Source organism: Ambystoma mexicanum, chromosome 7q (genome assembly GCF_040938575.1).
Source record: "Ambystoma mexicanum isolate Mex_15411 chromosome 7q, UKY_AmexF1_1, whole genome shotgun sequence".
NCBI lineage: Eukaryota > Metazoa > Chordata > Amphibia > Caudata > Ambystomatidae > Ambystoma > Ambystoma mexicanum.
The window spans coordinates 337295137-338448569 of NC_090941.1; the positions used below are offsets into that span (position 1 = coordinate 337295137).

The 1153433-nt window shown below is 44.0% G+C and overlaps 1 protein-coding gene across 6 annotated transcripts; it reads left to right on the forward strand.

Moving 5' to 3' along the window:
* Positions 1-49086: 49086 nt before the first annotated feature.
* Positions 49087-691760, forward strand: DACH1 (dachshund family transcription factor 1). 6 transcript variants are annotated; one of them, XM_069639017.1, is made up of 13 exons: positions 49089-50393; positions 283079-283194; positions 317740-317901; positions 455647-455802; positions 459522-459694; positions 462780-462915; positions 464155-464220; positions 470804-470935; positions 583127-583278; positions 609170-609317; positions 623211-623354; positions 623871-623939; positions 687945-691760. In XM_069639017.1, exons 1-13 carry the CDS (start codon positions 49654-49656, stop codon positions 687980-687982), a joined length of 2232 nt encoding a protein of 743 aa, XP_069495118.1. In that variant the 5' UTR covers positions 49089-49653; the 3' UTR covers positions 687983-691760. The 6 variants fall into 6 exon arrangements, with proteins under 6 accessions (XP_069495122.1, XP_069495121.1, XP_069495118.1 ...); XM_069639016.1 differs by having other exon boundaries at positions 49090-50393; positions 470801-470935; XM_069639020.1 differs by lacking the exon at positions 455647-455802 and having other exon boundaries at positions 49088-50393; positions 470801-470935.
* The last annotated feature ends 461673 nt before the right edge of the window (positions 691761-1153433 follow it).

Here is a 1153433-nt window from a genome sequence, read left to right on the forward strand (position 1 = left end):
GTCAGTGGGGTTAAAGAGAGGATGTCAGACTTGCTGGTGCCACTTTGATTTGGGGCAGAGGTCAGTGTGACCGGGGGGTTCAAATGGAGGGGCGTGATATAATTGGTACATCGTTCAGACTAAAAGAACTTATAGACACAAATAAATAATTAAGGGTTTCAGTTGTGCATCCCACGGTAGGCATTGACTTAGGTGAAGTGCCAGATTTAAATCACTTACAGTATACTTGAGGGTGGTGTCTGGGTTTGGGACAGAGGTCAGTGGGGGTACTGGGTGTATGTAAGAGTGATACCTCGGGTTGTGGCAGATGTTGATTGGGGTAATTGGATTAGGGCACACTTGAAGATGCTGTTTGGGATTAGGGCAGAGGTCTGTGGGTGTAAAGGGAGGAGGGTAGATTTGAGGGTGGTTACTGGAGTTGGGGCAGAGGTCTGTTGGGGTATTGTGTGGACTTGAAGGTGCTACCTGGGATTGAGTCAGAGGTCTGTGGGGCCACTGGGAGGAGGTTTGATTTCAGGGTGGTGCCTGGGGTTGGGGCAGAGGTCAGTGAGGGTAATGGGTGGTTTTAGGGTGCTGCAGGGGGTTCAGGCAGAGGTCAGTCTTTTATTTGAGGTTTTAAGGGTGATACCTGGGGTTGGTGCAGAGGTTAGTGGGGGTACTTGGAGGAGGGCAGACTTAAGTATGCTGTCTGGGGTTGAGGCAGAGATATGTGGGGATACTTGGAGGACGTCTGATTTGAGAGTGGTGCCTGGGGTTGGGGCAGAGGTCAGTGGGGGTACTAGGAGGAGGGTAGACTTGAGGGTGGTGGCTAGGGTTGATGCAGAGGTCAGTGGGGGTACTGGGAGAAGTGCAGGTGCAGACTTGAGGATGGTGCCTAGGGTTGAGGAAGATTTCAGTGGAGTTACTGGGAGGAGGGCAGACTTGATGGTGGTGCCTGGGGTTGGAACAGAGATCAGTGGGGGTAGTGGGAGGAGTGCAAACTTGAGGATAGTACCTAGGTTTGGGGCAGATGTCAGTTGGGGTACTGAGAGGAAGGCAGTCTTCAGGATAATGCCTAGGGTTTGGGGGAGAGATCAGTGGGCATACTGGGAGGAGGGCGTGCTTGAGGGTGCTGCCTTTGGTTGGGGAAGTGGTCAGTGGGGTTAACGAGTGGATGGAAGACTTGCGGGTGCCACTATGATTTTGGGCAGGGGTCAGTAGGGGTACTGGGAGGAGGGCAGACTTAAGGATAGTGTATAGGGTTGGGGCAGAGGTCTTTGCGGATACTGGGAGGAGGTTTGATTTGAGGGTGGTGCCTGGGTTGGGTTGGGGTGAAGGTCACTGGGGCTACTGGGACAAGGGCGGGCTTGAGGGTGCTGCCTTGAGTTGGGGAAGTGGTCAGTGGGGATACTGGGAGGAGAGCAGACTTGAGAGTGGTGACTGGGGTTGGGGTAGAGGTCAGTGGGGATATTGAGTATTCTTAAGGGTGATACCTGGAGTTGGGGCAAAGGTCAGTGGCGGTACTGTGGGGAGGTAATAACTTCACGATGATGGCTAGGGTTGGGGAAGAGGTCAGTATGGTACTGAGATGAGGGTGGACTTGAGGGTGCCACCTTGATTTGAGGCAGAGCTCAGTAGGGGTGTTGGGAGGAGGGCAGACTTGAGAGTGGTGCCTGGGATTGGGCCAGAGGTCAGTTGGGGTACTGGGAGGAGGTTAGAATTTAGGGTGGTGCCCAGGGTTGGGGCAGAGTTCATTGGAGGTACTGGGTGGAGGGCAGACTTGAGGATGGTGGCTAGCATTAGGGCAGGTGTCATTGGGGTTACTTGGAGGAGAGCAGACAATGGTGGTGCCCGGTTTTGGGACAGAGATCAGGTGGGGTACTGGGGGGGCTGACTTGAGGTGGTGGTTGTGGTTGGGGCATCAGAGTGGATATTGGGTGGACTTGAGAGTGCTGCCAGGGGTTGAGGCAGAGGTGAGTGGGAATACTAGGAGGAGGGCAGACCTGAAGGTGGTGCCTGGGGCTTGGGCAAAGGTCAGTGGAGGTACTGGGAGGAGGTTTAAATTGAAGGTGGTGCCTTGGGTTGGGGCAGAGGTAAGTGGGGGCTCTGGTAGTCAGACTTCAGGGCAGTGCTTATGGTTTGTGCAGAGGTCAGTTGGGGATAATGGGCAGATTTAAGGGAGATGCCTGTGGTTGCGGCAAAGGTCAGTGGGGTATTGTGTGGAGGGTGGATGTGAGGGTGGTGCCTGGGTTTGGGGCAGAGGTCAGTGGGGATACTTGTGGTAGGCAGACTTGAGGTGGTGTCTGAGGTTGTGGCAGAGGTCAGTGGAGGCACTTTGCAGACATAAGCGTGGTGCCTGGGGTAGGGGCTGAGGTAAAAGGGGGAACTGGGGGTACATAAGGGTGATAGCTCAGGTTGGGGCAGATGTCGATGGGGGCAATTGGATTTGGGCAGACTTGAGGATGTTGTGTGTGGTTGGGGCAGAGGACCATGGTGGTAATGGGAGGAGGGTAGATTTGAGGGTGGTTGCTGGAGTTGGGGCAGAGGTCAGTTGCGGTACTGGGTGGACTTGATGGTGCTACCTAGGATTCAGTCAGAGGTCTGTGGGGGTACTGGGAGGAGGTTTGATTTGAGGGTGGTGCCTGGGGTTGGGGCAGAGGTCAGTGAGGGTACTGGGTGGACTTGAGGGTGCTGCTAGGGGTTGGTGCAGAGGTCAGTGGGGTTTTGGGAGATTTTAAGTGTGATACCTCGGGTTGGTGCAGTGGGGGTGCTTGGAGGAGGGGAGACTTAAGTATGGTGTCTGGGGTTGGGTCAGAGATCTGTGGGGATACTGGGAGGAGGTCTGATTTGAGGATGGTGCCTGGGGTTGTGTCAGAGGTCGTTGGGGGTACTGGGTGGACTTGAGGTTGCTGCCGGGGGTTCATGCAGAGGTCAGTGGGGGAATTGGGAAGAGGGCAGACTTGGTGGTAGTGCCTAGGTTGGGGCAGAGGTCAGTGGGGGTACTGGGAGGAAGGCAAACTTCAGGATAATGTCTAGGGTTTGGGAAGAGGTCATTGGGGGTAATGGGAGGAGGGTGGGCTTGAGGGTGCTGCCTTGAGTTGGGGAAGAGGTCATTGTGGTTACTGAGAGGATAGAAGAAATGCGGGTGCCACTTTGATTCTGGGGATAGGTCAGTAGGATTACAGGGAGGAGGGCAGACATGAGAGTGGTGCCTGAGGTTGGGCCAGAGGTCATTGGGGGTACAGGAGGAGTGCAGACTTGAGGGTGGTTCCTAGGGTTAAGACAGAGATCAGTGGAGTTTCTGGGAGGGGGCAGACTTGAGGGTGGTAGCTGGCGTTGGGGCAGAGGTCAGTGGGGTTACTGGGAGGAAGGCAGACTTCAGGGTGCTACTTCAGGTTGGTGCAGAGTTCAGTGGGGATATTGGGCAGACATAAGGGTGATGCCTGGGGTTGGGGCAAAGGTCAGTTGGGATACTATGTGGATGGTGGACTTGAGGGTGTTGCCTAGGTTTGGGACAGAGATTAGTGGGGGTTTTTGTGAAAGACGGACTTTAGGTGGGGCCTGAAGTTGTGACAGAGCTCAGTGGAGGCACTGTGCAGACTTAGGGGTGGTGCCTGGGTTTGGGGTAGAGTGAAGGGGGGGTACTGGTTGTATGTAAGGGTGATAGCTCGGGTTGGGGGATGTCAATGGGGTACTTGGTGTAGGGCAGACTTGAGGATGCTGTCTGGGGTTGGGGCAGAGGACTGTGGGGGTAATGGGAGGAGGTTAGATTTGAGGGTAGTTAATAGAGTTGCGGCAGACGTCACTTTGGGTACTGGGTGGACTTGATGGTGCTACCTGGGATTGAGTCTGAGGTCTGTGAGGGTACTGTGAGGAGGTTTGATTTGAGGGTGGTGCCTGGGGTTGTGGCAGAGGTCTCGGGGTTTACTGGGTGGACTTGAGGGTGCTGCCGGGCTTCAGACAGAGGTCATTAGGGATTTTGGGAGGATTTAAGGGTAATACCTGGGTTTGGTGCAGAGATCAGTGGGAGTACTTGGAGGGGGGCAGACTTAAGGATGGTATCTGGGGTTGTGGCAGAAGTCTGTGGGGATACTGGGAGGAGATTTGTTTTGAGGGTGGTGCCTGGGTTGGGTGGAGGTCAGTGGGAGTACTGGGTGGAAAGCGGACTTCAGGATAATGCCTAGGGTTGGGGAATAGGTCAGTGGGGGTACTGGGAGGAGGGTGGGCTTCAGGGTGCTAACTTAATTTGGGGAAGAGGTCAGTGGGGGTACTGAGAGGATGGCAGACTTGCGGATGCCACTTTGATATGGGCAGAGGTCAATAGGGGTACTGGGAGGATGCCGACTTGAGAGTGGTGCCTGGGGTTGGGGCAGAGGTCAGTGGGGATATTGGGCATTCTTAAGGATGATACCTCGAGTTGGGGCATAGGTCAGTGGGGGTATTTGGAGGAGGTAAAGACTTCACAATGATGCCTAGGGTCAGGGAAGAGGTCAGTGGGGTACTGAATGGAGGGTGGGCTTGAGGGTGCCACCTTGATTTGAGGCAGAGCTCAGTAGGGGTACTTGGAGGAGGGCAGACTTGAGAGTAGTGCCTGGGATTGGGGCAGAGGTCAGTGGGGATACTGGGAGGAGGGCAGAATTGAGGATGGTGCCTAAGGTTGGGGCAGAGTTCAATGGAGGTACTGGCTGGAGTGCAGACTTGTGGATGGTGTCTAGGGGCATGCGTCAGTAGGGTTTTTTGGTGGAGGTCAGACTTAATGGTGGTGCCCGGTTTTGGAACAGAGATCCGTGGGGGCACTAGGAAGGGGCAGACTTGAAGGTGGTGGTTGGAGTTGGGACATCAGTGTGGGTCCTGGGTGGACTTGAGAGTGCTGTCAGGGGTTGAGGCAGAGGTGGCTGGGGATACTAGGAGGAGGGCAGACTTGAGGGTGGTGCCTGGGGCTGGGGCAAAGGTCTGTAGTGGTAATGGATGGACTTGAGTGTAATGCCTGGGGTTAGGGCAGAGGTCAGTGGATGTACTGGGAGGAGGTTGAACTTGAAGGTGGTGCCTAGGGTTGGGGCAGAGGTCAGTGGGGGTACTGGGAGAAAGGCAGACTTCAGGGCGGTGCTTATGGTTTATGCAGAGGTCAGTGAGAATATTGGGCAGATTTAAGGGTGATGCCTGGGGTTGGGGCAAAGGTCAGTGGGGTACTGTGTGGAGGGTGGACTTGAGCGGTGGTGCCTGTGTTTGGGATAGACGTTAGTGGGGTTAATTCTGGAAGGCGGACTTGAGATGGTGCCTGAGATTGTGGCAGAGGTCAGTGGAGGCACTTTGCAGACTTATGGGTAGTGCCTGAGGTTGGGGCAGAGGTATGTGGGGGACTTGGTTGTATGTAAGTGTGATACCTCAGGTTGGGGCAGATGTTAATGGGGGTAATTGGAGTAGGGCAGACTTGAGGATGCTGTCTGGGGTTTGGGCAGAAGACCTTGGGGAAATGGGAGGAGGGTAGATTAGATGGTGGTTGCTGGATTTGGGGCAGAGGTCAGTGGGGGTAATGGGTGGACTTAGAATGCTTCAGGGGGTTCAGGCAGAGGTCAGTGGGTTTTTTTGGAGGTTTTAAGGGTGATACCTGGGGTTGGTACAGAGGTTAGTGGGGGTACGTGGAGGAGGGCAGACTTAAGTATGCTGTCTGGGGTTGGGGCAGAGATCTGTGGGGATACTGGGAGGAGGTGAAACTTGAGGATAGTACCTAGGTTTGGGGCAGAGGACAGTTGGGGTACTGGGAGGAAGGCAGTCTACTGGATAATGCATAGGGTTGGGGGAGAGATCAGTGGGCATACTGGGAGGAGGGCGTGCTTGAGGGTGCTGCAATTGGTTGGGGAAGAGGTCAGTGGGGTTAATGAGAGGATGGAAGACTTGCGGGTTCCACTATGATTTGGGGCAGAGGTCAGTAGGGGTACTGGGAGGAGGGCAGACTTAAGGATAGTGTATGGGGTTGGGGCAGAGGTCTTTGGGGATACTGGGAAGTGGTTTGATTTGAGGGTGGTGCCTGGTTTGGGGCAAAGGTCGGTGGGGGTACTGGGTGGACTTGAGGGTGCTGCTGGGGGTTCAGGCAGAGGTCAGTGGGGTATTGGGAGGAGGACAGACTTGAGGGTAGTGCTTAGGGTTGGGGCAGATGTCAGTTGGGGTACTGGGAGGAAGGCAGACTTCAGGATAATGCCTAGGGTTGGGGAAGAGGTCAGTGGGGGTACTGGGTGGAGGGTGGGCTTGAGGGTGCGGCCTTCCCTTCATTTGGGGAAGAGGTCAATGGGGGTACTGAGAGGATGGCAGACTTGCGGGTGCCACTTTCATTTGGGACAGAGGTCAGTAGGGGTACTGGGAGAAGGACAGAATTGAGAGTGGTGCCTGGGATTGGGCAGATGTCAGTGAGGGTACTGGCAGGAGGACAGAATTGAGGAAAGGGCCTAGGGTTGGGGCAGAGTTCAGTGAAGGTTCTGGGAGTGGGCAGACTTGTAGGTGGTGGTTGGCGTTGGGGCATCAGTGTGGTTCCTGGATGCACTTGAGAGTGCTGCCAGGGGTTGAGGCAGAAGTGAGTGGGGATACTAGGGGGAGGGCAGACTTGATGGTGGTGCCTGGGGTTTGGGTACAGGTCTGTAGTGGTCATGGATGGATTTGAGCATAATGCCTGGGGTTAGGGCAGAGGTCAGTGGAGGTACTGGGAGGATGTTGAACTTGACAGTGGTGCCTAGGGTTGGGGCAGAGGTCAGTGGGGGTACTGGCAGGAGGACAGAATTGAGGAAAGGGCCTAGGGTTGGGGCAGAGTTCAGTGAAGGTTCTGGGAGTGGGCAGACTTATAGGTGGTGGTTGGCGTTGGGGCATCAGTGTGGTTCCTGGATGCACTTGAGAGTGCTGCCAGGGGTTGAGGCAGAAGTGAGTGGGGATACTAGGGGGAGGGCAGACTTGATGGTGGTGCCTGGGGTTTGGGTAGAGGTCTGTAGTGGTCATGGATGGATTTGAGCATAATGCCTGGGGTTAGGGCAGAGGTCAGTGGAGGTACTGGGAGGATGTTGAACTTGAAGGTGGTGCCTAGGGTTGGGGCAGAGGTCAGTGGGGGTACTGGGAAGAGGACAGACTAGAGGGTGTTGCCGGCGGTTGGGGCAGAAGTCAGTGGGGATACTGGGAGAAGGGCAGACTTGTGGGTGATTCCTGGGGTTGGGGCAGAGGAAACTGGCAGTACTTTGAGGATGGTGGACTTGGAGGTGATACCTAGGATTAGGGGAGAGGTCAATCAGGGTACTGGGAGGAGGGCGAACTTCATTGTGGTCCTTAATGTTCGTACAGAGGTCAGTAGGGGTATTGAGCAGACTTAAGGGTGAAGCCTGGGTTTGGGCCACACGTCAGTGGGGGTACTGGGAGGAGTGCAGATTTGAGGGTGGTATCTGGGGTTGGGGCAGAGGTCACTGGGGTCCTGGGAGGACTCTGGAATTGAGGGTCATGCCTCGGTTTGAAGCAGAGGTCAGTTGGGGTACTGGGATGAGGGCAGACTTGAGAGTGGTGCCTGGGGTTGGGACAGAGGTCAGTGGGGGTACTGGGAGGAGGGCAGGCTTGAGGGTGGTGCCTAGGGTTGATGCAGAGGTCTGTGTGGGTACTAGTAGGAAGGCAGACTTAAGGATGGTGCCTAGGTTTGGGGAAGATGTCGGTGGGGTTACTGGGAGGAGGGCATACTTGATGGTGATGCCTGGCGTTGGGGAAGAGTTCAGTGGGATTACTGAGAGGATGGCAGTCTTGTGGGTGCCACTTTGATATGGTGCAGAGGTCAGTAGGGTTACTGGGAGGAGAGCAGACTTGAGAGCGGTGCCTGGGGTTTGGGCAGAGGTCAGTGGGGGTACTGTGAGAAAGGCAGACTTCAGGATAATGCCTAGGGTTCGGGAAGAGGTCAGTGGGGGTACTGGGCAGAGGGCGGGCTTGAGGGTGCTGCCTTGAGTTGGGGAAGTGGTCAGTGGGGATACTGGGAGGAGAGCAGACTTGAGAGTGGTGACTGGGGTTGGGGTAAAGGTCAGTGGGGATATTGAGCATTCTTAAGGGTGATACCTGGAGTTGGGACAAAGGTCAGTGGCGGTACTGTGGGGAGGAAAAGGCTTCACGATGATGGCTAGGGTTGGGGAAGAGGTCAGTGGGGTACTGAGATGAGGGTGGACTTGAGGGTGCCACCTTGATTTGAGGCAGAACTCAGTAGGGGTGGTGGGAGGAGGGCAGACTTGAGAGTGGTGCCTGGGATTGGGCCAGAGGTCAGTTGGGGTACTGGGAGGAGGTCAGAATTTAGGGTGGTGCCTAGGGTTGGGGCAGAGTTCATTGGAGGTACTGGGTGGAGGGCAGACTTGAGGATGGTGGCTAGCATTAGGGCAGGTATCATTGGGGTTACTTGGAGGAGAGCAGACTTAATGGTGGTGCCCGATTTTGGGACAGAGATCAGGTGGGGTACTGGCGGGGACTGACTTGAAGGTGGTGGTTGGGGCCTCAGAGTGGATACTGGGTGGACTTGAGAGTGCTGCCAGTGGTTGAGGCAGAGGTGAGTGGATATACTAGGAGGAGGGCAGACTTTAGGGTGGTGCCTGTGGCTTGGGCAGAGGTCAGTGGAGGTACTGGGAGGAGGTTGAAATTGAAGGTGGTGCCTTGGGTTGAGGCAGAGGTAAGTTGGGGCTCTGGTAGGAAGTGAGGCTTCAGGGCAGTGCTTATGGTTTGTGCAGAGGTCAGTTGGGGATAATGGGCAGATTTAAGGGAGATGCCTGTGGTTGGACCAAAGGTCAGTGAGGTATTGTGGGGAGGGTGGATGTGAGGGTGTTGCCTGGGTTTGGGGTAGAGGTCAGCGGGGGTACTTGTGGTAGGCAGACTTGAGGTGGTGTCTGAGGCTGTGGCAGAGGTCAGTGGAGGCACTTTGCAGACATAAGTGTGGTGCCTGGGGTTGGGACTGAGGTAAATGGGGCACTGGGGGTACTTGAGGGTGATAGCTCGGTTTGGGGCAGATGTCGATGGGGGTAATTGGATTTGGGCAAACTTGAGGATGCTGTGTGTGGTTGGGGCAAAAGACCATGGTGGTAATGGGAGGAGGGTAGATTTGAGGGTGGTTGCTGGAGTTGGGGCAGTGGTCAGTTGCGGTACTGGGTGGACTTGATGGTGCTACCTAGGATTCAGTCAGAGGTCTGTGGGGGTACTGGGAGGAGGTTTGATTTGAGGGTGGTGCCGGGGTTGGGGCACAGGTCAGTGAGGGTACTGGGTGGACTTGCGGGTGCTGCCAGGGATTCGTGTAGAGGTCAGTGGGGGTTTTGGGAGATTTTAAGGGTGATACCTCGGGTTAGTGCAGAGGTCAGTGGGGGTGCTTGGAGGAGGGGAGACTTAAGTATGGTGTCTGGGGTTGGGTCAGAGATCTGTGGGGATACTGGGAGGAGGTCTGATTTGAGGGTGGTGCCTGGGGTTGTGTCAGAGGTCGTTGGAGGTACTGGGTGGACTTGAGATTGCTGCTGGGGGTTAAGACAGAGGTCAGTGGGGGAATTTGGAGGAGGGCAGACTTGGTGGTAGTGCCTAGGTTTGGGGCAGAGGTCAGTGGGGGTACTGGGAGGAAGGCGAACTTCAGGATAATGCCTAGGGTTTGGGAAGAGGTCATTGGAGGTAATGGGAGGAGGGCGGGCTTGAGGGTGCTGCCTTGAGTTGGGGAAGAGGTCATTGTGGTTACTGAGAGGATAGAAGACATTCGGGTGCCACTTTGATTCTGGGCATAGGTCAGTAGGGATACAGAGAGGAGGGCAGACTTGAGAGTGGTGCCTGGGGTTGGGCCAGAGGTCATTGGGGGTACTGGGAGGAGGGCAGACTTAAGGGTGGTTCCTAGGGTTAAGACAGAGATCAGTGGGGGTACTGGGAGGGGGCAGACTTGAAGGTGGTAGCTGGGGTTGGGGCAGAGGTCAGTGGGGTTACTGGGAGGAAGGCAGACTTCATGGTGCTACTTCAGGTTGGTGCAGAGGTCAGTGGGGATATTGGGAAGACTTACGGGTGATGCCTGGGGTTGGGGCAAAGGTCAGTGGGGGTACTTGGAGGAGGTAAAGACTTGAGGATGATGCCTAGGGTCAGGGAGGAGGTCAGTGGCGTACTGAGAGGAGGGTGGGCTTGAGGGTGCCACCTTGATTTGAGGCAGAGCTCAGTAGGGGTACTTGGAGGAGGGCAGACTTGAGAGTAGTGCCTGGGATTGGGGCAGAGGTTAGTGGGGATACTGGGAGGAGGGCAGAATTGAGGATGGTGCCTAAGGTTGGGGCAGAGTTCAGTGGAGGTACTGGCTGGAGGGCAGACTTGAGGATGGTGTCTAGGGTTAGGGCATGCGTCAGTAGGGTTTTTTTTTGGAGGTCAGACTTAATGGTGGTGCCCGGTTTTGGAACAGAGATCCGTGGGGCACTAGGAGGGGGCAGACTTGAAGGTGGTGGTTGGGGTTGGGACATCAGTGTGGGTTCTGGGTGGACTTGAGAGTGCTGTCAGGGGTTGAGGCAGAGGTGGCTGGGGATACTAGGAGGAGGGCAGACTTGAAGGTGGTGCCTGGGGCTGGGGCAAAGGTCTGTAGTGGTAATGGTTGGACTTGAGTGTAATGCCTGGGGTTAGGGCAGAAGTCAGTGGATGTACTGGGAGGAGGTTGAACTTGAAGGTGGTGCCTAGGGTTGGGGCAGAGGTCGGTGGGGGTACTGGGAGAAAGGCAGACTTCAGGGCGGTGCTTATGGTTTATGCAGAGGTCAGTGAGAATATTGGGCAGATTTAAGGGTGATGCCTGGGGTTGGGGCAAAGGTCAGTGGGGTACTGTGTGGAGGGTGGACTTGAGCGGTGGTGCCTGGGTTTGGGATAGACGTCAGTGGGGGTACTTGTGGAAGGCGGACTTGAGATGGTGCCTGAGATTGTGGCAGAGGTCAGTGGAGGCCCTTTGCAGACTTAAGGGCGGTGCCTGAGGTTGGGGCATGGGTATGTGGGGATACTGGGTGTATGTAAGTGTGATACCTCGGGTTGGGGCAGATGTCAATGGGGGTATTGGAGTAGGGAAGACTTGAGGATGCTGTCTGGGGTTTGGGCAGAAGACCTTGGGGGAAATGGGAGGAGGGTAGATTAGATGGTGGTTGCTGGAGTTGGGGCAGAGGTCAGTTGGGAAACTGGGTGGACTTGATGGTGCTACCTGGGATTGAGTCAGGGGTCTTTAGGGGTACTGGGAGGAGGTTTGATTTGATTCTGGTGCCTGGGGTTGTTGCATAGGTCAGTGGGGGTAATGGGTGGACTTATAGTGCTGCAGGGGGTTCAGGCAGAGGTCAGTGGGGTTTTTGGGAGGTTTTAAGGGTGATAACTGGGGTTGGTACAGAGGTTAGTGGGGGTACGTGGAGGAGGGCTGACTTAGGTATGCTGTCTGGGGTTGGGGTAGAGATCTGTGGGGATACTGGGAGGAGGTCTGATTTGAGAGTGGTGCCTGGGGTTGGGGCAGAGGACAATGTGGGTACTAGGAGGAGGGCTGACTTGAGGGTGGTGCCTAGGGTTGATGCAGAGGTCAGTGGGGGTACTGGGAGGAGTGCAGACTTGAGGATGATGCCTAGGGTTGGGGAATATGTCAGTGGAGTTACTGGGAGGAGGGCAGACTTGATGGTGGTTCCTGGGGTTGGAACAGAGATCAGTGGGGGTACTGGGAGGTGTGCATACTTGAGGATAGTACCTAGGTTTGGGGCAGAGGTCATTTCGGGTACTGGGAGGAAGGCAGTCTTCATGGTAGGCCTAGGGTTGGGGGAGAGATCAGTGGACATACTCGGAGGTGGGCGTGCTTTAGGGTGCTGCGTTTGGTTGGGGAAGAGATCAGTGGTGTTAATGAGAGGATGGAAGACTTGCGGGTGCCACTATGATTTGGGGCAGAGGTCAGTAGGGTTACTGGGAGGAGGGCAGTCTTAAGGATAGTGTATGGGGTTGGGGCAGAGGTCTTTGGGGATACTGGGAGGAGGTTTGATTTGAGGGTGGTGCCCGGGTTGGGGCAAAGGTCGGTGGGGGTACTGGGTGGACTTGAGGGTGCTGCTGGGGGTTCAGGCAGAGGTCAGTGGGGTATTGGGAGGAGGGCAGACTTGAGGGTAGTGCCTAGGATTGGGGCAGATGTCAGTTGGGGTACTGGGAGGAAGACGGACTTCAGGATAATGCCTAGGGTTGGGGAAGAGGTCAGTGGGGGTACTGGGCAGAGGGTGGGCTTGAGGGTGTGGCCATCCCTTCAGTTGGGGAAGAGGTCAATGGGGGTACTGAGAGGATGGCAGACTTGCGGGTGCCACTTTGGTTTGGGACAGAGGTCATTAGGGGTACTGCGAGAAGTGCAGAATTGAGAGTGGTGCCTGGGATTGGGGCAGAGGTCAGTGGGGGTACTGGCAGGAGGACAGAATTGAGGATAGGGCCAAGGGTTGGGGCAGAGGTCTTTGGGGATACTGGGAGGAGGTTTGATTTGAGGGTGGTGCCCGGGTTGGGGCAAAGGTCGGTGGGGATACTGGGTGGACTTGAGGGTGCTGCTGGGGGTTCAGGCAGAGGTCAGTGGGGTATTGGGAGGAGGGCAGACTTGAGGGTAGTGCCTAGGATTGGGGCAGATGTCAGTTGGGGTACTGGGAGGAAGACGGACTTCAGGATAATGCCTAGGGTTGGGGAAGAGGTCAGTGGGGGTACTGGGCAGAGGGTGGGCTTGAGGGTGTGGCCATCCCTTCAGTTGGGGAAGAGGTCAATGGGGGTACTGAGAGGATGGCAGACTTGCGGGTGCCACTTTGATTTGGGACAGAGGTCATTAGGGGTACTGCGAGAAGTGCAGAATTGAGAGTGGTGCCTGGGATTGGGGCAGAGGTCAGTGGGGGTACTGGCAGGAGGACAGAATTGAGGATAGGGCCAAGGGTTGGGGCAGAGTTCAGTGAAGGTTCTGGGAGTGGGCAGACTTGAAGGTGGTGGTTTGGGTTGGGGCATCAGTGTGGTTCCTGGATGCACTTGAGAGTGCTGCCAGGGGTTGAGGCAGAAGTGAGTGGGGATAATAGGGGGAGGGCAGACTTGATGGTGGTGCCTGGGGTTTGGGCAGTGGTCTGTAGTGGTCATGGATGGATTTGAGTATAATGCCTGGGCTTAGGGCAGAGGTCAGTGGAGGTACTGGGAGGATGTTGAACTTGAAGGTGGTGCCTAGGGTTGGGGCAGAGGTCAGTGGGCGTACTGGGAGGAGGACAGACTAGAGGGTGTTGCCATCGTTTGGGGCAGGAGTCAGTGGGGATAATGGGAGAAGGGCAGACTTGTGGGTGATGCCTGGGGTTGGGGCAAAGGTCAGTGTGGGCACTTGGCAGACGCAAGGGTGCGGCCTGGTGTTGAGTCATGGGTCAGTGGGTATACTGGGAGGAGGGCAGACTTGTGGGTGATTCCTGGGGTTGGGGCAGAGGTCACTGGTGGTACTTTGAGCATGGTGGACTTGAATTTGATACCTAGGATTAGGGGAGAGGTCAGTCAGGGTACTGGGAGGAGGGCGGACTTCATAGTGGTCCTTATTGTTCGTGCAGAGGTCAGTAGGGGTATTGAGCAGACTTAAGGGTGAAGCCTGGGTTTGGACCACACGTCAGTGGGGGTACTGGGAGGAGGGCAGATTTGAGAGTGGTATCTGGGGTTGGGGCAGAGGTCACTGGGGGTCCTGGGAGGACTCTGGAATTGAGGGTCATGCCTCGGTTTGAAGCAGAGGTCAGTGGGGGTACTGGGAGGAGGGAAGAATACGGATGCCACCTTGATTTGAGACAGCAGTCAGTAGGTGTCCTCTGAGGAGGGCGGACTTGAGAGTGGTGCCTGGGATTGGACCAGAGGTCAGTGGGGGTACTTGGAGGAGGTCAGACTTGAGGGTGGTGCCTAGCGTTGGGGCAGTGCTCACTGGGGGTACTACGAGGAGGGCAGACTTAATGATGGTGCTTATGGTTGGGGCAGAGGTCAGTAGGGGTACTGGGAGAAAGGCGGACTTCAGGATAATGCCTAAGGTTCGGGAAGGGGTCAGTGGGAGTACTGGGAGGAGGGCAGGCTTGAGGGTGCAGTCTCGAGTTGGGGAAGAGGTCAGTGGGGTTACTGGGAGGATGGCAGTCCTGGGGGTGCCACTTTGATTTGGGGCAGAGGTCAGTTGGTGTACTGGGAGGAGGGCAGTCTTGAGAGTGGTGCCTGGGGTTGGAGCAGATGTCAGTGGGGGTACTGGGAGGAGGGCAGGCTTGAGGGTATTTCCTACGGTTGATGCAGAGGTCTGTGGGGTTACTGGGAGGAGGGCAGATTTAAGTATGGTGCCTAGGGTTGGGAAAGATGTCAGTGGGGTTACTGGGAGGAGGGCAGACTTGATGGTGATGCCTGGCGTTGGGGAAGAGGTCAGTGGGGTTACTGAGAGGATGGCAGTCTTGTGGGTGCCACTTTGATATGGGGCAGAGGTCAGTAGGGGTACTGGGAGCAGAGCAGAATTGAGAGTGTTGCCTGGGGTTGGGGCAGAGGTCAGTGGGGGTTTTTGTGGAAGAAGGACTTCAGGTGGGGCCTGAAGTTGTGACAGAGGTCAGTGGAGGCACTGTGCAGACTTAAGAGTGGTGCCTGGGTTTGGGGCAGAGGTAAGTGGGGGTACTGGTTGTATGTAAGGGTGATACCTCGGGTTGGGGCAGATGTTGATGGGGTGCTTGGTGTAGGGCAGACTTGTGGATGCTGTCTGGGGTTGGGGCAGAGGACTGTGGGGGTAATGGGAGGAGGGTATATTTGAGGGTAGTTATTGGAGTTGCGGCAGACATCACTTGGGGTACTGGGTGGACTTGATGGTGCTACCTGGGATTGAGCCAGAGGTCTGTGGGGGTACTGTGAGGAGGTTTGATTTGAGGGTGGTACCTGGGGTTGTGGCAGAGGTCTAGGGGTTTACTGGGTGGACTTGAGGGTGCTGCCGGGGGTTCAGGCAGAGGTCATTGGGGATTTTGGGAGGATTTAAGGGTAATCCCTGGGTTTGGTACAGAGGTCAGTGGGAGTGCATGGAGGAGGGCAGACTTAAGGATGGTATCTGCGGTTGGGGCAGAAGTCTGTGGGGATACTGGGAGGAGATCTGTTTTGAGGGTGGTGCCTGGGTTGGGGCGGAGGTTGGTGGGGGTACTGGGTGGACTTGAGGGTGCTGCGGGTGTTCAGGCAGAGGTCAGTGGGGTATTTGGATGAGGGCAGACTTGTGGGTAGTGCCTAGGGTTGGGGCAGAGGTGGGTGAGGGTACTGGGAGGAAGGCATGCTTCAGGATAATGCCTAGGGTTGGGGAAGAGGTCAATGGGCGTACTGGTAGGAGGGTGGGCTTTAAGGTGCTGCCTTAAATTGGGGAAGAGGTCAGTGGGGGTAGTAAGAGGATGGTAGACTTGCGGGTGCCACTTTGATTTGGAGCAGAGGTCAGTAGGGGTACTGGGAGGATGTCGATTTTTGAGTGATACCTGGAGTTGGGGCAAAGGTCAGTGGGGGTACTTGGAGGAGGTAACGACTTCAGGATGATGCCTAGGGTCAGGGAAGAGGTCAGTGGGGTACTGAGAGGAGGGTGGGCTTGAGGGTGCCACCTTGATTTGAGGCAGAGCTCAGTAGGGGTACTTGGAGGAGAGCAGACTTGAGAGTAGTGCCTGGGATTGGGGCAGAGGTCAGTGGGGGTACTGGGAGGAGGGCAGAATTGAGGATGGTGCGTAATGTTGAGGCAGAGTTCAGTGGAGGTACTGGCAGGAGGGCAGACTTGAGGATGGTGTCTAGGGTTAGGGCATGAGTCAGTAGGGTTACTTGGAGGAGGTCAGACTTAATGGTGGTGCCCGGTTTTGGAACAGAGATCAGTGAGGGCGCTGGGAGGGGGCAGACTTGAAGGTGGTGGTTGGGGTTGGGACATCAGTCTGGGTCCTGGGTGGACGTGAGAGTGCTGTCAGGGGCTGAGGCAGAGGTGGCTGGGGATACTAGGAGGAGGGCAGACTTGAGGGTGGTGCCTGGTGTTAGGGCAGAGATCAGTGGATGTACTGGGAGGAGGTTGAACTTGAAGGTGGTGCCTAGGGTTGGGGCAGAGGTTGGTGGGGGTACTCGGAGGAAGGCAGACTTCAGGGCTGGGCTTATGGTTTATGCAGATGTCAGTGAGAATATTGGTGGTGCCTGAGATTGGTGCATAGGTAAGTGGGGGCATAGGGTGTATGTAAGGATGATACCTCGGGTTGGTGCAGATGTCAATGGGGGTAATTGGAGTAGGGCAGACTTGAGGATGCTGTCTGGGGTTTGGGCAGAGGACCGTGGGGGAAATGGGAGGAGGGCAGATTAGAGGGTGGTTGCTGGAGTTGGGGCAGAGGTTAGTTGGGGATCTGGGTGGACTTGATGGTGCTACCTGGGATTGAGTCAGAAGTCTGTGGGGGTACTGGGCGGAGGTTTGATTTGATTGCGGTACCTGGGGTTGGGGCAGGGGTCAGTGGGGGTACTGGGTGGATTTAGGGTGTTGCAAGGGGTTCAGGCAGAGGCCAGTGGGGTTTTTGGAGGATTTAAGGGTGATACCTGGGGTTGGTACAGAGGTACAGGGGTTAGTAGTCTATACTGGGAGGAGATTTGATTTGAGGGTGGTGCATGGGTTGGGGCAGAGGTCGGTGGGGGTACTTGGTGGACTGGAGGGTGCTGCTGAGGGTTCAGGCAGAAGTCAATGGGGTATTGGGAGGAGGGCAGACTTGATGGTAGTGCCTAAGGTTGGGGCAGATGTCAGTTGGGGTACTGGGAGGAAGTCAGACTTCAGGATAATGCCTAGGGTTGGGGAAGAGGTCAGTGGGGTACTGGGAGGAGGGCAGGCTTGCGGGTGCTGCCTTCAGTTGGGGAAGAGGTCAGTGGGGTTACTGAGAGGATGGCAGACTTGCGGGTTCCACTTTGATTTGGGACAGAGGTCAGTAGGGGTACTGGGAGGAGGGCAGAATTGAGAATGGTGCCTGGGATTGGGGCAGAGGTCAGTGGGGGTACGTGCAGGGGGGCAGAATTGAGGATAGGGCCTAGGGTTGGGGCAGAGTTCAGTGAAGATTCTGGGAGTGAGCAGACTTGAAGGTGGTGGTTTGGGTTGGGGCATCAGTGTGGTTCCTGCGTGGACTTGAGATTGCTGCCAGGGGTTGAGGCAGAGGGGAGTGGTGATCCTAGGAGGAGGGCAGACTTGAGGGTGGTGCCTGGGGTTCGGGCAGAGGTCTGTATTGGTCATGGATGGTCTTGAGTATAATGCCTGGTGTTAGGGCAGAGGTCAGTGGAGGTACTGGGAGATGGGAAGACTTGTGGGTGATGCCTGGGGTTGGGGCAAAGGTCAATGTGGGCACTTGGCAGACATGAGCATGCAGCCTGGTATTGAGGCATGGGTCAGTGGGGATACTGGGAGGAGGGCAGACTTGTGGGTGATTCCTGAGTTTGGGGCAGGGGTCAATGGCGGTACTTTGAGGACGGTGGACTTGAAGGTGGTGCCTATGTTTAGGGCAGAGGTCAGTCAGGGTCCTGGGAGGAGGGCAGACTTCATTGTGGTCCCTAATGTTCGTGCCTAGGTCAGTAGGGGTATTGAGCAGATTTAAGGGTGAAGCCTGGGTTTGGGGCAGAGGTCAGTGGGGGTACTGGGAGGCGGGCAGATTTGAAGGTGGTAGCTTGGGTTGGGGCAGAGGTCAGTGGGGGTCCTGGGAGGACTCTGGAATTGAGGGTCATGCCTCGGTTTGAGACAGAGGTCAATGGGGGTACTGGGAGGAGGGCAGACTTTTGGGTGTCACCTTGATTTGAGACAGTGGTCAGTAGGTGTACTCTGAAGAGGGCAGACTTGGGAGTGGTGCCCGCGATTGGACCAGTGGTCAGTGGGGGTACTTGGAGGAGATCAGCCTTGAGGTTGGAGCCTAGGTTTGGGGCAGTGCTCACTGGGGGTACTATGAGGAGGGCAGGCTTAATGATGGTGCTTATGGTTGGGGCAGAGGTCAGTGGGGGTACTGGGAGGAGAGCAGACTTGAGAGTGGTGCCTGGGGTTGGATTAGAGGTCAGTAGGGGTACTGGGAGAAAGGCGGACTTCAGGATAATGCCTAGGGTTCGGGAAGAGGTCAGTGGGGGTACTGGGAGGAGGGCAGGCTTGAGGGGGCTGCCTTGAGTTGGGGAAGAGGTCAGTGGGGTTACTGGGAGGATGGCAGTCTTGAGAGTGGTACCTGGGGTTGGAGCAGAGGTCAATGGGGGTACTGATAGGAAGAAAGGCTTGAGGGTGGTGCCTAGTGTTGATGCAGAGATATGTGGGGGTACTGGTAGGAGGGCAGACTTAAGGATGGTGCCTAGGGTTGGGGAAGATGTCAGTGGGGTTACTGAGAGGAGGGCAGACTTGATGGTGATGCCTGGCGTTGGGGAAGAGTTTAGTGGGATTGCTGAGAGGATGGCAGTCTTGTGGGTGCCACATTGATATGGGGCAGAGGTCAGTAGGGGTACTGGGAGGAGAGCAGACTTGAGAGCGATGCCTGGGGTTTGGGCAGAGGTCAGTGGGGATACTGGGAGAAAGGCAGACTTCAGGATAATGCCTAGGGTTCGGCAAGAGGTCAGTGGTGGTACTGGGCGGAGGGCGGGCTTGAGGGTGCTGCCTTGAGTTGGGGAAGAGGTCAATGGGGTTACTGAGAGGATGGCAGACTTGCGGGTGACACTTTGAACAGATCAGTGGGGGTACTGGGAGGAGGGCAAACTTGAGGATAGTGCCTAGGTTTGGTTCAGAGGTCCGTGGGGGTACAGGGAGGAAGTCAGTCTTCAAGATAATGCCTAGGGTTGGGGAAGAGATCAGCGGGGTACTGGGAGGAGGGGGTGCTTGAGGGTGCTGCCTTTGGTTGGGGAAGAGGTCAGTAGGGTTAATAAGAGGATGGAAGACTTGCAGGGCCACTTTAATTTGGGACAGAGGTCAGTAGGGGTACTGGGAGTAGGGCAGACTTAAGGATGGTATCTGGGGTTCGGGCAGAGGTCTATGGGGATACCGGGAGGAGGTTTGATTTGGGGTGCTGCCTGGGTTGGGGCAGAGGTTGGAGGGGCTACTGGGTGGACTTGAGGGTGCTGCTGGGGGTTCGGGCAGAGGTCAATGGGGTATTAGGGTAGTGTCTAGGGTTGGGGCAGAGGTCAGTGCGGGTACTGGGATGAAGACGGACTTCAGGATAATGCCTAGGGTTGGGGAAGAGGTCAGTGGGGGAATTTAGAGGGGGGCAGGCTTGAGGGTGCTGCCTTGAGTTGGGAAAGAGGTCTGTGGGGGTACTGGGAGGATATCAGACTTGCGCGTTCCACTTTGATTTGGAACAGAGGTCAGTAGAGGTACTGGGAGGAGAAAAGACTTTAGCGTGGTGCCTGGGGTTGCGGCAGAGGTCATTGGTGATATTGGGTATTCTTAAGTCTGATACCTGGAGTTCAGGCAAAGGTCAATGGGGCTACTGTGAGGGAGTAAAGATTTCAGGATGATGCCTAGGGTCAGGGAAGAGGTCAGTGGGGTACTGAGAGGAGGTTGGGCTTGAGGGTGCCACCTTGACTTGAGGCAGAGCTCAGTAGGGGTACTGGGAGGAGGGCAGACTACAGAGTGGTGCCTGGGATTGGGGCAGAGGTCGGTGGGGGTACTGGGAGGAGGTTTGATTTGAGGGTAGTGTCTGGGTTGGGGCAGAGGTTGGTGGGGGTACTGGCTGGACTGGTGATTGCTACTGGAGGTTCAGGCAGAGTTCAGTCGGGTATTCGGAGGAGGGCAAACTTGAGGGTAGTGCCTAGGGTTGGGGCGGAGGTCAGTGGGGGTACTGGGAGGAAGGCGGACTTCAGGATAATGCCTAGGGTTGGGGAAAAGGTCAGTGAAGGTACTGGGAGGAGGGTATGCTTGAGGGTGCTGCCTTGAGTTTGGGAAGAGGTCAGTGGGGGTACTGAGAGGATGGCAGACTTGCGGGTGCCACTTTTATTTAAGACAGAGTTCAGTAGGGGTACAGGTAGGAGAGAAGGCTTGAGAGTGGTGCCTGGGGTTGGGGCAGACGTCAGTGGGGATATTGGGCATTCTTAAGGGTGATACCTGGAGTTGGGGCAAAGGTCAGTGGGGGTACTGGGGGAAGGTATACACTTCAGGATGAGGCCTAGGGTCGCGGAAGAGGTGAGTAGGGTACTGAGAGGAGGGTGGGCTTGAGGGTGCCATCTTGATGTGAGGCAGTGCTCAGTAGAGGTACTTGGAGGAGGCAGCCTTGAGAGTGGTGCCTGGGATTGGGGCAGAGGTCAGTGGGGGTACTGGGAGGAGGGCAGAATTGAGGATAGTGCCTAGGGTTGGGGCAGGGTTCAGTGGAGGTACTGCAATGGGGGCAGACTTGAAGGTGGTGGTTGAGGTTGGGGCATCAGTGTGGTTCCTGGGTGGACTTGAGAGTGCTGTCAGGGGTTGAGGCAGATGTGAGTGTGGATACTAGGAGGAGGGCAGACTTGAGGGTGGTGCCTGGGGTTGGGGCAGAGGTCTGTAGTGGTAATGGATGGACTTGAGTGTAATGCCTGGGGTTAGGGCAGAGGTCAGTGGAGGTACTAGGAGGATGTTGAACTTGAAGATGGTGCCTAAGGTTGAGGCAGAGGTCAGTGGGGATACTGGGAGGAGAGCAGACTTGTGAGTGATTCCTGGGGTTGGGCCAGAGGTCACCCGCGGTACTTTGAGGATGGTGGACTTGAAGGTGGTGCCTAGGTTTAGGGCAGAGGTCAGTCAGGGTACTGGGAGGAGGGCGGACTGCATCGTGGTCTATAAGGTTGGTGCAGAGGTCAGTAGGGGTATTGAGCAGACATAAGGGTGATGCCTGGGTTTGGGGCAGAGGTCAGTGGGGGTCCTGGGAGGAGGGCAGATTTGAGGGTGGTAGCTGGGGTTGGGGCAGATGTCAGTGGTGGTCCTGGGAGGACTCTGGATTTGAGGGTCATGCCTTGGTTTGAGGCAGATGTCAGTGGGGTTACTGGGAGGAGGGCAGACTTGAGGGTGCTGTCTTGATTCTGTGAAGATGTCAGTGGGGTACTGAGAGGATGGCAGATTTACGGGTGCCACCTTGATTTGAGACAGAGGTCGGTAGGTGTACTCTGTGGAGGGTGGACTTGAGAGTGGTGCCTGGGTTTGGGCCAGAGGTGAGTGGGGGTACTTGGAGGAGGTCAGACTTGAGGAAGCCTAGGGTTGCAGCAGTACTCAATGAGGGTACTACGAGGAGGGCAGACTTAATTATGGTGCCTATCGTTGGGGCAGAAGTCAGTGGGGGTACTTGGAGGAGGGCAGACACTTGAGAGTGGTGCCTGGGGTTGGGGCATTAGTGTGGGCACTTGCCGGACTTGAGGGTTCTGCCTAGGTTGAGGCAGTGGTCTGTGGGGATACTGGGAGCAAGGTGAACTTAAAGGTGTTGACTGGGTTTGGTGCAGAGGTCAGTAGGCGTATTGGGAAAACCTAAGGGTGATGCTTGGGATTGGGGCAGAGGTCAGTAGGGGTACTGGGCAGACTTGACCCTGAACCCTGCGGTTGGGGCAGAGGTCAGTGGTGGTACTGAGATGATGGCAGACTTGCAGGGGCCATGTTGATTTGAGGCCGGGGTCACTAGGGGTGCTGGGAACATTGCAGAAAAGAGAGTGGTTCCTGCAATTGGGGCGGAGGTCCGTGGGGATACTGGGAGGAGGGCAGACATGAGGGTGCTGCCTAGGGTTGGGGAAGAGGTCAGTGGGGGTGCAGGGAGGAAGGTGAGCTTGAGGGTGCAGCCTTGAGTTGGAGAAGAGGTCAGTTGGGGTACTGAGAGGATGAAAGAATTGCAGGGGCCACATTGATTTGAGGCAGAGGTCACTAGGGGTACTGGGAGGAGGGCAGAAATGAGAATGGTGCCTGGGATTGGGGCAGAGGTCAGTGGGGGTACAGGGAGGAGGGCGGACTTAAGGATGGTGCCTCGGGATGGGGCAGATGTTAGTGGTTTTACTCGGAGGAGGGCAGACTTGATGGATGGTGCAAAGGGTTGGGACAGAGATCAGTGGGGCTACTGGGAGGAGGGCAAACTTGAAGGTGATGCCTGGGGTTAGGGCAGAAGTCAGTGGAGGTCCTGGGAGGAGGGTGAACTTGAAGTTGGTGCCTAGGGTTGGGGCAGAAAGTCATTGCGGGTACTGGGAGGAAGGCAGGTGTCAAGGTGGTGCCTAGGTTTGGTGCAGTGGTCAGTAGAGATATTTGGCAGACTTGAGGGTGATGCCTGGGGTTGGGGCAAATGTCAGTGGGGGCACTGGGTGGAGGGTGGACTTGATGCCTGGGTTTGGGACAGAGGTCAGTGGGTGTAATTGGAGGAGGGTGGGCTTGAGGTGGTGCCTGGAGTTGGGGCAGAGGTCAGTGGAGGAAATCTGCTAACTTGAGGGTGATGCATGTGGTTGGGACCCAGGTAAGGGATTGTACTGGGTGGATTTAAGGGTGATACGTGGGATTGAGGCAGAGGTCAGTGGGTGTACTTTGTGGAGGACGGACTTGAGGATGGTGTCTGGGATGGGACAGACGTCTTTGGGGGTACTAGGAGGAGGGCAGATTTGAGAGTGGTTGCTGGGGTTGGGGCAGAGATCTGTGTGGGTACTGGGCAGAGTTGAGGGTGCTTCATGGGGCTGAGCCAGAGGTCAGTGGGCATACTGGGAGGAGGGCAGACTTGTGGGTGATGCCTGTGGTTGGGGCAGAGAGCAGTGGGGGTACTGGGAGGAAGGCAGACTTCAGGGTGGTGCCTAGGGTTGGTGCAGAGGTCAGTGGGGATATTGGGCAAACTTAAGTATGACGCCTGGGGTTGGGTGTTAAGTATTTAAATCAGGCGATACACCCTGGTCTCAGCCTAGTATGCAGTGCACAACCAAAATACTTATTTTATTTATTATATATATAGGTTCAATATTTTGAGTGATACACCACTCATATCACACCCCTTTTCAAATACCCCAGGTCACGATGGACCAGGAATCAGGCTGGTTGGTAAAGGTAATATGTATTTATTTATTTATTTAAAATTCAAATCAAACATGTGCTTTTTAATAGGGAGCAGCAATCACCAATGTGGTGACAATAACAGATAAGTAATGCACTTAAATTAACTCTTTAGCAACACTAAGGGAAAACACCAGAGAAAAGAACACTTTTGGCGTGTTTGGAAAGATAGCACTTAAATTAGGATTTCCCCCTGTAAAATTCCTCAAAACACAATTAAGAAATTCTAAATAGATATAAGGAAGCAGCAGGTAATCAGGAATAAGGAATAGAAAACAGAATTTGAATCCAACCTTCCCTCCCCAAACAAGAGAGAAAAAAAAGATTTGAAACCCTACTGTTCAAAATGACATTCAGAAATGGCTTAGTAAAACAATGAATGTGTGCAAAAATCCTTAAATCAGTACAAATTTCTATGGGAGCAACATTGGAAAGATACTAGCAATCATAAGCCATAGTTTGAGCAAAAGTAAAGAATTCGAATTTGAATGGAAGGTTGAAAATAATTTAGAAGAAAAATAACACATTTAAAACTTTGCAAAAAGGTAGATTCCCGCCTAAAATTAACCAAATGGTTTTTAAAACAAATGGGCGAAATTCACTGATTTTGAGTGTGGTTTTTTGGCTGGGAAAGGAAAAGGCAAGGCAAGGTATGCTATGATTTTCTGTGATTCCTATTAATACTTATAGTCCACTTTAATTTAGGATTTTGGACCGTCACAGGTTCTGGTCACCACACGGATCAGATTTAACACAGGACAGCTGGGCAAATCTGGCAGAACAGATCAGCTGGGCCGTTCAGGTCACTAGACTGCACTGGACTGGCCCTTCTGGTTGGATACTACAGATAAGCGGGATGGTGTTATGCTCACCTGGTCTCTGCGGGGACATTGGGGCACAGTTGGAGCCCTCCCAGGACTTGGCTCCCTTGAATCGACTCTCTCCCCCAGCTGCTGCGAAATTGAAGACTCGGTATGCTGGTACTGCCCCTGAGAGAAGATGAGAGGCAGTGAGAGTGGCGTGGTGGTGTCGTGATTCCCCTCAACCCTTTCGTGCCAGAATGAAGTGAGCAAGAGTTTGCCAATGCAAGCTCACCTGTTTTAATGTAAGGGTGAGCTCTCTGTCCTGCTTTCTCTCAGCAGGGGTGCAGTGGATGGACCTAGTTGCATCACTGGTCCTTAGCGTGGAGGACCAGATCGGCTGCAACCTATTCCGCCTTGAAGGTAGGTGTTTATAACAATGATTATTGTCCGTATACTTTGTGGTGATTTTCCCCAATGATTACAGTCCGTAATGTTATATTGTCCTTCCCTCGCTTTCTAGGTATCAAGATGGCACACGAGTGCGTGGTGATGGATGAGAGTTCAATCCGGAAAAGCTACACGTGGTAAGTTGGCTTTCCGGTTTATGCGCCCAGTTTCGCGAGTTGCTCTGCCCAGCGTTTAAAGTTTATGCAATTGCTAACCTTGTGCTCTTTGTCTTCTTTGCAGGTGATGGCAAGCGGTTCTCCGGACTCCTGCCAGATGAGAAGATCCGTGAGGATTCTGCGCCAGAAGATGACCCCGTGTTGATTGGGAGTTTGGGGTGGGTAAGTGCAAGGCACCGCCCGAAGTGGATTCGAGGAGACAGGTAAGAGACATGTGGCTGCTGCTGCGCTGGATGTGAGTAGAAGTGCTCCAAGCGATGGCGAGGCTGATCTCTGGTAAGATGCACGTGGTAGCTGTAGAGTCAGAAGTGGGTAGCAAAGCTTCCAGCGATGGTGTGGCTGACCTCAGGGCAAGATGCCCGCGGCAGCTGTAGAGTGGGAAGCGGACACAGGTGCTTCCAGCGATGGCGTGGCTGATTCCAGGTAAGACGCTGGATGGGTTCCGTATACTGAAGGTGCTCGTGCTGAACAGGTAAGAATCTGTAGATTGCGGTAAGTGTTAGGCTGCACACGCAGACTAATGCAAAGCACCAGCATGTGGGTGGGGCTGGATTATATAGCCTGGCCCTAGCCACTCCCTTTAGGCCCCGCCTTGTGTACCCACCTTGCCAATCCCCCTGTCTTCTGCACGTGCCTTCCATGCATGTTTATGGCCCTGCCCGGCCCAGTTGCACGTTCCCTGAGGCACCAAGACTTGGTCCATTGGGACCCTGCAGGATATGAAGTGGATGGCCCTTGACCAGTGGCCATGACAGCACTCCCCATCAAGGCCCCTCTCACGGTTGTCCTTCCCTCTGGTCCCGGTTTGGTGGGGTTGGCCCGGTGAAATTGTTTGATGAGTCGTGGAGCATGGATGAATTCAGCTGGTTCCCAAGTACGATCCTGGGGCCCGAAGCCCTCCCAATCGATTAGATAGTAAAGTTTTGAGCGCACTTTCTTGGAGTCCAGGATACTTTTCACCTCATAGTCAAGTTCACCAGCGAAGAACTCTGGTTCTGGTGGTGTTCAAATTTGAGTGTCCGGTTTCACTGGTATTAGAAGAGAGACATGAAAAACTGGGTGGATTTGCATGTTGGCTGGTAAATCCAATTTCATGGCCGTGGGGTTTACAATGGCTTTAATTGGGTATGGCCCCAGGTATCTCAGCCGGAAGGCACAAGGTCCCTTTAATGGAATGTTTTTGGATGCCAACCATACTTTATCCCCAACGTGATATTGTGGGGCTTCTCTCCTATGTCGGCCTGCAAATTTCTTTTGTTGTTCTTTAGCTCGATTTAAGTTTTCGGTAGATTCTTTAAGAGACTGAGTAATAATTTTATGCAATGACGTGATTGCTGGCATCTCCAATTTGTCAAGTGGATCAAAGGAAGATGTTCTTGGGTGCCGACCATTCATTGTGTAAAATGGGGTCTGTCCAGTGCTGGTATGAATAGAATTCTTGTACGTGAATTCACTTAACCAGAGGATGTTTTTCCAGGACCCTTCTGTTTGTTGCAACATACATCTCAGGTATTGCTCTAGCGTCTGGTTTGTCCTTTCCATTTGACCATCAGTTTGGGGATGGTGACTCGTGGATAGGCAAAGGTCGATCTGGGCTAGTTTACAACATCTTCTCCAGAAGGCTGAAATTAATTGAGTTCCCCGGTCAGAAACCAATACGGATGGCAAACCACGCAGCTGGACAATTTGTTCCAGGAATATCGTGGCCAGAGTAGCAGCGGTGGGGATCCCTTCAGTGGAAAAAAATGTGCCATTTTGCAGAATTGGTCTACCACAATCAAAATTGTATTAAACCCATCACAGGGTGGCAGATCGGTAATGAAGTCCATATATAATGTATGCCATGGTGTTGGTGGTACTCCCAACGGTTTCAACAATCATATGGGGTTTAATTTTTGGGATTTGTTTTGCGCGCAGACACCACAAGTTGTAACGTACTGGGCAACATCTTTTATCCAAGAGGGTCTCCAATAGTTTTATGGATCTTGGCTCTAGTCTTTGCGATCCCAGGATGTCCTTCCACCAATGACTCGTGACAGTTCATTATTATCTTGGTTTGCATTTCCTTATCTTGAACATATAGGACCTCATTACACGGTAGGTGGTAGGGGTTTACCGGTACCAGTAAGGGCACCGGTACCGGTAAACCCTTACCGCCTTACTACGAGTTCCCTTTGCAGGACCCGACTTTAACAGCTGGTTTTACCAGCCGTTAAAGTTGGGTGCCGCAAAGGGACCTTGGAGCTAATCACGGTACCGCAATTTGCGGTACCGTAATTAGCACCTTCCCCATTCCCAATATGCCCTATGGGGGCAAAAATGGGAATGGGGAAGAGCCTTGGTGAATGGGGAATTACCGCCCCGCTCACCTTGGAGTAGGGCGGTAATTCCGCCATCCACCAAGGCGGACACGGTGAGATACCGGCGGCAACCATGGCGCTAATAGCGCCATGGTTACCACCTACCGTGTAATAAGGCCCATACTCTTCCTTGAAAGTATGGTAGATTATCTTTGATGGAATACTGGTCCCGCTTACTCAAACATTCCTTTTGGGCTGCTTGGTCCATCTGTACTCGGGGATCAGTCTTCAAGTCTTCCCAGCAGGTAGTGAGAGCAATCTGATGTTGAATCCTGTCTTCGGGGATAATGGCTATCGGTTTGGATGGATTAAAGGTGTTTTTGTCCTCTCCCATACGTGATAGGGCATCTATCTTTCCGTTACGCGCTCCTTGTCGGTAGGTTATCACAAAATCGTACTAGGCAAAGAATAAAGCACAATGGAATTGACGTGAAGATTGAGCCTTAGATGTTTTTAAATATTGCGGGTTACAGTGATCTGTGATAACAGTGACTGTGTGGCTTGCCCCTAAAAGGTAGTGTCTCCAAGTTTTGGAAGCCCCTTTGATTGCCAGGAGCTCTTTGTCGGTGATTGCGTAATTCTTTTCAGGTGCAGAAAACTTATGGGACCAGAATGCTATGGGATGGAGCTGCCCCGTCTCTGGGTCCTTTTGCGATAATACGGCTCCCAAGGCAATACTGGAGGCGTCCATTTCAACGACATATGGTAGGTCAGGCTGAGGATGTCGAAGTAAAGGTGCTGAGGTGAAGGCTTGTTTTAATGCATGAAAGGCGTTCTCAGCCTCAGCGGACCAAAATAATTTCTTATTCTTTTTTAGAAGAGATGTGATTGGATGGACGATCTGTGAAAATCGTGGGATAAATCGTCTGTAAAAATTAGCAAATCCCAGTAAACTCTTCACCCCTTTGTCCGATGTCGGAGATGGCCACTGAAGGATAGCCTCAACTTTACATGTGTCCATATGAACTCCTTGTGGAGTAAGGATGAAACCCAAAAATTCAACCTCCGTGACGTGGAAGGAGCATTTTTCTAATTTGGCAAACAGTTGGTGCTGACGAAGCTTTTTCAACACCTCTCGTACACGGCCAACATGATATTCCTTGGACTGTGAATAGATCAAGATATCGTCAATGTAAATGAGGATGCAGTCATCCAATAGTTCATGTAGTATATCGTTCATAAAGAACTGGAATGCCGCTGGTGCATTGCATAACCCGAAGAGTATTACGTGATACTCGAAAAGTCTGCATTGGGCCTGGAATGCTGTTTTCCACTCGTTGCCACGTTTAACACGTATGAGGTGATAGGCCCCCCGAAGATCTAGTTTTGTGTAGATTCGAGCGCTCATTACCTGATTGAGTAATTTGGGGATGAGTGGAAGAGGATACCTGTTCTTAACCTTGATTTGATTTAATGCCCTGTAATCGATGCACGTTCTGAGGTCGCCTTCCTTCTTGGGTACGAAGAAGAGCACTGAAGAAGCAGGAGACTTAGATGGACGGATGAATCCATTAGCTAGGTACTGGTCTAGGTAGGTTCTTAGGTGTTGATTTTCTTGCGCCGTTAAAGCGTATATTCGACTGCACGGGTTTTGAGCCCCGGGTATCAGGCTGATCTGGCAGTTGTAAGGTCTATGTGGCGGCAGGGTGTTTGCTTGTTCTTTTTGGAATACATCTTGATAGTCCAAATACTGCGGAGGTAAGGCACCAGCAAGACCCAGAAGCGCTTTTGCCTTGATTTTGTGATTCTGCAGGTCCTTATGGTTACAAGTTTGACGCATTCTTGTGGAAAGGTCAGCACTCGTGTTTTCCAGTCTATTCTGGGATTATGGGTTTCTAGCCACAGGATTCCTAGGATCATCTGGAAATGTGGTGCCCCAATAAGATCAAAGGAGATGTCTTCCCGATGGCCGTCCTGGCCCAGATGACAATTGAGGGCCATCCAGCGCCGTTATGTTTCCGCTTGTAGTTTCTGCCGAAGAGGGAGTCCTATTCATGCGGCTAGATCCTGATCAATATAGTTACCCACAGCTCCAATGTCAATATACGCCTCCAAAGCGTGCACCCTTGATGGTTGCTGGTGGTTGACTATGAGTACCAGAATGACTAGATGTGAGGTCTGAACTACTTTATTCATTTCGCTCAACAAGTGGACCCCTACACTTGTCGGGCGCTGGAGTTTTCCGGGGTCTGGTCTTGTTCGTCATTGCTGTTATCTGTTGCACCTACAGTTTTCTTGGGAGGTTTTATTGGGCAATCACAAAGAAAATGTCCTGCCTTGCCGAAATATAGACAAAGCTGTTGTTGCCTCCTTTTTTCTCTTTCTGCCTTGGATATAGGGGCCCGTAACCCCCAATCTGCATGGGTTTGGTTGTTTCATGAGCCTTGACTTGATCGTCCCTGGGTCGTATATAAACCGACCTTCCTTCAGTTCTTGTGCAATCCATTTTTCAGTCTTGTACACTATGATCCAGTTGCAGTGTCAGATTAATATATTCTGCACAGCTTTCAGGAGGGTTGACCACTTGGGCTCGTACATCCTTTAAATCCCCACGTAGTCCTCGGTAGAATAATGTGGTGCTCTTTTCTTCAGGCCAGTTGGTTTGTGCAATGAGGCAATTAAAGGTGGCTATGTACTTTAGCAGATCATGATTTCCCTGTTTTAGGGACAATAGTTCATTTTCCAGGGCCTGTCCTTGGGTGTGTCTCGCGAACAACTTTTCCTTTTCCCGTTGAAATTCCCCAGAATTGCGGTGTACTGGGTCATCCTGGTTAACTAATGGTATGGACCAGTCTGCTGCGCTGCCTCCTAAATATGACAGTATGAAAGCAACGCTGTCACTATCATTAGGGAAATCTCCCGGACGGCACAAAAGTGAAGGCAACACTGATTCATAATATGGCATATTTGTTGGGGTTGCCAGTAAATCGTTCAGGTGGGGCCAACGGTACAGCCCCTGGGAGTACCACTTGAAATGGTGGTGATGGTGGTAAAGGGTTTGGTGTGATTCCAGGTAAAGGGACTTGCCCCGCATGAGTTTGAAGCACCTGTCTTGCCAGTTCATCAGTTCGTTCACGAGCAACAATTAGATCTCTTGTCTGGAGGCATGCACTTCAGCCAGTAATTCCCCCAGCAATTGGGCCAACTGGTCAGTATCTGAGATATTCATAATGCCCAGGCAGAGATTCAGAGAGGCTTTGCGTTCTGTTACGCTCACCTGGTCTCTGCAGGGATGTTGGGGCATGCTTGGAGCCCTCTCAGGACTTGGCTCCCTTGAATCGACCTCTCCCCCAGCTGCTGCGAAATCGAAGACTCAGGATGCTGGTACTGCCCCTGAGAGAAGATGAGAGGCAATGAGAGTGGTGTGGTGGTTTTGTGATCCCCCTCAACCCCTTCGCACCAGAATGAAGTGAGCAAGAGTTTGCCCATGCAAGCTCACCTGTTTTAATGTAAGGATGAGCTCTCTGTCCTGCTTTCTCTCAGCAGGGGCGCCGTGGATGGACCTAGTTGCATCACTGGTCTTTAGCGTGGAGGTCCAGACCGGCTGTTACCTATTCCACCTTGAAGGTAAGTGGTTATAAAAATGATTATTGTCTGTATCCTTTGTGGTGATTTTCCCCAATGATTACTGTCCTTAATGCTATATTGTCCTTTTCTCTCTCTAGGTATGAACATGACCTCAAGTGCATGGTGATGGATGAGAGTCCAATCCGGAAAACCTACACGTGGTAAATTGAGTTTCCGGATGACGTGCCAAGTTTGCGAGTTGCTCTGCCCAGCCTTTAAAGTTCATGCAATTGCTAACCTTGTGCTCTCTGTCTCCTTTGCAGGTGATGGCAAGCAGTTCTCCGGACTCCTTCCGGCTGCCAGATGAGAAGATCCGCGAGGATGCTGTGCCGGAAGATAACCCTGTGTTGATTGGGAGTTTGGGGCAGGTAAGTGCAAGACATCGCCCGAATTGGATTCGAGGAGACTGGCAAGAGGTGTGTGGCCGCTGATGGGTTGGAAGTGAGTAGAGGTGCTCCAAACGATGGTGAGGCTGATCTCAGGTAAGATGCACGTGGTAGCTGTAGAGTCAGAAGCGCGTAGCAGAGCTTCCAACGATGGCGTGGCTGACCTCAAGGGAAGATGTGTGCAGCAGCAGCTTCAGAGTGGGAAGCAGACAGTGGTGCTTCCAGCTATTGCATGACTGATTCCAGGTAAAATGCTGGATGTGTTCCGTATACTGAAGATGCTCGTGCTGAACAGGTAAGGGTCTGTAGATGGCTGTAAGTGTTATGCTGCCAAGCAGTCTAACGCGAAGCGACTGCATGCGGGTCGGGCTGGCTTATGTAGCCTGGCCCCAACCACTACCTTTAGGCCGTGCCTTGTGGCCCCACCTTCCCACTCCTCCTGTCTTCTGCACGTGCCTTGCATGCATTTGTACAGCCCCGCGTGGTCCAGGTACATATGCCCTGAGCATACTGTGTGCAGAGCACACTTTGAAATGAGCTTGGTGCCAGAGGTGCCAAGACTGGGTCCATCGGGACCCTGCAGTATATAAAGTGGATGGCCCTTGACCAGTGGCCATGACAGCTGGCGAGTTTGGAGCAGCCATGCATCTAGTAGCAGCAAACCAGGCTGGATCAGGATGCTTCCCATGGGCTTTTGGGATTTTTTTTAGAATTTGAGGCCTGGCTGAAATTGGATTCAGCAGTGCATAGACCTTGGCTTTGCAATGTAAATCTAGAATCAGGATCAATCAGGATGAAGAAATCAGGAACAGGACACCGCGCAGGAATTCAGGAAGAAAGTCAAGAATCAGTGTGTACACTGAGTATGCTGTCTGGTGCCCTTATTTATCCTGCCAGATGACATCATTACAGTATATGGTAGGGGCAGGCTTACTACCCACACCCTTAATGCTAGAATTGGGCAAGAGCATAGTTTCTGCCTTGCCCACGGCTGATTGGATCACAGAAAATGGGTGTCATGTTTATGGGATGATTTTTACAATGTCTAGAATCCTCCCCTAGCTACTGGAACCAAAATCTAATTTTGCCATCAATACATATTTATGCAGTTATAACATCTGAGAAAATCAGATTCACAGGTTACATATTTTGTGCTCATATTTCAATCCAAACCCCAAGTCTGTGGGACCAGATTTTGCCTTTCTGATACATTTTGGCAATTGTAACCATGAAAGATTTGGCCTAAAATTCCCCAGTTTTGTACACAGATTCACGTTTACCCCTGGGATGTGTGTACAAAATGTTATGTTCGCCACATCAATACTTTCCCCGCAATCTGTCATTTTTTACAACTTCTGTTCCTTATGGAGTAATGAGTTCTACCTAGTTTTCAAAGAAAGATCATAACATTAGATTAAGAACTACAAACTTTTCATTTTTTTCCTCATTCTTGCTAAAGTTCAATATCTTTTTTAAAGTTCAGTTACAAAATACCCATTAGAACCAAATGTCACTTGATCCGTTTTTTTCCCTTTTCCTTCAACTGCTGTCCATTGTCAATTCCTTTGAAGCAGAATGAGGGGCCTCTCTCTTGATGGAAGGTGTTATTTCCCCTCACACTTGACAGGTGAGAGTCTCAGCCTGCTATTGTCCCAGGCTGGAGCAAAGACAAATGTCTGATGAGCTGGGGAAGTTCCTTTGTCCCAGTGCATTCAAAGTCCTCCAAGCTATCAATCAGCGCTTTCCTGTGCCAGAGGTTTATGAGGTGTGACCCTTTCTCAGGGCTAGCAACTGGCAAAGCAGGTTTTTTTATATAGTTTGCCAACTTACATTTTGCCTCTTGACTTAAACCTATGGAATCAAAACAGTTTATAGGTGCACTTTTACCAGCAACAAATCATTTTACGTTTCTAAATAATCAGGCATTTACACAGCAATGTACTTTTAAATAGGAGATTTTCTCTCTCCAGTCAGAAAAAACACATTTTACTATTTCTTTAAATTCGGTTTTCATCTCCAGCAAATACACACTTTCTGGAGCCATAGTTATTTTCTTGAGTGCTGGAGTTGTTTTGCAGCATGGATTTGAGCAGGCATCTATTTAGAGTCTTTCTCTAAACAGCTGATTCTTGATACACTTGCAAAGTTTTAAACGTGTTTCCCATGTGAAATGAAAACAAAGCCAGTGGTTGATTCTTCAAAGATACTTTTGACAGGAGCTGTCATTGAAATGAGGCCCGGTTCCTCTGAGGCCTAATGAATGATCCTGGACATTGCAGGGACTTTTCAACCACAGTGGTTCATGATAAATTGATGGATTTAGCACTAAGTAGCTAAGGTTGAAAGATGTAATTTTATAGAGGTATTTTGGGTTTTCAGCAAAGTAATGCTGCCTCTTAACATCACTCCATGCTAAATGTTGCAGAGCACACTGGCACATTCCTGCAGTGAGTACTCTGTTCCACCCCACCTGAAATGTGTGTGGCAGGGTGGTGCAGCCATTTTTCTAGTTATTACAAAAATGCAGTTTTGAGATCTTAGCGCGCACAGGGGTCAGCACGGCCATTTTGCTGTTTCTGGCACTAGTGCAGCTAAGTGATGTAGCATAGCATAGCTGAGTGGGTCAAAATATTCCACATGGGCCAGAGGTCAATGGGGTTACTGGGAGGAGGAGAGACTCCAGTCACAGTGGCATTTTGGGTAATGAGTTGGTGGATTTGGTGATGGATGCGGGTATGAGGAGAGGAGCGGTTGATGTGAGGATACCTTTGAGTGTGGATGAGGTGAAGGCTGTGGTGGCGAAGTGGGTTATGGATGAGTGACAGGAGAGGTGGGAGAGTGGGGTGAAGGGCAGGTGGATGTTTGGTGTTCGTGAGAAAGTGTCTGTGAAGGTGGATGCAGGGAAACTGGAATGGAGGAGGAGGGAGGAGGTGATGCTGAACCGGTTGAGGATACGGCATGTGGGGCTGAATGACAGTCTGTTTCGAGTGGGGAAGCGTGAGTCGAGGGACTGTGCGGTGTGTGGGGTACCTGAGACTGTGGGACATTTTCTGCTTGCGTGTGAGAGGCATGTTGAGGAGAGAGAGTTGATGAGGGTTTGGTTGTCTGCGCTGGGAGTGGCTGAACTGAGTGGGAAGGCTTTGCTGGGAGGAGTCGGGGTGAGAGGCAGGGAGAGGAGTAGTGTGTGCTGGATTTTGTGGGGCAGACGGGGCGGTAGGAGGAGTTATGAGAATGTGAGGGCTGTGTGTAAGATTGGTGGGGTAGGTCCACATCATCCTTTTGGATGGGGAAGCGCCTGCGTGGGTCCGCCCACGCATTCGATAATTTGAAGAAGAAGAAGGGTGTTGCCTGGGGTTGGGGCAGAGGTCAGTGGGGATACTGGGAGGAGGGCAGACTTGTGGGTGATTCCTGGGGTTGGGGCAGAGGTCACTGGCGGTACTGGGAGGACGGTGGACTTGAAGGTGTTGCCTAGGTTTGGGGCAGAGGTCAGTCTGGGTACTGGGAGGAGGGCGGACTTCACGGTGGTCCCTAATGTTGGTGCAGAGGTATGTAGGGGTATTGAGCAGACTTAAGGGTGATGCCTGGGTTTGGGGCAGAGGTCAGTGGAGGTACTGGGAGGAGGGCATATTTGAGGGTAGTTGCTGGGGTTGGGGCAGAGGTCAGTGGGGTCCTGGGAGGACTCTGGATTTGGGGGTCATGCCTCGGTTTGAGGCCGAGGTCATTGGGGGTACTGGGAGGTTGGCAGACTTACGGGTGACACCTTGATTTGAGGCAGAGGTCACTAGTGTACTCGGAGGAGGGCAGACTTGAGAGTGGTGCCTGGCATTTGGCCAGAGGTCAGTGCGGGTACTGGGAGGAGGTCAGACTGGAGGGTGGTGCCTAGGGTTGGGGCAGTGCTCAGTAGGGGTACTACAAGGAGGGCAGACTTAATGATGGTGCTTAGGGTAGGGGCAGAAGTCAGTGGGTGTACTGGGAGGAGGGCAGGCACATGAGGGTGGTGCCTGGGGTTGGGGTATCCGTGTGGGCACTGGGCAGACTTAATGGTTCTGCCTGGGGGTTAAGGTAGCAGTCAGTGGGGATACTGGGAGGAGAGGAAGGTGGCCTTGAAGGTGGCGACTAGGGTTGGTGGAGAGGTTAGTAGGGGACTTGGGCAGACCTAAGGGTGATGCTTGGGGTTGAGGCAGAGGTCAGTATGGGTACTAGGCAGACTTGATTCTGAAGCCTGTGGTTGGGGCAGAGGTCAGTGGCGGTACTGGGAGGAGGGTGGAATTGAAGGTAGTGGCTAGGGTTGGTGCAGAAGTCAGTAGGGTTATTGGGCAGACCTAAGGGTGATGCCTGGGGTTGAGGCAGAGGTCAGTTGGGGTACTGGAAGGAGAGTGGTCTTGAGCGTTGTCCCTGGGTTTGGGGCAGAGGTCAATGGGGGTACTTGAAGTAGGGTGGACTTGCGGGCATTCCCTAGGGTTGGGGGAGACATCAGCGGGTGTAATGGGAGGAGTGTTAAGGATTTTACCAGAACTCCATACCAGAACTCTTTCTACTGGCCAGGGATGCAGTGCGCAATTAAAAACACTTTTAAGTGTTTTAGATTCAGAATCAATTTTTGAGAAGGCAGCCAACCCATCTCACACCCCCATAACGTACACCAGTGTCGCAATGGACCATGAACCAGGCCGGTGTGTAATAATGAAATATTTGATTTATTTTTAATTTTGAATAAAAATCAAACACATTCACTATAGGGCAGCAATCAACAGTGTGGTGATAATTACACAATACATTGATAGGATACACACAAATGAAAGAAAGGAAGATTACTTTTCGGGTAGTATTTTCAGATAGCACGACAGTTAGGCATTCCCCCTGCAACACCCCCTCAAACCCCTGTTAACAAAATTTGTGGGTGGAGTTGAGTAGCATGGAGTCAGGTATACTAGGCAAAAATCGAAATGCAAATCTGACCTGCCACCCTGAATGGGAGGCCAAAATCGGATTAAGCTCCCTTGGAAAATGAGCAAAATGACACTCGGAAAGACAAAATAGTCATTTTACATGTGTGGTTGAACGGATAAGGCAAGAATGTGTGTGGCTGCACTAACCAGGCAAGAAAACTTACAAGATACAAGGCAATGTTCTAACAACGGGCATACAGGTTAGAAAAGCGACTTTGGAAGAAAAAGACAGTGCAGCAAGAATCACATGTGGCAAAATTACAATTGCTTCATTTCACGGGTTTAAAATAGCAAAACGGCTTGGATAATGAGCTAAACAGATGTAATCGGAAATCGGTTTTAATGCTAAAGTACAAAGGAACATAACAGGTATGATATGAAAGTGAAAGGGTGACTCTGGATGGGTGACAGTATGAGATTCTTTGTAGGAAGGGAAAACTCAGATTTATAATGAATGCAGTAACACAGACATAATCGGTTTTACACGTGAAATGACAGGTTCTAGTGAGACTATTTTTTTTAGTGGCTGGATTATAAAAGAGCGACACTGCCCGTAAAAAGTTTAATTTGCAATGTTAACCCATTCACGCTGTGTGCCTCTTTATATGGGAATTAATTTATTTATTCTAAATAGTACTAGGGATTTATACAATGGACTGAAATGAATTGGAAATAATTGCGCTAACACCTGGAGATTAACACAGATTTTCCTATAGACAGGATACACAGAGGATTCTGACAATTTTAAGAAGTTACTAGGATGCTTATAGGATTTCTTATACGGTTTCTTATGGGGTTGGACAAATTGCAAAGTAACACAGAAATGGATGCAGCTTGTTGGATACTGGGGAAGGGTGATACTCACAAAAACACTTGAATGGAATAGTTTGGACAGCCAGCCGGGTATTTGTATAGCGGGACAGGGGTCTGGTCACTGCGCAGCTGTGGCTCTCCTCTAGGGACACAGCAGGGCAACCAGGGTATGGTCTCAGTGGACAGTGGGGTGCATCAGCTGGGAAAAGCAGGTAGCGGGGCAAAGCAGGTCTGGTCACTTGGATAATCCCAAAAGGGTTCAGCAGCCTTTCCCCCTTTCTTCCTGAATTATTGGGGTTTTGTAGGTTTTATTTCAGGATAGTGGTTCTGCCTGGATAGGATGTACTGCATGGATCAGGATAAGCTACCCCTGGCCTGGCACTGGAATCTTGCAGGGTGAATGTGGAATGTCTTGATCGCTGGATGCTGCGGGTTGGATATTGAATGCTGGATTTTTTTTTAATGACCGGAATTTAATTTTGAATGTCTCTTCCATATATAGGGCAGATGATATCAGAGGATTTTTACTATGTGGGCAGAACTAAGCTGGACATACCTCTAAAATGGGATAAGTCAGCCTGTGAATGTCGCCACCTGCCTTGTAAGCAGATTGGACTGGAGGTAGTGACTCAGTTTTAGTTTGTGTGTTTTTATGAGGTGCTTTGTTATACCACAGTTACTTTTTGGGAAACCAGCTAAGAAACAAAACACTCATATTTATAAACGTCACCCTTATAAAAATTAGATAGGCAAATACCAGATTTTTTATTTTTTTACATTTTATTTGTACTTAATCCAAAAAAAGATTTTTACAAAATGGTCAGTTTGTCCTGAGTTTTTCATTAAAGTTCTTGTCTCACTAAAATGTGCCCTCGTTTTTGACTATAGTCTCGGCAAATTTACAGCTTCCAGTATTTTGTATGTGGCGATTTGCCATTTCGTTTTGTCTCCTCTAATCAAATGAGACCAACATATTTGTTAATCTGAGAAAATGAAGTCCGAGAACATAGGTCTTAATTATCGATCTCTTATATGTTGGTTTGCAGCACATTTTAAATGAAGGTGCCGAATTGTTTCTTTTTCTTGCGTCTTGCAGAAGCGACAAAAATTTGTTTCAGCCTTGCCTCTGATAGCCAAGATTTCGTTTGTCGGCAGCAAGTTGAGTCGGGCACGTAGCATCATGTCTCTCCCCTTCCTGGATGGGAATTTTTTTATGTATTCTTGGAGTTTATTGATTTTTTTTAGTATTTGGGGGCAGGTGTGTGTTAATTTATTCTTTCCTGCTGTTTCCATGGTCGATATCCAATCGAGTTCATTTATTTTTGTAAGTATTTTCTTTGGGTTGTTAATTAGTGTTTCTTCGTCGACCTGTATTTGCTCCAACACTCTGATGTTCTCGTCTTTCCAATTTGTGAGCTGTTTGCTGGTATTTCATTCAATTTCTTGATTTACCAGGTTGTAGATTGAGAAAGGCTCAGCCATCCGACATTTCCTGTATAGCATTAATGTAGATTTTATCACTGTACTTTTGAGGAATGGTAAACTCAGCTCTTGGCGGATCGATGCTCCTGGGGTGGAGTTTGGTAGCATCAGCACTTTCCTCCAAACTTTTGCCTCCATTTTTGACCAGATATTAGACGGTAGATTGATCATTGCATCGCCTCCATATGTTAACGTAGGCATCACCTTTTTCTTGTAAAATTCTAGTACTGGCATTAGTGAGTATCTGCCAAACTTTTTGTCTATGGCCTTGGCTTGAGCTGCCATTTGGTTTACTTTGGCCATTAGAGCTGCTTGCATCACCTTGTCCTGTTTTGATGAATCCAGTATGACTCCCAGGCATTTGAACTCAAAAACTCTTTCGATCAATGTTCCTTCAAGATTTAGTCATGGTTTTTCTTTTTTTCTGGTAGATGCTTCAAGTGTCAGGAATTTAGTTTTTTTTACATTGATTTCCAATTTGTTTTTTTGCATATAACTTTGTAGGTTTGTTAATTGACACTGTAGTCCTATTGGCGTGTGGTCCAATAGGACCAGGTCGTCTGCGTAGAGAAGCCTCGTTATGGGAGTTCTGCAAATTTTCGGTGGGAATGATCGTATTGCTGTGTCTTCGTCGTTTATGTCACGGATAAATGCCAGGAAGAGCGCCGGCGCCAGCGGGCAACCTTGTTTCAGGCCTCGTGCTGTTGAAATTGGGGATGACAAAAGACCATTTTGATCCAGACGAATACGCATGTTGGTTTCAGTATATAAGGCCTTAATAGGGTTCAGTAGCGCAGCTGGACAATCCCAGGCATCCAATTTTGCCCAAGGCTCGACCTGTCTATACCGTCGAAGGCCTGAGTGAGATCAATGAAAGCGACGAAGATTCTTGCACCGCCTTCTAGCACTTTGTTTTTCAGCACATTAAGTATCAATATATTAGCCCCCGTGCCCATGTTTTTCTTAAATCCTGTTTGGAAGGGGTCATCGCAGGGGGCGTTCGACTCCCAGGTCTTGAAGCGGTCGAGAAGCAGTGAACCAAACACTTTCCCCATCACATCAAGCAACGCAATTGGTCTGTAGTTTGCTGGGTCGTTTTTGTCTCCTTTCTTGAAAAATGGTACCACTGTTGCTGATTTGCATGAGGGCGGTATAGTTTTTAGATCCGAGCATCTTCCAAAGATTTTACTCAAGAAGCTGGCCGACTCCTTTGGGTTTGTTTTTAGATCCACGTTTGTGACCCCGTCGGGTCCTGGCGCTCGTGAATTTTTCAAACCAATGAGCTTTAATCGGATTTCCTCTGGGTCATCCACCCTTACCCATAGGACCCATAGGACAGGTTGGTGCCCTTGTTGGAGTTGTTGGAGCAAGATACATGTTTAAGAAGTGTTTTGTCCATGTTATCTCTCCAATCTCACTTATTATGGAGTTTTCTTGTACTTTGTAGGTCGCTCTCAAGGTGTTCCAAAATTCCTTCGTGTTTCTGCCACTTATCGTTTTTAGAATGTTTTCTGAATCTTGTTGGTAAAGTTTCAGTCTGTATCCTTTCCCCCATGATTTGTAATGTTTTGTTGCCTCTTCCGCTTCTTTTACTGCCGCTGATGTTGTGATTGATTTTGCTCTAAGCTGAACTTTTCAGAGCTCAGGGCGTTTCTCAACCAATGTCTTATCAAACACGTGTCTTGGCACGTTTCCGCCACGCTATTTTTGACATTGACGTCTTTTTGTATTTCGTCAGGAGAGGAGTATAATCAGTTTTATTTCCGCCGTTTGTCTCTGACATAGAACTGAATCTGTTTTCTATGTCCGCGATAGACTCTCTTGATAGCTTTAATCTATTTCCCTGTACGTTGGTCGTTATGTTAAAGCCCATATGGTCATTCAGGAGGCATTGGGACTCCCAGGTTGTTGACAAAGGGTTATGGTCACTGGCGCTTACTTGTGTTATTTCAAAAGATTTGGTTATGGCCAGAATCGGTTCGGTCACAAAGATATAGTCTATCGTCGCTTTGGATTCTTTTCTTTCCCACAATGGAGGACGCTTTGAGTCTGGAAAAGCTTCATGCAGGTTGTGTAGGTTTCTCGAATCCATCAATTGGGACCACAGTTTGCCCCTCTGTTCACCTGTCGAGCTGTAGGCCTGGTTTTTTCACGAGTCAGCTGTGTTCACACAGGTGGCGTTCAGGTCCCCACAAATCAGGAAGTAGTTTACCAGGTTATCTGCAAGCGCCTCATCTATCACAGCCTCTATTTTTTCTAAGAAAACCGTTGTTTCCATTGCGGCTGGGTTCCAATAGGTGTTGGCTATTATTAATGTAGATTTTTCATACCCTGTCTTGTTGTTTGCTTGGCGAGTCCATGAAGCCTTGACCATCAGTATCATTAAGTTACTGATCAGGGTTTCTTCCAGTTTGATCCCGCACTCATTTTTGCATGCGATCAATAACTCAGATGAAGGTCTTCCTAAGCGCCCTTGTTTGGCCGGGGCCAGGATGAGATCAAAGCCCCTCATTGAGGGTGGTTCAGTCAGCCAAGTCTCCTGCAAGCATATTAGGTCATATGACCCCAGATCTATGTTGCTCGTGGCTAGTAGGTGAGAGTGGTCTCTCGTATTCCACGACCACATCTTTATCAACCGCTTTTGATGGTTGAAACAAGGTCTTTCCTGAGGAATGTGCTTGTCTCGAGTGCATTGCTATCTTTGCTTTTTTCCGTTAGGGCTTTTGGCAACCATGACCAAATCCCTTTCATTGGCTCGCATTTTTTTACGGGTTCGCACTCAATTTTTATGTTTCGGTCCACTTGTGGACTAGTGCTCCTGTCTCTGTTGTTCTTTCTTGTGACTTTTATTTCTGTTGGACTGTCGTAGTTGTTGTTTTCTTTAAAAGTTAACAACTTCGCCCCCGGTCTCTTTTCAGGCTCCGGTTCCTTTGCCTTTTTCGTGGTGCTTGTGTAATTTGTCTTGGATTGGGCTTTCTGTGTTTGCTGTTTGCAGAGTTTTGTATCTTGCTTTCCCTTGCGCTTGTTGTCTTTCGTTCATTCTGGTGTTTCTTTCCCCTCAGTGCAGGTTGCAGAGGATACTTTTAACTCAAAACCCATTTCTTCTAGTTAATTTTTGCTGTTTGCGATGAGGTTTTTTAGCGATGTAGATGCTGTGTACAGCATGGTTCTAGCCTTAGCATCTTTATGGCTTGGCTCTACCACTAAAAGCTCTTCTGATTTGATGTATCTCAGATTTCGAATATACTTGAAAAGTTTTAGCACCGAGCTTCTCTTCAATGTTATCTCATCTCTGTTATCTTCGACTTGTGTCAACTTTATTAGCCATTTCGCTTTATCCACTTTTCTTGGTTTTTGATTGTACATTTGCGACTTGGTTCTATAACGAGAGTCCATTTCCTCTGAGTCCCTTGATGAATGAACACGTTTCTTCTCGACATTTCCAGGTCTATTGTTTTCTGATTTACTGTACGGCCATGTTGGCGATTGCCTTCTGTAGCTTTGACTGTTTCTCACTAGCTCCTCCTGGTGATGCTTCGTTTTATCTCTCAGTCTCCTGTCCAGTTTTTCATTTACATAATCCTTCTGCTGGGAGTTGGAGCACGTTTGCACTTTCCTTGGCTGTCTAGGAGCCCTCTTGTCCAGGGATCTTGATCTGGCCCTTTCTCTTTCTTTTTTTGTTTCATTCATCATCTGTTTTAGAATTAGCCCTCTTGATATTCCTGGGGACCGGATATCTTTTTTGTTTTGACTTTTTTATTTTCCCACGGATTGTTTCACAGAATTCTCACTGCTCTCGACCTTCTTCCTCGATAAGGACTCTGTTTTACTGTTTTTCCTGCTGTTTTGTGGATTTGGTGTTTCAATGATTCTGTCCAAATTTGCGACCGTCGGCACCTCTTCTGTGAAGTGTTGACTCAAATTCATCAGTTCCTTGTTTTCGAGAAAGTCATTTGTTGTTATTGAAGATACGCTGTTATTTCTTTTTTCCAACCTTTCTTGCTTTTTCATTTCTTGTAGATTCCTTTCACTGTTTCCTGTTTGTACTGGTCCTGTTTGAGTCACTGGGCACGAAATAAGTTGGAAAATGCCTTCTGCCGTTTGAGTTCTGGCTTTGTTTAGGCTTGGTGAAATTGTCTTTTTTGGTTTTGATGTCAAATCCGTTTTCCCTACTTGCGACTCAGTATAAGCCTGCTTGTTTATGGGCTCATTTGCTTTTTTATTTGATATTAAATCAATCGTGGTGATGGTTTGTGTCCCTATTGTTTTTCCCACCACAGTTTGTTCATTTTCTTGCTGCTTCATTTGTTGGCTTGGAGTCGTTGCACCCTCGTTGGTGTTCAAAGTATTTTTTTTCCTTGCTTCTAGGGCCATTATATAGGCCTCTAAGCAAATGACTTTGCTGTACATCATCGATTGTATACTTGTATGATCTTTCAGAGAATCTGCGATGGTTTCGTAAAGCTTCATGAATGGTGATAATGCAATATTTACTGATGACATGATGGAAAGTAAATCCATCTTTTTGGTCGGTGGGTCCGCTGGGCTTGCCGATTGTGGTTGGGTGGAAGATCTCCTAGTTGGTGAGTCATTCGCAGTTATTGTTGTATTTGCCCATTGGCTTCGCATTGGCCTTGTAATATCTAGTGAATTGTGCCTTGGTTTCGTGGCTGTGCCATGATTTAGTTCATTCATGTGATGCACCGATTGAGAATTTCGATGACTGACTTTTCCGCTATCATGCTGGACTGCCTTGTGGATGTTTGCCGGTCCCTAGGCTTTGCCTCAGCCTGATAGGGTGTTTTTCCAGGTGTTGACTGTGCTCTAACTGGCGGTCCTTTTTTATCATTCTGTGCGGGTAAAGCTGGTTCTCCCATTGGTAATAATTTGTCTGATGTTGAATGGGGGAATCTTTCATTTGTTTCTGGTAACTGGCTGCTCGAAACGTCCGTTTTGTCCATAATGTGCCTCTTTTCCTGGGGGTTATCATTTTCGTTTTGGATAACTGAAGGTTCATCTCCTGTTACAGGCTCTTTATCGGGATTCACCCTGTCTTCACTTTTGCTCGAGTCGCTCTCCGGCATCGGAATAAGCTGTTATTCTGGCAATTCTTGTGGTGTTGTTGGCAAAGATGCCAAATTGGATTGCTCCCTGTTGGCCCATTCTTCTTGGTTTGGCTGCTTAGGTGGCTCCTTACTCTCCTCTGCAACAGAGTCTTTCTTGGAGGTCAGATTTCCCCTTGCGTTGTATTCCACTCTTCGCATTTTGGCAAAAGGCAGGCATTCATTTAGAGCTTCCAGTATCTCCAAGTCCGATAGTTCCATGGGGAATTTTCCATTTGAAGATCTTTGAGTGTCTTGTGCCATGAAATAGTTTCTTACAGAATTTTTAGAATTTTTAGCTGCCCCTCCCTCCCATTGTTTTCTCGGTTTTTCTTTGGCTTTATTCACAGTTGTTTGTTGTGTATGTTGTATTTGTATTGACTTTTGCCAGGACTTGGTCATTTTGCGTCCTTTCTTGCTGTTTTGAATAGTACAGCTTTTCTGATCAGTTTTAGTCATGACCGCTGTTCTCAATCTTTTCTTCAGATTGTTCATTTTGCTAGTCTGTTCAGACGTTTCAGTGAGTTCCTGAGACTCTTTGAATGCCGAGTTCTCGTCTGCTTCTGCATGGAACAAGACCTCCACCTGAACCTGCCCTAGCAGGCCAGGCGGAAGTGACTGGGGCATAGCCAAATCTTGTAGACCCTCCACGGCCCGGCTCTCACCTGGTGGCGGAGTGGTCTCCTTGCCTGTCATTGCCGCTCCTTCGTCGATCTGCTCGCTCTCGTCAACCCCCCGCCCCGCCCCTTCAATCCACACGAGCGTCCACCCTCCTCTGAGAGCTGCCGGCGTGGGGCCTGGCGCACCTACGTGCGCTATGCAGGGGGAGGCCAGGGAAAATTCAACCGCCAGAGCGAGCGGCCCGGTTCTCTCGTACTCCTCGTCCTCGCCAACCTGCCTCACCGGCTCCTCCCCGCTATCGCACGCAGACGGCGGCCCTCTGCCCGGAGCCGCCAGCGCAGGGCCCAGGGCATACACCACCACCGCGCGGGGAGAAGACGGGGTCAGTCCACACTCGACAGGAGAGTCCGGAACCGAATCAGGGGACAGAGCGCTCGCCGAGGCCGAGGCCAACATGGCAGCAGGTACAGGTTGACATTGTTGGTGATGTTGTGCGCTGACCGATGAGGAGAGCATCAGATGATTTTTATGTTTTGCTGCTTCCGTTAGAAGGGTCCGATCCTTATGCCTGGTGTGTTGGCCACTACCCTCCGTTGTAACCAGTTCATTGGAGGTTCGAGGCTCCATATTTGTATGCATATTTGTCCTGCGTGGGGTTATTAGAGATTGTTCCCTTAAAGCAGTTGCCTGGTGTATTTGGCCATGTTTCTGCACCGATTTCGTGCTTCTCAGGCGCTGACCTTCCTCTTCTTCTTTAGAGGAGTTAATTGAGGGATTGTCTCTGTTTGCTCTGGCAGCCCTGACAGCCATGACTGCAGGACTGCCACTCGTCGTCCACTCCATGTCCGCTCCGCGGGTGGATGGAGGTTTTATACAGGTCCTCCCACACAGGTAAGCACAATAGAAATGAGAGACAGACCCTCTGATAGCACTGCAGGACTGCCACTCGTCGTCCACTCCGCATCCGCTCCGTGGGTGGATGGAGGTTTTATACAGGTCCTCCCACACAGGTAAGCACAATGGAAATGAGAGACAGACTCTCTGACAGCACTGCAGGACTGCCACTCGTCGTCCACTCCGCCACTAATACCAGATTTCACATGGAGCATACCATTTCAAACCCCAAGTTTGTATGATTCTGTTTAGTCCTTCTGGCAATCTTTCGCAATTTCTATGGCAAATATTTCCCCTAAAAATCTACAAATGGGTACACTGATGCTTATCAAGGTTGGACATATTTGCAACAAGTTTCATAACTGTAACATGTATGATTTTCCCAGAAATGCCATTTTACTGTCGTTTGTATCCCCCACATGCTAGGAATAACCACATCGTCTTATTTTCATGGCGCAAAATTCCATTCAAGCTGTCAAAATTTTACGGTACTGCTTCTTTAGATTACTGACATAAATGTCTTTATATGAAATCTCTTTTCAATCATATGGGCCGGCTTTGTTCCCAAAAGTGGCCAGTCCTTTCAACCCCCCAGTCAAATGTCTTTCCTTAGTCAGCTGACACAGAGGTTGCCATGGCTTCTCCTTTGAAGTCCTTAGAGTGAATGCAGAGGATTTTCGCACTTCTGAGGGAAACACATGGGTTGGGGTCCCTCTTTGTTCTTGGGAGCATCTCTGCCGTGCAGTCTGAGGCACCATGTCATTATGACACTTGGCAGTCCAAAGAACAGGGTTCCTGCTCTGGCAGTATGAAATCACAGGGAAGTGCGACATTTGGCCTTTAAGCTAAAACTGATCTCACAGGAATGCATCTTTAGTTAGGCTGTAGAAGTTCTTTTTGTAAAGAAAAGAAAATACAGAGAGTTAAATATTTACCTATATTTGTGCAGCTTTTCTTCCTTAGAGGTACAGTTGTGTTTCTGGGCCTATTACAGTGTTATTTCCATTGTGTTTGTACAACATCAACTCACTGCTTTGCAGAGCAGTGCAACACGGGTTCATTTTACTTTCCCTGGTCATTTACAAATGCAATTTTCCTCGCATCTTTATTCTGAATATTTCCATAGCGCTGGTACATTTCTAATACATGGGAATCTGTTCAAAACAAGGGTTCTTTGAAACTGACATAAGCAAAGGGAGAGAGGGGGCTTCTTGTGAAGAGTTTTGCCTGTGTTACTTGATTGCAAGAGTAAATGCTTGCCTTACGGCTTCAAACACATTTCTCTGCTCTTTCACAGTTTTTACTTGACACACAATGCCTTTTTGGGAGGAATTACCCTCCTTTGATGGTGTTCCTCCTGAAGTTAGCTGGACATGGATATGTTTTACTGGAACCAAACTGTGTAATGTTGAAAAGATGGAAACAGCACCAGTGCAAAGCCATTTTAAAACACAGAACATTTTCTCTTTCATTTGGAAGTCTTGAGCTGGCAGCATAGCCGCGTTGAGCCAGGCTGCTTTTGAATTCTTCTTTTTGGTGCACATGTAGAAAATAACTGCAGCCCTTCTCGGAGTGTTCTATGTTCCATCTCATCCCATATGTGCTCAGCAGAGCCAATGAAGCCATTACTTTTTCAACTGCTAAAACGCAGTTTGGTGGTGCAAAGGAGCTCTGCTGAGCTGGTACATGCACCCCACAGGAAGATGACTTGATGGTTCTGCCTTGAGCAGAGGCAAAGAGGAGGGAAGAATTGAGAGTGGTGCCTGATGTGCGGTAGAAGTCAATGGGGGTACTCGGAGGAGGGCAGACTTGAGCGTGGTACCTTGGGTTGGGGCAGAGTTCAGTGGGAGTATTGGGCAGACTTAAGGGTGCTGTTTTGGGTTGGGGGATGAGGTGCAGTTTCTCTGGGGTTTGCAAGTACTTCTTTGAGTTAGAGGGGCGAGGCACAGTTTCTCTGCGGTTCACGAGTGCTGTTTTGATTTAGGTGGGACGAGGTGCAGTTTTGATGGGTTTGCCAGTGCTGCTTTGAGATGGTGGGGACGAGTTGCAGTTTCTCTGGGTTTTGCGAGTGGTGCTTTGAGTTAGGGGGGATGAGGTGCGGTTTCTCTCCGGTTGCGAGTGCGGCTTTGGTTTAGGGGGACAAAGTGCCATTTTGAGGGGATCACGGGTGCTGCTTTGAGGTGGGAGAGACAAGGAGCAATTTCTCTGGGATGTGTGGGTGCTGCTTTGAGTTAGGGGGGATATGACGCAGATTTGTCCGGCTTCGCGGGTGCTGGTTTAAGTTAGAGGGACGAGGCGCAGTTTCACCAGGTTTAGCAAGTGCTGCTTTGAGTAAAGGAGGACGAGGCGCAGTTTCACCAGGCTTTGTGGGTGCTGTTTAAGTTAGGGGGACAAGGTGCCGTTTTGCTGGGCTTCGAGGGTGCTGCTTTGATTTAGGTGATAAGAGACGCAGTTACATAGAGTTACTGGGACGAGGACTTGAGTCGTAGGAGTGACAGTAATGGTGATTTCTTGTAAGTAATCCTTGATTACTTTTTTACATGGCCTGGCACAAAGGTTCTTTGACTGTGCTCATTTTTGCTTGCCATGGGGGCATGTTGTGGGTGTTCCTGATGAAACTCGTTCTTTGCACTGCAAGTTTCTTTGTTTTTATATATGAATCGGCTCCCTCCACAAATCCTTTTAGTCGCAAAGTAGTTTGCGCCGACTTTGTGCTTTTTTGGTAAATCAGGCCCAAAGGGAATATGCATGCGGCTTCTGCATGCAGTGACACTAATTTAGTGGTTTCCATGTGACACTGTTGTTGACCCCGACTCTCCTGATCATGTACTGGTTTCTACTCCATGCTAATGCAGACCACTAATAGCGAGATTAGGGAGCTTTCTCCAAGGACTGTGGCTGTGCCTTTAGAGGCAACGTAGTGGTTTCTGTGCGTATGGGGTAGTATGAGCAGAGATCAAGTCCTAAAAATTATTAGTGTGGGTCCACAACAACAAAAGCAATGGGATGTGACGCCACCAGAAATTAGCACATCAAGATGAAATGTGCACATTTCATGAAATTGGCTTTGCATAACCACCCAAATTGCACAGGACGAATGGCATTTGCCTTTCATAAAACAAACCCAAGAGACGATATTTTCTTCTAATAATATTTTTGAATACGTTAAAAGGTGTGCATGTTTTAAACTCCAAGAACCAATGCAAATGTTTTCCCTGGGACTTGAAGTACCGAAATGGGACATTTCACTTTTAGTTGTTTGTACTTTTTGACCATGTTATATAGTGCAGTGGTCAAGTCTCTGGCCTACAAACCTGTCGGCTGTGGTTTGATCCTTGTCGTTGGCTTCAATGCATACATTCAAAGAGAGCATTCAATGTTTCTCATTTCAGCTGCGGGGGGCACTGAGTCCACCCTCTGAAGAAAGTGGGGGACTCCGTCCCCCCACTTGTACCTTCGACCTGAGCCCTGGGTGTGATGTGAGGTGTATCAGTACTTACATAGGTTTCTGCCAGCGCTGCCACTGGGGCGGCAGTGTGGAGTTGCCATAGAGCGCCTCACCTGCAATGACTTTTCTGCTGCTTGTCTGTCGCAGTAGGTTTTACAAGTGGTGGCACTAGCCAAGTGGTCTTTAAACTGTGGGGCTAGCCCTTGGGGATGGGGGGGGGTGTCCAGATGTGTGTGAAGCTGTTCCAAAACCGAATATGGTGACTGATTTGAATAGATATTCTTACACAACGGGGAGTGGGGGGGTGGCTCTCGGCACAAAAATGAAACATGATATGATATGATGGGGCATTTGTAACGTGCCTATACCAGAGGTGGGCGGGAGCGGTCGGGAGCGGTGCTCCTATACTTTTTATTTTTAAGTTTCACCATTCCTATAGTTTTATTTTAAAAAGAAACTGTTCTGGAATGGTTTAGTTTTAAAATAAAAGTATAGGAAGAAGTTGAAGCTTGCACTTCAGTGCACTAGACAGAACATTCCCACAAAGAGCAGGTTGTTTGTTTGGGGGTTGGGATTGTGTGTCAGAGGGGGTGTGGCGATGGGGTTTGTTGGGAGCAGGGTCAGGCCAGCAGGGAACATAGTTCCACTACTTCTTTTCGTACACTAAGACCACTGGCCTATACACAAGTGTTTCATGTTGAATACCACTGCACTAGCCGTTCACCGCGGTACCCTCTATTCGGACTGCACTTGTCTCCGTCGTTGTTTATAGTATTACAGCATTAATGCTTGCCAGCATATCATGCGGATGGCCTCTAGTACCCCAGATATAGTAACCATAGCATAGCCGTGATTAAAGTCCGTAGCAGTGCCGTGTCCTACGTTGGAGCGTTGTCGGTTGTACACGCAGTTGAATTGCTGTTTAGTAAGTGTCACTGGCGCTCTACCAGAGTGCCGTTTGCTCGCACTGTCCTGCTTTATGCCTGACAGTAGCACTTTGGTTGTCTCGGGTGTGGTGCCCACGTGTAGTTAGGGGCCCCTTCAGTCGCAGCATCGGCGCGTGCTGTCGTATAGCCATAATGCATTCCACTTGCGCTGAAGTTGGCCGGTCGGTGGCCACGCACCAGACACCCCTCCCCAGGCACGGGCTCGGGGCTTCGCGCGCCCCCTGCCCTTCCCGCTGCTCGTGCCACTGGAATAAAGCTGTCCGCTTTGATGCGCTCTCCAGGCTCAGCCTCTGCCTCCAGACAGGGATCTCTCTTGAAACTCGTGCGTGCGAGCTCCGCCCCTCTCTTTCTCCTCACACCGTGTGACAACAACAACTCGCCCAGAGCGCAGGCAGCGGCAGCCAGCACTCCCGGATCCCGCATCCCCCCGGTGTCAGTGCGCCCCTCGCCCCCCGGCACCCCAGAGACCCATGAACTGGCCGTGGAGAGAGCATCCCGACACCTCGCGCCGCCGCCACCCGGCACCTGCTGCAGGTTCACTCTAGCCGGGACCCGCGGACTGCCAGCGGACTCCGCGGACTCGCTCCAGGGCACTTTCTGTGCCATTCCAGGCTTCTGATCCCCCCCCAGGTGAGGGCGGGGGCTCCGGGGTCACCGAACAGCCACCAGCATCAAAGAGAGGAAACTTTTCTGCGAGAGGACCGGGGTTGGGTACCATCATGGCCGTGCAGGCTGCTCTGATCCCCCAGTCCCAGCTGGTGCCGCTGCAGCCGGCCGCAGCCGCCCTCTCGGCTTGCTCTTCCAGCTCCTCGTCCTCGTCCTCCTCCTCGACAGCCTCTTCCTCGCCCTCCCCGTGCCTGGCGTCTCCGGCCGCAGCCTCTGTCACCCCGGCAGCCACTTCCTCCGCGGGTCTGTACCGGCCCGAGTCCCTGCTGCCCCTCTCTACCAGCGCCCCCACACCAGGCAGCTGCACCGCTGGCAGCGGCATCAGCTTGAGCGGCGGGGGCAGCAGCCCGAGCCTGCTTCCGAACAGTGGCGGCGGCATTAGCAGCTGCACCGCCGGCCTGGTCTCGGCCATCAGCACCACCTCAGCCGCAGGCGGCACCGCCCCGCCCGGGAAGCCGGTGTACTCCACACCGTCCCCTGTGGAGAACACGCCGCAGAACAACGAGTGCCGCATGGTGGAGCTGCGCGGCGCCAAGGTGGCCTCGTTCACGGTGGAGGGCTGCGAGCTCATCTGCCTGCCGCAGGCCTTCGACCTCTTCCTCAAGCACCTGGTGGGCGGCCTGCACACCGTCTACACCAAGCTCAAGCGCCTGGAGATCACGCCCGTGGTGTGCAACGTGGAGCAGGTGCGCATCCTGCGCGGCCTGGGCGCCATCCAGCCCGGCGTGAACCGCTGCAAGCTCATCTCCCGCCGCGACTTCGAGACGCTCTACAACGACTGCACCAACGCCAGGTAAGAGGCTGCCCTGTGTGCGACTGTGCCTGCTAGAGGCCCCCCTCCCCCACGCCCCACCATAAAGTGGCCTCTCCACCCTGCCCTGCTCCTCGCACCTGGACCTACAACCTCAGCCTAGCAGGCCACGTATAGTGCAAACATTGGCCAGCAGTGTGTAGTGGTAAACCGAAAAGTGCTACAACTTCGCCCACCCTCCAAGCCGCTGCATTCTTCAAACTCCCCGCCCTATCCTGAAAACTATCGAAGAGTACCTGAGCACTGCACTATTTGTTTTAAAGTGTGTCAGACTTGAAAAGTAAACTCTCTACACACGTTCAGTTTTTGTTCGCTTAAACGTGCTTGCAACTTGTGTCTCGTTCTCGCAGACTGTCCCAAAGCATCCCAGGCGTCCCCTGAAAACGCAACTCCACGTCACTGCACTCGAGCTGATTAGGGAACATAAAGTGATGTACACGTGCGCTCTCCTCCCCTAACACATGCAAGCGCTGGCTTCAACATTGCCCAGCAGTTAAGCCCTCAAAGACGTGCCATGCCTTGCCCCCGAATCATGGACCTTTCGCGCAGTGCCTCGTCCCTACTCTTCAGCCATGTCCCAGACTTTCATAGCCCGCTAGTATAAACCGCCTGAACCTTATCTCACCGACCTCTCTGAATCATAATGGCCTTTCCCGCGCTCCCATCAGCTTGAGGGTCGCCTCCTCCGCACACCACTCGACACACGCAGCTCCGGGCACTGCCATCTCCGCGCCCCGCCTTTTAGGGCACAAGTAGCCCCCAAACCTCCTTTTCAGATCCCGGCAACAAGCCCTTCCCGCAGCCCGGCCGGTGCTGAAAGGGGGCGTCTAGACGCCAACTCCCTGCTCTCGATGGCCAGATCTCTCGAGGCATTCGTGGGCCAGAAGGTCGCGTTTTAATGTTTGTTTATGTTCTGAAATCAAAGAACGTCCCGCGACACCCCCTGGACTTTTCACCCCGGCAGCCTGTTGGCCGGAGCCTTCTCCACAGTAAGTTCGCTGCACTTTCCCTCAGCACCCACGCCGAGTGGTTATGGGATTACTTGTGAACTGTGCTAGTGTGTGTGTGCCTGGCCAGCACTGGCCCCACACACACATCGCCACACGCTCCTCGGAGGAGCAGCGAGCCTCCCCCGGAGCCGGGGCAGGAGCGGGCGGAAAAACCTCCACTGGCTTCCTCGGCAATCGGCGTTAAAGTGATCAGCGGCGAGGCGCGCATTACCGCGCACTGGGAATTAGGCGCAGTGTCTGCGGGGAGGCTGATTAAAAGCTGCGCTGCGCGTGCTGCTGGCAGGGTGGCATGCCCCAGGGTGCTTAGGCCCTGGAGGCAGGCACGGGAGGTCTGGCTGGTTCAAGACGGGGGCTGCGCCGTTTCCCCCCGGTCCCGAGAGTGAACTGAAGGTGCCTGGAGTCAGTGTCCCAGACGGTCCAGAGCACAGGGCGCCCCCACTCATCTGGTGCTGCTGCAGGAGGTGGTGGTAGGGCTGGTATGCGGGGAGCGTGGGCGTGGAGCCGGCTGTACACCGGTCGGCATGCTGTTTGGGGCACACTAGAACGCGGATAATCTTCACAGCCCGGGGTAGGCCTGGCTCCGCGAGTGAGGTGACGCAGTCTGCGCCTCGCTTCTCGTACAACCAGCAACTGCATGGAAGCCGGTCCTTGGAAGGGGTGTCTGGGGTGGGGCCAGGGCAAGGGAAGCTGGGGGTGGAAGAAACATCCTATCCCCACTGCACAGCTCCCGAGTGCAACCCCTCGGTATAGGGAAGGGTGTATTACAGAATGGGGGGTCCATCCCAGCGGCCATGCAAATGGGTTCAACGCGTATTCGGAAAAATGTGCGCTCTGCGCAGCCATTCCGGGGGTACGTGAAGTTTCAAGACCCCCTACTCAGGTGAAAGTAGTATAGTCCTTAAAGTTGAGCGCGTGCTGTGAAGCCGAGGGAGCCTAATAATATTAAACCTGCTTGTGCGGATTGCGCATTAACTTTCCTCGATAGCTGCCTTGCAAGGCACCGGGGTCTTTCTGTTCCCGCCTTCCTTCCCCGCCAGCTCAGGGGCGCGGAGACCTGATGGGCCAGGCTGATCCACAAAGCGCTGTATTGGGTTTCGCCCACTGATCAACGCGTTGAGAATCAGGCCCGATCTTCTCTAAGGGTGTCCGCGAACCGAGCGCTGGAGGGGCGCTTTGAAGTATTCCCGGCTGTGGCTCCCAGCTGCTAAGGGGGCGCTCACAGTGTCAGCGGGGCGTGCAGTCGCTCCGAGTAAAGTGCATTCTTTGGTGGCAGGGAGCCGGGATGTGAACGCCTCGCGCCACACGCACACTGCGCTCAGGACCGGCAGCAGGCCCGGGTATCAGGGTGTGCTGGGCATTGTGTGACCGTGTAACTTAATCGCAGATGCAAGGGAGACCTCGCATTGTAGCGTGCACTGGAAGTAACGAGAGCACACCACGAGCAGGCCTGCAGAATGCACACGGATATATCGGTGCACGCTGGGCCAATCTTGTCAGCGTCTACCAATTTAGCAGCTTTCAATTCCCGGACAAGAAATGTTACATTGAATTGACAATCACGTATGGGATGTTAGGTCGATTTTTAGAGGACGTCCACACGAAGGTGGGCGCCTTGCAATTCACGCATACGAGTGGAATGGGGAGGGTGTGCAGCTGCACCCAGGCTCCGGGGGATCACCTCGATTGGACGCCCAGTGCCGCGATGGCCGCCTGGCATCTGTGTAGTGATGGCGACTAGTGCCTTCCATCTCGTCGGCTGCTCTTCTACTCGCAAATTTGATGTCGCGAGTGGCCCGTGCAATCCGATTGGCTCGTCGCGATACCGTGAGACTCCGCGCATGCCGTGTAAAGCACGGGGCGGCCTGTTACCTCCTTGCCGGGCTCCTGCGCCTACTTTGCGCTCTTCTTGAGGTTCGCTACAGAGGAGCTCAGTTACCTATAATCAGCCCTTGGTCGGAGCCGTGCTTCTGGTTGGCAAATTACTCCATCCTTCCATTCGTGTGTCTGTCTGAACAAAAGTTAACATGTGTAAAGACTGCAAACAAAAGGCCGAACTTTCAAAGGAATGTTAGAACGCCCCCAGCCCGCCACACACCGAGTGCTAACAGCGAAGGGGTGTCGCGTTAGTGGACACCAGTGACACATGTCCCTCTGATTAGCAGCAGTCAGGCTGCTTTTAGTCTTTTGTGCAGGTGCCACAATTCCTCCTCCTATAGGCTGCAGTGATGTCATTTGAGAAGGCATTTTATTGCGATTCGCTGGGGTAGTAGAAGAAGCCTGCTGCTTGCAGGCTTCCACTGCACAGCCTTCACCGGGACATGCTAGATACACGTGTGATATTGCTAGCGCCAAGTGACCAGGAGACACCGAGCTACATTGCTGTCCACGGAAGTCTGTGGCAGTGCAAAGGTCATGCGCTTGCCTCGATGGCCCGATTCTTCCAATGTGCTTCTTTTCAACCCCATGCATGCGCAAATACAGGCGTGCATTTAAGCATGTTTTAGTGCACGAGCGCACCGATGTCCCTTTTCGGAGGAGAGTTGGCGAAACTACGTCGTAGCATCATTTCACTTTTCACGGGTTAGCAGCAGCTGTGCTTGATCAGAGAGCGAAAGTGCCCTGGGTAGACCCAGGGTTTGAGCCCCGCCTCGGCTCCGAAGGGTCATCTTGTGTATGTGTGGCTCCATCCGGGGGCCTTGCTGTTCCCTTCCACGTGGAGGGGAACGCACAACATTTTACGTTGTCACTCGGCACAAAAGGGGTTTTATCAAAAATGAGAGACGGGCATACGTTTCTAGCAAAGTGGTCCCCCAGTAAAGTCCTTCCACAAAGTACAGCATAAGTCCCATCCATGGCTAACGCCACCTGGTGGCAAAGCTCATCGTTAGCATGTTGCACGCTTCGCTGGTTGCTGGTGAAATGCACCTTGCATAATTGAACAGTGCAGGGAATGCACCTATTGTGCCCCGCCTCTCTATGCTGCTTTGTATCTGATGCAACTTGCACCCGGGCTGTGCATGAAACACGTCTTCGGTTGTGTGGCTGTAAGCACGATCCTCCGTGCACCTGTTGGGACAGCCCGTGAGAACGTTGCACTGCACTTTGACACACGGGTCTCTTGTTGTTCGTGGTCTCTGGTTCACAGCTGGCAAGCCACGCCCTTGCTGCTATCACCTGCTGTCAAGGCGCTTTTTTTTATTTAGGACTCGGTGCATGTCAAGTGGACTTGCAAGTTGCATGGGTGTCATTTTAAGGGGGGAAGGGTGTTTGTACCCCCCTAACTCTCGCGACACACCATGTTGCCCACCTCATGTAGCAGGCACCCCTTCCTGTAGATGTCATGTCCAACCTAACATTGTCAGCAAAGTTACTCCACTGTTGACTTGTGCACAATTTGGGGTTCTTCAAAGCATATGAGTGATGCACAACGTTTTGTGTATCAGCTCCTGGCTCCCACACGTATTCATATCGGATCCCAACACCAGTGGCATTCGCGTTGGAATTCCCTTTTGAAGTAGCAGGGGCTGTTTTACTACTATGTTAGAGAATTGGGGCCGATTCATGGAATTATTTTTTGCATAGTTCAGAGTGACTTTGCACTGCTGAAAAGTGACTTTGCACTGCCGACACAAGCACAGATTCATTGAATTGTGCAAAGTGTATTTTTGCAGTGCAGTCAGCACAGTCATGTGTGCAGTGCAATCAATACAAAGTCATGTGTGCAGTACAAAGTCATTTGTGCAGTACAGCAGTGCAATGTCATTTTTGCAGTACAAAGTCAGTGCACAGTCATTTTTGCAGTACAATATACTTCCACTGCAAAAATACAATTTGCACAGTCCCATGAATCAGGGATTGTGTCGGAAGTGCAAAGTCAATTTTCAGCAGTGCAAAAATTGCCATGAATCGGTCCCCAGATCTCGTGCCATTATTCTCGCGAGAAGATGGTCAACACTTTGGTGGAAGTTTGACCTTGTGTTGCAGTACGTCATTTATGTAAAACGCTCAAAGCTCATGTGCACACACTGACAATGAGGTTCCAGCCAGAGTGGCAGGCGGTGGGTGCGTTGTTCCCCACCATATGAACCTGCACCCATAGTGCTAAGCGCCCAAAGTACTTGTTGTTTTAACCAAGCACTTGGTCAGGGACAGGTGCCCACACTTAGGACCCATGCACAGCGCGGTTTATTTCATTCTATTCTTCGCTACTGTGCAGTTGTTGCCCTTGCAAACTTTTTGTTGCTAAACCAAACAGAACACAACATTAAGAAGAACCCTGCCATAGAAATCTCAGCCACACTGAGCTGTTGGCAGAAGGAGCAGCAGGACCAGATTATCGGGGGCGAGGGGCATTTAATTAAAAGTGGTGCCAAGAACCTGTCTAAATCTGCAGCGTTATGAAAGCCAAGCCGGCTTGGCGGGTGCAGGGAGGTGGAGGGTGGGACGCTTGTGTAATTCTATTTTGGTTACTACTTTCGAAGACATGTTCTTGTGGTAAGCATGTGCGGCCACCGTGCAACGAGAGGCAACGGCGCCAACTGAAGAGTCTCCGGTATCATCCCCTATAGGCATGACCCGGGGCTACCAGGGGGCAGCACACTTCCCATGCGTGTCTGGCGTGCTTCAATGGCGCTACCGCCTTCACGCCCCGCGCGGCACAGCTGCCAGTCTCACCTGCGGGCACGGGTTTTGCAGGTGGCACCCACGCTGCGCCCCCGTGGGCAGAGCGCCCGCGTTCTAGGGACGGTGGCATGACCGGACTCAGCGTCACCCATTGCAGCGGGCACCATGTTCCCTGCCCAGGGAATGGATTTGCGAGAGAATATTTCCCGGGACCTCGTGACACCGTGACCCGAGCCGTGCGTCGCGCAAGGAGCCGAGAAGCCCCGCATTGCTGCCCTCCAGTCGCGCGCTTCTTCACCCTCCTCCCCTGTCACGTGACGCAAATATGCAGGGCCTTGTTCAGTATATGACGCAGTTCGAGTTTTGACTAAAACTGCGTCATGTCATAAAAAAGTTGAACCCGTTATTGAAAAAATTAAGTTTTATTGCAAGGCCAGAAGACACCTCTCTGTCTTTCATTCAAATGATAAACACTATTCGTTTTATAATATCCATACACATTCTAGCTGGATTCAATGTCGGCAACTGTGTAATTCGCTAATTATATCCACTGTAATGTAATGTCATCATGTATAAAGTGCGTTGAAGGGAAAACTAGGGACAGGGAGACGGTGGGTTGGGGGGGGGGGTTGCTTGCAAATTAAATAAATAACATATAACACCGCACACGGCAGAACCATTCGTACACAATTTTGGAACTTTTAGTATATTCAACAGTTTAATACATTGTTAACCCCAGAGGAGCAATTAGGGAGCAAGTCGAGGGAATACGCTGGTTGCAGCCTGGATTCGAACCCAGGTCGCACACTGTGAGGGCACAACGTAAAGGCCTGATTTAGAAAAGCGTTTTCAATGGGACTTTGCCATCATGTTCAGATAATGGGGCCCAGTGTCATGCACGCGTGGCCTGGCGTTATTTAGGGAAACTCATTGAAGTAAACATCTTAGTTGTGTCCTCAGGGTGGACGAGCAGTGCACCACTTCCGGTCCAGGAGTGCTCCCAATTCTCCCAGAGGACATAAAGAGGAGAGCATCCGGTTCATTGATAGCCCCTGTGCTTTGGGATTGTCTCTGTGATCAAGGGCAGTTCCCCCGGGCTTACGTCTCCCTCTCTGGCCACTTTCCCCCAAACCCGCACCTCTAATGCACGCCGATTTGACCGTGCAACACTGACTCCAATTGCCGAAAGAGCCCCAGACACGGCAACTTGACCCGCTTTTAAGAACCCCTCGAATGATACATGTGTGCGTCAACTCCCATGGGAAAGGCATGCGCGGATCCCAGTTCAGCACTTAATAACGGAGTCCTGCAGGTTGCACGTTAGCACACACACATGTCAAGCTGAGTTCTAGCCCTGTGTGCTTTTGTGAACATGAACAGTTTTGTGGGTTTCTGCAACTTTTAAATAAAAGTAAAACATGTATTCTGTGCATTTGGATTAAGCAAACCCCTAGCACACATTTACATTTGCAATAAACACGTTTCCCAACTTCAGCTTTCTTTAAAGATTTGGAGGGAGCACAGTTAGTCCCAGGGGCTGCTCTCTTTTTTTTTGTTGGTGTTGAATTTGCCTGGGTGCGTGTTGTTTTGTTTGCCTTACGATGACAGATTGATAGCTTCTTTTCACTGTAGCACAAACAGTTTGGGGGATAGAAGTGTAAGCCACAGAGCAATTGGAGTGTGGTAAAATGACCTTCTACCCATGTCTCACTGGAGGCAGGCTGCGCGCGCATCCCGCGGTGCCAAGTGCAGACACTTCGCAAGCACTTCAATCCACAGACGCCCGCCCCCTTTCAAAGCAGCCGTTGCCTTTCAATCAAACCAGCCCTGTTTGCGGTCACACTTCGTCATCACCGCGGGCCACGTCTTTTTAGGTTCGTGCTAGCAGCGGGACGCCGCTATTTTCACTTCTATTGCGTTTCCCCCACGTGACGTCTCTGTTCATTGGGTCACGGCACATTAAACTGATAATGATTCAACTCGGAATAGGCAACTGCGCGGCAATAACATGGGTGTGTAACAATGTAATCAGTGACTTGTTATACCTGGCCTCCAGTTAGTGCGCCTGCGCACGGAATATAAATATGACACGGATTAATAAATGGTATCTTCACGCAGCATATGTATTACAATTTAAATCTAAGAAAACGCAGGGGTGGGACTAAGTGCGTTCACTTGTACAGCACAAACACCTCACCGAGGAGAATGACCAATCATGTGTGCTCATCTGCTCTTCTTGAAGCCACGTGTTGAATGCATTAAGCCACACGTGTCCACATTAGGTATATGTGTATAGATTTTAGAAATTGACGTTTCCAGTTGGTTCTAAAGATCTCAAAAACGTTCACACTCAATTACTAATGTGCTCATTATCGGAGCCGGAATGAAGGCAAGACCTACATTGTGAGAGAAGGCACAATTGAGGCACGCGACCCTCGGAAAACATGTACTGTGCGTGTGCTGTTTGACAGGAGCGTGTGTCTGTGGGGGGCGGGGGGCTTGTGCAAAAAGTGCGAGTGAAACAGTGGAAGGGGCGGGGGAGCAAGAGAGCCCTGCTGTTTGTTTTCGGCAAAACTTGTTTGTGGTTTCAGGGCCCCCTGGGAAATCTCGCGATCAGACCCGCATCTGTTCCTGTCAGAGTGGGTGCTAAGATACCGGTCACCCGGCAACCGCGTCCAGGAGGGAATTGGGCCGATAATAACTTCAAAAAGGGACGACAGATGCTAGATTAGGATGAAAGACAAAACGCATGAAAAATGAGCTTGTTAGAAGCGGGGATTTGTTCAAGCACCTTCATGCAAATTAAATGAATGCTGGAGATTTGCATAGAGCCATTCGGAGCGTTTCTGTTTGACCGAGACGGTATAAATGATACAAATTAAACCAGAAATGCGATTCTTTTTTCCGCACTAATTAACATACAAAGCAGCGTCTTTAGAAAAGAATGGGATTAGGCAAGTGGGTGTTTCGCTGATTGAAACAAGTGCCTCAAATCTACGTGACATGTATAGCTTTTTTTTAGAGGCCCATGTGACCGACCCCCTCCCCGCGGTCCCCTTGACTGAAATTGCAAACAAATCGATGCAGACATGTGGAAACATGTCAACGTGGACACACCCTCTTTAGTTGTGGGGTAACGGAATAATGATATCATTGCATTATGCTATGTGCTGCTGCATTATTGCAAGGCCAGCTCGAAGGGGGGCGTTCATGTCGGATGCCCAGTGTCCCCCCGAGTGAGGGGGTCAGATGCAGTTATATGAAAGCATGACACATGCATTGCAGAATGCCCTGCGCTCGGCGCACTAATGGCCCAAGCTGCTTGCTATCGCGCCCGTTTTCGACTCATTCCTGTCACTTTAGCGCTTCCATTATGGGGCGCTTCACACAATCAGCATTTTGAAGGCTTGATAAAAAAAAAAAAAAAAAAATCGGATTGGGCAAAGTCCCTGTCTTGGCTTAGCAGCGTCTAATGTGGTCACGTAGAGAAATTGATTTTCTTCAGAAATTAATTAATTTTTCATATCGCCCAGAGCTGCAGTTAAAAAGAGTGCATAGTTGCCTGTTTTTTTTTCTCCTCCAGAAATATTGCCTAATCATATTAATACCATTGCCCCAAGGATGAAAAGATAATTGTACAAATGCATTTGGAAATATGTATCACTGAGTATTTATGATTAAATTATGCAAATGACCCGGCTCTCATCCTTCCCAGCCCCAGATTGTCTAATTAGGATTGATATGCTGAATAGATGTTTCAGGATTTGAATACAAGCATGTCCAAAGAGCAGAAAATTGGAAATGACAAGGCTGAAACCCTAAGAAAACTGCCTTTTGCTTTTTATACGTTGCTAATTTGGTGTTGGAAATTGCAGTATTTCCTTTGGCTAAATTATGACTCCCTCCCCTGGCAGGACGAGTCTTAAAAAAAGACATACATTGTTGTTATTGTTTTCTTGCACATGCAGTCACCCACTTAGATACATCTGAATACGCCTTATCTCCTTCATGAAATGATTTCTTTTGCAGTGTTTCACAAACCAGCTCCGCATAAATAGCCTTTGATTAGGATTTCAGTGTGTTTTCCCCGCGTCTCATTGTTTTGATGATGGAACGCTAAAGCGGAACCAACTCCACAGGCAATTTTCAAAATCAGCAACCGAAGATATGTGTTTGACATGCTTTCCCGCAGATTGCATCTCCCGCAGCATCTCGTCCTTAATTTATTTTGAAAAGTGATATGCATACATTTCCGATTGCGACTTGATTGATGAGCGCGCAGCTTCGTTTATTAATATCACGGATATTAGTCTGCAAAATGTGCCGCATGGTCCATCCACTCACCTCCAGAGTGAGGCAAGCGTAGAGTCGTTGACACACTCCAAAGGTGAAGGCAAAGCCAGGAATGTTAGGACAGGCCTAGAGGGTGGCAGTGTGGCCTGGTGGCACATCCGCTTAATTTATTATTTGTAGCTATTAAAAGCCTAAATAAGTGATGCAACTCACTTCTTCGACATTTGCACCATTTAATGTACCATTTATGATTTCTATATGTTTTACATCTCCGAAAGTTGATCATCTTAGATTTTGAGGAGTCTACCTTCAGGTTATTTTCAGAGACAGAAGCCCTGAAATAATCCAGAGAATGGTGTAATCCTATTGGAGCAATGTCCAACAGGATTACATTGTCCGCATAGGCAAGTCAACCCTTTCACAATGGGCATATTTTTGGGGGAAATAATGGATCTTTCAGCAAAGTCCCCTGTACACCTGACAGATACAAACTAAACAGACATTGGGTGAGCACGCAAAGGTAGGATTGTTAGGACACGCCCAAAATGGTAGCATTGCGGCCTGGTGGTACGGCAGGCAGGTGCTGCGAGAGATGTTTTTGTAAAGAGAAAGTGTGGAATCAGGAATGGATTAGGGAATTGGTGGAAGCCTGTTTGACATGGTCATTTTAGAGGTTTACATCCCCTTGCGATATTCTCCCCTTGGACTGGAAGCCATGGATGTAGAGTGGGTAGTGTGATTGACAGGGAATGACAGATCATTTGTGTGGGCACTTGGTTAGAAACGGATAAGGCGGGAAGGACATGAGAAAGTGAAGGGGGTGGAATGAGAAGCGACCCGCGCCGAGTGGGTAGATTTGCCCTCTGTGCAAAAGGCCATTCAACAAAAGTGGGGCAATGAAATGATCTGAAAGCAAGTCAACCCTTTCCAGAATTTCAAACAGTTGGACGCTCCATTTTATGCCGTGCTTTATTAATGTTATATCGTGACTGCTCTAGCCGAAGCTGGAAGGCAGGCTCGTAGTGGGACGCGTTGCGCGGTGCTTCCTACGGAGCTGTCAGTACTTCAGCCATTGTTAGTGGTGGGAGTCACTCCCCCTGAACCCCGCTGGCTCCTGTAGGCCATCCGCGCGCGGGATGATGGATTGCTCGGTTTAATCCATCGCTGCTTTTGTCTAACTGTCGCCGTGTGGACAGACATTGCTATCGATGGATGGAACAGTGATTAGAGTACACCCTTTCAGCCCACATCTCCTGGCTTGGCAGGCCCTCTTACTGTTCTCTGCAGAGGCTGGCTGGCTTTCCCAGGTGATTTGGAAATGGGTATGTTTCTCTTTAGCACAGCGACGACCCAACAAGATGGTTAGGCATTTGGAGAAAAACTCATCATTTGGAATACATTGAAAGATAATTTCCTAATGTAATTTTTTTTTTAAATGGACACAGAAAAGGGCCCTGCATTCAAAAGCAGCAGCCCTTCAAAAATAAATGGTTATATTTTAAGGGGATCAAGGGGCACACTTCTTGTAGGAACGTTTGATGGTACCAAACGAACAGCTTTCAACCGTGTACCATTTGTGAGTGGTCCTGTTGGGACAACATTTCAGCTTCAACGGTTCACTTTGAACACATTTTGCTTTCTAGATTGGAGGCTTGCTATTGATTTTAATTTAGTTTGGGTTTCTTACACGTTTTCCGACTTGTTTTGTTTATCGTTTCCATGGAATTCATTTCGCCTGTGCTTTATCAGAAACACCAGTACAGAAGCGTTCACACACATGGAAATGCAGATTCTCCCCGCTGTGTACATGGATTAATGTCTGAGTTGCTGGCCTTCCTGGCATGCCGCCAGAAGACAGAACTCCTATGAAAGTGCCACCCCACCGCACCACACACAGTGGGCATGATCTAGTTTTGTTTGTTTGGGATGTGTCGTCCCCGGCGGCGAGACATGCTATGCATTCATGAATTTGCCCGCCATTTTGTGTGGGGTTGACTAAATGCCATTTTCATCTTATTTCATGTGTATTCCTATTTCAAAACCAGCACTACAGGATGTCCTCTGGGTTTAGCACCTGAACTGATGGCATTTGTAGAGATGTTGAAATGAATGTTTTACTGTACAGTTGCCCTAAAATGAAGACACGTTTTCTGTGAGCAACACACGTGCACATGCACTACAACAGGTTCATTGTCTGGGCTTCTGAGGAATGCTGTGAAGTACAGACATTTCACTCTGAGCTGCAACATTTCCAGGTGCTTTTACCTCTTATTTTTCATGGCCAAATGTTTTAATTTTGAATTGTCACCATTTTTAAATTGAGAGCATCAGCAAAGTGTGGGGGACCCTCCCCTCGCATCTCCCCATGGACCCCAAGCCCACCTCTAACATTATCCTCTTTCCCAAACTTAATATCTGTGCATTTTCTAAAACGCATATACTTTAGGTAAAATGTATTGGTGATGGATATTCTGCATTGATATCACTGTGCACCGGTGAAGCGCCCATAGATGTCCCATGTTAATAATAATGTTAAAGGATATTTGTTAGCGCGCACTATGACCACCGGAGTGGTCCCCTGGCGCTCTGCAGACTATGCTATTGTGCTTCTAGCTCGGCAGAAAGTGAAGAAATGAATCGACTGCACTCTCAGACAGTATATTATCATGATATCAAAGCTTCCTCTTTCTCAGTACCAGGCTTGCAGCAGATCCTAGAAGGTGTTCACAAATCCACACCAGCCCATCCTAACCATTTGTCTCCTGCTTAATTCACCATTCACACTGTCTACAATGAATAAGGCCCCTTCTCGCTTCCCAACGTGGCAGTCCCAAATTACTATTTGGGAGTTTCCCCAGTGTAGAGAAAAGTTAATGCCGGGCCAAACATCCACTACAGTTTACCTGGAGGGTTGTCATCCATCTTGAGCCCACCAGACAGCCAAACACCATAGCATACTGACGACCGATTACTCCTATAGACTGTTTCACGAAGACGAGCCTTTTGGTCCCAGGGGCATTTAGAACGTATCATCCTTTCTGAAATCATGATCGATGGTCCACCTTAATGGACCCAGAGAGACCCGAGCTATCAAAAAACACTTTCCCCTTCTACATCACTCATCCTTACTTTTGTTGTTTTTCACCCATGTTCCCATCCACTTTTCTTTTCAATCACAGGCTACGGTCGAGATACCCAAGGTGGGCGGGGGGGGGCAATGTGCCAACCTCCAGACCAGCTGGGAACTCTGAGGCCACTACAGTTGGCACAGTATAAGAACTTTTTGGCATCACGTAACATCATGTATTAGGTGGCAGTGCATTCTCGAAGCTGTGATGGCATTCATAAATCTCTTCCTGGTGCAACAATAATCTAAGGGTTCTATTTAGTAATACATCTTGTTTTGTGACTGGCCTGAGAAAGTCCTCCGTGAAGCATTTAATTCATCTGGTAATTGTAAGGCCTGTGCACATTTTTGCACAAGGCTGCAGTGTGTCATTTGCATGTGAGCCATTTACTTGCAATTCATTGGTCCACTTCTACATGCAAGTAATGTGATCTGCGACCATTTCACCAGTAAGTGAATTTTCTCAGTGTTTTCACTTTGCTCGACTCTCCAAGTGTTTCACTAGTACTCCACTGATAGTTCCAGGAAGCAAGCATGGCATATTGACCCTTGCGGAGAGAACGGTCATGGGATAATATTAGAGGAGCTTTATCACTAGCAAGTCTTGTGTGTCACACTCATGGACGAGTAGCTTGTCAACATTCTTACGATCTTCTATATTTTAGCAGGTACAAAACAAATAGCGCTACAATTCATTGCAACCACCAGAGGACCATCAATAGCAGGGATTCTGCTATCCCCAAGGGGAGACAATTACAATATGAAACTGGAGCCCACCAGGGTCACCCCGTTGTCCTCTCTTGTGCAATACTGAAAGGGATCCATAATTGATTGTTAACAGACAATTAGTGTCAAAACTTCACCAGCATAACCCCAAATACCCATGCTTGCTTCATTGTCCGGTGCAAATATTTTGCAGATTCTCAAGAGTTTAGAAATAATAGTCTAGTTTTTACTGTGAAAAGGGCAGGAAAATGAGCAAATAGAAACCCAGAATGAGATGGTATACTTTTTATTTTGCAATGCCACCAAGTGCCGTCATTTGGGCAGTGGACCCCGGTAGAGTTTCCATCAGTGGCGCGCTTAGTTTGAGACACTGCTTGTTTTCGGCGTGTATTTTATCTTTGCTATTTCTGCAAGCATGGCTCAATGAGGGGTCTGGTCTGGTCCTTGGATGGTTGGAATGTGTGTCATGTCACCCATCAAAATGGCAGTACAATCTGGGAGTTGTGACGTCAAGGCTAGGTCATTGTGATGTTATAGCATCTTAGAAATTATGCCTGCATCATACTGTATGTGGAATTGCAAACATTCTTTTGTTGTCTGGGTGTTATGGCCTGCGAGCTCAATACCGCAGGCCATAACGGGCTACTCTCTTTGAAGTAATATTGCTTCGCAGCGCTATGAGTTGAAAGAGCAAGAAAAGAAACTGTATTCCTGAAATGGATTTGGGTGGTAACAGGGGAAGCAGAATGCCACTGGTCAAGGCTATAGCGCTTCAGCTAAGAATCACTGCATCGTGGGTGCTCGGTAGAATTGAGTACTCAGGACATCGTATTGAAAAATACTGGTGCCAGCCTTGTGCTTTTTGGGTAATTATATAGTCAACAAATCATGCATGCGGTCAATGATACGCAGGCTTTTGATTAATGCTATTAAACACCTGACACTCTCTTGCCGACTGACTGCGCGTCATTTGCGGGAAATGCGTCTTGCACTGAGATTAGACTCTGGGGGTTCAAGAGCTTTTCTGGGAATGTTCCTATGTGCACGATAGCAACAGCCCTGCAGATTGTAGATTGACACAACAAGTGTGTTTTGGGCGTGAGGTTATTAGTTAAACCCAAGTTTACCCAGTCACGTCCCTTGCCATATCAAACAAATGGAACCGTGTGTGTGTGTGAGAGGCTTTGTATATGGTTGTGTGTGTGTGACAATGCTATCCAAGAAATATGTGCCTGGTGAATGAACTGACCCTCCTTGCAATCCCTGTCTTTTAAGCTTTTCCAGTAACATGTGGGTTGGTTGCACAATGCATATTTAAATATCATGAACAAACCCACACGTTTAACTCCATACTGGGAGTTAAGGGAGGGATCCAGACTGTTCTGGTTTTGGCGCTCGCACTCTTCTGGGCAGTGCTTTGCAGCTTTGGCGCAGGCTACACCCCAGCGCGCATTGTTGTGTCTTCCCTGCCGGAACCATGCCTGATGCCCGGCTTCTGGCTCCTTGGTTCCTTCTTGTTTATGTTTGTGTGAATCAAAAGCTACCGAGTGTGAACCAGGGCCAAGGTGTCCGGCCCCAGGGGAGGTGGTGTGAGGTTTCCAATTTTCAAGCATCAAAGAGAACAACGTCTACATCAACCGTTTTTTCCAGGAAGATTAACTTTCAGCAAAATCCACCCCAAGACGTGTTTGCACTGAATATATTGCTAGGCAGTTAATTTGTGCTGGGAAAGTTCCTTTGCACACATTCGAATCTTTTAATGCTGTTGGGGATGGCCACTTGTGACACGAACAATCTCTGTTGAGACAATCCTGTTTATGTTTTAGTACAAATTTACAATAACATCCAATAAAAAAGCACCTCCTTTTATTTTGAGTTGAACCCTGTGTGTCAACATTTTGTACTAAAGGCGTGCGTTTTACTCAGAACGCGGATACTATTTAATGGACATGGGATAGAGGAAAACTTTAATCTAAACTAAAAGCCTGATTCATGGAACGTTTTCCTATGGGATTGCAACATAATTAAACACTTCCATGAATCAGGCCCTAAATGTCACTGTATCCATTCGTTATTGTGACATTCCTGCATTGGGCACATTGACCTGTTAGCTTTAGTGAGATAAAGAGACATGATATGACATGATATGATGAGTCATTTATAACGCGCCTGTACACAAGAGGTTCTAGGTGTGACAAGACAAGGTAGGGAAGACAGAGGGAGGATAAAACAAACGATCTTACTAGGCCTTGTGTCATTCAGATAGTGGAAGTGCAGGGCAGAGAGGGAGATGAGAAGTGGCAGGGGGAGGGAAGGGGGAAGTGCAGCCAGGGCAGCGCGGCTCTAGTTAATTGCAAGAAAGCAGGGTGCTGTAGGATTACAGATCCCAGTGCGCTGTAGGCCCGGAGGCAGTGCAGGGACAACCAGTCGTGGAGGTGTCTGGTGCCCGTTGGATTTTGAGGGTAGCCAGGCAACCCAACAGCGTAGCAGGCGGGTTGGTCAGCAGGGGAGAGAGAGAGAGAGATAGCAGAAGCTTAAATGGAAGGCCTTGAGCTGCTTCCGGAACCTCAGGTGGTCCGGCTGAAGTTTGAGAGAGGCAGTGAGGCCATTCCATAGGGAGGCACCTGCAGAGGAGCGAGATCTACCACCCACTCTCTGCTTGGAGAAACGTCTGACCCTCAGAGAGTTGAAGGTGGGCGAGCGAAGGGCTGGAGAACGAAGGTGTTTTGGAAGAGAGAGTTGATGTATAAGACACATAGGTTGTTAGAGTGATGCATAAACAGCTTCATCCCTAGAAGTAGGGAACACAGACACACAGAAAAGTCCTCACCAATGATCTGCTTTCTTATGCCCGTCTGATGACTGCCACTAGAATGTGGGACACGAAGCAGAAAGGGAGCCAACCGTCCACAGATAGATTCCCAATGCTTGCCATTAAAGAGCCAGGGATGCTGTGGACTCAGTGTGGGTGCTAACCCATCGTATGAAGTTGGTTATTTTAAAACATGTTCTTGTATTTATTGCTTAACACACATTGGGCCTGATTTAAAAAGACGTTTTAAAAAGGAAAATACCATTGAAAAACACTTTGTAAATCAGACACATTGTGTTGCGTTTCATAAACCACGTGGACATGTAAACTAATTTAGAATTAAATGGAAGTTCACAAAATAAAAATGTATACCATAGTGTAATCAATGGCGTACTCCTAACGTTTGCAAGCAGACAACTTTTGTAAGCAATGCACACGTTTTAGATTCATTGGAAAGTTCTGACACATATCCTCGGATGACTTTCCTTTGAATGGGTTGACAATGTATGCCAAAAGGACGCAAACACATACGTTCAAGAAAATTATTGCCAATCAAGAGGGGTGTACGGTTGCATGTGACGTGGGGCCGGTTTTACAAACATGTTTTAGCATCGGAAAGTCCCATTGACAACATTGTTGTAAACCAGGCCCATTGTGTGTTGCATTGTATTTTTTGTAAATGGAATAAACATTGCTTTCACCTGTTTTCATCCTGGTCATTTGCTTAACTCTTGTGCTTCACACGGTATATTATGGAAATAGAAAGGGGTTTCTATATTTCGAGCACCTGTTTCATTTTCTAAGACTGCCATGTTGTGTAATTTGTATTTTCCTACATTTAAATGGATCTGAGGGCCAAACTACCGCCTTTGATAATTGCCATAGCAACTATGGCTTCAGTCTGTGCCATTTAGAAGCAATGCCGCATACCTTGCTTCGGTCAGGCCCGGTATCTCGGCTGAATGGCTGTTAGTAGATTGTGGCTGTGGTGGACGTTGTACACAAAGATGCATTTATGAAACTGTGTGAAATGGTATCAGACATCTCCAGAATTGATGACGTTTTTCATTGACTGATCTGAGAGACTTGCAGGATGTGGTTACCCTGAGGCTGGGGATAGGTACAGGGTTCTAACCCGTGGCACCCAATTGTTCTATTGGCAAAGATAATTATAATCTTACAGAAAATCATCAGTTTTATGTTTGCAGTAAGCCCCCTGTTGACTGTTTTCTTGGAATCAGCTGCTGGGCTCACAGGCTTAAGCACACAATGGGTTCTGGCCCAATGCTGTCATTGGACACATTCTAATGGAATAATAAACTTTGCACATTAATCCAAATATATGAAGTCTATGATTCAGCCAGATATCCAAAAATAAAAAAGTGTTATCCAGTTCACTATAAAGCACAACATCTTTTTGTACACACGTGTCAGCTACACCTATGCCTTTCCTTACTTTACTTATTCCAACTAAATCCAAACTCTTATTGGTCCTGTCTTTGATTGGAACATGGAATTGATGATCTCATGGAAGTATGGAGATGCTGACCCACCACTGATTGGTCATTTATTAAGCAGTAGTCCAATGGCCCTGCTGACTGGCCCAAAGAATAAGCAACCACAGATCTGTAGGTATAGCCGATTCAGGAACATGGATCTCTTTGCATCTCATCTGCATGCATTGTTAAATATGAACAGAGATGGCCCTGCTTCTTGCACCCTATCGTTCAGCATGCTGATCTTTTCAAAATTACATAATAAAATGTCTTGTAATTGTATGTTGCCTATATTGTGAGAAAAAGGTGTTGGGATATAGCTGTTGCAAGATCCGCCAGTGACAAGAAAAAAAAACAATTTTCCATGGCGCCTTTCCTGCCTTCTGATTTTGCCGGCAACTCAATTCTCTTTCATCTGCCTTCTGGGTCTTTTTTTCCTTGCCCTTATTTCCATTATACTCTGACCAATCGATGTGCTACGTTTTCCAAACTCCCACGAAATGCCGATTTCTCCTGCCCTTTAGGCTTATCTTTCTTAGCTCGTTCCATGGAAGGCAAGACTAGGCAGTTGCCTGGAGCACCATCAGAATTAGGGAGGCATACACTCGCCACCTGAAAACAACCATTTTGGCTCTAGTTCTAGTGTAGCTGCAAAGATGTCATTCCACTCAACAGAGGTGCCATACCTCCATGCTACGGTCTTTGCCTCGTTCAGTCCTATTTCCTCTTCCTCATGAGGGGGAATAGCTCAGCAGGGGCAACATGTTGGAAGCAAGACAACGCAGCGCAACACATGTTCGAATCCCGATCCCACGCTTAGAAACCAATCTCTGATATTAACCGCGTTATAAAAGAACAATTGTAATTATAATTTCTTCTCCTGCTCCTTCATGCAGTCGCCTTTTTTCTGCATTGTGAAGTGATGGCGCCTGAGCCATTATGTCGATGTGACATAGAATTTTAAAAAAAACCTCTGTTAAAAACTGTAAGTGCATGACAAGAACATGCGTTACTTCTGCCCTGCCCACAGGCTTTAACCTGGGCACTGTTCACTGAGATCTCCCTTTTTGGAACAACTTCATGTTGTCTAATAAGGTAAAGACCTTTACTATAAGCTGCCTTAAAGCATTCCAGTTGTTAGTGGTGTTGACAAGACTGAAGAATAACGAACCATCAGATAATCTCTTTTCATAGAAGCTGAAAGTGTCTTTATCATTCTCAGCGAAAGTTTGGTTGTTGTATAGGCAGGCCTGTGATGTTTCTATGCGTTGCAGTGTCTAGCATTCCCTTGATTCCTCACAAGGACACTGCCGGACCCAAATACGCATCTGCAACTACAGACTAAGCAGATTTCCTCCCTCGCTATAGGAACCCACATCCCCTATGGAACAACCCTATGGTTGACCATATTTTTCAGCCAAAGTGCCTTGATTGTGTCTCTTCAGTAGCTTTTGTGCTTATAAATTAAGGTGAATGCTTCAACATATTGAAACATTGGCAGTGTTATGCCCACAAAGGGGGTTCCTTCTTTCCACCCACAGTTACCTATGAATGCACTCAAGTGCCTTATTTCAGACAGAGTGAGCTCCAAGAGTGAACCACTTAAAGGGCCTAATTCACAGAAGCGTTTTATAATGGCAAAACCCCATTGGAAACCGCTCTGTGCCTCATTCATGAAGCAATGCAAAGTTTATTTCTGCAGTCCAAAGGCACCTTGCACTGCAAAAATGCACTTTGCACTGCTCCATGAATCCGGGTGTTTGTTTGCACCAGTGAACCGTCTCTTTCCACCGTGCAATAAATTCCACGAATCAGGCTCTTACTGTTCTATTCTTTTATATATGAGATGGTCTGTTTTCTAGAGGTGGCAATGCAGTGTAGGCTTTTTCTTTTCAGCTGAAGACACATCCGATCTTCCCAGTGGCAAATCCCTCTGTGACAGCCCACAGAGATGAAAACCTGAAAAGCAGAAAACAAAACATTATGGGCCTCATTATGACTTTGGAGGTAGCCATGGCGCTATTGGCTCCATGGCTGCCTCCAAAACTGTGTCCAGGTCCGGGTTCCCTGAATGGAGAATTACCGGGCCATTCCGAGTTTGGAAGGCCCGGTAATTCCCCTTCAGGGAACCCGGCCCGGTCCTTACCCATTCCCATTTGAGCCGCCCCCATAGGGTTCAATGGAAATGGGGAGGGAGCTAACAACGGGCCCACTCATAATGGGCCCATTGTTAGCTCCCTGGTTCCCTCGAGGAACCCTCTATGGACGTCTGGATAAACCAGAAGTCCACAGCGGGTCCCGCGAGGGAACCTCGTAATATTGCGGCGTGGGTTTAACGGCGCCGGCACCATTATCAGCGACGTTAAACCCATTCCGCAATCGTTATAATGAGGCTCTATATGTCCTTCTGAATATTGCATTTTTGGTTTGATTGGAACATTGTAATTTTTTTTAAAACATTTTTTTTAAATTAGCATGCGGTTTCCAAGTGAAACCTTTCAGCTACATTTATTAACAATAAATCTGAGAAGTGAAGAAAAATAAAAATGTTATTTATTTCCCCCTAAGTAAACAAAATGAAAAAAAGAGCGAAGAACAAAATAAAAATAAAAAGGAGAACAGAGAGAGAAAAGAAAAAAAAGAAAAAAGTAGGATGAAAATATTAAATAGAAAGATAATACAAGTGAAATGAACATCAATACAATTCTACTTCATCTGGGCATCCTTTACTTTCCTTGGCCATTGCAAAATCAATGTTCTTATGTGAAGAGTTTTTATGTTTTGCACTGCATCATTTGCCACCATAGTGGTCTGACAGTGCAGAGGCTTGTCCACAGAGTGGTGTGTTGTGCCCAGCCAGGTGTATCTAGACATTGGTATGCGTCATAATAGCAAAGGGCAGCACAGGAGGCGAGAGCGCAAACGAAGAGGAAGGTTACATGATTTCTACAAGTCAGAAAGGGAATGCGGGGTAGGGATAACGTTTGGATGGTCTTCTTGCCGGTAGAGACTGTGCTGAATGATGAAACCATAGTGCTGATCAGTTCACCACAAATGCTCAAGGCTCCCATGAAGGGAGCGTACACCGTGCACACTGTTTCCTCTACTTAAATAGAAATCGAGAACAGATGATAACGCACATTTTTTTACCCTCCAAATATTTTTTAGAATCCCATAAAATCTACAGCAGGACATCCAATTGTCATCCATTAATGCACATTCATTTATTTTATTTATTTATTTGAATTCTTATATATCGCGCCACATGCCCACAAGCCTCAGGACACGCACAACACAATACAAAACGAAAGCAAGGAGGGGAGAAGCATTGAAAAGAGAAAAGAGGAAATCATGAATTAAGTATTGCTTTTGTGACATACATGTTAGCCTTTGATGTTAAAGTAGAACGTTTGCGATCCTACTAAATATATATATCTATGTAAATGTGCTTAATTAGTGGTAGATTCGCTCTGAAACAGGTTTTGAGTAAATGGCATGCATCGTCTCACTCAGTTGCCTTAAAGAGTCAACACATTGACATGTATCGAACATTGTTCTCAACCAAAGTTCTCCTTACACAAAGTTCTATGTTTATACATACTAATATTAGGCATGTATATGTTGCCCTCCGTATATAGTACAGATCATATCCTCTTACGTGCATAACACGTGCCTTTTTTCCCCAGCCACAATTGCTAACCAATGACGTAAAACAATAAATAAATAAATAATGTGTTTGAATAAATCAATCAGTGTTATATCAGGGGTAACAAAATCAGGTTGCACGCTGCGAGCTTGGCATAGCATGCCACTCGCCACCTCAATTCTCCAAATGCCCATAGCACACCGTGTCCTACTCACCAGGAGTGGAAAGTGCTCATTCTGAGGCCTGGCTACATGGAATGCAGCATTTTCTGGCGTTCCCTTGAAGGACACTGTGCTGAAGTACGGTATATTGACTTCATCGTTCCAGTAAGCTTTGTTGAAAATGCACTGACGTGTCTCCGCATTTATTACATGATTCACAGCTATGAACAATTGACCTACTTTTCCAGTTCTCAACACAAATTATCTGTACATTCTACCCGTTTTCTGGGACCGGCCTCTTTGAAAATTGTCAAAGAACCCATATTTCCTCTAAATACTGACTTCATAAAAGTCTTATATATTTTATCTGTACTTCATAATGATTAGAAAGAAACGCGGCATATCACAGAAGCTGCAATTAAATCTGCAAGTCCTTCCTTCTGTTTTTATGACTGAATGAGAACTTGCAAACATTTCACATCACTTTAATTAAGTCACATCTAACGATATAAAACTCGCGTACGTGCTGCCATAGAGTGCTAGTCAAAGGGACTTTTGCCCAGGGCAAAATCCATTAGTGAATCCGGCCCATAGAAATCTAAAAGCAGACGTGGACTATGCCATATACATATGCAGATTAGATGATCAAATGTCATTTCTTGCAACCAGTGCTTTAGGGTAGTATAGACAGGACTCTCTGCCCCGCTATGTGTTTAAATGTGTCTTGCCTTTTAGTTATGCAGCCACACAATGTTCCTCACTGAAGTGTGGCTTCTGCTTAATCACAACAAATGCCTCAGGTTTGAGACATTTCAACATATATCCCTTTGGAATAGTCATGTAAGCAAAGTATCTGACAATACAATGAATGTAAAAAAGTCGCATAAATCTGAGGCAGAGAAATTGTGTTATTGTATGCACAAACAGCAGCACTAAATCTCAATTTGTGAATGGTTAAAATACACCTTTCTGCTGCAGAAGGGATACATTCAATAATTCTCTAGGAATGTCTGGGCATCCGGGAGTGGGCTTCTCTCCTTCGCCCTCCTTTTCTTAACTTCTTGCTCATCAGGCCCTTTGTCCTGCAGGAAAATAACAGGTGTTGCAACCATTTTATACTTACATCCACGCCTTACCAGCCATTCCATGTGTTCACTCCATGATATGATGTGTTGATTAAGGGATTACTTCAGTTTCTAAGAGCAGACCCGGGTCATTCCTTTTCTCTAAATGTATTGTACTGGTATGTACTAGTCAGTCTTACTTTGCTAGTTACCACTGTAGTCTGCAGCCGCTACGTTTTGTCTGGGAAATGCATTGTGTAAATTATCAAATGGTATCTACTAACAGTTATCCAAGGTATCTTCCAAAGGCCTCCCCATTCTGAACTCTGCCTCTAAAATCCCTTCTCAGTACTCTCTCTTGCAAAATGCAACACAATACCAATGTTTACAATGCACTGGATATATAAAGTATACTTTCACTCCATCACTGTCAGTATATCGGCTATAGCGATAGGTAGAAAGAACACTGGTTCGGGATTGCCAAAACATGAAAGTTGTGTATGCAATGGAGTTCAATTATAATCAATTATTTAAGGACTGAAGCACGTTGAGGCAATACTTATGGGATAAAGACACAATATAAATGACAAACTACTACTTCTACAGCTTCATAGTCTAATCACGTTTAGTTCTTCTCAACCTGGAGTCTGTTCTGGGGTGTTTGTACAACTGTACTGTAATGAGCATCCATCTTTTTACAAAATATACATGCTGTGGCAGATTGAAGATTGTGAGAGTAAACCTGTGTTATAGTTACTTCACTATATAGTGTATTAGTCATGTGAAGGTCATGATCATTCTACGTGAGCGGATTTTGCATGCTAAAATGTGTGCACCAGGGCCCCAACCGGCCCATAAAGCTGGGGGTTGCCCAATAGCACTTTAAGATGAGGTAGCAGCACCCGTGAGATGGATGGGGATGCAGATTCGTACTCTAGCATTGAATCAATAATGACAACTCAATGGTTTGGCAAAGGGAGTCCGTTTAATGACAAGTACAAAAAACGGGGAGTTCTTGAACATCAGCTGTTGCTTGATCTTCCTTCCCCCTTCAACTCCAACGAACTTCATAGAAAACACATCTTTTATACTAAAAACTCGTCATCACTGATGTGTAATGCTTAAAATGTTGCATGCATTTCTATTGGTTATTGGAAGGTGACTTTGCTATAGGTACTATATCTGTATATTTATTTATTTATTTTGCATTTTTAAAGTGCTCACACAGCCCGCGGGCATCCAGGCGCTGTTACATGAATTGTTCATTTTTTTAGTTTCGTAATTATTTTTTTTTGTCTTAGTTGCGTATTTATAACGCGCTTAAACACCCAGAGGTTTCTAAGCGCGGACCGGGGATCAAACCTGTGTTGCTTCGTGTCGTCTTGCTTCCAAGGCGTGCACGTTGCCGTTAAGCTATCCTCCCGGGACGTATATGGTAACGGGGTGACAGGATTGGGTAATCAGTGTCAGATGGGGCATCTAAGCCCTTCCTTCAGAATAGCTATTGTAGATGTCACTAAAAGTATGACGTCCCATTGGTTCTACAAACTAGAGGATCCTAGATTACTTGGTCCATTGTGATTGGGTTGGCACCAAGCTCCTTGGACTTTTCCAGTGGCTTAGCAGCGTACAGAATGGTCGGCCAGGTGCAGGGTGCTCGCTCGCTCTTCCAGCCTTCCCCCAACCATTTCCATCATCAATCACCTCTCCAATGGCCATGTGTCAATTATTTCTTGTTGGTTTGGCCTTGAGACTGTATATCTGTCGGGAAGAGTTCAGATATCTGTGCATGGCCCAAGTCCCACGTAGATGTGAAGGCCCCAACTCTTCTTAGTTGGCAGGTCACGTGATTCTGACACCGTGAAATTGTCTCCTTTTCCCTGCAATTCGTGTATTTGATTTAGCTTTCTGCCGATCACCTGCCTTCTGCTGCTTATCTTGACTTCTTTGAACAGGATACTCCGCTCTTTGCTTCATAAATCATATCTATGGTTCCTCTATGCCAGCGATGTGACCTTGGCTTCTTGGTACAGGTTGCATTCATCTGAGTTTCGTTTCTTGTCTTTTAGCTTTCGATTCTCGTGTTGAGGGGCTCCTCTCCTGTGGCCTTCTAGTTGATTCTGCTCTTGTGCACAGTGGAAGTATACTTATATAAAATGCTCCTTTTTGAGGTAGATATGTATAGGGGGCGCTTGCCACAATCTATTTTACTACTAAGTACAGCAAGCCGCATGATTTTCTCAGCTTTCTCGTGGTTCCAAGCATATGTACACATGTAAACTGGCTGCATATCTTCATCACGCTAATGGCATATGCTTCATAACTTTGACATCGTTATTTCACTTTAGATTCATGATGTCCTTTATCCATGGTGTTTAGTCTCTTTTCATCATTCGCAGGTTGTCATATCTTCTATATGTGAGTCAATCTGGGTTCTTGTGACATCACCATTCGTCTTCCTTTAGGACTTTCTTGGCTTCATCAGGCATTGTTTTTTGACAATCGTCAGCTTGTCTCACTTGTCGATATGGTTTTCTCAATGGGTACCTTCCTGTCCAAGGTTTCTTAAGTACAGGTACTTCAATAGGTGCTGTCTGTCTGATAGGTACCGGGCAGAGCCCCACTGCGGCTCTCTGCTGGTTTATTTGCTCATCATACATCACATACTTCGTTGTGAAAGTTCCTGGCACTCCAAATTGGGCGATTTGAGTGCAGGTCGGGCTTGGGACCTCCTCTACAGATGTTTGATCAGTTTGGTCTCACTACTCACAAGAATCAGTCAGTAAGGGACAGGAGTCAGGTAAGGGGCTTCTGCAGCACAGCCTTTGCAGGTGGTGATAGATTTAATTAACTATGTCTATGGAATGATTATATGCTGAGGTGTATTACTGTTTTGTCTACCTGAACCCAAATATTCCGCAATTATGTGCAATATTGGGGCAATTGTTCTGTTCAGAGAGTGGCAGAAATAAAGGAGTTTAAAAGGCTGAGTTTCCTCCGACACACATTTGTATTCTGACATGCTGTTCATGCTGTTTACCTCTGTTTGTCATGCCTTACAGGATGATTAATCTATTGGCCGAAGACATTGATCCTATCAAAGATGCATGAGGTCCTGTGAGTCATCATGATAGTGAACGATTAGCTGATTATTCAGTTCCATTTGCTTCTTCTTAAACATGCCATCAGTATTCAAAACCCATATTCTACTGAGTTAATTAGTAACGTATTCGACTCAATGAACTGAAACGTGGGTGCAAAGTTACATGCATACAGCATGTATTATCCACTTGTACAAACGGTTATTTTGAAGTGACTAGAAATGTAGGGGAGGATGTCGGGCTGCAGAATGAGATATACTCATTGGCCTCTGACATTCGACCCTGTCCCTTCTCCGATGCTTGCTTTCTACCTTTTTCGTTTTAATTTGTATTTCATTTCGTCATTTGTATAGCTCCTTTCACCATGGGTTTGGCCCCAACACGCGGTAGGTTGAACGCCCTCGGAGGGACCGAAGTCTGGGAAAGTTAGGAGGTGCTAGTATGCTTTTGTGCATAACATATGACCATGACTGCTTCCGAATGCCATTACAGCTGGATGGACTACCCAACCTGCCCTGCTTCACAACTGATTCCAGCTCCTCTGATAGCCCTGCCTCCTACCTTTCACACACTGGGCCCGCCCCCTAAGTACAGGGCGTTGTTGCTTCCCAGCTAGGGTCACACTTCGCAAATCCCATACAAACATCCAGATATCCACGCGGACGTGAGATATACTTGCTAGAGACAAGATCAAGTAAGAGTAGTTGGGAAGCAGGAGTTAAGCAAACCATTAAATCGGGCGTGGTATGTTACCCAAGGTAGGCTTGTGGGTAAATCAGATGTGCCAGTCTGCTCGTGTTCTCTGTCAATTTATATGTATCCATGTAAAATTAAAAGGCCGTATTGGGTATAATTTACACAAGCACAGGTAATGTGTAGAGCTTTGTTTTTACCCTAAGGATGCTTCCCAAACTCTCCTTTATTTGAGGACTCCAAAGAAAAATTGCTTTGACATTCTAGATTACTCTAAAGTTCTGTACATTTCATTGTCACCACAATGAGGCGAGTTCAGTGTGAGAAACCATTGGTTAATGTACAGGTGGCTTTCCTCACTTGCATGCCTCAAGTGCGCTCACGTTAGGAAAAACGTTGCATTTATCAGCTGGGGAGTCACAAAAGACAAGCATACAAACGCGCGCAAAGAGTGTCCCCGCTCACATCACTCGTGGCATGGGTATGTGCTGAGGCAGTGACTTATGCATCCGAGCGAAGTTGCCTGATGTGGGAATGGGAGCACTATTGGATGAGCCAGTCATCCTGGCTAGTTCCCTGTACCCTGGGCTTACCTCGCCGCAAGGGCACGAGGGAGCACAATGATGGCCGGGCTTTGCGCAGACCCCGGCTTGCCTCTCAAAACCGAGAAACGCTCACTTAAAACATGATAGTGCCTATAGTTTGTATTTATTTACACCACTGAACATGGGTGGGGAGGGGCGAGGTTAATGTAAAACTGACAGTGCAGGCCTTTAAAACACACCAATGCCAATGTGAAACCGGGGTCGGCCTGGGGCATACAATTGTCTTGGGCACCAATGAAAAAGTGGCCCACGGTTGCAAATGGCAATTCATTCCTTTTGTGATAGACTGTTTTGAGAAGCACCCAAGGGCGAGTTTTTAAATAAAATGTAATGCAAATTGTGCAATTTAAAGACTATGGGCCTCATTAGGACCCTGGCGGATCGGGTTTCCGCCAGCGCTAATCGCGGCGGACCCGTCCGCCGTACTACGAGGTCCCGCAGCGCCATGGCGCAGTTTTCCGCCTGGTTTTACCAGGCGGAGAAAACCATGGCGCTACGGGACCTCGTTGTTAATTACGCCACCGTATTTTACGGTGGCGTAATTAACTCCTTCCCCACTCCCATTATACCCTATGGGGCAAGAATGGGAATGGGGAAGGGCAGAATGGGGATTGGGGATTTACCGCTCCGCCAAGGTCGGAATGGGGCGGTAAATCCGCCAACCCCCATGGCGCTATCGACGGCTTTCCGCCGTGCTTCGCGGTGCATTTAGCACCGCGAAATGCGCCTGGGTCGTAATGAGGCCCTATGGGCCTCATAATGAGGTTGAAGGTTGGTTTTACCGGCAAGGCCTCCTCCAAACTCGCATCCGGGTTTGGCACCCACCAATGGGCAATTACCGAGCTATTCTGGCTCAGCCGGACCCGGTAATTGCCCTTTCGCGGGTGCCGGTACATCCCCATTCCCATACGATGCTCAATGGGAATGGGGAGGGTGTAGCACCAGTACCGTTAATAACAGTACCGGTGCTACCATCATGTGCTGCTCGCGGGTGCTGGTACGGCCACCAGGTCAGACCTGGTGGCTGCAAGGGCACCCGCGAGCAGAACTCCTAGTATGGCGGTACGGCAGCAACGGTGCCGGTAGCGATACTGGCGCCATTGTTGCCTTACCGCCATACTTGTAATGAGTCCCAATGTATTCAGCAACAAAGGTAAAAACTACTAGCCACATAGTGAAGTAACTCATGAAACGGGCCCACATTGGGCAACAAAGTGGCCCACTTTGACCCAAAAAACTGCCCCACACTAGTATTTTGCATTTTTGGTTCAAGCATTACCCTCTTGCCCTATAGGAGGTCGTGCCCCAAACTGATCTGGGGTCCTGTAGTGAGTGCTAGAACCCAATGCAAGTTGAAACAGGAGGGCCAATGCTCGTCTGAATGTTGGGTACACGTCCAATGCAACTCAGTTATACAATGGGGTCCGGGCACTCAGTTATACAATGGGGTCTGGGCTAGACTACACTTGTGAGGGGGTCCTACTGGCCTCCTACCCGTGTTGATGGCATTGCTATTTGCATTGTGCTCAGAGAGTTTACTGGCTCTGATCAGACGTAGGAGGATATTTTTCAGAGCATGTTTGAATTTGGTCGGGAGAAGAACAGTCATCAAGCCACTTCCCACCTACGCTCCCTTGCCAGTCAGGCACCCAGTGATGAGAGATTCTGGGCTTAATTCATGGAACCTTTAGCACAGTGCAAAGTGATTTTGCACTGCAAAAATACACTTTGCACCACTCTGTGAATCAGGGTGTTTGTTGGCAGTGCAAAGACACTCTGCACAGTGCAAAGTGTCTTTGCATTGCCTTAAAAAATTCATAAACCAGGCCCACAGCATTTGTTGGCAGCGCAAAATGCTTTGCACTAGTGCAAATTCACTTTTGCACTGCGCTAAAAGTCCCATGAATTAGGCCCTGTGAGAACATATTCCTTGTCAATGCACATTCAGGATCCATTCATCTGCTTTGAGGATGCAGAAGTATTGTGGTTAAATCCCAACAGTAAGGGCCCGATTCATGGCATTTTTTTTACACGGTTCAAGGTGACTTTGCAATGATGAAAAGTGACTTTGCAGGGGCAACACAAAACCTGATACATGGAACTGTGCAAGGTGTATTTTTTGCAGGGCAAAGTCATTTTTGCAGTACCAAATAAACTGTGCACTGACTTTGCGCTGCAAAAATACACTTTGAACAGTTCCATGAATCAGGGTTTGTGTCGACACTGCAAAGTCACTTTTGAGCAGTGCAAAGTCACTTTTGAGCAGTGCAAAGTCAATTTGAACCATGCAGAAAAGCATGAGTCAGGCCCTAATAGAGAGGTGAATAAACAGAGCTCTACCGCTCACTAATGCACACCCATTACCAGGCGGCGGGCCTTTGCCTTCACACATCCAAGGCCCATATATTTGGGGTGACGCACAACCAAAAGCTGACATCGTCATTGTTTCCGCCTGACCTTGTGCAGTGGCACATTCCAGTGCATGCGTACAGATGATTCCTAGCAGTGGTCTACATTTTTAAAAAGCAGATGCACACTTTTTTACAAAGCACACATCCACCAGGCAGGAAATCACCAATAAGCATTAATGGCACGATTGCCTAGTATTTTAATGCAGCGTTATAGCACGAGCAGGTGCCGTATTAGTCTTTTTCACTCGAACATACAGAACCCGGGCCAGAACTGAGGGGCTTTAGATGCACTTTCCCCGCGAGATGCTCCAAACGTGGTCTCTTCAGAGGTTCGCTTCGTCTGTCTCTTAAGGCTTCCCGAACGCCGAGTTATTCCAGCTTGAATTCGAGCGAGTGTATTCGGGCGGATGAGTGAAGGGATTCCAGTCAGGCGGTCCTAACGTGAAGTTGACAGATCCGAGCACATTCACAAAGTGATGTGAACCTTGCAAATCCGTATTCAGTTTGATTCAAATCACTCGACTGTAATCGCGCCCCAAGTTAACCGTTGTTGATGCAAAACCGTATAACAATAATTCTGATACACAGTCCCTGGCAATGGAGCGTATTAAATGAAAAGGGGGCACGAGGAGTGTGATGCGTAATGAAGGCAGACGGACAGGTTCTGATGCGCGCAGCACATTTGAGGAGAAAGCCTGCTGCTGACGTTCGACGGTTGGTAAATATGTTCTGCAGGCAATCAATAATGCCAAAAGAGTGAAAAATGGACCTTATCCACTTAGCAAAAATGTTGACTGTATTCTAGAGAACCGACAACAATGCAAGTTGCCATTAGTTTAAAGAAATGGGCGAAACACATGAATGCAACAGATTAAAAACAACATTATTTACAAGAAAGAAACTGATACTCTGATCATAAAAGCGGAAACCTCTGAGTGTCCAGCTATTCATCCGATTTGATTTCTGATAGCAACTCACATATTTCCTGTAACATAGAAAGTCTGTCACCCTATTTTAAAGGTGCAACGTTCTGCCTGTAAAACAGAGCACATGTTGGTAATAACAACCCTTGACTGCATTTGCCGTTGCATGAAGCTTGTCTCTCACAATAGGGCTCAGCAGAGCAGCCAAAGCAACTAACAAGTCCCCTTTGCTATTTTCAATAGCTACTAGTGTCCAGCGCTCCAAATGTGATTTTGAAGTGGGAGTATTTTACTCTCCATTTTTTAAAGTTGAGAGTAAAATTATTTTTTAGGGAATAAAAAGGGAAGGCCCATTCATAAAATACGTATTTTATAAGCAAATAAAAGTATGTTTTAACTGTAAAACAGGAATTTATTTATTTCTTTGTATTGCGCCGGTAGCTCTCGAGCTTCGGGGCGCAGAGACAAGAACACAAAGACAAAAAGTAAGACAATAAAACACGTAACACGAGACATTAGGGCTGCATAGGTAGGTGGGCAGGTTGTAGTATATGTATTACTTGAAGATGTGGGTTTTCAGTTGTTTGCGAAAGCGTTGGTAATTGGCTTCCATCCTTAACTGGCCAGGGAGGTTGTTCCAAAGGCCTGCTGCGGTTATAGGGCAGGATTTACCTGCCCCGTTTTTAAGTCTGAAGGGAGCTACCACTATCAGACCTTGTTCGGCTGATCTTAGCTCTCTCGTAGGTTTCTATGGAATGATTTTAGTTTTCAGGTATGCAGGGGCTTTGGCAAAAATACATCTATGCGTGAGCGTGAGGGATTTAAATTGGACTCTCTCTTCAATTTTTAGCCAGTGAAGTTCCTTCCTGGCTTCGCTGATGTGCTGATTCCTGGTTCTTTGCTTAATGAAGAATTAGGGCATTGCCATAGTCTAGGTGAGATAAAATGGTAGCTCTTGCGACCGTGGCGTTATTTTCCTCAGATAAGTAGGGTCTTATGGCTTTTAGTAGGCGCAGGTGGTATGAGCACGTTTTTTTAACGTAAAGGGTTTGGGCATCTGATCCCAGGGATGCTTCTAGCATCATCCCCAAGATTTTAACCTTGTTTAGGACCTTAATTTGGGTGTTTTTGATGGTGAAGGTGTTGTATGCAGGATGGAGCTTAGATCTGACAAGATTGGAGCCAAAGACCATAAGCTCTGTTTTGTTGCTGTTTAGGAACTTCCAATTTTGGTCCATCCATTGCTCTACCACGTTGTAAACTAGGCTTAGCTTTTTGTTGTCCTTTTGATGGTCTCCACTTAGTTCAATTACCAGCTGAGTGTCGTCAGCGTAATTGATAAATAACGTGTTGATGTTGTCGAGGACTATGCATAGAAACCTAAGGTAGAGGTTAAACAGGAGTGGGGACATGCTGGCACCTTGTGGGACTCCACAGGTGATTTCTTTTTCTATTGAGAATATATTTCCCCAATGAACTCTAGATGTTCTGTTTTGTAGGAAAGACATGATCCCGCTCATTGCTTCATCTGAGCAGTTTGCAGTTTTTTTTAGCGCTGTCTTGAGTAGGTTGTGATCTAATAGGTCAAAAGCAGTGCTCAGGTCCAAGAGAACGAGCAAGCCAGCTTTACCCTGATCAATGATGTTGAGCATCTTGGTCTGTAGATCCAGCATAGCTGTTTCTGTGCTATGCGCTGGTCGAAAGCCAGACTGTTGGTGGTGGAGGAGGTCTGAGCTTTCTACGTGTTCTTGGAGCTGTGTGGTGGCAATCTTGTCCATTATTTTAAGTATAAAGTTGCAATTGGTTATGGGCCTTAGGTTATTTAGGTCCCTTTGGTCTAGATTCAGTTTTTTAACAAGGGGGGTGACTGTTAAACTTTATATACTTTTAGGCACAATTTGATCGCGGAAAGATGAGTTTATCACGTTGGTTAAGGCTGGTGCAAAGATGTCAGGGTGGTCTAAGATGATGCTGGCCGGGAGTATGTTTTCGGCACAAGTGGTGGGTTTCATCGATGCCAGGGCTTTTATCATGTTGTTGGCAGTAATGGGCTTGAACCTAAATTGGGTCGTCTGGTGAGTAAGTTCCTCTGGTAAGTCTTGAGTGGGTGACTTGGTAGCCGCTTGGGATTTGACTATAATATTCCTGGCCTTATCAATTTTGTTAAAAAATGCTATCTGAGTTGCGTCACATTCTTCTTGGGTGGGCGAGAATGTGGGGGTGATGCCTTTTGGTTTATCAATAGATTTCAATATATTGAAGAGTTTGCTGGTGGAGTTTGCTGCCACTGAGATCTGTTTGTCATAGTAGTTTTTTTTGCCTCAATTATCATTTCTTTATAGGTTTTCTCACTGATTTTCCAAAGTGTTTTCTTGTCCGATGTGGGTTCTTTTTTCCACTCATTTTCCCTTTTTCTTTTGAGTTTTTTCTGTTCGAGGAGTTCCTCTGTGAACCACTCATGTTTTTTGTCCTTGGGCCTAGAGGTTTTGGTTAGGAGTGGAGCTTCTAGGTCCACTAGGGCCTGTAGGTGGCTAAGTAAGTTGGATAGGGTGGCCTCGCATGTGTCTTCATTATTTCCCTATGTTTCAAATGTGTCTAGACATTGCATCAGGTGCTCCTTGCTGATGTTTTTATAATTCCGCAGTGTTTTTTTAACAGGGAGGTTAGGAAGTTTGGGTTTTGAGTGGGGGGGGAGATATGGAAGGTCACACTGTAGTGGTCCGACCATTTACATGGGTCAGGTTTATATTCTTGGGATAAGAGGTTGTTGGTAACAACCCAATCTAGTAGATGACCATTGTCCATGGTGGGATCAGTGTTCATCACTTGATAGTCTATGTTATTCAAGAGTTTCTCCAGTTTAATGGCCTCTTTGTCTTTGGGGTCTCCCCGCCACCGATTGAGATCTCCTAGGAGTAGAGTGGCGGTGTTGGGTCCTTTGATCATGTTGAGTAGGTGTGTTATTTCTTCATTAAAGTTGGGCATGGAGGTAGGTGGTCTGTAAACAACAATTAAGTTGAGGCTACTATTATTGGTTTGGAGGTGTTTAAGGTGAAGGATTTCAGTACCATTGCATTGTATTTTAGTCGGGAACAGTTGAATGGTGTCTTTGGCAATAACTGCCACACCACCCCCTTGTCCTGATTCTCTGTTGGTGCAGTATATGGTGTAGCCATTGGGGACTGCTAGGTCGCAGGTGGGGCCGACGGGCTCTTTTAGCCAGGTCTCGGTGATACACATGATATCAATATTTTCCACAGATATCTTATCATGAACGCTGATGGCGTGTTTGTTGAGGGAGCGGGTATTGAGAAGACAGATCTTTAGATCTAGGGGAGGATGGGAGGGCACTTTCTTAATGATGAAGGTCTGTGATGTTCTTTTTTCACATCTCTTAATTGCCAGCGATTATGTGGCAGTAATATTTGTGTCAGGACTAATTCTTTCGAGGATTGAGTAACAGGCGGCTTTGGCAAGCTTTGTGTTTTGGTAGTTGCGCAAGATGGTAGCAGCTATATCAAAGGATAGTTGGCCCATGGTTGTTTTTAATTAGCTGTGGTTCCTGGGCAGCGTGGTGTGCACCGGATGCCGTGGACGGCGAGGACCGGCGCAAGACCGGCTTACCCAGAAGCGCCGCTGCTGAAGCGCCTGACGTTCCTTTAAGAGGGATGATGGTGCTTCTGGGAGTTGAAGTCCCAATATGTCTTTCAGCCAATGGCAGAGGTTGAAACAGCCTTATACTCACGTGAGCTGTATTAAAGAGTAGTTTGACACGCGCCGCGAATCGGCTGGCGTTTGCCTGAGCAACTGTACAACTCGGAGCCCCAGAGTCAGCAGAGCAGGGAATGTTTTTGTAATACATTCTTCTTTGCACCTAGTTAGTAATGGACATTAATAGATACATTTTACCTCTTCAGATCAGGCAGTAATAATAGTACTTTCTTCCTGTGGCTCTACGTGTATACAGATCTGAACACATCCATTGAGCTGTGTGTCGGTGCAAGCAAGGGAACAGGCACTTTTTGTGTCCATTTTCAATTTTTTTACTGGGGGCATTTTTACTCCCTATTTTTCTTTTTTGGGGGGAGTATTTGCATATTTTTAGGCAGTACAAGTGACTGATACACTCTTTATATGTAGATAGATCCCGCTCCAGGCAAACTAGATGCCCCATGATATCCTTAAGCTTTTTGAACTTTCCTGCCACAAATTTGCATAGAAACTGGTGTGAAAAATGTGGACCGTCCCAGCATCAGCAACTCAAAATCTAGTACAATATGGTGTGCTTCTTAAGCCTCATGTAAATAAACAGAGCAGAGAGTCGCATTGACAAAATTTTGCATGAGAAATGTGTAATCGGAGATGGGCTGACATCAAAGGACGTATGAAAAGGACCATATTCACAGGTCACCTCCAGCTGGGCGTGCGTGATACCCCATGGAATTCCATGTATTTTATGGGCACAATGAATCAAGCCATCTTTGGTTCTGATAATATCATGTATTAGGTTATTTCTTTTGCAATTCCCTGTCTTTTTCATGGATAATCTTTGGTATGCAACACATATTTGGTATCTATACCCAATCATTCATATTAGTTTGTATTATTGATTTTGAACTGAACTTCCCTGAGGTCATATAGAAAAAATTGAAATTCATCTGTTTTCTGCATACACAATATAATTAGAACACACATCACCATTCTGTGACCTGTAAACACCAACAAGAAATGGCTCTTCCATATGCCATCTATCATCTTCTAGCATTACTGCATTTTAACTATAACATAGGCAGCAAAACCGCAAAGTAAGGAAGCCTAAATTGTGTTATATAAATGGAATGATTCATGTGCTAAAAGAAAAACAACGTATATTCATGCATCAGAGCAAATGTTGGATCTTTAATGATCAAATTGCTGGGTAAATAGTCATAACAGTAGAATTAGATAATAAAAATGTATGCCACAGATTGTATTGGTAGTAAAGTTTGGAACCAGAACAAGTGTGTCTGTCTATTCAGTTCCCCAAAAAGAAATGAATGAGATTGTTCACCACCATGTTTTGATTTAAAAATGCAAATTCAACTGCACTAAGTGCCACACAGCACATCTGCACTGTGCTCTTGTAAATTTACCTCAACCACAAACAAGTCAATAACAAGGCATCTGTGAAGTAGTTGAACACAAAGGATTCATTCGGGTGTTCAGGGAAAACCCAACTGTGATTTTCCGAAGTTTGGAAGTGTAACTCATAATCAACTTGATCACCATGTGATTATCTGAAATACGTATATATCCTTAGATTGATTAGGTCAACTCATCTCGTGTGCAAAAAGTGACATCCTAGCTTAAAAAGAAAGTGAGACAAAGGGTCTGATTTACAAACATGTTTTCAATGGGACTTTTTGTAAATCAGGCTCTAACCCTACAATCTGTTACCCGGTCAAACATCTTATATGATGAAGAGCGCCACACTTGGGTTAGAAAAACACAGACATCAGAGAGAATTGTGTGCAAGTTCATGTGAATCCGTTACATTTGCTCACACAACTAGAATTAGATTTTTCGGGATGGATCAACAAAGGAAATTGAAAAAGAACCCCAAGCGGTCAATTGTAAAGATGTGCTTGTGAAAAATCTGCTTTTAAAAGAATTCATGAAAATCCTTGGAGTAAAAGTGGGTAAAATCCCATATTTTAGTAAACATTAAATTTAATGGTTAGATTAGTACACACATGTATACACTTCAGGGAAAATCTTCAATGTACTATAAATGGGTTGGGTCTATTTGACCTAAAACATTTGACCTAATCACATTTGATCAAATATATTTGACCTGTTTTTGGTCTAAAATGTGGGGGTAGACCCCCCAGCAACCTCCCCACTTCCCCTCAACCTAATCTATACCCTTACCCACCCCATATATATTTAATTAAATTTGACAGAAAAAAGGTCAAAAAATGTCGATCAAATGGTTTAGGTCAAATGTTTTTAGGTACATTTTGCTAATACCCTATAAACAGGGTAAATAGATTATTTCACATTTATGTTATCACAATTGAAAAAGGAATGAAAGCAACTCATTATATGCAGCCTGTCAATTTACCACCAAATTGAGTCTGGACCCCATGTGCTTAAGCAGATTTCAACCACTCCTGAATGTTGCCTCCAGGTCTGAAAAAGGGAACCAAGCTTTTATGAAAAAATAATTGTCTTTTTCGCTTTTGGTTGGACAAACTCAATTTTTAAGCCCCCCATGCTTTGCTCGGCCTGAGTGACTGCATCCTTGATCATATACCCATATGCCTTGCCGAGGAGCAGCCAGTTTGAGGTTGAGCCCTACTTCAATGCCCCCTTATTTTGTTCCTTGATATACATCTTGTATTGTACTAATGCATCTGGGGTCTGCCTTGCTGCTGCGGCCTGGCCTAAACTGGCTTTCTGTGAAACTTGAAGAATTGCCATCAACAATAAATATAATTTAAAAGGATGCTCTGTTAAATATATCGATGCTAAAGAGGGAAAATGTCAAACACAAAAAACTTTGGGTCTTAAAAAGAGAAATTCATGTTGTTTGTAATATTGTGGGTTATTAAAATATAAATTTTAGGGTGTTTGTTATTAATATAATATGGTTAGTTTACCCATGTTTCAAGTGAAATCTCTTCTTCAGGACCTCAAGTAATTAATATGCCTAATAAAAGATATATTCTTTGACCTCAAGGAACTTTTTTATGGAGATATCCTGTGCTTGTACCTACGCGACCTATTTTAGTTTGCTCCTTATGATTACTGTTCTTTCTTTGTGTATTTATACTTCTTTTGTATTAGTTGGTTATTTGTCTCATGAGTGTAGGTCACCACGGAGGCACTGAGTTCCTCTACTCCGTCTGTAAACTGTGAGAAAAATACACCTGCTGCTCTCGCTTCAAGCGTCGGGTCGACCCAACGCTTGAAGCGAGAGCATCAGAATTTGAAGGTGGGATTGAACCCAGGAATTGTAAGCAACTCGATAAAAAAAAGAAGTATACTTACCAGTGGTGGAACCGCAACTTCATAAAAAGGCCTGGATTTGAAAAAGGCGCAGTTTATACGCCGAAACACGTGTCATCCAAGAGGGGCTAAAAACAAAAAACAAACAAATAAAAGTTTCTACATCAAATACAGCGGCTGTTTCGAATTTGTCATTCATCTACCTTGGCGGAAAGAAGTGCAGGCACAGGTGTATTTTTCTAATAAACGGTATACCTTACATATGGTAACTTGCATGGTGAATAAAGCACACACTCCATCAACACACACCCCTATCAATATGCCAGGGAGATGCTCTGTGATTAAACCCGTGGCAGATGCAGGTTTTAAATTTGCTAATAAAATACCATGCAGCTGCAACACTATGTCTGGCCATTAACGGCGGAGTATGCACCACCTTAAGTGCCAGCATTACCCAGTACAGGTTTGGATAATGGTGGAAAATAACAGCACTCTTTCAAGCTATGTATGCGTTTTGCATTGCTGACACACACTACTGGCTGTGCGTGTTCACAGTAAACCTGTGTGTTCAACCTCTACCACTCTATGCCTAAACTAACCCAGCCAAAAAGAACAGCATGCAGTTTTTATATGGGCCCCACCTCAGTTGTGTAATACAAATTCTGGGCCCCCTGTGGGCCATGCAGAGGTTCTCCCCCATAAGCTCCTGAAGAAAGAACATGCTGCACCACACTCCAGTGTGGCTTGGACCACCACTCATGCACAATGTCCATGATAATTATGCTGCTGCATGGGCACACAGCACCCTTTACTTGGTGAAAGATGTAAGTATGTTTTTAATTGAACCTTAATTATTTCACATAGTGTAGAAACAAGGGGGTGGTGCCTGGCCCATGGCACCCAAATATACCGGCCACCTCTGTGCATTGCTAGTAATAGGTCAGCAAGTATACCATAGAACACTTGCTCATGCTGGCTCTGCAACTATAAGATAGTATCCGCATGTAAGAACATCTGCTTAGGGCTGGGCGATATGTCAGGTTTTGGAGATATATCAATATATTTTCAATGTCAATATAGGATCATTAACATCAAGATATATACATATATATCCAATATTACATATACCACCATTTTGTATTTACATTTTGATATTTACACAGTTGTGTGTATTCTCAAACAGGAAGAGGAACCCTGTATTTACACTTTATTTTGATCAATGTCTTATAAGTAAATGTATTTGTGACATCTCACATGTAGTTTGTGGCTTACAACTGAGCATTTAACCCACATAAACAATATTGAGCTATATATCCTATGTCAAGATACAGCCAGAAAATCTAGAGATATGACTTTTGGTGCATATCATCCCCAGCTCTAATTATGCTGTTGGCTTTGCCCTAATTGCCAGTAAAAATATCATGTCACAGGAAGAAAACGTGTTATAGCTGACTGCACAATTGCTTTCCACCCACCATTTAAGAACACTCTTCTTGTTGACTTTGCCCGTAATGTCTGTAAAAATGCAATGTCACAGTAAGGAAACATCTCCTTGCTGCCTGCATAAAGGCCTTCCCTCCATGTAACAATACTTGTGTTGACCTTTCCCTTAACTCCATAAAAAATGCCCTGCATCAGTGAGAAAACATGTCCTTGCTGGCTGCACAAATACTAAAGCACCCCTCACCCATGTTAGAACAATCACCATGCTGACTTTGTGCTGGGCCTTAATGTCAGTAAAAAAGCTCATGCCTCAGTAAGAAAACATCTCCTTTCTGGCTGCACATACTCCCCTACCACCAACCACGAAAGAACACTTATCATGTTGACTTTGCCCTTAACCCCAGTGAAAAATGCAATGCCCCAATAAGGGAACATTTTCTGGCTGGCTCCACATCATGTCGGCCAGGCCTTGCCCTTAATGCAAGTAAAATGCAATACAACAGTAACAAACTCACATCCATGTATGCACACACCACTCACAGTGAACTATCACTCAAATGCGCACTTGCATAGACTAACACACCCTTGCATTCACACATGCATACACACACATCTGACATGCATGCAAGCAAGCAAAATACACACACACACAGTCATTCAAATCACAACAAAAGGCATTCTTACCAGTTTCCCGACCCAGCTCCGGACTGGACTCGATGCTCTTTCCTCTTCACTCTAGGTCTCTTGCTTCATGCTCTATGCAGACAGGAACCAGGAAGCATGGAGCCCTTCATGGTCCCTGACATGTGCAGGGGAGCTGAACTTGAAGTGCCCTATCTCGCCCCGCCAGCAAGCCACCACTGCAGCTTAGTCCCAGCCCAGCCCTACCACTGTCTTGAGAAAGAAATGATTCCTTTCTAAAGTCAGAGTGAGGACTTAGGTGGGGGCCCTGTCGTATTCTGCCTGCTAGAATACTTGGATGCATGTATGGAATGTTCAGTGTGGAATGTTAATGGAGCTCTTGGTGAGTGTTCTTAGAGTGACAGCAGGATGGAGTGTGGATGCGCCAGTGATCTATGCATATACTTGGAACTGGAATAAAGGGACTGACTTACCTTAAGCGGATCTTGTGTAGTTCTTTACCCCAGGAACCAGGTCACTTCGGGCCCTCAACGGAAAGGATGCGGCGGGGGCTCCCACACAATGAGGCTGTGGGCCACCCACTATGCCAGGGCCCAAACTGCACTATTACTCCGCTGCCATTTTGGTAGTCGTATTTTAGCAGGATCGGCTACACAAAGTTGACATTCTCTCATGTGGTCTCCGGCCCGCTCCCCACCCCACCCCCAGGAAGACCAATGTGAGACCAATGAACTCATTTCACTGACGCCATGATCCGGTGTTTGAAAATAAGCGCGCCCGCAGCAAACAGAGACGCCGCTAAACCACCCTTGCATGCCAGCTCCTCAGCGTGGCCTGTATTCATCAGTTTCATCCACTTCACTGGAAACATACGGAAAGACCGGCTCTATGCCGCAAAGCCACACATGGCCCCAGTAATGATATGCGACCAGAACTTTCTAGCGTTCTTCCAAGTGACAGTACAGCCTGAAAAACTGCTCCGATGGGAGCCTAATTAGTTATCAGATGGTAAGTCTCAAATGAATGCATTATGTGTATAATGCCTGCTTCCTTTGTGCCATTGAAACCCACCGCACTTTACATCTTCCAATTGCCTGACCCCAGAACTTGAAACTACTTATTTCGTGTACAGCTATTTCACAGTCTCCAGGGGCAATTAAGTGCATGTAGAGCATTCGCCTTCCTTTCCGCGTTTTTCTGCGGTGGGGTTTTGCAGGGGGTGAGGTGAGGAGGAGGGGGGGGGGATTAATGCATTTGCCCGATTCCCTAAACACAATTCAAGAAAGTTTTTCGAGAGACGTTGCAGAAATGAAATCTTTCTTTCTGCCGTTACTAAGGGATGCGCTCCATCCTTCCCCCATTTGGTGGCTCGCCTTTGTCTAGCGCCAGACTAATGAGTGCTCTTCCAATGGTCTTGTTCTGAGCATGTAAATGCTTTTCAATGGCCGCGACACACGAAATGTGCGCGGAGATAATGCGCGCCCTGAGAAATTCGTGTGCGCTGACAGCTCCCCGACTGTGTTGTCACAGCAGGAAGACATCAGTTGAAGAAACAGATAGTGACCTGAAAAAAAGAGTCCGGTCAGCAGCGTGGACAGGGTTTCAAGAGATTATAAATCACCCCGGGGTCGCTCCGTTCCCACCATAAAGAGCGCACGGCCCTTTTAGTGGTGTAATCTAATAAGGGACGAGAGCAAAGGACAGCGCTGGCGCACATATGAAAACCAAATCCATGATTACAGTTTCAAAACTATTTTCTCGGGCTATTGAAGTCAAGATTAGGGGGCTCGAGATTGGATTACACTGTGATCCCTCCGTGTGTGAATCATAAAGTACTTAATTCGAGCTGAACACTTCAGGGCAAGGCTTTACAGCAGACGTTAAAGGAAGAATCTGCGATTTTGGAGCTTCCATTTGATTGCAAATAATGGGGCCGATTGACATAGACGTTCCAAGTAAACACTGGGACATGTTCTTGACTTAGACCTGGAGAGAGACTCAGTGGTTGACCAAGGGGTTACTAGGAGGAACTCATAGTATACAACGACTCATGGGACGATAACAGTCCATTTGTAGGAAGTTGAGGGTCACAACCAGTAGCCGGTTGTTGAATCTGCCCGAAACATGGTTATGAGTCTGACACATATCGAGTGTCTATTCTGAAAAGGGTGTTTGTTTGGACGCTTGTTTCCCATTGGTTGGACTGTGGTGTATGCTTAGGGATTGCTTGTACTGCTCTTTAAAATGTGTGTCAATCAAAGGGAACCCCACCTCTTGCTGGTATCTTGCACTCTTGTTTGGATGTGTCCTGCTGTGATTGCGCACTAAGTTAGTTTGTACAATTTTTTTTTTCTTAGTAGCGTATTTATTTTACTATTTCACATTTTGCACACATTGACTGGTATGCAAGAGTTGAGAACACCACGCGCGATAGGGTACACATATAGGGGTATTAAAAAAGTACTTCATAAAAGAGGGGCAGTAAATTGTCAATCAGGAGTGATGGTCTGAACCGCTGTATGGTCCATCGGCAGCAGATGGAACATCAACTACAGATACCGTGGGACGTCAATGCAGACTTCCAAAAACTAGAGGCCTGTCATGGTACCATTAATAAAAAGATAACAACAACAACAACATATTCCTAACTCTTTCAAATCTGAGAGCAGACTCTATGTAAAGACTATGTACAGGTACTTTATCGATTATTGCTTTTTCCTGTTTAGTTTTACCACTAAACAGAGAGTGGAGCACCACTGATCTCTGAAATATGAAAGTGTACTGATAAGTAAAAGAGAACACTTTTGCCATTTGCAAGAGGATAGCCAATATCAGAATATCAGAAGTTTAGACTGATAATAACACTTCCACACTGTATTAATGATACAAGTCGGCCTCCCGTATCCAGTCATCCACTTTCATTCGCTGGTGAGATATCCTTATATTGGCCGAAGCATAGCAGTTTGCAGCACAGTTAAGCAGGAATAACCATTGTTTTGTAAAAGCCTGCTATAGTGGATGGGGTTTCCCATTTGTTTACCTAGTCATGTCATTGACTTTGCATGTCATGATTTTATCACGCTTCTGTTCTAGAAAGTTCTTTTTGCATCATTGGACATATGGAAGCATGTATTCGCGTCCAGGGACTCCAGCACACAGACTGGCATCGTCTACAGTCTCTGTGTTAGACTGCAGTACATGTAACCACTTAAACAAAAAAAAGGCAACATCCATGGAGCCTTACGGACTATTACAGCCCTCAGGTCTTGACTTTAAAAAATTGGATGATCGTTTCAATAGCATATTGATAACATACATATATGTATTGCAGTGTTCAGCACACACGATGAGATTTCCCTGACTAGACGATCAGAAACAGAATGAAATGATGGGGGTTTAAATGTAATAATGGAAACATTGAAACAATAGTTGTAATGTCTCTCACCAAACAGATGAGCTTACTTGCCAGACCCTGCACACTCGAGTATGATAAAATGTCATCTGAACATAATCATTCCATTTCTCAAGCCACACTTTCTTAGAAGATGGGAACGGGAACACCCCAAAACAGGGCATCATAAGCGGGTACATTATATTTCTTTAGGAGACATGAATATCATGTATATACTGATTATTTTATGTGTCGAAGTTACTACATCATCCTTGTGGATGTCAACACAGCAAGGTACAGAGTAGGCATGATCGTGGTGCAGTTCTTGATGGATCTTATGGGGAGAAATTAAACCCTTGACTACATTTAAGGCCATGTTGGGCTTTGTGTGACAGGGAACTGTTTAACTGCATTTGAGGTCATTTGGGGGATTGTGGCAGGAGAAGTTCTGTTTTTCTTTGGGAAGAATTAACTAATCAACGTGTACATGCAGCTGAGGTTTTTATTCTGGATACCTTTTCATATTCAGGGCAATTGTATGGCTTGTGGGGCCTGTGTGGTGAAAGTAAGAGGGCAAACTGGGTGGTCCAGGCCTCCACTATAACATGCCTACACTGCTCATTCGTGCACTAACACTGTACTAAGGTTACTACATTACCCATATAGATGTTGCCAATGTAAGGTAGGTCGTGCACACATAATTCAATCAGCCAATAAAGGTGGCCATTGATATGGCAGAATAGACATGATTTACATGTTTTATTGTTTTATTTTTAAGTACAACCACTAGGCCTGAACTCCAACGCCCTTACAATCCGGAAACTAAACAACATTAAAACGTAAAGGATTCTTCATGAAGTGCACAGGCAGTTATCACTACCAACACACTCTCATCAACATAGCCTCATTAACACATGCTACATGATCATTCAACAGCACATCACTTGTAGCCAGAATCACATTTATTTCTCCTCGTTCTGAGTGTACATAGACGTGGTCTGATGTACCATCTCCCTAGACATATGTGTTTAGTACAGGGTAGAATACAATGAACCAATTTGCTCATGAGTGCCTCCAATTTCATAGTCACATAGTGTGCCTCCTTCAAACCCCTGTCGGCACCGAGGGTTTTTGTGTGTACCAATAACATTCAAAGACAGGTGATACGTCATCAGACACCTGGAGAGCACATATTTGTAAAATACTCTTCAGTACTCTAAACAGTAATTTATTGTGACCTACATTCTTAAAGAGCTCTCATTATTTGATAACACCCCGCCCACCACCGACCAGTCTGCTTCTGTCCCATGCCAACTCTCCAGTTGACGTTTTCCCCATGGCAAGCATCTGACTGGCCTGGAGGCTTTCTTAGTTGCCACCTACCACACATTGTGGAAGTGTGGTGCCGCTAGAGAGATCCTCTGTAACTGCGCCTTTCCTGGAGATGTAAACCATTGCATTTCTAACGTTTGGAATTGCGAATGTGCACAATAGCCTTTTGAGTACATACCTTACTGAAGCCATGGCATCAATAAGAAGGTGAGCAATCTCACTAGCTTCATGTTTTCAGCATTTCACAAGCTTTCTTCGTGTTACATTACCTGGTCAGGTAGCAGTGTCCGTAGAATGCTGCCTTTCAAATCTGTGCGACCCTGCTGACGCAGGTTCGAATCCCGGTAGGGCCAAACTCAGCCTTTCAACTTTCTGAGGTCAATAAATGAGCACCACGTACTGTGGGTAAGCAGCGCTTTGATGCCTGAGGGTTCATAGCACTATATAAATGCAAATTATTATTACACACGTAAAAAGCATATATGCAACACCAATAGCCCCTCTACAGTGTGCGCTCATTTGGTCGAAAAAAAAGATCGAATGACCATTTGGTCGAAACCAAATGGTTGAAAAAAAAATGGTTGAATTTTTTTTTAATTTATTTATATATTTTGTTTTGTTTTGTTTGGTTAAAAAAAAAATAATATATAAAAAGGGGGTTTGGTGGGGAACCCTCCAAAAAAATAAAAAAGGTAAAAAAAAAATTAAAAAAATTAGACCATTTGGATTTCGACCATTTGGTTGTCGACCAAATGACTGGTAGCCCCCCTCTACCATGGGCCAAACAAGCTTATGAACATTGAAAACATTGTCTTGAGTCCTGCAAACTATTTTTAAGGTAATCCCACTACGAACATGTTTTATATTTATTCTAGAATACACCCCGTATACTTCTCCCTGACATTTTATTAGTGGGCAACGGATTTAATTAAGAGATCTGTCATTCTTGGGAAGGGTCCTATTTGCCATTGTGTACCCTTCACTATAGTAACCTTCTCAATCTCTGTATGCCCCACCCACACTGGGAACCCACTCACCTCTCTCTTGCCTCCCCTTTCCCCAACACTGGAACACCCCACTTACTCCCTGATATTAGAAATACTAAAAACATCAATGCAAACAAGATGGCCCTCACGTGCCATCTCCTTGTCACTTCACAATATCCCAGTGCGCTCGTCCCTCCTTGAGCCTCCTCTCCCATAATATCACGGTAAGTACCCCGACATCCCCTTATCGTATGCCTGCCCCCTGTCCGCATTCCCACCAGTCCATCTTCTACCTCACTTACCACTAACATCAGCTGACATCATTGTCCTTATTATAAATTACATTGTTGGGCACCTGCTTGCAGGACTGTCATGGCTACTATTTTTACACGTGTATACATATGTTTCTTGTCAAAACACCTTGTCCTCCTAAATAAATAAAAATACAAATATACACTTGCTGAATGTAACTGATCAAGTGATTGATACAACATATTCTCTGGAATTGAAAGGTTAATTGTTGGCCATGTATACTTAATGAAATTTGTATGTAGCGCGACAGAAGTAACGAAACAAATATGTTACTTGTTTAAATCAAGCACGTTGAGGGTTTGGCAGAACAGAATTACTGAAGATGAGGAAAAGGGAAATGTAAAACATAGCAAATGCAAAAAGCAGGAAACCAATTCGTTGCTGTGTATTACTTTATTTTAGATCAAAAAGTAACTTCATACTTCCACTTTTCAAAAAGGCAGTTGTTTTCATACATTCACTTGTAGGTTCATTAACCTGACAAGATAACAACGTAAATAGTCTACATTTCTGAAAGAAAGAGCATTCCAAGCTTAGAGAGACATTTCACTATGGAGGTCCAGTGATAAGGGTGTAAAAAAAAAAACATCTTCAAAGGGTTTTCCAATATATGTTCACTTGACTGCATGATCATGTTCAGACATGCTGACCTCCCCCCATGCACTGAGCTCATTTGTACTTAACCCTCCCGGGGGACATTTCCCCGCAGCCATCTAATCTCTCCCTGCCAAACCCACTGACCTCAGCACTTACCGGCCATTGCTGAGGCCGGATCCCTGATGCATCCTTCTTTCTGGAGTCACCGTTGAAATTGAAGTGAGACTCACATCCGACCGAATCGCATGATTTCTTGGTGGTCATCTCACGGTGGTCAGAACTTCTCTTAGCGCACATATCTATTCATCAAGGTAGACATTTTGAACAGATCCCAAAAGCACTATCCACAGTCCTTTGACATCATGGGGTGCGTATCTGTTAGTGGTTCGTTATGGACTCAATCTGTGAGTCCCGCTAGTCTGGGCCTTTGCAGTTCAGAGTCATAGAAAGTTTAGCACCAAACCTGGGCGTTAAGGCTTTAATCACAATTGAAGTTGTGAAGAATTTTAGAGATATACCCCAGGTTTGCCGGCGGCTAGGGTCAGTACCCGCCTGACAGCACAAGATTAAGTAGGCCCCAGTGAAGCAAGGGCCTCTGTGAGGGATTAGGATCATGGCCATCGCTGCACCACAGCGTGCTAATGATATAATTCCATGGAGGGAAGTGAGGGTGATTGGGGTTTTGAGCATACCAAATCTTCTATGAAAAAATACAAAGGTGGCAGCCATGGAAATGAGCGTAGTGAGGGAGCTGTGGCCTGTCGGTATTGGGACCTGAGGCAGTAAGGAGGGCAGGGAAGGGCATGGGTGCAGGTGTTGAGCAGAACCTGGTAAATGAGGGCATACAGTGGGGACCAAGGATCAGTACCTGAAAAATGGCAGTAATCCAGGTGAGAGGCAGATATGGCCAAGGCAACATGGGCAGACTCTGGAAGTTTCCGCCCAATTTCTGAACCATCTGATTGGTTAGATCATCTCTCCAGGTTCCTAATTAGTCTTTAGCTCTGACAATACGCAGTCAGTTGTCAGTGTAGTCCCCTGTATTTCTTTTTTACTAAGTGTTGTCACCTGGGAATCAAAGGGCAAAAAGTAGATCAATAAGTTACAATGCATATTTTTCAAAAGCAATGCACATTTTGAGCGTCAATGATATCAAACAATAGTGGAGAAAGGCTCCAATGTTCGCTAATGACAAGTATGTTGATCATTGATGAAGGCAAGTTGCATGGTCTGTGAATTATCAGACACCGTGTGAATCTCCTGCCGAACCCTGTGTTTGCTCCACTGGTGATAATATTCTTCTTATTTGTTATTGATCACACTTTGAGTGTCATCACCATATGCTGGATAAAATACTGGCGGCGGGCCGAATGTTCAGTGCTGCCTTCTGCAATTTCTCGCATAGTGCCCATTCAGTGAGCGAACATAAATAACACAGAACAAACATTGGCCGTTTTCGTCAATGTTATTGGCTGAAGCACAGTGTATTTCATCCTATCAGATTGAGAGAAGTCCCACTACACGGAACTAAACACAACACAATATATCCTTTGCCTTCTTTGTACGTGAGTCTTGAGTTTCACTTCCATGCGGGAAAGGGAAGGCATGGAAGCATGTCATTGACACCATTGATCCTCTCTATGGATCAGATGGGGGGGCATTTTATCCTACCCAGACTCATTACCCATGATGACGCTCATTAACACCCACTGAAATCCAGAAGGGGCACTGTCCATTCATAAATGAAGTCCTTATACCAAAAGGCATAAGTCCTAAGAGCAGTAGGTTGGTTTTCACGCGACAAAAAGAGCACGGATTAGTCCAATATCCTCTTTCAAAGTATCACTACCAAATAGCAACAGGCCTTGCAAGAGTAGAGGCTCATCGAACCCTTAACCCTTAAAGGGAACGCCATCCTTTGTCGTGTGCTGCATCTTGGTGGCTGGTGGATCCTCTCTCGTAGCCTGGACAGTGTGGCTCATTATGACTCTGGCGGTAGCCGTGCCAGTAAATACCGGCACAGCTGCCGCCAGACTCATTTTATTTTTGCGTCGCCTGGGAATGGGGAACTACCGGGGCATTACAGCCCCTGCGGTCCCTCCGGCCAGGCACCAGAAAAAAGAAAATCCCCATTTCCATCGAGTCCCATTGGACTAGATGGGTATGGGGAGGACGGCTGCACCGGCACTGTGTGCAACAGTGCCGGTGCATCTATCAAGGTCTGCGAGCGGGTGCCGTTCCGCCCACCAGGTGAGACTTGGCGGGCTGAAAGGCACCCGCTCGCAGAACTCGTTGTTTGCTGGTCCGGAAACAACGGTACCGGCAAGCTTACCGGTACTGTTGTTTCCTGACCGGCAAACTCGTAATGAGGTCAACTAGGATACGAATAATAGATCTAACAGGTACTCTAGGCAGCCAATAGGGAGAGGTACACTTGCAAGCTTGGGCATGCACTTGTTTGCCGATGAGGGTAGCTCTTCTTCACTGCCTCCTAGTGGCACAAAACTGAATAACATGTGCGTCCCAAACACACTGCTAGCGTGGTTGTTTTCTGGCTGTTAAGTCCTCCGCTCTAAATCAGTGGCGGCATCGCTTTGATACCCTGAAAGCTGCTTAAGGATGCATTAAGAAAACTACAAGGGTGCGCACGCCTCAGTGTCTTTTCTATGCCACAAACATAAAGTAAGCTGGTTAAGCCAGAGGAACAAGCACATTTGATTTATCACCTGTGCCATTTGCATGTTCAGTACTGCTCCACTGGAAACAAAATGAAAAACTGGATGCACCTGAGGACAGTGATATAAACACTACTTTGATGATTTGAAACAAACCATTAGGCTTTAATGAAAGGACCATTACTATCGCAGACCTTGTAGCGGGAGAGAGACAGAGGTTGGAGATAATGGATGAGCAGGTTGCAAATTGCTTGCTCCGAATTTAAAGAAAGTGCACGCCTGCTTGAAATGCACGGATAGGGCTCTGGACAGAAATATCCCAAGCAAAGGAAATTCACTGCACATTAGCAAATGGAAGTGAATTAACTGTTTTCTTCTTTGCGTTGTTGTTGGTTGAGTGTAGTTTTGGCAATTAAAAAATGCATTTTGAGGTGATGACATTAAGGTGGAATTTACAGTACAAATGGATGACTAGCGGGATACCACGTTGTGAATTTTACAGACATGCACCGCGCGCGCCGTTTATTCATTCATATTATTTTTACCTGCGACATATATTACATGAAAACATTTCGGAAGGATTCATACTATACCAACCGTGTCATTTCGGCGCCCATCAACTCGACATTAATGAGTCAGTAGGGGGGTATCCGTAAAATTTGGCTTTAGCTCTGTCAGGCCAGAGTTGTTTAACAAGCCAGAAGCAAACACACACACACTACTTCTGAGGAGCTGCACGAGACTGCTAACTCTCATTGGGCAGCACATCGCTCTATTTTCAATTCACAGAGGCCTCGTGTACCAGAACTTGGTTCTACTATACACACGTGTATAGCATCATCCAATAGCGTATCAGCGCCATTTCCCCCGCTCCTGCTCTCCCATCCCTCACGCCGATGCTCTTGTCCTATCTTTTCCTGTGGGGGATGTGGGAGCAGCACAGCATGAGTGGTGTTAGGCAGCCCCAGAAGAGGTCGTAGGCCTGATTCATGGGATTTCTAGCACGGCGCAAAGTGATTTTGCACTGCCAATACACACCCTGATTCGCAGAGCGGCGCAAAGCGTATTTTTGCAGTGCAAAATCACGTTGCACTGTGAATTAGACCCTTTTAGTGCAGTGCAGAGTACTTTTGCAGTGCACTGCATACATACATTTTTCACAGCTCTGTGAATCAGGGTGTTTGTTGGCAGTGTAAAGTCACTTTGCACCAGTGCTAAGTCACTTTTTGCACTATGCTAAAAAAAATACATGAATCAGGCGCAAAGTCTTTTGTAATGATTTCTTCGATTGCACCATTCACTGGCACCTGGAAGGGTATTCCGGTCCTTCACCTTAAAAACCTTAAAAAGGGCTGCACTACACATCCAACTTGGGACGTGTTTTTGTACCTATGCTTTTCCATCTTAGACAGTGGGATCACCCTCATTGTCAGCTTTATACAGACTAGGCAGAACACTATATTAATGTTAATGTTAAAGGGTATTTATACTGCGCACTATCACCACCGGAGTGGTCCCCTGGAGCTCTGGTGCCTCTGAAAAAGGGAAGAGGGGTGAGTTAGTAGGAGTAAGCTGGAAAAGTGCAAGAGAGCAGTGATGTGCTGTTGGCAGCCTCAGCCCGGTGGTTCCGTTGGCTAGGCTTGGGTGTTTTCGGTCGGTCGATAGTCGTGTTCTGTTGTGCGAGTCCATGTGTGGTTTGTTTTGTTGTAGCAGTGTAGCGACGTTTGTGCGGATTGTTGTGTTTTAGGCTTGTGGTTGTGTTTGGTTAGAATTTGAGAGGTGTATGCAGAGGGGAGAAATTGTTAGTGGATTGGTTAATTGGCATTGCTATCCTTGCAACTATGTCTAGGCGTGATGCTCGCTATCATTCACTATTCCATCTGAGTATGGCATATCCTATCTAGATGTGAGGCAGGCTAGCGATCACAATTCTATCTAAGTGTGGCACTTGGTGACATTCCCAGTTTCATTTAAGTGTGGCGCATGCTAACATTCACATTTCTATCTAGATGCGGCACAAGCTAAAGTTCAGAACATATCATTTTGCCTTTAACCCAGAGAATTTTTGTTGCATGAGTAAAAAAAAGGTATTTGGCCTTAATTAAGTTTTTATAACACCAGAAACAAGTCTCTAAACGTGGCACCGGGATTCCTACAAGTATTGCTCTGCGTTGTCTTGCTTCGAAGACAAACGTGTTGCCCCTGAGCTATCCCCCAGCCTTGCTTCTTGTACAGTTATCTTCTGCATCAACTACCATGTGAAATGTGCAAGCAGAACCCGAATACAGAGCATCCTACACCACGTTATCAATATGCAAAGTTTGTTTAATTAAAAAAATGGAACTATTTTTAAACAATATTTACACAACGATATCAGGAAATATTAGCATGGGAGTGAACTATGAGTATGGCCAAAGCAAGATTCAATTCAACATTGCAACTCTATCTCTTGGTTTACTTTTGCATCAGTGGTCTCTGGGCACTTAAATGTTTGTACTGTTGCCTTAAATTCAGAGCTGCTATCTGATATATGCATCCATGGAGGAGGAATAGTAAAACAATTTACAGATCAAGAATAGCCCCAAATTGATCATTTCTACTTCGAACTTCATGGATACTTGCAAAACAATGGTTGTGATTCAATTTCCAAAACGAGTACAATGTTGTGCCTGCATAATATACTTTTCTGGCGTACTACAGCTTGACCCATTAAACTGAAACAACTTCAATGTCGGCACCACTCATCTGGTTTTCTCACGATGGTTTTTGGAAACTCTTCCTATTTACATCTTTCAGCCAATTTGTCATTGCAGCCTGTCCCAGAATAGTCCTGTGATTAGGAAACTAGACATCTCCTCCAGACAGACTTATGTGTTCCAAAGAAAGAAGTCACCCAAGACCAAATAAAAGAGAAGTATCTTGTTATTCAAACATCATCTTATAGCAACATTTCCCAATGCTTGACACAAAGCCTCAGTATGTTGCAACATTTTTTAAACAGTTTATCAATTTGTATGTGCTCCTCTTTTTAAAAAAAATATAAAAAGGCTTCTTATAATAGAGTCGGAACGCAGTTACTGGCATTTAGTTAACCATGTTTACCCACAATTAATTACAGGACATACTATTAGGATTTAGGACATCATTTGTGTTAGCACATTTGTAAAACAAAATGCCTCTGTGCAAGTGTCCTATTTGTAGGCAAACGATGTCTTTATGTATTATTTATTTGAAAATAGGTTTGAGAATGTACTTCATAAAATAAGCTGGAAATTACTAGAGTTTTGTGGTAATTAAAATTCAGCACATTAAAAAAAACACAAGAGTAGGGAATTGTGCGGAAATGCAAATGACACTTATCTTTTATTTGTGCCCATTGCAAACTGACAGCTTCAGCGCATCTGCATATTTCCATCCTAATCAATAAACTTGCAGGTGAACAATTTGCATCTGAAGCCGAATGCTCTCAAACTTTCCAGATTAGATTCACCTTTCGAGGTCTGTTGAAGAATAAATTATGCCGTTTCCCTTCACTGCCATCCACTGCCTTATATTTCATGCCGAGCCATTTGCTTAACCTGATCAGTCTCTCACTCTGTGCTGAGGCTGATCATTTAAAAAGAAATAAAAAATGTGGAATTTCATGGGAATTTTTAACCCATACTAGATTTAGACAATGCTTGATTCTGAGTTGCAAAACAAAATGCCAACTTCAGGAATCATTCAGATTTAAAAGATGCAATAAATACATGAGAACTATTTGATATCATAAAGCATCCGCATAGATATTTTTTTTTTTATAAATGAAGGTTTCCACAACTCCATAAATGTGGGTATTTTCTTACAACTCCATAGGTTTGAAATCAGGTTTTGATCACGAGCAATGCCATGATTCCTGTATGCCAGGTTAGTCTCTACATTGGGATCACAGATGAGTTAGCACTGAACTGTAGGACTCAAGGGCTGCTCAGGCCCCTGGACTGCTGAAACGTCCATAGTACCGGCAAGCCCTATCGGATTTGGGGTGTATAAATTCTACTCTGATTAAATCACGTACTCACTTGTTTTAGCTTCATGAATGAGCCATCATTCCCATGACTATAGTGTGACCGCAATGGGTCCATACGGGATGAACCCAGTGCTAGAAATGGAAACAAATATGCTTGGATCCATCTCCTGTGTGGTAGGGAGGAGTGGCCAAGGAGATAGGAGCAGAGCTCGTGGGAGTGTCATGGCAGGCAAGTGATATGCTTACAAAAAATGCACAAAACACAGCACCAAAAACACAGCATTTAATAGCAATGGCATAGAAAATGCACAAATCACATAATTTGCCAACCTGACAATATTTAAACTGTTATATTACATATTCAGCAAGAAGAGTATGGTTTTAATTAAATGTTTGCCCTTTGATTGGAAGACTACACCTACTCGCATACAAGGTAATTTGAGCATAAACAGAGTGCCACGGTTTTACTTTTGGACTATCAAAACTGAAAGAAAGTTTGCTAAATATAATGCTTTGTACAATCACCTACTTGTGTTTGGTGTACCCCTGGCATTACTAATCACCAGCATCCACACTGCTTAAAGGATATGACACAGGCATTAGGCATTCCCGACTACGCATGCACTGCTTTGTTTGCAGCCATCTAACTTTAAACAGGCTTGAATATGTGAAAATGCAAAAAACATACACATACAAACTAGAGCTGGTGGAAAATGGTTCACTGGGGGCAGTTGATCACTGTAGGTGCAGTGTTGCATGGCGGTGTAGGCATGGGCTTTTGGTTTCTGCTTGATGTGGGATGTGAAATCAGGGAATTCATTGTTTTATGGATTCCAGAGCCATGAACATAAATCCATATCCCCTTACTGGATGCATGGTTCTACTCCTTCTACTAGCCAGGGCTCCTTAACAATGGGTTAAGAGCTGTCAATATTCTAAAGGGGTGTATGATGGACAGTGTCTTCAAGCTGAGCAGAGAATATGGTTTCATGTCATAAACCCCTACTTTATTCAGTGTCCTGGCCTAAGCCATCAGATTGGTGTCCGGGCTAGCCCAACTGGATTCAAGTTGTAGCACCGCTTGTTGCCTTATATCCCACTTGTCAGTGTGTCCCTGCTGTATGTGCATAGATTAAAGCCCAGGTGCACTAGAGCATCGTCTTGTTTGCCCTGAGCTTCGAACACTTTTGATGCTGTGGTAGACAAATTCCTAAAATGATGTGTGCTTGGTTTACACTGGCCAGATTGCCGGTATACCACACATATTGCATTTGCTTTACTTCTTTTGGTATCAATGGGCCTCATTACAAGTTTTGCGGTAGCCTCCCCAGTAAAACCGGCAGGCTGCCGCCAAACTTACGATTTTTTCCAGCACCCGCCAATGGGCAATTACCGGGTCATTATGGCCCCGCCGGACCTGGTAATTGCCCATTCGCAGGCACCAGAAAATAATGCTCCCCATTCGCATTTGAGCCATTCCCCTGCATCCGACATGCTCTGCTCACGGGTACCGGAATGCCCGCCAGGCCACGCCAGAACTCGTAGTTTGCCGGTCTGGTAACAACAGTACCGGCTATCTTACCTGTACTGTTGTTACTGGACCGGCAAACTTATAATGAGGCCCAATAAGTGATGTTTGTGGTACTGTCTCTTACAGTGCACACCACGTTTGTTACCTGTTTTGCCCATTCGTGCTAAACTTCTAATACCTGAAGTGCATATCTTGCATTGTTAGAATAACAACATATTTCAATCACTTGACACGGCTTCCATTTTAAATACAGCGGGCCACACAATGGTCCTGTTCTACATAATATACGATACAATATCAGAAACGATCTCTGTAATGGGATGCTTCAATTGTAAGCATTTAAATGTCTCTTTCGCCCCATGTGAACAAGCACTAGATAATTTTCTCTGGGACCAAATGTGTGCATTGGCACAAACGTAATGAGAAATGTGCAAGTTAACCAGACAACTTCTTTTCTTCAATATCTGCTATTGTCAGACTATCATGTCTTAAGTGACAGGTTAATTTGAGAAGCAGCTTTGATTGAACGAGATGCCAAGTTTAAACGCTTTACATAACAAAAATAGAGCTTTCTTGCGAAATATGTATATTAAGAGGCTGATCTCTAATCAGGGACAGCTTTCTTCCGCAAGTGGGCTTATATCCGCATTCCCATTTTCTTAGGTGTTCCGTACTTAAAGTGACATTCGATGGTATGGACAATCCAAGGCACGCACACAGTAGAAATGAAAGAAGGACAGTTTGTTCTCTTTTTGCAAGCATTGCATTGTATGCTACCAAGTGCATCTCGACGGTCTCTTAATAACCTGTTCCAACGTTTAGAGGCATATTCTGTGATTATTTTAACCTCAGATTGTGTTTAACTCTTAACCCCCACATTATGGCGGTATTTACAGTAGCCATCAGGGGTCAAGCCTTAAAATAAAAATGGGGGGAATCCTTAACATACCAATTGAATGTGGCATCACCAGAAATTAGCATATCAAGGTGCCCTCTGAAAAAAATGGGGGACTCCGTCCGCCCCCATGTACCCTCGACTTGAGCCCTGGTAGCCATCCTGCTGGCATGCTGATTGCTAATAGGATGGGCCTCATTACGAGTCCGGCGGTAACCGCAGCGGTAAAACCGCCTTGTTACCGCCAGACTCGTATTACCATTACGCCTCCGTGACTCCCGGAATTACCAGGGCATTACAGCCCTGGTGTCCCGGGAATTCCGGAGGCGGAATTCGGTAAATCCCCATTGCCATTGAGTCCAGTAGGACTCAATGGGAATGGGAAAGTGGAAACACCGGCACCATCTCGTGATGGTGCTGGTGTTTCCATGTCCGCCTGCAGGCGGGAGGTGTTCAACCCGCCAGGTCAGACCTGGCGGGAAGATCACCTCCCGCCTGCAGGACTCGGGATCGGGCGGTCCGGAATTAACAGTGGCGGCGGGTTTACCGCCACTGTTAATTCCGGACCGCCCAACCTGTAATGAGGCCCGATATCTTTTAGATATATTTTCACTCATTGCATGTAGAAGTACACTTTTCTTTTAATATTCATATTTTATTTAATTCTTCAGACTTCAAGATATGCACATGTTCGTTGCAGGTATTGTACCCAAAAAATGGGCGATTCTTTCAGGGAGCTTAATTAATGGAATTGGATAACCCCTTAGTAATGTTCACAGTTTGTTTAGTCACATGGTCTTAAATAAGAACATTTGTTGTCCATAATAGGGACTGTGTCATTGTACACAAGGAAAAATAGGTGTGTAAAGATTTCAGGGACATACACAATATTAATATGGGTTGGGATGAATATCACAAACATAAATTAGTTTTTATTAAATTTGTGGGTGAAGCACAACACACAAAAAGCAATTACAAGGGAATGGATACTGTCAGAGATTGCAAAATCGAACACAAATGAATAGTGGGCCTTATTGAATGACAAAGATCTCAAAACCTCTATCTTTCTATTAAATCCGATTATGGAGGAAACATGGACAATTTATATAACTGATATTTTTGCCTGGCTTGAAAATCCACAAGTAAAAATAGAGCTTTAAGACCAGGGACTGCAACCTTTGGATCTCCAGATTCTTTGGATTAGAATTACAATCTGTCCTAACCAGCACAGTCAATGGTGAGTGATCATCGGAATCATAGTCCAAAACATCTGGAGAGCCTCATGTTGCATACCACTGTTTTAGACACACAGACTAACATTGATCAGGACCTTTACGAAAGATAACAGAAGGGAGGTCATATTAAAATAAAATAACAATTGGATGGAACCTGGTCCTGATGGCATGGTAAACCTTCTGATAAAAAGTGATACTTTATTCTGGTGTGGTATTGTATGTGTCCTATTGGGGAGGATTATTCATTCCAGTGAGTTGCCAATAACTTGGAGCAAATCAAATATAATAACTATTTATAAAAAGGATGCCTTGTAAATCCAACAATTTATATTTAGCATTGGTGGTTATTTCAGGAAAAATATTTCCATTCCTTTTATTGGATGAATTAAATGCATGGGTCTCGAAAATGAATACCATACCGATCTTTCAGACTGGCTTTCATAATAGAATGGAAATGGCTGTGTATGGATTGATACTTAATCTATTGAAGGGGGTGGAGGTTCAACCCTCAAGTGTACCACCTTACATGGCCTTTATATACTTTAAATAGCTCCTTAATACGACCAACAGAGACCCTCTTTGTACAAACTAGGTACCTGGGTAATGGGGGTAATGATGAGGGTCATTAGGAACATCTTATACTCTTCCAAACTGGAACCTATATTTGGATATGTCTTAGCAACAATGTTAATTTTCAAAGGAATTTATCAGTTGTAGGTTTTAAAAACAAGGGTGCTTGTCTGTCATCAATCTTTTTAGCCACTATATTTCCAGTTTAGGAGATGTTTCAGAAAAGATGAACAATTTTCACCAAACGCTAGGTTGTACTAAGATAAATTGGCTGGCTAATTGATTTTATACAGATAGGCGTGTAGCACAGTTTGATAGCCATTGATCTACAGCCAGAACATCATGTTCCATCCATAAATATAATTAAAGCTAAGGCCATGATGTGTACACACATGGTTAAAAGAACTGGCAGATACAATTGGTATCTAAACTCTATTAAATGGGAAGAGGTTATGGAAATTCATTGTCTGTAGTTTCTGGTAAATATGAATAGGAGCTATATTTTAGTTAACCAAAAACATCTTGAAAAAATGGTACCAAGTATATTCTAAACAGAAAGCTTTTGATGTACAATATGGTGGCTTTTCATTTAAACCACCGTATTACACAGATATAACCAGAAGATATTTCCAGTAATTTAGCATGGAGGGGGAACAGACCCACGTTAAATTATAGTTGGACAGTTAAAATAGGGTAGAACATGGTATTTTTAATATGCCTGTGTGGGTATATATTCAAGTTCTCAGAGCTAAATAATTACTCTATTCCCTTGCCATAGCCTTAATTAAAATCTTAGTAAAGTATTTAAACATTCAGTTTCCTGATGATAATCATGTATTATGCATAGTAAAACTGAAACTAAACAGAAAAGAAAATAAGTTTCTACTAAATTATAAAGATTCTTTGAAATGATAATGTATGTTTGGTCTTTCAAGTCGAATACATATGAAACGTTAGGAGCTGCGATACCGAACCATGACTATAAGCCAAAGTTGTGGGGCTGGGCAGTCTCATAGTCCCATTTAGAGGAATGATCATTACATCATTAATATATAACATTTTAAACTGAATTTCATGTTCCCCACCTTTATATTTTAAAGTTGTGAGACAGAAATCTATGAAACGGACTCCCATGACGGATACCCCAATGTTCTTTACCCACCCCTTCACGGTTTGCGCACACCTCCTGCAGCATTTATCAAAAGCGGTAGTTGATTTCAATTTGGTCATTATTCCTGCCTATCATCAACAGAGCGCCAGTACAACCAATCCAGTAACCGTGAAAAAAAAGGGACGCCCTGCAGGCGCTAATGGCTGATCTGTGCTTAAGAGATGGAGACATAAAACACAGTGATCAGAGGGATTACACTTTTTATCCCCACAGTCATGGAAGCTATTTTCTAATTGACTATTGGATACTCCCTATTATTGCTTTATATATGGCAGAAAACCGCACTAAACTCCCTACTACTTTGTCAGACCATGCTCTGGTACAGATACGTTTAGCTCTTCTGGACACAATACGCAAAACACTGACCTGGCGTCTAAATATGAGGGCACTAAATTATCCAGATTTCATAGAAAGTATAAGAGAAGACATAGATACATTCTGGCTAACTAAGCTAAACCCTTAATAAGACTCACACACATGCTGGGACGCCTCTAAAGCCTATGCAAGGGACCAATGCATTTCCAGATGGTCACACAAACTAAAGGCATGCGGGGGAGGCACAGCTGCAGAAAGATCTCTTTGTGGCTGAAAAGCAGCACAAGCAGACCCAGGAGCAGCAGACCCAGGCCCATATACGTACACTCAGTACAGAAATCAAACAACTTTCGTCAGCATGCGTCCAAAAACCCATACAAGCTGGACTCAAGCATACTATCTCGAAGGTGACAGACGACTCCACCTGATGGCTCTGTCATTGAAACAGTGACAGGCCTCACAAACGATTGCCTCAATATGCGACATTCAGGGAACCCTCCTAAATGGAGATGAATGAATTAATGCTCTTTTTGCGGAATACTACAGAGAGCTATATACAGCTTCTGAACCGGCTACAGATCAGAACAAGCATGACTTCTTGGGATCCATTGATCTACCCAAAATCTCCAGCGTTCACTGGGATGGTCTTAACACCCCCATTAAAGCAGCAGAAATCGACCGTGCAATTTAATCGCTTGCTTCAGGTAAGGCCTCAAGGCCAGATGGAATCACCATTGACTTTTACAAAGTCCTGGCGGACATCTTGGCACCTACACTAGAAACCGTGTTTACCAAAGCGACACATCGGGGATGATTACTAATTACAATGCTGACAGCAAACATAGTGGTATTTCATAAAAAAGGGAGGGATGCGGATGAATTCAGTTCCTATCGCCCGATATCGCTAATTAACTCTAACGCCAAGATTCTGGTGAAATCTTTGGCACAAAGGATGGAGGAGATATTGCCATCTTTGGTTCATAAAGATCAGACTGGCTTTATCCGAAATAAGCACTCAGGAGACAACATACGTAGGTTATTACATATTATTGCCAGTGATTCAGACCCAGGAGACGCCGTTCTGGCTGTTGACGCTGAAGAGGCCAATGGAAATGTATGTTCTTGGTACTGGCAGAATACGGTGTCCCAGCCTCATTTATAGACCTAATTCATCTGTTGTAAACAGAACCTATGGTGTCGGTGGTCACAGATGGCGTACCATGTCCCTTGTTTGATCTCCAATCAGGTACACGTCAAGGTTGCCCACTTCCACCCCACTTTTACGCTCTATCTATAGAACCATTGGCTGTCAAACTGCACACTGATCCGGATTGGTTGGGCATTAAGTGGGGAATGGAAGAACACTGGGTCTCTTTTTATGCAGTTGACTTGTTGTACGTCAGTAGATTCCCAGCCTCTCACCCAAGGGTCCGAGATATTTTACAGGAATATGGCCCAATGCCTGGGTTCAAGATTAACTGGGGCAAGTCTGAGATCCTTCTGTTATGACGTGACATCCCTTGGGACCCTGGTAGAGTTGCTCCCTTCCAGCTGCAACTATATTACATAAAATATCCAGGGGTCAATATTGTTGCCTTTATTCATGAGCTGTGGGACCTATACTACCCACTGATTCTGTATCACAGCTGACTAGAATTGTACAGATGGGAAAATATGACCCTCTCATTAATGGGTAGAAGAAAGGCCCTTAAAATTAACTAAATGCAAAAATTACTATATTTCACCATGATGTTACCATCCAGCGCCACCCCTAAAATGTTTACAGATCTGAATAATGCCATATCCAAGTTCATATGGCGAGTCATCTTGCAAGCAGCAAAATCTGATGGGGAATTGGCACTACCTTCATGGAAAAGCTATTATCAAGCAGCACAGATCTGTTGGGTGAAAAAGTGGCTGGAACTCAGCGAGGCAGCTAGCTAGAGGGACGTAGAATTGGCTATAATGACCCCCTTGATCCTAATAGAAATTATGGCTATTCCCCTATTACTACGTCGAATGAAGTTGCATCCTATAAAAGGACTGACGATCGCACAATGGCACATGTAAATACCAAATTATTGCCTACATGGATCAGCATGCGTGCATTAATATAATTTGGGATTACCTACAAACTCAACGTGGTCACAGATTTGGGTGAAAGATTTATGTGAGGGTAATGCAAAATTGCCTTTCCAAGATGTACGTCACACACTGGGCCTTAAATATGGGGTGCAATATACTGTGATCGCAAAACACACTACGGATACCAGTTGGCAAGTCAACCCAGCCCCATGAGAATTAGAGATGGAACAAAACAGACACATTTCCACGTCTCTGCACATTTTATGCCATGATCATTCCGAACAACGTAGACAGAAACCATGCTTTCGCTACCACATGGTCCAGCAATCTTTGTGTCCCAACTGACACCAGAGACAATATGATTACGTTGCAGCCATACCAGAGACCTCCCTGAATATCAAAAACAGGCAAATTCAATTTAAAATGATTCAACAAATTTACTATACCCTGGCTAGACTATTAAGGATGGGTCTCAATACAACCCTGGCATGCTTCCGTGGCTGCACCGAGATAGTGTTGTGTAGTGAATACGCGTTATATGCATGCGCTGCCCATACGAGGCTCGCGCATGCGCTTGTTTAATAAAGACGTCCCGGTCAGCAGTTGCCACCGGGGACCCGAGCGAGTAACACGTGTCCCGTGTGGGTCCTTGGTACGTGTGTGTGTGCGCACGTGTGAACGCGGGCGGGGGCCCCGCGCTCCCACAACAGATAGGCACTATAGGCCATATCCTATGGTCTTGCTCACATCTGACGACATACTGGCACATGATTCATCAACAAATATCACGCATAGGAGGGACCCACCTTGCATTGACCCCCAAAACGATGCTATTTGGGTCCGGTAACACCGACTGCCATGAAGATACGCTCATTCGTAGACTGATGGGCATTATGCTCTTAACGGCATGCAAACTCATAGTCTTTACAGTGGAAAATGAGCTCCCCACCTACTAAGGCACTCTGGAGCAGACAGCTGTCCAAGAGGTGCACATTGGACCGTACTGCTTTTAAGCGGCGCTACAAGATTAACATAACACAAGCGGACAGATTCTGGGAATTATTGGACCCATATATCTGACTGGGGAGCCAACATCACTCCCGGGAGACACACTATAATTTAGGAAGCATGGCAACAATACTACACATACCAAGGGAGCTAGGGGCTGGGTGAAGACCGTGGGAGCCCCAGGGGAGGAATGAAAAATAGCAGGGCCCCAAGGAGCAAAAGAAGACCGTCATGTAGTACAGTGTGTGTGTGGGTGGGTGAGGTCAATACGGTACTTAGATGATATCTCTATATATCGGAAAAGGGAGGTATAATGAATGGAATTTGTCCAATTCACATTACAACGTATACAGGTCATGAGAACCCAAAGATTCTAACTACAAGATACACCTAACAAGATCCCAAAATTTCCTTATGTACGGCCATTATAATATGTTATGATCTATGCTTACACTATTTGAAAGTGTATGTTCATAAGTACAAAGCATGCATCTTGGGTGGGAGGACAGAGGGAGGGGGATGGGGCCATGTTGGCCAAGTTACTAGAAGGATGTATATATGATCATGATGTCCTTTAATTTATATGTTGATTTCAAATACTGGTAGGCACTAGTCCTCCCGTCATCATGTCTTATATTGTTTGTGTTCATTTTATTCTAAAAAAATAAAATAAACAGATTTTTAAAAAAGTTACAATAATCCACCTGCATCCCCAGATGCAGTTACTGCTTACCGTTTCCCAAAACTATTCCAACAGGTCAGTTTGGCAATACTGCATACACCTTAATCCATGTTTAATCCCACTAATTAGCGTGTGTTTGTCCCATTATCTTCAGTGATAAACACTATGATCTTTCCTAAAAGAGAATGCCATTCCCATTTCACTATTCATAAAATTATACATACAATTAATGTATTCTTAAAACCTTAGAGCTAAGGTAAACTGTGTTCAGCTATTTCAGCACTACTGGGTGAGTGCATGTGACTCTGTCAATGACGTCTCTTGTTTCCTTAATTGTCCCTCAGTCAGTGAATTCCTTTATGTAATGTTTCCCACTGCCTCAGATGTGACTACATAAAAGGACCACAACTGTAAATTTTTCCTTTTTTGCATAATTTCATTCTGGAATATAAACATATCTAAACATAAGGTCCATTTTATTTGATTACCAGGGGTGGACTGTGAGCTATTTTTCAAAGTGGTCCCATATTACACATTTTCAGCAAGCCAAACCCTTTTCCCATGAGAACATTTGGAAATAAAATAGGTTACCACACAAAAAAGCCCCAGATGCAAAGGCCTACCGGGACATCTCCAGGCTTCCCTATAACCCAGTTCAACCCCTATTGATTACACCTTCGGAGAGAATTCACGTGTAGCTTTTCCCTGGTAGGCGAATGTACGCTTTGCCATTATTTAAAAATAAATGTTGGACTGGTCACGTTTGCTAGTACTTCTCTGCTGACATTTCTATTTCTGGGTACTGTGGCCGTCTATGAAGCAGAAGTACCTTCTCCTGAGAGTACGAAGGAAGGCATGTGAGGGAGTAATGCAGCAACATGTGTATACTGCCACTGACAAAAACACTCATAGAAATCTGGTGACACCCCAAGACCTCAGATATCTCAAAAGTGAAGTTGGCATCAGCGAAATGCATTCTATACATGGGCAGTGGACCTAGACTAAAAAAATGTGAACACAATAGTGGGACAGAACAAAGGTCAACATTTCACAAACTGCACATGTTGGAACCTTAATCTCTGATTATTCGACTATGCGTGAATAACTTGTTCTTTCATAATTTATAATTGTTCTTTTATAATGCGCTGAATACTGGAGACCAGTTTCTAAGCGGGAGACCGGGATCAAACCTGTGTTGCTATGCGATGTCTTGCTTCCAAGGCAAATGCGTTGCCCCTGAGCTATTCCTCCCGGCCCAATAATAATAATGATGATTATAATCACGGTAGCGTCCATGTAGTTATGGTTAAGTTGATGTTTCCATAGGAAGAGCATTTTTTGGATGGCTTATAACTTCGCTCCCTCTGGACAAATCCTCACCAAACTTTGCAAAAAAAGTATATGGCCCACTCTGCAAAGTTTGGAGAGGTTTGGTCCAGTGGGGGCAAAGTTATAGGGGGGGTCCCAAAACCTTTGTTTTTTCCCATAGACATAATGGGAAAAAACTTTGCGCACGCCTACAGCCCAAACCTCTGGACGGATTTACACCAAATTTGCGGCAGGAGCGGGGGCTTAGTCCTGAAAGCGTGCTTTTGCAAATTTGGTGTAAATCCGTCCAGTAGTTTTTTTTTAAATGACCAAAATGTAAGGCAAAAAAATTAGTGATATCTCGTTCACTCCGCGGACGGACTTCCCGGTTCACTCCGCAGACAGTGCCCTGATTGGCAGAGCGGCTTGCGCGATGTCCGCGGACATGCGACGTGTTCGTTGATTGGACGGCGTGGTGCGTGAAGCGCGTCAGATTTTCTGTGGCGCCCGCCATCTTGCATTCGCCGACGACTGCGGACAGCGCGGTGAAACTTGGATTAAAAATTGTATTTAGTGGAGTGTGTTGATGCAATTATGTAGTAAGTGGGTTTTATTACCTACTTATCACAAGTTTCACTGTACGCAAAACTCTAATATGAAAACAGTTATCATTTCCCTATTCAACATGGCAAGCTTATGGATATTGCAGCTCCATCATGTATGCTGCACACAATGCCTATGTTTCTACATAAGTACCTTAGTATACTGGACTGAAGTTAATAAAAGAATGCTATTTATATCGATGCATAGCTTAATGCACTGATTAGCACTTGATATTTATTCCAATAATCTTTGACACTTTTGTTATTAACATTACACTAAGAATCCCTTGTACAGACTTTTCATGAAAGGTAAATGCACATGTGATGTCATCAGTGATGTCATCAATGACATTTGTGATGTCATCTTTGATGTCCTGGGTGTTAGGCTTAGCAGTGCATGGTGGTGGCGCGAGTTATGGTTGCTTAACTTACCATAACTGGCGAATTTCAGGGGTTTTTTGGTTTTACTTGGAACCATAACGTCCCTTTAACAAAGTTTTTTCACTGAATTTCATAGGTTTTTAGTTGAACAACTTAACCATAACGTCCCGTTAACAAAGTTTTTTTACTGAATTTATGTATATATATATATATATATGGTGCTTTATGGAGGTATTTGTACATTTCTAAGCACTATAATATTATCTAATAGTGTTACCCGGTTTAATGGAACTCAATTCATCGACCTTGGAATGATGACGGGCTGAGTCGGCTCTTCTGGAATTAACAATTAGGAAGTGCTATTTCCCATGCGATAGGCGTCCCATGTCAGAGGCAAGCGCTAAACACATTACCTACCCACCCAGACTAATTCTATTTAACCGGTAAAAAGAAATCTCCTACATTTATTGGGAATGTTTTTATAATGATAATACCTACCATTTCTTACCATACAACGCTAAGAGAAGTTAATATATTCGGTAATATGTGATTTCAAGTGGCCCCTCTTCATACAACGAAGTTTCAGACCAGAACATTAAAATGGGTGAATTTCTGAAAAAATAGATGTTTGATTAAATACTAGTGCCTATCTTGCAACGTGAAGCGAGTGTGTAATTTTATTAATGTCAACGACAGCGCAATGCAGTTAAAGTGGGTGAGGGTGAAGAACGACTTTTTTTGGTCTGCATTATAGATTATTTGATTGTAAACTCTTCCATCGAGGGACATACAATGGTTACATTCTCTAAATAGCCAAAGGGGAATGACAAGCAGCATTCACTATGTATACAAAAAGATGTGCATGACCCAATTGGGCACTCTGACTATCACAAATAATGACTTCATTTTAAAAACGTAAATTTGTGTCTTTTGTCTGGAAAATATCTAAACCCATCCATAAATGTATACAAAAGAGAAGTCGGTATATGTGCTAAAAAGCAGAAGCTATGAAAGGATTAACATGCTTTAATCAGACAGCAAAAAAGGCTTTGGCCACTTGATTAGGGCTGATTTTCACCATCTGCTTATACTTACTAAGGATCCAGCCCTGACTGAACACTAATTTGTGCACTTCCTAGAAATTGAAATCTCTCAGCAAGCAAATTAACAAGAGCAGGGATTCAGCAATAATGGAGCGCCTCTGCTTTTGTTTCCCTCTGACAGATGGACAGGGCACGCTCAAATTGAATTCAGCTTTAATTGCATTGTGCCATTTAAAATTGTATCTGCTCCACAGATTTTGTTTACAGGTTTGGGGATTCCGAACCTCTCAAACGTTTCCTAGAGCTAGATAAAATGAGAAGCTGCACATGAGTTATTTATGTATGCATTTATTTGTTTACTTAGCCTCATATGCCTTGGAAAGTGGTACATTGGAAGATAAATTCAATGTCTTCAGAAAGCTCGAATAAAACACCTCGCTGTATATACACACATACTTGCCACCTTTCGTACATTTGCAATGACACATATATGTGTCAATGAGACCAAACACTTCTGCCTGTTCTGTGCAGCTTTGTGTATTTTATTGTTTCCCGGAAAGACAATGGTAAAGTGAATCATGTAGGTTCTACAGCACTTTATTTTGAATCATTTCAAGCACAGCTCTCTAAACCTATGGTGTTCAACTCATAAAAATACAGACTCTCAGATCAAGACTGATGAGAAAAGTGCACAATACTGATGAAAACGTGTAATGAAGGTCTTATTTAATTTAGACATATAGCCAAAGTGCTATGGAAGCATCAAAAAGAGATATCGTAGTGAGTATTTCTTAACTATCTACATTCTTATAAATCTAAGATTAACTTCCTGCTCTTTAAATAAGACACATTTCTAATATATTCTTAATAATCCGGATGGTATTTTTCAACAATTTGGATTTGATTTTAGCACCTTGTTCTGCCAGGGTCTCTGTAGGTGATTTTCAAGCTTTCCCTGTTCCACTGAAGTGTGGGGTTCCATAGGGATCCTGTCTCTCACCGACTCTTTACAACATCAATACCAGGCCCCTTTTCAATCTCTTGGATAGCCCCAGCCTTAGAGATACAAACTATGCAGATGACACCCAGATACTTTTAGAACTTTTGGGTGATTACGTACGAGACACATATGCCATCAATCAGATCTATTCATCAATTCAATCGTGAATGTCTACTAATTCCTTAGCCTTGAATAATTAAACTAAACCTTTGATTGTTAGATCAGGCCCTCAGCTAAAAAAGCTGGAGCCTCGCTGCAATCAGTTCACGATTGCTGGCTGTACTATTGTGGTGGCCCCTTTTGTCAAAACATTGGGGGTGTACATGGACTCCCAGATTTCTATGAAGAACCATACTACTCATCTGCAGTCATTCTGTTCCCATGTCATCAAATTGAGACAGATCAAATATACTTAACTGAGGAAAACAGATCCCTCCTGACTTCTGCCCTTATCAACACAAGACTAGATTACTGTAACAGCTTGTTGGGAGGTACTTCCTTGGCTAATCTACAAAAACTTCACACCATCCAGAATGGAGCAGTGCGGGCTTTCTGGTATCTGGGTAGGCAGGATCATGTCTCCACGGCCAGACGATCCATTGACTGTTTGCCAGTCAAGCATAGAATTGTACACAAAACTCTTACTCTGACTCATACATTTCAGAATGGCAATGCCCCCTGAGATCTTGCTGACAGACATAAGGCTGCTCCATACAGGAGACTGCATGGGTCAAATGATTATAAAAGGACCATACAGCTGCGTTTTAAATTGCAGAAGTTTGGAGGAATAAGGTTTGATGCCTGTGCTCCCAGGGCATTGAATGATATTCCTTTTGCGTTACGTGCTATTCCTTGCTTGAATCGATTTATGAAAGCAGTGAAGACGCACCTATTCAACAAGAGGAATTGATTATGGACGTCTTGGTTAAAGGCTCTTGGTTTTGGCTCCCCTTTGTTGCTCAGTGCTGTCTTTGTATGCATGTGTTATGTGCGCCCTGGGGCCTTTGAGCATGTGGCACAGTATAAGCATTAAATAATAAATAATAATAATTATTATTATTGCTTTCTTTGGTGTGCCTCAACAGAACATCACTTGGTTGAATAGCCCCAGAGTGCATCTTTACAATGGCTTTCTGTTTATGTTTGCTCTTTTACAATATGCTATTTTTATTGAGCTAGCTGTGTTCCTGGCCACTTCACAATACATGAGAGGTCATGTCATTATTTTTATTTATTTATAAGCAATTAAAAGTGATTGTGATTCTTCAACAAAAATAAGCAATGTTTTCTTTGTTTATATTATGTTTCTTAAAGATATTTGAATAACTTACAACTATGCTTTCTTTGTATTTACAAATATACATGCATAAGCGCCGACTGCAGTGGAGCTAGCCAATCAGATCCCTCCAATGCCAAGCATGAAGTCACAGTTAAAACCCGCATTGGGGAAGGGGGGCGGGCTAGACCCTAACTCTCTACTGCATCTATGGTGGCCCTCTTTGTTTGGGGAAAGCGTTCCTTTGATGAAGGGGCACATGAACTCTCATGCCCCTCCATCAAAAGAAAGATTAATTCTTTTTTAAAGAATTCTCCATGCTGTCCACACCCCAGACACAAGGCAGTGGTGCTAATAGAGTTAACACCTTTGTTTGCATGGTGTCAGTCATTAACAGCACACATTATAAGTGGGGCTTTTGGTCGATGTAGCAAAGATTGTCATTGACGCTAAGCCCTACATTTGCTACAACAGGCTTGCATTGTCTAGCCATACCGCCTTATCTTTACGAGCTCGCTTGAATACCTCTGGGTTATGGACTTGGCCAAGTACAATGCCCCACTTCTCGCCAGCATAACCCCATATTTGTACCATGAGTACTTCTTCTGTTCTGGGACAGGCTTATTTTGGTCACCGCATTTAACCTGTTTTGGTTTTTAACATCAAATGTGTTTGTTTAAACAAAAGACTCCAGAAACTTGCATTCTGCGAGAACTGCAATATTGTGCATCCCTCAAGCTCAATCCTTAGAGCATCTCCCGCTGTGCTTGGGCCCAGGCTGGTTACTTTTATTAAGAAATCATTTTGGGCTGCATCTGGTCTTGAACCATCAGCGTATCCTCATGTTTCGCTGCCATATAATGCGGACAAGTGGACCTTGACCGCCATCATCCTTAGGCATTTGTCCAATCTTTCCCCCCAATCTATAATAGACTCGTAGCAGCAGACCCCTACAACTTGAATGAATCCTCTTTGCTCTAATTTAAATGTGATGTAACCTGCTACCGTTACTGCGGAACAAGGTGCCTAGGATAAAGATATTTAAATAACTTAAAATGATGCTTTCCTTGTATATACAAATCGACATACATAAGCACCCAGTGCAGTGGAGCTAGCCAATCTGATCCCTCCAACACCAGGCATGAAGTCACAGTTAAAGTCTGCGATCCCAAGTCCCTGCTGCATCTGTGGTGGCCATCTTTGTTTGGGGAAAGCTTCTCTTTGATGAAGGGGTACATGAACTCACATGCCGCTCCATAAAAGGAAACATTGATTCTTTTTGTAAGAATACTCCATGCTGTCCGCATTCTGGACACACTTGTGTTTGCACGGTGTCAGTCATTAACAGCCCACAGCCCTCGCAATGCCTCACTCAGGCCTACCTTCGCTAAGGCTGGCGACCCATTGACTGCAAGTGAACATGGTTGTTAACGCTGCTGTGACATCTGTTATCTGGCACTTAACAGGCTCTATAGATTACACAGAAACTCTTATTTGCAGAAACAGAAGCATTCCAGTTTAAATAAAATGCCAGATAACGACGTGTACATGCTAGATAATCAAATGTTTCATAGGTAGAGTGCCAGTAAATAGGGCAAAGAAGCCAAGAAGCTTCGTTAACCACGATATTTTCTCTGTTAAATGGATCTCTGCCACCCGGATAACTGACATTCATTCATCCAGTCTAACATCATTGTGGGATAACAAAGCTTTTGATGTACATATATACCTTTACTTATACATATCTGACATAGTTGGTGTTGGCGATAGTGACTCTATAGTTATGGTTAAGTTTGTTTTACCACATGAAGAATCAATTTTGAGATGCTTATAACTTTGGTGCCGTGCGACGAATCTGCATGAATCTTATATAAAAACATATTAATGTCCTGCTGAATTTGTTTGGAAAGATTTGCAAAACTCTTCCCACAGGGTTCAACATTATGCAGTGGTGCCAAAAGTTTCAAACACACAGATTTAGAGCTTTTTAACGGATCTATGATTTGGCAGTTAAATCTATGGATTCACATTTGAAACTTAAACGATTCAATTTGATTAGATACATAAAAACAATTCAGATTAATTGGCTGGGTGTGGATCATAAATAATCATGGATCTGCACATTATACAATGCAACATTCTTTTTCTAATTATGCCTTGAAAGTTCACCATGTTGGATTGGCTAATCTGATCCAGGACCCGTACATCTTGTGTCGCAGAATACAGTGGAACAAATAACATAAATGGCATGTAGCAGCCCTCTGGCACATCTATTTAACCCAGTGTATGTCAGAACACGCCCAAAGGGCTGGGATATGGCCTCAATTTGCAACACAAAGTAGAGTAAGCTTTAGTCACTGGAGCTGCAGATCCAGTCCAGAACCACAGATCTGGATCCACCTAGGATCTGCAAGTCCTGCCCAACATGGAGTACCCTAAAGGTAGTTGTTGACAGAGGCATTCTTATCATACCATATTCTATGTATGTAGGTACCCACAGGGTCCCTTAGTGCTTATGCCCTCAAATGGCATTCCTTCCACCATTGGAATGATTACATAAGTGTGAGCACAAATAGAATTCAGCCTACTTCCTGCAGCACCAAAGGAAGACTCTAAAATGGTGTCCCACTGACACTGACTAATGGCATCAAATGCTCAGCAACTGACTGATAATACCTAGGGCCAGCGTACAACTCCATCCTTAGCACACATAGGGACAGGTTCTATTACGACTTCCTAACACTTTACTTTTTGCGTATCCCCGGTCTTGAACCTCAGGCACCATAAGCAAAGATGGAGAAAATTCAATTTAAATTTTGCCCGGACTGCACTTCTCAATTCCTATGTGTCAATAAGCATAACGTTCGCAGCCGCAGTTTACCAAGAGATCACACTGATAACCAGTGTGTTGCCTGTAAAAGGTTTAAGCCTATGGCCTTCAGGAGTTGTAAACAACAGCAGAGGTTGGCTTGCACCATTGAGGCCACTTAATTTTGGCTCGTCTGATATACAAGGGGTTACAATGTATGTGGAATTGCAGTTGGGTGGGTTGTCTATGGCCCTGAAGAGATAGAACCTTCCGCGGCTACAGCTAGAAAGGAACACAAGTGTATCCATTCTGTCTAGCTCCCATCTCTGCAGAGGCTGACCCATGGTAGACTGTGGAGCCACCATTCAGATAGCATTCAAAAGGCTAGTAGAGATAAAACTCTAACATCAGACCTGAAACATTCAAAAGTGACTAGCATACAATTGCCACCCATTTCGGGTGTGAATCCTACCAACAAAAACAATGGGCCACCTATAGCAATGGATGGCGCAATAGCCACCAAGCAAGCAGTTAAAGTTAAGTATATAGCTACCTTCAAGTCCGCCATCACCAAAACAGGATACCAATAAACCAAGCCACTAGCACCAAAAAGAGGATGCCAAATAAATAAAAGGGTGCTGATAAAAAACGAAGAATAAAACATACCACCAGACATCAAACAACAGAAAAGCTAGTGCAGAAATAGCAGTGGCATCAAAACATTAACATCTAGTAAAATAGCGGAAAGAAATCCTGGTAAATTCCAAGTTTGGGATCTAAGTTTGGGATCTAAGTTCAAAGACTAAAAAAATGCTCAAAACAACATGAAGGGACTTCATCAGGTCCAGTATAAAGACAATAGCATTTGGCAGTAGATACACATTAGCAGAATAAAATGTGCCAAATTCCCTCTGGCACCAACCGAAGAAGAAGAAGAAGAAGAAGAAGAAGAAGAAGAAGAAGAAGAAGAAGAAGAAGAAGAAGAAGAAGAAGAAGAAGAAGAAGAAGAAGAAGAAGAAGAAGAAGAAGGAGGAGGAGGAGGAGGAGAAGGAGAACTTCTTGGTGTAAGATAGAGTTACTCAACAACAGAATCTGTTTGGAAAGGGAATTACAAAATTACTTAAGATGTATTATTACACACATGAATTAATTAGGGTTAAGTAAATATGCTATAATACGTAATAGGTACCTTGCAATTGTGCACACAACACTCTTCAATATAAATACAGTCTCAATTTAGCAAATGCAACAGTGTTGCACAACTTAGAAAAATACCATATACCCTAACAACAGTTAGGATGCAGCCTCAGAGCCAGAACCACCTAAAGTCTTCCCTGACCTAGAGACAATGTTCAGGTGACTAAGTGTAGGCAGAGTTTACACAGTTAGGTCCACCTTCAGCAGCCCAGCACGTCCAATGTTACCCAGTGTGGCACCAGTCTGTAGGTTAGAAATCTGCTGTTTCCAAGTGAAGAAAGGCGAAGCTACCTATTCCAGTAGCGAGGGAGGGGGTCCCTCAGTTGGTCACCCAGAGCCAGGTTACACCACCTGCGCTTGGACCCAGGCTCCTGCAATTATAGCAATTCTAGCATTTTGCGCTCATAACGCAATTCCATGTTTCCTATAGTAAGGGCTGGTAGGGCCAGCTATAAAGTCTATCCACTCACTGCCCCAAGATACCAAACCAAGGGATAACTACCCTCAGGTAAGTTGAAATCCCTAGGGACAGCTACTCATGTAGGTGGGATCATCATGGAGCATTAGAAGATCACAGGCGCCAAGCAGTTTTTCAGGGTCAGATTGGGCTGCAGTGACGCATTGTTTGAAAGGTCCCACAGCAACTGGGAGAGATTGACAATGAAAACAGAACTCAGGACAGCTTCCCACTACTGAGCCAAGAACCTCATGGCCCTCCAAGTGCACAGAGACATTTGGGAAATCCGGGCGTGGGATGCAGAGGCCACCGAAGAAACATATGGTTCTCCGGTTCCAATAAAGCCCCTCTCCATTTTGAAGAGCAGCAGCAATAGAAGAAGTGACTCCCCTGGCCCTCGAGCATATTATACAGTAGTTGTCATGACTTGGTGTCCCTCATTTCCCTGGACCCACATGAGCCTGAAAAAATTCACGCTCTTAATAGGCTACTTCCTTTCCTTCATTGCGGGAAGGGGAGTCGTGGGAGCCGGCCAGCAAAGGGACAAAGAACATTGCATGCCATGACTATCTATTTTGGTCATTTTAACCACCATTTGGTGGTTGTGCAGTGAAAAAGAAATGGGGCACAGGGTGTATCACAAAAGTGGTCAAAAAAATGTACCACTCTCAAAAGCCTTGCCAATGTTTCCAAACAATTCAATGCAGAAAAAATAAATGCTAACATGAAATTTGATATAGCCGCTTATCATGTCATAAGGTATCCATGCCACTGCATTACATTTTAACATCTGAACCCAATACGTTGGGTCTCATTACAAAGTTGGATACGTGCAAGTCTACCTCCAAACTTGCAAGAAAGACCAGCACCCGCAAATGGGCAATTACTGGGGTATTTCGGCCACCGGACCCGGTAATTGCCCTTTCGCGGGTGCCGGAATCAGGTGATCCCCATTCCCATTTGAGACAATAGGGCTCAATGGGAATGGGGATGACTGTAGCACGGACACCATTCAACAGTGCCGGTGCTACAGGCATGCTGTGCTCGCGGGTGCCTTTCATTCCGCCAGGCCAGACCTGGCAGAATGAAAGGCACCCGCGAGCACAACTCAGAGTTTTCTGGTCCGGATACAACGGTACCAGAAGGCTTACCGGTACCATTGTACCCGGACCGGCAAGCTCGTAATGAGGCTTTTGTGCATGCCCAAATACTGTTTGTGCACTCCAAATTCCTGGCTGGAAATACATTGCAAGCGAATGTGCAAATGGCGCTGATACAGCTGCACACGTGCAATGCAGTAAAGCCCTGTTAAAGGCACGCGTTTCTTTCCCTTGTCTTGCCTTGCCTTGAAGGCCGAATCCTACGAGGCAGCCCGTCGTGGTGAATGAAGTGAATGAAGACGTCAGAGTCGGTAGTTGGGAATGGAGTGTCTTTCTGCAGAATGTTTTGCGAGGAGCCAACAGGAGGATAAGTCTCCGGCATTGCTTGATTGCCGGCATGCAATGTCTTGTCTGCGGTTTATAGTCTAGTACAGTAATGTCACTGCCCCATGTGGCAAATGGTGCACGCCATTGTAAAACTGTTTGTCTATGTGATTAAGACATTGCAGCAGTGCGCAACACCAGCCAATTACATTTTTTAATTCAATTATATCTGGGAGAAAAAAAAAACAGAATAGCTTAATCGGAATTCTTGTCTTAGGGAATATGTAAATTGAAGAGCCGTGAAAATTTCATGGCTTGGCAGGCTGATTTGTTCCTATTTTCAACTTGTTAAGATTGCTGATTTTTTTTTTAAGTGCAATAAAAGAAGACATGGCTGGGGTGGGTAATTACTGGTTTCTCATCAGAATAATTGTGTGGAGTTTGCCTTTGTGATCCACTCTGGTGTTTATAGATGTGAGCAGAAAGAGCACTTCAGGGCTTACTCCATTTTATTTTCCTTTTAGACTGTGTAAATAAAGCTGAATCTTCAACTTTCAAATTAAAACTGATAACCTTGGGCAATCAGGGCTCCCACAAAGAGAAGGGGAACAAACTTCAGCTTGCTTAAGAAAAAAAAGAAAGATTCTGTCTCTGGAATGCTTCTGGGACCAAAAAGATCAATTAAGTGTGTATAAACAAACAGTTGGAAAAAGCTACTAAAACAACAGAGGAGAGTGTTCTCTATTGGGCTCCAGGGGCCTGGGGGAGCGAAGTTTCATTAACTGTAGCTGAAGTCCTATGGCCTTCCATAAACAGGCATTAATTAAAGAATGTAAAAAATAAAGTTTCAAACCTTGCAATATGTTAATGATCATATGATTCAGGGCCGAGAAGGAGAGGTGCACCAGAGGTCATAAAATAAGCATGAAGCATTTAATATGAGTGCTTGGCAGGGATTTCTGCAAATTAGTTGGTTATTTGCTGGTCCAAAGCAAATTAAGGTGATTTTGCTTCACTTGCTAATTTTTTATGTGCATGCCTGGCAAAATGTTTTTCACAAATGGATGAAGGTTATTGTTAATGGCATAATGAGAAATATTAACATATTTAAATAAAAGGAAAAATGCTAACGTGCAGCTCCAGCTCTGCATGCTTTAATTGACTTTTCTTCTGACATGCGATATAAAAACAGTGAAGTGTTATGCAAAGATCATGTATATTTTGTAGGAGTGCCGTTGCAAACAGAAGGGACACTTCTTCTGTGTGTGCACTTGTGCCAAAAAGGTACATAGTACGCAGTTTACATGTTGGTATTTGGAACACTTTGAGAATGTAAACCGTGTAAGCCTTTAAAACAGGAAATCAAACATGACGTATCTCCGAATAATACATTCTTTAGGTATGTATAACTATGTACACTCCAAACCAAACCTACTCTCTCACTTTTCTGTCTGTCTAGCGCCCTCTCACTCTTTATCTCACTTTACCTCTCCCTTGCTCACCTTTTCCTCACCCACCTAATCTATCTATCTATGAAACAAAACATACCACCCAACATATCTTCAAAAAATACATTATTTTGTTTAGTGAACATATGGACACTGTAAACCAAACTTACCATGTGTCTCTTAACATCACTTATTCTATCCGTCTATTGCTATTCAAAAACAAAATACTTCTTTCTCTTGGCTTCCAATGCCACCCTTACCGACCCCCCCTCTCCTATTGCCTTCCTGCTGACCTTTTTGCTCCTTCGCCCTAGGTTTGCAATCATTGGGTCCTCTTTGATCATGACCTATGACTCAATACTACCACTGCCTCTCTGCTGCTCCTATTAACCACCTCAACATTTGGAAAAAGTGCCCTGTTCTTACTAACTACTCTACAAAACCTCTAATGTCCACTCGTGGTCAGCAAACTTGACTACTGCCCAAGCCTACTACTCAAACCTCCTATCTGCTCCTTTCTGCTGCTAAACAAATTCCTCAACTTTGCTACCTCCACTTCGACAGCCTACCCAGATCCTCCCCCACTTCTACCTACCAACGACATGCTGGTTGTCTCCACTTGCACAACCACTCTCTTCTCATGTTCCTTCACCTAGTCTACAGCACTATAAATGGTGTTGCTACTCAGTGCCTATCTGATTGTATCTCAGTTTACTCACCATCTCGTTCCCTCAGATCCTCTTCTGCACTCAACCTCACCTTCCCATAAACTCCCTGTGACGCCTCACACTTCCACTCTTTCTACCTACTCACCCGATCTACTGGAACTGTCCGTAACATTCAAAGCTAGATCAATTGTAGCTCTCTTCAAAGTTTGGCTTAAACTTCACTTATTTGCTAAAAAGGGAGCTCCCCCTGCTTTCTCCTCTATCCTCCCTATCTGACATAACCACTGCCTCCAACGGCACCTAATAGTGTAATGTGTCTATTTAAATAGTGCTCCTTTTTAGTTTGAAGCACTTGCTCCCTTAGGCTAAGGTTACCTTTGTAAGTTGTGTTTGTTTTGTGTTGTCCCTAGTATATGTCCCACCTTTTTACATCCTCATAAACTGGCTCACCACTTGTTCTCAGTTTTTTACCCTTCATGGTAATGCCTTCTCCATCTTTAAATGTGTTATTGTAAGTCATATCTGTTCGAAATTGACATCCCTGTTCTTTAAATAAATACAAATGCAAATCTATATACTGTTTGCTTGAAATCAACCTTTGTATGTGTGAGTGTTTTTCTGTCTGTGCCCACCTGGACACCCCCAAACATGTCATACACCCAAACTGCCCGCCACACACAGCAGTCCATACTATTGAAGTTATGCCAAATCAACATAAAAATATACAAAAGTGATCAATATTGAAGAACCATAACCTTAACTATGTTGGGGGAAGGGGGGACGATCATCCCAGGCTGGCCATTGCTTTCGGATGCCTCAGAGGCCCCAGAGTGTGCTGTAGGGGTGTGGGGAGGTTACAGGGGGAAAAGAGGTCTCACCAGGGGCTACGGTGCAGGGAGATTGGTGCATGCTTTAGCTTTACGGTATATAGGGAATTAAACACCACTTTAGATAGTAGCAGCCATATTGAATTTGAGGCCTGGTTCTGCACTGCAGCCAGGGGTGCGGCTCAAGCCACATGCACATGGAAATAAGTGTATGCATGCAAGAATAAGGGAAAAGGTTTTAGTATGGGCAACAGAGATTGATAGACCCTTCATCGTCTCTTACTGCCAGCATTTGTATCCCATAAGGAATGCACCCTGCAAGGCCACAAAGGGGTTGAGAGCTCTCTGCAAAAAGCCATCCCACGGAAGGATGGCACAAGCCTCCGACCTTCCACATCCCAGCTCTAAGTAACCCTACCCAGATGCCCCTTCCCAAGACCCCCAGCGCTTTACAGTACCGGTCAATCCAGTACTATGGACCAAAAAGCTGTTAAGCCCCCAATCGATCAGAAAAGATCTGAGAACAGGGATCAGTTGCCTTTAATGCAGGTCATGTGATTTGTGCTGTGAGGTGCCAGGAGATGTAAAACAACATATCTAAAATGTGGGTGGGGAGCTTTGGATGGGCATCAACGTGTCTGGAATCGAGTTAGTGCGTGTGATGCAATGATGTCGAAGTACCCGCATAGCCCCTGAATCCAGTACCAGGTGCACATCATGTTAGAGATAGAGCCTGCATTGTTTTTCTTCAAATAATCACCAATTAGTTGTAGCTTCATGCCAAATGACACTCTAGGAGGAGCCCACGTGGAAGAAGATGGACCGAAGGAGCTGGGAGCAATGGCCTAGCATCCCTTATGGGGCAGGTAGCCTATGTATAGGGTCGCATCAACCAGCCATTTGGATTTGTACATAATGTAATTTACATCACTGATGCCACTGTGTGCCTTCATAAAGTGTTCCTCATACTGATTTAGCCAGAACGTTCTGTGGCACAGAGTGCTTTGCTGGTGCATTTCTATTTTTGTGGCAATAAAAACTTTGTTCTTCTTGCAAGAGGTGTGCTGGACTTTTTTCCCTAGTGGGTACCATTTTCTTCTTTTGTGAGCGTTGAGGGGTTTCCATAGAACTGTCTGACCCATGAAAGAATTGCTCATGCCTTTGTGCGTTACAACATGGTTTGTCACCGAAATCAAATATTTAATCACCATGATATTATCGACGATATGACCTGTAAAATCACCTTTAAGAGCATAATGAGTTTTGTTTGAGTGAAATATACCAGAAAATAAAAGTACGTTATCTACAAATGGGGCCTGATTCATGGAATTATCTGCACAGAAAATAGGGTACTTTTGCACGCAACTCCACCTTCGTCAATTCATGAAATCGAATGCACAGTACTTTTCTTGGACTTGCGTGGAGTTCGCGCTGGCTGAGCACATCTGTGCGAGCCGTCGAGGGCCTTGCGTAAGACTCCACAGGGAGCCTTGGTGTGGCTTGCGGAGGAGCTGGGAAGGGGGTGGAACACCAAAAATGGGGAAGAACTTGCAAAAAAGCGGGCGTTCTGAGGGACAGCCGCAGGCAGTCCCTCGCACTCCCACAATTGCACGGCACTAGACTTATTGATGGATTCAATCGCACAACATTTCAGCTGGGAAATGGCCACGCAAGTCCTTCATACGATCCACCACACAAAATCTTCGTAAGTACACTTGCGTGTAGGATTTGCAGCACGCAGGTGGGCTAGCATGTCGGATTCGGGGTGCGTGTACTCAATCAGGGTTCCGATGTAATTTAGGGGTGTGTGTAAGCACTGTAGCGGGGTGCAGGAACATTTCACAGGGGTTCGCATGCAGATTTCCCCAGTTATTGCCCAGCTCTGATTTGGTGATACGCATGTTGTTGGGGTGCTAGATACAGTTACGGGGACCCCACGCAGGGTCCCAGAGTCACAGGCCTGCTAATGGGGGACCCCATGCACTGTTTGAAGGTTGTGTGAATTTGTGCCTGGGGGAGCGCGCAAGGGTAGCTGTTCTGGCTGTTTATGCTTTGCATGTGGGCGTGTCAGGACCATTCCGGGAAAGACTTGCGAATACGGTTACTGTGAGCTATAAATTCCATGAATACGTGGAGCACACTTTCTTTTTTCTGCACGCAGGCTCGTGCAATGTCCTTCTCAGCGTGCGGCCCTTGCGGGATTTCTGGGCACTTTTCCATGAATCGGGCCCATGGTTGCATTGTCTGGCAATATGTGGGAAGTTCAAACACAATCACGTGTAAATAAGCTAGTAACGCCATATTCATAGTTTCAACTTCCTCCCTCATTAATGGTATATGCAAGGGTTGGGGGCTAATGAAGTGTGGGCCTGTGAACCCGTTCCATCAGTAGTCTCAGCAGGGATGACTGAACCATTAGTGAGTATAATGTCAGGTCTTGTCACTTAACACATAAAACCAGAGTGCTCTGTGACTAGGTACTGAATTCGTAGGTTGCCCATCCATTAGGTGTATACATTCAAGTAGCTTTACCACTAGCTACAATTGAGATTTTATTAGAATGTGGTGCCCAAAACAGATCAGAGAGTTAGGAGGTTTAATGCATCTATTTTCAGCTGTCCAGTCTGCATGTCACAAGTGTGGGTCCTGGCATGGCCAACTCAGCCTTTCTTCCTGGCTCTGCTTATCAGTGACCGACAGATGGTCTGTCTATAAATGTGCGATATTTGGGCAGACAAACTACACCAATTAGAGTGCACATTTGCCTTGTGCCACCTATAGCGGTGTACATCATGAATATTGATACATGAATAAAATGCCTTCTTTGTAGGCCACTAGAGCTGAATAGCAATCTCAATGTTGTATTAAGAAGGTTGCAAATTATGACACTTATGAAATGATTGATTTTGTCATTCTCATGACAAATTCTCATTTTCTCAGTCATATGTGATGTCATAAATGGTGGAGTATGTGGCATAATAAGCAATACATTGTTGGGGATATATTTCCATGCTATTATTTTTCTCCCCTTTATTAAGTTCTTACGGCTGCCATCAGCCTTTTACACTAAAATCATTATAGATCATCTTTACATATCACATAAACTTGAAATCAATATTTCTTAAATAACAGCAAAAGATGTTGTTGAACATAAACATAGAGTTCAATTATAAAGTCGGTTTGATTTAAAACCTAAAAATAAATGTCAACAAATTTCATCATACCGTTCATATTACATATTTACACATAAAAACATAACATTCTAATTTAAAACCATCAATACCCAATGGGTCGTCACTTAATAGGATTACAGTGTGTGTTTGGCTTCCAAAAGTTCATTGGCCCTAAGCCATACGTGATAAGCGGCTGCGGCCTAAACATATGACTCGGCCTTATGCAACATACTCCAAAATTGATTTGTCTCTGGTATGACAGAATTCACATAATATTTAGCATAGCAGTCTCCCAACTTAGGGCAATGCAATAGAATGTGCCGTACAGTTTCAATTTGTGTACCGCATAACCGGCACAAATGCTCCTCCAAAGGGATAGACTGCCAAGCTCCCCTTAATGCGAATACTGGTAGAATATCTAAACGCAAATTTTCTTAGCAAAATGAATCAGGGCAGGGTAATGCCACTTGACTAAATATTGGCAAGGACTCATCTTAAACCCCCGTCCCTGATGGGTGTAGGCCACATATGTATGTCTTTCTGCCAATGTCACCAATGTGAGCACCTGATCATAGTCTTGGCTCTTGGCCATAAGCTTACTCAAAAACACCGGGACCTCATGTTCATTAATACAAGTCAAGGATGTTTCTGAACAGTGTAGGTAAACCATTCTCTCCAACTACTTAGACCAAACACTGCCAGAGTATCTCTTAGCATGAGCCACAGTGCCATGCAGCAATGACTCATGTGTCATCCCTGAAAATCTTACGCTTGCCCAAAGTCTACAGAGTGCAACGGTCAATATCGAAGAAAGAGATTGAAGTCCCAACTCCAAGGCCCAGTAACGACCGCAATATCCGACCCTCGATCTTAGGTAACCGGCTGACCGCCTTACTAGCCAGAACCTCTAAGGCATACATAATTCCAGGTACTATGGCTGGTTTATACGCCAGCAGTTTTGCTTACACAGAGCACCCCCCAATTATTAATCACATTTCTAATGGTTAACCATTTTGTCCAAGCTTTAGATGCTACAACCTCATATACATGAGAGGATCTAATTGGTACCTATACCTGGATTTCCAAATATTTGTACAAATCAGTTTGCATTAGCTTTGTTGTGCCTAAGTACCAGATAAACATATTTCCTCCCTATGCCTTCTTATCAACTACCATGACCTTGGTCTTCTGCATGTTTATATGCAGGCCATTCTTCTCGGCTTATGATTATCATGCATTCAGATAATGTTGTAGCCCTATCGCTGTTCAATCAATTAGGACAATATCGTCTGCATAGGTGAGAGAGCTTACCAGAGTGTTACCATATCGTGGAGGGTGATTACGCACTGATCTTAAGGCAATGTCTAGGTCTGCCAAATAAAGATGATATAAAATTGCCACCAAGACACTGCCTTGTGTTAAACCAACATTGGTTGCCATAGGAGAGATGTTCATGCTATTGTTATTATATTGTGATTCACTTCAATGTAACCTTAGTGTTTACAGCTGTGTGTTTGGGTGTGTTCAATGGGATGTGTGTTGCAAGTAGTGATATTGTAAACATCACTTTTTCGGATATGTTTCATATACTGTATGAGGAAACTGCTGGCAGAGTGAAAGCGGTAAAGAAGACTAATGTGTAGTATGCGGTACATGAGATTCTGCAGCACCACTAAGGTAGCCAGCTGCCACACAGAGGTGAACCAAGACTTAGTGAGACATCCTTGGCTTTACTGATAGGTAGCCATGCCGAGATCAAGACCCTCCCACACTCACCAAGAAGTGCTTTTATATACCTCCATGATACAAATCCATCAATGGGCAATGAAATGAAGGTGCTGCACAAGGGTGATATAAAGATTGCAAGGGATGTGTAATCAAAGGTCGCTAAGAGATCAGTTGTAGAAATAGAAGCAAGAGGAATAAAATCACACTAACAATAATATATAGTTAACTGTTGGTGGCTTAACATAGTCACTTATTTTAGCAGCCACTTAACCTATGAGAGCAGGTGCGTACATTCTTCATTTAGCTCCTGTGTGTGTGTGTGTGTGTGTGAGAGAATTTCTAAGCACTCACTCACTCACTCACTCACTCACTCACTCACTCACTCACTCACTCACTCACTCACTCACACACACACACAAACACGCTCAGAACACTGGGCCTCATTACGACCCTGCAGGAATGGGTTTAACGGGGCCAATAAAGGTGCCGGAGCCGTTAAACCCATTCCACCCTATTACGAGGTCCCCTTGCGGGGACCCGCTCTGGACGTCTGGTCAGACCAGATGTCCTTTGACGGTCCCGCGAGGGCATTGCTACCTTCAAACCCGTAATGAGGCCCACTGTATTTTTACATGTATCATACAAAGATATATATGCACACATAAGTGTACATGTGTTTGTGTGTGTGTATACATTTATATATCAATATTTACATGTATCTGCATGTGTGTATGTTTATATATATAGGCATGTATTTGTGAGGTTTACTTCTGTGAATTCACAAAGAGTTTTATTTACATGCAACTTGTGGGGGTTGTTACTGGAGTAGGAAACTAGTATGGCATTGTCCTGTTGCAGCAATTTTGGATGGAGGAATTGCAGTTCAGAAAATTTCATGACTCGGTAAAATGAGCAATGATGACATCTGTGGATGCAGGTCTGTTCATATCTTCGCAGGGCCTGTAGGGAAATAAATATCTCTGAACATTCGGTGGAGTGAAGCTCACTCAATAAATCAATCTGACACAGTAACACTTCTGGCACAGGAACCCTCCTTCTTCTCAACACCACCCACTCCACTGTGTTCCTGCGCTACCAAATGGTGCCTCCCCACAGGCTTTTAAATCAAATCAGCACGCACACGTACAGTCAGAATGTATTGGAAATTGCTTTTCTTCTTCAAAAACATGTCTTATTCGATTAAGTCAAATGATAATCAATTTTGACCCTTTAAGTACGTTTCAGGTTTAGGCATCTTGTCATTCTGTATAGCCATGTTAAAGGTGATTTCGATAAAAGTTAAATTTAAGGAGCAAAGGTGATGTTTTGAAATGTACCTTTTCTCGATTTCTTTATCTGTAAAGCAGACAAAATGTAAGTGATAACGGCACAGCCTTTTAAAAACAAAATTCCTTGTATTAGATCGATAACGTTTTAATTCTGCTTTTTGTTGATGCACCGATTGAAACACCCGATTTCAACATTTTGTTCGTTCTGTTCCTCCACTAATCTTACAAAAAAAACGTTTACAAAACTAACAAATGGTATGTTTCTCAAGGAATCTCCTGTGCTGTGCTGAACTAGGGGACACATGCAGATTTTGTTTTCTATCAGCCTTATATTTCCGCGGAAGCAAGCACCCTTATAACATAGCATGTGGGGTCCAAGCGATGCATTCCAAAACACAAAACCCCTTTCACAGTGGGCATAGGAGGAGAACTCTCACATTTGCTATACTTTAAGATCAGTCGCGGAACCCAGCAGCACTATTCCTCTGCTGTATCAAACACAATAATGTATCCAAATGACTGTGAGTGACTTCCACGTCACTTCCACATTACATACTCTGAGCAAGTGAGCTGTAAGTCAAAGTTAAGTTACTCAACTTCTTTTGTGAATAGCATAGCCCTCTCTAGGCGTAAGTCAGAGTTACTTCTTTGTAAATTTAGGCCAATCGATGCATACGAGAAGCACGTGTATTGAATACACACAATTATATGATAAATAGTGTTGCTAAGGAATACTCACATGCTGAATCATACGCCTGGAGTTATACAGAGATTTCTAAGCACTGTTTCAGAAAACATGCAGAACTACCACGCCGTAGCTCTGTTGGGCGAGGCTAGTGTGACATTTGGTACACCATGTGGATGCAGGTTCTGGCAACAGTTGCCCAGTGTAAGTACGGGCCGTTGGCATTAAAAACAAGAGTACATCACTTTATTCCGAAGTATATAGTTTACACAGCCACTTAAAGGTGTTGTTCTAAACATTGTTTTAGGTGCAGCTTAAGCACTCTGCCTCGCCCATGGTAACGAAGATGGCAGCATGCAAGTATCCTGTTATCAAATCAATATGCTGGGACTTGCTCCTAGTGATACAATAACACTAGTAGCCTAGAAGACTGTCCTGATGAAAATGGCCACTAATGTGATAGGCCACTGAAACCGGTCGACGCACACAGTCTGTGCAATCAGCTGTTAAATAATATAGACAAGACTGTTCTTTGTTGGAGAGAAAGTGATCTCTCCTCTCGTTATGTCTTCATGTGAAATTGTGCACTCGATTTAATACACATTGGGTAGCGCATGTATTTTTTTTAATCGTGTGGTTGACCCTGGGGCTTTAAAATGCTGAATGCCAGCCCTGAGACATTCACACATGTGATTATTCCATTTAAAAAATAAAATAAAAATAAAAAAACAGTTATTTGTTTGTCCTATGATCCTGACTCCAAGGCTAAGGCAATTATAGACCATAACACCTTGAATTTGATTTATGTGTGACCTTGTCCTATACAGACCAGGACATGCTAAAAGCTTTCTGTGACCTCTTTGACAACAAAGACAATTTTTTCCTCTTATTCTATCCTTTCGTAGATAAGCGCGCACCACCGGCTCCTAGGACTAGGGTCGGGGGTGTAGGGACAGATAGAGGTGTGTTCTGTCCTTTTGTATGCTCAATCCCGTTCTTCGGTATCAGCAGTCCTGGTCCAGTATAGGAGTTATGAGTATACTCTGTCTCTGCAGCCTATTGAATATTGTGTAGATTTGTCTGTCCCTGTTGGTTGTTATATGAAGTACATTTGGCAGACTCTACAGTACACACAACTAGGTCCTCCTGAGTTCTCTTTGCTCAGAAAACATGATGACAATACAATGTCATGTGCCTTTGGAAAGCTTTTCAAAATTCTGTGCCAGAAAGTAAAATGCCACCAAAACTTCTGTTATCATAAGGCAGGTGCCACTGTCATATGCTGGCATGCTGCCAACGTATGCCAAAATGCAGGGACCAAATGTTTGCACCGCTAAAATATTACAGGGTGCAACTCTGAACACAAGGGCACTGCTCCACCTTGCCAAGGGTATTCTCAATTTGCCAGTTGATGGCCAAGTATGCCCCTGGTGGAGTTGTTGGTTGCCTCTGCTGTTGCTCTATTATGCTCTGTTGTTGGATCTTAGTGATTGTCTTTGTTGTTCCAATGTGGCCTCAATGAGCATATTTGTGGCATAGGCGCTGCTCAATTATGCTTTGCAGTACAGTTAGGTCATTTTCTTTGTGCAGATCAGTTAGGCTCTTTGCTCAGTTGTGACTCGGGTGATGCTGAAATCCGCTCTAGTCATTCATCTCACTTACGTTCTATGGTTTGTGTTGATTAAAGACCTGACACCTGTCATTGATGCTGTGGATACTGCTCATTTATGATAATGGCGAGGCGTCAGTTTGTCCCTTGTGCTTCAGATAAAGCATAGCGCCCTGGCAGGGGTGTTGCTAGGTCTGGAAAAGATCTGGGGCAAAGCTAATGTCAGGATTGGCAGGATTCGGGTCTAGCTATGGCCTTTTGGTTGTATTCCCTGAGCTTCTATCCGGGGCTACAACCAAAAGACCCGGGGCTCTAGCCCCCTCACCCCCCCCCAGCTACGCCTCTGTCCCCTCGAACTGCTCAACAGAGCTCTTTTAGGACCTTGCTAACGCTGAATTATGTTCAATGGCACAGGCCAATTATGCCCTGCCATGTCCCACATATATGACTCTGTCTACACTCAGGTGGTGCTGCTCAATTATGCCCCTGACACTGCTCAATCTTGTCACTGATTTAGCACACATGTGCTCTGGGTGCTGCTCATTTGTGCTGGTTGGTGCATCGCAACTATGCTCCTGATACAGGTTAATCATGCAGCATGTCACACTCACACAACTATAGTGTTTCGAGGATATGCCCCTGATCGTGAACAGTAATGCCCTTAAATATGACATCTGGTAATGCTCTATTCCAACCTTTGGAACTCCTACTCCAAGATTTTTTTTTAAAACAACCTCAAAATGTGCCCTAGTATGTTTTATTTTAATTTTGACTTTTTGTTATCCAGCATTGTGGACTATTATGTGTACTTTCTTCCTTACACTTCACATCACTGTTCCCAATGAAAACAAGCAACCAATAGTGTGTAGGGTGGCCTTCCTGGTAAACCTATGTCTAAATATGTGGAATTGTGCTAATTGTTGTTAGCTTTGTGTATATATGTAGAATATATTTGAATCATTCACCATGTTTGTTAGTTTAGTGTATATTAGATATGTGAACTGTTTTAAATGATCATTAAATCCTTCAAAAACATACATGCAAAATGTGTATGGTTGCATGTTTGGGGCCTGATTGGAAATAAAAGCACCTTCCTTCCTTTGTGGACCCGCACAGCCACAGACGTCAAATGGTTGTCACCAACGTGGCTACAAATCAGGGAGCTGCCTGATAGGCCTGTGCACAACACCCATAGGTTGCACAACACCCATAGGTCTAATTTAAACTTTGACAGCAAGATTTCCGAGTAACCCTTTCAGGCAATACAGCACCCTGTCTGCTGGCAAAAGGTAGGGAGTTCATAGAGCATTGCCTGGATTACCCAGTGGTTTAACAGAAAAACGAATGCACACAGGTACAAGGCAGTCCTTCTGTATATAGACCATCTACCTTAAACATTATAATGGATTATGACTATTTCACAGTTTAGGCACCTAATACTATGGGCTGTGGGTGATGGGTTCCCCTTGATCCATCCCGCTTTATGGGGGTACATGTTTTCCCAATGCATTCATTTATACATATCCAAGTATTGGTGCTAACAATTCTGTCAGCTGGCTTGGCACAACTTGTTCTCTGTCTGGACACAGGGGGCCTCATTATAACCCAGGTGGGACGGGTTAACGGCGTCGGTAAAGATGCCGGCGCTGTCAACCCTGTTCCGCCTGATTACGAGGTCCCCTCGTGGGACCCGGTCTGCACGTCTGGTTTCACCAGATGTGCAGAGCGGGTCCCGCGAGGGGAGGAGGGAGCAAATAGCTGGCCGCTCGTAATTGGCCCGTTGTATGCTCCCTCGCCCATTCCCATTCAGCCCTATGGGGGCTGAAATGGGAATGGAGAATGTCCGGGTCCGGGTTCCTAGAAGGAGGAATTACCGGGCCCTCCGAACTCGGAATGGCCCAGTAATTCCTCATTCTGGGAACCCAGACACGATTTCGGCGGCAGCCATGCCGCCAATGGCGGCATGGCTACCGCCGAGGTCGTAATGAGGCTCAGGATGTTTTTCTTACAATATATTCTAGGGAAAGCCTCCACGCTATAAGGAAATGCTTGAGCACATCTCAAGTTCATCATGCAACAACACACCAACTACATCCAGTACCATGCATCACCTGTTTTAGAGCCTGCCATCAAAGTAAAGCCTTAGTTGCAAATCGAGCCTTACTGACCTGACATTTTCTCTCATGTTTTTAGTAACTAATCAGAAACACGCATCCCTATCACACGATCATATAATCTCCCCCTCATTCCACTTACCTTTTTCCTGCTCTATGTGTTTTTTCTGCTTGGTCACCCCCTTTATTACCTCCATCCCACCGCGACCTTCCTCTTTACTATCCACAGACTAAGATCTGGCGACACCCCAGTGAGGTCTCAATATGCTATCACTCGGACAAGGTTCATCACTACTGGGGTGATGGGGGTGGTACAAATATTTAACAACTGACAGCCATGTAGTAACAACTGATAATGGGGAGGAGGAGGGCATACCAAACCCAGGACTCCATGGGTAAACTCATGGCCACCTCATACACAGGCCTAGGACCCAATGGTGGCAACTGGGCTGTCAGGCCCTAACACCAGTCCATATGGTACAAAACACTGTGATCCACCTGCTGGGTGGTATATGCCATAGACAACTTGAATCAATTTCTCAATGCACTACCTGGCCATATGGCCATGTGCGAAATGTAACATGTTGGTATGGCAAAACATGATTTTGAAAGGTCACCATCCCACATTTATTATATGAACACACACAAAAACAGGCACTACAGCCCTGCATGCATTTGTCAAACCTCTTTCTCATGCCCTCCCAATCTGGGTCTGATCTATGTTCAGATGGAAAAAGCAAACATTTAATTTGTTTCAGCTGCAAGTAGAAATCTCAAGGAAGGACTTGAAGCCGCAGTAAGATGGCTATCATATACTCGTTCAGAGCAAGTAAACACTGTGCTCTGAGTCTCTTTGTATTGATACATGACATAGAAGATGCTTTCTATGAACTGTATATATAATATAAACCTGATGTGTGGTATCTCTGGGGTCAGGTCAGATAACTGGAATGTCAATATCTGGAACATAAATATGGGATGTATCCGCTCTCATGAACATGTGACTGCATAGACAATGGCCTGGAGATGTGTCTAATTTACCTGCCCTGTTTTGGGATGTGCTAGGGCTCTAAAGCATTCAGCACACGAACTGCAGTACCATTAAGCTGTTTAAAAGCATTTAAATAAATAGTGTATTCATGGGTAACAAGGAGAGGAAACAGGTTTGGAGCTATTGTGTTGCACACAGTGAAGGTGCATCTAATAGCAGTTTTCATGCCATTGCTGGAAACCCCTGGACGCGCTGGAGAGATCCCGCCACCATATTCCTTTTCATTTGTGGCAGACGTTCTGTCCAGGACAAGTGTGACTCAGGCCATCAGTTTCACTTCAGTTGAATACAGTACAACTCATACAATAGCACCCCAAAAGGAATGCAGTGTAGTCAGGAATTTGCCATATATGGTTGATGCATTTGTGGAAAATTGATATGGGGTTTGGCTGGTGGACAATGTTACAAGGCCTGAACCACTCTTGACCATCATACAACCCATCTTCATTGGCAGTATAACCAAATCCAGCAATGCTCCCTCTGGAATCAAAGAGTACCGGCTGAGCAGAAGCTAGGCTTCCACACTGCATGGCAATGGTATACAGGGAGGTTCATGTTTCTATAGGTGTAGAGCAGGAATGTCTTCTATGAATGGAGTCCTATGCAGGTGTTCTCTGCCATGGTAACCATGCTCCTGAGCAACTATCCCGGTCTTTACTCTCACGCCTTTTCCAGCCTGACCCCGTGAGCGAGGGGACCAGCTTTTCATTCCCTTTATCTGCCAGTACACAGATGAAAATAGAATGTATTTGTGCTTGTTACAGCAAGCGGCTACTGCATGCACTATGGCACAGCCCGGAAGGTTTAAACATTTTTAAATCTGGTAGGTTTTCCAGATATCACTCATATGGGAATGCTGGCCCAGCCATAGAACTATGGTAAAGCATGGTCCTCTTCGCAACGTGGGGCCATTCAAGATAACCCCGTTGTGAAAATGAGAGAGAAGAAACAACTAGATTCAGAATTCTAAAACAACAATGTGGAAGTAAAACCTCCTTGTCTGTAGATACCTGCCTAGGAACAGCCGCCCACATGCCCTTCCACAGACATTCGACCAGGATGGACATGTGAACGGAACTATTCCTCCATGCTTAAAAAGATGCAAACCTAATAGATTCAATCCGCTTGAAGAGGCCCCATGCAACATTGGGTGCTATGTTTAATCACATGTTTCACAACATGCCAACAAATCCTGCAAAAACATGTTTGGTAGGTGCGCCTCCATTGCCAGGTGGATGGCTCACATGTAACGGGATTACCCTTGACATGGGATAACCATGCTCTTCATCCCCTTCAGGACCGGGTCAGCCCACCTTCCTTCAAAGGACGGTAAACTGTGTAACATTAAAGTGGGTAATGGCAGCACCTATAACTGATGTGCTTAGAAGTGGTAGAATCCGTCACAACACATTATAGAAACACCTGATATTATTAGTGTCTATGGACGAAGACAAGGCACCCTACTTCCAATAGAACCCCCCTTTCCTTGCCGAAATATAATATTTGTATACTAGCCAATGTTAAGGGGACACTTATGGTCATCCTTTTTTGTTGAACATTTGCAAGAGCTAGGGAAGTGCCATACACAATTGTCCCTAAAAGGATAGTTATAGCTAGCAGCCTCATTTATTATCCCCTTACACTGTACAAAAGGCCGCTTCAAATCCTATTCTCCCCTTATCTCTATTTGTTCAGTTGTTTTTAATATCACAGACTGAAAGAATTTCAATAGCTGCCTCGCCATGAAGTCATTTGTTATCCTTCAGCTGGCCTTCGCTTGCTGCATTCTAAAGCAGCCTCTGCTGTTTGCATTCTCCGTCTGGAGCAGTACATAAACCATCCCAGATATTCCTGCTAAGTATGAACACATATCGTATTTATTCTCTCTGTGAGTAAATAGGGGAGCGTCACATTTTATGGACTAATAAATTTGTATGCTGGCACTGTCATTGAATGTCTCATGGCTTGCAATGTCATAGACCCTGAGAAAACAGTTTCCTTTCAGTTTTAGAGTCTATTATAGGTCGAATAAACCTTGGGTAAGCAGCCATGGAATTTGATTGCATTGTTCATGTGTGCCCAGCAATCTATTTCAGTTGCAGTTTGCAACTTGGAAATACACGTTGCATGCTTCCTAGACTGATCACAAAGTGAATCAATCACGTGTGTGTGTGTGCGTGCGTGCGTGCGTGCGTGCGTGTGTGTGTGTGTGTGTGTGTGTGTGTGTCTCAGTCAATGCAAACAAAATGCATTTAAACAGAATCAACCAAAATGATACAAAATACAGTAACAATCCACCATATTTTACCTTTACAATGCCATTTGTTGTCTGCAGCTGACTGCTATACACAGTATTACTTGCCGGGTGGGCTTTAATGAACGCATCGCATTCGCCTTATTTTCCAACCAAATAGCCTGTTTCTTCCATCAGTTCCCAGTGGGTTCATTTGGGAGAAAGAGGAGTCCATTGACTGTACATGCAAACGTAGACAAACATGACACACACACTGACACACACATCGATGTTATGGTTAATGATTAGTTGATCTGTGGACCATGACATCAAAGTGAAACATACTACTAATAGTTGTCTTCATATCTACTGACATTGCATATATTGTCTATGTGCTGCTGCATATGTGTTCCATGTACATGATCTCTCTTAACATACCATTGCATGATGGACCCTTCTGGACCGAAAGATTCAACTAGAATATATCAAAGATGCTGCAAGACAGCCCTCCTCTTACTCTCTTACTCCTCGATCTGTCTGTGGCATTTAACTTGGTGGATCACCAAATCTTGTGTCAACACCTGGCCCCAGCAGCACAATTTCCCCCTGATGCCATTGGCCGGATTTCACCCTTCCTGTCTGAGAGAACTATGAGAGTCTTTTCATCCAGTGCTGCAACCCCATTGGCCCCTGTCCTATGCAGTGTCCCGCAAAGTTTGTGTATCTCCCGACACTCCATAACATATTCACCAAGCCTTTATTTGACCCTCTGATAACAAAGGAATTACCTACATGAACTATGTGGGTGACACGCAGATCCTCCTCCCTCTCACTGGCAACGATGCCATGGACTCTGACAATCTGCTTGCCATCTACCACACCATCCAGGTGTGGATAGCCTTCGACCATCTCTGTCTTAATGACAAAAAAACAAACCTCCTCCTGGTCGGATCAGACACCACAGCAATCAAGGGTAACTGCTTTCAGGTCTCTAGCAGTGTAAAGACACTGTGCGTCTACTTAGATTCTATCCTATCCCTCACAAGAAAGGTTACCGCTATCACCTCCTCTGTAGCACACACCTCTAAAATACTCAATACATGTAGACCATTCCTGTCTGTGACAAACTGTGTCACTATTGCCAAAACGCTGATAGGTTTGAGGCTAGACTACTGCCATGCCCTTTTTGTAGGGACTTCCTCTCACATCAAAAAACTTCAAATCATTCAGGACAATTCCCTCAGAGCGGTATTTAACTTCTCCAAGCAGGAACACATTTCTTCAGTTAGAAGTGATGCCCATTGGTTGCCCATCAAGGAACCCATTATCTTCAAGATACTAGCCATCACGCGCACATATCTCTCCAACTCAGCTCCTAAGTACTTTTCAGCACAATTCTCAAAATCACAAGTGTCCACACGCACTCACTCAGCATATACCAACCTGCTGACCATCCTGAGATTCAGGAGAATCAGATCCGGAGGCTTCAGCTTCCCAGTATCCGCTGCCAAGAACTGGACCACTCTCCCTGCCCACCTCAGATCTCAACATTCTTACTGGATCTTCAGAAAACACCTCAAGACTTTGCTATTTACCACTTAAGTGAGATTGATTTTTGCATCTCATAAACTGTCATATCTGTAAATGTCGATATGTAACCTGTAACCGGTGCCGTGATGCCTCGGGGTTTAGTGCGCTTAACAAATGCAAAAAATAAATGAATATAAACATAAAAAATATCATTCTGAGACCTTCTACTGAATGAGAGATGACATTGCATTTTGTCACAGAATGTGTCTACTTTGGCAACTGGAGAGGCTTCTTTCTCATCAGATATCTTTGTAGATACGCATACACCAGGGAACACCGAGAGGACTCAGTGACAGAGCACTAATTCTCCCTTTTCTCAGTGCCCACGTCAAGGAGGAAACATCATAGGGCATGAGAAGCCCTTGGTAGATATGTAAACCCTTCTGGGGGCATTTTACCTCAACAAAAGCAATTTCACTGAGCTCCCTGAGAGCCAGCTCCAACTCCCACTGCCAGCCCCTGCCACATGCTATTGATATTCCAGGCTATGAGACCCAGAACAGCAAGCGGACTGGACGATGGAGCAAGAATTCTCCCTTACATCGTGCCCCACGATGAATAGGAGAAATCGAAGGGTGTGAGCAGCCCTTGCTAGGTATTTAAACCATTCTGGAGCCATTTTACCTTACTAAACGCATATTCACCCCGCTACCCGGCACTGAGCCAGCTCCACCTCCCATTGCCTGCCCCCACCGCATGCTATTGGTGTTCCAGGTCACAAGACCTAGAACACCAAGAGGACTCTGCAATGGAGCAAGAATTCTCCCTTTTCTCGGTCCCTGCGGTGAAGAGGAGACATTGTAGGGCGTGAGCAGTCCTTGCTAGATATTTAAACCCTTCTGGGGACATTTTACCATACCAAAAGCTCATTCACCATGCTCCCCAGACCAGAGAGCCAGTTCCACCTCCCCCTCCCACTGCCCGCCCACTCTGCATTCTATTGATGTTCCAAGTCACGAGACCTGGAACACAAAGAGTTCTCAGTAACAGAGCAAGACTTCTCCCTTTTCACAGTCCCTGTGATGAAGAGGAGTCATCTCAGGGTGTGACCAGTCACTGCTAGGTATTTAAACCCTTCTGGGAGCATTGCCAAACACACATTCACCACACTCCCTGGACCTGAAAGCCAGCTCCACCTCCCCCCTCCCACTGCCTGCCCCACCGCATCCTATTGGTGTTCTAGGTCATGAGACCTGAACACAATATTTGAATCTCTTCCCCAGCACAGCCTTGCCTGGGTAGCCAGCAGAGGGTACATGCATAGGCCACCTTCCTTAGGACACCTCCCTGTTTGCCTGTTAGCCTGGCGCCCTAGCTCTGCCAGACACCTTGCAATCCACATATAGCTACTTTCAGGTAAGGGACGCCACCTTGAATCTCAACACTGTCTGTATTTTGCCACACTACCATTTGCGTGACCAGAGTTGGTAATGTAGATTTCTGCTTTAAATATTGTCACTTTATTCTGCAACACTTGCATTTTGGATGACTAGGTTTCCTAATTCCAGATTGCTGCTTCAAAACTCACCACTGTTGGTATTGTATCACACTTGCATTTTGCCTGACTAGGTTTCCCAACTAGGATTGCTGCTTTGAATTTCACCACTGTTTGTATTTTGCAACACTTGCATTCTGCCTGAACAGGAGTCCTAATGTAGATTGCTGCATTAAATCTTGCCCTGTTTGTATTTTTCCACACTTTCACTTGCCTGATTAGGTTTTCCAATTTAGATTGTTCTTTAAATCTATCCACTGCTTGTATTTTGAAACCCTTGCATTTTGCCTGACTGGGGCTCCCAGTTTAGAACACAGCTTTGAATCTTGCCACCGTTTGTATTTTGCCGCACTTGCATTTTGCATGACAAGGTTTCCCAATTTAGATTGTTGCTTGAAGCTTGCCACTGTTTGCCTTTTGTCACACTTGCATTTTGCCTGACTAGGTTTCCCAATTTAGATTGTTGCTTGAAGCTTGCCACTGTTTGCCTTTTGTCACACTTGCATTTTGCCTGACTAGGTTTACCAATTTAGATTGCTACTCCAAAACTTGCTGTTCTTTGTGTTTTTGTTTTTCCATAATTTCATTTTCTTCCAAAAATATTCCAAAAGTAGGTATGCCTCTGTGACTCTCTCCACTGCTATTTTGCCGTAACTGCGTAGCGCTTCCCAGTGTGTTCGAATTTACGATTCTGCCACTGTGAATCTCGCTACTGTAAATAAGTTTGCCAGACCAGTATTCTGCTTCTCAGAGTGTCCCAAATGTAGGTTTGTTACATTGAATCTTGCCTCTGTTTATATCCTACCACACATTTCACATCCACACTATTTTGACTATAACGTACCCTAAACACACATCACCCGGGCCCCGAGCGCCACCATCCACAGAATACATCGGAGTCTGGCACAAAATTCAGTCCAACTGTTCACATAGCTTGACTCTTTTGAAAATTTGACACACCACCCATCCTCACACATGATAATTGTGGCTGCTGTTAGGGACGTAGCCAGTCCCTACCTACCTTCGATTAAAACTATAAATGCACACACACGTTTTACCTCTCCTCTCACTACTTCTCAACTCGGACTATGGACTTCCAAAGGGCATTCATCCTCTCAGACTTTGAGGTCTTACCTCATGTGTGCGTGTATGTGTTTAGTAGGTGTGCCAGTATTGTCTTGGGAGGATAGCTCAGGGGCAACATGCTCGCCTTGGAAGCAAGATGACATGGAGCAACACAGGTTTGATCCCTGGGCCCGCGCTTAGAAACCTGTGGGTGTTAAGCATGTTATAAATAATCTATCATATCATGTATGCACCAGTACTCACATATATCAAATTAAATTTAATATTAAAAAGGAAAAGACCCTTGACAATGTTACATGAGAAATCTCAGAAGTCCACAATATAATAGCTTAACAATGATAATGAGCTATACAGGAGTTTGCTTTTAATTTCTTCCATGTAAACATCAAAACTGATTGCACTATTTGTAATAATTTTTCTAGAAAATAAAACATTTGATCAAACACTTCAGAGCCAACTGTTATTTTTGGTTAGTTTCTTAAATCAATTAAATATATATTTCTTTTTGATCATCCTCTTACAGGTACTGAATGGCTGTGTATATGTGAGTGTGTGTGTGTGTGTGCGCACGCCCATGTGGCACTATTACCAATTTGGCAGCCTACAGGTCTCAAATAAGGTGTTCAATCCGTGCAAAAATAATAGGATGTCAACGGTTAAATGGATATACGACATCATGATAATCCCATTAGGCATACACCTTATTGCCTTATCGAATTACCCGAAGCCCCAAAACCATGTCTGGGCGTGAAAAGTTGTATTGTGCTTTGAAAATATCTCTACTAACAATGGAAGAGTTTAATTCATTATGGCCTGTTATGTGGAGAAGTTGGCTGAGAATGTTTTTCAGAATGTGCTTTACAACTCCTTCATTTCAAATGTGCATTTCATTTCTGTTTGGTCCTGCATGCTGTCCATTCACACACCTGGTTCTCCAGAATAGTGCACCTTATACAAATGTTGCTTTGCCAGTTGTTCCACCTGCATGCATGCTGCTGTTATGCTTACCTGTACCTGTACACCTGATGTAGCCCGGACCATCAGGTGAGGCTGTGCCAGATTGTGCACCTATACGAATGTTGCTCTTATGCCTACCTGTACCTTTACACCTGCTGTACCCCTCCACACTAATGAAGTGAGTCTTTACTAATTTGTGCACCTGCATGCATTCTGCTGTTATGCTTACCTGTGCCTGTACACCGGATGTAGCCACCACACCATCAGATGAGGCTTTGCCAGATTGTGCACCAGTATGAATGTTGCTCTTATGCCTACCTGTACACCTGCTGTAGCCCACCACGGCATGAGGTGAGGCTTTGCCAGTTTGTGCACCTGCATGCATGTTGATATTATACTTACCTGTACCTGTACACCTAATGTAGCCTCCCACACCACGAGGTGAGGCTTTGCCAGTTTGTGCACCTGCATGCATGTTGATATTATACTTACCTGTACCTGTACACCTGCTGTAGCCCACCACACCATGAGGTGAGGCTTTGCCAGTTTGTGAACCTGCATATATGCTGCTGTTATGCTTACCTGTACACCTGATGTAGCCCCCCGCACCATGAGGTCACGCTTTACCAGATTGTGCACCTATACAAATGTTGCTTTTATGCCTACCTGTACCTTTACACGTGCTGTGCACCTCCACACAAATGAGGTGAGGCTTCACCAGTTTGTGCACCTGCATGCATGCTGCTGTTATGCTTACCTGTGCCTGTACACCTGATGTAGCCCCCTGCACCATGAGGTGAGACTTTGCCAGATTGTGCACCTATGTGAATGTTGCTCTTATGCCTACCTGAACACCTGCTGTAGCCCACCACACCATGAGGTGAGGCTTTGCCAGTTTGTGCACCTGCATGAATGCTACTGTTATGCTTACCTGTACCTGTACACCTAATGTAGCCCCCTGCACCATGAGGTGAGTCTTTGCCAGATTGTGCACCTATGTGAATGTTGCTCTTATGCCTACCTGAACACCTGCTGTAGCCCACCACACCATGAGGTGAGGCTTTGCCAGTTTGTGCACCTGCATGAATGCTACTGTTATGCTTACCTGTACCTGTAAACCTGATGTAGACCCCTGCACCATGAGGTGAGTCTTTGCCAGATTGTGCACCTATATGAATGTTGCTCTTATGCCTACCTGAACACCTGCTGTAGCCCACCACACCATGAGGTGAGGCTTTGTCAGTTTGTGCACCTGCATGAATGCTACTGTTATGCTTACCTGTACCTGTAAACCTGATGTAGCCCCCTGCACCATGAGGTGAGTCTTTGCCAGATTGGGCACCTATATAAATGTTGCTCTTATGCCTACCTGAACACCTGCTGTAGCCCACCACACCATGAGGTGAGGCTTTGCCAGTTTGTGCACCTGCATGCATACTGCTGTTATGCTTACCTGTACCTGTACACCTGATGTAGCGCCCCGCACCACGGGGTGAGGTTTTGCCAGAGTGTTCACCCACACAATTGTCACTTTTATGCCTATCTTTACCTGTACACCTGATGTAGCCCTGTACCATGAAATGAGGCCCCGCAAGACGCTACATTCATGATCTACCCTTGTTGTAACCTTCATGTTCAGTCCTACACACTGTGAACTGTACTACTGGACTTGTACTGTAACCAATGTTGCTATAAATCTAATAATAATAATAGCACTACTACTACTACTACTACTACTACTACTACTAATAATAATAATAATAATAATTAATAATATTGCAAACCTAAATCCTACAGCAAAGTAACCTGGTTTCAATTTGGACACCGAGTTAACCATGAAACCTTGCCTCAAAGAAGGTTCAGTTGGTTAATTAAGTATCCCTTGTTCCTAGCATTAACAACTACATTACATCCACCATATTCCGTCGTTTGTGCGATCATTCGTTCTGTCCCATGTTGGTGGTGGAGCTGGTATACTGGTTGGTGTTTCAAGCATTATCCTGAGACTATAAGAAGTGGATTTGTATTTGACAAATTGAAAGTTGGAGCCACGAAATTGTATTTGGTGTCTCCAATGTTCCTTTTCTTCATAGGCTTCTTCTGGAAGCACATATTCCTTTTACATTAGGATCTATTACTTTTAAAACATTATAGAAATTGCAGATACAGAAGCAAGCTTTTAGTGTTGCAGCCCTGATCTTTGGAAATAGGTACTCCTTAACTTGGGGAATTGCTTCGCCTTTGACCATCCATCTTAATCATTTAAAACGTATCTTTTTCCTAAATTAGGCAGTAACCATGAATAGATTTCTGTTAAATATTGTTTATGAATTCTTTTGCTTGTTTTAGGTTTCACTGATTTTAGGGCATTTAGGAATCTTACTTTATAAATTATTGATTCCATACATGTATTGTATTTATAGTTTTAATCATTGTACAGAGCGCTGTTAATCATACTTTTGATAAGGTCTGTGCTTTATACATGTTTTAAATAATTAAAATACATCTATGTATCTCTCTGTCTATCTATCTAGTATACATTTTAAGCACCCCTAAGGCAGGCATAGCAGTACAATGATTAAGATGTCTTACATTGTATTAATTAACATGATACACTGAATTTTGAAAACAATATTTACAATCCATTTGGGCTTTGATTTGTTTTGTTCCTCAAATCAGGTTTTAAGGGAGTATAACCAGTTTGGAGACCTGCTGTTTTAGTCTAGAGTTTGTTGACCCTCATTGATTTGTATGTTTTTTTTAATAGTATGCTAAGCATATCCATACTTAACGAAGTTATTTTACTGATTTATTTTACAATATATGCTAACATACCTACAGTGACCAATGTGATTTGACTGAGGCTATGAGTATTGGGCATTTTAGCCACAACAATGGCCTGAAGACATGCACCGGTATCTCCAAGCTAGCCATTTCATCCACTAGGCATAGCCTTCAACCACGGCCCAAGCCCTTCTAAGTTCCTGAATGCGGTCAGTGGGCATGTCTTGTGGCCATTTGCACATGGAGTGATGTACGCCCGTGGCCCATGCACATCTTTGCCACACTTTGAGTCCACTGGACATGGCTGCAGAACATGCATAGTAGACAGTTTTGATAAATTGCTGTCCAGAATGATTATTGTCCACTTTGCCTAATTCATGTCTTTCAGGCATGCACCAGGGAGCCCTAAATTTTCCGATTTGACAACTGAGCATGGCTGTTAGCCCTGCCCAGTGGCCTCTTTGATTTGCTTAAGCCTGAAATCCATCCAACATGATAAGTTGGAACTGGGCACGGCCTGTGGGGTTGCCTATTGGCCATACTGAGTCTGGAGGCCACCACATAGCCAGATCAGAGGTACTGGTCAATGCCTGCTTAGTGGGTCACCAGTGAACTTTGGATCTGATCTAAAGTTAACCAGTATCAGACTCTGCTTTGGACCTGTGAACCAGCAGCAAGTCCATGCAGCACTGGGTGCAGAGCCCTCAAAGCATTCTTTAAATCACAATGGAGGATATGTGGATGGCTGATACCAATAACAATGGCTGTGTTACGACTACCCTTTTCTAAAATCTACTGACATAGCCAGGGTCTGCAACAATTAAATGTGCCCTTTGTTTATACAAGTAGGTAAGCAAGCTGAAAATATACACAACAGGATATTGGCCACTTTCCCCTCAAAAAACGTGTTGGATATATGTTTTTCTCTTTTGAATGTTTCAGTTCATCTCATCAAGCAGTGCCGATGTTCTGAACATCTGAAAGTGCTCTCCCTTTGCTGAGTCAAACCTAACCATAACTATACTGCTGCTATTGCTGATTCAGCATTATATCGGACAGTCCGAAATCTTACCAAATGGGGTATCAGTTTAGGGGGCTGAACTTCAAAGGACGACTTCGCTAACTACTTTTTACCACATATTTTCTACACAAAAGTAAGCATTTCTTAATGTTTTTAAACCTAAAACGGTTATAATCATACACTTTTATATACTGTAGTTAGGTTTTCTGCGCTCCTAACGTGTCTCTCCCCCATAGTGCATTTTTCAACTAAGCAAGTGAATACACAAAATGGGCACAGGACGGCGTTTTCTTACTCTCAGCAGATCTCCTCACTGTTTAAATACAGACATTTATATCTATAAACATATTTTAATAGATTGATCATTTCGTGGGACATCAGTTCACTTATATTTCTGATGGGGAAATAACTCTTGATTGGAGAACCACACTAAAATGCGATCAGATCACATTTTAATCCCATCAGCACATATCATATCCATTTAAATGCACTTCCTTTCCTGCACTTGCTTCAAACCATAAATACATATTTTAATATTTATTTATTTTCTCTCATCACTGCAATTACATTAAGAATCAGCAACGTCTAGACATATTTACAGGCACTGAATTGATTGCAAGAACATTGATTTTTCCGTGTGGTTAAGTAATACTTATTCCTAGCTGACTAAAATGAAATATTTGGGCATAAACATTTTAAATCAATAGTTGAAATGTTTTCTGCGATTGAGGTCTGTAGCAATTACAGCTCGGTAAGGAATGGACTATTTTCAAAATGAATGATGTAAAGCATAAATTATGTGAATTTCCATTATTGGTAATGGATCACTTATTCATAAGCGAATGCAATGAACATATTTGTAAACAAGTGTATATTTTGGATTAATAGCTTCAGACGTTTTTTCTTATGTGATATATAACACAGTCACCCAAGAATACCAGACTGTTTTTCCATGCGACCTCATCCACCTGGTTTCTCAGTTTCCCCAGACAGAATTATATTGTATATTGTCGAATGACAAGTTTTTAGTTTTTTTCTAATGATCAAATATATTCAAGCTTGACCACTGGGCAAAGACAGCATGATTTTAAAACGTTCTTAGCTACCACAGGCTGAAATCTCAAATAATCATTTGTAATGCTAATTCATAAAAAGAAACCACCCTGTGAAAGTTTAAATAGCCAGAACTGGTATGAATATGGACAATTTAAACGAAGATGTTATGACCAGAATCTCAATTCATATTAAGCCAGGTTGAGTATGTTATTGGCAATGGGCCTCATTACGACCCTGGCGCTAATGGGTTAACGGTGCCGTAAAAGGCTGCAGCACCTTTAACCCATTAGCGCCTGATTACGAGCTCCCTTTGCGGGACCCGACCTTAACAGCTGGTCTACACCAGCCGTTAAAGTAGGGACCCGCAAAGGGACCTTGGTGCTAAGTACGGTACCGCAATTTGCGGTACCGTACTTGGCGCCTTCCCCATTCCCATTGAGCCCTATGGGGCAAAAATGGGAATGGGGACGGGCCATGGAGGAAGGGGGAATTACTGCCCGGCAACCTTGTAATGGGGTGGTAATTCCCCCTTTCTCCATAGCGGAGTCGGTAAGTTACCGGCATGGACCATGGTGCTATTAGCACCATGGTTTTCCGCCTGGGTCGTAATGAGGCCCAATATCTTTTTCCACACCTTTGTGTCACAGAAAATATTTTAGTGCAATCCAAGATTCCTCTGCATTGTTGCTGCAGTGCCAAACATGGCGTTGTCTACTGAACTCGTTTGACTCATCTGTTCACTGATCTCATAAATGTTCACATTTACCAGAAAGTCACGCAGTATTCATTTGCAACATACAGAAAACCAAACTGTGTCATAAAGCGTTGAGTGCCGTGTGGTGGTGGTGCGCGCAAAGATGTGTGTTTATTTGGGCCCTTGCTTCACATTCCCTACACTGCGGACTCGAGTGTAGTAACATACAAAGCTACCACCATGAATGAGTGGGTACAGCAAGTAGTGATGGATAAGCCTCGGTCTCCTTTCGCACGTTGATTAATGTTATTCACTGAATGATCAGATAAGCCTATAGTAAACCAAGTGTGTATCCTTCTTAGAATACGAGCCTCAGAATAGTATAGACCACAAAACATCAAGGTAGTATGTAAAGTCTTACCTATCTTTCTGGCTCAAGTATAGGGGTGTGTAAGATGCCTGGGTGAAATGGCCCATTAAGTACTTCTGTAATCTATAGCAAATGGTACATGTTGGTGCATGCAGTACCTACAGTCATGGAAGACTTGTTGTTGACTTTTCTTTCTATGGTAATCCATCTGCCCAATTTACTTTTTTGGTGATGTAACAGATGTTGTTCATTGGTGCAAGTGCAATTAGCAATAGGTCAAAAATTGCACCAAGGCAAAGGACAAAGATTAGTGCAAACCTTTCTCTGGTGCCAAATGCATTGAAATAATGTGTTTGCTTTGCACTAGCACAACTTTTGCTTAGTTCCAATTGCACTTGCGCTGCTGCAGGTTTTCTGAAATAATGCCTAGGGTAGAGGAGCAGTTGGATTGGTTTTCACTGGCTCCTGCACCCTCACTGCCGTCATGTTGGAACGGCAGGAGAAGAGCTCTATGTGGCACCTCATGTGTTGTCCCTATACCGCATTGAGTGTAGGAGAGACGATATGCACTCAGGCATCCATACCGGATGTACCCTCATACTGAAAGAGTGGAAGGATGTCAGCATGTACCATTGGACATCATGGAGCACTGACTGAAATCTGATGAGGGCATAGTGACGTCATGAAGAAGATATAGTAAAAGGACATATCCAAACAATATCAAAATACTTAAGGGTAACAATGTAGCTGCAGTGACAAGAGAAACATATACACAATTAAAAAGTAATTATATATACAAAGAAGATAAAGTAACTTGTTGACGAATAAATGTAAATACGCATTAACGTAAGCTAGATGGTTAATATTTCTTGCCATAGAGGAAAATATACATGGCGAGGATGGCCATAATTGGAAGATGGACATCAGGCTCGCGTTAAGACTCAATCCAGCTACCTCAGAGACAGACCAGGGATGCAGAGTCAGGAGACGTTGAATAAACAGCTTGGTCTGCAAAATAAAGAGGAGTTTATGCTGGCCTGGGATCAAGGGTGCTATTTTAAGGAATAATTGGAAGGCACAGGGCGAGGCAGAGGGATAAGTCATGCACATAAAACATATTTCTCTTAGATTAAAGACGAAAACAAGAGCCAAGTATGGGACAATTGACAATGGATAATGTTGGAGTGAGGCAGTCTCTGGAGGCCAAGAGGAGCAAGAACACCCAGTCTATGGGGCAACAAACTATGCAATGGTGCATAGACCAACCCACTGCCATTTTCTCTGCTATAATTAGTACTATACATATGTAGAGGTAGTTCAAGGTGTGCCCTACAGGTAAGGAGCATCCAATAAAGTACTAGCCCCTACGCATACCATAGGTACATATGTTTCCTTAATCAATCATTCCCTTCAATAGATTTTACAGTTTGCCACATAGGATATCATCATAAATTATGCTTATTTGGGTATAAGACCTCTGTATGGTCAATTTTGTTTGTGAGTGTGCGAGGGTCAGTCCTTTGTTTGCCAGTTTGCACTGCTTTATTAAACTGAGAATAACACAGTATTTTGCGGTATTGTATGAGTTCAGTTATTTGTTCTGAGATCTTTATTGGTAATTTCATGTAGCACAAGAGCCGCTTCACAATAGTCAAAATTACTAAATTAATGGTTGCAACTGTCAACTCCTTGAATAAGACTAGGAAAAACAGTTATTTTCTTTTTTAGAAAATAAGAAATAGTGTATGGTATCACCAAACCTTCACTCGCAGCACCTTGGAGAGCATTGAATGGTGGAAATACATTAGACATTAAAGAACCATTTCTTATTCTAAAAATAAACAAAAATGGTTGGGTGAAGAAATCCCTTTCTTATGTAACGTAATTTGCAGCACAGATTATATTTGCTAATAATCTACACATTTGGTAATCGGTAGCTCAACTGTCTGTGTCAACTCAATTATCAATTTATGTGTCAACAAACATGGCCTTTCAGATTAACATATTAAAACATGTTAAATGTATTATTATGTATTTCTTTTTGATGTGCTATTTGATGCTTGTGGCTATGTATATGCCTGAGGGGGATATGTGTGTGTGTGTACTTGTGTATTCTTTGAGTAATTTCTGGGTTGCTGTGTTTTACAATCCAGTATGTGCATGCCTTGAAAATGTACATGTGTTTACAGTGAATGTAATTGTGTACTTGTGTAGAGTATGCAGCATGTGAAATGTACCTATGAGACACATGTTGTGCTATTGACCTGCCTTGTGTTATACTTGTGTAGCTGACTGCTGGAATATACAGCTGTCGTGGGTTGTTCCTGGGTAGTTTGTGAAGACATTCAGAAACAAAGCCTTGGCATCGCAGATGGTCCCCATGTGTATTGTGTGCCAAAAATGCCTGTTACCATACAGGTGTTCCATTTGGTGGGGTGGTTGTAGGGCCACATGAGTGGAGAGCAGGGCACCCAACACTCTGAGGAAACATACTATGCAATTAAAATCTCCCGCTTTGTGTTGCATTTTAGCCTGAGTGTGCGGCATGTTTATGTGCTTCCGTGCCCATGCAGTGATGCAGCGTACAGTCTGGCTTAGCCATGGTGTTTGACTTGGTTGTGAAATGCCTGTCACTAAGCCCCAGAAGTGTGGAAGTGCAGCACCGTCAGCATTCTTTAATGTTTCCCGCGATGAGAACTTTGCGTCGTGTCGAGGCCCGTAGCCCTGGACGACCCTCATCTACCATGTGCAGTATGATCTGAGGTGAGAAGAGGAATACGCGTAGTACCTCATCATCCGGCATACCAAATAGGGTAGTTCACCAGCGGTAAATGTGGGGCCACGTGTGCCTGCCATGTAGATTCCATGCATAAGGAGGCCTACTACTACATGGGCTGGCAAGGCCGTGGCTTAAGCTGCAGAAGGCCTTGCTGCAATGCATTTCTAGGGTTCGTCCTGCTCCGAGTAGACATGCTGCCTGAAGGTGTGCCTCAGAAGGCATTCAGGGGTGCTAAATTCACTGCTGGAGGTTCCTGTCTAGGTGTGTGTTAAATGTGCTTAAATTATGTGTGCCTCGCCACTCCCCACTTTCCATCGATGGTGTTTTAAGGTCTGTTCAGGATTGTTCTTCATGTTTCTCCGCCTACTTTTTTACATTGTTACTTGTGTTATTCTGAGAGAGAGAGAGAGAGAGAGAGAGAGAGTGAGAGAGAGAGAGAGAGAGAGAGAGAGAGAGAGAGTTTTCCAAAGGGCATGCCACTGGGTCTATGCTAAAGAGAGAGAGATCCAAAGGGCATGCCACTGGGTCTATGCTAACGGCTGGCCAGCAGGTTTTGGGAGGCCGACCTTAGCATTATTTCACCTGAATTCACCGGGTAGTGACTGTTCTGATGATGACGACATTTGCCTTGGTTGAATGGGGCACGCTGCAAGGGTCTATGCTGGCTGCAGTCCAAAAGAATTGTTTTTACGTTTCTAAACAAACCTTCTATTTTGTCACTCAGTTTTAACTTCACTGTAATCTCTTATTAATGTAAGCACACTGGAGTGTTCGCCTTTGTGTAACTGCCCTTGCATTATTTACTTGGAACCGCTGTGAGAAAATCTGGAAGCGTGTTGCTCTAAATGGCAGAATCTCACCAACAAGATTTGAGGCCTTGTACTTCACGTCTATGAAAAAGGCTCTTGTGAGAAGACACAGGGTTTGTTTCGTTCTTTATGTCCCTGGTGGGAGCCCTAATTGCATTTTCTCTCTCTCACAGTGTCTGGCTGAAGAGTGTCTGCCTTCCCTGCTGATGCTTGAGTTTTCAAGCTCCTCAACTCTATGACAGAGAACATTCCCTGGTCCTGGAAGAAAAGCCTTAGATAAAAAGCATTCAAATGAAGCATTCTCTGCATAGTAAACAGACCAAATAATGGAACAGACCAATCCGTTTTTTTTCACAAAGCATCCACTGCCAGCTTTCACTGACCTTAGGTCATCAAAACCACTTTGTGCAAAAAGAGGAGAGCAATATTTTCACAGACGCCCGAATCCCGCCTGCAAATAGTACATTCCAAGAGTCGATTTTTATGATTCAATACACATGGAAGTGTATTTCTTGTTTGTTGTCATTCAACTGTCTAGCATATTGGTGACACCATTCTACAACGTTCCCCTGAAATTCACTTATGTTTTGTGAATCGCATATCACTTTCGTTGTCAGTACAATTATGTTGCATGTTTCACTGCCATGCACAGACACGTTAGAGCTTATATGCAAATGAAAAAAGGCAATTTACAATACACACTGTAGTTGTAGTTATGGCATGATTTTCTCACTCTGAAAATATTTTAAATAATTGGTCATTTATTTTCATAAAGAGATCCTGACAAGTAGGTTGAAAAGTTGTTCTTGTGAGTCAGCTAATGCATGTGTTTGGGAGGTTTGTATTGTGTGTGCGGGGCGTGGCAATTGGGTTTGTGGGGGGCAGGGGCAGGCAAGCAGTGAACTTAGTTCCACTACTTCTGTTTGCACACTTCGACCAGTGGCTAATGCATATAATATTGTATGTAATGGGGTCCTCCATTTCCACTCACGTGTACCCAGGTTATTTTTATAGATTGATAAAAACTTTACAATCACTTAAACTGAAATGCTCTCTTACTTCAGCCTAATAGTTGAAAATGGGTTAATACTTGTTTTTAAGACAATTCCATCGGAACAACATGTATTCATTTTATTGGTAATTTGGACACGTCCTAATTTGCTGGACATGGCTGCTTGATGGTGTAACGGGGGAGGGGCAAGAGATGGGGAAGAATTGGGGTTAAAGAAGGGATGAAATAGGAGTGGTGACAAAGAAAACCTATCACAGAAAGTATGCATGCAAACACCCCATGTTAGCCAAGGTGCAAGGTACAACAGAGACTTGAAGGAACGTGAGTATTCTAAGGAACTCGGAGGCGTGCATGCTTGGGCAGTAGAGTGGATCTCTATGTTAGGCAGGTATACATCGTTTGATGTTGGTTGTATGGCCAGGTGGTTACATGAGAACAGCCTCATTGTGAAGCTTGGCTTTGTGAAGTTTTCTAAATCATGTGTCGTCTATTTTCTGAGGGCTGAGCTCATGTTCTTCCCAAGATTGGAGCTTTGACCTGGTAAGGATTTTCCTCAGATGTTTACGCCTCTTGCAATCAGTGGCACAGAACCTTTAATATGGCTAATATTTGGGCGATATTTCGAGATCAAAACCATGGGACTGATTTTACAAAATTGTATAGCAAATTAGGAGATGCAAATGGCAATCCCAGGGATGCAGTATGCACATAGACTAACTCTGAACACAATGTAGGGAGGCCTGATGCATCTACGAGCTTCTCATGAGCACATCTTTGTGAATCAGATTTGCAAATAAGCATCCGGGAATTGGTCTTTGCATTTTAAGCATTATGAATCCTATAAAATATATTGTATTTGATGCAAATCTGCAATGTTCTTCTGCATCGTCTAATTTGCTCTGGTGCAACTTATGTTCAATCAGGCACCATGTTTTTAATGTGAAAGTGGACGGCTAGCCTATTAAAGAACACATTATTATAGTTGGTCAAAAGATTTCATGGTACAAATACATTTGAAATTGTAATAACTTTGCATCTGCCTTCACCTTTCTGTTCAATTCATTATGTTACATCAGTTGGTGCCTGTGTAGCGCTCATGTGTCACTTGTGTGGCCTCATTGCGTTCCGGGCTTGTTCAGGAACATTATTCACCAGAAACAGGATATGTGCGTGGTTTGTTACCTAAGTGGGATGCCACCGTGAGGAAGGATAGCTCAGGGGCAACGCGTTTGTCTTGAAAACAAGACAATGCAGTGCAACTCAGATTTGAATCCTGTTCCTGTGATTAGGAACAATTCTCTGGTATCAAGTGCGTTATAAAAGAACATTCAAATTATAATGAATAAAGGCTGGATACGTAATCCAATTGTTTTGGTGCCCTCCTGTTGCAGTTTAAGTTGCGACAGTGCAGCTGAAAACGTTGTTATTTGCTCACCAGTTATTGTGTATTTGTCCTGGCAATCAGTTGTCTAGAAAATGGATGTAGTTGCAGGAAGTCCTTTGGTTGTTTTGATGGATGCAGTTCCCAACTGGTAGATTGTATCCTTAAGTATCAGTCAGAGAGGGTTAGCCAGTTCATAGGGGCTTGTTAGAAAGTGTGGTCGTTTGCAGGTTTCTACTATCTCTACTTTATCATTCTTCAACGTACCACCCAGCCTACCATCCCCAGTAGTATAACATACAACATACAGATGTATAAATGTAAATTGCACACATGATAATGATGTTCTGTTCCTCTTACAATGTCCCATGTCCCATGTCTTTGTTTGGCTGCATTTCCCTCCTCCTCGCCCACCAGGTTAACTCTCAACAACAGAACCAAAGCATTGTCTAAAGGCTCTCTATGCAGGCACTGCTCTGCTATATTTAATGTATACTCTGCACGCCATTTCAGTTAGAAATGGCATACGTACTACAAAAAAATGCAAATAAAATCAATACAAATAAATGTAGCATATTCAAATTGAAGTGGTTTCCGGAGCTGGGTATTTGGAATGAAAAGGTAGTACCAGTCAAGTGATGCGTTTAGAATGTGGGCAATTATATACAAATCCCACAGCGATTTAGAATGGTTCCCTGCATTGTAACACAGTCCCATAAAAAATCCCCCTGTACTTTGCTTTGACAGTCTACTGACATTCTCTGTGGTTGCCATGCTGTGGGAACAGGCAGAGCCAAAGGTCTCATGTGCATTCCTGAAAACAGCTACTGAAACCCAATGTTCCAACAGGCAGAGGCAGCTTTTCAGCTGTATGCCCTTTTGATTAAAATATTATAATTGTGTGCACCAGCAGCCAGTTGGTAGTTAATACAATTTAAATATAAGCCACACCAAGTGTTGACATGATGGCTACTGAGATTACACAATTATACAAACACAACCATGTGATATCAATTGTTTTCTTATTGTCAGGTTGGTAAACAGTGACTCATTCATGACAGTGTCGGCTGTATATTACAGTATCTGAGGTTTGTGTACCCACAACAGCCATGTTGGGTCCAGCCCAGGAATACCTCTCTTTGGTCTACCTGAGAAGTGTTGTCACCTTCCTCCAGTGAAAAGGAACCCTCACTGGTAAGCCCCAGAGAACTGGTGGTGCAAAGTTAGTCCTGTCATTAAAATGGCAAACTCACTAAGGGTCCAAATGTCTGGAGACCTTTTGATAAAGGCAGTCAGAGGAAAGGGGCGAAATTAAAGTGGCCGATAGGAGAGCTTCAGTTTACAGAAGAGTGTCACCATCTAGGATGTTGCTATGGCAACCAAATGTTCTGTTCCCTTTCCCTTGCAGACAAGACATTCTGGTTATTACATTAGCAGGCAAAGGACACTTGTTACAGCAGCCAGGATTGGACCCTTAAAAACACGCTTTATGCAGATCCATCCTCGGTAGCATTTTGCATATGTAGGTTGGGAGACCCTCAGCTTTTTTGATTAATCTTTGAACATTGCTTGAAGACAGATTCACCGGAACCTGATTGGGAGTGCACCGGTGACCTGACACCCCTTTCTGTTCCCAGCTTCTTTGACCAGGAAGCCATTACCACTGCCTAACAACAGTGCATTGTTGTATCCAATCAAAGCCTCTCATGACTCATCCCTGGTTCAGTGCCAAAACAACAAGACTCCATGTTTGACCCCCGAAAGCCTGGCTGAACACTGTTGAGCACTGAAGTACAGAAACTAAAGGTATCTTAAGTGGACCTGTTGCCTGGTCCGTCTTAAAAGACGCTTGTGACGTTTAATCACCCTTTTCTGCCTATTGAAAGACATATTTACTAACTTAGACATTTTGCTGCTCATATCGGTTGATTCGCTTGTCTGTCTACAAGCTCAGAGTTCCCCTTTATTTTAAAGTCTGCTTTCTCTGTCTTTTCCCTTACCAGGATGAACTAGTAGTGTTTTTTTATTTGTTGGGTGCATTTTTGTTAATTTAATCTAAGTACCTTTTTTCATAAACCCTTTTTGGACATTTCTTTAATTTGATACCTCGTATTATTGTTTGATTTGCTTTTGTGCACGCTCACACCCCTCCTGCAGAGTGTTACCTGCCCTTGGCTCTTTCACCATTATGACTGGGGTCACTGCTAGTTTAGTATTAGTGTATGACTTAGTAGGTGTTTTAGTCACTACTCCTCCCTGGACTCCTGCAAAAGAGCGGCCATTTTGTCGCAGTCGGCCAGTTGCTATTGCCTTGTGCCTCTCCCAAATGCAACAGAACTGCCAGGAAAGACGTTTTTGGTCGGTGCCTGCATTTTAGGCACGCGAGGGTGCACACAAAGGGTCAGTATAGTGACATAATAAAAATGCCCGTCTAATTCTACCTCAAACGAAGGTCAATTACAATGCTTGATATCGTGCAGCTAGTTGTAATCCCCATTTATGATTTTCTAGCTTTTCTTTAAAGCAGCAATTGCCAGTTAAATGTTAAAAAAGCATGCTTAAAGAGAGGAATGACAGTCGCCTTCAAACATTTTATAAAAACGTGAAAACAGGGAGACAGCATTATAAATGAATTGTATTATTTTCATACTGAATATGTAGGCAACAAGTTATTAAGGAACACTGACATGAGCATGCTTCTGCCGTTTTGAGGGTAAAATGGAAGGTCATTTGAAAATGCCATTTTTACTTGTGAACAATTGGACTGAGACTTCACTGCTTCAGTCGGAACACACGTAATCATTACTTTGGGACAATAAAGGTTAATCACAGTTAAATGCGTTACAAATTAAAGAATGTTGTTTTCAAGTTTAGCTTTCGTCTTTCCTCGCAATTGGCTTGATCAAACGATCTTCGACTGATCATAATAAAGTAATAAAATAATGTTTTCACAGCTGTTTCTCTATGATTATATATATCTTTGATGTATTGCAATATTGCAGACTTTGATCCCGGGAAGAGATCAAATGTTCTGCTTTGTGAAGTATAAACATAGATTGCATTGTTGTCACTAACATACGGTGCAACGTATACTTATCCTCCGACCAATTAAAAATAGCTGAAGGAACCATGGGCTCACTCCATGAGGCATAGATTACAGTACATGCAGAAAATAGGATATATTTGACTTACCAACTATAGACACATTTACGGTCCCATTCATGGAATATTTTGCACGGTTCTAAGGGGCTTTGCACTGCTGAAAAGTGACCTTGCACTGCCGACATAGACCCTGATTCAGGGAACAGAGCAAAGTGTATTTTTGCAGTGGAAAGTCCGTGCAAAGTCATTTTTGAACTATAAAAATGACTGCGCTGATTTTACACTGCAAAAATACACTTTGCACAGTTTTATGTATCAGGGTTTGGGTCGGCAGTGCAGTCACTTTTCAGCAATGAAAAGTCACTTTGAACCTTGCATAAAATTCCATGAATCGGACCCTAAAGTTTTATGAATGCCACATATTGTGCTTATCTTCAAACAACACAAGAATACAATTACAAAAGAGAGGGAATCACTTCAGACAGCTCGCATGTAGTTCTGAGTAGGTACCAAGAAGAACTCTTGAAAAACACCCGACATTAATAAAGCAAAAACCCGAATAGTATGTACCATTCCCTTAAAATAAAGACCATATAAATCAAGAGTGCCGCTTTACATCACAATATTTACTTGAAACAACTACACCTTAATGAAGTGAAAAAAAAACATTTAAAGTTCATACATCACAGTGTTTAAGGATGTAAAGTCATTAGCCTTAGACAAGAGAAAGGAAGCTTAAAAAGGTTCAACCAGCATGACCACAAGCATGGTCTTCGCCCACTGTCCATCTTAAACTGCTACCAGACCACTAGCCATGTCCTTTGGCCATGGCTCGTGGGCACGGCCGAACACTGCCAAACCACTAGCCATGGCATCCAGCCATGACCGGGGGGCACAAACACACTATATTTAAAAACACATGCAACCCATTGCTGAAAGACGTTCAATCACAAACTGATTTTGTCCTGCTTTTACAATAGTAATGTTGTGTATAAATGATTGCAAGCTCTGAGAACTGACAATGTTTTCAGGCAATGCGCAGTGAGATTCAATTATTTGCCATGGCCCACGCACTTTGGTTAAGCAGCAAGCTCCGAGGCCCTTGTTTTATGGCTGATCTCTTGGTGACTGTTCTTATACATCACACAACACCAACTAACCACATTCAAGCAGCACAGAAACAGGAGAAAAAAAGACAGCTGCAAGAATAACATAGGCTCATGTACTTTCTGCACCCATAACGAAAATCAAACGCTGGCACCCATGAATGTATGCACAGTAAGTGAACATATATCTTAAAGTGAAATATACAAATGCAGTTCATTTGACCTTCCCCTAAGAAGAAAGTGTGCTAGACAAAATAGCAATGGACTTATTAAAAAAAGTAATGGACACCAGAAAAATAACTTCAGAGAGGAAATGTTTCAATAAATATCCTGGTAAAGAATAAAAGGTGCTCCCCTTTTAACCCAGCAATCTGGGATGAAATATTCCCTGGTAAACAAAATCCCAATATGAAATAAGTGCTTGTGGACTTGTGGGCAAGCGTCTACACTGGGAAAATGACAACCTGAGTAAAATCCTGGCAGCCAAATACTTGAGCAAGCCTGCCAACCTAAAAAAGAACAATGTGTTTCATCTGCCCTCTGAAAAAAAGTTACGCTCTTCACCCACATGTGTCCTTTACTTATGCCCTGAAAAGCAGCCACATTCAGGGGCGAATAGCTGCACCAGTGTCCAGAATTACAAACTCTCTTGCCATATTGTGGGCAAATACTCAGGGTTTACTTGCCCTCTCATCATTTTCCCTCCTCCCCCTCATGTCAGGCTTTCAACAATACTCTGCTTTATAAAGATAACTTGAAAGGTAGACATTCCATAGTGTAAATCAAATATATAAATCTTTAATCAACTATGTTAGGTAAAATGTGTATAATTATGCCATTCCCTCCCACCCCCATGACTGGCAGACTACAAATACCAGAATGCATTTCAGCAAAAGGCAGAAAATAATGCTGTCTGAGTGCAGTACTTTCAAGGACTGACAGTAGCACAGTTTACAAAAAAGCAGATGCCATGTGTTTTCTTAGTGTGCTGTGAGATATTTAAAATGAAGAAAACACACAGCACCAGACTGTGGACTGTCTCCCATCCATGCAGTAACCAGAACCAACCTTGCTTAGTTTCAAAGTGAGGAAAGGGCCGGCCCCCTCAGGCCATGTTGCTCTAAAGGTTTGTCTTAGTTGTTAGGCACCACTGTCTGAGGGGGCTGCCTTTTTTTCCTTGCTTTTTTCCTTGCTTTGAAGCTAAGCAGGGTCAGTCATGGTTACTGCATGGATGGAAAACTCGGGTCACCAGTGATTTTTCACCCCCGATGCCCCTGTAGCTGTTAAAATATCTATTTATTTGTATCATGTATAAAAGATTGCAGGCTTTGAGAACTCCCAATGTTTTTAGTTAATGCATTGTGCAATCAAATTATTTGCAGAGTATCACACACTTTGGTTAAGCCACGTGCTACAAGCCCCTTGTTTTATTGCTGGTCTCTTGGTGACTGTTGTGATACATCGCACAAACCCAATTAACTGCATTTAAACAGCACATAAACGCGAAAAAATGACCAGCTGCTAGAATATCATATGCCCAAGTACTTTTGCTCCATAGCGAAAATCAAAAGCTGGCACCCATGAACAGATGCACAGTAAGTCACTATATATTTTAAAGTGAAATATACAAATGTTGTTCAAATTATCTTCTCCTTAGAAGAAAGTGTGCAACACAAAATGGTATTGGATTTTAAAAAAAGTAATGAACACCAGAAAAATAACCTGAAAGAGGAAATCTTCCAATACATATGCTGGTAAATTATAAAAGGTGCTCACCTTTTAAACCCAGCAATCTGTAGTTAAATATTTCATGGAAACAATTGCTTGTGGTCTTGTGGGTAAACGTCTGCACTGGGAACATGGCAACCTGAGTAAAATCATGGTAACCAAATACTTAGCAAGCTTGCCAACCTCAACAAAAAAAAAACAAGGTGTTGCATCCGCTCTCTGAAAAAAGTTACCCTGTCCACCCTCATGTGTCCTTTACTGGCGCCCTGAAAAGCAGTCACAATGAGGGGAAAATAATTGCACCAGTGTCCAGGATTGAAAATTCTCTTGCCACATTGTGGGCAAATACTCATGACTCACTTACCCTCTCAGCATTTCCTCTCCTCACCCCGATGTCCGGCTTTCAACAATGCTCTGCTTTATAAAGATAACTTGAAAATTATGCATACTTTAGTGTCACTGAAATATATAAATCCTTATAGAACTATGTTAGGCAAAAAGTGTACAATTGTTGTATTAGTCCCACCATCTTGACTGTGAGAGTACAAATACCTGAATGCAATTCAGCAAAAGGCAAATAAATGGTAGCTGAGTGCAAAACATTCAAAGACTGACAGTAACATGGTTTAAAAAAAAATAATGCGGAAGTTGTGTGTTATGAGATAATTAAAACTAAGAAAACACATGGCATTCGGGACTGTGGACTGTCTTCCATCCATGAAGTAACCAGGACAGACCAAAAACAAGAGTAACAGGGGATACCAGGAATATCCAATTACTGTGACCCGGCCTGGAAAGGACTAGCGAAGAATTGAAAAAAGGGGGTCAGAGTAGTAAAGTGTTCCGGTGGCCTCTGTTGGTATAGCAACAAAACCTAAAGACTCATACTAAATATTGAGTATGTACAGCAACAAAGGGGTGTATACGTCTATTAGTCAACAATTCTCATGAGGTGAAACAATTAAATTCAACCCAGTAGACGCTTGATCAATTAAATATATGTAATTTATTAACATTTATTAAATAAATCATTAGAAAAAGTCATATTTTAATAAAAACATACACCGATATTAGTATCAACAATAATTCATGTGGACCAGTCTCTACAATTCATTGATGGACTGGTCTGATACACCGTTCTGATCCATAAACCACTTCCAACTCCACTGCAACCATACCACATGCATACACTAATCATTCAAAAAGCTCACTCACAATCCTTACAATACTAAAACAATTTGTCCTCAATAAAATCTCAAATATAAGACATCATTGTACCGCATCTAGTCACTTATTAGTACGAACCATTGATATAACACCTACGAGCATATTCCATGTTATTATGGACTTCCTTGGCTCGGGTAAAATTGATTTCTTATTTTGCTACTAAATAACAATACATCCCCAACCCGACATGTTTCTTTCTGTATATCATCCAGTAGACAGAAATTCTTCAGGGGCAATATGGTCCAGCGGGGTCAGATGAATTGTACATGGGAAAGAAGGAATTTTGTAGAATACACCAACAGAGTACACCTAAATGCAAGCAAAAGAACACTCAGTCAATCAGGCTAAATTGCTCAAATTACATGATTGACCATTACTGCCATCGTATTTCAAATTAACGTGGTGTAGATGAGGTTATTAATACCTCTCAGCTCTCTTCAACACGGGAAACAGAAAGCGGACAAAATCCACAAATCAATGAGAGACACCTACATGAATTAGGGTCTCCACAATCTATCCACCATCACCAACACCACGTGGTACCCTTCAGATACTCACAATTCACCAAGCAATACCTCGCCGAAAGGAAAAACCTCGAGTTACAAAGAAGTCCATATAGTCAAAACGTCAAGAGATGAGAAAAGTTGAGAAAAAGTTGGGAAAAAGTGGAAAAAGTGGAAAAAGAGTTCCACAATGAAAGTCGTCATTATAACGACACTTACATTTTGTATTCTGTGATTTTGTAATGGGAAGACCCAAACAAAGGTGATTCACAATATCACACCGATGGTAGCACTGCGTCACCGCGGAGACACCCGGCGTCCATTCAATTGATTATTAGGAGGAGCATCCTCAACCTGTGCTCAGTACAAGGGAAATGGCAACTTGATACTTGTCTGTGAACGCAGAAGCGGAAAACACAAACGAGAACACAGTGAGAAACCATACATTATGTAGATCCGTGGAAAACTACATGAACAATACCATATGTTAGCGTAAAGTCTGGAGGGCAGCTAAGTTACAAGTAACCCCATCAGGAATGCCGGTCCCCACAATATACTTCCTTAGTACCTAAGAGTCCCGGCAGGAGACAAACTCACCTCAATAAAGTGGTCGACCTCTTTTCAATCGATGCAAGAGTCTCAATAGTATCAAGAAGGAGCTTTTCTAATACAATAGTATCAGCCGCAGTTGCCAAGTTAATCGTGACCAAGAAGGTAATTAATTCTGGGACAAAAAAGACAAAACAACAAAAAGAAGAGGAGAATCATAGAAGGAAATGGACCTGAAGATGATAATTAAACTGTCACATATTCCTTAAAGTAATGGGTACCAGGATAACATCTATGCTCGAAACATCTGATACACAAAGTGCGTTCACCGCTAAAAGTTCTACAGCAAGGGTCAACACCCACGGGTGTAAGACGTAACCAGGACAGACCCTGCTTAGTTTCAAAGCAAGGAAGTATCCAGCCACCTTGGGCCATGTTTCTCTAAATGGTCTTGTAAGAGGGGCCTCATTTATTAGGCAGCGTTGCCTTATGGTGCTGACCCTTTCCTATCTTTTAAGCTAAGCAGTGTCTCTCCTGGTTACTGCTGGGAAGAGAAACCCACTGTTGCTGTAAACATATCTATTTTTTTAATTATTGACTTGGAGACTACAGATACCAGAATGCAATTCAGCAAAAGGTGAAACATGATCTCTGAGTGCAAAACTTTCAAAGACTGACAGTAGCACAGTGTTTAATAAAAAACTAAAATTGGATGCCCATTTTGTCACCCATGCATGCAGTAACCAAGCTTGGCCCTGCTTAGCTTCAAAGCAAGGAAAAGGTCAGCCCATTTCTCTAAGTGGTCTTTTAACTGTGGCTTATTTATCAGGCAACATGTCCTGAAGAGGCTGGCTCCTTCCTCCCTTTGAAGCTAAGCAGGATTTGTTCTGGTTACTGCATGGATGCGAGACCTGGATGGCATTCATTGGCCATGGCCAGTGATTTTTCTTCACAGTCGGTGTCACTATAGCTGTAAAAATATCTTTAACAAAAAAAGGAACCGCAGGTTCTGCACTACAACTACCATCGGTTATAGCCACGAATATCGAAAAAATGGCGTTCATCTGTGCCAGCTCCCCCCACTCCCCAGATGGCCTCCCCTCCACCCGCCAGAACATACGCTGTTTCTGTGTTGCAGTTTGTTTTGAGTTTACGGTTATAGCTGAGGCTACAGAAATCTTTGTGTTGCAAACTCAGTCCCTAGACCCTGTCCAACTATTTCACTTGGTGCCCTCCAGCCAGCCATCCACCTCTATGATGATGGCATTTACATGTGTTTTTACCTGCAAATACCTTTTTTCCTGCGTTTTATTTTCCCATATCCTCAGCTGTAACCTCGAATATCTCTTGCATCTAGAGAAAAAACAAGATGACAGCTTTTTCATTTCTGAAAACCATGATCCTGCAATGCACCATGGGAGATATAACGATCAATTTTTGAGAAGCGGGCACCCCCTTCTCCCTCAAATATTTAAATAACTAGTGCACGGAATAACACCAAACCACACATGGATCGCAAATCAATGCTTTGTCGCCGAGTTGTTTCAGACCTGGTCCAAATCCATCTGTGTGTGCTTTGGCAAAAAGTGGCCTTGTTTATGTATGGGAAATTGAATGGGAAGTAGGCCGCAACTTTGGAAAAAAAAAATGTTTGTCTTCCTAATAACATTCTTATTTTTTAGCGTACCCTTATGCAACTTTGCCGTCTCTGGGGGCCGGAGGGCAGTGGGGGCACGAGGCCCTAATCAGTTTCGAAAACATTAGTCAAATCCGTTACTCAAATCAAAAGTTATTGGCAATAGCATTTTGAGAGGTTCCTATGGGATTCGGACTCACCTTAACTATAGGGTTGCAATATATATTTTTTAATTTAAGCATAAGGGATAGTTTTGATATTTTGTATTTCTTTATTTTGTCTTTCTTCATTATTACTGTTAACATTACTTTCAATGTTCGATCTTTTAACACAGGACTTCTGAGTGTACAGTCAATTAAAATTTGTTAATGTAACTAATTAAATTAGTATTAACTTTCTAAATTGAATGATTAACGTATGAAAAACTCAAACTTAACCAGCCATCCCAGCTTTTTGAACTACTAAAAATATGAATGAATATATTGCAGAAGCACTTTGTGCTTAGAAATCCTGACATTTAACATTATGCATTTTCCAGGACATCCTTGTGTATTATTTAAGTGGCTACATGGACCACTCTCCCAAAGAGCTGACCTGCAATCACAAACATTGCTAATGGTCTTTTGGAGACCAGCTACCTGAGGGTGTAGTATGATATGTACACAGGGCATACCATCAAATATCAGACCTTCTTTTCTCCTTATTCTTATTCTCTGAATATGTCTTTGTTCATCCGTAACTTGTCCATGTCTCTCTGATTCTTTACTCATTTTTCTGCAATGGTATTTACACAATGGTATTTATAACAAAACCCAACCCAACATGTGACAGGTTTACTCCTTGTAGAGCACTTAACACTTTTTGTGATGGTGGCAGGGTAGACAAAAATGTGCAAAAACTCCCTTTTAATGAAAATAGATTTGCTATGGGAATTTAAACAGGTCTTCATCCTCCCCCAGAAAAGCAAAATAGGTCTTCGGGAATTGCACAAAGCGGTGTAGACGTGGCCCAACAGGGAGAGTTTGAATGCCATCCATAAAGGCAAAGGGGGTGTTAAATAAAATCCGGCCAAAATCTGAAAAGCAAAATAAAAAATATTTGAATTCAAAAATTCTTCATTGAACCCTGTAAACTGCTTTGATATCACTCAGGATGGAGCAGCACCATAGAAAACAAATAAGGAAATATAATAACGATGCCTCTTAGATATAGGAAAGAGGGTTGGAAAAATAAATGGAAAATCACATTCTGAACTCCACCGATGCCTCTACATTTGTATTCCGGTTGCTTCATGAATGCGCATTCAACAAAGAGATTCTTTCATGCCCATGGCTGCAGGATATCTTGTGTGAGTCAATGTTTCTGCCTTTAAAAACAACCTACGCAAATGCATCTTCCTTTACTTTGTCTTTCGCCATTGTGTCACAGCACTTTTAGCAATCTTCTCTTCTCATCTGACGGTTCCCTTCCGTCGCTCCTGGATGATTTTATGTGGTGGCTTTCAAACACTCTTGATTTATGCAATAATCAGCTTTTTCACGGGGTGTAATAGGAAGTAAGAGTCCAATGCCTGAGTTTCACTCAAGTCTTTAACCTGGGTGCCCAGGCATTTCCACCCAGTACAGCCTGTGGAATGGGTGATTATTTCTGCAATCATCCTGGGGTTGCAAAATGGAATGCTGAGGGAAATATATTTTTCGAAAATATTTGGGAAATTCCGTTGATTCAGACAAACACAAATCACTCCTAAAACGGCCCTCGTGTAACTTGAAGCTTGAGAACTGTGCAGAGCCCCACAGCAGCAGTGCAACAGAAGAACTGGGGTAGTTCCACAAAAGAGGAGAGGAGGTGTCCAGCAGGCAAGGTAAAAGGAGTCAAGGTTTAACTGGGTAGGGTGAGCAGAGGTCTGAGGTCAGCTCAGCGCATACAGGTAATGAGACAAGGCGGGCTGGCAGTTGCGATCATCAGAGAGCTTGCTCTGAAGCCAGGCTTGCATCAGTGGATTCAGCCTTGGTTGTGAGCAATCTGATTGGCTTCCTCACCTGCTCGGTGTGCTAATAGCATATGTTGGGTGACATGCAAGGTTTAGACTTGCACAGTGAGTCTTGTTTGGTGTTGTGCACCCATTATTTCCATCAACTGTTGTACTGCATACTGATATCAATGCAAAGATAGATTTCTACAACATAGGGACTCTTTTTGGACATTGAAGAGATAGATATCCGTATATTTGGCCCCAATTTCCTCATGCCTTAAAATCATAATTCTGTTCCTTTTCCTGGACTTCACACCTTCTTAGTACCGCTTCTGTAAGATTATGGTCTGCATCTGTAGGCAACTAAGTGGATGTTCACTTAGAGTTCAGCCTAGAGTGAGATGTTTACTATCTTGTAGCTCATACTCAACATTTTTCTGAACTAGGAGAACTATGTCTCTCCATTATTCATATATCTGTTTCTGTCAATAAGGTGCCTTAATTATGCTTTACGACTGATATAGCAAGGTCAGGTCCTTCTCCTAAGGCAAACACTTGCACTGATTTGTATTCGGTTGTCTAGGGTATATGTCCAATGTGTTAACTCATCTTGTTTGGATCAGTTGTACTTTTCTGACCATAGATAATCTTAAAAATACTCAAGTATATCTAGAGAAGAAAGACATTTAGAAGGATAGTTTCTGTGTCTCACACGACATAATTTACAGGTATGACAAGATGCTGAAAATATGTCTTCTTTTTTTAATTTTTATTATTGTTTAATCAAAATAAGATGTTTACAATACTGTGTGAACATTCACGTTTTTTGCTGTTTCGTTATGTAGGACAATTTATCATCAGCAAACCAGTTGTTGTTGTGATCGACTTTCTTCATATGGTTCAGAATGGACATTGAGTAAGTTATTGTCGATGTATTCCAACATTTTGGCTGAGGCGATTTGGCAAGCTGTTCTATCGCCTCCGATAAGCCTGCTCCACCATGTATCTTCCTCTTGTAAGATGTTAAATCCTGCCATGAGGGGCAGATAACACTGTCTGATTGCCTCGGTGGCCGGACAAACCATTAATAAATGTCGTATTGTTTCATTTGGTGATTGTTTGGTTTTATGACAAAATCGACAGCTGTCCGTTTGTGTGAGTCCTCTAATATGTAGTATTAAATTTGTTTTTAGTAAGTTTAGACGTGCACGAAAAATTAGATTACGAGCCTGTCTGTTTGGAAATTATTTTATCAGTTGTTGCAGCTCATTTCGTTTCAGTGTGTTGCTTGGTAGATGTGCGGTGAGCTGTAATTTGGCTGCAGTGTCTATTGTCTTTGACCAGTCGGCATCTTTGATTTTTTGTAGGACTCTGCATGGGTTACAGATGAGTTCTTCTTCGTCAGATGCAATTGAGTGGAGTAAGGCTTGGTTCTCCTTTTGCCAATCTGTCAACATGATAGAATTTCTTGTGTCCATCTCAAGTTTGATCATCCTAAATATTTTGTTACTTTCATCCATTCTGCACTTCCTAAACAGCATGATAGTCTTACAGCTTACCGTGCATTCTAGGGACTGAAGACTTAGTTCACGTCTAATAGCTGCTCCTGATGTTGAGTTGGGCAGCTTGAGCACTTGTCTCGAGAACGAGGTTTTGAGTTTTGCCCATAATGGTTTGGGGATGGTAGGTATTGCTTCAGTGCCGTATGTGACAGCGGGTACGACCTTCATTTTATAGAAGTTGATTGTTGGAATAAGGGAGAATTTCCCAAATTTGCTATCTATGGCTTTTGCTTGGGCCACTAGTTTGTTTATCTTTGCATGCAACTCACCTTGCATGATAGTTTCATGCCGTGAGCTTCCCAGGTAAACTCCCAGGTGTTTGAAAGCTTTGACGATCTCAATTTTTGTTTGACCCAGGTGCCAATTGATATTGTTGGTTTTCTTATGTTTTTGACCCATATGTCTTCTATTAGTATGAGCTGATGAAATTGAGACTCTCCTTAACATGGAGTTTTCCTTTATTTTTCAGAATAAACATATTCCTATCTATATAAGTTGAATTTTTAAAACAATTGGATGATGAAGAATTATTAAAAATGGTAAGGCTCTTAGCACTGTTGCGACTTTACATAAGACTAACAATTAGCCTGCATAACACATAGACATTGGACAACTTAAATAAACTGAAATGGTGCTCTCCCTATTTTCTTTTTTTCTTTCTTCCCTCAATATTCTTGAATATTTTTAAGATTGCCAATAGTCAGAAAAGTACATCTGATCCAAACAGGATGAGTTAACACATTGGACATATGTCCTAGACAACCAACTACCGCTAGGAACTTTCGCATAATGTGTTTTTAATGTAAATGAAGAACAATGAGAACAATAGCTAAACGATGATCCAGTTAATTTGTTTATGAATATGATTCAACTTTTCATGAATATTTGCCAAATACTGATTGGATATTTGTACCTTTTCTTTGCTATCATTTTCTTTTCACAGATGCCTTTCTTCTAACAGGACCACTTGGTCTTAATATGTGTATCAGTTTTGATGTAGTCTACACAAACCCTGTATGGGTGAAACATATGCATGTGCACCAGTGGGTTCATGTTGGCTGGCATTTCTGTTTTGATTATGTGTATAAAACAAGTAAACCAACTTTTTTTTATAGAAAGTAGATGTCTTTGAAATCCTATTTTTAGTAATAACTGAAGACCACAAACAATTGACTCTTTCTGATCACAGCACACTTTAGTACATAAGAGTGTTATTTTGTGTACCTTAATGTTGTGCTGTCAGGTGTTAGCAGCAAACACTTCAATCAGGTGCAGTGTGATCTAAACCTTAACTTAATGTAATCACAAATATGTCTTTATTTTAATAGTGGGGTTGGCGCAAGTGTTCCCTTAACACATTCCTGTCAGATTATATGCAATTGACATGCACGTCTCCCCTGAGGCTTTGGACATCTTCCTGTAGAGCGGAGAATTCCAGTTCATGAAGTCATGCTGTAAACAGTACATGATCTTCACAATAAGAGAGGAACCTGCAAGAGGTCAATGGAATGAATTATTCCTCCGCTTCTTGCAGTGAAAAATAGTGCTGAGAGGAACATCCAAGCCTTAAATGGAGAATGAATGATTTTCTGTGTGTGTTCTCTGTCTGACGGAACCTCCTCACCATCAACGTGTAGACAAGTTGCAAAAATGTCTTCATGCATAATCATTACATACATTTGGTAATTTCATGCTACTTTTTTAACTGGAAAATATGTGCTTTCGTTTTTGGGCAATAAGAATCATTTGACACCAGGAAACTGTGCAATATACATTGTTTTTTTCATTGACCTTGACTAGTAATTTAATAATTGCGTGCAATTCATCTCTTTCGAATATGAAAATGCCCATTGTGGATATATTCATGGTTCTATCATGCTTTGTCTGGTGAAACTTTCTCTCTCTCTTTTATTTTTTTTATTTTTTTTACAAATGAACACATTTAACAATGAGGGTGTCAGAGATCAATGAGTCACTCCACATGCAAATATGCCAACATATGTAAGACCTGTTGTTATATATATTGCACTGATGACAATAAATAAATAAATAAATAAACACATCTAACCCCGTGGAACCTGCTCTCGTTTTGCAAACATATCCACATAAGAAGTAGAACAACCTGCAATCTTCATTCCCGGTGGATTAAATAAGTGCAGGTTGCACAATTGTGAGTTTTGATTTTTAGCTTTGGCTTCAGTTGTTGTTTAGGCATTTGTCACTTTCTCGCGGGCATACTTGTCACTGGTGTACATAAGGAAATGTCCAATTTCTTTATATTCACTTTTGCCTGCAGTCGTGCTAATTCCATTTGATCCTTGAAACATGCGCCTTTCATGGATATCGCAGAAACTACACACGACCTTGGCTTGTTTCCGCACACTCTGTAAACACTGATGTGGAGAGTAGAACTAGCATGACCTATCTTGCCCAAATATATACTTTACATATCCTCTTCTTATTATGCATAACATTTCAAAGTGAGTGTTGGTTTGAAGCTTTCCCTGACACGTTAAGAGGAATATTTGACACATTTCGACAAACGCAGGTTCTTTGTAAGTTTTTAAGAACCCTTTAAAGAAACTTTTGCCTTCCCTACTCAAATCTTTGAAAGGCTTATTTCAATGAGAGCATGAAACAAAGGAATATTGTAGCATTTTAGAATGTTATGATGAAGGTGTGTGCAAGAGATGTCATTTGATATTTTTACATTATGTCCTACATTTGTCAGCTAGAACCGGGATATTGCCTGAATGAGAAAAAGCATGTTCTGCACTTGTCAAAAGGCAGTAAGTAATGATTAAAATAGCAGTGTGAAATGCTGGGAGATTAAAGTGATGCTAATGATAAGTGAGAGAAGAAAAGGGCAAGCTATATTTTAATCCCTGAGAGAATGGTTAATGACTTCTATTGCTTGAGATTAAACTAAACCTGTCTCATCAGCTTTTTCTGCCTGGCGAAAAAAAGCTCTCTGCACTTTAATTTATTAAAGTCTTTTAAGGAAGTACATTGATCCAGGGAGGTTAAACTTTCTCAGAAATTGTGCAAAGTACACAGTAAAATGTTTTAACAAAAGTGTGACTTTGGTGCTTGAGGCATACATGTAGTTTTAGGAGCAAATGCCATCCATTGTTTAGTTGATTTACCCAGGGCACACTGGCTGCTTCCCTTTGGAAGTTTGCGTTTTCACTCCTCAAAGCATGAAGCCTTCCTAATTGCAGTTGAAGTCAAAAGCATGGGAGCGAGCACAGAAACACATTTGAATGCATCAAATGACAAAAGCAATTGATGTCGGATCAGTTGTGAAAACTCCTGCATACTGTTCATTGTCTTTGGAGTTGTTATCAGGACCTACTATTTGTACACAGTGTTATCATTTGGAAAATGGAAGCCTGAACATTAAATGACCTCCTTCTCCATACTGAAAAAACACTGCACAATATAATACACTTTAAAGTGTGTTGGCACATTATTAGTAGTGTAAGTGTACATTAGTTCTGCCTACAACACTGTTGCATAAACACAGAACAACCATGTACTACTACTGAACTAAGGGCGTTATTATCATTATCTGGGTGGCTTTGCATGTTGGTTTCCCACTGATTTCGCAATATTGTCAATCTTAGGACGTCTGCTGCACTCATATTTTAGATGAGCAAATATGACGCTGAGTTGAAAGGATGTTGATGTCAGTGATGTGCCTTTTAAAATAAGCATCCATTATCCTTAATGCATTGAGATTCATCTGTAGAGCTTAACTAATGTGCTTTGCATCAAGATGCACATGTGTGAGTGAACATGCGTACCCACCCTTTGATTAAATATTATGGGTGGTACTGCAGAAACGTTGCACCAGTGCAAGTGCCAACATTTCCCTAGCAACAAAATAAAAACATTCTTTCACTGCATTTTTGCACCTCTGCCATGTTTTCCCAAATCATATTCCTTTTGCAAAAATACATTGAAAGTATATATATATATATATATATATATATATATATCATTCCCTAGTCCTCATTGGACTCGCACAGAAGCAACGTTTCTGTAATATGGCCCAGTGATTTCAACAGCACCCCCATTTTGCAGCAGTGTAATTTTTCGACCTGAAAGTAATGAGATGGTCTTAATGAGGAATGTCTTATAGAATATGTGTCCAAAATCTCGCGATCATAAATGTTGAACAGTCTTCTCAGTGATTTGCCATGCTTAAACCTCAGAAGGAAGGGGGCACGTTTGTCATTAGAGCCGATGACTCTGGTTGACTCATACTACTTACTTCTATGTTGTTTCTATGGGGACATTGGGCCAAGCAGTGATTTAGGAATTAGTGTGGGAACATCAAAACAAATCCATGACCTTACAGGCTGCTAATTAAGCCTTTTCGGTATAAGTGACATTTGCCCTCTCATGCGAGTGTCAGTGACTGCTGTAGACGTCTTGTTTAGTAGGACTTGATGGCCCTTGTGCAACTTGGACCTGGACATGGCGTGTACAATAGATTGAACGTTTTTCAGAACTGATTTTGTCATTGATATGAATAAATTCAGAATAAGTGGACATTATTGTTGAGTTTTCACTAAAATGGAATGACAACATACGAAATGCAGTCCCCCCTAACTCAGGTGAAGTAACTGCACATAAGCGGGTAATTACAGTGTACAACAGAAGTTCCACTTTAAATCAATGTTTGAGAACCCTGAGTACCCAGAAACATATCCATACATAGCCAGAAGATCTAAAACTAGGGATTGTGAGAGAGATTCACAAATTTTGCTCGAAAATTATTATTATTAATTACAGTATAGTATACTTCTCCTTGGTGCTCAACTCTGATTCTTCCCACTGGGTTTGGCTCTCATGTGTCCCATTGTAATGTTGCCCCTCTGAGTCTTTTCCTCCCTGATGCCCCTCAGTGATCCCACACCCTGAAGCTCAGTTCAATTAGTGCTGTATCGTGTTTTGCTCTCCAATGCCCAATGCAATCTACATGACTAGCTGCTAAACATAGTACCTTGACCTCATAGCATGCGTGCCTGATAGTCCTCTTGAACCCCTCAGCTGCATTCGACACTGTGGACCATCACACGGTACCCACTTGGAACACAAGATGGACTTCTTTGGTACCATCCTGAAATGGTTCATATCCTACCTATCTGGCAATACCTGGCTCTCCAGATGGGCTCTCTCAGGTACACACACCACCCTATCACCTGTGGAGTCCCTTAGGGTTCCATTCACTCCCCAGTCTTTACCCTCTTTATTGAACCACTCGGGTAACTCCTATATGACCCTAACAGTGCAATTCACCAGCACGCGGATGATACACAGCTGTACCTAAATGTCAATGGCACAAACACACACATTTTAGCTCATCTTCACTCATTCCTTACAACCATTCAAACATGGATGACAAGTGTCTACTCTCAGCTTAATCCCACAATAATGGAATACATACTCCTGGGCCAACGCCCCAAGCAGGAACCAACTCAAAGTTAACTAGATGATATGTGCTTGGACGGATCCAACCCTCACCTCACCCTCTCAGCTAAATCCATAGGCTTCATTGAGGATAGCAATCCATCCTTCCAATAAAACATCATGAAAAAGGCTCAAACAGGGTGCTATAAAATGTCCCTACCGCAATATCAAGCTCCTCCTGCTCAAGGAGCAGTTGTGCAGGCCCTAGTCATCGTGCAAATCGGTAGGGTTATTGCTCTTCCCACAGGGCTCCCAGTTGCTCACCTGAATCCTCTCAAAGCAGTCCACCACACTGCAGCTCGCCCCCTTCACCCGCTTTAGAATGTTTGACCACATCATTTGCACCTTGCATGCTTTACACTTGTTCCTAACTGCAGCTTGCATGTGGTTCAAAAATGTAAATGTATCTCTCGGCAAGGTTGCCATGCTCATATCCCTCAACAAAACTGTGGATCTCTCCTCGCTGATGATGCATAGTGAAGATAAGCTCTCATTTTGTTTGCTACTCAAATAGATTTGTTTACATTAAATGGTAAAGAATGATCAATGATTAATTTCCTCTGATAGTGAAAAGCATTAAAGTGCAACCCTATGATCATTTCATATTGGGTAACACTACATAGTCTATTGTCGTTTTACAGCTATTTATTTATTTATTCGTCACAGATGTATCGATTTATGATTGGACACAGCGAGAACATGGTATTTTTCTTTTTTTGGAAATTGAAGTGGGCTTTATGTATTTAAATGATTTGTAGGAAGGTCTTCTACAGTATCTATGCATGCATGCACACATGTATGTTGTGTGTATGGGCCTTATAAAGCTCAACATTAGCCGGGCAGCAGCCGAAGCACGCTACATGAGTGATACCCCCAGAGGGAGCTGGAATGGGTACAGGAATGGGTACAGAGAAGGAAAGAAGTAGAGCTGAAGACAGCAACCAACATTTGGAGAGATATTGTTTGACGGCCACCACGATGTCTAGGGAGGAGGAGACTAGTCTTATCTGTGTGGGTAGCTTGTTCAAAATGCAGGGCGCATAGAGGGACAAGATATGGTTCCTGTTGTTTCCCTTTTCATGTTCTTTGTTTGTGGTGTAGTGGTGGCTTCTTGTGGTGCATTCCTCTATCACTCCCTGGATAGAGAATCTCAGCTCTTGCGGCGCTGCAACAACTCACAAGATTATAGATGGATGACACGTGCAGGGATTTGCAAATCTTTGCTTTTTTGAAAATATACCGAAACATTGATTGTGCTTTTGTGCTATTTCTAAACATAGATCCCTTGAGAAAAACGAACTATCTATAATTACAAAGTACATCATGTTTCTGCTTATTTTACATGTTCATTGCATCAATATAACACCTTGAACATTACACCTATGCAAATGAAACCACGTCATGAAGTCGATGATTCAAGTACACATGACTGTGTGGAAACAAACCATATGGAATTTGATGACCTGATAACACAATCTGTATTATAAGTTGTTGTTGTCATGAGTGTATTGATGAACTATTGGGGTGGCAATAAAGACGAAGTCTGCAGTTACATAATGCTGATGTGTTCGAGCAAAATTGGTGAAAGTAATTTTGACAGTTGGAAATGTAGTTTAGTCATAGAAGATAAAGAGAACATGCCAGGCAGATAACAATGACGTCTCTCGATAAGGCCATCATCATAACAAAGTATACACATGCATATTTCTATAAATCAGGGGTTGAACGCACGCTAAACAGATTATTATTAAGCAATACACTGCTTTCGATGTGTGATGAAGTGTGAGTTTCGCTTTGCTGATTTTGCTGGAATTGAGCGGTTGCAGGGAATCGGATCAGCACATCAGTGGGCAGGGATGCAACGTGAATTCCATTCCAGTGAGGGCACTCCATCAGAACGATCCTTGCAGCCTAGGAATGTGTTCTGCTCGACTGGAATGACGTAGCCCCTCAGACATTCCGCCGGCAGCACTCATGTTTCTTTTCTCGCAGCTGTTAGGAAGGAGTTGATTAGCTGGCTTAGCCATTTCCATTTGGGTACTTATCCATTTGATCAACTCCTTTAGCATTCAAAACCTAGTGCAGTGCACATTAATGTTTAGCACCGCGTTTATGGAAAGAGTTTGTTCTTTGAGGATTGTGACATTGTTTAAATGAGCTGCAGTGCATTTTGTGTTTGGACGAACTCTCCTATGACTTCCTAAGGGGAACTCCTGCACAAATGAATGAACTTGAGCTAGACCTCTAGTTTGCTTCAGCCTCCCTGGACCTCAGTTGCATTCTTTCAATGGGTCAGACAGGGGAGATGTGACATTTCCTTTATCTTCTCCCTCATGGTCACCATCTTGCTCATGCGTGGATTTGAGTATGATGTCCGAATTGTGATTTTGAATGAAAGTAAATATCGGGCAGTTAGCAAATACTCGAATATCTGCCATGCCAAACCTAATACTTGGTGGCAGCCAGCAACGAGAAGGAAGTATGTTCACAGTTACATGGAGCAAAAGTGTCCTCCTCCTAATACACCTCAAAGTGGCAACCCCATCCACACTTTGCACACACCTACACTAACAACACATACCTGTTGCCATAATGCAAAACTTCCCTCAAATATCTTACGGGCAAGTCACTTCAGTCATATCATTATATGCAACGTTGTTCAGCCAAATTCATATTACTCTTCCCATACCCAGATAGGAGAACACACAATGGAGATAGAAATGGAGATATGGAGAGAGAGAGAGAGAGAGAGAGAGAGAGAGAGAGAGAGAGAGAGAGAGAGAGAGAGAGAGAGAGAGAGAGAGAGAGAGAGAGAGAGAGAGAGAGAGAGAGAGAGAGAGAGAGAGAGAGAGAGAGAGAGAGAGAGAGAGAGAGAGAGAGAGAGAGAGAGAGAGAGAGAGAGAGAGAGAGAGAGAGAGAGAGAGAGAGAGAGAGAGAGAGAGAGAGAGAGAGAGAGAGAGAGAGAGAGAGAGAGAGAGAGAGAGAGAGAGAGAGAGAGAGAGAGAGAGACCCCCTCTTTTTTGTTTCCCAAGCAAAGGCCTTCGGAATAACCTGTTACCAGTTAGACTCATCGTAATTTGCATGAAAACAAACCAAAGCCCTGGCCCCTTTCTTCTCGCCCTTCTCTCCTTACAAGAGACAGAAGATGCGTGTCGTGTACCTCAAGGGGTTACCCCAACATCTCTAAAACATGTATGCACGTCCAGTCACAGTGCTGATTCCCACTGTTGACCTCCAGCTTCAACCTTTGCTGACAAGGCACAGATTCTTTAGTGACTGCATGAAGAACAACATGACCTTTTTTAGGCACTACAAAGAGCTTTGATGAATATTAGTCAACAGAACCTGAAACCTTCCCAGCACCTATGGCGCCCCATAGAGATCTTGGGGGAATCGCACGTTTCTTTATTCTTCGCTTTCTTCTCTCAGTATCTCTGGCACTGTTCGGCCTTGGTTCTCTTCGTGCCTCTCTGATAGCTCATTCACTCTATCATAAGTTGGGAACTTTTCTTCTACTCTTCACACTTCACTGTGGTGTTCTGCAAAGCTCAGTCCTCAGTCCTCTCCTTTTTCTTTGTAAACCATCCCCCTTTCTGCTACTGCTCGGCCTGGTCACATTTCCACACCAGCTGTTTATATTTAGGCATTGGGAAATGCTGAAAATTCATCTCATCAATTGGATCAATTATTACAAATGGTGGTATTTTATAATGGTGTAATTCCGTTGAAAAACATTCTGTGAATCAGGCCCTAAAACACTTTCCCTTTCCCTAAGCAGCTGCATAAAAAAATAAAACAATCTTTTAAATATATAAAACAAAATCCTTCAAAATATTTTTAAAATCCTTATAAAGTGCACTTTAAAAACTATATAAAAAACCCTTACTTTGGAGACAGCCTGGCCAGGGCTGTCTCAATGTTCTTCCAGCTGCTGGTGATGAGTTCTTGTGCTTCTGAGTGGTAACCAGTGCAGGAAGAGGTTCAGCAGTATGTGGGCAACCCACAAAGTCCCTTTCAGCCAGGATGCATTTGTCAGTGGCAGCCCGGTGCGATAGCAGCAATGTGGGGGGGGGGTATCCATTTATATAGTTGTGGCTATGCTGCGTATGCCACGGGCATCCCGGCATTGATGCAGCGTGGGACACCACAGTCACTCTTTCCACCGTGGTCCCATTTTCCAGCAGCGGCCTGGTGAGTCTTTGCACCAATTATGAGGCACTCCCCTTGCTGCTTGGGGAGCGCTGCGGACTGATGAGCAGTCCAGGAGGTGGTGGTGACATTGGGCAGTCTCCTGTAGCAGTGAACACAGCAATGCAACCCCAAAGCAACTGGGCGGCGTAGCTAGAAGAAGCCCGGGATGCCGAAGTGAAAAGGCAGGATCAACCAGGCAACCATTTTATATTTATGGGGTGGCACTGAGTGGATCGCTGACTCGGCCCTCCGTCGTGAGGATCAGGGAGCACGGGGGATCCCAGTCACTCTCTTCTCCAGGGTTGCATCTGCCAGCAGTGACCAGGGGAGGCATTTTAGGGCCGCCTGGCCAGGGGGTGGGCATAGCACCAATCACATGGTGCTCCCCTTCCTATTTGGGGAGCTCCACCCCCAAGGGAGCAGCCCTGGAGCAGGCAGTGATGTTGGGCACTCCATGTCCACATGGGGGGCTCAAGCAATGAGCCTGGGCCCATGGCAGTGAATATACCACAGACCACGGGGAGCCACAGTTACAGGAAGCCCAGGACGTGGCATTGAAAAGGCAGGATCCATCCGGTACTGCCACTATTTAATTCTGCTCTGCTGGCACCATGGCACCATGCCCAATGTTCCTTTTGGCTTTTTGTTTGAAGGTTCCCCCACATGGCACAGGCACAGGGGCATTCTTCCACTTCTGTTTCTTTCTTTTGTTTCCACCGACAAGTGGTTACACTTCAAAGACCTTTTTGCTGTCTGTACAATTGACAGCCATTAGCACTGGATAAACAGCAGTCATAGCTTGAAGATTTTTGAAACCTCCTGAACTGCAGCTGCACAAGGAGAACAGCCAAACTGCCCGCTCTGACCTCCCACCATGCCTGCTTTCATCTGTCAGCAATCAAACATAGCCGAAGGTACCCCAAAAGCCAGGTTAGAATATTTGATTGTTTTACTATTCACAACATTGGGTCCCATCTGTGACACTGTATATTTAGCACTTAGCGTCAGCAATTGTAACCTTCAAAGCCAATTAGAAGCCTGCCCATCCCATGGTTTTTTACCCTTGAGAAACGGAATCCAAGTAAAGTCTATAAAATTCCACGGCCTCCTCTGTGGTAAAAACTGTGAACCCATGTACCCTAAGGTCCTGGTGGATCTTTGGCTTCACGTTGTCCAAATGAAAAGGGTCAATAATCTTTAACTGTATCAACTTATTACTTGAACAAGATATAAGCTTCATTCTCATAAATTAGCTGTGTAAAAGTCCATTTATTGAAAGTAATAATATGTTACGTTGTAATGTTCCCCACCCAGCTGCCTTTCTAAAAGTGTATATTGACTGCTCCACAACAGTTACCAAAAGATGAGCCTTGGAATTTGACTCACACCTTGAACACAGTACTCAAAGCACCCTCCCCCACAACTGTTCAGAGGAATGCAGTTGTATAGTAATTAGTGGTGTCAATTATGTACGCCCATGCCTTAAAATACCAGAAAAAGCAGCATGTAGAAAAGTCTCTTAGTTTAGACACAATGGGCCTCATTTCAAAGTAGGCGGTAGAGTGATAACGGCACCGGTAGAGCTGCCGGCGCCGTTATCACTCTACCACTTCATTACGAGGTCTGCTCGCGGGTGCCGCAAAGGACGTCCGGTCAGACCAGACGTCCTTAGCGGCACCCGCGAGCAGACCAGGATGCTAACAACGGGCCCGTAATTAACAGGCCTGTTGTTAGCATCCTCTCCATTCCCATTAAACCCTATGGGGGCTCAAATGGGGATGGGGATATACCTGGTCTGGGTCCCGAGAATGGGAATTAATGGGCCCGCTAAAGTCGGCATTGCCCGGTAATTCCCTATTTTTGGGACGCGGTACCCGGTTTGGGGGTAGCCATGCCACTAAAAACGGCATGGCTACCATTAAACTAGTAATGAGGCCCAATGGTATTTGAGTTTCACATGGTTCAGTTGCAAGGTACCGTTTGGCAGTTGTACCCAACGAGTCACTGACATTGATAATGGCATTCATGGAATAGTGCGCAGATATCCCACAATGGTCATGCGCTGAGAACGACTATGAGTAAGCCTGCGCACAGAAGTTTTTCTGCGCTCTCTGCGTATTGATGGAATTGTTTATGCAAATTAGCTGATTATGCAATTTGGGCTGGAACGCCCCGACACGCCCTCACGCAAAGCAAAAACAGCCAGAAACAGCTACCTTTGCATGCTTCCCGAGTGCAAATACATGCTCCTGTAAAGCAGTGCCTGGGGCACCCCACAAGCTGGCCTGCAACTCGGGATCCCTGCGCGGGGTCCCCCGTAACTGTTACCGGCACCTCAACAACATGCGCATGATTTATAATAACTCAGCTAAACCTGGGTAAATCTGCATGTGAACCACCGTAAACCATTCCTGCACCCCACCACTCTGCGCATGTGCACCCGTAACTCAGATCGGAACCCAGCCTGCATACACACACCCCTAAATCCGACACCTGATCATACCTCTGTGCAGTGAATCCTACACAAAGGTGTCTGTATGCCTGCCATCCGGTTGGCGGATCGAATGAGGGCTTTGCATGGATATTTCCCTGCTGAGCGGTTGCACGGTTGGATCCATGAATACCTACCGTTCCACGTAATAGTGGGCATGCAATGGACTGCCTGTGGGCCGTCCCTCGTAACGCCCACTTTTTCCCTTGTTCTTCCTAATTTTTCTAGTTCTACAAGTTCCCTGCCCTGCACAAGTCACGCCCATGCTCTGCGTGGTGTCTCGCGCAGGCCACACGTCCATTCGCAGAGTCGTGCTGAGCCTACACAAAGTCGCCACAAGGTTCAAAAAAAGTGCTGTGCAGTCGATTCCATGGATCGACAAACGGGATTTTGCACGCACTGTGGCGCGCAAGGTCCTTATTTGCCACACAAATATTTCCATGAATTGGGCCCCATATCTTTAATTAAAATATAGTGTATCTCTCTGTAAATAAATAACTTGAAATTGAGTGCTTTTGCATTCCTAACGTTTTAATGCATATTAGTTATAGTATTATTGTAGTTGTGCCCAATTTCTAAGGCTATAAAAATATTATTGCAACACACCCACTGCAATGATGTTGATCCGTTCAGAAATAACTTGTTACACATTCAAATTAGCCTCTTTAACTAAATTAAACGTGTACTATAAGGTATTCATTTTCTTTAGAATAGGTTAGCATTACACTTAAGAACTGGGAGATTGTTTCATGTGAAACCAGTGGAGTAAGCCATTGGTTAGCCAGAAAGGTACACCAAGGTAAATGTATATTTAGGGAGATTTTATCATGTGGCTACTCAGTCCTTCCACAGATAAAGACCCCGCAATGACAAAGTCATTCATAAGAGCTACTATAATAGAGTGTTTTTTCTGAACGTTGCCATATACATGATCAAATGTGATTGATAAGTGTTGAAAAAATAATAGCTACCATTTCTAGCAGTTCAGGTGAAGACACTGAAATGCAGGTCCACGCGTTCAGTTCACAAACCTGGTTTGCTTTTCTAGACGCCACCTTGAGCCCCACCAGCAGGGTGTTACCAGGGAACACCACGTTAGCTTTATAAACATCAAGTCGAGGCTCATTGACAGAAATCCGAGGGACAACATGGCACCAGGGCGTTATTCGTGGTTGTACAGGCCCTGACAGTACACATACACGCCTGGAATATGTCCAAATGTATCACTTCTGCCGAGACATCCACAACACATCGCATGCTCATGTGACCCTTTGCTGACGTCAACCTTTCCACAATCTTTAATCTACTTGAAGCTCGAAAAATATGAATATATACCCATGTCAAGTTAAATTCAGTCTATTTCCGTTTAAAAATATGCAGTTATTAAAATCAGAGAATTCAGAAGACACCAATATATGCCATGTCGTTTCTTGTTCACCTTTTTTTCTGCTTAATGCAAACAAACAATGACAATTTCTGCTTTCAGCTAATACCCTCCACGCTCAGAATACTAAATTATGATGTATTTACAAAAGGGAAGGAACCTGTGGTCCTTTTCGTGCAGCAGGTCGTCATAGTAACTAATTAACTTTCATTTCTGTGTCAGGCTAAAGTCGCCTAATACAGATGTAAATTGCAGTTCTGGAGAGAGAGCGGCGAGGCTGTGGATGACAGTGAGGCTTCGAACCCTTCAGAAGTCTATTAGGCTTTGTAGTCTGTTACATATATGAATTAGCAGCATTCACTGGTCAACATCTCAATTGCAATTAATGATGAATAATCATTTCTTATATGATTGCAAATGGAAATGGCGAAGGGAGGACTGCTGCTTCAAATAAATGTCGTATGAAACAATGTCTGGGCTTCAATCCGCTGACGATGCCCACCATTGCCCCAAAAGCGTTTTATGTAAGTTGTCCTCTCTCAAGTTTGCATTGATTACCATGCACTTTGCTTTCTTGCAAGTGTTAAATAAAATAAGGGCCTATTGTTAAACATTGGCTTTGCAGCAGTCACTAAGCTTCTTGGAATGTATGCGACAACTGACTGTAATTGTCCATAATTTCGGGGAAACTGACGATGCTTACATGATGTATTATTCCATTTTACATTGCATTCATAAACTTAGTTGTTAGTTCCTCATTTCTGCATATTAGAAATGCTCAACCTTCTTAAATGCCTGTGTGCTGCTTCATTTCCTTTCTCCTGTGCAGCTCCTTACTCCTGAATCCAGTAGTGTGCATGAGCTGAGGGTGTGCCTTCAATAGTGCACAACCTGCATGGGTCATTTTTAGGGCGTGGTTTGGAAAATAATTCCCAAAAACCTGCATGGGTGCCACTTTCTGTGATGGTTCTTCGAGACCACATTTGGTTACAGATTGCGGCGGACAGTCTAAGATAATGTATTACTCAGAAACATGATGCCAGCCACGACGACTGGCTCCACATAGAATTATAGACCTTATTTCCTCACAATAATGTCTGCAAATCACCCTTACACCTTTTTAATGGCCTTTTCTTCAGCCAGGCACATTAGCACAGGTTGCAGGTGTCATTATATAGGCCCAGAAAAGCCAGTGACAGTGAGAACATGTGGCAGGATAGGGAAGCAGGAGATGTTTGTGAAGTGGTGCGAGATTGGGAGATGGAACACTCTTTTAATCTAAGTGATGCTGTTAACAGTGTCCCTGGAGTCCTACTTAGGATTTCATCAGATTCTACCCCCCACCCCCACCAGAATTGTAACAGGACAGAAAAGCTGCCATAATGTGGATAAAGCCATAATGACAGAGGTAGGTCTGTGGAAAATAAATGAAATAATAAAAAGATGTGTTAAGGAGAAGTGAAGGAAAGGAGAGGTTAGTTACTTTGTTTGAAAGTACAGCCATTCTGGTGCGCGCGGTGGTGTGTGATGAAGTTGCTTGCCCTAAAGGCAGCTAATGAGGACTTTTGTCCGGGATATGTAATTTTTCCCTCATCTCAACAGGAGAGGGTGTGGAGAGATTTCCCTGGTAATTGTTCCCCCTCATCCCCAGGGAAACAAAGCATCAGGACTCTTGCCACCACAGTAACCCATGCTATTGCGACAGGTCCCAGGTAAGCATATGGGAGGTGAGATGTGGAAGGGGATGCTGCTTCAGGAGTCTATTACTTCATACAGAAGTCGTGGTAGGGAGGACAACTACATCTTCTATAACCCCAGCCAGTGCCAGCTCTGAATTAGAACACTGTAGATGTCATAAGTAAAGTGAAGGATGCACATACCCCTGCACAACACCATTACATTAGAGATGCACTATTGTGTCTGTGATCCAAGTTGTATATAAATAAGTTGCCAGCATTATAATTGTTTGTGAATAACATTTGATCATGAAATAAAATACACCAAACCCAAGCTATTTGTTGTTGTTATGCAAGTTTCTGAAAGTTATTGTTTTTAATAAAGTCATTTTAGGGTCTATTTCCCATTTATCTAATAGTGGACACATTTAATATAATTATTTGAACGATCATGTAAGGGGGTGCATGACCAGCTTGGGGATGTGCCATGTACCTGGGGAAATGTATGCAAAGATAACGCTAGCTGTCACCAGGCACCAAACTAGTTGTTGGATAATTGGCAAACTAGTTGTTCGCCAATTAGCTGATGTAATTGCATTCATAGGTATGTGGTGATGGCTAAGCAAGAAATGGTATATCATGAGGTACATGTGTAGTGCTATGGAAATGTAATTCCGCCTCATTGTTGAAGAGTTTTGTCATACAAACCATTAGTGACAATGATTGTTTTACAATCACATTTTTATCAAATTGTTCTGGGGCCTATTACAGAAATTATCAATTGCCATAGAGAAAAAAACATTCTTTCAATTATTCTTTTACTATCAGGGCAAACATTGCACCAGGTCAATGCTTTCTAATTGCACTTGCATTGGTAAACAGTTTCTTTAGTACAACCCCTTATTTGTTTTTGTATTTGCGTATTTGTAACGTGCCCACACCGGACTTAACCATATAAAGGCGCAGTTGGAACCACATACTTATAGAATGTGAGTAGAGAAGGAGGAGAAGTCACCAGGTAAACTGTATTGTTGCTATTTAAACGGGCTATTTTTAGGGCCTTCCAAAACTGAGCAAGTGTCTGACAATCCCTAATCTCCCGCGGTAGACTGTTCCAGAGTCTAGGACTGAAGACTGTAATCTTCTGTCTCCTCGAGTAACAAATACTGACCGGGGGCTACTCAGCTTGGCCCCTTGACCTGAGGGCCCTCAAGGGGTTGTGAGGTATTGCTTACGTATTCTGGATCCATTCCCTTTAGGCACTTAAAAATCATGCACGCTACCTTGCATTTAATGCGGTCCTCGACTTCCAGTGCAGTGTTCTACGAAGGGGGAGACATGGTCTGCTCTCCCCAGGCTGCCAATCAGACTGACTGCTGCATTGTGGGCCTTCTGGAGCCTGTACAGTTGTTTGGCCACAATACCCATGAAAAGGCTATTACAATAGTTCAAATGGGTATTTGTCATAGCTCCCCCACTACGGCATGGTCTTCTTCTTCTTTAGGAATACATGGTATAACCCGTAGAAGCATCCGCAGAGAACAGTAAACAGACTGAACCTTTGCCCCAACGTGTGCTTCGCTGCCCAGCTTCTCCTGCCACACACACCCTAAGTACTTAATCTTAGCAGCAAATTGAAGTTCCTCCCCAAGAATACGTGGGGCAAAAGATTCCCTTGCAGCCAAAACCTGCTTCCCAGGTTCGAATAGGATCAACTCAGTTTTGGCTGCCTTCAGCTGAAGTGGATTTCTTGACATCCATCTGTTTATGTCTTCCGGACAACGATTACCCCTTGTAAAGGCCTCCTCAATATTGTTCATTTGGATATATATTTGTGTGTCATTGGCATATGAATGGTAGCTCCGGCCATGATGTCAGCAATACGAAATTGCAGGGCCGATTGTTGTAACCATTACTTTGTCAGTCTTAGCCGAGGTAGCCCAATACGTCTGGGGAAAACAATTGTGCCTCATTGTGAGTTGGGTCGTGCAGTAATACGCTGAATACCATATACTGCCGCATTACTGCACAGCCCAACTCTGAATTTGGAGACAAAGTGGAGGAAAAACCTCCTGCAAGAAACTTGAGGTAATTCCTTACTGCCCATATTTGGCAAATCGCCGTCATTACTGCTGGTAGAATTACTGCTGCCCATAATACTGCCAAAAACCCAGATGGAGTCGTATGGATTCCTATGAATGTGGACTAACACCACCTACCACCACGTTTAATCCAGCTGTAATACCACTGGACCAAGTGGCGGTAACAGTAATTCAGTTTGGTGGTATCTCAGCAGATTTACCGCCGAGATACCACCAAACGCATAATGAGGCGCGATGTATGTTGTCCTACAGCCCAGATTGTAGTTTGTTTTTACCAACTCATTTGTTACATTTAATTCCATCCAGTTTCCAAGTTTTCTGTTGCACTTTGAATGCGTGATGCTAATGACAAAAATCCAGATCTGTCTGTGAAAACAGTTTGGGGAACACGTGGAAAGAGGCATTGACAGGAGCAATACCTCTGAGAGGTTACTATTTGGCATATGCACAAGCGAGCAGCATTCCCCAGTGGCTTAAGGCACCTTTTAAGATATTTGTCTAACCACTGGACAAAGACTTGGTTCTGTCTAATTTTTCAACACCTGATAGAACGAAATAAATACACAGCATGGGAGCTTTTTATTTAAAACAAACAGTCACAGCAACCTTCCAGAAATGATAACGTATTTATAACAGTTTAATAGGAAATACATTGGTATTAATAATATGACATTTTCATACAGCACATGGCCCCAGATTGCTCCTTTTAGGCCACCTGGTGTTATGATCCCACTCACTGGTACTCAGTTTGCCAACCTCGTGAATATGAACCCCTACGTCAACCAATCTTCTTGCATAGAGGGGAGGATAGCTCAGGGGCAACGATGCAGAGCAAAACAGGTTCGATCCCCGGGTCCGCGCTTAGAACGCTCTGGGTGTTATAAATAACCAATTATAATTATAATTATAGAACGTATTGTTTAGGAAAATATACAAATCGTTTTGGTTGAAATAAGAACGATACATTATCTTAATGCACTAAACACATTTAGTTTCACTTGCATGTGACCTATTTGCTAGCATCCATAGTATTGAGGATGCGTGGAAGGCAACTCAGCAATGCACATGGAGCTCTGTGTATCCACTTTCCCTTTTACATAAGGAAATATCCCGCAATAGCCTCTGATAAATCAGTGCCGCAGTAGGCCAAGTGCTGAGGGTCTGAGACAACAATATGTTATCACTTTTGCTCTGTTAGAATTCACTGGGGTGGCTGAGAAAATGGTTTATGGATTAGAGAAGGAAGAGCAGGCTGAAGCATTTCATACTTTCATCTCTGATAAATTCCCCAAACTCCAGCTTCCTATCCCAGCCATAAATAATAGCCTTGCTTTTTTATTTTTTACTAAAAGGAGTTTTTCCCGCTCCCAACCGCTGATCTTTTGTCTTTGAGATGAATGCCATCATAAATGTTTAGGTCTTAGGGGGGGTATTGTGTTAGAGCCATCATATTATGGTTTACAACTGTTTCTTGTTTCGTGAGCTGTATCAGGACAGCCCGCCAGCGTGATCTCTTGCCTGGAAACAGGTCCATATTTCAGCCTTCATCACAGGTTAAGCGTATTGCTTCACTCAAATGTGCTCCTTTGCACAGATTCTACTCCAAATGTCTTCCCTTTGCAGCAATAAGTAAACCATCCCCACTTTAACAAAGGAATGCATTGGAAGTATGAGGTTATTACCACAGTGATTATAGAAAATGGAATCATATTTCAAAGCATGTTTTAGAGTATTGTATGCTGGCAAATATTGCTCAATTTCCTAGTTGCTCTGCCATAATGAGGATGTGTGTCATAGTGTGTAAGTATTCATTGCAGTAGCACGATGCTGGCCGAACATTCCATGAGTCTACGTTTACTGCATTCATGAACATGTCCCTTGTCCGCATGATAGTTTGCTGGGCTTGAAGGACTGCCCCAATTGTGGCAAACTTGCATTGTATCCAAATAAATAAAAACATTGTACTAGAGAACGTCATTTGTACATATCACTCTTTTTTAGACTCTCAAGCAGTCATCTCAACAACACATCTGACCGCTGTGTTGGCCCCAAGTTATCGGCGATGTACAACTGATGTGGGCATGTGAGTTGTTAACAGTCATTTTGCACTAGGTTTCTCCTCGTCATTCCGCTGGGGTCAAAGGGCCTTCAGATGCTTACCCACAAAACTTCGGACTAATAAAGAATGCATTGCCGAAAGCCATGTCCCTGCACACCCTCTACTTACAGCATGGCTATTTGTGCATTTATAATGAGCTAGGTGTGGGAGAGCGGCTGTATGTGACACAATTGTTCTACAAACATACAGCATTGGACGTGCATTCAGTGACCACCTATAGACTCCACTCAATTCCATTTAGTATCTATTATTTATCTGGAAATGCATGGCTACCTGGATACGAATTACATTTTCGGATATAGGACCACATATTGGTCATGCTCCATTATATTCAACAAATATAATACGGAAAACGTGTTAACATGCCTATTGTCCTGTGGCACGTGTCTTTTGAGAGTATTTGTCCAAAAGTGTGTGATTGTATCAAGCAGCTGTGCCTTGTGCATGGGTTCATCAATGTGCTTCAAATAGCCATTACACTCATGTCATTTCATTGAACTATAGGCTTGGTGCCCAAGGGGTAGTACCAACTCAAAGAAGGCCATGACTCTATCCACAGCTGAGGAACACGTTGGCGTGTTTTTCTTTGTTATTTTTAAGGTTTCGGTTGTCCTGGGCATAATAGTTGTTCACCTGCAGGACTAGCACTCCACAGATATTGTGTTCCATGAAGACGGCTGTGTCCATTATCCCTTCCAAGATGACTATCGGCCAAGGGCTGTGCTGGAAGATGCCCTCCTGATCCCTCAGTCGTGCACTTTGACTGGTTACTGTGACTGTTGTTTATTAGACAAGGACTCTCTCCTGTCACCCCCTGTGTGTGGTGCCTGTTGCATCAGTGAAAAGCCTGAATGTGAAGTTATTGCAAGTCTTGATTCAATGTTTTGTGTATAACCGCATCTCCTTGTTCATGCCTTTGGTCAAAGGTTGCGGGCTAAAACATAACAAAACACGCCATTACTGTACTCTACATACTTACATGCACATACTGCACACAAAGTAAGGTTGTTTTTTATCCCTCAGCAGCTCCATCACACACCACCCCCATGCAATGCAGCAGAACTCTACAGCTTCGAAAAAACACACCCTCACTGCACAGCAGATAGACACTTTGGATGAGCACAGAACAGGGCCCAAGTAAAGCCAACACCCCTTCAAGACTGTTGTAAAGTCTGACTCATGAGACAGTCACCCGATATCCAACACAGTACTCACCAAGTGTATTAAATGACTTTTACTTGCGTCCTGCAAAGAGAGGCGTGGGTTTGTGCTGGGACACAATTCTTTCATCATTTGCCTGAAATCAGTGATTTCACCCTAGCACCTAAAGGAACATCAATGGAAAGGGCATGTTATAGTAGTGTTTAAAAACATGCAAAACCCCCACAGGGAATTGGACTTCTCATACATGCATAGAGTGCACAGTACAGTTCAGTACCGCCACCTTCTACAGTGTCATGCAAAACACTCCACAGCACTTATCCAGCTGTATGCTTAATTACTCTCTTCTGAGGGTGCACTTCAACCCCTGATTCTGTAATAAATGGCCAACTGCATGAGGGAAATCCTGAGGGTATCAAGCTACTGTATGTACAGAACCAAAAAGATCCCTCAGCTGGGAACTGTTTTATCTGGCAATTATTTTAGGCATTCTTCAGTATCAGAAAAGTGTGCAAAAGGTGAAGTAGCACACAGTTTGCAATGCATAATGAATGTACAATAGTCTTTGAAAAGGGACCCAATAAAGGGTTGGGTGTAAAGGGCAATAAGGCACTCATAAAACTCGAGTTTAATTAGTTCATGGACTACTAGCTGCAGTTCAGTAATCAGCACTTGTAAGATGAATCAGGGCCAAGTGGCCTCTGCATCCTGGGTAGACAGAAATCGCCCATCTGAAAAGTGTGCAAACACCTTGCAAGAGGCCAGAAGTGCTAGCCTGTGCTCTGCAAGAACTTTAAAAGATGTCTTATTAGCAGGGTGACATAGTCAGTACTGCAATACAATTGGGGGTCAAAAGAAGGAAGAGAGAAGAAAACAAAAAAAGAGATCCAAAGTGTTCTTCCTTCGCCAAGTTGAGTAATAAAACCTTTGCACTACAAATCTGTGATCATAAAGACCATAGAAGCATACTGTACATAAGCTTAATCACAGCTATGCAATGACTGGGAGTCTTTCATCTCTGCCAAATGCATGATGGTATCTGTATTTCGTAAATGAATCAAGAGATAGACATTTTGAACATTGAAAGGAATTCCACTCGATAGAGCTACCACTTTGTACAACTGATAATTTCATCATCAGTAGTTTTGTTTTCATTATAGACCTTTGTATACCATTTTAGGCCATCAAGACCCATTGAACGGGGATATAAAAAAGCTCCCAAGCTTCTCTCTTTTCCAAGTTGATAGATTCCCAAAAAGCTCCCAAGCTTCTCTCTTTTCCAAGTTGATAGATTCCCAAACAGCTCCCAGGCTTCTCTCTTTTCCAAGTTGATAGATTCCCAAACAGCTCCCAGGCTTCTCTCTTTTCTACACTACCAAATCCATGACAATGAAGCTCATTCAAGCCCTCCTAGGCTTAATCCGAGCACGGGACATTATCATGCACTCAGCGCCATGACAGGTGTGGAATTCGGTGCCTGCTCCCTGGGAAATTATTGGTATGACCACAATTCCGCAATGTGAAATGTAATTCACAGCTACTGCTACACCATGGAGAGGGTGTAGCAGTGCAGTTGGTTTACGTTCAGGTATATCAGCAAGGGTGATCAAAGAAACACATGGTTTGGAGGCTGCTCTGTGAGAAAAAAGGCTCTCATTCAATGGCAAAGTCTGCCTTTCGTGGGGGTCAGCTGATATCACAAATGTCCTTAACTGAACTGATGCTCCCACTCCACTCAAAGATATTTGTATTGTGTTATTTTTCTTTGTTTTGTTTCATTTTTAAATTCACCATGTAAAAATGTTAATGCAATTAAAACAGTAGCCTATATCAAAAGTGTTAATATGTAATCTATAATAATGACACACTCAATAAAGACTTTAATATGTATATATGAATAAAACAATACATATAGCTATTAGAAATATCAAATTGCAAAGGTACACTATTCTGTGCTATTTCTGGAGTAACGCTTGGATGGTATAATACTGTGGTCAATTTCGCTATTTGGTGGAGCGACTCGCCTTTCTCAGCATACTCATTACACGTGACTGGCATACATTCATCAACAAGCCACAGCCCTTAACAAATGTGAAGACAGCCAACAACAATAAACACACGTTTTCATGCCTAGTGGTAGCATTATCAAAAACTTGGAAAACAACCCCACGTGAGATGGGCAACAGAGGAACTGTGGTTGAGAATAGGGTGAACATCTACTTATATGTATCTTTAAAATTAATATTTAGTACAGTGTGATACTAAAATAAATATCACCATGTATTTGCTGACTAATGCAAAAGCTCTTCCATGAATAGGTTTTATTTTACTCATGAAAGTTTAGATTACATGTAAAACCAGAGTTGGTTGGAAAATGAATGGGTTTAGATACCTCCACTGCCAGATTTCCCATTGTGCTGTAAAAACAGTCATCATTTGCAAAATGTTCCTTACAGAAGTGGTTCTTTTTTTTATTGTGTTAACTGAATTAACAGTTTTTACAAAAAGAAGAAGAAAATCCTTTTTTTCAAAGTTAGATTTCCAGTTGCTTATCAGAGGGCTAAGTCCTTTCCAGGTCTTTCTGATCTGAAGTAGTTCTTTTAGCTTTCCTTAACTATTTAAATACCTTGGGGTAATGCTCTTAGACAAGAATGTTATATGTGGGTACTGTTATTTTTCCTGAACTCTCTGGTCTGATGTGTACAGTTTTTTTTTAATGATCTGGATGCTTAAGACATGTAGAGATGACTTTGCTTTCTTCATTGCATCAAGATTACCAAAGAGTCTAACGAGATGCGAATTTCACTATTCAATCTTGAGCTATCCAAGGATAGAATCAGCTTGCTTGAATACATTTATACTGAATGTTTTACCATCATTCACTGAAGGGACCAGTCTGTGTGTTTTCTGACCTGACATATATGCATTTTTGTATGCCAGCCCTGATATAATTGCATTGATTAGCAAACGAACTACACTCAAGGATTCATCATATAATATACACAAGCTGAAAAACAAATGAAAACATGTTACGATGTCCCTATCATGTACAGTATTCACATGGCGAGTTTAGCTTTGTTTTACAGAAAGGATTGCATTGCTGATGCATGTGGTGTCTTTTGACTGGGTCCGTATGCAAGTGAAGAGAGACCTGTGTCCATCAAAGCATTTGAGATCACATATCATGCCATTGAGGCTGCACTCTCCCTAGGGCCTTACAATATTCCCAGAACCCCCTTTGTTTTGCATATTAAGTAACTTTGGGTCTCACCCTAAGTTACCAGGCGAATCCAGACGTGGACCCCTTGCTCACTGTTCTCAGAGAGGCACAGCTCCACCTCACTGATGATGCCCAACAAGGCTGAAACACGTGTATGGGTTGCTGCTGGTAGTCTTGTTCAGAGGAGAATTGCCTAGCATTTCAGTGCTGGACTGCCCCTGGGCAGGACAAAGACTAATATGCAGGGATATTTCTTCTCTGTGAAAGGGACAGAGAGCTAAAGACTTGGTTGAGACTCTCCCAGGGGCCATCCACCCAAGAACACGTCAATGGGCTGTGTTTGTGCTGGTAGAGAGACTCACAGAACTCCCTTTGTACAATATACAGTCTGCAGTAATATTATGTATTTCTAGAAGGACTTATTTAGCAAAAGGCTAATGTAGGAGTGTTCCATAAACCCTGTGACTGGTTAAACAAATGCACCATCCCAAAGGTGATCATTGGCCCCCTCCAAAGTCATGCATGTGCTCTCTTAATTTGCAGCAGTTGCATTGGAAGATGTTCTTTTGAATATACTCGTTTTACTCAGTTTGAGATCAATACAATCATAACATTCATTAATACACGAAGAATAATTCACTACCTTCTTAAAATATATATGATAACATCACGTAAACTATAAGATTCTGATGAATTGCAAATAGAATATCTGAACAATTACAGCCTTTGTTATATATGACAGAAAAACCTCCAATATACGAAATAGTATGTAAAGCTCATTTAGACCACAGTAAATTAAGTATAACCGATCCAATTGCAATAACAGAACTATCTATATAAAGCAATCATCCTAAAATGGTAAAGATATCTATAATAATAATACATTACAAAACAAACATCACATAGACAACCACAAACATGGGGAATAGGGAAGAACATTAAGGCGGGAGCGGGCAATTAGGTAAACGTCAGCCAAACAGCACTAAGCTTGAGAAAAAGAGCAACATGTCTGTGGTAAAAATCCATTGCTATGTTATCGTGTATTTCTGTTAAAGACCTCTTCATGCCCATGTGCAGTAGTATTATGATATGATAAATAATTTATAAATAGATGCTTTTTCAATTCATATTTAACACAAAGTGCAAGTGAGCTGGCTGTATATGTTCCCAACCTATGAATAGTGCATATATTGTTCCACCTTTCTTTAATGGTGATCTTTTGAAACTGTTTCCATTTAGACCTTTGTATACAAATTGCTATAACGGATCACAAATAATATAGAAATCATTAAATTTCATTACATTAAATGAGTGATTACCCAATATAATTTCAGAGAAATTGAGTGGAATATTTACTTTAAATATGCGTTCAAGAAACCCCTTGGTACCAAAACCTATTAATAAAGGTGTATTGAAAAAGCATGCCCTTGACAGAGCCCACATTAGTATGACATGACCAGTGGTGCCCATAATGTGTAATATTATCATTAAATAATTTCTAATGAGGTGATAAAGTATCTTTGAGTGAAAAAGAATAGAGTTTGAGTGATGTTCTCTGATGTTGATACCACTTTCGCATTCCTCCAAATGACAATACCTGGTTAACAAACTCCACTCCACAGTTCGCTTCCCACTGTTCTTCTGAAGACCATTGTATAGTAGGTAGTCTACTTTTTATTGTCATCTTGTAGAACTTTCAAGCCTTACAAAGATAAATGATTTGCAAACATCACAGTCTCGACTGTTAAAGAACGAAAATGTTTTCTGTAAAGGAATTCATGTTATCAATACATGCATTCAGAAAGGTACTATATTAATTAAAGACAGAGTTTGTAAAAGAGAAATTATTTTGAAATTCATCTAAGGAAGGGTTACTCATAGCAAAAGGCAATGTATACACTCAACACCCTTTGGTAGCCAGATACATCTCCCATTAACTATTATCTTATTATTGCACAATAAATATGGTGAGAAGGATCTTGATGGATTATCAATATGCAGAAATAAAAACTCTAGGGATAGATGTAGCAATGCAAATTAATTTAGGATACATAGATTTGGACTGATTGCAAATATAAAACATTTGCTTAATAGAGGAATGACAAACCAGCCCATCTCCATTATTAACCAAGCAGACAGTCTATCATAGTCATCTGGAAGGAACCAATGCTGCACTTGTTTCAAAATAAAATCTTTCTGCTAACACCAAAAGTCAAGCAATCAAATATGCACAGTTTTGCATGGGTTTGCCAATTTACTATGGGAAGTTTCTTTTTTCTTTTTATTACCCGATAAGAAAATCAAAAGAATAATATTAATTGATTTAAAACGGAGATGATGGGATTGGGACACACGTCATCAGTAAATAATATGATATTACAAGGGATAACATCATTTTAAGGATTCAAGGCACCTCCCCAATGTCTGGTATAACTGACCAAAATGTCACCAAATCTCAGAGTCCGGTTTGTAGGGTTTCTATGTAAAGTTTAACTGTTTCTGAATGTAAAGTTGATATGGAGATCTCTAAATATTTAATTCGATTTTGGAACCCTTTCAGTCCAAAGTATTCTAATTCATGTTTAAGTCAATATAAGTTAATAGGTACAATTTCCAATGTATCTTTATTTCATTTGTGGCCACAAAGATTCCATTTCGGGTATTAAAAAAAATAAATCATCTGCATAGGTGCAATTTGATTTCTTGTTTCCCACATATAATACCAGGAATGATAATATGACCTTTAATATGCTAAAACTGTTCAAGTGATAGTACAAAAAGAATAGTTTTTAGAGGACACCCCTCTCCCAGTCCCATACATGCCAATGTAAGGGTTGAAATAAATAGTTGAACTTGACCTTATCAAATGCTTTTACCGCATCTAATTCTATCGTTGCATAACTATATTTATGAGTATTATATATTTCATATCAAATAAAAGCATAGTTTTTGATGACATGATTCTACCTTTTACACAACCAACTTGTTGGAATAAATGAACCTGGGTAGAAAAGGGTATATTCTATTTACTATGTTTGCAAACATTTTACAATGCACATTAATAAGGGGTATCAGCCTTCAATTTTTAGGATGTGATATGATGTGTCACTATATGGTAAGGATAATCACTATCCTTACCAGATATGGGAAAAAGAATCAATAGCACCTCGTAAAAAGATCTATATGCTTTGTCCACCCTGGAAAAGTATGAAAATAATTCACTTAATAGAGGTACTAGATTAGGGGCAAAATGAGCAAAGAAATTCATAGAAAAATGACCTGGGCCTGGTGTGTTACCTTTACTTAAATCCTTTATTGCTTTATAAATGTCATCAATATGTATAGGACGTTCTGAGGAGTTTAAATCTGTGTGAGAATATGATTTCCTACCAACGTTATTTAAAGTAAATGTGTGAGCTATCATGTTCAGAGAAAGGGTGTTGTGAGGTATTGAATAAAAAGTAAACTTCAAATCAGTAGAACAAGCAAGCCACCATGAGTCAACTATACTAGTTTCTAAAATTAAAACAGAGACATTCTTGAAGGTCTTGAATAAACGCTTGGACCTTCTGTCCAAAAAAGGATCAATTATATTATTAAGATTACCACAAATTATTTGATTTGTAAGTTTGATTGCACAATCATGCGGTTATTATTAGACCATAATTCAGGGTCAGGGCTTTTTGGGCCATAGATAGTCAGCATAAAAAGAACTTGAGAGTTTATTTGTGCTTTAGCCATAACACATCTTCCTTTATCATCAGATTCCTTATGTCAAATTCTGTAATGCAGGCCTTTATTTATTAATACAGCTGCACCATTTTGTTTACTATTCGCTTGACTTGATATCTCTTCACCAATCCAATATTTTTTCCAATGTCATCGATTCCTGTAAAGACAAATTGGTTTTCTTTATGCAGGCGATGGGAGGCTTGAATGTATTTGAGTAAGTCAGAATTATTTGCCTTTTGATATGATTGTTGAGCCCTTTAACATTCCAAGTTATGCTTTAATGTCATTAAATAGCATTCATAGCAATTAAACCAATTGCTAATGTTCTATGGCATTCTGAGATTCAATCTGGTATCTCTCAAATGAATATGAGCATCGGAATTGATATAATGACAATAAAATTCCCTGTTACCACATATAAAAACAAATAAAGGGTAACAATCCGCTTACTGTGTTTTCATCATGGCAATGTCCGCTGCAGCAGTTTTAGCCATGGTGTTTTCACCCCAGCTGTTTTTTTATATGATTTTATTTTTCAATATATGTCACATGTTTTTTTGTATGGGATTTGGTATGGTTGAGTTATAGTTGGGGCCAGGCGTACGCCCCATTCCAACCCCCCATTCCAAAAAGACAATCACCAACAAGGGCCAGGGTGATAATACCACAGTGAAAATAGTTGCATAGAAAATTGCGATGAGGAAAACATGTGAAACCTTAAGAAGCATAAGGAGCAAAGCCGGGAACATACAACTGCAAAGCTTAATATAGTAATTCTAAAAAGATTAAGTAATAACAATAAAATGTCAAAACTGAGGAGATCATTAATATGAAAAGATCCTCGAAAGAGAGCTTCACAGCAACACCTGTTATCAAGTTTGCAGGAACATTCTTCTGGGAGATGGGATGCCAAGAAAAAATGAGAAACACATTCCATTCTCTCTCCTTATTGTGTTAGCAATATTTGATAAGCACTTAACCACTGATGCCAAAAATGGTTGCCATGAAACATCAAGCGTTATATAACATCTTTAGAAGTTGAAGATCACTGACTAGCTGAAGGTCTTCTATATTTCTTCTATATTAATAGACCTAATGAAGATTTGGAGATCTGACAGATCATCAAAAACAGAGGCTCTCCCCTTAATAGTAACTTTGAAAGTACATGGGTGGACAAATCCAAACCAAGCATTGACTTCTCTAAGAGCAGAGCGATAGGTTAAGAATTAATTTCTACGCTGAGCCGTTATTTTAGAAATATCCCGGGTAATGTAGATTCTATGGCCATTCCACATAAATTTAGTTTATCAACAATAATTTTGCAATTGAGTATATTCAAGACAAAGGAACACCATTGTATGCGGATTAGATTTCTTTTGGTTTGTATGATTTTTCAAACCTATTTGGTATGTCCTTTTTTATGTTGAATACTATTTTTAGAAGACTAGGCAGCATTTTCTTTAGGAATAGAGCAGGATAATCCCCTTCAATACTTTCTGGAAGACCAAAAATGCACACATTATTTCTGCGTCCTCTGTTTTCCAATTCTTCACTCTGTTTCTGAAGATCTGTTACTGATCTCTTCCAAAGAGTTATTCGCTGTGCCCCATCTCCTGTGCCGCTAACTCTTCTATCCAGCTCCCCAATTCTGCCCTCAAAAGTGGACCATCTATCATCTAATTGCTGAGGTTGGTTATTAGTGCTTTCCATATATGATTTTAGAGCCCTCAATTCCATCATATTTGGCTTTCATGCCTGGATCCAACGATGATTAAGACAGGGAGGAGAGTCACTTTTGTCCCTTTTTAAATGAGAAGATCCTGATGCTTTTATTGAAGTTTTTTTTGGATGCCATTAGGGTAATAGATCATACAAAGCCCCAGGATTTTTAAATTACTGTAGATCCATGTATTTCTCCAACAGCATAATAAATTATACCTTATTAATCTCAAAATAGAGGTTTCATATATTCATTATTGGGGACAACAGCTCAGTCCATACTCAGCTCACCGTTAGAAAGGGATATTAAAATAGATAATGTGCATATACTTAACTGGAGCCCATATGCAATGTGAATAAATACAGTTGTGCACTGTTAACTAGATAATCTCTCCACATAAATTAATGACAAATCTTCCATTAGTGGGGGTCTCCAGATAGTTACATTCACTGTGCGGCAACTGCCAAGCACCGTGTCGCATCTGGCTGCAACTTTACCTCAATGTGGAGCAGGAAGAAATGAAGCTCCAAGCCCCGAGCCACTCATTAAAGTCCAGACTTCCAGAAGAGCAAGCACTACCAAAACCTCACCAATGGGTTCCCTGCAAGTGCTCCTTCGTTCACCCATTCAGTTCACCTTCAGCCTTGACAAGAATCGGCACCAGTGAGAGGAAATCACATCTTCTAGGTGGGAGAATAAAGGCTAGCTGGCCATTTCTCAGGGCACCAAGACACACCCCTGGAAGATGTTCTTGATTCTCTGCTGGGGGACCCGACTAAACCCATAATGGTTAATCTTGGACACCCATCAAAGGGAAGTCAGTTCCAGAGAAATGATGTCTCCCCTCAAAGGCCAGGTAGTTGGGAAGTTAATGTGACCAATATCGTCAGACATTTTGTGATGGAACAGGAAACGTGAGATGTGCGCATTAATGTATATTGCACTGTCAGTAAAATAGCTCAGTGAGTAGATGGGTTACTGCGCAGATATTTGTGCAACCTACAATTAAGGTTTCTTTCTTGGAAGTGCTGCCTCATCCTTTCTTACTTCTGAAGTTGGTAAATTGAGTACCATTAAATTGGGTAATGAGAACAGTTACGCATTCAGTCCTTAGAAGAATCTTGAATCTGCATGAATGGATATATAAAACCATGATCTAATCATTATAGTTTTCTTTGTAAAATAACTAAAGCTTTGTTCCTGTGCCCTAGTATTTAATTTAGCTATTCTTATGTCAATATATGTGGTGTGGCAAGAGATGTCTGAAATATTTTTCAGCAAACAGTGCAGTAATCATCCTTGCTTGACCTAGCTACATGCCATGTCCCTGATTTATTTACATGGCATGTGTCATGATGAAATAGATTCTTTACACGGGTGAAACATTTGTGACATGGCTCGATAGTCACTGAATTTCCTATCCCAAAATCAAAACAATATCCTAATAATCACAATGAGGTTGGAGAAATCCGACATAATGCACCACAAAATATACTTCAGATACTACTACTGCTATTATTATTATTATTATTATTATTGGTCACAATGTCAATACAAATAAAAATTGACAAATAAGCAAAGGTTCACCTCACCTCGTGGCATGTAGACATGTAAATGCACATTTTAAAATACACATGTTAACCAGGCTGTCCATAGTTGCTATGCTAGAAGCTGCTAATTGTTGTGCTGTGCAGCTTAACAAGCCTGTGCCCTTCCGTGCCATGATGCTAACGCGTCGTTGCATTGCCACTTTACGTCCTTGCTTCATTAGATAGGGTGACTGTTTATTTGGAATTCTAATGAAATATTTACTTTATGGAGCTATAAGGATTAGCTGTGATAATTGGGAGAGGCAGATCTACAGCTTTCAGTGGGATGCCCCCCCCCCGCATCACCTCGCCCCCCCCCCCCCCCCCCCCCCCGTCCCCTGATCCCCCTCCCCCTTGTTTGACTACAGTGCTCAGTGAGAAAGCACGGGTAAGTGAGCACACTGCTGCCTGTCACTTCTCGCTCCATGTTGCTTTTTCTTCAGGAGATAAGTGGACCTAATGCTGAACAAATACGGGAAATCAGAAGCTACTGAGAATCAGTCCCCTCTCGCTTTCCCATGGAATCGCGATCGGCGCTCAGTCAAAGAGCTGCCCCCGTCTTCCCAGCAAAGCAACAGTTTTGTCACCGCGAGCAAATCCAATTGAAATGTCCCCCGGACTGAGCAGCAGATCGCCAGTTGTCAGAATCAGCAAACAGACTGAAAGGCAATGAAGGGAGTAAATTGGCGTCTGCGGCCACCACGCCGGCCTGTGATAGGCTGCGGCATTGTGCCGGGAAGACACTTTCGCGTATCGCGATACAATGGCAGAAATTAATGCAAATGAGTGAAAGGACCGGGGTGCATTTTGATGCAGATTTGAGTGTCCATAGCAGACGGACTGCTTGATAACAGGCTGCTGTCTGCAAAAGCCCGCATTGTCTCGACTCATTTTCCCCCACTAGTGTGGCTCGTAAGAGCTCTTTGTCACTAAGTACATTCTTTCCAAACTGCTTGACACCGCTTGTTTGCGCGGATTTCAGTTTTCGCTCTCATACAAAGTAGCCCGGGGGTGAGCTGGGAAAACGTTAATTGTGAGAGGACAAGGAAAGTGGCTGAAACAGGGAACGCAATCATTAACTGCAGTGTTGCAGTCGTCCACGCCTCATTATAATATGCGCACAGGGCAATAAAGCCCGTGTTTCACAAACAGAAACTTTGACAGGCGCACTTCAGGCCCCCAGCTATCCCACTGTACAACACTTCCTTTGACGTTTTTGAACCGCTATTATGACTGCAAGCACTCGTTTGATCCGGCAGGAGTCCGCGCGTGTCCATGTGTGTGCCCAGTAGACTATGGCCTGTGTAGTCATGCTTTCCGAAGAGCCACAACGAACATGCATGTGAACAAGCACATGTGTGGAGTTTATTTCAGTGGGCACTGTGCGTAAAGGCATTGCCCCTTCTGAAACCCCAGCTGAATTATACAATTCGGTGGGCCCACCTCAACACCTCCACCACTACAAACAGGACAACGTCCGCCAGTTGCCAAGGGTGCTGCTATACGCAAGAGCGCCACACAAATGACCTCACAAGCAACACATTTAGCAACATTTCCTCGAGTGTTGTAACTGTCCGTGGATATAAACTTTCGGCGATTAGGTAGAAGGCGAAGAAGCATTTCACTGTTGCTCTTTGATATTTGGGGAAAGCACCATATGACCTAACAATTTAGAGTATGAACATATTCATAGACTATGACCATACAGATGAAAATGACTAACAGGCTTATGTTTATTTATTTTTTTTACAATGTTTTTATTCTCATACATGGATGCCATCTTTTATTGGGTAATGTTTACAACATTTTAACATGCTGGTGGAAGAAGGCATTCTTAATTCAATATGCATCTTTGTTCAAATCCATCCTGAGACTGTCAAGTATGTCAATAAGGCAAAGTGCCAAGGGCCAGCCCAACAGGCCAGAGTGGGATGCTTTTCTGGGCCAATGTGGGACAATTCGATGATGCAGCTTTCCATGCAATTGATAGTTTTAATCAATGTTACTAAACCATTGTGATTCAAAAAGTACAATTTGGCACACTTTTTATCCCTCCAAGTAAGATTATTGAAACACCACTCAAATAGTTTGCAACAGGACGTCATCGTTGAGTGGCGGCCTTTTGATTTCAATGCAGGGGCTTAGTTTTAGCCTAGGCCCTGCCCTGCTCAAATCACATTTAACAAGATGAAGCGACATCTGTCTTTGCCACTTTTGATGCTAACAGTGGAGTCCGCGAATAAAGAGCGAACCTACAACGCCAAACTCTTTCATCTAACACTGTGCGCGTTCACAGCCGGTTTGTGGCGTTGTGTAATGAATTCGCCGCCTTTAAATAGAGAATGGCAGGCCCGAGATTGAAATAATCATATGGAAAGGTCATCAGGTGGACGCGGGCCTGGGGACCGGTGAACTGTTAAACCCGGGAGTGCAGCAGTCAGAAATAATAATAGCAGAGAAGGTAACAGAATCAGCATTGTCCAAAAGTTCCAGACCAGTGATTAATGTGCGAGATAATGGACTTGGGAAATGAGTAAACACTCCCGTGCTCCATGCTTTGTGCTCGAATGGTTTGATGGCAAGGGCAGAGCAAGGTGAGAACATAAACAGGACTGAGGGAAGGCGACATTTTTCTGGCAGCAGCAGCACCAGGCGGGGGCAAAATGGCAGGATTGTAAGGATAGGCACCGGATGACTCTAAAGTTCACACACTATTTATTAACATTACGTGAAATCCCCAATACAGTCTACAATCTTTTTTATGCTCTGAAATATTGCTTTTCTTTCTCATGAGAATATTAGACATAAAAGAAAAACACTCTTGTGCTTTCTATGTGCTTACGTAGTACCAGGCTTGAGCATAATGACACTGTGAATCGCAAAGAATCCCTCATACACAATGTATCATCAGTTTTATTGGAATTTGCTGTTACAAAACTTCAAAACAAAATAAATCGATATCTTCCGTTCGATCATTTTATTTCAAACGTGAACCTATTTGAGGGTTCCAGGGCACACTGAATGCAGGGCCTCTGGTGACGCAGAGAGTGCGCGTTTTGTTTATTGACCTACCTATATAGAAGGAGCACAGCATACAGAACATGCACTGTTTCAGTAGCATGTTGCACATGATGTGCTGGACGTTGAGGAGCATACTGTGTCCGGAGATGAACTGCACCACAAGGCTAATCATGGGAACCTTCTTAAAGCCTTCTCGGAAGGCACACCTCGGAGGAAGATGACTGGTGCGCAGACGATTAGGAAGGTTGTCCCGACCTCAGGCAAGAAACAGCGTCAGGCTGTGGTGGCCCCTGGAGACCCTTTAAGGGTTTACAGAGTACTGCGGCTGGAGAGGGTCCAGATACAGCGAGGGGTGGACTTGTGGGAGGGTGGGGCTCAGCAAGATAAGGAATTATCAATGACAGGGGGGAAGGGGTGAGGGGGACTATCGAAAGGTGTTGTAAGGGCTTGCCAAGGGAGGGGAGTGTCTGGTTGTGGGAGGCGGTCCTTCTCTTACCTGGTGGTCTAGGTAATGCCAGGTGTCCCTACTGGTTACAGGGAGCAGGGAGTGTTTGTTGGGAAGTGTCTTGTTTTCTTCTTATTTTTGGATGGAGTAGTTCTGAGAAAGTTGGAAGGGGCTGGAAGGGTTACACGTTAAGCATCATTAAGGAGACAATGAGGGGAGCTAACTTGAGACGGGGCTTAGTTTGATGGGGCTACACACCACTAAAAGGGTGATTGGTGATCATAGTAATCGAGTGCTAATGTTGGCACCCCTAAATGTGAAGGGACTGAATGCGCCCACAAAGAGGGTGCTGCTAATGAGAGAGATTGCAACAAACGAGATATCGGTCCTACTCCTCCAGGAAACACACATGAGTGGGGGAGGGAACCTAAGAGTTGAGGTAAAGGTATTTCACAAACATATTGGTCATCAGTGTTCCAGAAGAAAGGAAGTGTGGGAATAATGGTAAGGAGACACGTGTTGTTTGATGAGGGAGGTTACTAAGATGGACCAGGAGCGAAGATATCTCTTGGTCAAGGGGAAACTATATGTTCAGAAGCTGATTCTCATGTTGCTTTAAGCTCTTAATACGCAACAGATAGACTTTATTAGAAGAGCACTGCAGCATATAGAACAGTGTGCAGAGGATACCACAGTAATAGGGGGAGATTTTAATGTTATTAAACAACCCAGAGTGGACAGGTTGGTGATGGACACACACCGGGAAGCCACAGAGGTACAGGGGGATCCTGATTTAAAGAACACCTGCAGCATTATTTTTGTTGTGATGCCTGGAGGGGACTCTACCATGCTGAAAAGGGATATGCTTTCTTTTCTCAAGTGCATAAAACTTACACATGAATTGATTATCTTCTAGTGGAGAAGGGAAGGAATCCCCGAGGGAAGCTGACATAGTTCTGATATCATGGATGGTCCCCACACAGAGTAAAATGGGGTGTCAGTGTAATGATATGCTGTTTCAGGACAAGTTATTTAAGGAGGGCATGAAAACAGAGATACAACAATTCTTTAAAGAGAAAGATACCAATGAGGTGAGGACTGAGACAGTATTGGAGGCTTCTAAACCTATGATGAGGGTCTTGGTACCTTTCCTGGTCAAAATATATAACAGTGTGATAGCCAGTAATGACCAACCACTTCCTTTCTGAAAACGATTATATCATTGACTCCAAAGGAAGGGAAAGATGGGATGCTGCGTTCCTCCTATAGAACAATCTCTTTACTGAATGTAGACGTGAAGATCCTCACAAGAGTCCCAGCATCCAGATTGGAAGAATACCTCCCAGATCAGATCCACAGGGACTATGTGGGTTTTTCTAGAGGTAGCCAGGGGGCAGACAACTTTAGAAAGACCTTGAATCTTCTCACACTTCCAGAGGAGGCTCCGGCAGACTCTGTGCCATTGGTGCTGGGCACTGCGAAAGCGTTTGACATGGGTCAACCAGACCTTCCTGAAGCACACTTTGCTGTGGTTCAGTTTCTGGACACACTAGATCACATGGGTGCTCCACCCCTACAGCAAAGCTGGTTGTTAGCAGAGTTAGCTCTCCAGAAATGCTGCTAGAGATAGGTACACAGCAGGGATGCCCCTTGTCACCTCTTCTCTATGCCTTTGTGATGGAGATATTGGCAGCAAGGCTTTGAGGAAATGCTGCATTTCAAGAGATATGTGTGCAGGGTCAAGAATATAAAACTGAATTATTCGCCATACATGCTGCTGTACATAATGAATCTGGTGCAGTCTGTGCCTCACATGCTCACAGAAATGTATGGAAAGCATTCTGGTTTTAAGGTGAATAGGTTGAAGTCCATCTTTCTCCCCAAGGGGAACATTTCTTCAGGCACATAGTCATTTCTCTGTAAAACAGGCTTTGACAGGACTGGTAAGGTTCTTCAGTATTTGGGGCTAAATATCCAAGGAACCTTGATCTTCTCTGAGAATTATGAACTGCTTTGCCTCAAAGTTTAAAAGAATATTGAGTTGTGGGGTTGCAGGACAATATCCAGAATTGCACTCTTGAACACCATTGCAATGTATATACTCCTGCAGTTCCTTTACCTCTTTCAGATGTTGCCGGTAAGTGTGGGGGGGTAACTTTTTGGCAGATATAAAAAGGGATCTAATATGATTCCTGTGGGGGAGGCGAAACATAGGATCGGTTATGCAACCTTTCTCCTGTCTAGAGATACATGGGGGGGGGGGGTGAATTACCCAGACCTAGACATTTATTACAAAACTGCACAACTACGTGTTATTTCTGATAATCTGGATCCATCATCCAAGACACAGTGGGTAGAGCTAGAAAATGCGGCACTGCACCCAGTCACAGTGACATAATGGTTGTGGGTCCCTTGTGGGTCCCTTGTGGGTCCCATGAAATAGGATCTCGCTGAGAATTCATGGTCACCCTGCACTTGCAGTATTGTGCCATTTATGCTGGAAAAGGACTGATACCAGGTGGTTGTCCGCATGGCCTTTACCTTTGAGTTGCATATGGTCACTGCCAATTAGAGATAACATTATCGACTCCAATAGGTTTCAGTGGTGGTGTGATGGGGGACTCGAGAAAGTGGGACGATTGTGGGCACAGGGGAAATTTGTCTACATCGCTCCTTTACGGGAGTTATTAAATATATGCCCATTGTCAATTTTTCAATATTTTCAACTTAAAGGGGTACTTCAACGCAGTAAAAGCAGGGAACATTTGTGGAGAGACTTGATGCCCCTCAAACAGGGTCTGATGACTGCCAGGGGGATAAGGGAAGATTCTCGAGGTTGTATAATCTGTTGGTGAACGCAGTCCCCCGGGAGCACTTGAAGGTCTGGGAGCAGTGGCAGAAAGACATACTCCGGGGAAAGGTATGCCAGGGGTAACAAAGACATCCATAGCTTCCCAATACCTATTGAACGCATTTAAAGTTTTGCACCATTGGTGATAAACACCTAGTTAGGCTTTCCGGCAAGCACCTATATATTAGTCCTCTCTGATAACGAGAATGGTTACATATTTGCACATGTGGTGGGCATGTGGGGAGATGCAGACATACTAGAGTGAGGTTTTGTCCTGCATATGGAACCAGGACCACATAGAACTTTGGCTAGACCTATGGTTGGTTCTGTTTGGGTTAGACAGAAATGAAGGGCAGCTTGAACTCTTCGATCATATGGCACATAACTTGCTTCTAGCATCAAGAGTAGCACTTGAGTGCACTGGAAGGGGGCAGGCTGCCCTCCAAAGGGGAGTGGTTCCAAGTTGCCCGTGATTTCTTTACAATGGAGAAATTGACCCACTTACTCAGGGTGTTGTCACATAACATCAAATTGAATGCTTTCCGTTCATAATGAAATATGTGAGCCAGGAAAAGGCTATTGTTCATGGGGAATGAAGGAGGTAGAGATGGAGGTGTAACCCAGGAGATGACAGTCTGAAGGATTGAAGAAGCACTAGATTGTAACTGCTGGTTAGGCTGCTTAAGGGGAAGTGTGAGGGAGGGAGCACGTGGGTATTCATTGTGTGTTATACTCTTAGCGACAGTCGGGCACAGGGTTACATTTTGTTTAAAGGTAACATGCCTGGGGTGTGATTGCACTGACAAGGATTGTCATCCCAGGGCAATGCTAGCAGGGGATAGTACTGTATTGCTATGTGCTTTGGTGGAATTATAGACGAGAAATGTATGGCCCTGTGTGTGTGTGTGTGCTGTCCTGGACTGTATTGTCATTTCTGATTTGAAAACAATTCAAATTTGGAGAAATAAAAACAACGCAGAGTCCCTGAAGGCAATTCTCTGGCTTAAGAGGAGCCAGTGGAGCTGGGTGACAGCTGAGGTGATATGTGAGTGTTTGGGTAGGCGGAGGATGAGTCTGGATGCTGCATTTTCCATGGCTTGCAGAAGAGCAGGCCAGTGAGGAGAGCACTGCCGTAGTCCAGCTTGGAGAGAGGCTATCATAAGAAGCATGCTTGTCAATGTCATTGGCTGGAGGTCTCTCTCTGGATGTTTTTGCATGGATTTGTTTGTTTATGGCCAACTATAGGACACTCGTCTTTGAGTCTGCAGCATTTACATGTCACATTAGTAGTCTATTGTCCTGATGCTTGTGTTTTGATCTCCACCTCAGCAGGCACGAGTCCCTAGTCATCTACTAAAGCAGCATAATTAGACATCTCGTTACTGTCAGCTCAATGCATGGGGATTTGCTAAACAAAAGAAAGCCAAGGGTTCTGGACTGCAATCTCATTGAATGCACATGACAGTGAATGTATGACATTTTATGTTTATCAATTGTTTTCAAAAATGTCATTTGTATGTCACATGTGATGCATCATCCTTCCAGTAGCATTTAATAAATCCATGGGCATTAATCATGAGCTGGCCTTACTGCCAATTGCATCTGAGGGCCTTCAAAGGATACACGTGCCTCTTAGAGGGTTTCTTTGAATCTTTTAGAATCAATATAGGTTTTTAGGAAATTGAGCGTGTGCTTTTTCCGAGCAGGGCTTTATACTCTGCTTGTACTGCTAGCATCGATGTTCAAGTACAAGTTCACAATGTGGACATTGTGAACACTTGCAACAAGAGAAAAGACCACTTGAATTTGATTACTTACTTACAATGTTTGCCACAAATGTGCATTCCAGCCCCATTTCATAATGCATCTTTGGGAAATGATATCCAGAATGTCATGTCCATGGGAATACATCCTTAGAAAACGTTTATTTAATCTCATTGCAGTAACTATTTTGAGATAATGCAATTTTACTCTAGAACCTTATATTAGTCTAGGCCACGGGTGCCTCAATTCTTTGACATTTTAAGCATTCTTGTTAGAGTTTCGCACTCTTAGTTACATGCATTCTTTAAATTCCACACGAGCCTGTATTGTAGCCTTAATTTGTCATCCATGAAACTTCTTAAAGTGTTTTAAATTGTAATACCAAGTATAACATAAGTGACACAATTTACAGTTCAGAATATTTTTATATTTTCAGTTATGTCAACACAACTAAGTGATTTTCGAAAGGCACTGTGTCACTGCTGTCCTCAGCCATAGTCAAACTTATCAAATTAACCAACTAAGCTCCTTGACTGAGGTTCACCCTTATAACAGATTACAATCTGCAAGTGTGTGAAAGCACTGGCTTTTTTTATTTGTATGATACAGGTTATTCTGTTTCCAAAATGGAGCCATGTTAATCAGAGCCTCCATTTCAAAATGATCCTTGCCAAAATTATAATACATGTATGTGCTTGGCTGTCACCAGTCTACTGACATCTACAACATCAGTCATTTAGTGCAACAGAGCAGGTTGAAAGGTCACCTGGGCATCCGTGACAGCTGCTGGCATGCAAAGTCCCTCTAGGTGGCGGTGGAATTTTAAATGGCTGCATCTTGGATATAAATTGAAATGATTATGGAATCCAGACATTATAGTGGCACGTACAACTGTAAATATAAGCCAGCCCTGGTTTGGCATGGTGACTGATAGAATCACACAATTATAAAGCCAGACTGATTTATGTTAGTAGACAAGGCTTGCTTCGGACCAATCCCTGAAGCAATTTGCCTTTAAGAAGAGAGGTGCACCCCCGCATTCTTTGATTCATCTTTGGACTTTTGAAGAACATAAACAATTCACTGGACTACTCTTAAGGAGTGCAGTACATTTGAAAGTTCTCCACCATTGATGTGAAGACAGAAGGCATTGGTGGCATAGGGGAGCTCTGTCTCCTAACCATCCCAAGGGAACAGGGGTGAACTGATGGAGACCAATGCCTGTCATTCTTCTAGCTGCACTGGAACCAGGCTCCTCTTCACGTGAGGAGAATGACCCTTGGAAGTTGCCATCCAGATTTGTAACTTGCTTTCTCCCAGGAGACACCGGATTGGGCCTCCCCAGCAATCAAAAAGTCAATGACCATCTCTGGGTCCCGATTCCCACATCAAACTGCTTGTGAGCTACACTGGCTCCTGCATCACCTTCCTCTCTCATTCTATTGGGTGCCACATGCTGTATTGCTTCTGAACTGCGCTGTGTGTTGGAACCAGTTGCCCAGTTCCCCAACCTGGCACCAAATCACTGTTTCGGAAATGTGTGTTGTAGCCTGGCTTGATGATGTTGAGACACAAGAACAAGACAAAAATGTATTTGAAAAGGCCCTGTCCCGCTTTCCAATTTGAAGGAACAGTGGGACTTTTAAGTCTCCCTTTGCTACCTTGTTTTTCAAAAGCATAGCCTTGAACAGTGGTGACGTTTTTGCCAGTCTTTTGGCTGAACACCCCATCTCATCTACCCAGGGAACCTTTACACAAACATTTGTACTCTCTATATTTCTTTTACCAGTGTAGGTTCTTCTGTAGTTATCTAATTAGTTGATTGCATTTTATTGTTTGAGTAAAAACTATATTTATATAGAACGTGTACTGGATATTCTTTTATTTTGCAACCATTGAACTAAAGCTGTTGCTACCACATAAATCAAAGGAGGTCTACCCTCCTGGATGTGCCTCTTTAATTTGTATGATTGGGATCACTGCTGGTTTAGTGGTAGTGTGGGGGTGAGTAGGTGGTTTAGCCACTACTCATCCGTGATCTCCTGCAGAACAGTAGTCATTTTGTCGCAGCCCTTTCTCAAGGCCCATCTCCACCATGGCAACCATCTCCATTCAAAACCCATCCCATCGGTGGTTCATCCAAACCCTGAGAGCCAATCTTATCTTGATGTCCATCCCTGCGCTGGGGCCCTTCCCTGCCTGAGGCCAATCCCTGTGTCATTATCTATACTACCTTCAGTGTCTTGTCTGAAACACTTGTGTATGAGCACGATAGAAATAAAATATCAATATCAATATCAATATCTCTGCTACTCGGCCCAGGTCTACCCCATGGCCCATACTGTTTTAAGGCCTATCCCTGTTACTCTGGCCATCCCTAACACAAGCCCCATGCCTGGAAATCATTATGGTCACACTACAGAAAGATGGAAAATGATGGTTCATCTAAAACGTTCCAATTTATGTCATCACTACTTCATTGCTATGTTGGAAAATCAGAACACAAAACATACAGGGTCTGAATTAAGAAAGCATGTCTGAATGGAGTTTTCCCATTGAAAAACGCTTTGTACATCAGTCCCATAGTGTTTTCAATTGTGTTGTTTTTGGTATTGCAAATAATAATTAAAAAAAATATATCCCCACAATCTACATTATAACATTATTACAAGTAACCTCAGCTTGTTGTGTTTGTATAAATCTCTCAGCCTGCAACTTATTCTTTAAATGGCACGTAACCTGTCTATTCTGTTATTCTGTGACCTTTAATATCCTCATAACTTATAATTTCTGTTCATGGTTGTATATATGTATATATATATATATATATATATATATATATATATTCATTCTAATGTTCTGTAGTAGAAACGAAGTGATGCAACCTTTTCCAGGATATCTTGATTTAATTGATTGCAGAATAGCTGCTTTAATTTTTGCTTTGCTTCCAACACGCATTCTCTTCATTGTTAATGAAAGAGACATTGGAATGTCGTTGCAAATGCCCTCCTGCCAGAGAGCTGGACACGTGACTTTTGTTTATTTCAGCTTGAGTACAATGTACATCTGAAGTGCCCTAAAGTTTCCATTCATAATAAAGCTACATTTTGCACTATGGTCTACTTCTAAGAACTGTTTCGAGAACATTCCAATAGGCGACTCCCTAATTCAGTCAGACCATAGCTTTAAACAGAATAAAACCCAGGCATAGAAATGTGTGTTGAGTGATGACGCTATCATAAATCCATTTCCAGGAGTCATTAGCGACCACTCCGCGCGACCCATGCGTAATCAGATAGGCCTGTGTTTTATTGAACTGTTTGATACTGGGTTTCCTGTTCAAGGCACATTTTATTGCTCTATTGCTTAACTCAAGACCCCAAACATTACATCCTTTCTGGAGCCGCTCCAAGCTCACCCGAGCAATAAACCAGCGGAATGTTCCAAGAGAAGACTTCAGAGACTTGACACTGTTTATCGTGGATCCTGTGAGGGTGGTCCACATTATTGCTTTCCGTAAGACAGCTGTGGGTCAAAAGCATGTTATGTCCCTTTCCCTCCTCTGCTGGCCAAAATAACATGCGTCAGACGACATCTGAAACGACGTGTCCTAATAGATTCTTTGCAAAATACCCAGACATGTATTATGGATAAAACCCATCTAAGAGCAAACGTAAGCAATTGTTCCCCCGGACCGCAACGCTATAGACTGCTTTGGAGATTCATCCTATGTGACCACCAAGCTTCCAGAAGCAAGTTCATCTTTAGATCTTGCTGGCTAGAGTTGAATGTTACACAGGGTGTTTTGTCTCAGGAGGATAGCTCAGGGGCAACGCGCTCGCCTTGAAAGGAAGACATTGCGCAGTAACACAGGTTCGATACCCTGGTCCGTGCTTAGAAACCTGTGGGCATGAAGTGCATTATAAATAACCAATCGTAATCATTAAACTGGTGCAGCCTACAGTATTCAATAAGGATTGCTGAACACAAAAGAAGGTCCAGCAGAAGGATCAGCAGACATTTGGTGACCCTCCCTGGGATATCATTTGGGTTCATAAGGCTGTTTGATGTCACATATGCTACACCTGCGGACTCCAATGTGCATCATTGACTTGGTAAAAACAAGATAAAACAAGAAATGGGAGGACCCATTCTGGCTTCAACTGCATATTTAATGGCAGGGACTCTGATAAAGTCCATGAACTAATGTTTGCAACAGGTTCTGAAAAATTGAAACTTTTGCCTTTACAATGTTTATGACTAGTTAGCACTTCACACCCTAGCTGTCAGCTTTGAGCAATTAAAACTAAGCAAAACTGTTGGTCTGATAGACGTTCTCAGCAGGTGGTGGCAGCTACTGTAGGCACCAAATTGGGGCCTCACTTTTGACAATCACTATAATGCAAAGTACCTTGGCAAGGGGTGAACATGGTCGTAAAGACGAACTCCCAGTCCAAGCCTTAGGGCTGTTATCAGCTGTGGTAATCTGCTAGGGCTGTTATCGGCTGTGGTAATCCTCTAGGGCTGTTATCAGATCTGTTAATCCACACCAAGGTATTTAACACCACAGAGCTCAGTGTGGTGATGCTAACTCTTACTCTTTTAAAGGAAATTGGGTCCACACATACAGTGCATGCCCAATTTCGCTTATAAAATACTACAACGTTGGCCCCTGAGTAAAGGGAGTCCATTCATTTACTATTTCCATAGCAACTACCTCAGGGGCATATGGTGGCAGTCGGGGAGTAACGGACACCAGTGCAAAGGTGGGGGTTAGGGAAACCATTGTGAGTGCATGGGGCCTTATGACCGATGCACTGTGGCAATGGCTGAGGAAAACCTGACAGGCTGGGCGGGGGGGGGTGACCAGGATGGAATGCTGTCTGTTACATGACAGATTCCACTTGGTTCTTGGCCTCCTGATTGGTTGGCGTTTCTCCCTGGGTTCTAATATACTAGTTCAGACTTTGCGATTCACTTAATCTTGGCCTCCAAGCCCCAGCAGAAGAAGATTGATTCATTGTCAACGGAATACATTCAAGAGAAAGCAGGGAAAAGATAGAAGACTCATACAGTCCCAGTGCTGGCCATATTACAAGTGCAAGTGTCAATTTGTACGCGATTTCTATCAGGGAAAGAAAAGAACTGAGTGTGCATTTGTATTATTTAATTGCATCATTTTCACTCTGTAAGTGCTGACTGCTGCAAATGCTGTGCAAAACTCACCAAAAACATTGAACCCAAACAATTTTTGAAAATGAAATTACGGTGGATCAGCTTTTTTTCTAAAGTCACAACGAAACTCTGGAACTCTCTCCCCAAGGGAACTCTCACAATAGAGGAACACCATACGTTTGTGAAAGTAGTAAAACATGGCTCTTTAACGTGCTGATCTAACTCGCCAAGCTGTAGGCCATTGTCAAACCAATCATGGATCTCACTTACTCGACAAGTTACCGTTGCAACTGTGAATTAAGCATATGTCATGAGGATCACCCAGTTTCTGCCACTAACCCATACTAAAACTTTCAACATTCCTTAACACATATCAAACAGAAATGAACTTCACACGCATAACATCTATAACACAGCCGAGCCCTCACACTGACACCAAACAGCAAAGCTCCACACCTCTTCCGACAAATTGCCCAACCTAAACCTGGCCAATGCATCCCCATGCCACAACCTGCAAGGCCTACCATATGAACGCAAGTGCCTCGACGCCCACCAACCCACACGACTTAGTAACAAACATGCACACAGTGATCGGTCTTTCCAAACTGAAACTGTCAACACCAACGCAAAAGCGCATGTGCGCTCTCCCTCACGAACAAACCCACCCCTTCTCTTATTTTCAGATTCGCCAGAGCACCTGGAGAGCATGCAAAGGTCAGCGTGCATGGTATAAATGCCACTTACATAACATAACATAAGAAACTGGTGCGAAGTTTCTATAGTGCACACCCTGGTATTTTCATGTCATGTCGGTTGAATTTGAATGATTTAATGGTGAACTTCCTGTGCCAGTCAACACTATCGTCAGAACGTTGGCAAGGCTAAGCTGGCAAAAAGCAGACAAAGCACACAAGGCAAATTCACGGCACCTTACTGAGGCAGTGTAAGTGTTATGTCATATGTGTTAATTTCCCCAACTGCATTTCCATCGCCTGCAGATAATACTAGTAACGGTGCCATTGGATGACAGATGTCTTTGTGATGCCTTTCTTCTGAGCAATGTTTTTGCTGAATCATTGTATCAGCTTTCCCATCTCTACCGTCCCTTGTGTGTACTGTTCGTTCTTCAGAACATAACTTCATACAGACGCAATCATGAACACACTCATGCATAAGCGATCCACACACATATGCAAACATTATGCCGCCAGCTCAATCTGCTAACTTGTGTTCTTCCTGTCTCAGACCCACAGATGATAAAAGCATCTATTGCTCATCTGGACTTTGAATTGGTGTGGCTTATTATCTGTCATTTTATACCTGGGTAGCCCTTGATCTTTTGCGCTGAGAGTAATTTGAATAATGCCTATTTCCGTTTGCCTCTTGCACGAAAGGGTTTTATGTGGAAAATCCAAAACGTGTCCAGTTCTTTGAAGTTGATCTGTTATAAATGGAGTGGTAGTGGCAGTTCAATTCATACCAACAGATTAGAAAGTACAATTAAATTATTCAAAGAAATAGATTCATGTGTGCACCACATTTATCATCCCATCCTCCTGTTTTCCACTCCTGTAGATCTAATGCTTTACCCATCGTGCATGATGTGTGCTATTTGAGGGATCACATTGCCTTGACACCATTTTGAATGGTTCTTAAATATGGATTTTTGGTCATGATATAACATTATATTCAGTTCAAAAAGATAGTTTTCCTTGAAATAAAAATACAGTACTCAGTACTTAGCATCTGTAGACGTCGGCTTTGCCGATCTTGTGAGTTCACCTGAATCCCATATTGGTATTGGGTGGGGCCAATATTTTGCCAGTAACACATTACACATCTGAATCGCACCCAAGCGCACACAAACTCTCTCCATCTAGTCGCAGCTATATTGTTTGGTCTGCTGCAAACCCAGTTACAGCCACTGAAGTTAATCTACGGCTTCCAATCAGCACAAGTTTTTTCTGCTGACAACCAATGTCACATGCGTGTTTATCATTCAAGGTCATGGGTCTTTGATATTCTCTGCTCCCTACTTGTCACAAACATTTGGTACACTCGGTTAAAGCCGCTGAAAGGTGGTATTCCTATAAAATTCATAAAACATTTAAATGTAATTATCTCATTAAATCCAGTAGTGCAGGTCTTTAAATCGTGAAATACGTTGAAGTGCATAGAACAAAACACATTTCATCAATATCATAAATGCGTTAATAAAAATGATCAAATTATCAAGTTCCTAAAATACTGTTAAGACTCATGAATTTCATATACAATTTTTAAGAATCTACTTAAAGCTAATAACAGGGAGACGTTTTCTCCATCTATGAACAGTGAACACAAACGTTCCCCAGCATGCATACATTTGAAATTTGAAAATCTTTTAAAAGAGATTAATCTAAGATTAAGTGTTCTTGGGCAATATATAAAAAGATGCTTCAAAGTGTCCTGTTCATTATTGACAAAATCTGCAAATTCTCTCTTCCTTTGCTAACCCTCTTCTAGGATCCATACATTCTAACGTGGGGACTTTGTTTAACTTAAACCTCATATAGATCCTTCCGCTAAATTTCAAGGCAAGTGTTTTATGTATTTCAGAATAACTTCATGATTTCTATGAAAGAGAGCATACTCAGAATACAAGAAGTAGGATTGTAATTGTTCTATAGATACCCTCCAACCATTTTGATATAGCTTTCTATTGGTCTGAGCTGGGTTACATGTTAGTTCCCAGATATCTGACACAATTCCAACAATAGATTTTCCTGAGCATTTGTATTTTCCACCAATGACAGGACCATTTTAACAGTAAACAGTTGGTTGACATCACAGAAGAGATGAAGGGCTGAGAAATATGGCATACGATGATAACATCTTCCATTGAACCAGGGTCTGTAAAGAAATCAAGACCAGTTTGTGACTTAAGAAACAGCTCGGCATAGAAGGCACATAGCCCAAAACATGTGTCGATAATGTGCTTTTAAGGGAGATAAGAAGAGGGCATAAATCGAAGAGAATAATGTGAAGGCCATGAGATAAAACAGGGACAGGTTTTGTGGAGTGGTATTTTACCCACAGTAATTTGGAGTATTTATAAAGTCTCACATAAATACGATTAAGTTGTGCTAATAAAGGTTTCATCTTGGCTCAAAGTAATTGTGTTAGGAACTTGTGGGAAATACGGTTAGAGATATTGAATCCTGAGTAGCACAGGCTATCGACTCTTTCCAATTTCATGTTGCCAACTGAACAATATACTGTTTTTGGGGCTCACTTCTTAGAGAAGATAACTATCTTTGATTTGTTTCTGTTTACTCACAAGTTGTTAAGGTCCACATAAAGTGAAAATGCTTTTAATTTTCTTTGCAGTCCAATCGCAGTAATGTAGAAAAAGCAAATTATCTGCAAAAAGTAACCAGTGACATAGGGTTGAGCCTCTTCCTACAATGTATCTAAATCTGCAGTATACATGTTAAAAAGCTTTGTAGCAAAGATACATCCTTGCCTGAGACCAATATGTGTATCTATTCCTCGAGACAGTGACCCTTCATTATTTAATCTGACCTTAATCAAAGCATTTTCATATAAAAGCACAATTAACTTTAATAAACCTTCTGGAATCCCCCTATTTTTCAATTCAAACCAAAGAATCTCCCTGTTTACTGTGTCAAATGCATTGGATATATCCATACCTGCTATGTTTGTATTAATTTTGCTGTGTTTACTTGTGTCAATGCATCAAGATAGATCAATATGGCCTCCATTTAATGATGTGCTGTGTCTCCTGCAGAATCCTATTTGAAATTTAGGAATAAGATTCAATTTGTCAACCCAGAAATCCAGTTGCTTTAAAAGGAGGGCAGCAAAAACCTTGCTTTAAGCATTTAATATCGCTATTGGCCGATAATTGGCCAGATTACTTCTGTCAACGTTTTTAAATAAAGGACGTACCGAAGAGAAATGCCATGTGGGGGATGCAATCTCTCGCAATGATATCCTCAAATAGATTTTCAAGATGGAAGACTACAGCATGGGATTACATTTGATAGTTAAAGGAGCTAAATGGTTGGGCTTAGGGCATTTGATGCTTTAAGATCACAGTTACACTGTCTTCTTTGGCAGAAACACCATGACATCTTTTAAGTTTTGTCTGAAGACATGAGCCTCAGATGTTCACTTCTCGATGGCGGCATACATCTTAAATGGGATACCCATACAGCTTCCTCAATGGTGTTGTATTGTATGAAATCGTTTACATGTGTGATACGATTACTAATCTCCCAAAAGGAGGTCATTGTTTTCCCATTTAGATAATAAAGAATCTTTTTGGATATCTTTGTTAAGTGAGTATTTCAGCCCTTTAGAATGATTACCATAATGCAACACATTATTTTCTTTGCAAGTTTATACACGTCAGTGTCAGTTATGAATTCTGTTATTCTATTTTAATGCTTCTAAACTTCACCCTTTTTTCCCCTTTTATCCTTGACAATATAAGCATTATAAGCATGGACAATCGGTTTAGAAACCAAACATACTGCTTTACCGGTAATTTTCGACAATCAAGTGCACATAGTCTTATTAAAAACAGGATTTCACAAGTATCTGAAGTGGCTGATGCCACAAAGTCTAGAAAAAGAGACATACATATTTTCTAAAACAAGAAGTTCCAATGTACACCAAGTGGCGTTCTACTTGTTACCATAGCTGACAGAGATGGTTCCCACGAAAGCCCTTGAAATTTATTCTCCATCTCAAAAGTAATGACAACATGATCGCCAAACTCATTAAAATTAATATTAACGGGGGAGCTCTTGTTATGAAGGGATGTAGAAAGAAATACATGGTCAATCCAAGAGGAGGACATGTCTCTTTGCCAATTTATGATTTTACCCTGGCCAGAATAAAGATCCGGCAGGAGGAGCTCGAAACCCCAGGTAGACATTACATTTACCAATTGTTCTCCTCTTCTCTTAATGAGAGCCCTAGGGTTATACTTAGAACCATACATAGTCTCCTTGTATGCAACATAGTCAAAAGCACAAGGTAAATTATAATCCCCTGCTGTGACAATTTTATTTCTTGATAGCCCTTTCCAAACCAATACTCTTAAATCCCACACAGATTATTCAACATAGATTCAGTATTTGATGAAGCAGGGTTTCAGTAAATGTTAATAATAAACATTTCATTCCCTATCTGCATTTTTATGGCCACATGGCCAGCAGTTCATATCTGGGGGTATCATTGATAGAATGGGAGGACCCTGGCTTTAAATAAATGGCAGTTAGATGGATCCCACTGGGAGACCCTCTAAAAAACGTTTTTGCCTTCGTAATAAAAAGTTATAACTGTCATGTTGCTAATATGATATCTGCAATCCTTCTGTGCGCTAGACTTTTAAATAATACTGCTTCAGAATGTCTTCACTCTGAATGTCTGTGTTTTCCTGGTCTGTAAAATGCTGTCTATTCAACCACTCCGGTGTTTCTAGCATATCATGCCTCAGTGTCTCACCTTATTGAAAAGTCTTGGTATTTTCATCTAAAAATACAATACATTCTTGGGCCTTATGTGATTGACAACTACCAGTTGAATGACTGATATCTGTAGAGCACTCTTTTAGTCCCCTGTTTTTTCAGAGTGGACTCTGTCTACAGCTTGTCTAAGTTGCGAGTCATGATCAAGTCACAACCTAGTATTGTAATCTGGCTGTCATCGCAACAAGTCTTTTTTCTTCAAATTCATCAGATTCTAAAAAGATTGTGTCTATATCAATGCCATAATATTTTACATAGGTGAGGGACTGAACAAATTCAATTAGATGTGGCAGTCATGGCATTCGCCTTGTTTAAAAATGCTCTGTGTAATGCAGACAAACCTATTTTGGCTTCTCAAACCTTTACAAAATATTGCATGTATTCCCTAGCACAGGTGTTTGGACTGAATGGCTTGTGCAATGTTGCCTCCTCCCTACCCAGACTTTTGTGGAATTGGACCAAATGCACCCTGCTCCAGTTCTCTGAAATATTTCTTGTTGTTGTAAGGTTGCTAGAAATGCTGTCACTGTTCATATTTTAAGACCAATGCTTGGAATATATCATAACCAGTGCCATTTCCGAATGCATTTGCATTTTCAAGCCTAACTCGATTCTGCTGCATTTAATATTCTGAAGCTCATCTGTGATGCATCATTGCCTGTTTCCACAGTGAATGCAGAAATAAAGTATTGTTTTAAAACTAAGAACTGATGTGTTTCTTAAAAAAAAACAGTGCTGGCGACAATATTAGTCATGTCTATGGGGCTGCCCCGGCCATCATTTGCAAAGGGCCACAAGGGGTGCCAGCCCCATTGTAAGGTTAGGTTACCTACATAGCACTTCATCTGGGGTGTCATACATACTTAAACCAGCCTTGAACATCATTCTTGTAGCACCACTCTTATTTGATAGAAGGATAATGAAAATTGCTAGTTGCACCTGTCTGCAGCTCTTTGAGGAATTCTCCATGTAGACAGTCTAGCATAACCATGCTTCTAACTCAAGAAGCAACTCGAATGCTCTATCACTGTCTGCGAAATTGAAGACGCACAAAATGTATCTCCCCTTTAATATGTATATTATAAATGTCTTCTAGTAAATCTGAATCCAGATGATCGCTCTGTGAAGCAGACCTATATATTCCATCAGTGGGACAAATGTTTGTTCTCACAAAAAAGAGGCTATTTAATACTCCTTTTTATCTATTTATGATAGTGTAACATCGTGAGCAACTCAATTAATTAAGTAATTGCATACCCAACCAAAGAGGTCATATTTTTGAATGGTTCTAAGGATTATTACGTTACTTGGTTAGCACTAGGCCAATGGTCTGCAACCTCCAGATGTTTTGGACTACAACTTGACATCATGTTAAAGGAAAGACACGTGACAAGTCACGAGTCATAGAGCACAGTCCTGAAAATTGACTTGTTCAACAATTATCAAAATTGTACAAAAACACTTTAATGTGTCTGTTACCGACTGGGATCGGCCAAGAGAAAGACGGACACAGAGAACTTCCATACTCAAGTTTATTTAAGCAATATGCCCCGAGCGGCGGGGGCATTACTGACTCAGGTAATGCCCTGGGGCCCATAGTTATAGGCCCCGGGGCATTACCAGACTCGGTAATGCCCCCGCCGCGAGGGGCATATAGCTATTAGTAACCCGGCCCGCAAAAACTGCGTGACCGGGGCACTAAAAGCTTTATTTTTTTCCCGAAACGCTGCAGCATTTCGGGAAAAAAAAAGACATCAAAGAAAATGGCCACCATGGAAAGGGAAAATGGAGTCCGTTTTCCCTTTGCATGGCGGCCATCGGGAGCGGACGCGCTGGAAACAGAAGCGTTTCCAGCGTGTCCGCTCCCGAAAAAAAAGAAGGTAAGTGGGGTTGGGAGGGTGGAAGGGAGGGGAAAGGAAAAAAAAACATACCTGGGTCCCCGGCGGGGACGATGGAGGTCTCCAGCCATGTGGAGGCTCGGAGGAGGGATGGCCCCGCTCCGAGTCTTCACACGGCTGGAGGCCTTTCATTGTCCCCCACCGGGGACCAAGGCATAGAAGTAAGTGGGGTGGGGAGGGCAGGGAGGTGGGAGGAGGGAGGGAAGGAAAACAAAAAAAAGCCTTAACTCTGTCCCCGGCGGGGGGCCAAGATAGCCTCTCAGACTTGGGGAGGCTCGGAGCGGGGGTAGCCCTGCTTCGAGCCTCATCATTGGCTGAGGGGCTGCTACGCCCCCCGCTGGTGACAAAGGCGGTGGAATCCCAACGGAGGGATTCCCGACCTGGTAACGACTCGGTGAGGGCCAATCAGAATGGCTCTTTCATCTGATTGCGCCCTCGCCGGATACTAATTTGATTTACAACCCACACAAAAGCAGTTAATTAAGTATCAGTCCGGGATGTTTTAGTGGCTATCTCACTGGGACACGCCCCCCCTCTCCAAACAAATTAATTCTGTTCTGTCTTATTGTGACTCCCGCCTACATGGCATTCCGGTGTTTAGTAAGACAGTCCACTAGGTTAGTCTTCAACTCTTCGGGTCTGGGCAGACCTCTCTCGGTGGTGGCGTTCTACGGCCTTAGTTCCTCTGCATTCTCTCGAATCACTGGTATGTGAAGTTGAGCACACACCACTCCACTCCTTCCTGTTCGGCACAGATGACACACAAAATTAAGCAATATAAAGAAAACTGTGTCAGCCCTCGGTGGCGGCATTCCCAGTAAGCTCCCACTCATCTGTCTTGGATTCCTGCTTCGGTTGAACTTCCTGTCTGGTTGTTCCTGGTCCGGTGATGCCTTCTCAACTCAGGCCTCGCTTCCTTTAATACACCCAGGCGAACGCCTCCTCACTGGGTCCTTCTCCGGTTCTTTCTCACAGTTCTCCAGCTTCCTCGACCCATCTTCCTGAACAAAAAAGAAATTAGTACTTTCATTAGGCTCCCGCCTCACACCTGTCCCGCCACCTGTTCCTTCTATCTCGCTTCTCCGGCCACCGGCATGCCCCTCATTACCCTTTATCATCTTCACCTGCTGTCTCATTACCGCCATGCTCTCTGGCGCTCCTGGAACTTCCCTGCAAGTCCCTTTTCCTTCACAGTGTCAAATATGCAAAATTTAAATCTAGTGCATGATAAAAACATTCAGAATGTCAAAAAATCACATGCACTTTCATGTGAAAACAATAATCCTACGTAGCGCAAGAAAATAACAAGTTCAGACATTCTGGGGACAGGAAACACAGTTAAATGCTAATACACCAATATGTGTTCAAACATTAGCCAACATGTTTCTGTTCCTTTGTTTTAACCAAATACAAGACATTCCTTAGAGACTGGTATGTAAAGAAGGTGTATGCGCATTAAGAATCAATAGAAGTACCACAAACTTCCTTAGCTGGTAAGTAATCCATGGTACATTAGGCGATGAGGATTCACCGAAATCTTCACTTCAAATGACAAATTGGCTGTTGAATTAAGGACAATCACCAAGATGTGTGAGCTGGTACACAAAGTTTATTCAGGGACTTCGAACTCTTAGTAACATTGCCAGCAAAATAAATCTGCTCTTAGGCATCAAGAGACACGATTATCCCCAAAGGGTAATTCTGCCAAATGTTTGTGCCAGACTACATCTCCCATGATCCCTCACCATTGACTGTGCTGGCTAGGGCAGATGGGAGTTATAGTCCAACACATCTTGGACAGCCATATTTTGCTGACCGCTGTACAAGAGGATCACCAAAATGGTTTGTCTGCCTCATTAAAGTGTGCCACGTAGGCATATTGTGACATTCCAGGTGGAACATCCTGCCTATTTTTAAAGGGGGCGGTCAGTGCATGATAAAAACATTCAGAATGTCAAAAAATCACATGCACTTTCATGTGAAAACAATAATCCTACGTAGCGCAAGAAAATAACAAGTTCAGACATTCTGGGGACAGGAAACACAGTTAAATGCTAATACACCAATATGTGTTCAAACATTAGCCAACATGTTTCTGTTCCTTTGTTTTAACCAAATACAAGACATTCCTTAGAGACTGGTATGTAAAGAAGGTGTATGCGCATTAAGAATCAATAGAAGTACCACAAACTTCCTTAGCTGGTAAGTAATCCATGGTACATTAGGCGATGAGGATTCACCAAAATCTTCACTTCAAATGACAAATTGGCTGTTGAATTAAGGACAATCACGTGTGAGCTGGTACACAAAGTTTATTCAGGGACTTCGAACTCTTAGTAACATTGCCAGCAAAATAAATCTGCTCTTAGGCATCAAGAGACACGATTATCCCCAAAGGGTAATTCTGCCAAATGTTTGTGCCGGACTACATCTCCCATGATCCCTCACCATTGACTGTGCTGGCTAGGGCAGATGGGAGTTATAGTCCAACACATCTTGGACAGCCATATTTTGCTGACCGCTGTACAAGAGGATCACCACAATGGTTTGTCTGCCTCATTAAAGTGTGCCACGTAGGCATATTGTGACATTCCAGGTGGAACATCCTGCCTATTTTTAAAGGGGGCGGTCAGTGCATGTGTGTTTGTGTACCTACAGACATTTTGTTCTTATTAGTTACTTTAATAAGTTATTTTGTGGCATGAAACTGTTGTGCCATTAGCAACTTCTGGCAAACCTTGTATCGATGCATGTATTTTCATTCAAACAAAGAGAGAAGCCAACCAGCAGCACTAATGATATTTCTATCAAGGCAGAGTGGCAATGGTTGTGGATTTACAATAGTTTTAGCAGTATGACTTCTTGAATGGTGTGCTATAAAATTCCAAATTAACATTAGACAAATAGTATGTTATTTCTTTGGGTGGTTCTTTTTGACATTAAATGGAGGTGTAAAACCAAGAGGTAATGCTTTTATGCTTCCTGCTAATGGCATGCCCCAGTATGCAGCCTCTTTAAGGTGCAGGAGAGCAGCAAAGAGGGGTGTTCATCTCCGCTTTGCTTTCCTCCTTCGTCTTGAAGAGTGAATATCAAAGGCAAACTCTTACAAACCATGAAACAAACATAAGATAACGTTAATAGGTCTACAAAAAGATTCAAATGTGAAGAGGCATATTTTAATTGTATTGTATCCCTTGAAACATTCATGCAATTGTGTTAATGGACAATCCGCTGCCTATACACGTTTTGACAGCTCCCAGACTTGTATAGCCGACTGATAACCCATCATGCAATGTTCCAAATCTACTGGTGGTAATGCAGAACATAGCCACAGCCAATTGCTAGTGACTGCCTAGCCAGTGTCATACATAACCATGTACATTTAATACCAAAGTAAATAATAATTGCTTTATAGATGTGGGTAACATGCCGTATCAGGTGATTTGGCCCATAACCCTTGGTAAAAGAGCTTGCTTCACAGAGGCCTTTAACTCAGAATAGAGGGTCCCAATGCCTGGTATAGTCTTCATCTGGGTCTATAAATCTGGATTTCATTATAGACCTCCTTACAGCCACTGAGAATTCTCATGAGCAGTCTGTTGTCTCTGACTTACACCTCTTTCCAAACAGCCGGAGAAGCAGAACAAAAATAATTGTCTGCAGTTGCATAAAGACAGGGAGGAGGCTGTGTCGGTCAGTTCCTCAAAGAAAGAGAAACAAGTACACAGGTCTTTAATGTTTACTGTTATTAGTCCCAGTACAAGTAATGTGTGCTAATTATTTCAGCCAATAACAAAAATGCTGTGCTGTTGCACCTAGGGAAGGGTCATTATTGGTGGCATAAGGCCCGTCACCAACTCATAGACCCCAGCTTTGCTGCAGTCAATATCTTGAGGGTGGGTCCTTATCTGGAGATAATGATCCCCCCCAAACAGACTGTAAAGCTTATTGCTAAAAACGAATTTCTATACAACCGTGCTAATGTTATGTAGCTGTTGATTGCAAAGGTTTCCCCAAGACTGCCAAGAGACAAATTAATTTGTAAATATTTATTTATTTATTTTGACGCTTATATAGTGCGCCAAGCCCAAAGGCATCTGGGCGCTTTCTTACAGAATGCAGAGGTTACAGTTCTATCACAAGCAGGTACAAGACAAACGCAGCATTGTTAATGGCATTGCACAGTGCAAAGTTTCTGTAATAATGATTCTGAACCAAAAACCAAGTGACTCTCCTGCTTCCACTACTGTTATTCACAAGTTAAAAAGTCACAGGTTTGACTCAGACTATAATCTTTCTTTGTGAGTCTGTTTAAAATGTTATGTTGGTCTATTTTGAATTTCCAAACACCATTGTGACAAAATAAGGAAGCATAGAGTCACATGGCTAATTGCGCACATGGGGACTGGATAACAGAAACGTTTTTCAATGGAAACGCTTTGCAAATAAAGCCCTATTTATCAAAAGGTGTTTTCTTTAGTTTTGTCTCCTTGCCCATTACATATTAGTAATTTAGTTATCAATTTAACAATTTCCATTTGCCCTACACAACTGAAAACCGCGTGCCACAGTGATCTGCGTGAGAGGATTATAGTGCCTTAGGTGAACCACTTGACCTTTTGATATTACATGTTTATAATCAGCAATACTCCTATTTCTCGTTGCAGCCTTTCTCCGGGCTGCTAGATGTGTCTAATCCATTATTTTATCATGGAAAGAAATCCAATTCTACATCCGGGCTTACCTGAGCATTTCCTGTCATACTCACAACTGACTGTGAAAGGAAGAACACACGTCAAAGCAGATCAAGAATGCATTGCATGATACATGCTGAATGTTCATAAACACCCTGAGTAACACTCAATTATCTTTGTATGGTGCGGCGGCCTTGTGCTCCTGCTTGCAGGATGCGCTGTTTGACAAGCACGGATTGTAATGCTATACGCGCCGTGATACGCGCTACCTAGCGGATGTGAGTGGATTTCCTTGCATTATGTCTTTTGCTAGCCTGGCAAATGAAACTATACTTATGGGTTCAAAGACAAAGTGACATACACAGAAAAATATATCCTACATACATATTGCTGTAAGTGATTACATCGCCCAACAGATGGTAGAGCAAAGATTAGCCTCCTTTGCATGTCCTGGTCGGGCCAAGCTTTTAAGGCATCTGTGAGTTATTGCCTCGGTTCAGCTTGAGTGCAGTTAGAAGAAAAGTACCTCATCTGTAATACACTGTGTAGACAAATATCAGCTCCCTTTCTCTCATATTGCAGTGAGATATTGATCTGTTCAAATGGTACCATATTGAAGCTGTCTGTTGGCGTATTCATCATGCTGTCACATCCCCAGTGCCCTGGAGTTATTGGAAAGTGAAATCGAGAGTCTTCTGACATTGTATGTTGCAAAGAATTTAGAAGGAGTTTAGTGAAGTCAATTACAGGAGGTGGCATTTTCACTTTTTTACCTAGGACTGATTCATCTTTTTTTGGGACAGAATACTTTTTCTTTTAAGCTTGCTTGGTTAAACGCTACCATGTGAACTCTTGTGCTGACATCTTCTGGAAATGTGCATACTGGTGTTGCTCATGGGCTGGTTGGTTTATGCATAACTTTTAAGGGAATACTATTTCACTAAACAGAGTCTCCAGTACCCTCTTATTTTTACCTGATGGCTGTGAGAGTGGACTGGATAATCAACTGAATGTCATTTTTAATTCTCCATAATGACAAAATTTGGTGTTGAAACATACTGGCAATCTTCAATGGGCAGGATTGTTATTTTGGATGGCAACGCCAGGGCAAAACAATCAACAAAATATGAAGACTGCCATACTGTGAGGGGAAAGGGCAAATATCAGTGCAGAAATGCATTGTGACTCAGTCGAAGGGTCCCAGCCCCTCCCAATGAATCTAGATGAGATGTTTTGGGGTAATGTATGGTTGGTGGCCTCCGTCCATGCTGGTGGTGGCATAGGCAGCACTTAGAATTGCCTTATAATAATAGCCTTGGTCTGGTATATGGAGAATATTATGATTGTGTGCATATAAAGACGACACTTAACTTGAGTGCTTCTCCTTAGACAAGTTCTTGAAAAAAAGTGTGACATCCAATATTGCAAAAGCTTGACTCATTCATTGGCTGCTGTGATGTCTGCTATCTATCTCTGAATGCTTTCTTTATTTTCAATAAGTGATCCGTCATTGTTCAATCTACCGATAACTATTTCTCCAAATTTTAGCTTTGATCAAAAATGTCTGCACATTTTTCAAACACGTACATCAACCAAGCCTTCCCTATATGGTACTGTGTATCCCTCTGTGTCTTCTCATTGCAAGTCATTCCACTCTTTTGCGATTCCTGATTGATGTTATTATTGGATATACAGATTTTCATCTGCAATTCTCCTTGCATTACATGGAGAAATCACCTGTGATGCAACCACTATACTCTTCTTATATGAAGCATGATATTACATTTAGATCAGAACGATATTTTCCCCGCACAGTCTGCTTAGCAGGGCTGTTGTGGAGTTGGTATTTACAGGAACAGAGAGAAACAAAATGATACTGTTCTCCGTAAACACATCCAATTTGAGGCGTGTACACGATACACCCTGCATTGTGCTTTTAGGTTCTGTCATGGTTCTTGTTGCCAAATAAGAATGTCGCGCGATGCTGTTATGGTAAACAGCGCTCATGCACAGCTGGTAGAATTGATCAGGGCCACATTAGTGTGAACTCCAGCAGATGACTGAAGCGGCAGCCACGAAGACTGAATATGCTAACATTTCTTTCAGCCAAAGCTCTGGGGATCAGACACAATTATTCCTTACTTTGTGCAGGAAAGGGGCAGGTTAATAACCTCCTTCCGTGCAGAAGGGTTCTGGGTATTATGGAAACATCTGCCTGCTGCTTATTTGGACATGGTTAGCCAGAAAGCACTGTCGAAGATCCACATTTTTATTTATGAAAATATCGACAACATTCCAGATTTCCTTACCATTGTTATATTATACTTTTAAAAATTGTGTTCCCATGTAATAGCTCTTGCTAAGGACTTCCTGTTTACATTGGCAGTGAGCCATTTGGCAGGGCCCAGCAGTCCTGCCGTAGTCACCTATTTAGCCACACATGTCGGCCATTTTGATAGAATTATTTGAATCACTGGAATAATCAGTGTTTAGAAACTGTGAAACTGAAGCCTCTGTTGATCCTTTTCAGGAAAGCAGCGCATGCGCAAATACATTATTCAAAGGTGAATGCACACCAGACACAACATAAGTGGCATTTTTTCAATATTAATCCACAGAAGTTAGTGAATTTGAAGCATCTGAAATAGCAGAAGTTATACTTTTTAGCAAACTGCATTATCGGAATACAGGTAGCATATGGCAGGCGGCAGATACATTTTCAATTATTCTGAATGCTATTATTAGCAGAGATTTGTTTCAGTAGAGTATCTTGCTTTTTCAATGCAAGTCCATAGGTCATTAGGGGCTTTATTATAAGTTTGCCGGTTCGGTAACAACAGTACCGGTAAGCTTGCCGGTACCGTTGATACCAGACCGGCAAACTACGAGTTCTGCTTGCGGGTGCCTTCCTGCCCACCAGTACTGGCCTGGCGGGCATACCGGCACCCGCGAGCAGAGCATGTCAGATGCACCGGCACCATTTTGAATGGTGCCGGTGCATCCGACCTCCCCATTTCCATTGAGCCCTATGGGGCTCAAAGGAAATGAGGAGCATTTCATTCCGGTGCCCGCGAATGGGTAATTACCGGGTCCGGCAGGGCTGTAATGACCCGGTAATTGCCCATTCGCAGGCGCCGGAAACATTTGCAAGTTTGGCGGCAGCCTGCCGGTTTTACCCGCAAAGCTGCCACCAAACTTGTAATGAGGCCCTAGGTCTTCAATCCAGGTGTCTAGGTATCTGTCTTTTGCGAGGACAGCTCAGGGGCAACATTTTTGTCTTGGAAGCAAGACAATACGGAGCAACACAGGTTTGAATCCTGCTCCCGTGATTAGAGACCAAGATTCACTTGCATGGAAAACAAGAATGACTATTGTAATGTAACAGGTAATATTATCCTCACCAATAATATCGCCATATATATAAGGTCGTGGGGTAAGGCCATAGGTGATATTATTAGTGGGGATAATATATGAGGTAATTGGGACCGGGGGTTGCTGGGTTGTCCTGCACTCCATTAAAAATATGATGAGGATTGCGGGGGTGTGCCCCGCAGGATCCATGGCTTAATATTGCAGCAAAAATAAGGCAATATTTTTGTATAGCAATATTTTTGCAGGGATATTAACACATGGAACCTATTGTAAGAGGACAAATGAACAGATTCATACTTAAAGTTATGAACCTGTTCAGTATTGAATAATTTGGTTCCTACTTCTAAACTGTACTTTACAAGAATATTTTCTAGCTTAAGTAGTGCTACGTCCAGAAAATGAGAGGTAGTTTTTGTATGACGTTTTACAGTGACAGTAGAGATAGGGTAAATAGTGCTACATCCTGTTGCATGATTGAGAACAGAAGGAGGAAGCAAAGCAAATGCCTCACAGTGGGTGCAAAGGGATGGCCAGGTCTAAATTGTGGGAGCGGTCTTCCCAGCACAAAAGGCATGGGGCATACAATCAAGTTTGATGTAAGCCCAACATATGCATGGTTCGATGAATTAACCTCTGGCCTGCAGGAGTACAAGGATGAGTAGAGGCTAAAGTGCCCACTGAGCCCTCACACCTCTACAAGCCAAGAGTCAACACAACCATAAAGGTAACACAAGCACAATTAAGAGTCTTGGCTGTCTCGCGGCAGCTGTCAAATGGGCACCTGTGACCTCTGAACCTGCTCTGTGCCAATGGTAGTGCAGGCACTGTAGATCAGGATACTGATGCAGCTTGACACAAGTACACAATATGCTATTGGCATGGAGCATATTAAAGGGGAATCTGATCAGCAGATTACACTTTCAGAGATGTACTTATTAGCATCATTTTATTAATTAATGAATACAAACCAAGGTGTTTACGCCCTTCCCAAATGGCAATGCATCACTTGCAATTTAGCGGACAATACCATTTGAAAGCTGTTATTGCAAGACAAATAGTTATTCAACAGTGCCTGACCCACCAAAATATTTGTATTTGTTCTGAGGGTAATAAAAATGTAGTGCACAATTTTGATAAAGTGCAGGTCTCTGCACCATTTCAATTACTGTGTAGAATGTGAACAATCAAGCAATATATTTTGAGATCTATATGACAAATCTAACTAACGCAACACGTGCACACATGGTGACCTAAGCAATTCAGTGTACAGTCGAAAATGTCCTTTAATTTTGCAGATCACAATTGTTTTTGTTTTAAGTTTTGAATGACACTCTATTGTAAACTTGAGCAATTACTAATCTCTCACACTGATTCTCATTGTAAAATATAGTAAATCAGTGTAGTCCTTCTTTATGAGAAAATTGAAAGAAAGCAATGCAGGTTGAATAACCCTTTAAACTTGGGGAAATATATCATGCAGACACCCTGATTGCATTTATAATTGTGACAATAAGTGATTTATTAAGTTATTAATGGCTGCATGAAGTACCCTACCCCAAAAAACGCTCAAGTTCGCTTTGTACATTCTTGCAGACATTGTGCCATTACTCTAAGTGGAAACCCAAGCATCCGTTCCACGTCCATATTTGGATGTATGTAAATGATGGCTTACAATACATTTTGTCACATGTTCATTTTCTTTAACCCTGATACCCATCAAACTTCTACTGGTTTTTGTATCTTTCAATCATTATAGAGATCCCAACTTCACTTAGTGGACTCATAGTCTCTGCAAGGCCACACCTCTTTATCTGAGACAATATCAGGGACAACTTTGTTCACCTCTCTGCATACCTGAGTGTGGATTTCCCATTGGGTGACTTGATTAAAACTTCTGAACATCAACTCCTGTTGTAGAATATTGACATTAATGCGTTGGTGCATCCTTGTGTTCTGCCCCTCTATCGATACTGATTCATCACCACCCCGATGGCACATTTGTAAAGGCTAAACAAAAGTATTTATGTGAGGATTTTGCTTTGGTGATGCACTTTTGTGTTTCCTTGTTTATGTGTTGTTGAATTTATGAATATTCTGCATTACGCTTTACCTCCATAATACTGTATACCAGACACTACAGAAAGGACAATCCAGTCTTTTCAAATGTGCTTGGTTTTGGTTTTGGTCATAGCATGGTATGATGTGATCTTTTTGACCTGGCTAAGGTGCAACAAAAACACTGAGCCATCCACCTACAAGAGAATAGGGGGTCTAATTGCTCATACACAACCTAAAGAGCTCTAATGTGGCATTTATATTGGTCAGGTCAATTTGACACTGCTAAATTCATCAAGGGACTACTTCACCTTGTATTATTATTATTATTGTTATTATTATTATTGTTATTATTATTATTATTATTATTATATTTATTTATCGCTGACTTATACAACAGTACATATGCATAACTGATTCTTTTTTTGGAAGGAACAATAACAGAACAGATATGCAGTGGGATGTACGATACAGAGGGACACAGAGGAGGGGTACAGCTGTATAGGTAGGCAGGGAGGGGAAGACAGTGGCCCTCATTACGACCCTGGCGGAAATCGCGGTGCTAAAAGCACCGCGGAGCACGGCGGAAAGCTGCCGATAGCGCCATGGAGGTTGGCGGATTTTCCGCCCCATGCCGACCTTGGCGGGGCGGTAAATCCCCAATCCCCATTTTACCCTTCCCCATTCCCATTTTTGCCCCATAGGGTATAATGGGAGTGGGGAAGGCGTTAATTGCGCCACCGCAAAATACGGTGGCGTAATTAACATCAAGGTCCCGTAGCGCCATGGATTTCTCCGCCCGGAAAAACCAGGCGGAAAACGTTCCATGGCGCTACGGGAACTCGTAGTAGGGCGGACGGGTCCGCCGCGATTAACGCTGGCGTAAACCCACTCCGCCAGGGTCGTAATGAGGGCCAGTGTCTAGAAAGTCAGGTCGCGCAGGGGGCTGACATGATGGCTTAGGTGTTGAGTAGGAGAGACTCCTTAAAGAGGTGTGTCTTGAGTTTTTCTGAATTGTAAGGAACAATGATTTCAAAGAGAGTGAATATGTACACAATTCTACAAACATAATTGTGTACAACAATGTAAGGAAAACAAAATGTTCTATCATCTTTGTACATACCTATGCTATTTCAAATACCTTTTTTCAATTCTTTACTCATCCCGAAATTAGAAGCAGAATAAAACAATGATCGACATTTCCAAAAGCTCACTGTATTCGGCGCACGGATGAGCCAAGAAATTTAAACAAACAGAAAATGATATTCAAACTAATGTGCATCAATATTTGAAACTGTCAATATTATATATACATGGTATTTCAGGTTGGTGAAACACATTTCTCTTTTTTGTAATTAAAAAAGATACTTATTTTGCAATACACAATGGGTAACTTGAGTATTATTTGCAGTGGCTGCCGGGGAATGTTTAATTGGAGGCACATACATGTTTCCCACGAAAGAAAAACTGTAAGTGACTGAGCATAGCTAGGCAGTCCAAACTAACCAACGGTTCTTGGGGGTATTTTTCCACAGAGATATTTTTAATTTAAAACATTGAATGAAATGATGCATTTTACAACATACTTTCTGTAAATAATTGGGTACAAAGACGGACAGTTCACAGTCAGTTTTTTAGGGAAAACATCCAATGGATGTAACTCAACAACAGTGCAGTTTCGTGATGCCTTTTTTCCACAATATATGCAAGTATAAAACCTTTTCACGTTTGCTGTGCCCATACATTCCCAGGCCGCTGCACCAATATCTGGCGACATTCCCATGTAAGAACATACTTATGTTCGCTCAAAATATCAGTAATGATACTATCACTAAACGTGTTAATGCTGGCTCTGTAAATATATGGCAATGGTGAATAAGAATATACTCCTGTTGGTTTTGCCAGTAAAAAATAGTCCATGCTACAATACAAAAACAATCCCAGACTGACTGCACAAATGTAGGCCATTATGGCCAGGCAAGAACACTCATCATGTTGGCTTAACCCTTAATTGCAGTAAATCATGCAGTACCACAGTAAGAAAATGTGTCCAGAAGGGCCTAATCAGTGTAGCCCAGCACGGCCAAATAAAATCACTCATCATGCTGCCTTTACCCTTGATGCAAATAGAACATCCCATGCCACATTAAGCAAATATAGCCCCATTGGTTCGACCAATGTAGGCCCGTATGGCAATGAAAGAACACACATCATGTTGGCTTTAACCTTGATGTCAAGAACAAATGCCATGCCACAGTATGAAAATATGTCCAGACTGCCTGCACCAATGTTGCCAAGTACAGCCACATAGGACCACTCACCATGATGGCTTTACACTTGATGGTAAATAAAGATATGCAGGCAGTAAAACCATGTACGAACACTCATCAAGCTGTCTTTTTTCTTGATGGCCCGTAAAAAAATGCCATGTCACAGAGAAAATATGTTTAGACTGTCTGCATCAATGTAGGCCAGTAGGGCCATGTTAGAACAGTAATCATGCTTGCTTTCCCCCAGTGCCAGTATGAGATGCTATTCTGCAGCAGACACGCATATGTCTAGACCGTTTCCACTAATGTAGGTGAGTACTTGTACATAACAACACTCATCATGCTGGCTTTACCCTTGATACCATTTAAAAATATCATGCTCCAGTAAGAAAATATGGCCAGACTGCCTCTGTCAATGCAGATCAGTCCGCTCATGTAAGACCACTCAGCATGTTGGCATTACCCTTAATAAAAAATGCCATGCCACAGTGAGAAAACATTTCCTTACCGGCTGCATCAATGTATGGTAGTATGGCTGCATAGGAGCACTTATCCTTCTGGCTTTACCCTTGATGGCAATAAAAAAATCTTGTTGGATTTATACTTGATGCCCAATAAAAAATACAATCATGCTGACACAGTAAGATAATATGTCCAGACCAGCTGCATTGCACAAATTGACTTCCCTTAGATCACAGGCCAATTCCCCAGTCTGGCACGCATACATTCATAAAGCATTCATACGCTCTCTCATTTATCTGCGCACTGATACAACATATACTCTCTCATTCACCCACACACCCATACAGCATACACTCTCATTTACACTCACACCCACACAAACATACATTCTCTTGTTCACATGTCCACTTACATTTATATTCACAACCCCTTACATGCACAAATAAATGCATACACACATAAATGTGTACATACATATATACAATTTCTTTCTTATTGGAAGTCCTGGCCTGGACTTCAAACACTGCCTGCCATGATGGCCCCACGGCTCCTTTGCAGCACACAACAGGAACCAGGAAGTATGGAGATCTTTTTGGTTCCTCCACATGCGTGGTAAATCCGGAGTGCCTCCTTTTTACCTGCCCTGGGCTTTTGAATATGCAGGATGTGAAGGACCACACATATACGGCACATCAGTGCCCCGTTATGCATCCCCAATGGGTCATGCAAGGCTGCTAGAGCACACCCCCGCCTCCCTGCATGGCCCATTGGACATGTGTGCTTTCACTGAGCTAGCTGGGCTTGGCTCTAATGGGTGGCAGGTTGGCACCGCATCACCCATTATGAATGAGCCACCGATGTTGATCCATGTTGGGTTTCTAATAATATTTGAAAAAAAAACATTGTATTACTGCACTGATATCTATGTCATCAGAATGCCTCCTGGTCATTATCTAAAAATAATTCATGGTTACTAATTACTTATCTTATATGTATTGAACTCAGTAGCACAGTTATGTTTGGTTGTTCTGTGGTTGTCTGGAGTGAGTAATTGTGCCTTATTTTACATTATTTTCGATGTCCTTTCTGCATAAAAAGAGATAATTGAGGCCTGTGTTAATGCTTCTGTGACCTATCCAGATGTAGGGTGTCTGTGATTTCGATTGTTGTAAGCTGTAGATATTTAGCCTAATCACAAATGGGAGGCTTGTGGTGATATGGTTGCAGGCTGTCCAAAAGTGTGAAGGCCTGGTAGATGTATGTACTGGTGTGGCATACCGACAGTCCTTCGATAGGACTCCTGGCTTTGCACCTTTGTGATCTTTTTGAGGAATACAAAAAAGAAAACACACTTTCCTTCCTCTCTAGTAGCAGAAGAAGGCAAGTGAGGTAAACACTGATTCACACCCAGGAACTCAAAAGTGCAGTGGGGAAGGTCGGATAGTGATAACATCACAGGCATATAATTTGTTTCTTTCTTTCTTTTGCATTTTTAAAGCACTCACACAGCCCGGGGAGGGGGGGGCAGGGGAGGGGCGCTGTTACAGGAATATGACTTAGTGTCGTATTTATAGTGTGCAAGCGCGGGCCCGGGGATCGAACCTGTGTTGCTTCGTGGGGATCGAACCTGTGTTGCTTCGTGTCATCCTGTTTCCAAGGCGAGCACGTTGCCGCTGAACTATCCTCCCGAGACAAACGGGGATGGCTGTGATTACATCAAAAAGATGATCAGGATCGGGCGTGGCTTTCCCTCTCAAACGTGTTCCCAAAGCTTGTAAATCCTGCAACCACTCTCCATATTCCTAAAACGGGACCCTTCGCAGGCTAGTCTGCTTAACTGCATCCTTATTATTACTGCATGTCCTTGTTGCACAGTACTCTGTTGCTCATAGATTGGTTCCAGCTATATATATCCTAGCAAAAACATAGATACATCCGTTAATGTGAGAATCATCATAATGTTTACTCTCCATATTATGTCACACGCTCATTTATATGAGCATGCACCATGGAACGCACGTGCATATTATCTAAAACCACTAGTCATATGTGAACAGCATCACTTTCAAGTCCAACTCCAGACAGGTGTTTTGTCTGGAAGCTGGTCACGAAAGGACAAACATTAAGGACTCATGTACAGTTACTGAAAGCCTTCTGCAAAGTCAGCAGTGCATGTAACATCTGAAGTCTCTATTATTGTCAATTAGATTTGATTCCAAATAAATAGGGTAATTATGGCGGCCAGCTAGCTCAATAGCTATTATATAATAGGTCGTGAGTTTTTGTTTTCATGCATTAGTTGTACGCTATATTGCTTGATTATTGTATAAAAGTGTAAAAGGTAATGGAAATGCTATGTTAATGTAGCACACACCAAAAATGAAGTGTTTCTTAGAAGAATATTGAGAATTATTTCTAAACTCTTTGATACTCATTTATGGCATTTTTATGTTTGCAATATATCGGTTGCAGCATATGCCTGCTGCTCGTCTGTTAATGGACTGATTAATTTTACCAAAGAGCATTAGGAAGGAAACCTATATATATTGATATAGGATAAACCACAAATGAAGTTGTTTATTTGCACAGCCAACGTTATTTGCTCTTCTGATGGCCTCCCTCTAATGTGCATGGGATTGGATTAATTCATGGAAAGGCCGCTAGTGTGACCACTCACTCCAGCTCTTTTCTCCAATTCTGATCCATCTCTGTACTTGGCAGAGACATATCAGAGTTTACCCACGTGTGTGCAGGTGAAGGCATCAAAGCTTGAGACCCACTGAGGTTTTGGGTTTTCCCTGTACACATGTGGTGAATCCTTGGTGATCTTGGCCATACCCACAAGGATAAAGTGGACATCTGCAATGGCTATAGCAAATGACAGCAAACATGGAAGCCTCTATTGCAACATTCATTTCAAAGGATTGTGCCTGGCTCCAGACAGAGCATACTATCCATGCATTACTTCTTCAAGTTACCCAATTGTATCGGAAATGCTAATAGGCATCATGGTATGCCAAAGCAGTTGTCAGCGACATGTTCACCAATTTCATTCAGGAGCCCCACAATAATATAGACTTTGTTCTTACCGTGATGCATCAGAAAGCATGGATTGGGTGAATACTCAGCAAACACGTATTTTGCACAGGTTACATCTGGGTCAACAACCATGACAATGAGGCCCACAACCATTGTGCTATGAAGCTTGCAAGGCAATATGAGCACACTACAAAACCCCCAAACATAATATCATAATGTGAGGATATCAGTGGTACATATTTCATTGACCTCAGAAGGGTGAAAGGTTGAATAGTCATTAAATGTTTGACCAATGGTTCCACACAGAGATCTCTAGTAGGAACCCCATCGAGCTGTCTTTGTGTCGTGGTATTTGGACCTGTGAAATGCATTGAACTTCTTTTTTTATTTTTTTATTTGATTTGTATTCATATAGAAATGAGTTTTATCAAAGTTTTGAAGTCTCTTTTCAGGCGTGCCTTTTTCTCTTCTCATATATCCACCACCCTGTAGTGCTGACAATCTGTCTTGGGGAACAGATGTGTAATATTACTTCTTTGCCCTGCTCACTGGGGTGGTTCGACGATTGACTGCGGATTACTAGATGCTGCTTGTAGGTTTATCTTTTTCAAGGCTAATTCTGTTAGTTTCGCCAAGGCCACCGACCATCTAGTTGTTTCGCCTGAAATCAATCTGTTCCACAATTCATCTGGTTGTATCATCCATGCGTTTGAAATCAAAGGGTGGAGATAGATCCTTCTGTTTTCTTTGGTTTTCGAACACTCTATCACTAGGTGTTTTAGTGTTTCTGCTGTTGATTCCTTTTCACACAGCCGACAGGTCATGTCGCTCTCGGGTCCTCGAATGGCTATTATCTCCCATGTTAGTAGGAGGTTTAATCTGGCTTTCAAAAAAACACTTCTCAATCTTTTGTCTGGGAATTTTAGACAGTAATTTTGCATTTTTTTCAACTTATTGAAGGTCGGTGGTAAGTGAGCTAGGAGTTTATTTTCTACTGCCTTTTCAATTGTCATGATCCAATCCCACTCTTCCATTTTTCGTTTAATGCGCCTTTAGATCTTTTTCTGTACCGGCTATTTGTATTAGATCGTCTTTTCTGGCCTTTACCCATTTTTTTAGCGCTTCGCACTTTCCTGAATCAATTTCTTCCTTCATGATGTCGTATATGCGTAGTGTGTCAGACATGATTATTTCCCTATACAATCTCATAGCGCTTTGATCAACCATAGACGCTAGTGACACCAGGCCGAGTTCTCTCCTGACGGCGTGCATGGAGGTCGATTTCGGTAGGCCTAACAAAGATTTCCAGACGTGACCCTCCAGTTTAGTCCAAAGCAGGCGTGAAATATATAGGGAGGAGTCTGTTCCGTATAGGAGAGAAGGGACTACCTTTGTTTTATAAAAGGTTATCGCCGGAGTTAAAGAAAATTTCCCGAACTTGTTGTCAACTGCTCGGGTTTGTGAAGTTAGATGTTTGGTTTTCTCCCACAGTTGGTTTTGCAAGGTGTTGTCCGTTCCCGAACTGTCCATCTGTATTCCCAGATATTTAAAACTCTTGACGGTTTCAATTTTGGTGTTTTCAAGAAACCAGGTCTGATTTTTCTTCGTTTTACTAGGTCCTTTCTCTATAACCAGAATTTTGGTTTTTGCTTTGTTTATCTCCAGGTTATTTTCACTGATGTACTTTACCAGGTTTGTTAGTTTTCTTTGTAGCCCAACTTTGGTCAGGTCTATCAGGATGACGTCATCAGTGTACAGTAGTCGTGGAATCTCTGTTTTACCAATTTTTGGAGGAAATGCTCTTATCTTGCTCTCTGACTGCTGGTAGTCCCCTAGATATACAATGAATAGGGCCGGAGCCAAAGGGCATCCCTGCTTAACGCCTCTGTTCACCTTAATCTCCTCTGATAGTGTGCCCTGATGGTTTAGTTTGACTCTGATTTTCGCCTGGGAGTGCAGAGCTTTAATTGGATCGAGGACCTCTTTAGGGCATTTCCAACTTTGTAGTTTTAGCCACAATTTGTTCCGATCTATCCTGTCGAAAGCTTTTGATAAGTCCACGAAAGCCAAAAACACCTTGGGCGCTCCTTCCCTAACTTTGGCTCGCAGGATGTTTATTAGGAAGATGTTAATCACTGTGCTGCCATTTGTTTGAAAGCCTGTTTGAAGAAAGTCTTTTGAAGGGCCATTTTTTTCCAAGATTCGAAAATGTTCGAGCATGTGAGTAGCGTAGATTTTCCCTATTATATCCAGTAAGGCGATAGGCCTGTAACTTTTAGGTTCTTTTCGGTCCCCTTTTTTATAGATCGGCACTATGACCGCGTTCAGCCAAGTTTCCGGAATCATGTTTTTCCTGCCACATTCCGCAAAGATCCTACTGATCACTTCCGACCATTCATTCGGGAACATTTTGAGATCCACGTTCGATAAGCCTTCCGGGCCAGGGGCTCTGGATGTTTTCAGCTTTTTAATTGTCCTCTCAATGTCTGCTGGATCGGATATGTCCACCCAGGCTATGTTTGACCTTTGTGACACCACAGGCAAGTCTGCTTCCGGGCACAAAAATTCCGTTGTTAAATAGCTGATCCACCTTTCTTCCGCCACTGCATTGGACTGCATAACACTCAGAGCGGTATTCATTGTTTTTAACAGTCCCCAAAACTCACTGGATTTTTCTGTTTGCATTTTGGCCATCATCTCCTCTACATCCTTTTGGTATTGGGCCGCTCTGTGATGTTTACGCCAGCTGTTATAGCTCTTTATTTCCAACTTCCATAACTCCCAATCTTCCTTTGCATTAGTTTTTTTGGCTATTCTTTTCAGTCTTCACACTTCTTTTCTTTTGTCAACCAATGCTTTGTCAAAAGCATGTATAGCGGGATCTGATTTCCTAATTTTTTTAGACCCCTGCGATCGGTATACCAATAGTAGAGGTAAATAGTTCGGCCTTTCATCAATCTTATTTGCGGAGTTGGTGGTGACATTTTGGTGCCAAGCCCTTTTGATTTTCTTGCCTTGAACTTACATTTTCCTTTCTAGATGCACCACTATTGACTTCATTTGCATCAATGGGAACTTTTAGGATCAAAGCTTGCATGGTAATTCTGGGAGATTAGGGAATAATCAGAATGGGGTTTGAACCCACTGATACATCCTCATATCTCAGTAAGAAAATACCATGGGCCAGTGATCCTCAGATTGAAGTTGTGTCATACATTTCCCATAGCTAACATGAAAGTGTGCAGATTTGATGATTGTTCTGCATTAATTCCAGAAGATTTGAAATGCAGTCATTTTTTTCTAATCATGTTTTACATTTTCTTTATCGCTTTTAGAGGCGGGACACGCTAATAAATGTTGAAATGAAAATGCATTTCATTTGAACTATTATTTGTTGTTGTTCCTGCAAGGGAATTGTGCAATTTGTTGTGTAATGGTATTGCTGAGATTTTAGTACAATGTGTGCAATGTGAAATAGGCCAATTTTGCAATGCCAATAGGAAAGACATTGGGCAGGATGTTTGTGTTGTTAAGCATTGTGCAAGTTTTTGAAACATTTAGCGTGTTGAAATCAAAATGTTGCATATTTTGCTTTTATCTGAACTTCAGTGGTTTTATGTGAACATACTTTTTAAGATACACATATTGAGCAGTTGGAAGTGGCAGCATTTACAAACCTGTTTTTTCTAAAGTTTGCATAACAATGCATTGCACATTTTTACTTAAACTATACAAAACGTTTGTGTTGTTGTTAGGTAAGCAACGTCTGTACATTATTTCTTCAAACTCTTGTTTACAGTCAATAATGTATGTCAGGATTTCCTGTAATTCAAATTTAAATACCTGCAACATTGCATATAAAGTAAGCACTTATTTCTGGACACACAATTAAAGTTGAACTGTGCTACCTATTTGTAACATTCACACTATAAACAGTTTTCAAGACTCCAAGCACCATATTTGGTGTGAAGTTTGGTGCTGTGGTAAGCAAGCGACAACGGTGCGATGATCATATATATAGTGGCTGGATTGCTGATTTTTATGAGTCCATGCACAAAATGCCATATGTGGTTACCTTACAATATGTGCAAAGACCGAGTGTTCTTTAAAAAAATAGTTACAGTTGGTTGAGCTCTTTGAAATATTTGGTCAAAATTGGGTATTTATTGTATTTAAATTGCCAGAGACAGGATGTAGCAGGAAAAAGCCTATTTCCTAGTTATTTGCAGCTAATAGGAGACACACTCATATGTACACTTTTTTAGGGTGCATTCTTTTGGGCTCTAATTTGCTTCTATTATCCATGTCTGATGAGACAGTTCTGACAACTTTCTGAAAACTCATATACTTTTCCCGATATCACAGCACCCCACAGTTTAGATCATGTACTGATCATAGACAATCCAACCATTACATCTTCCAAGGATTCTAATGCTGGGGCGAAACAAGGGCCTTTATATGAGGACACTGCCTCGTCCCCTCAACTTTAACTGACCAATGATATGATATGATAGGTTATTTATAATGTGCTTAATACCCAGAGGTTTCTACCCGGGGATCGATCCTGTGGTGCTCCGTGTTGTCTTGCTTCCAAGGAGAGCACATTGCCCCTGAGCTATCCTTCCAAGACCTGAGTAGAACATACCGAAGCAAAGCTTTGTCCCGCAGTTGGTGCAGAACAGTACCACCTGCCACTAAAGGTAATATGGTCCTCATTCGTCACATCTAGTATCAACCATTGAGGTGAATTACTTATGTCTAATATCCAGAGGCAAATATACAACATTGCACCTGATTATAGGGCCAAACTCTATCTCTCCTCAGTGTCGTTTCACACGTTGTGTAAGGTAGTGGCTGTGAGACAATATGTTTGAACCTCACGTAGCAAAAATACAAATAAAAGGATACATTTTATGACATCTATACCACTGATTGAATTATGGGTCCGGTCTACCTAGCTCATTTCTGAGTGTGTTATTTTGCCAGAACAGACAATAACATGGACAATGCTGCTAGATATGTTTTTTGACGACCAGAATCTGTGAAAACAAATTCTCAAATTCTCTATTGGTTGAACCATTTTTGCAAGCATCAGCAACTGAAAACTCTGGGACCATAATAACTGTCAATCATTTGCAGTTCTTTTGAAAATTAGACATTTGCCAATAATAGTTCACCGCAGGTCACAGTTTTAACATGTATGTCTCCTCTTGAATGTGTTGTTACTGACTAGGAGCATGTGGAATTTTGTGGCAGAATTGGTGGATTCCAGACAGTATACTTCCCCCCTGCTAAGCCATATTACTTGAAGAGGCTGAAATGTCCTGCTGTAAATCCCTGCACTGTTGCTGAATGATTTAATGTGATCTGTCCAGAGGCCATTTGCCATCCATTGTTTTTCATGGAAAATGAATGTCAATATCACAGGGAAAAGATGGTCATACCTGGCTTTAGTCTCTGGAAAAAAGTAATGACTAAGCAAGGTTTGTGAATGAACTCAAACCAATTATTTCACCTTTACTTAGGATGTCGTTCTTGATTAACATCATGAAACTGGCTCACAGTGAAAGGCATTTTAAAAGTAATTAGATGATGAAATAATTAATTTGAGAAGCTCTTCTTTATCTTTGAATTGCTCTACCTTTTCGAAAATATAAGTTTGAATATTTGCTACTCAGTGGATTTCATTTGTTAATATTCAGTTTAAAGAGGTTCACCCTCTGCCATCTTCCCAAGTCCCAACACACTGTAATACCCTCTCTGTGGCCCTCTTATATATTTTTCTACTCACTGCACTAAATCATATATTTACTCACTTCAAAATTAGGGGACAACCTCTGATTCCCTGCTTCTTCCCTACTGATCTGCTTTTCCTGTTCCCAATATCATGTGCCCAGTTGAGATATTTGTTTATATATTGGTCTTCTCATCCATGGGCAAACCCTAATCTAATGCTCCCATCTATACAATCCCACACCACAATTCTGGGACAAGAAACAGGCTGTATTTAATAGTTAAAACTCAAATGTATTTAAGTAAAATAAACTCAAATGCAGTCCCCTGACTTTATGCAGGGGATGTAATCACAATAAGAAGCATGAATGTCAATACATTATTTACACAATTGAGGTTGGCCTGCCTGTGACAGTCCCACTCAAAGTAATACACACATTCCGTTACACAGCGAAACTATTTATAATATTTCTGATTCTAATTCTAGTAACACTATCTAAGTTCAAAACACAATCCCTGTCCCAAATTCCATTGTTGCCTACTGGCAGGTATACTCAAACCCTCTTCAGTTAACATTTACATAAAATTAGTTTCTGTAAAATAAGCAAGTTTAGAGCATTTTATTTTCTCCTGTATCAAAAACAAGCATTGGTACCAGAGAAAGGTTGCATGCCTATCAATGCTATTCTGATTCCATAGGAATTAATTACCACATGCAAAAACAGTGCTGGCGGTTACTAGTATGTGCATGCAATTTGAATGCAGGCTATAATGAGATTGACTCATTTTGCATTTTTGGATTTGGAAAACATTGTTATCAATTTAGAACACATAGGATATTGGTTCACCCACCCAATATAGGCAAATGGTTTTATGATTTTTTTAAAGCAATGATGATTATCTCTCCTGCTTCACTTTGCAAATTGGGTCCCCAAAGTGCAGAACCCTTCCCCTACCGTGCAATGCCAAGAGAAAGGATAGGATGTAATTATATTGGTATCATTTTTGCTGGGGATGATAGAAGGATGGGTAAACTCTCATTCACTCCCCCCCAATCACTTTTTCAATGTCTATGGCTTTTTACAGCTTGCAAATTATCAAGCAAGTTTTCATTTGGGCTATGAAGCACTGATTCATATCCTGGAGTGTTTCACTATACCTGTAAATACCATAGGTTTCCTTGTATGTTAGCTATCATTTAGAGGATGCTGCATCATCAGCACTAGAAAGCGGTACCTACTTTAAACAGTGCATACAGCAGAGAAAAGGCTATTGGCTTTCATTGAAATTCGATTTTGGCATCAAATACAGTGAGAAAGCACAATGCATGTATCCATTATAATAGTAATGTGTTCTATGGGAAATGGGCACCCTCATGTTGCATCACCTCACCAGCTCCCTCCCCCTCCAGAGACATAGCCGGGACATTACTCTACGGGACTTATTAAATTACATTGGGAGATTGTTTAAGCTCACTTCAAAATAATTATTTAAGGCACTGAGTCTGAATGGACCCTTATGAGTTTTTAAGAAACTCCCAGTCAGTCAAGTAATATCCAGACTCAGCTCTCATCCATTTGATATAGGTGTTATCCCTTCTGTGCAGCCTTTGCTTCCAGTGAGAGCTCTTCATTCCATATGTTTTCCCTTTTTATTATTGTCATTGATAACATTACACTTTTTGATTGGTCAAATATTTCCATTGACTTGCTTAATAGTCAGATGCCCCCAGAGAATGCACACCCCTAATATTCTATACATGTGAAAAGGTGTGGGTGTCATTTGCTCTTGATTGTTTTCATTTAACAAATCATTTCTCATTCCATATTTCATCAGATCAGCATTACACATTGATTACATATGTATTTATGAGGTCCCCCAGCACTCACAGGCGTTGAGACATGTGGGATGAGTATGTACGATTATTTTTTATGGAGTTACAAATATTCATAGTTTTAAAAATTATTTTAAAAACACGGCCAATTCAAGTAATATGGCTCAGCATTTATAAGCAAATACAATTTTTAAATGCATAAATAGTGTTGATGCAAGTAGTCAATTACAATGTTCCATCCTTAAGTTCCATTTCTTAGAATGGTAGATCATGCATGCTAGCATAATGAGTCATGCAAACAAATCTGGGAGGCCTCATTCTGCATTTTTCATTACTGGACATCTGGTAGGCCTTATTGCCTTAACTGATGGCAAAGGTTACACTGTAAGTACAATACAATTTCTTTGAATCCCAACATTAGGACAACAAGCTAGATTGTTATGTGAGGAATTCTGATTCTTATCACCTTAAGATCCTTTACATTTAGTCTTAGTGGGATATTAAGCTGCATTTATTAGAATATTCACTTAAAATGAGCAAAAAAGAGTGGGGACACCTCATTAACTGGATCATTTTGGTGCAGATGACTCCTTGTTCTGTAAACCCAATGTGTTTTCAAGATTCAGCAGACCTTATTGGCCCAGCCAAATCTCCTGGAACATTTAATCCTCCCCTATTTGAACATGTAAGCCAGGCCACATAAAACATTAATTTGTTGGGGATAATGTGCATTGTCTTAGTGCAACAGTGGCACCATTTTCATGACTGCAGAAAGTTCCATATTTAACTGGGGCTTCCAGCATTTCCTGTTGTCACATTTAAGTTGATTAGCAACCAGTCCCAGGGCCTTGAAGACCTTTTCACTTTACAGTTTGTTAATGTTCCTGATATGTGGCAAGCTCTATGCTGTTTGTAGAGTACTGTCTCTCGGTTATGCAGGAAACTATCTACCTCCCTTAGGCGCACCCTTTTTGTTGTAGCTGGAGAGGGCACAAATAATACATTGATGCCTTATTCCAGTGCATCTCGCTTTAAATTGAGGCAGTCTCCATGTCTGTTAGCATGTTTTCTTTCAGACCTTCAGCCCATTTTGAACATGTTTCTTTCAATAGTGAAATAAGGGAACACATCCCATTCTCCCCTGACATCAATTGACCTTGTCTTCCTGCACTTATTGTATTAATTAAAATATTTTATTAATTAGCTCTTTTCAAACTTATAGTCCAAGTCTGTTTTTTACAAATATGTTCAAGTGCGAAATTTGATTGAAAAATCTTATTTCATTATCCTTTGATTGCATTTTGTCAATCGCTGCTTGTCAATCAACAGTGTTTAGTAATTGACATAAAATGCTGAGAAGTTGATTCAGACAGTATGAGGCAGCAGGTTTTTGACTGTTTCATTGTGCCCCTTTATCCTAACTTTAACACTACATGTTGTACCATTGCATTCATGATGAGTCATTTATCATGTGCTCTGCATCATGCCAAAACTCTCAGAACTATGAATTCAGGGCAAATTGTGTGCACAATAGAATGCACTGTGCATGGCATGGATACAAATCTGGATCCTTGAGGAAGGTTCAGTAGACATTTTCATTGATTTGAGTCTGCACCTAAATGATCCGTATGCTAAAACAGGCATGTCAAGCACACATTGACCCTTGAATATTAAATGGTAAAACAAATGTTTGCAACAGCAAATTGTCCATGTTCTCTTCAGAAGCGTGTGACTGTGACCTTCTGTTGTGTAAGTTTCATTTCATCCATGGTTTCTGTAATACATGTATGTGCGATAGGGAAATCATTCTGTTGTGTCTACTATTTATTTCATCAAGGTAAGCCACATGTTGCTCTTTAACTTTAGGACAAGGTAACACTGTAAGATTGGCTGAAACAAGAAAACATGAGCCTAATGGAGCCAAGATGGATGTCCTATGTCCAGAGGCTTTGTCACATGAAATGATTTCAGATTTCCAACCAACCGTGCTAAGGGAGGAATCTGGACAGCAACAAGGGTATTGCTTCCCCCAAAGTGTACAGTGTCCGGCAAAGTGCCCTATCAGCTATGCAGCTGTTCCCTAGGTAGCCACTGAAGTGCATGATGGAACAATGGGTCCCATGTTTAAAGGTGACTCTCATTTCACATACACTTTCAATGCTGACCTTCTGCAGTACCACTTTGAAAGTCTTCAGGGGACAGAAATGTCATTGCAAGAATGAGTTGTCTTGAAATGTGAAACCAGCAGAGCCTATGGTTTCAAAGCAGCACCATCTTTAACCACTCTATGATTGACTTAGAGGTGTGTGTCAGTCAGTCTCTTCTCAACATTGCTTTGACATCCTCCCTTTAGCTCACTCAGACTTCCTACCCTTTGGCAAACCCACAACAAACTAATAGGAAAGGTTGACAGGTGACTGACTTCCTGTGCAGGCATTGGGCAACCAGCCATTTCTGCATGGTGTCCAAGAACATCTCAGTTTCTCCTCGAAATTCATAGCTTCAAAGCACTGCTAACTCTATGCCTTCCCATGCACAATTCCACTTTGTTGCAGCATAGTGTGGGAACATTGCGTAATGGAATAAAAATAATAATACAAAATGGATTGCTCCTTAAACTACATGCATTAGAAATTGCTTGAATCTCTAGGTTTGGCCTTTTGGGTTAAACAAAAAATGTGTAGTGTGCAGTCCAAAAATTGTAAAATGTTAACAGTGTAACTAGGCCTTAAGATTATTCAGTTGGTGTAACTATACAAATATCATGATCTAAGGAAAATTTTGACGCAAAATGTTTTGATAAGATTGGCTTAACTCTAAATGCCCTGCTGAAAACAGGTGTGATGATATTGCAGAAATGCAAGAAAGGTCTTAAATGTACATCACTTATGATATGGTATAATAGGATAACTCATTTATAACGCTCCTGTACACAAATGTTTCTGGTTGATGGGGTAGCCTGTTTACAATGCAAAAGTACAAACTGTGGGAGTCAATGCAGTTAGACTTTGTTAATGGCCCAAGTACACTGCTCCCAACTTCACATATGACACTGCTGATGACACTGTTATCTTTAGGGTGTCCTGGATGTAGAGAAAGAAAGAGTAGCCCTAGAATTGGTTGTATGGACTCCGTCTGTGTTGAGTCAGCTCCAGTGGCATAACACAAATGTGGGGAAGCCCTGATGAGGGCCACCAACGCTGCCACTGCCCCCCGCACCCTGCTGGGCATAGGCAGCATGGGGCCCCCATGCCGCAGGGGCTGCAGAGGCCCCCGTTACGCCAGTGATCTGCTCCTTTCATACTATATGAAGCATCAGATCAGGAACAACAGACAACTTTTGCTGGAACTCAATTGGTTCCCTGAAACAGCGCCGAAATAACCACTGCGATCCAAGCACATACTGATGAACTTGCAGTAACGGCTATGGGGATAAGGTTGCTTAAGATTTCAGCCAATCAGCATGGAGCTCTCCGTGTTTGGAATGCCTGGATCTTTTAAAGGATTTCCAGGAATTGTCCTTGCTGCCTTTCCAACCGTATTTCAACTGTGGTAAGGCTTCCGGTCTTTTAAAAAAGACTTTGCAAAGACTCCCCGAAGGATATTCATCCCCATTAAATACGTCTTTCTGGAGGGTGTTATTATGCCACATGCTGGTCGAAATGATCTTGCTGAAATTGATTGTTCATGGTAGTACAGCCTGTTAAAAGCAGCCACGACACATGGCAGCGTGGAGTATTACAATGTTGGCCAACTAACACTGCAGACATAGATTCCCCACAATCTAGTAAATGTGGCCATTTTTCAAGTTGATGAATACCAATGGGAGTTTGGCCACTTTGGTCAATGTAAGAAATTGGCTTGTCGTTTGCGATCGATATATGAGCCATAAACGAAGTGCCCTAAATAGGCTTTCGCAATAATAGAATTGGAACATGTCTAAAAGCAGCAGCACGCCCGATGGTGGCAAAAGGGTATCTCCTGCATTGCCGCATTCTTTTAGAAATGGGTTTGTTCCTGAATAATTTGATCCCTTCAATGGATCCATTCTGCCACCATTGGTCTTTCTTATGATTCAACTTATGCATCGCTGTTTCCGATCGGATTCTACAATGCGTGTGGATTTGAACTAAAATCTGTCAAGAAATTGGCTCAGCCACATCAGCTAATGTGTGTTTTGCAACTAACAAGACTAAGGGCATGATTTACGAAAACGTTTTTGAATGTGCATCCATATTGGACTTTAAAAATGTTTCAGTTATCACGTCGGACAATTCGTGTCTGAAACTCATATTCTCTGTGCAAAGCAAACTCCATATTTTTGTACCGGAGCAGAGAAGTAACATACAAAAGGACAAGTTGCATTGAAAATCCCAGATAATGACAACCTTAAGATCAGACTGGCCATTGGACACATATTTCTAGTGCACACTTAAGGCCCTTTGACATAAGTGCATACCAGGCGCTTGCGCATGAGATAAGATACGCAATAGCGCACATTGCCTGTTTCAGTGCAATATGCGAGTAGATAGAAGGCCTGATTGTGGCAGTTTACTGCGCGTGGCCTGGAGTTCAATGGTATTAGGATAGAGTCATTGGAATAACATTGCATCATGGAATGTCGTCCGGTGTCTGTCATTTGTTTGAATTATTTGGCTGCAAGAAGGAAATCCGTATTAATCCGATTGTAAACCCACCTGTGGTCTGATCGGTTTGACATAGGTTTAGGAATCCGAGCCCAGCTTAGGCCTGGAGCAGAGTTTAGTGGTTTCATGTGCCTGCAGCAGGTTTACACAGACATAGGAAAATCAGGGTTTATGAAAAGTTATTTTTTAGCTAGGGTATCTTGCTGAAGTGTAAGAAAATGTGTGCCTTTGTGTTCCAGTATAATGCATGTATTTTAAACAACCTGCACTAAAGGGAAAAAAAAGAACTATGAAGGCAGTGGCCTAAGAATACTCGCTTAGCGTTATGAGTACTAATGCGGGTAGTGATTGAGATGAAATATAAAAATAGGGCTCCTCTATGTGTGCATTAATGAAAGATGTATGTCGGTGTGTAGATGAATGAATAGATGAATTAAACTGGCCTTATTCATAAAGCGAAAATCCCAATAAAACCACATAGTGAATCAGCCTAGTGCCTTTTACATATACTAGATAAATAAACATATGACTGGGCATGGAAGCTGTTTTATATGAGTGTTGAATGAAAGAATGGATAATTGGATGTTGTAGGTGATCTTCAAACTTTTTTATATTGAGCCTCCTCAACCCTTGTGCAAAATGATTGTTTCTGGGCCTCCACTCCCCAAAAGCTACCACTGCATGTTTTCTAGTAATACCCTGCGAGGGGGGTGTGACTGCCTCCCAGGCAATCAGGTGGCTCAGAATAGGGGCTTTACCACACAGTAAAACCCCTGCTCTGAGTCTCCTCTAAGCTGAGGCCACCATCTTCCCTCCCCCGGTATCAGGTAAGTGTGCTCCCCCACGTCCCCTTACCCTTACCCCCACCCCCCTTTGCACATCTCCTATCTGCATGGGAAGGGGCTACATGTAGTTCCATTCTCCCCTTAGCCATGGCAGCCATTTTGACTTGTAGTTTTTTCTCAAGTTGAGAAACAGCAAACACGCCTTTTCTCAACTTGAAAAAACCCTGGTACAATGTGCCGGGTACTAATAGCAATATAAGCCTTGTAGGGGGGCATTCCCACTCAGGTAATGCCACAGGGCTAATGCTAAAGCCCTTTCTTCACCACTTGGGCTTCTAACCGATCGCCCGGGGCATTACCTGACCAGTAATGCCCCCCGCTCAGGTTATATTGCTTAATTAAATGCTTATATTTTCTATTGAAAACAGGCCCCATAATCCTTTATCAAGAGGCGTGTGCCCCCTCATTGGACATCCTTTGGGCTGCCTGGGGGAAAGGAGGGGGCAACACTACAGTTCTGTTTGAAGACTACTGTTTAGAGCTTCTGGGTAGTCACTGCTAATCACTGATCATGGCCTTTGACAATACCCAGGGGGCTTACTGTGGGATACGTAACAAATGACGTGGACCTTCAGGCTTTGTTCCTGCTTCTTCATATGTTTATTTGTCGTCCATATACTTAGAATCATTTAATGGATTTCAATATGACAAAATATTATTGCAATTTTGATGTAATAACCATGGTCCATTAAAAAAAGGCATATTCCTTGCCTAGAGACTACACAGTGATGATTGCGACTCATTAAATCACAGCAATATTGGCAATGGGATCGCACAACCTTCAAATCCATTCTGATAAAATTACAAGTAGTGATTTTTCCTGAACATTTGCCCTGAAGACATCACTTGCAGATCTTGGGGTGCCATGGCTATTCGTGGTTGTGACAAATGTTAGGATGGTAGGGGCTTGGGGTTGGCTTTCCTTTTAGAGGTTTAGGTAGAAAATCTAAACTCGACTTCAAATCTTAACAGGATCACAAGTTATCCTTGAAAAATAAATCACCCTACCCCTCGTTTAAAAATATCCATGAAACTAAAGCTGAGAAAAAGTGCCTATGGATAATGGACAAGCCAAGGGCATATCCCGAACAGGACCAGTATCGATTTCTTTGTTGCTTTGCAATTTCATTTGATAGTGCCAGACTAGTCTTTGCATGCATTTTTGGGTGAGGCTAGTTCTAGGCTGAAATTGTTTTAGTGTCTGGACCTGTACTGTTCCCGCCACTGGGACTTGGGGCTGCTCAATTTGTGGCCCATTGCTCTAACTTTCATCAACCATTAAGATTAAGATTTTCGTCTAGGAATTCCACTATAATACATTTTCCAAAGTTGCAGGTACATGATGAGAAATGTGCTTTCAGGTGACGAGTGTTTTACTTGTCTGACAAGTCACTTGTCACATGCATGTAAACCCATGTTGTAGATGTGGGCCCTGTGTATCCCTGAAGCAGAGCGCATAAGAAAAGCTCTGAAGTTCATTTCCCAGAGCTGTATTGAACTCTTTCGAGGTTCCATGCTTGTGTTCAATGACACCTCAATCTGAACGGATGAGAGTGAAGTGAGAGAATGGTTCTAGGGGTGAGGAGCACTATGCAGCCGCCTGCTGGACCATGCAGATACCAGCGAGAAGCTGCCCATAAGGCACGGGCATTCGTTTCCTGAACCGCCGCTCATATGGCACTTGCTTTTTCCCCCAATTGCTATTTATTTATTTATTTGCATTTTTAAAGCGCTCACACAGCTCGGGGGCATTGAGGCGCTGTTACAGGAATATGTCTTAATTGCGTATTTATAACGTGCTTAATACCCAGAGGTTTCTAAGCACGGACACGGGGTCATGTCGTCTTGTTTCCAAGGCGAGCACGTTGCCACTTGAGCTATCCTCCCGGGACAGTATGTGTCCTTCCTGTAGACATGTCTATAGCTAGTTATGGGAGGCATGAATGAATCATAGTGCCTGCGTTACTGGAGGGTTGTTTCTGACGCGGAATCCCTGTGATCCCAATGACATTCACAGAGGATTGGCATGTGGGGGCGGGAGCGTGGGGACCTTTCTTTACTGGTAAAACTCACAAATATTTGCTATATTTATGTTCAGTCTTGCGGGAGATGCTGTCTCGGTATGAGAACATGGAAAGAGTGCACATCCGTGACGCAAGGCAAACAAAATGTGAAGCGTGCCTTTGCTACCATCAGATGCAATCACATGTGGGCCATGTTGCATCACCCTGGGCTCTTAACCACTCTCGCCGGCCTGCGCTTGATTGGAAAAGACCTCCAAACAGGTTGCTATTGCTTAAATAATCACCCAGACATGAAGTGGGATTAGAAGACATGAACAGTTTGTGATGAAGACAGGAGAAATAATTGAAACTTGCAGAAAGGCTGTTGTTGAACCTTGTAAGGAATGGCTAGAAAATTAGATTAATCAAGGAACAGACATTCAGAAGAAAGTTTGTGTGAATGCCTGACAGTCTTGCTCTTTCCTCATTTCAAATGTTGGCAGAGTAGCAGGCAGCTCCAAGGGAAATGTGCTCCTTTCATACTTGAGTAATTGATGAATTGTATGCAATATGCAAATGAGAATCCATAAATCTTATGAATGACAGCTTAATTTATGTGAGCCTTAATGAATGCAGGATTAGATTTTAATTAAATATCCTCAAAGGCACCCTGAGTAGTAGTTTTTTTAGGCCTTGTTTTCAGGAGACTTGTTTGACATGCAGTACATTTTATGAAAGCAGAAACTCGGGCAAAGATGTAAGTGAGCACAGTTTTATGTTTCACTGGCTGCCCTTGCCTTTGTTTTTCTATTGCATCGAGCCCATTTCAAGGCAACACTTTGTATTTTAATATGTTGCGGGTCAAGGATTTCTGCAAACATTTAACCAAACGTGCAGGATTCCGTTATTTTGCCAAATACTATTGACTGTTCTGAAATGTATGAAGGAGCAAAACAAAATCCTGGACTAGTTTAAAATAATCTCTCCGTGTACACTGTTCACGTGCTTTTTGCGTTTGCAACTAATATTCTGCATTGCAAACAACACAAATAAACGGCACTGTTTGTTATCAACGTTTCCCAATGCAGTTGCGTGGAACCGCATGTTGTGCGTTTGAAGTGATGCTGAGGTATTCGAGAATCTGTATGTGAACCGGTCATTTTTATAAACTAATAGCAGAAAGAAGCTTACTACCTTGCTTGGTTGCAAGGTATGTACAAGCGAGTGTCTCACACCGAAAGGGCCATGGAATGGTCATTTTAAAGCCCGGGACCTTTCATTTGCGACATATGTGTGGTACGGTGATCAAACTAGGGAGATCGTGAGATAGATACAGCAGGTGAAATGGGGGGAACTCCCTGAACTACTCTAGTTATCCATCAGTATATGCATACATGTCCATGGTAGGTAGGTAGCTCACGGAGCACCTGAAATGGCTGTGCGTGGTATGTGATTACAGCACTGGGGTTTATACAGGCCAAAAGAGAATATGCACGTTTTGGGCACGTGCAGCATTAAATGCATTTCCATCAAGTGGGATTGCAAATGACGCTATAGCCAGGATCTCGCTCAGTCTCCACCAGCCTCCTTTCAGTCGATGCATTAAGCCTCGAGAGCTGCCCTTTCAAAGCTCCACTGTGCGCAGTAACAGTGCATTAACAGACGCAAGCATGCAAGGAATCGTAAAAGTAATCTTCAATTCACAATATGTATGCGGCTTCATGAAGGGGGAGCCTTCGGATGTCTTCGTAATTGCCGACGTGTCGCAACATGCAACGGAAAGAGAGCGTTAGAGTTGCAACAGTAATTACATCAAATGCAGATGGCACCATGAGAGCAAAGGCACACAGCATGCCGTTTGACAGAGTTTTGTCGGATGCTTTGACCCTGGCACGTGACCTGTTCTGATCTTGATAAATTGGAAATTAAAAGTAACAGGATGCCTCCGTAATTCACTTTCTTTTGCTTTGGATATAAATATTGCTTTGACAGTCATGGCCTTGTTTGGTAGTTGCTTAAACCGCTATTCATTTAACGTGTATACGATATGACTGATACGCATTTGAGTGTCACACTAATATACATTTGGGGTAACTTATAATCAGTAAACGTGAAAGGAAGTGCGTAATGGTGAGAGGAGACACACCCGTTTAATGTGTCTGCTGTAGTAGAGGTGAGCATTATAACAGTGTGCCTCTAATGTATGCGTGTGTTTGTTTTATAATATTGTACAGAGGAAACTGCTAATTTATTCACAACCATGAGAACGAATTTTAATAAAACATCTGTTCAAACTGAACATATGAATTAGTACATTTCTACATTGATGGGATAGAAATGCAGCACACTTTTTGTGCGGTTCTATGTTTTTTAATGTTTATTTCGAATATGTTATATACTCATTAAATACTGATTCTAGCCAGTACTGAAACATTGACACGTATACGTATAGAAATACAGTAGCGCATTGCATATCTATGTGAATGAAAGTGAACTAGTTATAGTAAGAGCCAGCTGAAAATTGTTCGTTGCGGTCAGACGTGCATTGCACAGTGGAGTTGCACAAGTGGCCAAAAGTTGTAGAGCGTGTACAGTTCATCCAATTATTCACGGTTACATAGACGTATCTCTACTATTTCCCTATAGAAAGGATTTCTGGTGATTGCGTCAGGAAACTACTTTGGCATTCGTTTTCCTTTTAGATTATGGTCCATGACCCTGAAGCAAAGTATTGTACCCATTGGGCCTGATTGACAGAGCGTTCTTCAATGGGAACACGCTTTGTAAAACAGGGCCTTTGTGTTTGACTTTGAAGCTACAGATAGATGTGTATGGCACATTGACATATAATTCCCAAATTATGAGGAGAGTAACAGGAGTTCAAACACTCTAAACACACACAGACGAGTTGTGTGATGGACCACGCATCCCAGTCCCATGCTTTGCGCCACCTTTCATCTGCGCATAAGCATCCTTGTGTGTACAGGTCTGGGAAGGTGCCCCAGGGATCTTGGATGTTCTCCCATTCCTTCTTGCACATACTTTTCTCAGCATATGAGGTAAGAGCGAACTGAAAGATGATGCAGGCAGTCACAGAATGACAGCATGCAGCACACAACACTACCATGGACACCAGAACTTCCTGAGATAACCCCGCAAACATGCTACTTATTTGCGTATGGTGAGAGAAGTGATAGCCTAAAAATGAACCGTGAGTCTTCCCTTTTATATACACACACATGTTTGTACAAACGCGATTCATATAAACATGTGTTTTTAATTTAGGATTCTTGAGTGCCTGCCTACCTGATGCTAAGCACATCCCCCAAAGGATCATTCTCCAAACCGACAGCTATGTGAACATTTCACAGTTCTAACCAAGTCACCTTAATAGGTGCTCTTCTCGCTGCGTCTGTGTGCAGTGGGCCTTTATAGAAAGATGTTCCTGGTTGAAAATGTGAATGGCTCTAAGCATGAACGATTGTGGGAGGCACTGCATAGTTTCACTTAATCATTCTATTCAGTAATGTTTATTTTTAGACTTGCATAATAGCCTGGCACTTAAGGGGTTAAAAAGCAAAATATTGTTAACAAACAGAACAACTACCAGCCTCATCTTGCCAATTTGTCTGTTGGATGTTTGAAGAGTCATTTTGCACGAATGACACTGTCTCCCTATCCCAGTTAATATCTGGTTCAAAACCACACGCCTAACCTACAAAGTAAACAATGCTGTTATGCCGGACTCCCTTAGAGCCAAAGTATAAATATTGGCCGGCACACAGTCATCTATCAGTAAGACCATCTTCAGAATGGATACGAGACTGACTTGCCAGGCGCAAACTAGGACACAGTCCATCTCATGAGATGGTCCGATCCTCCGGAACTCCAACCCAGTGGATGGTCCTGACTGCTCAAAGTCTCCTTCAGTTTAGGAAAGAACAGAAGACCTGGCTATTTCAACAACACCTTGGTGTAAAATTGTTTCTGGGTAGTTTGTGCACTACTCCTTCATTACATTATACTGTGATAATGATTATTAATGTTTATTTGATGGATTGTTACATTCACGCTACAAATATTTTGCACTCTGACCTGTACAGTTCTCTGTTGTTCCCAAGTTAGTTTGTGCTATAAAATTAATTATAATAATTACAAGAATAATAATAATAATAATAACAATAATTAAACAAATAATAATAATAGAATGAAGCTGTTGCTGCTCCGCCGTAGTATGGAACAAACCTGTGACACCTATTGAAAAACTTGATTGGACTCGGATCGAGGACCTATAAGCAATAAAACCAGTAAAATACTGTCTAAGGGTCTGGAATGCTCCACTACTGAGTGGATATAAAGGTGCCTTGCTAGATGTCTTCACCCACGAATGCAATGGCAAATGGCCTTAGTTTGCTTATGTGCAGCCGGCGCTCCGAAGTGTTGGACATGCTGATCTGTGGAGCAAGCAGAAGTTCATTGATAAAGATGTGTTTTCATTGGTGAAGCAAGGCTACGATATTAGGATGTGAGAACATCTTTGCAGCATATCTTTGCAGCATATACATTAAGAAGCTCACTTGTGAGATCTTGTTTTATCTTATTCATAGATGATATAAAAAATGACTTAATGAAGGAATCCCATGACTGATGCAGACCTACGTACAAGACAATTTGTCTGAATTACGAACACGTTTAAGTTGGGAAAGTCCCATTGGCATCTTTTTTTGTATGTCAGGCCCAATATCTCACCACACGTTTCCAGCATTTCTATTCACTCAGCAAAGGATACATGTGCTAAGCCCAGAAAACAGCATGCAAGGCCCAATCAGGTAAACTCTTCAGTTCATCCTCCCAGAAGATGTAAGAGATGCCTCCAACCTATTTGTTCCAACAAGACACCCAGAATGAACGACAGCTGGCATTAAGTTGCAGCTTTGGCATATTGCAAGTGAATAAACAAACTCCTGAGCATGATATGTGGCAACCAATGAACTAACTCATCAATGGCACTCGTGCAGACACGCCCCTGGGGTAGATGCAATGCGCATATCTGACAACTGAAGCACAATACCTTTAAACACTTTATTCTCAGGGCCTGGAATTTGGCCAGTGGCTTTGGGGAAAGCACCCAGCACGTTATCCCTGTCACCAGCACCCAGAGGACATCATTTGTGGTCATGCAATATAGGTCATGCTCACATGGTATGTACTACAGACCCCTCCTCCCCCCATGTCTATGACAGTTCCTCCCTTTGGGGTACTGTACTTGGGGCGTATTATTACCTTTTTGAACTGCTTGTCTGACAAACAGCAGATGCAAAATCATCAAAATAATTAATTCTCCTCCTTTCTCTGACAATAGAGCAGTGCCCGATTAAATATGCATTATTCTTCCTCACAATTTTGCTCTATCATTTAAAAATGGTGTGGATGTGTTATACACGTTGCCCTCTAAAGTGCAATAAAAGAATTACTGAAAAGTGAGCAATTACATAGCCACCATCTGAATTATGTAGCACATCATGTGCATAGCCCAAAAATAAGTGATTGTTAATGGAATTTAATTCATAGACATTGTAGCATATTATTATTAATTATTATTATTATCACTGTTAGGGTATTTATTGACCGGGACCTAACTTCAGGAAGCAACAGAACTCCTTACAAGTGTTGGAGAGGTGGGGTGATCATCCCAGCCCCCCCCCAGTGCTTTCGGATGATGCAGAGGCCTGGAAGTGTGAGTAGGGACTCAGGGAGGGTACAGGGGGTGGGGGGAGTGCTAACAGTGGCTATAGTATGGTGAGAGTGGTGTATGTTTTGTTTTAGTGATACAGGGAATCAATCACCATTTTAGATAGTAGCAGCCATATTGTAATCGAGACCTGTTTCTGCGCTGCAACCAGGGTCGCGGCTCAAGCCACACGCACATGGAAATACGTGTATGCATGCAAGAATAGGGAATAGATTTCAGCGTGGGCACCGGTGAGAAAGACCAGGGCTACAGAGATTCATAGAGCCATCCTTGTCTCATGTTGCCAGCATTGGTATCCCAGAAGGATATGCACCCTGCAAGGCCACGAGGGCGTTGAGAGATCTTTGTGAAAAGCGATCCCACGAGAACGAGGGAATGAGACTCCAACCTTCTGCGTCCCAACTCTAAATAATGGCACTCAGATGCCCCCATCCCAAGATCCCCAGCATTCCAAGGTATCAGTCAGTCCCAGACCACCAACCATAAAACTGTTAAACCCCCAATCGATCAGCACAGATCTGAAACCAGGGATCAGTTGCCTTCACCATAGGTCATATGATTTGCTTTTATATTCCAGTTACTTTTACCCTTTTTTAGCTGCTACCATTTATGGCCAGGTAAAATAATGCTGGCTTGTGTATAGTTATTAGATGGCATTTGCCAGGCACTGCTATTCTATGACCAGGTAGTTGCACACTTTTGCAGTGGCGACCCTTACTGGCCAGTTAGTACCATTATGGCAGTGCTTGGCAAATGTGTGCCACAAGCCTACACAGAAGCCAAAACTGTTGGCATTGTCAGTGCTTGTTAATCAAATACAGGGATGCTCCAAACGGAAAAATAAAGATCATGTTTAAAGCATTCTGCAGACTGCATTCTCGCTTAGCTCACTCATGGAATCATCACTTGCATTATGGGAACATTGGAGGACCGTCATGTTTGAAACCAGATGGGTGACCTTTTCTTTTTAAAAACCTAGAACCAGTGATACAGTACAATTAGGAAAGACACTTATGATTCAGTATGTCAATGAACAACAGAGATGCACAAACATTCTACCAATAATGCACACTAAACAGTACACTCACGCAAGTTAATTCTGACATTGTTTGTGTGACTGTTTATATGAGCCGGTCAAGTGGCACAGCGAGTAGAGCGCTCGCTTTGACATTTGTGCAGAGCTTGCTAACGCAGGTTCAAAACATAGCAGGGCCAAACTCAGCCTTTCATCCTTCCGAGGTCGATAAATGAGCACCACACACCATGGGTAATAATAAGCAGCGCTCAGATACCTGAGGGTTTGTAGTGCTATAAATGCCAAATTATTATGAGCAACATCACACGCCAGGTAGAGAGAGAGGGCCCGATTCGTGGAATTTGGGCTGCTGAAAAAAATCTGTGCACTGCCGACACAAACCCCGATTCTTGGACCTGTGCAAAGTGTATTTTTGCAGTGCAACGTCCAGGCAAAATCAGCGTATAGTTATTTTTGCAGAACAACATGACTTTGCCCGGCAGAAAATACACTTTGCACGGTTCCATGAATCAGGGTTCGTGTCGGCAGTGCACTGTCACTTTTCAGCAGTGCAAAGTCACTTTGAACCAGGCAAATATTCCATGCATCAGGCCCAGAGAGAAGTCAGAGGGAGAATGAGCCAACTGTGGGGGGCAAATGGAACAGCAGAAACAATAGCAGAGAATTGAGGCATTTTCCTGTCCAAGGCCAAAACGAGTCTGAGAAGCAACTTTCCATGGCCAACGTCGCATAGTGTTGTTGAGACACAACGCATGCTCTGAAGCCAGTGTGGGAACCTGCAGGACCATGGGCCTGAATTACAAACGCGTTTTTCAATTGGAAAACCCTATTGAAAAACGTGTTGTAAATCAGGCACCATGGGGGTCATTACGACCCTGGCGTTAAGGGTTTAACGGCGCCGTAAAAAGGTGTTGGCGCCGTTAAACCCTTAACGCCTGATTACAAGGTCCCTTTGCGGGACCCGACCTTAATGGCTGTTTTTACCAGCCGTTAAAGTAGGGTGCCGCAAAGGGACCTCGGTGCTAATTACGGTACCGCAATTTGCGGTACCGAACTTAGCGGCTTCCCCAGTCCCATTGAGCCCTATGGGGCGAAAATGGGAATGGGGAAGGACCATGGTGAAATGGGGAAATACCGCCCCGCCAACCTTGGAATGGGGCGGTATTTCCCATTTCACCATGGCGGACTCGTTACAACACCGGCACCAACCATGCTGTAATAGCGCCATGGTTTAGCGCCGGTGTTGTAATGAGGGCCCATATGTTTGTAATTAAAAGTAACTTAATTTTCTGTGAACAGTGTAGATTCCTGTACAAGCGGTGTGCTTTAGAGAAACAAAACCAGCAGGACACTGTAGAAACTAGCACGGCATTGACATCATGTGCATAGCTCTCAACTCACACGCTTTTGGCGGGTGTCACCCGCCTTCTAAACAGCTGACTCACCCGCCAAGCCTCCTGCATGCCCATTCATTTCAATGGGCCTCTCACACGCCAAAAATAAAATCGGGTGTTTTCAACCGCCTTTGTGACACAAATGGTTGAGAGCTATGCATGTGATTAACTGGGGTCGAGTGCCCAAAAAACTCTAAATACATATACAGATGTTAACCTTTGCTTTAAAATAAGGTGGTTGAAAGGAGAGCAACATTCTGGGATGGATCTGCAAATGTACACGATTTCTCTTTTTTTATTTTTTTATTGGGTAAATATGAAATACGTAATGGAGAATCGCACGCCATGTATTTCTTTGTTGCTCATATTAAACAGCAAAGGAACGGAACGAGTGACCCCATTGAAGGATGCCATGGAATTGCTTCCTGCCTCGAATGCGTGACCCTTGCCTGACCCTTGCGTGGTGTAACTTGGGAACCGGCTTCTGGAAGCTTCGCGTGCGTGTAACTGCTTTGCTGCGTTTCTTTTTACGGGCTCGAGCAATATCTGCGAGACCTTGTTTTCATTTCTGTTCACCTCCTCAGCAAACTAATCAATGAGGCATGAACTGCTATCTTCGGTGAGAGAAATGAAAAATAAACCAGCGATAATCCCTCAGTTAAAAGGTTATGCGCTGCGATAAAAAGCTATTTTGTTAATGTATTTACTTACTGGTACAGGGAGATAAAGCGAGGGAACAATTAGAGGATTCCAACCGAAAGGGCAATGAGGACTTCATATTTTATGCTGTTTGATCGACAGTAGACTTTCATATGTAGGCGTTCTTTTCCCTTCTGAAATGGGAAGTGTTCCCTTCCGTCAAGAGTTGCCATTTAAAAGTGAGGGGTTCAAAAGCGTACACTCCTAAAATGAGTTTTTTTCTTTTTCGAATGTCCTAATTTTTTCCGTTTTTTTAACACTTTATGAACATGCTAATATATAAGTTGGCTACTAATTTAATGCAAATACATTCTAATGAGGATCTCCTCCTGGAAGCTACCATTATGTAGAGTGCATGTTCATACTCTATTTTCCTGTACATTCTCTCAATAGACGCTGTTGTGGGGCTATGGGACCAGCTCCAAGAATACATCGAACACACGTCTTATCGTTATGGGCTCCGCTCGTGCACTGACATGCCTTGTGTGACACCCTCTTTATTAGCGTAACGTGGTGACGTGCACCGAACAGGAACCCTTAAAGCGGGACCACACACACCAGAAGGGAGAGTGGGGTGAAGGGCAGGTGGATGTTCAGTGTTCGTGGGAAAGTGTCGGTGAAGGTGGAAGCGGGGAGCCTGGAATGGAGGAGGGGGGAGGAGGTGATGCTGAATCGGTTGAGGATAGGACATGTGGGGCTGAATGACTGTCTGTTTCGAGTAGGGAAGCGTGAGTCGAGGGATTGTGCGGTGTGTGGGGTGCCTGAGACTGTGGGACATTTTCTGCTTAGGTGTGAGAGACATGTTGAGGAGAGAGAATTGATGAGGGTTCGGTTGTCTGCGCTGGGTGTGGCTGAGCTGAGTGGGAAGGCTTTGCTGGGAGGTGACGGGGTGAGAGCCTGGAGAAGGAACAGTGTGATGTTGGATTTTGTGAGGCAGACTGGGAGGTGGGAGGAGTTGTGAGTTCATGTGAGCTATAAGTACTGATTGGTGGATCTGGTGCACATCATCCTTTAGGATGGGGAAGCGCCTGCGTGGGTCCGCCCATGCATCTGATAATTAAGAAGAAGAAGAAGAACACACACCAGAAGCAGCAGTGGCGGAAGCTTGTTTTGGTGTGAGGGGGCAATGTGCTCCTCAAGGGGTACCAGTCACGAACATTTCAATATTTTCCATGTGGCCTGTGCGGGCAGGGGGTGTGCATCAGGGTCTGAAAGAGTCTGGGGGGTTACCATCCCCATCCCTCCCTTAGTTCTGCCTCTAGGGAGTATTTAACCCTCCCCCTGTCTTTTACCATGTTAATATAATGCCCTGTTCTTCTTTATTAGAAGATGTGATATGATAGGTTATTTATAACACGCTTAATAGCCAGAGGTTTCTAAGCTCGGACCCGGGGATCGTCCCTGTGTTGCTCGGTGTCACCTTGCTTCCAAGGCGAGCAAGTTCCCCCTGAGCTATCCTCCCGAGACTGAACTGAAGATGGCTGGTTATTCTGGGCTTGCTGAGTATACATGTGCTTACTGTATCCTCTCTGCCTCACTATCATTCGGAGAACAGTCTTGATAATTTAATGACATGACTCATTCATACAAGAAAACTCCAGATCCCAGAAACAGCAACCCAGCGCATAGCAATGATGAGCTCGTCTATGCAATGACGTGGTAGAGGCTAGCTAAAGAACTTTTCCTTGATGCTACATTATATGCAATCCAATCATGAAAAAATATTTTAATTCATTAAAAAGCACGCCTGGAACGTCCTCTGTATCTGGCGTATTTGAGTGACGGAGTCAAAGCCCACGTCTCGCAAGGTAAGCACATACTTAGCAAAGATATGATATGATATGATATGGCATTTGTAACGCGCCTATACAATATACACTATACACTATACACTACGCGCCTATAACGCGCCTATATGCGTTTCGTTTGCTTGAAGCTTGGCGCTCATCTTACTCCGGCAGAGGAGCTCGCTGTCTGTATACAGTGGCCGAGGTAGGTCTAATAACACGAGCCAGAGTTAGTGCAATAAGATCAGGTTTCAGCATGCAATGCTAGGTCAACATGGGCCGGGGAAAAAAAAACAGGTTCAGGGAAAGTTCAGTCCCATTGTTGTTCCATGGTTACAAAACAGTAACATAAGAGAGAAATCCCGTATTTATAACATATTGCTGGTCCGGGCTCTGCGGATCTAAGTTTTGTTCTAAAATGTAAAACATAAGCGCATGTAAACCGTGTGCTTATCTGCAGTGTAAACACAAACTAATATCCTCGCTTCACTTTTAAAGGCGAGCCACAGATGTTCCCGGTTGACTGCTGATGTCATTAAGCTAAATGTTTATCTTCAGTCTATTTGATCTGGTGAGCTCTCTGGGTTTACATTCTCTACCAAGTTGACAGAACAATTACAACTTCATAAACACTGTTTGTTAGGCGACTGCTATGTGCTCCCAGTATGTTAAGATTAAGGAACGTACAGAAAGCAGCGTGTGCTAACAGCGTGACTTCCTCCAATCACAACAGGTTTACAAACGTGCTGGGTCGGTCTTACTTCTGATAGGTAGTAAATGTAACCGGATTTTTTAATGCATCATCCTAAAATTAATTTTTAAATGTTACTAGTCAACTTCTAAAATGGAGGGTTTCTGTTTTCAGAGCTTCAACCTGATTAAATATAGATTTATGGCCGGGTAGCAGGAGGCTTTCTGAATGCCATATGATAGGCCGTAAGCTCTAAACTTGGGTTGTCCATGATGTCGCTAGGAATCCTCCAATGAAGTGCACCCTGTGCCTGTAATTCAGCATTACTCGTTATGTGACTGACCCTCCAGATGTTTTGCATTACAGTTTGCATGATACTTCACTGTTGACAGTGCTGGGAGGGCTGATGGGAGTTGTAGTCTAAAACATATGGAGGACAACTTAATGAGTAATCATGCATGTAGCTAAAAGCTACACTCTATGATATTTTGTTGTGCGTGGCCCCAGGCACACCTTTCCAACCACTGTGCTGTCCCTCGTGGATCAGCATGGCTGGGTGTGTAGAGTGGAGCCATGTGAGATTCCATATAGTATAAACAAACACAAAGGACCTCAATATGAGTTTGATGGTGTGGGAAAAACTGTGAAAAAGTTCTGGTAAATGACTCCATCACTTCCAGAATCATCTAAGTCTGTGCTCAGTAACTACCCTAATGATAATAATGATAATAATAATGATAATTTGTTTAAACAAAATTCAACTTTCAAATTTGATTGTACAGTGGAGGAAATACCTCCAACACTGGCTTGGGTATTTTCCTCTACTGTGCCTAGCATGCAAATGGCAGATTTACCACCGGTGGAATGAAAGCTGGTGGTATATTTTCCAAATCCCCAGTACCATTCGATGGATTCCAGGAATCGGAATCAACACACATAACGCCCACCTTTTCGCATGTTCTTCCCCATTTTTCGTATTCTGCCCTACTCCGCCCTCTGCGCAGGTTACGCCCCCGCTCTGTGTGGTGTCTCGTACAAGGCGCTCAACGGCAAGGGGATGGGAGTGATGGACCATGATCTAACTTCACAAAAGGCTGGAATATGACAGGATGCATGGATATCTATCAGAATTAGTACACTGCTTCCAGCTGTTCATTGTACCAGTAGATGTGTCCTATGATAAGCACATCAGGCACATAGTTGCGCTTGATGGAAATACCAAAAATTATCTCAGACTCAAATAATATGGCAAAGTAATTTTTTATTATCTGCTCAATAAAGTAGGGCAATATGGCAAACAACAAATTGTAGACCATGCACTCACAATAACAATCAAATTATACCAAGGTTTTATACTTCAATATGCATGATCTATGATGTCATCCTATGTGGCAAACTGTAAAACCTATTGAAGGGAGGGATTGGTTAAGGGAACATATATTGGCCTCTGCAACATTGTATAGCATATTGCTACATAGACCCCTATAATTGGTTGGCATTCTCTCCCAACCTTGGACTAAACTCAGGTGCAGAGAACAAAGCCAGACTACTAACCACTTGCCCAATTAGTCCATCATCTCTCATTGGTCAGGCCCCAAGCCAAGGCCTCTTCTTTGTAGCTGACCTTGCAGCCTGTTTTCTGCTCTGGGACTTTCAATGGAGTGTAGGTACACCATTATCTTCATCTGGAGTTTAATGAAAACACCTTGTTTTCGACTTCTCAGTCAGCTGTGAGGAGACCAAGATTTTGCCCATTTTTTCAAATTCAGCTGGTGAACATTTTCAGTGTAGTACAATTAAATTACCCTCAAATTATGTGGTATACTGAGCATAGCAAGGGATCATGTAAATAATGTAGGAGCTTTGGATGTTTCCACTGATAAATATTTTTCAATAATTTTACAACACATTTTTTTTTAAATAATTAAATCGAAAGCCATACATAGTATAATCAATTAATTAGTGGAAGGCTAAAAAAAATGCAATGCATGTCAGGTCACCCATAATAGACTAGGAACAGTAAGAAAATGTTTATGATGCCTCTTCCCACAGTACATGGCAGTACTTCCACAGTAAAAATAAAATCTCATGATGTTGTGTCCACAATATATATATATACCAACATTCCCAAGGTAAAACCTTCAAAAGAGGAACCCACAATATATTCTAGCATTCTCACTGTAAAGCACTTTCATGATGGCTGTGCTCACAATATATATAAGCATTCTCACTGTAAAACACATTCCTGATACTGCTTATAATGTACATCATTACTACTGTTAGGGCCTGATTCACAAAAATGTTTTCAACAGGACTTTCCCATGTTAACATATTTTAGTAAATTAGGGCCTTCTGATGCTGCAGCTCTGTGTTCAATCTATGCCAACATTGTGAAATGCCCTGAAAATTGTTAAAAAAGTTATTTCTGCATAAATAGTGCAAAATATATGGTTTTTGGACATTGGAAAGATTTTTAAAAGTGGGCAATACTGATGCACACCATTTTACACGTTTCACATTTCATGAATAAAAGTTAACTTTGTGCCTTTGTTTTACTTATCGTAATGTTATGATCCTTTGCAATACACTATCCCTTAAAACAATCATTATGAGGGTAGAAATGGATAGAAATGAAAATATACAGCAAGTAGTATTTCTGGGAAAGTGCAGTATTCCAGAAACAGCACTATTGTTATTACTGTTCTGGTAGCCTTTCTGTAACTGATTGGATTTTTAGTTTATACAATTAGGTGGCACTTGTTAATCCCTATGGCCTTTCCCACCCCTCCCAGGCCAAATCACCTCCACATGGGAACTCTTTGAACTTGCTTTATTCGAGCCTTACCATCAAACATTGCGCTCAAAGTGCCTACCAGTGTTTTTTCAGCACAGTCATTTGAGAGTTAATGACATAGTTGGAGCTAAAAAACATCTACTGGTGTAATAGAAATGCCTTAACCAGTACTGCCTTCAGCCACTCGATTTATAAGCACTATGCATGTTCTTTACTGAAGTCCTGTTAAAAACAAGCATTGGCAATGTGTATATGTATTAGGCATTTGCCAGCCATTGCTATTAGATGCTCAGGTACTCGCAGCATTTTGCATCTTATACCATTAATGACCAGTTAATAGCACTACCACAGTGCATGGCAAGTGCCTTTTCCATGCCTAGACAAAACTGTTGGCATTGCCACTGCTTGTTTTCGATCCCCCCGGTGTTGATGGTAAGTGCTACTGGTGCTATTCAGGGGTCAAAATTGGGATTTGTAGACACAGAGGAAAAAGCAGCTCCTGGGTATCGAGCATCACCTGTTAGGCAGGAGCTACCTCTGGGGAACATGGATAACAATCAGAAAATGTACATGTGTTGACCATTTGCATATTAGACAATATACTATGAAAGTCCCTTAGGCATATCCTTTATTGTCCTGTAAATGCATTCCCAAAATGAAATAATTAATATCCCATAGCTATGTTTATTTGGCACCACTTGCCCAAGGAGTCAAGTGTAGGTCCTGCTAGCTGTTGGTGTCAAGCTTACCAGGCTTCCTTTGGCTGCATCCAGGAGCTAAATAGCCCACAGCTTCTGGCAATTCCGAACCCGAGGATTTCACCCAAAAAGTATTCCCAGAGTGTAATGAGGCTCCATGGAAATGTTTCAAAGGTATGTTTCTCTGAAGCCAAAATAATTACGCAACATATTTATTTTAGTAAAAAGGTAGTTGCTCAATGTTCAGAGCAATCGCATGAGAGCTGTCAATGTGCCCCTTAGATGCGACAGATAACCCATCCATCCAATGATTTGAAAAGCACTACAGGCACTACAATGCATAGCAATGGCCAGGACTGAAGGAGTACCTCCATCTGCCATGGAACAATTTGGGAATTAGACACCTGATCAATAATCCCTGAAATAAACATGTACGGCTATTTGTGGATGCATGCTTACAATACCTTATTCCCACTCTGTGAAAAGGGCACATTCAAGTCCCTTCCACACACATCACTGTGAATACAGGGCAGTCTGCTCTGTTTAATGGCCAATATGCCTACTCCAGCCCTTTCAACTGACCCTCCCCCAAACATATACCTCCACCGCAAGCCTTTACCCTTCACCTACATCCCCTGCAAGTGTAATGAGGGAGCTGTGCTAAGAAAATGGATTCCAAGTAAAAAGAAGCTGAAAGGTTCATGAAATCCCACACAAACCCGCACAAAATCAATTTCTCTTGTAGAATAGGGTTTTTCTGAAGCCTACATGTGCACCGAAAATTGGCAACTCGTTCAACCTGGAGGATAGCTCAGCGGCAACATGCTCACCTTGGAAGCAAGACGACATGGATCAACTCAGGTTCGACCCCCGGGTCCACGCTTAGAAACCTCTGGGTATTAAGCGCGCTATAAATAACCTATTATATCATATCATAACCCTAATTACTTAGCATAAATGAACAACTTTATGGGGCCAGAAGTAGGGTTATGAATGAAATGCCTGACTGTTCATCCAATCAGTTTCTGCCTGAAGACGTGATTTAAGAATCATTCACAAATCGAATTGGATGGATGCTCTGCAGGAGGGAAATGGCAAACTGAGGAAATGTGCTTCCTTACACGAATCTGAAATCTCACACTACACATTAGTGTATTTGGGTTCACCAACCTTCTGCCAAAAGTAATCAACAAGAAGGATAAGCAACATGTACGTTTAGGCGAGAAAGGAAAACTTTGAAAAATAAAATATTCTAAGGATTCCAGTTGTGGGTGTCCCTGATGAATGGCTGGAGAAGTGGGGTTGGGGTTTTGAAGTGTGTTTCCTTATTACATGTGTGACAGATTCTGAGAGCCCTGCAATCTTCAGAAACCCTAAATGTTGTGAGCAGGAGAGACTGGTGCATGAAGATAAGCTGTATTATTGATCAATATGATATAAATCATGCATGCACCAACAGGAGGCTCATTCTCTCTGGTATTGCAATTTTTCCGCTCACTTAGCAATGACAATAAATTGCATATTACACGGCTCACTTGGACAAATTTGATAAATATTTAATGTAATGTGTTTCATAAATGTACACTTTCATATTTACAATTGTCTTGCTAGAATATAGATTTCGTGTCAGCATTATTTCTGTCTATTAACAAGTACAGGACCATCAGAACCTAAAACAATGCAATAATCATAAAATAAAAATACAATAATTAGAAGATGCATTTTCAAACCAAGAAGCAGCAAATATACTCACTGTTACTCAAGTGGCATCCTCGTTTAAACAGTAAGGCATGTGCATTCTGGATATCACAACCAGAGCCAATCTACTTTGCTATATTTCCAAAAGGAAATATATTTAAAAATGATGCTTGATTTAAATGGGTCACCCTGCAGAATTATTGGGGTTTAGACTTCGTATCATGGCCATCCTAAAAGGCTCAGTTCGTGATTAGTGTACCAATGAACCTTTAAGCTCCAAACCCAAGATCCACTTCAGGATACCTCCCATCTATCAGTCCTCAGCAAAGGCCTCACCGGGGAGCTGAACACATAACTTGACATCCTGGGCATTAGACCACCACTCAAGACGCTTCTCTTTCCCCAATACACAAACATGTAAACAGAGACCTAGACCATCTACTTTGTAATGAGGTTGAAATGCAACTGACGAGAGAAGGTATGCAAGCTCCGCGGTGCCAACTCGTTCGCGAAGACTCTCATACGCTCTGACGTGCAAAGTGAGCCTCACAGCTTCTGAACTGCTACCGCAATTTATAGTACCCCTGATTTACAAGCGATTCATACCTTAGCATCTGTGCATATGTAAGACTTTGCTGATAACCGATGCCCGGGGACCGCTGGAAAATGCTGATGTCAGCAATACTCTGCGCTTTGTTTGCATTACAGTGGGGACACAATAAAGGGCTGGCTTGTGAAAAGCATGTTTTATTTATACATTTATGAAGGGAAGGAGATATAAAACTGCACAGAATCAGTGTTATGATATGATATTTTATTTATAGCACGCCTACACACAAGTGTTTCAAGGTGCAACGAGGCAAGAGAGGGGAACAAGGGAGGACAAGACACCGATCTTACTAGGCCAAGTGACATTGAGATCGCGCAAGTGCAGGGAAGAGGGAAGGGGAAAAAGTGTTGCTGTATATGTTTTTATTTGAGCTTGATTATGCGGCACAGGAGTGGTCTCTGTCTCCACTGACCCATGTCTACTCATTGAACAGCGACGCGTTTGGCAAGGCTTATGCTATTGGTGGGCACCATGCGACCTGTGAAATCAACTGCCTTCAATCCTAGCTAATATATGCAATTGATGGAGGTTAGGGGTGCAAAAAGCTTAAACAACTGGATGACAGGTTTTGGTTAGTACCCACCACAATTGCTAGGATCTCTTGAGCACACGTCAAGCCCATCACACATCCACAATATGACTTAACTTAATAGCAATGCCACACTAGTAATGGACTTCATGAAATTCCTGCATCCAATAAGGGAAGCTCTTCTCCCTTCTTTCGATATTTTCTTCTGTTGAACTTGGATGGAAGACGGTACCAACACGATCATCCCACCCACCCACTTACTAACAGTTCTATGATGTTTGCTCGAGAAAATACAGCTGAAGCCGATTTGTTTGCATTTTTTTTAACACAGTTCCACACAAAACAAAATGCCACCACAATTAAACACTGAAATCCAACCGCCATCTATATGTGTGAGGAAATGTGCTAAAAACAGGAGAACAAAGTGGCCTGGAGCAAATGGGCTAGACCGCCTACTAACAACTCAATATTAATGGTATTCCATTTCTAACCTTGGGATTATGTAAAGACGAGTCAACCCTACCAGATTTAGTGATCCTGGGCAATACAATGAGCATGGATATTAAAGCATGTGCGGACGGTGAGCCAACCAAGCAGCTATAGTAAGCCTAGCCGCAGTGTTTGCCAGCTCACTTTATTGTGAGCCCATTTAGTGCTTAACTGTGGGAAGAAAACAGATTTAGAGTACTGGCACTGTACGTTTTATTGTTTTGCTGATCCACCGTGAATAGTATATAGTGTGAACTGCACTGTTTGTTGAGCTATTGAAACTAGAAATCGGTATGCTCTCAATATCCCATCTCTGCTTGGGTCATTAGGTAGCTAATACAATTGAACACTTTGCTCCTCTGAAAACCGAATTATGTCCAATTTTTTAAAATGTACCATATAGTAGAATATTCAGGGACAAACACAGTAATTCATGTATGATTACATTTTTAAAAAGTAATCCTCACTTATATTCAAAATTTTTTAACATGCCAATATAATTGCACCCCCCCCATATCTGTTTATTTGTCCGGCTATTTGTTCACGCCATATATATAAACCCACTGACGGCCAGCATAGATGTGACAGCGCTCAAAGGCTCACTTCAAAATGCCCACCCTTTATGTACTCAAGCAATGGCCCTGTACATACATCACATTACGAAATGGTGGAATCACTATATACAGAAATAGGTTTTCAATACATAAAAACATGGTAAAGTGCATATATATTCTTACCCAGTTCCTCCATGCTCAATTTGCTGTATGTATGTATAGACTGTCGTCAATAGTCACGTTACAAAACTACCAGACAGTGCACTGGGCAAGGCAAAACAAAAAGGGAGCAGGTTTTCTGAATGGGTTCAAATATTTGCTTGAATGGTAGTTCATCACCTCCAGTGTGCCATAAAATGTCGGATTACGGTGCATACATTGGAAATGTGCTGTTGCAAACATTCTATGGGAGCTTCTAAACAAGTGTTTGCATGTATGTAAGTTGGGGGTATGGAAAGCATTCATGACCGGTTCTCCAAGCAGAGATTTGGTGTGGGAGATCCTTATCCTCAGCAGGTACCTCCCTCTGGAATAGCCTCCCTCCGACCCTATGTCTTGAACCAGATCTCCTGAAATTCTGCAAACTCCTCAAGACCTTCCTCTTCTCCCCTTCCTTCTCTCTCCCTCTACCCTGCTAACCTAGTTTCTGTCCTTTCCATCTCTCCCTCCTATTCCATACAGCATGCTGGCAATCCACCTGGTGTACCTCAGAGTCTCACTGGTCCCCAGCACCCCCGCCAGTCCTCTCTCACACTGGCCGCAGGGTCCTACACCCCACTCACACTCAACGAGAAATGTATCCAAGAGCGTGGCTCTCTCTGCACTTACCCCAGTCCTCCCCTCCCTGTGACCCTCCGTACCCTTGCTCGATCCGTACGCACCATGCCTGAAGATCGTCTGTCTATTTCTCCTCTGTCTTCATCCCTAATTTTACTGTTAAAATTGCAAAATCGCCGTCAGCCCTATTGGCTAAAGCCCACACTGTTAAATGTATTTTATGCACTTACTCTGCCTGTGCAGACTATTATCATCTCAGATTTATTTTCAAGGGCTCTGAGCGACTGTTGTTTTTTCCCCCTTTGTTTCCACCCTCCTTGAGCACTTTGAAACACTTGCCTATGTATAGGCGCTATATAAACAATACCATACCATGTTGAGCCGCCGGCAGCCTGCAATCAAGTCTTTCGCATCTTCTGCAACAGTCGAAAGCTTTGCTCCGAGTGAGTGATATTGGAGATGTTAGCCACACCCCAACTCTTCTTTCCATGCCTGGACATATTTTCAAGTGATGTGCTGGGAACAATACAATCATGATAATACCATAGCTCATCCTCCCATGGTTCACACCAAAACATGTGACTTCACAGATGACTGCAAATGGCATCATTGCTCCTCGCCAGTGGCTAAATTTCCCAGGGTATGGACTTCGACCATATTCCATGCACCGCCAAGTCACCCGAAGTGGTATACAGGGTTTATAACAAAATCACGACGAGCTTTTTCAGTGAAACCTAAATAACAAAATAAAATTCGAATTTTTTAGTAAAAGTATTTCTGATGTTTGTTAATCTGCTTAGAACACATGCTGTGCATAGGTCCGACATCCAGTGGTCACTGCGGAGTATTGCATTTTGTTTTTCGTAGTTGAAAAGGGGACGTCGACAAGGCGTGTCTGTAACACTATCCCTATAGTGACGTGCGTTGTACCCACAATCCCTCACGCGTCGAGGTCCCTCAGATTGTTTTTTTCCGCCCAGCTTCTGGTCGCCTTACGCGGAGCTCCTAGAGAGACATTGCAAATACTTACTACGGACCTCGGTCCTTAATTATATTTATTATATTGTTAAAGATCCCTCCCCTCGACGTTAGCTGGGAAGCTGTTTCTCCGCCGAGCAAGTTTTTGACGGAGGGGAAGAGACGGAGGAGATCCTTCGGCGCTGCCGAACACGTGGCCTGGGCTCGCCGGCCAACATACAGTAGGGAGAGTGGGGGTTCGAACTTTTATCTTCTCTTTGAGAATGTCTTTCTTTCTCCCCTATCTTTCCCTTGGGGTTGTTATCACCAGTTATTATTGCCTCAGCTATGGAGAGGACACCTTTTAAGTTTTGCCCACGCTGTAGGGGCAAATACACTTGGAAGGATAAACACAAGCTCTGTAATCGTTGCTTGCCCCTCGATCATAAGGAGGACAGCTGCGCGGCCTGTAAGCTCTTGAAACCAAGAACTCTTAAAGAACGAAAAGTTAAGAGGTGGGCGGACTACGCTATGTCGAAGTCAATTTCCTCACCCGCCGCCGCTGTTACAGGAAGTGACGAGGAGGGTGATAACTCGACGTCCGTTTCGGAAGTCATTAACCCCCAGAAGGAGCGCTTGCGCTCCTCGACGTCCGTCCCCGGCCCCGACGGGCTCGGCTCACGCCCTGCTTATGGGGATGAACACCCCGGCGACAAGGACGCACATAAACCCCATAGGCCTAAGCAAACAACCCACGGCTCTTCTTCGTCGAAGACGAAGGGTCCATCAGCGCCGAAGGGGACGCAGGGCACTCCGGCGTCTACCTCAGACCGTCAGGGTCCCAAGCCCCACCCGCAAACGCAGCCGCGACCAGCGATTGGGCTTTCATCAAACACGGGCGCTACCTCAAAATCATCCGACGTAACGCTCCATAGAGCGGCCGTCGAGGAACAACGCGTAACACAGGCAACGTCGACACCAGAGCCCTCTACTGACAATCTCGTTGTCGAGAGCCTGGCGAGAATTGTTTCTGAAGACAAACGTAAGCGGACGACGAATACCGCACAAAAAGCTATAGAAACGCCGAAAAAGCACAAGAGTAGCCAGGAACTGCCCCCTTCATCTAAGGGCAGTTCTGAACTACCGGAGGGCTTTTCAGAGGGCGACGGAAACCTTTCGTTGACGTTGTGGGAGCGGTCTAAGCATTTTGAAGGTGAAAACACTGATTTCCCCCCTCTAGACTATTCAGGGGTCCCCCATGAGACCCTTGAAAGACTCCATTCTTGTATGGAGAAAATGGAAAGCTTTTTGGGAAGCCAAAACCTACCCACACACAAAAGACCAAGAGAATGGCCCCAGGATGACCCTTGGGTCAAGATCCTAGGCTGTTTCCCCCTTCTACAGATGTATATGACCTCACTGAAGAGGAGCAATACCTCCAGGAAGATGAGTGTTTGGGTGGAGAGGAAGAACAGGAGGAAGAGGGGTTTGAAGAAGATCCTTACACTACTGCAGGAGCTTTTGAAGAAGATACAGCTACCTCGCAGCCCTGGCAATCCCCATCAGTGCAGCCTTGGCAATCCCCATCAGTGCACTCAGACCCTGATGTCTTTCACCCTTCTCCTCCCAAGGATTCACCTATTGGAAACACCTCTCCCATAGATGACCAACCTTCACTTAATGCACTATTGCGTAAGGCAGCAGCGCATTTTGAAATAGACACAGGGGAGACTCTTCCTGAATAGACTTTGTAGAGAAAGTTATTAAAGAAAAAGCCCCTGTTAGTTAGTCTATTCGGCTCCTGGCTTCTATAAAGAGAAGAATAACTCCTTCCCTTTCCAATCCTGCCTTAGTCAGAGGGGTCAACCCTCGGATAGAAAAGCTCTTCAGCCCTTCGTCCTCTGACCCTTTGTACATCAGAGGACATTCTATTCCGGACTCCCTCGTAGTTACTAATACAAGAAAAAGAGCGGGGGTACCACTATCCACTAGTGAGGCACCACCTGACAAAGAGGGCAAGAAGCTCTATGCACTTGGGAAGAGAATCACGACCTCCGCCGCCTTCTCAACTAGGATTGCAAATAACAATTCCCTACTAGCTAGCTACGCAGATGCACAGTGGAGCAAGCTGCACAGCGAAGCAGAGGACGCACCAGAACCCCTGCGTTCACGCCTGTTAGCTATAATCGCAGAGGGAACTCTTGTAAACCAGGGCATCGTAAAGAACTCCTTAGATGCCGCAGAGACGGCTGGCCGTTCCCTGGTTCAGGGAATACTTCTCAAACGCCATGTCTGGCTGCGCAATTCGGGATTTAAGCCGGAAACCCAGGCTTCCCTGATAAATAAGCCCATAGAACAAACACATCTGTTTGGGAAAGCAGTTGATGAGGCCCTGGAACATGCGAAGAAAGAGTTTGATACCATCAAGACTCTTGACCAAATTTCTAGGCCCCCTAACAGACGCGGCTATGGCAATAGACGCTCCTTTCGTGGCCAACGCCAGCAGCAAAACCAACAGCAATTTTACTCTGCTACCAACTGGCCCTCTAACCAGGGTAACAACACCCAGTTCAGTCAAAGAGGCCAACGCCGTGGCAAAGGAAGAGGTCGCGGCTCCAGCCCCAAAGGTTCCACGCCCAATACCAACAAATGACCCGAAGATTCGGGTCCCCTCCCATGCATCACCGGTCGGGGGCCGGCTAACATCGTTCCTATCAGCATGGGAGGGAATATCGTCAGACCGCTGGGTATTATCCACCATAGCCCACGGATACTGCATCGAATTCAACGGTTCCCCGAAGTACAGACCCCCACGGAACCGACGCATGACACCGGAACACCTCACCATTCTTCTTCAAGAAGTAGAAGAGCTACTGAAAAAAGAAGCTATAGAGGCTGCCCCCCTATCTCAGGTAACAGAAGGTATTTATTCAGTGTACTTCCTTGTACCCAAAAAGGACTTAAGGTTTCGTATGGTGACCTTGTAGGAAGTAATCCCACTGTTATCACAAGGGGATTAACACTAGACATGCAAGATGCATACTTTCATATTTTAATGTTGCCAGCGCACAGAAAATACCTCAGGTTCAAGATAGAGAACAAACACTACCAGTTCAGAGTACTAACCTTCGGGATAGCATCTGCACCAAGGGTATTCACGAAAGTACTGGCAGTGGCAGCGGCCCACCTGCGCAGGTTATCCATCCCGGTCTACCCTTACCTCGACGACTGGCTCATAACAGGGGATTCTTACGAAACATGCTTCTCCAATACCCAAAAGACCGTAGACCTTTTGTCCCATCTGGGCTTCTCCATCAACGAAAAGAAGTCCAGCTTAGACCCCGGCCAAATCAAACAATTCCTAGGGGCTCTAATTCGAACAAAGGATGGCCTCGTCTTCCCCTCCAACGAGAGGGTCCAAAACATGCTGTTTCAGATCCCCCATTATGTGGCAGGTCGAGAGGTGACGGTACGCAAAGCAATGCGCTTGCTAGGGATGATGGCGTCATGTATTTATTTGGTACCTCACGCGCGCCTGCGCATGCGCCCAATGCAAGAGTGGCTCTACAGCCAGTTGTGTCAGGCCAGCGGACAATGGGACGATCTAGTGGTGGTCTCGCAGGCCTTGGTTCTCTCGCTACGGTGGTGGACAAAAGAAAACCTGTTATTAGGGAAAACTTTTGCCACACCCGCAGTGGAAGCCACTCTAACCACAGACGCATCCCTCACAGGATGGGGGGCTCACCTATCCCATCAGACTGCTCACGGAGCGTGGACTCCGAGCTTAGCATCCAAGCATATAAACCTGCTGGAACTACTAGCGGTGTTCAAAGCACAGAAAGCCTTTCAGAAACACCTACAAGGAAAGACAGTGATGGTCCTCACAGACAGCACCACAGCCATGTACTACCTCAACAAGCAAGGGGGCACTCACTCTCCAGGACTGTCCAAGCTGTCCCAGAATATATGGAAGTGGGCTCTCAAACACAACATGTTCCTACTATCACAACTTGTACCAGGGGAACTCAATCTGCTAGCAGACAAACTCAGCAGAGACTTCCCCCTGCCCGAAGAGTACGAATGGCAATTGCACGAAGACATCGTCTTAGACGTCTTCACGCAATGGGGATTCCCGGAAATAGACCTGTTCGCAACTATGGAGAACTCACAATGCCAAAGTTACGCCTCCAGGTACCCCCAGAACCAGTCCAAGGGGAATGGTCTGTCGATTCAATGGTCAGGGAAATTTGTTTATGCCTGTCCCCCGACTCCCCTTCTCAACAAAGTGGTGCACAAGATGCACCAGGAGCAGGTTACCATGATACTAGTGGCCCCAATGTGGGCCCGGCAGCCATGGTTCGCTCACTTGATGGAGATGTCCCTATCTCCCCCAGTGAAACTTCCCTGCCCGTACAACATGCTGTCACAGGACAAGGGCAGGACACTGCATCCATGCCCTCAGACCATGAACTTAGCAGCCTGGCTCCTGGGATCATAGAATTTGGACATTTACAACTCCCGCAGAGATGTATGGACATCCTCAGGGAAGCCAGAAAACCTAATACTCGCCACTGCTATTCTAGCAAGTGAAAAAGATTTGTCATCTGGTGTAGAGGTAAGAGCATCAACCCGGTTGACTGCTCTCCCACTAACATTGTTCTGTACTTGACCCATTTACTGGATTCAGGTCTAGTGTTCAATTCAATCAAAGTCCACCTAGCGGCCCTTTCTGCATACACCACTTCCCAACTTAAAGTGTCGTGGTGGAAGATACCAGTTATCAAGGCCTTCATGGAGGGGGTAAAGAGAATACACCCTCCGATAGCTAACCCAGCTCCCGGGTGGGACTTAAATGTGGTACTTTCTAGACTCATGGGCCCTCCTTTCGAACCCATGCACAAGGCAACTCTTAAAGACCTCACTCTTAAGACTGCTTTCCTAATAGCTATCACCTCCATTAGGAGAGTAAGTGAACTACAAGCTCTTTCTGTACTAGACCCCTTTGTAACAGTTCACAAAGATAAGGTGGTTCTACGCACACACCCAAGGTTTGCACCAAAATTCATCTCGAAATTTCATGTAAACCAGTCAATAGAACTACCAACGTTCTTTCAAAACCCTTCCAGCTTGGGAGAAAAAAGTCTGCATACACTAGATGTACGCAGAGCTGTCATGTTCTACATGGAAAGAACCAGACCACTGAGAAAGACTAATCAGTTCTTTGTCTCTGTGGCAGCAGGAAGAGAAGGAGATGCAGTTTCAAAGTCCACTATATCTAGATGGATTGTTCAATGCATCACTCTCTGTTACACTCTTGCTAAGAGAGATCTACCCTTCAAGCCAAGAGCACATTCCACTCGAGGCACTGGGGCTTCCATAGCGTTCATTGCAAATGTTCCCCTTGAGTCCATCTGCAAAGCGGCTACCTGGAGTTGTGTGCACACCTTTACAAAACACTACTGTCTAGATGCACACTCTAGATCTGACTCCCAGGTGGGACAGGCAGTATTAAGACATCTTTTCTCTACTGTTCCTTCTCATAACCCACCGCCAACTCCGGGTACTGCTCGCTAGTCTATGCACAGCATGTGATTCTAAGCAGATTAACAAACATCAGAAGACAATGCATTACTTACCGTAAAAGCATTTCTGATGGTTGTATCTGCTTAGATTCACATGCGCTCACCCTTCCTCCCCGCTCGGATGGAAGGAACATAGACATCCTTTTCTATATTTCTCTCTTTTCTGTACTCACTCACGTCTAGAAGGCTCCCTCAGGGCAGAAAAATACAAACAGAGGGACCTCGACGCGTGAGGGATTGTGTGTACAACGCACGTCACTATAGGGATAGTGTTACAGACACGCCTTGTCGACGTCCCCTTTTCGACTACGAAAAACAAAATGCAATACTCCGCAGTGACCACTGGATGTCGGACCTATGCACAGCATGTGAATCTAAGCAGATACAACCATCAGAAATGCTTTTACGGTAAGTAATGCATTGTCATATGGGGGGTGGGATATGGGAATAAAAAGGGTGGAGGAAGCTAGGGGGGTAAAAAAGCTGTGGAAACAGGGGGTTTGGAGGGGAGGGCCCAAATTAAAAAAGAAACACATTCAAAATGTTTTCGTTATTTTTATTTCACTGAAAACGTTTTCGTTATTTGTGTAGTCGTTATAAAGACATGGAACCACCCAAAGTAGCCATTGGCCTGGCTGCAGTGCATGACGCGCAATCTATACTTCCTCCAAATAACATAATGTGATAAGCCTGCTGTGGCACAAATAATACATGGTTAGAACAATATCATACTGTCATATCAGCTGTGGTTAAAACTAGGTGGCACTGCGGCCCTGCATTTAAAGCAGGCATCACTAGCATGTGGCTACCCATTTCCTCTGCCATCGTAGGTCTTGCACAGGACGTTGAATGCAGGTAAGCGCTTAAAGCACAATTCTCCAAAGGTAGGTATAATGAGTGTGGTCACTACGTGCAGCTGCTTTGCATCTGGACCACTTGAAATGTAGTAAATAGGATTGAGCCCAGGCATCATAAATCATAGCCATATTACTCATGCAGCATTACCCATAATACATATTCGAGGGCATGCAAATTTAACGAATCTTGCAAATTCGTTTGTGAAGCACCATATTAATTAATATGACGATGCATGCCAGGGCCAGTATATACTTCCTCAGTGAGGCAGATCTCTGATTGACCTGCTGAAACCGACAGAGATGCATTCTTGCCTGCACCGCGTTGATCATGTACCTTGATTTTATAGGCGGGGATGCCGAGGCCACCAGAAGCGTAGAGCAGTCCAAATTGAGGCAGGAGGGGACATCAGGCCCTCCCACACATGTGAAGGCTGCTTTCCCTGAAGAACAAAGCTTTGGTCGAATTCTTGTCTGATCTGCTGCTTAATATTTGTCTGCCGGGACAGTGCGAGCCTACCTTTGTTGTAGGGTAGGCAGCCTAAGGTCTTTAGTCCAAAGGACACACCTGAGATCCTGACTTGGCCACTCCTCTCAAATACATGCTTTCGAGAACACAAAAAGGTGCATTACATCCAGGGCGTGTGTTGTCCTGATGTGACATCTCTAACGAGCCATGCCTCCAGAAATGCAGGCCATTCCTCAAGTATGTGGTCACTGCTAGCATGTTGGTGAGCAACCACCCTCCACATATATTGGCATGCCAAATCTACCATCACATTCCTTCCAGAACGTTTAACTCTTTGCCACTCATTTTAGACAGCTGCAGGGTGTTAGGGGGGCCTTACATTTCAAAGACAAGGCAGAGTTAGACATCTCAAGATATTAGTGGATAGCAAACTGCAACTTATGAGTGGCAGCCTCCTGTGACTTCATACTTGTGACAGGTATCTTTTGTCAGCCAAATACTCTTTATTTATGTATTTATTTATAACACACCAACAGCCTGCAGGCATCGGGGCGTGACACAAACACACAAGGACAGCAAATTAGATGGGACATTGGGCAGCAGGTTCACCAGCTCAGCAACCTAAATGAGAGTGGGGGGGGGAAGAAAAGGAAGTTCTACAAATTACCTGAAAATATGGGTTTTCAGGGTTTTTTCAAATCTTTTTTTAAACATTTTGCATCACCCTTTCCTATGCAGTATATCATAAGATAAGCTCCCAACAGGAGAGCAGCAAGATGTTTTATTTCAGTCAAAAAGGGGTTAAATGATAACTTGACTTATCTCTTAAATGGCGAAAAGTAAAGAAATTCCAAGACCTTTTCACACATTAGATATGTATTGCCATTTATCATGGAGGTATCAAGCTAGCAGTGCGAAGTAATAAAACATATCATCGGCAAATGTGCTGTGGGTCTGAAGCGCTCTTTCATTCCACCTCCCAGCTAACTGTAGTATTAAATCAAACAAGCAGAACATTCCCTTAGGCAGCCATTGCCTTTTAATTTCCTGAAGAACCTTAAAATATCATTCATTACAAGTACTACACATATTTGGTTTTTAAAAGTCTCATAAATCAATAGCTGGCTGACTGTAATAATTATTACAAGTTAGTGCATAATTTTCATGCTGAAGGCTGCATGCAGAACTTTAGCATATGCAAACGAGGCAATTCAAACTGTGTATAGATATTAATGTGAAGAAGCAGGTAACGAGGTGCAGGCTATGAATTATGCATCAAGAGCAGTTGATCTTCAATGAGGAAAATGAATTCAGCATGTAATCTAATTAGTGATGGAAGTCTATTACATCTAACTGCAAACGCATCCGTCCTTGAAACAAATTTATTTACAGTCCATGTTCTCACTTGAAACAACTTTGAAATGATGCACAAGACAACAGTTTAGTTGTTGAGAAAAAGCTTCAAATGATTTGTTTGTTTCAGTTCCAGACCCGGAAGGCCTCCGAAAAGAACACAAAGCGTCACCTCGCCGGAGAACTCGCACATCATGCCGCACACTGTCCCTGGATTAATGTCCCCAGGGATGATCCCGCCAACAGGTAAGAGATATTCTGCGATTTCCTTTTGAAGGTTGTGCCTTGTCTTTATGTCCATTTTTGTGTGTCACCTTGATACGCTAAATTCCTTAACTTAGGCGAAGCCATCATTTCGGCATGACAGGGCTTTCAAATTCGCTATACAGTACAATCAACCAATAGAGAGCTGCCTGAATACCAATCAGTACGCTTACTTCAGATATAGTCTACCCCACAGTGAACTCGGCGTCACCAATAAACTCTTCCCTTTCTTCCCATTGTTGTATATCCCCCTAACTACTCCCTCTCTCCCTCCCTACTTCCCCAATCTTGATGCCCGTATAAAACATGTCCTTCCTCTTACCTATATGGTGCTCTACCTTAGCTATACCTGAACTTTGTATCCACCAGACGAATTTTGTGAGGTCTTTCGAAACAGAATGCTGAGATCTACTGAATGAGATAACAGCTGCAGAGTAGGTCAGCAGCATTCATAGAGACCGTGACATTTCACCCCCCATGAGCAAGATCTAACCATGATTATGGTGAATTAAGTAACCGCAAATGAGGTGATTATTAGCTTCATCCAAAGGAAATAGCACCAGTCAATTGGTACACCACAAGGGTGAAGGTGCGGGATATTAGCTCTATGATGCCTGCAAGTGGCTCTTTGCATAAGAATTAGAATTGTGTACTGGGTCCTGAAGAAAGTGGGAGAAACAATATGAGAAAACCCACTGAAACCGGTCGACCACAGACATATGGAATAGCTAACTAATTAGTAGACATCTTGGTGAAATAGCTGGTTTTAGTTTTTAGTGAGCCAATGAGTAGGGAGAAATACAAATGGTTTGACTGCCTTCTGTGCTCCAAATCCTGATGAATCATTTTGATATATATTATCAGCATGGCCAATGAACTAATTACAGATATGGGCATATGAAAAGCTTTGGGCTAGTCTCTTTATCTATCCCCTAGCCCTAGATAGGTGGTGCACCAGCACATTCTAGGGGGAGTCATCCCCTGAGGGATATCATAGTTAGTGGATGTTGGAGGGCAAGAATAGCTATGTTTCTAGCTTGTAACTGTATGTACGAGTAAGGTTGATATGCCTGGACTTCGTTGTGTGTTCGCTCTACCTTAGCTTCCTGTCTGCAGCACTGAAAGCTAAACGTAGAACCACACAGTGGTTCTGTGAATATTAGCCCAATAAGTAACAGTTCATATATAACGCAATAGAGTGCAGCATGGGGATGGTGTGTTGTTACGGTAGGTCTACATTGTTTCATCTACAACATCTTGATGGTGGACTGTTTCATTGTGATATTTTGATTGTGACCTTTCAAAGGGGATCATCTTTGTATTAATGAGGATCTTCCCCACTCACCTTACCCTCACCATACCCACCCCTCCCCCTTCTCTCATTCCTCTACCCCACCAACCCATCATCTATGTACATATGTTTGGTACTGTGGATAAAAATGTCACTTCCAAACAGTCCACCTTCAAAATGCAGGTAAAACGCTACAGACCTGTTAGAATAGCGGGTTGCTGGCCTGTTTATTGATATGTGAATACAGAAGTCAGATGCTTAAATTGCACTTTGGCACCCTCTCTCAAACTCACAATCATATTTGTTGATGATTTCGGCATCACTACATATTACTGGAATTGTTTCTTCTCTCCAGATATTCATGTTAATACAGAAGTGACACACATACTCCCCCTTTCGTCTGAATGTAAGCAAACAACATCCTAAGACTGGGGAGAAAAACAGGTATCATGTATGTGACAGACACCGGCAGAGAATTGGATCACCATTTTCGTTGCACTCTGTTCATTCTACTTTAATTCTAACAGGAGGCATCTTGTCAAATGTATGAAACTGTCTGTTCCATATCAGAATGGCAATCGCCTTGTCATTCTTATTACGAGTCCTTGCAGCATGAATCCAGACCTTCAAGTTTGCGCATCTGCATTTATGCATGCAACCCAATCTTTCACTTTCAAAATCAGTATTATTTATTTCACTTCTCAAAGAAGTTGCAACACATCTTCGACTTCTATTGTCACTATTACACTTGAATCAGTCATGCCATAGGCAAGCACCTCATTCCCGAGAATTCAATTACATAGGATAAAGTATGTTGATTTTCTTAATATTGTTCTTTATTATTGTGATGCATTACACAGCAGCCAGGGAGAGAAAGAGCTAGAAGGGGAGACGGAAAGACAGATAGCAATACAACGTTAAAGTGCTATCGTTATGTCTTTTTTTTAATAAAAATCCTGGGATTAGGGCGCACAAGACTTTAGGCCCTGCAAAAAGTTGTTCCTCTATATCTTGTCTGTTGTATGAAACGTTATAACATCACACAGTTCCTTATCTGGCACAAAGATATTGTACGATTGTTAAAGGTTAACCTCCCTACATATATATACATACAAAATAAGTACCTAGTTATCAGCTACCTGTCTGTGCTACGTCCTTCAGAGACAATGGGCCTCATTACCAGTTGTACGGAATGCGTTTAACGGTGCTGGTAATGGTGCCTGCGCCGTTAAACACATTCTGCACTATTACGAGATCCCCTCGCGAGACCCGCTCTGGACGTCTGGTTTATCCAGACGTCCAGAGCGGGTCCCGCAAGGGGACCAGGGAGCTAACAACGGGCCGTCTTGTAATGGGCCCATTGTTAGCTCCCTCCCCATTCCCATTGAGCCCTATGGGGGCTCGAATGGGAATGGGGAAGGTCCGGGTTCCCTGAATGGGGACATACCGGGCCCTCCATACTCAGAATGGCCCAGTATTTCCCCATTCAGGGAACCCGGACCCGGTTTTGGAGGCAGCCATGGCGCCAATAGCGCCATGGCTACCTCCAAAGTCGTAATGAGGCCCAATGTTGCCTGCTTCCTGCAGGCTGAGTTCCTAGAAAGGGAGCCATCCATATCATGCTTGCATTTCCAAGTCACAAAAGCCAACACGCTAAATTTGGAAGGTACGTTTTCAAGTCCTAAATAATTTAAGGGGGATATCCGATAGACCTTCCTAAAACTATGCCCATTTTTCAATTGTATACATTTCCACTTGCAACATACCATGTAAAATTCTAGGTTTCGAGTGCCAAAAAAAGTTCTTCACACTTGTCAGATTTCTTATTAAGAGTTTGTCTTTTTATTCCATATATGAACTTTTTCTCTCTTTCATACATTAATTCTTTCTCTCACGTAAATTCTTTCTCTCTACACGTGCATCACCCCTGTTTTTGTCACAAAGGATCATCAGGAGAGATTTATAGCTGTTTTTTTGGAAGAAAACAAAATACATTTGTTTTAGATACTCAAAAAGAAAAAAGAGATAGTGAAAAGGAAAATCATTTTTTGACTGAAAATGTTATTTCAATAATATATTCTTTTTGACATCCTTTTTTGGTTTTATAATTTTTCCATCATGTTAGTATTCGACAGCCTTCATAATTGCTTTCATTTTTCTTGTGTCAGCATTGTAACATTACAATTAGAGGATTCAATAAAGATGGCACTAACCAATAGTGTATTCTTTGGGCCTTTTTTGCCTAATTTGAATCATTCAACTTTGTTTCTATGCACTCTCTTTGGGCACAACTCTAACATTCCTTTAGGTAGTTAACCAATTAGAACAAGAAAGCACATATTTTTAGTTAAAGGTCAAATCTAGTCAGGGTTCCTTTAGATAGCGGTCAAGGTACTTTTAAACCTTGGGGGAATAAAGGGTTAAAAATTCTTACCTTCTGCTCAGTAGAGATCCGATTGTCTCTCCCTGGCTCCTTGTTTTGGCACGCTTTTTTTGTGCATTGCGCGTTTTTATATACGTTTCCCGTATATGACGTCATCACGCACGCGTTCCCATGTGCGCGATGACGTCATCCCGTACTCGCGTACTGCGTGTCAGCCATTTTGAATTGCGGAACTAAATTTTCTAATATTTCGTTTTATGTGGTTTTTTGTGTTACATGAATGGCCATATTTTCTACCCAATGTGTGAGTGTATTGGAGGTTTATAAGTTATCACTTTATCTTCAATTTGTATTTTTAGATATTTTGAAGTTTGACTTTGACAACATTTTATGCACAAAAAATGAAGGTTTTTATATTTATATTCAAATTTCATTTTTCAAATTTTTATAGTTATCTAATTTACTGGGATAATTGCAGGCAAAGTATTTTTACTATAACGATATTTGCTTCTTGGGTCTTTCTAGAAAAATGTATTACATTTAAAGATAAAGGTGTTCTATTTCTAATTTTTAAAGAATAGGAGAGATAAGAAAAAAAGATTGATGTAAAATAATAAAGAGAGAATGAAGAGGAAAAATGAAAAATAAAAGTTGTAAAAAGAAAGTTAAGGGAAGAGAGAGTTTAATATTAATAGACAACCAAAACCTACATTCTTAATGCCAATTACAAAATTCATTTTCGGAGTTCAGTCCAGTATCACATGTGCCCATTAAACAGATCCATTTTGATTCCCGTTGTCTTAAGATCTGTTCCTTGTTCCCTTCTCTGGGTAGATCTTCAATTTTATCCAGACCATAGATTTTCAATTTGTCCACTTTTAGCTCCTGATGATTAGCTCCTGATGTTCCATCATGCAATGAAGTGATAATGGATATTTCATGTCTTGATTTCTTATGGCACATAAATGTTCAAATACCCTTGTTTTTAGACTTCTTATTGTACTTCCTATGTATGTTTTTAAGCAGATACATTTGATTGCATATACCACATATTTACTATTGCAATTGATAACGTGTTTCATCTTTTATTCTCTTCCATTCAGTAATTTAATTTCTTTCTTTCCATTTACCATTTGTGTGCACAATTTGCAATTACCACATTTGTATGATCCATAGATTGGTTCCTGACAAAACATACTTCTGATCTCTGTCTTTTCAGTGGATTTAAGGTAACTGGGGCTTAATTTGTTCCGAAGTGTTGGGGCTTTTCTATAGCATATGCCTGGCTTTTCATCAATATCTTTTGGTAGCGTATCGTCTAATTTTAACATGTGCCAATGTTTTTTAAGGATTTTTCTTAATGTTGATGTAACTGATCCATAAGTGGTGATAATTTTTTTTTTTGTCGGTAACTTTCCCATTCTCGGTTTATCTTGTAACAAGTATTCTCTTGAGATTTCTTCAGCTTTTTTGATTGATTTCTTTACTTTCTTTGCTTTGTATCCTCTGTGTGTGAACTTAGTAATTGTTCCTTCTATGTTTGATTCAAATGCTCCTACTGTAGTGCAGTTCCTTTTTATCCTTAGTATTTCCCCATACGGGATATTCGATATGATGTGCTTTGGATGGTTGCTTTGAGCAGGTTAGAGACTGTTGCCTGCAGTTGGTTTCACATACAAGTTTGTGAGGATTTTTTCTTCTGCTGCGTCAATTTTAAAATCTAAGAATTGGATCTTGTCTTTGCTGAAGCTTGTGGTAAATTTCAAATTGTATTCATTTTTGTTTAGATAGTCTACGTATTGGTTGAAGTCCATTTGGTCTCCTTCCCAGATCAAAAAAATATCGTCAATGAACCGACCCCCAAAAAATAATATTTTTGGACACATGTAATACTGTCCAAAACTATGCGCATGCCTGGATCTGTGGCCCCATTAATATGTATGCAATGTCCCTGCATATTCAATCACGTCTAAGGCCCTGGTGCCCGTCCAGGGTCATGGTCAGCACTTTCTTACATTACTTTTTGAATTGACTCCTGAGATTAACCAACAAGACCGTGTCTAATCAAATGTGGCCTCTTGAGTTGTGATTTTGTTTTGTTATGCAGCAGTTTCTAGAGAGTGGTTCTCAAAGAAATTAGTGGCCTAACACTGTGCCTCCCAATACACTAGCTTTAGATTTTCCAAATGACTTCTGTTAATGTATTCAGATCATCATTACACCAATATAAATATCTATCATGAAAACAATTTCAATACACATTCCTCATTCTAGATCACCTTCATTTTTCAACATGTTTGCATTTTTTTTCTCACACAGTATCTAGAAATCATGAAGATTGATTGGGATTTTAAAAAAAGGATTTGGCATTCCTCTGAGGGTTACATTTAGAAATGTGCATACATCACTGAGAGTTAATGTGTATACCTTGATGTGGAAAGTGATTAATGGAAGGCAATTTTATAACTGCTGGCCTTTGTATAGTGCATGTTGATAAACACGGACAGTTAGTCTTCATAGGTCTCGCAGATGTACATACATAGAAGCCGCCCTAAATGCTCTCACTCCCAACTCAGGCACTGTATTAGGCTAATGATTTTTTTTTAGGGTGCATTCATGTACTAGGAAGCATATATTATTACTGTTGCTTAACGTTTTGTGGAACACAACCATCTGAACTATTCTCAGTTTGGTGAATCTTCCAAGGAGCTTGAGAACTAGAGAGTAGGTCAGATATGATATTAGTAAACGTCAGCGGGGGTGTGGCAGTCTCTCAGCCAAAAAGGAGGCTCCGAATCGGGGAATTACCAGCAGTAATCACCCCGCTCTGAGCCGCCTCATAGCTGGAGGCCACCATCTTGCACCACCGGTGAATAAGGTAAGTGCTCCTGTGCTCCCGTGCTCCCCACCCCACCTTCACAGATTTCCCTTACCTCCCTACTTCCCTCCACTTACCTTCTTTTTGGCTCCTCATTAGGAGCAGACGGGCTGGAAACACTTCTGTCTCCAGCACGTCTGCTCCTGTTCTGCGACAGGCCACCATGGAAAAGTAGAAGTGACTAGACATAGTCTCTCCTTTCATGGCGGGCATTTATTTTGTTTACTTTTTTCCTATTTTTTTGAATGGCTGCCATGGGAAGGGAGAAGGGACTACATTGAGTCCCTTCTCCCTTTCCACGGTGGCCATTTTCTTTGTTTACTTGTTTATTGTTTTCAAAGGCTGCCATGGACAGGGAAAACAGACTTGGTTTTCGATTTTCCAGCAGGCATTTTTTAATTTTTTTTTTCTCCTGTTCCAAAACGCCAGAGCATTTCCAAACAGAAAAACAAAACCTTTTGGTACCCTGGTTTTTACGGGCCGGGGTAGTAATAGCAATGAGCCCCTCACAGGGGCAGCATTACCACTTCAGGTAATGCCCTGGGGCCTTCGATAAGGCCTTTGCTTCGCTCGGGCCTGTAATTATGGGCCCCAGGAATTAACAGAAGTAGTAATGGCCCCCTTGCTTAAATAGTAATTCTGATGACAATGCAGCCACAGACTTAAAGTAACATGTCTTCATTAGCTGCTGGACACATGTACCAGAAGACAACAATACATCAAACCTCAAAGGCTGTAAAGGTACAGGACAATGATCAAGTAACCTTGTCATTTCCTTCCTAGGAGCAAGAACACAACTCGAGAAATGGCTGTGCGTTTCAGTTCACATCAGCCATGGCATACAATCTCTTCATTAATCACATACTGCTTTTAGCAAAGGCAAAATGAAAGCTAACATTTCATATAATTACACTACGAGTAAAAGATATCTCACTGATATCTCATTCTCATTGGAAATCCATTATACAAATGGATCTAAAAACTGTGCATGCATTCATGTATTTACTTTATTTGTTTTGTAAAGGGGCGTAACCATGTAAACGTCTTTCACATTTAGAGAACATTTGATAAAGGCACTTCTTCGAGTTCTGCTTCTCAGCATTTCTTCAGCTATTTACTATACACAAGTGTGTATTTCAATTAGAAAAATGTTCACGATCAATAACAGCTATTTTATGGTAATGTTTTATTTGTAATTGTTTCCCCTGTTTTAAATGAGAATATTAATGTTGCTTATGAAAAGACACACGCACAAATGAACATACAATCAGGGTTGCTGAAAGATGAAACCCAGGGATGACTGAGAAGAAAAATAAGATAAGAAAATGGACGTGTTGTTTGTGTCGGATGCCAACACGATGGGTTAGATGTGTAAAGGAGATTTTGCAAACGAACTGAATAAGTGTTGGTGCAACAGACATACAACTTGATATGATGGGAATGAAACATGAGAGTGAGGTATATGGAAAATGAGATATAAAACATGCAGCGTTAGGAGAAAGCTAACACATGAGTTGTTGGGTGAAAACACAAACAAAAGGGAGCCAGATCTATATTCAAACGCTGATTGCCCTGGCATATTTACGCACCGGAGTTGAGCATATACACATAACAGTGCCATTTTGCGAATGCATATGCAATGTGCTAATTGAACACACTTCTGCTAAGCAGCAGTGCCACATCATGTTTGAGAAGCATATGACTGTGAGTGATGCTACATTTATTCAGGCATCACTTATCTGCTTCAAAGAGCTGACTATGACGAGGAGGGAGCAAGAACATATGACTGGTAGAAAGTCCTGTAAAATGAGGGAAATATTGGCTCATCGGGGATGCACTATGTGTTGGGAGACTGAAACCTTGATTGGTGCAATGATACTAGGGAGAGAACACGGTGAAGTAGACCGCAGATACAGGGCAGGAAACAAAGTGCGGGTATAAGTTGAGAAAGTACATTTTAATTATACCATGCTCCTGCCCATAGTGGTTTCTGCACAATCATTAAAAAACACGAAAACAGGGAAACAAGGCACTAGATTGCGTGGACACTCCTCACAACCGTATCTCTGCTGAGTATAATCACTCAATCAGAAATGGGTGCATTGCTAGCCTTTCTGATATCAACATTTTTGAGAAAAAGGATATATTCAAAACGCAAGATGGGCAGGAAACTCACAAGAACAATAAAGAAACACCCAATAAGAACCCTGGGATCAATGGGTGATGGAGTCAATACAATACAAAAACAGCAGAACTCATTAATTCATTACATAATTTTAAGTGGAGTTTGTTAAACATCCGACCATACATTTGTGTACACAAACATCGTGATTAATACAAATGCAAACAAAATGCATAGAGAAATCAAGGCTAACATTGAAAAATGGGGGAGAGTTGGATCCTGGCTGGTTCTAATCTACAGATACCAAAATTCCCTGCTGCAACATCCTGGTACTTACCAGAGGGATTGAACCTGGCACACCTGAATCCATTCAGTCTTCCTGAAGATTGATGAGGCATGAAAGCATGCTAGGAGGAGAACTGTTGAGCTGATTGCAGCTGGTACCCAGAGCTGTGCTCCTCCCTCTTTTCTTTGCATATATATATATATATATATATATATATATATATATATATATATATATATATATATATATATATATATATATACACACTATGGTCAACAACCAGGTCATCCCAATACATATCGAAAATGTTTGTATATCTATAAGCAGTAAAAGGGATAATTAAATGCAGAATCCAGCATGTATACCTAAACACAAAAATAATGGAGTTGCACAGTTAATTTCCATACCTTTGATTTGTCTCCTGGTACAAATAAACTATTGAACTCCGGCCTCTCCACTCACAACAAGTGCACTCTTCCTTATCTACATTAGTGGGCATTCTTTTCAGTTCATAGATTCCTTGCTTGGGATCTCATCCAGACTATGGGCCTCATTCCGAGAAGGGCATAAGGGATATCGGGCACCGGTAAGGAGACCGGTGCTGGTAATCCCTTACCGCCCTACTACAAGGTCCCTTAGCTGGTCCCTCCAGTAACTCCTGGTCTGACCAGGCGTTATGGACGGGACCCGCAAAGGGACCAGAGCGCAAATAACGAGCCTGTTATTTGTGCCCTCCCCATTCCCATTGAGCCCTATGGGGGCTCAAATGGGAATGAGGAATGGTATTTTCAATGGGGACTTACCGGTCCCGCAAAGGTCGGACTACACAACGGTAAGTCCCCATTGAACTAGACCGGTGCCGGACCCTTTATTGGTGGCAATCCTGGCACAAATAGCGCCATGACTACCACCAATCTCGGAATGAGGCCCTATATGTTTCTTCATTTGTTTGAGGCTACTAAACTGGCTAACAATGTCATGAAAGCCCATCACATATGAACACCATTATTGAGCCAAAAGTTACCAACAATTGATTAGGAGTTTGGTGGTAATTCAATGTGAAATCTGCCAAATTGCTGCCAGACTCGATTACCATTACCACCACTTGATCCTGTGGTTTTACTGTGTGATTAGGAGTAGGGTGGTGTTAATCCCCATTTTTGGAGTCCAAAGGTAATTCCACCAGCAGTAATTCCGCGGATTTTGCTGATTTTTGATGGTAAGGTGTAGGATTTACATTCAGCTTTTTACTGAAGGTAAATACTCAACATTACCATCAAACTTGTAGTACAGCGATGCTATAATGTGGTGGTAACAGAATTAGCACTGCATTGCTGCTGTTTTTACCCACACTGCCACACTCATAATGATGCCCATTGTGTATTAAAAGATACATTAATATGCCCTACTGCAGAAAAACTCATTAACAATTGCCAAACATTCCCTTAAGGTACTTGATATAGAAATTGTTTATTTATAGTGATAACCCCTGGGACAGGACCCGCCAGCACAAGACTCAGCGAAGACAGAGGGCAGTTACCTGCTCAGTTTGCTCTTAAACACAGCAGTTATCACTAGTAGCATCACAGGACCTTTGTTCTGGGTGATCATTTTCTTATTTTAAGAGCGACTCCCGGTTGCACAATTACCATTAAAAAAGCGGTAAAAAACAAAAGATTGGCAGGGCAGAAATAGTAAAGGTAGATAATCCATTAAAACACATTCGTGGGGGAATAAATTCAACTGGCAAATTGCCTTCCACAGGTGTAAAAGTGGATTGATAATAAATGGTTCTGCTTCAAAAGACAGAAAATAGAGACATTACTAGTAAGCAATTTGGCCTTCTTATGTGTGTGTATTATTAGGGCTAATTAGCAAGACTCAATCTTTCCTCAATATTCGGATCTAGTTTCTGCACAATATAAGCATTGTTCAGCCATAGTCTGTCATTGTCACTGTACTTGGGTTTCTAGACAATACATTTTTCATGATCTCTGGCTGCTAGAGGTTGGCATTTAATCCCTGCTTGTTTTTATCGTTTAATATTGTGCTGGTACTTGGAGTGTGGACGTTGGACCTTTACTTAGTCTACAATACAAAGAACCCCTCAAACAGGCTAAATACAATCCATAGAGCCCAGGACAATATTGCTAGCCTACCATTGGACTATGCAAGCAGGACCACATCACTGAGCCCGACACCAATTTATAGGTAAACTAACATGCTATACAAAAAATTGAATGTATGGAGATAATGTTTTAGCATGGGAACAGAACCAACATGTCTCTTATTGCCTGGACATTGAATTGCAATGTCAGTTAGAGAGTTCTGTGAGCATCTGCCAGCAAGCAAAGTATGCTAGTTACAAGTAGTACTAATGGGTGATTATGACTTGGGCTAATGCCGCTTTCCCAATGAGTAGGTCTCCGCATTGGATAAACAAATAAGGGTGGATCATTATTCCAGGATAATGACCCCTCACCTAGTATGTAAGTCTTAATTATATGTTTTCAAATTCATCACAAAAATGTATTTGTTTTAATGTGAAAGGTACTGGCATGCATCTAAGTATGTATGATTCCATGAATGACTGTTTATTAATATAATGGCTAATTTTAGGTACACTTTATTGAAGAAAAATAATCAACATCATAATGTCAAAGGGAATATATGGTGTTGATGACAGGGCCCTCTGGGTGTGGTTTACATCGTTGTTGTACTCCCCAGCAAGCAATATTCAGTGCTCCATTGCTCCTAAGCTAAGTGCATGATATATAAGCCCAAATGTAAATACAAATGGCAGGATAACAGAACCAAGCAGTGTTTGAATCTCTGACAATGTGTTCTGTGAGCAGTTAGCAGTTAAAACAAAACATTAGTAACAGGTAGTTACTAATTAAACAATAATGACCCGTTGCATACACTGGGCAGTGGAATAGGTTGATCTTTGATTAGTGGATTTTATTCCCAAACCAAATTCAAAGTCAGCAGAAGCCTCTGCAGGTAAGTTTATCCATTAATAAAGGTGGTGGAATATTAAAAACAGGTCCACTTTAATAGGGCATTTTGATTCTTCCCGTCATGCGGCAATGTCTAGTTGCATGGCTATAAGAAAACTCATGATCAAAGGATGGTATGGTATGCTATTTTTGTTTGTAAATCACCGATTCACAAAGCTAGTGTTTCAAAGTGCTCAAGGAGGGCGGGAACAAGGGCAAAAAACAACTGTCATTCAGAGCCCTTGAATTTCTGAACTATACAAGTCTGCAGGGGCAGAGTGGGTGCATGGAACAAGTGCATGTAATACAATTAACGGTGTACATAACAGCAAATAGGTCTGACGACGATACTGCAGTTTTTCAAAGTGCATTGAGGCGCCACCAATCAAGGAGGGGAGACAAGGGAGGACAGATATACGATCTTCAAGGCATGGCAAACTCATCAGGTGCTACAGGAGTGAGAGAAGAATAGCGACGTGGTGGAGAAGCCAAGGGAGGCTCTAGAGGTGTTGGTGAATTAGGTGGTGTGAAGGAGAGAGAGGGAAGGATGTCTTGGGTTTTTGCAGTGAAGTGTGCAGCCAGGGGCAAGCACATTTCTTGGCTGGGTGTGACACCAGCGGATGCTGCTGCAGGATTGTCCAGTTCCTTAAAGACTTTGAATAGTTTGGCCATGTTGTTTGATGCCGCGGAGATGCAAGCTTGAACAAAGACTGTTTTCTTGGTGTGGATGCAGAGTCAATATTACCTATGAAGGAGGTGGCAGGCCAGTTTGTCAGAGGGTTCGCCTGATGAATTGCATCAATGTGTCAATGCTCAAATATTCAAAATGGGATTGCAAAAGGAAGGCTTGAACTCAAGATTGGCAGCACTTTCTAAGACATCGTTTTCGATCTGATGTTGAATATTGTTCCGTTCTCACTAACATATCTGACCAATAGTTTGGGTAGGAGAGGTTTGGGGCACATAATACAGTGTTGCTCTTGGATCTCACACTTTCTATGAAGTACTTTAAATGTGTATTCTCCATATTCCAGCTAGATATAGGGATGGGCTTCTTTTCAGTCTTACAATCCAGCATACAATAGGGATTTATTCAATAAACAGTGTGTGGTGTTTTATAACACTGCAAGCAATACTGAAGTGTTTTTGGGAAATGTTCTTGTATCAATTTATTGCAATCTCATTATTTTCAGTGCAAATTTCTGTTAAAAGCTATTTTTTTCTTTTTTTATTAACGTGCATTATGGTTAAAATACATATAAACCTATAGCATTATATTATACATACTAAAATGGAGTATTAATACAACATTTCATCATTCCATAGAATAATATATTCTCATAAAATTCATACATTTATCACACTTAATATCTATTTCCGTATAATCTTAAAAATAAAATTCACTTTGTGCATACAATACGTTTAGTTTATATCTTACATATAAATTTAATTTCACCTCCTACAGCCATCATTTTAACCAAAAGTTGACTGATTTTCCTAATTACCAGTTAATGATTTTCCTCGCAGGCTTATATAGATGCTATAGTAATTACTAGTTATCCCCTCCATACATGGTACTCCAAAACTGTTCTGATTCATAACCTCTATCTGTATGTATAAATCTTCCATAGCTAAGTTTATTTTTCTGTTAATGTGTCATACATAGTGAGGAAATGTCTACTAGTCTCATACATCCGTCCACAATCTAATGTTGGCAGGATGTTTAGGTGCAAGTAACTGATAAGGCTATTCGCTGCCTGTGTACAGCTTTTAATTTAGCAATAACCCCTGAGCGGCTCGGGCATTACCAAGTCAGGTAATGCCCCAGGGCCCATAGTTACAGGCCCGAGCAAAGCGAGGGCCTTAAGAAAGGCACAGGGGCATTACCTGACTCGATAATGCCCCTGTGGCAAATGGCTTATTGCTATTAGTACCCCCGGCCCGCAATAACAGGGTACTAATAGAATTCTTTTTCAGTTCTGAAATGCTGCAGCGTTTTGGAACAGAAAAAAAAATCTAAACAAAAATGGCCGCCTGGGAAGGGAAAATGGAGTCTGTGGTCCCTTTCCTTGATGGCCATCGGAAGCAGACACGCTGGGGACAGAAGTGTTCCCAGCGCGTTTGCTCTCGAAAATGGAGCAAAAAGAAGGTAAGTGGGGTTGGAAGGGTGGAGAGGGGATTGTTTGGAAGGGGGGAGAAAACACTTACCTGAATCACCTGTGAGGGAGGAATGGCAGCCTCCAGCCGTGTGGTGGTTCGTAACAGGGCTTACCCCATTCCGAGGGGCTGCCACACCGCCCTGCCAGGGATATGATGGCGAGGGATTCTGCGTTGGGTAATGCCCCAGCGAGGGCCAATCAGATTGTTTGTTACATTCTGATTGACCCTCGCCGGGTTCTAAAGAGATATGATCTCAGTTTCCCCGGTTGAAAGCCTTGTTTAATGTGTCTTCATACCTTTTCTTTTTGACTAATTTACCTAGTTTAAGAGCTCTATCCTATGTCAGGGTTTTCTTTTCAAGTACCTTAGAAAATGTAGTAAGACAAATTTGATCAGGCACATTAACGTCTATGTTTCCTAGGTGGGCCAACGTCAATTTTTCCAAGTTTCTAAACATATTAAAAGTCCTCTTAAACATAATTCTCTCAGGACCACCCAAGTATCTACAATAGGGGAAACATGTTAAATTAAACGCTATGAGCCAGCCATAAAAAGTTGCTCACTGATCAATTCTACACATACACACAACATGCCTTTGAGTAGAACAAAAATCCTCACCCCCATTATGCTGACTAAAAGGAGCAGGGTTGTCCCCCTCTGCCCTAAGTCATTGTAATGGAGGTTGGGGGTTGTGGGCGTGTCCCCCGCTTCCATTAGATGGTAGTGAGGGACAATAAAGAAAAATAGTAGTTGGCAAATAGTAGTTGGCATTTTGGAAGTCAACACTATGGTTTCTGCAGTGATCACATAGGTCCATTTATTCTAGACCCCAACCCCCACAGGTAGGGAGGGACCTTAATTGGTGTCTTTGGCATTAAAACCAAAGAAGCCACACTCACGAGAAGAAAGAAGAAGGCAAAATGAAGTCAGAGTCATATAAAATCAATGTTTAAATGCAATCTATGCTTACAAATAAATTCAAAGTGCAAAATATACCTAATAAATTAGAAGTATCACTACCCTGTACTAGCTGTGATTGGAGCATCACTTTTGCAAAATTTGACAGGGTTTCCCTCCTGCTGCTCATCCCCTAAGCACATGGGTCTGCAGATGTTTTGAATTACAACTCGCATTAGCCTTGGCCAGCCTACTCAATGGCGAGGGATCATGGGAGGTGTAGTCCAAAACATCTGCAGATCTGCAGGTTGGAGACCCCTAACCGAAGGTCTCGATGAGGTTAAGTTAGGTTTGATTCTGTATCTTCTTATTTGTCTTATATGTTGAGCTATGTCAAAAGCAGTGTTTCTAATTTCTTTTTTTGTTTTGCTTCTGGTGAGGGTGCAGTCAACTTTATAGTCTATCAGTGGCTTGAACTGGATGCATTTTCTCTATGTTCAACGTTCGTATTTCTTCATATCATCACATCGAGCTTCTTAACACCCTGCACCTCATGATTGGTATTCATATTTCATTTTTCAGCTCTATACACATTTAAACTGTGGCCTTGCCCATAACTTCCTTTTTTTGCATTACCTGTACAAATAACACGAGAAGACCTCTCTGTGTTAATGTAGCAACATCCATACAAGCGCGACACCGCTCAAGAATGTAACGGCCAGATACATATTGTCCCTCATGGAGGAACATCAGTGTGGTGTAGTTGATATCCCTGTGGAGTGTTGGGACATGTCCACTAAACAACATCAACCTGAAGCAATGAGATGTATCTCATATGGAGCAACAATGCAGGGTTGTCACTTGATAGCAGCAGACCTACAGTGCGTGACAATTTGGCTCTGTACTGGAGGTGAACATCCAAGAATGAATATTAGATGGTGCCTTGATGTGTGGTTTAGGGCCATTTCTACTCCATACCGGGTAAGAGGACTGCAATGCTTGTGTTGAATGTGGCTCAAATGGGAGTCTTCACAGAGATCCTACTGTTTTGTTGAGAGCATTATATTAAGTAACTGCATATGCCAATTTAATAGCTTTTGTGTTTCTTTATACAAAATATGTACCTGAAATTGAATTTGTAGCCAAGTCGTATGGACTGACTGACTGCAATTGTGCATGAATTGCTGATGTATTGTTTATTTGATAAAGTAGCCAGGCATAAAACATCACTGATGGCCTGAATTTGCCACATGCACACAGCATAACACGTCTTATTTGCCAGGAGTCAATTATCACTCATCTTGGCTTCAGCAAATCATGAATAGCAATATGACTACAACAATTGGCTGGAATTTGTAATGCGGCAAATCCTTTGCTAAACTAGGAAATAATGTACTGGTAAAAGCACATGTGCCATGCTTGTTCACTCGGTGCTCCCATCCTTTACATGCAAAGGCAATCTGTAGCAGGAGAGTTTGAAAGGAATCTCAGCTGTGTGGATCTCTAAACTGAAGTTAATGATTTATGGTGCATTGAGCAATATTATGAATCAAAAGGTAGTCAACGGCAGCTGGCTTGGATCTCTTTTATTGTGGCCTTCTTTGATAGATCCATAACTTTGTGGGCCTGATTTACAAACATGTTTTATCATAGGAATGTCTCATTGATTTTTTTTGTTGTAATTCAAGCCTTCAGATTTTCATTGCATGATCTTTTCACCAATCCCATAGAAATGCCACATATATTCTTCTCAAATAGCGCCACCATTTACTCATCAAGGAATGGGACTGATGCAGCCACTTGATAGAAATCATCATCTTCTTTTTTTCTTCTTCTTCTTCTTCTTCTTCTTCTTCTTCTTCTTCTTCTTCTTCTTCTTCTTCTTCTTCTTCTTCTTCTTCTTCTTCTTCCTCTTCTTCCTTTTATTATTATTTTGCTACCTGCAGTTGTTTAGAATGCACGTACAGCAGTATACATGTGACATTGCTGCTCACAGGTGATAAGAACATTGCATTACTCGTGTATCTGTAATAACATACTGCATTGGATTTGTGACATCACAATGCCTGCAAATTGAGCCAACACAGAGAGGAATTCCAGCTGCCTCTGGAGCACTTAATGAAAGCTTTGACGAGCTTTTCAGATTCCTTTCTCTAACTCTTTACAGCCTTCAGTTGCTAATGAACAGGTTACAGTAGCATGTGCATATTGTGCTCTGCTGGAGTTTAACAGCGGAGAGCAAGGCCCTATCTGCATGTCATTAATTCATTTAAACCACAACACAGATTTTAAAACGCATTGCAATAAACTACTTAAAATAATTCTTAAACACATTATAAGGTATTGCTTTTTTTCTCTCTGAACAGATTTACATTGCTTAAATGTATCAACAAATGGAAGCTCTCATACATTAGAGTAAGCATGACACCAGGTATTAAAAGATGACAGAGTGACCATGTATTTATTATATGCAATGCAATACCCCTTACATTATATATAAAAAGGATATTTCAAGTCACCTCAGCATTCTGTGACCTTATAAAAAGAACTGCACATTAAACTTCGTACATTTATGTGGTCATGAGCATCCTCCCCTCACTGTCTCCTATTATCCTTATAACATATGATAATGGAAACTATATCCCATCTACTATTGCAACTATTATAATGTCTTTGTATAGAGCTGACCTATTTCTGACATTCGATACTGATGTAAATCCAATTGATGGTGATTCATATGGTCGACTTTGCAATTATGCAAGACAGACTTGGCCCTTCCATTTTTTAATAATAATATAATAATAATAATAATAGTAATAATAATAATAATAATAATAATAATAATAATAATAATAATAATAATAATAATAATAATAATAATAATAATTGAAGTTTTATGTTGGTCTAGAAACTCCAGTTTCATAGTGACTAGTAGCAGGTTTTGAAAATGACCACTATCATTACTACCTACATTTTCGCTCTGCTCCTTTACCTACGAGTTCTCAGCTGTGAACACTTCACTCCTACAGTGTATCACACAGTGCAAACACTCTCCTCTTTTCTTTTTTAACATTTCAACATTAGAAATATGTATTAAATGCAGGATCTGATGAGAATTAATATTGGCGCGGGCAACGTTGCCTTTGGCGTACGCGCTGTATAGACGGCACAAATTAACCTTCACGGCATGGCCCTGAATGAATCTTTTATATTGAGACTGCTTGATTGCTTCACGTGTACAGGATCATACATTGCTTTGTGTCCAAGTACAAAGTAAGCTGAGTATATCCATTATCTTCAAACGCAATGAATATTACATTGGAACTGGATACTATCAAATGTTTCCATTGCCGGCAATGAGATTTCAAGGGCCACCTTTGTTTCCAGCTGAAAACAGCTGAAGTTGGGCCGGAATCGGAAGACTCTTCCCATACAATGACTTCTTTGGATACAAAACGCGCAGCCCGGCATCTGGACAGAAATAGCCCTCAACTTATTTCCCATTTGTTCAATTGTGATATGTGTTTTGTTCTGCGTGTGCACATGTCATCACATTAATAGTACAGTGCATGCTCACTTGTGTTCAAGGATAGAGTAATTTATCATGCACTCTTTTTGCAATACCTACTTAATGTAAAATATTGATTATTGGCTTTTACAATCACTCCAATCACTCCGAGCAGTTCTTAACCATGAAACCATGAAATGGAGCAGTTCCTGACTTAAAAGTGACCTACTCGTCATGAATAAGGGTTGGCGGGGAAGGTCTAAGTTTACAGGAAGATGAAGTGACGGAACGGAGAGGGCAAATCGAAGCCAAAGGAAGGTGTTACTTTCAAGGCAGCCTTCAAAGAGGTGTCTTTTAGGGGTTCCTCAGGCAAAGAAGAGACTCGACCACTGACACATTGTGCTGTGGGAAATAGGGATAATTCTACCATGTTGAACAAACCAAGTGCAAACATGGTTTTGGGTTCCAACAATTCCTTTCCCAGGCTTCTAGAGACAAAGATGTTTCATGGCATCTTCTGTTCAACCTTTCTCATTCTCTCTGTTTCTCTCTCTCTTTCTTTTACTTTCTTTCTATCTTGCTTGGTTTCTGCATCATACCTTCTCCACTCGCCCTCTTTCTCACTCTACCTCTTCTCTCTCTCTCTTTCACTCTCACATTCCTTCATGTTCGCTTCCTCCCCTTTGCTCTCTCCCCTTTGTTCTCATCTCTTCTCTCTCTCTCACACACACTCCCTCGTATGCCCTTGTCTCTATATCCCTTTCTTCTCTTACATGATGGCACACATACCCTTTTGTCACTCTTGCTCTCTCCTTATGTTACCCTTTGTACCTTGTCTTAGACTCGCACTGCACTATGTATGTACCCATCTTCTGCACTCAGTCCAAAAGAAACTGAGACATCAAAAACATGTGTTAGAAAAATCCTACGTCCTGAAGTTCAACATTGATTTGAAAAATACCAAACAGTGCACCTCAAAGGTCCCCAGGCACAAATTCATTCATCTCAAAATTGACAACCTTTCAAAAAAACGCAATTATCTCAAAGTCTCCACTAACGGTGATAACAGCCAACCTTCCATTGGTCCTAATAAGGTGCATGAAGTGCTATGCATACCATGCAACAATAACACATCATCCCCTTCTATACGTAAATTCCACACCCAAACACGTCCACATGGTGCCAATCGTGGAAATCATTACCTTGACCCCAGCAATTTATCCGATTACCCTCCCACCAGATCACCCATCTATCTTTTCTTGGAAAAATATCATGCAGAACTATAATACTTTAACATAAGGCCCACACTGACAGAAGAAAACCCCAGCTGCACCCCAACCTGTAATCATTTTACCCCAGATAGAGTCTGAAGAAATCCTCCATGTAGGTAATGAATAACACCAAATCCACTACCGATAGAATACATCTATGTTGTGTGTTCTGCTGGACCTATAAGAGGCCTGCCTTTGACACCACTCAGCTGCATGTCTGCCACTAAACGTATCACACATGGCCTGCATATTTTTTTTGATGAGTACGGCTGTTGTTCAAATAGCAGTGTAAACATACTGCCCCTAACGGTGACCTGCATGGGGTCCTCTTTTGGCCTTATTCTATATTGAATGATTTTGCTATATTTTAAATTAAAATCTTAGTAAGTGTGAACTGAGCCACCAACACTGCAGATCCCCTACACATCAAATACAGCATTGACTATCCACGAAGAACAGAGACAGATTTATCCCTCTAACGCCAAATCCGGCCAACTGTTGAGGTTGACTTAAAGAAATAATGTAAAAATGTAGAACATGTAAACCACTGACTTCCTTTCAACCAGTCCAGGTTTAGAGCTCTCCTGCATTGAAGGGTGGAATGTATTGTTTTGTGCCCTCGCAGACTGCGCCCCAAAACCTTCCAAACATATATCCCATGGCAGAGGCGTTGCTAGGGGGATGCTGAGGGGGCTATAGCCCCGGGTCTTTTGGTTGTAGCCCATGATCGAAGCTCAGGAGCTACAACCAAAAGGCTAGGTAGTCCTGAGTCCCGACAGTCCTGACATTAGCGTAGTCTCGCATCTTTTCCAGACCTAACAACATCCCTGTCCCATGCACTGAAGGCTGTATGATTTGTTTGAGGAAAATTGAGGATATCAGCGTCATCCTATGAAAGGAACTATGACTCCCCTTCGCAACAAACGTAATTCTTTCAGTGCTTTTTTGCACAAGGACAATGTTTGCCCTAGTGCTAACACAAAATGGTATTTGCACCAGGGCAAACTTTGACATGGTGAGAACATGCATTGAAAGAATATGTGTTCCCTAGTTTGACTACTGTACACAATGGTGCTTGCACTAATGAAATGCTCTGTAATGTGGCTCCCGTTGGTTCAAGACGTATGGCAGCAACCAGATAATACTACACGTAAGCAAGCGAGTCTGCCTCACCGTCGATCCTGCCATGGCTTTTTATACCATTTCTTTTTCTATACAGCGGCACCCCTTTGTGGTTGTATTTTAACTTGGTTCAGATATCGTTATGCAAGGGCTGTATAAACATATGCAGTTATTTTCACATTCATTCCACCACCCGAATGTAAATCCAGAAAGCCCCACAAGAAAGACCTCAGAAGCTAGCATGCTCTGGTTATGTTCTAGAACATAGGAACAGCCTTCCATTGCATTTCTAACTTGCCCCTCCCTTTATGAACTTAGGAAAATCATCCCCACATTCTCTCAAATCTTGCTTCTCTCTCAGGAACCCAGCCCATTATCCCACCCTCTCAATATCCCTGCCCTACAGCTCACCATAAACAGCTGCCCCCTCTTCCAGGAGATGCACCAATCAACACCCAGAAAATATGAGGTGCGCTATAAATGATGGCTATGTCAACTGCATTATAATGTTACTAATACTGTAATACTCAATCCATAATGTATAACCTGTGCTTCTATTTGCCGTTGTTACTGTGTACACACATTTTTTGCCTCTGTGCTAACCAAAAACCATAAGTAAATAAAAAATGAATATGCTAACATCCATGTTGTGCTGTGGTCAAAATCTCCAAAACAGACATTTACCTTTATTCCCCTACTTTACAGCCTTATAAGTACAAACATATATGTGACACATCATTATTTAAAAAATCATATGTTTAGGGCCTGATTCATGGACTCATTTGAGTCGAAAATCAGGGATTTGCGTGCCATTCTGTGTACAAAACCCTGTTCATCGATTCATGGAATCGACTGCGTGGCACTTATTCGTAAATTGCGTGGACTTCGCGCAGGCTCGGCACATTGCTGTGTGCAGTCGAGTGCCTTTCTCGAGATACCACGCAGAACCTGGGCAATGCCTGCGCAGACGTGGAGTAGGGGACAGAACTCGGAAAATGAGGAAGAACAGGGGAAAAAGTGGGCATCATGAGGGACGAGCCTCGGGCATTCTGTAGCATGCCCACAAAAGCTCACGATAAAGCATATTCATGGATGTGACCACGCAACCTCTCGCCTTCAAAATTCCCACGCAAAGCTCTCCATCTCTCCACCACCCGCAGGCAGGCGTAAGTACACTTGTGCATAGGAATTGCAGCGCAAGGGTGGGTTTGCAAGTTGGATTTAGGGGTGCGTGTACACAGACGGGGATCTGATTGACTTAGGGGTGCGCGTATGCAGTGCAGTGTGGTGCAGGAATGGTTTGCATGGGTTTGCACGCAGATTTGCAGAGTTTTACCTGAGTTACGATACATTGTATGCATGTTGTCGGCTAATGGTAGCAGTTACGGGGGACCCCAAGCAAGGTCCCCTAAATGCAGGTTCGCTTGCAGGGGACCCCATGCACTGTTTGAAGGGTGTGTGTAATCGCACCCAGGGGTGCACGCGGAGGTAGCTGTTCTGGTTGTTTTTGCTTTGCATGGGGGTGTGCTGGGGGCGTTCTGGCCATGACTTACATATACAGTTTCTTTGTGCAGCAAATTCCAAGAATACGCGTGGCGCACATTTTTTATTCTACACGCAGTCTTAGGCAGTGTCGTTCTCGGCATGCATCTTTTTCAGGGAAAATTGGCACTTTTCCATGAATCGGCTCCTTAGTGTCCACACTTGGATTCCTAACTAGATAGGAGGAGAAGCACGTTTTACATAGAAGGGGAATCCATACTCGAAGGGTTTACTGTAAACGATCTAAGAACCGAGCGAAAACATGTAAAAAGTAAGTTTCTATTACTGATTAATGGCCTAATGGACAGAGCGGATCAACGTGACTTTGCACTGCAAAAGTACTCTTTGCACCACGCTTAATGGGCCTAATTCACAAAAAAAGCATGTAGAGCCCGATTCATGGAATTATTTGCACAGTTCAACGTGACTTTGCACTGCCGAAAAGTGACTTTGCAATGCTGACACAAACCCTGATTCATGGAACTGTGAAAAGTGTATTTTTACCATGCAAAGTCAGTGCAAAGTTCATTTTGTACTGCAAAAATGACTTTTCACTGACTTTGCACTTCAAAAATACAATTTGCACAGACCCATGAATCAGGTTTTGTGTTGGCAGTGTAAAGTCACTTTTCAGCAGTGCAAAGTCACTTTGAAACGGGGCCCTAAGGCTCATTTAGCACGGTGCAAAGAGTACTTTTGCAGTGCAAAGTCACTTTGCTCCGCTCTGTGAATTAGGCCGCTGCAAAGTGTATTTAGCTCCGCGCTAAACGTGCTGTGACTTAGGCCCTAAAAGTGATTAGCTGAACGTGCTCGGACACACGCTTCAGGATTTTCTTTGCATTACCTTTCAGACAGATTTGATTAATGTTAAACTGCTCGCGCCAATCTGGTAAAATATGTTGGCTAGACCAGTTAGATAAAATGGGAACGTAAAAAGGGAGGTATGCAGTTACCATTAAAATCCAGATATTTGTAGCAAGAATGGCTAAACGTGTGCCGAATGAAGCAGACATGTATGTGTATCTCATTCCCGGCCAGAAAGTAACATACTGTGATGTGCGTTAGTTGTGAGAAAATAATCACACCTTCCGTTTTGCAAGTTTCAAGCGCAATCGTTTACATTGATCTATAAGTAAATAAAGTCAAAGCAACACCAATGTGTATAGAGCGATCGGCAAGGGTGTAGTTGGGTGCAGATTTAGACAGAAGCTGCTTCGCATCATCGAGTACAGTTTATTATATCGCTTCAAAGCCTTATTTCTTTTTTTTTAAAAAAAAAACATACCATTGCAACCTCTATTGAACAATCAACTATCAAAGGCATGCCTCCTCTGCTTTTTTTCTAAGTTTGGGAGGCTGAGATAAAAAGAACGACTACTCGAAATGTCACACATGGCTGTAATTTAAGATTTGGTTTTACCTCATTGTCCTGGAACAGTTGAAAGAAACCTTCAATGAAAGTTTATTAAATAGGCCACTGCCGGGGGCAATAAAGCTCCATTTATTACCGGTTCTTTGACTGTTTTTCTTCTTCGTTTTTTTCTTCTCTTTTTTGACTAAACTCTCGGAGTAAGATAATACTTCACAAAATGAGACCTTTGACCTGCTCTGGAGTTAAGTCGCCTTTGATTAGATGAAGTAACAATTTATGGTGGGGCATGAGGTTGCAGGGGAGATGAATAATGCAGCAGATGGGAAGCCGGCCGAGAATCGGCTGCTTTTACAGCCGGCGCTTTTCTAGGAACGCGCTCAAAGTTGGAATGTTTTGTTGGCGTTGTGTTGTCTGATCAAGTTAGATATGTTTCAAGATGTTCTATATGCAAATATATATACAATATTTCCCTTAAACAAAGCAAATTCAACACACTGCAACTTTCTCCTAAACTCAAGTTTGCGTGGCTGTAAACTACCTAACTAATATCATGTGTAGAGTGATGGACTTTGTATTAGGTACATACCAATCTACCTGCATTTCAGATGTGTGCAGAATTAACACATTCGGTCTGGCTCTTAATATATACCTAAATTATTGCATTCTCACATTTTGGAGACTTCAACTTTATATAGGAAGTAATTTGAAATGAGTCTTAAAAAAAATATTTACACTGCTCTCCTTGTTCTTTTCCTGTATTTTTGTATTTGAGTGTTTATATGTGCGTGTGTTCCAGTGCGTGTGTGTATCTGATTCTGCATGCCTAGTCAGGTTGTAATGACCATGTGCACATACATTCTGAGCAACTCATCCATGATTCCGAGTACTCCTCGCATAAGTGTGCATTGCAAGCTGTCTGTGCATATGTTTATTATGTCTAATGGTTTGCATGTCCCCTGTGACTGTCCCAATCGTGTATGTGCATATACATGTTTCGAGTGTGTGTGTGTGTTCCATATGCATTGTCATTCCACATACAGTCCTTCTGTGTGTACTGTCCATATGTGTTGTCTGTGCACATTAACATGCATTTTAAGTGTTCCCAAAGGTTGTACGTATTGTGGTCATTTGTATTCTCTGCATAATGTTGCTACATACAGTTATCCTGTTATCCACAAATATGTATATTGGTTGTTAATCTGTACCTACTGGTCAAGTGTGAATTACCAATGTTGCGGAGTGCCGCGAGTGCAGTTGCACTTTAAACGTCTCAGAAGCTAGCTGTGGTGCCCACATGCAGTGTTTTGGCTGCGACACATGTTACTGCTGTATTTGAACCCTCCCAGAGCACAGTACCCAACGAGGAGTGCGATGCGTGGAGTTGCCCTTCAAACCTCTGACGAGCCTCGGTTTCCACATGGGTGCTTTGACTGCAACACCAGTTACTGCCAGACCGAAACCCTCTTAGAGCGCTGAGCGCCACACAGAGTGCGACAAGTGCAGTTGAACGCAGCAGGAGGCATACAAAAGCAGATTCGTGGCTTGGCCCTGTATTATTATCCTGCCTTGAAGGCCACCATTTGCTTCTAACTATTGGCCCTGCGTAATGGACATACATGTATAACCTATGCAGCAAAGCTACTGTATTCGTGTAGCCTAAATAAGTCTGCTATGTTGGATATGAACACAGATTCCATGGAACATACTGAAGTGAGCGCAAAAATCTACTAACATTAGTGTTCCCGCACCGCCTCCACCCATGTAGAGCAGTAAAATAACAGATATTTTCTGTGCCAAGAGTGAGAGTTTGGGCAACACTACAGAATTGTCCCCTAATTTGATAGTGCATGATTCTGCTCAGCGTGAGTCTTGTCTAGTAAATGAAGTAACTATGGTCGATCTTGATCGACAATCAATTTCACCCACTCTGATGCAGGCGGTTTCATTGAATACACTTCATGACAAAAGAAACATTGTACCTATAATACCCCACACTATACTGGAGTCAATTTCAGATACACCCTCTATATTGTCGGAATATTTATCTTACTCCCCAGATGCCACCTCTCTCTCGACATTTCTATTAGATTCCCTGCCAGTTCATCATATACTGGAGGACTGATGAATTTTGCAGGTTTACATTTGTGTAAGATTTATTTGAAACTAAACAAACAATACTGAAAAAAGATCTGATTTTTGGGATTTTAAAAAGTTTACTTACCCTTATCTTATCCTTGGAAAGGTCTATGGTGTTCAGAAAATAAGTAATATTGAGTACCCCTGACCTAAATCTTACTTACTGGGAATACGTGATGCTTAAGTCAGATTTAAATAATTGTTACCGAGTGTAACTTTTTTGTGGGTTGACCCCTAGGTTGGTGCCAGATATCGCTAAAATCAAAGCAGACATTTTAAAGATACCCATCCTGAAACACTTTCTTTTTTTTAGGGGGAAGGAATTTGGCGGGATGGAATTCACACTGCAAAACAACTCTTTTTCCTCATGCCTCTTGCACATGAAAACATCTGTGAACTTCACCGAATTTGTCATAAGAGTTTGACTCTGATTAGTTCTGTTTTTTGTTAACGTTTCACCTCCAGAAATCATACAATGCGCAACAATGCCAAGGCAATGTCACAAATTCCTCACTTGCCTGGCTGCGTTGTTTTCATCGTTTTATTGAGGAGTTGTTGTATTACAGTAAGCTATTTTGCCACAACAGCTAAGATGCTCACTCAAACTCCAGGAATGCAGAATTGTATTTCATCTGGGAGAGCAGCATTGTCTTTAGGAGCACTACAAAGAGAAAAAGAACACAGCTTGCATGTTGGGGTTTCGCCGCATGCTCAATGCTTCACATACAAACCTAATATCTGGATTTCCACTTCATATAAATCATTTCATAAAATAATGTATTTCGGTATTTAGAAGCAATTATTTTCTACATGCATTGGACACTTTAAGGGCCACTGGTGCATTTCAAGTTTAAGTAGTAGCATGGTCTTGAAGTTGTTCATTTGATTGTTTTAGATCTAGCAACCTTCAGCTCTCCAGGTGTTTTGGACTAAAACCTCTCATGATCCCTCCACATTGGCTATACTGCCTAAGGCTGATGGGATGTGTAGTTCAAAACATGAAAGGTTGCAGGCCTTTGTTCTAGATCAAGGATTTCAGAGTATGGTCTTGCAAGATATGGTCTTATTCAGTAAACTATGCCATTAAAAGAACAGGTGATTGTTGCATTGGGTAGTGTTCTGACATTCATCTTGTCAACCATGTTCTTTGAGGTTTCAAATCTGTGGGTGGGTTGGAGACAGAATTAGCTAGGGTTAGGAAAGGAAGGGTTGAGTGGATATTCGTGAAACCCTTCACTGCCAGGTTGAATATTTCCACAATTAATATATGAGGTGGACTTAGAGACACCAGTTCAAATAATGGATGTGTGCAATGGACTCCTCTGAGCCACCTTTCGGTGGAAGTCCATACATGGGATTCACTATGTATTATTTGACAAGGACTGGCTTCACCCATGACATCCATCAGTGGGGACGTGCGGGGAAGGCATTGCAAAAAGTGTCAAACCTCCTCGTTCGTCCTATCTTTGTACCGTCTTGGCATTCATGCAAAACAAAGGAATCTACTCTTGCATGCACTGGTGGAAAAGTAAACCAGTACAGTGGGTATAACTGAAGAGGCAGCATGGCTACTGCAGTTACCTAAACATGATGTGTGGTAGTAAATGTAGTCCATGCCTTGCATCCTAGAGCAAGGGCAATGCTTTTAAATAGACCTACATTTATTGAATGTTAGGTATGCATGACCATCTCTACCTCCTTGTAACTGCAACAACACAAAGGCCTTGCATAGTAGGTAGACCAATTTACATCACCTATTTTTTCAATTACCCCCTTTAGAGACCTTATCCCTCTTGTTGCATTGCGAACAAGCCGTTTCACCATTCCAGCTATTTTACATTACCTTGTGAATTTTCAATCGCAGTGTTAATTCTGCAGTTTCTGGGCCCTCTGAACAAGGATACGTGATACAAAGATATTTTGGTATTTAGCAGAATGACATTTTAGCCTTGTCTCCCTTTACTGGTATTTCTAAAGAATATGACATTTCGTGAACTCAGAGAGTGTTGTTTGGGTGTTGGCATTTGATAATAATTCTAATAACAATAACAATACTTTTGAAATGATTGACATTATTGATTATTATGGAGCTTAGAAGATGGAGTTATCTGGCAAATTGTCAAACACTTACAATATTAATGATGATGATAATGATAATTATAATAATAATACATGTTTTTATGATTACTTATATAAGAATGATTGTTAATTATAATAATCATAATCATCAAATGTGTTATTATTTGATGATGTGTTGGATTCCTCCATCTTCTTAACTCTTTAGACAAACATCATTGTCACTATTATCACCCAACTGTGGTGATCAGTGTATTGACCATGGGAAGAGCTGGGTTTGCCTGCCTATATCGACCCCTTGTCAAACAGCATTGTCCTGTTCTAAAGGTGAGCTGATTAAATTATGCAGGACATTGGTAAGAAGGCTTTTCCCGGGTTATGCTTGTGCTCCATCTTGAGTTGGACTTCAAATGGACACTTATCTTGAAAAGGCGTTAAGCAGGTTCATGGTGCTTGCAGGGCTCGATGCTAGTGAATTGAGCAACAAAAGGCCTAGTGGCGAAAAAAGCCGGTTTTCATAGGCAGAGGCTCATGCTGTATTAGTTAATATCTTAATAGATCATTGTCGTTTAGCAGCGCTATCCAGGTCACAATAACACATGCATTGTCTTCAAAATGCCACTGAAATAATGCCATGTTTTGAGGAACAGGATTTACATTATTTTGACATTAAATAAAAGGTGACTGCCACAAGGTACAAAGGCCATTTCTATTTCATTCCACACAATGAATATGTCTTTTTCCACAAACAAAGTGAGCGAAATATAATACAACCCATTGACATTGTTGTTGGCCTTGCAACTGTTCTTTGATGCCAAAGGCATGTAGTGGGCTGAAAACCCAATAAACACAAGGAGGAAACTGGCTGCACAACAATACCCTGCTCTCGATTGATTGGAATAAAGTTATGAAGGGAGTTCGTTTTGCAATCTTCCCAGAATTGTGTAAATACAAAGATGCGCTCAAGATGTTTCCTTTAGGCCATCACCATAGTGTGTATTTCTGGCCTCATTGTTAGCTGGGCATGTCTGCAGGTAATGGTGTAACCGAGGCAGGAGCTGTATGGTGCTTAGACTGGTGTGTGGCTTGCTTTAATGTTTTCAAACTAAATTTGTAAAATAACTGAGTTCATTACAGGAATAAGTGCCGGTTCTGAGGGTATAAGGTACAACTCTGTGGGTCTCTCTTGACAATACCAAAACAGAAGCGATTGAGCCCGACGTCCTTCTGAGGTTTACAAAATGAGTTTGAATTTTGATGTGGCAGTTTGTGTATATCTTCAATATTATGGTTTTCAAGCTGTTTTGTATGTGAAGAAACGAGGAGGGTATGCTGAAAGGAGAAATCATTTTATTCAAGTGTTAGCCATTTGTTGCAATGTGGTCTTCCAAATGCCTTCCAAATGTTGTTATACAGAGTGCTGTGTTCAATCATTTCAGTGTGAGATATGATTATAACTCTGGAAGGAAAGACACACCCAGCTCTTAACATTTCCAACACTTACACCTACCGCAAAGTCAAGGGTGAAGAAACATGGAATCGGGTAGTATTCACGTGCATGTCAGACCTTCTAGCCGATGACAGAGTTTGCTGATAGTCAGGATATATGTTGAGGAATGGGTTAACCGTCAGCAGCTACGGACATCTCTTGGGGTTATGAGAGAGATATGATATGATAATTTATTTATATAGCGCCTATACACCACGTGTTTCAAAGCACTTCACGGCAAGGGAGGGAACAAGGGAAAATGCAATTACATTCTTACAGGCCATGAACAGTAAGGATGTGAAGGTTACTATCCTACACGGCCTGGCGAGATTTCAGATAGTGCAAGAGCTAAGACATAGATAAGGAAGGGACAGGGACAGTGGGTAGGAAATGGAAACACACAGCGCCCCTGAGTGGCATTTACAGATGTTGTGTAGACCTTGCCCGCTCAAGCCCCACCCTGTCTCCGCCTCTGAGTCCAGGACCAAATGACCCTGGTCAAAGTGACCAACATGATGGCTATGTAAGTTTGTGGATCTCACACTCCTTGTGGCAAACCTCCGGGGAGGGCGTGTTTTTCACAGCTGCACATTCGCAGGTTCCAACAGGGCTGGCCTTTGTATGTGTGCACCTGAGATATAAAATATAGAATGAGTAGTTTATGGTTTGCATCCGAATTTGGAATTCACCACTTGATGTTGTGAGCCATTGCAGTATGTTTGTTATTAAGGACTTCATCCCCGTGCTACTATATATATATATTCTATATACTATATACATATGTACTATATGTGCCAGGCTATTATGCAAGTCTATGCAAAAAGGACGAGCATACTCTTCCTTTCCACTTAAGGGGTTAAAAATGAACATGTGTTTATTCACATGAGTGGATTTTGTTGCACTGGCTTTAGGTACACGTTGTCCATTCTTCTGAGTCCCCCATGTTGTGATAGGTGCAGGCATCTGATTTCAATTTCAATTTACCAAGAGACAAACAAAGCCATAAACATTTATGATTAAAGCATGCTAGATTGTTTAAACAGCGCCATGATGTATCGTGTGCATCAATATGGCCCCGATAACAGTTTGGATGCAAACAAGGTTTTATATCGTGTGTCCCTTCCTTTCAGCTGGAGAATCAGATTTTTGCCATCTGCTTTTCAGATGGCTAGGAGGCAGGATTGCGTATTAATGCCACATGCTTGATTTTCTTCTCCATGCAATGATTAGCTTTCAATTGCTAATAGCTGCGCATGTTTTCTGTCGAAGGCCCTTCTGCGGTCTGCGAGTGATGGGAACTCTGTAAGAAGGATGCCGCCAATAAACAGCTTACCATTTTGCAGTACAAGCACTGACTGCCATTGGCAAGACTCTGCCAGTGGTTGAAGTGTACGAAAAGAAGTACTGGAACTATGTTCCCTACTGACCTGCGAAGCTCCCCACAGACACCATCGCCGCGCCCCCTGCCATGCACAATAAACCCCTCAAAACACATGTGCCTGCTCTTTAAGGAAACGTCCTGTGCAGTGCACTGAAAGTGCAGGTTGCAACTTCTTCCTATACTTTTATTTCAAAACGAAACTGTTCCGGAACGGTTTCTTTTTAAAATAAATGTATAGGAACGGTAAAAGTTAATTAAAAGAAGTAGAGGAGCACCGTCCCCGGCCGCTCCCGCCCACTTCGACACTCACTCTGCTGATTATTTGTCACACTTCCTTAACTGATTTCAACAGACTTGGCATACCTTTGTGCGCATGAGCCCAATCAGTTCTCCCAAGACACTCTGCAAACAGACTAGGCTGTGCCATGTGGCTGCACAGATAGGGGAGCGAGGAATCAGGAGAATGTTATATGTCTTCCAAAATCAGCGGTGCAAGTAGAGAAAAGCAACTACTCGTACTCTGGCTGCATCCAAAAAAAGAGGGTATTGGAAGGTGGGAAGGGTAGGAGAGGGGGGTTTATTGGGGGTAGAACGGGGCAAGATCGGGCAAGACGGAGCTTCACCTTTGCTTTGTAATCTTCATTGGCTTTTGTTGATTTGTGGCTATTCTAGTCAATACCTGGAATAATACAAAACAATGGCACTAGATTTTTCCCCAACAGAAATATCAAAACAATATATTAATACATAGAAATATTTGATCCAACTGTGCATGTCAATTAAGCAGGATGCTATTTGACACACATATATCTTTAGGACATATTTATTAGTGTTACCTGTTGTTCATTATTTTCACAAAAACACACAATCACAAACATAACAAACATATGGTTATTTGAATTAAATCAGAACTGCATAATGCTCTAAACAATATCAGTAGGTAGACATGTCACTTTCCTACAAGATTAAGTCCGTCTTGCAGTGGCAGGTGAGGCTTCATTGTCCATTTTGAATTGTTACTGTATCCATTTCTCTTAACAAATAATTGTGTTTATAAATAAGACTTTTTGTGCAAACCAAAAATGTAGCCCTTAATCAACTATGACCTGGCTGCAGTCACATCAACTGAATATCTGTGATGTCAACATTGTGGTCATACACTATACAACAGGAGGCATATAGTTAAGGTGGACTTGCTCGAAATGCGATTGCTCAATTTGAGAGGTTTTGTTGCATTAAATCTGATCACCTTAACTCTCTCTTAAGCAGTATTTTTTCATTGAATATCTATATTTACATTTTTACAGTTTATTATTTGTATAGTGCTACATCAAAATCCTGGAGGCATGGGCGCGCTAACAGAACACACATAACACCTAAGAGGAAACCAGCCAGATGAACAACTAGCAAGCAAAGAGCAAGACAGAACTTTTAAGAAAAAGCACCGTTTTTAAGCCATATTTGGAGCAAGCAGGGGGGGAACAGGCCCCCAGATCAGGGGGCAGGACATTCCAGCATTTAGGAGCAATGTACTGAAATGCTCCCTGATTGACCATAGTCAGCTTAGCTCTGGGTATGCACAGCAGATGAGTATTATTAGACCATAGTATTCTACGCAAAGGCAACCAAGAGAATCTGTTTGAGAGATAGACCACACTGAAGCCATAAAGGCACTTATGGTGTAAGGAAAACAGGCGAAAGGTGATCCTGGTATCAACTGGACAGGGTGTCACCAGACCTTGACTATGTAAAAGGAAGAGGAGGTTTGGAGGAGGAGGACATAGCAAAGAGGGTTTAGACAATGACACAAATCCAGAAGGTAAAACCAATTGGCTTGAGTGAGAGGTGATATATTGCCATTTAACATTGTACGTTTTTGGTGAACCTGAGAGAAGGACTCAGGAAGGTTGTAGCATCCTATATGTGCTCTAGGATGTCTGTGTGAGTGCAGGTGACTTGCAGAATGCTATAGTGGAGCTTGGAGTGTTGGGGGCACCTGGAAGTTCCACAACTGACGGTTGGCGACTTGGAGCTGGGCATGGAACCAGGGTAGAAGCTACTGATGATCTCTCTCTCCTATATTCTATACTGAACCTGTAACCAAGACAATAAAGTGTGTTTCCTTTTGTACATACCTGGGTCAGCCTGGTTCCTGCTCCTTGTGATTACTGGCCCAGGGCACATCCTGCAGGAGGCAGGATACTTCATTTTGGCGACGAGGATGTTTGGACCCAAAACAAACTGGGCGTAGGAGAGAAGGAGAAGACATGGAGAGGAAGTACCAGCATGGAGAAGAGTTTTCCTTTAGTGCTGGCAGTGGAGACATGCAGCTGATGCCAAGGAGGGAGATTGTTGCAGCACCTGCAACAAGCATCTGATAATTTGGACCTTGGAGGATGTATGGGGCCGTGTGGCAGGGTGACATTTCCATTTTAAGCAGACTGGTTTGGTCCACTGTGGGCCGAGCGCCGTTGCGCTCACAATATGGGAAGGCTCATGGGACTTGTAGTCCGGAACTATGGACTTTCAGTTGGAGACACTGAAATGGGCTAGGATACGAAATTACCATGGTAAACAGGTGTTTTGGAGAGTGCAAGGGGGCCATGGGTGGCGCGCGCCCATGTTTGCCCCCTGCATTCCAGCCGTGGCCGTTAAGCCCTGTGTCATCTGTTTTCCTTGATCCAGAGCCTGCTGTGCAGTAAAAGCTGCATCTGAGGAAGGGCCCTAATAAGAGTGTCGTACTTGATGACGTGTCCAGGAAGTGAATTATGTTCACGCTCATCGGAGTTGAGGATTGTGTTTGTCCCATCCGGAACAGTTAATATTTAACTCATAGGGCTTGGTTTTGTTTGTCCTTTGAGGCAAGGTTTGTGCTTGGTGGTGGCAGCACCAAGACCCTGGTGTGGCGGGCCAGGGTGGAAGGAGTACTAGTAATTTTGTGGTTGTTGGTCCTAGCATGGTTGTGAGGTTGTTGCGTTTTGTGATTGTTAAAGGGGGAGGATGTGTAGTACCCTTTATGTGATCTAGGATGTCTGTGTGAGTGCAGGTGCCTTGCGGAATGCTATAGTGGAGCTTGGAGTGTTGGGGGCACCTGGAAGTTCCACAACTGACGGTTGGGGACTTGGAGCTGGGCAGGGAACCAGGGTAGAAGCTACTGATGAGCTCTCTCTCCTATATTCTATGCTGAACCTGTAACCAAGACAATAAAGCGTGTTTCCTTTTGTACATACCTGGGTCAGCCTGGTTCCTGCTCCTTGTGATTACTGGCCCAGGGCACATCCTGCAGGAGGCAGGATACTTCAAAGGTGCAGCTCGATTTACAGAAGAGCATTAAAGTAATGCCAATAGCTAGAGACGAACATGCATGATCAAATATGGAACTCGGTGAGTTGGCGCATAATGAACTTGAGAAGTGTTCAGTGAGCACGATATGATTGGCTCCCTGCTTGTGTGTGGGTCCATTCCTCTGAAAATGTTTGATAACTTTTAAATGGCCAACATGAGAGTAATTAATGGAAATTAAAATATGATATGCATGAATTAAGGGGGTGATGATGACAATGCTTTTACTTTACAGTTTACTGAATACTCTCTTTTACTTTTGTCTCGTACAGGCTTGACAGCCGCAGCCGCGGCAGCAGCAGCTGCCACTAATGCAGCCATAGCTGAAGCGATGAAGGTGAAAAAAATCAAGTTAGAAGCTATGAGCAACTACCACGCTAGCAATAACCAGCATGGCACCGACTCAGAGAACGGGGACTTGAATTCAAGCGTTGGTAAGTACTACAAGCAAAGCCTTTTAAAAATGGCTGAAATGCAGTGCTCATTTGTGCCCTCTCGTTTCAAGCTTCTTATGTACAAATGTGAACCATTACTTTGACAGAATGTGGGTGCAGCCTTTCAGGATGAGGCTTTATAAGACCGGAAGGAGTATTCAATTCAGAAGCCATGTGAAATGAGTCACGGCTTCTGTGCAGATGTATACTCTTTCAAGCTATAAATCATATTTTCTCATAGAGGAAGCGGTTCATTCTTATGAATGTATGTTGTAAGCATGGCAGGTGTGGTGACAGATAAGAGTCCCAGGAACACATTATCGTAAGGTGCCCTTGGCATTGCTGCATTGTAAAAATCTCCATCACAAACACAGGAATGTCACTCTTTCCTTCGCATTGTGTTATTCACCACCTTAATGTAATTCATGCTGGCCCCTTGTTGGCTTATGTTGTGAATTTTTGGAAGGCACAGTGATATGTGCATATTCCCAGCTGTTTTTTTACTTACAGTTTAATTTTGTAATCAGTGGACATATTAGCAATTTCATAGAGTGAATGCTTGGGTATACATATTTCTTGTAGCATCACATGTCTAGAATGTATCCAGTAGCAGAAGTGAGAGCCGTAACATTACCAATCAATATATAGATAGTCTTCTACAAATTAACCCTCACATGCCTAGTCACGTATGTCCTGCTGTAGATATGAAACAACGGGTATTCAGGAATTTCGGGTTGAACGATTGGTCACCTGTGGTCCATTAGATGAAGTAATATGTTTCCATGCTCCAGCGGCTGTCTTTGAGAAAACCATGCCTTCTTGCCATTTTCAATGATCCTCGGCTGCAGTACTTACCTATATCCTTTGTATGCTACTTCTTTGTCCTAAAATGTCAGAGAGACAAACAGATGGAATAAAAAAGCATCCACGGAAGACCATCAGTGGTCTAATAGGGTGTCTTCTGGATGCCACCTTTTTGATCCAGAATCAGAGACACGACAGAGGCAACCGTCACCTGACTTGGCCACTGCCCAGCTCTTTGGTTCCATTGACATACTGGTTGACCGAACACGAAGGCATGTTTCGCATCAATAACAGAAGGAATTCAGAAGAGAGCCATCATCAAAGCCCAAGTGAATCCTCTGTAACCTACCCACCTCATATTAAAGAAACCAAACTCAATCCAAGACTTGATTGCGAAATGGCCCCAGCTGATGATGGCGTCCATAGGGCTTAGAAGGTGGTTGATGCATTGTTGGCAGAGTAAAATATTTCCACCTGAGTTATGTCTGGCAAACATGAATGTGACAAGCCCCTCAATGGACCACACACGTCTGCCACTGATCACAGACATTCCAGGAAGATGTTAGGACCCATACTACTAAATGAGAGTGAAAATAGTGTCTGATACTGTGTAGGCCTGCTCTATTGCCAATAGCTCATGCAGGATACGTAAGGTGCTTTTGACACATTATTTAAGTTAGTATGGTAACTTGGTAGAGATATGTTGGTATTTACGGAATGAAAATAGGCAAAGCAGCTCCATTGTTTTATGAACAAAGGGCATTACAATTCTTGTATTTTGTAATTGTGATTATAATGCGCTTAATACACAGAGGTTTATAAGCACGGACCTGGTGGATCGAACCTGTGTTGCTCCGCATTGTCTTGCTTACAAGACGATCTCATTGCCCCAGAGCTATCCCCCCAAGACAATCGGAGTCTTCCATTTTTAGCTCATGTATTCCCTTTGGAGCTGGGTTTTCCCTTTGGAGCTGGGTTCCTTAAAGATGCTTCTTCCTACGTCTGATATCAGCAATAGTAAAGCATCTTGTCCATTTTCCGCTCAGTTAATGAAAGTTGCACAGTCTACAGCCCCCTATAGTAAGGGCCAGCCGGCTTTCAATCAATCTGTGGAACTTTCAATGTTAGCTAATGCACACAACAGCCATTATTCCTTACGTATTCCCTGCTGTTAAATTACGTTTGTACATTTCTGTCCATGGTTGCTTACGGTATAACAGCCTCAATATTTTGACGTACCACAAGAAAAACAGAGGGATAGAAGCATCAAACAAGAGCAGTACATAAATTGTCATCTCGTGTATTATATCCCCTATCTGTGTTGTAATTTGTAATTTTGTAATTTGCTGTGTAAGCAAGCTGTGAATTATCTCATGCTATGCGTCCTGATACCTATGGGTCCGGTGCACAATACAAATAATAAACAAAACAAAACAAACAAAACCCATTGAAATATGTGACACTGATTAATGCCCTTAGAGCGGCACTAAGCATTCCTAGAAAATAGCACATCTCACAGGCCAGACGGGGCGTCCACCGGCTCCCAGTTCAAGAGCGTATGCTCTTCAAGACCTTTGCTATCACACACAGGTGCCTCTCCCTCACTGCACCTCTGTACCTTTCAGAAAGAATTCACTGTGCAATGTCAAAAACACCCAAGCAGATCCAGCACTCCAACCAGCTCATTGTCCTTACCTTTAAAAGAGCCAAAGCTGGAGGAGCAAGCTTTCCTGTGCTAGCATCCAAATATTGAAACGCTCCCTGCCCCACTCTCAGGGAAGAGTGTTCAGAAGAACGCTGAAAACCAAGCTCTTCAACTAGACCTCCCCTCTATTAACAATCACAGGCAGTTCCCATGTAACGTTGGAACATTCCCACTCACAGCTTGTAAATATTAAATATCTTCACAACTGTTGTTCTGTATCTGTTATTCGGTACCATTGTATCCAAGTGAATCCTCTGTAACAGCACCATGATGCCCCAGGGCCGTTTGCGCATTTTATACATTCAAATAAATAAAATAAGTAAATACTGATTAGCACCTGCAAAAACTCTGACGCCCCATCTACGATAGTGTAACATTTGATGAAGAACACAGCAAAGCATACCTAGGGGTAGGCCTCTCTACTGTGAGGCAGCTTCAGCCTGCGCTCTTGATGATTGAGGTTTGATGAGATTGAGGCCTTTTACCGGAGACTGCAGTAAATTAGACTAGATGGGCCTAATTCGCAGCACTTTCAGCACGGAGCAAGGTGACTGTGTGCTGCAATAATGTACTTTGCACTGGGCCTAATTCACAGAGCGATGCAAAGTGACTTTGCACTGGAAAAGTACTCTTTGCACGACGCTAAATGGGCTTTTCTTTGTGAAGTAGGCCAATTAAGCACAGTGCAAAGAGTACTTTTGGAGTGCAGTCACTTTGCTCCGCTCTGTGAATTAGCCCCAGTGCAAAGTGTATTTTTGAAGTGTAAAGACACTTTACTCTGTACTAAACGTTCTGTGAATTAGGCCCGATATCTCACAAGATTGTGTTCTTTCACCCCACCAGTTGATCTTATAACCTTACACCGCAGAGCCATACTCAAATGAATTTTAGAGAACTGTGCTTCCACTTTCCTGCCTAATGCTTGAGGGTGAAAGAATGGCATTGGACAATCTGGCCATTTGCAAGATTGATTGAGGGGAACTTTACGTTTTAAGGACTAACTTCACGGCATGGAAGAAGAAGGGCTGTGACAAATGTGAAAACATGTATTTATTTTATATTTACATCAAAATGAAACATGTGAGGCTCAACACTCTGGCTAGCACCACTATGATTCCAGCCAAACAATATTACTTCCGCCAATTTCACTAAATTCCTAATACATTGGTGAGGGTCATACAGAATATTGCATGTAAAGCAGAGCCTGGAGCATCGCTCAGGGGCAACGTGTTTGTTTTGGAAGCTAGACAATGTGCGGAGCCAACACAGGTTCGAAACCCGGTCCTATGCTAAATGTGTTATAAAACATTAATTAATTAATTAATTAATTAATTATTTAGCAAGCACATTTGTACGCCTTCTAAGTATACTGAGCACCCTATGTGAAAAGTGCTTGGTTTGGTGATTTCAAACGTAAATTCACCGGATGTAATACTTAGGCCCCTACTTTTATATGCTGACCTCATTTGTTTGAAAACTATTCAGTGTGAATATTTCGGGCCTGATTTACAAAGTGTTTTTCAACTGGGTTTTCCCATTGAAAAGGGACTTTGTAAATCAGACTCTTAGTACTTTAGCTATGTGGTCACTGCTGTATTGATTTATGAATGAGAGTCAGAGAGAAATGGGGAGATGAATGAAGAGATTCAGAGTGTGAGAGAGAAAAGCAAAAGTGGAGGAGAGAGCAAGGAAAAGTGAAGGACATAGAAGGGGAAGGAGGGACAGACAGCGTGATAGGCAAAAAGAGACAGCGTGAGACAGAGAGAAAAAGCGAAAGCAAATGAGACAGATAAAATTGAAAGAGTGCACAAAGTTAGGATATATAGAGAGACTGAGGGCCTCATTAACAAACACGTTTTATAATGGTGCAACCCAATTTGGGCAGTTCTTCTGGTCTCCTCCTCGACCTCCAGGCTCATTATTAAAGTCTATCAAAATGGTACCGTCTTGGTACAAGGGCCTCAACCCAACCTCATTCTTTTTGATAGGCTTCTCCCTCGCCTTATCAACTTTCCACCTTCCTCAACATAGGCTGCCTTGCCAACTGCACCTACCCATGGCTCCCTTGCCTGCGGGGCACACTTTGGCTTCCTTGCCTCCACCTGGCCACACCGCCTCTCTTACTTTGGCTCTGTTAATGTCTTCTACTATCCTGGCTCCCTTGCCCACACACTCATCACTGACCTTGTCAGCCTCTCCCATGCTGGTGCCCTTGCCACCCACTGCTGATGCATCTGGGGTGATCTAATACTGTCCCGGCTTCCTTGCCTGCACTCCCTTCGGCCCTTCTGCCTTTTCTTCCCTCTATCTCTTTGGCAGACGCGCCGCTTGCAGTGGGGACCTTTGTCCCCTGCACCCCCCCGTAAGTCCTTCAAAAATGGCAATCTGCTCCACATTGATACACTTAACTCTCACTCTGCAGTCAAGCACTCCTCTGACAATCTGCCATCTCCTTGAACTCCTGGACCTTGATGTTCTTGCTCTCACTGAGACCTGGTTTAAGGACAGCTCTGTCACAAGTTTTGACACACTTCTCCCTGAAGGCTAAAAGATCCTCTCTTAGCTCAGGCTCAACAGGCCATGAGCGGGAGTTGCTCTGATCTTTCCAAAGTGGATCCCTGTTTCTACCATTCCCATTCAGGCCTAATCCTCTTTCTAATGCCTGGTCTGCCGGCTCTCTCTCTGCCCGGTCTCTTCTCTTACTCTGGCCACCTTCTATTGGCACTGGGCCACTTCACCCTCATCCTCTCGGAATCGGCTGACCTGGCATCCTCTCTCCTGTCCTCCTTCTCTCCACCCCTCTTGCTGGGGGATTTCAACAACCATCTTGATTCTCCTGACTTTTCAGGAGCTTTCCATGACCTATGCGACTAGCTCTCTCTCTCCATTTTACCCTCTAGTCTGATACACACTGGTGGCAACACCTTGGATGCTCTCATATCCACAAACATCCCGCTCTCAATCCCTCTCACTACTCCACTCTCATGGACTGATCACTCTCTTCTCCTTTAGCACTGTCACACCCTGCACTGCCTCCCACCTACAAGGTCTTCCGACCCATGATAAAAGTGTCAGTGGCTGCCTTTGCCTCTACCTACTCCCCTCCTCCTACTCTTGTGGCTGACTCCCACCCTAACATGGTCCTCTCTAAATTTCACCTTTCCATCTCCAATACTCTCGACAACCTTGCCCCTATCATGAGGGTTCGGCTGAAGCCTCCCAAAAAGTGCAACTCTTGGTACAACTCTGATGTAGCTGACCTTAAACGCAAGTGCAGGGCAGCAGAGCAGAAATTTGGATCTTCAGGTGCACCCTCTGATAAGCGGGCATGCCGCCTTCTGCAAAGGTAGTATAGACTCTGCATCCAGCGCAAGAAAAGAATCCATAGTCAAGCCTGCATCTCTGGGGCTTCCAACAATTCCGCCAAACTTTTCAATGTCTGTAAGGAGCAGGTCAGTCCTACTGCAGCCTCATTCTCAATTGCACCCAGCCAGTCTCTTTGCGGGTCCCTTGCTGCACCATCATCTCCTGTGCCCCCCTTGGCTGCCCCCACCATTCCCCCTTCTCTCCTCCCTCTCCCCTGTCACACCTAAGGAGGTTTCTAGACAAGTCCGGGCTATGAAAGCCTCCTACAAACAGGTGGACCCTTGTCCCTCCAAAACTATCAAGAACAAAATTGACTTTCTAGCTCCAGCCTTATCAGACCTCTGCAACTTCTCCTTGCCACTGGAGGTTTCCCAACTTCTCTCAAGCACTCTCTTGTGCACTCTCTGCTAAAAAAAAAAACCTCTGCCGTCCCTTCTTTTCCAGCTAACTATCGCCCAATCTCCATTACTCCTTTCCTCTGCAAACTCCTGGAGAAGTTGGCTTTCTCCTGGAGAAGTTGGCTATCTCTCAGCTTACCCACCACACTGATTCTGTTGGTTGTCTCCATGACCATAAGTCTGGCTTTAGAGCATCCAGAGGCACAGAAAGTGCACTTCTGAACACTCGTAAAGACCTGCTCTCAAACCTTGACTCCAGCTCTCCCTCTGTCCTCATTCTCCTTGACTTCTCCTCTGCTTTTGATACAGTAAACCACAAACATCCTGATCTCCCTTCTCTGTGATACCCTGGGCATCACAGATCAGGCCCTTGCGTGGCTTGCGTTGTTTCTCTCTGACCGTCCTTCCCAGATGGAACTTGAGTCCTTACTCTCTCTACTTGTGGTGTCCCCAGGGATCTAATCTATCCCTTGGTTTTTCAATGTGTACATGGCCCCGTTAGCTCACAAAATCTCTGCCTTTACCTCCAACTTTCAGTGATCTGCGAATGACACACAGTTCTCTTTCAGGCTACCCTCGGCCTCTTCCTCTCCTCGCTCTGTCCTGACTGTATGTCCCCAATTCAGTCCTGTGTGCTACTAACGACCTCTGCCTTAATGTCAGCAAGACACAGATCATCCTCATCGGGACCCCTGCTCCCACTTTCCCATGCTCACTCTGGCTGGCCCCCCTTGGTCTTGCTCTCCCACCCACCAGTGACGCAAGAAATCTGGAAGTCATCTTCGACTCTACTCTCTCCATCTCTTCTCAGATCTCGGACATGTCCAATAAGTCCCACTACCAGCTCTACCTCCTCAGAGGTATTCTACCTTTTCCACACTCCCCCAGAGGCTCGTTGTCTCCAGAGCCCTGGTTCTCTCCAGACTTCACTATTGCAACAGTCTCTTTCTCAATCTTCCTATTTCTACCCTCCGACCTCTTCAACTCATGCAAAACAGAACCACAAAACGTATCCTTAGCTTCAAGCCCAGGGACTGCATCTCTCCAGTACTGAAATCTCTCCACTGCACCCCATGGCTACAAGGATCAAGTTCAAGACCCTCTGTATCGTCCATACGGCTTTCTGGGGCAGGGCCCTCACTATCTACTATGCTCTCTTCCCAAATACTCTCCTTCTGGAGCCCTCGGCTTGGCCTCCTGCAACACTCTGCAGTGAGACGTTTCTCCAAACAGAGATTTGGGTGTAGGTCTCTATCCTCTGCAGGTGTCTCCCTCTGGAACAGCTTTCCTACCTCTCTATGTCTTGAGCCAGACCTCTTAAAGTTCCTGAACCTTCCTCTTCTCTTCCTCTTTCTCTCTCCCTCTCCCCTGCTAACCTCCTTCTCTTTGGTTTTTTTCCTCCCTCCTTCTCTTCCTCAACCTGCTCAGTTAGCTGACTGGTCACCTGGTGCACCTCCAGAGCCTCACAGGTCCCAGGCTCCCCGGCACCCCTGCACTTTCCTCCGGGCCTCTGCACTCTGCCTGGCACTACTGCAATATGCTCCATGATAGGGTCAACCACTCTGCACTTAATCCTGGCCCCTGCTGGACTGGGCACACTTGTCCCTCGCACTTCCTGTTCTGTTCTGCACACTTATACGACCTTGAATGTTCTAGGCCTAGCAAGTCTGTCTGTCCAGTCCTCCCTCTGTCTCCCCTCCATAGCCTGGTTGTGCTTGAAATACTCATGGATGACCGACCACCAAGAAATCTGAAATGTTTCCCAGACCAGTATTGTAGTTTATTGATCTGTATGTGCCTCCCCCACCACTTCTTTATCCCCTAACCCTACGCCAAGCACTTCACTAGTAGATATGCCTCTGGCCTAGTATGCTAGTTATTGTTGTTAGATCATTCGGAATCTTCAAGGCCTAAGAATGACAACTGTATTCCCTTGTTCCCTTCCCTCCTTGAAGCCCTTTGAAGCACTTCATTTGTGTATAAGCGCTCTACAAATAAACAATTAAAATTACAATTGGAAAATGTTCTGTTTATCAAGCCCCGAGAGAGAGAGTGAGAGGGGAAGAGATGAAGTCTCAGAGAGAGAGAGGGAAAAAGTGAAAACGATTGAGAGAAAGAGTGAGCAAAGCAGGCCTTGTGAGAGAGGTGGAGAGCGAGAGAGGTAGCAAATACATATGAGATATCTTACTTGTGTGCTGATGATAGGGGGAACTTAACCAATTCAACAAGCACTTGCTGCTGCTTCTTAAAACAAGCTCTGTTCTCAGGAACCCCACACACCCAGAGTCCTCTATATGGTTCTTGGTACATTGTGACTTCAGCTATAGCACACCTGTATCTAACGAAAAGCACTGACATGATCACATGCAGGGGGGAATGCATAAAAGAAAAACTTTTATACTGCTTTTAGTGTCCCTATTTGCTATGGTCATGGGGTAAGTTTACCACAATTAAATGACGTGTTTGTTGACTGAGCCAGCGGCAAAACCGTTATAAGCAGACATACAAAAACGTTGACCTTGATGTCAGGTAAAGCCACTTAGCCCGCACAATTCTGATTTATGTGCAACATAGAATCCACAGCACTGAGAAGAGTGCATCCCTGGCCAATCCCATGTGCACTCCTGGTTCACCGGAAGTCACAGTAAACAGTTTGCATGCGTTTTTGTGGCTCGAGCACAAAAAATAAAACATTTTAGCAGTGTGCCAGCCACAAAACCCGATGAAGTTTTGCCATACGGGTGTAATTTACCAATCAAATAAAAAGTGGCTAGATCACAAAAAGAACACAGGAGTGGCGTTTACTCAAATTTCATGGCAGCTTTGTAGCTCGACTCAATTGAGCCCAGAGCACTGAATCCTATAGATTCAGAGAAATTCAAATGTATTCCACTTTTATTCCTTGGTGTGAATCACGGGCATCTTTGCCATATGCAAGTTATACTTTTAAAGAGGGTGTACCTTTTTTTGGTAGAAAGATATGTTTGTGTGGACTAGCAGCCATGGCCAGTTGAAGATGCATAGCGGCTCGTGGGGACCCATTTCAAAAGAATGGGTGGGGGGCCTTGCCTTCAGCTGGGCAAACCCACCTGAGGCAGCTCGTGGTTCATAGATTGTAATCAGGAAGAGTCTTAATGCACCTTTCAATTAGTGATGTCCCTCATTGTATCACTGAGGCTGGATAACATTATCACCCCCTTGAATTTCACTAATCTTCAAGCATATTCACTTTGCCACACCAAATATCTGAAAGCAGGTGAAACATGTCTGTGATAAATTAGCACCTCTTCAAGGGGCCTGTGTTTGGCATGCATTTCCGGATTGACAGTGACGCAGCCTATAGTTTGTGAAGACGGGTGCTTCCTGAGGGAATATGTGCATATCACCTGACCAAGCTCTAATTCCAATGGATGCACATGCCGGCGCACAGACCTCAACTCACCGCACTGCGCGACTGTTAAAGGATGCCATCCCCATATGCTGGCGGCCCACACTCTGTACAGCGCTCCGCTGTGCTTTAGCTAGATCTGCGCTTTAAACAATAAAATAAAAAAAATATATATCATCAGCTCCACTATGCAACTTCATTTTGTGGTGAAATTCTAGGTAAAGCGATGGCGGCGTGGGGTGAGAAGCTGCGGATGATCACAGACATGCTTAGTGGCCACTTCACAGCAGGAAAACGAAAGGCAGCCAGGTTGGTGCTGAAAGACTAAATGACGACTTAAAAGGTGTCTGAGCTTTATCTTTCAGAGTCACATGGGGCCCCCAAACGGTGATGGCCCACTTAACTTGAGGAAACTGAAAGGCCCTGATGCCGGCCCTGCTTGCACATAGGAGTGCAATTAAGATAATATTCCCTTACGCTGACTAGGCAGATACATGCTTGGCACTTATGAAACTGTGATTCATATTTTAACACAATGCATCATTTTGAAATCAATCTAAATATAGTACGTGCTGCACACGCATCAACCTGCAACACTGATAATCCATAAACACACTGTACAGCATATAAGAGAAACATTGATGTTATTTGATAACCAAATACTTAAAATGTGTGCCCTAATTTACCATGATGACCTTGACATTTTTTTTCTTTTCAGTGAAAAGTAATGCAAGGGAAAAGCCGTCTGCACAGGGATCTCACATTCCATCGCAGTCTATGATGCTTGGGACGGCCCACAATCAATCCTGTTTCTTAGTTTAATATACACTTGCTGAGATGAGATGACCATCTGCATGGTGATAAACAGGCTGCTTCTGGCATCTGAAGGTGACCTGTCACTTCACATGGACAAATCTGCTGCTTATTGAAATGGGCACAATAAATCACGCACGCAGGCAGGTGTTCGTTCCTAGATTTAAATCACCCTGGATTTATGATTTGAATTAATGCTTCATTTGGTCATAGAACTCGACGCCAGGACAAATGCTGCGCGCCGCTCGCGGCTCCCGCGCTGTAGCCGGCCTTGTATTGATTGCTGGGATGTCTTTGCAATCTCTTGTTTATATCAAGTATTGTCTAGTGACAGGCTGGCTGATAAGAACTCCACTGCAGATTAGCGGGTAAAAAATGATCCGGCTCGGCTTCTCTGGCAACAGCGGTCTGAGGAGCACCCGTTTATATGGAGTGCGCACACAGGCACCCGCAGGCGTATTCCACGACAATACAAGAGTAGAGGCGGGCACGTGCACACCGGTCTTGTAACGCGCCTACCGGTTTTATATTATTAGCATTCATGTTTTGTATTTCATTGAATGTCTTCAGTTCAAACGAACACCGCGTGCAGCGTCAGTGAAACGTGCTGCGCTTAGTGTTTGGCTCAATTAGCCAATCAGAGGCGGAAACAGAACGCGTCGGATGTAAAGGCTGGGAATTAATCCCATGTGCTTCCTTGTCGGAACCATAATGTTCCAAAGAGCCAGGGAAAATTTCAGAGACCTGTGCTTCGCCTGAAAGGTTATTTAATGAAAACAGCTTGGAAAGAATTTAAGGAAGACTTCAGGGTTTTGCGAGGACCTTTGCCACCAGACGCCACCAGCTGATAGCTGACTCATGGCACTTGTAAACAGCCATCAACAATAGCAAACTGCCCGCCTGGTAGGAAATGAGTTCATATCTATTCAAAATGGCGCCTCGGGACAGATGTTCCAAGAAAATCTCATTGTTTAAGTGGCATCCATACACAGAAATGTTATAATTTCTTTAAGGAAGTGAAGCAATTAAAGGCGACTTTGATGTTCTGCGTTTTCTAAACACAGTCAGGAAACGCGGGGTTGCATGTTACCCTCTGCTGTAACACACTCTTCTTAAAGCAGCACACAGCTATGTTGAAAGTCATAGCGCACGCTTCCTTTTGTTCCCACAGGGACAAAGCACGATTTATATCAATTTAAAAAGAAAAGAAAAAATGTAGGAGAGGGGGTTAGAAACTGTTGCTTAATAGTTACGTTTTATGAAATACACCAAAGCGAGATCTTGCACGGTTGACTCTTCTACCAGTTCCTCCCAGCTATGTGGCTCGTTTAGGCGTCTCTTTACTTTACTGTACTTTAATGGTTATGTATTATGCGCCTATACACGTGTGTCTGAAAGCGCAAAGTCTCTGATGTGGATTCACCGGTATTATGTCATGCATTATGATAGGGCAGGACACCTGTGTTGCTATTAGACGCAAGGGGACCCGATTACAGAAATATTGCATCAGTAGAAATGCAATTTTGCATGGGATTAGCACCTGTGCAAAGACCTAAGGCCTGATTCACAAAACCGTTTTATAATGGGGTAATCCCATTGAAAAACACTCTATGAACCTGGGCCATATTGTTTCAGTGTATTTTTGTACCAGGAAAATCTTTGACCTAATGCCATATTGTAATGGTATTAATACTGGGGCAATGCTTGCCCTACCACTAATACTATGCAAAATGTCACTTGTACCCGTGCAAATATTCTCTGATACCGCACCCTAGGTCTCGAAAGCTAACAACCAAAAACGTGTTTATTTACTACAAATGATACATCAGCCGGATCAAATGCTGTCATTCTTTTTTTGTCTGAATTTATGTGTGTTTTCCTGAAACATGCATGTAACCATTTACCCCTACTTGAAAATGTTAAACATTGCTTTTCAAACTGGCCAACCCGGTGTCCCCAGTGTTCAAAGTGGCACGCCTTGCACTTCCTTCCTTTCCCCGCACACACAAAGACGTTTTCTGAGAGACAGAATTATGTTTAAGACGTCTTGGAAAAGAATTCTCTCTGAGACCTTGAGAAAACCATGGAAAGCAAAGAGAGCGCAGTCCACTTCACAGAGCACAGCAGCTTCGTCGCTCATTCTAAGCCTTGGCGCTCTTAATGAAGCTACAATCCTCCCTATAATTAGATGAGGGAATTGCTCATATTTTCAAACAGATGATGCTGCTATAATGAAACGATTGACAGGGAATTTAAGAGCGTCTACAGCAGTCGTTTGATTTTTGTTAAAAAAAAAGTTTAAAAAGGAAAGATTGGCTTTAGGCATGGGTCCTGCGAGAGGTGGCAATTTAGCTCGCCGTGACAGGTGTCTTTGCATTGAAAGGCGAGAGAATGGAGGCAGTGGCACGTGATGGGCGGCCATTTCAATTCTTTCTCTTTTCGATGGCTGGGAGAGGTCGGTGAGGGAAGCGGGCTGGTAGGTTCCTGCGCTTATTCTGTTTGGGTTCTTTAAATGGAACTGAGACTCCAGAGATGGATCCGAATTGAGTGCACAGCTGTAACTTCTGATGGGCTAATTGCTCCTTATCTCTCAGCCCCATTCATCTTCATTTTTTACCAATTACTGAGAATTATCTGTGTTCTCAGTTGGATATGAGAGTTAATCCTTTTTGGTTAAGCTGGCAGTGCTGTGAGCGGATTCCGAAGGGTCGGGTGAAAAAGCCAGAGCGGGCACGCTCAGAAACAGTCTCCAGTTCAACGATGCCATCGCGGCTTCATTATAAAAGTGATATTGTTTAACTTACTGAATACTTGTGGATATGGGTCTTTTACTATTCGGTAAAAGAGTTGTTATTGCCTCTGTAGCTGCAAGAGGAGCATGTTTCAAATAACCACAAACATCACTATAAAATCCAATGAAATCACAGAATGATCTGCATCAGGAATCGTTTGTTCGGCTTCTCGGCACAAAAAACTATTTTCTATTAGGTGGACCTTGCTGCCATAAATTATTTTTATGTAGAGCAGATCAATGTTATGCCCAGTGACTTTCTACCAAGCATTCAGTTAAACCATCTTTGCAAACTATTTGGGGTTCATGAATGTATCAGATTAATGATTTTAGATAAGGGCTAGCCAACCTGTTTCACTCCAGGCCAATTGGCCTACAACTACTAGCAATTATACATAGCATAATCAAGAGGGAGTGCTCATGGGAGTAGTAGGCCAAAACAACTAGAAGGTGCCCAAGTTGGCTAAACCTTATGTTATATTATGTTACTTGATATTTGGATAGTGCCTCCGGCCATTTGTTATGACATTGAGGCACTATCGGTTGAGTGGCCCTACTGCAGACTGTATAGTCTGAACAGACCTGAGAAAAGGAGCAACACATTGCATGCAAATAGTATAACTATTGTATGCAACTGTACAATTATTAGCAGAAATAACTAGTGCAGTGACATTATAAAGCTGTGGTGTGAAGAGTAACAGAACGCAGCGTGGATGGTTATGTCAGAGACTGTGACAGCTGGATAGAAATAGTAATGGGACTGAGCCACGTTCTATGGAGCACAGCTCTAAAAGGTGGACCGGAGTATACATCAGTATATCAACCCCACGGCAGCTGTGTACAGTTGAGGGCTTTGTTATACTTTCCATGCAGGATACATGTGCAATCAATGTAATGCAAGTGCGTACAAATTGCTATATAAGTCCCTGAATATAAGTCCCCCATGAGTGCCCTTTATCTTCCATTGTAAGTTACAGCCATGAAATAAATAACATTTCAACTTTACATTTGTGCTTGATTTGAAGAGTCATGGATCAACTTAACCACATATTTTTTTATGTATGCATATTTGTTACTATGGCATTGACTAATTGTTTTCCAACATAAAATATCAGTTGCTGTGCTTAGAGAAGGAAGCACTGAATCTTAATTTAATATGGAAATACAATTATAATCACTTTCAACAGTACAATTCAAAAGTATTAGGGACATTTATAATTGGAGACAACGTGGCAGGATGTTTAAGGCACTAATCATTGACATCATTTCAGATACAATGCTCCCTTTCCCAGGCTCTAAGTACAATAATCCCATGATGCCTTAAATGTCCTTGATAATTACATCCCTTTTCAAATCTATCCATCTTTTGGAGTATGGCATAATGGTTTATTGAGAAGCCACCCTCAACACTGGGAGTTCCTTCCCTCCCCACTCAAGATGTCACACAACAAACTGTTTAATGGATTATTTTATTCAGCCCTACTTCACATGCATTTCATACCCCTTGGATGCCTCCCTCTGAGCTACCAATGAGCCAAGAACCAGGCCAGCGTACAAGAAATATATTTATATTTATTTGAATTAGATATTCTGAAACTCACACTAAAACGCAATTAACTTCTCTCAAAATAAATACATCACACCAGTGAGTTGAAAAGAATACAAATCACAATTCTTTACTTTCTACAAATTTCACTTTAAGAAATAATTAAACTGATCAATAACCAAGCATAGTTTAAATGTAGTGCTATGCAATTTCAATGTTTCTGCATGATTTAAAGGCAAGAACCAGGGTTTCTTGATTGGTACAAATGCATATGGAAATTCGGATTTCACCCACACTTTTGGTTTAAAATAAACACTGGGTGATTTAGTGGTTTGTTTTTCAGACTCCCACCCCCCCCCCCGACTTTTTGGTCGGTGTTTGGGAAGTTGGACAGAAAAAAAAATTGGAATGATTTGAGAATTTTGGATTTCAGACCCCCCACCCCTTTAAGGACCTTGTTGGGGAATCTGGATGGTTCAGAGATTTTCTTTAGTTTAGGGACCAATACACCCTTCTTCCTAAAGAAGTCAGGGTCACCAGGACAAAATGGATCACCCAATTAAATTACCGTCTATAGTTTTCACCGTACACCGGGAATTAGCTTTTTTAATTAAATTGATATTTTTAGTGAATTAGGCTAAGGATCTACACAATTTTGCCCCCAGCCCACTATAAAGGGAAATAATTTAAGGCAAACAGACACCCCCATCTTTTGGTTTCCCAAGGGCTCAGTTTTACTTAAATAGAAATTCAGGACAACAGCTGCATGACAAGGCACTCCGGAAGGATAGGGCAGGGATCTGCCCGCTCATCTCCCCAGGATGGTCACCAGCTTTCAACCATAGTGTTTAGTCAGATTGTTAGGCCTCCCCAGCAACAGACAGCTCCAATAGACAACTCCACCCAATTGCAATTTTAGTACCTCTCTTGATGGTAATTTTAGCAGTTCGCCCTGATGGTACATTTCAGCAGCTTTGTTCCTTCCTCATAGTTCATTCCCCCTTACATAGCAGCTATGACACCACAACGTTTGCAATCTTGGGGGAGTACCCTGCAAGAGTTCTCGTAAATAGGATTGGACAGTTAACCTTCTCTTGCCTCCCAACTCCAGCCCATCTTAATAGATTGGTTTAAGAGTCTGGAGCAGATATGTGGTAGCCTTGTTTGCAATCAATCCCCATTTGCTCTCATGTCAATTGTTTGGATAAAACTAGTTATGTGGCAAAACTTCATAATTTTACTAGCAACTGCTATACTATATATATATATATATATATATTTATGTATATATTTCTTTTCAGCTAATCATGGGGAATTGAATAAAATGACATCCAGGTGTGCACCATTAAGCATGACTGTTTGGCAACTATCCACTGTTTTCACAGAAAGCACAACAGTTATGAACATGTAATTTACTCTCCACATTCATAATTTCACCCTTCACCAGTTTGCCAACTCTTAAATTCTGGACATTTTCAGATCAGCCAGGAACCTAGTTTAACTGGCCATTACAGTTCACTAAGTCACAGGTGGAGGAAGTGTATATCGCCAAAATTGTCTGGAAATTATCTAAAGAATGACACATAAAGTAAATCTAACGAATGGTGACTGAGAAAAATGTCGACATGATAATGGTCCTTTTAAATTAATAAAACATCTTAGTGATATGCAAATTGGAGTCCTTCTGTCTTCAGTGCCATTTGTCTCTCTGGGCCAGTGTTTTTATTAGTCTCTTTGAAGTTGGGCATTTGAAGTTGGTTACAGCTCGTAAATAGGGGATGCATTTGCTATACAGAGATCCCCCACTGTAGGTAATGAGCCAGGCTGGCCCTGTGATGTCACAAGGCATGTCCTCTTATCTGGAGGCAACAACTATTATTCTTTATTTTGTCCTTCTCTTAAAAACTACCTTCTCCAGTCTTAAGAACATTTTGTGTAGCTTGTGATTTTAAGCTAAACACTCTGGAGGAAAAGGATTCCTGCAGGTATTAGCCAGGTATTAGCCAGCCTCCCTGGGATTTGGAGAAGGGAACAAGGAAAAATATTGCTTCTGAGTTTAGGGACTCAGAAGACAGATAGATTGTTCCTTGCTTTCTGTCTCCCAATCCCGTGCAGGTTGGCTAATACCTGGCTACTAGAATATCCCTTTATATTGAAGGGGAAAGACAACTAGTCACAGGGGATTGGTCCATTCCTTGTTAAGATAACATGCGTTATAAATAACCAATTACACTGCGCTTAGAAACCTCTGAGTATTATGCACCTTATAAATAACTAGTTACAATTATAACTTGAATTGTGCCTTTTTGCATCATACAGGCAATTATTGCTGTGCAGGATGTCTAGGAGAGAGAAAGGAAAGATACACCCACAGACAACTAAGATGGATGCATCCTTTCTCCCTTGTGCTCTGCTTTTCCTGACTGCCTAAACCTGCCCGCTCGCTAGCCCTACACTTCAAAGGCCCTTTTGTGTGCAAACCCTCATTTTCTAGGAAGGCCTTTATCATAGAACTGCCTCTGGGCCGCCAGACTCCCAGGTGATCTCCTGTTGTGAATCGCCAGGCTCCTGGCAGGGAGGAGTTACCTGAACTCCCAGAGTGTCAACAGAATGCCCTCTGTCCCATTCAATGGAATGCAGACTGCAGGTGCCTGGAATCCACTTTACCTCTCATAGCTCGTCTAAGTTCACAGAGTTGACACTGGTATGCTACAAATCAGATGTGGCTTTTAATAATTATGCAAACCCTCTTCTACATACCAAAACATAGGTATGGCTTCTATTATCAAATTATTCTGCCACTAGGTGTTGGTTTATCATAATTATGTTGGTTTTGGAATGGAGGAGTTAAATGCAACCTCTTTTCTGCATTGACCTGGCAGTCACAGCAGCTACCGCACAACGTACATGCAACCTCTGAACCTTGTCTGTGACATGAGATTACAAGAGCAGCAGATCTGGGAGACTAATACAGCTGGGAAGGGGTGTATACTTGGCTTTTGGCATGGAGCTTGATGAAAAGGGAGTCTATTTAACAGACCACTCTTTCTGGGTGGATTTGCCTCATCGTTTCATAGTTAAACAGCATACACAAAGTCAGGGCTTCCCTACACTAGATAGATGGCAACCCTTGGCATATCCACACTTGTGACTGTTTATATTCTGCCATCGATAGTGTGATCTAAATCCTAGAAGCCCGGGGTTGGATTGCATGCATCTCTTTGACCACTGTAAAATATCTGGTTGGCTGTCATTTGTTTTATTACATTTTGTATGACTAGCTAAGACTGTTCATATGCTGTGGTGTCTACATTGGTGCAGGGCTCTTTTCTGAGGTTGTATTTCGTCTTCATGTCATAATAAAGAACATACAATTGGCAACATGCAAAGTGAAATGCCAGAACTTCCCACATAAAAATGCTGAATAAGATAACTACATATACTTTATAAGAACTAAAGAGAAACTAATGGACTTTGGGAGCAATATTAAGAACTGTATTAAAAATAAGGATTCACCCATGCCAGCAGCCGCCTCAAGGAGAGGGCAGGAGCCCCTCCTCACACACCTCGTACCTGATCCACACTCTGTGGAGATCCAGCAGCAGCTCGTGCTACGAGTATTGCCGTCCACGTGGTCCAGATGATTTTTGATGAGCCTTCCACGCGGTAAGGCTCCACTACCTGGCCCACACGCTGCCCAACCTGCTGATTGTGCATTTCTGGGGCCAAATCCCAGCAAGCGATGCATGCTCGCATTGCCTGACTTGCAGTGCCTGACCCTATGATACTGGGCGCAGCGCGACGCCAAAGCGAGGCTGCTACTTCGTTGCTCGGCAACTAGCCGAAATATCTACTGCCCACATCTGCCGCAGGCAGAAGCGCCGGCGGCCACACGAAGGCCATACAAAGGCCCTGTTCAGCCCCTGTCCACCACTGAGTGTCACCAGCCACGGACTGGCTAACATGCGCAGACCCATACAAGTGAGTACATCACATCGCTCGTTGCTACGCAAATGTCTCTATGACTAAGAAGGGCAGTTTTCAGATGAGCATTTAGCCTGATGAAAACCCACTGCACTTTTCCACACCATGACACTAGAACGTCGTCACTGCTCGACTGATCGCGCATTACATACTGAAACAGCCAAGAATTCCTGCTTGTATGTCATTGGCTTCTCGGATGCCTAAACTATTGAACTACACACCCAACCTCTTAGTTAAATGCATTTTTGCCTAGACTTTTGAATGTGACATGCTGCCTGTTGTGAACTATTGCTAGCCACTGCTTTTTACACTTGCATTCAGGTATTAGCCATTGCATTACTAGCCCAGCTACTAGCTATTGTGTCCCATCGTTAGCTATTGTATGTTACACTTGTACTCTGGTATTAGCCATTGCATTACTAGCCTAGCTACTAGCTATTGTGGCCCATTGTTAGCTATTGCATTTTACACTTGCATTCTGGTATTAGCCATTACATTACAAGACCATTGCTACAACCCATTGTGCCCACACCATTGTTTGCTTCACACTGCCTATTGAGCCCTGACACCTGCCACTGCCGACCACAACACACCATAGCTCTTAGCCTTCCTACCTAAACCCATCACACCAGCAGCATATCCAGCTGATCAATACTATGGCCACCTTAAGAAGAGCAACACTTACCATGGCCACAATCCGTCCACTACTTCACAACATTTCATCTCTGAACTGTCCACCCTCCTCAGGTCCTAACATCCCATCTAATACACATACTATTGACTCTTTCCTTAAAGAACCATGCTTATAACCGACAGAATGGATCACTAGATTTGCCACCACCCCCACACCTCTTATCCCATGCCCTACGTTCTTAAGAAACATTAGACTAGGATCTTGCTTTAACTTAGTCAATGACACTATTCACACTCTTGCTTGTCCCACTCGCCTGAGAAACAATAGATTAAGCTCCCGCACTCGCCCTAATCCAAAACATCATAAGGTGCCTACCCAACAAACTAGAAGCAACAAAGTACTACTGACACCCGCAACTGCTCCCATTAGCCACAACCCCGCCACACCTGTAGATGACCTCATGACACCTACCACTATTGCAATCAAAGGTGCACTCATTAACGCTTGCTCCCTGATAGCTCATTCTCATGACATTGCTGACCTGATCATTGCCAATCACTTAGACTTCCTTGCAGTCACAGAAACTTGGCTCCATCCTGCAGCTGCCCTGGCACTCTCAATCGCTATCCCAGAGAAATACAATATTATCTGAGCTGACAGAAAATCGGGGGTGGGGTTGGAGTGGCCATTATCACCAAAACCAACTTGAACTTCAGAGAAGTCATCAACACTGGTTTACCTTCCGCTGAACTCCTCTCTATCAAAATACCATTATCGCACACCCGTACTATATTTCTTCACCTCATCTATAGACCACCTGGCACCATCTCTTCCTTTGAAGAGGATATTACACACCTACCGACCGCCAACAGTAAACCACGTTCACAAATCATCCCTATCGGTGACTTTAACCCAGGCCTCAATGACCCTAACGATATCAACGCTACCCTACTCAACAACACTATCATTCATCTAGGCCTCACACAACATATATCCAAACCCACACATGCAAAAGGGAGATCCCTGGATTGGTTGACTGACGCCAACTGCAACCTCTCTTTGACAGACATCACCCCCTGCGCCTGGACAGACCACCATCTTATCACCTTACCCAAAGACATGCCCAAATGTGCATCTACCTGCACAATACCACAAACAGCATCTAGAAACAGATCTACTAAACCCAATCACTAATGCCAACCTTCCTATCTTGAACTCTAATCCAGTTGCCCTCGTTAAACTTTATAACGACACGCTGGAACAGGCCCTTGATCAAATAGCCCCGCTTAAATTAAGAAAGCCCAAATCAGCTGCTCACATAAATAAATGGTTTTCTGCAGAACTAAAAGATCTCTGCAACATTAAAAGAACAGCGGAATCCAATTGGCGAAAAGTCCCATCGCTCGCTTCCGAAGAAAAGTATTCTTCAGTAGGAGCCACCTACAAAACTGCCATCACGAATGCCAAAAAAGAGATCTTGACTTTGAGAATACATAATGCCAAATCCGACACAAAATAATTATTCTCCATCCTAAGAGAATTAGAATCACCTGTGCCCCCTTCAGACGACTGTATCAAAGACAAAGCTTGGTGCAATAATATTCAACAAGCTCTCTAAAATAAAATAGCCCTCTTACAAGCTAAAATTGACTCCAAAAAAGCTAGCCTCGCTCCCAAAGATCACTTGAACACCAAAAAGAGCGTCATTAGTCCTGATTGCCCGCTATTTCACTTCATCCCAGTAACTGAGGATGAAGTCATTAACATAATTGCCAGCCTCAAACCTTCAAACTACCAAGGTGACATATGTCCTGCCTCAGTCATCAAGGAAGGAGCTAAAGACCTAGCCCCCTTCATCACCATCCTGATCAACTCCTCATTTAAAAACTCATCTGTACCCAACAACCTCAAAGAGATGTGGGTCTTACCTGTCCTCAAAAAACCCAACCTAGACCCGAATATACCTACTAATTACAGGCCCATTACTACCGCCCCCTTTCTCCTTAAAATACTAGACAGAGTGGCATACCTCCAAATACAACAACATTTGGAAAACAATAATCTACTAGGCCTGCGATAATCCGGCTTTAGACCTAGGCACGGGACTGAAACAGCCCTCTTGGATCTAAAAATCCAAATGGATGAAGCCAAAGACAAGATCAACCTGGCCATCTTGCTCCTGTTGGATCTATCCGCAGCCTTTGACATAGTTGACCATCAAATTCTCACCCAACACCTCTCTTCGACTGCTGCATTCTCACAGAATGCCACCAATTGGATTCGGTCCTTCCTTTCCCATAGGTCGACTAGGGTCCTCCCGCCAGCGGCTGCAGCTGACCCTGTCCCAATCCAATGTGGAGTACCGCAAGGTCCCTGTATTTCCTCCACACTTTACAACATCTTCACCAAGTTCCTCTTTGACCGACTTGACGAACTGGGCGTCACATATACCAATTATGCGGACGACACCCAGGACTTCATTTCACTCACTGGGAACTCTGAGAAAGATGTTGTAAAACTGAACGAAATCTACCTTGAAATTCAAGCATGGATGGTCACCCATAGCCTCTGCTTGAATGACGACAAGACAGAACTACTTATAGTAGGCTCTCAGGCTCTTCTCAACAAATTGGACCCCAGGTACCAATCAGTCATTATTAACTCAAAACTCATTAAAGTATCAAAGGAAGTCAAAACGCTAGGTGTGTATCTTGACTCGACATTATCTCTCAAAAAACAAATTAACGCAACCATCTCATCCATGGCCTACACCAACAAATTAATCAATGCCAGCAAGCCATTTCTCTCAACCACCAGCTGCCTTACACTATCCAGAGAAATTATACTGTCCAGACTTGACTACAGTAACACTCTCTTCCTGGGTTCCACCAATCACAATCTGAACAGACTGCAGGTCCTTCAAAATAATGCCCTCAGATGTGCCCTCAACCTTCCTCGCAAGGCCCACATCTCCTCCATTAGCAAGGAATTCCACTGGCTACCCATTCGAGACAGAATCAAACTAAGATTGCTTGTCATTACACATAAATGCCTATCACTGACTGCACCATGCTACTTATCTGACAAATTCTCCAGACATAGCTCGTCCAGACCCACTAGAACACCTTAAATGCATCAACTGAACATTCCCAAATTCAACCTGAAAACAGCAGGGGGATCCAGTTTCCCTGTACTTGCAGCAAAATGCTGGAATGCACTCCCCATGACAATCAGGGCGAAAGAATCATTCTGGACCTTCAGAGCTAAAGTAAATCACAGTAAAAAGATAAGCCCTACTCACCCACATGTAATGCATTTTGTATTGTTTACGTTTACTCTGTAATCTTGTCATGAACCACTATGCAACCTGGTTCTCTTGCCACCTACTTGTCGCGTATGTGCAACATATATGTAACCATGCTGTTCATCATGTCTACGCGCCCAGTTACCCTTGGGTTTGGCTGCACCCTATACATAAACTAACTAAACTAAACTAAAACATATATGACCATATATGACGCACTAATACCTAATGAATGTTTATCATATTTCATTATGTTTTGGATTATATCATAACATTCTGATAAGATCATTATTAGAAAATAAATAAGTCATGTATGTCTGGGTGGTTAAAGCTGTAACACGACATGTGCCCATTTTGTAAAATTGTAAATTAAGTTGCATACTAAAGGCCATGAGTAGTATTGAAGGAAATGTGATGGGTGCAAGTACACTTAGCACTCGGGCACAAGTCCTTTAGAACACAACACATATGGTTTGCCCTTGTGTAGTCTTTTGCTCTGGTAAAGTCATGCATTGAAACAATGTTTTTTTTTGCACAAACGCAATTTATGTCCTACTGCTAATTACACTTTCACTTGTGCCACGTTTCTCTAACACCGCCCTACATTCACAAACTCAAAACTAAGAATTTGAGCAGCAGACAAAAACACAGAAAGAAATACTGCACACAATAAACAAACTGAATCCAACTTTAATACGTTTGGATACGAACAGCAAAAGATATTTATGCTAAAGTTGTCCTGCGTGAGAAAAGAGAGGACACACATAACACCATGGGCCTCATTACAACCCTGGCGTTAAGGGGTTAATGGCGCCGTAAAAGGCTGCGGTGCCGTTAAACCCTTAACGCCCGATTCACACTTTAACGCCTGATTTTTGCAGCCGTTAAAGTCCAACCCGCTAAGGGACCTTCGTGCTAATTACGGCAGCATAATTTACGGTGCCGTAATTAGCGTTTTCCCCATTCCCATTGAGTACTATGGGCCAAAAATGGGAATGGGGAAGGGGCCATGGTGAATGGGGATTTACCGCCCCGCCAACCTTGGAATGGGGCGGTAAATCCGCCATCCACCATGGCGGAATCCGGCATGGATCATGGTGCTAATAGCACCATGCTCCAACGCCAGGGTTGTAATGAGGCCCAATGTCAATGTCATGTTTGCGCCAACAATTATTGTAATCTTAATAGAGAAACAATGGCACAAAACATAAGGCTCACATACATCCAGTTCCTATGATATGCATGTACAAACTGAAACATGCACACTGTTTCCACAAAAGGCAACTGCATCATCACGATTTGTATTACTCAACTACACATGGAATTGGCCCATACGTAAATAGTGCGCTTAGCGATGGGGCAATCGGGTAACCTCGCATATGGAAGTGGATGCCTGATTTGGGAAGCGAGGTTCTTGCATTTGGGTCCCACTCAGAACTTATGTGTGAACCGTCTGAGGTGCCAAATGGCGCAGTGTGTGTTTTTTTAATGTCATCAACAATCACAGGCAGGGGGCTCCTTTGCCCATGCGTGCCAGATCATTATGTAGGCAAGGCAGGTGTACAGCACTGTCTGACCACCACCGCCTCAACAAAGACACAAGTCCCAGATTTGATTTCTGAGCCTGTAACATTGTTTACATCCATCGGTTTGTAATTAGAATATTGCAAATTACCCATTTGCACCCAGCAAATCATAAATTGTCAATTATTATGGCCATAAGAAAGATGAATATTATTGTGTAACTCAATCAGATGCAAACACACAGCTTGACACGTAAAGCTGACCTGCATTTTTCAAATACCTGAAAACTGTCCTATTTCATATGCCTATTTCACGCAATTCTTACCAGCTGTACCCCTAGATATCCCCAAGGCACAATGGGCCTCTTTTACAAAAACATTTTACAACGGCACAATCCCATTGAAAAACGAGTGGCAAATGTGGCCCAATGTGAACTTTTTGAATGGGCAATTTGCCAACCACTTGAATTGGAGGCAAAGGCGATTCCACTCTGCACCGCAAGATGCCCCCCTTTAAAGAACCACACTGCCCAATCCATAGATCCAGAAGGGGCAAAGGGGGGTCCCGGTTGCATTTTCCCTTTCATAGAGATGGCCATATTATTAGAAGGGACATAAACAGACTCATTAAATCACAGCAGTATGGCTGAGATGACAGCTGGCACAGCGTGTGACTGAGCCGATCCATATCTGTGGGCAGGAGGACCTTCCCATCCAATCCGCTCGCTGTTAGCTGCTCTCGGGCTGCCTTTGCAGACATTAGATAGCCACATGGCGTTTCCAAGGCTAACGTGATTACTAGAAACAAAAGCACTGTTTTTGGCAAAACATGTCTATGTGCCGTAAAAAAATACAAATCAATTAGTACAGCTTGTTTTTTTTGTTTTTTGTTGAGAGGAGGAATATAATACATCCATTATGCCGCTCAAATAGGGTTCTTGACCATTAGCACTCTTTCTGTAACATGCTGAGGAAAATAAGGAGAGCTAAAGGCATGTTCTACGAGGCACTGCTTCAGCCATGCACACTAAGAGATCTGCCTTTGTGATAACACTAAGGGTATCATTACGAGTCCGGTGGTAACCGTGCCGGAAATTCCGGCAGGTTACCGCCGGACTCGTATTACCATTCTGCCTCCATGATTGCCGGAATCACCAGGGCATTACAATTCCGGAGGCGGAAATCGGATATCCCCATTCCCAGGATGGGGACCATGGAAACAACGGCTCCGTCTATGACAGAGCCGGTGTTTCCATGTCCGCCTGCAGGCGGGTGGTGTTAAACCCACCAGGTTAGACCTGGTTGGAGTGACACCTCCCACCTGCATGACCCTTAATCAGCCGGTCCGGAAAGAACGGTGGTGGCGGATTTACCACCACCGTTCTTTCCGGACTGGCAGGGTTGCAATGGGGCCCAATATCACTTGCACTAATGCAAAGTCTGATTGTGAACTGCTGAAAATTAAATGGTGAAGCTGAATTAATAATATTTCTCTTAGTCATGATCACACTGGTAATGCTCCTACGGATGAACACAAGGAAGGTTCTCCGCTTCTCTTATCGGCAGCTGTTAAGGAAACATATGGCTAAATCAAGCATCCTTTTTCTCAGTATTTTTTTTTAATAAGATTCACATTCTAACAACTGTCGTCTTCCTGCATTGAACTACACTACTCTGCCCTATGAATTCTTTCTGAAGTATATGATACACAGTGGTAGAAGTATACCGAAAAAAGTAGTGGAACAGTGGTCGCGGCAAGGGAGAGGGTAGACGAACCATAGGGCAACATGTAACAAGATGTTGCAACTGTGCCATTCAATAGTCTAAGTAACTAAGGCTCCTATTACAACTTTATAATTGCACAGGGACATTAATGGACACATTATCTATATAGAATGGGGAATTTGGTCATATTAAATAGAGGAATGGTAAACACAAAAATATAAAAGTAGTGGAATACCGCTCCTGACTGCTCCCACTCACTTCGATCACTGATGATACACTATTCAATGATACAATCAGTTCTGTGCTGCAATACTACAGCACATATAAAGCACACGTTGTATGAGGCTGCTGGGAAATATTTTAAGAAGTGGGGCATACATATTGACACTCACCTGGCCAAAGAGATTAAGCGAGGAAGCTGCCCCCGGCCTCCTGTGGGGCTTTGGGGAATTCTCCCACCAGGAATGTGTTTTTGTTAGATGAAATAGTGTATTTTTTGCAAAGTCTTCTAAAGAATTTGAAGAAAATGCACAGGATGTAGAGGTAGTTCTGGAGGGATACGTTAGATTTTGGAATATTATAGTTGCAAGGTCTAATAGTGTACAAAGGATACCTTTGCTGCAACCATGTACAATCAGGAAATTCCTTAGTTCCATTGTGGTAGCCATCTTGAATAAAATGAGTATTTTCTTAAATATAAACTATTCTCTATATTATCTTTGAACACAATGATTATAAATCAGAGATTAGGCAATACAGACTCTGGGTATGTGCACAACTAAGTGAAACTCGTTTTACTAGGTTAATCTAAGTGACTGAGAGAATGAGATGTTAAGTCAAGACGGTATATCATCGAAGATACAACATAACCCAGATTTACATCCAAGGATCTGCAAGCCATTTTAACATGGGTATTGTAAGAAAGCACTGGACATGAATGGAGCACATGGAAGGGTTGTCAGGAGAACATTTCAAAAATAAAATAAAACACTGGCGCCTGTCTGAAAACTCACAAAGAACACCTACAATAGATGGCACATGCAACATCTTGATCAATGTTCTCTGGCAAGACAAGAGAAATGTAGAATATTAAGGACTCTGTCGGGGGGAAATTCTGCCGGGGTCGGCCGGGCCGTCCGCAGACCTCCGGGCAGGGAGGCTCCAACTCCTCCCGTATATCCCAGACGAGATAGAGTATGAGACACACACAAGGAGCAAGGTGACTCTGCTGTTTATTTAGACAAAACGGCAGGGATGGGTCAAGGAGCGTACGCGTTCGTCCTGACACACACACAATCGTGGGGCTCGCAGGCCCTTTTTACTGCATTATGACGCGCTACTTGCGTCACTTCAGAAAGTTAACAAAAAACCTATCGCCACTCTTAATTGGTTGCTCGAGTGGTAGGGTTAGTATAGTACACATATAGAGAATGATATTAGTGGACAAGGTTTAGTCAGGTGGTATATCTGGGTTGTCCCTACAATTAGATACATAAGAATTGTTACATGAAGACTCCTGAGGATTGGCTAGTATTACTGACGTCTGAGATAAGAGCCCCATGTTCTGATTGGTGCATCCGTGAGCTTCCCAGCCTGGGACCACCGTTGTTCCCAGCTCTCGGTGTACCTGTGTTTGCAACAATGTTTCAATATGGGTACATGCAGACAATGTGAGGATTTATTCATAGGTGGAAGGCTGACCGCTCCCACTGTAGCAGATGTCCATTGAGCCTTTCAAGTGTATCGGCCTGTGTCTCGTAGTGAGGGACCCAGACGCCTTTTCTCTCCTGGGTTTTGGCATCTCGTCAGGTTCAGCTTGGTCACGTGGGGAGGGACCGTGAAAGAGGCAGAATTCTGCACAATTAATATTGTTTTTTCTACTGCGCGTCTGGTTTAATTTGTCGGCGTGCCTTTATCGTTGAGGCGCGGAGTGCGAGGTTGCAACATCGTGCCTTTGATGATTTGTTCTTGGATGTGGGTTTGCAACATTGCGACCTTGGCTGGTTGCTCCACCGGGTTCTTTCTGCAGGATCAGCAACCTGACTCTTGCTTTGTTAATGTCCACGGGAGCTCTTGTTTGAGGCCTACTCGGGCCTGGTGCTTAAGTAGTCTGTTTGGTGCATAGGTGCTTTTGGGTTATACTGGCATATATTTCCATGACCAGTATCGTGTTTCCATTATACCTCTCATGGTGGTAACGGGTTTCAAGAGAAGCGTGAGCAAGCGTTATAGATGAGTTCATGATGCGTCTTGCGTTTCTGCATTCTGAAAGCCTATGTAAAAATAATAAAGATGCACGTCCGTGAATATGCCTGTCGCCTACGTCAGAGCACTGAGTATGTTCTTCGTGTAGATTGGTGTGGAAATGTTAAGTGTGTATATTTGTACAGATGTGCTTCCCGTTGTCTAGGTCGTCATGGCATCTCTAACGACGTGTGGTTTTTAGTCTAGCTGATCCGAGCCGCAGGTGTCGGCATGGCCAGTGCGGGCTGCTGGGCAGGCAGGTGGACACATCCGTATGTTCCTGTACCAGGGTACCTGGTCGTCTGGTAAATGGACAAACTCTTCTCGCGGCGGGTGTCTGGGCCGTGACCCTCTAGGCCAAGCGCGAGAGGTGAAGGACGGGAGCCTGGTCTTCCATTCTCCCACTTCAGTCCCCCCTCTGGTCGACTTGTCGACCACAAACATATCCTTCTCGTTATCTCCTCTTACCCTCCATATCTTAGTTATCCCTCCGAGATGTCCATAATGGTTTACATGATCTTCAAATGACCAATACATATATTCACATGTTCCTCCAGGAGTACAGTATACCCATCTTCCTATGTAGCTCCTGGGGTTCCTTGGGTTCTCGATCTTCACTGATGGTGGGTCTAGATGATTGGTGATGATTTGGGTGCGCAACTTCTCCCTTTCTTGTATTATCACACCTGTATGCTGGCCGTCATCTGCTGGCATTAAGGGGTGCATTCCCACCATTTCCAGCAACTCGTCAGTCGTGCGTACCTTCCGGCCCTTCCAAAATCTAATTATGATCAGAGTAGCTCCAGCCAAAATAGTACACCCCACTATTATTTTCAGTCCATCTGACAGCCAAGATGGCATCCATGACCATAATAGTGAAAACCAGCTCTTATCCTTGTCTACACCGTTACTTTCATCCATCATTTTGGAGTGCATCTGGGCCAATTGTGAAACTGCTTCTGTCAGTGTACCATTGTCAGCATCGTTGGCAGGTATGAACGTGCAGCAAGATTGTCCTATCTTTGCACGAACTCCTCCTTCCATTGCTGTGAGAAGGTCCAATACATATCTGTTCTGGAGTGCTACCATCCTTACAGCTCGCAGCTCCTCTTTAATTGCGTTGAACCCATTTACTGTTGAATTGATGGTCATCATTAGTTCCCATCTGGTTATTTGGAGCCATTTTGCGTTTGCGTATGCCTGCAGTCCCGGATGTATTATTGAGGAGAAGAACATTGCTGCTCTGCTGAATAGTCTGTGTTCTGGCGGTATTGATGTTAGTTCCGTTTCCGACCTTCCCCACAGGTAATTTCCTGTCAGTGGCTCTCCTTGTCTTTTTCTCCTATTTAGGACAGTATCATTGCTGTTGGTCCTGTTCTCTTGCTCCTTCTGAAGTGGTGCAGATCTCTTTCTTCTCCTATCCCCTTCATCCATTTTAGGAAATTTCGCCACATCGACATTCTTCTTAGGTACCACTAGTGATGGTACATTGACGTGTACCATTGTGCACACACCATTCCACAGGGGAGGCAGTGTATGATATGCCTTTTCTCCGCAGGCCCAATAATGGTCCATTATTACTGCTGTTCCCGCTCCCCCCTCAGGTAACTCCATCACGCTTGCACAATTGGTGTTATATCCTACGTCCACCTCTCCTTTATGCTGGTAGCATACTTTGGGCGCAGTCAATGGTAGTATAGTTATTGGGTCTTCATCTTCTTCTACCCACGTGAGCATTGGTACATACTTGATCCACGTCGTCCAACATCGATGATTGTGTGTCTCGATAGTTGAGATAGTTTCTTTTGTTACCATGTTGCTGCCAATCACTCCTATCTCCCAGCTGTTGCCCAGATACACCTTTCCTGTTATCGTCAGTAGCGGCCTCTCCCAGCATCCTTGTTTACCCGGAACTTCAGTGGCGTACCAATCACATGGTAGATACTGCAGTGTTACCTTCTTTGTTTCTCCTTTTGCAGGGCCACTTGTTATGTACCTGAATGCTTCAGCATGTAAACTGGTCTTGTGATAACTCAGATAGGTCTTGAGGAAGTTGTTTTCATATGGGTATGAGTCTCGTGTTTTCCATGTCATGTGCACTACTGTTCCTTGAAATCTTCCTTTCGTTTGGAACAGGGCCAAATATATTATGCACTGTGCTGTTTTTTCATCTATTTCTGTGGCAACAAATGTTCGTGAAGCGCTCATGGCGTATGGTATTAATGAGCAAACGTAACAGCTATCCTCGGTTGTCTGCTTACCAATGCGGGTCATGTGCTGGTACCATATGTTTTTTGCGACGTGTGCTGAATCTTGTACATAATTATCAATACCTTTATTGTCTGAGTATGTGCTGCGTTTAACTCTATTTTGCTTGGGTGCAATGTTACTATTACCACCTGACGTAACACCTGTTGCAGCAGGGAACGGGGGTATATTAGGTTTGGGTGCAGCAATAAAATCGATAGCATAGCTGTACTGCCAGACAGAGGCAGCCAAGAACCCGGTGATCATAAAAATCCCTATTATTTTTATTACATATGCTAATCTCACCGGCATTTTGCTCTTACCTTGCTGCAGTCCTGGCAGCGTATTCTTGCGACGTTAAAGTTGCCCGCCTAAAAATTCTCAAAAGTGCTCGTTATTAAATGTTAGTTTTGTTTCCTTTAAGCTCTCCCTATCAAGTAGTCATTCAGTGCCCAGGCGAAGAGCTGCTCCCACGCTACTCTAAGTGATCGGTCTCTTAGGACCGGCAAGTATGGGCGGAGGTGGGGCATGTAATATTCTATGGCCAGGAGGAAGGCTGTGTAGTAGACACGTACCCTTCTCCTTTTTAGGTATGTTGGCCTTTTTATTTCGTATACAAATTGGTGTGACAATTCTTCTGGGTAGTTATCGTCTGGCAGCACCATCTACGCCTGTACACTGAACTTGTTAATTAGCTTTTTCTTAACAATACAATATTACGCAGTTCCTGTATGTGCGAGAGAAAAAAGGAGAACATTCACGTGTTTACATGTGTATTGGTGCAAGCAATGTCCTTCAGTTTTAGTTACAACTGTACTTAGCAGTCAATGAGGGGGGGGTTTGCGCTCAGATGGCGGAAGTATTTTTACTCTTTGAGCGTGTGACCATGGGGTGGGCAGTATGGGGATCACCCCCTTCTTCGTCAGTTATTGTCTCCGAGGGAACAATTGGGTCGTTGTCTGTGGTGGAACTTTCTTCCGCTGTCGGGGATGTTGTTGCTGTTCTTCCAATGGACCTGTCGTTGGCGCTGGGGCGGGTCTGCAGTTTGTAGATCTTTACGTCATGTAGGTGGTTCCAGGCACGCTTATCCTTTAGTTTTACTGCTCTTGTTGATACGTCCTCTACCAGATGGGGGCCAGTGAACCTCTTCTCGTTCCACTTTCTATTGAAATTGCGAAGTAGCACGTGGTCACCTTTGGCAAGTTTGCACAAGTTCTCCTTTCCCAATTCTGTACTTGCGCCTTTTTCTTGATTGCTGGTAGACCCGCCCCGTGTGCGCTCGAGCTGTTGAGACACAAACACGACACTAGTAATCAAAGAAGACACATATTGATACATTTCATCACCTAACACACTCGCTGAACTTTCGTGGTCGGTGAATGCCCTTGACGTTGGGGTTAGGGGAAGGCGCATTTGACGTCCAGTAACCACTTCGTGAGGGGTGAGGTGGTGGTCGGACCCTGGCCTATTTCTAAGTTCAAATAAAGCTAACGGAAGGCAATACAACCAACTTTTCTTTGTTGTTTGTTGTATTTTTGCAATTGCCTCCTTCAATAAGCCATTCAGGCGTTCACATACGCCATTAGCCTGTGGGTGGTATGCACATGCAAATTTGTGTTTAACGTTCAGCAGGGATGTGATATGTTGGAACATTTCGTTTGCGAAATGTGGGCCGTTGTCTGATCTTAACACCTCGCACACTCCCCACCTGGGGAAGACCTCCCTTACTATGAATTTGGCTGCTCTAAACGCATCAGGGTGTGAACAGGGCCCTGCTTCAATCCACCTAGAAAATGGGCATACTACTACAATCATATACCTATTACCTTGACATATGTTGATCATATCAACATAGTCAATGTGAAGGTGCCGAAAAGGTCCTTCTGGCCGGGGTATGGTACCTCTTATCACTTTTAGAGTATGACCGGCCGTAAACTGTTGACATGTGAGGCAATTGCTGATAAAATTTGACACATGAGAGTTTAACTCAGGACAAAACCAATCTTCTCTAATTCGTGCTGCGATTATTTCCTTGCCTGTATGGGCAGGGTGATGTAATTGGCTCAGGGCGGTATTTAACAGTGCCAACGGTATTACAACTTTCCCCGTGCCACCCTGGCGCCATAGTGCGTCGGTTGGGGACATTGTACATCCTCTTTTTACCCATACTTCTTTTTCGGCCATTGGTGCAGCCGCTTGTAGTTCCATAATCTGTGTGGCTGGGAGATGGGTGTACCCTTCTTTTATTAACATCTCCCTAGCTATTCCCCTCCCTCTCCCTCTCTGTGAGTCTGTGGGGTTCCATATCTCACCAAAGTATGCAGCATATTTCGCATGTGCGTCTGCTGCTGCATTCCCTTTTGATACGTAGTCTTCTCCATTGGTGTGTGCGGTGCACTTGACTAGGGCTAGTTCTTGGGGGTCGTTTATTACTTCAATTAGTTCAGCCAACAATAGGGCATGTTGTACTGGAGTGCCATCAGCTCTCCTGAACCCTCTTCTTCTCCATTTTGATAACCCTGAGTGGACAGTGGATGTAACATATGCACTGTCGGAATATATGGTTACTCTTTTATTAAAACTTTCCTTTAATGCCAATATTAGTGCAACCAGTTCCGCGGCTTGAGCAGAGTAGTGCTGTGGTAATTGTACACACTTCATAGCCACACACACCGGCGCCTCCATCATTTTTACTACTGCTGCCCCAGTCCTTCGTATCCCATCTCCTTGATCAATAGTTGATGACCCATCAATAAACAAAAGCTCACCTCCCTCTAGTGCGTTTTCTTCAACTTTTCTAGTACATGAGTACATTTTAGTTATTTGGGTGCAGTCGTGGGCGTAATCTCCCTCTTCAATTACTTCTGCTAGGAACCTTGCAGGGTTAACCGTGCTACATCTAACAATTGCTAGTTCAGCTTTAGACAAAATAATCTCATAACCTGATGCCCTCTGTGTCGTTAGTGTGGACTTAGGTTTGTTCAATATCGCAAATAGTGCATGTTCCACAAACAGTGTAGTTGGACACCCCATAGTTATTGCTGATGCTTTTTCTACTGCAAAGGCAGCTGCAGCGAGACCTTGTTCACAAGGAAAGTGGCCTAACATCACAGGGTCTAAGTGTCCGCTGTAAAATGCTACTGGTTTATATCCCATGCTCGTTTTTTGTGCCAATACTGCCTTCATCACTGCTGAGTCGCAATGTGAAAATATAAAAAAGCGTCGCTCATAGTCTGGGGATGCCAGTACTGGAGCAGTTGATATCGCGTCTTTCAATTCGTCAAATGCCTCCCTCATTTCCATAGTCCATCCCAACTTTTTCTCCCCTTTATTTGCTTCCTTCAAACCCTCAAGCAGGGGTCCTATGTATGAGCTGTAATCAAATACCCATGCTCTACAGTAGTTGCACAGCCCCAGAAATTGCTGCAGTTCTCTCACAGTCTGTGGCACGGGAGTGCTTGAAATGGCCTGTGCTCTTTGTGGTGCGATCCTTCTTCCATGTTGGGATATCAGTTGGCCAATGTAAAGTACCTGTTCCTGACAGTATTGTATCTTTTCCATGTCTACCTTGTACCCCTTTTCAGCCAATATTGTCAACATCTTTAAGGAGTCCTCTCTACATTTACTTTCGTTTGTACTGCAAATTATTATGTCATCCACATACTGTAACACTGTGCTTTCCACCTCAACGTTACCCAAATCCATCTGTATTACTCTATTGAAAATTGAGGGTGATTCACAATACCCCTGTGGTAATCTGGTATGTTTCCACTTTGTATTTCGGTAAGTGAAGCTTGTCAAATCTTGTGAGTCTGGGTGTAATGGTATTAAGAAAAAAGCATTTTTAAGGTCAATCACTGTAAATCGTGATGCTTCTGCTGGAATGCCACACAATATTGTGGCCGGGTTTGCTGTTACTGGATACTCTGCTTCTACTATGTTGTTCAAGGGTCTGAGGTCCTGTATGAAGCGCCAAGACCCCCCTTTAGCCTTGCGCACCGGGTACACAGCTGTGTTACATGGTGATTCTGAGGGGACCAATATGCCATTGTTTATAAGGGCCGTTATGGTTTCATATATGCCTTCATCTGCCTCTTTTGACAATGGGTACTGTTTCACTCTTGGTAGTATGGCACCTTTTTTCAATTTTATCCTTACACCCCCTATGCTTTTTATGCATCCCACGTCATAAGGGCTAATAGTCCATAATGATTTGGGCACCTTTGACATATCCTCCTTAAAAAATGGGACTGGGGTGCCTGCGGGTGCCTCAAGTGCCATTGCAATTTTCTGTGCTACTTGTTTGTGAGCCACTCTTAGCCATATTTCTACACTCATCATGAACACCATTTCATCTTCTTCCTTTTCTTCTGAGAACAGCTCTTCATCTGACACCTGGGTCAGCCTACATCCTTCTGCTAGTGCTATCACCGCCCTCCATGCTCTCCCTTCTTTATCTTGGGCGTGCACAGCAACATAATCAGCTGTTGCAATAATGCTCTCAATGTCCATTACAAACACCTTCCCTTCCAGTTCATTAACTGGTGTTTCTGGTCGGAACAGATAGGCTGCTGGCCTCCTCCATATTTTCCCTTCTATCCCTGGCATCCATGCAAATGCCATGTCTGTGCCATACTGGAATAGCTCGCCATCTACTGGCTCCGCCCTAATCGCTGTCTGTCCACAGTATGCTTGCAAAATCTGTCGTGCTGCGAGCATGTTAATCCCTGGAGTAGAGCAAATTATGCCATCCTCTGTAAAGGAGATCGTCATATTCAACCTGTTCATTATGTCTCTCCCCAGTATATTTACTGGTGAGGCACTATAATACAAAAGTGGAACTGACAGATCATAATCTCCAATAGATAAGGGAACGTTATCAGTAAATGGAACCAACCCTTTAGCCCCAGAAAATCCTTGGGTGTTCATGGCTTCGCCTGACATCTTAAATTTACCTTCCCTTATGCAAGACCGGGTTGCCCCGGTGTCAACAAGAAATGATAATTTTTTGTCACCTATCGTTACCTCTATGCGTGGTTCCTCCGCACTATTAGGTGTTACTGACAGGATGGGACACACCAAGGCCGTCTGTGGGCTGACCTATTGGGGGTACAATGATTGGCCATTCCCTGTGTAAGGGTTGTGTCCCAACACCGTTACCCTACCCAATTGCGTTTGTTGAGTTTGGGGTGGTGGTTGTATTAACGCTACTTGTTGTTGTGGCGGTGGCAGTTGCTGTGTTATTTGTTGTTGTGGCAGTGAATAGGTTTGTGGCTGTTGTGTTGTTTGTTGTTGTGGGTCACTCCCTTTTTGTGACATCTGCTGTTGTTGTATGCCCTGCTGTTCTTGTGAGGTCCTAGGTTGTGCTTGTTCATTCCATGCTGGTGTTCCTGGCCTGACCCTACATGTACGTGACATGTGTCCTAATAGTCCGCAGCTCCAACACACGGGTGGTTCCCTGCTTTGCCATGGGAAGCTCCCTGTGTTGTCCTGGTATACGGGTTGCCCTGTGGGGTAGTAATTTCTAAGTCCCCCAGCCTGTTGTTGGGTATTATATCCGTATCCTCTCCCCCTCATAAACCCTCCTCTCCCTCTGTTATAACTATAATACCCAGTTCCTTGCATTGGGTACCCTCCTCCCATGTTTGGTGCGTGTAATTGCAGAGGCGGCACTTGCTGTATTACACCTTGTGGAGGCGCTATTTGGGCGGGATCTTGTGCAGCCACTACTTGCGTTGGGCTTTGGGCCATTGGTGTGGGCGTAGTTATTAGTGCCCCTTCCATTGTGTATTTAGTAAGTTTTTTCTGTACTAGTTTGGCCTCTTCTGTTTTCCTATCCTCTTCCTTTTGTTTCATTTTTCCTTGCCATGTCCTGCAGTGATGTACTATAGTCAGTTGTATTTCTGGCCATGGTTTTGCTTCCATCCCCACTACTTTCTTTAGTTGTTTCTGAACCCCTTCTGGGAGCCCTTGTACTAGTATATGATAAAATATGGCTGGTGTTTTGTCCCATTGTTCTCTAGTTTCCATGCGCCACTTCTCTTGAATATCCTGGATATAATCAACAGGGTCCTCATTTTCACCCATCTTACGGGAAGTAATGGCTCCTATGTCTGATGTGTCTGGGTACTGCACTCTCAGTGCCTGCCATAGCGCATGTCTACAGTTTGCAAATGGTGCCCCATCATGCGATGTGTTCGTTATTGTTACCCCATGGAATCCCGCTCTTTTCCAAATGTCATCCGCTCTATCCCCTAATATTGATATTAACAGGCCCTTCACATCTCCTACTGCTAGTTTCTGTCCTGCGGTGTGTTTTTCCATTTCATATATCCACTTACCCGCACCTCCACTTAGTGATGGGAGCCTACATTTTATATTTTCTTTATCCGTATGTTTCCAAGGTACATACTGTGGTCTAACCCCTCCTCTCTCCAACAGTGGCATTAAATTCTGTCTTGTGTCACCCTTTACGCTCCATAATATTGAGTCTTCACACCCCTCCTCTTCCCCCGTTTCCTTTACTACTTCAAATTCTTCCTTACTACCTCTGCTCCTACCTCCCTCTTCTTCCTTTCCCCTTTTTCCGTCATTTCCTGTGTTCAATATGGGTATGTCTATTTGTCTGTCTTGCCTGCGACTAGGGAGGTCCCTAAGCCGACATGCATAAGGTGTAATTTCGTTCATGAAGGGCGCGAGCTTTATTCTGTGCAGTGAGCGTGCGGTGGTTGAACATGTATGGTGTGACGTGGGAGGGCGTGATGGAGATGTGGGTGGCGTGGTTTCATGGGTTTGTGTTTCCCCTATTCTTTTCACTCCCTCCTTACTTCTCTCCAGATCCTCCCATCTTCTACTCATCCAGGGCGAATCTATGTTTGTTCTAGTGAGGTATAGCTTATCTAAGCTTTCCCTTTCACTCTTTCTTCCATCCTTCTCCACTCCTTCTTCCTCCTCACTGCAAAAGTCATTCATAAATGGCACCCCCCACTCTGCCTATTTTCCTTTTATTGTTACTGTTTTTAAGTCTATTAAGTCTCTTTCTCCCCTTTCGTTGTTACCAACTGTTCCCCCTAGTGCTAATGTTGTTGCTACCTCTCTACTTTTATATACATCTCCCCATCTTTCACTCTCCCTACTCCTCCCTTCTCTTCCCCCTTCACTTCTCTCCTCCATTTCCCTACTATTTACCTCCCTTTTTCTTTTCAATTCCTCCATTACTTCGTTGCTCATCTGTTCCAATATTCTTTCATCCTCTTTCTTCCTTTCCCATTTCACCCTTTCTCTTTCTACTATACTCTCTATTACCTTCCCCTCTTCATATTTCTTAGCTGTCTCTGATAGTACCCTCCTCCTCCATATTTCCATTTCCTTTTCCTTTTCTTCTTCTTCCTTCTTCTTCTCCCTCAGCACTACTCTTGATACCCTATCTGCTGCTGCTTTTACCCTTTCAGCTTCTCTCTTTTGCTCCTCATTTCGTTCCCTTAATTTTTCCAATTCGTTCTAACCTTCTTTCCTTTTCCTCACTCTCTCTCTTTCCTCCCTCTCAAGTTGTTTGATCAATTCATTCTGCTCATCCCTTAGTTTTGCTAATTTTTCCTCCAAAATCTCTTCCTTCTGCCATAGTAGCTCCTCTCCCCTCATTTCACTCTCTCTGGCACTATCCTCGTCTGTTCTCCTTACCGCCTCCCTTTCTTCTCCAGTTAGTGAGCCTCGTAATTTCAATAATATCTGTGCAGCTACCCACTCATCGTTTCCTATCTCTACAGTCTGCTCTTCTCCAATCCTTTCTTCCCCCATTGGTATCTTCCTATGAGCCACATATGGTGGAGGGCTGTATGCCGGGTTCGAGTATCCTTCAGCCGCCCTGAACTGTCCTTCTATTTCTCCTAATTCTCTTAAAGGGTACAACCCTCCTCCCTCTGTTTTCACTCCCGGTGTTATGGGTGTCTCATTGTTCCGTTCCTTTTTTATGTCGTTTGATTTATCAATCTTTTCTCCTCCCTGTCCTCCGTTCCCCGTATTCTTTGTGCTTTCGCACCCCTTTTCCCCATCCGTTCCTTCTTTCTTAATCTCCTTTTCTTCCGGTGTTTCCCCCATAGTGAACATTCCATTTGGTCCTGGTCGGGACCCCTGGAACATCCTCCACAAGTTAAACACCTCCACATGGTTTGCCAACTTCTTCCCCTTGTATGTATTGTGCAGATGGTTTAGTAGTGAATGTTGGGCATATGGATCGAAACTACCATTGGGCGGCCATGGTGTTAACATTTTGTTGTCCGTCCCCTGGGTCCACTCTATGCTGTACTTAATTAATTTCTCCCTATGTGGTGGCAGTGTGGTGCATATGTGTTGTAATGGGGTAGTGAGGGTGTTCCCCCACCCTCCCGACCCTCTCCCGTATGACATAGTGGCCCTCCCCTTGTTACCCTTCTCTTTACCAGCAGTTTACAATATACAACCTCGTATTGCTTACCTTGCCCCGCAAGTGTGGGGACTTACGACAATCCCTTGACAGATTATGCAATAATAATAAATATGATGTTATATTATATTCCTTCCCCTACGGCCCCCTGCGGCCGAAGCGCACGCAGCCCCCTGCGGCTGCGTACCCCTTACGACGATTTTATACAGTCGTCCTGTTTCTCCGTTCTCCTCCCCCTTTTACACTTGCCGTGGCCGGCGTTCTCCGTGCGCAGCCACGCCCCTTTCCCCTTCTCCTTTTCCGATCCTCTAGTCTATCCGTTATCTCCGTGTCTGCTCCCTTATCATCTTTCTCTTCCTCCCCACTCTCAACCCAAAGTTCCTTATGCACGCGATATCCTATTAAAACCCTATTGGTGACGTCACCGATTTCTTCGAGCTACTGGTATATTCTTGTTATGTTCTTTAAGTTCAAAATACACTTGCAATCTACCCCGCTAACCCTACAGCTGTCTTCCTGTCTCTCCTGGAACAAGGTAATCTCATCAATAATATAACCGGACTGCGCACGCTGCGTCGCCTCGCGTGTGATACGCCCCTCAACAGGAGGGCTTAACCAGCCAATTATCTTCCGTTTTGGGCAACTATGTAACTAGCTACCGCCCACAGGGAAACGTCATCTACCTATCGAGTTTCTTGCTCGAACAATAGGAAACCTCATCTACTCATTGATCAATAAATGTCAAGTCGTAGGAAACCACACACACCCACCCTCACACGTAGTCGCAATTTAGGCCATCAGTGTCTTACGAGCGGCTGCACGTGATGTTTTCGTGCCCCACCCCCCTCTTTCGCGTAACGTTAGCCGACTGTTCTCGCACTCGTTTCGCTACCATTCATTCCATTGGCAACACTCAGTTAAACCTTCGCCGCACATCTGTACAATACCTCCCTCCTCCCTTATTTACTTCCTCCCCCTCCCTCACAATTTCGCATTGCTTGTTGTGCGTGTCATGCTCACCAAGTTCTCTCGATGCAGGGCCGCTCGACTGCGTGCACCCCTCCAAGCGGCTCGCCACCTCCCCTCGTCTGGACCACGTCTGGACACTCGCCGACCGCGGGCGGGATACTTCTCAACCGGCTCCCGAGGGCCAATATCCGGATTGCGCTGTCCGGTCTTCTCGCAGCTCCGCGATGGTCCTGTAGTCCTCAGAAGGGGGCAACGGCAGAGGGGGCCGCGCCGCCGGGCCTCCTCGCAACGGGAGTGCCTGGAAAAACTAAAAATAAAAGTCGATCTTAAACAGATCTCAGCAGTGCCTCCAACTTGTCGGGGGGAAATTCTGCCGGGGTCGGCCGGGCCGTCCGCAGACCTCCGGGCAGGGAGGCCCCAACTCCTCCCGTATATCCCAGACGAGATAGAGTATGAGACACACACAAGGAGCAAGGTGACTCTGCTGTTTATTTAGACAAAACGGCAGGGATGGGTCAAGGAGCGTACGCGTTCGTCCTGACACACACACAATCGTGGGGCTCGCAGGCCCTTTTTACTGCATTATGACGCGCTACTTGCGTCACTTCAGAAAGTTAACAAAAAACCTATCGCCACTCTTAATTGGTTGCTCGAGTGGTAGGGTTAGTATAGTACACATATAGAGAATGATATTAGTGGACAAGGTGTAGTCAGGTGGTATATCTGGGTTGTCCCTACAATTAGATACATAAGAATTGTTACATGAAGACTCCTGAGGATTGGCTAGTATTACTGACGTCTGGGATAAGAGCCCCATGTTCTGATTGGTGCATCCGTGAGCTTCCCAGCCTGGGACCACCGTTGTTCCCAGCTCTCGGTGTACCTGTGTTTGCAACAATGTTTCAATATGGGTACGTGCAGACAATGTGAGGATTTATTCATAGGTGGAAGGCTGACCGCTCCCACTGTAGCAGATGTCCATTGAGCCTTTCAAGTGTATCGGCCTGTGTCTCGTAGTGAGGGACCCAGACGCCTTTTCTCTCCTGGGTTTTGGCATCTCGTCAGGTTCGGCTTGGTCACGTGGGGAGGGACCGTGAAAGAGGCAGAATTCTGCACAATTAATATTGTTTTTTCTACTGCGCGTCTGGTTTAATTTGTCGGCGTGCCTTTATCGTTGAGGCGCGGAGTGCGAGGTTGCAACATCGTGCCTTTGATGATTTGTTCTTGGATGTGGGTTTGCAACATTGCGACCTTGGCTGGTTGCTCCACCGGGTTCTTTCTGCAGGATCAGCAACCTGACTCTTGCTTTGTTAATGTCCACGGGAGCTCTTGTTTGAGGCCTACTCGGGCCTGGTGCTTAAGTAGTCTGTTTGGTGCATAGGTGCTTTTGGGTTATACTGGCATATATTTCCATGACCAGTATCGTGTTTCCATTATACCTCTCATGGTGGTAACGGGTTTCAAGAGAAGCGTGAGCAAGCGTTATAGATGAGTTCATGATGCGTCTTGCGTTTCTGCATTCTGAAAGCCTATGTAAAAATAATAAAGATGCACGTCCGTGAATATGCCTGTCGCCTACGTCAGAGCACTGAGTATGTTCTTCGTGTAGATTGGTGTGGAAATGTTAAGTGTGTATATTTGTACAGATGTGCTTCCCGTTGTCTAGGTCGTCATGGCATCTCTAACGACGTGTGGTTTTTAGTCTAGCTGATCCGAGCCGCAGGTGTCGGCATGGCCAGTGCGGGCTGCTGGGCAGGCAGGTGGACACATCCGTATGTTCCTGTACCAGGGTACCTGGTCGTCTGGTAAATGGACAAACTCTTCTCGCGGCGGGTGTCTGGGCCGTGACCCTCTAGGCCAAGCGCGAGAGGTGAAGGACGGGAGCCTGGTCTTCCATTCTCCCACTTCAACTCAATGATAAACTATGGTGAAATTAAAACACTGCGCTTGAGCAGAAAACCTGTTGATTGTGATCATTAGGGGCTGCTTTGCTGTCTCAGGGTCGGCGTAGTTTGCCATCATGACCTCAACCATGACTTCTGCATTGAAGGCAGAGATTCTAGAGAAGAATGTCAGGCACTCCACCTGTGAGCTAAAGGTAACTCTGGACTAAAACCTGGTCATGCATCACGACAGTAATACTAACTACACAAGCGGATAAACAAAACAATAACTGAAGAAAAAGTAATTCAGTGTTTTAGAATGGCCTAATCAAAGTCCATACCTAGCCACAATCAAAATGTTCTTGCAGGGCATGAAGCAAGCTGTCCATAGAAGGAAGTCCTTAAATGCCACAGGGCTGAAGTAGTTATGCAAAAAAGAATCGACAAATGTTGTTCAAAAGCAAAAATGTGTAGTAAAAGTAATTGTAGGGTAAGGGAATGCAACCAAGTTCTCTAACAGATGCTTCACATACCTTTTCACAAATGAATAATGACTGTTAAATCATTGGTGGATAAATAAATATGAATTTCCTTATGTCAGGCTACCTTTATCATTATGACTTAACTCAAAACTCAAGACCTATGAGTTCTAATAACATATATGGATGGGGCACCACTGGAATATGTTAAGATCACAAACAAGCAATTAAGTGATGCAGTGAGAGCTCTTGAAATTAACAATGTGCATTACATATAACATTCTATGTTTGCGATATGTCTGAAATTACACTTCAATTTCATTCTTCCTGTTCAGGCTAATACAATACAAATCAGAATTGTCTGAATGTAATGTGCATTTAGAATTATGATTAAATGCCAGGACATTTAGAAAAATGTCCTGTTGGAAATGAAGACTTTATAGCAACTTCCTTTATGTTTTTCCCCCAGTTGGAGGCTTGAAGTATGGCGTGCTTAGAAACCTTCTTGGTTGTAGTGCCTTTTATCACCAAATTAAAATTTAAATTGTTCTAATATAACATAAAGATTCTTGAAGTGATTCAAATGTAAAATGTTTGACACTTTTGATGACACACTATGGGTTCCTAGCTTGGGGATGGATCCAATGTGTTATCTTTTGTGATATTGAAGTGGTTGGAAATCATTTTACATGCTCGGGTTTGAGAATGATAGTTCTTTTTGAAACGCAGGGACTGCAGCACCTAACTCTGTCATTATTCTCTAGGAATCAGGTCCACCCTCATTAAGGAATTGTTTTCAACTGTATTATTTATGTTTGCAGGCATCAATCAAAGAATTTGTCATACCACATTTTTATTCTGGATGAATAAGGCGTCCAGCGATCCCAAATTGCAGGAGAAAAACCTTATAATGATGAGGCTGCCTAGGATTTCTATTGTAAACACGGGCATATGCCTTGTACTATATTCCCCCTTATGGTGACATCATTTTTAAACAGCCTTCCACCCAAAATACTTTTAATTGCTATCTGCAATTTAATTAATTCTTGGGACATTTGTCAAAATGCTCTGGGATCATGGTACTCACTTTTGCTTTGTCTTTCAAAGGTCCAGGACAGTTAGGGATCTCAACAGGCTTCAGGAAGTACCGGCTGTTTAGGTCTTCCTTTTAATATGTATGTTCAGCTGCTCCAAAATCCCCCTCAGGAAATCTGGTTCTGTCTTGAGAAAGGGCTCTTCTTTCAGACCCATCATCCTAAACAGTTATTCCATCAGCTACTTGCAGTTGGAATCTCAACTGCTATTCTCCTGTTGGGTGAGCTCTATTGCTTTAATGCTTTCCCAAAATTCTTTCTTCTTCCTAATTGTTTGAGTTTAAATACCCAGCAAACATATTGATGTGCAGTCATGTTTTACTAAATACCTGGCTTGTAGACGCTTCAATGTAATTGTTATAATTTTGCCAGAGTTGTGGCATGCCTCACTTAGATTCAAGCACTGTCATGAAGTTCCTGCGTCATTGATTGGGATGAGCCAGGCCTCATGATCATTATAATGTACATATTATTTCATATAAATTCAACTCTTAAGCTTTCATATTCATTGCTTTATTATTTCCCTTCTGTTTCTGTCATATTGAGTGAAGAACAGTTTTAATATAATGTAATGTATTGCATCATTTGTATAGCACTTTTCACCATTAGTATGGTTACAACGTGATGTAGGTTGAACGCCCTCATGGGGACCAGAGTTTAGGTATGGGAAGAATTTGATGTGATGCTAGTATGCATGTGTGCATATTGGCTTACATGAAGATATGAGGAGTGGCCAGGTCCCTGCAAGCCACCCATGACATGCTGGCATGTGTATGGGTGTTGATAAGTGGTCTAGAGATGGAATGTGAGAGCGGGAGAGACATTATGTGTGCAGCTACTTATTGAATGTTTGTCATGAACGGTAGCTGGGTTCTCATGGCAGAGGTGTTGTGTGAGGCGTCTGAATCGGCTATGATGGCATATATGTTCAGATCTCCAGCCGTGCCTTTGGCTAGATTCTCTATGCAAGGAGTGTGATTTGTTCAATGCATTGTCTTCATTCTACCAGTGACCTAGAGTTACAAATATGGCTAAACCTGACGTCATCTAGCTTTAATTCAGAGGCTAAATTCGACATGCTCCTGGATTCAGTGTAAAGGTTGCCATCGACATTCTTCCAGATTAAACATCTGGCTGCATTCTACATTCTTCTAGATGCAAACGTTGGGTACAATTCTGCATTCTCCTGGATTCAGTACCCATGAATGTAAGCAAAGGTTAATTTCATGACAGTGCCTGATTCTAAGTGAGGCATACCACAACTCTGGCAAAATTAGAACAATTACATTGAAGAGTTTATCTTTTTGTCTGCATGCTTGGTATAATCCACATGTCGTGCAACTGTATTGTGACATCTTGTGACCTGTCTATATGATTTAGCATTTCTTTGTCCTTAGTAGGAGTAATGGACAGGCCTGCTATACCAACTTATGAACCAACAATATGCTTTAATTTGCCTCTACAATAGTCTTTATCATGACTGTCAATTTTATCTATATATTTCAATGTCACTATCATGTTGAAATTAGCAGCATTCACAGTTTACAGCACGTCACACTGCAACTAATATTTCACTTAGGTTGTATGTGATAATGACAAAATGACAGAATTGCTCATATGACTGATGATTATTTTTTTATCCCTTTTTATGGGTGGGTATTAACTTGCCCCTCGCACCCTTATATCTGCTGCTTTTCATCCCCTCAAACCCGAGGCTTAACGGCAACCTTACAATTCCTTTAACCCTAAGGGCACTATCAATAGAAAATGTGCATAGACTCCTCAAAGTCCTCCGCGCATAACACCACTTTGCACGTACCTGCACCCAAAAGCATGTTATGTGCAATCCCCATATTCATGGAATTTGAACCACAAAGTAACCCTATGCACAGTTAGCGACGGAACACCCACGACAATCCCCCATACAAAGCAAATCTAACCACATATAGCAAACTATGCGCCCTCCTTGTCTGCAAAGTCAAGCACCCCGGCAATACTGTGTACCATCTCCCGATAACAAAGGCAAACACTGCATAGGGTCTCCCGTAACCAATAACTGCACCCTGACAATATGCATTGGATGACTCATAACTGAAGTCGGCCCCTGGCAAATCTACGTGCGAACCCCCATAAACTATTGCTGCACACCCCCTAATCTGCATACACGCACCCCTAACTGTAATCGGCACCCCAACTGCATAGCCACCCCCCTATATTCCTGATCAGACCATGCCTTTGCGCATTGATTCCTACATGATTGCTACTTTGCGCATGCCTTCATGTGGCACCTGAGATTGCAAGCTTTTCATGCTGATTTCCCCGACGTGACGTTGCGTGATCAGATCCATGAAAACACTTGGTTTTGCCAGTGCTGGGCATGCGATTTCAATGCACAGTCCGTCCCTTGAAATGCCCACTTAATGCCTTGTTCTTCCTCATTCTGCATGGGGAATGGGGAATATGCATGTTCCGGCCCCTGTTTACGTCATTGTCTAGGCTCCTACCACACTTTGCATGGGGTCTCGCGCAAATCGCTCGACTGCATGCAGAGACGGGACAGACCTGCAAAAAGTACCCACAAGGACCCGGAAATGCTCATAATATGAGTTCCATGAATCAGTAAATGGACCTTTGCACGATGATTAGTACGGAAGGTCACTTTTCAGCATGCAAAAAATTCCATAAATCAGGCCCTAAATCTAAAAATAACCCTTTACCATGCTTATTACCATTTCCTTCTCCATTCCACTGGTGATAACAACATTATGTGTAAAGATAACATCAAAGAGGGTAATTTGGCTTAAAAATAATAATTAAACTTTCAGAATACTTCCAATTCTTTCTCAATGTCTGTGTGGTCTCCTTGGGTAGCTAAGTTTCCATTCTTAAAAATGATGTTGAGATCTTAAAGTGCACAGACATTCTGAACAGTAATTCATTAAAGGCTCTTAGCCACACTATGGGCCTGATTTACAAAAGCATTTTTCAATTTATCTTACGTTCGGAGGTCACTCACTTTGACATTCTTCCCTGTTGGTAGATGTTGTGGTGCTTTGAAACCACAGTGGTAGTAGCGTCATGGCTCCGGTAAATAGAAACGGGAACATTCCATTGAAAAGCACTTTGCAAATCAGCTCATATATGTTTGAAGTAAAATCCATACATTATAAGAAATATAATGATTGTTCTCTGTAGGACTCATTTTCAAACCACTACACAAATCATGGTGCAATGAACGTCTAACAAAAAGCTGAGGTTTTACCTAAATTTGATCGAACCTTTACAACAGTGGCATAAGTGAACCATTTTTCTGATTAAGTTGACTTTTTTTTCGGTTTAAACAAATTAAAATGTTTTACATTGTCCATCTGAAAAAAAGTGTCTTCTTGATAGTGAATTTTACAAAACTTGTGCTGGAACATTGCTCTATGAGTTTAAGTTCTGGGCCTGATTCTGCTGTCCCTGGAGGCCAGAATCTTACCACTGTAGCAACTATGGAAAAGAACAAAATCATCCCCTACATCTTGACTGGCTTACTTTTTTTCAGAACATTTGTAAAGGTGCACATATTTCTCGAGCACACTATGCTATCATACATATTCACAATTCATACCTAAGCCCTGTTTGCACTGGTTTTGAGGATTTAGCAAAGCTCTGTTTCCACAAATCCCAAACACAGAACACAACATGCACATTTTGTCTTGCAGACCAACATGGGTTACCTGGGTTAAAAATAAAACTAAACATGGTATCATGCTTCATGCAAGACTCCAGCCTCTGAGCATGGGAACGGGTATCAAACACATGCTGCTCACTGTTGTCTTGGTTGCCAAGACGAACGATTTGCCCCTGAGGTGACCTCCAGTTATGGTCTTGTCCCCCTAAAAATGTCTTGGGGAGAACTAAATGTAAAACTATGTATTCATGTCACATTAAAAGCCTAAATAGGCATATGCACTTTCTACTGCTCCCCCTTATTTCCTAACGTTATTACATTAATAGCACTGATTAAGTCCTCTTGACAGAAATATTTTGATGGCTACAAACAAATTTACCAGTCAGCGTTTGACAGGATTCTTTCATTAATTGGATAAATGAATTGTGAGATGTCTGATTGCATGATGATACACTCATTTAGCTGTCATTTCTTTGCCTTTTACTAATCTCTGTCACGTTGAATTTATAAATGGGACTGAGTGACCTTTGAGTCTGTGATGGAAATGAAGAGATAAACAGAACTTGAAAGGACAAACCAATTAATATAAATGTGTTGCACATGCAGAAGTGATGCCTACCCTTTCCTATCTCAATTAACACTGCAGATACCTTTCTAAGCAAAATGGGAGCAACTTCAGCAGGCCCTACAGATGAAAACATACACACACACACACACAGGCCCACGCAGAAACACAGACCGACAGACAGACAGATGGACAGACACACGCATGTAATAACAATCCTTCAGTTACAGTGATGTTCAGTTGAGGGGTTATTCCAAGGAACACAATTCAACATTTACTGATTTACATAAGGGGTATAGCAGGGTCTCATTGATGACATTTTATGTAACAATCTAAATGCTCAACCTCACTTCTTGAAGTACATTTTGCTATGCAAGCTAAATCATTGCAATATATTGGAATGTTCCATTTTCTTTAATGCAGTGCTATTGTGAATGGCAGAACAGAAAATATTCACTGACATTTTCACGGTGATGTCATATGGCATGAGAGAAGTCATTGATGATGTCATTTGTGATGTCTTCGGTGATGCAATCAATAAGCTAATTTGTAATGTCCCATGAGACATCATGAATGATAACATGAGCTGTACAGTGGGAAGACTGGGCTTAATGTTGCTGTGCTACTCCCGCTCGAAAATGTCTTGTCTTTTGTTTCTGTAACTTGTAGCCTTAACATTTCGCCAACTGACATTTTTCCATTACATTACTTTTTTAAAGACGTATCTTTCCAACTAGTTATTTCATTATGGTTCCTATTGTCAATAATTCTCCCTTCTTCTATCCTCAAATGTTTGGCTTGGCGCTCTCCTATACACACCACACATTTCAGTAGCACTGGGTCTCCCTTACACCTCTCCCAAAATCAGTCAGGGTCTGGCTTAAATGTCTTGAGCTGCAACAAGGTGTTTCCATTGTTTTTTACGGAACATGTGGATGCTAGGGTCATATGAACCTGCAGGATATTCTGATCGAAAATGGCTCCTGTAAATACATTTCTCATCAAAACATCTTTTAAGTTACAAAAACATTCCTCAAATAGTCTGTTGATGCTTTGTAAAGCCCTCTCAACTACATTGTATGGTCTAGCTGTGACCCCTCATACTTCAACAGGTATTTCCATTTTCATGTTTGTTCCCTCAGACCCTAGGATTTTCCCTGATGGATCCTAGCATCTGCCATAGATGAGGCATCAAGAGATTCAAGATGGTGGAAGGAAATTCAACCCTCTGATGGCTCAATTCTCTTTTGTACATTAACATACTTGGTAACAGCCATGAAAACCTCCTACATTTACAGATATGTCACTGACAAGATTTTAGAAGGACAGGGTAACACAAACAGTGAGTTAAGTAAAAAATGCCTAGAATTACATGATATACACATAGGGCACAATTCATCAAAAAGGGTGCATCAATCCCACAGATCCTGCGCATCGAGAACGACTCTGTGCAAGCCTGCGTGCAGATGTTTTTCTACATGCTCCACATATTCATGAAATTGTTCACGCAAAGTAACGGTATGTGCAAGTCATGGCTGGAACGCCCACAACATGCCCCCACACAAACCACAAAACAACTTATGCACTTTCCCCTGAGAACAGCATGCGATCACCCATTAATTTTGTGCACCCAAGGTACGATCAGCATCACTCAACTTGCTTCCCCTCTGTTAGTTATGATCAGCATTACTTAACTTGCATGCCCTCTGTAGGTTACGATCAGCGTCACTCAACTTGTGTGAATCCAAGTTACGAGGTGTTGATCATAACTTACAAAGGACATGCAAGTTGAGTGATGCTGATCGCAAGTTGAGTGGTGCTGATCGTAAGTTGAGTGATGCTGATCATAAATTGAGTGATGCAGATCATAAATTGAGTAATGCTGATCAAATATTTAGTGGTTCTGATTGTAATTTACAGAGGGCATGCAAGTTACAAGTGCTCGTATCTTGCGTGCACCCCTGCAATTGTACGTACCATTACCTTTATGAACAGCATTTTGCACACTCCTTGTTTCCCATTGGCCTTTGGACTTAATGCCTGCTATCATGGGTCGTGGGGTTTGCGTGTCATTTTTTGCGATGTGACGTTCCAAGTTCAAATCCATGAATAGGGCTGCATTTGCGTTGGTAGGGCATGCGATTAATTGGCCATGAACTGTCCCTCAACACGCCCACATTTATGCGTGTTCTTCCTCATTCTGCATGTTCCGCCCCCTATTTGGGTAGCAGCGTAGGCCCGGGCCACATTCTGCTTGGAGTCTCGCACAATGCGCTCGTCCACTTGCTGGGCCTGCAAGGAATCCACGCAAATCCTGCACATTCGGTTCCATGAATCACAGAACAGGGATTTGCGTGCAGATTGACATGCAAATCCCTAAATTTCCACACAAATATTTAAATTAATCAGAGCCCTACTGTTCTAGTGTCACTACCAGGATAATCCCTTCAAACGCAAGTGGTTTTGAGTAAATCCCTTCCTGATTTTGTTCAGAAGTTTAACACCAATTAAAAACTTGCCAATTGGAAAAATGAATGGGAAAAAACATGATGTAATTTTTCCATGCATAGTACATTTTTAACCCTGTGTGGATCTGGCCAACATTTTGCACAGACGATAGCTGCCCAAACAATGTTTCGAAAAGTTTCTAAAAGAACTGTGATCCAAGGCTAAAAGATAAGCAAAATACTGTTGTCAATGCAAATGGGAAACTGATGTAATCCTAACTTTGGTTTACATTCCTTGCTCATTACCTCTTTATTATTATTATTATTATGGTTATTATTGAGCACAGACCTAGCTTCAAGAAGCAATGGAGTGCTTTACAGAGGTATGCAATACAGATACATCACAGAGCACTTTACAGTGGTATACAACAATACAGATGCATAACGGAGCGCTTTTCAGAGGTAACAACAGAACAGATATACAGTGGGGGTAGGATATAGAGGGGCCTGGACCTGGGCTACAACTGTACCGGGTGGCGGGAGGAGAGGGGTGGGCTGCATCTAGCGAGTCATGTGGTACGAGGGCTAAGTGATGGCCTAGGTGTTGTCTTTTTCCGCGGCCATTATTAATTAATATATAATGTCACACTTTGCTACTTTCTTAAAGGTGCTTTGTTCTTTTTGTGAAATTACCAAGGCTAGGGAGAAAAAAAACATTTTGAAAAGCATCAAATCCATGCCGTTTTTGTCCTATTCCATAGATAAAGAATTATAATGTACCACTTATTTTTCACTTCTGTGTATTTAGAAGGGTGAGGTTATTATTAGAACATCCAAAGCTTTTTTTCTGCATGTGCATTACTACACAGTTCTATTGCAGAATCAGTACATGTGTCTGGTTGGCAAAATAGAAGTACTATAAAAAGATTCACAATTATAGTTGACAAATGCACCGGGGCGGAAAAAAATCGCAGGAGCTCAGTTGTCTCTCTCATGCATTCTCTGCTCCCAAAAGCATAATTTGTGAATTTCAGATGTCTCCAAATATGGAAATGGCCATTTGACGTTCCTTCAGCAACTGTCCTCCTGCAAGTGTCCAATTCACTATCTTTAAATAGGTCTTTAATTGGAAATGTACATATTAAATTGAATTAATCATTCACTCTTATGGTTACATTTTTGATCAAAAACATTAGTTATTAGATTAGTTTGAAAATGCGTTTTACAGAACATTTCTGGAATAGTTTTGTAAAGATGAGTTTTTAGGGCTCTAATTGGAGTATTTTGCAATGTTTTCCGATTGAATGAGGCATGCTTCATCCATCCGTTTACTGCATTTTCATCCTCTACTTCCCCTTCCTCTTTTTAATTCACACTGAGGGCCTGATTTAATGCACGCTTTTCAATGGGATTGTGCTATTATAAAACACTTTTGTAATCTAGGCCCTCAATGATTTGAAGAAACCAAGGATGGGCGAAAGCCCTGACAAGAAAACTTTATCAGCCTGCCAATGGATCACTGTGATCATAACAAAAAATGAAATAATGAAAACATTGCTAAAGAACCTAAAAGACAGAAAAAATACAGAATTATATATATTTTTTTAATTTGGGGGCTCCCCTGGAAGCCCCTGATTTCCCTAGGCTTATTACCCCACTCCAACCCCCTTCCCACCCGTTGTAATCCCTTACCCCAACCGCCATTTATATTTTTAATAACACATTTGGTGTTTTTCGGTATTGTAGGTTCGTTAAAAAAAAGTTATTCGTTAACATCACTGGATACCCCTGCCAATCATTTATTATTGGATCAGCGGGCAAAGGTTGCATCAGGGACTAATTTGAAATTATGAACTCATAGTGGTGGACAGAGGCGTTGCTTGGGGGGGGCTGAAGGGGCTGTAGCCAATGGTCTTTTGGTTGTAACCTCGGATAGAAGCTCAGGGGTTACAACCAAAAAGGCTAGCTAGCCCCCAGTCCTGACACTCCCAAAATTAGCATAGTCCCAGATCATTTACAGACCTAGCACACCCCTGGTGGTGGAGCACCTTAGATTGACATACGTGGTGAACATGACATATATTTCACAACTTTTGCCCTTCTATGTACCAAACGTTGGCTATCTTAGTTTGCACGTTATTTCTAACTAATATAAATAGAACTACAACATCTCTTCCCGCGATGAATACGTAGGTGCCTTTTTCTGCTTTGCTCTACGAAACACTTTATCTTTTCTCTTTCCACCAGCTTTCACTACATCAATGTGTAAACTAAGAAACGCTACGAATTTTTAAAAGGATTGATTCTTTGCCTCAGCTCTTTGATGACAAATGCATTTATCACCGTGAGATCAATGCAAACATCTGAGGCCTTCCCATTGGAGATCCTGCAGCGCCTTTTGTTTATGCTGCTGCTTCAGCCTAGACCTTTTTGCTCCTCTTACACAATGCAAGTCTTCCGGCTCTCCTTGAGGGTTTAATTATACAAGATAATCAATGCCATAGACAGCATTCCAGATATTGCTGCCAGTGCATGGAAAGCAACGCACACTCCGCAGCTGAAAAAGCTTCCGAAGCTAATTGACTTTTTAAAGAGCTCCATTGACAAGTTAACTACAAAACCGCCCTAACAGCATCAGAGCTAAAACCCAAAATGCTAGCAAGGAGCCACATGTGTGTTATCAGAGCAACTAATGGAAAGTGCCATAATGAAATAGTAATCCACATAGACATGCCTGCTGAACAGTTACCGATAGCATGATGCTAAACTATTTGTTGGATATTACTGGCAAAGATTATCTCATGTGTATGGGCAGTGCTTGCCCTCTTTCCTAGGCAAGGTGAACGCTTTAAATAAGTATCCATGTTTAGAAACAATTTACAACAGGAAGCTCATCCCTTAGCACAGTATCACATACTTTGTCATAGTTCTAGTACTTTGGGCTGGTGCGCAAAAGCCCATAAATAATGTTTTTTTTCTTCCAACTAGGGTAATGTTTGCCCTTGTGCTAATTACACTTGCAACGTTTCTGCATCACCACCCTTTATTCCTTATAGTGTTGAATGGATCATTTAACCACACAGAGCCTTATTACAGAAACTTTGCACATGTATTGAAATTATTGAAATTATGGTATTATTGGAAAAAAAGCATATTCTTTCAATACATTTTACCGTGAAGTAAGTGTTTGCTTGAGTGATAATACCATTCCCTATTAGCACGGAGGCCAATATTGCCCCGGTGCAAAGATTCCTTAAAATTATATTTTTTGTGCTACCGCAAATTTTAACTTGCACATGTACAAAGTTTCTATCATACGGCCACAGCATCGTACGTCTATTATCGATGATGAAAAGGTTGACCTAGCAGTGACGTGAACGGAAACCGGAGCACTCCATCCATCTGAATGGCTTTTGACGTTCTTGGGTATTAGTTCTGTGAAGGTATAATATTCTATAGAGCTTGACGCACGTAGAAGGCCAAGGTCAGTATTTCAGAGGTACAGTTTTGGGCAATGCTGCAGGGGCATCCCACAAGCGAGGCAGGGTAACTGCTGTTACCATCTGCAGCTGGGAGAGGGGCAGCCCCAACCCCCCGCGCCTTCTCCTCTCCTCTCCCCCCAGCTACGGAGACACGCAGTCTCGGCAGCACAAAAGCCACGGAAGGGTAAGGTGCGAACAGTCATCGCACCCTTCCTCCAAACAGCAAGGTGCTAAAGCGCCACAAGGAAACAACCATCAGGCAGGGCCCAATTTCAAATATCTGCCCCCACCAGGGGGTCAGACAGTCGGCTATCCGGCCGGGGGCTGCGACAACAGCGGCCCCCACCACATACACAACAAAGACCCAGGGCCTCCCTGGGTCCTATAAATGCAAGCAGCATGCTCAGAGTAAACACAATCTGTTTGTGGACCTTGAACGGGGACCCAAGCAAACAGGCGGTTCACGGTTTACTCAGTGTCTTCCAAATCTTCTTGCTTCTTTAGCAATTCTTGAAGTTCACTGTACATCGCAGTGTCTTTTTCCTTCCCGAACATTGTACTGTTCAAAGCATTTGCAATACAGCTTTAACGAAGGAAGAAGCGGCAACCGAACGGCCAGCGCGGACGCTGTCAACTTCAACATTTTTCGGCATAGAATGAAAAGCGAGCAGCGAGCATGTCCAAAACAAAACAAACAAAGTGGGAACGAGGGAGAAGCTGCACACGAACAAGCACGGCGCGGACGGCTTCCGATTCAACACTTTTAAGGTGAGCCACTGCGTTGGGGCTACGAGGGAGGATAAATAGACATTCATTATCTGGAAGTTTTGATTGCAGTAGACCGGAACCCCCGCGTTATAAGGCAGACGGGGCAAGATAACACAAGGCAGTTTTAAACTCGGGCCGAGTCAAGAGCCAGCTTGGGAGCTCGTCTTTGTTTTACAACCACGCAGAGCTAGCGAACGCAGTTCCAAGCGCGGCAGGCCCAAAGACTGCAGATTTAAAATAATTTCTGTAACATTGCAGGGCGACCTCACAGCGAAACCAATTTAAATCCAGTAAATCAAACCTGGGGCCTGCCCAATTTTCTGAACCTGGGCAAAAAGGCACCAGTCAACAGTTACCCAGCACGGGCAACAAATAGAACAGGCGCAAAGAACTCACCGATAACAACGGTTTAACTCCTTGATAAAACCCCTTTTTCTTTTTCCTATAGCAGGCATAGAAAAACATGAGGCCCAAACGGAAAACACAGGCACCCCCAACACCGCCGCAGAAGCCCAAATCACCACAATTGCTAGCAGCCATTGAAGCGGCAGAGCACTACGGATGGGCATGGGTTAGAGAAAACATGTACGGCCTACCCAGGGAAGGAATTACCAGCCCACCCAGCCAGGAGGAGGTTTCTGCACCATTAAAAAGGAGAAAAATATCCGAAGGCGCCAGAAAAGGTACCAAAAAATTGTCAGAACTATGCGAGAATGTAGCGGAATTACAGCATCTAATGGTAGAAATAAGAGGGAACCTGGGGCCTCAAACCCCACCATCGCAATAGAACCTACAATAACGGTTGTCAACCCACCCGTAATACCACCTATAGCAATCCCGCCACAACAAGCACAGCAGTTGCCAATAGCCCCCACAGCTATAAATACAACAGCCTCCACAACTCCAGCAACTGATCCAACAGGTGCCCTAAAAGCATGGACAACCCCAGGCACAGACAACACGGGCGCGACAGGGACACCCGGCAGCAATACTACTGACATTGTATCAATTTGTAATGCACAATTAGACCAGAAAATGAAATCCTTCCAAGCAGAGATATTAAATAGATACAAAAGATGCCTGGCATGGAACATTGATACCACAATCAAAGAAGCCATATGGGCCAAAGAATTTATAGAAATCGTTTCCCGAATAGAAGCCCAGCGCAAAGGGAAAGACGCTTTCAGAGACCCCAAAAAAATAGAAGAAAAAGCTATTGCCAGAAACGCCCAGGTCGAACAAAGCTGGGACAACTGGTTACAGGCCTTTGCCATCTTAGCCACAATATATAAAGAAAAATTCCCTTTGGATGGCAGGAAGATCTGGGCCTACGTTGATAAAATAAGGGAAGTAAAAGTAACACAGAGGGGGAAGACATGGCTTGCAAACAACATTAGATTTAGGAGGAGCATGTCAGAAAGGCCGGCCATTGAGTGGGATGAAGTCCAGAATGATTTATACACCCTCAACGCCAAACCTCCCCAGGAAGAAGATACCATGCAGTCTTCTTCCAAAAATAGCAAATCCCATGACATTGATAAATCCAAAAAAGGGGAGAAGCCCTTTTGAAGGAACCAGCCTTGGGCGGCTAAAAATAATGCCCACAGAAAGAACAAACAGTAGGCTGTCAAATCCAACATCCCATGCAGAAATTTTGGGAAAAACCAATGCACATGGGGCGAAGAATGCTGGTACAAACACGCCGGCACAAACTGCAACGGCGACCATGCAGCAAGCAACTGCACCAGACTACCAGCCAAGAAAGAATGATATCCCAGCTTTAGAACCAGGACTAACCCCCATCAAAACGGGCAATTTTAGGGACGCCCTAAACAGCTACCCTGACAAGGAAACCAGCAGGATAATATTGCAAGGTTTCACCAAAGGGTTTTTCATCCCATTTAAGGGCACCGGGTCACAACACATCCCGATGAACCTAAAGTCAGCCAGGGACAACCCCCAGATAGTAGAAACCAAAATCAAGAAAGAACTGCAACTGGGAAGGGTAGCAGGTCCCTGGGACTTTATGCCTTTAAAAGACTATTTAATATCTCCACTAGGCCTGGTCCCCAAAAAAGAACCCGAAAAAATGAGACCAATTAATCACCTCTCCTACCCTAAAGGCCAGTCTTTAACAACGGCAACGCCCAGGTCGAACAAAGCTGGGACAACTGGTTACAGGCCTTTGCCATCTTAGCCACAATATATAAAGAAAAATTCCCTTTGGATGGCAGGAAGATCTGGGCCTACGTTGATAAAATAAGGGAAGTAAAAGTAACACAGAGGGGGAAGACATGGCTTGCAAACGACATTAGATTTAGGAGGAGCATGTCAGAAAGGCCGGCCATTGAGTGGGATGAAGTCCAGAATGATTTATACACCCTCAACGCCAAACCTCCCCAGGAAGAAGATACCATGCAGTCTTCTTCCAAAAATAGCAAATCCCATGACATTGATAAATCCAAAAAAGGGGAGAAGCCCTTTTGAAGGAACCAGCCTTGGGCGGCTAAAAATAATGCCCACAGAAAGAACAAACAGTAGGCTGTCAAATCCAACATCCCATGCAGAAATTTTGGGAAAAACCAATGCACATGGGGCGAAGAATGCTGGTACAAACACGCCGGCACAAACTGCAACGGCGACCATGCAGCAAGCAACTGCACCAGACTACCAGCCAAGAAAGAATGATATCCCAGCTTTAGAACCAGGACTAACCCCCATCAAAACGGGCAATTTTAGGGACGCCCTAAACAGCTACCCTGACAAGGAAACCAGCAGGATAATATTGCAAGGTTTCACCAAAGGGTTTTTCATCCCATTTAAGGGCACCGGGTCACAACACATCCCGATGAACCTAAAGTCAGCCAGGGACAACCCCCAGATAGTAGAAACCAAAATCAAGAAAGAACTGCAACTGGGAAGGGTAGCAGGTCCCTGGGACTTTATGCCTTTAAAAGACTATTTAATATCTCCACTAGGCCTGGTCCCCAAAAAAGAACCCGAAAAAATGAGACCAATTAATCACCTCTCCTACCCTAAAGGCCAGTCTTTAAACAACGGCATCCCACACACAGAAGACGCGGTATCTTACACGCATTTTCAAGAAGCGTTAAGGCTCATACAAGAGTGCAGCAGAAATGCTTTGATGATGGCCAAACTGGACATCAAATCTGCTTTCAGACTCTTGCCAGTCCACCCAGAGTCACAGCAGTGGCTAGGTTTCACTTTTAACAACAAATTCTACGTAGATAGATGCCTCCCCATGGGGTGCGCAGTATCCTGTGCACTATTTGAACAATTCAGTTCCTTTTTCCAATGGGCTTTCCTAAAACAGAGACCAGGGACAAAAATAGTGCACTACCTAGACGATTTCATGGTCATAGGGCCACCAAACTCCGAGGAAGGCGGCCGGGTTTTAGCAAATTTCGAGCACATGGCACCACAGTGGGGAGTTCCCCTAGCGAAGGGAAAAACCACCAAACCAGACACAAACTTAATTTTTCTGGGCATCGAAATAGACTCAGCAAAGGGACTCTGCAGAATCCCCAAAACGAAAATATCAGAACTCCTGGCAAAAATACAAAACCTGATAATGAGAGAAAAGGGGACCGTAAAGGAAATACAATCGTTGGCAGGCAGCCTCAATTTCACATCCAAAATAATACCTCAAGGAAGGATATTTGCCAGAAGCCTGGAGTTCAAAATCAAATCACTCACCAAACCACACTTGCATATCCGGCTAGGCAGAGAGGTGAAACAAGACCTGGAAACATGGGGAAAATTCCTCAGAGATTTCAACAGGGTTTTACTTTGGCGAACGCCTTTAAATACCCGGTCAAACAGGGTCCTATACACCGGTGCAGCTGGGAGCATGGGGTTTGGAGCCATACTAGACTCCGAATGGGTGGCAGGACACTGGCCCAATTCATGGCAAACAGCAGGGTGGACAAGAAACATCACCCTACTAGAAATATTCCCCATCTGGCTAACATTACACATCTGGGGCAGGCGACTAGCGAATACGGAACGTTTGATCTGGTGCGATAACATGGCTGTAGTGGGCTCCATAAACAGAAGGTCTACGAAATGTCTTCTAGTACTAAATGTATTACGAGCCATTACAACAGTCACACTACAAGTAAACGTTGTACTCAAAGTGAAGCACATTTCAGGGGCAGACAATAACATTGCTGATGCCTTACCTCGTTTCCAGTGGACAAGATTCCAAGAGCTAGTGCCGCACGCCCAAGACCAGATGACGCCAATACCAGCAGAATGCTGGACAATAATGGGAAGACAAGAATAACGGCATCAATGCCAATGCCAGAGAGCACAGGCCGGGATGCCCAACGAAAATCAGGCACCGCTAAAACGGGTGCCAACAACACATTGGCATCAACGCCAGCACCAGAGAGTGCAGGCCGGGATGACCAATACAAAGCAGGCACCTCTAAAACGGGTGCCAACAACACATTGGCATCAACGCCAGCACCAGAGAGTGCAGGCCGGGAGGACCAATACAAAGCAGGCACCTCTAAAAGGGGTTCCAGCAACACATTGGCATCAACGCCAGCGCCAGAGAGCCCAGGCCGGGATGCCCAACAAGAATTAGGCACATCAACAACGGGTGCCAACAACCTCACAGGTTTCCTAACAGAGATGGCAGAGAGGGCGGTGACAAGCACCACTGCAACGCAGTACAGTAAGTGTTTGCAAACAGTATTTAAGGCCACAGGTGTAAACCACATAGAACTTATAACTATTAAAGATATAGAGGTATTTTTAAAATGGGCCCGGGAACAAGGTTTCAAAAGGGATTGGGCAAAAAGACACCTTGTCCCAATTTCATACTTTACAAAAATTCGGGGCGATTCAGACCCCACCCAGAATGCCCTTATCTCTTACGCAATGAAGGGATGGGGCAGAATAGAGGGTCCACAAGTGGACAACCGCCGACCCCTTGATTTCAGCAAACTGGTGCAAATAGCAAGCCATTTGGAAGCCATATGCTGGCACCCATACGAGATAACGTTATTTAAAACAGCTTTTTTCCTAACCTACTTCTGGGCTTTCTGGGTGGGAGAACTGATCGCTTCCAGCACCAAGGCCACAAACGGCCTGGGCGTCATGGAAATCAGGGTGAGGCAAGAGAATGTTAACATAGAAATCCAACAGTCGAAAACGGGTGCAAAAAGAACCATCAATATTTGTTGCATCGATGAGGCAACAAACTGCCCAGTTTGCATCACCAACCTGCATTACGCACAACAACCCAAAGTAGGGGGGCGTTTTTTAATCCACAAGGATACATCGGCCCTAAGCCGCTACCAATTTAAAGGAGTGCTGATAAAAGCAATCAGCAGAGCAAGGTGGGATCCCAAACAATTCGGCACTCACTCCTTCAGGATAGGTGCCGCCACCGCAGCATGGCAAGGAGGTTTAGCACTGCAACTACTAAAAAACATAGGGGGATGGAAGTCAGACTGTTATAAAAGATATATCAGACCAAAATTGATATAGCCTCCGCCCTAAAATTTTCTTTTTTTTCCCCACCTCCCACCACCACAGAAACAACAGGTGAATCGAGGGCCACACTACGATCAGCATGGATAGTTGGCCACTCAATCGTTTTCAGGACAGGCAGATGGGCTGAAGAGACCAAAGAAGGGCCACCATTCAGAAACACCATTACTTCATGGTGGGGATACAGAGGCCTACGCTGGGCTGACGTCCACGAAACACTAGCAGAACTGGTGGCATACAGGGACCCCCAGAATTCCTGATCATCCATCTAGGGGGCAACGATCTAGTTAACACAGCTAGACGCATCCTATGCGAAGAAATCTGCTCCTCCCTAGCAGGCATTTCACACAACTGGAGCGGGACGGAAATATACTTCTCAGCCATTTTACCAAGAAAGAAATGGCTAGGGGCCAACTGCTACAAATCTATAGACATATCTAGAAGAAAACTGAACAGGACGATAGAGAGATCCTGTATGACAAGAGGACTGGGTTTCATAAAACACCCAGCCATTACACTAGGCAACCCAGACCTTTTCCTCCATGACGGCACCCATCTGTCTAGCCAGGGCATGGAGCATTTCTTAACGGGAAATCAATACAACTCTTGCTCAAAGGGGCTGTCTCTAGGGCATACTCTTGGGGGAACACGGTCAGCCGGGAACCTGCCCATGTGTGGCGACACGGGTCCGAGGGGGTAACCTCAGGACCCGGTGCCCAAAAGTATGATACCATCATGATATGTGATATTGTTATTGCCATAACCCATATCTGTACAATAAAATCCTATGGCCTTTTTATTGCCAACACTTGAAACAAGTTGTGAGCCTATCATTATGGGTGAGGGTTCGGGGTTCGGCCATTACTAATGTATGCATATGGGTTCAGCAGTTATGGAATGGACACTGAACTTTTCGCTCCATGCGCTTTTAGCCGAGGGAAGTTAACGCTAGGATATGCTATTGTTTTGTGGACTTCCATATTTCGAAAGAGGATCATTGTCAGACAGCTAGTGCCCAGACTGGCAAAATAGACAAGCAACAAAAAGATGTGATAGTTGAGCTATGAACAAGGTATAAAACCACGAATTTTGGGGATCCCATCATCCTTCTCCTTCCTTCTTTAGTCCCCAAAGCAAATGTTCAGGGTTCATGCGACATTTGTTCACTTGCTGAATAGCTGTGAGGCATTAGTGCAGCAACCGCCCGTCCCACTCATTATGCAATGTATTTAATACATGTGTCCATATTCCAATTTAATAAATCAATGCCTGCTCTGGAATGAGGAGTCATTTGATTGTTACATTTTTTTTTAGTTAATATTACAACATTACATTTTGCTTAATTTGCAGGAAATGTGTTTAAGCTGAAGCAGGTTTGTATGGGCTCCATTTGAGGAACCCAAACGAGTTCCACCTGAAGGCATATTGGGCCTGGTCTACAACGCGTTTTCAATGGGATTGCACTATTGTACCAACCTGCTGTAAATCAGGCCTGTTGCCTCTTCCTCTGTTACATGCTTCTTTCGTCTCTCCCCCTCTTTTTCTCTTTCCCCTTTCTTGTTCACCCTAAGCAATTTGAGGTAACTAAGAACTAAAATAAACAACTGTATGAGCCCCTTCGTCTTTCTCAGTCCACCATTTGCATAAACGTTTATGGAAAATGGCATTGGCTGTATTATAGCGCAGGTACAGACCAAGCGGCAGCGGTGGGGGGGTGGGACTCTGACCAAAAGCAATTACTTTAAAAGGATACTTCTAAGTATCTGGGAAAACGAGATCCCTTTCACCAGTTGTTTGTCAAGTCCTGTGTGGGTTTCATTGATTGCTCGTGAATATATCACCTCTTTGATTGGAAATGCCGCTGGTAATGCCCTTCTCTTTACAGCAGCGGTTGTAGTTTATTCTGAATGATAGCCGGGGAGATTTATGCTTGAAAGATATACACGTTAAATCCTTAAATTAGCTGATGCAGTCTGTGTACTTTTGGACTGCTACTGACAATACTGCTTTACTGCTTCGTCCCTGTTACACTGATTGGACGGGTCCAATAACACCACATCATTCTCCCAGGACTATTTAGGTTTCACTGTCAGCATAATTATTATTAGCTGTTTATTCACAGGTCATTTCTAGATTGTGTCGGTAAAAGAGATCAGTGAGTTAAACGATTGCTGCTAAGATGTGTGTATTATCTACATGTTCAAATCCTAGCAGCAAGGCCAAATTAACCTTTAATGCCGTCAAGGACAATACAATTAGAACCAGTTAAGGGTGGGTAATAATAAGTGTACATAAAACCTTGGCAAAATATGCCCAGCAGATTGCCGGATTTTGAATCTTGAGGATTAAAAAATGCGTTATATATATATATTTCTGTGGCTTGTGGAATCTGCTTAGATCACATGCTGTGCATAGGCCAACATCTAGTGGGAGCTGCAGAGTATTACAGTTTGTTTTTTGAAACTCGAAAATGGACGTCGACCTAGGGTGTGCCATTAATACTATCCCTAGTCTGACGTCCACTGTACCCAGGATCCCTCACGCGTGTAGGACCCTCAGATTGTTTTTTACCACCATACTTGTCGGAAGCATAGTTGCGGAGTTCCCTGGCTTTCAGCCATTTGTGATTAATTATTCATAAATTCCCTGTTCCTCTTATCCCACGTCAAGACTCCGAAGATCGACGCCGGAACTGAAGAACAAACAGCGGTCGAGACTGCACAACGGACTTTGGGCCTCGGAAGGCTTCTGGCCTTGGCCCGGGCCTCGGAAGGACTCTGGCCTCGGCCTTGCAAGTAGGGAGAGTGGGGGGTGGACATACTCACATTCGTTTATTTCCAACATACACTCGCCCGCTGCCATATAATAACATATGGAGAGTACTCCATTTAAATTCTGCCCCAAGTGCAACCGTAAGTTCCCTTGGGTAGATAAGCATAAAACCTGTAACCTCTGTTTGCCTAGGGACCACCCCGAAGCCAATTGCAGAGCGTGTAAGCTCTTTAAAGCTAAAACAGTTAAGGACCGCTCCACCAAACTTTGGGCCCATTATGCCAGGCAACCCGAGGCCATGGAGGCTGTGGGTTCCTTCAGTGATGGCAGCAACACTGACGTTTCGGACAGCGAGGGCACTGGAGTGTCGTTAGACACCCAAGCGCGAGCCCCCGATCCCGGAGGACTGTCCGGCAGGGCAGTTATAGGGACCACACCCAGCGGCATGAGCGCAACCCATACACCTACATCTAAACACACTAACCCTTCCCGAGACTCGACACACGTGTCGAGCGATCGGCAGAAAAAGGCACAAAGAGAGCGGTGTGCAGAATCGGTGTCCTCTGGGCGTTCCAGGTCTCGATCGCCTCACGAAACACAGCAACCGTCTACGATTGCTAAGGGTGCCACGCTTCCTAAAGTCATAGAGGTTTGGTCATCAGAAGATGAAACCGACCTCCACCCCCAAGCTGCACATTTAAAGTCGGCGCCGGCAGTTCTTTCTACGGCTACCTCCGAGTCTCGACATCTCCCCTCTAAATCTCTAGACCCTATGGAACCCACCTCCGAATCTCGACGCCAGGCGTCGAAAGATTCAGAGAAGTCCAAGGAGTCGGGGAAACACTCCTCCACACATGGAAAAGGGGACAAACATCAGAAAAAAATGTCTGAACACCAGGGTCAGAAAGACAAACATAGATCTTCTGAAAGAACCAAAACCCCTGACCCTGTCACTAGGCCTAAGGTTGTCCCTCCCACTCCAGAGGATATGGGAATGGAAAATGAACCTCAACAAGAGGTGATCTTTCCCAGTTATAAGGAATGGAGCGCTGAAGACATTGACAGGGTGATGAGGCGCGTGTCTTTTATGGCAAATTTTTACGCGAAAAATCCTGATTACTTTCTGAGCTATCAGAATACCCCTGCTACCTCTACTCCCTCCGGATCCAAAGACCCTCAGCCTCCTAGTAAGAGACCTCGTACTGAGACTCCAGTTCAGGGCTACTCACTATTGAACCTTACCATCAGTATGCTGAAGATCCAGACATACAAATACTGGACGAACAGGCAGGGGTCGAATATTATGGGGACGATGAGGACCAGGAGGAGGAGGAGGAAGACGAGGCAGAGGCCTATAGTCTCGACTCCCCTATTCCCAAGGACCCACCAGTGAATGACTCACCTGTGGATAATCAGCCATTACTAAATGAGGTTTTAGCTAAAGCTGCAGAGCACTTTCAGATAGACACTCAAGGGGCTCAAGAAGAGAGGGACTTTGCAGAGGAAATTATGGGGGATAGGAAATCCGTTGCCCAAGCCATACCAATTCTGAAATCCATTCAACGCAGAATTGATCCCTCCCTCCTCACCCCTAACCTTACCCGGGCAGTCAACCCAAGAATAGAGAAATTATTCAGGGCCACACCCTCCGACCCACTTTATATAAGGGGTCAGCTTAAACCTGACTCATTGGTGGTCACAACCACCAGGAAAAGGGCAGGTACACCTCCAGCATCCTCGGAAGCTCCCCCAGGGAGAGCAAAAGGATATATGGGCTAGGAAGGAAAGTGACTTCCACCTCCACTTGCCAGGCAAGAATTGCAAATACCACCACTCTGCTGGCAAGTTACAATTGTCACCAATGGAAGCAGGAAGCTGGGCTCATTGCGTCCGCACCTGAACCTCTAAAGGACCAGTTGGCCCAGATTGCGTCATAAGGGAGATTGGTGTCCGGATTCATTCTCAAGTCGACTTTTGATGCAGCAGACAATGCAGGCCGGCTCATCACAGAGAGCACAGTCATCAAGAGACACGCCTGGCTAAGGCAGTTGGGTTCAAACCCGAGACACAAGCCACTCTGATCGACATGCTGGTGGAACCAAATGTCTTGCTTGGGAAAGCGGTGGAAGAGGCACTGAAAACAGCAAAAGATGAATATGACACCCTTAAGTCCCTTGGGTAGCTAACCAAAAAACCCACAAACCAACGAGGGAAAAATAATTTTCGTCGCTCTCGCGGCCAATTACTCCCAAGGGCAAGGTACATCGTGGGGAAACAACCAACAGGTTACCCAGAATTTCACCAGAGGTAATAAAAAGGGGCCATGGTAGAGGGAGAGGCAGCCCAGGTAGAGACGGTACGCCGCCCAAAAAACAGCGACGTTCCACTCAGGGTCCCTTCCCATGCATCCCCAGAAGGGGGGCGCATTTCTAACTTCACCCACGCATGGGAAGGGATCACATCGGACAGATGGGTGGTGTCCACAGTGTCCGCGGGATACTGCATCGAACTGTTGGAGCGCCCCACGACCATCCTCCAAGACAGAAAATGCACTCCTTGAAGCACCGAAGAATACTCCTCAAGGCGATCGTCATTCTTCTTTCTTCTTGCAAAGGACGCAAGGACGCAATAGAACACGTCGCGGGCAACCAGGTAAACAAGGATATTTATTCAACTTACTTCCTTGTGCCAAAAAAATATCTAGCAATGTGCCCAGTATTAGACTTGCGCCCTGCAAACAAGTATGTCAAGCCTCAAAAATTCCACATGACTACCCTCCAAGAAGTAATCCCCCCACTAAAAAAAAAGGGAGATTACATGGAAAGATTTGACATGAAAGATGCCTATTTTCATATTTCCATGTTCCCAGCACACAGAAGATTCTTGTGCTTCAAGAAGGACAGTCAGCACTACCAGTTCAAGGTGGCGCCCTTCGGTATAGTGGTTGTTTCGCCAACACTAGTACAGAGTCTTCACTGGTGGACGAGGGAGAATCTTTCAAAGGGGAAACCCCTTTACAATCCAGAAATACTGTCTGTAGTCACTACAGAAGCATTCCTCTCAGGATGGGGAGCATACCTCCTTCACCACACAGTGCAGGGCCTCTGGTCTCACACAGTGGCCAAGAATCACATCAACCTGCTAGAGCTTCTGGCAGTCTTCAGAGCGCTTCAAGCGTTCAAACCCCACCTATCGAACCTGTCAGTGCAGATCCTAACGGACAGCACGACAGCAATGTTTCACATAAACAAACCGGGGGGAACCTGTTCGCCAAATCTGTGCAAGCTTGCCCAGAAAATTTGGATATGGGCACTCAGACGGAACATTTACCTGTCATCTCAACATGTTCCAGGGGATCTCAATTCACTAGCAGACGCTTTGAGCATAGACCCCCTCCCGGAAGAACATGAATGGTGTCTACACGAGGAAGTCATAGGAGACATCTTCTCACAGTGGGGTTTCCCCACTATAGACCTATTCGCCACAAGCGAAAACAGACAATGCCCAGGATTCGCATCCAGGTTCCCCCAGCCAGGCTCCATGGGGAACGCTCTATGAACTGGTCGGGATGTTTGCCTACGCTTTTCCACCAACCCCTCTGATGAGGAAGGTGGTCACCAAGATGCACAGGGAATCGATGACGCTCATCCTAGTTGCTCCCATGTGGGCGAGACAACAGTGGTTCCCGCACCTGCGCAAACTGGCAGTGTGCGAACCCATCAGACTCCCGTGCTGGCACATATTTTAAAAAAGGTAGCAGGCGCTCCTCTCCAGAAAGAACATGGCATGATAACCTGTTCTGAGATGAGAGTTTGCAGCACACGCTTTTTGCTCACTGTACCTTTCACAGATGGGAAATATCCATTTACATATCAGTCTTTGTCCCGCCCACATGGGCAGTCCAGCACCGAAATGCTATGACAATTCCTCTCTGAACAAGAGTACCACCAGCAACCCCATACACGTGTTTCAGCCTTGTTGGGCCTCATCAGTGAGGTGAAGCTGTGCCTCTCTGAGCACAGTGAGCAGGGAGTCCACGTCTGGTTGCCCCCAGGTAACTCAGGGCAACCAACCCCAAGTTCCTTGCAAATATTTTAAAAAAGGTAGCAGGCACTCCTCTCCAGAAAGAACATGGCATGATAACCTGTTCTGAGATGAGAGTTTGCAGCACACGCTTTCCCGTGCTGGCACAACCTACTATCCCAGCTTGAAGGACAAACAGTGCATCCTCAACCCAGCTCGATGAACTTGGCAGCATGGCTCCTGAAGTCATAGAGTTTGGCCATCTCAATCTACCACAGAGATACATGTATATCCTAAAAGATTCAAGGAAACCAACCACAAGACACTGTTACTTTGATAAGTGGAAGAGATTCATTATTTGGTGCCAGAATGAACAGATCAACCCGGTTGATTGCACTCCTTCCAATATTTTCACCTACATGCTCCACCTGCTGGATGCAGGGTTGGTATTTAATTCACTCAAGGTACATCTGGCGGTGCTGTCAGCCTACACCACCTCCCATAACAAGGTGTTGTGGAGGAAGGTACCAGTGGTTAAGGCCTTTATGGAAGGGGTAAGGAGACTCCACCCTCCAATTTCGAACCCACCACCAGGATGGGACCTTAATGTGGAGCTTGCTAAACTCATGGGCCCCCCCTTTGAACCCATGCATAAAGCTAGTCTCAAACACCTGACCTACAAAACTGCCTTCTTAGTAGCCATTCCAAGACAGATACTCAAGTGGGATAAGCGGTTCTAAGACATTTATTTGCTCATGACCCTTCACACATCCCACCTCCTTCTTCTAACACCGCTCGCTAATCTATGCACAACATGTGATCTAAGCAGATTCCACAAGCCTCAGAAGGGATACATTACTCACCGTAATCGTATTTCTGATGCTTATGTCTGCTTAGATTCACATACGCCCGCCCTTCCTCCCCTCTGAGAGAAGGCACATGGATGCCTGTAGTCTTATCTTTATATCTTCTTGGATACTCTGTACTCACGCTACTCCTCATGCTACCTCATGTCAGAAAAAATACAATCTGAGAGTCCTACATGTGTGAAGGATCATGGGTGCAGTGGACGTCACACTAGGGATAGTATTACTGGCACGCCCTAGGTCGGCGCCCATGTTCGAGTTTCGAAAAACAAACTGCAATACTCTGCAGCTTCCACTAGATGTCGGCCTATGCACAGCATGTGAATCTAAGCAGATACAAGCATCAGAAATACGATTACGGTGAGTAATGTATCCCATATATATGCACTCCATACCACACGCCAACTACTAGTGTTATTTGAGATATAGATAATAGATGGACATAGATATAGATTATAGGGTGGCTTTCACAGCTCTATTGTTAAGGAGAAACAGTTTGCATAGACTTTCCCCAAAATGATCTACTGATAACCTTTAACTCGCTGGGAGGATTTGGAGGATATTTTGTTGGAATGTCCCCCCGCTGCCCAAACTGGACATTATGGGAAAAATTTGTTTAAGTGTGGAAAGGTTATTAAGAAAACAACAAATGCTGTTTTCAGCCTATTCCCATTCGTTTTCCCATAATTGCTTCAATTGAATACATATAGCATGAAAACCACTGGATGGATTTGAACCAAATACAATGCATATTTAGGCATAAAGTGCCACAGATGTGCCTTTTTATGGCTTGGAGTAGATCCGTCGAATAGTTTTTCAAATATACAATGATGAACTACGTGTCACATCCTCCCAAAAAACGTGCATATATCTCCATGGTGCTGACAGACGTTTCAGAAGTAAAAAAACACAATTTTACTTGTTTGGCTTAATTTGAGCAATTCCAACAGTAATACCAAGGGAAGGTGAAAATGAAATGCAATCAAAACTATATTTGGAGGAGGGAAAAAGATGTATCAATATCAGGCTACAGCTTTGCGGGAGAAAAGAGGAGCACATGTGCATTGGGGGATATTGGGATGGTCTGGGTAGCCACTTTGGGATCACATTTTGGGATATTGTGAGGAATCTCATGGGAATCTCATGAAAGGAATGCATTAATCCTCTTAATTTTTTTTTTTTTAAATTGTCCATATTACCTGGCGAGTGAAAGGGAGTTATATCAGAGGGTTGTAATGGAAGAAGAGTGGGGGGAATCTAGAAAAGAGGAGGGGATTCACATGTTGAGTGCCAGTGAGGACGATTTACTTAATTTTGAAGCGATTTCCCATTACTGTCGTAATGACAAACATTAGCCTCACCCAAGGAATGTGACTGTACTGTTGTGAGACCATTACAAGGAATTATTTCTGGGTGAAGAAAGGATGCAATCAAGAATATATAAAACATTTTTTAGCATGTCAAATTATCCTGGGATTAAAACATGGGGGAAATATAACCGATAGCCTATGGACCAGTGGGGCTTGGCCATAGTCTTTTAAATTTGCAAAGAGGTGAGATCTACTATATTGGCAGGGGATACTGTCAGCGGCCGAAGGCTAGTGGAGCCCAAGTTAACTGGCCTTAAATGTAGGGCATGGCCAGTGTTCGTAGCAATATGGCCATTGGCCACATCCAAATGCCAAGGCTAGGGGACTGAAGAAAATATAGCATAACAGAAATAAAACCTTGGAATTGACTGTAACAACTTTAGTCACAAGATAGTTAAGATGAGCTCATGTGTCACAACACACCTCTTGAATTTCAGTGGATGTGGCAAGTGATGACCATCGTAACCTGGTAGCACTTCCTCTTTTAATTGTCTAACGTTTTGCAACTGATGCTACTTTCTAATTTCTTTACTTTGTGCAAAATCCATATAAAGATACCTTCCATCGCAAATCGAGGCATGTAGTTGGGGAGACTAATGCCACGTTAGATAGTGGCAAAAATTCAGGTTATTCCACCCCAATATCTTGATAGAGCGCTTACATTCACTCTTCTTCTTTCCACTTGGTCAGCACCACAACTAATAAATCCTAAAAGCGAAATTGTTGTCGACTGATCTATATGCTGCTACTAACTACTGTACTAGCACTTTTTCTTTCCTGTTATATGGCAGGTATTTATATCACCAACAGAGGATGTAGTTGAGCTGATGTTACGGCTACCAGTGGAATAGAGAGAGCAGCCAAAAAGAAGCATAGCATACCACCATTCCTTCTTTCGTCACAAGATCTTGTGCCATGGGTTGAAGTGAATGGCTGCCAATTTCCCACTGCATGCCCCTTCAGCAGTCCCATACTGTTTTTTTTTTTTAAGACACCTCTTATGTAAATGCCTTGTCACATGACGGAAGCATTCAAAGTTCCAAATTCTTCCTTTGTATTTGTTAATTTGCATTCACACCTGGGGAAGGGTGCTCAGCCAATCAGGTGGCTGGAACAGTGGGCTAGAATACCCAATCTGCACGCACTGTCCCAGCCATCCGAGGGCCTTCCCTGGGTGGTGCTTCTTGCGTTGTCGCTTTTTTGATTGTGGGGAGGCAACCGGGAGCCTGTCCCGGTTGCCTCACCGCCTTTTGGGACCCAGAGCATTGTGCTCCAGTCCCGGAGCTCCTCCCGTCTGGCTGACACCATAGACATGGAAAAGGGGCTTAGTCCATTTTTCCATAGGTTGACGGGTATTTTTTTTTTCTTTTATCTTTTTCTATTTTTCATAGGGAGATCGGCTGCACTGCCCTATGAAAAATTAAGAAAGCCATTCGCACCCTGGGCAAACCCTTGTGTGCGAATGACTTTCATGCCCTGCCAGGAGGGCGGGCATGGCCTTTAACGAGCCACAGCCCAGACTGAGGCCCTCGCTTCGCTCGGACCTGCCTTTGCTCGGGCTGGCAGGCCGCTAAAGGCCATTTCCGCCCTCCTGGCAGGGCATGAAAGTCATATTGTATTTGTTAAGTTACTTGTTTTGCCATCATAACCTCCTTTTTGTTTCTTTCCTATTGCATTTCCAGTTCACCTTGTAGTTCTATATAGTGTATTGTTCATGTTAATTTGTATTGCTGTTTAAGTTTTTCTTCCAAATGCGAATCACAATTTGACTGCCTTAAGCATTAAATGGACCACCGTGGAAAGGCAACAGACAAAAAATAATTATGTCTGATGAAAAGCTTAGTTTGTTAATTCTTCTGTTTGATAACCAGTATGTTTAAATACAAAGTGACATTTAATCTCAGAAAGCACACATTACTTTGTGAAGGCATACAGAAACTGATGAGTTTGACATCTTTTTTTACCTCCCCTTAACCACAAAGTCATAAGACAAATTATACTCATGTAACGTGACCAAGGATCGACTTCGATCACTTAAGGCTGCAGTTAATTGCACCTTAATAAGCTTGGTTTAACTGGGATTTCGAGAAGGAACAGCGCCCATTAACATTAGCCAGATTAAGACTGTTAATTAACAGAAAAAGATAAAGCAAACGAAGTTACTGAAATAGCTTCTAGCTAAGACATAGAATCATTCTCAGAATATTCTTGCTGTCTAAACCAGAATATCCTTGTTATCTAATATGCTAGTGTTTATGTTAAATTTGGGAGATTGGAACATTATGAAATCCTATTGTGGCCAATATTATACACGTCATTGCTGTCTATGGCAGAGCCACACACTATACCCCTTTAAAGTAATGAATATATCTTAAAACTGCCTTCACATTCATACTACTGGCTCCTACAGTCGCATTTGACCCTGCTCTCTAAAGACTCTGCATTCCAGAGCCATGAGCCACGTTGGCTGGTGCAACATGCACCCATGCTATAAACAACATCACTTCTCTCCCTTTAACCTGCCTCACCTTTGCTTGAATCACTGTTTGATATTTACCCTCAATGTATATCAATATGAAACAAAGGGCATGATTGGCCAACTTCCAAACATGCCTCACCGCTCTGATACCACTACTGTGGTGATTTGGTATAGTATCAAAGCTTTGTGACGTAACATAACATCAACAGGAGTATGAAAGCCTTATGTGATGACAGCCATGTTAGCCCCCTGAAGAGGAACCTTGAGCTGTGCAGCAACTTTGCTCTTAGGCAGGATGCAGCACTGTCACGTTATAGCAATGACAGCTTGTGTTATCTGCAGTCAGTATCTTTGTTAAAGTCCTGACTCAGAACAGTAAAAGGCAGAACTCTCAACCCACCAAAAACAAAGTGCTAACGATTATTTGACAGTATTAGTCCTCTGTCAAATACATTTTTATTTTCCTGCAATATAACACAAAGTCTGATCATACAATGTTCAGACTATGAAAGACCCAATTTTCAGACCGCCTATAGTTCTTCAAGTCAAGGCCATAACAATGTCAGTTTAGCTCTATATAAATGTCACATACCATAACATACAGAACACCTTGGACATTGACTCTTTTCTGTTCACTTATTCAAACCGCCTTTACCTTTAGCAGTTTTAGAGTGTTCAAGTGTCTAGCAGGTGCTTTATGAGGAACCAACATAGCAGCATGTACCGCCATGTCCTGTTTCCTTTCCTGCTTCACTACGCCTGTCCCTGTTGAGGGCAACTTGACAGTTTGAAATCTTCACATCAGGGATGCAAATTACCTCCCAATTGTTCTTCTTAAAGAAAGGACGCAGTACATTAAATTGAAAAGCAGGTGAGCATGTAATGCCTGAATGGAGGCAAGGGATTTGGGTGTGTGTTTGGATGTGTGTGTATCTGGGTGTGGACAGATGTATGCACGTTCCATGTGTCTCTGGTTGGATACCCTGCAAAGGAGAAAGGTATTTGGATTTTATTTAAAAGTAAACAAAAAGATATATCCCAATCAGCAACATTTGGAATGGACTGGCCATGCATGCATTATACGGCATCACTAGATTGATTCACGGGGTCATGGTCATTTGCAGCTTATCCATATTATGCAACGTGTTGCGTGATTGTTTAATGCAATGTTGGTACAGAGAAATTGCATCAGCAATTTGAGGTCATAACAATTGCAGTCAAGTGCTTTAAAAATGCAACATAACATAGTACCTCTCCTTCTGCTGTCTAGGACATCTTCTTCAGGAGTCCATGTTGGAGAAAATTAATTTGCGTTTTCACAGGTTTTAGAGAAATGCCACCTCTGTTTGTGAAGTGGTTCCAAGTATATCAGCTGTACAGACCACAATTTGTCTTGTCCTCAGTAAAAGTGCCTTGTCTGTGAGTAAACATTAGAGCAAATTTATTTGTGATTCTATCCCTTTAACTCCACTTTGGGCTTGAAGGTTGGCCTGCCTCTCGAGCCATTTTCAGCATACTTGCAAATCTCCCCACACACAGAGGTCCAGGTCAGTCCTATACAAAGATCAGGTTGTCCAGTAAACTGAGCTGTTTTACCAATATAAAACCACCATTAAAAACACTATAAATTAGATTCTGAGCCTGTCTTCAAAGTTACTTAAATATGCATTTTTAACTTGTAAAGATATTGTGATCCTACAGGATAGCTTTGGCCCAGGTAGATAACGCTTCTAATGCATGTTAGTTTAGTTAACCAGGAAGGATATTTTCAGCTTTACATAACTCTTCCACATTTGTCCCTGAGGCTGCAGTCCACAATCAAGATTTAACTAAACAGCTACATTGATACAAAGTTTCATATCCCAGTGTCTCGTTGATAGAAATTCAGTATTGTTTGAACATTATTGGTATAGTGTTGGAATTTCCATAATGATACAATGTTTTCAATGCCATACGAAGCAATGAATATACATGATAGAAGCCACATTACATGCAGGTCCGAGGGGCACTGGTATGTATTGTTTTATCTTGGTTCAATGAAAGTATGTCAAGTTTGTCTTATACACCCACATGCATTAATTGGTACATTGGCTTTTGGGGAGGGAGTGTGGTAAACGCAGCTGTTTTCTTTCCACAATAAGTCACACTTTTATAGATTATTTTCCCTTATGGGCAAATATTTGAGTGCATCAGGTTGCAACACTACATCACAGAACACAATCAGGGTCTAGTATGGTGGTTCTTAAAGAAAACCTTTCTACATTGACCAGTGAATTTCCAATTAAATCAGATCATATGAAGACAACTTATAACGTGAGATAACTGGACAGATTCTAAGCCTAGTGAAATACTAATTTTCTGAACAGTAGTGATACATGAACTGAATGATTGTGATTAAACTAACAACAGTAATGCACACAACCTTCTACAGTAGTGTTTCCTTCAGCAGTGTCCACACATATCTGTGAATAAGACTAAAAAGGATATTTGCATGTTTAAAGAATCCATGGAAATTAATTTGGTTTTCTTAATGGCAATGACCAATACTCTCTTTCAAAATTGATTTAAAACATATATTTACATGTCATTAATAATATGAGCATTGTCTCTTTGTGTAACCACTTTATCAGCATTGGGACAACCCTATTTTGATTTAGAAAACTAGCAACAACTGTGAGAAAAGTTAACGATGAACATATCAGGATCATTGCTTGTGTCACTGCAAATATATCGCTACTAAAAGCTTTCATGAAAATAATCATTGCAAGGAGCGGTCGAAACAATGTGTGCCATGTTTTTAGATTCATGGCCACTCATGCTCTTTTTTATTATATAAATAAAAACACTTGACAAGGACAGCATAATATTTGACACTGTAAGCAAGGTTTCTACGCCAAATTGTATATCATAACAAAAGAAAACTGATGCATATTATTTTAAGATAACCGCATGATCATGCAATATGTACACTCAGTTTCCATAAGTGGTATCACGTGTTAACTTTCTAGAATGAAGTCCATTTTTAAAGACTCCCCCACCTGTAATTATATAATCCTATATATATTACTCTCTTAGGATGATTGTGCATTGGCAACTGAGCATGTGCGCAGTCATCCTAACCGTGAGGTGTGGCTAAAAAACAGCATAGCAGCCCTTGGACACTCCTGTATGGTGGTTTCCCAGCCCTTTTAAGCTCACATCACAGTACAGACAGTATATATAGTTGTTTCAGGACATATCAAACTCGCACTTATTTGTGACTTTATAATAAAGGACCAGATTCAGAAACAGGTCCGGTTGTATGATACCTTGCATTTTGTGCTAACGCAAACACACCATGATGTCCTCATTCACAGAGAGGGCTTGTGAATTGTGGGAGGCTTTGGCAGCGAGCATATGCTGTTCGGCATGGCCATTTCTGCATGGATAGGTACTGTGCAGCTCTCAAATGTTGGATATGCAGTGGCTCCCCCAGCACACGTGTGGCTAGATGTGCGTGGCCTGTCAGCAGACCCCTCCCCTCCATCCCCCTGGCTCCTGGAAGCATTTTCTATTGGAGAACACGGTTTAGTTTTGTCCTCTGGAACCCTTGTTTATATTCCCATCAACAATACAGAGAGGTCAAATTAAACTGCAAACATGTGCTCAACATGTACATGAGCATGTCTGTCCTTTTCGTGGGTCTTGGAAGGGCCTAGTAACAAAAGACAAAGTGAAAGTCCCTTTCCGGAAGCATTTCCTCTTCAGGATAAGGCATGCCCCAAGATATGTGCCTGTCCCCCACCCGCAGCCCCTCATCTCGGTATTCCTGATTCTGAGTGTGTACTTTGCACACACAGAAATCCTGTGGCAGGTGCAAATGGTGCCTATTTTCCAACTTGCTTGTGTATTGTGAACGTGCAAGATTTGGCACGCGAGGTGTCGTGATCTCTGTGCCATGAATGTACCTACCCTGGCGTCATTGGCCTACATGGAGGAAGCTGAACGACTGCGTCACTGATGAGAGATCTGCTATGAAGACCACCATGTTCATAGTTTAAGCCACGTGTTCGAGTAGACATTTCTCCTAGGTGATAAGGGAATACGCTCTTCAGGCAATTTTCTACACTACTGTTTCACTGTTAATTGTGCTGTGCTACACACATAACGTTAACACAAATGTCGAGGAATAACGTTGTGGGTTTCAGTTTCACAAAACACTGCCACTGTTTTCTCTCTCTCGCGTGGTATACAATGTCCTCAAACTCAGTCCCATGTTGTCTACCATGTGGCTTTCATAAGACTTTAATCAATGGAAAACCGGTGTCTGATTCAGTCTTTCTTGAAGTGCTGTGTCGCTCTCTCTCTTTATTATTGTATCCAGTTTATGCATTCGATAAAATGTGCTAATGGCACTGTGCATACAGTTGCAGTCAGCTTGCGTTCGTTTATCGTCTTTGCGGATCCACCCACTCGCATCTGCGACCTAACACACAGCACACATTCTTTGCATTTGGTCTGTTTTGCAGACAGAACACACGTGCAATGCAGAGTCCCTGCACGGCAACCCCCCCACAGCCTTCGTCTGGCCTTGATCTGAAGCCAGCGTTTATTGCTGCCCAAGTTAATAACACTGGTTCAGTCATTGCCACCTTTAGATAAATGGAATGTGCATGTGTAAGCAGTGGAACTTAAAGACTGAGCACACAATGTGTAAACAATGTTTAACTGCACGTCTTGCAAGCACGGGGACAGTTAACTCATCTAAAGTAACATCTGCTCTGCCTTTTTGTTGCTGAGTTCACAGTATAATTAGCTCTATATTTCACCAGATACAATTTTACTCCCAAGGCAGGCCGAGCAGCATGAAGAAATCATAAATAATTGCAGATTAGAGAAACAGAAGGCAGAGTGGGTGTACATGGATCTGATGAAAAATAGTTAAGTATAAACAAAGTCACCCTGTTGCAAGCAAGGACTTTGATTACAATGTGTGTGAGTCGCAGGCTCGTTGCTAAAGTCTAAGGGCCCGATTCATGGAATATGTGCACGGATCAAAGTGACTTTGCACTGCTGAAAAGAGACTTTGCACTGCCGACGCAAACCCTGATTCAAGTGTATTTTTGCAGTGCAAAGTCAGTGCAAGTGGTCAGGTTTTGAGTCGGCAGTGCAAAGTCCCTTTTCAGCAGTGCAACGTCACTTTGAACCGTGCAAAAATTCCATGAATCGGGCCCTTTAACACACTACCAGTAAGACAGTTCTACAACTAACCCTTTATCTGAAAATTATTGATCTGCTATCAATGTAATCGTTGATATGCTATACCCCGCCCGAGTACCTGCTGAACTGAAGAAAGAACAGATCGGGGAAAGAGCAGTTTACTCCCTGATACTTGGACTTGCTGGAGTAGATGTTGTCTAGCGTTTCATTTGCTGGCTGTGGAGCAGCAAAGCTTTTATCCTCATTTCTACTATAAACACAATGGCCCAGACCATATAAAGGGCAACAGTGATGCACAAATGTGCCCAGTTAATGGATAATTGTGCCCAGCTGATGAGCAATGTTGAACTGACGCTTACACTGCCCAATTCATGGAATTGTTTGCACAGTTCAAAGTGACTTTGCACTGCTGAAAAGTGACTGTACACTGTCGACACATTCATGGAACTGTGCAAATTGTATATTTGCTGTGCAAAATCAGTACACAGTCCTTTTTGCAAAACAAAATGACTTTGCACTGACTTTGCACAGCACAAATACACTTTGCCCAGTCCCATGAATCAGAGTTGTGTCGGCAGTGAAAAGTCACTTTCTCGCAGTGCAAAGTCACTTTGAAGTGTGCAAGAAATTCCATGAATCAATTACAAAGAACAACATAATCAAGCTTATTTTTGTTCAACAGAAGCAGGGCCATACTAGTGAAAGAACCTATCATCTAATCATTCAGTGACTGAGTGCCATGATGCACATCAATTATTTGCACTTGTGTTCTGCCCCACTGGAGAGGAGGGATGATGCTTTTTCTTCCTTTTGGACATTTCAAATGTCTATGGTGGTAGTTTTTACCACATTAATCATTTACCATAAAAAATGCCCCTTTGAAACCGATGTGCTGCACAGAATGTGTAGTGAATATATATCTGTATGGGGCATATCCCTGCTGCATTCACAGCCCTCTTGCATGCAACATACTATTTTGTCACTTGCTAGCCTCAGATGAGTAACTTAAATATGTGTTCACGGATGTGGACTCCCAGGCATTTACGTAGCACAATCTGCATGAGAAATAACACCACCAGCCATAATTGTGGTCAAAGATTCATTTAAATGCGATCAGATATTTTATATCATGCACAATCATTTGTATATACTTTGACAGATGAGGATAGGAACTTGTGAAAGGTAGACTGTGTTGAGAGAGAGAATGAATATGTTCTACATGTAAACTATGGTCCCATCATTTCACAGTTTAATCTGGAAGAGAGACATTAAACCATATTCCTACCCTAGAAAAGAGGAGCTTTAATTGGGATGTGTGCATTGAGTCTATTTCTTTCTGTCTCATGCCTTTACCCATCCAGCTCTTTAAACAATCGTGGTTAAAACTTTGTTGACGTACAGCTATACATACATGTAGGAGTTGTGCAAACATACACACATTAGCTATGCTTTCTTATACCTGGTATACACATTGTAAAACTATGGTTCCATGTATGTTGGTGATGCGATCACATTGCACAGCGTACACCATACAATGTGAAAGACATCACATAATATCTACTTTGCAGATGGAACACTGTTTGGAAGCTGCCACAACACTATTGTAGAGTGAACCCTAAGGGTAACTGCGTGCCATTTTGGGTTGTAAGAGGATTCAATTCAACACTACAGCTAAGTCAATGCCTAGTCTGGGATAATGAATGGAAACCCTTATTGATATATCTTTAGGACCAGTTCATGAGTTCTGGATGACTACCCCTATATAACACCCCTCTCTTGGAATCCCCCTGACCCCACTGAGCCAAGAAGTAGTTCTGTTTTGCAAGTTTAAAAGGTTTATTTGAGAATGTAAACAATATATATATATCCCACTTTATAATAAATTAATAATTGAATATCACACTTAATCTGAGCAGTAATCAATAATGGATAGACTGGCACTAGCACACTTCTTTATAATCAATGATGAGTGGGTATAGGATGGATAAGATAGCAACAATACTTTTATGGTTTCAAATGGATGCAATGTGGCATGAAAATGCAGTACAGAAAATAACTTGATAGGATTTCAGCAAAAGACAATGTAATCACTTTCTTGGACAATTCACCCCCCCCCCTTTATGCAATGTAAGGAGATGAAGATGAGAGCACACAGTTCTTAGGAATGTAATCAAATAGAATTCAGTTCAATTCCCCCCCAGTAGCTTATACAACAGATAGAGTTTTGAAACACAGGCAAAATGCTTTGAATATGGTGATAATGCAGTGAGAAATATGCTGAAAATGCTTTTAATTCCCTTTAGGAGGTTCAGGGTGAGTGAGAGATACTAGGGATGAGTGCAGGCTCACTTTAGCAATGATTCAGAGATGGTGATTAAGAGGCAAACACATTTATAGCAAGGAAGTTCTAGGTTTGTTGAAAAGCTAAGATTCTAAGCTTTCAGAGGAAAGTTAAACCAAGTTTCTAGCCCAAACGGTTCCAGAGATACGGACGATTAAATAAAGGTAGTTTTTCGGATTTAAAGTAACTCAAATTGACAGGTGACAGCTTTTAAAAATGACAGGTGACAGCTATGCGGCTGCAGAATTGACAGTTAGGAGGCAGTTCTACTTAGATTAAATAGATTGAATTATATCACTGGAAACTAAGAGATTTGGTTTCACACCGTCCTAGCTGTACTCACAATGTATTTGGAAGGTCTAGGTCTCACGGATCGGGTCAAGATGGCTTCGGTTCTGGTTTCGCCCCGGACGGTCTCTGCGCACAGCGTCTGGTCTCTGCTCTGCTGGTCTGGTCTGACACTGCTCCTGGCCCGGCTCCTGGATCTCTGGGTACAGCGCCTGTGCACAGCTCCTGGATCTTTCTGCACAGCTTTCTCTGGACACAGCGCTGATCTGCACGGCTCCTGGATGCTGCTACCGCTGTTAGGTTTGCTGGATGCTGAGGCCTGCTGAGAAGAGTTCTCAGTTTGTGGGTTTAGGCCCTTGCTTTGAGTTCTGAATTAAGTTCTTTGGAGTTTTAAAGTCTAAGTGTTGGATCTGGTATCTTCTGGATGTTGTGTGGTCCGGCAGAGCGCGTTGCAGCAACTGGATTTGAATCTCCTCTCTAGCTTCCAGTGGCTCTTTTTATGTCTTTTGAAAGTGGGTGTGTGTGCAGCATCACTAGCCAGCCCCTCTCTCAACTGCCCATTGGTCAAGCTTTCCGCACTGCTTTGATTGGGGGAAGGGAATGTGTGTCATGGTGATGCTGTTTTATGGTCTGCAGAAAGGATACTCCCCTGTCAAATTGCACACAAATCTACATTTGACCCAAATACATATTTGCACAGGTACACATTTGTTTAAAATTACATGCACCCATCACATATCACATGAGGTATACTCTGATCAAACTCTGCTCTTCCTGGAGGCTTGCATTCAAAAATGGCAACATATTTTCGATTTTAGTGGGCTATGCAACATTGGTTTGTCATTAAAACTTATACAAATGTGCGCAAGGCATGTATGCATTTATATAAGGAAGTGTCAGATTTTTAATATGCATACATTTGGAGTGAAACCCTATTTTCCGCTAGCAACCCCCCAGATCATACCATCAGGTCCTAAAACCTCTTAAAATGTGGGCAGAAAAATCACAAGAATTATGGTATCATTTAGATAATTTTGACAAGTCCGCACCATGAGTTATTCATCTTTCTTAAAATCATATTCTGGCCAACAGGGGTGTGTCTTCCCAGGTCACATGGTGTAGAAACCAGTTTATCCAGTTTCTGCCAAGCTCAGAGACCCTGCCCCTCCCAGCTTCTGCCAAGAGGAAGCTATTTTACGGCCCCCCCAATAAACCATCTGCCTGGGCCCTGAAAGGCCCATTGTTCAATAGGAAGCCATTTATGACCTCCCCCCAATAAACGCTCTGCCTGGGTCCTTTGTTTAGTCTCTAGCAGTCCCTTGGTAATTCAATCAGAGAGGGGTAACCTCCCCTCAGAATGCAGCCAGGCCTGGGAACTGCTGTGGATCTAGTTTCACTCCAATTGGGGGGAAGTTGTCAGGCAGAATCCAGTTCCTTAAGCCAGGCCCCAGCTAATGTCACTTTTAGTTACCCAGTTCAAATAAAACTAACAATTTTTACACATGCAGCTAGAATGCTGATTCTAAGTTCAAAACTATGACATTTTAACAGTGACAAACTATGTGGCAGTCACAAGTCTGTCCCTCAGTTTATTTACACATTTCGATTTTTGGTAATTTTAAATCCAGTTTCAGTTTAAGCCGCTGCAGACCTGCAGAGCTCAGCCAGTCTTGTTATAAACCTTCAAGTCACTTCAGAATATAACTTCACATTGTATCCACCTCTCAGTAAGTCTTTCTTTGGCCTGCTTTGTGTTCATTTATTCAGTTTTACACAAATGTCTGGTGTTGTTTTAAAACGCCGGCTTTCTGATAGTGGTGAGCACCAATATTGCAGCCATTTTTGGGATCTGCCTTGGATTCAAGCATTTCAAACAAGAGATATTACATGGAAGTATATTCTCCAGGTTCAACACATGGCACTGGTGTTTTTCCTTTGGCACCCATTCCACTCATGCTCACACTGGTGGGTGGCAGGTTAGGCAACCATTTTGGTGTGCGCAAACTGCGTGGTTCTCCTGGATTCGGGCGCACATGTGGGCTTTTTGGCCATCTTGGATTTTCGAAGCCCACAGCACCAAATGTTGCAGCATGATAGCTAAAACGTGGGTCAGGACACCCAACAAAGCCCCCCCACGCGACTGCACTTTGAATTTGAGTCGATGGGGAGTCGGGTGCACAGAAGGTGATGACCCACGCACTGGTATATCCGCATAATCTCCTTCCAATTCTGCAAATGGCACAGTTCAGCATCTTTTCCTCCATCCGGTACTGATCGATCGGTTCTCCTCACCGGTCCTGATGGGAATATTGGGCGGTACCCCGGGCCCCTTGGGTCTCTGCTCCCGGTCTCCGGATCGTCCTCCCTGGCCAATCTCCAGGTTTTCTTTCTCCTAGGACGACAAAGGAAAAGCGGCAATACCTATTCATGGACATTTCTCCCCCACCATTGATATAGTGGGGTGGCATATATATTTTAGAACTCAACATATATGAACATGCACATTTTTTTTAAATTAAGAGACAGGAACACATAAACTTGAGAAACACAGAATTTGTTAGGCTATATGTAGGATCTTTTAGGGTTGGAATTGAATCACTCTGGAGCGGTACCCTCTTGGATTACCGAGGACTCCTCCAGTTGCTGCAAAGTATGCCTGGGATGGCAACACTTCAACTGGTTTATGTGGACCCACTTGTCTTCCCCCTCTGCCAAACCGCCTTTGGGGATGCGGATCTTGTAGGCCACAGGGGAGATCTTGTCTATAATCTCAAAAGGTCCCTTCTATGTAGGCAAGAATTTTCACTGTTTTGCCTGGTTTCTTTGGAAGTTGTATAAATAGACCCGATCCCCCACCTGACATTCCTTCCGGGAAGTTTTCAGGTCATAGTGGGTCTTCATACTCTCGGCTGATCTTTCTAGATTCCGCTGAGCATAGGCAAAAGCATGCTGAAGGTGTTTCCTTAAATTCTCCACATACTCATGAGTTGTGGAGGCATTTATCAACGTTTGCTCTTGCGTTCTGTAGAGCAAATGCTGGGGAAGCACCATCTTGCGTCCAGTCATCAACTCAAATGGTGACATTTTGGTTGCAGATGAAGGGGTAGATCTGATGGCCATCAGGACCAGAGGTAATCGGATATCCCAACTTGGCCCAGAATCTGCCACAAACTTCTTTAATATGCTCACAATGGTTCTCTCTACTGCTCCAGAAGAAGCTGGCCTGTAAGCAATGTGTAGCTTCCTTTTAACCCCCAGTATCTCCCACATCTTTGTCATTACTTCACTGGTGAAGTGGCTACCCCTGTCTGACTCAATCCTTTGAGGTAGACCAAAACAGGAAAAGATGTGGTTAATCATCAGGGCAGCTGCTGTTTCTGCCTTGCAGTTTGGGGCTGGGAGACATTCCACCCACTTGGTAAACAAGCATGTAACTGTCAACATGTACTTGTTTCCTCTGGATGAGCGGATTACAGGGCCTACAAAGTCGATTTGCAAATCTGACCATGGCAGTGTCATCCCCCTCTTTTGGAGGGGTGCACGGTGCGTGAGGGATGATGGCTGAAATTGTGCACACACAAGATACCCCTTCAAGTATTGGTCGAGGTCCTGCCCCATGTGTGGCCAGTATGCAACCTCTCTTAAGATTTCCGATGTTGTGTGAAACCCCTTATGACCGGCGGTGGCCGCATCATGGGCGTGACTTAACATCAGGCTTCGGAATGAGGTAGGAACCACTCACTGATCGTGGCCAGCTTTGGATTTCCTTACCAACAAACCATCTTGGTTTCGGAACATTTTTGGACATTTCATCAACACTCTTAGGTCCTCTTTCCCAATGTAATCGGTATCCGTCAGGGGAAAGTTCTCAGGGTCCTCAAGGTGTTGGTAAAACTTACCAATAATTGGATCCCCCTTCTGAGCTGTAATTAAATCAGCATCAGGGGTCTCCTTACTCCATTGTGCAGTTGAAAGATCATTGTGAGCACTTGTCTGGGACCTAGTGATAGCGGTGACCTGGATTTCCCCCAACAGGGACTCTATTTCGATTAGATCCCCTTGGATGGCCCCGGTTTTGGCCAGCTGATCAGGTAAGTCATTTCCAGTTTTGTCTGGTCCCTCTACTTTGGAATGACCCTTGATCTTTTTCCAGTAGATGGTCATCCCATTCGATGTGACCAGATCATCAATGTTTTGGATTAACTTCCCATGTTTCAAGGGTTTCTTATTAGCACATAACATGCCTTTGGTTTTCCAATTAACCAGGTGCTCCACGAACCCGTTCCGTACATAATCCGAATCTGTGATTATGACCAGTTCGTGGAGTTGATGCTGGACAGCAGTGAGGATGGCCTGATGCACAGCCATCAATTCTGCCACCTGACTACTTCGGGGACCAATTTTGTATCCAGCGGAGGGTTCTGGGAACTCCTTCACCCATGCATTCCCTACGCCAGCCACCAGTTCTTTCTCCCCGTCGTTGTCAACATGGTAAGAGCATCCATCCACATAGACAGTGGGCATTCCCTCACACTTGTCTTCTTCAAAGACTTTGTGTGGGGAATTAAGGTATGCCTCCATGTTGTTCTTGATTTTTAGACTTTCGTCCTCGAGACAGTTTTCTCGGGCACACTCATGCAAGTCAGCCAGACCTTGCGCGAGGGGACTCTTCTTGTTTTGGCCATATCTGACCTCCACAGGAAAGCCTTGCATTGACAGAATCCAGGAAGTAATTTGGGAATTACTCACATTTCCGGCCCGGATTCTGTCACTTTGAAGATATTGCAGAGGCTGGTGTGGAGTCTCCACTATGATGTGTTCCCCCTGGATAAACGGGCGGTAATTCTTCAATGCCCACACCGTTGCCAGGAGTGCCTTCTCACAATCGTTGAATTGTTCCTCCACAGGGGATAAAGTTTTGCTCGCATTGGAGATTACTTTATTGACCTTGTCATGCTTTTGGTATAATACTGCCGTCAAGCACGTATTAGAGAACCCCGTCTCCAGGAAGAACTCCTTGTTTCTGACAGGGTAAGCTAGGCAAGGCGCTTGTGAGAGGCTTCTTTTGAGTTGTCTTACCGCCTCGGATTGTTTTGGACCCCATTCCCACTTGACCCCCCCCTTCAAGAGATGAATCAGGGGTCTAGTGATCTCTGCATAGCCCTCAATGAACTTTCTGCTGTAATTAGTCAGTCCAAGGAGGCTCCTTAGTTCCTGCAGAGTTGTGGGGTCTTTCAGTTTCTGGAGTGCTTCCACTTTCTTTTCTTGGGGACAGAGACCCTGAGGAGTAATTTCATGCCCCAAGAAATTAACACGGGTTCTACACCACTGTGCTTTCTGAAAGGAAAGTTTTGCTCCGGCGGCCCTCAACTGTGTCAGAACATAACGGATCTCCACTATGTGTTCCTCCACTGATGAACTTTTGATGAGGACATCATCTACATAAGCCAGGTTACCCCTTGCACCCAGGTCGGGCATGGCCTTGTGTAGGAAAATGTTGAATTCATTGCCGGAGTTGAGGTATCCGAAGGGAGTCCGTGTCCATGTGTACTGCTGGCCCCCAAAGGTAAAAGCCAGCTTGTATTGGTCCTCCCTACTGACAGGCACAGTCCAGTATCCATTGGTCAGGTCTATTGCAGTAAATACCTGTGACCCCTGAATCTGGGCCAGCCCTTGGTCAATGCAGGGCAAAGGCCATCGGGAAGTATGGACCTGTTTGTTGAGCTCCCTGAGGTCGGCGCAGAGTCTCCACTGGCCGTTTGGCTTCAATATTCCCAGCACCGGATTATTGAAGGTGCTGTGTATTGGACAAATTATCCCCCGGGACTCAAGGTTCTTAATTATTTCAGTAAGGGACTCCATGGATGCGAGAGGCAAACGATATTGCTTCACAAACACTGGAGTCATTCCAGGGTCCGTGGGAATTGTTGTTGTATGGATGTCGGTGCGACCACAGTCATATGAGTCTACCGCAAAGAGATCTTGGAAATCCAAGAAAACTTGTTTCAACTTTTGCTTCTGTTCCAGAGTCACACAGGCATCAGCTAGGTTGACTCTCTCTTCCACCATCTGCCTGAAGCCTGGAAAGACTTCTGGTTTGGCTATTTCCGCGGCCTCCTCCAGCTGGGTGGAGAAGTCCCTGGTCAGAGTGCTGATTTGGACTGGAGGCTTCAGGTGGGAAAGGCAGCCCTCATGGACCTGGAAAATCACCTCATCCCTCCTGAAGTCACAAGTCACATCTTCCTTACCATAAGGGCAGGAAGTGTACACCAGGAAGTTCCCCCGGGTAAAAATCCTGTCTGGTGTTGTATTGTCATCACTGTCACCGTCAAAACAGTCCTTGGGGATTGGTCCTAACAGTTCATTTCCTAGATCAATGGAAAAATGTCGGTCATCAACCGCCATTCCAATAATGGTGCCTGCGGCTAGTGTAATACTCTTTAAGTCGCTGTTATCTACCTCTATTGGAATGGTGTCATGTTCTATGTTGACTAATGGTGTTGGGTTTACCCCTAACCCTTGCTGTTGGAGAGAAGCATTTAGATGAATATAAGCATCAGGGTTTTGCAATTTTTGTCCTCTTTTAACTTTCACTTCCAGGGAGAATTGTCGGGTCCTTTCTGGAATTGAGCTGACCTAAATGCTTTTTCTGGATCATCAAAGCCCATGGGATTATCCGCTAATCGGGACCAAGCTTTGAAGTTTATTAGGTCCAAACTAATGGCAAAGCGATTGAGAATGTCACTGCCTGAGTAAAAGGCGGCAGTGACGTCTCGCACGACCCAACAATTATGGACTATGCTCTTGTTGACAATGGAGATTTTGAGCATACACCTGCTTGGCAGGAGATGTTTGGAATTGGGTGCTTCCAGGTCCATTTCCCATTTGTCTATCAGTTTGAATGTGGGAATGGCTGGATCTTTTGGGAGTTGGCGGAACATGGCTTCGCTGATGAAGCTCTTCCCATTGTTCACGCACACTCGAGCGAGAACAGAGTCCTTCTCATCATTTAACTGAACAGGGATGAACAACTGCTCTCCAATTTGCTGAATATCAGCCAGGCTCTGAGCTGATTTCACATCTTTCTGGACTATAGGAGTGGGAGTTTCTGATTGTGGATTAGTAAAGAATTTCAGGGTGTTTCCTTCCAGTGTGGAATACCACCTTAAACTGGAAGGAAGGTTGATTTTCAGAAATAGAGAGGACCCCCCATCACCAGTCTGTTGTCCTACTGCTATTACTGTCACGTCTGGAGTTTGGTTGTTCTGGAAGTTAAATTCTACTTGGTCAGATTTTTATTCAACCATGTGGCAGGTGCCGTTGACACTCTGTTTTAATTTTATTGGTCGGCTAGTCTGGGTCCAGAGGACCTTGTTTACGCAATCTATTAGGGGTGACAACCTTCTCGGGAGGTCATTCCCTAGTAAACAAGGGGTGCCCTCTGGAGTCACTACTATGACCGGGTGTTTCACCTTGTGTCACCCAATTTTAATGTCCAAGTCTGCAGTCCCCTCAACGGGAATTTCCTTCCCGTCAAAGTTCTGGAGTTGTCCAGGAAGAGAGGTGAGAGGAATTCGGTAATTCTCCCCCCTTTCTGCATTTAGTTCCTCAAAGGCCCTTTTGGACAGAAGGGTAGCTTGGGATCCAGTGTCCACCAGTGCCAAAATTGTACCCTGCCCCTGTACTTGTACCGGGGCATAGTATCTTCCCTCCTTCTCCTCAAGGGGGCACAGATAATGCACATTTTTGGACAACTGGTGGGCTAACTTTCTGGTTTTGGACATTGCTAGCAAAGAGATTTGGGAAGAATTCTGTGGAGAGCCTTGGGAATCTGAAAGAAAAAGTTGGCAACTGGAGATCGGAGCCATTGTGGGTTCCCCTGGTTCCGGTTCTGGGCCGCCCCCCCCTTCTTGGAGGCAGTCACCAGGATGGGTTTGAACCAGGGGATTTCGGTATTGTGGGTTCTGGGATGAGATGATGGGCGGCGGTAGCTCAGTCTCCATATCTCCCCAGTCTGAATTGACATCCCTTGGGACCAATTTTTCCTTGGGAGGAGTTCCCCCATCTCTGAAGGAGAAGATCCTTTTCCCAGGATCTTCTGAGGATCCCTCTCCCTCAAATTGGAAGACCTGTACCTCCTCCACAAAGTGGGTCTGTTTGGGTCCTTTGTTTCTCCTACCCCCCCTCTGCTCCTTGGGAGGCAGGCTTTCAGGGGCAGGAGATTTTGTTTCCGGTTCCTGGTTTTCCAGGGGCTGTTTACAAGTTTGGAAGGAAGCTTCCTCCAAGGCTTTACACCCCCCTTCCCCTTGTGCCTCCTCCCTGGGAACCGGTGTGTTATCGGGGTGCTGCCCCCGTCATTGTTCTGGAGCACCAGGTCCAGAGTTTGGGGCATTCGGCGGTGGCATGCTCATCTGAGGGTTCTGTTGAGCCCTCAGTATGTGACCCAGATCCCGTGCCATATTTTGGACCTGGCGCTCTAACTGGGAAACGCGCTCAGGCTGATACGGGGCTCTATTTTCTCCCCTGGGCTGATCCCGGGAAGAGTAGCTATCACTTCTCTGGTAGTACCCCTGGTTGGGAAGATTTTGGTACCCCTCCACCCTTGGCCTCCCCTCTCCCGGATTAGGTTGTCTGCACTCAGGGAATTGGGGAAAGAAGGATGGATGATTTTGGGGCTGGAAATTGGGTGGATACCTGGGGAACAAGTTCTGCCCAGGATTTGGAGAATGTCTGCCCTTCTGGGGGAAGTTGGGAGGGAAGTTCCCTGGGTTAGGTGCTTGGCTGGATCCCCCCCCTTGGGCTGGAGGAGTCCACACATAACCCGGGATTGGTCGGTTTCCCTTGTAGCAGGGACTTACATAGTCAGGGGAGCAGGGGACCCCATTTGTGGGACTACCTCCTCGACTCCCTGTCTGTGACTGGCCCGAGGGCCTTCTGGGCTGCGAGTTATTTGGTGCAGGCAGGTTTTTAGGCCCCCCCATCTCCAAATCTAAAACGGGGGCAACCTTCACCTATGCCACCTTGGCAGCAGCAGGGGTGCTGTTGATTTTGGGGTTTTTTAGCGTGTTATTTTTATTTTCGATAGGCTTCTGCACCTCATAGGTCCGGGTAGCCTGTTCAATGACCCAGTCTAAAGATCTTTTCTCATGAAAATCTCTCCCGAGCTGGGTTATTATATATTTAGGGAGAGCATGGAAAAATGTATTGACAAACTCTTTGCTGTCTGTGCACACCCTTCTGGTGGTCTGCGCAAAATCACGCTTTAATTCTTGCACAAACTCTTGTGGGGCCTGATCCTCCCCACATTGAAAATTGTAGGCTGCCTTGCGAGCCTCTTGAGGATTTCTGTGAACAGAAAAATGTTTCAAGATGGCCGTCCTTATAGGTGGACCATCTAAAATGATTTTGGTCCTCCAGCCCCGCAAAGAAACTGGAGTATTCTGGGGAGAATGTCCATTTGACGTACTGGATGCAGCTACTGCTGTCCTTCAAATGGAAAGTCTCCATCATTTGCTCATAGAGCTCCAAGTGTTCCCAAACAGAGTACTTGGCGTTCTTATGATAAGGCGTGATGACACTCCTGATTGCCTTAATCTGTTTCAATGGGTCCTTAAGCAAGGCCCTTTTTGCCTTATTGGCCTTTTTGGTTCGGGTAACCCTGGTCCATTCATCCTCTGACTCAGAGGCACTGCTCCCAGAGGTTCCTGTCTGATCTTCCAGGTTTTCCCGGATTCTGCGAGCCTGGGAATGGCTGGCAGAATGTGGGGACCTGGTCTCCTGTGTCCTTCGCCGTTCAGAGGAGTCTTCAGATTCCTCCTTGCTGCAAGGATTTGATGGGTACCCCCCCCACTGACCTAACTGGGCAGAAGTTTTCAGGATGCCCTTAATGGGCCTATTCTCCTGGGGTTCCCCACTAAATTGCACTGTGCTTGGGTGCCCATACCCGGATGCCCGCCCATCCATTCCTGGGAGGTACTGGCCTATGAGCCCCATGCTTCTGGCTGGATAGTAATCTGCCATCCCTGTGGCCCGGTGCTCATGTGCGCCAGGGGACATGGGGGTGGCAGAGTCCAGGGACTGAGAGAGATAAAGGCCTCAGGTACTAGGGCTCCTGAGGTTATGCTAAGGAGTTTCCCTTTCCCAGCGAACCTGGTCTCTATCCGCCCCTGCTCCCTGTTGCAATGCAAGAGCCCGCGCCTTCAGTTCCTCAGTTAAGGCCTTACTAGACTCTATCAGTCTCTCCTGCATCGCTACCTGTTGTTGGAGCCTATCATTGTGCTGGCAGAGAGCCTCATTCTCTCTCTGCGTTTCCTGATTGGTCCTGGAGCACTGGGCCAGTCTTTGCTGCAGGAGGGTTACCTCCTGAGTCCCATCCCTACTGGCCTGCTCCTGTCTTGCCAGAGCCTCCTCCACCCTCCTGGTGTGCTCTAGCAAGTCCTGGTGTTCTTTTTGGAGGTCACCCAGTCCCTGGTGGGCCAGGTGATTTTCTTCCATTTTTCTTTTTAAGTGGCAGACTTCCTGGCCTAAGGTGTCCCTTTCCTGACTAAGAGTCTGCATCTGTGCCGTCAGGTCGTCCCTTTGCCTTTGGAAGGCACCAGCTTTCTGGCGCTCCTGATCAAACTCTGCCTGGGTATCCAGGTCTTTCAGGATCAGTTTATTGCTCTCCTCTTTCTCTCTGTCTAGTTGGATTTGCAGGGTGGCTACCTGCTCTGTGCATGCCCTGTTGAAATTGATCTGTTGCTCCAGCTTTTTCCTGCTCTGCAGCAAGGAGTCCAAACTGTCTTGGTGCTCCTTCTGCAAAGCCAGAATTCTGGTATCCTGGTCTGTCTTTTCCTGTTGCAGTATATCCATGTCCTCTTTTATTTTAATGATATACTGCCTACTATCATTTTCTGACTCCTGGCTCCTCTGCAGCCTCTGCTCAGAAGAGTCCAGATCAGATTGGGCCTTCTGTAATGCCAGCAGTTGCCTACTCGCCAGATCTTGGCCTTCAGCACATTTGTCCTGCATGGCTCCCATATGTAAATATAAATATGCCACTACCCTGGCAATCTTGTTGTGCTCATCCTTGGCCTTAGGGGCCATATATAGTTCACTCAGGGCCACATGTAAGGGACCCTGGTCTCTCCATATATCTGACCCTGTTTCAGTGATCTGGGGTGCGATTGCCTGCAACCAGACCGTCTGGTCCTGATGAGTCCACTCACCTCTCACAAATAGCTTATGTAAGAAGTGCTCTCTGGCTGTTTTCATATCTACCAAGGTCGTCATTCTGGAATTTGAGTTCCTTCCTGACTTACAGAAGTTTGTATTTTATTTTTGCAAAACAGACCTTTTCCTTAGAGCGTTGCTTTTGAGGAGTGCTTTACAGCGCAATGCAGCGTGGTGATCCGACTGGATGTATGTATCCCGTCAGTTAGCACACTGTATTAAGCTGCACAAGTGATAGATCTAACCCAGACGTCCGGCTCGAGCCCCCAATTTGTAAGAGGATTCAATTCAACACTACAGCTAAGTCAATGCCTAGTCTGGGATACTGAATGGAAACCCTTATTGATATATCTTTATGTCCAGTTCATGAGTTCTGGATGACTACCCCTATATAACACCCCTCTCTTGGAATCCCCCTGACCCCACTGAGCCAAGAAGTAGTTCTGTTTTGCAAGTTTAAAAGGTTTATTTGAGAATGTAAACAATATATATCCCACTTTATAATAAATTAATAATTGAATATCACACTTAATCTGAGCAGTAATCAATAATGGATAGTCTGGCACTAGCACACTTCTTTATAATCAATGATGAGTGGGTATAGGATGGATAAGATAGCAACAATACTTTTATGGTTTCAAATAGATGCAATGTGGCATGAAAATGCAGTACAGAAAATAACTTGATAGGATTTCAGCAAAAGACAATGTAATCACTTTCTTGGACAATTCACCTCCCCCCCCCTTTATGCAATGTAAGGAGATGAAGATGAGAGCACACAGTTCTTAGGAATGTAATCAAATAGAATTCAGTTCAATTCCCCCCCAGTAGCTTATACAACAGATAGGAGTTTTGAAACACAGGCAAAATGCTTTGAATATGGTGACAATGCAGTGAGAAATATGCTGAAAATGCTTTTAATTCCCTTTAGGAGGTTCAGGGTGAGTGAGAGATACTAGGGATGAGTGCAGGCTCACTTTAACAATGATTCAGAGATGGTGATTAAGAGGCAAACGAATTTTTAGCAAGGAAAGAAATGACTGCTGATGGTTACACGTGGCTGGATTTTTAACCAAATCGCAAATCGCTGTAAAATTCGTGAATGCGTGAATCACGATTACGGCAAAAGTATAAGGAGTAGCAAGTCGGATCTAGGTTCGTTGAAAAGCTAAGATTCTAAGCTTCTAAGTTTCTAGCCCAAACGGTTCCAGAGATACGGACGATTAAATAAAGGTAGTTTTTCGGATTTAAAGTAACTCAAATTGACAGGTGACAGCTTTTAAAAATGACAGGTGACAGCTATGCGGCTGCAGAATTGATAAGTGACAGTTAGGAGGCAGTTCTACTTAGATTAAATAGATTGAATTATATCACTGGAAACTAAGAGATTTGGTTTCACACCGTCCTAGCTGTACTCACAATGTATTTGGAAGGTCTAGGTCTCACGGATCGGGTCAAGATGGCTTTGGTTCTGATTTCGCCCCGGACGGTCTCTGTGCACAGCGTCTGGTCTCTGCTCTGCTGGTCTGGTCTGACACTGCTCCTGGCCCGGCTCCTGGATCTCTGGGTACAGCGTCTGTGCACAGCTCCTGGATCTTTCTGCACAGCTTTCTCTGGACACAGCGCTGATCTGCACGGCTCCTGGATGCTGCTACCGCTGTTAGGTTTGCTGGATGCTGAGGCCTGCTGAGAAGAGTTCTCAGTTTATGGGTTTAGGCCCTTGCTTTGAGTTCTGAATCAAGTTCTTTGGAGTTTTAAAGTCTAAGTGTTGGATCTGGTATCTTCTGGATGTTGTGTGGTCCGGCAGAGCGCGTTGCAGCAACTGGATTTGAATCTCCTCTCTAGCTTCCAGTGGCTCTTTTTATGTCTTTTGAAAGTGGGTGTGTGTGTAGCATCACTAGCCAGCCCCTCTCTCAACTGCCCATTGGTCAAGCTTTCCGCACTGCTTTGATTGGGGGAAGGAAATGTGTGTCATTGTGATGCTGTTTTATGGTCTGCAGAAAGGATACTCCCCTGTCAAATTGCACACAAATCTACATTTGACCCAAATACATATTTGCACAGGCACACATTTGTTTAAAATTACATGCACCCATCACATATCACATGAGGTATACTCTGATCAAACTCTGCTCTTCCTGGAGGCTTGCATTCAAAAATGGCAACATATTTTCGATTTTAGTGGGCTATGCAACATTGGTTTGTCATTCAAACGTATACAAATGTGCGCAAGGCATGTATGCATTTATATAAGGAAGTGTTAGATTTTTAACATGCATACATTTGGAATGAAACCCTATTTTCCGCTAGCAACCCCCCAGATCATACCACCAGGTCCTAAAACCTCTTAAAATGTGGGCAGAAAAATCACAAGAATTATGGTATCATTTAGATAATTTTGACAAGTCCGCACCATGAGTTATACATCTTTCTTAAAATCATATTCTGGCCAACAGGGGTGTGTCTTCCCAGGTCACATGGTGTAGAAACCAGTTTATCCAGTTTCTGCCAAGCTCAGAGACCCTGCCCCTCCCAGCTTCTGCCAAGAGGAAGCTATTTTACGGCCCCCCCAATAAACCATCTGCCTGGGTCCTGGAAGGCCCATTGTTCAATAGGAAGCCATTTATGACCTCCCCCCAATAAACCCTCTGCCTGGGTCCTTTGTTTAGTCTCTAGCAGTCCCTTGGTAATTCAATCAGAGAGGGGTAACCTCCCCTCAGAATGCGGCCAGGCCTGAGAACTGCTGTGGATCCAGTTTCACTTCAATTGGGGGGAAGTTGTCAGGCAGAATCCAGTTCCTTAAGCCAGGCCCCAGCTAATGTCACTTTTAGTTACCCAGTTTTCTGCATTCAAATAAAACTAACAATTTTTACACATGCAGCTAGAATGCTGATTCTAAGTTCAAAACTATGACATTTTAACAGTGACAAACTATGTGGCAGTCACAAGTCTGTCCCTCAGTTTATTTACACATTTCGATTTTTGGTAATTTTAAATCCAGTTTCAGTTTAAGCCGCTGCAGACCTGCAGAGTTCAGCCAGTCTTGTTATAAACCTTCAAGTCACTTCAGAATATAACTTTACATTGTATCCACCTCTCAGTAAGTCTTTCTTTGGCCTGCTTTGGGTTCATTTATTCAGTTTTACACAAATGTCTGGTGTTGTTTTAAAACGCCGGCTTTCTGATAGTGGTGAGCACCAGTATTGCAGCCATTTTTGGGATCTGCCTTGGATTCAAGCATTTCAAACAAGAGATATTACATGGAAGTATATTCTCCAGGTTCAACACATGGCACTGGTGTTTTTCCTTTGGCACCCATTCCACTCATGCTCGCACTGGTGGGTGGCAGGTTAGGCAACCATTTTGGTGTGCACAAACTGCGTGGTTCTCCTGGATTCGGGCGCTCATGTGGGCTTTTTGGCCATCTTGGATTTTCTAAGCCCACAGCACCAAATGTTGCAGCATGATAGCTCAAACGTGGGTCAGGACACCCAACAGGGTGAAGCAATAACACTTCACACGAGGAGACAAGGGCAATGCAAACGTATCAGGCAAGGTCTGCGATTGTGTTTATGTACACCCCTGTCCATCAAGCTGGCTGAAAATGCAATGGAAGCATTTTAAGATGCCATTCAAAATCGCTTCTATTGTTAGGGAGCTTCAATTTGCCATACAACGAGGGAACTTCTCAGCTCCGCCTTAAAAATAGAAACAATTGCATTCTAAACTCCCCAGAGGTAGTGCCAGAATCAGGTTTTAGAATAATCTATCTATGAGGAGAGCTTGAAAGTTACTAATAGTATTGGCGGGGAGTAGTGAGTATCTAGTGACAACCACGCTCAGTTTCATCCTAAAAACTTAAAGAGAGACAGCAAACATGGGTTTTCAATGTTTTGCAAGAGTTTCAGTTGAACAAAAATATATCCATTGTCAATGCTTCCTTCTTCGGGGTGCATGAAATAAAATAAAATCAAGTATGTGATTGACTGATATCATAATAAAAAGTGATGCATGTATAGGAAGAGAAACACCCTCAACACATCTGCGATGGAAATCTGGCATAAAGATACAGTTGAACGTGTCCGAAATCCACGAGGGAACGGGAGTATTCCTATGGTTTGTTGTAAGTGGAAGTAGAAAATGGTGAAATTATGCGGGCAGGACACTTCGCCTGCCACTGCTAGAATGTACTCCGGGCATTCCTTCTATGCTTATTGCGTGGCTGGCCAGCAGTACAGCTAAGCTGAAGAGAGAAGGGGAAATATTTAGCAGGGGCATTTCTTAGCATTCAGAAGGAAACCAACCATAGCTCTCCACTGATGACTTACAAGCGGATAACTGAAGGAGTGCGGCATCATATCAAAGGAACAGAAGCAGTATATAGGCTAGAGTTTGCCATCAAACAGGTAAAAGGGGAAGTGGGGCCAGCAGTGGCCCATCCCATTACAAATGGATCCTTTTTGGGTGAAGCCAGCTCAAGCAAGAATCCTTTAATGTTGTTGTTGGTCATTGACATAATGGTTTTCTGAAAACTCCAAATGAGGTCCACGTGTGTATGGTCAGAGCTTACATACTCACAGTGTCCTAACTCTCTCCCATACTTCCCCTGCAGATTCTAGCTCCTCTGCTACCCTGAACCCTGTTTTAACTCCCTTGGTGTAGCACATTTTAATAATGTGTTGTTGCTTCACAGCTAATTTTGTGGTTTATAAATTCCATAAAAACAATTGTCTAAATAATTGAGGCACTGTTGCACAAAAAATGCATCCATGCAAACGAGTCAATGGGAGAGAACATGAAATCATATGACTTTTAGGCTCTGATTCATGGATTATTTGCGCCGAAAAAAATGGGATTTGTGCGCCATTCTGACCGTAAATCCCCATTTGTTAAACAGGGATTTGCGGGCACAATGGTGCACAAATCCCATTTTTTTCAGCGCAAATAATCCATGAACCAGGGCCTTATTATTGCCCTTTTTCTTGCTGGTGCCATAGCACTTTCTAAATGTGTCATCATTCATGGATCTGTGACAGCCACAGCTACAGAGAACCATTACACCAGTGAACAGATTAGGAATATCTTTGAGATATCGGTGTCTCCTTATAGAGGTTGTACTGAAAGCATACATTTAGGGGTGATCAACCAAGACGTTACTGGTAGTAAGTCAGGAGTAATTCAAGGTTTCTACTGGTAATCTTTGTGTGAATTGATCCCTTAATGGACACTTTTCATGTCCTTCCTTTCAGTGTTTAGTGAATACTAAAAGTATTTTTATCTTTATATCAATATTATGCTTATTGAGATACTTGTATTATAATGTGCCTGAGAAGTTACAGAATAGCACATCTCCTTATTTTGCACAGGTGCAGTCCAGATGGGTTCTAGCAATAGTTTCTCCTTGCAAAAAAAAAATAATGAATTTCTGCAAAAGTTGATGTTAATGGGATTTGTCAATATTCAGATACATAAATATTGTACAGCTTTTTAGACATTGCTGGAAAACCGTTTAGCAAGATGATGGGCCTGATTTACAAAAGAATTTTTCAATGCATAAGTCCCACTGAAATATACCCTGTAAATCAGGCCTGATGTCTGTTAAAACTTTGTTTTTTCCAATTAGCACTTTTTGAAGATATGTTTTATTTGTATTATTTTGCCTCCATCTCCCCCTCACCTTCTCAATATAATGCAAAACAAACATTCTATTGGCATGACAAATATGTACGTGATCGTTGAAATGCCCAGGTTACACACTAGGGACCTCATTCACAAAAGGTTTTCAATGGGAAACCCCCCATTTAAAATGCTTTATGAATCAGGCTTAAGGTCATGTTAAACCATGTTTAACACAACTCTTACTCGTGGAGATGCTCTGGATTCCTATTCAGATTCTGCCAGCTTTTAGCAGGTGCTAAAAAATGCCAGATTCCATAGGAATCCATATGAAGGTCTCCCGCCAGTCACGCAGATGGCTGGAGGGATTTACAATTCTTTGCGCTAGGCACTGCAAACAATAGATGGAAACCCAGGTTTGCCCTCATTTCCCAACATTGCTTGTACTCCATAGTGTAAAGTAGGAAATTAATACGAGGGAACTGCATGCACATATGTGCAAACACGTGTGGCCCCCTACATGCTAGCTATGGGCAACTCAAAATTGATATCTATAAGGCGTGTCCCATCTAATGACATGCATTGGAATATTTTGTGACTGTCTCGCAGCAGCAACTCCACATACAACCTTCTTCTCTTCACCCAGAACTCCATCTCCTATGTATCCAGGTTTTGATGATGAGTTTCTCAATGATATTGGGCCTGATTTACAGAAGCCTTTCTCAATGCGAACACTCCCTTGAAAAACACTTTGTAAATCAGGCACAAGGAGTCACAGTCCCTTTAGAGAACTAAAATGTGGGGCACAAACTTCACCAGTCAAGAAATGTGTAAATATTTGCAAGCAGAACAAAATTCAGATGGGGAGTTTGCATCTAGAGGGATGACAAATAAGGTCATATTTAATGAAGGTAGGGGAGTTTTGCGTGAAGTGGCAAACTAGCTCTAATATAGCCATTGCAAACGTGGGCATATGGACCTGGAGCAGTGCAGAAATTAAGGGGAATCCAAATATACAGCTACATTGAAAAAGCCTCCTTGGGTTATTTTATCAGATGATCTCAAAATGTCTAACACATATTGCCATGAGGTATGATGTAAAATATATTCAGGCACTTAACCATGTTTGTACTCAATATGTGTTGTCCTTATGAAAATGGGCAAAAACTCCCTTGGTAGAAAAATAGATTCATAATGGGATTTGTGGATAGGGGTTGCAAGGTGAGCAGAGTGGTTCTAAGGACAACCCAATATAAAAAAGAAATGTGAAAGCCATACCATCTTATTGAAAACAGAGGAATCCAAACATTTTTCATAAAAGCTATTTAGATTCTGAAAACTGTGTTACGCCAAGCAAACAGAGGGGTTTGTGTTACTCATCTGTACATGTCTAATGGGACCTTGCCAGAAGTATAATATCCATGTACGGATGTTGTATATCAGTATGTATAATGACATATAGATGGGCCACCAAAATCAATTGTACCATGAAAAGAGAATAAAATATGTGAGCATGGATACACTGGAGGAGTAAAGGAAGGGAGGTGTGATTTGATAAAGCCATTCGAAAATGCAAGCAAGGAATTGAGCCAATGAATAGGCATGTGGAGAGTACTGTGAGAGCTAGAGGTTACAAAATGGGACTAGAAAGGAAAGGAACCTGGTTCAACAATAAAACACATTGGGCCTGATTTACAAAATGTTTTTCAATGGGATTGTCAGATTGAAAATGTTTTTTGCAACTAAAGCCCATTATCACAGTGATAGTGGGTGCACCAGTCAATTCACCTAAAGAAATGGCAGACACAAGAAGTAAAGCTAATATAAAATATGCCTATATCAGATGAGGCACTACAGTACCTAAATACAGGGGGTAAAGTAATAAGTTTAGAGTTTGAATGACAACTGAAGGGAAAGCAATTTGCAGACTGGATGGGTACGGCATTCCATATGTTTAACTGGCTAATTATATGTAACTACTACAGCAAAATATTGACAATTGAATCCAGTCTCTACCTTTTTACTTGCATCCACCACTTAAGTGTTTTAAATTGTGCTATTAGGCACAGAGCATGACGTGTTAGGTGAACTGGGCAAGCTAACCAATAACGTGCTTTTCCTGCTCCATCAGTGTCCCACATCCACACAAAATAGCAGTCACATCAACTCACAAAGGTTTAGGTGATCAAAGAAATGGGGTAAGCAGACATCACCAGACAAAATGTATGTTTTCTGCTAGGAAAGAAAATGTTTTCTGTCATGTAGCAAGACTATATTTTAATATCTAATACAAGAATGTATGGGACAGATGTTACACAAATTCAAATCCCATAGAGCGTAATGAGAAAGAGAATGTGATCATGTTTGCAGGTAAAGAGGCAAAGTGATAGTATGGAACCCGTTTCTCTATGGGACTTGCCAAAAGCTTTAAATTGTGTAAGATTTAATGTTGATCGTTTCTCATTCAGTGACAAAAAAGTAAAGAGCAACTGGATATGCATACTAGGACTTCTAGTGCAATCCAGCTGCAACCATTAAAGGAATCTTGCACGTGTATATTCTAAATACCCTTATTTATTTGAGTAGAAATGTAAACTCACAACTATCATGTGAGAGCACAGACAGCTGCCCGATCATATACATTCCAAAATATAGCCGAGGAGCTTAACTAGCCTTCCAGAAACACAGTCTGAACATATTACTTTGGGTTGTACGATATTACTTATCACATTATATGCCACTCCTATGCTCTTCCCCTCGCTCCATGCACGTCTCCCCACTGCACTTGCACACCCAAATGTCACAAGCCTAATAGGACTCATTACACGGACGGCGGTAAGGGTTAACGGTCACCGTTAATGGCAACGGTGACCGTTAACCCTTACCGCCGTACTACGAGGTCCCTTTGCGGGTTGGAGGATTTAACGCCTGATTCTTGCAGGCGTTAAAATCCAACCCGCTAAGGGACCTCGGAGCTAATTACGGCACCGCAAAATTGCGGTGCCGTAATTAGCGCCTTCCCCATTTCCATAGAGCCCTATGGGGCAGAAATGGGAATGGGGAAGGGCAACGGCGGAAAGGGGATTTACCGCCCCTCCAACCTTGGAATGGGGCGGTAAATCCCCTTTCCACCAAGGCGGTGCCGGTATTTTACCGGCATGAGCCATGGCGCTAATAGCGCCATGGCTCACCGCCTACTGTGTAATGAGGCCCTATGACTGTATTTGTTTTTGCATTGTTATTTTTGCCCTATTCCCTTCCCATTTAGCCTTGTGACGCTTTGAAACACTATTCAGTTCTCTAAGTTGTATAAGAAACCTTTTGGTATTGAGCACATTATAAATAACCAATTTAATTATTTAAAAAAATGGTAAACTCTTTGGTGAGAACTATGCCTTATTGAACCATTATGGAACATTTGACTCATATCTCCAAGGAAGGTATACTATAGTAACATATCAATTTGAAGAGGTTACCTAAATCAACAACACTAGTATGCACTTTAATATATCATGAGCATCTATAGCCTCTGTTTTGTGTGAATGTCTTAATCGTGATTTGCTTATTTAATACAACATTGTATTAATTGTTTAAACATCAGCGCCTGGAAAGTATATTTGTATTGCTTTTTTGACATTACATTTTGTGGACTTTCATCTTCTGCACAAACCACGACATTTTCCATTCTTTCATACAAAGCTGCACTCCCATGTGCTACAAATGTCCTAGCCATATGTACAGCTTGAAAGGGGGAAATGCATCAAGCATCCAAGCTGAATACATAACAGAAATAATCCTACAGGGCAGACATCTTGTAACAGGATTCATTTCAAGACTCCTTGTATGCCTGCACGAGGCCACACATTCCAATCCAATTCAGCAGTGGGGAAGAATGTTTAAGTAGATGCCACTGCTCCCAAAACACCACGCTTCTTCAGGCAAGTGTATTCGTTCACTGCACAGGGGCATACATTTTGCCAACACTGGCAGTGAACGAGACACTAAAAGTACATTAAAAAAAGTAACATCCACAAATTATTTAAAAAAGCATGAACATCACACAACTAATCTCCATCTGTCAACCCCTCTATCTCTCTCTCTCTCTCTCTCTCTCTCTCTCTCTCTCTCTCTCTCTCTCTCTCTCTCTCTCTCTCTTTCCCCTCTCTCCCTCTTTCTGTCCTGTCTTACCCTACTACAATTGCACATTCTCAATATCTAACTTTGTCTCATCCTCTCTATGTAATTTCATCAAAATCATAAGAGCAGGTTATGTAATACGGTTCAATAATGAACATCTATTGTTTGTACAGAAATACTGATTTTGCCCAGTTACTCAAGAAATCTGGATATGGTAGGCAACTGCAGACTGCCGTATGTTTCTACCCGTACTTGTTCTAACAAACAGACTGTTGGGGTTGCGTTCAGGCGGTTGGGTCATTGGAACACATGTTGTGGAGCTGTGGGAGGGTCAAAGATTTTTGGAGTGAGGCCTGTGATGTGTGTGTCAGGATTGCTGGAGGAGGGCCTGTCCTTGATTTTAGGACGGTAGTCCTGGGTGATGATTCTGGGTTGGTTGATGTCAACTCCGCCCACAAGAAGTGGATTTTTCACGCATTCATTGTGGCCAAGAGGCTGATTCTCCGTGGGTGGAAAGGGCGGGTTCCTCCTTCATTCGAGGAGTGGATCCAGGAAATGCATTGCCTGTCAAGGAAAGAAAAATTGATTTACAAATTGAAATGTAAATTGTCTTCATTTGAGAAGATCTGGAACGTGTTTAATGACTTCTTTTAATTTTTGTTTTTGTATATTATGTTTCTGTAATATTGCTTGTTGATGATGTGTTGTATATATTGTATATATTATAAATAAATAAATAATAATAAAAAAAAACATCGTTGGAATACTGCATACCATACCGCTGTGCCAGCAAAACTGCCTTGGGCAGTAGCCTGTGGCATAAAGTTAGCATAGCTGTTCTATGTGTACTACCTGGCCACCCAATGACTGACTTTGGTAAGAAGCCAGAAAGGAGCATGTGGGGTGTGGTCAATGACGGACTGTTGCACATTTGTTCTTCCAGTGGTTTGTATTTTGAGGCCCTCCACAGAACAGCCTAAATAATGTTGCCTCTTGGGGAGGAGCAAGACCTGTGGGACACAAATAGCAACTGTGAGCCGGTCAGTGGACTTATTTGCATGGGGTATCCCACATATTCGGTACAGGAAATGTCTTGCAGTAATTTGCCAAACCGTAAAGTCAATGTCATGCAGCACGTATTGTGCTACAGAAGAGCATCACTTTTTATGTGCTGAAAGACAGCAAATGACTAAAGGAAAATATGGGATAACGGTATTGCAAATTACAGTTTATTATTAATCACTTTGCACGGCAAAAAGACACTTTGGACTGTTCCATCAATCAGGGTGTTTGTTGGCAGTGCACAGTCATTTTGCACCAGTGAAAAGTACTTTGCACCGTGCACAATAGTCCATGAATCAGGTTTTAAATGTACATTTCTGCAGCAAAGCCATTACCCCAGGACTGTCTCCTTACAGTGCACTTTGCAGCATCAATACTCATTATGTTCAGATCAATTTGAATTCATTGCAGTGCAGTCCTACACAGATTAAAACAGAGAGGACTAGGCTAAGTTAAGTTAGTGGAATGTATAGCGCCCACCATGGCCATTTTTACTCTGTGCTCTGGAGGTTCTGAAAATGAGAGATGGGTGGGTTTGTTAGTGGGAGCTGGGGAGAGGACAGGACTGCTTTTGCTGTGGTGTTGGTAGTTTCAGTTGAGAAAATCCGATCACGGTGCATGGCTTTGCTTCCAATTTGTTTGAATTGATGGGCATTCAGGTGCTTGACTCTGTAGGGGAGCCCTTGCATGCCCATGGCATAAGGATGTATTGGCTGTGTTGAAATGTGTGAGTTATTGTCAATTTTGCTGTTTGGTTTCAGTCTGGGTTTTTTAGATGTTGTGTTTGCGTGGCAAAGTAGGTTTGCGTGTGGTAATTTTGAAGGAGTATGAAGACCCTTAGTATTGTTTAGTGAGGGTGCAGTATGCAATCCTCATTGCATTAGGTTGTGTCACAGTCACGCTGGTAGTTTGTTGGGGAACTGAAGCCCACTATGCCATGGTTAGCTATGTTATGTCTCTCTTCCCCAGTGGTTCATGGCTTGCAAGTTAGATTGGCATACCAAACAACCATGTTTCTACTGCTTTCCTAGCGGCGGGGTGTTCCTCTATTTTGTCTATTCCATTGCAGAGGTGGTTCCAAAGTTTTGTTGTGTTGTTGACCATGCTGATCCCCATATTTCATTTTCAAATAATGTCTTGGTTAAATGCTGAAATCATTTCTACTGCTCATGGTTCTGTTTGGTTTGTTGATGGCAATTGTTTCTTTCAGGAAATATGATCCTTGGCCATGGAAGGCTCCGTGGAAATTGCAGAGTGTTTTGTAGAGGATTCCTTTGTTCACTGGTAGCCAGTGTAGTGATCTTAGCACTGCCATAATGTGTTTGTTCAGTCTTGGTAGGAGTCTTGCTGCTGCGATCTGCATATGTGTAGTTTGTTGGTGAGGTTGTCAGGTAAGCCAATCTAGATGATATTGGCATAGTCTATTCTTGACATTAAAAGTGAGATCATGGCTAGTGTTCTGTGTGGTAAGTGAGAAAAGGTGGTATCCATTTGATTGATTGATTGCAGATGGTAAAAGCATTTCTCTACCACTAGGTTAACTTGAGTGTCAATTGTTAGCTCATTGTCCATCAGGATTCCTACATTTGTAAGCACTTAGGAGACTTTTTGTCTGGTTGCTATTTCTGTAAACTAAGGTATGGGCAGTTGGATAGATGGGCTAATGTGTGTGCTCCTGATTTTAGCTTTATCCAGGTTGAGTTTAAGGTTGTTGTTGCTTATCCATGCATTGATTTGTGAGAGAGTTTAGTCTGAGTCTTTGCTCTAGTTGATTTTGTAGATGGTTTTGAATGTATAGTTGTATCATGCAAGCCTGTGTTATCTTATGAGTGTCATGAGTGGTGCCATGTAGATGTTCAAAGGGTTGAGGTGAGAGGGATGAGCCTTGTCGCAACACCCATGTGCCTGTGTATGAGATTGAGCTACAGTGAGGTCACCATGTGGTTACCATTCTGTCTGTAAGGGAGGATTTCGTCCATTGTAGTGCAATGTTGTTTAGGCTTTTTTTCTGTTCTTTTGATGAGGGTTGCATAGTTAACTCTGTCAAAAGCTGCTGAAAGATCTAATAGAATCAGTGTAATTGTGATGTTGGAAGCTTTCATTTCTAGGTCTTCTGCGATGGAGCGTAGTGCTGATTCAGTTCATTGCATAGATCTGTAACTTACTTGTGCCTGGTGCAGGATATGATTGGATTCCACATGTGCTAATCTGTGTCCTTATACAAATGTCTCTAGTAGTTATATCAAATTGTTCCTTGCAAATTAATTGTGGTGGATGATATGCTTTTGAGGGTTGTGCCTTCTCCCTCTTTTTTCTGGTGGTTTAAGTAAGCAACTGCCCCCAAAATTGCAATGGCACTCATGTCCCTTTAAATGCCAGAAGTAGGAGTCCCACCTCTGATCTTTAAAGGAGCATCCACCACACAATAACTTGTTTGTTTTAAATAGAACAAGATTATCTGACTTTGGAAGTTGGCTAAGACACAGGGTATTTTAACATATAATTTGATTAATATGTTAGTATTTCGGTTGTTCTGTAAGTGGTTCACCCCAATCTCATGCCCCATAAAATACAGTCCAACCTCACAATTCTGGGCAAGAAGAAGTTTGCTCACAACTCGAAATTATTTAAATAGAGGAATGAAATGTGGTCCCAGGCTTTTTGCCGGAGAAGTAACCATAATGTTTTACAATACCAGGCTGCTTGTTTACAGAAAACAAAATTAAACTGTCTGCATAGATCTCGCTATTTCTCACCTACATGCATTCATTTCCATGACCAATTCTGTGTATATTGTACTCTCTGACTTTCACTAGAAATTCTACTGCTTCTTGGTGAAAATATAGAAATCCTTGACTTCACAAAAATGTCCCCAAATGTCCCCAAGTTACATGTAATGTTCAATTTTGCTTTAGCCAGCATGTCTCACATTTACCATGTAGCTTTGGTGCTGCAGGCTGCTAACATGTGTGCAGTTTAAAACATACTTTCAATAACCTGCATTAGAATTTTGCAGGTTTTGGATAAGCAAAGCTGTGCTATTGATTCAGAATGCACAAAATTTCAGCTCCACCACTGAACCTACTAGAATGGTTTTAGAATTACATTTCATTGGTAAAGTTGCCCCTTCCCTCAAACCTCACTAATATAGTCCCACTCATCAGTTATACGAATGAGGGGTATATGGGTTTTCCATTAACATCATCTGTATGGGAGCAAATATTAGTAAATTAAATGTGCACTCCTTTCCCATTCCTCATTAAATAACTATATCCTTCACAGAACACACATTATCAAGAAACACCATCATTAGGCTATGCTATGGACATATACATATCACAACCCAATGTTAACTATTTATTTGAAAAAACATTGAGTATAATGTAATGAACTTATGATTCTTAAAGTGTGACCGACCAAATGCACACAATTGCTAGCTATATTGAAAGGGCACACAACTCAGACATGTGTTTTAAGTGGTACTTAATTGACATCTCATTTGATGAAGTGAGATTTCACATATGTGTCCAATTTAAATCAACACTTTCCTAAATCATCCCCATTCTGGAACTTAGAAGCACAATAGTTATAGAAAGAATGTATAATTTCTTTTGGGGAAATCTCTTGCTTATTTTTGAGACATGGAGCCAGGAGAAACTGTCATGTGTTCCCAGGGGAATTTCAGTTATCTTCAAGTTCTTTTCTGCAGGTTCCCTTGTGGGCAGTAATAATACCCTGCAACTGGAACCTTCCCTTCTGCAGTCTTTACGTTGCTCTCTCTCATTAATATGTCCATCCAATAGGAACCGGTGGTGTTCGTTCCTAGAGCTCTTCCCAGTGTCAAAATCCCTACCTCTGTTCTCACACTATCTTAAAAAGTCTAGGAAATTCCCATGCTATGCCATAATTATGTTCCACTATGTGACTGTCCAATTCCTTTGTTGGCCTACCTCATTGTTAGACTCTCCTATTGAATACACACCCCCAATCTTCATTGGATGGTTATCATTTCTATAATTGTGATCAGAACACTTTTGTCCATTATAATTCAGAGTAGCAACATGCAAACTCAATGATACCAACATGATTGGCATCTATGCTTGCAGACACATGCTTCAATAGGCAGCATACCTATTTGGCATATTGCTTCATCAAGTTATGATTTTTCTTATTTTATTAATTTAAAAAATCATAGCCAATGTGAATTTCGTGTTAAAACAAAGAGGGCTTCTCAGCTTAATAACACACTCCGGGCCTGATTCATGAAACGTTTTCCTATGGGATTGCACCATTATAGAACACTTGCATGAATCAGGCCCTCCAAATGTGGGATGGCTAGCTGGCTCCAAGGTGAAACCCAGGTCAGCTTGAAGTCTACACAATATCAGGCTGAATTCAACACCAGTGTTATTCTAACCAACACAAAAGTATCACTTAATTTCAGCATATTTACTCTGCAGGCAATTATTCAAGTCCACTATATTATTATACACTTTTTAGAATAATCTGACAGTTATAGGGGAAATAAAACATGACATTGCAATACTCTGTGACTGAATGATAATACATTTCCTTCTCTTAATAAACAGTTGGAAAGCTGTTTGAGCAAGCCATTCAGAACACTTGATAATATTTCACTACTGGACTTTATCGTTATACATCTTCTGTCACACAGTCTATATTCTCTGGTTAATAGGAGTGTATATTCTAACATATGTGGGCCTCTTTAAACTTTTTCGAAATTAAGTTCCATTTTGAACTGATGCATTCAATATTTGCTGTTTTCCCTTGGAATTGGTAACAACCTTTGATGTCAAATTATGTATGAAACACCTGTAGGCATGCACAAGCGGACGTTTGCAGGTTTCTCTTTTGACTTGCATAAATATTCTAATTTTACTTACAGTTGTGACCACACATGGCTCATCTATTTTTGGCTAAGTAGACTGCAGACTGATTGGTTGTGCCATATGAAAACTGACATGTTTGAGAACAAACTCTTCATTGCATAACCTGATTTTATGTTGGATACATTACTGAGAGGTTTACAAATTCCCCTGGGCACATACTACCAGGAACAAAGTGCACCTCACATTCCCACCCTACAATATGGGCAATTGTGTGCACTGGGCAAGATAGGCCTTAAAGAAACTGTTAATTGAAATTACATTTTTTGAAATGTTCCCTCAATTTAGGAGGAGGAAATGTGAAAAAATAAATACAAAAGCCCATGCTAAGCGTGAGCATTTTCATACAAGTAAGGAAAATATCAGAACTTTGAACAGACCCATGGCAGTACAGCATACTGTTTCCAACACATGCAGGGTATGGGTGCAGGGACTGAAGCAGTTGACAGTGCATCCATCTGTGAGTCAGGGATGGGGTTCAACTCGAATTATGGCTGGCCTTTTTTAAACATAGCCTGTACCGATATTCTACTGCCGCAATTCAGCACAGAAGCAGATGTGTGCGTACACAGCTATGTTTGTGCACTGCTTAACTTTGGCAGTTCACGTGCAGAATTTGGGTGCTTTCTGCACTTGTGAATGTCTGAGTGCAAGGCACACACAAGTGGAGAACTTACTTTCGCAGCAGTGCTAAATATTGATGAAATACTTAGATGAGATGATACAGAACGGAACAAATGGGTTTTGTCACAATACGTGTTATCTAAACACCCTTTCACAAGGGTAAAAAAGAAGTAGGCTTTGCGGCATAACATAAAAATAAAGGTGTATATTACATATATTTGCTTGTTATGCAAGAAACATAGTAAATACAATAGCCAGCCACATTTTTGCCACTGTGATTTATTTAGGTAATATGGATGGGTGCTAAACCCATTGCTCCATTCAATATTATCTAAGCTGCAAAATTGGTGATACATTAACGTGCTCCATTTTTTGCATTTGCTGTCCAGTGTTTAGTAAATTAAAACATTTAAATAGTGTAGGATGTTAACAGCTATTCCTTTATATGATGTACTTGTACCTACATGTACCTACAAGAACACATCTACAAGGAAAGCATTATATTAGAAAACCAGTGGTTGTTTTAATAAAAGGTGGCGCACTTGAACAATATAAATGATCGTACATATGATAGAATACCCTTTTTATATCATTGATTGATACCATACTCACAGTACTTGAAATCAAAAGTTAAGATATTTAAATGGAGCTATTTTCAGTGATATTTAATATTCCTTACGGCTTGAAATTGTCAAGAATAGGATAATTCACAGGTATTTTCTTGTTTATAATGTACCCAATAGATCCATTCATTAGTATGTGCTAAAATGTACTTGTTATATTTTTGTAAATGTCCAATGATCGAAAGAACGCTTCTTTAACTATGCAATCCCACCTTGATATAGTAAGCCTAAAGAATTAATTTTCCAAAAGTTTTTATTCACCTGTATTTGGATTGAGGACTTTTGTGAAACTTGCTTCTCTCAGCGGGCATTGGGTTGTAAATGAGGAGACCCTCTTGTTTAACCGCTTTCATGATGCACCCTCATGGATTTCCGAAGTAGATTTGATTTGTAATTGTATTAATTCACAGCTTTTCAGATTTTCACATCCATCCGTTTTGTGTACGATGCACACCTTTCATGTGGCTTATCATTGAGGTTCAGCACTGAATCCACTAGCAGAGCTATGAGTTTGAGAGTTTGTTGACTCTGCACCCAGTCTGTCTTCCTCTGCTCTAAGTGAAGTTGGAGAGAGGTAAAAAAGCATATTTTGAGAGATTTAAAGCATTGGATATAATCAGACCATTGATAACCCTGCTCTGATAAGGGCCAGCAGTGGGTGCCAGCCACTAAAGCAGAAACATTTTTGGACCCTGTTTAGTTTGAATCCTTCTTGCAAACTTTCTTTGGTTGATAACTTCAGAATGACCTTTTGTATTAGAAACATTGGGCCTCATTATAACCCTGGCGATCCCGTAATGAAGATAGCCGGTTCGGGACCGGCCCCCTTCATTATGGGAGCGCCGATTAAGAGGTTCCCTTTGCGGGATCCGGATCAGACGTCTGCTGAAACCAGACCTCTTTTCCGGGTTCCGCGAAAGGAAGAGGGAGGTAATAACGAGCCACTTGTAATGTGCCTGTTATTACCTCCCTCCACATTCCCATTGAGCCCTATGGGGGCTCAAATGGGATTGGGGAATGGATCCTGCAAGGAGGAATTACTGGGTCCTCTTATGTCGGAATGACCCGGTAAGTCCGCATTGCAGGAACCCGATAATGGAGACCGGTTCGGAGGCAGCCATGGTGCTAATAGCACCATGGCTGCCTCCAAACTCGTAATGAGGCCCATTGTCTTTGTTTTGATTATGTTAACTAACCTTCTTATAGTTGCACTTAAAATAGTTTCAACAAAAAGATGAGCGATTTCATCTAAAGAAGCAACCTAAATCAATTTCACAAACCTTGCCCTATTGAAAAATTCCCAAATCATGTACCGCGAGCAGGCAGCCATGTTCAGCTCTGATTGGCCACAATGACACTGCTCCTAGTCAGACAATTATCCTTGCACCAGTCATTGCTACAATATACCTGTATGTGTTGCGCAAGTTGATTTTTATGTTTGAGCTGTCTATGTCTCCTAAGATTGATTTTTGACCACTTCATTTTATTCTAATTTTATGTTAGTGTTTTGTAAGGTGCGAACTTGCAGGAGTCCAGCTTCAAACACCCAGGATGCATGCATTACACAGTACAAAACAATATGGGGAGGGAATATACCTAGAACCCTAAACTGCCAAGAATGTATAAACGGGCATGTTGGGGGCATGTTGGGGGTAACTTAACTGATGAAACTTAAATCAAGAACTCATATATGCAGTTTTATTTTTACTAATATATGCCTTAAAATCATACTATCACCTTTGGATTTAAAACACAAGAGTAAATTGTGTTATTACAACTTAAAGTTTCTCAGTTTCTCGACCTTGTGATTCGAACCTGTGACACCCCGAAGCACAAGTTCAACTCGATGAGTCATTTTACCCTCTTGCAGCAGCCTCTATGCGCTTTTGTATTTCACATCATATAATGTCCTACACTACTTCTTACAACACACTGGGCCTCATTACGACCCTGGCGGAACGGGTTAAATGGCGCCGTAAAAGGTGACGGCGCCGTTCAACCCGTTCCGCCACATTACGAGGTCCCCTCGCGGGACACATTAAGCACGCCTGGGAAAACCAGGCGTACTTACTGGGTCCCGCGAGGGGAAGAGGGAGCAAACAACGGGCCATCTCGTTATGGCCCGTTGGTTGCTCCTTCTCCCATTCCCATTCAGCCCTAGGGGGGCTGAAATGGCAATGGGGAAGGACCCTGTCCGGGTCCTTGAGGGAGGAATTACCGGGCCATCCGAATTCAGAATGGCCCGGTAAATCCTCATTCCGAGGACCTGGACACGGATGCGATTTCGGCGGCAGCCATGCCACCAATAGCGGAATGGCTACCGGCCGAACTCGTAATGAGGGCCGCGTGTTCCTTAAAACACGATTTACGGTTCTGAGCTTGCAGAAGCTAGCATTATTTCCCTTTAATTAAAGCCACCTCTGCGCATTTCATGGGTGCATAGCAGTATGCGACGTGCCCCGGCACATGCTCCTCTCGCCGCGCACTTAAAGCATGGAGAAACCAAAGCAAAATGTTCTAATTAATATTTGATCTTTTCTTTGAGCTGCTCGGAGGATACTTAATACACAGTGTAAAATTAGAGTTGACAATTGCAGGCACAAACCAACCAACGTAGCAATAAAATCAATGCTTACATTTCCCTCGAGGCCACTATTTACTGTTTGCAGTGCCATTGCCTTAATGGAATGGCAGTTATGTTTGCAGAAACCTTGTAACTACCAGTTTTATGTTTTAACTAAAAGCAGCCCTGTTGAAAATGCAAGGCACACATGCCTTTTGCTCAGTGCTGCGGAAAGGAATGCCCATTGCTTTTCAGGAGCACGCCAAATAGAAGGGGGGCGATGGGCAGGGGGAGGGTGACTTCTATAACCCAAACCTGAACACGTTTGTGATTATTCGGCAATGCAACGGTAGCTATAATTTCATTGGTATATGAACACTGGCAAGAATATGTCAAAATCGAAACTGGTAAAATGCACGTTTTGAGTTCCGATTATGCTGGAAATTGTACTTGTTGTCAACATACAACCAACATTACAGGTGCGTGTGCCTTGTTTGCCACCAACAAGGCACGGTCAGAAAGGAAAGAGGTGGATTGCACAAGAAGAGCAGGAGGAGGACACAGTTGTGGCAGCGCGGGCCTGGTTAGTAAAATGAACCTATCACAGTACCAGGAGTGCACATTCCACACTACTCAAGAGCACACAGCATTGCATATATATTATACGTAAGGACAGCCAGCTAAGGTGGTGGGAAATGATATTCAATGTTAGCCTATTATTGAGATATTTACTCTAAATGGCATTCTCTGATCTAACATTCCCTGCTATACAATACCAGTCCATAATTCGGGGACAATAAACAGGACGTGTTTATATTTATAACACACATTTATTGAAATTAAAAAAGACAAAAATCAAAGGTGGCCCACTTACTTTAGGAAGGGTAAGTCACCTTAATCAGACACATGAATGTTGAAAACATTGCACACATTCAAAGAGCAGGACTATTAATGACATTACTGATTCTAATTCTAATAAGAGAATATAACTTCTAACACAATCTTAGGCCATCATTACATCGCCACTTCCCAACCAGTATTTTCCAACTCTCTTCAATTAACATTTACACAAAATGAATAATAAATAGCAGATTCAAACTTTTATTTTCTTCAATATCAAAAACACGTCTTGGTATCAGAGAAAGGTTGCGTGGAAAAATGACATTTATATAAGTTAATTTACAAGAATTTTGCCCCTCTATTCCCCTGTGATTGAGTGGGGTAAGTGCAATACAAATTATGATAAGTTACATTACAATCCAGATGCACGTGTTTAGGAAAACTGTGCTGTAAACTTAAAATGCACAGCCCTGATTCATCTACTCTGTGTGCCCACCCCAGATTGTGGCTTTTCCGACAGGACCACAACTATGCCCCCCCAGTCTACATGGATTATTTAGGTATATTTAGTCAGGGTCCTCTCACAGCAACACCAATTAATTGGCACAATCATAGTGTTTATTTAGAAATACATCTTTTCTGTGGGAATAAAAAAGGTAAACTCTCATGCATTCTAATCCTGTTGTAATATCGATGGCTTCCACAGGTGTTGATTTTTCAATTCTACATTTAGATTATGACCATTGATTCACAGCCTAAGGTTCTTGACCGTGTCTTTGAACACTGCAGGATTCAGTTTATTTTAGCTAGCTTTTTCAAAATGCTGCACTTTCAGAACTGGGAAGTGCTCTCTGTTGTACTCCGAACATACAGCACAGAGATCAGGTTTGTTCTAATGTAATAGCAATCTCACTCAGCTTTAAGTGCAGGGAAGTCAGGATATAACTCACTGTAACAAACGACATTATCTATTCGTATTCTGTTAGTAATCATGTTGCAGTCCCAGAGCTGTTCGCTCAGAATATTTTTATGTGAGTCAAGTCTCACTTTCCTTAAATATAGAGAGAAATCAAAGTGCATGACCAACTAAAAGTATTTAATTGTAAAGTGTCCCCTGGTGGCATCACCTTCCAAGTTCCCTCCCAAACCATTTGGGAAGTTGTCATACTCGCTTTCAAACATTATTTTTAAGGCCCAGAACCTCCAGAGACCCTGAATTGTTTCTAGGGAATTCCCAATCTGATGACCTCTCCTGGTCCCTTCCACCCTTTGGCAGGAAAGGGGGTCTTCTCAGTTGTATCTGGTATAGTCTCTCTCATGGACAAGGCACAATCCTCTGGTGATATCCAGGTTAATCTTTCATCCATTTCAAACAGGTGTAATCCTCCAATATATCTTATAATTCAGTTGAGAGATGCCTGTTCCATGTGTATTTCCCTTTTCAGTATAGGTGATATTTCCATGCTTTGTCATTGTTGGCATTTCAAACCTTTCCTTTGACTCACTTTATAGTTAGACTCCTAGAGAATGAGCACCTCAATCCTCATAGGTTGACCATAATTTCGACATGCAAAGGTATGCTTTTAACACATTTGACTGCAAAATCATTTTTATTCCATATTTCACTGTAGCAACATGCCACATCATTGAAATATGGATTTCTGAAAACCACCAGCACTCAGAAACATTGGCACACGTTAAATGAGTTCATACAGACATTTTTCAGGAAGTTACTAATATTCATAATTGTATTACTTATTGAAAAATGTAGGGAATTTACATTTCGACCCATTGATAGAGGAGAATATCACTGTTGTTTCAGTTTCTCTGTTGATCATATGATTGTGGTCTTTTGAGCAAGATGATGTATTTTCAATTCAAAATGTAAACCTGTAAAATATGTGGTTTTTAAATTAAGGAAAGGATGATATGACCAGGCTTGCTCTCAGCTAATGGTAGGCCTTCATCCACTGACAAGGGCCTCTTTTGATTGAGCTTCTATTAGCATGCCCATCTGGTGGACTTTATTGGGCGCCACAGCTCAATGTGCCATAATGTTGCTTTGAAGCCCGATATTAGGAGAACGGGCTGGGTTGTAATCTGAGCTACTTATTGTTATCAGTTTAGGACCTCATAGAATCAGCCATGGTAAAATCTCAAAAGCATTAATAAAAAGTATTCACTTGAAATGGGCTCTCTTCATTAACTCAAGCATCTTGGTGTAGATTGGGTTTTCATGATTAAGGGAAAACAAACCTTATTCAATACAGATGGCACAGCCAAATCTTCTGGGGCCCCCTACATCTCCCCCATTTGAACATGTAAGCAGGGATGAAGTGAAGCTTAACTGGTGGTCAAGTCAGCAAGGAAACAACATTGGCCAAGCCAATATCGAAAATTATATACTTTGTTATGTCTAAAATAGATTATTCATATCACGTATTGTGTTGATGTGGTGTAAGTCATTCTTTATGAATACCTTACAACGATGTCACTCTTTTATGTTAAAACTATGTTGTGTAACAATCATATTATGAATTAAATGCTGTAAATAAGATTAAAATAATGTGCACTGTGATACTGCCTTTGGAAACACATATATTTTAAAATGACAACAGGATTTGCTTTTACAAATGCAATTACATTTGCAGTAACATTTGTAATCCATTTCAATAAAGCGCACAAAGTTGTTTTCTGTGCTTATCAACATTTCTCACATATCCATTTTCACAATGAAGTATTAATGTTCTGATCTGCATTTTATTTTCTGCATGTGTAGCATGAAGCAGAAACCTAAGGTTACTCAAAACGCAGTCTTTGGGCCTTGAGGACATTTTGCACCGTACAATTTGGTGTGTTGCTGATTTGGGTCAAACTCTGTACCATTGCCAGGTGCCGTCTATTAGAGTATTAGGTAACTATCTGCATCCTGCAGGTGCACCCTTTTCATTGTAGCTGATGAAAAACATTAATTAATTAAGCTATGCATTATTTAAGGCCTCTTTACTTTAAATTGAGGCAGTCTCCTAATTTGTTTCCATAATATGCACTGTAATACCATGGGTATGAAGAGGTTTACCTGAATAGTTAGGTCTTCAGGATGTTTGTAAATGATTAGAAAATCTTTTCTGACCTGAGGTGTTTACAAAGATTGTTCCTTGTGTTTGGGTTTTTCCTTTGTAGTGTATTCATTTCCATTGTGCAGGCCCAGTGTTGTTTTCTCTCACTGTTCTCATTGTTCTGCATGATCGGCTTGACTGGTATTGAATGATGCTGTTGGGTAGTTATTTGGGACCTATATTGTGAGGTTTTACCATGCATTGAGTTTTAAAATGGATTCCCTCTTCTCCCGGGAGTCAATGTAATACACTCTGGACAGGGACGATGTAGTCACGAAATGTAAGGGCTAAGATCATTCTTGGCGTTCTGTTCTGTGTATGTTGGAGCTGTTGGATCAAATATAGGTTGTTGCAGTAATGGGCATTTTACACTAGCAATGTCCTTGTTAACTCAACCATCTAATGCATTTCTACATATGACGCACTCTTTTTAAGTACAAAGTACATGGATTTGAAAATGTGCTTTGCAAGAGAATGTTAGATCTTTGCCAAACAGTACTCCAAAGTTTGTAACATTTCCAAAGAAGTGGATGATGAGCCAATAGTGACTGACCAATTAAAGGTAAGGGTTTGTTAGTGTACAAGTTACTGAGAAGATGTTAAAAAACTTTTGTAAAATTAAACATATGCTACTATCGATCACCCGGCCTTGAATTTACTAAAGACTGTACATAATGAATTGATTGATAGGAATTTGGTACAAGGCTATTTGGGAATCTTCTACATATAGTTGCAATGCAATGGGGGACCTTTTGTGATCAGCGTTGTGAGAGGCTTCATATACACATTGAACAGCCAAGGCAATAGGCTGGAGCCATTGTGTTCTCGCAATCTGATTGTGTATAAATGACATCTAATGTCTTCAATTCTGACCGGGCTGGGCATTCATGTAAGAATGATAAAGACACTCCCTCTATTTCCCTTGGGTGTTGCAAGGATTCATTGTATAAGAACTGATGTCAGGGGGAGTTAGGAGATGTTTGAATCTGACCTCTCATTTATAGATGGATTGATTCTCTATTTCTAAAATGTCGAAAACATGACGTATGGTCATGTAGAAGACTCTCTTAGTTACTGTAGGACAAGAGTTTAAAGATGGCTATTTTCTCCTTAAACCCAATACCGAATGGCATGTTAGAAATAGGTCAACAATTTAGATATACAGTATTGTACGCATTATGATTTTTGTAGTAGCTTTAAGAGATCTTGGTTAGTCATTTCAAAGTATTGCAGGTGCCTTTCAAAGGCCAGGCCAACTTGAGGGTTCATCGCTTGATTGGAGAAGTCGTATTTTGAGTTCAGTAGTAGGTACTCCTGTAAAGGAGTGGACGGAAAATAGTTCTATGGGTGCTTGTGGGGTTGGAGAAGATCTGCTTTTGTTGCAGTATTACAAATTGTTTGCTGCTGAAAACACATTCTTAGCACGTTCCATGAAGATGCAAATGTTTGCCATGGTGTCATCAAACGTATGTGCAAAGTTGGCATTGCACATGCACATGATCTGTGTTTAAATGATGTCATGTTCAATACCTCCTTGCACCAGTGTGTAAATTAAGGAGAGGTTTACAGCTAACATATTGGAATGAGCTGGCTAGAAGGACAACCTGTGATCTTTGACAAAGGCATCTTGGTATGACCACCACTCTAGTAGTGTCATTGAGCAAATCCGAGAAGGTGCCAATTCTATCTAGTAATAAAAGTTGCTCTGGATAATTATTCAGGGTGTCCCCAGTTTATGCTTTATAAGGGTGTTATTTACAGCTGAAAACATGAGGAACTTGGAGTTAAAAGCATAATAACCAGCTGCCACCATCTGAAGCAGAGATTCAGTGCAGTCACTAAAAGGTATGTTAATGACATAGAAGTGCTTTGTGCTGCAAGACCCTAGTCTTGCCTCCAAAATAGAAATCTGTTTAAGACACAGCAATGTTTTACCACTAGTAATACTTTTTAACTGACAGCATTCTTTTGATTAACCTCTAGACACGTTGCAATTCATGCCTTCTACTTGGACATTTCCTGCCACCAGTTGTACCTACCACCAGTAGTAATGCCATACCAATGCATGCTCCCAGTAATGCAATATCACAGCTTCGAAGGGGCAGCATTTATTGGAGTCAAAGAAAGGTCAATATTTCAAAATGCAACTTAAAAGGCTGCATATATTGGGTCTGAAGGCTCCCGGGTTTGAGGGTACCCTATATTATATACCTTGCAAATTTCCAACTCGACTTTTCAGTGTTTCATTTCCAATGCAAGACAGGGTTTTTAAGTCTATTGCAAGGAAGGAACCAGTATAGTATTCCTTTCACTAACACATAAGATGATTTTAGAGTGGCATTGCATGTAATGATCAAAGGTTCACTTTAGACGTCATTTAGTAGGATTAAAATTACTATGACACAAACTCTCCAATACCTACTAATTATGTTTTTAACCAAAGAATCAAAGCACACTTAGAATATCTCAGTAGAGAATTATGTTCCCATGTGTTAATGGCTAAGAAATTGAAATGTTTTGGTATCTGAGTTTTCAGGATTGTTTCTTTCTGTTTACTTCATTTTAAATAGGCCCTCAAAGTCCTTTAAAGTAGCCAAGATAAACTCTATGCCATTGAATACATATAAAGCGTCTATCAGAGACAATACAGCCAAAGTTACTGTGCTATCTTGAGCTACTGTTTCCCAATGGCGTACCACCGAAACCCCATAAAACCTAAATGACTACAAAGCTTCAGATAGAGGAAAACATCAAATAATGTGTATATGGTTGATAGGATGCATACTGCCACTAGAAAGCGCTGCATAGGTCAATGGAATGTTTGCACTTTCCCACTCTTCTCTGGCAGTGAACGGCTCAGGATGGGGTAAATGGTTGGCACATAGCAGACACTGCGGTGATGGTTTATTTAATGTGTTAGCCACTAACCCTTTTCTCAATGAAAGTAACGCATGGGCAGTGGACATGTCATGGGAAGATACTGACGAGGCGTCCCTTATTGGTAACTCCATATGTATGGGAACGTGACTGGAATTGGAGTAGGACATGGTTCACTATTACAAAGTGCTATCCTCCAATGTCCCTCAAATCAAGAGGAAAATCACACTTTTAATTATTAGAAATACTCCTTTTTTCGTGTGCATTCCTGGTTAGTGGACTCTAATTTGATGACAATTAATAGGGTGGCACGCGTAACTGTAAACCTTCTTGCTGTGTTCAGGCTCTGATTTGCATAAGCATAATTTCTGGGACCAATATTTTGCAAACATGAACGGTTGTTAAAGGAACAATTTAGCCTGTCCACATAAGAGTAGTCACCTGCAGCCCATGGTGTAATTTACCAAATATTTTACACTGTCCTAATCTTGCACCTGTTGATGCCTGCCAGCTGGCATGAATACTGGTATGGCACAAAGGAAAAAACTGTTATAGTCAAATATATGTATTGATAGAAGTTGGCAAAATCAAGAACATGTTTGTTCATTGGCTTTGTGGTTGCCATGTGTTCTTTCCTGCTCTGTCTGGCTGTTCATTGTGCCATTTAAATGCTATGGCCCACATAAATAAGTGATTGAAGCTTTTGCATTCATGAATCGTGTTCAATGTTCAATAGGAGGGATCATAGTGCAGGCATATCTAATATGATTGTCATTCCCTTGAAACTAGAATGTCCATCAGTTTGCTACTCGCCTCCTTCTGCTCTGTTTTACCAAAGCTAGATAAAATGTAAATGTACCATATGTCTATGATATCACTGTTAATGTTGTGTGTCCACAATAAGAAAACATGACGCGGGAGTAAATGCCGCCCTTTATTGTTTTCTACACAGTAACAACATACGAGTCTGCTTCATTTCCTCACTCCTTATGTTTTTTCAAGTTCCCTTCTGGCATGTCCCAATTCATTCCTGGCATTTTGAAGTGGAGTAGCTCAGAGCACACCATATCCTCTGGACTTAACAGAGGACAAAGGAACTCACTCCACTTCCTCAATCTATCTTTTTGGTTTTCTCATTTCTCTCTGGGAGCACTCAATCTGGGATTAGTCACTATCCCACGGATGTATATGGGACTTTCTGAAGTGTAATAATCTTCTGAGAGTTTGATGTCTTCAGAGAGCTTTCAGCTGTGACATTGTTTTTTTTTAAATTTAATTTAAGTGTTTTTTGGTTAATTAAAACCTTATACACTACAAAAATATTATATCAACCAAACACAGTTACATATTAAAAAAAGCATACATCATATTACTCGCTTCCAAATATAAAAGGCTGCCCCAATAAAAACCTTAATCCCTCCATCATAAATAACTGACCAAAATTGGTCAGATTCAATCCTTCGCATATCCTCTACAAAATTTGCATACCCTTTAAAATAACATTCCCTTAATTTGGTGCATGAAGTTAGAATATGTCTTGCTGTCTCCACCTCTATATTACAGTGCCTACACAATCTTTCTGCACGGGCAGTTTTTGTTCTTGCCCCAATAATATCATTACACGGGAGGATGTTCAAACGTAGTTGCAAGATAAATCTTCTTAAAGCTCTGCTTCCCGTGTTTAGCAGATATTGTCTTGGGGTGGCAGGTTTGAGGCCTTGGAGAGCATAAACAGAGTATCTGGACTTATTATAAAGATAAGATTGATTTTCGCACAGATCCCAAATAAAAGCTTTATCTTTAAGACTTTTCTTAATACACATTCTGTTATCCTTTCCCATGAATTCATTATAGCCAAGGGCTTCCAGAAAGGATAATGCTATTTTTTGAAGATTTAGCATGTAGGAATTCTTAAATCTGCCTTCTCTTTTATTTTGTCTTATAAGGTTAAGCAGACTTCCTTCATCCCCATCCCCTGAGATGATTTTTAAGCGATGTTGTTGTTATCTCTTTTTGATATAATCACTGATCTTTTCATGTTTGTACTGTTCTATAGTCAAGGATCAAAGGGAGAAATGGTTTTATGTTGCATAGATGCCTTAGCATTAGCCTTCAACACTCATTGCTATGCATGTTCAGGAAGTGCTTCCATGCTGTATCTTTTTACTGGAGAGCTTGCATTTCATTGGACATCATGGAATGATATTTGATGTGTTATATTTGTGTTCTCACAATTTCTCATTTGTCAGTTCAGAAAGACATGTCTCTATTGCACTGTGAGGGGTAATTTGATAGTCTCTCAACAGTTGACAAAAGGAGTGTGCTATTCATTCTCTGGTGATGCAATGGATCTGAATGTTTATCCTCAAGTTAGCCATGAAGCTTTCTACAGACCCATTTGCTACCATGACCTTCACATAGTCATCTTTGTGAAAGAGTGTACAAATGTCATTAGCTACTTCATCCCATATGGCAAACGGATGCAGTGTCATTTGTAATGTTTCAGCAAATGTCCAAGGTGCAAATTCCTTGCATCTCTATGGCCTCTAATAACACGGCCAAACTCTTTAAAGTCTGCAAGGAGCTGGCCAATCCTTCTGTTGTCTCCACCTCTCCTGTTCCCTCCCAGTCTCTCTGTATGGCTCTGGCTTCTCACTTCACCTCTAAAACTCAGGACATCCTGTCCTCTCTCTCCTCTTCCTCTCCTTCTACCTCTCTCGGCCCCCCTCTTGCCACCTCTTCCTCTCATCCTCCTTTTTCCTCTTCTTATCTGACTACACCTGACAATGTTTCTAGACGAGTCCGATCTATGAAAGTGTCATCCAAACAGGTGATCTCATTCTCGTCCAGAAAATAAAGGACCATATTGACACCCTCGCTCCAGCCTTGGCCAATTTCTGCAATCACTATTTTGCCACTGGGACTGTCCCCTCTCTCCTCAAGCATTCCCTTGTGCACCCCCCTAAAAAGCCTTATGCCGATCCTACCTGTCCTGCAAACTATCGCCTGATTTCTATCACTCCTTTTCTAGGCAAACTCCTGGAAAATCTGGCCATCTCCCAGCTTACTCTCCACACTGAATCTGTTGGTTTTCACCATGAACATCTGTCTGGCTTCAGAGCAGCCAGAGGCACAGAAACTGCTCTCCTGAACACCTGTGAAGATCTGCTCACTAATCTCATTTCAAGCCTTCCTTCTGTCCTCATCCTCCTTGACCTTTCCTCTGCGTTTGACGTGGTCAATAATGCCATCCTGATCACTCGACTCCGTGAGAACCTGGTCATCACAGATCATGCCCTAGAGTGATTGACCTTCTTCCTCCTGGACCAACCCTCCCAGGTCCAACTTGGGTCCTTTCTCTCCACCACCTCTCTCTTCACATGTGGTCTTCCCCAGGGCTCTAACCTCACACCCTGGCTCTTCAATGTCTACTTGGCCCCTTTGGCTCACCTGATCTAAACCTTCTCCTCTAACTTTCAGTGTTATGCACATGACACTCAGCTCTCTTTCAGGCTCCCCTCAGCATCCTCTCCTCTCCCGTTCATTCCTGACTGTCTATCCGTGATTTAAGATTGGTGCACCTCCAACAATCTCTACCTTAATGTAATTAAGACTGACATCCTTCTCACTGGGATCCCTGCTCCAATTTTCCCTCTCTCACTCTGGTCACCCTCATTGGGCACTCTTTCTTCGCCTGTGAGGCAAAAACCTTGCTGTCATCTTCGACTCCACTCTCTCCTTCTCTCCTCAAATCATATACCTGTCCAAGAAGGCCCACTACCAGCTGCACCTCCTCAGAGGTATTCTTCCTTTTCTCACTTTCCCCCAGAGGCTCACTGTCTCCAGAGCCCTGGTTCTCTCGAGGCTGGACTACTGCAAGAGCCTCTTTCTCAATCTGCCGTCCTCTACTCTGTGCCCTCGGCAACTAATCCAGAACAGCACTGCAAGACTTGTCCATGGCCTCAAGCCCAGGGACGGTATCTCTTCAGCCCTGAAATCTCTCCACTAGCTCACGGTGGCTGCAAGGATCAAGTTCAAGACCCTCTGCATCATCCTCAAGGCTTTCTGGGGCCAGGGCCCTCAGTACATCCAACTCTCTCTTCCAAAACACCTTCCTTCTTGATCCATTCTTTCAGCCACCTCAAATTCTCTGAGGGTCAGACGCTTCTCCAGGCAGAGAGTGGGGTAGATCTCTCTCCTCTGCAGGTCCCTCTCTCTGGAAGGGCCTCCCTGCCTCTCTTAAATGGGAGCTGGACCACTTGAAGTTCCAGAAGTAGGCCAAGACCTTCTTTTTCGCCTCTGTTTTCTCTCTCTCCCCTGCTGATCTACCTGTAAGCTGCGCTGAGTGGTTGCCTGGCTCCCCTCTTAGTCTCACTGGGTACCAGGCTCCTCCATGACCAGCTGCTCCTGCACTGCCTCTGGGCCTACTGCGTAAATAGGCACTGTAACTGTAATCCTAGAGTCCCAGCCTCCTTGCACTTACCCAGAGCCATGCTGCCCTGGCTGCACATACTCAAAGCAATACTGCCCTGATTCCCTTCCGCCTTCCCTCTCCCTGGTGCTTTCCCCCTTCTACCTGCCCCCCAGCACATTGTGTTATCGCACTTTCACAAATGACACAAAGCCTAGTAAGATTGCTTCTTTTGTCCTCCCTCTGTCTTCCCTCCATTGTCTTACGACACCTAGAAACACTTCTGTACAGGTGCATTATAAATGACTCATCATATCATATCATATTTGATATTTCTGTAAGGCTGCTTTTACCATCTTGCCCACTCTGGGAAACCATATTTTTGTCGCAGCAGCCATTTTGTACACCCCACAAGCAAGTGTCTTTCATGAACCAGTGATTAAACCTTCCCGTGGAACAACCCGAGGGCTACAGTTCTCTTGCTTGTAAGATGTGTGTCCTTTTTTCCCATGATTGGTCTTTTTCTATCGGTATATCAGTAGGAACGATATAAATGCACCCAGATCAATATGTGTAGATGATTGGGACACCTGCTTGACTTGATGTCATTTTATTGATTAGATATGTTAGGTAACAGTGCCTGTGTCAGTCCTGATATGTCTTGTCACTTAAGTCTGTCTGTCAATACCACTGTTTCTGGCCATGCAATCTCTAGTATACACGCAGTGTATTCTTCTGCTGGCTGTGTTTTGGTGTCAGATGTTTGTAAAAGATGTCTGGAAAGTGAATCCTCTTTTTCTATTTTGTGTACAATGTCTAATTTGTATTCCACTAGTTACAAGCCTGTGTGCATTTTGGATTTCCATATATTCTTGTAAGGGCGTAATTGTTCATAATAATGGCAAATGATAATGGTAAATGTGTTGCTGTATTAGAACAGGTGTCAATGTTGACAAGCCCAATCGGCTACTAGTGTTCCATTCCCACTTGAGAGTATGTCTTTTCAGTATCACTGAGACTTCTTCTGCCATAAGACACTGTCTTGCAGAGAAACATGGAAACTGGCCTATACTGAGCTAGGGTGATATTGAGACCCAACGGGCTGGCGTCCAAGGTAAATTCAGTGCATAGGTTAGGATGGAAATATGCCATGCAGACTACATATTTGATGCAGTGTTTGGATTGATTGGCCACATCTTCACATTCTTTTGTCCAAATGAACTCCTGATCCTGCTTGACAAGGACATTGAGAGGTGTGCTAACTGAAGTGAATCATTGAATATATCTTTTACAATAGCTACATGTGCATAGAAATTGGAAATGCCCAATAGATTGTGAGGACTTAGTGCAGATGAGAAGTGTTTCACCTTCTCTGGATTTGGGTCCATCAGGTCTTTATAAAAGACGTTACCACAGATTTCCGCAATGTATTCAGCATTAGACTTGCCTCTTCCAATGCTATGCCACATCCTTTGATTACTGTGCTGTATGATTTGTGAGTTGCACCAAACACTAAAATGTTGTGACTGTAATTTCACAATCAGGGATGTGATATATGACTTTAGGTATGCTTTCCTTAAAAAAAGTCAGTTGTTGATGAGCTTTTGAAACATAAGCGTTTGCAGCAAAATAGGTCTAGATGTGTAGCAACAGTAGTTATCTACAAATTCCAGCTGATGATATCCGTGTTCAACTCAAGCTTTGAAAATATTGTTGCACTGATGAACAGGTGCATCATGTCAGTAGTTCAGGGATTTTGTAAGTGTTTTTCTCTTTATAGATTAATTAGGTAGAAACATATCTGCATGTACTTTGGATTGGAGACTATGGGCAAAATCCATGGCAAAGGCACATTTATAGGTGTAGGTGCTTGAGAACATTCCCAGATATGGCAGTGCTTTGTTTGAACCATAGGATAGATGTCAATGGAGGTCAGAGCAAAGCGAGGGCTTCAGCGAGGGCTGGAGGCTGTTACCGGCATGTCTGCCCGCCGTTGCAAGGGGGAAAGCTATTCGCACCTGGGGTCTACCCCATCTGAAAATGATTTATTTACATTTTTGGGTGAGATTGTGCTTATTGTGTGACTCCAATCGCCCGCAGGAAAAAGAAAACAAGATGGCCGAGGCCTTAGGGAAAAGGGACTAAGTCCATTTTCCATTTCAATGGTGGTGGACGGCAGTGAGAGGAGTGCTGGTACCAGAACACAAAGATCTGGTACAGCAGGTAAGTGGGGATGGAATGAGGAGGTGGGGAAGGAGTATGGGTTCTGTTTGTGGATGGGGAGGTGTGGAGGCAACAGGGACAGGCTTCCTGTTGCCTCCCCACATAAACAAAGATGGCGCCACCCAGGGAAGGGCCTACCTTGGCTAGAAACAGCAGACAGAGAATATGTATTCTCGCCCGCTGTACCAGCCACCTGATTGACTGATTGGCTGAGCGCCCTTCCCCGGGTGGGAATAGATATTAATCATGTGGTTAATTAAGTGAGAACAGTGACAACATTGATGATGGCCCCAGTATCTATAAGGAATTCTAACAGATCACCATTCATTTTTAATAGTAAGAATGGGCTTTGGTCTGTTTCTGTGGCTTTGCCCAAAGAGGAAATGTGTCCCTTTGTCCTCTCCTAGCTGGCTGAGGAGCGTGAATCACTGTGATGGAACAATCTGGAGTCACGACAGCCATACTCCCTGATGTGACTTTTGTAATTTAGTATGTTCTGGCAAGCATTCAAATGGGTGACAGCACTCGCACATTGAACAAAGCAGGTGTGCCACAATAACCCTACATATAATATATATACATATATATATATATATATATATATGGATTGATATCCGCCTTACCAGGGTGGACTGGCCTATAGGGAAATCTGGAGTTTTCCCGCTAGGCCTCTGCACCCTGGTCCTCTTGTGTGAGAACACTTTTTACTTCCACTTCTTCTCATGGGAAAGGGTTGGTCTTGTTGAAAATGTGTAATATGGGGCCACCTTGAACATTATTTCCAGGGCCTATTTTGGTTTCCAGTGCGCACTGCGCCTTGCTTCCCGATGTTGGGTCGCATTGAGCGGTTCTTTTGGCCCTTTGTAGACCTACATTTTGTTTCTGGCCACTTGCTCTTTTTGGTCCCCTTATTGGATCCAGTATGCATTTCTACACTGTGTGAGTACATGAGGGCATTGGGCTGTATGTTTATTACATTGACTTGGTATCTTAATTGGCTCAGTGTTAATTTATTTGAATGCACCTTGTTTTTTGATTACATATTGTTATTCCAGTAATGCACTATCACCAAATTGATTGGTTTTTGCTATGATTATTCATATTAACATTTGGTCTAACATGCTTAACATGTGTATGTTTGGTGTGGTCTATGTTATGGTACTGCCGGTTAATTTGGCATGTGCACTTTAGTTCATAGGCAGCTGTAGCACTTGTGCTTTATGCAGTGCCTTTAAAGTATCAATAGTTCTTACTATCCTATTCTTGTTGCCACTTGGTCCTATAATTGAGGAGTTGCGAATTTTTTATGCATTTGCACTTTAAACATTGGCTGCTATTAGTACTTGCACTTTATGATGCATATTTAGGCTTTATATTATAGTGCATCTGTCAGCCATTCAGGCATTTGCATCTTGTATATTGCCAGCTGTAGGCACTCGCACTTTATTCCTTGTATTCTTGAATTTATATTTTTGTTGCTGTTTGCTTATGTGCTTCTACCCTTGAGTTGCAGTGTATGTGCTTGTCATTTCTATTGGCGGCTTTGGTATTTGCACTAGCATCTGTACAATGGTGTCCGTATAATTATTTATTTCTTTTTTTAGGATTCTATGCGGGCATACCTATTTTCTGCAAATCATTAGGACGACGCAACTCACTGTAACGGTCAAGGTTGATTGTTATTGTTGGGCATATTTACCTTCTTATTAGTGTTTGGATCACTGCCTTGTGCAGTTCTCCATTCCAACATGTCTGTCTGCATTGCCTGTTTGTAAGGGCCCATTACCAATGCTGCCACAAGGCAAAGGGGACTACTCTGCATTATAACACTCTGGGCCTCATCACGAGTTGGGCGGTAACGCTGGCGCTATTTGCCCTACCGCCAAACCCACCGGCGCTATTAGCGCCGGATCCCGGGTTTGGTGGTTTTGGAAATCCCCATTCCCCATTGAGCCCATTCAGGAATGCCCCATTCCCCATTGGGAAATATTGCACTCAGAACGCCGGCGGATATCCCGCCGGCGGTATGATCGCAAATTTTCAGCGGATTTCCCCCCAGCTCAGAGCTGGGGAGAAATCCGCCATGGCCCTGATTTGGCGGAACCTTAAATCCAGCGGTAACAGCGCTACCACCAGATTTAAGGGTTACCGCCAAACTCGTGATGAGGCCCTCTGTGTCCACTTGAAACATTGTGTGAACAAGCACTTTTTTGTGCGAAGCACGTCACTCAGACATTTTGTCCCGTTGTACCCTTATTTTGGATGCATTTTATATAATAAAGTCTCTGGGCCTCATTACATGGTAGGCGGTAAACCATGGCGCTATTAGTGCCATGGTTCATGCCGGTAATTTACTGGTACCGCCTTGGTGGAAAGGGGAATTACCGCCCCATTCCAAGGTTGGCGGGGCAGTAATTCCCCCTTCCACCATTGCCCTTCCCCATTCCCATTTTTGCCCCAAAGGGCATAATGGGAATGGGGAAGGCGCTAATTACGGTACCGCAAATTGCGGTACCGTAATTAGCTCCCTGGGTCCCTTTTTGCGGGTTGGTTTTTAACACCTGCAAAAAGCAGGCGTTAAATTCCCCAACCCGCAAAGGGACCTCGTAGTAAGGCGGTAAGGATTTACCAGTACCGGTAAAATACTGGTACCGGTAAACCCTTACCGCCTACCGTGTAATGAGGCCCTCTGTGTCAATTATTCACAGACTCTGGTGAAAGATGTCCAATTTATAGTCCCGATAGGATGGTTACAAAAATAACTCAACACATCTTGCAATTCATTTATACAGTAGCCCAAAATTCTATCCTACCACCTAGTATCACGATTCAAAAAGTGTTTTTGATTAATTTATTATATTAATTTAAAAAGTATATCATGTGCTAGATTTATTGAAAAAGGATTACATGACAGGAGTTTAGGAAACACAAAATAACAGGATGAATTACAACACACACACACACACCCACACACACACCCACATGCATATTTATATATTAGGGAAATAATGCACAAAAACAAAATTTGACATGAATTGTATACCAACAACAAACATTAGTCAATTAGATATGACAACACACACACACACGCACGCGCACATACACACGAGAAATAATGAAAATCAAAATATAACATGAATTATATATCAAAGACAACAAACATAATTTGTTTTTTGTATTTTTCCTCAAAACTCAGTTGACACATTCTAACCTGTGACATTTCATAGATCACACACTCCTGGGTTTGTTGATATCTCAATTATGGTAGGAGAATCTATCAACATAATTGTGAATATATTTTGCTGTTAATTAGTACAAACAACATTTAAGAACAGGAATATATCAGCCACATGGGTAAAACTGCTATAATTAAGAGGAATTATTTCCTCCAGTAGATGTTGAGGCCATGACTATCATTTGTATAAACTAAACATCAATCACTTACTTCATGGCTTAGTAAATACATTGTTTGCAAGAAATGTTGGACAAACCATCACAGATAAGTACAGTGGGTATTTGTATTTTATTAAATGAATAGAGCACCTTTCAACAAAGTTGCAGTACAGTAAAAGAATCAAAGAAACAGTACAATCATAAATGAAACAGGTGAATACAGATTTACATCAACAGAGAATTGGAAATCAGTGTGTTTATACTTTTAAGAAACTAAAGACGCAAGAAGATAAAGTAAGATTAGTTTGGTAAATAGAAAGAGATGAAGAAGACCAAAGCCAAAGGGGGGAGGCATTCCAATGTCTAGGAGCTAAAAGAGAAAAGGAATGAAAACGAGAGGAGGCACAAGGTAGTTTGGGAACAGTCAAAAGAAATAGGTTCTGAGATTGCAAGGAGTGTGAGGGAACATAGAACAAAAGTAAAGAAGGAAGACAGAGGGGGCCAGGCTTTTATTTATTTATTTATATGCTTCTATAGCGCCGTAAGCCCGCAGGCATCAAGAGGCTGTAAGTAGACTTAAAAACAATCAAGAGAAAATGATACAAAAGACGAGATACAAAGGGAAGTAATGAGAATGAGAGTAAAGAAGAATTAAAGGTAAAATATGGTAATGTAGAACGACAAAGAGATGTTGCTAACCTCATTGGATTTACTCGAATATCACAGGATAACCTGATGTATGAGCAGAGAGTAGATCCTTATTTATTAATTCTGAAACGGGGCCACTAGATTGAGTATCTAATAAAACAATATAAGTCGCTGATCATATATAGGTTTGATCTTGTGTCATGAGGTCAATTCCGATATTCTGTAAGTGATCCAGCCACTGTTTCCTTTTAATTATGGAACAGATGGCAGTGATCACTCAACCTGCTCTAGGGAAACCAGCCTGTCAATTCTTTGTATGGTCATTCTAAGTTCAATACATGGTATGGGGATAGAGTGCTCGCATAGACTGACTATTAATCAGTGCCCATGCGTATTCTGCCTTATGTATATTCACTTTTTAATGTTGTTACATGACTAGCATAAAGATGTGGTAGAATTGACAGATGTGATGATATTATCCCATGCACGTCATGCTGTCACCATAGCACAAATAGAGTGTGCCCTGTGTTTGTTTGTATTTATAGCGCTAACCTCTTATAATGTTGTTTGAATCCAAATCAAAATCTTGTTTTTCTACCAATTCGGGCAAGGACTGCATCAAACTAATATTTTAAGGTGGTCAGTGTGCAGTACAGGTATGCATAAAGGACACTATGCTGCAAGTGTAATCCTTCCCCAACGTGTGGGTTAACATACTCTGCAGAGTGAAAGTGCTCGCGCTCAGGATTATACCGTAGAAGGCGCATAATAGTCTTGCCACTGCTGGCGTGCGCTTGCTTTTGAAGGCATCTCACACTGCTCTCAAGTAATTTCCGAGACACAGTAATTGGACGATTGACCTACCTTCTGGACGATCAGCTTCTTATGGGTACTTAGCCAAATTGGAGTAAGATTTTTCATTTGCTTTAGTAGATTGTGGGGTGTTGGCTGGTTGACGCCTGTACCAGGTGAGTTGGTTTTGACGTTTCCATGGCTTCTGCTTGTAGAACAATTGCAATTAGAGTCCTGAGCTTGGGCCAAATCTCTTCCAAGGTGTTTATTTTTTGTCAACATTTTCTTGGAAATTATGAGAACCCAAATACAGCAGTGACGTGCGGCTGGTGTGCTTCTTCAATTGAGTCCAAGTGTTTGATGCTTGCTCTCAGGCACATGACGCAAGTGTTCAAAGTTTAACCTTTTGCTGAAGTCATGGTGTTCAAATATGAGGCTCAAAATCCACATTCATGTGCAGCACAAAAGAATTATCCAGCCGTACAATGCGTTAGCAGTTCTCTCGTGCGCTTGCCACCTTGTAGATCCATGGTGGACAGAAGTTCATCAGAGGCCCCTCATCCCAGTTACACTTTGGGGAGCGAGGTTACTAGAGTCAGTAATGTCAACAGGAAGAGGCATCTTTAGGGACAAAGCATTCATGAACAAATTAAGAGAGGCTGGTTGTCTGCACTCAAGGACGAGACTTCTTCTTCAGTCATGATGAGGGCAAGAGTGGGAAAAGGCAGACACAAACCTGAGCTCACCTCAGCAAATAGAGTACATGTAATCAGCAGAGGGGGGCATTCGTCGACAAGCACCAGCATCCTCTGCCAAGCCACTCTCATCCACTGCATTTCAATGGGGGGGGGGGGCGGTGCAAGAAAAAGTGCAGTAGCTGATGACAGAGAAAGTAACTGCAGCAGAATTGCGGTGCAGTCAGGTTGCACCTTGAAGGCACTAGAGCGGTGACAGGGCACCTTGTGAATTGGGATGATAACAATATCACCATAGGACATTTTGCAGGATCCTTGTTGTTGGGCATGAGCAAGGCTTTCAGAACACCACAGTGACACTGGCAACTTGGGGAATGATGTGCAGTGTGGTGGCATTACGTATGATAGGGTGACAGAGTCCTTAGGCACAGTAGCAGTCTCCAAATAACAGCAGCTGATTTGGCAACTGACAGCATCACCCACTGAAACTTTCCACTCATCACCAAGTTGCGTCCCTGAGAAGGAAAACACACTCGGAGGAGTCAATGGGAAGAGCAACCGGTTTATTCCACCTAGAAACCTAGTAGAATAAACCTAGAAACCTACCTAGAAACCTAAGCCTTTTCTGCATGTCGTCACCAGCAGTCCACCAGTGGACCACAGGGGCCTACTCAAACAGTCCTGTATGCGTTTTTTGTTGCGTGTGTGTTCGAATAATCAGAGATACAAGACATCACTCGAAATCCACGGCATGCGTTCACACTTGGCCTTTGTTATTTAATACAACGCTTACGTATGCACAGCACATTAACACGTAAGCAGTTGAATTTTGTGATGAAAAATGAGGGTAAAATGCTGGAGCAACACAAAAGAACTACATATAAACCTGTGCTTTATGTTTCTTTGTGTGCTTGTTCCACGTGGTCTTTAGCTCAGTCTTAGCTGTACATTTTGTTCACATGGCCTGTCTCTCTCCTGTCATACCCTATGCACAAAGTACTGCATCCTGCTCCCGTGCATTGGCACATGCTACTTACTGGCAGTGTGTGTTTTGGTGCCAGGTAGAGCTGGAAGAGGCTGGTTCCAATGCTGACAGACACGCTCCCTTTATTCCTATCCTTGTGTCTTCTCGTACAACTGAGCCACCTCCTCAAAAACCTTCGAGCTGAGTCCGAATAAACAGGATGCATTGGATATCTTTAGCACATATCCAAGGATGTTCAAGACCAGGAAAGCAGTACTGAATATAATTGGGAATACGAAATGCACTTCTGGAAACTTGGTGCAGATATTTGATAAATGCTGAACATTCTGCTCAATGGCTTTTCCTAATGGTACAGTGATCATGTTTTCACATCAGCTAATAACATGCAGCCGCAAAACGCACACACATGTTCCTTCTGTTTAGGTGTTCACACTACAGCATTTCAGGCCTACAACAACAGCTTCCCCTCTCCATTCTCCTGAGGTGTTACTAAGTACCTTTCCTTGGGTCCTGGTCAAACTCAGGTCCACACAATCAAGTGGAATGATGCAGGAGATGAACAAATGCATTCCTTTTCTGTGTGTAGCACAACCACAACATTCGAGATCTGCTGCAAGAACTTAAAATCAAAGATGGTTTCGTTTGCCAGTGAAAATATTCCTGGTATGACTTGCTAACGAAGCACACGATCCCTAGATGGGCCATGTTCACTTATGTGTTTAAGAACAGGAATTTCCATGTAGTACATGTGCTTTTTGACTGATTTGCAATGTCCATAAATTGACTCACTTCTCCTGGATGGGCCATGCATACACTCAACAAAACATTACATATTATGGTGCTTCAAATGAGTGACTGGGAGTCTAATGGATAACGATCACGTGAGTACTGAAATCGACCATACAATGGTGTTTAGGTTGTGGGTTTTGGAGTTAGCAACATATTGAAACAAGGCTGTTACTCTCTGCTCCCTCACTTAACGTCTAGATTTCCCTTTAACATCCTATTTCAGCAGCAAGTGGATCCAGAAACAGTGTGCCTGCTAGGGCGCTGAGATGGACATGCTCAACACAGAAAAGGCAGAATTATGCATTCTATTCTATCTTTACGCAGAGGAGTACATTTGCAGATTGCCCAATTGTAAAACGAGGGCTGAAATCCTCAACCTAGCCTGCCATTTTGGTAAAATCCAGATCAGTTTTCTGAATAACCAACACATATGCAAATAATCTGAACTGGAATTCATCATATGTACCAACTAGATCTTCATTGTCGATTTATAAAAAATGTATTCTTCCGGACTACTGGCACAGATCTAACATGGTTCCCGAGCCTTCCCAACCTAGAGACCCAATCTGCACCTCACTGATGATGCTCATGAGGCCAACATATGTATGGGGTTGCCTGTGGTCTCATGCAGAAGAGATGTGACCGAGCAGTTGAACCTGGACTGCCCCCTTTAGGGTGGGACCATGCTTGATTTGCAAATGGTTCATCCCTTTCCTTTAAGGGCTTGGCAGGCTAAAGAACCATGGCCTGGGTGGTTGCCCAGCCAAAGGTTAAGATTAATTCTAAACATCCCAGCCATCACGTCTCTTGTTTTGCCCAGCCCCAACATTTCACATACTGCTTTCCATTTTGAAATGTCATTATGGAAGAGAATTGACCTTTTTGTGATCTGTCCGCATGAAACACCTAGTCAATAAAACATATCTGATTCCCCAACTGTCTTTCAAAACATCCATTTATACACACAACTAAATGAAAGGATTGTTCATTTCATCTAAAACCATTGCCTCTAATGCCATTCCATCGAAATTGTTCCATCTAAAAAATGTCCAACTAATGCTTTTTTTTCTTTTTGGGGGGGGAGGTCCCCACAAACCTCAGTTTTTTACCCTTTAAAATACACCTGAACACACATTAACCCTTTACCCCCCAAACCATGCATTAGATGGACATTTTTTAGATGGAAATATTTCGATGGAATGGGTTTAGATGAATTGACTAGATACCGAAAGGATGCGTCAGACTGTGTATTGTGCCTCCACATATGTGTATATTGCCATTGAGGAATATCATAACCAAATATCCCTTTGAAGGTCTGCGCCACAGAGGCATCGGAGAGCAACGGCATAAAAGTTAAAAATGTCTACCCTGAGTATCTGGAACTGGGGTGGGTGGTTTAATAGAATCACCCTCAACAAAGTAGTTTGTGATTGTTGATCCTAGGGCTAAAGCACAACAACTTTAGTCGGATTTGAAAAGTCCTAAGAACACTCTTGGGTTGAAGTCTGCAAATATTCTTCACAACTATATGCAAATTGATGAAACCTATTGTGTCCATAGAAAACCATATTAGACCTATCCCCTGCCTTGATGTAACGATGATTTTAACAGTTTGATGCATAGAAACATTTCAGGTATTTTTCAATTAAATATAAACACTAAAGGAATACAATAAATTAGCCTCATACTAAACATGTTGTCTTGAACTCCTAGGTTAAGCCCTATTGCAAAAGTATACATACCGCCATAAGTCCCAATGTTAAGTCGAACTTCCATCTCAAAGTCTGTAAATGCGAAGCCCAGGGTGGTGACCTCCTCACACTTGTGAATGTTCCTACACCCACAATTCAGATTCAATCTGTTCTAGAATTTGCTGCGCTGCTGCAAACACAGTATTATTATTGGCTATTACAGAGTTCTTCATGCTAGACTTCTCCAGCTTCTACATGCTCGCCCTGGGAACCAAACCTATGTTACCCGGCATCATCCCCTTGGCAAGGTGAGCACATTGCCCCGGAGTTATCCTCCTGGGTAAAGCTGATCTTGTTTTAGCTCGTAAAGCTCCATCACTACGCATATTCATTGTCACAGAAGGAGGCTAATCTATCCCTCTAAGAACCCATCCCTCAGTTTTCTCTTGTTTCTTTGTGGAGACTTTGGCACTGTCCTTCTAATGGCAATGCATATTTTTGCAGAATAATTTGCTCAATTGTTTTCAAACATGAATCCATTCATTCAAGTATACCCTTATTCCGAGCAAGCTTTTTTTATCTACTGATATTTACTTAAAAAAATCCAAGTTGAATGGTCTGATAGATTAATTCTCAGTGCACAGGAAGCCTTTCTATTTAAGAAAAAAGGGCTCAGTAATTACTTTGATTGCAGCAATAAAAATTCATCTCACATGTCTGAAACATGTTATGCAATCTTTCATGATAAGAAACTTAAAATGCAGCTGATTTAAACAGCCCCCCCATCCTCCCCCGCCACTCTGCACCCCTGCATTGGTCTCTTCAATCACAGGTAATGTCGTAATGCCGTTTGTTATCATTTTTAATAACTATTCCATGCATTTTATGGCGAACATTTCTTTGCTCTCAGGAAGTAGTGAAACTTCAAAGAGGACATTATAGTCGGCAATTTCTTACATAAATCAAACTGGAAATAAGACACATTTTCAAATTCAATTTAAGATCCCACCGAGACGATAATGTTGCAAGCTGTGCATTTCACTAAGTAACATAGTAATGTCTACTTTGCATTTTTAAAAAAACAAATTAATCACTCTTTATTGAATACGTTAGACTAAACCTAGAATGCTTATGTTATATTAAAAAAAAAAATAAACGTGTGCAGCAGCCACGAACAATATTTATAAATGCGAAAGACAAACATATATTGGTTGGAGTAAAATACTTCCGAGTTTGCATTTTATAAATATGTGTGGAATGACCTTTGCTTTCAGTACAGTTGTGAATATTTGAAGCACATTTACTGCCTTGAAACTCTGCAATAGGCTGGTAATCTTGTCTGATGTCACCATCCTTGAAATGTGGTGACTGCATAGCCCGCCAGGAGGCATGAACCTTATAACTATGGACTTGAGGTGTATGCAAGAAGTCAGAGTTTGCTTCCCGCTATCTCTGGTACATAATTGATGGTGAAGAATGTTTTGTTCTTGTTTTGCCTCTGATGGGTTTTGTTTAGAGCAACACTTTATTTCAGTCATGCACCACTTTGGGCTAAAGACTCAGGCGATTCATGGAAATGAGTGCAGAAATCCTGCAAGCATCATGTTGCGCGCCAAAAAAGACACTGCGCGAGCCTGCACGCACACAGAAAAATGCACGGCACGCATGTTCATGGAATTGACAGTGCAAAAAGTAACCGTTTTCGCAAGTCGCGCCCGGAACGCCCCTGACACACCCACACACAAAGCATGAACCCTCTTTTCCGCGCAGATAATTCCATGAATCGGCTCCTCAGTATGATGTCGGCCTCTTTTTGAATACGAGAGGCTTAAAGCGAGATTAAATACGGAATGATGTTGGAATGCCATTATAAACATACTGCAAGTCACCGAGGAGCTTCATCACCTGCTAGGGACAGGAGGCTGCAGGTTGTGCCTCTTTATAAAGTAATAGAACTTGCACAGATGCCTATTTTTGTTTATAATGTATCTGCCAACTCACCCCAAGGAACACCCTGCTCTCATTACATTTCTTTTAACCATATTGCTTTTTTTCTGCATTGTTTCTCACGTTGGGCGGAATACACAGACGCGTTTTCTATCGACAAAACCCCATTGGAAAATGCTCTGTGAATAAGGACCTGTGTCAGCAGTGCAAGGTCACTTTTCACCAGTGCAAAGTCACTTTGAACCGTGCAAGAAATTCCATGAATCAGGCCCTTTGTCTTGAGTTTACTAGCAATATGTCCTTTTTGCATTTTTATTTTTCATTTAATCTGATTCTCATCCCCTTTTTCATATCTGTGCAGTTTCCTTTCCCATCCAATCATTCAACTTTTATTTTCAGCCATGCTTTTGGCTATTTCATCACCTTTTCCATAATCTGCCATTTTCTGTATTGATTCACCTTCTTGTATATGCTTCGCCAGGGCCAGCGTTTGGTATGGGCAGTCTGTGCAGTCATGCAGGCCCTCATAACGACCAGGCTCCCACAGGCGCATCTGCAGCTGGTTATGAGCTGTTCAGGAGGGCAGCTTCCACCGTGGGGCCCGCCTTCAGTCCCTATGCCCTCCTGAGATCCTGCAGTCGCCTGCCAACCTCCCACGCCCCTGTGAGGAACATTGGTATAAACAAAAAGCAAATGCTTGCAGTTATTCTAAATACAGTTTACCAACTGGTCCAGATTATTGTGATGTAGTGATGGTATAAAGAATAAACTCCAATAAAACTAGGATTAAACATCTTTTGCGTCATTCTATCCAGGAAGAATTCTGATAAATGTATCCAAGCTACATGCACAATTCTCTTTTGGTAGTGTTGGATGGCTCAATGACTTGGCCTTTGAAAGAGGAAGCTGCTTTCAGGGCTGGACCAATTATAGGGGCCCAGCAACTTCGCCACCAGAGCTGTGATGGGGGAGGGTGGAATTATTAGGCCAGAGTCCAAACTGGGCTCCCTCTGCAATTCTGTAGGGCCTCCCAATGGGGCCTTATACAAGCGTAACCGCCTCTTTGCTATCAGCAGGGAATTTGAATGGCAAGCTGTTTATTAATGGTGGCTTAATGGAGTAACTATTGTCTTAGACAAAGCTTGAACAAGTGTTAATGTTTAGGTGATAGGAACTGTGAAGGTGCATGTTTGCCTGAAAGCCAACATAGAGCTCAAATTAACAAACCAAATATGATACTTTACGGTAAGGATACCGAGTAACAGAAAACCAAACCTTTTTTAAATGGCATGGCTTATTTTCATAGTGTGTGCTTAGTTCACATACACAGACAGCAGGTTTTCTTTCTAGAAATTCGCATGTTCATGACATCATATAGAAATAGCTGCTTGCCTATGTGAATATGTCAAAAAATCAATGCAAACGTGCAGACTTGTCACACTGTATTTTTTGTTGTTTTTCATTAACTGTTGAATGTATCTTCTCAAAGCCCAGACGACTTATTGTGCATTCTATTATTTGTAGGTTTCTGTTAGAGAAAGGGAATACAGAGCCACAATCATATTATTTCTCTATAATAGGCTGGTATACTAAGATTGGTGTCCTTTTCAGGTTACTGGTATAAACAGAGTGATCTTGAAAACAAAACTCTTTTTTTCTACCAAATAGAGCTGGGATGATATGTGAATAAGTGCCTTAGTTGCAGATTGGTCTAAAATGCAGATTTCACTTTTTAACTAAAGGGTGTGATCCTGGGCAAATAATTGTATCTCTCGCTCTGCATGATCTGCTATAATAACAAGACAATAGAAATGAGTCAATTCACATTGTAGGCCATTATAAAATCATGTTCCTGGTAAACTATTCCCTATATAATGACAGGGTTTGAAATTGCTGGGAGCTATTTAACTTCTGCTTTTACACTAGGAGATCCTGGCTACATTATAACTAACAGTTACCAGGAGCTATTTCTGGCTCCTAGGCCAGCTGGTCCCTTACAAACATGCATAGGTGACATTACGTTAGAGTGTTTAAGAATGTACATAAAGAAGAATTCAGACACATCTAAGACCTATTTAAATATAATGGATCAGACAAAATGGGTGGAAAGTTAGTGTGCACCTCATGTGAAAGTTGTATTTGCAGAGCCTTGTGTACTCGCTCCTAGTTCCCCAGCCAAAGCTCCTGCCTACTGAGTGATGCCTGACACCCAGGAGCTGGTTTTAGCTCCTGCTCCTCGAATCTGAACTTCAAACACTGTAATGATAATAAATAAGATACAGTTTACTCATGAACAAATTCAACTTCTAAAAGGTGTGTGGGGGTGCTTCGTTCGTTCTGTGAAGAGGGCCAAATATATTTGATCAGGAAGGTACACAAGTGCCCTCTTAGTCAGGATACCAAGCAATAATGATGTTGAATTTGTCATCTGTGCATATGGTACCGGATTGTCTAATGGCTGTGACAGAAGACGATGGGCATGAGCAACTGAAGTTTGTAAAGCTATGCCACTTGTAATAAACATGAATGAAACTCAAACGATTGTGTGGCCTCATTTGTTTTACTTAACTGGAACTCCAACTACTGCATTCTGACATAATGATTAATTCTCAAAAAATATTCTAGTGCCATGTTTTATTTTATAGAACATTCATCGTTTTGAATAGTTATTCAACCTATTTGTTAAATCAAGTCCGTTTTGGATTGAAAACCGATTAACCCTAATATATGAACTTTTGAAACATTATTTTAAAAAGGTCCATGCTCAGAACATGTTTAGGGTGTGAGTTGAATGTATTATGCCATCTATGCTGATGCTCTGTTGTTGAGTGGGCCTCGAGTTTGACTCTGCTTTTGTCATCCATATGCCAGAAGAGGGGGTTGCCCCCATAGGTGGGCATTATACATGTATCAGCTGTGCTGTAAGAGCAACTAACCTGCATTTGTAAAGACAATTAACTATGGAAAGGATGTATGGTCTGAAAGCGGGTTTTGACTGTATGCAAGCAGTGTTGCAAGTGTTTATCTAATTATGCCTGCACACCCTTTCTATTTATGGGACCCTGGAAACAATGTCAGGTCCTTATGCATTCCCACAACAGTTTCACTTCCAGTCTCGTGCTTGATTTGTGGCTGTTGATCCTTGTGTTTCAATATTCGTTATTATAAATACTGCCATTGCTGTCAATAATAATTGTGTTGATCACAATTATTATTGTGTTTGCTTTTCTCATTCTAACATGGGCGAGAGAATTGAAAGGGTGTCAAGTCCAGCTGTTCGCCATTGAGTTCCTTTTCAGAACCACGTCATTGAAAGTCAAATGTCACTAGCCTGTTGAAATTGAGAGGCCTTGTCATTCAGAGATAATGTGCGTTTACTCTGCTAATATTTCAAGCAGGGGCCGAGCTTATAAATGCTGCCATTTTAGATGTGAAACTGTTCAGCATCCAAATAATGTATATTCATTCCTACAGGCAGCAGTGATGGTTCTTGGGATAAAGAAAGACTCCAGTCTCCCCCTGCCCAAGGATCACAGGCCTCTGGGAGCCATCCCAACCTGCCTGGACAGCATAATCTTTCAGTTAGTCATCCTCTCAATCCTCTGCAGCAGAGCCGCCTACTGTCAAATGGTACGGGTCGCCATCCTTCATCACTAACATTTCCGTGTTTATATTCATGTTTTTTATCATCACCCACATTCGTACATTATTTCAGCCATCTTGACAGAGTCACTGGTAATCATGTTATATGTTGACTGGGGCAAGTACATTCGTGAATAAGGTACAGATACTCATACTGATGTATTTAATGCATGCTGCTTTGTTTATCACTAGAAATGAACCATGTTGCAGAATTGTAAGACTCAGTGTATTTAAATGTACAGGACAGATGTGAATTAGTTGAATAATGATGGCAAGTTAACTCAAATATAGGTAGCCCCTACAGCTCCTTGAAGACATAGCCCAGGCCTATATACATATACACACACACACACACACAATGAAATGCATCCATCATCCAACCCTTTTGTTCATGAGTCAGAGTTCTTGGAAACAAATGACTATGAAGTATTATCATTTCAAGGTTGTTACTGACAGCTCACTATATTACCTCATTGCCAGTCACACCCTCCACTGTTTTAATAACAAAAAGGAATTTTGATAAACTTAAAATAATTATTTATGTATGTATAAAACTATTCAGGACACTTACATAGGGCACTGACTCCCGTTACAATACAATACCAAAGACTTCATACCCTATTATATTCTATCAGCATGTTTTAACCCTGGTGAGAATGTTGGAAGCCTGACAGCCAATCAGTCTACATGTCTTCTGGGAATAATTCTCCTTTTGCTGCCATTGAACCTGTTGGTTCTCAGGATTCCTTGTGCCACTGCGGTGCCTACTGGATCCGTCCCCGTCCTCACCTGACAGCCCAGCCTTCCCCACATTGGCAGGTAGAAACAACTTCCTTTGTGCGGCGGATAAGTATTAGATGCTCTTCCAACATAATGGAAGGGTTTATCTTCTATATTTTTAAAACGGGGGTCATCGGCTAAAACCCAGCCCCAGGGCGAGGTACTAATTGCATTACTGCCTCCGCCCACTATTTCCAATCATGTGGCCTGAGCCCTCTGCAAGGGACCTTGTTTCACATGAGCCTCTAAGTAGAACATCTGGCCACATAACTGTTCCTACTGCTAGCTCTAGCAGGAAACTGTGCTTAATTATACGATTCAGGATTCTAATGCATGTTGCAAGTTCTGAAATATCTAAAATCCTATTCTCAATTGGCTATCGATCATCGATTGCATAGCAAGTGGTCAGTCCTGTTGTTCAACTGTACATTGGTATTAACACTGAAGAAAAATCTTGTTATGGTATTAAAGCACAAGCATGATGATAAAAAAGTTGTACATGTACCTATAATATCATTGCATTATTCTTCTGTGTAAATCTGCTTGTCATACTAAGACATGATGTATGGCAAAACTGGAATGTGTACAAGTCCAACTCTGTTCACGGGTGGAGAGATCAATCCCAGCAAATGGTCCAGGAAATAGAAATACTAGGGATGGGTGAGACTTAAAGTGCTCAACTCAAATGCTGATTTGAAAAAATTGTTCAAATTTGCCATGCCATGTGAGCCTCCATAGGGATTGCTCACAATTCAAATTAAGTCGAGTCGGTAAATATGCAAGTTTCCATGAATAGGCTTGACCCAATGTAAGCCATAGGTCACTATGGGCCTCATTACGACCCTGGCGCTAATGGGTTAATGGCGCCGTAAATGGATGCGGCACCGTTAACCCATTAGCGCCTGATTAAAAGGTCCCTTTGCGGGACCCAACCTTAACGGCTGGTCTACACCAGCCGTTAAAGTAGGGACCCGCAAAGGGACCTTGGTGCTAAGTACGGTACCGCAATTTGCGGTACCGTACTTAGCGCCTTCCCCATTCCCATAGAGCCCTTTGGGGCGAAAATGGGAATGGGGAGGGGCCATGGAGGAAGGGGGAATTACCGCCCCGCCAACCTTGTAATGGGGTGATAATTCCCCCTTTCTCCATGGCGGAGTCGGTAAGTTACCGGCATGGATCATGGTGCTATTAGCACCATGGTTTTCCGCCTGGGTCGTAATGAGGCCCTATGTGTTGAATTGTGTTAGAAAACCTTTGAAATCCATTTGAGAAAGGATGGAACAGAATCTCAAATCAACTTTGGCATAAGTGATGAGATGTGTTTGGATATCTGATTACTTGTGCCAAATAACCTTGCAACCTATTCTCAAAGGGCACCTGAATGTGCCCCTGTGTACTCCCTTTGCACATTTGTGCTAAAACAGGGGATATTTTCAAGCATTTCAAAGCGCATACAGAGTCCACAAATGGAATGCTGTTTGAAATATGCTGAAAAAGTCACATTCCCCGAAACCTATTTCGAATAGACACAAGGGGATGTGCAACAAATTATAGGGTAATTGCTGAACTTGGCGTGCATATTCATTTAAATGAAACTGCAGCAGTATGAACCACTGCTGCCCCACTTGCATTTCTATCCCTGAAACAGGAATAGAAATGCCATCACTGTGAAATGAGCTTCCGGCACACAAGTGGATACTGGAAGCATGTCATACATTAGTGTCAGGAGCATGCTCCTAACACTAATGTATGCAAGGGAGATGGCCAGCACATCATTTGCTCTGCTACACAGCCCCCTGGAAATGCGCAAATCAGCTTTTTTTTTTATAAAGTAATCTGCGAATTTCTAAAATAAACGTCCTCTGGCTTTTTTTTATTTATTTGTATGTCTCTATTTTATAATTTCCTTAGCCACGAGTTATACTGAATTCTAGGATAGTGCTGCAGTACCCTAGAATTCAATATTACCAAGTTGAACCATCAAATACTCATATCAGTATGAGCGGCTCAAATTTTTCTGAGTCGAACCACCATTGTTTACATAGGCTCAAATGTGAAGCAATGCTTGTTCCCCTTTTCCAGCCCTAGGTATTATGATGACCATTTTCTGCTTTGCCTGAATCCCTTCTGCCAGGTAGCATTCAATGCAATGCCTATGCAAAGGGGTGTATTCACCATGATGACAGTAACCACAAGTGGATATTTTCAGTAACTCACCTGTATGTGAGGCACATTTGTTTTTTGTCCAGATGCATCAGCCAATCAGAAAGGACAAAACGCAGTCTTTATCTGCCGTTAAAACCCACGTTCTGAGCTTTCTGTCAGCTGGTCTCGCCCAATCATCTTACAATACAGGCTTTCTGGCCGTTGATTCTTTCCCCTGCCTCCATCTTGCTGGCCCACTCCGCCAGGCCTGGGTCATGATGGAAATAGAAAGAGCACTTTTTTCCATTTAGAACAGGGGCGTTTTTTTCCTTTTTGCTGAACTGTTTGCAGTCGTTTTCCTTGGTGAAAAGTATTTAAAAAATGAAACACTCCACCACGATTAGCACTCAGCCTGTATACGGTGGGTGCTAATGATGATAATACTGGCATGAGGGACCCATACAAAACAGCACTGAGGTTAAATTAAAGAACCTGATTGTAAACTCAATCTCGGTGGCCATTACTGACTGGTTTGGCCACCGACATTGGTATTAGCTCTTAAATAATGCTCCCAGAATTCCGTTCCTAAGATACATCCTAGTATTTAAAATCAACCATTCGTAATGCTTCAGTAAACTTGTCAAATGTTGTCACCTGTGTAAATAGAAGACAATGTCCATGCTGTACAATACTTATGTTGAAATGTTAAAATGTCAATATGTACAAACATGCTTTTCCAGTATTGTTTAAAATAGTTCTTTAAGTACTTTATATTTTTACAGGACTGGAACTTCCTTTCATGATGATGCCCCACCCACTGATACCTGTCAGTCTACCTCCAGCTTCTGTTACTATGGCAATGAGCCAGATGAACCACCTCAGCACCATTGCTAACATGGCTGCCGCAGCACACGTACAGAGCCCTCCGTCCAGAGTCGAGACATCAGTAATTAAGGTAAAGTTAAAGGTTTTGTTGTGGAAAGTATACTATGGGCCTCATTAGGACCCTGGCGGAGAGGGTATTACGCCAGCGTAGTGCATGGCGTACCTCTCCGCCATACTACGAGTTCCCGTAGCGCCATGGAGGTTTTCTCCGCCTGGTTTTACCAGCCGGAGAAAACCATGGCGCTACGGGACCTCGTTGTTAATTACGCCACCGTATTTTACGGTGGCGTAATTAACTCCTTCCCCACTCCCATTATACCCTATGGGGCGAAAATGGGAATGGGGAAGGGCAGAATGGGGATTGGGGATTTACCGCTCCGCCGAGGTCGGAATGGGGCGGTAAATCCGCCAACCCCCATGGCGCTATCGGCGGCTTTCCGCCATGCTTCGCGGTGCATTTAGCACCGCGAAGTCCGCCTGGGTCGTAATGAGGCCCTATGTGTATTACACTGATCATTTTGGAAATATGTAAAGTATATATGATTTTTTAAAAAAACACTTTGGAGCAAATATGTTATACCAATGTGATTATAGTACATCTTCAACGTTTCTCATAATTTGTTTACAAATTGTGTTTTACCATACAGTGATTACATTATTCCATACAATTTAAAAATGTATATGAGCCTCATTGAATGCACTTCTTGGTTCTTCTCCTTTGTTGTAATTGGATATCGTTTCTTGTACAGGGAATGGTCACAGGCCATGCCGTGTCCGCAGTACACTGTGTGTACTATTGACAAGGCAATGGGCTTAGAACATGGCCATAAGACATTTCTTGTATATATAACCGACTGGCCGTGGATTCCGTATGTGACTGCTATGGGTACCTGTTTTGTAAGTGGGTAATAATTAATATTTTTTATTTTGGATAATTGCCATAACAATGTTACATGTTTGAAGAGGTGTGTGTGTGTGTGTGTGTGTGTGTGTGTGTGTGTGTGTTTGCGCGTGTGCGATATTTATCACACAAAACTTGATGTGCCTCCATTCTTGGCTTAACATCAAGAAACATTGCAGTATTGCAGGAATATGGGCACGTTTAATGTGAGAACAACTGGTCTGGTAAATGGCATTAGAATGAGATTTCACAAGTTATGTGAGAGCGCCTTCTGTGGCTTGTCGTTACATATTGAGAGACCGTTTGAAGCTGCCCTTTCAGAAATTAAATGGACATTAGATGTCTTTTTTTAATAGAATGTTTAGATATATGAGATGAATGAAAAGTAAAGTGCGAGCAAGAAGCTGGGAACGCAGATTGTTTCAGCCATGAATCACGGAGGAATGTGACAGCCATGACCTGGGGATGCTTTCAACATGAGGTGGCTTTCCTCACCTGCTCATGGCTTTAAAGGGCTCCGCTTCTTAGAAATGTCATTATATTAGAAGACTGTCGAGCCTCCCATCACAAAGATTAATGGAAAAAGGTGAACATACACAGAATACCTTGTGTAACACTGACTCCCACACTCCTGGATGTAGGATGCACACATCTAGATGTGTGCCTTTGTTTACTGCACAGAGAGCAGTGCACCGTGATTCACAGGAGTGCTGTATTTCATTCGATGGCAGTTTCTCGGCTCCATGTTTAAGGAATGGCTGAGAGTTAGACTTAATGTTCTTGTGCCCGGCACTAACGGTATACATAGTGTTTAGGATTGCGCTATGTGGTCATACTTCCACTTCAGAGATCTGCCCACAACCTGATGTTCCTACTCCCAGTGGAACCGACTCCCAGTGGATCCAGGGAGCCCCTCATGCACTGAGGTTGATAAAAAAGAGCATCACTGTGCTAGTAGGTTATATATAGTTAGCTACTAGTAGTTCACTTTATCAGTCCCTTTATAGACATGCAGTCATTACAATTTATACTTATTTGCAGAACTATCAATCTTACCCAAATACTTAAAATATCATATGATGTCAGAGACTTTCAAAGTCATAATATTTCATAAATATTATTAATTCTTGTCCGTAGGTGGTCGGGTCACAAATTGATACAGGGTGTGCAGATATCCTTGCTTAGAGCAACATTCGAATGGGTATTTTCATTTTCTTAATGTATTCATGTTAACGTGTTCATCGTCTGACAATCTTGTAGCTATTCGGCCTGATCTAGATATCGTTTTTCAATGGGATTGCGCCATTGTAAAATGCTTGTATAAATCAGGCCCATTGTCTATTGATCAAACATTAGTGTTCAAAAATACAGAAAGAGTTTGTAGGCCTGGGGTGACACAGTGGTTCACTTTAGCTAACTCTGGGGTTTAAGAGATCATTATGTACTAATTCAGGAAGAGTGGGCTGAATGAGTAAGATGTGAGTTCAACAGCATTGAGGTACAGTTGATACTGTATAATAAAAATTATTTATGTGGAAACAATGGGGAGTCGGAGGATGCTTTCCAACTAGGGGGAGATGTGGTTTAATAATGGCCCTGTGGATGGCATAAAAAGCATTTAATGTGTATCCCATGGATTGTAAGAGCCATAGGTTCCTCTACAGTAGCATGAACGGTGCCAGGAATTGACCTGGTGTCCTACTTCAGACATAGGTGAAAATGCATTTCTTTTATCAACCACCCCCTCCAGAAAGAGCTAAGATTGTGACACAATCTAAAATATAACTACTCGTTTCCTCGGCCCAAATCATAACTAGTAATTTGCACTCTCAGCCACGAATTCTTAAACGTAATACAATATATTGCAAAAGCATGCATTTTTCTTTTGTTCCTTCTACTGCCTTCTTTTCAAATGCCCTGCAGTGTCCGGGCCAAATAGGAACAAATAGGGGCCTGATCTTAGGACTCCATTGTTACTACTGAACATTATCACTAGTGTTGTTACTACTGAACATTATCACTAGTGTGCATGATGTTATCTATTGCATGTGAACATCAAGTGTTTTGAGTTAATGTATGACATTATTATACACTGTGATGATATGTGTGTAAATACACTGCACTTTTGTAATATATGTAGCTCTGAATACAGTAAGATACTACTTGTGACTCAATACTGCTGTCTTATAATGTACACACTAGGATATGTGTTTTATTCTTTCTCTTTTTGTACTATTTGTGTGTTTATGTGCAGGAACGTGTTCCAGACAGTCCATCTCCTGCTCCCTCCCTGGAAGAAGGCCGGCGGCCTGGCAGTCACCCATCATCTCATCGAAGCAGCAGTGTGTCCAGTTCCCCAGCAAGGACTGAGAGCTCTTCGGATCGAATCCGTAGGTCCCATCATAGCTTTGACACATGCTTCTTGTAAATACTGTAGAGCAGGCTATCTATTTTGACCCAGACTAACCTTATATTGTGCACATCTTAGATAAAGTGTACATTTTATTAATGATAGTGTGATAAACAATATCATAAAGAACTTCAATATTATGTCATCAAAGGAAGTGATGATGACCCATAGGTGATTGCGTACCCATTTTAAAGTTTGCTAGATGGGGTATTCTTCTTTCAAACACTTGCTCCATAGAGCACTTTGAATCGATGGATAGCTTTGCAGTTATACCACTTGATTAGTTATTAACCACTGTTGTCCTTAAGGGATTCAGTCACAAAACAGCTATGAAACAGACGTGTATTTTTGTTAATTGCCTCCCAAGTCTTGCAAGCACTTTATATTGCTTTGTGGGCTCCCGAGATTATGTCTGTTTAGGTGTTAACATATCCAATGGTGAAAAAGATTAAAAACTCTTGCTGCTTGATCTTCTGAGGCCCTCCTTCGCAAGACGTTGGTTTTGGAAATAAGCTAGTCAACGTGGTTCATAGTACGAACTATGTTAATATGTAAAAACCTTAAATTTCACATCTTGATTATTTCGGAACCTTTAAAAAATAATCTCCCAACATAACTTATTCTCAATGGGAGCCAACACATATATGTTTGTAATGACTTTTAGGGCCTAATTCACAGAGCATTTTCCAACGGGGGGGTCCGGAGGGTTGGGAGGGGGTTGCCATTATAAAACACTTCTGTGAATTAGCCCCTTAACTATTTTTGTTAAGTTCCGGACTGTGAGACAGAAAAAAAAATTGTGTTTTGTGACTGCAATGAAATAGAAGAATAGTCAGACATACACAAACATTTCTCCTGCAATATCTATTTTGTGAAAGGCCAAATTATTCTTCTAAATGACACACAGAGTATTGTTTTGAACTAGTGCTGTGCTTGCCAACCCATCAAAATGATCACAATTCACTATTCACCCTTCACTCTCATGATATGAGTTTTTCTACATGCATATTAATTTAGGATTTCCTGAAAACCTGACTGTATTTTATTTTTTGGTGGGTCCAAAAGTACAGCCCTACCTCAAACATTAGTTGTCACATTAATCTGTTTATTTATGTTACTCCTATATGTATCCCTACTAATTCTGTCGACATGTAAAATGTGAAAATAAAGTGACCAAGCACCAGAAAATCGTGAGGGTTCAACAACTTTTTCTTTCCAGCTACTCTGCCTCATTGCTTCTCCTGGGATTCACTGCAATTCTACCATGGGACTCTTTTAAAACCAGGTGAAAATACCTATATTTCAAAATTATGTCTTTTGAGTAACATATTCTCCTCTATATTATGTGTTTCTTTGACAGGTGTGAAATATCCTAGGATTAATGCATATTTCGAAGATCCAATGCTCCACAAGTCGTTTTCTATGTTTGAATTTGTCAGCATATGTATTTTTGCATTTCCAAACTAATGACATTTGCTTTGGTTTTAGTACTATTTTTGATTATTTCAGTCATGCCATTATCCTTTTAATCTCAGCTGTCTTCTCTGTTGTCTTTGGTCTATTCCTGTAATACCTAAGAAGTAGAGACATATTGACAGGCTTTGGATAATGAACAATGTCACGAGTTTAACAATTAAACATACATGACATTTTAGGGTGAAATGACTGCAATGTAGCTTGAACAGCTGGTCCCTGTCAATATTAAAGTGTAACAAAAGTAAAAATGTGCAAAGTGTTTTAATGGTCAGGTAATACATGTGCAGTGTGATACTAGGGCATAACATATATGTTCACAAATAATCATATTTTACCACTTTAGAAGTCTCAGGGCAGAAATGAAAATATTCTTTAAACAGTGAGAACATTTTAAGACCCAGCTGAATGCAATACTTCTCTGTGGTTAAACAGAGCCTCTGAAGCAAAGAAATCACAATTTTAAGTCAGTTGCAATGTCAATGGTATCTCTCTGCACTTAACCCATGTTCTGACGGGACTGTGCGCACTTGGTCCCTATTGCCCCCCTCTCACTTTCTGTTCTCTGCACCTGCACAATCTGAATGCACCACGCCTAATAAGATTGTTTTTCTTGTCCTTTTTTGTCTTCCTCTCCCATACATGGTTGCATTTTGAAACACTTTAAACGTTTACAAGCGCATAATAAATAAGCAATCAATCAATTAATGTATCTGTGCTTCAATACTGCTGTGTGCATAATGGCATACTCAAAGAATTTGTAGATAAGATATCAGAAATCAGGCTGCAATCAACAAGTGAATTCGACCCTGGTGTGATGGTGGAATTGCTACCACGTTATGAGGTCTAAAATTCTCTTTTGCTTAAGATACGGAGCCAAAGGGAAAGGGCACTTATGCCAGATTTCTGCCTGAGTAAATGACACAAAGCTGTATTGTTTTTATTTCATTTAACTATATATGATTCCCAACATTTACTCATCAATAATTGAATTTAGATACATTATTTGTCAGGAAAAATAACGTCTAAACCCAGATAAACAAGCTGGCACATGTGTCAATCTGACTGGCTTTATTGGGAGTGTTTAATTTTTTTCAGTTATCAGTATGATAGCTGAAGAGAAATAGGAAGAGGTAAAGCTAACTATAAACTTAACTTCATGCCAAATTAGACATAAAAACAATTACACAGGAAGCTCATTTAGATGTAAATCATTTCATGGCATTTTCATTCTTGCTACCTGCTATGGCTTATAAAACCTTAAGAGCAACTCTATTTACAGTAGTGCTTCCTGGATTGTTTCAAGAAATGACATTGAGGAGTTATCTAAGCATCAGTATTTATGACGATACATAATTTAAATAAAGCACATCATTTCTGGTTATACCTCATTGAAATTTAAAAATACACTGTATATGTATAACTCCTCTACATCTCAATTAGTAATATCAGGTCGAGGGTGTTACTTCATTTGTGCAAGTACTAAAAGGTCCAAACTCTTAGAAATATTGAATGACACCCTTTGTTGACTATTCTACTTTTATTACATATGATCTAATATCTTCTTCCAATGCAATGTATAAAGTTGTATAAAGACAGTACAGTGAGACGGTATTTTGAGACCTCTTAAAGAATGCATAGAGGAGCCATAAGGAATCAAAATGAAACATATCAAATAGCCATAAACTGGCATATACAGCATCCAGGTGGAGAAAATGCACTTAATGGGAATTGACCGAATGGGCTTCTGTCCATTTGATGGCAACAGTGAAAATGAATTACACAGACCCTACAGTCAGTGGAACTTTAAGCTTAAAATTGTCATCAATTGTTTGAATATTCCCACTGATAAAAACAAATGTATTGTAACTGTAACTTACAAAATAATATTTTTAAAGATTCAAACCATATGTTTAATATTTCTAATAACAAAGTATGACATTTTCCAAATTTTTAAACATTTTTAAAAGATGCAGAATATGAAGGGAATGAGCCTGACCAATTTACTGTTGTTAATTTATGAACCCGTGAAAACCATAGTCACCTCATGGATGCCACTGACCAAGGAGTAACAGCGAGCAGCAGGTGCTATATTCATTTCAATACAACTATTGCAGTTTCTATTACAGCAATCTCTCAAACTCACCTCTTTCATGCTGCCTCCCAACAAACACATGGATGCATGATTTAATTCCTTCTCACGTTATCAATCAATGAGATGCACAGGGTGACCTTTAATAACCTCCTTGATGTCTTTTTTTGAAACAATCATGCATGGACTACTATAAATATATTCTATCGAGTCATTTCAGGGAGCATCCATTCTCGGTGATGTCCAATTTCGGCAAAGTGGGTTGTAACCTTTGGAAAGAAAAAGTCATTCCTGCAACAAAAAACACATTCTAGATTGTTTGTCTAAATTCCTTTTGTGCTACAAATATAGATGCAATTCTGTTGATGTCAATTACCTGAAGTGGAGAAACAATTTTGGTCATTACAGAGAATAACATTAACAATATCAAATACAGCTCTGTGTAAATCAGGTGATCTGTGAAGGTATTCCTGTTATACAATAATACTTTCATAACAGGAATCCATTTGTTTTTGCCAAAGCCTAACACCTTGATTTGTGAGATGTCGACAAGTGACTCCCCAAATCCTGCCGATTGGCATTCAATCTTACCAAATTGCTTTAATAGATTTGACTCCTTCCCCCAACCCTGCTTCTTTCAGCCTACCTGTGGAGTTCTGATCCCTCATACCCTTCTCTCTCTCCCTTGGAACCCCTCAATGGGGCCTCCATAACCACTCTCTGCCTCTGCCTACCATAGTCCTACTCCTACAGTACCCCAGCCCATGACCTCCTACCAATGTTGACCTCAGACCCCTAACCCATCTCCCCATTCGCCCGATGTGTCAACGGGCCTGTGCCACTCATCCTATCCTTACTGATTCCTCCTCAGCAGGTTATTCCTCTTCCTACCTCTGCGCATTTTACACACAGTCATAGAATTGCAGATGCATTGGCAGGCCATTGTTCCAGTCACTCATATTCGTTGAGGATGGATTCAGTTAATGTTCGGTTAGGGATTCAGTTAATGTTCGGTTAGTGTTTCAGTTCATACCCACCACACTTCTGCACATCAGCGGCACCAATAAACCATTTTAGTTTTGGAGAACTAGAGATGTGTGCTTAATCAATCAATTCATCAATCAATTATGACAGTGTCACAAGCTCTAGTCCTCATATTTGTGAATTCTCCATTACACACATTAGTGAATGAGAGGTGTGTATAGTACACTTGATGTTATAGCGACACTGGTGTTGGAAGTAGGGCTTCATTTGAATCTGTTTCTCTTTTAGACTCAGGCATTCAGTACCATTTGCCGCTTTCCCAACCAGATGTACAAAATATTTAACAAAATATTAATTCTGAAAAGAAGTATTACATTGTTCACGAGATCTTTAATATTTACCGAAATGTGTACAATTCAGAATAGTTCACACGCATTATTATGCAATACATGTGTGGCTATTGATAGATTCCATGCCGAAAAAGCCGTATGCAGTATTTGAAAGCTGTTCTGCCATTGGTTACTGCAAAGCAAAGATAATTAGGTAGTTAAATGCATAGGCACTTACTTCCAGCAATGTATGTCCGAACACTAAAAGAATAGTTGATGAGATTAGTTTAATGGAAATTGGCAAGGGCCGCTTCTTGCTATTATATTCATATGCACAAACCAATGGGTGTCCTCTGCCTCTTAAAAGCATCGGTACTGCACACAAAGTATGTGGCAGCATATAGACGTGGAATCACTTTCACCACATGTGTGAATAACATGTAAAGGTAATATAGAACAGGAAACTATGTTGTATTACAGTTAGAGTATGCTGAGCCAGTGGTCTTCAAACTCTGGGCCTTCGCAACTCCCCTACCGGGGCCCATAGGTAGTCAGGGATGGGAAGGGCAAGGACGTTCCAAAAGGAAGAACAATGACTGCTTTTAATAGGAAATATAAGCAGATATAGCATTTGTGGGGGCTCAGCATAACATATTTTGAATCAAAGTGGACTGAGCATAAAAAGGTTTGCCATAGTGGTAAGGGAACCTGTTTTGCATTTCAAGTTCTTCAGATTATTTTTTTCGCCTACTGTTAGTCTTTTGGCATTAAGGAATCCACACTTTGGTTACCAAAGTCACCGTCATCTCACAAAATAGGACGCATAGGATTCTTAAACGTATTTACATGTATGAATCAGCTGTGTTTATATTTCACTCCGACCCATGTTTGTGTCGTTTGGCTCATAATCCAAAGTGAGTTTCAAACACACCCACTTTAATGCATTTCGTGACCTAAACATTCTGTTTTTATGCATTGAAAAAATGCATTTGAGCAATACGAGACTTATCAGTGCCAAGATCAGAGAACACTTAAACAATAGGAGCACATGGGGTTTTTTATCCAAGCAAGCTAAACTCAAATACATGAGAATATTGTCCAATGTAATCAGATCATAATCCGCTCGATTAAAATTTCTAATTAAAATGCGACTGTGGGTTTTCCAAAAAAAAGAATGCTCATATCCAGCAATTTACCATAAACCAAGAAAAAAACATTTCATAAAAAGGAATACATAAACAGGCAGCTAGCAATGTGCAGCCCTTAGATACTACCCACTCTGTATTACTTCTGCTTTAATCTCTCAATATAGCCAGAGCATATTTATACATTCCTACCCCTAAATGTCTATTCATTATAATTTTGTTAACTTTAAAATAAACCTTTTAAACACATTTTTGCATGAGAAATGTATGATATTTTGGGTGTTTGACTATGTATTACTAGCATGAATTGTATTCATTGACTAGTCACAAAAACGTAAATATGGCACTGGACACAATGGCCATCTTTCCCAGGGCCACCTTGATTTGTACGCCCCACTTAACCTACGACTTGGCAATCTGCTCTCTCATGTTTCCTCTTCTGGTTGCTTGTGGATCCCTTGATGCCCAATTGCATTCCTTTCCTCTCCCATGTTGTTAGCTTCCCCACCCCCTTGTATCTCTGCTTCCCTCACTGTGTGCTTACTCTTGTAACATGAGCACTCCGTTGCTTCCCAAATCTAGGTCTGCACTCAATACATTATTAGCCTAATAATTATAATGACAATCATAATAACAACAATAATAACAATTGGAGCACAGCTTATCCTATCTCTGTGATGCCCACACGGCTCACTCTCATTTATGCCTCTGCTTGTTTCAGAAACAAGCCTCATTGGTTTATAATCACTGAGGCACACACTTTCAGATTGAAGTCAGTTGAGCCTTAAAAAACATTTTAGATTGGGTAAATCCAAGCATAAATGGAAACTCCTGTATATGAACAGTTATAGTGGAAATGATTATGTTTAAGGTGGCTCCTAGAATAAGTTTAAGGAATTATGTAGAAACTCCCCCTCAAGTGCCAGAAATGCAATTAATACTCTAGCAGCCATCACAACAAATTAGTACTATACAGTAGGGCTTAATTCCTCACATGTGGTGTAAGTGCTACAATTCATTGGAAAGTTTGAAATTTAAAGCACACCAGCAATAGGTTATTCGTGAAATTGATTTGTGACCACTTCTCTAACAGCTTTAAGTGGGTCTTGCCTATCATGTGCCAGTGAATTCCTTGAAGATCAATCTCTCATTTAGATGAGTGCATTGCCCATACAAGTGGGGACGTCCTTGGTTGGCTGCCTGTGAATTTGTACCGTGGCACAATCCACTTGTGCTTTGAGGGGGTGACACAAGGGTCAGGGTCATCAAGTGTTGCACACACATTAATGCATCTATCATGCACACTCGCACAGTAGCGGGTGACTCCATCAGTGGAGAGTATGTATATGAGCTTGGGGTGTACGCCTATGTTCAAACTATATGTAGTATTTTGTGTTGCTGGCCTCTGCAGTAAATTCAAGTTGTATTTTACCTACACAACAATGGATTGTTTACTATGCTATGCCTACAAACTCAATGCCAAAAGGATTATTTCTATAGATCATTGTCATACTTGATGCAGAGAGGCAGACATTCATATTTCTTAGAGTACCTAAGATATTGTTTATATCTTCTTTATGACACCTTAATGGTGTGATTGTCATAGAGCAGGTACGACTGGTCTTCCACAAACCTCATGTATAACTGGCTACTGCTTGACATACAGTATTAGGGTAATTTGACTGGGTGGTATTATAGTTGCAAACCTCCAGTAAAGTAACCTGCTGAATTGGTAGACTCTGCAAAGTTGTGTACAATATTTTAAGTTTGGCATCAGAATGAAGAGAAATATGTAATCTGTCACTATTAATTTGTCACTATTTGATTATTTTTGACTCTCAGCAGTGCATCAGAATGGCCTGTCTATGAACCAGATGCTTATGAGTTTATCACCTAATGTCCTGCCTGGGCCTAAAGAGGGGGATCTCGCAGGCCATGATGTTGGACATGAGACAAAAAGAATGCACATTGAAAAAGGTAATATCAACTATATACCTGTGTCCAATTTTAAAATCTCAAATGCACCAGTTTTTTTTGTCGATTTAACCTAACGTGTACAGTATTAAATAATTTATCGACAGCAAAACTGAGCAAAAAACAACACAACTTCAAACTAAGTTATCAGTGTATTATGCACTTGTATATGCATTAGCTTGAAGAAATATGTATTGAAAGTGGTGTTAGTTTGCCTTATACCAATGAATGATTCCTCCCTGTGTGATCATATGTTGTGGGCTACATAAAGCCAGATAATTGAGAAAGAATTACATTTCAAATAAAATGTCTGTTGCCGCAACTATTTCATGTGTATTATAGTGGTGGCAGATGTAGAGCGGGCAATAATCATTTTAAATATACATCTCTTGAAACTAGAACCACTAATTTTTTCTGTGCTCTGCTTCATGCCTGATGTGTACAGGCCACTACAAATTCAGTTAATGTGCCCAGTTATTGTATGTGGAAGAATGTGGCATACTTTACACTGTGGGGACGGTCCTCCAAAATGTTCTTATGGTTTGCAAGATAGCCCCAACTCCTAAACACATAGACAGGGGTAGGGCTAATCTGAGGTATTTGTACAACTTTCCATCTGCAAAGCAAGGCACACAGCTCTTACCTTATAATCCACAACCACACCTTTAAGGTCAGAGAAATATATACTTTTGTTTCATTTAGGAGTTTAAAGTTGTCTGGTTATTTAAATAATGTCTTTCAAACAGTGCCACAAACACATCCACCTCCTGAGATGATGTTGCTTGGTATTCTAAGCATAGCAAGTGCATCAGAAACAGATGACTTCTTCAGCAGTCAATTGTGACTTACCAGTAACAATCTTTTTGCAGCTTAACTCTGATCGGCATTCAACAATGGTGTGTTGAATCATTTGAAAGGCGGTCTGTTATGAATGATGTTTTCAAGGGTATACCATATTTTCTATGGTGAATAGATGTGAAGAAAACATGTTGTTTTTGTCTTCATTTTTTAAAGTGGATTCAAATCTCATTCTACTTAGTGTTTTTAAATATGATAATAACATGCATACTACTACTACTTATAATAATAATAATAATAATAATAATAATAATAATAATAATAATAATGATAATAATAATAATAATCATTATAATGAAGATATGCCAAGAACTAGCAGAAATACATTATTATGTGGGCATATTCAATAGGGAAACCAGAGGTATGGATATCAACAGCAGTGCATACAAGATTTACAGACAGAAGATGCTCCCTCACCCATGTGCTGAATAAAATGAATGAAACAAATGGCAAACTCAGTAGCACATTGCACTATTATTTGTATGTATTTACATTTGTACTGATTTGAAGAACAGGGTGGCAATTTTGGTCAGAAATTACTTACAATATCACATTAACAAATAGCAGAAGCATTGCTCAGAAGGACACCTGGAAATGGGAATAGGTGTTAGGCCAGTTTATGAGGATATGAACAAAGTGGGATGAAACAAAAACAGGTGACTTTCAACGGTACATGTAACCTAGGGGGCAATTTCTGAAAATTAAAGGGGACTATTGTGCACATATACAGCATTACATTGTTATGCAGTTCCACAAATGCTTTGATATTGCAAGGAGAGCTCCACAGCAGCAGTACACATGTCTGAGTCACTGCTCTCTTTAAGAAATCCATCGTCAACTCCAATGAAAATCTGTCACAAAATGTTTCTTCAAGACAGTTCACAACAAACTTCTCAAGCAACAACCTCTTTGAGGTTTACCAGTTACTATAACTGCCAGGCAGCAGCACAAACAGCCACACAACTGCTAATATCTAAAGCTCTCTACATCCTTGACAACACTTCTATTTTACTGTTGTACCAGCAATATATTCTCCCACAATACACAACAAAACAAACAGTAAGAAAAGCATATGCCACAATGCAAGGATATTTTGAACCGTTGCATAGCACTTGGGTTAATGCCTCAGTCAATCAGGCACTTCAGATCTTCAATTCCGGGGAGGATGTGAGCTCATCGGGTCACCTACTGGGGCCAGCCACCATATGATTGTTGGCTACTGTACATGTTCGAAATCATTCCACATCCTTTTCTTCTTACACATCTTCACAAACATATTGCTCATTATTCTGGTTTTGTATATTCCTCTAGTAGCTATAGTGTTCCTGACACTTTCCATGATACCCCCTTCCATGTTTTCCTCTTTTGTTACTGCCTCCTAATTATTGGAATCACATTATCATCTCTGTTTGCACCTACCTCTGCTTCTTTCACCCTGTCTCTCCCTCTGCCCAGCTACCTTAAATTTCCATTTAGTGCATTCATTTAAACAGACAAATCTTCAGATGTTTTCTTTAGAACAAGCTTTGAATAGTGGTTTCTATGTTTCAATTAGCTGCAGCATAGTTTATAATGTTCAGTGTTTAAGTGTAGTAGTTTAAATGAAAGTAAAAAGATGAATGCCTTAACGAAAACTATACACCAGGGTTGCACACACTCTTAACATACCATACTATTAGGTGGTTTACATGGCCATCACCTAGAACTCACTAACCCGTGCCTGAAAATATTTGAGACCACTGTAGTTATTTGTTCATTAAGAACTGAGCAGGAAGAGCTCTCAGCCAGCCGTGTTTAAATACACACATATAAATTGTTAATAACCAACAATTGAGGTTGCACAGTACATGGTCTCACAGCCAGAAATGATAGCAGCATATGTTCTCCATGTTTAAATGCACACATTTCTTGCAATTACATTTAATATACAGAAAATGTACTCATAGTTTTGTAACCATATGAAAAACCAAAGATTGTGTTGTTAGCGTGAGGATCCCTTCTATTTAGTCAATGCAAATACAAATATTTTACATTGAGTACAATTATTTTTTAAAATATGAACACATATAACTATGTATATGACAAATATGACAAAATATGCTACACATCCATAAGGTATGTGGACCTGGGAATTATAGAGACCCATGTCTTATTAACACAGACTTGTGCTACCATGAATTATGAAAAAGCAATGTTGTATTTAAAAGTGTGGGACTGAAACAACCACCACCTCTGCTTATGCTAAAAAATATAGGAATGTGAACATCCAATGGATGTTATAGCAGTGTCTGACAATGAGGAAAATAATGTTAAAGTAAATCCCATATAACCCTCATTCTTGAAGCTGCATAGTGGAATTCCATTTGTGAGCTGAAACAATAGGGGCACTTATACCCATTTAATAACATCATAAAACCAATCTCCCAGGTTGGCTGGGTGAACCAAAATGATGTGCCTTCTAATTCGATAACACTGCATAGCCTGCACAATTGTAATGTATTCAATGAAAACAAACTTTAAAATTGCATACACTTACTAGCAACTCATGGCCCTATATTTATATGGGACACGGGTTGCATGCAACAGTTCTCTGATTTTAGCATTGGTTGGTGATATTAGGGAAAACAAAGTTATTTGAATCATTTGCCATGTAATTTTAAATGTAATTTTAAAAGGTTTTGAAGTATAGAGAGTTTTGATATAGTCACTGCTACACAGCAGAATTATGACTAAAATGCGTATTGCTAATCAGAATTTAACATATTGTGATATGATTATGTGGATGAATGCATTTGTGTGAGAAATAATTAGATTCATGAAAGCAGGTTATTTCCATTTTGTAGACAAGCTTCCTGTGATTGTGTGGATATATGTGAAAAAAGCTAAAATAAAAAACGTTTTTTCCAAAAATAGTTTTTTTGGCCAAATTGCAAAAATGTCTTTGGGGTTTTTGCACTTTCTTTTTAATAATGAAGGGGGAGACCCCGGCACCCTCTGACTCCCCCTGCCTTCATGTATACCCTTACCCCACCTACATCTATGTTCAAATAAAAACTTGCAAAAATCCTGCAAAAATTCAACAAAAAACTCAAATCTGTTCAGCCTCGTTGTTTTCTCATTTGTTATTTGGAGCATTACCATTATATTATGGTGTGTGCCCCTGCGTTAGGGACCACTTTTGCATTGTGTTTATTTTAATTAAAACAAAATATTGATTCTAAAATTAGCCTGTTTCTTGTCCTCAGAATTGTGTGGTGGGATTAGGATGTCCTCTTAATGAAATAGACAAATATATAGTAGCTAATTTCTACCACAATATGTATGTATGTATGTATGTATGTATGTATGTATGTATGTATGAGGATATGCATGTGTGAGAGGGTTTTCATCTGTAGGTATGCATGTGAATTAAAGAGTGAATGCCTGTGTGCTTGTGAATGAGAACTTGTATGTTGTATGGGTGTGCAAATGAATGATTGATTTATGGGTGATGTGTGAATGGGAGAGCAGTGTGTATGAATGCTTTGTGAATGTCTGTATACATGATTATGTGTTGGGGAGCAGACCTCTGATTGCAATGTGGGGGGTTATGAGGGGGTGGGGTCCATTTGTGCAGCAGCAGCCAATGTGATGTTTTCTTATGGAGGGGTGACATTTATTATCTGGGCTACAAGCAAAAACCCAGCATATTCAGTGTTCTTAAGTGGCCATATTGGCCTACAGTGGTGGCGCCAGTCTGGATATATGTTCTTATTGTGACATGGTATTTCTTACTCTGCTTTAAGTGTAAATCCTGCATTATGAGTGTTCTTACATGGACATACTGGCCAACAGTGGACACATTATCAAACTGTGGCTTGATATGTGTTACTTGGCACCACAGGAAAGGCCATCATGATAAGATTTCTTACATGGCCATACTGGCCTAGATTGAAAGGTCAGTCTGGTCATGTTTTCCTACTGCAGCATGGCATATTTTACTTGCCTCAAGGCTGAAACTAACATGAAAAGGGTATTCCTATGTGGCCTTACTGACCTGCATTAATGCAGCCAGACAGAACATATTTTCTTACTGTGGAATGGCATTTTTCCTGTAAAAACCAACAAGAGTACGTTCTTAGATGGGGAGAATGTGATATATTAGCAAATCCAACAGGGGCATGTTTTCTTATGGTATACAGTATCATTACTGGACAAGTGGACAAAGCAAACATGTGCATGTTCTTATATGGAATATTGGCAAATACAGCCAGCAGGAAAACGTGTTTAACACTGTGATATATTTTTGGACAAAACGTCATACACATGTGTTAGAAAAACACCTTGTGCACTGTTGGTGACTGGCATCCATTGGATATTTTCATGTGTTATCCTACAAAACCAATTGCAAACTGATTGTTTTTTTCTCAATTTTTGTGTGGGGTAGAATGCACCATTTTAATCCATTGTTTTCAAAATGTTCACAAGGGGAACACTTGCCAACCAACTCCCCTTCCTTGGTGTTGCAAATCACATATGATTATCAGTCACTCCAGGATATTTGTGGGAAATATGTTCACCCCTCCAATTAAAGAATTCCCCAGCCACCACTGATGATTAACCTGTTCTGATACACAAAGGCAGCATAGATAAGAACAGTGTGTCTGATTGCTCAAAAGCCCAATGCAAGACATACTAGTGTTTACTATAATTTCTCCAGGCCATCTCTATGTCTGATACTACATAAGCATGGTCCTCATTACCCCTGTTGGTTGTTCATACTGCTGGGAGGTAGGCAGGTTACCACGATGCAGTCTCTACCCCCCATTGGGCCTGATTCAAAGACGTGTTTTATAATGGCGCAGTGCCATTGGAAAACAGGCTGTGAATCAGGCCAATTATGTATTATGGACATCGTCCCTTAGAGAGTCTAACTGGTGAAAGCAACCTTGGTGGCAGAATGCTGCTGTTTCACTGGTAGTGAGTCATTTATGCCCTTAATTGACACTGCATCTCTTCACTTAAGAGTGAAATAATGCACCCCTTGAAAATGATTACCACTAGCTAGAGGGTAGTCGAACTATTTGTTATAGTAACACTCAACACAGTATATTCCACTCAGCAGGAACATTGAAGTTGACAGTAAATGTTCTATAATTAGTTTCCATATGGATAATGCGTTTGATGCTTGACCCAGAATTCTTCTCTTATGTTATATAATTGATAATGTTCCATGTTATACATGTGGCTTCTAAAAGCAATGCTGAGAAGGGTGTTTCTTGGGCTATTTGAGACCATAGTGTTGGAACCTTTTATTCTCTGATGCTGAGTACTTTTCTTTGTTTGCATCTTTCTTTTCAAAGGACATGCTCGTCTCAATTATATTCTTCCCCTCTCTCTCTCTCTCTCTCTCTCTCTCTATATATATATATATATATATTTTTTTTAAACATGTTCATTGAAATGATTGTAAATGGTGCTCCTTTGGAATATCAAACAGGTGCAATTTTTCAAGTACTGCGATGGCAGCAGATGAGGAAGAAACCCAAAATCACCTTTCATGGGGTTTTAAATCCTGCTATCCTCCATATGCCGTCCCAATTATTATTTAGATATTACATTTCTAATGTACTGCTAAGGTTGATTAGAATGCGAGCCTCTCATAAAAAAGCATGCACCAAAGGTCTTGGGCTGTGGAAAACATTTTTATAAAATAATCCATTAATGCAGAGGAGTGCAAGTAAATTAGTTAGCAATTTGCTGAGCATGAATTAATGAACAGAGCTTCTCCCAGCTCCCAGAGTTGTAATTTTCATAATAACCTCAGACCTTTTTTTGGCAGGTTGTTTAGTTTTTTCGTTTGAAGGTTTTCATTAGTCTAATGAGGACTGTGCAAGGGCGAGCAGTCAGCACAATTTACATGGGGAAGCTATCATAATAAATGAAGCAATTTGAATAACACGCAAGGGTTTATGCAACAAGATAAGAGGAGATTGTGGCGCAAGATTTAGAGGTAACTAATACATTAGACCAACTAATAACTGGAGTAATCTCAATAAAAGGCTTAAGTGAAAGGAATAAAATTAATGATATATACAAACTTTAATGATATTATAGATGATGCATTCGATTAATAAAATGAAAATCTTCAATTGTTTTTAGTGCCTTTGGTCCGAGCTGTTGTTTGTACTGGGCATTTTAATTAGGACTGTTTACCTGATCACTTTGCTTAGTTAAGTCTTTGACTGTTGCTGAGGTTTTTTTTAATGATATTTCCCTTCACTTATTTAATCTTTACAGCCTGGATAGTTCACATAATTCATTATGTGCAATGCATTGTGCTCAGAGATACCTTGTTCCTGTAATTGCTTCCAGCTCCACCTAAGAGGTGATTAAACTTTCAAAACGCGGGGAAAATATCTGTTGGTTAACTCTTTTAAAAAATGACTGCTGCTCTAAATTAACAAAAATAAGTAGACTCGCTGCCATAAAGTTGTCATGTCTTGATAAACACTCCATGTAATGGGCATACTAATTAGTTCTTTGTGAGAAAAAAAAAAGTCCATGTGGCATTAGATTTTTCAATACATGTCATTATGATCAGCTGCAAGAGCAGAAAGTAAAGAGGTCTGCAGATAGGCCCAATATTGATGGTTCTGGCAGGAGGAGAACCTGATCTGGGCTCTAGTACAGACATATGGTGGATGGAAGCTTCTGTCTACATTAGATCTATAGACGTTACGGGCAGGCAGGGAATGCTGAGCTTTAGTCCAGCGCCTCTACAGAGATGCTGGTTTACTAAAGTAGAAGAAGCAAAGGAGACAGAACTAAGAGGAAGGCCATCTAAAGACTGCCACATACAATGATCAAAAGTAATAGTAACAACACACGCCATTCAGAGTAGCAGCTACACGCGCTGCCTATTTTCGTTCAGCAGGTTCACCTGCCCTTACTTAGGTATGCCACAACAGCGTCTTCGTTCTTTACTGCACTTTCCTTGGCCTCTGAATACCAGCCTGGGAACACTTCCAAATTGATGACAGCTTTTGTATTGTTTTTGTGATGTTGTGCAATGTGCTTGACTTGCTTTTACGTGATTTTCTTCATGGCTGTGTCAATGGAGATGTAACTATCCACGTGGCCACATGGCAAGACGCACCCGGTAACTTTTATAATGTTCATGTAAAGTGTGAAACTCGCTCTAACATACTTGGGGTACCAAAAAGGAGAAAATAATTGAAATGATTTCTGTCCATCCACATTTCAATACATACCCGTTGAGTAACAATAATCATTGCTAAAGTCTTTGCTGAATGCTGATAAAGGTATCTGTAGTGGTAAAAAAAGGTTTTTGCCAAGGTTCAAAGAGGGTTAAAAAGAGTACAGAAGTGTGCCCGATATGTTGTTCCTTAACGGTTTTACGGTCTAGTAGATAATATTTGGAAAGTCTTTCGCACATCTCCTTTGAGAAAAATATGACACCTTGCCTGCGCTGCCATCTTGACATTGACTAAAGGCTGGAAATGAAATAGAGGGGACCCATTAGCAATAGAGATTATCACTATGAATTAGTAGAGGGTCAACACTTATGAAACCGGACACCCTGTCATTTATTCCGGTTCTGAAAGTCAACAGAAACAATGTCATCTTTATTGTTAATTTAATTGAAAATAATTTCCATTCAAGTTTTGGCTCAGTCTTTTGACAATGTTTTAATTGTAACTAAGTATTTTCATCCAATACAAGTGCAAGAATTAGAAGAAAGAAAAAGAGAGAGTGGGCAAGATAGGGAGAGCGAGACAGAGAGAGAGAGAGAGAGAGAGAGCGAGAGAGAGAGAGAGAGAGAGAGAGAGAGATTTATATTTGCAGGACATTGGTGCGGATTGAGTAAATGAAGAAGTGAGAATGGAAGGGAGGCATACACAGAGACAATGTGAATAAGGAAGGGAGATGGAATGAGAGAGAGTGAGATAGAGAAGGAGAGAGAGAGACAGAGAAAATAAATAGAGACAGAGGTAGGGAGAAGGCTGAACAGAAGATATGAAATGAGTGAGAGAAAGTGCTAGGGAGGAAAGAAAGATTGAAAGGAGACAGAAAAAGTGAGAGAGAGAGTTTGCGAGAGAGCAACAGGAAGAGTGAGGGAGAGATGCAGCAAAGTGAGCGCAGAGTAGAGGCAGACGAGTTAGGGAGGTTGGGCGACTGAGAGAGATACAGGATAAGAGAGGGTGCAGGAAAGTGAGGATGAGAGGCGAGAGTTAAAAAGAGAGTGGGAGGGAGCAGGGAGAGAGACTAACTCTGAGGGGCATAGAATTAATTTTATGGCGCCTAAATAACTCATTAATGGTAATTATTGCTTGTCGTTTTTTTATTTTTAAATGCTGTGGGGAGAACAGCATGGAGGGGAGTTTGAATTGATTTTGGGCAGGAAAAACATAAGGATTGTCAAATTCATTTACTTAAAAAAACAATGTTATAAAAAAAGTTATTTTTTCTAAATAATTATTATGGTTTCTAAAATCTAGAGATCGCATTCCCATCGTCTTATAGTATTTAAAAAGTAGCAGCACATTTTTTTCCCACATAAATTAGACTTGTCATTTGCCATGTTTTTAAAATAGAAATTAATTGAGTGCGTTCTTCCTTTCTGGTGTATCGAGATCAACATCCGCCATAATTGGAGATTTTAATTCTAGACATGAATGCGTTGCAGATGATGAGGGGAATGATTAGAAACTCAAGATTCAGCGATCACACATGTTTTATTGCAGTCTTAATAGGGAGTACATTTATGCCGGGGACATATTTGTTTTCTGTGGCATACTGTTAACTAAACACATATGTTCATATATTTTAAACTTGCCAACAAACCTACCATGGAATGGGTGCTGATGTCAAGATTAGCAGAATATGTGTGTGTTTGTGCTGAAGCATTTCACTACGTGTCCGCCATGAAGGAAGCTGGAGTTGAAATATGCACGTGTTTACATTTGAAAATATTCGCTATGAATAGGCTGACATTCAATACATGTTTGCCATGAGCTCAAGTCATCAGACAGGCATGTTTTCCACTCTTCTCACTAAAGTCAATCATTGAGAAGAAAAAGAAAACTGCGTGTACTGTTTCATTTGAACACATGAATTAGAAAATAGTACATTTAGAGTTAAAACATTGTTTTCATGGTAACAATAGTGCATTTGCAAAGCATATTTTGAGCATGTCTCATCCCATGTACTTTGGAAAATGTGTGTATCTACTGTAGCTTCATAAACACCGTGTGAATCCCCGCATGTATTTTGTGAGGGGCGACAAATAAGACAAAGACGTATATTCACAAAGGGTTATATTAATTAAATGTTGTGCACCCTATTACAAAGTAGATCCATCATGCCAAGCCATCTCGGTTTTGGATTCATAAAGGGTTGTATAAAGGGTTATATTATTTGAATGTTGTGCACCTTATCCCAAAGTAGATCCATTAATTCTAGCCATCTCGGTTTTGCATGGCGACCACTCATTCGATGGTATTTTCCAGCCACCACAAGTCAGGTGCGCACAATTTTTATTTATTGAATAAAGTTCTGTTTAGGAACCTTGGAACCCCAATTTAGCAATACTGTTTCCCTACAGCCTCCCTCCCCTTATGGTACAAGAAAAATACAGGATTGCACAGACGTTGTTTTTATCAATAAAAGATAAATCAGTGAATCAGTTTAAATATAAACAAATATATTCCAATGTCAAGAGTGACTTCAATGTAGAATAATCAATGCACTGGTTGCATCCCTTTTCTGTGCTACGTGCACATGAATGGGAACTTTTATAACACACACACACACACACACAAACATCAGCATATAAACATTTTGTTTTTCCTGTGTGCACATACACCAGGGATTGAAAAATTCATGTTGGTCCAGGATGAAGCTTTCATTAGGTAAAAACCAAATTATATTAGAACATATTCTCCTGTCTAAATCTCCCTACTTACCTTTTAATACAAAATAAATACCTCATTGGACATGCCATATTGTCACACAACATTGTGGAAAACTGAATTGAAATAAGCTATTTAACATTCCTGCATGTGAATCATAAAAACGTATGTCCGCTAGATTCCCTTCAATGGAGCTTCAATTGCATTACCTTGTAAAAGTGTACATTTCTCATTAATAATTACAATTTTTCATTTTTATAATTGTTAATTTTTTACACAACTAATACCAACGAGTGGTTGCTAAGAGTGAGATCGGGATACAAACCTGTGCTGTGCTGCGTTGTCTTGCTTACAAGACAAACAACGTTGCCCCTGAGCTATCCTGGGCAATTTAAAAGTGGGAAAACAACCATATCCCTTTTGTTTTGAGTGGTTCAGCACTAATAACAGAATTCTGCTAGGTGATGTAACCAGAAATGACTTCAATTAGCTTATTTTTCTCATTATGAACACAGTGAGGTCCCCTTTAACTCCCAGAATACTTCTTCTCTGCTTGATCATTATGCAGAGAAGTGGGTAGGCGGTCTCCCAGTATACACACCATAGGACCTACTCTAGCGAATCTATCATTCCACAAGCACGCACACTTTGGAAATAATCCCTAACTTCTCAGGATGTGCATTTTGTGGAACATTCTTGCTCTCCCACGCTGCACCTTTAACATCCCATGAATCCCAAAGTACCGGTGATGTCAGGAACTGATTAATGTGCCCCTCTCACAGTCGCCTGTTATACGCAAATTGAACACAAATACTTATACCTTTCTAGTGTGAATATAAGCAATAGATCACCATTTCTTATGTTAGTAGGTATTCGTGTAGCACACATCTCCCAATAGTGTGGTGTTAGTGCTGTTGGTTTGTCCAGAGTTGGTAGGCTGGAACATGAGTATGTTGCTGGGATAGCACACGTCATAATGCGTCCTATGCATAGCATTTTGGATGTCATGTGAGGCCTCCCATTATAGCATTGGGTCTAGTACATGCCTGTATAGTTGAGAAAAATGTGAGACACGTGAAAGAACCATGCTGCTTCAGTCCAGCCTAATGGACCCTGCAGGTAGATGTCTTGGTGCAAGTTAGTTGTGCTTTCTATGTGGCATGAGCGGGTGTCATGAATGATGACCAGGGTTTTGGCTCCACTCATGGCTTTTGCAGACATGTCACTGTGGCTGCGCATGAGACCAACAGGATGGTTGGAGGCTGGCTCTGACTGTAGGGCATACAGCATTTGTTCAAACTTGCCTTCCTTCTTGCGACCTTCTAATCACCTAGTCAGATGATGAATGTTCTGATTTGCAATATTGTGTGTCATTATATAGTCACTGGATTATTTGTGTGTACATTCATTTGTGTGTTCATATCCTAAAATTCGGAAGGTTGTAACTTGATGTTCGCCTACAGGAATGTATTTTACAATTCAAACCTCAATGTGACTAAATGTATATCTCTGCTAACATAGGTCACTCAATTGTTTCTTGGAAAGAGTGGCAGGGCAAGTGTTCTAAATAATAAACACATTTGCACACAAGACATAAGGGTGAGATTATGTATCAGAAGTGTCATTTTCACAAAAATAGAGATCAAAGGATGGTATTGTTTTATTGTAATTTTTATATTGGTTGCATTCTCAAATTATGTTAGACTTAGAGCAGGTGTGTGGGAAAATATAACAATGAAGAATCAGAAATGCTTAGAGCGCGATGGATTGCCACTGTCTGTCACATTAGGCCTGGAACAAGGCGTACTGTAATATATGTCTCTCTCACACACACACAAGCACACACGCACGCACACACACACACATATACCCAGCTGTTTTGTATGTGTTGTTACATACAGTTTTAGAAATAACCACTGCACAATCTCTGCATAGTTTTTTTTTTTTGGGAGAATATTAGATTTTAATGATGCCAATACATTTACATCCTTCAATCCCATAGTTTGACCTAAACATTACATTTAGCTAACAGTGAACTATTTTAAAAAAAGAACAGCAACAAGTCTAAAGAGAAGACGATTGAGTAGAGGATGGATACGATTTCACCTTTGACCCACTCTGGGTAGTGCTGTTGCTTTAATAAATCACTCAGGCATGGGTATGAATGTCCTCTGCAAGGGCCAGGGCAGTTCGACATCAATCAGCGTCTGGGAGCATTTATTTGTGTTGCTTAATGGTAAGTGGGGCCTTCCTCGTTTATTTAGGGAGATCGCTTGTGCAGCCCATTCATCACTTTGCTCGCAGGATTACCTTTGTGTGCAGTAGTTTAAACACCCTGGATAATCTGTGCTTCTCTCAAGGGAATGGCACATTATTCTCTGGATATGTTCATGGGCTTGCAATGAATCCCTATCAGTGTTTGTGTGCTACTGATTCTGGCTATGATGTGCACCAGCATGATTATGCAGGGAACGCGTCATGATGATGTTGGATCACCCCTCTATGAGAAGACTAGTATTCGATGGCATATTATTTTTAATATACCTTTATGTGCAAGGTTAGGGCCAGCAGAGAGATGTTTACAGTATCAGAGATGCACCCTTACAATGAAGGGGGCAGAGAGGGTGGAGATCCCGATGAGACAGGCATGGTACTGACAAGAAAGTATATGTTCATGTATGTTCTTTGATCCAGATTCATAAAGTGTTGTACCAGAAGTAAGAGGTGGGTATACCAGGAGTATGTCTGACTTTCATTTCAATTGCACCTTGAGGGGGCTGCTAGATTCACAATACATTACCGCACTTATGCCTTATGTCTTTCTTAGTCCCAGACTAATCCAAGTGTACATCAGAGTTACTCAGGTTAACGTCACCTGTGGCTGAACTACTCAAGGTATCTTCGCCTGTGAATCAACTAGCCCTTGGCAGGTGAATGTCAGTCACGGGTACGTCAGACTTACTCCTGGCTACATCTTTGTGAATGCGGCCCTTTGTGTACATAGCTCCGGGGCAGTATAGGGTAGTGGGGTATAGAGCTGATGCATTACCAGGGCAAGTTTACTTTTAGTGCATGACACAGCGATACCACCTAAACCTGCTATTAAGGGGCCATTGGCACTTGGCAATGTTTGAACCACTAAGCCCTTCACTCTTCTGAGATTAATGAATGAAGTAGCATCAGTGGACCAATAATAACAACTATTATTACAGTGTTCAGAAGAGGAAGGACTCTGGAATGAATCGCTACGTGTAAAGACGTTGATATAGCATCAATGTGTGTACATGCAGGCAAACAGATTTGACATGCAAGTAAAACACATCTTACATTAGTTAGGTACCTATGCATGAAAATAGTCACATAGCTGCTTACAAGTGTTAATGTATCATCATACCTTTTTATGTCCTCTTATGCTTTAAGAAAGTTAATGATGTGTTATGTATATAGTACTTTACATAGAACATATATACATACAATATTGCCCAAACTGAGTTGGTACTCATGTATTGACCTTCGGAGAATGAAAGGCTGAGTTGGCCTTGTTGGGATTCGAACCTGCGACTTGCCGGTCACACACAGATCTCAACAGTAACCGCTTAACCTGCTTAGCTATCTTACCGGCTATCTAAATAAGTTAATCTGGATAGGGCAATGAGCAGTATCGCAATATATCTGGAATGTTTGGCTCAGCAAGAAATACATCAGCATTAAATAGAAACGAAAACAAGGGGGAGCTTCAAAGTTTGCTGAGGAAACGCAGCAATTTGCACGGTGCATAAGCCTATGCCATCGGATATTGCTGGTTGTGCTCATTCCTGCTCCTTCTTTCCCACTCCCACCTTTCACTGTAAAGCCCCACACATAACTACTTTCCAGAGAACTACGTGACAATAGGCATTTGTAATTCTATTCACTTCTGAAAGATTATGGCTCACAGCTGAACCAGGAGAGACACCCTGTCATTTCCACAACCCCTTAAATGTGACAAGATCTTTTTTTTCCCTGCCAACTTGAGAAGACCAAGGCAGAGGAAATTTGCTGTGGTCAGCTAAGTGTAACCACTGAGCAGGAAAGTGAATTTAATAATGCATTATTGTTCTCCTCTGAAGGTGAACTGTTGCGGGGCCTTAGCGATAGCAGACTTCTCCTCTGGCTGGGCCTCCAGATGCTGGGCTGCTTACTTGATTACAACGTCTAATGAATGGTGACGCGCACTGTGCGCGCTTTCATAACGACTTGCTACATTTCTATCAGAACTGCCAAAGGGTGTATAATCAGAAATATCAACGTGTAATCACGAGGTGTATACACACAAAATGAACACTATGATCACTGTGTGCTCTTGTCATGTACATGAAAGTGACACAATAATACAATTGTTATTATTATTATTTACATTTTTGTTATTCCTAATTGCAATGATAATACTATGAGCACATGATTGCCAAAGTAGGTTAAGGGTTGTTGTGTGGCATAGGGCCAACACTACAACGAGTACTTATTCCCAGCAGGGATTACAAAGCCCTTCCTTCATCTATGATCGAGAAAGTGAGTACCATGACACTGAGTAATGTAAAGGCTATCCTTACAGAGCTTAGAAGTAGGAGGAATCCAGCCAGAGGTGCTATATAAAGTCTGATAAAATGATACATTCAGTAGGCGCTCATGTTGGATGTACCGGTTTGATATTGATTCCGAAGCAGTGTATATAATTGCTTATTTCATTGACAATGTGCATGTTTAATGTGATGGGGTCTATTTAGCATGCTGGTACTTGCAACAGTGCACCACCAGGGTTGGACTGGGAACCAAAAAAGGCCCTGGAAATAATGTTCAAAATGGCCCTATAATACACATGTTCAGCAAGCCCAACCCTTTTCCTAAGAGAACATTTGGAAATAAAAAAGGTTAGCACACAAAAGAAGTCCAGGTTGCACAGGCCTAGCAGGAAATCTCCAGAGTTCACTATAGGGCAGTCCACTCCTGTGTACCACGTTGCCACAGTGTACCATTCAAATGAGTAACACAAAAGCTATTATTACAGAGCTTAGAAGTGGGTTGAATCAAGCCTGAAGAGGTATATTAAAACCTGATATTACTTTGGCACGTTCAGTAGGTGCTCATGTCCGATGTACTGGTTCGACCCAGGGTATGAAGCGGCATATGTAATTGCTTGTGTCATTGAGAATGTGCACTTTTAATCTGATGGGGTCTACGTAGTATGCTGGTATTTCCAAAGGGTGTGCAAAGGTCCCTTTCAAACCACTGAATCACGGACCCAGGTCCCTGCCCTCCCAGTTGTATACTTGCACTGCCTCCTGGCAACCCTGAACTTGGGGGCTGTATCTGCATCCCTGCAGTCCCCCTACTTGCACTTATCCAACACTTGTTCTCTGCACTTAACCCCCGCACCACCACCTGTTGGCTGCCATCTTTTCCCATGTCTTGATCCTATGTCTCGCACTTCTCATCCTCCCCTTCCCCTTGCACTTTTGCTTTCCCCTTCCCCTGCCCTTGCGTGAACCCAATGTCACTTGGCCCAGTAAAATCGTTGTCTTGTCCTCCCTTGTTCCTCCCCCTTGAAACACTTGTGTATAGGCGCGCTATAAATTAAATATCATACCATATCGTACAAAATGTTGAAAGGGTGTAAAGATGTAATTTCTAATCCTAAATGTATTCTTTTCTAGTTAGCAGCTGCCACCACGCTCCAGCATCATTGTTATGCCCCTTGGTCTCGCTATATTGAGAATGGCCTCTTGGCACGGTGCTGGGTGTAACTGCTTGATTTCCAGCCCAACACTCGTGGGTACTGGACGAAAGGCTCGGTTAGCTTTGCCAATCCCACACACACGAGCAGATGCATTGATGATTCGAACATAAAGAAAAATACAACAAACATACATTTTTTCAAATTATAGTTGTGCTGCAAAAAAATAAATAAACATGCAGTGTTATATGGTCGATTTATGGAAGAACGGAAAGGTCAAAAAGAAGGGTGGACGCAAACCAGACATGCGTTTGGAAGCACTCTACACCGCAGTAACTTTACTGTGGTTGACTGCAGGTTTTTAATGTGTTGAAGATTTAGGTTCAACGTATGTTTACAGTCTCTGTGAAATAATTCTTTGTCAGCGCAATGCATATCTCTGATAAGGGCGGGGCGGGAGGGAAAGGAAAGGCGCTCTACATTACCTGGAGGAGCCGGGCGATCCTGTTACCTTCACGGTTAATGAGAACGCGCTATCTTCCCTCGTGGGTGACAATGATCCTTTCTCTTCAAATGAAAGACTAAAGGTTAAACAAAGCGACAATCCAGCAAACGGCCTCGCCGCCGTGTGTGTAATCTGACCTCGGGATCTTGTGTTTACTCTACGGAAATGACCGAGCAGCGGTGTGAAACAGGTGCACAGCACTTGGTACAGTTGCACAGCGTTGCAGCCATGCCTTGCCTTCGGCCAACCACACTGTACAGCGGCTCATGTGTTCCAGAGAGATTCCAGGGAGCGTAGCTCAGCACACGAGAAAGCCCAGGCCTGCTGGAGGCAAAGGTATCACACGTGTGCACGCAGAAAGGAGCGCAGCTGGAAGAGGAGGGTGTTGGCAGAAAAGGGCAGCAATCTTGGAAAAAACCCACAATGGGGGATTTTCCCCTCGCCAAGCATGACCTGTTTTCGGGGACTTGTGTGGCACACAGCAGGAAACCCAATGTATTTGCAGTGCTACACTGCCAATTTTTCTCCAGCTGCAGTAAAGAGGTTCACTATTTAACATGCATAGCATTTTGCTTTAAATTGCACTGACTGCACCTGACATGGCGAGGCTTTAGACAGCAGAGCTTTCCTCTAAATTGCACATCCTGGACTGTGCATGGTCGGGCATTAGACAGGAAGAATGCCCACTGCAATCCACATACTGCACCTTCCATGGTCAGACTTTAAACAGCAGAGATGTATTTATTAATTTTAATTTTAAACCGTGCTGCATGCCCACTGGCCTAAGGGCACGCAGATTAGTCCCCTATATTGCACATACTGCACTTTACATGGTCATGCTATAGAAAGAATGGCTTTCCCGTAAATGGCACATACTGCATCTTATGGGGTAAGGCTAGCTGCTGAGATGTCCCGTACATGCACACATTTCAACTTATGTGGTAATTTGTCAGACTGCCGAGTGAAGCCCAAAATTCAACTTATTGCCTTTATATGGTAAAGAACAAGATAGGATCCCAGCCTTTAAAACATACATACTCCTTACTTGCCCAGGTTCCAGACAGCAGAGATTTTCCCTAAATTCCACAAACTGCATTTTACATGGTCAGGCTTCAGGCCGCAAAACGATCCCAAAAAATTATAATAATTAAAAAAAAAACTTCACCCCTCATTGTCAGGTTATAGATAGCACAGCAGTATCCTAAATGGCACATGCAGGGCCTTAGGTAGCCAGGCTATAGACAGCAGGTTGGTCCCTAAATTGCATATACTGAAACTTGCAGCAGAGCTATCCCCGAAACTGAGCATACTGCACTTTATCTGGTCATGCTATAGATAGCAGAGCAATCCCATACATTGAACATGTTGCATGTTACATGATCAGGCTTTAGACAACATAGCAATGTCCCCAAATGCACCTATTGCTCTTACATGGCGAGGGTTTAGACAGCAGGACCGTCCTCTAAATAATGTGGCACATTGTGTGGAATTTGTCAAGTCAAGAAGAGTGCAATGTAGTATGGGCCACCTTTATTCAGACTTTCTAGAAAATGCAACCATTTTACAGCCATTTTTGAATTATTTAAAAATGACCAGGCAAACAAAATGAACCCACATGTTCAAATATAATGTTGTAGTATTTCGAAATAGTTTCATAATTATGTAAACACAATTCTAACATCATCTTAGAAATCACATACAATATATATTTTTCTGTAAAAATCCAATCAGAACATCACATATTTCAGAAAAGCAGCCCCCTCGTCCTTTTGTGAAGTGCATCCAGCTGTTGATGGGTAAGGCATTTCCTTCTGGACTCCTGGACACCCTCTATGAGACAGTTCACAACATATGCAGATAAAAAGCGCTGCCACCCTCTCCCTGTTTCTGTAAGGAGAGCCCTCTCAGATAAGATAATCTGCTTTGGAATGCATGATTCTTTGGAGAACTAGGGAACCCTAAACCAGGTTACAGCGCTCTCCGCTTCTAGTGATAACATAAAGACCCTCCTATGCAAATGTCTGATACTTGATGAGAAATAAATCACGATCAGCATGCACAGTAACTGCTCACTATAAACATGTTGTATCTGTAAACATTTTAAGTATGGCAGATTGTACATTCACAGGGTTGCCACAAATTTATCTTCATACAGAAGAAATTGTCCTGTCCTGATGAAGGCTGATGGAAATACCGTCCAAAGAAAAATATTGGCGGTATGAGGGACGGCCTGCAGGCAGTCCACAGCACACCCACAAATGCGCTCAACAAAGCATATTCATGCATGACACTGTGCAACCTCTCGCCTCTGAAATGCCCACGCAAATCCCTCGATCTCTCCACCACCAAAGTGCATAGGAATCACAGAGCAGAGGTGGGTCTGCATATCTGATTTAGGGGTGTGTGTATGCTGATGGGGATCCGATCGAACTTAGGGATACACGTACGCAACAAGGTGGGGTTCTGGGCCGGTTGACAGGGTTTGCCAGCAGATTGACTGAAATATGACAACAGTCACGGAAAATGGTACGCATGTTCTCAGGGTGCTAGTTACAGTTACGGGGGACCCTGTGCAGTGTGGTGCTGGCTTGATTGTGGGGGACCACATGCAGTTTTCACGGGACTCCTGTGTTCGCGCTCGGTGAGTCCACAATGTGTCTGTTTTGGATGTGCATGGGGGTATGTCGGGGGCAATCCGGCCGTGACTTGTGGATAGCCCTCCTTTGCGGAAACAATTCCATGAATACGCAGAGCGTGCAGATTTCCTTCTGCACGGAGGCTCACGCAGAGTCGTTCTCGGCAGGCAGGATTTACGGGATCTCTGTGCACTTTTCCATGAATCGGGCCCTAAGTGTTCAAGTTCATCAAATTGTCTGCGCAGTCACATTTCACTGGAAGGCATCTCAATTTTCTTAAACTGTGGAGAATGCTTCTGAAATGGTCCGTGATAGTGGTTAGCAGTGTTATGTTGAATGTATTGTGCTTCATTTTCCAACTATTGATGTCAAGAAACCCACCTGATGTGTTCTAATTGCATTGCGAGGCATTGCGCAAATCAGCGTCATTATGTCTTTGCTGGACTCTGTTGCCACACATGATTTGTGAGCTCTTATAAATCTGAGAGTGAAAAACTCATAACTCAAAAAATGCAGACATTTACTTAGGACGTTTTTCAACAGTAATTTGGCCTTGTAAAGCTTTGTGTTTCTTTTTGATCCTTAGAGAAAGGATGTTTCTATAATATCATTTTAACGAGAGCAGTAGAAGTCAACAGAAGATCCAAAAGGCAAATACAAATCAATGAGTTAAATCCTTGATGTACAAACAATATGAAGCATCAATTGGCATCAAAAAGACATCCATATGTCTTTTTTGATAGCAACCAATGTGTCTGTATAGAATATTGTAATTTTAATATAAGAATTTATAATACGTGTGTATACCTTACACGCATCTGTTTGTTCACGGTGTTCTCAAACTTAGGTGGCCTCTCCACCGGTACCTTACACGGAATACTGTGTTCTGAAATTTTGGTAAACTAGGGTTTTTCTCCCCTTGCAGGATTCTCAAACTTAGGTGGCCTCTCCACCGGTACCTTACACGGAATACTGTGTTCTGAAATTTTGGTAAACTAGGGTTTTTCTCCCCTTGCAGGATTCTCAAACTTAGGTGGCCTCTCCACCGGTACCTTACAAGCATCAGTGTGTTCACAGTGTTCTGAAATTGTGGTTAACTAAGGCTACCGCTCTCTTCCTGTCCGCTTGCGCTCAACATGTCTCCCCCCCACTCCCTCCTATTCCATGGTGCTCTCTGTTTCTCCTATCTTTTCTAACAGCTTCTCCATTGACTATCCTGCTCTCCTCACTAAATCTGGTAGGAAAAAGTTTAAAAAGGACATCCTGGTCTCCAACCCAGGCCTCCCTATCGCTGACACCTACACTAATGCCTCCTCCAAGGAAACTCTCACCGACATCCTCTTTTTCGTGCCTTCACCTGACCTATGGACTCTTCATATGGTCTCTGTGCTCTCTCCTTTTTCCTCTTCTCCCATTAATGGTGGCACCCATTGGGACGTCCTCTTGGCCTCCTTCCACTCCACTAAGACCATCATTAATGTATACGCTAATGGGACTGTCTTGGTCCAAGGCCCTCAGGCCAACCTTCACCTCTTTGATAGACGCTTCCCACACCTCATCAACTTCCTTTCCTCTCCTGCTGTCCCCCCTCCTCTGTCCTCTACTACCTTGCCTCTACCCTCCCTTCCTGCCCGCTCACGTGCTCCTTCTTCACCTCCGCATGGCGTACCTCTGATCTGTACCCCTCCCCGGAAGGCCGTCAAAGATGGCAATCTTCTCCACATTGCTACTCTTAACTCTCGCTCTGCAGTCAAACATTCCTCTGATATCTGCCACCTTCTTGAGGAACTGGACCTTGACGTACTCGGTCTCACCGAGACATGGTTCACGGCCAGCTCTGTCAACAGCTTTGACACACTCCTACCTGACGGTTACAAGATCCTCTCCGTGCCCAGGCCCAACCGTGCTGGGGGGTGTGTGGCCCTTATCTTTCCTGAGTGGATTCCTGCCACTGTTACTCCCACGCAGACCTACTCCTCTTTTGAATGTCTTGTCTGCCGACTCTCTCTATCTCCTAGCCATTCCCTTACCGTGACCACTATCTATCGGCCACCTGGTCAAATTTTCTCCTTCCTCTCCGAGTCGGCGGACCTCTCCTCCTTACTCCTGTCCTCAACCACTCAACTCCTCTTTCTTGGAAACTTCAACATCCACCTGGATGCCTCCTGTCCCCCCTCTGGACTCTTTCGCGACCTCTGCGACTCTCTCTCACTCTCTATTCTCTCGTCTGGGCCGACTCATTCTGCAGGGCACACTCTCGATGCTCTGATCTCTTCTGACCTTCCCCTCTCTGTCCCTCTCTCCACTCCTCTCTCCTGGAGTGACCACTTTCTCCTCTCCTCCCACCTCACCCTCCCTACCCCACAGGCAAAGCCATCCTCATCACTGCCACCTTTCTTCTCGGTAATCCGACCCATGAAGCGCGTGTCAGTTGAGGGGTTCGCTGCCACCTTCTCACCCCCTCCTCCCCCTTCGGCTGACTCCCACCCTGACATAGCCCTCTCCACTCTCCACTCTGCTATATCTGATACTCTTGATATCATTGCCCCTGTCATGAGAATCCGCCTGAAGCCCAAAGCCAAATGTAACTCCTGGTATGACTCAGATCTCGTCACCCTTAAACGCAAGTGCAGGGTGGCAGAGAGGAAATGGCGTGCTTCATGTTCATCCTCTGACAAACTGGCCTGTCGCCTGCTCCAAAGGCAATACCGGCTCTCCTTTCTCACCAAGAAGAGAACCCTTATCCAATCCTGCATCTCTCCGGCATCTAATAATTTGGCCGAACTCTTTAAAATCTGCAAGGAGCTGGCAAACCCTGCTGCAGTCTCTACCTCTCCTGTCCCCTCCCAGGCCCTCTGCACGGCACTGGCCGCTCACTTCATCTCTAATACTCAGGACATCCTGTCCTCACTCTCCTCCTCTCACCTCCCCCCCTCTATTCCCTGCTCTACCTCTGGCCCCTCTGCAGCCACCCCTCCTCTCTCCTTCTCTGCCTTTGCCTTGTTTTCTGCTGACGAGGTTTCGAGACAAGTCCGATCTATGAAAGTCTCGTCAAAACAGGTCCACCCCTGTTCCTCCAAAACTATCAAGGACCACATCGACTCCTTGGCTCCTGCCCTTGCTGACTTCTGCAACCACTCCTTCGCCTCTGGAGTCTTCCCATCCCCTCTCAAGCACTCCCTTGTGCACCCCCTTCTTAATAAACCCTCCTCTGACCCCTCTTGCCCTGCTAACTATCGCCCAATCTCTATCACTCCCTTCCTGGGCAAGCTCCTGGAGAAACTGGCCATCTCCCAGCTTAATCTCCATGCTGAATCTGTTGGTAGTCTTCATGACCATCAGTCTGGCTTCAGAGCCGCCAGAAGCATGGAAACTGCTCTCCTGAACATCCGTGAGGTCCTGCTCTCGAATCTTGACTCTAACACTCCATGTGTTCTCATTTTGCTTGATCTCTCTTCTGCCTTTGACACCATCAACCATACCATCCTGCTCAATCGTCTCTGTGATAACCTGGGTATCACTGGTCAGGCTCTGGCATGGCTGTCCTCTTTCCTCTCCAATCGACCCTCCCAGGTCCAACTGGGGTCTTTCCTCTCTGACATCTTTTTCTCTACCTGTGGTGTCCCCCAGGGATCTAACCTCTCTCCTTGGCTGTTTAACCAGTATCTGGCACTCCTCGCCCACCGCATCGCCGCTCTCTGCCCCTACTTTCAGTGCTATGCAGATGACACCCAGCTCGTTTTCAGGCTACCCTCAGCCTCCTCTTCTGCTTCCCTCATCTCTGACTGTCTTTCCGCTATCCAGGAATGGTGTGCCGCCAACGACCTCTGCCTTAATGCCAGTAAGACTGAGATTCTACTCATCGGCACACCCACTCCCTCCTTCCCTGCAGCTCTCTGGCCGCCCTCTTTTGGCCCTCTTCCTGCTCCTACCTGCAAGGCAAAAAACTTCGGGTCATCTTCGACTCCACACTCTCTTTCTCTCCTCACATATCCGACGTCTCTAAGAAGTCACACTACCAGCTCCACCTCCTCTGAGGTATCCTTCCTTTCCTCTCCTTCCCCCAGAAGCTCACTGTCTCTAGAGCCGTGGTTTTCTCTAAGCTGGACTACTGTAACAGCCTCTATCTAAATATGCCCGCCTCTACTCTCCGCCCTTTGCAACTCATCCAGAACAGGATTGCGAGACTTGTCCTTGGCCTCAAGCCCAGGGACCGTATCTCTCCAGGACTGAAATCACTACACTGGCTCCCACTGACTGCGAGGATCAAGTTCAAAACCCTCTGCATTGTCCACAAGACCTTCTGGGGCCTTGGGCCAAAATACCTTCAACTCTCTCTTCCTAAATATCTTCCTTCTCGAGCTCTTCGCTCATCCGCCTCCAACTCCCTCAGGGTCAGCCGATTCTCCAAAGAACGAGTTGGGGGCAGATCTCTCTCCGTTACAGGGGCCTCCCTCTGAAACAGCCTTCCTGCCTCCCTGAAACTCGAGGAGAACCATCTCCGGTTCCGGAAGCACCTCAAAACCTTCCTCTTTGCCTCCGCCTTCTCTCCCCCTCTCCCCTGCTAAACTTACTGAAACTGCACTGAATCTGCAACTGGGCCTCTCACCGCTCTCGGTCCTTGGCCCAGCCACTCTCCTCTGCACTGCCTCCCTAGCAACCCCCTGCACCGCGGGACTGTGTATATATCCCTACAGCCCCCCTTCCCAGCACTTTTCTGCACTTATCTCGCACCGCGGGACTGTGTCTGTATCCCTACAGCCCCCCTTCCCAGCACTTTTCTGTACTTATCTTGCACTTGCCACTAGCTGGCCCTTGTTATTTATCATGTATGCTCTTAACCCTGTACTGCACTCTCCCCTTTCCACCTCCCCTTTGCACTTTTCCCCTCCCCTCTACACTTGCACTTGCGCGATCTGAATGACCCCTGGCCTAGTAGGATCGTTGTCTGTCTCCCCTTGTTCCCGCCCGCCTCGTCGTGCCTTGAAACACTCGTTTATAGGCGCGTTACAAATGCCATATCATATATCAATACGCAGAGCGTGCAGATTTCCTTCTGCACGGAGGCTCACGCAGAGTCGTTCTCGGCAGGCAGGATTTACGGGATCTCTGTGCACTTTTCCATTAATCGGGCCCTAATTGTTCAAGTTCATCAAATTGTCTGCCCAGTCACATTTCACTGGAAGGCATCTCAACTTTCTTAAACTGTGGAGAATGCTTCTGAAATGGTCCGTGATAGAGGTTAGCAGTGTTATGTTGAATGTATTGTGCTTCATTTTCCAACTATTGATGTCAAAAAACCTACCTGATGTGTTGTAATTGCATTGTGAGGCATTGCGCAAATCAGCGTCATGATGTCTTTGCTGGAGATTGTTGACACACATGATTTGTCAGCTCTTATAAATCTGAGAGTGAAAAACGCATAACTCAAAAAATGCAGAAATTTACTTAGGACGTTTTTCAACAGTAATTTGGCCTTGTAAAGCTTTGTGCTTCTTTTTGATCCTTAGAGAAAGGATGTTTCTATAATATCATTTTAACGAGAGCAGTAGAAGTCAACAGAAGATCCAAAAAGCAAATACAAATCAATGAGTTAAATCCTTGATGTACAAACAATATGAAGCATCAATTGGCATCAAAAAGACATCCATATGTCTTTTTAATAGCAACCAATGTGTCTGTTTAGAATATTGTAATTTTAATATAAGAATTTACAATAAGTGTGGCTCAGTAATGTGCTTCTCTTGGATGCGGGCGCATGCATGAAAGCAAAGCAGTGCTAACATCTGGACCAGAGAAGAGCAACTCAAAGATCCTTTATCAGCTGTTCATTTTCTATGACAAATGTCGAGATCATCCGCTCAGCCTCATATTGCGGGGAGGCTCAGTTCTGTTGATAGTGTCCCCGTGCAGCACAGCTGTGAATAAGTCAAAATTTCATTTTGTAAAAGCAGTTATCAGAACGAGTGCTGCAGGCCTGGGTTATTGGTCCTCATTTAGCAGTGACACAGATAAGAGGTCTCATTTCCTGTCCAAATGCTGCTTTCCCAGTCATGTGCAATCTCGTGGCAGAGAAAATACACTGAATCATGTTGAATGGTGACACTACTAGATACGCAAACTTCTTGCGCCATTCATTGGAAAACAAATAATATGAAAGTTATTGTACTAAAACATAGCGTTGAAACATTCCTTAATAAAATGTACATGACATTAAATGCATTCCTTACTCCAACACGTTGCTGTATATTTCCCTAAATAATTGTTTAACCTCCAAAAGTATATTTTGCAGGGAAGTCGTAGGTGGTGTGACACCCTGCTGTGGTAAGTTATGTGCAACATCTTCCATGCGTGGATGTGCATCACCAACCAGCCATCTTTTTGAGCCCAACGTTTTCACTTTTCTCTAAACCGCTTCTACGCCTTAAAATGAACTATGCCTCTATATAATCGAGCCAGAATGCTAAGTGCTTTATTTACTGGTTGAAACACAACATTATTACCTACACACTGAAGTTTGAGAGTTGTTAATGCCGGTGGGAGCTGATGCATGGAAATAGTGAAAGGTTTCGTTGCAAGAAAGGAAAGGTTTGCTGTACCAACACATGAGTCAGGTGTTGTGATCTGGTGCCATCAGGTTTAGCTCTAAATCACATCACTGCAATGAACGTTTCTAGAGGTACTTATGATGGCAGCTATTATGGTTACAGATGCCAGCATAAGTGCAGGTTTGGACTATAATAAACCTCATATAATTAGTCTTGGGACTTTCACAACTTTTGAAATTTAATTGTGTTGTTTTAAACAATACATAGCTGCTTTGTCAGCGTTGTTTTTCTTGCATTTATCCTCTATCGTTTACTCCATTTGCAAATATCAGATCCCTCCCCAAGATTCCCTGGAAGTGGCATGAAAAAAGATCCTCGGTGTGAAATAACAGAAGCCTCACCAGAGAGGAGAGTACCCCACCACATCACTTAATTCCTGCAACCCAAATTCTGGATGTGCTCTGACTCAGTTGTTCACAAACACAGGATGATTTTGATCTCTACTAAGTTTTCTACAAACCATATGATATGGAGGAGATATCAAAGTTCTCTAGTCAGGGTGATGTTCCTAAATTCTTTAGTTCTGCTAAGCTCTCCATGCCACAATATGTTTGCACAATCCGGATACCCCTATGGTTAGGTTACCATAGAGGCATCAACCAATAATACAGCAACATTTCTCATAAAACTAAAACATATGGACCAGAATCCTTGAAAGTCTTTGTCGGAACCAAGTCTCCTTTATCACTGGGCTCTGCTCAGGCATGAAAATAACTTCCAGTGTTGGTCTGCCTATTCCCCGACCAAGCAACAGGAACAATGTTCAAATTGTGCCCTGTTCTTGGAAACATGAGTTTGAATGGTATGCTGGATGCAATGTAATTGTAAATTGTGTGAAGCATTGCCTAGTGGGTGTTGAAGACAGCACCCACGGTAAAGAAGGTGAGAACATTTGCCAGCTCCACTTCAATGGTCTCCAGGGATGACATGCAGCAGCACTGCAAGAAGCCATGAGTCATGTGGATATGTTCATGAACCTCAAAGGTTTTACCAGGTTGTGTAAGATATGTATTGATTGATATGTTAATATTTGGTTGCTAATTAAATGGGGCACCCTTATCTCATTCCCTCTAATATGCAGCTCTTCCCCACAATTCTGGGCAAGCAACATAATGTTTGCTCAAAACTTGCCATTATTTAAAGAAAGGAATTAAAGGTGGTCCCCAGTCTTTATGCAGAGGAAGTCACCACAATGTTAAATAATAACAGGCAGTTTGTCTACAGAAAACAAAACTGCTCTGCATGCACAAAACTCACTATTTCTCACATACATGCTTTCATTTCCATGATCAATTATATATATATATATATATATATCTTAAGTACATCATACCACTAGACATTCTAGTTGTACTTCTGCCACCTTTTGGTCAATCCTTGAAATCACAAAAACGACTTCAAAGGACACATGCAGGCCCTGGTGCATGGAATTCTTTGAGTGTAAAATAGAGATTTGCTTGCCATTCTTTCCTCAAATCCCTGTTTGACGAATGGGGATGTGCGGGTTAAAGGACATGCAAATCCCTGTTTTACGCGCAAATAATTCCATGAATCAGGGCCACATTGACATTTACAAATGAATCAAAGAATTCTGCTTTTTCCAATAACACCAGCAGTTTATAGAATCGGAGAACTATTTCATGTCTCACATTTCCCATGTAGATTCAGTGTCATGGACTGAGAACATGTGTGTGTAGTTTAAAATAGCCTTATAATACCTTAAATTTGACAGGTTTTTTAGGGAAGTTGTTTTATTGATTCAGAAGGCATAACATTTCAGTTTTTGTATCCAACCTGAAAGTATGGTTTTTATAATTGTATTGCATATTTATAGGTGTCCCTTCCCTCTCACCTCACTAATTGAGTCCAACTGTGCGGTTTTCGGAATGAGGGCTACATGCGATTTAGATTGTCATCATTTATATGGCAGCAGAAATGACTCAATTAAACACACTCTCATTTCTCATTTGGTATTAAATAGTGTTGACCTTATCAGAACACACATTATCAAGAAACATCCTCATTAGCCTGTGCTGTGGACATCAGCAGTTCACAGCCCAATGTAACCTATTTCTATAAAAATACTTTTGATTTCATTTATTGAACTTATGATTCTTCAAGAGTGGCATGACAAATGCGAAAAAGGTGCAATCTATATCATTGTGCCAACAACTCCAAAAAGTATATTATTTTCAATAGAATTAACACTCCAATTAATGTTACATGCTGTGAGATTGCACTGTTTATTTCCCATTTAAATCAATGCATTTTGATAACACTCTCCCAAACCTCCCTGTTCACAGGACTTAGCAGGAAAATAGTTATGGAAACCATATATCATTTCGTATGGGGTTTGACACTTATGTGTTCCCATCGGAGTGCCAGTCATCATTGGGTTCACGTCTGCAATTTTCCTTGTGGACAGGAATCCTCCACTGGCACAGGAAGCTTCCCTTTTTCAGCCCTTAGGTTGCATGTTTCTTTAAACCTTTCAATAGGAATAGGTTGTGTTTTATACTGCAGCTCTTGCCAGTGTCAGAAGGCTCTCCTTTGTGCTCACACTGTTTTGAAAGCTCCCATAAATTCACATCTTATGGCACTATTTGATTGCCCTGATCCTTTCAGTGGTTTACCCAAACTTCTGTTACTCCCATTAAATACACACCTTCACTCTGCATTGGATGTACATATTTCTCTATTTGCCATCAGATGTCAGCAGCCAAAACCTACTCCTGATACTTTTGACAGCAATTTTGTTTTTCTTCCATAATTTATGACAGCAATATTCTAATGTAATGAAATCAAGGTTATTGGATTTTGTGCTTGCAGATGGATGTGCGTATATTCAACATTACTATTGGGCATATTGTTAATAGAATTATGATATCTTCAAATGTTATTATTTATTAGAAATGACATCCAATGCAGATTTAGTGTTAACATGAAGAGGAGACTCATTAATTTGCAACATTCACTTTTTTTCTCAAGAATTATGTTGCTACACAATTATGAGAATAATTAAGTTTTTCTTTGTTGAAGATAATGTTTTACTCATGCCTTGCATTTGAACTGTGGATTAAGGTTCCAAATCTCTGCACATGACTCATATCAATAACACTATCTAATCGAGTTAGGGAGTGATTGATTCTAAATAGAATGACAGGTACATTTGTTCTCACTGCATTAACTTCCAAATTGGCAGTTTTATTGTTAGCCAGAGCTCAAAAGTGTCCCTTTTAAATGGCAAATTTACCTTAGAGACTGTGCTATAAATCCAACCATCTGTTTACTCCCAATGTCATTCTCTCTGAAGACCATAAATTAAATGTTCCTGCTGTGTTAGAGAAGTTTTCTGACATTCTCCCCTGAAAGACTGCCAACGGTGGGAGGGCTGGCTGGTTCCAAATTGAAATCCAGGTAATCTTGAAGTCAGTACAATATCAAGTTGAATCACAGACTGATGTTATTAAAACCACAAAAAAGAGTCACATCTTTTTGACATATTTACACAGTATTATTTAACTCTAATATATTTGTGTAAGCTTTGTACAATAATCTGACAGTTGTGAAAGAAACAAAACATTACATTAAAATACTCTGAATAACTGATGAATAATTTCCTTCATTTGTTCTACAGTACTAAATTAAATACACAAGTGTGCCACTCAGATCACTTGACAACATGCTACCACTGGATGTTTATCATTTTACAATTTAAGAAATATAGTCCCTGTTCTTCAGTTAACAAGATTATATTTTTTACAGATGCAGGCTGCCTCACACTGTTAGAACTTAAGTTCCATATTAAACTGTTGCATTCTGCATCTCCTGTTTTCACTTGACATTGGTAAAAAAAAACTGTTTTTTGGTTTGATGTGCTCAAACGCCCTATCTATCTCTTAGTTGAGCAGATGATTACCTGCATCCTGTAGGTGCATCCCTGCCGTGGTAGTGAGTGAGGGGTGGAAATCATAACTAAAATGTTTCTGGCACCCCTCTCACTTAAACCTAAACAGTATCCATTGGTCTTTGATTCACTCAACACTGACACTCACACTTTAAGCAGAAGTGGAGTTAAATGTTTTTCAACATCAGTTAGCTTTAGGAAAACAGTCTTGGATTCCATTCATGTTGACAGCAGTCACAAACTGTTTTCATGCTAGGACCAACACTAATCCATACATTGTTATTTTACAGCATTTTATTTCGAAATTCTTGATTGCATTTGGAGCATCTGTCTCGCTACCTCCAAGTCAATAAGTTGCATTCAGGCACTGTCTGGAATAAGCTCCCACTCAAAAAGTAAATGTAACTTGAACAATGTACCAAGGCTTTTAGCTGTCCTGCACCATGAATGTCCACTGTCTGGTGTAAGAGCTCTTTTCTTCAAAATCCTTTTCAATAAGAACTGAATGGAAGAGATTTTTGACTCAATCAAATCCTGCTTTTAACTTTGTGAGTTCCTGCTCACACTCAGTGATTTATTGCACTTGTTGCCTTCTTCACTGCAAACATCGGTTTTATTAGCCTCAGAAACATCAAGCAGGGTCAATATCAATTGGAATAATGACCCTTTCACCTCAGGTCACAACTTGGTGGTGTGTCATTATCCCTCAATTTATACCCCTCCCTCAATCGATAAGGCTCTAGTTTTGAATTCCTATTGGAGAGTTGTGTTTACTTTTATCTAGAGTTCTCCTGTGTTCACAGCCAAACATGTAAAAGTATTTGGTTGATAAAGTTGTGATATGTTTATCTCCACCATTCCCTGGACAATACAAAATTTACCTCCTAATTGCTTGAAATTTGGCTTGTTGTCACCGATATCACCCACCAAATAACTGATTTTAAGCTGCCTTAAATATTCTCGACTCTAAGTTAAATGAAGAGTACCATAGGAAGACGTATCTCACCACCACCTATAATTTGCTGAGTTTGAGTGTTCAAAGAGCTTGGGACAAACACATTAAGAATGTCATTGTATTCTTCCACTCCTATATGATCAGTGATTTCCCCAAACCAAGCCTTAATTAAGTGTTGGTTTCAGCTACTTTTTGAATTAATAATAATTAGCTTCAAAGACCATCTGGTTCACATCCGTCATGGAAGACTGTCCTTTATTGAGGTGTTGTGTGGCAGATCCATGTGATTACCACACGATCACTGCAAGCCCATTCTATGCTTTTTAAACGTATACACTTACAAACCCGTTATGGATTTGTATGAAGCTCTGTGTTTTGAGCCTATTTCTTCAAACGTTTCCCTTTGCTTATGTGTGCCCATATATAAACAGGGCACTTCTTACTGAAGCTTACCTTACATATACACCTTGCACCATAAAGCAAATGAGCATTTGCAGTTTAGGAGAGCCTTGCATGAATTTTGGCCCGAATGCCATGGAAGTTACCAGTAGTAAGTCTGACTTACCGTTGAATAAGAAGGGTAAGTCAGACTCTTTGATTCACAAAGGAAGGTGCACTGACTAACTCTGAATTACTTCAGGAATACGCCTGATTGGTGTGCCAGTCAAGAGTTATGTAGAATATGTTATTTTGAGACTCAAATAGCCTATTAAGGCAACACTAAGTCATACTTATGCCAGGTAATTTCTTCATAAATAAGGCACATTTCTGTGTTAAACATCCTTTCAATTACCATAGCTCTTAGTTGATGAATATGCAAACGTTTGCCCTTGATTCACCAAACGTTTGCCAATGGATGCCTCCCATTGAAAGACTCTTTGAGAATCAGTCCCTATGTGCTTTTTTCATAGCCAGAAGATGTGGCCTTCCACCATCATTTAGCTCATCCCTTTGTAGCCTCATGCGTGCCCTGTAAGTAAGTATTATACAAATAGAAAATGAGGTGTCCAGACATAGTACATGATGTGTTCTCTTTAGAAATACCACTTGCAGTCTAGTCAGGTTTCCTTTTCAATTCAATATCCGTGTATCACTACACGACGCATTGTGTGAATGGAGGGGCTGTGTGGTTTCCAGGGTGCGGCATTTGTTTCATTGGACATGTGTGACAGCTCCTTGCAGCCTCTGCTGTATCCTCTACCATCTGCCTCTTCTGGCAGCATCCCAAATGTGTCACAGCCAGTATTAATGTCGAGGTTCATCGCCACTGGTTCGCATTTGTTTTGGTGGGCATTGCTCTTTCAACCCATGAGCTCGGCCTTCCCTGACATTGTCTACCTAAGTCTGCCCCGAAATGAAAAATCACACTGCTGCTTAAAACGTGTTTGAGACCTTCCTCATAATCACATTAATGCTTCCAATATACAGTTTCAAAAGCAAGAGCCCTCTATACGTGTCTTCCTATTAGAAGCACTTTTTAATTATTAATTGTTCCCTTTCTCGTCTCTGTACTCATTTTTAAAGGAAGTGTCATTAATATCGCATTGTCAATGAAAGATATCTTGTCAGCCCTATTAAACAGAGAACTTTTTTATTTATCCCAAACGTGAGATTAGAGCTGCACAGCTCAATCGGCAGCCCGCTAGCCTTCTGTGAGTTATGGCTACGGTGTCTCTAAAGGGATAAACCATTATGTAACCATACCCTTTTTATCTGGCTGTTCCCATCAATTCGCTGTGCAATGTACTAATAAATCACATTTAAGGAACAGTAGCGATAAAGAATTGAGAGCAGGCATGCCTCTTCTTTTGCTGCTTGTTGAGGTTCAATATATCACAGTGCGGATCATGCTGGGTTTTGTAAGGGCAGGGGAATAATGCGTCACCTTGATCCACAGTAATGTGCTTTAAACGAAGGGTCATCATATGGTATTACAATTTAATTTGAACACACTCAATGGTAAGAATTTTGGTCTCAGTTTGTAGAACGGGAACCAATGAATGCTATTGTTTAAAAATGTAAAGTACCACCAAAATCGAGTGGCATATTGAATTAGTAATGGGGTGAAAACAGTATTTACTGTTGTGGGTAGCACTGGGATGTATTTCCGATATATGCCTCGCCAAGATCTACTATGTCTGGGATAAGTTATAGATAAAAGGCAGGCACTGTTCTCTACAAATACCTCTCAATATAATGTAACTATAATTGTTGTGCTGGGACAAAGGAAATATGCACATTTGAATAATAATTAAATTTAAATATGAGCAGCTTTACATCTTTCATTGTATCGTGTTGTACATGTTACATGCTTAAAAGATCAAGGAAGTCAATCACCGAGCCAACATGTCCCTAAACACAGCCCACCAGTTTCTGGTTCCCCTGTCAAATGCTGCCAATCAGGGCAAATGCAATTGTTTGCATGTCCTCTTCATTACTTCATATATAGTCTGAACCACTACTTTTTTACTTATGATATGTCTTCAGAAGGAAGCTATTTATTTTGCTTTAACTATATGTATTTATTTATTTTTACATGTATTAAGCCCACATAACCCTCGGGCATCAAGGCACTGTTACAATCAGGTACACTTAACTTGTGGAGTGGAGGGAGGAGAGGAAAAACGGAGGAGGGAAGGGGGACAAACAGAGTAGCAGAGCGATTATGCAGTTTCAAAAGGCTGTAGGTAAAGAGCCAAGTTTTCAGTGCCTTTCTGAAGGCCCAGTAAGATTGGTCCCCTCTTAGGTGTGGTGGGAGAGCTTTCCATTAATGAGCAGCCGCAGAAGGGAAACTGGCACATTCACTTTCACTTTTGGCTTGCTTGGATTTGGGCAGGACATGTAAGCCCTCCTGACAGGTCTTTCTGACTGGGCTTTCATAAAGCTTTGAGTCAGATAAGGTGGGGCAGAGTTGGACAGGCATCGCTGCATGATCATTAAGGTTTTAAAGATGATCCTTTCCTTGATCGGCAGCCAGTGGGCGTTTCTTCTTGCCTCAGATATGTACTCTGTTTTAGGGATGTTGAGTGCCAATCGGATAGCATTGTTCTGGATCACTTGTCGCCTATGGATGTTGTGTGAAGATATACTGGCAAAGAGGACATTGCAATAGTGTAGCTCAATGGTGAGGCAATTGACTGGGGCTAGGAATGGTCTGGCAGCATTGATGAGCTATGTTGTGTATGTGGTTGAAATAGCAATGTCGTTGGCGTGGCATGTCTGGGAGAGTGCAGAATCCAGGCAAATGCCTAGGGTCTTCACTGATGTTGAGACAAGTATCAAAGGCCCATCTATACTGAAGTTGGCATATTGGGGGCAGAGGTTGCAGATGTTTTTGATGATCGATGGAGACCTGACCATGAGGATCTCTGTCTTTTCCTTGTTCAAGCAGAGGCCGTTGGCTGTCATCTATGATTGGATAGATAAGTAGATTGTATTTACGGTGAGAGAGTCTTCCATGTGGTTGCCAGTGAGAGGTAACAGATTTTGCGTATCATCAGCATAGTTTGTGTAATAGATGCTGATGGAGTCCAGGAGGTCGAAGAGGGGTTTAGTAAAAATATTGTAAAGGCTGGAGGAAACACATGAGCCTTGAGGCACTCCACATGAGATGGGGGAGGGAGGGGCACAATCAACATCAGAGAAGATCTATCAGCCAGGATTAAGGTTACCCAGCCCGTGGCTTCAGGAGAGAAATTGTTCGCTGAGGTAAGGTGTTGGCAGAGGATTTGGTAGTCAACCAAGTCGAAGGAGGCAGTGATATCTATTAGGAGAAGGAAGGCAGGCTTGATTTCATATGTTCAATATAATATAGTTGGAACATTCAGGACTGGCTGTCCTTCCAAGCCCTGAAGTTAGTTAGGATCCTGACTAAGCTAATTGCATATAAAGATACGGAATACTTAAGCAGATTATCTGTGAGCTGCTATGGTGTTTGATTTACCACACTCACAATTGTTAAAGCAAGGCTCCCAAATTTCATGTCATTCATTTTTAAGAATCCTGACGTGGAAGATGTCTTTGAGCTGAGGATCTCTGCACAAAGCATAATAACACATTACCTTATGCTTCCAAACATATATATTTTAAGTTTCACAGGGAATGTCAGCCTTTTCTGCAGTTTGTTTCTTTTAAAAGCATTGCAAATTATGCACAGTGCTCTTTCAGTTACGAACACCATTAAGCAGAGCTCAGTGGACCTGGTCAGTGGTAAGATTCAGGTTTTCTCTTTACCAGGAAATGCTTCTCTGGTTGTTTAAAACAATCCAGCACAAACACTTTTTGAGTGATTTCTTTAAATGCATGCTAAGTCTAGGACACAGGACCCTTGTAGCAATTTAACATAAGGTGGTAAATATCTTATAAATTACTTGATTAGTAATGGTGTTGTTCTTGCCAGTATGGAAACTGAAAGTACAAATACATTTGTTAAGTTGATAATGATTATGGTTTTAAATATTTGCAAAGTTGGACTATGATTAATAATAATCAGTCTGTAGCTGATTGAATCATTCATTGAAAAAGGCAGTCAGTCAATCAAGTTTAGTTTAATCAGATACAGTAATCCCTTAATTCTATTTATTTAAAAGAACAGCTATGTACACAATCTAGTAAGATACATTGGCTTGTAAAATCTCTCAAAACACTTACAGACATACAAAACGTTGACATCAAAAGAAAACATATTTTTACTTAAGTGATGTAATATATATATATATATATATATATATATATATATATATATATATATATATATATATATATATATATATTCAATGAAAAAACTTTGTTAAAGGGACATTATGGTTAAGTTGCGCTACTAAAAACCTATCAACTTCAGTGAATAAAACGTTAAAGGGGCATTATGGTTACAAGTAAAACGGAAAAACCCCTGAAATTCACCAGTTATGGTAAACTAGCAACCATAACTCGTGCCACCACCCTGCACTGCTAAGAATAACACCCATGACATCAAAGATGACATCATAAATATGATTAATGACATCAGTTATGGCCCACCCTGAGTGGGCCATATACTTTTTTTGCAAAGTTTGGTGAGGATTCATCCAGGGGGAGCCAAGTTATAAGCCGCCCAAAAAGTGCTCTTCCTATGGGATTAGCAACTTAACCATAACTACACGGCCACTACCGTGGCCGTCTAATATGAAATCTACAAGCCAAAAGGGCCACTATTTCGCATGCATCTAAAAGTCATCCTTATTACATCTAAGCAAATTTAGTTTAGAGTAAGACAGCCTAAGTATGATAGCCTACGTTGCAGGATACTCAGCTAAATCAGAACGTGTTTTCTAACTACCAAGATTCTATTAAGAAATTCCTTAATTGCCCAAGTGGCATTTGGAGTGCTTACCCAGAGCAGATAGAAGAACGCTGGATGGCATTGCCCTAAGTTTTGCTCATTTTAGATATTTGTTGATATGTCACTCTTTTCACTTTTCACTAAGTGGAAACCGCTAACTAACCTGCCATCCCATCCCACCCAACTATTCTGGGTAAAAAGAAAAGCTGTAGGATCAAAACTCCCATTTTTGATTATTTATTTACAGATTTATAATTGGTCTGCCTGTAACAATCTCGCTATGAGGTCACACAAACAGGCATTCACACCATATCTATGAACTACCATGCTAACATTTCTAATCCTAAACAACACAAGCCCACCTCTAAGCAGCATTCTAAATTCTATGTAAACCATGCCGCTTATCAGAAAGTATATTAAAGTTCTCTTCATTTATCATTTATGAAAAAATACTTCTTGTTGTTAAATAGATTTAAACTTTTTTCAGATAAAAAAAGCAAAAATTGTTATTAGATAAAAGTTACGTAGAAAAATTGCATTTGTGTATTTGTATCAACATCCGTTTTCCCCCCTCTGTGAACGTGGGGCTGTGAATTCCGAGCATCTGCATGAAATTTGAAAGCACACCAAACTGGGTTGTATCTAATCTGCAAGTTTGGGTTAGGAAAGCAATGTTATCAGAACAGCACCCAGATGCCTTCGGGTTAGGTGCGCTATACAAATTGTAAAACAAATAGATAATTATGAGAGAGAGAACGGCGTATTTTATATTAGTATGATTACTTTTAGGAATGGAATTACGATGTGTAAACTCCCTTTAATTTCCCCATTCACTATGTACATGTCTATCGCTTTAACCAGTCACATATTTTCAAGCCATTTTCTATTTAGACTATGAAGCGTGGCCACTGATTCAAAGTTGAAAGTGTTAGACTTTACCTGTGAAAGCTGCAGAATACAATTTAACTATCACTAACAAAATGCTACGTTATTGGTGCTTGAAGGTGCTCCCTGTTTTATACCACAATCACAGCATAGAAAAAGCATTCGTTGTAATTTTAATGTAATTCCCCTCAGCTTTAGTACAGTGAAAAAAAGGATACAATGCATACAAGTAAACTACAATATTTTCATTCTATTTTATCAATTTCTCAGCCCTTGCTTCTCTGGGTGCAGAAATGTTATGTTTTCCACAAGCACTCAATTAACTTGGCTTCAAATATAGTGAGAACACACTTTTGCATTTCACACAAATATACCAATACATTATATTTGGAATGATGAACCCCGAACCACCCACCCACCATAGTAGAAATCACCCACCCAATTCCCTCCCACTCCAGGACTTAGCAGGGCAATGATTCTAGGGACTTATTTGATTACATTTGGGGATTTTATATTCACTTTGAAATTATTCCTTAAGATGCTAACTGAGAAGGGACCCTCAGGAGTCTAAAGAAATTACCAGTCAGTCTCTCTTTGCGCTTGGAAAGTAGTTCTGTTCAGGTAATATTCTCATCATGAAGAGTGTCCAATTCTCCCAAAAATGTCCAGGTTCAGCACTCATCCATTTGCAACAGGTGGTATCCTTTCTGTGTATCTTTTGATTAAAGAGTCACTCCCTAGTCCCTGTGTGTTATTGCTTTTTATGATGACTCATATTCCCAGGCTTTGTCATTGATTATGTCACACTTTTGGATTGGCCATATCTTTCCATTGTTTTGATCAATAGCAAGACACTCCCAGAGACTGTACACCCCTAATCTTCAAAGTCCAATCAAAAAATCTATACATCTGAATAGAAAAATAATGTGGGGACAAATCTGCTGTTCATACATTTGAATGCAAAATCATTTGCATTCCATATTTAATAATAGCAACATGCCACCTCAATGAAATGTGGATTTTGGGGATCCCCAACCTAGACAGATGGCAAGGCACGCAGCACAAATTTGGAGGATCTTTTTTCATAAAGTTATAAATCTGTGACTGCAGCTTCACAGATTGTACCACATTCATCTCCCTCAACCGCAGTGGAAACATGTTTAACTAGAAACACAGATGGTTGGACCCATTGCTCCACCATCCCTTTCTCTAGTGACATCACCTGTCAAGAGGCTTGCCAGGGATACAGAGACATTGGGGGAAATGTGGTCTGTTACTATACCTTCTATATGACTCTGTTGGGCTAATGGGTTTGCGTAAATACCAGCATGTTTTTGGATCAGGGTTTTTTTTCTTTCTGATACATTTCAAATAGAAAGTTTCATTTAGTTTTAGGAGATGTTGTCAGCATTTCACTGCCCAGATCTCGATGGAGGTCTTCTGTCCTTGTCCAGGGTGGAGCGTCTGCTGCATATCTTCTGCTGCATATCTTGGTGAGGCCCTTTTGGGGGTAGTTGGCACAAGTGGAGGTGGAGCGATACATCATCTATTGAGTAGTGTACCAACAAATCTGGATTCCTCCAGGTATACATGCTTGCCCCCAATTCATATTTTGTAATAGGACATGCAAGGGGCAAAAGGGTGGTTCCCTAATGTTCATGGAAAAGAGTTGATGCGTCATAATGAAAACTCCTTTTTGTCCCTGTTATACTCCCCTCAGTGTGGCTTGTGTTGAAAAGTAAAACACAGGAAAAAGCACATGGGAGAAAAAATCTCCATGCACTGGTAGCCTTAACGATTGACCGGTGCCACCAAAAGAAGTATGTTAAACAGGTGATTGAGACTACGAGGATCTCACTGACGTCAAAAGCAACCAATATACCAAGTCATAAACATAAATATTGGGATTCCGTTGAAATTAACGGAGGGAACGTTGCAAAAAGGAAGCACATCCACAAAAGTAATTACACGTTATTCCATTCTATCACCCTTAGAAAATAATGCAATTGTTATGGAAAAACATCAAACATAGTGGCCTTCATGATGAGAAAATAACATCAAGCAAGAAGCACATCCATGTAAAAGATGCAATATATGTAAACGGAATTAGTAGTGATTGTAGTAGAGCATTAGCATGATATATGGATCCTGTTAAACCTCTCATTTAGTACCTGATCCTTTGTTCATGAAATGAGGAGTGTGCCTCACATAAGTCCAACATTTACCCTACTACCTCCCTAAATAATTGGTTTCAAAATGGCTGCGAGGCAAATCGCCCCATCAAGATGCTCCTGGGAGAAGTTAAGAGAATACATTTGTTAGCTAGGTTTAACTTTTGTCATCCAGCCTCAATCATTCGATTTTTGTTTGGGGGTGACTCTTAGGACCATGCTGACAGTTTGTCATATTTTGTCATGCTATATTTTAATGCTCTTTGACACAATTCAGTCCTCATGCTATCTCCCTTGTATATTTACACCCGCTTCTGTTTTTGATCGTGCAGATGCAGGCACATATCGGAGGGGGTTACAAGGTAGGGAAAGGGAAGACTCTTGGTGCCGGGCAATGCTGATTTTGACCTTGCGCACTGATTTTGGGAATGACGGTAGAGCGATAGTCTTGAGAGGAACACTTTAAGTGGGTGCAGATTTTCGAGGATACCCCTAAGAGAGGCGGCTTCTCGGTAGGCAGCCGCAGTGGGAACAAAGGATCGTCTGATCAGTAGGGAGCTGAGATGTATGGTAGTTATGTAGAACAAAGTCTTGCATATGTAACTATTCCCCAATGTGAATTTCTGATTATTTTACAATTCTCCTTTTTCCCGTGGGGTCACTACAACATGGCACAGTGTTGATTTGTGCTCTGTGTGCTTTCAAATGCCTTTTAAACACTCTCTGCACTTACAGGTAGACATTTGTTTATTCAGAAGAACACATCCTGATCATAAAAGTGTTTGCTTCTCATTTTCTTTCTTTTTAGGTCCGTACTCTACTTCCCTTTATCCAGGCACCGTATTTAAACTTTGCTGTATTCACATGGGTTGGTTTGTTCGGCGCTTTGACTGAACTTGTGTTTACATGGGCGCATTTTTTTCATGGATTTTTTCATGGTCCCAGCTCTGTTACTCGTTTTTAGCACTGCAGCAACATTGTTAGGCATTTTGGCGGTGCTTTGCCATATGGGTTGGCCCTTTCATCGTTCTCATTCAGATTGCCTTGTTCAGTATGGGATATATGTTACTGGCTCGCTGATGGAGGTTGTTTTGAGAAAAAAGGGAAGCCAGCTAGGAAACTTTGCGGCAAGCACAAGTGATTTGTGCCCGCTTCATAACTCTATAAGCTTTTGGTCTCAGTTGCTATTGGATTACACCAGGGGTTTTGCTATGTCTGGAAAAGATCCAGGGCTACAGTAATGTCGGGACTGTTGGAACTCAGGGCTAGCTAGCCTTTTGGTTGTAGCCCTTGAGCTTCTATCCGGGGATAACAGCAAAAGACCTGGGACTATAGCTCTTCAGCCCTGTCCCCCCTAGCAACGCCTCTGGATCAAACTCTATCAAATTACTAACGGTTAAAAGTGGAAACCATTCTAGTGGGGATTGCATGCAGTTTTTTGGGCTGTGATTGCACAACTCTGGCAGAGGGGGGCAAAGGAGGTGATTGGACGGCCATCTGTTGCATGTCTCAACTTCGTCTGAGGGGTATATGTACCACTTGGGGGTCTCTTCACCAAACAACCTTGACGGGAGGGAAAGAGAGATGTAACAATTCCTTCACCTTGCTTGTTTCCCACTGAGAGACCCTGGTCAGGAAGAGGCACAGTTACGTGGTGAGTGAACTGGTTTGGTGGAGCCGGGGTTTCTGTTTCTGGGGGAGATGGTGGAATCATGCTTTGACTTTCAGCTCACATACAGAGAGATTCGAAGTCTATTGTTTCTTTAAAATGATAATTATTTATTTGTATAGTGCTTTCTCCAGGGCATTGTGCAGGGAACATATTTAATACAATTGTGCCCAACCAAGGTTGGTGCTTATTTGTTGACCTCAGAGGGATGAAGGGCTGAGTTGGCCTTGCTGGGGTTCAAGCCTGCGATCAGACATGGATTGCAGCAGCGAGTGCACAACCTGCTAAGTTGTCTTACCTGCATATGTCTTTCGACTTTCTTGATTGGGAGTGCACAGAAAAGGACTAGGTGCATGCCTATTAAAAGTGACACTGCTTGGTGGAGGGGGCTGGGAAGTACTTGAGGCTGCACACAGTGGGCTGTCTTGTGGTACGGGAGGAATTGGTGGGGGGCAGAGGTGGGAAATGAATGCAGCACTACTATTGTGTTTCTTTTTGTGGGTAGGCTTCAGGATGCTGGGAGTCACCTATGACCACCCTTGGGGATGGTGAACACAACTAACACTTTTGTGTGATTGGTTACATCCAAATTAAATGGTGGTGAAATTCCTATAGCCTCAGAGTTTTTGATCTTTTTAAACAGGGAGAAGCCCTTCGGTGGAAGGCCTTGAAAACAGACAAAAGCCTATTTGCATGGATACATCTCTGCGGTCACTGTGTTTGACCAAAAACTCCTTAAACCCCTCGCTCTTTCAAGTATTCTTTTAGATTTATTCTGCCGAATCATAGCCCTTAGATAGGAAAATTGTTCTCCAACATCATCCTTCTTTAACTCCATCCCAGGATCTGACCCTGTCAGAGCAGGTGGATGCTAATTATCAAACTTAGAACACCTCCTTCCACCAAGCCCATCTCGTTCTCTTTGCCCCATTCACTTGGCACATTCCCGCCCTTCTCTACACAGGATATTGCATCAACGGCCCATTACTGCATGCTGTTATAAATTCCACAGTCACACCACACACCCACGGCTCGGTAGACCCACTTTATTACGTGAATTCATACAATTTGTTCTTTAGAAACTGCTCCCATTTTAGGACAAGCTAAATTAACAGGAGTCTCTCCTTTATAACTCATTGTTTTGAATAGTAATTCACCATTACAGAGGCTTACACACTATTAAGTTCATTTAGTAACTCTCTATTGATGACGGTACATTGAGTTTTGATCTGGACACTTCTATCATGAACCTGATAACTCTTGACTCATGCACTTGAGTCTCGTGGCCTATTGGAAACATCCATGCATGTTCTTCAAATACAGTTCTGTGCACAGTTGTACTGACTTTATTTCACACCCGATCCATTAGCTCTACCTAGATGCACAATGGTGGACCATACACTTCAGTGCATTTAATGTGAAATCTGCTTATCATTTCATCTATGTCTTACTGTTTGAACACAGCACTGTTCTAGTTTGATTAATGTTTAATGCTTATCAATGAGGACCTAAGTCAGTAATTCTTACTGAATTATGTATTGCATACGACAGTGCTAATAGCTGCATCTTGCATAATATGCTATCCTATGTTCCACATGTATTTTCTGCGCGAGGAGCCCTCTCTCAACTCTGCTCATGGGGTATGTATTCTCACACATCAGCTGAACACTGAGCTATCCCGCTATCTGTCTAAATACAGCCTGTGTTGAAACGTCAGCATAGATTAATCCAGTCCGCTGCATCGGCATACATTAACATTTAGCCTTTTTTATGACCTTCGACGATACAGAAACAACTAAGGACTCAGTTGATTTGCTCTTTCCTTATTTTGTTATTAGTCTGTTCATACATAATTGCCATATGAAGGTCCTGATTAACTGCTCGCTACATTTAAACTTACGACACAAAGTTGACGTTTCCAGAAATGCATCTTAATAAGATCTCATTTTAAACTTGCAATTACAATGATTTTACTACAATCGGTTGGCAATTGGTGAAATAACGGCGGACTGGAGGATTTGTGTGTTCACCTAGTGTCTGCTAGATTCACATGCAAACAAGGTATGCTTTGTATTGCTGGTCGAATGTGGCAGTGAGCTGGATGTTTCTGACAAGGAATCTCTGTGGCTAACTGTGTTTCCTACACTGCTTCTTCTGGTGTGTACCTGTGAGTGGTGAAGATGCTGCTCTGTTAAGATGTGTCAGTCTTGCATTGTTTTGCAGACTGGCATTTATGGCTCTCCTTTTGGAATGTGAAATGAAGCAATAGCGGTGTTCTTTTGTCTTAGGGGGTTTGCGTGTTGTCAGGTTTCTTCCATTTGTGAGTTTGGAAGCGTTCTCTTTTGAACAATGTTCTCGGCCTTGAGGTTCAGACCATGGAGGTTTGTGCCAGGTGGGTTTGGAAGGTGTGTGGTCGAGTGCTTGGGTTGTGGAGTAGGTTGGATCCCCTGCATCAGTGTCTGGCCGTGGTGTGTGATTCTCGGCAGATGGTTTGATCTCACTCTGACTTGGCCATGCAAATTGAAGCCCTTTTGAGTGATTAATTGCACAATATATGTAGGAGGGCATCCTAAAAATGGGGCAGATTTGTGGATAAAATGGGTTACCCTCCAGGGTTCAACATTAAGATTTATTTAGCAGGAGCTAAATGCAGCTCCTGGGTTTCCTGCATTATTTGTATTTGTATTTGTTTTATTTATATAGCGCAGACCAGGCCCTAGGGCAACCAGGCGCATATCTTAGAAGAACATTACAGGCATGACATATAGTTGCAGTGGTTACAATAAATTGTGAACAAAATATACAATTGGCCTTACAATTCAGAGCAACACAGCACACAAAGCAGTAGTGAAGGAGCAGAGCATAACAGGGACCCACTGGGCCAGCCATGATCAGGGGAACGATTGTTAGTGAGATGTGGCTAGCCAAAGCTTGGCTTTGTGTTTGAATAGGTTGAATGAAGGTAGGGTACTGATAGAAAGAGGAACAGTGTTCCAAAGCTTGGCCGCCAGGACTGGGAAGCTGGTGATCCCCGCAGATTGTAGCTTGAATCTAGGGATCGCAAGACCTTGGGATTGTGCCGATCTAAGTGCACGCGATGGAATATGCTGTGTAAATCGTGAGGCAAGGTACGTTGGGGCTTGATGGTTTACACATTTGTATGTGAGGGACAATGCTTTAAGTGAGATTCTTTGGGCGACTGACAGCCAATTGAGGTTCTTCCTGGTTTCTGAGATGTGAGCAGAACGAGGGATATTGAGGGCCGCTCTGATGGCATTACTTTGGGTAATCTGAAGTTTATTAAGGTTACCCTGGTTAGTGCCTTGGTACAGAACATTGCAATAGTCCAGTTTGGACATAACCAAGGTCCTGGCCAAGGTGATGCAGTTCTGGGTGGTAAGGAATGGGCGACAGGCTGAGATCAATTTGCAGGTGTAAGCAGATGCGGTAGCTACTGCATTGGTTTGTCTAGTGAGAGTCAGGGAGGGGTCCAGATAAATGCCCAAAGTTTTAGTATCTTTGGATACTTTGATTAGGTTACCATCAATGTTAAAGGAACCGAATAGAGTACTCAGTTTGTTGAGTCTCTGTTGCGTACCTAAAATGAGAAGCTCAGTCTTGTCATCGTTGAGGCACAACTCGTGTTGGGCCATCCATGCTTGGATGACAAGGTAAATGTCATTGAGGGCGTTAGAGTCGGCAATGTAGTCACCAGTGATGGGTATGAGTATCTGGGTGTCATCGGCATAATCCATGTAGGTGACGCCCAGATAGTCAAGCACATCAAATAGTGGTTTGGTGAAGACATTGTAGAGAGTTGGGGAGACACAAGACCCTTGAGAGACTCCACAAGGGGCTGGTGTGGGATCTGCCGATGAGGACGGAGAGAAAACTCTCATGTGCCTATTGTCAAGGAATCACCTGATCCAATTGGATGCATTGTCTGAAAAGTGGGCGGCGCACTTCAGATGTCAACATAATATTTAGTGATTGACCAAATCGAAGGCCGCGGATAGGTCCAGTAGAAGTAGAAGGGCCAGTTTACTGTTGTCTTTAATGTCCTCAATTTGGGTTTTGAGGTCTAAAAGAGCCGTTTCAGTCCCGTGCTTAGGTCTGAAGCCCGATTGTCTTGAGCCGAGGAGGTTGTTAGTTTCCAAGTAGTTCTGAATCTGCAGGTTTGCTGCTCTGTCAAGTATTTTGATTAAGAATGGTACGGTAGTGATAGGTGTGTAGTTGGTGTTTCAGGGTCTAGGGTCGTTTTTTTTAGGAGAGGGATAACCCATGCGTCCTTTAAATTATTGGGTACCGTTTCAGTTAAGAATGAGGAGTTAATGAAGGTTGTTGTAAAAGGAGCAAGGTCATGTGCCGCTTCCTTAATAATAGGTGATGGGCAAGAGTCGCCTTGGCAGTTAGATCGTTTTAAGTTGCGAATGATGTTTTTGACCTCGAGGATGGTGAGTGGGGTAAAGCTAAAAGGAGTGTGAGAAAAGGAGGTCAAGGGGGTTATGGGAGGTTTGGTAGGGGGGTTGATGAGTAAGGTGGTTTGTTTGGCATTAATTTTTGCTTGCAAGGTGATGATATTGTTGAGGAGGGCGTTTTGGATGTTGTTGCACCACTTGCTGTCTTTAATGCAAGTATCAGGAGCAGGGGAGGGGGATTTCAATTCTTTAAGGATTTTAAATAGCTCCTTAGTGTTGGATTCCGCTTGGGAGATATGTAAATTGTAAGCCTCCTTTTTGGATTGAAGGATTGCAGCCTTGTAGTTGTGGGTGGTGATAATGAGGCGATCTTTGTTCGAGTCACATGGGTGGCTCTTCCAGAGTGATTCAGCTTTACGCTTTTCTTTACGTAAGGTTCGTAACTGCGGGGTGAACCAGGAGTTCAGGTGGGCTTGTTGTTTAGCTTTCCGTAGTTTGAGTGGTGCTATATTGTCAATGGCTTTAAGCAGTGTTTGATTGAAGATATCTACTAGGACTGTGGGGACGTTATAATGGGACACGCAGTCATTTAGGATGGGAAGGATGAGAGGGAGTAGTTTATCCCTGGTAATGTCTTTTTTGTTCCTTGTGGGGACAGCAGGCGCTATCGTAGGAATGGTGTGTGGGTTGGTCGCTGGTATATGGAAGATGATGATGTGATGGTCAGACCAGGCACAGGCATAATTGGCACTTATGGTGGTGTTACAATTAAGATCGGTGATCCAGTCGAGCGTTCTGCCCTTGAAGTGGGTGGGTTTGTCTATACGTTGCTGGAAGCCTTATTTAGCTAGTATGGTAGCGACCTCAGAAGCCAGGTGGTCCTTAGTGTTGGATAGGCCAAGGTTAAGGTCACCTAGAAGCAGTACCTGAGAGTTGGGTTTGGTATTGACAGTCAGAATGGCCGTGATCACATCTGTGAAGGAGCCAAGAGGTCCTGGTGGTCTATAGATGAGGTGGAGAGTAGCAGTGTTGGTCGGGGAAAGGGTAAGTTTCACGGAGAGGGATTCTGCCGAGCTAAGCTCAGTGTTAGGGATAGTTCTGAGTGTAATGTTATTTCTATGTATGAATGCGACTTCACCTCCTTTGGAGGTTGGCTGTCGGTCCACTCTAATAATCGAGTATCCGCTGGTGATGGCGAGGGCAAGAAGTGGGCCCGAGGCTGTGTGTAACCAAGTTTCAGTGATGGCCACAAAATCGAGGTTTTGAGCAGTGATAAGGTCAGGGATATCCAGCGCGTGGGCCGTGATAGATCTGGCATTAATGAGGGTGCCCTTGAGTTTAAGATTAACCAGGGACTGGGAGCTACCACTCTGGAACAAGGAGCTAGTACACACCGGTCCGCAAATATAACTTCCATGTAAGATGTAAATGTATCATTGTGTCCATTATTTATTACCTTTTAAGGTGAGCATGTTGTATAGCTGTACCCTAGTGTTTATAAATTGTCCCAAGCGCACACAGCTAAATTTATCTAGGTGTGTTTGTTCGCATCAGTTGGCCTGCAGAGCTGAGGTTGGTTGCTGTTATCATCAGGCTAACTAGGGTCATCTGGGCTTCAAACAGGATCTAAATAGCTCCCTGCTCCCCTCAATTTCAATCTCGGGCCTCATGCGCTGCTGTTGGCATCCCTCACTGCATTGATCCTCCCATGGTCCCGTGCCATTTGTTTTGAGAGGGAAATATATGGTCACAAGGTTTTCTCAGATAATCAACCTCTGCATCCAGCCAGAACACTGTACAGTAAACCACAATGTCCCCACAATGTCGATTGTAATATTCTAAAGCCCGCTATAGCTTAGGAAAAGGTCAATCCATTCTATTATATAATTGTCACTCTCACCCTCTCCCCTTCACTGGACGCTATCCTAGTATGGCGCGGTGTGGGGAGATTCTTTTGTTTTATTGCCCTTTTGTTTCCCCTAGATATCTGCCAACTCTTGGCTCTGACACCTCTGTCAGTGGGCTTAGCTGTACCTGGTCTTTTGAATACTCCTCATAAGGGAACTCATAATGAATACCAGTTTTTTTTTATGTCCCCACAACCTCACAGGAACTCTTGAGCACATCTCAAGGCCATCACACATTCAATACTCGATTTTAAATGATACCGACAACATATTATCTTTCCCTTTTGTTGTGACATATGTCTGTCTGGTTTGTTCTCCAACTTTCTCCATCTTTGCCATTTCCCTCTTATCTTTTCCTTTTTTCTTTTTCCCTGGCAGACCACGTTCTGGTTTGCACCCTTGGTTAGGGTCACAGATCACCCATCCAGACAAGATTATAGCACTATAATGCCACTACAGTGGTGATATGTTCTGTATAAAAGCCAATTTACTAACATAATTAAGCAACATGGAGGAAAAAATACAACAAATATGTCTTCATCTGAGTAAATGTTATAGATCTGAAATCTAGCATTACGACTGTTGATGGTGCAAGTCTAAGGGTATCTCGGAGAGAGATATCATTATCTTTCTTCTTCTTCTCTCCTCCTTATCCTTCTACTTCTCCATCTTCTTCTTCATGTTCTCCTTATACTCCTCCACTTCCTTCTTCTCCTCCTCCTTCTTCATAATAATAATTTTGCACTTATATAGTGCTACCAACCCTCAGGCATCTGTGCACTGCTTTTTATTACCCACGGTGTGTGGTGCTCATTTATCGATATTGGAAGGATGAAAGGCTGAGTTTGGCCTTGCCGGGATTCGAATCTGCGTCAGCAGTCTCTGCAATGATGCCAAAGCGAGCGCTGTACTCACTCTGATATCTGACCGGCTACTTCTTCCGCTTCTGCTTTTTCTTTCTCTTTTCATTATTTAAACAACAATCATGATCTTATTAATAATCTTGTTAAAAGTGATAATCATAATAGTGATAATAATAATGATAACGGTGAACCATTTATTAAGCACATGCTACCATCTGCACTTTATGTAAATGGTTCAATAATTACATTTTGTAGATCAAGGAAGAGGTCATTATCGCAGTTTGACACACACCCATGTTATTCCCTGAAACAAAGCCGAGGGATGTAAATTGGAGAAGTGTCATAATGCCAATCAATAGTGACTGCTACAGCGGTCTACAAGTCTTTTGTTGCACGCAGTTGTGTAGCAAAAAAAAAAGGAGATTTTATTGTGGGGTGAAAAATAAACACTTGTGATGTCAATGTAATGAATAGGGAACTAGTAGCAATTTAATGAATACCGAACTTGTAGCAATGCACTTGAGACAATGGGCCTCATTACGAGTCCGGGGGTATCCGTGCCGTAAATTCCGGCAGGTTACCGCCGGATTCGTATTACCATTCCACCTCTGTGATTGCCAGAATCACCGGAGCATTACAACCCTGGTGACCGGGTAATTCTGGAGGCGGAATTCTGTTAATCCCCATTCCCATAGGACTCCATGGGAATGGGAAAGTGGAAACACCGGCACCCTGCTGTAATGGTGCTGGGGTTTCCATGTCCGCCTGCAGGCGGGTGGTGTTAAACCTGCCAGGTCAGACCTGGCGGGAGTAACACCTCCCGCCTGCAGGACTCTTAATCAGCCGGTCCGGAAAGAACGGTGGTGGCGGATTTACCACCACCGTTCTTTCCGGACCTGCAGGGTCGTAATGAGGCCCAATGTGTGTTTCATTCTTGTTCGCTAGTTTGGGGAATTGAGCCACACATGCTCCTCTCTGCCTTCATATAGCTGAAGACAATTGTGTATGTGCTGCTTGTCTGGCTACTGCTCACATCAGAATGTTTGAAGTGATGTCTTTACCAGAGATTAAAAAAAAGCATTAAGCACACCTTGGCTTTGAGCAGGCCATAATAACTTCCATGTTCTAATAGGGGTTATCATTACTCCACTGTATGCGCCATGCCCTGACTGTCCTATTGGGTAAAAGGGTAATGCCTTCAGGGCAAGTACAACGTGCCCGTCTGGTGCCAGTTTTTTGTCCCAATGTAGGTCAGATATCTGGGAAAAATTGTGCCAGTTTGATGATTTGCACTGTACAGGTGGACGTGTTTGCCAATGTTACTGTCCCAAAAGATCAGGAGCAGTAGGGAGTGGGAGGACAATTAACTTGGAGCATATTACAAAAACGTTGCACCGGTATTGTGCAAATGCTCACAGTTCTAGCACCAGGGCAAAAACTGCTCTACTTCAAAAATGAACCAAACAACTTTATGTTAATGCATTTTTACAACAGGGAAAAGTATGCCCTGCTGCTAATACAAAATCATGGAATAAGACAATTCGGGATGCCTTTGGATTGTTATATGCAGCGCCTGCTAACTACATATATGTTAAGCTATGTAAATGTATTAAAGAGCTTAATATTTTCACAAGAAAACTATGTGACAATTGGGATATAAAGATCTTTTCTATATAATAGTTTCATATAAATTAATGCAAAGTTCATTTGTATGTGATATGTGTTGTATAGTTTCAATTGAAACTTATTTCTACAAACAATAACAATTTGATTTGAATGCTATTACATATTATGAATATTCCAAACTGTGCCTGGGTAAAATAAAAATAAATTGAAAGAATGTTTTTTGTAACAGGGCACTATTTGCCATAGTGCTAATATTGCCCAAAAGTGCACTTGCATCAGGGCCACGTTTCTGTGATACAGCCCCAGGCCTGTTTAGGGATTGATTGTCTGTGGGAATTGATTGCATATGCATGATTCTGTATTGAGATAGATTACACTATCATTTGAAGCTCTTTTTGGTGTACCAGTTTGCTGATTCAGACTTTTTTCTAAAGGATATTTTACTCATTTATTGTATTTAGCAAGAAGACATTTCACAAGCTTAAAGTCATACCTGGCATTCTCTGATTTATTCTTAAGAGAGACAAACTGGATGCACAGGCTTTGACTGCCAGATATAAATATGCTGTCAATATGCACCAGTACAACAAAATGTAATTTTCTGTCAGTATAACTTTACTCTATTAAGCACGTGATGACATACCTTGTCCTTTTTTGCTTTTGTTGGGTCACTGTTTTTCTAATATAAAGCTGCATTCACCTGTTGGAACATGTTAGTGCATTCATTCATAAAGAAGTGTAGTTTCGGGGCATTGGCATTGCCTAAATTACTGTTAAATGCAGTATTTGCCAAAATATTCTTTTTTTTTATTCCACTTGTGGGTTTCACCGCACATTCCTTTACCCCCTTTAATACTCTTTCTTCATTATCTCACAATGTCACTCTGGCCCATGACTATCTTTGTTAATCACTGGCCCATGTCTATCACTGGCCCATGCCTGCCTGGTCAAACACGGTTTGCCCTTCACTTCAGCTACTATACCAGGCCCTAGGACTCAGGAGAAACAGCTCAGGGGAGCTGCTTCTCTTGAGGACTGTAACAATAAGAGAGATCCAAATACATATTTTGACATTAATCCAGTTAGCAATGCAGATAGGACTAGCCGCACCCATCCTACAATTCTGACCTGAAGACCCTCGGCTTTAAAGACCTTCTTGCCAGTCGCTCCACTCAACCTTTCCCTTTCCCCTCCAGAGATACTCTCGCCCCTGCCCAACTACCTATAGCAGGAACTCTGGCACCCTGGCACCTTACTTGTTACCCCCTGAGTGCAACCCCTATCTGCCGCAGTCTGGTGCTTCACAGATAAGTTTACACTTCATTCATATCATGCATACATACACACACTATACATGCGTTTAGTTGTGTGTCAACTCCGCTGTCTGACTTCTTCTGGGGTTATGTGAAGTGCTGGAAGTAACATGAACACACTGATACATTTACATGTAACATTGTGTCATAGTGGTTGCCATCCAGAGACAGCAATAGAGAAAGGGCATCACTTTTTAGCAGTAAAATCATAGGCGTATACAAAATGGATACTCCAAAAGCCACCCCACGCTCTTCTTTTTCGAGTGTTAGTTTTTAATATGTAGTTAAGGGCTTCTTTTGGGATTAACTATTAAAGGATTGTTGTAACCTGCAAACATTTTGTAATTATTTTCATGGGGGCAGAAGGACATCTTCTACTTTCATTTCTTGCATGTTATCTAACATCTGATCCTAGAGACATTACATTTTCTTAGAAAATTGCCAATGCGGTGAAGCAATTCTCAACATTGAGACCGATTTAAGTAAGAAGCTTAAATCCGAAAGAAAACTGGCGTCTGCTCCAGTAACAAGAACAAAACCTCTACCAGGTGAGTGTGCAGTATACGTTCTCCTGCTTATACAGACTCTTTCTCTCCAGAGTCAGCACAAGTCGCGCACTTGGAGCTGTGATTGCCGAGCCTTTACTCCGTCTTCTCAATTGGATAACAGGCAGAGGCTTCATAGTGATGAAAAATCAAATCAAGTGTTTCTTTTTGTGATGTATTAGATAAGAAAGCAAAAAAGCAATATGTATTTCCTTGAAACATTCATAAGTATTGGCATTCTGTCATTTGACTTGTCAGCATGACTTCAAAGTGTAAGCATCTAAGTCCTTAGCGTTTAACACACTGGCCCTGTAAGAACCCACGGGTGATCTTTGGCCAGTGCTTCTGCTTAAAATCATGGTTCAATTTGAGCCCAGGTATTGCTACCTACCAGAAAATACCCAAAGAGAATGGGCCTCATTACGAAATTGCCAGTGCTGGAAGAAAGTGGCAGTGATTCCGTTAGTGCCACTTTTCCCGCACTGCCAAATTACAACTTCATGGGAATTACCAAAGATGGAATTACTGAGTGTTAATGCTGCATTTTTGGGAGGAAAAGTGGAGGATTTACTTCCAGCATCAATCTAGTGCTAAATCCTGCTCTTTTCCTCTGCGGAAATACTACTCCATAATTCTGCCAATGCTAATTATGCCAAAAATCCCCCAAAGGTGGACTAACACCATTTTTCCATTGCTTGTATTACCGTGGTAAACCCACAAGACCAAGTGGCAGTAACAGTAATTCTGTTTGGCGGTATTCCGGAAGATTTACCACTGGAATACTGCCCAAGTCGTGATGAGGCCCAATGTGATATTATGAACAAAGACTTCTATAAACATCATCAGAAAGATGGATTTGTTTTCCTGGAAGTGAGCATGAACATAGGAATGGACCAGTAATTGCTGAATAAGCAGTAAGAAGCAGCGTGACATGCAGAAACACATTGGGGGTAATTCATGGATTATTTGCGGCAAAAAAAACGGGATTTGTGCGCCATTCTGCCCGCAAATCCCCATTTGTTGAACAGGGATTTGCGGGCAGAATGGCACACAAATCCCATTTTTTTGGCGCAAATAATCCATGAATTACCCCCATTAAGAGGTAGTCTGTTGCAGCTAAAGGGCAATTTGCGCAAAAATCCAGCAAGAGAGTGTATACATTTCATTTGCATATATCAACCTCACTTTTGATGACACGCATTTTCTGATTATATTATTGAAGTCTTACCATACATATGCATAACCAAGATGTAGAGCGATGTTAAAAGGGGGAGACCGAACCTGTCATAATTTGTGAACATATTAGCAGATGATTTATCACAGTAGAACGGGGATACAATGTGTGCCGTGTTTACTAAACATGTTTGGAGCAAACGGGAAAGAATTGAAGGTCGCCCTCTTTCCCAATAAAAAAATAAGGCCATTTTGAGATTTGCCTTCATTTGCCCGCCCGTTACGACCCTGAAAAAGAGGTGTGCGTTGTTATCCCACTGCTTTAAAAAGTGAGCGCGGAGTGGGCGGGACTTTATCTGTGCTGGCAGCACATAGTCCATTTCTGTTAATGAAGCGTCAGTCATACAGCTGGGATTGTTTAATATTTTACGAGAGTTACTTTGTTTTGCTCTCCACGATTTCAGGCAGTTAAGGATTTATGAATCGTGTTTTTCTCAGCCCATCTGCGGTTTCCCATCTTCCCTGGCCTTGAGAATATGTTTAAATTTATTAAAGCGGAGCAAAGCCTCATTATTTCAAAGGGGAGCCAAAGTGACACAGCGAATTGGTTATTAATGGAGAGGCACTGCCATAGGGCGATTGGAATTTAATGATATCCTGCGAGAGAAACAAAATGAGGGTGTCACTTTCCCAAAAGTCATGCGAAATGCCAGCCTTTTTAAGGGCCTGCTGCTAATTTTATGCCTACACACAGTAATGTTTTGAAAAGCGTTTAGGAAACACGGACCAGTGGCTGTGCTGATTATCCTTTTCACCTTCTCGCCTCTTACAAATGGGTTTGTGCAGTGAGCGATTTAATCTGTAAGTATAGAGACTGTTAAAAAAAATAGCCGCGCTGTTTTTCTCAAGCTTAGAGCCTTCTACGAGCCCCTAGAGTCTGGCGGGTAAATAGGTTACCCCCATGTGCCAGCTAAATGTCTGCAAACGGGTTCATCATTGGAATTAAGATGGAAAATATGCCATTATTATTAATATTATTATTATTATTATTAGTAGTAGTAGTAGTAGCATAAGTAGATTAGTAGTAGTTGTAGGAGGAGGAAGCATAGTAGTAGTGGTAGCAGTGGTAGTAGGAGTCATAGTAGTAGTGGTAGTGGTGGTAGTAGTAGTAGTGGTAGTAGTCGTAATAGTAGTAGTGGTATTGGAAGTAGTAGTGGGAGTAGTGGTGGTGGTAGTGGTACGTATAGTGGTAGTGTTAGTTGTATTAGTAGTAGTGGTATTAGTAGTGGTAATAGTGGTAGTGGAAGTAGTAGTGGTGGTAGTAGTAGTGGCAGTAGTAGTAGTGGTATTGGAAGTGGTAGTGAGAGTAGTGGTAGTGGAGGTAATAGTGGTAGTGGTAGTAGTAGTAGTGGTAAAAGTAGTAGTGGTAGTGGAAGTAGTAGTGATTTTAGTAGTAGTGGCAGTAGTAGTAGTAGTAGTGGTAACAGTAGTGGTGGTAGTGGTAGTATTAGTGGTGGTAGTAGCAGCGGCAGTACTAGTGGTAGTATTAGTAGTAGTTATAACAGAAGTGATGGTGTTACTAGTAGTGGTGTTGGCAGTACCAGAAGTTGCAGTATCCCAAGAATGAGTAGTGGTAGTGTCAATATTTACAGCAATTGCTATTTTTTAACAACATTGACAATGGGACATATATGGAAATATGAACAGTCACATTGTGTCAAACACATTGCTTATTGCTGTGTTTATTGCTGGCCGCATTATTGCACGTTTGCTGTCAGGACTTTTTGTGGAGTCCACCAAGTGAGATAGATGCTGTACGGCACCACAGTCGTGAAAAGATTTCACCAAGCACGTTCTGACAACCCCCTGCTTAACTTCCAGCCCAGGTAGGCCGTATCCCAAAGCGGGTGAAACAGAATATAACCTTGTTTTCTTTCATTTGAAAACTGGGCTGGGCGCAGAGAAAGCACTTCTCTCTTACCCTCTGGAAGCCTTCAGGTGTGACACCTGAGCACACATTGAATTTGGAAGCCTGCGGGGGCCAGCCTCTGCCTTGTACACATCATCGGTATTTTTTCAGATCTTTGTGGCACTTCCTACCAAGGCAAATCATTTCAAAAGATTTCCAATACATATGCCTAAAAGCATATATCGACACATGTTGGGAATGCTACAGTTAAGGTAGAAGCACGCTGTAGAGAGCTAACACAACATAAACACTGCAAACCCTTGGAATGCCTCTGTGAAGGTTTCAATGACTTGAACCAAATCCCCATTGTGCGCAGAGGTTCACATTGCTTGGGATGTAGCTGCATGCGTTGTCTGTGGTTCTCTTGCCTCATGTGTCTTCTATTCACGTTGACGGTTGTCTACTGTACACTTATGTCTATTGGCTGCGTCTGCTCTCATTGATTTCAACTGTACAAACGCTGTGATACCTCTGTGTTTGGGTGTTACACAAATGTGATAAATAAGTAAAGATGATTGCACTGGTCCTATAGTGCTTACAGCAGCTGGGGGGAGCGGGGGGGGGGGGGGGGGCGGTGGATCATGTGTAACCCCACTCCTTTGCAGTGACGGTCCCATCCAGTTGCCATTGCCTCACCCAACTTCTGTTGCGCCTTTGCTCACCTATCCATTTCCACAAGATACTCCTCGGTGTTGTGCTCGTGCTGCGTATGCGCATTCAGGTCCTTCTGCAGCACTGTGTCACTTGTGCCATGGTTCTCTATGGATCAATGCATGATGTTGATTCAGCCACGGCCACAATGCCAAGGGCATGTGTGAAATGTGGGCAGAGTGCTCCTCATCGCCCACTTTTATCATGGGTTATAGTGGAGTGTGTGCAGTTGACCAAGTAGCAGAGGTGTTACAGCCTCCATTGCTTTCTGCGTTCTTGCCGCTTGCATTCTGAGATCATGCCACAGTTTTCTGACCCCATGTACAGTGTCTGAACAATATTAGCATTCGCCTGTGCAAGGATAGACCATGACAGGGTGAACTTCTCTGATGATGGTACATTGTGGCCATACAGCCACTGTCGTGCATCATGCTTCTTTATGGCATACATGTTGATGGTGTTTGCACCCACATCTGGGTAATTGCTCTCTCTCTGCCTTTGACAAGCATGCGCCCAATGAACGTCAGCTCTGTTATCGCTTGATTTGTCAGTGTTTCCTGTCCACTTTGAGTTGTGCGTTTTATAGGTGTGTGGTGTGGTAGATGGCCTGCACCTGTGTACTACATATCCTGTTCGCCTGTAAGGGCTCAGTGTTGGTCCTCCTTTAGCATGATGCTGTGGCTTACCGATTTTATGATAGGGCTGATAGCTTTAGTATATCAGTCCGGCAGGGTACAAATACACACATGTACTATGCATGCCTTGTTGAATAAGTGGTGCCATTCACCGATGGGTGTCCGAGCCACCTTCTGTCATTGGTTGGATGCAACAAAACACATAATACAAAGAGTTGTTTCAACACCTTTATGTATTCTCAGCAGGGACGTGTTGAGGTCATAACTACGGGCGTATCTAAGACAACAGCAACAGGTTGGTGGGATAACGCACTCCAGGAAGGGACTCTGCTAAAGGTGCCTTGGGTACTGATTCCAAGGTCTGGCCCCTATGCTACTTCCTACAGTTTCTGGGATGTCCACACCCGGGAAGGTATCCTTCAAATCACTCAAAATATCAGGGATGTAAGGGCCTCAGCACACGTCTTTGGCAATGTTGATTCGTCATTCAGAACTGTGTAGCCTTGATCTATTCCTGAAGGGGCGCGGCCTGTTCCAGTACCACTTTTGCGACTGGGGCCGTTTGATGCTCTACAGGGACAAGACCTGTAGCTTCTACTTTTTCCCTAGTGATCTCTTGATGCTTTACTGACGCAAGACCTTGTTGTTTTCCCTTTTTGCCCTGGGAGTGGTTCTGGATTCTTTTCTTATCGACCTTGGTGCAACCCTCAGCTCTCCAGATGTGTAAGAATACAATTGCTATGGCTCTAGCCAGCAAAGTCAATGATGAGGGATCGTAATAGTCCCAGTGAAAAGCATCTGGGGAGGTGAAGGTTGCAGACAATTTTGACCCCCCGCCCACATTTTTTAAATTAAATAAAGGTCTTTGGTTGCCTCTTGTGGCGTTGCAGCTATCAACAGTATCTGGAATAGATCCCCTGGCAGGCTAATCTCGAGCTTCTCCTTCTACTGATCAAGGCCTAGCCTGTTTCTTTTCAACTTCCACTGACTGCATTTCTCACGGAGCTTTGCTCCTTGGTCAACGTTGGGTCAATGTAGGCCTACTCCATTAGTGGATCTGCAGTAGGCTACTTGTGTTCGGTGTATTTGTTCTGCATGTTTTACGTGCACAGTGAACGTTTGCCTGGGGGAATACGCTTAGCTTTCTCCCCCATTCTCATCTCTTTCGCCGGACCCCCGATGAAATAGGTTTCCAGGCTTCCGCTTCCAGCATGATGCAACAGGGCACCTGAGGGGGGACCTGTGGAACGCTCCTATAGCACCTCCTGCCCTCCTGAGTTCCCCAGTTCCCGTCAACGGGCAATTCAAAGGTTCCTTTGTCACTTCGCACCTATCTCGGGTTTAACAGCCTGTACGCATAATATGACGATGATGTGTCTGCTGGTTTTGAAAATATCATTGTAGGCATGCAGTACATTCAGAAATGCATCTCCTGGATGCTTTTTCTTTTACCATATATGCATGTATTCTGCACTTTACAAAATCAGTGAGTGTCTGTGTGTGTGTGTGTGTGTGCGCTTGTGTTCTTTTTTATTGATTTCGAATTGGTGTGCTTTGCCTTCTAGAGGGATATGATGTGTGCTACTTTCCATCAGCAGTTTTTAAGGCAAAGTATTTTGCCATGTAAATTAGGTGGGGAAGGCAAGTTGGGAAAGCTCACCCAGGACATTGATTTGAATGCACCGTTGTTGAATTTCTGTTGCATTTGCTTACATTCTCATCAAACTTTCCCTTGAAATGTTATCTTTGTTGAGACTATGAATCCGGAGTTTCGGTTCTCCTGTCAACCACTTGCGAACCTCGGTCTGGAAGCAACTTCATTCTGCCATGATTAGCCATAACTAAATCAAGGACACGCACATGAGTGGGTCCTGGATTAGACATGCCATTCTTTTTCCTTTTAAAAAATATATTCTTTATTAATTTCATCATAGAAAGGATAACAGGACATTGTTTACTAAAGGCAGCCATATAAGAGCATCGTAGGGACATAAAGGCATCAAACCCACCACCACGCATGCCGTGCTTGTAGTGACTAAATGGATGAAGGACAGCAGTGCCGCTTGTGCCAAAAGTGATGGAAAAGTTGTCTTTTACAAAGTGTTACTGTTTTGAATTTGGACACAGGCACTGTGGAACACGTTGAGCCAAAGTAGTCAGTTGCTATGGGAATGGGAAGTCCCCTACGATATCGCACATTGCCAATGGCATGGAAAAACCTCTGCCACCCAAGCACAATGACCAATAGACTGAAGTGAAGCTGTCTGCTTGTGAGATGCAGACTTCTCCCTAATATGAATGGCTTTCTTGCATATTGAAGGCTCTTCCTTAGTCTCCATGTGCAGCTAAAATCGAACCTTTACAGTTCGGAGCAGATCTATACTCCCTCCCAAAGGACTCTGATAAACTTGCATCTACATCTTGTGTAGGCGGCAGAAGCTCTTGCTAGGGGCAAACCACTCTCCAATATAGCGCGTGTTCATCTCGATTCGATCCGCTCTCGTCATTCCCATAGAGACATGAAATGAGAGTACTGGAACCTTCCACCGCTGGGGCGAGAGGGACACCTCCAGGGAGGACACTAGGTGTTCACCAAGTTCAGTTTACCACTGAATCTGGAATAAGTAGATTTGTCAAGATGGGAAGGAAGAGGGAAGCCTTCATAATGTGTTGGTCAAGGTGGGACACACTGGGACATGGCCCTGCAAGCTTGTCTTGCCTTACCCAAATCCGATGAAACTAAGTGGGAAAAGATCTGTCTTTAAGAATGGTGTTCATTAAGGGCGGAGGCAAACACCTAAGGCATATATTTACAAAGACACGCAGACACGCGCACACACTCCATGTCTCTCTCTCTCTGAAAATTCTAAACGAAACAAAAAATGATGGCTTCTCCAACTCATGACTAATGAGGAGGTTGATCGCGTGTTGGATAATCAGCGCAACACTATTACTATCCGACTGATGTGTATGTACAACTAGCTAACTATTATGCAAATCTTCGGGGCACCCTAACTCTGAGCCCAATGATGGAGCACCTTCTTTTACATCCCTTTTATCTGTCTGCCCATCGATCAGTCTCTCGTCCCATCCGTACGTACGTCTATCGTAGGAATTCATCAAACTAAGGGCCTGATTATGGAATTTTTTGCACAGCGCAAAGTGACTTTTCACTGGTGCAAAGGGACTTTGCAGTGCCACCAAACACCTGAATCATGGAGCAGTGCAAGGTGTATTTTTGCAGTGCAAAATACACTTTTCACTGCTCCACCCTGATCCATGGACAAGTGCAAGGTGTATTTTTGCAGTGCAAAATACACATTTACAGTGCTCCACCCTGATTGATGGACAAGTGCAAGGTGTATTTTTGTTACATGAATTAGGGTATTAGCAGTGCAAAGTCACTTTGCATCACTGGAAAGTCACTTTGCACCATGCTAAAAATGCCATGAATCAGGTGCCTATCGCTGATATTGAGGTAAATGCTTCCAAGGGAAACACTAAGAGCCCGATTTATGAAATATTTGCACTGCTGAAAAGTGACTTTGCACTGCTGAAAACTGACTTTGCACTGCCGACACAAACCCTGATTCATGGAACTGTGCAAAGTGTTTTTTTGCAGTGCAAAGTAGTTTGTACTGCAAAAATGACCACTTGCACTGACTGCACTGCAAAAATACACTTTGCATAGTTCCATGAATCAGGGTTTGTGTCGGAAGTGCAAAGTCACTTTTCAGCAGTGCAAAGTCTCTTTGAACCGTGCAAATATTCCATGAATCGGGCCCTAATGATTTTCATACCTTTTTTTGTTTTTGTTTACTTCTAGCGTGTTATTTACTTATAAGCAGTAAAACCAGCTTCGCTTAGGTTTAGTCCACTGCGCCGTTTGGTCTTATATAATTCATATGAGCTGTTAGCGGGTTTGATGAGCATTGAGATGCTTGGCTTAACAGAATAGCAAACGTCTAAGCCTGAAAAAAATTGCAAATGCCACATTGTCAAGACAAAGGCAAGCGGGACACATCTGAGCACACCTGGGTTCTAGGTAGTCTCTGTAAATGAATCATTCGCTAACCTTTCTAGCAAAGACATAACTGCTTCTGCTACACATACAGTGATAGTGCTTTGACACTTAACTGGGAGCCGGGCCACAGCATGACAGATTTCTTCATTGTCTTTTTTTGCCAAAATGTGTCCTTTAAGTCATTTTTGTTGACTGCCCCTTTTAGTAGCACATCTCGCAAGGAGAGAGGAGACAATTAATGGGAGGGCGATTTATCACTGCCAGAAACTGTCAAGGACTTCTGTTGTAGCCGAAGAAAAAGCAATTTCGCATGATGGCATTTCATTCGGCATACATCGTATTTACAGCTCGCGGTTTTATTTTCAGAGCCCATTATCGGGCGGAGCAGTTGCATCTAAAATGTTGTTTGTGACATAGGTGACCCGTTAGGATTTGATAAGTATTTACGCCAGAGCGCAAGGAGCGCGCACATCTGCCGCTGGAAGAGCCAATGGAAACAAAATAACCTGGAAATGAGGCGTTTGAGTTTTCTGGTGCCTACTCGCCAGCATCTGTTGCTATAATTAAGTGGCGTTCGGTAATTGCAGAGCAGCGGTGAAATAAACATATGCATCCTTGCCAGCTCGTGGGATCCGGCGTCCTTACAGCGGGAGACGCAGGCAAAGTGACATCCACACAACACAAATCCAGCGGACTCAATGCAATTTCAGGGGAACACAATTATTTATTTGGCGATATTTTGTGGATGTACAGATTTAAAATGGTGTATTTATTGCATGTGTATTGATGTGTATGCATTGTACTTTTATGGAAATGATCCCGAAATAATATACAGATTATTTGGAGTTGTACTGGCATAAAGTGGATCGTATCCAATGCTTCTGTTTTGTACGGTTCATGCTACCATATTACCCATGTGTCATACAAATATCGGTATCAGCTGTCTAAGCAGATTTGTTTTATAGAAAGTTGCCATGCCCAAATAAAGTGGTTAATTAACTGATTAATTACATAATTAATTAAATAATAAACTGAAATTAACAAAATCGTATTGAAAAAGTTTGATAAAGGTGCACCAATCGGAGGTCAACCATTTGTATAGGTTGAGCTCCTCCAACGTGTGTGACTGTGCCACATTCATTGTTAAATTTTTGTATTTATTTTTTACATTTGTAAAGCACACTGCATCCCTAAGGCATAGAGGCGCTGATAAGTGGTGCGTAAGAAGGCTTGATTAAGTGTTACAAAAAAGCCGCCCCAGAAGAGTTCTTAGAATATACATACAGTGTTACAGATACATAGGTCCAGGGTAGCGAAGCAAAAAACAGGCACATTATTTGAAGGCACATCTCCCTGTGGGTCCGGTATGCACGTACACACGTGGCATGCGCATTGTGGATGCATTCGGACAGACTTGTGATTGACAACGAGACCAAGATCAGACTGGGAGCCCCTGATTGATAGTTACCAGGTTACAATGTTATGTGGTATGTTGTGTGCAGCCTCTTTAAATCCCTTCCCCACTCACATGACCCAGTATTGTAGAGGGGGAGGGGTGAGGTAAGCCTATGCAGTCTGGAAGGGGAGCAACTCCTCTCTTCACGGGCCCCAGAAGAATGCATGGTCTCCGGCCTTCCTGACTCGCCTTTTAATTTCCTAGTCTAATTGAATGTATTTTGTGTTTTATAAAGTGCTGTATGTTTACAGGATATTTCTGAATATATTCGGGAGGAAATAACCAGGGACACAGCGGTTTTGAATACCAGGGAGAACCAGTGACACATCAGTTTTTAACACCAGGGAGAACCAGGGACACATCAGTTTTGAATACCAGGGAGAACCAGGGACACAGCGGTTTTGAATACAAGTGAGACCCAGGGACACAGCGGTTTTGAATAGCAGGTAGAACCAGTGACACATCGGTTTTGAATACCAGGGAGAACCAGGGACACAGCAGTTTTGAATAGCCGGGAGAACCAGGGACACATCAGTTTTGAATACTAGGGAGAACCAGGGACACAGCGGTTTTGAATACCAGGGAGAACCAGGGACACAGCAGTTTTGAATACAAGGGAGAACCAGCGGCACAGCGGTTTTGAATAGCATGGAGAACCAGGGACACATCGGTTTTGAATACCAGGGAGAACCAGGGATGCAGCGGTTTTGAATACCAGATAGAACCATGGACACCGCAGTTTTGAATACCAGGGAGAACCAGCGACACAGCGGTTTTGAATAGCAGGGAGAACCAGGGACACATCGGTTTTGAATACCAGGGAGAACCAGGGACACCGCAGTTTTGAATACCAGGGAGAACCAGGGACACAGTGGTTTTGAATACCAGGGAGAACCAGGGACACAGAAGTTTTGAATGGTGAAGGAGTATAAGAGTTCAAGTCATTAAAAATACTACGAGTATACAGAATATTCCAGGCTTCATCAAACATCACTCAGTTATTCATTACAGCGCTGATATGTTATGTGAAGGGGCAGAGATTGCAGATAAGTCTACTATTAAGGTATACATGCCCTCCTGTGATCATACTCATCAACACTGTACACGTCACCATGACATCACAAAGTCAAAACCGGGCACACCAACATACAAGGGCTGAATGAGCAGAAGGTTTGCAAATCTGCAGCGCCACAGCCTAGCACTGTCCAAGGGCACCACCTGTGTCACCTTTTTGATGGACAGCTCACAGAACTCTTTTGTTCCCGCATTCCAGGAACAGTACGCTCACACGTGCACACAGACCTAGGATGGCATGAGTTACATGCACTGGCTCATTGCATTCATTGAATCCATTGACTCTATCTCTTGCTGCAGAATTTCAAGCTGCATTCTACTTGTTGATGTCTCGGGCCTGATTCACAGAAGCGTATTATAATCGCACAATCCCTGTGCTCTGTAAAGAGTTTTGGATTAAGGCGCTATATAAATAACACATCATTATCATTATCCCATAGCAAAACGTTCTCAGAGTAACATTTCTTTGATTGCAAAGAAAACACGAATTTGCAGCTTGTGATGTGTTGCAGGGAAATGTTTCCAACAGTTTCCTATAATTTAGTAGAATAATTTAGTAGACAATTAGATGTATGTTCCCATGTTCTAACCCTCAGCAGTGCACTATGTATACATACCAAAATAGCCAATATATGACTGTGCATTGTCCCAAAACAATTAGTTCATAAGAACAGCATCTGAGAAGCTGCTTTGGGGCTTTAATGAAGAGACTCATTATGAGTTGGGTGGTAAGAGCAATTGTGGTAGTAACTGGCTGCTGGCAATTAATGTACACGCAATTACAGGTCAGATACTGCCAGGAGACATGTGCTGGAAGGTAATGCAGGAGAACCTGTCAGTGGTGTCCCAGGAGTGCCAACAAAGTGTCCGTTTCACTGAAATACCACCAGCAGTAAATAACACTGTATTATGGAAATCCAGCTAGAATGCAACCAAAAGTCCTCCAAAACTGCTTCAGCCAAAGGTTTATATATGTTGGTGACATGCAAGCTTAAATCCCCCTATCTCAATACCACCCCAGATACTTCACTATCACAGATACCCATAGTGGAGGTCTGATGAGGCTATCAGGATAACTCATCCATCCCCGAGGACAAGGACAAGAGTGTACAAAGAAAGTGGGGAAGAAAGGTGTTATTTGCAAGAGTTGGCATAGTTTTATGGACCACAGGGGCCTGGGATGACATTTGTTGAATTTTTGCATGATGACTAGCTCTGCATATATTATCTAGCTTCGCTGTTTCTGTGCAACACCCATCTTTTCAGAAACAGGTTTACAGTTGTGGAATTGTGCAAAGAAGCTTGTTGGAACCATGTGGTAACTGTTTTAGGTGGGGTTCTAATGATATTCTTCTAGTAAACTAAACACAATATTATAAGGATGTTGTAGCAATACAAATAATACTGTGGTGTATTTTTGTAGGTGTAATAAAAAAGCATTGCTAAGCCGTTCCGTTGAACCTTCATGACGTAGACAGAGATTGGTAATCGGTAGAAAGGCACAATGGAGAGTATTCTTCCTTCGGTTGTGGACTCTCAGTGCCTTCATTTCCAGGTCCATTGGAGTCAATATTGATGGGATCTATTTCACATTGTTTGTGGAGGCAGATAACGTGTGTGCTTTGGCACATTCCGCAATGTGTTCCAAATCAGATTTGGCATCCGCTGCTTGCCCTCCCTTTTGGCTGAAGGAAGCGCAACAATGTTACTGCGTGCCTGTGTGCATTTGTGTCAGTGTGTGAAAACATCTATGCCTGGACTAGGTAGAATTCTTTTGTATATTGGCAGACACATATTAATGTATTAAGCAATTCAAGAAATTGAATTTTCCTTTCAATTCACTTTATTTTGCACTGGTGCTATTTTCCATGCATTTACGTTATTTGCAGTAATTCTGCAGGTCACATGATGCACTCATATGTTTCAAACTGTCTTACAGCTTCGGAGTTCTTTCTGCACCATTAAGTTAGGTTTTGAAATCCCTATATTTCTTGAATTTGAATTTGCCCAATCGTCAACTGTATGCAGGACATTGCTCCTCTGGTACTGGATCCTCAAAAACCTTTGAATGCAGTTAAGGGACGTTTTTCTAACCATCTAAACACATTATTGTTAGCATGACTGATTACCCCTGAGCTAACATGCACTTTCAAAATGGAGGGCACAACATATGGTCAATCGAGGAGAAAATGTGAGAGCTGAAAAAACAGGGTATCCATCATATATATTTTGTCTTGCAATCGTTTCTGAATCGTGTCAGTGTTCTCGCCACATGCTAGAAAAAAACATGCACACTTATCTTACGGCTATTACCGTGGGCAATACCTAACTTCTATTAGCACCTGGAAGTCATTATTTACCTCCTCTCGGCCAATCAGAGCGTTCAGAGTGAATACAGTACCTACCGGTATTGACTGCATCCTGAAAAGTCTGACTTTAGAAACAGACAGGGCAACAGTAATGCAACTTCCTGGCATTCATTCCTTTAATTTTCTCTCTGGGGGGATCTTTCGATTTGTTTCCACTCCATCATCCAAGTTACCACACAGAAAAGGAATCTAAAACATGTGAAAAAGCTTTCACTTTCTTCTAGAGAAACCATTTATGTTTACATTACACCCAACGCATGCTCATGTTAAAACATTTCCTGTTCAACCAAGTTCACCATTCAAATGCTTTACCTATGGATACAGCTTTGTTGTTTTTTTTTAAACAATTACAAAATAAATGGGGAGGTCTTCAATGAATCTGCAAGATCTCGCCAAAAGTATTGTGTCAGAGTTTTGAATATGTAAAAGGAGTGGGGAATTGCAAATCCTAGGGAGCAACATCTGTAAAAGCTGCTTAAGTGAAGGCTATGTAGGAAAAGGTCCTAATTAGCATATTTTCCAATTGCAACCGGGGACAGGGGGGATTTAAAGGGGTGGTCACTGATTAAACATTTGACCATCTCTCTGACTTTCCTGGGTAGTTTACACTTTAAGAGTATAAGATGTATGAAGCCTGGTGCTTTCCTAGAAGGAATGGTCTTAAAGGTAAGACAATTGGATCCCAGATGTATGATTTTGCTATAGATTATAACAAGAAATGCTTTTAGGAAAGAGAGAAACATTGCTGGTAAATTAACAATGTTTGGGGTAGCAAATCTAGTAATTGTCTCAAGGCATCCCAATGAGGTCAAGAATAGAGGGGAGGGACTTAGGGGAAATGCTTCTAGGACCTGACTGAAGACAACAGCTTATCCGAATTTAAACAGGGGAGAAAATAGGATATATGGGAGGACCTCCGGCTTGTTCCAGTTCACTTCATAATCAAATAAAGAGAGACATTTCATAATGATGAATCGCCGGTGAAATAGGGAGGCTTCATGGTTTGATGAAGAAATACGTATATGTTCCGGCATTGGGAAAAAGAGTGACTTGACATGGACCTCCCTGCAGTAGAGAAATATATGCTGAAGTCCACATTTCCATGAGGAGGGGTTCTAGTGCACTGGTGAATAAAAGTGGGGATTGGAGGAAGCTTTGCTCAGCGCCTCGTCCGAGTGCCTCATCTCGGGAGATATGTTCATGTACTGATAAGCCGGATTTCAGACTTCAGAGATCATTGTGAGCCAAAGGGCATTCATTCAAAGACTCAGAGTGGTGCCAACACATGACAAGAGCTAATGCCTCCTCATCATCAAGGGAGATTACAGCTATGGCCTCAGGGGATGTCTCTGGGTAATCCCAGACATCACCAAGTATTCTAGCCTTGTCGGAGTACAGTTAGACAGCCACAAATCACACCTGGTCAAGAGTTCAGTCTGCATTTTAAAAATAGTCTTATTAACAGAGCTGGCAGAGATTATGCATTCTTAATTGAAAAGGGATATTTATATGAAAGAGTTTTGACAATCAATGTGTCCTGCCATGGCATTAGAAATATGATCATCATTGCCTCCTAATATATACCGAATTATGTTGATGAAGCATATAGGGGTGGCCTTAGATGTGCAGCAAGGTTGCCATAAAACTAAATGGAAAGCCCATCAGGACCAGATGTCCTGCCCTTTACACGTGACTCGGTGGTGGAAATGATTTTAGCATTTCAGGGGATTGCAAATCTAGGAAATCATAATTGTGGATGTCAGGAGTCAACATGTTTTTGAAGAGGTAGGACAGCTATGTGCTGGATGTGTGAGACTCGGAGATGTACTGCTCTTGGTAGAATTCAGATACAACTCTGGAAACATCTGCATATTTAGTCAAAGGTCCCCAGCAGAGTTGTGTATATGCATTTGTTATTGTTGTCTGATCTCACTTTGAAATATCCTCCTAGAAATAACCCCCTCTAATGTTGGTCATGGTGGCATTTGCTTTGAAAGGGATGAACACACATTTTGGTGTGTTCAGTGACATTACATTTCAGCTCATGTGTGGCCTACTTTACTATGTGTAGAATAAGTAAATCGCCTATTGCAGCGTATAAGCTTCAAAGGAACTTGAGTAGGGGCTCCACAAACTCAGCATTTATCGGGAAGTCTCGGAACTACTAAACCCAAGGGTGGTCTTTTATGCATCCCATGTGACATGATGGCGCATGGCTTATTAAATAAATATAATTTTCTAAAGTGTGTTATGATCTTTTCACTGAATTCTTGGTCCTAGAATAGGAAGGAAGGCATTTACCGGCCATGTAGACTGCCTATGTTTGTGGAAGTCCCATGCAACGATTGTGCTGAGGTATGGTGAACAAGTGCAACAGCGCCTCTGTCTGCTTGGACAAGAAGAGCTTTTTTCTGTGCAGGGCTGTAAGTCATGCAGGGGGAGTGTGCAGAGAATGACGGATATCCCTTTTCTCCGGAGAAGTGAGCGTTTTTAATGCGGCTCCGGCAGTTTGTGATCTGGGAAACGAATTGTGGAGATCCCTTATAGGTGATGGTCTATTGACTTGCACCAGTCTCTACCCACTATTAGATGTGTGTCGGCATGCTCAATCATCACATTCTTTGTAATTTATTCCCAAATTACAGGGTCTTGTTTTTTAGGGCCATACACATTAATGACTGTGAACATGTTAACATTTTGCCTTGGGTTAGCCAAGCCCCAGCTTCCGTTTGCAACATGCGTGGCATGTTCAATTTGTAGATTGCAAGTTTTGCACACTCGAAATTGTAAGCCTGGTCCTTCAATCGCAGGCTGGGTGTGCTCAATTGAAGTCACCCAGTTCCTTCACAGATTTTGGGACCCAAAATCTTTAAGGCAGGAGGGGTTCATAATCTTTTTGCAAAATCACACTGACTTCACAGAGTTACAACAAAATGCATGTGTTTTTAACACTGTAATTCACATCTTTCATTTTTCAAAAAGCATCCTTACTCACCCCCATGGACCAACAGCTGTCTACACAGAAGAAAGAAATTCCCATCTGAACTTTATTTGAGAAAATGAATTTGACTGCATGCAATACTCAAGCGAGTTGTTATTGTGAGGACAAAGACAAGAGAACAGGGTGCACCATTTTGTTTCTGGTACTTCATTAATGAAGGGCAACAGAGTGGGGAAATGCCATCACGAGGATTGGGAAGGCAGATCGGAAAGGAAGGAGGTGATGACTCCTTTGTGTAGAGAAGTCAAGAGCACTGGGCCTCGTTTCGAGGCAGTCAGTGTCATGTCCTTACAACTGAGCCGCTATTCGAAGGCAAACATAGCAATACATGTGTGTGTGAACACACATGTATCATAAACAAGCTCTCTTATGGCTACATTTGTATGACATACTATGACTTGCATGGAATTGATCCTACCTCTATGTCCAGGCCTTTCCCATTTTATGCAACTTGAAAAACTCTGCCCATACCACCTTCAAATGGCTGTACCCCATGTGCTGTCCTGGTCCAATTTCTCTTCACTCTAGAAATGCTCATCTCATCCATAGGCTTCTTGCATCAACTGTTTACTAGTGGCACCCAGATCCTTCCCACTTTTGGCTGTACATCTCCTTTGTTATTGCCTGCTGCCTCTCTGCCATATGCAGCTGGAGGACACTTCATTGCCTCATGCTGAAGTCCTCCTAGAACAGAGTAATCTTCCTCACTGCATATATTTTTCCTCTCCTTCCTTTTCCCATATGTTTTCCCCCTTGTCCTTCTCATTCCTTCTCTTAAAGCCTGAAACCTTGGTGTCCTCTTTGATCTCTGACATCAACATGGCATCACCCTGTGAACCTGGCATGGCTCAATGGCAAAAATATTAGGTAAATAAATATACCACCTACTTACATTCCGTTTTATTAAACCTCATATCCACTCTAAAACCCCTTCATTTCCATTAGTTTTCCAGCCTATGTACAGGCCTCTCTATTCAATTACCCTTTTACACAAAAAGTGTGATGTATCTAATCACACTCTCTTCAATCCCTAATGCATATCTCCTACCACTGCCCACAGACTCAACACTGGCTGGCTCTTGAGGGATAACTGGGAACCTTTCATATTTTTCCATTCACCCTGAATCCCCTATCCATAGCATTCAACCCCCCCTTAATTAGCCAGCACCATCACCAACTATTCTCCTCTTTCACTGTTTTGTTCCAGTGCCCTACGCAATTGCTCTCCCCTCTCCCCTTCATTCCTTTACAGATCGTAGACAACTCCTGCTGATAATCTCTTCCCACTGCAAACAAACACAATGTCCATGCACTCAAATCAGCACTGGACCTCCATATCTGCTCCCTTACGGGGACTCCTCAATTACTCTGCCATTATGACCACTCATCAGATCACCTCCCCCTAACCCTGGATACGGTAGAATAATTCTTGCAAATATCTATGTACCTGTGGGTTACTGTCCATACCACAACACCAGAACAGCAATTTACCTGGCGCAGAAACTCGCCATCTCTGGAGGCCAGAGCACCATCAGAAACCACAATATTGTCATGCTGAAAACAAAGGACTCTTGGGAGAGGGGGTGACACGTATTTTGCCTTTTTCCACTACGCACACCGTCCTGGAACAATTTACCAATGCAGGTAAGACTTTCCCCTCCATCCTACTCTTCAGGGAGGCCCTGAAGAAGCTACTCTCTAATGAACATCTCATCACTCATTGATTGATTCACTCATTCCTAGTAGTAACCATCTGGATCTCCCCTCTCCTCATCATTCCCACCCATCCCAGTTCTTCTGCTACCCACACACACTCACTTGTATGTAACCCGCTTGGTATGCCCCCTATAAACAGTGCTGCGGTTTGCCCAGATCTCTGTCTCCAGTCAATGTTACCACTAATTATAACCACTACAACTGGATCTCAATCTAATTGTCAGCCACCAACACCCCCTTGTATCCATCCTCATCAGGGAATGCTCTGACCATTATTATCCTGGGTGTACATCTTCTGTTTGACTTTCTTTCCCTGTTATATGAATGCACTACAATACTTTGAAACTTAGATGTAGGAGATAACACTTGTTCGCTCCTCCACTTTAAAATAAGTCTTTCATTTTAAAGTCCAAGTGGGCAAAGCTTTGGATTGACTGCTGATCAGCCTACAGGATGGTGCTGCCTCGCTTTGATTCGGGTCTTAATGTAAACAACTTCAATTCCAGTAGACAGCTTGGTCACGCATTTTCAGATGCCTTCCTTTTTTTCTTGACTGACGGATTCTGTGTGTTTAATTATGCGGCATGTGTCAGGTTAGGAGGTAGAGGTACAAATAAAGCCTGGGTAATGTATAAATCAGGTCCAGATTCACAAAATATTTGTCCACTTGGGCGGGCCAAATATATGGACATAAAGACAACATTCTGCAGGGAAAGGATTTACAAAGAAGAAAACAAAACGTCCTGAGAACATGCTATTAATTTGGTAATTTCTTCATGGCCTTCAGGATCTGTTCCTTGGGGCCTGAAGAGTGAGTTTTGTAAGTGATTTCAACCTGGCACTCGGCCTAAGTCAATGCCTAGTGTGTGATGCACAGCTGGAACCCTTAATTATATATATTTTTGTGTCTATAAATTCTTTTATTTCTGAATGATGTACCCTTATATCACACCCCTCTCTTTGTATCCCCCCGGTGTCACTGAACCAGGAAGCAGGCTGTTTTGCAAAGTTAAAAGATTTATTTTATGAAATTGAACAATATATATATGTCACACTATTTAATATTTATACAAGGATCACCATTGGGGTGATGTTACAATCAACAATCTCTTTAATCAGAAGGAGTATGGATAGGAAAAATAATGCAGCATAGAATAATACTTGGTGTGGGTTCATTCAAATGCAATGTCACTCTTTCCCCCTGCACACTACTCAATTCCCCCAATATGGCAGGAGAGAACACAGGTTTCAGGAATAAACACTCAACAAATATAGTTTCAATCCCAATTCCCCCCAGCAAGCATAGAGAGAGAAACAGGAATGATTGCAAACAGGTCAAATGCTTTTGAATGTGGCTTTGAATTAATGGTTAAAAACACTGAAAAATGGATTTAATGGGAGCCACTTTGTATAGTTTCAGGTAAACCCTAGCAATGATGATTGAATAACTAGCAGATTGAAAACTGAATTCTGAGGTCGGATGCAAAGAATAGCTGTTTTACATGTGATGAAATGTAACCAAACGAAAAATTTGCGGCAAACCCTCGCGAGCGAGAAACACGATTGCGGGAAACTATAAGAAGTTGGAATGCGGTTTTGGATTTGTTGGAAAGCTGAGGATGTTAGCTTCAATTTGACACTTACATTTGTAGCATGCACGGTAGGGAAGTTATGAAGGAGGTCGGTTTTTCTCAGAAAGAGTCAACATTTTCAAATGAAAGATGCGCTTTTGAAATTACAAACAAGGATTTTCTTTACAAAGGTAGCGGGCGCCCCTCTCTCGCAAGAACAGACATGATAACCTGTTCAGTGGTTAATAACCACTTGAGAGTTCGCAGCCACTGCTTTTACTCACTGTGCCTTTCACAGATGGGAAATATCCATTTGCATATCAGTCTTTGTCCTGCCCAGGGGCAGTCCAGCACCGAAATACAATGGCAATTCCAATCTGAACGAGAGTACCACCAGCAACCCCATACACGTGTTTCACCCTTGTTGGGGATCATCAGTGAGGTGAAGCTGATGCCTCTCTAAGCACAGTGAGAGGGAGACCACGTCTGGTTGCCCCCAGGAGACCTAGGGTTACCAATCCCAGGTTCCTTAACAAATAGTTTTACAAAGGTAGCGGGCGCCCCTCTCTCGCAAGAACAGACATGATAACCTGTTCAGTGGTTATTAACCACTTGAGAGTTCGCAGCCACTGCTTTTACTCACTGTGCCTTTCACAGATGGCAAATATCCATTTGCATATCAGTCTTTGTCCTGCCCAGGGGCAGTCCAGCACCGAAATACAATGGCAATTCCAATCTGAACGAGAGTACCACCAGCAACCCCATACACGTGTTTCACCCTTGTTGGGGATCATCAGTGAGGTGAAGCTGATGCCTCTCTAAGCACAGTGAGAGGGAGACCATGTCTGGTTGCCCCCAGGAGACCTAGGGTTACCAATCCCAGGTTCCTTAACAAATAGTTTTACAAAGGTAGCGGGCGCCCCTCTCTCGCAAGAACAGACATGATAACCTGTTCAGTGGTTATTAACCACTTGAGAGTTCGCAGCCACTGCTTTTACTCACTGTGCCTTTCACAGATGGGAAATATCCATTTGCATATCAGTCTTTGTCCTGCCCAGGGGCAGTCCAGCACCGAAATACAATGGCAATTCCAAACTGAACGAGAGTACCACCAGCAACCCCATACACGTGTTTCACCCTTGTTGGGCATCATCAGTGAGGTGAAGCTGATGCCTCTCTAAGCACAGTGAGAGGGAGACCACGTCTGGTTGCCCCCAGGAGACCTAGGGTTACCAATCCCAGGTTCCTTAACAAATAGTTTTACAAAGGTAGCGGGCGCCCCTCTCTCGCAAGAACAGACATGATAACCTGTTCAGTGGTTATTAACCACTTGAGAGTTCGCAGCCACTGCTTTTACTCACTGTGCCTTTCACAGATGGGAAATATCCATTTGCATATCAGTCTTTGTCCTGCCCAGGGGCAGTCCAGCATGGAAATACAATGGCAATTCCAATCTGAACGAGAGTACCACCAGCAACCCCATACACGTGTTTCACCCTTGTTGGGGATCATCAGTAAGGTGAAGCTGATGCCTCTCTAAGCACAGTGAGAGGGAGACCACGTCTGGTTGCCCCCAGGAGACCTAGGGTTACCAATCCCAGGTTCCTTAACAAATAGTTTTACAAAGGTAGCGGGCGCCCCTCTCTCGCAAGAACAGGCATGATAACCTGTTCAGTGGTTATTAACCACTTGAGAGTTCGCAGCCACTGCTTTTACTCACTGTGCCTTTCACAGATGGGAAATATCCATTTGCATATCAGTCTTTGTCCTGCGAGAGTACCACCAGCAACCCCATACACGTGTTTCACCCTTGTTGGGGATCATCAGTAAAAGCAGTGGCTGCGAACTCTCAAGTGGTTAATAACCACTGAACAGGTTATCATGTCTGTTCTTGCGAGAGAGGGGCGCCCGCTACCTTTGTAAAACTATTTGTTAAGCAACCTGGGATTGGTAACCCTAGGTCTCCTGGTGGCAACCAGACGTGGTCTCCCTCTCACTGTGCTTAGAGAGGCATCAGCTTCACCTCACTGATGATCCCCAACAAGGGTGAAACACGTGTATGGGGTTGCTGGTGGTACTCTCGTTCAGATTGGAATTGCCAGTGTATTTCGGTGCTGGACTGCCCCCGGGCAGGACAAAGACTGATATGCAAATGGATATTTCCCATCTGTGAAAGGCACAGTGAGTAAAAGCAGTGGCTGCAAACTCTCAAGTGGTTAATAACCACTGAACAGGTTATCATGTCTGTTCTTGCGAGAGAGGGGCGCCCGCTACCTTTGTAAAACTATTTGTTAAGGAACCTGGGATTGGTAACCCTAGGTCTCCTGGGGGCAACCAGACGTGGTCTCCCTCTCACTGTGCTTAGATAGGCATCAGCTTCACCTCACTGATGATCCCCAACAAGGGTGAAACACGTGTATGGGGTTGCTGGTGGTACTCTCGTTCAGATTGGAATTGCCATTGTATTTCGGTGCTGGACTGCTCCTAGGCAGGACAAAGACTGATATGCAAATGGATATTTCCCATCTGTGAAAGGCACAGTGAGTAAAAGCAGTGGCTGCGAACTCTCAAGTGGTTAATAACCACTGAACAGGTTACCATGTCTGTTCTTGCGAGAGAGGGGCGCCCGCTACCTTTGTAAAACTATTTGTTAAGGAACCTGGGATTGGTAACCCTAGGTCTCCTGGGGGCAACCAGACGTGGTCTCCCTCTCACTGTGCTTAGAGAGGCATCAGCTTCACCTCACTGATGATCCCCAACAAGGGTGAAACACGTGTATGGGGTTGCTGGTGGTACTCTCGTTCAGTTTGGAATTGCCATTGTATTTCGGTGCTGGACTGCCCCTGGGCAGGACAAAGACTGATATGCAAATGGATATTTCCCATCTGTGAAAGGCACAGTGAGTAAAAGCAGTGGCTGCGAACTCTCAAGTGGTTAATAATCACTGAACAGGTTATCATCTCTGTTCTTGCGAGAGAGGGGCGCCCGCTACCTTTGTAAAACTATTTGTTAAGGAACCTGGGATTGGTAACCCTAGGTCTCCTGGGGGCAACCAGACGTGGTCTCCCTCTCACTGTGCTTAGAGAGGCATCAGCTTCACCTCACTGATGATCCCCAATAAGGGTGAAACACGTGTATGGGGTTGCTGGTGGTACTCTCGTTCAGATTGGAATTGCCATTGTATTTCGGTGCTGGACTGCCCCTGGGCAGGACAAAGACTGATATGCAAATGGATATTTCCCATCTGTGAAAGGCACAGTGAGTAAAAGCAGTGGCTGCGAACTCTCAAGTGGTTAATAACCACTGAACAGGTTATCATGTTTGTTCTTGCGAGAGAGGGGCGCCCGCTACCTTTGTAAAACTATTTGTTAAGGAACCTGGGATTGGTAACCCTAGGTCTCCTGGGGGCAACCAGACGTGGTCTCCCTCTCACTGTGCTTAGAGAGGCATCAGCTTCACCTCACTGATGATCCCCAACAAGGGTGAAACACGTGTATGGGGTTGCTGGTGGTACTCTCGTTCAGATTGGAATTGCCATTGTATTTCGGTGCTGGACTGCCCCTGGGCAGGACAAAGACTGATATGCAAATGGATATTTCCCATCTGTGAAAGGCACAGTGAGTAAAAGCAGTGGCTGCGAACTCTCAAGTGGTTAATAACAACTGAACAGGTTATCATGTCTGTTCTTGCGAGAGAGGGGCGCCCGCTACCTTTGTAAAACTATTTGTTAAGGAACCTGGGATTGGTAACCCTAGGTCTCCTGGGGGCAACCAGACGTGGTCTCCCTCTCACTGTGCTTAGAGAGGCATCAGCTTCACCTCACTGATGATCCCCAACAAGGGTGAAACACGTGTATGGGGTTGCTGGTGGTACTCTCGTTCAGATTGGAATTGCCATTGTATTTCGGTGCTGGACTGCCCCTGGGCAGGACAAAGACTGATATGCAAATGGATATTTCCCATCTGTGAAAGGCACAGTGAGTAAAAGCAGTGGCTGCGAACTCTCAAGTGGTTAATAACCACTGAACAGGTTATCATGTCTGTTCTTGCGAGAGAGGGGCGCCCGCTACCTTTGTAAAACTATTTGTTAAGGAACCTGGGATTGGTAACCCTAGGTCTCCTGGGGGCAACCAGACGTGGTCTCCCTCTCACTGTGCTTAGAGAGGCATCAGCTTCACCTCACTGATGATCCCCAACAAGGGTGAAACACGTATATGGGGTTGCTGGTGGTACTCTCGTTCAGATTGGAATTGCCATTGTATTTCGGTGCTGGACTGCCCCTGGGCAGGACAAAGACTGATATGCAAATGGATATTTCCCATCTGTGAAAGGCACAGTGAGTAAAAGCAGTGGCTGCGAACTCTCAAGTGGTTAATAACCACTGAACAGGTTATCATGTCTGTTCTTGCGAGAGAGGGGCGCCCGCTACCTTTGTAAAACTAAGGATTTTCTTTACACTAGGAATCTATGAAGCCACAAGCTACACGACAGCACAGCCACCAATCCAGCAACGTCTCCAGAGGGTTTCTACCTGCCGAGACGCTTGTCTTTCTTCAGCAAATATATTAGCGCAAAGATGATGTTATCACTACCATTACCAAAGGACTATATGGGTGAGAGAAATATTCAGGAAAGACAAAAGATTTCTACAATGCATTTCTGGATATGATAGATTGGGTTTGGTAGGATTACTTAAGGATAAGATACTGTCTAGGGACAGTTTTATGCTATAGATACTCACAACTACTGTTTGGAATGGGCCCGTCAAGGATCTGGTCAAAGGTTTTCTGGACTGGAATTTTGCGAGCCCACCGGACAGGATTCAAGGCACTCGGTTTTGCACTCAGCACAGCACTCTGGACACTGCACAGCCTCTGGACTGGATCTGATGGATTGGTTCTGGGTTGCAGCTATCTGGTTACAGCTCTGCTCTACTGGTTTGGATCTCTGGATTCTAGCAAGAGTTCTTGGTGAGAAAGCAGAAACAGCACAGCCCGGCTGTTCTTTTTGTTGTGCCCCTTGGAAGTCTGGGGGTAAAATCAGGCCAATCTGAGAAGGGTTCAGCTTTTAAATTGGGCCTCTCTGCTTTCAAAGTTCTGGAGTCTTGGATATGGGTTTCTCCTGCAAAGTGCTTCGCCCGTAATCAGTTGATGGGTGAATCTGTGTGTGTCTAGGTCCTAAGCTGTCACAATTTATGTATTTCCCTAAGGGCTGGGTAGGCTGAATTATACTAGGCACTCCCTCTAGGAATCCAATTGGTTAGGGCCTGTCCTCTCTCCTGATTTGAGAAGAACACATGGTGTCATGCTGATGCAGTATTTTACAATCTAGCGAGTACCTCCCCTTTTTTTCCGCACAGTAAATCTATTTTTCATATAAATCATATTTACAATACAACCAACTTGCTAACAATACATATTTACATCACAGATTTAGTAGAGCAAGTATCCGTCCGAGTCCCATCTCAGTGAGAGCTTTAGTTCAAATTTGACAGTTTTTCGTGCTTTTGGTTGGGTAGCCAATGTCAGATTTGTCCACATCTACATATATGCGCATGACATCTGGGCATAATCCTTTGAAGTTTCATATTTCTAGCATCATCACAATTGCTACAAAATCAAAATTTCTGTAGTCCTGTCTCTGAACATAGCACAGAGTTCAGAGCAGTTTCAAACTGTGAGCAGAATTTGCATGTTAACATCCTATATTTAACAGATTTTTACACATTTTGCACAGTTCTCTGTGAGTCTTTTTCAAAAGATACGTTTTTGTGGTTTACAGATACACATATCTGTCTGGTCCCGCCCACAAGGTTTTGCTGGGCCAAGAGCAATCCAGGCCTCTCTTCCTGCTGTCAGTAGTTTCTGTTGACACTTGAATTTGCATTCCCTTTCAGTCCAGGAAGCCTATTGTCTCTCCCCAAAGAAGCAGAGCAACATCTCCTCCTCCTTTCATTAGCATCTAACTGAGAGTTCATGGGCAGAGAGCAAAAGGAAGGCACCTGTGTTTGGGGCACACTGTGGAATTTGCCTTTGAAGTTCTGTGGCTGGCATCAGTTCACTTTAAAACACTTGGTTTAAAATTGTCTTTGCTAAAATAGACTTTACATTTTCAAAAGTAGACACACAGATCTCTAATTCTAGTCTTTTTAAAACATAGAAATTGAATAGTAGCAACCTATATTGCTTTTGATGGCAAGTCTCTTCTTTTCAACAATTTGGTTTTAATGTACAAGTTTAAACTCCCAGTGTAAGTAAATGACAGCTTTGACACAGGCGGCCAGCGGTACTGCGCCCATATCTGACAGGTTTTCCCAGGCAAGCCTTTTTTTAATGTGGCTATTCTTGTGATGAAATGTGCTTCTCCTGACATTGTGCTTATGGGGATTCTTTCAATAAGGTGATGGTTAACACCCAACAAGGATGTTGGATCTTTTCTGATGTTTGGGAACCATTATTTTACAATTTCAACAGCCAAGGAAAAACAGATTTTAGAGCACTTCTGGGTTTTCCTGGCAATGAACCACTGCCTTTTCAGGTAGTTCCATTTCACTCTGTGGGCAGCCCAATGACAGGTTTTGGCAGTGTGGTCTCCTGTTCTACCACTGACACAGGCAAAGTAGATTTGGCAGCCTATTTATCCGGTTTCCCTGCGCACTGCTCAGAGGTTTTTAGCACACATCGGGCTTTTTGGTGGCCATTCTGTTGTTTCTGGTGAAAGCAGCACACAGTGATGTGGCAGGGCAGAGCCTAGTAGGTCCATGCATCCCACAGTTTCAGATGCATCCAGGGCGAATGCCTGATCTTTAAAGGGATGCAGTCTAGGATGTCCTTGTCCCTGCAACCCTTTTCTCTGCATCTGGCCTCCTCTTTCACAGGCTCATTGCAAGGAAAAGCATAATGTGGACAGTGCCTTCTCTGTATTTCTTTGCACCTGTTGGACATGCTTATGAAATGTATGAGCATTTCTTTCTCTGCCATTAAGGCTCATCAATGTCAAGGCACACCCAGCATCCAAAATGTAGTTTGCTGATTGCAGTCCTTCGTGCATACAGCTGCTGGGATCCGAGGCGTATGCAAATACGCGGCATAGACATCACTTACATGTGGATACAGGGGCTGGCGACAAGCTCCCAAACTGCTACTCCTCCTGCACACAGCCTCGCCCCCCTTAAATTAGGGGTCATTCATATGGGGAGATGCATAGATACGAATTCAAGCAACACTTTGTCTTCATAAATGGTTAAGAATAGAACGATCCTCTATGGGATTCTTATTGGTCAGGATGGGGAGTATTTCTGTGCATATATATTTATGGTTGAAGTGTTAGATTGGATTTGTGGGATTGGATGGGTCTTTTATTTTCACTTCAAATAACCTTTGCACATAGATCAATTATAAGTATATCCAGGAAAGGAGCACAGGGATGACAAGCAAAGGAAGGCGGGGATGTGATTTGTCTGTACCAGAAAAAGAGTGGGATTAGAGAGAGGAGAGAGAGTAGCAGAGAATGTTTCAGTTGAAATATAAGGAGGGAGAGGGGCCACCAAGGGAGTGGAAGAGAAGTTATATAATATTAAAGAGGTGATGGGTTGAGGGGTGCCAATAGCTTGCTGGTGATGATTGGAGACTGGCAAAGATGGCTTTAATAATTCACTGAGTCAGACCTTGTATGGTGCCCCATCAATCAAATGCTTCCTTGAAAGGTTCTTTTCTGAGAATACCTCTGAAGTGTGTTCAATATTTGATGTCTGTGTAATAAAAATAATAATAATAATAATAATAATAATAATAATAATAATAATAATAATAATAATAATAATAATTATTATTATTATTATTATTATTATTATTATTATTATTATTATTATATCAGCCCTGTTTGGAGTCAGCATTGCTGACTGCATGCTTGCTGCATGCCTTAGGTTAGCTCTTAACGCCAGTGTTATCCTCCTGCATGACACATAATCACTATATTTAGCTACAGAGTTTGGCAGAGTGGGGGTTTCTGGTTGTTATGTATTTGAAGAGAGAGAGAGAGAGAGAGAGAGAGAGAGAGAGAGAGAGAGAGAGAGAGAGAGAGAGAGAGAGAGAGAGAGAGAGAGAGAGAGAGAGAGATATTGTATCTGTCCATAATGCCATACTATTGCAAAGGTTCTTCTCTATCGACCTGCACAACATTTACAGGTAGTCATTGACTGCTTTAGCTATACATGGTCTTACCATGACGCACGGAAGTATGCAATTATTGTATTCAAGCCTGTGCATACTATTCCTATTACAAGGATTGTCCTGTAATAAGCACGACATCAGTGCTGAGATTACATTCGGGCTCTGACGTCACAATGGTAGCAGCCAGAGCCAGCACACTGTGTGAAAAGCCGCGTTCAGCAGAATTAGAGCTGCTAATAAAACACCTAATACAAGCAATGACTCGCTTTCAAGATGTCTTTCTTTTCATTGTATTCAATTGATAAACATGTAGACAATAATGGTAGCATATTTATTTAGTGTACTGCTGGTTGTACCACAGTATAACATGAATCTACTTGCAATGTACACTTATTCTAAACCCCAAGCATTTGCATGTAACTCATTGCAAGTCTCATGTAAATATTCTTTCCCCGCTCATCAGACTCTAACATCACCAACTGCAATATGTCATGCATCAGACTGACCGAGAGACCAGATATTAAAGTAGATTCTGGTGTGACCACCTTTAATAAGGAACATGATTTCCCATGCTAAATATTAAAAGGAGATTACAGGTCGCCCTCAGAGTTCTGCGATATTATAACGCATAAAAGAACTCGTCATTTGACCTCGTTCTGCCATTTGGTCCTAGACCTCCTCAGTGACCTACAGCATCCTTCTAATGTGCAGTAGGGGTACATTATCCCATATAATATATCTAGAATATGACTGTCCTTTCATGAATAGCAAAGTTCTACATCCTAATGTACTTGGTCTTCTCATTTCTGCAGAGGAACATGGAATGGAATTCATCCACAAAGGATATACCTGAATCCACAGCGGAAATATCCATTTGCATGTTTATTGCTCTTTGTAGCTCTGTTTTGATCTCTGTCGTTAGCGCGTGATTCAGATCAGGCCATAACACCTATGACTAATGTATTGACTTACATAGAGACTGTCAAATACATAGATGCCTACGGGCCCCACGCGCACTATAAACAAATAAACAATACAATACAACAATATACTGCTTAATGATCCTCAATGACAGGAATTATTATAGCTTGTTGTACTTGTTTTTTAAAAACACTTCCTTGAGTTTAATATGAGACAAAACCAAAGACTCGGAAGTGTCTTTATAATAGTGGAATGTGCCATGCGTTTGATTGGCCCATTAATCTCCTTTCCGCATATTTGCAGCAAACGTCTGGAGTCTTAAATCGCGTGTAGTATTAGCGTACGACTAATATTCCAACTTTGGTTGCTGAACGTTTGCAGGGTACTTACAGATGCGAGAATAATCTCTAATGTTTTTGCTCAATCTGCTCTGGAGATGGATGAAATAAATAGTTTAAACTAATTAATGTAACACCAGCTGTTACAAGTGCTTGGCAGACGTCTCTGAGTTTTGATGGGCAGAGAGCGGCTGTTGTACTTGACTTTATTTTAGTACAATGTTGATCACAGTGTAAGCTGGAATAAATGATGTGCCAAAGATAAATTGTAGAACGGATGCTGCATAAAACAGGACATGCATTACTCTGCTTGCAGAGACATAGGTAGACAGTACATTGGCACAGAGACGCTGGTAGGTACATAGCTTGGTAGGAAGAAGGAGTAATAGCTAGTTAGATATACTAAATATAAACAAAGAGAGAGACAAATTGCTATAAGGATATGCAGATATGCTTAGATTGATAAGTAGGTAGGTACATTGACCCAACATTAATAGCTATGGAGGGATGTGCAAATACAGGTATTTAGATCAGTAAATGAACATATAGGCAGATAATAACATGGGCATAATTTTAAGGGGGCAGGGGTGTTTGTCCCCCACAACTTTCATGGCACACCATTTTGTCCCCATTCATTTGGTTGAGGAACCTTTTCTTCGGATGTCATGTCCCCCCTCCCCCCAACTTTTTCAGCACAGTTACTCCTCTGGATAGTAACTTAGACGGATGTCAAGATAGCTACATAGTCATATATGTATACATGTATCTACATTCACAAAGGTGCATAAAATTCGTCAGTGGTTCAATGGTGATTAACCAATGAAAAGGGGTTATTTTGAATAGGCTAAATTGTGCATTAATTGAACAGACAACCAGCCTGTTTAAATAATGCAAACTGCTGAAAGATCTGTGCCAAATTCGAAATAAGGTTGGCACAAAGAGGTTCAGATTTGGATTTTGGTGGTCTGGTATATGGTGTACAGAGGTGTCCAGTAGTATTTTTTTTTTTTTACAATTCAAGGGCTAATGGGGTGCCCCGAGCCAAAAACTTGTATTTATCTCACCATTGTGAATTGCAGCACTGGGGCATTTCAAAAATGAAAAGCCACTTTTTTTGCTTTTGCCCAATGGGAGTGGTTTCAGAGATATTCCCGTTGGAACGGACAAAAGAAAAGTGCTCAAAAGGATATCTGGAGAAGAGAAAGTGGACGTTTCAGATCAGGGTGACAATCTGGAGGCAGAGCGAGGACCCATTGGTGAGGTTTCTCACTTTGTGCACTGCTATCAATGCCATGGTACGTGGACCGTGGTTATTTTCTACAAAAGTTGCTGGTGGCCATTGACAGATGTCATGGCCGGTGGTGCGGTTTTTTACACTCATTGGTGTAAAGTGGGGGTGAAAGAGGACCAAATGGTTAGTTGTACATTTTATGTTGCCAGAAAGTGTATCAAGGACAAGAACAGGAGAAAGAAGGTAGTAGTGAAGGGGCAGGAAGGATTTAAACAGTGGGTAGGTGATTGGGGGACCTGAAAACGAGTATTGGTACACATGGAGAGTGGCCGTGCAGATGCAAATGACGTTATTCATTTTTGAGTGTGTTTCCATTACCATGATAATAGGCAAATGCAGCATCAGAGTGGGAAAGATTATCAAGGAAATACAAGGGGCACCACAGCAATCATGGTTATGTTTGTTCAGGAACATTTCAGGGAAGACTATACCAAAATAAAAGAAGGGGTAGAAGGGAGGGTGGGCCACTGGCCATTGCAAGTGATCCAGGGTCTTTTAGGTGAATTGTTGCAACATGGACTTTAGCCATACACGGCTGGATCTGTTTATTTATTAGTGAGGGGGAGATGAGCCATGGCTGGTGGGCACAACCAAACACTACCAAACCACTAGCCATGACCTTCGGCCATGGCCGGTGGGCCCGACCACTCTATATTTTGATACACTTGCAACCCATCACTCAAAGACATTCATCAATCACAAACTAATGTCCTGTTTTACAGTGGTATTGTTATGTATAAAAGATTTCAGCCTTTGAGAACTGACAATGTTTTTAGGCAATGTGCAGTGAGGTTACGTTATTTGCCATGGACGACACACTTTGGTTAAGCTGCATGCTCCAAGCTCCTTGTTTTATTGCGTGTCCCTTGGTGATTGTTGTGATACATCACACAATCCCAAATAACCACATTTAAGCAGCACAAAAACGGAAAAGAAAATGACAGGCTGCAAGAATAACATTTACCCAGCTACTTTCTGCACCCAATAGCGAAAATCAAAAGCTGGCACCCATGAATGTATGCACAGTAAGTGTACATAAATCCTAAAGTGAAAGAGAAATATACAATTGTAGTTCATTTGACCTTCCCATTAGAAGAAAGTGCGCAAGACAAAATAGCATTGAACTTTTAAAAATAGTAATGAACACCAGAGAAATAACCTGAGAGAGGAAATGTTCCAATAAATATGCTGGCAAAGTATACATGTTGCTCACCTTTTAAACCCAGCCATCTATAGGGAAATATTCCATGGAAAACAAAATTCCAATACGAAACATGTGCTTGTGGTCTTGTGGATAAGCATCTGCATTGGGAACATGACAACCTGAGCAAATACATAAGCAAGCTTGCCAATGTAAAAGGGGTTGCGTCTGCCCTCTGAAAAAAAGTTGCGCTGTTCACCGCCATGTGTCCTTTACTGGTGCCCTGAAAAGCAGCCACAATCAGGGGGAAATAACTGCTCCAGTGTCCCAGATTGCAACCTCCCTTGCCACATTGTGGGCAAATACTCATGACTTACTTGCCCTCTCATCATTTCCCCTCCTCACCCCCATGTCTGTCTTTCAACAATACTCTGCTTTATAAAGTTAACTTGAAAAGTACATACCATATTGTCACTCAAATATATAAATATTTATAGAAATATGTTAAGCACAAAGTGTGCAAAGGTGGCATTACTCCCCCCATCTTGACTGTGAGACTACAAATACCAGAATGCAATTCAGCAAAAGGCAAATAAATGATCCCTGAGTGCTAAACGTTCAAGGACTGACAGTAGCATGGTTTAAAAAATAATAATGCAGATGCATTGTGTTATGAGATATTAAAAAATAAAAAAACAAGGCTTTCAGGACTGTGGACTGTCTCCCATCCATGCAGTAACCAGGGCCAGCCCTGCTTAGTTTTAAAGCGAGGAAGGATCCAGCCCCCTTAGGCCATGGTTCTCTAAATGGTCTTGTAGGGTGGGCTCATTTATTAGTCAACATGGCCTTACAGGACTGACCACTTCCTCACTTTGAAGCTAAGCCGGGTTTGTCGCAGTTACTGCAGGGATGGGAAACTCACTGTTGCTGTAAAAATATATATTTTTTGTATTATTGACTGGGAGACTTCAAATAACAGAATGCAATATAGCAAAAGGCAAAACATGGTCTCTGAGTGCAAAACCTTCCAGGACTGACAGTAGCACGATTTAAAAAATAAAAAATGTGGATTACCATTCGATCACCCTTCCATGCGGTAGCCACCACTGACCCTGCTTATCTTCAAATCGGAACTGACCCTGCTTAGCTTCAAAGCAAGCAAAGAGCCGGTCATTTCTCTAAGTGGTCTTCTAATTTTGGCTCATTTGTCAGGCAACATGGCCTGAGGATGCTGGCCCCTTCCTCACTTTGAAGCGCAAAAAGAGTCTGTTCTGGTTATTACATGGATGGGAGACCTGGATGGCAACCATGTCACTGGCCGTGGGCAATTATTCACCCCGGCATCACTATAGCTGTAAAATTATATTTGACATTTTTTTTTAAAAAACAAACTATAACCATGGGTACTGAACTCCACTCTCAGCTATATAACCTCGTATAGAATACTGGAAAAACGGCTGAAAAATAAAAATGCTTTCTCGCACCCCCAGGCCCTTACCAAGTGCCACCCTCATCTGTGCAGCTCCCCCCATTTCCCAGATGCCCTCCTCACCTCCTCTGCACTCTCCCTTTCCCAACAACACACGCTGTTTCTGTGACACAGTTTGATTTGAGATGTAGGCTATTTTGGCTATAGCCGAGGCTATAGAAAGCTTTCAGTTTTAAACTCAGTCCCTAGACCCCTTCAACTCCCAAAGTTTACATGGTGACCTCTAGCTACCCATGCCCCCCCTCTAGCTTGATGGCATGTGCATGTTTTTGACCTGCAAATAGCTTTTCTCCTATTTTCATTTTTCCATATCCTCTGCTATAGCCGCGGTTATCTCTTGCATCGATAGAAAAAGAAGATTGCAGCTTTTTCATTTCTGAAAACCATGATCCTGCAATGCACCATGGGAGATATAACTATCATTTTTTGAGAAGGGGACACCCCCTCCTCCGAGAAATATTTATAAAACTACTTCACAGAATAACTCCAAACCACACATGGATTGCCTCGTACCCAAGTTGTTTTCAGACCTGGTCCAAACCCGTCCAGTCGTTTTGGCTGTGCGCTTTGACAAAAAATGTACCCTGTTTGTCTATGGCAAAATGAATGGGAAGTAGGCTGCAACTTTTGATTTTTTTTTTATTGTCTTCTTAATAGCGTTCTTATTTTTTAACTAATCTTTACGAGACATTGTAGTCTTGGGGACGGGGGGTGAGTTTTTAATCACTTTTGAAATTTCAGTCAAATCCATTACTCGAATCAAAAGTTGTTAGCAATAGAATTTTAAGTAGTTGCTAGGGGAGTCCGACTCACCTTAACGATAAATATATATATATATATATATGTATATAAAATCATTCTATGTCTATTTCCTGATGGATTCTTCCGCTTATTTAATAAAATTTCCACTTATGCAAGAAAAAATATGCTCCCTATCAAGGAGTAGTCACTGAAACTCAGCAGCTGTGTAAAACATTCATCGCCTTGTGACACTGCTTAGCGTTATGCGCAAGGTCTTTTAAACACACTTTACTGTATCTGGAGGTTCTCATCAAGCATAATGTACGTTATGTCGGATGGATATTTTGATATCCGTTTTTCCCTAATTAAATACCATCAGCAAGATGCGAGGCCCTTATCTAAGAAGAGTAAAAGTAGAGCTAATGGGATACAGTCCTGGTTATATTGGGAAGGCAAACCGTTGTAATTATGCAGATTGCAGGCCCTCGCTTTAATTCATTCATGTTTTTTTTGTTGAGCTGTCGGCATAACATAGTGGTATTTTATGAGCAAATGGAATGTGACGGCACAATGGAAAACGTTTGCATTGATGAGTTTGAGTTACTCTTCAATGTCTCAAATTTCTTTTTTCTCAATTTTTTACAAGATTAAAAACACAACAATTTGACATCTATTGCTGGGATTTTCCTGTTTAGAAAGGATCATCTGGTGTTTATCGGATAAGGAAATGCCTGCTTATCATCCAGTGTTTCCAGAATAACATGAAGGGGCAGACTGCAGCCTTGTGAATCCTGGAATATGCTAGGGAGCGTGCTGAGCAGATGGCAAGTGGGCTTCTGGGAGAATTGACAAATGGGATGTGGTGTCATTGGTGAGATGATAAGGGTCAGAAGGCACTTGACCTCAGTGAATAAGTCCTAACTGGTTAGAATTCTAAATGGTGAACTGCACTGACACCGGCTAAATGGAAATATGTGCAATTTGTATTTCTTCATGGGGCTGTTTACCCCTCCACTGAACTCCACATAATGGGATTTGGTCCCTGAAGGCTGAGAGGTATTGTTAGGAGGATTTTCACCTTGCAAACTTCAGTGGGACTCAAATACAAATCTACACGTCTAACATGTCGGCGGGCGTCCACTCTGCGAGCAGAGGGTAACAGTACAGACACGTGCGGGAAATACGTGAGCGCTGCGTACATGCTTGGCACCTGAGGAAAGGCGCATGGAATCTCATTCCAATTGCACTTTAATTAGATTCAGGCAATCCAAGCAGACCCAGTTTAAGGGTTTCCAATGCCCTGTTTAGGTGCAAGTCTGATGTTGTTACCCACGTAAAAAAAATGTTTATAAAGAAAATCAAGTTTGCAGTCTTAATAATATTAGGTTTGTATGTAGTGCTCCATAGCAGAATACTCCCGCTCCTTTGCGGTGTAATAACAGCTTCTATTATTACTCAAATTAATCCTACCCAATTTTCCGAACTTGGAAGGATGAGGGGCCGAGGGGCCCTGCCGCAATTGCAGCTTGTGACGTCTGGGCTGGTTCCATGTCAGCGGTGAGTGGTTAGCTCGCGACCTATATCCCCAGGACCGCCTTCAACCCACTTCTTCCTCCCTCTCAGAGAAGCTGCCTTTAACACCGCCTTCAACCCACTTCTTCCTCCCTCTCAGAGAAGCTGCCTTTAACAAATGGACGGACTATTTGTGTTTGAAAGGCAGGCATGATTTCCAATCCCAAACTTTCCATGTAGTTTAATATTAATATGAATTGTATGTATTTTTGGGATGCCTAACAAGTCAGATAATCACTTTAGAATAAGGCCCATGGTCTGTATATAGGAAGTCGTCATTTCTTCTCACGGATCGCACTCTCTACTTTGCCCTTATATATATGTCTACAATATTGCAATTTGTTTTGACATCCTTTTCTGTAGTCTCTTAAGTTTCTCATTATCAGTGGTAGTGAACCCAACTAAACAAACGGTCTCTACCGTATGTATTTTCCCGGGAGAACTATGACTCAATACAGTTAATAAACACAGTGACATTTGATACATGTAAACGCAGTATATTTTCTACAAACACCCATGAGCGCAAATCTGTGAATTGCTGAGATAGTTGTATCCATGCTTGTAGCACTGACTATAAATGGGGTGTACGCCCCGGCACCCAGGAAGGATTGTGTCTATTGCTTTCCGTTTTCATCTGAGAAACTGTTTTCAACGTTAGCATTGTTTTCATTTTTGGGTTGAATGAATTTCAAATACTGTAAACTGGATAAAGCATCTTTCCTTTATGTCTGTTAAAGACAAAAGCGCCCGATGTTCAATGCGATTTTCCATTTGTACATCAGGCCTAAAAGAGTCTTTTCAATCCGTGAAAAAGATTGTGCTGATCTTAGTCAACACACATACAGACAACTTCAATAACACAGTTGGCCCGAAAGTAAAGATTAACAGAAGGAAGCTACCACCCCTGGTTGATGCTCACCACAGGAAGCAGTCGATGGGAATTGTGGGAAAATCTGTGCCACTGCCAGCAGGCCACCTGCATGTCTCAGGTTGCACATATGTTACTATAGTAGACAGGGCAGGTGGGTGGGGGCGTGTTGGTTGGAGCAAATCCCTGGTATTTTGATAGACATAGTCGATCGGTGGTACATGGGTGTGTGACACATGAGGTTGACATTTGAACTCAAGTGATTTCCATCAATGAAGCACTACTTTCTAGAGATATCCTGGTCTTCCGCAGACATGGTTGCAATTCCTTCAGTGTTAGATGGCATGGTCAACTTACATAGAATCTCCATGCATGCTGGCCTGAAAAATACCTGAAATACCAAGGCTTCTCCCCAATCCCCATGCTGTTGCACATAGCATGGGACTAAAGCCATGGTAATATCTATCCTAGCTTCACTGCTTGTGGCAGGGGTGGCACTGGTGATAAAACGTTGGTGGTGGTGGTGGTGGTGGTGGAGGCTTCACCGAAGTCTAAATCAGAAATCAGACATGATGTATGATGTATGTTCAATGGGTTCTCTTCGATGTTCCAGCGTCCCTGGCATGTCACATTTTCCTACCAGCCAGGTTAAATTGATACTGTTCATGTTCTCGTTAATTTGTGAATGCCCGCCTGCATGCAAACATAATTAGCATCTATTATTGCGTGCATAGAATCTACTTATTTCAGTCCCAGTGCCATGTAATAATGCGCTGCAGGTTCCCTGAATGATTGGTGTGATGCTGACCAAATCAACCTTGTAGACATGTCATGATGACGGCTGAAATCAGAAAGGAGTTCATGGATCATATGACATAGTATAGGTTTCATATAGAAAATAACATGAGCAAAGAAAATCATTGATTACATAATATATGAAAGCTGCTCCATTTCACAATAATTAGGGCATGGATTCCATTATTGAGAAACGGCTCATCAGAATATTTGACATGCAGGCTATAATCTCTGTTAAAGTCTTCATTCCAAGTATTCTTATTTGAGTCACAGCCATATAAGAGGTCCAGAAACAAATGTTTTCAGCTGTGTAAAGGCAGAGAGGGGGTGATTCAGTTAAACTCCCCAGACTAACAAACAATGAAGCATGACAGTTGTAAAGTGTATTATTAACATTTCAAGTTACTTGTGAGTAATCATTTTTCCACAAAATAAAAACACCTACCTTTTTAGTTACACGACTCCTTGTGCTAATAGTCGTGTATACCTCAGTAATGGTCATGATCGCTTGGGATACCCTCTTTCAATTTATAGCCCCCAGATTTACCATCGGCAATAACTTGCTGGTCGGTCATTATTCCACAATAGTGATCCCTCTCTCAGTCATAAAGGCTTAATTATTGCTACATTAAGCAATGGTTCTTGGTCCTTTACCAGTGATCACGTGGATCAGAAAAGTTATTTTTTCTCTCAGCTTTTACTTTTTGAGTAGAATGCCCATTTCTTCTTTGAGCGAGGATTACTCTCCAATCACAGATCCTGAGCCCCAAATGTAAATGGTCCCATACCTCTGTGGGTGACTGTTTTCTGTATAGCTTTGCTACACATAGACCCAACAATGTGACACATCTCTCCATAACATAAGGAATAGCAGCATTGACACAAATATGAAAAAATCAATCTCTGCTTTTTGGTAAGTTTGAAGTAAGGTCCTACCAGAAGACACTAATCACAGAGTACAGTTCTATGGTGGATGAATTTAGAGTGGTAATTTCAATGTGAGCAATTATGATGAGAGGAAATGAGCTTTGGTCGCAAACAGAGGAGACTGCTACTTCTGCTAACCAGTTGTTCCATCCAGAGCAGCAGAATGGCTTAGTGAGTTAGCATTAGGTTGCAGACATGTTCATCTCAAGTTCCAAACTGTACTAATCTGATAGGGAAAAGAAGCTGCTTGCTTTAAAACGCCATGTGTGAAGTGTGTGAATAGTCCTGCTTCAGATATTGTATTAAGCATGCCAGCTTGTAAAGCATAGTGGCGAGTGGCGAAGAAACCACACAGCCGGTGTAAGGGGGCAATGGCCCTGCGATTTCAATCTTACCCAACTCTGGGATGTTGTATGGCACCTTTCAACCCGCACATTTTCGAATGGGATTCTCCTCATTTTCATGTGGTGCCTCCCATTTAAATAACAGCTTCTCCTATGCATGGCACCATTACTCAAGAATGAAGACATGGACAGAGCCACCCCCCGACCCTCTTTAGACGCACTTAACATCTGACTCCCATGCCATGCCATGGAAATCATGGCACTTAGGGGGTCTTTGGACAAAGGAATGATGATTTATCCACCCCATGAGTGGGTATGGCAACAGATCACCTCTAAAATGAAGCCAGATGTGTAGCAGAAATCTTCTTGTAGTAGTCAGGGTCTCACAGGCAGGTGTTGACATATTCCCACTCTTGTGGTGACCTTTCAGTTCGTCTACAAAGGGTGAACAGTTTTCTTGCACACCTTCATGGAGGGGCAGGCAAAGCCACCTTTTCCATCCTGCACCTTTTTCTCTCTGTTCCAAACAGTACTCCTCCATAGTATGTTGCCTTTTTCGCAGGTGACAGGAGAAATCTATTGTTGTAAGAAGTTCCATAGACTGTCCTGGGCAGGGGAGCCCAAACATAGGACCAACACTCAGTGGCGGGTCCAGACTCTTTTGACTTGGGTGGGCCAAATGGGGCTCCGATTTATGCAGGGGTAGCATCAAGTACAAGCGCACACATACATAATGATCATAGTTTAGGATAATGAGTTGGCACCTGGGGTGGCCGATCAGATTTCAGGGTTAGCACGTGCCAGCCCAGGCCAATCGCTGGACATGCCAATGCCTACACTCTGACACCAATTTGGCAGAAGTATGATTGATAGTCATTGTAGATCCTCTCAAGGAGCTTTTGATTGACCCGATATTCCGAAATATGGTAGACATATTGGGCCCGATTCATGGAATTATCAGTGCAGAAACTAGGGTACTTGCGTGCGAAACTGCGTGCAAATACACCTTCGTCATTTCATGGAATCAAATGGGGGGTACTTTTCCGGACTTGCGTGGAGTTTGCGCTGGCTCTGCATGCAAGCCTTCGAGGCCCTTGTGTGAGACTCCAAGCAGAGTTTAGGCGTGGCTTGCACAGAGGGCTGGGAAGGGGGCAGAAAACACAATAAATGCAAAGAAGTGGGCGTTCCGAGGAATGGCCTGTAGATTGTCCCTCGCATGCCCACAATTGCCCGGCACGAGACGACGTATTAATGGATTCGATCACGCAATGTCTCGGCTAGGCAATGGCCACGCAAGTCCTTCATACGATCTGCTAATCGAAGGTAGGCGTAAGTACGCTTGGTTGTAGGATTTGCAGCGCGCAGGTGGGCTTGCATGTCAGATTTCATGGTGCATGTGCTTAATCAGGGTTCTGATGTAACGTAGGGGTGCACGTAAGCAGTGTAGCAGGGTGCAGGACTGTTTTATGGGGTCCACATGCAGATTTCCTGAGTTATTTGTGAGTTACGATTTTTTATACGCATGTTGTTGGGGTGCCAGATACGGTTACGGGGGACCCCACGCAGGGTCCCTGAGTCTCAGGCCTGCTTATGGGTGACCCCACGCACTGTTTGAAGGGTGCACGTATTTGTGCCCGGGGGAGTGCGCAAAGGCAGCTGTTCTGGCTGTTTATGCTTTGCTTGTGGGCGTGTCGGGGGCGTTCCTAGCGCGACTTGCGAATACGGTTACTTTGCGCTGTAAAACCCATGAATACGCAGGGCGTGCATTTTTCTTTCTGTGCGCAGGCTTGCACCGCGTACTTCTCGGCACGTCAGATTTCTGCACCAATTTCCATGAATCGGGCCCATTGTCACAGCGCCCTCCACTTAGCACCACTCTCAGTAGTATGTTCAAAGTCAGTACAAACTCCTTTGTGCAGTACAAAATAACTTTGCACAGTTCCATGAATCAGGGTTTGTGTCGGCAGTGCAAAGTCACTTTTCAACAGTGCAAAGTCACTTTGAACCGTGCAACAAATTCCACGAATCGCGTCCAAGCAACATGCCGCCTTCCTTTAAACAGAAAGCTTAAAAACTGTTTCCATGTTTGTAACCGGAGTGCCAGTTTACTTCAAGTGGTCAATGACTATCAGCTGTTCTGATCAATTATTCAGGATAGCTTCATATTTTAAATACACAATCAAAAAACGCATCCACCTTACATGACACACCGTCACACAACTTTTGATTATTTGGCGAAGCAGTTTTCACTTTTCAGTGGCCGATTTCCTTAAATCCGATGCAACCTCTTCTGTCTGATAAAAATAAAAGATGTATGCAAAATAAAGGAGTTCTCTCCGAGCTCTCCGTGCCATATGGCCTCTGTGGGGGATGAAGGGCCCGGCCAGCCGCAGATCGCCATATGGCCCAGTCCGGGGGGAGGGGGGGGGCGGGGGAGGGTGTAGGGGTCTGGGGGCGGGGGGGGGGTGATAGAAAGGCGTGCACACAGAGCGGGGCTGCCATATGGAAAGGGTGGGGTGCTGAAAACTCGAAAGACTTCTCTCAGAAGCAGGCATGCATATAAATACACTAACCACACAACATAATAATAATGCAACATGCTGGACAGGAAAAGATGACTTCTGCTGGTTCACAGGGTGCTCTCAAGAAGTGAGCAACACCGAAAAGAATAATCAGATTGTATTTTAAGATGGATAAGCAAGCCATCAATCACGTGACCCTGACATTGTGCAGAGCATTTGACATCTGTTGCATGATTCGAGACCACGTTATTATTTGTTAAAGGGAGTCTCTGCGCGCTCAAACATGCAGGTCGTCAAGGATTGTGTTGCACTGTTTTTCTTGGTTAATGTTAACTGAAAACAGTTCGGATTGTGTACTGTAGAACATCGCGAGGGATACGCGTGCTGCTGTATTTCTCTTAGAGCAGATAGGCACACGAGGATGGGGGCAATGTATCACTCTGCAAAATATGGCGATGATTCTGAAAGAACAAATTAGAAACTTTTAAAACATGGAAATGCAATTAATGCTTTGCAGTATGGATATCTGGTTGCTTGATTATATTGGCGTCAATGTGAGGGATTTAAATGCATCGTGAAAAATAAAAACGGGACAGAACTTGTACAGCAGAGCACGTTTGTTAATCAAACATTCTTATGTATATGCCAGGTTTTCTCTCTGCATCAACAGTTGTGCACAAATAAATCTATATATCCCAGCAGACTCAAGTATGATTTCCACATCTATCTAAACTTCCCTTCGTTGTCTCAGACTTGCAAGGGTCTGCAACCTTCGGCTCTCCAGATGTTTTTGACTACAACTCCCACTGGCCCGATCCAGCATAGTCAATGATGAGGGATCATGGGAGTCGTAGTCCAAAGCATCTGGCGAGCCACACGTGGCAGGCCCCTGAGTATGGGATCTCTTGAAGAAGGCAAGCACTTTTAGGCCAATGATGGCTTGTGCAAGATCAGATGTACTTTCTCTTTGGAATATACTTATCGGCGCTGTTCCTGGCATGGGTGGGGACGCCTTGAACGCCATTAAAGCGAATGATCCAACACGGTCTTATTTAAGACTTTTACATCTAGGGAACTGGAGACTCATAAGCAACGTTGCAGCCGTTTGTTTAATTGTTATTACCAGAATTAAAATATTCCAGCAAGCACTATTAACATGTAGCAGATGCTTGTACTTGCATAAGAAAGGTATGCAGTAGCTCGATTTTTGACACAACCTGCAGACCTAGCTACTAGTAGAACATTGTTTTGAGGGCTCTGTTATTACAATGACTGTGTTTTTTTTCAATGGGTTTTTTACCGAAACATTTTTCTTAAAACTAACCGAAAACATTTTTGTTTTATTTTGGGGGTCCCCCCTTAACCCACCCTCCCCTGTTAATTTAACATTATTCCCTACTTCCACCCCCTTACCCACTAGCCCATATATTTTCTGAGTTTTTTCGAGAAAGAATTCGGTTACAAAACCATCTGAAAAAAGACTCGATGTAACAACGTTGTACTATACTGAGAGCATGTAGACCCTAATCATCCAGAGGGTGCCAAATGCTGTGTGCAAGGGAAATCCTCTGTAAACCATTTTTGGGGGTTTCTGTGTGGTTTTGGTTCAGATTCCCCGCAGAATTCTGTGAATCCAAATGCATCTCTGCAAGCCTGGGTATGTTTCAGTCAGCAGTCTGATGCTAAGAGCAGGTGTGTTCCATAGGATTTCACTGTAATGAAGGCCGCACAGCTTTTTAGTGGCAGCCACCATTATGGCACAGATGGAATTGGATTCACTGCATCAGGCTGTGTTAGGGATGACAACCCAGGGTATGCACAGGTTTCCAGCCACAAAGCCATATCGTGCCGTGCATGCTTGGAATCCTTTTGAAGGAGCCACTGTAGACAAGTACCAGTGGCTGGTCTCTTTTTGATCGAGTCCACACCTAAAAGAAATGTGCTTTACCTGTAGCACAGGCGCCTGCTACGTGTAGCTCTCCAGATGTTTTGGACTACAGCTGCCAATCAGCCCTTGACAACTTAGTTAATTGTGAATGATCATTGGAGTCATAGTCAAAAACAGCAAGGCAGGCCAAGGTGGCAGACACCATGTTTAACAGGATTACAGAAAAATGGGGTGCTGTATGTAGAATAGTATGGTGTGTGGGCTCCATGTGAGAAAAGATTTTAAAAACCACCAAGTGATGGGAGAAGAGAACGTGTATTCAGGAGAGTAGTGAAAGTTACAGTGTACGGCTATGTATTTATTTATTTATTTATTAGCATTTATAGAGTGCACATCAGCCCTTAAGCACCGTGGTGTTAGTGTTAGTGTTTACATATCCCAAAAGTACTGGCATGTGCAATTTTAGACTCATAGCAGTAAAGTGATTTGTCCAGAATAGCACACTCGTCCGGTGCCACTGTTTGTTCTCACTTCAATTGGGCTCAGGATTAGCAATGTAGTCACTGAACCGGATTTCTTTCTTTTATAAGGGGTCTTTGGTACTAATAATAATAGCCAAACTCTACATTGGTGTTGTGATGAACACGGAAAGAGCTGATGACAGAATGCTCATCAGTGCAATGATATCCCTGCTCGACCTGAGACTTCATCCCAATATACTTAGGTTCTCTTCTCAAAGCTCACATCTTAAGCCATTAGTTCGACCCCTGTACCTTGTTGGCCAGCACCAAATGGAGGTTTTTTCCAATGATATGTGCTATATAAATGATCTCAATCAATCAATCGGCCAATCAAGTACTGTAGGAAGCCAGCAGGATGAGTCCACTGCAGAGAGAAGCAAGGCCTGGGAGCAACATAAGTAGTGCATAGTCACAAGAGTCTGTGGACATCACTAACTCAGATATCCCTCTTCATCTTTTACATGACACGGCTTGTATATTCTCTATGACGGGAGGGGGAGGGGTATATCAGAAGAGCCCTATCCATCCAGACCTGTCTTCACATAAGAACCACATCTCATGTATATAATAGGAAAGAATTGTAGTTGTTACTCCTGTATGTTTAGATACAGTCAGGCTTCATACCTGCCATGCTTAACCGTAATTCCCTCAAAGCACTTTCCATATTGGCTCAGCTATGCCTTGTGTGCTTGAATTGAGACATGATTGAACACATGTGTCACTCCCCTCAAGTAGAAACATGTGAATATATTCAGACACGTGATCAAAACATAAGAATGACTATTATTGCCAACATGCGTAAGCATAGGAACGTCAATGTTCTTCCCACAGCAATTGCTTTATTGCAGAATTTTGCAATTCTTCGGAACATTCCCGCTGTAGGATCAAAAGTCTGCACTTCCCATGCTTTTTCCCTACTAGATAGTTCAATTGAAAGTACATATTGATGCACAAACATCATTTTGTGTCTTTGAATTAAAAAATACAGCTGTTTAACTTGGCTTTTAAAATGCAACCATGTTTTTTAAAATCGTAAATACAAGCTTTTTTGTCTCAAAGACACACCTTTTTGATATTTTCCCTTTTTGATTTTAGAAATTACAGCTATGGTTTTCCCAGGTCAAATGTAGGCGAAAATGCATACTGCAGGTAAACATGGAACATCAGAAAGTCATGGTCACTTGAGGTCAAAATATCACTAAAGGCATACCACTACAAAGAAGAAGATTCAGGACTGCAGAATGATGAAATTTATATGGGATTTGACAACACGTAATATAGCAAGAGGCAGAATTTTACTGTTAACACTTGGCAATTTGATAAGGGAGGGCACGGGATGATATGCCTTACAGAGGGAGATATCGGTTGGTCAGTGATCCCATTGCAGAAATGGAATGTAGTGTAAGGAATACATAACACAGGGGCCCAGTAGAGTTGTCCCTATGACAATGAGACAATGCGGACCTTGAAATCTGAACCAATTGAGAAACTATGGCCCTCGCTGTCGAAGAAATTATGCTGCATCAGGCATCTCATCAGGAATGAACAGCCAGAGTCTAGGATAGATTGGTCCTTGGAATGATGTGGATTGATCGCATGAGCTGAGAGTATGGGAGAGAAAGAATATTCATGGACGTTAAATCAACCATTGTCGGAAATAGCTGTGTGTAGCAGGAATGTGGGGGTTTTAAGCTATGTTAGACCTGGGTCAGGAATGGCACGGTCATGAATAAATGATGTGGGAGTCAGAATGTGGTTGGTGAATGTAGGGGGAGGGGGAGCTGGTCTATCAATTGCATCCTTGCTTTGTCCATGCAGTGGTGTACTGTGACTCCACAAAGGGTTTATAGCCTATAGAATGTCTATCTGAATGCAGAAACAGGTACCGTTCAGTTATGTTATGTTATGATACTGTACCCTGGTGCTAACCATTAGGATTTTCCACCATGTGTTGTTGCTTGGCCAGCCCTTTGTACCACAAATAAGGCCACCTCATAGGACAGATGAACAAGGGGGAGGGGGACTGTTCACGCTGCAAGCAAAACACTTCAAAACCAGTGGCCCAAAGATCAATTCTGATGGTCCCAATGGCCGACCATCCAAACAAAGTGGAGTTCAGTAGTGTGCAACACAAGTTAAAGTGGGAGGAGGGGAGTGGGGGAGAGCAGGATTTTTAAAATAGTGGGTGAGGTACATGGTTTGGGAAAGATCAATAAACGCACAGCAAGAAATGCGACCATACAGTGGAATGAAGGCCATCAACATGTAGAATAGTAAATTCAGTCTGTTGGTCAGAGTGACCAAACATTTTCCAAAAACCCTCTTACATTCACTGCATGAGGGTTAAATGGTACATATTAATTTAGGATATCCTCAAAGGCTACCTGGAATTTGATATTCATTGAGCTAGTAACTTTCACATTAACACGTTTGGAAAGTGGCAATATTTATTTAAAATGTAAATAAAATGTTGATCCTGAAATTATTCAGGGATTGCTGATTAAACAACTGATTTAATTAAAAAAGGTACACCAGCTTTGAAGTGAACTTTAATGGAGTTAAGTCGAAATCTTACTTCATGTATTCACTTACATGGTAAACATTACATGTGTTATGTACATCATTCTGGATATGCTTCCCTGAGGAATAATTTCAATTTACATTGAAGATGCCTACAGGATATCACTGACAATTGTAAAAAATCGTTACTTGTCTGTGTTGCCATTTACTTGTTTGAATCTAGCCATAGTGTGTTCTGCAGCTAAGCCATATCCTTTATACAAATGTGCCACTTTCTTCACTACACAAGTGTATCGCCCTCTAAGCTCCCTTTTCTCTCCCTGGTGTTATCTAGCATAATACTCGCTCCGTCTATTTTTTGGTTGATGTTCTTCTAAATATTAAAACTCAGGGTGCAGAAAGCAGCAGATAAAGTATTTCTTTTTATTTAAAAAAAAAAAGCTATTCAAGCACTTGTAAGAGGATTTCTATGTTGTCTCTCCTGTGCAAATATGTGACATGCACAGCAGGCTCGTAGACTGGGTCACCCAAACGTTAACATTGTCTATGTTGCAAGTATGTATGAGTTATGTAAAAATAGAAAATTCAAGGTTTGTAGCTCTCAATCATATCACCGATCTTTCAAGTCCCTTTCTTTTTGTTGTTAATTGTACAGCACAACCCCAAAGAATGGTCAAACCTTTGATGCTACAATATTTGTAGCCAGCAACATCCAGAAAACATGACATTTCAGAAGAACGTGGTCATGTAGAACTTTGCAACCTCTGTAGCAGACTTTCTTGTCAAACACTTTGGGATGTTTCTGCACTTTGTACACTTGAATCTTAGTTTCATATTGCCAGAGCATGTCACACTTCCTGAAAAATCGCATGTGGATAGTTTTGAGAAAAATAAATGTTATATTTTACCGAGGTTATTGGAAAGTGTGCATTAAAACCCTAGTGTTTTATGTTGCATGCGTGTCTCAAACCTCGACTTCTTGGCTTTGGATATCAGGAAACCTTTACTTGAATTGATGCAAGAGCGCATAAGTCTTAAGTTGTGGTAAAAGCGGTACGCAGTCAGGGAAACACATACGGAAGGCTAAGGCCATTTACTTGATATGTGAGCAACTAGTTTTGCCTCTTGTTAGTACCAGCCCTTCCTAATGAAGTGGAACATGCAGCCAATGTAATTATGCTCTAAAATATGTGCAATAGCGATGTACTCACACTTAACCAAACTAAAAAGGCATGGTTTTATTGACAAAACATGTTTTCCATGTTTGAGTAAGATGATATAACTGCTAAATTCATAAAGTCCAGGAACTTTATTTTTCCGGATAGGGCAGCAAACACGTTCTTCTGATACCAAGCTGGCCAACAAGCATTCTGCCTGTCAATTTTCTAGAAGAATAACCGACACTGTCAACTTGACATTGTTTCTAAGAAGGACAGACTGTTTAGAAATTAGGAATTAATTACCTACACAGTTGAATTCTGCAGGTTTCATACATTAGCATTACGTCTTCATCATCTGAGGGATGTAGACTGCCAGCTGTGCTAGTTAAGAATTCCTTAGTAGACAAGGCTGTTCTAGGAAAAACACAAAACACTTCATGCATACTATCAGTGAGAAAGACTTGCAAGTTCTTTATGTTCCCACTTGACATGTCTTCTTCGCTAGAGGAAAAAAGGAGAAATAAAATGCTATGTTCAGGGAACCAAACATTCAGTATATATCACACTAATAAGGAAGTTGCGGTGCATTTTAGGCACTAGACATGAATCAAATCAGTCACTTTCCATCAGGAATTCTAACATGCGCACTGTATTTTGGCAGACAACTTTTTTAAGGGGTGTTATAGCGTACGTATTTGAAATAGTAGTGACGTACTAACCATCTCCATAATCATCAGTTTACTCTGATTCTCCTTTTTGGGCTCACTCTTTTCCCCAACTTTTAACAGCAAAAAAAATAAAACAATCGTCTGAAATTGCAAGATGGTAATATATAATGGAACATAGGTTAGCACATGCAGTAATAATTCCAGAATGAGGAGGCACTTAACAACCGACACCGTTTCCTAAATCAAGTGCATAATTTATTTGCAAGCAACAATCTGCGTAGAATAATTATTCAACCTAACGTACTGGTGTGTATGGAATCAATCACCAGATTAGAGTCCCCAGTTGCAGGGGAGAGGAAAGGAGGAGCCCATCCACACCACCATGGATTACAGACTTGATCGGTTGTCCATTTGGCTTCCCTGCATGTGTTATGCTGGCGATTTTATTAGCAAGGATCTCTTTGAAAGAATGGACTGGACATAGAGTTGTATTAGAGACACTAGCACCACTCTGTCGTGTCTGTTGAAAAACAAGACATGTGTGGCCTATTGCTCTGCCCACTTGACCATTTCCACCTAGCAGATCTCTGCACTACCCTTAGTAAGGAGTGCTCCCCCGCATTTCTATGACAGCTGAAGGTTTCTAAAGCCCTTATAAATAAAACAAATCATAGACTCCATAATGCAGTCTTGGGAGGATAGCTCAGGGGCAACGCACTCGCCTTGGAAGCAAGATGATGCAGAGCAGTACAGGTTCGATCCCGGATCTGCACTTAAGCGCGTTAGAAATAACCAATTATAATAATATAACAATGTAGCTGGCAACACACTGGCTGCCCACGCTGCCCAATGCTTGACTCGGGCATCTAAGAGAATGGCCCGAGTTCGTTCTTGGACTGCAAATTGTATCGTGTGTAAGGAATCTGAGCTATATATTGGTGTACAAGTGACATTGAAAGCTTCATGCATTTTGGCTGGTATTGCTCAATATCTAGCACAGTTACTCACACCCAATGGGGTGCCAGAGGTTCTCTAATGTGCTACTCGATTTCATCGTCGGACCCAACTCACAACTTGACCCCTCTTGAGACGCTGGATAATGAAGGAAACAACATGCACAGCACAAACAGTTCAAGCCAAGGTCATAACTCAAACACTATAATACTGGTAGTGGAAAAATATGAGCAGTAGAGTACAGTGCAGTACAGATGAATGTAAGGGAAACAAGTTGGGTCTAGAGTGCAATAGGATTAATATTTATTGTACATTTGAACAGAACATAGAGGAATACATTATTTAAAGATGGGTAAGAGTACACTGGAATATCAACAAAACAGATTGTCCTTGCTCCCCGATATTTTTGTATTTCTGCTAGCTGTTATTGCCTCACAGAATTATGTATTTTTCACCATTGAACAGTGTTGGGTAGGACCGTTGAGGGTGAGGGAAAATGCAAGATAGCTTGTCTATTGTACCGATGTGTGCAGAGGGCAAGTACCCTGATTTCTGTTTGCAGGTTTGTTTCTAGGTGTTCCTTGTCGACTGCATAAAGGTTGGCAGATTTAGTAGTCAGCGCCTGCATCAGTGAGCTATCTAACCGGATAATGTGTATTTGTCTAATAAGATTAATCTGTGCTCACAATGTGCATATTAGCCCATTGCAATCATGGCTCCATATGCACCTATTCAAAGCGAATGCATTTCACAAGTCGCATACTTAGTACAAGCACAAAAATACACATTGGAGGATATTTTTGTGTCTTGAGAACCTTGAGCAATGGGACCTTGCTTGTTGACAATTGTTCATTTAGCTCTTGAAAAGCTCAACCTTCCAGGGAATACCTCCAAACCAGGGTGGAGGAACATCTGTGATCTACCATGTACACTCAAAGAGACAGGGGGTTTGTTCAACAATAGACATTGGGCCTCTATTTACAAAAGTGTTTTTGAATGGAAAATTCCCATTTAAAAACGCTTTGTAAATAAGGCTCAATGTGTTCACAATATGTGTATTTATTTTATTTGTTGTACATTTGTATGGCGCCTATACAGCAGGAAGTGTTTCCAGGTGCCACAAGACTAGGGGGAAGAGAACAGAGGAGGAAAAAAACACAATGAACTGTCCTACTAGGCCCTGTGACACTTGGTTTGTGCAAGTGCAGCAACAGGAAGTGCAGGTGGTGTTGGAGGGGTAGGGTGGGGGTAAGGTAGGGGAGATGAGCAGGGAAGGAATAGAGGAGATGGGTAAGTGCTTGGGGGGGTCGTCTGGGCAAGTGATAGGTGAGGCCAGGAGGGCAAGTGCTATGGAGATGACGTGAGGGTAAGGTAGTGCGAGGACGGGAGGTGGACCAGACTCAGTAGTCTGATCAGGGAAGGGTGTCTGAAGGCTAGGGCAGGGTGCTGAGGAAGACTGGTTGAGGAGGCAAGGGGGGGCTGGCCCCTGTATGACTCAGAAGGGACCAGGCAGCCAGTCATATCAGTGGGGTGGGGGGTTAGCAAGGAAGGAGGAGAGGGAAGGAGGAGGAGAAGAGGAAGGTCTTGAGAAGCTTCCGGAACTTAAGGAGAAGAGGGCCGATAGTGACACTGAGCCTTTGAACCCAACAGGCTCGGGCTGGTGGACCATTACTGGTGCTATCCGTCATGCATAACACGGGTGAATCGTCATAATCTTCCCATGTCTAAGCACTGTCGGGAACAGGTGTTATTCTCACTACTTTAATAGTCCTCAATTTATCGACTGCACATGGATAAAGGCTCGAGTTGTCCCTGACACTGGGTTTGAACTTGAGAAGTGCAGACTGGCTGCATCCCTGAAGCAAACATTGACCTTATGAGCTGTTAATGTGAGGGATGGCAAATAAAGCCTCGGCTCTATTTTATGGGTCCTAGGTCTGAAGGCGTGCGCAAAAGGTTGCAGCATGGATTGCTGCACAAAAGCTTGCAATCCTACACGGCGCAGCCTTCTCCGCTTCCTTGTCAGGGGGTGCCATGCCCCCGCACACTAGGCAGCATCCTATGCATCTCTTAACCCGCTTCTACACCCTCCCCCCACCTGCCTGCTGCGGGCTCCGGCCTCCAGTGCCCTGCTTCTTGGGCTCTGCATCGCGCATACTTGGGGCACAGCACAGCGCGCTTGTGTTCAGAATGTTTTATGATCCAAGCTTCCGGGTTATGTTATGAAGATCTGAAGCCCGCTTCCTGTTTCCCATAACATAGAGCACGCAATGAGTCAGGAGCAGCACCAACATGTTATTTGTACAAACTCTTTGTAGGTTGATTTTTATAGAGCAATGTGTGGCTCTTTGATGTGAAGAATGATCTCTTCTCAGTCAACCCATCGAACAGAGACAGCAGCCGGAGAATCTCGCGTGACTTCACGCCATAGACTGCTGAGATCATACTGGCTGCCGCGTTGCCTGTCAGCATGCGCCGAGCGCGACCGAATATGATGGAATTAGATCGCGTTCACATCTTCTCCGAGCAGCTGACCTTGTCCATTCACTATTTTGAAACATGTTGTTGCCACCGGGCTGCAGATGCCGGCAACAGCCGCGCGGCGCAAAGAAGTGCAACCATTACAGAGCGCCGCGTCAGGGAGCCATTCACCCCGGCAGAGCACCGTGGACACAAGCTCCCGATTACTAGCGTCTAGAAATAGCAGCTGTCAGCGGCAACGCGTACGTCTATTTTAGGAGAAGCGGTGCACTGGTAGCGGTCGGGTCGCTGATAGAAGCGCCATGAATAGGGTTTCAAGTTACCCGAAAAACCTCTCCACCAAGGCTGTGCTCGCGACGGCGGACCGTTTATTTTAATTGTTTTAATGTCAGTGTGTTGAAATATATTTTCAATTTGCTGCCGCAACCCTGTTTTATCTCCCATCTAATAAACATCTTCCAGTGCTGAGAATGGAAGTGCGCGGAATTTCTGCTATGTAATCTCCTGCTCCCAAACGTGGGGTTCACATGGGACAGCCTGAAAGAAATTAGATCTGTCTTTGGCTATTTATTGCGAGGGTAAAGGTTGTATAATAATATTTAAGTTCGCCGCGGGTTCAGAGTGTGGACCGAGTAATAAGGGGGCTTACTGGACTCCCATTAGTTGTGGATGTTGCAAGGCTGCTTTCCGAAGCAAAAGAGCAGGCATTGTTTCCGCATTCCTTCAGCATCCCCGGCGTGCCCTCTGGATGTCGGAGATTTCCGGAGGTTTTTTCGCAGCGTTTGTCGAAAGGTATATAAATCTGTATTGAGCGTCACTTCATGCTGCCAGTGCCAGCATAGGAGCGCGATCTCATTACACGCCATTGACGAGGAGAACAACGCACTTGCCCACGATCACAACAGATGTCAGTTAAAGGGGAACAGTCTGCCTCTGGTATTTCTTTCTTCAATTGCTTTAAATCAAGCACCTTATCACCGAAAGCGAGCAACCTTGCTTTGGCAACTGCTAATTGCATTTTCAAGATCATCCTTCCTGGGAAATGGCAAGAAATAAAAGACCAGCACAAAGCCCGAGGCATCTAATTTTTTTCTTTAAACATGTGTTAATGTGCAAAGAAGCTTCCTAACACAATGGCATCTTAACTCATGGCTTTCTGTGCCTTTCCATGACAGTGTTCTTTACCATCACTGCTAATACATGTTAACTGGTTGGGTGACTGGCGTGGCGATGATGGTGGCTAGGCATGGGAAATAGTTTTGGAGAGCCCCTTTTAAGCATGTTCAACCTTTTCACTCCAGCTGGGATCGAGAAGAAACTTTGGGCTCTTTGGTCACAGCGGCTACATTATACATGTGTTCCCATTACAGAGTGTTACATTCTCAAGTAGTCTCATGGTCATAACTTACGTAACTGACATTGTTAGGTTGCTGTGTTTAGTCTTGTACATGAATTGCATTGTTAGGTGTAGGCCTCTCTCCCACGATACAGGATACTCAAATATAGCTGTGAATAGTCCGTACACAACTTGCATTGTTAGGTCTCTGTATTTAAACTAGTCGATGGACTCTCAACTCTAGACCCGGGCAAACAAGCAAATCTTGCAGCCTACGGTTGCTCACACCAGTAATGTGGACATGGGCCACAGGCACGGCCAAACATCCATGCACGATAAAACACGTCAACGGTTACGCATATTCAGCCTAGTTCACATGTAGCCGTCCAGGCTGAAACACCTGACGTACATCAACATCTCTGACACTAGCATACAGCGACCACCGCCCGGTATAGCTGGCCACACATAGACTCTCCCAACAACAGCAACTAATCTCAAGAGCACCCACCCACGTGCCTGACCACTACTGGCTGCTTAGTCGAGCCTTGCCAGCCACCCAAGTCTTAGAATGGCAAACATGGACACACGCATCTAAGCTAATCCCCTAGAATCTCTAACCACATCGACTACGGTCACCAAGGGCGTTCAACCAAGGAAAAAGCGCATTGAGGCCACACAAGTGGGGAAAGAGCACTATATAAATAACAAATGCAATACAATTTAACCAGTCACCGGTGCCTGTGTGTTTACTTGAGGTATGCTGATCAGCACTGCCACAAGGGCATGGTTGTGTGTTGCAGTCTTGTGTCTGCTGATAATCTCCCATGTCTATATCTTGTCATATTTGCATAGCAGCAATTAGCAACAGTGTGTGTTAGATTTGTGTATTTATCTGATAGATGGAAATCTAATTGCATACCAGAGTGATGTTTAAATGAAGCAAATAATAATACGTTTATTGTGAATTAGTTCAAATGGAACTTTACACAATCAATATAAAATACAGAATATATCTAATAAATTAAATTAAGTTAATACCAACATCCAATCTACACATTACACTTTAAATAAATATAAAATGTAAACATATAACATATAAATCCGAGTGCAATGCAATACAAGACTGCCTAAATAAGTGATACAGGTCCCACTTGTTATATATCCTGTGCAACCCATGCCTACATGGTGGTACATGTGGCAGGATAATCACAAGGGACACTAGGCACTAGGCACCACACTAGCCTCATACATCAGGCAAGTAAGGCAAAATAAGCAAATGATGTAAAGTCACAGCAGAACTTATGTTGCTTAAAATACAAATGAGCAAATGTTGATCAATATTGACATCCTCTCAGCCAATCAGATTGATCAGATTGCAGCCAAGAACTACAGGTAATGACTACATTCCACACATTCTGACTTCCAAAGCAGACAGGGAATCAACAGGAAGCCTTTCAAGGCACAGAAATGCCATTTCCCCGCAAGACTCCTTCTCTGGAAGATTTTTCTTTTTCCACGGCTCCTTCAATGATGTGACTGCAACATCAAACTGAAAGATAACAAATGTAACAGTAGGTACACTTATATATAGAGAAACCATTTCCTTTTACATTAAATGCTGATTGTAAAATGGTCCCCTTTCATCCGAGTTTACAGTTAAAATGTCTCTCTTATAAATACGGTATTCTGTTTTTTAAACATTAAATAATAAAGCCACATCTCAGCTGCTAACACGTTTTGTGAATTGAAGTTTCTCACTATTAAACCAACGTGTTGTACTTCACCATCACAATTCCAATACCTATACTGCTATTACCACTGGGTGCTGATAGCCTTACTGACTTGGGAGGGCTATAATGAAACAAACACAAAGTGATGAATCAATAGTGATTTGTCAAACAAGTTTGAACACAAGAAATATGGATATCCTTATTCAAACGAAAGAGCATAGTATATTCACCTCTGCCACCAACATCATCATTTTCATATTTTTACTGAAATATTGTTTGTGGACAGGGTATTTTCAAACAGAAATACCTGTGTATCAGCTTCCTTTTTGGCTGATAAATCTAGACAACGAAGGGGACATATTTCACCTACGATGCCTATACAACAATGATGCTTTTTGGACTTTCATTTGTTTGATTTTGATAATGATGTACAACTGTTACAAATATTAGCATAAGAATCACAGGATGTCCAGATATAATTGAACCGCTAACCCAGGACTTATGACTGATGCACATTAATGTCAAGTGTGGTTATGATAACATTGGGATCTGCCCTATGGCTTGATTTATGATCAAATGAAGTATTAAAACTTGTTGAACAATAATGTATGTATTTATTTATTGGGAATTTGTATGGCACTTATACACAAGTGTTTCCAGGTGCCACAATACAAGAGGAGTGTGGGGGAGGAGGGGGGGATATTATAAGAAAACAGCAACAAGAACAAAGCAACCGTTATTTTGGCCTTGTGACAACCCTACCGTGCAACTGCTTGGCAGGGTGATAAGTGCATGGGGGTAAGGTGGAAGAGGGAGAAGTGCAATAGTGGGGTGACCCCAATGGGGGGTGGTCAAGCAAGTGCTTTTCAGACCAGGGAGGCTAGTGCTATGGGAGAGAGGGGGAGGGGAGGAAAAGTGCAGTGGAAAGGAGGATTGGGTTGGGATAGTCCGGGGAAAGGGAGACTGAGGGTAAGTGCTGGTGAAGGATGCTGAGAAGGACTTGTAGTGGGGTGGTCTGGTCCCTGTATGACTCTGAAGGGACTAGGTCCCAGTCACAGCAGGAGGTGGAGAGCTTAGCACAGAAGGTATAGATGGAAGGACGAGGAGAAAAGGAAGGTCTTGAGGAGTTTCCAGAACTTACGAAGATCCGGCTCCAGTCTGATGGGGAGAGGGAGGCTGTTCCAGAGGGAGGCACTAGCCGAGGAGAGGGATCTACCGCCCACTCTCTGCTTGGATAAATGTTTGACCTGGAGATAGTTGGAGCCAGAAGACTGAAGGATTATGCCTGGGATGTATTTAGGGAGGGAAAGCTGGATATAGAGAGGTCCCAGGACCCAGGCAGCCTTGTGAATGATGCAAAGGGGTTTGAATCGGTGAATGGCACCACATATTCAACAAGTCATGCATGGTGCATGTTTGTATTTGTATCTGCCTGACTGATATAGTAAAGCTATGAGTCCCCTATAAAATAGGCAAGCCGCAGCATCATGCTAAATGCATGCCCTGGAACCAGCCCTGGTCCCTTACAGGCGAACAGGATGTGCAGTACATAAGTGGAGGGCATCAACCACACCACACAACTATACAACGCACAACTCAAAGTGGACAGGTAGCACTGACAAATCAAGCAATAATGGAGTTGACGTTCATTGGGAGCATTCTTGTCAAAGGTAGAGAGAGGGAGCAATTACCCAGATATGGAAGCAAGCACCATCAACATGTATGCTATAAAGATCTCCAAGCGTTAGCGCCATTCTTCCATTCATCTCTATCTCGCATAGATCCTTAGTGATATTTTGAATAATTTAAGTAATTCCCACATAGAGTTGAACACGGCGTGAAAAGGCTGATGTTGCAAATTAACCTTGGAGCGTACCACGTCTTTCTTTACCAATCAGACAAACCCAGAATCACACACTCACCAGTGTTAACATAGATAAGGCACCTCTTTTGTGCTCCAGCACTTTCATTTAATATAACAAAATGGTGATCATTGTACAAAATACAATTTATTGGGTCCAATTGGCCAGATCTAATGTTTGTTGTCATGCTTTCATGCACTGATCAAATTAGGAAGTGTTTATAATAACAACAATTTCATTTAGTGTTAATGATTCGTTATTTATATACAGCACCTAAGCACTTCACATTGAACATATTTACATAAATTACATACATTAATTATCTCCACTGAAGTTGGTACTCATTTATCGACCTCAGGTTTTGCCGGGATTTGAACCTGTGAATCACACATAGATCACAGCAGCAAGCGCTCAACCCGCTATCTTTCATTGTCTGCTCCACTTCTTTTAAAAATGAGCCATAGGTGATCTCAGATCAGTTTGCCAGCGAAGCACTCTCACTGAGTCGTAGGTGCTTGTAAACAAGTGTAATGCCGTACAGTCACAGCAGAAGAAAGGGCCCAAACAATGCACAGGCCCTTTAACATTTCATACTATTAATAAAAAATGCCTTTACAATTTTTTCTTTTCATGCTGTTTAAGCTTGTGATGTTTGAATGAAAAACATGGAACGATAACTTGGCTAAGGCAAAATGTAAGCTTTTGACCTTTGTTAGTCAAATTGCCACAGTATGATTTTGTTTTGCATGACTAGCCTGTAATGACCAAAAGCCTATAACAATAGCGCTGCACAAAAAATATGATTTTCGAGCCATCACATGTTATATAATAAATGCATATTTTGTGATAGAGAGATTGTATAACCGGAAGCAGGCATGTGAGAGAAACTTTGGAAATTAAAAAGTGAGAAAAAAAACAAGTGAACAGTACAGTAGATCATCTAGTTTTTCAAGAGCCACGTCTACCTCGGGCACTCTCCTGCAAGTCGATTACTTTCATGTGAAAGCATACTTTATTGTTTGAACTTGTATTACTCTGCCAAGTGTCATTTTTACCAAGAGACTGAGTGTCTGTTTTAAACTTTCTCTATAAAGTTAGAGCAAATATTATTAGCACTTTTAGTACTATATGCACTGTCAAACTTCCACTAATGTGATAAAAAAAAGTGCAGCACAGATCATGGGTCTGTAGACTTTGGCTCTCAAGATGGCTTGGACAAGAGCCCCCATCAGTGCCAGCCAGCATAGTCAGCGTTGGGGAATAATTGGAGTCAGTGTGGCAAACATCTGAAAAGTTGGGGCACAGGGGGAGTGGCAGAGATGCTTTAAAACTCCCTCGCTTTGGATGTCACAAATCTAGCCCTTGCCTTGACTGATGCGCATCAATGAGTTGCTCCTTCTTGGTTTCTTGTAGAGGCAGCATCCATAGATGGGAGCTTGTCTTAGATAGCCCCTGCCTTGGCTGGTGCGCATCAATGAGTTGCTCCTTCTTGGTTTCTTGTAGAGGCAGCATCCATAGATGGGAGCGTGGCTTAGATAGCCCCTGTCTTGGCTGGTGCGCATCAAGGAGTTGCTCCTTCTTGGTTTCTTGTAGAGGCAGCATCCATAGATGGGACCTTGTCTTAGATAGCCCCTGCCTTGGCTGGTGCGCATCAATGAGTTGCTCCTTCTTGGTTTCTTGTAGAGGCAGCATCCATAGATGGGAGCTTGTCTTAGATAGCCCCTGCCTTGGCTGGTGCGCATCAATGAGTTGCTCCTTCTTGGTTTCTTGTAGAGGCAGCATCCATAGATGGTAGCTTGTCTTAGATAGCCCCTGCCTTGGCTGTTGCGCATCAATGAGTTGCTCCTTCTTGGTTTCTTGTAGAGGCAGCATCCATAGATGGGAGCTTGTCTTAGATAGCCCCTGCCTTGGCTGGTGCGCATCAATGAGTTGCTCCTTCTTGGTTTCTTGTAGAGGCAGCATCCATAGATGGGAGCTTGTCTTAGATAGCCCCTGCCTTGGCTGGTGCGCATCAATGAGTTGCTCCTTCTTGGTTTCTTGTAGAGGCAGCATCCATAGATGGGAGCTTGTCTTAGATAGCCCCTGCCTTGGCTGGTGCGCATCAATGAGTTGCTCCTTCTTGGTTTCTTGTAGAGGCAGCACCCATAGATGGAAGCTTGTCTTAGATAGCCCCTGCCTTGGCTAGTGCGCATCAATGAGTTGCTCCTTCTTGGTTTCTTGTAGAGGCAGCATCCATAGATGGGAGCTTGTCTTAGATAGCCCCTGCCTTGGCTGGTGCGCATCAATGAGTTGCTCCTTCTTGGTTTCTTGTAGAGGCAGCATCCATAGATGGGAGCTTGTCTTAGATAGCCCCTCCCTTGGCTGGTGCGCATTAATGAGTTTCTCCTTCTTGGTTTCTTGTAGAGGCAACATCCATAGATAGGAGCTTGTTTTAGATAGCAGTTGATGGTTCATACGCCTACAGTCTTAGCATTGGCAGTGGAACAAAGAGGTTATGCCCTATCAACAGTTAGCTTTAAGGGGAGGAATCCAAGTCTGGCAGTGGTGGAAAACATATATCTGAATACATATGTGTTACTGCTCTGCCAAACTGTGTTTCATTACCAAAACCCTTCCTTTATACCAATTTTGAGGAGGAAAATTCATCCGCCCAGAATCAGTACTGCATGTGACATTACTACATGTGATAATATGGCATTTCCCCATGGAATTATATGGCATTGCAAAATGCGGAATAACTGACTCTGGAACATGTGGACCCTTCAAGTTGCAGCATGCTTGTTGCATGTAATAATAGTACGTCTGTAGGTCTGTTTTACAGCAGGAAATACTACCGAATGTGCAATTCCCTTAGTGGGCGAGGCTTGACAATCCACAGAATAGTGAAATCAACTTCGGTTTAGAATTGGCAAAACATGGCAATAACCTCCACTGGTTTTTACATTGAAATAGTGGTCATAGAAAATATTTTTGAATATCATCCTGAGATTCTCAGAGCATACAGACCACGAAAAGTGTTGATCAATCAGTCGCATGGTCTGTATAATACTACTCCACCCTTGACCCAAGATCAAGCTGAGGTTCTGAGGAGGGGGAAATGCCAGGGTAAAACTGGTTTGCCCAGATAATTCTCCCCTTCAAGTGAATTCAGAACATTTCAGTAGGTAATGCAGCCACAAGTATGTGATCACACCATACAAGTGCAAATGCATTGAGGCATGAGTCATGCCTACTTTGATGTCTACAGCCGGTTCACCTCATGGAATTGCAGTGGGAAAGGTGAGTGCGTGCAATGGATGATGCCACCCCTTACCTCGACCATGCTTGTGAGCAATGGAAAGGCGGGGCTGAATGAGAATGGAGTTCCGGCATGCATGCTATCTCGCCTCAAAACATCTTGCCATGTATGTACACAGCGCTATTGGAATGGCTCTCAATAGCAGTCTCTTCTCTTGTATTTTCAACCAGGCTATATGTGCTGCGAAAATCCTGAAAACCAGAATCACTCTCTTTATATATAAGCATGTATGTCCTCCTTGACTAATCCTGTGAAGTGTATGCAATTTACACAAATGGGACGAAGCAACTTGTAGAGGATGTCTGTGAGTGAAAACTGTTTTCTCCGCTTCTTGCTTCCTATAACATAGGCAAACATTGCCAACTCCTCAGGCCAACCCGTTTTAACTGCAAACATCTTATGAGATTGAGGTTGCATGGTCTCTGGACAAGGTGTCACTGTTGTATGATTTCAGTTTCCCACTCCCACAAACATCACACATCTATCATAATGAGAGTACGCAGCAGTCTAGCGTGTGGCTCTTCCTATAGCGTTGGTAGGAGATCACAAGACTTCTTAAGGTGGTATTGGCAATCTCTTCCAGGTGGTTTGTAGTATTCAGCCTCGGTGCACTGAATGCTTGAAGTGTGGTATAAGAGTGAGAACGTAACGCAATCATGATAGAGCATAGTGGATCTGGGGTGCATAACAACATGGTTTTTGAAGTGCAAAAAAGTGTTGATTTCCAATCCTTTAATCACATTACCCAAAGAACTGGATTGTGTGAGTTCTGTATAAGCATACTGTGAACAGCCAACCATATATTGAAATCATTGTTTGGAGTGTAAAGTATCGTGATGCCAATTTTAAACCAGAAGGCGGCTAACACAAATAAGATAATTGACAAGACGCCTGTAAAGGCGCTTTGAATATTTGTTCACATATATAATATATGTTAGATAATATTTGTTTTCCAAAAGAGTCTTCAGCACTGTAAACTCAGTCTCATTAGAGGCTGCTTTTAACAGGCTTATAAAGTTACTCATTAATGTTATCTTGTATCTCCGCAGCATTTTCATTAAAGAAAATTCAGCAGAAAGCATTTTCTCTTGATAGCAGGAACCAATTTGCAATAAATGTTCTGGAAACCACTAGGGAAGCCATTACTGTGGTCTAATAAAAACAGACAAGCGTAACTTGTTCTATATTTTTGTTTCAATCACATACAGATGAGACCCCACTCTCCACGCCAACCGCACGAGACTGCTTTGACAAACTTTCCATGTCCGGGCATGGGCAGCAGCTTCCGCCAGGCTTTCCATCTCCTTTCCTCTTCCCCGACGGACTGTCTTCCATAGAGACGCTGCTGACTAACATCCAGGTAGGCTGTCGCGGCGATTGGCTCGCGCAGGTGTACGGTTGCCAGTCGCTGGGTTCTTGAAATGACTAGACGCTATTATTTCAGCAGCTGTACGAGCAATTTGGATTGCACAGGAACCACATCAACACAACACGCTCATTCGATTCCAGAGGAGAAATCTTTGCTCAATAGATGCCAAAAGTCATTTGTAATGTTCTCTTTCTTTTAAAAAGAATGGTCGTAGAGATTTCACTGAACCTTTATGTTCTAACTTGAAACGATGGTATGCAACATTTCACACATTCTGTGTTGAAAAGGATGTATCTAAACATACAAGTTCCTCTCATTCGATATATATCTAAAATCACGTATGTAAAATCGATAGTTTTCTAGTGGACAAAAGGTGCATTGGTAGGTATTGGCAAGGTACAGACATTCTACTAAAGCAAATTCATGCACAGTTTGCAATGCTGCCCATTCCAACCAAAATAGTGTCTGTAAAAACAAGGTTAATTAATTACATCACCATTAAATGTATTTCTTTGTAAAATTATAAATGACATAAATGTATATTGACAAACAAAGACAAAAAAGTAATTGACCAAACAATTCCAAACATTGCAGCTAGAATCCACAAACTCTGCAGCACAGAATGCCCCCAACAGGAAGATGCACGGCCATGGTACAATGACACCGGCACTTAGCTACATGTGGCCAAAGCTTAGCATAGCATGTGCAATACATTTAGGTAATGAGGAAAGAACTTTTGCCTGCTCACAGATGGAAGATAATGGCAGTATCAGCGGGTCCTTGGTTAATTGTGAGCTCTAGCATCTATTTATTTTATAGATGCTTGCGGTGTCCAGTTATTAATGGGATAAGGGTACATTTGTTTGAATAAAAATAGAAGCATAATAACAGTTGCAAGTTAATTGTAAAAGTTGTTTTTCAGAATAGTTAGCAGGGAAAGAGAAGCATGCGTGGCTTTTCACAGTTCATGTACATTTGATATTTGCAATTCTGAACATCATGACTTTTACGCTTGTCGACATTCTCTATCGAGTTGTAGTCTTAGAGTTGCATTTTAATATGTAATGTCAGTGGTCCTCAATACGACTCTGGAATTTGCAATTAACGGGGCATTACAGCCCCGGTGGACCTAGTAATTGCCCATTCCCGGGCACCAGAACAAATTTGCCCACATGGGAATGGGGAGGTCGGATGCACCCTCACCATTCGTGAATGGTGCCGGTGCATCCGACATGCTCTGCTTGCAGGTCAGACCTGGCGGGCGAAAAGGTACCCGCGAGCAGAACTCGTAGTTTGCCGGTCCAGTAACAACAGTGGCGGTAGCTTACAGGCATTGTTGTTACCGGACCGGCAAACTTGTAATGAGGCCCAGTATATTGTACACATGTGGTTGCTGTTATAATTGCCACACCCCTATTTCACTGTGAACGTTGGCAAAACATTTTAATTTTAAAAATCAATTCTAAGAAATATTTGATACAAAGTACATGTTGCTGTATCACGTGTTAGCTTTTGCCAACAAGGGTACATTCAAAGAGACCATGCTAATGTCCTTTGTCGTCTATTTGTTGCATAGTATTCTTCATTTAAATCCTTTGCACTTAATGATTGGCCTGAAAATATAACCAGGGATCCAGATTATATGTTGACTTGGGAGTATTTTACTTCTTGTTCTTTTTAAAATTGGGAGTATTTTTTTTTAGGGCATTAACAGTGTATTTCCCATTCCCAGTGGTGAGTTTTTTAGACAACAAAAAATGTATTCTCAAACTCATATCTTTTTGAGATCATACTTTTTTTGCACCTAGATTTTCAGCCACTTAAAAAGATACATGTTCACCTTTCCATTCCCTGATTCCTCACAAACGATTCTTGGAATGAAAGTCGAAGGAAGCTTGAGGTTTGGAGATGTTTCAATTGTGCTGAGTGGATCAGCAATGCCTTTACCATAATTCTAACAATCGCATATCCTTGAATCGCAGTTCCCCTGTCTTTGCAGGGAGGACCTGCTTTTTTTCTACATACCACAAAAGCAATGAATCCAATATTGCTACCTCGTCTTTTGTTCAGGCATGCATTACGATGTTCCAGTAAGATCTGAATGATCCGAAACAAGTGCAAGTATTGCATCTTAAATAAAGTTTCAGGTAACTATATTTAGTGAAGGCCTAAACATTATGTGCTTATTATCTAGCGCTTTAAATGCTTTTTATTACCACCCAATGAAGTATCCTGCATATGACAAAGGTTTTCTTGGGATAGGTAAGTAGAGCAGATAATACATATAAAATTCACATTGGAAGAACATTTGAGAAAGTTAAAAATATAACTTAATTCACTCAAAGCTTTGTAAAAAGATTAAGGGCCTGATTCATGGATTTTTTTGCACGGTTCAAAGTGACTTTGCACTGCCGACACACACCCTGATTCATGGAACAGTGCAAAGTGAGTGCAGACTGAAGAGATGCAGTATTCCGATGGGATGATAGGTCATGCGATCCCAGAAGCCTTTATGGGTTATGGAGATCCCATTACCCCTAACCCAAGAGAGAGACAAACCGATTACCCCAGTTAAAGCTTGTGGAAGGGAACCCGAAGGAACTCAAAGACACTGAAGGTATTTGAAGTCACTGCAAGGACCCTGTGGCCAAGGTCTTCAAGCAAACCTGTTTGATTGAACTCATTCTTGTGAGCTTATAACCATGCCTGGCAAGAAGACCACCAGAAACCAACCCAGGTTTCCTATTCTTCTGTTGAACCACTATGTTTTTTACAAAATACCCCCTAACACATGTTTGTATAGAGTGAGGCCAAGCATAGGTTTAGACACAGATAGACTATTATCTTGGATTTTCAGACATCAACGGCCCTTAGAAACATCATTTGAGGGAACCATCCCTTTAGAGTTAGGGCCAAGTAGGTATTACTCCACCACGAAACTTTAAGAAATAAAGGTTTTGAAAACAAATTTTTGAGTCTGTGCCTCTATTGATACCATGCCTTTCTCACAAAGGCAAGAGATACAGGATACATTTGTATTAGCAATGCCCCCAAGGAACTTCTGGAGGTGTCCGCCTCTGCCGTGAAGGTGCCTCTGAGTTCGTTGAGGCATACTATCAGTGACATTGTGAACATTTCCTTGAGAGCTTGGAATGATTCCTTGGTTTCCATCTCTCATTGGAAGGGTGTCCCTTTTTTTAAGGATTTAAGGTACGAGAACCTAGATCTCTAGAGTATTGTGGACAAACCTCATGTAAAATTTGGAACGCCGTAGAAAGCATTGTAACTCTTTGACATTTCATGGACTAGTCCAATGCACTACCACGGACATTTTCTGTGGATCCATCTTTATAACCATAGTAAGTTATGTGTTGGTGGTGGAATGAGAAGTTCGATTATTTGGCATAAAATAATTCTCATGGGCCCTTCACAACACTCCTCAAACATTAAGTACATGAGTGGTTTAGGACATGGACAAGGCCAGGATTTCATTCAAATAAATGATGACACATATACCAAAGATTTACCAAAAGATGGTCATCATAAAATGCTTGAAGGCTGCTAGCACATTGTGCAATTCGAAGGGCATCATAAGATATCCATATTGCCATCATCAGTTGAGAAATGCTGTTTTCCTCTCAGACCCTGGATGTAGCCTAGCCAGATTTTAAGATCATTTTAGGACTACATTGAGAGATATTGCATTTGCTTGTTTTAAAAGGAGCAGTTACCAGTTTCCCATCATGATATTCTGCTGTCTATAATCCGCAAAAGAGTTCAGTTTAATCTGTTTTAGGTATAGAAATTAACAGAGGCCTTGTGGGGAGGTGTAAGGCTGAATGAAACCTTGATGTAGACTTTGAGAATCACATGTTCTTATTTAGACATCATGCAAATATCTATGAACTGTATAGTAATAGCACACCGGTCCAGGATTTTCCTTGGAATAGGAAACATAGCGGATTGGGAACATGACGGGGCACTGCTTGCCCTAGAATATATCTTACCATTTTACCAATCGATTATGGGGTTATGGAAATCTCACCAAGGAATATCTAGGGGCACCTCGAAATTTGAGGTTGCAATGCAGTTCAAGGTGAACAATTCCTGCTGCCGTTAGGAACAATTCACGTGAACTTGGCAGGCTTGCACTGTTTAGGGTTGGAGATCAGGGCAGAACCAGCTACAGAGGTGCTAGGCTGCATTTTGAATTTGGTACATAATAGTATCACTTGTTTTTTGACAAATGCTAAAGCATTAATGTTCCCTGTGTCCCATTGTCAAGGAGGGCTTGTAAGCGATATTCAATCAACACTACAGCTAAGTCAATGCCTAGTCTGGGATGCTGAGGAAAACCCTTATTGATGTATTTTATATTCAGTTCAGTACTCTGGATGACCACCCTTGTATAACACCCCCCTCTTAGAATCCCCCTGACCCCACTGAGCCAAGAAGTAGGTTTGTTTTGCAAATTAAAAGGTTTATTTGAAATTTTAAACCATATATATATCACACTTTATAATAAATTAATATCTGATAGTACACTTAGACATATGATGTTGATCAACAATGGGTAATCTGGCACTAGCACACTTCTTTACAATCAATGAGGAGTTGGTATAGGATGGATAAAGTAGCAAAACTACTTTTATGATTTCAAGGGAAAAGCAATGAGGAATAAAATGCAGTACAGAAATACTTGATATGACTTCAACAAAACAAGCAATCACTTTTCTTTGACAATTCACCCCCCCTTTATGCAATGTAAGGAGAAGAAGAGTAGAGCACACAGTTCTTAGAAATGCAATCAAATATAATTCAGTTCAATTCCCCCCCCAGCAACTTAGAGAAATCAGGTATGAGTTTTAAAACACAGGCCCAAGTGCTTTGAATGTGGTGACAATGAAGTGAGAAATATGCTGAAAATGCTTTTAATTCCCTTTAGGAGGTTCAGGGTGAGTGAGAGATACTTGGGATGAGTTCAGGCTCACTTTAGCAATGATTCAGGGATGGTGATTAAGAGGCAAACGAATTTTTAGCAAGGAAAGAAATGACTGCTGATGGTTACACGTGGCTGGACTTTTAACCAAATCGCAAATCACGGTAAAATTTGTGAGTGCGTGAATCGTGATTACGGCAAAAGTATAAGGATTAGCTTCAGAGGAAAGTTAAACCAAGTTCCTAGCCCAAACGGTTCCAGAGATACGGACGATTAAATAAAGGTAGTTTTTCGGATTTAAAGTAAACTCAAAATGACAGGTGCAAGCTTGCAGCTTCAGAATTGACAAGTGACAGTGGTGCAGCTTTACAAAATGACAAGTGACAACTTCTAGGAGGCAGTTCTGGTTAGATTAAAATAGTTTGGACTAGATTATTTTAAACTAAGAGCTTATTTCTGTCACAATCTGACCTAAGTACTCACAATATATTTTGGAAGGACTGGACCTCGTCACGGATCTGATCAATCAGGCTAGCGGCACTTCACAGCGATCTGGTCTCTGGGTCTGCGGTTCTGCACGGTCTGGTCTGGTCTGGCACTGGTCTGGTCTGTCCGGATACAGTGGTCTCTGCACGGCTCCTGGATCTCTGCACTGGTCCTGGCAAAAGTTCTTGGCAAGGGATTCAAGCAGCTCGCCCGGCTGTGAGTAGCTTGCAATGATTTGAGGCCTGCTGCAGAGAACTCAGCTTGTGGTTTTAGGCCTCTGATTTAGGTTCTAAAGTATAAGTCCTAGGTTCTGGAGTATGTAGCTGGAGTCAGTCTGGAACTGGTATCTTCTGGATGTTGTGTGGTCCGGCAAAACGCTCCGCAGCAACTGGATTTGATTGTCCCCTCTAGCTTCCAGTGGCTCTTTTTATGTCTTTTGAAAGTGGTGTGTGCGCAGCATCACTAAGCCAGCCCCTCTCTCAACTGATCATTGGTCAAGCTTTTCTCTCTTCCTTGATTGGGGGAAGGAAATGTGAGTCAGGGGGATGCTGTAGGTTTTATGGGTCAGAGGATCCTCCCCTGGTCAATTTGCCCACAAATCTATATTTGACCCAAATACATATTGCACAGATACACAGTTGTTTAAAATTACATGCACCCATCACATATCACATGAGGTATACTCTGTTCAAACTCTGCTCTTCCTGGGGGCTTGCATTCAGAAATGGCAACATTTTGCGCTTTTTAGTGGGTTATGCAACATTGGTTTTTCATTAAAATGTATACAAATGTACACCCTCCTACTACCCATATCTCAGTAACTTTCCAGGTCGCTAGCTTAAATACAGTGTCTACAATATCAATAAATAGTGGGGTCTTGCCCCAGAACATCACACAAATTGGAGTTTGGGCTTGAATTGTAGGCAAAGTTTCCATTTTAAGGTTCCCCACATTTCACATTTCTGTCATCCGGTTACCAAGAGTTATCAGTGTTTCTGTAAAATATATAGTTTGCTTTCAATTCAGTTCTCAGAGTGTTGGAGTCCGCCTCCAAGACTTGGGTGGGTCAGTGATCACATGTGTCTCCTGGCCGGCAGGTCTTTGTTGACGGGAAACAGTCAAAATCAACATATTCTATTCAAGTGCAAGAGCCTATTGTGTGGTCTCCAGGAGGCTGCCAGCCAGTCTGCCTTCTATCAATCAAGAGGTCATGTGAGATTCTAACTCCTGGTGTGAATCTCTGGAGGTAAGAGGTTTCCCAGCCTTTTGGCCTGTTAATCAAATCAGATTGTCTCTGGGAACAGCAAGTGGTTAAGTTTTTAATTAAATGCAGTCTTTTGATGTCTCAGTTGTCACAAGAGGCGGATTGGCTTCTGAAGTATCAGTTCTCCTGTCAGAGTTTAGACCGCTAGCGCCCCCTTGAGGTATTTATCGGTACTGCGTCCATTTTTTGGATCAGTCTTGAATGAATGCATTCCAAACAAGAGATTTTACATGGAAGTATATTATCCAGGTTCAGCACATGACACTGGTGTGGTTCTGCAGTAAAATAATTTTGTGCCCATAATTTAGCCATGTTTGACCTGAAGAAAATGAATTCCCAATAGTTATGGGTTGCTTTTGGCAATCAGCATTGCCCTTTTGCAATGGTTTTCAGGCTACTGTGTGTAGCTCAATGGTGGTTTTAGGCAGTGCCCTCCTGTGCTCACAACATAGGCAAAAATGGGTGGCACCTATTCTTCATGGATTTTCCTGTGCATTTTCTGGGAAGCTCTGGCCATCATGATGTTTTCAATGCCAGTAATGCACAGTTTTTGTGGTAGGGCTCGGATGCATGGTAAAAACATCCCACACAGAATAAATTGAACCCTAAAAGTAGCCTATGCACCTTAACAACAGTCCAACCTTTGAGGTCCGCATCATTCTTGAATAGGAAGATCTTGACCCTATTGACTTCCATTTGGAGGGCATCAGCCAAGGTACCTTAAAGGGATTCTACTACCCCATTAATACAAATGATGAAACATTTGGGTGTAAGAATGCACCCATGCCTAACATGGCCTGTCTGAGGTTTCCTGCAACACCGATGTCATGCAACTGCCTTGATGTACAACTTGAATTGCTGTCAGCATGGGTGCCCTCTCCCATATTCCTAGGGAGGCTTTCATAACAAGGGCCTACACACTGTTTAAAAGGCCTTTAATAAGAGCAATACATTCAAGGGGAAAAGAAGCTCTCTTTGCTACTGCATACTTGTATACATTATTGCGTGCAACAGTCACATGACCAAAAATATCTCTAAAGCCTGCTTGCAAAAATGAATGTATTGAGATTTCCTCTGCCCGTCGCAATAATATTTAATGAATCATGTTTCAGATAGCTGTATACGAAGCACAGTACAGCCTAGTTCTATTTTTGAAAATTGCTGCTGTTAGAGACATCATACAGGTCTCTGGGGTAATACCACAATGATTACATGATATGGGAACCAACTGCTAAACATTGAATTTATCGAGGTTGGACAAAATTGCATCACGGACCAGCCCTTGTTATGGGATTCCAGATTATCTGGGGCAAGGAACGTCTACCCCTCAGCTCAAAGGATGAATTAGAAGTATTCCTATTCTATTAATTGCCCATGTACACTGAATAGAAGGAGAAATAAAAACGTTATCCAGCACAGGTGGCCCTTCGGGTAGTGATGCAAAAAGTCAACATTATTAACAATATGCCAACTTATCTGTTTACAGCTGCCAATTTCAGTCTGTGTCAAGCCTGTTTGCAAGCTTCCTCAGCCCTTTTAGAAGTACATGTATGTGGAGTGTGGATCTCAGAAGACTTTCTTTAAGAAATGTGAAAAGCATCCCTTGGGTCCTCAGCTAGCAGTGGAGGCTCAACCAATATGGGCAATGGGATGCTGACCCATCAACAATAATGGAATAATGGATGTACCAAAGCCAAGCCAATGAACACTTGAACAGTCCCTCAGCTGCATGCCCTGACTCCACTCTCTGTTAATACAATTGCATAGATCCCTTATTGCAGAGCATCAGACCATCCATGTAAACATGTTCTACCAGAGGAATATCCCTTTGATTCATGAACTTCATTGCTGCAGAAAGTAGACTTTTCATTTTGCAATGTCCCGTTTCTTTGTGGATTTCTTTTGTATCCATCTCAGCACAGTCACTTCACGATAGGTTGACCTCATTAATTGTGATGTCGCGATACAGACATTATTTTTGAAATAAGGAAGGGGTATGCCACTTGAAGTCAAAAATGGTTCCACAGCCTGCTAATCTCTATTATGGACTAAATGAGTAGGAACGTTTGGAAAAACTCACCAATGACCACTTACCACACTACAGTTAAAAAGTAACAGGTGTTGCAGAGTGGCAGATGAAGACACATACATGTGGGCATGGCCCCCGTGCTGGGTGTGTGCTAAGTCGTGTGGCCTGCTACAATGCAGCAGATCCCCATTTTCCATGTCATCCCCAGAACAGCTTCCCACAGTGACTTTATAACATACAGCCCAAGGACAGAGTAACAAGCTAGGATTCGAAACTGCCTCTAATAGCTGGCAGGGAATGGCGTGGTGGTGCAGAGCAGTCACAGGTGAAAATAGCGGCAACTACAAGAAGCCCGCTGAAATGATGGATCCAGCAGGTGAAAGTGTTGCAGTGCTGCCATTTATTCCTAGGAAACTGAGTTCTAACTTCATTCACTTTGACTTGAACGGACTTGACTCTGAGGGTAAGCACCGACACTATTGCCTGGCTTCGTTTGGGCAAAGACACTTTGTGAGCAGAGGAGGGGAGGTACTCCTAGCTGAAAGTGTGTAACACGGATACGTTGTCTAAACATAGAGAGATTGATATGCGTGGGCTAGAGGCTGGCTGAAGCTAACTGTTTTAGAGCATTCTCTCTCAGTCAGGCCATCTGCCAAAAGGTTGACCCCGTCCTGAATGCAGTTACCCCATTGTTCTTTCTTGCCCTAACATTCACATGACATCTAAGTCGTGGTTTTACTGTGACGTGTAAGGTTTGCAAACATTCCACAACTCCCCACCATCCATATTGGTCATACCTGTAGGTCGAACTGTAGCGGGTCACCTGCGAAGGCGAAGATAAGGGTAAGCAATGCAATTTCATTATTCAAAAGAGGTGCCTGAAACACACCGGGCAAACGGAGAGGAAAGAGTGAATTCACTTGAAGCTCATCATGCTACCCAGAACCCCTCACTAATGGTCTAGCTCCCAGGACTCGTGGTCTGGGGAAAAAGCTCTAAAATTTGGAGCCAGACAGAAGCCTGAAGGAGCTGAGCAAAGCAGTAAACACTGGCCATGGAAACAAGACTTTAGCAATCGAGAAACCCTTGTGGGAATAACCTTGTCCCCAGTAAACTCACAGTCCGTCATGTTCACTTTAAGTACTCACTGGAGCCTGTAAACTAAGCTAGAGGATTTGGAGGATGGGGGCATGGGAATACATCCAGGATGGTGTAACCAAGAAGAATAACGAAGGCGAAACACATTACAAGCCCCTCATTATTTCTGGGGAAAGCTTTCAATCCCTGCTAGACAGTAGCCGGAAAGATGGTCCTAATCAGAAGTCATAATAAGAATGTTATACTTGTCTTAATGAGCAAAGCATATCATCCAAATCTAGAGAAACGAAATACATTATTTTCTGCTAGAAGGTAATAATTTTGAAGATGTACAACTGGCCCTCCTTTTGTACTCTTATGAGAACGGGGAAGAGGGCAGATAAGACCAGTGAGTGTTTCTGATTCCTTTGCATAAAATCAAAGAGCATTTTGGGAACATAAGAATGAACTCAGATCATCATATCTGACACATATTTCTGTGAAGATAGGGTTGCATGCATGACTCACTAATAACATAATGCACACTGGGTCTGGTGCTCACTTCATGGTTCAAAATACTCACCCCAACATCCAAGAGCCTTCCAGAGATAACTTTGTCTTTTGCTGGGTCTCAAGATAAGGATGGCAGTGCACATACTCAGTTTTCAATGTACAGACATCCTAAGAGAATAATATACATAAGTAGGATATGATAGGATTCCTTGAAGTGTAACCTGTCAAATGATATTGGATGACTGGCAAAATGATGCAAAGAGGATGTGCTTATGAAATTATGCCTTGAGTGCTCCAGCAGCCTTTTCCCTACTGACAAATCCACATCTCACAATTGAATGAAAAATAACCATTGAATCAGATACCTTAAAGATGCTAGGTGTGTCAACACCTGTTTGGGCTCACCTTCCTGCATTCACTGCGCAAAACTAGTAACTTTCCTGGAGATTAAAAATGAAAATATTTCAGGCAAAATTAAGTAAGAAGACTAACACAACAAGCATACACCGAAATAAATATTCACAATGAGTCACTCCACCCTGACACTGTGGACACATTCTACATCAAATGAAAGACAGAAACCCAATGCAGTGACATTTCTATTGATGTCCACAATCCCAAGCTCAATAAGGCTATTGGAGAATTCATAGCCTCAGTAATGCATTAATAAGAATGTGCAGCTAAAACATTTAACTGTAAAAACAATGATGTCATTTCTCCAAAATGACATGGGTAGCGGAAGTGACATCACACGACCCTTGACCCCCTGATGACATCACAGGAAGTTATGTCATTTGACCCCACCCCGAAGTGATATCGCAGGAAGCAATGGAACACAACCTTTCACCCGTTGACAAAACAGGAAGTGGATTCACATAGCATTGTATGCTACGAAAAATATGGTTACGATATCACTATAATGTGATGTACATTTCATACAAGAATGGATCGCCATATATATTGTTAAGATCAGTGTGTATAGGCCCATATTACCATATTACTGTAAATGCAAGCAGACGTCCATGACCAAATGATAATGATGTGTTATTATATAGCAGTTACGCTTAAGCGCTTTATATAGAAAAAATATACACCCAATATCACCCAACCTGTGTTGGTATTCATCTATCGACCTCAGAAGGATGAAAGGCTGAGTTGAGGCGTTTAAGAACAGAACACTTTCAGTGACTCACCCCCTGAAGTGTGCCTGAAATAAACCTTTAATGAGTCCAGCAATCATTGTATAGAATTACAGAAAGACACATTATTTGGTTTTCCTCTTCTTTTTTATATAGGGTCAGTGGAAAAAAAAATAATTTATATATATATATATATATATATATATATATATATATATATATATATATATATATATATATATATATATATATATATATATATATATCTTCAAAGCACTGATGACATCAGGCAGGGTGAGTAGCACTCTTCACATCACAAAAATGTGCGGAGTCCGGACACCAACGTGCAAAATGGCACAAAAAATTAAAAGGCCATCAAAATTTGGCTTTCCCAAAGTGTCCGTGCGCGTTGGGAATGTTAACGCGTTTCGCGGCTTGCCTCACCGCTTGATCACAACAATGCGTCCCCATCAAACCACAGAGTTTTAAACAACATGGTGTGGAGCAAACGGCCACTGTTTTAGCCGAAATAAAAGAGGGACTCCATTGGAAACCACAGCCTCCTTAACGCAGACCCATGGCGGACATCTTTGACTATTTCAAACCGCAATTGTAGCATGGATTCAAATGCATGACACTACCAATTGATGTATCTGTTAGGTCCCTGTGGGTTATCCTTAATAGGAATCTAATGCGGAGTTACTATGTGTATTAATAACCCTGTTTGCCCGCCATGGACTACCACAGGTAAAGCACGTGTCCATGAAGCCCCTCGTAGCCAACCACCAATTTTTCAACACTTTGCATGCATTTGGACATCTAGTTTAGCTCGAATAACAGACCCATTAGCAAAAATGGGACATTAGCATAATTCGTAAATCATAAAATTGCAATCAGTTTATATGCTTTTCCCAGTTCCAGATGTAATGGCATAAGTGCTAAAACAGTCCTTAAGGTGCACAATGCAAAAACACGATAAAGTGCAACAATCTCTCTAAAGTGCAAAAGTCACAATAAAGTGCATAGTGCAGGGAATTGTGCTAAAGTGCATTGGTTGTTTTTGGAGTGCAAAGTGCACAATTCAACAGTCTGAGATTTTTTTCTTATTATATCCAGGTGCCTGCCATCTCGTCTCCTTTAGTTCTGGCTCGGCAGTTATTTCCACAGGCTCTACACTACATGTTCATAATCAAACTCTGGTTAAAAAAAGGCAAAATCTATTGTCACACAAATATAAAAATATTACTAAAAAGGCAACCACCTAGTGAATTAAAAATAAACTTCCAACAAGTTTAAAACCAATATTAAAATTAGTGTTTCCAAGGATGGAGGGGCAAAAGATAATTGTAATCCTCCTCTTGATACTCTTTCATCATTGGAAACTCAGCATCCAACAATATTAGTGGACTCAACATTTTCAGAATTACTCGGATTTCCATATCGTGTTATATATAATGTCTGTGACTTACAGGAAGAGGAGAAACAGTTGAACAGAGAAAAGGAACAAAAGAAGAAGAATAAGAAGAAGAAAAATACAAGCAAAAAAAGCATAAAACATGAATGGAGGAAAACAGAAGCAGAGAGAATCACTCAATTGTCAATTACTGACCTAAAAATGTATAAAGTTCCTCGTCTATGTTGTGTCCATTAGGGAATTTGCTTTCAAAGTACAATATATAGTTAGTCTCTTTCTGTCTCAGGATTTTTTCTTTGTCGCCTCCTCTTGGTCCTGTCTCAATTTTGTGAACACCAAAAAACCCAAAACTGCTCATATTCTTGTCATGGAACTCAGCAAAATGTTTGACCATCGGGTAATTGGCATCATTGTTAACAATTGCCCGTACATGTTGTTGGATGTGTGTCTTTAATTTGCATTTGGTGCTTCCTAAGCACCACTTGTTGCATGCACAGGTCAGCACATGGACAACGTATTCCGTCTCGCAGGTAATTTTGCCAGCTATGAAAAACTGTTTGGCCAGTAATAGGATGTTTAAAAGATGTTTAAAAGAGTTTCGAGTTTTGGCGTATGTACAGATGTTGCAACGAGTACATTTGAAGAAGCCCTCTTTTTTATTATTAGATAACCAACTCGTCTTGTTGCTCTCTTCTTCGTGAGTCATATAGCTCTGCACTAAGACATCCCTTAAGGATCGATTTCTTCTGAAAGTTATCTGTGGGCTGTTTCGAAGGTTTCTACTGAGATCCTGGTCCATCATAAGGATTCTCCAATGGTTTGTTAAAATGCGCCTGATCTTTGGTGCCTGAATATCAAAAGTTAAAATTAGACGAGTACTGTCTTTCTCCATGTTCTTTTTTCCAACGTGTTCGGTTCCTGCTAGGAAACTAGAATGTTCCTTAGCTCTAGCTTTGAGATATGCTCTTTCGACCACTCTCGGATATTTTTGTCTAGCGAACCCTTGAGGGTGATTCTGCTCTCCATATCATAGGATTCCAGGGTACTGTTGTTTCTTCGTAACCAGATAAACTCTCCGTAAGGGACGCTCCATATCAAGTTTTTAGGGTGTCCACTGTGTGCATGGAGTGGAGTATTTGTCCCTGTGATTTTTCTATGTAGTTCGCTAGTTAACTTATTGTCTACTATTCTCACGTTCACGTTGAGAAAAGTGATCAATGTGCGACTGTGTGTTTCTGTAAACCGGAGATTATTGTCCTTGTGATTGAGACAGTTGACAAACTCCATCCATCCTTGTTCGGTTCCCTTCCATACTATGAAGAGATCGTCAATGTATCTCAGCCAGAGAATAATGTTATCTGTGTATTCATGATTCATGTCCGTCCAGACCTCCCTTTCTTCCGATGCGCCCATAGTGAGATTTGCAAAGAACGGCGCAAAGGTGGTACCCATAGCAGTTCCTTGCAATTGTTTAAAATACTCATTGTTAAAGAGGAAAGTGTTGTTAGTCAGGCATAAGTCTATCATTGACAATACCATTTGGGTGTGTTCCAGGTAATTGAGGGATCGAGTCTGTAAAAAGTGTTGACACGCTCGTTTCCCATATTCGTGACCAATAGACATGTACAGCGAAACCACATCCATACAGGCTAGTAGACATTCTTTCTCCCAGGGAGTGTCTTCAATTCTTGATAGGAAGTCAGTTGTGTCTCTCAGGTAAGATGGTAGTACCGAGACAAATGGAAACAAAACTTCATCTATGTATTTAGACATATTTTCCAATGCGGAACAAGCAAACAATGGGTCTTCCTGGGGGTTTCTTCATGTTTTTATGTACCTTGGGAAGAAAGTAAATAGTGGGTGTAATAGAGTTAGTGATTGTAAGGAATTTGCGACTCTCTTCAGACAGAAGGCCTTTTGCTTCCCATCCTGTTAGTAACGTATTAATTTTGCTTTCAAGTTCTTTGATTGGATTTTGAGCAATTTTCATATAACATTTGTTGTCAATGAGCTGTTTGTAAGATTCTCTTATATAGTCCTTTCTGTTCTGTAGGACTATATTCTGCCCCTTATTCGACGGTTTAATGATACAATTTTTAAGTTCATGCAACTCTTGTAATGCCTATCTGTCTGCAAAAGATAAATTGTCGTTCCAAATTTTTTTCTGATCCTTTCTTCTAAGTTTTTTCAAATCTTCGATCACTAGACTTTGAAATGCCTCTATGTTGTTCCAAAGGTTTGCCACTGGATTGAACTTTGACTTTGGTTTCAATAGGCTTTTGCTTATCTAGTCTGTTCTGATGTCCAGCTCTTTAAGGTCTATGGGTTCACCTTGAACTCCTGCAGCTATGCCTTTTTCCAGGTCAACCAAATCTGTTAGTGTGGTTAACTCCTTAATTTGAACCTCAGTATGGCCCGTCTCTTTGTCTCTTGGGCGCCTTTTATACTCATTCGTTGCAAAGAATTTCTTAAGGCCTATTTTGCGTATATATTGGTCAAGATCAATGCTTGTCTGCACATAATCGTTGTTTGTTTTAGGGCAGAAAATTAAACCCAAATTGAGTACTTTTGTCTGGTTGAGGGTGAGGACATGGTCTGATAGATTAATTATTCTCAGCTTTGTGTTGTCCTCAGCATTTTGTTCTGCTACTTTCCAGAGCGCAGCCATTTGGCCGGGGTACTGTTCGTTGCATCGCCTACTCCTCTTCCCCCTCCTCGTGGTTTTCGGCCTCCTCTGCCTTTCCCCCGCCTTTGATTTCCACCTCTTTTCAGCTTGCTTTTTCTGCCGTCTAGGTGTAATAAACGCATTTCGTCTAAAAAATTCATGCAAACGTTGGGTTCATCAGTTTCACAGCTTGTGAGATCTGATTCTGAGGTTGATGCATTGTCACTCAATTGTTCTTCATTTTCTTCAGTTGATCTGGCTGGCCTGCATAGGGATGCTTGCCTCATCTGGTCAAATCTTTTGGCAAACATATAGACTCTTCCTCGTTCATAGTCCTCTTTGTCTCTTAAGAACTTTCTCTGTTTCCTTTGCTTTATTTCTTCCTCATATTCAGCCAAGTTCTTCTCCATGTTACCCCTTAGCTTCTTACCCTCTTCGGTTTCAGGTATCTTTTTGAGTTGCTTTTCTGTTTTATTGATCTTTTCCAATGTCTTTGTGCGGTCCACACCAGCATACTTCAGCTGCAGGAAGGTTCTCGAACATCAAATATATTTGAAAAAGGAGAAAGTAATTCCATTTCTCCCGAAGGGTATAGCACTCAAAGCAGTGTGGAGAACGCCGGTTACAAACACTTCCCTTCAATGGAAAAATGCCCAGGATCAATGCAACATCAAGTCCATATAATTTCCAGTTTTATTAGGCATCAGCCAACAATTAAAAAAGCACAGTACAACGCGTTTCACTGCTGTCTCACAGCTTGTTCACGTACAAACGGATGCTTGAGAATTTGTGTATATACACACACAGACATTTCACCAGTCTCTATGGTTCATGATAAAAATTGTCCTTTTTCGCTTGCTTGTGTTCCCATGTAGAATACATTGGTTGGCATTAGGTAAAACACGGCAGTCATTTTGGAGATAGCCTAGGTTCCATTATTGCGATGTTAATATTAACCTTTAACACTATAAAATTCTATAGAGTTCATACCGATTGGAGGAGAAAACAGTTATTTTTGGATTCTCAGTATATTACTAGTCCTCAATTGTGCAATAATTAATTATGAATTGTACCCGACTAAACCCAGAAAAGGATTCTGCAAACCACAAAATATAATGGCTTGTTTTAGGACAAAAGGTTGCATTCTCCAAGCTGAATTAGTCCTTACTCTAGATACCGAATGCAAGAGTGTTAACGTAAACTGGCAATGTGAACCCAGAAACAGCCTAAGTAAGAATACTGTAAGAATTCTGTACAGATAGATTTAAGAACGGACCTCAATAATGCACGGCCCATTGCCGTAAAGTTATCTATCAGCCATGTTCTAGAATGCATATTTATAGCTTATGCCACGTAGGCAGAGCAATTAAAGTGCATAGTGTTCTAAAGTGCTTAGTGCCTAAAGTGCACCTTTTGCTATATAGAGCAAAGTAGTTAAAATGCATCTTACATTGTCAAGTCTAAAATATATATATATCTTTTTTTTAGCGGTCGCAAGGGAGACCACAGAGGTCGCAAAGGAGACCTCAGAGGTCGCAGTTGCGACCTCTGGCGACCCCTAAATGACATCCCTGTGTAAAAATCAACACGCCTCCATAGGCCTTCTCAGAAAGAGTTGATGCTGAGAATAAATCTTTGCAACAATAGGTCCCTGCCTTTTATCCAACCCCGACTTCAAAAATTGGCAGCATTGTAAAATGCAAATGCTTATTGTGTCGCTTAAAAAAGTTAAGGCCTAAGTGTGGGACATCTAAATAATCCTGATCACTTATTGAGACACAAACCACAGAAGATCCTCAGAACAGTAGCGTGGAAAAATGCAATCTATGATGTTTTCACACAGGCCATTTCCGTGGAAGCCTGATTTCCCGAGCCCAGCTTCAGCACTGCAGAAAAACATAATTTCTGTATGTGCCCCCTCTAGACCCTCCTCCGATGCAAGAGACACCCCTATAAAACTCATTCTCTACTCCACAATCCTCCACCAACCCCTTGCCCTGGGTTCTTCAGGGGACATCGCTGCAACCCCAAGTCTCCTAATCCACTCCCCTTCCTGTTTCATTTCCCCCTCTCTCACCCCACATTCCACACACACACACATGCCCACGTTCTTCACCCTAGTCACCCTCCTTACCTGAAACACTGAAAGCCAGGGGTGGTCAGCGCAGATGCTCATTCCCCACAGGTCACTGTTCAGCAAAGTTGGCCTGCTAGGAAGATATTTACAATGAAAGCGGATAGATTTCCCCGGGACTGGTCACGTGATGCAATGCCAGCAAGCTGAAAGGGGTTCACATGGCAGTTTGGTAGCCACTAAATATGTGTATCTTCATTAACTGCGTACAAGGACATTGAGACAGTACGGTTTTGGAAAGGCAAGAGTACAACTCGAAAAGAGTTTGTCTTAGAACATGTTAAGTAAGCATTTTCGTCAGACGTCCCACTGAAAATAATTGTACAATTACATCAACGTGTTGCTAGCCGGTGAATTTAAGACAGGCAGATACCTCGACATCTCAGTCCTGTGTCTTACTCCTTGCTTGAGCGTGATGGCACGCCCAGCCCCCACAGTGATAGTTTCATACTCTCGTTTCCAAATGCTTTCCCAATATTTTGAAATGTTTTAACTTTCCTTCCTCTCCTCCGCCAGGGGACAAGTCCTAAAATAAAAGTGGGGGGACCCATTAACATACCAATTGAACGTGGCATCACCAGAAATTAGCATATCAAGGTGCACTCTGAAAAAAGTGGGGGGACTCCTGAAAAAAGTGGGGGAACTCCGTCCACCTGCGTCTACCCTTGCCTTCAGCCCTGCTCCTCTCCCTTTTTTGTCTTTCCTGAGCATACATGTCTTGAGTACATGTTTCTGACTCACCAAAGGTTAAAGTGCCAAAGTGTGTAGATGAACATGAGACTTGAAATCTCTCTTAGACAGACGTCTGGTAGGTGTACTGTGCTTATACAGTATGTGTATATCAAATGCAATATTTATTAAGAGAACATTAGAAGACAGCCAGATTACTACCATTCTATGTGTCACTGAGAATAGCTAAACACAAAGCAGATCAAAATCATAGTTTTAAATATTTGTATATTCAATTTTGTTCTATGAATAGTTTGAGATCCAAGCAGCAGTGTAAGTGTCAGGCATAATCACAGTGCTTTGAATTCATGACACTTTTAGCATGATGTAGCTGTTATTTTTTTATACAGTAATTAGTCAACTATTTTTCAAATGGCATTGAAAAATAAAATCAATATATCATGTCACAAATATAAACTATTTGGCGCAGGTGTTTTGGTAATTATGATACATTGAGAGCATACAGTGTTCAAAGTAACGGGTGACACGTTCATATATTTCATAGCCACTCAAATATATTGGGCCTCATTATAAGCCTGGCAGTCCGGAAATAAGACTGCAAGTAGCAGCGTACCGGCACCATTTCCAGAACACCAAACTACAAGTATGCCTACAGGGGCTGGTTCTCCCAGCAGGTCTGAGGTGCTGGGGGAACCGGCCCCTGCAGGCATGGTTGTGACGGAAGCACCGGCACTGCTAGCAACAGTGCCAATACTTCAGTGTCCCCATTCCCGTGGAGTTCTAAAGGACTGGGGCCGGAAGCACCGGCACTGCTAGCAACAGTGCCAATACTTTGGTGTCCCCATGGGGACTTACACTTTCCGCCGCCTGATATCCAGGGACACCGGGACTTGTAATGTCCCAGTGGCACTGGGATATGAGGCTGCAGAATGGTGTTACGCGTTTGGTGGCAACCCGCCGGTAGCACCGGCAAGTTAAACGCTGAACTCGTAATAAGGTCCATCGTGTTTTCTCTTCGGTTTCTTTTCTCCATTTACAGCTATGGTTGTCGCAGTAATCCCCTTATGTTGCTGTGACTTAGTAGACTATGACCTGATTATAAGTTTGGCAGTTAATTGATGGTAAATCCACTGAATTACTGACAAACCTGTTTACCATTACCGCCATATATATATATATATATATATATATATATATATATATATATATATATATATATATATATATATATATAGACATAGCACACACCCATGGGACACACACACACCCATGGGAATAGGAGCTGTGCTATGAACTGTAAATCCCCATTTTTGGAGCAGTCCATTGTACTCCACTGGAATTTTTTAGAATGACCACCAGCCGTAATTCTGCCAATTGTTTGCGTAAATGTGGAGGATTTACCTTCAGCATCAACTGGAGATACATCCTTCACTTCCAGGTTAGAACTCACCAGTGGGGTCAAATTGACAGTAATTCCAATGCTGTGAAAAAAAATCAGCATTAAACGAATTACAACCTTCTTTTTACCACATCACCGTACTCATGTTGTGTCTACATTACAGCCATGCATCACACCTTTTCGTGTATGCTACCTTTAATTCTGATAATAGACAATAGGAATCAAAGTAGAAACGCAGTTATCGAAAGGCATTTCCATTGTTTTTTATTTTCAAAAGCAAATCCAACAGGACAAAAGGGTGCCTCAGTATAGGTGCTATGGACATACGGTAATCATTCAGACATGTAGGACCATGTGTTCTCATATTCATATCACATGAAGAACGTGCCATTGTTAAATAAACCCACAATTCAATTGCAAAGAATTAAAGGTGGACAGAGCTGAATTCCTGGTTTGGATGAGTATGTGTGCTCTCTTTCCATCTTTGCATGCCAGAGTTAAAAATAAAAATGCACATTCGAGTTTGCTTAGATATTTATTACTTTCCTATCTCTCCACGAAGAAAAGTTTTTCGTAACTCAATTCCTCCAATTTCGATTTGGTTCTGGAGAGTGTTCTTCTTTTATACTTAAACATGGGAACCCTCTTAAGTTCCTTCTTTCTCCATTTTGTCTGTATATTTCCTGGCTCTTGGACTTCCCAAAGTCCTCTGGCCCTCTGACAGGCTCACTTTATCTGGCTCTCGGTAGGACGTCTGCCTGTTTGGGTTTTTTCTGTTAGCATAACTCTTGTGGCTTTCCCAGCCTTGACTCTTGAGGTCTCTTGGTTTCTCTGGGCTCTCCAATGCCCTCTGACCCTCTGATAGGCCTGATTTTAGGTAGAGCCTTTGCCCGCTCAGTTGTATTAGGCTCCTGTAACCCTTATAGCTTTCCCAGCATCCAATGTTAACGTCTCTCATTTCCTTTGGGCACTCCAAAGCCCTTAGACCCTCTACTAGTCTTGATTCAATTTGACTTAGGTAGGGCATCTTCCCACTACGTTTTATCAGGCTCCCCTAACGTTTGTGAATTTCCCACCCACATATTTCTCTTTTCGCTCTTCTAAACAACATTACCTCCTTGGGAGCTTTCTCTTCCTTTCCTTTGCTTGATGTGGCAGCTAATATGCTTCTCGTGTGGAGTTCGGGTTTTCAGGCTCTCAACTGAAGTCTGATCTCGGCATCAGTTAATGGGCCCCATGCCCACCATAGCTTCAGTTTGATTGCACCACTAGGTGAGACAGGTTTGTAGGGATGCCAGCCTTCCAGCATCTTGTGAGTGTTTTGATTGCTTTCCATGCTACCACTGGCTCTGCATTCTAGTGTGTATCCACCCCAGCAGGATGTCTCTCTGTCAGAGGCTCGCTGGTGCATAGGATTCTTCCCCTCTGATTTAAAGTTCTTTGTGGTTTTATGTACGTCATCAGAAAGAGAGGGGGAGTTGTCATTCCTCTTTGATTGTGGAGTTAACAGGAGATGCAACATCACCTGAAGCCAAAAAAGTTTGAGGAAATGTCACTGCTTGGTACATTCAAACCAGAAGTAACAGTAGCATTTTCACTTCCCATGTGGACTGGGAGTTCCGCACATCAATGGGAGTCCTTGTCGCCAGAAGGGCAGTCACTCCCAGTGAGGTCACACTTGCCCAGACCTCTACTGAGGGTCTTGCTGAGCGGGCTCACCTTCCTAGCGTCAAAGGGGGTGCCTCCCCTCTGGGAAGAAGGCACACATTGTCCAGATTCATCACAAAGGCAATGTATATAAGCACTGGCAATGCCAACAGTTTGGGCTTTTGTGTAGGCATTGGAAATACACTTGCCAGGCAAGCGTAATGGTATTAACTAGCCATTGATGCTAGCAGGTGCAAAATGTTTCGAGTAACTCGGAATCTAATAGCATTGCCTGGCAAATGCCCAATACTTATACACAGGCCAAAATTGTTGGCTTTGCCTTTTTAACAGGATTTCAGTGAATGACACACAGAGTGCTTACAGATCGAGGGACTGAAGACTGACACTAGTGCAGCTCAAATTAAGTCATTAACTCTCAGCAGACTGATTTGAAAAAATACACTAGCAGGCACGTTGAGTGCAAAGTCGGATGCTAAGGTTTGATTAAAATGAGCTCAAAGAGCTCCCACGAAGAGGTGTTTTGTGTGCGGGCAGGCAGGTACTGGGCGGGAATGGCCATAGGGATTAGCATGCCCATGTACAGTTAATGGGTGGGTAAATAGCTAAATTACACCTACAGGCTGTGTGTCCCTCCTCATATGTCTGTTCTCCATATTTGTACTCCAATGCAATAGTTTTGGCTTATAGCAAGGGACACCTAATAACCCAAACTAAAAATTATGCAATCATGGCTGAGAACATGAACTTTGACTGACAAGTATTTGGGACCTATAGCATTGATTCATGGATTAAATGACTGATTGCTCAACTTGAAACAGACCAATTGTTTATGCTGGTTTAGTAATAATGCATGGGTAGATTTATGCAGCACTGCTTACCTAGGAATTCTACAGTTGTTAATATAACAGGTACCAAACATTGGGAACTAAGCTCTGCATTGCACGTATAGTTTGGCCTGATTTGACTATAGAGTCTCATGTGCGACAAACAAATGCTTCTTTGGTTCAAATGCTGGCCAATTTGGGGAAAAGGCAATTTGTTCTTCTGCTGTTTAAGAACCCTCCTTCCCTATGTACCTGAGAGACACTTGATCACAAAGCATAAACAAAGTGATCCATTAATTTTCAGTGGAGAATTTATATGCTTTTTTATCTGGAATTGATTGAAAGTGAGGACACACCTTCCTGGACAGTACATCCAACAAGTGATTCTGAGTCAGTTTGATGTAGCATTTACAGTTGACTTTATATTGCATTTGTGTTTTTTGAGTTCTAGTGATACATGATATCTATTGTGTAATTTCAGCCCTCTTCCCTTCGCATGATCTCGTTTTCAGGGTTCACTGCACAAGTTTACTCCCTTACACAATCAATCAAAAATGTTTTTTTGGATATTTAACATACTGCACAAAAATGGGTATACCTTACATATAAAGAAACAGATCTTGTTGAAGTGTTACTTTGTTGGCTGCGGACCAATTAAGATGTGGTTCTTGTCCCACCTTCCTCACCTGACTATGTTGTGTGCTACTGAGCAAATCGTTATCAAATATTTAGCAATTTGACACTTTGGTCATATTAGGGTTCGCCTCTAGCCATTATGTGAACAGAGGAACATGGCTTTGGAAAGCACTAAATCACCAACATTGAATGCAGGCCTCACCTCCTCCAAGTAATGTCAGTAGGAGGGACTTGGGTCCCATGTCACCTGCCTATGGCCCCAATGGTACCACGCATATGGGTGCATGGGTAGCCACAAGGAATGTATTTCTGTGTTCATCTGATTCTTAGGCATAAAGTGTCCAACCAAGATGTACTCCCACATATCATGATCCTGTTGTACTGGCAAAACAGAGAAGAGTATGTAATCCTTGGAGCTCAAGCAACATGTGATACACAGATCTGTGCCTTCTTACAACGTGTTCTAATGGAAACTATGACTCTTGATGGATACCAGCAGTAGAATGTGCCAATTGAGAAATAGAGGGGAATGACAACCCCCACTTGGTACCTCAAATGTAGGCTTCACCTCCGTTGGAAATCCCTCACCAACCTTTATCTCAACACTGCAGGAAGTGAGACTCCCTGCAAATAACGAGCAGGGTTTTTAAATAGAACTTGATATCTCAAAGTATTTCCCTTTCAAATCACTGCTCATCGTTACCTATACTGAAGGTCCTCATTTCATCAACCTCAGATGGATGAACGGCTGGGGCCATCCTTCCAGATATGGATCTTTTGCTGGTCATGTTTGAAAAGAGTTCCAAAGAAGTGTTTCTTTCTGTTTGGTTACAGACGGCGATAACATACCTTTTCTCTAGACGTTGCATAGGTGTGCTCTGTTATACCTGAGAAATATCAAATGGCCATCTCACATTGAACACACTATTAGGAGAACCGGCCCCTTTATGCAACATGTACTTCCTTCATTATTTATATAGTGTTATGTATAGGATGTGCAATCACCTTTCCTAAAACACTAGTTCCTACTGCAATGCGTATGATTATTAAATAAAACAATAAATAGTGATGGATGCCCTCATAGTGTATCAATCCAAATGTAACTGCATCTCACTCTGTACTGTACAACGTGCCAATGTACGAATCAAATTGTACATCCAAGTATGCTTTGTAACAACATTCTCAAGTTTGCACGACCTGTAACCATACTCCTAAGCCTGCACGGTCTGTACCTTACTTCATAAGCCTATATGCTCTGCAACCATACGCATTAAATCTGCATAACCTGTAACCAACATACAGAGCCTGTACAATTTGTAACCCTATTCTTAAGCCATGTAACCAATTGCCTGAGGGTTAGGCGCGCAATACAAATGTAAAAATAAATAAATAAATAACCCCCATAAATATAACAAACGCAATGAAAACTGACCACAGAGCACACAAGTAGACAATCATCATGCAATAACACTTGTCTTAAAAGTATGATCATGTGCCGAGGCAATCAGAATACATACACAGAAATCACTGTGACGCTGATCATTATTCACACTATTTGATTTGTTTCATACGCAAAGAACACTAAATATTGTGTTCCCTCATGCAAACACAACACGAGTTCAATAGTAATGTATTTTTAAACAGCCACTGGTATTACAACTAATCAACACATTAAGTGCTGCCAACGCTGGCATCTTGCTAAATAATCTCTAGACATCGCACCGCGACTACATCTTTCAAAGACAAGTCAACAAGAGTAATCAGAGCAGAAAATTAGAATTTCGTATCTCAGAATTAAAATACAGCTGAACTAAAGTTTTAATTGGGGTGATCTAAAAGGGCACTTGATGTAATGATATCTTTCATTTGTTACTAATTGCTTGTGCCTGATGAAGAAGGGGCATGCCCATGATCATTGCAGAACTCAGAAAGATGGTTCTTGGCACCAGAGCAATGTTTAGTGTTTGCCGCCAGGGAGCACGTAAATTACATACTTTGGGTCACCCAGACATTTTGGGCATCACAGGCTTGGCGAAGGTTACTTAGGTATAACATTCCTAACAAAGAATTGAATCTTTATAGTGAGATGGTGGCATCAGTGAGCATGATTCAGAAGAGGGCATGGACTGTCTAAGCTGTCACATCCTCACCGACCAAGAGAAAACTTTAAGATTGAAAGTAATGGTTTTACCAAGTGTGAACAAATGTGCTTTTAAGGGGTGGGGGCATGTAATATAGCGATATGAAAGAAATAGAATGCTTAGCAAACAATTTGCAAACATGATTGACATGCAGACCGCTGTCTCCAGAAATCGTCATCATCTATGATTATGAGAAAGAAACTAGGGTAAGAAAGGCTACAGGTGTACACTACTAGGAAAGGTTAAAGGTGGCAACCATGTTTCGAATGTAATGTGGAAGAAGTAGTGTTTCAGTTCCCCGTGTTCCTTGATGGAGTCTCTTTAGGGAACACCTTTAGACATATCTATTCAATCCACCCTCTGACAGTTCATGACTTCACTCTGACTCTTCATGTTTACTTTTATCCTTACTGCAAAGTGCTCTCAAATGATTAAACAAAGCATGCAGTGTTTATTTAAACATCTAGTTAAATATATAGATAAATATATAAATATGCAGAATTATATATATTTTTTTCAGAGCATATTTGGACACATAGACATGCAATGTGTGATTAACCCAACACCACATCCAATACACTGGAAGGCAATTGTATGAGGTTTTTAAAAATGTTTTATTTGCATCCAGGTCTCTTGAGTTTATGTACAACAATAGGTATATCTTAACATATTCTTGCATGTCAGAGTGCTTATTTCAAGGTCACTTTTGGCTCCAGTTCAAAACTGTTTAATATTCTGTTGATGGCAGTTCAGCTTGCTGCAGTTATTTTACGGCTGCAGGTTTTAAAATAAATAAATAATGACTCATAGATCCGCATGTTGAGAACATTATTTTCTGAAGTGTTGCCTAATATTTATTTTCAGGGCCTTCTTAAGGTCGCCATAGACAATGCTCGAGCTCAAGAAAAGCAGGTCCAGATGGAGAAAACAGAGCTGAAGATGGAGCTGTTTAGAGAGCGAGAACTGAGGGAAAGCATTGAGAAGCAGCTGGCGGTGGAACAGAAAAACAGAGGTATGTGCCCAGGTGCCTGTGTCATGGCTGTGGACACACCCATGGCTTCACACGTTCAGAGTGAATCTATTGCAGCACGCTGCTACACATTTCAAGCAAGGCATAACACTTGCTCCTTAAATAAAAGATACCCCTCAAATTGCTTTGAATAGTGGACAGTGGTTTTGATTTGAAATGCAAACATAATTCTGCAAAAATGCTCATATTCTTAAAAGTTTGTAAAGCAGTAGAACGTGTCTGTTGATTTGCAAGAGACATTTATTTTGCTGCCAACTGCAGTGTGCCCATAAGATGATAACAATGGCATGGAACACTCATTTGTATGTGTGTGTGTGTGTTTGTGTGTGTATTTGCCTGTGTGTGTGTTGTACATCTCGCTGCATGACCTTCTGTTCTGAAGGATGCTGCAATGAATCTGGTACTTCCAATCTGTTCCCTTAGAACAAGTTGTGTACCATAATGTGAACAACATGAAGGAAATTTGAGATAGTATATGGCTTGGATGAATAGGGGTATGATCCATTCAAAATTACCTGAATTACATTATTTGTTCACTATGTATTTCCACAAAATGTTTACCTAATGGATACACCAAGTCTATTCTAAATCACACTGCATACATTTCATGTCTTTTCATCACCGGATGTTTTTTGCGGGGTTTTTTACCGCAGATTTATTTTCCCAAAAACTCATCGAATTTGTTTTGTTTTGTTGGGGGGGGGGTTACCCTCAAACTCCATCCCCTTTAATCTTTTTTTATATTCCCCTACACCCACACCCAATTTACATAATTTTTTTAACCCCCCCCCCCAAAAATCGATGAGTTTTTTCGAAAAAAATCCATGGTAAAAAACCCCGCGAAAAAAACATCCCACGATGAAATGACGTCGTACCATTTAATTTGTCAAATACACGTGCCAAAACATACATCAACAATGTACTATAACCATTGATTCTATGTTCTGTCAGAGTCATTAAACCAGTTATGGGTTTTGGTATTCGGTAATGTTATTACCAAATTTACATTGATTGAAAATAACTAGGTACTAACAGGGACCTGTGTCATGGAACTTTATGGCTTCATAAAATGTTCAGGCATTTATTAAGGCTGTTTTGTATCTGTTTTGATTGATTTCTATATGTTGTCACAAATCATATTTTTTCATCACTCCCCTGACGTTGTAATTGTATTGTATGCTGCTGATGGAAATGTACCTCAGTGGTGGCCATGACTTCTTCCTCTTTTTAGTCAGGGACATCATCAATGATTTGCAATATCCTTATGATAAACAATAGCAAGTAATTTAACTCAGATGTTCACAATTCAACTAAGTGTATGCATGCCTTTGACCAAACTCACTTTCAAAACATTCTATGATAGTATCATTCATGGAAACAATACAAATAAATCCAATAGGCTCTCTGTCTTTTTGGAATACCCCATGAAGAACAGGCTGTTTTTGGCAGTGTCCATCCTTCCCAAGAATAGCTATCTCCTTGTATCCACCCTTCCAGCTGTATGGCTGTTGGGGGTAGGAACAAAATACCCTTATTACCAAAATCAAGAAAAAAAAGAAAGTATTGTGCATGGCAACGTCCTCTGCCTGCCTTTCCCACACTTTGAGAACTTGCGATAATCACAATTAGACACTTAGACCGGTGTACTGTTTGCAGTTACAAAACAATATGAATGAGTGAATACAAATATTCATTTTCACATTTACGTAATCATCAATTATACAATATGAATCAACTCATTGGAATTCATCATACGAGAGAAAAAAACATTGTGTACGTATTTAACATATTTATTCATCAATCTCTAAAGTGCATACCATCAGTGCATACCGTCCAAACAATAAAGTTAATATGCTTATTCAATCAGACATATTGCCTTGCCTAAGCTGCAGTTATTCCTTCTCAGCACTGAATATTCTACTGCATTTCTTCCAATGTTACTCTTGAATGCATTTTTGCTTTTACCATAAACTTATAACACTACTGTCTTCCAATGGTGTCTCAGATAGTACTGTTTAAAGAACCTGCTTAAACGGTCTCAGAAAGATGTCAAGATAGCATTTTTAGTTTATTCCTGTCTCTGAGACATGACTAACCCCATGATAAGTGCCAGCACATGTGACCTGGTTACTTCCCTTGTATTTAGCTAACCATAGCAGAATAGACAATTTGTGTACCTACCGGTCAAAACTTCATAACTTACTAAAACATGCCATGATATATATATATATATATATATATATATATATATATATATATATATATATATATATATATATATATATATATATCGTGAAGACATGGAGGAAAGGAAAACCGCACTCCAAGCATGAGGTCAGCAGGCCCCAATAAAAAAATTACAAACTCAAATCCAATATACAGAACGAGTTTAATTCATGGTAAAAGAAGTATTAGGCAAAAAAAAGACACGGCAAAACAAAACAGGACGCCAGGGCAGTGTCCTGAACGACGCGTTTCGCGCTCCTCCGAGCGCTTGATCACGTATTTATATATATATAGAAGAACAGCAGAGGAGAAAAAACCGCACTCCAAACAAGAGGTACTGCAATCCCAACAAAAAGTAAAAAATAAACCAACTCGAATCTAAATAAAGAAAACGAGTTTAATGATGGTAAAAAATGGCAAAGCACACACAACAAACAAAGCAGGACACCAAGGCAGTGTCCTGAACGACGCGTTTTGCACTTCCCTGAGCACTTGATCACGTTAGGGGACCGGAAAAACAATCACCATACATATTACAGTGTAGTCCTTCTCCCATTTTGCCTATCTCCATAAGTAAGCACCTATTCCTGCGAATCCAGGGCGGCATATTGGACTAGAGTAAAGTCCCACATATACCCATAGAGAAAAAGGTAGGTAATAACAGTATAATACATTGCACATTGAAATAATTCAGGAAGCATGTTTAAAATGTCACAAAAATGTGAGGTAAGCATAATTGAGATGATATGAATGGCGCACTGTCAAAGGAAATTGGCAGTACATAGCTGCAACATAAAGTGCAAGTGCATTTCCATGTAAACATATCGACATAACAGCATAATATATATACACACATATAATCCACTTCAGCTAATCATGGGAGATTTAATAAAACAACAGCCGTGTTTGCACCATGTTGCACAGGCGTGTGGCAATTTTCCATTGTTTATACAAAAAGTACAATAGTTATAAACATGCAATTTACTCTCCAGTCACTTAATTTTACAATCCATCATCTCACTAATTCTTAAATTCAGGGCATTTTCAGGGCATCCAGAAACACTTTTTAGCTTGATATTGCAATTACATAAGTCACACATAGATCATTTTTATTTCAAAGAAATTGCTGAAATTCTGTCTAAAATTACATATTGCACAAGTCTGTAACTATAATCGTTCATCACTTGCTGAATAAAATCACCTATCCAATGTAAGTCTATGGCCACATCATTGACATTTATAATATTTAGTTTCACATCACAGCCTCTCATTTCTCTGTAAGCATGTGATTAGAGCCTCCTAGGCTGAATGTTTTCTAATGTCAGAGCAAAAGCCATTAGTCTCTTCGTACTTAAATGTAAAAAATGTTGATGGGTTGAGAGGTGTCTTCATCAGCCAGCAGACTTTTCACCTCTGCCCTGTAATGCCATTAGGCCATCCTGACATCTGGCATGTTGTCCTGTTATCTGAAGTTGACCACCATTTGGATCTTAAAACCTTCTATTTTCTTGTATTTTCCCCATTCAGGGCTGCTAGTCACTTTATTGCCGTTGTAAATAGCTGGTATGCAAGAGCTTCAAAGGAATTCCCTTTCCAGATCCAGAGGTCAACATGCTTGCTTTAGGGGAAGTCATTTGCAAATTCTGCTTAGTGACGCACGTATTGTCCTTGGCTGAAATAATCTCACATATTGCATTTTCTAACATCAGCCTTTATTCTTTGAAATACTGTGTATTTTGCTGACCATGGCTCACTTTGCTTTTGGATAAGTATATTTCTTCTGTGTTTTCACACAGCATTGGTTTTTAAATGACAGCTGAAAGTACATGGCTGTTTATTTCAGTCATTCATAAAATATATTTTTAATTATCTGCTTTTCATTTTTATACTGAAATGTGAGTCTGAGTTGTCATAGTGCACCGCATTTCAATGTGTGGCAGTTTCAGTGAAAATGCTTCATTTATCTCTCAGCCAGTAATGTGATGTGCCTTCCAATCTGCACTCTGATTACATTTTTTGCAGCTTTCTCTGGATTTCAACTGCAGAAAGACACACACTTTCCTTAATCTACTGTTCATTGTGTCATCTTCAGCATGACACATATGTTCATTCACCAGGCTCTTTCACTGTACTACGGTTTCTTTTAAGCTTGTCATTTTCTTTAGTGTGCCTGACCATTAGATGCAATGTCTCTCACAGCAGAGGCCTACTTGGCCTTTCAGTTCATGTCATGTGAGGCTGTCATTTAACACCTCATGCCCCCTTGGCTCTTTTCCCTTATGAGTCATGGAAAAGAACAGATTAGAGTGGGGTTTTCATCTGATATCTTTTTTCTGTGGGTGGGGGGTTGGAGCCTGTCCAGCTCATTTCCTTTCCTTAGGAAGTGGGTGCTCCGGCCTCGATTTCTGTTTTTCCTTAGATTTCAGGGTATGGTCATTGAACCCCTCCCTCTCCTTTCCTTCTCTGGGTCCTCCTCAGACTCCACTCTTGCCCCCAGGCTGGAAGTGAAAGAAGTTAGTCATTCTGGAGAAAGGTAGAAAGAGAGTTTAAGTATTTCATACACAACATATTTCTGCTGAATATTTACAAAGAATTAGCAAGAACTACAACAGCATACAATTATAACACCAGACAGTTATACCATTTTACAAAATCTTATTTATTTTCTGTCTCTTTACAATGAGCATTCATTAAATTACTCTTGGTATTTATATATATATATATCTCAGATTCCATCCAAGGTTTTTATTCTTCCTTTTCATTATTTATGTTTCCTCTGCTAGACCGTCATTTGACTCCTCAAATCAGTCGTAAAGCTTGTCTGGGATGACAGCTTTTCAACTGACTGATGTGGACCCATTTCTCCTCCATCTGTTTTCCTTCTAGGATGTGGATCTTGTATGCAACAGGTGATATTTTATCTACAAGCTCCCACGCCATGACGGAAGAAACTTCTGTTCCTTGGTCTGGTTCCTCTGAACATTGTATATGTAAACCCTGTCATCTACTTCATACTCTTTCTTGGTGGTCTTTAGATCAAAAAAGGCCTTCAATCCTTCAGCGGACTTTTCTAAATTTTGCCGAGCATAAGCAAAAGCGTGCTTGAGGTGCTTACTTAAATTTTCAATGTACTCATGAGTAGTAGATGCATTTATCAGGGTCTGCTCCTGAGTTCAATAGAGCAGATGCATTTTTGCGTCTGGTCATAAGCTCAAAAGGAGACATCTTTGTTCCAGAAGATAGTGTAGACCTAATAGCCATCAGGACAAGCGGTAATCGGATGTCCCAACTGGGTCCAGAGTCTGCCACAGACTTCTTTAAGATACCCACAATTGTCTTGTTGTATCTCTCAACTGCCCCACTTGAGGCCAGGTGGTGGGCAATATGGAGTTTTCTTTTTACCCCTAGAATCTTCCACATATTCGCCATTACCTCACTGGTAAAATGATTTCCTCAATCCTTTGTAGGAGGTCAAAACAAGAAAAGATGTGGTTGATCATTAGTGCAGCAGCTGTCTCTGCCTTACAATCGTGACTGGAAGACACTCTACCCACTTAGTGAAAAAGCATGTCACAGTCAACATGTACTTGTTTCCTCTAGAGGAGCAAGTCACTGGCCCAATGAAATTGACTTGCAAATGTGACCAAGACAGTGTCATTCCCCTTTTCTGCAGGGGAGCTCTGTGTGTGAGTGAACTGGGTTGGAATTGAGCACACACAAGAGACCCCTTTAGGTAAATGTCAAGGTCCTGCCCCATGTGTGGCCAGTAGGCAACCCAGCGCAATATTTCTAATGTTGTGTGAAACCCTCTATGACTGGCAGTGGCCACGTCATGGGCGTGGTTCAACATCAGGCTTCAGAATAAGGTATGTACCACCACTGGTCACAGCCAGGTAGGGCCCTCCGTATGAACAAACCATCTTGGATCTGGAACATCTTGGAAAACTTCATCGGCACCGGAGATCCTCTTTACTGGCATAATCCGATTCAGTTAGAGGGAAACTAATGGGGTCTTCAATGTGTTGATAACATTTCCCAATTATCAGGTCCTCTTTATGTGCAGTGATCAAACCTGCATCTGGGTAATCTTTACTCCACTGGACAGTTGAGAGTTCACTGTCAGCATGAGTTTGTGTCCTGGTGACAGCAGCAAATTTAATTTCCCTCAGCAGGGATTCTGTTTCCATGAAATACCACTACATAGCTCCAGTTTTAGCCAGGCCATTCACAGTCTTATATGGCCCCTCTATTTTGGAATTACCTCTTATTTTCTTCCAATAGATGGTCATCTCATTGAAGGTCACCAGATTATCAATTGACTGGGCAGTTTGGCATGCTTTTATGACTTATTGTTGGCACAAAGCATGCCTTGATTCTTCTAGTAAATCAGGTTCTCCACAAACCCGTTCCAGACATAATCTGCAGTGAGGATGGCTTGATACACGGCCATCAACTCTGCAACCTGACTACTTCGGGATCCTATTTTGTAACCAACACAGGGTTCCGGGGTATCATTCACCCAGGCATTCCCAATCCCAACCACTAGTTCTTTTTCCCTGCTTTTATCGTCATGGTAGGAGCACCCATCCACATAAAATGTGGGTATCCCCCGGCGTGTGTCTTTGTAGACCTTGTTTGGGAAAGTTAAGTACGCCTCCATGTTTTTGTTGTCATTAGGCCTTCATCCTCGAGACAGTTTTCTTGAACACAATCATGCATGTCCGCCAACCCTTGAGCTAGGGTACTCTTCTTGTTTTTGCCATATCTGACCTCCACAGGAAAGCCTTGCATTGACAGAATCCAGGAAGTAATTCTGGAATTACTTATGTTCTTATGTTCCCCGCGAGAATTCTGTCACTTTGTAAATATTGCAAGGGATGGCGAGGCATTGTGACAGCGATATGCTCCCCTGGATGATCATCACATTTTTCCTCCACAGAGGACAAAGTCTTTCTTGCATACAAGATGACTTTGTTGACCTTGACATGCTTTTGGTACAACACTGCTGTTAGGCAAGTTTCTGAGAACCCTGTCTCCAAGAAGAACTCCTTGTTCTTCATGGGGTAAGCCACACATGGAGCCTGGGAAAGGCTTCTTTTCAGTTGTTTAACTGCCTTGGCGTGTTGCTGACCTCACTCCCACTTGACTCAAGCCTTTAATAGAAGGACCAATGGTCAAGCAACCACTGCATAGTCTTCAATTAACTTTCGGCTATAATTAGCGAGTCTGAGGAGGCTTCTTAATTCTCACGGAGTATTAGGGTTTTTTTGATTTCAATAAGGCTTCCACCTTCTTTGCCTGGAGTAAGACCCTCAGGAGTAAGACCCTCAGGAGTGATCTCGTGCCCTAAGAACTCAGGTCTTATACCACTGTGCTTTCTGAAAGGACAGTTTTGCTCCGGCTTTCTGCAATTGGGTTAGAACATAAAGATCTTTGCTATATGTTACTCCACAGTTGCAGAAGTGTAGACAGGGTAGGGCCTGAGGGGGCAAGGCCCACCCAAAATATGTAAATGCCCACCAAGCAGCGCACTGTCACTGCAGTGGGCCCAACTACATTAGCTTCAGGCCCCACTTAATAGACAATCCTGGCTACCCCTCTGCACAGTTGTGCCCTTCATGAGAACATCATCTACAAGGCCAGATTTCACCTTTCACCCAAGTTGGGCATGGCCTTATGTAGAAAGATATTGAACTCCTTGCCGGAGTTGATGTATCCAAAGGGGTTTCGGGTCCACGTATATTGCTGACCAATGAAAGTAAAGGCAAGCTTGCACTGGTTTTACCTACTCACGGTTACTGTCCAGTAGCCATTGGTCAGTTCAATGGCGGTGACCATTGGAATTCTGCCAGCCCTTCATCGATGTAGGAATGTGGCCATCTTGACGTGTGGACCCGTTTGTTTAACTCCCTCTGGTCTGCACATAGTCTCCATTGGCCATTTGGTTTGCGTATCCCCTTACCAGGTTGTTGAAGGTACTGTGGAACAGACAGGTTATCCTACAGGATTTTAAAGTCTTAATAATCTCTGTCATTGATTCCATGGATGTGAGAGTTAACCAGTATCATTTAACAAATACAGGAGCCATCTCATGGTCTGTGGGTATGGTGGTTGGATGAATGGATGTGCATCCACATTCATATGAGTCCACTTAAAAGATATCTTGGAATTCCAGGAATACTTGTTTCAGCCTTTGATTTAGCTCCTCGGTCTCACTGACATCAGCAAGATTGAGCCTTTCCTCAACCATCTGCTTGAAACCTGGAAAGACCCTGGGCTTGACAATTTCAATGGTATCTTCTAGTTGGATGGAGAGATCTCTTTTGATGGTGTTGACCTGAGCAGGAGGTTCCAGGGATTCGAGGTAGTGGTGCTTCACTCTGAACACTACCTCCTCCATCCTGATGTCATAAATCACCTCTTCCACCTCGTAGGGGCCGGAATAGTACATGAAGCAATACCCCCCATGCCTAGTAAAAGTCTTTTCTGGAGGAATCCCATTACTGATGTCCAAACAATCGTTTGTGATTGGTCCCATGATTTAATGCCCACTCTTTATTTCCAGATGCGCAGTCCCTTCGACAGAAATATTATTCCCGTAAATGTTTTGGCGATGTCTTGGAAGTGTTGTGAGGGGAATTTGGTGTCCTTTGCCCCGTCCTTGGTTTAGTTGGTTAGAGGCCTTTTTGGACAGGAGGGTGGCTGAGGATCCAGTGGCCACCAGAGCTGATCATTCACACTGACCCTGCACCTTGACCGGCAAATAGAATCAGCCTTGTTTCTCTGCCAGGGTACAAAGAAAGTGTGAGTTATTTGCCAGTCAGTGGTCATTTTCTTAAGAATGAACTCTGACAATGTGTGATCTTGGGTGATTTTCTGTGTTGGAGATCAGGAATTTGTGAAGATAATGTTGCAACTAACAATGGTGGATTTGGGAAATCCTCTTTCTCCCACAATTCTTTTCTGTCCCCCTTTACCCAGAGGCAAGTCTTAGAACCTGTTTGGGGCAGGACACCTCAGTTTCTATTCCGTCTGGCTGATATTTTTGGGGTAGAAGAGTTTCTTGTTCTGGGTCGGTCTCTATACTTACTCTGTCCCACTAGGTGTCTTTTGAAATTCATTCTTCTTTGGAAGTGATCCCCCCATTTATGAAAGAGAAGGTTTGTTGACCTGAATCCTCTCTTCTCTTTCAAAGGGGATGGTCCTGAGTTCCTCTACAAAGTTCTCTTTGGGTTCTAACTTTTCTGGGATAGAAGATTCTCTTTCAAGCTGAGAGGTTTCTAGGGAATCTGTCTGGTGATAATGCAAGCTTCCTCTAGGGCTTGGCCTCTCCCCTTCCTCTGGAACATGTTGTTTGTCGGAAGTTTCCCACATCACCCCCCCAGACTTCAGCCCCGGTGTTGGGTAATTCTGCAAAGCAGCGTTAGGTTTAGGGTTGGACTGAGCCCTCAGCATGTGCCCCAAGTCATCGTCATTTGCTGGACCTATTGCTCCAGCTGTGAGACCTGTGAGACCTTTTTCTGGGTTGTAGGGAGGTCTTGAGTCATAGCTCTGCTGCTCCCGAAAAGGGTAACTGTCCCTTCTCCCAGAGTACATTGCGCACTGGAAATTTCCCCCATAATTTTCCATCCAGAATCTCCCTAATCATGGGTTCAGGGATCATTTGTGCTGGAATCAGGGAAAGTGTATATATACGTCAGGATTGGCTTGGTACCCTTGAATCTGGGGCTTACATAGGTGGCAGGGTCAGAGGGACCATTGTTCTGGGGACCTGCCTGACTACCATTCAATTGGGCCATGCTGGGAGGGCCCTTCTTCCTTACAGTTTGCTTGTTGACAGGAGAGTTACTTTTAGGGCCCCTATTTACAGGTCCAAGGGAGGGGTAGTTCTCACATGAGCCACCTCCGCAGCAGCAAGTGTGTTAGACGGTTTAGGGGTTCTGGGCTGTTTTTATTCTCATTGGGCTTCTGGACCTCATATATCCTAGTGTCTTGTTCAATTGCCCAATCCAGGGTCCTGTGTGCATGGAAATCACGCACCAGCTGAGTAATTTTGGATTTGGGGAGCACATGGAAATAGGTGGTTTTGAACTCCCTACTATGGGTGTTCACTCATCGGGAAGTCTGATGAAATACAACCTTTAGCTCCTGCTCAAACTCCCTAGGTGCCTGATCCTCCCCACATTTGCAAATTATATGCAGCCTTACGGGCCTCCTCTGGATTTTTGTGTGAGGAAAAATATTTTAAAATGGCTGCCTTATAGGTGGACCATTAATAATGATCCTGGTCCTCCAGGGCTGCAAAGAAACTGGAGCACTCAGGTGAGAATGTCCATTTCACAAATGCAATGCAATGCACATCATTTCTGATCTGAAATGATGCCATCATCTGCTCATAAAGTTCTAGGTGCTGCCATACTCAATACTTACCATTCTTATGGTATGGGATCAGGAAGCTCTTTATGGTCTTGATGATTTGTCTTATTGGGTCTTTAACAAAACCTTTGCTCTGTTTCCCTTTCTTTTTCTTCCTCTGCACCTGAGTTCATTCACCTTCTGGTTCTGAGCGGCTACTGGTACTACATTCCCTGTCTTCTAGGCATTTCATATCTCTATAAGACTGAGGATGTCTCCCAGAACCATTGGGTCTGGACTCCTCTTGCCTGTGCTGCAGTGAATTGTCATGGTAATTTCCCATGTAGTCACCTTTTGGCACAGAAAACAATACAGTTTCATCATCCCTATTTCCAGGGAGTCTGGCGAATTCCCCCTTCCCCTGAATGTACAATGTTTTTTAGAATGCCCTTCCTAGGCTGAGGGTCTGGATTTTCTCCTTCAGCCAAGCGGTTGAGGTGGTTTCTTTGTAGTCTCTTCTTCAGCCAATCTAACTCACTATTTCTCATCATAGGAGTTTTCATGGTCTGAAGTCCTTACAGTATTGCTTTTAGTCTCCCATGACACACTGGTCCAGCCCCCTTCCCTTCTGTATGGTAGAGGTGAATACTCATCAGGATCAGACAAGGACTGCCTTTCTGGATCAGTTGGGCTAAACTTGAGTAAGTATAACTGCCTCATGTTCTACTGTTCTTTATTGGTGGAATGCATGAGGTCAGTTCCCATTTGTACCTCGGAGGTTGCAAATTCCCCTGAAGGGAGAGGCGCTTCACCTTGATCAGTGGGCCTTTTCCCATATCCTGATTGGTCAGGGTGCCTCAGAGCCTGTTTGTATTTCCTAATTTGCTCATTTAATTTTTCATGCTTTACTTTCTTTGTCCAAATTTCCTTCTGGTACCCCAAGAGCTGAACTTTTAGCTATTGACACTGATGCTTGGCTGGCCTCAAGTGCGCTGCTTTTCCCCACCAATCTATTTCACACTGCCGGAACCTCTTCCTGGAGGGCTTCATTTTGCCTCTGAGCTTCTTCTAAAATGTGTACTTGCTCCCGGCGCTTCTCTGTGAGACTGTCTAAATCTTTCGCCTGAGAATCTCTATCACAGGCTGCCTGAAATAAGTCAGCTTCTGTGCACCTCAAACGCTGTAGAAGTTCTGTATTTTCTTGCCTCACTTTGGTGAGTTCCTGGTACCCAGGCTCCCCCTTTTCTATATCTGTCTTAAATTTGCTTGGAAGCCACTATTTAATCCAACAATGCACTAATATCAACAGTCTGATCATTCAATTTATCTTGAATGTGGTTTACAGTTTCTGCACACTCGTTATATGTGTCTTGGAATGCAGCAAACTCTGTTTCTCGGTCTGCACTGGCTTGCAAATAGGCATTGAACCCATTTTGCAGTTGTTCTATGACATTTTCATGTTTCACCTCCACAATTTGGCTCTGTTGCTCTCTCTCCTTCATTTGTTCACATGAGTGCTGAGCCTTTTTTAGGACCTCAGGTTGACTCAAGACACTGGTCTATTTTATTTGCAACCTCCCTTCAGCTAATTGCAAATAGAAATATAAATGATCCATTTCAGTCTGTTCCCCATGTGTAGTTTGGGTCATGTAAAATGCCTCTAAAGTGTTGTGTACCTTCCGCCCTTCAAGCCAAATGTCAGTTTCTACTGATGTAATCTCTTGAATAATTTTGGATTGCCACCTCCCTTCATCCACCTCTGTTCACTCTCCACAAATGAACAGCTTGGTGAGGAGATGTTTCCTGGCATCACCTTTTTCAGTGGCACTCATTTTAAAACTGGGCTTTTTGCAACCCTGTACCTTTCTACACAATAACAAAACCACCTCACGCTCTATTTCTGCGAGCTTCCCAGGATCAATGCCACATCAAATGGCAATACTACTCAATCTTAATTGTTCACCTGTACACCTCCCTGGAACTCAGGGTCAAGTCCTCACGGCACTTTAACAAAGCAAAAATGACTTTCCATCCACCTCAATGCAATTGCATGAGAAAGTACAGTCTGTCAGAATGCACTTGTCATGAGTTTAAAATAACCAGCCAAATCCTGGATGAGCCCCCAATTTATAACTGTTTATTGAGAAGTCACCCTCATCAAGGGAAGCACCCCACCAATCAAGGTGCCACACATCAAACTGTTTAATGGATTCTTGGTTCAGCCCTATTTCTGATGCATATCATGCCACTTGGATTCTTCTCCCTGTGCCACCAATGAGCCGAGAACTAGGCCGGTGTACAGAAAATGTATTTACATTCATTTGAATTATAGGTTATGGAGATCACACTAAAACTACACATGCCACCATCTCTGTGGCTCACAACTTCTTTTTACATAAATAAATCACACAAGTTGGTTTGCAAAACACAAATCATAAACATCACATAAATCAATGTACATATGCAGTGCTGTGCAATTTCAATTTCCCGGCATGCTTAAAATGGTTAGCAGTATGGTTTAGAGATGTGTACATATGCATAATGCAATAGTTTTTTCACCCAAAATGTTGCCTAGAAATAAACACTGGATTAAAATAATCAATCCTAAAAAGCAACTCTAAGACCACAAAAATAATCCTTTGCCTTGTATATGTCAGACCCTCAAATTCCTTATCCATTTAAACCTCTAGATCACTGTGAAACAAAATTTGTCGTTTGTCCAATGTAGTCCTCGGTTAGAACTCTTCAGAATAATCGATCCATTTTTATGAACATTAAATGACTGGGTCCCCAATTGTGACACAGGGATTTATAGATTATGCAGACAACAGGTTTTTGCTCAAATAAACCTTTTTGGCAAGAGCAAATGTTTATTTAACTTTTCATTTTTTGCCCAAATGATATTATTTGCAGATATTATTTCTTTTCTGGGAAATAATACTTCGAATAAGGAAACTTGATTTCCAATGAAGCAAAATTGGCAAAATATTGCCCTGTAAAAGTAATAGTGATAAAGTAACAGTGATACAACATAGCTCTGGGGTGAAAATGATGACAGGCACATTTCACCCAGGGAAAAATATAGGTGCATGATATGACCTCAGTATCACAACAGTGTGTGTTGGACAGTTAGGACTGCATGATCACCACAGTGCCGTATGTTTGCACTAGTTAATCAAGTTTGCACTAATTCTCACAACAACTTGGCAGAGTTCAAAGGAGGACACACTTTAACACTCTTTGGAATGTAACACTCAAATCGTGACGACTGAAAATGCATGTATATTGTTTCAGCAATTATCCAGAAACGGTTAAAGAAAGAGAAGAAAGCCAAGAGGAAATTGCAAGAAGCGCTGGAGTTTGAGACCAAGCGACGGGAGCAAGCAGAACAGGCACTGAATCAGGCAGCATCGACAGAAAGTCTCAGGGTCCTCAACGGTAAGACATTGTGGTGCCATTGTTTATTTCTCCATTAAGAATTACCATTCAATTATACAGCAGCCAAGCAAATATGGTGCTGCATAAAAAAAGCGTTTGCTAATTTGCGGAAGCGTGGGGTTATGGCACATTGTGGTTTCTTCAAGCGATTACAGTGAACACACATTAGAGGCAAAAAGTCTGTGCAGTTTACCTCAGTTATACGTTCATATATTCTACACATTGAGCCTTGAATCTGCAGTAAAGATTATGAAAAAGAAAGCAGTGCTTAAATTAAAGCATTAATCCTGTCACCTTGTCCCCCAAATAATCGAAATACGGCCTCTATGGTTCATGGATTTTCTATTCCAAATGGCGTTTTTCTCCCATGGCAATAGCGCACTGCTGGCCTCATAGACGCTGCTCCACATAAAAAAAAATATGATTATATTGTAATTCAGCGTGAGGGTAACAGGTTGTAAACCAGGATCTAGGACTCAAATCAATGCTGTCACTTTTCCCTCTCCTTCCCTTCAGATTCTCTGACCCCAGAGATAGAAACTGACCGCAACGGGGGCAGAACAGATGCTGAAAGGACAATACAAGGTAGGAGTCTGCGGCGGCCATAAATCTCGCTTTTGCTCTATGAGTTTTCCTCGCTTTTCGCCCTCTATTCAAGCATGGAACCTACCATCTGGGCTGCATCAAAACAAGTTCAGACAAGGTCGGGCTCATCAGGCTTGAATCTAGGGGGTGGAATTTGTTGGGCCCTGGTAGATTTTTGGCTAATTAACCGTGCCGTCGTTTTATTCATTGGACGCTCTGAAATTGGAATAATGACCTTTAAAAAAAAAAGTTGAGTTCAGGCTCGATCAGAGTATACGTGTGGTTTGTAATCACACACAAGAACAAATGTAAGGAGGGAAAACATAAACCCTGGATGGAAAACTACCGTATACAAAGTATACTTTGGGCCTGATTTATGAAGGCGTTTTTTCAATGAGAAACGCTTTCTAAATCAGGCCCTTTGTGTATGAACGCAATGCAGCATCTTATCATGAGTTGATAGGACGCACGTTTAATTTTGGCAGCACATGTTTCAAAAGTGTAGAGCGGTATCAGACCGTGCAGGTTAATAGAATGTATTGCATAACTCTGATGCATTGAAAAGATCTGGTTTAAAAAAACTTAGTTTAAAAAGTGCTGCGAAAGACTGCAGTGTACTCAATATAGCACACCGATCGGATTCCTGACGAGTCTGCATACACTGAAGACCACCCTCGGCCCTTAAGCACTCTTTCGATCCGGTCTCCGTTCCAGTTTTAGCCTTGCTATGAAAAGTAAAATAGAGTCATTGCAGCAGAAGCTTGCAGTTTGGCATGACAAATGATAGCATGGATCACAGTTAGATTATAACAAGGTCCAAGAAAATACCAGAGTGGTGGCCTCATATAAAACTAGAGGATGATAATGCAGGGACGGGATGCAGGTGCTCTCAGCACTACCGTATGAGCAGTGCTTTAAGTGGGGTAAGAAATTGAGGGGGTGCCCTCGTTTGGGGGCGTGGCATCCGCTGTGGGCGTGGCCTAAAAGTGCACAAATCATATTAGGGTGCGCAAACAAATATATAAATTTAGTAGAGCATTTATATATTTGTATGCGTACTAGTATGGTTTGTGTATTTTTCAAGCCTTCTTTTATAAACATAGCAATGTTACATATTTCTATGTTTATAAAAGGTGGCTTGAAAGTGTACAAACCATAGTAAGTTCCGCACACTTGTATGCTTACCTTACTATGGTTTGTGTACTTTTCAAGCCACCTTTTATAAACATAGACATGTGTAACATATTTCTATGTTCATAAAAGACGGCTTGAAACGTACAAGCCATCTTTTATAAATTTGTCCGTCGACAAAGCTTTATAAAAGATGCCTTGAATTGTGTACGTTTCAAGCCGTCTGTTATACACGTAGAAATATTTCTACGTTTATAAAACATGGCTTGAAACGTACACATTTCAAGGCATCTTTTATAAAGATTTGCCAAAGGAGACGGGCACCTCGGGCTCAGTGATCGCTGCTCTCAGCAGAGATCACAGAGCCCAAGGCGTCTTTCGGGTCATCAGGGAAGTTACAGTGACTGACAGAAGTGCCAGCCAGCCTCAGAGACGCTGTGGCTGGCTGGCACTTCTGTCCACTTGCCTAACGTTACACTGGCGGGCGCATCTCCCGTCGCGGCTGCGGCCGTGGCGGGATAATGCGTGCTGCAATGGCGTGGTGGGACGGGGGCCCCGGCAGGGCCCCGGCTCAGCCCCACTTTTTGGAGACTGGCGGGGCCCGGCCCCGGCAGGCCCCGGCCCACGTAAAGCACTGCGTATGAGGTATAACGTGTGTGGTATAAGTGCCCTTTGGATGTAAATATATGCCCTGAAAAGAAGTCTAGTTTCAGTATGTAAGCACCCATATGTGTCTGTATGTGGGTGGGGGGTGGGGGGGCTGTGGGGGTAGTAAGTCATGCGCCTACCCCAAGTTCCAGGGACAAACACTTTTTTGTGGCATACATCGGGGGACTCGTTTCGGGTGTGGGATGGACACTGAACAAGTTAATACAGTATAAAAAACGACTTCCTCGTTTATGCTTCAGTTAGCTCCATCCAACTGAGAGTCTAGAGCCCTACTGAGTTTAATATATACATTTCAGACAACAAATTGTAATCAGTACTTTGAACGGGTCGGTCTCAACCGGCCCTCAGTACCTGCACTTCTCGTTTTTGACACTACTGCGTACCTTGGGCCAGATTACAGAAACTTTGCACCAGTGCAAGTGCAAAGTTGAACAGTATTAGCACTAGGGCAAAGACTACCCTATTTTTTAAAACAATGGAACATATTTGAAATCCATTGCACCATGTCAAGTGCTGTGTGGCATGGTATGGGCAACAGGGTACAAATTGACAGTGAAAAAAGATACATTTTCAATGCGTTTTTCCATTCTGTATTAGCAGTAGGGCAAACTTTGTCTTGTTGAAATAATGCAGTGAAAAAGTATCTTTTTTGCACGAGGTCAATTTTTGCCCTGGTGCTTACTCTGCCAAACTGCACTCGTCATGGTGCTATAGTTTTCTAATGTGTCCCAGTGTTTTTAAAAATAGCGTAAACCAAACTTTGCCCTAGTGTTAATACCGTGTAACTTTGCACTTGCAATGGTGCAACGTTTCTGTAATTTGGCCCCTAGAATTCTCCAAGCAGAAGGACAGTAGCAGCCCCTCAACTATAGGGGAGATGAAAATGAACACATTTCATTTAACTGCAACATGATGAATTAAAAGTTCTGCCCACTTCCTCGTCTCCTCACCGCTCCCGCCACCCTCAGTAACCTTTGAACACCTCAATACTAGTGCCACAACAGGGCAAAAGAAGTCTTTGATTGTTGACTGTATTTCACAGAAGGCCACGTTAGGCTGGCAGAATCAAATGTAAAGTTAATGCCTATGTGTAAACCATTATACTGAGACTTTTGGAATCACTGAGATTTTTTAGCGTGTCATGCTGCCAAAGTCAAGGCTCACAAAAACTAACACAAAACAGAACCGGTTTTGTGTACTTTGCAAATCAACTCTATACGATTATGTTCTTAAAGGCCAAAACCTACATATGTGTATGAGCTAGAGTGCATTAGATATGTACTCAAGTGCCTAAACTTCCCGGTGGATTTAAATCCCAGCTTCATTGCTTAACCAAAGTGTGTGATACTGAGCACATGTGTCACCTCACTGTGCCTTATCTGCAAACATTGGGAGTTGGCGAAGCTCAGCAATCTTTGAACTTCGCAATACTGCTGCCACAACAGGGCAAAAGAAGTCTGTGATTGTTGAGCGTATTTCACAGACGTCCACGTTAGGCTGGCAGAATCAAATGTAAAGTTAATGCCTATGTGTAAACCATTATACTGAGACTATTATTACAATCACTGAGATGTTTTAGTGTGTCATGCTGCCACGGTCAAGGCTCAGAAAAACGAACACAAAACAGAACCTGTGGATGAAGGAACCACTCCAAAGGCAGTTAATTATGCTTTGGGGTATTAAGCTACTGCCCACAACATCACATCTCCCCATCACCAGGCCTCTGACCCAGCAAGCTCGCATCATGTGCACGTTCACCTTTCCAAAATAATGGGAGCATTGCCCCTATTCAGTTGCACACTTCCCCTCTTGCAGGTATATGTTGCTGTTCTCCTTTCTTGGCAAAAAGGCACACCCTAGTTACAACAAACTGACACTTGCGTGTCAATTACACTGTATATGATGAGGGTCCTACGTTACTTGGGAATATACATACATATATGATTTTCTGAGACTACACGAACCAACACAGGTTCGATCCCCGGGTCTGCGCTTAGAAACCTCTGGGTATTTAAGCGCTTTATAAATACTCAACTAAGACAGAAAAAACAATTACGCACCTAAAAAAAACTAAAAAAAAACTGTAACAGCGCCTTGATGCCCGCAGGCTGTGTGAGCACTTTAAAAAAAATGCTAAATAAAAAAACTGCATAGTCATACAAGTGATGTAAAACAAATACAATGAAACACCAGAGCAAGGACGTTTTAATGTTACAAAGGGCGGAACAGGGTGGTTGAATGTAGTTGGGCTAAACGTAAGGAAACGGCCATCTCATGAATGCTGAAGGTTTGCATGCGGATATAACAGTTTATTTTCCCTAAACTGTGGCCTGCAGTCCGATGACTGGACCTTTCCTAATGGGCCGTCTTTCCCTTAGGCCAATGCTTGGTTTTCGGCTGACCTCGATGCCTTGTTGGCTTTGAAGCTTTTTTTTTTTTTTTTGGGCCCACATAGCTTCAGTGCCCTTCGATTTCACCTTTCGAAAAATGTGTACAAATGTAGTTGAACATCTGAAGATAGCTTTTGGAACTGGAGAGGCGGCGTGGAAATGTGAGCAAGACATTTCCAATGCTGTAGCATTTCAATAGAAAATAAATTATCGGGGATGTCAGGCACAGGCGGAGCGGGACACGCGGAATCCATAACATTTTCCCCAAGTTCAAAGGGCGAGCCCATAACTCCTGCAATTGATTGTCTCTGTGCTGTTCTTTATGGCGCGGGGACGGGTCTTTTACCTCGCGACTGTAATAGATCCGCGGATAGAGGGGGAGCCTGCGGCCGCCATAGTGCTCACATGGCGGATAGTCCGTAATGGCTGCCTGCATAGATTTGAATGAATTACACCGCTGTTGGCCTGTTCCCAACTCTAATTCAGATGGCGCTGCGCCTCACTATTCTACACCACCCATTCAGACACACGGATTCATTAATGGGATGCTATTGTAACTCTTTTATTTTCAGCAGCCTCGTAAATTAAAATCTCGAGCTTCCCGGAGTTGATAAATGGCCGCCCTTGCGCATGCGCTTGCTTCGCCATCTCGAAAACCGTAGCCACCAACGTGACTGGGGCAACGAAATGGAAGGTGCGTTGCTCGAGGAACGTGTTTTTCCGTTTTGGGTATGTGTTTCTTTATGGGCGGTAGATAACATAAAATGCCCTTGCAGCCTATGCCTTTACCGAGAATACGCTGACCTTCTCTCACAGAAACCGAACAATAATACACGCATTTTCTAATCCTTGGCACATTATCCTACCTTTGGCAGCCTATTAAGTCTAACTTAATCAATTAAAGCTAGCATTGATTAAGAAAAACAAAGGCCACATTGATTGCGGATGCAGAGTTTAACATAGTTTGTTTCTTGATGTGTGAAGACGTAGATTAGCTACACCTTTCCATTTGTGGGTAAAAAGATAAATTACCCTCGGAAATTACCCTAAGAATCGTGAGTTTCATCCCTTTACTATTTCCTGTGTCTGGTGCATATGTTCTGACCTTTATGGCCTACTTCGTTTTTCATAATCTGCCCCTCCCCACATCTCCCTTTCAGCTACTCTATGGGCCAAATTCATAGAAAAAGCGCTAAGTTCCCGCAAACTACCTAGCGCCAAAACAACATTGCACCGACGAGCGCATTTGAAAAGTTTTGCGCTCCCCTCAGATTCATGGATTCTGAAGCACAAAGTAACAGAGCAAACAACGAGTAGCACACAAATACCCACAACACGCCCCCATGCAAACAAAAACTAGCACCAACAAACAACCTCTGCGCCTGCCTTTGCACCACCATCCAGCACTCTGGCGAAACAGCGAAACGTCCCCTGTAACTCAAGGCAGCACCCAGAGGAAACTGCAGACCATCCCGCAAAACTCAATGCAGCACCCAAACTATGTACCATAACCCCAAACTTCAAGCAGTACCCAAACTATGTACCATAACCCCTAACTTCAAGCAGTACCCAAACTATTTACCGTCACCCCTAAATTCAAGCGGCACCCAAACTACATACTGTTACCCCTAAATTCAAGCAGCACCCAAACTACATACTGTCACCTCTAAGTTTAAGAGGTATCCCACGGAAACTGCAGCTCGTCACCCCTAAGGCATAGCAGACTCCACAAGTCCTGACACCTTCCACTACCCCCACTCACCTTGGCCCACTATCCCAGGTTGCCTCCTCAAGTGCTCACACCTCCTGCCACCCCAACTCACTGTCACCACCCACGGCAGACTCTGCCCCCTCAAGTGATCACAACACACACACCTCTACCACCAACCCCAGGCAGCTCCTTCAAGTTCACACACCACCCACCACTCCTACACCCATTACCCCAGACTGCCCCTGCGAGTTTGCACCCCTACCAGTCCAATGTCGAAGAAAAACATACCTCAAGTCCTCTGGCCTGCCTCCAACATGAAGTACACCTTCCACATGTTCTACTCCAACATGAACATCTGGGAGCACTGCTGTTGAATCCATGTCCGTGGCTCCTTACAGGACTCCCTGGTACATCACACTCAATTGCACATCAACATGACAGCATAATGTAGCACTAGCTACACTTTGACCCCTCCATTTACTTGTGACATAGTAATGCAATGGAATGCAATTTTGCATATAATTTTGCACATGTGCCATTGCAATAGCCTAAAAGCGCTGCAGGTTAATGCCCTTGGGGGACCTAAAAAGCAGTGTACGAGGACAGAACGTCGTGTCCCTCAATATCCTCCTCCTCCTTCCATGTACTGCAGCTGCATTCATTGTGGAACTACAACTGTGAAATGGTTTGCATTGCGCGCTTATAAATGTATCCTTTGTGCTTTTTACGTGTGTCACGTATCATGTGACAGTGAGATCACAAGGTTTGAATGTGCCTTTTCACTCTGGAATGTTGTGGTTAGTAATCCATGAATTGGGTTATATTTGCGCTTGACTGTGCACGTTATTTTTTAGCGTGGCGCGTCCCGCAACATGTCCACGTTATTCCTTTTTATCTTCCTCATTTTGCACAAGCAATGGGGAATAAGCACGTTCTGCCCACTATTTGTTTCTTTGCGCTGGCTCTTCCCACACTTTGCGTAGTATGTCTCGCAAAGCTCTCATCACCACTCAAAGTAGGAAAGGACCAGTGCAAAGTGAGTGCAGACCCACGCAAAGTCGATCCATGAATCAGCAAAATTATATTTGTACACCGCAAAGCACACTTTCTTGGCACAAAGTGCATTTGCAGCGTGATACAAATTCAGGCCCTATGTTAATCTCTCACCACATATTTAATTTCTTGGTTTAAACTTCTCAGTCTTTGCTTCTCCACAAATCAATTCAGTTTAATCGCTCCTGCCAATCTGCATGCTTTCTTCCGAAGTGTATATGCGTGTGCGTGCTTGTTTGTGTGTGCATGGGTGTGTGTGCAGAATCCATAGAAATGACCAGGAAAAATAACCAAATGGGATATTTATTCCAATTTCAGCTGAATGAAAATTACGAACAGCTGAAAATTTCGAATAAATATCCCATTCGGTTTGATTATAGTGAACCAGGGTTGTGGGGTTGTCCCCCCCGACCCAAACAATAAATGTTAAAAAAAGGATCCTGCGGCGCCAGTTCCCATGCACGTAAGTGAAGGGAACCAGCTTCGCAGAGGGACTGAATCAGCGACACACAGCGAAATGTGCAGCCAAAAGGTAAGTAAGGAGGTGAGGGGAGGGTTGCGGGTACCAGAAATGCCTGGGGGAGAGAAAAACGAAAGTCATTTTCGTTCAAATGACTTCCGATTTTTTTTTCTCCCTCACACATTTCTTATTCGATTGATTCATGGACAACCTTTGTGTGTGTGGGGGAGGGGTTTCAGTTCTGCACATTTGACAGTGTTTGACCTGCCCCCCACTGGTGACCCCACTCTTTATTTGCCAAACCAAAGGAGACATAATTCCCATGCATGGGTCTGCACGATTAGGATTGCTAACAAGCACTAGTGGAGGCATCTCTAAGCCCCTGAGCCATGCATAGGCAAACCATCATCACCTGAATCTTGCATAATAGCCTAGCATGTGAGCACATTATGACTGGTAAATAAGCCAGGGGATAGAAAAAGTATGATTGCTAAGTAAAACAGTAGTCACAATCAAAATAAGGAGGTTTCGATTACGTTCTCCTTTGCATGAGAGCTACTGGTATTAGTTTGCAGCCAAAGCTCTGTTCTACACTATGGGGAATCATATGGGATGACTCTGAGACAACGCTTTATAGACATAGCTCATTATATAAGTGCATACCTCCCACATGGTGTTAGTACGCAAGTCCCAAGTTAAGACTGTTCGATAAATTGAGTAGAATTGGATTGGGGAATGATAACAGTTATAATGAACTTCTTAGAAGTGCAAGGAATCCAGAGTGAAATGCTATATGACGCCCCTGCCCCGCTTTCTGATTATTACACAAGTGGTCTATTGCAAAATAAATGCTTCCTTTGTTAAATTAGGACTCTGTCAAGATTACTGATCCGCCCGGTGGTAATCCCAGCATTTCTACAATTACAGATTGCATCGGCAGCATGACAGTAATGATCTTGGTCAATACTGCAATTGTAAAGACTGGTACTGGTGAAAAATAACATCAGCTAAAGAAATACATGAAGATACAAATGTACCACTAACAGTAAACGCATACTGCGATCCATAGCATCTGCCATTTTAAATAAAAGACAATGGGATGGTTCCAGACGCACTCACCATTCCGCCATCATGACCTGGCTGTTTAGGGATCTGCCACCTGAGCCTTACTCCTTGGAGTGGGCTATTTTTTCATCCCTTTTTAGATCATCTCTCTGGACAGAACTTATATCTGATGCCATTTTCCAGCGTTTTCTGGATGGAGTTTATTGTGTATTCTGCATTGGTAATTATGCATTAACTACTGGTGGCAATTGTACATCGAGTAATAGCATGATAGAGGTAACTTTAGCACCCTGCTTTATTTTCTCTTTCTGTTTAAGGCAGTTTTTCAGCCTCATTGATAATTACCACTTACGGCCAAAAGTAGTCTTTCAAAAATTGGGCCTTGTGGGTTTCACAAAAATGGAGTGCATATAGAACTATACACGGGTAGCTATCAACTAAGAGGACAAGTTCCACCAAAGGGTTCTGTATGACATCTGATAGACAACAAGAGTGAAGCTTGACTTATCTATATTGTCATGAGGAACCCTAATGTAGAAAATACTCTGCAGTTGAATGCTAAAAATGTGTAAATGTTATGTTGCCTATGCCCTGCGACACCCATTTTAATGCTGTCTGCTTTCCTTATGGGAAAGCTTTGCAGGGGTCGGAGAGAGGAGGCGTGAGTACACTTTGTATATATATTAAAATTGAAACTCCCCCATGCAATGAAAGAAAAAGTGAATGACATTCTGTCACCCACTTCCTTTTTTTGTCCCCCAAAACAATGAATACATAGCATCCTATCACCCACCTCCACCATACTTTCAAAAGCCACCCCTTCACCCCTGGCTTGGCTTCCTGCTAGTGTTCGAGCCACGGGTCTGACAGTTTTTGAGAGCCATGGCTCTTGAGCCGTCATAGGCACTGAATGTGACTGTATCACAGCCACTGATGCAGATTGATGTGCTGAGGCAGTGGGCTTTTTCTTATTCCCTTGGATCTAAGAAGACAGAGGGGAGACACAGAATGTTTTGTATCCCTTGTTGCGATATCCTGGCAGCTGATTATGAATTCCATAATCCTCTTCTGTGACATCACAGTAGGACATTTATTTAATCAATAAGCCCCAAGCCGGGCGGCCTTACTGCGTCAGGTAATGCCACGGTGCCCGTAGTTACAGGCCTGAGTGAGGCAAGGGCCTTAACTAAGCTTCCCCTCTACCCCCGGCTCGGGGCTTATTGCTATTAGTATTACGGGTGCACTACCCGATATACTAATAGTGCAGGCAAAGGCGGCGGGACGGTAACAAAGGAGCATATCTTCATTTACGAAGCAGCGCTGCGGTAGCCGGAAGTTACAGTTTACTTGTATAGGCTGGATTGTTGCCTTTGTTAGAGGTCCAGCTAGTCAACGGCGGCCATGTTGGTTGAGTGGCCACTTTATGTATGTAGCATAGAATTATATGGAAGTAGTAATTAAACACATGCTTAGGAACAATAAAGTTGCAGCAGAAATAAAAAAAATAAAGTATTCAATAGATTGTTAACATTGTGCATTTATATCAGAAGGAATAAAAGGGTAGCTTTACAAAATTGGGGAAGTTAGAGTAATACAATAAAGAGCAAATGATCCACCTTTTTTAAAAAAAATGGGATCATTGGTGCATCACACATTTAAAAAAAGCAACTTTAAATGATCTGGGATTGGCCTGGTGATCACTACGGAGAAGCCAATACATGGCGTAAAATACTGCTCTGTGGATTAGCACTCGGCGTGTGAGGCGGCGATCCGATCAAGAAGCGATTAAACACTGCGTGGCGAAAATGGAGTCAGCTGGAGCAGCGAGAGAATCTCCAAAAGCGGAAGAGGAAAGAACGTTGTGACATGCTGCGCATAAACTCGCCATGGTAAGGGATTCACAGGCTCGTAATGCCCGCATTTTAGCCATTCAGCGCATTTTTACAAACTGAAAATAGCTTGCAGCGTATTAATTAAACAAATAGTTGATGATGGCTTTCAATGAAAACCATGCACATCAATTGCTTCTTCTAAAGAAGGCTGTGTTAGTTGTGTTTTAGACATATTTATTCAGAGTAGCAAGACATTTATTATCAGTATCATTTCATTACAGTTGAAGCACGTGTAGAGGAGCAGGTGGACACATCATCCCTAGCTCCTGCCCCCTCACCTCTCTCATATTGGAACAGTAGGAGAAGAGCCCTATGTGGAACACCAGGTATTGTCTCACTACCCCTTCGAGTGTATGAGAGATGATATGCACTGAGACAACTGTATGAAATGTGCCCTCGCACTGAAAGAGTAGAGGGATGTCTGCACACATTTTGGACATCGAAGAGCTATAAGTGAAATTAGACACAGGCAGAGTGACGTCATGAAAGAAAGACACAAAGACACGCTGAAACGATATGCAAGTACTTAAAGGATAAAAATGTAAATGGAGTGCTAAGAGAAACATGTAATGATATACAAATAATTCATTTGCACCAACAAAATAAGTCAGAAGAGATTAAGTGAATGTATGTACGCAGGAACGCAAGGTAGCTGAGACATATAGAAGCTTTCTGCAGAAGAAAACAACGTAGTTAAGGCGGCTATTAGAAAAAGATGGCCCTCACACTCGTGTTGAAATTAATGAAGCTCCCTAAAGACAGACAAAGGCTGCAGAATCAGAAGATGCAGGAAAAAAAGCTTTGTGTGAGGAACACAGAGGAGTTTATTGGCCTGGGATCAAGGATGGCACTTCAAGGAATAACTGAAAGACACAAAGGGAGTCAAGAGGATAGCCCACGTACGTAAGACATATTTCTCTTACATTAAGCAAAGAAGAAAACATCTACAAGTGCCAAATATTGAACAAAGATGCAAAAAGCATATGCCAGGTGGAGTGAGCAAGTCTCCAGAAGCCAAGCAGAGTAATGACACTCAGCTTAAGTAAATCAAATAGCACTAAATAAAAGAACAAAATGGACTCCTCACACATGACCCTGAAGTCGAAAATAAGGGCTATTCATAAAGTTCCAGAGGAAGATAATGGTGTACCTTCACTCCCTTGAATGTCGCAGAACTAAGATCAGTCTGCAAGGTCAACTATAGAGAAGAAGCCTTGTTTGCGGTGTGACCGATGAGAGATGATGGACTAATTGGGCAAGTGGGTAGTAGTCTGACATTGCTCTCTGCACCTAACAAGCCTAAAGTCCAAGGTTGAGAGAGAATGCCAACCAATCAGAGGGTCTATGTAGCAACATGCTATACAGTGTTGCAGAGGCCAACCCACTGCTGTTTTTCTGCTATAATCCGTATTATACTTATTTAGAGGTGGTTCAAGGCTTCCCTATTAGATAGGGGGCCTCCAGTGATATTAATAATACCAATTTGACATATAAGTATATATGTTCCCTTAACCAATCCCTCCCTTCAATAGATTTTACAATTTGCCACGTGGGATGATGTCATCAATGAAGCCTTTGTGTAATCAAAATAAGTGTGAGTGTGTGGACTACACTTTGTTGTGTGCCAGATTGCCCTACTTTATTCGAGCTGACAATAAAGTAGTACTTTTTCATATTCTTTGAGTCTTTCTGGTTATTTGGGTGCAAGATTTTTATTGGTAATTCCATCTAGGATATGAGATGCTTCAAGGTGCTAGAGCACACACAAATAATTATTTGACCAATACCTGTGTAATAGAAGACATTTTAAAACAGTGTCTATTGGATAGAAGTGAAAAAAAAAACATTGAATGTGCTGCAATCCTGTGAACCTGCTTATGATACCAATGTTTTTTCCGCAGAAAGTTACATGTTAACCTAATGTTGCATGGTACCATAAATAAAACAATCTATTACATTTTATTTTGGTAAATGACCAACAAAATGCTCCACATTGAATTCTTCATTAACTGTGCTTAGCGATGGCAACCTAAGTAATTTAACATGTTTCTAGATTGAGTCGAGTCTCTCACATTTCTCTCAGTTTTGCGGTGGGATTGGAAAAAATATATTTGCCCTCATGCATAAAATGGTACATAAGATAACTGATGGGGTTAATGTATTTGCTGCCCACACTATTGTGTACTGCACTGGCATATTCATAATACATACATTATTATATATGAAAATATATTGTTCCTTTGTCTAGAGCAACTCATTAGTGTTTATTTGACCACATTTGGTGTTAGGCAGAGTGCAGTAAAATAGGCAGACTTGGTATTGGTGCAAATTCGAATCAACTAAAAAAGGACCTGGGGATTTTTATATAACAGAGGACAGGACTGTGCCCCTTAAAAAACAACAATATTTTCAAAAGACCTGTCACCTCTTTAAACTATCATCCATAGTATCGAGGGCCCCTATTTCAGAGACCAACCCACTGCAAGGACTGCCACTATCACGCAAACAGAAAGACACTTTACTCATATGTATGAAAATTACCACACTAAAAGTCCGTTTTATAGATATAGACTCTAAAATACTTTTATTAATACATTTTTAATATAAAATACATTTATAAAACCAACAAAAAGAGCAACAAGTTCATTTAATCATTATTAAACACATAGTGATTTTTTTTTGTGAAACACCTACTCTTCATACATATTTAGAAAGGTGACTCAACACCACTTTAAACTTAACAATCCCAAACATAAAATCAACTGTGTTGGAGCCCTCCCCATAGGCCTAAAAAATAAATGACATACATGAAAAAGCCTAACAAAAACATTCACTTTAAAAAAACAAATGAAATAATGCCCATCAGAGGGATGACCATCTAAAAAATGACGCGTAACACTTCAAACTAGCACTTAGTCTTATTCAATCAATACGTGTGTCTAGTGTACTCGATTTTCATAAGCTCGATTGAACATTTCTTAACACCAAGTACAAAGTTATCAGTAGATAAATACTACTGTCATAATTAATATCACAGTGACAATAATCCGTGCAAATGGTGCAAATTCGACCATATTTTCTGAAATATTAATTGACATGTAAATTCAGTGAACATTCTGGTAACTCATTGTGTGTATATGTTACCACATTCAACCATACTCTAAATGAGGCCTTTTAAACACAACAAACACCTCCCATGATATAGAGGTTGAACTACCCTCCTCGTCTGGCATCTGGACAAAACAGGAATAACAATTGACACAGCATTTTCTCTATAGTTATGAGTCCCATTAGAAAATATTCTGCAACACACATATATATATAGACATGTCCAGATCATTGACTGACAAGTCTTAGCACCAATTCACTATGTTGCTGGATTGGAGTAAAAGTTATCACTCAACCCAACACATATTTTGAGGCTTACCAGTGCCCTTCTACACTCTCAGCTTTGGAGCATTTGACATACTCCACCAATGGGCTTCAACTAATTGACCATATGGGATTCTGTTATGTCCTAATAGAGCCCTGCCTTTTACTTGGCCGAGGAATCGAAGATAGCTGAACTATATCTTGCCTAATTTTAATCTGTGGCACATGAGCCGACAAATATATATTTCAGCCTCTCATCTACCCAATATATGTTAAATATCATAATAATCACACAATTTCATATAGCACTTGGTGCACCATTCATCCCTTCTCTAGGTTTTGTAATAGTATTGATCACCGGTATTCAAGTTATTGACCCCAGAAGAATGAAGAATGGAGGGATGAGTCTGCCGCATTCAAACTTGTTAAGTGCAGGCTGGCCCCATGTCTGAGGTGAGATGGACATGCATTTGACCATAAAGGTATCACCACACTCTCAAGACTGGGCAGCCCTGTGCTAACATTTTAGCATTGATATGTAATTTAAACCAATATTTGAAAATGAATGAACATACATTTTATTGCAAACTTCCAGTCAAACGTTTGCATCACAAATTTACATATTAGATAATGTCAGAAATGTGGATTCTGAATTGCAAACCCTAAAGACATCACCTCTCTTTCTGACTGCAGCTGATTATGTGATGCTTAACTCTGTGTGGCATTTCTGTGTGTGCCTTTATTAACAGTGAGTTTTGCCTTCCTGTTTGATCTGCTCCAGTCATTTTCCTTTAAACACTGAATAATGTTTTTGCATCATACGAATGTAAATCCATAGAGTTGAACAATCCAGGCAATGTGTGGTCTATTAGGTCAAAATCAAGGTATTTATCCACTTTGGTAGTCACTGGTATTTTGTAGAGGGCTATGATTCTGTTATCTTTAAAGTTAGAAATTTGCATTCACAGAATTGTTTGATAGCTCACAATGAACAGCATATTATGTAAGGTCTAAAATATCGATTCTGCCATTTGGCATTTGTTCAGTTTCCCTGCTCTCCCCTTGGCCCTCCCATTTTTTGCACATTTGCAATGCAATCATTTCAGTGAGGCACAAAGCACTGCTTCCAGACATGGAAGAGATACTGTGAGGAAAGGACTTCTACTCTGCAGGAGTACAAGGATGAGTAGTGGCTACAACTCGTACTCACTCCTCACACTTCTACAAACCAACAGTGATCCCAATCATAAAAGTAAAACAGGCACATCTAAGAGATATGCCTCCTTTGCCTTTTGTGGCAATGTGGACTGAAAGAAGGCTATACTTTCAGAAGGAATGAGAGTGTGAGACAATAGGAACCCAAACAGCAATTATACAACAGTTGTAAAATGCAATAATGTCCAGTTAAGGTCCTATAAAAATACAAACTTTAAACAAATCAGTCATAAGATTGAGTTTGAGTGCAGTGTGTAGTGTTGATAACAGGTGGCAAGTTGGCATTGAGATGGTTTTAACGATTGTTCCATGCATTTCAAGATCATCATCTAGCAATGCAAGTTGATGGGCCACCAGGAATGGTTAGATAGTCTGGTGTGGTTTGAGACAATGAGTACTGCTGGTTTGGGTTGATAAGTGATGCAGTGACCCAGAAGTTCGAGTTGCACTGCAATGTGATTTTAGTTTAGTGCTTTGTTCGATGGTGCAGTGGTTTGAAGTCATCTGCATGGTGGGCATATGCTCGAGCCGGACAGTTGACAGGACTCTTCTGGTGCGATGCGGTTTTCAGTTAGTTTGATGGTGCAGCAACAGTGGTTCAAAGGTTGAAGGTGAGTGGTAAAGGCAGCACCACAGGTCCTGGATTTTCAAAAGCATTGAACACAGTTCAAATGCAGTTCGGATTGGTTTGAGTGATGAAAAATGGGAGACTTGGCCCATTTATCCATCTGGATGTTGTGAGTCTACTGCAGGGGGCTTTAGGGCAAGGTGAGTCCTTTCAGTCTCTGCTCTAGGGAGGTTTCTTAGCAGACTGGTAGGGTTTGGTCCTCAGGAAGTGGTAGGGATCAAAGCTTGCCTCATCCTTGAAACACTCCTCCTTCACTTCAATGGCTGAGTGCTTTGGAAGTATCACTTAACCTGTCCTTAGGGACCCAAAAATTTGACCAGGAGGATAGGGTCACGTTAAAGTACATGCATCCAATGTTTGGTCGTTTGATGTGTCGAATTAGGTTTCAACGTGCTTTAGACACAGGTATGACTGAATCTGAGTGCCACGTAGCATTGATCGCAGGTAGAAAGTTTGCATTGAGTCAGCTCAAGTGGGTGCTCTGTGTTGTTCAAAGGCATCATCTAACAATGCAAGTAGATGGGTCACCAGGTGTGTGCAGCGAGCACAGCTTTTCTCTACCTTGTAACACCCCTCCTTCATCTCAATGACTGAGGGCTTTGTAAAGAACAATTCTCCCAAAAGCGGTTTGAATGAAATCTGTCTTAAGTCCTTGAAGGTCCAAAAGTGAATCAAATTAGTAGGAGTCACCCTCTTTTGAAGGCAAAATGCTGCATGGGATTGCAATAAAGCAAGCCTGCTTTAAGGGGTCAAACCCCTGTGGATGTGCCAAGTGCCCCTTGCCTTCTGAGGTCATAACAAGAGTGCCCTGTTCTTTGACAGGGATGGAAGGGACAGGAACGAGAGAAAAGCCCTCAGAAAAGTAATATGGAGGAATTGTTCCTCTAATCCAATGGGATGCTTTAGCTGTCTTAACTCTGCCCCTTTTTCAGCCTGCAGCTTCAACGTATCTTTGTTGTGCAGCCACCTAGTGTGAGACAAGTCTTTGTTATGGAATTGGCTCTTTGAAGACAGACTCACATGGCATATCTAGCTGGGAGATCCCAGGTCTGGCAAGGGAGGCCTTATCATTCCTCCCAGAGAGTCAATAGATACATGCATGCATCTCTTTTGTCTCTATCAATGGAATGCAGACGGGCAGAGGCCTAAAATCCATATAGCTTCCCATAGCTGTCTGAGCTCACACGGATGATACTGGTATGCTACAAATCTTACAGATGTGTCTCTTAATAATTATGTGAAAAAGGAATCACCATACCAAATTTGGGTTTGTCATATATGTTAAGGTTTTCCTACCGCCAGGTGGGTAGTTATTCATAATTATGACGATTATGGAACAGTGATGTAAACTTAAATTCAACATCTGCACTGCAGTGACTTGGCTATCAGAGCAGCTGTTAAACAGGGCACCTGTGAACCCTGAATTTGCTCTGTGCCACTGGAGAGCAGTGGCTGCCTATCCGGATACTTATATAGAAGGGCACAGGTGTACACTATGCATTTACCATGGAGTTTAATGAAATGGGGGTCTGTTTAGCACATTCTTTTATTGTTAAGAAAAATTAAAAAGCTAGTGCTTTTACCTGCTTGCCAAATGATAATCCTTCCATATATCTGTCACATGGATGTCACTTTCAGGAAAGCAAGTCCTTATTCTGAAAAATTTGAGTATCATTGAACATACGAGAGTTGCCATTGTGTGGCATCCACAACTGATGTCCAAGACTCTGGCTTGAGGTACCCTTGGTTATTCCTCATCTGGACACACATGCCAGTTAAGTTAAAGATATTTTAAGTAATGTGAACTAGTTTGTCCTCTCCGGGCAGGCATTAGGAAGGCTAAAAAAAAAGTTGATGCACCTGATTATCACGAGGTATTACGTCATCCTGTTTACATTTGTTGATGGTGCACAAGGTCATACGATTTTCGCGTGGGGCACTGATGCATGTAAATATGCCTTTTGCTACTGGGTTGATGCGGAACCGTTTGTGATTCATAAAGACTGAACAAATTAGCCCCATACCTGTGGTAGTATCTAGGCTTCCAAAGGTTCACACTCTTTTCAGGCACTTGTGAGTACATTAAGTAACATTAAGTGATTAATATTATCAAAAGTTAAGTATTAGAAAGAAACTGAAATTAAAGCAGTAGCAGCAACAACGAAAACTGCAGTATCATGGTTGATGAATTGTAGCTGAAACCACAGTGAGTGTGGATTGCCACATTTCACTGATGTCTCTATTAATGCTCACTTACCTGAAGGCTGATCCAACCTTGCCATCTTCCCCCATCCTACACTTCGGTCCCTTCCCACCCACCTTACCTGAAGGTGCCACCACTGTGCAACCCTACCAGCCACCATGGAAATGGAAGATGGGCTCAACATGAAGCACCACCTTCCATTTCCATGATGACCAACTTTGGTGAGTATTGCGTTGAAAAGGATGCTGCGAGCACGTCCTATCTATTCAAACAAAATTACTTTGATGCTTGCATCCTGAGTGCTTCCAATAAATCCTGACCCAGGTGGGCCGGATCAGGTTGTAACGGTTCCAGGGCACATTGTTAAGGTCCTCGCTGTGCTCAGGCCTATAACTTGGCCCATGGGCTGTTACCATCAGATCAGGTTTTATTGCTTAAGTATAGTACTGCAGATGTGGAAGCAAGACATCTCACATCAACCTGCTCAGACACATTATAAAATGAAATGATAACACATAATTTGTTTATTTGTTCAGTGTTTTATAATGTGCCCACTTGTACACAGAATAATTCCTAGCAGAAAGGAATAGGTAGGGGGGAAGGAGGCAAGAAGCAATTGGGTACGGAAGGTGAGAGTAGGGTTAGGACAATACACAGGAGTAGAACAAGAGCAGATAGTCAAGACTTTCAGATTTCATTTCTGCCCCAGCTTGATGCCATTGCATAATGTAATATGTTTTTAAACATTAAGAGCATTAATAGGGAGGAGGGTATACAGAACAGCTTAATCACAACAGGTAGATTCAGGATATTTCATAATGAACTGTAAGGATATGTTATGATAGGTTATTTATAACGTCCTTAATACCCAGAGGTTTCTAAGCGCGGAGCTGGGGATCGAACCTGTGGTGCTCTGTGTCATCTTGCTTCCAAGGCCAGCATATTGCCCCTGAGCTATCCTCCCGAGTAGCCTTTTCAATTTTTCCATGAACGGCTGATGATTTGGTTTAGTCTTAAAACCTTTCACTCTGTAGGAGTGGTGAGTCGTTGGTGGCATTGAACCCTAGGTATCTCATGGGCATATATGTGGTTGAGGGGTGTGGGGTGAATTAGCCCCTGGATGCAAGAAATAAAGAGCAAAGAGTCAGTTATGAGGACTCACCAGAATGCAAGGCCTGCACAGAAATGAGGGCCGACATGAGGCCTTGTACATTCAAATCAAAAGGAATGAAAAGGTGCCTAAATTGCAAAATATGAAGAGGTGTGCAATGCCTTTCATGAAGGAGGCGAAAGACACGTGAAAAGAACATTTTGACACATCCATGGAATGCTGCACTGTTATCTCAAGAAACCCGCAGTGCACAGTATTTGAAATGAAACATCAGAGTGTGTTCAAGCAGCTGCAGTGAAATGGTGCATTTCTACATGGACATTAAATACAATGATGTAATTTCGTTTTTCCCTCTAAACTAATAATATGCTCAGAAAAATGTTTGCCAGACTGTCAAAATGTGAACATGGATTCTGCCTATCATAAGCTCATCCCCATGGACAATGTTAGAGAAACTCACATGCATACTTTGTAACTTGTGTGCCATAGATAGATGTCATTTAAAATTGCAATTAGGTGCGAGTTTAAAGGCTATTACCTGCAGGATACAGGGACTGTGATATCTCCTAACATGAAACCAATCCCCAGGACCTCCCCTTTGCTGTCCCAGAGACAGACCTGAGTTGTCATCATCAATCAGAACCATTTCTTAAAAATACAAGCCCAAATACAAGAAATAATATACTCTTAGATGGGAAATGCGGTGCAAACCAGATAATGTCGGGTCTGTTCTGCAGCCCTTGTGACCTGCAGGTCACAAGTCTCATAAAAAGTGCATTAGCTTAGTCATTAGCCCTTGAAGGGGGAGGAAAAATTTAAACGCAGATCCCTCTCTTGACGTCATATGCCTGAACAGGAGAGTGAAACTTAAAAAAAGGTGGCCGTCTAAGCAAATGAATAGTGGAGCTGCATATTGATTTTCAATGGGAGAAATGCATTTTGTCGTGTAAATTGGACAGTGTACATCACACAACAGTCATTCTAGGATTTTATTAAAGGTGAAAGTTAACCCCTTATAACCATGCTAAAATGATTTCTGTGGGATAACCACAACTAAAGTTATTAATGTAAATGTGATTTGGGCCTTGTTGTGTTTTCCAGAGATGCAAAAGTTCATAAAGCATGCCAATTATGATAAGTATGATTCCCATATAGTGGCATATTTTTCACCGATAGAGTTCCGGAATAAATGAAGAAAAACTACATCTCTGCAGACGAATGGCATACAGACTTCTGACTAGGATCATCTGATTTGTGTTAAAATTTAGTGCTAAAATGTATTCATAAATGTAAAGATGTGAAGATAAGGGTATTTGCCATGTGGTTAGATTTTTAAATCTTAATGCAGACCGAGCCCACCAGTCGAAGTGAGATGATGAAGCACTCTACTCCCCTAGTTGTCCCAAAGCACTCCTGCATGCCCTTGTCCTATCAGCACACAGGTGGGAGTAGGTTAATGACACTCCACCCATCCCTTTCGCAAGAATTATGACAAGTTAGTAATGTCATTTGCATTATAACTAAGCCATCTTGTCTCAGATCTGGACTTTCACACTAATTCCAAGAGGTGACCTGCTGCCGAAATCTGGCAAGGACTTCTAAGCAGAGAGAGACCTAATCTTACAGTGGAGCCAGGAGATATAGTAGCTGATTTGGGCCTATTGAGAAAAGACAAGAGACCCATGACTGATCCCCTTTGGCTGTCCCAGCGGTGTGCCCTGATGCTCCCTGATGCTCAGTCCAGACCGCTCCTGTAACTAGAAATACCCCAAGCCATAGATTGTGTATGCCCTATGTTTTCAGCATTGTTTTAGTTATTTCCACTTTGAAAAATCCCATTTGCCTTTGTAGATCCATGACATATTTAACAAAGTAAATCAATGTATTCCCCCATTTAACTCAAAGGATCTGTATTGTTGGCATTTCGAAACCAACAATCTTTTCCCAGTGTGTTGTGAGCCGGTATAACAATAAAGATTTGCCAAAAGATCTAACCCCAAAAAGCCCTGTTTCCATCTGTGTTCCCATTGTAAGGTGCAAAACAAAATTATCCCTGTGTTCCCATTGTGATCTAAAAATGAAATTGTCCCTGCGTTCCCAGTGTGCTCTGAAAAACGAATTACCATTTGCATTTCCTTTCTCACATTGCATCTGTCACCCCAACCCAAAAACCTGCCCATACTTTATGGGGTAACAAAAACAAATTTCCCATTTCTCTCTATGCTTTCCCATTGCAACTGTGCTAGGTAATTTAAAACTGATTTTGCTGTTCTGTTCTGACCATAATCCTAAACCCCTATGTGTTATTGTCGGGTGCAGCAAAACAAATTTTCCCCTTACCTTTCTTCCTGTCATATTGTTTCTGTGAATCCTACCCCAAATCCGATTTCCATTGTGTTCCACTCCCTGCCACTGCCTTCCATTCAAAAGGGTCAAGCCCAGTGGATGTTTGGGGGACGGGGTTGAGGGTTGCTGGGACAAATATATAACCCTGTTTGCAGTCATTTTCATTGTGAGCTTTGAACTGTTCTTTGCTTGTATGGGGGGTGATGTAAAAGGAAGCTATTGCACATGCATATTCTAGTGTCATCTCTGTGTTGGTACTACCCAAAAGGATATTTTGTTTTTGTGTTGCCACAACATTGGTGGTTGATGTAACCTAAGTGTGATATTTGCACAAATAAATTAAATAAATATCGTGTTAATACACACCGGCCTGGTTCCTAGTCCATTGGGGCACTGGGTATTTGTTGAGGTTGTGTGCGAGACGGGTGGAGGCCTTACCACGGTAAACCAAATAAAAACTCATAGTGAGTTATTGTGCGCCACATTCACTGTAAGGGAAGGAGCTCCCTGACTTGTGTGTGAACGTATAATAAACCGCGACAGGGGTTTGTGATGTATTTGCAGCCAGGTTTCCATACTGCCTGTCTTGGGATCCACATTCAATGTGAATGTAGGAGTGGAGGATTGGCAGCTATTATAATTTTGTAAGTCTCAGGTGACACCATCTAGCTGCTTGAAAAGGCATGTTTGCACATAAAATACAGTCATATTGCTACGGGGGAGGGGGGTAAAATGGATGGAGTGGGGTCAGGTTTAAAATCAGATCTCATATTATTTATTATTTTGATAACACCCACCCAGAGGACTATTCTATATTTCAGAGAAATCTTCACTTGAATCCCCAACATGCTTAACTAATTGTTCATGGCCATCAGGAAAAAAAAAGATAAATGATAACAGCCCATGAACTGTAAATATGAAAAAAAAAATGCTGTGTCTTGCATTATTCCACCTCCTGTGGCTAGGGACAGACTGAGACATGCCGCAATAATGTTTTCTATTTCAACTGTTCGAACCATATTAATGAGAACATCATTTTGGAGAACTAATTATTTCTATTTGTCTTGTGTCACACTTTCTAATTCCCATATATTAGCACAGCCAAAGCAAATTAATTGCTTTTCCAGCAGTTGAACCTTGTCCAAGTATGAGCTCACGCTGCCTTCCAGTGTGCCGCTTTCCGGGGCCGCACTCTGTCAGAAATTCCTCCGGATACTAGACATAGCCCTGAGAAGGCTCTTACCGATTTCTGCTGCCGCGCTCTTGATGAGATTGGGAAGTTTAAGTGACCCACCAGGAAAGATAAAGTTCGCAGCGGCGAGATTGTACATCAGAACGGTTAAAGCGAAATTAAAATTAAATGAACGAATCTCAGTGAAGCAAAAAAAGCAGTAATTAATGGTTCCCTTAATTGTCTTCATAAAATATTTGCATGGGTCTAATTTGCATAATTTACATGTATTAATTAATCTTTCAAAGGAATTTTGTGCTGAGAGCAGCCAAAAAATCTCTTTGTTTTATTTAACATCTAATGAAATATTTATCTTCGTTAATGAACTTCTCATCTTCATTAAAATAAAAACTGCACAAGTTTGTATGTTTTAAATGCTTCTATAATTGAAGTGTTCAGAAAAAAGGCATCTCTTTAGACCAGCCATGTGCTGAAAAACAAACACATAATTTGTGCATCATGTGTCTTAGTTCTTTTTTTTAAATATAATAGCAGACGCAGTTTCATCTGTGAACATGGCCCAGCAGCATGTTTGCAGAGTATGTGCGGCACGCAGCGCTCTTTCTAAATTATTTTCCCGTTATATGACTCAGATTGTGCTCCGAGGCGCACACGCCATGCATACAAAGGTCTCTATTTCTTATTAATAGGAAACTTTATCTACTGTATGTGAAGGTCGCAAGTTCCATCTTTAGCAGAGATTTACTGTGGGCATGTGACTAACATTACCATTCTATGATGATCCAGCCACCTGGCCAGTAGACAGGAAAATGCTTTATAGAATCAGGCGGAAGATTAAACGCTTGCTGTTTGACCCCTTGTAAAGGGCGCAGTGATCGCTTCGCTCTGCTATTTGTCCTTGAATGCTCGGTTTACTGCCAGGCTCCAAAAGGCGATGCTTCAGGATCGAGAGTAGGCAAATGTAATAGGAATGCCGCATGGATTAGTAGTGTTTGATGAACTGACACGTGTAAGCGTAGGGCCTTGCTTCGTCTGTCACCCGTCATGTGTAGGTACCCCACCTGGCATTGTTAATCCCTGATAATTAGACCACACCTTGATGCAGTGGCTGTCTCTAGCATTCGAATGCAAGTGTTAACGTCAATAGGAGATTTTAAAACGTGATAATAATGACCTGAAGGGAATATTAGCTACACTCAATGTCCCTGTGCAGCTACCCCTCTCATTTGTATCAAGACTTTATCAGCCTAGAATCTAAGACAGACAGGAGGACAAGTGTTATCCTATACTTTACCAATTCCAGGCAAACTATAACAACAATGCCAATTTTCACATTTCTCAGTCACTATAAGATTGCTATTTTCTGGCCTCCTTACTATTAAGTCAAACAGCAACGATGGATTTCTTAAAGGTCGATGGATTTCTTAAAGTTTGAAATATGTCTGTGATTGTTGAACATCACTGTGCTCTGAGCTTATTTGGTAGGCTCAGTCACATATATTGTGTCACTTACTAAAAGATTGATGCGTAATTCTGATTTTCAATAGTTGTTTCTTTTTTTTTAATTCAATCTCCGAGATATTTACAATGGTGGCTCGTTCTGTGTAAATGTGCGTGTACCCACAGAGTATTAATATGCTTTGATTCTGGCGTGTGTTGAGAACTCTTGATAAAGGGGCGGGGGGTGCAGGTTGTGATCAGCTTTGTTTATATGTTGAGGGTGAATGTAGAAATCACCCTTGCTTAGGGGGCTACACAGGGCTGGTAACGGCTCGCCGGTCCGCTCAGGCCTCGGCAAGGGCTCCGGGCCATTAGCTGCCCTGTACGCCACCCTAAGCGGGGTTGATTGCTATTCACACCCTGGGGTTCTTTTTGGGGTGAAAATATATATATTTTTTTTTCTAACTGGAGGCAGGCTCTGCCCACATAGCGTGAGCCCAATCTCCAGAGAAAGGACACAGCAGTAACTGCAAATGCAGAGTTTCCACACAAATGGGCAGGGCACTCAGCCAAACCTCACACTGTTATAGATGTGAGTATCAGATGCCCCTGCGAGTGTCACGTGTACGCCCAACACACTTACACATGCAACCATTGGCTGGCTAGTGGCCATCCCTTCCCTCATACAGCTAGTCCCTTCTCGTGCTAGTCTGTGAATCAGGTGTATTATGAGGGTGCATTATAGAAGAAAGCCCCTGAGCCTAACTTTCCATGCCATTCCTCCTCCCAATCTCATAGTCCTAAATCTCCACCTAGCCATAAACTCTAACCTAATTCAACCCCTATCTCTACCCCCATGGAATTTCCGAATGAAGGAAAAACACTTGAGTAATCGAGTTATCCCGCACATGCTGCACTGTCATAACTAGTGCATCTTTCCGAGGTATACTTGAATATGGCAACTGTAATTACAAATCATTGTACATCAAGTAAATAGATGTCAGTTCACTGAAATATTTGAGTTTGCTGAATTCAAGCACATTCACACCCCACCACTTGCCCCATCTGCGTTGTCACAAAAAAGGCAATGTGAGTAGCAACGCAACTGCACAATGACATCTTGAGTATGAAAAGCTTGTGAGGCACCCAGGCATGCAAACATGTTAACTATGTTTATGCAAGTAATTGTGTGACCCCTGGAAGGTGATGTGGGTTGGAATATCTGTAGATAATCGCATACTGTACATGTAATGGTCTGCCTCATATGCCATTGGAATGACTGGTACTAGGATTGCTAGGATGTACTCTCTTCCCCGGGTGTTCCAGGGTCCCAGATCTACAGCTAGGCTTCAAGGTTACCTGCAAGCGTTCTCTGACACATCTAGTGGGAGTGTTGGAAGAGCAGTCAATGTTAGTAGAGGAGAAGGGTGGTTTCAATATCCAGTTTAATGCATGGAAGTTTAAATAAAAGTAGGGCCGAAAAGTGGTGATAATAACATTATATTTCATCTTTTGTAAAAGTAAGTCGATGATGTGTGAGTTGCAAGCAAGTAGACCATGCTTAAAAAGCGTCTTATCAAAGTTCAGGTTCATAACCCCTCAGGTTGGGATCACGGTTAATACCCAAAGTCATTTAGATTATCTTGATACCAGGTTGTACTGGTAGGACCCCTGTGGCACCAGGGGACCCGTATGCACTCAACCAGGAGTTCATCTCTCATTGGAATCAACAGGAGGAATAGACCAGTATTGTATTGGTAGACAGTACACTGCCATTGATCAATGTTGCTGCTCTATCCACGATGTTGAGTGATGCAGCAACAATTCCGGTGGACCCGAAGGATATCGGCAAGAAAGCTGGTCTGTGGCTAAGCCACTGGGAAAGGTGATGAGTAGGATTAAAAGTGAACTGCAGATGATGGGGGAGCGGTGCAAGATGTCTGGAGGGAAAGGGCCAAATTCTGATGGGGAGACTGTGCAGTCAAACTGCAGTGCTTAGTTGCTGGGGTTACCTGATGCCCATGCTGATGCTCCTGCCTCTTTGTGTCGGGTGTCTAGTGGGATGATCAGCAAGGAGTGTATAGGGAGCTGGTGGCCTAAATGTCTTGTGATTGAATTGTGCTCTCTGGGTCAAACATAGGGAGCACATGTTTATTGGCTCACGAGTTGTTTGTTTGAGAATTTCAGTGTATGCAGTCACCTTCAGGATCTCTTTTTCATATTTGTCTTCAAAAAGAGCATTCAAGTAGAATGTATGTATTGGCCACTTCAGTTCAGCTTCTCGCTGGCACCTGTCCCAAGCTCAACCTCTTTTTTAGACAAAATGTGGGTGCAGGATCTCCAGTAAATTAGAATTTGGGATCTGAGTGCAAACTCACCTCTCAATCAATTGGCTTTATGAATTTAAACCGTTAGAAGATACCCAGTCACTGGCAGTCACCACATTCAAGCTTTCCAAGGTATCTCTCCAGGTTTCCACTCAGATGTGGATTCTTTTCAGGAATATAGAAACCATTCTAGTGCCCGGACACATCTGGCCCAACTCTGCAGCCTTCAATCTATTGGATGCAAGAAGATGGATCATTATTGTTCTTCTCTTCGACAACTTATTTACTGCAGATCGAATTTATAATTCATTCAATATGCCATCAAGGAGATGTTTTATTTTTCAAATGGGAATATTATTCTAAAAGTGTTCTTACTCTATTGACCTGTTTCATTGTTGGTGCTAGGTAGGCATCTTGTACAGCAAGTGCATGGTAAGAAGTTTCCAATCTGTTTGAGGTCTTCGGGGGTGGGGGGTTCTATATTTTTAGTGACATTTCTAAATCGTTTTTTTGTGCTAGGGCGCTTGTCCAATGTCAGTGGTTTTCCCTGGTTTGTTCTTAGTAATCCATAGGCATCCTCTACAGCACACACCTGGTAAGAAGTTTCCAGCCTGTTTGAGCTCTTTTTTGGGTGGTGCGAGGGGGGGTTGTCTGTGTTTTTGGTGAGATTATCAAATTGTTTTTTGTGCTGGTTCAACTTCTAGGGAGGACTTCCTTGGAGGGTGTATACCTTTGTTTGTTTCTGTTCATTTTTCCTCTCTCCTCCCATTTTGATAGGATTTGGCTGAGGTAGTCAGGGGTGCCTTTCCAATGTCAGTGGTTTTCCTGGTTTGTTGTTAGTAATCCATAGGTCTCCTTTACAGCAAGCACCTAGTTAGAAGTTTCCAGCCTGTTTGAGGTTGTTTGGGGGAGCTTTGTCTGTGTTTTTAGTGAGATTTCCAAATCAATTTCTGTGCTGGCTCAACTTATAGAGAGGACTGCATTGAGGGTGTGGCTCTTTTGTTTGTTTATGATCCTTTTTCCTCTCTATTCACATCTTGATAGCAATTGGCTGAGGTTTCAGGGTTACGTGTCTTTTACCAGTAGTTTTTCCTGACTTGCTGTTAGTAATTCATGGGCATCCCGTACAGCAATCATCCATAAGAAGTTTCCTGTCTGTTTGAGGTCTTTTGGGGGAGTTGTGTCTGTGTTTTTAGTGAGATTTCCAAATCTCTGGTGCTTGTTCAACTTCTAGAGAGGACTGCCTTGGGGCTGTAGTCCTTTGTTTGTTTATGTTCCCCTTTCCTCTCTCCTCCCATATTCATAGCAATTTGGCTGAGGGAGTCAGGGGTGCCTGTCCTTTTTCAATGGTTTTCCCAGGCTTGCAGTTAGTAATCCATAGGCATCCTGTACACCAAGCAACAGGTACAAATGTTCCAGCCTGGTTAGGGTCTTTTGTTGTTTTTCTCTGTGTTTTCAGTGGAATTTCCAAATATTTCTTTTTGCGCTGGTGTGCCTTTCCTTTGTCAGTGGCTTTCTCTGGCTTGCTGTTAGTAATCCACAGGCATCCTGTACAGCAAGCACATGGTAAGAGGTTTCCAGCCCGTTTGGCATTTTTTTTGGGGGGGGCAGGGTGGTGTTGTCTGTGTTTTTAGTGATATTTCCAAGTAGTTTCTTTTGCTGGTACAATTTCAAGAAAGGACTGCCTTTGGGGTGTAGTCCTTTGTCTCTGTTCCATTTTACTCTCTCCTCCAATCTTGATAGCAATTGGCTGAGGTAGTCAGGGGTGCCTGTCCTTTGTCAGGGGTTTTCCCAGGCTTGCAGTTAGTAATCTATAGGCTCCTGCCTGCTTTTCACTTCCTCCAATTGGCCTCCAATTGGCCTATGTCCTTGGTCACATGACCAGGAAACAGCCTTCTTCAACGGCCCACTCAGGACAGCCTTTGTCTAATGGCCGGAGGAAAAGGGCAGCTCCCTACTGAGCAGCTCCACTCCATGTTTGGCCGTGTTCACCTGGGACCCCTGACACAGACTATCTACAGGAAAAGATAAGATAAGCGTGGTGTGGGCGGGAAGTACAGCCCTTCTGTACTCCATTAAAACCTTACCACTCTTATTACCTGTTTATGAATTAATGATTACCCATTATAATATAGCCTACTCATTTAATATAGCCTTACTGTGTTATAGCCCATTTGGGTTAGCCAGCCATATCCTGCAATTAGCCTAACTGTGTAAGATAGCTTTATCTTGCTTTTAGCCTATTTATGTTAGTCAGCCATAACCTGCATTTATCCTAATTGTGTAAGGTGGACTCACCTTGTTTTTATCCCATTTGGGCTTGTCAGCCATACCCCTCATTTAGCCTAATTGTGTAAGGTAGCCTACCTTGTGTTTAGCCCATTTGTGTTAGTCAGCCATATCCTGCATTTACCCTAACTGTGTAAGGTAGCCTACCTTTCTTTTAGCCCATTTGTATTAATCAGCCATATCCTGCATTTAGCCTAACTGTGTAAAGTAGCCTTATCTTGTGTTTAGCCCATTTGTGTTAGTTAGCCATATGCTGCATTTATCCTAATTGTGTAAGGTTATCTTGCTTTTAGACCAGTTGTGTTAGTCAGCCATATGCTGCATTTTTCCTAATTGTGTAAGATGACCTTACCTTGTTGTTAGCCCATTTGTGTTAGTCTGGCATATCCCACATTTAGCCTAATTGTGCAAGGTAGCCTTACCTTTCTTTTAGCCCACTTGTGTTAGTCAGCCATAGCCTACATTTAGCCTAATTGTGTAAGGTAGCCTATCTGGCTTTTAGCCCATTTGTGTTGGTCAGTCATAGCCTGCTTTTAGCCTAACTGTGTAAGGTAGCCTTATATTGTTTTTAGCCCATTTGTGTTAGTCAGCAATATGTTGCGTTTAGCCTTATTGTGTAAGGTAGCCTTACCTTGCTTTTATAACCCATTTGTGTTAGTCTGCCATATTTCACATTTAGCCTAATTGTCTAAGGAGGCCTTACCTTGCGTTTAGCCCAACTGTGTTAGTCAGCCATATCCTGCATTTAGCCTAATTGTGTAAGGTAGCCTACCTTGTTTTTAGCCCATTTGTATTAGTCACCCATATCCTGCATTTAGCGTAATTGTGCAAGGTAGCCTAACCTTGTTTTAGCCCATTTGTTTTAGTCAGCCATATTGTGTATATAGCCTATTTGTGTAAGGTGGTCTTACCGTGCCTTTAGCCCATGTGTATTAATCAGACAGGTTTTGCATTTAGCCTTCTTTTCTGAAGTAGCCTTTCCTTGGTTTTAGCCCATTTTTGTTAGAATCCGTACAAAAACATGAAAGAAAAACAAATGGGAGACTTGACCGAATTTCGGCCGTACGAAAAAATTATGTATGGCCACAAATGTCAAACAAGTCCCCCATATGGTGGCATTACAGTGAACAAGGGAAGTGGGCGCTGCAGGGGTGCCCTCTGCACCCTTGTTCACTGCTATGTCAGTGGGAGTTGCAGGGTTGTCCCCTGCACCGATTGGAATAAAGTTTTGAGGAAAAAAAAGAAAAGAGGACTCTGCAATGCCGGTTCGACAAGGAGGCGTGCCGCCCACAGGTAAGTAAGGGGGTCTAGGAGCAGTTGTCCGAAATGTCCGGGGGAGAGAAAAACAAAAGTTACTGCACAAAAACCCAGACTTGCTTAAAGTGGAAAAGGTTGCTTTAATGTTACAGGCCAAAGCTCACAAATAAACGCTAACTTGGCCCCTGGCCTTACAGACTAAAATTAACCCCTTTAACAATTTGCCAAAACATTAAATAAATAAATAACTCATCATGCCCCTCCAACAAATAAATAACTAACCCCAACTTCCTCCCTACCTATCCCCCAAGTCCTTACCATCCCCTTACCGTCTTCTCGAGCCTTTGTTCCCACTTTCTGCCATCATCTTCCGGGGACATACCCCTCCATCTTCAAGACCTGCTCCCCTCTCTGCACCCCCGGGGTAGCCCATTCGTGCAAACAGCACAACCCCCATCCTTACCCGTGCTATTCCCCCATTGCTTGCCTCCCCCCTCATCCAAAGGGGCTATGCCCCCGGCGCCAGAAAAAACCCTCCCCTGAGGTGTTCTTTTCTGCCCCACCAATAGACTCCTTACTACTTCCAACTCTTCACCATGTCCTCAACTAACAGTGTCAAATCCAAAATGTAGTATCTATTTCCATAAACCGACAAATGAACCCCATCTTCCCTGAAAACCTCAACATTTTCATATACAATCTCCTTATGCTCCAGAACTCGCACTGCTGCCAAACCACAAAACTTCATCATCTCCCTATTTATTTTCTTTCTTTTTCGCTCTACCGCGCCCTCGCCTACTGCACCCCTCCACACTCTCCTCGGTAACAACTTGGTCCATATCAAACTTACCTTACGCCATATTTCCCTAAGCCATGCCAGGTCCCTCTTCATTTTTTTAACAAAGCTACTCCCGTATCCCGTACCAGGTCATTCTGCGCAGCATGTATGATCAATCCATCCGGAACCCCAAACCGCTCCTTCATCCCCGCCAGCATGGGCAGCAGTTGATCCCAGCGCAGCCCCCCAAGACCCGACCATTTCACAATCCCCACGTCATAGCTGCAGCCCAATTGCGTGGCAAAATCCTCTTCTCTGCCTCTCTACCTGCCCACTTCACAATAGAATGCCCGATAATCCAGATTTGCAGTATCTGCCCCGGCCTCCTCGCCGTCTCTGACAAAGAAATCACATTATCACATCACCATCCTTCAACCCATCAACCCCCCACCACAAACCCGTTTTCCCTTCTCAACCAGACCCTTTCCCCAGCTCCCTAATATATCTCTTATACTTCCCAGACCTCCATCTGCCCAAACTCTTAACCTTATCCTCTGGTAACCCCAAACAGTTACCCTCAGATGCCGCACCCATCCGGAATGAATGCGTACTAAACTCCTCCGGCTTCTCCCCCACTACCGCCAATGCCTTCCTCAGTACCCCCATCACCTGCGCTGCCGACACTCCTGACCCATCTTCTTGCCAGAAAACCATCCCCGACCTGCCCCAGATCGATCCTTCCAAGACAAACCTACCCTGACCGGGCACAGCTCCTTACTTCCCCACCCCAGCGACACCCAGCAGCCCCTCCCCTTCTGGTCCGTCTTTGACCTCCCAATCCTAATATTCACTCCCAAATCCGAGAAATGGACATCACCCCACTGTAACACACCTGCTCCCCCCTTTACCCCGACCAGCTCCGGCACCCTGCATGCCCCAAAAACAACCACGTAAAACAAACTTGAAACATAACCCCCTCCCAAGCCGACCAGCAAACTTCTTCCAAAGCCTGGCATAAACTGACCAACAGGGTCGCCGATAACAGTCTTCTGCTATCCTTCTCCCTACCCTTTTCCCTCGCCCAGCCCTCTAACATCCTACTCGCCATCTCTCTGCCATAAGGCTGAAAGCCCCAAAACCATTTGCAATAGAAGGCTATTCCCGCCAACTTCCCAGCTATGGCTGCCTTCGACCAACCCTTATCCATACAACACAGGAGAAAATTGACCACATCATCCCTTCTATGTTCCTCAGCATCCTCCCTACCCCTCCAGCTACGTGCTCCCCCTTTTATGAATTCTTCCCATGCCCTCCTGTAAGCCGCCATAGATGCCGGGGCCAGGGAGCCCTCCACTAGCGACAGAGCTCTCAATTTCCTAGCTTCCACAGCTCCTTCGGGATCCGCTGCCCAATCCGGCCTGCTCCAGGTGCCAATCCATGGAATCTCTGCCATTGAAAACGAGATAATGCATCAGCGATACCATTATCCTTACCAGGCATGTGCGTTGCCCTGAACAGCACATTCTATTCCATGCATCGCAACACAAACTCCCTCATTAGCCTCGCCAACCTTTGGTCCCTCGCTGACTGCCTGTTGACGACATTGACCACGCACTCATTGTCCACTTTGAAATTCACCTTTCTGTTTGAAAACTCCCTGCCCCACAGTTCCAATGCCACCAGCAAAGGAAAGAACTCAAGAAATGCTTTACTTCTCCCCTCCTCCAGCCACCGCGGCGGCCACCTCTCTGTGCACCATCTACCTTCCCAGAAGACTCTGAAACCCCCCGCACCTGCTGCATCCGAAAATATCTGCACCTCCCAAGTTATCGGATCCCCTTGTAGCCACATGGACACCATGTTGAAACCTTCCAAGAAACGCAGCTAAATCCTACAATCCTCCCGCACCGCCCCTGAAACCCTCACCCGATGATGTGGGCACTTAGCTCCCGCCATGGCCATGCGACATGCTCCTACAAAAAGTATGTCTCGGAGCCACCACTCTACACGCAAAATTCAAATGCTCTACCATCTACTGTATCTCCAGCAATGTCATCTTCCGCGCCACCACCGCCTTCTCCAGCAAACCCACCAAACGACTCACCTTGTCGTGCAGCAAGCGTGATGTCATGGTCCTGGTGTCCAATTCAATCCCCAAAAAGGTCAAAACCACTGCCAGCCCTTCCGTTTTGCCTTCCGCCAAAGGCACCCCCAACTCCTGCATCAATGCCTGGAAATTCTTCAGCATGTCCCTGCACTCTAACTCATCCTCTGCCCCGCCGATGAACAAAAAATCGTCCAGGTCGTGCAATACCCCTTCTGTACCCGAACTATATGTAAAAACCCACTGCAAGAAAGAATTTAAACATTCAAACAACGCACAAGAAATCGCACATCCCATCGGTAGAGCCCTGTCCACGTAAATGCGGTCTTCGAATTGCATCCCCAGCAACCAAAAATCCTCCGGGTGCACCGGCAGCAACCTGAACGCTGCCTTGATATCACACTTGGCCAAAAATGCTCCACGACCCACCTTCCTTATCAACTCCATGCTCACATATGACACCCCACAATCCTCCAGCGTAATGAAATGATTGACCAACAATCACTCTGGCCAAGATAAATGATGTATCAGCCTGAAATCCCCCGGCACCTTCTTGGGCACTACCCCCAACGGGGATATCACCAAATCGACCGGCAAATCTACAAATGGACCTACCACCCTCCCTGCCGCCACTTCTTTGAGCTCCCTAACCCCATCCCCATTTTCCTTGGCTGATTTCAAATTCTCCACCCATCTATGCACTCTCGGACCCTGGTACCCAAGCCTAAATCTCTCCCGAAAACTGTCTCCCAGGATCTTCGCCCCTTCCTTGTCTGGATAAAAACTGAGCCATCTCTCCAGAACCTCAACCTTAACTGGAGTAAAAGCCTTTTCCCACAACCCCTCTGCCTGCTTCCCGCCCCCGTCCTCGGTCCCCCTGTTGAAAGCACTGTGTGACCGGGTGCCGCCCTGCACATCTGGTACACTCATGTCTGAACGTGCACGCTGTTAGCGCGCAGCCATCCTTATTGAAGGCCCAGCACGCTGCTGACTGCTGACCCCTGCCTCCTCCTCCTGCCCCCTCGGGGGCGGGCGACCAAGAAAGGGCTGGTAAGGCACGGGTAAGCCACTCGCCGTGTGTACAGACGGCGGAGACCTTGTCGGCGCATTCATTGCAGGCAGAGGTCCATGTCTATCTCCCCCCAGACCGCCTGGCTGTCATCCACCAATCTTGCCCTAAATTCCTCATCGTAGCGCACCCACTCGAAACCTCCAAAACTCGTGAAAGCCTTCCTAATCACATCCATATACTTCCACAGTGCTACACACCTCTCCGGAAATTTCTCGCAATAAACACTAATGTCCAATTCTCTATTGTCACTGGTACTTTCGGACGCAAAGCTAACTCCCTCTCCTCTTCCTTAGAACCTTCCTTGGCTCTGACCTCCCTGTGTAATAGCTTGAAAGCATCCACAAATTCACCAGCTCAAATCCTATCCTTTGTAGATGCCATCAAGTGTGCTCCCAATGGTTTAGTGATGCCCATATATGGCAACTTCTTTTCTCTTCCTCCTATGCATCCTTTTCTTTTGGTGCCTGCACCTCAGCCGCCCCAGGCTCAATCGCCCTGTCGGTCTGAACCTCCACTGAGGACACCTTCCTCCCCCCCACGGTCCCCACAGCCTGCAGGCCTACCTCCCTCCTTGCCCCTTTCACCCTCAACCCCTCCCCACTTGCCCCCAACCTCGTGTCTCCCCTTTGCCACGCAACTGACCACTCCCTTCCCTGCTCACCTCATTCTGCCCTGCTGTCGCCCTTCTGCAACCTTGCCTCAACTCCAATGCTCTGCATCTCCCTCCTCAATGGGCTCCTTCTGCGAGAAGAAAACATGTAAACCATCTCTCAGTTATTGCCCCGACCCTTCTTTTGCTGAACTCCTAGCCCTTCATCATCTTCGTCACACCTGAACCCCCCAAACCCTCTTTCCCTCCTCTTAGCCCCCCTGAACCTCTCATCCACCCATTGCCCCACATACTCTTCCACCTCTTCATCATCCCCCATGCCATACCAGGGCCGTTGCGAGCACATGCTCGGGCCGGGCAGCTCCTCCTCTTCTGAACTCAGGGCGTCCGCCCCACCGCTCCTTCTCCTTCTTCTCGGCTGGGCCGTGGAAACCCCTGCCTGTTCTTCTCTTCTTGAGCACAGAGTCTTCACCTCCACCGGTTACTCATCCTAGCTAGGGGCCATGCTGCGCCCTCTAGGCTGCTCCCTAATATCCTGTAGAGGGGTTGTTCTTAAGCCCTCCCCTGGCTGTTCCTGCAGAACCGTGGGGGCCGCCCCAATCCCTCCAACCGATGCCCTCCTAAACGAGGAGGTCGTTCTGCACCTCTCCCTCTCCTCACTGCTCTCCGGCGACCGCTCCCTCCTTCTACCCCTGACACTCTTCTGCAAATACTTACCTCCCCTACCTCTCCGCCCTAGCGTCCCCCCCTGGACCCCAGCACCGCTACTTTCCTCTTTCACCCCACCAGCACCCCTGTGCACATTCCCCCCTCTTCCTTCCTCGCCTGCGACCTCCTCTCCCGAAACCCTACTTGATCTATTCCCTTCTTCCCTGGACCTTTTTGATGCTCTCCTGGGGGTCTCCCTCCTGCTCTGCCTATCCCCTACCCTCAAGCCCCCTTTCCCCCAGTCCCCTGACCCACAGCCTACTGCACAAAGTCTATACCACGTCCCCCAGCCAAGAAAACACCACGGTTGCCCCAAATCTTACACCCCACTTCCTCAACCAGCTTACTGCTGTCCTCCTACATCGTTTATTAAAACTACAGGCTATCTCTTATTGTACAGCTACTATTCTTATCTTACCTTTCCTTACCCCCCTTAGCCCCTTTTTTGTTTTTTTGTTTTATACCTATCCCCCAAAATGCTCCCTCTCACTCATGTCTGCCCTTTGGGCCCAAAGAGGCAGCTATGCCCCTCCAAACCCAGAGGCAGTCCCCATATCCTCTCTGTTCCCCGCCTGCCTAATCCTACCACCCCCTGGCAGTGCTCTGCCCACACCGCACTCGCGTACCCTTTAAAAAGGGATATGCAGCCGCACGGCCCGCTCCTCCCCAACTAACGTGGCCCCTTTAAGGCACATGCCTTCCTACACCCGGCACCTCTCCCGCTGCAGCTAACCTGGCGAGCGCCGGCCGCTCAAGCTCATGCGCCCGCCGGCCTGTGGTAACCCTCCCAGCTGGCCTGACCCGCTCGCAGGCCGGTCACTCACGCCCCCGCAATGCAGATGCTGCCCACCAAACCCCTAGCGCCGTGCATACACAGCCCCACGGCCGCGGCTCTCTTCTCCAACCTAGACCCCACTGCCAGATAAGGAGGGGTTACCTTTCTACGGTACCCCCACTATTTTCCTACTCCCTTTTTTTTTTATAAACTCCGCCTATCACTAAACCTGCCTAACCCCACTATCTCCAACTCCACTAGCCCCCACTGCTCACCTCCGCTACCCTAGCAGGCCCCGAGGCAAGGAAAGCTAAAGAGCAGGCGACCCTGACAAAAGCTCGCCCTCAAAGGTCACCTGCTCCCGAACCTTCCTTGCCCTTTAAATACCCCCCCCAGCGACGCGCTGTGCGCAGGCCAGCGAGTGTGCAGTGCCCAAAACCACCCCGAGGGGAAACGCTACGCGTTCCCCCCCGGCGCCCCTCTTTCGGTAATATAATTCTCGTTTTTTTCACTTTGAACCATGCAATAAATTCATGAATCGGGCCCATAATTAATGCTGTGTATTGCTTGATGGTGCTTGAGAGCCTTTTATCATACTATTTTTTCGGGAGAACAATTAATCATGTAAATAACTCCCATTTCCATTTCCTGTGTTCTAAAGCAGTCTGTGTGAATATCCCGAAAACATGGAGTCAACAGTTCTGATTCACAAAGCGATTTTCGACTGAAAAAAAGCCATGTGAATCAAGCCCAATGTGTCATTTCATGACCAGACTTTAATATTCATGCTTTAATGGCTCCAAAATGTAATGAGCAATTTGCAACTTTGCAGAATATTTCTTTTTTTTTTGTGATATGCACAGTCAATTTTTCATATAACTTTGTTTCAAGCTTACTTTCAAATGTTGGAAGCAGGATTTAATCTGTCATTTCCTGCTTGCAATGTTAACAGTTTTCTTGCTCTGAAACTGGTCTTCAGGCCCCCTGAGGCCTACGCATTTTATGCATTACGCGAGAAATAAAATTCAGACATTTATTCAAAAGTGATGTCTTCAGCAGTGAAGCGAGATGGTATCTTTCATGAAATATGCCATGGCATTTTGCAAGCAGAAATGGAAACATCATAATAAATGTGACATCAAAAATGTATAAACTGCACATTTATGTACAGTTTGTGCAATGGAGGTACAAACTGTCGAAAGCATTCAAAGCCACATTAAATAATTCAAACGTTGACTTGTTTAATTAGCATCTTTGTTGAATCTGCGTTTTTTTTTCGCCCGTGATAAACCATCAATGTAGTTCTGGCATTGTGATGCATGCATTTTTTATGACATAGTCTACTGCAAAATGATTTGGCTTTTCGAGCAATAAAACATACTCATTACATGAGGGAGCTACAACGCGGCAGTAATGCATTTAAGGCAAGGCCAGCAGCCTTTGATGGAAAAGCAGCCGGCTGCCATTTTGAGACCTGCAAAGATGTCACAAGATGATCATTTCACACTCCCCGAAGGTCAAGGTTTCTTCTGGGATTGCACATTCTGAAATGTTTCCTCTGTAAAGGTACAGATCCTCCTTGGTAGTCAGAGTTTGCACACTTTTAGAACATTATTTTCTGAAGATGTTACGTTGGGGTGTAAATTATGGATAATCAGAATAATGCAACGCTCATTCAAATTTGGGACTAGTCAGGTTTGCAACCCTAGCTTAAGTGATCGGTTTGTTACATGTCCAATCCATTTGTAATATCCTCCCCCCCCACCTCCCATGTGTTGTGAAGACACCTTGGCACCCCCTGATGATGGGACCACAGACAGCTGTCCATTTTGTCTTAGCCTGGAATTGGCATGGCCAAACACAACAGATGCCTCTTGCAAGGCATGACATGAGCCGTACCCATGGACGTTGTGATCATTGGCATTTGCAAGCTCCAAATATTGATGGCTTAAATATAATCTATTCATCTACCCCCCTCAATTGCTTCACTGTGACTATTAGCAGTGTGATCCCGCGCTCTCACAAAAGCATCATTCCCAGCCCTGACGCACCTGAGATGCTAAATCAGCATTTGCTTGACATTCAATGGAGACATGGGTTTTGATATGCCAAGTTGCCTCTGCTTCACTCTAAAACATTAGGAGCTATTAGACCAGCACGCGGGCACATAATTATTCCAAATGTCACAAAACATATATATATATATATATATATATATATATATATATATATATATATATATATCATATGAGACTGGTGCATGTGCACGATGTGGCAATTTACAGAAGCAATAATAAAATAATAAATAAAGACAACATACATATTGTTGTTACTAATTATGAACATGCAACCCAATAACAGCACAAGGCTTAAGTGACAAAATATTCTGGTTTATAAAACAACGGAATGCAATAGTTATTAGTTTCAATAGCTAAACAGTCCAGAACCTCAGCCTGTTTTTGAGGCAAATGCCGACAGGGTGGAACAAGGAAGTTTTTAATTAAAGCTTAATTTTGTTTTGACTTGTTTTTGTCGGTTTGCTTAGAATTTTGCTAAGAATGGAATTCATTGCTAATAGTGACACACACACCCACTCACAGACACAACCACACACACAAACACACACAGCCACACACAGAGGAGTGTTTCTAGGTCTGGAAAAGATGTGGGGCTATGCTGTCGGGACTGTTGCGACTCTGGGCTAGCTATAGCCTTTTGTTTGTAGCCCCTGAGCTTCTATCTGGGCTGCAACCAAAAGATCCAGGGCCACATCCCCCGCCAGCCCCCTACCAATACCTCTGTGCACGCACACCACACACACATATGCGCAGACACATACACACATGGTCAATAGTGAAAGTTTCTTTGACTAATGGCACCATCTACATTTATACAACTAGCTAATACCAGTGGTCGAAGTGTACGAAAAGAAGTAGTGGAACTATGTTCCCTGCTTGCAAGCCCCTGCTCCCCACAAATCCCATAACCTCCCCCCATTCACAATACAAATCCCCAAACACATGTGCCTGCTGTTTAAGGGAACGTTAAATACAGTGCACTGAAAGTGCAAGTTTCAACTTCTTCCTACACATTTATTTCAAAACGAAACCATTCTGGAACAGTTTCTTTTTTAAATAACAGTATAGGAACAGTAAAACGTAATAGAAAAAAGTAGAGGAGCACCGCTCCCAACCACTCGCACCCACTTCGATCACTGGCTAATACACGTGAAAATAAGTTGGAGCCAGTCAAATCTAAGGTTGTATAGCTGCAAACTGAAATGTCCATTAAGTTTAGTGGTGTTTGTTAGAGCGTTCCAACCCTGTCTTTTAACAGTACGCTGTGTTAGGGCACAGCACTTTTTGCACCAGCTGTTTGGGCACGGCTCTTTGGGCGCAGTTACCTTTTAGATGGCAGGAGTAGCAGGGTGTAGGGACCCGCACACCTGGATAGTGCTGTTTGTTTACATATATTGTCAACCGAAGCACCAAAAAATGCAGTCTTTCAGATGACGTTATATTTAAGCAAACAGTAGCCTCTCAGTACATTGCGCAGTACTTTAACTGCATGCTCCATGCACAAAAAGGTTGTTTTCCACCACAAACATGACATGCAGGGCACAGTAAACCTATTTGTGCATGGAGTGTTCACTCGCAGTACAGCTCCATCAGTCTCGGGAGGATAGTTCAGCAGCAATGTGCTCGCCTTGAAAGCAAGACAGGTTCGATCCCCGGGTCCGCGCTTAGAAACCTCTGGGTATGAAGTGCATTATAAATAGCCTATCATATCATATCATCAGTGAATGTGCAGCTAGTGTGCGCTTAAATATATTGTCCCCCAATGCACTGCATTTTTTGGTGCTTTGGATGGCAACATATTTATGCAAATATCAATATCACGGCATATAGATCCCTGTGCCATGCCGGCTGTGGCCAACATGGCGTGCCTAAAAGGGTCCTGCACCCAAGATGCAATGCCGAATCAGGTAGTACTGAAAGAGTTGAGCCGTAATGTCTGATTTACGTCTTTTAATGCTGTAAGTGTTGCTGATCTAACGGTTGAAAGTTTATTCCTCTGAATTTCAGTTATATTTATGCAGTATTTGTCTTTCTGGGGCATTAGTAACACAAGAGTGGCCACTGTGCAAATGCAAGTTTGGCCATTTGTGCTGCAGGGTATTCTCTTTGGTATTGCCAAAGGGGCTGTGTAACACTTGTTCTGTACCACAGAAAGCACTCGAGCTACCCTTGTGAGTGCACATTTTCACACAGGCAATGTGTATTGATCTGTGTATGTGTGTGTGTAAGAACCACCAAGGAGATGGAGCACACACTGCACACCCTGATAGTGCACTTGTCTTATTTCAAACGATTCTATATTTGATTCCTCAAAACAGTAGTTTCATCTGAGTACTCTGGATTGTCTAGATAGTTGGGCTCGTGTGCACAAGATGGTGGCCTGTGAGGAAAACAAAGAAGTGAAAGAAGCAAGAGATAAGAGAAGCAGGGGTGGGATACTATAAACTACATAAACAATTGGAAAGGATAACAGTGTTGAGGAGAAAACTGCATGATTGTGATAATAGGGAATTGTGTGTAATGGAAGTTGACATAACCAAAGTTGATTGTGAAAAATAGGAAATAAAATCCACCTTAGATTCCAAGTAGTTTTCTGTGAGGGCAGTTTATGAGTACAAGGCCTGCATGTAACAATAATTATGCAGCACATGGCTGTGTGATGGACTCAAGGTGTGGCCAAGCATGCCCTGGCAGTGTGAAGAATTCTTTACCATGTATTGTTTTTAAGTATAGGAGTTGGTAGTGTTAAGAGGAATTAATGGAACACCAAAGTTGAAAGAGGGAAGGGGAAAAGGGCAATCTTGATTCTCCAAAGCCATACCTGATGGGCGACTTGATGAGGGATGAGTACTAGTGATCAGTTTTTGGTGTTATGTGGAAATGTGTGGCATTATTTGTCTCACCAATTACTTGTCTACCAGATAATATTAATATGTACACATCTATAGAAGGCACATACACGCTTGTGTGAAATGTGCTGATCCCATGAATCCTGATAAGAATTGTTCACATTTATTGCTATCCCCATAAGATCTACACATATAATACATACAGGGCTAGCTAACTATGAATATAACAAGTCTATTGGGGAGGAGGCTAAATAACTTTATTTTATATGTATTTATTGTGTGACATAGTTGCATTTAAACTTTTCACACAAACACAACAACCCACAGTAAAATCACAATCCAATCTTAATTGATCATCATCAAATCAATCAATAAAAACATCATTAAAAACAATCATTAAAAATCTCAGAACGGCAATACACATTGATGAATCTAAAACACAAATCATTTTGATGCCAAAACCCTATTGTGACAAAATATCCAAATTCAATACACATTTCCCAAATATGTGCATGCAGTAGTCTGACAAAATGTAACAGTCTACAAATGAATGCTGCGGCAATTCAACTATGATTATGATTGGTTATTTACAACACGCTTAATACCCTGAGGTTTCTAAGTGCAGAAACCGGGGATCGAACCTGTGTCGCTCCTCATCGTCTTGCTTCCAAGGCGATCGCATTGCCCCTCAGCTATCCTACCACATTACAGTACTAATAAACGCTCTCCTTTTTTGGGACATTATTTCTAACACCCAAAGCATCTTTTGCAGGCAGCAGATTCAATGTCATTCTTACCATAATATTCCTACAAAGACGTGAAGTGTGATTTGACATATATAAAGGAATTTTATTCACAGATTTAATATATTTAAAATGATCAAACACCCGATAATTAGACAACAGCTGTCTATTTTTAATCCAATCCCTTTCCAAAAGCTTATTTTTAGCTTTTATATGGCAAGAAGGGCAATTCCTCTTCTGACGAGTTAATAGCCATTAAAAGAGAGGTAAATTCCCATTGGTTTAAAATATTACAGGAGTGATGCAGCATCATTTCCCTAAGATTTACTAAGAAACTTCTTAACGGGGTCCAAAGAAAACCTCTGCCTAACTGCAAAAGCCTCCAGTCAATATGTGCCCATAAAGAGATAAGTCCTAATTAATGTCTAATGGCAGGAAACTGGGCCCCTTGAGGTAGGACCAAAACTCTCCCCCATAATTTAGCGCCCAATTTTGACCTTTCCAAATGATCATCAACTGTCTCCGAACCATAAAATAATTTTGCCACAATTATTGGATGGTAATAACCCATGGCGGAAATAATTGAGAAACAACCATATGTGTTATTCAGCTGGTGAAATTGAACTGCTGCGGCTAACATGAAAGCTTTTTCAGACATATTCAAGGTTTGTTTACTTTGTTTGAGTTAATAGAAACTCCCAAATATTTAAATTCACTGACAATCTCCAATTTATTTTACCATCAATGAAACATTCAGCACAATTGCTCAAAGTAGCTTTCCTCAGAGGGTTAAAGACCTTTCAACCCGTGTACCCCAACGAGGGATGCAGTCTTCATAGATGTACTCCAACTTGACTCTTGCAGAGCCATCTACTATGAGTAGTAAAGAAATATTTGCGAGGGTCAAAGCAGCCTTAGGCACAAGTATCAAATGTGTGCCATTGTTGATTGCTGTGTGTTGTTCAGAAGCAGCAAGCCCAATAGGTCAAAAGGCACAGAACACCACACTTCACCTGTCACAGCCTGTGATTCATGACCCAGTAAGAAAGGTCATGAAACACTGAAGTGCCAGGTGCAGCCCGAAATGTGGTTATTCAACAATGTGATGGAACTGTTTCAAGAGGCTATTACTGTACGGCCCTTTCGATAACCATTCCGTCATTTGTTAGCTCATGTGTGCCATTAAGAAAGAGGACCCCCATATGCCAGTATTGCCACGATATTAACAGAGATAGGTTGCTGTACCCAATACAGCTGTGTTGTCAGTGCAAGAAGACATTGTCATGCTGGCTCTGTAGATATTTGTTGTATTGCCATTGAAAGGTCATGCTCACATTTCCTGTGCCATTATAATGGCAGTATTGTACCTCAAGAACACACTCATGTTGTTTACCCCAATAAAGCTGTAGTCCTACTGCAAGAGGTTATGTCCATGCTGGCTGTGTTATTACATGTCAGCATTGCCAGTAACACATTGTCTTGCGGCCAGGGTCTAGAATATATCAACATTGCCATACGTTGTTTATGCTGGCACCTCCAAACACGTAAGCCTAGTCCCCCTACAATCACTTTCCCACATTCGCAATCCTGCAGAAACATTCACACTCCACTCACATGCATTCATACACACACACACATACACAGGCTGTCATTCGTACAAATGCACAAAAACACACTGGATAGCCCATCCTGTACACTTACATGCAGGAAGCAGGGGTAGGTGCCAAACAACACCTCTCCCTCAGGCCTAGTTCCAGCACATGCAAAAGCTTCAAAATGTCAGTGCTCCTCACAGGCCTTCAGCACGGGGATGCATAGGAGTCCCGCCCTACACCAAAATGGCCCTGGCATACCCAAGCCATCATGCTCAAAGCGCCATGTAACCGTGGGGAAGCAAAACACTCCTGACCTTCCTTGGACAATTGGTAGACTATCCCATGTCATCACTGACATCTTCAATTTCACTTCCTCAGCTGCACGCTGCAGCTGAGGCTGAACTAAGCGTCTTCTATGCCTCCTCTCTATGCCTCCTTTATAATGGGTGGTAGAGCACCACCTGTGGGCCTTTATAGGTAGCTACCACTGCTTGTTATACTAGCTTAACTGCAGAGTGTATTACTTCTCTGCAGAAGTTACGCTCTCCAAGACCCAGTTATATTACATTTCACGTGATGCACAAAAACTCATGTGTGTGCGTAGACCCCTTTTTAAGTCCATTGCCTTGGTTTCCCCTTTATACAATGCCAAGAACCTACGATGCGTCTCTAGTATTTATCTGCATGTGATGCCATCATATACATTATGGGTCAAGTAGTTAGGGAATATTAATGAAATGGAACTTTTTCTGCTAGGTACCAATGCATCTGATGGTATCAATAGGGCACGTCTAGCACATATTACGGCACAGTGCATGCATAGCAGTGCATTGCAGGGGATCAATGCTAGTGATAGGCAGCGGTGTAAGGTAATAATGTTGCATAAGTAAGGCTTTGTAAATCACCTTCATTGACACGGAAAGCTTTATATGAATCTGTTGCTTTTCACCTTTAATGAGTTATGTCTTGAGATGTATAAGGTGCCAAAATGTAAAGCCTTGAAATTCCTCTGTGCTATTTTACCCCAAGGTGTCTTATCTCATAACTAATGTGTCTGTTTGATGCACACATTGATGGATTCCAACGTACACCATTTTTTTTATCAGATCCTAAAGCAGTGTGCTTAAATGCTTCGCTATGCTAAGTTTCTGCAATACTAAAATGCCAACCACTCCATATGCCTTACATTGCAATTGGACCATGTGGTTTGATGGGCTGTCACATGATATATCAGGTGTAAAACAAAAGAAAATATGTTTATTTGTATTGAAAGATCACGCAATCAAGGATCTGTGGCATTATACAATTTAAGCGACAAAATGAAGATGCATTAGTGGTTTGCAATATAATCTTCTAAAACTCCAAAGTTGGTTGAAATCAAGTTGACACTTGTTAAAATAATAGTGTGTCAATGTCTCTTCATGGAACTGCTCTTTCCTAAAAAGGTTTCTCTTGAAAGTATGCTATCATCTATCAATGTCCCTAAACGCAATCCTCACTGGACTCACCGACAGCACTCTCACCCCCTAGCACGCACTACAGAACACAGCCACAAGATTCCTTCTACGCCTACCCAACCACTCATACTCAACCCCAACCACTGGGCCCACCTACTCTGAGAGAATTGCTTTCAAACGACTAGGCATCCTATACAAGACCATCCACCGCAAACATCAATCTTACCTGCACAACAAACATAAACCCATCACCACACAAACACCACACAAGCCAGCCAAAATCTCCAACACAATCAACACTGCGAGATAACCTGCACTCAAAAACACACCTTCACTCAATGGGCACACGCAGCCTGGAATGCCCTCCCACACCGCATTGATACTGCGCCTTTCCTTATCACCTCCTGCAAACTCCTGAATCCTTCCATCTTTCCTCACAGCCAGCCCCACCTCACTATCCTTATCTATCCTGATCTTTCCTGTCCAGCTCTGAAACTTCTTCTTTGCCTCCTCCCTTTCAATGTTGGAAACAGTCCAAGATACGCTGGTAAGTGCCAATAGCATACACAAGTGTACATGCATAAATAAATAAATACATAAATACATACATACGCCTATGGCAGGGTTAACCGTTAAATTCATAAATACTGTTAACTTTAGTTTACAGAAAGTACTTCATACTGGTGCGCAGAAAGATCGGAGGAACAATGCAAAGACAATGAGCAGCAAGAGCTTAACTCCTCAACAGCATTAGTACACCAGAGGTTTAGGTAGATGAAGGGTAATTGATTAATATAGTAACTTTTTTTTTTTTTTTCTTTTTTTTTTTTTTATTTGTATATAATCAAAATTAGATTTTTACAAAAGTCGAGATTAAATCTTTCTTACTTCAAGGGAGAGGTCAGACGAACAGACTCCTATGTTTTAAAGAAGTGTTCAAACCACCGCAGGTTGGTGCTCATCAATTTCAGGTTTTTGTTTTGATTTAACCGAGATTTTTTCCAACGCAATGTTCATTAGCATGGAGGCTGCTATTAACCAACTGGTTTTAGCCCCCGTGATCAGTCGGTTCCACCATGCATTATAGTCGACAGCATAAGAAGATGGATTAACCAAATGTCCATAGTAACTTATTCGACTGCTGTTCTCAAGGAAAAGTGAATGCTGAAAGCCTATTAGATATTAAAAAATAATAATAATCAGCTCTCATTCACAAGGTGAGAAAATTAGATCAATTTACAGTTAGATCAGAACGTGCATTTTGTTAATAATGTAAACGTTTGTTTTTAAGCCAGGTTAGATAAACAATTGGCCCCACCACTGCTCTTGATAAAATAAAGGAGTTTAGAGCACATTTGACCCTGATGTAGGTCTCTCTCCTAGAAGAACACTGCGGTATACATCTGTATTTCATGGTCCTGTATGATTTCTTTATTCAATACAGGATGGTTAAAGTAATTGATCGAATCTAGCGTACACGATTCCCCTGTAATACACCTCAAACAATGGATTTTATGCTGTATATCACTCTGCAAGACATCTGCCAGAATGTTCTTGGTAGAAATAGTGGAAGTGCTAAACCAGGCCAACACCAAAGGAGCAGTTGCATTTTCAAGTAGTCACCCTCATAACTCAAACACACTTCTTAATGCAGCATAAAAAAAGAGTTGACCTGGAGAGTCTGAAAAGATGTTTAAGAAAGGCATTCTCAAAGGTAGGCAGTGGCTTTGTATTCGTGAGGTCACAAAACAGCCCCACATGCCACTGACTCACTGGCAAAAGGTCAGAGAGGAATGGGCCCAATGTAACCTGTTGGGTTCAGTCCATCAAAAACGATGAGAACCATCCCAGAGCCTCCTCAGGTACACGGGCCTCCGTGGGTAGTCTTGAGAGAAGGATCTTGAAGTCAACAGTGTCAAAGGCTGTATGGCAGACGCAGTGCCATATTGGCAAGGTGCAGTGCCATACTGGCAAGCTGTGTCAAGTCCAGCTGCTGGTATGTGTTGGTATCCAACCTGACTGCCCAACCTTTATGGATCGTCCTATTGGGCCAATCAAGTTAACAGCAGGAATCATACGTTCAACGGAAGTCTGTGTGACCCACTGCACCTGAGATCAAAATAGGGCACACCCTATCACGCTTATGGAGGGTATACAGTGTGTGTGATGGCACACTTCCTCATAAATAGTGCCAGAAGACACCATGTGGCCCTACTTGTCCCCGCCAAACATTCACCAGAGGGGCACATTAGGGGTCTGATTCATGGAATATTTTGCATGGTGCAAAGTGACTTTTCACTGGTGCAAAGTGACTTTGCACTGCCAACAAACACACGGATTCATGAACAGTGCAAAGTGTCTTTTTGCCATGCAAAGTCACTTTGCCCAGAAAAAATACACTTTGCACTGCTCCATGTATGAAGGTGGATCAGTGCAATGTGTATTTTTGCAGTGCAAGGTGACTGCAGGGCAAGAAGACACTTTCCACTGTTACATGAATCAAGGCGTTCTTGGCAGTGTAAAGTCACTTTGCACCGTGCTAAAAATTCCACGAATCAGGCCCTCGATATCCACCGGCCCATGGTGGCCTATTTGCGCATCTCCAGTTTTCCATAGTGGGAGAAAACGGAGGACCAGTGAGGTTTCCCTCTTTTCGGTGGGCAAGGTCCAATGCAAAAATGGAATACCCCCTTCGCAAGGCACACGCTGCAGTGCACACACGCCGTGCAAACATCTGTAACTCTTTCTGCATAACAGCATTTCCGCTCGAACCCCCTATGCTGACACCCCATTGGGCAGCGGTGACATATAAAATTCACTCCACGCACTCACTCCCAATTTATGCGCGCAAAGATATCTTAATTTCAGCTAGCACACTCCAGATTGGACAAGACATTTAAAGTGCTGAAATAGCCTAATTGAAATGCCTGCTAGTGCGTGCATGCTCACACACATTACGAGCTCTTTCGAGGCGCCTGCAATCTAACGGGGTGTTGGTCAGTGACAAGGACCGGAGCGGCACGCGCATGCTCCGGAGGAGGACCGCTGGCCTCACTTAATGACTGCATTTGCAGGCCGGAGCCAAAGCATTTTTATTACTGGCGTATTTATGTGTTTAAATAGAATGGGGACAAATGCGAAACACCGTGTACTTCTTAGGAAGCATTCATTGTGATATTCTAATCATTGGAAGAAAGGGAACCAGAACCTGATGACAAACACATGGCAGTGAATCATTCGATGCTTGATAAAACAGCAAAGGGAAGTCAAAACAAAAGGCCACGTATGGGAACCGATGGACGAGGCCCCGTACAGCAGGACAAGCCCTCCACTGCAGACATGAAAGGAAAGGGCTAATTAACGATTACAGCTTTGTCCCCCCCCCCTTTTTATATTAGTGTTTTCATTTTTCTATGAAGACAGACAAGCAAAGGATGCACGTTTCCAATTTGGAACCCAAGCAGGAAGATACTAAATTTAGGAAACCTCCTTTTGAGCATGGGAAAAACATTCATGCACGCGGATGAACTCATTTCAGGGCCCTTGGAGCGCACAGTACGGTTTACATTAGCAAAATGTTTCTGGGGTGCAAAACAAGGTCAGCGTGTCTGCTTCACTGCCAGGGTCTCACAGGATCACGAAAAGGGTAGTCGGTGCACACAATAGCACGCATTGCACTCACGTTTTCCTTTGAAGATACTGCCCGAAGCTGCAACCGAAGGTATCTGCGGTGTGCAGGGGCTGCTGCCATGAATCTGCTCAGCCCAGTTTAGTTCCCCGACAGGGTGGGGTGCATATAGTGGTTTTCTCAGACAATATTACTCAGAAGCATTGCTAAGGGGCTGGGGAGGGGGGCTCAGGGGGCTATAGTCCCAGGTCTTTTGGTTGTAGCCCTGGATAGAAGCTCAAGGGTACAGCTAAAAGAAAAGGCTAGCTATCCCTGGGTCCTGACAGTCCCCACCTTAGCTTAGCCCTGGATCTTTTCCAGACCTAGCAACACCCCTGATGCGCCTAGATGCCCATGTGCTTTGCACGCTCCCAACAGATGTACTAAGAAAGAAATATCTAACACTCAGTTGTGTAATCTTCAAGAGTCATTCCAGAAATCTGTACTCATCTTTGTCAACCTGCGATTAGTCGTCATTCATCCTTGTATGAAGACATTACCTTGCAACTGTTTTTTTTACCACTGTATTGTATAACAACCTAATTGACCTTTATAACTAAGTATGATCTGTAACCACATTCTTAAGCCAAGCACCCAGATGCCTGAGGGTTAGGTGCGCAATACAAATGTAATAAATAAATAGGCCACAGCCTTTGATATCGGCAGGACGAAAGATTGCACTCAGTGATGTCCCAGCCAGTCCCAATGTGAAGCTAGCGTATTCATCAGCTGTCATTTAGAATGTTAAAATGCACCTCTTGCTGCTGCCTTGGCCTTTGTCGTGACTAGCTAAATTCAAGGTGCAGCGGTGTATGACATCACAAGAAGTCACAGTATTGAACGGTCACATATAGAGTGCCAAAAAACAGGAAGCATCGGTGGCACGTTTCAACCACAGATAACCACTGGAAAACCACCAATCTGAACAGCACGTTAATATTTATAAGGACTGAGTCACGAAACCTATTCAGGGGTAAGTCTGTCTGTTGCGTTGAAAAAGTGCAATTTGTGCCAGATCAAGGCATCATGGGTGATTTACAAAAGGATATGTCATATGCCTGATTCATGAAATGATTTTTTGAATATTCCGAGGTTGCGCTACTTGGTGCAAGCTGCACTAAAGTAACAGATACAGGCAATGCAGTCGATCATGTTGAATAAGCTTGAATAGGTGTATCAAGTGATTTGTCACTCAATGTGTGGGTGTATCAAGGGCTGTGTCACTTGAAAAAAGTAAACACACACACACTCGGGGCCCGATTCATGGAATATTTGCCCGGTTCAAAGTGACTTTGCACTGCCGAAAAGTGACTTTGCACTGCTAACACAAACCCTAATTTATGGAACCGTGCAAAGTGTATTTTTGCTGTGCAAAGTCCAGGCAAAGTCAGCGCATAGTCATTTTTGCAGTAAAAATGGCTTTGCCTGGCCAAACTAAACTTTGCACAGTTCCATGAATCAGGGTTTGTGTTGGCAGTGCAAAGTCACTTTTCAGCAGTGCAAAGTCACTTTGAACCGGGCAAATATTCCACGAATCGGGCCCTTGTACTATCCGCAGGATCTCCTCATGCTTAAATAGTACTTAGTGTTCTTCTTGTAACGGTGTTAGAAATGTGAAAGTGAAAATGTTGCCTTACACATTAGTGCAATGTGTGGAGGAAGTGGAAGAATGTTATGAAAACATATTTGTAATGTGACAAAAAAAACATTTGAATTTGCAAATAAACTATTTTGTTTCATTTGACAGCCCTCAGCGCAATCTTTCGACTGTTGCTCCACTATGTTAATATGGTCCTGTTGTGTCTTATACCGCCATGGCTTAGTAATACAAACCCTTGCAACCTTTGTGAACCTGGATTCCAGGTGGAAGTTATGTCCAGATATTTGATGGTGTATCTTAATACCCAAAATGGATTCTTTGTGCATCGCCCCCATAATATGTCTGGGGAAACAAGTCAGTATAGTATTGTTCTTCATAAGCCTTACTCCTCAATTGCACTTTTGGATTCTATATGTAAAAAAATCTTCCCTTTTAGAAAAATGCAAAGAAATATTTGCTTTCAAGCATATTGGGTGTTCGAATTTTCCCATTAGAAATGCTTTGTAAATCTGACCCATTGAGTAACATATGGTTAAACGTACTTAAGAATTGGATAGTTTTACCACTCAGATTTCGGTATAGAAATCACTGGTGCTTAGTTGTAGTGCCACCGGTAACTTAGATAACCTCTTCTAAATGTCAGCAGCCTTTTTGATCTGCATTAAATGTATTCAGAGTGCAAGCTGTAAGGGATATGGCGCTAAATTGTTTACCACAACAAGCTGTCTCTGAAATGAATGTCACAGGTAAACGTGATGGCAATCAATGGCTGCCGCATGCATTAAGTATCAAAGTCAAGTAGAGGGGCTTAATCAGCAGGGAAAACAATTTAATGATAGCGCTCTTATGATGAAGATTCATCAGTCCTAATGTATGCCAAGATTCATGCATTTCCATCAAAATATATTTATTCATGTAACAGGTCATTGAGTTCTTACAAGGAGAAGGTTGCGGCAACCGGAAAACAGCAGAGCTGAGTCTGCGGGAACAGGCCAGCTGAGAATACATTATGAGTTGTTTTAGTGGACCAAAATGATGGTCTGTCATCCATTTTAAAACTTGCTGGTCAAATGCAGCATTAAAGAACATGTATAAAGGGGTGATGTGTTAGATGGAAACGTATGGTGGTGAAAAAAGGTCGGATTCCTTCCGCAGTGTGTGAAAGTGGTCTGAAGGAACAGTGGAAGGTGATAGCCAACGACACCAAGTCAATGGCGCTTGCCTCAGTGAAACCTTCCAGTAATATGGCCCTCGTCGTTACGTTGATTCTGTGATTCAAAGTGTAGCAGGGATTATTTTAATGAGGCATGCATACATTTTACGATACATTATTTGCAGTTAATGTTCAGAATGTCACTGACACCTTCTCCAATAGTTAGTAAAGCAGAGTCTTTACTGTTGAGCCCCCTTAGCTCAATCAGTGATGAAACAATAACAGGATGGGCATGTCCTTTGAACACCTTGGGTTTGCCTGAAAATCTGTAGTTTAAATGAATTAATGATTAATTCAACAACTGATTGATTTAGAAGACTTTGATAGCAAACATATATATCTAGGGTCCCTTGGCGCTGGACACTGAATAACCATTGATACAGGAGTAGATTTACTGTGGACCCAAAGCACACGAGGAATGGGAAACAGCATATCACAGCTGTATGGTTATCTCATGCTTTGGGTGTCTACACCACGCCCCCTCCCGCCCTTAAAGAACCTCAAAGGAGGATGGAGGGAATAGCATGTTACTCCTTATCAGCTTCGAGGGGACCTAGAGTGACCATTTTGCCATATGGTGGGGCGCAAGGCAGCATACAGATCATTGTAAGGAAGACACGTTTGGTTGAATTGTGTAATGACTGCCATACTGAACTAATGCCAACATCTCGTAGCAACTGAGACATGGGGCCTGATTTTCAAAACGTTTTTGAATGAGAGTGCGCCATTGTAAAACGTGTTTGTAAATCAGGCCCGTGGTTTCTTTTTACAAGCTTCACACAGTCCAAACTCAACCGATCTCTGCCCTCTGAAGTTGTCCACTTGATCCTGAAGGGAGTCTAGCTTACATTGTCTTGTCAAAGAATGAAACCATATTATTAGTCCAAAACTGTTCTTGGAAACACTTAATGGTGGGACAGTGGTTGTCGTGCATAGCTGTCCATATGTGCTTTTACTCAAGGGTGAAACAGCTTGATAGAGGGCTCAGGGAGGGCTCTCTTCTCTTGGTGGCCAAATAGGACAAGTCATCTCTCTTCTGCACAACACAAGAAACCCTTGGAAATGAGGACACTAATGAAACCTTCTGGGAAGCTAGTGTCATGAATAAGGTCAATGTAGAGGCATGGCAATATTGCTACATACATTATTAATACACTTTGTTTAAACATTTAAGGGGTCACGTTTGTTAGGGAACACAGTAAAAAGCTTACATGAAAGGCATGCTTAGAGCTTGTATGCATGTATTTTACTCTGCACCATATGTTCCCCCATCCGGTCCGCCATGCAAATCTACATTCATTTATGTCAGCATGATATTTTCTATGGAATATGCTTGCTTTTTACACCAGCTAAAAGCAGTCTGATTATGTAAGAATCCAATGTAAATGCTGCTTAAGTCGCCGGCGCCATTGACACAGTTTGCCGCAAAAAGTGCAAAATAAAGGCACACACTATTCTGACCCTGCTGCTGAAAAAACAGGCAGTATGATTCTGAGCTTCAGAGAAAATAAGAAAAGTGTCTTTCCATGATGGAAGAACACTTTTCTTATTTGCACCATATTCTGCATCCATATAAATGCAGATATAATATGGAGCAAATGAGACGAGTGTCTTTCCATCACTGAATGACACTTTCCTTATTTTACCTGAAGCTCAAACTCAGGCTATCTGCCTGTTTTTCACTCCTTCCTTTTTGCACTTCATAGTGTAAAGGACAAAAGTTGCATGGACGGAACCTGGGTTTAAAAGGTACCCTGTGTCCAATGTACCACTTTAGGACAATGTCTACCCTAAACGTCTAATCACCAAAGCCCACAAACGATGGACAGTGTTCTCCTTGTAATTAAGATGGCGGGACACTCACCTACCTGTCCGCAAGTCACTGTATGGGGATAGAGGGAGGTCAATGATTAAAATGATGGATCTGCCATGTGCTGCAGAATCGCCTCTGATTGTCTGCAGTAGATCTCTGCTCCCGGCTGTCATTTTGAGCAACCAGTGTATTCTCAAAGTCAAGGTTGTGTCAAGGAAAATATGCTGACACTGGTGCCAGAAATGAGCGTGGGCTGATTACACAAAGCAACAACGCCAGTACTTCTGCAGCCCTGAATTGCTGTGCAGCAGAAATATTAATGCCACTAACATAATAATGAAAACTGTGTGTCTTGCGGTGCATCCCTGTTAAACTCCCACACATCTCTTCAAATGAGCTTCTTCGCCCGATGTAAATTAGTATAGCTAATAAAGCGGCTGCCATACGCCTAATGGGGTCAGGTGTGTGCTAAATTGTCAGGATTCTGCATTAGACCACACTTTGATCTTTGTCCTGAATTATGTTATTTTGCCTAAAATGAAAACCCTGGAATCCATTACTGGAAAACCCAGTTGAATCAAAAACCTAGAAAATAATATTGGAATATGTAATGCCCCTCCTGGGGTGCACGGTCTCTTAGGCGATTGAGGTTCTTGGCTTTTATTTGACAGCAGCTAAGCATCAGAAGCCCACTCTCGAGGTCACTTTACAGAATGCATTTCTGTTATTTGCTTCCACTATAAAAAATACACAAAAGGCAAATGTGTTCGTACAGGTTAATACCATTTAAAAAATCCTATTTATTGTTTAATATTTTATTTATTTTTTATACAATTGCGTTTCAATGCTTACACCGCTAACCGCTTATTCTTCCCATTATCTGACATATGCTTATGAAACCTCTCCACTGTACACTTTATCGAGCAGATTTTCTGGGTAGGGATGAACGCACGGGTGTTCAATGTATCCCCCACATGCAGAGCATGAAGAATGCACCTAAAAGTGCCACACCTGGGCTCATCTCAGTGAACACGCCCACATTGAGTCTTGTGCCAGGTACACCGACTAGGTACACACTAGGCACGTGGTGCTTGATTCTGGCGTGCGTCGAACATGAGTTGTGTAGGTTTCGTGTTAGTTATTGTGTGCTGTTGCTACTCCAGCTGTTCTCCGGATGTCTTTAGGAGAGCGATGGGCGTCTTTTATCGCTCGGCCTCCCTTCAATGCCAGAGGCTCACAATGATCAACAGGGAACGGTGAATGCCTCCAAGCGCAAGGGCTGGCCCGGCGACCAATCAAATGGAAAGCTTATTAGATCACAGGTCAGCGCAAAGGGAGAGAGAAGAAAGACCAAGGATGATCCAATCAGTAGAACGTCGCGAGAGAAGAAAAGAGAAAGAATGGAGTGGTTGCGCATGTGCTCCACTGACATTCGGTGCCACACGAGCCTCGGGAAGCCCTTGAAATACTGCCCAATGCCTTCTGCTTCCGAACATGGCCGGTGTTTAGTCCCTGCATTTAAATGAATGCCACATATCTGTACACAGTACACACAAACGAACACTATAATGATTCCAGTGATGCTAATGCTTTAAATTATCTTGATTTTGTCTTTTTTGTTTTGTTTTATTGCAATGAGATCAGTGTCAGGGCTGCTGCATTCCAAGCACAGTGGACACTTTAGCGTCTCTGTGCTCCATGTAATATTGGCGCATCGTGGGCCGATGCAAGAATTTACCAGGTCAGCCAGTACTCGCACTCACAAGCCCTTTTTAAGATAAAATGTACTATAGGTGTGTAAGAGAACAGAACTACACAGAAAACCATGAAACACAAAAAGCAAGAACATTCATTAACACAATCCGTTCTATTATAAATGTTTGACATTGTAGTAGTTTACAGTGTCCAGTTATCTGACAAAAAAGTCAACTTGGAGCAACTGCAACCACTGGACACGAATTCAAACCATGACTGCAGGCATAAAGGCATTCTTAGTGATTAATAGAGAGAGAACACCTGTTTTCTAATACTAGCAGCCCGATTCATGGAATTGATTCCACGCTTCAACACGTGACTTTGCACTGTTGAAAAGTGGCTTTGCACTGCCGACACAAACCCTGATTCATGGAACTGTGCAAAGTGTATTTTTGCAGTGCAAAGTCAATGCAACGTCAATTTTTGCAGAACAAAATTAACTTTGCACTGACTTTGCACTGCAGAAATAGCGCATCCGTAGTGGTATTGTTCTGTAACCAAACGTTTCCTACGAACCGTAACTAAAAACCGTTAAATGTACAATGCCAAATATAATAACATCAAAATCCAATCTGGGGAGGTAGAGCTCCCTGGAGCCTAGCATTAGCCTCCCTGTGCTCACTGCTAACCTAAAAGCTGTTCAACGCATTTGCAAAGCATCTGTGCAATACGGTAGCAAAGGGTTCCCCGAACTCCAATTAGATTTTTATTTTTAATTTTGGGTGTTTATTGAGGATGAACCTAACGTCTGAGAGCAACGGAGAGCTGTTTACTGGCAGGAATTAGTCATCTATGTGTTGCTTACTGGGGGAATCATCCCAGAAATGGCCTTTAATACCTGCCTACCTCTTAGTGTAAGTGAGCATGTGTACCAGTTAGTGGGCAGCCTGCACAGAGTGTGGAGACGTAACAAGGCAGTGGGCTGTGAAGGTTAGCAATCAGGATGATTGCATTGACTGCATGCATTGACTTCTGTATTCCAAAGAATGGCGACCATCGCAAATATCGCATGTGTGGCTATGTAATTATTTAAAATCAGTGTGTGCTAATACTAGGACAGTTGTGTCGTTATTTTTTTATTAATGGAACTGAACCACCTGGGGAAAGTGAAATCTTCATTTTTTTTAAACAGACAGAAATGCAATAATAGATGTGTTTCATATGTATTTACACATTAAATGTGTTGCAAATGGTCATTTTATAGGTTGCATAATGTAAATTCGGGCCCTGGCAAGGGTGCTGAGCCTATCAAATGGCTCGAAACGCAAGGGGGAACTGACAGTTCCCATCCACATTCCTCCAGCCACCCACACACTTTCGCAGGTGCTATGTCATAATCTGTGCTGGGGCCTGATTATGGCTATGTGTGTTATGATGGTGTGGTGATGTCACTGACATTCTATGTGGAGTGCTGGTGTGATGATGTCACTGACACATATTTTTGGGGTGCTGTCTGATGCTTTTAAGGGGGAGGGAGTTGCAGTCTGGTCATTTTAAGGGGCAGTGAGGTGTTGTCTGGTCATTTTAAGGGGCAGTGAGGTGCTGTCTGGTTATTTTAAGGGGCAGTGAGGTGTTGTCTGGTGGGCAGTTAGGTGCTGTCTGGTCATTTTAAGGGGCAGTGAGGTGCTGTCTGGTGGGCAGTGAGGTGCTGTCTAGTCATGTTAAGGGGCAGTGAAGTGCTGTCCGATGGCTGTAAGTGGCAGTGAGGTGCTGCTTGGGTGTTTTAAGGGGCAGTGAGGTGCTGTCTGATCATTTTAAGGGGCAGTGAGATGCTGTCTGGTCATTTTAGGGGGCAGTGAGGTGCTGTCTGGTTATTTTAAGGGGTGGTTGGGGGCTGTCTGGTGGGCAGTGAGGTGCTGTCTAGTCATGTTAAGGGGCAGTGAGGTGCTGTCAGAGGGGTGTAATGGGAAGTGAGGTGCTGCTTGGGTATTATAAGGGGCAGTGAGGTGCTGTCTGGTCATTTTAAGGGGCAGTGAGGTGCTCTCTGAGTAAGTTATGGGGATAGTGTGTTGATATGAGGTTGGGTGGTGGGATCAAAGTTTTGGTTGGAGTTTTTGGAATTAGACACAAACATGGCGGCCACATGTTTGTGTGGGGCTTAGAAGTTGAGTGGGTTAGTTTTGGTTGTGGTGTGCAGGGTCTCCACCGGGGAAGAATTGGTTATTTGGGTTCCTTCCATTGTTGTTTTAGGCTGGTTTTTTAGCTGTGGACTTCAGGCTTTGGGGGAGGGCCTGTGGTTCGAGTTTAGTTTTGTGTTTTCCATTTAAGATCTTGGTTAGATGTTGTGTTGTAGCGGTTTGGCTCAGTTGGGAGTTGAGAACGGTTTCTGAGCTGGTATGAGTTATGTATTTGTAACTTTTCTGGTAATATTGCATTTGTGATGGGTCTCTATTACAGGTGTAGTGGTGTGTCAGTAGAAGGGAGAGGGATGTGTCATAATCTGTGCTGGGGCCTGATTATGGCTATGTTTGTTATGATGGTGTGGTGATGTCACTGACATTCTATGTGGAGTGCTGGTGTGATGATGTCACTGACATTCTATGTGGAGTGTTGGTGGATGTTTGGAGTGCTGGGTTCTACTGGTGTCAGTTGGACCTAATGTGCTGGGCTGGATGGATGCTCCAGTGCTTTCTCTACCTTACAACTACAGAGAATAAACCTACATGTAAACTACTTACCTTCTGGTGTTCCTGTTCTGTGAAGGAGGCTTAGTTTACCACATGCTGCTATTTTTCCCCTTACCATGGCACCCCTGCTTGTTCCCATTCCTTCCCCACCACCAACTCCCATGACATACCAAACCCCTTCCCCCACCTCTGCACCTACTTGCTTGCCCACAGCTTTGCTCGCCACCTGCCCTGCTCCCCGCCCTACACACCGGCCAACCATGGACATAAAAAAGGGACCATGCCCCTTCACTATAGCCGATGGCATCAGACATCTTTGTTTTCGTTTTAATGGGAGATTGGGCCCAACAATACTGAGACAGCCCATCTTGGGTACAAATTAAGTACTCAAGACTATTCACACCCTGGAAGGGAGCCCTAAGGTGCGGATAGCCTCTAACGCAACGTTCTGAGGGGTGCAATGATGGTAACGTCCTTGAGCCCTCACCCTAAAAAGTCACAGTCTGGTGGGCCCTTACCAGCCCTGTACACCCCCAAACAAGGGGGTGATTCCTATAAAGATACACATACCTTAAAGAGAGGAAACTAATATTTAATAACATATTTTTGATTCTGCTGAAATGCGCTCATTGTCTGTCGTTACAGTATGCTAAATGTAAATGGACAATGGAAACAGGAAATGTTTATAACTATACCATAACATCAATGTTCGTTCTCTATTAACATGTCAGGAAATGCAGCATGAATATGAACACCATGGCATAATAAGTAAAATAGGCAATTTCAGCTAAAAAGCCACACATGCACACCACCACCTAATAGCCATCACTGGAAGTTTGCCTCCAGATTAGAGCCCACGCAGCAAATTCACTATTGATATACACATTAGCTGCCAAGCTTGATTGCTGCTTCATATGAGGAAAATGCCTTTCAGTGCAGTGCTACTTTAAATGGTTCCATGTCATTTCATTGCGGGATGTTATTTTACTGCAATATTTTTAACGGAAAACCCATCTAATTTTTTTAAATTATTTTTGGGGGATTCCGCCTCCAGCCCCCCATTCCCTTTCATTTTTTGATGTATTTCTAAACACCACCACCCCAGCTTTATCATTTTCTAACCCCCCTAAAAATTCGATGGGTTTTTTCATTAAAGAATTCACAGTAAAAAACACCCTGCGATGAAAGGACATCGTAACCTTTAAATGTAGCTTTATCAACCCAATATTGATAGTTCCCAAGCAAGCTATCAGACGTGGTTGATAAAACTATCTAACAGGAATTGTCCATAGACAATTCATATTATGGTTGGTTATTTTATACATAGCTTTATCAACCCAAGACTGACAGCTCTTCTGAGAGCTATCAGTTTGGGGTTGATAAAGCTACCTATAAAATAGTGCTGCCCTATAAGTCAATGATAATGTTCTCATATGAAGCAAAAAGCAAAATGTTCAGCTATTTTGTATACCCATAGTGCATTGCTGTGTGCCTCTAATCTGTAGGTGAAATTCCAGTGATGAGTACTAAGAGGCACCATGCTGGTGTAGATTTTTTTAGCTCAACTTACCTATTGTACGTTTGCTTTGCAGGTAGAAGGGGATTTTCTTGCTTCTATCAAACCCACCATAATATTGATGGTCCAGGTATTGACTGATATAGAAGAACTATATTCCTAACTGCACATTCACCAAAGGCCCCAAATCTGTTTACCCTCTATGCTCTACAGCATAATAATCATGGTGGCATTGGAACATCCCTACCTCTATACTCCAAACCTGAAAGAAGCGTTCCCCACCTAAATAGATTATGTTGCAGGGAATTTTAGTTAATGCTAGCACACCCCTCCACACTGCAGTTTAACACTTTCCAAGTAATGTCTTGGTTTGGTTTGGTTTGTTTATTTATAAAGCGCGTCCGAACCCTCAGGTAGCTGGGCGCATAATCATGTGCACAGCAGAGTTACATATCGTTACACAAGCATCATAATACAACAGACAGAGCATACATTAGTCCAGGCTCTGAATGTTTACATACAAGAGTAGAATATACGGAGAATAGAATATACAGAAAATAGGCACAAAGTAGTTACAGTGGCGAATGAGGACCGGGTTACAGGTTGGTCCTGAGTAGGCTGTAGATAGAGTAAACATTACTGCAGGTAAAGAGAGGCGGCTAGCCGGTCGTGTCGGTGGGAGTCTAGTTGTTTAGGCTAGTAGCCATGATTTTACCATGGCTCTGAATGGCCAGAATGCAGTTTCCGATCTAATTGTAGGAGGGAGGGTGTTCCAACATTGTGCTGCGAGCACTGGGAAACTGGAGCCTCCTGCTGTTTTTAGGATATAGTTGGGTATCTTTAGTTGGTGCAGGTAAGGAGTTCTTGTAGGTCTAATGGGGCAGTGTCTAGAGAATGTGTCTGAAAGGTAGCGTGGTGCAGTACGTGACAGGCACTTGTGGACGATGACCAGGGTTCTTAGCTTAATTCTGTCGCGGATTGGGAGCCAGTGGACTTCTTTGCTAACCGTGGATATGTGTGCCTTGCGCAGGAGGTTGAGGGCACATTTTAGTGCATTATTTTGCAGGATCTGGAGTATGTTCAAGTTTTTTGTGGTAGTACCTAAGTAGAGTGTGTTGCAATAGTCTAATTTAGACAAAATCAGCGCTCTAGATAGGGTGAGGCAACAAGAGGTGGAGAGAAAAGGCCTACAGGCATTGATCAATTTATTGGTGTATGTGGTAGCTGAGATGGAGGAGTTTATTTGTTTCTTTAGTGACAAGGTAGAGTCGAGGTATACACCTAGTGTTTTGACCTCTTTGGATACTTTTATGATGTTGCCATTGATGGTAAAGGATTAGTATCTTTGGTCCAATTTGTTGAGGCGAGCCTGGGAGCCTACGATAAGCAGTTATGTCTTATCGTTGTTTAGGCAAAGACTGTGTGTGGCCATCCAGGCTTGGATTTCTAGGTAGATATCATTAAGCTTTGCAACATCTTCTACGTAGCTACCAGTGAGCGTGATGAGGACCTGGGTGTCGTCGGCATAATTAGTGTAGCTGACACCCAGATCGTCAAGACGGTCAAACAGGAGCTTCGTGAAGATGTTGTAAAGTGTGGGGAAGATGCAAGAGCCTTGGGTCACTCCACATGTGATTGGGATAGGGTCCGCAGCCGCAGTGGGGGCGAAGACTCTAGTCGACCTGTCGGACAGAAATGACTGGATCCACTTAGTGGCATTCTGAGAGAATGCAGCAGCCGAGGAGAGGTGTTGGGTGAGGATCTGGTGGTCAACCAGGTCAAAGGCGGCGGAGAGATCCAACAAGAGCAAGATGGCCAGTTTGCCCTTGTCTTTGGCATCATCCATTTGGATTTTTAGATCTAAGAGGGCAGTTTCTGTCCTGTGCCTTGGTCTAAAGCCGTATTGTCGCAGGACTAGGAGGTTGTTGTCTTCCAAATGTTGCTGTATTTGGAGATAGGCTACCCTGTCCAAGATTGTGAGAAGAAATGGGACTGTGGTGATGGGCCTGTAGTTTGTGGGGATGTTGGGATCTAGGTTAGGTTTTTTGAGCAGGGGTAGGACCCACGCTTCTTTAAGGTTGTTGTGGACCACTGAGTTTTTGAAGGAGGAGTTGATCAGAGAGGTGATAAGAGGTGCTAGCTCATTAGCACCGTCTTTGATGACAGATGCGAGACAAATGTCGCCTTGCCAGTTGGATGGTTTGAGACTGGCGATTATCTTGATTACTTCCTCTTCTGTGACTGGTGAGAAGTGGAAGGAGGGGCAATTAGGGGTGGTGTGGTTTATTTTGCTGCTGGGGTTCTGCTTGGAGGCAAGGCTAGCTTTTTTTGCTTCAATCTTAGTTTGTAGGAGGGCAATTTTGTTAGCGAGGGCGAGCTGGATATTGTTACACCAGGCCTTGTCTTTGATGCAGTCCTCTGTAGGAGGCAATGGTGATTCAAGTTCTCTTAGTATAGAGAAAAGTTCTTTAGTGCCAGATTTGGCGTTTTGTATTCTCACGTTATAGATCTCTTTTTTAGCATTTAAGATGGCGGACTTGTAGGTGGAGGCAGCTGAAGCGAATTTGTCTTTAGTGGAGAGAGAAGGGGCTTTTCTCCAGCTAGTTTCTGCAGTTCTTTTAATATTGCAGAGAGCGTTTAATTCTGCTGAGAACCATTTGTTGGAGTGGGCAATAGGTTTGGCTTTACGTTGTTTCTGAGAAGCTATCTGGTTGAGGGCTAGTTCTAACGTGTTATTATATAAGTCTACTATGGCTGCTGGGTTGTCATTTTGCATCGGTAGATTAGCTTTGCTGATAGGCGCGAGGAGAGGTTTGAGGTTCTCTATAGTGATGTTGCGGTTATTTCTGGATATTATTTGCGGTAACTTTGTGGGTCGTGTGGTAGACGGTAGGGATCTAGGTAAAAGAGAAGGTAATAAGGTGATGGTCAGTCCAAGCACAGGAAGTGATGTCAGTCAGTAAGAGCTTACAATTGGCATCTGCAAGCCAATCCAAGGATCTTCCTATTGTATGTGTAGGTTGATTAATGTATTGGGTGAAGCCTAGATGAGTAATCGTGTCATTGAGGGAAGTGGCCTGGTTGTCATTGGGGTCATTGAGTCCCAAATTCAAATCTCCCAGAATGATGATTTGGGATTTCGGTTTCAAAGTGGTAGTAATTAAGAGAGAGATATCCTCTTCAAAGGCAGAGGGGGTCCTGGTGGTCTGTATATGATATGGATCAGGATGGTTTGTGTGTCAGATAATGGGAGTTTGACAGATAAAAGTTCGGCTGTGGGTAGGGTTGTGCTGGTTACCTCTCTGATGTTTAGGGTGGATTTCGCAATAATTGCTATTCCTCCTCCTATTCCATTTTTTCTGTCAGCTCGGATGATGTTGTAGTTGTCCGGAGTGGCTAGAGCTAATGTGGGACCGGTTGCTATTGTGGGACCGGTTGGGCCTTATATGTCTTTTCACAATGACCATTGTATCCTAAATCCTATGTAGTGAGCACTAACTCAACATGTTTTGTGAGCACTAACAACAGGATGAATTTCTGCAGTGCTCACTTCCGTTTCTGAACTTCATGCTACTCCCTCTTTTTGTAACTCAAAAAAGTCCCATTGATGGTACCATAGGTAAATGTCATAATGAAATGGATCTGATAGCAGGGACCAAGGAACTATCGGAAGAATTAGGTGTTTATGTGAAAATATTTTCAGTGTTATGTTGCATAAGCTTGTTTCTGGAGCTTGTGAATCTGCTTAAATTCACATGATTTGCATAGGCCACCATGTTTTCCGGCATTGAAAAAAGGGGCGTTTACAGGGTCATGCTGTAACACTATCACTGCACTATGTATACGAGTACCCATGATGCCTCACATTTCGGCATCCTCAGATTATTTTTCTTACATGTATAGAGTGATGTTTCCCTTGACTTATGTGTGAAAAACAGACTTTTTCTCCCACGTGGGGAGGATGGGCGGGTGCATGTGACTCGAAGCAGATACAAACTCCAGAAAGACAATTACTGGTCAGTAATATTTGTCTTCTGGAGCTTGTGAATCTGCTTGGATTCACATGCTTTGCATAGATTTGCAAGTAGTATTCATAGAAGGAGGAGGGGGTGCTGAAGGACTATTATTACATGTCTTATTATTGTAATTAAGCTTTATAAACCAAGACTGAGGGTTGTAGGGAGTTATGGGCCCTGAAGACCATGTTAATGTTCTAGGTGCAGGGAGGGTGTTTCACAAGGCTAGTCAGGGCCCATAATTCCTGGTATAGCTTGAGATCTGGTCTATAAAGCTTTTATGTCCCAAAAAACTATCTAGGTCCCAGTAACCACGTCAAAAAGTGATGATGAGGGTTGGGAAAGGCTTATTAAGGAGCGGGCCATGTCTGCCTGGTACGGCATGGCAAAGACTGCAGGCAGCTTGTGGGGGTGGTGGTGAACAGCCACCCCCTCACACCCTAACAAGGTAAGGAGTGGGGGAGGGTGATTTCCATGCAGGAGCACACCTGTGAGGTGCAGTACGGGCAGAAGGAGAGCAGGGCTGGCAGGGTGGTCACTGCCCGCTACTCTTTGAAATACGAGCAGGGTGGGACTAGTGCTTACGTTAAGTGTTAAGTGTGACCAGATATGGTGTCAAGCTGCCCTACAGCATGACTGTCAGCATGATGATCCCCTTAAGTGGCCTCATGGCTGTCAGCTCTACGCTCCAGAGATGAGAGAAAGCCCCACACCGAGAGTCGCGCCACACTGGCAGCATGGCTGCCATTGCGACACTCCCTCTCAGCATAGGAGCACAGCACTGAGAGCTATGCAGCACTGGTAGCATGACTGTGGCACTCCCAGGATGCGAGGGAGCGGCACACGGACAGCCATGCCGTCAGTGTACCTGAGGACATGGCGTGGCTTCACATTGGCCAGTGGATGAGTGCCACTTCACTCTCTAAGGACATAAAGATATTTAAGTATTATGTGGTTCAAGCTCATCTATATATTGTACAATAGTCAACAATGTATTATGAAGCTAAATGATCTTTCTATGGAATAATTTCAAGTCTTAATTTCCTAAATTGTATTCTACTTCAAAGCTGAATTCTTTTTGCATTGTAACCATTGCCAGTCTTTCATTATTTAGTCAAATCCCTTCCTACCATCCAATCCTTCTTGTTCTTCATTCCGACTATTCAATGAGCAGTGTTGGCTTTACTGAATTCACCCAATTCTTGCTGTCATACCTACTGAGCTAAATACGTTTACTGATTGCAAGATTGTCAACTGTTTGTTTTTCCTTTCTTTCAGATGGAAGGCTGTATTTGAAAACTGCTGTAATGTACTGAACTCTTCCCATCTGCTGAATAAACATTGCAGCATGATCATTCTTGATTTGAAAGCGCAGGGGAAAGCATGTTGTTCGAGGGCAACTGCCTAACTCTACATCTCAATATTCTTGAAAACTGTACAGCTTTCTACTGGAACTCACAAATGTAGCTTTCAAAGGCAACACGACACAGAGACTTGGAATGATTGTAAATGTTAAGAGTAAATGTTTGGGCTGTCGTTCAGCCTCAGCGCCAGCCACTGGAATCTTGTGCGTCGACATACAGACTGGTCCGATGAAGGCTTGAAGAACTTTTTATTTTTTTGTGGAATACAAACGTTTGTCCTCCTCAGATGTTTCTGTATTAGAGCACATTAACACAAACTCTGACAGTGACCACTAAACCCTACAGACTGTTATTCCATGTTGAAACCAGCAAGAACATTTCAAAATTTAAGGCCCAAAAGACTCAGAACAATGCCAATGAGAAGCAGGCTCTTAAATTAAAGAAAATAATCAAACACGGAGAAAGAAATCTGTTACGTTCAGTTTTCAGACTATAGAACCATCATTGGATTTTTTTCCTGGAGTGAAAAAAGAACAATTTAGTCCTTCTTCCCTAAGATCAACACAGAAGCCGGGCAACTTAATGGTCATTTGGAAGATCAACAAAATGAAAAAAAATGCTGAATGTAAACCTACCTGTTTTACTGCTCAAAATGCCTCCTTACCAACAAGAAAGATTAACCGGTTGGTTTTACAATTTGCAGCGCGTGTGAACCCGCGAGACTTTGCTCAATATGTAGAATGTTGGTCACATGTAAATAGACACAAACCACATGAGGAAGGTATTATGTATGCAGTAGTGAACTAGCCTTTTAGGAAAAATGAAACTTTTAGATAATATGTTTTGTCACTCTGTTGGTCCTGAGCGCTGCCATTCTAGTTTTACCGCATGCAAGAATGTACATATTTGTCCTGAAGTCACAGTATTAATGAATGAAAATTTAAGCATTTGGTGATGATTCGCAGAAACTGTGCTGGCCAACTGTATGTGTATATTGAGCCCTGTTCTGTGCCCTGACGCAATGTCATTCCGAAAGTCCTGTGGCTGAGCCGCACGCTGGAGCATTAGAATTATTTTTGTATGTTATTTTCATTGAAAAGTCCATGATCCAGATATAAGGAAAATCAATTGAGTCGAAAATACAGAAAATATCAGCCCAACTCCCCGTAGAGAGGAATGATGTAGTGTTTGACAACTTACAAATTATACAAATTCCCTACCCGTCTCTCTGACAGTGTTTCTTTCCTCACTTCCTCTCCCTTTCTTTCACACACACACAATACACACACATATAAACACCCGCACATTTCAGTACTCAAGGAACATTTAACATAGTAACCTGCACCCTATCAATGCTCTTTCACATGCACGGGTGGTTTCTTTCATCTACAAAATGAATATGTTCAATTACATTTTTCTACAAACAATGGGAGTTTTCTCTAGAAACAGCTTTTGTTGCACTGGTGACCATGTAGCTGTGCTTTTCATTGTTTGTAGTTGTCCATTCAACAGAAGAAAGTGTAATTATTTCGTTTCCATGGATGTTGCTTTCTTTTATTGTTCAGCAATGTGCAAATACAACTGAATGAATTGTGTTGAATACAGTGCGTTAAATGTATCACAGCAATGACTGTCTCCGAATATTACATTGAAAGCAAAATCTGTTCAATGTGAAAAAGTGCATGGTGAGCTATCAATGATTTTTAAAGTGCCAGTTTAGTTACAAAGTTCTTTTTTAATATAATTGTTTTGCTTGTGTGTCGACACATTCTCATTACATTTTGGGCTTCCTTTTATTTTGGTCTATGTACACCTTAGGCTTTTTATTTGGATGATTAAGTCATATTTCCCTAGGTTTAACTAGACAGAGTTTTGCGCTATCACTCATTGATGCTAACATTTCAGACAATCGACGTCAAGATCTATTTATTCCAGACTTGGACATCAATATAGGCCATTTATGTGGAAGTGCATGCCGAACATAACATTAACAGGAACAACAAACATTAAAAATTGAAATGCCACTAAAAGAACAGTCCATGAATAAAAAGGTGTTGGCTAACTACTTCTTGCCAATGTCAAACCACATGGGTGGTTCATGTTCTGGAAACTTGCTCAAAGTATCCAGAGATTCATCGGGAAAAGTTAGAGGTCACCAAAGAATAAAAACAAGGGTCCTGCGAGAGAGAGCAGGCTATTGCATCACCCACAGAGCCATATTAGAATGCCCTCTGTTTTACTGGGGCCTGCCAGGCTTTGCATGCCATAGGGGCATGTTAAACTATTTGTTTTATTTTTTTTATCTCCGGCATTCTGGAAATAGGACAGACAAGTTACATCATCCTTTGGGTGCTGTGGGGGAAGGTCATCACGGGGAGCAGTAGGAGGAGGTGGACATGCATACTGGTGCGTTTAGGACATGAAGGAGAGCTGGTTTTTGACATCAAATGTGTCCTGAGAAAAATTCAAGGGAAATATAACTTTTGACTATCGAAACTTTGTGGGAATCCTGGTGTACTTTGCATATGCTTACTAAAAAGATCTAGGGAAATGTACATGCTAAATTTGGAAAAAACATATTCGCTCAGCCCTCTGAAGACTTATTTGAACATTTAGCACGTGTTTTCCCTCAAAAATCATGATCAACGTGTTTGACCCACCATCCTGTATAAAATAACTTTGTTTTTGTTTAGCAGAGATGGCTTTTTAGTGAAAAAGAAGAAAAAAATGGTATATGCAGCATCACAATTTTTACATTATCCAGCAATTTTTTTGTTCATTAAGATATTGGTTATACATAGGAATTCTTTATAGTAAAGATTTTGAACTGTGACATTCCCCGAACCTTCAGTTGTCTGTTGGACCATTTTAAATATCCTCTTATACATATTTTCCTTTCCATATTGTGTTCACACTTCACATGGAGAACAAAAGCAAAATCAGATGTTTCACAGCAAGTCTCTAAACATGCATTATGTGAAAATGAACTTTAACATAACAACAGAAATGTCTAGAAGCATTTGCATTGCCCCGCTTTCTGCATAGAGCCATCTTTACTGTATGTAGCCCTAACAGAGTTATAATAAATACTTTGCAAACTTTCTTTTTTTTTTTAAACCAAACAATGTTTGTCTTGATAAATTAAGTTATGTCAGTTAGGATCTTTGGGTTTAAATCCAAAATGCCTGATGTTGGAAAGTATACTACTAAACCGGTGTGTGTGTGTGTGTGTGTGTGTGTGAGTGTGTGTGTATATATTACAATTCATGACAAAACAAGCATTACTGTGAGTGAATATGTTTTTGCCCCAGCTTAGTTATACATTTTTATTTTCGTAAATCACAAATACAGGTTACACCGATGTTTTTTTTTTTCTGCTTTTGTAATATTAATGATACTAATGTGTAGTTGTTCTATGTTATAACCACATTTGCGCTCTATGCAAGCCCTTGGAGCAGAACATATTCATCTTCATGTAGGACCTATGAAAATTGTCTATTTTTATCTATATATTTAAAGTTTTCTAAAAATAATAAAAGATTATTACAAATTTTGTTGTACAAAATGTGTACAAAAATCTGTTTTTACATCATAATGCAAGACTTGGAATTTTTCTATGGTAGAAATAGATAATTGAGCCTGGTTTCAATGTGAGAACCAAGTTTACTGTCACTGTATTTAATTTTCCTTTTCCTTTCAACAATCTGCTAATAAAAATGTCTGAAATCTCTCCCCATGACTTTATTTATGGCTCCTCTTTATTAAATTGTCTTTAAATGCGGAACAGCACAGGAATATTTACTTTCTAATGGGAGGCATCTAAAAACAACACAAGTCAGCTCTTTGCAATGCCGGGAGAACAATGCTGAATGATTCTGTTTAACATGCAACTGCTTTCTAGCTCTAATGTGAATTACTGTGGCACAAAAATATCATAAAAGCACACTCTGTGGTTATTGTTTAACAAGCACATTTTCCATATTTTGTTTCCTGCCAGCTAAGCAAACTCCCCCATCTACATGATTTATTTATGTACATTTCTCAGTTCATGAAGCTGTTATTTTTACTTTTTCCCTTTTATATTGTGATAGTCCCAGGATTCTTATTTCAAAAAGCTTCATGCTGAATAATGCAAAGAGGACAGGCTGATAGAACAAAGCACATTATTCTCATTACTACAACTGTAGATATTCTTTCCCTACGCAGTTTTTGTTTTCAATCTCCATTAGTTGCCTAATATATGTTAAAAAAGTCCTTGAAGCAGAATGCTTTTCTATGAAGTGCAGAGAAAAAAAACCTTTGTATGAGACATGTTATTTATTTATTTTTTGGTTATTTATAATGTGCCTATACACCAAAATGTGTGTTCAGGACGCAACAAGACTGGAGTGGGGGAGAAAGCAAAACAAAATCTGTCCTAATAGGCCTTGTGTCATTCGGACCGTGCAAGTGCAGTAACAAGAAGTGATGCGGGTGAGGGAGAGGGGCTGCCGAGCAGGGTGGAAGGGCCCATGGGTTATTCAAGTGCGAAGGGGAGGCCAGGTGGACAGTGTCTGGGGAATGCAGAGAATGCAGCGCAAGAAAATCTGCATGCTAAGTGTGAGGGACAGGGTTTGAAGGGCTCAAAGGGGTGCAGGCATAGCCAGGCTAGTGCAGGGCAAGGAAGCTCGGCAGGGCAAGTGCAGGTTAGGGGGGTTACGGGGAGACCAGGTGCAGGGGTAGACTGGTTGAGGAGGGCCTGGTGCCCTGTAAGAATCTGAATGAACCATGCAGCCAGCCAAAAGAGGCAGAGGGGGCATTAGCAGGGCAGGGGGGAGAGGGAGGGAGGAAGAGAAAAGAAGGGTATTGTGAAGCTTCTGCAACTTAGAGAGATCCAGCTGAAGTCTGAGAGGGGCTGGGAGGCAATTCCAGGAGTAGGCATCTGCGGAGGAGATAGATCTACCCCTCACTCTCTGCTTGGAAAAGCTTCTGATCTGCAGAGAGTTGGAGCTAGACGACTGAAGGGCTCTAGCTGGTAGGTATTTAGCATGAGAGAGTTGGATGTAGCAAGGTTCCAGGCCCCATAAAGCCACGTGGAAGATGCAGTGGTTCCTGAACTTGTTCCTCACAGCAACAGGGAGCCAGTGGAAAGATTTTACGGTTGGAGAGATGCAGTCCCTGGCCAGTTCTGTTCTGGATTAGATGAAGGGGGTGAAGGGAGGAGTTAGGCAGATTGCTGAAGAGGCTGTTGCAGGAGCCCAGCCTGGAGAAGACCAGCGCTCTAGAGACATTGAGTTTCTGAGGAAAGAGAGAATACCTCTGAGGAGGTTCAGCCTTCTTAGCAAGGTCCGTGATGTGAGGAGAGAAAGAGAGACAGGAGTCAAAGATGACACCAAGGTTTTCTGTCTCACAGGAGGGTGAGGGGAGGGGGCCCATGGAGGGTGGCCAGAGTGTAGGAGGGAAGGACGGAGCTGGGTTCCCAATGAGAAGTATCTCAATCTTTCTCACATTAAGACAGAGATTGTTAGCAGTGCACCATGCCTGAATAGCAGACAGTCAGGAATGAGAGAGGAAGAAGAGGAGGCAGTGGAGGGAAGCTTGAAGGAGAACTGTGTGTCGTCCACATAACACTGGAGGTTAGGAGAGAAGGCAGAGATTAAATGGGCTAGAGGGGCAAGGTAGATGTTGAAAAGCCATTTAAACAATGCAAACCTGTAATGTTATGTTGAGGTTCTGCAAATACATCTGGTCCTCCACATAACATATAATATGTCAGACTACTGCTCTGTGGTCCATTATGGGCTCTGTGGTCCTTTATGCTGAGCGTTGACAAGCTTTTGCCATATTTTTTAAATGAATTATTTTCCATTTTATGAGTATTGTCACACATTTGCGCATGTGGGAACGCGACATTGAACTTGGGAACTTCACTAATCCATTTTATTACCTAAATAGGTATGGATTATTACAATACTCCTGCACAATAATAATATAAATGAATCTCCTTCATGGATAACAACAATTAATTAAAAGATAAAACAGGTTAAGGGATGTGGATTTCTCTATTCACAAGGCAAAGGAAGTTAGGAAATGTTCTAGTGATTCCAAACAAATACGTTGGCATTGTTGGTACTTTATGAAGCTTGAGGTGAGCAGTCAAGTAACACAATTTATTCTAAGATGTCAATCACCATCATTTGGACTAACTTGCATTCATTTGCATTGTCAAGTGAACAGAATATCTCTTATTCCTTTCCGAAAAACACTTTAGAAAGACCGCTCTGAAACTGCATCGAGCGGACTTTCTAATACGACCAGTCACGCCCCTGCTGCACACAAGTGCATGGAGGGGCTGACTTGCACGGTTGGGCCTGGCAGAAGATGTAAGCTGAAGCTGCAGCTGCACCAGGTAAGTAATTATGCCCGTGTGTTTTGAGGGAGGAATAGTTGTAGTGGCTAGGCAGTGGGGAGAAGGTAGGTGTATGCAGTTTGGTTTAGGTGTGGCAGGGATGAGCAGGCTTTGGGGGATGAAACCCCCCCTGATTTGAAGAATGGTGGTGGGTGGGACACAGTAGTAATGGGGTTTTAACGGTGTAAAGTCCCCAAGACAAAGTGACATTTTTGTATAGTGAGGGCCAGGATCAGACTGGGACAAGAAATAGGCCCGGACACCCAAAAAAAAGTGGCTCAGCCCTCGCCTCAAAAAAGTGGCCCACACTTCGCCTCAAAAAAAGTGTCCCTCAAACCATAATCCAAGAATCGCGTCAATTCTCGACTTTACATAAATGCTACTTATGGTGGGTTCATGTGTCTGTTACATTACAACACAACTCATAAAATAACATCACTTTGCATACAGTTCTGTGACAGGTTCGACAGCTCCGAGGCACAGGAGTGGCATGACCCAACCACCTCCACCACGTTTTTGGAACCTGCTGCAAGTCGATGCTTATACAGGTCTCCGCAACCCCAGCAGGGAAGGAGGGTTAGGATTATAAGCCAACCTTGAGCACAGTAAAAAGATATAGAGTCCCATTATGATTTGGGTGGATTTTAATGGTGAAACGCTGCCAGAGGAAATTCCCGCCTTTGCTGGTGGTATTTCTGAAAATCTATCTAATTCAGAATGTAGTGTACCATTGGCGGAAATGGTATTTCTGGCATATACCTCTAGTAGTATATTCCAGAAATACAACCCTGCCAGCAGGAATTTTCAGATCCTTTTTGGCATTGTATTGGTAAGGTGGGAAGAAAGGGCATTAGAGATGCCCACTTCCTCACCCCCTTCCAATGTCCCCATTTAAAGGTTCAAAACCTTTTATAGCATAATGCTTTCCGGTGTTTCCTCCACCTGTGGGATGGAGATAGAAATGGGCGGACTTCACCTTAAAATCTGCAATGCAAGACTACTGGTGGTATTCCCTGAGAATACCACCAGAGATATTTCACCCAACCCTGAATAGAGCAGATGTTATGGTAAATCCAGTGGTATTTGGCAACCACTGCTGGTTTAACCATTACCACCCGACTCATTATGACTGACACCTTCGCATCTGAAAATGCTAGAGTGCATGCAAACACAATTCAAACAGTGGTCACAGTGTGATTTCTAATCATTCAATTACATTGTGGCTAGAATCACTCCCATTTAAACGCCCCACCACTGTTAGTACCTTTCAGGATTCAAACTCGTAATGTTTACGATGTGTACTTCCTTATTGCAATCATCAAAATTATGTGTTTGCGCTTTTACATATCTTGGCAATCATCATTATTCATATGTAACTCTGACATTTCTTCAGTACATTCCCACTGGACCATTGCTCCAGTTTCTAACTACTAGCAGAGTATCACAATACAACATTCATCTTTCTAAAAGTAACATGGGTGTGTGGGTGTGTTGTGCAGAGGAGTCTGGGGAGAATGGGTGGATTAGACTGTGAAGGAGCCGCAGGAGCGTTGGCAAACATGCGTGTGCGTGTGCAGAGCAGGTCAGAGAGTATGGGGTTCTGGTCTTGCCGCACGGGCCCTGGCCCATGGTGCGACTCCCAACCCTGGTGTTCAAAGGACGGACACAGTTAGATAGAGTTGTTGCTGGATTCTGGGAATCGCCCGTATAGCTCCTTCAGGTAGCCAAACCATGATGCGTCTGCCCCCCACCCCCGGCCCCCTATTGCTCTTTACCTCTGAACATTGTTCACTGTCTGAATAACACCGCACGAGCATCTGTTGTGGTGCTCTGTTGCCAGGGTGGCTGATTCCGCCTTTGCTTCATACTCTGTGTGATTCTCAGAAATGGCATCTTCCAGTGGTCAGTAAGAACCATGATGCGAAGGTGAAGCCTTTCCATGAGAAGGGTGTCTCCACGATAAAGAAGCACCCTGCCAGCAGTTAATTTCCAAGTCTGTGTAATTGCATTACAAGGCATTACAAGGCACTGATTGTATAGCCAGTGAAATGCCACTGGGTGTGCCTCTTTGCACGATAATATCACCTTGCTGTAGTGTTTGCATTGCTTTACAATGTCTCAGCACTGGGATGGAATTCTTCACACCTTCTTCCATTTCTAAAAGGCCCCTGTTGTTAAACATTTGAGGTGAAACCTAGCCCCTGTTTGGGCAGGAGGGAGAGTTGTAGGAAGATCCAGTGGTAGTATATGAATACTCTACGTTTCCTTGGAGTTCCTGCCAGCTGTTGCATGCAGCCCCTTGAAGGATTGTGTGCTCTAGTGTTTCATGCCCTTCATTTATTTATTTGTAATGCGTCGGTAGCCCGCAGGCATCAGGGCGCAGAGAGACAAATTAGTTAGGCAGAACGCTATGTGGAAGCTGGGGTGACACATTATTTGAAGAGATGCGTCTTCAGGTTTTTCCTAAAGACTATCAGGTTAGGCTCTGCTCTCAAAATACCAGGAAGATTGTTCCACTGCTGAGCTGCTCGGACCAGGAAAGATTTCCCGGCACCCGTAGTCCGGGATGCCTGGGGTATCTGTAGCTTTCCAGATGTTTGAGATCTTAGAGCCCTATTAGGGATGTATCGTGTGAATTTGGTTCTAAGGTAGGATGGAGCCACTCCGTACAGACATCTGTGCACTAGAGTCATGGACTTAAAGAGGATTCTCTCCTCAACTCTAAGCCAGTGGAGGGATCTTCTAGCCTCCATCACATGACTTCTTCCATTGATCCCTTTTACGACTCGGACTGCATTGTTCTCCATTATCTGGCATTTACTGATGGAGGCTCCCAACAGCAATGAATTACCATAGTCCAAACGTGCCAGTATAATGGCCCTGACTATTGTAGCCGCATTATTTTCTGTCAGAAAAGGGTGTATAGCTCTCAATAGCCTAATATAGTATGCGTTGTTTTTATGAAGGTAGTTTGCCTGGGATTCTGATCCCAAGGATACCTCCAGCATCATCCCAAGTGTTTTGACATGGGGGACCACCTTAATGCAACAGTCTTTAATGGTAAACTCTTCATATTCTTTGCCGAGCTTAGCCCTTACTTGACCAGAGCCGAAAATTATAAACTCATTTTTTTTACTGTTCAAGCACATCCAATTATCTTCCATCCATTTGTCTATCAGATTGTAGATGGTTATAATCTTTTCCTTATCTAGTTGGTATTCTCCCTCAAGCTCAAACACTGACTGTATCATTGGCGTAATTAGTAAAATGAACGCAGATGGATTCTAAGAGTACACATAGATATTTCATGAAAAGGTTGAAGAGCAGAGGGGAGATACTAGCGCCTTGTGGTACACCTGCACTTATAGGGGTGGGTGATGAGAACTTCTCTTCCCAGTGTATTCTGGCTACACGGTCTGTAAGGAAGGATGCTAACCATGCCAAGGCTGCCTTGGAACATCCCGCTGTTTTTTCCAGGACTTGTTGTAACAAGGAGTAATCAACAGGGTCAAAGGTAGCACTTAGATCCAAGAGCATTAGGATCCCTGTTTTGCCCTTGTCTACTATAGAAAGCATGCGTGTTTGGAGATCCAACATTGCAGTTTCAGTGCTGTAGGCAGCACGGAAACCCGACTGTTGCTCATGCAGGATATTGTTGCCTTCCACGTGTGCCTGCAATTGTCCTGTGGCGATTTTGTCCATGATTTTTAGTACAAAATTGGTGTTAGTGATGGGGCACATGTTATTGGGGTCTTTGGGATCCGAGCCTGGTTTCTTTAACAGTGGTGTGATGGTCACCTTTTTTATGGCGGTGGGAATCTTACCATCATGGAAGGATGCGTTGATTATCTTGGATAGCAATGGGGCAAACAGTTCTTTGTTTTCCACAATAATTTTGTGGGGCATTAGGTTTTCGGCGCAAGATGATGGTTTCATTTTGGCTAGCACCTTCACCATCTCAGCCTCAGAAATTGGTTGAAAGTTAAAGTTCTCCAGTTCATAGGGCTGTAACTTGGCCTCTTTGGGAAGATGAAAATCCTTAACGGTTTTTCTGGCCAGAATGATGGCTTCTCTGGCTTTTTGAGTTTTATTTTCAAAGGCTTTTTTTACGATTTCACAGTCCTCCTCCGTTGGAATATATGGGGGGGACATGGATTTCGGTTTCTCATAAGATTTAAGGTTATCAAAAAGCTTACTGGCAGCATTAGGTGCAGCCTCAATCAGCTTATTGTAGTGTTCAGCTTTGGCATTTTTAATGCAGTTTCTATACTTCACATTTGCTTGATTCCATTGCTCCTTGGATTCCGGTGAGAGATTTCTTTGCCAGATTCTTTCTAGTCGTTTCTCTATCTTAAGGTCCTGAAGTGTGCTGTTAAACCAGCTTTGATGGTTGCTAGTTTTTCTGACTATTTTGGATTTAAGAGGGGCAAATAGATTGACCATCTCTGATATGTGATTCGTATAGTGTTGTAGCAGTTGCTCGCATGAGTCCCCGGTTTGAAAGCATTCGCCTATTTGGCGAAGTCAGGGTTCTAGCTGTTCTGAGACTATATATATATATATGTTTCTGCTCTTAGTTCTAATATGAGGGCTATGTTTGTGGCTGGGTACGTCTGGTAGACAGATCTCAAACATAACTTTAAAGTGATCTGACCAAATGCATGGCTGGGTTACTATGTTCTGAATAGTAAGGTTGTGTGTTACAACCCAGGCTAACTGATTTCCCTTCATGGTGGTAGTTTCATTATTCTTTACCAGGAAGTCAATGTTTTTTAGAGACTTCAAAGGCTAATGGCCTCTTTATCCAAGGTATTTTGATACCATCTGTTTAGATCGCCTACCAAGATTGAGGACGAGTTAATGGATTTCAGTGCATTAAGTTGCTGGGTTATCTCACAACTAAAGTCTGAAACAAGAGATGGGGGTCTATAAAGTACAATAAAATTGATGCACACTCCATGGGTTGGGGAGTATTTAAGGTGGAGGGTTTCACAGCCAGTGCAGGACATTGGGGCTTGTAGGGTATTTTGTGGAGATTTGGGGCCTGAAGGTATTTTCTTACCGCCGAAAAATAACTTAGCAACAATCACTCCTTGTATTCAGATTGGGCCATGTACAAAAATACTATAGTGGACATGCATTATTTCAGCACACAGACATGCGTATTTGGTATGCGTGGTTGGTATGCGTGGTTGGTGGTATTTTGGTGAGCATAATTCCCTTGTTTTATTTGTGGCCCCAATATCCAGAACCCCTTATTTTTGTTTAGATTTTTCGTGTAATCACTAGCGAGACCTCAGGCTTGCATTTCAGGAACACCACATTTTCATTTTTAGTGTGCCACCATGGGCAATTTCTCTCTGTCTTATCTACGGCAGCGAGCTATCATGTGGTATTTTCACTATCTTATATACGGTAGTGAACTATGTCCCGGGCCTCCCTTTTTGCCGACTCAACGACCTTCGACAAACTACAACACACACAGTTAGTTACAATTGCTCATACTGAACTACATTGTGCACACGGCTGCAGCCAAATTTGATGTTTAGCTACCTTGAAAATGACAATTGCACTGTCTAAACATCTCCCCACATCATCAGCACTGTATTGGTAAATATAAAACACACCACCCGTCTGCTTTCAAATATTTTTGTGTATTATAAAAGTTGCATTTAAACACGATCTCACTCTTTACAGAAATAAATGAAATAGCACAGTAACAGCATTGTCTGTGATACACTGAAAAGAGAGTGGCGGAGACAAGAACTCAATTTGCAACATTAAACATGTGAGTAAAGCACAGGAATCTCCTTTCCTACACTGACTGAATATTCTCGTACACACTCAGCCCCCACACTTCTGTAATTACCTTATCTGTTCAGCATGAGTTTTCTCCAGCTGTTCTCTTTCTGAATTTGGCTCCCTTGAAGATTAACCCCAGTGAAAACAAGCGTCTTTCGTTCTCAAACCGGGGTTATTGCCTGGAATTCTCAGCTTTTGCAGCAGAAATGCTTCAGCCAGGAAAACGGTCCTACTCCCAGCTCTGCCAAATCTCGATTGTTCTCCCCCTCTCCTCAAGCTCCCCCAGCAAAACTCTAATCACTGCCTCTAGCATGATACTTGCTATGATGCTGCTCCAATCAGAATCAATCATGCCATCTCCTCCCTCACTACACAATGGCTCATTTCTACAGTAACCATTTGTAACCAACTGATTTCCTGTTCCTTCGAGCCCTTTGCTTCCTGTAGTTATGTGGACAGAGCAGCAGAGAAAAAGAAAAAAAATGAATGTGCGTTTAAAAGTTCACTTTCAGAGTAGGCCTAATTCTGCAGTGGAGACACATTTTTGTTAGTGGGTTATGTTAAATGCAGTTTTATTAGTCAGGTTAGTTATTAATAAGGTTAGTTATTAATTTTCAAATGTGTCTCTTGCACCATAGGCATTTCAGGTGAAAAATAGTGTGCATTTTTGAATGTGCACGTGTGCTTTTAACTGTAAAAATAGATTTGCATCTTATATGTTAAAATCATTTTTGACTGAATAGCCTGTCTTTACTTATATGTCCATGTTAATCTGGCAACACATATAGCAATGCACCACACCCATGTGGTGGTGCTGCATCAAAAAAAATTGCTACCTGTGCAGTAGTGCTGTACTCTGTGCTGTAACACGCCAAATATCCTTACATACCCTCCTTTTGTTTTTAGAACTTGGCTACGCTCCAAGCCAATTCCTAAAAACAACTTGTTCTTTTTTTTCTTTTAAAATGCATGTGTATTGGGATATCTTTCTCTTCCTGACGTAGCTAGTAAAATCAGTAACATTTTCATTTTTACTGATAGCACAATCAGCCATCCACCCATGATTAGCACCAGGACAGCCAAACCCACTATTGAGCGTTCCCCCCAGGTTCCTTAATTAAATCTTTCCACTTCTATTATCCCCAGATTACTAATTGTAATATTGTTTTTTCTCAAATTCATTTTTATAACATTTCTTTGTGATTCAATAAATATTCCACATCCGGATCTATTGGAAAAGTATCCCTTTGAAAAAAATTGATATTTTCCACTTGGCTTTCCCAAACATCATTTGTTACATGAAACAATGTTAACCCCCCAATTGACACAATTGTATCCTTTGGAACCTGTAAATAAAAAACATTGTATTTCACCTGTTTAACCACGTATGTTCCATGGTTTAAATGTACTACCGTCATGTTCTTTAAACACGTGCTGACCAACCATTTACCTCTGACCATCTTAGCCTGTGCCATTTCTTCACTCCCCATATTGCTAATAATTACTTCACATCCTTCTGATATACTTGGGTCAGATTTCAAACCACAAATAGCATCTGTGGCATCAGGAACAAATGGTTTACCTGGACACATATAATTTTGTTCTTTAAATTTTACACATGTTTCCAGGTTTGGTATTAAATAAACTTCAGGCTCCCATGACTGAAATGCCACCACTTCTGGAGTCTTAATCTTAATAAATTTGTCCTCTTGCCAAAATCCCACGTTGTGTACCCACTTCGTTTGATAAATAAGTTCAGGGGCTACATATGGGATGCATAGCAAAAATCCGATCTCTAGTCTTTCCAAGTCCACATATAACGGCATTGCATTACCCATTTCGAATGCAATTTTTACCTGTATTATATCAATTTCCCTCCTGGTCAATCTTTCTATCATTTGACGAATAATATCCTGCGAAACAAAATACAAGGGGATATGTCCTTGAATCAATTGTGAAACTGCAGTTTGAACTTCTCTCATATAATTCGTTAATAGTCTATCAACAGGACTCATTATGTTCAATATTTCATTTAAAGTTCTATCATGCTTAAGTATTATTTTAGTCGCCCGTTGCATTACATCCGCTTGTTCATTTAGAATGATTGCAGTTTCATTTATGAATCTTACTTGTTCATCCAGTCCCCCTCTAATTCCATCTAATGTTTTTTGTATTATTTCTAGGTCAATACTCAGTTGTTGCGCATTAGTACTCAGTGTTCCTACTGAAATAGAATTGGCTGTTGATATTGTGGTACCTATTATGGCTCCAACTATAGACATTACCAATTATATCGCGAGCATCACCACACCTCTCTTTCCTCTCTTCTTCTTAATGTCTGCTGAATTCACAAATGTTTTTTCCAATTGCATTAATATATCTCTTATTGACTGCTTAGTGTCCTCTTTTCTTATTTCCAGCCACTCTTTAGTCTGTTCAATCTTAATTCCGGTATTGTTCAAGTGTTTTTCAATCAAAATCTCAGGATTCAATGGTATGTATATATTTTGGAAAATCATCCTTCTATCACTCATGATGAATCCTGGTGCCTCTTCCACCGCGATACCAGATGCTGGTCCAGGTTCAATGACAACCTGTGCTTCTGAATTCTTGAAGATCCCTCCAAATATCATCATCATTAACCATATCATCGGTATCATCTTCAATGCTGATCGCTTTGCAGCCTTGGTCTTCACCCCTCTTTGGGGCTTTCCCGGAATCCGTCCATGTGGGCTCCAGGACTCCATCGTCTCCCGTGGGCTCTGATCCCGGAACCTCCGACCAAATAATGTTAATTTTCTAAATCAAATAGAAAATAAACAAATTAAGTACATAGCACAATACTAACTTCACCCTTTTGCCAAAAATAAAACATGCTTGGTAAAAATATTTCGTTTTTTTTTTTTTTTTTTTTTCCCGAGCAAAATTCTTTAACAGAAAATGATTGTATGGGAAAAGAAGAGTTGAGGGTGCTATTAAAGAACAACACACGAATTAGATTACAGGATGGACTCATGATTAGAGAGTCCATAACAGGACAAATACAGTGGGTAGTACCCCTTTCATTCAGAGGGCTAATGCTACACCATGCACATGATGCCATAACTGCAGGCCATAGAGGTTCACAAAAAACATTAGAAATACTAAAGGATTATGCTTACTGGCCACATATGTCCCAAGATGTGGAATTATATACTAGAGGATGTCTAGTATGCGCCCAATTTAAACCTGCTTCACCAATGCATAGAGCACCATTGATGAAAAGAGGCCTAACTCTCCCATGGTCAGATTTGCAAATAGACTATGTAGGTCCTTTAAAAAGGCCGAGCAGGGGAAACCGTTATATTTTGAGTGTGGTATGTTTGATGTCGAAGTGGATTGAATGCATTCCTGCACCAGATTGTAGTGCACAACTGCACAGGTAGCAATTTTTTTTGATGCAGCACAACCACATGGGTGTGGTGCATTGCTATATGTGTTGCAGTGCTGTACTCTGTGCTGTAACACGCCAAATATCCTTACAGGCTTTATAAAGGCTAAATGATTCTCTTGCAATAAGAGCTACCCCACCTCCTGCCCCTTTATCCCTGTTCTGATGGTATAAAGTGTATCCTCCAGGGACCACTTTATTGCATACCGGTCCAATAGGCTCTTTAAGCCATGTTTCTGTAAGGAATAATATATCTAGCTTCTTTTACATAATGAGGTTGTGTATGTTTTCTGAGTGTCTGCTGAGGGACCAGGGATTCAGCAGGCAGACTTTGAGAGTCCCCAGGACCTGCTGTTGGAAGTTGGTCTGCTCTATATTGTTGTTATTTTCATGTCCACCCTTTGTGGAAAAAAGGACACCGCCTGTGTGAGTGCCATTTGCATTGAGGCGTCAGTCTATGTTGGCTCAGACAGTGCCTCAGTGGTTGTGTTTTGCGTAGGATGTCATTTAAGAATCAGAGGCAGAGCAGATACCAGACCTGAACATAGCACCTCGAAGCACGCGTGCACAGGCTCGTTATAAATGCAATATTATCATTACATCTATGAGCATACTGTTAAAGAATGGTTGAAATATGACTGGCATTATTGAGACAAAAAGAAGTGGAGATGAGGAAAGGAGAAGAGGAGGGGAAGGAGAAGAGGAGAGGACAGACAATAGTAGGGGATAACGGTGATGGGAGGAGGTAGAATGTCAAACAGTATAGGAACAAGAGAGAAGGGGAGGTCGGCTGGCTTATATTTGGTCTGGCTCTTGCCTCCTCAGCTCAGGGCCGTCTCGGTCTCCGACCGTCTCCGTTGCCAGCAGGCAGCAGCCAGGCAGCCTATGGCGCATGCCGTGGGTGGTGGCTGTGTGGGGCCGGGAGTAGGTAGAGGGTCACCAATGCCGGCCGGCTGGGCTGGCCTGGCTGCCTGTGTGCACTGCCCTCCTGGACTGGCTGGGGCCCCCTGGCCTCAGCCTACTGCTGCTGCACTGCTGGAGAGTGGCTGCGGTGCTGCCTGTGGACCGGTCCTCTCAGTGGACTCCTGTAGACAGCAGCTTCCTCGACTCGCCGGTAGCCCTGGTCCTCCTAGTGTCTGTCTGTGCCCGGCTCAGAGTCTGCGGGCTGCAGCACCAGTCCTCTCCGTGACCTGTCAGACTGTGTCAGCTCAGCATGGTCAGAGAGAGGCAGTGGGCTGGCCCAAGCAAAATATAGTCAGTGAGGGGCGGGCGGCTGGCGGCACAGAGTCTAGGCGCTGCTGCAGTCGCATTTTCATTGGCCAATAATGGTAATGGCCAAGTTCCGTCAGCCCCCAGGCAGGCAGAACACGTTGATTTCAACTTTGCAAAGTGGTGTGCAACAAATGTGTTGCTTGCTTCCTGCAAAGTTGAAAGAAACTTTAATGTGCACCACACTGCTAGGCCAGCCAGGCCCTGCCCAGCCCAGCCCTGCAGCAGCCTGCCCTGCTGGCAGGTGCGAGTTCTCACACGTCTTTGCATTTGCAAATTTCACATTGTCTCTGTGACTGAGGAAGCGCCCCGGGCCCGAGCACTGTCCATCGGCCCCCGCCCCTGTACTTAGTTTGTATTGCATTTGTATGCTACCTGATGCATGCATCATTATTTATGATGCACACATCATGCATGCATGCAAATCAATCATCAAAGCAAGGTAACAATGATGTGTTACCTAGCTTCGCTGCCCCGGCCGCCCTGCCGCAGGCACACACTGACAGTGACACTGTCTGCGCACTGCGGCCTGTGGGCGGCGGAAAACTTGTGACTGACAGTGACTCTATAATTAATAAAACATTTTTTTAATTAATAATTTTAAAAAACAATTCTAAAACCGGGCCAGACCAGAAAACCGGCCCCAAGTCCTCAAGGCTGTCCGGCCAGTGGCCAAACGACCGATAGGGCCAATGCAACCATGGTGAGGGCCTCCCCAAATTGGCCAAAAAAAAAATCATTCTTTTTGGAGTGCAAACTTCAATATTTGGACATTTCACATAGTACCTCATTTGCTTCTGCTTCCCTAGTGGATATTGTTTGACTTCCAGTCCCCTCTTCCTCCACGGTGTTGGCTTAGGTACATTGTGGCTGCACTTGGTTTGTTCATCGTGCTCATTCAAAATCTGTTGTGTGTACAAGAGGATTCACTGCAACCATACAGAAGAAAAGACATGCATACACACTGTTTGTTATCCTGATTGCAGAAGGGTTTCTGGGACTGTCAAATATTGCCTCGATATGTGCACAATGTGTCTTGTAGGAGTGAATGTTGATTTTGTTTGTTTATGACACTTTCCCACCGTTCATTGTTTGTAGAGTGTTTGTTTCCATCCTTTAACTTTCTCACATACACCTCAGTGTGAAAGGATGGTGCAGTGCTCTGTGTTTTTGGTGTAATTGTATTGGCAGTGGAAGAATTGTTGGTGGCTTTGCTGGTATTATGTGAAGTTATTGGGTTTATAATGTGAGTGACACGTGTGTGTGTGTATGTCTGTGTGTCTGTGTGTGTCTGTGTGTGTGTGTCTGAGTCTCATTGTGTGTCTGTGTGTATATAGCTATACATTCAACCACATAAGTGTTTTTGTACCATACAAATGTCTATGTTCTGTCACTGCTTGGGATGACAATATGCATACATCATTGCTATCATTGGCGACACACGTTAGTACTTGTTCTCTTTTTCTAAAACATGTCTCTTAGGTGCTTGCTGCTAAGAGACATGCTGCTTACCTGAACTGGAAATGTATTTCTGTCTCCTTGCTCTACTCAATTCCCTGGTTTGAGTGTTGGAGTTCTGGCTAGTATGGTGGGATGCTTTCTCCTAGAGCTGCTCTCCAGGTGACTCTTTTGGCTAACATTGTCTGTGTCTTCCTTCCTCAGTCACATGGATTCTGTTGATTCAGTTTTTCCACTGGCTATGCTTGTTTCATCACTTATGTTTTTGTTGGCTGACTTGACGGTGCCGTCAGCATTAGGCAGATGGGTGTATCCATTGCAGAAATGAATTCTACTGCAGCAGGAAAGAGGTGTTGAATGAATGGATGTGTGCATTACGCTGAATGGTATTTTAAAGTTCAAATAGAAAGGTGTCACTACTGCACTGACCCTGAGTATATTGCTTTGCACCTCTTCCGTTCATTACAAGTATCCACCAGGAATTGGCTATGTTTGGCCCCGCTGGGCAGTGGAGCATCAATAGCAGTGAATTTGATTGCTAACATTTTCCTCATATATCACTTTTGGGTGGACAGTTCATCCCAGTGTTCACATGTCATCTAGTCAATGTGAATGTTCCAATGCTAATGACCAATGTCTGTGGTGAAGAACCTATTTAGGGCTCCTAGACACTCAAAGTGCTGCAAGATGTCTCCTGTGTTAGTTAAAAGATGAAAAGTGAGACAGTAGTTCATAGTGTATTTTCTGGGGTACACTGGATTATAAATATTCCTTTGATTCTTGGACTTTAGCTCTATTATACTGTGGATGGACACCTCTGGGTGAGTACACAGGAGTTTGTTTCATTATTTTGAATGCTCTGTGGTAAATTGAGTGTGTTCCTAGTTTCCTTGTTTCCTATGTTTGAGCCGATCAGTGCGCCCACACATCTCCCCCATAGCCTACCCTTTTAATCATTGTACTGCATCTGTGAAAAGGGCCTGACTGCGTGGTCCTGGATGGGTCCTGGGTGAATGGCACTCCCATGAAGGCCGTGCGCCATGACAATTAAGATAGTGCAAAGGAATCTCCACCTGGGTAACGTGGAATCAGAAACGTTCTGAAGGGCGTAATTATCTCGGACATTCTGGAAAATAAATGATTAGGGGGCCAACACAGACATTGAGCATATACAACTGAGGTGTTCCGTATAAGAGAGCTAGAAATTCCTAACTCCAACAAGAATGGAGGTCAAATCACTAGTGCAACAAACGTTTCCTAGGGAAATCAACTCATATACGTGTTCATATTCCTTATTCAATTGAGGTCACACTTCTAAACAAAAAGAAAGGCATTTTAGTCCAATCACAGAGTAGGGAAAACAAACAAATATCCAAATGTCATCATCGGGGATGCACCTATATCTTCCCATCTTTAATATGAGTTCATATACTTTGCAGAGCTACTGAATAAAAAATGAACTTCTCAAGCGGGGATCATTCAATCTCATGCTTCAGCTAGCAGCTGGTGGATCTGCCCCTCATTGTCATCCTTCATCTAGTGGCCAGGCGGGTTTGGCTTGTGATTTCCCCATCTTCCACTTCCCTCCATCCATGTGTATGTCCCCAAAGTTCCCCTGTACACTGCCAAATGTTGGCACTGCAATTCTTCGGTCAGTTTGTTTTGCACCACAGATTAGAGGGGAAATGGTATGACCTTGTTCTCAGAAGAAACCTCCACACTTCAAGGGCACACTTGATCACATCTAATGCCATCACGCAACTAGACTCTGATTGACTCTAGTACCAAAGGTGCATTGTACTAGAAACAACCTTCATGAACATGTGCCTGCCATCAATGGTGTCTGGTTCTACTCTTTTCTTGATCAAAATGTATGTCATCTCATTACCTTTCATTACACATGCACCCATTTGAACTCTAGCCACTTGGGATAATCCCACTGAAAGCACACTTTGTGAACAGGGTCCAAATGTGTTTACAACATTTCTTTTTTAAAAAGAGGTATTGTATATAATATTTGGTTTGCTTGGAGATTAAGGTCCAGATTTACAAAGATGTTTTACAAAGGCACAATGCCATTGCAACCGCTGTATAAATTAGGCCATTTATCTCGAACCTTATAGAAGGTGAAGTTGCCCTTATAGCAAATCCTCTACATAAAGGCAGAAGCCCCACATTCATTAATAGCACAGCTGACATAACTTTGCAACCACTCAAGCTCTTTGCTCCTCCACCTCCAACTCCTTTTAGCAACGAGTTGGGGGTAGATCTCTTTCCTAGGCTGGGGCCTCCTTCTGGAACAGCCTCCCTGCCACTCTGAAACTTGAGAAGAACCATCTCCGGTTCTGGTTGCACCTCAAAACCTTTCTCTTTGCTTTTGCTTTTTCTTCGCCTCTCCTCTGCTGACCTTCTGGCTGTAACCGGTACTGCACTGGCTACCTGGACACCTTCTGTTTTCGGGCCCAGGTCTTTGCCCACCCAGCCACACACCCGCACTGCCTCCTGGCAACCCCTGCACTTGGGCCTGTAATTGTAACCCTACAGTCCCCATACCAGCACTTATCAGACACCCCTTGTCTGTGCCATAAACCTTGCACTTGCCACCTTGCTGGCTGCACTACCACTTGGTGTTTTTATCCCATGCTCAGCACTTTCCACTTGTCCCCTCTCTCTTTCACTTACCCCCCCTCCCTCTCCCCTGCACTTGCGCGTTCTCAATGTCACAGGGCCTAGTAAGATCGTTGTTTTTGTCTTCCCTTGTTCCCCTCCCTTGCCTCGTTGTGCTCTGAAACACCTGTGTATGTGCGCAATACAAATAAAATATCATATCATACCTTAACAGAGTGCCTGAACGAATTTCTGGAACATTTCTTTGCATGTTATGCAGCATAAATAAATAGTAAAACAAAAACAGCCTGCTTGATTTTTCCCCTAATGAAAACCTTTTTTTTACAGTAGGGCCTGATTTACAAAGCACTTTTGAATGGTATTGCGCCATTGTAAAACACGTATGTAAATCAGACCATATGAATTTAAGGAAATCCTGTTTCCTCCATTAACTTTTACGTAAGAAGCAACATTTTTACAAAATTAATTTGCTCCATCGCTTTTGCAGAAGGGCGCGTTTAGATTTTCTGGCCACAGTTTTGCAGCTCAGGTGATATGTAATTGAGCCGTATTGTCTAAAACGTTTGCAGTATGGCAAACATGAATGAAGCTCTCTTTTTGTACTATGTTGCTCCGCAACATGAACAGAATTGTGTTTTGTATGTTTCCTTTATTTGTTACGCAGAAACATAGTAATAAAGAAAACAGCTTGCTTCTTTTTTTCCTTGAAGAACACCTTTTTAGATAATATGGATTATGCCAAAACCTGTTTGCTCTTATGGGTCTGATTCATGGAATTTTTAGTACAGTGCAAAGTCACTTTGAACTGCCAAAAAACACCCGGATTCACAGAGTGCTGCAAAAATACTCTTTGCACTGTGAATTAGGCCCATTTACCATGGTGCAAAAAGTACTTTTGCAGTGCAAATTGACTTTGCACTGCAAAAATACACTTTGCCTCACTTTGTGAATAATGGTGTTTGTTGGCAATGCAAGGTGACTTTGCACCAGTGCAAAGACACTTTGCAACGTGCTAAAAATTCCATGAATCAGGCCCCTCCTCTTTTATTTAAGAAGCAGAATTGGTGTGAAATGCATTGCCTCTTTTTTTTCGTAAAGGCAAAGTTTAGCTATTCTTGCCCCAGTCTGACTGCTTAGGTAAGACTGAATGGAGCAAACAGCTTTTGACCCAATCCATCCTATCTAAAACGTTTGCAAAAAGGCATACATGAACCAAACTCTCATTTTGTACTATGTTTGTAGCATTGCCTAAAAATACATGTTTTTACATTTCTATTTATGTTATCCAGCAGATTTATCAAAACGCAAACAGCCTGCTTCAATTTTGCTCTCAAGAAATCCTTTTCGGATATTAAGGATTGGGGGAAATCCTGTTTTCTCCATTCCCTTTACGCCAGAAGCAACTTCCATTGTCTCCCTTTGTTTTGCACAAGGACAAGTATATATACTCTGGCCCCAGTTTTGCTGCGTTGATAATATGTAATGGAGCATACAGGTTGTGTCCCGATTCGTATTATCTAAAAGTTTGCAGTAGGGGAAAAAGTATCAAACTCCCTGTTTGTACTGTATTTGCTGCATAAAATAAACAGACATGCGCTGACTCCATTTCTGTTTTTTACATAGCAATAGTAAAAAAACAAAAAAAAACGTCTGCTTCATTTTTTTTAATGAAAACATTTTTAGATAATATGGTGTAAAAACGTGTTGGGTCCATTTCTTTCATGCAAGAAGCAACATTGGTGCACCATTGATTTATTGGCACGCAGTTTCGTTACTCTGTTCCCAGTTTTGCGGTTCACATAATATGGAATGGGGAAACAAGTTTTGTCCCAATGTGTATTATCTGAAACCTTTGCAGTAAAGTAAAAATGACCTCTTTTGTACTATGTGTGATGTTTTACATAAACCGACATGCGTTTGCTGCATTTCTTTTTATGTTACTGAGCAACAAACATATCAAACAAGAGTCTGCTTTATTTTAGCTCTTGTGGACATATTTGTAGATAATACAGGCTAGGGAAAACCTGTGTGCCCTAATCCCTATCAGTCAAGCAGAACATCATTGACACATTGATGTGCTCTTTTCTTGCACAAGGGCAAGTTTAGATCATGTGGATACTAGCTTCTTTTTATCTGAAGAAATGTTTCACTGTTGCCCCATGCGTTTTGCCATGACACTGACCTTTCTCCTTTGGTAGAAGTTGATTGAGTCTACACAGTGTTAGGTATAATACTAATACAATTCAGAGGAATAAATACCAAATTCAACTGGTCTATTATTTCTCCAGAATACTGTCAGTGCAGAAGCCCATTGCACCAACTGAGACAGAAGAGTTGCTTGTGGTTAAGGCAGCTTTCCAGGAGTTTCATGTTTGCTTGGTGGTAGCTCAGACAACTTTGACAGTACACGCCAACCACAAAAATATTAAATTGCTAAAGTCTTCAAACATTCGTACCACTCAACAACAGTGGTTGCTTTCCTTACATATATTGGGCATCATTATAAGTTTGCCGGTCTGGAATTAACGTGCCAGTAATAACATTTACCGGCACTATTCCAGACTGGCAAACTACAGGTTTTCCAGTGGGGTGCCTGATTTATGAAATCAAGCACCCTACCGGCAAAAAACAGCTGTATTATCTGCACAGGAATGACTAGTGCCAGAAATACAGGCATTTCCCCATGGAGTCCTATGGCTCCATGGAATGGGGAATTATTTACCGTTGCTGGCAACGGGAAACTTCCAAGAATACCGGCAGATCAGACACTGGTAACGGTAATACTGTGTGCCGGTATCCTGGTGGTAATACTGCCAGGATACAGGCAAACATGCAATGAGGGCCATTGTCCTTCAGGTTACAACTGCCTAACACCAATTCTTCCTACGTTAATGGTGTACAATATATTCAGCAAGTGCTTTCAAGCTAAATTTATGGGTAGTGATAAAAAGGCCTAAACCTTAACACTTGGGTTCAATTCTGCATCTATAGCTTCTCTGTGTCCCACAGGCCCTGGATTCTTCAGAATAGGAACATGGATACAGTCAAATTCCCTCAGGAATGAACATGGGGATATTGCTGTTGCCAGAAGAAGAATAGACCAAGGAATTATGCAGAAGCAAAGGACATTTCATAGAAATCAAACCCAATATGGATGCTCCAGGAAACATGGGTCATTTAGTCCCTAGAATAGTGAGAACCACAGCTGAGATTTGCAGAACTCTTGTAGTTTGTTTGTTTGATTTATTTATTTCTATAGCGCACCTTGACCCGGAGGTGTCTGGGTGCATTGGAAATGTTACAAGTGTTACAGGTATGCAGTTGTCATAGAATACAGGATTCCAGTGTATACAATCAGATGGTAATAACGACAAATTAAATTAAAGCAATGTGCAGTCCTAAGTTAACAATAGGCGGTACACGGCAGGAATCATATACAGAAAGGAGCTGGAAGGTGGTAAAATACAGTTATTTGTCTTTTAGCAGTTAGTACTACTCAGTTAACCATTTGATGGAGTTACTTCTGAAGTTAGAGAATGATTTGGTCATTTTCAGGGCAAGAGGGAGCGAGTTCCATAGCTGTGCAGCCATGACTGGGAAGCTAGTCCCCCCTGACTTTTGAAGTTTATATCTAGGGACTATCAAACCAATGGTGTTAGAAAGCCTAGTTACTCTGGTAGATGAACTGAGGTTGACCTTTTCTGTTAAGTACAGCTGGCAGCAAGGTTCAAGGATTTATGCGTAAGGGACATAGTTTTGAGTTGGTCTCGGAGGAACTGTCCATATCGTGTCTCCAATAACCTGCATCGGCTCCCTCCGAAGCCAGCGCCGATACCACCATAGCTCAAGTGCCTGTATTACCTGCTGGGTTCTCCCCTTACAGCCCATTTCAGCAGTGGCACACTCCACTCTGCATAAAAATTACTTAACCTATCATGCACTGTTGCCGTCAGCTTTAGTATTACCATCATGCTATGTACCTTCCCATCCCAGACTTCTCTCGATGGGAGTGTTTCACTTTTCCAGCTCTGCGATATGGCCAGTATCCCCGCTCTCAGAATTGCTTCCCATATCCTGGGGATCCTATATTCATCTGTGGGATGTATTGACCCACTCCCCGTTCCTATGTGGCATCACTCTGATAGTTATAGTGCAAGAAACAGCAACAATGGCGGCAAAACTCTTGTGTGCACCAAAAACCTCCAAAAAAGTGTGTTTAAATGGACAAAAAGATGGATGCATAACCTGCCACTATGGTGCATGCCTGATGGGATAGAGCACACACTGCAGAAAATGTGCCAGTGGGCACCATGACCAGCAAACAGAGTGCAGGGAAAGAAGCTGTGCTTGGCAAATGAAACTCCAAAATGTGCCTATAAATGACATTTGCTTTGTTGCTAAAAGCTCCAAAATGCCTATACACAACACTTCTCAACATTCAAAATCTTGCTTGGTGCTAAAATTCATGTAATCTAATGAAGCATGGCGAATATACAACGTCTTAAAGTGTAAAAAGCAAAACAGTTCCTCAGACAAACTGGACTGTCTGTAAACTGACAGCTCATGTCAAAATCGGTGTGCAGTACACTGGGCTACCTGTGAATGACAGCTGTTAGATGTGCTCCCGGTGAAACTTCAAAGTATCTAAACTAAAAGTCTGCCGGGTTAGCAAACATAAAAGGATTGTTGCTAAAAGGAATACAGATCTCAGTTGTGTTTTTGATCCCACAGATTTAAAGCTAAGGAAGTAATGTATTTTTGTTTGATGCAACACGTTTGGTTTCTGCTGGGTTTAAGAAATTAAGAGTAAATCAGCCTGGCTGAGCTGCAAGGAGTGGAAACAGGTTTCTCCCAAGGCGAGGGAAATCCCCTCAGCAGAAACTCCCTCGTAGATGATAATTGTGGGTTAGGCCAGACTTTTGTCTACGAAAAGAAAATGAACAATGGCAGATCCTCCAGCCCAGGAAAAGGACGTGTGAAAGGGTCGTAAAATGCTCCTGAAAGGAATTCTCAAAGAAGGGGGCCACTCCTGGACTCCAGGGAGAGACAAAGGGGCGGACCATTTGCTGTTAAGAACATTTTTTAGAGACTCATAACTTGTGATTCAAAGTGGTGAAAAATATAAAAAGGACAGAGTTGTTAGTCTAATTTTTGGCTGCACGTTTTAAGAGGCGGTAGCACTGTGTAACATATTCTGGACAGGAATGGTAATATATGTGGTTTTATGTGAACTGTATTAATACTAGAATTGTGAAAATGTACACACACATCCCTATGTTAAACACACACATTTGTGAAAATGTGCAGACAATTTGGAAAATGTGTTCATGATGAAAATGACAAAATTCTGTAGAAAGGTGAAACAAGATCTCACAGCTGTGGGATTTTGAAGAACAGATGCTAGATAAAATATGGAATCTTTGTGTGTGATTTGTGTAGAGGTGACCAATGTAGAAATATGTATTTAGGATAAAATCCAATTTTGACACTAGTGGCTGAGGGGAGGTTTCTAAGGACTGTAAAGCTAAACCATGAATGTGACATCATCCTTCCTTGATCCAATCACTCAGATGTAAGGCAGAGATGAGGTCCTGATCCAATCCCAGTTCACAGGGGCAGGCTTAATTAAGCCAGCCCATACACCCATCACTTTCCTGATTCTGGCGAAGCATTTTGTTCCAGCATTCTACATCCAGCTTTAACATCCTTCCAGATCCAGATGCCAAGACTCTTGCCAAGCAGTAGAGAACTATTGACATTCCGCAAGGCCTAAATCCTCAAACTTATTCTCACAACCCAGTGGAGCGCTGTGCTGTGGGAAAGCCTTCTGAACTAGTATCCTGAAGCTATCTGGCTTGCCACCACAAGGCTTGCCCGAGGAACTCGCTATCCAGCTGATTTGAAATACCCAGAAACAAGAAGGGCAGATCCTGTGCAAATCCTCGACCGACCTAGCTGATCCAGTCCTGCGCCTGATATGCTGTCCTTCCTTGACAGACCCAATCCATGACCAGAACTGACCGTCCAAATGAATAACTTATTCTGTAAGTATTAATAGGAAGAACAGTGACCTATAATATATTTGCATTGTATGATCCCAATCTCAAAACCATCCCATCTTTAATTCAGAACCATAGTATTGCTAGAACTATCTTTGCGCTGATTTTTCTCTCATCTGTGTTACTAAATCCTAACTTTCTTATTGATTTGATTAAGAAAAGTAATTCCCAAACCAAACGGAAACTAGAGTATCACACATGAATGGTTATGAGCGGCCGTGAATGACTGATTCCTGTGTGGCATTCTCCTTTTTGTAGTCCTTAACATAGTATAAGAAAAACTATCTCAGTTTTAAACACGACTCTTACTAAAACCTTTATAACTCCCTCAGTTTTTATGATAGAATTGAAACTCCTACTTGTACCTAACATCCTTAGCTATCCATAGAACCCTAAACCGCAGTGCGAAACAGTGCGATTGACCCGTAATAGCAAAAATTGCACAGGAAAAGTGGCACAATTTGACATTCTGAAAAATTTTACACGTGTGAATTAGCATTCATGTATTTCCTACTTTGACTTTGAGACTTCAAATGTTTTCTTTTGACTAAATCATTGCTTGTGATTGTCTGCATCTGTGCAAAGCGGCTCCCATAGGAATTTATAATAATTTAAGTATTTTGACCACATTTGGTGTTTTTGCTCAGCCAATTCCATAGACAAATTCAAAACCATTCTGACAGTTGAAAAGTCAATTCCGTTTTTCTCTTGTGTTTGAAGGGGGAAGGTGGGGGTGATATTTTGTCTGATTTGTGTTATTCCTGAGTACCTGCTCTCTCCTCACATCCATTTAATTGCCTATTGGTGGGTTGAGGGGTGTTGCAGGGGGAACCTATAACCATAGTGCTATCTCTTCCAAACCAACACAAAAGTATTCTCTTCTGTGCTGCATTTATTTTTGTGCTCATTATTTGACTCCTTGTTCATTAAAGACATTATTTAGTGTTCCGTCACCCCATTGGTGATTGTTATTACCTATTAAAATATATTTTGATTTAAATTCTAAATACATAAATAAATATTTACCTTTGCACACTAGCCTGATTCCTGGTTCAGTGTGACCGGGGGGGGGTGTCTCAGGAGAAGGGTGTTATATGAGTGGTATATTGTTCAGAATATTGAACTTATAGATACAAATAAATAAGAGCTCCATTTTTGCACTACATGCTGGGTGTAACTTGGGTGTCTGCCAGATTGAAATAACTTACACATCCCTGTCCCTTGCTGGGACCCCTAGGAGCATATGGGGCCCAGGCCCAACCGGTTTACCATGGCTTCTTCCATCCAGCTAAGCACTTCCTTCCAGAACTCCTGCACCTTGGGGCACCGCCACCACATATGGCTCAGAGATCCCTGCAGCCCACATCACCTGGGACACATGGGGGAGGCTCCCCCAAACATTTGTACCCATCGATCCTCTGAGATCTCATCTCCCACCAAGTCCACCCAATACCTCTGGAATGTTTGCCTCCCCTCCAAGCAAGGCTTTATATTGTCTAAACAAGATTCCCTTCTTGTGGTAGAGACATCAATGACCTTCTCAACAGTGGTAAGCCCGCTTACCATTGAGCCACCAATTGGGTCCATCAATAAGCCCTTGATGTGAAGATGCTCAAACACTGAAACCACATCCTTTCCCAATCCCGCTCGGATAGTTTCCAGGTCCTGAAAAACCTTGTTGTTAAACATTTGTCTCACCTGTTCCAGGCCCCTGTCTGACCATTTCTGTGAATAAGCAAGCCCCTCACACCTGAAGTTAAATGGGCGTCCCCAAACCGAGGACAGGGTGAGACCAGAGACGTTCCGGGATGGCACGAGGTGGAGACCAAAAATAATCCCTCACCTTCAACAGGTGAGCTACCAAATCTTCCAAGTAGGTCCCCAAATCGTCCCTCATGTGCTTGAGCATCATCCTCAGCTGTGCCGCCTTGTAGTACAGTCGCATGTCGGGGAACCCAAAACCCCTCTTATCCATCGAGAGTGTCAGAGTTACCATTTTCACCCTCAGTGTTTTATTATCCCAGATGAATCTACAGAGTTCTCCTGTCACAAACCTCTCTGGGAGCTGTCTCGGGATGGATGTAAACAAATATAACATTCGGGGGAGTACATTCATCTTAATAGATGTCATCCATCCATACTAAGTTAGTACAAGGGGGTCCCACCTTTTATGATCCACTGTCAGCTGTGTACAAAAGGGATCAAAATTAGATGACACTTAGCCCACAACAATAATAGTACCTAGATGCTGAAAGCACGGGGACTCTTAGAAACGGAACACGCTCTTTGGGATCAGGTAAGCGTGCTGAAGGAGCTCTAACATGGGGGTCTTGTTTATACGGTTCAACTTGATACTTTGTGGACATAGGTATAATCGTGAGATATGCTAAGAGGCAATGCGAAGATTAACAAAGCTTGACACGGATAATGGCACGGATATTCACGTTCTCCACCTATAAACTAACGGAAGGGACAGTTCCATATATTACCTGCAGTGATTTGACATATCGCGGGGTAGATAAACTTACTAATGAGTCTTATGATGTTTATATTTTAGGGATTTAACCCATGATTATTGAAGTTAAGCATTCAACTTATGAATTTTGAAAGAAACAGATTAGGTAAGAAATAAAAGTGAGCGATACATTTAATGATGTACATATAAAACAATCACGAAGCTATCTTTTACTAATCAATATCTAACAAAAATATTTTCTCTCATTGTGTTTTGTCATATTTTTCTGTTTTTTTTTAAAAACCTTTTTTCTCATTCCTAACAATCCCACCCTACCCCCTCCCTCAAAATGGCCATTCATCAATGTTGTTTATTTTTGATTGGGTGCATTTTTGAATTTTTTTAAAAAATGTTATTCTTGTTATGTATTGTGTGACTAGCCCTGATTTGAAAAAGACATAGAATGTCGAAACACGTGTAATCATATAGGGCATTTTTCTAAGAACTAATGTAGAAATAAAAGATCAATAACTTGACTTGGAGTATAAGAAGCATTGATTGATCTTTTCTTATAACGTTACGACAAGGGCGCATGATATTAGTAAGAGTAACACAACTCCCTTAACAGTGAAACTTGCCAGTAACTTTCAGTCACTTGCATACATCAAAGAAACAGCGTTGTAAAAAGATCTGTAACCTTTCAATGGACTGTTAGTGATAAAAATGTTTTGCCATGGAGATGATGAGTAGCGCAGGAGTGTCCAATACAGACATTAACAGTAGCACCCACTTAAAGAAAAAATGGTCTTTTGTTAATTCAGATCAGTTTTGTACAACATTGGGGCGTTCTTTTTCGGTTACAATTCAGTCAGAAGAGAGATGGGAGGCAAACTCCTAAGCTTGGGCACTTCACTAAGAGTGGCCTTCTTTTCCTCACGTCGCCACCTTCCTCCCCATGGAGTCTGTTTTTCAGTGCTGTCGGGTTACTGCTCCCGCTCCTACCTCCACTCCTGCTGTAGCCTCGTCCTCTGGGCGGGATGTGCTGCCTTCTCCTCCTCGTCTCTGCAGTGTACCCTCCTGTGTATCACTGTACTTCAGTGGGGGCCCTCCCCCCTCCACCACCTTCTCAGGGGTACTACGCTATGCCATCTTGCACCTGCCGTGGTCAGCCACTGCGTCAAGACCCTCCTCAGCAGGAGGCCAGGCCAGGTCTTCCGCATCTCTCACTCGTGGGTCTGCTCCTCCACTTTCTCTGGTCCAGTTCCCGGCATGGCTATCTCGGCCTTCCCGCCGCTAATCCTTCTGAAAGTTGGAGCGGGGGTGCCCCAGGTTTACCTCTTCTGGGAGCACTCTTCCTTGTGGCTGGGCGAGGGGCAAAAAGGGGGGGCTCAGTACCCCTTTTTGAGCCCAGGCACGGGAGCTGACAAAACAGTTAGCTGCTCGCCATGCGCCCCCTGGTGGGCATCGCAATCGTATTGTGCATAATGAGCATGACATTGTAAATTTGACAAAAAAGTTTGAAACATTTTTGTGCATCAAACAAAAACATATACACTGCAATGAAGTGCCAGGAAATGCTTTAAACATTTGAGCTTTGGCCACAGTAGCAGTTTTATTCCTGAGTCAGTGAAGGTGGGCCTAGGTGCTCATTCTGCACTGTGTCTACAATAAGGGATACAGCTGAGTAGCAGAGCATGAAGCAATGATTAGAAGGACAGCCCTATTGATCAGATGAAGAAGAAGAAGACATGGGAGACATGTACAAATGAATAAGAATAGGATGAAAGGGAGACCCCTGTTCTGTAAAAGCAAGTGAGAACTGCCTAGAAGAGCTGAGGCGACAAGCCCAGTGGAATGATATTAACTGAACAGTCACCTACTGGATTAAGCCAAATTATCCAGACATGTTTTGTTATTTATTTATTTAATTATTGGTGGTTTGTATGACATTTGGCCTCATTACGACCCTGGCGGTCCGGAAATAACGGTGGCGGTAAACCCGCCGCCACCGTTGTTTCCGGACCGCCTGATCCCGACCCCTGCAGGCGGGAGGTGATGTTCCCGCCAGGTCTGACCTGGCGGGTTTAACACCTCCCTCATGCAGGCGGACGAGGAAACACCGGCAGCATTACAAGATGCTGCCGGTGTTTCCATGATCCCGATTCCCATTGAGTCCCATAGGACTCAATGGGAATGGGGATTTACACCATTCCGCCTCCGTGATTCCCGGAAAACCGGGGTTGTAATGTCCCGGTAATTCGGGGAATCACGGAGGCGGAATGGTAATACGAGTCCGGCGGTAACCAGGCAGTTTTACCGCCGCGGTTACCGCCGGACTCGTAATGAGGCCCATTGTCTCTGAAAGTAGCCACTTTTCAGCATGGAAGAAGTAGATCCTAAAAGCTTTGAAGGCAAGTACTACGCCACTTGGTGCTGAATGTACATATGACTAGTTTCCCAGTAGGCCAAGTGAATAATGCACAGTAATCTAGGCTGACATGGCTTTGTATGTCCTTTATCTGGTGGAAAGTGTACTAAAAGGCTGGGATAGCAACTATTTGCATTATGGGGGTCAAGGGAAATGGTATCAGCAATGGCTGTTTTGCAAGTTATGATTTGGGCCAGAAATGTATGACAAGTCCCTCACCCACTTTGGTAGCTATATTTGTAGAGTGCGAAGATCATCTCTCTCTGTCTCATCTATAACTACATAATAGTAGAGTTTTTAAAGATGAGGTAATAAATATTAAGAGGGGACAGGTCAGCCTGGTGCATATGCTACCTTGTCTTTTTTTAAACAAATCTCAGCTTTAAGACGTGAATTTCAAATACATTTAAGAACACTAGGGGAAAGGCAAAGATAGGGGGTTTATGGGAGGGTAAAAAGAGGTTAGAGGGTAAAAATAGTCTAGACTGTAACTAATAAGTGAGGACAAAAGAGGAAAGTAAATAAGGTGAAGTTGAAAAAAGTATGAAAATTAAGAAAGAAATATGAATTGAGGAGTCAAAAACTGGAAGATCAATCCTATTAAATGTTTTGGAAGTAGTAAAGAGGAAGGGGCAGACTAAATTAAGAAGGATACAGAAGGAATAGCATATTCAACCATATGAATATGTAGGGATAAGATAAAGGAATCAGGGAGGACAGAAAATAAAAGTAAGATGGGAGAAAGATACATGAGCAGGTGATGTGCCAAACTAAGCTTTATAAAATGACAGAGTAATAGCAAAGAAAGGATAGGTAGAGCAGGGAGAAGAGAGATGCAGATTCAATTCCCCAATTAGGGTAAATGGGAGGTCAAAGGGGAACAGAGAGGCAAGAGGTGAATCAAATTCATTGTATGCGAACCACTGATGATCAGTTTGTCCATAAACCTTTAGGAAAACAAAAAAAATATGATTTAAAGGAATCAATGCAGTGATATACAAATGATGAAAAGAGGGGAGAATAGGGGAATGGATGGTCGGATGTCCAGGAGGTGTAATATATCATAGCAGTAAAAAAAACATGGGCAGTGAGACGGAGTAGTGGAGCAGGAGCAGGGAGTGGCAGGCACATGTGTTATATCAACACACTGTACGTTTGTCAGGCGTTAGCATGTAATATTAAGACAAAGAAAAACATCCAAGAACAAACACGTCTTCTTGAAGAGGGAACATGAGTTTCAATGAGTAATGGAGAGTGAGACACTTGAAAATATAGCATAGGAAAGAAATGTGGTATTGTGTGTGCAAGATGACTTCTAAATCGCATAGGTAGAAGAATGGGAAATTGGGATTGACCCTGTCATAAAAGAAACAAAGGTAAATAGATTAGGGAAAGGCAAATCGAGTGCAAGTAAACCAACAAGGAGAAAAGGATGGTCAAACAGCTTTATACAGGCTGAGTTGGCTGGTGATGTGGACAAGTCTAAGCAAGTGAAGACGTTAACTTGATTTGCTTTACATGTACACCACGTGGAGGTGAGTACTGGAAAAGACAAATATTATAGCCCTCACTGTGCTGTGTGCTTTGTAAGGAAGTCATGGTTAGCAAACAGTAAGACAGACACAAATGATCACAGTTCAAATGTAATATGTAATCCTAAATCTAAAGATGGGAGCAAGCTAAGACCATCAAATATTAATAACGCTGTCCTAGTCGAGACTGTCAAAATAAAAGGGGCTATACGAATAAATCTATTTCCAATCCTTACTTCTAAATACAAATATTGTGGGAAACAATGTTTTGCAAAAGAAAAGTGTTCAAGAAATTATATGTCAGGATACGCAATCCGTTGGCTTCCTTTCCCCACGTTTTCAGCACGGGACAAGATGGCGCGCTAAAGCTTAGCACGCTCTCTGGCTTCTTCAAAGACCCTTATTCCAGCGTGCCTGATGCAACTCAACAAACATTAAAGTTCCTTTATTCTTAGGATTTCACAAATGCAACTTCTCGGGTGATTTACTGTTCACCCCGGGTCCCCCTCTGACGGGCTCAGACCCACTTTAACACAAAACCTTCAATTGGCCTCCCTCCCTGGATTCAGACCAAATGTATCTACTTTTCCAAACTTGCTCTACATCATCAAAGACTTTTGATTGTGCGCAGGAATGTGCTTGACCCGTCGCAGGACCACTTCGATTCACAATTACTAGGCTCTTCTTGATATAACCTTTTTCTAACTTTCGCTTTCGCCACTTCTCAGCTGGCTAGCTTACAGAGACCATCCTTTGAGGACCCATATAGTGTCAGACCACTCTCTCAAAGGTATTATATGTTGCTTTTAAAGTTCAATCACTCATCAGCAGTTCAACTTCACTTGTGTCTCTTATCACAGGCATTTTAACAATGTTCATTCCAGCGCTCGCCATACAATGTTGCTGCTTGCAACCTTCAATTCAACACCGACCGGTCTTGTATTGGTCTCCCCAACTCACGGCTGTGTTGATTTCACTAACGCTGCTTTGTCCTTGGAGACACGGATGGTACCAGAGCGGCTGGTGCTTCTCCCCACTTTGGTTATTGACGCGGGAGGGTCCCGGGTATTTCTGATACATAATGCAGGATTCTTCAGCCTGGTTTCCTGCTCTTACGTTTCTATTCTCGAGGTTTCTGGAAAGTAACGGTTCCTTGTAAAAAAAGTCAAGGGAACTTCCTTCCTTCCGATCCCCTTCTGTTTTGCCGTCTTTCTTTTCTCGTTCAGCTGCCATCTCCAAACATCTGTTTCCTAGTGTGCTTTGCCTCGCTCCAAGTGTACTCTTGTGCTCTGCCTTTTATCCTGGTTGGGAAGCTTAATGAAAGACAGGTGTGTATGATGGTCAGTAATTGCCTGACCTCTTCTGGCCAATGTATTGGGACGCGTGAGGTATACTGCTCAGGTGTTAGTCTGTTTTCTCTCATAGCGGGCTGTCCGTGTGAAAGTGTTCATGTTGTAAAAGGATGGGGTAAAGGTGTTGCAGGGAAGAGGATACTGCATCTCACTATCCGGTGTGCCACTCCCACTTCCTGAAGACCCCTCAACCAGGTGATCCTCCTGCACTGGTCCACCCTCCGAAACCGGATCCAAAATTGATGGCTGTGTCCTGGCCACCTGGATGACAGATCCCATGGACTAGTGGGTGAGACACCTTCTAGTTTCTCACAGCTGGTGCTGATGGTAAAAAGGTGTGGGAGTCCACTGGAAAAATACATAGTGAAGGCAGGCACCTTATTATGCAAGCGTCCCAATAGACAGAATAAAGTACACATCTCACTAGGGAATGAAACGAGGAGAGTAATGGTAAGGGGACCAAAATTTATATAAGTAAATACATCTAAGCAAAGAACTCTGCTGCCTGAGCACGCTCTCCCAACAGATACACGGGCAGCACATTAAAAAGGCACTAAGTGCTTATCTTTGCACACCCGCCCCCCTCTATGGCAGCGAGGAGGTCAAGGACATACCTGTTCTGGAGAGTCTCCTATCTGATAGCTCTCAATTCCTCCTTAATTGCGTTAAGTCCCTTTGCAGTGGCATTGATTGTTAGCAGTAACTTCCATCTGGTTATATGAAACCATTGGCATTGGCAACTGTTTGTAAGCCAGGCACAAGGATGAGTGCAAAGAACATTGATGCTTTGCTGAACAACCGGTATTCAGGAAATATCTCATCCAGTGACTCTACACATTTCTTTGAGAAATAATTGTCTCTTTTTGTGTGCTGTATTGTCAAAGATCATTTATTCCTGTGTTTCGTTTGTTTATTATCTATCAGGGGTAATCACCAATCTGCACTACATTACTCCGTGGCACTACCAGTGCCGGTGCATGCAGCACTGCCAGTGAACATATAGTCCCGAACTCTGGCGGGAGCTGCATATAAGCTTTGTTCCCAGAGGCCCAATGGTGGCCCATCAGCACTGCTGAGCCTACTTTCATACCTGGCAAATCCAGGATGTGAACACACTCTTTGGTCTCTCGTACCTTAATAGTGTAATTGTTTCTGAAGCACACATAGGAGTTTAAAGGCATGGTCTAGTAAAACATTTTATTTAAAAAATAGATAGGCAACATAAAAAAAAATACTAGCATTCTCTTTTTTAAAACTTCCTATGTAAAATTTTGAGCTATTCAAGCTCAAAATTCGCAAAAGCAAGCACATGGGAGCATCCATTTTGTGAAATGGATGCCCTCCTGTGCTGGCTTTTGCTTTTGCGGCACTAATGAAGGAAAAACCAGCCAGCTGTAGTAAACAAAAGCTACCGCTGGGTGGCTTTCCCTTCATTAGTGCTGTACGCAGAGGACGGGGACTGGAGACCAGAGCAGGAAAGCTGCAGCTGAATCTTGGTAAGTGCTATTTATTAAAAAAAAAAAATAAGCACTAACTGCGTTTTTTTTACTAAGTTTTCCGGGCTGGAGGAGCCCGGAAAACTTAGAAATAAAACCGCAGCTTTAAAAACGTTGTATTTATGTTTGCGGTCGCTTTTGAAGCGACCACAAACATAAATACAACGTTATTGTGTTGGAAAACGCTGCGGTTTTTCTTTCCAAGTTTCTCAGGCTGCTCCGGCTCAGAGGAGCCTGAGAAACTCAGAAAGAAAAACCGCAGCGTTTTCCAACACAACCGTGTTGTGTTTCTACCTGCTGTGGCTATCACTTTGGGTCTCCGGTGCTCCCTAGGGAGCACCGGAGACCCAAAGTGAAAGCTAAGGCAGGCAGAAACACAACACGGTTGTGTTTACATGCCGCGTAGTATTTCTGCCTACAGCTGATTTCCCATTTGGGGCTCTCGGGCTCCCCACGGGGGGCCCGAGAGCCCCAAATGGGAAATGCTAAATGCTGCGTTGTGTCTGCCTAAATCTGCTTTCCCATTTGGGGCTCTCGGGCTCCCCGTGGGGAGCCCGAGAGCCCCAAATGGTTAAGCAGATTCAGGCAGAAACAACGCGGTTGTTTTCCGCAATGCCGCGTTGTTTCTGCCTGAATCTGCTTTCCCATTTGGGGCTCTCGGGCTCCCTGTGGAGAGCCCGAGAGCCCCAAATGGGAAAGCAGTTTTTGGCAGAAACAACGCGGTTGTTTTCCGCAATGCTGCGTTGTTTCTGCCTGAATCTGCTTTCCCATTTGGGGCTCTCGGGCTCCCTGTGGAGAGCCCGAGAGCCCCAAATGGGAAAGCAGATTCAGGCAGAAACAACGCGGTTGTGTTGGAAAACGCTGCGGTTTTTCTTTCCGAGTTTCTCAGGCTCCTCTGAGCCGTAGCAGCCTGAGAAACCTGGAAAGAAAAACCGCAGCGTTTTCCAACACAATAACGTTGTATTTATGTTTGCGGTCGCTTCAAAAGCGACCGCAAACATAAATACAACGTTTTTAAAGCTGCAGTTTTATTTCTACGTTTTCCGGGCTCCTCCAGCCCGGAAAACTTAGAAAAAAAAACGCAGCTGGTGCTTATTTTTAAAAAAAAATAAATAGCACTTACCGAGATTCAGCTGCAGCTTTCCTGCTCTGGTCTCCGGTCCCCGTCCTCCGCGTACAGCACTAATGAAGGGAAAGCCACCCAGCGGTAGCTTTTGTTTACTACAGCTGGCTGGCTTTTCCTTCATTAGTGCCGCAAAAGCAAAAGCCAGCACAGGCGGGCATCCATTTCACAAAATGGATGCGCCCATGTGCTTGCTTTTGCGAATTTTGAGCTTGAATAGCTCAAAATTTTACATAGGAAGTTTTAAAAAAGAGAATGCTAGCATTTTTTTTCATGTTGCCTATCTATTTTTTAAATAACATTTTTTACTAGACCATGCCTTTAACATCTTTAGCATGTCCTTCAGCCCTCTTTCATACTCTAGCCAAGTTAACAAATTGGTCGTTTTTGGCCATTCATCAAGACATTCACTGTTCGCACATAGCCTAATTCTATCCGATAGTCCTACCAGTGCTTCTGCTATACATACCATTATTCCTTCTAGCCATCCTTCAGAAATATGCGCTTCCCCTGTTATATGCAATGGTGTTCTACTCCAAAAGAAGGGTATTGCTATCCCTTTTCAATCTGTAGACTTCAACAATGGATATTCAAACGTTGCTACCTCACCTCTACATGGCCCTGATAATATGTATTTCATGACCATTTCTTTCATTACTCTCACTCTCATTTGTTTAATATAATTGTCTTCATAAGGTGAGCCTGCTTTTGTCAACCATTTCATATAATTTTATTTGCCCTGATACTGCCCTCTTGTTTCACTCATTGCTAGATGTGCTAGGCAGTGTGCTCTTTTTTCTGCTACCTCTTTGGTCACAAATTCTTTGAAGGTACTCAAAGGGTGTGAAATGAGGGAGCATACACATCCATTCTCATCCGATTTCTCTCTCCCCACTTTGGTCATGTGGCAGTACCACAAATTATTTATTCTTCCATTATAGCTTCTGAAGTAGTATTTTAAAATGTTTTCATCAGACAGACCTCTCCTAACTCTCTTTATTTCTCCACTCATGTTAGCAGTTATGCCTATGCTGTCATGCCCATGCTGTCATTGTAAACACATTTAATTGCCATTGAATAAATGAACAAAAGGCAGCAAAGGGAAAATAAAAAAGCAACATTCATGATACTGATTGTGTTCATCTTCTCCAAAAGTCTCTTTCTGGACACACTGTGGCATTATGGGAACAATGGCCCTCATTACGACCCTGGCGGAAAGCGACTGACCGGAGCGCCACAGCGTAAATAGCGTTTCCGCCATTGCACGAAGGAGCAAAGTGCGGCCCATTCCGACCCATCGGGCACGAGCACCACGCCACGGCGGAAGTGCAAAGTCCGCGATGGCGGAAATGACCCCAAAACGGCCCACACCGCCGCCGTACGGCGCCCTAGGTGCAATACCGCCACCCCTCTCAGCGGTCACCGCAGTGTGCGCCTACCGGAAAGTACGGTGACCGGAAATATACGGAAACGGAAGTTAAAACATGGGCCCGGAACGGGAAACATCCCGGCGTACACCTATAAAAACACTAAAACCACACAACCACTAAAATCACTACCCTGAAACACACCCCAACCCGTCAACCACCCTAGCGAAACCAAGAAAAATGGGAAAAGTAGCGAAGAAAGCGTGCGACCGCAAGCGGCAGGTCCACTTCTCCCGTGAGGAACTCACCGTGCTAACAGAGACCCTCCAGGAGAATGCTGCCGTCGTCTTCTGCACGCAAATGACCAGGACGGCACTTGCAAACAAGAAGGCCATATGGGCTCTGGTGGCACAGCGGGTAAGTGCGGTGGGGACCGCACCCCGCACCCCACAGCAATGCCGCAAGCGATGGGACGACCTGCGGATACGCGTCCGCAGCATACTCTCTGCCAACCGCAACATTGCCACAGCCACCGGGGGAGGTCATGAATCACCCATCAAGTTGACCCCCTGGGAAGAAATCTGTGCCTCCACCATCGGAATGGAGAGCATAGAGGGAGTCGGAGGGATGGAGAAAGGAGTGCAGACATCCGAAGATTCAGGTAGGTGGGCCAGATAAAACAATGCCAAATCCACACAGTCCATCCATGTGAAGTACCATGCGTCCACATAGTGCAACAGAAACACATGTCCAGGAGAACGTCCACACACATCGGCCTGATAGCGCACGTTAAAACCCACAATAAATACATAAATAATTAAAAACCCCTAATACACGCACTACACGTGCAGCAGGCACACCCTAACTGCAGGCTGCCAAACAACTGCACCCTCACTCCACACACAAATCAAAGCACCTCCAAGGCCCCGACCCAAATCACCCTCAGGTACCACCCCAAAGCATGTGATACAATGCCATTCCAATTCCCACAGACCCATCAATAACCCTCGCCCTCCTTTACTCCACCACAGGGTCCGATCCAAACGACGAGCTACAGGACACCCCTACCAGCACACCTGCAAAGAGGGCCAAGACCAACGGCCAGAGACCCTCCACCTCAGCTGCACGCATCAAGACACGGCAGCAGCACAAATCAGGTGGCAGCACAGAGGAGGGAACATCAACCCGCACCCCAGCAGCCAGCATGCCCACAACACCACCACCACAGGTCCCCCCAATGGATGCCACAGAAGGCACTGCCTCTGGTGGCAGCAGCACCATAGGTGACACCCCATTGATGGCAGCATGCTCCGACACAGAAAACGGGGATGCCGAAGTCAGATCCATCCATGACCTGTCCCAATCCCCCTGTCTGTCCCATCCCGTACAACATGAGGATACCACGCAGGGGCACCCACAAGACGACGACTGGCCATCCCCCACAAGCCCTGTGGCAAGGCAACATGAGGACAACAGCCCCTCTGTGACACCCCCGCAAATGGCCATGGCCCAGCAGAGGCAACAGTCCCTCGACCAGTTGATCGAACAACAGCAGCAACTGGCCACACTCCTCAAGGACCATGCCGATGAATGTGGGGGCACTAAGGCAGACATAGAAACATCAACTGAGACACTTAGGGCAGAAATGGAGAGAGGTACAGAGACGCTAAGGGCACAAATTGAGAGAAGCACCGAGAGCCTGAGGGGGGAACTGCATGCGACGTCCAAAGACGTATGTGCCGAACTTGCCGCAGTGCGCCGTGTGCTCACTGAGCTCTCGCAAACCCTTAGGGACATGCATGGACGTGAGCAGGCAGACACATCATCCGTTGCAAGTTCCGTCCAGGGCAGCCCCCAACGTAGATCTGGAAGGAACCTGCGCTCCACAGGCAGGGGTGCCCCTGATACCCGCAGAGGGGGCTTGCAATAGCGACAGCCCACTGACAATGAGCATCTTTGGACACTGGTGTTCGGGGGGGAGGTAGGAGGGTGGAGGGGGTGTGTTGGGCTCACTTGGGTGGCGGGTCGATAGGGTGTTCAACATGACATCACATATGCCATAAAAAGTGCACGATAAACCAATGAGATGTGTGGACATTGATCTTTGTGTACTAGGCCATCATAGGCGTAGAGTCCATATTGTGCATGTCCCAGACACACGCAGTGCCACGAGTCCCATGTCCATGTATCAGCCACCAGGCGTGAGTGCTAGAAGCATACATCAATGAGATGCTGACGAATGTCACGGGCCTCCGGTGCCTCGCAGACTCCATGAGGTGCTGCCACATCCCCACCCTCATCATGACCATCATCAGGTGCTTGCAGTTCTGCGTCAGGGGGCATGGGCACATTTCTACGTACGCACATGTTGTGGAGCATGACACATGCCATGACCATCTTTGCAACCTTCTCATGGCGGTACAGGAGTGCCCCGCCAGACCTGCTGAGGCAGCGGAAACGGCCCTTCAGTAGGCCGAATGCCTGTTCTATGACTACACGGGTACGTGAGTGGGCATGGTTGTAGTCCTCCTCATGCTGGTCCCGTGGGTTCCGGACTGGTGTGAGGAGCCATCTCTTCAGTGGATATCCAGCATCACCTGTATGTGGACGAGAAACGTATGATGTGGAATGCCATTGATACGTACGCACACCCCCCCCCCCTTCCTGCCAGGTCATTGCCAATTCACATACCCCACATCATCATGCATGTAATGAGACTCACCGAGTAGCCAGGATCTGTTCCCTGCGTGTCGCTCCATGTAGCGTGGTATTGTAGAGTTCCTCAAGACCATAGAATCATGGGTTGATCCAGGGAATCGGGCACAACAATGTGTAATGATCCTGTTGGAGTCACACACCATTTGTACATTCAGGGAATGAAATTGTTTTCGGTTGCGGTACTGGGCCTCCATGGCATGTGGGACGACCAATTCAACATGGGTGCAGTCGATGGCACCAATGCAACCCGGTATGCCGGCAAGTGCATGGAATCCCACTTTTGTGTTGGTAATTTCCTGCTCCGAGCGTGGTAGAGAGATGTAGTCGTCTGCGTGCTGCAGGAGGGCATCGAGCACTTGCAATAGTGTCCGTGAGAACAGTGGCTGAGAAATGCCATGCAACTGTCCGACTGTGTGCTGGTAGGTGCCTGTGGCCAGGAAGTGTAGTACAGACACCACCTTCAGTAGGGGTGGGATGGCGGTTGGGCTATCTATCATGCTGACAAGGTCAGCCTGTGTCATGTCCACAATGGCGGCTATGGTGTCCCGGTCCAGACGGTAGAGGGTGTGGATCTGCTCATCAGTGAGGTTGAACGGATGTGCTCGGAGGCGTGGTATTGCGGGCTGCCTGCGTGGTGGTAGTGGCTGTGCTGGTGGGCCTTGCTGGCCCTGCCTTGTTCTCCTCCTCCTCCTGCGTCTCCTCCGTGCGGCTGGTTGTAGTTGGTGTTCGTCTTCTTCTTGGAGTCGGAGCACTTGCAGTGCTATCAGGTCCCCCAGGGCCAACATCGCGAGTCCTGCCGGTAGCATTTCGGTGTGGTTGTGGGAGGAGACTGGCTGTGCAATTTATGTGTTTCCAGGCTGTATGGCCTCCACCTGTGGTGATTAATTCCACCTGTGCAAACTGCTCTCCCCTTTGGCCGAGCACGTCCCGCGCACAACACTGCAATTCGGGGAATGGTATCTTGCTATTGCAATCATGTATTTGTACCCGATGGCCGTGTAAGATTGGTTGATATGTTCATTCTGCTGTGGTCCATTGTTTCCCATACTATCTGTGCAGTCGCGAACAGACTTGTGAAGGGTCAGTGGAACGTAGTACTCGAGTAACGGTGGGCCCTCATGCATCACTGTACCGAGTTGCAACGACGGGCGGGGCGTCCCATTTGTGGGTGAAGGCAGTTGCCATTTTCACACACAGCCGCACTCGATGGAATAATTAGTGATTTCAAACGGCCACAGATGCCTTTTCGACGTGATGTTGCAAATGAGGAATTCGAAGGGCGGCGCTTTCGGTTTCCAGCTAGCGGCGAGGAGATGCCCACAGGTCTGACTGCAAATGTAACGTTCTATTGTTCAATGTCCTTGAGACAGGGCCCATGGCGAGGGAGCAATGATTGATATGAATAGTTTGGGATGCGCAATAGCTACGTGGGCGATGAGGCCGGCCGTTCCCAAATACATGTTACTTCACAACACTGGAATTACGGGCTGGGGCACTGTGGATTTAGCAGGCTGCATAACGCACAGACTCAATGGATGTTTCTAATGTTATGTGAGTAATTATTCAGGCGTTTTGATCCCGGGATGAGGGAATGATGAATGGATGCATGGGCAGGTGATTTGATACAGAGTTTGCCATGTACAGGGCTTCTTGGGATCTATCCGCCTCCCCTACGCTATGTGATGCAGGGCTGCCATAGTGGGACCATCGTCTATCTGGCCTTGTTGAGCCCTCCCTGTCTCGACGCGCCCTCAGACACTTGTGTCCATGCACGTTAACATTCCCATCTGATGGATTCTGTTTTGACAGACGCATGCACAGGTACACTCGTTTGTGATGGTGTTTGCACCTCGATATAGATGGTTATGAGTCGCAAGTGGTTTTGGGGTGGTGATGATCCTTTGGAGTGGGCTAGCATGCATATGGCTGTGGATTTAGTGTGATCATTGAAGTGAGTTGTTCGAATGTAGTTCTGATGGCCATTCTGTTCTTGTTCTTTTCTTTTGGTTGACAGGTATCTCCTCCCCTTTTGCCACTGCCATCTGTATGCCACTCCTGCAGATGGATTTTACTCCCGACACCTGCTGCTTCGTGTTAATCAGTGGAGCAGCATTACGATCTTATGGGACGATCGCCAATGGCCCACATGCCCTTACGCAGTACTGGTGGCTCGGAGCAACATTTCGGCCTTTCAGCTGGACTAGTGCCTCCCCATTGGGTCGGCCCTGCGGTTCTGTGCGCTTCCATGTTGCCTTTTCGTACGTGAATGTGGCTCTGTGTACCATGGGGGAACAGGGCGACACACAGGTAGTGGCTGGTCATTTCTTGCGGATGCAGCCCACAATGGTGATTAGTGTTTTGGAGTTCATGGCCTGATGGCTGTATGGGCTTGGTGACTTTGATGTGCATAAAATTTCTATTCTGATTTGGCCCGTGTAGCGTTTTTCTTTGCAAGTGATGTGGCATATGCCTATTTGGGGGGCGATGCATTGTGAGGAGATCTGCATTGGGTTCCAGCTTCGGGGTTTAGTTGCGTGGTACTGTGCTGGGCGCGTTTGCCTACGAAGCCCAGTGAGGTCAGGGATGGGGGCTGCCAATATGACTGTTTGAATGTTGTCATGCTCAGGGGCGGGGGATTGGGTTTTGTGTAACAGATGCCGGTCAGCCAGGTGGACTGGTGGAATGATGTGATTTTCGGAATATTGCTGGTCACAGGTGCCTGTGTTTGCGTGCGTTTCTTGGTGGGGGACTGTGGTCATGTCCATTGGGATGGCTTCTGTATTCGTGCCATCTGTGCCCTGCAGCTCCCATTGGCCCCTCTTGTGTTTCTTTTGTTCGTTGGCATGCATGGGTGACTTGTACATTTCAATGGTTGCATTGTGACTTCATTGCACCTACGGGGAGTTGTACTTTGTGGGCAGGGAGCGGTGTACAGGCACTCAGTGGGGCCGTTTACGGTTGATTCGCGATGCCGTACTTCTCGCCATGGCGGAATGGTACATTACGCCATGCCTGATGGCGTTAGGTACATGTCCGCTAGGGTCGGAATTGGCGTACCCTTGCGCCATGGTGGTGTTTGCGGTTTGGCATGGCGCGCGCGCGCGTGCTTGGTGCAGTTAGCGTTGGCGTTCACTACGGTGTCGCTAATGGCTTCGTACTTTGCGGTGACGGGTCATAGTCGCACCGAGCGCTATTCGATGGCGGTATTGCATTTCCGCCATCGTTTTCCCCTTTCCGCCAGGGTCGTAATGAGGGCCAATGTCTGTTTTTCTGGAAGTGTCCATTGTTTAAGTGTGTGATGTCATGTCGCGTTGCTGGTCATCTCTCACTTTCGCCCTCATATGTTGTCTGGTCACCTCGTGTTCTTCTGCTGGTCTCTCTTCATCTAATAGGGGCTGTGCCTTTACAGAGTTTTACATCACCTATATGCACCCAGACCTTTTTCCATTGCACTTGTACCGAGGAAGGGGTTGCATACAGCAAAGAATATGGGCCATCAAATCGTAGCATTACCACTTGCGGCCAAAATTTTTAATATAAACAAGGTCCCTAGGGATGAGTTGGGGTGTCAGTATCACAACATTTACATCTAAAAACTCCTCTCTGTGGTTGTTGCTTACTTCTTGTCGCCTGTGGCACCTTGATCTGTCGAGAAATACATTTCAGACATATAGTCATAACAGTTAAATAATCATGCATTTAATTTCCCAGAACAGTTACTGAGCTTTATGCATCCAGCCAAGCCCAAGTGGGAAGAGCAATGGCAACATGCATTCTTCTGCCCATTATGATCTCATGGGGCGTGAAGTGGTGATCTTAACCTGGCTGATTGTGTAAGGCAAAGAGAGCCAGTGAAAGGCAGCGCAGCCAACTTTTATTTAAAGTGCCTCGTAATTTTGCAATGTGTTCCCTCAATAGGCTATTGAGATGTTCTACAATACTGTTGGACTGGAGGTGATAAGCAGAACAATGCTTGTGCATAATGCCAAGCAGAGATCTAATTTCAGGAAACAATTAATTTGTAAAGTGTGCTCCAGTATCTGACCTTAAGACATTGCACACTCACCATCAAGGAAACACATCATGACCAACAAACTTAGAAGCCGACTTGGCATCTGCATGGATACATGGTCCTTCTTCTATGCAACATGAAAATGGTTATGCAACCAGGGTCATGTATCGCTATCCATTACAACTTTAGAGCATATCAACATAGACTATATGCAGGTGCAGAAAAAAGTGTGTTTAGGGCAGGGTATTGCTCCTCTCACCATTCTCAAGGTATGTCCCGCTGTACATTTAAAAATATATATATATTTAATTTACTCACTCATAATCACAAGTTCCAATCATATTGAGCAATTGATAATTAAATTCAAACACATTTTCATGCAGGCTAGGAATGAACCATTCTTCAGAAAAGCAATTCGAGGGGCATCACAGGGATTTCCTGTACTGTTTTGCCGCCACATTAAATCAGTGGGGGACAATGAGAAACCTCTCTTTATCCACATATTTTGCTCATCTAGTGGTGCCGTCCTTGCAGCTCAATCAGTTGTGACAATTAAAATGCATTATTTCTCTTTTACCATCATGTTATGCTCTATTTTAGGCGCTGTGTACATTATTTCTTGATTTTGTGTACAATATGCTGCCCTTTTTGCTTCTGCATCTGCTGCTTTACTACCACAAGAAACAAAATCTGTTCCATTGTTATGGGCTGCGTTTTTCACCACAGCAACCGCCATCGGGTATGCCAGCACTTCGATCAACCTTTCTAGTAATGCGGCATGCTGTACTGGAATGCCGCCTGCATGCTGAAAGCCCCTTCTTTTGAATGTACTGTGAACGTCACATAAGCTGAATCAGAATACATCGTCACTGCCTGTTCCTCATGCAGTTCAAATGCAACTTGAAACACTTCTGCTGTATAGGCACCATACAAATGAACAATAAAACAAACCACACCTTTCTTTCTTACCACCGATCCACCTGAATGCCCCAATCCCATACTCTGATCAACCGTCGATGACCCATCAACGAAGACCACATCTCCCCTCTCTAGTGCAATCTCTCTAACCTGTGGCATGTCATCCTATAGGTCAAAATATGGAGTACCATGAAGGACCCAATCTCTCGCCTCCGCTGGTTTAGCAATAAATGTCGCCGGGTTCACTGTGTGGTACCAAACAATTTGAATCAATTAGTTGGACAATATCACCTCAAATCCAGATTCCTGCTGTGTGATGAGCCTGGATTTTGGTTTATCAAGAATGGCGAAAATATCATGTTCCAGATACGATGTGACGGCATAGCCTATTGTCTTCATGGAGCTCTTTTCTATTGCAAATGCTGCTGCTAGCACTTGCTCACATGGGTAGTGTCCTCTCATCACTGGATCTAGAATCCCAAATCAATATACCAATGGTTTGTGTCCAATTGAAGTATTTTGAGTGAGGACAGACGGCATCAAATATCCATTTGAATGGGAAAACAGATACAAACGTTTCCTTATATTCTGGTATCCACGTAACAGGAACTGTACATTTTGCATTTTTCAGTTCTTTAAATGCATCTGTCCTCTCTCCTGTCCAGACTATGGTACTGTTTTCTTACTGTGCTTCCTTGAGACCTTCTAACAGGGGCAGGAAATACATACTATAATAAAAAAAACAAATGAGGCAATAGTTGCATAGCCCCAAAAACTGCGGCAATCCTTCCACTGTCTCTGGTCAGGGTGTATTACTTATCGCTTCTGCTCTTTCAGGTGTCACCTTAACTGGCTCAAATGAAGTACCTCTTCCTGGCAGTTCTGCAATTTCGCCTTGAACACTTTGAATCCCTTCTCAGCCAACCGTGTCAACATCACTGGGTCTGTCCTATACTCGTTTTTTTGTGGAGCTACACACTAACAAGTCATCTACATATTGAATAATAGTGCTTGGAGTCTGTAAGTTACCCAGGTCCATTTGCAGCACCCTTTTGAACACACTAGGGGTTTCACAGTGCCACTGGGGCAGTCTCATGTGTAGTAGTCTGATCGATCTATAGTTGAACACTGTCAAATACTGTGATTCTTTATGCAAGGTAATGAAAAAGAAAGCATTTTTTAAATCATTCACTGTAAAATGTGTGGCAGCGTCAAACCGGATATTAAATTATGCCTCCTATTATAACGATTTGTATGTATATTGGCCTACACCAAGTTGCTTAAAATTGTACGTGAATAACTCTCTACGGCAAGATCTTGACCTTAGAAATTCATGTAAGCCGCCATCTTGAATCAAGCCTCCATTTTATGTTAGAACCGCCATTTTGGGGGTTTTGTACAAAGTCACCCTGTAATCTAAAATGGCCGTCTCGTGTGCCCTTGTTCTTGCCTTAACCTCTCCAACCTCTGTAGGAGAGTTAATGTCCAACCTGCCTTCAGGCTACATGTTAGGGTCATGTAGACCTTGTCCTTTGTTGACCTCGGGAGCAGGGGATTACTTGAATTAGCAATGTTAAACTACAAGTATACAAGAACAGTAATGCTATCCAAATATAATATGTGAAACATTTGTTTGGTCCGTATTAAAACAGCATGTAAAGAGTGTAAATGTTAAATTAAAGAATAATGGAGTGTGTTAGTAAATATATTCAAAAGTAAACCGCATGCACGAGATATGTAAATTAGGAAAGTGAACCTGGCGCGACCCTATCCCAGTGTATAATTAACCGGTAAGAGGGCTGGACATCATTTTACAAATTGTATAAATGCGTCGATGTCCAGCTAGGAAATTCTGTTCACTGCTCACATTGAACCCTGCTGGTGGTCTCTGTGACGTACTGACGGCCAAATAGCTATTTGTGTACTTTGTTGAATACTGTTAAGTTTTGTAATAAAGATTCTTGGAATCTTTACAAGCCCGTGTCGGTGTATTTTCCTTTTCTTGGTGTAACATCCGTAATATTGTATTTTTTTCTGATTCCACAGCAGTAGGCGGAATATTACACAAAATTATAGTTGGATTGGACACACTTGCAAATTCTGCTACCACAATATTATTTAAAGGGTGTAAGTCTTGTATGAATCTCCAGGAACCCCCCCTTTTCTTTTTGCAGAGGGTACACAGTTGTGTTACATGGGAATTCTGATGGCACTATTATCCCCTTGCTTCATCAGGGTACCAATAATTTCACAAATGGCTCTGTCTGCCTCTCTGGACATTGGGTACTGTTTTACGCAGGGCAAAACTGTTCCTTTCCTCAATTTTATTTTCACTGTCCCAACTCCTTTCAACAATCCTACATCGTAGGGACTTTTGTTCCATAACTCCTTGGGTACTCCTGCCAAGTCTACTTGTAAAAAGGATTTTTTGACCAATTATATTATCGTGGGTGTTTCTCTGTATTGCATCAACAACTGACATGGAATACAAATGTCAAAATAACTTCATCATCTGTGCCATCATTGTCAAATAGGTCATCATCTGTCACACCACTTAGTCACTGTGCTGCATCAAGTTCTAGCACTGTGCGCCAACTGACACCTTTGTTATCCATCCCATGCAATGCTACCCTGTCCTCTCACACCAGAGCTGCTTCTAGCTGTATCATAATTATCTGACCTTCTATTACATCTGTTGGCACCTCTGCCCTAAATAAAAAACTCTGCAGGAAAGCACAACAATGTGTCTTTTCTCCCCAGGAGCCATTCTAACAGCACCTCCGCTGTGTAAACAAATACTTTTGCAGTCAATGGTGCTCCTCTCCGTTGTGTTTCGCCATAAAATGCTTGTGTGAATTCCTTTGCATTTACGTTCTGAATACCTGGTATCAAACCTATTTTTACTTCCTCAGTAAATGAAATCATCATGTTCAGCTTACTCATCAATATTTACACTGGTGTCCTACCTGAATGTAACAATGGCACAGCCAATATATGCCCTCCTACTGTTATGGGCAATCTTTCTGTAAATGGAACCTTTGTCATGACCCCAGAGAATCCTTGCTTGTCCATAACATTGTCTGTAGACCCCCTTTCTTGACACAAAATCTCATTGCCCCAGAGTCTACTAAAAGGAAAATATTCTGTCTCCTATTTTCACTCCCACCTGAGATTCCTCATCTGGGTCAACAGTTACCGAAAATATTGGACATATCAAGCTATTCTGTGGGCTGCACTATTGTGGATACATGCTCATCCTTGTCCCCATAAAACAGTTCCTACCCACAACTGTTACTCCCTCTACTCTGGGTACTGGTGTTTGCGGCAATAAGTTCCTGTCCCACTGCCCAAACTGCTGTGCTTGCATCTGTAATGCGCTCAATGGCTGTTGTTGTGTTTTCAGTTCCTGTATTTGGGATATTGTTACTTGTGGCTGTTGCTGTAATATATGTTGTTGTGGCTGTAGTGTATTTTTCATTCTGGCTGTTGTGTGTAATCAAATGTGCTGTGTTCTTGCTGTGATTGTAGTGGATCATAAGTGCTATTTTCTTGAAGATATACAGGCCCCCTCTCAGGCTATTCTATTGCCATCCATGTTGCACTGCCCCTCCTCTACTCCTGCATGTTCGCAAATAATGCCCCATTCTTCCACATGTCCAACATGGCCCCACAGATCTGCCGGGACCCCCAAATCATGGACTTTTGCCATCAAATCCTCTTCCAAATCCAGCTCCAAACCCATACCCTCTTCTTCTCTATGTATATCCCCTCCCCCTGGGATAATAATTGGCTTCTCCTCTTCCTGAAAAATATACGTTGGTAATTGGCTGTTCTCCCCTGTCATTCGTAATCATAGCCCCTTCTAGTGATATTTTTGACAATTTATTTCTGCACCAATTTCACTTTGTCCCTCTGCTTCTCTTCAATTTTATTTCTTCCCTTCTCCTGTTTTATTCAGCAAAAATGCACTATGCTCAATTGTATCTCAGGCCATGGTTTTGCCTAAATCCCTACTACTTTCTTTAATTGTTTTTTTACATCATCAGGGAGACACTGACTTAAAATTTTATAGAATATGCTTCCATTTGTGTCCCAATTCTCTCTAGTTTCCAATCGCCACTTCTCCTGAATTTCCATTATGTATGCAGCGGAATCTTCATTAACCCCCATTTTGCGTGACATGATCAAGTTCATGTGTGTTGTGTCCCGAAATTGTACCCTTGCCCTCCAAATATCTACTTGGGAATTATTAAAGGGTGACCCATCATGTGTACTGCTCTGCACTGTTATCCCGGGATAGTCTGCTCGTTTCCATATGTCGTGTGACTGTTCCTTCAATATGGAAGCAAATAAACTGCTTATCTCATACTGTCAATGTCATTTCCGACATTTGCCTTTCCAGCTCATAAATCCACATCCCTGCTCCTGCAGTGAGTGATGGCAACTTGGTGATTTAATTGTCCTGGTCTGTCTGTGGCCTTGGTATGTACTGAGCAAGCCCCCTTGTTTTTGGAGCAACAGTAATTGTGTCATCCCTGTCTTCTTTACGGGTACAGCTGCTTCCTTCCTTCCTTTCACTTTTACCACTACACTATTTGCTTGGCGGTTTGGCAGATTCCTTAACCTATTTACATATGGCAGTTTCCTGCTTGAATTTACTGGCAGTAGCCCTGGGAGTGAGGGAAATCTGTATTTGTTCATCATCCACCAGATCTATTAATACACCCTCTGGCATTGCGGGCACTCATGCTTGAGGAGATTGTGCTGCCTCTTCATCCCCCTCTTCTTCCTCTTCCCAATAATCTTTTTCTCCCACACTTTCTTGAATCTCCCTAGTAGAATCACTTCCAATACCTTCCCTTACATACACACCTCTTTCTATCTCCCCTATTATGTCTCTGTTAATGCTGTCAAAATCCTTGTTCATGTTATCCTCTCTTTCCCTGTCCTCTGTCACTCTTCTGCTAAAACTAACATTAACCTCCCTCCTATACTTGTCGCTCCTTTTCTCCTGCTCGTTCCTTCTTCCCAATGCCTTCACATTGTCATTCTTGATATTTGCCCCATCAATTTGAAATACTACTAGCAGAAGTACCCCTTCTCCGAACGGTTTCTGTAGACAGACATGATGACACTGATCCTGTAGGTCGTTGTTCCGATTTGCTTATCGCTTGATGTGATTTTGCACCCTGAAGTAAACAGCCCTGAGAATGGGCGTGTGTGGCTGGCTGTCATACCCATGAGCAGACATTGTGGGGAGGCGAGAGCAGACATTTTTCATTTCGGTTTATGGCTTCATGGCAGGCCACAAACCCACAAACAAATGTTAACTTTTGGTGAAATCCGGGGAAAGGGTGGGGTGTCCAAATGTCAGGTAGCCAGTAATGTCCAGATGATCCTAACAGGTAAGTATGCAAAATATGGTGCTGATTGGTGAAACGGTGTGGAATTGTATATGGAAACATGCTTCGCTAAGCCACAAACCCACAAATCACGCTACAAACCCACAGACACATTTTGACTTTTATATATAGATATGTTTTTCCTCCTGCCCATTTGTCTGGGAACATTGCTGGCTCTTTTCCCTTTTTTCTCATGACATGCACCCTTTTTAATTCTTCTTTTGCCCATGCCAATTGCACTTCTACACTGTGCAGCACATCATTTTTTGCTTGCAATGCTAACACACTTCTTGTCTTACCTTTCGTTCCTTGTACGCTAATAACATCTTGAACCTCTACGGGTAAAAATATAGGATTTACCTGGCATCGTCGAAAACAAAATGCTGTGTGGATTAAAGGGAGGCGCTGTTGGTTGTACACACCATTCTTCATGTGGATTATTGATATTGCAAAAAAATTTCATAGCTCGAGAATGCTTAACCTGTTTTGCAATGTTTTACCTTTGCATGTGAAATGTATATACTTATGCATGTGTTTCAGCAAGCTATTCAAATGTGTCCCTTCTTGAGGCTGAACTCATATATCTAGGGCCCTTTAAGACAAGATAGCAATACTTATAGATAGATGGGGATGCAGAAGTTACTCAAACATCAATAATCAAACCGATTTAGGAAGTTGGCAAAACTTGGCCTGTTTTATTTGCAATTGCCTAAAACATGGAGTTACAACAGGCATCAACAGATGTTCTCTCGATTTCTCTCAGCACATATCATAAAAAACACATTTATAGTATAAACTCGTCATAAGTTACGTGGCAAACTAGAAAACCTATTTGGGCATGTGATAGGGTTACAGGGAACATCTAAGCATATGTTCCATACTGACAGGGGAAGTGATTGGGTCTCTACTGTCAGGTGGGCATCTAAGCCCATCACAAGTGCACTTCTACTTTCGTTTCACACTAATACTCGACACTCTATTGGTTACACAAACTATATAGCTCTTTGATTCATGACCCTATACCATTGGTTTGGCACTCTTGTACCCTTCTGGAATATTCTGCATGCTAGCAGCATGCAGGCTACCATACCAGGTGCAGGGAAGGTCGGCGTGATCATGCCTCCCCACCTAATTAGCCCAACATCTATCATCACTCTTGCAGTCTGCCAGTCAATTAAGGCTTTGAACTTGGACTTTCAGAAGCTCTCTGTGCCTGGGAATAACATGAGTATCTTCTTGGTTTGGGTGTAGCTCGACCCAGTGTCTATTCAGATCTAACTATGTGACTTAGAGACTTTTAATTCTATTCAATGATGAACTTTTGATGCCTTCAGTGTTTTTCCATTCCACCTCAAACAAAAGTTTGTTTCTTTCTCACGTTCATGTAAATACTGGATTGACAACCAGGCTCACGGTGGCCTCGACTTCTTGGTGCTGGGCCAGCCAAGCCTTTCTTGTATTTCTCCAGCGCCTTTAGTTATTTTCCAACTCTGCCACACAAAAAAAACATTTCCAATCACAGGGTTTCAAGCCTTGCTTAAAGTAAACTGTGAAATATCCAGGTTCTATACATTCCTGTGTATTATACATTGGTGCATTGCCACAACTATTCACTTCATGGCCAGCCTTAAGATCACGTAGGGCCTCATTACGAATCAGGCATTAAGGGGTTAACGGCGCCGTAAACGGCGCCGACCCTTAACGCCTGATTACAAGGTCCCTTAGCGCCATGGTGATATTAACGCCTGCTTTTTGCAGGCGTTAAAATCCATGGCGCTAAGGGACCATGGTGCTAATTATGCCACCGTAATTTATGGTGGCGTAATTAGCGCCTTCCCCACTCCCATTATGCCCTATGGGGCAAAAATGGGAATGGGGAAGGGTAAAATGGGAAATGGGGATTTACCGCCCCACTCACCTTGGAATGGGGCGGTAAATCCGCCATCCACCATGGTGTAAACATAGTTTACACCATGGTGGTAAGGGTACGACCCAGGCGGTAATTTACCGCCTGGGTCGTAATGAGGCCCAAAGTCTACTTGCGTTACTGCATCTGAACAAGTGTAAACTGATCTACATTTTCTTCAGCATTTCTGTAGCATGAGCATCTTCATCTCGAGCCCAAAATGTTGCACAGCTGTACGACCTCATCTACAGATCTTATAGAACGTTAATGTTCTTTTAGCTGTATCTTTTCTAGGTGTGTCACCTCTGCTCCGCATGCCATCACCAGTCTTCTCTTTCACTCATTTTCACACTTCCTCTGGAACTTTGTCCAAAAGGCCATTACTTCTTGTGAATGCATACATGGTTTTCTCAATGGATACCTTGATTCCAGGATTTTTTGCAGTACAGGCATCCTCACTGGTACTGCACATGTCGGAATTTCCGGTTACAAACATATAGGCAACATGGTGGCAGAGCTTTTGGCGGGGGTACTTGACTCCACCTCTACACTCTCCCTCTGGGCTATTCATCGACCACTCTCTCATCAGTCTTCACATCAAGACATACTCATCTGAAGAAGTGCTTCTTTGGGACCCATATCTTTAAAACTCCTTTCAGGCATACTGCTCATTTCACATGCTCATCAACACTCCAGGTCATAAGCATGCATTGTCCATTGGGACTGCAGTAGGTCCATCTCCCCACATACTTCTTGTGGTTCTTGGGATACATGAACTTTGTTCCCTCAGGTGCATGGATGCTGGCTTTTACACAGTCTCTGATTTCTTCATTTGTCAGCTCCTTAGGTTTGAATCCTGATTCAACATCAATCACAATCTTCATTCCTACTGATTTCTTCTCAGTATTCTTGCATTGTGCGATTATTATCCTGATCAGACAGAATCCAAACATGATCATCACCAACAGGGCTCCAAGTAACTTGAAAATGTTCGCCATCCATTGTGAAACCCACAAGAAAATTGACCCAAACCAGATGTCATCACCAATGTCCACCACTTCATTCTCCATCTTGATGTGTAGGTTTGTCAGCAACGTTATGGCCTCTGTCAAGGTGCAATTCTCGTCATCATGAGAAGGTATGAATGTGCAATATGATTGTCTGATTTTGGCACAAACACCTCCATCGATAGCTGTGATCATGTCCAGGACATATCTATTCTGAAGAGTCATCAGTCTTATGGCTCTCAACTCCTCCTTGATAGCATTGACACCCTCTATGGTGGTGTTGATCTTCTGCAGAAGCTCCCATCTGGTTATTTGTAACTACTTAGTATTTGCTGACATCTGGATCCTGGGCATAAAGATTGTCGTGAATATTGATGATGTCTGACTGAACAATCTGTGCTCATATGGGATGGCATCAAAAGCTTCTATCGACTTGGCTGAGAAATAGTTCTCCCTCTGCATTCGATTCAGGAGCTCAGTGGATCTCTTCTTCCTCAGGTGAGCATCTGCTTTTGGAAATTCACCAATATTCAGGTCACTCTTCGGGATTACCAATGCTGGAACACCGACAATCACTATAGAATATAGTCCTCCCCAATCTCTGGGCAGCCTCATGTAAGCTCTGGATCCACAGGCCCAGTAGTGATCCATTATCACTGTTGTCACATCGTTCATTCCTGGCACATCAAAGATACATCCACATTGCTGATTTTCTCCAACTTTTCTTGTGCCCTAGTTTCTGAAGTACAGTTTGGCAATAGCCAAAGGCACAATCATCTGCAATGGACCTCCTTTGTCTTTGAGCCATGTCAGCAACTTTGCAAGCCTCTGCCAGAGAGGGTGCCTCCATTTTCCACTTGCTCAATAACTGTTTTATGATGACCAGTTACTGCAACAGCTCTGCCTATAACTACACCTTCTTCCCACCCATCTGGCGAAAGCACTGTTACCCAGATCTGCATCTGACCTCTTTCCTTGCAGCTTCAAACCTCTTCATCAGTGTTCCCTTTACAATTGAGTCTTCTGTTGACTTATCATCTGATTCCTCCTCCCTTTATACAGGCTGTTTGTATCTTATCACATGATTCTTGGTGTGTGGTCTCGCTCTTGTCTTCAAATCTTGAACATAATCATTTTCATCTGGCGCTGACCATTCTGTCACCCATACCAAAGACGCTGTTCGGGACTTGAAAATAACCTTTTGTAAGGCAGAGTGTAAGGTGAGTAAGGCAATGAGCCATTTCAACATCTATTTCACCAGCTATGTATATTTTAGACTTCCCCATAGCATAAGGCAGGAGTGCACATACATAACAATCCTCCTCAGACACTCTTTCCCACCTTTCATGTGCTGATACCACATGTTGTTCCCCAAATGTGCTGTACTGTCCAAATAATTATTTAATTCATAATCATCCTCCTTTTCACTTCTCTTAGGTCTCCGTTTTATTTTTGCCAAATGATTCTCCCTATAATGACCATAAAGTAACTCAAAAACAGATCTCCCTCCAAAGGGAAGATTGGATTTAGTTGTCTCTACATGAGCTACTGAAGTGGGGATAGTTACATAAGGCCTTGGCTGTCTCACAATGTCTAGTTTACCAAAGTAACTGGAGTGGGAAGAATCAAAGGGACCACTGCTTTCTTGGGACCAATGAAATACACAGTGTGAATTAGCAGAATCAGAAAAACAATAATAAATGTAGAACAGGCATACATCATGCACCAATACATGAGGCTCCACCATCAACGCCTCTCCGCTCGTCGTTGACTTTGCTCACTTTCTGGACCTGCAATATGATCTATGGATCACATGTGTATTTGCATGTGATTACTTTTTAAGGAAGGAAAAACTCTTTTTATTCAGGCAAACTCATCAGATGCTCCGGTATTTGTTGAATCTGTTCAAAGATTTCCACAAGTAACTGGATGATTGCTGGGTGGTTTATAGGATCTCGCATGAACACACAAGTGTTGTTGTCTCGCCAAACAAGGTAGGTATGAACTTGAAGCAAATAGCAAAAGATCATAGCAAGTAGTTTGTGGGTATCGTCACTAGACAGGACCAGCTGTACTTCCAGTAAGATGCTCAGGTAATAGTCTGATCTGTGCCATTATTGCTGCCAGTAGCCGTCTAATAGTCGGGTCATTCTTAGGATCCTAGAGAAAAGTATGTACGTCAGTGCTCCTCCCAACAAGAGCAGGGTAAGCTCTGAGTATAAACATGAAGACAGCAAGAAGTAGTTTGTGTACATCAGCATCGGTAAGTACCATAGGCACCTTCATAAAGAAATGCAGTGAGAAATGAGTCAGGGAACTGCTCCCTCTTCCAGTTGTCGAACACAAGATCCAAGTCGGACATATTTTGCTTACTTCCGCACTCTACAGTCCAATGTCAGCGAAGCGCCTGTGACTCAAGAACAATAGCTTTTTTTCACTCCTTGCTTAGCAGCTACAAAGTGCGTCTCAGGGGAGCCACAGTGCAAATGTCCACTTTTATCTGCCTACTGGACAGTCCCTGGGTCCTTCTTCCTCATCATCAATCGAGCATGCACGTGCAGAACTTATTCTTCTTGACTTGCTCGCGAATGGGTTGGGGTTCTCCGGTCTCTCCAATGTAGACTTTCACATCTCCTTGGTGAATCCAAGATCGTCTTCCTAGGACTTTAACTGCTGACGGAGTAATGTCCTCCACTACGAAAGGGCCACTAAAACAGGGCTTGTGCCACTTTCATGTAAAATTTCTGATTAAAACCTTATCTCCAGCAAAGATTTTAGGTAAACATTATTCTATATCTGCGGTTGCTGTATGGTCTTCATCTGTGTTCTGAGACCTACACCCCGTCCGCGTTAAGTATCATCACCTGACAATTCTGCAGTTGCCTGGGCATCACTTCTAATCCTCGATGGAGGATGTAGAGACATTATCATTTGCCTCCCTGTGACTAACTCGTGGGGTGTGAGCTGGTGGTCAGAGCCGGGCTGATTTCTCAATGCATATAATGCAAGGGCCAAGCAGTACAGCAACCCCTTTTTCAGTGTCAGTTTCAACTTAGCTATTCTCTCTTTGAGCAGACCATTGAGTCTCTCACATTTTCCGTGTTCTTGCGGGTGATAAGCAGGAGATAACTTGTGTTTTATACCAAGCAATAAGCTAATTTGCTCAAACAACTCATTCACAAAATGGGGGCCATTATCTGAGCTCAGCACCTCACACACTCCCCATCTGGGAAATACTTCTTGGACTAAAAATGTTGCACCACAAGCAGCATCAGGGTGTGTGCATGGACTTGCCTCGATCCACCTGGAGAATGGGCACACTACGTCTATCATATACCTATATCTATTACAAATCTGCAGCATGTCAACATAATCAATATGTAAATGCTGAAAAGGACCATTTGGTTGAGGAATCACTCCTCTGACTCTTTGCAACGTGTTCCCAGCAGTAAACTTCTGACATACAATGCAATTTACTACATAAAAAGCAACGTGTTCATGCAGGTTCGGTACAAACCAGTCCTCCACAATGGTTGCTGCAAGGCTCTCCCCAGTGACATGCGCAGGGTAGTGTAGCTGTTCTAACACCACCCTTAATAAGGCTACAGGCATCAGCAGTTTACAAGTGCTGTCTTGTCGCCACAGTGCCTCAGAAGGGGATAAAGAACACCCCCTCTCTGTTCACAGGTCTTTCTCTTTTTGTGGGGCTTCACCCTGAATTTCCATTAATTCTGTTTGCGATAAATGATTAAAACTTCCATTCACAATCATCATCACAACCATTTTCTCTTTCACATCAGGCGTATCAAAACTCATTATGCAAGATGAATATGCAACCCTTTTTTCCTCTCCGTCCACGGCTTGGTTTCTGCGTGAAATAAAGTCTTTGCTCTTAGTGTGCGCTGCACACTTAACTATTGCAATGGCTACTGGGAGTTGTAGTGCCTTAATAACCCTATTCAGTAAAGCAGTATGTTGCACCAGAGTGCTGTCCGCTCAGAGGTAGTCCCTCTTTTTCCAACGTGCTAACCCTGCGTGCACATTTGATGTCATGTAGGCGGAGTCACTGTACACTGTTACTTCCTGGTCTGCGTATTTCTCAAGCGCGACAATCAGCGCCACTAATTCTGCAGCCTGTGCTAAAAAAAGAATTGACTGTAGTCTTGCTGTGGGATGTTTTTATCCACGCATCCAAGCCCTACCTCAAAACTGTGCAGTACTGACATGGAAAACATCATGATGGCCAGAGCTTCCCAGAAAATGCACAGGGAAATGCATGAAGAATAGGCTGCCGCTCATTTTTGCCGATGTTATGGGCACAGAAGGACACTGCCTAAAACCACCATTGGACTACCCACACAGTAGCCTGAAACCATTGGGAATGGCAATGCTGATTGCCAAAAGCAACCTAGAATTGTGGGGAATTCATTTTCTTAAATCCCAAAAATGGTTGCATTACCAGTACTCACCACTATCAGAAAGCCGGCGTTTTAAAACAACACCAGACTTTTTTCTTTTTTTGTGTAAAACCGAATAAATGAACCCAAAGCATGCCAAAGAAAGACTTACTGAGGGGTGGATACAATGTAAAGTTATATTCTGAAGTGACTTGAAGGTTTATAACAAGACTGGCTGAGCTGTGGATTTCAGCAGTTTAAGTAAATTTGGACTGAAAGACACTAAAAATCTAAATGTTTAAAAGAAATGAGTGACCTACTTTTGAGTGTCACATAGTTTGCAATTGTTTAAATGTCATAGTTTTAAACTTAGAATCAGCATTCTAGCTGCATATGTAAAAATGGTTCATTTTATTTGAATGCAGAAAACTGGGTAACTAAAAGTGACATTAGCTGGGGCCTGGCTTAAGGAACTGAATTCTGCCCACCAGCTACCCCCGACAGGAGATGAGACTTGCACAACAGCTGTGTTCCCAGGCCTAGCTGCCCTTTTGCTGCTCCCACCAAAAGGGATATGACACTTCCCTGATTGAATTACCTGGGCTCTGCAGGAAATTGAACAAAGCCCTGTCCTGACTCAGGCAAATGTTTTATTATGGGGGCCGTAAAAAGTGGCTTCCTCCTGGAAGGAAAGGGGAGGAGCACTGCCTGTGAGAGCAAGCTGGCTTGGCAGAACTGGAAAAACCAGAAATTCAACCTTGTGCTGGGGGGAAACCACACCCCTGTAGCCAAAATATGGTTTTAGAAAAAGATGAATAACTCATAGTACGGACTTGTCATAATTATTTAAATGATACCATAATTCTTGTGATTTTTCTGCCCACATTTTAAGAGGTTTTTAGAACCGGTGGCATGATCTGGGGGCAAACTAGCAGTTAAGAGGGTATTACTTAAAATGTATGCATGTTAAAAGTCTGATACTTCATCAATTAATGCCTGCATGCCTTGCACACATTTGGGTAAATTTGAGTAAGAATCTGATATTGGTAACCTGACCAAAAAGTGAAATATGTTGCCATTTCTGAATGCAAGCTCCCAGGAAGAGCAGATTTGGACAGGGTATACCTCCTGTGATATGTGATGGGTGCATGTAATTTTAAACAAATGTGTACCTGTGCAAATATGTTTTTTGAGCAAATATAGATTGTGTGTAAAGTTGACAGGGGTGGGTTCTCTGTATCATAAACAGACCTCATCATGATGACACTTCATTTCATTCCCCCAATCAAGGGGAAGAGGAGGAAGTGGCCAATGACAAGTGGAGAGGGGTAGGGCCTGGTGATGCTGCACACACACCCATTTTCAAAACACATAAAAGCAGACAGTCAGGACAGATAGGGACAGTCAATTCCATTTGCTGCAACGCGCTCTGCCGGACCACACAACATCCAGAAGATACTAGATTCAACACTTAGACTTTAAAACTCCAAAGAACTTGATTCAGAACTCAAAGCAAGGGCCTAAACCCACAAACTGAGAACTCTTCTCAGTGGGCCTCAGCATCCAGCAAACCTAACAGCGTGCAGATCAGCGCTGGGTCCAGAGAAAGCTGTGCAGAAAGATCCAGAAGCAGAGCAGTTCGCAGAACCAGAGGCAGAGCAGAGCTGACCCAGACCACTGTTAGCAGAACCAGAGAGCTGACCCAGATCACTGTGAAGTGCCGAGACCAGACCAGAGTCCAGTCTAAAACCTGACCAGATCCGTGGCGAGGCCCATTTATTTCAAAAATATATTGTGAGTACCCAGCAGAACTGTGCCGAACCAATCTCTTAGTTAAAATAATATAATTCAATCTATTTTAATCTGAGTAGAACTGCCTCCTAACTGTCACCTGTCATTTCTAGCTGCTAGCTGTCACTTGTCTTTTTGAACTTTAAAATTTCAAATCTGAAAAACGACCTTTACCATATCGCTCATATCTCCGTGACCGTTTGTCTTAGAGACTTGCAGTAACTTTCCTCTGAAAGCTTAGAATCTTAGCTTTCCTACGAACCTAGAACCGCATTCCTACCCCCGATACTTTTGCTGCAATCGCGAAAAACACACTCGTGAATTTGCCGCGATTTGCACATTTCTCCACGTGTGAAAACAGCAGTTCTTGCTTTCCTTGCTAAAATTTCGTTTGCCTCTTAAGAACCATCCCTGAATCATTGCTAGAGTGAGCCTGGACTAATATTAACTTGATACCACTCACCCTGAACCTCTAGAGGGAATTAAAAGCATTTTAGCATATTTTTTTTTTTTTTTTTTTTTTTTATTGGTTTATTCAAACCTTTAAAAAGAAGAAGGAGATAAGGAGACACATCATCCATTTCCACCTTCGGAAACATACATGAAATCATATTTCAGGATACAATCATGAGAGGTCTGTCATCCGCAACTAGGGCCAAAAAGGTCTTCGTATGTGACGTCGGATGAGCTGATAAGGATCCATACGGGCCTATACCATCAGCCTTCCTCTTCGATGTCCCTCAACTCTAGGCTTCGTTCAATTTCCTGCAGAAACACGGTTAGCAACCTTGTCAGCTGTGTGTTAGAGCCAGAGAACATCAACTGCCACCATTCTTCTGCATTCCTTATTGAGTGCTCAGATACTAGTTGTCCCAGGTGTTTAGTTCTTTGTAGTTTAAAGAATGGGCAGAATAAGACAAGGTGCTTAAGTGATTCATCACAGGTTTTGCAGTATCTACAAACAGTGTTTGCGACGACGTTTCCTGTCCAGTTCTTTGTCCGATCTTTAGTTCTGAAAAGGTTTAGGCCAAATCTCATGTATGTTGCCCTTTTAACGTTATCCGGAAACAAAACTACGTAGTTTTGTAGTGTGTTGAATGCTCGTGCCTCAGCTGGAGCGTCCTTCATTGATTTGGTCATTCTTCTGTCTTCACTAGTTTGAATCCAGTCAGCTTCCCATATCTTTTTCTTCACCAAATCTGGGTTGTCCTGAAGAGTTTTAATATTCGTTCCGTGAGTGGTTAGCAGGACTTGACATCTTTTGTACCACAACGCTAGGATACTGTCTGGGCTAGCATTATCAGGATTGCGTAGTATTTTGAATTGAGGTGCTGTTACAGACAACACAGTTTTCCTGAAAAGGGCCAAGGTGTTCCACATGATCCGAGCTTCAAGCGAGATCATGCCTAGCTCATAACGTATGCAGGATGTGGGGGTGCTGTTTGGTAGGTGTAAAATTTTTACCCAAAAAATATGCTCCAGGGTTGACCAAAAGTCCGCCGGGCATCCAAAGGCATTCTCTGCACCGTATATCAAGGCTGGTACAGCCTTCTGCTGATAAAACGCTATCACAGGCTTGAGTGAGAACTTTCCATATTTTTTGTTTAAGATTGAGGCTTGGGAGGCTAAGTGTCGACATTTCATCTTTGTGAGCTCCATCCAGGGGCTATCGTTTATATTTGTATTAATTTGCATCCCAAGATATCTGGTGCTTTCCACCGTAATTAGTGTTTCCTTTCCCAGGTGCCATCTGAATTTGTTGTTTTTCTGGTGGCATCCAGTTTGCAAATTCTGTAGTGTTAGTATTTCACTTTTTGAGTTGTTAATGATCAAACCGTTGTTTTCCACGTAGCGTTCGACTGCATTTATTTTACGCTGGAGGCCGATTGGGGTAGAATCCAACAAGATCAGATCGTCAGCATACAACATCCATCCTAATGCAGAACCGTGTATCATGGGAGAAAACGATCGTGGCTCGTTTATTGCGAAACCAATGTCTGAGAGAAAAAGGTTGAAGATGATTGCCGCCAGGGGGCAGCCTTGTTTGACACCACAAGAAGTGTTAATTTCTTCTGTAAGCAAACCTCCTTGGTCAAGGCGCACTCTAATGGTGGTAGCAGAGTGGATTTCTCTGATGGCAGCTAGCAGACTCTCGGGACACCCCCAGTTAGACATTTTCGTCCAAAGTAGCTCTCGATCGATGGTGTCGAAAGCATGGGAAAAGTCTATCAAAGCGAGATAGACCTTTCTCCCAGCTCTAATCGCTTCCATTTTCAGCAAGTTTATCAACAGGAGGTTAAGGCCACAGCCGACCCCTCTTACAAAACCTGTTTGTCTTTCATCCAGGTGGCCACTTTCGACAATCCATTGTGAAAGTTTCTGTTGCAGCATTGTTGCATACACTTTGCCCAGTACGTCTAAAAGAGCAATAGGTCGATAGTTTTTTGGTTCAAGCCGGTTTCCTTTTTTAAAAATAGGCACAATTATTGCTTGCTTCCAAGACTTTGGAGATTCTTGTCTTCTGCAGATACGAATGAAGAGTTCCTCACAAAAGTCCGCCCATAGCTCCATATTTTGTTTTAAGGTTACATTGGTCAAACCATCAGGGCCAGGGGCCCTTGAGTCACTGGCGTTCTTGATTATCTGAAGAATGTCTTCTTTGAGGAATGTCAGGTCCCATTTAGTTAGAATTGGTGTTATAGGGGCCTGACAGGTCCCTTGTTTACTGTACAAATTTTTGAAATGTAATGTCCAACTCGCTGCTGGTACCATGTTTGACATCAGTGCAGATTGAGGGGCACCTTCGTTGTTTAAAAGTCTCCAAAACTCTGCCGAGTTTTTGTTGTTCATTTTTTGCATCATTAGTTCGGCGTCGTTTTGGAACATGAGAGCTTTGTGAGATTTTATCCAATTTTTATATTTCTGTTTTGCAACACGTTTTCCTTGCTCTGCTTCTGTAGGATCTCTGAGTCTCAGGAGTCTGATGGAGGCGCGTAGTTCTCTCTTTCTTCTCATGATCTCGACGTCAAACTTATGTTTGTTAGCAAAGCCAAGTTTTCTCAGGCCCTGCTTTTTTTCCACAAACAGGTGTAATAAGTGTGCGTATTCGACTCCACAATCTAATTTGATGAAGGATTCTGAGAATGTGGAGACTTAGCCGGGAGCAGTGTTAGCCTAACTCTGTTTGGCTCAGCTAGTATCCGATGTTTCCATCTTTCTTGGGATGTTTGCTTTGCGGCTGACAAGGTGAGGATTACCATGTCATGGTCGCTTTGCATCATAGGTATTACCTCAAGTGTCTTGGTGGTTTGTTGGATCTTTTCTGAGGCGAAGAAGTAGTCTAAGGTAGATTTCTGGTCTGCTCGTCGCCATGTAGGTTTTGCTGGTATGTCGCCGACAGAATTTCCATTGAGCATTGCTAAATTTCTGGCTTCCATTTCCCCCATCCATTTTGAGGCCACGTTATTAGGTGCGTGCACGACTTCGTTGTTTTTCATTCTTGTTGCCAGGCAGTTGATGTTTAAGTCTCCACATATTATTATATTTATTGACTCGTTATCGAGAATGAGGTCGTCGATTTTCGATGAGACTGTATCAATGAAGGAGCTTGACCCGGCTTGAGTGTGATTCCAATATATATTGAATATATGGAAAAGAGTCGAGTTGTCAGTTTGACACCCATCCAGGGCTATGGTTGACAATAGTATGAAAGGTGATAGAATTAAAGAGCTTGTAATACGGCAGCCTGAACTCTTTTTTACAATAGTCAACAAGCCTGCCATTGGTCTTCCTCTACTTTTTTTAAAGGCTGGGTTGAAGGCTATTTCGTAGGCATCCGCAGTTGGGCAACTCGTCATCCACGTCTCTTGAAGGCAGACCACATCTAGAGCGTCCGGCCAGGGTTCTTCTAGTAGGTGGGAGAAACCCCTGGTGTTCCAGGATCCGATCTTAAGGTCCCGTGGCTCCTCTACCATTTGGCGTTACCGCTTTGAAGGTCTGCCCAAAGCTTCAGCCAGCCAGGACCAATCCTTTTGTGTTCCACTTAGTTCTTGTGGACTTAGTGCATCAACAAGAGTCGGGTCAGTCAGTTCAGCTCCTTTAATAGTAATTTTGATGGAATCCTCTATGTGAAATTTCCCTGATATGGTTTCAGGGGGGCTCCTGTCCGTTGTCTTTTTCAGGCTTCCAGCGCTGGGATACAGATCACATTCTGCCAATGCTTCCACATTTCGGGGAGCCTCATTATCCATGGTTTTGATTGCAATCGGCGGTTCTTGACAGAACGAGTCACGTTTGATTTTGTGAGTGTTGGCTCTGTGATCAGGTTTAGCTTGCTCTAACACTTCTAAGATATCGAAGCCCATAGACATAAGAGCGGGTCCTGCAGCCAGAACAATATTCAAAACAATTCTGGATCTGAAATGGAGGATGATTTTATCATTTTGGTCCTCGTTTTTGAATTCCACCGTCTTGATGTCCTCAGAGCGTATCGTTCTGAGAGATGGCACGTGTTGAAAGAGACATAGAACATTTGTGCGATTTAGAATAAGATTCTCTCCATTTTCAATGCGTTCAAGCCTCAGCTTATGAGATGTTTGACTATTGTCGCCAGCGCTGTTGGCATCCCTGTTCGCTCTGCGCCATTCATTTCTTTCACAGCCAGACCGTATGTCAAGGGTCTCGGTTCTGGCCAGTCCTGCTCTGTTTACGTTGTCTTTGTTGTAGGCAGAATCATCCGAAAGTGTGACTTTTGATTTATTACGAAGCCACGGACCCACTTCCAGGTCATTCTTCCTTTCTGGAAGTGGATTAGACAGCGTCTGAGATTGGGCAAGGACTTTTCGCCTTTCTTCCAAAGTTTTGAATATAGGGCTTGAAGTAGTTTTGAGAGGCACGTCTTGTTTAGGCTTCTTTTCGATAAGTGTACATATTCTTGCCGCACCCGCTAGAATTCGGATAGGCACTGCGTTGATTCCGTCGCTTGGAGCTTCCGGTTGTGCATCCACAAGTACCGCATCCTCATCACCCGTTTCAGGACCCTTATCCGCTGAATCTGCGTCTTCATACACAGACAAGTTGATTAAGTCTATAGAATCGACCTCCGTAGGTTCCAGGGGGAGGCCAGAGTCTATATGTTTTGCAGAAGTATTTGCGATGGGGAGGTCTTTTTTCTTTGTTGGAACTCTGTCTTGTGTCCGAGTGTTGTTAACAGTTACGTTGACAGTTTTTAGATTTCGAAGAAATTTTCTTGAGTTGTTGCCAATTCTTTGATTTTTACTTCTTTGATTTTTAGTTTTTTTCAGCGGTCCTAGTGGGAGTGCCTTATGGTCAGGTTTCTGGGGTACAGACCCCTTGAATATGTCGAATATTTGAATTTTGGGCTCCGTGGTGTCCGGAATTAAAATCACCTCAGGTGTGCGAGAGACACACGTGTCAGTCAGAGAGACCGACGAGGAGGGTTTTTGCGGATCCAAGGTCGCCAAATTGTTAGAGGCCTTACTGCTTTGCAGGACGCTGGCAAAGCTCATTTGGGTAGATGCTTTGGTGTTTATGCTTCCAAGGGTAGGGCCCAAGCCCTCATTCGTAGATTTCTCAAGCTCAAGTTGTGAGCCTTGGATGCTCCGAGAATAGGGAACTAAAGGATCCGGCGAACTTTTTTCGCTTCTCAGAATGGTGGCCTCCCGACAGGTCTGCGTTATTGGGGCATTTTTCTCTTGTATTTCCGTGGTTTCTTCAGAGTTATTAGTTGTATCCGTGACGCCCATGTTGGGATGGAGCACCAGCGCGCCAGGGTCTATGTAGCGATTATTCATTATAATGTGAGCGGAATTTTCCGTGGACAAATGAACCTTAGTGATTTGTTGAGCAGCTAAGTGGTCCCTGCTAGGTTGTTGATTTGAGTCCTGTGTCATCGAGTGTCGATGCCTTAGCACGCTAAGGGCTTCTTTCGCGACCTCTGCTAGAAGCTTTTTATCCAATTTATTGCTTTCTTTCTGTTCTGTTAAGGTTTGCCGGGCGGAGGTCAAGTTTGTTTTTATTGCTCCATTGTCCTTTCTTTCGGTGCGCAAATCTTTCTCCATGTTGATTATTTTTGAATTCATGAGCGCCACTAATGTTGTTAGATCCTTCACATTGTCATTTAATTGCTCGTACAGTTTTAGAAATGGAGCAAGCGAAATTCCAGTTGCTGACATTAAGACCGACTGTAGGTCTTTTGTGATGTCCGCATCGAGCCTGACCTTTGAGTTGCAATCTTTTTTGAGTAAATGAGATTTAGATCTCCTGACTTTTGGAAAGTCACGTTCTATGATTGAGGAGGCAGTTGAACAGGACTCAGAGGAAGATGAGTTAGAGACATGAGTGTCACGTACACGAGTGTTGTATGCCAGATTTTGTTTGACACTTCTAGAATTAGTTGAATGTGTTATTGCAGTTCTCTGTCTTTGTGAAGCACGAGCCTGAGAGCATGCTATACGGGGTGAGTCCGGGCAGGCAGCATTTTCTTCATTTTGGAGAGCAATTTTCCAGTTATGCAGAGCATCGAGCTTTGTGGTAGACCAGACGTCTCCTGGCTGCGTCTCATGGCTATGTGCCAAGGGCGTCCGCTGAGTCTGCTGATCAATTAGACTCCGGTCTCCTCTCGGTGTGAAGATGCAGGCTTTGTTTGTTTGAGAGAAGTCTTGCGGAGTTTTGTTTGCGACTTCTATCGAGACTCTTCTATTTTTATAGGATGTTGGCGACCCGCATCCGTTGTCGGAGTCAGCTAAGTGCTTGTCGAGGGGGCAGAATACTTCATCTTCCAGCACGGTGTTCGTCTTCGCAGAGTCTAGTTCATCCGTTCCATATGAGGAGGGACCATGTGCTTTCTTAGTGGACGGGAGTGCTGAAGAGCATAGCTCTGACGGAAAGGCCTCTTTCCAGGTTATGGCCGAGCTGTCAACACCGCTACCGTTTTTTGGGCATCCTCTCTTATTGTGGACACGCCACGCTAAAACCATCAGTTTGGGTGGTTTGTTTGAGGGAGAATTTAGGAAGTGGGCATCAGTGGGAATTACAGCATTCAGAGAGCTTGGGCTCAGCCTTGCCGCGACCTCAGTCTCTGCAATCTCAGTATTGCGGATATCGGCCTCAGGTGAATCTACAGGCATGACGACAGGCGCAGGCGAGGGAGCGGCCACAGGTGAGGGCACTCCGTGTCTGTGTTTTGCGTCACTCTCAGTGTTCACGGAGCTCACGGAGCTGCTCGTGTGGTCGAGCACCGTCCAGCTGACTAGAGCGGCAGTCAGGGACTTGGGGGGAGAGGGGCTATCCCTAGAATAACCCGGAACAGAAGCGACTCCGACACCACCCAGGGGTGACTCACCCTTTCTTAGGTGGGACGGGATCCCCAATCTCACGCGGTCATCCATGAGGCCGCTATGCCGATGGCCGCTAGGCGCTGGCTCACTCTCCTCTAGCTCGGCCCTCCCATCGCTCGCCATGCATTGTGACGTCGCACTCAGTGTCTGCTTGCTCACATCAGAGGCCAGATTGTGTGACAAGTGCTCATTATATCTAGACAGTTTAGTACTTACACGTGGGCAAGTGCTCGCGTCAGTCAGGTTAGATGTGGAGGCAGAGACGGAGGCAGAATTCCAGCGTCGCAGTTGCAGTCTTGTGTGTGGAGGGGAGGGCAAGCGGTCTCCGCAGGTACCTATTTTCCCGCGTTTGTGCAAAGATCCATCCATTATGGCAGGCACACGGGCCCTCAGGCCCTCGCCCTCGCCCGAAACCAGAACACCAAAACACACTGCGCACACCGCGCGCTCCGCGTGTGCTGGGGATTATGTACTGCTTCCTCCTGGAAGTAGTAGTAGAGCTGGAGAACAGACTTCCCAAAGTCACAAAGGCAGTAGCAGCAGAAAAGAGCCTGGGCAGGCTCAGGCTCACCAAAACACACTGCGCACACCGCGCGCTCCGCGTGTGCTGGGGATTATGTACTGCTTCCTCCTGGAAGTAGTAGTAGAGCTGGAGAACAGACTTCCCAAAGTCACAAAGGCAGTAGCAGCAGAAAAGAGCCTGGGCAGGCTCAGGCTCACCAAAACACACTGCGCACACCGCGCGCTCCGCGTGTGCTGGGGATTATGTACTGCTTCCTCCTGGAAGTAGTAGTAGAGCTGGAGAACAGACTTCCCAAAGTCACAAAGGCAGTAGCAGCAGAAAAGAGCCTGGGCAGGCTCAGGCTCACCAAAACACACTGCGCACACCGCGCGCTCCGCGTGTGCTGGGGATTATGTACTGCTTCCTCCTGGAAGTAGTAGTAGAGCTGGAGAACAGACTTCCCAAAGTCACAAAGGCAGTAGCAGCAGAAAAGAGCCTGGGCAGGCTCAGGCTCACCAAAACACACTGCGCACACCGCGCGCTCCGCGTGTGCTGGGGATTATGTACTGCTTCCTCCTGGAAGTAGTAGTAGAGCTGGAGAACAGACTTCCCAAAGTCACAAAGGCAGTAGCAGCAGAAAAGAGCCTGGGCAGGCTCAGGCTCACCAAAACACACTGCGCACACCGCGCGCTCCGCGTGTGCTGGGGATTATGTACTGCTTCCTCCTGGAAGTAGTAGTAGAGCTGGAGAACAGACTTCCCAAAGTCACAAAGGCAGTAGCAGCAGAAAAGAGCCTGGGCAGGCTCAGGCTCACCAAAACACACTGCGCACACCGCGCGCTCCGCGTGTGCTGGGGATTATGTACTGCTTCCTCCTGGAAGTAGTAGTAGAGCTGGAGAACAGACTTCCCAAAGTCACAAAGGCAGTAGCAGCAGAAAAGAGCCTGGGCAGGCTCAGGCTCACCAAAACACACTGCGCACACCGCGCGCTCCGCGTGTGCTGGGGATTATGTACTGCTTCCTCCTGGAAGTAGTAGTAGAGCTGGAGAACAGACTTCCCAAAGTCACAAAGGCAGTAGCAGCAGAAAAGAGCCTGGGCAGGCTCAGGCTCACCAAAACACACTGCGCACACCGCGCGCTCCGCGTGTGCTGGGGATTATGTACTGCTTCCTCCTGGAAGTAGTAGTAGAGCTGGAGAACAGACTTCCCAAAGTCACAAAGGCAGTAGCAGCAGAAAAGAGCCTGGGCAGGCTCAGGCTCACCAAAACACACTGCGCACACCGCGCGCTCCGCGTGTGCTGGGGATTATGTACTGCTTCCTCCTGGAAGTAGTAGTAGAGCTGGAGAACAGACTTCCCAAAGTCACAAAGGCAGTAGCAGCAGAAAAGAGCCTGGGCAGGCTCAGGCTCACCAAAACACACTGCGCACACCGCGCGCTCCGCGTGTGCTGGGGATTATGTACTGCTTCCTCCTGGAGGTAGTAGTAGAGCTGGAGAACAGACTTCCCAAAGTCACAAAGGCAGTAGCAGCAGAAAAGAGCCTGGGCAGGCTCAGGCTCACCAAAACACACTGCGCACACCGCGCGCTCCGCGTGTGCTGGGGATTATGTACTGCTTCCTCCTGGAAGTAGTAGTAGAGCTGGAGAACAGACTTCCCAAAGTCACAAAGGCAGTAGCAGCAGAAAAGAGCCTGGGCAGGCTCAGGCTCACCAAAACACACTGCGCATATTTTTCACTTCATTGCCAGCACATATAAAAGCATTTTGGGCCTGTGTTTCAAACTTCTGTAGTCTAAGCTTGCTGGGGTGAACTGAATTACATTTGATTGCATTTCTGAGAACTGTGTCCTTTCCTTCCATTTCCTTGCATTGCATAAAAGGGGGGGTGAATTGTCCAAGAAAGTGATTACATTGTCTTTTGCTGAAATCCTATCAAGTTATTTTCTGTACTGCATTTCATTCCACATTGCATCCATTTGAAACCATCAAAGTATTGTTGCTATCTTATCCATCCTATAACCACTCATCATTGATTATAAAGAAGTGTGCTAGTGCCAGACTATCCATTATTGATTACTGCTCAGATTAAGTGTGATATTCAATTATTAAATTATTATAAAGTGTGATATATATATCTATTGTTTAAATTATCAAATAAACCTTTTAACTTGCAAAACAGAACTACTTCTTGGCTCAGTGGGGTCAGGGGGATTCCAAGAGAGGGGTGTTATATAGGGGTAGTCATCCAGAACGCATGAACTGGACATAAAGATATATCAATAAGGGTTTCCATTCAGTATCCCAGACTAGGCATTGACTTAGCTGTAGTGTTGAATTGAATCCTCTTACAAATTGGGGGCTCGTGCCGGACGTTTGGGTTAGATCTATCACTTGTGCAGATTAATACAGCGTGCCAGCTGACCAGATACACATATCCGGTCGGATCACCACGCTGTGTTACGCTGTAAAGCACTCCTCAAAGGAACGCTCTAAGGAAAAGGTCTGTTTTGCAAAAATAAAATACAAACTTCTGTAAGTCAGGAAGGAACTCAAATTCCAGAATGACGACCTTAGTAGACATGAAAATAGCCAGAGAGCACTTCTTACATAAGTTATTTGTGAGAGGTGAGTGGACTCACCAGGACCGCATGGTCTGGTTGCAGGCCATCACGCAACAGGTCACGGAAACAGGGTCAGATAGATGGAGAGATCAGGGTCCCTTACATGTGGCCCTGAGTGAACTATACATGGCTCCTAAAGCTAAGGATGAACAAGACAAGATGGTTAGGATAGCGGCATACCTGTACCTATATATGGGAGACATGCAGGATAAATGTACTGAAAGCCAAGATCTGGCGAATAAGCGACAGATGGCGTTAGAGAAGGTCCAATCTGACCTGGTCTCTTCTGAGCAGAGGCTGCAGGGGAGCCAGGAGTCAGAAAATGAGAGTAGACAGCACATCATTAAAATAAAGAGGGATATGGACATCCTGCAACAGGAAAAGGCTGACCAGGATACCAGATTTGTGGCCTTGCAGAAGGAGTACCAAGAAGGTTTGGACTCCCTACTGCAGAGCCAGAAAAAGCTGGAGCAACAGTTAGACTTCAATAGGGTATGTGCTGAGCAGGTAGTCACCCTGCAAAGCCACCTAGATAGGGAGAAGGCAGAGAGCAATAAACTGATTCTGAAAGACCTGGATACCCAGGCAGAGTTTGATCAGGAGCGCCAGAAAGCTGGTGCCTTCCAAAGGCAAAGGGACGACCTGGCGGCACAGATGCAGGCTCTTTGTCAGGAAAGGGATACCTTAGGCCAGGAAGTCTGCCACTTAAAAAGGAAAATGGAAGAAAATCACCTGGCCCTCCAGGGACTGGGTGACCTCCAAAAAGAACACCATAACTTGTTAGAGCACACCAGGAAGGTGGAGGATGCTCTGGCAAGAAAGGAGCAGGCCGATAGGGACACAGCTCAGGAGGTAACCCTCCTGCAGCAAAGACTGGCCCAGTGCTCCAGAACAATGATGGGGGCAGCACCCCGATAACTCACCGGTTCCCAGGGAGGAGGCACAAGGGGAAGGGGGGTGTAAAGCCTTGGAGGAAGCTTCCTTCCTCACTTGTAAACAGCCCCTGGAAACCCAGGAACCGGAAACAAAATCTCTTGCCCCTGAAAGTCTGCCTCCAAAGGAGCAGAGGGGGGGTAGGAGAAACAAAAGACCCAAACAGACTCAGTTTGAGGAGGAGGTACAGATCTTCCAATTTGAGGGAGAGGGATCCTCAGAAGATCCTGGGAAAAGGATCTTCTCCTTCAGAGAGGGGGGAACTCCTCCCAAAGAAAAATGGGCCCCAAGGGATTCCAATCCAGACTGGGGAGATGTGGAGACTGAGCTACCGCCGCCCACCATCTCATCCCAGAACCAACAGCAAGAAAATCCCCTGGTTCAAACCCATCCTGATGACTGCCTCCAAAAAGGGCGGGGCGTCCCAGAACCGGAACCAGGGGAACCCACAATGGCTCTGATCTCCAGTTGCCAACTTTTTCTTTCAGATTCCCAAGGCGCTCCACAGAATTCTGCCCAGATTTCTTCTCTTGCAATGTCCAAAACCAGAAAGTTAGCCCACCAGTTGTCCAAAAATGGGCATTATCTGTGCCCCCTTGAGGAGAAGGAGGGAAGATACTATGCCCCGGTACAAGTACAGGGACAGGGTACAATTTTGGCACTGGTGGACACGGGATCTCAAGCTACCCTTCTGTCCAGAAGGGCCTTTGATGAACTGAATGCAGGAAGGGGAGGGAATTACCAAATTCCTCTCACCTCACTTCCTGGACAACTCCAGAACTTTGACGGGAAGGAAATTTCTGTCGAGGGGACAGCAGACTTTGACATTAAAATTGGGTGACACAAGTTGAAACACCCGGTCATAGTTGTGACTCCAGAGGGCACCCCTTGTTTACTAGGGAATGACCTCCTGAGAAGGTTGTCACCCCTAATAGATTGCGTAAACAAGGTCCTCTGGACCCAGACTAGCCGACCCATAAAATTAAAACAGAGTGTCAACCATGTTAGTTTAAACGGCACATGCCACATGGTTGAACAAAAATCTGACCAAGTAGAATTCCACTTCTAGAATAACCAAATTCCAGACGTGACAGTAATAGCAGTAGGACAACAGACTGGTGATGGAGGGTCCTCTCTATTTCTGAAAATCAACCTTCCTTCCAGTCTAAAGTGGTACTCCACGCTGGAAGGAAACACTCTGAGATTCTATACTAATCCACAATCAGAAACTCCCACTCCTATAGTCCAGAAAGATGCGAAATCAGCTCAGAGCCTGGCTGATATTCAGCAAATTGGAGAGCGGTTGTTCATCCCTGTTCAGTTAAATGATGGGAAGGACTCTGTTCTCGCTCGAGTGTGTGTGAACAACGGTAAGAGCTTCATCAGCGAAGCCATGTTCCGCCAACTCCCAAAAGATCCAGCCATTCCCACATTCAAACTGATAGACAAATGGGAAATGGACCTGGAAGCACCTAATTCCAAACAGCTCCTGCCAAGCAGGTGTATGCTCAAAATCTCCATTGGCAACAAGAGCATAGTCCACAATTGTTGGGTCGAGCGAGACGTCACTGCCGCTTTTTACTTAGGCAGTGACATTCTCAATCGCTTTGCCATTAGTTTGGACCTAATAAACTTCAAAGCTTCGTCCCGATTAGCGGATAATCCCATGGGCTTTGATGATCCAGAAAAAGCATTTAGGTCAGCTCAATTGCTACCTTATGCAGTTGAAATTCAGATCAAAGAGGAAGTCACCATCCCAGAAAGGACCCGACAATTCTCCCTGGAAGTGAAAGCTAAAAGAGGACAACATTTGAAAAACCTTGATGCTTACATACATCTAAACGCTTCTCTCCAACAGCAAGGGTTGGGGGTAAACCCAACTCCATTAGTCAACATAGAACATGACACCATTCCAATAGAGGTGGATAACAGCGACTTAAAGAGTATTACTCCAGCCGCAGGCACCATTATTGGAATGGCGGTTGATGACCGACATTTTTCCATAGATTTAGGTAATGAACTGTTAGGGCCAATCCCCAAGGACTGCTTTGACAGTGACAGTGATGACAATACAACACCAGACAGGATTTTTACCCGGCATGGGGGGAACTTCCTGGTGTACACTTCTTGCCCTTATGGTAAGGAAGATGTGACTTGTGACTTCAGGAGGGATGAGGTGATTTTCCAGGTCCATGAGGGCTGCCTTTCCCACCTGAAGCCTCCAGTCCAAATCAGCACTCTGACCAGGGACTTCTCCACCCAGCTGGAGGAGGCCGCTGAGATAGCCAAACCAGAAGTCTTTCCAGGCTTCAGGCAGATGGTGGAAGGGAGAGTCAACCTAGCTGATGCCTGTGTGACTCTGGAACAAAAGCAAAAGTTGAAACAAGTTTTCTTGGATTTCCAAGATCTCTTTGCGGTAGACTCATATGACTGTGGCCGCACCGACATCCACACAACAACAATCCCCACGGACCCTGGCATGACTCCAGTGTTTGTGAAGCAATATCGTTTGCCTCTCGCATCCATGGAGTCCCTTACTGAAATAATTAAGAACCTTGAGTCCCGGGGAATAATCCGTCCAGTCCACAGCACCTTCAATAATCCGGTGCTGGGAATATTGAAGCCAAACGGCCAGTGGAGACTCTGCGCCGACCTCAGGGAGCTCAACAAACGGGTCCATACTTCCCGATGGCCTCTTCCCTACATTGACCAAGGGCTGGCCCAGATCCAGGGGTCACAGGTATTCACGGCAATAGACCTGACCAATGGATACTGGACTGTGCCTGTCAGTAGGGAGGACCAATACAAGCTGGCTTTTACCTTTGGGGGCCAGCAGTACACATGGACCCGGACTCCCTTCGGATACCTCAACTCCGGCAATGAATTCAACATTTTTCTACACAAGGCCATGCCCGACCTGGGTGCAAGGGGTAACCTGGCTTATGTAGATGATGTCCTCATCAAAAGTTCATCTGTGGAGGAACACATAGCGGAGATCCGTTATGTTCTGACCCAGTTGAGGGCCGCCGGAGCAAAACTTTCCTTTCAGAAAGCACAGTGGTGTAGAACCCGTGTTAATTTCTTGGGGCATGAGATTACTCCTCAGGGCCTCTGTCCCCAGGAAAAGAAAGTGGAAGCACTTCAGAAACTGAAAGACCCCACAACTCTGCGGGAACTAAGGAGCCTCCTTGGACTGACTAATTACAGCAGAAAGTTCATTGAGGGCTACGCAGAGATCACCAGACCCCTGATTCATCTCTTGAAGGGGGGGTTAAGTGGGAATGGGGCCCAGAACAAGCCGAGGCAGTAAAACAACTCAAAAGAAGCCTCTCACAAGCGCCTTGCCTAGCTTACCCTGTCAGAAACAAGGAGTTCTTCCTGGAGACGGGGTTCTCTAATACGTGCTTCACAGCAGTATTATACCAAAAGCATGACAAGGTCAATAAAGTAATCTCCTATGCGAGCAAAACTTTATCCTCTGTGGAGGAAAAATTCAACGATTGTGAGAAGGCACTCCTGGCAACGGTGTGGGCATTGAAGAATTACCGCCCGTTTATCCAGGGGGAACACATCATAGTGGAGACTCCACACCAGCCTCTGCAATATCTCCAAAGTGATAGAATCCGGGCCGGAAATGTGAGTAATTCCCGAATTACTTCCTGGATTCTGTCAATGCAAGGCTTTCCTGTGGAGGTCAGATATGGCCAAACCAAGAAGAGTCCCCTCGCGCAAGGTCTGGCTGACTTGCATGATTGTGCCAGAGAAAACTGTCTCGAGGACGAAAGTCTAAAAATAAAGGACAACACGGAGGCATACCTTAATTCCCCACACAAAGTCTTTGAAGAAGACAAGTGTGAGGGAATGCCCACTGTATATGTGGATGGATGCTCTTACCATGTTGACAACGACGGGGAGAAAGAACTGGTGGCCAGCGTAGGGAATGCATGGGTGAATGAGTCCCCAGAACCCTCCGCTGGATACAAAATTGGTCCCCGAAGTAGTCAGGTGGCAGAATTGATGGCTGTGCATCAGGCCATCCTCACTGCTGTCCAGCATCAACTGCACAAACTGGTCATAATCACAGATTCGGATTATGTACGGAACGGGTTCGTGGAGCACCTGGTTAATTGGAAAACCAGAGGCATGTTATGTGCTAACAACAAACCCTTGAAACATGGGAAGTTGATCCAAAACATTGATGATCTGGTCCCCTCGAATGAGATGACCATCCATTGGAAAAAGATCAAGGGTCATTCCAAAGTAGAGGGACCAGACAAAACTGGAAATGACTTAGCTGATCAGCTGGCCAAAACCGGGGCCATCCAATGGGATCTAATTGAGATTGAGTCCCTGTTGAGGGAAATCCAGGTCACTGCTATCACTAGGTCCCAGACAAATGCTCACAATGATCTTTCAATTGCACAATGGAGCAAGGAGACCCCTGATGCTGATTTGATTACAGCTCAGAAGGGGGATCCAATTATTGGTAAGTTTTACCAACACCTTGAGGACCCTGAGAACTTTCCCCTGACGGATACCGATTACATTGGGAAAGAGGACCTAAGAGTGTTGATGAAATGTCCAAAAATGTTCTGAATCCATGACGGTTTGCTGGTAAGGAAATCCAAAGCTGGCCACGATCAGTGGGTGGTTGCTACCTCATTTCGAAGCCTGATGTTAAGTCACGCCCATGATGCGGCCACCGCCGGTCATAGGGGGTTTCACACAACACTGGAAATCTTAAGAGAGGTTGCATACTGGCCACACATGGGGCAGGACCTCGACCAATACTTGAAGGGGTGCCTTGTGTGTGCACAATTTCAGCCATCATCCCTCACGCACCGTGCGCCTCTCCAAAAGAGGGGGATGACACTGCCATGGTCAGATTTACAAATCGACTTTGTAGGCCCCGTGATTCGCTCTGCTAGGGGGAATAAGTACATGTTGACTGTGACATGCTTGTTTACCAAGTGGGTGGAATGTCTCCCAGCCCCAAATTGCAAGGCAGAAACCGCAGCTGCCCTGATGATTAACCACATCTTTTCCCGTTTTGGTCTACCTCAAAGGATTGAGTCAGACAGGGGTAGCCACTTCACCAGTGAAGTAATGACAAAGATGTGGGAGATACTGGGGGTCAAAAGGAAGTTGCATATTGCTTACAGGCCAGCTTCTTCTGGGGCAGTAGAGAGATATAACCGAACCATTGTGAGCATATTAAAAAAGTTTGTGGCGGATTCTGGGCCAAGTTGGGATATCCGATTACCTCTGGTCCTAATGGCCATCAGATCTACCCCTTCCTCTGCAACCAAAATGTCACCATTTGAGTTGATGACTGGGCGCAAGATGGTGCTTCCTCAGCATTTGCTCTACAGGACCCAAGAGCAGACACTGATAAATGCCTCCACAACTCATGAGTATATGGAGAATTTAAGGAAACACCTTCAACATGCTTTTGCTTATGCTCAGCGGAATCTAGGAAGATCAGCTGATAGCATGAAGACCCACTATGACCTGAAAACCTCCAGGAAGGAATATCAGGTGGGGGACCGGGTCTATCTATACAATTTCCAAAGGAACCAGGCCAAACAGCGAAAATTTTTGCCTACATGGAAGGGACCCTTTGAGATTATAGACAAAATCTCCCCTGTGGCCTACAAGATCCGCATCCCCAAAGGCGGTTTGGCAGAGGGGGAAGACAAGAGGGTCCACATAAACCAGTTGAAGTGTTGCCATCCCAGGCACACTCTGCAACAACTGGAGGAATCCTCTGGAATCCTAGAGGGTACTGTCTCAGATTAATTCAGTTCTAACTTAAAAGATCCTACATATAGCCTATCAAATTCTGTGTTTCTCAAGTTTATGTGTTCCTGTCTCTTAATTTAAGAAAATGTGCATGTGCATATCTGTTGAGTTCTAAAATTCATATGCCACCCCACTATATCAATGGTGGGGGAAAAATGTCTATGAATAGGTATTGCCGCTCTTCCTTTGTCGTCCTAGGAGAAAGAAAACCTCGAGACTGGCCAAGGAGGACGATCCGGAGACCGGGAGCAGAGACGCAAGGGGCCCAGTGTACCGCCCAATACTCCCATCAGGACCGGCGAGGAGAACCGATCGATCCGACCGGATGGAGGAAAAGATGCTGAACTGTGCCATCTATTGGAAGAAGATGAGGAAACATCCCAGGTCTTGCGAGTCCCATCAGTGAAACAGAATGGCCATCGCAAGAGGGGGGCTTGTGGGATGTTTTTATCCACGCATCCAAGCCCTACCTCAAAACTGTGCAGTACTGACATGGAAAACATCATGATGGCCAGAGCTTCCCAGAAAATGCACAGGGAAATGCATGAAGAATAGGCTGCCGCTCATTTTTGCCAATGTTATGGGCACAGAAGGGCACTGCCTAAAACCACCATTGGACTACCCACACAGTAGCCTGAAACCATTGGGAATGGCAATGCTGATTGCCAAAGGCAACCTAGAATTGTGGGGAATTCATTTTCTTAAATCCCAAAAATGGTTGCATTACCAGTACTCACCACTATCAGAAAGCCGGCGTTTTAAAACAACACCAGACTTTTTTTCTTTTTTTGTGTAAAACCGAATAAATGAACCCAAAGCATGCCAAAGAAAGACTTACTGAGGGGTGGATACAATGTAAAGTTATATTCTGAAGTGACTTGAAGGTTTATAACAAGACTGGCTGAGCTGTGGATTTCAGCAGTTTAAGTAAATTTGGACTGAAAGACACTAAAAATCTAAATGTTTAAAAGAAATAAGTGACCTACTTTTGAGTGTCACATAGGTTGCAATTGTTTAAATGTCATAGTTTTAAACTTAGAATCAGCATTCTAGCTGCATATGTAAAAATGGTTCATTTTATTTGAATGCAGAAAACTGGGTAACTAAAAGTGACATTAGCTGGGGCCTGGCTTAAGGAACTGAATTCTGCCCACCAGCTACCCCCGACAGGAGATGAGACTTGCACAACAGCTGTGTTCCCAGGCATAGCTGCCCTTTTGCTGCTCCCACCAAAAGGGATATGACACTTCCCTGATTGAATTACCTGGGCTCTGCAGGAAATTGAACAAAGCCCTGTCCTGACTCAGGCAAATGTTTTATTATGGGGGCCGTAAAAAGTGGCTTCCTCCTGGAAGGAAAGGGGAGGAGCACTGCCTGTGAGAGCAAGCTGGCTTGGCAGAACTGGAAAAACCAGAAATTCAACCTTGTGCTGGGGGGAAACCACACCCCTGTAGCCAGAATATGGTTTTAGAAAAAGATGAATAACTCATAGTACGGACTTGTCATAATTATTTAAATGATACCATAATTCTTGTGATTTTTCTGCCCACATTTTAAGAGGTTTTTAGGACCGGTGGCATGATCTGGGGGCAAACTAGCAGTTAAGAGGGTATTACTTAAAATGTATGCATGTTAAAAGTCTGATACTTCATCAATTAATGCCTGCATGCCTTGCACACATTTGGGTAAATTTGAGTAAGAATCTGATATTGGTAACCTGACCAAAAAGTGAAATATGTTGCCATTTCTGAATGCAAGCTCCCAGGAAGAGCAGATTTGGACAGGGTATACCTCCTGTGATATGTGATGGGTGCATGTAATTTTAAACAAATGTGTACCTGTGCAAATATGTTTTTTGAGCAAATATAGATTGTGTGTAAAGTTGACAGGGGTGGGTTCTCTGTATCATAAACAGACCTCATCATGATGACACTTCATTTCATTCGCCCAATCAAGGGGAAGAGGAGGAAGTGGCCAATGACAAGTGGAGAGGGGTAGGGCCTAGTGATGCTGCACACACACCCATTTTCAAAACACATAAAAGCAGACAGTCAGGACAGATAGGGACAGTCAATTCCATTTGCTGCAACGCGCTCTGTCGGACCACACAACATCCAGAAGATACTAGATTCAACACTTAGACTTTAAAACTCCAAAGAACTTGATTCAGAACTCAAAGCAAGGGCCTAAACCCACAAACTGAGAACTCTTCTCAGTGGGCCTCAGCATCCAGCAAACCTAACAGCGTGCAGATCAGCGCTGGGTCCAGAGAAAGCTGTGCAGAAAGATCCAGAAGCAGAGCAGTTCGCAGAACCAGAGGCAGAGCAGAGCTGACCCAGACCACTGTTAGCAGAACCAGAGAGCTGACCCAGTTCACTGTGAAGTGCCGAGACCAGACCAGAGTCCAGTCTAAAACCTGACCAGATCCGTGGCGAGGCCCATTTATTTCAAAAATATATTGTGAGTACCCAGCAGAACTGTGCAGAACCAATCTCTTAGTTAAAATAATATAATTCAATCTATTTTAATCTAAGTAGAACTGCCTCCTAACTGTCACCTGTCATTTCTAGCTGCTAGCTGTCACTTGTCTTTTTGAACTTTAAAATTTCAAATCTGAAAAACGACCTTTACCATATCGCTCATATCTCCGTGACCGTTTGTCTTAGAGACTTGCAGTAACTTTCCGCATTCCTACCCCCGATACTTTTGCCGCAATTGCGAAAAACGCACTCGCGAATTTGCCGCGATTTGCAAATTTCTCCACGCGTGAAAACAGCAGTTCTTGCTTTCCTTGCTAAAATTTCGTTTGCCTCTTAAGAACCATCCCTGAATCATTGCTAGAGTGAGCCTGGACTAATATTAACTTGATACCACTCACCCTGAACCTCTAGAGGGAATTAAAAGCATTTTAGCATATTTTTCACTTCATTGCCAGCACATATAAAAGCATTTTGGGCCTGTGTTTCAAACTTCTGTAGTCTAAGCTTGCTGGGGTGAACTGAATTACATTTGATTGCATTTCTGAGAACTGTGTGCTTTCCTTCCATTTCCTTGCATTGCATAAAAGGGGGGGTGAATTGTCCAAGAAAGTGATTACATTGTCTTTTGCTGAAATCCTATCAAGTTATTTTCTGTACTGCATTTCATTCCACATTGCATCCATTTGAAACCATCAAAGTATTGTTGCTATCTTATCCATCCTATAACCACTCATCATTGATTATAAAGAAGTGTGCTAGTGCCAGACTATCCATTATTGATTACTGCTCAGATTAAGTGTGATATTCAATTATTAAATTATTATAAAGTGTGATATATATATCTATTGTTTAAATTATCAAATAAACCTTTTAACTTGCAAAACAGAACTACTTCTTGGCTCAGTGGGGTCAGGGGGATTCCAAGAGAGGGGTGTTATATAGGGGTAGTCATCCAGAACGCATGAACTGGACATAAAGATATATCAACAAGGGTTTCCATTCAGTATCCCAGACTAGGCATTGACTTAGCTGTAGTGTTGAATTGAATCCTCTTACATTGCACTCGTTATTACTTCAAATTCCCAATTATCCTTGTGCTTCACTACATCAGCACCTGAATGCCTTTCTCCATAAGTTTGATCGATCCTTGAAGAACCATCAGTAAAAAGAATCTCCCTTGCTGCTAAAGCATTTTCCCTTACTCTAGGGATCTTGTCACAGAACTCCTCATAATTTGAGCAATCATGCACTTGTTCATCCTCTGCCAATTGTTCAGCTCCAAATGTGACAGGGTGCATCATTTTACACCTGACTATTTTGATTGCTGGATTCAATATAACCACCTCATAAGCAGAAGCTCTTTGAGACTTCAGTCTACCCTTACGTTTCTCCAAAACAGTAAACAAAGCAGGCTCAACAAATAAAGTAATGGAACACTACATTACTATGCGGGCGGTTTTCTCAATAGCGAATGCAGTGCAGCCAACGATTGTTCGCAAGTGAAGTTACCCCTCATTACTGGGTCTAAATTCCCACTGTAATATGCTAAAGGTTTGTAACCAAAGGTAGTTCTCTGCATGAGCACTACTGTCATTATTGTTCCTTTTGTATGCGAGAATAAAAAGAACTCCTCAGAATAATTGGGAATTCCTAAAATTGGAGCTGTGCATATTGCCTTTTTTTAATACATCAAACCCCTCCTCCATTTCCTCAGTCCATTCAATTTTTTCCTGATTCACCTGTGCCTTTTTCAGGGCCTGCAACCAGGTCCTTGTGTATGAACTATGATCAAATACCCATGGTCTAACATAATTACATAGTCCTAAAAACTGTTGCATTTACTTTATCGTGTGCAGTTTTGATGTTGTCAAGACCTCGGCTCTTTCAGGAGTAACTTTCTTTCCTTCATGTGAGATTAACTGACCTATGTACAACACCTCTTCTTGGCAATACTGCAATTTCACTTTGTATCCTTTCTTTGCTAGAATAATCATTAGCTGATCGAGTCTCGTCTACATTCTTCTTCTGATGTGCTACATACCAAAATATCATCTACGTATTGCAGTCCGACACTTGGCAAATCAATATTGCTTAGGTCCATCTGCAGGACCCTATTGAAAATCAATGGAGACTCACAATACCCCTGGGGCAAACGTGTACTTTTCATCTTAGTCTGACGAAACGTAAATGACGTAAGATATTGGGAATCTTTATGCAGCAGGATTGAGAAAAACACATTTTTCAAATCAATCACCGTGAAATATCGTGCCTCAACCGGGATACTACATAGGATCTTAACCAGATTTGGAACTTGAGGAAACTCTGCCTCTACAATCTGGTTAATAGGCCTCAGGTCCTGAATTAAATGCCACAACCTCCCTTTCGATTTCTTGATAGAAAACACTGCAGAATTGCATGGTGACTCTGACGTCACTAATATGCCTTGATCAGTCATGGCTTATATAGTCTTAAATATTCCCTCATCTGCCTCTCGAGACATAGGATACTGCCTTGCTCGATGTAAAATTGCTCCTGGTTTCAACTTAATTTAATTTCTCCCACCCCCTTCAACAGGTCTATGTCATAGGGGTCCGTAGTCCATAAAGAAGTTGGCACTTTCTCCATATCCTCATCAAAAAATGCGGGACGCTGCCGCACTATCAAGATTTTCTGTGAGACTTCTCGTCTTTCTGTTCTTATCCAATAAGTAATGCTCATCTCGAACACTACTTCGTCATCTGACAGGTCTTCTCCAAACATATCCTCGTTAGTGACGTCAGTCAATCTCCATCCTTCCCCAATGACAATCACTGTTCTCCATGGCCTGCCTCGATCCCAACCTTCAAGCATGGCTAATTCTCCATGCACTATGGCTGCTTGCAATTCCAAGGGAAAAACCCTTCCCACCTCTTCATCCATGGGTATCTGTGGCCTGAACAGAACTTCATTAGGGATTCTCATAATCTTGCCCACTATACCGGGTAGCCATGTTAACAAAATGCGTACCCCATAGTGAAAAACTTCTGGCTCTAACAATGCTCCTCACAAAACTATTTGTCCTGTAAATGCCATGATAAATTCACCTACGTTTAAATAGAGCATTCCTGTTGTTGAACACACTATACATTCATTAGTGAAATAAATCATCACATTTAACTTCCTCATTAAATCTCTGCCCAGTATATTAACTGGTTTCTGTCTTGAAAACAACAAAGGGACAGATATGTCACATTCTCCTATAGAGACTGGCAATTTCTCAGTAATGGGAACTTTACTTGTAGCTCCAGAGAACCCTTGAGCATTCATGGAATTACCTGATAATGAAAACGTTCCCAAATGTTTGCCTCCTATGGTAACGTCAACCCTTGGTTCCTCTTGAGGATTGGGCATCACTGATAGTACTGAACACATCAAGTCACCCTGTGAGCTGTCCTATTGTGGGTACATACTTATTCCTGTACCTGTAAAAGGATTCCCTCACATGACAGTGACACCTCCTACTCTAGGAGTCAATAACTGTCCTGTCTTTGCGCTCTGCTTTATCTGCAGGGGTGTGCTATGATTGCCCTTGTGGTGGATTCAATGGTGCCTGCTGTGGTTGCAAAGCCTGCTGTGTTTGCAGTATCTGTGCTTGATATACTGTCTGATCTAGGGTGAGCCCGTCCCTACTTTGTGGGCTATATGCTGGAGGATAAACTGTTCCCCACCCTCTTGAGAGCTGCCCATTCTGCAGATATCATTGGCTCCCACATGTTCACACAATGTGCCCTGTCATTCCACATGTCCAACATACAGGAGGGAATCTCCTACCTTTCCCTCGCTGCATGCCTTAATTGTCATTCTGCAAATTCTGAAACCCACCTTGGTTATTCTGAAACTTTCCCTGATTATTCAGAAAGCCTCCACTTCCGTGCAAGCCTCCCCTGCCTCTCGGCATAAACCCATTCCCTCCTTGATCCGACTGTCATTGGTTATTCACCTGCAGCATACCTGATACTTGCTGTAATCCTGGCACTTCTACACTAGTCTGCATCGCCCCTTCTATGGCATATTTCGACAGCTTCTTCTTCACTAACTTAGTTTCTTTGATCTTCCTAGCATCCTCTCTCTTTCAATTTTTCTCTTGCAACAATCGGCCATGGTGAGCAATGGTCAGCTGTATTTCTGGCCATGGTTTTGCCTCCATACCAACCAGCTTCTTGAGCTGTCTCTGTACCTGGTCTGGCAACCCCCGATATAATATATGATAAAATATAAGTATAGATTTCCCACACAGCTCTCGAGTTTCCAAAGACCACTGCTCTTGAAAATTCTGAATGTATGCAAGCAGATCCTCGCCTTCCCTCATCTTACATGCCATTACAGCTCCCATATCCAACGTATCAGGATATTGCACTGTCAGCGCTTTCCAGACTGCCGCTCTACAATGATTAAACAGCATTGTGCACTGTGCTTTGTGCTGTGATAATTGCGTATCCTGCTCGCGTCCAAATGTCATCCGCCCTCTCACCTAAGATAGCTGCTAGAGGAACCTTAAAGTCCCCTATAGCTAACTTGTTTCCTCCTGTCATTTTTCTAATTTATAAATCCATTTTCCGGTGCCCAAAGTCAAACTCGGTAGCTTACACCTTAGTGTATCCTAGTCCATCTGGGGCCATGGGATATACTGCGGTCTGGCCCCTCCTTTTTATAACAAGGAAAACTGTCAAATCCCAAAATCACAATCGGTTTCCAATCGTCTGCCTATCTATAGTAGGGACAATGGTTCCTGATTGCCTTCTTCCTGGCAATGACCTTAATCTGCTCACGTATGGTGGTTATTGCCCCCTTATACTACCGGATCACCCTTTGGATGGTTTTGTGCATGTCATAAGCTCTGGCGTTCTTTGTTTTGGTAGGCCCAGATTCGAGCATCTAACCTCTTTGTCTGAAAACATCCCTCGGAACTGCATGCACCAGCTCCCTCCTCCCCACGGAAGGCTTCCCTGTCTTCGTCTGACATGTCTTGTCCCTAACTCGTGTGGCTATCCTCTTTCTCGTCTCTGTTTAAAGTCAGCCTGTCCAAAGACAAAGCTCTCTGCTCGAAACTAAACGAGCCACTCTCCTTACCTCATGAGTAGCAAATCTCAAATCGATCATCTTTCCCTTTATTTTTCAATTCACTTTTTGTCCTCATCTCTCTATAAACTTTGTCCATTTTATCTCCTATGTCTCCTATCTCAAACTCCTCCACTACGTTTACCCCGGAGGGTACTCGCATTGGTTCTTCTGATGGGAAGAACTCCTCTATGTCCTCCCATGCTACTACTGGATTTGGTTCCATTAGCTCCTTCTCAATGCGATCAATGTTGCATGCTCTCTGTCTTCTCATTCGTTCCATCTCCTCATAAAATGCCTTTAGGTTCTTTGCTTCATCTCTAACCCTCTTTTCCTCCTGTCTTTTCGCTTCTCTCCTCTCATTTGCCTTATGCACCTCTTCGTCCCTTCGTCTTTGCATTCTTTTCTCTCAATTTCTGTGCTTCCTCTTCTTTTCTCTTCTTTTCTAGCCTGTCTCTTTCTTTGATTGCTCTCTGCCTTTTGTCATATTTTCGTTTCTCTTACGCTCTTTTTCCTTTCTTAACTGCTCTTCCTGATACATTTGCACTCATTCTAGTCTACTCTTCTTTTTAGCCTCGTCTTCTCTCAATCGTTTCTGTCATTCGCTGTCTCTTTTATCCTGTTCATCTTGATCTTCCCCTTGCCGTACTTTCTCAATGCTCCTCCCATCAAGTTTGAGCAATAACTGACCGCCCATCCATTTGTTCTGTATGAGCGCTATCTCGTCAGCTTTATCCTTTTCTCCTTCCCATCTTTTAATTTCTTGTTCTAAATCTAGAGAAATACTTGGTCATTCACTTCTCTCTTTGTCCTTTGAGACTGTAGAGATCACATCTGTTTCTGGATTTTTTTCTGGACTCTTGCCACTACTATACGCAGTGGCTCATGCGTCGGATTACCATATCCTGCTGCTGCTTTAAGCTCCCTTAATGGACACACCCCTTCTTTCAACTTTTTGTCATTTACTTCAAGCATGGTGGGGGGAGCAGAAGGTTCGCCATCTCCCTCTTTAGACTGGTTAAGCATCCAGTCTTCAGGAGGCGGGTCTTCCCGTTCTTCCAGGTACATTTCCCAAAGCTCTTAGCTAGCTAAGCTTTTTTCAAACTTCTTTCCCGTGAACGCTGCTTTCAGGTATGTAGTCATGTGTTGTAAAACTGCCTTTGCCAGTTATTCTCCCTTGTTGCCATGGCATGAACATTTTATCTGCCGTGCCCTTAACCCCTTCTGCACTATATTGTTTAAGCTTGGATACGTGGTTTGACAGCTGTTTGCACAGGTGCATGAGCAGAGTATCATTCTCCATCATGACTAGTCACACTCGACTCTCAATACTTATTGTCATTTTACACAGAAAATACTTTTCAGAAAAATAACACAATATGAGCGTACACCAATCGTCACAGCTCCAATCCTCTATGTCTGACTTTACTTCAGTCTACCTGCTCAATCAATACTTTTAACAACTAAATAAATAGATAATCTACTCTCAGCCTTTTACCACAATCTATTAGTTGTCACTCTTTGACATTTTCATCATATCCTTTACACATATAGTACCTACAATATACAGACAGACAGACAGACTGGCCTGCCCACATATACTTCTGCCAACGTTCCTCGTTGCTACTCTCTCCCCTAATAATGACTCAGATCGGAGTGTAAGTTGTTCTCTTTAACAGATCTATCTGTTCGTAGCCTAGATAGCCACTTGGATTTTAAAACAACTTCTTCTAGACGTCCCTGAATGTAGGATTCTGTGCTTATCTTATGGATCACTCCTCATCCATCTTCCCTTGATGGTCCTTGTCAGTAACTCAAATACCCTACCAACCCTCCGTTACTTTTTCCACATTATAACTCTCCCCATTTAATACACAGTTATTCTTTGCTACCTCTCTCAATCTACTCACCATTCGCTTTTCAGCTCCTGACCCTCAGGATTGTCTCCTCCTCAACCGGCCACATTAGCCTTTGGTCCGCTCAGCTGCCTGTAGAACTTGAGAGGGGAATTCCATGAAAGAGGGACACGTCCCACCTGCTGCATTTGTCTTGCAAGATATTATTGTGGCTGCTATCCACAGGGTGCCTTTGTGTTCCTCCAGCTAAATGGCAGAGACATCCGATATTTCCAAGACCCTTAAATGTCTATTGGGTCGACAGACTTTGAACCATCCTCTCTCTGCTACCACGTGAACCCATAGACATGGGGCCCTTTAAGACAAGGTAGCAATATTTAGAGAAAAATGGGGATGAAGAAGTTACTCAAACATCAATAATCAAACCGACTCAGGAAGTTGACAAAACTTGGTCTGTTTTATTTGTAATTGTCTAAAACAGGGAGTTACAATGGACGTTCGCTCGATTTCTCTCAGCGCATATCATAAAAAACACAACTTTTATAGTAGAAGCACTCCATAAGTGATGTTTCACTACGTGGCAAACTACAAAAACCTACTTGGGGATGTGATAGGGTTATAGGGAACATCTATGTATACGTTCCATATTGACGGGGGAAGTGATTGGGTCTCTGCTGTCAGGTGGCCAACTAAGCCCATCCCAAGTGCACGTCATCTTTCATGTCACACTAATACTCAAAACTCTATTGGTTACACAAACTATAGAGCTCTTTGATACATGGCCCTCTACCATTGGTTTGGCTCACTTGTACCCTTCAGGAATATTCTGCACGCTAGCAGCATGCAGGCTACCATACCAGGTGCAGAGAGGGTTGGCGTGATCATGCCTCCCCACCTAATTAGCCCAACATCTAGCATCACTCTTGCCAGTCAATTAAGGCTTTGAACTTGGACTTTCAGAAGCTCTTTGTGCCTGGGAATAACGGGAGTATCTTCTTGGTTTCGGTGTAGCTCGAAGCAGTGTCTATTCGAAACTAACTATGTGACTTGGAGACTTTTAATTCTATTCAATGATGAACTTTTGATGCCTTCAGTGTTTTTCCATTCCACCTCAAAAAGAAGTTTGTTTCTTTCTCACGTTCATGTAAATACTGGATTGACAACCAGGCTCACGGTGGCCTCAACTTCTTGGTGCTCGGCCAGCCAAGCCTTTCTTGTATTTCTCCATTGCTTTTTCCAACTGTGCCACACTGAAAAACCATTTCCAATCATAGGGTTTCAAGCCTTGCTTAAAGTGCATTGTGTAATATCCAGGTTCTATACATTCCTATGTATTATTCATTTGCGCATCACCACAACTATTCCCTATGTAGCCAGCCTTAAGATCACTTAGTCTACTTGCGTTACTGCGTCTGTACAAGTGCAAAGTGATCTGCATTTACTTCAGCATTTCTGTAGCATGTGCATCTTCATCTCGAGCTCGAAATGTTGCTCACCTTTACCATCTCATCTTCAGATCTTGTAGAACTTTCAAGTTCTTTTATCTCGTGTATCTTTTCTAGGTGTGTCAGCTCTGCTCCGCATGACGTCACCAGTCTTCTCTTTCACTCATTTTCACACTTCCTCTGGGACTTTTTCCAACAGGCCATTACTTCTTTGTGAATGTTAATAAGGTTTTCTCAATGGATACCTTGTTTCTAGGATTTTTTGCAGTACAGGCATCCTCACTGGTACTGCATGTGTCGCACTTTCCAGTTCCCATCATATAGACAAGGGAGCGGAGCTTTTGGTGGGGATACTTGACTCCACCTCTACAAAGCCATGGCTGAAACATTTTGCTAGCCTTCTCTTTGATCCATTGCACATGGTACTTAACAATGTTCTCCTTATATTGGGGGAGTAACTTACACAAATGCGTGATGTGGGTGCCTGGCATTATGATAAGTCAAAACAATTCAGCTCAACATTAAAAACAGCACTAACCACTTCAATGTGTTATCGCCCCCATCCCTTGTTCTTACCCCTCCCTTTCAGTTCCTTACAATGTTAACACAGTTGCGTGTGCCCTTCTGAATCACGTCACAACACAATAAATTCCTCCTGCACCACACCAACAATACACAATCGCAATCTATTTCACACTTACCGCCAAACAAACCTTAGTACTATACTGTCATTACACAGAAAACACATCTAATGCCTTATTTATATACAAAACAATGTTGGCATAAAACAAAAACTCTATTAATACAGCTGTCTCCCATTTATATGGGGTATCTCCAATGTATTTATTTTCATCGCTCTCAATGGGGGCAGGGCTTTATGTCGTACTGTGTGATCTTCCCCAAGTACTGTCCGAATGATCTCCTCTTTTATTCTCCAGTACTCTATTTTCAACTTAAAACACCACCAACTTCCCCTCCCTACAGGTTCCTTTGTGCACAGGTATACTCACAATCTTAGGATCCCTGAAGTCTGCTGGAGCTGAGTGCCCTCTATCTGCCTGGTCCACCCGCTGTGCCCAGCATGTCACCTAAGAGACTGGGCAGGAAGTTTATGGGAAAACTGGCTCCTACCAACCTCTTCTTAAGTGCACACTGGAACATCTCCCGGCAGGTGGGCTCCACTGTCCTAGGGATGTGCAGCAAGGAGCCCTAAACCCTGTGCCAGACTCTTAGTATCTTGGCAGTGCCTCCAGGTGTTAAAGACGACCCGATCAATTATCAATAAAGAAATAAACTCAAGAAAATTGAGTAAATACAAGTCTACAAGAACACCCAGCTTTATCCAAACATGAATCGGCTGGGAAAACACAAAAAAGCATTCTCAAAGTTGCATTGTTAAACATAAAAATATATCACACATGATGTCATACTCAGTGATAAAACATCTTCTAACATTGGTTAAGGGAATATCGTATCTGTACATTCTATACATGATGACTATCACTATTGAGTATTCTTTAACCAATGGCTCCTTCTATGGTCAGCCTACTGAAAGTGTTTACGCTATGCTCTACTAGCTTACTGGTTGGCACCATGCTTCAGTGACCAACCTGGCGGACAGAATCCTAAGTGGCCAGTGCTCATCTGAACTTGGACACTTTAATGCAATGCCATGATGCGTTGTGGGGAAGGTGGGCGGACTGCTGTGACTCAGATTGAAAAAGTAAATTCCCTTCCTATTCTGAGTCCTGGGACCTTGATCTGACAATTTGCTTGTGGCATTGATGCTACCCCTGTCTGGCTGTAGCGGGAAATAGCAGATTATTCCAATCACGTGGTAGGAGACCACTACTTCAGGCCTCATTTCCATCTATTTATTGAGTTGTCTGCCATTCTAACCCATATTTGCTGCTCGGTGTGTTTATTTATTAGGAGGACTTTAGCCACAGTAGTCTCTTGCACCTGGAGATCAAAAGATATCTGAATGTTCTCACTACTATTGACAGAAACTAACTGTGGCCCCCTCTCTCATATCCTTGACCCCCAAGCATCTGTCTGAATATTGCGAGGCTTGGGACTGTGTGTGAAAAACAGTTTTGCTGTCAGGATTTAGTATTTCAGAAGGAAAGCCCTTCACAGTTCTTTCTAAAATGGTGGTACATTGGTTCACTCTCTGCCATGTTAATGTTCTTCGTATGTGGTGTATGTTCTTCGTGTCACAGACGTTGCATACCACCATACGTTTAGTCGCTGCCCATTTGCGCTGCCATCTATTTGTACCTATATTTGCGTCTATGCTACTTTGTGAAACCCTATCTGGGTATGCGCCATCCTTTTTAAGCTTGTATCTGCTCTTTACTTAGTCCCTATATTGTGTGGTGTAACCTATTCTACACTTTATGGCAGCTGCATTGTCCCTAATGTTTAAACTAATTGTTAACAGGTCACTTGTCAGATTTGTCAACTTATACGTTTGTTCACCTCTGCCAACATCTGGGGGCGGAGCCACCCCTGGTGTTGATTTTATCTGCATAATAACATGTTTCGACCTTCCCCTCCAACTTCTGGTCTTCAAGTCAAATTCGCTTACCCCATTGTAAAAGACCCATGTCCTCAACTCTGTTATCAATGGTAAATTCTGCAAGCATTTTTGTAACAAAAATGCATTGCATTCTCTGTAAATTGTATTAATAAATACATTTAAAAAAACCTTTTAGCCATGAACAGGATGGAACACTGTACTCTGGTACGACTGATCGTTATTTGGGGGATTAGACAGAACACTCCCATGTGCTTTTCATGGAAGATGATGAACCATATTGCCAGTGCCTGAGGAGAGGAGAGACAGGATAGAAGGCACTAATATTGTAATCAGGATACTGAGGATGAATAAGGCTTGTTGCAAGAACTTGACCAGATGCAGAATTCGTTGGACCACCAACAGGCTCACGTGGAGGAGAGTTTCAAATCTCTGTTGCCATGGATGATCAGTTTTTAACTGTTGATTGCATTGTTGCTGTTGATGAAAAATGGCCCTTTGAGCTGACTCCCTAATCAAACAATTCCCAATAATTCCAATCTGATCACCTGTGTTTAAAGCGACAAATGGATATACCAGAAAACTCATGCTACTCTGTATGCAGAGGGACTTCCTGAATGGATAATCCTAGGAACCAACCTGCCACAATAGTTCCACTGAATTGATCAAATTCTGCATAAGCGGGACAAATCCCCAACGAAAACTGGAAGATCTTAGAGATGGGTGGCTGATGGAGTTGTGGGTAAAGGCAAGCATTGAGACCTAGGAGTGGGAGTTCATTAAAATGCATGTGGCCAGCGTAGGACTGTCTTGAGGACCAACACATGTACATGTAGTAAATAATAAAATGATCTTAATTGAAGAACTGCTTCTTTTAATAATGATAACTATGGAAATCAAACAAAGAGTGAAGTGGCCATCACTATTCATTCAAAACACCATATTGTATACTAGATGGTATAGATGGTATAGGCTTCTGAACATTTATTTTCGTATGGGACATTGATCCATGGCCAGGATCCATATATGAGATGGGAAAATAAACACAAATAAATTGAGAGTTCTCGGGGCAATGTGCTTGCCTTGGAAGCAAGATGACACGGAGCAACACAGGTTCGATCCCCGGGTCCAAACTTAGAAACCTCTGGGTATTAAACGTATGATAAATAACCTATCATATCATATCATAATTCCTGTGAGTTTCTAGACCTAAGAATGGATCTGAGATGTTGATAGTACCTCCCAGTTCCTCTACAAGCGAGAAACAAAAGTGAGAATTGCTGACAAGGCGGAGAGAGGACCGTGTGAACAGGAGAAAGAGAGATGAGAAAACACCTGGAAAAAAGATGGAGGTTAAGTAGTGGAAAGGAACGAGTGGCTTTGGGGACAGAACAGTGTGAAGGAGGACACATGAAAGACAGAGGAGGAGATGTGAAAGTGACTTTGCTCTTGGAAGAAGGATCGTGTCTAAGAAAGAGAAGGAATGAAGTGGCAAGAGGAGAAGAACAGACTGAAGTAAGAAGGAGGCATGCAAAAGAAGGAGAGGCAGAGAACAGTGACAACATGAATGAAAGAAGGAGGTCAGAAGACAGAAGGAAAGACGGGGAAGACAACGTGGAGGGAAGAGATCCCTGAAGAACAGATATATATGGAAGATAAGTGAAAGGGCAGCGTTCTGGAAGGGTAACATTAGCGAATAGACAACTTAGAGGAGTAAAATGACAGGAAGAAGCCGTCCTTGATACCTCCAGTAGTAGATTGCTAAGGGGAAGCTTCTTACAAAACGGGTTCCAGAATTTGTGGAGCCATCTTCAGACATGGAGGAAGTACAGACCCAATCCCAGTGGATGAGGGAGAGAGTCCAGAGACCAGGACTACTAAGAATAGTGGGAGCTGACAAACCTGTGTTGGAGAAGAATGCCAGAGTACTTTTATGTCCATCCAACTTGAATAGTCTGATGATGGATCCTCATAAGACAAGAAAGCTGCACCACGGGTTGTGGTGCCTGGTAGTGGCACATCCAGAAATACCAATGTAACACTGTGATCTACTTGACACCTGCCAAAAAAGACAACCAAGAAAAATGAGTTCTAGAGCAGCATAAAACACATCAGCCTGTGAATAAATGTCTGATGTACACAATACGAAGGGGCCCCAATCTAAGAATAGGGCCCATAATTGTGCCCACCATCAGCACCTTCAGGGATAGGCCCATAACAGCAGAGCACGGATATAACTCATTCTTTTTGAGTGTAATTAAACTCATTGGTCTTTCATTGCTCAGAAATGATTTTCCCAGCCACGACTAGAGAACAATGGATAAACAATAGACTGTGTCTCATCACACGGTGCATGTAGAACATATGTACAGAAAGAATGCTAGAATGACCTAATTGTTCCTAATCAATAGTTGAAGGTGAAACCGAATGAATCAGCAATGCTAAAATCGGGTATATGGATCCAGGTCAAACTGCTCAATTCATAATGAATATGTAGAAGGGACTAGGATAGAACTGAGTCTTTGAGAAGATAAAGAACAATACAGATTCATTCAATTCAATAAAATGTTCTGTCTTCTCGGGATGAGGTCACCATTGTGACTGTCAGAGCAATGCATGGGTAAATACAGGTTGCACATTTGCTAAAGATCATTTTATGGGTTACCTTCTAGAGCAACCGAACAACACGTAATCAGTCGGACATATTATACACCTGCACATTAATTTGTCTTTCCTTCATCTTTTCAAAGAATCATACTTTTATCTGAACCTTCTTTGTGCTTGTAAGTTAGCGTGTATTGACTCTAAGCATGGCTTTGTTGCTGTTCAAATACTCATGTTTCAGAGACAAGTTCAGAAGGCTATTTCACAGTTCATACTTAAAAAACAAAAACAAAACGAAGGCATGATGGCGGATAAGGGAACTAGCATCAACATTCAAGAAGACATTAGGAAAGGTGACGTGATGACATTTTCTGTTGAATTTCCCCTGATAAAAAAAAATAAAAAAATCTAAGCTGCAAATCGAGTGAATGCACACTAAACACTGGCTAATCACGAATAGGGCAACGTGACAGTGAACAGAGAAAAACTACGACGATACTTATAAGCATAGGCACTGGTGCCTTAAACATTACATACAATGAGTGCTTAACAATTCACAGCGCAGGAAGTACTAGCAGCTTTAGCTATAGAACATATATACGAAATATGCTACTTGAACATCTTCATTAAAATATGCAAAGTGCACATCATCAAGGTAAAGAAAGTAAATAGGGGAAACGGTGACAATGAGTGTAAAACAAGTGATGAAATTAGGTAGAACACTGCAAGCGATGACATGCTACAAAGGTGACTCGAATCCCAACTCCACCATATCCTAATAAGTGTGCACAGCAGAGTCTGAACGTCAAAAGAAATATTCATCTTAATTTATGGTTATGATCAGTAAAAAGATTTAATTATCATTTTCTTGCAATACAAATGAACAGCTTTCTAAGTAAACCCATTCCCAACCAACTAACCCGCCCGCTCTCCATACCTGCTCCTTTCATGGGCTGTATTTTCCAGTAACCCCACTGGGGCCTTCCACCATGGTATTACAGCCTCCTGTTCAAACAATGCTTTCATTTGTTCAGAGGGGCTAGCCCATCCTCAATGTTCATGTCCAAAGGCTATCACGTGGTAGTGCTCTTTCAGGTGAAAATGGCAGCGCCTCATACTTCTCGTCACATCCTCCTCAGGCAAGGGAAGTAAGGTCTCCACCTTTAATGTTATTCCAGTGCAGACGTGAGCTCCATTGTTGGAATTGTTTTAGACCAGCATGATCAACTGGATCATGTCTGGTGACTTGCCCAAGTCACCTAAGGCAGGACGAAGTTCTATGATCAGCACTTTGGTCACACACGTGCAGTCCAAATTATAGTACCTAGCATTGCCTGGTGCCAATAGGAGAAGCGGGGTGCCCTAACCAGATTCTGCTAAGATTAAAAAAATAAATAATAAACAGTAGGGTTGGGGTACAGGGGTGAGGTCATGATGGGGCAGACATTTTTTTCTTTTTAAGAACCCCTGATCCTCCCGGATCATTTTATAATCTTTCCTGTCCCACGATTGATATATTGAATTATCCTCATACTTGTCATTGAACCCCTTTTGCGCTTCTAGTCCAACGTATCATAGCAACTTTAATACGGTTTTGTCCTATATGATCCATGAGTTGAATATCGCAAGCACAGCTGGCCGTACCACCTACCTGCACTTACAAATGTCCAATGTTTGCTATCCTTAAACTATGTACGTCTACGTATTTATTGTCCCCGGTGACTGTTCCATGTATTCCCCCCCCCCCACAACCTGCTCAGAATGTCCCTCAAACTCAGCCTATTGTAAGAAGCTCACTGCATCCCGTCAAATCTGATTTCTTATCTGTTGTACTTTCTTTTGTGATCAAAAGAGCATTGTTCATCCTGTAGAAAATAATTGTAGGAGAAGGGTCATCAACTTCTGGTCTTTAACATTACTCTATATGCATGAGTCAACTTTATGGAAGAAAAAGACACATTTTCAAACTTTTTAAATTATATGATTCTTCTTGTATTTTTGCGAGGGTGCAATGTTAAATATCACAGTTCTCTTCTTACTACAATATATGCGGCAGCCGGAGATAATACCTGCCAGTGAGAAGAAAAACACAGTAATATATGCAGTTGTGGCAATAAAGGATGTTCAGAGACTTCATCACTAATATCATACATTATGTCATTAGGAGTACAGAGAGTGGCTGTGCGGGGAGCAAGCACAAAGGCCTTCTGCTGCTGATTAAACCTAACTTCCAATATGCACTTGCACGATTTACTCCCATGCACTTGCACGATCTGAATGACACCTGGCCTAGTAGGATCGTTGTCTGTCTTCCTTCTGTTCCCCCTCACCTGTCTCATCGCACCTTGAAACACTTGTGTATAGGCGCGTTATAAATGCCATATCATATATGCAAGCTTTTCTGAATATCTGTGATGTTTACCTCTGGTAAGAAGCTTTCTAGCTTTTCAAAACACCTAAGCACTACCTTGGAATATCCCGTTAAAAACTCTATGTGAACACTTACAGATTTCCCCTCTACTGCTGACCAATAAACATTGAAGTGTATAGCGACTGTGTGCAAGACAAAATGCATATCTGTCGTAAGATCTGAAACCAATTCTGCACGCTTAACCTCTCCATGAAATAATAACCTCCCTCTCAGCTATATCCCGGTTGTCTTTCCATCCCAACAAATCCTGTCACCCACTTTCAGCACCTGGCCATTTCCTAGCGTATTAAGAAATTGCAGCAAGGGTGGTTGGAAGGACCAACATTTCCAAATCAAGACAATTCCCAAACACAAGAGAGCGGTAACCCCTGTGACAGATATGAGTTTCCTGGCCGGACTGCCATGTATACATGTGTGACCCAGTAGTAGTTACTTCCAGCACACCGACCAGGCATGATTCTGCTGCCACGGGCCCAAATGCATCTACAGGTCCATCCAATGTACTGCCAGAAGTCTCTCCAGGTTCACTGATCTTCTGGGATTGAGAAGTCATTTCCTAGGGCACACAGCCATGTATTATGATGCACATCTTCAAGGATGCTAGTGAGCTCAGAGTTCAGGTAGTCTTCCACCTCTTCACAGCTGATGTCCCACTGCATCCTTTGTTCCGATGTCATTACTCCATTGATCAGTTGGATAATGGCATCTCCTGTGAGCTTGCTGAGATTGTCTGTGATGAGGGCCTCACCAACACTTGTATTGGTGAGCCCCAGATACAAGACATGTTGCTCATTCCAGTCAGTCTAAAGGGCCATATAGCTTTGCCCCTTACATACACCCCAAGTTGCAAGGGCTGTATCGGACCCAACCCAAATTCGGTCCGCTACTTTTCTTTTCTGTCTTCCTCTGTGCAATTCTTCTTTCTGTTGCAGAGGGCAGATTGCAGCCCCCTCTGAGTATTTAGGAAATTGAGTCATGACCTGAAATACAGAGAGGGGAATGGTAAAAATCTAAACAGCTAACAATATGTTCAAAATAGCATTTCAAAATCCAGACCTATCTATCTTACTGTTTCGTGCCTGGGTAAGGGGTATGCATTTGTGTATTTTTCATGAACTCAGTAACCTCTAATGTTGGCGACAGTAGATAATGTATTAGAGTACATGTTCTATTTTCTATGGTATTTGAGCACAGCTTTGTCACTTCAGTGCTGTTTATAGGATTAAAGTGCTTAGTAAATAGCAGTACAACTCCATGGAATTATTATAATTCGTTCCTAACACTACATTCTGATCTTCTATAGTACACCTTCCTGGTACAACCACATGGTGGCATCCTCACGGCAGGGACACTGCACCAGTAGCCATGTAAGTCTGGTATCTGCAGCAGTAGATCATCTGTACCAGTAGACCATCTTCGAGACTTCTTTTCTTCCCAGTCCAAAGTGTAAAGCAGAGTGACAGTAGTAAGTTACATTTGAGATATGGGATGGCTCATGGTACATATCAGGTGCTGGGATTGGTTTAGTAATAGTAGTTCCACTCTTTGGTAATACCTGTGGAGTGGGGCTAGTTTTGAGGACTGTGTTTAAAGCTCAGAGATAATCATCAGCAGAGAACCAGTTTGGGAGTGCCATGGATAGCAGCTCACATCTTGGGGGCTCATAGAAAGTGTCAGGAGGAATCCTAACCACGTCTCTACCCCACATTCCCAACTACCATTCATTTCACAGGTTCCTCCCTGCAAGTGTACAGCACATCTCATTTTATGCCAAGTCCGGGTCTGATGTCAGAGGTGATTAACACATTTTAAAGGTTATATATCTGTTTCAGTTCAGTGGAAAAACCAAGGCATTTTAAAACTGGAGGGAGATAGGAACTGCGGAAATGCGTAAAACAGACAATTTTACTTTTAGTTTAAAGGTTGTTTAACCCTCTTGCAGTGGGTCATGTGGACCCACGTCAGTGCCTTTGCCATTTGAAAGATGAATTAAATGTAACAAGAACTAACAGCAGCCTATTGTATTGGCCACCTCAGGGCCAAATTTGACTTTCTCTGAGGTATCTTCAAAAGCACACACTCCTTTGGTTGCAGAGAGTGACTGCGCCAGTGACTCCTTAGGCAGAGATGCTTTAACCTGATTATGGACAAAACTTTTAGAAGAGATTAAGGACTTCACATATTCCAATAATTTATCATCTGTTAAATACTGATTATCATCTTCTCCCTGCCGAGATAACGGACATTACATACATTTACCATCTCAAAGTGGCTGAGCCCTGTTTTCCTGCTAAGGGTACTTTGCATACTGAAGAGCACAAGAGGACGATCCTCCAGCCATTTCAGCCCGGGTTTCTTGGCAGAGTTTGGCCAACATGTTCTTAATCCCCTCTTTATGTCTCTCAACTGCTCCTGCTGATTGGAGAGGGTGTGGGCAATTTAAATCGTGCTGGGAATTTAAAGAAGACAGAAGCGTCTTTACCCCGCTATTCACAAAATGGAAACCCTGGTCACTATTGATGCTCATGGGCACTCGACATAATCACTGACAATAAGCTTAATGACTGTTACTGCATCTATGCCTTTAACCACCCAGAGAACACATTCAGGATAACAAAGAGATTGTTCCAGTTATTGCAATGGGGAAGTGAAAGGAAATCAATGTGGAAGCCTAAAAAGGAGAAGGATGTGCTTCTTTTGTGGCAGCACAGTTTCCGCCAGTTTTGGATGCAGATAGTGCTACGTCTACAGTACTCTTGGGCCATTTTAGAGAACTCTGGGGAAAACCATGAGTTATTCAGAAACATGATCATTCCCTTTCTCCCCAAATGTGGCTGGTTGTGTTACATCCTAAAATGATGTGACAATAATATCTTTGGTGCCAATATAAGAACAAATAAATGAATGATAAACACAAGAGTTTGCACATAAATGTAAAGACTTAGTCAAAGAGTTTCAATAAATGGAAGGAAGAGTGTAGAAAAAAAAGAACAGGAGATGTAAAACCAAGGTTGCAGATAATTGTCAGCGTACTGTAAAAAATACCTGTTAGTCAATGTAGCTGTCTCATTGGGAGCTCACATTCTGATGAAGCACTAATTGGAGGAAACAGATAACCTTAGTAACATATTTAAAAAAGGATGATTGAACCTCAAAGACTGGCCTAAACAACAGTTTTGTTTACAGGTTTTTTTTTACACTCTTCCTTTCATTTATTGAAAATCTCTGACTAAGTCTTTACATTTATGTGCAAACTCTTGTGTTTATCATTCATTTATTTGTTCTTATATTGAGTGTTTTTATGATCCCTAACATAACGGAACCATTTACTCTCTTATTATGATTCATTTACACTTATGAGGTATGATCTATTTCTATCCTTTTACCTTATAATCCTTTTTTACCAGAATTCTTTTATCTTTTTATCTTGTCAACATCTTTTCAATTGCTGGTTTTATCTATTTATTTATCTACTATATCTTTAAGCACTTGTACGTCCTCTAGTCTTCGAGTGGGCACACTATGTTTCCTTGGTTGCACCGCAGTTTCCAAGACCAATATATGCGCTATATTCATAGTGCTAAGTAAAGGCACGTTATCTTTAACCTTTCTCCAAACTACAACTCACACACGTGGGTCTAATCTTATAGCATTTATTGCTACATCCTTCACAACCCAATCGGGATTCTATTTTTTCATATATTTGGATGAAATATCACAATGCGCATGCGCGTGATGACGTCACAATGTTTACATCGTGAAGTCACACATTTCTAACACACAATGTGACGTCACACGTTCCTGATGTCTGATTTGAGGCCATCAGGTGCAGGTATTTAAGGACTGCATTAGCCACCATTGGTATCGAGTCCTGGAGAGGGTTAGCATCTTCTTCCCTGTACTGCCATTATCTACTTACCTGTAAGTATACTCGGTCTTCCTGACTGACACCGGTCATACCGGCCCTACTTTTTCTGCTCTGTAGTTAGCTGAAACCAGTCTCTGGACTTTTTCATAGGTATACCCGGGATTCTTCCACTTCGCTTACCAGTCGCTTCTCTTGGACACTATGACATCCCTCATAGAAGTGTTCTACAGGTGGAGATGATACTTTATTGACTATCGTCAACCATTTACGAATTAGTAGATGGTAAGTAATCACCTTACTTAGCTTTAATCTATCTATTTTACATTTAAGATCCCTTTTTCCTGATTATTTTGTATCTTTACTTTCTTTCTGAACAGCCTTCATTCTATAAGGGCTACACCACACATCTCGTTTTGACGAGGAGACTGGCAGCTTTTCTCTTTGTGATGAAAAGCCAGCCACTCATGACTAATGGAAATATTTCCATAGGTAATTTATTTTGCAATACAGAAATGGCATTATGCAGATCAATGAAGAGCACAGATGAGATTTAAATGTTTTTGTACGATATATTTGATTTATGTCCATTTAAAAGGTTGTTGACCATTCTTTTTGAAAATTATGTATATGTGGTTCTTCCATACTATATTATGTCACTCTTTGAATATAAAACTTATTTAGGCAATTGGGACTAATATGTACTTGCTTTAATATTATGTTTTCCCAATTTCTTTTTGAAAAATGTAAGCAAATTGCCCCTGAAGAAGTGAATTCTTTCACGAAACGTGTTCGGCTTCTAATAAATCATTGGATTTGTTTTCAAAATACTTAACTGTGTCAATGTGTATTGATATGTATTATTAAGTAAATTACCCACATTTTGCACATGTTTATTCAAAACATATGTAATGAGCAAAAAGATAGAGTTAATCTACTCTATCAAAAACTGGTGCTCTCAGTTGGCCCTAAGGAGGGCTGCACTTTTAGAGAATCCAATACGTGACCTTTTGTAAAAGTATTTGCAATCAATTATCACCATCAACGGTAATTCGTAAAAGGAAATCTTTATTCACATCCCTTTGCAAAGCTTTTTATAGGAATATTATTGTTGTATCATATTTACTGAGGCTGCGCCAAAATTAGTTTAGATTGCATGTACAGATGCCAATGCATTTCGGTTACAAAAACCTTCATCAGGGCGGTACATTCATTCTGTTATCAATTAGCATTTACACGTTTTTCATAATTATAAACCATTAAGTGACCACATTGTTACAATTGAAAAATGTTTTTACACATACCATATCCCAGTGTCCAACATGATGATAACATAAAAAAGGAAAGAGAAATGAGAAACAAACTAATTGTCAATGTGTACATTAGTTCTGGCTGATAAGCAAAAAAAAAAAAAAAAGTGGGAATAGATCTCATACCTTAAGTATCTAACGTTTCTCCACCTTGTGTGAGAAGCAACAGTTTGCAATGCGAGCTCAGAGACAGAGTTGATGATGCTCATTCCAGGGGAAAACCAATTTACAGACAACAGCCTTTGACAGTTTCCTGCTTTTAGAGAGGGTTAGAGAGTGCCCAGCGGGTTGATTTTACTATTTCAGTTATGACTCGACCATATGGAAAATCTGGACCCAAAGAGGGTGGCAGCAGGATGGCCATGGGCACTCTCCAAATGAACTCTAAAATTGGCAGTTTATAATACTCAGGGGTTCAGACACCTCCTGATAAAATCCCATAATCCTCTTATTGGGCAGGATATCTTAATGTTTCAAGAAAATTGGATGAGGGAAGTCCCAGTTTGGGAGGGTTACACTCTGTTGTTAATCCCGGCAACGAAACAAAAGAATGGGAGACCCGTGGCGGGCCTCTTGACTGCATGTAAATGGAGCTCCAGCTGCTCCTTGGCCACGTGGGCCTCTGCAAACCATCTATTTTTCAAAAGGGTAATTGAAATGCTGGATTTGGTTATAGCTGGTAGGGACATAACCTCAATTGTTATAGGTGGTGATCTGAACATTCTATCTATTCCTACTGCCCTGTCTCCTATTTCGTGTCTTGCCAAAAGATGGCTTACTTTAATGGGTGACAAGGTTTTATCATGCTTAATGGTGCGCTTCACAGTGACATCCCACCAAGGTCTACTTGAGGGAGAGGAAGGCAGTCCTCGATCATTGAGTATGTATTTATTCATCGCACGTCCTTGGACTCAATGAAGCACTTTGAAATCCTCCCACAGAAGAACAGTGACCATGATTTGTTGGCCTAGCTTTGGCATTTCCCCTGCTCTCCTACTAAACCTGACCACTATGGGATTGATCTGAAGCTCTCAGGTGAGAGGAATACGTTTAAATGGACCCCTGATATGCTTATACAACTAAGACATATCATAGCTGATGAGAACTATCTGCTTAGCCTTGACATGGCTAAGTCAGATGGTCACTATGTGGCAGCTCTAGGCTTATTTGAACAACATGGTAGAGTAACTAATAGACCATTGTATAAACATAAGCATGCATTTGACCTGGTGGTGCCAAAACTAAAAACTAAACTCAGGAGGGAAATCAGAGTTACCTTTCTATTAGATCCGATGGCTGGTGCTATTCGTACTAAGAAACTAAAGTTGGGCTATAAGAATTGGCTAAAGGATCATCACATAAAAATGTATCAGCATGATGGGGGGCTGATGTTACAAACATTGACCTCTAAAAATTCTGCCCAAATTTGGGATCTCCTTAATAAAGTTATGTTGGATACTCATCTATTGCTCCAGATCAATCCTATTCCGGAAAGTCTATGGGTTCATTATTTCAAGAGTTTTTATGAGTCTCTGAGCTCATATCCTGATAATGACTCCATTTCAGATTTTACCCCTAACTCAGCTTTGATATTTCATCAAGATGATATTATTTATCAAATTTTAAAGTTGACAACCTCTGGGGCACTGGGGCCAGATGGCCTAACTAATTACATGATGAAGGAAAATCCTGACGAATGGTCGATAATACTTTCTCACATATTTGACCAGGTGATAAAGGACAGTCTAATTCCAAGCTCTTGAAAGAGGTCCTTTATTGTCCCGATTTTTAAGAAAGGAGATCGGGAGTTGCTGAGCAATTATTGCCCCTATAGCCCTGATGGACGCTCTTGGGAAGATTTTTGCGCGGCTGCTCCTTCGAGACTTTACTTGGTGGATCAATCAACAAAGAGGCTTTTGATTCAGTCACGCTTAAGCTGCTCTGGAGGAAGATGAAGGCAGCCTTGTGTCCCTCCCAAGTTCTGTCATTCATCGTCCAGTTGTATACTGGCACTTCCTTGCAAGTCCGCTTAAATACTGAAGGTTTGCATTCCAGTCTCATACCCACAGCGCAAGGTCTAAAGCAGGGGTGCATTTTGGCCCTGGCTCTTTTTAATTATTTTATTGCAGATATTGTTTCACATTTATCTACTGGTTCCTCATTCCCCCCAAAGTTGGGGTGTGTTCCCCTTCCTTGGCTCTTGTATGTAGACAGTCTTGTGATACTTGACAAGACTCCGAGAGGCCTCTAAAACTCGTTATTGGCTCTTGAAAAATATGTTGTTGAGAACCATCTAACTATTAACGTTGAGAAGTCTAAGATTCTCGTTTTTAGAGGCAAAGGAGTAACTTAGATCGGCTCTTTTAGATGGTTCTTAAATGGTTGTCCCTTGGAGCGGTTAAACAAGTATCGATACCTGGGCATAAACATGAATAACCAAACAGATGATGAGCCGCATGTACAGGTTTTGCGACACAAGGCAACCTCAGCTGCCTCCCAGACCTTAATAATTCATAGAAAATATGGGAAATTCTCTTATGGTCCAGACTTCAACTTCTATAAGCAAAAGGTTGTTCCCATGTTGATGTATGGAGCTAAATGTAATCTATTGAACTTGGGCCGTCTTGGAACAGGTTGGGGGTCATTTTTTGGAAGAAGGTAGAGAGTCTACCATCTAGTGTTCCCATACAAGTCATGCAAATTGATTGAATTAGCTCTCCTATCTTTGAATAAAATGTGTATATGGTGTATCATGGCCTTTTATAGAAAATGTATGCTATCAGAAGGCTCATGCAATTTGGTACTGGCTGCAATGTTCTCGCTACTCGGCTCTGACCAGGATATACTTCTACGCGAGTGGAAACACAGATTTCTCTCGACTATGGTTGAGGTTGATATCTTGCTAGACCTTCTTCTGACTAATCCTAAGAGAGCCAAGCCTAAATTGTGGCAGTATGATTGGAGACTGACGTGGGAGCAATCTATTGAGTATGACTCTTTTAAAGAGGGGAATTTTAAGTTAAAATCTTTTAATCAACCTGAACCTTATCTGATTAAGTTTCCCTCAGCCAAACACTGGGCCTTGTTTTTGAGATTTCTCCTAAATTGTTGGCCAACCAGGGAGGTTTTGGATACAAGGTTGAGAACTCCCTGAAAAAGAGGATATGCCGGTTTTGTAAAGACATGAACAATGTAGAGAGTTTGAAGCACTTGCTGGTAAGCTGTGAAAACCTGCTGGTCCAGCAAAGGTTGTACCTACAGCATTTGTTTAAAGATGTTCTTAATTTATCCCCAGACCGATTATGGGAAATGTGTTTTTCAGGGGATAGTGTTTCGGTCTCCCTTGCAACGGAGGAGTATTTTATTGATCTCTATTTCATCTCAACTGGTTTTATACTCTAATGCTAAATGTAAATCTATTTTTATCAATTTTATTGACTATGAATTATAATTGTTTATGATTGAGTATTGAATAATGTATTCATTGAAAGGTTGATTCATTTGCTAAAACAAAAAAATAAAAGAACATTTATTTAAAAAGAAATAAGCTATAGATTTATGATCAATGCCATGCTAATGAATGAAAACTGCTAAGGCATCTTATGACAGTATGTGTTTCTTATAACTGTGAAGTCCTAATGCAGGTTCACTGGCTCGACGGCTCCTGATTTTAATACATGCTTCTTAAGCTACTGGGACCATTGTAGGGGTTCAATGGTGTTAAATCTGGTGAACTGCTGTAGACGTTTAACAATCTCGGCATATCATAGAATCCATTATCCACAATACCTGACAATATCTAAACATGCTTGAATCTGTGTGATAGTTTAGGGCGTTGGGGGTTTATGAACTGCTTCCATTCACGAGGGGTCTATTAATCAGAGAGCCATGGTGGTAGGGCCTAAATAATGTACTCTCAGACAACATAATTGTAATTTTCGCTTGAAAACCTTATGTCCTTTCTCTGCAAGAGCTGTCAGTAAAACCTGTTGGTCCTGCTTGCAAGCCTTATAAGATGGTGAAGCTATCAACAAGTCAGCCACATACTGAACTAACACCAACTTTCCAGGGAACTTTATATTGTCAAGATTTTTATTCTGTTGTTGAGAAGCAAGGATAGGGGGTCTCAGAATACCTCTGTGTGAGAATTCAAACAGGAACTGGCTATCGTTATGTATAGGGACAGAGAAGAATACAACTGTAAAATGGGTAGCCCTGGGACGGATACAGGATGGTTTTGTTGCTGGTTTATGCATCACTTGTAGCAAAGGTACCACCACAGCATTCACAGCTCTCAAGTCTTCAACAAAATGATGTGTGGTCTTCCCAGGCTTTTTGACAGGTAATACTGCACAGACTCGTAGTTGGGGCAATTATGACATGGCTCAGAAATTATTCAATAACAGAAGTGATTCTTCACTCCACTTCATGTTTTAGTGGGTACCGGGCGATGCACAGCAATTTCTTTAAAGGGTATGCTTTATCCTAACAGGTTCAGCAGTGTGGATACATCCCACCTCATGATCGTGGGTTGACCACAAAAAAGCAGGTATAGAATTGATGATGCTTTTAAGTCATCTGACCATGCTCCCTCACCTTGCGGTTCCTCCTTTGGATCTCTTTTGGAGTCTCACGAGGACTGCTTCAGTGTTTTTATGGGGAACATATAGAAATACAACATACAGGCTACAGTGTATTATGCACCTGAGCTTGCATAGTAAGTCTCTGCCTAACAGATTGACTGGTGCTGAATGGCTTAATAGAATTGCATCAGTGATAGGTCGTAGTGTGATTGTAATGGGTTCTGTACCAAGTGTAAGAATGGGATATTAGATAGGCCTAGTGCTTTAACAGTTTCTGTGGAAGTGGGCACATCAGGGAAGCTGTCTATGCAAAGAGCTGACTTGACCAGCCCTGTGTCCTCTAAACAAGTTACAGATATTCCCTATACATTACATTGTAGATACGGTCCAACCTGATCTGTCAGAATTAGAGGATCCATCAGAATCTCACCCTTCTTCTTTAGTTTGAAAGGGTCTTGTTCACATTGAGATATGAGTGGAAGGCCAGGGACAAAGATTGGAGCATTTAGATTTGTGAAAGGGTTTGGTGCTCTCTGATTCACATTTACAAAGGGGCAGGATTGTCTGCAGGGGGACTTTGAGAGCTATTCTGGAAATGATTGTCCTGGAAGTACAGTTTTAGTGTTCCCTTTATTCCATGATCTGCTTCCTCTCGACAGGAGTCTTTGCATTCCTTATCTGTCCCTGCACATGTCCCCACAGGTTTTATATTTGCAGGGTCATTAAGTTCTTCTCAAAGGTCACTTTCTTTTTTTTCTGACATGATAAACATTGATTCACAACCATCCCTATCTCCACCAGTGGTTTGGTCTGTCGCCCAATGCACATGTTCTTTAACTGTGCCTGTGCATTGGGCAGCAATCCGGATCCAGAGTTCACTCTAGCCTCCTATGCAGTCTCATCTGGCAATGCCCCTCCAGCTACCCCAATCCCACTTGTCTATCCTAATCTCCCTATTTTATCATGAAAATATTTTGGGACTTAAGTTTCACTTCCCACCTTTTCAACCTTTGAACCTTGTAATGCACTCCATGACCCTATGGTTAGGCCTAGTGCTGAACAAATATTTCAATAAAATAAAATAAAAGATGAGTAGGTAATATGCAGGTTATTTACCCTTATTTGGCTTACAATTGCCTATCTTGGTCCAGTTGGTCTTCCAGGAGCCAACTTTGGGGATAAAATTAAATATTCTCTCCCTACCCTGGGCAAGGTCGTCTCCCATTCTCAGATCTTGGTCTGACAAAGTAACAGGTTCATTCAGTCTCTGTCTCACCTTAGGGGTCATTACCACCCTTGTGAGGGCCCCCTATGGACCTAGATTACTCAGACTGGGCAGTACTGTGCAGGTGGCTCAGATTGCTTGGGTAGTATCTCCAGCTCGACAGCTCACAGTGCCTGCACCCCCTGCTCTGCCTGTCGCTGGCCTGCCCTCAATGCATTGCACACACCAGGTAACTAGTTCTATGATGTCTTGGGCAATCTCACTGTTCTGATCATCCTGCTCTGTGTCTGGTTTCCATCAACAATCTGAGGGCAAAGGCGCATTGAATTCTTTGACAATCAAATGGTCCTTAGGGATTGTATCTGTCACTGCAACCTGTCATTGAGCTTTTTAGCTAACAAATCTTGCAGTCATTGTGCTTTGCTGTTGCTACTTCTAATAAAGCCGCAAATGGAGGCCATCTTGCCCTTTTGCTCTTCTAAAGACCATCTGAACACTCCCAATTTGTTCAAGTTAAATGTCCCTCCACTGGTGTTTTACGTGCGTTTTTAAGTTGTGTCAAGTGATGCTCAGAGTCTAAGAAGTCACAAGCAGCACACTTAAGTAAGTGAACACATAATGTGCTGGTGATCTCTTTGGAGGGGCTTCTGCCTGCAACGACTGTCCTTTGCCCATGTTCTGTCCCTAGTTTTGTTATCAGGTTCCCCATGCTCTCTTGCCCCTGTACGACTCTCTCTAAGACTCCATTTTTTTGCGGACCGGTAAAGAGAGGGGGCATTTTACCAGGGACTACACAGAGTGGCCCACTATGCACCATAGTGCACTTATTCTGCATGCATTTGTCTTTCTCTATTTAGATGGGCCGAGGTATCCCACCAGATCCAGATATTCCCAGTTGCTGTTTAATTCCCCTAATTAGAACTGAAAAAAACAAAGGAGGGGCCTACTATTGATGCCTACTTTGTCCAGGATCTAACTGCATTCAGATTGATATTCTGATACATATATCTAGAAACCTGCAGGGTGTGTTAACCATCCAGCCTAGTTAAATTACCATTTCCAGTATTTTGGCAGATACATTTCCGCGTAGAAGACATGGGCCCTCATTACGACCCTGGCGTTGGACCATGGTGCTAATAGCACCATGGTCCATGCCGGTAACTTATCGACTCCGCCATGGCGGAATGGGGAATTACCGCCCCATTCCTAGGTTGGCGGGGCGGTAATTCCCCATGCCGCCATGGCCCTTCCCCATTCCCATTTTTGCCCCATAGGGCTCAATGGGAATGGGGAAGGCGCTAAGTACGGTGCCGCAAATTGCGGTACCGTACTTAGCACCAAGGTCCCTTTGCGGGTTGGTTTTTAACACCTGCAAAAAGCAGGCGTTAAAATCTCCAACCCGCAAAGGGACCTCGTAATCAGGCGTTAAGGGGTTAACGGCGCCGCCACCTTTTACGGCACTGTTAACCCCTTAACGCCAGGGTTGTAATAAGGGCCATGATTGCTAAAAACACCACAATAATATAGGCACAAATCATTATTAGAATACTGCATTCAACCCATAAACAAGTCACCACGTAGCCCAATCATTATTAATAACACTGATGGCTCCCCTGAGTGGCTACACATTAATGCCCCAACATACCTAGACATCCCCCTCCTGATAAATCCCCTGGTGTTCATAATAAGGACTCCTACCTTTACTTGGTGTGCATGTGGGCAGCCCAATGATGGTGTCCAGTCATATTTTCGAATACAATATTTTCGAAAGTCAAAATGTCGAAAATATTTATTCGAAAATAAAAATGTCGAATTACAAAAATGTCGATTTTTTTTCGATTTTTTTTCGAATTAATGTTTAAATAAATAATTAATTAATAATAGTTTATTAAACATAATTTTTTAAAATAATTAAAGCTATATCCATGGTGGGTGGGGGGGATGGGGAGGAGGGGGGGGTTGGGGTAGGGGTTTGGGATGGGTTTTTTAATAATTAATTTTTTAATTAATGTTTTATTAAATATTTTTTTTAAAAAAATTAAAGGTATATCCATGGGGGGTGTTGGGGGGGATGGGGAGGAGGGGGGGTTGGGGTAGGGGTTTGGGATGAGGGGTTTGGGGGGACCCCCCCATAAAAAACGTTAGTATTTGTGACATTTTACATAGTTATTTTAACATTGGTTTTTCGATTTTTTTTTCGACATTTTATTTTCGAATTAATGACTTTTTCTATGATATGTATGTGTTTTCGACATTTTTGAATTCGACATTTTTGAATTCGACATTTTTGTAATTCGAAATTATGTTTTCGATATTATGACTATAAACCCCCAATGATACAATGCCAAACCATTTTGCCTAACAGATTTGAGCCACGCCACCAATCTGTGAGCTTAGAAAAACGGATTTATCTCAATTTCTGGTTATAATTAGGCAAAGGTTTTTAATCACATTTGCTTTCAAGACAAATGGACAGCATCTTAATGTTAACCAATTCCCAACCAACTAACCTTGTCCACCGTTCAGGCGCGCTCCATTTATCAGTTGTCGGATGCTAAACCCCGAATTTTCCAGAAGCCCTAAGGGAGCCTTCCAGCAAACTATTCCCTCCTTCCGCTCAGATAAAGGTCTCTATTGCCTCGAGGGACTAATCTGCCTTCATGTTAACTAGATATGACGTGCGGGAGCTTTTCTGGATAAAAATGGCTGCCCACACATACTTCAATCACATCTTCCTCAGGTAAGAGGCGTAGGGTCTCCACTCCCTGAGATTAAGACCTGCATGATCCTCTGGCTCTGTCCGGTGATCTTGTCCCAGTCACCGGAGGCATGACAAAAGTATATGCTGAGCACTTTGGGCACACACGTGCAATGCAAATTATAATATTCAGCAATGCCTGGTGCCAAGAAGGGCAGAGTGGAGACTGAACCATAGTCCGCTAACATTTAAAAAGAAAATAATAAACATTAGGGTTCGGGGTACAGGGATGATGTCATGAGGGGTAGCAAAACATGTTTTCTTTTAGTTTGCATCTTTGTAATGTCCCTCGATCCCACCCCCTTCAATTCATAATCTTCCCAATTCTCATTATTCTCATGCTTTTCATTGACTGAGGCTATGAAAGCCACAAGAGTGTGGACCAACTGTTGTTAATGGCTATCCTGGCATTGTAGGACTTATGATGTGAATATAAGCTTTAAACAGGAAGATGAATTACTTCTTCAAGAAAACCACATCCTAGGTCCTGCGACAAGACCATCTCTAGATTCAGAAAAAGAACAAAATCAACAGCTGTTGTAAATGATCCAGCATGGCAAAAGTCACATAGAAAGGAAACTCAAGATCTTAATGCAGATGACACTAATATTCACATTGCCTTGTTTCACCTCTGTCACACTGAAAACAAAATAATGGGTGGCAGGCTTGCCGTCCATCAAGCTTTAGTCTCAATGGGGGTCATTACAAGTTGGGTGGTAAGGGATACCGGGCACCGGTAAGGAGACCGGTGCCGGTAATCCCTTACCACCCAATTCCGAGGTCCCTTTGCGGGAACCGCAAGGGACGTGTGGTCGGACCACACGTCCTTTATGGGTCCCGTTATGTGACCAGGGTGCTAATTACGGGCCTGCTATTAGGAAGCCCATAATTAGCTCCTTCTCCATTCCCATTGAGCTCTATGGGGGCTCAAATGGGAATGGGGAATGGCATTTGGAATGGGGACTTACCGGCTCCGCCTAGGCCGGAATGTCCCGGTAAGTCCCCACTCCACCAGACCGGACCCGGACATGATTTTGGAGGCAGCCTAGCGCCATGGCTGCCTCCAAAGTCGTAATGAGGCCCAATGTCTTTCTGAGACGTGCACTATAGACACATTCAATCCTCATGCATACCTCCCATGTACTCACACAGGAATTGTGGTAATCAAGGATGATTTCAACAGCAAAGCAAATCCGCCTGATTACATCATATCAATCATTTTTGTTTCTCTAATTCAGAAAATTATTCTTACTGTATTATGAAAGCCTCAGTTATGTGCAAAAACTGAGTGCTTGTCAACAGTTAAATGTGCTTCTTATTTTATTAGAGTCCGGCAGTACAGCAAGGTGTCATTGAAGATACGCAATAATTCTACTTGGTGATAATGTGTAAGCCATAAAAACATGGCTAATGATTACTTACCATAATCATATAGAGAACGTCACATGGACATATAAAGTCACAGGGGCACAAGTGAGAGCACCACAGGAGTTAGACACATTTGCATCCAGCTGGGTATAAGCACCAGTCTGGTTTCTCCAAGTGCAGGCTATGACTGACAGTAGAAGCACTGTTTTTCTTGCTTCAGCCTACACCCTCCAACTACACTTGTCTCATGTTGCACTCAAACCATACATTTCTCCCCTGCACAACAATCAATCCTGAACCCTAAAAATATAGTACACTTCCATTTGAAGATTGCTTGGAAGCCAACTTCTCCTCATTCCCACTCTGAGTTTCGCAGATCACAACACTCCCTGTGACCACTATGGAAATGGAAGAGGGGCCTTACCCATGGCGGCCATCTTAGATTTGCTATTTAAGCAAGCACACCCTGTTTGTGTGCTTTCTGGACTGCTAATGACTTCCAGTGATTCATTTGAAGTAGATGGCAGTAAGTCAAAAATGACAATGATGCCACATAGATTTTCCATACAAGCATGATCAGGACCAAACAAAACCAGGATAGGCTCCATGGGTAATCACTGAGGGATCATGTACAAGGACAATCCCCAGAGTCATCGGAGTTAGGCAGGGGTGCATTCTTGCCCCCGGCCTATTTAACCTAGACAGAGGAGAGTCATTAGAAAAGGAAGCGATTGCCTTGCCTAGATTCAACAAACAAAAGCTTACATGGTTTTCCTATGCAAATTACTTTTTAATGTTTGCTTTAACTGCTAGAGGTCTGCAAAAGTTGATTAACACTTTCATACTGTATGCAGAGAGAAATAATCTAAGCACAAACTTTAAAAAAAAACTAAAGTGATGGATTGTACAATAAAAAAGAAAAGGAAATCACTCTATTTGGCTAGGGGGAAGAACAATTAGAGACAGCCAATCACTATTTTTATCTCGGGTTTCCAGTTTTCGACAGACCAAGTAAGGGCCATATTACAGGCTAGTTAACTATAAAAGTAGTTGGTTTGGCCAGTCAAACTTGTAAGATAGATCCTAAATATGGTAAATGTTCGATCCATCCTGTACTGAAATTCGACAAAGCGAATATAATACCCAAATTAATATATATGGCACTGAATTATTTGATGGGTGGATACTGGACTTTGTTGAATTACTAGATGCTTTGATATGGAGGAGAATTTTTAGAACACCCAACTCATTGCCAGTACCAGCAATTTGTTATGAATTGGGGTTACGTTCACTTAGATGCAGGTTGACATGGAATGATTTAAACCTGTATGGGAAGATTGTGCATTCCACTAATAACACTCTCTATAGGTTCCATGTGTTAAAACCATTGCAAAAAGGCTTTGGTTTTTCCGCCGCAATTCGTGTAATGGATACAGTAGACACCCCTGCATCCTCTGGACCCATTATACCATTTAAGGGGAGCTGGGGACACGCCAGCAACCCTGACCCCCTTAAATGCTATAATAAGTACAACTTTACTGGGTCAAACCACTGCATTTTTGCAGTGATTCTTTTAACAGATGACTTTTCTGCTGCGATTTTATTACAGCACATCTCTGTATAATGATCTAAAAGAAATTATGAAGGCTGAACATCAATATGGAATGGCAAGGTGGATTGATTCATTTAGATTCTTGTGTGACTTCTTAGAAGAGATTGGGTCTAATAAAGAGGAATCAGTAAATCGACCAGGACATCCAAAAAATCTTTTAACAGAATGTGACTCGATCAGAACAGTTGGAGCGTTTCATGGGTATTCTTCATTGAACCATCTATGTTATGACCATAAAAAACCTGGGAAGGTTGTCCCCATATCCAGCTATATATCCCAGTAGATGGGTGAGGAGATGGGTGAGGAACAAATTCCTGCGTTTTTGAAGGAACTTAAAAAAGACAAAGGAAATCATGGTAAGATATAAAAGGCTTGAAAAAGAAAAAGCTTATTTTAGGTTCTGCTGAACTTCACAGGAAGTTGAAACTCTGAAGCATCTGTTTTTAAGCTGCCCTAGTCTTCTATCAAAAAGATTTAGATATTTTAACAAATGGTTTTATTCAATAGCATCTATTGGTTTGAACTCCTTTTGGCAAAGATGCTTAAGTGGTTTTATTACATCAGATGTGATTGCTGTGGTTGGCTTCCTTATTTATGTATTTATTTTGACATTTATAAAGTGCGCTGAACCCAGGGGCATCTGGGTGCTGGTTTACATGAAAGGAGAGGTTACAAAAGTTAACAAACAGAGGTGGTACATACAAGGTGCATAGATGTGAGTTTCTGGTCTAGGTGGAAGAAGCAATTGTTACACGCTTATAGAGCGGTGTGACCTCAATTACTTCCTTAAATCTCAGGAAATTGAGGATGATTGTCAATTAAACCCATCAGTTCCAAGTATTAATAATTTTGATGAAATTTATGAAAATTGGTTAAACATTCTTTTTTATTATCTGTGTATTTTCCGAACAATTGGTTTTTGCTTTTTTAACATTTTATGCATTACGTGGAGTTATTTTAATTATTGTAATAATGTTCTGTTTTTTTAAAAATGAAAAGCAATTTAAAGGATCTCTTTTTTATGTGTGTTTTGTTAAAGGTTATATTCTTAACCGAAAACAATAAATGAAGGCTGACTGTAGCAAAGCAGAGACAGACAGCTATAGCAGTATGATTTTCTCCATCTTGGATATCATTTTTAAATTAAATATGCAAGTAAGATCTGTCGTTCGAATTATAGCAACCACAGCTTCTTGTGTTCTTTCGATTAACGAGTAGTTCACTACATGTCTGGATGGTCCCGCAATGTTTTACAGCCATGTGCCCTTCTTCTTTTTTCACAGTTCTTCTCATGCATGCTGTCTTGAACCAGTCCCTTGCTAAAACCAAAAGAGACTAACAATTACAAAACCACACTGTGCATGTACTGTTGCTATGAGATGAATCAATATTTAATAGGAATAACACAGCCGACACATGTTTCGACCACAGGTCTTTTTCCAGGCTGGTATCCACATACCAAGAAACACAGTAATGTGATAGTCATGACACATACATGGAATCAATATACAATTGGTTGAACACACCAGAAAAACAAATCAGGGCATAAGAGCGAAAGAAGCAAAGCAAGCTGGTCCAATATATGTGTTAAGAAAGTTGCAGTAAAACAAATTAAACATTGATGGATAAAAGCTAGAAAGATAACAAAAGATACCAATGTTGCATGTAACAATCCAGGAAGAGAAAACAGAAAGAACATAGACACATAATGAGATAAACATATGGTTAGCCAGACGTTAAGCAAAAGCATTTATAAATTGAACTGCAACATTATAGAGTACATGCGAGTGATAAACAATGATATTCTGCCCAAATGGGTGCACCATAAACCATATATTTGACTAATGTGTGCTTTGATTATACAAGTGAGTACCACTGTTACCTGATATTTGCCACGGTTAGGCATCAAGGAGTGTCCCATTAGCCCATATATAACTTAGGAACATGGAGTTAACAATTAAGTAATAGCCGCCTACCTGTACTGTGTTTGTAACCTCCACTTTTGGGAGGTTATAGGGAACTGTAAATCCAAAGACATAAGCAATCGCTTAATACGATAACTCTAACTGAACCGTTTTACCGGTGAATACGAAAAAAGGCAGCCAAGGCCACTGAACATACCTGAATTTATGTAGATAATTACTACGCCAGTGCACAAGACCAAACATCTGGCCATTATATGTAAGGGAAGAGGGGAAAGGAGAAGAAATTCAGCATTAACATTGCCACTCACTCATAGAAGTGAAACATTAATTAAACTGATCCTTGTAACATCAGACACTCACCTCTCTTCACTCGCAGCTCGCCAAACAACAACTCTCTAAGGTGTCTGCCCTCACGCTGCCTTTCATATGGCAACAGCTAGAAAAAAGCCGGAAGTACTTTGTTTGGCCACACAAGTCCGCCATCTTGGAATGGGGTGACCTGATTCAGAACAATGAGACAAACCACTGCCTCAGCTTTGATGTTTCCCAAGTAAAATTAGGAGATGCAAAAAATTGTTTCTGGAAAGCCGGAAGTACTTTGGCCACACAGGTCCGCTATCTTGGAATGGGGTGACCTGATTCAGAACAATGAGACAAACCACTGCCTCGGCTCTGATGTTTCCTAAGTAAAATTAGGAGATGCAAGAAATTGTTTCTGAGCCCATTATATACATAAATCCAATAAAGAAGTCAATTGAACACAGTACACAGAGCAAATTGATATGCACTGAGATCTTAATGTGATACTTAATGCTAAAAATCTATTCTAATCACATTATATGTATAGATCCGATAGATAATGCAACTTGGAACAGAACACAGAGCGAACAGATATGCATAAAGATCTGAATGTAATACTTAAATACCTGTGTTGCAGACATTGCTCATTGCAAAATTCAATTACGCACATTGCTGATTGCCAAATTCAATTGCGGGCAGCCAAAGCAACACTTGTGCAGCAACCATGATGTGACACTAAGCATCAATTAAAGTAAAACAATTCTTCTATCTCATAATATAGTAAATTAGATTGCATGTTTACAAAAACACAGAGAACTCAGTCTTGGTTAAGACCACGGTGTACAGTCCTGTATTTGCAAATAAGGCAAGATTCCAATTGCCTCAGCTTAAGTTCTCGATTCCCACCTCTCGGCGGTGAGGTTACTTTTATCATGCCTACAAACCACACATCTTAGGTATTGTCCATTTGGTGGTAACGTTGCCAATGTATGGCTAATGAGTATTTGGTATCTTGACTAAAAATGGTACTAACATGTTCACGAGTTCTAACTTTTAGAGCACAAATTGTGCTGCCTATATTGTGTGAATCACAAATGCATTTGATGCAATAAATTACAAATTTGGATTTACAATTGATAAATGTGTCCACTTTCTGAATACCTAAATTACCAAAATGAATCTCATGGATTTCAAAAGCAAATGGACACATCGAGCAACCTCATTTCTGCATTTTCTGCAACCAATCTCCAGTCTGGGGTGTGTCTCTCGTGAATGAGGGACATAGTAAATTCCACATTGTAGGAGCCTTACCATATGTAATATGTGGTATGATGTAAAGATACTCCACCAAATCTTTGTCAAGTCTTAAAAGGTGCCAGTTTTTTTGTAAAATGTGAAAGAGATGCTGGCTTTCCGAATTGTACCTTGTGATAAAACTGAGTGTTTTAGAAAACAAAGCAGGATCTTTTGACTTAGGTGTCAACAATGAAACTCTCTCCATCTGATTAACTTCATGCTCTACTGCATCAAGTACTACGGTTGAATAGCCTCTGGACAAACATCTTTTTCTGATATTTCCACATTCTACCTGATAATCACATTCCCGGCTACAATTCCGTTTGGCTCTTATATATATTCACCTGTTGGTATATTTGCAATAACGGTTTTCCTATGACAGCTTGTAGCATGAAAGACTGAATTAACAGATGTAGTTTTTCTAAAGGTATGAGTCATGTATCCAGTTCAAGTCATTGAAATTTGTAAGTCCAAAAGGTCTATACTAGATGTACTGGATATGTAACTAAAAGCCAGCCACCAATTATTTGAATTGAGGTATGTAACAAAATTGGATCATTACTTGCTTTGCCTGTCCAAACCATGATAACATCATCAATACAGTGCGGCCATAGGTGTATATATGGCTGGAATATTGGGTTACCCAGTGCATATAGTTGTAACATCAACTTCTTCCCTGGATTCGTTGTGAATAGGACAATGGTCACTGTGGAGCACCGTTGAGCAATATATCAGCTGGGATTAAAAATAGGGCCTGCAGTGGCAGCGGATGTCAGTAGGACATGAAACAGTAACAACGGTTCTCATATGATATAAAGGTCAACTGCTGAAGCGTAGAGTTCTCTCAGCTTTGTTTGACACATGAGCTGATGCGTTCCTTTGCTATGATTTCTGAATATTTCGCTTTGATGGCACTATACCCTTCCTGGCACTATACCAGTGTTGGCACTGCATGAGCAGGATTAGCTCATTTAATCAATTTCAACTAAAATGGACATCCACACCTTGACTCTGACACAAAAGGCCTAACAGATTTACTTAAGCAGTCATTTCGGATTGCAGCACCCCTGCTGGCTGCCCCATTATGATGCGGGTGCCACACACCACTGATGTCTATATTTAGGATGTTGCCACATAATCAAGAAACAAATAGTGGTTGCTGGAATTCCCAAATTCCTTAAGGAGGCCACACTCATAACCTAAAGGCCGTGCCACTTTAAATGCGTGTTGGTGGCCAAAGATAGAACTGTGTAGTGTCTGGACCAAGGAAAAAGTAAGCAGGAACCAGAGAGCACACAGGAGTCAGCAAGTACAAAAGGTAAGTAGGTTTAATTGTAGTTACAGGTTCCAAGTTAGAAGTGAAGGGAGATTTTAAAGATGCTTCAGGCAGCTCCCGATATACTTTAGTTTTGTGAAGTGATCTCTGAGGTCATGTGGGGCTGCATTAGCAGTGCATGGTCAAGTGGCACAGCGAGTAGAGCGCTCGCTTTGACATCCGTGCAGAGCCTGCTAACGCAGTTTTGAATCCCAGCGGGGAAAAACTCAGCCTTTTATCCTTCCGAGGTCGATAAATGAGCACCACACACCGTGGGTAATAATAAGCAGCACTCAGATACCTGAGGGTTCGTAGCGCTATATAAATGCCAAATTATTATTATTATTATGGTGTGGGGGTGAGATATGGTTGCACATGTTACCATAACTGGCAAACCGCTTTTTGTAAGTATTTTTCACTGAATTTGAATTTAAAACCATGAATTTAACCATAACACCCCCTTATCTAACGGTTTTAATGTATTTGAAATGTTTTTAGAAATGATGTTTCAAAATGTTACTGCGCTGAATGCCACATATTACAAAACCCTCTATCTACAACCAGTTATCAACAATAACATCCATTTCACAAAGTTTCTTTATTGAAAATGTATGCACATATACACATATGAATATATACACCTCTGCTTGAAGAAGTGATTATAACATCACAAGAGGTCACAAATACAGGACTGTGTTAGCCTAATTAAGGTATCATCTTGTTTTCCCTTGGATCAACACTTTTTAAGTTGCCCTTGGTTAACATGGTACATGGTTACGAGCGAACAGAGCCTACAGATAGATTCCATGGCCATAACAATATACATGTATACTCATTTCAATATGTTTAGAATGTTCTAGCACATCACCTTTGATGCTGCCCAAACTTAAGGCAAATCTGCCCTTATCTTGAAATGGCAATAAGAATAGGCCTTGCAAGCACGCTAGTGGAATACATACTAGACTACTGTAAGAGTATTTACACCTATCTGAATAACCTTTGGGGAAACCAGTTACATTGGTCCTCAACAGAGCAGCTCAAGACTCAATCATTTTAGTCTCCTGGCCATTAGATAGCTCTCTGTTGACCCTGACAGACCATTGCCAGAACAAGATTGGTCCTACATACATTTTAGTCCTCCTCTCTCCTTGCCATTCCAATAGAACTGATATCAGGTGACGGGAATTAACTCCCCCCACTTACATTCAAAATAATCCATCAAGGGGGTAGGACCTTTCAGGTAAATGCTCCAACATGTTGAAACAACGTACCCAATACCCTGAGAAGGGAAAACAATTATTACAGGTTCAAACACATGCTACACAATTATTTTAAAAAAGTCCTCTCGACTGTGTTTTAGTGTCCTAGCATATTTTCGTGTTCATTATCTACACTTTTTTACCTTATCTGGTTTACATGAAGGTGCTGGATCTTCTACGTTGAAATCTCCTGTTAACCTCACCAAGTGTTTTCCCCACCTAACTTCCCACTAAAAGTACTCGCAAACTGCTTCTTTTATTTGAGTGTTTTGAAAAAACTCAACACCAAAAAAAAATTATATAAATGTGTGGACAAACAATCGACTTGGCACTCTTCAGAAATGACGATTTTGGCTGCGATTCATAATCTGTTTCCGCTGATCGAAATGCAAACATTGTTTCTGTCCAGACCTTTTGTCTGGGTTCTCAAACCTATGAGTGGAATGACCTTGAGATTTCTCCAGGTAACAGAGAAGGTGATGGCACAAAAACATCATTTTTTTAAATGACAGCCCGGGTGGTGTGATGCCACTTTCAGACACACATGTTTAACAGTTTACATTTTGCAAAAGAGACAAACTGCTCAGCTGACGTTCGCATTACTCCAGACCTTATGTAATGTGTTCATAATGGGAGAACTGCCCCCCAAAACACCTACAATCACCATAGAACTTATTATCTATCTTCAGATTTTGGTATAGGTCAATACATTTGATAATTTGTATGAATGTTATAATTCATGAAAAATACAATAGTAATACAAAATAACTATTTATTTAACACAACGGTCCTCCAGCATTGCAATGCATGAATGTCTTCCATCATTTCCTTAAGAGTTCACTTCCTTGAGGCTATCACTGTTCTCCTGGACTCACACCTGTTGTGGGGATGAATATGACACCTCTTTCAACCGAATCCTCACCTCCTGCCAGGGGTCACTGCTCCATTCCCGGCAGTCCATCTAGCGGGCCACATTGCAGCCCACATCCTCGCTCATCTACTCCTTCAGGTCCTGGGTGTACAGAGCTCCTGAAGGGTGTCCGTGAACATTGCTTGGAAGGGCACAGGCTCCACAGATATCCAGGGAGGCAAGTGGTGGCTATGTGGAGTCTGGGGGGCATGGGGAATCCATGTTCTGCTCCTTGGTGGGCGTTGGACAGGAGGGGTATTCAATGACTATGCTAGGGTGTGCAAGGCTAGGAAAGACACTTGCACATTGGTTTGATGGAGAAAGGTGAAAGGCTCTGTGAGTCCTCCATCAGGTATTTAGTTCAGACCACAGTGCAATACTGGAGAAGGTTATACACTTGCAGTTGTAGCACTATGGAATAGGGTGGCGTAGCTAATATAGTGCATCAGTTGAAGGGATGGATGAAAGGATGGATGATGGCTCTGAGGGACTGTCACTAGACTACCTTATCAACACTGGCGTTTACGGACAACCTTGTAAACTTGCACCACCCACAGGGTAAAGAAACCCAGCATCAGTTTTCTGAAAAGGCCAAAACCAGAACCACTGAATAGAGGAGCAGAGCTAGACCAGAAAGGTGCAATTGTGGTCATCTTGCAAAAGCAAGGGGCCTTCAGAGAACTGCAGACTGAGTGCTCTGTGCTACCAATGCTCCTGTAGGGACCCAGTCTCCATGATAATGATTTACAGTGGAAATACTGGCATGAATGTGGGGAAACATGTGTTTACCAGGCAATGCTAGCTTTTAATTTTGAGACAGTCCTTTGTTTTTCCTTATACACATCCACTTTACTGTGTGCTGCAAAATGCCCCTGCATTCTGTTGGTGGCATGGCGTTATTACCATTGCTGGCATTCTATTCTCTCTTTCCTCGTCACACACTAACTCTCTCTCCTTGCACTTTTTCTTTCTGCACACCCTTGCACCCTGACTCCCTCCTTACACAATCAATTTCTCTCTTCCCTCAATGTCTCTCTCACCTTTCATCCCTGGTCGCTCCCCTCATACCATCACTTTCATTCTCTTCTATCCCCCAATCTCCCTCTTTCTCTTTCCCTGCACACTGTCTCTCTCCTCACACCCACAGACTCTCTTTTCACACCCAGTCGTACTCTCTCGTCTCACACCCTCACACTTTCTCTCTCCTTGACCCATAATACCCTCTCTCCTTCCAACCTTATACTCTCGTTCCTTACACCTTCTAACTATCTTTCCGTGCACTCTCACTCTCTCTCTACTCATGCCGACTCTCTCCCTGACTTACATCCTCAGATTCTCTCTCCCTCGCTCACTGTTCATCCACTCCTGAAACCTCCTCACATCCTCCATTGCTCTCACCTTGCCATACCCTTATTTTGTCTCTCATTCTTCCTCCCCAACATCCACACTCTCTCTGACCATCCTGGCACAGCTGGCCGCACCTCTTATTATTGTTATTTTTTATTGTTTTTATTTATTTACTGTTATCCTATGTGCTGCACTTCCCCTCCCCCTCGCACTTTTCCCATGCCCCCCTTCACCTGCACTTGTGTGATCTCAATGTCACCTGGCCTAGTAAAATCGTTGTCTCTGTCTTCCCTCTGTTCCCCTCCCATGCCTCACACGCCTTGAAACGCTTGTGTTTAGGCGCGTTATAAATGCCATATCATATTACATCCTGCTATCAGTTTCTCTTGCTCACACCTTTTCTTCCTTACCTTGGTTGGAATACTCGCTCACAGACATCCTCCCATGCTTAGATCATCATGGCCTACCTCACTCTTTGTTCTCATCCTCTCACGCTCCTCTCTCCCTTACTGCAGCCACTTGCATCCTGGTGCTCGCCCCCTTGCTATCGGATGCCTATACATAAAAACTGCAAAGAATAACATCAAACACAACAAAGAAAACAAAAAAAATGCTTCTTCAGGAAGTTAAATCTGGGCTGTAAAAAGAGCCCAAACGGAGAAAGACTTTTTTCTTTTGTAACATATTGCTAAAAAAAGTCAAACATTGTAAACAAGTATTTGATTTTAGAATCTGGTAGCTGATTTGTCCGCTTGAAATGCACACAATGGAAAGCGCAAGCCTGGGATGCTGCATTTGATCACGTGGTACAATTTAGGGTGATTGTTTTTTCCTGCATATAGTTATGTAAGTGGAATGTGACCACATCAGCTGGCAGCGGGATGCTGAAATACTCAACAATTGAGGTATGGATATGAGGTTTGTATAGTGTGAGAGCCCTGCACCTACATTCACATATTGCTTTGTGTTTCCTTTCTGGGAAGAAATGTGCTTTCAGATGGTAAACAAGTCTACAAGAAATAGATCAATTTATGTCTAAAGTGGAATCAATCCAAGAGATGAAATCTCCCACCAAAGAAAAAAGAAAACACATTCAGGGACAGGAGTAATAAAGGGAAATCTAATTTAACCATCTCATCTGGAAATTTAGCATGAACGCCGGGAGGATGACAAATAACTGGAAGCTGAAATGCATAATTAGAAAACAGTTTACGAGTAATGAAGATGTACTCTGATGAGTTGAAACAAACTGGCGGGTTTATAAACAGGCAATATTCCTCCAAATAGCTAAAGATGAAGCACCCCAGTGCCATATCACCCTCGCTGCTTCAGTCGAATAATTGTTCTTTCACTGTGCATGGTGCTGACGTATGCCTTGTTATTACATGGCCACGGTAGTGGCCATGTAGTTATGGTTAAGTTGCTGTTTCCATAGGAAGAGCACTTTTTGGTTGGCTTATAACTTCGCTCTCCCTGGACGGATCGTCACCAAACTTTGCAAAAAAAAAGTATTTGGGTCACTCTGAATTTTTTTGCAAAGTTTGGTGAGGAGTCGTCCGGGGGGGCAAAGTTATAGGGGGGTCCCAAAACTTTTTTTTTTCCCATAGACTGAATGGGAAAAAAATGTTGCTCGCGCCTAAGCCCAAACCGCTGAATGGATTTCCACCAAATTTGGACCAGGAGCAGCGGCTTGGTCCCGAAAGCGTGCTTTTGCAAATTTGGTGAAACTCCGTCCATTAGTTTTTTTTAAAATGACCAAAAAGTAGGTCCAAAAAAAATTTGTGATATCTGTGTTCGGTTCGCGGACACACTTCCCTGTTCGCTCCGCGGACAGTGTCCTGATTGGCCAATCGTCTTGCCTGATGTTCGCGGACATGCAACGTGTTCGCTGATTGGACGGCGTGGAGCGTGAAGCGCGTCAGATTTTTCGGTAGCACCCGCCATCTTGGATTCGCGGACGTCCGCGGACAGCGCGGTGAAACTTTGTTCAAAATGTGTATTTTGTAGAGTGTGTTGGTGTGTAGGAGTGTTTGGGGAGGGTGGGAGTGTATGAGATAGGATGAAAGTTGTGTTTTTTATGTGTTAGACTTTTTTTGTGTTCGATTTGTTTGCGGACATCACGGGTGTTCTGAAATGTTCTAAATAAACTGACTGGGGAGTGTTCTAAGGACTCAATATGTGTCTGTTTTGTTCGCAAGCAAAGTGAAACTGTTCTAAGAACACTCGCGGTGTCCGGGGTGTGTTCGTAGGGGGTGTCCTAAGGACGCTGTCCGTATTGTTCTCTGTCAAGTTGAATGTGTTCTAAGAACACCCGCGGTGTCCTGAAATGTTCGCAAATAAACAAAATGGGGGTGTTCTGAAGACATTTTTGAGAACACTCCTGGTGTCCTGAAATGTTCGTAGGGGGTGTCCTGAGGAAGCTGTCCGTATTGTTCTCTGTCAAGTTGAATGTGTCCTAAGAACACTCGCGGTGTCCTGAAATGTTCGCAAATAAACAAGATGGTGGTGTTCTGAAGACGCTTCTAAGAACACTCCCGGTGTCCTGAAATGTTCATAGGGGGTGTCCTGAGGATGCTGTCCGTATTGTTCTCTGTCAAGTTGAATGTGTTCTAAGAACACCTGCGGTGTCCTGAAATGTTCGCAAATAAACAAAATGGGGGTGTTCTGAAGACGCTTCTAAGAACACTCGCGGTGTCCGGGGAGTGTTCGTAGGGGGTGTCCTGAGGACGCTGTCCGTATTGTTCTCTGTCAAGATAAATGTGTCCTAAGAACACTCACGATGTCCTGAAATGTTCGCAAATAAACAAAATGGGGGTGTTCTGAAGACGCTTCTAAGAACACTCGCGGTGTCCGGGGAGTGTTCGTAGGGGGTGTCCTGAGGACGCTGTCCGTATTGTTCTCTGTCAAGTTGAATGTGTCCTAAGAACACTCGCGGTGTCCTGAAATGTTCGCAAATAAACAAGATGGTGGTGTTCTGAAGACGCTTCTAAGAACACTTGCGGTGTCCGGGGAGTGTTCATAGGGGGTGTCCTGAGGACGCTGTCCGTATTGTTCTCTGTCAAGTTGAATGTGTCCTAAGAACACTTGCGGTGTCCTGAAATGTTCGCAAATAAACAAGATGGTGGTGTTCTGAAGAAGCTTCTAAGAACACTCCCGGTGTCCTAGAATGTTCTTAGGGGCTGTCCTGAGGACACTGTCCGTATTGTTCTCTGTCAAGTTGTATGTGTCCTAAGAAGACTCGCGGTGTCCTGAAATGTTCGCAAATAAACAAAATGGGGGTGTTCTGAAGACATTTTTGAGAACACTCCTGGTGTCCTGAAATGTTCGTAGGGGGTGTCCTGAGGACGCTGTCCGTATTGTTCTCTGTCAAGTTGAATGTGTCCTAAGAACACTCGCGGTGTCCTGAAATGTTCGCAAATAAACAAGATGGTGGTGTTCTGAAGACGCTTCTAAGAACACTCCCGGTGTCCTGAAATGTTCATAGGGGGTGTCCTGAGGATGCTGTCCGTATTGTTCTCTGTCAAGTTGAATGTGTTCTAAGAACACCCGCGGTGTCCTGAAATGTTCGCAAATAAACAAAATGGGGGTGTTCTGAAGACGCTTCTAAGAACACTCGCGGTGTCCGGGGAGTGTTCGTAGGGGGTGTCCTGAGGACGCTGTCCGTATTGTTCTCTGTCAAGATAAATGTGTCCTAAGAACACTCACGATGTCCTGAAATGTTCGCAAATAAACAAAATGGGGGTGTTCTGAAGACGCTGCTAAGAACACTCGCGGTGTCCGGGGAGTGTTCGTAGGGGGTGTCCTGAGGACGCTGTCCGTATTGTTCTCTGTCAAGTTGAATGTGTCCTAAGAACACTCGCGGTGTCCTGAAATGTTCGCAAATAAACAAGATGGTGGTGTTCTGAAGACGCTTCTAAGAACACTTGCGGTGTCCGGGGAGTGTTCATAGGGGGTGTCCTGAGGACGCTGTCCGTATTGTTCTCTGTCAAGTTGAATGTGTCCTAAGAACACTTGCGGTGTCCTGAAATGTTCGCAAATAAACAAGATGGTGGTGTTCTGAAGAAGCTTCTAAGAACACTCCCGGTGTCCTAGAATGTTCTTAGGGGCTGTCCTGAGGACACTGTCCGTATTGTTCTCTGTCAAGTTGTATGTGTCCTAAGAAGACTCGCGGTGTCCTGAAATGTTCGCAAATAAACAAGATGGTGGTGTTCTGAAGACGCTTCTAAGAACACTCCCGGTGTCCGGGGAGTGTTCGTAGGGGGTGTCCTGAGGACGCTGTCCGTATTGTTCTCTGTCAAGTTGAATGTGTTCTAAGAACACCCGCGGTGTCCTGAAATGTTCGCAAATAAACAAAATGGGGGTGTTCTGAAGACGTTTTTGAGAACACTCCCGGTGTCCTGAAATGTTCGTAGGGGGTGTCCTTAGGACGCTGTCCGTATTGTTCGTTGTTAAGTTGAAAGTGTTCTAAGAACTATCGCGTTGTTCTGAAATGTTCGTAGGGGGTGTCCTGAAAACAGTGTCCGTATTGTTCGCTGGCAAGTTCAAAGTGTTCTAAGAACACTCACATTGTTCGCGGACATTAAAAGTTTCCCATAGATCATAGTTGAAATGTTTGACTCTATGGATGTGATATGCTGCGGTGGTTGTTGCCAGGGCATAGAGTCTTGGGTGCATGGCCATTTGGCCATGCACCCAAGACTCTATGCCCTGGCAACAACCACCGCAGCATATCACATTCATATTTGCTTATAACTTTGGGTGAAAAACAAATTTATAAGGAAAAAAGGTATTAGATACTATGGATGTGATATGCTGCTATGGTTGTCCTTATTATTGTATACTTACTGTTTGGTCTGGTAATGGGAGTCCATGTTTTTCTTCTTCATTTCTGTGATAAAAGAAAATAGCATGTTAGTATTAGTATTTTGTAATGACTTATTACATTGTATAAGCAATATACTTTTATTTTTTTTCGACCCTCATATTTAGTACAGTACAAATCAGAGTACTGTGCAATTTGCTCAGTTTCTGTATTTGTTGCTAAAATCATTGGGTCTGTGGGAGAAAAAAAAAATCCATGTTGGATTAAAAAAAAAAACTTTTTCTGTTATGCTACAGTTTATTTGTTTGTTTGTTTTCAGTGTTCACTTGTTGTTTCTGGCTAATGCTTTATACTTTGCTTTGTTGTATTTTTTTTGGAGCAGTGACAGATTCTTCATTTGTTTTGATATTATAAAATTTTGGAGCAGTTAGATACCAATTGGCGTATTCTAACTGTCTATTTTTTTAATATATTTTAGTGGTTTTGATTTATCTATTTGGATATTGTTAAATTTTGGGACAGTTAGATACCAATTGGCGTATTCTAACTGTGTATTTTTTGGCCTAATTTAGTGGTATTCATTTATCTGATTAGTTGTTGTAGAATCTTTGAGCTGTTAGATAGCTTTTGGAGTATTCTAACAGTTTATATTATTTTAACACAAATTTATAATTTTGGGACAGTTAGATACCAATTGGCGTATTCTAACTGTGTATTTTTTGGTCTAATTTAGTGGTATTCATTTATCTGATTAGTTGTTGTAGAATCTTTGAGCAGTTAGATAGCTTTTGGAGTATTCTAACAGTTTATATTTTTTTAACACAAATTTACTTAAAGGTTTAAATACAGTTTATTTATCAAATTTTGGTTTTAACAACATCAAATAAGCGTTTGTAAGATTTGCTGGTAATCTCTGCTTTAGAGTAATGGTACTATCATTACATTCAAACCATCCACATTTCTTTTTTATATATGCCGTGTAGTGCCCTGAATTGATTGTGGTTCCTGCGTGGTAGATTATACCTATTGTTGTGAAGGTTTTCTTACCAAGTGATATTTGACCATGTGTGAATCCAGTCAGCTTGCAGTTGTTTTTGGTACCATCTGCATTGTAACGTAGAAGCATTAGTATTACGTATTTACTATGTGTTTGTATTACTAATGTGGAGCGATTATCTGAATTGCAGGTAGAGCATAATCTACCATGGTTTGCATTTTGTACAAGTTGCTGAAATGGAATGGATTCACAATTTGGTATTGATATATATATGAAGCGTTCATTGGGGATTTCTTCTTGTGTCACATTGTTGCAGAGAGTGCATGTATGTTTCCACATGTATGAAATCTGAAAGATTTCATTTATAGGTATGTTTTTGTTTTCCAGTACTTGTAGTAAGTACATTAGAAATTCTTGTCGATCTTCCTGTGAGTTTATAGTGAATTTCACCATTCCAGCACAGTAGTCCAATTGTCGTCTTATTCCAAAAACACTATATGTGTTGTCAGGATTGTTTGCTGCATTTCTGTGAAGTACTAACATTTGCAAACACAATGGGTCTGTACTGTGTAAGTAAATGTTGTCAACAATTGGTGGTAATTGAAATAGAATATTCATTGCTACATTTGCATAGCAAATTACAGCAACTATATTTGAGAATTTAAATGGTCCAGGTAGTTCTGTATCTAACTGCTTTTTTTGGAGTTTGTCTTCCTTCTTTAAAGAAGTACCTGGTTTACTTTCTCTAATTGATTCCTTTTTGTTTGTCGTACTTGATGAAGTATCAGTTTCTTTTACTCTCTTTGGAGGATTTGCAGTGACGTCCTGTTGCATTTCTGTTTGATTTAGTTTTCTTTTACAACATTTTAGTTTTTGTGGAACAGAATATGTGTTTAGATGGGGAGTGTATAGTGAGCGAAGTCTATTATATTCTAAAATGCAAGGAATATCAGCGTTTACTTTACTTGCATCAAAGTTGATTAGAAATAGACCGTCAAGTGTACGTAAGCGTGATAGTGCTACGTAGCTCATGCCTTCGTTAAAGACTGTGTTACCAATATCTATAATTGCTTTGTCTAGGGTAAGACCTTGTGATTTATGAATCGTGACTGCGTATGCAAGAGTTAGAGAAAATTGTTCTCTGCGTACATACATATCTTTGAAGAGAAGGAATCTAGCTGTTGAGCGTCCTATCCGTTTTACTTCTGAAAGTTTGTCAAAGAGTATATTGACAAACTGAATGTTGTTGTCACGTGGGTATGTTTGAAAGCCAACAACTGTACCCAGTGCTCCATTAACTAGTCCTTGGTCCACGTCAAGGTTACGTTTAAGCATTACTCTGAAATTTAAGGATAATTTTAACATTTTTTCTAAGCCTGCTGTGTTTGAGATTGATTTTTCTAAATTATTTAGTCTTGTTGTGGCTTGGTCACACATGGGTAGTGTCATACCATGTACATCTAGTTTGTCTGTGGTGCTAATTTCCATTAGTGGTTGCATTTCTTTACTTAACATTATTTCATTGAATTTGAGACAGCTTGCAAGAGTTGGCATTAAGGCCATACAATTGACATTTTTGTGGGCTAATTGTTCCATAACATCTGTAGCACATGCATTATCGCCATAAAGTGCATTAATGTGCCGGGTTTTCAATGTTGCTTCTGCTTCTTTAGAAAGTATACCAACTCTCAAACTTTTTAAAATGTTGGCATAAATTAGATCTGCAGATTGGCGCATGTTTTCTGTTAATTCTCTGTATTGGAAATGTTGCCAAAGGTTGACATTTCCAATGCTGCCAACAGTTTTACGGCAGAGTTTGTGCCCTAATGTTTTAAAAATAGGTTCACCTTTAACTGGTGTTAATTGAAGCAGATCTCCAAAAACAGTAATGTGTTTTCCTGCAAAGAGCTCTTCATAGTCTGTTTTGAGTACTTCTTGTAATCTGAGGTGAATCAAAGATAACATCAGGTTGGAGACCATGCTCACTTCATCTATTAGTAGCATTTTCATTTGTTTCAATACTCTGCGTAATTCCATTGCAGCTTCTGCAGAAAGTTTGTAATAGTCTAATTTGTTCTTATGTTCTACTGGTAATAGTAGTAATCGGTGTAATGTAACACCACCTATGTTGTAGGCAGCTAAACCTGTGGGGGCAGTGACAACAGCTGACAGTTTGTTGTTTGTCAATTGTTGAAGGAACTTACTAATGATTTTGATTAGGAATGTTTTGCCAGAACCAGCTTCACCACTGACGTACAGCAGTATAGGTTTATAATTATGGCAGGAACATTCTTTATTTTCATGTTTTACACCATGTGCAATTTGTTTTGTTACTTCTTGAAAAATGCTACTTTGCTCATTGTTTAGTTTTGATTGTAGTATAGTTAAGTCTTCCTTATCTTCATACTGACACATGGTGTTTTCTACTTCTATCATAGCTAATTCTGCCTCATTTGTTATTAGTGGTTCTCCCAGTGGTTCTTGGCTTCCTGTTACAGAAGGTTGACTACTGTCAGGAGAATCCTTATCTAGTTGGGCTTGGAGTTCTTCTTCATGTTGCTTTTCATTGTGCAACATTGTTTTGTACTGTGTAAAGTTTACATCATTTATAGTGCTTTCATTTGCTTTGAAAGCATCCTCATAAGAGTCATAGTTATCTAGTAATTGTTCTTCTTTTCTCCATGGTTTGAAGAGTTCTAGCAGGGACATGTAATATACTTCTTTATGTTGAGGAGTCTTCGATGACAATTTGATATGATTAATTAAATTTGGATTAGTGAGTTTAACTAAGCTGCCTTCACAGTCTGTCACTCTATATTTACCTTTTTTTTCATCAGGTTTCATATTATTTTTGTATGTGTAGTTTTGGGCTATTTGGTATAGACACATGTTTTCCAAAGTATTACTTCTGTTTGGGTAGTATGTGTCCAATAAATTGTTTTTTAAAATGTCTTGGCTGTTGGGATCATGTTTGGCTATTGTTTCTATATCTTCATATGATTTTAGAACTCTTTTTCTAGATTTAGCTGGACCAAGACTTAGCCATACTATATTTTCAGATTTACCATACAATGAAGTACCAGTTAAACGATCAGCTGCTTCATAAGATCCACATTCTCTATGGGTGAGCATTTTTATGCCCAAGCTGTATAATTTCTGAGATACTGTTTTATCTGATGACAGGTCATTCCAGAGGTCTTGGAGCTCTGTCTTTTCTGCTTTAGTTAAGTATGCTGTGACATATCGTGCAACTGCAGTAGAATTGTCTGCAATGTACTGCACATCTATGTTTGCATTCCATAAGTGGGCAATGATTGCATTATAATCATTGATATATTTTTCTTCTTCTTTTCTTTTTATGTAATATGCATTTTTAGGTGACTTACCTTTAACACTATGTCTAACTGAAGACATGAGGTTGTTTACTTGACCTGTATTTGTAACTGGTCTAGGGAAACCAAATCGGCATTTGGTGTAGTATTTGCCTTTGTTTTTGTATTTGCGACGACAATATTTTCCACATTTGTGTCTTTGAAATTGTAAAATTTGTGCATGAAGATCACTATTTGTGGCTTCTTATGGAATTTCACAAGTGAAATATTTTTCAATAAACTGTAAAACAGTGGCATCACTGTCTTGACCAAATTTAGGAGCATCTTTAATCCATAAAAGCATGTAGATATGTAGTGCTCCTTTGGCTTGGTATTCTTTTCTCCAAAAGAAGTGTTGCACTTCTCCAAGGGGAGGAACAGTTTTATTACAAATAAAATGTAGCATAGCAATTAAGCGATGGTGAAAATATCTTGAAACATTAACAGGATCCAAAGAACAAAGTTCGCCAGGTGTTAGAATATCTATGTTTGTTTTGTTTTTATTTGATATGCGTAGGAAATCATGTAAATCTTCCCATGCATATTCTGCACAACTTAATGTAACAAACCAAGTGGGTGGGCCAAGGTTTCTGATCATACAACGTACATCTCCATGACGTCGAAAACCAGTACTCTTTAGTACCACGCATATTTGCAAAAAGATTTGTAATATTTGATTGTAAAACCTCATCCTTTTGTTGCACTTTCTCTAATAATTGTGTAGCTGTCATATTTTGAATGTGTGATCCTGATTTTAATATGTGTGCAACTCCGTTACATAAAGTTGCTAGTTCACTTTCAAAGAGTAGGTGGAATATGTATTCCACATTTTGTCTAACTCTATGATCTTCCGAATACATCCGTAATGAGCGGTATTCTGAAGCTGATATTTGAATAGGTCTATCATCATACCTTCCTCCTTTGCCAGTAGGAAAGAGTAGAGGAAAAGCACGTGCTTCTATACTTTTTTCCCATATACTGATTGGCGATCCTTTTGTTTGACGCATTTGGTAAGTTGGTAAGTTTCCAGTACATCTTGTACGGTGTCATTACAGTGCAAAGGATGAATTGTATAATGGTCTAAAGTATTTGATATTGTAGCAGGATCTAGTAGCTCAAATTGACCAGCTTCTTGTGTTTCTTGAATTATTTCAGTTGTATCTTTCAAGTTTTCTTCAATATTAATTTCTTTGTAATATTCATTATTCTCTTTAAGATATTGGAAGGATTGTCTAACTTTATATAAATCTACCAGCTGTTGCCATATTTTTTTGTCTTTTGTAGGTACTCCATTTACTAATATAATTAAAGATTGCTGCATTGGACTTTGCACTCCTAGAGTATGCACATTTTCTTTTAGATTTAATGGTAAATAAACTACTTTTCCACGAATGCCTTTTACCAATTCAGATGGAGGTAATTTTGCTGTTTTTGGTTGAAGGCGTATTATTGCTTGAAATGGGTGTACTGTTTGAATTATGATGCTCTCATATAAATTAAGTTGTTGTAGAGGTTTTGGTACTGGGTATAATTCCAAATTATTTGTGATAGAACGTGAAGGAGTTTGGTTGTTGTCAAGTTTTGTAGTGCAATAACTGCAAAGTATTAAGGGCTCAGTTATTTCATATTTGTTTTCTGCTACAAGGTAGAGAGCTAATTCAAACCATTTAGAATCTTCATTGTCTTCTATTTTGTATGATAGGTCCACAGTTTTTGTGTTACTTTTATAAAAAATTCTACGGCAACATACACATACATGGTTTGGTACTTCAGCTGTTGTACTTTTAAATTTTAGTATTTCTTTTTTGTATGTGTTTAGCAAAAGGTTGCCTTGTGTAGAACTGTTGCTTAATTGGTTTAAAGCTATTTCATTATGTAAATGGCTTTCACTTCCAAAATATTTTTTCTAGATATAGTGAATTTCTTCAAGTAGGTCTTTTGCTGTACCATGTAGAAGGATGTTATTTAACTTTGCTAGTGCTAAAGCAGGACTTTTAGCATAGTACAGTTTATAGACTAGATTTCTTATAGTTGAATGATGTGTTGATATCCTTTTGATATCATGGAAAGTGGTTTTACAAGTAGGTCCTGTAATGCAGGCCAATGAATGTCCTTGTAGTCCTGTGTACTTGCGCACTGGACAGGTATCTATATTTTGCAGAAATTTAATTTTGATTTTGTCTTTGCTTTTGACATATTTATTGAGGAATTGGCGTAAAGATTTGAAACATTGTTTGGGAATGTTACACATTGACGTGCATGGCCATTTGTACACTAGACGTTCTGATTCAGTTGAATGGAGGGATAATTCTAAGTTTTCAGGGCATATTTTTGTAAGAAGTACTTCTTGTTCCATTATGGTATTATTCACTTTTTCATAACCTCGACCACTGCTATGTATGGCAATTGTATTTGTTTGCTTTTGTTTGTACGCTTCTTCATTAAAATATGGTTCTGTGCTTGTAGTGTGATTCCATTCTCCTCCGCTGATACTTAAGAAGTTCTTTCTGTTGATATTTCGCTTATTGAGAAGTCTTTTTTGTAATTTAGTTATTAGTTTTGTTAGTGGTTTCATTTTGTTTAACAGTAAAATAAATAAATTTCTTTTGAGAAGAATTGCACTGTCCATCAATGCTTCTAAGATTAATTTCCTACGATATGTTTTAAGCTTTGAACCTGATTTCTCTCCTGTTTTTATAAGATTTTGAAGGACTTTGTGACGGTATATTTTGGCTAAAATACTTTTCTTGGTATGCTTACTTTGCACTATATTAAAATTTGAAGAAGTAGTTTTATCTGTACTGATAGCTGATTTCCTGTTAATTGTTTTTTGGTTTGTTTTACATTTTGATAGAGGAAGCGAAGTTGTTGTACTTGAAACTTCTTGTGTTTCACTAAATGATTGTATTAGCTGTTTTGTTTCAACTTTTTTTTTACAAATTCTGCTAGAGATGGATGCTTATGTTGGACACCTTTATTTTCCTTTGCTCTACTTTTGCTTTCCTTTCTACGGACTTGACCTTTGGTAGGCATTCTTTAGGGTCTGTTGAAAAAAATAAAGAAGATATGGGTTGGGGTGTTGTGAAATGTATGTGTGCTGTGTGCATGAGTGTTTGAGTAAGATGATAAAGATGTATGTAATGGTGTGTGATTGTGCATTGGGAACTAAAACTAGTAGGGATAGGTATTCTTGAATTTATGTGTTACTAAACTGGGGTTCAGATGACAAAAAAAAAGTAAGCTAGTGGTGTGGAAAAGTACAAATAGTAAATCTAATGTATACAATTAAAACAGTTGTTTGTTCTATAATATGAAAATTGTAGTGGTTCAGTTGGGTAATTTGTGTGTCCAAAAATAGAAATTTGTGGGCCATTCTGGCTGTAAATCGCTGTTTAAGACATGGACATTTTTAGACAAAATCTCTATTTTTAGAAACCGAAATAGCTCGTATTAATGTTATAGTATATTTGATTAATAATACAAATATTATGGTGATATTTTACTTACTTTTTTTTTAAATTAACAGGTAACGTCTTAGTTTTTCTTTCTTCTTCGAATTCGGCTGCTTCTTTTCAGGAAACTGGTCTTTACTGCAATTGTAAAAGCTTCAAATTAGTAACTTTGTTTGTATATAGCACTGTTTTTAATTTAGATATTGATTTTTTTAATTGAAATCCTCAGTGCCTTCTGTAAAACCATTAAACTAATTTATTTACATAAGATACATTGCATCAGTTCAGTACATATGATATGTTCTTAATGAACAAATTGTATTGAATGACTAACTGTAGCAAAAATAAAATATCTTTACTATGTCTTGTGAAATTTATAATATATTAGTGAATACCACTATTTCTGTAAGTAAACTGTTCTAGGTAATAGCGCCTCAATGTCATGTCTAATTTAAAGTAATTAAGTAAATAAATAAATAAAAACAAAAAATATGAAATTGTATAAGTATTTTTATAAAGGTTTAAACATAGATTGTGTTTGCATGCAATTTTGTTTGAATATATGTAGTCTATATATGTCATTTAAAAAATGTTAGTTTAATATGATTTGAGTGTGTGTGTGTAAAGAAAGTAAATAGTATAAAGGTTTATAAGTGATAGTTGATTTTAGGAAATTGAAAAAAGTACAGTAAATTCATTTTACAGATTTTACAAGGTAAAAGTCTGTTTGAAAATGTGTTCATCTACTATACAGAAAATATTCATACCTGAAGTTTGTGTTCATGCATATGGATATGCATGGAGCTGCAAGTAGAAATGTTGAAGACTTGTACAGTATTTCTGGTAGATGCTGCTTGCCAATGATATGACACTTGTACTCAGAGAGATTCAGAGTACATTTGCAGTGCTGATCTATGATGATGCAGTTAGATGTAGAGGTCTTGAATGTGATTGGTGCATGGTCATGTGATTTTTGAGGTACATCCAATGAGGGAATGGCAGAGACAGTGTAGTGGAAATGGTAGAAGGGCTGTTCATGTTACGATATGTCCGCGGACATGGCGGTAGTTCGCGGACATCGGGAGTTACATCCGGGGATTTTTGGGTTCAGAAGTCATGCAAATGAGAATAAGCACTGAAAGGGATTGGTCAGGAAAGTTTGGTGGGTGTGTTGTGCCAGGAGAGATTTTCTCAGATACTCTTTTTGCTGAGAGAACAAAAGATAGCTATGGCTGTGTGTTTCAGAAAACAGATTGTTTGGATTTTAGGAGATTCGTGGATACATTGGTTGAAGGTGCATGCACAAAGCTGTGGAATAGCTGTAGATCTTGGATTCCCACATGTGGAAGTACACTGGCATGGAGTACGTGGAATGAAGTGGTTGGACTTGCTACCTCTCTGTGCTACTTTGGAGACAGAGCAACATCCAGACATAATTGTAATTCATTGTGGAGGGAACAGTTTAGGACATGTGACTGGAATTTATTTGCAATTTGCTATGAAAGAAGGATTTAGGAAGGTTATGGACATGTTTCCTAATTCTCAAGTGATATTTTCACGGATTGCGCAGAGACAAATGTGGCTTCGTTCTTCTTCATTTGGTCCACAAATGGAAAAAGCAAGGCGCAATGTTAATAAGGCTGTTTGTGCCTTTCTAAGAGATTTTGGCATGTCTTCTTTTCACATCACAATGAAAATATTATGTTTTGTAGTACATACATTTTTCGCAGAGATGGAGTCCATCTTACTTATGCTGGCAATCAGATTTTTCTGAGAAATGTACAAAATGCATTGCGACCTTTTTTGGAATTACAACAACGATTTTGAAGTAGATGTTAAGCATTTACAATGTTTGACTTACTAACACCACCCAAAGGCTCTTTTCAGAGCCACCACTTCTTTCCAGAGAAAATTACAATGTTTGTGATGGAGTAGCAACCCAATTTTTTTAATGTTCGCGAACTGTCCGCGGACTTCTAAAAAATACAAAGAGCCCTGCTTCATTTATTTTCACTTCTATTTTTTAACTGGGAAAGGCGGCTCTGAAAAGAGCCTTATTTATTTGGGATTTTTGTAATTTTGTATTTTTTTTGGTTTTTCAGACACGACACACTAGGAGAGGAGGGTAAAGGAGGGGGACACCAACCACAGGGATAAGAAAGGGCGAGCTGAGAGAGGAATATGTAGAGTGGGTTTTATTTGGGTAGTGAGCAGGTCTTCTCGTGCTCTGAGACGATAGTCTCAAAAGCACTCCGAAGTCGCTCCCCCCTGCAGAGTACTGTGTCACAGTACATACATACAACTGTGACCCTCGAGAGGTAAGGGTCATCAGCATTATGTATGGCCTGTGAGGCAGCTTGAGGAAGACGCTGTCCCACAGAGGTGGTCCTTGTGGTGACAGGATTAGAAACAGAGGATGAAGTAGAGGAAATCAACCTGCTACGTTCTTCGCAAGGTACAACCCTGCGAATAGCCCCAGAGTGAAATGACCGCAGGTGTCGCTTCATAGTAGTGGTCCCAAAGCTGTACTTACCGTGCTTCCCGCGACTGAGTATCATTTTGCACTAATTGCAGGTAACACGGTTCGCACGAGCCTTAGGAACATTACCAATAACCGCCACACCCAAGACTCACGCCTAGTGCGGGTAGTAGGGTTTTCCTCTACCTCATTCTCATCATCCTCTTCTTCCTCCTCCGCATCCTCACTCCTGTTCCCCTCTTCAGGCCCTTGGGGAGGTGGTGGTGGTGGAGGAGGTGGGATGGTGCTGAAGCAGGTGCAGCACCAAGTGGCAGTTCAGCAGCCAAGGATGCCATCTCGATGATGGTGTAGTCTGCAGGTGGCAGCAAAAATCACTGTGTTCTGAAGAATAGCCAGAAACACAATGGGAATAAGCTCTTGGGCGTGGTCTTTTATAGGGGTGCTTGTGCGCGGTTCGCGGACATGCGCACTGTCCGCGGACAGATCGAACACAAAAAAAGGATCGGAAAGTTTCAAAAGGTATATAGAAACTCAAGATTGCTATGTGGGAATTGTGCCATGGTGAGATTTTATTGAAAAATATTATGGATTAACTGAAAATGTACTGTTAAATTGTTCGGGGACACGAACAGTGTCCGCATTTCAGGACACACGATGAGCGTGGGCGCGGTCATATGATCCGTTTGCGAACTTGGTTAGCGCATGGGCATTGATGTCCTACGGACACTGTTCGGGTTCTGAAGTAATTAAAAGTGCGTCACACGTGAAACGAACATTTCAGGACACCGCATGTGTTCTTAGAACAGTTTAAACTTGGTAGCGAACAGTAAGGACAGATATAGTGTTCTTCAGGACACGTGTAATTTTGTTTATGTACGAACATTTCAGGACACCAATTGTGTTCTTAGAACAGTTTCTTTTGGGTAGCGAACACTACGAACAGGTATAGTGTTCTTCAGGACACCTCCATTTTCGTTTACGTACGAACATTTCAGGACACCAATAGCGTTCTTAGAACAGTTTGAAGTTGCTAGCGAACAGTACCGGACAGGTATAGTGTTCTTTAGGACACTTTAATTTTTGTTTGTTTACGAACAATTCAGGACACCGCGTGTGTTCTTAGTACAGTTTCATGTTGCTAGCGAACACTACGAACAGTTGTACTGTTGTTCAGGACACATCATTTTCGTTTATTTATGAACACCAATTGTGTTCTTAGGACAGTTTTAAGTTGATAGCGAACATTACGGACAGATATAGTGTTCTTTAGAACACTTTAATTTTTGTTTCTTTACGAACATTTCAGGACACCACATGTGTTCTTAGAACAGTTTCAACTTGCTAGCGAACAGTACGAACAGGTGTGGTGTTCTTCAGGACACCTCCATTTTCGTTTATGTACGAACATTTCAGAACACTCGCACTGTCCGCGGACACTTTTATTGTTTTTAGAAAAAAAAACGGAAACTATTCACAATATAATATAAAAATTAAACTTTATTTAACATATAGTAATAATTTATGACAGAGAAGGTGAGGCAGAAACAGAAACAAAAACAGGAGAATTTGGGGTTTCAACATGATTGGTATTAGGTGAAGAAGGGATGGAAGTCTCATCAAAACGTTTTGGATTATGGAGAGGGTTTGGGGATAATTGACTGGGATATGGTGAGGGGGGACAAGAACATGTGGGGCAATGGTACGAGGTTTTTGGTTTGAAATGATTTTCTACAAAAGTTTTTAAATTATTAAAATTAGCCAACAATACATCCATTTTTTCTTCTATATTGTGAAGACTGTTATCCATAACAGGGTTTTCTGAAGTTTTTTCTATTTTGGTATGCTCTGTACAAAAAAATAATATATATGTTAAATGTATATAAAAAAATAATAAATAAATGGTTTATATTATAAAGTGTTTACCATTAGTTTCACTATCTTGTGACATTTCTTCATGTGGGAAATTGTCCTCTAGCCATTCCAGAGTACTAGACATTTCTGTGAGAAAAAAAAAAAGATAATATATTTTTTAATCTAATACAGAAAGTTTATAAATATATGAGTAAAATGAAGTACACTTACTATTTCTGGTAAGATAAGTCCTATGTATTCAGTGGGTCTGGTCTTGTTCTCAGTTCTGTTGTGTCTGTGAGGTAATTATGTTGGAAGCCAATTTATCTTCTTGTGGTATATTCCATTTCAGAACATATTGGGCCTCATTACACGGAAGGCGGTAATCCAGGGTGCTATTAGCACCCTGGACCATGCCGGTAAATTACCGGCACCGCCTTGGCGGAAAGGGGATTTACCGCCCCATTCCAAGGTTGGAGGGGCGGTAAATCCCCCTTCCGCCATTGCCCTTCCCCATTCCCATTTCTGCCCCATAGGGCTCTATGGGAATGGGGAAGGCGCTAATTACGGCACCGCAATATTGCGGTGCCGTAATTAGCTCCGAGGTCCCTTAGCGGGTTGGTACTTAACGCCTGCAAGAAGCAGGCGTTGATTCCTCCAACCCGCAAAGGGACCTCGTAGTACGGCGGTAAGGGTTAACGGTCACCGTTGCCATTAACGGTGACCGTTAACCCTTACCGCCGTCCGTGTAATGAGGCCCATTGTATTTAAATGAATGGTTAGGTTAGTGTGTTACATATATGGGTTACATTTCTTATGTATTACTATATATAATGTGTTTGTGTGCTGCTTTTTGAATTTGTTAAATGTTCCTATATTATGATATAACAATCAAATATACCCCCCCCCCCCCCCCCACAGTTTTTAGGTAGTGGTACTGTTCTCCGAACATGTTTGCGAACATTAAATAAGTTCGCGGACATCAAGTTCATAAGAAGAGATCTAGTCAGTTCCATATGACATGTATATAAAGTCAAAGTCATTATTGTTAAGTTGTGCTACTAAAAAACTATGAAATTCAATGAAAAAACTTTGTTAAAGGGACGTTATGGTTAAGTTGCGCTACTAAAAACCTATGGAATTCAGTGAAAAAACTTTGTTAAAGGGACGTTATGGTTCCAAGTAAAACCGAAAAACCCTTGAAATTCGCCAGTTATGGTAAGCTAAGCAACCATAACTCGCGCCACCACCGTGCACTGCTAAGACTAACACCCAGGACATCAAAGATGACATCACAAATGTCATTGATGACATCACTGATGACATCACATGTGTATGTACTTCTCATGAAATATGTGTAGAAGGGATTCTTATTATGTTGCGAAAAAAGTGTCAAGAATCATTGCAAGAAATATACCCTAATAAGTGCATTGAACGATGCATTGATATAAATAGCATCCTATTATGGGGTTCTATCTAGTATACTAAGCTACTCATACAGAAACATAACATTGTGTGCAGCGTACAAGATGAAGGTATGATATTCGTAATGTTAATATGTTGAATAATGAAATGATAATTGATTTCTTAATAGATTTTTGTGTACTGTGAAATATGTAATAAGTAGCTAATAAAACCCATGTATTACATAATTGCATTACTATAGACAAAACACAAAGACACAAGAACACATACCAATATGGGTATATACAGGGAAAGTGAAGTTAGCAAAAAAGCACAAGTAGTAGCAGAAACAATTCAAAACTTAACTGATTAGTTTCATGCAAATAAATGATTGCTCTGTTTCAAAGCTGCTATTTACCCTATGTATATGTATCACTTGATGTGATTGGACCCTAAGGAAAGTAGTGTGAGTACAATGTATACAAATATGACCATATACAGGGAAAGTACAGCCATAAAAAAAAACAACAGAACTATCAGAAAGTGCTCATAAGTCTAGTGATTATCTTTATGCACAAAAAGGATTGCTGTCTTTCAAGCTTGTGTTTTCCCATATGTATATGTTTCATATGATGTGACTGTACTCTAAGGGAATTACTGTAAGAACCTACTAGAAGGATACGTCTACAAATAAAATAAAATTCTTACAGGCCGATTCACGGAATAATTAGCGCGGCGCAAGTGGCCAAAAACGTGCGATTCGCAGTGGAATAGCGAAAATCGCAGTGCAAGTGCGAAATTTGCACGAAAAGCAGCGCACATCGATTCATGGAAGGCCGTGCGCGAGAAAACCATCGGATGTGCGTTAAAAAAGTGCGCGGCGCACGTTGGCGCACAGGCCATCTAAAGGCGTGCGCCAGGTCACAGCGAAAATCGCACAGGCCACAGCGAAAATCGCACATAGCGCGGCGCACACAACAAAAGTAGGCAGAACATGGGGCGTAACACTCGGAATGGGGAACAACTTGCCAAAATGTGGGCGTCACGGGGGAAGTACAGGGTGCAAGTGCGCGGAACGCCCACACGCTCGCCTACAACACGTATTCATGGAATCGAATCGGGCAAAACAGAGCACGGTCAAACCAGCGCACAGGCACAAACACGACCGCCACAAGAAAGCAGGCGGTAGCGTCTCTGCGCCTGTAATAAATGTGCGCCAAAAGGTGCGCCAACAAATAGCACCTATATACAGCTATGATGAATGTCCTATACTGTGGCCCTCCAGGACAAATGACGTGCAAAGGGTTACCCACAAACACGGACACCCGCTGACTGAAAAATAACGTGTGCGTGTATTTCGTGGTGCGCGGGAAGTTTCACACGCGATTTGGCTCGGTACGTGGATTCCAGGGGTGCGCGGGAAGTTTCACACGCGATTTGGCTGGGTACGTGGATTTCAGGGGTGCGCAAAAAGTTCCACATGCGATTTGGCCGGGTACGTGGATTTCAGGGGGGCGCGGGAAGTTTGACACGCGATTTGGCTGGGTACGTGGATTTCAGGGGTGCGCGGGAAGTTCCACACGCAATTTGGCCGGGTACGTGCGTGGGAATTTCCACACGCGATTTGGCTGGGTACGTGGATTTCAGGGGTGCGCGGGAAGTTTCACACGCGATTTGGCAGGGTACGTGGATTACAGGGGTGCGCGGGAAGTTCCACACGCGATTTGGCCGGGTACGTGCGCGGGAATTTCCACACGCGATTTTGCTGGGTACGTGTATTTCAGGGGTACACGGGAAGTTTCACACGCGATTTGGCAGGGTACGTGGATTACAGGGGTGCGCGGGAAGTTCCACACGCGATTTGGCCGGGTACGTGCTGCGGGAATTTCCACACGCAATTTGGCTGGGTACGTGTATTTCAGGGGTATGCGGGAAATTCTACACGCGATTTGGCTGGGTGCTCCCAGGTATTCCCTGTACACCCTCCACGGCCCCTGTAGGCAGCCGACACCACAGGGGACTACCCTGCACACCTGCTCATGTCACCCAGCACCCCCACCCCCTAGCACTGTGGGGCACCATCCACCAGGCCCCCACTCATGTCACCCACCCACCCCCACCCCCCAGCACTGAGGGGCACCCTCCACCAGGCCCCCACTCATGTCTAACACCCACCCCACCCCCCAGCACTGTGGGGCACCTGCCAGCAGGCCCCCACTCATGTCTCCCTGCACCCCCACCCCCCAGCACTGTGGGGAACCCTCCACCAGGCCCCCACTCATGTCTCCCACCTCCCCCACCCCCCAGCACTGTGGGGCACCCTCCACCAGGCCCCCGATCATGTCCCCTATCACCCCCACCCCCAGCAGTGCAGGGGCACCCTCCACCAGGCCCCCACTCATGTCCCCTATCACCCCCACCCCCCAGCCACCATGGGCAGCCTCCACCAGGCCCCCACTCATGTCTCCCACCACCCCCACCCATCAGCAGTGCAGGGGCAGCCTCCACCAGGCCCCCACTCATGTCCCCTATCACCCCCACCCCCCAGCCACCATGGGCAGCCTCCACCAGGCCCCCACTCATGTCTCCCACCACCCCCACCCCCCAGCAGTGCAGGGGCAGCCTCCACCAGGCCCCCACTCATGTCCCCCACCCCCCACCCCCCCAGCACTGAGGGGTACCCTCCACCAGGCCCCCACTCATGTCTCCCACCCACCCCACCCCCCAGCAGTGCAGGGGCAGCCTCCTCCAGGCCCCCACTCATGTCCCCCAGCACCCCCACCCCCCAGCACTGAGGGGCACCCTCCACCAGGCCCCCACTCATGTCAGCCCACCCCCCACCGTCCCCAGCACTGTGGGGTACCCTCCACCAGGCCCCCACTCATGTCTCCCAGCACCCCCACCCCCCAGCACTGAGGGGCACCCTCCACCAGGCCCCCACTCATGTCTCCCACCCCCCACCCTCCCCAGCACTGTGGGGCACCCTCCACCAGGCCCCCACTCATGTCTCCCACCCCCCCACCCCCCAGCACTGTGGGGCACCCTCCACCAGGCCCCCACTCATGTCCCCTATCACCCCCACCCCCAGCAGTGCAGGGGCAGCCTCCACCAGGCCCCCACCCATGTCTACCACCACCCCCACCCCCCAGCCACCATGGGCAGCCTTCACCAGGGCCCCACCCATGTCTACCACCACCCCCACCCCCCAGCAGTGCAGGGGCAGCCTCCACCAGGCCCCCACTCATGTCTCCCACCACCCCCACCCCCAGCACTGTGGGGCACCCTCCACCAGGCCCCCACTCATGTCCCCCAGCACCCCCACCCCCCAGCACTGTGGGGCACCTGCCACCAGGCCCCCACTCATGTCCCCCAGCACCCCTACCCCCAGCACTGAGGGGCACCCTCCACCAGGCCCCCACACATGTCTCCCTGCACCCCCACCCCCCAGCACTGAGGGGCACCCTCCACCAGGCCCCCACTCATGTCCCCTATCACCCCCACCCCCCAGCCACCATGGGCAGCCTCCACCAGGCCCCCACTCATGTCTCCCACCACCCCCCCCCCAGCAGTGCAGGGGCAGCCTCCACCAGGCCCCCACTCATGTCCCCTATCACCCAAACCCCCCAGCCACCATGGCCAGCCTCCACCAGGCCCCCACTCATGTCTCCCACCAAACCGCCCCCCAGCAGTGCAGGGGCAGCCTCCACCAGGCCCCCACTCATGTCTCCCACCCCCACCCCCCCAGAACTGAGGGGCACCCTCCACCAGGCCCCCACTCATGTCTCCCACCCACCCCACCCCCCAGCAGTGCAGGGGCAGCCTCCACCAGGCCCCCACTCATGTTCCCTATCACCCCCACCCCCCAGCCACCAGGGGCAGCCTCCACCAGGCCCCCACTCATGTCTCCCTGCACCCCCACCCCCAGCACTGAGAGGCACCCTCCACCAGGCCCCCACTCATGTCCCCTATCACCCCCACCCCCCAGCCGTGCAGGGGCAGCCTCCACCAGGCCCCCACTCATGCCTACCACCACCCCCAGCCACCATGGGCAGCCTCCACCAGGGCCCCACACATGTCTACCACCACCCCCACCCCCCAGCAGTGCAGGGGCAGCCTCCACCAGGCCCACACTCATGTCTCCCACCACCCCCACCCCCAGCACTGTGGGGCACCCTCCACCAGGCCCCCACTCATGTCCCCCAGCACCCCCACCCCCAGCACTGTGGGGCACCTGCCATCAGGCCCCCACTCATGTCCCCCAGCACCCCCACCCCCCAGCACTGAGGGGCACCCTCCACCAGGCCCCCACTCATGTCTCCCTGCACCCCCACCCCCCAGCACTGAGGGGCACCCTCCACCAGGCCCCCACTCATGTCCCCTATCACCCCCACCCCCCAGCCACCATGGGCAGCCTCCACCAGGCCCCCACTCATGTCTCCCACCACCCCCACCCCCCAGCAGTGCAGGGGCAGCCTCCACCAGGCCCCCACTCATGTCTCCTACCCCCCACCCCCACCAGCACTGAGGGGCACCCTCCACCAGGCCCCCACCCATGTCTCCCACCCCCCACCCCCCCAGCACTGAGGGGCACCCTCCACCAGGCTCCCACTCATGTCTGCCACCCACCCCACCCCCCAGCACTGTGGGGCACCCTCCACCAGGCCCCCACCCATGTCTACCACCACCCCCACCCCCCAGCAGTGCAGGGGCAGCCTCCACCAGGCCCCCACTCATGTCCCCTATCACCCCCACCCCCCAGCCACCAGGGGCAGCCTCCACCAGGCATCCACTCATGTCCCCTATCACCCCCACCCCCCAGCAGTGCAGGGGCAGCCTCCACCAGGCCCCCACACATGTCTCCCACCACCCCCACCCCCCAGCCACCATGGGCAGCCTCCACCAGGCCCCCACCCATGTCTACCATCACCCCCACCCCCCAGCAGTGCAGGGGCAGCCTCCACCAGGCCCCCACTCATGTCTCCCACCACCCCCACCCCCCAGCACTGTGGGGCACCCTCCACCAGGCCCCCACTCATGTCCCCCAGCACCCCCACCCCCCAGCACTGAGGGGCACCCTCCACCAGGCCCCCACTCATGTCTCCCACCCCCCCAGCACTGTGGGGCACCCTCCACCAGGCCCCCACTCATGTCTCCCAACCCCCCACCCCCCAGCACTGTGGGGCACCCTCCACCAGGCCCCCACCCATGTCTACCACCACCCCCACCCCCCAGCAGTGCAGGGGCAGCCTCCACCAGGCCCCCACTCATGTCCCCTATCACCCCCACCCCCCAGCCACCAGGGGCAGCCTCCACCAGGCATCCACTCATGTCCCCTATCACCCCCACCCCCCAGCAGTGCAGGGGCAGCCTCCACCAGGCCCCCACCCATGTCTACCACCACCCCACCCCCCAGCCACCATGGGCAGCCTCCACCAGGGCCCCACCCATGTCTACCACCACCCCCACCCCCCAGCACTGTGGGGCACCTGCCACCAGGCCCCCACTCATGTCTCCCACCACCCCCAACCTCCAGCACTGTGGGGCACCCTCCACCAGGCCCCCACTCATGTCCCCCAGCACCCCCACCCCCAGCACTGTGGGTCACCCTCCACCAGGCCCCCACTCATGTTCCCTATCACCCCCACCCCCCAGCCACCAGGGGCAGCCTCCACCAGGCCCCCACTCATGCCTCCCTGCACCCCCACCCCCCAGCACTGTGGGGCACCTGCCAGCAGGCCCCCACTCATGTCCCCCTGCACCCAGGTCCTCACAATCCCCAATCATGTGCGTTATGGTCAGCCTCCACAGCCAAAAGGCCCTACCAAGTAACCCATTCACCCACATGGAAAAGGAAATTACATGTTACACCCCCAATGTTCATAAAGCCATGTACGTCACGCACAATGGTTGCAATTGAATGGGAAAACACCCAACATGACATGCATGAAACCAATGAGATGATACCACACAGTGAAGTATGAAAACAAAATTGTATTAAAAAAAATTGAATGTAAATGAAATGAAACAAACTACAATGGCAATAAAAAAAAATAAGCTGCATGTCCTTAAAAAAAATTAAAACTACAAATCCCAATTCAAAAAAATGTTGTCCAAAGTCACATTAAAAATAAAATCAATCCAAGAGAGAAAAATAAATGCAAAGACCATTGCTCCATGGTGAATAAATAATTAAAAAAATAAAACAATCCAATGAAGAACTATGTACAAAACATCCAAGGGTCCATGAGCCCAACTGAACAAAGGAAACCTAGAAAAAACCCTAACTAATATGCAACTATATACAAAAAGTGGAGCAGTGTCCGTCGACTCCAAATCATAAGAAGAAACAAAGTTAACCTAAAACTAAAGAACTATATACAAAGGCAGCGGGCAAGTCCAGCGGCTCACTCCGTGGTGTTCCGGGCCAGGGCATCATCAAACTCCTCTTCGATGTCCCGGAGGCGGTCCTGTTCCATGGCCTGGAGTTGTCCGCAGGGACGACACCATCTCCTCCTCCAACCCCCTGCGGATTGCCTCGAGGCACTCTGGCAGCCTCAGGGCCCTCCGCATGGAGTTCTCTGTCCTGACCATCGTGAGCCGCGCCTCTTCCGCCCGCCGCCGCTCCGCACCTATCTGCTGGCCCAACCGCAGCCACACGGAAGACACTTCCCGTCCTGGGTCCTCCTGCCCTTCGGCCGATGCCTGCCCCTCCGATGTTGATGGCCCCGAGCCATGATGCCTCCCACGTTGACTCTGCTGCTGCCTCCGACGCAACCGCCTCTGCCAGCACGACGGCATCCAGGCTGATGGAATCCACCGACGCCGTCGTGCACGTACCCTGCCTGATGATGCCGGCACATCCTCCATATGCTGGGGTACAGTTGCTGTGGTGTCCACCCCTGCTGGACCTCCGATCCCGACTGTGGCAGGGATGGGATCCCCACCGAGCTGGCTGCATTGGTCAGGGCAGGTCCACAGCGGGCCCTGGTGGCATCTGGGCCGGAAGACGGCAAGGAGAACGACCGGCGTATAGCCTCCACAGAGGAGCAGAGGGCCGCCAGATTGGCCGACACATGCAGGAAACCCCCGAACATGGAAGATCCCAATTGGGCCACGTCGGCACGGTGCTCTTCGTGATGACGTGCGTGCTCCTCCCGGGAAGCATGCACGTCATCACGAATTGCACCCGCGCGCATCGCGACCCCAATCAGGACCTTCTTCATACGGCCACGGGTCCCCTCGTCCGCAGGTGGAGGGGAGTCAGGTGACATGGACATCCCCTCTACCTGCGGACGGGCCTGGGATGGGGCATCCCTGCTGGTGCATGGTGGTGCACTCACATGGTCAGGGACAGCGACATGAACAGGCCCCTCCACGGTGACCTGTGCTGCCTCCTGCCCCTGCCCCTGGACTGCACCACTTGCACCAGCAGGGATGCCCCCCCCAGGCCCCATGTGCGCCTCAGTGGCGGCTACTCCTCCTCTGTGGAAACCACCAACCTGGATGGCTCCTCACTGTCTTCCGCCGTAGCAGGCCCCTGTTGGGGCTCACCCACCCCTTCCGCTGCAGCCGTGGGGGCATCCCCGCCGCCTTGCTCCACAGCGCCGTCTCCGCCCTCTTCTTTACTATCCGCTGCATAGAGGGAGACATAGAACACAAGCATCAGGGTACTGTACAATGGTCCTCTAGACAGGAAGCAATAGCAGATGAGTACCACTGTCAAAGTACACTTCCATCATGTCCCTCCACAACACATGGGTCAGTCCAGGCAAAACACACACAGTAACAGGCATGGTGCATGCCATGGACATTTCCATACATGTCCAATGGACTCTTGAAACATACAATGATATGGAACTCACATGCATCATGGGACATGCCTATCACATGCACACACTTCACCTCAGTCACATCCATCTGGCCTCATACACCCCAAACACAGCGGATACAAGGATAACTAGGCTGCATCAGTGAATCTGTACATTGTCACAGACATGTGTCATGCATCCATGGCATTCACAAGTCACAGACACGCAGGTCAGGCACACCGACATGGCTACCATTTATGTACCTGGCATCAGCACCCATCCCTCACCCCCAACCATGTCCAGGAACAGAGACTGGCATGCTCTCATGTGTAAAATCTGCATAGGGCTCTCCATGTCGCATTTAAACACATGCAACGACCATGTGGTTCACACATCACTGGTCGCACATGCATTACCATGATGTCCCTGCACACATACATGCGTGCATGGCCTATGTCACACATACAGGCAACCAGCACACTGCAACATGCCCTGTCTCACACAGAAATGCTTGGCCACTTACCGCTCAACTCCAGACGGGTCTCCCTCTCAAGGATCTGGGCGTGGAGCGCTGGGCATACGTGTTCCAGGACCCTCATCTGGATGGAACTCATGCGGCCCCGGCCCCCCTCCACGAGGCGCCGGGCCTTCACGAGGGTCCTGGACCTCAAGTCCTCCCAGCGCTTCTTGAACTTCTGGATGTGGCGGGTTGCCACCCCCTCCGCGTTGATGGCAACCACACAGTCGGCCCAGATCCTCTCTAGTCCTTCCTTGCTGGCGTGGGACGATCCGAAGAGGGCATCATACTGCCCCAGGACATGCTCCACCAGGACACCAACTTCGGTGGCAGTGAAGCTGGTGCCCCTCTGCCCCTCTGGCCTGGGGTTGCCACTGGTGCCAGATGTCGAAGTGCCCGACATGGCAACCCCAGAGGCAGGAGTGGGTGGGCAACTGGGTCCTGGGGCTGGGCTGTGGAGCAGATGTAATCCCAGTCGGGAGTCTTCTGTTCCAGCAGGGGTGGACACAGCAACTGGACCCCTGCAGATGGCTGATGTGCAGGCACCAAATGGCAGGACACGGTGGCAGCAGGCAGGCAGGCAGGCAGGCAGCAGCAGATGGCATGTGGGAGGCTGCTCGGGGCACTGGGGGGCAGTAATTCGGCCTTCTGGGCAGGAGCGTGGTCTTCCATGTGTTTTCGCGTGGCCAGCTTGATACGGAGTGATTTGGCATGTGAAAATCCTGCACGTCAGCGTGAAACTCGAGGAAAGGCCCTTAGCGCGTAAGCGCGTCAGCACGCATACGCGATTCTATTGGACCAAAGGCCCTCAGCGCGTAAGCGCGTCTGTGACGTGACCCGCACGGGTGTTTCCCTCATAGCACATGATGACGGAGCACACGTGGAAAGACTGCACATCAGAGTGTCATCGCGTGTAATTGGACAAAAGTGCACGTACACGCGATTGGCCTATGTATGTGTATTTCAGGGGTGCGCGGGCACTTACACATGCGAGTACATCAGCGCACGTATATTCCGGGGTGCACGGGAATTTCCACACGCTATTGGCCTGGGTACGTGGATTTCAGGGGTGCGCGGGAAGTTTCACACGTTCGCCTACAACATGCGCAAAGAAACACGTACGCCAGCAGGAAGCAGGCATACGTCGACCCGCGACGCATAAAATTGCGTGCAAAAAACTAACAGGCTCAGACGTCAGGATGAATATACCGTTCCTAGCAGCAGTGGCCGTGGGCTACCAAAGGAGGAGGAGGAGGATAGTCAGGGCCCGAATTTTCACACCCAGAACCAGCCTTTTTGGGATGCCTGATGACCAGGTGTATGGGAGGTACAGGTTTCCACCACACATAATACTGGACCTGGTGAGTGAGTGGGAGGATGACCTCACATCACCCACCCTGTGCTCCCAAGCACTGAGCCCCCTGGAGAAGGTCCTCAATATACTGCACTTCTTAGCCACTGGATCATTTCAGCGGACAAGTGCCATAGTGGGTGGGGTGTCACAGGCCACGCAGTCACGCTGCCTACACCAGGTCTTGAACATCATCACTGCACGCCCATCAGGCCGCAGGCACATATACCTTCCCAGAACACCTGCAGAAAGGCATGCTTCCGCCCTGGATTTTTACGGTGTGGCACGATTCCCCAAAGTGCTAGGTGCCATCGACTGCACCCATGTGGCTCTTCGTCCCCCCAGGGCATCTGAGCACATCTATAGGAACCGCAAGCACTGGCATTCCATCAACGTGCAGGTAGTATGTAATGCCAAGGGAATCATCACCTCAGTATATGCCAACTATCCCGGGTCCACCCACGACAGCTTCATTTACCGAATGTCCACTCTAAGCCGGGACCTAGAAGCTGGGCGGCATGGCGATACATGGCTGCTTGGTGAGTATGAATGCCACTGCACATGCATGCATGTCAGATACTGAGCAAGGTCACAACCCCACCAATGATACCCATCACCACCTCCACAGGGGACAGTGCCTACCCTCTCAGCCCCCACATGATGACGCCAATTCGGAACCCCACCACGCCACCCGAGGTAAGATATAACACAGCCCACATTGCAACCCGGGGCATAGTGGAGCACACATTCGGAGTGCTTAAGTCACGCTTTCGCTCCCTTGACCGTTCTGGCGGGCAGCTGTTATACGCTCCCCCAGTAGTGTGCAGGATCATAGTGGCAGCATGTGTCCTGCACAACGTTGCAACACGCCGGGGCCTGGCCTTGGACATGGTGGTACCCCCACATCCCCAACCACATGCACGCCCACTGCGCATGGGAGGGGAAAGGGCACGGGGGGAGGCAGCCCGTACACAGCTAGTGGCTAATTACTTCACATAGAAATCACACCCCTGTGGAGTGCACACTGCCCTGGCACATACCATCTGACAATCAATGATGACTCAACCTGACAATGATCCTGAATGTCTGGAGAATCAACCGTCAAAACCATATCAGCCTGAGATTGTTCACCTGGAAGTGTTACAATGTGTGCATCCCTACCTACACAGACACCACCAATGCAGTTTCGTGAAAAAACACATTCATGCAGCTAAAATGAATACCCACTTGCAAAATGCAACATGAGGACAGTGCCATGTCACCCAAACCATCCCCAGCACCGCCACACGACACACCATGCCATGTCATGCTATGTGAGGGCAAACAAAGTAATCCCCACAACATGACATGAGTGTCACAAAGTACAGTGTCCCTAATTGAAACTCGCGACACCTGAAATGCTCACAGTAATGCAGTACCAACAGCACACTTGAGCAGGTATTTAGCAATAACACTTATCAGCTACTGACCCTCAAAACTACCCTCAACATGACATTATGAATGTAAGAAATTAGTAGTCTCACCACCTGGAAATGCCTGCACTCCCACCACTTCCAACTGTACAGTGTTGGCGCCATGTAGAGTTGTAGGTGCACTGCTGCCAACATGGACTCCATCTCCAAAGTAGAGGGTCTTGTGTAGACATGAGGAAAGGACCTGCAAATTAGGAGGTAGACATGGATGATGAGTTACACATCTATGCAACATGCAGTGTACAACACAACAGCAATATACACTAGGAATGTATACACAGTATTGACTAGACTACCCACACATGTAGTGGGAGTCCAACGTCACCGTGTAAGTCAATGTCACTTGGGGACACCCTTTGCAAGCCCATGGAAACGGGAAGCAGGAGGGGTGTGTGTCTCACAAACCCAAGCATCTAACCGAAAATCAGCACAAGCCTGCATGTGCCTAGCCACAATACAGCGGATGCCCACGGGAGCCACACAAGGCAACACACTGTAATAAAAATATATGGAAAAAAAAAAGAAAAAAAATCAAAAATTGCCATGAATGGGCCAGGGGGGTGGGGGAGGCCACCCAGGAGGTCCGAGGTCAGGATGCACACCAGAACCCACCTGTGTGGATTCTGGGAAAAAAAACACCTCCAAGGGCTCGTGGCCAACTCGGCTACCCTATTGTGAGAGAATCACTGTGGTCGCTCTCCTCAGACTCTGCAGCTGCATCAGGAGGTGGTGGCACTATGGGTGGCAACCGACGCAAAGCCCTAGTCTGCTCCTCCATGGCAGCAAGCATGCGAGTGTGGAAGGTCTGCTTCTGGAGGATAATCGTGCGGAGGTCCCCATGCAACAACTCACGGGATGACCGGACCTCCGCTCGAGTTGCCTGCATCTCAGCTGAGAGCGTACGTGTGAGACACTCCAGCTGCTCTTCTGTCCTTCTGTGTGTTGAAGCCTCAAGCTCAACAAGGGTCGTCCTGATCTGACTGAGTTCCACCCTCAGGGCTTCCCTGTGGCCCTGGGACTCTATGAAAAGGGCATCCTGCAGAGTCGCCAGTGCCGCCCGCCTGTCCCTGTTGGACGCCAACATGTCCTCCCTGTGTGATTGGCAGATGGAGTCTGTTGCCTGCTGCAGTCGCTCCATCAGCCTTTCTGGGGGGACAATGGAAGTGGCCTCCCTATCCATGGCCTGAGCCATCATCTCTGATGATGCTGCATGTTGGGTAGCCATACCGTATATGGATTGCTCCCAAGCGGTATTGCCAGGTGGCGTACGGCCACCACGTCGGCGGGCACCACACCTGTCTGGGGCAAGGCGAACTGCGCCTTGCTGTGCCGGCACTGCCTGAGGCTGCAGGACTGCATTCCCCCTCTGATCTGCTGGCCCAGGAACAGGATCAGATGTTGCGGAGTGTGACCCTGCATCCGTAACCACCAAAGGCGGACCTGCCAACACTGACATCCCCATTGAGGGTACTACCCCTGGTGCAGGTGGGTCGGACAGAAGAGAATCCCTCCCAGGAACACTCACCTGCGATGCTACATAGGTCTCATCATCCGAATCGACACCTGAATACAGCTCGGGGGAGGTGCACCCAGAGACACCCCTTGAGAGCACGACCTGCAGCAGTTGTGGGTTTTCACCCACCACCACACCACGTCCCTCACTGGTGGTCGGTCGGGCCTGAGACCCCTCCTGGGTCTGCACCATCTCCACAACCCCAGCTGTATCAAGTGCGTCATCCCCTGCAAAGACATGAAAGAAAAGAAATGGAAACAGGCATTAGCACTATGGCACACAATTAGGGCTGAGAAGCAACAGAACCAGTACTTGATTGACACATGTCCCACATGACTAAAACCCTCCCATGCATGCACCCTCACTGCGTATGAAGGGGAGGCAAATGGCACACATTGATGACACCAAGATGGAAGATCAACACATTTGCTGCATGCTGCCTAGCAGTGGCATCACACATTGGCCTGTGATTGCCAGGTGAAATACACATGCCATCACACAGATGGCATGTACCATTGCTATTGAGTGAAGATGGAGAGGAGGGCAGCACTTATACATTCAGTCCAGTTCCCTCATGTAATAGCTTTTCTAATTCAAACAGGTCTGATTTTTCACCTGGAGCTGCCAGTCCAAAATGGTCCGATTGCACAGGGACATGTCTGAACAAATGATATCCAGGTAACAAAGTCACTCCACTTTACCATAGCCATGTCAGACATGTGACTACAGGACTGAGAAATGCCTAGTAAAAGTGGTGGAATGCAAACAATCTGCCTGAATGAACAGAGAAAAATAAGCAACAATGTTGTGGCAAGGTGACACTTCAAGGGCAACTGGCGTGCTGTTGGGCTAGATGTCTACTGTTGGCAGAAGGGATATTGCTATGGCCAAATGCTGCTTCGCAGAATGTATTGGATGAAGCACATGGGTGACCCAAACAATTCAGGTGCACACGCCCTCACCTGGCACACAAACAGAAGCCCTCACACACACACCATGCACATGGATGTCACACACATGCATGTGCACTCACCGGACAATGCCTCATAATCTGGCAGATCTCCCACGCCTTGGATCTGTTCCTCCGTGATGTAGGTCCCAGCGACTGACTCATGTGGAGTGAGTTCCATGTCTTCTACTGGATACCCACCTCCAGTCACTAGAGTTGCGGCATGACTTGAGGCCAGCTTATTCTTTGCCCTGCGCTTCAGGTCATTCCAGCGCTTATAGCAATCATTGGCTGTGCGCCTCACGATTCCAAGGGCACTTACGATGTCCGCAACAGTCTGCCAGTGTGTCTGGCGTTGTGCAAGTGTGGTCTTGGATCCTGCAACAATGACCATTTCGTTATCATGTGCGGACACATACTCGACAAGTGCATTCAGTTCGGCATCCGTGAAGCTGGGCTTCCTCGACGAGCCGGACTGTGTAGCCGTGTCTGGGGCATCAGCATGTGCCGGACGAGCACTCTTCCTCTTCCGCTTGGAAGGTGGTGGGGATCCTGAGTGTCCTACGCCGCTCTGGACACTAGGGGCAGGAGCCCTGGTGGACTCTGTATCAGGAGTGTGGGATTGCACACTCAGCATGGGAGTTGGTGCAGGCATTGGCTCAAGTGTAATGGTGTCAGGGGGAATGTCAGCAGGATGGACTAGGACCGACACTGTCCTGGCTGGGTGTGTGAGAGCTGGGGTGGATGGAGCCGCAGCTGCCCCTGCAGCCTCTCCACCCTGCCTACTTGGGGCAGCAGATGACCTTGCTGCCCCTGATCCACGTGGCCTGATGACATCAACGTGCACCAGCGCACGTGTCATAGGCCTGCTGACCTGGAAGTCAGCCATGGAGTCAGCCAGGTCTGGTGCCACAATGGGCTGGTCCAACACAGGCTGAGCATGGATGGTGTCAGCCACATCACCCTCAACCAGGGGGGGCGGGGGGGGATTATGGGTGCCCTTGACTGGTCCTCCACACATGGGGGGACAGGGTCACCCTGAAAGTAACGGCCACGTCCCCTACCGGATCCACCACGGCCACCACTTGTGGCTCGTCCACCTTTGCCACCCTTAAGGATTCCTCACCTCCCAACCATGGCACTGATGTTAATGTGCGTATGGGAGTGGCTGTAAACTATTGTCCTGGGCAATTGGGGGTCAAAGGGGTTGGGTACCAGATGGTAATCGTTCCCTAGTGCTCTAGCAAGGCTGAATGTGACCCCTCGGGAAAGATGACGGGTCACGCAACGCACAGGAAGCCCAAAAAAGGGAGATAACGTGCACGCAACCCCTCCTAGACCACGTGTGCAGAAAAATAAACCTGCACTACGCTGTGGTACCCAGTAACACAAGAATGAACGTATGCGTGTCACACGCAGCCTAGAATGACCTCTGAAGGGGTAGGCTACACACGGGGCAAGCACAGATGTTAGATACATGCGTGACTCACCGTCTGCAAGGAAAAAGAGCGTGAAAAAGAAGCGCGTGTGCGCGTTGGCAACACCCCCGCCAAAAGAAGAATTGTACGCTGTCTGAGGAGACAGGACAACAGTAGAAGGGAACGCTGTTTGACGGAACAGGCCCAGGAAAACCAGAAAAAGAGAAAAAAGAGAAAAAGCTGTCAGAGGTAACAGGGAGTACGAACTTGAAACGCTGTGAAGTAAATCGCATGTGAAACGACAAGAAGTACAGATTTCACCCACTCGGTCTCCACGAAAAGCACGTACAAGGAAATGGTGTTCTACACGTACCTTTTATGCAGGCCCACACGTCCAGCGTCACTTCCGCGTGTACGCACTAGGGCCATTTCCACCAATTACACGCTTTGTCACTTCCGCGTGTACGCGCTAAGGCCATTTCCACCAATTACACGCTTTGTCACTTCCGCGTGTACGCGCTAAGGCCATTTCCACCAATTACACGCTTTGACACTCGGACGTGTCTTTCATGTTTTTAACATGCAACATTTCAAACGTGTGCCATATTCAACGTGCACGTGACTTCATAGACGCGCATACGCTAGTGGCCTTTGGGCCAATGAATGTACAGACGTGTGCTGACGCGCTTACGCGCTAAGGGCCTTTCCTCGAATTACACGCAGACGTGCTGGATTTTCACGTGCAAAATCACTCCGTATCAAGCTGGCCACGCGTTCACACACGGAAGACCACGCTCCTGCCCAGAAGGCCGAATTACTGCCCCCCAGAGCCCTGAGCACGCTCCCACCTGCCATCTGCTGCTGCCTGACTGCCTACTGCCCACGTGCCCTGTCATTTGCTGCCTGCACATCAGCCAGGGGTGCTGTTGCTGTGACCACCCCTGCTGGAACCGAAGACTCCCGACTGCTTTTCCATCGCCCCACAGCCCAGCCCCAGGACCCAGTTGCCCACCCACTCCTGCCTCTGGGGTTGCCATGTCGGGCACTGCAACATCTGGCACCAGTGGCAACCCCCGGCCAAGGAGGCAGAGGGGCACCAGCTTCACTGCCACTGAAGTTGGTGTCCTGGTGGAGCATGTCCTGGGGCAGTATGATGCCCTCTTCGGAAGGTTGCATGCCGACAAGGAAGGACGGACTCGGATCTGGATGGACATCGTGACTGCCATCAACGCGGAGGAGGTGGCAGTCCGCGACTACGAACGTGTCAGGAAGCGCTGGGAGGACTTCAGGTCCAGGACCCTCAACAAGGCCCGGCGCCTCATGAAGGCAGCGGATGCTAAGGGGCGCCGGGGCCACTTGTCCGAAGATCAGATGAGGGTCCTGGAACGCATATCCCCAGCGCTCCACGTCCAGGTCCTTGAGAGGCAGACCCTATTGGAGTCGAGCGGTAAGTGTACATGCATACTGATTGTAAGCTGTGCGTGTGGTGGTGTGCCAGGAGTGTGCAGGTTGAACATGTATTTTTATGTGGGCAAGTAGGGGGGGAGGGTGTACAGGGCCGTGAGGGTTGTTAGGGAGAATTCTCGGTGTAGGCTGAATTTCCTAACCTAGTGAGTCCCCCAGCAGCTTTTCTGGATTTCGGGAGTTTGTTTTTTTCCATCATGCCAAGAGTGAGACTCTTTTCTCCCACTCTTGGACATGTATGTGTGTGAAATTCCTTTGAGATGGCAATGTGTTCGATGGGCTATGGGGTCTTTTACTCCATAGGGTCTCATATGTTTTTCTATGTGTGTTACACCGCACCCTACGTGCCGTAACACTGGGGCGTCCGAGCGGACCTCCACCATAGACTCCATACCCGGGGACTGACTACTGTCTCCCCGGGCATGTAAAGTCACCATTGGCTTTACTAGACCTAAATTTACTAACAGAACTAGTACAAACCATCTTATTGTGGACGTACTAGTAGGGGTAATTCGATTACTCCTGGATCTGTTACTCGAGGGGGCACTGTCCCGTCCCCCCTCGTCGAGTTTTGGCTGGTGGCAGTGGAAACTACTTGTTATGTTCGACCCCGAGCATAACCCTATGGGATTCGTCCCATTGTTGGAGATTGATACTTTTTCTCGTTAACCTCCAACATACCACCGGTCTACTTATCCTAAATAAGTTTATCGGATGGTATTTTCTGCCAGAACTCGGTTTGTAAAATGGCGTCTGTGTTCGTCTCTGTGACTCCTAAACCAAAGGTTGAGCCCAAAGTGGTGCCATTCTGTCTGGGTTACCTCAGGGGTGTGGGAGGGGGTTTAGGCACCCTGGACCGAGTTGCCTTGCCAACTCAGGTCGCACTCTGGAGTGATTGGCCCAAGTGGTGAGCGTTGTTGATTGACAGCTAGGTGGAATGAATGGGGGTTTTCTGCATAAAGCAGGGCTTTTGGGACTGGATCTTCAGAAGTCGCCACAGGACCTAAGAATCCGACGAGGGTAACACTGATCTGACCTGCAACGACGACACCTCCGGTGGAGCCCTGCTGAGCCGACTCACCACTTCCCGACGACAGAGGAGATCTCCCTGCCGGAGAGTCTCTTCCCCTGACTGGTGGGAACAACCAGTCCCCTTTGCTTTTTATTCGCCTCAGGACGCAGTGGTCGAATTGCCCGTGCAGAGCACCTCGGCAACCGGATAGCCACTACCCCTGTACCGCGACCAAAAGGTGGTGCCTTGTGACGGAGCACTCCGTGGCTGGTCTCTTCCCTGGTGGTGCACCGGACTTCACTTTCCTTCGACAACGAGATCCTCTCTACTCTTGGCAAAGACCCGACGTGCATCCACCACCAGGAACAACTGCCCCCGCCGGAGCTGCCCTCCACAACAAGGTACCATGTCCGCCTGGCTTCCCTTTCGTTCGGTCCGAGTGAGGTGTCTTAATCCTCTCCGTTCCGCTGGGTCGCCTCCAAGCTTTGCTCATTTTCTGTTCTGAACTGGTTCAATCTGCCGATAACAATTTGCTATAAAGACTTGAATGCATCTCCACTAGAGACTTTTTGGGACATCGCGCCTTGCCTCTCTCCGAGTGGGCCTGGCCTCTGAACTTTATGATCTATTGTGATTCTTGCCTTCCCGCCTTGCATTTATATCCGCGTAGGATTGAACTGTGTTCATTTCATGATCTGCCTATCTTTTTCTCTCCCTTCCTAACTAATATTCGAGTGTCATCTAGGTTGAGGTATACACCTCTGTCTGAAAATAAGTGGTACCAGTAGAACCTAGAGTTGTCAATATTTTGCTAGGGGGATTGATCATTTTCTACTACGTAGAGTAACTGTGTTTGATTTGTTTGCCGTGATTTGCCTTAGTGTTTTTCATAGATGTTCTGTTATAAATAAATGCCTTAATATCTTTACACTAAGCCTCGTTGCGTGTTTGCTTGCCTTGCTGTGAAGAATTGCCCTATTTTGTATACTCCACATACTGCTCAACTTTTCTTGAGAGAAGTCTGACTGCTCAGCCACAGCTACCAAGTGAATCTGTGTGGTGCAGACTGCTACCAAGTGGGTTCACCGCCAACGCCTGTAGTCCTAAATCTTTTGCAGTGGTCCCAGAGGGAACTGCACAGGTTTCCGCCTAAAACTGGTGTACAGCGGTGGGATTTGTATCGAGTATACAGTTTACAGTGCTTTTCGACACTGTAGGATAACTAACCACAAAACTTGGCACAAAAAGCAACTTTCAAAAAACATGTCTACGATGGAAACTTACAGTCAAGAGTCTTTGTCAGGTGAAAATACTGGGAGTTTGCAAGCTCTCTGTAGGCAAGAGAATCTTTCTGTAAGAGGCAAGAAGTTAGAACTGATAGAGAGATTGCTGGCGAACCAAAGTCTGGGAACTGGTTCAGAGGAACCAATCTCTCCAGCAACTGTAGAAAACAGTAATGGTGTTGATCTGAATCGTAATTCTGATGATAGCGATGAAGAAGCTGACGAGGACGGAGAGGCTAACGGAACTGTCTCCCCCGCTCCTCTACCTGCCTTACCAGCTGTTCCTACGGGGCCCATACCAGGTCCCACAAGTAACCCTGCTTATTTTGAACTTGAAAAAATGAAGCTCGAACTAGAATACAAACGGTTCTTGGCTCAATCTGAACGAAACCAAGAACTCGAGTTCAGACGGATGAATGCCCAGGCTGAGCAGAAGCAAGCTGAGTTAAGACTCAGAGAAATAGAACTTAATCACGAATTAGAGATGAAAAAGTTGTCTATAGAAAATGCTTCTCTCTCCTCTGGTTCCTCTAGGAGCTCCAGTCCCAAAAGACCCCGGATGCCGAAGGAATTAGTGGGTATGTATGAACCGAGATTGGATGTGTTGGATTGGCTGAAACTGTTTGAATACAATCAAGGGCTCCAGGACATCACCGGCAATGCTTTGCTTCCCTGGTTGTTCTCTAGGCTCCCTCCTGTTGCGACTGATGTGGTAATGGAGTTGGGGGAGGCGGATAAGACGGATTACGAAAGTGTGAAACTAGCTTTGATAGCTAGATTCAGGAAGACCCCTTCCCAGTATCTTAAGAGGTTTAGAACCATCAAAAAGCATGATGGTACCCCTTGGGCTACCTGGGTGAGTGAAGGGTTGAAAAACTTAGAGGGATGGATTAAGGGTTACAAAGTGAACAGTTATGAGGGTATGAGAAATCTTGTTATGATGGAGTCTATTTATGATGCCTGTTCTCCTGAGCTCAGACAGCACTTGGCTGATTCGAAGGAATTGGATTCCAGGGCACTAGCTAAGGCTGCTGACTTGTGGGTTGCCAACAGGGCTACTCATAAGGATTCTGGGGCAACTCAGAAAAAGGATAAGGGAAAACAGCCTAAAAAAGACTCAAAAGAGAATTCTAATAACTCACATTCCAAAGAGGGCCCTAAACAAAACCAGAAGGGTAAGCCACCGGGAAAACCACAGTAGAATAGTGTATCTTCTGGTGCGAAACCGGAAGGAGGTCAGAACAAGCCACCATTCCAGAAAGCATTCAGTAAATGCTTTGTTTGTGGCTCGACTGACCACGTGAAAGGAGATCCCAGATGTAAGGGTAAAACTTCAGGGGTCCAGCTTGTCTCCTTAGCCTTCGCTCCAGAGGAGGAAGTCCAAATGGCAAGTGGAAACTTTCTACTGCTAGCTGACGAACCCATTGGAGTCTCAGCCAGCGTTTCTTTAGTATCTCTGGGGTTGTGGGAACAACAGAATTTAGATGTCTATAATTCTATCCCTGATAATACTAAAGAGTATTATAAGGACAGTGTCCAGGTGAATGGTCAGGAGACTGCTGCCATTAGGGACACTGGGGCTAGCATAACTGTGGTGGATAAATCGTTTTTTCAGGCTGAGGATGTTGCTAAGGCACCCAAACGCCTCACCAAGTTAGCTGGAGGGCCTGTGCAGATGCTTCCCCAATTACCAGTTCTCATCCAGTGTAACAACATGACTGTGAAGATACCTGTCAGCATACAGAGTGAGGTACCAGGACGCGTACTGTTGGGTAACGATTTGAAAACTCTCGGAGTTGTATTGCATACTCCCAGACCTCCTAGTAAACGGTTACAGGAGCTAACCAGACCCGCAAGAGAGAGGACCATGCGCGGTACTCTCCCGGAGATGATGAAGAAAGAAATCACTCCTGCTCCACTGGAATTGTCGGCCGCTGTCTCCAAGAAATCAGAAGCAAAGGGGAAACCTAAGGCTTCTATCCAGAAACCAGCCGCCAGCATTTCAGTACAGCCGACACAGACTTCCCTGCGGTTGTCCAACGTCACACCCGTAACTTCACCTCCAGCCGAGGCTGAGAGGGAGGTACAACCCTGCGTGGTAGAATTAGACTCTGAGGAAGAGCTAATGGAAGGCCAGGAACTCATTGGAGATCTGGATCCTGTTGACCATCCTGAGCTGCAGTCTTTACTGGCAGAAGGTGGACCCAGCAGGGCAGACTTCAGTAAGGGACAGAGAGAATGTCCAACTTTGGAAGGTCTTCGCCATCAGGCAGAAGCTCAGGCTGAAGGGCAAGAGCCTGGGAAATACAGGTTGCACTGGGAAGATGGCCTCTTCTACAGTGAACCGACCAAGTCTGCACCTGGAGACTACAAACGACTTGTAGTACCCCAAGAGAACAGACCACAGTTCTTGCAGTTAGCCCACGAGATTCCTTTGGCTGGTCACTTGAGTTTCAAGAAGACTAAGGAAAGGCTCTCTCTCTATTTCTATTGGCCAAAGATGGGGGCCGAAGTAGAAAAACACTGCAGAAGCTGCCACACCTGCCACACCTCTGGTAAGGTTGGCTCCAAGAATGTGGCACCTTTAGAGCCTCTCCCAGTCGTGGGAGTCCCATTTGAGAGAGTAGGGATTGACATCGTTGGTCCCCTTGATCCTCCAACCTCCTCAGGCAACAGGTTTATACTTGTTGTAGTAGACCATGCTACTAGGTATCCTGAGGCAATTCCTATGAGGACTGTTACAGCTCCGGCTGTAGCTAAGGCCCTCCTTGGTATTTCTACCAGGGTCGGGTTTCCTAAGGAAGTAATCTCTGACAGGGGGTCAAACTTTATGTCCCACTACATGAAAGCCATGTGGAAAACCTGCGGAGTAACTTACAAGTTCTCAACGGCCTACCACCCACAAACCAATGGGTTGGTAGAACGGTTCAACCGAACCATGAAGAGCATGATAGGTGCTTTAGAGGAACCCCTTAAGCGTAAGTGGGACCTTCTACTGCCATGCCTTCTCTTTGCTTATAGAGAAGTCCCTCAGGAGGGAGTAGGTTACTCTCCCTTCGAACTACTCTATGGTCATCCCGTCAGAGGTCCATTGGCCCTGATTAAGGAGGGGTTGGAGAGTGCTCCTTCCCCCAAGCCAGTCCGAGTGACTGACTACGTGATAGGTCTCCGGAGGAGAATGTCGCACATGATGACGGAAGCAAACGATAACTTGAAAGCTGGACAAGCATTGGTCAAGCACTGGCACGATCAAAAAGCTAACATGGTTGAGTTCACTCAAGACCAGCTCATTCTCGTTATGATCCCAACAAGGCAGAGGGCCTTGCAAGATAAGTGGATGGGACCCTACCGAGTAGTGGGTAAACTCCGGGAGGTTAACTATCTGGTGGACTTGGGCAATCCCAACGAGGCTCCGACAGTCTTTCACACCAACCGACTTAAAGCGTATGTCTCGCGACCTGATGTAGGAGCGTTGCTTCTAGCGTCATCCGAGGAAGAAGAAGAGAGTGAAGCTCTTCCGGATCTCCTCAGAGGCTTACCTTTAGATGAAAAAATTGAAGGAGTGAATCTCTCCTCCAATCTGACACCCGAGCAACAAGAAGAGTGCAAATCTATGTTGAATCAGTTTGCCTCTCTGTTCTCGCTTTCACCAGGCTTGACCCCTTGGGGCCAGCACGACATACTCACTGGTGACTGTCTGCCGGTCAAAAGCAGAGGATACCGCATGTCAGAAAACGTACAAACCCACATCAAAGGTGAGGTCAGCAAGATGCTCGATCTCGGGGTAATAGAGCCCTCTACTAGTCCATGGTCTAGCCCAGTTGTGTTAGTACCAAAGGCCGGATCTAAAGAACTTAGATTCTGCGTGGATTATAGAGCTCTTAATGCAGTCACCAAGACTGATGCCCACCCTTTGCCAAGAACAGATGAGTTGGTGGATAAACTTGGCGCCGCCAAGTTCCTCAGCACATTTGACTTGACGTCAGGCTATTGGAAAATAGCCCTGACAGACCATGCCAAGGAGAAAACTGCATTTTTCTACCCCCGTTGGCTTATACCAGTTTAAGGTAATGCCTTTCGGATTGAAGAATGCACCTGCTACGTTTCAACGGATGGTAAACCAGGTTCTGAATGGGATGGAGGACTTCTGCATGGCATACTTGGATGATATCGCAGTGTTCAGCAATTCCTGGGAAGAACATGTAACCCACCTGAGAGATGTTTTGCAGGCTCTTGGACGATCCAATCTGACCATAAAGGCGAGTAAATGCCAAATTGGACAGAGTAAGGTAGTCTATCTTGGGCATGAGGTAGGCGGTGGAGAAATAAGGCCTTTGCTCAGTAAAATTGAAGCTGTGCAAAATTGGACAACACCGACTACTCAAACCCAGGTGAGAGCCTTCCTAGGCCTCACTGGGTATTACAGGAATTTCATAGAGAACTATGGGACCATAGCTTCTCCACTGAATGTCATCTCCTCGCCCAAATTCCCTAAAAAGGTTAAATGGAACGAGGAGTGCAATCAGGCTTTTGAAAACCTGAAACAGGCTCTTTGCCAAGCCCCAGTACTCAGAGCTCCTGATTACCGCCAACACTTCACTGTGCAGACAGATGCTTCAAATGTAGGAATAGGTGGCGTACTCAGTCAACTGGATGGGAAAGGTAGGGAGCACCCCGTTTGCTTCATCAGCCGCAAGCTGAAGGATCCTGAAACAAGGTGGGCAACAATCGAAAGAGAGTGCTTTGCTATCGTGTGGGCTCTGAAGAAGTTTAGGTCGTACTTGTATGGTTCTACTTTTGTTATTCAGACTGACCACCAACCCTTGAGATGGTTAATGCAAATGAAAGGGGAAAACCCAAAACTATTGAGATGGTCGATCTGCCTGCAAGGGTTTGATTTCACCATTGAGCACAGGTCAGGGTGTCACCACCAAAATGCTGATGGTCTCTCTAGGATGTATGTCATCGACTAGAGGTATGAGATTCATCCAGGAGTAAATTAAATCCTCCTGTCCCTTAGTCTGTGGGGGGGGGCGAGTGTTAGGGAGAATTCTCTGTGTAGGCTGAATTTCCTAACCTAGTGAGTCCCCCAGCAGCTTTGCTGGATTTCGGGAGTTTGTTTTTTTCCATCCTGCCAAGAGTGAGACTCTTTTCTCCCACTCTTGGACATGTATGTGTGTGAAATTCCTTTGAGATGGCAATGTGTTCGATGGGCTATGGCGTCTTTTACTCCATAGGGTCTCATATGTTTTTCTATGTGTGTTACACCGCACCCTACGTACCGTAACACTGGGGCGTCCTAGCGGACCTCCACCATAGACTCCATACCCGGGGACTGACTACTGTCTACCCGGGCATGTAAAGTCACCATTGGCTTTACTAGACCTAAATTTACTAACATAACTAGTACAAACCATCTTATTGTGGACGTACTAGTAGGGGTAATTCGATTACTCCTGGATCTGTTACTCGAGGGGGCACTGTCCCGTCCCCCCTCGTCGAGTTTTGGCTGGTGGCAGTGGAAACTACTTGTTATGTTCGACCCCGAGCATAACCCTATGGGATTCGTCCCATTGTTGGAGATTGATACTTTTTCTCGTTAACCTCCCACATACCACTGGTCTACTTATCCTAAATAAGTTTATCGGATGGTATTTTCTGCCAGAACTCGGTTTGTAAAATGGCGTCTGTGTTCGTCTCTGTGACTCCTAAACCAAAGGTTGAGCCCTTTGTTCCACTTTTGGCGGGCCTCTGTACAGAGACCCTCCAAAGTGGTGCCATTCTGTCTGGGTTACCTCAGGGGTGTGGGAGGGGGTTTAGGCACCCTGGACCGAGTTGCCTTGCCAACTCAGGTCGCATTCTGGAGTGATTGGCCCAAGTGGCGAGCGTTCCCGCTCACCACTTAGCATGTGTTGATTGACAGCTAGACTGAATGAATGGGAGTTTTCTGCATAAAAGCAGGGCTTTTGGGACTGGATCTTCAGAAGTCGCCACAGGACCTAAGAATCCGACGAGGGTAACGCTGATCCGACCTGCAACGACGACACCTCCGGTGGAGCCCTGCTGAGCCTACTCACCACTTCCCGACGACAGAGGAGATCTCCCTGCCGGAGAGTCTCTTCCCTTGACTGGTGGGAACAACCAGTCCCCTTTGCTTTTTATTCGCCTCAGGACGCAGTGGTCGAATTGCCCGTGCAGAGCACCTCGGCAACCGGATAGCCACTACCCCTGTACCGCGACCAAAAGGTGGTGCCTTGTGACGGAGCACTCCGCGGCTGGTCTCTTCCCTGGTGGTGCACCGGACTTCACTTTCCTTCGACGACGAGATCCTCTCTACTCTTGGCAAAGACCCGACGTGCATCCACCACCAGGAACAACTGCCCCCGCCGGAGCTGCCCTCCACAACAAGGTACCATGTCCGCCTGGCTTCCCTTTCGTTCGGTCCGAGTGAGGTGTCTTAATCCTCTCCGTTCCGCTGGGTCGCCTCCAAGCTTTGCTCATTTTCTGTTCTGAACTGGTTCAATCTGCCGATAACAATTTGCTATAAAGACTTGAATGCATCTCCACTAGAGACTTTTTGGGACATCGCGCCTTGCCTGTCTCCGAGTGGGCCTGGCCTCTGAACTTTATGATCTATTGTGATTCTTGCCTTCCCGCCTTGCATTTTAACCGCGTAGGATTGAACTGTGTTGATTTCATGATCTGCCTATCTTTTTCTCTCCCTTCCTAACTAATATTCGAGTGTCATCTAGGTTGAGGTATACACCTCTGTCTGAAAATAAGTGGTACCAGTAGAACCTAGAGTTGTCGATATTTTGCTAGGGGGACTGATCATTTTCTACTACGTAGAGTAACTGTGTTTGATTTGTTTGCCGTGATTTGCCTTGGTGTTTTTCATAGATGTTCTGTTATAAATAAATGCCTTAATATCTTTACACTAAGCCTCATTGCGTGTTTGCTTGCCTTGCTGTGAAGAATTGCCCTATTTTGTATACTCCACATACTGCTCAACTTTTCTTGAGAGAAGTCTGACTGCTCAGCCACAGCTACCAAGTGAATCTGTGTGGTGCAGACTGCTACCAAGTGGGTTCACCGCCAACGCCTGTAGTCCTAAATCTTTTGCAGTGGTCCCAGAGGGAACTGCACAGGTTTCCGCCTAACAAGGGTGACACATGCGAGGGGTCTTATGTGTGACACATGGATGGTGCTTGTGTGTGTGGGCTTGCATGGCACAGGATGTGGAGGAATGATTGTCAGGTGTTACATGGATGTCGATCGGAACACTGTGACAGTTGGCGGAGGTGTACACATGCATGCAAGTTTGGTGGTGTGTGTGCATGTGTAGTGTACTCCCTATGTTGCATGTGATGTGTGGATGACCTTTGGCTGCTCATGCTGTTGTATGTGAATGGATGGTGCTGGCTGTTGCAATATGGCTGTGGTATGGCTCATGTGTGCAAGTTGAAATGACATGTGTGTTGGTGATTGTGATGCCATGTCTGAGGTTTACCAATGCCACTCATGTATAAATGTCATGTGTGTATGAGTCCATTGTACAGTGCCCTGATTCCTGTGTTTTCTTTCTCCCTGTCTGCAGCGTCAACTGATGAAGAGGGCGGAGAAGGTGCTGTGGAGCACAGCGGTAGGGGTCGCACCACCAGCCGGAGACGCAAGGCCAAGATCCCCTCCCAGGTTCTGATCTCGTCGGGGAGTGAGGAGTCCGGTGCCGTGTCCCAGGCCGCAGCTGCCGAGGGGAGGTCCAAGAGGAGGAGGTTGGAGTTGGACTCCTCGGCAGCAGAAGGGGCAGCTGGGACCCCACAGGGCCCAACGGAGGAAGATGGCACGGAGTCATCCAGGTTGGTGGGGGGTTTGGAGGAGGAGGAGGCCGTGCAAGCGACAGAGGCGTGGTCTGGAGGTGGGGATTCCACTGGTGCTAGTGGTGCAGTGCAGGATCAGGGACAGGGGCAGCACAGGCCGCCGCGGAGGCGCCTGTGTGCAATCCTGTCCTTGCTCCTGTCATTGCATCATCTTGCACCAGCGGGGATGCCTACCTCCAGACCCGTTCTCAGGGAGGGGATTGGCTTACAACACCTGGCCTTCCTCTCCCTGCGGATGTGGCTATCCTGCACCAGGTTGAGCCTGTCCAGGGTGGGGTGGCGTTGCGTCAACGGGCCATGCGAGCTGACTTGCAGTCTTTTCATGATGAGTCTGCACGTCTTCTTGCATGGTTCGTTGACCGCGTTGACCCACTGGGACAGCTCACCAGGGCTGGATTCCTCTGTTTCCTGGACCTTGTTCCGACCCCCTCCTCCACAGAACCCCCTATGCCCCAGTCATCCTCCATGCCATCTTCCCACCCATGTGTCACCTGGGTGCCCTGTGGAGCTGCCTCTGACCGTGCGGCCAGGCTGGTGGACAACAGATCCCTGCCACAGTCGGGAGTCGGACATCCAGCAGGGGTGGCCACATCAACGACTGCACCCCAGCTGGAGGAGGATGTGCAGGCACCATCGGACAGGGCACATGGACAGCAGCAGCTGCAGCAGAAGGAGGCTGTAGGTGGGAGCCACGATAGCTCGGGGCCTTCAACATCGGAGGGGCAGGCATCGGCCGGAGGGCAGGTGGACCCTGGACGGGAAGTGTCTTCCGTGTGGCAGCGGTTGGGCCACGCCATAGATGTGGAGAGGCAGCGGGCGGAAGAGGCGCGGCTCACGATGGTCAGGGCGGAGAACTCCATGCGGAGGGCCCTGAGGCGGGCCGAGTGCCTCGAGGCAATCCGCAGGGAGTTGGAGGTGAGCATGTCGGCGTCCCTGCGGACCCTCGGGGCCATGGAACAGGACCGCCTCCGGGACATAGACGAGGAGTTCGATGATGCCCTGGCCCGGAACACCACTGAGTGAGCCGCTGGACTGGCCCGCCGCCTTTGTATATAGTTATTTAGTGATAGGTTTCCTTTATTGTTTATTTTTATTTGGAGTCGACGGACACTGCTCCACCTTTTGTATATAGTTCCATTTTTTTTTGTAGGTTTCATTTCGTCTGTTGGGATGATGGACCCTGAATACTTTGTACATAGTTGGACTTTGCATTTGGATATTTTTTTTACTATGAATATTTTTTTCCATGGAGCAATGGTTTTCTATTTCTTTTTTCCCTTCATTTACTTTTTATGGACTGGAAATTTGGAAGACATTTTTTTGGATTATCATTTATTGATTTTAATTTGAAAAGGGACAGCCAGCTTAATTTTCTTTTTTTTTACTTGTGTATTTTGTTTAATTTTGATTGCTATTACTGTTGTTTTTAATACATTATTTTGATTTTTTCACTCTTCAATGTGTGGTTTCATCTCATTGTTTTCATGCATGTCATGATATGGGTTTTCAGGTTCACTTGCAACCATTGTGTGTGTGTGAGACACATGTGTTCATTTACATTGTTTCCATTGGAGTAGTATGATGGGCGCATGATGGGCGCATGTAATAGGGGACATGAGTGGGGGCCTGGTGGAGGCTGCCCCTGCACTGCTGGGGGGTGGTGGTGATAGGGGACATGAGTGGGGGCCTGGTGGAGGGTGCCCCACAGTGCTGGGCGGTGGGGGGGTGGGAGACATGAGTGGGGGCCTGGTGGAGGGTGCCCCACAGTGCTGGGGGGTTGGGGGGTGGGAGACATGAGTGAGGGCCTGGTGGAGGGTGTCCCTCAGTGCTGGGGGGTGGGGGTGCTGGGGAACATGAGTGGGGGCCTGGTGGAGGCTGCCCCTGCACTGCTGGGGGGTGGGGGTGATAGGGGACATGAGTGGGGGCCTGGTGGAGGCTGCCCCTGCACTGCTGGGGGGTGGGAGTGGTGGTAGAAATGGGTGGGGGCCTGGTGGAGGGTGCCCCACAGTGCTGGGGGGTGGGGTGGGTGGGAGACATGGGTGGGGGCCTGGTGGAGGGTGCCCCACAGTGCTGGGGGGTGGGGGTAGTTGGAGACATGAGTGGGGGCCTGGTGGAGGCTGCCCCTGCACTGCTGGGGGGTGGGGGTGGTGGTAGACATGGGTGGGGCCCTGGTGGAGGCTGCCCATGGTGGCTGGGGGGTGGGGGTGGTGGTAGACATGGGTGGGGGCCTGGTGGAGGCTGCCCCTGCACTGCTGGGGGGTGGGGGTGATAGGGGACATGAGTGGGGGCCTGGTGGAGGGTGCCCCACAGTGCTGGGGGGTGGGGGGGTTGGAGACATGAGTGGGGGCCTGGTGGAGGGTGCCCCACATTGCTGGGGGGGTGGGGGCTGGGAGTCATGAGTGGGGGCCTGGTGGAGGCTGCCCCTGCACTGCTGGGGGGTGGAGGTGGTGGGAGACATGAGTGGGGGCCTGGTGGAGGCTGCCCATGGTGGCTGGGGGGTGGGGGTGATAGGGGACATGAGTGGGGGCCTAGTGGAGGCTGCCCCTACACTGCTGGGGGGTGGGGGTGGTGGTAGACATGGGTGGGGCCCTGGTGGAGGCTGCCCATGGTGGCTGGGGGGTGGGGGTGGTGGGAGACATGAGTGGGGGCCTGGTGGAGGCTGCCCCTGCACTGCTGGGGGGTGGGGGTGGTGGTAGACATGGGTGGGAGCCTGGTGGAGGCTGCCCATGGTGGCTGGGGGGTGGGGGTGGTGGCAGACATGAGTGGGGGCCTGGTGGAGGCTGCCCCTGCACTGCTGGGGGTGATACGGGACATGAGTGGGGGCCTGGTGGAGGCTGCCCCTGGTGGCTGGGGGGTGGGGGTGATAGGGGACATGAGTGGGGGCCTGGTGGAGGCTGCCCCTGCACTGCTGGGGGGTGGGGGTGATAGGGGACATGAGTGGGTGCCTGGTGGAGGCTGCCCCTGCACTGCTAGGGGGTGGGGGTGATAGGGGACATGAGTGGGTGCCTGGTGGAGGCTGCCTCTGGTGGCTGGGGGGTGGGGGTGATAGGGGACATGAGTGGGGGCCTGGTGGAGGGTGCCCCATGACTGCTGGGGGGTGGGGCTGCAAGGGGACATGAGCGGGGGCCTGGTGGAGGGTGGCCCACAGTGCTGGGGGTTGGGGGTGCAAGGGGACATGAGTGGGGGCCTGGTGGAGGGTGGCCCACAGTGCTGGGGGGTGGGGGTGCTGGGGGACATGAGCAGGTGTGCAGGGTAGTCCCCTGTTTTGTGGGCTGCCTGCAGGGGCCGTGGAGGGTGTACAGGGAACACCTGTGAGGACCCACCCAGCCTAATCACGTGTGTAACTTCCCGCGCACCCCTGTAATACACATACCCAGCCAAATCGCGTGTGATAATTCCCGCGAACCCCTGTAATACACGTACCCGGCCAAATCGCGTGTGATAATTCCCGCGCACCTCTGTAATACACGTACCCAGCCAAATCGCGTGTGATAATTCCCACGTACCCCTGTAATACACGTACCCTGGCTAATCGCGTGTAAAACTTCCTGCGTACCCCTGTCATACACGTACCCAGCCAAATCGCGTGTGATCATTCCCGCGTACCCCTGTAATACACGTACCCTGGCTAATCGCGTGTAAAACTTCACGCGTACCCCTGTAATACACGTACCCTGGCTAATCGTGTGTAAAACTTCCCGCGTACCCCTGTAATACACGTACCCTGGCTAATCGCATGTAAAACTTCCCGCGTACCCCTGATATAAACGTTACCCGCTTTGCGTTCCTTGTTTGGCAGCCCTGTAAACTGGTCCAGGGTTAGCGCAGCCCTTTGCGATGATTTAGTGATTTTGATGGCTTTTCCTTGCGCTAGGGCGTTCTTGGGGGCGTTACAGGCGCTGCTGCAGGGTCGCTGCGATACTCTGCGCCACGGCTGGTTTGGGAGCCTAAAATCCATGAATACGCTGTGCGTGGAAATCGGTTTTGCCGCACGCGCCTGGCGCAGACAATCGCACGCGGACACTCTGCGCCAGCCGCTTGCGACACTTTTCTGCGAAATTCTATGAATTACCCTGTTAGTTTCTGACTGTTACTGAAGAAAACCATGTGGCCTAGATATGTCAGCAAAAGAAAAAATAGTGAGCCAGACATGTGATGTCATCAGTGATGTCATCAATGACATTTGTGATGTCATCTTTGATGTCCTGGGTGTTAGTCTTAGCAGTGCACGGTGGTGGCGCGAGTTATGATTGCTTAGCTTACCATAACTGGCGAATTTCAAGGGTTTTTCGGTTTTACTTGGAACCATAACGTCCCTTTAACAACGTTTTTTCACTGAATTTCATAGGTTTTTAGTAGCGCAACTTAACCATAACCTCCCTTTAACAAAGTTTTTTTCACTGAATTTCATAGGTTTTTAGTAGCGCAACTTAACCATAACGTCCCTTTAACAACGTTTTTTCACTGAATATTTCATATATTTAAATTTCGTTTTTTAGGCAAACAATTAAAACCTGTTGTCAGTCCAAACATTTGTTTCAATTGTTATTGCAATGTTTTCATCTCTTTGAAATAAGATGGTTCACAAAAGTATTCACATACCGTATCAATTTAAAATAGAAGTACACCACTTTCTGAAGGACATCTTTTGAATTTATTGTATTTTAATTTCTTTGTGTTTTTGTTCAGCACTGGCCCTACCCAAAGGATTTTGGAGCACCTTGCATGATTCAAAGTTTGAAAAGGTGAGAGTTGAAAAAAGAAGTTACACAATGTTTTCAGAAAAGGATAGGAAGATTAGCATAGACAAGTGATAGCATAGGAGGAGGGCAGGGTTATGTGTGGAGAAACAGGTATGTTTTGAGACTCTTACTAAAAGTGGTGATGGACGTTGCAGTGCATGCGCGAAGAGGTAGCGTGTTCCATGCACTGGGTGCCCAGTGGGTAAATATATGTGTTTTTGTGTGCATGTGAGTTTGCAGAGTGGAATGTGTAGAAGATATTGTCTGCCTTTTTCTTGTGTTTGTGTGGGTGATGGGTTTGAGTTTGTCATGAAAGTAAGATGGAGGTTTGAGGTGGATGCCTTTGAATACAATGCAGATCCATTTGAAGGCAATTATCGGGGTATGAGGAGCTAGTAGAGCGGGGGTGATGTGTAAACATTTGGGTAGGTGGGGGATGATTCTGGCTGCTGTTTTTTGTATGGCTTGGAGGCGGGCAAGCGTGGTGTTGCAGAGTCTAGTGAGGAGAGCATTTCCATAGTCCAGTTTTGAGATAACCAGAGTTTGGACTGTAGTGCAGAAGTCATAGCGAGGAAGGATATGTTTGTGTAAGCGGTGCAGTTGTAGATTGTAGGTTTTGGACATACTGGTTATGTGGTGTGTGAAGGAGAGGTGAGCGTCAATGGTCAAGCCAAGGGATTTTACAGGTGAGAAGAGGGATATGTGTGGGGTGTCTGTGGTGAATTCTTGGATCCAGGGGGTGAGTTTGGGTTTGTGCTGGGATGGACAGATGAGAAGGCATTCTGTTTTGGAAGGGTTGAGTTTGAGGAAGTGGGATATGGTGGAGGGACAGGTTTTGAGGAGTTTTGAAGGGAATGACATTTTGAAGTATATCTGTGTGTCATTTGCTTATTGGTGGAATTGGATGTTATGTCTGCAAAGGGTCTGTCCAAGTGATTCAACATATAGGTTGAAGAAGAGTAGAGATTAGGGGGGTGACGTGTGGGACTCCATTCTTGACATGGGTGGGGTCTGATCAATAAGGCGGCATGGAGACAAAGGATGTGCTGTCAATGAGAAAGGAGATGAACCAGTCAAGTATGGTGCCAGGGCAATTCATCCTATGGGATAGGATGTATAGTAGAATGGTGTTGTTGATGGTGTCAAAGGCTGCACACAGGTCGAGGAGTATGAGTTGTGCTGTGCATCCTTTTTCTGTGATGCTGTGGGGGTAATTGAGGATGTAAAGAGTTGCAGTCTCAGTGCTGTGTCCAGGTCGAAAGTCAGATTGGAAGGGGTTAAGTGGTTGTTTATGGTGATGTGTTGTTGCTGTTGGGTAGTGACAAAGCGTTCCATAATATTGGCAAAGTATAGTAGGATAGTAATGTGGCAGTTGTTTTTAGGGAGCGTGGGGTTGAGAGATATTTTTTTGAGTGGTGAGATGGGTCCAGTTTTGAGAGCAGCAGGGACTGTACCATCTGAGAGACAGGAGTTGATGATTTTGAGCCAGAGTGGAGATAGGGTGGTGGTAGTGCAATTTGATGCCACTTGAGGTGGGCATGCATCATCAAGAAAGCTTGCAGATTTTGCTTCGGCAGTGAGCGTGATGAAGGTGTCAGTGCCAATGGGCTGGAAGGTGTTCCCATGTGTTGGAATGTTTGGGAGTGGTAGGTCGGCTTAGGGCAGGTCTTTCCTGAGGTTGTGTATTTTTGAGTCAAAGTAGTTCATGAGGAAGTAGAATAATGCTGTGGATGGGGGTGCAGAATGTGTGGATGATGGTTTAGAGAGGGACATGATGATGTTGCCTTGTTTCAGGGCATGCTTGCTGGTGGATTGGAGATTCTGGAGGTAATGGGTGCCTTTGCCTATGGCTGTTTTGCATTTGTTGCCACAGTGTCTGGGCAGTGTCCTGGTTCCGCAGCATGGGTTCTTTTGCCAGGCACTTTCTAGGCATCTGGTCACCTGCTTGATAGAGAGGAGGGAAATGTTAAACCATTTTTTGTGGTGGTTGTTGTGGGGGTTTTCTAATTTTCTGGGGTGCAATCTTGTTGAGTGCCTGTGTAAAGATGGTGTTGCATTGGTTGGGTAGGATGGAGGGATGTGCATGTGAGAAGTGGTGGAATTTTTTTTTTAATGTTGTTTCCTATTTGTTCCTTACATAGTTCATAAACTAACAAGAATTGGGTGCATTTTTTTAAGTTTATGCTATTGACGGGTGTCATCTTTAAGACAGATGAGGCATGGAAGTGAGTTGCAAAGGGATGAGCCTCGAGTATGTAAGCTTTCTAACCTAACCGCTAGACTTAGCCAGTTCAGTGGCCAGTAGTAGGTGCCAACTTTAGACATTTCAGTATATATTTTAAAGGCAGAATATCTCGGTGATTCTAATGTTGTGATGATATGCCTACTGCTCAGCAGGAGTACAGGCATGAGTAGTGAATTCAACCTACTCAACCCCACATTACTACTAAACCAGACATTATTGGAATTATAGATGTGAATCAGGCACAGCTTGTCAGGTATACCTCCATCACCTATTAGTTTAGTGCGGGCCAAGGCCAAGTTATACTCTTCAAGGGTTATATTAGCTGGTACAGAAGTACGCAAATAGTCAAGTGTTACCAAAATAAAATGATGTCCAACCAACGTTCTTCAAAAAAGATCTTTAAGTACACGAACAAAAATGTGCACAACTAATAACAACACTACTGTCCACCCTCTAAGTGAAAACAGAGAGAAAGCAGACTCTCAGAATTAAGGTGCACTCTTGGATTTCAGACAGGAGTGCACTAACAAGATTTCAAAAAATTAGGCGTCACTAGGTTTCTTTAAGGCAGACCAGGTGGATCAGACCACTTAACATTATTTGTGTCTTTTCTTTCAGGGACCAGCAGCATCAAGCCAGGCTTCTAGTTGCTTTTCTGCATTCAAGCCGGTGTCAGGGAGATCTAGTCATGCTGTCCCAATGGTGAGTCAGCATTGACATGATTTTGAGAAGGTGCTCTCGAGTAGATAGAGTCAGCATTCGAGACTGGTCAAGTTTATATCGTTCAATGGGTCTAATCAGTGGTGAAGTCAGTTCAACATGATTCTTCCGCCGGGTTGAGTTGGCATTCAAGATGAGCGACTTGATGGATTCTAGCAGGTTGAGATGGCTTTTGTGTCAGGTCGAGTCAATCTTTCTGTTGTATTGGGTTTATGGTTAAGATGCAGTGAGTTGCATGCTCATGCCCATTGAGCCTGCAGTAAAGTTGAGATTGGACGCTGTACATTAATGAGTTGAGTCAGCATTGGGAAGGCTTGCAATGCAGGTAGGTGGATGAAAGTACTTGCAGTGACAAAGGGAACACAACACTGCAGGTCTTGTTTCAGCTCAATGTGAGTTGAGCACAAATTAGCCAGTCCACCAATGTCTACAGATGATGGACATGATTTGGACTGCTTTCAGGGCTTTGCAGTCACTGAGAGACTCAGTCCGGGACAAAAGGAATCCTTTCTTCTGCCCTTCCTAGCAATGTTGGTTGTTCAGAGTTATGTCATGTACAGTGAGCAGTCCCTGCGTTTAGGTTTCTCACCTACATTAGATCTTGGCAGGGATGGTTAGAGAGAGGAGCTTTCCTTTCCCCATCAAAACCTCGGCTTTATTTCTCTGGTAGAGGTATTTGGAGTAGACTATACTCCCAATCAGGGTCAAGTGAATGGTCCAAAGATAATAAACTAAGGGCTGGGCACTCTCGCTATGTTGGAAACATTGCTTAGTGGGTTGTTCCAAAGCAAGCCTGGTTTTAAAGTTTCCAGGCTTCTGTAAAAAAGTGTGATTTGCTTTTTGATGTCATACCCTTAGTGCTTTATCTGTAGGAATTGGGGAGGGGAATAGAATATTTGCAAGCCCTACCAAAATCCAAGATGGAGGGACCCCTCTATAGACTTAAACTTTCTTCTGGGCTACTATAAATCCACACTTCCTCTGTATCACTCCAACAATACAACAGTAACCATCTTACTCTAAATGAGCCAGTCCTGTTAAAGGACTTACATACTCAGCAGATATAAATGGAGTGTCACATTCTGACAATCATCATCCTGAACCATTTGGAGTTTGTTCATGAAATGTATCAGGAGTCCTGGTTTTCATACTTGGCAGTTATCTAGAAGGAACGTAGATATATTGAATAAAAAGGTAATCCGATGCAACATGTATAGTCAAGAGAGAATTGCTTTGAAGAGGAAAATGTTTTAGTGAAGAAATGTACCTGAGGGATGAGGCAGACAAAGGTTTGGAATATTCTTGACAGGTTTGACTTGATTTTGATTCAATTATTTATTTGTATAGCGCCTATACACAATGTGTTCCAAAGCGTTTCAAGGAGGGAGGGAACATGGGAAAATACAGTAACATTCTTACAGGCCCTTGAAACAAATCAGAATGTGAGAATAACTATCATATCATAACAGATAGTACAAGTGCATGGAACAATAAGGGGGGAGGGGAAGGGAAAAGGAGACAATACTAGCAGTAGCATTTCTATGCCTGATGACAATTGTTGCAGTGCAAGAGTGACAAGAGGAGGGGGAGGAGGGGATGAGGGGAGGTGGAGGAGAGAGGAAAAGTGGAGAGGAACAAAACAAGTCACTATCTTAAAGGGTCAACGACTGATAAGGTAGTGCTGGGAGGGAGAGGGAGGAGAAGACAAGGAGCAAAAGGGGGGACAGACACGCTATTATCAAAGGTCAAGGGACAATGATAAGAGTATGTGCTAAGATAATTGAAAGGTGAAGGGGGAAGGGGAGGGCAAGAAGGCTGAAAGATGGACTCAGGGGCCGGTGGGGGCACACAAATGGACAAAGGGGCCAGTGGGGGCACACAAATGGACACAGGGGCCAGTGGGGGCACACAGGAGTACACAGGAGTCAGTGGGGGCACACAGGAGGACATATGGGCCAGAGGGGGCACACAGATGGACACAGTGGCCAGTGGGGCATACAGGAGGACACAGGGGCAAGTGGGGGCACACAGATTGACACAGTGCCAGTGGGGGCACACAAATGGACATGGGGGCCATTGAGGGCACACAGGAGGACACTGGGACCAGTGGGGGGACACAGGAGAACACAGATGTCAGTGAGGGCACATAGATGGACACAGGGGCCAGTGGGGGCACACAGATGGACACAGGGGCCTGTGGGGGCACACAGGAGGACACAGGGCCAGTGGGGGTCACACACAAGGACACAGGGCCATTGGGGAGCACACAGATGGACACGGGGGCCAGTGGGGGCACACAGATGACACAGGGCCAGTGGGGACACACAGAAGGACACAGGGCCAGTGGGGGGCACACAGGAGAACACAGGGGCCAGTGGGGGGCACACAGATGGACAAAAGGGCCAGTGGGGGCACACAGATGGACATGGGGGCCAGTGGGGACACACACATGGACACAGGGCGAGTGGGAGGCTCAGAGGAGGACACGGGGGCCAGTCGGGGGACATGGATGGACATGGGGGCCAATGGGGGCACACAGGAGGGCACAGGGCCAGTGGGGGTCCCACGGGTGGACACGGGAGGCAGTGGGGGCACACAGATGGACATGGGAGTCAGTGGGGGAACACAGGAGGACACAGGGACATGGGGTCACACAAATGGACGCAGGAGCCATTGAGGGCACACAGGAGGACACGGGGGCCAGTGGGGGCACACAGATGGACACAGGGGTGGCTTGCAATGTACCGTGGTAGACAGGGCCTTTTTTGTGGGCCTTAGGTGGATGGTCATCTCCCGGTTGCCCTCATTGATATGATATATGATATGATATGGCATTTATAATGCACCTATACACAAGTGTTTCAAGGCTCGACGAGGCAAGGGAGGGGAACAAGGGAGGACGGACAACGATCCTACTAGGCCAGGTGTCATTCAGATCGCGCAAGTGCATCGGAAGGGGGCAGGGACTGTGCAGTACTTGAGAAAAGATGATAACAATTATAAGTAACGGTCAACAAGTGGCAAGTTCAATGGTAAGTGTATATTGTTTTGATCTTCTTTCATTAATATATATCAGAGACAGGCACTGTGTGAACCATATTCTTTAATCTTCCAAACATAACTGAACTCCCAAACCACCCCAACATTCCACATTCTCAAGTCAATGACATATTAACATTCCATTCTAACTCCCTGTAACTATCAACATTATTAACACTACAACAATCCCCCTTACTTATTATTTAACTTACTACTAATGCATAATAACTCTTAATTTCAATGCCTGCATGTATTATATTGTTAGCTTTGTACTTACAGTTTGTTGATGTGACATAACAACTACATTTGCTCAATGAGTCGGTCTGGCTTATGAACCAATCGATAAAGATGACTCCTCGCCATTGTGGATCTAGAATCAGAATCAACTTCTCCACCACCAGACTCCACTTCTTCACCACATCCTAACTCACCAGTATGTGAAAGATCATCTCCAAAAGCCAAACCACCATAATCTTGACTACCTCCCACTTGTTCAGTCACTTCTTCACCATCCCGCAAATCTCCTGAGCTCACAGAAACATCATCCCAAGCTCAATTATCAATCCTTTCAACACAGCTATGGTCCACTTGAAACAATCTCCTGAAGAACGATGCAGTCCATGTGATTTCATGTTTGTCCTCATCAACTACAGTGATCATGGGTCCCTTTATTCTTTTCACCTTCCAAATCACTGGCTTAAACCTCGAATCCAATTTAGAACACAATGTGCACTGCGTTTAGCGTGCGACGTTTAGTGTGCGACGTCACTCCGTAAACCTGAGGTCTGAGCTGGAGCTCGCGCTTTGTCCCTTGCCTCGCTCTGCGTACATTTGTTTAAATTATTTAAATTGCGCATCGCCGTTTCTCATAATGCCCACATGTTGTCTATTTTGGACTTATGTCCTAGCCGCATTCTATGTAACACAATGCTGTGCCATCTCGTGTTATTTGTTATTTTTCTCTTTTCTCCTCGTCGCCCAAACCGCCCCAACATTCCACATTCTCAAGTCAATGACATATTAACATTCCATTCTCACAGTCCTGTTCTGGATAAATTGCAGAAGGCGGAGAGTAGAAGCAGGCAGATTTAGGAAGAGGCTGTTGCAATAGTCCAGCCTACTGAGAACCAGAGCTCTGGAGACAGTGAGCTTCTGGGGGAAGGAGAGGAAAGGAAGAATACCTCTGAGGAGGTGCAGTTGGTAGTGTGACTTCTGAGAAATGTCAGAGATGTGAGGAGAGAAGGAGAGTGTGGAGTCGAAGATGACCTCAAGGTTTTTAGCCTTGCAGGTGGGAGCAGGAAGAGGGCCAAGAGAGGCCGGCCAGACAGCTATAGGGAAGGAGGGGGCGGGTGAGGTTATGAGGAGATTCTCAGTCTTGCTGGCATTAAGGCAGAAGTCATTGGCAGCACACCACTCCTGGATAGCAGACAGACAGTCAAAGATGAGGGAAGGAGAGGAGGAGGCTGAGGGTAGCCTGAAAATGAGCTGGGTGTCTTCCGCATAGCACTGAAAGTTGGGGCAGACAGTGGTGATTCAGTGGGCAAGGAGTGCCAGGTATTGGTTGAAAAGCCAGGGAGAGAGGTTAGACCCCTGGGGGACACCACAGGTAGACTAAAAGACAACACAGAGGAAGGTCCCAAGTTGGACCTGGGAGGGTGAGTCAGAGATGAAAGAGGTCAGCCATGCCAGAGTTTGACCAGTGATACCCAGGTTATCATGGAGACGGTTGAGCAGGGTGGCATGGTTGACAGTGTCGAAGGCAGAGGAGAGATCAAGCAGGATGAGGACACAGGGGGTGTTAGAGTCAAGGTTGGATAGCAGGTCTTCATGGATGTTCAGGAGAGCAGTTTCCATGCTCCTAGCAACTCTGAAGCCAGACTGTTGGTCATGAACACATCCAACCGATTCCATGTGGAGATTAAGCTGGGAGATGGCCAGTTTCTCCAGGAGCTTGCCCAGGAAGGGAGTGTTAGAGATTGAGTGATAGTTAGCCGGGCATAGTCAGCATAGATTTTCTTAAGAAGAGGGTGCACAAGGGAGTGCTTCAGGGGGGATGGGCAGACTCCAGCGGCGAAGGAGTGATTGCAGAAATCAGCCAGGGCAGGAGCCAGGGAGTCGATGTGGTCCTTGATAGTTTTGGAGGAACAGGGGTGAACCTGCTTCGACAAGACTTTCATAGATCGGACTTGTCTAGGAACATCGTCTGCAGAGAACAGGGGAAAGGCAGAGAAGGAGGGAGGAGAGGTGGCTGCAGAAGGGCCAGAGGAGGAGCAGGTAATAGAGGAGTGGAGGCGAGAGGAGGAGAGTGAGGACAGTATGTCCTGAGTTTCAGAAAGATGAAGTGAGAAGCCAGTGCCATGCAGAAGGCCTGGCAAGGGACATGAGAGGTAGAGACTGCGGCAGGATTGGCCAGTTTCTTGCAGATTTTAAAGAGTTCAGCTGAGTTGTTAGATGCCACAGAGACGTGGGCTTGGATATGAGCTGTATTCTTGGTTCGGACAGAGAGCCGGTATTGCCTTTGGAGCATGCGGCAGGCCGGTTTGTCAGCGGATGTACATGAAACTCGCCATTTCCTCTCAGCCACCCTGCACTTGCGTTTCAGGGTGATGCGGTCTGAGTCGTACCAGGAGTTACACTTGGCTTTGAGCTTCAGGTGGATTCTTATGACAGGGGCTCGGATATCAAGAGTATCAGATAAAGCAGAGTGGAGAGAGAAGAGGGCTGTGGCAGGGTGAGAGTCAGCCAAAGCGGAAGGGGGTGAGAAGGTGGCAGCAAAAGCCTCAGCTAGTCAGCCAAAGGGGGATGGGGAGCTTATCAAAGCCAAGTGCAACCAATGGGAGGGGGAGCACGGACAACCCACAAGGCTGCAGTTACAAGTGGTGAAGAAGCAAGCAGCCATGTTGGAAGCCAGTAACACAATGAGGCAAAGTTCAGAAAGTACATTCAAGTCACCAAATGCAGAAAAAATGAGAAGTGCTGCTCCTCCAAAGTCAGTCCTCAGCATGTGCGATGGTAAGTTTGCATTTAAATGCATTTTTTCTGAAAAAATGCTGTGCCACATGCGCTCAGAACAAAAGACTAAGCTTACCCCAGCAGTTCTGTGGGTGATGTAGGCAGCCCCATGAGGCAGGTGGAGAACCCCAGCAACAGGTGATCTTCTGGAGGCAGAAGTGGCAGAGGGAGAGTGGAGGGGCCTCGTTTGTGGGCCTTAAGTGGATGGCCAGCTGCCACCTCCCGCTTGCTCTCATTGGCTTATCAAAGCCAAGTGCAACCAATGGGAGGGGGAGCAGAGCCAACCCACAAGGCTGCAGGTTGAGGGCCCACACAGTCTTGACATCTAAATGCAAAATAAGTAGTGTTTGTTGTTTTTACTAGAAGGATCTCTGGTTTGAATGGATTAAGGGAGAGCCTGTTTTTGAGAATCAATTATTTAATGGGAGGTCAGAAAAACTTCTATTTGTCTACTGTCTCTCGATGCTATATGCACTTTTATGAATTCTTGTGTCTCATTGGTGAACATTTCATTCTCACTATTGTTGGGTTGGATGATCTGTGTGAATAGGATTATGCAGATAATGAAAGAGCTGGGATAATGTCGACCCATGTGGCAGTCATATATAATAATTACAGATTGTGATAAAAGGTATGCTACTAAAATCATGTGCATGGAACATGGATGTTTTGAAGCTTTCTGAGCTGCATGAAGGAAGGTAGTCCTGAGAGAGAAAATTGCCTTTGGTCTCTATTTCTTTGTGTAGTGCTCTGTGGGGCATTTATAGCACCAGGATACAGGTGAACTGCATTAAGCTAAGATGCTGTCAAAAAAGCAGACAAATGGCCCATCTCTTTCTATTCTACCAGGTGTCGAGGGAGGTACAGCAACTCTGGTGAGGCTCCTCGCCACAAGGCCTCTTCCAAGAAGTCTTATAGCAGCGGAAATAGACTAATTTGCAGGTAAGCATGTTGAGCTTGGGGTGCCTGCAAATTGTGGGTTGCTTCTGCTGCTTTTCCATCTTGGTACGAATTTTCACCCAAACTATCCCAGGTGCCTGTTACTATAAATAAGTGCCATTTACACTTTTTGCGTAAGAGTGCAACTGGGCAATCGATCGATGTTTGTAGCCCCGCTGGGCTGTTTGAACTCAATTGTGTATGTGTGTCTCCTACTGAAAAATGGCCAATACCATTGTTTCTTCAGGCGTGCCTCCCCAGCCAGCCCTACAGTGACTGCCATTGGCTGGCCAGGGTCAAAGAAGACCAATCAGGGAGCCATCAGGCTTGGATGGCCCCTTACCCAAGGCCCACCACCAGATCCCCCTTGGGCCACCTCCTCCTATTCCACCAGCTGTCCAGGGACCTCCAGCAACATTGGCAAGCCTTTTTGCCACAAGCCTCTTCCAAGTCTTTTAGCATCAGAAACTGACTAATCTGCAGGTAAGCCCATTGGGTTTGGGGTGCCTGAAAATTGTGGGTCGCATGTGCCGCTTTTTCATATTGGTACAAATTTTCACCCAAACTACCCCAGGTGTCCACTACTATAAATAAGTTACATTTGAACATTTTGCGTAAGAGTACAACTGGGGAATCAATTGATATTTGTATCCAAGCTGGGATGTTTCAACTCAATTATGTATGTGTGTCTCATACTTAAAGATGGCTGACACCATCTTTTCTTCAGGAGTGCCCCCCAGCCAGCCCTACAGTGACTGTAAAATGGCTGGCCAGGGCCAAAAGGAATCCAATCAGGGAGCTGACAGGATTAGTGGGCCCTCTATCCACGGCCCGTCACTAAGGCCCCTGTCTGAGCCTGTCGGAGCATGAAGAAGCTCCTCTTTGAACCTTTCACCCTAAAGGGTTCAAGGATTGCCAGTTGCCCTGGTAAGAAGCCATGTGACACTTTGCTGCCTCCTCTTTCATTTGAATTTCCACTGAGACTTATGACAGCCCCCCTTCCCTATTGCCTTTTCTGTATCACCTGCTCAAGCATCAATCAACAATACCTGCAATTTTGCACTGTAAGTCTGCTCCCATATTGCTCTCCTAACCTGGTTTCTTTCCAAAAAAAGGTCAGCAAAACCCTCCATCTGTGCAGCCATTTTTGTTTTCTATTTGTGGAGTGCTTTATTTAAAAATCGATTTAGGTACACCTTCCATCTGTGCAGCAATTTTCATTTTTGTATGTATGGAGTGCTTTGTTTGAAAATCGACTTTAGGTACACCTTGCATCTGTGCAGCCATTTTTGTTTTGTATTTATTGAATGCTTTGTTTTGAAAATCGATTTTAGGTACTTTTACAAATCCGTCTATGATTCCACACACCTTAGGACCTACAGCATATATATTGTTTTCTGTCTGCTTGGCCACCTGGTGCAATTCTATCAGTGCATAGTGACTTTGACCCTCTCCCTGCTTCCTCTGACCTGCCCCCTCCAGCTCCCAGGCCCCATGGTGCTCTCCATCTCCCCTATTTTCTCAAACTGTTGCTCCATCTCCTACCCTCCCACTCTCATAAAGTCTGGAAGGAAGAAACTCAAAAAGGCACTCCTGAAAACCAACCTGGTGTGCCCATAGCAGGCACACCAATGCGTCCTCCAGACCAACTATCACTGATTTTCTCTTTGCTGATCCTTCAACTAACCTATGGATCCCTCATATCGTCTCTGTCCTCCCCCTTTCTCCTCCTCACTCATTACTGGCGGCACTAAATGGGAAGTGCTCTTGGCTCAGGGGGTGCACCTGACGCCCTCCACTTCCTCTCTGCCGCCCTACACTTTTGTTTAAGGGTGGACAGTTCGGAATCGTACCAAGAGTTGCACTTGGATTTGGGCTTCATGTGGATCCTCATGACAGGGGCAAGGACATCCAGAGTGTTAGAGATAGAGAGATGTAGGTAAGAGGGGGCTGGTCAGGGTGTGAGTCAGCCAAAGGTGGAAGAGGAGGAGAGAAAGTAGCAGTGAAAGCCTCAACTGACACACGCTTTATGGGTCAGATGACCGAGAAGGAAGGAGTGGTGAGAGAGAGAAGGGAAATTCTGAGGAGATCTGAACAGCCAGGGTGGGCACTGCAGAGTGAGTCGAGCCAGAGGGAAGAATAGAGAGAGAGAGAGAGAGAGAGAGAGAGAGAGAGAGAGAGAGAGAGAGAGAGAGAGAGAGAGAATCACAGAGGTTGTAAAGAGTCCTTAAGAAGGGCTGGTAGCATCCAGGTGGATGGTCAAGTCTTCGAGGAGGAGAAGTTGAGAGATAAAGGCAAGGAGTAAGGAGGAGAGGTCAGCCCACTCACAGAGGAAGAGGGCGACATGACTAGGTGACTTGTAGATTGTGGCCACGGTGAGGGAGGGGCCAAGAGAGATAGCATGCCTGCAAACAGGCATTCAAAGGAGGAGTAGTGCTGCATTGGAATGATAGAAGTAGGGATCCACTCTGGGAAAATAAAGGCTACACCCCCACCGGGGTGGTTGGTTCTGGGTTCGGAGAGGATCTTGTAGCCATCTGGAAGGAGAGTGTTGAAACTTGTGACAGATCAGGCCGTGAACCAAGTCTCGTTGAGACTGAGTACTTCCAAATCAAGCTCTTCCAGGAGACGGCAGATGTCAAAGGAGTGTTTGACAGCTGAAAGAGAGTTGAGGGTAGCGATGTGGAGCAGGTTGCCACATTTGAATGACTTCCGTGGAGGGGTACAGGCCAGAGGTACACCCTGCGGAATTGTTGGAGATGCCCGAGAAGGAAGGCAACAAGTGGGCCAGAGAAGCAGCAGGGGGTGCTAAAGAGGTGGCAGAGGAAGGAGGCAGCGGATAGCAGAAGCGGAAAGGAATTTGATAAGGTGCGGGAAGCATCTATCAAAGAGGAGGAGATTGGCTTTAAGTGCCCTGGATCAAGACGGTGCCATTCAAGTAGACAATAATGATGGTCTTGGAGGAGTGGAAGGGGGCCAGGAGGGCCTCCCGCCAGGTACCACCATTAATGGTAGATGAGGAAAAAGGTGAGGGAACAGAGACCATAAAGGGGGCCCATAGGCCAGGATAGGGAACGACAAAGAGTATGTCTGTAAGGGCCTGTCTGCCTGGAAGAAGCAGTAGTATAGGTATCAGCGATAGGGAGGCCTAGGTTGCAGAGCAGGATGTCCCTTTTGAGCTTCTTCCTGCCAGACCTAGTGAGAGGGATAGGATAGTCATTAGAAAAGCAGTTAGGAAAAGATAGGTGAGACAGAGAAAACCATAGGTGCTGTGCGGTGAAAAGGGGGGCTAGAGAGAGGGGAGCCCAGTCAGGGCAGGGGGCAGGGGAGGTTGCGCAGGTGGGGGCAGACAGGAGGGAGGAACAGGGGATACGAAATGGAAGTGGGCACAACAAAGCACAAGAACAACCGACCTACAAAGCAGATGCAGTACAGAACCATAAGAAAGAAAAAAGCACAACAGGGGACCTAGAATAGAGAATGCTAATGTAGTAAGAACCAAGGCAAAGCACAAACCACAACAGGGAACCTGGAAGTAAAGAATGCAGATACAATACAGGACCAAAAGCAGAGCACAGAGTTCTGCAGCGATCCTAACAGTGAAGAATCCAGGCGATTGCAATGTGATGCCACAAACCGTGGATAGCAACACAATATCAAGAACCATGGAGAGCAAACACAAAGTCAATACAGTCATCAAGGCACAGAACATGACAGGAACCTAGAAGAAGAATGCAGGCAATGAAAAGTAATGGCAGAAAAAAACTGGAGCACGAGACAGTGTCAGAATAGTACACAAAAGATCGAAGGGGGAAGGGCTAGGATCAGAGAGGAAGGAAGGGAAACACAGGAGAGGGGGTGGAACAGGTTTCAGAGACCTATGATGCGAGGGAGCGCACACAGCTATAGTAGCAAGGGAGCGCACATGGCCAAGTTGTGCGTGCCAAGTTGTGGGCTAAGTATTTCAGCACAGAACAATACAACACACTCAGATTCGACTTTCCTAGAAGGGGAAAAGGACTACATTTTTTAGCAAAGCATAATACAACACACCCAGATTCGACTTTCCTACAAGGGGAAAAGGCTACTTTTTTGAGCACAACACAATACAACACACACAGAATCAACTTTCATAGAAGGGAAAAAAGCCTAGGTTTTCAAGCACAGCACAATACAACACAACCAGATTCGACGTTCCCAAAAGGGGGGGAAAAGGGTATGTTTTTGAGCACAGCACAATACACACACCGACTTCTAACTTACCTGATCAGTCGCAGCAGGTCAATGGCTGCAGGCTAGGTGCTACCACGGCGGACACCACCAGACAACACTGGAGCTTAGACTCTGGTCCCTGGCCGAGGGGCTGCCATGGCAGGGGGTGTCTTCGGTGGCTGATTTAAGGGGCCCGGCAACCAATGGCAACCAATGGGAGTGTGGTGGGAGGCAGCGAGGGGGGAGAGCCAACAAACAAGGAAGCAACCGGGACAAAGGGAGAGTGGAGCAGACACACACACGCTGAGGCAGGAGAATACAACTTTTACAAATGCACAACTTACTGTGCCACGGAGCACCTGTCCTCACCCCAGCACCGGAGAAGTTGATGTTCATGTTTCCTGATGATGATGGGGATGGCCTTTGGGGACAGAGGGAGAAAACAAATGTTGGTACATACTTACCTGCTGTTTGAGCAGGAGTTCGGGCCCTTGGTCCTCCTGGTCCGAGCAGGTCCACACAGGAATTTCCCTTTTCTTCATCTGCCCTTCACTTTTGACGGCATGGCGAGAGACGCTCTTGATCTGAGAGTTAAGAGCAGAAAGGAAAGGGCAAGGCTAAGAAGGTGGGTGGTGATTATGCCACGTGACTTAGATCCACTTGCACCTTTTCCCCAAGTGCAAAGGAAAAGAGGCTGAAGGGCTGCATAAGTAGGGAAAAGGAGCGTCAACCAGGAAGGTGCCAACAGTTTAAAGTGTTTGACAGGTGGGCGGGGCTTAAGTCCGGTGATCTAGATCCACTTGCACCTGCTCACCAACTGTAAAGGAAAAGAGGCTGTAGGGCTGCTTAAGTAAGGAAAAGGAGCGGCAACCAAGAAGGCACCAACAGTTTAAAGTGGTTGACAGGTGGTCGGGGCTTAGGACAGGTGACCTAGATCCACTTGCACCTGCTCACCAACTGCAAAGGAAAAGAGGCTGGAGGGTTGCATGAGTAAGAAAAAAGTGCAGCAAACAGGAAGGCGCCAACAGTTTAAAGGGATTGACAGCTGGGCCATGCTTAGGCCAGGTGGCCTAGATCCACCTCCACCTGCACACCAACTGCAAAGGAAAAGAGGCTGGAGGGCTGCTTAAATAGGGGGAAAGAGTGGCAACCAGGAAGGCACTAACCGTTTAAAGTGATTGGCAGGTGGCCGGCTTAGGCCGGGTGACCTAGGTCCACTTGCACCTGATCACCAACTGCCTTCTGATTACTGCACCTGTGCAGAACCCACAGAGATTCAAAGTAAGTACTTATTCTAACATTACAAACCATTGGTGGGGATCTATTAGAACTAATATCTTTCTTCTATATAGAAATTAATGGGGTGGGTAGTGAGAAGCATTTCCTTATTAATTAATAATTTGATTAATTACCACATATCTAAAGGACACCGAGGTGAGTTTGGTGAAATTTTAAATCTCTGACATCTCTCCAAGTGTGAATGATCATATAGGCCATCATTTTGAGCATGCCGGTCCAGGAAAAATGCTGGTAAAATGGCTAGTACTACCAGCTGCAGCATTTTTCCCAGACCGGCATACTCTGAGTCTGCAGTAGGAGCAGTGAACTACTGGCAGGCCTGACCTGTCGGGAGTTCATGCCCCTCCCAGCAGAGAGTTCACTAAATTGCCAGCACCGGTGAAAACGGAGCGGGTGTTTTCAGAAATTCCCATTCCATTGTGTCCTATCAAACTCCATGGAATAGGAACTTACTGCCGTTGCTGGTGCCCGTAATATCCTGGTAACACCGGGTTATCGGGTGCTGGTAACAGTAGGGCGAGTCTGCTGGAAACACGCCGGTCATAATGAGGGCCATAGTCTTTTAAAGTAATTTTGCTTCTCCTCTTATTGTCAACCCCAAAAATCCCATAAATTGGAAGGGTGCATTCATAAACTAAATTGCAACTGTTCAACACTCCTTGGACCCTGCATTATAGAAAAGGGGGTCCTAATTGCAATCTGAATCTCTGGGTCTGTCTTGTTCAGAAAAGAGCATTAATTGTAAGCAAAGGGAAGTCAGATGATTCAAAGCACCCTTCCCTATAGAGAGTGAGCCAGGAATTCCAAAGTGTATTGGGAAATATTCACTGGGGAGTGGCAAAGGAAATGTTTTAATTATCCGTTGAGAGATTATTTCATTAAATGTTTGTAGTGTTATTACATCATTAGAATTGGAAAGTGTCTAGGGATAACTGGGGAAATGGTGCTGCAAATACCAATGGTGTTCAACCAAAACCAGCTATATGTCATTTAAGTTAAGCCACAAACAAAGTCTCGGGAGGATAGTTCAGGGGCAATGTACTCGCCTTGGAAGCAAGACGACGCGGAGCAACACATGTTCGATGCCCGGGTCTGCGCTTAGAAACCTTTGGGTATTAAGCATGTTATAAAAAACGTATCATATCATATCAAGCCCACTGCTTAGCCAAATCGTCGCGTCAGGTTATGGGGTGCTGCATTAATTCACTTCACATGAACGATATTCTTGTTCATGACCCATTTCTCTGAGTATTCATTAGACCTTTGTTCACTTTTACATGTTACCAGGGGACAACATGGTCAAAATTGCAACACGAAATTCACCCTGTGTGTACACTCTAAAATGGTACACACAGACTGAAATACTGCACTCTTTCTCTCCCCTATTGATTATTTAAAGGCAGTAGGAGGTAGTGGAAACCAGAAATGTAAAATTGTACATGTTATTGTGTCCTATATTTTATGTGAAGTTTTGTTGTAAAAACAAACTTGTGGCTTCAACTTGTTTGTAGTGAGAAGCATTGTCAGGAAGTGAAATGGTGTGTATCTTGACAATCATGGTGTGAGTAAGGATTTGTTTACTATTTAAAAAGAATAAACTTATATTCTTTCTGTCCATCAGCCTGGTTCTTGTGTTACGTGTTGTAGAAGGTGGTTTGATTTGATTTTGATTATTTATAATGCGCTCAGAACTGACTGAACCATATAAAGGCAGAGCTGGAAAAATAATTAAGTCACCAAAGACCCGTAGAAACGGAAATTCTCCTGACAGAACGAGGTGGAACCTCCCTCTTCATGGCCCCTTCTTTGAAAAGGAAGGTCTTGAGAGCTCTACGAAATTAAAATAGAGACTCAAGAGCTTTGATGTATCGAGAATACTATTCCATAGCCTCGGGCCAAAAATGGCAAACCTTCTACCTGTAAGTGGTTTCAACCCAGCAGTCCAACTAAGTCAATGCCTAGTATGGGATGCCCAATGGAAACCCTTATTTATATATTTTTATGTCAAATGTTCTTTTATTTCTGGATGAAGTACCCTTATACAACGCCCCTCTCTTTGAATCCCCCTGATCTCACTGAACCAAGAAATAGGTTTGTTTTGCAAATTAAAAGATTTATTTGATGAATTGAACAATATATATATATATATTCAGTGAAAAAACTTTGTTAAAGGGACGTTATGGTTAAGTTGTGCTACTAAAAACCTATGAAATTCAGTGAAAAAAACTTTGTTAAAGGGACATTATGGTTAAGTTGCGCTACTAAAAACCTATGAAATTCAGTGAAAAAACTTTGTTAAAGGGACGTTATGGTTCCAAGTAAAACCAAAACACCCTTGAAATTCGCCAGTTATGGTAAGCTAAGCAACCATAACTTGCGCCACCACCGCGCACTGCTAAGACTAACACCCAGGACATCAAAGATGACATCACAAATGTCATTGATGACATCACTGATGACATCACATGTCTGGCTCCCCCTTTTTTCCTTTACTGACATATCTAGGCCACATGGTTTTCTTCAGTAACAGTCAGTAATTAAAATTGGAAAAGGTAGTATATTTGTAGACTTATCCTTCAAGTATGTTCTTACAATAATTCCCTTAGGGTCCAGTCATATCATATGAAACATATACATAGGAGAAGACACAAGCTTGAAAGACAGCAATCCTTTCTGTGCATTAAAATAATCAGTAGAGTTGTCAGCACTTTCTGATAGTTCTGTAGTTTTTTATTACTGTACTTTCCCTGTATATGTTCCTATTTTTGTATCTTGTATTCACACTACTTTCCTGAGAGCTCAGGCACATCATGTGATATATATATATATATATATACATAGGGTAAGTAGCACGTTTGAAACAGAGCAATCATTTCTCTGCATAAAGGTAATCTGTTAGGTTATGAACACTTTTTGCTACTACTGCTGTTTTTTTTCTTTCTTCAATTTCCTTGTATATACTCATATTTGTATGTGGTGTTGTCTCTTTGTGTTTTGTCTATAATAATGCAATTATGTAGTAAGAGGGTTTTATTATCTACTTATCACATGTTTCACAGTATGCAAAAGTCTAATAAGAAAACAGTTATCATTTCACTATTCAACATGGCAAGTTTATGAATATTGCACCTACATCATGTATGCTGCACACAATGCCTATGTTTCTACATGAGCACCTTAGTATACTGGATGGACGAATTAGCACTTGATATTTATTCCAATAATCCTTGACACTTTTTTTTAAATTAACATTACAATAAGAAACCCTTGTACAGACTTTTCACGAAAGATAAATGCACATGTGATGTCATCAGTGATGTGAGCAATGACATTTGTGATGTCATCTTTGATGTCCTGGGTGTTAGTCTTAGCAGTGCACGGTGGTGGCGCGAGTTATGGTTGCTTAGCTTACCATAACTGGCGAATCTCAAGGGTTTTTTGGTTTTACTTGGAACCATAATGTCCCTTTGACAAAGTTTTTTCACTGAATTTCATAGGTTTTTAGTAGCGCAACTTAACCATAACGTCCCTTTAACAACGTTTCTTTCACTGAATTTCATAGGTTTTTAGTAGCACAACTTAACCATAACGTCCCTTTAACAAAGTTTTTTCAGTGAATTTCATAGGTTTTTTGTAGCGCAACTTAACCATAACGTCCCATTAAAAACGTTTTTTTCACTGAATTTCATAGGTTTTTAGTAGCACAACTTAAGCATAATGTCCCTTTAACAACGTTTTTTTCACTGAATTTCATAGGTTTTTAGTAGCACAACTTAACCATAACGCCCCTTTAACAAAGTTTTTTCAATGAATTTCATAGGTTTTTAGTAGCACAACTTAACCATAACGTCCCTTTAACAAAGTTTTTTCACTGAATTTCATAGGTTTTTTAGTAGCACAACTTAACCATAGTAACTTTGACTTTATGTACATGTAATAATGAACATACTGAACCACTTCTACTGAATGTAATGTCCGCGAACATTTTTGATGTCCGCGGACATATTCGGACAACAGTACCACTACCTAAAAAGTCTGGGGGGGCATGTTTCATTGTTATATTACAACATGATAACATTTAAAAAATTCACAAAGTAGTACACATACATATTATATGTAGTAATACATAAGAAATGTAACCCATGTATGTACCACACTAACCATTCATTTAAATACAATATATTCTAAAATGGAATATACCAAGAGAAGATAAATAGGCTTCCAACATAATTACTTGACAGACACTCCACAACTAAAACCAAGACCAGGACCAGACCTACAGACTACTCAGAACATATCTTACCTGAAATAGTAAGTGTACATCATTTTACTCATATCTTTATAAACTTTCTTTATTAGATTAAAAAATATATATATATATATATTTTTTTTCTCACAGAAATGTCTAGTACTCTGGAATGGCTAGAGGAGCACTTCCCACATGACGAAATGTCAGAAAATAGTGAAGCTAATGGTACACACTTTACAATATAAACCATTTAAGTGTTATTATTTTATATATATTTAACATATATATTTCTTTTTGTACAGAGCATACCAAAATAGAAAATATGTCTGAAGAAACTGTTATGGAAAACACGCTTGACAGCTTAAAAGAAAAAATGGATTTATTGTTGAGCAATTTTAATAATTTGAAAACTTTTGTTGAGGATCATTTTAAAACAAAAACCTCATACCATTGTCCCACATGTACTTGTCCCGCCTCACCATATCCCAGTCAATTATCCCCAAACCCTCTCCATAATCCAAAACGTTTTGATGAGACTTCCATCCCTTCTTCACCTCACATCAATCATGTTGAAACCCCTAATTCTCCTGTTTTTGTTTCTGTTTCTGCCTCACCTTCTCTGTCATAAATTAATATATGTGAAATAAAGTTACATTTTTATATTGTGTTGTAATTACTTGCCATTTTTATTTTTTTTAAAACAATGTAGATGTCCACGGACAGCGCGGGTGTTCTGAAATGTTCGTAAATAAACGAAAATGGAGGTGTCCTGAAGAACACTATACCTGTCCATATAGTTCGCTAGCAATTGAAACTGTTCTAAGAACCCAATTGGTGTCCTGAAATGTTCGTAATTAAACGAAAATGGAGGTGTCCTAATAAAGAACACTATACCTGTCCGTACTGTTCGCTACTAAGTTGAAACTGTTCTAAGAACACAAACGGTGTCCTGAAATGTTCGTAAATAAACGAAAATGGAGGTGTCCTGAAGAACACTATACCTGTCTGTATTGTTCGCTGGAAAGTTGAAACTGTTCTAAGAACCCAATTGGTGTCCTGAAATGTTCGTAATTAAACGAAAATGGAGGTGTCCTAATAAAGAACACTATACCTGTCTGTACTGTTCGCTACCAAGTTGAAACTTTTCTAAGAACACAAGCGGTGCCCTGAAATGTTCGTAAATAAACGAAAATGGACGTGTCCTAAAGAACACTATACCTGTCCGTACTGTTCGCTAGCAAGTTGAAACTGTTCAAAGAACACAAGCGGTGTCCTGAAATGTTCGTTATTAAACGGAAATGGAGGTGTCCTAAAGAACACTATACCTGTCCGTACTGTTCGCTAGCAAGTTGAAACTGTTCTAAGAACACAAGCGGTGTCCTGAAATGTTCGTAATTAAACGAAAATGGAGGTGTCCTAAAGAACACTATACCTGTCCGTACTGTTCGCTAGCAAGTTCAAACTGTTCTAAGAACCCAATTGGTGTCCTGAAATGTTCGTAATTAAACGAAAATTGAGGTGTCCTAAAGAACACTATACCTGTCTGTAATGTTCGCTGGCAAGTTAAATGTTCTAAGAACACAATTGATGTCCTGAAAAGTTCGTAATCAAACGAAAATGGAAGTGTCCTAAAGAACACTATATCTGTCCGTAGTGTTCGCTAGCAGGTTTAAACTGTTCTAGAACATACGCGATGTCCAGAAATGTTTGTTTGATGTGTGACGCACTTTTAATTAATTCAGGACCCGAACACTGTACGTAGAACATCAACCCGCATGCGCAAACCAATGTCTGTGCATTTGGTGTCCTGCAGACAGGAGCTTCCTTCGCGGACCTGTTCGCGAAGGGATCATGTGACCGCACCCATGCTGATCGCGTGTTCTGAATGCGGACACTGTTCATGTCCCCGAACAATTTAAAAGTACATTTTCGAGTAATCCACAATCTTTTTCCATAAAAACTCATCATGCCACAAGTCCCACAGAGTAATCCTGAGTTTCTACATATCTTTTGAAACTTTTTGAACCCTTTTTTGTGTTCGATCTGTTTGCAGACAGCGTGAATGTCCGCGAACCGCGAACAAGCACCCCTATAAAAGACCACGCCCTAGAGCTTATTCTCATTGTGTTTCTAGCTATTCTTCAGAGCACAGCTATTTCTCCAACAACTTGCTGATTCCACCATCGAGATGGCATCCCTGGCTGCAGAACTGCCACCTGATGCTGCACCTGCTTCAGCACCACTCCCACCCCCTCCACCACCACCACCTTCCCAAGGGCCTGAAGAGGGGAACAGGAGTGAGGATGCAGAGGAGGAAGAAGAGGATGATGAGAATGAGGTAGAGGAAATCCCTACTACCCACACTAGACGTGAGTCTTGGGTGTGGCGGTTATTTTCCATTTATGGGAATGGTCCTAAGGCTTGTGCGAACCATGTTATCTGCAATGAGTGCAAAATGATACTCAGTCGCGGGAAGCACGGTTCGTACATCTTTGGGACCACGACCATGAAGCGACACCTGAGGTCATTTCACTCTGGGGCTATTCGCAAGGTTGTACCTTGAGAAGAACGTAGTAGGTTGATTTCCTCTACTTCATCCTCTGTTTCTGATCCTGTCACCACAAGGACCACCTCTGTGGGACAGCGTCTTCCTCAAGCTGTCTCACAGGCCATACAGAATTCTGATGACCCTTACCTTTCGAGGGTCACAGTTGTATGTATGTACTGTGACACAGTACTCTGCAGAGGGGAGCGACTTCGGAGTGCTTTTGAGACTATCGTCTCAGAGCACGAGAAGACCTGCTCCCTACCCAAATAAAACCCACTCTACATCTTCCTCTCTCAGCTCGCCCTTTCTTATCCCTGTGGTTGGTGTCCCCCCCGTTGCCCTCCTTTCCCCTCCTCTCCTAGTGTGTTGTGTCTAAAAAACCAAAAAAAAATATAAAATTACACAAATTAAAAAAAATAAGGCTCTTTTCAGAGCCGCCTTTCACAGTTAAAAAATAGTGAAGATAAATAAAGCAGGGCACTTTGTATTTCTTAAAAGTCCGCGGACAGTACGCGAACATTAAAAAATGTGGGGTGCTACCCTATTGTTACCATTGCATATTTCTCTGGGAGGAAGTGGTGGCTCTGAAAAGAGCCTTTGTGAGGTGTTTGAATGTCAAAAAATATAAATACTTAACACCTACTTCAAAATGGATGCTGTATTTCTAAAAAAGGTCGCAGTGCATTTTGTACATTTCTCAGAAAAATCTGATTGCCAGCATACGTAAGATGGACTCCATCTCTGCGAAAAATGTATGTACTACGAAACATAATATTTTCATTGTGAAAAGAGGTCATGCCAAAATCTCTTAGAAATGCACAAACAGCCTTATTAACATTGCACCTTGCTTTTTCCATTTGTGGACCAAATGACGAAGAACGAAGCCACATTTGTCTCTGCGCAATCCGTGAAAATATTACTTGAGAATTAGGAAGCATGTCCATGACTTTCCCAAGTCCTTCTTTCATAGCAAATTGCAAAGAAATTCCAGACACATGTCCTAAACTGTTCCCTCCACAATGAATTACAATTATGTCTGGATGTTGCTTTGTTTCCAAAGTAGCACAGAGAGGTAGCAAGTCCAACCACTTCATTCCAGGTACTCCATGCCAGTGTACTTCCACATGTGGAAATCCAAGATCTACAGCTACTCCACAGCTTTGTTCATGCACCTTCAACCAATGTATCCACGAAATCTCCCAAAATCCAAACAATCTGTTTTCTGAAACACACAACCATAGCTATCTGTTGTTCTCTCAGCAAAAAGAGTATCTGAGAAACTCTCTCCTGGCACAACACACCCACTAAACTTTCCTGACCAATCCCTTTCACTGCTCATTCTCATTTGCATGACTTCTGAACCCAAAAATCCCTGTATGTAACTCCCGATGTCCGCGAACTACCGCCATGTCCGTGAACATATCGTAACATGAACAGCCCTTCTACCATTTCCACTTCACTCTCTGTGCCATTACCTCATTGGATGTAGCTAAGAAATCACATGACCATGCACCAATCACATTCAAGACCTCTACCTCTAACTGCATCATCATAGATCAGCACTGCAAATGTACTGTGAATCTCTCTGAGTACAAGTGTCATATCATTGGCAAGCACCATCTACAAGAAATACTGTACAAGTCTCCAAGATTTCTACTTGCAGCTGCATGCATATCCATATGCATGAACACAAACTACAGGTATGCATATTTTCTGTACAGTACATGAACACATTTTCAAAATGACTTTTAGCTTGTGTAATCTGTAAAATGAATCTACTGTTTTTTTTCCAATTTCCTAAAATCAACTATCACTTATAAACCGTTATACTATTTACTTTCTTAATACACACACTATCAAATCATGTTAAACTAACATTTTTTAAATGAAATTTATAGACTACATATATTGAAAAAAATTGCATGCATGCACACTCTATGTTCCAATCTCAAAAAATAATACTTATACAATTAGATTTTTTTATTTATTTATTTGATTACTTTAATTTAAGCATGACATTAAGGTACTATTACCTAAAACAGCTTAGTTACAGAAATGGTGGTATTCAGTGGTACATTATGAATTTCACAAGACATACTAAAGATATGTTGTTTGTTACAGTTACTCATTGCAATACAACTTGTTCATTAAGAACATATCATATGTATTGAATTGGTGCGACGTATGTTATATGATTAAGATAGTTTTAATGGTTTTAAGGAAGGCGCTAAGGATTTCAATTAAAAAAATCAATATCTAGATGAAAAACAATGCTATATACAAACAAACTTACTAATTTGTTTCTTTTACAATTGCAGTGAAGACCATTCTCCTGAAAAGAAGCAGCCGAATTTCAAGAACAAAGAAGAACTAAGAATTAAACTGCTCATTTTAGAAAAAAAGTAAGTAGAATTTCACCACAATATTTGTATTATTACTCAAACATACTGTAAAGTTAATTCATGCTATTTCTGTGCCTAAAAATAGAGATTGTGCACCATTCTGTCCAAAAATCCCCATGTCTTAAACAGCGATTTACAGCCAGAATGGCGCACAAATTCCTACTTTTGGACACACAAATTACCCAACTCAACCGCTAGAATTTTCATATTATAGAACAAACAACTGTTTTTATTGTATACATTAGAATAACTATTTGTACTTCTCCACACCACTAGCTTATTTTTTTATGTCATCTGAACCTGAGTTTAGTAACATATTAATTGAAGAATACGCATCCCTACTAGTTGTAGTTCCCAATGCACAATCAGACACCATTACATACACCCTCTTACTCAAACACTCATGCACACAGCACACATACATTGCAGAACACCCCAACCCATACCTTCTTTATTTTTTTCAACAGACCCTAAAGAATGCCTACCAAAAGTCAAGTCCGTAGAAAGCAACGCAGAAGTAGAGCAAATGAAAATAAAAGTGTCCAACATAAGCATCCATCTCTAGCAGAATTTGTAAAAAAAAGTTCAAACAAAACAGCTAATACAGTCATTTAGTGAAACACAAGAAGTTTCAAGTACAAAAACTTTGCCTTCTCTATCAAAATGTAAAACAAACCAAAAAACAATTAACAGAAAATCAGCTATCACTACAGATGAAACTACTTCTTTAAATTTTAATATAGTGCAAAGTAAGCATACCAAGAAAAGTATTTTAGCCAAAATGTTCCGTCACAAAGTCCTTCAAAATCTTATAAAAACAGGAGATAAATCAGGTACAATGCTTAAAACCTATTGTAGGAAATTAATTTTAGAAGCGTTGATAGATAGTGCAATTCTTCTCAAAAGAAAGTTATTTATTTTAGAGTTAAACAAAATGAAACCGGTAACAAAACTAATAACTAAATTACAAAAAAGACTTCTCAATAAACGAAATGTCAACAGAAATAACTTCTTAAGTATCTGCGGAGGTCACACTACCAGCACAGAACCATACTTTAATGAAGAAGCATACAAACAAAAACAAACAAATATAATTGCCATACATAGCAGTGGTCGAGGTTATGAAAAAGTTAATAACACCATAATGGAACAAGAAGTACTCCTTACAAAAATATGCCCTGAAAATTTAGAATTACCCCTCCCTTCAACTGAAACAGAACGTCTAGTGTACAAATGGCCATGCATGTCAATATGTAACATTCCTAAACAATTTTTCAAGTCTTTACGCCAATTCCTCAATCAATATGGAAAAAGCAAAGACAAAATCAAAATTAAACTACTGCAAAATATGGATACCTGTCCAGTGCGCAAATACACCGGACTACAAGGACATTCATTGGCCTGCATTACAGGACCTACTTGTAAAACCACCTTCCATGATATCAAAAGAATATCAACACATCATTCAACTATGAGAAATCTAGTCTATAAACTGTACTATGCTAAAAGTCCTTCTTTAGCACTAGCAAATTTAAATAACATTCTTCTACATGGTACAGCAAAAGACCTACTTCAAGAAATTGACTACATCCCAAAAAAATATTTTGGAAGTGAAAGGCATTTACAGAATGAAATAGCTTTAAACCAAATTAGCAACAATTATACACATGGCAACCTTTTGCTAAACACATACAAAAAAGAAATACTAAAATTTAAAAGTACATCAGCTGAAGTACCAAACCATGTATGTGTATGTTGCCGCAGAACTTTTTATAAATGTAACACGAAAACTGAAGACCTATCATATAAAACAGAAGACAATGAAGATTCTAAATGGTTTGAATTAGCTCTCTACCTTGTAGCAGAAAACAAATACGAAATAAGTGACCCCTTAATACTTTGCAGTTACTGCACTACAAAACTTGACAACAACCAAACTCCTTCACGTGCTATCACAAATAATTTGGAATTATACCCACTACCAAAACCCCTACAACAACTTAATTTATATGAGAGCATCATAATTCAAACAGTACACCCATTTCAACCAAAAACAGTAAAATTACCTCCCTCTGAATTGTTAAAAGGCATTCGTGGAAAAGTAGTTTATTTACCATTAGATCTAAAAGAAAATGTGCATACTCTAGGAGTGCAACGTCCAATGCAGCAATCTTTAATTATCTTAGTAAATGGAGTACCTACAAAAGACAAAAAAATATGGCAACATCTGGTAGATTTACATAAAGTTAGACAAGCCTTACAATATCTTAAAGAGAATAATTAATATTACAAAGAAATTAATATTGAAGAAAAGTTGAAAGATACAACTGAAATAATTCAAGAAACACAAGAAGCTGGTCAATTTGAGCTACTAGATCCTGCTGCAATATCAAATACTTTAGACCATTATACAACTCATCCTTTGCACTCTAATGACATCATAGAAGATGCACTGGAAACATACCAAATGCGTCAAACAAAAGGATCACCAATCAGCATATGGGAAAAAAGTATAGAAGCACGTGCTTTTCCTCTACTCTTTCCTTCTGGCAAAGGAGGAAGGTATGATGATAGACCTATTCAAATATCAGCTTCAGAATATCGCTCATTATGGATGTATTCTGAATATCCCAGATTTAGACAAAATGTGGAATACATATTCCACCTACTCTTTGAAAGTGAACTAGCAACTTTATGTTACGGATTTGCACACATATTAAAATCAGGATCTCACTTTCAAAATATGACAGCTACACAATTATTACAAAAAGTGCAACAAAAGGATGAGGTTTTATAATAAAATATTACAAATCTATTAGCAAATATCCATGGTACTAAAGAGTACTGGTTTCAACGTCACGGAGATGTACGTTGTATGATCAGAAACCTTGGCCCACCCACTTAGTTTGTTACATCAAGTTGTGCAGGATATGCATGGGAAGATTTACATGATTTCCTACGCATATCAAATAAAAACAAAACAAACATAGATATACTAACACCAGGAGAACTTTGTTCTTTGGATCCTGTTAATGTTTCAAGATATTTTCACCATTGCTTCATTGCTATGCTACATTTTATTTGTAATAAAACTGTTCCTCCCCTTGGAGAAGTGCAACACTTCTTTTGGAGAAAAGAATACCAAGCCAGAGGAGCACCACATATCCACATGCTTTTATGAATTAAAGATGCTTCCTAAATTTGGTCAAGACAGTGATGCCACTATTTTACAGTTTATTGAAAAATATGTCACTTGTCAAATTCCATCAGAATCCACAAATAGTGATCTTCATGCACAAATTTTACAATTTCAAAGACATAAATGTGGCAAATATTGTCGTTGCAAATACAAAAACAAAGGGAAATACTACACCAAATGCTGAATTGTTTTCCCTAGACTAGACCAGTTACAAATACAGGTCAAGTGAACAACCTCATGTCTTCAGTTAGACATAGTGTTAAAGGTAAGTCACCTAAAAATACATACTACATAAAAAGAAAAGAAGAAGGAAAAATATATCAATGATTATAATGCAATCATTGCCCACTTATGGAATGCAAATATAGATGTGCAGTACATTGCAGACAATTCTACTGCAGTTGCACGATATGTCACAGCATACTTAACAAAAGCAGAAAAGACAGAGCTCAAAGACCTCTGGAATGACCTGTCATCAGATAAAACAGTGTCTCAGAAATTATACAGCTTGGGCATAAAAATGCTCTCCCATAGAGAATGTGGATCATATGAAGCAGCTGATCCTTTAACTGGTACTACGTTGTATGGTAAATCTGAAAATATAGTATGGCTAAGTCTTGGTCCAGCTAAATCTAGAAAAAGAGTTCTAAAACATATGAAGATATAGAAGCAATAGCCAAACATGATCCCAACAGCCAAGACATTTTAAAAAACAATGTATTGGACACATACTACCCAAACAGAAGTAATACTTTGGAAACCATGTGTCTATACCACATAGCCCAAAACTACACACACAAAAATAATATAAAACCTGATGAAAAAAAAAGGGTAAATACAGAGTGACAAACTGTGAAGGCAGCTTAGTTAAACTCACTAAACCAAATTGAATTAATCATATCAAATTGTCATTGAAGACTCCTCAACATAAAGAAATATATTACATGTCCCTGCTACAACTATTTAAACCATGGAGAAAAGAAGAAGAAATACTAGAAAACTATGACTCATATGAAGATGCTTTCAAAGCAAATGAAAGCACTATAACTGATGTAAACTTTACACAATACAAAACAATGTTGCAAAATGAACAGCAACACGAAGAAGAACTCCAGGCCCAATTAGATAAAGGCACTCCTGACAGTATTCACCCTTCTGCAACAGGAAGCCAAGAACCACTGGGAGAACCACTAATAATAAATGAGGCAGAATTAGCTATGATAGAAGTAGAAAACACCATGTGTCAGTATGAAGATAAAGAAGACTTAACTATACTACAATCAAAACTAAACAACGAACAACGTAGCATTTTTGAAGAAGTAACAAAACAAATTTCACATGGTGTACAACATGAAAATAAAGAATGTTCCTGCCATAATTATAAACCTATACTACTGTACGTCAGTGGTGAAGCTGGTTCTGGCAAAACATTCCTAATCAAAATCATTAGTAAATTCCTTCAACAATTTGACAAACAACAAACTGTCAGCTGTTGTCACTGCCCCCACAGGTTTAGCTGCCTACAACATAGGTGGTGTCACTTTACACCGATTACAAACTTTCTGCAGAAGCTGCAATGGAGCTACGCAGAGTATTGAAACAAATGAAAATGCTACTAATAGATGAAGTAAGCATGGTCTCCAACCTAATGTTGGTTTTGATTCACCTCAGATTAAAAGAAGTACTGAAAACAAACTATGAAGAGCTCTTTGCAGGAAAACACATTATTGTTTTCGGAGATCTTCTTCAATTGACACCAGTAAAAGGTGAGCCTATTTTTAAAACATTAGGACACAAACTCTGCCGTAGAGCTGTTGGCAGCATTGGAGATGTCAACCTTTGGCAACATTTCCAATGCAGAGAATTAACAGAAAACATGCGGCAATCTGCAGATCTCACTTATGCCAACATCTTAAAAAGTATCAGAGTTGGTATACTCCCTAAAGAAGCAGAAACAATATTGAAAACCCGGCAAATTAATGCACTTTATGGCGATAATGCATGTGCTACAGATGTTATGGAACAATTAGCCCACAAAAATGTCAATTGTATGGCCTTAATGCCAACTCTTGCAAGCTGTTTCAAATTCAATGAAATAATGTTAAGTAAAGAAATGCAACCAATAATGGAAATTAGCGCCACAGACAAACTAGATGTACATGGTATGACACTACCTATGTGTGACCAAGCCACAAGACTAAATAGTTTAGAAAAATCAATCTCAAACACAGCAGGCTTAGAAAAGATATTAAAATTATCCTTAAATTGCAGAGTAATGCTTAAACGTAACCTTGACATGGACCAAGGACTAGTTAATGGAGCACTGGGTACAGTTGTTGGCTTTCAAACATACCCACGTGACAACAAAATTCAGTTTGTCAATATACTATTTGACAAACTTTCAGAAGTTAAAAGGATAGGACGCTCAACAGCTCGATTCCTTCTCTTCAAAGACATGTATGTACGCAGAGAACAATTTTCTCTAACTCTTGCATACGCAGTCACGATTCATAAATCACAAGGTTTTACCCTAGACAAAGCAATGATAGATATTGGTAACACAGTCTTTAAAGAAGGCATGAGCTACGTAGCACTATCACGCTTACGTACACTTGACGGTCTATTTCTAATCAACTTTGATGCAAGTAAAATAAACGCTGATATTCCTTGCATTTTAGAATACAATAGACTTCGCTCACTATACACTCCCCATCTAAACACATATTCTGTTCCACAAAAAGTAAAACATTATAAAAGAAAAATAAATCAAACAGAAAAGCATCAGGATGTCACTGCAAATCCTACAAAGAGAGTAAAAGAAATTAATACTTCATCAAGTGCCACAAGCAAAAAAGAATCAATTAGGGAAAGTAAACCAGGTACTTCTTCAAAGAAGGAAGACAAACTCCAAAAAAAGCAGTCAGATACAGAACTACCTGGTCCATTTAAACTCTCAAATATAGTTGGTGTAAGTTGCTATGCAAATGTAGCAATGAATATTCTATTTCAATTACCACCAATTGTTGAGAACATTTACTTACACAGTACAGACCCATTGTGTTTGCAAATGTTAGTACTTCACAGAAATGCAGCAAACAATCCTGACAACACGTATAGTGTTTATGGAATAAGACAACAATTAGACTACTGTGCTGGAATGGTGAAATTCACTATAAACTCACAGGAAGATCCACAAGAATTTCTAATGTACTTACTACAAGTACTGGAAAACAAAAACATACCTATAAATGAAATCTTCCAGATTTCATACATGTGGAAACATACATGCACTTTCTGCAACAATGTGACACAAGAAGAAATCCCCAATGAATGGTTCGTATATATATCAATACCTAATTGTGAATCCATTCCATTTCAGCAACTTGTACAAAATGCAAACCATGCTAGATTATGTTCTACCTGCAATTCAGATAATCGCTCCACGTTAGTAATACAAACACATAGTAAATACGTAATACTAATGCTTCTACGTTACAATGCAGATGGTACCAAAAACAACTGCAAGCTGACTGGATTCACACATGGTCAAATATCACTTGGTAAGAAAACTTTCACAACAATAGGTATAATCTACCACGCAGGAGCCACAACCAATTCAGGGCACTACACTGCATATATAAAAAAGAGATGTGGATGGTTTCAATGTAATGATAGTGCCATTACTCTAAAGCAGAGATTACTAGCAAATCTTACAAACGCTTATTTGATGTTCTTAAAACCAAAATTTGATAACTAAACTGTACTTAAACCTCAAGTAAACTTGTAGTAAAAAATATAAACTTTTAGAATATTCCAAAAGCTATCTAACTGCCCAAAGATTCTACAACAATTAATCACATAAATGAATACCACTAAATTAGAGCAGAAAACAGACAATTAGAATACACCAATTGGTATCTAACTGTCCCAAAATTTAACAATATCCAAACAGATAAATCAATACCACTAAAATATATCAATAAATAGACAGTTAGAATATGCCAATTGGTATCTAACTGTCCCAAAATTTAACAATATCCAAACAGATATATCAATACCACTAAAATATATCAAAAAATAGACAGTTAGAATACGCCTACTGGTATCTAACTGCTCCAAAATTTCATAATATCCAAACAAATAAATAATATGTTACTGCTCCAAAAAAAATGCAACAACCCAATGTATAAAGCATTAGCCAAAAACAACAAATGCACACTGAAAACAAACCAACAAATAAACTGTAGCATAACAGAAAAAGGGTTTTTTTTTATCCGACATGGATTTTTTTTTCTCCCACAGACCCAATGATTTTAGCAATGAACACAGAAACTGAGCAAATTGCACAGTACTCTGGTTTTTAATCTACTAAATATGAGGGTCCAAAAATAAACTGTTGATTATACAATGTAAAAAGTCATTACAAAATACTAATACTAACATGCTATTTTCTTTTATCACAGAAATTAACAAGAAATACATGTATTCCAGTTACTAAACCAAACAGTAAGTATATTATACACTCTATGCCCTGGCCACAACCATCACAGCATATCACACCCATAGTATCTTATAACTTTGTTCCTTATAAATTTGTTTTTGACCCAAAGTTATAAACAACTATAAATGTGATATGCTGTGGTGGTTGTGGCCAGGGCATAGAGTGTTGGGTGCATGGGCAAATGGCCATGCACCCAACACTCTATGCCCTGGCCACAACCACCGCAGCATATCACACCCATAGAGTAAAACATTTCAACCATGGCCTATGGAAACTTTTAATGTCCGCGGACATTACCAGTGTTCCTAGAACACTTTCAATTTGCCAGCGAACAATACGCACAGCATCTTCAGAACACCCCCTACGAACATTTCAGGACAACGCGAAAGTTCTTAGAACACTTTCAACTCGACAACGAACAATACGGACAGCGTCCTCAGGACACCCCCTATGAACATTTCAGGACAACGCGTGTGTTCTTAGAACACACCCCTCTTTTGTTTATGTACGAACATTTCAGGACAACGCAAGAGTTCTTAGAACACTTTCAACTTGCCATCGAACAATACGGACAGCGTCTTCAGGACACCCCCTGCGAACATTTCAGGACAGTGAGACAGTTCTTAGAACACTTTCAACTTGCCATCGAACAACACGGAAAGCGTCTTCAGGACACCCCCTACGAACATTTCAGGACAACGCGAGAGTTCTTAGAACACTTTCAACTTGACAACGAACAATACGGACAGCGTCATCAGAACACCGCCATTTTGTTTATTTATGAACATTTCAGGACACCGAGACAGTTCTTAGAACACTTTCAACTTGCCATTGAACAATACGGACAGCGTCCTCAGGACACCCCCTACGAACATTTCAGGACACCGTGAGAGTTCGTAGAACACTTCAGGACAACGCGTGTGTTCTTAGAGCACACCCCCATTTTGTTTATGTATGAACATTTCAGGACAACTCGAGAGTTCCTAGAACACTTTCAACTTAACAACGAACAATACGGACAGCATCCTCAGAACACCCCCATTTTGCTTATTTGCGAACATTTCAGGACACCCTGAGTGTTCTTAGAACACATTCAACTTGCCACACAACAATAAAGACAGTGTCCCCAAACTACTGTGGCCATGTAATCACACTTTTATAGATATGAACAATATCTAAATATCACACTATCATGAATATGAACAATGATCAGCAATGGGTAATAACACAATATCAACAATCCCTTTAATCAATTAGGAGTAGGAATACGAAGAATAATGTAGCAGAGAATACTTTGTATGGTTCAAGGAAATGCAATGATAGGAAAGAATGCAACACAGAAATGAACTTGATATGAGTTCAACCAAAGACAATGTGATCACTCTTTCCCCCTGTCACTACTGACTCCCCCCAATATGCGATATAAAGAGATAGAATGAGGGCACACAGGTTTCAGGAATAACAATTTCAGTTTCAATCTTGATTCCCCCATCAAGCTTAGAGAGAACAGTAATGATTTTAAAACAGATCAATTGCTTTTAATGTGGTTTGAATTGAATGGGAAAAATGCTAAAAATTATTCTTAATTCGCTAAATGGGATTCAGAAATAGTGAGAATTGCTTTGGAATGGTTCAGGGAAACACTAGCAATGATTGTTGAATGGTTAGCAGATGGAAAACGAAATTCAGAAGTTGAAAGCAAGAAATAGCTGTTTTTACATGTGGTGAAATTGAGCCAAATACAAATTTGCAGCAAATTTTTCGCATACTAGAAACGCGATTACAGAAAAACTATAAGGAATAGGAATGTCGTTTTGGGTTTGTTTGAAAGCTGAGGATGTTAGCTTCAAGATTTCGTTTCTAGCACGTACGGTTCAGAAGTTACATAGGTTTTAGTGAAGGTCGATTTTTCTCAAAAAGGGTAAAGATTTTACAAATGGGATTGCGCTGTTGAAGATTTACAAACAAGAATGGGCTTATACTAAGGGGCTATGAAGATGCAAGATACCCAACAGCCAGCCACCAGAGCAGCGGCGCCTCCACTCCGACTTCTGTCCGCCAGGAGACTTGACTTTCTTCAGAAAATATATTTAGCGCAAGCATGTTTTATCGCTACAGTTATCACAAGACTATATAATGAAAAGGATTCAGGATGGACACAAGATTCTATAATGCAGTTCTGGATAGGTTGAAATGGATTGAATAGGAATACTTTAAACTAAGAGATGACTATGGACAGTTCTATACTAAATACTCACTACTATGGCTTTGGAATGGAATGGGCCCGTCAAAGATCTGGTCAAGGGTTTGGCTGGGATTTGCTCGTCACCGGACAGGTCTCAGGCGCTTGGTTCTCCTCTCAGCAAGGCACTCTGGTCTGCACGGCCTCTTGGGCTGGATCTGACGGGTTCTGGGTTATAGCACTGCTCTACCTGTTTGGATCTCTGGGTTCTAGCATGGGTTCTTGGCCAGAAGCAGCAAAACAGCTCAGCTAGGCTTTTGGATTTTGTGGTGCCCCTTGAAAGTATGGGGTTAGAATCAGGTTGCAAAAGATTCTAAAGGACAGCTGAGAAGGGTTCAGCTTTTTTTGGATTGGCCTTTCTGCTTCAGAATTCTGGAGTCTGGATTCTGGTTCTGGAGTCTGGATCTTGGTTCTGGAGTCTGGATCTCTCTGCAGGGTGCTTCGCCAGGGGATCAGTTGATGAGTGAATGTGTGTATGTGTCTGGGTCCTCAACAGTCCCTTTTTATCCATCTTCCAAAGGGGTGGTGAGGCTGATTATAAAATGCCCAACCCTCTAAGGATCTGATAGGTCAGAGAATTCACCCTCTCCTGATTTGAGAAGGGAACAGTGTGTCATGATGTGTCATCATGTGTCAGAGTGACACAGTGTTTATGGTCCAAAGAAAAAATAACTACCCTTTGTGTCTAACCAGAAAATCAATTTTTCATAAAAACATATTTCCAATATCACAAACTTGTCGATAATGTATATTTACATTACAGATTACTTAAGGTACGCTTCTGTCAAAGTCTCATATTCCTACGAGTTTGGGTTCACAAATGACAATTTTTCGCACTTTTGGTTGGTTACACATTTTCGGATCTATACAATTTTTTAAACATACATGCACATACCATCTGGGCATACTTCTGTAAATGTTCATCTTCATAGCATAATCACAATAGCTACAATATTAAAAATTTCGTGATTCAGTCTCAGAACATCGCACAGATTCCAGATTAGTTTTAAACTGTTAGCAATCTTTTCATTTTAATAACCTCTAAATTCCATATTTTTACCAGTTCAGTACACTTTGTTATAAGTCTTTTTCTTAAACACATATTTACTCCAGTTTCAAATCCACATTTTCAGTCTGGCCCACATCCAAGGCTTGGCTGGGCTAGAGAGTCACATGGGCTTGTCTTCCTGCCTGGGCTTGGTTTCTGTCACACCCGAATTAGCATTTTCTTTTCAGTTCAAGAAACCCATTATCTTCACTCAGAGCAGCATGCCAGAGTGCTCCTCCCATTTCCTTTCACACTTGCCTGTCAGATACTCAGCAGAGCACAGGGGAAAAGTTTACTTTGTTTAGGGAGAATCTGTGGAATGTGTTTCAAGCTCAGTGTGGGAAACCTCTTGGAGTTCAGCGGAATGAGGTTACCTTATGGTCAATTGTGACATTGTTCCTTGTGAAAAATGTAAGTTACAAATTTAAAAATAAGGAAACATATCTTCAATTCCAGTCTTTTTCAACATGAAAATCAATGTGTGGCACCCTATATTGCATTTGATGGAAGTCCCTTCTTCGCATATTTAGCTTTTGAGACACAAGTTTCACCTGACAGATTTAGAGATCGCCAGTGTCTGACAGAGGCGAGTAACGGTATTGCACCCATTTTTGACATATTTCTTTCCAGCAAGTGTCTTAAAAAGTGGATTTTGTTCTGATAAAATATACTTCTGCTGATATTGTATTTATGTGGATTCTTGAAGTAGATTGATGTTTAACACCCAACAAGAAGGTTGGATCTTTTGGGTGGTTTGTGGACCATGATTTTTGCAAATTTTGCCAACCAAGAGAAACGGATTTCCACACAGCTCTGTGTTTCTTTTGCAGTCATTTTGTTCTGTGGGCAGCCAAAGATGGGTTCTGGCAGTGGTCTCCTGTGTTACCACTGACATAGGCAAAAGTGGATGGTGGCCTATTTTTCTGATTTTTCCTGCGCACTTCTGAGTGATTTTTAGCGAGCAGCATGCTTTCGGTCAGCCATTTCTGATGTTTCTGATGCAAGCAATGCACAGGAATGTTGCAGGGCCTGGACCAGTGGGTTGAAATACCCCACATACCTCCACTTGAGACAACTGCTGATGGAGGAACGGTCAGCAGCAATTGGTCTTCTGATCGTAACTGCCTAGAGGCTGATAACAAATAACGTTGTCCCTCAAATAATCAGGTGCAGGTCCATTTAAGCATTTGCAAATCAGGCATGCCACTTTGAATTTAACTCTATGCTCTATGGCCACCAATGAAGTATTTGCGTGCTGGTGATACATGAGCAGATTTCCCCAAGCGGCAGACCATTATGACAGCCACATTTTGGGCTTTTTGGAGCATTTGCATCTGTTTGGCTGAGATGCCTGCCAAAAGACTGTTACAGTAGTCAAAATGAGCATTTACCATCGCCCCCACTATGATAGCATAGTCGTCACATGGAATAAAAGGCAGTACTTTATGCAACAGACATAGGGAATAAAAAATAACCTACACCTGGGTGCTTACCTGGCCCTCACTTCCAAGGTTGTCCTGCCAGATACAGCCCATGTTTTTGATCTTGGGAGCAAACATGAGCTCAGCTTCAAGGAGACTGGGAGAGAAGGAGCTTTTTGCTGCCTGGAGGAGATAATTGGGTCCAAACAGAACCAGTTCAGTTTTAGCTGTATTAAGCTAAAACCGATTTTCCGATATCCACCTGTTTAAATCGTCAAGACACTGTTTTACCATAAGGAAATATTCCTCAATATTCCCAATTTTGGCGAAAATCGGGGTGTCACATGAGAATTAGTGAAACTTCACTCCATGACTCCCCAGGATGTCCATCAATGGCTACAGAATCAGATTAAAAAGTAAATGTGACAATGATGACCCTGTGGCACTCCAAAACCCATTAATATAGGGTCTGAGATATGTCCCCCAGGTTTTACCTGTTGATGATGATCAGATAGGAAGGAACCAAACCATTTAATTGTATGTTCCGACACATTGCCTACTACTCTCAGGCGATTAAGCAAGGTCTGATGGTCAACAGTGTCATAGGCCGCTGAGAGGTCCAGCATCACCAAAAGTGACAGCTCTCCCTCCTAGGAGATCATCCTGCACAGCCAGCAATGCTGTCTCCATTTCAAATTTGGGACAGTAACTGGATTGAAGGGGGACCAGAAATTATTATTGTTCTACATAGTCCTGCAACTGGTCGGTAACAACCTTTTCCAGAACTTTTCCCGGCCATAGGAGTCTAGTAACAGGCCGAATATTCTTGAGACAGGCTGTATTTAGAGGTGTTTTTTTTTATAATGGCATGATAATTGCCTTTTTCAACTGCTGATGCACTATTCCCTGATCCAGTGATTTAGGGATACGGATTACAGTGTTGTTATATGAGTTAAAGGCAGGGTTACTAAAGAATACGAAAAAATTATCAATTGGTGTGGTGCTCTTGATCGAGGGGGATGAAATTCCCTGTATTAATTATCACCCATAAATATATCCTCTGAAAATGGGGGATTGCTCTAGTTCCAATTGATGCCAATCTGCAATGTTAACAGGGTATTCATTTCAGTGCAATGTCAGGAAAAAACATTCCACATTGTAAATGCAGTTCTTAAAGCACTGCTGTTTTCTGGACCCCTGAGATATCAGGGTGGTGACTAGAAGAATACAATTGTGCAGAGCTAATGCAAAGATAATATGATTAAGTATTGATTGTTGGGAAATATAGCATGAATAAAGAAGATGTTTTTTATTCCTGTGTAGCAAGAATTTCTAGGGATATTTTGTAAAAGTCACACTCAAAATGTGTGACAGAGAAATGGAAGATGCCAGAAAAAAACCTCCTAGGCAAGCTCTTCATTCATGGAGAGTAGCCCGAGCAAGAGGAAGCGTGTTGGCAAGCCAGAATGGTGCAAGAAGTCAACATAGCAGGCACTGACATTTGGCAGGAATGTGGAATTTCACACAAAGCCCAAGAGCAATTTCATATAAAAGAAAATTCCTGTGAGGATGACATGAAAATGACCCACCTCACAGCTCAGTTGCATTTCCATTTGCAGATGATAGAAGAGGGATTGCAAAATAAAGGTGCCAGCATGTGGAAACAAGCTGGAGAACTGAAACAGGCAGATCAGTTGACTGAACAGGCCAAGCAATCTCTCATGCAGTTAGAGAACAAGTGACAGCAAAGCAAAATCTTTGAACTCAAATATGAAAAATATGAAAATCTCATTGATCAACTTAAAAGTGAGATACAAACGCACCAACAAGCCAGTGCAGAGCAAGAAATGCAGTTCTCTAACTCCAGGACACACACAAACAGAGTATAGAACCTTTTAGCAAACTTCAACACACATTGAATGACCAGGACGCACACAACAGTGTATTGCTGGATGAAATTGTAGCCTTCAAAAAATCAATTAATGAAATAAATTGAGAAAGAAATTGGCTCACAAAATTATTCTGATCAAATGCATCAGGATTTAAATATTCCAAAACAACAGAAAATGCAGCTGATCAAAGAAAAAGCCAACTTAAATCAAGATCGGTGTGACCTGCAGCAAAATAGTGCATTAATTAATTGAAAGGGGATTTAGATAAGGACCAGGCTGTTTTTCAGGAACTGGCCAGAATCAGAGAGGAAAATATGAATGTCATGGACCACGTCAGACAAGCACAGGTCAACCTGTTGGAGGCAGTGCACAATGGAGATGCTCAGGAGAGAGCTTGCAGTTGTAAATGAAAAATGCTGTGAAACGGCACACGTAATACAAGAATCTCCCAGGGAATATGAAATCCTCCAAGAAGAAATACAGAAAGTGAAAGACTGATTGCCTACTCACAGTAGAGTGCTTGAAGCCAGCAAGTCCTCTGAGTCAGATTTAAAAGCCCAACTTTTTGAATGTAAGCAGGAAACAATGGCAGAGAGAAACCAGTGTTTGGAATTAAATAATGAACCGAAAGACTGCACAGTGGTGCTGAGGAGGTCTGACCAGCCAGTGCCTAGGACAGGGTCTTATGATGGAGGGGAGCAGCCTCTCCCAGCAAAGCCCTCACATCATTTGCCTACAACTCCCCATGTATAGTCTGGGATGACCTCATGCATGCCTTCTATAGAGTCCAGGGAGACATGAGGCAGGTGGACTTGCCTATCCATAGCCAGTCTGATCAGGAAGGCCATTCCTTATCTGATATTGATGGATGTTCCCCAGTACCAAAGGAAAGGGAATGTGGCTGGGCCAGTGTGTCATGGGAGTAGTTCTGACCCTGAAACTACATTTCATGGTAGGATTGGAGTAATGGATCTACATAGGATGAATTTACAAAGAGATCATCTGACCCACTTAGCTGAAAGTGAAAAGCAAAAGCTTCAGCCCAGGAAGGGCATTTTAAAAACCTCCACACATTACGGTGAATGGGTGGATTCACCTGGGCCACCTGGAAGGAGGGATAGTACACATTTTCATCACATGAAGAAGAGACTGGGTATTTATTTTTTGGACATTGGTATGGCACCTATACACTGGTGTTTCCAGGTGCCAAAAGACAAGAAGGGGGGAAGTCAACAAGGGGAGTCATAAGAGTACACCAACAAAGAAACAGTTACTACCCTGTGCCAAAAAGTAACCACAGGGAAAGTGACCGTGAGAGCTCACGTGTGCATAGTCAAATAGAGGAGTAGAGATCCCATGCATTTAGAAGGCATTGTCAATATCACACAGATACGGAGCACCTAGAAGACAGGAACTGGAGTTCCAACAGCAGCACTGATTCGAAAGGAGCGTGGACTCAGGTTCAGAGCTGCAGAAGGAATACAAAAATGATAAAGGGTTTTATTCAAGACCCAATTAATCAGATTAAAGCCATAAAGAGCTCCCTACCCTACCACAATAAAGGCTAGATATTTGGAGTGGGCATATTTGTAATTATATTTCCAAATGATGTCAGCATTTGAAAGAAAAAATGATGTCAATTGTATGGATTTTGTAAAATGGACGTTTTCTCCGGGAAACTCCAGTTGCAGGACTGGAAGACCAGGATCATTACAAATGGTCAACCTGTAAAGCAGCAATTTTGAAACATTTTTCATCACACAGAAATCCCCAAGAGGCCTGCAAGGCTGTCTATAATTTACAATGTCCAGGAACCTAGGAAGTTTTCACAAGAATTGAAACGTGCATTTGCACAGACTTCATAGTGGATGAACACCAATAGCAGAGAATTTGTTACCACATACTTCCACACCTTACCCAAATATATTATTACTCAGTTAGTTTGAGATTTCGAAGAACATAGGACTCTAAATTGGGTAATAGAGCAAGATACTATGATTTATGAGGTGAAGAAACCTTTTGGACACTAAAGGTAATCCCAAACCCTCAAAAACAAATACTGCACCTACTGCTGTGAAAGTGTCAAAGGTGAAAACTACCCCTCCTTTGGACCTAGAGACCCGGGGCCCCAAAAACGATCCTCCAACTGACAAGAAGAGAGAGACAGAGGAAACCCTCCTCCAAGGCCCAATCGAGTGGTAATCAATCAGGTTATCAAAGCACTGACCCCTCTGACAGTACCACCTACATAAATCCTAGGTATGAAGGTACTAATCCCATTCCAGGTTTTACACTCCACCAGCACAAAAGGGGAATCTGAACCAGACAAATAATTTCCGGGGAATTTCCCCACCAAATCTCCCTCAGGAAAGAAGCATCACACAACCCCCAAACATGAATATTTTCAACAGGTACCCTCCAAATCCTAATTTACAAACAATCCTTCTCCTTCTCCCTGGTTCCAGAACAAAAGAGCCCAGAACTAAGGAGAAGGGAGAGCGAGGACTGAAATTATGGTGGAAATGTTCAGCAATACCCGAGTTACTTCACTAGAAGGGATAATTACCCATCTAGGGATGAGCAAGTAACTCCCTACAACCCCAAAGGAAGAGGGAAAGTTACCTTATTCCAGCATCATGTCCATCAACTGGCGTAGACAATTGGCATAGACATGGGGAGCATGTCGAGGGCTCAGTCAAACCATCAGACAGACAATGTTTCTCAGACTGTTCTAATGTCCGGGTCTGATGCTTGGTATGGGGGTGACTGGAGGTAAATCCAGACAACCAACAGGTTCCTGGGGCTGGGGACTTGGCGAAGACAGATGCCAACCCTTGGAGGAAGCTTCCTTTCTTACTCAGAAAAAAACCTGGAATCCTCCTTACCTAATAATGACTGTTCCACCCCCTGGAAGCTGGAACCCAAAGAACAGAGAGTAGGTAGAAAAGGCCAAAGAAAAATTCACTTCGAAGTGATAGAAAACATAATCATCCCCATTGTGAGAGACAAATCCCCAGAAGATTCAGGTAAGGAAATCTTCTTTTACAGGAATGAGGGAATACCTCGCAAAGAAAAATGGGTCAAAAGACACACTGAGTCTGACAGTGTAGATACAGAAAATGACATACGTAGAGAAACCCCCTAGACCCAAACCATGTAAACCAGATAATCCCAAAACCGTAGAGGTATACTCCACGCAAACAGGTTCTGAGGACGGTCTTCAGATACAAAGTGACAGCAAAGAATTGGGGGACAAAGAGGATTCCCCAAATACAAATATAATTTCCAAATACAGGTTTTTCCCCACAAATTTACGATCTCAAACACTGGAACTGGAGCTTGAATAGGGTGAGGTTTCCATGAAAACCACCCAAGATCACACAGTGACTAATTTCAACATTAAGAAGATGACAGCCGAACTGACAACTAACTCACACTTTCTCTGTAGACTTCAGGCAAAAGAGGACAGATTAAAATACAGGGTCATTGTGAATTATCAGCTCTGGTGGATACCCTCTTTTCTAAAGAAGCTTTGAATCAACAGAATCTAGGAAGGGGGAGGCTCACCAGATTCCCCTATAACCCCTTTCTGAAATACCCAGTGATAGTTGTGACTCCAGAGGGCACTCCCTGTTTACTGGCAAATAATTTTCTTCAGAGATTATCACCTCTGATTGAATAAACCTGGTCCTCTGGACCAGACTAACACGCATATAAAACTCTTCCCAACTAGTGAGGATCAACCTTCCTCCCAGCTACACATGGTACTCCACACTGAAAGTGAACACTTTAAGGTTTTAAACTAAACAAAATTTAGAAGAAACACCAAGTCCTTTGAAAGAGAATGATGGAAAACCAGCTCGAAGTATGACTGATATTAATAAAACGGGCAACACAGTGATTGTCAAAGTATGTCTGATTAATGGAAAAAGATTAATCAGCGAAAGATTATTCAGGCAACTCCAAATAGATCAGAGGATTCACATATTTAGATTGATTAATAAATGGCAAGTGGGTTTGGAAACACCAGATTCTGAGCATTTCCTGCCTAGCACGTGGATGCAAAAATTGTCCTTTGGCAACAAAAGTATAGAACATAATTGCTGGGTCCTTTGAGATGTCCCTTCTGACTTCTATTTGGGTAGTGGCATTCTTCATTGATTTGTAATCAATCTAAATGTTATTAATAATAATAATAATTTTGCATTTATATAGCGCTACAAACCTTCAGGCATCTGAGCACTGCTTATTGTTATCCACAGTGTGTGGTGCCCATTTATCGACCTTGGAAGGATGAAAGGCTGAGTTTGGCCCTGCCGGGATTCGAACCTGCATTAACAGGATCTGCACAGATGTCAAAGTGAGCACCCTAGTCACTGTGCTATCGGACCGGCTATTAACAACAAAGTACGATCACGGCTGGGGGGTAATCCCATGGGCTTTGACAACATTGAGAGGGTGTTTCGGCCAGCAAAATTGCTGCCTTCTGCAGTTGAAGTCTGAGTGGGAGAAGAGCTTAACATCTCACAACTAGTACGATAATTCACAATCCCCGTTAAAATTAAATGAGGACAAAACCTTGTAAATAAGGACAATTGCATATATGTGAACCTGCACCTCCAACAAAAGGGTTTGCAATTATATACAACACCACTAGTGGCCCTAGAAGATGACATTATTTGAATATTGGTGGATAACAGCGACCCTCAAAGTATTACTTTTGGCACAGACACCTCTGTTGGAATGGCAGTCGATGCCCAATACTATTCTGTTGATTTAGGGAATTAAATTTAAATCATAAGACCAATTCCTAACAACTGTTATGACACCACTGACAATATCCCTGCAGAAAAGATTTGTACCTGTCCTGGGGGGAATTTCTTGGTGTACTCGTATTGTCCCCATGGGGTGGAAAATGTAAACTGTGACATCATGAAGGATGTGGTGCTATTTAGAGTCCACAACAACAACCTGGAATCCATGGAACCTCATGCCCAGGTAAACACCATTAAAAGAGATCTCTCCACCCCTTTGGAGGATAGTGATGAGATTTCCAAACCTGAGGTTTTTGCAGGTTTCATGCAGATGATCGAGGAATGGATCCATCTAGCTGATTCCTGTGAGACTGAGGAACAAAGACAGTGGGCCTCATTACGAGTTTCGCGGTAGCCGTGCCCTTAATAAGGGCACGGCTACCGCCAATCTCGCTACTGGCACCTGCGGATGAGCCATTACTGGCCCATTACCAGTTGAATGGGCCGGTAATTGCCCATTCACGGGTGCCGGTATGGCCAGTCTTTGATCCCCATTCTGCCCCATTGGGCAGAATGGGGTTGGGCAGCATGGTTGCATAGGCACCGTTTATAACGGTGCCTGTGCCATCACGAGTTCTGCTTGTGGGTGCCGCTCTGCATGCCTGGTCTGACTAGGGGTGCAGAGCGGCACCTGCAAGCAGAACTCTTAATGTGGCAGTATGGTAACAACGGCACTGGTAGAACTACCAGCGCCGTTGTTGCCTTATTGCCACATTCGTAATGAGGCCCAGTGACTGAAACAGGTATTCCTGGACTTCCAGGATATCTTTCAGTAGATTTGTGTGATTTTGGACATACTTCGATTCATTCAACTATGATAACCACAGACCCAGAGATGGTTCCAGTATTCATTAAACAATACTGGTTCCTTCTCATATCCATGGAGTCACTCACAGAGATTATCAAGAACTTGGAATCCCGTGGGATAATTTGTATGATCCACAGTACCTTTAACAACCTGGTACTGGGGATACTGAAAACCAATGGCCAATGGAGATTATGGGGGTTATCCCGAGTTTGCCGGTATCCTTCCAGTAAATCCGTCAGGATACCGGCAAACAGACCTACCATTACGGGCATCTGATATCCTGGTTTTACTGGAATATTCCAGGTACCGGCAATGGGGTTCTTTCCCCATTCCATGGAATCCCACAGGACTCCATGGAGAGGATCACTGGTATTACTGGTACAGGCAGTACCAGTGCCAGTAATATCAGCGCTTTGAGGGGGCCCGATTTACCACCAGCTCTTGGCTAGAGGTAAATCAGTAAACCACCACCAGCAAACTTGTACTCTGCCAGTCTGGAAAAGTGCCAATGTATGGAAATACCAGCACTTTTTTCCCGGACCATCAGGGTCAGAATGAGGCCCTATCTGCTGACCTGAGGGAGTTGAACAAACATGTCCACATGTCAAGATGGCCACTTCCCTATATCGAACAAGAGCTGGTGCAGATCCAGGGGTCAAAATTGTACTCAGTCAGACTCTGGACTGAGTTGGGACATTCGATTATCGCTTGTCCTGATGTCTTTTAGGTCTTCACCTTCCTCTGCAACCAAAATGTCTCCATTCAAACTGATGATGAGCAGATGAAAATCAGTGTTAACTCTGCATTTGCTCTATAGAACTCAGGAGAAGACTCTGATTAATGCATCCACCACTCATGAGTATATTGAGAAGCTAAGGAAGCACCTTCCGCACACTTTTGCTTATGCCCAGTGCAACTCAGAGAAGTCGAATGAGGGGAAGAAGTCATACTATGACTTGAAAACCATGAAAAAGGAGTATGAGGTAGGTGAAAAGGTTTATCTCTATAATTTCCAGAGGGCCCAAACCAAGGAACAGAACTTCCTTCCATCTTGGCACAGAGGTTTTGAGATTGTGGATACAATTTCACTGGTTTCCTATAAGATCCACATCCCAAATGGGGAAAAAAACTAAGTGAAATGGGTTCATGTCAATCAGTTAAAAAGCTGTCATCCCAGACTAGCTTTAGGAGTGATTGAGGAGCTCATGGAATTTAGAGCTGAGGAACTATTGGCGAATGAAAAGTAGAATAAAACCCCAATATGGAAACTAAAATACATTACCAGTGAGAAATTAAATAAAACATTGTAGCCCATGATTGATGGTGGAAAATGATGATGAAAAATGAATATTCTCTTTGTTTGCAATTTTCTAATTAATGAAATGTTTATCCATGGAAAGGATTCTCAACAACTCTTTTTACTCCTCTCTTCAGAAAACGAATTAAAATTCCTTCCAGCTTGGGGACCAGATGAGGAGGAGTGCAGAGAGGATTGAAGGAACCTGGAAAGAAATTAAAAGAAAAGCAATTGAAATCCAGGAAGGAGGCCTCTTCCATACCCTGGGAACCTAGAAAAGGAGAGGGAAACCAGATCATCCACTCCCAGATGCAAAATAGAGAACAGACATTCTCCATCGAACGGAAAGATCTTGTGACTCTTAGCGAAAAATGACCACCCACTCTCCTGCCTTTTCACTTTAGTTCCAATGTAAGAAGAAGAGCAGGGGATATTATTTTGTGGGGTATTTTCAGCTTCAGAATACAGGTGAACTGGATTAGACTAAAATGGTGTTAAAAAGGCAGAAGAAATATGGAAAATTTACTGTTGGCTGTGAGACAAAAGGTCAGAATTTAACACTCAACTGCTTAACATTCAAACATTGCTTTTAGAAAAAGAAAAAAAAAGGAAATCACTGAATGTGCCTGTGTTTATATGACAGGGCCAGAAGGAACATGCCTCATCCAAACAACAGGTGACTAGTGCACTGAAGTTCAGCTTTGCCAAACTAATGAACTGCTATGGAGAACTCTGTGCATTCTGCAACTCTGATTGAACAAGGCAAATCTTACAAATGAAACTCCATTGGCACAGCAATACAAAAGCACACTGTAATGAAGGATTTAGCACTGTTTGCTTGTTGAAAACAAATAGAGATAAGGAGCAAGAATTAAGATGGAGCAAAATGTGTTGTATTTAATGTGAGATGTAAAGCAGGTCTAATGTAAAAAGTTCAGCATTACAATCCCTGGTTTTCTGTTTATAAGATCCGACTTAAAGCTGGGCCTAAACAAGGGGAACCGTCCCCCATTAAAACACATAGGTCAAGTACTCTCTGCCTCCCCATTACACTTTCCAAACACATTTTGTCAATCCATTTGTAATTTAGTAGAAATGGAAGGAGTCAGAGTCTGGGCCTGGGAGAGGGGGCTATGGGGTTAGAGGGTACAGCCCAAGTAACCTGACCTTTTTAAAATCCCCAAAATATCGTCCAGTTTGGTGGTGGGTTCTCAGACCTCATGCCATTTTTACATGTAACAGGAGGCAACATGACTCCCCAAGAGGTGGTGGTGTCCTCTCTCATCAAAGAGATATGGGAACACATGGTGTGCCATTAGCCCAGCAAGAAGGAAATAATGTTTTATTGCAGGCTATGACAACAGAAAAGAGATAACCAGACATGGCTACAAATCTTGAGAACAGAAATATGCTATGTAATTGAGCTAAATCTATACATATAATTAGAGACTACAACAGACATCATTGGGAAATCATATTTTGTCCATAAACTTGGGAACTGTGACAGATACATAGAGGGTTCATACATTTCCAAAAAGCACCTAAAGAGCACCATCTGCTGACAGAACTCCCATCAAAATGCAACCCTGAGAATCAAAGTTCCAAGACAGAATATGATTTCAGCCTCACTGAATAAGTTACAGATTGGAAAGCCAGGCATCTGGTAGCTTATTCAATCAAATACTTGTCCATAAAATATCATGATCCTGTCTATAGAAATCACAAAAATCTGTCATTCGCACAGGCAATCACCTACCAACACAAGACACATTTCATTGTAATCAGTATGATCAGACCAATTTAGAAATATATGGATTGTGACCCTTATTTAAGAAATTGGACACAAGTACCATGTTGAAGATTTTTAACTTCGTATTCGAGCTGTTCAGAAATGTGATTTTAGATGGGTAGAGTAAGAACTCCCAGAAATGGGGCCTAGGCACCGGATGGCCAATAACTGGGAAGAGGCTAGGCCCTGATTAGCGGTAAGATCAATAGATGTCCAATCCAAATAATTAGCCAATTAGCCAGTACATCCTAATTTAGATGTTTTAGGGTGTGGCTAAGATGTTTTCAAATTGGATGCACAACGGAAAAAGTGAAAGACTTACATTTCAAGAGAGTAAGAAAGGACTACAAATTCAAGACAGAAAGAAGGAACTATATTCTGAAGAGAAAAACAGAAGGGCTGAGGATGTAGACACACCTATAACCGAGACCAGGAGAGGCAGACAGAAGGGCTGAGACTAGAGTGCCATCAATTACACATACAAGGAGCGGTAGACAGAAGGGCTGAGTCTGGAGTAATATCCATAACAGAGGCCAGACAGGGAAGGCATTTCATCCAGGGCCTATTTCTTCAAGTGAGGTGAAGCAGTATGACCCCTGATTACTGACCCTATATAGAAATGAATGGGCTAGGTCACGAGAAGTAGATCCCTAGCATTTCCTTATTAATGAATCATTTGTTTAATTCCCACATAGCTAAAGGATACTAGGCCGATCTTGGGGAAATTCAAAATCTCTGACATGTCTCCAAGTGTGAATGATAATATAGTTTTTTAAAGTAATTGTGGATCACCTACATCTCTTTTTGTCAACACCAAATATCCCATAAAGTGGAGGAGTGCATTAATAAACTAAATTGCAACTTTTTAACACTTCCCACACCCTCTATTAAGGAAAATGGGGGTTTTAATAGCAATCAGAATCTCTGGGTTTGTAGTGTGCAGATATTGCATTCATTGTAACTAAAGGGAAGTCAGCTGATTCAAAACACCCTTCTCTATATAGAGTGAGCCAGGAACTCCAAAGTGAATGGGGAAATCCTCACTGGATAGTGGCAAAGGAAATTATTTCATTATTTGTTGAGATTGCATTTCGTTAAGTGTTTGTAGTATTAGAACATTATTAGAAATCATAATGTGCAGGGATATCTGGGATAAACGGCGCTGTGCACGCTAATTTGTTTGTCCAACGGAAAGAGTTATTATTTTAGGCCACATATAAAGCCCTCTGCATAACAAATTTGTCCTGTCAAGTTTCGTGTGCTGCATCAATTCTCTTCACTTGAGGGATATTCTTGTTTGTAACCCATTTCACTGAGTATTCATTAGACCTGTGTTCTCTCTTTTATGTAACCAACGGGTAACAGGGAAATATTGCAACACGAAATTCACCTTAAGTGTGCCATCTTAAATGGTACTCTCATACTGAAATACTGGGCTATTTCTCTCCCCTATTGATAATTTAAAGTCAGTAGGGTGGAACAGAGAACCGAAATGTAAAATTGTACATGTTATTGTGTCCTACATGTTATGTGACCTGTTGTTGTAAAAACAAACTTGTGGTTTCAACTAACTTGTTTGTATTGAGAAGTATTGTCAGGAAGGAAAAGCGTTCAGCCACGCAGTGAAGTGGTGTGCATCTTGATAATCAAGGTGTGACTAAGAATTTGTCTATTATTTTAAAAGAATAAACTTGTTTCTTTCTGTCCATCGGACTAGTTCTTGGCTTACATATTGCAGAAGGGCATACGGTTTACAGTGGTGTTATATGAGTCACAGGCAGAGTTAGTCAAGAATCCGATTAAACTATCAATTTCTGTGGCGCTCTTGATTGGGCAACAAATCTCCCTGCATTAATTGTCACACCATAAAATATATCCTACGGCTATTATATTATAGGCTCTGCACTGTAACAACGCTTCAGGAGTAAGTTAACTTCTTAGGAGTCAGTCTCTCAGTGGCACCCGGTTCTTGAAGGTTTGGATTTGCAGAGCTTGGATAGGCTTTATCATAATTGTAATGGCATTATCTCCTGTTATATGAAAATTATTCATAGTGCCAATATAACATGCAAAACCAGGCCTCCCTCGTTTTGGCCTTAACTTAGATCCCCTATGTAGGCTTCACTTTGGAAACGGGGTGTGTTATTATGCATGGGACACCAAGAATTCATTCTAACCATCTGGAATATATGTACACAATCCAAACCACAAAAGCATAAGCAAACCTTCTTTATAAGAGGAGTGTGTGTGTGCGTGAATGTGGGCATGTGTGTGTGTGTGTGTGTGTGTGATAGAGAGTTTGGCTGAAACTCTCTGCAGACCTATCAACCACTCACTGAAAGTGACCTACTAGTCGCTGCTATAGGTAAACTCCACTTTAAACCGTGTTGTTAGTGTACTTGTGTGTATACTCTTACTTTGGGACAACCAATCTACCACTAGAGGTTGAGGTGTACAAAGCTCAATGTTTAGTTTGTGAGACAACAGGCCTGCAGAAAACAGAAAGGTCTTTGTTTGACCATTTAGCTCCATTCAGCTTAACTTGTGGCAAGTTCATCTCACAATCTTCCTAAGTGGGAATCTCACGTGCAAATATATCAGTGTACTGATTTCATTTTGCAATTAACATATATTTGTGTTATGGATTTGATTACAACATTGAACCTAATTGTATAACAAAATTCACTTAGTGGTTTCTGCAGCTGGACCCTTATTATAAGGGTGTAATTTTGATATTTGTGATTTATTTCTAATCTGTTTCTATGCATACTGGAAATGGCAAGCAGGGTCTGGTGTCCATGCTAGAGGGGGTGGTATTTAGAGGGAAAGAAACCACTCCCATTGAACAGCATCACTGTCTCTTTTTGAAGCTCTGTGGAGAACAAAGAGAGCTGATTGATATATTGTAGAGGCAGTGTAGGAAAAGAGAAGGGTTGAACTGACCCCCATGAATACTATTCAGAGCTGGGAGAAGGACCTGTTTCCTGGCTGAAGCATTCCTGCTGCAAAAGCTGAGAATTCCAGGCAATAACCCCGGTTTGAGAACGAAAGACGCTTGTTTTCACTGGGGTTAATCTTCAAGGGAGCCAAATTCAGAAAGAGAACAGCTGGAGAAAACTCATGCTGAACAGATAAGGTAATTACAGAAGTGTGGGGCTGAGTGTGTACGAGAATATTCAGTCAGTGTAGGAAAGGAGATTCCTGTGCTTTACTCACATGTTTAATTTTGCAAATTGAGTTCTTGTCTCCGCCACTCTCTTTTCAGTGTATCACAGACAATGCTGTTACTGTGCTATTTTATTTATTTCTGTAAAGAGTGAGATCGTGTTTAAATGCAACTTTTATAATACACAAAAATATTTGAAAGCAGACGGGTGGTGTGTTTTATATTTACCAATACAGTGCTGATGATGTGGGGAGATGTTTAGACAGTGCAATTGTCATTTTCAAGGTAGCTAAACATCAAATTTGGCTGCAGCCGTGTGCACAATGTAGTTCAGTATGAGCAATTGTAACTAACTGTGTGTGTTGTAGTTTGTCGGAGGTCTATGAGTCGGCAAAAAGGGAGGCCCGGGACATAGTTCACTACCGTATATAAGATAGTGAAAATACCACATGATAGCTCACTGCCGTAGATAAGACAGAGAGAAATTGCCCATGGTGGCACACTAAAAATGAAAATGTGGTGTTCCTGAAATGCAAGCCTGAGGTCTCTCTAGTGATTACACGAACAATCTAAACAAAAATAAGGGGTTCTGGATATTGGGGCCACAAATAAAACATGGGAATTATGCTCACCAAAATACCACCAACCACGCATAGCAACCACGCATACCAAATACGCATGTCTGTGTGCTGAAATAATGCATGTCCACTATAGTATTGTTGTACATGGCCCAATCTGAATACAAGGAGTGATTGTTGCTAAGTTATTTTTCGGTGGTAAGAAAATACCGTCAGGCCCCAAATCTCCACAAAATACCCTACAGGCAGAGGTCCTTAAATTATATCATGTAATGGAAATTAATGCTTATGGAGACTCGAAACAAACAGCTGCACCCTCATATGGAACCCTCAGACTCATCTATTACATAATACACTCCACATGGTGACAGTGTGACCATGGACAATGTCATTTATTACATCTTTGGAGTAGGCGAAATACAACAGTCTCTCAAAAATCAGGTGTTCGATTTGAATTTTTTTATTATTTCTTTGTTTTTATAATTAAAATGCTTTGTTTGAATTAACAAACTTTTCATTTATATTTACATACATTTTTACAGAATATTCAGACAATTCTATTCTTATTATTCCTCTAAAAGTCTTTAGTAATCTCGCTCCAGGCGTTGATTCTTGCCTTCAAGGAGTTCTGCCCATCTTTCCTCAGTTGTCAGCTGTTTTTCAGCGATTTAAAAAAAGTCTCTATATAAGTCTCTTTTTGCTTTCAAAGCTGGACAAACCATGAACACATGAAATAGAGTTTCTATTCCCGTTTCATCTTTGCAAAATCGACAAGCCGCTGATTTGGTGGCTGTTTTATCTATCAAAGCATGGTATTCTCTGGTGGGCAATATGTTAAGACGAAAGCGCAAGAACAGATCACGGGTATTACAACACGGAAACTGTGTCAGGTATGCTGGTAGTTCATTGAGTGCTCTAACTTCAGTTTCCACATTAAGATGACGCTTGTACTTTTTCTGTACTTCTATCGTTCTTATCCAGTCATTCGTTTGAACCTTCCTTTTTGCATACTGCGGTCTGTTAAGCAACATTTCCCTTTGTGATATCTTCCGCTCTCATTTTCAATTTAATTTCAGTGGACCATTTCAAGAGAGCTGATGTTTGAAATGTTACCTTTTTTTCCTTTAGGATTTCTAATGCTGGTATTTTTTCCTCAGAAATGATTTTTCTTAACAAATCCATTTGTTTCCAAAGTATTATGGATTGTACCGATTGTAAAGCTGGTTCAAATCTTATTCTATTGATGGGAAATGTTTTGGGTAATGCAAGTGTTTTCCTCCAAAATAATGCTTCGTAATATGGCCATCTCAATAGTTGTTGATTAATATGTCAAGATTGGAATTACTTTTTGTTTATAGAGCAGAATTGTGGCTTTTGCTGAATATGTCCCATATTTTAAGTGGAAGAAGCGTCCTTGTTTTGACAAAGATCTCGCCTTTTCATCAATATGTTCTTTCCATTCTGCTTCATTCGCTGATGGATTAATTAGAGCTCCTAGATATTTAATTGTTTTAGTAGGAATGATCACTTTATTTTCTAGTTGAATCTTCATATTATTTTGAATCTTAGTTTTTTGAGTGGTGAGTTTAATTATTCTGGTTTTATTGATGTTAATTTGTAGATTATTCTCAATCATATACATTTGAGCTTTGTTCACTGATTGTTGAAGTCCTTTCAATGTTTTATCTATAATAATAATGTCATCGGCATAAATTAGCGTTTGAATGGTTTCACTATTGAGTTTTGGTGGATTTGCCATGTTATTTTGAATTTTCTCTCCGAAGTCATAAGTAAAGAGATTATAGAGGCACACGGCTAATGGACAACCTTGTTTTAGCCCATTCCCAGTTGGTATAGATTCTGTCACTCTTCCATCTTTCGTGAGCCTGACACATATAGAGGTGTTAGAATATAGTTGTTTTATTGGATTCAGAATGTTCAAGGGGCATCCCCAGGCTCTTAACGTAGACCATAATAGTTGTCTGAATCAAAAGCAGTTCTAAGGTCTATAAATGTAGCATATACTTGATGTGATTTTGCTATTGCTTCGTATTTCAGCATATTCAGCAACAAAAGGTTGACATTAGTGCCTATTCGATTCACAAAGCCTGTTTGTCTTTCAGCTTTTTTGTCATTATCTATTGCCCATCTGTTTGTCTTTAACTTTTTTGTCATGATCTATTGCCCTTCGATTCAATTTATTTTGGAGGTAACCCGCAAATAATTTTCCTAGAGGATCTAATAAGGCTATCGGCCTATAATTAGCTGGATCTTTTCTATCTCCTGCCTTGTAAATAGGAATCAGAACTGCAGTTGTCCAAGTTAGGGGAATCTCTTTCGTCTTTTCAATTAGTCTTAAAAGGGAAAGAAAGAATTTAGCCCAATCTTCTGGCACCGCTTTTAAATTACTGTTTGCTAAGCCATCTGGGCCTGGCGCTCTTGAGGATTTGAGCGACTTGATGGTCCTGATGACATCTTCTAGGTCCCAATTAAGGTCCCAAGGATCATCGTCTTTCTCTATATCCTTTGTGTCTGATTGTACAGTGTTTTTATTTAATGTTGAATAATGATTCACCCATCTGTCTGCATCAACTTCTTGAATCATATTCTTTGATGTAGATGTGACATTTAGCAAAGACCATAGTTGGTGCATATTTTTCTGATTCAATGCTTTCAAAATCACTTCTTCATCATTCTGTTTTATAGAGGCTTTGATAGATTTTATTGTGTTGGAATACTTAAGTTTTTCTTTTTTTATTTCAATATCAAAATTGAGTTCCCTCTTTTTTCTCAATTTTCGCAAGCGTTTGTAATGTTGTTTTTTTAACGATTGGATTTCCACGTTGAAGTAATGTGCATGGGTTTGTTTTTGTTTCTGCTTTGATCCCGCATGTTGATATTTTTCTAAGATCCAACCATAATTCATTTTTTGTTTATCTTCAATTGGCGTATCTTCAAAAGTTGAGACTATTATTGATATTTGGTGTTGTTTTATTCTGAGTCTATTCAGCCCATTTGTGAGCTCAAGTTCAGGCAGCATTAGTCATTGATCGTTTATTGCATGGCTAGCCCATTCAATCTGTATCAGATGTTGGTCACTATCTGGCTGTATCGAATTTCCAGTCGAAGTTGTTAAATTTCAGATCCCTTCTGATATAAAAATATAGTCGATAGTTGAATTGGACGTTTCTCGTGACCATGTTGGTAATGGCTTACCTTTGCTATTAGTAGGTTGCTCACTTAGAAAGATGTTTCTCAGATTTACCTCTTTTGTTAATTTTTTTGCTCTGCTTGACATGGCACTGGGGTCTAAATTATCACCTTCTTTATTAAATAGGTGGAAATTAAAGTCTCCTGCTATAATAAATTCAGTTCCGCTGTTCAAGATGGCCAAGTTGTCAATTTCATCACATATTGTCTCTGACATTGCATTTGGGTTCCAATAGACGTTAAAGATAGATATCAGATTAGTAGCCGTGGACACGTCTGTTTCATTATTATTATCTGATCGAATTCTGATAGTTAGGTATTGTGCCCACGGATGTATGTTCTTACTTGCTATTATTGTCCAAGTTGGGAGTAATTTTGTTAATATCATCATTCCTGTTGCTGGTCTTCCCTGTTGCGCTGATATAGCAGGGTTCATTAGGATACTATACCCATCGCATATTACCTCTTCGGTCAACCACGTTTCCTGCAAGCAAATCATATCTAGGTTATCCAAAAATGTTGACTGTTTTTCTAGGAGGTGTTTGTTTCCTCTTGTATTCCACGAGCCTAGAGCTCTTCTACACTTTTGAAAATGATTATCTCTTCGTTGTTATAAGTAAGTTTTCCTTCCACTTTGCTCGGCCTTCAAGTTTGGTTTTGTTTGTGTTGTCTCATGATAGTCACGCCATAAAATGTGGGTATTTCTATGGTCTTGCACCTGGAACTTTGTTCTTGAGTCATTGACATTTTGCGCAGAATTTATCACTTTACTCTGTTCAGGATTATTGTTAGATGAGTGTTCCCTAAACAATGCCAGATTTTTTTCTTTTTTTTCAGCCATCGACCGTGAAACAAAGATTTCTTCTATTTCAAACCCTAATGTTTCAAAGTGATGTTTGGTTGCCAAGACTCTTTGCATTTTGTCTTGTTTGTAAAAGTCAATATGTACCTCTTCCGTACATCATTTATTCGGAAACAATACCAGTTCTAGATCAACAGATTTCATTTTAGTCAATTGAGGAATTGCTTTGAACAATCGCAAATTGTTAGATCTGTTCATTATTACCGGGTCTTCTGTGTTTACTGTCTTTAGAAATAGGGCTATTCTATAGGCACAAGAAACCTTCAACGGGTTTTGGAAGATTGGTCTAACTAGTCTGGGACTTGATTGAACGATAAGATTTTTATTATTAGTACATTCCACTTGCGTGTCTACTGATTTCCAAGATGCATCATTGGATACTGTTGAATATTCTAAGGAAAGGGTGGTTGAAGCATCTTCTTTGTCATATTCGCTTTGAGATTGATCTATAACCGTATCTTGACATTCATCAACGATGATCAAGGTTGCATCTTGTGAGTTTAGTGACATTGAGTTACAGTCACTAAGATCATCGGCGGATGATAGATCTATCATTGGAATGGGATTTGCCGGTTCACAAGGCATTTCTTGGTTTATTACCCCCAACAGTGCATCCAGTGGTTCAGGCAATACTTGCATAGCAAATTTGGAGGCATCTTTTTGTCTTATTACCGGTAACATTTTCTGCACTGCCTTCATTTTTCCGAGGAATGCACGAGAGCCATTTTGTGGGGTTTTTGTTGCTTTCTTATTCTTTGGTTTGCTTGATATGTCTTGACCCACTATCCCCTGTTTGGAAAGATCAAATATGTCAAATGGAGTACAAGAAGGAGGTTCTGCATTCACCTCCAGTGTTGGCATTATCAAGTTACTTGGTATAACCTCACGTAATTGAGTTTCATATTGTGTCATTTGATCTGATTTATCCTCTCTTTTATTTGAGTATTCAGTTTGAGTATGATTTGTTACATATTGCTTTTGTTCCATCGTCTGCGATTGTTTTTTTGCTTTGTCATCAATTAGTTTTTTGGTAATTGTTGAAACAGTTTCCAAAAGATTCTGCTTGTCTACCCGGTCCACTCTTGCTAATTCTACTAGTCGCATTTGCCACGTTCTAGTTGTTTCTGCTTCATATTTAAGTTGATCTTGAATTGTCTTCACAAAAGTTTCTAAATAAGTTTGTTTAGTCATTATCATCGCTAGCAGCGTCGCTTGATCTTTTATAGAATCGACCATATAATCCTGGATCTTTAGAAACGGAATTATTGCGGTAGATAATACCGCCACCAGTGTGTTTTGTAAATCCAGCATTGTCGTTGGCAGTCTTTTTTGGGTTTCCGGGGTTGACTTTGATGTTCAGTTGTTACACTTGAGATAAAAGAATCCAATTCTTCCGTTTTAAGTTTGGGTGACAATTTATTCGAATGCATTGTATTTTTTTTCTCCAGTGAAACCTGTTCTTGGTTGTCCAATTGGCGTGGATGTCTCAATATTTCTTGATGGATTTGACGTAAAAGCTCCACTGAAGACTTTGTTTCTTTTTTCCTGAGAATCCATAATGGCGTCTATCTCAGTGATATCAAGCAATAGACGAGCGATGCGTACTGCTATGGGTTTATTGTGGTCAGTGACTCTTGCCGCTGTTGGTAGATATGTTGATTGCCACAGTAATTTTGCTGCTTTAGCTCGATCTTGTAAAGATGGCGTAGAGCAACTGTCTTCTTCTATTGATTTCCTTGAATTTTTAGCTGTAGATTGTACTGAGTGTAAAGTACCATCAGAGGGAAGAATATGCACCGGAATCGTGTTGATTTCCGTGTTATTCATTATATCTCTTTGGTGTGGATTCAATAAGCAGCTGTTTTGGAGAAGAGAAGCGTCTTTTCCATCTGGAATCGGGTCAATCGATTTTGGAATATTATGTTGACCATTCTTGTTCCATTCTGTTAAATGGTTTGATGTCAAAATATCATGTTTCGGAGAGTGACATTTCCGAGGTGGCAGTATCGTGGAATCAAACTTTTTGGATAAAATTTCTACTTTTGGTGTCTCTTTGCATCCTTCAGTTGTTAAAGGTTCTTTACTTTGATCATCTATTAGGATGATTTCCCCAGGTGACATGTGCAAAATAGGGGTTTTGGTTATTTGGGCTGAAGATTCCTCTAGCTTCCCTTGCAGCCTAGTTCTGGGTTTAGACGGTTCTATAGATGGAATTGGGATGTGATACAGCAGGCAAGTCTTTGCTATATATACGTTATGAAAATCAACTTAAACCTCAGTGATGCAAGCACTTACCCGCCGAAACCAGCTGCAAACAGCAGACAACAGCGCACCCTTTACTCCTCGTGGGCTTCACGCCGCAAGGGTCGCGCCGCTCTGCTTTTGACGCTCCCAGCTGGGGGCGTGGCTTCCGAGTGTCACGTGATACAGGTCACGTGCCGATGCAGGAGCCTGGTACCACTCTCTTCAACTGCTATCAGCTGGAGCTGATAGTCTCACGCGAATCGGAGCGGGAGCAGATTTTCCCTTTCCTCCAGGTAACTGCAAAGCGTTCCACAAGTATTTTCACAAGATTTTTCAGGTTGCACAGCCGCACAGCAGACAACAGTGCGCCCTTTACTCCTCGCGGGCTATTATTTGTTTGTGTCATTAACTTAGAAAAACTTGATAACATTGGGCCTCATTACGACTCAGGTGGAATGGGTTTAACGGCACCGGTAAAAGGTGCTGGCGCCGTTAAACCCATTCCGCTCTATTATGAGGTTCCCCTGTAGGACCCGCTCTGGATGTCTGGTCAGACCAGACGTCCTTTGCAGGGCCTACGAGGGGACCAGGGAGCAAACAAGGGGCCCGTTATTAACAGGCCCGTTGTTAGCTCCCTCCCCATTCCCATTGAGCCCTGTGAGGGCTCGAATGGGAATGGGGATGGGTACATTGAATGTCCTCCAAGGTTGGAATGGCCCGGTAATTCCTCATTCAAGGAACCCGGACCCGAGTTTGGAGGCAGCCATGCCCTTATTAAGGGCATGGCTGCCTCCAAACTCGTAATGAAGCCCATTGCATACTAAACAATCTCTCCATTTACATAATAGAAACAAGATTAAATTGATCACAAACCCAAGATATATTCATTCACCTAATGTTCTATTATATATCAGACTAACAGACTATATCCCAGGCAACTTCCAATCAAGATAAAATACAACCACACAGTTACATATATGTAGCTTCACCCAACAAGCAGTGAATATGGGTTAAAAAACCTATTAGAGCAAGTATCAGCGACGTATCCTGCCCTCCCATCAACCTGCTCCAAAACCAATTGCAATCCAAACTTGATTCACCATTCCAAAATCTTACAAAATACAACCCCCTCTTGGAACGTATACCAGGAGAGCACAATATCCAGTGCTTAAAGGTCTAAACTGGCTCTTTCCACACCCTATCGGATACCCATTCCGTTTCCCATAGCCCTCTAATTCAGCCCTATCTATCCAAAGTTCCTAATAGATTGAAGCGAAAACACATGAAGACTGCTCAGTGTTTAAAGCTAGGACATTTTACAATGTAATCTGTCAGAATCACGCATTGTCTATGCTGGTTAGCCAGCTACCTATGTAACTTGTAACAACAAATTAGGTATTGGTCTAACTTCACTTTCTGGAATACTTTTCCAGGATTAGTGATGAGGCAGTCTTTGTTCAAACCATGTACCTCCAAAATTGTCTCACAAACCACACAGAACTCAAATAGAGGGACACAAGACTGTGAGTCCAGTATTTCCTTACTCTTAAAACAGGGACCTTTTAGGTGGAGCAAGAGTTTTACCATAGTTCCTCAACTTTGCAATTTCCAATGAGTGGCACCATGAAACAAGACCCAACTCATGCTGAATCAGAGCATATGATGTTGCCATCGGTAACCGTAACCGCTTGTTCAAAAATGTACTCTGCTTCCTATCTAGGTATTTCTGATCTAAATTACTTAATTTTTATTCTTTTGTGGTTTCGATTTGGTGATTATCCAAAAACCAGGCCTCACCGCAAATTGAGTTCTTAGCTGAAACTCTCATATTAGCCATTTTTCTAATGTTGATAATCAAGAGATTTTCTTTAAATACTGGTCTAATCAATTTATCCTGCACTGTAATTCTACCAAGATGTTGTTAAAAAGAGAATGTTGTCTGGAAAAAGGAGGGAAGGAATCTTGAGCTTCCCCAATCTTGGCAGAAAGCTATGGCAACCTTTCAAGCATTCCAATATATATGCAAGATATAGTTTAAATAGACAGGGGGTGAGTACACAACCCTGTCTGAGCCCCATGTTCGACAGCACCGTCCAGATGCCCATCTTTTTTCCAGGCAATGATACAAGAGCAAAAAGAGGATTCCACTTCTTCCAAAGGGCAGTACTTTATAGGGTCTTCCCACCCACCTCCAGGATGCATCGTTGAGGCTTTAGTCTTACAGTGGGTACATGAATTGTCCGTTCCCCCTCTACTCCTACTCCAGAAAACACGCATTGGTTATACCGATTAGCATCCAGTACCAATGCATCTGTTAGTGTGGGGCTCAGTATGCATTGAATATTCCCCATAGTCAAATCCGAGGTCATGTTGACTGCCAATAACCTGCCGTTGGGAGCAATGCAAAGAAAATAACAGGAAGGGTGTGTGGGTGCAGTCATAGCGGAAGGTTTGCTAAGCGCCGTTTTTTAGCTCTTACCTTTTTCTGCTTGTTGAAAGATTTTCGTCCCGTCCGATCCACGGAGTAACAATACTCTGCTTCTGCCCAACTGCCATAACTGCACTCGGCAGTTGACACTCCACTTTGTTTGCGCTCTGCACCTGTGCTGGGAACTTCATCTGCAGGAAGTTGTAACACCAAGGTATGTCCCGTTTGCAACTCAAACATTCCAAAAATATGTGCTGCTCTTTCCACAACTGTACTTGGCATTCGGCACTCCGATTTGTCGCCTCTCCGGGCATGTGCTGGAAACTTCACTGCGGACAAGTGTAACACCAAAGTATGTCCCTCTGCAACACAAATACTCCAAAATGACATGCTGCTCTCTCCACAACTGTACTCTGCATTTGGCACTCCGATTTGTCGGCTCTCTGCATCTGTGCTGAGAACTTCACTGCAGACATGCGTAATACCAAAGTATGTCCCCCCTGCAACAGAAGCACTTCAAAACGATGTGCTGCTCTCTCTACAACTGCACTTGGCAGTCAGCACTCCGCTTTGTCGGCTCTCGTTGCCTGTGCTGGGAACTTCACTGCAGGCAAGTGTAACATCAAAGTATGTCTCCTCTGCAGCACAAACACGCCAAAATGATATGCTGCTCTCTCCACAGCGGCACTCTGCAGTCAACATTCCAATTTATCAGCGCTGCACGCCTATGCTGGGAACTTCACTGTAGGAAGGTGTAACACCAACGTATGTCCCCTCTGCAATACAAACACTCCAAAATGATGTGCTGCTTTCTTTGCAACTGCACTAAGCAGTTGGCACTTTGCTTTGTTGGGACTCCACGCCTGTGCTGGGAACTGCACTGCAGGCAGGTGTAACACCAGATTATGTCCCCCTCTGCAATACAAACACTAGAAGAATGATACACTGCTCTCTCCACAACTGCTCTCTGCAGGCAGCACTCCACTTTATCAATACATTCCATGCATTGTAGTGAGTACATATTAGCGAAAAGAAGTTTCATGTTTTATGTATCTATCTGGCAACCCTTGGTGCCATGGTTTGTATGGAGTTACCGTTGATGTTGTTTTCAATCAATATCATCAACATGAATTACTTCCGTGGTATTATCAATCTTTATCCCACCCCATTGTACTGGGAAAAGTTATGCATTGCCTGATGTCAAAATCTGTATAGCAATCACAACTCAAGTTATGTCCCAGGCAGAGGTCCTTTACATCACACTCATATTTCTATAAAGCTGACTGTATGTATTTGTGTGTGTATGTTTGTCTATACAAATCCACACTGTTGAACCCATGTCTACCTGATTTTGTATGGATTCCTCATGTGTCTGGGGTAAGATTGTAGTCTATGTTTGGATGCAAACAATTCACACCCTAGACACCCTCATTTACGGATGCTCACCCCGATTTACTACAGTAGGTACTAGAAGAAGGCAACATTTTGAAAAGTGTCTGAAGCAAAATGTTCATTGAGTTGGCTATTCCTTTGAAATGTATTACTACTGTATACAGTTCAAAAGTTTTTATTAAAGCATTTTGAAAGGGAATAAATGCAAGGTTACAGTTTACTTAAGTTCATTCACAAGAAGAAAGCACAATCAATCTGTCTTTTACATTTTCTCATTGAGTGATTGAAACATGCCGCACAAAAAACGGACATCACATGGAAAACCCCCATCTGATGCAAAGCGACAAACCAATATCAAGAGCTTCTGAAACATAACAACAAAGAGCAGCACAACCTGCGGACCAGAGGACAAGAGCAACTTTCTCCAGGGCAAATGAGATGCCAAAGCATACTGGAACAAGACTTGCCGACAAGAGCAACATCCTCCAGGGCACATGAGACACCACTCGATCAGGACATGGACAACGCCGGGTATCCCAACTAGTTTAAATTATTTGTAAGAAGTAGGTAGAAGGTAAACACAGCTAGATTTAGAAGCAGCTCTCCAGATTCATTGAATTTCTTGAATCTCAAGGCTAGGCATTATCTGTGATTGCTGAATAATTGAGGAGTGGCTATAACATGTCTATGTTATATTCAAAGTCAAGCTTTTTTGCCTATTGCCGAAAATTGGCATATCCTCCTCAAGTAAAGGCTGTGGGAGACAAGGACACAGTGGCAATGGCTAATCACTTCTGACAGAAAATGTGCCTGCTAAGATTCCCTCACCGCTGCCTGTGACTGTGTCTTCTAGGAGTCTGAGATTACACAACACACATGTGGCTGGTAGTTCGATGAATGAGTGCAGTGTGGACAATGACTGTATCCTCAAAACCACCAGAGACCCCCCACTATCCCTAAAATAAAACCAAAGAATCAACAATACACTATTATCAAAACCATATAGAGTTCTATGCAAAGACAACAACACATAAAGGGATTACAGAAACATCATTCATAGTCATCAACATCACAGGCACTTGAAGTGCATTGTTATGTTGTGTCATATCAAGGAAACGCTGTTAGTCAATTTCCCAGAATGGTACGAATAGAAGACAAATCGTACATAGGCTTCTTGCCTTCCGCAGGGATTTTTTTTGCGGGTGGAAATTCAGTGAATCATCAGAGCTTTCAGTATTACCATAATTCCCATATGTGGATTTATCAGCAGACTTTCACTTTGACAAACTGTGTGCTTGTAAATATTTCACTGAAGAAAATTCCAGTCCATCTGCGTGTGTTTACAAATCTGTCAGCAGTTTACACCACGCAGCATATTTCGCTAGTATCAAAACAGCAATGCAGTCTGGTTATTTGTGAATGTATACAGAAAGTAGAACCAGAGGTCTTGAAAACCTACCATATCTTTCCAATTTGAATGCAAAAAACATATGGGGGCAATTCTCAAAAAAATGAGTGGTGCAAGGAACTGCATCGCTTCACTTGCGCCTCAAAAGTGGCCCATTCACAAACAACATTTAAGTGTTATCAGTCACCATAGGCCCACCAGCTCAAAAGCCCCTTTTTGACCGCCTCTGCAGCTTAGTGGACAATAGAGGCCATTTCTGCTCATTTTAATGCACATCCCATACTCACAAATGGGATGAGCTTTAAAATGTGCAGAAAACTAAGACATACCCTGCACCATTTTGGCGAAGTACAGGAGGATGCACCGTGAATGATCTGGTTATTCCTGACCCTGTCATACGTTTTTATTTTAAATGAAACAGCAGCCGCATGAACCACTGATGGACGAATTGCAATTGTAGGCCTTAAACAGGGAAATAAATGTTTTCTTTTTCTTTTCCAAAGACTTTTAATGGCGCCCCAGCGCCAATGTGGGTTATACATCGGTTTTAGGAACGGGCTTCTGGCAGGCACTCATGTATTTAAGGGTCTGGCCAGGGCACCATTTCTGCTGGAACGACTCAAGCAATGTAAAGGTCACTTTTATTGGTAAGGTGACATTCCTTAAAGTGCCCCAAATAAACAAAGTGCATCCTTTGTACTTTTTCACTAGGGCCCATTCTGAGAATCTATTGAAGGATTTCTTCCACTGGCAACATTATATTGCTTTATTAGTATTTGAAGAGTTGATACTGCATTGGCTGAAATTTGAAATGCATACTTGAAACATATTTTTACTACGCACGAGTTAAGAATATTAAAATAAGGTGAAATGGCATTTGCTCTGTGAGAATACAATGCTGCCTTCAAAAGATGTTTTGGATTTCGCGCCTTGAAACACTTGTGTATAGGCGCGTAATAAATGCCATTGCATATAATATCAAATCCTTTAAGGTTTATTATGGATGCCAATGGAATCCACCTGCTATTTACCAGGTGTAAATGCGAGGCACTGTCCAGTGGAATCAATTGCTTTTAGATCTGGATGAGATCATCCAGGCGTAAAACAGGGGGCTCTTCCAAGACTAAGGAGGAAAGCAAGGCAGAGATGATAACTCAGCTTTGCTGACCTCCTGCACAGTGGGACAGCTAGAAAATGGGGCAGATGGCCAAATGAAGGTGTCAAAGCATTACAGCTTGCTTTACACTTCCATTTATTGACGAAAATGACCCCCCATTGTGTATGGTTGAGAGCAATCTAGATACCCAAGTGTTTTTATTCAGATTTGTATTCTTTGCTATTTTCCTTTGCATATTAATTATTGTGCAGACAGAAAACCCACACATGTTTTTATGAAACTGAGACAATTTTCCATAATGCACATTATTTTTAAATCAAGGTAAAGGTGCAGCAGCCCCTTTATCGCTGCTGTGCAACTGCCCACCATCTTGCTGTTATGCTTAATTGCGAGTACCGCAGGGGGAAATGGAAGCCATGGGATTTAGCCTTTATTGTATTGGCTGTAATCCTCACCAGGACACAATGGAGCCAGTGGCCCTGTGGGTAGCACCGATGCTCACGAATCCCAAAGATGGCACGAAGAGATGCTTTGTTTCTTGGTGGGAGGCGTTGACACTAAGTGAGGTGGTGTGTCCCTGTCCTACTGAGAAGGCATCAGGAGTAGTTGACAGCTCCCCCTCGCAACCGTGGTGCACACACTGACAAGTAAGAGGCCTAACTTAATTCTCTACAAGGGGGTTGTGCCCGTGAACAATGGCTATTCTTCTTGGGGTGCCCAAAAGCCTCATGCAAATTATTTAAAGGAGCAGCATTGGTAGTAGTGCTATTGAGTTCTGTGGAAGCCATTATACGGGGCCCCTGGGAATGGAATTATTAGCACAGGGAATATTAGTTTCAATTAGGAAGACAGAACAAAAGAAAATAGGTATGGTAAACGTAGAGGGGCTCTCAGGACAGAGCCACATGGTGAAAGGGAGCTGAGAGCCAGGCCCATTACTAAGATCTTAATTTGAAGTAGAACACTGCTTAAATAAAATAGATAAAATGTCATTTTGGAAACGGAACCATTATGCTCAAGAAAGGAGCAAGTCTGAAAGACAGGATGGCAAAGTGTCACTCAAAGGAGCTAAATGCCCAAGTGGGGGTTGCACCAGCATATATATGTATATAAAATTACAGACAAATACTTTTAATGTTCGAGAAAAATGAAGCTTTATGACACAGGAAGATAAGCTCAGACAGTTCCCTACGGCGGGTGCCTTTGGCTTTGTAACGGTTTATTGAGAAGCCACCCTCAACACAGGGATTTCCTTCCTTCCCCACTTAAGGTGTGACACAAACAACCAACTGTTTAACGGATTCTTTTCTTTAGCACTACTTCAGACACATATCATACCCCTTGCATCCCTCCCCCGAGCTAACAATGAGCCAAGAGCCAGGGTGGTGTATGGGAAATATATTTGTATTTATTTAAATTAAAAAATAATAGAAATTAGCACGAAAATGTCCAGCACCATTTTATCCGTGGCACAACATAATCAACTTTTCTCAGCATAAATAAATCACAAAGGTGAGTTAAAAATAACACAATCACAATTATGCATTTTCTGCAAATTTCACTTCAAGAAATATTTACAGTAATCAATAACGAAAGCAATTGTCATGTAGTGTGGTGCGATTTTGATTTTCCTGCATGCAGTAGGATTTCAAGATTGGTACAAAGACATATGGCAATTATGATTTCACCCACACCTTTCCTTTAAAATAAAGACAGGTTGATTTAGCAGTGTGTTTTTCAGACCCCCCCCCTATTCTGGTCTGTGTTGGGAAAGTCAGACAGAAAAATTGTAATGATTTGGGGGATTTTGGATTTCAGACCCCCCTCCACTGAAAAGCCTGCATTGGGGTATCTGGTTAACAAGGTTGGACAGCTTTAAGAACAAAGACACCCCTCTTCCTTAAAGAAGTCGGGGTCAGCAGGACAATAAGGATTACCCAATTAAATTATAGGCTATAGTTTTCAGTGTACACTGGGTAGTGAGCTTTGTTAATTTTGAATTTTAACAAAATTCACCCCAGAGTGTTCTGCCAAATGGGGAATTCATTAATTCAATATTTTAGTTAAATGGGCTAAAGATCTACACAGTTTTTCTCACCCCACACTATAAAGGGTAAGGTTTCAAGGCAAGCAGACTCCCCCATCTTTTGCTTTCCCAGGGATATTGATATTGATATTTTATTTGTATTGCGCTCATACACAAATGTTTCAGAGCACGGCGAGGCAAGGGAGGGGGACAAGGGAGAACAAAAACAACGATCATATTAGGCCCAGGGACATTGAGAGAATGCAAATGCAGGGGAGAGGGAAGGGGAAAGTGTAGGGGGAGGGGAAGAATTCGAAAGTGCTGAGCAAAGCAATAGAACAGCAACAGTGGTAGTGCAACCAGCAAGTGGCAAGTGCTAGGTTTAAGGCCCAGACAGGGGATGTCTGATAGGTGCAGACAAAGGGGGAGACTGTAGGGTTACAGATACAGACCAAGTTCATGGGTTGCCAGGAGGCAGTGCGGTTGAGTGGCAGGGTGAACAAGTACCTGGACCAGAAATCAGAGGGTAAAGAGGTGTAGGATGCCGGAGCAGAGCAGATCAGTAGGGGAGAGGAGGAGTGAAGGCAGAAGGAAAGAGGAAGGTCTTGAGGTGCTTCTGGAACCAGATATGGATCTCCTCAAGTTTCTGAGTGGCAGGGAGACTGTTCCAGAGGGAGGCCCCAGCCGAAGACAGAGATCTAACCCCAGCTTTTTTCTTTGTGAAATGACTGACCCTGAGGGAGTTGGAGGTGTAGGAGCGAAGAGCTTGAGAGGGAAGGTATTTACGGATGGACAGTTGAATGTATTTTAGACCCAGACCCCAGAAAGCCTGCTGGACAATGCAAAAGGTCTTGAATGTAATCCCTGCAGCCACTGAGAGCCAGTGAAGAGATTTCAGGGCTGGAGACATACCATCCCAGAGCTTGAGGCAAAGGACAAGTCTAGAAGTCCTGTTCTGGATGAATTGCAAAGGGTGGAGAGTAGAAGCAGGGAGATTTAGAAAGAGGCTGTTGTAATAACCCAACCTAGAGTGAACCAGGGCTCGAGAGACAGTGTGCTTCTAGGGGAAGGAGAGGAAAGGCAGAATGCCTCTAAGGAGGTGCAGTTGGAAGTTTGACTTTTTAGAGACATCAGAGAGGTGGGCAGAAAAGGATCAGTTATACTTACCTATAAAGCCTCTGTTTAAAGTTCAAGAAAGACAGTTGCATTTCAGGACACTCTGGAAAGATAGGGCAGGGGTCTGGTCACTCCACTCTCAAAGACGGCCTCCTGCTCTCCACCGTAGGACCCAGTAAGCCTTGAGCCCTTCCTAGAAATAGACAGCTCCACCCAGATGCACTCTCAGCAATCTCCTCTGGTGTTTCCTTATAGCTGTCAGATTGTAAGTTTCAGCAGCTCTCTCTGTCTCTCAGTCTGTCTGGCTGTCTGCCTGTGTTCCCTCCTCCTAGTGCAGTCCCCTTTATATAGCAGCAAGGACACCACCAATTGTACAATTATGGGGCAGTACTCTGAAATAATTCCCGTAACTAGAATTGGACAGTTACCCTTTGCTCTCCTCCCAAGCCCAGCCTCGAAGTAAGGATTGGCTTAGTAGTCTTGAGCAACATATGGCAATTGCCACCTTTCTGCCAATTCCATAAAAAACATAACAGTTATGAATAGTTACATTATTACCCATATCCCTAATTTTATTCCCCACATGCTAACCAACTCTCACATTTGGAACATGTTCAGATCAGCCAGAGACCTAGTTTAACTTGGCCATTACAGTTCCCTGAGTCGCAGGTGGAGGAATCACTAAAATCACTACAATCGCCTGGAAATTACATACAACGTGGTATGAAAATGAAGTCAGTACGGCTTATGGTTGCTGAGAAAAAGGGCTAAATGATAATAGTCCTTTTCAATTAATTGTGAATCTTCATGTGGGACAAATTGCCATTCTCCTGCCTGCCGGCCATTTGTTTTCAATGGGTCAGCCTGTACCCCCTGAAAACAGTCCATCACCCCAGAACATGGCCTGCAGGTAGCCCATCACCCCAGACCGTGCCCCACAGGCAGGCCACATGGCACCATGCACTCTGGAGCACCGACACATGTCCCCCCTACCCCCATTGACAGGCACCTGCCAGCAGGCCCTGACTCCTGTCCCCCCACCCCTAAACCCCTCCATTGATGGGCACCTGCCAGCATGCCCTGACTCATGTCCCCCAACCTCCCCCACCCACACCCATTGACGGCCACCTGCCAGCAGGCCCCAACTCATGTCCCCCACTCCCCCATTGATGGGCACCTGCCAGCAGGCCCCGACTCATGTCCCCTCACCCCCAACCACACCCATTGATGGGCACCTGCCAGCAGGCCCCGTCTCATGTCCCCCCACCCCCATTGATGGGCACCTGCCAGCAGGCTCCGACTCATGTCCCCACACGCCCCCTACCCCACCATTGACAGGCACCTGCCAGCAGGCCCTGACTCATGTCCCCCCACCCCCCCAACCACCCCCATTGATGGGCACCTGCCAGCAGACCCTGACTCATGTCCTCCCACCCCCCCAACCACACCCATTGACGGCCACCTGCCAGCAGGCCCCAACTCATGTCCCCCATTCCCCCATTGATGGGCACCTGCCAGCAGGCCCCGACTCATGTCCCCCCACCCCCCAACCACACCCATTGAAGGGCACTTGCCAGCAGGCCCTGACACATGTCCCCCCACTCCCCCAGTCCCCCATTGTGGGCACCTGCCAGCAGGCTCCGACTCATATCCCCACACGCCCCCTACCCCACCATTGACGGGCACCTGCCAGCAGGCCCCAAATCATGTCCTCCCACCCCCCCAACCACCCCTATTGATGGGCACCTGCCAGCAGGCCCTGACTCATGTCCCCCCACCCCGCCAACCACCCCCATTGACGGGCACCTGCCAGCAGGACCCGACTCATGACCACCCATCCCCCCAACCACCCCCATTCATGGACAACCTGCCAGCAGGCCCCAACTCATGTCCCCCCACCCCCCCAACCACCCGCATTGACGGGCACCTGGCAGCATGCCCTGATACATGGCCACCAAACATCATGTTCTAAAAAAAAAGACCCATGGCCCTAATGCCAACCCAAATCCCCCTTGCCCCCCAGTACAAGCATGCAACCATCCACTGCACCCACTCTCAAATCACCCATGCCATGACAGTCTTAAAAGAACCACCATGCCCATGCATAAATGCACAACAGAGCCACACAGTGGCAACACATGACTGAGGCAATGTACATTGAGACATGCACAAAACCAAGGATAGTACACAACACCAATCATGAAGTTAAACTAAATGTATTGAAAACATAATGAAATAGCATAATGAAAATCAAACTTGCAAATTAATAAATAATGAAAGCTATTACCAAAAAAAAAGAAAATCCGATGAAAAACAAAAAATCACTGTCATGAAAAAAGAAAAGTGGTCTATCGCCAATGTCAATATGAATGAAATAATCAAATAAATATAAAACCATTGATCCAGGGGAATTGTAAAAAAAGAAAGTATGTACAAGTCTTCAACTATATACAATCCAAGTCCAAAGGGTCCATGATCCCAAAACAAAAGGAAACATCATACAAAAAAGTCCTATGAATTAAAAACTATATACATAAGGTGGAGCAAAGTCCATGAACTCCAAAAAAAAGAAAAAACAAAGCAAACCTAACCCTAAAGAACTATGTACAAAGGCGGCGGGCAAGTCAAACCACTCACTTGTTGATGTTCTGGGCCAGGGCATCCTCGAACTCCACGTCGATGTTCCGGAGGCAGGCCTCTCCCTGGCCTCAAGGTCTTGCAGGGATGCAGCCATGGCCTCCTCCAATTCCCTGCGAGTTGCCTTGAGGCACTCAGCCCACCTCAATGCCCTGCACATGGAGTTCTCTGCCCTGACCATAGTGAGCCGTGCCTCCTCTGCCCGCCGCCGCTCCACATCTATCTGCTGGCCCAACCACTGCCACACGGAAGACACTCCCAATCCAGGGACCTCCTGCCCTCCGGCCGATGCCTGCCCCTGTAATGTTGTTGGCCCTGAGCCATCATCGCTCCCACCATGAGCCTGCTGCTGCCGTGCATGTGCCCTGCTTGTCGATGCCTGCATGTCCTCCTCTTGCTGGGGTTCAGTTGGTGGGGTGGCCCCCCCCTGCTGGACATCCAACTCCTGACTGTGTCTGGGATGTGTCCTCCACCAGCCTGGCTGCTGGGTATGGGGCAGCTCCACAGGGTGCCCAAGTGATACTTGGGCAGGAAGATGACACGGAGGACAACTGGCGCATAGGGGGTTCAGTTGAGGAGGGGGTCACTAGAAGATCCAGCACACGGAGGAACCCAGGGCCGGTGACCTGTCCCAGTAGGCTGACACAGTCAATGAAGTATTCGAAATGATATGCATTGTCCACATGAGAACTCTGCACGTCATCCCGAATACCACGTTGACACATCGCCACCCCAGCTAGGACAGGCTCAATCTGGCCACGGATTGCCACGTCCACAGGGAGAGGAATGCCAGTGGTTGTTCGCACATCCCCTACCTGAAAACATGTCTGGACGAAGGCATCCCTGCTGGTGCGGGATGATGCAATCACAGGATCGGGGACAGGATTACACACTGGCACCTCCGCGGAGGCCTGTGCTGCCTCCTGTGCTGCCTCCTGTCCCTGCCCCTGGACTGCACACCACTAGCACCAGTGGAATCCCCTCTCCAGGTCCCATGCGTGGGCCTTCCATGGAATACTCCTCCACCAAACCCCCCACCAACCTGGATGACTCTATGCCATCTACCTCCATAGGTCCCTGTGGGGGCTCAGCTGCCCCTACTGCTGCCGATTAGTCCACCTCCAACTTCCCTCGGCAGCTACAGCCATGGAGGCGGCACCAGACTCCTAACTCCCGGAAGAGATGACTATGTGGGAGGAGAGCTGGGCCTTGCATCTCCGGCTGGCGTAGGCATCCCTGCCTCTGTACTCCTGTCACACTCACCTGTGTCTCTGCAGGAGTGATGGACGAGCCTCCCTTGACTCAGAGTCTTCACTTCCCCTGTTTCACCTGGAGGAATACCTTGACCTTTAGTAGGGTGTGCACTCCAACTGCATTTGCAAGGGCGCGATTCACTCATGTGATTGGTGCCAATGTCTGTTTTATGCCTTCACATCGAGGCCGAGAGTTCAAGGCGCCAGTTTCTTCACTGTCTAGAAAGTCCTTCCCATTAGTGAACCTTGCCCAGAGAATGTTAAGTGTCCAAAATTGTCCGTATTGTCTTTGTTTGCTGGTATTTTTGTGGGTGAGTAGCGCTGCACGTAGAAGCTAGCTGCTGGTAGGTTTGCGCAGAGCCTTCAATTCAAACACGCCTGTTAATGTCTCTCCCGTTCCCTTGCAGAAGAAATTATGTGGTATTAGCGCCTCGAGTCCGGGTTCAGCGCTACTGGAGACTGGGTGGTTAGGTAAGTTTGCACAAAGGCTTTTGGTAAGTATGCACCGCGTAGAGAGAGAGAGCGCAGCGAAATAAGTGTCCGCGTTATTGGAGCGAGCGCAATGAATAATGTCTCTTCTTTCTTGCAGGGGTTTGTGCACTCGTGCAACTAACCTGGATTCCAGCGTTGCGGGAAGATTCGGTGAGTATGCGCAGTGTTACTGATGTGCGCGTGTTAATGCTGTTCTTATTTGTTCTTACAGGTGCCGGTGTAGAAGTCCCCTCTTGACTGGAGATAGCTGAGGCGCAGAGTAAGAACCAGGTAAGCAGAAGCTGAATGATCCAGAGCAGGTAAGCAGAAGCAGGATGATCCGGAGCAGGAAAGCAGAAACAGGATGATCCGGAGCAGGTAAGCAGATGCTGGCTGATCCAGAGCACGGCAAGTGTGTTGCTGATACAGCTCACAGTAAGCAACACGAAGCACTGGAAGAATCTTGGGTGTGGCTTGTATAGCCAGCCACACCCAAACACTAGAGAGCTCATGAGTTATCATGCACTTCCTGTTTGGCAACAGGAAGTGGTAACCAGGAAGTTACTACAAACACTAGGAAGGAATGAAAGGAGGGATTTGTTATGGGTTCTTTGTGTGCCTGTGCCAGGCCTGCCAAGCCTCCACTCAGCTTGCCCCAACTACCTGCCTGATACCCATGACAGTCTTCCCCCTCAAGAGCCCTCCCAATGGTGTGTATGAGGGCTTTGGTTTCTCAGGATGGTCCCGATGGAATTTCTGCACCAATTGGGGGGCATGCACGTGCGTGCTGGGTTCCCATTATCTTTCCTGGGGTCCGTACCCCTTCCGGTCAATCAAATAATACAGGGTCTTTCGTACTTGTTTCGAATCTAATATGTTCTTACTTCATATTCTGGTGCTTCTTCACCCACTTGTATGGGTGCAGGAGGTGTGGAAGTCTGGGTTCCTGGGTGTGCTGGTTTTAATAGTGACACGTGAAATACGGGATGTATACGCATATATTGAGGTAACACCAGTCTCATGGCTGCTGGATTAATTACTTTTTCTATTGTATACAGGCTGATTTATCTAGGCTGAAATTTCTTGGGACCTTTTAAAGCAATGTGTCTAGTTGCCAGCCAGACCGAGTCTCCCACTTGATAATCTGGGTCTTTTCGTCGATGGCGATCAGCATTTCTATTCTGTGTTTCTTTGGCTTGCTGTAGGTTCCTGCTGGCTTCTCTGGCTGCTTTCATGATGCTGGCATGTAGATTCTTTACTGCAGGCATTTCAATTTTTTGTGGTGGATCGTAGACCGACCTTCTGGGGTTTCAACCATATACAGTAAAGAAGAGTGTTGCTTGGGTTGATGAATGCGTTGAGTTGTTGTAGGCATACTCTGCCATCCATAGAATTTCTGTCCAGCTTTGGCTTGTTTGGTGTAATAAACAGCGCACATACTGTTCCATGGTCTGGTGCGTGCGCTCGGTTTGCCCGTCTGTTTGAGGGTGGTGACTAGAAGACAGATGGACTTCTACTCTTGCCAGGGCACAACATTTTTTCCAAAAACGAGATACAAATTGGCCGTCTCTTTCAGAAATTATTATGGTAGGGAATCCATGTAACTTGACGATTCGGTCTACAAAAACCTGCACCATGGTCTGAGCTGAGGGAATACCCTTTAAAGCTGGGAAATGGGCCATTTTGGAGAAGAGGTCCACTACTACGAGGATGGTATTATAACCTGAGTTAGGCGGTAGATCAGTGACGAAGTCCATTGATACTCTGTGCCAGGGCACTTGCCGGAATGGTGATTGGCTGAAGGAGGCCAGCTGGTTTTTGCTTGGATATTTTGTATTGTGCACACAATTCACAGGTGCCTATGTAGGTGGCAATATCTTCTCGCCAAGTTTGCCACCAATAAGATTTGCTTACTTTCTTCATGGTTTTGGCTATACCCGGATGGGCTTCTAACAGCGAGTCATGGTAGTCTGATATGATTGCTTGCTGCAGATCCTTAGTTGGAACATAGAGGCGTTTTGATTATGGTAGGGAATCCATGGATGGTATTATAACCTGAGTTAGGAGGTAGATCAGTGACGAAGTCCATTGATACTCTGTGCCAGGGCACTGGCAGAATGGTGATTGGCTGAAGGAGGCCATCTGGTTTTTGTTTAGATATTTTGTATTGTGCACACACCTCACAGGTGCCTATGTAGCTGGCAATATCTTCTCGCCAAGTTTGCCACCAATAAGATTTGCTTACTTTCTTCATGGTTTTGGCTATACCCGGATGGGCTTCTTACAGAGAGTCATGGTAGTCTAATATGATTGCTTGTTGCAGATCCCTAGTTGGAACATAGAGGCATTTTGATTATGGTAGGGAATCCATGTAACTTGACGATTCGGTCTAGAAAAACCTGCACCCGGTCTGAGCTGAGGGAATACCCTTTAGAGCTGTGAAATGGGCCATTTTGGAGAAGAGGTCCACTACTACGAGGATGGTATTATAATCTGAGTTAGGAGGTAGATCAGTGATGAAGTCCATTGATACTCTGTGCCAGGGCACTGGCGGAATGGTTATTGGCTGAAGGAGGCCAGCTGGTTTTTGCTTGGATATTTTGTATTGTACACACACCTCACAGGTGCCCATGTAGGTGGCAATATCTTCTCGCCAAGTTTGCCACCAATAAGATTTGCTTACTTTCTTCATGGTTTTGGCTATACCCGGATGGGCTTCTAACAGCGAGTCATGGTAGTCTGATATGATTGCTTGTTGCAGATCCTTAGTTGGAACATAGAGGCGTTTTTGGTAGTATGGTAGTTTGTCTTGAATGGTGAACTGATCTCCCTTTGTGTCCCAATTCAGTAGGTCTTTTTCAGGCATATTTTCCTTCATTGTTTCCTTCAGAGTATTTAACGGAGATGGGCCAATGCAGAGGCTGAGAATTTTATGGCTGGGTAGGATCTCCACCGGGTTAAGGGCATTGTAGACTTCCTCTCCTGTGCCATGCGGGATAACGCACCCGCTTTCCACTTTCTTAACCCCGGGGCGGTAGGTGATTACAAAATCGTATTCCATTAAGTATAGGGCCCAACAGAGCTGCCTCGAAGACTGAGCTTTTGCAAGTTCCGATGATCTGACATTATTGTGATGGTGTGTTTTGCTCCTAGTAAGTAATGTCGCCATTCACACAGTGCGCTTTTGATTGCTAGGAGTTCTTCCTCAGAAATTGCATAGTTTAATTCTGCTGGGGAAAATTTCCTTGACCAAAAGGCAATGGGGTGAAGGCCTCCGGTTTCAGGATTATGTTGAGACAATACGGCCTCCATGGCAATGCTTGAAGCGTCCGTTTACATGATGTACGGTAAATCGGGCTGTGGGTGTTGCAGAATTAGGGCTGAGGTGAATTTTTCCTTGAGAACTCGGAAAGCTTCTTCCGCCGCTGGTGTCCATTCAAACCTTCAGTGTTTGTGCAGCAAGGACGTTATTGGGTGTACAATATGTGAGAATCCTGGTATGAAGCATCAATAAAAGTTTGCAAACCCTAGGAAACTCTGTACTCCATTTACAGACATGGGTAAGGACCAAGTGAGGATTGCCTCCACTTTTCTATTGTCCATCTTGATCCCCTTCGGTGTCAGTACATATCCCAGAAACTCCACCTCAGTGAAGTGGAAGGAGCATTTTTCTAGCTTTGCGTACAGTTGTTTTTCACAGAGTTTGCGGAGTACAACTCGCACATGGGTTAAATGCTCTTGGGGAGTGGTGGAGTAGATCAGAATGTCATCGATGTAGATGACTGCGCAGACATCGAGGAGTTCCCGTAACATATCATTCATAAAATGCTGGAACGCAGCCGGGGCATTGCAAAGCCCAAAGGGCATGACCTGGGATTCGCACAAGCCATAGCGGGTACAGAACGCGGTCTTCCACTCGTCCCCTTTCTTCATGCGTACCAGGTGATATGCACCGCGTAAGTCTAGCTTGGTGAAAATCTTCGCTTGTCTCACCTGGTCTATGAGAACTGGTATCAGAGGTAACGGGTACTTATTTTTTATGGTGACGTGATTTAGGGCCCGGTAATCAATACATGTTCTTAAATCCCCCTCTTTCTTCGGTACGAAGAAGATTGGGGAAACAGCTGCTGACTTAAATGGTCTAATGAAGCCATTGACCAGGTATTGATCCAAGTAGGTCCGTAGATGAGTGTTTTCTTCCTCGGTTAATGCATAAATGCGGCTGCATGGTACTTGTGCCCCTGGTTGCAGGTCGATCTGGCAATCATAAACTGGCTGTGGTGGTAGTGTATTAGCTTGCTCCTTCGCGAACACATCCTGGAACTCCTGGTATTCCTCTGGTAAAGTGCCCACCAAGCCTAAACCTGCTATCTTTTCCGGTGAAGCTAACAATGGGCCTCCTTTGATCCCTTTGATGTTGTAACAAGAAGCGCATCCCGTTGAAAAGAATAAGGTTCTCGCTTGCCAATGCATCTTTGGGTTGTGCGTTTCTAGCCATGGTATCCCAAGAATCAGCTGGAATTGGGGTGCAGCGATAAGGTCGAATCTCATACTTTCTCTGTGGCCATCTTGGCAGATTAAGGTGATGGTGGAAGTACACTGTGTTACTGGTCCCGGAAGGAGTTGTGTGCCATCCACAGCTGTCACGCTTTCTGCGGTGTCCTTACGGTGGAATGGTAATCCCAAGGTCTTTGCAGTGTGTATGTCCAGGTAGTTCCCAATAGCCCCACTGTCTATGAAAGCCTTGAGGGTGGGCTGTGAAGGGTCTACCAAAACCACAGGAATACTGAATTGTGAGATCTGAGTGCTCTGCTCCTGGCTCGACAGACCAACCTCTACATCTGCCGGGCGTTGGAGTTTTCCGCTACCGCACCTGTGTCATCCCCTATGTTATCTAGTACCCCCATTGTCTTCCATGGGGGTTTAATCATGCAGTTCCGGAGGAAGTGACCAGATTGGCTGTAATATGAGCAAAATATTTCCTGTCGCCTCCGTTCTCTTTTCCGCTTTGGTGAGTGGTCCCTGAGAACACCCACTTGCATGGGCTCTGAGTGTATTTCTGAGGCCTGTCGATGGGACGCTTCATTTGGTCGGACATACACTGGTCTATTCTCTGATCTGGCTCGGTTGGCCTTGCGATCCTGTAACCAGTAGTCTAGTTGCATAGTTAGGTCGATGTATTCACTGCACTCTTCGGGAGGATTAACTACTTGCGCCAAGACATCTTTTTTTATTCTCCTCTCAGTCCTCAATAAAATAACGTTATTCGTTTCTCCTCTGGCCAAACTGATTCAGCTATTAAGCGATTAAATGTGGTGACATATGAGATTAGCTCTTGACCACCCTGTCACAGAGAGAGTAGCTCATCATCCAGGGCCTGACCTCAAGTCCGATCGGCAACTAGTTTTCCAGTTCACACTGAAAACCTGGCTATTTTCTCAGTAAAGGGTCATCCCTAAGCACTAACGGGACAGACCAGTCCAGCGCGTGCCCTTGTAAATAGGAGAGGACAAAAGCTACTTTAGCTTGGTCGTTCAGAAAGGTGTCTGGTTTGCATATGAAATGTAGCCGGCATTGATTCATGAACGCCCCAAATTTCTTGAGATCCCCAGAGAAGCGTTCTGGGGGTGCTAAAGGGATGTTGCCTGGAAGCAATACCTGAAAGGGTGTGGCTACAGGTGCCACGGTAGGCTGCCCCTGTGGAACTGCACCTGGTAGGAGTGCTAGACCAGCTTGGGTCTGTAGGAGCTGTCTTGCTAAATCATCTGTTTTGTCCCTGTTGACTACCAGTTCGTGCCTTAAGGCATTTGTCTCTGAGTGGGCTGCATGCACCTCAGCCCGTAGTTCACCAACAATAGGGAAAGCTGGTCTACCTCGGAGGTTTCCATCGCTCGGGCAGAGGTATTGAGGATGGCTTTGTGTTTTGTCACACTCACCTGTGTCTCTGCAGGAGCGATGGACGAGCCTCCCTTGACCCCGAGTCTTCACTTCCCCTGTTTCACCCGGAGGAATACCTTGATCTTTAGCAGGGTGTGCACTCCATCCTGCATTTGCAGGGGCGCGATTCACTCATGTGAATGGTGCCAATGTCTGTAGGCTGAGTTCAGATGCCAAACGCTCTTTTATGCCTTCACAGCGAGGCCAAGAATTCAAGGCACCAGTTTCTTTACTGGCTAGAAAGTCCTTCCCACAAGTGAACTTTGCACGGAGAATGTTAAGTGTCCAAAATTGTCTGTATTGTCTTTGTTTGCTGATATTTTTGTGGGTGAGTAGCGCTCGTGTAGAGGCTAGCTGCTGGTAGGTTTGCGCAGCGCCTTCAATTCGAGCGCGCCTGGTAATGTCTCTCCCTTTCCCTTGCAGGAGAAATTATGTGGTATTAGTGTCCGGGTTCAGCGTTACTGGAGACTTGGTGGTTAGGTAAGTTTGCACGGAGGCTTTTGGTAAGTATTCACCGTGTAGAGAGAGAGAGCGCAGTGAAATAAGTGTCCCCGTTATTGGAGCGAGCGCAATGAATAATGTCTCTTCTTTCTTACAGGGGTTTGGCCACTCGTGCAACTAACCTGGATTCCAGTTTTGCGGGAAGATTTGGTGAGTATGCGCAGTGTTACTGATGTGTGCGTGTTAACGCTATTCTTCTTTGTTCTTACAGGAGCCGGTGTAGAAGTCCCCTCTTGACTGGAGATAGCTGCGGCGTGGAGTAAGAACCAGGTAAACTGAAGCTGAATCATCCAGAGCGGGTAAGCAGAAGTAGGATGATCTGGAGCAGGTAAGCAGAAGCAGCATGATCCGGAGCATGTAAGCAGAAGCAGGATGATCCGGAGCAGGAAAGCAGAAACAGGATGATCCGGAGCAGGTAAGCAGATGCTGGCTGATCCAGAGCACAGCAAGGGTGTTGCTGATACAGCTCACAGTAAGCAACACAAAGCACTGGAAGAATCTTGGGTGTGGCTTATATAGCCAGCCACACCCAAACACTAGAGAGCTCATGAGTTATCATGCACTTCCTGTTTGCAACAGGAAGTGGTAACCAGGAAGTTACTACAAACACTAGGAATGAATGAAAGGAGGAATTTGTTATGGGTTCTTTGTGTGCCTATGCCAGGCCTGCCAAGCCTCCACTCAGCTTGCCCCAATTACCTCCCTGATGCCCATGACAGCTCCACAGCACCGACTCCGCCCTCTACATCAGTCAACGCTGCAGACAGGGAGAGACAGAACACCGGCATCAGGGCACTGTACAATGGTCAGATACACACGTGACAGTGCACTTGAGTGGCAGTGTCAAACATCACAGATGGCATCACACTCCACAACACTCATATCATTTGAACACACACACATGCACAAAAGGACAGGAATTGTGCAGCAGGCAGCAGCATCCATACACACACACCAGCATGAACATCCGAAGGTGTGCATGACGTCACAAGCAACATGGGGAGTGCCGAACACATGCACACACGCCAACAGACAGACATGCATCTGTACATCTCCACCACCTGTCACAGTGCAATCATTAGCAACTATGTCACATCTGCCAATCGGGTTCCTACATGTCTGCGTCACATGAATCCATGGCGTATCACTGTTGCACACATGTCAAACACACACACGCACATGTATGTCATGCACATACATGAAGGTGGAACCAGCATCCATGTTTCACACCCCACCAATGCCATAGTACATACACAATAATACTGACATGTGCGCATCTCCACATGCAGCTGTGCATCATGCTTTGGAACACATACCTCATTGATGTGTATCACACATGACAGGACTCACATGCAGCACAGTCATGTTCCTGCACATACACATCCATACATGGCCCTTTTCAGACATATGTCCAAGCTGCACACTCCTGGAACACCTCTATGTGCACTGCGTCCAGTAAGTTTGCATGGACACTTACCGCTCGACTCCGGACCGGTCTCCCTCTGGAGGACCTGGCGGTGAAGAGCTGGTTTGATGCGTTCCAGGACCCTCATGTTGTTGGTAGTAAGGTAGACCCGGCGCCTCATTGCATCTGCTGCTTCCAAAAGGCACTGGGCCTTCCTGAGGGTCCTGGACCTGAAGTCCTCCCAGAGCTTACGGTCGTGTTGTATGTCACGGGTTGCCACCCCCTCCACATTGATGGCAACCACGATGTCTAGCCAGATCCTCTCCCATCCATCCTTGTCGGCGCGTCTTCTTCTTTAGAGGGCATCATAATGCACCAGGACTTGCTCCACCAGGATGCCAACCTCTCCTGCTGAGAAGCTGGCAGCCCTTTGCCTCTCTGGCTGGGGGTTGCCAGTGGTGTCTGATGGTGTTTCCCCCGACATGGCAACCCCTGAGGCAGCTGTGGATGGGCAACTGGGTCCTGGTGCTGGGCTGAGGAGCGATGGAACTTCAGTCGGGAGTCTTCTGTTCCAGCAGGGGTGGTCACAGCAACTGGACCCCTGCAGATGGTAGACGTGCAGGCACCAAATAGCAGGACATGTGGCCAGCAGGCAGGAAGCAGCAGATGGCTGGTGGGAGTCTGCTCAGGGATCTGGGGGGCAGGAAAATGGCCTTCTGGGCAGGAGTGTGGTCTTGCGAGTGTTGTTCCGTGGCCAGCTAGATACGGAGTGATTTGGCATGTGAAAAAACAGCATGTCAGCGTGTAATTCGAGGAAAGTCCCTTAGCGCATAAGTGTGCATGTGACGTAACATGCGTGGGCGTTTCACTCAGCACAGGTGCATCCACACGTGCAAAGAAATCACGTGTGAATGCGTGTAATTTGAGGAAAGGGCCTTAGCACGTAAATGATGTTACACGCGTGGGTGTTGCCTTCAGTACGGGTTAAAGGTCAGCACGGGCCAGCAGACCACTGTATGTGCTGTTTGTGGAGACCGACACATGTGTTTACTCTGTTGGAATCACACGCGATTACTTCACAGCGTCTGAAGTCCATACCTCTTCTTTTGGCGGGTTGTTGCCTATGCGCACAAGCGCGTGTGTTTTTTCTTTTTTTTCACTCTAGGCAGGCGGTGAGTCGCATACGCTATTTTTCCCACTCTGGTTCCCCCGGTGAATGCGTACCATTTTCGAGGTCATAGTAGCCCGCATGTTCCACGCGTATGTGTTTTTTGTGTCCCTGGGTGCCACACCGTACTGATGGAGGTAAAATCCACGCCCGTGGGCTACCGGCGTCGCGTTCACAATTTTTTTTTATTTTCAATTTCCTTTTCTTATATTTTGTCAATTTCTGAATTTTTTTAATAATTTTTTTGGAGGTGCCTTAGCATTGCGTGACCTGTCATTTTTCCCCAGGGGTCACTGACAGCCTTGCAGGAGCACTGAGGTACCTATTCCATAAAGTACCCTGCCCCCTTCTAGTCAATTGCCCAGGACAATTGTTGAGCGAACCTCCCATAGCCTATTTTCCATCTGTGCCATGGTTGGGAGACCACCAAAGGCTAAGGGCGGCAAAGCTGGGCATCCTCCCAGGGCTCGGCATGGTCGGGCAAGTGGGTGCGGAGACCAGTGAGGACGGGGGAGTCCAGGGTTGCCAGGATGAGTACAGGGGGGAAGAGGCAGGGGTGCCCCTATGGTGCAGGATGCCCAGCCACGTGCTGGTGCAGGCATGCCACCATACCCTGTGGCTCCTGGTGATGCAGCTGTTGCATCACAACCTGGCGCCCAAATCACCCAACAGTAATATAAATCTGCTGTCATGGAACCACCGGTGGTGGTAGCTGCAGGTGCAGCTGTGGGCACCTCCACCCAGGCTCTGGGTCAGGCAGCGCATGTTGCGTTGTGTGATGAGCACTCCCAGGATGATTTCCATCTTGTCCGGAGGTTGGGGTCATGTGCGTCCACTGTAATTATGACTGTGCCACAAGTATCTGGGGCAGTTATGACATCTTCTGCCCCAAGCAGCCAGGTGGTGGTAACTGCATGTGCAGATGCAGCCAACACCACCCTGGCAGCGAGTCAGACCCAAGCCAGACCTTCCGTCCTCATACCAACACCCACTGCCCTGGTCCAGTCGACCAGCACCACTGCCCCCACTGATCAGGGCCACATTGCCCACTCAGGGTCAGTACCACTGGTCAAAAGGAGGAAGCGTGCTCCTGCACAAGAGGCTGGGACCCCAGACATGGCTCTGGCCTCTAGCATGTCAAGGAAGAAGCCTTTCTGCAAGCAGGAACTGGACTTCCTTGTGGACTACCTTTCGGAACACCAACGCGATATGCTTGTGGGCCCACAGTTCCATACAACGCATCACCAGCTTTGGGTCCACTGCCAGCATGTTGCAGATGTGTGACAGCCATGGGATTCCAGGTGCGCATGGCTCAGGACTACTACAAGCATTGGAATGACCTCGGATGCAGTGCAAAACAAAAGCGTGCCCCCAATTATTCCGTGTCTCTGGTGACTGGTGGTGGGCCACCACCAGAGGAGGATGAACTCACTCAGCATGAGGCGATCGCTTCAGAGTTCATCCCGGAAGAACAAATCCATGGAGTGGTCGAGAGGATGGATTATGATGCGTCATCTGGTGAGTATTGATGCGTGTGACTCAATGACATATGTGTTTGGCATGTGTGTCCCTCCCAGCTACAACATGGCTCCTCCCTTTCTTCAATCTACCTCTCTACCTGTGGTGTGCACCAGGGGTCTAACCTCTCTGCCTGACTATACAAACAGCACCTGGCAGCTCTCGCCTACTGCATTTTCATTTTCTGCTACCACTTCCAGTGCTATGCTTATGACAACCAACTCATTTCTAGGCTGCCCTTGGGCAACTCTTCTCCCTCCCTTCTTTCTGATAGCCTCGTTGCCATTTGCAATTGGTGTACTGCAAAAAATCACTGTCTAAATGCCAGCAAGACTGACATCCTCCTCATCGGTACACCTTCACCATCCTTTCCCCTCACTCTCTGGTCAGCCCCACTTGGCCCTCCTCTTACCTCCACCTGCAAGGCCAACAACCTCAGGTCAGCTTTGACTCAACACTTCCCTTTTCCACACACATTTCTGAAGTATCTTGGGATAGATTAACTTCTTCACATCCTCAGGGGTACTGTGCTTTCCCAATTGTCCAACTACATGCTCACAGTCTCTCAGGCTAGGTTTTACTCAAGGTTGGAGTACTGTGACAGGCTCTTCAAATATTCCACCTGCCTCCACAATCCACCCTCTACCACTAATCCAGTACAGGACTGCAAGACTTGTCCTTGGCCTCATGGCCTTGGATCCTACCTTTCCAGCTCTGTAATCCCTTCATGGCCTACCAGTTGATGCAAGGATGATACTTCAGACCCTCTGCATTGTGCACAATGATTTTTATGGGACTGGATGCGAAATAGCTGCAACATTCCATCTGCAAAAACCTCCCCTCTTGAGTCCTTTGCTCCTCCACCTCACACTCCATCCAGGTCAGTTCTTAATTGAATAGATGAGCTAGGGGCAGATCTGTGTGTACGGCTGGGTACTCTCTTTGGAACAGCCAACTGGGCATGTTAAAACTTGAGGAGAACCATCTCTGCTTCCGGTAGAAACTCAAGACCTTTCTATTTGCTCCTGCATTAGCACGTGTGACACGTGAGGTAATGCATGCTACCTCAGTCTCATTGCCAGACAGGCTCAAGCTTATCAGGCCTGCATGCTTGCTGCCATTGAGGGGCAAGGTGCGGCTAGGCGTGGTGAGTCAACTGAGCCACGTCCACCTTCTGATTTCCATCCAGAGGGTGACGATGACAACCTATCTCTCACATAAGTCGGGCCATGCAGGCGCTGAGCCCAGTGAGGTTTTTTTTTTATCTCAACATTTACACATGTGGGTGTTGAGGTGCACCCTGTACCTCCCCCCTCCTGGGTGCCCCCCCACCCCCTGGATCATATATGGCCATTTTTGATTTTTATTATTTTTTTCCTGCACATTTTTTTTCCAGCAGTTTTTTTTGTCCTGCAATTATTTATTTATTACTTTATTTATTACTTTTTTAACAAGAATTTATATATATTTTTTTTTAATTAATCATTTTATTTTTTTATTTAAAATCATTTTTCATTTTGATTTTTATTTTATTCAAATGTTTTATTTATTGCATTTCCTTTTGTCTGTTGTGCATACATGTGACAGTGTGGTGCTTTGTGGCATTAGAAGGCATCCACTGTGTGTTCCAGCTGGGCCCATTCAGGCTTGTCTTGTGTATGTGTTTTGCTTGGGGTCCTGACACATATGCTAATCCTGCTTCCCCTTTCCATGGGCTCCCAAGGATGGCTTGGTGTAACAGCATATCACACATGGGCATTTGGCTTCCGTCATATCTGTGGCCAGCCTGCAGTCCTAATTGTATGTACACCCCTAGTGGGTATTCCAGATGGTTTCTCCAATGCATGCCTGCACTTCACTTTGGTGAGTATTATGTTGACTGTGCATTTCATCATGTTGCTTATGATAGTTATTATGTATTGACTGTCTATGTTCATGCACTTCCTGCTGTAGGTGGTACCATGCACCCTTTGGCTGTGCATGACACATTGATGGTGGGAGGGGTTCATGTGCTGACAATGTTGAATTGGGACACTTTCCCCACAGTGATTTTGATATGCCACCTGAAGGCTGTACGCTGAGTTACCCATGTCACCACACATTTCAGTGACCACCCATTCCTTGCTTGCAACACTTTGGCCATCTTGCAGCCCTGGCTGGTGTTTTGATGTGCCATTTGAGGTATGACCGCATTGCTCTTGACTTGATTGTCAGGGTTGTGCCCTCCACCTGCTCCCCCCTCCCATTGGTTGCACTTTGCCCTTGTGACAATCCGGCCAACCAGGATGCTGGAGCCTGCCACCACTACCATAAGCCCACAATGGAGGATCTGTTTAGCCCTGTTCACCAGCCTTATGGGTCACTTGATTGCCCCCTGTCTCCCCTGCCCCTGCCAGTCTCCATCTGTCTCCCCCCCTTAATCATCACATCCGCCACACTTATGCACCGTCTGGTTTCCCTCTGCCCCATTGTGTGTGCTTTCTTTCCCCATCTCCCACGTTATGCATTTGACCTTGGCCCCCTCCTCCCTTCTCTCGTCCCTCCCCCTCCCCACCACCCTTTACCCTCCTCCTTGTCCTCTGTCTGTCATTTTCCACCACTACCCCAATTGCCATCAGCCATGGTAATACGTAGCCGTTGTTCTTTGCAGACATTTGCCCTTCTGCCTCCGTCCATCCGCCCCCACCTTCACCTTTTTTAGTATAATTTTGCCACTTGCTTTTATCATTAGTCCCTCCACCACTGATTACAGGTCAGCTGTTCCCCCATTCCCTTCTGTGTTTCTTCTCCCCCTCCCCAGAACTATCTTGATTCTTTGTCAACCGACCACAGTTTTGTCACTTGTTTTGTGACTCTCCTCACTGCTTCCATCCTCTTCCCTCACTCCCCTCCTTATGTGACTCCTGCACTGCAACTATTGCCGTCAGGCATAGCAATGTTGATGCTAGTTTTGTTTTCCAACATTCCCTCCCTAGACTCTCCCTTAATGTTCCAGGCACTTGTAATATCTACTTCGATTTGATAGTTAATTTTCACATTGTGGACTGTTTGAAGGACATGCAGGAATGTACTGTTCTTCTCCCTTGTTACCTCCCTCAATGATGAGCTTTGATGAACTTTGTGTGTAGGTCGTATTATGATTTTCTATGATTCAGTGATGGGTCACTGTCTGCCATTGTCGATGTGGGGTACTCTGTACATGATATGTTCTGCTGGTCAATGGCTGATGCAATGTGGTTCTTTGTTTTGAGGTGTCTGGTGATGGGTGTGGTTTAACACACAGGTGGGTCCTTGAGTGCAATGTTCATATGTGCTGTGTACAGGACACTGGCACTCACTTCATTTCACATGCATATATTCAATGCATGTCCGTACTGACAAATACACTTAGGCAACACCCCCCCCCCCCAAACTCTATTGGAACCATGCACACATGTGCACCCAGATTGCCTTCTCAGGCATGCTGTGTCTGACAATGCATGTTCACTTCCAAGTCATTGATCGTGTACATGCATGACAGGGTACTATTTGGTTGAATGCCCTTTTTTCAAATGATGATCAAGGGGATTCCCCAATGCAATGCACACTCTCTGTGCTGTCCAGTGAGCGGTGTTTGAAATGCCAATTTTCAATTGTCCAATGTGCATGGCAACAGGTATTCTGACTTTTGTTGCTTGCACCACTGGTGGCATGCATTTGTGCCACCATTTTCATGGTGTGAGGTTTTGGTCAGTCATTTCTTCAGATTCCATGTCAGGTGTAATTGTCTGGTGCCTATTTACATTTCTCACATGGCACTTGATGACTATTGTGTCATGTGTTGTGCATATGGTTTGATGTTTTACTGTTACATACCATGGTATGGTGTGGCAGATGGGGTTCAGGGGTGTTGGGAGGGTTTGAGTGACATAACAGTACTTTCATGCCCTGTTTAGCAAGGAGGGGAGAAAGCACCTTGCATGTGTTCTCTTTGGTCACATGGGATTGGTTGTGTTTAATTAGCTAGGGATGCACACAATGTGGAACTTCTGTGGACACATTCTCAGGGTGGTAAGGTAGTGACAGTTAACTGTCCCTTTCTCCTCAACGATTGTGACCTGGTATGTGCCAGGCCTGCGTGCACTTTGCTGGGGTTGGAGTTAGGTGAAAAATGTGGCCACAAGCTGGGTACGGGCTGCCTCGCCACATGCCCTTTCCCCTCCCATGCACAGCGGCCGTGCATGTGGTTGGGGATGTGGGGGCACAACCATGTCCACCGGTGCACCATGCCGTGTTGCAATGTTGGGCAGGACACATGCTGCCACAATGATCCTGAACACTACTGGGGGTGCATATAGTAGCTGCCCGCCAGAGAGGTCAAGGGAGCAGAAGTGTGACTTGAGCACTCCGAATGTGCGCTCCACTATAGCCCTGGTTGCAATATGGGCTGCGTTGTATCTTACCTGGGGTGGTGTGGTGGGGTTCCGTATTGGCGTCATCATGTAGGTTCTCAGAGGGTAGGCACTGTCCCTTGGTAAGGTGATAATGGTCATTAGTTGGGCTTGTGTATTTGTCTGTGTGTGACATGCATGGATGTGCACTGCCATTTGTACTCACCTAGAAGCCATGTGTCACCATGCTTCCCAGCTTCCAGGGCCCGGCTCAGGGTGGACATTCTGAATATGAAATGATCATGGGTGGACCCTGGATAGTTTGCATAGACAGAGGTGATGATTCCCTTGGCATTGCATACCACCTGCATGTTGATGGAATGCAGTGCTTGCAGTTTCGATAGATGTGCTCAGTGGCCCTAGGTGGACGTAGGGCCACATGGGTGCAATCTATGGCACTGAGCACTTTTGGGAAATGTGCCACCCTGAAAAGGTCCAGGACCACGGCCTGCCTTTCTGCAGGTGTTCTGGGCATGTATATGTGTCTGCGGACTGAGGGGCGCTCAGTGATGATTGCCAACACCTGGTGTAGGCAGCGTGACTGCGTGGGCTGTGAGACGCCCCTCACTATGGCAGTTGTCTGCTGAAATGACCCAGTGGCCAAAAAATGCAGTACATTGAGCACCTACTCCAAGGGGCTCAATGCTTGGGAGCACAGGGTGGCTGATGTGAGTTCATCCTCCCACTCCCTGACCAGCTCTAGGATGATATGAGGTGGAAACCTATACCTGCCATAGGCCTGGTCATCAGGCATCACAAAAAGGCTGGTCCTGGGCAAAAAATGCGGGGCCTGGCTATTCTCCTCCTCCTGCGGTATCCCACGATCACTGCTGCGAGGAACGGGATATTCATCGTAGCTGTATACGCGTGTTTGTTGTTTGCATGCAATTTTATGCTGCGCGGGGGCGCTTCTGCCTGCTTTCGTGTGGCGGACTTAATTGTGCGTGTGTGTGTGTTTTGACGTGTGTGGGTTTTCCCTATTCCATTCCATGAATACATGTAGTTTGCGTGCGTGTGGGCGTACCATGTACTTCCCAGCAGTACTTCCCTGTTATACCCTTTTTTCATGCGTTGTTCCCCATTCCGCATGTTCCGCCCCGTGTCCCGCCCCTTTTTGATGTGTGCACTAACGTTGTGCACTTTCGCTGTGCACGTCGCGCACGGCATTCGGGATGTGGAAGTGACGTGTGCACCCGTGTGTGCCACGCGCGGATTTGGCACACATTCCGGGAAAAACATGCGCAGGACCTTCCATGAATCGCACGCGTGTGATTTGCACACGTGCGCCGGCTTTTTCACACTTGTGCCAGCTTGCGCCACTAATTTCGGCGCACATTTATTCCATGAATTACCTCCCATGTCTTTTCCCTGACATTTTTCTGTTAGCAGTGATACATTTTCACATTTACACAGCTTTTATTTGCACACACCTGTGCAAGCAGTTTTTGTGTCACTGTTTTAAAATCCTGTTTTCCATCTGAAAGGGATGTTTGATTCCTCCTTCTTGTGCGGGTAAAAATGCTGCTTTTCCTTTAGTAATCACAGGTAGACCCCTTTTCCACATGGCTCTTCAATTTCACTTTAAAAAGAAACACAGGGCAAGCCTGTTTAGGTGCAGTGTTTAAAATCCTGCTGTTCATGTGAAAGGGACTTCTGTTTGGGGCCTTTGAATGCACCCCACATGCCCCCCTCATTCTTACATTGCCCTTTGTTGGGGAAGAGCTGGGCAGACTGGGGTTTCAATAGTCCCAATTTCCTTCTTTTGGGAGTGGGCACTCCGGCCTCTGCTTCCATCTTTTGGTTGGAGGGTATAGCACAGAACCCCTTTCTTCCTTCCTTTCCAGGTCCCTGGGGTTCTCACCGGACTCCTCTCTCATCTCTAGGCTGGAAAGTTAAGGAGGTTAGATCTCTCATAAAAGATAGAAAAAGAGTTTCAGTACTTTTTACACACATATTTCCCTGGAAGATTTACATAGAATTTACAACAACAACATACAATTATAAAATGACATTTTCACCATTTCACAAAATATATTTTCTTTATTTTCTTTATTTGTACAATAAGACCAAGTAAATTACTTCCTGTTTTTATATATATATATATATATATATATATATATATATTTTTTTTTTTTTTGTCTTAGATTCCATCTAATTTTTCTTCCTTTCTTTTCATTCTTCAGCTGGTTCCTCTGCTCGACTTTCATTTGGGTCTTCATTCAGTCGTAAAGGATGTCTGGGGTGACAGCTTTTCAACTGATTGATGTGGACCCATTTTTCTTCTGTCTGTTGTCCTTTTGGGATGAGGATCTTGTAAGCAACAGGTGATATTTTATCTACAATTTCAAAGACGCTGCACCAAGATGGGAGGAATTTCCGTCCTTGGCCTGATTCCTTTGAAAATTGTACAGTTAAACCTTGTCATCTGCTTCATACTCTTTCTTAGTGGTCTTTATATCATAATAGGCCTTCATTCCTTTAGCTGACCTTTCTAAATTGTGGTGAGCAAAAGCAAAATCATGCTGGAGGTGCTTCCTCACATTTTCTATGTACTCATGAGTAGTGGACATATTTATCAGTGTCTGCTCCCGAGTCCTATAGAGCAGATGCTGTGGTAACACCATTTCCGTCTGGTCATGTGCTCAAATGGAGGTATATTTGTAACAGAAGATGGTGTAGACCTAATAGCCATCAGGACAAGCAGTGATCTGATGTTCCAACTGGGTCTAGAGTCCGCCATGAACTTCTTTAAGATACTCACAATTGTTTTGTTGTATCCCTCCACTCCCCACTTGAGGCAGGCGGTAGGCAATGTGGAGTTTTGATTTTTACCCCTAGAATCTCCAACATCTTCGCCATCACCTCACTGGGAAAATGGCTTACTCAAGGCCTAAACAAGAGAAGATGTGTTTGATCATTAGTGCAGCAGGAGTCTCGGCCTTGCAGTTCAGGGCTGAAAGACATTCTACCCACTTTGTGAACTAGCGTGTCACTGTCAACATGTACTTGTTTCCTCTACAGTAGCGAATCACTGGCCCAATGAAATCGACTTGCAAATCTGATCAAGGCAGTGCCATTCCCTTTTTTTTGTAAGGGAGCTCTGTGTGTCAGTGAACTGGATTGCAATTGAGCACACACAAGACACCCCTTTTGGTAAATGTTGATGTCCTGGTACATGCATGGCCAGTAGGCAACCATGCGCAATATTTCCAATGTGCTATGAAACCACCTATGACAGACAGTGGCTGCATCATGGGTGTGGTTCAACATTAGGCTTCGGAATTAGGCAGTTACCACCCACTGGTCACAGCTAGCTAGGGTTCTCCTTACCAACAAACCGTCTTGGATCTGGAATATCTTGGAAAACTTCATCAACACCCAGAGATACTCTTTAGCGGTATAATCCGTCTCTGTTAGAGGAAAGCTTGCGGGGTCTTCAATGTGTCGATAACATTTCCCAATGATCAGGTCTTTCTCCTTTGCAGTGATCAAGTCTGCATCTGGGATATCTTAACTCCACTGGGCTCTCAAGAGTTCACTGTTATTCCTGTTTGTGACCTGGTGACAGCAGCAACTTGGATTTCACACAGCAATGATTCTGTTTCTATGAAATCCCGCTCCAGTTTTAGCCAGTTAGTCAGCCAGGTCATTCCCAGTCTTATCTGGCCCCTCTATCTTGGAATGACCCCTTATTTTCTTCCAATAGATGGTCACCTCATTGGAGGTCATCAGATCTTCGACTGACTGGATTAGTTTGACGTGCTTTAGGGGTTTGTTGTTGGCACAAAGCATGCCTTGATTCTTCTAGTTAATCTAGTGCTCCACAAACCCATTTCATTTTATTTTTTTATTAACATTTTCATAAAGCACTGCATGGGCCTCAGAGTGCACATAGAAGACAGACAAGGGGCAGGCATCAGGAGATCAGGGTTCAGAGAGAGCAAGGGAGTGTCGGGTTCAGCCTGGGTTATGGTTGAACGTATTTGCTTTTTAAATAACGTCAGATTGTTAGCCACAAATATATTCCCGGGAAGATGATTTCCATTGCAGTGGGACTGGATGTCAAATGATATCCCCCTAAAACACACAGCTTGTATCTGGGCTGTGCGAGGGTGGGGTAGTTGGAGGACCGGAGCTGTCTCTGTACTGTGTTGGACTTAACTCGACCAATTAGATATTTTGGACAGGTATTAGTACAACATTTAAATGACACCATTAGGATATTGTGAGTGATCCTGTGTTGAACTGGCAGCCAATGCAGTTTCCTCCTAGCCTCAGATACAGGGGCACATTTGGACATACCATGGAATGCCCAGACACAGTTATTCTGGGCAACCTGTAGTGCTTGTTTATTAGAGCATGTTGTACCTGCTAGAAGGCTATTGCAGAAGTCAAGTCTGGAATTTATCAATGAAGAGGCCAATAACACGCAGTTCTTGGCAGTAAGAAATGGGCAGATGTGGTTTAGTAACTTGGCAACACAGCCACAGGAGGATCAAATATAGGTGACATACAGTCTCATAGATAGTTCATCGTCCAAGACAACTCTCAGAGTATTGACTTTCTTAGAGACAGTGATGATATTACCCGCGATGAAGAAGTTGGAATATGCCAGGGCCAATTTCATAAGTCGGGCTCTGGATCCCATGATCAAGAGCACTGGTTTGATGCAGTTCAAGGCGAGTGAGTTGCTTGCCATCTGTAGAGGAGGAGCCAAATGCCTCTACCGGAAGTCCCACCCCAATCTTGCATATATGTTGGGAAATAGTGACAAGCACGACACCTGTAATAATGCCCATAACAAGAAAAGCCTCTGAGACAAGGTATCCATTGAGAAAACTATTCTTTATGTATCCACGAAAAGCTGACAGCCTCTTGGGAGAGATACCTAAAGAACATGTAAAGACGGAGGCAGAAGGTACTGGTGACATCAAATGAAGGAAGGTAACACATCAAGAAGAAATGTCAAGAGAGTAGGTGAATAGACCATATAGAATCTGATGACAAAGTAAATAGAATCTGATGACAAAGTAAAGAATCGAGTGACCCTTTACAAACGGATAAAAAAATGCAGGTGGAAAAAGCACTGAAGAAAATGCAAGCTGTTTTATAATTGTACAGATGCAGTAATGCAAGTAGACTAAGTATTCATGAAGGCTGGCTATACGTAGTGAATAGACTGCAGGTGGTGCTGCCAATGTATACATATGTGTATAGAATGTGGATGTTCCACATCGTATTTTAACAAACTGGGATCGCATGAGCAGAAGGGCTGAAAGTGTGGCACAGTAGAATAAGAATGGCTGATGATGGAGCAGAGGTGTTGCATGGGAGGGCTTAGGGGGCTATAGCCCTGGGTCTTTTGGTTGTAGCCCCCTATAGAATCTCAGGGTCTACAACCTGTAGGCTAGGTAGCCCAGAGTCCTGACAATCCCGACATTAGTGTAGATCCAGATCTTTTCCAGACCTAGCGACACCCCTGCGATGGAGGAATAATCGTGAAGGCTTGTCTGGCCCAGTGTCAAGGGTTGAGGCAGTCAAGAATCTGGTTGTCTTTCATGGAAAAATGCAATGAACGTGACAGCTGAGGCAAGCTCCTGTTAAGGTGCGATGAAAAGACAATGAGTGCCAAATTGCATTCATTTTAATAGTATTAAATGCGAAGGAGCTCAAAACACAGTCTCCTGTTGTAAAAGCAAGAGAAAATATCGAGGCTGAGTACCACAAAAGGAAATACACCAAAAACGGGCTTATAAAGATTCACAGATCTTTATTCTACTGCACAGTTGCAAATAAACAAATTCAGATAGCTATCTGCCCCTCAGTACATCACAGTGAGTACCAGCCCTTCAATGCGAGGAGTGAGAGGTACTGGACATCTAGACATTCGGAAAGAAAATAAAGGGCCCCTGGCGGGGTCCTGATATGCCCAGATGGGTACATATATTGATAACGCAAATAATCAGGATGCGAGATCCTCACAAAAATCCACAGTTTTAGGACATATTTATTTCAATCTCAAAAACCAGTGTCTTAAATTATTACAAACTTTTGCTAAGCACGAAAGCGATACCGGACAGATTTCAATAAAAACATAGAGAAGTGCAGTTGTGCACTCTCATCGGGATGTAGAGGATGAGTACCCTAGTGACAAGCACATATGAGTATACGAAGTAGGTGACACAAGTGACTCAGATCAGTGCTGCCCGAGGCTGTTCTTCAACCCGGGTGTGGTTTTTAAACAAAAACAGTGTACACAACACGATATTAGAAACATACAACAAAGGGTATTTTCACAGTTGTGCCACAAGTAATCGACACAGTTGTGTTTCGGCCACAATGGCTTAGTAGAAGCTTGTAGTTGTGGTGGCCTTCATCAGGAGAGACTAGTTGAGGAGTCTGTCCGTGGGTAAGATCTGTGGGAGGGAGGAGAACTATGAGGATCTCAAAACGTACATAATGAATGAGGGGTTAATAAATAACAGCTCATTGGTGCTGGAGAAATACACCAGTGGTGTATTGGAGAGCGCAGTTTACCATACGACCGGAGTAAGGTGGTATGCTGTCAAAAGACCTGGGTGAAATCCTAGGTCTGGTGGTGTGAAAAGATACACAAACGGGTGTAGATCGGCCGTGCCGGGGAAACCGGATTCAAACGGCGCTGGGCTTATGATTAGCCATTGATCTAGAGAGAGGGAGACACAAAAGTATGCCCCTGTCAGAGCACTATGGTGGCGAGAAGTACAGTTGGTGAAACAAGACGTGTCAAAAGTGCAACAGTCTTTTAATGTACAGGAGTGATGGGGCTCTGGGGCCAGCCGGGGCCTGGCTTACCTCATTCACATTCTTTTGGTTCTTGCTGGGTTACGGCGGCGATGGAAATGGCTGCCTGCCATGAATCAGCAGATATGACTGGGGGGGTGGGCACGCCCCCCATGTGCTGGTCCAATCCCAGTAAGGGTGTGTGAAGGACTCGTGAAGGTGTTGTGTGCACCCTATGGTAGGCTTCTTGGTACTGTCACTCAACAGGAGCCATCCCGTGTCTTGGGTGTATGCATCCAGTGTGGAATGGAGTGAAGGAACTACACTGGGATGTATTATGGGAAAGGTAGTCTCTGGGAGTGCATAGGTGATAGGTAAGATGGGCGAGGGAGCCCGCTGATATGGGGCTCGTGTGAATAAACATGATCCTGTGGTCACGTGTAGTAGGAGGAGAGTGATGCCACAAGCAATAACTACAAGTTTTCTCTATACATATCCATATATATGTCATTCTGAGAGAAAAACCAGAGCAAACTAAACATGCACGTGTATGGTTTTACCACATGTTTATTCACGCCCATATTTTGCAGAGAAAATAAAACAGTGCAACACCACAGATTCTTGCTGGCAACGTGTATGAACCATTCGGGCGCATAAAACCAATTTTGTTTGTTGCATATTTTTGCATTTGTGACAACAACTCTTGTTGGCACGCGACCAATGTGATGTGGTTGGTAAAGGGTCCCACACAAGGGGTACTAGTCATGATTTTAGGGGACTAGTCCCAGAAGTGTTTCCATTCTACTGTGATATTGAGTCCATTCTTTACAGTGTCAAGTCTGTGGACCCATTTCTGCTCCAATCTGGTGAGAGCGAGATTAATATCTCCTCCTCGTTTCTGCGGGGTTAGTTGCTGGAGGACGGTCCATGTAAACTGTTCATGTGTGTGTCCTTTTTTGGAAAAATGCTCAACCAGAGGCTTGTCTTGAACAGAGTTTCTGAGGCAGGATCTGTGCTCGTTGATCCTTTGTTTCACGGGTCTTATTGTTTTGCCAATGTATATAAGATCACATAGGCATCTGATGACATAAATGACGTACTTGCTCTCGCAGTTCGTGTGACTCCTCATTGTCCATTCGAAGTCTTTGTGGCTGAAGGTTTTGCTGGTCTTGGTGTATCTACAGGCTACGCAGTGGCCGCAGCTAGAATGTCCAATGACCGGTGGTAGGTTCCAAAGGGTGGGTTCTGTTTTAGCTGGTTCAAGGAAGGTGTGCACCAAGGTGTCCCTGAGGTTTTTATTTTTCTTGAAGACGAACAGAGGTTTTTTGGAGAGGTTCCCTTCATTCTTGATGAGATGCCAGTGTTGATGGTGGTCTTGATAAGATTGCTTGCAGGGCTAAATGTGGTCACACAGACTGTTCTGTCTGTCGGATCTTTGATCTTGGTGGTGAGGCAGACGGTGCGGTCCGTGTTGGCGGCTCTTTTTTTTAGCGGATTTTATGGACTTCTTGGGGTATCCTCTCTCAGTAAGCCGTGTTTGTAGCTGTGAGGCATGTTGTTCGAACTTGTCTCTCTCGGTGCAGTTCCTGCGTATCCAAAGAAATTGTCAGCAGGGTAGGTTGTATTTAAGACCCTGAGGATGGTAACTCGTGAAATGCAGTAGGCTGTTCCTGTCCGTGGGTTTGCGGACAAGTTTGGTTTTGAGTTGATTTCCAGAGCGGTAGATATGTAGGTCCAGGAAATTAATGGCCTGGAAATCCCATTCAATGGTGAAATTGATGTGGCCGTTCCGTTGGTTAAGCCGCATGTGAAATGCTGTCAAGGCTTCTTTGCTTCCTTCCCAAATCATAAGGACATCGTCAATGTACCGCCGCCAGATTTTGATGTGATCTTTATACGGGTTGTTTTCATGGTATATGTGGTCTTCTTCATATTGGGCCATATATAGATTGGCCACATCTGGTGCGAACATTGCGCCCATACTCACGCCTTTGACTTGCTGATATATTTGGTATTCAAACAGGAAGAAGTTTTCTGACATAGCCAGGCGGATACATTCAAGGATGAAGCTGGTGGGAGTAGAAGTAACGTCTGTTCTTTTGTTTAGGCATTTTACGAGTGCTGTTAATCCTATCCTTCACTTTGTGGAATAGAGGTGTATAAGGCCTCGACATCCATAGTGACCATGATGGTGTTAGGTGTTAAATCCACTGTTTGAAGAATTTTGATAGTTTCCGTGCTGTCCTTAATGCAAGATTTCATTTGGCCCACAAATGGTTTTAGGAAATGGTCCGTGTAGAGGGACAGAGGTTCCAGTAGGGAGTCACAAGCGGAAACGATAGGCCACCCTGGTGGTTTAGTGGCATGCTTGTGGATCTTGGGAAGGATATAGAGTGCCGGTATCCTTGGGTGCGTTTTCTTAAGGAACCTGTGCTCGTCCTCGCATATCCATCCTTGGTCTTCTGCGTGCCTGGTTAAACTGCTAATCTCGTCTTGTAGCCTTTTGGTAGGATCTCCATGAAGTTTTTTGTAGGAGTTGGTGTCTGCTAGCAATCGCAAGCATTCGTCGTTATATTCTGTAGTATTCATGATGACAATCCCGCCGCCTTTGTCAGCTGGCTTGATGGTGATAGATAACTGGCAGAAGAAAAGGAAATAAAGAAGAGGTTGGTGGAAGTTAGTAGAGTGAAAAGAGGGAACTATTTCTCATCAGAGTCAGAAGCATCACTGGATGACATATCACTTGAACATAGGTAATTTAGTAGTAGTAATCGCGTCAATGGTTCCAGCTGTACAGACATATACAAATGTGAAATGGCTTCAAATAGCCAGGTGGGTGCTGATGCTAACAATAAACTCTACAGTAAATGGCTTCAATGCAATAAAAGAAGAACAGAGCAGAGCAGTAAGGTTGATGGTGCTCCAGAATAGATATGTTCTGGGTCACCTTACAGCAATGGAAGGAGGAGTTTGCACATAAATTGTGAGTTCTAGTTGCATATTCGTACCTGCCAATGATGGAGAGTATGGCACACTGACAGAGGCAGTGACACGCCTATCAAAGATGCATGTGAATATGGAGGAAGGGGCCAAAGGGACCAGAAAAGACCAGAGCTGGACATCATACCTGTGGCCATGGATGCCGTAATGGCTATCGGGCAGACTGGAGGTACTACTGGAAGCTCTATTACTAGTTCTAGTGGGTCTGTGTGTGGTGAAGATCTGCAACACTCAATGCCAAAAGACAACTGAGAAAACGATAGGGATGAAGGTGATGAAAGATGTGAATATAGGAGATGCAAAGGACAAAATAGTGGAAGAAAGAGATAATCTAAGAGCAAGAATAAAGTGTCCATTATTCCCACATGAGACAATGAAGTTATACAATCCACATGCCAACACGAATTATGGAGAAAAATGGGTATGGTGCAACCCAGAAGGAGAATGTAAATACTTGACCTGGAATTTTGATGCGAACTACTACGGACACCTCGGAGGACTGATCAATATATGGCTACCAAGGATCAAGGTAGTAACATAAAGTGGAGTGGTCGACAAGTTGACCAGAGGGGGAAATGAAGAGAGGGTCCCAGGGATGCTTCTCCTCACCCCCAGGAATATGACAGGCCGATGGGCTAGGAATGGTCGAAGCTACCAATCCTTTCTCAGGAAAACCCCATGTGCACCATTTGCTGACATGTATACTGAAAGATATCTCCTTACTCAGCCATACAGACCTAATCCCATACATATCCTCTCAGGGATAGGATAGAAAACAGAGATCGTGGATGGAAATGCCCTAATGGACAGTATTGAATAAACACCAAGATGCCACAATTCGGACGTCGTTAGTGACACCAGAATTAGAATGCAGAATTTAGCAGCGTTAGTCATGAAACACACTCGTAGTCCTGCACTGCAGTACACAAACACACATTTGCGTAAACAAAGAACATACTTACCCAGTTCTGTAGATAGAGGACAGATACATACTGTCAAAGCTTGTATTGTTCTTCTCACTAGCCAAATGCAGTAAAGCAGAAACACAAGGCAACAAGAGATCCTGAGCAAGGTTGCAGATGCTCATGACAAATAACTCTATGAATCGTCATTCTGTAACAACCTGAACCCGTAGGCCCTTTTTAAGTGAGGTAGCGCTCTATGGGATGGATGGGGATGCAGAAGTTACTCATACATCAATGATAAGACCGACTCAGGAAGTTGGCAAATAGTTAGCTGTTTTATTAACTGTTATGTAAAACAGGGAGAAGAACGGCCATCAACCGACGTCTCACAGCATATCTCTCAGCGAGTTACATAAATAAATCACTTTTATACTAAAAACTCATCATACTATGTGGCAAAATAAGAAAACCTAAATAGGATTGTGGTAGGACAACGGGTAACATCTAGGAAAACTTTCTATGGAGGATGGAATTGTAATTGGGTCTCTACAGTCACGTGGACAACTATGCCCACCCCTCAGTGTCATGAAATACACAATGTTTAATTGGGTCTCAAACTATAGAGCTCTTTGATACATGGCCCTGTACAACTGGTTGCCACTCTTGAACCCTTCGGGAATATTCCTCTTTCTAGCAGCCCGCAAGCTGGTACCCCAGGTGCTGGAGAGTTGGACTTTTACCATGCAACCCACCCAATTAGCCCATCATCCATCATCACTCAAGCTGTCTGCCATTAGAATAGTCTTTGAACTTGGCCTTACAAATACCACTGCTCCTGGGAATGGAAGGAAGTGTAAGCGTACCCTTATCTTCAAGTCTCGGCGTAGTTTGCCCAAGTCATTTTCCATCTAGACCATGTGACAATGTTAAACGGGAAATCATATTGTGCCTCCTTTCTAATATAAATTGGCCTAAGCCCAGTCGCTCTGAGAAGAAAACTGCGTTTCAAAAAGTTCCGATTTTGGATCGACTTCGCCGCCATTTTAGGATCATCCGCCATTTTTATTTCTGTTCATATGTAATTCTGGTTCTAAAATGGTGGACTATGTTTCCAACTTGTAACCAAGCCTTCCTGATCTTTACACTAAGTTAATGGTTAGACTGTCCGCTGGCCGAATGTTTAGACTGGGTAAAGAGACCTTGTCCCATACATGACTTGTGGTTTTAGGATCGTCTGCACCAATAAGCCTCATCCACGAACATACATCGAAGACAATATAAAGCAAATATCGAGCTTGACACTGGCTTTACTGCATTGTGAAGGGATATGTGCTAAGGCTTACTGCTAAATCTGGGAATACACTTTGTCATTGTAACTTGTTTGAATGTAAACCAAATGTAATCCGTGTGCATATTGTCGTATAAGCCATAAGTGAACTCGGCACGAACTGTAGACCACTGATTATTAACCTGCGGAGGGGCTGGACATTATTACTGAAATTGTATAAATGTACGAATGTCTAGATGTTGATAACACAAATAATCAGGATGCTAGATCCTCACAAAAATCCACAGTTTTTGGACATATTTATTTCAATCTCAAAAAGCAGTGTCTTAAATTATTACAAACTTTCGCTAAGCACGAAAGCGATACTGGACAGATTTCAATAAAAACATAGGGAAGTGCAGTTGTGCACCCTCACCGGGATGCAGAGGATGAGTTCCCTAGTGACAAGCACATATGAGTATACGAAGTAGGTGACACAAGTGACTCAGATCAGTGCTGCCCGAGGCTGTTCTTCAACCCGGGTGTGGTTTTTAAACAAAAACAGTGTACACAACACGAAATTAGAAACATACAACAAAGGGTATTTTCACAGTTGTGCCACAAGTAATCGACACAGTTGTGTTTCAGCCACAATGGCTTAGTAGAAGCTTGTAGTTGTGGTGACCTTCATCAGGAGAGACTAGTTGAGGAGTCTGTCCGTGGGTAAGATCTGTGGGAGGGAGGAGAACTATGAGGATCTCAAAACGTACATAATGAATTAGGGGTTAATAAATAACAGCTCATTGGTGCTGGAGAAATACACCAGTGGTGTATTGGAGAGCGCAGCTTACCGTCCGACCGGAGTAAGGCAGTATGCTGCCAAAAGACCTGGGTGAAATCCTAGGTCTGGTGGTGTGAAAAGATACACAAAAGGGTGTAGATCGGCCGTGACGGGGAAACCGGATTCAAACGGCGCTGGGCTTATGATTAGCCATTGATCTAGAGAGAGGGAGACACAAAAGTATGCCCCTGTCAGAGCACTATGGTGGCAAGAAGTACAGTTGGTGAAACAAGACGTGTCAAAAGTGCAACAGTCTTGTAATGTACAGGAGTGATGGGGCTCTGGGGCCAGCCGGGGCCTGGCTTACCTGATTCACATTCTTTTGGTTCTTGCTGGGTTCACGGCGGCGATGGAAATGGCTGCCTGCCCTGAATCAGCAGATATGACTCGGGGGGTGGACACTCCCCCCATGTGCTGGGCCAATCCCAGTAAGGGTGTGTGGAGGACTCGTGAAGGTGTTGTGTGCACCCTATGATCGGTTTCTTAGTACTGTCACTCAATGGGAGCCATCCCGTGTCTGGGGTGTATGCATCCAGTGTGGAATGGAGTGAAGGAACTACACTGGGATGTATTATGGGAAAGGTAGTCTCTGGGAGTGCATAGACGATAGGTAAGATGGACGAGTGAGCCCGCTTGTAAGGGGCTTGTGTGAATAAACATGATCCTCTGGTCACGTGTAGTAGGAGGACAGTGATGCCACAAGCAATAACTACAGGTTTTCTCTATACATATCCATATATATGTCATTCTGAGAGAAAAACCAGAGCAAACTATACATGCACGTGTATAATTTTACCACATGTGTATTCACGTCCATATTTTGCAGAGTAAATAAAACAGTGCAACACCACAGATTCTTGCTGGCAACATGTATGAACCATTCGGGCGCATAAAACCATTTTTGTTTGTTGCATATTTTTGCATTTGTGACCAACAACTCTTGTTGGCACGCGACCAAAATGGTGTGGTTGGTAAAGGGTCCCACACAAGGGGTTCTAGTCATGATTTTAGGGGACTAGTCCCAGAAGTGTTTCCATTCTACTGTGATATTGAGTCCATTCTTTACAGTGTCGAGTCTGGGGACCCATTTCTGCTCCAATCTGGTGAGAGCGAGATTAATATCTCCTCCTTGTTTTTGTGGGGTTAGTTGCTGGAGGACGGTTCATGTAAACTGTTCATGTGTGTGTCCTTTTTTGGAAAAATGCTCAACCCGAGGCTTGTCTTGAACAGAGTTTTTGAGGCAGGATCTGTGCTCGTTGATCCTTTGTTTCACGGGCCTTATTGTTTTGCCAATGTATATGAGATCACATAGGCATCTGATGACATAAATGACGTACTTGCTCTCGCAGTTCGTGTGACTCCTCATTGTCCATTCGAAGTCTTTGTGGCTGAAGGTTTTGCTGGTCTTGGTGTATCTACAGGCTACGCAGTGGCCGCAGCTATAATGTCCAATGACCAGTGGTAGGTTCCAAAGGGTGGGTTCTGTTTTAGCTGGTTCAAGGAAGGTGTGCATCAAGGTGTCCCTGAGGTTTTTATTTTTCTTGAAGGCGAACAGAGGTTTTTTGGAGAGGCTCCCTTCATTCTTGATGAGATGCCAGTGTTTGTTGATGGTGGTCTTGATAAGATTGCTTGCAGGGCTTTTCTGGACTGCCAGTTATGCATATTGATGTGTACCAACGAGCACATTTCTGCCCAGTTGTCTGGCAGCTTTTCGTATGCCTTGGAACCACACGCCCAGTAGTGGTCCATCAGTACTGCTGTGCCAACCTTCATGGCTAGCTGTTTTTCTGTGCTCCAACATTCTGTTTTATCTCCAACTTGTACTTCACTGTCCTTTTTGTAACACAATGCTGGTTTCTTCAGGGGTATTATGGGTATCGACTCAGCTTCATTGTCTACCCAAGTGAGTTATTTCGCACTCGCGCCCCATTCCTTCAGGCGCTTGTCAGTTTCTTCTTGTACTGTATTCACTGGTGACTGTACTACGGTGTGTGCTTTGGTTCCCACTACTCCTTCTTTCCATCCATCCTCTGTGTATACTTGGCCATACACAAGCATCTGTGGTCTCTCCCAACATCCTGTTTCTCCTCCTATTTCTCTCACCCCCCTTCCTCGGGCAGGGCATTTGCTTCAGGGTTATTGTTTTTGTTTCTCCTTTCTGTGGGCCATCAGTTAAATGCTGGATGGCTTGATCTAACTGCCAATTATTATACATCATGTCAAGAGTCTTTATGTAACTGTCTTCATAGGGGAACGTTGCTTGCGAAATTCACCTCAATGTTGCTGTCTTCCCTTGGAATCTTCCTCAGTTTGTGACCATGGATAGATACATGAGACATTGCGCTCTTTCTGCTGGTATTTCAGTTGGTATGAAGGTTCTGGAGGCACTCATGGCATATGGGATTAGTGAGCAGACATAACAGCTCTCCCAGTGGTTTCCTTAGCAACTTTGGTCTTGTGCTTACCTAATACCACATGTTCTTAGACACTTGAGCAGTGTCAGTGAGATATAGTTCAACCCCTCCCATGTCTGCATCAGCACTGTGCTTACCTCTCCTTACCATGCTTATAGTGCACCCTTGTCCACCTGACATGGTCGTTCCACCTGCTGAAGTGGGGTAATGTTAGTACAGGACATAGCCACTTCACTAGACACAAGCAATATTCGCTAGAAATGAAATGCGAAAAACCCACTTGGAAATAAGACACACGATAAAATAAGTACATTCTTTATTATTTCCCCCACTTTTACCTGTGCTGTTGGATCCTTGTGCAGCATGGTGATACCAGTTTCCTGCCTAAAATGTACAAAAGTGAGAATGTTTTGGTTAGTGTCACATTAGTTTTAAGCCATGTAGACCATATAATCACTTATGGCAAAGACAAATTGCTGTTCCTACACAGTTCTAATTTCAGGGTTTCTTAGAATGGTAAGAACTGAAGGGTTTCATTGTTCAAGTTGTGGGTAAGCTTGAGCTAAATATGCTATGAAAACAAGATAATATACCCTAGGTGGACGTGCTTGAAATTGGTGGGGTCTTCTAATGGAATGGACACATTGGTCAGAAAAAATATCTGGTTGTAGACCATTGGACAACATGAAAAATCATCAAATATCACAGTCGCACTTTTGTGAACAATGTATGTAGAGAAGAAAACAACAAACAGACAGTGTAATTTCACTCTGGATGTGTAGGCTGTCCTTACCCTAACTCTGCTGCCCATGAGTGAGTGTCCTCCACTCAGCAGTGCTAGTTTTGCATTGTTTCTGTGTTCCTCCTGCTGCTGATCATTGGTCATGTTGATCTCGTTGCCAGGTGAGGCCACAGCTCTGTAGGGCTTGATGTCTTTCATGTGGTTCCAGACAATTCTTCCCTGGAGCTTCATGGCTCTTTCAGTTACGGCCTCAACTGTGTGAGGGACGGTGAATTTGAGTGCATCCCACCTTCTCACAAAATTCCGTAACAGACTGTGTCCCCTTGAAAAACAGGTGGCTGCTTGAGCAAGTCTGCAGGATCATTGAAACCGCTATTTTCTTCGTTGCCTTCAGGGCTTCCCTGGTGTTGTTATATCTGGCGAGAGATAAAAGAGGCTCTAGCAATCAAGGAAGTAGCATATTCATACATTTCTTGACTCAGAACAGTCACCCTACTCAGTGCATCCTTGATAGCCCTAGTGGGATGAGGCAGGGGGAGTTGCATGCGCCATCCTGTCACCACCACATGTGGGGTTAAATGGTGGTCGGACCCGGGCTCATTGCACAATGCAAACAGGGCCAATGGTAAGCAGTGTAGCCCATTTCTTTTTGGTGAACATCTTTGTTTTGGCTATTGCCTCCTTCAAGAGACCATTGAGTCGTTCACACATTCCAGTCGCTTGTGGGTGGTAAGCACAGGAAAACTTATGTTGGATGCCGAGCAACTTTGTAATGTGCTTGAACATCTCGTTGGCAAAGTGAGAGCTTTTGTCAGACTGCAGGACGTCACACACACCCCATCTTGAAATCACTTCCCAGACCAGGAATTATGCTGCTCTGAGCACGTCAGGATGAGAACAGGGGCCCACCTCTATCCATCGAGAAAATGGGCAGACAACCACTATCATGTAGCAGTAGCCTTGACAGACTTGGATCATGTGAACATATTCGACTTGGAGGTGTTAGAATGGACCTAATGGTCGAGGTATGGCTCCTCTCACAACTATCAATGCATGTCCTGCTGTGAACTGCTTGCATGACAGGCAGCTATTCATAAATGCCAAGTTGGGAAGGAACCATGTTTCTCCAATAAGAGCGGCAATCACCTCCTTCCCTGTATGCGTTGGATAGTGTAGCTGTGTCAGTCCTTTGTGCTACAGTGTGAGTGGCATAACCTCTTTCCCTGTGTTATCTTGTCACCATACGGCATCTGTTGGAGACACTGTACATCCCCTACTAGTCCACAAGTTGTTTCCCTCCTTGGGCGCAGCTGCCTGCAGTTCCATAATCTGGGCTGCTGGTAAAACATTGTACCCTTCCTTGAGTATCATTGTCCTTGCATAATCACAGGCATGTGAGGAGGCCTCCATTTCTAGGAGTTCTCCAAAGTATGCAGCAGATGTCGCTTCTGCAACTGATGCTTTGTTTCCTCTTGAGATAGGGTCTTCCCCCAGATGTGTGCTTGGCACCTCACTATGGGTAGTTGCTCAGGGTAGTTTATAATGTCTATTAGTCTCCCCAGTAAAAGTGCATGCTGTACTGGTGACCCATCAGCCCTCCTGAACCCTCTCCTAATCCATCATGACAATCCTGAATGTCCTGTTGATGTCCCATAGGATGAATCTGAATAAATTGTCACCTCCTTTTCTCTGCTGTGCTCAAATGCCAATATAAAGGCCACTCATTCAGCACACTGTGCTGAATAATGTGGTGATGCTGGTACACTGGCCACTACCTCACTTGTTTAATCTTTTGTTGAGACTTACCACTGCCGTTCCTGTATGTCTGATCCCATCTGCCTGATCAATTATCAAAGAACTGTCAATGTAGAGCATGTCTCCCCCCTTAAGTGCGTCCTCCTGTACCTGATGAGTGTCACTGAATTCTTGCAAGTTGTCTGTACTGTCGTATGCATAATCACCTTATTGTAGCATGTCGGTGAGGAAGGTAGCCTGGTTAACAAATTTGCATCTCACTACCTTGATAGCTGGATTGGATAGTAACACCTCGTACCCTGATGCTCTTTGTGTTGTCAGTGTGCTCTTTGGTCTTTCCAGTATCATGAAGAGGGCATGCTCCATGTACAATGTGATGCTGCACCCCATGTTAATGCTTGCTGATTTGTCTACTGCAAATGCGGCATCAGCCAAAGCTTGCTCGCATAGGTAGTGTACTCTCATGACTGGGTCTAGTTTCCCACTGTAGTATGCTAGTGGCTTGTGTCTTCTGTGTCAGTATCGCTGTCATCACCACTCTATCGGAGTGAGAGAACAGGAAACATTCCTTCTTGTAGTCTGGGATCCCAAACACATGAGTTGTGCACATTGCTTCCTTCAGCTCATTGAATTCCTCAGTATTTTTTATTGTCCATTTTATTGTCTTATCCCTTTTTGTGCATCCTTCAGTGCACTCAGTAGAGGCCTGGTGTAGGTGCTGTAATCGAAAACCCATGCTCTGCAGTAATTGCATAACCCCAGAAACTGCTGCATTTCTCTCACTGTCGTGGGTTTTGCTGTCCTGCGTAAGGCCTCCGCCCTCTCTGGCATCAACTGTCGACCATTTTGAGAGATCATCTGTCCAATGTATAACACTTCCTGCTGACAGTACTATAATTTGACTTTGTCCACTGTGTAATCCTTGTCAGTTAACACTGTCAGCGTGTGCACTGAGTCGATTCTACACTGTTCTTAAGTCATGCTGCAGATCAAAATGTAATCTACGTACTGTATAACCATGATTTCCATCTGTACATTGCCAAGGTCTATCTGGAGGATCCTATTGAATTTGGAGGGTGACTCACAGTACCCTTGGGGCAGTCTTGTATGTTTCCACTTATGGTTTCTATACAGAAAGGTAGTCAAATCTTGTGAGTCTGGGTGTAATGGTATAGAGAAGAAAGCATTATTCAAGTCTATAAGCGTGAAACAGGCAGCTTCTGCCAGAATGCTGCACAAAACAATTGTTGCTGGATTCAGAACCAAAGGATATTCTGCTTCTACAATGTGGTTGAGAGGTCTTAAGTCATGCATTAAATGCCATGACCCACCTGTTGCGTTCTTAACAGGGTACACAGCTGTGTTGCATGGTGACTCTGATGGTATCATGATTCCTGGCTTCACTAAGGCTGCAATGGTTTCATAAATTCCCTTGTCTGCCTCTCTTGAAAGTGGATCCTGTTTGACTTATGATAACATTGCTCCTGGATTCGGCTTAATCTTAATGCTTTCTACCCCCTTCAGAAGCCCCACATCAAAGGGACTGGTGGTCCACAGGATGCTGGGTACTATTGGGGAGGAGCTGGCGCTTTCCTGTACCCCTCCAGTGCTTTACAATTAGGCAACACTTCTATAAGCACTATAGCACTGAGAAAGATTTGTTCATACACATATAATCACATACAGGCATGGCCAGCCACTAAATGAAAATAGTGTTAAATATTACGTGCAAATAATCATTAGATGAAAACACGTGTAAATGTTATTCTGTGTAGCTTTAAAATCAAATCTCAAAGCAGGCTCTCTGCCAGAAGGAATGCAGCCTGTATTAAATGTAGGCTACAGACATTGTGTGGGGCCTGTCTAGCTCTAGCAGAGAGCAAGAGGTAACTGAGCAGCTGCTCCCTGTCTATCAAAACACACATGCAGGCACAGGCTCATACATACAATGCTGAATTATGTGAAAACAGAGTTTTAAGGAGAATAACTAGTCCAGAATAAATATAATTATATTGAGTGAAGTGTTGAGAGTATGGCGGGAAGGTGTGTTTATGTATGAATGTTTATAATATAGAAAATGATGCTGAATAGGAGCTACAGTGTATTCCTGCAGAAGCAGCAGTATGTTAAAGTAGGTTGGTCTAAATGTAAACCTGGCCATGAAAGAAGGAAGATAGCAGAATCTCTTGTATGGCAAGAAGAACAGTTTTGAATGAGCCATGAGGAGCTGGATATACATGTGGGGGAGGGGAGGTAGTACAAGCCCCCTTGTTATATTCAGAGAGTTCCACTATGAACTTGTTGGGTAGGGATCAGCTCAGCACAATAAATATAACTTTATCACAGATCAAGGGGTAGTGTGTTCCACTCGAGGGATGTATGTAACTCAAACAATGGTAATAATCTATGCAGTAGCATGGGAGTCAGTAGTACATGGGGTTCCTGTTGTCCCAGATATATATTTTTTACGGTATTAAGGTATTAATAAATGCAGTGCCTCAAATTGTGACTAAGTGTTGGTAAGTACCTACAAATATTATTTTCCGACCCATGGTGCCACCTGCGAGGGTGGCAGGGACAATATTGTCATTAGATTTATAAGGACTAGTAATATCAGACAAAAGAGCAGTCCTAATTGGAACAGACCAGGACTGATGCGAGCGATGCACAATATGATGTACAGACCCGGCAGTACAATTAAAGGAATGACGGATAAGTTATTTGAGGACAGTGAACACAATGGGGAGATTATTTTGGAAATCTGCATCCCCTGTGATATCATGGTGCAGTATAGGGAGGTACATTGCCCCCTGATGGCAGTGGTGACCCAGTCGTTTTTATTTTTTGAGAAGGACATACGATATGTGCCAGTACAATTATGGACTGTTAATCTACATGAGGTTGGGCTACTGAGAGCTGTGACCCTGTACAGATTACATTGAAGTAAGGTGCTTAGCACAAATCATCCAGTATTTGGATGATCGGTTGGTATGTGGTGAAAATAAACATCAGTACAGGAGGGATTCTGTTGCATTATTGCAATTGCTGGCTCACAAAGGGTACAAGGCAGATACAAAGAAGCTACAATACTGCCAACAGGAGGTACTATACTTGGGACAACTTATTTTTTGCAATGGGGAAAAATGTTTACCGGATAGGGTGGCGGCAGTACACGCCACCCCCAACCGCAGTACTGTGAAGGAAATGCAGCAGTTTTTTGGGCTTATCTAAATATTGTAGGGCATGGATCCTAGATGACACAGTCTACACAAGGCCACTGTTACAAATTGTCAGGGAAGGACAGAGGACTTAAAAGCACATTTGAATGAACTGACAAAATGACTAGACAATATGAGGACTTAAGCTATTTGCACAGCCCCTGTTTTATCAACTCTGGATTATATAAGGAGTTTTATTTATTTTCCCACTCTGATGGATGGCTTATGCATAGACAGAAGGAGACATATTATATGTTGATGGGTCATAAATAATGACCAGGGAACGGGACGGAAGCAAACAGGGGGGTTGTGGCATGCAGTAAAGGGGGGGGGGGGAGAAATAGTGACCACCCCTGTAGAAAGCGAAACCATGGTTCCATACATAGCATTGCCCATATTACAACTAGACGATTATTATCTGGGGAACTGATCAGCCTCAGGTTTAACGGCCCATATGAGGTGATGTTCTGTACTCCTCTCGCTGTCTTTATGAAGGAGTTAGATAGTGGGTGCATCTTTCCGATGTCTGACGAGCACCTGAGACGAGGAAAAGTCTAGTGAGGGCATAGACAAAGAAGAGACATTTTTGAGGATCCATGCCACGGTAGTGTGCAGTGGCACACGGCTGATTTTTTCTTTTTTCTTTTTTCTTTCTTTTTTCATGTTTTCATTTTTATCTTTTGTACATTTTTTGGTTGTTTTTCGATAATTTTTTTGTAGGTCTAGAACCCGGTTGGCCCTGTCGGTCCTTCAGTCTCTCTCGCTCTCTATTTCTTTCCCTCTCTCTCTTTCTTTCTCTCTCTCTCTCCCTCTCCTTCATTCTCTCTCTCTTTCTTTCCCTCTCTCCTTCTATCTCATTCTCTTTCTTTCTTTCTCTCTTTCTTGATAACCTTTTTATTTCTCCTCTCCAGGAATAAGCAAAGATCACTGACCAACCTTTCTGTTATGTAGGGATAATGATAATACAGATGTTATTTAGACTAGAGATGTAGTAGTATTATGATGTTTTGTATGACACTGGTTATGGTTGTTGGGGTGGATGAAGGTATGTTTTTTATATGGGTGGCCATATAAAGGGGGGGTGGACAGTTGGAAAAAAATGCTAAAATATCTACAAAAAAGGAATACAAAATGGCTCACTTTTTGCCAACCACCCCTACAAGTCTTCTTAGACGAATAAAATGGGAAGTATGAATGACGTATGATTTATATAAAGGGTTGAACTTTGACACTATTTCTGACATCCATAATGTAGAAAGATTGGATAGCTGGTACTCTAATATGCGCATTACAGGAAGGAATATAATCAATGAAAGTTGTTACGTGTGTGCACTTATCCTGCAAACATCAGCGGCTCCTAAGGTTTTAGTTCCACATCCAGTCCCAATTGCAGAGGCATAATGCCCAGTAGATCTTGCACTATACGGGATAAAGGGCTTATTCCAGGCACATAGTGTGCAGTTGAGGAGCATTAATCTAGAACCAGCATTATGAAATGGCAACACAAAATACTGCCAGTGTCTACAAGGACCATATTTCTCCTTGGGAGATTACTCAAATGACAATGACAAATGGCAAGGCACCACAGTGAAGTGCCTGGCAGATGGGCTGATTGAGTACAGTGGAGAAGCAATATCCCAAATAGAGACTATGTGTGCACAAATATGGTCCCAACACATCACAAGGCTGACACGGATTGCAGCAATCAAGAAGCCAGTGTGAATACATAGAGCCAACATTTTTGAACTTTGTTTTAGCAATGAAGGAACAGTTCCTGATGGCATAAGCACACAGTGCAACCACACTCTTGTGATCCCTGATATGATGAAAGGCACGGCAGCGGTGATGGATTACTACTGGATTTGCGGCCAACAAGCCTACCTGCACCTCCTACAATCTTGGAAGGGCAAGTGTTCACCGGCCACCCTGCACTCAGTGCTACTAGTAGTCCTGGAAGAACACCTGAAGGGAGAAGAAAGGCCTGTCTAGGTGCCAACAGCAACTCTAGCACCCAAAGAAGCAGAAAGAAGCTTGCAGATCACACATGAATTTGGTATGCGGCCAGAAAAAGGACGATTTCAACAGCTGGGAATAAAGAAGAGCTCAACTGTCTCAAAAGACTATTTCACATTGTTCTTTTGTGCTCAGCAGAGACTTTCTTTTTCATCTTTTTTGGCTCCTGGGGTACAAGCAGCTGCTGCACTTTTATACCCCCGGAGGATACTGAGAATGTGTCACTATCCCACCTCATCAAGGCGGTGCACAATCTAAGTGTTCAAATGAAGAAAGAAGGTGGAGTTCAGAACACAGATTGGCTATTGTTTGCCTTTGATTGGGTCTCGTCATGGCTGGAGGCAGCAGTAAAAGTACTGGTTCCTGTGATCATGTTCTTCTTGGTTCTCTTCTGCACGTGCCAATGGGGTCTCTGATGATGTGGTCCTATAGACCATAATAGCGCAAAGATGATGGTATCAATTGAGGGATCTAAAACGCCTTGCCATACAATAAACAGCAAAACTCAAACTAATATTTCTGGGGTTATAGATATGTCGGGTGGGGATGAGCTTGTTACTGTATAAGTAACGAAAGGGGGGAATGTTGGGGAGGATTTAGCGCCTTCCTGCACCCCTCAAGCAATTTAAAATTAGGAAAGACTTCTCTAAGCACTATAGTACTGAGTAAGCTTTTTTCATGCAAATATAATCACATACAGGCATGGCCAGCCACTAAATGAAAATAGTGTTAAATATTAGGTGCAAATAACCATTAAATGAAAACATGTGTACATTTTATTCTGTGTAGCATTAAAATCAAATCTCAAAGCAGGCTATCTGCCAGAAGGAATGCAGCCTGTGCTAAAAGTACGCTACAGGCATGGTGTGGGGCCTGGCTTGCTCTAACAGAGAGCACAAGGTAACTGAGCAGCTGCTCCCTGTCTATCAAAACACACATTGCTGAATTATGTTAAGTTTTAAGAAGAATTACTGGTCCAGATAAAATATAATTATATTGAATATGAAATTGTAGGGCTTATTTTCAAAGTTGATCAAGCAGGCGACTCCTTACAATCCCCATTAATTGCCACGCATTGATAATAGTAGGTTCACTCAATCACATTAACTGTCGCTGGTCACTGGATTCGGACGGATATTAAGCCCATACCGTCCATGAAATGCCAGAAAAACCACAAAGGACTCCAGGACTCAGCGCCAATGGAAAGGGTTTGTTTAATAGCATAGGCTTTATTAGTCGTAGCTATGTATGCAGACAATAGCCCTCCACTATATTAGATAACGCGTTTCGGCTCACACAAAGCCTTTATTAAATTAGGGCTACATTGGTTCAGACAGACATAATATTGTATTGAAGTATTATCATTCATACAACAATTCAATGTCACATATACCATGTAAAAAATGTAATTTGCAAAATCATAAGTGCCAATAATTGAGACAGAGAAACAAGGGTTGGTGAAGGGGAGGAAAGAGTGGGTTCAGAGAAACATCAAATTAATGCCATGAAATCGACTTACGCAATAATATCAAAATTAGAAAAATACAAGCACAAAAATGTCCGTATATCAATCGAATCACATCAAAACAAAATAGAGAAACAGGATTATTGGAAAACAAAAACATAGGGGGAAAAAAGATAGAAAAATAACCATTAGTTAGCTCATAACAAAAATAGGAGAATCTTTTCCTCCTGATAGAAAGCCTGAAAAATCTGCTTACCCAAATTTAATGTGCTAATCCTTATGACTGTTGTCCGATATGCAATGATAGGGACAAATCCCAAAGACAGAGAGTCTACAATTGAAGAGTTGAAATAACCCCAAGTTAGTCAAACAATATAGTTAACAATTGGTCACTCATGGTAATAGTGAAGAAACCTATAAAAATCGTTGTGGAGTGGGAACCTATGCCGGTCCTGGTCAACGTATCCTCTCTCTTTGTGGGGTAGCTGCCAATACAAATACTCGCATCTAAGAGTGTGCGAAGTATATAATGTAAAATTATTATGGAAATGACATACAAGTTGGCGTATCTTTTGATTGCGCTCATAATACACATTGTGTACCAGATATTACTACTCGCATCCACGTGTCTGCAAAGTAAATGATGTAACATTATTGCAACAATATAATACGTGCTGGCGTGACTATTGATTGCGCTCGTGATAATGTAAAATTATTGCAACAATACAATACGTGCTGCCGTGACTTTTGATTGCACTTGTGATACACATTGTATACCAAATAAACAGTGATTGTTAACGTATTGCATTGAGAACGTTCGTATTAGCAAGGAAAGCACTTACTTTACCCCTCCGGTTACACTCGCGTCGGCTGCTCAATAGTCAAAGGCAGCCGGCGCCATTTTGAATTAGGTTAAAGTAGCGTTCAAAAAACCATGGCAACGCATCTACTCGTTGCCATGGGGGCCTCACTGGTGTCAGCTCACGAGTAATTGAAGATTTAAGCGGCCACCAATGCCGCCATGATGGAAAGATCAAGCGCAGATCAGAATGTAGTATATATAATGCAACAATATTGTAGAAATTGAATACGTGCTGACGTATCTTCTGATTGCGCTCATAATACACATTGTGTACCAGATACAGCTACTCACATCTCCGTGTGTGTGAGGTAAATAATTTAAGACTATTGCAACAATATAAAACGCGCTGGCGTGTCTTTTGATTGCGCTCGTGATACACATTGTATACCTGATCAACAGTGATTGTGAACGTATTACATTGAGAACGTTCGTATTGACAAGGTAAACACTTACTTTACCCCTCCGGTTACACTCGCGTCGGCTGCTCAATAGACAAAGAAAGCCGGCGCCATTCTGAATTAAGTTAAAGGAGCGCTGCCATGGCAACGAATCTACCGGTTGCCATGGGAGTCTCATCTAATGTGTGCTGGACCCCACATCGGTTGTAGTGTTAGGCTGGAAAATAGCCCAACCCTACACAATATCCCTGTAAGTGGCCAGTGCCCATAGGTTACCAAGTCTTCCATAAGAATCACAATGAAGTACATGTAAATGTATTAACCAGTCATTTGTGCATTGACAAAGACATATACATTCTATAGGAATGACGCCATCTCCTTATCATTATTGAGACCAGTAACAGTGGAATTAAAATAGCATATAGTGCGTGCTTCAGACTGCCTCAAAGCCTTCAGTCTATCTCCTCCTCGTTTGCTCAGTGTGCTTGAGGCCTATAAATCTAATGTCCGCTTTATTGTGCATCTGGTGGCAGCTTTGCCAGTGTTCAGTTAAGGGCAAAGCATTATCTTGACTGCCAATCTTAGCCAGGTGTTCCCGAATGCGTATTCTTAGTTCTCTTTTAGTACTACCAATATAAATCTTGTTACAGACACAAATAATACAATAGACAACAAATTTAGTCCTGCAGTTGATCCCTTGGCGGATAACCCATTGTTTGCCATGTATATCCGTAAATTCGGTCGTCTGTTGATAGGCATATTTGCATTGTGTGCACATGCCACATATTCTGAATCCACTTGTGTTGCTGGGTAGCCAGGTCATACGGTTCGTTTGCTCCAAGTCTGGTAGTAGTGATGGGCTAAGCATGGTCTTGAGAGTTCCAGCTCTCTTAAAGATCATACAAGGTCTCTCTTCTATAACTTTGGTGATGTGGTCGTCAAGTTTCAACAGATACCAATGTTTGTCCAATATACGTTGAATCTGCTGATGGTCCCTGCTGTATTGTGTTATGAAGCAGGGTCCACCTGGTTTCACTGTGGTTCTATCAGCTTTAGGTTGAAGAGTATCTTGCGGTTGCATCCGTATCGTTCTCTTATATGCAGATTTAACACATTTGTCCGAGTATCCCCTACTTTTAAATCGGTCTCGTAGTAGCGAACACTCTTCTTTGAACTTATTATCCTGTTGGCAATTCCGTCTGGCTCTAATATACTCTCCTAATGGTATATTTTGGATTGTAGGGTGATAGTGACAGCTACTTGCATGAAGCATGGAATTTACCTCTGTCTGTTTCCTAAATGTCTTAGTGTAAAGCTGATTACCCTCAGCTTCTATTGTCAGATCCAGAAAGTGGATACTCTTCTTATTACATTCCCCTACAAACTGGATATCATAGCAGTTGTCGTTCAATGTATGAACAAAATCTTGAAATTCATCCGTGCTCCCATCAATAATACAAAAAACATCGTCTCTATATCGGGTCCATATTTTGATCTTTTTCAGATAGAAAGGAGCTATGTATACTATTTTGTCTTCTAACATACCCATGACAAGGTTGGCCAGGGCAGGAGCATATTTAGTGCCCATGGCCACTCCTTTGGTTTGTAGGTATATATTGGTGTCAAATGTGAAAAAATTTAGATCCAGAGTTAATTGCAGCATTTCTTTCAACATTTGAATTTGGTTGTAATATGAAGCAGAGTCATTCCTATAGGTGTAATCAATGGAGGCATTCGCCCATTTGTGGTGGATGGACGTATAGAGGGCTTTGACATCCAAAGTGGCAAGATAATAGGTGTCATGCCATTCAAAATTCTGTAGCTTGCGTATGAGGCTTGTCGAGTCTTGCAAGTATGACTTGAGCATAGCTGCTCTTGGCTTGAGAATCACATATAGATATTCCTAGATATTTTCAGTGATCCACCCAATCCCACTCATGATTGGGCGTCCTTCAGGTACGGTATTGAATTCCTTGTGTATTTTAGGAAGGAAATACATTGTGGGAGTTACTGGTTCTTTCACTGTTAGGAGTGTCCTTTCCTCATCTGTAATGAGTCCTTGCCATGGCAACGCTCCTTTAACTTAATTCAGAATGGCGCCGGCTTTCTTTGTCTATTGAGCAGCCGACGCGAGTGTAACCGGAGGGGTAAAGTAAGTGTTTACCTTGTCAATACGAACGTTCTCAATGTAATACGTTCACAATCACTGTTGATCAGGTATACAATGTGTATCACGAGCGCAATCAAAAGATACGCCAGCGCGTTTTATATTGTTGCAATAGTCTTAAATTATTTACCTCACACACACGGAGATGTGAGTAGCTGTATCTGGTACACAATGTGTATTATGAGCGCAATCAGAAGATACGTCAGCACGTATTCTATTTCTACAATAATGTTGCATTATATACACTACATTCTGATCTGCGCTTGATCTTTCCATCATGGCGGCATTGGTGGCCGCTTAAATCTTCAATTACTCATGAGCTGACACCAGTGAGGCCCCCATGGCAACGAGTAGATGCGTTGCCATGGTTTTTTGAACGCTACTTTAACCTAATTCAAAATGGCGCCGGCTGCCTTTGACTATTGAGCAGCCGACGCGAGTGTAACTGGAGGGGTAAAGCAAGTGCTTTCCTTGCTAATACGAACGTTCTCAATGCAATACGTTAACAATCACTGTTTATTTGGTATACAATGTGTATCACGAGTGCAATCAAAAGTCACGCCAGCATGTATTATATTGTTGCAATAATTTTACATTATCACGAGCGCAATCAATAGTCACGTCAGCACGTATTATATTGTTGCAATAATGTTACATTATTTACTTTGCACACACGTGGATGGGAGTACTAATATCTGGTATACAATGTGTATTATGAGCGCAATCAAAAGATACGCCAGCTTGTATGTCATTTCAATAATAATTTTACATTATATACCTTGCACACTCTTAGATGCGAGTATTTGTATTGGCAGCTACCCCACAAAGAGAGAGGATACGTTGACCAGGACCGGCATAGGTTCCCACTCCACAACGATTTTTATAGGTTTCTTCACTATTACTATGAGTGACCAATTGTTAACTATATTGTTTGACTAACTTGGGGTTATTTCAACTCTTCAATTGTAGACTCTCTGTCTTTGGGATTTGTCCCTATCATTGCATATCGGACAACAGTCATAAGGATTAGCACATTAAATTTGGGTAAGCGGATTTTTCAGGCTTTCTATCAGGAGGAAAAGATTGTCCTATTTTTGTTATGACCTAACTAATGGTTATTTTTCTATCTTTTTTCCCCCTATGTTTTTGTTTTCCAATAATCCTCTTTCTCTATTTTGTTTTGATGTGATTCGATTGATATATGGCCATTTTTGTGCTTGTATTTTTCTAATTTTAATATTATTGTGTATGTCGATTTCATGGCATTAATTTGACGTTTCTCTGAACCCACTCTTTCCTCCCATTCACCAACCCTTGATTCTCTGTCTCAATTATTGGCACTTATGATTTTGCAAATTACATTTTTTACATGGTATATGTGACATTGAATTGTTGTACGAATGATAATACTTCAATACAATATTATGTATGTCTGAACCAATGTAGCCCTGATTTGATAAAGGCTTTGTGTGAGCCGAAACGCGTTATCTAATCTAGTGGAGGGCTATTGTCTGCATACATAGCTACGACTAATACAGCCTATGCTATTAAACAAACCCTTTCCATTGGCGCTGAGTCCTGGAGTCCTTTGTGGTTTTTCTATAATTATATTGAGTGAAGTGTTGAGAGTATGGCGGGAAGGTGTGCTTATGTATGAATGTTTATAATATAGAAAATGATGCTAAATAGGAGCTAAAATGTATTTCTGCAGAGGCAGCAGTATGATGGGGTTTATTTTCAGTACCTTGGCCAGATCTTCCTCGAGAAAGGTTGCTGGTGCTCTAAGCGCCATCACCATTCTCTGTGGTACCTCCCTGATATGTATCAACACCCAATATTTGATGCTCATTTCAAACACCCTCTCCAAGTCTGATTTGTTGTCCCTGAACAAGTCTTTGTCTGTTACTGTGGTCAACCTGTATCCCTCAGCTACTGCGATCACTGCTCTCTATGGCCGTCCCATGTCATCTGTCACATGCACTGCTATCCAATTACCTGCCATGATCACTGCCTCGATCTCTAGTGGCACTACAGTCCCTTCTGCTTTATCCAATGGTATCTCTGGTCTGAATCGATGCTTGTTTGGAATGCGCCACATCTTCACTTGAATACCTGGAAGCCATGCTATTGCTATCTTAGCCCCATATTGGAATAGCTCCTCATCCACTGGCTCTCCCCTCTGTACCCTTCATCCACAGTAAGATTTATGATTTCCCGCACGTCGTGAAAGTGTATCCCTGGTGTGGAGCATACAATCCCCTTGTCTGTGAAGGAGATAGTCATGTTGAGTCTGATCATGATGTCTCCGCCTAAAATATTTACATGTGTCTGCCGAGAGTAAAGTAAGGGTAGAGATAGATCATGTTCCCCTTAGAGAGTGCAATTTGTCTGTGAAAGGAACCACGTCTGAAGCCTCAAATAATCCTTGAGTATTCATGGCTTTTCCTGACAACCTGTATTTCCCCTCTCAGATGCAAGATTCTGTCACCCCTATGTCTACAAGAAACAAAAATTTGTGTCACCTATCATCACCTGTATGCATGATTCCTCCTCAGGGTTGGGTATAAGGTACAGGATAGAAAACATCAAGTCCATCTGTGGGCTGTCCAATTGAGGGTATAATGACATCCCAGTCCCCAAAAATGGGTTGTTCTCAACCACGGTGACCCCCCAAGATCCTGATGGGGACTGTGGCCATGATGTCTCTGCGTGCCACTGTCACATCATTTGCTTGTGCACGATTCTGTATCTGTGGCACATGCAGTGTCTGCAAATACTGCGGTATAGGAGATTGCATCTGTGATATCTGTGTCATGGACTGGTGTTGCTGTGGGTAAGCGTTTGGTGTCGGTCCTCGTTGCTGTGCTTGGTCTTGTGTGTAATATTCATCTTGTTCCCCTTGGTATGCTGGCTGGTATGGCATCCCCCATTCTGTTGCATCCCCCTGCTTCTGCACACCATCGAGATGTGCCCAATCTGTAGACACAACCAACACTGTGGCTGCTCCCTTGCATGCCCTGGGACCCCCCAGAATAGTCTCCTGGGCCTTGCTGCACCTGCTGGCCATATCTTCGAAAACCTCTTGGAAACCCCCCCTTTATTGTGTTGCATCTGTGGCCCATATCCGCGTCCCCTAGTTAGCCCCCCTCTTCCTCAAAACATGTGCTGCACGTTCCCACATGCCATGATTCCTTCCCTAGTGGGTGGCGGTGCATAGTGTTGCTGTGGTGTCCCTTGCGCTCCTGCTCTTGTCAGTACCAGCCCTTCCAAGGCTTGCTTGGATCATTTATTTTGCACTAGCTTTGCTTCTTCTTGCTTCCTTCACTCGTTCTTCTTCCTTATTTTCTCTTGCAAAAGCCTATAATCGTGCACTATTGTGATCTGTATTTCTGGCCAAGGTTTTGGTTCCATGCCTACTATCTTCTTGAGCTGCTTCTGTACTGGTTCTGGCAGTCCCTGACACAATATGTGGTCAAATAAAGCCGCTGTTTTGTCACACGGTTCTCGCGTTCCAAGGTGCCAAAGCTCTTGAATCGCCCAAATATAGTTTAAGGGGTATTCGTCCTCCCCATTTTGCGGGCCATATTTGCACTAATGTCTGACGTGTCTGGGTATTGTGTCCTTCGAGCCTGCCATACGGCAGCTCGGCAGTTTACAAATGGTGATGCATCATGTGCCTTGTCATGAATGGTCAATCCTGGAAACCCTGCCCTTTTCCATGCGTCATCAGCGGCTTCACCGAGGATTGCCACTAATAATCCCTTTAAGTCCCCCACTGATAATCTCTGTCCTGTGGTCATTCTTTCCAATTCATGTTTCGATTTCCCTGCACCCGCTGTTAATGAAGGTAGCCTACACCTCATGTCCTCTTTGTTGATGTGCTTCCATGGTATATATTGAGGTCGCCCCCCTCCCTTTTCCAATAGGGGCAGTTATGTGAACCTCACCTCGCCTAATGTGTTTGTCTGCGTCTCTGGGGTCGGTGTGCGCTCTTGCTGGCTCTCCCCTAGTCGCTCACGCACATTTGTCAGACCCTAGTATCAAAACACGCTATGGCCGTCTCCCCCTTCCTTCATCCTGGGAGCTCCCTAAGCCTCTCAGCGTGTGGGAGCTTGCTGTCAGGGCCGTGAGATGTGGCTCTGCTCCGTGGCATCTGGTCATCCCTACTGTCTTCAGTCATTCCCGCATTTCTTCCCCCTTCCCAGGTTACTCTCCTCTCTGCGATGTCTCCTGGTCATCGATACCTTTGTCGCCCTCTTTTCTCATCCCCACTTTCCCCTGTGTCTTCTTCTGAATCTGTCTCCATATTGCTGCAAAAATAGTCCATGCAGCTCACTCTCCTAGAGGTCATGTCTTTCCCAGACTTCCCCCTGGAATTAATCAAGTCTATGCCACACTTATCTCCATAGGATCCATTGCCCATGTCTTCAGCTGTTGTTGTGGTCCTGCTTGGCAGGGTTGCGATATCTGGCTCCGCTCTCCTTCCTCCTCCACCTTGATTGTCTCCCATGCCCATTGCCTATCGTGCCCTTATGTCTCTAAGTGCATGCTTCTCCTCCTTCTGCTTGCGCTCTTTCTTGATCTGCTCTATCTTCCACTTCTGTCGTTTGCTTTACACTAACATTTGTTTTTCCTTCTCATCTGCTTCCCTTTGCTTCTCAATCTTATCTGCTCCTTCCTCTTTCACTGCTCCTTCTCTTCCTCCCTTTTCCTTTCTCTGTGTTCCCTCTCGAGTCTCCCTTCTCTCTCCCTCACTTTCCTGTCTACTTCCTCCATTATTTCTGCCCAGTCTTTCACTTTGCTGCTTTCCTTAAGGCCGTCTATTTCTTTGGCTGCTCACTCTGCATCTCCTGGTATCTTCCCTTCTAGCTTTAGGAGAATCTGCCCCCTACCCATTCATTTGTGGCTATCTACTCTAGCTGCTCCTTTGTGACCTTCTGCACCTCACTGCTTGCTTCCATTAGATCGAGTGGTTGTCCTGTTCCTTTCTGTTCCTTGTCCTTAGTGTAAGGGGCTGGTTTGTATATTGGGATTGGGTCTGCTGCCATTAGCTCCCATAGTGGGTACATCCCTTCCTCATTGTCTGTGTCCTCAGACATCTTGCTTGCGGGAGAGGGTGGGGAAGCAGAGGGTGGGGCCATGGGCCCCTGTACCTCTTGCTGGCTCAGCGTCCACTGACGCTTTGCTGCGTCCTCCTTGCCCTCCTGAATCATCCTCCATAACTTGAATATTGCACTTTGGCTTGCTAACTTCTTCCCCTTAAACGTACCCTGTAATTATGTCAGAAGTGATTGCTGCACATCTTTGGAGAAACTTCCACATAGTGGTCATGGTTTGATCAATTTTCTGTTGGTGTTTTGAGTCCATTCTACGCTATATTTGCAAATCTTATCCTTATAAGGTGGAAGGGTCTTACACAGGTGCTGTAGGGACGTGTCACCCCCCACTTCCCTTGATACATTGCTTTTATTCTTACTTGACCTCAAAGCAAGGATTTCGACTTTCCGCTGTTAGGCGAAGGAACACAGTATAAAAGCAATTCTTTTAACTTTCTCCGAGCCTCTCTGGCTCCAAAATGAACCATCATGCATGCTCTGCGCACTGGCCCTCCACACTCTCCGCCTAGTCAGGCACACCCGCAACTCTTGTGCATGCACCTTCCGCGCACAACCACTGAATAGCCTCCTCTGTAAATCTCAGGTTTGTCAACACCGATTCCTCACAACCTTGTGTTCTCCAAGTCCTATGTGCAAACCTACGGGGAACGTCACCAATTCCCTAAACAAGGTATTGCTAAAGAATACTTACAGAGCGCACAATGATAGACTCCCGTTACCCAAAAATACACACACCCCCAACATAAACCCATAGCTGTCTTCCTGCCTCCTAGCAGAGTATACCAATATTTTCTTGTGTTCGATCTGTACCCGTAGTGTTGCTTTACAAGTAAAACACCTCCTCGAGACTTAACCAGTCGAATCACCTTCCGCAATCTAGGCCAGCTCCCTTTGCTAAACCTTACGGAGATACCGTCATCACACTCTGAAACACTTGTGTACGAGCGCGATACAAATAAAATATCATGTCATATCATATCATGACCTGAGCTAAAATGCCCAACCCATAGCGAATCCACTATTTACTTAACTTCTGTCATCCATTCATTCAAGTCAATAGTCTAGGTTAATCACTAGAACCTTTTACCTTGAAACCAAATGCGCCCCAACCACAGAAATGACTTCTACCTCTGCTCCTGTCCCTACTAAAGATGACAATGCTAAACACTACTAGACAATACTCAACAAAGTACTCAACAATACACAATACCTCCTTTGCACCCCCATTACTGTCCCTTCCCTAGATTGTTGTGTGGCTGGGTCAATACTAACACACCATCCTCTGCTGACGATGTTCGGCTGCTGTCCCCCGCAAAGTTGCCAATTCACCGTTCTGGTCTTCTGGATGCCTCCCGAACTTCGGGCAGGATATTTCCCAGACTGGCACCTGATGGCCTTTCCATGGGGCACGTGTTCCCTGTTTTGTCAAAACACGCAAGGCTCTGTGACAGGAGAGTCGGTTTTGTACCAGACTAACGGAGCCCAACCCTGGACTCCACTACCAACCTTTGGGGTAATTTCCCAGGTAGGTCGTCTGGGGGTTCGTCCAACTGCCAAGGGCCCCAACACCCTTCCCCAGAATAAACAGAGGACCCAGCCAAGGGCAAGTTGGAACTATGGTTTATTGTAAATAAAACCAACAGGGATCATAGAAGACAATCACGATTCTGCAGTACATCTTAGCTTTCCACAGTGTGCTTGCCAGTTTTGTTGGACATTTGCATCATCATTGGGCCCTTCCCCAAAATACCTATCACCACGAATGATTGGGTGCTGAGAGTGGTATCCCATATAGGCATACACTATAGAGGTTACTCTACTGGCCCTTCCATGTAAGATGGATGGCCTGTCCTTTCCCCACAAAACTATTACAATGTTGCATAGTAGTAGGCTTACCATTGGTTCTTGCCCCTTGCCATCCACCCCTGGATTACTGGCTCTTGATTGGCTAGGGCTGATCACCCCAGGCCTGGGACCCAAATGGGTTCTCAGCCCTCTGTGCACCTCTTCAAGGTGATGTGAACAGACTATGTGACTGAATTGTATCTGGTAGTAAACCAATTTTTGCTTGTGAGAGTGAACCTCAATGTTGCACTTATTGCAGTCCTCGTCTGGATCGCTGAGTACTGCTCCGTCTTCCCACCACAGGTGAGTACCCATTGACCAGCTCTCCGGGTCTGCATTTATTCAGATGTATTCAATTTTTTGCAGCTGGTCCCTTGTTGCTTGGAGATTGAATGTGACTTTTTATCTCTAACCTTGGCTGTTAGCTCAGCTCTGTCTTTGTGCAGCCTGAGTTTGCTTCTCTTGTGTCGTGTACTGTAGCTTGAGGCTTTCTGTAATTATCATGTGCTGAAAAATCTATAGGTTAGTCACACATGGTCCTACCAGGCTCCATAAATACTCCTGTAGTTCCACAGGGTTATTTGTCATAAGCATCTGCAAGCTTGCTCAGGATCTCTTGTTGCCTTGCGTTTCTGTGTTACTGCATTTGGCTAGTGAGAAAAACAGCAAAAGCTTTGACAGTTTGCATATGTATCGGTCCTCTATCTACAGAACTGTGTAAGCGTGTTCTTCATGTATGCAAATGTATGTTTGTGTACTGCAGTGCAGGGCTGTGAGTGTGCTTCATGACTAATGCAGCTATGTCGTTGTATCACTAGTGACGTCAGCATCGTGGCTTTTTGGTGTCTAATCAATACTGTCTGCTAGGGTCTTTCCATCCACGATCTCCATTTTCTCTCCTATCCCTGTGAGGATATGTATGGGATTAGGTCTGTATGGCTGAGAAAGGGGTTATCTTTCAGTATACATGTTAGCAAATGGTGCATTTGGGGTTTGTCCGAGAAAGGATAGGTAGCTTTGAGCATTCCTAGCCCATACACTTGTCATATTCCTGGGGGTGAGGATAGGCATCCCTGGGACTCTCTCTTTACACCAAAGGTAAAGGCAAGCTTATACTGGTCTTGGACGGGACCCGATAAGGGACCAGGGCATAAAAAACGGGCTTGAAATACACCAGCCCGTTATTTGCACCCTCCCCATTCCCATTGAGCTCTCTGGGGGCTCAAATGGGAATGGGGAATGGCATTTTTAATGGGGATTTACCAGTCCCACAAAGGTCGGACTACCCCGGTAAAACCCCATTGAACTAGACCGGTGCCGGACCCATTGTTGGTGGCAGTCATGGTGCAAATAGCGCCATGACTACCACCAACCTCGGAATGAGGCCCAATGTTTCTTCTGATTTTGGACTGGTGTAAAACTTTAGGGTGTTCCCTTCCAGTGTGGATTGCCACTTAAAACTGGGAGGAAGGTTGATTTTCAAGAATGCAGAAGGGTTCCCATCATCAGTTTCTTCTCCTATAGAGATGATAGTTATGTCTGGGACCTTGTTATTCTTGAAATGGAACTCTACATTCTCAGAACGTTGATCAATAAATGACAGATACCATTCTTATGGCTGATTCTGAAAATGCCCTTGTTATCTGGCTACCTTCTGATCTCGGGCCCAGGTCCCCTCCCCGCCAGATGCATGCCTGCACTCTGCCCCCCTGGCAACCCTTGCACTCAGGGACTGTTTCTTTATCCCTACAGCCCTTACTAGCACTTGACACCTGATTCTGCACGTACCCTTGCCACCAGCTGGCCGCACTTTTATTTATTGGGCCCGATTCATAGAATCCAGCGCAGAAGAAGCGCAAGCGCTGTGCGCCGAGAAGGAGTGTGTGCCACGTGTGCGCCAACTGTGGCACAAACCTGCAATTGCGTGGGAAATGGATTTCCCGATGCATTTGTAGCCGGTGCGCAATGAACTGCAAGCAGCGCCAGTGACTCCCCAACACCGCCCTGTGCGCAGGAAAAAGCCAGTGAAATGGCCAATACGGCGCAAGGACCTACACCATCCATGGCCCAACATACAGCCCTCCTCCATCGTAATCGCGTGAAAAATTCAATTGCGTACCCCGCTCGCACCATCCAAAAAAGCGTGTAAAGGTCCACGTGTACCCCCACGAAATCGCATACCCTGTTCGCGCCAGCCAAATCGCATGTAAAGGGCTGCACATACCCTGCAAAATTGCGGACCCTGCTCGCACCAGCCAAATCGAGTGTAAAGGGCTGCACGTACCCACGTGAAATCGCGTACCAAGAACCGCGCATGCTGCCATCAGCTGAGAGCACACCCTGCAGGCAGCCCACACCACAAGGGACCCCCATCACCTGTAACCATACCACGCAGGCAGCCCACTCCACAATGGACCCACCCAACACCCATGACCATACCCCGCTGGCAGCCCACACAAGGGACCCCCCCACCACCCGTGATCATACACGCAGGCAGCCCACACCACAAGGGACCCCCCATCACCCGTGACCATACCCTGCAGGCAGTCCACTCCACAAGGGACCACCCCCATCACCCGTGATCATACCCCGCAGGCAGCCTACACCACAAGGGACGCCCCATTACACATGACCATACCCTGCAGGCAGCTGTTAGAGAGAATTCTCTGTTTAGGCTGAATTTCCTAACCTAGTGAGTCCCCCAGCAGCTTTGCTGGATTTCTGGAGTTTTTTTTTTTTTCATCCTACCAAGATTGAGACTCTTTTCTCCCACTCTTGGACATGATTTGTGGTAGATTTCTTTGAATGTCAATGTGTTCTATGGGCTATGGGGTCTTTTACTCCATAGGGCCTCATGTGTTTTGCTATGTGTGTTACACAGCACCCTCCGTGCCGTAACACTGGGGTGTCCTAGAGGATCCCCCCCATAGACTCCATACCCTGGGACTGACTACTGTCTCCCAGGGCATGTAAAGTCACCATTGGCTTTACTAGACCTACATTTACTAACAGAACTAGTACAAACCATCCTATTGTGGACGTACTGGTAGGGGTAATTCGATTACCCCTGGGTCTGTTGTTTGAGGGGGCACTGTCCCGTCCCCCCTCATCGAGTTTTGGCTGGTGGCAGTGGAAACTACTTTTTATATTCGACCCCGAATATATTCCTATGGGATTCTTCCCATTGTTGGAGGCTTACACTTTTTCACGTTAGTCTCTAACATACCGCCGGTTTATTTATCTTAAATAAATCTACCGGTTGGTATTTTTTGCCAGAACACGGTTTTTAAAATGGCGTCTGTGTTCGCCTCTGTAACTCCGAACCAAAGGTTGAGCCCTTTGTTCCACTTTTGGCGGGCTTCTGCACAGAAGCCCTCCAAAGTGGTGCCATTCTGTCTGGGTACCACAGGGGGCGTGGGAGGGGGTTTAGGCATCCTGGACTGAGTTGCCTTGCCAACTCAAGTTGCACTCTGGTGTGATTGGCCCAAGTGGTGAGCCACCCCGCTCACCACTTAGCGTGTTTTGATTGACAGCTAGGCTGAATGAATGAGGGTTTTCTGCATAAAAGCAGGGCTTTTGGGACTGGATCTTCAGACGTCGCCACAGGACCTAAGAATCTGACGAGGGTAAAGCTGAGCCGACCTGCAACGACAACACCACCGGTGGAGCCCTGCTGAACCGACTCACCACTTCCCAACAACAGAGGAGATCTCCCTGCTGGAGAGTCTTCTTCCCCTGACTGGTGGGAACAACCAGTCCCTTTGCTTTTTCTTCGCTTCCAGGGGGTAGTGGTCGAATTGCCCTTGCTGAGCACCCCGGCAACCGGATAGCCACTAGCCCGTACCGCGACCAAAAGGTGGTGCCTTGTGACGGAGCACTCTGCGGCTGGTCTCTTCCCTGGTGGTGCAACGATCTTCAACTTTCCTTCGACGACGAGACCATCTCATCACTTGGCAAAGCCCCGACTTGCATCCACCACCAGGAACAACTGCCCCCGCCGCAGCTGTCTCTGCACTTACAAGGTACTGTGTCCGCCTGGCTTCCCTTGTGACGGTTAGCTGTGGCTGACTGCTCAGCCACAGCTACCAAGTGAATCTGTGTGTTACAGGCTGCTACCAAGTGCGTTTACTTCCAAACACCTGTAGTCCTAAATCTTTTGCAGTGGTCCCAGAGGGAACTGCACAGGTTTCTGCCTAACAGCAGCCCACACCACAAGGGACCTCCTCATCACTTGGCAAAGCCCCGACTTGCATCCACCACCAGGAACAACTGCCCCCACCGCAGCTGTCTCTGCACTTACAAGGTACTGTGTACGCCTGGCTTCCCTTGTGACGGTTAGCGTGAGGTGTCTTAAATCCTTGCCTTTCCCTTGGGTCGCCTCCAGACCTTCTTAACTTTCTGTTCTAAACTGGTCCAACCTTTCTGTGACAATTTGCTACAAAGACTCGAAGTGCATTTGCACTGTGATACTTTTTGGGACATATCGCCTTGCCTCTCTCCGAGTGGGCCTGGCCTCTGAACTTTGTGATCTACAGTAGATCCTGCCTTACATTTGCTTCGTAAAAGTGTTGGTACCGAGTTGATTTCATACCATGCCTTTTCTCTCCCGTTCTAACGAATATTAGAGTGCCATCTAGGTTAAAGCATTCACCTCTGTCTGCAAATAAGTGGTGCCGTGAACCTAGACTTGTCAAAATATTGTTAGGGGATTGATATACTTATAGTAATTGTAATTCAAACGACCCTGGCGAAAAGTGACTGACCGGACCGCCACAGCGTAAATAGCGTTTCCGCCATTGCACGAAGGAGCAAAGTGCAGCCCATTCCGACCCATCGGGCACGAGCACCACGGCATGGCGGAAGTGCAAAGTCCGCTATGGCGGAAATGACCCCAAAACGGCCCACACCGCCGCCGTACGGCGCCCTAGGTGCAATACCGCCACCCATCACAGCGGACACCGCAGTGTGCGCCTACCGGAAAGTACGGTGACCGGAAATATACGGAAACGGAAGTAAAAACATGGGCCCGGAACGGGAAACATCCCGCCGTACACCTATAAAACCACTAAAACCACACAACCACCAAAAACACTACCCTGAGACACACCCCAACCCGTCATCCACCCTAGCGAAACCAAGAAAAATGGGAAAAGTAGCGAAGAAAGCGTGCGACCGCAAGCGGCAGGTCCACTTCTCCCGTGAGGAACTCACCGTGCTAACAGAGACCCTCCAGGAGAATGCAGCCGTCGTCTTCTCCACGCAAATGACCAGGACGGCACTTGCAAACAAGAAGGCCATATGGGCTCTGGTGGCACAGCGGGTAAGTGCGGTGGGGACCGCACCCCGCAACCCACAGCAATGCCGAAAGCGATGGGACGACCTGCGGATACGCGTCCGCAGCATACTCTCTGCCAACCGCAACATTGCCACAGCCACCGGGGGAGGTCCTGAATCACCCATCAAGTTGACCCCCTGGGAAGAAATCTGTGCCTCCACCATCGGAATGGAGAGCATAGAGGGAGTCGGAGGGATGGAGAAAGGAGTGCAGACATCCGAAGATTCAGGTAGGTGGGCCAGATAAAACAATGCCAAATCCACAAAGTCCATTCATGTGAAGTACCATGTGTCCACATAGTGCAACAGAAACACATGTCCAGGAGAACGTCCACACACATCGGCCTGATAGCGCACGTTAAAACCCACAATAAATACATAATTAATTAAAAATAAAAAACCCTAAAACACGCACTACACGTGCAGCAGGCACACCCTAACTGCAGGCTGCCAAACAACTGCACCCTCACTCCACACACAAATGAAAGCACCTCCAAGGCCCCGACCCAAATCACCCTCAGGTACCACCCCAATGCATGTGATACAATGCCATTCCAATTCCCACAGACCCATCAATAACCCTCGCCCTCCTTTACTCCACCACAGGGTCCGATCCAAACGACGAGCATCAGGACACCCCTACCAGCACACCTGCAAAGAGGGCCAAGACCAACGGCCAAAGACCCTCCACCTCAGCTGCACGCATCAAGACACGGCAGCAGCACAAATCAGGTGGCAGCACAGAGGAGGGAACATCAACAGGCACCCCAGCAGCCAGCATGCCCACAACACCACCACCACAGGTCCCCCCAACGGATGCCACAGAAGGCACTGCCTCTGGTGGCAGCAGCACCATAGGTGACACCCCATTGATGGCAGCATGCTCCGACACAGAAAACGGGGATGTCGAAGTCAGATCCATCCATGACCTGTCCCAATCCCCCTGTCTGTCCCATCCCGTACAACATGAGGATACCACGCAGGGGCACCCACAAGACGACGACTGGCCATCCCCCACAAGCCCTGTGGCAAGGCAACATGAGGTCAACAGCCCCTCTGTGACACCCCTGCAAATGGCCATGGCCCAGCAGAGGCAACAGTCCCTCGACCAGTTAATCGTGCAACAGCAGCAACTGGCCACGCTCCTCAAGGACCATGCCGATGAATGTGGGGGCACTAAGGCAGACATAGAAACATCAACTGAGACACTTAGGGCAGAAATGGAGAGAGGTACAGAGACACTAAGGGCACAAATGGAGAGAAGCACCGAGAGCCTGAGGGGGGAACTGCATGCGACGTCCAAAGACGTATGTGCCGAACTTGCCGCAGTGCGCCGTGTGCTCACTGAGCTCTCGCAAACCCTTAGGGACATGCATGGACGTGAGCAGGCAGAGACATCATCCGTTGCAAGTTCCGTCCAGGGCAGCCCCCAACGTAGATCTGGGAGGAACCTGCGCTCCACAGGCAGGGGTGCCCCTGATACCCGCAGAGGGGGCTTGCAATAGCGACTGCCCACTGACAATGAGCATCTTTGGACACTGGTGTTCGGGGGGGAGGTAGGAGGGTGGAGGGGGTGTGTTGGGCTCACTTGGGTGGCGGGTCGATAGGGTGTTCAACATGATATCACATATGCCATAAACAGTGCACGATCAACCAATGAGATGTGTGGACATTGATCTTTGTGTACTAGGCTATCATAGGCGTACAGTCCATATTGTGCATGTCCCAGACACACACAGTGCCACGAGTCCCGTGTCCATGTATCAGCCACCAGGCGTGAGTGCTAGAAGCATGCATCAATGAGATGCTGACGAATGTCACGGCCCTCCGGTGCCTCGCAGACTCCTTGAGGTGCTGCCACATCCCCACCCTCATCATGACCATCATCAGGTGCTTGCAGTTCTGCGTCAGGGGGCATGGGCACATTTCTACGTACGCACATGTTGTGGAGCATGACACAGGCCATCACCATCTTTGCAACCTTCTCATGGCGGTACAGGAGTGCCCCGCCAGACCTGCTGAGGCAGCGGAAACGACCCTTCAGTAGGCCGAATGCCTGTTCAATGACTACACGGGTACGTGAGTGGGCATGGTTGTAGTCCTCCTCATGCTGGTCCCGTGGGTTCCGGACTGGTGTGAGGAGCCATCTCTTCAGTGGATATCCAGCATCACCTGTATGTGGACGATAAACGTATGATGTGGAATGCCATTGCTACGTACGCACCCCCCCCCTTCCTGCCAGGTCATTGCCGAATCACATACCCCACATTATCATGCATGTAATGAGACTCACCGAGTAGCCAGGATCTGTTCCCTGCGTGTCGCTCCATGTAGCGTGGTATTGTAGAGTTCCTCAAGACCATAGAATCATGGGTTGATCCAGGGAATCGGGCACAACAATGTGTAATGATCCTGTTGGAGTCACACACCATTTGTACATTCAGGGAATGAAATTGTTTTCGGTTGCGGTACTGGGCCTCCATGGCATGTGGGACGACCAATTCCACATGGGTGCAGTCGATGGCACCAATGCAACCCGGTATGCCGGCAAGTGCATGGAATCCCACTTTTGTGTTGGTAATTTCCTGCTCCGAGCGTGGTAGAGAGATGTAGTCGTCTGCGTGCTGCAGGAGGGCATCGAGCACTTGCAATAGTGTCCGTGAGAACAGTGGCTGAGAAATGCCATGCAACTGTCCGACTGTGTGCTGGTAGGTGCCTGTGGCCAGGAAGTGGAGTACAGACACCACCTTCAGTAGGGGTGGGATGGCGGTTGGGCTATCTATCATGCTGACAAGGTCAGCCTGTGTCATGTCCACAATGGCGGCTATGGTGTCCCGGTCCAGACGGTAGAGGGTGTGGATCTGCTCATCAGTGAGGTTGAACGGATGTGCTCGGAGGTGTGGGATTGCGGGCTGCCTGCGTGGTGGTAGTGGCTGTGCTGGCGGCCCTTGCTGGCCCTGCCTTGCCCTCCTCCTCCTCCTGCGTCTCCTCCGTGCGGCCGGTTGTAGTTGGTGTTCGTCTTCTTCTTGGAGTTGGAGTACTTGCAGTGCTATCAGGTCCCCCAGGGCCAACATCGCGAGTCCTGCCGGTAGCATTTCGGAGTGGGTGTGGTTGTGGGAGGAGACTGGGTGTGCAATTTATGTGTTTTCAGGCTGTATGGCCTCCACCTGTGGTGATTCATTCCACCTGTGCAAACTGCTCTCCCCTTTGGCCGAGCACGTCCCGCACACAACGCTGCAATTCGAGGAATGGCATCTTGCTATTGCAATCATGTATTTGTACCCGATGGCCGTGTAACATTGGTTGATATGTTCATTCTGCTGTGGTCCCATTGTTTCACATACTATCTGTGCAGTCGCGAACAGACTTGTGAAGGGTCAGTGGTACGTAGTACTCGAGTAACGGTGGGCCCTCATGCATCACTGTACCGAGTTGCAACGACGGGCGGGGCGTCCCATTTGTGGGTGAGGGCAGTTGCCATTTTCACACACAGCCGCACTAGATGGATTAATTAGTGATTTCAAACGGCCACAGATGCCTCTTCGACGTGATGTTGCAAATGAGGAATTCGAAGGGCGGCGCTTTCGGTTTTCAGCTAGCGGCGAGGAAATGCCCACAGGTCTGACTGCAAATATAACGTTCTATTGTTCAATGTCCTTGAGACAGGGGCCATGGCGAGGATGCAATGATTGATATGAATGGTTTGGGATGCGCAATAGCGACGTGGGCGATGAGGCCGGACGTTCCCAAATACATGTTACTTCACTACACTGGAATTACGGGCTGGGGCACTGTGGATTTTGCAGGCTGCATAACGCACAGACTCAATGGATATTTCTAATGTTATGTGAGTAAATATTCAGGCGTTTTAATCCCGGGATGAGGGAATGATGAATGGATGCATGGGCAGGTGATTTGATACAGAGTTTGCCATGTACAGGGCTTCTTGGAATCTATCCGCCTCCCCTGCGCTATGTGATGCAGGGCTGCCATAGTGGGACCATCGTCTATCTGGCCTTGTTGAGCCCTCCCTGTCTCGACGCGCCCTCAGACACTTGTGTCCATGCACGTTACCAATCCCATCTGATGGATTCTGTTTTGACAGACGCATGCACAGGTACACTCGTTTGTGATGGTGTTTACACCTCGATATAGATAGTTATGAGTCGCAAGTGGTTTTTGGGTGGTGATGATCCTTTGGAGTGGGCTAGCATGCATATGGCTGTGGATTTAGTGTGATCATTGAAGTGAGTTGTTCGAATGTAGTTCTGATGGCCATTCTATTCTTTTTCTTTTCTTTTGGTTGACAGGTATCTCCTCCCCTTTTGCCACTGCCATCTGTATGCCACTCCTGCAGATGGCTTTTACTCCCGACACCTGCTGCTTCGTGTTAATCAGTGGAGCAGCATTACGATCTTATGGGACGATCGCCAATGGGCCACATGCCCTTACGCAGTACTGGTGGCTCGGAGCAACATTTCGGCCTTTCAGCTGGACTAGTGCCTCCCCATTGGGACGGCCCTGCGGTTCTGTGCGCTTCCATGTTGCCTTTTCGTACGTGAATGTGGCTCTGTGTACCATGATGGAACAGGGCGTCACACAAGTAGTGGCTGGTCATTTCTTGCGGATGCAGCCCACAATGGTGAAATGTGTTTTGGAGTTCATGGCCTAATGGCTGTATGGGCTTGGTGATTTTGTTGTGCATTAAATTTCTATTCTGATTTGGCCCGTGTAGCGTTCTTCTTTGCAAGTGATGTGGCATATTCCTATTTGGGGAGCGATGTATTGGGAGGAGATCTGCATTGGGTTCCAGCTTCGGAGTTTAGTTGCGTGGTACTGTACTGGGCGCGTTTGCCTACGAAGCCCAGTGAGGTCAGGGATGGGGGCTGCCAATATGACTGTTTGAATGTTGTCATGCTCAGGGGCGGGGGATTGGGTTTTGTGTAACAGATGCCGGTCAGCCAGGTGGACTGGTGGAATGATGTGATTTTCGGAATATTGCTGGTCACAGGTGCCTGTGTTTGCGTGCGTTTCGGGGGGGGGGACTGTGGTCATGTCCATTGGATTGGCTTCTGTATTCGTGCCATCTGTGCCCTGCAGCTCCCATTGGCCCCTCTTGTGTTTCTTTTGTTCGTTGGCATGCATGGGTGACTTGTACATTTCACTGGTTGCATTGTGACTTCATTGCACCTACGGGGAGTTGTACTTTGTGGGCAGGGAGCGGTGTACAGGCACTCAGTGGGGCCGTTTACGGTTGATTCGCGATGCCGTACTTCTCACCATGGCGGAATGGTACATTCCGCCATGCTTGATGGCGTTAGGTACATGTCCGCTAGGGTCGGAATTAGCGTACCCTTGCGCCATGGTGGTGTTTACGGTTTGGCATGGCGCGCGCGCGCGTGCTTGGTGCAGTTAGCGTTGGCATTCACTACGGTGTCGCTAATGGCTTCGTACTTTGCGGTGACGGGTCATAGTCGCACCGAGCGCTATTCGATGGCGGTATTGCATTTCCGCCATCGTTTTCCGAATTCCGCCAGGGTCGTAATGAGGGCCAGTGTGTTTTTCATAGATGTGTTTTTAAAATAAATAATTATATATCTTTACACCCAAGCTCTGTTCCGTGTCTGCTTGTTCTACTATGTAAATTGCCCTATCTTGCATACTCCACATACTGCCTAACTTTTCTTGAGAGAAGTCTGACTGCTCAGCCACAGCTACCAAGTGAATCTGTGTGTTACAGGCTGCTACCAAGTGCGTTTACTGCCAAACACCTGTAGTCCTAAATCTTTTGCAGTGGTCCCAGAGGGAACTGCACAGGTTTCTGCCTAACAGCTGCCCACACCCATCACCCTTGTTTGTTTGTTTGTTTGTTTTATTATTTATAATGCACGAAGGTACCCGGGGGCATCAGGGCGCAACCTTTACAGGAATATTCGAAGCTTGGTTACAAGAATATACATAATACAAGAATAAAAGTACAGCAGTGTTATATACAAATCAGAGGTAGGCCAATATGCCATTATATACAGGTAAGTAGGAAGCGCACAAATTACAATTTGTGCAGGTATCGCTAGGCACTTCATGGACTTAGCAGGTCTCCAATTTCAGCCATGAGACTACCAGGGAACGGACGTTTCGGTAGGGCATGTCTACTCTAAGGTTTGGAGGCATGGAATTCCACAACTTGGCAGCTTTTACCGGGAAACTATTGCCCCCAATGGTAGCCGTTTGTAGTTAGGAACAGATAGACAGTTTTTGTATGCAGATCTGGTGGGTCTTAGTGAGGGCTGTCGGTGAAATCTGTTGATCAGGTAACTTGGGGCGGCCTTGTTAAGGGACTTGTGCGTAAGTGATGCCGTTTTTAATAGAATTTTGTCTCTAGTGGAGAGCCAGCTGTTCTGTTGGCTGAGACTTGTAATGTGTTCTCTCCTGGAAATGCCCATGCTGCTCTGAGAGCATTGTTCTGAAGGTTTTGCAATTTTCTGGTGGTAGCCTTAGTGGATCCCATGTAAAGGGCATTGCAGTAGTCGAGGCGAGACAAAATAAGAGCTCAGGCGAGTGTTAGGCAGCTAGAGTCCGACAAGAAGGGTTTAGCTGCGCGGATTAGTTTGCACGTATAAGCCGTGGAGGATGCAAGGGAGCTCACTTGTCTTTTGAAGGAGAAATTAGAGTCCAGATAGAATCCCAATGTTTTGACCTCCTGTCCAACTTTAATGTTATTTCCGTCAGTCCTGAAGGAACTATAGGCCGGGCCGAGTTTCTTTATGCTGTGTGTAGTACCTAGGATGATAAGTTCTGTTTTATCATCATTCAGGCATAATCCGTGAGTGGCCATCCATGCCTAGATGATGATGTACACCTTATTTAACAAGGCCAAATCCTTTCCATAATCTTCAGAAAGTGGAAGGAGGATCTGGGTATCATCTGCGTAGTTGGTGTAGGTGATACCGAGATGATCCAGATCATCGAAAAGGGGCTTGGTAAATATGTTGTAAAGTGTGGGGGAGACACAGGATCCCTGAGGGACGCCGCAGGTGATGGGTATAGTATCTGCTGCCGCCGTGGGGGAGAAGACCCTCATAGTCCTGCCGTTAAGGAAGGAAGTGATCCAGGTAATGGTCTTGGTGGAAAAGTGAGCTGAAGTGTGGAGGTGAGAGCATAGTACAGCATGATCAACCAAATCGAAACCTGCCGATAGGTCAAGGAGAAGGAGTAAGGCAGCTTGCCCATTGTCCTTGAGCAAATCGATCTGGGCTTTTAAGTCAATGAGAGCGGTTTCTGTCCTGTGTTGGGGACGGTAACCAGATTGTCTAGATCCTAGGAGGTTGTGTTCTTCCAGGTGTTTCTGTATTTGAACATAGGCAACCTTGTCCAAGATTTTTAGAAGAAAGGGAACCGTTGTTATAGGTCGGTAATTAGTGGGTATGGCTGGGTTGAGAGTGGGTTTTTTCAGTAATGGGAGTACCCAGGATTGTTTTAGGTTAGCAGGGATAGATCCAGTAGCGAAGGAGGCATTGATCAATTTTGTGATGAGAGGGGAGAGGTCGCGGGCAGCGTCCTTAATGAGCTGTGCGGGGCACAGATCTCCTTGGCAATTGGACCGTTTCAGAGATAAGATAATTTTTTCAACTTCCAATGTGTTGACTTTGGAGAATTGGAACTGGGCTAGAGCAGTGGGCAGGAGCTTTTCTGGAGTTTGTGAGTTAAGGGTGTTATTCAAGAAAGCTCTTTTGCTGGAGATTTTGCTTTGAAGAGTCACAATCTTTTTGAAGCTAGAGCATTTTGAATTTCTGAGCACCAGTTTTTATCTTTAGTGCACATGTCAAGGGGTGCTATGGGGGTTTCTATTTCTTTGAGGACTGAGAAAAGTTCTTTTATGTTGGATTTAGCTTGGGATATGCGAGAGTCAAATGAGGTTCGTTTGGCCAGGTAGATTTCTTTTTTGTAGAGTGCAGCTACTTTGGAAAGTTTGAGTTTGTTTGAGTCTGACCGGGATTTTTTCCAAGTGGCCTCGCAGTTTCTTTTTTGTTGTCTTAGGTTTTTGAGGAATGGTGTGTACCATTTGTTGAGGTGCATTTTCGGTTTGCTGGATCTAAGTTTGAGTGGGGCAATGCGGTACAACGATGTGGCCATAATCTTGTTGTATTCTTCAACCAGGGACTCCGGGTCCAGGTTGTCAGGCAGTTTATTGAGGGTGGGGAGTAAATTTGGGATAAGTCTTTCTGCTGTCATATTTTTCTTATTTCTGGTGAGAGTGGGTGGGGCCTTAATGGTAGGCGGAGATGGAGGTCTGTCAGTGGATAGTGTGAATGATGCCAAGTGGTGGTCCGTCCAGGCTAGGGGTGAGATATTAGTGATATTTGCTAGGCAATTGTAGTCGGCCACCCAATCAAGTGTTCTGCCTTTCGAGTGTGTTGGTAACGTGCATCTTTGCACGTAACCTAGTTCAGTGAGAGTGTTGGCTGTAGTGCTAGCAGGGTGGTCTTCCGGGCCGTTATAGCCCAGGTTGAAGTCTCCTAAAGTGAGTACTTGTGTGGAACCTTTAAGGTTGCTAGATAAGATAGAATTAAGGTCTTCATCGAAATTGCCAATGGGACCTGGCAGGCGGTAGATCAAATAGATGTTGAGAGTTTGGGTGTTGGTGAGGGGTATTTTGACTGTTAGAAATTCGCACAAGAGGGCGTCTATGGAGGTGACTAGTCTCATGGTGAGACTGCACTTGTGCATAATGATGACACGGCCACCTCTTGAGTTGGGTTGGTCATGTCTCAAGATGGAGTAGTTATTAGGGACTGCCAGCATGAGCATAGGGCCTGCTGCTGGGTGTAACCAAGTCTTGGTGATGGCGAGGAAGTCTAGGTCTTCTGTGAGGATTATGTTTGCAATTTCTATAGCATGGGCTACCAGTGATCTAGCGTTGATCAGGGCTCCCTAGATTTTAGGACTAGCTATGTTTTTAGGCGGAATGGTTGACTGTTTAGAGGAGGTAGTATGGCGCTTGTCCTGTGTGGGTTCAGGAGTGCCCTGGTTGATAGAGTCATAGAGGGGTGTGGAGTGGAGTTTTTGTGGTGAATTACAGGTTTGTGTGGATGGGTTAGGTTGGAATGGCCACGTTCTAGAGTTTTGTGTGAGAGGCAATGAGCGGGCCAGGGGTTTATGGATTTTGGCTAGTCTGGCTCTGAGTCCTAGGTTTCTTTCTGTGGTGATGCTAGGATGACTCAGAGGTGGCAATGCATAAAGGTCGTTTATAACTAAGTATGGTGCTTGGTTGTTGGGTCTAGATAGGTCTGGCATATTGGGTAATTGTGGAGCCATCTTGGCCAGTGATGCAATAGTAACACTAATCAATCTATAGGCTAGTAGGTTAGAGGTAAAAGGACACATGCTAGGTGGTGGATTCGAAGAGTGGTAGTTAGTCTGACTACGTGGGTAAACACCTAATTTCAGAATGATGCAATTTGGTCAGAATGCATGGGTAAGAGGGTGTATAGGGTCACGGGTGGTCACGCAGGCAGCCCCCATCACCCGTAATGGTAAGGTCACGGGTGGTCATGAAGGCAGCCCACCCATGACCATACCCCGCAGGCAGCCCACACCACAAGGGACCTCCATCACACGTGACCATACCCAGCAGGCAGCCCACACCACAAGAGACCCCCGCGAAATCACGCACCCCGTTTGCACCAGCCAAATCATGTTGAAAGGGCCGCGCATGCTGCCATCAGCTAAGAGCACACCCTGCAGGCAGCCCACACCGCAAAGGACCCCGCATCAACTGTGACCATACTCCACAGGCAGCTCACACCACAAGGGACCCCCCACCACCCATGACCATACTCACAGGCAGCCCACACCACAAGGGACCCCCATCACCTGTGACCATACCCCGAAGGCAGCCCACACCACAAGGGACCCCCATCACCCTTGACCATACCCCGCAGGCAGCCCACACTACAAGTCACTCCCCATCATTTGTGACCATACCCCGCAGGCAGCCGATACTACAAGGGACTTCCCCATCACCTGTGACCATACCACGCAGGCAGCCCACCCGTGACCAAAACCGGAAGCAGCCCAAGGGATCCCCCCATCACCAGTGACCATACCCCACAGGCAGCCCACACCACAAGGGACACCCCATCTCCTGTGGTGACGATACCCTGCAGGCAGACCACACCACAAGGGACCCCCATCACCCGTGACCATACCCAGCAGGCAGCCCATACCACAAGGGACCTCCCCATCAACCGTGACCATACCCTGCAGGCAGCCCATTCATTACCAAACCCGCAGGCAGCCCACACCACAAGGGATCCCCCATCACTAGGGACCATACCCCACAGGCAGCCCACACCACAAGGGACCCCCATCTCCCGTGACCATACCCTGCAGGCAGCCCATCCGTGACCATAACCCACAGGCAGCCCACACCACAAGGGACCCCCCATCACCCGTCACCATACCCCGCAGGCAGCCCACACTATAAGGGACCTCCCCATCACCAATGACCATAACCTGCAGGTAGCCCACCTGTGACCATACCCCACAGGCAACCCAAACCACAAGCGACTCCCATCACCTGTGACCATACACCGCAGGCAGCCCACACCACAAGGGACCTCCCTATCACCCATGACCATACCACACAGGCAGCCCACACCACAAGGGACCGCTCACCACCTGTGACCATACCCTGCAGGCAGCTCACACCGCAAGGGACCCACCATTAACCGTGACCATACCCTGCAGGCAGCCCACACCACAAGGGACCCCCCCATTACCCGTGATCACATCCCGCAGGCAGCCCACCCATGACCATAACCAGCAGGCAGCCCATACCACAAGGGACCCCCATCACCCATGACCATAGCCCACAGGCAGCCCACACCACAAGGGACCTCCCCATCACCCGTGACCGTACTCCGCAGGCAGCCCACACCACAAGGGACCCCCATCACCTGTGACCATTCCCCGCAGCCAGCCCACACCACAAGGGACCTCCCCATAACCTGTGTCAATACCCGGCAGGCAGCCCACCCGTGACCATACACCGCAGGTAACCAACACCACAAGGGAACCCCCCATCACCAGTGACCATACCCAGCAGGCATCCCACAACACAAGGGACCCCCATCACCCGTAACCATACCCAGCAGGCTGCCCATACCACAAGGGACCTCCCCATCAACCATGACCATACCCCGCAGGCAGCCCATTCATTACCAAACCCAGCAGGCAGCCCACACCACAAGGGATCGCCCATCACTAGGGACCATACCCCACAGGCAGCCCACACCACAAGGGACCCCCATCTCCCGTGACCATACCCTGCAGCCAGCCCATCCATGACCATAACCCACAGGCAGCCCACACCACTAGGGACCCCCCATCACCCATCACCATACCCCGCAGGCAGCCCACACTATAAGGGACCTCCCCATCACCAATGACCATACCCTGCAGGCAGCCCACCTGTGACCATACCCGACAGGCTACCCAAACCACAAGCGACTCCCACCACTTGTGACCATACACCGCAGTCAGCCCGCAGCACAAGGGACCTCCCTATCACCCGTGACCATACCACACAGGCAGCCCACACCACAAGGGATCGCCTACCACCCGTGATCACATCCCGCAGGCAGCCCACCCATGACCATAACCAGCAGGCAGCCCACACCACAAGGGACCTCCTTCACCCGTGACCATAGCCCACAGGCAGTCCACACCACAAGGGACCCCCATCACCTGTGACCATACCCCGCAGCCAGCCCACACCACAAGGGACCTTCCCATAACCTGTGTCAATACCCGGCAGGCAGCCCACCCGTGACCTTATACAACAGGTAACCAACACCACAAGGGACCCCCCATCACCAGTGACCATACCCAGCAGGCATCCCACAACACAAGGGACCCCCATCACCCATAACCATACCCCGCAGGCAGCTCACACCACAAGGGACCCCCATCACCTGTGACCATACCCCGCAGCCAGCCCACACCACAAGGGACCTCCCCATAACCTGTGTCAATACCCCACAGGCAGCCCACCCGTGACCATACCCTGCAGGCAACCAACACCACAAGGGACCCCCCATCACAAGTCACCATACCCAGCAGGCATCCCACAACACAAGGGACCCCCCCATCACCAGTGACCATACCCCGCAGGCAGCTCACACCACAAGGGACCCCCATCACCTGTGACCATACCCCGCAGCCAGCCCACACCACAAGGGACCTTCCCATAACCTGTGTCAATACCCGGCAGGCAGCCCACCCGTGACCATATACCACAGGTAACCAACACCACAAGGGACCCCCCATCACAAGTCACCATACCCAGCAGGCATCCCACAACACAAGGGACCCCCATCACCCGTAACCATACCCCGCAGGCAGCTCCCACTACAAGGGACCCCCCCACCACCAGTGACCATACCCCACAGGCAGCCCACACCACAAGGGACCTTCCCATCACCTGTGACCATACCCCGCAGGCAGCCCACCCGGACCATACCCCACAGGCAGCCCACACCACAAGCGAACCCCCATCTCGTACCCTGCTTGCGCCAGCCAAATCGCATGTAAAGGTCTGCACGTTCCCCCCGCGAAATCGCATACCTCGCTGGCACCAGTCAAATCACATGGAAAGGGCCACACATGCTGCCACCAGCTGAGAACACACCCCACAGGCTGCCCACACCACAAGGGACCCCCCATCACCTGTGACAATACCCCACAGGCAGCCCACACCACACGAGACCCCCCATCACCCGTGATCATACCCGCAGGCAGCCCACACTACAAGGGACCCCTCATCACCCATGACCATACAACGCAGGCAGCCGATACCACAAGGGACCTCCCCATCACCTGTGAGCATACCCTGCAGGCAGCCCACCATCAACAAACATGCAAGTAGCCCAAGGGATCGCCCATCACTAGGGACCATACCCCACAGGCAGCCCACACCACAAGGGACCCCCATCTCCCGTTACCATACCCTGCAGGCAGCCCATCCGTGACCATAACCCACAGGCAGCCCACACCACTAGGGACCCCCATCACCCATCACCATACCCCGCAGGCAGCCCACACTATAAGGGACCTCCCCATCACCAATGACCATACCCCGCAGGCAGCCCACCTGTGACCATACCCGACAGGCTACCCAAACCACAAGCGGCTCCCAACACCTGTGACCATACACCGCAGTCAGCCCACAGCACAAGGGACCTCCCTATCACCCGTGACCATACCACACAGGCAGCCCACACCACAAGGGACCGCCTACCACCCGTGATCACATCCCGCAGGCAGCCCACCCATGACCATAACCAGCAGGCAGCCCACACCACAAGGGACCTCCTTCACCCGTGACCATAGCCCACAGGCAGCCCACACTACAAGGGACCCCCATCACCTGTGACCATACCCCGCAGCCAGCCCACACCACAAGGGACCTTCCCATAACCTGTGTCAATACCCGGCAGGCAGCCCACCCGTGACCAAATACCACAGGTAACCAACACCACAAGGGACCCCCCATCACCAGTGACCATACCCAGCAGGCATCCCACAACACAAGGGACCCCCCCATCACCAGTGACCATACCCCGCAGGCAGCTCACACCACAAGGGACCCCCATCACCTGTGACCATACCCCGCAGCCAGCCCACACCACAAGGGACCTTCCCATAACCTGTGTCAATACCCGGCAGGCAGCCCACCCGTGACCATATACCACAGGTAACCAACACCACAAGGGACCCCCCATCACAAGTCACCATACCCAGCAGGCATCCCACAACACAAGGGACCCCCATCACCCGTAACCATACCCCGCAGGCAGCTCCCACTACAAGGGACCCCCCCACCACCAGTGACCATACCCCACAGGCAGCCCACACCACAAGGGACCTTCCCATCACCTGTGACCATACCCCGCAGGCAGCCCACCCGGACCATACCCCACAGGCAGCCCACACCACAAGCGAATCCCCATCTCGTACCCTGCTTGCGCCAGCCAAATCGCATGTAAAGGTCTGCACGTTCCCCCCGCGAAATCGCATACCTCGCTGGCACTAGCCAAATCACATGGAAAGGGCCACACATGCTGCCATCAGCTGAGAACACACCCCACAGGCAGCCCACACCACAAGGGACCCCCCATCACCTGTGACAATACCCCACAGGCAGCCCACACCACACGAGACCCCCCATCACCCGTGATCATACCCGCAGGCAGCCCACACTACAAAGGACCCCTCATCACCCATGACCATACAACGCAGGCAGCCGATACCACAAGGGACCTCCCCATCACCTGTGAGCATACCCTGCAGGCAGCCCACCATCAACAAACATGCAAGTAGCCCAAGGGATCCCCCATCACTAGTGACCATACCCCACAGGCAGCCCACACCACAAGGGAACCCCCATCTCCCGTGACGATACCCTGCAGGCAGCCCACCCATGAAAGTAACCCACAGGCAGCCCACACCACAAGGGACCCCCCATCACTGTGACCATACTCCACAGGCAACCCACACCACAAGGGACCTCCCCATCACCAATGACCATACCTCGCAGGCAGCCCACACCACAAGGGACCCCCATCACCCGTGACCATACCCCGCAGGCAGCCCATACCACAAGGGACCTCCCCATCAGCCCTGACCATACCCCACAGGCAGCCCATCCATGACCAAACCCCACAGGCAGCCCACACCACAAGGGATCCCCCATCACCGGTGACCATACCCCACAGGCAGCCCACACCACAAGGGACCCCCATCTCCCGTGACCATACCCTGCAGGCAGGCCACCCATGACCATAACCGACAGGCAGCCCACACCACAAGGGACCTCCCCATCACCCATGACCATACCCCGCAGGCAGCCCACACCACAAGGGACCCCACAGCACCCTATGACCATACCCCGCAGTCAACCCACACCACACGGGACCTTCCCATCACCTGTGACCATACCCCGCAGGCAGCCCACACCACAAGGGATCCCCCATCACCGGTGACCATACCCCACAGGCAGCCCACACCACAAGGGACCCCCATCTCCCGTGACCATACCCTGCAGGCAGGCCACCCATGACCATAACCGACAGGCAGCCCACACCACAAGGGACCTCCCCATCACCCATGACCATACCCCGCAGGCAGCCCACACCACAAGGGACCCCACAGCACCCTATGACCATACCCCGCAGTCAACCCACACCACACGGGACCTTCCCATCACCTGTGACCATACACCGCAGTCAGCCCACAGCACAAGGGACCTCCCTATCACCCGTGACCATACCACACAGGCAGCCCACACCACAAGGGACCGCCTACCACCCGTGATCACATCCCGCAGGCAGCCCACCCATGACCATAACCAGCAGGCAGCCCACACCACAAGGGACCTCCTTCACCCGTGACCATAGCCCACAGGCAGCCCACACTACAAGGGACCCCCATCACCTGTGACCATACCCCGCAGCCAGCCCACACCACAAGGGACCTTCCCATAACCTGTGTCAATACCCGGCAGGCAGCCCACCCGTGACCAAATACCACAGGTAACCAACACCACAAGGGACCCCCCATCACCAGTGACCATACCCAGCAGGCATCCCACAACACAAGGGACCCCCCCATCACCAGTGACCATACCCCGCAGGCAGCTCACACCACAAGGGACCCCCATCACCTGTGACCATACCCCGCAGCCAGCCCACACCACAAGGGACCTTCCCATAACCTGTGTCAATACCCGGCAGGCAGCCCACCCGTGACCATATACCACAGGTAACCAACACCACAAGGGACCCCCCATCACAAGTCACCATTCCCAGCAGGCATCCCACAACACAAGGGACCCCCATCACCCGTAACCATACCCCGCAGGCAGCTCCCACTACAAGGGACCCCCCCACCACCAGTGACCATACCCCACAGGCAGCCCACACCACAAGGGACCTTCCCATCACCTGTGACCATACCCCGCAGGCAGCCCACCCGGACCATACCCCACAGGCAGCCCACACCACAAGCGAATCCCCATCTCGTACCCTGCTTGCGCCAGCCAAATCGCATGTAAAGGTCTGCACGTTCCCCCCGCGAAATCGCATACCTCGCTGGCACTAGCCAAATCACATGGAAAGGGCCACACATGCTGCCATCAGCTGAGAACACACCCCACAGGCAGCCCACACCACAAGGGACCCCCCATCACCTGTGACAATACCCCACAGGCAGCCCACACCACACGAGACCCCCCATCACCCGTGATCATACCCGCAGGCAGCCCACACTACAAAGGACCCCTCATCACCCATGACCATACAACGCAGGCAGCCGATACCACAAGGGACCTCCCCATCACCTGTGAGCATACCCTGCAGGCAGCCCACCATCAACAAACATGCAAGTAGCCCAAGGGATCCCCCATCACTAGTGACCATACCCCACAGGCAGCCCACACCACAAGGGAACCCCCATCTCCCGTGACGATACCCTGCAGGCAGCCCACCCATGAAAGTAACCCACAGGCAGCCCACACCACAAGGGACCCCCCATCACTGTGACCATACTCCACAGGCAACCCACACCACAAGGGACCTCCCCATCACCAATGACCATACCTCGCAGGCAGCCCACACCACAAGGGACCCCCATCACCCGTGACCATACCCCGCAGGCAGCCCATACCACAAGGGACCTCCCCATCAGCCCTGACCATACCCCACAGGCAGCCCATCCATGACCAAACCCCACAGGCAGCCCACACCACAAGGGATCCCCCATCACCGGTGACCATACCCCACAGGCAGCCCACACCACAAGGGACCCCCATCTCCCGTGACCATACCCTGCAGGCAGGCCACCCATGACCATAACCGACAGGCAGCCCACACCACAAGGGACCTCCCCATCACCCATGACCATACCCCGCAGGCAGCCCACACCACAAGGGACCCCACAGCACCCTATGACCATACCCCGCAGTCAACCCACACCACACGGGACCTTCCCATCACCTGTGACCATACCCCGCAGGCAGCCCACCGGGACCATACCCAGCAGGCAGCCCACACCACAAGCGACCCCCCATCGCGTACCCTGCTTGCGCCAGCCAAATCACGTGTAAAGGGCCGCACGTACCCCTGCGAAATCGTGTACCCCGCTGGCACCAGCTAAATCACATGGAAAGGGCCGCGCGTGCTGCCATCACCTGAGAACACACCCCACAGGAAGCCCACACCACAAGGGACCTTCCATCACCCGTAACCATACCCCGCAGGCAGCCCACGCTACAAGGGACCCCCCATCACCCGTGACCATACCCCGCAGGCAGCCAATACCACAAGGGACTTCCTCATTACCCGTGACCATACCCTGCAGGCAGCCCAACCGTGACCAAACCCGGAAGCAGCCCAAGGGATCCCCCATCACCAGTGACCATACCCCACAGGAGGCCCACACCACAAGGGACCCCCCATCTCCCGTGATGATACCCTGCAGGCAGCCCACCCTTGACCATAACCCACAGGTAGCCCACACCACAAGGGACCACCCCCATCACCTGTGACCATACTCCACAGGCATCCCACACCACAAAGGACCGCCCCATCACCAATGACCATACCCCACAGGCAGCCCACAACACAAGGGACCCCCCATCACCTGTGACCATACCCCACAGGCACCCTATACCACAAGGGAACTACCCATCACCCATGACCATACCCCACAAGCAGCCCACCTGTGACCATACCCCACAGGCAGCTCACACCACAAGCGACCCCCTATCACCTGTGACCATACACCGCAGGCAGCCCACACCACAAGGGCCCTCCCTATCACCCGTGACCATACTCCGCAGGCAGCCCACACCACAAGGGACCCCCCACCACTCGTGACCATACCCTGCAGGCAGCTCACATACAAGGGACCCACCATCACCCGTGACCATTGTTTGGGAGAATTCTCTGTTTAGGCTGAATTTCCTAACCTACTGAGTCCCCCAGCAGCTTTGCTGGATTTCTGGAGTTTGTTTTTTTCATCCTGCCAAGAGTGAGACTCTTTTCCTCCCACTCTTGGACATGATTTGTGGTATTTATGTGAATGTTAATGTGTTCTATGGGCTATGGGGTCTTTTACTCCATAGGGTCTCATGTGTTTTGCTATGTGTGTTACACAGCACCCTCCGTGCCGTAACACTGGGGTGTCCTAGGTGACCCCCACCATAGACTCCATACCCTGGGACTGACTACTGTCTCCCAGGACATGTAAAATCACCATTGGCTTTACTAGACATAAATTTACTAACAGAACCAGTACCAACCATCCTATTGTGGACGTACTGGTAGGGGTAATTCGATTACCCCTGGGTCTGTTGTTCGAGGGGGCACTGTCCTGTCCCCCCTTGTCGAGTTTTGGCTGGTGGCAGTGGATACTACTTTTTATATTCAACCTCGAATATATTCCTATGGGATTCTTCCCATTGTTCGAGGCTAATACTTTTGCACATTAGTCTCCAACATACCGCCGGTTTATTTGTTTTAAATAGATCCACCGGTTGGTATTTTCTGCCAGAACTCGGTTTTTAAAATGGCATATGTGTTCGCCTCTGTAACTCCAAACCCAAGGTTGAGCCCTTTGTTCCACTTTTGGCGGGCTTCTGCACAGAAGCCCTCCAGAGTGGTGCCATTCTGTCTGGGTACCACAGGGGGTATGGGAGGGGGTTTAGGCACCCTGGACTGAGTTGCTTTGCCAACTCAAGTCACACTCTAGTGTGATTGGCCCAAGTGGTGAGCCGCCCCGCTCACCACTTAGCATGTTTGATTGACAGCTAGGCTGAATGAATAGTGGTTTTCTGCATAAAAGCAGTTCTTTTCGGACTGGAACGGCAGAAGTCGCCACAGGACCTAAGAATTCGACGAGGGTAAAGCTGAGCCGACCTGCAACGACGACACCTCCGGTGGAGAGCTGCTGAACCGACTCCCCACTTCACAACGACAGATGAGATCTCCCTGCTGGAGAGTCTTCTTCCCCTGACTGGTGGGAACAACCAGTCCCTTGCCTTTTCTTCGCTTCCAGGATGTCTAGTGTTCGAATCGCCTGTGCTGAGCACCCCGGCAACCAGATAGCCACTAACCACTGTACCGCGACCAAAAGGTGGTGCCTTGTGACGGAGCACTCCGCGGCTGGTCTCTTCCCTGGTGGTGCAACGATCTTCAACTTTCCTCTACTACGAGATCATCTCTTCTTCTGGCAAAGCCCCGACTTGCATCCACCACCAGGAACAACTGCCCCCGCCAGAGCTGTCTCTTCACTTCCAAGGTACTGTGTCCGCCTGGCTTGCCTTGAAACGGTTAGCGTGAGGTGTCTTAAATCCTTACCTTTCCACTGGGTCGCCTCCAGACCTTCTTAACTTTTGTTCTAAATCTGGTCCAACCTTTCTGTGACATTTTGCTACAAAGACTTGAAGTGCATTTCCACTGTGATACTTTTGGGACATACCACCTTGCCTCTCTCCGAATGTGCCTGGCCTTTGAACTTTGTGATCTACAGTAGACCCTGCCTTGCTTGCCTTGCATTTGCTTCGTAAAAGTGTTGGTACTGAGTTGGTTTCATACCCTGCCTTTTTCTCTCCCTTTCTAACGAATATTAGAGTGCCATCTAGGTTAAAGCATTCACCTCTGTCTGCAAATAAGTGGTGCTGTTGAACCTAGACTTGTCGAAATATTGTTATGGGATTGATATATACTTATAGTAACTGTGATTGAAGTTGTTTGCCGTATTAGTGCCAGTGTGTTTTTCATAGATGTGTTTCTAAATAAATAATTATATATCTTTACACCCAAGCTCTGATCAGTGTCTGCTTGTCCTACTGTGTAAATTACCCTATTTTGTATACTCTAAATACTGCCTAACTCATCTTTAGAGAAGTCTGACTGCTCAGCCACAGCTACCGGGTAAATGTGGGTGGTGCAGACTGCTACCATTTGGGTTTACCGCTAACTCCTGTAGTCTTAAACTTTTTGCAGTGGTCCCAGAGGGAACTGCACAGGTTTCTGCCTAACAACCATACCCTGCAGGCAGCCCACACCACAAGTGACCCCCCATCACCCGTGACCATAACCCGCAGGCAGCCGACACCACAAGGGAACTCTCCATCACCAATGACCATACCCCGCAAGCAGCCCACCTGTGACCATACCCCACAGGCAGCCCACACCACAGGCGACCCCCCCATCACCTGTGACCATACACCACAGGCAGCCGACACCACAAGGGACCTCCCTATCACCCGTAACCATACTCCGCAGGCAGCCCACACCACAAGGAACCCCCCACCACCCATGACCATACCCTGCAGGCAGTTCACACCGCAAGGGACCCACCATCACCCGTGACCATACCCTGCAGGCAGCCCACACCACAAGGGACCCCTCATCAACCGTGACCATAGCCCACAGGCAGCCGGCACCACAAGGGACCTCCCCATCACCCGTGACCATAACCGGCAGGCAGCCCACACCACAAGGGACCCCCCATAACCTGTGTCAATACAACGCAGGCAGCCCAACCATCACCATATCCCGCAGGCAACCAACACCACAAGGGACCCCTCATCACCAGTGACCATATCCCGCATGCATCCCACATCACAAGGGACCCCCATCACCCATACCCCGCAGGCAGCTCACTCCACAAGGGAACCCCCCACCATCAGTGACCATACCCCGGAGGCAGCCCACAACACAAGGGACCCCCCATCACCAGTGACCATACCCTGCATGCATCCCGCATCACAAGGGACCCCCATCACCCATAACCACACCCCGCAGGCAGCTCACACCACAAGGGACCCCCCCACCACCCGTGACCATACCCCGCAGGCAGCCCACACCACAAGGGACATTCCCATCACCTGTGACCATACCCCGCAGGCAGCCCACCTGGGACCATACCCCGCAGGCAGCCCACACCACAAGCGACCCCCCATCACGTACCCTGCTTGCACCAGCCAAATCTCGTGTAAAGGGCCGCACGTACCCCCGTGAAATCGCGTACCATGCTGGCACCAGCCAATTCACATGGAAAGTGCTGTGCGTGCTGCCTCAGCTGAGAACACACCCAACAGGCAGCCCACAACACAAGGGACTCCCATCACACGTGACCATACCCCGCAGCAGCCCACACCACCCCAGCACCTGTGACCATAACCCGCAGGCAGCCCACACCACAAGGGACCTTCCCATCACCTGTGCAAATACCCCGTAGGGAGCCCACACCACAAGGGACCTTCCCATCACCCGTGACCATACCCTGCAGGCAGCCCACACCACAAGGGACATTCCCATCACCTGTGACCATACCCCGCAGGCAGCCCACCCGGGACCATACCCCGCAGGCAGCCCACACCACAAGCGACCCCCCATCACGTACCCTTCTTGCGACAGCCAAATCTCGTGTAAAGGGCCGCACGTACCCCCGCGAAATCGCGCATCACGCTGGCGCCAGCCAAATCACATAGAAAGGGATGCACTTGCTGCCATCAGCTGAGAACTCACCCCATAGGCAGCCCACAACACAAGGAACCCCCATCACCCGTGACCATACCCTGCAGGCAGCCCACACCACAAAGGACCCCCCAGCACCTGTGACCATAACCCAAAGGCAGCCCACACCACAAAGGACCCCCCATCTCCCGTGACGATACCCTGCAGGCAGCCCACCCGTGACCATAAGCCACAGGCAGCCCACACCACAAGGGACCACCCCCATCACCCGTGACCATTGTTAGGCGGAAACCTGTGCAGTTCCCTCTGGGACCACTGCAAAAGATTTAGGACTGCAGGTGTTTGGCAGTAAACCCACTTGGTAGCAGTCTGTACCACACAGATTCACTTGGTAGCTGTGGCTGAGCAGTCAGACTTCTCTCAAGAAAAGTTAGGCAGTATGTAGAGTATACAAAATAGGGCAATTTACACAGTAGAACAAGCAAACACGGAACAGAGCTTCGGTGTAAAGATATATAGTTATTTATTTATAAAAACACATCTATGAAAAACACACTGGCACTAATACGGCAAACAACTTCAATCACAATTACTATAAGTAAATCAATCCCCCTAACAATAGTTCGACAAGTCTAGGTTCAACGGCACCACTTATTTGCAGACATTGGTGAATGCTTTAACCTAGATGGCACTCTAGTATCCGTTAGGACGGGAGAGAAAAGGCAGGGTATGAAATCAACTCGGTACCAACACTTTTACGAACAAATGCAAGGCAAGTAAGGCAGGGTCTACTGTAGATCGCAAAGTTCAGAGGCCAGGCCCACTCGGAGAGAGGCAAGGCGAAATGTCCCAAAAAGTATCACAGTGGAAATGCACTTCGAGTCTTTGGCGCAAATTGTCACAGAAAGATTGGACCAGTTCAGAACAGAAAGTTAAGAAGGCTTGGAGGCAACCCAATGGAGAGGCGAGGATTAAGACACCTCACGCTAACCGACACAAGGGAAGCCAGGCGGACACGGTACCTTGTATGTGGAGAGACAGCACCGGCGGGGGCAGTTGTTCCTGGTGGTGGATGCAAGTCGGGGTTTACCAAGAGAAGAGATGATCTCGTTGTCGAAGGAAAGTTGAAGATCGTTGCACCACCAGGGAAGAGACCAGCCGGGAAGTGCTCCGTCACAAGGCACCAGCTTTTGGTAGCGGTACGGGATAGTGGTTATCCGGTTGCCAGGGTGCTCAGCACGGGCAATTCGACCACTACATTGTGGAAGCGAAGAAAAAGCAAAGGGGACTGGTTGTTCCCACCAGTCAGGGGAAGAAGACTCTCCGGCGGGGAGATCTCCTCTGTCGTCGGGAAGTGGTGAGTCAGTTCAGCAGGGCTCCACCGGAGGTGTCATCGTTGCAGGTCAGATCAGCTTTACCCTCGTCGGATTCTTAGGTCCTGTGGCGACTTCTGAAGATCCAGTCCCAAAAGCCCTGCTTTTATGCAGAAAACCCCCATTCATTCAGCCTAGCTGTCAATCAAAAAACGCTAAGTGGTGAGCGGGGTGGCTCACCACTTGGGCCAATCACACTAGAGTGCGACTTGAGTTGGCAAGGCAACTCAGTCCAGGTTGCCTAAACCCCCTCCCACACCCCCTGTGTTACCCAGACAGAATGGCACCACTTTGGAGGGCCTCTGTGCAGAAGCCCGCCAAAAGTGGAACAAAGGGCTCAACCTTTGGTTTAGGAGTCACAGAGACGAACACAGATGCCATTTTAAAAACCGAGTTCTGGCAGAAAATACCAACCGATAGATTTATTTAAGATAAATAAACTGGTGGTATGTTAGAGATTAATGCGAAAAAGTATTAACCTCTAACAATGGGAAGAATCCCATAGAGTTATATTCGGGGTCGAATATAACAAGTAGTTTCCACTGCCACCAGCCAAAACTCGACGAGGGAGGAAGGGACAGTGCCCCCTCGAATAACAGACCCAAGAGTAATCGAATTACCCCTACTAGTACGTCCACAATAGGATGGTTGGTACTAGTTTTGTTAATACATTTAGGTCTAGTAAAGCCAATGGTGACTTTACATGCCCGGGGAGACAGTAGTCAGTCCCCGGGTATGGAGTCTATGGTGGGGATCCTCTAGGACGCCCCAGTGTTACGGCACGGAGGGTGCGGTGTAACACACATAGAAAAACATATGAGACCCTATGGAGTAAAAGACCCCATAGCCCATAGAACACATTGACATTCAAAGGAATTAACCACATTCATGTCCAAGAGTGGGAGAAAAGAGTCTCACTCTTGGCAGGATGGAAAAAAACAAACTCCAGAAATCCAGCAAAGCTGCTGGGGGACTCACTACATTAGGAAATTCAGCCTAAACAGAGAATTCTCCCTAACACTCGCCCCCCCAGACTAAGGGACAGGAGTATTCAATCCACTCCTGGATGAATCTCATACCTCTAGTCGATGACATACATCCTAGAGAGACCATCAGCATTTTGGTGTTGACACCCTGACCTGCGCTCAATGGTGAAATCAAACCCTTGCAGGCAGATTGACCATCTCAGTAGTTTTGGGTTTTCCCCTTCCATTTGCATTAACCATCTCAAGGGTTGGTGGTCAGTCTGAATGACAAAAGTAGAACCACACAAGTATGGCCTAAACTTCTTCAGAGCCCACACGATAGCAAAGCATTCTCTTTCGATTATTGCCCACCTTGTCTCAGGATCCTTCAGGCTGCGGCTGATGAAGCAAACGGGTTGCTCCCTACCTTTCCCATCCAGTTGACTGAGTACTGCACCTATTCCTACATTTGAAGCATCTGTCTGCACAACGAAAGTTTGGCGGTAATCAGGAGCTCTGAGTACTGGGGCTTGGCAAAGAGCCTTTTTCAGGTTTTCAAAAGCCTGATTGCACTACTCGTTCCATCTAACCTTTTTAGGAAATTTGGGCGAGGAGATGACATTCAGTGGAGAAGCTATGGTCCCATAGTTCTCAATGAAATTCCTGTAATACCCAGTGAGGCCTAGGAAGGCTCTCACTTGGGTCTGAGTAGTAGGTGTTGTCCAATTTTTCACAGCTTCAATCTTACTGAGCAAAGGCCTTATTTTTCCACCTCCTACCTCATGTCCAAGATAGACTACCTTACTCTGTCCAATTTGGCATTTACTCGCCTTTATGGTCAGATTGGCTCGTCCAAGAGCCTGCAAAACATCTCTCAGGTGGGTTACATGTTCCTCCCAGGAATTGCTGAACACTGCTAAGTCATCCAAGTATGCCATGCAGAAGTCCTCCATCCCATTCAGAACCAGGTTTACCATCCCTTGAAATGTAGCAGGTGCATTTTTCAATCCAAAAGGCATTACCTTAAACTGGTATAAGCCAACGGGAGTAGGAAATGCAGTTTTCTCCTTGGCATGGTTTGTCAGGGCTATTTGCCAATAGCCTGACGTCAAGTCAAATGTGCTGAGGAACTTGGCTGTGCCAAGTTTATCCACCAACTCATCTGTTCTTGGCAAAGGGTGGGCATCAGCTTGGTGACTGCATTAAGAGATCTATAATCCACGCAGAATCTAAGTTCTTTAGATCCGGCCTTTGGTACTAACACAACTGGGCTAGACCATGGACTAGTAGAGAGCTCTATTACCCCAAGATCAAGCATCTTGCTGACCTCACCTTTGATGTGGGTTCGTACGTTTTCTGACATTCGGTATCCTCTGCTTTTGACCGGCAGACAGTCACCAGTGAGTATGTCATGCTGGTCCCAAGGGGTCAAGCCTGGTGAAAGCGAGAACAGAGAGGCAAACTGATTCAACATAGATTTGCACTCTTCTTGTTGCTCAGGTGTCAGATTTGAAGAGAGATTTACTCCTTCAATTTTTTCGTCTAAAGGTATGCATCTGAGGAGATCCGGAAGAGCTTCACTCTCTTCTTCTTCCTCTGATGGTGCTAGAAGCAACGCTCCTACATCAGGTCTTGAGACATATGCTTTGAGTCGGTTGGTGTGGAAGACTGTCGGAGCCTCCTTGGGATTGCCCAAGTCCACCAGATAGTTGACCTCTCCGAGTTTACCCACAACTCTGAAGGGTCCCATCCATTTGTCTTGCAAGGCCCTCTGCCTTGTTGGGATCATAACGAGAACGAGCTGGTCTTGAGCGAACTCAACCATGTTAGCCTTTTGATCATGCCAGTGCTTGACCAATGCTTGTCCAGCTTTCAAGTTATCACTTGCTTCTGTCATCATGTGCGACATTCTCCTCCAGAGACCTATCACGTAGTCAGTGACTCTGACTGGCTTGGGGGAAGGAGCACTCTCCAACCCCTCCTTAATCAGGGCCAATGGACCTCTGACGGGATGACCATAGAGAAGCTCAAAGGGAGAATAACCTACTCCCTCCTGAGGGACTTCTCTATAAGCAAAGAGAAGGCAGTAGAAGGTCCCACTTACGCTTAAGGGGTTCCTCTAAAGCGCCTATCATGCTCTTCATGGTTCGGTTGAACCGTTCTACCAACCCATTGGTTTGTGGGTGGTAAGCCGTTGAGAACTTGTAAGTAACTCCACAGGTTTTCCACATGGCTTTCATATAGTGGGACATAAAGTTTGACCCCCTGTCGGAGATTACTTGCTTAGGAAACCCGACCCTGGTAAAAATACCAAGGAGGGCCTTAGCCACAGCCGGAGCTGTAACAGTCCTCATAGGAATTGCCTCAGGGTACCTAATAGCATGGTCTACTACAACAAGTATAAACCTGTTGCCTGAGGAGGTTGGAGGATCAAGGGGACCAACAACGTCAATCCCTACTCTCTCAAATGGGACTCCCACAACTGGGAGAGGCACTAAAGGTGCCACATTCTTGGAGCCAACATTACCAGAGGTCTGGCAGGTGTGGCAGCTCCTGCAGTGTTTTTCTACTTCGGCCCCCATCTTCGGCCAATAAAAGTAGAGAGAGAGCCTTTCCTTAGTCTTCTTGAAACTCAAGTGACCAGCCAAAGGAATCTCGTGGGCTAACTGCAAGAACTGTGGTCTGTTCTCTTGGGGTACTACAAGTCGTTTGTAGTCTCCAGGTGCAGACTCGGTCGGTTCACTGTGGAAGAGGCCATCTTCCCAGTGCAACCTGTATTTCCCAGGCTCTTGCCCTTCAGCCTGAGTTTCTGCCTGGTGGCGAAGACCTTCCAGAGTTGGACATTCTCTCTGTCCCTTACTGAAGTCTGCCCTTCTGGGTCCACCTTCTGCCAGTAAAGACTGCAGCTCAGGATGGTCAACAGGATCCAGATCTCCAATGAGTTCCTGGCTTTCCATTAGCTCCTCTTCAGAGTCTAATTCTACCACACAGGTGGAGTACGGGTTTAACTCTGGACAACCGCGGGGAAGTCCTTGTTGGCTGCACTGAAATGCTGGCTGCTGGTTTCGGTATAGAAGTCTTAGGTTTCCCTTTCGCTTCTGATTTCTTTGAGACAGCAGCTGACAATTCCAGTGGAGCAGGAGTGATTTCTTTCTTCATCATCTCCTGGAGAGTACCTCACATGGTTCTCTCCCTTGCAGGTCTGGTTAGCTCCTGTAACCGTTTACTAGGAGGTCTGGGGGTATGCGACACAACTCCGAGAGTTTTCAAATCGTTACCCAACAGAACGCGTCCTGGTACCTCACTCTGTATGCTGACAGGGATCTTCACAGTCATGTCGTTACACTGGATGAGAATTGGTAATTGGGGAAGCATCTGCACAGGCCCTCCAGCTAACTTGGTGAGGCGTTTGGGTGCCTTAGCAACATCTTCAGCCTGAAAAAACAATTTATCCACCACAGTTATGCTGGCCCCACTGTCCCTAATGGCAGGAGTCTCCTGACCATTCACCTGGACACTGTCCTTATAATACTCTTTAGTATTATCGGGGATAGAATTATAGACATCTAAATTCAGTTGTTCTCACAACCCCAGAGATACTAAAGAAACACTGGCTGAGACTCCAATGTGTTCATCAGCCAGCAGTAGAAAGTTTCCACTTGCCATTTGGACTTCCTCCTCTGGAGCGAAGGCTAAGGAGACAAGTTGGACCCCTGAAGGTTTACCCTTACATCTGGGATCTCCTTTCACGTGGTCAGTCGAGCCACAAACAAAGCATTTACCGAATGCTTTCTGGAATGGTGGCTTGTTCTGGCCTCCTTCTGGTTTGGAACCAGAAGACACACTATTCTACTGTGGTTTTCCTTGTGGCTTACCCTTCTGGTTTTGTTTGGGGCCCTCTTTGGAATTTGAGTTATTAGAATTCTCTTTTGAGTCTTTTTTAGGCGGTTTTCCCTCATCCTTTTTCTGAGTTGCCCCAGAATCCTTATGAGTAGCCCTGTTAGCAACCCACAAGTCAGCAGCCTTAGCTAGCTTCCTGGAATCCAATTCCTTCGAATCAGCCAAGTGCTGTCTGAGCTCAGGAGAACAGGCATCATAAATAGACTCCAACATAAAAAGATTCTTCATACCCTCATAAGTGTTCACTTTGTAACCCTTAATCCATCCCTCTAAGTTTTTCAACCCTTCACTCACCCAGGTAGCCCAAGGGGTACCATCATGCTTTTTGAGGGTTCTAAACCTCTTAAGATACTATACTGGGAATGGGTCTTCCCAAATCTAGCTATCAAAGCTAGTTCCACACTTTCGTACTCTTTCCTATCCTCCTCCCCCAACTCCATTACCACATCAGTTGCAACAGGGGGGACCCTAGAGAACAGCCAGGTAAGCAACTCATTACCTGTGATGTTCTGGAGCCCATGATTGTACTCAAACAAAATCAGCCAATCCAACACATCCAACTTTGGTTCATACATATCAATTAATTCCTTCGGCATCCGGGGTCTTTTGGGACTGGAACTTCTAGAGGAGCCAGAGACAGAAGCAGTTTCAACAGACAACTTTTTCATTTCTAACTCGTGCTTGAGCTCCATTTCTCGGAGCCTAAGAATGTGTTGCATTTCTTGCTGTTTCTGTTCAGTTTGAGCAGTAATCCTTCTGAATTCCAAGTCTATTTTCATTTTTTCTAGTTCAAGGATTTGATGACTTAGTGTGGGACCTGTTATAGGCCCTGTAGGTACAGCTGGTAAGGCAGACAGAGGGGCAGGGGAGACAGTTTCGTTAGCCTCTCCCTCCTCTTCAGCCTCCTCATCACTGTTATCAGAACTCTGATTCAGATCAATACCATTACTGTTATCTACATTTGCTGGAGAAGTTGGTTCCTCTGAACCAGTACCCAGACTTTGGTTTTCCAGCAATCTCGCTATCAGTTCTACTTTCTTGCCTCTTACAGAAAGATTCTCTTGTCTACAGAGAGCTCGTAAAATCTCAGTATTTTCACCTGACAAGGACTCTTGGCTGTAAACTTCTATAGTAGACATGTTTTTGAAAGTTGCTTTTTAGTGCTAAGCTTTGTGGTTAGTTATCCTAAAGTGTTGAAAAGCACTCTAAACTGTATACTCGATACACATCCCACCAGTGTACACCAGTGTTAGGCGGAACCTGTGCAGTTCCCTCTGGGACCACTGCAAAAGATTTAGGACTACAGGTGTTTGGCAGTAAACCCACTTGGTAGCAGTCTGTACCACACAGATTCACTTGGTAGCTGTGGCTGAGCAGTCAGACTTCTCTCAAGAAATGTTAGGCAGTATGTGGAGTATACAAAATAGGGCAATTTACACAGTAGAACAAGCAAACACGGAACAGACCTTCGGTGTAAAGATATATAGTTATTTATTTATAAAAACACATCTATGAAAAACACACTGGCACTAATACGGCAAACAACTTCAATCACAATTACTATAAGTAAATCAATCCCCCTAACAATAGTTCGACAAGTCTAGGTTCAACGGCACCACTTATTTGCAGACAGAGGTGAATGCTTTAACCTAGATGGCACTATAGTATTCGCTAGGATGGGAGAGAAAAGGCAGGGTATGAAATCAACTCCGTACCAACACTTTTACGAACAAATGCAAGGCAAGTAAGGCAGGGTCTACTGTAGATCGCAAAGTTCAGAGGCCAGGCCCACTCGGAGAGAGGCAAGGCGAAAATTCCCAAAAAGTTTCACAGTGGAAATGCACTTCGAGTCTTTGGCGCAAATTGTCACAGAAAGATTGGACCAGTTCAGAACAGAAAGTTAAGAAGGCTTGGAGGCGACCCAATGGAGAGGCGAGGATTAAGACACCTCACGCTAACCGACACAAGGGAAGCCAGGCGGATACGGTACCTTGTATGTGGAGAGACAGCTCCGGCGGGGGCAGTTGTTCCTGGTGGTGGATGCAAGTCGGGGCTTTGCCAAGAGAAGAGATGATCTCGTCGTCGAAGGAAAGTTGACGATCGTTGCACCACCAGGGAAGAGACCAGCCGCGGAGTGCCCGTCACAAGGCACCACCTTTTGATTGCGGTACGGGATAGTGGTTATCCGGTTGCCGGGGTGCTCAGCACGGGCAATTCGACCACTACGCCCTGGAAGCGAAGAAAAAGCAAAGGGGTCGTCGTTGCAGGTCGGCTCAGCTTTACCCTCGTCGGATTCTTAGGTCCTGTGGCGACTTCTGAAGATCCAGTCCCAAAAGCCCTGCTTTTATGCAGAAAACCCCCTTTCATTCAGCCTAGCTGTCAATCAAAACACGCTAAGTGGTGAGCGGGGTGGCTCACCACTTGGGCCAATCACACTAGAGTGCGACTTGAGTTGGCAAGGCAACTCAGTCCAGGGTGCCTAAACCCCCTCCCACAACCCTTGTGGTACCCAGACAGAATGGCACCACTTTGGAGGGCCTGTGTGCAGAAGCCCGCCAAAAGTGGAACAAAGAGCTCAACCTTTGGTTTAGGAGTCACAGAGACGAACACAGACGCCATTTTAAAAACCGAGTTCTGGCAGAAAATACCAACCGATAGATTTATTTAAGATAAATAAACCGGTGGTATGTTAGAGATTAATGCGAAAAAGTATTAACCTCCAACAATGGGAAGAATCCCATAGAGTTATATTCGGGGTCAAATATAACAAGTAGTTTCCACTGCCACCAGCCAAAACTCGACGAGGGGGGACGGGACAGTGCCCCCTCGAATAACAGACCCAGGAGTAATCGAATTACCCCTACTAGTACGTCCACAATAGGATGGTTGGTACTAGCTCTGTTAATAAATTTAGGTCTAGTAAAGCCAATGGTGATTTTACATGCCGGGGAGACAGTAGTCAGTCCCCGGGTATGGAGTCTATGGTGGGGATCCTCTAGGACGCCCCAGTGTTACGGCACGGAGGGTGCAGTGTAACACATATAGAAAAACATAAGAGACCCTATGGAGTAAAAGACCCCATAGCCCATAGAACACATTGACATTCAAAGGAATTAACCACATTCATGTCCAAGAGTGGGAGAAAAGAGTCTCACTCTTGGCAGGATGGAAAAAAACAAACTCCAGAAATCCAGCAAAGCTGCTGGGGGACTCACTAGGTTAGGAAATTCAGCCTAAACAGAGAATTCTCCCTAACAACCATACTCCACAGGCAACCCACTCCACAAGGGTACTCCCCATCACCAATGACCATACCCCGCTGGCAGCCCACACCACAAGGGACCCCCCATCCCCCGTGACCATAACCCGCAGGCACCCCATACCACAAGGGACCTACCCATCACCCGTGACCATACCCCGCAGTCAGCCCATCCATGACCATACCCTGCAGGCAGCCCACACCACAAGGGATTCCCCATCACTGGTGACCATATCCCACAGGCAGCCCACACCACAAGGGACCCCCCATCTCCCGTGGTGACGATACCCTGCAGGCAGCCCACCCATGACCATAACCCAAAGGCAGACCACACCACAAGGGACCCCCCATTACCCGTGACCATACCCCGCAGGCATTCCACACCACAAGGGACCTCCCCATCACCCATGACCATAACCCAAAGGCAGACCACACCACAAGGGACCCCCCATCACCTGTGACCATAACCCAAAGGCAGCTCACACCACAAGCGGCCCCCATCTCCTGTGACCATACACCGCAGGCAGCCCACACCACAAGGGACCTCACTATCACCCGTGACCATACTCCACAGGCAGCCCACGCCACAAGGGACCCCCCACCACCCATGACCATACCCTGCAGGCAGCTCACACCTCAAGGGACCCACCATCACCCGTGACCATACCCTGCAGGCAGCCCACACCACAAGGGACCTCCCCATCACCAATGACCATACCCCACAGGCAGCCCACACCACAAGCAACCCCACATCACCTGTGACCATACACCGCAGGCAGCCCACACCATAAGGGACCTCCCTATCACCCGTGACCATACTCCGCAGGCAGCCCACACCACAAGGGACCCCCCACCACCCGTGACCATACCCTGCAGTCAGCTCACACCGCAAGGGACCCCCCCATCACCCGTGACCGTAGCCCACAGGCAGCCCGCACCACAAGGGACCTCCCCATTACCCGTGACCATACCCCGCAGGCAGCCCACACCACAAGGGACCCCCCATAACCTGTGTCAATACCCCGGAAGCAGCCCACCCGTGACCATACCCCGCAGGCAACCAACATCACAAGGGACCCCCCATCACCAGTGACCATACCCCGCATGAATCCCACATCACAAGGGACCCCCATCACCCATAACCACACCCCGCAGGCAGTTCACACCACAAGGGACCCCCCCACCACCAGTGCCCATACCCCACAGGCAGCCCACAACACAAGGGACCCCCATCACCCATGACCATACCCCACAGGCAGCCCACAGCACAAGGGACCCCCCCAGCACCTGTGACCATACCCCGCAGGCAGCCCACACCACAAGGGACATTCCCATCAACTGTGACCATACCCCGCAGGCAGCCCACCCGGGACCATACCCCGCAGGCAGCCCACACCACAAGCGACCCCCCATAATGTACCCTGCTTGCAACAGCCAAATCTCGTGTAAAGGGCCGCAAGTACCCCCGTGAAATCGCGTACCATGCTGGCACCAGCCAATTCACATGGAAAGTGCTGTGCGTGCTGCCATCAGCTGAGAACACACCCAACAGGCAGCCCACAACACAAGGGACTCCCATCACCCGTGACCATACCCCGCAGCAGCCCACACCACCCCAGCACCTGTGACCATAACCCGCAGGCAGCCCACACCACAAGGGACCCCACATCTCCCGTGATGATACCCTGCAGGCAACCCACCCGTGACCATAACCCACAGGCACCCCACACCACAACGGGCCCCCCAACACCCATGACCATACTCCGCAGGCAGCCCACACCACAAGGGACCTCCCGATCACCAATGACCATACCCCGCAGGCAGACCACACCACAAGGGAACCCCCATCACCCGTGACGATACCCCACAGGCAGCCCATACCACAAGGCACCTCCCCATCACCCGTGACTATACCCCGCAGGCAGCCCATCCATGACCAAACCCCACAGGCAGCCCACACCACAACGGATCCCCCATCACCCATGACCATAACCCATAGGCAGCCCACACCACACGGGACCCCCATCACGCGTGACCATACCCCGCAGGTAGCCCACACCACAAGGGACCTCCCCATCACCAATGACCATACCTCGCAGGCAGCCCACCTGTGACCATACCCCGCAGGCAGCCCACACCACAAGCGACCCCCCAACACCTGTGACCATACATCGCAGGCAGCCCACACCAGAAGGGACCTCCCTATCACCCATGACCCTACCCCGCAGGCAGCCCATACCACAAGGGACCCCCCACCACCTGTGACCATACCCTGCAGGCAGCTCACACCACAAGGGACTCCCCATCACGCGTGACCATATCCCACAGGCAGCCCACACATTACCATAGCCAGCAGGCAGCTCACAGTGCAAGGGACCCCCCATCACCCATGACCATACCCTGCAGGCAGCCCACACCACAAGGGACCCCCCCATCACCTGTGACCATAGCCCACAGGCAGCCCACACCACAAGGGACCCCCATAACGTGTGACAATACCCCACAGGCAGCCCACACGTGACCATACCCCGCAGGCAACCAACACCATAAGGGACCCCCCCATCACCAGTGACCATACCCCGCATGCATCCCACATCACAAGGGACCCCATCACCCGTAACCATACCCTGCAGGCAGCTCACACCACAAGGGACGCCCCCACCACCAGTGACCATACCCCGCAGACAGCCCACAACACAAGGGACCCCCATTACCCATGACCATACCCCGCAGGCAGCCCACACCACAAGGGACCCTCCAGCTCCCGTGACCATACCCCGCAAGCAGCCCACACCACAAGGGACCTTCCCATCAACTGTGAGCATACCCCAGAGGCAGCCCACCTGGGACCATACCCCACAGGCAGCCCACACCACAAGCAACCCCCCATCGCGTTCCCTGCTTGCGCCAGCCAAATCGTGTGTAAAGGGCCACACGTACCCCCATGAAATCGCGTACCCCGCTGGTGCCAGCCAAATCACATGGAAAGGGCAGAGCGTGCTGCCATCAGCTGAGAACACACCCCACAGGCAGCCCACACCACAAGGTACCCTCATCATTCGTGACCATACCCCACAGGCAGCCCACTCCACAAGGGACCCCCCCATCACCCATGACCATACCCCGCTGCAGCCCACACCACAAGGGACCCCCATCACCCGTGACCATAGCCTGCAGACAGCCCACTCCACAAGGGACCCCCATCACCCATGACCATAACCTGCAGACAGCCCACAGCACAAGGGACCCCCCATTACCCATGACCAAACCCTGCTGGCAGCCCACACCACAAGAGACCCCCCCATCCTCTGTGACCATACCCCACAGGCAGCCCACCCGTGACCATACCCCACAGGCAGCCCACACCACAAGGGACCCCCATCACCCATGACCATACCCCGCAGGCAGCCCACACCACAAGGGACCTCCCCATCACCCGTGACCATAGGGTCAGGGGTGGTCAAGCAAGCAACCCCCCATCACCCATGATGATAGGGTTACGGTTGGTCACGCAGGCAGCCCACCCGTGACCATACCCCGCAGGCAGCCCACACCACAAGGGATCCCCATCACCAATGACCATACCCCGGAGGCAGCCCACACCAGAAGGGACCCCATGAAATCGTGTAACCTGCTCGCGACAGCGAAATCACGTGGAAAGGGCTGCACGTACTGCCACGAAATCGTGTACTCCGTTCGTGCCTGCCAAATTGCGTGGAAAGGGACACGCATGCTGACTTCAGCTAAGAACACACCCCGCAGGCAGGCCACATCACAAGGGACCTCCCCATCACCCGTGACCATACCCCGCAGGCAGCCCACCTGTGACCATACCCCGCAGGCAGCCCACATCGCAAGGAACCCCGCATCACCTGTGACCATACCCCAAAGGCAGCCCACACAGCAAGTGACTCCCCATCACCCGTGACCATACCCCAAGGCAGCCCACACCACACCAAAAGGGACCTCACTATCAACCATGCCCCGCAGGTAGCCCACCCGTGACCATATGCAGGCAGCCCACACCACAAGTGACACCTAATCACCTGTGACCATACCCCACAGGCAGCCCAAACCCCAAGGGACCCCTGCATCACCCGTGACCATACCTCGCAGGCAGCCCACACTACAAGTGAGCCCCCCATAACCTGTGACCATACCCCGCAGGCAGCCCACACCACAAGGGACCCCCATCACCTGTGACCATACCCCGCAGGCAGCCCACACCACAAAGGACCCCCATCGCCTGTGACCATACCCTGCATGTAGCGGACACCACAAGGGACTTCCCCATCACCCGTGACCATACCCTGCATGCAGCCCACACCACAAGGGACCCCCATCACCCGTGACCATACCCTGCAGGCAGCACACACAACAACGGTTCTCCCTGTCACCCATGACCATACCCTGCAAATGACCAACTCATTTCCTCCCACCCCCCACCAGTGACAGCAACCTGCAGGTAGGCCCAACTCATGTCCCCCCACCCCCTGCCAGTGATGGCATCCTGCAGGCAGGCCCCAACTCATGTCCCCCCACCCACCACCAGTGACGGCAACCTGCAGGCATTTCCTGACTCATGTCCTCCTCACCCCCCAGCAGTGACGGCATCTTGCATGCAGGCCCTGACTCATATCCCCCCGCCCCCACCAGTGACGGCAACCTGCAGGCAGGCCCTAAATCATGTCCCCCCAACCCCCACCAGTGATGGCAACCTGCAGGCAGGCCCTGACTAATGTCTCCCCCACCCCCACCAGTGATGGCAACCTGCAGGCATGCCCCGACTCCTGTCCCTCCACCCCCACCAGTGACCGCAACCTGCAAGCAGGCCCCGACTCATATCCCCCCGCCACCCACATTTGTACACCATTCAATCACGTAGCATATGTCCACCAAAATCCCACCACCTGCTGCACCCACACGGTGCACCTCAACATTCATCCATTGTTCCTGCTCCCCATTACTTGCCCCATATCATGGGAATCACAAACTCACACATGTATGCATGTTTGCACACACATGAACAACATTGCTCAACAGCATGGACACGTAATACAGACAAGAAAGATTGAAACATACACCAAAACATTGAGAGCAGACACCACTTGTACTCCAAGGAATAAAAATGTATTAATGATCCTGATTCCAAATGAAACACATTAAAATAAAACCAGTAAAATCATCATCATAATAAATCCGAATGAAAATCAAATCCAGAAAAAAAGAATTATGATAGAAAAATTAAAGACTCCAAATTGTGGTCCAGGTCCATTGCCTCACATGAAAATGCAAAGAAAAATGGGAATTAAACCATTGCTCCATGGTAACAAAAAATTGGTCCAGAAACAACAAGATACCAACTATATACAAAATTCACAGGTCCATGATCCCCAAAAATCCAAGAACACCCTAAGAGTACCATAAAAAACAACTATATAAAGGATGCGGAGCAACGTCAAGGAACTCCAAAAAAACAAAAACAAATGAAACCTTCTCCTAATGAACTATTTACAAAGGCAGTGGGCTAGTCCTATGACTCACCATTTCCCCCAAGAGTTTCGGCCAGCGCATCATCGAACTCTGCATGTATTTCCCTGAGGTGGGCCTCTGCTCTCCCCTCGAGGGCCTGCAGGGACTCCAACATGCTCCTCTCAAACTCCCTGCAAGCCTTCTCGAGATACTCAGCATCCCTCTCCGCCCAACGCAGGGTGTTCTCTGCCCTGACAATGGTGAGTCATGCCCACTATGCCCGCTGCCGCTCTGATCTGCTGGACCATTCGATCCAACATGGAAGACATCCTTGTGTTAAGGTCCACGTTTCCCTCCTGCCCGATGGCTGATACCTGCCCCTCCGTTGTTGAGGGCCGCGAGTCCTGTTGCCTTCTACATCGAGCCTGCTGCCACCAAAAAGCCTGGTGCCTGCTCCTCCGGGACAGCCTCCGGGATGATGAAAAACCCCAGGGCTGTTGTGCACATGCACTGCTGCTTGGTGCCTGCACTTCCTCCATTGCCATTGGTCCTGTTGCTGCGGTGACCATCTCTGATGATCCTCCTTCGACTCCTGACTGTGGCAGGGATGTGGTTTCCACCAGACTGGTTACCGTGTTTGGGACAGGTACAAAGGGGGCCCTGGTGGTATCTGGGCCATAATACGGCAGGGAGGATGACTGGCGCACAGCAGGGGAAGAGGAGGACGGGGTCACAGCAGTGGCCAGCACACATAGCACATTTGTGACCATGAACTGTGCTAGCCAGTTTATGAGGCGACTGACCTCATTGTGATGAGGTGCAAGCCCCCGATTGGAAGCCTGCACATCATCACGAATGCTGGATGTACGCCTCGCAACACCAGCTAGCACAGGTTCAACCCTGTCACGAATTGCCACATCCGCAGGTAGTGGAAGATCCGTTTCCGTGGATACATCCGCCACCTGCAGAAGGGTCCGGCCTGAGGCATGCCCGCAGGTGCACACTGGTGCAGCCACAGTTCCAGGGACAGGAGCAGTCACAGGCCCCTCCACTGTGACCTGCACTGCCTCCCGTTCCTGACCCTGGACTGCACCAGGAACACCTACCCTATCACCCCCGCCGGGCCCCATGTGCTGGAATGATGTGGCCTCCTCCTCCTCCTCCACCAGCACAAACCTGGATGACTCCCTACTGTCTTCCGCATTGGATTGCCCGTGTGTGGTCTCACCTGTCCCTCCCACTGCCGACCAACTTCACCCTCTTGGGCCACCCCTCAGCAGCTGCGGCCGATGACTCTGATGCGGCACCAGCCTCCTTGCTCCCAGAAGATGATATACCCTGGGAAGATGACTGGGCCTTGAGTCGGTGCCTGGTGGAGGCATCCCTGCTACGGTGCTCCACAGCACCAACTCCGCCCTCTTCCTCCGTCGACTCTGTGGATAGGGAGACATTGAACACAAGCATCAGATGTCTGGTTGACACAAAGCAAATGCACATGATTGGCACTTTCAAACGTCACAACCTTCATCAACCTCCCAAACACACAGGTCAGTGCATGCAACACACATGCACAAACATGCATGCCATGTGCAACAAACATTCACATCCATGTACAAGGCACTGCAAGCACATCAGAAGAGGGGCTGAACCTCACATGCATCATGGTACATACACATCACATACACACACATCACCTGACAGTCATGCATCAGGCCGTGTACACCTCCCATCACAGTGTACTTGGGGACAACTGTGCCGTCTGAGTCAATCACACATTGAGATGCTCATGTGTCATGCATCCATGGGGTTGGCCAGTCACACACTCACTACTCAGACACATGCACATGTACACCATGCATGTCCATGATGGTGACATGAGCACCCATGTGTCACACCTCTCGCATGCCCCAGTCCAGACACAGGTATGCAAACATGTGAACCTCGTAACATGCTGGTGCACATCACGCATTGCAACACAGACACCATTGATGTGGGACACGCCTGAATGGACTCACATGCAGCACTGCCAGGGACATACACACAGACATCTGTACAGGAGGCATGCCAGACATAAGAGCAAGGTGCACACTCCAGCCGCACCTCAACATGCACATGCACTATGGTGGACAAGATCACATGAACACTTACCAGTCGACTCCAGACGGAACATCAAATCCAACACCTGGGCGTACAGTGCAGGGTTGATGCGCTCTAGGACCCGCATCTCATCCTTGGTCAACTGACCCCTCCGCCTCGCTCATTCATCACCAGCCTTGAGGAGGCACCGGGCCTTGTTGAGGGTCCCGGACCTGAAGTCTTCCCAGCACTTACGGACATGTCGGTAGTTGTGGGGTGCCACCCCTCCGCATTGATGGCACACACAAGGTTGGCCCAGATCTTACTCCGTCCTTCCTTGTCTACTCGCTATGGTCCAGGGAAGAGGGAATCATAATGCCCCAGTACTTTCTCCACCAGGATGCCAACTTCTGTGGAAGAGAAGCTGACAGCCCTCTGCCTCTCTGCCGGGGGGTTGGCACTTGCCTCAGATGGTGTTGGGTCGGGCATGGCAATCCCAGAGGCAGGTGTGGGTGGGCAAGGTGGTCCTGGGGCTGGGCTGTGGAGCGGTGGTATGGCAGTCGGGAGTATTCAGGATCAGCAGAGATGATCACAACAACAAGATCACTGGCATTGGCTTCAGAGCAGGCACCAAAATGCAGGGAACGTGAGCAGCAGGCAAGCAGAGTGGCCTGGTGTTAGGCAGAATCCAGTGCAGTTCCCTTCTGGAGCAATACACCAGATTAGGACTACAGGTGAGAGCAATAAATCTCCTTTGGTATCAGTCTGTACCACAAAGATTTAGTTGGTAGCTGTGGCTGAGCAGTCAGACTTATCTCAAGAGGGAGATGAGCAGTATTCAGGGTTTACACAATAAGCCCACTAGACTATGGTACAAGGAAACACTGACCAAAGCTTGTAGTTAAAAAGTAAATATATATATATTTATTTTATACACCTCTAATCAAACACATCTATCACAAGTATCAAGCAAGTTAAATTAAGTCAAGGAAAAATATTCACACTCCCTATATAAATTGCAGACCAAGTGAACCAAAGTGAAAAAAGAGCAAAATGGCACAGTGAAAACTACACACAAGGGAGGTTCTGACAATTTCTCACAAGGAAGGGAAAATCCAAGTAATTCAGAAATAGCTTCTTATACACCCTAGCAACACTTCCCATTAGCTTGTGACCCAGTTAGAGCAAGACAGTGCATCAATATAAGCAGTACTTAAATGAAAACTGAGCAAAATGGCATTTCACAAGATTCAACAGTGGGAAGGAAATGGTAGTTATAAGAAAGGGGTGCACCACACAGTTCGAATGGAGAATCAATCTCGAGAAAGCAGATCTAACAAATGTGTCCAGAGTCAATAGGCCTGTGCCAAAGTTAGTGGTACAGGGCAAGGGCCCAGGAGCAAAATGTTCTCGTAGCTGCAGTCAAGTCTTTGGTTAACGATATTTGAAATGGTGGTTGCAAGAGTTGAAAAGACAATGTTAAGAGAGGGGGGCGGCCAACCCAACAGGTAGGTAAAGGATTTAAAACACCTTTAGCACTACCGCGAAGAAAGGGCAGCATGGCGGAACAATGTACCTTTAAAGTGAAGAAGTGGCTCCTGCGGTTGTTCCTGGTAGTTCCTGCAGTTCGAGGGGTCCAGCAGAGGAAGAGAGGCTCTCGTCATGGAGGAAGATTCGAGGTAGTGCACTACCCAGGGATGAAACCAGCCACGGTGCTGCCAAACGAAGTTTAAAAGGTACGCTCCTTTTAATCGCGGTCCGGGTCAATAGCTGCTTTGCTATCCAGTCTCCAAGTGCAGGGCACTGGCGATTCGACCACAGCAAGTTCGGGAAGGCGATTGGCAAACTGGTTGGCCCCACCAGCTCAAGGGAAGAAGGCTCTTTCGGATGAAGATCTCCTCTCGTCGTGTGGAGAAAAGTGGTGAGACGCTGCAGCAGGGCTTCACAGGTGGTTCAGTCATTGCAGGTGTCTTTGGCATCTCTCCTCTTCGACTTCTTAGTTCCAATGGCGACGTCTTGCTCTTCCAGTCCTCAGGACCCTGCTTTTATGCAAAAAGAGCCCCATTCATACAGCCTAGCTGTCACTCACACAGTGGAGTGGTCATCTTGGCGGGAGACCCTCCAGTTTATCAGGTTAGAGTGCGACCTGAGTTGCTGCAGCAACTCTGTCCAGGGGTTCTACTCCTCCTCCCAAACAACAGACTCACCTCAGACTCAGAGGCGCCGAAAGAAGGGCTTCTTGACAGAAGCCTGCCAAAAGAGCGAACAAAGGATCCCTGACCTGGGTTAGGAGTTTAGAGTAAGACATGAGAAAGAATTTATATTAAAGTTCTGGCAAATAAAACCTACCGAAGTAAAGTTTATAATAAAATAACCTGGCAGTATGTTAGAGGCTGTCAGTAAAAGTGGTAGCCTTGAACAATGGGAAAATCCCATAGGAAAATATTTGCGGTTGAATATTTATGGTAGTAACCACTGCCACCAGCCAGAAACTTTAGAGAGAGGGACTTTAAGGTACCACCTCGAAAATGAACCCAAGGGAAAAACTATTAACCCTTCCCAGTACCTCCATAGTAAGATAGGTTGTACTGGTTAAGTTTATAAGATTTGACTAGTAAAGTCAATGGGGACTTTACATGCCCTGGGAGACAGTAGTCAGTCCCAGGGTATGGAGTCTATGTTTGGGGGTCGCTACGACACCCCTGTGTCACTGCACTGAGGGTGCTGTGTAACACATGTGAATAAAGATGGTTCCTATGGGTGAGAGAAAATTCCATAGGCATTAAACACAAAAATAGCCTAGAACACACATAGCAAAAATGCCTAAGAGTGGGAACAAGAGTCTCACTCTTAGCAGGTGAAAAGAAACAAACCCTTCAAATCCAACAAAGCTGCTGGGGGACTCTATGGGTAAGGGAAATTAGCCATAGAATGAGAATTCTCCCTAACAGCTGGCAGCAGCAGATGGCTATAGGAGGCAGCTTGGGGCAGTTGAAGGCAGGTAAATGGCCTTGTGGGCAGGAGCGTGGGTCTTCCGTGTTCTTTTGCGTGGCCAGCCAGAAACAGAGTGGCTCCACACGTGTGGAAACAGCACGTTAGCGTGTAATCAGAGGAAAGGCTCTAAGCGCATAAGTTACATGACGCGTGCTGGACATTGGGCGTTGCCGTTTAGTATGGGTTAAAGGTCTGCGTTGGACAACAGTGCAATGTATGTGCTTTTTGTGGAGACCGACGCGTGATATTCATATTTTTTTTGTGGGTTCACACGTGATGTGTTCATGACTGTGGCAGTGCGTACTTCTTGTTTTGGCAGGGAAGTTGGCTACACGCACACACGCGTGTGTTATTCTTCTTATTTTTGAGGCAGACGGTGGTTGCCCGTGTGTGTTGTGTACCCCCTTTTTGAGGTCATAGTAGCCTACGTGTTCCTCGTGTATACATTTTTTGTGTTGCTGGGTGCCACAGTGTACTGCGGGACATTTTTTCAAGACAGGTGGGCTGCCGAAGGGTTGCACACATGTTTATTTTTGTTTTTGGGGTGCCTAAACATTGCGTGACCCATTACCCATTATTTTTCCCCTAGCGGTCACATACAGCCTTGCTGGAGCACAGTGGCACGTTTTCCATCACGTACCCTGCCCCCTCATGCCAATTGCCCAGGACAATTGTTGTCTGTACCTCAAATTGCGCTAGTCCATCAGTGCCATGACTGAGAAGGCAAAAAGTGGTAAGGGAGGCAATGCTGGCCGATCTACCAGAGGTGGCTGCGGTGGCAGAAGTGGCCAAGGTGGGCGAGGTGGCCAGGCTGGCCAGGGTGGCCAATGTGGGTGATGTGGCCAAGGTGGACAAGGCGGGTGACGTGGCCACGGTGGTCCACGAGGGCAAGGTGTCCAGGCCCATGCAGGGATAGCCATGCCCCCCACCCAAACGGGTCAGGGAGATGCAGCTGCTGCTGACATCCCCAGAACCCATCAGACCTGACAAGCAGTGCCATCTGCTGTCCCGAGCAGCCACAGTGTGGAAGCTGCAGGGTCAGCTGCAGTTACCACCACCCAGGCTCAGGGTTAGCCAGCCCAGACTGCAGTGGTCCCGGAACAGGCACAGGGTGACTCAATGGCTGATTTCCGTGTCCGGAAGGCCAAGGCACGTGTGGGGCAAGTTGCTGTCACCAGGACACGTGGATCTGGAGCAGCAGTGTTTTCTGTTGTCCCGAGCACCCAGGTTGTGAAAGCTGCAGGGACAGCTGCAGCTACCACCACCCCTGCTCTGGGTCACCCAGCCAGGACTGGATTGGTCCGCCCTTGTCACCAAGGCAGGTGCGGCGCAGGGTCCTAGCAACAGCACCCAGCTGCCAATACCTGCAGTCCGACCTTCGGTTGTCACATCATTGCCTGATTCCATTGGCCAGTCCACCTGCACTTCAGCCCCTACTAACCAGAGCGGCACAAGCCACTCAGCGTCCGCACCACCTTGCAAGATGAAGATGCATGCTCCAGCGGTGCAGGCTGGTACCCCAGACACGGCTCAGGAGTCCCACACGTCAAGGAAGAAGAGTTTCTGTGATGAGGAACTGGACTAACTTGTGGACTACGTGTTGGTTCACGGTCAAAACATGCTGGTGCGTCCAGGGAGCACACATACGCGTGCTCAGCGTAGGGCCCACTGGCAGTGCCTCGCGGACCATATTAGTGCCTTGGGACATGAGAGGCGCACAGCAGATGATGTTGTTAAGTGTTGGAATGACCTCTGACACCGAGCGAATGACAAGCTGGCTGCAAGGTTCACCTCTACTCTGGTGACTGGCAGTGGGACACCACCAGAGGACGATGAACTCACTGCACATGAGGAGATCGCTGATGATTTCATCGCAGTGGAGCAGGTCCAAGGCATGGGAGACCTGCCAAATTATGAGACAATGACCGGGGAGTGGTGATGCGTGTGTGTCCAGGCCATGTGTATGTTGCTTGGGTGATGTGTTATGATTGTCTGCCAGTTTAGGCTACATTGACATGACTGCCATTTGTGACCCATGTGATGTTGGACTGATACATAATTGTTGTCAAGCAGACTGCATACAAACAATGTCCTGCATATGGAGGCAATCCTCATCACCACACCTGCTCCCTCCTTCCATGACAATCTCTGTGCAGCCTCTCTTGGCCCTATTCTTGCTCCAACCTATGGTCGCGGATAGCCTGTGATGATTTTCCACTCAAAACTCACCTTCAATCGTCACACGACTGATGTCTCTATGACATCACCCTGCAAGCTGTTCCTCCTCAGAGGCATTCTTCCTTACCTCTCCATCCCCCAGAAGCTCACTGTGTCCATGGGACTGGTGAGTCCGATGGCGGACTACTGAAACAGGCTGTACCCGACTTTCAATGAATATACACTCTTCCCTCTGCAACTCTGGCAGACCTGGACTGTGTGGAACGTCCTTTGGCCTTGGTGCAGGGTATCTCACTCGGACTGTGCAGATGGCACAGGCTCACAGTGGCTATGAGTGTTCATTCCTGGACCCTGTGCATTCCCAGCAAGTCTATGTGGGTCCTGGGCAAGTAATTAATTCAACTCCATCTCCAGTATTTGCTTCCTTCTCATGGTATTTGATCATCCCTTTCCTGCTCACTCAGGGTCAGTTGCTCCTCATGGTCATTAATTTGGGGTTCTCATCTGTGTCGTGTGGAAGCCTCCCTCTTGTACAGCCTCCCTGCCTCTATGCAACTGCTGTTGTAGCTTCTCTGGGACTGGGGCACTTCTGATGCTTCCTCATTTGTTGTGCTTACTGTCCTCCTCTCCCCTGCTGTAGTCCCAGATGACTGAAATAATGCAATTGACACCTGCCCACACTGTCTGCTACAACACGGTACTCTGAGCAACCATTTTGAGCCATGCACTTCCTCCAAGCCATCCCCCGCCCTTAGGGGTGGGGTTTACTGTATCCCTACAACCCACTACCAACACTTTACACAGAATGACTGCACTTGCCATTACACTGCCATCAGTCCACGACATTCACATTACTGCCTCTGTGTTCTCAATGATAGTTGAGGCCGTACACATGTACCTCACTGCACCAACACACTTACGGACCCTGTTCTTCCCTTCCATATGCCTATTCACTTGCCTGATGTCAAAGTGACCTGCTTATAATGAAGCTGTGCGACTTCCTTCACTGTATTCGAACACCCTAGCGTAGTTTCAGCCTGTAACACATGTGTTGTTTTATCATAGTGATTTTAATGAAATGTTAAATGACATGCATTGTACATGGCTCATGGACAGTAGTATTAACCTTCCATCTGGGTCTGGTTGACAGTTCGGGCATGGCTATGCTACGTGCCATCTGTGGGTTGGCATCTGTCATGTTTGTGGAAGGACTATGCCAGTCACAAGCTTGTGTTTGATGCAGTTGCTATGCACCATGCAGGACATGTCTTATTTTTCCATTTCGCACACATTCATGTCTTCTTTCAGTCTCCTCTTACATTTCAATAACACTGCATGCCTGAGTTTGTGTCATGTGTGACATGGCTGGTTCATGTGTTGGCTGTCAGCAGTGTGATACTTATGTGTGTGACCTATGCTGTTAACATGTGTGTTCATGTCTTTTTTTGATTTTCTGCAGGTGATGAGGCATGGGATGCAGTGGAGGAGGATGGGGAGGAGGAGGAAATGGTGGAGGGAGTGACGTATTCAGAGCCCCAACCAGGCACCAGTGGAGGCCGTGCTGTGGTGGCCCATGAAAATCCATTGATGCTCCAGACCATCCTGGCCAGGGGTGTCTCTGAGTACACCTCTGAGGAGCCCTATGCCTTTGGTGCGGAATCAGACATTGAACTCTGATTGCTGTCACAGGTGAGTGATTCTGCTGTGGATGCTGTTCTGTCTGACACACCTGCAGGGGGTCTAGACCACTCACAGGGCCAGTCAGTGTTGGTACGTCCATCTGTGGTGGTTACGGATGTAGGGCCATGCTTCACACTATTTGCGCCTGTTCCTGGGGCAGCTCAGCAAGGGAGGAATGCAGTCCTGCAGCCACAGGCAGCGCCAGCGTGGCAAGGGCCAGGTATCCTTGGGCCCGATAGGTGTGGTGTCCGGCAACGCGGTGGATGTGTGCCACCCAGGAATACTGTATGGGAGAATTCCATGTATGCCATTGCACAGCAACAGGGGGCATCATGTGTGGTGTTGGCTAAGGGTGTGGAAAGAGTGGCCAAATCCATTCCCCCCCGAAAAGCAGATGGAGCTCAAGCAGCAGGCAGTGTGGTCCACATGCCGCTCGCACAGGCTGGACACGTTGGCCAGCAACAGGGACCGAAGGGCTGAACTGAGGGCTCTGCGAACAGCCATAGCTGCACAGGCAGAGGCCCACAGGGATGCCCTGAGGGAAGAGAACACTGCCCTCAAATATACTCTGGCTGCACTTTAGATGGCCCACATTAGACAGGCAGAACAGCAGATGGAGCATCTGACACACAACATCTCTGCTGAACTCTGTGCAATATGGGAGTTCTTGCCGGCAGAACTCCATGCTGCACGTGGGGTACTGCATGGGGACCTCCGTAACATCATTATGCAGAATCAGACCTTTCAGGCCTGCATGCTTGCTGCCATTGAGTAGCATACCAGTGCTATGCATGGTCATTCTCCCTTACCATACACACCTTCTAATGTTACACCAGAGGGTGCCGACAGCGGCGACAGCTCTCTCACTATAGGCTAGCCGTGCAGACCACAAACCCATGGAGTATTTTTTTATTCTCAACATCCACACATGTGGGTGTTGGGGTGCACCCGGCACCTCCTCCTTCCTGGATGCCCCCCACCCCCGGTCCACCATGGCATTTATTTATTTATTTATTTATTTTTGTCTATTGTACATTCATGTAACTGTGTGTTGCTTTGTGTGGCATCCAAAGTCATCCAATGTGGGTTCCGGCTGGGCCCATACAGCCAATACAGGCTTGTCTTGTGTTTGTGTTTGTGTTTGTGTTTGTGGCTTGGGGTCCAGACACATATGCCCCTCCTGCTTCCCATTTCCATGGACTTGCAAGGAGAGCAGCACATGGCAGTGACTAACACAGAGGCATTGGGCTTCTGTCATTTATGTGGCCACTCCGAAGTCCAACCTGTGTATGCACCCCTAGTGGGGATTCATGATTGTTTGACCAGTGCATGGTTAGCATGCATTTTGGTTTGTATATTGGTAAATTGGCATTTTTTAATGTGACATCTTCATGTGTTACCTTGTCTGTCTCCATTATTAATGCCCTTCATGTTGTATGTGTTACCCTGCCTCCTTTAGCTAGCAGAGACACACTCAAGATGAAAGGGGTCCATGTGGTGGCTTTGTCACATTGAGGCACTTGTGCTATTGTGATTGGTCACTGTCTGACATTGTCACTGTTGGGTCCTGTGTTTATGATATGCTGTTAAATGTATGTTCCTGTGTACGGTTTCATTTTGATGTGTCAGAGGGAATTGTTTCTGACCTATTTCCATTTGGTGATGTGCACTTTGTGAGAGTTGTGTCATGTGTTGTGCATATACTTTGGACTTTTTACATTGCATGCCATGGTGTGGTGTGTCGGTCGGGTGACAATGGTTTTGGGAGGGTTTAGGTGACATACCATTATTTGGATGTGCTGTCTTGCATGGGGTTAGGTCATAATGCATCTTGAATCTGTGCCTTTTGGTCACACACGATTGTGTTGGTTTAGGTGCTAGGGATGCACACAATGTAGCACTTCCAAGGACACATTTTTAGGGTGGTAAGGTTGTGACAGTTGATTGACCCTTTGTCATCATAGATTGTCACCTGGAATGTGCCAGGCCTGTGTGCACTCTGCAGGGGTGGGATTTTAGCTGAAAAATTGTGCCACAAGCAGTATACGGGCAGCATCACCAGGTACCCTTTTTCCTCCCATGCACAGTGGGCGTGCTTGTGGTTGGGGATGTGGGGCACCACCATGTCCACTGGAAAGCCCCGCCGTGTTGCTACATTGAGCAGGAAACATGCTTCCACAATGATCTTGCACACTACTGGTGCTGCATATAGTAGCTGTCCACCATAGTGGTCAAGGGAGCGGAAGTGTGACTTTAGCACTCTGAAGTGCACTCCACTATGGCCCTGGTTGCAATATGGGCTACGTTGTATCTTATCTGGGGTGGTGTGGTGGGGTTCCATATTGGCGTTTTCATGTAGGTGCTCAGAGGGTAGGCACTGTCCCCTGGGGAGGTGATAATGGTTGTCATTAGTTGGGTTTGACTATTTGTCTGTGTGTGCATGCATGTGCACAGGCATTTGTACTCACCAGTGAGCCATGTGGTTGCCATGCTTCCCAGCTTCCAGGTCCCGGTTTAGGGGTGACATTCTGAATATGAAATTATCATGAGTGCACCCTGGATAGTTGGCATAGACAGAGGTAATGATTCCCTTGGCATCACATACAACCTGCACGTTGATGGAGTGCCAGTGCTGCGATAGCGATAGTAGTGCTCAGTGGCCCTAGGTGGACGTAGGGCCACATCGGTGCAATCAATGGCACCAAGCACTTTGGGGAAGTGTGGTACCCCATAGAAGTCCTGGACCACTGGCTGCCTTTCTGTGGGTGTTCTGGGCATGTATATGTAACTGCAGACTGAGGGGCGTGCAGTCATGATTGCCAACACCTGGTGTAGGCAGCGTGACTGCATGGGTTGTGAGACGCCCCCAACTATAGCAGTTGTCTGCTGAAATGACCCAGTGGCCAAACAATGCAGTACATTGAGCACCTTTTCCCAGGGGCTCAGTGCTTGCGAGCAAAGGGTGGGTGATGTGAGTTGATCCTCCCACTCAGTGACCAGGTCTAGGATGATATGAGGTGGAAACCTATACCTGCCATAAACCTGGTCATCAGGCATCCCAAAATTGCTGGTCCTGGGTAAAGAAATGCGGGGCCTGGCTATCCTCCTCCTCCTCCTCCTGCTGTGTCCCACTCTCATTGCTGCGAGGAATGGTACATTCATTGTAGCTGTATACGTGCGTTTGGTGTATGCGCGCCCTTTTATGCATTGGTTGTGGTGCGCTGGGGCGTTTACGCCAGCTTTCGCGTGGCATAGGTTTTTCCGGGTTTGTGCGTCTTCTCCCAAACGTCAGTGAGCCCTGTTCGATTGTTAGCGCGTGTTTGGGCGTTGCAAGGATTTTACTGCAGTGCTTCCCCATAATGCCCTTCACTTGTTGTACCCTATTCCACGTTTCCCCCCCCTTTTTAGGTGTGTGCGCTGGATGGTGTGCGCCTTCGCTGGCTGTATCACGCAAGGCATTCGTGGTGTCGCAGTGACATATTGGACCCGTGCAGATTCAACGCAGGTCTCAGGTAAGCCACGTGCAATGTGTTCCATGAATCGTTAAATGGGTGCTTGCGTGCGTTTTTCATGCGTGCACCCCATTTTCAGTGCACATTTATTCCATGAATCACTGTGATTGTCTTTGTTTATTTTACACTTATTCTATGTACTGCACTGCCCCCTCCCCTTGCACTTTTATGCTTCCCGCCTCCCCTGCACTTGCGCGATCTCAATGTTACCTGGCCTAGTAGGATTGTTGTCTCTGTCTTCTTTCTGTTTCCACTCCCTTGCCTCATCACACCTTGAAACACTTGTGTATAGGCGCGTTATAAATGCCATATCATATCATATCATTCAGGCTTACATAATTGGTACTCATTTTTAATTTGATTGGGGAGTGTTATTCTGAGTCCAGAGGAACTTGTTTGAACAGTCAATCAGAGGTGATAACCTCCTCAGGAGATAGTTCCCCAGTAAGCAAGGTATGCCCTCTGGAGTCACAACTATCACTGCATGTTTCAGCCGGTGCCGTCCAATTTTTTATGTCCAGATTCACAGTCCATTCGATCGAAATATTATTCCCGTCGACATTTTGGAGTTGTCCGAGAAGTGGTGTGAGTAGAATATGGTGGCCCTCTCCCCGTCCTGAGTTTAGTTGATCAAAGGCCCTTTTTGACAGTATCCACCTGAGCTGATAACTCACACTGACCCTGCACCTTGACCGTTGCATAAAATACACCCTCTTTCTCCTCCAAGTTGCAAAGGAAGTGTGAGTTATTTGACAGCCTGGTGGTCATTTTCTTAATATTGAATGCCGACACTGTGTGATCTTGGGCCGTTTTCTGTTTTGGAGTTCGGAATCTGTAAAAACTTTGCAACACGCAATGGTAGTTGTTGGGGAATCCTCATTTTTCCTGGATCGTTGGCTGTCCTGGCAACAGTTCTCAGAACCTGTTTGGAAAAAGACACCCCCTCCATTTCACTTGTCTCTGGCTCACATGTTTGGGGATGAATAGTTTCTGGTTCTGAGTCTGTCTCCATACTTACCCTGAATCGTCCAGGGATACTTCTCTTTCAAAGGGAATAATGCAGAGTTTCTCCCCAAAGTGGGTTCTTCTTTGGTCTCTCCTACTTATCCTTTGGTTTTTGGGTTATAACATTTTGGGGGTAGAAGAGACTCTTTCAGACTGAGTGATTTTTAGGGGTTCTGTTTGCGTGAGAAAAGAATCTTCCTCTAGGGCTTGGTATCTCCCCTCCACCTGAACCCCCTCCTCTGGAACCTGTGCTTTGTCAGAGGTTTCCTCCCATCATTTCCCCCCTGGGGCATCATACCTGGGTGTTGGGGAATTCTGGGAAGCAGGGTTAGGTGGAGAGTAAACTAAGCCCTCAGCATGTGCCAAAGATCATCGGTCAGTTGCTGGACCTGTCACTCCAGTTGTGAGACCTTGTTTTGGTGGGATGGAGGTCACAAGTCATCCTTCTGCTGCTCCCGAAAAGGGTAACTCTCCCTTCTCCCAGAGAACCTCAGGTACTGGAAATTCCCCCCATAATTTTCCATCCTGACTCTCCCTTCTCCCGCGTTAAGGGATCTATTGTCATGGAAACGGGGACAGAGAGGAGGATTGTTTTAGAAGTTCTGAGTCGGGGGATATCTGGGGAAAAAGTTCAGATTGGGAGGTGGAGTGATACTTCTCTCCTAAGGGAAGCTTGGAGGGAAGAATCCCGGGGCAGTACTTACCTGATTAGTTCCCCCCCTTGGGCTGGGGGAGTGTGTTCATACCCCAGGATTGGTGTAGTACCCTTGTACCTAGGACTTATACAGGTGGCAGGGTCAGATGGATCATTGTTCTGATCCCGTGCCTGACTACCATTCGATTGGGCCGGGTTGGGGGAATCTCTTCTGCTTTCCATTTTGCTTGTTGGCAGTAGGGTTACTTTTAGGCCCCCCATCTCCAAATCCAATAGAGGGGTAGTTTTTACCTCTGCCACCTTTGCAGCAACAGGGGTGTTAGATGGTTTGGGGGTTCTGGTGGTATTTGTACTCTCATCAGGCTTTTGGACCACAAACATCCTGGTGGCCTGTTCAATCACCCAATCCAGGGTACTATGATTGTGAAAGTCACACACCAACTGAGTTGTTATGTATTTGGGGAGAGCATGGAAATATGTAGTTATGAACACTCTACTATTGGTGTTCACCTCTGGGAAGTCAGACCTAATGTCTGCTTTAACTCTTGCACAAACTCCCTAGGCGCTTGATATTCCCAACACTGCAAGTTAAGTTATATGCAGCCTTCCGTGCCTCTTCTGGGTTACTCTGTGTGGAACATTTTTCAATATGGCTGCCTTATAAAAGGATCATTTATGATGATTATGGTCCTCCAGTCCTGCAAATAAACTGGAGTACTCAGGTGAGAATGTCAATTTAGCAAATGCTATACAATTCACATCATTCCTGATCTGGAATGATGCCATCATCTGCTCATAAAGTACCAGGTGCTCCCATACCGAATACTTGGCATTCTTGTGGTATGAGGTCAGGAAGCTCTTTATGGCCCTGACTTGTCTTATTTGGTCTTTCACAAATCCCTTGCTCTGTTTTGCTTTCTTTTTCTTCCTCTGCACCTGGGTCCATTCACCTTCTGACTCAGAGCTGCTACTGGTACTCCCTTCCCTGTCTTCTAGGCACTCCCTATCTCTATGAGACTGGGAATGTCTCCCAGAACCTCAGGGTCTAACTTCTCTCGCTGGACCAAAGTGAACCCTCAGGGTCATTCTCCCTGGGGTTCCTTTCGGGCTCAGGATAGAACACAGTTTCCTCATCCCTCCTACCAGGGAGTCTGGGGCATTCCCTCCCTTCCCCTGAATATACAGAGGTTTTTAGAATGCCCTTCCTAGGCTGAGGGTCTGGCTTTTCTCCTTCAGCGAAGCGGGCAAGGCGGTCTCTTTGTAAGTGCATCTTCAGCAAATCTAACTCCCTGACTTTCTTCTCATAAGAGTTTGCATGGTCTGAAGATATATTTCTTATTTCCCAGGACACACTGGTCCGGTCACTTTCCTTCCTGTGTGGTAGAGATGAATACTCACCAATATCGGACAGGGACTGGCATTCTTGATCAGTTGGGCTAGGCCTGGGTAAGTCTAACTGCCTTGTGTCACCCTATTCTTGATAATTGGGATGCATGAGGTCAGTTTCTATTTGTGCATGAGAGGTTATAGATGACTGACATGAGGTCCCTGTTGGGAAGGGCGCCTCACCTTCATCGGTGGACCTAGTGCCATATCTTGATTTGTCAGGGTGCCGCAGGGTCTGTTTATCATTTTTGATTTCCCTGGTGAGGCTCTCACACCTGTGTCTCTCTTTATTTCTTAGCTGTTGGTAGTCAGAGAGCTGGCTATTTAATTATGACACTAAGGCCTGATTAATCTCATGCACCCTGCTCTGAGCTACCAACCGAATTTTTTTTTGCTGCACCTCATCTTTTCCTTCAGGAGACTAATCTCTTTCTCTTGCTCATCCCTAACATTCACTGCCTCTGATAGTTCGGCTTCTACTTGTTTCACAAGCCTTTCTAGCTCATTCCTTTCTTCTCTCATTCTGGTCAGTTGCTGAGAATCTGACTGACTCTTTTCTATCTCTATTTCCAACTGATTTATCTTCTGTAATAAGAATATAATTAATTGACTATTTTTAGTTTTCAATTGTTTCATTTCTGATTGGAATGTGATAATGTGTTCCAAAAAGACTCTATTATGAGAAGCCTGGTCATTTAGCTTGTGTTGCAGTGCACCTGAAGATTGGAGAGTTTCCAAAAGCAGATGCTCACCCGAGAAAAAGGACATCAGTTTGATTCCTCAATCAAACAGAGAGGGAGAAGCGCTGCTCAACTAAATCGAATGAAGCCTTTAACTCTATTCTGTATGAACACAGGTTGTTCAGTCAGACTTTGGCAGTATTTGCGACAATCATCATGCCAGGGATGCAGACGATGGCAAATGCAGAGTGGTTGCAAATCACTTGCTGCGTACTCCTGCAAACGATCAACACTACCATAAAGGGATTCAACACTATCAAGGAAGAATTGCGAGCCATATGACTGATGACTCTTCAGAATAGATATTTCCTGGACAGGATTACAGCCATGGATGGAGGTGTTTGTGCCAATATCGGAGAATCATGTTGCACGTTCATACCGTCTCATGATGAGGAGAATGCGACCTTGACCGAGGTCATAACGATGCTGAAGAACTTGCTCATCAAGATGGAAGATGAAGTAGAAGATATTGCAGATGACAGCTGGTTTGTGTCGATTTTCTCGTGGGTTCCACAATGATGGCAAATACCTTCAAGTTCTTTGGAGCCTTGTTGGTGATGATCATGTTTGGATTCTGTGTAATCAGAATAATAACCACGCAGTGCAAGAAGACAACGAAGAAAGGAGTAGGAATGAAGATCATGATCGATGTCAGGGTTTGGACCCAAAGAGCTGATGGATGAAAAAATCAAAAAGTATATAGATGCCAGCATCCATGCACCTGAGGGAATGAAGTTCCTGTATCCAAGAATCCACAAGAAGTATGTGGGAAGATGGATCTGCTGCAATCCGAATGGACAGTGTAGTCTCATGACCTGGAGTGTTGATGAGCATGTAAAGTCAGCAGGATCTCTGAAAGGCTTAATGAAGATATGGACTCCAAAGAAGCACTTTTTCAGACGAGGATGTCTAGATGTGAAGACTGATGGGAGAGTGGTTGATGAATCAACCAGAGGGCGGATTGTAGAGGAGTAGCCAAGTGCCTGAGGTCTCGCTCCTATTTTGCCTATATGTTGGCAAGCAGAAATTGCAACATGCGCAAAACCAATAATGGTACCTATACCGCAGGAGTCCTTGAAACAAGGTATCCATTGAGAAAACCCTATATAATGTACCCGTGAAGAAACGCCAGTCTTCTGAAAGAAATTCCAGAAGAAGTGTGAAGAGGAGTGAAAGAGAAGACTGGTGACATCACATAAAGCAGAAATGACGCACACAGAAGAGATGCCAATGAAGAGAGTACGCAGACCTTATAGAATCTAATGGCGATGTAAATAATTGAGCAACATGTAATGAGCAAAATGAAGATTGCACGTGCGTAGAGCACTGAACAAAATGCAAAGCCATTTTATAATTGTACAGATGCAGTAATGCAAGTCGACTAAGTAATCATAAGCCTGGCTATACATAGTAAATAGACTTCAGGCGGTGCCGCTAATATATATATATATATAGGTGTGTATAGAATCTCGATGTTCCATGATGCATTTTAGCAAACTTGGACCCTGTGAATAGTGAATAGAAGGGCAGAAAGTGTGACACAGTTGAAGAAAACAGCTGACGGCGAAGGAAGATTCAAGAAGGCCTGTCTGGCCCAGTGTCAAGGGTTGGGGCCACCAATAAACTGGTTATCTATACTGGTGATACAATGAACGTGAGAAGCAAGCCAGGCTCCTGTTGAGGTGTAATGTAAAAACACTAGAAGCACCAGGATTTATGATTTAATAGTGTTAAATGCGAAGAAGGAGCTCAAAATGTGCTCTCCTGTCACATGATCAGAGGAAAATAGACTTTGGAAAAGCTACACCAAGACCAGACAATAGGCCATGCTCACACTCCCTTTCATTCTCAGGCACAGTGATCCTTTGCAAGGCCGAGTTCAAATAACTAATTGAATGGCAGACAGTAGGAGTGATGATGGATGTTGGGCTAATTGGGTGGGATGGTCTGGTCAAGTCCAACCATCCAGCACCTGGGGTACCAGCTTGCGTGTTGCTAGCGAGTGGAATATGGAATATTCCAGAAGGGTTCAAGCATGCCAACCAATTGTAGAGGGCCATGTAGCAAAGAGCCCTATAGTTTGAAAGCCAATGAAACGTTGTGTATTAGTATGACATGGAAGATAACTTGCACTAGGGGTGGGCTTAGCTGTCCACCTGACTGTAGAGACCCAATCACAACCCGTCCCTATATAGAAAGTATACTTAGATGTTCCCCTTAAGCATATCACAACTCCAAGTAGGTTTTCTCACTTTGCCACATAGTGTGACGTTAATGATGACAAGATTTTGTTATTAAGCTGTGTTTTTCATGTGAATCATTGAGAATGCTTGTGCGGCGTCCATTGATGCCCGTTGAACTCCCTGTTTTAGATCATTGTTAATAAAACAGCACAGTTTTGCCAACTTCCTGAGTCGGTCTGATTATTGGTGTGACAATAAGATCTGAATCCACATCCATCCATAGAGTGCTACCTCATTTCAAAAGGGCCTATGGGTTCAAGACCTCCAGGATATCACCTTCCTGGAGGGCTCCACAATGATAAAACATGGATGATCTCCTGTTGGCATCACCTTCCTTTCAGGTCTCCCTCGCCAACTTAGAAGTGCTCCTCATTGTCCTGGCAGCAAAAGGTCACAAAGTAAACAAAGCAAAATTACAGCTCTGCCTACCTACAGTCCCCTACCTAGGACACAGCAATTCACATGGTGCTAGGTGCCTTTCCCCCTCTTGAGTGTCCTGCATCTTACAATGCTGCATGACTGCCACTAAAAGGCAGTTGTACTCCTTTTTTGGTATGAGCAATTTTTGGTGCCCTTGGATCGTTGATTATGCCAGCACGGTTTCACGTAAGCAAAAGATGCTAAATGACTCCAAGCCTGACAAACTCACATGGTCTCCTTATGCTTCCACAGCCTTTGCCAAGATCAAGACTGCCCTCTACATTGCTCCTGCCCTTGCCCTTCTTGACTACTCTAAAACATTCACTCTGTTCTGTATTGAGAAAGAGGGGTATGCCTTAGGCATACTCACCCAGAAGCACAGGGACCTACAACCAGTGGTCGAAGTATACAAAATGAAGTAGTGGAACTATGTTCCTTGCTGGCCTGCCCCTGCTCCCCATTAACTCCATCGCCACATGCCTCCCACATGCAATTCAAACCCTCAAACATACCTGCTGTTTAAGGGAATCTTCAGTGTAGTGAAGTGCAAGTTTCAACTTCTTTCTACACTTTTATTTTAAAATGAAACCATTTCGGGAATGGCTTCTTTTTAAAATAAAAGTATAAGAACAGTCAAACATTTTTTTTAAAGTAGAGGATCACCGCTCCCAGCCAGTTTCTCCCACTTCAATCTCTGCCTACAACCAACGCCCTGTAGCCTATGTTAGCTCATAGTGCGACCCTGTAGCCGCTGTCTTTCCCAAACTGCACAAGGTACTCCCATTCTCAATGTGCCCTATGTTGAAGCCCTGCTTATTGCAATTCTGCTACCTTTCCGAGTTGGTCATTGTGAAGTGCAAGGCCTGCACTCGACTTTCTGACAGCACCTTCCATGGCCCTCAGGCGCCTGTTTATGTGCCACTGTTTCCCCTTCCATGTGTGGACCCCTTAGCATCACTTTCCATCCTGGCCTGAGTTTCCATAAACTCTGTCACTGGCCCCCCATGAGATACCAATGAGAATGCCAGTTACTGCACCGTCTTCCCCTGAACTCTATGTCTTACAACCGAATGATGATCTGGTTGTGTCATTTTGCAAAAGGATAATGCTCGTTTTCAGTTCTTGATTCCAGCAAGTACAAGAGGCTCTGCCTCAACCACCTGAAACACTGTGCCACAGCCTCCTGACGGGGCACTGGATGGTCCTGAAAGTGCATCAGTGAAAATCATCCCTGCATCCTCACTGGAAATGTCCTTTCCAGATCCTGCTGACAACCAACAATGCATTCCACACCAGTCAGTGTGTGAAACAGCACCTCCACTTGACGACAGAAAAAAGCAAGAAGTCCAGGATAACGACAACCCATAATCTTCAATCTCCAAACACACAGCAAAGCTGCAATCAGCAGAGATACAGGAGAAAGAGACCCCTCTTCAGCTGCCGACTGGGGTCCCAGAAGCTAAAACCCTGGTCGCTCCACATCCAGCACTCCTCAATGACGAAGTTCTGCTACCTGCCCTAAGAAACAACTTGCGGAGCACGGCCACTGTCTCACCTGACATCAGCATCTGTACCATCTCTCTTGAATGTTTGCTACCCTTTGTTTCATATGGGTGGCCCATCGCTCTCAAAACTATTTGCTACCTTTGTCTCCTGCGGTTGGCTCATTGCTCTCAGAAGTTTTTGTCACCAAGCAGCCACAATAACGCTGCACACCTGGAGTGCAGGTGCATATGTACTCCATCCAAAGGGGGTATTGGAGGCCAGCTGAGTGTGCCCAGTTCTGCAGGTGATTTCTTCTAGCTCTACACATCTGTCATAGTCATCCTGGCAGGGATCCTGAACAAATGCATCATTGTCTCTCCTGTCTACCGGGTCCTGTAACGACTGACACTCTTTGGAACTTTTGGGTATAAGGTCCCAATCTATGTAGGGTTGGACTGCTAAAACTAGGAATAGTGCTGCTATTGCATTAGTAAACGTGAAGTATTTGCACAATGTTGTTAATTACCATAGTATTTGCTCTGCCTCACCCTACATCCACCATCCTACACCCAGAAACCAAAACCTTTCTCAACTTCTCTTGGGCCTACACTGACCTAATGAATGCCTCTAATTGCTATATATGCTCCCACACTCCTATGTATGCGAGTGGGGGATTCCCTTCATCCCTGTCCCGTTCATCTTTCTGAATGGTGTTATGACCTGAAAAATGACTCTTCTTGTCCTAATATGACCCACCCCTTTCACCTGAGATTCTTCTACACCAGCTCCGCCAATTCATTACCTCCCAAGATACTGACCACATTTGTTCCACACGCTCTATCTTTCACCGCTTTCAAACACTTTTGGTTCTCTGGGCTCTTCCATTTGACATGTTATTTTAATGATTGTGGTTATAATTGTCACCTTTGCAATGATAGTGTTTCTTATTCTCTGCCTTCTGTCGTGCTGTGCTAAACAGCTGTCTCACGTGCATGCAGAGGCCAGGCTGCTGCCACTTGGAATAGAGGCACATCTACTTGAGGAGGACCCCTCAACAGACGCCTCCGATGACAAGGAAATTATAGATATGTTAGGACACCTGTCTGACACCGATTTGTATGCATTTTTGAATTAGGACGTTAGAAGCAAACAATCTATGGGCCTCATTACACGGTAGGTGGTAACCATGGCGCTATTAGCATTTGCCTATGATATGCTATATAAACTGTGCTCTAGTGGTGGTCCCTAGAGAGCTCTGTGTGCTGATTGTTGGGACACATGTCCTTCTGTATTTTCCTGCTTCTCCGCTGATAATGTCTCTGTATGCTATGTAATTGATGAAAGGTTGATTTATTTCAACCACATAATTATACTTAAAAAAAGAAAAAAAATAGTATGCTGTGCATTTACTATCTACTACAAGAAGGTTGGTTTACCATCAGTCTGTGTCTCATCTCCTTATTTGCTGCAAACTGAGGCTTATGCCAAGGGGCCCTTGGGAAGGGAACCGATCTTGGCCACCACACAGTGCTCCTCAAAGCTAAAGAGACCAGGAGGGGAATCTCACGGGAATGCATGTGTGTCAGTTGCCCAATTACGTGGTCGGTTTAGATGATGTAACAAATCATGTGCTTTTTGCTCATATCATAGCAAAAAGAAGGCATCCTTCAAAGGGGAAAGGTCACATAAACAATTTGGTGCCAATCAAGCAGTGTCTACAGGAAAATAAAGAATATTAACTCAGAGGCGAGTGAGTGGTAGGCCAGGTAACAAAAGCCTTTGCTAATAGAGCTAGATATAATTCAGTAGCACCTGCAATAGAAATTTAGAAGACCAAGGTTTTGGCAGGCTCCTTTTATGGTGCAGAAGTATGGGGCTCTGCTAAGTTAAAATCCTTTGTGTTAACGGAAAATGACTTCCTGAAAGACTACCAAGGATTCCTGCTAGCACACCCAATATCCCACTTCGTATGGAATCAGGCCATTTATGTTTCTCAGATCAAATAATTCTAAAGCCAACTTTATATTGGATTCATATTTGGTCTAGTGAGTTTCACATGAAATATCAGGAAGCTCTGAAAGACGTTTTGTCACATGAAAAGGTGAGCTCCCTCAAGTGGTTCTCACATATAAGGAAACTTCTTTACAAGCTGAAGTTGGATGAATTGTGGAATAGGCCTGAAACTATTAATGTTGCTAGCGTATTAATAGTTTTGAATGCCTCTACTGATCACATTTTGGGAGTGAATATCTCAAAATGCCTGGAATTATGCATTGGGATATGATTATTTGATTTTTAAAAATATCTTTGCAACCCTGGAAGTCTATCTATCTTTTATTGAAGATCCTTTACAGAGATCTCTGTTTCCTAAAATGCAATTGGGGAACTTGCCACTTGCTTTGTTCAAGGCTAAGTGGGACAGTAAGACCTCTCCCATGTTTCCCTTTCGTACATGTTCTAGGGAATAATTGTGACATTTCCTTTTCATTTTCCCTATGAATGATGATATAAGGACAAGGAACCTGAAGGCCTGTCTGAAGAATAGGGGCGTTCGAACGCTGGATGTGTCAGAACATCTATGCAAAAGTGGCAAATCAATGAAGGCCATGTTTGCTGTCTCTTCTTTTTTAGCAAGTGCATGGAGAAGAAGAGCATTTTTTATGAATCTAGTTTTATAATGTGATTGTCAAAGTTTGATTTTAACAGTTTACTTAATCAGTTCTTTCCTGCACATAGATGTGTATTTTAACATGTTCTAGGCTAATGGGATAGTTTTAGTTACATTTTATTTCATTTGTTGTGTACTGCACTACAAAATATATTTCTGAATTTGTATATAACTTTCATGTCAATTCTTCTTTTTCGCAAATTGTATCGCTGTATCTGTTTGCAACGTTTATGGCAGTTGTTTGCCGAAATATAGTTTAAGGAAAAAAAAAAAAGAAATACATCTGTAATAGCAAACTGGTATGCGTGTGGGTAGCATGCAGGTTACATTTATAACACACCATTCTAGATCTCTCAAGACTACACCATTTGGAACTGTTCTATTAGTAATATATCATATGGTACTTTGAAGCTTATATGCTGCTATCCAGGAGAGGGGACAGGCTTAGATTTAGCTGGAGGAGCTCGATTTGAAATAGTAGCTGTAAGGTAACTGGAGAGAAGATATTGAGAAGCCATATTGAGAATAAACTGTCCCATGTTTGTTTAGTGAGTGGGATTAGCAGATTAAATTAGAACATTTTAGAATTTCATAATTCCAAAGACCAAACACCTGTCACAAAGGACAGTTGAAAGAAAGGATCAATGAATTTGTTTTAGTATAAGAATATCCTTTAAAAACTGTCCAAAATAACAATGCTTTTTCCTTTTCAGCAATACCTCTAATGATCTTTTTCTTTCTCTTTAAAAGTTGGCAGCATTACTTCAGAATTCAAGCAAAGTGAAACAGACTGGTGAAACATCACGCAAGTGATGCTGACATTACCAACGCATACTGAGAGTGAGAGTGTTGAGTTAATAGCTGCTGAGAATGATGAGTATCAGAGAATATGCAATGACAAAAAAGGTGATCCAAGTGAGGCAAGGACTTCAAAGTCACCAAGGCCATTTGGAAAAATGCCAACAATGTGTCCCAAATATCATACCAAAAGATTATCAGACAGACTGCACCCCTACCCTACTAGTACAATGGCAAGGAAGAGACCACATACCCTGAAGCGACACAGCATTTCTAAAATACCACTATGGAAAATAACAAGCATTGAACTACCATAATATTGTCTGCTCTTATACGGTCAGAAACAGGTTTTTGAGCGAACATCTTTCTAGAGATTATCCTAAAGATGAGCTAAACATCCAGGTGCATTAAAGCTCATAGAGATCCTGTCTGGAAATCTCAGTATGATACACAGGTGCATGGACAGGCAATGTTTATAGCATGTTATCTGTATCCCTGCCTTACTCTGAAAATGAGGCATGAGAGCCACTAACTACGGAACCAATCCTTGCTTTCATTCAGGGGCATAGACTCTATGCGGAAACAATTAACCAGCACCTCCGTGTGGAACCGAGCCTGTAAACCATTGTTAACACAACTACGCCTCGTCTCCATTCTGAGCCGAGACGGGACATGTGTTGCCTGATTGAAGTTGAGTGGGGCTAACAGGGGAGGCCAAAGGAAGGCCAAGTATTTTTTTCAGAATTATATTCTCCTGGATTTCTAAGCCACTGAAGTAAAATGTTCCCAAATCAAAACCCCATGTATTGTCTCTGGGATGGCGTGTGCCTTAGAGGGCTCCATGGCTGGAGTAGTTGCCCTCCCTTCAACTACTTTTGCACAACTTGCTACAACTTCCACCACCTGACCAGGATTCGTGTACTATTTTCCATTTGAGCACTTCAATAAGAAACCTTGTGCAGGTGCACCCCTGGCAATCAACACTATCAACACACTATACTCCAATTCCCATCAGTGTTGCATAGAAGTTCAGGTATTTTGACTTCCAAGTGGCACTTCATGCCTTGGGGTTGGTTTATTTCACATAATGACTAGACTATTCTCTTCACTCAGACCTCAAAACAAATTGTGTTGATGCTATGAGCCAATCAGAGTTTTAGAAATGAACAATACATAATCTGCTAATAGGAGATTACCCAGTTTCCTATTTGCTGAGCCTTTGAATTTGAAAACCCTGTTTCTGTGAAAAAGTACAGTAAAAATGTTGATTATTTTATGAACACTTTTGTAGTTATTTAACACAAACTGGGTGTGCGAGGGACGGGAGAGGTCCACAAGTTTGTGGGCATCTCTTGTTGTTCTTTGTGAATACCACCTAGTGTCAGGGCTGGTTAATCTCCCTTGCACCCCACTACTCTTGATTAAATAGAAATAAACTCGAATTAACAACAGGAGTGCTTCCAGTCACCTGGTCAATATTGCCGAACTTGGGGCATATACAGTGAATTTGATTGAAGGATCACAAATAACTATTGATAAAAGGAGTGAGCAAGGACATAATCTTTCCTCACTGCCTTCTCAATACCAAAGGGATTAGTGCACTCTATCTTGGGTCCCATCAAACTGTACCATACTTGTTCTTATGGAGCCCTTGAATTGCCGCCAGCAACACATTTCAAGGCATAGGCACATTTCAAGGGATCACCAAGGTTGTCCATTTGATATTGCATCAAAGGGAGTATTAAAGGCTACACACAGTGAGTCTAATATGTTTTTCAGAAGTATACATTTTTACATTTAAAAAGTATACATTTTTGAACTAGCAAAAGAAATCTGTACACTATGTCTACAGTGCTAATTGCTCACCAGAAAACCTCTTGAACCTGCAGCATTTAACTATTCATATCACGATAAACACTAACCTTAGAGTCAAAGAGAGATGGAGGATGTTCATTTTATTGGGTATACCCTGTGGTACCAGTTGCGTGGAAAGATGATATTTGTACTAATTTCGCTGAACATGGTTCATCCATATTCTCGATACAAAAAGACTGTGGAGCAGCTGGCTCTTTTAATCAAGCCATTGTGCTGATTTATTGACACTGTTTAATATCTGTTGCATTTTTAGGTCCAGGTAGAGAGAACATTAGCTAAATGTCAGAGCTTTTACAACAGTAGGGAGTTGAACCCTGGTGTCAGCTTCCCCTTGATTTATTAAGGAACATCGTGGTGAATACTTTTACAGTGTTGACTGTTTTGTAGAAGCTAATGCAATTGCACAGGTTGCATTGTTGAATGCTGCTTTAAGAATTCCTTTTGTTTCCATTCCGCCTGTAAATTGATGTTTCTCACTTTTGAATTGCATTACAATTTGTCTAAATCGCATGATAACGAGACTGCCAATCCCCAAAAATATGCTGATGCTGAGTGTGACTTTCTCTGGGCCATTGAATCTTAACTAAAGCAGTGTTTCTGTGGGTGCCATCTTGGAATAGTAGGAGATGCATAATAATGTTATAATTTCGTTGTGTGTGTCCACTACCTGTTTACTTTACATTTAGTGTGTGCTTCCACTATGTGTGACAAATTGACCCACAATATACAACACTACATTTCAGTGAATGTATAACTGCCATTGTTTATCTGGAAACATTTTTGCAATGTGTATTTTCTGACATCATTGTACCACGGCATATGTTTGCTTACCGATTTGTGTTTTTCACAGATAATGGGATGTGTTTTGCAAAACTTCTGGGGGATGGGTCACAATTTTTAAAGGAGTCTGCGATATACCTTGTTAATATATCGTAATGAGCAAGCTTTTCCAAAGTAGATGCAAGGAGTGGCACATGTTCAGAACATGTAAGGCTGACAATGTTTATTATCACACCATTGTCCATACCCTCAACTCTTTCCTTTCAACCGTTTGCAGTCCATCTTGTGTGAAAATCTAACATGATTTTCAAGAAGAATCAGGGTCTAATGCCACAAGGACTTCCTAGATATGATTTTGAGATCCGGCTGTTGTATGAAACATTCATGATAAGTATGGTCAGATAAATTACAATATAAATAAGTCTGCAGAGAAAACTGGGAGCTTGACAAGTTGGCACCCGTTGTGGAATGGACACATTTAAAATGATCATCAATGGGAAAGATGAAAAAAACAAGCGTTGGTAAAGAGAATAGGCATGGCAAGACGCATGTAAGTAGGTAAGCTTCCTTTATCATGTAGCTGCTTCACATTAAGATCTTACCCTCTAAATCAGGGGACTGCAACCCTGGTTTTCCAGATAATTTGGACTTCAACTTTCATCAGCCATTGCTAGCAGAGTCTGTTGTGAGGGATCTTGTAAGTTCTAGTCCAAAGCATAGTGCACGTTACATTTAGTATAGATGGCGCACCACATATAAAGCCAGATAATTTGGCTTTTCCAATGATTTATTCTTTGATTATGTATGCCCTATTGTGATAACACATACAGAAAATACTGCATGCAGATTTTCACAGGAATCCATATGCAGTATATGTTTCCTAATTTCGAGTTGCATCCACAGTATGAAAACCTCTAAAAATACTTTATCATTTTTAGTCCTTTTAACGGCAGGTAATAATGGCTTCCAAGTGAGGCAAAATGTTACCATTGATAACCAAACCACTTTCCAACAATAGACATTAACAATGGACATTCAGTTTATGAGAAACTTTGTTAGTCCCATATATCACGCATACAAACTAATGACATACAACAGAAAGATAGCTACGTCTGCAAATCATCAATATAAAGTTGAAGATAATGTCTGGCAGGTGAGACCAAACAAGGCCCATCTCTACAAAAACACATGAAAAGGTTTATGAGAGTCCAGATCACAATAATCAGAAGACTGCACGGGGCAACACACTGGTCTTGGTAACAAGACCATGCAGAGCAACAGAGGTTCGAATCCCAGATCCGTGCTTAGAAATCAAACTCATGGAACAGTATTAGGCACATTATAAAAAACAATTAAATACATAAAATTCCATTCATTTACATGAAAGGATCACTTAGTACAATCTCCCACAGGACTACAACCATCACCATCCAAGTTATCAAGGAAGCTCTACAAATCCTGGAATAAGGAACCACTTGCTTACTCAACCTATTAAACCTCTTTGTAGCATGCACACTATATGGTTGAGCAGGAATTCTCACACAATATATTTGCCATGCACATGGGCGTTGATGCAAAAGTGATTCAGTGGCTCAAGTCCTACAGAGACCAACTCTTCCAAATGGGTCCCAATAGATTCCAGCATAATCTAGTAACCTGTGGAGTTCATCAAGGCTCCACTCTGTCCCTTCTCCTATTCAATCTGTACATGGAAAATCTGGGAATGCCTTGACCACACTGACATCACAATATGTCAATATGCAGCTGACACAGTTTACCTAAAGGTCTATTGCATCAACATCTTCCATCTACTGTAACCTTGTCTTTCCTTCATCCAATATCGGATGATAAGCGACTACTTGAAGCTCAACACAACAAAAGACTGAACTAATTCTAATAGGAAATCCCACCAAGTATGCAAAAGTACAGAATTGGCTGGCTGACATGAAGCTCAATATCTTCATGCCTCAATACTCAGCCAAAGCAAAATATCTCAGCTTTTCCATTGAGTGTGACCTCTCATTCAAAAAACGAATCATAAAAAAGACTGAAGCAGCATGGTATCACATTTAGATCCTCAACCGATCAGAAAAGCTGAGTAGGAGCTCATCACCTCCCACCTAGATGTTGGAAATGTTGTAGATGCTCAAGTCTCAGATGCCACCTTAGCCTTCTGGAATCCATCCAGCACACTGCAGCATGTCCCATTACAGGACTACCAAAATGTGACCATATAATCCCCATCCTCAATAAACTGTACTGTCTACAACTGCAAGCATGCATCAAGTCCAAGACTGCATTTATCAACTATGAAGCCGTCACAAAGAAGCCAACACTCTATCTGGCTAAGAAACAAACTATCACCAGAGGACAGTGCACCACAAAAGCAACCACTTCATCAGGCTGCAAAGAAATCCAAGAGTGGAAGGAGGGAAATGACCCTTTCATGCTTTTCCCCCTGCTTCTCGGACAAATTACCATTGCAGACTATCCCATCATCCCACACTTCAGAATCGATCCGAAGACTCAACTCAACCCTCCCTCTGCTGCTCACCCTATTAATCCCAGCCATTCTGGTACCCTCGTCCCTTACTTTTAATCACCTGTGTGCATCCCCTATGTACAGCGCTTCATTACTTCCCAGGTCAGTTCACACTTTATAAATCCCAAACACACAAAGAGGAACATGTTTTGGGCTGATCTCATCATTGGGCATGTCCAGGAGCTGCTTCCAATTTGAGAAGGAGCTATGTGGCAGAGAAATGATAAGGAAATGCAGCTGATCAAGAAGAGAACAAAAGGATAATGAGGCATATGCCTTATGTTCAGGACCACCTGGCTTGGCTGCTCAGTAACTAATCATGTTTTAATTTCTTTTTTTTATTGTGACATTGGATGCAGAAGAGATCCTTACAAAAGATACACATGTATAAACTCAGTTTACATTTCAATATTACATAACATTTGGTTCATCATAAAAATACCTTTAGTTTGCAATGTAAAATTAAAATGATATTGCTAAAATAAACAGAACCATTATAAAAACACAATACAAAACTGATATCTGAGTCTCACAATTGCCACATGATTTAACAATTTACCAACAGGATTTGTCAAGGAGGTCTCTTCGCCACTTGCTAACCTAAGAAACAAATCCTTTGGATCTTATATTTAAGGTTGCAAACATAAGGCACCAATAGCATTGTTCTCTCCTTCAGAGGAGCCCTGCAATCCAATATAATATGCTCCCTTGTGTGCAACACCCGCTTATCAAAAGATCCATTAGTTTCATTGCATATTTTAGATCTTGCCTGATGTATCTCCCCATCGGCAGCAAGTTCAAACTGAACCTCAGAAATTGGGTGCACCAGTAGGCATTAGGAAGCTTCAGAAGATATAGAGTGACGGTTCCCAATGTTTTGTCATATGGTGCTAAAGTACTATGTAGTTGCAACCTCCTTACTCTACATATTGTTTGTCTCCAGTCAGATTCATTCAGTCTTTTTTTGACTGCCCATCGGTCGCAGATCAAATTATGAACAGTTTGGTCTCAGGTCAGTAATATCAATTCAGCACATTTTTTGAAATTCCATCATCGGACCCTTCGGCATTCTCATCATTGCATTGGAAAGATCAATATACAATGACCTTCCATGTTGGTCCAAAAATGTCTGGTATTCCGAAATGATCTTGCCATTCAAATGGCAATCCAATTATGTTAACCGAATCTCATAATGCAAGGCCTCAATCGTCACACAGTCTGGTAGATTGTTGGCCCTTTTCCAAACTCTACCTTAAACCCTTGCGAAATCAATCGAATGGGATACCACACAAAGGTCCATGCTGTATAGTAGTGATGGAATAATTCTCAATTTATAGAAATTAATTAGAGGGCAAATAGAAAAAAAGACAGAACCTATTGTGGATCTTCCTCATCTGTGCTGAAAATTGATTGGCCTTACTCATTAGCCGAGACAGGGTGGCAGCCTTACTGGGCTTAGCATCTAGGACAAACCCCAAATAGGTTAAGTATAATAGAGGGCGAATAACCTGATCCTGCAACACCCTTTTTAAAACCATCTTCTTCCATGGATACCAGCGGAATCGTATGACGCTGGTATTCATTTTGTTAATTGTTAAATCATTCTGTGACGAATAGGATCTTATATAAGACCATCTGTCTCTGAAAATCCAACTCTGTACCATTTAACAATAATACGCCATCTGCATTGGTTAAATATGGGACTGACAACACCGAAAGTCTACGTAGAGCAAATTCACTGCTCAACAGATGCTAGTATGACAAATACAGATTGAATAGACAGGGAACAAGGACACAACCCTGTCTGAGACCTCGAAAAGGTTGGGAAACTATCAGTCAAATACCCCTTTCCACTCAATCTCACTCTCAATAAGCAGTCCTCATGCAGATACACAATATCAAAAGAATTGACAATGGAATGTTCTAATTCTGTAATTTGGTCCAAAGTAAAACGGATTAAAACGGTCAAAGGCCTGGCAGTAATCCACTGAGGCCACATATAAACAGGCATTGTCCACCAAACACACTCCATCCTGCAGATACATCATGATAAAACCATTCCAGTATGTTGACAAACCCTCGGAAGGTTCCATATCCTTGAGAACTCGGGTCGCAAAGATCTTACTCGCACTATCTAACAGTGAGATGGGCTGGTAGCTTGATGAATTATCTATGGCTCCTTTTTGTAGATGGGTATTACTATAAACTGCTTCCAAGTGGTTGGGATAAGCTTAGATGTTACAATATGGGAAACCAGAATATAAAGTACCCAAACCCAGAAGGCAGCAACGTTCTTCAAGATTACATTACAGAGCCCATTAGGCCTGGCTGCCCTAGAAACAGTGCGCTTACCAATCAGACTGTCAACGAGTTCCAAAGACATGTTCACTGATCAATCAGATTCAGGACAATGGAAAGAAATTTCACTGTTTGGTCTACAATACAGCATAGTGAAGTGCTCCGCCAATTTACCATCCGAAATAGGATTACTCTAACAGAACTCTTGGGTCTCAGTCAGGCCCTTTATAATGCTCCACAAATTGCATGAATTTTTCTGACAACGAGGAGCATTTTATTCTTCTTTCCTCTGGAGCTGAATGTGTCCTGCACCAGTTTGTATAAACCTTCCTCAGATGCTTAACCTGTAAACCACTCTACTCAACGGACACAAGACCAGTCTGAGCAGCACCAATATCCTTTCTTAAACTCTTCTTCCTGTCTTGTTTAACAAGATCAAATGGGAGGGTTGCTTTGATTTTGCTGATTTTGGTGTAACAACTAGACAGGTCTAACTTCTCAATACAAGAAGGGAAGAGACCAGCAGTTAACATTTTGATCTATTCTTCCTGGGTATTCTCAGGCACATATGTACGGATCCTGCTGTTAAAACCAGATATATCAATGATACTCCTTGCTAATGTGTTCCCACCAGGGTTAACCTCCGAGTTTATGCAGGGACTATTGAACTAACTAGTGCCACAAGGTCTAACTTTGCAAACACAGCACTGTGGTCACTCATTTGGGAGTCTTTTATCCTAAATTCAACAGCCAATAGTCCAAGTAGGATCTTTTTTTGCCATTATGCCATGTTGGCTAAGAAGGGATATCACCCAATATTGTCAAGAATGTCTCAATAATGTTTGATAAATTTGCTAGAAAACCCTCCAAGTCACTGTCCTGAGTTCTGATGAAGTATTTACCAATAACAGCGGCTTACTAAAAATGTAAGGAGTTAAAACTGCCCTCACCGCTAAGATAACATAAATGCCATCAGAGACCAAGTCATAATCAGTTAGTACAGTATTGTTAATGGCTATAACCACACCATCCGATGATCGCCCTCCCAAAGTAGGAGTTGTTGTATGATGGTATAGCTATCGATCACAATTTTCTGACTTGGCCATACCTCTTTTAAATGTATCACATCAGGATCACACAATGCCACTGTTCTATCGCTATTCCAGCTTTTTATTGACAGGTCATCAGAGACCGCAACAACCACTTAAGCCCTATACAATGATTGCACAACATTCTAACAGGATGGGCCAAAGACCTAGCTCTAATCTCTTGAAGATATGTCTCTTAGTAGGTCCATTCAGTGTTTGCTGCCCCCTAGACTAGCCCTTGATTGGGAAGTTAAGGGATTATGTATAGAACATGTACCATGGTCTACGTGGTGATCATCTTTAACACAGGGACGGAATACTTCAGAGTGATAACTCCTGATCATTATATTTCCTGGTGCAATATCACCACGACTCCTTAACACATTAAACGTTGCGTCGCGGTCTTGAATGCCTGGGCCAGCTACCTGGCGATTGCGAGGTCATTGGTCTGACAACCCATTGAAACTTTTTGTACAGTGCATCAGCCATTAAAGACGACAGACACTGAGACATAGCAGCATGTCCAGTATGGCACAGACCCACTTGTGTTTCTCATGTGTTTATAGTCCAGGGCACCTGCAACCCTACTAAATTCAATGTAGGAATACTTTTCCCTTTATCATTGTCAACCAAATGAATAACCTCACCAAGATAGCATTGCAGACTCACGTCCCTATTCATGTGTTTTTTTCCCCAGATTACACTTCCTTAATGCTAGGCCCTGGGACCAGCTCTGGATCAATAGGAAAGGAGACTTGAGACCCAGCAACATTCTGTCAAAAAGGAATTTGGTGGAAAACCTCCTTAACCGGTTACTTTTACTCTGGTCCGGCCATTGACAAGCAATAGTGGACCTTCCAAATTCAAAAATAGGATTCACTTCCTTTGTTTTTAAGTTTCAATGCACACCCAACAAACCTGGGATTTCATGCATACCCTCAATTTGAGCATCTTTCACTTGCTTTGTCCACACTTCAAGCATTCCCCCACTTTCGGGAAAACTTGATTCAGTAGCGCTTTTGTTTCTCCCTTAAGAACCAAGAGCCCTCCCCAAGGGCTACATGTTGCACAGTAAGTGTTTTCCTCAACTCCGGAGGACAAACCAAGGAATGTTTATGTTGCTTAGTTGGAGAGTGTGTTTGTATCCAATTTTAAGTGGATATTGTTATACAAAGATGAAAATGAGCTCATAACCAAGTTCAGTGCAGAAACCTCTGGAGCCGTCAGTCTGATTAATTTGTCCACTTCTCTCAGATTGTGGGAAGGAGCTGATCGGCCGACACATCTTCCAAAGGTATAACTGCTGGAGAATTGCTCACACTTGTTGGATGCTCGGTTAGGAGAGATGATAAGTTCTCCTCTGCAGTATCCTCACGGTCTGTCAGTTTTACACAATGTTCATGATTCACCTAACCATCCAATGTCTCGATTTCCAGGAAGCTTTCCGGAGAAACTTTGGTCACTTATAACATTAAGGCTTTTGCCCACGTGATCCACAATACTCAATTTTACAGTGGGTCTTATTTCCGTGATTGTGTGAAATTCAGATTTCACAAAATAATGTCATAGACTGTTGATTATTAATTTCCTTTACAGCGCTCACATCAGGTTTTTTCTATTGATCCTATCAGACTTACCAAGTGCTTTCTTCGGGCCTTCGTATTCAAGAAAGTGGATAGAATGCACCTGTTGTCTTACCAGGGTTTCACAAGCCACATCAGATGCCCTATTAGCCTCAAAAAGCATTGCTTTGTGGCATTAATGGGTGCATCCAGCTCCACAGCCACTGAAAAACATATAATGTCAGAGTGCTCAGACTTTGTGTTGGTGTCACCTCAGACACCTCCAACAAAAATCCAGTATTAAGGGCAATTGGGTCAGCTCTGCAGAGGATAACCAAGCCTGCTTGTTATCCATGCCATAAGATCTACTAGTTACGCATAGGCGAGAGTCATTGTTCCCTGCAGACGCTGAGTTCTCAGAAAACGACTGTGCGGCACTGACACAAAATAGAGATTATCATATGCCTCCTTAGTTGCGTATTTAATGGCCAAAAAGTTTGAGGAGGGCACTGAACAGCCCTGCACTCAGGCGCTAAGTGTTTAACAGCGCCGTAAAAAGCTGCAGCGCTGTTAAACACCTAGCACCTAATTACGAGGTCCCTGTCACGATGCCTGCCCCCGGAAAGCCAGACCAGGCCCAGCAACCCCGGAAGCAGGCATCATGCCACTTGAAGCATGCCCAAAAACCCCAGTTAGGGGTTCTTTGGCTACAGTCCTGGTGCCTATGACGCCAGGCTCATAAGAATAAAGTCAGTCCTGGCGCCATGGGCGCCAGGCTCATTACAGAAATCTTACCTGTTGCAGACCATGCTGCATACCTACCTGATGCAGACCATGCTGCACGAAGCCACAAGCCAAATGAGGCTTAAAGGGACTACTTTACCTCAGGGACTCCTTTCCTCTCGGGTGGGGCTGTGGAAGAATACTTACCTGGGACTTCTTCCAAGGCTATTTAAGCCACACCCGGACAGCCACACGTGCTTCGCGTTATTCTGCTTGCTGCAGCGTAACGCTCACCGTGTCTTCAGCAGCTCCAGTCTTCAGCCACGCCCGCTTCAGCCCTCGAACACCTGGAACAAGAAAAGGAGAAGGAGAAGAGGTCAGAACAAACCCCTTACCTGAATCCTTGATCCAGCACATCGTCGATCTGGAAGAGAGAAGCCTTCTCAGGTGCATTGCCACGCACCTCGCAGAGCCGCGCTGAACTCACCAACCGGGGCTGCATTCCTTTACTCCATCGCGAATCCAGCATCTCCAGGCCATTCTTCAACACCTGGGGGAGACAAGAACAGATAGGTGAGCAAGGGCAATACAAACCACCCCCAAAGACTTACCTGATTTACCACAGGGGGGTACTCACCTCATCTCGGGTCGGCGTAGTCACTTCTGCATCACTGCCGCACCCCGGCCCCTAAGGGGAAAACAAGGACAATACAAATCACCCCCAAAGACCTACCTGATTACCGCAGGGGGGTACTCACCTCATCTCGGGTCGGCGCAGTCAATTCCGCATCACCGCCGCACCCCGGCCCCCAAGGGGAAAAAACAAGGACAATACAACCTAACCCCAAAGACTTACCTGATTTACCACAGGGGGGTACTCACCTCATTTCGGGTTGGCGCAGTTAATTCTGCATTATCGCTGTATCCCGGCCCCAAAGGGGACAACCACAATATACTTACCAGGATCTTACCAATTGCCACTTGGAACTCTTCTGGTAGTTTAAATCCGCAACCTGCAAGGAATCTGGCAGAGTGAAGATCAGACTTTTGAACTCTTACGAACAATTGGACTTAGAGTCAATACTGGAACTCACCAATTCCTCCACGCCAGTGAAGTAACTGGTCGTCTACGCGCCCCTGCGCTCGACGCAGGATGGGGAACTCATCTTTCCAAATCTTCAGGTGAGATTAAGAGGGAACTTCAGGAGTGTTCTGTGGGCAGACAAGGGGAGTGGGAAGGCGGGTTAACGCTCAGATTACGGGAGGTTAATTCCCTTTCTCCATTGCAGAAAGATATTCGTACGAGTCCAACAAACGAAGCTAAGTGGGTCTGTCCAGTCTGTCATCTCGGCTCTACGTGTTACTCTGGTGGAAGCAACAGCGTGCCAGTCCAGATCGACACCCCTGTGGGAATCAGGTGAGCGTAACAGTCCCTTTGTGGGACCCGACCTTAACGGCTGGCTTTACCAGCCGTTAAAGTAGGGACCCGCAAAGGGACCTTGGTGCTAATTACGGTACTGCAATTTGCGGCACCCTAATTAGCGCCTTCCCCATTCCCATTGAGCCCTTTGGGGCAAAATTGGGAATGGGGAAGGGCCATGGCGGCATGGGGAATTACCGCCCCACCAACCTCGGAATGGGGTGGTAATTCCCCATTCCGCCATGGCGGACTCCGGCATGGACCATGGTGATAATAGCACCATGGTTTAGCGCAAAAGTCCTAATGGGGCCCAATGTATTCAGCAAGGCGTTTTACCACACGTACCTCTTCAATATTGCTGGTTACGATGCAAGAGTCAACTTGATTTAAGTTCATTGAGGAAGACAGACACACCATAGCACTCGCAGCCTCTTTTCCTTGATTAGCGGTTGGCTCAGTGTCAAAATTCCCATCCATGCCCTTAGTTGACTAAGCCAGCGTCAGGTTCCTTCTCAAATTATATATCGACATAGACATACAGGCGCCAAAAATGGCAGATTATGGGTAGTATGGATAGTACGCTGAAAAGGGGAAAAGTAGACAGATTCTTCAATATCCAGTGCCCAGAATCCAAACTTTGCTCACTCCACATTAGGCTGGCTTCTTCGCTACATCCAACCCCCGAAACAGACACAGATACTTTGCGGCAGAAGTGCTTTAGTAGATCTTCCTGGGTCGGGCTGGTCACGAGACACCAGCAATCTAACTTTCTTAAAGTCAAAGCAGCGGGATATTCTTGTGAGGTAGTGGGCACGACATTTCAAATCCTCTGCAAAGTTACCACTGGCGTCTCCAAGCAATTCAACACCAACAATTTGCACTGCACTTCACAATTACAGATTGTATACAGGCTGGGTAGGTATAGCTTTACCTCCTCCACCCCCATCTCATTTGGGATAAAATAAAAAAATAAAAACATCAACATACCAACTTCTATAGCCATCTATAGCAGCTGCTGCCACTCCTATACTTATGCTTATCTGCAATCCAAAACACCAGGTCTTAGTGTGACATGCAGTCATCAAGTACTCTTACCCCACCCCAGATCTTCACATAGAAAGACACATGCACACAAATATGCCCTCGCTCACTCTATCTCACACACATATAAATAGGCAGTCGCACACACAAACACACACAGTTACACGAATATCCACTAACACAAGCACATCCAGGCAAACACACTCTCACACAGATTCCCAGACACATTCACCAATCTGCTCAGAAGCACATACATGCATGCACTTCAACACAGACGAGCACTCCTTGACAATCCATCCTTCATCCCCTCGTACACAACACATATTATTAAAGCCAGCCTTACCCCTTGACTTTGCCAATGCTTATGTTTTTCGCTAGTCGGTTCTGTTATTCACAGAGGATTTAAAGGTGGTTCATGTAAGGATTTCTTCAAGTACGCCCTAGAGTAAAAAAAGAATACACCGAATATACACATCCGTGTCTTTCATACAATTAAGATCTTCACTAGTGGCTAAGTAAAATGAGTTTCGAAAGCATAATCCATTTTGTATTTACCTTTTAATTTCTGCGATTTCACTTTTCAAGTTTGTACTTTAATTCTGATTTTCACTGTGTGTGCTTTAATCCCGTTTCGATGCAGACTTTGCTAGATGAAGCATAAGGAGGTTTTTTCATCAGTAATAAAAGTACTGCGCATGTTTAACAAGATAGATCCTTTTTGCTGATGGGCGCAAAGAGGCAAATGAACAGATTCACATACAGAACAGTACTTATAAGCTAAATGCTGTTAAAGCGCTGGCATATGGGCGAACTTTAGCCTTGGCATGCTACGTTACACCATGTAATCTGCCAAATGTGTGTGAAAGCCTAGGGTCTAATTCACAAACGTTTGTTAATGGTAAATGCCCACTGAAAAACGAATAGTAAATCAGGCCCCTAGTCTCTGAAATGTTTTTTTTTTATATATATCCGACAGAGTAACTTGTAAACATGGTATTATGCTATATTTCACTCTAGACTCCACCAGTAGTATTCTGCCATGCGCACGGCAGTGCAGTGTCAATTATTTTCCGTTTGTGAACTCTACGTAATGCTCTAATGTTGCCAGGGATTCTTTAGGTTTCTAAGTTGCTGTGCTGTCAGGGGGGAGCCAGGAGCTTCGAAACGTTCTTGCGGAATCTTTCTTTTGTTTCCTCGTCAACACAATGCCTTCATAGCGTGTCATTTTGACGGAAACTCTGAAATATGAGCGGGCTATGTTTCCCAGATAAGCGTAGGGATCTGTGGAAAATGCAGCACTGTCAACTTACATCTGCCCTGCATCACTCTCACCCAGAAACTAAAGCATGCAAACTGAAATTGATTTGTAACAGGTATCTTATTAGAAGCAAACATCAAGAAAACCAGAATCAATGTTGAAACAAAAATGTGTCTTGTAAGCAACCCTGAGTGAAATGTGTTGACACAGCATCGCATTCTGCGGGCCCATTTTTGCATGCTTTTCAAAGCGCAGCCATCTCGATCTGAGAGAAATGAATAATTGACTGATCACTGCATAATTCACGGCACTGTTGTAAAAATTCAGGGTCTGGCAAATTTGAAGCTTTTCTTCTTTATTGGGACCGAGGTTAAAGTTTCAATCAACCTTGAAGAGGCACATTTAAATAGCACAAGGATGCACGATTTATTAACGTAGCCCCTGGTCAGCCCCCCCAACAAACACACAATGTGAGAGCATCCTCTTAGAGAGTGAATAGCATGGCAGAAGGTTCAGCGGCATTTTTGCCAAATCTTTCTGTCGATGGGTGATAAACCCTACTTATAACCCATAATTAAATGGCCAAACATAATCAAAGATATGCATCCTAGCATGTAGAAGAAACCCCCACAAGAATAACAAAGACAAGCAGCGCTTACTGCCCACAACACAAGCAATATTAAGATATTCAAGCATTCTGTTTCCCATGCGTTCTTTGCTGTGAGTATTGAGAAAGTACTATCTGTACTGGACAGCTCGTGTGCCAATTCATCACGTTCCCTTTTCCCCTCTTTAGCTCCCTGCACCCTCTTTGTATCATTCTCTCCATGTAAATGAAATTGCATGCATGGGACCACCAACGTTAGAATAGAAGGTACTTCTGGGTGCCCTGCATGTAGTTTGAAAAGGTCATAAGACATAATGGAACACTAAAAAGCGATTGGCGAACGTTCCTATTTACTCTTTAGTTATCCCCTCTGTCCTGGGAAGAAATAAAGGCAGCATTTATTCATGGTTTTCTATGAAATCTGCTGATTTATCGCAGGTGTTAAACCAAGGCGTATTCTGTAGGAATCCATGTGTTTCCCACTTACATGAAAAGGTCATACTGGCGTCAAGCGAAACACCCTGACAAGTCGTAGGAGGAATGCATGGTGGAGCTCTTATGTTCTTCCATCTTGCCACTGCTTCAACATTAGCTGAATCTCGCTGCCTTTCTATGTGGGGGAGAGAACCGTTATCGGGGGCACGTTTGCTAGAGACACCAGAGCTGGAGTTTACAGCAATGCAACCAGTGGGAGAAAACAGATATCTCGAGGCAGGGGCGTGTTTTTCTGCAATATCAGATATTAAACATTAGCAAGGAAATGTTTTCATGTTACTAACAGCGTAAATTGTCTCTTTTTTAAAAGCTGACATGTACATTTCTAATCATTACACTCAGTATATATTGCAGTCGTGCAAGATGGTTGCACTTGCCTTCATAACACACAAAGACACAAAAGAATGCATTAAGCAATACCCAACCTTAATTCAACACAGTCTTACCAGAATCTGAAGAAGCACTGGACACTCGTCTACTCATCATCATAGACTACACAAATTAAGGAGAGAAATGTATATCTAATATGAAAAATGTTTTATTAAGGCGGACTATATGGTAAAAGAGTTATGTCACAAGTTTACACTTAAATGTTATATGAACTGTTTGACTTGTGCCTTGAAAAGACCCGAGCAAGAGCGAAACGCATACACGTGCCTCCTAGCGCAGTTTGTTGTCACTACTATATCAAAACTGATATTTGGAACCTCTTTTTGGAATACTTATTGAAAATCTAAATAAAATACATCTTATTGTGAACAACTAACAAGTTTATACCAACTTATTTAATAGGCAAATCTTAATAGAAACATCTAACCAAGTGCACAGGCTAACATAGAACACCCAACATGCAATATCTCCCACAATGCATTGCGGGTGTCAAGCTTTTTCATTTCTGAATATCTGCCATTAAGCGATTTGAGAATCAAGTTCTCAAATCGTTGTCGGAAAGTGCCCTTAAAATGATATAAGCAGTGCATGTAGGGCAGTTTTGAGGTCAGGGGGCAAGTGGGAAGGGAACAAAATGATTCTTTGTGAAGGTTTGGGGCTTGGGGATGTTTATTTTTTTCAAGAGTTTTTTCAAGTTTGAGCATCAGCATTAATGGCAAAACAAGTGACATTGCTTCAAAACTTACATATTGAGATGTGGCAATCACAGAATTGGTCATTATGGCAGGAGGACTCATTTAAGTTAATTTTAGCAAGCAATTTTTTTTTTATTTTTTACTATTAAAGAAAATTACTGGTACTGCTTCCTAAATTAACTTGAAATGTGTGGGACGCAAGTATTGGGGTTATTAGTGTTTGGGGTTGTTAAACTACTTTAGAAAACTTAAACTTGCGTAATTAGTTTAATAAAAAGTATGTAGGGATAGTAAATTGATGCTTATTTACTATATCCTTTGCTGTGATTGGGAAAGCGTTTCATATGACACAACAGTGACATTCTCGTTTCATGTGTGACATCAGGTAGGAAAATATCTACATGATCATACATCCCTCTTCTTCGTCATAGTACCTGGTGTGCAATAGTTATTTCTTTTCATTTGTAAGTTGAAATTGAGAACAAATAAAGTACTGGGATGAGTAAGAAGCAAAACAAGTACATCTTTGATTTTCAAATCAGTGTACTTGTATGCGGGGCTCTGAAAGTTTGTGTTCATACAGCATTTGTAAAAGTTGACTTTTGGATTGTTTTATGTCAATTCGTTTAAAGTGAGTATATAAGGGGTATAAAGGAGGCATATGAGTGGTGTACGTTTTAATAAAGGAGCAGTGTGCATGGATATGAAACCCCCTATTTTACATAACTTCCTTATTTGCAAGCAGTGACTAATGAAAAGGGAATACAATGTAAAAACACAATCCTCAATGTGTGAGAATATTTCTTTTTGTTTGTAAATTGAAATCGAGAACTACTATAGTACTGGTATGAGTGAGAGGGAAAATGAGTACAAGTTTCAATTCTCAAATATGTGTAGTCTTTCACACATTTCCCAAAGTCAGTGTTTGTACAGCGCTGGTAAAAGCTGATTTGTGGATTGTTTAATGCTTGATTTGGTTGAAGGGAAGTTGTCAGGGATGTAAAGGTGGTAGATGAGCGGTGTTAGTTTAAGGAAAGATATAAATCTGCACTATTTTGCATATCTTCTCATTTCTCAAGGAGTGATTAATAAAAAGAGTAAACAATGAAAAAAGCAGATAATTTAGTATTCCTAAATACACAATTCACAATGTGTGAGATTATTTCTTTTTGTTAGTACATTGAAATCAAGAAGTAATAAACTACTGGGATGAGTGTGAGTGAAACAATAAAAACATTAGATTCTTAAAAGGGTGTAGTCTTCCGCCTGGTTCTCTAAGTCAGTGTTTTATAGCACTGGTAAAAGATGATTTTCAGATTGTTTAATGTTTGATTTGGTTAAAGGGAGGATGTGAGGGTTATAAAGGAGCTAGATGAGTGGTGTTAATTTTGGGAAAGATCCAGTGTGCACTGATGTAAATCTGCACTATTTTGCATGACTTCTCGATTCTCAAGGACTGACTAATGAAAAGAGAATACAATGTAAAAATGTACATCAGTTAGATGTGATAAGTACACTATGGACAATGTGTGCAATTTTTTTTTTGTTTGTGTATCAAAATCGATATGTAATGCAGTGTGCAAGTAGATAAATACACACTACTTGACTTCTCAATTCGTAAAGTATTGCAATGAGTAAGCAGGAGAATGAGTAGGAGGTATGTATGGATATTCATTTGGGATTTGTAAGGAGTGGTACAAGTTAAGATAAATAAGGAAATAACACATTTTACATATTCAGTGTGGTGTGCTTATTGCATAATATATTGTGCTTGTAAAAAAATGATGATTTTCAATTCATCAACCAGGCCCTATGTATGCTGTTGGCTCTTAAAAGAACATTTGGGTTTTCAGAGTAGCTTTCAGATGAAGTTGTGTACTGCCGTGTATAAGTGATCTGATTATCTAAACAATTTCTTTTGTTAAATGAAGTATCAGTTTTGCCATCCTGGTGGATAAAAAAACCCATCTGCATCCAGTGAGGAAAAGCTGACCACATCTTGAGCATGAGGCAGTTTGTTCGTGAACACAATCTAAGGGACGGATAAAGAAAAGAAAACATAGACCCAGCAACATTTTTCTTCACCATCATTATACTCTACTGCGCTTCCTGCTGTACTAGTAGTATCAATGTTGATTTATAGTGAATTTAGGTCTTCATCCGAAATGACAGAGTCATTGCACTCATCTCTCATCTTGTACAACAGTAAGGTGTGTTTTGTCAGGGAAGGAAGGCAGTTAAGGTGATGAGAGAAGAGTGTCTCAGTTTTAATCGAGTTGTCCATCACAACTGACATTGTCTTATTGGTTAAATGGCTGACGCACAGCTGAAGTACTTCACAATCTATTGGCTACTTTTCACTCTGTTTTACAGAATAAGGTTCCTATCAGAAATGAAGCTGAGAGAATCCCACCTTCTTTGTTATTGTAATGTGTTTCAGTTTTGTATTCCAAGAAGAGAAGTGAGGAGTTTTGTGTGTTATGTGGAGAGTGTAAGAATGGATAACTATCAAGAGTGGTTAGAGGAGAATTTTCACACAGAGGAGAACATTCTCGGGGGAGATACTGAGGTGCTGCTACCAGGAGGACATTCCAGGTGTTCTGGCATATGTGTTTATTGCTTATGTTCATATAAAATGTATTAAACACGAATAAATGTCAGAAATATTGATCAGTGTGCTTTTTCAATGTACCCTGCATGTAGGCCATAGGTAAGAGTTAACATGAGTTCCATGGAGAGGGAGACACATGACACCATGGCAATACCAGTGAACAATTCTGGACAGGAGAATACGTGTTTCTGGTAATGTCATGGGGCTAATGTTAAGGCACTTGATTCATTTGGGTCTGCAAGTTGGCATCACTCTTTCTATGACCGACGAAACAAAAGTCAGCAATGGAGATCATTGTAATTTTATGTATTGAAGACTTCTGGGCAGGGCAGCTATTCGGGTCTCATAATGTAATGAAGTAATGAAAGGTAGTTGCTACATTTGCATCTGTAAGTTGGTGTTAGGTTTTGCATGACAAATAATAAAATGTCAGTGATAGAGATAATTATGGTTTTATGTATAGTTTTGCATGTATTTAACACAAAGGGATAGGGTAGATCACACTGTCCTTTTGCCACAAACATGTGAATCACAGTCTATCCATTCCTTGTAAATTCGGCTTCCTCTGGTGATCACAACATATTTTAGCATAGAACATATATAATTCTATTAGAGATTGTTACAAAATCTTTCCAAACAAGCATGGTATACACACAATTATCAACAATGTCCCCACAAGTATATATTAAAGTGCAGCAGTGTAGAAGACCTAAGAAAAAAGTGCAAGTGCTTAAAAATGCTACATGAAGAAATGTCTTATCTCACTTTAGTAGGGAACATGGAAAACACATATCAAGAATATTGAACACTGCAGTTTGCTTTAGAGGGTTTCAATGAAGTGATCACATTGTGTGCTGCAAAATAAATTTGTTAGCAGTCTATTACAATGATCTGACTGGTGAATTTGTATGTAACAACATGTTTTTCATATTGCTGGAACCAATGCTCACCCTTTGGGACCAATATGCGTCTTCAGTCCGATGAAAAACATATAGAAAAAAAAATGTTTTGTAAATATCAAGATGTTGACAGTTTGTGTTTCAGCCCTATTCACAGGAATCCACTCATCTGTAGTGTTTCCCTAAATATTCTGAGGGGCATTCATCAGGATGCAGTGATCAATAAAATACAGTGATAAATCCCATGCACTTCTTGGATTGGAGACCTTCAAGCCAGACAGAATCTGTGAACAAGACATATTGTAATAACTTTGTAATAGTACAATGCCCAAGTGACACCAAAGGGTTGAGACCAATCTATAAGACTGACCTTAATGGATGCTCCATTAATGCACACAATCTATTGACTATTCAGGAATATTTTGCCTTAATTTATTTTGAGTGGCCTCAACATCAGGAAATGTCACTCTTGTCTTGTTTTTGTCTTTCTTGGCATAGCTAAACATAACATTCATCCATGCGTTCTCCTTAATTATGAGACATAAGGGGACACACAGTGAAGGAATTAACCTTACAAGGTGTTACATACAGGAATCCATCAATGTTAGAGTCTTATATCCTCTCTGCATACAGTCACTAGTTTCCTGCACATGTCATGTCCTCTCTGAAATATATATGCTTCCTCCTACATTCATGCTCATAGCTCATTAAGTTGCATGCCTGCAAACAACTTTTTTTAAAATTGGAAATAACAAGGATTATTTTTACTTCATTTCATTCAGTTTAAAAAAATAGCAAGGCGTATCTCTAATATAATATAATCAAATAGCCAACAGAGGTCATCCGACCTCAGACTTTCAACGGAATTCGTAGAAACATTAATACTGATACTCCACTAACGCATAAACGCTTCTTGTGATTAAATATCAACATAGTTTGCTAAGCACTGAGATCACACATGTGCACTTACTATGGTCATGTTTTCCTCCCTTCTTCAATCGACAGCATCTTTTGGCCTCCTTAACGGACTAAACCATCATTGCTCTTTTCACCTCTCTACTAAAGAGATTCCAGAGTCAGTGCTTGTGCACTGCTCAAGTATATAGTTCTTAGACTCCATGATGGGCCCATTTACGTGGCGGCCATCTTAAAATTGACTAAAGACTGGGAGTTCAAATGCTCCTCTATTGTGTATTCCCAATTCAGTAAGCTGCCACTAATCATTCAGCTCACAAGCTTCAAAGAATATTTTACAACATGGAGGATACATTCACCCATAGTTTTAAACTGACACTAGACAAGTGACACAAAAGCAAAAGAAATATTCAGAGTAGGTTGTTTTGGGCTTATATGGGATCTCTAATACAAGTCAATACGTATTGCTGGTATCATATATGCAATGACTAAAAGCAATAACTTCATTCCTCAAATGCCTCGTGTGTTTGGAAGGGTATTTCTTCAGCATAAAGTTCTACGCCAATTACGGGTTACAGATCCACACTGGGCACTTGAAACAAGATCTAAATATTTTACGTCCCTGATAAACATATCTCAGAGCCGTATAGACACAGCTAGAACCTAAGTAGTTTCCTAGTGTATCTATTACACAGTACGCACACACAGAATAATAAGTACATCTAGACTGATGAGGTATGTAGTTCACTATTTTAAAACATCAATGTGAGTTTTAAAACCCCATTGCACTGTGTTTAATCAGCTGATTTTTGTTTAATCTGCATTAGCGATTAGTCCCTACCTCCGCCTCATGGATGTGCTTTTACCACTTGGATTACGAACCAAATCAAATCTAAGTGTTTGTGTTTCACCTCATTGAAGTGCTTGACTAATGGTTTTTATTTGACTTTATTTCTAATGCAAGATCGATGCTCACAAATTCTTTGCCTGATCTCCTGGGCTATTCTTTCCAATGTATACTAGTGAGCATGGGTATTTAATGCCGTAAATCACCCATTTTGCTCGCAGTTTGTATGGTCTCTCAGGTCCCAGTAAGGGCCATACAAATCAATGGGCACAAGGTTCTTTGTAAGGGAACACACAGAACAATTCCCACATCAAAAATGTCCCCTCACTGGGGGTGGTTCCCATGTGGTGGTAATTTGGGTGTCCATAGGTTTTCCTCTTTCATAGGTTCTTCCTGATGTGGAGAGGCTGTATGAAGTCAAATCTAGGTTTCCTGGGATTGAAATTGTTTGTTTTGAGGATATGCCACAGTTTTAATATGGCCTTGCGTAGATGGTTACAAATAAGACTTTATCTGGTCACACAGGTTATTTGATCAATAAAGATTTTCTGTCTTTCTGTCAGACAAGTGGTTCTATACAGATGTTTCATTCTCTTTCTGGCTACCTTGATGGTGCAGGATGGATATCCTCCTTGTTGTATGTTTCCTGTAAGATTTCTGCAAGTTTGTTAAATGACTTTCTTGTAGAGCAGTTTCTCTTGATTCTAATAAACAGTCCATAGGGCAAATTTACTTTCAGAGCTTTCAGGTAGAAACATGCAAAATATATCAAGGTGTTTTTATGGGTTTCTTTACATAAGAGTGATGCATGTATCTTTCCCTGTTCAGTCTTCAATAGACACAGATCTACGAATGGACTAGTATGTTCATCCATACACATAGTAAACCACAAATGTGGGTCCTGGTTATTAAGACATGTTGTGAAATTATGCAGGTTGTCACATGTATCCTTCCAAATCATCAGCATGTCATTGATGTACCTGTACCAACAGGAAATTGATGATTTGAAAGGATCCTGTTCACAAAATATATTCTTCATCTCAAATATGTCCACATAAAGGTTGGATATGTTGGGGGCAAAGATCACCCACATGCTAGTCTCTTGCGTTCGTGTATACAGATTATTTTTTGAAAAGAAAGACATTTTCAGTATGAACATTGTAAGTACATTCAAGAATACATTCTGTAAGTACCTTACTTGAATCATTCCGAGTGTCAAGATAGTCTGTTGTCACTAGACTGGCAATTAGGGGGATACTCATATAGAGCGCTTCCCTATCCAATGTAAAAAGCATTTTTTTCCATTCTTACATTTGCCAAGATGTTAATAATGTTGATTGTGTCCCTGATGTACAATTGAATCTTTTCCACAAAAGATTTAAGAAAAAAAGTCTACATATATTGAAAGTGGTTCCTATAATGAACCAATGGAACAATGGGCAACCTTGGGGAGGAGCAACATTTGTGTGCACTTTTGATCTTAGATGGACCAGCTGCTATAATTGTTATTACCTGTTTGCTCTCTGCATTCCAGCCCATATTGCAACTTTTGAATTTAGATGGACTTTGTTACTATAATTGTTCTTACCTGTTTGCACATTATTCCTGCCTGTTTGCACATCGCACTTCAGCCCGTACTGTAACTTTGAACTCAGATGAACCTTGCTGCTATAATTGTGCTTACTTTTCTGCACATGGCATTTTAGCCTAAACTGTGCCTTTTAAACCTAGGTGAACCCTTGCTGCTAAATTACCTCTGCAAGCACGTACCAGTGAGGCCCATACTATGCCCAGCTTGCCACACTCACACACTTTACCTAGTTATGCTTGCTAATATATGCTGTCTCCTTGCCAGCCTCATAGCATTGTGACTATCGCGCCACTTTCGGCTTGCCCACCTTAAATACAGGCACTAGCACCCATTCTGAGCCTACTGAGCCTCATACATAGTACCCTTAGTCAGCCCACCTCCACATAAACTATGTATTTGCCAGCTACTTATACAGTCTTATTGAGGACTATTCTACACTTACTTATCACATTAGATGTCAACATGCCTCACTCTCTGCCCTCCTTGGTGCTCGATATACCCCTGAACAATCCTAAAAACATAAATGTTATGATTACCAGACCATGTAATCTCTCCCAAAGAAACCTTAAACTTCGTGCTAGACTCCCTAAGATTTATGAACCTACAGCCAAATCTCGAGACCTCCTCTCTACCAAAATATCCCTGCATAACGCAACTAACACTCAGCACCCACTTCAGCTCAACAGCCGACTCTATCAAGACCCTACTACTTGCCCTAAACCTCCACACAATGCTGCAACCACTACTGAGCCTACACTGCCAGGCATAAAAGGAGCCCTAATAAATGCCCGGTCTCTGGTGGCAAATGCCACAGAAATAGCCGACTTTATCATAACTGACAAAATGGATTTCCTCGCCATTATGGAATCCTGGCTGCATCCAGCAGCCGGACCAGCTATTACGCTAGCTATTCCTCAGGATTACACTCTCCTTAGAATAGGCCGCACTTCCTCTCGAGGTGGTGGCCTAGCCATTATTGCAAAAACCAGCCTAGCACTGAGGCTTGCTACTCCACTTAAGGTAGACTCTTGCAAACTCTTGACTGCCAAACTAACTACCTCAACTACTCAAACTCTATCTATCCACCTTATCTACAGACCTCCAGGTCCTCTAGGATTCTTTGAAGAAGACCTTACTAACATCCTCTCGGATAACCTCAAAAACACATCACCAAGTCTTCTCCTAGGAGATTTCAACCTTGGCTACAAAGACCCTTCAGATCCTAATGCAACACAGATTAATGACTCCATTGAGGAATTAGGCTTTGCCCAAAAGGTAACTGGCGCTACTCACACTAAGGGCAGAACCCTGGATTGGATAGCGGAACACTATTGCGTAACGTCCATTAAAGCTATAACACCCTTGCCCTGGTCTGACATCACTTCATTTCTTTCACCCTTGAAGCCATAGCCCCCCACCATACCATCAGCATAGCCCCTGCGATCCCTACAAGGAACAAAAAGAACATTACAGCTGACAAACGTATTCCTCTGATCATCCCCACTCTGAATTCGCTCCCTGACTCTGCAGACCCATCTACCTTGGTCGAAGAATACAATAAGGTAATGCTATCCTCGCTGGACACCATAGCACCTTTGAACAATAGAAAATGCAAACAGAAAAAACATGTTAATTCTTGGTTCTCTCCCCACCTAAAAGTCATCCGACTTGAAAAACGTAAATGTGAACAGATATGGAGATTAAACCCTTCTAAAACCAACAAAGACAACGTCACCAAACTAGCCTCTTTATATGAAAAAGAAATAATCCTTGCCAAACAAGAATCTTACAACCTGCACATTACTCAAGCTAATTCTAACACAAAAGAACTATTCTCCAATCCTTACAGAATTGGAAACACCTATCCAAGCCCCTGACATCTTCCTTAAGGACACAACATGGTGCACTAGCATTCAGAGTGCTCTAGGCAATAAAATAACAACTTTGCAGGCAAAAATCAACAACAAAAAAGAATCCCTCCTCCATGCATCTAACTCCATTAATATCACAGCCCCTGTGCCCTCGAACACCCCCTGACCTCTCACCATATCCGAAATATCTAAACCCCTTTTTAACTTCAAGAAAGTATCCACTTGAGAAGTTGAAAAAGTAATCTTAACCCTCAAACGATCTAACTGCATCGGCAACCCTTGCCCCGCACAAATCATAAAGGATGCTGCAAGGGACCTTTCCCAATTCATAACCAAATTCATAAATGCCTCATTTTCCTCCGGTACTATTCCCAACAATTTGAAACAATCGTGGGTCCTCCCACTCCTAAAAAAACAAACACTCGACCCGACCATTCCCACTAATTATTGTCCCATTACGACAGTGCCATTCTTGCTTAAAATCCTGGACAAGGTAGCATACCTCCAAATTCAACAATACTTGGAATGCAACCACCTCCTAGGATTACGTCAGTCAGGTTTTAGACTGCAACATGGAACAGAAACTGCACTGATCGACCTTAAAGCACAAATAGACATCTTGAGAGACAATGGTAACACAGCACTACTTCTGCTGCTCGACCTCACAGCGGCGTTTGACTTGGTTGATCACAAGACTTTTTGCCATCACTTAGATTCGGCCACTCACTTTTCACAAGAAGCCATAGGCTGGATTCAATCCTTCTTAGATAATAGAACCATGCGGGTCTTTGCACCTTCAGCAGCAGCAGACCCTATTCCTATCACTTGCGGCGTGCCACAATGTTCATGTGTTTCACCTACTCTGTATAACATATTCACAAAGCCGCTTTTTGATGATCTAGATGGTCTGGGTCTCACCTACACTAACTATGCAGATGATACACAGATCCTCATCCCGTTGACGGGAGATTACCACAAGGATTTGGCCTTTGTGAACAGAGTATATCTCATCATTCAGGCATGGATGGCCTCTTATGGACTATGCCTGAATGATGATAAAACGGAACTCCTCATTTTGGGCACCACGGTGAATATCAATAAATTAGGCCATCTATAGTCTAACTTCACCATAGACAATAACAATATTCCAGTAGCTAAAGAAGTGAAAACTCTTGGCTTTTACCTTGACTCGACTCTCTCATTCAAAAAACAAGTCAACTCCTTGGCCTCGGCCACCGCCTATACGTGTAAGTTAACTAGAGCAGCCAAGCCATTCCTTACACCTAATAATTGCATTACTCTAGCAAGAGCCTTGGTATTATCTAAATTGGACTATTGTAACGCCCTATACATAGGCTGCAACACATACATTACCAACAAGATACAGATCTTACAAAACCATGCTTTAAGAGCAGCCCTGAACATCCCCAAGAAAGCTCACATATCTGACCTTAGAAGATCGAACAACTGGCTTTCCACCAAAGACCAAATCTTCCTCAAATCAGCGTCCCTAACTCATAAATGCCTGCACATGGCTGCCCCCCAGTATCTTACTACCAGATTCCAGAGACAATCCACTAACCGCCAGTCTAGAACAGCTAATACTAACCTACTTCAAGGGCCTACATTCAAATGTATGAAAACTGGTGGCAGTAGCTTCCTGGTCAAAGCGGCCCAAAACTGGAACTCACTCCCACCCTCTTTAAGAGATGACATGCCCTACCTAAGTTTCAGATCCAACCTCATCCATTGGATTAAGGAGCACGACATTTGACCGTCCACCACATTACAACACCACTGTATAACTGTGTATATATCTGTATCTGTATAATTTTATATTTTGTATATAACTGTTGTTTGATGCCCGTTGCTATCCTTTCCTTTGCTCATTTGTACGATAGAGGCTAACACCGTTTATTATTATTTTGTACTGTAATGCACAGCAATGTAACCTAAGCTGAACAATCCTCTTTTTCCTCTTCTGCGCTCTGATAACTTTGGGTCTGGTGTGCATTATAAATAAACAAACAAACAAACAAACAAACATTAGGCAAAATGTAGAAGGCCTGGGCGACTGGATAAAGTTTATTTAGAAAGGCCTTCTCATCTGTGTCAATCCAACCCTAATTTTCCACAAAAGCAGTAGGGCTCAAAATCTCTTCTTGGAATTTTACTGTTGGATCAACATCTAAAATACAGTCGTGTGTAGTATTATGTAACAGATGTAATGTTTCCAGTCTGTATTGTTCACAGAGCCACACAAGTATCTCCCTACACTTATCTGCTGGCTTCATGATAAATTATTTATTATTTTCGAGATCCTGCATCGCTTGTCTTTCTCTTTTTGTCAGGTTGTTTTTTGTAGTATTATAAGACCTAGAAAAAGATTCAGCAGCCATCAAGATCTTATTTTCAAATGCCAGAATTTCTGGACTCATAGTAGATATGGGTGGGAGAAAGGTTGAGGGTGATCTAAACCCAGTGACACTCCTTTCTCTTTGTTCTTTAATATCCTTGAAAAAGTATTGAAGACGTATGAACAGAAAATACATTTCCTAGCTCAATCTCCCTTTGCAATTAATCAGAATTCCTTGCTGGGACAAAACAGAGCCCCTTTTACGGAATACTCAGTTCATCCGGCATAAGCATATGGTTGGATACATTGAATGCAGGTATCACCAACTCTGTGTTTGGTCCTGCCAGTTGTTCGACTGCCGGGTTCTGACTCTGTATGGCTCCCTGATTGTACTGTCATGAAGCTCTGCCTCTCTTGCCTGAGTGCTGCTTAAAAAAACTGTTGGGGTTGATGAGTGACTGTACCCAAGGACAAAGCGGCTTCCTCTCTCATTGGGGAATCAGTGTCACTTGACTGGAACTAGTCGTGGTCACTGAGAAAGTAATACACTTTTTACCTGAGCGAGTGCCACCCACTCTTTGTGCATAGTTCTGATTTTACTCTTGTGGGTTTACATACAGGTATGTATTTTCCTCTTCATACATATAGAAATCTTTTATCAATTTCCACAGATTTGATTTAGTGTCAATTGTGTGAATTTCACTATTTAAAGTTTAAGTTTTGCATCTGCAATCACTGAACCGGTGGGGATGTTATGTTCTAATGCTGCTAATTCCTCACCCTGCTTCTCTTCCTCAGATGTGTCAATTATGAGAATAATCCATTCACAGCTACAGTTCTTGCGAACAGCACTCTAGTTTGTCTTAAATCTACGATTATCTATGAAGACTCTTGGGACATTACGGACCTGCAAGCCTTTGGGTATTATGCCCACAGTGGGAGTTATCTCCATATTTTATTGATTGCTGCTTCCTGATGAAGGCCCCTCAGAATTTGTTGGTAGACACTGCGGATGAGTGGATTTCCGTGAATAGGGCGGAAACACCCAGTGTTGATATCTTGACATTTACAGACAGTTAGTTTTACACAACGTTTGTTTCTCTACAGGTTTTACATCCAAATGAGGACACATATCAGTCCCAAAGAGGTGATCATTGGTTACAACATTATGAAACAGATATTACATACACATTAACAAGCCAGATCATTGTAATAGCTTGCTAATACATTTATTTTGTGTGTAAGAAATATGATCAATTAATTGAAACCCTCTAAATCAAACTGTGGGGTTCAATATTCGGGCTATGTGTTTTCCATGCCCTCTACTAAAGTGAGTTGAGATACATTTGTTCATGTATCTGCTGCACTATAATATATAACTGTGGAGACATTGGGCCTCATTACAAGCCTGGTGGTCCGGACATAAGGGTGCCAGTAGCAGCATACCGGCACCCTTTCTGAACTGCCAGACTACAAGTATTACTGCAGGGGTCATTGCTCCTAGCAGGTCTGATATGCCGGGGGTACCGGCCCCTGCAGGCATGGTTTTCACGGAAGCACCAGCACCGTTAGCAATGGTGCCATTGCTTCCATGTCCCCATTCCTGTGGAGTCCTATGGAACTCCACAGAAATCAGAACTTACACTATCCATCGCGTGACATCCCAGGCAGGCGGGACTTGTAATGTCCCGGTGGCACCGGGATGTCAGGCGACAGAACAGTGTTTCGAGTTTGGCGGCAACTCGCCGGTAGCACGGCCAGGTTACTGCCAAACTCATAATGAGGCCCATTGTTGATAATTGTGTCTATATCATACTTGTTTGAATTGATTTTGTAAAAATCTGTACTAAAATTGTATGTTTGTTATGCTAAAAATGTTATGAAAAATCGTTTTGGGAAGTTGTACAAAAGTAGTGAGAAGGCTTGATGGCCAGATGTATTCTAGTTTACAAGGAATGGATAGACTGTGATGCAGATGTTTAAGGCAAAAGGATAGGGAGACCTACTATATCCCTTTTTGTTAGATATGTAGTGTTCCCCTGTGATCATGAATAGGTGTACTTTCTACAGATAAAATCAGGGGTGACCCACTTTATAGATATAGTGGTTTAGCATGGTAAAAATGATAGTATTGAAAGTGAAATATGTGATTGACTTACTTATATGTGTTGATTTATTTTTACAGTAGCTTAGGTTGAAGCCCTAGGTAAGTGTGAGTGCCATGGAAAGGGAGTGTCAGGTAGATCAAAAACCCAAATGGTATTCAAAAATAGTCTACTGAGCCAATATGGTGCATAAAGTGCATGAAAAGCAAGGAAAACTTTCATTACATGCAGCCTCGACCGGGCATAATCCAAATGCCATCCGATATTACATCATTAAATAGCGGCTTATACAGGGAGAAATGATGTCACATTTCATTTCGAGATACATGTAAATTCACATTCTCTGATTGGATGGTGGTTGCTGTTCTGTAGGTGAATCTATACAATGCCTAGCCTGTTTGGCCTATCCTATTCCTTGTGAACATGCTAATGACTTCCTCTTGACAATAATCTTATAATGCAGTGATCCAGTTTCTCTAGCTTTAATCGGACAACAGACATGCTAACATTTTGCAAAATACAACTCAGTTGTTCATTGGATGTTCCAATTTGAGTGTTGGTGATTGGGTTACATGCACCTTAATTGACCAATAACTTTATAGAGAGTGTGGCAACAAAAAGAAAATACTTCATCTAATTCTCATGGGACCCAAAGGTTGGCACCATCTGACTGTTCTCAGCCTTGTTACTGTTCAACTTAATATTAGCGACGTCTCATTGGAAACTTGTTGCACGTCTTTTGAAATCTCCTACTTTTCCCATGATGGAACTACATGACCTCATTGGGCATACTTCTTAACCCTTTGCTTTGGACCATGTGCAGATCTAAACTGTGAATGTATGTGTGGGCTCAATGGGAATGGGAAGGCCAGATGCAGCGGCACCATTCGTGAATGGTGCAGGTGCATCAAACATGGTCGGCTTGCGGGTGCCGGTCCGCCTGGTCAGACCTGGCGGGCGAAAAGGCACCCGCAAGCAGACCTCATAGTTTGTCAGTCCAGTAACAACAGTACCGGAAAGCTTACCGGTACCATTGTTAGCGGACCAGCAACCTTATAATGAGGTCCAATGTATTCCCTATTATATTTCCTACATTGGTCAATCATCTTCTTGCTTCTATGGTTATAAATACTTATTTCTTTTCTTAGTTGAAGTGCCGATGTTGCTTGGTACTCATAATTCCCCACCTAGGTGGATGTTTTCCGACAGGGGGCAATGTGTGTCTTTTACCTGACTGACTTTATCTTGTGCACCCTTCTGCACATTACCTCATTCTCACCGAGCTGTGACCTTCATTTAGTTAGTTTCTAAAGCAATTAGTATAGACACTGTTTGCTATATGTTTCACTTGTTCAAGGCTTAATAACCAGCTACACTCTCTGCTCCTAACGAATCCCTGTGTAGCTTTTCACATCTACTCTCATGAAGTCTGTCCTTGTCCTTTACCGTGTCTTGGACACGCCAGAAAAAGCTGGGTTGCTCCACTGAAGATGTGAATGCTTGTCTGTGGCATAGTTCTCTAACTACTGTGAAGAGCTGCTTCTGTTAATGCATTTCAACTCTAGAGTGGCACAAACATCCTCTGCTTCTGTAACCTTATCAATATGAAGTTTTATATGTTCCCTACTATTTCTTTGACTGTCATCTAATACATTTTTCTGGCTATTATTTTCACTGTAAGGATGTGGTATGTGTCTCCTTCTATTACTTGTTAGCGTCCCCTATTTCTACTGTTCTGCTAAATATTACTTGCTTCCTTTGTTACTCTACACAATTTGGACTCTTAATGCTAGATGCTTTTAGGCGTCTGATGTATATTTCGTCATTGATTCTTCTCAGAATCTGATCTATCCCTTTGTCAGCTTCACATGATGCACAGATGTCGTGGAGATAAAGATTATCTGTACTTTCTCAATGCTACTAAAAGAAACAAATTAACTGTATAGTTGGATGCTGTGTGCTTCTGGAGAATGTTTTCTAGTGCGGTTTTGCTTCCCTGTTGGGGGACCCTTCCTTACTGGCCTTGATGCCTGAGCGTCTGTCTGAACATTGTGAGGCTTGGGAATGTGTGCTAAGCAGTTTTGATGTCAGCATTCAGTATTTCAGAATTAAGGCCTTTCACAGATCTGTATAAAAATGTTGGTACTCTGGTTCATTCTCTGCCATGTTAATGTTCTTTGTGTCTCGTGCGTTGCATGTTGCCATACACTATTCCCTGCATATGTATTCTGCAACCTATCCCTACATACAACCATAGGTATGCTACTTGTGTAATGATATCTGTGTATTCTGCAACCTTTCCCTAAACTGCCCTCTACGTCTTACACTACTTGTGTTGCACAATATATTCTACTCTCAATGTTGCAGGTTACTTGTCAACTAGTTCCTTGGTTCACCTCTGTGAGCATCTGGGGACTGGGCCAAACTTTGTTTTGATTTTATCTGCATCATCACAGTTTCATTCTGCCCTCTACTCTGCCATATGAATAATTGAAAATGATCATTAACATGAATGAAAGGTGCAAAAGCCTTATGCAAGGCTTTTACATCATTCATGTATGATATGTGCAAATTGCGCCTGAGCGCCACAATGTTTCTGGTGTATCAGCGTCTCATCAACGGCTGCCATAAAATGGGAGGAGGGAGCGTGTGTAGTTTCTTTCTCTCTAATCCACAGTGGCCATCTTAATTTGCAGTTTTTTAAAATTGAGAAATGGCAACTATTTTGATTCCCAACTTTAAAAATAATAACTATTGGCAAACTTGCTGGGATGCTAATAGCAGTAAACTCCTCCTCCATGGGGGCTTTGCTCGCGCTTCTAACTGGTCTGAGCATTACCTGGCCCAGTCAAGCCCCTGCCAGTTGGGGTTTATTGCTTAAATAGAGCAATCGAAAAATTAACCAGACAATCGTTATTTGTTGAAATGAGTGTCCCTGTTTGTATGAATCATTAACTGAAACAGTGATACTAGATTCTACTAAGGAAAATTATGTTATATTTTGAATTAGCTCCCCGGTCAGATGCCTGAGCCAGTCAGGTAGCTCGGAATGCAAGCTGAATATCACATTATAAGCCCACGTTCTGAGCAACCTCGGAGCTGCCGGCACCTACCCTGACATTTCCCCTCAATCCTCCCCCTGTCTCTGCTTCTCTCCCCTTCCCACCTACCTGAATAGATTGGATATGAGAGGAACAGCGCTGCGGTGCTGTACCAACATTCACCTCATGTCAACTAGCTGCCATGGACATGGAAGAGGAGCTCTGATTGGAGCATGGCTTTCATTTCCATGGCAGCCATGTTGAATTATTATTATTATTTTTTTAAAGAATGGATCACTCGCTCGTCACAATCTGTTCTTTCAAGGAAATAAAGGCCTATTAGCACACTAAAACCGAGTGTGCTAATGCCCATAATAATGAGTTACCCGGGCCATACCGCGTGGCAATGGACTGGTACCCTTGTAATAGGCCAGAGCGAAGTTAGCAAGGCCCTACAAGGTGGCATCTGCCACAGGAAGATACCACACAGTATGGCTCATATAACTTGGCATTTTGGCCACAGTATGTTATGATTTACATCACTGTAGTGAAGTTGAGTTTGTTTAAGATGTTAGAGTTGGATTGGGAATAAATGCCTATGCTACATTATTTAGTTGTAAATATGACAGGCCTTCTATTGTTTTTTGTTTTTTAAATGCAACTTGAATATATGCCATCAAGGAAGCAGCAAAAGCATGAGAAACAATGTCAGAATTATGTTCAGGAAAGTATAGAATGTAATCATGGTTCAAAGTACATCGCCTGAAAACGATAGTCATACAAACAATAATTATGGTGATTGTGTACTAGGTATTGGTGGACATTGTTGGGTATTTTGTGGATATTTGGGGCTTTGCAGTATTTTCTTACCGCCAAAATACCTTTAGCAATAATCACTCGCTGTATTCATATTGGGTCACACATGACAATAATACATTGCATTATTTCAGAATTCAGACACATTTAGATGATGTGCGCGGTAGTTTGCGTGGTTGGTTGGTATAGTGGTTGGTTTATTTGTGGCCCCGATATCCAACATCCCTTGTTTTTTATCTAGATTGTTCTTGATCACTAGAGAGACCTCAGGCCTACATTTTAGGGATACCACATTTTCAGTGTTAGTGTTGTGTGCCACCATGGGCTATTGTGGTATTTTTGTGGTAATTTCCACTACCTTATATACGGTAGGGAACTATGTCCAGAGAGTCTCTCTTCCCGTTGGCTCATGTACCTCCAACAGGCTAAGCTACAAACAGTCACTCACAACTGTCCATACTGAATAGAATCATGCACACATCTGTTTTAAAATGACAATTGCACTGTTTAAAAATCTACCCACGTTTAAACCTTTCCCCATGCAAAATGAAAGAGAGAAATAATACACACTAGCAATCTGTTTTCAAATATTTTTGTATTATAGACATTTCTTTTAAACACAGTTTAACTTTTTTTACAGAAATAAATGAAATGGTACAACATTATTTGTGATAAAATGAACAGAGAGCTGTGAGAATATATTCAATTGGTAACATTAAATATGCTGATAAGAGACTTAGACTCCCTTGAATACACTGACTGAACAGTTTCGCACACTTTCGCACAGCTCCCACTCGTTTCTATAATTACCTTATCTGTTCAGCATGAGTTTTCTTCGGCTATTCTCTTTCTAAATTTGGCTCCCTTGAAAATCAACCCCAGTGAGAACAAGCGTCTGCCGTTCTCAAACCGGGGTTATTGCCTGGAACTCTCAGCTTTTGCAGCAGGAATGCCCCAGCCAGGAAACAGGTCCTTCTCCCAGCTCTGCAAGATCTCGATTGTTCTCCCCCTCTCCTCAAGCTTCTCCAGCAAAGTTCTAATCACAGCCTCTAGCATGATACTTGCTATGACGCTGCTCCAATCAGAATCAATCATGTCATCTCCTCCCTCACTACACAATGGCTCATTTCTACAGTAAAAATTGTAACAAACTGATTTCCTGTTCCTTCGAGCTCTTTGCTTCTTGTAGTTATGTGGACAGAGCAGCAGAGAAAAAAAAATGAATGTGCGTTTAAAAGTTCACTTTCAGAGTAGATCTAATTCTGCAGTGGAGACACATTTTTATTAGTGGGTTATGTTAAATGAAGTTTTATTAGTCAGGTTAGTTATTAATAAGGTTAGTTATTAATTTTCAAATGTGTCTCTTGCAACATAGGCATTTCAGGTGAAAAATAGTGTGCATTTTGAATGTGCACATGTGTGCTTTTAACTGTAAAAATAGATTTGCATCTTATATGTAAAAATCGTTTTTGACTGAATAGCCTGTCTTTACTTATATGTCCATGTTACTCTGGCAACACATATAGCAATGCACCACACCCATTTGGTGGTGCTGCATCAAAAAAAATGCTACCTGTGCAGTAGTGCTGTGCTCTGTGCTGTAACACGCCAAATATCCTTACATACCCTCCTTTTGTTTTTAGATCTTGGCTACGATCCAAGCCAATTCCTAAAAACAACTTGTTCTTTTTCTTCTTTTCACAATATAGCAATCCAACAAAATGAATATTCATGTGCATCAATGTAAAAGTTGCAATCAACACAGTATTCATCTGAGTTCATTAGTTTACAAAATGTTCTACATTTGCCTTCTCAGTGGAAGTGGCATTACTCTAAGTTTCGATTTTACAAGTCAATTAAAAACAATAAAATAAAACAATTAACTAAAACAAATAATTAATATAACAAATTAAAATAAATAATTAAAATAATAAATATGTGAAACTCCATATGTCAGGACTCTTGTCTGCCTCTGATATGTCCCGACCAGCGATGTCATTTGGTTCATTCGAGTACACTTTCATCTTGGCAATCTTGGATCCATAGGAGTCATCTTTTTCGGCATTCTGGTTATCTTGTCTTCACCTCCACCTGGAGGCAGGCATCTTTTGGTCTTCATCCAGGGGACTCCAGGACTCCATCGTCTCCCGTGGCCTCTGATCCTGGAACCTCCGACCAAATAATGTTAATTTTCTAAATCAAATAGAAAAGAAACAAATTAAGTACATAGCAGAATACTAACTTCACCCTTTTGCCAAAAATAAAACATGCTTGGTAAAAACATTTCGTTTTTTTTTTTATTTTTCTTCTGAAATTAAACACAAGTTAAAAAGAAAACAAGCACATATAAAACAGCATTCAATATTTAATACATTTTCTCTCTGCACACCAACCATGAGCTTCCATTATATATATATATTTATTTATTTATTTATTTATTTACTTATTTTATATTATATATTTTTACATATATTACAGTGTTTATGTGCCATTATAACAATCAACTTTTTAACTTCTCTGTCACTGCCTCCTGATTGTACCCATTTATTTTCTCTTTTTGAGTTCAAGGGACTTTATCTGTTTCTACATGCTCAAGCTGCCTGATCTCATGTCTGGGATGGCATGGTTTGATTTGATTTACATGGACGAACTGCTCTATTGCCCTTTCACCTTCATTTTTCAAAATTTTATAAACTACAGGAGAGACCTTATCTATAATTCGAAATGGACCCTGCCAGGCTGCTAGAAATTTAGAATTTTTCTGTTTACTTTTTCGAAAATGAAACTTGTACACCTGATCCCCAACACTGTATTCTCTCGCTGATGTTCTTTTATCATAGTATTTTTTAGCACTGTCAGCAGCCCTTTCCAGATTTCTCTGCACAAAAGCAAATGCATGTTGCAAATGCCTCCTCAGTTCATCAATATATTCATGAACTGTGGATGCACTCACAAGTGTTTGCTCATGTGTTCTGTATAGTAGGTGTTGTGGTAACACCATTTTCCTACCTGTCAAGACCTCATGGGGGCTAACACCTGTTGCTTTGGCAGGAGTTGATCTGATTGCCATCAAAACCAACGGTAAACGTAAATCCCAGCTGGAACCTACTTCTGCCACGAATTTCTTTAAAATATCCACAACAGACCTATTGCTTCATTCAATTCCACCTGAAGAGGCCGTCCGATATGCAATATGTAGTTTTCTTTTCACACCCATTATTTGCCATACCTTACTCAGTACTTGTGAAATGACTTCCTCTGTCTGACTCAATTCTTTGTGGCAACCCAAACCTTGAGAACACATGGTTCACCAGCAATGTGGCTGCTGTTTGCGCACTACAATCTGGTGCAGGAATGCATTCAATCCACTTTGACATCAAACATACCACACTTAAAATATAACGGTTTCCTCTGCTCGACCTTTCTAAAGGCCCTACATAGTCTATTTGCAAATCTGACTATGGAAGAGTTAGGCCTCTTTTCATTAATGGGGCTCTATGCATTGGTGAAGCAGGTTTAAATTGGGCGCATAATAGACATCCTCTAGTATATAATTCCACATCTTGGGACATATGTGGCCAGTAAGCATAATATTTTAGTATTTCTAATGTTTTTTGTGAACCTCTATGGCCTGCAGTTATGGCATCATGTGCATGGTGTAGCATTAGCCCTCTGAATGAAAGGGGTACCACCCACTGTATTTGTCCTGTTATGGACTCTCTAATCATGAGTCCATCCTGTAATCTAATTCGTGTTTTGTTCTTTAATAGCACCCTCAACTCTTCTTTTCCCATACAATAATTTTCTGTTAAAGGATTTTGTTCAGGATCTATCAAATGATTATAATAGATTCCCAAAATTCGATCATTCTTTTGTGCCTCAATCAAATCTTGGCCTGGCGTGTCATGACTCCACTGTACCACTGTTTGATCTACCTCCTTTGGTGCTTTAGAACGTGTTACTGCATCAATTTGTATTTCACCCATTAAATAATCAATAGGTAGCAATTCTCCCATCACAGCCCCAATCTTAGTCAGGTGGTCTGCCTTATCATTTCCCTCCTTATCCTCTCCTGGTGTTTTTAAATGCCCAAGAATTTTTCTCCAGTATATTGTTACATTATTCTCTGACACCAATTTGTCTATGGCTTGTATCATTTTTCCATGTTTAAGTGGCTTTTTGTTGTATGTAACCATGCCTCTTGCTTTCCAACCAGGCAAATACTCCACAAAGCTATTCCGTGCATAGTACTTTTTATCAACTGCAGTAGCAATTGCTTTATAAATGGCTGCCAATTCCGCCACCTGACTGCTCCTAGCTCCAATCCTCATCCCTATACTGGGGACGCCTTCACATTTCAACCAGACATTTCCTATTCCTGCCACTAATTGTTTATTACTGTCATTTTCAATGTGAAAAGCACAACCATCCACATATACAGTTGGCAAATCCTTGCATGTTTTTTCATCAAAAGCTTTGTGTGGTGATTGTTCAAATTCCAGCAAACTAGTTTCCACTTCCATTTCATTTGGTATTTGTTCAGCTGCGCAGTCATGTAAGTCAGCTAACCCTTGAGCAATTGGGTTCTTTTTATTTTGTCCATATCTCACTTCTACAGGAAAACCTTGTAATGCCAGCGTCCATGAAGTGATTCTGGACTGCGCTAGATTACCTGATCTAATTCTTTTACTCTCTAAAAATTGCAAAGGTTGATGATTTGTTTCAATAATCACCTTTTCTCCCTGAACAATGGGGCGGAAATGTTGTAGCGCCCACACAGTGGTTAATAGGGCCTTTTCACATTCATTAAATTTCATTTCAACTTGGGAAAATGCCTTACTTGCATAGGCAATGGTTTTGTGATTCAAATCGTGTTTTTGTGATAACACTGCTGACATACAATGTTCAGAAAAACCTGTTTCTATAAAGAAATCCCTGTCCTTTATGGGGTATGCTAAACATGGTGCCTTTACAAGACATTCCTTTAATTTAGCCACTGCACCAGACTGCTCTTTTTCCCATTTCCAGGGAATATTCAGTTTAAGCAGTTTAGTCAATGGTTGAGTGATTTCTGCATAATTTTCAATGAACTTTCTGTTATAGCCTGTCATCCCTAATAAACTTTTTACTCCTTTCACATTTTTAGGATCTTTTAATCTTTGTATGGCCTCTATTTTCTTCTTTTGTGGATTTAGCCCATGTTCAGTCAGTTCATGCCCTAGAAAGTTCACTTTTTTCTTGTACCATTGTGCTTTTTGCAAAGATACTTTGGCGCCTGCTTTCTGCAATTGGCCAAGCACATGTCTTATTTCATCAAAATGGCTTTTCAGGCTTTCATTTTTTATCAGGACATCGTCCACGTAAACTATTGTTCCTCTTTCCGCTGCATCAGGCATGGCCTTTCTCAAAAATATGCCAAATTCACTCCCACTATTGATGTACCCGAACGGAGCTCTAAGCCAGGCATATTGAGTCCTGTCAAATGTAAAGGAAAATAAATTCTGTATCTCCTCTGCCAATGGCACACACCAATATCCAGAGGTGAGATCTAATGTGGTAAATACTTTTGAACCATGTACCTGAGCTAGGCCCTGATCAATGAATAGCAGTGGCCATCTAGATACTGGTACTCTTTTATTTAACTCTCTCAAGTCTGCACATAGCCGCCATTGACCATTTGGCTTTAACACACCTAAAATAGGTGTATTGGATGTGCTATGAATGGGCCTGATGATTCCCCGCGATTCCAAATTTTTAATAATCTCTGCCAATGATTCTAAACATGCCAGCGGTAGTCTATACTGGCTTACAAACACTGGACTTCTGCTACACCCTTCTGGTAATGTGGCCACATGTAAATCAGTTAAACCACAATCATAAGCATCGTTTGCAAATACATCCTTAAACTCCATAAATATCTCCCTCAGATTGTCCATATCCTCATTGCTGTCACACGCATCCGCTAAGGAGATCTGCTCTTCTACCATTTTGGAAAATTCTGGAAAATCTTCTGGTAAGGGAATCTCGGCGCTTTCCTCTAACTGTGTGGCTGTGTCTTTTTGTAAAGCTGCCACTTTTAAATATTTTGGCATATCAGCTTCCACTTCAATGGGCTGATTTTCTGTTTCATTTTCATTAAAATTAAATATTATGCAATCCTCTTGATGGCAGCACACTGTCTCATTTGAATCATAGGATACACAGAATGAATTTTAAATATTCCTTTGGGCTGAGAGTCCAGGTGTTCTGGCAACTCACCCTTGGCATCTACATACTTTTCAGGGATATTTCCAATCACCATGTTATTTAAATCTGCTGTATAATGTGATTTTTGTATGGCCATTCCTAATGGGGAGTTTTCCTCTAAATGAATATCCTGACAACCTTTATTATTTACCATAATTTTTACAGATCCTTCACCAATGCTACCAATGGAATGTATTCATAATACAGGCCTTGCTGTTTTATGGATTCATTCAGGCATACAAATGCATCAGAGCCTTTCATCTGCTGTCCATTTTTGCATTTCAGTGTTATTGCAAACTGTTTTGTAAATGCAGGAATAATAGTATCTTTCCTCATTTGTAATTCGATTGCATAAGGAACCAGTTGTGCACAATGATAAGCCCTTCTTTTGTCTTCAAATTCAGGTGCCGGACCACCTAGGCGTGACCATATTTTTTGATTAAGGAAATCTAACACCATACACATTCTGTGCATGATGTCATTGCCCATGTAAAATTCATGTTGTGCTCCACTCACTATCCATACATTATGGTAAATTGTTTTCTGCCCAATGCTAATTTTAAGCATGCATCTGCCTGCAATTCGGTTTTCAAAGTCTGGACTGTCCAACCCAGAAACATATTGGTTTTTAATCCTAAATTTCGGGATTTCTTCCCTCTCCATTATTTTTTGCAACAATTTCTCATTAATGAAACTCCTTTCATGTCCAAGCGCTAAAGTGGCTTTTATTGTTTTAAAATAGTCATTTATACCAACATGAACCCATGGTTGCTCATCTTCCATGTGTATTTCTGCCAGAGTGGTAATGTGTTTTTCTGAATCTGTTTTAGGAGCAATATTCTGTTTGCATGTTTTCTCTTTTAAATAAAAACGTAATGTGTGCTCATCTATGGCAGCCTGCCAATTTTTCCTTGGGTTCAAGTATATTTGTACAGGTAGTTTTTCATTGTCGCTCTGCATTTTGTCTTGACACATTAATATAACAGTGACACTAGGTATGCAACTATTCTGGAGATATACCTCCACAGCATCATTTGTTTTGGCAGCGGTGTGACATTCATTTATGTTGCTGTTTTGTGATTTTAGTTTCTTAGGCCTCAATGGTTTTTTGGTTAAGGACCACAGCACTCCATTCACCCCATCTATGAGAGGAGACAATCTTTTCAGGCAATCTGTCCCCATCAGAAATGGAATTTCACAAATAGATGTGATCAATACCTCTTGTTTCATTCTGTGCTTTCCTATTTTTATGTCAACCTCAGTTACACCTATGATGGGCACCTCCTCCCCATTAAAGTTATGCACTGGACCTTGATTTTCCTTCACTGTGATCTGACTCTGTGGGGGTCTCCCTTCATTGATACTCTAGCCAGCTCCTTGGACATAATTGTGGCCTGTGCGCCAGTGTCAAACATAGCAAAGGTGTGGCATTTTTCTTCTACAGTGATGGGTGCATAATATCTGTCCTTAACTTCCTCTAATACACATAAGAAGTGTGAATTCTTACTGATTTCAGGGCTCACCTTTCTCAGGCCTTTTTCACTTTTGGCTAAGCACATTGGTAAACGGAAAGACATTTTTCCCTCCTTTTTACCCATTTCTGCGCGAGAGACTTTATTCATTTCTCCATGATCAGAGGTTTTTTGGAGTGTGGCCACTGTTCGCCCATCCATCTGGGTAACATCAGAGACCACACTACAACCTTCCAACTGAACATGTGTAACAACATCATTTAGCAATTTGTCATTTTTTAATTCTGTGCATTTGTGATCATTTAGTGTGATACCAGCCCTTTCAGCCTCTTCAAAAATATGTGGCTCAAAGAATTCTTCAGGTGATTGACTTGTATCCTCCTTTTGAGTATTTCCTTTTTCTGCCTGTTTTTGGTCATTGTTTTGCTTGCCCAGGGAAGGAGCTATAGCATCCCCACTTACTCCCTGTTCACTGGTATTCCCCATGCATGAGTCATTTTTCTTAAATCTGTCCCTTTGTTCTTTTGGAATTCCTAATGTTTCTTTTTCATTTGTGCAAATCTTTACTGTTTCATTTAGCTCTAGGTTAAACCGTACCTCTTTTTTAGAAGTATTTGCACTTTCTGTCACAAGTTCATTTACTGGCACTTTCATTTTTAATTCATTAGGCATCTCAGAGTCGTTATGCAAAATTATATCAGAGCAATCTGTCATTTTGGCACTGCAGTTATCATGAGTACTTAGTCACTTTTCGGAAGCCCCCCGGTCATTGCTATGGCCATCAGCCCCCTCTTTGGAAGGTTGTTTTTGTGCAGTATAGAGCTTTCCTATTTGCTCAGCTAACATTTTCACTTGGGCCTCAAGGCACTGGAACCTTTCCATCTCTCTAGAATCCTCTTTCTGTGGCCTAGGTCGATATTGGTTGTTTTCCCCCTGATTGGATCTATTCTGATACCTCTCAGGTGATTGATGTCGGTTGGGATGGTTTCTGAACTCTTGATTCATTTGTGGAGGGGAGAGGGGTGCGCCCATCCTTTGATTATAGTCCCCTGGTGGGGAATCATTGTACTGACGTGGATTGTAGTTCATGTTTTGCCTCATGTCCTGTCTCTCAGATTGTGGGTACTGGCCCCTATGTTCATTTCCATTATCAGTAAATCGATCCACATATCGGGGTCTATCCTGATTACCATATATCATGGTGTTGGGATCAAATCTGCTCTGTGTCCCCAATGACTGGTAGGGACCATCATTTCTTTGGTCTTGATTTTGTCTCTGGTTATTGTTCATACCTGCCATATCAGGCCGATATCCTACCCGGGGTCTGTCCCCTAAATACCTAGGGCTGATGTAGCTCTCCCTATTACTAGGATCATGTGATTCGAACATTGGTACAGGAAATGGCGATCTTTGTTGATTACCCCTTTGTTCAGGTGTCACATTATTTTTACCTTGGCTTTGAGCAGACTCAAGGGACATATTGGCTGACCTGATTTCCATTACTGTGGCTGAGGGTTCTTTAGATTTAGGACTAGTATCTTTCATTTTATCACTTTCTCTACCCTGACAATAGAGTACCTCATATAGTTTTGTGCTTTGATGTACAATCCATTCAAGGGACTTGTCACGGTCAAATTCACGGACCAATTGGGATATGATGCCTTTCTGTAGCCCATAGAAGTATGCAGTTTTAAACTCATTGGAATTTGGGTCAAAAGATACATCAAAGCGAGAAAATGCCCTTTTTAAGTCTTGTAAAAATTGGCGAGGAGATGTATTAGGTCCAGCAGTAATTGTGTACGCGACTTTCTTTGCCTCCTGCAATGACTGAAAAGGAGAAAAATGACGCCTAATTTCTTTTTCAAACTCCACCCAGGTCATATTCTGCTGTTCATTTAATCCCCTTATGATGCTGGCCGTCGGGGCATCTAAAGTTAAATGAAGATATTGTCTGTACTGTTCCGTAGGTATCTGGAGTGCTTTAAAAATGTCATGCACCGCTTCTAAGTGATCCTCAATGCAGCATTCACCTCCCTTTTTAAATGGTTTGATCAGGGCTTTAATGGATTTCATTATTTTTATGGGGCTACTTGTTGCAATGCATGGAATTGCACTATTTTGTGATTCAATCCTGTTTTCAGGTGTATGAGATTGGTGGCTGCCCCCAATGGGAGTATCAAATCCCCCAAGGGTGCTGCAACCAAGTTCAGTCACCGGCCCAGTCACTGGAGCACTAGCTCTTTGGGCAGAACTAGAATTCACCTCCACTCCATTGAATGTGGTACCCTGCCGCCTCTCCTGGGACCTGGGAATGCACATTTGCTGTTCTAAGTCCTTACGCTTTTTAAGGAGTCTGTTTGATTCATTTTGCAAATAGTTGTTTTCATCACTCATCTTATTAATCACCTCCTGCATGTCGCACATTTGCATTTGGCATTCATTGAACTCTTTATTTCTCTTGTCTCTTTCTTGAATCATTTTAATCATTTCTTGTTCTGCACTCTGGAGATCACATTCTTTTTCACAATGTTCTTTTTGTAAAATCTGCATTTCTGAAACAACCTCATCTTTATCCTCTCTAATGTGGTCCACTAAGGCTTTTAAGTGTACCAATTCTTGCTCACTATCCTCAAATTGTTTCTTGCTTTTGGATAACTGAGCATCAAAGTCTCTGCATTTTAATTGCATGTCTTTTTGGCATACATCCAATTCTGCTCTTAACATTTCCTGATTTTTACTTGCCCCATCTAATTCAGTCTTTAACCTGTTAATTAGCTGGGTATCATTTTCCTGCATTCGCAGGGACTTATTCAAAATAAACCATATTTTGCTGCATAGCCGTATTAAACAGTCTTTCTCTGCGCTTTTATCGGCTGCATTCAATAATCTTGTAAGGCAAACCTGAATTATGCTGCCTTCTGCAAAAATATTGTCTAGTTTTTCTTTCTGCACCTCACCCTGAATACCGTCACGCCATTCTAAGGTGCTGTTCGACGACCACGTCCCATGTGCAAACAACTTTGCCTCTAAATATTGCACTAGGTCTGAAAGTGTGGTTTCCCTTTGTGACATTCTGAAATTCGTTTTTAGTGGCACAATGCTATTATAAAATGGGTTCCCTTTAATGTGCAAATGGCAGTGTGAGACACGCTTGCCACGCCCAGTAGGTACTCTATGATCACTTTCCCGGCCTGCAACGCACCATAAATATGTTGGGTATTTTGTGGATATTTGGGGCTTTGCGTTATTTTCTTACCGCCAAAATACCTTTAGCAACAATCACTCCCTGTATTCATATTGGGTCACACATGACAATAATACATTGCATTATTTCAGAATTCAGACCTATTTAGATGATGTGCGCGGTAGTTTGCGTGGTTGGTTGCTATAGTGGTTGGTTTATTTGTGGCCCCCATATCCAACATCCCTTGTTTTTTATCTAGATTGTTCTTGATCACTAGAGAGACCTCAGGCCTACATTTTAGGGATACCACATTTTCAGTGTTAGTGTTGTGTGCCACCATGGGCTATTGTGGTATTTTTGTGGTAATTTCCACTACCTTATATACCGTAGGGAACTATGTCCAGAGAGTCTCTCTTCCCGTTGGCTCATGTACCTCCAACAGGCTATGCTACAAACAGTCACTCACAACTGTCCATACTGAATAGAATCATGCACACATCTGTTTTAAAATGACAATTGCACTGTTTAAAAATCTACCCATGTTTAAACCTTTCCCCATGCAAAATGAAAGAGAGAAATAATACACACTAGCTATCTGTTTTCAAATATTTTTGTATTATAGACATTTCTTTTCAACACAGTTTAACTTTTTTTACAGAAATAAATGAAAAGGTACAACATTATTTGTGATAAAATGAACAGAGAGCTGCGAGAATATATTCAATTGGTAACATTAAATATGCTGATAAGAGACTTAGACTCCCTTGAATACACCGACTGAACAGTTTCGCACACTTTCGCACAGCTCCCACTTGTTTCTATAATTACCTTATCTGTTCAGCATGAGTTTTCTTCGCCTATTCTCTTTCTGAATTTGGCTCCCTTGAAAATCAACCCCAGTGAGAACAAGCGTCTGCCGTTCTCAAACCGGGGTTATTGCCTGGAACTCTCAGCTTTTGCAGCAGGAATGCCCCAGCCAGGAAACAGGTCCTTCTCCCAGCTCTGCAAGATCTCGATTGTTCTCCCCCTCCCCTCAAGCTTCTCCAGCAAAGTTCTAATCACAGCCTCTAACATGATACTTGCTATGACGCTGCTCCAATCCGAATCAATCATGTCATCTCCTCCCTCACTACACAATGGCTCATTTCTACAGTAAAAATTGTAACAAACTGATTTCCTGTTCCTTCGAGCTCTTTGCTTCCTGTAGTTATGTGGACAGAGCAGCAGAGAAAAAAAAATGAATGTGCGTTTAAAAGTTCACTTTCAGAGTAGACCTAATTCTGCAGTGGAGACACATTTTTATTAGTGGGTTATGTTAAATTAAGTTTTATTAGTCAGGTTAGTTATTAATAAGGTTAGTTATTAATTTTCAAATGTGTCTCTTGCAACATAGGCATTTCAGGTGAAAAATAGTGTGCATTTTGAATGTGCACATGTGTGCTTTTAACTGTAAAAATAGATTTGCATTTTATATGTAAAAAAACGTTTTTGACTGAATAGCCTGTCTTTACTTATATGTCCATGTTACTCTGGCAACACATATAGCAATGCACCACACCTATGTGGTGGTGCTGCATCCAAAAAAAAATGCTACCTGTGCAGTAGTGCTGTACTCTGTGATGTAACACGCCAAATATCCTTACAACATGCAGATAGTAATATTGAAGCCATCAGTTCAGATCAAGACATTGAGCCTCATTACGAGGTGGGCGGTAAGGGATTACCGGCACCGGTAAGGACACCAGTGTCGGTAAACCCTTACCACCCTATTCCGAGGTCCCTTAGCGGGTCCCTTCCTCAACGCCTGGTTTTACCAGGCGTTATGGAAGGGACCCGTTAAGGGACTTCAGAGCTTATAACAGACCCACTAATAGCGGGCCCGTTATTAGCTCCATCCCCATTGAGCCCTATGGGGGTTCGAATGGGAATGGGGAATGGTTCCCGGAATGGGGACTTACCGGATCCTCCAAGGTCGGAATGACCCGGTAAATCCCTATTCCGAGAACACGGACCCGGAATGCGGTAAGGGGGTAGCCATGGCGCTACCTCCTACCTCCTACCTCATAATGAGGCCGATTGTTGGGACATCTTCTAATGCTAAGCATCCAAATAGCCCAAAAATAGGCAAAGAAATAGGTAAACAAATTTCTGAGAAACAGTTTGATGCGTGGACACAGCATTGAAGAAAATATAGTGGTAGAAATATACAGCAGATTACAGATGTGCACCACAAGATATTTTACCGTAGGTGTTTTCAAACCCTTTGAAAACAGTACAAAGACATTTTCCATCCTTGCACAATTTAAGCAAAAAAAAGAACTTGAAACTAATAGAGAAATATTTTTTCTTGAAAAGAAATCTATTTGTTACTCATGCACAGATTTTAAAAATAATAGAAGAGCTATTAAAGAGTTGTAATTCTAAGAGAAGAGCAACTGCTAAGAATGTGTGTGATTTGTATCGAGGCAAGTGAGTTTCTCACTTCTTATAGTGAGCAGTATTTTAATGAAAGAACGTTACCCTCAACATTGTACAGTAACGTGGGCATTTTCTGAGCTTGGACGAAGTTATGAGGTTTGAGATGGCATTTTTGGTGAATTGGAAAGTAAGAGGCAGTGGCTGCGTATGAATGAATCTAATGCAGGTACTTCAAATATTTCAAACGTGAAGCCTGTTCTGAAATGAAAGTATATGTTGATGTGCAACATTCTACACAAATCTTGCTCAATTTTGAGGTAAATTCGTACTGGTTTCCACATGAGCAAAAGAGAGAAAAAACAGATCAGCATGCTTCAGTATGTGGATCGCTGGTTTACAAGGCCACTTCTTAGCATGTTTAACTAAAGATAAATGTTCTAGCATGTTTCACCACATATGCATGCTAGCAGCCCCTCATAGTAAAAGGTGTCACCTACTTACAGAGTTATTCCTTTGTAAGGCACTAGCACCTTCACTTGGACTTTTGAACAAGGTATTGTTTATTGGTACTGTGGAGGAACTGAAAATGCTAGTAGAATCATTACAGGGACATACTTTGGATCAGATGCATTATTTCAGAAGACAGCTATTAGAATAGGTACAACTAATTTAATGCCTTCCAAAGAAGTAATATTTGAAAAATATGGAAGAGGTATGACTCTGAATCAGTTGTCTGTCAGTCAAAAGCCAACCAAAGTTTGTGTGTCTTGTCGATGCACATTTATATGTCACAAGTACAAAAAGTGGATATTCAGAGGAAGGTGCATCCTGACAGAGATGAGGTTTGGAAAGCATTCTTCTTCTATTTGTTTGCGGATGGGAAATGTCATCTTATTGATTCTCAGATCTTGTGTAAGTGTTGTTTCAGTAGTGTCAAAAAATGTATTACGCATTAATTGAAGTGTTTTGAACAAAATGTAAGTTTGTGCTATTCCCTCAGCTCTGCAGAACCTGGATATGCTTGAGGTGATTGCATTAACAACATTTCACCCATTTCAGGTTATAGTCAGGTGGGAGAAAACGCCTTCAAAGCTTCCCTGGAAAGTACTTTCGCAGGGACTGAAAGGTAAAGTGGTGTATTTACCACTTGATTTGAAAGAAAATATTCAGAATCTGGGTTTCTGAAGGCCAACTGAGGATTCATTGTTGATATTAGTGAATGGTGTAGCAACAAAATACAAACAAATCTGGTAGAAAACTGTTGATTTGAAAACATAAAAGGAGCACTTGCATATTTGGCAAGGAATAATGAGTTGTACGCTGATCTGCAGATCGGAAAAGAAATGTATCTCCTTGGTATTCATTCAATGGCAGGTGGACAATTTCAGCCTCTAAGTGATACTGAGCCTTCTAGCTTATATGAGTACTACACTATTCATTCTTTGTTCTCTTGAGGTAATGGGCAATGCCATTTAGTTATATCAACTGTAAAGGGTTCACTGATTAGTTTGTCAGAGAAGAGTTTAGAGGCTTGATGTTTCCTAATTTCATTCTGGAAAAGATGATTGGTTGGATGAGCGCCCTTCACCCATTTCTGCATCAGAATATCACTGTGCACATGTATTCTGAGGAACCATGATTCAGGTCAAACATAGAGTATGTTTTCCACTTGCTGTATGAGAGTGAGTTATCCCCTCATTTTGCTATTCAGTGACACACAGACTGAAGATGGGCATTCTTTTTCAAAACGTCACTGCAAGTGAAATGGTACAGAAGGTAAAAGAGAAGTATGAGGTATAAGAAAGCAAGATAACCAACATTCTTCATCACATGCTCAAGACTAAAGAGTACTGGTACAGGCGTAATTCAGAAGTCAGTTGTATGCTTTGAAACCTAGTCCCATCCATCTGGGTTTGCAACTCTCAGCTGTGCAGAGCGTGGATGGGATGTTCTAGTGGACTTTATCGATGAAACCAACCCCTGTTGAACTTGTTCCCTGGTTCATGTTCTTGGGTCTAATTTTTCCACTACATATTTCTAGCTATATTGCATTGCGTATGCAGCAAAGAAAACACTCTTGAAACTTTATTTTGGAGGAAGGAGTATTATGCTTGTGGAGAACCTAACATTCCTATGCTTTTTTGTGAGAGAGATTCCCCCAAGTTTGTTGAAGATTGGAGTTAATAGAAAAGTATGTGACCTGTCAACTTCCAACAGAGGCTGAACATGCACAGTTGCGTTTGAAAATGCACAAGTGTAGTAAATATGGCCGAAGTGCAAAGGGAAATATAATAAGGGCTCCCAATGGAAGAAGAAGATCAGGGCCCTGAGTAGGGTGCTGGTTCAATGCTGGTTAGCAAATATTAGGCGGTAGTTCGTGTGCGTCTGGGTTGTTGTCGCACACAGACTACCGCCTAAGATTCGCTGAGTATGGAGAGAGGCTGAGTGTGGAGAGGCTGAGTGTGGAGAGGCTGAGTGTGGAGAGGCTGAGTGTGGAGAGGCGCTGAGTGTGGAGAGGGAGAGGCTCTGAGTGTGGAGAGGCGCTGAGTGTGGAGAGGCGCTGAGTGTGGAGAGAGGTTGAGTGTGGATGCATACCTCTTATCACACCCCACGCTTACTCTCTCCTTACACATCCATTCAACTAGAACACAGAGATACTATGACACCATTCGGTATAACTGTTCTCATATCAACATCTGCCGCTCACTCCCCATCACTCTAAATAAACATTGCTGGTCTCACACCCCCAGCCAAGCGTTCTCCTCAGGCCTAACGCTGCCACTCTCGGTCTGGATAATTACGGCCAGATCGAACACATACTCCTGTTCTATCAGCCACCACACCTACCGCTAGGAAGCAGCTACCACAGGAATTCTGCACCAGCTGCACACATACATGGTGCGCACAGGCACCTTTGGACTCTCTCTACTCCCTCTACTGACCAGGACTTCGGTTCCCAAGGGCGACCAACCTACCAGCGCCTTCAGACCATACCGATGGTATATAAGGCACTATATAAGTGCAAAATAACATAACATAACATAACATAACCAGCATCGAACCAGCACCCTACTCAGGGCCCTGCACTTCCTCTTCCAATGGGAGCACCCACCCCAACTTCAATGCCTTGAGAAAGACTTCGGTTGAAAAGCGCGTCGGCTGTTTTTTAATTTATGGTTCACCAACCTGGTACACTGTGCCCCAGGTGTCATGCAACACTTGAAATAAAAAATATTTCTTAACAAACAAAACTTTGGACTTTAGTGCTAAATAACTAGAGACATTACCGAGGTACCAACCCTCCTGTCAGCACCAACAACCAACTGGGTTTTGTCAACCCACCCAATTCTCAAAAACTTCCTGGGAACCATGGAGTCTGGTTCTCTGACTATGTGCTAGGCTGCAGGCGTAACCCTTTACATAGACGACGAGTTGCGCAGGGGACCTATCTGTCCCGACACCGAGCTCCTCTTGTAAACGGAAATATAAGATAATGATTTGATTTCCGTAATTTTTTTTTTTTTTTAGCTGATCAATTGAAGAGTGTCACATCTTCTGTTCAACACCCTGTAACTGGAAAATCACCTAAAACACATACAACCACAAATGCACTGAACACTCCCAGTTAATCAATGACTACAAACCTGTCATAGCTCTGCTGTGGAGTGTGAACATTGATGTTCAGTATGAAGCAGACAGCAGTACCGCTGTTGCAGGAAATGTCATCCATATCTGACCGAAGATGTAAAGATCAAAGCAAATGAGGATTGGCCAGATTTGACAGTGCATAAGGGCTTGTGTCAGAAATTGTTTAGTTTTGGCATCAAAATGCTCTGTCACCATGAGTGTCATGCATATGAAGCTTCTGACAGTCTTGCCAGCACTCCTCTTTATGAACAAAAGTGTCAATATTTTGTGATTGAGCCTTGAACCTGCCATTTCTAGGAAACGTCTGCTAAAACCACTGTTTGAAATTGAAGATTGGCAAAAAGGAACCACACAGTAAGGATATACTGAAAAACAATGTGATTGTAACATCTTATCCAAAGAGCCCATTGCTTAGGTGGATCTGTGGGTGTTTGAAGTAGCAAAGCGCTACTCATGTCGCAATGTGGATGACACATGTTAAAAGGGGCATTTCAAGTTCCATGATTATCCAGGGTGCCTAGTGAAACACCAGAAAGCATCGACCACATGACGATGTGAAGCTGCAGAAAAAATAATTGTTTTACTTTTGTATTTTGCAGTTGTTTATACCGTGGTGTAGTTAGGAAGAGTTGCATGGTTCTTTTGAGTCTTATCAAGCAACGTTTCAGAGCAAAATATATCCCTTATGCCAAATTTGAAACTTATTTAAAGATGCTAAAGGAGGAGATTCACCGGGAGTAAAAGGTGGCAGCTGAAATTGCACAGGAAACTCCTGAAGAAAGTCAAGATTCTGTTGATGAATGTGAAAATGCTCTTAGAAACCTACTTGTATGCAATGAGGCAATAATTGCTTTGGGAGAAGTCTAAAATGTCATGCACCAAGTTTAGGATTCTGAGCTTCAACTTCCTGGTTTAGTAGTGGAAGTAAACAAAGCACAGGAAGCAATTTTCACTGAATGTATTTGTCATGGCCGTAAATACAATAGGAAGGTGTGTTCATGTCAGACTTGTGTCCTTTTTTGCTCTATGTACGTATACGTGCTGGAACAGGGAAACATTTTTTAATTCATGCCCTAGAAGCATTTTTCCAGGAAAAGACCATCTGCTCTTTGTCTTGTGTTGTTACTGTTCCTACTGGTATGGCAGCATTTAACATAAGAGGTGTTACTCTGCACTGCTTGTTGATGTTACCTGTAGATCATGACAACAAGCTGGAATACTGGAACACTCTCTGGAGAAACTGTTCATGAAGTTGGTAGGGATACTGACACATATTAGTGCAGCCTGCACGGATATGTTTACTGACAATGATATATAGTGCTATAGTGTCCTTCTTTGGAGATACTGGTTTATAGGTGTACAAACAGTATGGACATATTTCCTTTCAATTTAATTATTGGTTATATGACAAATGATCTTGGAATACACGTGGTTATAAACATTTATTCAACGATTTTGAATTATCTTTGGAAAGCGTGTTTATTATATGTATGCAGGAAACTTGGCTTTGCAATCCACCCATTCGTGATGGTTTCACTACCTTATTAAATGCCGCTGTTAAAAACCCAACAGGTCGTCCAAGCTCAGGACTCATAACCATGGTGCGAATCACTCAAACATGGTCAGTTCCAGTGTCAACTAATCCTAATCCATATGTGCAAGGTTCCATCATGCACACAATGGAAAACACTCTCGGAGCAAAGAAGTACCTACTGATCATAAACACCTACTGGAACCCGGCAAAGATCAGTACAGAGGCCATAGTAAGTGCAATTCTAAAGTTAGTTGATGATGCAATGTTAGTTCACAATAACTTGTCAGTCATTTGTTGTGGCGACCTAAACTGCAATTGGTTTCAGTTTGACCATTCTTTGCGGAAGTATCAGCGGCTGCCATCCGATGCGATCGATGCAAGAGGGCAAAGCTGGCTGACCGCCATGGACTTGCGCGATCTATCGATGTTAAATGGTGCAACAAAAGGAGACGTGCCCGCCAAGCCAACATGGAATTGTGAATCAACACACAGTATTCTCAACTATATATGGATTTCTAACAATCTCAAACCCAAGATAGTCGACCTACAAATAAAGAACATGAAATACAGTGATCACAGTCTCCTGCAACTTCCCTTTATGATTGAATCAAATTCATCAACGAGTCCTACTAAGATCACTTTGGAAACAAACGCAAGCGGTAGACGGCTGTGACTAAGTAGCAATCAGATTCAATGCCTTGTGAGAAAGCTAACGAACATCTCAGCAACTCAAGGCCCTGAATATATACCATTGCTGACTGAATACACCACTCCAGGCAAAACCTCAAGGCAACTTGGGCAGTCGTACCGACATACATATAGCAAGGTGCTACATGACGCTAAAAAGGTCCTTCGGAAAGATCTGAGAGAACTGAGAAAATGTTTACCGATAATGGAAGTTTATAAGGCGATAAAATTAAGACGCACGATCTATCGCAATTGGGCAAAGTCTCATGCCATTATTATCGAGCAAGATCGTGCAGAATACATGCAACACCTTATTATGACTAAGAATACTCGCGATATCTGGAAGATTCTGAACTCGGACCTTTCTAAATGTACTCCAACCTTATTAAATACCATATCAGGTGACGTATGGGACTTGCACTTTTCTTTGGTTTTTCAAAAACCTGAAGCCGAGGTACCATTTATGATCGGTACAGATGTCACGCAGTGGGATGTTCAGACGGCGCACGATGACATCGTCTGCGCTATCAATGCCTTAAAAATCTCACGTGCAGCCGGTCCTCACCTGATCTCAAACGTGGACTTAAAAAAACATCCAAGCGAGTGGGCAGATTTTATTGGGACACTGTTTTCAAAAATAAGTCGGACAGAAAAACTGCCTGAATCATGGAAGACTGCAATAGTGGTTCCAATCCATAAGCGAGGCTGCTGGGACGATCCGAATAACTATCGCCCAATAGCCCTGCTAGATACGATTGGAAAAATCTTTGGGTCTAACCTGCGTATCAAACTTGCAAAATGGGCAGAAGAATCTCAAATAAACGACATATGTCAAACTGGATTCACGAAGGGTGTCGGAGTGGATGTAAATCTACTAATTCTGACGATCCTAAAATTGGAAACATTAAAGAATAATGGAAAGATACACTTTGCATTCATCGATATGAAACAGGCCTTCGATGGTGTGAACCGTAGTTGACTATGGGCGAAACTGACAAAATGGTGTTGTCCGGCCTCCATTCTAGAGCCAATCATCGCTCTTCATGACAACACATCAATCAAGGTCCGATTAAACAACAACGGTGAGCTATCCGACACCATTTTAACCCACAAAGGGGTTAAACAAGGATGCCCTTTAGCTGCGGAGCTATTCAAATTATTTCTGGCTGATTTACCACACGACCTTGCAACAGTTGCTTGCTTTTCACCCAAGTTAAATCAAATTCCGATCAATTGCATCATCTATGCAGATGACTTAGTTCTGATGGATAAAACCCAAATCGGGCTTCAGCGTCTACTAACATGCTTACAATCATATATGGCACGGAATGAACTATCAATAAACACCTCAAAAACAAAAATCGTGTCTATAGGAAACGTAAGAAGCAAAAAAGATAAAGCTTTTAAGTGGAAAATCGCTGATGCCAACATTGATTCCGTCAACTCAATAAGATACTTGGGGATACAATTTAATAATTCCATCTGCGAACAGCAATGGGTCGACGAAATAACATCAAAAATGATGAAACTAGCTCTGCAAGGTGCAAAAATCAACAGAAATTATGGAAAGTTCTCAATGGAACCTGTGCTCAAATTTTATCAACAGAAAGTGGTCCCAATGATAATCTTCGGAGCCGAGGCTGGCTGGAACATAAGAGAGCAAACCTGGCATACATTAGAAGGCTCTTTTTGGCGAAAAGTCTTGAGGCTTCCACCATCAACATCGATAACCCTATTGAGACATGAATTAGCTTTGAATTCATTGTATATGAAAGTGGTCTGGAATTCGATTGCCACAATGCATAAAATCGCCCTAAAATCACCTGCGCCGGCATATAAAATCTTTGCCAATGATCAGGTGACAAACAACCAATCCTTACTTAACTTGTGGTTCCATAAAATAATGGCTTTTTTATCGGCAGCTGACATAAGCAACTGTGATCTCCTAACTTGTCCGCAGCACGCCAAAAAGAAATGTGATAACTGGGCTTGGATTGTCAACAACGAAGCAAGACAAAAGCTGAAATCAACAAAATTGATGGGCGTTGATCACAGAAAACTAAATGAACCAGCACGCTACCTATTGAACTGCCCGTCTCGCCATCATCGAGAACAATTTCTAAGGTTTCGAATAAACACTCTAAAAACCAAAGAAATCCTTTGGCAAAGAAAAGATAAATCTCTGCATGACAATCTCTGCCGTTTCTGCGGCCAATCGATTGAAACTTCTAAACATCTGCTAATCGAATGCTGTCAGACCGTCAAGCAACGTTCATTACATCTTGGAATATTTGCCCCTATAGATGAAGATATGGAGGGCTGGTGGGCTAAACTCATATCTGGAAATAATACAAAATGTGTTAGTGTTTCCATGAACTACCTCGATATGATTTTGAAAGCAGATGTTTAATACCTTGGAGTAGCTGTGCTGGTCTCTTTCTCTGCTCTAGAAACAAAAGTTTGATATATTTTTCTTTGTTCAAACTGTAGTTTTTCTATAAATAAATAAAAAATATATGACAAAGCAAACATAATTGCTGTGTTACCTGGGGAAATGGGCATATATTGGCACATCCAGCATGAACATGTTTTCTTTAAACAGCTTTACTAGATGTATGTTCAAAGCAAATACAGGGGTGTTCTTACATGGGGATACAAGCACATTTGGAGCAGCCAGCATGGGCATGTTTTCTCACAATGGCATTATTGACGATATGGGCAAATCAAACATGGGTTTGGTGGTACATGGACAAAATAACATATTCTGGTGCAATCAGTAAGGACATATTGCATTGTATTACAGTAGTATTAGTGGGTATATGGGCATGATGGCACTTACTAGCATAGCTAGAATGGGCATGTTTTACTATATGGGTAGGTTCACATGAGGTGTTCTTGAATGGAGTATCTGGCACATATTTGGATAGCCAGCATGGACATGCTTTCATTCAGTGGCTATATTGGCCCTCTAAACATAGTATAACCTGTTCCTATTCAAATTATGTTTATCAAAAATTAATTGTATTTATCTATACTTTCAAATGTTTTACACCTCAATTAGTGACACACCTAGACATGTGCATTTATATAAACATTTAGACACTCCAAACATGAGAGCGATTTTTCATGCAGGTACTGAGTGGAACAGTCAGAATAAGTCAGATCACTTAAAATCCACTGCAGGCTATGTAGGCAATTTTTTTTTTAATTAAAATGTTTTGTTTGCTTTTACAAACTTTTCATTTATAATTCTCACACGATTTCATATAGAGCAATTATGGTAATACAACAGTTCCTTTCAATTCTTTCGTGCAATTAAATCTCCTTTGTAATGTCTATCCAAAATTTAATTACTTTGATAATCAGCCATTTGTCCTTTGCTTGTAGCAAGTGCGCCCATCTCTCTTCAGTCGTCATTGTTTTCTTCAATATCTTGAAAAAGTCTCTATACAATTCTCTTTTCTCTTTCAGTGCTGGGCAAATCATAATCAGGTGAAATAAGGTTTCTCTTTCTTCCTGTTTTTCACAAAATCGACATGCGGGAGATATATTGGGTGGTTTGTTGATCATCGCTAAGTAGTCTCAAGTTGGTAAAATGTTGAGTCGAAACTGCAGAAAGAGATCACGGATCTTGATATCTGGAAATTGTTTTAATTATTGGGGTAGTTCATTAAGTGATCTTACTTCATTTCCACCTTTAAGATAGCGTTTAAAGCTTGTTTGAAGATCTATCGTTTTTATCCAGTCATTAGTTTTTAATTTTCGCTTGGCGTGTTGTGGTCTTTTTGTCAGCATTTCCTCTGTGATTTCCTCTATCTGCATTTTCATTTTTATTTCAGCAGTCCATTTTGAGAAAGCTGAGACTTGCATGGCTTGTTCTTTTTCTTTTAATATTTCCAATGACGGAATCTTATCCTCCGATATTTTCCTATGCAAGTCCATCTGCTTCTATAGCACTATGGATTGTATGGATTGAAGACACAATTCAAATCTGATTCTTGCTATTGGAAATGATTTTGGTAGGGCTAGTATCTTTCGCCAGTATGTTACTTCAAGATAAGACCATTTGATTGCCTCCTGGTTGACTAGGGTTTCACTTGCGTAGGTTAATATCGGAAATTACCTTTTGTTTGTATGACAAGGTTGTTGCTTTGGCCGAATATGTTCCATATTTCAAGTGAAAAAATCGCCCTTGTCTTGCCAAGGATCTGGCTTTCTCTGTGATATATTCATTCCATTCATTTTCGTTCTTCGAGGGGTTGATCAAGGCACCCAAGTATTTTATTGTCTTCGTTGTACTAATTACTTGACTTTCTAAAATCAGTTTTCTGTCTTGTTGATTTTTCTGTTTTCTGTGTTGACAGTTTCATCACTTTTGTTTTGCCAGTATTGATTTGTAAGTCATTTTCTATCATGTATTCTTGTGCTTTGTCCAGAGTTTGCTGTAATCCTTTCACAGTTTTATCAAGAATGATGATGTTGTCAGCATATATTAGTGTTTGAATTACTTCACTGTTGATTTTAGGTGGATTTGCTTTATTATTTTGTATTTGTTCTCCAAAGTTACTGGTGTAGAAGTTATGTAGGCATGCTGGTAAGGGGCATCCTTGCTTCAACCCATTCCAAGTGGGAATGGATTCGGTGACTATACCATCAGATTTTAGTCGCACTCGCACAGATGTATTTGCATACAGTTTTTTTTTTTATTGGATTTAGGATATCAGAAGACAACCCCATGAATTTAATTTGATCCAAAGTTTGTTCCTGTTTACGGAGTCAAACGCCATCTTTAAGTCTATGAAGAGAGCATAGATTTGTTGGTTTCTGGCAAATGCTTCTGTTTTTAGGATGTTCAATAACAAAAGATTTACATTAGTTCCAATCTTAGTTACACAGCCTGTTTGTCTTTTTGCTTGTTTTCCATTGCTCGCTGCCCAATTATTGAGTTCTTTTGGAGATAAACTGCAAAAAGCATTCCCAAGGGATCTAAAAGGGCTATTGGTCAATAATTGCCTGGGTTCTTTCTATCACCTGCTTTGAAGATCGGAATCAGGATGGCAGTTGTCCAGATATGTGGGATCTCCTTAGTCTTTTCCATAATTTGGAACAGATGAAGCAGGAACTTTGCCCATATTTCTGGTGCTTCCTTGAGCATTGTATTTGAGAGGCCATCTGGGCCTTCGGCTCTGGATAAATTTAGAGCCTTGATGGTGTTTATAACACTTTCTTTGTCCCAGTTAAGCTTCCACGGTGACACATCCTTTTCGATATCTTTGATCAACGTCTTCTCTTTGTTCTTATACAGTCCTGCATAGTGCTTGACCCATAGGTTGGCCTCTACTTCTTGGATCATTGTTTGTTGTTTTGGTGCGTTGTTCATTATTGACCAAAGATATCTCGTATTTTTTGTTTCTAGTGCAGCAAGAATTGCTTCCGCGTCCTTTTGTTTTATCATTGCCTTATTTGTTTTTAGAAAATTGGAGTATTTTTGTTTTTCTTTTCTGATTTGATTTTTATAATCAGGTTATTTCTTTTTTTCCAATTGTCACAGTCTTTTCTGGTGTTGTTGTTTTGTTTGTTTAATTTCAATGTTGTATTGATGTTTATGTATATGGTTTGATGTATACTTGCGGTATGAATTGACATTTTTATATTTTTCTAGTATCCAGCCATAATTCAGTTTTGCATGATCTTTAAGCACCACATTTTCCAGTGAAGTAAGTATTTCTGGTACTTGATGTTGTTGGATTCGCAGTTTATTCAGCCCATTTGTGACTTCAAGTGCTGGTAAATAAATACGATCAGCTTCGTTCCACTTTGCTGTCCAAGTGATAGATATTTGGTGATGGTCGCTTGCAAAGTGTGGTAAATTGTTAGTCGCAATTATTAATTTCTGTAAACTCACTGATGTGAATATATAATCGATGATAGAGGTGGAATTTTCATGTGTTCAAGTAGGACGCGGTAAACCCTTGTCATTCATAGGTTGTTCACATAAAGTGATATTGCGAATTCTCATTTCTTTTCTTGCACGACTTGTCATTTCTTGTCTATGACATGTGTCTCCTCCTTTATTAAATAGGTGTATATTGAAATCTCCTACAATGATGAATTCATTATTGCTGTTGGACAGAGTGATGAGGTCAATTTCATCGCATATCGAATCAATTAATTTGTTGTCATTGATAGCTGTTGGATTCCAGTAGATGTTAAAGACTGATATACACCCGGATTCCCTGCACTTGGTCAAGTTGTTGTCATTATCACCATCCAAATTAATGGTGATGTATTGAGCCCAAGGATGTATGTTTTTTCTAGCTTCTATTGACCATGTAGGGATGTTTTTCATTAAAATCATCATTCATGAAGCAGGCCGACGTAGAACCGAAGTTATTGCAGGATTCATCCAAGAGTTTCAGCTTCAAATTTTAATCTTTCTCGTATGGTATTTGTAAAGGATTCAAGTTGAGTTTGTTTAGTCATGATCATCGCAAGAAGAGTTGCTTGATCTTTTGTTGCATCAACCATATATTCCTGGATTTTTAGGAAAGGAATCATTGCATTTGAAAGTACTGCTACCAATGTGTTCTGTAGACCTTCACAAAGGACCTCTTCTGTCAACCATGTTTCTTGCAGACAGATTATTTCTGATTCTGCAAGGGTTAGTGAGAATCTTCGAGGAGATGTTTGTGTTCTCTCGTATTCCATGATGTTAAAGATATTTTGTTTAGCTGTCCTTCTTTCTCTTTTGGTTGTTATAAGTATGTTTTCCTCATCTCTTGACTTTGGTATACTCTTATAAATTCAGATCTTGATGTTGGAGTAATAGTAGATTCTCTCCCATTTTTACTTCTGTTTGTTTGCTCCATTTTTCTCTCTTTCTGATTTTGATCAGACCGTGCTATATTCTTGGATTTTTTTTCAGCCATGCATCTTGTTACAAAGATTTCTTCTGTGTTAAATCCTAATTTTCCTAATTGATGGTTCGTCGCAAGTACACGTTGCATAATCTCTTCAGAGTAGAAATCAATATTAACTTCTTCCATATGATTTTTGTTTGGGAAAATGATTACTTCGATATCGTCAGTTCTGATTGACTTCAGTTGGGGTATAGCTTTGAATAACCGCCGAATATTAGATTTGTTAAGCATCACTGGTTGTTCTGTGGTTGTTGTCATTTGGAATAGTGATATTCTGTAAGCATACGTAGTGCTCCGTAGGTTGTGAAATGTTGGTCTCGTGATTGGTGGACTTCCACAAGAGACCGGTCTTTTATTTCCTCTTGTTCCATCTTGCACAGGTGAAGATGACCAAATTTCCTCTTTCGATACCACTGAGTATGTGAGTGATAGATTATTTGTTTGTTCATCTGAGCCTCGTGTGTTAGTGGAACTGTCCATGGTTATATCGTAACATTCATCTATGATTATTAGTGCCTCGTCTTGTGAATTTATGGAGGCTAAGTTATGTTCTCTCACATCTTCACTTATCACTATCTCTCCGGTTTTTGGAAGAGTTTTTTGCTTGTTTGTTGTATCCAGGTTAATTTCTGCTAATAACTCACCCAATGGTTCAGGCTGGATGTGATTAGCTTTTTGAGATATTGTTGTCAAAATCTTGTTTGTTATCAAGTTAGAATTCTGTCCCTGTTGTGCCATGTCCTTAGTAGTATCTAGCTGTTTGGTTGATTGGGTCTTTTCCCCTAACGATTTTTGTACTGTTTGCATTTTGCGCAAGAACGCACGAGAACCTGTTTGTGTTTTCTTAATTGCTTTTTTGTGCATTGGTTTGTTTGATGAAACTTGATCTGCTGTTCCTCGTTTGGCCAAGTCGAAAATGTCAAAGGGTGTACATATTGATGGTTGGTTATTGCCCGGGAATGTTGGGACTGTAGTGTTACGTAGCTCAATAGGAACAATTTACATTTCATATTGAGTTATTTTGTCGGTCTTCTTGTTTCTTTAGCCAGAGATAATAGTTGGGCCGGCATTTGTATTTGTTTTTTTGCTTTGTCATCTATCATTATTTTTGTTGTAGTAGACACAGTTTCCATCAAGTTTTGTTTGTCTATGCAATCTGTTCTTGCCATGTCTGCTAATCTTGTTTGCCACATCCTAGAAGTTTCAGCTTCAAATTTTAATCTTTCTCGTATGGTATTTGTAAAGGATTCAAGTTGAGTTTGTTTAGTCATGATCATCGCAAGAAGAGTTGCTTGATCTTTTGTTGCATCAACCATATATTCCTGGATTTTTAGGAAAGGAATCATTGCATTTGAAAGTACTGCTACCAATGTGTTCTGTAGATCTAGTATCGTAGTAGGCACTCTATATGGTGATTTGGACATATCCCTTGAAGATTCATCTTTCATACTCATGGATTGAGAATTAAGATCCTCTGTTCTTCGATTTTTTGTAGGGTTACAAGGTGTTTCTAGAGTTTTTTTTAGCGGGATCTGATTTCCTTTAGGTATGATCGGGGTAGATGTATTAATCTGCTTAATTTGGGCTGGTGTAAGAACTCCATTAAACACTTCTGCTCTTTTTTCTTGGGAATCCATTATAGCATCTATCTCTGTAATATCGAGTGACAGCCATGCTATTCGGATAGGTAAAGATTTGGTATAGTCATCATTAATGGAGTCAGTATATTAGTATGTTGAGTGCCATTGCTGTTTGGCTATCCTGACTCTCTCTTGCAGTGATGGAGTACAAGTGGAATCTTCAGATTTGGCTTTTTGTAATTTTTTACTTGGTGTTTTAGTTTGCTCTTGGATCATCGAACCTGGAGTGCCAGCATCAAGTGGTAGATTGTCCTGATGGATTTTCTCTGTCGTTGGTAATTGGGATACCCCATTATTGGTTTTACAAGGTTTGATGACTGGCTGTATTGGAATCGTGCTACCCTCCGTGTTACTGGTTAGGGGTAGAGTTTCAGTAGAAAGCTCCTTTGTCAGATCTGTAGCACTTTTATTAGTATTGTGATCTTGGTCTGCTATGTTACAATCCTTAATCAGCAATACCTTTATTATATTTCTCTTTTACAACTTGTTTTTGGATGAGGCTCTCGTTAATTTTGTATGGGCCAGTCCTCACATTTTTTATTTTTATGGGTGTCCTAGCTTTCTCATTCAGATTTGGGCAGTGAGTGATTTTATTGACCAAGGCTACAGACTCTTCTAATTTCTCTTGTAGTCTTGTACAGGGTCTGGTCAATTCCATTTTCAGGTATATATTGTGATATATGTACAAGTACTTCAAACTGTCTTTATACTTTAGTTTTATTTATGTGCACTTAGCAGTAGTTCCCGCCGGTCCCAGCCGTAAACAGCAGTTAACAGCACACCCTTTACTGCTCGTGAGCTTCACGCCGCAAGGGTCACACTGTTCTGCTTTTAAGGTCTTCAGATGGGGGAGTGGCCTCAAATTGTCACGTGACACGAGTCACGTGCTGATGCAGGAACTTAGTGCCACTCACTTCAACTGCTATCAGCTGAAGCTGATAGACTCACGTGAATCTGAGCGGGAGCAGTCTTTCCTCCAGGTAACAGAAAATGTTCCATTCCAAAAAGTATTTTCAACCAGAACAGCCAAACAGCAGTTAACAGTGCGCCCTTTACTCCTCGCAGGCAATGTTGTGTGCAGTTGTCTTTGGTCTGTTTTATTAAAATGGCATTGCTGGTTATATGGGCAAAGCAAACATGATATTGTTTTTCGATGGGGAAGCAGGCACATATTGGAGCAGCCAGTATGGACATATTTTACTACAGTGATAATACTGGCTGTATGGTCAATGCAAATGTGAGAGTAGACCGTTTTTTAATGAAATAAATAAACCATTCAGAGCTTGCAAAAAGATGAGGGGAGGGAATCTTTCTTTTTGATTGTGGACTTTTCTAGCCTTGGATGTGATGAAATCTGCCATGTCCTATCCCCGCTCTAGTCATTTCATTATGCCCCTTAGATTGTTTTCTATCCTATGGCAGATTTGTTATTAGGTTACCTCTTTCCCATATTCACTTTGGCAATATTTACTATGGCCTCATTCAGGCATGCACACTAAATATTGGAGAAAAGTCCATGTCCAGCCACAGTGATGGGGCCAAGGATGGCTCCCTGTGCACAGTGGACAGATCCAGTTGACTGGAAGTTGTCATGGGCTGGAGGTCCAACGCTCTTCATACGGACAGTAATCTAATGTCACTTGGTTGTGATCGACTGGCCCGAAAATGTCATATTGCATTATCACTCAAAATGAACATTGCAAAAGGACCAGTTATTTAAGAATGGGGTTTTTGTTTTAGGGGGTGGTGAGACAGATGTGCTGGAAGACCTGGCAGCGGCATTGCCAATGTCAGGTTTGAATTCTTTATACTGATTTTTGGTTTCTATATCACTGCACTCATCATCATCCAAATCAGCAAAAAATGTTTTTAGACCTAATTACTGCATATTTGAAGAGATCAACTTTGGTTTTGAATTTAGCGGTGCTTTATGTGGGGACAAAATGAAGGCTGTTTTTTGGGGGTTAAGTCTCTTTAGGGCTCAAACATTTGTCAGACATATTGACAACCAGGTTATCCTCTGTTGAAATTGTGTTTGCATCTGTGGGTATCGATTGTTTCCTCTGCCTCTGCCTTCTTGTTTTTCTCTTGTGTTTCTGTCTAAAAAAAGCACATGCAGGGCCAGATTCTGTGAGTGCTAAGATGACAGTCGGTTCTGGTACCCTCACTGCACTACTAGAGGAGTGTGCCCCACTTAAGTCTGTGTTGTCACTTTCAGTTGACGAAAACGTCAGAATAACTGTTGTTGCCTTTTTGGTACCAAATTATTTGTATCTGTCCATCCAAGTGTAAACTTCCTCATTCAGTTAGTCATAAGTTTCACCGAGAAATGTGTGCATATGTTCCTGCTCTAGTTATTTTTTGTATGAATCTAAACTGCTATTAATGTCTTCTAAGATCTTATCAAAATCTTCTCTACCAAGTGATTCAGTAAGTTCATTCTGTATGTTATGTGTGTATGCTGAATATCTGAATTTGGGATGAGTGTTTAGAAAGCAGAAGGGTAAAGGTCTACATTTTTCCCTTTGGTTACATGAGATAGTGTGACAGTTGACGGTACTTATGTTTACATCAGTTTGTGTTTTGTTTGTCTGTTGTATCATTACAGATGTGGTCCCTGATGAAGGATTCTCCATAGTGCAACATTTTTTGGACGTCATCTTTTTCTCCAATTTCATCTCCTCATTAAAACTCATGTTTCATGTTTACTATTTGCTGTTCACATTATTATGATCCTTAAATACTAAGGATAGTATGGCATAACTAGTATTGTTATATTAAGCAAAAATCCACTCTGCAAGGCAACATAGAGCACTAGGGTGCTCTACCCCTAGTCTTAGGCTTTGGTAATATATATGTTATCACTTATGATAACAATGGGAAACTGCATTAGTGATCATTGTAGAGCTATAGCATATTAAAAAACTTGAAATTCAGTACGAAAACTTTAGTCATAAGAGAGTTAATTTGAAACATAAAATGCAAATATCCCCTTGAAGTTTAGTGAAAAAAACGAGGTAACATTGTGGTGAAAGTTAACACAACAAAACCCCTAAAATTCAGCAGGTGTTTGAAGTTGCACCACATTAACTCTGAGCTCACATTTGCATCTTATGAGCAGACTGATGACATCACTGATGACATCACTGATGATATAATTTCCGACACCACTTAGATCATCATCAACGAAAACACTGTAAACTATAAAACACTGATGATGTCATAGAAAATATTATCAATGACATCACTGGAAAGTACGCATGTGTATATCTTACTTTGTTACTCGCAATTTGTGGGGTGAGTTAAGGTTGTAACAGCGTAGATGTTATGTTTAGCATTGCATATCCAAAACTTGACCTTCCCATTCCTAAATGTTTTAGATTGTAAACTTTCATAGGTAGCAACCTTAACTTAAAAAAAATGGTCTTTGCCACAATTTGTTAAGGGAGAATTGTGTTATTTTCATGTGATTTACGTTGACAGATTTGTTTCAGTCACACTGATTTAATTTAATCAATATGTTTTCACAGACTTTGTGCATCTTGTTTTGTTAGTGTGTGCAAAATATTTTGTGAATCACCCACGCATATGTGGTTGTGCAACATATAGTGGAAAGGGATTGCATTTAGTGATATATTTATATATTATTGGTTAATATTGTAACCAATAAAGATAATTGTTTTCTCTTTTGATAATGGGGTGTTGTGCAGCTTGCTCTGCGTTACATTCTGGTTTTGGAATACATTTGTTGAGGGCACTGAGGGGACTGAAATTGGTTTGAAAGAGGCAACAATTGAAAACTGGATTTTAGGCAGGAAAGGAAGGACCCGATTTGGACCTGGGAGGGTCGATCAGAGAGGAACGAGGTCAGCCACATAAGGGCCTGATCGGTGATACCCAAGTCATTAAAGAGACGATTGAGCAGGATGGCATGCTTGACCGTGTCAAAGGCAGATGAGAGATCGAGTAAGATGAGTACAGAGGGGAGATTAGAATCAAGGTTAGAGAGCAGGTCTTCACAGATGTTCAGGAGAGCAGTTTCCGTGCTTCTGGCTACTCTGAAGCCAGACGGATGGTCATGGAGACAACCAACGGATTCAGTGTGAAGATTAAGCTGGGAGATGGCCAGCTTTTCCAGGAGTTTGCCCAGGAAAGGAGTGATGGAGTTCAGGCGGTAGTTAGCCAGGCAAGAGGGGTCGGCTGAGGGTTTCTTGAGAAGAGGGTTCACACGAGAGTGCTTCAGGGGGGAAGGGAAGGCTCCAGTGGTGAAAGAGTGGTTGCAGAAGTCCGCCAGGGCAGGAGCGAGGGTGTCAATGTGGTCCTTGATGGTTTTGGAAGAACAGGGAAGAACCTGTTTTGACAAGACTTTCATAGATTAGACTTGCCTAGAAACCTTGTCAGGGGAGAACAAAGGAAAGAAGATAAAGAGGGAAAAGAAGTGTCCACAGGGTGCTGGACATAGATGAGAGAGTAGAGGAAGGAGGAGGAGAGGAGGAGAGGAAGGACAGAATGTCCTGGGATTTAGAGATAAAATGAGAAGCCAGGCCCATGCAGAGGTCCTGGTAGGGGACAGGAGAGGTAGAGACTGCAGCAGGATTGGCCAGCACCTTTCAGATTTTAAAGAGTTTGGCCTTAGTGCAGACAGGGAGCCGGTATTGCCTTTGGAGCAGGCGGCAGGCCAGTTTGTAAGAGGAATTGCAAGAAACTAGCCATTTCGTCTCAGGCACCCTGCAATTGCATTTAAGGGTGATGAGGTCAGAGTCATACCAGGTGTTGTCCTTGGCCTTGGGCTTCAAGCGGATCCTCATGACAGGGGCAAGAACATCAAGAGCATCAGAGATAGAAGAGTGGCACATAGAAAGGGCTGTGTCAGGATGTGAGTCAGCCAGAGGAGGAGGAGGGGAAGAGAAAGTGGCAGCGAATGCCTCAACTGAGACACGCTTCATGGGTCAGAAGACAGAGAAGGTAGGTGGCCGTGCTGGAGTTGGCTTGGCCTGAGGGGTAGAGAGGGAGAGATGGAGGAAAGGTGAAAGTGATCACTCCAGGAGAGAGGAGTGATAAGGGGGATAGAGAGGGGGAGTATGAGGAGATCAGAATATCCAGAGTGTGTCCTGCAGAGTGCGTCCGACCAGACAGAAGAATAGAAAGAGAGAGGGAGAGTCGCAGAGGTCACAAAAGAGTCCAGAGGAGGGACAGGAAACATCCAGGTGGATGTTAAAGTCTCCAAGAAGGAGGAGTTTAGTGGTCGAGACAAGGAGGGAGAAAACGAGATCTGCCCACTCAGAGAAGAAGGAGGTGATCTGACCAAGTGGCTGATAGATAGCCATGGTAAGAGAGTGGCCAGGAGAGAGAGAGAGCCTGCAGACAAAGCATTCGAAAGAGGAGTAGGCCTGCATAGGAATGACAGAGGCAGGACTCCACTCTGGGAAGATCAAGGCTACACCCCCTCAAGAACGATTGGATCTGGGCACACAAAGGATCTTGTAGCCATTAGGGAGGAGAGTGTCAAAGCTTGTGACAGAGCTGACCGTGAACCATGTCTCGGTGAGACAGAGGACATTGAGATCAAGTTCTTCTAGGAGGTGGCAGATGTCAGAGGAGTGTTTGACAGCTGAGCGAGAGTTGAGATTGACAATATGGAGAAGGTTGCCAACCTTGAAAGACTTCCGGGGAGGGGTAGAAGGAGCCCAAAGGGGGGCAGAAGAGGAAGGAGGAGAGGGCAAGGTAGCCAAAGAGGAGGCAGAGGGGGCAGGGAAGGAAGTCGAAGAAGGTAGAGAAGGGATAGCAGGAGAAGAAAGGAAATTAATGAGGCACGGAAAGCATCTAACAAAGAGGAGAATGTTGGCTTGAGGGCCTTGGACCATGACTGTACCATTCAGGTAAACATTAATGATGACCTTAGAGGAGTGAAAGGGAGCCAGTAGGGCCTCCCACTGGGTGCCAACATTAATGGGAGAAGAAGAGAAAGGAGAGAGCATAGAGACCATATGAAGAGTCCATAGGTCTGGTGAGGGAACGACAAAGATGTTGTCAGTGAGAGTCTGTCTGAAGGAAGCACTGGTATAGGGGTCAGCGATAGGGAGGCCTGGGTTGGAGACCAGGATATCCTTATTGAACTTCTTCCTACCAGACTTAGTGAGGAGAGCAGGATAGTTGATAGAGAAGCAGTTTGAAAATATAGGAGAAACAGAGAGTACCATAGAGTAGGTGGGGAAGAGGAGAGAAGAATAGGGGTGGAGGGGAAAGGGGGAAGACACTAGGGGAGGACACAAGGTGGGGTGCAAGCAGACGAGACAGAAAGGGACAAGAACATAGTGGATGATTGACAAAGTAGACAAGAACTCAGATGGAAGATCAGGCAGAAAACAAGGCAGGCCAGTAAGCAAATCAGGTTACCAGGGCATCAGGAATAGAGCAATCATTAAAACGAGAAACTAGAGAAGGGTGGAGCACAGCAGAACACAGAACAATATACAAAAGAATACAGCAGTCAACAAATGTAAACCAGGAAGAAGGAAGAATGCAGCAGAACATAAAGCAATATAATTCAAAACTGGGCAGTTAATGAGGAAAAGCAACAGGGTGTGTGGGGGTGCAGGAGGCTGGACAAGGGGCAGCGCAAGGCAAACATGATAGTTGCGAGGGACCATGCAGTCAGGGAGGCGCTGCTGTGAGTGAACCGCACACTGCAGCGGGAGAGTATAACTTTTACAAATGCAAAACTTACTGTGCCACGGAGCACCTGTCCTCACCCCAGCACCAGAGAAGTTGATGTTGGCATTGCCTGATCATGGTGGGGATGGCCTGTGGGGACAGAGGGAGTAAACACATGTTGGTGCATGCTTACCTGCTGTCTGGGCAGGGGTTTGGGACCTGGTCCTACTGTTCCAAACAGGTCCAACCAGGAATTGCCCTTTTCTTCGTCTGCCCTTCGCTTCCAACGCCTGATCTAAGAGATAAGAGCAGAAAAGAAGAAGCAGGGCTTTAAATGTGGGTGGTGCTTTGGCCAGGTGACCTAGATCCACTTGCATCTGCTCCCCATTTGCAAAGGAAAAGAGGCTGGAGGGCTCCTTAACTAGGGTAAAAGAGCAGCAACCAGGTAGGCACCAGGTGGGCGGGGCTTAGGCCAGGTGACCTACATCCACTTGCACCTGCTCCCCATCTGCAAAGGAAAAGAAGCTGGAGGGCTCCTTAAGTAGGGAAAAAGAGTGGCAACCAGGAAGGCACCAGGTAGGCGGGGCTTAGGCCAGGTGACCTAGATCCACTTGGAGTATATATTCTGCTAGCTCCATCAGTCCACTTATCATTTTAGCTTGTCAGGTTAGTTGTACACATTCATGGGGAATGCACATGTCAGACGAAATTGAACTTGAAAGTGAGGTTTGTGGAAACCCCAGTCACCTGAAATAACTTAAAGAAGGTCACTGTAACCACACAACAGACATTGATACTATTCATTATCTGTGCTTTAAGACAACTAATGGTAGTTTCGAACATTTACCAACATCTGCATTTAGAACCAATAATTATGTCTTACAGATTGATTATTTCTTTATTGTTATACCATAATGGTGTCTTTACTAGACTGTTAAGTCCACTTAAGGACCGAAAGTGACCCACAAATTGATTATTTCCGACCTGTGTATGGGAATAACAGAGGTGGCAAAACATGAGGAAACAAGGTTTACAAATGTTTTTATGCTTTTACCCTGTCATCTGAATCATGGTAAGGGGATATTTTGGACCAAAACCTAATGTATAAATATTCACTTTTAAAATGAGCTTAGACAAAGAGCATCTTGTGGAGGCTAACAGTAGTAGCTATGCCATCATCAGGTACCCTCATTCACCAATGATCGCTCTGTGGACTTTCTGCAATTAAAAACTAAGTTCCTCCTATCCTTCTTTGTCTTTCACAGTCACCCATTCCCTATGATACTCTCCTATCTCCTTCCCACCTGACTTTTTTGCACCCTCAACCAAGGCTCACAACCTTGGGGTCCTCATCGATACCTACTTCTGACTAAAAAAAGGCATCACTATCACTGCCTCTGTTGCTCATATTAAACTTGTCAGTATTAAGAAAAATCCTCAATTTCTTTCTCACTTCTGTGCAAAAATCTTCACTATCTTGCTACTCCTTGGCCTTCCTCTCTACTCATTCCTATCTTTGGACAAAGTCCTCAGTGAAGTTACACACACACCCTACATCTTCTCCCCACATCTACCTACTGACACCATGCTGGCTGATCCTCCATTCTACAAATCTATGACTGGTCTTGCTCCATAGTACCTGGCTGACTGTATCTCTGTCTACTCACCATCTTGTTTGGTACACACATTTTCTGCTTTCAATCTTTCTATGCCACACCCACTATTTGCCTCCTCTCGCCTTTACACTTTGTCTCTACTCACCAGGGTCCACTGCAACCTGATGCACATCACAATCAAAGTCAACCAAACTGTAGAATTCTTCGAAGCACACCTAACTGCCAAAGTGGCCCCCACCACGTACTATGTTTACTTAACTGGCCTCACCACTCCATCCAGTGATATGTGATCACGTAAATTTTGTATACGTGTACAGTACTCTTTTTTCAGCAAAGAGATTTTTTGAAAAGAGCTGTTGTGGCTGGGTCGTGCTGGGATTCCTGCTACGTGCAAGGACTTGTGCGAGCAACAGAGCAAAGGCAATGCTCGCAAAGCAAAAGCAACGTTGAACTTTAACTATTCTCTGAAACTCCTCCTCCATTACCCACAACCCTATATCACCACAGGTCACTTGCTTTTGTGCACTCGCTTTTTCGGCGAAGAGCTTTTTTGAAAAGAGCTGTTGTGGCTGTTTGGGATGTATAGGGCCTCACTGCCTTAAGAATATCATTGCATGTTTAGTAAGTTTTATGTTTTTCTTTTGCTTTAGTCTTCACATGCTCTCATTTGAGTTAAGGTAATTATTTATTGTTCATTTATTGCTATTGTATAGTTATTTTATTTTTACTTTTATTTTTATTTATTTATTTATTTATTTATTTTTTTGTTATCAAAATTTTGGAGCCCCATAATCATTTATTGAAGTTTATGGAATTATACACGCTAACATCAGATATGGCGCCTAAATCTCAAATTTTGAAACTTGTTCAACGTCTTAAGAATATGCCCGCCAAACAAAGTCACTCGCTATCTTCACATAAAATAATAACAATACCATAGCGTCTTGACGGACATTCTAGCCCGGCCGATATTCAAACATTTTATTCGCCTGTTTCTGCCTCAGTAACAACCTTTCCTAAAGGTATTAATGATACCATAACGGCGGGCGCTCAGGTGTCGCTTAATGCCCCCCTGATTTGCTGTATTAGCGACATTACGACGGCCTCTGTCCCAATTGCCGGTCCATCACTGACTGCGGCTCATAACAATGCTCAATTAAATAATCTCCAGGACCCTTCATGTAACGAAAAAATCACCTCTGATACGTTACCTTGTAGCATTATTGGCCTGCCAATCGATCCTATGTCATCCCAAATAAATATTCAACCTCCGACAAAAGAAAAATGTTTTCATGCCCTTGCTGAGGATGCTCAGTTTGCCAATATTTCAATGCAGGCGGGTCACTCTTTCCAAGCATCCACTCAAAGTAATCGACTGAAAAGACGTTTCAAAAATCAAGATGTTCCACCTTTCAATTTATCTCAGTCCCTTGTTATGTTTTCAAATCCAACCCAACCTTGTTCATCCCCTTGTCCTGATTCACACTCTTCTGTGTTTCTACCAAAGCCATGTTTTCAAAACTCTACCTTATCATCTTTAACTGTACCTTTGGCCACGCCACCTGCATTACCCCTGTTATTACAAACTACTTTAGATTCCTTGAACTTGACAATTGCAACGATACAGAAATTATATGAAACTCTAGATACGCGTTTAAAACACCAAAACGTTCTTATAGGCAACCTATTGAATCAACAAACATTGTGTTCCAACTCATTAGCCTCTCTTCTGTTAAATAAACAACAGTTATTAACAGACCAAGTGGCCCTTGCAAGGAATTATTCTTCGCATTCATCCTTGATACAAACTTGTGTATCTAAAATACTAACAGAACTGAAAGCTCATCCCCAGCTCAGACCGGACGCAGTTTTGCCTGTGATCTCGGATAAAATGGCAAACGCCACCCTGCAACAAAATCTTGTGAGTTCTGAGCTTGGTCCGGAGAAATCTGTAATCGATCTTACAGCTTCAGACAAAGTGAACGAGAACTCCCTTACTGAACCTAAAAATGGGAAGACCAATCCAAAGCAAATACAAAATAAAATGAATAAAAACCCGGATAAACCAATCCTGGTACAAGACATTGCCAATTTCTGCAAGCCTGTTACAAAAAAAAACTGTATCCTTTGCTCCTAATATTCAGCACAAAAAAAAAAAATAAGGAAAAAAACAAGTCAACAGAGCAAGCTGCAACCAAACTATTCTTAAAAAACTTAACTAAACCTAAAAATGTTTTTTTAGAAACATCAACAGCCATTTCCAAAACATATGCTAAATTGAACAAAGTATCTTCTATTTTAAAAGAATCAACCAAGAAAAATAAAAGTACGCCCAGTCATCAACCCTTAGATGATCTTGTGGACGAAATTGATGCACAATCTAAATCACTGAAAGTTATTTCAGTTTCTTCCCATATCTTCCCCCAGAAATCAGAAAATGGACCATTAAGTAAGACAACATCTGATATAGAACGACGTCTTTTGCAGTTGGAAAATTAAATGAACCTACACATTCCGATATCAAATCTCTCTGTAACTCACCATTCCATTCAGCCTAGTTGCACTGCAAGTCTGCAACAACTGAACTCTAGGGTCACAGATTTAAGATCATCTGCCCTTTCACAGATTCAAAAAATGTCCTGTGACCCGCATGACCAGACTTTACCACATTTACCTTCTGTCTTATCAGAAGATCAGTCCTTACATACTAGGCTATCACAGATAGAGAATCGTCTGACGCACCAAACGACTCTCAATCAGAAACCTCTATTAAATACTTCCTCACATATTGAAACATCTTTGCATTCTGTCCTAAGTACTCAAGACAAATCTATAATTGCTAATAAAGGCAAAGCCCTGGTTTCTGTACCGAACTATCATGCTTTGATTATAAAGTGCAGACCTGGACCATACGAGATATTTGATCTGAACCGTTCATCGGTCCTAAATATTTTAGCGGATATTCCATCACTTGAAGATTTGACCTCCTTTGATATCGACAGAGTTGAATTTCTAGATGACTCAATTCTTACAAGCGCACAGTTGTGGATCAGATCTGGTGTCATCTTAAATCTGAGCTGGCAGGCCAGACAAGACATCTTTAATTTAGGTTTTACAATGCAGTATGAAACCTTTCAGAAAGAATTACCGATACAGAAACTGCAAGCAAACTCGTATTAAAGACATCCGAAATTGATGGGCTCAGGTCTTATGACCTTTAGAAACTCTGAGTCCTGTAGTAGTGAGTCCTGATCATGATGGTCACAATTGCAAATAACATCCCAATTAACATTACTTAGTTGGAATGCACGGGGTTCAAATTCCTTTCTAAACAATCAACAATCCATCCTGCACCTTAACAATATTGTAGCCATCCAGGAGACTTGGCTAACTGACACCCCTGTTTGGAACAACTACGAACTTATATCGTTGAAGGCAATCAAACAACCTAAAGGTAGACCTAAGGCTAGTCTGCTCACCGCAGTAAGAAAGTCATCTGGACTTTCAATCTCTGAATGGGCAACTCCAAATGATCATATGCACTTAGTCAAAATCCACACTAGTTCTTCGACTATTGCATTGATTAACATATATTGGAACCGAGCAGATTTGAAACCTGATGATTTTTTTGCACATATAGAGCTCCTTCTCAATCTGGTTGCTCTAGATAACACAATCTGCTTGATTCTAGTAGTTGGAGATTTAAATTTGCATTGCTTCCAACAGAATTGCATACAAGAAGGAAAAATCATTCAGAGATGGTCTGATATCATGAATAATAATGACCTGTACATGATAAATGGCTCAATTGAAGGAGATATCCCGCATAGACCTACATGGCATCGTCCTAACCAAAATTCCACCATTGACTATATATACACTGACTCTAGGACATTCTTATTAGCAAACAAGTGTGAAATACAATCCCAAATCTTTAGTGATCATGATTATCTCATCTTCACATGGACACATGATACCTCTGCTACACAATCAGAACATTTAAAAACGTCCTTTACTGTAAATAGTGGACGAAATAGACTACTTTTGAAAGAAGATTCTCTACATAGCCTTTTCTATTGTCTAAAATGTAATGTCGGCCAACTTTATCTCCAAACTGCAGCGGAGAGTTCATACATTGACACATTGCAATTATTCAGAGAAATCGATAATGGCTTAAATAAACCATCTTTTTTACATAAACATGTCTTTAAACCATAGCTAAAACTCTGTAAGTCTATATTGCAGAAGAAAATGAAGAACCTTAAAAAATCTAAACTATCCGGATATCAAAATCAGATTAAACATTTAAGAAAAGAATATAAAAATTGGACAACTGCGAGAAAATTTCTTCTCCTGCAAAATGATAGCGAAGACATGTTGAACACTTTTGCTGCAAAAAACTCACGAGATATATGGCTGCTTCGAAATAAACCGATTAATCCATCACAGATTGCTCTACAAATTAATCCAGTAAGCAAAAAAAAATGGACTGAACACTTCTTACATTTGTATGCATCTCCTGATAACACCATGGCTACAATCAAGGAGAGGTGGACTCCGACCTACAGATTGGAACTAAATTTTGACGAAGATGATATAGAATTCTATATCTCTAAACTGAAAAGATCAAGAGCACCAGGGCCGGATGGCCTATCAAACGTCATAATTAAAGCAAACCCAAAATTGTGGGCACAAATTCTGTTTATCATCTTTAATGACGTTTTAAAATCAGGTAAAATTCCATCGTCTTGGCGAGAATCGGTGATTGTTCCTATTTTTAAAAAAGAGATCGTCAGCAGCCCCAGAATTATCGACCAATTACACTACTCGATGTCCCAGGGAAGCTATTCTCTAGATTTATATTACAAGATTTCTCTGAGTGGTTAACCGAAAACGACCTGAATGACCCACATCAAACAGGGTTTATTCCTGGTGCCGGGACTACCATAAATCTAACTACAATAAATGCACTACTTCAGCAGGCGCAGACATCGAAGCAGAGTTTATATCTTGCCTTTGTTGACTTTAGGTCAGCGTTTGACCTAATCAGTCGCAAACTTATACTTAATAAACTATTAGTAGCGAAATGCCTGCCATCTTTTGTTGACCTAATTTCACAACTTCACTTCGATACATCAATTCGTGTAAAGTTTAACATGCAAGGCCTTTTGTCCGCACCCATCCAGACTCTCCGTGGCCTTAAACAGGGCTGTGTTCTGGCTGAAATCCTTTTTAATTTTTTTATCCATGACCTACGTAAAAATGTCTTAGATCTAATCACCGACTCCCCTTGACTAGGTAAGGAAGGTGTTTATTGGCTATTTTATGTGGATGATCTGGTGCTACTTTCCAAAACTCCAGATGGCCTTCAAAATGTACTGACTGCCTTGGAGCAATATGCTTGTACTAACAACTTGGAAATAAACACAAATAAAACAAAAGTCCTACGGTCACGAAACAGAAAACCATCCAGAACTAATACCTTCAAGTGACAACTAAACACCAATTCCCTAGAGATAGTGAATGAGTATAGATATTTGGGTATTAATAATAATAATGACCCAAAGGACGATTCTTACCTCTTTGAGCTAAAAAGAAGAACCAAGCAATCCGTATCCAGGGAAAATACAGGAAGTTCTCTATTCAACCAGTTATTACCTTTTATGTGCAAGAGGTGTTGGCCATAATTTTATATGGAAGCGAAACAAAACCAATAAAGAACACAACATTTTGGACCAAACTTGAAGGTCTCTATTGGAAGAGAGTCTTAAAGTTGCCGATTAGTCTTCCAATGGGTCTTTTAAGACATGAATTGGGCCTTCCTTCGCTAAATACTATGGCTAACTGGAAGATTTCTGCTTTATATCACAAGTTTACTCTCATATTCGATCATAACCCTGTTCTTATAATGGTAAAATTTGCGAAGTACATGCTCGAATCGAGTCATAAATATCCTCAATCAGGGTGCAATTCTTTGTTGATTTCAGCAAACATCTCAGAGGCTCTCCTAAGAGAAAATCCGACTCGTGCAAAATTGCAACTATGGTGGTTTGATTGGAGCTTAACCATGGAATCTTGTAAAAACTATAAAATTTTTTGAGAAAATCCATTTGGTATAAAGAAAATGAAAACAACCGAAAAATATTTAATAAAATTCCCCCATGGAAAACTACGAAATATATTTTTGCGATTTTGTTTAAATTTATGTTCTACTAGAGATCTTCGAGCTACTAGAAAACAGTTGGATAGCCGGGAGAATTTCTGTAGATTTTGCTCTAATCGTCTAGTTAATGAAACAATGAAACACCTTATGAGTGAATGTCCGGATTTACTAAATTGCCTAATTGATCTATTCAAACCGCATCTTGAAGATCAGACAATCCTCACTTCTGAGGACCTATTGAAGAGACTTTTTCATACAAACTTACCTCACCTGCAAATAGCAATTGTCAAATACATACAGTTACTTGACTTAGAATCAGAACTGCTGCTGTAATAATGTAGAGACCTGAACTGTTGTATTTTTAGAAGCTTACAATCTACATTACAGTAGAAGTTTTAAGAAATGTGAAATCCACAAAATAACGAAATTATCACGGAATGCAAAATTATTCAATGAACCAATGTTAAATATATATGTTTTTATGTAATCATGAGATTTCTGTCATATAATACGTTGTCGTATTTTCTATTTTTCCCTTGTACAATAGAATTGAATAACATTTTATTTCTGCACTTTGAAACCAAGCACCATAAGATTTTAAGTTATGATCTTTCGTTTTTTCTTTTTGTTATTCTTTTTCTTTTTATTTCATCAAAATGTGTATACAAATGAATTGAATCTCTTTTCCTTATGATAAATATTGAAAAGTTGTATCAACAACTATATTAATAAAAAAAAGTACTCTTTTTTTTAGTTCCAAACACTTGACATCAAGGTTAATGTTACCTTTGTAAGTCCTTTGTTTTTTTTGTCCCTGCTCCTCTTTCCACTTGGTTCACAACTTGATAAACTGGATCCCCACATGTTCTCGTGTTTGTGCTCTTTGATAGGCAACCTTCCGGGAATACCTCTGAAATCTATTAACGCGTTATTGCAAGTTGTTTGTGATCGACATTGACATGTATGTTCTTCACATAAAGGCATAAATAAATAAAAAGTGTCACAGTGAGGCTGGGGGCTCAAAGAAAGAGAGATGAAGTGAGCATTGGGAGGGCAGGACATGGAGGATGGAATGGACATGTACTTCAAGCTAATAGCAAAGGGGGAGAGGTGGGAAGAGGTAAGAGAGTATGGGAAGAGGTGAGCAAGGAGGCAAGGAGGGAGCTGTATGCTGCAGCAATAAATTGAAGGCTGATTGGAAGCCAAACAAATGAAAACGTGGAAAAGTAGGTGACCTGACAAAGGAAAGCGAGGGGAATGGCTTGCCTAAGAAGGTAGTGCCCGTGTTCGTCCCTCCTCCCTGAACCTGATCGGATTGGATAGTCAGAGTTCCAATGATTCCCTTTAGATTTAAAAACTACAATCTTAGAAAAGATGTTCTGCTTTTTCTTGCTGTATGCATATCAGTTCAATGTATTCTTTTGAAAACATACTGTGCCAGATATCATATTTATACTGTTTTCTGTGTTAATTAAGCAATGAGCCCCGAGCTGGGGGGACATTACCGCTTCAGGTAACCCTCAGGGCCTGTAGTTACAGACTTGAGCAATTACTTTTTTGTTGGCCTTCAAAATACCCTTCATGTATTGTTATTTAATGAGTGCTAAGAAAATATTTGCTTGGTAAGTTTGTTTCCATTTCAATCAAGAGCATCATGTAATTGTTTTTGAAAATGGTGTTGCTGCATTGCAATAAATTGTTGAAAGCCTGAGCTTTCAAATAAATAACCGAGCTTTAAGTAAAATGGAGTGGACTTTTCCCTGTCTCCCATTGATTTATTGCCACCTAGTTTAAATGGATACAGTAGCAAGTGCAAATTCCCAAGCGGGAATGTAGTAACATGCTAATTCCCCCAGAGAACAAGAAAACATGATTTTTTGTTGCAAAAACAGACTTTCCCGTGTGGGTTGGTTTAGATGATAGGAAACAGGACACTAATGTTGCTGCTCACCACGTTTCAATACAGCGCAAGAGGCAACGTGAATTCTTGCTAAAACCCAATGTTCAGCGGCCATTGCTTGAACAAATCACAGTTATAGACGTAGGGAAAGGATGGCCTAAATGGCAGCTCTGCTGCATTGTAAATTCTGGCAGCTGACAGAGAAGTGGGCATTACATCTTTCACACTATCTCACTGCAGAATCCAAGCAGCAGTCACAGCTGGCTCGTATGTCAAAATGTGTCACAGCTTAAACGGTAAAACAGGAGTGCAACAGCAATTGGCTTTTCGATCAATACTGCAATCAATATATTTCACAGATATGTTCCCATATCTAAATTACTTTGCAGAGATGAGGTAGCCTGGCTGAATGTTTATAAATCTACAAAACACAGAGGTGGAAGACATTGGTTTGTAGAGCTTTTCAAGGTGGAATTTTCCTTTTCTTTCCCACTCTTGTGTTATTTGAAATAAGGCTGGAAAAAGGTGCACTGAAAGACCAATGATGTAGATTTCATACGCAGTATTTAACGCGTTTTTAATTGTTGTTCTGTTCTATCTTCAATGTATTGATAATGTAAAGACAGCAATGCTTGTTCAATGAATTGATTTTGCTTGTTATAAACACTAAGGGGTCGATTCATGGAATTAATGTGCGCCGAAAATTCCCGCGCAGAGGTGCCAAAACGGAAAAGTGCGAAAATCGCAGTGCAAGTGCGAAAATCGCAGGAAAACCAGCGCACAGCGATTCATGGAAGTCCGTGCGCGAGAAAAACATTGGATGTGCGCTAAAATGTGCGTCGCGCATGCCGGCGCATAGGTCATCCAACAGCGTGCGCCACGGCCACTGCGAAATCGCACATAGTGCGGCGCACATCACAAAAGTAGGCGGAACACGGGGCGTAACACTCGGAATGGGGAACAAAGCGTGAAAATATGGGCGTCACGGGGAAGTACAGGAGGCAAGTGCGTGGAACGCCCACACGCACGCCTACAACCCGTATTCATGGAATCGAATAGGGCAAACCAGCGCACGGTCAAAGACGCACACAAGGCCAAAGAAGTACGCCACAAGAAAGCAGGCGGTAGCGACCCTGCGACTGAAAAAAATGTGCGCCAAAATGTGCGCTAACAAAAAGCACCCATATACAGCCATGATGAATGGCCCATACAGTGGCCCTCTAGGACAAATGAGGTGCAAAGGGGCACCGACAAACACGGACACCCGCTGTGTGAAAAATATCATGTGCGCGTGTTCCTGGGTGCGCGGGAAGATCTACATGCGATTAGCCTGGGTAGGTGTACTTCAGGGTGCGCGGGAAGTTCCACACGCGATTAGCCTGGGTACGTGTACTACGGGGTGTGCGGGAAGTTCCACACGCGATTGGCCTGGGTAGGTGGGGGTGCGTGGGAAGTTCCACACGCGATTGGCCTGGGTACGTGTACTACGGGGTGCGCGGGAAGTTCCACACGCGATTGGCCTGGGTAGGTGGGGGTGCACGGGAATTTCCACACGCGATTGGCCGGCGTACGTGTACTTAGGGTGCACGGGAAGTTCCACACGTGATTGGCCTGGTACATGTATTCCGATGTGCGCGGAAGATTCACACGCGATTTCTGCAGGGTACGTGTATTTCGGTGGTGCCGGGGAATGCTACACGTGATTTGGCCATGTGGGTCCCCCCAGGTGTTACCTCTACACCCTCCACGGCCCCTGCAGGCAGCCCACACCACAGGGTACTACCCTGCACCCCTGCTCATGTCCCACAGGCAACCCATCCACCATGGCCATGCCCACCAGCCAACCCACATGTCACCTTGCACTACTGATCACCAACACATGTCTCCCAGCACCCCCACAACCCAGCCACCAGGGGCAGCCTCCACCAGGCCCCCACTCATGTCCCCTATTACCCCCACCCCCCAGCAGTGCAGGGGCAGCCTCCACCAGGCCCCCACTCATGTCCCCATGCAGCCCCACCCCCCAGCAGTGCAGGGGCAGCCTCCACCAGGCCCCCACTCATGTCCCCTATTACCCACACCCCCCAGCAGTGCAGGGGCAGCCTCCACCAGGCCCCCACACATGTCCCCATGCACCGCCACCCCCCAGCAGTGCAGGGGCAGCCTCCACCAGGCCCCCACTCATGTCCCCATGCACCCCCACCCCCCAGCAGTGCAGGGGCAGCCTCCACCAGGCCCCCACTCATGTCTCCCACCACCCCCACCCCCCAGCAGTGCAGGGGCAGCCTCCACCAGGCCCCCACTCAAGACTCCCACCACCCCCACCCCCCAGCAGTGCAGGGGCAGCCTCCACCAGGCCCCCACCCATGTCTACCACCACCCCCACCCCCCAGCCACCAGGAGCATCCTCCACCAGGCCCCCACTCATGTCTCCCACCACCCCCCCAGCCACCAGGGGCAGCCTCCACCAGGCCCCCACTCATGTCCCCTATTACCCCCACCCCCAGCAGTGCAGGGCAGCCTCCACTAGGCCCCCACTCATGTCCCCTATTACCCCCACCCCCCAGCAGTGCAGGGGCATCCTCCACCAGGCCCCCACTCATGTCCCCATGCACCCCCACCCCCCAGCAGTGCAGGGGCAGCCTCCACCAGGCCCCCACTCATGTCTCCCACCACCCCAACCCCCCAGCAGTGCAGGGGCAGCCTCCACCAGGCCCCCACTCATGTCTCCTACTACCCCCACCCCCCAGCAGTGCAGGGGCAGCCTCCACCAGGCCCCCACCCATGTCTACCACCACCCCCACCCCGCAGCCACCAGGGGCAGCCTCCACCAGGCCCCCACTCATGTCTCCCACCACCCCCACCCCCAGCCACCAGGGCCAGCCTCCACCAGGCCCCCACTCATGTCCCCTATTACCCCCACCCCCCAGCAGTGCAGTGGCAGCCTCCACCAGGCCCCCACTCATGCCCCCTATTACCCCCACCCCCAGCAGTGCAGGGGCAGCCTCCACCAGGCCCCCACTCATGTCCAACTCATGTCTCCCACCACCCCCACCCCCCAGCCACCAGGGGCAGCCTCCACCAGGCCCCCACTCATGTCCCCTATTACCCCCACCCCCCAGCAGTGCAGGGGCAGCCTCCACCAGGCCCCCACTCATGTCCAACTCATGTCTCCCACCACCCCCACCCCCCAGCCACCAGGGGCAGCCTCCACCAGGCCCCCACTCATGTCCCCTATTACCCCCACCCCCCCACAGTGCAGGGGCAGCCTCCACCAGGCCCCCACTCATGTCCCCATGCACCCCCACCCCCCAGCAGTGCAGGGGCAGCCTCCACCAGGCCCCCACCATGTCCCCATGCACCCCACCCCCCAGCAGTGCAGGGGCAACCTCCACCAGGCCCCCACTCATGTCCCCATGCACCCCCACCCCCCAGCAGTGCAGGGGCAGCCTCCACCAGGCCCCCACTCTTGTCTCCCACCCCCCCACCCCCCAGCAGTGCAGGGGCAGCCTCCACCAGGCCCCCACTCATGTTCCCCACCACCCCCACCCCCCAGCAGTGCAGGGGCAGCCTCCACCAGGCCCCCACCCATGTCTACCACCACCCCCGCCCCCAGCCACCAGGGGCAGCCTCCACCAGGCCCCCACTCATGTCTCCCACCACCCCCATCCCCCAGCCACCAGGGGCAGCCTCCACCAGGCCCCCACTCATGTCCCCTATTACCCCCACCCCCAGCAGTGCAGGGGCAGCCTCCACCAGGCCCCCACTCATGTCCCCTATTACCCCCACCCCCCAGCAGTGCAGGGGCAGCCTCCACCAGGCCCCCACTCATGTCCAACTCATGTCTCCCACCACCCCCACCCCCCAGCCACCAGGGGCAGCCTCCACCAGACCCCCACTCATGTCCCCAATTACCCCCACCCCCCAGTAGTGCAGGGGCAGCCTCCACCAGGCCCCCACTCATGTCCAACTCAAGTCTCCCACCACCCCCACCCCCCAGCCACCAGGGGCAGCCTCCACCAGGCCCCCACTCATGTCCCCTATTACCCCCACCCCCCAGAAGTGCAGGGGCAGCCTCCACCAGGCCCCCACTCATGTCCCCCTGCACCCCCACCCCCCAGCCATGCAATTTGCCTGGGTACAAGTACTTTGGGGTGCGCGGGAAGTTCCACACGCAATTGGCCTGGGTATGTGTACCTCGGCGTGCGTGTGAAGTTCCACACGCGATTAGCCTAGGTACGTGTACTTCGGGGGTGCGCGTGAACTTCCACACGCGATTGGGCCTGTGAGAGTGGGGTACATGTATTCCAGGGGTGGGCGGGAATATTTACCCGCGACTGTGCCTGTGAGAGCGTGCTACGTGTATTCCTGGGGTGGGCGGGAAGATTCACACGTTCGCCTACGACATGCCGAAAAATAAATGGTTCAATCCTGAGACACGTACGCCAGCATGAAGCAGGCGTACGTCGACCCGCGCAGCTTAAACGTGCGTGCAAACAACAAACAAGCTCATACGCCAGGATGAATATACCATTCCTAGCAGCAGTGGCCGTGGGTTACCAAAGGAGGAGGAGGAGGAGGATAGTGAGGGCCCGAATTTTCACTCCCAGAACCAGCCTTTTTGGGATGCCTGATGACCAGGTGCATGGGAAGTACAGGTTTCCCCCACACATAATACTGGACCTGGTCAGTGAGTGGGAGGATGACCTCACATCACCCACCCTGTGCTCCCAAGCACTCAGCCCCCTGGAGAAGGTCCTGAATGTACTGCACTTCTTGGCCACAGGATCATTTCAGCGGACAAGTGCCATAGTGGGTGGGGTGTCACAGGCCACGCAGTCACGCTGCCTACACCAGGTCTTGAACATCATCACTGCACACCCATCAGTCCGTAGGCACATATACCTGCCCAGGACACCTGCAGAAAGGCAGGCTGCCACCCTCGATTTCTACGGTGTGGCACAATTCCCAAAAGTGCTAGGTGCCATTGACTGCACCCATATGGCACTACATCCCCCCAGGGCATCTGAGCACATCTATAGGAACCGCAAGCACTGGCATTCCATCAACGTGCAGGTAGTATGTAATACTAAGGGAATCATCACCTCAGTATATGCCAACTATCCAGGGTCCACCCACGACAGCTTCATTTACCGAATGTCTACCCTAAGCCGGGACCTAGAAGCTGGGCGGCATGGCGATACATGGCTGCTTGGTGAGTATGAATGCCACTGCACATGCATGCATGTCAGATGCAGAGTTATGTCACTACTCCACTAATGATACCCATCACCTCCTCACCAGGGGACAGTGCCTACCCTCTGAGCACCCACATGATGATGGCAATTCGGAACCCCATCACGCCTCCAGAGGTAAGATACAACACAGCCCATATTGCAACCCGGGGCATAGTGGAGCGCACATTCGGAATGCTCAAGTCACACTTTCACTCCCTTGACCGTTCTGGCGGGCAGCTGTTATATGCGCCCCCAGTAGTGTGCAGGATCATAGTGGCAGCATGTGTCCTGCACAATGTTGCAACACGCCGGGGCCTGGCCGTGGACATGGTGGTGCCCCCACATCCCCAACCACATGCACGCCCGCTGCGCATGGGAGGGGAGAGGGCACGGGGTGAGGCAGCCCGTACGCAGCTGGTGGCTAATTACTTCACATAGACATCACACCCAAGTGGAGTGCACACAGGCCTGGCACATACCATCTGATAAGCAATGATGACTCGAACTGACAATTAAGACGAACAAAGGGACTGTCAACTGTCAGAACCATAGCAGCCTGAGATTGTTCATGTGGAAGTGTCACAATGTGTGCATCCCTACCTACACAAACACCACCAATGCAGTGTCATGAAAAGACACTTCCATGCTGCAGAAATGAATACCCACTTGCAAAATACTACATGAAAACAGTGCCATGCCACCCAGCCCACCATGGCATGTCATGCAATGTGAGAGGAAAGAAATTAATCCCCACAACATGCCCCAAGTGTCAGCAGCTACAGTGTCCCTAATGGAAACATGTCCACACATGAAATGCTCACAGTAATGCAGGACCTACAACCCACATTACCAAATACTTACCAAGAATACCAATCACCTACACAACCTCCAACCTACCTTAAACATGACATTACAGACTTAAAAATTAGCTAGCCTCACCACCTGATGATGACAGCCCTCCGAACACTTCCAAGTGTACAGTGTTAGCGCCACGCAAGAGTGTAGGTGCACTGCTTACAACATGGACTCCAGTTCCAAGGTGGACCGTATTGTGAAGACATGAGGAACGGACCTGCAAATATGGAGGATGAGATGGATGCAGAGGCACATATCAATACACCACGCAGTGTACAATACAACAACAATATGCACTATGAATGTATACACAGTATTGACTACAGACTGCCCACACAGCTCATGGGAGTCCAATGTCACCATGTACGTCAATGTCACTTGGGCACACCCTTTGCAAGCCCATGGAAACGGGAAGTAGGAGGGGTGTGTGACAAAAACCCAAGCATCTGAACCAAATCCATGACAAGCCTGCATGTGCCCAGCCACAATGCAGCGTATGCCCATGGGAGCCACACAAGCAAAAAACACTGCCCCAAAAAAAAAAAAAGAGAAAAAAAAAGAAAAAATCAAAAATGGCCATTAATGGGCCCAGGGGGGTTGGGGAGGCCACCCAGGAGGTCCGAGGACAGGGTGCACACCAAAACCCACCTGTGTGGATCTTGCGAAAAAAAAAACACCTCCATGGGCTCATGGCCTATACGGCTACCCTATTGTGGGAGAATCACTGCTGTCGCTATCCTCACCCTCTGCAGCTGCATCAGGAGGTGGTGGCACTATGGGAGGCAGCCCACGCAAAGCCCTAGTCTGTTCCTCCATGGCTGCAAGCATGCGGGTGTGGTAGGTCTCGTTCTGGAGGATAAGTGTGCGGAGGTCCCCATGCAACAACTCACGGGATGCCCGGACCTCCGCCCTAGTTGCCTGCATCTCAGCTGAGAGTGTACGGGTGAGACGCTCCAGCTGCTGTTCTGTCCTTTGGTTTGTTGAAGCCTCAAGCTCAACAAGAGTCGTCCTGAGGTGAAGGAGTTCCAGCCTCAGGGCTTCCCTGTGGCCCTGGGACTGTATGGAGATGGCTTCCTGCAGAGTCGCCAGTGCCGCCCGCCTGTCCCTGTCGGACGGCAACATGTCCTCCCTGTGTGACTGGCAGATGGAGTTGGTTGCCTGCTGTAGTCGCTCCATCAGCCTTTCGGGGGGGGGACGATGGAAGTGGCCACCCTATCCATGGCCTGAGCCATCATCTCTGATGATGCTGCCTGTTGGGTTGCCATACCGTAAATGGATTGCTCCCATGCGGTATTGCCAGGTGGCGTACGGCCACCACGTCGGCAGGCACCACACCTTTCTCGGGCAAGGCGAACTGCGCCTTTCTGTGCCGGCACTGCCTGAGGCTGCAGGACTGCATTCCCCCTCTGATCTGCTGGCCCAGGAACAGGATCAGATGTCACAGAGTGTGACCCTGCATCCGTAACCACCAAAGGCGTACCTGCCAACATTGACATCCCCATTGAGGGTTGTAACCCTGGTACAGGTGGGTCGGACAGAACAGAATCCCTCCCAGGAACACTCACCTGCGACGGCACGTAGGTCTCCTCATCTGAATCGACACCTGAGTACAGCTCGGGGGAGGTGCAGCCAGAGACACCCCTTGAGAGCACGACCTGCAGCAGTTGTGAGTTCTCACCCACCACCACACCACGTCCCTCACTGGTGGTCGGTCGGCCCTCAGACCCCTCCTGGGTCTGCACCATCTCCACAACCCCAGCAGTATCAAGTGCGTCTTCCCCTGCAAAGACATAAAAGAAAACAAATGGAAACAGGCATTAGCACTATGACACACAATTAGGGCTGAGAGGCTACAGAAACAGTACTTGATTGACACATGTCCCACATGACTAAAACACTCCCATGCATGCACAGTCACTGCGTGTGATGGGGAGGCTGATGGCACACATTGATGACACCAGGATGGAAGATGAACACATTTGCTGCATGCTGCCTAGCAGTGGCATCACACATTGGCCAGTGATTGGCAGGTCAAATACACATGCCATCACACAGATGGCATGTACCCTAGCCATGAAGTGAAGAGGGAGAGGAGGTCACCAATTGTTCATTCAGTCCAGTTTGTTCATATAATTGATTATTTTCATTGTAATGGTTCAAATGTTTAACCTGCAGCTGCCAGTCAAAAATTGTCCTATAGCACAGGGACATGTCCAAACTAATCATGTCCACGAAACTGACCCAGTCCACTGTACCATAGCCATGTCAGACATGTGACAATAGGACTGAGAAATCCCGAGTAAAAGTGGTGGTATGCAAACAATCTGCCTGAATAAACAGAGGTAAATAAGCAACAGTGTTGTGGCAAGATGACACTCCAAGGGCAACTGGCGTGGTGTTGGGCTGGATGTCTAATGTTGGCTGAAGGGATGCTGCTATGCCCAAATGCTGTTGCCAAGAATGTATAGGAAGAGGCACATGGGTGAGCCGAACCACTCAGGCACACACACCCTCCCCTGGCACCCAAACAGAAGCCCTCCCACACACACCATGCACATGGATGACACACACATGCATGTGCACTCACCGGACAATGCCTCGTAATCTGGCAGTTCTCCCACGCCTTGGATCTGTTCCTCCGTGACATAGGTCCCAGCAACCTGCTCATGTGGAGTGAGTTCTATGTCGTCTGCTGGAGACCCACCTCCAGTCACTAGAGTTGCGGCATGACTTGAGGCCAGCTTATTCTTTGCCCTGCGCTTCAGGTCATTCCAGCGCTTGTAGCATTCATTAGCTGTGCGCCTCACGATTCCAAGGGCACTTATGATGTCCGCAATGGTCTGACAGTGTGCCTGACGTTGTGCAGGTGTGGTCTTGGATCCTGCAACAATCACCATTTCGCGGTCATGTGCGGACACATACTCTACAAGTGCATTCAGTTCGGCCTCATTGAAGCTGGGCTTCCTTGACGGGCCGGACTGTGTAGCCGTGTTTGGGGCATGAGCCTCTACTGGACGAGCACTCTTCCTCTTCCGCTTGGAAGGTGGTGGGGATCCTGAGTGTCCTACGCCGCTCTGGACACTAGGGGCAGGAGCGTGGGATTGCACACTCAGCATGGGAGTTGGTGCAGGCATTATCTCAAGTGTGATGGTGTCAGGGGGAATGTCAGCATGATGGACTTGGACCGACACTGTCATGGATGGGTGTGTGAGAGGTGGGGTGGATGGAGCTGCAGCTGCCCCTGCAGCCTCCCCAGCCTGCCTACGCGGGGCAGCAGATGACCTAGCTGCCCCTGATCCACGTGGCCTGATGACACCAATGTTCACCGGCGCACGTGGCCTAGACCTGCTGACCTGGAAGTCAGCCATGGAGTCACCCTGTGCCAGGTCTGGTTCCACAGTGGGCTGGTCCAACAAGGGCTGAGCATGGATGGTGTCAGCCACGGTAACCTCAACCGGGGGGGGGGGCATGGGTGTCCCTGACTGCTCCTCCACACATGGGGGGCTAGGGGCACCCTGCAAGTCACGGCCACATCCCCTACTGGATCCACCACGGCCACCACTTGGGGCTCGGCCACCTTTGCCACCCTTACGGCTTGTTCGCCTCCCAGCCATGGCACTGATGTTATTGTGCGTATGGGAGTCGATGTGAACTATTGTCCTGGGCAATTGGGGGTCAAAGGGGTTGGGTACCAGATGGTAATCGTACCCTAGTGCTCTAGCAAGGCTGTATGTCACCCCTGGGGAAAGATGACGGGTCACGCAACGCACAGGCACCCCAAAAAAGCGAATTAAGGTGCACACAACCCCTCCTATACCACGTGCGTGGAAAAATAAACCTGCACTACGCTGTGGCACCCAGGAACACAAGAATGAACGTATGCGTGTCACACACAGCCTAGAATGACCTCTGAAGGGGTACGTGACACACGGGGCAAGCACAGATGTTAAATACGTGCGCGACTCACCGCCTGCCAGGAACAAAAGCGTGAAAAATATGCGCGTGTGCGCATTGGCAACACCCCCGCCAAAAGAAGAATTGTACGCTGTCTGAGGAGACAGGACAACAGTAGTAGGGAACGCTGTTTGAGGAAACAGGCCCAGGAAAAAGATGAAAAGAGAAAAAGCTGTCAGAGGTAACAGGGAGTACGAACTGAAAACGCCGTGAAGTAAATCGCGTGTGAACCGACAAGAAGTACAGATTTCACCCACTCGCTCTCCACAAAAAGCACGTACAAGGAAATGGCGTTCTACATGTACCTTTTATACACACGTCACAGACGCGCATGCGCGATGAGGCCATTTCCACCAATTACGCGCTTTGACACTCGGACGTGTATCTCTTCATTTTTACATGCGCCATTCTCTACGGCCATGCGCGTGACGTCACAGCTGCGCATGGTGGCCTTTGGGCCAATGAAATCGCATATGCGAGCACATGTGGTAAAACTGCACGTCCGAGTGTCATCGCGTGTAATCGGAGGGAAGTGAGCATACACGCGATTGGCCTGGGTACGTGTATTTCTGGAGTGCGCAGGAAGTTCCACACGCGATTGGTGGAAACCCACGTGTGCTCTGTCATCACGTGTAATGAGGGAAACACCCACGCGCCTCACGTCACAGACGCGCTCACGCGCTAAGGGCCTTTGGTCCACTGAAATTGCATATGCGTGCTGACGTGCATGCGCGCTAAGGGCCTTTCCTCGATTTACATGGAGACGTTCAGGATTTTCACGTGCCAAATCACTTCGTATCAAGCTGTCCACGCGTAAGCACACGGAAGACCACGCTCCTGCCCAAAAGGCCGAATTACTGCCCCCTAGAGCCCACGAGCCATTTGCTGCTGTCTGCCTGCCTGCCTGCCTGCAGCCACCGTGCCCTGCCATTTGATGCCTGCACATCAGCCATCTGCAGGGGTCCATTTGCTGTGTCCACCCCTGCTGGAACAGAAGACTCCCGACTGGGATACCATCGCTCCACAGCCCAGCCCCAGGACCCAGTTGCCCACCCACTCCTGCCTCTGGGGTTGCCATGTCGGGCACTGCAACATCTGGCACCACTGGCAACCCCCGGCCAGAGAGGCAGAGGGGCACCAGCTTCACTGCCACCGAAGTTGGTGTCCTGGTGGAGCAAGTCCTGGGGCAGTATGATGCCCTCTTCAGAAGTAAGCACGCCAACAAGGAAGGACGGACTCGGATCTGGACGGACATCGTGACTGCCAAAAAACGCGGAGAGGGTGGCAGTCTGTGACTACCAACATGTCAAGAAGCGCTGGGATGACTGCAGGTCCAGGACCCTCTTGAAGGCCCGGCGCCTTGTGGAGCGGGGCCGGGGCCGCATGAGTACCATCCAGATGAGGGTCCTGGAACGCGTAGGCCCAGCACTTCACGCCCAGATCCTTGAGAGGCAGACCCGCCTGGAGTTGAGCGGTAAGTGGCCAAGCATTGCTGTGTGAGACAGGGCATGTCGCAGTGTGCTGGTTGTCTGATACTTGCCTGTATGTGTGACATAGGCCATGTATGCATATGTGTGTGTGCAGGGACGTCATGCATGTGAGACCAGTAATGTGTGAACCACACAGTTGGTGCATGTGTTCAAATGCAACATGGGTTGCCCTATGCAAAATGGCCACATGAAAGCATGCCAGTCTCTGTTCCTGGACATGGGTGAGGGATGGGTGCTGATGCCATGTACATGTATGCTGTCCATGTCTGTGTGTCTGACCTGCGTGTCTATGACTTGTGAATGCCAGGGATGCATGACACATGTCTGTCGCAATTTTCAGGTTCACTGATGCAGCCTAGTCATCCTTGTATCCACTGTGTCTGTGGTGTACGAGGCCAGATGGATGAAACTAGGGTGAAGTGTGTGCATGTGATAGGCATGGCCCATGATGCATGTGAGTTCCAAAACTACAGTGTATGTTTCAAGAATCACTTGGACATGTATGCTAATGTCCATAGCATGCGCCATGCCTGTTACCGCATGTGTTTTACCTGCACTGAGCCATGTGTTGTGGAGGGACATGATGGAAGTGATCTTTGACAGTGCCACTCATCTGCTATTGCTTCCTGTCTAGGGGACCATTGTACAGTACCCTGATGCTTGTGTTCTATGTCTCCCTCTACACAGCGCCATGTGAAGAAGAGGGCGGAGACGGCTCTGTGGAGCAAAGCGGCGGGGATGCCCCCACGGCTGCAGCGGATGGGGTGGGTGAGCCCCCACAGGGGTGTGCAACGGCGGAAGACGGGGTGGAGCCATCCAGGTTGGTGGTTTCCACAGAGGAGGAGGAGGCCGCTACTGAGGCGCACATGGGGTCTGGTGGGGGCATCCCTGCTGGTGCAAGTGTTGCAGTCCAGGGGCAGGAGGCAGCACAGGTCGCCGTGGAGGAGCCTGTGCATGTCACTGTCCCTGACACTGTGACTGCACCACCATGCACCAGCAGGGATGCCCCATCCCAGGCCCGTCCGCAGGTAGGGGGGTTGTCCATGTCATCTGACTCCCCTCCACCTGCGGACGAGGGGACCCCTGGCCGTATGGAGAAGGTCCTGATTGGTGTTGCGTTGCGCACAGGTGCAATTCGTGATGAGGTGCGTGCTTCCCGGGAGGAGCATGCACGTCATCACGGAAAGCACCGTGCCGACGTGGCCCAGTTGGGAACGGCCATGGTCGGGGGTTTCCTACATGTGTCGGCCAATCTGGCGACCCTCTCCTCCTCTGTGGAGACTATGCACCAGTCACTCTCCATGCCGTCTTCCAGCCCAGATGCCACCAGGGCCCCCTGTGGACATGCCCCAACCAATGCAGCCGGCTCGGTGGGGATCCCATCCCTGCCACAGTCGGGAGTCAGAGATCCAGCAGGGGTGGACAAACCAGCAACTGGACCCCAGCAGATGGAGGATGTGACGGCATCATCGGGCAGGGCAAGTGCACAACGGCGTCGGTGGATACCATCAGCCTGGATGCCTTCGTGCTGGCACAGGCAGTTGCGTCGGAGGCAGCGGCAGGCTCGACGTGGGAGGCATCATGGCTCGGGGCCATCAACATCAGGGGTGCAGGCATCGGCCGGAGGGCAGGAGAACCCTGGAATGGGAGTGGCTTCCGTGTGGGAGCGGTTGGGCCAGCAGATAGGTGCAGAGCGGCAGCGGGCAGAGGAGGAACGGCTCACAATGGTCAGGGCGGAGAACTCCATGCGGAGGGCGCTGAGGCGGGCTGAGTGCCTCGAGGGTCTTCGCAGGGAGTTGGAGCTGGACACTGCTTTATCCCTGTGAGACCTCGGGGCCAGGGAACATGCCCGCCTCCAAGCCATTGAACAGGAGTTCGATGATGGCCTTGCCCATGACAACATCCAGTGAGCCGTTGGACTAGCCCGCTGCCCATGTAAATAGTTAGGTAGTTAGTGTTAGGTTTCCTTTGTTTTTGCATTTTCTTTGGACCTTTTGGACAATGGGCCACATTTTTGTATATAGTTATTTTTTATTAGGTAGTGTTGTTAGATAGGTTTCATTTCTTTTGTTGGGATCATGGACCCTGGCTTGTTCACCTGTACATAGTTCAATGTTGGATTTTCTTTTCTTTATACAATTTACCCATGGAGCAATGGCTTTCAATTTTAATTTCCCATTGGATTTTCTTTTCTAGACTGTGACTTTGGACACCATTCCTTTGGATTCTGATTTTTGGTTTTGCATTTTTTCATGGACATGCTTCTTTTTACTTTTTTTACATTCCCATTTCATTTAGTTTATTTTTGATTCAATTCATGTTTCCTTTAATACAATTTTTTTGATCAAACTTCAATGTGTAGTATCATCTCATTTGTTTCATGCATATCATGATATGGGTTTTGAGATTCACTGACACCCATTGGGTGTATATGAGGGACATGTGTTCATTTCCAAACTTGCAATTGCTGTTCTTTCATGTTATTGCCATTTCTGAGTGGGTGGATGCAATACGCGGGTGGGTGTTTTGCATTTGGAGGCTGACCATAGGGACCAGGGATCTAGATTGTGATGACATGTTGGCTGGGGAACATGAGTTGGACATGAGTGGGGGCCTGCTGGCAGGTGCCCCACAGTGCTGGGGGGTGGGGGTGCAGGGGAACATGAGTTGGACATGAGTGGGGGCCTGCTGGCAGGTGCCCCACAGTGCTGGGGGGTGGGGGTGGTGGGAGACATGAGTGGGGGCCTGGTGGAGGCTGCCCCTGGTGGCTGGGGGTTGGGGGTGGTGGGAGACATGAGTTGGACATGAGTGGGGGCCTGGTGGAGGCTGCCCCTGCACTCCTGGGGGGTGGGGGTGGTGGGAGACATGAGTGGGGGCCTGGTGGAGGCTGCCCCTGGTGGCTGGGTGGTGGGGGTGCTGGTAGACATGAGTTGGACATGAGTGGGGGCCTGGTGGAGGCTGCCCCTGCACTGCTGGGGGGTGGGGGTGGTGGGAGACATGAGTGGGGGCCTGGTGGAGGCTGCCCCTGCACTGCTGGGGGGTGGGGGTAATAGGGGACATGAGTGGGGGCCTGGTGGAGGCTGCCCCTGCACTGCTGGGGGGTGGGGGTAATAGGGGACATGAGTGGGGGCCTGGTGGAGGCTGCCCCTGCACTGCTGAGGGGTGGGGGTAATAGGGGACATGAGTGGGGGCCTGGTGGAGGCTGCACCTGGTGGCTGGGGGTGGGGGTGGTGGGAGCCATGAGTTGGACATGAGTGGGGGCCTGGATGAGGCTGCCCCTGCACTGCTGGGGGGTGGGCAAAATAGGGGACATGAGTGGGGGCCTGCTGGAGGCTGCCCCTGCACTGCTGGGGGGTGGGGGTAATAGGGGACATGAGTGGGGGCCTGGTGGAGGCTGCCCCTGGTGGCTGGGGGGTGGGGGTGGTGGGAGACATGAGTTGGACATGAGTGGGGGCCTGGTGGAGGCTGCCCCTGCACTGCTGGGGGGTGGGGGTAATAGGGGACATGAGTGGGGGCCTGGTGGAGGCTGCCCCTGCACTGCTGGGGGGTGGGGGTAATAGGGGACATGAGTGGGGGCCTGGTGGAGGCTGCCCCTGGTGGCGGGGGGTGGGGGTGCTGGGAGACAGGAGTGGGAGCCTGGTGGAGGGTGCCCCTGACTGCTGGGGGATAGGGGGTGCAGGGAGACAGGAGTGGGGGCCTGGTGGAGGGTGCCCCTGACTGCTGGGGGGTGGGGGTGGTGGGAGACAGGAGTGGGGGCCTGGTGGAGGCTGCCCCTGGTGGCTGGGGGGTGGGGGTGGTGGGAGACATGCGTGGGGGCCTGGTGGAGGCTGCCCCTGGTGGCTGGGGGGTTGGGGTGGTGGGAGACATGAGTGGGGGCCTGGTGGAGGCTGCCCCTGGTGGCCGGGGGGTGGGGGTGGTGGGAGACATGAGTGGGGGCCTGGTGGAGGCTGCCCCTGGTGGCTGGGGCGTGGGGGTGGTGGTAGACATGGGTGGGGGCCTGGTGGAGGCTGCCCCTGCACTGCTGGGGGGTGGGGGTGGTGGGAGACATGAGTGGGGGCCTGGTGGAGGCTGCCCCTGGTGGCTGGGGGGTGGGGGTGGTGGGAGACATGAGTTGGACATGAGTGGGGGCCTGGTGGAGGCTGCCCCTGCACTGCTGGGGGGGTGGGGGTAATAGGGGACATGAGTGGGGGCCTGGTGGAGGCTGCCCCTGCACTGCTGGGGGGTGGGGGTAATAGGGGACATGAGTGGGGCCTGGTGGAGGCTTCCCCTGCACTGCTGGGGGGTGGGGGTGGTGGGAGAAATGAGTGGGGGCCCGGTGGAGGCTGTCCCTGCACTGCTGGGGGGTGGGGGTGGTGGGAGACATGAGTGGGGGCCTGGTGGAGGCTGCCCCTGGTGGCTGGGGGGTGGGGGAGGTGGGAGACATGAGTGGGGGCCTGGTGGAGGCTGCCCCTGCACTGCTGGGGGGTGGGGGTGGTGGGAGACATGAGTGGGGGCCTGGTGGAGGCTGCCCCTTGTGGCTGGGTGGTGGGGGTGGTGGTAGACATGGGTGGGGGCCTGGTGGAGGCTGCCCCTGGTGGCTGGGGGTGGTGGGAGACATGAGTTGGACATGAGTGGGGGCCTGGTGGAGGCTGCCCCTGCACTGCTGGGGGGTGGGGGTAATAGGGGACATGAGTGGGGGCCTGGTGGAGGCTGCCCCTGCACTGCTGAGGGGTGGGGGTAATAGGGGACATGAGTGGGGGCCTGGTGGAGGCTGCACCTGGTGGCTGGGGGTGGGGGTGGTGGGAGCCATGAGTTGGACATGAGTGGGGGCCTGGTTGAGGCTGCCCCTGCACTGCTGGGGGGTGGGCATAATAGGGGACATGAGTGGGGGCCTGCTGGAGGCTGCCCCTGCACTGCTGGGGGGTGGGGGTAATAGGAGACATGAGTGGGGGCCTGGTGGAGGCTGCCCCTGGTGGCTGGGGGGTGGGGGTGGTGGGAGACATGAGTTGGACATGAGTGCGGGCCTGGTGGAGGCTGCCCCTGCACTGCTGGGGGGTGGGGGTAATACGGGACATGAGTGGGGGCCTGGTGGAGGCTGCCCCTGCACTGCTGGGGGGTGGGGGTAATAGGGGACATGAGTGGGGGCCTGGTGGAGGCTGCCCCTGGTGGCGGGGGGGTGGGGGTGCTGGGAGAAAGGAGTGGGAGCCTGGTGGAGGGTGCCCCTGACTGCTGGGGGGTAGGGGGTGCAGGGAGACAGGAGTGGGGGCCTGGTGGAGGGTGCCCCTGACTGCTGGGGGGTGGGGGTGGTGGGAGACAGGAGTGGGGGCCTGGTGGAGGCTGCCCCTGGTGGCTGGGGGGTGGGGGTGGTGGGAGACATGAGTGGGGGCCTGGTGGAGGCTGCCCCTGGTGGCTGGGGGGTTGGGGTGGTGGGAGACATGAGTGGGGGCCTGGTGGAGGCTGCCCCTGGTGGCTGGGGGGTGGGGGTGGTTGGAGACATGAGTGGGGGCCTGTTGGAGGCTGCCCCTGGTGGCTGGGGCGTGGGGGTGGTGGTAGACATGGGTGGGGGCCTGGTGGAGGCTGCCCCTGCACTGCTGGGGGGTGGGGGTGGTGGGAGACATGAGTGGGGGCCTGGTGGAGGCTGCCCCTGGTGGCTGGGGGGTGGGGGTGGTGGGAGACATGAGTTGGACATGAGTGGGGGCCAGGTGGAGGCTGCCCCTGCACTGCTGGGGGGTGGGGGTAATAGGGAACATGAGTGGGGGCCTGGTGGAGGCTGCCCCTGCACTGCTGGGGGGTGGGGGTAATAGGGGACATGAGTGGGGCCTGGTGGAGGCTTCCCCTGCACTGCTGGGGGGTGGGGGTGGTGGGAGAAATGAGTGGGGGCCTGGTGGAGGCTGCCCCTGCACTGCTGGGGGGTGGGGGTGGTGGGAGACATGAGTGGGGGCCTGGTGGAGGCTGCCCCTGGTGGCTGGGGGGTGGGGGAGGAGGGAGACATGAGTGGGGGCCTGGTGGAGGCTGCCCCTGCACTGCTGGGGGGTGGGGGTGGTGGGAGACATCAGTGGGGGCCTGGTGGAGGCTGCCCCTTGTGGCTGGGGGGTGGGGGTGGTGGTAGACATGGGTGGGGGCCTGGTGGAGGCTGCCCTGGTGGCTGGGGGGTGGGGGTGTGGGAGACATGAGTTGGACATGAGTGGGGGCCTGGTGGAGGCTTCCCCTGCACTGATGGGGGTGGGGGTAATAGGGGACATGATGGGGGCCTGGGGGAGGCTGCCCCTGCACTGCTGCGGGGTGGGGGTAATAGGGGACATGAGTGGGGGCCTGGTGGAGGCTGCCCCTGGTGGCTGGGGGGTGGGGGTGGTGGGAGAAATGAGTGGGGGCCTGGTGGAGGCTCCCCCTGCACTGCTGGGGGGTGGGGGTAATAGGGGACATGAGTGGGGGCCTGGTGGAAGCTGCCCCTGCACTGCTGGGGGGTGGGGGTAATAGCGGACATGAGTGGGGGCCTGGTGGAGGCTGCCCCTGGTGGCTGGGGGGTGGGGGTGGTGGGAGACATGAGTTGGACATGAGTGGGGGCCTGGTGGAGGCTGCCCCTGCACTGCTGGGGGGTGGGGGTAATAGGGGACATGAGTGGGGGCCTGGTGGAGGCTGCCCCTGCACTTCTGGGGGGTGGGGGTAATAGGGGACATGAGTGGGGGCCTGGTGGAGGCTGCCCCTGGTGGCTGGGGGGTGGGGGTGGTGGGAGACATGAGTTGGACATGAGTGGCGGCCTGGTGGAGGCTGCCCCTGCACTGCTGGGGGTTGTGGGTAATAGGGGACATGAGTGGGGGCCTGGTGGAGGCTGCCCCTGCACTGCTGGGGTGTGGGGGTAATAGGGGACATGAGTGGGGGCCTGGTGGAGGCTGCCCCTGGTGGCTGGGGGGTGGGGGTGCTGGGAGACAGGAGTGGGGGCCTGGTGGAGGGTGCCCCTGACTGCTGGGGGGTGGTGGGAGACAGGAGTGGGGGCCTGGTGGAGGCTGCCCCTGGTGGCTGGGGGGTTGGGGTGGTGGGAGACATGAGTGGGGGCCTAGTGGAGGCTGCCCCTGGTGGCTGGGGGCTGGGGGTGGTGGTAGACATGGGTGGGGGCCTGGTGGATGTTGCCCCTGCACTGCTGGGGGGTGGGGGTGGTGGGAGACATGAGTGGGGGCCTGGTGGAGGCTGCCCCTGGTGGCTGGGGGGTGGGGGTGGTGGGAGACATGAGTGGGGGCCTGGTGGAGGCTGCCCCTGGTGGCTGGGGGTGGGGGTGGTGGAAGACATGAGTGAGGGCCTGGTGGAGGCTGCCCCTGGTGGCTGGGGGGTGGGGGAGGTGGGAGACATGAGTGGGGGCCTGGTGGAGGCTGCCCCTGGTGGCTGGGTGGTGGGGGTGGTGGGAGACATGAGTGGGGGCCTGGTGGAGGCTGCCCCTTGTGGCTGGGGGGTGGGGGTATTGGTAGACATGGGTGGGGGCCTGGTGGAGGCTGCCCTGGTGGCTGGGGGGTGGGGGTGGTGGGAGACATGAGTCGGACATGAGTGGGGGCCTGGTGGAGGCTGCCCCTGCACTGCTGGGGTGTGGGGGTAATAGGGGACATGAGTGGGGGCCTGGTGGAGGCTGCCCCTGCACTGCTGGGGGGAGAGGGTAATAGGGGACATCAGTGTGGGCCTTTTGGAGGCTGCCCCTGGTGGCTGGGGGTGGTGGGAGACATGAGTGGGGGCCTGGTGGAGGCTGCCCCTGCACTGCTGGGGGGTGGGGGTAATAGGGGACATGAGTGGGGGCCTGGTGGAGGCTGCCCCTGCACTGCTGGGGGGTGGGGGTGGTGGTAGACATGGGTGGGGCCCTGGTGGAGGCTGCCCCTGGTGGCTGGGGGGTCGGGGTGCTGGGAGACATGCATTGTTGATCAGTAGTGCAAGGTGACATGTGGGTTGGCTGGGGGGCATGCCCATGGTGGATGGGCTGCCTTCGGGACATGAGCAGGGGTCAGGGTAGTCCCCCGTGGTGTGGGCTGCCTGCAGGGGCAGTGGAGGTTGTAGAGCGAACACCTGGGAGGACCCACACGGCCAATTCACGTGTAGTACTCCCCTGAACACCTGAAATACACGTACCCTCCTGAAATCGCGTGTGGTACTTCCCGCACACCCCTGAAATACACGTACCCTGCTGAAATCGCATGTGGAATTTCCCGCGCACCCCTGGAATACATGTACCCTGCTCGCACAGGGCCAACCGCGTGTGGAACTTCCTGCGCACCCCTGAAATACACGTACCCTGCTCGCACGGGGACAATCGCATGTGGAACTTCCCGCGCACCCCTGAAATACACGTACCCTGCTGAAATCGCGTGTGGAACTTTCCGCGCACCCCTGAAATACACGTACCCTCCTGAAATCGCGTGTGGAACTTCCCGCGCACCCTTGAAATACACGTACCCTGCTGAAATCGCGTGTGGAACTTCCTGCGCACCCCTGAAATACACGTACCCTGCTCGCACAGGGCCAATCGCGTGTGGAACTTCCCGCGCCCCCCTGCAATACACGTACCCTGCTGAAATCGCGTGTGGAACTTCCCGCGCACCCCTGGAATACACGTACCCTGCTCGCACGGGGCCAATCGCATGTGGAACTTCCCGCGCACCCCTGAAATACACGTACCCTGCTCGCACGGGGCCAATCGCATGTGGAAATTCCTGCGCACCCCTGAAATACACGTACCCTGCTGAAATCGCGTGTGGAACTTCACGCGCACCCCTGTAATACACGTACCCTGCTGGAATCACGTGTGATACTTCCCGCGCACCCCTGAAATACACGTACCCTGCTGGAATCGCTTGTGATACTTCCCGCGCACCCCTGAAATACACGTACCCTGCTGATTTTGCGTGTGATACTTCCCGCGCACCCCTGATGCACATGTACACAGGACAATCGCGTGTGGAACTTCCCGCGAACCACTGAAATACACGTTCCCCGCTTGGCGTTTGCTCTTTGACAGCCCTGTGAACTGGTCCAGGGTTAGCACAGCCCTTTGCGATTATTTGGGGATTTTGAAGGCTTTTCCTTGCGCGAGGGCGTTCTTGGGGGCGTAACTGGCGCTGCTGCAGGGTCGCTGCGCCACGCTGCGCCACGGCTGGTTTTGGATGCGAAAATCCATCAATACGCTGTGCGCGGAAATCGATTTTAGCGCACGCGGCTGGCGCAGACATTCGCACGGGCACGCTGTGCGCCAGTCGCGTGCGCCACTTTTGTGCGAATTTCCATGAATTACCCTGTAAGCATATTTCATCATGTATTACTACAGGGTGGTCAACACCATGTCTTGTGCTTAATCAGATGCATTTATATCAATGCTATACATGAAAACACGCCATATCTGTATAAATACCTGCTCGTGTTTTTCCTATAACAGTCTGCAATAAGAACATGACATCACCCTACCGCTGTAATAACGTATTACCTCTGAGCTGTGATATCAGAATGTAGCTGCCTATGTCAGAACAGGATGGGATTCCAGCTGTCACTAGATGTTCATAGTCTTTTCTTCTGTTTCTGCTATGTCTTTGTTAGTTAAGAGCCATTAATATCAGGTGAGGGGGGTGTGGCAGCCTCCCAGTCCCTTTCTCCCTTTTCCACGGTGGCGATTTTTTTTCAGTAACTTCAATGGCCGACATGGAATGGGAGAGACGACTACATGTAATCAATTCTGCCAGATCCTTGGCGGCTATTCTTTCTTTTTTTTATGATATCATGATTTTCCGAAGTTGCTAAATTTGCAGCTGCACAGTTTTACTGTTTGACATGCACTCCCACTTCCCTGCTGGCAACGTTTTTTGCATGGAGTATCACTTAAAAGATTACATTTCCAACCACTTTTGTATTATTATTATTATTATTATTATTATTATTATTATTATTATTATTATTATTATTATTATTATTATTATTATTATGCTTGGTTTATCCCTAACCTTTCACTTTTAAATTCCATTTACATTCTCTACATCACCACAAAAAAATAAGGAAATATCTGGTAGCATGCTTCATACCATCCATATCAAATTTCATTCAAATCACGATAAATATAATAACTTAACAATTTATATCGCTAAAACCTCATCTAAAAATGTACTTCTTGTGATTATCAATAGAACACGAGTAACCCCTGTGAACTTGAGACCACTGGGTATACATTAGAACCCTGTTTACAAATTGAGCAAAGTAATTCAGCCGTAGACACACCATCGTAGGACATTCCACTGAAAGATGTTTTACACTTAATTTGGTGACTCACATAACCTTGACACCATGCTATCTTGTTGATTATCCACTCCACACCAGGACTCATTGCTTGCGGTGTCGGGCATAAATTCAAGTTGGATCTTAAATATTGTTGCCTTAATTTTGGGCACCCAAACTGGGCTGGTTATTGTTCGTAGGCTCATCCCATCCCAAGCACAATCTCCATAAAGTTTGTAGGATTTTACTTTACTTAATGTCCTCCCCCAATCATCCTTCAGGAGTTTCTTTTTTTAACATACTTGAAATGTTTTCCAAAAGGGAAGCATTCACATTCAAATCCCACAGAATGTCCTCTCTTCTCATTTCCCATTCCGCTAATGGTTCCATCACCACACGTATGTGAATTTCTGTTATGCCACTAAATAATGAATCTCTGGGAGGGTTGTGCATCTTAATAGACAACTGAATAGCCCCCCAAATTACCATTACCTTCAAGGATGCCAGTACACATTGGGGTACTGATGAAGTTGCTTTCCAAATTAGACCTTCTGCTCTGTCGAGAGCAGACTCGTCTATACTGGGGTTCAATTCTAGACTGTAAGTCAGCCCTGAGATCACTTTCTGCCTATAGAAATATAGTACTGGGATAAGACAATAACTAGAGTACCACAATTTAGTTTTTTCAACTGGGCTATATAAGGAACTAACCTGGCTCTTAATTTCTTGTTGAAAAAGTCTCTTATTAGGCTTTGATGTTATAAACAATTCTAAATAATTAATTTCTGTTATGACCTTTAGTTGAGTTTCCTCTATAAGCCAGTTTATGTCCTTTTTTATTGTACCCCGCGAAATGTATGACATTATTGATTTGTTTTTATTTATGGTAACGGTCTTTATTTACTTTTTAAAAAATGTATATTAATGGTTACATTTTTTATTTACATTTTTTTATTTATTTATCAAGCGCTGAAAGCCATAGGCCTCAGGGTGCCACATGAACTTGCAAAGACAATGAGACAGGACATAACACTCAAGAGCTCTAAACGGGGCAGGACAGAAGACCTATGTGAAGAGATGGGTTTTCAAGAGGTTCCTGAAATGTGGCAGATGGGTTTCTTTTCTTAATCCAAGGGGGATGCTATTCCAAAGCTGGGCGGCCAGGACGGTGAAAGATCTTCTCAGTACCCTGCATTTTTCACTCCAGGTACCACCAGCAGCTCCATAGAACTGGATCATAGGGGCCTCAGTGGAATGTGTGGTGTAAAGTGTTCCTTCAAGTATTTTGGGGCATTACCGCATACACATTTGTGAGTCATTGTAATGGCTTTAAAATGTATCCTAGTTGTAATGAGGAGCCAATGCAGCTCCTTACAGGCACTAGACACATGCTGTCCTTTAGGTAAGTCATACACAAAATGAACAGCATCATTCTGTACAATCTGCAACCTGTCACTGCAGTACAATGAAGCCCCCATTAGCAATGAATTGCAGAGTCAAGGCGTGGTAGTATAATTTCCCTAGCCAGCATGGTCTGATTTCTTTGGGACAGAACGGATTTGGCATGTCTTAGCACTTTGAGGTGGTATTGTGTGTCTTGGGTCATCCCATCGACGTGGGTGGTAGAGTTTAAATCTGTTGGAGCTTTCACTTTGTTCTGAGTAGGAGTGGGATGTTTGTCGATGAGCATCCAGGAGTAGGCATCTGAAAGTTTGCTTATGGCATGTGCCAAACCGAAAACCAGCAATTCGGTTTTTGAAGGGTTAAGGCAGATGGAGTTATGGTCCATCCAGTTGTTAATGGTATGATGTATGTACTCCAACCTTGACAGATCATGGTTGTAATCACCACTCAACTAAAAAATGAGTTGAGTATCATCTGCATAGTTAGAAAAATATACATTAGTTGATGTCAGCAGATAACATAAAGGCCTAATAAATAGATTGAATAGTGCTAGGGATAAACATGCACCCTTCCTTAATAGGTTTGGGCCCAAGGATGCCCTTCCCCAGCACACACGCAAGTTCCTATTACCAAGAACGGAGGAGATCCATTTGATGGCAATGGCCTAGGGAGGTCAACTGACTCAAGAGGCAGGAGTGATCTATCGGTCGAAAGCAGCCACAAAATCTAGAGGTATAAGCACGCCTGCCTTCCCCTGTTCAACGGTGCTCAACATTTTCGTCTGGAGGTCCACTAAAGCTGTCTCCATCCCATGAGCAACACGGAAACCAGACTGATATGGGTGGAGGATGTTCTTCCATTCCAGATGGTTTTGGAACTGACTGGTGGCGACCTTGACGATCACCATCAGAAAAAAGAGTGTATTAGTTATAGGCCGCAGATTGCTGGAGTTACTTAGATCTAAGCCAGGTTTCTTCGGCAAGGGCGAGATGGCCACACACTTAAGGCTGTCTGGTATGGTGCCATCTCTGAATGAGGAGTTGACGAAATGTGCTAGGAAGAGAGCAAAAGTGCCAGGATGTTTGTCACAAATTTTGACAGCAGGATTTCACCCACAAAATAAGTCGGCCTGTAGTTTTCAAGATGTTGATGATGTCTGTTAACGTGACAGGCATGAAAGAATTCACCAATGTACCGTGTCTCCCTATTAATAGGGGTGATGGGGTGCAACTTGTGTGATTTCATAGAAGCTGAAAGTTGCTCTTCTTTGAATATTCTGGGAGCCCATTTAGGATTTGCTTTAAACCTTCTAGTTATATTACAAATAAATTATCTCTTTAGGTAAATTATTTGATCAGGAATACAATTTCTGCAAATTTCTAAGGTGTGAGAATATCGGAACGTGCTCGAAATTCCATGCCTTCTCTCTCAAAAGAACCTGTGACCTCTAAATGTCAATCACATATAAGTCACAATTAAGATCTTTAACATTTTCTATAACAATTGTACCGTGAGCAACTACCATTGAATCAGTGGCCCTTGAAAAGTATTATTAAGAATTCCTATGCATGTTGGTTAATTGAATTAAGTATTTATCTACCTTTCTTGTGTAAATATAATAAATGTATACTTTAATATAATAGTTTATGTATAGGTGTTCCTTTGGAATATTGCGTTTACTGGGATCAACATACTTACCAACAGTGCACATCTTCCTCATATGATAAGCCTTGCTGCTCTGCCATTCTACCAAGATCATTTGAATAGTACAGACTGATACAAAGAGTTGGGGACATGTATGCCAAGGGATAGTTTTTTTAAGTCTTACCTTAAGTGGACTTTAGGAAAACTCCCCTAAGAGTGTCGGATTCAGAATGCTTTTGTGTTTTATACTATGCCTGGATGTGAGAATATACCAAGCCCTCAAATAGGAAATCGCTGCCATTTCCAAATTTCTCAGTTCTCTCATTCTCATGCCATACTGGAGATACTAGTTTTAAAAAGGTCTGATTCTTCTCCATTGATGTTGGGGAAGAGGCTTCAACTCTATGTTGTTGTTGTAGGCTTATGCAGACCTTGAGGAAGGACTCATCCCCTGCCACATATTTATTGTTCAGGGGAATTTTTGGTTACACTGACTCTTCCTCATTTGGCCCTCTTTTCTTTGCACCCTGCTGCACAATGTGCAGTTTTGGAGTTCATGCAACACGTTTTGAGGCAGCCTGTCCCTGGGAGGAATGGGGGCTTAGAGGAATTATTGACAGATCACAAAATAGAGATTAAAGCGGCCCATCACTTTCCCTTTCCCTTTTATCTTTAGGGTTTCATTACCCATCTCTACAACACATTTAAAAAAAATATTTTAGAAGTACTAGGGAACACTTTATTTTTCTCACTCATTTTTAGTAGTTTTGATGGTGCTTAGTCAGGAGCATGGTCAGCCAGAGCGTCTAGAACTACTGGCACTGCTATTTGTTTACTCCTCAGATTGTACGTGGGTAAGGAGGACATCAGTACTCACTGTTCCTCTCAGTTTCCTCAGTTCTTTAAATAGGCAGAAATGACCACACCTTAATCCCACTATCAGCACTTGGGTTCTGCACTGTTAAGATCGATTTCTCAAATCTGACCTGGTGGACAGATTTCAGTAGGCCACCCTAGTTATAGTGAACAGGAAAAATCTGGGGTTAGCCAAACCCAATCAAAGTAAGCGTGGAGAGTGGTCAGGGCTTATATCAGGAGAGGTGAGTGGGGTCAGGGGATCACAATGAGTACACACAGTGAAATGCACAATGATTATAGTCAGACAGGTAAGTACAAAAATTCTATAGTTAGGAGGGTAAAGTGAATATAGTGCCTGTGCGCTAACCTGTATCAGATAGATGGGTATGCAAAAATCAGTTGGGATCCTTGCTCCACCGGCCTAACTGAGACGGATATTCACTTTTAGTCAGTCCAAGGGTACAAAATATTGGAGAGAGAACAGTTACGCTAGTTACTGCGCTAGGAAATAAAAATGAACGTCTAATCAGATTATCTGTAAGTAAAGTGTGAATTCTAGATTTGAGTTGTGAAGTAGGTGTTGAGAACGAGTCCTATTACGTGCCAACATATACCTGGTGGTAGCATGTGCATATGTTTCACCCTTTATCGGGAATTGTGAAGGCATTGAATCCAATACTTAGTAGATGCAATTACATTGGTTCATGACACATATGAGATCATTATTTATGTTAGAGTAGTTGTATCAAGTTGTGAATCCTCAGTGGTTTACATATCATCACACTTTAAGTGCTTAATCATGCGGTTGTTTTGCAACGGTAAATTACAAAACAATTATGTTCAATGTGTGTAGTCAATGGCTTATCTAGCAAGAATGTTCAGTTACAATGTTATCTGTTGAGATAAGAAGGAATGAGGTGGTGGGGTTAAAAAGGAGAGAGAAACTGGAGAGTTAGAGAAACATGGGATTAGAGCGATTTAGTATACTGGTTAGCATTTAATCAAGTGCCTGGTGGCATTGCGCTTATTAATTATTTGATGGTGTAGTGTCTGAATGTGGCAGGTCATAGTTAGGTCTGCGCATCTAGCTATGTTTAGTCCATATTTGGAAACAAGGTGGTGGTGTGCCGGTTTAAGTATGAAGTGTGTTCCATTTAGGCCGTGCTTCATCTACTTGGTGAGAATGTTGAGCCTGTGATTGTTTGGACATTTCCATGTGCTCTGTGCATAATTGTGGCATTAAACATCCTGAATGGTATCAAAAATAGCTGGTATATTACCTGATGGATCCCATTCAAGTGGGTGGTCTGTGCTCCACGTTTGGCTGCCGTGAAGACTATTGCATATAAGTCCTGCGTCGTTCTAAATAAAGACGGAGGAACAGGGTATTGAAAGAAATTCAAGTATTTTCAAGTTAGGTAGCAGTGAGGGGCTGTTTAGTGTCCTAAAGAGAGATAATTTCTTTACCTGTTGTCCACCGGAGTGGTTAGGTATCCCTGCGTATTTCACAGTCACTTTAGGAGTGATAGTATAGACCCTAGTGTGTTAAAGGTGCGGTTGAAGTCCCATCCATGGTTAGCCATCACTCGAGGAGATTGTAACGAGCCCTAGCGGGTTAGAGAAGAAGGTTAATAAGGTGCTAGACTGTAGTTACATATACCGGAGGCGAGCGCGTTGCTCTGGAGTCCTAACTTTAGCAATGGGTGTAGGAGCTTCAGATTGGAGTAAGTAGTTCCGATCCCTGGCGGGTTAAAGAAGTAGGTCAGTACTTTGCTAAAGTTAAGGTACGATATAAGTCATGTGAGTGCATGGTTTCAGGGTTCTTACCTTGTCAAAGATTGTAGAGGATTCAAGTTTGAGGGAGTCGGCATACAGTTCCTGTCCGGGATCACCACCATCTTACTTCTCCATGTTTATGCTGGCCGGACGTCCTGTAAGGGATTGCGTGGTGGCGTCAGGCACACGTTGTTCCGTGGTGACGACATGTGCACGTTGGGTCATGATGCGTAAATGCATCTCAAATGTGGCCTGTGATATTTAGGAGTTACGATTGGTTGCAGATTAGTGAACAACTAATAAAATATAATGGAGAGCAAGCTTCAGTATACTAGTGTTAGTAGTAATCAAGTATACCACTTTAATAAAGGACTAACCTCACGTGGGAGATGTCCAACACACACGTTGATTCACAATCCCGTGATATTGTGGTGCGTATTGCTTGCGACTACTATTGATGAGAGGCAAAATGTTAATGAACATTGGGGAACCTTGTTGTTAAATTCCAAGGTGGGTTCACCTCTACAAGAAATTGAAGTACTGAAATCCTAGTCCTTATTCACGTTGTGGCCACTCTTAGTTGAGCATTGTATGCGGCTCCTAAGAGTCATAATTAGACAGTTATATAAGAAACCATTCAATATGTTCTTGAGTGTAAATGCTGACAGGCTTTTGATGTGGTGGCTGGTGCCGGGGGCTTGTATTAACATTAATATAGTCATGCTTAAACTCTCCAATCAGTGAATTTCACCCACTTCTATTCAAAACTGTTTGGTTAATTTTAGGCGGGAATCAACATTTTTGCAAAGCTTTACACGTGTTATGTTTATTCTAAAATATTTTCAATCTTCCATTCAAATTCAAATTATTTATTTTTGCTCAAACTATTGCTTATGACTGCTAGCATCTTTCCAATCTTGCTCCCATAGAAATGTGTACTGATTTAGGGATATTTGTACCCTTTCAGTGTTTTATTCAGCCATTTTCGAGTGTCAGTTTATCATTGTAAGGATATTTCATGGATGTGGTTGCATGTTGCTATGCATATATCACAGAAAGTAATGCATTTCATTGTCTGTATTAAGACATTCGTCGACTCTCCATAAATTACAGATCATCTTTGCCTCTTCTTGTCTTAGTCTTTTCTCTCGGTCACCCCATCTAGGGTCTGATTCGAAGTGTTTGAACCCCAAATAATCTTATGTTGGTTGTCTTGTCTTTGGAGTGTTCTTGTACCAGTGTTCTGCCAATGTCATTATTTTCTCTAGAGCTGATAAACTGTTTATGTGTTCTATAATTCCTACACGCAATTCTCTTATGGTGCTGCCCACATTTAGCTAATCACAGATGCAAACAATTATATAAATCACATAAGTAGTTTTACAGTTCATGAATTGCTTCACATTGATGGTACATCCTTGTTTGGTGGTGTGTGATTGAACATTGCTGATGGCATGTTTGCACATGCTGCAGCTAGAGCATTTATAGAATCCTAGTTTGTCTTTCATGTGGTGTATTGTTCATCTAGCTTGGGCTAACTTTCATGCCTATTGTGGGAGCTCTGGTATAAACTACATATGTAATGTGATCCTTAAGATGATGGTC

What these genes read in the sequence shown, in the direction of transcription:
- DACH1 (XM_069639016.1), top strand. Translation starts at nt 49,654, where the DNA reads ATGGCCGTGCAGGCTGCTCTGATCCCCCAGTCCCAGCTGGTGCCGCTG. An exon ending in AACGACTGCACCAACGCCAG is followed by an intron (nt 50,394 to 283,078) that starts GTAAGAGGCTGC and finishes TGTTTGTTTCAG; the next exon opens with TTCCAGACCCGGAAGGCCTC. An exon ending in TGCTGAAAGGACAATACAAG is followed by an intron (nt 623,940 to 687,944) that starts GTAGGAGTCTGC and finishes CCTTTCTTTCAG; the next exon opens with ATGGAAGGCTGTATTTGAAA.